The sequence below is a fragment of the Somniosus microcephalus genome, chromosome 2 (assembly GCF_052327205.1).
Source record: "Somniosus microcephalus isolate GS21.2 chromosome 2, FLI_Smic_1.0, whole genome shotgun sequence".
In the NCBI taxonomy this organism is placed as follows: Eukaryota; Metazoa; Chordata; class Chondrichthyes; order Squaliformes; family Somniosidae; genus Somniosus; species Somniosus microcephalus.
The window spans coordinates 167,398,862-168,552,294 of NC_140988.1; positions in this window are offsets into that span (position 1 = coordinate 167,398,862).

A 1,153,433-nucleotide genomic window follows, 5' to 3' on the forward strand; every position below is an offset into this window, starting at 1 on the left:
GAGGGGCGTGATGTCCTCCATCTCCTCATTGGTGACGGACTCCCAGTCCTCCTCCGCCCCCACCACCGAGTCCCAGTCCTCCTCCGGGGGGTCGCCACCGGCGGCCGACCCGTCCGCCACGCAGTGCGCAACGAACGGCTTGGCCGCGACGGCCGGCCCCGCCTCCGCCCGGGTCCCACCCCCAGGATCGGTAGCGGAGGATTCCTCCCTGGGCTCCTCTAGGGGGGCCGGGCCAGAAGACGGCGGCGGTTCGGAGACCCCCTCCGCCCCAGGCGCCGGAACGACCGGAGAGATCGGAGAGAACGTAAAAACGCACTCCTCCAAGTCGCCCGGCGCCGGAGACACAGACAGAGGGCCTTCCTCTTCCGCGCCACCGGCCTCCGTCCCAGCAGATGGGGTAATCCCGGATGAGCCCTCGACGAGGTCGAGCAGCACTTGGGAAACGACCGGGTCGCTTTGGGCGAGCTCATCTTGCGAGTCCTCGCCCGACCCGGACCCCAGGCCGCCCAACCCGTCGAGGGGTAACGGTACTGACAGTGGATCAATTTCCGCTGCGGGTTGTTCCGCGACCCCCCCCACGGGCAGGGTCTCGTCCCCATCCCCGGGAGGCACAAGCTGGGCAGACACCTCTGCCTCAGCCTCCCCAGGGACAGGCGACCCCTGCCGTTCGCCCACGATGTTGACAGCGGTGGGGTGGGGCGCAGTACCCGCGGCGGGCGACGACTCCCCCTGACCGGAGGGACCTTCCTCCTCCCGGTCCTCCTCCTCATCGAGGGGGTCGCGCCTTCTTTTTAAAGTGGAGGGGCAGAGGGAGACCTTCATTTCTGCAGGGGCTTCCCCTGCTCCCTCCGGTGGAGCGGGTTCTTCGGGTCTCTCGGGCCCAAGCCGGGCCGCAGGTTCTCGTGCTCCCGCCTCGGCGGTCGCGGCCACAGGCTCGGGCACGAGGTCCCCCCCACTGCCGCACTCCGCGATCAATGCGGCAACGCTCTCGGGCATCAGGGGCTCCATGTTATGGGGCACGCCCTCCACGGGGGGACCTGCCCCATGGTGTTTAGTCTTCCACCGCGCCTTCTTCCCGACCGGACACCCCTCCTCCCCCCCGCCGGAGGCCTGGATGGCATTGACCTCCGACGACGACCGTACCCCGGTAGCATTTGTTTGGGGGGGGGGCACGGCTAGACCCGGGTGGGGGGGGGCGGCGGCGCCAGCCTCGGTCACACCAGACGACCTGGCGGCCTTGGAGGCGGGGCAGTTTTTTCGTACATGCCCCACCTCCTTGCAGGCGTGGCACCGCACGCCGTCCGTCGTCCAGAAGACGCGGTGAAGGGTCCCCTCATGGAGGACCGAAAAAGCCCCGTCAGTCTCCCCCTCCCGCGCCAGCTGAACAAAGGCCTGGCGCCGGAAGGAGAAGACATGGCGAAAGCTGGCTTCCCGGAATCCGAGCGGGATCGGTGTGATCCCCGACCTCACCTCCCCGAGTTGGAGCAAGTGGGGGAGGAGGAGCTCGCTCGAGACGTAGGGCGGGACGTTCGATAACACGACCCTCTGCGCGGTGGCCTCTAGAGGGTCCACCAGCAGGAAGGTCCCGCCCACGGTGAGCCCCTCGGCGATGGCCAGGGCCACCGCCCGCTCCGACTCCAGGAAGAACACAGCCTTCCCATACATTTTCGAGGTGGCGAGTATGGCTGGAGGGCCGACAACCCCAGCCATGGCACTCACGCACGCCTCAATGGTCATGTTGGGGTGGGTGTAGCTCTTCACCCCAAGGGTGGTTTTTAAAAGAGCCACACACACCCCAAGTCACAGGCCTGAAGGTGTTAATGGCCTTGGTAAAAAGTCTTCCCTTGAGCAGAGGGAGTGTAAAGTAACTGGCCCACCTCTCCCCCTGATGGAATTAATTGGGAGAGGGGCCTTCCTTCCCTCTGCTCAATTGGCAATTAGTAAGTTAAAAGGAGGTGCCTTTCCAGAGAGGCAAAGAGAGGACAAAGAGAGAGAGAGAGGGGGGGTGGGAAGGAGGGGGCCGCAAAGGCAGGGTCCTCACTCAAAGTGGTATTCGGTGGGTGGGTGTCGGCAGGGTGCACTCCCCAATGGAAAAGCAAAGTCTTAGGCAGATGGTCTTCGGGCAGGGGGAGAAGATGTCTTCGCCTGGGTAGGCTGGAGAAAGCCCAGGCTCAGCCCCACACCAGGTCTTCTCAATGCAAGGGGAAAAAAAAGCTTCACCCGGGCAGGCTCCAGCCAACCCAGGCCAGGCTTTCCGGCCCGTCTTCTTTCCTCCCCCCGCCTAGAATGCAAAGTCTTTAGGGGAATGCACAAAAGACACCCACCTGCAGATGTTGAAAGATGCAGCAGCTCCTCCCCTCCTTCCAAGTTGGAGCTGAGTGGTATTCCTCTCCCCTCTCTCCCTCTCCTGGACCGGAGGCCAAATTGGGAGGCAGTGATGGAAGGCCTCTCCAGTTGTAATACTGGCCTCCTCCTCTGTCCTCTACTCCTCCCTCTCCAGGCACCTCGGTAGATGTAGATGGTTGTAAATGGTAGGCTGCTAGTAGTGGTGGCCTGGGGTCACTCCGTCCCCTCCACTCCCAGGCCAAGGCAACCACACAGTCTCCCCACAGCAGCAGCAGCAGCAGCAGCAGCAGCACAACCTGCTCCACTGAGAGCAAGGTCCAGAATGAGGAACTGTGACGGTGCCAGTCAGTTCCTGCTCTAGCCTCTAGATGGCACCTTCACTTGTTTTGGCTCTAGCCTTTTGTTAATTGTTCCTAGCCTCCTGTGTTAATTCTTAACGGCCTGTTAGCCGTTCATGGGTTGCACCTGGTTTCCTTGGTATATAAGTTCTGTGGTTGCTCCCTTCCTTGCTCAGTCCTAACCGGGGAATCCGGGGACTAGCCACCATTCTGTGGCTCCTGGCTTTGACTAGCTGGTTGCCATGGTTCTCTCGAGTTCTGTATTTAAGATGTAACTAAGTCTGTGTCCTTGTTTCTTAGTCTTGATAAGGTGCTGGACTGGACTGTCTTGTTGCCATGCTGGCGCTTGTCTTGAGCTCTATTGAGAAGCCTGTTACCCCTGCGGCGGCCCCTCGTGATAGCTTGTCTCGAGTCTCGTCTCGGCAAGCTGGTTGCGCTTGTGGTAAGCTTATCCCAGCTCAGTATGGACAAGTATGTTGCCTCATGGAAGCTGTCCTGAGTTTCCTATTCTTGACTAGCCGTTTTGTAACTTGTCTCGAGTTCTGTGTATATTGTTCTTCTCTCGAGTTCTATGTATGATGTGGTGTTCCTGTCTCGAGTTCTATGTTTATTGTTGTGTTCCTTGTATGAATCTCGTTAAGTAATGAATAAAGTACTGTTCCTTAAGATTGTATACCTGCCTCTAGCCTGGTTTCTGCACTTGGGTCCAGAAGCTACCTTGCCCGGCGAGCACGGCCCCATATCTACACGGTCCCGTGGCTCCCCAACCCTGACAGTAGGACTGAGCCATACATGGACCCAGTAGAAACCAACCGGCTAAGGTTTGAAACTCTCGAGTTAATTTTCGAGTTCTCTTGGGCAATATAAACTCTCGAGTTAATTTTCGAGTTCTCTTGGGCAATATGCGGTTCTCCTAGGAAGGAGACCCCCACTGTGTTAAGTTTTCAAGTGTACTTTCAAGTCTTGTGTTAAACGTTCGAGTGAACTTTCGAGCCTCCTAGTGTTAAATTTTCGAGTGAACTTTCTAGTCTCTTGGGCCTTCATTGTGTTAAAATTTTGAGTTAACTTTCATGGGCCTTCGTTGTGTTAAATTTTCAAGTCTACCCCTCAAGCTTCTTGGGCCTCTACTGTTAGACCCCCAAGTCAACTCTCAAGCTCCTTGGGCCTCTACTGTTAGACCCCCAAGTAAATTCTCAAGCTTCCTGGGCCTCTACTGTGTTAAACCCCAAGCAATTCTCAAGTTTCCTGGGCCTTCATAGAGTGAAATTTTCAAGTGAACTCTCAAGTCTCCTGGGCAGATTAAGATTTCAAGTTCTCCTAGAAAAGTTAGGTTTTCAAGTTCTCTTGGGCAAATTAAGTTTTCAAGTTCTCCTGGGCAAGTTAAGATTTCAAGTTCTCCTAGAAAAAGTTAGGTTTTCAAGTTCTCTTGGGCAAATTAAGTTTTCAAGTTCTCCTGGGCAAATTAAGATTTCAAGTTCTCCTAGAAAAGTTAGGGTTCAAGTTTTCTTGGGCAAATTAAGTTTTCAAGTTCTCCTGGGCAAATTAAGATTTCAAGTTCTCCTAGAAAAGTTAGGTTTTCAAGTTCTCTTGGGCAAATTAAGTTTTCAAGTTCTCTGGGGCAAATGACTCCCCCCTGTGTTTCTGTGTTTAATTCTCGAGTTCCCTAGGAAGAAGACCCCCGTTGTGTTTTGCTATTCTCCTGGACAAGTTAAACTTTCAAGCTCTCCTGGATAACATACTTTCGAGTTCTTCTGGATGAATAACTTTCGAGCTCTCCTGGATAAGATACTTTCGAGTTCTCCTGGACAACATAGACATTCTTGAGTTCTCCTGGACAATTAAATTCTCAAGCTCTCCTGGACAAGTTAGATTCTCGAGTCTTCGCCCTTCTTGCATCCCTTCGGAATATAATCCATTGAGCGTGTTAACTCTGGAGGAACGATGACTCCGTTGCTTACCAAGATTTTGGTCATATGATCGCCACGACATGTCTCTGCCGCTAGTGGATGAAGAGGATGATTCTGTCTTGAGATTTCTGAACATCTGCAGTTTGTGAACAGTTGGAATGGGGAATATCATTGCTTGAAAAGCTAAGAAGATTCGCCCTGTGTATTAGCGCCCAGTGTATTAGCGCCCAGTGTATTTTGAGCCCAGTGTATTTCGAGCCCAGTGCATTTCGAGCCCAGTGTATTTCGAGCCCAGTGTATTTCGAGCCCAGTGTATTTCGAGCCCTGTTGTCTCTCGAGCCCTGTTGTCTCTCGAGCCCCCCTGTGTCTCTCGAGCCCCCGTGTCTCTCGAGCCCCGTGTTTGGAATGTCAGGAGCCGTTCCTGGGGGGGGGGGGTCCTGTGACGGTGCCAGTCAGTTCCTTCTCTAGCCTCTAGATGGCACCTTCACTTGTTTTGGCTCTAGCCTTTTGTTAATTGTTCCTAGCCTCCTGTGTTAATTCTTAACGGCCTGTTAGCCGTTCATGGGTTGCACCTGGTTTTCTTGGTATATAAGTTCTGTGGTTGCTCCCTTCCTTGCTCAGTCCTAACCGGGGAATCCGGGGACTAGCCACCGTTCTGTGGCTCCTGGCTTTGACTAGCTGGTTGCCATGGTTCTCTCGAGTTCTGTATTTAAGATGTAACTAAGTCTGTGTCCTTGTTTCTTAGTCTTGATAAGGTGCTGGACTGGACTGGTGTGTTGCCATGCTGGCGCTTGTCTTGAGCTCTATTGAGAAGCCTGTTACCCCTGCGGCAGCCCCTCATGATAGCTTGTCTCGAGCCTCATCTCGGCAAGCTGGTTGCGCTTGTGGTAAGCTTATCCCAGCTCAGTATGGACAAGTATGTTGCCTCATGGAAGCTGTCCTGAGTTTCCTATTCTTGACGAGCCGTTTTGTAACTTGTCTCGAGTTCTATGTATATTGTTCTTCTCTCGAGTTCTATGTATGATGTGGTGTTCCTGTCTCGAGTTCTATGTTTCTTGTTGTGTTTCTTGTATGAATGTAGTTAAGTAATGAATAAAGTACTGTTCCGTATGATTGTATACCTGCCTCTAGCCTGGGTTCTGCACTTGGGTCCAGAACCTACCTTGCCCGGCGAGCACGGCCCCGTATCTACACGGCCCCATGGCTCCCCAACCCTGACAATATCAGGGTATAAGGGAGAATTTCTACCCAAAATTCACAAAATTATGCCCGGAATTCAGAAATTTGAATGACGACCAAAAACTCCCATACCTACTAGGGGAAGAGAGAAATTGTGTAACCTTAGCGGCACACTATGTTACAGCTTGCCACAAACAGAGGGACAACCACTAAATATATGAAAAGTGTATATACAAATTATATGAATGTATATTTATACACTCAGGGATATATCTGTTTATACACTGTATGGATAGATCTGTATTTTTGTGTACAACCATGAATGTTTTTCGATGCTTTGCCAACATAAGATGTACCTTGTCATGCCAATAAAGTGATTTGAATTGAATTGAATTGAATTGAAATGAGAGAAGAGTGAATGGGGAGGCAGAAGACAGGGAATGGGGAGAGAAGACAGGGAATGGGGAGAGAAGAGAGGGAATGGGAAGAGAGAAGAGAGGGAATGGGGAGAGAGAAGAGAGGGAATGGGGAGAGAGAAGAGAGGGAATGGGGAGAGAGAAGAGAGGGAATGGGAAGAGAGAAGAGGGAATGGGGAGAGAAGAGGGGATGGGGAGAGAGAGTGAAGAGGCGATGAGAGAAGGGAGGGAATGGGGAGAGAGAAACGAGGGAATGGGGGGAGAGAAAAGAGGGAATGGGGAGAGAGAGAAAAGAGGGAATGGGGAGAGAGAGAAATGAGGGAATGGGGAGAGAGAAACGAGGGAATGGGGAGAGAGAAACGAGGGAATGGGGAGAGAGAGAAAAGAGGGAATGGGGAGAGAGAAGCGAGGGAATGGGGAGCAAGAGAGAAGCGAGGGAATGGGGAGAGAGAGAGAAGCGAAGGAATGGGGAGAGAGTGAGAAGTGAGGGAATGGGGAGAGAGAGACAAGCGAAGGAATGGGGAGAGAGTGAGAAGCGAAGGAATGGGGGGAGAGTGAGAAGCGAGGAAATGGGGAGAGAGAGAGAAGCGAGGGAATGGGGAGAGAGAGAGAAGCGAGGGAATAGGGAGAGAGAGAAGCGAGGGAATGGGGAGAGAGAGAGAAGCGAGGGAATGGGGAGAGAGAGAAAAGCGAGGGAATGGGGAGAGAGAGAGAAGCGAGGGAATGGGGAGGGAGAGAAAAGCGAGGAAATGGGGAGAGAGAGAAAAGCGAGGGAATGGGGAGAGAGAGAGAAGTGAGGGAATGGGGAGAGAGAGAGAAGCGAGGGAATGGGGAGAGAGAAGCGAGGGAATGGGGAGAGAGAGAGAAGCGAGGGAATGGGGAGAGAGAGAGAAGCGAGGGAATGGGGAGAGAGAGAGAAGCGAGGGAATGGGGAGAGAGAGGGAAGTGAGGGAATGGGGAGAGAGAGAAGCGAGGGAATGGGGAGAGAGAGAGAAGCGAGGGAATGGGGAGAGAGAGAGAAGCGAGGGAATGGGGAGAGAGAGAGAGAAGCGAGGGAATGGGGAGAGAGAAAAGCGAGGGAATGGGGAGAGAGAGAAGCGAGGGAATGGGGAGAGAGAGAAGCGAGGGAATGCGGAGAGAGAGAGAGGGAATGGAGAGAGAAGTGAGGGGATGGGGAGAGAAGAGGGAATGGGGAGAGAATTGAGGGAATGGGGAGAGAAGAGAGGGAATGGGGAGAGAAGTGTGGGGATGGGGAGAGAAGGGAGGGAATGGGGAGAGAAGAGAGGGAATGGGGAGAGACGAGAGGGAATGGGGAGAGAGATAAGAGGAAATGGGGAGAGAGAGAAGAGGAAATGGGGAGAGAGAGAAGAGAGGGAATGGGGAGAGAGAAGGGGGAATGGGGAGAGAGAGAAGAGAGAGAAAGGGGAGAGAGGGAATAGGGAGAGAGAAGAGATGGAATGGGGAGAGAGGGTATAGGGAGAGAAGAGAAGGAATGCGGAGAGAGGGAATTGGGAGAGAGAAGAGAAGGAATGTGGAGAGAGAGAATGGGGAGAGAGAAGAGGGAATGGGGAGAGAAGGGGGAATGGGGAGAGAGAAGAGAGAGAATGGGGAGAGAGATGCGAGGGATTGGGGAGAGAGAGAGAAGCGAGGGAATGCGGAGAGAGAGAGAAACGAGGGAATGGGGAGAGAGAGAGAAGCGAGGGAATGGGGAGAGAGAGAGAAGCGAGGGAATGGGGAGAGAGAGAGAAGCGAGGGAATGGGGAAAGAGAGAGAAGCGAGGGAATGGGGAAAGAGAAAGAAGCGAGGGAATGGGGAGAGAGAGAGAAGCGAGGGAATGGGGAGAGAGAGAGAAGCGAGGAAATGGGGAGAGAGAGAGAAGCGAGGGAATGGGGAGAGAGAGAAGCGAGGGAATGGGGAGAGAGAGAAAAGCGAGGGAATGGGGAGAGAGAGAAGCGAGGGAATGGGGAGAGAGGGAGAAGCGAGGGAATGGGGAGAGAGGGAGAAGCGAGGGAATGGGGAGAGAGAGAGAAGTGAGGGAATGGGGAGAGAGGGAGAAGCGAGGGAATGGGGAGAGAGAGAGAAGCGAGGGAATGGGGAGAGAGAGAGAAGCGAGGGAATGGGGAGAGAGGGAGGAGCGAGTGAATGGGGAGAGAGAGAGAAGCGAGGGAATGGGGAAAGAGAAAGAAGCGAGGGAATGGGGAGAGAGAGAGAAGCGAGGGAATGGGGAGAGAGAGAGAAGCGAGGGAATGGGGAGAGAGAGAGAAGCGAGGGAATGGGGAGAGAGAGAAGCGAGGGAATGGGGAGAGAGAGAAAAGCGAGGGAATGGGGAGAGAGAGAGAAGCGAGGGAATGGGGAGAGGAAGAGAAGCGAGGGAATGGGGAGAGAGACAGAAGCGAGGGAATGGGGAAAGAGAAAGAAGCGAGGGAATGGGGAGAGAGAGAGAAGCGAGGGAATGGGGAGAGAGAGAGAAGCGAGGGAATGGGGAGAGAGAGAGAAGCGAGGGAATGGGGAGAGAGAGTAGCGAGGGAATGGGGAGAGAGAGAAAAGCGAGGGAATGGGGAGAGAGAGAGAAGCGAGGGAATGGGGAGAGGAAGAGAAGCGAGGGAATGGGGAGAGAGACAGAAGCGAGGGAATGGGGAGAGAGACAGAAGCGAGAGAATGGGGAGAGAGAGTTAAGCGAGGGAATGGGGAGAGAGAGAGAAGCGAGGGAATGGGGGGAGAGAGAAGTGAGGGAATGGGGAGAGAGAGAGAAGCGAGGGAATGGGGAGAGAGAGAGAAGCGAGGGAATGGGGGAGAGAGAGAAGCGAGGGAAATGGGAGAGAGAGAGAAGCGAGGGAATGGGGAGAGAGAGAGAAGCGAGGGAATGGGGAGAGAGAGAGAAGTGAGGGAATGGGGAGAGAGAGAGAAGGGAGGGAATGGGGAGAGAGAGAGAAGCGAGGGAATGGGGAGAGAGAGAGAAGCGAGGGAATGGGGGGAGAGAGAGAAGCGAGGGAATGGGGGAGAGAGAGAAGCGAGGGAATGGGGAGAGAGAGAAGCGAGGGAATGGGGAGAGAGAGAAGCGAGGGAATGGGGAGAGAGAGAAGCGAGGGAATGGGGGGAGAGCGAGAGGGAATGGGGAGAGAAGTGAGGGGATGGGGAGAGAAGAGAGGGAATGGGGAGAGAAGTGAGGGAATGGGGAGAGGAGAGAGGGAATGGGGAGAGAAGTGAGGGGATGGGGAGAGGAGAGGGAATGGGGAGAGAAGTGAGTGAATGGGGAGAGACGAGAGGGAATGGGGAGAGACGAGAGGGAATGGAGAGAGAGAAGATGAAATGGGGAGAGAGAGAAGAGGGAATGGGGAGAGAGAAGAGACGGAATGGGGAGAGAGAAGAGGGAATGGGGAGAGAGTGAAGAGAGAGAAAGGGGAGAGCGGGAATAGGGAGAGAGAAGAGATGGAATGGGGAGAGAGGGTATAGGGAGAGAAGAGAAGGAATGCGGAGAGAGGGAATAGGGAGAGAGAAGAGAAGGAATGCGGAGAGAGAGAATGGGGAGAGAGAAGAGAGGGAATGGGAAGAGAGAGATGCGAGGGATTGGGGAGAGAGAGAAGCGAGGGAATGGGGAGAGAGAGAGAAGCGAGGGAATGGGGAGAGAGAGAGAAGCGAGGGCATGGGGAAAGAGAGAGAAGCGAGGGAATGGGGAGAGAGACAGAAGCGAGGGAATGGGGAGAGAGAGTTAAGCGAGGGAATGGGGAGAGAGAGAGAAGCGAGGGAATGGGGAGAGAGAGAAGTGAGGGAATGGGGAGAGAGAGAGAAGCGAGGGAATGGGGAGAGAGACAGAAGCGAGGGAATGGGGAGAGAGAGTTAAGCGAGGGAATGGGGAGAGAGAGAGAAGCGAGGGAATGGGGAGAGAGAGAAGTGAGGGAATGGGGAGAGAGAGAGAAGCGAGGGAATGGGGAGAGAGAGAGAAGCGAGGGAATGGGGGGAGAGAGAGAAGCGAGGGAAATGGGAGAGAGAGAGAAGCGAGGGAATGGGGAGAGAGAGAGAAGCGAGGGAATGGGGAGAGAGAGAGAAGTGAGGGAATGGGGAGAGAGAGAGAAGGGAGGGAATGGGGAGAGAGAGAGAAGCGAGGGAATGGGGAGAGAGAGAGAAGTGAGGGAATGGGGGAGAGAGAGAAGCGAGGGAATGGGGGAGAGAGAGAAGCGAGGGAATGGGGAGAGAGAGAGAAGCGAGGGAATGGGGGAGAGAGAGAAGCGAGGGAATGGGGAGAGAGAGAAGCGAGGGAATGGGGAGAGAGAGAAGCGAGGGAATGGGGAGAGAGAGAAGCGAGGGAATGGGGAGAGAGAGAGAAGCGAGGGAATGGGGAGAGAGAGAGAAGCGAGGGCATGGGGAAAGAGAGAGAAGCGAGGGAATGGGGAGAGAGAGAGAAGCGAGGGAATGGGGAGAGAGAGAGAAGCGCGGGAATGGGGAGAGAGAGAGAAGTGAGGGAATGGGGAGAGAGAGGGAAGCGAGGGAATGGGGAGAGAAGCGAGGGAATGAGGAGAGAAGCGAGGGAATGGGGAGAGAGAAGAGGCAATGGGGAGAGAGGAGAGGGAATGGGGAGAGAGAGGGAATGGGGAGAGAGAGAGAAGCGAGGGAATGGGGAGAGAGAGAAGCGAGGGAATGGGGAGAGAGAGAAGCGAGGGAATGGGGAGAGAGAGAAGCGAGGGAATGGGGAGGGAGAGAGAAGCGAGGGAATGGGGAGAGAGAGAGGTGAGGGAATGGGGAGAGAGAGAGGAGCGAGGGAATGGGGAGAGAGAGAAGCGAGGGAATGGGGAGAGAGAGGAGCGAGGGAATGGGGAGAGAGAGAGAAGCGAGGGAATGGGGAGAGAAGCGAGGGAATGGGGAGAGAGAGAGAAGCGAGGGAATGGGGAGAGAAGCGAGGGAATGGGGAGAGAGAGAGAAGCGAGGCAATGGGGAGAGAAGCGAAGGAATGTGGAGAGAAGCGAGGGAATGGGGAGAGAAGCGAGGGAATGGGGAGAGAAGAGGGAATGGGGAGAGAAGAGAGGGAATGGGGAGAGAAAAGAGGGAATGGGGAGAGAAGAGAGGGAATGGGGAGAGAGAAGAGAGGGAATGCGGAGAGAAGAGAGGGCATGGGGAGGGAAGAGAGGGAATGGGGAGAGAGAAGAGAGAGGGAATGGGGAGAGAAGAGGGAATGGGGAGAGAAGAGGGAATGGGGAGAGAGGAGAGAGGGAATGGGGAGAGAGAAGAGAGGGAATGGGGAGAGAGAAGAGAGGGAATGGGAAGAGAGAAGAGAGAGGGAATGGGGAGAGAGGGAATGGGGAGAGAGGGAATGGGGAGAGATGAGGGAATGGGGAGAGAGACAGAATAGAGTGGGAATGGGGAGAGAGAAGAGGGAATGGGAAGAGAGGGAATGGGGAGTGAGGAGAGAGGGAATGGGGAGTGAGAGAAGAGAGGTAATGGGGAGAGAGGGAATGGGAAGAGGGAATGGGGAGTGAGAAGAGAGGAAATGGGGAGAGAGGAGAGGGGATGAGGAGAGAGAAGAGGTGATGAGGAGAGAGGAGGGGATGAGGGAGAAGAGGGGATGAGGAGAGAGAAGAGAGAGGAAATGGGGAGAGAAAGAAGAGGGAATGGTGAGAGAAAGAAGAGGGAATGGTGAGAGAGAGAAGAGGGAATGGGGAGAGGGAGAAGAGGGAATGGGGAGAGGGAGAGGAGGGAATGGGGAGAGAGGAGGGAATGGGGAGAGGGAGAAGAGGGAATGGGGAGAGGGAGAAGAGGGAATGGGGAGAGAGAGAAGAGGGAATGGGGAGAGGGAGAGGAGGGAATGGGGAGAGAGGAGGGAATGGGGAGAGGGAGAAGAAGGAATGGGGAGAGAGAGAAGAGGGAATGGGGAGAGAGAGAAGAGGGAAGGGGGAAAGAGAGAAGAGGGATTTGGGAGGGAGAGAAGAGGGAATGGGGAGAGAGAAAAGAGGGAATGGGGAGAGAGAGAAGAGGGAATGGGGAGAGAGAGAAGAGGGAATGGGGAGAGAGAAGAGGGAATGGGGAGAGGGAATGGGGAGAGAGAAGAGGGAATGGGGAGAGAGAGAAGTGGGAATGGGTAGAGAGAAGAGAGGGAATGGGGAGTGAGAGAAGAGAGGGAATGGGGAGTGAGAGAAGAGAGGGAATGGGGAGAGAGAGAAGAGAGGGAATGGGGAGCGAGAAGAGAGGGAATGGGGAGAGATGTGAGGGAATGGGGAGAGAGTGAATGGGGAGAGAGAACAGAGAGGGAATGGGGAGAGAGAGAAGAGAGACGAATTGGGGAGAGAGAAGAGAGAGGAAATGGGGAGAGAGAAAAGAGAGGGAATGGGGAGAGAGAAAAGAGAGGGAATGGGGAGAGAGAAAAGAGAGGGACAAAAGTGAGGGAAAAGGGAGATAATAAGGAAGAGTGAAGTGATAAGGAATGGGGAGAAAGAGAGTGGGCCTAGAGGTCTGACAAATAAGAAACATGTTAAGCTAAACAATGTGAGAAAGACAGCATCAGCACAGAAGGACAGGTTCGGGTCTCTTGCCCAAACAAGAGTTTTATATATTAACGTATGGAGTATAAAAAATAAAAATTGAATGAATTAGAAGCTCAAATACAGCTTAGAGGGTATGACATGGTGGCCATTACTGAAACATATCTGCAAACTGGTCATGATTGAGTTAAATATTCCGGGTTATAAAGTCTTTAGAAGAATAGGAAAAGTGGAGGAGGAGGAGGCCTTATTGATTAAAGAAACGATTACAACATTAGTAAGAGGATATAGGTAAGGCAAAGCAAGCAGCTTTGGTTATGATTAGAATTGAGGTATATGAGCGGACTTAAAACTGTAATGGGAGTTGTCTACATGCCTCCTGATAGCAGTAATAAAGTGGCAGAATGTATTGATTGAGAGATTAGAGAGGCTTGTAGCAAAAGCAGAGTTATTTTAATGGAAGACTTTAATCCTCATATAGATTGGGAAGAGCTGAGTAGCTCAAGTCAGAAGGATAGTGAATTTCCTGAGTGCATTCAAGCTAGTTTTCTGGAGCAATATGTTGTAGAACCAACAACAGGCCATTCTAGAATTGGTGATAAACCAGATTTAGTTAATAATCTTAACAGTAAGGGAAGGATTTATCTAACAGTGATCATAATATGGTTGAATTCATTGTAAGATTTGAAAAGGAGAAATGTAACACAGTTACTAAGATTCTCGATTTCGGTAAACGCTAACTTTAACGGGATGAGAGAGCAAACTGGTCACAACCATTATCGGGTAAAACTAAAGATGAACAGTGGACGGTGTTCAAAAAAGAATTCAACTTAATACAGGACCAATATATACCCCAAAGGGGAAAGAGCTCTACTTACCAAATGAAACAGCTGTGATCAACAAAAAGAGATAAAATTAAAGGAAAGGGCATACAAAAGTGCACGAAAAGTGTAGATACAGGGGACTGGGAGAGATATAAAGAACAGCAAAGACAAGAAAGTTAATAAGAGCTGCAAGAAAGGAATCATAGAATAGTACTGCACGGAAGGAGGGCATTCGGCCCATCGAGTCTGCACCGGCCCTTTCGAAGAGCAATCCAGTTAGTCCCACTCCCCTGCTCCTTCCCCATATCCCTGCAATTTTTTCTCCTTCAGGTATTTATCCAATTCCCTTTTGAAAGCTACTATTGAATCTATATCCACCATCCTATCAGGCAGTGCATTCCAGATCCTAACCACTCGCTGCGTAAAAAAGTTTTTCCTCATGTCGCCGTTGGTTCTTTTGCCAATCACCTTAAATCTGTGTCCTCTGGTTATCGACCCTTCAGCCATTGGAAACAGTTTCTCTTTATTTACTCTATCTAAACCCTTCATGAATTGAAATACCTCTATCAGATCTCCTCTTAGCCTTCTCTGCTCTGAGAAGAACAACCCCAGCTTCTCCAGTCTATCCACGTAACTATAATCCCTCATCCCTGGAACCATTCTGGTAAATCTCTTCTGCACCCTCTCCGAAGCCTTCACGTCCTTCCTAAAGTGTGGTGCCCAGAATTGGACAATACTCCTGCTGGGGCCGAACTAGTGTTTTATATAGATTTAGCATAATTTCCTGGCTATTGTACTCTATGCCTCTATTTATAAAACCCAGGATACTATATGCATTATTAACTGTCTTTTTAACCTGTCCTGCCACCTTCAAGGATTTGTGCACAAACACCCCCCAGGTAATGTTCCCTTAAATTTTTTGTTCAGTGCGCGGCCCCTTACAGGTTGCACAGCCCATTCAAACTTTTGTGCACGTGTGGGTTTTTTTTGCATTGTGAAGCCGGCAAGCGGCCTGCGAGGAACCTCAAGACCGCAGCCGCGCAGATTAACGGGAACATTGCCCTCAGGTCTCTCTCTTCTTGCACCTCCTTTAAAATTGTACAATTTAGCATGTATAGTCGTTCCTCATTCATCCTACCAAACTGTATCACCTGACACTTTTCTGCGTTAAATGTTATCTGCCATGTGTCCGCCCATTCCACCAGCCTGTCTATGTCCTCTTGAAATCTATTACTATCTTCCTCAGTGTTTACTACAGTTCCAAGTTTTGGTTCATCTGCAAATTTTGAAATTTTGCCCTATACCCCCAAGTCCAAGTCATTAATGTATATCAAAAATAGAATATGAAAAGAAACTTGCGAGCGATATCAAGATTAGCACAAAATGTTTCTACAATTATATAGAAGAAAAACGGTAGTCAAGAGTAATGTTGGCCCTTTAAAAACAGATGCAGGTAATATTACAAATGAAAATAATGAAATGCCAGACTTGTTGAATAATTACTTTGTGTCAGCCTTCACAATAGAGGAAGAGGATAATATACCTGACACTGCAGGGAAACTAATAATGAAGCAAGGACTGGAACTCACTGAAGTTAACATAAGCAAGAAAAAAGTATTAGAAAAATTAATGGCACTAAAGACTGACAAATCCCCAGGACCCGATGGTTATAAAGGAAGTAGGTGAGGAAATTGCAGATGCTTTACCATAATCTTTCAAAGCTCTCAATACAGGAATTGTCACTTTTGATTGGAAACTTGTAAATGTAACTTCATTATTTAAGAAAGGTGTGAGAGAGAAACCAGGAAATTATAGACCTGTTAGTCTAACATCTGTTGTGGGGAAATTATTGGAATCTATAATTAAGGACAGAGTGACTGAGCACTTTTGAGGGCCTAGAAATTGGAGGTGTTGGCACTGGACATTATGGACCGTATTGGCAAAAGAAAGGCTGCCACCTCACTTCCGCCCGCTGCCAGCAGGTCCCAAGGTGACCGGCATTTTTGTCTGGGTGGTAGCGCTGCTGATGTCAGCGCTCGTTGGGGATATGTGGATTTTGCAGATTGTGACTCGATCTGCCATTTTGGAGTTTGCCGCTCCACTTACCGGCCTGTGTTAATCACGACCAGCTGACGAAGCGTTCACAAGCAGGAAGGAGCCTCCAGCAGCGCTATTTAAAGGGATCATCAGCAACAACTTGCAGCTGACAGGCTTGTTCAGTTTGACTGGCTCTGTGTAACTTTCTGTAATTCTAGCAGCTTTCTAAACTTATTTCAAGTTCCTAAGGTGACAGGGAGTGTTGGTGCAAGTGGAGAACACCTTCAATCTCATTTAAAGGCTTCTGCTCACAACACTTGCTCACAGTCATGGGGGCTCTACTGGCAGTCCCCCTCGTGCTCGTGCATCTTCGGGAGAGGGAGCAGAGTCAGCGAAGAAGAGGAGAAGATGCATGCAGAGGGAGGAGGGCTCTCAACAGGAGGACTAACCCACCTAGGGTCTTCATAGAGCACTTCTTTTATATCCACTTAAGCGAGGAGCAGTGTATTAGGAGGCTCCGCTTCAGCAAGGAGGTGGCCACAACCTTCCGCAACCAGACCTGCAGCCTGAGAGCAGGGCGACCACGGCTCCCCCAGTGGCCCTCAGTATCTTCGCCAGCAGATCCTTCCAGTCTGCAGCAGGAGACATAGCTAGCATCTCACAGTTTGCCATCCATTCCTGCATCCGGGAGGTCACAGAGGCTCTCTACACCAGGAGAAGGGACTACATTTTCTTCTCTGAATAGAGAGAAGCAGGAGGAATGTGCATGTGGCTTTGCCATGGTGCAGGGTGCTATTGATGCACCCACATGGCTTTGCAGGCACCCCATTGCAATCTTGAGATCTTCCATAACCGCAAAGGCCATCACTCACTTAATGTGCGGTTGTTTTGCGACCATGCCCACTGCATCCCGTCAGTCTATGCCCGCTATCCTGGGAGCAGCCATGATGCCTTCATCCTATGCCAGCAATCTTCCAGCCACTGCGTCAAACCCGAGGGTGGCTGCTTGGAGGCAATGGCTATCCACTCTGCACCTGGCTGATGACTCCCCTCCACAAACCCAACACTCCTGAGAGCCATGCTGCCACCAGAAACATCATCGAGCAGACCATCGGGTTGCTGAAGCAACGGTTCCGCTGCCTTGACCGCTCGGGAGGAGCCCTCCAGTACTTGGCAGAACGGGTGTCCCATTTCGTGGTGCATGCTTCACAACTTGGCCATCATGAGGGCATAGCCCTTGTCAGCAGGCATTGCAGGACCACCTCAGGAAGAGTACGAAGGAGAGGAGGAGGAAGGTAGGAGGCAGGCTGAAAATCCCACTTCTGCACGGGCTGGCTGTGAATGCGTCTTCAGACTCTGATTCGAGTGAATAAAACCCCAGATCCTCATTGCTCACCACATTCCATCAACCAACATCCTCTCATACCATTCCTCTGTCACAGAAAATCACAGCGTCCTTGTTGTGTATGTAATATGTGTGCTACTTTGAACCTATGGACAGGACTGCACTACTTGTTGGGCGTAGTGATACGCAGTACCACTCCTGGCCATAGGGGTATAAAGAGTACTGTGGGTACTGATCTCCCCTCAGTTCCCGCCTGTGGGCATGAAGTAAAGACCTATGTATAGTCCCTACCTCCAACCAGTAAAGACCTGTTTGAGTTATACGTTTAAGTCTTTGTGTTAATTGTTCAATACAATACACATACTTAACACTGGCGACGAGTCTGATTCGGACCCTGCGGCAGTCACTCCACGGCAGCTTCGTCCACAGCCAGGACGTTGCAGAGAGGTTTCCACCCTCTCCACCCCACTGGAAGACATCCTGACCTCGGAGCCTCCATCGGCGACCATCAGCTTCTTCTCCAGCTTGGTGGTGGGTAAGCCGTTGTCTGAGCCGGGCAGCGACGCGACAGGCAGTCGACCGCGTTGGCCGCACGAACGGGGCTGGGGGAGCTGGAGGAATAGGGCGCGAGAGCCGCTTTGAGCGGGAGGCGTTTCAACAGAGCGATCGCATCTCCTGATAAGAGCCGAGAGCCGCTTCGCGATCCAGCGATCGCATCCGCTGATAAGGGCCGCACTCGGGCGATCGCGGCGAATATAAGGGCCGCACTCGGGGGCTGAAGGGAGACGGCGTTGGGGGACGGGTGAAGACTGCCAAGCGCGGGAAAACCGCCATTTTGTGGGCGGAGGACGACGGCAAGAGCGGGAAGCCGCCATCTTGGATAGCAGTAAAAAAAAAAATCTGAGAAATTGCAAATCTGATAAAGTACTACAATGCCTAAACACGGGAATATTAGCAACTTTGATAGTGACATCGAAGATTGGGCCATATATGTTGAACGAGTTAAAAATTATTGTAAGGCCAATAAAATTCATGAGGCTGATAAAGCACTAACATTATTAAATTTAATGGGTGCGAAGACATACGGGCAATTGAAACACCTGTTATCACCAGATGAACCGGCGGATAAGACGTTCGATGAGATTGTTACTGTCCTGAAAGATCATCTAAACCCCACGCCGCTGATGCTAGCGGAACGATTTAAATTTTACGACAGAAGGCAGCTACAGCATGAAAGCAATGCTGATTATTTGCTGGAATTGCGTAAATTAGCGAAATATTGCCAGTTTGGAATGGGACTGACAGAGGCACTTCGAGACAAATTTGTGTGTGGTTTATTTAAACAGGATACACAAAAGCGACTGCTCGAGGAGAATGAGCTGACGCTTGAGAAGGCGGTCACTATGGCAGCAGCACACGAAGCCGCAGCGAGAGGCACGGCAGTAATGCAGCTACGGTCACCGGAGCTCAGTGCACACAAATTGGGTGTGAGTTCTGGCAAATGTTATCGTTGTGGAAAGACAACGCATGATCAGAACCAGTGTTGGTTTAAAAACCAAGAATGTAGAACTTGTGGTAGGCTTGGACATATAGCTAGAGTATGCAGGTCAGCGAAGAAGACCAGCAACAAGAGGTCACCGCAAGGAAAATACGCAAAGGTACACAAGGTGACCGAACAGGAGTCCGATTCAGACGCTAGCAGTAATGAACTGGCTAGCTTAAGAGTACTCAACGCTGGTAAGGGTGCAGACCTCCAGACAATTTGGGTCACTCTTCAGATAGAAGGAGTCCAAGTAAAACTGGAATTGGACACTGGATCGGCATTGACGGTCATAAATAAGAAAGATTACGGAAAGTTATTCCAACATATTCCCCTACAGGATACAGGGATTATATTGGAAACATACACGGGGCAAAGAGTGTACCCCATCGGGAAAATAGAGGTTGCAGTGATCCACAAGGGCGAAGACAGTCAAATAATGGACTTATATGTGATATCTGAAGGAGGTCCTCCACTACTAGGACGGGAGTGGATTAGGAAAATGAATATGGACTGGCATTTCCTACAAACAATAACGAGTGAGAACTCGGTGAAGATAGTCGGCCCAGACTCTGGAACGGATGATGGTAAGCCCAACTCAGGTGCAAAAGACAAAGTTTCAGCACAGAATTCCACTGAGCAACAACAACATAGTTTAACTGTGGATTCTGAGTCTGGCAAGTCTACTGATGTGCCCATTTCTGAGGGACACCGGGCTCGAACTCAACTCCATTTCAAACTACAACAGCAATTAGAACAAATGCTTCGCCGTTGTGAGCAAGAGTTGAATGCAACGAAAGAGTTCTTTGATATAGAGTTGGAGAATCTGGAAAGACAACAGAAGCAGCTGATGGAGAAAATGGAGCAGGAGCACACAAAACGTCTGACGTCAGAGGAGTTAACGGTCAGCCAACTCCTGCATATGCTGAAGGACAGGACTCTGAAATGGGAAAAACTTGAACACGAACTTCAATATTCAAACGAAAGGGGTTCGGAGCTCTCAAAGGTTATTGGAAGAGGTGAGGTGGCAACACAGACTGAGATGACTGCAACAGAGCAGCCCTTGGATGCCAAAAGTACGCTGACTCACGTCAACGTAGAACAACAGACCGCTGAAACAGCTGCTCCGGTAGAGGGATTGAATAGTCCGATCAATCAATCTCCAAAAGAAGTTGAAGTAGTAAAATCTCAAATGAGGTCATTAGTAAACGACTTGCTGAAAGCCCAGAAAAAGCTGGATGAAGAGGTACGCATGAAGAAGTCTCTTCAGGAAAGATGTCTGGACTTGGAACAAAAGCTGGCTAACGCCCAGCTGGGTATGGAGGAAATAGAAGACCCTCTCGCTGGCCTAGATCAGGACGACACCGAATATTACTATGTCCTGTCCTGCCCAACTTGTAACTTCGACTCCCACCATACAGAAATCATGGAGGAGCACCGAAAGTCTACGGAACATCGGGAGAAGGTGGCTCTACTACGGAAAAAGGAGGGAGAGAAGGAGGAACTGCGCATGCAGCTGGCAGCTGACAGTGGAGACCAGAGAGCCTCCAAGAAGCAGAAAAGGAAAAGTCGAAACAGAAGATGACCCATCTGAACCATTATTACCTCTACCAGATCACACACGTGGTCCCTCCGAACGGAGCCAATTCAGTTCGGAAGTTCAAACTGTTAAATCCATGGAAGGACTATTGAATGAGTCACTCCAGCAACGTGAACCGACTCCACCACAGAGATTGAATCTGTGAACTGTTTTCCGCAGAGACTGAATCTGTGATCTGTTTTGACATGAAGTTATCTATGTATCTATGTTATTCTGTTATGTAAACCTGAAGTTATATATGTATATATGTTATTACGTTATGTTAAATGGGGAGATGACTGTAAAGCTAGGAAGGGAGGAATGTTGTGTATGTAATATGTGTGCTACTTTGAACCTATGGACAGGACTGCACTACTTGTTGGGCGTAGTGATACGCAGTACCACTCCTGGCCATAGGGGTATAAATAGTACTGTGGGTACTGATCTCCCCTCAGTTCCCGCCTGTGGGCATGAAGTAAAGACCTATGTATAGTCCCTACCTCCAACCAGTAAAGACCTGTTTGAGTTATACGTTTAAGTCTTTGTGTTAATTGTTCAATACAATACACATACTTAACAGTCCTCCTGGGCACAAAGCTGAAATGAGAGCCACCACAAGGCAAACATTCCAAACAAAATTAATGCATTTATAAGTATTCAATTACAATATGAACTAATCACCCATGTGCAGTCCCTAGTGCCTGTCGTTTGCGTGCCCTTTCCTACTCTGGTGCTCCTACGCGGTGCTCCCCCAGTGGCTGCAGCATGGCTGGTGGAAGGCTGCTGTGTTTCCATGGGGAGATTACAGATGGCCTTGCAAAACGACCTCGACCAGCTGTAGACCTAGAAGGCCTGGCTGTAAACTGCACAAGCTTGGCATAGGCAACAGCAGTCTGGGCTGACTGTCTGACAGGCAGCAGCAAGGACAATGGCGGAGTGGCAGTGGTGGGAGTAGGAATGCTGTCATACTGAGAGAGGACAGCAGGATCCTGCTCCACAGACCCACTGCCACTCCCCCGGGGCAGCGCCTCAGCATTCCTAGCAATCTGTTGGAGGACAGATTGCTGGCCTGCTGCGATTCCCTGCAAGCTCTTTTCGTGACTCATAATCCCAACCATGATGGCATTAGTCTGAGCTTCCACTGCAGCAGTGAGACGTTGAGTCACTTCCACCTGTGCTGCAATGGAAGTCGTGACATTGCCCATCACGCACAACATCATGGCTGGGTCCACAGGATCTCTTCTGGAGCCTGGAAATCATGGGCTCCAAGCTCTGCGCAAAGCCCTGTCCAATGTTGGAACCTGACTCCTCCATGCTCCTTGACACTAACATGAGGCCCCCTGGCAGGCTTGCCATCGCACCTAGGATTTCTGTGTACATGCACATGACCCTTCTGAAGGCCGCCCCATCAAGGTCATCATTTGAGTTGTGTGCAGCAGAACTCGTGTGCGAACTCACCCTCTGGGGAGTTGGCCCCTGAGCTACCTTTTCCCCTGGCCATGCTGCAACCCACTTGTGCCCGGTGCCTCATCCTGTGCAGATCCCGCATCTATACAACCCTTTAAATTACGTGCAGTGCCAGTTTCTGTGATGGTGTCTGCAAGTGACAGATGAAGTGACGCTGTGTCTTCTTCTCCCTGCTTGCTCTCCACCATTGCCTCGGCAACAGGCTGGGCTCGTGCTTGGACTTGATTATCTGAAAGCAGAAAGGCACAAGAGTCGAGTTATACAGCATCAGTAGCTTGAAACTGAAGAGATTGTGGGATGAGGGGGAAGTGGGATGTGAGAAGAAGGATTAGGAATGAGCTGTTACCATTGTTGCCCGCAAGAGCAACAACCTCGCCGGTTGCCACGGCCACCATGATCTGCCACCTAATGATTTCCAGCACTCGCTCCTCCAGTTGGCTGAGGTCCTCCATGGCAACTTGCCTCCCGCCTGTCTGTTGCTGCTCCCGATGATGATGTGCCACCTTGGGCTGCAAGAGAAATGGAAGTGTGTGAGTGAGTGTGGTGCAATGTGTTTGGGTGATGCACCTACCATAGTTGAATAGCTGTCAGTGTGTGTGAGGTGTGAGTGTTGCAGCAGTGGTAAGGTTGTGAGGGTGAAGTGAAGCTATGATTGTGAGGTATGAGTGGTGAAAGGTAGAGATTGTTGTTAGGTGAGTGCTGGGGGTGTGGTGCATTGAGCAGTGTGTGGGGCTTATGGTGCAGATGGTGGGATATGGCATTTACTGAAGCCTTCAATGACCTTGACCTGCTGTGTGAGGTCAATAAGCTTCTTGGATCCATGTCCGTGGTACGACACTGTTGGCCATGACATACCCAGCCATCTCTTGCCACAGCCTTCCTGAAGTGTGTGCTGATGGCTTCCTGCCACCCTGCGGGAACGGGACACCCCACTTTCTCTCCACTGCCACTACCAATGCCTCCAGAGCTGCATCGGAGAACCTTCTGGCTCGTTCTCTTTGCTGCTGCTGAGCCATGTCTTCCAACTCTAATTCCAACTCCAACTCCAATGACAATGAGGTGCTGCCGCATCAAAGCAGCTCCCCTTTAAGTAGTGGAGAAATACTAGGCCAAACATTACTGGCCATTAGATTGCACCTGATATTGGCCCACCTGTTGAGCGATGAGCCAGCCAGCAGCACGTTTAGTGCTGAGATCAGCACACAGTCATGTAAATGAGTAGGCAGCATGAATTTTGCATGCTGCATGCACCACTTTGAACGGGCGCAGCTAAATTGTGCTGGACCATAAAACCGCCCGCATTTGGGCCACCTCCAATTTCTAGGCCGAGCTGATTAGAGAGAGCCAAAATGGATTTGTAAAGGGTAGGTCATGGCTAATGAACAATTGAATTTTCTGAGGAAGTTACTAATGTAATAGACGGGACTGTCTGGATGTAGTTTATATGGACTTCCAGAAGGCATTCAATAAGATTCCATATAAGAGACTGTTAGCTCAAATAAAAGCTCACGGAATTAAAGGCAAATTATTGACCTGGTTAGGAGATTGGTTATACAGTAGAAGAGGGAGTAGGGATAATGGGGCAGAAATTCCTCCCCAAACGCGTGAGTACGGTCGGGGTACTCACGCGTCTGGCCGGAGGAAATGCCGGTTTTCAGCATGCACAGCGCATGCGCTGAAAACCGGCATTTCCTCTCCTCTCACCCGAGAGGTGAAGAGGCTAGCGCGTGCGTCTTGGATTTCCTGTGTTTTGGGGGATTTGCGCATGTCTAAAGGCCTCCGGTCTTTACGCTTGTAAAAAGCATACGTACGTATTTATTTTTGCAGGTAAGTGGTGTTTTAGTGTAATTTAGAAAAAAAAATTCCACCGGTTTATTATTTTAAACAATCTACAATAAGGTAAGTTTAGTTTTAGACCCTTTTTATTAAAAATTTATTTTTTTCAAAAAAAAAAATTATTGTTTAAATTATTTTTTTAAACTTATTTATACTTAATTTAATGATTGGGATGTTTTTTTAAAATTTTATTTAAAGTTTAAGTAGTGTTTTGGGGTGCAGTACTTCTCATGAGTTTGACAGTTCTTACTCTCAAACTTATGAATGAAGTTTCCCCTCCTCTGATTGGCTGAACAGTGCTCACCTGATCCCAGCCGGCACATCGCACTAACTACGCCGCTGGGTCAGGTTAGCACAGCGCGCCGACAGCTGAACCGGGCCACTGACAGGAAATCCACTGTGGGCCAGGTTTCAGATGTCGGCGCGCAGGGTGAGCGCACATCGGGGGCTTGCACGCGCGGCAAGCCCCCGACACCAAGTTCTGGGCCTTCCTGGGACTAGGGACAGGGTCACTGGCAAGGCTTGGAAGCTAAGCAGAGCCAGGCCTGGTTAGTACCTGGAGGGGTGACCATCAGGGAAGACCAGGTGCAGAAGGTCACGGAAGGAGCCCCGAGGAGGGGCGGTTTGTGAGAAGATCACGGAAGGAGCCCCAAGAGGGGTGGCTGGTGAGCAGGCCCGGGCGTTGGGCTGAAGATTGTCGGACAGGAGGAATGGTGGAAATGGAATGGCGGCGCGCACAGACGCAGCGGCTTTGCTTCTCCCAGGACGGTGCTATTTACGTTTAATGTTAGTATTATTTGTACTGGACTCATGGGAGCTTGCAAGATCACATTTTGTTGTTCATGTACTTGTGCAATGAAAATAAAAGTTGAATTATTATTATTATTATTATTAGGTATGTACTCGAATTAGGAGGAAGTGACTATTGGTGCCCCACAAGAATCTGTGCTGGGGCCTCAACTAATCATTTATGTAGTAGTCAGGTGTGGGTTTTGGAGTATGAGCAGCAGTGGTGCATCCGTGAGGCTGAGAGCTATGTGGATAGCACGTTTCAGGAGGTGGTCACCCCGCAGCATAAGAGTGTGCAGGCAGAAAGGGAATGGGTGACCGTCAGACAGACAAGGAGGACCAGGCAGGTAGTGCAGAACTCCAATGAGTGCATCCCGTGCTCCAACCAATGGTTCCTCTGGGGAGTACAGCCAGAGGCAAGTCCACGGCACCACGGGTGGCTCAGCTGTACGGGGGGAGGAGGAAGATTGGGAAGGCAATAGTGGTAGGGGATTCGATAGTTAAGGGAACAGACAGGCGTTTCTGCGGCTGCAGACGTGATTCCAGGATGGTATGTTGCCTCCCTGGTGCCAGGGTCAAAGATGTCACTGAGCGGCTGCAGAGCATTCTGAGGGGGGAGGGTGAACAGTCAGAGGTCGTGGTCCATATCGGTACCAACGACATAGGTAGAATAAGGGATGAGGTCCTCCAGGCAGATTTTAGGGAGCTAGTGAGTACAGAAATAGGCAGAGCAGATGAATGTGTGGCTGGAGAGATGGTGCAGGAGGGAGGGCTTCAGATTCATGGGACATTGGGACTGTGTGGTAAACCACTGTTGTTAGTATTGTTGTTCACCACTGTTGTTAGTACTGTTGTTCACTGTTAGTACTGTTGTTCACTCTTGCATATTGTTGTGCTTGTCTGTGCATGCCTCAGCTGACTCCGCCCCTGGCTCCACCCTCATGGCTGGGTATAAAGGTCGCTGCTCGGCAGCCTCCGGCCCTTTTGGATACCAGGCAACCACAAGAGGCATGCTCTGTTCTTTGGTAATAAAAGCCTGTTTATTACTTTCTCAATCTCCAGTCTTTTGTAGCAATTGATAGTGCATCAGACTGATTCTGGGGGAGGTGAGATCTGTACAGGCCGGACGGGTTGCATCTCAACAGAGCCAGAACCAATGTCCTCACGGGGAGGTTTGCTGGTGTTGTTGGAGAGGGTTTAAACTAATTTGGCAGGGGGATGTGCACCAGGATGTAGCATTAGAAAGGAGAAACAAAGTGCATAAAGGATGGGGAGAGACAGGCAGCAGTAGAGTAAGAAATAGTAAGGTATTCGGTGGGGTCAGATTAAGAGAGAATACAAGAAGGTCTAAGACAGGTATACAGTGCATGTGTGTAAATGCACGAAGCGTGGTAAATAATGTTAGTGAGCTTCAGGTGCAAATAGCCACATGGGAATATGATGTTGTGGCAATAACGGAGACCTAGCTCAAAAAAGGGCAGGATTGGTTTTTAAATTTTCCTGGATATAAGGGGGTAAAAATTGGGTAGCACCCCCTTTGAGGTGCTACCTTCGCCAGGGCGCTAATTTTAGTGCCCCGAAAAAGGTAGCACCCTGCGGCTGATTTTCCCAGGTAGCGCCCCGAGAGGGAGGAGGGGCACTACTGGAAGCGCCCCACGTCCCTCTTGGGACACATCGCGCCACAGTACTGCAGGCCTTCCTCCCCTTATTAAAAGGGAGGGGCCTGGCGCAGCAGGTCCCGGCGCCCAGCTGGGCCACCAGGGATCGGGAGTGCCGGCAAATGAGCCCAGCACTCGAGGAGTGCTGGACTCACGGAGAGCAGCAGGCACCCTGCGGCGGGGGGGGGGGGGGGCTTCACGGGAGCCGGGGACAGCAATGGGGGCAGGTGGCCAGGAACAAAAATGGCCACCTGCCACCTCCCCTTTAAATAGCGCTGCCCCGGCCGCAGGTAGGCCCCCCTGACCCCGGCGGACATAGCGTCTGGTGGTAAGTTGGGGGGTGCCACCCAATAATACAGCCAGGGCGTGAGCGGGGCACTGTGCACGGCGATGACATCATCGCCGGCGGCGTAGCGCCGCCACTAACCTCCTGCTGAATTTCGCAGGAGGTGTTAGCGGCACAGCGCCCAGGCACTAGTTGATTTGCGCACTGTTAGCACCCTCTTAGCTGAATTTAGCCCCCAAGGTGTTCAGGAAAGATAGGGAAGGAAAGAAAGAAGGTGGAGTGGCAGTATTGGTTAAGGAGAATGTTACAGTGCTGGAGAGAGAGGATGTCCTGGAGGAGTCAAGGACAGAATCTGTTTGGTTATAGTTAAGAAATGATAGAGGTGCCATTACACAACTAGGTGCATTCTATAGGGCACCAACTAATGGGAAAGATATAGAGAAGCAAATTTGCAGGGAAATTACAGAGAGGTGCAAGAACTATAGAGTAGTAATAATGGGGGACTTCAATTATCCTAATATAGACTGGGATAATAATAGCATAAAGGGCAGAGATGGGGAAGAATTTCTGAAGTGTGTTCAGGAGAACTTTCTTGATCAGTATGTTTCTGGCCCAATGAGGAAGGAGGCATTGCTGGCTCTGGTTCTGGGGAATGAGGTGGGTCAAGTGGAGCAAGTGTCTGTAGGGGAACATTTAGGGAACAGTGATCATAGTATCATAAGGTTTAGATTAGCTATGGAAAAGGACAGGGAGCAATCTAGAGTAAAAATACTTAATTGGAAAAGGCAAATTTCAGTGGGTTGAGAACGGATCTGGCCCGGGTAAATTGGAATCAAAGATTGGCAGGCAAAACTGTAATCAAACAATGGGCTGACTTTCAACAGGAGATGGTTCGGGTACAGTCGAGGTACATTCCCACGAGGGGGAAAGGTAAGGCACCTAAAAGCAGAGCTCCCTGGATGACAAAAGAGATAGAGAATAAGATGAAGCAGAAAAAGGGCGGGTATGACAGATGTCAGGTTGAGAACACAAGTGAGAATCAGGCTGAATATAAAAAGTTCAGAGGAGAAGTGAAAAAGAAAATTAAAGGGCAAAGAGAATAGATTGGCAGCTAACATAAAAGGGAGTGCAAAAGTCTTTTTTTTATTTATTCGTTCCTGGGATGTGGGCGTCACTGGCAAGGCTGGCATTTATTGCCCATCCCTACTTGCCCTCGAGAAGGTGCTGATGAGCCGCCGCCTTGAACCGCTGCAGTCTGTGTGGTGAAAGTACTCCACAGTGCTGACTTTGTCATAGCGATTTGGTACAATTGAGTGGGCAGAGGGCAGTTAAGAGTCAGCCACATTGCTGTGGGTCTGGAGTCAAATATAGGCCAGGCCATATAAGCATATAAATAATAAGTGGGTAGTAAGAGGAGGGGTGGGGCCGATTAGGGACCAAAAAGGAGACCTACGCATGGAGGCAGAGGGCATGGCTGAGGTACTAAATACTTTGCATCTGTCTTCACCAAGGAAGAAGATGCTGACAAAGTCTTAGTGAAAGATGAGGTAGTGGAGTTACTGGATGAGACAAAAATTGATAAAGAGGAGGTACTAGAAAGGCTGTCTGAACTTAAAGTTGATAAGTCACCAGGACCGGATGGGATGCATCCTAGGATGCTGAGGGAGGTTAAGAAGGAAATCGTGAAGGTACTCGCCATAATCCTACTTGGATACGGGGCTGGTGCTAGAGGACTGGAGAATTGCAAATGTTACACCGTTGTTTAAAAAAGGGTGTAAGAATAAACCCAGCAACTACAGGCCAATCAGTTTAACCTCGATAGTGGGGAAGCTTTTTTGGAAATTTTTGGAAACGATAATCAGGGACAAAGTTAACAGTCACTTGGACAAGTGTGGATTAATTAAGGAAAGTCAGCATGGATTTGTTAAAGGCAAATCATGTTTAACTAACTTGATCGAGTTTTTTGATGAGGTAACAGGGAGGGTTAATGAGAGCAATGCGGTTGACGTGTATACGGACTTCCAAAAGGCGTTTGATAAAGTGCCACATAATAGGCTTACGAGCAAAGTTGAAGCCCATGGAATAAAAGGGATAGTGGCAGCATGGATACGAAATTGGCTAAGTGACAGGAAACAGAGAGTCGTGGTGAACGGTTGTTTTTCGGACTGGAGGAAGGTATACAGTGGTGTTCCCCAGGGGTCAGTACTAGGATAACTGCTTTTCTTGGCATATATTAATGACTTGGACTTGGGAGTACAGAGCACAATTTCAAAATTTGCAGATGACACTAAACTTGGAGGTATAGTGAACAGTGAGGAGGATAATGATAGACTTCAAGAAGACATAGACATGCTGGTGGAATGGGCGGACACGTGGCAGATGAAATTTAACACAGAAAAGTGCGAAGTGATACATTTTGGTAGAAAGAATGAGGAGAGGCAATATAAACTAAAGGGTACAATCCTAAAGGGGGTGCATGAACAGAGAGACCTGGGGGTATTTGTGCACAAATCGTTGAAGGTGGCAGAGCAGGTTGAGAAAGCAGTTAAAAAAGCATACGGGATCCTGGGCTTCATAAATAGAGGCATAGAGTACAAAAACATGGAAGTTATGATGAACCTTTATAAAACACTTGTTCAGCCTCAACTGGAGTATTGTGTCCAATTCTGGGCACCGTACTTTAGGAAGGATGTGAAGGCCTTAGAGAGGGTGCAGAAAACATTTATGAGAATGATTCCAGGGATGAGGGACTTCAGTTATGTGGATAGACTGGAGAGGCTGGGGTTGTTCTCCTTAGAGCAGAGAGGGTTGAGAGGAGATTTGATAGAGGAGTTCAAAATCATGAGGGGTCTATCTAGACAGAGTAGATAGAGAGAAACTGTTCCCATTGGCAGAAGGGTCGAGAACCAGAGGACACAGATTCAAGGTGATTGGCAGAAGAACCAAAGGTGAAATTAGGAAAAACTTTTTTATGCAGCGAGCGGTTAGGATCTGACATTCACTGCCTGAAAGGGTGGTGGAGACAGTACCTGAGGAGCAAAAATTTGCAGGGCTATGGGAAAAGGGCAGGGTAGTGGGACTAGCTGAAGTGCTCTTGCAGAGAGCCTGCACAGGCTCGACAGGCCGAATGGCCTTCTTCTGTCTGTAACCATTCTATGATTCTAATGGAACATTAGCCTTTATAACTAGACGGATAGAATATAAAGGGAACACATTTTTGCTACAGCTATAGAAAGGCCTGGTTAGACTGCTTCTAGAGTACTGTGTAGATTTCTGGGATATATTGGCCTTGGAAGGAGAGCAGTGCAGGTTCACCAGAATGTTTATAAGGGCTCCAAGGGTTAAATTATGAGGAGAGATTACATAAACTAGGCTTGTATTCCCTGGAATATAAAAGGTTAAGGAGTGATTTGATTGAGTTTTTTAGGATTTTGAAAGGAACTGATAGGGTAGATAGAGAGAAACATTTTCTGCTGGTGGGGGAAGTCTAGGACAAAGGGGACATAACCTTAAAATTAGAGCCAGGCCATTCAGGAGAGAAGTTAGGAAACACTTCTTTACGCCAAGGGTGGTAGAAGTGTGGCACTCTCTCCCACAAAAAGCAGTCGATGCTAGCTCATTTATTAATTTTAAATCTGAGATCCAAAGATTTTTGCCAGCCAAGAGTATTATGGGACATGGAGCCAAGGCAGGTAAATGAAGTTAGGATAAAGATCAGCCATGATCTCATTGAATAGTGGAACAAGCTTGAGGGGCTGAATGGCCTAATTTTGTTCTTGTCTTCTGTCGTTTTGCTCTTGTTAATTCGGATGATCAGCTGTTTTATAAGAAAGGTGTGCTATACCATATAACAATAATGTATCATTGTGTTGCTAAGGTGGAGCTCGGGTCATTTAAGGCAGCAAAGGTATTGGCCCAAAATCTCAGGGGCCAGGGAAGGCCGTAAACCAAGTGCGTCACCTGCCAAGATGGTGAGAATTTGGGGCAGGATCCAGTTCCACCGGGATTCCACCTATGGAACCAACATGTAAAATTATGATCAAGGGGATGGACAGGTGTGTCTTCCGATGGAACCCACCCCACATTAAGTGGGATTGTTTGAAGGAGTTCCCAGGCTGCCCTGAGAATTCCATTCATTACACCCTTGTAAGGACCTACAGAGCTCTCAGCATCTCAAAGCTGGCATAAGTTCCATTGGGGATTGATTTTTTTTTTTTTAAAAAGGGCCTGCTTACTGACGAGCCAAAGAAAAAGAAAGAAATATTTCTCTGTAAGAGCCATAAAAGCTTAAGAAAATACTTTAAAATAGTGGCTAAATGGCATAATAGTTAATTTACCTGAACGACTTATTGTATTAAGAAACCCCCTATTTTCTTGCTCCAGTAGTATAGTCCGACACCCCCTTCATTCTTGCCACAATGGAACAGTCCCTAAGCCACACATGGGTGCAGCCATCTTACAGTTTTAAACTGCACGTGGTGAAAGAGGCAGAAGCTGTGAGGTTTGGAGCAGTACAGTTTTTGACCGTGTTCGTTTATACGTGTTTGCTTTGTAATTCTGTTTGTTAAGTGTTATAGTAAACAGTTTAAAAGACAAAGCTACGTTTGGGAACGTTTTATTTCGACACGCGTCTACTCGATGTTAAAAGCCCCACAGCCCAGTGGCCTGCCTGTTTGGAAACTAAGAAGCGCCACTACATTAGTCAAAAACTAGCTCCCTAAGAAGGAAGGGACGGAATCGTCGGCGAACGTATACATGAATGGTCACGGAGCCAGACGACAATTTAAGAAAGCGAAGGTACAGTGACTGTTACTTGCTTTGTTCATTCTGTTGAGAAGCTAAATAAGAGCTGCGGGTAAAATGGCCGAGGCCTTACGGAGCCAGGAGCTTCCCCCAGCCAGAAGGATTGCTGGCCAAAAGAGGGAAATAAAGCTCACCCCAAAGGCAAGGGAAGAGAAGTTACATAGAAGCATAGGTGCAAGGAAGGCTAAATTAGTTCAGATAACTGGAAAAATGAAGATAATTGATCGTCTCATGGAAGATAATGCTAATATTAAGAAAGCTGAAGACATGATGTATTACGATTTCTCCAAGCTGCATGAAGAATTTAATATACTCAATGAAGATGTATTAGCACTTCTGTCTGAAGAAGAGGGAAACACTGATCAGCACGACTGGTTTGATCTTAAATCAACCAGCATTAAGGACTATATCAAGGCCACGGAGCAGTGGATGTTAAAAATTCATCAAGATGCTGATACAGCAGAGAAAGATAAGGTTGACGATGAAGTCGGACCAGGCGATAGCATTTCAGAGACTTCCGCCAGACCGAGCAAAAATCGAAAAGAAGGTAGCTCTGTTTCTGGACGCAGGTCAGTCGCTTCTACCACAAGCTCGGCGCGACGCATGAGAGCGGAGGCTGAACGGGCGGCGTTGATGGCGCGCGCAGCATCTTTAGATGAGAAGCAAGCTCTTGAACGGGAAGAGGCCCAACTGCAGGTCCAAGAGGCCCAACTGCAGGCCCAACTGCAGGCCCAACAGGCCCAACTGCAGGCTCAACTGCAGGCCCAACAGGCCCAACTGCAGGCCCAAGTGCAGGCCCAACAGGCCCAAGTGCAGGCCCAGCGGGCCCAGGTGCAGGCAAAGAAAGAACGGCTGGAGATGAAAACAGCTATCGAGGTCTCAGATGCCAGGTTGAGTGCGTACGAAGATTATGAAGGCTCACGGGATGGCGGGAGCCACTGCCAGTCAATGTTGCCACATAGAGTTGGATCCAGGGCACCTTCAAGAGTTACAACAGAGCACGAAAGCAATTCTCCAGCATTACAGCGTGGAAGAGCGGCCTCTCCAATAACAGGAGCACGTGATGCTACCCCAGACGTCAGACGGTCTAGACTAGACCCTGCTGATGACCACCAGAGGCCTGAAGACACAGGGAGAAGCCTATACCGAGTGATGCAACGTCAGAACGAAATTACAGAGATGCTTGTAAAACAACAGAATCTGTTTCGACTCCCTCAAAGGGACATACCAGTGTTCCAAGGCGACCCACTCAAGTATAAGCCCTTCATCAGATCCTTTGAACAAGCCATTGACTCCAAGACAGAGAGCAGCAGTGATAAGTTGTACTACCTGGGACAGTACACCAGTGGTAAACCACAAGACCTGGTCAGAAGCTGTGAACACATGAGACCGGACCGGGGATACATAGAAGCCAGGAAGATGCTGCAGGAGCACTATGGTAACGAGCTGAAGATAGCCACTGCATATATCGAAAAGGCTACCAAGTGGCCACAGATCAGATCGGAAGACGGAGAGGCATTGAACGCATATGTTCTCTTCCTCATAGGATGTCGCAACACCATGGAGGATGTTGAATTCATGGAAGAGATGGACAATCCTACGACTATGAGAATCGTCATCTCGAAGCTTCCTTACAGGATGAGAGAACAATGGAGAAGAACAGCCTTTGAGATAATGGAGAGACGGAAAAGTAGAGCCAGGTTTGCAGACTTAGTGAATTTCATAGACAAACAGGCTAAAATTGCTCGGGACCCATTGTTTGGAAACATCCAGGATGTCAGCCCGACCACCGATGGAAGAGTGAAAGCCAAGCCTGCTGAATCAAAGACTCTCAGGAAAGGTGGTTCCAGGGGAAGCAGCTTTGCAACTATCGTCACTCAGGCCGAGGAAGAAAGGCCCCAGAACTCATCTCCCAAAAAGAGCAGCACAGTGACGCCTGCTAATGCCTTTCAGAAGCCATGCTTATTCTGCCAGAAGAATCATACATTGGATTTCTGCAGCGACATCAAAGCACAGCCACATAAGGACAGAATCGAATTCCTGAAGTACAACGGCCTATGTTTTGGATGTCTCTCTCAGGGGCACCTGAGTAGAAACTGTAAGCAAAGAACAACATGCAGAGAGTGCACTCGGAAACATCCCAGTCTGCTGCATATCCATAAAGAAGAACAAGTCTCTAAGAAGAGTGAAGAAAACAATACCGACGAGAAGGTTGTTTCAAGTGCTCTGGTGTCGCTAGAACCAGAGACTTGTGGACTCACTGGGGCCGGTGACAGTGACTGTATTCTTGCCATCGTACCAGTAAGGATCAAGTCTAAGAGGAGTGAGAAGGTTGTGGAGACTTACGCCTTCATGGATCCAGGTAGTTCAGCAACGTTCTGCACAGAATCACTCATGCGACAGCTGAACGTTAGAGGCAGAAGAACAGAAATCCTATTACGCACCATGGGTCATGAGAAGTCAATGCAAAGCTATATCCTGTCAGACCTAGAAGTGTGTGGACTTGAAGAGAAGGACTTCATAGACGTGCCTAATGTTTTCACACAGAGGGAGATTCCTGTTAGAATAGGGAACCTAGCCCTGCAGAAGGATGTGGATAGATGGCCCTACCTAGAAAAGGTGTGTCTCCCATACATTGAAGCAGAAATTGGCCTATTAATTGGAACTAATGCCTACAAAACTATGGAGCCATGGCAGGTGATAAACAGCAAGGATGACGGACCCTACGCCGTCAGGACAGCCCTTGGATGGGTAATCAATGGACCGGTAAGGAGAGATGATGGCCACAAGTCGAACAAGGAGGAACGACAAAACGTCACAGTTAATCGCATCTCTATCGCAAGCATTGAAGAGCTGTTGATACAGCAGTTCAACGCAGACTTCTCAGAACGCAGCTGTGAGGAAAAGACAGAGATGTCACAAGAAGACCATCAGTTCATGGGTTTGATGACAAGGTCTACACAGTTCATTGATGGCCACTATCACATTGGTTTGCCACTGAGAAGACAGACCGCGAAGATGCCGAACAATCGCTGCATAGCAGAGCAACGCGCCATCAGTCTAAAGAGAAAGCTGAACAAGAACCCCGACTTTCACGAAGACTACAAAGACTTCATGAGAAACATCATAGCGAAAGGCTATGCTGTAAAAGTGCCCGAAGAACAGTTGAACAGAGATGATGGAAGGGTCTGGTACATTCCTCATCACGGGGTGTATCACCCAAAGAAGAAAAAGATCCGTGTAGTGTTTGACTGCGCCGCCTCATTCAGAGGAACTTCATTGAATGACCAGCTGCTTCAAGGTCCTGATCTTACTAATACCCTCATTGGCGTCTTGACTAGGTTTAGACAAGAGCTCGTTGCCATGATGGCAGACATAGAATCAATGTTCTACCAAGTCAGAATCCCTGACGAAGATGCTGATCTTCTGCGTTTCCTTTGGTGGCCAGATGGCGACGTTAGTGAAGCGATGGTGGAATGTAGAATGGCCGTACACCTGTTTGGAGCCACATCATCTCCCAGCTGTGCAAGCTACGCTCTCAGAAAAACTGCAGAAGATGGCAAGGGCAAAGCACCATCCGAGGCTGTGGAGACAATCTTCAGAAACTTTTATGTCGATGACTGTCTGAAGTCCGTGTCAACAGAAGACGATGCCATCGCACTGTCAAGAGACCTTAGAACTCTGTGTTCGAATGGAGGATTCCATCTGACTAAGTGGATAAGCAACAGCAGAGCAGTTCTAGCTTCTATCCCAGAAAAGGAAAGAGCCACTGAAGTCAAAGATCTGGACCTGAGCCACGATGTCCTTCCTATCGAGAGAGCTCTTGGTGTACAATGGTGCATCGAGTCAGACACGTTCAACTTCAGGATAATGGTGAACGAAAGACCATCCACAAGATGAGGGATTCTCTCCGTGGTCAGTTCCATCTACGACCCTCTCGGATTCCTGGCACCACTCATTCTGCCGGTGAAGCTGATGCTACGAGAGCTGTGTAGAGACAAGAGAGGATGGGATGAAGATATCCCAGAAGGTCAAGCTCAGAGATGGCACAGATGGCTGACAGATTTGCAACAACTTTCTAGCTTCAACGTCAGTAGATGCATCAAGCCCGCGAGTTTTGGAGTTACAAAGACGGCTCAACTCCATCATTTCTCGGACGCCAGTGAGGACGGCTATGGCACGGCTACCTACCTCTTGCTGACAAATCAACAGGGCCAGAAACATTGTGCCTTCCTCATGGGAAAATCCAGGGTGGCTCCGCTGAAGCAGGTCACCATCCCGAGACTGGAATTGACGGCAGCGGTTGTTGCAGTTAAAGTTGACCAGGTGATGCGTAAAGAGTTACAGCTCCCATTAGAAGAATCTGTCTTCCGGACGGATAGCACGACGGTGCTGAAGTATATAGAGAATGAGAAGATATGCTTCAAGACCTTCGTAGCAAACAGAATCTCATCCATTAGAGAAGCTACACAACCATCTCAATGGAGGTATGTAAACACTTCATTAAACCCAGCAGATCAAGCCTCATGGGGATTGAAGGCTGAAAACTTCATGAGGAGTGAAACTTGGATACAAGGCCCAAGTTATCTGCTGGAAACAGAGAGATCATGGCCAGAAAGACCAGATATGCCAAGTCAGATTACTGAAGACGACGTCGAAGTCAAGAGATCAGTCACAGTAAATTTCATAACTACGAAAGAGAACTTTGACACAGTGAACAAGCTTGTTAACCATTTCTCAGGATGGCACCAGTTGAGGAAAGCAGTTGCATGGTTTCTAAGGTTGAAAGAGTTGCTGCTACACCTGAGCGGTAAGAGAAAAGAGTACCGAGCCACTATCAGTCAGTCTGAAAGTAACCCTGATAAGCAGAGAATGCTTCTACAGCAGTATATGCATCAGCACAAGACCACATTGAGCAAGAATTCATTGACCGTGGAGGATTTGGCCAAGGCTGAGAAGGAGATAGTTTGCTTCAGTCAAAGACAAAGATACCCAGAAGAAACCGAAGCTCTACAGCAAAATACTCCAATCAAGAAAGGTAGTCATATCTACAAGCTGGACCCTACACTGCAAGATGGAGTACTGAGGGTGGGAGGGAGACTAAACAAATCTGCTATGCCAGAGGAGGCCAAGCATCCTGCTATCCTTTCTAAGGACCTCCGGGTTGCTACTCTCATTCTTCAGCATATACACCAGAGTATTGGACACAGTGGGAGGAATCACGTGCTTGCGAAGCTAAGACAAAGATACTGGATTCCAGGAGCTAATTCCGTAATAAGAAAAATACTCTCTGAATGTATTGTTTGCAGACGGTTACACGCTAGAGCTTGGGAGCAGAAAATGGCAGACCTGCCTGAAGACCGTTCGTTACCAGACAAGCCCCCATTTACAAACGTAGGGGTGGACTATTTCGGGCCTTTCGAGGTAAAGCGAGGACGGAGCCTTGTCAAGAGATATGGTGTGCTTTTCACTTGTTTGACCATCAGAGCAGTTCATATTGAGGTGGCACACACGCTTGACACTGATTCCTGTATTAACGCCTTGCGGCGCTTTGTCTGTAGAAGAGGACAGGTGTCCATTATGCGTTCTGATAATGGCACTAATTTCGTCGGAGCGGAGAGAGAACTACGGGAAGCTATTGAAGGTTGGAATCAGCTTAAAATACAGGAAGCCATGATGCAAACAGGAATTAAGTGGATCTTCAATCCTCCGGCTGCATCCCACCACGGAGGTGTCTGGGAAAGACAGATACGCACCGTAAGAAAACTACTCAGTTCTGTACTGAAGCAGCAAGCGCTGGACGACGAGGGACTCCAAACCGTTCTGTGCGAGGTCGAAGCCATCATTAATGACCGACCGATAACTAAGACATCAGATGATCCCAATGACCTCGAAGCCCTGACTCCGAACCACCTGTTGTTGTTGAAAACACAGCCAGCCATGCCCCCGGGAGTCTTCAAAAAGGAAGATCTGTATGCCCGTCGGAAGTGGAGGCAAGTTCAGTATATGTCAGACCTCTTCTGGACCAGATGGACAAGAGAATACTTACCTCTGCTACAGGAGCGTCAAAAATGGTCCAAAATAAAGGGGAACTTCATCGTCGGAGACATCGTCTTAATTGTGGATGATTCAGCCCCTAGAAATTCTTGGTTGATGGGAAAAATAATTAAGACCATGCCAGACTCCAGAGGCGTCGTTCGTCGCGTCTGTTTGCAAACCAAGACCAGTACCCTGGAGAGACCGATCACAAAGCTCTGCCTGCTACAAGAAGCAGCGTGAAAAGCTCCTGAACGAAAGAAAAAAGTGGACACTTGTATTGTAAATATGTTGAACTCATTAGTTTATGACTCTTAATGTTTGAGTAATTGATATGCTTCATGTGCCTAGTCAATTAGGGGCCGGAATGTAAGAGCCATAAAAGCTTAAGAAAATACTTTAAAATCGTGGCTAAATGGCATAATACAGTTAATTTACCTGAACGACTTATTGTATTAAGAAACCCCCTATTTTCTTGCTCCAGTAGTATAGTCCGACACCCCCTTCATTCTTGCCACAATGGAACAGTCCCTAAGCCACACATGGGTGCAGCCATCTTACAGTTTTAAACTGCACGTGGTGAAAGAGGCAGAAGCTGTGAGGTTTGGAGCAGTACAGTTTTTGACCGTGTTCGTTTATACGTGTTTGCTTTGTAATTCTGTTTGTTAAGTGTTATAGTAAACAGTTTAAAAGACAAAGCTACGTTTGGGAACGTTTTATTTCGACACGCGTCTACTCGATGTTAAAAGCCCCACAGCCCAGTGGCCTGCCTGTTTGGAAACTAAGAAGCGCCACTACATTCTCCTTGGACCTCTTCCAGTTCTCACTTATGCCCTCATAATGGGCCTTTAAAAAGAGTGCAGGAAAACTAGACTTTAAATGAAGGCAGTGGAGCAGGATTTTAAATAGAGCACACGAAAGCGGGGTTTTAGAAAGAGCAAGGCGGGGTGGGACCTTAAAAAGATCCGGGGCAACAGAGCTTCTAGAAGAAGCACCACGTGCAGTTGCCACCCTACTAATTCGCTCTCCAGAGATTATGAGTGAGAATAATCATTGTAATAGAAGAGCCATGTGAGCTAAGCTTTGGGAATTCTTTATGTATCCTGTTCCATTATCTTGTCCTCTGGCTTTACTGATTTAAAAACAATTGCACTGCTTTTATTTGAAATAATGTGACAGAACAGCCAGCAGAGGGATTCCTTTAGCATCAGCACATCCTCTGCATGAGATACTGTCAACGGGTGTCTGAGGAGTTTCTCTATTGGGAAAAAAAAAACTCAGCATAGCCAGTGCCATCCAACCCCAGTCAGTGTTTCGCTCTTTTCTGTTCTCCGGACCCTGAGAGCCCAAGTGGCAACCAGAACAAAATATATCAGGATTCAGTTGGACATCACGGTGATGAAAATGATACATGGCTTTTCTCCCTCTCCAAATAACAAAAAATTGCTATATTACTTTAACAAGGTGGTAGACCTTTAAAATGTGCATAGAGTGTCCCAGCCTCACATATGAGCAACACAAACATCGGTAGTTTTTCCAGAAAGGAAAAAATAATGGCGCATAATTTGCGGTCAACGGCGAAGTAAAGGCATTGACCGCCGGCCCCGAAATAAACTTCCTACAAAGATCTTGCGATCTCTGTGGCGAGAAGTTCGGATTTTCCAACGCTCAGGTGAGATCAGTGTAAGTTAATGAGTATCCCAAAGTGCGAGCTGCTGTGACGTCAACAAGCTGTCTAAGCAGCCAATCACAATGCAGAAATCTCAGACCGGGAACCAGGAAGTGAATAAGCTCCTTTTAGTCTAACTTTTTAAAACTGTTATAGAGAGCAAAACAAAGATTGCGGCTCTCGCATCGGGAAAAGGTAAACTTTAAATAAAGATGAACAAGCTATTAAAAAAAAAAATTTTTTTTTATTAAAGTTTTAAAAATTGTAATTTTTATTAAAATGGCTAAATTCGTTTTTCAGGGCCATGTTTGTTTAGCAGTTAATAATACACTTAAAACCGCAGCTACACCTAATCTAAAAGGGTCTAACTTATTAACAGCGGGTATTTAACGGTGATATTATCACAGAAAAGTCGAAGTTTTCATCAGTTGTTGCTGTTATTACCCACCGCAAATTTTGGGCCAATACTGTAATAAGACATAGTACTTTGCAATTAATATTCTTCCCCTTCACCGAGGTATTTCTAGAAAGTTGTTTCTTTTCTCATACCTTAAAGAAGAAATTTGGTTTTGAATCTCTCAGCAGCTCCATCTCAGAGAAACATTGGGCTGAATTTTAATCTGCAGGAGCGCTTGGGTTTGGGAACGGGTGGGGGTTAAAACCGACGAAATTCAAAGCATGTTGGGAAGCCGGCTCCAACCCGTCAACTTCCACATTTCATTTGAGGGCATTAGGCTGCATGCACAACCCCCTCGGGAGAGGCGGGTTGTCAATTGCCAAATGTTAATCGCTCAATTAAAGCAATATTTCAACACATTTTTGATTTTAATGTCAGGTCCATGGGTTTCCTGGGATTCCTAAACCTCGCCAGTGAAAGCAAGGTGAGTACACAGCGGCAATTGAGGGGGCTGAATCAATCTCAGGGAAATATGCCAATAAGTACTCAGTACCCACAGCTGCTTTCTTATCTGGTAGTGGGTAAAGGATTGTTCACAGTACTTTTGGTGAGAAGTTAATTTCTACACTTTGGAGGTTTGCTCTATCACATCAGGATGGGTGTTTCTTATGCTGCCTTAGATTGGACCTCGGGTGAGGACTAAGATGACCAGGAACAGCACCCGCAGCCTGCTGATCACAGACCTGTAGCTGCACAGCAGAGAGGGGAGCAGCGGAGAGGTGCAGCTCACTGGAGGCACTACCCACAAAACAGGGTTTCCAGGCAGAGGCTTGGTTTCCTTGACATGTCTGAACACCAGTGTCTCAGGATATCACGTCAAGTAGTGGCAGACATCTGCAGCCTCCTAGAACAAGACTTGCTGCTTGCTGGACTTGGTGGCCACGTGTTACCTGTGGCTGTAAAAGTCACCACCATGCTCAAGTTTTCGTTGTCGGATTCTTCCAGGGCTCTGCCACAGACATATTCAGGATCTCCCAGTCAGCCGCCCACAAATTCAGAAGACAGGTCTTATGCATTTTTGATTGGCACCCCATCCACCACCTTAAACATTCACTTCCTCCACCACCGGCGCACCGTGGCTGCAGTGCATACCATCTACAAGATGCACTGCAGCAACTCGCCAAGGCTTCTTCGGTAGCACCTCCCAAACCCGTGACCTCTTCCACCTAGAAGGACAAGGGCAGCAGATGCATGGGAACACCTTCACCTGCAAGTTCCCCTCCAAGTTACACACCATCCTGACTTGGAAATATATCGCCGTTCCTTCATAGTCGTTGGGTCAAAATCCTGGAACTCCCTCCCTAACAGCAGTGTGGGAGTACCTTCACCACAAGGACTGCAGCGGTTCAAGAAGGCGGCTCACCACCGCCTTCTCAAGGGCAATTAGGGATGGGCAATAAATGCTGGCCTTGCCAGTGACACCCACATCCCAGGATCGAAGAAAAAAAAACTGATGGCTTGTTTGCCAGGGCCAGGAATTATGTCAACTTTCCCTGTGATAATGCCAGTCAGAATGAGCGGGCACTCAGCTTTGCAGCTCTGGCTTGCTTCCCACAGGTGCAGGGCACCATTGACTGCATACACGTGTGATGGGCCTTCAATAACCACAAAACTAGAAGTTATAGACTTAAACAAGTTGGCTTTTAATCACTAAGATCAGAGCTAACATCTCAACACGCCGACTGGTTCACAGGAATGAGTCATACAGATCCTGGGATCTTTATGTAAGAGAAGTCAGGGGCGGAGCCAAGAGCCAAGACCTGGAACCTCCCAGGTTAGTCGGGAAAGAGGAAGTGAAACTATACACAGTGGGGGAGGGTAATATACATGAGTGCAAAACGAATACAGGATCAAGACAAACAGATTTCATTACAACGTGGAAATCCACACACCCCCAGAACAACCAGGAGTATTGTCCACCAGAAGGGCTTCCGCTCCATCAATGTGCAGCTGGTGTGCAACCACAAAAAGATCTTTGTGCAGGTGTGTGCAAGGTTCCCAGGCAGCTGCCTTGATGCTTTCATCCTGCGGTAGTCCAAGCTCCTTGATCTCTTCAGACCTGGAAGCATACTTAAAGGGTGGCTGCTAGGCGACAAGGGATACCCACTGCGAACTTGGCTCATGACACCTGTCAGAAACCACAACACTGAAGCCCAACAGCGCAACAATGAATGCCATATCACCACCAGATGCTTGGCTGAACACGCCATTGGCATGCTGAAGATTCACTTCAGGTGCCTTGACAGATCTAGAGGTGCCATTCAGTATGCACCAGCCAGGATCTCCAGAATGGTCGTGGTTTGCTGTGCTCTGCATAATATTGTGCAACAACAAGGCTTGGACCTGCAGGAGGATGGAGGCGAATATCTCAGATCCTCCTCGGATGATTCAGAGGGGGTGGATGAAGAAGAGGAGGAGGAGGAGTGTAATGAGGGCAATGCACCCCCAGCTGCTCACATTGCTGCCCAGGATGCCAGTGATGCCCTTATTAATGCACGGTTCACTTAGGTTGCAGCAGTGGATCCATGCCACCAGAAAATGCAACAGCCACTCTCTCCCCCATTCCAATGCCACTGACACAAAACAGTTCTGCAATCAAGGAACCACCCTGTACTGGCCGCGCTAGATGTGCTCCTATCTAGCTATCCAGCAAGTTAAACACTCATTCAAAATAATTCTTCCTGAAGCGGTTGCTGTTTTGAAGCTTTTACTTGAACAAATTTGTGAAACTGTAAACAAAGACAAAGTATGTTTTGTACATAAACTGAGTACTACACATTCGATATTACACAAGATATAAACATATTTACAACAGTAGAATAGACTAATTGTATAACTAACTAACATTTGAACTAACTTCTGTAACTATTAAATATTAACCTTTTATAAACATAGTATTATCAAAATATTACTCTGACAACATTGCTATTATGCTAAGAGCTAAAGATACTCACAGATATTGCGCTTGGCCTAACATATGAAGTCAGATTACGTTGGATTGAAAATCCCTCATGGAATTCTCCATTACTCAAGTCAGGTTCTTCCTGGCAAAACTGCTTCCTGGGGTCAACAGGAAGAAAGGTAGGAAGGTCAAATGACCACTCACAGGAAGAAAGGAACAAAGGTCAAATGACCTCACACAGGAAGAAAGGAACAAAGGTCAAATGACCTCACACAGGAAGAAAGATCAGATGACCTTTCCAGCATACAAACTGTTAACACAATAACCACCACCAGAGGGTGCTATTGCATGTAAAAATGTCCAGAATGTCACATAATGTCCATCGGTCCAGAACACACCCCTTGAACTTCCCCCCATTGGTCCCCATCAATTCATGTCTTCACATTCATTATCAAACAAATTAGAAGGCCACTTACCATCCAAAACCCAAGAACGGACAAGACGGGAAAGTGGAGGAAAAGAATAACATTTATGTGAGCTAAATAAAGAATAAAACATTAATCAAAACAACATTTTCTCAGACACCCATGTGCATACCCTTGTGCAACTACAAAGCCTTACTCTTCCTTTTTCTGCTACTCCTACATGGTGCAACCTGTGTGGCTTCAGCAGTGGAAGAGGCAGGCTGCTCAGATCCCTGCCCTGACTGCTGAGATGCTTGTGGCTGTCATCCTCTGAGTTTTGGAGCCGTGAGGGCCCCGCCAAAGACTGCTCCACCTGCACCTGTGCAGGGGCAGACTTGGCCATTGGGCGATGAGGCAGCATGTCGGGTACTAAGTGAGCGGTGGGCTGTGGGTGAGAAGTGGAAGCGCTTTGAGTGAAGTCCCCACTTCTATGACCCCTTTTGCCATCATCCCTCTCATGGCCCAGCCTCACTTCACTGCTACCACTGTGCTGGGGAACACTTTGCTGCAGATCAGTGCGGCTCTGTATGGCCCAATCTAGGGTATCTGTCAGCCTATTTAAGGTGCATCCAGAGTACGGTTGTGTTGAAGGCATGCATGGACTCATTTGATTAGAGCTTTTGACGGTTCATGGCGCTGGCCACACTATCCATGGAAAAAGACATCTACCCAGAAATTCGGGTCTGCACGGGTGAGTACGTTTTTTTTTACAGGTTTTTCCGTAAGGGTAAGTCTTTAGAATTTAGAAATTTAAAAAGCAGGCGTAAAATTAAAACATTTTTTCCACAGGTTTATTATTTTTAAATACTTTAAAGCAAGGTAAGTTTATTTTTAGCCCCATTAGAAATAAAATTATTTTTTCAAAAATTTAAATTATTGTTTAAAATAGTTACTTAATGTAATTTATAGTTTATTTAAAAAATGTGATGTTTTTAAAAAATTTAATTGAAGGTTTACTGCTATTTTGGGGCCGTATTATTTATAAGTCTTGACAGCTCTTCCTGTCAAGACTTATGAATGGAGCATTCCCTGCTCCGATTGGCTGCCCATGGCCCACGTGATCCCAGGGGACGCATCGAACTAACTGCGCCCCTGGGATACGCAAGCACTGCGCGCCGGCAACTGGGCCAGGCCCCGGATTGGAATTCCACGGGGCCCTACAGCTCAACTGCCGGCGCGCAAGGTAAGTGCAGGTCGGGGGCTTGCACCCGTGGGAAGCCCCCGACCCGAATTTCTGGGCCATTATCTCAATGGCCTGCAACATTATCCTGCCACCCCCCATACTTGAGGTGGACTCCTCCAATCTCTCTGCAATCATGGTGAGTCTACTTTGAAGACCTGTCAATGCATTGCACATTGTCTGCTGCTAATTCTCCTCTTCATCAACAGCCCCCTGGGTACAGCATCTGTGTCCAGCTGAGCAGAGCTTGGAGAAGGCTGCACCCTCCAACGTGGATGCTCCATTGCTGCCCCTGTCTCCACCATCTGTTCTTGCTCACTTGTGAGTCACCAGGTGAATCTTTCTTACTGGTCCCACCTAAGTGTATCTGAGCTGATGCATGGTCTGAATGAGTCCTGTGACGGTGCACTCTCAGAAGGACTCAGCTCCTCTGAGGACTCGTCGCCCACCACATCCCTTGACTCCCGCTGCACTCGTGAAGGCCCTGTGGGAGATAAAAAACATGAATTAGTCCTGGCAAAGTAAGAATGTTGCAAGTTACCATTATTAAGATGGTCATATTTCACTTGCTGCTGAAACTAAAAAAAAAAGAATAAACAAGTCAACATGACTGAGTGCTGTTTGAAATGTATTTTATTTAATTGTGTCACCAGGTAGCTTGGAGCTTCCTGTCTCCCCATCTCCGACAGCCAGGGATGCCATAACTCCACTTATTTCTAGCACCTCCTCCTCTGCAGTTGTGATGAGCGGAGAGCCCCCTCTCATTCTCTCCCTCTCCCTGGTGTTCTGTGCTCTCTTTTATTGCAAGGAGGGAAATAAATGACCTATGAATGAGTGTAATGGCATGTGTTCATCCGATGGATGGAATACATTTGGTGAGGGTGACTATGAGGGAGAGACATGACATTGCATAAGGATAAGGGTGAGTGGGAGTGGTGGATGGATGGGGATATCAGGAAGTGCATAGAAAGACATGGATGGGTGCACCTGCAAGATAAGTGGGTGTGAGTAATGATGTGATGGAGTAGGCTTGAGAAGGCAAAGTGAGGGGCTGGGGTGAAGTACACAGCAAAATGTAGATGAATGTGCCACTGTACTCACCTTTCCTAACCTGCTTAGGTCATTAATCACTTTCTGCACTGAATCCAGGAGCGTGACACCACGGCTCCTGGTGCTGACCTCCTCTGCAACTTTCAACCACGCCTTCTTTGTCTCAGGAGCAGGCTTCTTCCTCCCTTGCTAGGGAAGAATATCTCTCTCCTACTCCTCACAGCCCCCAGCAGGACATCCAGGGAGGCGTCAGTGAAACAGTGCACAGCCTTTGCCTGTCTGGACACTATTCTGACACTTGCTTCTCCCTTCTTCCCAACTCCAAACGCCTTCAATTTGCATCTTTGGATTGTCCCTTTAAATACTGAAGTTGTTATCACATCATGTGGGTCCACATCACTCCCGCTGCCGTTAATTGGATGGGAAATTGGAAGTAAAATGATAAATAAGTGGCTGAGTTAAAAAGCTACTGACAGATGTGCTGCACCTAGTTTTGGGTTTCCCATGCTTCGCAAACTTAAAATCGGGGCCATTGTCCGATTTTCCAATTATGGGTGCGCATTAGAGTTGAATGGTTAGAAATGGGTGTTAAACAGACTCAAATGGAAGTGTGTTGTTTGCATACAGTTTGCCGAGGTCAGCTCATTAACATATCCCCAGATGCACAAAGTGTGGTGATTAAGGTTGGTGAGCTACAAGCACAATTAGCCATGTGGCAATATGATGTGGCAATAACGGAAACATCGCTTAAAAACAGGGAGGACTGGGCACTTAATACAAGGTGTTCAGAAAAGATAGGGAAGGAAAAAGGGCAGTGGGGTGGCAGTGCTGATTAAGGAAGACATTGTAGTGTTGGAAAGGGAGGATGTTCTTGAGGGGACAAGGACAGAATCTATTTCATTAGAGTTGAGGAGCAAAAAGGGTATGATCACGCTATTGGGGGTATTCTACAGGCCTCCAAATAGTGAGGAGGAGGTAGAGGAGCAAATCTGCAGGGAAATCACAGAGATATGCAGTGGTGATATTGGGGGACTTTAATTACCCAAATATCACAGAATCACAGAATCCCCACAGTGCAGATAGAGGCCATTTCGGCCCATCAAGCCTGCACCGACACATATCCCACCCGATCCCCGTAACCCCTACATCAACACATATCCCACCCTATCCCCGTGTATTTAATCCCCCTAACACTAAGGGTCAATTTATCATAGCCAATCAACCTAGCCCGCACATCTTTGGACTGTGGGAGGAAACCGGAGCACCCGGAGGAAACCCACGCAAACACGGGGAGAACGTGCAAACTCCACACAGACAGTCACCCGAGGCCGGATTCGAACCCGGGTCTCCGGCGCTGTGAGGCAACAGTGCTAACCACTATGCCACCGTGATTGGGATAATGCAAGGGTAAAGGGAAAGGAGGGGCAGGAATTTCTGAAATGTGTTCAGGAGAATTTACTTGACCAATATGTTCTTGGCCCAACTAGGAAGGAGGCATTGCTGGATCTAGCACTGGGGAATGAGGTGGGCCAGGTCGACCAAGTGTATGTGGGAGAACACTTGGGTAAAAGTGATCATCGTATCATAAGATTTAGATTAGCAATGGAGAGGAGCAAGGAACAATCTAGAGTGGAACTTCTAAACTGGAATAGGGCTAACTTCAATTGGATGGGAAAGGATCTAGCCAGAGTAAAATGGAACCAAAGACTGACAGGAAAAACTGTAACGGAACAATGGGTGATCTTTAAGGAGGAGATGTTCCAAGTACAGGCTAGGTACATTCCAACAAGAGGGAAGGGTAAGAGAACCAAAGCAAGGGCTCCTTGGATGACAAGGGAGATAGAGAAGATGATGAAACAAAAAAAGAGGGTGTATGATGAATGTCAGGTGAATTCTTCAAGGGGAAGTGAAGATGAAAATAAGATTGGCAAAGAGAGAATATGAGAGTAAAATGGCGGTTAACATAAAAGGGAACACAAAAATCTTCTACCGGCATGTAAACAGTAAGCGGGTAGTAATAGGCGGGGTGGGGCCTATTAGAGACAAAGAAGGTGACTCAGGGCAAGGCGAGAATACTCAATGAGTACTTTGTATCGGTGTTTACTAAGGAGGTGGATGCTGACAAAATTTCAGTAGAAGTGGAAAAGGTAGAAGCAATGGAAGGGATGAAAATTGATAAACAGGATGTACTAGAAAGGCTTAAAGTGGATAAGTCGCCTGGTCCTGATGGCTTGCATCCCAGGTTGATAAGTGAATTTGGGGAGGAGATAGTGGAAGGGCTTGCCATAATTTTTCAATCTTCCCTAGATGCGGGGGAGGTGCTTGAGGCTTGGAAAGTGGCAAATGTGACATCATTGTTCAAGAAAGGGTGTGTAGGATTTGCAAAATTGAACTTTGTATTAATAAGGGTCAAATGGCAGAAGAGACCATGGCCTAGAAATTCAGTTGGTTGCGCCAGCCGGTAACGCCATAAGAGGGGTATATTTCCAGCGCTAGGCACTTAGCGCCCGGGCGCAGACCGATCTGCGCCAACGCCCAAATTCAGTTGACATTTAGCGCCAGCGCAAAGTGTTTGCGCCCGCTCAGCTGCGCGTGCAGCTTATGACGTCATCTCGTCGTGCAACGCTGTTTGTGCACCCCAAACCGGAAATTCAGTGGCGCCCGCCCAATGTGGGCGTGGCGCTGCTAAGAACTGTGAAGTGGAACGCAACAGAGGCCCTGTGGGCCTCGGGGAGCGCTAATTAAAGGGCACTTACACTGACCTATAAAGCCCAGCCATTTTGCTGCAATGACTTTACTGCTTTGGATTTCTGGACAGAGACCAAGGGACAGAGCTTACTGATTTGGGACAACATAGGAGAGGTATTTTTGGCTTCTGGCCAGTGCTTTGACATTTGATTCATTTGATTTCACTGTTTTCAACTTTATTATGGGGGCTGTATGGGGGTCCAACCCTCAGTTGCAGCATTATGTGCGAAGGGCTCGCAGACGCTGTGAGAGAGGGCCAGCCATGCCTAGACACAGAGGGGCCATCAGGTGTCGGCAACGTAGGCCTTACCCACTCAGGGAATACCGGCAGCAGGTGTCCTATCTCACCATGACTGCGGCGCATTGTGTTAAGAGGCTGCGCTTCAGAAGGGAGGTGGTTGCAGAGATCTGCCAGCTGCTTCACAGAGATCTGCGTCCATAGCTGATGTGCAGGACATCTCTCTCGGTGGAAGTGAAGGTCACGGTGGCTCTGAACTTTTATGCAAGCGGCTCCTTCCAAGCCGCTGCTGGGGACATAGCGAACATCTCCCAGTTCGCCGCACATCGCTGCATCCGGCAGGTCACCGATGCACTTTTCGCGAGGAGACACCAATTCATCTCCTTCCCCATGACCCGACAGAGGCAGGAGCAGCGTGCAGTCGGATTTGCCAGGATCGCGCGCTTCCCCATGGTGCAGGGCGCCATTGACTGCACGCATGTGGCTATGCGGGCACCTATCCACAATGCCGAGGATTACCGCAACCGGAAGGGCTACCATTCCCTAAATGTACAGCTGGTGTGTGACCACAGGCAGCGCATCCTAGCTGTCAATGCCCGCTTCCCAGGAAGCAGCCACGATGCATTTATCCTGCACCAGACTACTGTGGCTGACATGTTCGAGGCACAGCCTCCACCAAGGGGATGGCTTATCGGGGACAAGGGCTACCCTTTGTGTACATGGCTCATGACCCCGCTCCGCGTGCCCAGGACCCCAGCGGAGGAGGCATACAACGAAAGCCATCAAGCCACAAGGAACATCATAGAGCAAACGATAGGCGTCCTCAAACAACGGTTCCGCTGCCTGGATCGTTCCGGCGGATCTCTACAGTATTCGCCGGATAGAGTCTCCCAGTTCGTCGTCGTGTGCTGCATGCTGCACAACCTGGCTATCCGCAGGACTCAGGCACTGCCACCTGACATTGCACCACCACCTCAGGAGGACGAGCAGGAGGACCATGAGGAGGAGGAGGTGGAGGAGGAGTACCAGCCCAGGAGGGAGCCACAAGGTCCAAAGGCCGTCCGCCGGGGGCTTATTGATCGACACTTCTAGGCCCCCTGTCAGGGAATGGCCGGTGGCAATGAACGCACCTGAAGGCAGCCGCACCGCAAGCCCTCAGCCGGTTAACGCAACAACTACTTGAAACCTGAGACGTGGACATGCTGAATAAATAAAAAGCTTTATTTCACAAACCCAGGGCCCTTCCCACATGAAACAGAAAAACAGACAAGACCCCCAAAAAACAGTCAAAAACATCTGTCACTCCCAAAACCTGGGGAGGACGAACAAAACTTGCCCATCCAAATGGCCTTCATCATCGGCCTTACAAAAATAAGCCCCCCCCTCCACAACACAAACACCCCCATAAAAACAAAAAATGCCTTGATCCTCGGACTTACCAAAATAATGCCCCCCCAGAACACAAGCCCCCCAATATAAAAAAAAACCGCTATCACCACACTCTAATGGGTGTGCCGAGAGGGCGAGTCCTTAGACAGGCTTCTCTGGCCCCTGCCCGACCTGCTGCTCCGCCTCAACCTGGGCCCTGCGGGTGTGGCAAGGCTGGGGGAAGGCTCATGAGGGCCACAATGTGTGTCGGCAGATGCCCTTGGGGGTCGGCCTAGACGAGGCCCGGCCTGGGAGGGGCCGGCTGCTGACTGCTGCAGCTGTGGCTGGCCAGCATCAGTCTCAGCAGCAGCTCGTCACACCTTGGCTGGGGGAGTGGCAGTGTCGGCTGATGGCAGGCGTGCGCTGCTCGCCAGAGACACTGGCACTCGGCCGGGCTGGCAGTGCAGCAAGTGCAGCAATCTGGTGGAGGCCAGACCGCTGTGCTGCAGCAGGGCGGCGGGTGCCCTGGCGATGCTTCCGCGCCACAGCGAGTGTGGCAGAAGTGAGTGCCCGAACTGCCCTGGTATGTGCCCGCATCAGCTCTGCCAGTGTCTGGACGGCACCACTCATCTCACGAGTTGCGTCCTGGGCTGCCGCGAGTTGCTGGACACCCCTGTCGTGCACTGCTGCGAGTTGTTCGACCCCCCTGGCCTGTGATTCCCCGAAAGCGACCACACTATGAGCCAGGGACTCAATGGCCTGAGGCATCTGTTGCACAACCCCCATGAACTCCTGGTGGCGCCGCTCAGACGTCGCCGACATCTCATCGAGGAGGCGCACCTCCTGGGCGAGGACCGTCTCCGGACTGGAGGGCGGACTCTCCCTCTGAGGAGAAGGCCGCTGAGCTGGCCGACCCTTCCTGCGTGCCTCGAGCCCACTGGGCCCAGGATCTGCCCTCCCCTGCAACACCTCCCCCCTCTGGGGAGAAGGCCGGCGTGCTGCCGGACCCTACCCGCGTGCCTCGAGCCCACTGGGCCCAGGATCTGCCCTCCCCTGCAAAACTTCCCCCTGGCTCTCCTGCAGGCCAGACGTCTCCCCTCCATTGCCATCCCCTGGCGCGGATGAGGGTTCCCCCGATGTGCCGCCTTCCTCCTGGTCCTCGTCATCCTCCTCCTCCAAGGGCCTGGCACTCTGAGCTTCAGGGACCACCTCCTCCTCACCAGCTGAAAGCAGGAAGGCACAAGAGTAGCTTTAGAGTGAGGACAGGGCGTCAGCGAGGGAGGCCTGAGTGGTGGCATTATGCGCATTTGTCGGTCAGTGCGAAAGGATGTAGATCTGAAGCGCAAGGGCAACGACAGAGGTCCAACCGGTCATGTCCTTACCAGTGGGTCCCAGTACAGGGTCCGCATCTCCGATCGCAACAGGGCCAGTCACCCGGGCACGCATGAGTCGAGCCACGCTCTCCTCCAGCTCACTGAGCGCCTGGTACTGGGGACGGCCTCCCCCGGTGGCAGACTGGCTCCTCAAATTCCGCGCCAGCTTGGCCTGCAAGAGAAAGGACGGCCTCTAAGTACAGTGTGGTGCCCTGTTGCTGTGTGCACTGCCTCCCATGGTCGAATAGCTTGGCCAGTGTGGTGCCCTGTTGCTGTGTGCACTGCCTCCCATGGTCGAATAGCTTGGCCAGTGTGGTGCCCTGTTGCTGTGTGCACTGCCTCCCATGGTCGAATAGCTTGGCCAGTGTGTTAAGTGCAGAAAGTGCTATTGATGATCATGCCAGTGCCATTGCTGCGGGAGGAGGGCTGCCCATTAGTCCTTTGAGGTCCCTTTACCCATAATGTGAGGTGCACATGCAAGGATGAGGAGGACACTGGAAAGGGTACTCACCTTCACCATCCGAGTGAGGTCGTTGTACTTCTTGCGGCATTGGTCCGCACTCCTGGGGACATCGCAGGTGGATGACACCCTGCGGGCGATTTTCCTCCAGGCTTTCCTGTACTGGCTCCTGGGAGCCTTCTTGCCACTGTCCGGGCACAAGATCTCTCTTTTGTTTTCGACACCATTAATCAGCACCCTCAGAGCATGCTCTGAGAAGCGCTGCGCTCGTTCACGGGCCCCCTCCATGGCTCCAGGTGCTATTTTGGCCCACCAGCAGTGTTGAGGCCTAGCTGCAGGGCTCCAGTATGCAGGGCGTGGCAGCAGTCAAAGTCGACCCTTCCCCCTTTAAGAGCTGGCCGGCGTCAGGGTGTCTGCTGTCAATCAAAACATGACTGCACCTGCGCTGCGCCCGGCCTCGGCGTTATCAGGCCGCATCACCGGCTTAGCGCCTGAAGAGAGCATTGCAATGCCAGTTTCAGCGCTCGGCCAAACTCTTGGCCAACTCTACTGAATTTCGGCGATGTGGCCTACACTTTCCGGCGGGCGCTAACTTTAGCGAACGCCCGACTTTAGCGCCCCAAAAGTGTCCAGACTGAATTTCTAGGCCCATGATTTTAAAGACTGTTTTAAAAGAAGCCCAGAAAAAGGGGCATACAAAATGGCCGCCATACCATGTGACCGGCTTATTGGGGCATTTTAAAATGGTTCCTGCGAATCCTCAGACAGCTTTGTGGATTCAACCCACCGTAAGTTCTGGAAGCCGTTTCTGAGAGAACAAAACCAGACCCACACATATACATATGGATTAGATGCAGATCCAGTCAAGATTGGCCTGGAGACAGAGGCCATCTAAATGTTGACCCAGACAAAAGGGACAATTTCATATTCATGAGAACAGCACCAAGGACTAGATAACAAGATCAGCAGGACATTAAAAACAATGAAGGTCATTCCAGACCAGAGATGGGCCTTTACCGGCCATCTAAAACATTTTAAAATATAACTACCCCGCTGTGCTCCCAACCCGTCAAAAGTTAAACAAAGACTAACCTGATTTTGGGCGGGAAGTGGAGACTCCTGAAGAAAGGTATAACTGGAGGAGTTGAAGTTGTACAGAGACACTGAAGGAGACACCGGAGTTATAGTTGCGGAGACAGTAGGAGACAGCAGTGGGTGAACAGGAGTCGCTTAGGGAGAAAATCAGCAAACTCCTCTCCACCACCGGAGGAGGAAGAAGAATTAAGCCAACATCAAGAAGGCCGCTCGAGCCGGCGTCCCACCCCGGGGAAACACATCGGGAGATCATCGACCATCCCCGGGCCGTTGCCGAAACGAGAGGCCATCGACCCAACTCGAGAGAAGAGACAAAAACGAACTGAAGAAACGATGGGAGCCAGCCCAAGGCTCCTCTGACCGGGGTCGAGCCGACGATCCCCGACCCCGCCAACAGCCAGAACCAGCCAGTGTCCAGCCGCCCCCGACCCCCACCTCAGGAGAGAGGTGTGCGCAGCTCGCTGGGGCTCCACGATCCACGTGGAGACGGAATGCCTGAAAGGATCAAATGCAGACTGGTTCAAAACCTTGCACTTCCTAGTTGGATTGGTGAGCATGTTTCTGGCCCTTCACAATCAGATCTAGATAGGTTTAATAAGGGGGTGGATTTAAGGGTACAATTAACACGAGTTGTTGTCCCTCGATGTTCCGTGTGTTTCCTTATTTCATGATGATCTTTGTAGAGTATAAGATGCCTGTATTTGCCTTAGTTAGTATGGTGTCGTTATGATTTGTTTGTGTTTTTCCCTCCCATGTACTCTCTTATCTGCTTGCATTTGATTTGATATTTTTCCTTATGCAATAAAATTTCATTTTGTTTCATCAAACTTGGTCTACAAGAGTTTTCTCTACATTGTAGTTCCTGCCCCAAAGTCCAGAGTATAGAATCTAAGGGACGAGTGGGCCGAACCACTCAAGGTTTTACTGTGCAAAAGAGAGAGGCCTCTAGAGAGAGAAACCTTGGAGACATCTCTCAAGGAAAACCCCTTACAGGTGTAATGACAATCCTAGTAACTACAGGCCGGTCAGTTTAACATCAGTGGTGGATAAAGTTTTAGAAACAATAATCAAGGAAAAAATTAACGGGTACTGGAGAGGTTCAAGCTAATTAAGGAGAGCCAACACAGATTTGTAAAAGGCATTTCATGTTTGACTAATCTAATTGAATTTTTTGATGAATAACAGGGAGGATTGATGAAGGGAATGCAATGGATGTTGTCTACATGGATTTTCGAAGGTGTTTGACAAAGTACCACATAGAAGGCTGGTTAACAAAATTGAGGCTCATGTAATAGATGGGTCAGTGGCAGCTTGGATAAGGAATTGGCTTAAGGACAGAAACAGCGAATTGTGGTAAATGGCTCTTTTTCAGACTGGAGGATGGTAGACAGTGGTGTTCCCCAAGTGTCAGTGCTGGGACCACTGCTTTTTTGATATATATAAATGACCTGGATATTGGAATACAGAGTAGAATTTCTAAATTTGCCGATGACACCAAACTTGGGGGTGTGGCAAACAGTGAGGATGATACCAATCAACTGCAACAGGACATAGAAAGGCTAGCAGAATGGACAGACAAGTGGCAGATGGAATTTAATACAGGGAAGTGTGAGGTGATGCATTTTGGCAGAAGGAACAGGGAGAGGCAATATACACTTAATGGCACAGTTTTAAAGTGTGTGCAGGGACAGAGAGACCTGGAGGTTAATGTGCATAGGTCCCTGAAGTTGGTGGGGCATATTGAGAGAGTGATTAACAAAGCATATGTGATCTTGGGCTTCATAAATAGAGGTATTAAGTACAAAAGTAGAGAAGTTATGCTGAACCTTTATAAAGCGCTGGTTAGGCCACAACTGGAGTATTGCGTCCAGTTCTAGTCACCACACTTTAGGAAAGATGTGAAGGCCCTTGAGAGGGTGCAGTGGAGATTTACAAGAATGATTCCGGGGATGGGGGATCTTAGCTACAAGGACAGGTTGGAGAAGCTGGATTTGTTTTCATTAGAGCAAAGGAGGTTGAGGGGTGATTTGATAGAGGTGTACAAGATTATGATGGGTTTGGATAGGCTAGACGGGGAAAGACTGTTCCCACTACTTGTTGGTACAAGGACAAGGGAACACAGATTCAAGGTTTTGGGCAAGAGATACAGGGGGTACGTGAGGAAAAACTTTTTTATGCAGCAAGTGGTGATGACCTGGAAGTCGCTGCCGACGGAAGTGGTGGAAACGGAGACACTCAATGTTTTCAAGGGGAGACTGGATAGGCACTTGAGGGAAATAAACTTGCAGGGTTACAGGGATAGAGCGGGGGAATGGGACTGACTGGATTGCTCTACAGAGAGCTGGCACAGACTCGATGGGCCGAATGGCCTCCTTCTGTGCCGTTATGACTCTATGGGGGAGAAATTCGGTATCGCCCCATTTGGGGCGCTAGTATTGGCGGTGCACAAAGTTTAGTGCCAGGTGCAATTTATCGCCACCTCGAGCGATATTGGGTAGCTGCACCCCTGAAGGTGATTGCTGCGCTAAATCAGGTGCTGCACGATAGTCTTAAGGCATTAACCCGGCGGCGCAACGCAATTTCTCCACGGGCGGGCGCAGCGCAGGTGTTGTCAATTATCGATTTCAGCCAGACACACTGGAGCCGGCCAGCTCTTAAAGGGGCGGATCGATTATCATCTGCAGCCGCACCCTGCGCCTCGTAAGCCTCAAACTCGGCGGTAACCTACCTGTGGCGTCGCCAACTGCATCAATATGGAGAGGGCCAGGGAGAGAGCGCAGCGCTGGCAAGGATTCTCCAGGACTTCGGCGAAGCAGTGGCACCTGCCACGCAAGTGCTGAGTGCAGCCACGCAGTCAGTGGCTGGTCTCATGCAGACGCAGATTGAGGCCACGCGAGCACTGACTGCTGCCACCCTCGCTGGATCGGGAAGGATTCCCCGGGGCCCTTGCCGTGCCACAGCAGGCCAGCAATCTGTGCACCAGCCAATTGCTGCGCATGTTGCGGTGCTGCCCCGTCAGAGTGCCAGTGTGTCGGGCCGACCAGGGAGCTGCTGTCCGCTCTCAGGATGACAGCATTCCTGATGCCACCACTGGCACTTCTCCACTGCAGCTGCCACCACCTGTAGGACAGACTGCTTCCGCCCATGCGGAGTTGGAGCAGTCAGCAGCCGGGCCCTCCAGGCCCACAGCTGGTCCAGGCCGTACCTCAAGGGCATCTGCGGTCTCAGTTTCAGACAGTCAGCAGGCCTCCCCCAGCCTTGCTGCAGGTGAGTACTGAAGGGCTCCTCCGGAATGGTTCAGACAGCAGAACCGTTGCTTCAGCACGCTGATTGTGTGCTCAATGATGTTCCTGGTCGCTTGGTGGCTCTCATTGTAATGTTCTTCAGCAGGGGTGCTGGGCGAACGGAGCGGGGTCATCAGCCAGGGGCACAGAGGATAGCCCTTGTCCCCGAGACGCCAGCCTCCTGGGTGAGCCGGGGCTTCGAAAAGGTCTGCCACAGAAGTCTGACGCAGGATGAAGGCATCGTGGCTGCTGCCTGGAAAGTGGGCATTGACAGCGAGTATCAGCTGTCGGTGGTCACAGACCAGCTGCACATTCTCTAGAGCCACCTGCAAAGCCACATGCGTGCAGTCAATGGCGCCCTGCACCATGGGGAAGCCCGTTATCCTTGCGAAGCCCTCTGCGCACTCTCGCTGCTTGTCTGGGGGCATTGAGAAGGAGATGTACTGCCGTCTCCTTTTAAAGAGGGCATTAGTCACTTGACGGATGCAGCAATGCACCGCAAACTGTGAGATGTTGGCAATGCCCCCAGTAGCGGCCTGAAAGGAGCCGCTGGCATAGAAGTTTAGAGCCACAGTGATCTTCACAGCCACCGACAGAGATGTCCTGCACCTTAGTTGAGGCTGCAGATCTGGCTGAAGCAGGTGGCAGAGCTCAGTGACCACCTCCTTACTGAAGTGCAGCCTTCGGAAACACTGCTCCTCCGACATGTTGATATATGAAAACTGTTGGCGGAAAACCCTGGCAGTGTAAGGTCTCGTGTGCCGACGTCTGTAGGCCCTCCTCCATCTGGCCATGCCTGCCACTCTATCCCTGTGTCTCTGTGCCCTGTCAATATGATTGAGAAGGACGACGTTCCTATCCAATGCAACCCCCATAGTAAGTGCGCACTGAAAGTTATGCCTGTTGAGAAGCTTACCAACTGCAAAGTAATGTTCAGAAGGCTAAAGTTCCTCAGCCAGTGCTGGCTCACTGCAGAAATGGCTCTCCGTTTGTCTCTGAGCAACTCTCTCTCTCTCTCACAGAAGGTGTGGTCCAAAAATGGCTACCACTAACAATCCAGGAAGAGTCCCCTTTAAATAGCGCCCCCCCAGCCCGACAGTGACTGGGAAACGTTCAAGGTAACCTGTCCTTGTTAGCGTGTAAGATTCGGAAATTTTCATTAAATAATCACGCAAGAAAACAGGATTAATAATACAGCTTTATTGACCAAAAGAAGCTTATACAGAAAACCCTTTGATAAAAAGGGGCATACAAAATGGCCGCCGGACCTCGTGATCAGTTTCTGGGACCATTTGATTTCTGTTACTGCAAGCCAGACAGGCTTGTGGATTGAGAACAGTAAGCCCGCGAAAGCCAGTATCGGGAAACCGAAACTCAGGGAAATGGGCATACATATTCAATTGGATTTTAAGTACAAGACAGTTTCAGGCAACAGGATGGGGCCCATCAAGATATGGGCGGACAATTGAATGAACACTTAAACCCATTTACTGTACAAAGGAAAAACCGTTTAACAGCCATCAAGGGCAATCTCCAGACCGATCAATATGCGAACCGAGTTACGGTGACAAAGTAAAAGACATTAAAGGCCAGGAAGGCCAGTTAAGCTATCACCGGCTCCCGTTACAAGACAAAGCGCCCCTGCAGAGATTTCTGCCCGCCAAAAATATTACAAAGACTGGACTATGATCTGGCGGGAGATAAGACTGTCCCAAAAGGGTATAACTATGGATTGAAAAGTCCATCAGTATGCTTCACCTCGACGCTACGCTTCGCTTCGGACTTCACTTCGGTTTTCATCTTCTTCAATGCTTGGGAGTACGCTTCGGCGCTTCGCTTCAGATTCACGTTTCGGGACGGACTCTTCGGTTAAGGCAGCGTGGTCGGTGTTCGGCCAGGCAAGGTTCAGCCACAACGGGAAGACGAAGGAGGGTGGCCCGGGTACTTTTGTCGGGAGATCATCGACGACCCAGGCCGAAGGAGAAGACACCCTCTGGAAAAGCCTAAGCCAGGCGGGAAAGAGAAATAAACGGACTCTCCCATGTGCATCCAGTTATTCAGCAGGTTTCAACTGATTTCAGTCATGACGAGCGCTCATCAAGGCTGTGTCCACTGCCTCCTCGCCTGAGAGAGAGAGAGAGAGAAAAAGAAGCTGCGCCAGAAGTTTCCAAATCCACGTGATGACGGAAAGCTGTGCCAAAAGGCTGCGAACCCCCTACTTTGCGAATCTGAAAGTGGTGAGCATGATTCTGAGTTCCTCAGGTCGAAACTTAGTCTAGGTATAGGGAAGGGAGTAAGGGTAATCGTAATGTGTTCCCCCTTTTTCGATGTGCCGTGTGTTTCCCATTTCCATGGAATTAAGTTTATAGATATGTGCATGCTTGTAGTTGCTTTAATTTGTGCTTATGACATGTATTTTATAATGCTGCAAACTGTTTAATAATAAAAGCATCCATTTTGTGCTATTCAACCTGGTCTATTGAGTCTTTCTCTGCACTACAGTTCCCTGCACCTAAGTCCAAGGTCTAGAACCATAGGGGAGAGTGGGTCGAACCATTCAAGGGTAATTATTGCACGAAGCCTGGTAGGAGATCAGAACGAGCAAGAGAAACCCCCTACAGAAATGGCGACCGCGGCAGGACCTTGGCAGCAGGAATGTAACGTGTTAGATCAAGGTTTAAATAAACGAAATGTGATGGATGAAAGGATAGTGGACTATGTTTTTGGGAAGGTAAACCTCACAAAACAGTGGATATCTGACCTATTGAGAGATAGGCGTCCGCTAGACGCAGCCATCAAGTGGACAGAAGGCAAAGAGCATAAGAAATCGGTAGAAAAGGCGGTCTGGCTGATGTGCTACAAGAAGCAAGTCCAGCTTTTGGACCAGGTCGTTGTAGCACAGACAGCCCAGATCAAAGGGCTGCTCACAGAAGTAGGGGAAAAGGTTGCGGGAGGTCAGAAACTGATTCAATCACTTAACGCACTGAATCAGGAACGCCAATCCATAACTCACCGCCATGAGACCCGGATAGGGTATTTGGTATGTCAGGTCATTGAGGCCAAGGCCAGTGAAGGTAGAATGAGAGAGAGGTGTTTCCGCCTAGCTAAACAGGTAGCGACACATGAGGAAAGTATCTTGGGGGCCAGGGCAGCATATAAGATGGCCATGGAGGATAGGTCTGAGAACACCGATCATAGTGCTTGCCACAGGGAGCTAGAGGACCTAAGAACGGCCCTAGCCAAGGCAAACGGATTGGTGTGTCTCATAAACCCACCAGCGAGCCAGCTACTGTTGGCCAAGGAATCCAAAAGACCGATTCCACAAGAGACAGTTAGGGTACCAACCCCCGAGCCCTCAGCACCTCCTGCCTATGATGAGTCTTGGACTCCGGGGAAGGAAACGGAGGAGTCAGACACAGGGGTTCTTGAGGCAGAGCAACCACAGGAAGCAGAGTCGGGACCGGCACCGATGTGTCCCATGCGACACCGGAGGCTCGGTCCAGGCGCCAATGATGGCGCGGACGGACCCCTTGTGAACCAGATCATAATGCCCCATAGCGCACGACAGCTAAGGGAAATGATCAGTCACATCCCAAAACTCTCCGAGTCAGGAGATCCCTCCGTGCATTTTAGGGACGTGGAGCAGACCGCAGCAGTTAATGACTGCGACGGGGCTGAACAGTCCAAAATGCTGCTGTTCTCCCTGGACAGCTCACTCCTCCAGTGTCTCCCTGACGAGAGCAAAAGGGGGCGAAAGACGTACGAGGAAATACGGGATGAGGTCCTGGAGATTATAGGGGAGGGTGACGGAACTCCGTTCCTCCGATTGGAAAGGACGGTACAGCTCGAGGGAGAACCCCCACGGGTTTTCGCCAGAAGGTTGTGGCCAGTGTACCAGCGCAGCTGCCTGGGAGGACCGGACCGGAACGCGCTAAATGATGACCAAAGGGCTCATTGGCTCCGGTGTCTGGTCGCCAATTGCTTGCCGCCGGTGAGGGAGCAGGCAAAAGCATGGTTTGACCCCACTAACCCCCGCTCCATGGAGGAAGTAGTACTTGATTAGCTCACGATAAGTTACAGGAACAACAAGAGTAGGGAGGTGCCTTCCTCAAAAGGAAAGGTGCATGAGGCGAGGCCTGCAGCTCCTGCTAAAAAGGAATGGCATCAGGAGGGGAATCGCGCCCCCCAAGCCAAGAACAGTTGTTACGGGTGTGGAAAGGAGGGTCATTGGCGCCGGGACTGTAGAAATCCCTGGAAGGATTTAAAGGGAAAAACTCCCGCAGCCCCAGCCCAAGCGCCCGTCCGGGAGAAGGGAGCCGATGTGTCGATCCATCCCGACACGATCGAGTCGGTTTTAGAGGCAATGCGGTCTCTAATGACCTCGCAGGGGGAGGTGGCAGTCGTCAACAGCCCTGTTGCTTCCCCAACCCCAACCGATGCGCCCAAATGACTGAAGCCCGCGCAGCCCGTCTACCTGTGTCCGCTCCGTTATGACGCGTGGAGAAGACCCGTTGTGGAGATGGAGGTGGAGAAGGAAAAGGGTAGTTACCTGTTGGATACGGGAGCATCATGCACCGTGATCCACACAGCTAAGCCTTTTGCCTCACCTCTATCTACCCAGGCTCCCTTCTCAGTAGCGGGTTTCACAGGCAGAGAACAGGCTGGCGCGTACTCCATCCCGCTCTCCATTCATTTGGGGGCACTCCACACCACATGGACGTGCATCCTATTGAAGTGGAATGAGGGGGGTGGGAAAGGCATCCTCGGGGCTGATTTCTTGGTGGAACACGGAATCCTCATGGACCTTAGAAATCACTGTCTCTGGGGAGCCGAGAATGGGTTAGGCAAGGTAGTCGTGATCCCAGGCAAGGGAGAAAAGGGGACCCTGTGCACCATGAAGCCGTCAGGGGGTTACGACCTCGAACTTCTGGTCGCGGATGTCCCAACGGACTTGCAAGCGTTTGTGTCGGACAATCTGACCGCGTTTGCCACCCACAAGCACGACTGTGGGAGGGTCACCGGGTTTGAGGTCAGCGTAGACGGGGACCCCATGATCCGGCCTTAAAAGCAGTATAACTTCCCCAAGGAGGCAGAACCCGACATGGAGACAGCAATATCTTCCTTGGTGCAGCAGGGCGTGTTGAGACCAATAGCCACCCACGTGAACTCCCCATTGTGGCCGGTAAAGAAGCCGGACAATTCATGGAGGGCCACGGTGGACTATAGAGTCCTCAACAGTAACATCCCAGCCTGCGCGCCCACGGTAGCAGCAGTTGCCGACCTAATAGGGAGTATTCCAGCATCCGCGACCACGTTCACGGTGCTGGATATCTCGAACGGTTTCTGGTCCATTCCGCTGCGGCGGGAGGATCAGTACAAGTTTGCCTTTACTTTTAAAGGACAACAGTACACCTGGAACTGCTTGTCACAGGGTTTTCACAACAGCCCCAGCATTTTCCATCAATGCATGGCGGGAAGTTTAAAAGAATTTAGCCAGCCCAATCAGATAGTGCAGTATGTGGACGACCTACTCCTGTTCACGGACTCAAGGGAGGAGCACGGCCCACTATTAGCCGAATTATTGGAACTGTTAGAAAGGAAGGGTTTCAAAGTAAACCCAAAGAAAGCACAGATCGGCCAGCAGGAGGTGAAATGCCTGGGTCTTGCCATCCGCGCTGGAGAAAGAGCCATAGATAAGGCTAGACGGGAATCGGTGCAGGATCTACCGATCCCTAACACAGTAACGGGTGTAAGGTCCTTTTTGGGGTTGACCGGGTACTGCAGGGATTTCATCGAGGACTATGCAGCCACAGCAGCCCCGCTACTCCGACTCTTACACAAGGGAGTCGAGTGATCTTGGGATGAGGGTTGTCAGGCAGCATTCGAGAAGTTGAAAAGGGATCTGCAGACCGCGCCAGCCTTAGGGGCCATAGATGGGGGGGAGGAGTTTTTCCTGGAAGTAGCCGCTAGTGGGGACAACCTGAGTGCCGTGCTGCTCCAGGAGCGACACGGCAAGCTGAGACCAGTGGTCTATTCCTCCAGGGTACTCACGGATGTGGAGAGGAGTTTTTCCAATTGCGAACGGCATCTCCTGGCCACGCATTGGGCTGCGAACAGATCAGTGATCTTCACAGGAACCTCTCCCATCACTCTCCTCACCCATCACACCCCCACAAAGATGCTTCTGGGTGGAAGGATTAAGGATGGGAATGTAAGCAGCGCCCGGATTGCGCGCTGGACCCTCCTCCTTTCCCAGATGGATCTCAAAGTTAAAGGTCTCTGCGAGCCGAAGCTCGCAGCCAACATGGTATATCCCGGAACAGCCCATCGGTGTTCCGTCGAAGGGGTATGGGAGGTTAACATAGGTTTATGGGCCGGGACACACCCCACAGGCCGCGAGATCTATGTAGACGGTTCCAGCACAGTATCTGCTGGTGAACGACTCACAGGGTGTGGAGTTTATGACCCTACGGCAAACATTGCCTTGGCAATTAAGCTCCCCAGCACCATGAGCGCACAGCAAGCTGAACTGTCCGCGGTGGCATACGTGGTCACCCACCCCGAGATCTTCCCAACCCCATACACGATTTGCTCGGACAGCATGTTCACGTGCAATTCGTGTACGGAATACCTCGCCATCTGGTCCCGCCGCGGATATACCTCCGCGGACGGACGGCCTTTAACAGTTAAGCCCTTGCTGGAAAAGATCCTGGCAGCTGTGGGGGAGGAAGGGGAGGTGTTTATCCACAAGGTGAAGGCTCATTCCACCACAGAACCCCGCAGTCAGGGCAACCAGCAGGCGGATGCGCTAGCCAGGGAGGGTGCCCGCAACGGCATTTTCTGGGACACCTATGGACCCGGACCCGCGGCGGTGATCCAAGGCGGGGAGGGGACTCCAGGGAACACAGGGGTGACACCGCCCCTAGACCTAAAAACCGCCCAGACCCTGGATCCCACCCTAAAAATGGTCCTCAAAGCCATTGCTGAGGGCAAGCAGGTAGCGGGTCCGTACAGTACGGCAGCCCTCTCAGTCAAGGAAGGCATGCTGTTCTGAGAGGAGCAGTGGGTTGTGCCGCAGCAGCACCGGAGGGAATTCCTTCAACTGGCCCATGAGGGTCCAGGGGCAGGACACCCCGGGCCTGAGGTTACTTGGCAACGGGTAGAGCAGGCGGGATGGTGGCCGGGACTGAGGGACGATGTCCGCAAGTTCTGTGCGAGCTGTCTTGTGTGCGCTGCAAACAACCCAGACCCCCAGAAAAGGAAGGTGCCCATGGGGCACATCAGGAGGGTAGAGGGACCGTGGCAGTCGATTCAGGTCGACTACATAGGGCCCCTGCCTGCCGCCCAGGGCGGCTATAAGTATTGCCTTGTCCTGGTGGATGTGTTCACCAAATGGGTAGAAGCTTTCCCGTGCAGAACAGCTACGGCGCTGGGTACTGCCAAGATCTTGATCCGGGAAGTGTTCTCACGGTGGGGACTCCCCCATTTTGTTGAGTCCGATCAAGGGAGTCAGTTCACCGGTCAAGTGATGCAGAACACCCTCATGCTCTTGGGCATTGAAGGGAAGTGGCACGTAGCGTACAATCCCCAGTCATCCGGGATTGTTGAGCGCATGAACCGGACCCTCAAGGAAAAGCTGAGGAAAGAGACAATGGGCTCGCCCCAGAAATGGGCGGAGGTCCTGCCTTTAGTCCTCATGGGGATCCGAGCCAGCCAGTCCAAAAGTACGGGGCACTCCCCGCACGAATTAATGACTGGAAGGATCATGCGAACACTCACCCATGTACTAGCCCCGGTGCTCACTGAGGGCCAGCTCCAAGAGGTGAAACGAGACAAGTTCATCCAGACCCTTTTGGAGCGCCTGAAGCAGATTTATGGGCAGGCGGCTGGGAACATGGGGAGACAGCATCAGGGGAACCGACTGTTGCTGGAACCTCGTAAGCAACAAGAGTGGGAAGTCGGAGACCAGTTCATGGTTAGGAACTATGCCCGGGTGGGGAGTTTTGAACCACTGTACTTGGGGCCTTACAGCATTGCAGAAAAGGCCAGCCCCATGGTTTATGCAGTGAAGGTGCCCCGACGTACTAAATGGTTTCACATTAACCAGTGCAAACTGTTTAAGGCGGGTGCACAAGGGCCAACAACAGGGGCCAAGTCTGAGGACAAAAATCCTCAGCCTGCGACAGAGTCACAGACCACACAGGCTGGAACAGTGGCCTGCGTGAAGGGAGGAGTCATCCCATTGGAGTGGGAGGTCTCCCCTCTGATTTGGGATTCGGACGGGGAGGAGGCCGAACAGCTCGACCCCGCCCTTGACACGATCACGGAGGAGGATGAGTCAGAGGACGAAGATCCCGCCCTCGACTCAAGCTTAGGGGAGGTAGGGATTGGGGGCGGAGACTCACTACCTGTAGGGACAGGTGAGGTGGAGTCGGATACCACAAATCCCGGCCCCGGGGGGGCGGAGCCTGAGGGAAGGGAGCCGGAGCCAGCAGCTGTGGTGGGACCACAGGCTGTGACGGTGAAAGCCCCAATCCCCTGTCCGTCAGCCCTGGGAGCCTCACCCAAGGCAGCCCCTCGTAGGTCGACTCGACCGCCCCAGCCCAGAAAGCAATGGCCCAACTCTCCCTATCTTCCCCAACCTTGGTACAGAGCAGCCCGAGAAAGGCACGATTCCCGTTCAGCAGCGACAGGCTGCGGGGGATCAAAGCCAAAGGTCAGTGCAGCCCCGCCACAGGAAGCGGCGCGCTGCAGCCCTCACAGGAATTAGGTAGGCCGCCCAAAGGAGGGCGGCGCTGTATATAGGTTTAGGTAAAGATGTTAAGTGTAAGTAATTTTAATGTTAGTTTAAGATGGGTAAAGTTTGAGATGACGGGATGTTTAAAGGATAGTTTTCAAAGTCTGCCCAGTATGTGTGGTTGTTTGGAAGCGGGGTCAAGGGACCCGCGCGTCCGTTTAATTAAGCCAGCACCTGTTGGGAGCCTGGCTACATCATCTTGTCGATTACAGAGACCAGGGATACGATGGAGAGGATTCTCGTGATGCTCGCGGCGATCGGGTGCGGGCTGGCCTACCGGGGCCGCACCAAGGACGTCATCGTATTCGGGTGTTCCGGGGACACAGCCCCCATCACGACGGATGGGACGGGGAAGCGAGAGGTTGAGGAAACCGCCACCTATTTCCACCAAGGGAGATGGCCAGGATGGCTGGGGACTAATTCTACGGAATACTCCAGCAATTTCGGTTTCGCCTACCAAGAGACTTCATTATCGTGCCCTCGGGTGAGGATCCTTGCACCCAGAGTCAGCGTTACCGTGGGAAAGAAGATCTGTTTGGTGTGCAACGGGAACGTACCACTAAGTAGATGGTGGTGGCTACGAAAGCTGGGAAAGGACATGAAGAACTCTACTATCGAGTGGGAACGACTGGGTAATAATACCCATCGGACAATTACGGGGACTCACGGACAATTACGTGTGTGTTGGGACAAATGGTGGGAACCAGATGAAGGGATATATGTCTGTATGTGGGGTTCGAAATGCATCTGCCCCAAGGGCATATCCATCTTTTTCCAGAGGCAGTGGCAAGATGAAGGAAAGGGGATGAGATGGGATGTCAGCACTCGGGCGTGCGGAGCCCCATACTCCCCGATTCCAGTAAACGCCACTGAACTCATCACCCGCCCACGCAAGCCCCTGCCCACGATTCCGGTAGCACTAGCCCGGAAGGAAGGGTGCCCCACCACCACAAAGGGACCCGGGAACGGTTTAGTATTGGTACCCACCGGTCAGGTGCTGTACCAAGGGGTACACTACGTGGTGGCCTCAGTGATTTTAAACCTCACTGAGGTACGATTGCCAGAGTGGTGTCCCAGGGAGATGGAACAATTGTACCAGGTACTGTTAACCCGAATGTTCAGACAATTTTACGAGTTTGACTTTGCCGACATCGACAAGGCCAAATTATACACCACACCACAGGAAGTTTTGGATCGGGTAGGGAGGCAAAGAAGGGGTACTGTAAATGACATTTTCACTGCTTTTAACACCGTACGTCTGTTGTCAACGCTCTAGACAACATGGAGCTGCAGACACAGATCAATGGTTTAAAAACCCAGTTGAGGAACATACTGACAAGCGAAAATAAGGTAGTGGGTCCTAAGCTACATGAAGACCAAGCCATGACACTACACTTGAAGGAAATAATTGCTGAGCTGGAGAAGCACGCTTGGACAGTAAATGCACTCATTAAGGAGGATCGGAATGCGTCCGATCAGGCTGCGCAGAACGAGGCTTGTGTGCTATACGGGGCGTGGTTACTGGGCGAGGGCCGCAGTAATCTGGAGGATTTAAAACAAGGTTTGGTCCCGTCCTGGATCAGCAACAAGCACTTGCAAGCGCTCCACCCTTTTGAGAACGCATTAAGTCCGTGCCAGCTCAGACTAGCTGCAGAAGCGTACCCAGTCCCAGTGGACTGCGGACGCTCGAACCACACTATCATGGGAATAGTTGTAAGGATGCCGGTGTTGGGTCCCGCAGCAAAGCCCGCCCCGGTGTACAGGGTGGAGAACATTGGAGTCATTCAGGGGGGTGCGCACATTCGTTACGCAGTGGTCCCGCCTTATGTCATCAGATGGGAGCGTACGATGACAGGCACCGACCTCTCGGGGTGTCGTAGCCGGGGAGCACACATCATCCTGTGCCCCCAGCATTTGAATGCCTTTTTGAAACCACAGTGCGGGTTCAGAGCCGCTAGCGTGAAGCCGATAAATTGCACCATGGAGGCAATGGCAAAGGACCATGTGCCCCCGCAGGTGGCATATATCGGAGGTGGGACATACTGTGTCACCACTGCAGCGCCTCACTACCGCCGTGGACAGCACGAGTGGTGTCCGGTCAGTGACAGCAGTTTCTGTTTTAAACCCAGGGCTGAAGTTCAAGTGGCACAACAACAGATTGTCCCCATTCCTGCACCCTCCACCGTTCACCTCACTGTAAAAGAGAATTTCACGGACCTGCAGCGATTCATCGCGCATTTTGGTTATGTCATTCCCCCTCATCCCGAACACCTCACCAAGATTTTAAAAGCCGTTATAGTTTCACAGAAACATTTTTACACACTGGAGCAGAAGACAATAGAGATAGGAAAAGACATATTGGACATAGTCACCCCACCATGGTGGGACCTGTTCACCAATATAGAGATCCCGGCCTGGATTAGAATAGCATCCCACATCCTAGTAGTGTGTCAAGTTCTAATTGTAATATTTTTATTGTTTGTGCATTGCAAGAGAGGCAAATGCCTCCAGAGGCACGAGAACACAGGGGAATGGAGAGAACGCTATGTACGAGTGGGGGAAGAGGACACCCCAGTGTAAGCAGCTAGTATTAAAAGTTAAAGCGCCCCTCCATTTTTAGATTTCAGCCACTGCATGATTTAAGTGTGTGAATACTGTAATGTTATAGCCGTTGGTCAAGTTTGTTTTTTTGATTAATAAAAGGTGTATGCAGGTGGTGCAAGGAGCATTGGGCCCTTCACATCTGAAAGATGAATGTGTTATAGTTTAAGGTAATACTGCCTGTGATTGTCCAACTGTACACAAGGTAATTTTCTGAAATGGGAACTGCATGTGTCATGGGGATCATAGATAGTTAATTACCGGGAATGTTTGGACGTGAGGAACCGGGAAAATTTGCTCACCAAGGATTATTGACACTGTAAGCAAGCTATCAGTATCACAGTGGGGACTGTAAGATTCGGGAATTTTCATTAAATAATCACGCAAGAAAACAGGATTAATAATACAGCTTTATTGACCAAAAGAAGCTTATACAGAAAACCCTTTGATAAAAAGGGGCATACAAAATGGCCACCGGACCTCGTGATCAGTTTCTTGGACCATTTGATTTCTGTTACTGCAAGCCAGACAGGCTTGTGGATTGAGAACAGTAAGCCCGCTTTAGCCAGTATCGGGAAACCGAAACTCAGGGAAATGGGCATACATATTCAATTGGATTCTAAGTACAAGACAGTTTCAGGCAACAGGACGGGGCCCATCAAGATATGGGCGGACAATTGAATGAACACTTAAACCCATTTACTGTACAAAGGAAAAACCGTTTAACAGTCATCAAGGGCAATCTCCAGACCGATCAATATGCGAACCAAGTTACGGTGACAAAGTAAAAGACATTATCGGCCAGGAAGGCCAGTTAAGCTATCACCGGCTCCCGTTACAAGACAAAGCGCCCCTGCAGAGATTTCTGCCCGCCAAAAATATTACAAAGACTGGACTATGATCTGGCGGGAGATAAGACTATCCCAAAAGGGTATAACTATGGATTGAAAAGTCCATCAGTACGCTTCACCTCGACGCTACGCTTCGCTTCGGACTTCACTTCGGTTTTCATCTTCTTCAACGCTTGGGAGTACGCTTCGGTGCTTCGCTTCTGATTCACGTTTCGGGACGGACTCTTCGGTTAAGGCAGCGTGGTCGGTGTTCGGCCAGGCAAGGTTCAGCCACAACGGGAAGACGAAGGAGGGTGGCCCGGGTACTTTTGTCGGGAGATCATCGACGACCCAGGCCGAAGGAGAAGACACCCTCTGGAAAAGCCTAAGCTAGGCGGGAAAGAGAAATAAACGGACACTCCCATGTGCATCCAGTTATTCAGCAGGTTTCAACTGATTTCAGTCATGACGAGCGCTCATCAAGGCTGTGTCCACTGCCTCCTCGCCTGAGAGAGAGAGAGAGAGAAAAACAAGCTGCGCCAGAAGTTTCCAAATCCACGTGACGACGGAAAGCTGTGCCAAAAGGCTGCGAACCCCCTATTTTGCGAATCTGAAAGTGGTGAGCATGATTCCAAGTTCCTCAGGTCGAAACTTAGTCTAGGTATAGGGAAGGGAGTAAGGGTAATCGTAATGTGTTCCCCCTTTTTCGATGTGCCGTGTGTTTCCCATTTCCATGGAATTAAGTTTATAGATATGTGCATGCTTGTAGTTGCTTTAATTTGTGCTTATGACATGTATTTTATAATGCTGCAAACTGTTTAATAATAAAAGCATCCATTTTGTGCTATTCAACCTGGTCTATTGAGTCTTTCTCTGCACTACAGTTCCCTGCACCTAAGTCCAAGGTCTAGAACCGTAGGGGAGAGTGGGTCGAACCACTCAAGGGTAATTATTGCACGAAGCCTGGTAGGAGATCAGAACGAGCAAGAGAAACCCCCTACAAGCGCCAGGCGGAACGGAGGGGGGCGCCACTGAATTTCCAGTCTGGGGTGCCCCAAGGGCGTTGCACAATATAATGACGTCATGATCTGCGTGCGCCGGTGAGTGGGCGCAATGGTTTAGCGCCAGCGCTAAATGTCCGCTCAATTTGGGAAGAGGCGCAGGGTTCGCTGCGCCCGGGCGCTAGTTGGTTAGCGCCCCACTTCTCGACCTGTTTAGGCGCTAATGGGTGGCGCAACCAACTGAACTTTTCCCCCTATGACTCTATGCAGATTTGACTAAATGCAGAGAACTCACAAATGGCAAGAGGGGAAAATTGCATGGAAGTGAAATTTAAAGGGATGCAGACAATTCAAAGGGACTATAAGAATAGGGGGACCAAAATTCTGAAAGCTATTTAAAAAGATCAGAAAGTATCTCAATCCATTCACAGACTTTGCCAAGACTGATGGGAGAGGCAATAAGAAGAAACAAGCAAAAATGAAAAGAAGGGAAACCCAAGATATATGCACGAGTCTACAGGGAAGTGATAGAGCAGCAAGCACTTGCTGAATTCAAGATTGTACTGCATGACGTGTTAGCGAGGAGAGTGGCCTCTGTGCCACTACATGGTACCATCTCCATTGGTCAGCATTGCGAACTGCTTGCAAGGAGGTGGAGCCAATTTTCAAGCCATGGCTGACTGTTACTGTCACTGGATATGTGCGAGCCCTATGCTGCATGGTAGCTGCAGTTATCCTTGCAGCAGATGGCACACCACTGCTACTGGTTGTTTGATGACTTAAACCCTACAAATACAGTTTCATAATCAATAGGTGTGCCAGGGCCTGCAAATATGGTTGGTTCATCTTGGTGGGTGTGGCCAATCGTACTATGCAGCTCTGATCACCCTGGTATGCCTTCTTTCATGCAGTGCTACTGAAAGCATGACATACTGAGATTGGGGTGAAGCACACAATATTACAGTTAGTCAGCGATTTAGATATCTTAGTGATGCCAACAGGCCTGCTGTCCAGGAATGGGAGCCATTGCATGCACCAATCATCTGCCAAAGCCAGGTATGTTCACCTTTGTCTACAGAAATTGGTACTGCTGAGTGGCTATTCAGTGGGGTGATATTCAGATTGGTCTTCATCTTGTTTCAAATACATGAGAAAGGGAAATTTCCATTGGGAATCCCATTGATGGCTGTATGAATGCAGAGGTTAAAACAATTAAAAGCAAACAAAAACAACAAAAAGGTCAAGAAATTCTTTAAATACATTTAATTTTACATTACAGTGTCCTATAAATGAACCTCAATGTACTTAGCTCTAGCTAGTATCATTGGACCTGCCATTCACATGGATGTAATTAAGAGTTGATGGGCTAGATTTTCAGTATAGGCAGTTTTGGGGCGCTAACCTTAGCGCCCGCCCGAAGTTAGCGCCCGCCCCAAAGTAGCGCCCCGTTGCCGGGAATTCAGTGGCTTCGCCCTAAGAGGTTGGTGGAGCGCTAAAAGAGGCGTTCCACTACTATCTTTAGGCGCTAAGCCGGCGGTCCAGAGGGATAGCGCCCAGGCGGGGCGCAGCGCGGGTGCGGTCATTTTTGGACTGACAGCAGACCCCGTGGCGCCGACCAGCTCTTAAAGGGGGAAGGGACGAATTGGTCTGCTGCCACGCCCTGCACACTGCAGCCTTGCAAAGAGGCCTCAACACTGCTGCTCAGCCCCAGGGAGTCATGGCAACGCCAGAGAAGGCCCGTCAGCGTGCCCTGCGCCTCTCAGAGGGTGATCTGGACATAATGGTCACAGCTCTGGAGGTGAGGCGCAAGATCTTGTTCCCAGAGAGTGGGAGGAATCCAACCCACCACGACTACACCAAAGCCTGGAAGCAGATCGCCCAGAGGGTGACGTTCACCGGCGATGCCCCCAGGACCCACAAACTATGTCGTAAAAAATACAACGACCTGACCAGGATTGTCAAGGTGAGTAGCCTTTCCAGTCTCCTCCTCATTCTTGCATGTACACCTGACATGATGGGCAAAGGGAGCTGAAAGTCCTATTGGCCAGCCCTCAGCCAGCAGCATTGGGACAGTCATGAGCATCAAATGGCCATTCGGCACTCTACACTTTGGCCAAGCTATTCCACCATGGGAGGCTGTGCACACTACATCAGGGCTTCACTCTGGCCAAGCTATTCCACCATGGGAGGCTGTGCACACTACATCAGGGCTTCACTCTGTCCACGCTATTCCACCATGGGAGGCAGTGCACACTACATCAGGGCTTCACTGCGCACTTACAGCCCGTCCTTTCTCTTGCAGGCTAAAGTAGCGTTTAATCGCCAGGCCCGTGCCAGGGGTGGCCGCGCCAAGCTGCAGAAGCTCACTCCGCTGGAGGAGCGCGTGTGTGTGCTCATGGGAGCCCGTGTGATTGTCCCCACAGCGTGCGGAGTATCCGACCCTCCACTGCCCGGCAATGGTAAGGATCTCGCCTTTTGGCCCTCTCGCGTCGCACTGGCCCATCCGAGCTACCTCCTTTGCCACTGTCCCACCAATGCGCTGAATGCCACCAGTCCTAACTCCCTCGCTGACGCTGTCTCCTCACTCTGAAGCTACTCTTGTGCATTCCTGCTTTCAGCTGGTGACGACCAGGACCCTGAAGCTGCCAGTGACAGCACCTCCGACCAGGAGGAGGAGGAGGAGCAAGCCGGACCTTCGGGGGAACAGTCACGTCCCGCAGGAGAGGAGGAAATGCTTGACACCTCCTCACTGGATGAGTGCCTGGAGGAACTGTCGCAGGGCAATGCAGCTTCTGGGACCAGTGGCGTCCAGCCACCCAGGAGCCGTGCGCGTGGCCCGCGGCCTTTCCCCCAAAGGGGGGAAGGATCAGAGGGGAGTGCTGCTGTTCGGCACACTCGCCGCCACCAACGCGGCAAGGGTCCCCTAGTTCGGCCCCCTCCTCCCCAGCGGGAGAGTCGCGACTCCAGTCCAGACACCTTCACCTCGGAGGAGGTGCGGAAGCTGGATAAGATGGCCGAGGATTCGGACCGGCGCCACACGGAGCTCATGAGCGTGGTGGGGCGCATGCCTGAGGCCATCGAGTCGCTGGCGACCAGTGTGCGCGAGTTCGGGGCAGCAACTGCCGCGAGTGGCCGCATGCTGACTGATGCCGTCAAGACCCTGGCGGCTGTGATGCGCGCGCACACCAGGACCACAGGGGCACTCACTGCTGCCACACGCGCTGTCTCAGGCAGGCATCGCCAGGGCAGCCGCCGCGCTGGACCATCCCAGCAAGCTGCCCCTCGGCTGATTGTTTTGGATCCTGCAGTGTGGGCCCGGCCGAGTGCCACCGCGCCACAGCACCAGCCAGCGCATCCCACACGCCAGCTGGCCCACATTGCGCCATCCGTCGCCGCCATTCCCCCACTGGGGCGTCAAGGGCAAGCGGCTGCAGCTGATGGTGGCCAGGCTCAGGTGCGCCACTCAGCAGACGGCCCCTCGAGGCCCAAACGCCGTGTAGGCTGCCCCCCAGCGGCATCTGGCGGAAGGGCATCTGAGCCTCAGGCACCTTCCCCCAGCCTCGCAGCAGCCACTGGGCAGAGCTTGCGAAGGAGCAGCAGGCCGGGCAGGGGAGGCAAAAGGCTGGGCAAGGTCTCGCCCTCACGGGCCACTCAGTAGAGGGTGTGGGCAGCTTTCCTTTTATATGGCGGTGGCCATCTTTATTTTGCCCATGGTTGTGTTGTTGGAGGGCTTATTTTTTGCGTTAGGCCGACGTTGAGGCCCGGTTTGAAGAAAGGTGGAGTGACTCCTCCCCAGTTTGTGGCAGTGAGTCGTTTGTTGGGCTTTTTGTGGGGCCCGTTTATTGTTTTTGGGGATTCATGTGGGAAGGGCTTTTCATTTTTGTGTAATAAAAAATTATCTTTATTCATGCAGTCTCCATGGTTGTTCTTCTTAGTGTTTGTTGGCTTCACTGGCTGAGGGCTTGCGGAGCAGCTGCATTCATCTTCCCTCATGGCCCCTGGCCATTCCCTGACAGGGGGCTTAGAAGTACCATGTAATAAGGTGGCGCCGTGCGGCCCTTGGCCCTGGTCGCTCCCTCCTGGGAACATACTCCTGCTCCTCCTCCTCCTCCTCCTCATGCTCCTCCTGCTCCTCCTCCTGAGGTGCTGGTCCAACGTCAGGTGGCAGTGCCTGAGTCCTGCGGATAGCCAGGTTGTGTAGCATGCTGCAAACCACCACAAATTGGGGGACCCGGTCCGGCGAATACTGGAGAGCTCCTCCGGAGCGATCAAGGCAGCGGAACCGCTGCTTGAGGACCCCAATAGTTAGCTCAATGATGTTGCGGGTGGTTTGATGGCTCTCGTTGTAGGCCTCTTCAGCAGCGGTCCTGGGCGCGCGGAGCGGGGTCATGAGCCAGGTGCACAAAGGATAGCCTTTGTCCCCGAGTAGCCATCCTCTTGGGGGAGGCTGTGCCTGGAACATGTCATGCACAGTACTCTGCCGCAGGATAAAGGCATCGTGGCTGCTGCCTGGGAAGCTGGCATTGACTGCCATGATGTGCTGCTTGTGGTCACAGACCAGCTGCACATTCAGAGAATGGTAGCCCTTCCTGTTGCGATACTGCTCGCCATGCTCCAGAGGGGCCCGCAAAGCCACATGCGTACAGTCAATGGTGCCCTGCACCAAGGGGAATTCCCCGAGTCTGGAAAATCCCAATGCGCCCTGATGCTGGCTCTCCAGGGCCATGGGGAAGGAGATGAATTGGCTTCTCCTTCTGAACAGTGCTTCGGTCACCTGGCGGATGCAGCGATGCGCGCCGTACTGGGAGATGTTTGCTATGTCCCCAGCAGCGTATTGGAAGGAGCCGGTGGCATAGAAGTTCAATGCCACCGTCACCTTCACTTCCACCGACAGAGACGTCCTGCACCTGAGCTTTGGCCGCAGATCTCGGCGAAGCAGGTGGCAGATCTCTGCAATCACCTCCTTTCGGAATCGGAGCCTTTTAACACATCGCGCGGCACTCATGTTTAGGTAGCAGCGCTGCTGGCGGTATAGCCTGACTGGGTAAGGCCTACGTGGCCGACGCCTGTAGCCCCCTCTGCCTCTAGCCAGGGCTGCCCCTCTCACAATGCGTCTGCGAGCCCTACGGACATGGAGCTGCAGCTCCGCGTTGGCACCCCATGCAACCCCCATCAAATCCTGGCAAACACTCTAATTTCCAAAAGGCCACTTGCAGCACTCTGGCCTGAGTCCAAAAATACCTGGCTCTTGCTGCTTGAAACCAGTTAGCTATCCTCCTTGTTGTGTCTCCAGAAATGCGTTGCACAAGAGTGTTTTCTGAAAAAAGGCTGGCCTTTATACTGGAGAGTACGTCCCCTTTAATTTACGCCCCCCGGGGCCCGCGCTGGTTGTGTTGCGTTCCTTTTTCCAAATGCTCCGGCCACCAGCCGCACAATGGGGCGGTCCGACTGAAGTTTGGAATCGGGGCGCACAAAGGGCGTTGCACGAGGATGTGACGTCATTTTCTGCGCGCGCATCCGGGCGGGCGCTAAACTTTGCGCCGGCGCTAACGGGCAACTTAATTTGGGGCGGGGCGCAAACTGCGCTGCGCCCGGGCGCTACACGCATAGCGCCCGAAAAACACTTCTCTTAAGGCGCTAACTGCTGGCGCAAGCGACTGAAAATCTAGCCCGATGTCTTGCATGTCAAAATATCAAGACATTGTGTACAAGATGTTTCTGTCTGGTGGCCCTTCTGACTCTGCTGTTCCCTATGCTGGAAAAGTTTGCAATGTGCAATGTGGAAATCTGGTATAACACATCTGCACCTACTTTTCCAATCAGGTTTGCCTGATTTATGCCCATAAATCAGGTGAACCTGTCAGAAAATCTACTATATTAGTTCAAGTCTCAGACTTGACTCAGATCCACTCTGGTTTTATCAACTCCATTGAGTCAACATATGATTAGTATCTTTTTTTGAACCAGAGACGAATTCAATACTTGGCAGAGATCACAATTACATGGTGGGAATCATGTGTAGATCCACAACTACTGATCTGTGGCACAGCATGCTTGATGTTTCAAATGGCTGCTTGTCAGGATCTTCACAACTGGCCAGGAATTCAGGCCATAAAAATGGTTGGAAAATTGTGCGCAGGGTGTGCCCATATTTCCAGCTTTTCACTCTCAGCGAGTCAGGCTTTTTTCTTTGGGCACAAAGCCAGAAAAATACCCATATAAAGTATGCTGTAGTACAAAATATCTATTTTGAAAAATGTTATTTTATTTAGAAAGTAAGATTTACATTCATTCACTGGTAAATAGTGCAGATAGTGTATTGTTACCAAAGTGAAATTTAATCTAGTTTTTCTACTTTAAACTTTATGTCAGTGGTGGGGAAACTTTTAGAGGCAATAATCGGGGGCAAAATTAATTGGCATTTAGAAAAGTATGGGCTATTAAATGAAAGTCAGCATAGATTTGTTAATGACAAATTGTGTTTGACTAACTTGATTGAGCTCTTTGATGAAATAATGGAGACAGTTGATGAGGGTAGTGCGGTTGATGTTGTGTATATGGACTTTCAAAAGACGTTTGAGGTAGCACATAATAGTCTTGTTAGCAAAATTGAAGCCCATAGGATTAAAGGGATAGTGGCTGCGTGGATACGAAATTGGCTAAGGGACAAAAAGCAGAACGGTTGTTTTTCAGACTAAAGGAAAGTATTCAGTGGTGTCACCCAGAGGTTGTTATTAGGACCATTGCTCATTTTGATATATATATATTAATGACCTGGACATGGGTATACAGGACATAAGGTTTGCAGATGACACGAAACTCAGAAATGTAGTAAACAATGAGGAGGATAGTAAAAGACTTCAGGAGGACATAGACAGACTGGTGAAATGGGTATACACATGGCAGATGAAATTTAACTCAGCAAATTGTGAAGTAATACATTTTGGTAGGAAGAATGAGGAGAGGCAATATAAACTAAATGATACAATTTTAAAGGGGGGAGTGCAGGAACAGAGAGACCTAGGGGTGTATCTACACCAATCCTTGAAGGTGACAGGACAAGTTGAGAATGCTGTTGAAGCATATGGGATTCTTGGGTTTATTAATAGAGGAATAGAGTACAAAAGCAAGGAAGTTATGCTAAACCTTTATAAAACACTGGTTAGGCCTCAGCTGGAGTGCTGTGTTCAATACTGTGCACCACACTTTAGGAAGGATGTCAAGGCCTTCGAGGAGGTGCAGAAGAGATTTACTAGAATGGTACCAGGGATCAGGGACTTCAGTTATGTGGAGAGACTGGAGATAGGAATTTAAGGCACAACAGGTCCATGCCAGTGTTTATGCTCCACACGAGCTTCCTCCCACCCTTCTTCATCTCATCCCATCAACATATTCTTCAATTCCTTTCTTCCTCATGTGTTTATCTAACTTCCCCATAAATGCATCTATGCAAGTCGCCTCAACCACTTCTTGTGATAACGAGTTCCACATTCTAACCACTCTCTGGGTAAAGAAGTTTCTCCTGAATTCCCTAATGGATTTATTAGTGACTACCTTATATTTATGGCTCCTAGTTCTGGTCTCCTCCGCAAGTGGAAACATCTTCTCTATGCCTACCCTATCAAACCCTTTCATAATCTTACAGACCTCTATCGGGTCACCCCTCAGCCTACTCTTTTCTAGAGAAAAGAGCCCTAACCTGTTTTACCTTTCCTGATAGGTACAACATCTCAGTTCTGGCATCATCCTAATAAAAATTTTTTGCACATTCTCCAGTGCCTCGCTATCCCTTTTATAATTTTTATATATGGAGACCAGAACTGTTCACAATACTCCAAGTGTGCTCTAACCAAGGTTCTATACACGTTTAACATAGCTCCTTTGCTAAGGAAATGAACCCCAGTGCTTTGTTTGCTTTTTTATGGCCTTATTAACCTGCGCTACTACTTTTAGTGATTTGTGTATCTGCACCCCCAGATCCCGCTGCTCCTCTACCTGATTTAGACATTTATTTTCCAAGGAGTATGTGGTCTCCTTATTCTTCCTATCAAAATGTACCACCTTACACTTATCTATATTGAATTTAATTTGCCAATTACACGCCCATTCTGCAAGTTTATTGATATCTTCTTATATTTTGTCGCAGTCCCCCTCTGTATTAACTGTACCAATTTGGTGTCGTCTGCAAATTTTGAAATTGTACTTCCGATTCCCGAGTCCAAATCGTTTATGTAAATGGTGAACAACAGTGATCACAGCGCCAATCCTTGTGGAACACCTCTTCCCACCTTTAACTACCAGTAACCACTATTTTCTTTTTTCTGTTTAGTAGCCAGCTTGCTATCCATTCTGCTACTTGTCCCCAGACTCCACATGTTCTGATTTGTCACTTCCTTCCAATTCGAGTACATACCCATTGAGTATTGGATATGGCCAGAAAACGGGCGGTGTCATGGCCCAATGATATTAAGCAGCACTGGGTCAAAATGGTCTAGGTAGCATGCAAAATTCATACTCAGTCCTCATTAACATGATTATATTATTGATCTCAGCACTAAAACTGCTGCTCATTGGCTTACCGCTCAACAGGTGGGCCAATGTTGGCTCCAGTCTAATTCCCAGTCATGTTTTGCACAGGCTTTATTCAGTACTTAAAGGAGAGGTGCATTGATGCTACAGCATCTCATTGTCAATCCAGTTCCAACTCCACCTGGAAACAGATGGCTGAGCCTCAGCACAGGAAGAGTGCCCGCAGATTCTCCAACGTGGCTCTGGAGGCACTGGTCATGGCCTTGGAGAGGAGGCGGGCTGTCCTTTTCCCATAGACTAGCAGGAAGCCCTCGCCCTTTACATCTAGAAAGCTGTGGCGGGAGATAGCCAGCTATGTGATGGCTAGCACTGTGGTTCCCAGACGTTGAACCGCTGCCGCAAGAAGTTTATTGACCTCACATGGCAGGTCAAATTGAGTGAAGACTTCAACAAATGCTATATCCCACCATCTGCACCACAAGCCTCACACGCTGCTCAATGCACCACACCCCCCAGCACTCACCTACCAACAGTCTCTATCTGTCACCACTCAGACCTCACAATCATAGCGTCACTTCACTCTCACAACCTTACCACTGCTGCAACACTCACACCCACATCTCACACCTTGCACATGCTGACAGCTATTCAACTATGGCAGGCACATCACCCAAGCAGATTGCACCACACTCACTGACACACTTCCCTTTCTCTTGCAGAACAAGGTGGTGCATCATCGCAGGGAGCAGCAACAGACCACTTCCCCCTCATCCCACAATCTCTTCTTACTTTCAAGCTGCTGATGCTGTATGCATGCATATCTTGCTTACCTGCCCCCGCTCCCCTCACCATAGCCTGACTCTTTGCCTTTCTGCTTTCAGACAATCAAGACCAGCCCAGCTTGTCCCCGAGGTGACGGAGGAGAACGAGGAGGAAAGGAAGAAGACACAGCGTCACTGCATCTGTCACTCGCAGACACCAGCTCAGAAACTAGCACTGCATGTAATTTAAAGCATAGTGTAGAAGCGGGATCGGCACATGGTGAGGCATTGGGCACAAGTGGGCTGCAGCAAAGCCAAAGCGAAAGGGTAGCTCGGGGGCCAGCTCCCCGGATGAGTTGGCACGCGGGTTCTGCTGCACATGACTCAGATGAGGACCTCGATGGGCGGCCTTTAGAAGAAGGGTTATGGGCATGCACACCGAAACTAGGTGCAATGACAAGCCTGCCAGCGAGCGTCTTGGCAATGTCAAGGAGCATGGATAAGTCCGCCTCCAACATTGGACGGGGCTTTGCGCAGAGCTTGGAGCCCAGGATTTCCAGGCTGGAAATGATGGACAACTCCCTGAGAGACTGTCAAGCCAGACATGATGCTGTGTGTGATGGACGATGTTGCGTCTGACGTTGCAGCACAGGCGGAAGCAACCCAATGTCTTAGTGCTGCAGCAGAAGCGCAGACTGCATCGACCAGGGCTTGCAGGGTGTCGCAGCAGCCCAGCAATCTGTGCTGCAACAGATTCCTAGGAATGCTGAGGCACCGACCTGGGGGAGTTGCAGTCGGTCAGTGGAGCAGGAACCTGCTGCCCTCTCTCAGGATGACAGCATTCCTGTTCCCACCACCATCACTCCGCCATTGCCCTTGCCGCTGCCTGTCAGCCAGCCAGCCCAGACTCCAGTACTCGGCTGCCCATGCCGAGCTGGTGCAGTCTACAGCCGTGCCTTCTAGGTCCAGAGCTGCTCAAGGTCGTCCTGCAAGGCCATCTGAAATCTCCCCATGGAAACTCAGCAGCCTTCCACCAACCATTCTGCAGCCACTGGGGGAGCACTTCATAGGAGCACTAGACCAGGAAAGGACACCCGAACGACAAGCACTACGTGATTGCACAAGGGTGATTAGTTGATATCGTATGTGTAAGTTCATTGTTGATAAATTTATTAACTTTGTTTGGAGTCTTTTGTGGTGGCTCTCATTTCAGCTTTGTGCCCAGGAGGACGCTGTGATATTCCATGACAGAGGGCTGGTATGATGGGGATGTGGTGAGCAACGGGGATCTGGGGTTTCATTCATTGGAATCGGAGTCTGATGAGGTGTTCACGGACAGCCCATTTGGAAGGGGGATTGGGTGCTCGCATCCTCCTTTCCTCTTTGCCCTCTTCCTCTGCCTCCTCTTCCTCCTCCACTCCCTCATCCTCCCCCTGAGGTGATGCCGCAATCCATAGTGGCAAGGGCTGCGCCTTCATGATTGCCAAGTTGTGAAGCATGCAGCAGACCACCACAAAATGGGATACCTGCTCTGCCAAGCACTGGAGAGCTCCTCCCGAGCGGTCATGGCAGAGGATCCATTGCTTCAGTAGCCCAATGGTCTGCTCAATGATGTTCATGACTCTCATTATATGAGTGCTGGGCATGAGTGGCGGGGTTGTGCAGGGGAGTCATGAGCTAGGTGCAGAGCGGATAGCCCTTGGTCTCCGAGCAGCCAGCCTCAAGTTTGGTGTGGTGGCTGGAAGATTGCTGGTACACCGGACTGACACTGGATGAAGGCATCATGGCTGCTGCCAGGATAGCAGCCGTTGACCATCAGGAATCGCTGTGCATGGTCATACAACAACTGCACATTAAGTGAGTGCTAGCCTTTGCTGTTATGGAAAATCTCAGGACCACGTGTGTGCAATCGATGGCGCCGTGCACCATAGGGAAGCCCACTATCCTGGCAAAGCCACATGCGCGCTCGTCCTGCTTCTCTCTGCTCATAGAAAAGAAAACGTAGTCCCTTCTCCTGGTGTAGAGAGCCTCAGTGACCTCCTGGATGCAGCGATGGACGACGACCTGGGAGATGTTAGCTATGTCTCCTGCTGCAAACTGGAAGGATTCATTGGTGAAGAAATTGAGGGCCATGCTGATGTTTACTGCCACTGGGAGAGCCATGGTTGCCCTGCTCTCAGGCTGCAGGCCTGGTTGCAGGAGGTGGCAGAGCTCTAGGTGAAGCGGAGCCTCCTAATATACTGCTCCTTGCTTAAGTGGATATAAGAGAAATGCTCTTCGAAGACCCTAGGTCGGTAAGGCCTCCTGTTGGGAGCCATCCTGGCCCTCTTCCTCCTCCCTCTGCATGCATCTTCTCTTCTATGCTGCTTCCGTTCCCTCTCCTGAAGATAGTCAAGCGCGAGGGGGACTGCAAGTAAAGCCCCTGTACTGGCCGCGCTAGACGTGCTCCTATCTAGTTATCCAGCAAGTTAAACACTTATTCAAAATAATTCTTCGTGAAGCCGTTTGCTGTTTGAAGCCTTTACTTGAACAATTTTTTGTGAAACTGTAAACAAAGATAAAGTATGTTTTGTACATAAACTGAGTACTATACATTCGATATTACATAAGATATAAACATATTTACAACAGTAGAATAGATTAATTGTATAACTAACTAACATTTGGACTCACATCTGTAACTATCAAATATTAACCTTTTATAAACATATTATTGTCAAAATACTACTCTGACAACGTTGCTATTATGCTAACAAACAAAGATACTCACAGATATTGTGCTTGGTCTAACATATGAAATCAGATTACATTGGATTGTGAAACCCTCATGGAATCCTCCATTACTGCCAGGTTCTTCCTGGAATTCTACTTCCTGGGATTCTATTTCCTGGGTTACACAGGAAGAAAGGTACAAAGGTCAAATGACATCTCACAGGAAGAAAGGAACAAAGGTCAAATGACCTCACACAGGAAGAAAGGAACAAAGGTCAAATGACCTCTGTTTCATACAAACACACTGCTAACACATAACCACCACCAGAGGGTGCTATCTGCATATAAAATAGTCCATCAGTCCAGAACACTCCCCGTCTGAGGTCGTTAACGACTCCACATAGTCCGAACTCTACTTGTCACTGGAGTCCTCTGGCGACAAAAGAAGAACCACCTCAGAGACGGGCCGAGAGGTGACCTTCGCTGTTCCTTCTTTGATGACTCTCAAGTCCACCTTTCTCACTCTCCCGTCCTGGCTGGGATGGGAGTTCACGATGATAGCCATAGGCCACTCATTCCTTTTTACCTGATTGTCCCTCATCAAGACAACATCTCCTTCTTTGAGATCTGGCCTCTTGTTCCGCCACTTGCGTCGGCTCTGTAATGTGTTGAGGTACTCCCTTCGCCACCTGTTCCAAAACGTGTCTGCCAAACTCTGGACTCATTTCCATTTTCCACGAAGAGTTCTCTTTCCCCAATCTCTCCTGGAGGACAAGGGGGAACACCTGTCTTCTGGGTCAAAAGCATGGCCGGAGTGAGGATGAGGGGCGATTCTGGGTCTGAAGATACAGGAATGAGGGGCCTTGCATTCATCATGGCGGTGACCTCAGCCATCAGTGTGGTCAAGACCTCATGTGTGAGGCACTACGATCTACCTTGGAGAAGCATGCAGTCGAGGATACAGCGGGCAATGCCGATCATACGCTCCCATGCGCCGCCCATGTGGGATGAGTGAGGTGGGTTGAATACCCAGGTGCATTTCTGCTCTTGGAGATACGTCTCCACACTCTGAGAGCTGGAACTAGATCCATCCATCTTCAGCTCTCTGCAAGCGCCAACAAAGTTTGTGCCGCAATCTGAGCGTATTTGCTTTGCCGGGCTTCTAATTGAGAAAAACCGTCTCAGAGCGTTTATGAAGCTGGAGGTGTTGTGTATGTACCTTTAAGCGAAGAACTGATTTTATACTGCAGTACCGGCAGTGACCACCCCTGTATAAAAGGCCCTAGCAGGCTTCTGTACTTCAGTCTGACGTTACCCTCTGTTCAGTAAAATACCTGTTTAATTGTTCTCCCGACGTCCATGTATTATTGAGGCGCGGACTTTACAGTGGCGACGAGCAAGTTCGAACTCACCTGCAGTATTGCATCACCTCACGGGGACCTTTGCCTGAGAAGAAGTTTCTTGGAGGTCGAAGTCAGAGCAACGGGCGTCGACTGCGGGCAACCGCTCAAGGATCCATCGGTGTTCGGAGAATTGCGGGAGAGGCAGTGGAGAGCTGAGCTTGGCTCCCCAGTCAAGGTGTTCCAGCAAATCGTGCTGGTAGCAGGTAGTGCGCTGACCCTTCCGGACTGTGGGGGGCTCGAGCTCGATCGAGCGGCTCTGCAAAAGGGGCCGCGCAGCGTCGCCGGGAGGAAAGAGAGAGAGAGGGTGGAGCGCACAGGGCGCGGTCGGTGCTCAAGAACCGGGCAGCGGAGAGAAAATAAATGAGGGGAAGGAAAAGTGAGACGCGCCGAAGCTGCGGGTCGCCGCCATTACCCTGTAGAACGCTAGGAGCAGCGTGGCAGCAAGGGGAAGAAGGAAAAGCGCGGGAGGCACCATTTTATTCCATTGGGGAAGGAGGAAAAGCGCAGGAGGCACCATTTTATTCCATTGGGGAAGAAGAAAAAGCGCGGGAGGCACCATTTTAAATCACCCAAGATGCCGAAAAGTGGCAGTATCACTGCTTTCGACAACGCGGTAGAAGACTGGACCACGTATGTGGAAAGAATTGAAGTGTACTGCAAGGCAAATGAGGTGGCCGATGGAAAGAAGGCGTCGGTATTATTAAATTTGATGGGCGCGAGAACGTACGGCCTATTGCGGAATTTAATTACCCCAGCTAAATCAATGGAGAAAAGTTTTGAGGAGATTGTTAATATCTTACAGGAACACCTAAACCCTACACCGCTGCTGATAGCAGAAAGATTCAAGTTCCATAAAAGAAACGAGCACAAAGATGAGAGCAATGCTGACTATCTTACGGAACTACGCAAGTTATTGAAGCACTGCCAGCTCGGAGCAGGACTGGCAGACACTTTACGGAATAAGTTTGTCTGCGGGCTCCAGAGTGAAGGAACCCAGAAAGGACTACTTTCGGAAAAGGACCTGACGCTAGAATAGGCTTTCAGCGTGGCAGTATCCTACGAAGCAGCAGCACGGGGAGCTGCGGAAATACAACAGAAACCACAAGAATACAGCGCTAACGAAATGGCGTATGGAGCAGAAAAGTGCTATCGCTGCGGCAGAACAACCCATGATCAGAAGCACTGCTGGGTTAAGGACAAAGTATGCAGGCAATGCGGGAAAATGGGACATATAGCAAGAGTCTGCAGGTCGGGAAAGAAAACCAACACTACAAGAACTACTAAGGAAAAGTACAAGAAAGTAAAAAAAATGACAGACAGTAGTTCATAAGATCAGGAGAGTGATAACGACTCCGGGAGCAGGAGATTAATTTGTCTAAAGTTACACAATGTGATCGCAAAGGAGGATCACCGAACCATTTGGGTCACCCTCATGATAGTTGAGTCCCAAGTAAAGATGGAATTGGATACAGGATCAGCCCTAACTGTCATGAATCGACGAGACTATGAGCGGCTATTCTCACACATACACTTAAAGGACATGTCCATTGTATTGAAGACATACACGGGGCAAAAAGTCTACCCCAGATGAAAAATAAGGGTGCCAGTTAAATATAACGGCAAGGAAACACAGAAACTGTATCTATATATACTACAAGATGGAGGACCACCATTATTGGGACATGAATGGATCCGAAAAATACAATTGGATTGGCATTCCATTCAGGCGCTAACTGTGACTGACAAAAAGGATGATGACGTCGCACCTGGACGTCTGTCACAAATTCTAACTGACACAAAAGAGGTGTTCCAACAAGGACTTGGGACTCTAAAAGGAGTAAAGGCAACGATAAAAATCGAAGATAACGCAAACCCCAAATTTTTTAAGGCCAGACCGGTGCCGTACGCGATCCGCCCAGCCGTCGAAGCAGAACTGGAGAGTCTGGAGCATTCAGGTGTGCTGTCCAAGGTGGATTGGAGCGAGTGGGCCACACCCATCGTTCCTGTAATGAAGAAATCATTGAGCAGCACGCCTGGGGTGCCGAAGAAGGTTCGCATCTGTGGGGACTTCAAGGTAACTGTGAACCCAGTCCTGCACACAGTACAATATCCACTTCCACGGATAGAAGATATTTTCGCCTCACTATCTGGAGGGAAAAGCTTTACGAAGATTGATCTGGCCCAAGCGTATCTACAAATGGAGCTGGAAGAAGCATCTAGGAAATACCTCACGATAAACACTCACAAAGGCCTTTACCAGTACAATCGGCTGGTATTCGGGGTAGCATCAGCCCCGGCTATTTGGCAGAGGGCAATGGAACAAGTCCTGCAAGGGATCCCAGGGACCCAGTGTTATTTGGATGAGATCCTGGTGACGGGCGAAAATGACAGTGAACACCTTGCCAACCTAGAGCAGGTGCTCACCAGTTTGCAGGAATATGGGCTATGAGCTAACCGCCCCAAATGCGAGTTCTTCAGGAGACAAATCTCATATTGTGGCCACATGATTGATGAGGAAGGGTTGCATAAGTCGCCAGACAAGATTGAGGCTGTAGTTAAGGCTCCAGCACCGGAAAATGTGTCGCAACTGAGGTCGTTTCTCGGGCTGGTGAACTACTACCATAAGTTCTTGCCGAATTTATCTACAATTCTGCACCCACTGAACACCCTGCTGCAAACTGGAGTAACATGGAAATGGAGTGATGAGTGTAAGCGTGCCTTTCAGAAATGTAAGTGCCTAATCACTTCAAAAGAAAGTATTGGCCCACTACAACCCAACACTACCGATTCGGTTGGCATGTGATGCGTCTCCCTATTGCATTGGAGCTGTGCTGTCACACAAATTCCTTGACAGTTCAGAGAGGCCAATAGCCTTTGCGTCACGCTCGTTAACCTCAGCCGAGCGTAATTACGCCCAGATTGACAGGGAGGCCCTCAGCCTGGTGTGGGGGGTGAAGAAGTTCAATCACTATCTGCACGGGCAGAAATTCACTCTACTGACTGATCATCAGCCCCTGGTCTCCATTTTTAACCCAAAGAAGGGCGTTCGGTGATGACAGCGCAATGGCTGCAAAGATGGTTACTTTTTCTAGGGGCACATCAGTACGACATAGAATAAAAGGGTATGAAGCAGCATGGAAATGTTGATGGGCTGTCGCGCCTACCGTTGCCTATGGTAGAGAAAGCACCTGCAGTGGACCCTGTTGAGATATTCCATGCGACCATAGTCGAATGTCTGCCTGTTACAAACTCAAGTATAGAGAAGGAAACCCGAAATGACCCGACACTCTCTTGGGTCTATGATTTGACGGTGAAGGGATGGCCAGCACATGGCGACTCACTGTTGCCAGCATTCTCGCCAATGAGATAACAGCTGTCAGTGTGCCGGGGGACCTTGATGTGTGGATCCCGAGTGGTAATTCCACCCAAGTTGAGAGACAGAGTGCTCAATGAGCTTCATGAGGGTCATCTGGGAGGGGTAAAAATGAAAAGCCTAGCCAGGGCTTATGTGTGGTGGCCGGGAGTTGATAAACAAATCGAGGACCTGACCAAGAGCTGCTCAGGATGCCAGAATGTACAAAATGCACCACCATAGGCCCCTTTACACCCATGGGAGTGGCCCTCATCTCCATGGCAACGGGCACACATTGATTTTGCTGGTCCATTTATGGACTCAATGTTTCTAATCGCCATGGACGCCCATTCGAAATGGCCAGAGGTCATCAAAATGTCCTCCACCACCACGGAGAAAACTATTGCAGTCCTACGGACCATGTTCGCCAGGAATGGCTTGCCAGAACAGATTTGCTCTGACAATGGGCCACAGTTTATGTTCGAGGATTTCCGGAGGTTTCTGAGGAATAATGGGGTGAAACATTACACATCTGCCCCATATCATCCAGCCACAAATGGATTGGCTGAAAGGTTTGTTCAGACCTTTAAAAAGGCAATAAAAGCGATGTATAACGACGACATACCACTACAACACAAGGTAGATAATTTCTTGTTTTCTTACTGGAATGCGACACATGCAGTCACCAACCAAGCTCCAGCCATAATGTTCTTCAACCGAAGGCTAAGATGTCGCCTGGATTTGCTCAAACCAACCATAAGACGAGATGTTGAGGATAAGCAATTCCAGCACATCAACGAGAAGCCAACCAGGAGCTTCAAGATAGGACAACCAGTCTTGGCCCGCGACTACCAAACAGAAAAATGGCAGCCAGGAATGATATGCACACAGCAGGGACCACTAATGTACACAGTGGACGTTGGAGAGAGCATCGTGAGACGCCATGCTGACCAGATTCTAGAGTCACAGGAACAAGCCAAACCTATACCACGAGCATGTGCACCTGGTAATGAGCCCGAAGTACAGATTGCGTCTACCTCAGAAGCAGTGGTATTGGAAGCTGACGAACCAACCAATGACAATGAGCCAGAATCGACTCCACCGCAAGAACAGTATACTCAAGAAAGGTGCTATCCAGTCAGGATCAGGAAGCCTCCTCAAAGACTGAACTTATAAATGATTATTTCAGTTGATGTATATAGTACCGAGAAAATTGTAATTGTAATTAGTTATTATTTAGTTGTTAAATGAATGTTATATACTGTTTATCTAAAAGGGGAGGAATTGTTGTGTATGTACCTTTAAGAGAAGAACTGATTTTATACTGCAGTACCGGCAGTGTCCACCCCTATATAAAAGGCCCTAGCAGGCTTCTGTACTTCAGTCTGACGCTACCCTCTGTTCAGTAAAATACCTGCTTAATTGTTCTCCCGAAGTTCATGTATTATTGAGGCGCGGACTTTGCAGGAGGCGCTCATTGTTTCTATGACTTCGATGTGTACAGCTCTTGTGGACATACATGAGAACATCACCGCCCACCTCTTGCTGTTGGCGTGCCCTCCTCTGGTGTGGCGTGTGACCACGTCCCATGGTCCGAAGACATCTACGGCTATGTAGGTGAAAGGTGGTGCTACTTGTAGCCGCTCGGCTGGCAGTTCTGCCATCTGTTGGTACTCCGTCTTCCCACGGAGTTTTTTGCAGGTGACACATTTGAAAAGCGTGCCGCTGATACTTCTCTTAGCTCCAACCAACCAGAGGCCGTCTGCTCTGATGGCACCTTCGGTGAAATGCCTGCCCTGATGCTTCACAGCCTCATGATGATAACGCACAAGCAGAATGGCCAGATGATGATGACCTGGAATGAGGATGGGGTTGGTTGCATTCATTCCTAGTTGAGACTGCGATATGTGTCCCCCAACTCTGAGAAGGCCGTCGGTGTCCACGATGGGATGCAGCTTCCGTAGACTGCTGTGAGTGGGTAGGTTGCGTTCTGCTGCTATGCACTTCAACTCTTCTGAATAACACTTGTGTTGGACACTCTTTATCACAAGGATTGTGGCTCTCTTGAGCTCCTCTTCAGAGGGACTCTTACGACAGATGTGCCACCCATGGCAGTTACTCCCTTGCGTAGGCTGGGAGAAGGTATGAGCTATATGGGTTAGGCGTGCTATCGTCTTTATGAGAGTGTTCCATTTGGAGAAATGCTCGAAGCATTTGGTGCTCATCAGGTCCTTACAGATTTGAGTAACGTTCGCTGTTACTTGTGGGCGTATCTCGCAGTCAGAAACAGGGTTGAGTAGGTCGAATGACTCGTTGATTTCGGAGAAGTGTGGGAACGGATCCTGAAGAAAAGCAGGTCCTGACAGCCAAGTCGTGCTGCTGAGTAGGGATGCTGTTACAGATCTAGACCCATGGTCAGCTGGGTTCAGGTCTGTAGGGACGTACCTCCACTGGTCGGGGGACGCGAACTGTCGAATACGTTGGACCCTATTGTTCACGTATACGTAGAACCGTCTACTTTGGTTATGGATGTAGCCTAGCACCACTTTGCTGTCTATATAATATGTGATGCTGTCGAACTTCAGATCAATCTCGTCTTCTATGAACTCTGCAATCTCAACTCCTAATACTGCTGCGCACATTTCCAATCTGGGTATGGTGAGGTCTGGCTGGGGTGCCAACTTGGCTTTTCCAAAGACGAAGCCGATTTTGCTTTGTCCATCTTGAGTGGTGACCTTCAGATAAGCCACACTTGCAATGGCCTTAGCGGATGCGTCTGCAAAGACACAAAGCTCTTTGAATTGGGCATTTAAGGGAGAGAAAGATGAATAACAGCGAGGTATTCGGATCTCCTGTAAGTCTTGGAGTGAGTCTCTCCATCTGTCCCACTCTGCTTCCATCTCTTCAGGGAGAGGTGAATCCCACTCTTCAGCGCGTGTGGAGAGTTCCCTGAGGAGCAGCCTGCCTTGTATGGTGACAGGGGCTAAGAAGCCAAGAGGGTCGTATAGGCTGTTGACTGTAGAGAGCACTCCTCTACGTGTGAAGGGTTTCTTGACGTCTAAGACTTGGAACGTGAACGTGTCTGTTGCTATGTTCCACGACACCCCTAGGCTACGCTGTAAGGGGAGGTCATCAGTGAAGAGGTCTAGGTCTTTGACGTCCTTAGCACGATCTTCAGGGGGGAATGCCTCCATCACTGCTGGTCTGTTAGAGGCTATCTTATGCAGCCTGAGGTTGGATAGTGCAAGTAGTTCCTGGGCTCGTCCGAGGGTACTGATGGCCTCTGCTTCAGTCGGGAATGACTTTAGTGCATCGTCGACATAGAACTCTCGTTCGATGAACCCTCTCACATCACTGCCAAAGTCGTCATCTTCTTCCTTGGCAGCCCTCCTTAGTCTGTATATGGCGAGAGCAGGGGATGGGCTATTCCCAAAGACATGGACACGCATTCTGTAGTCCACAATGTCTCTATTGGGGTCATTGTCCCGATACCACAGGAAGCGGAGGAAGTCTCTGTGGTCTTCTCTCACCACGAAGCAATGAAACATGTGCTGGATATCGGCAGTGATGGCGACGGGCTCTTTCCTGAATTTCATGAGCACTCCCAAGAGGCTGTTGTTAAGATCGGGCCCTGTGAGGAGTACGTCGTTGAGAGAGACTCCCTGATATGGTGCACTGGAGTCAAACACCACGCGGATCTGTTACGGCTTTTTGGGGTGATAGACTCCGAAGGAAGGGAGGTACCAACACTCTTGGCCTTCCTGGAGTGGAGGAGCTATCTCTGCATGATTGTTGACAAGCATTTTCTTGACAAATTCTAGGAAATGTGCTTTCATCTCTGGCTTCTTCTCTAGTGTGCGACGGAGTGAGTTAAGACGATTATAGGCATACCCCCTGTTGTTCGGCAGCCATCGTCTGGGGTTCCGGAAGGGTAAGGGTGCAACCCAGCTGTTAGAGCTGTCACGAGAGACCTCATTGTCCATAATCTGGAGGAACCTCATGTCGTCGATCGATGGAGCAAGTTTGTGGTCGTTGGCGGTGCGACAGAAGACTGACTGACCCGGGTTCTCTCCAGTGAGCATCATCTGTGTGCTGTCTGTGGAGATCAGCGCTGGGGTTTTCTGAGGCTGAGCCGTATGACTGAACTTCTCTGTCACTCGGATCTGACTACTGCATGGGGTAAGGTAGCTTGGACGACCATTCTCCAAGATGGAAGTCTTGAGTGTGCTCACCTGAGATGGCTTGTGAGTGCCCTTGAGGCACACATCTCCAACAACGACCCAGCCGAGGTCTAGCCTTTGGGCGAAAGGGGTGTCATGTGGACCGTTGATCTGTTCCCTTATCTTATGTACCCTCAGGATGTCTCTTCCCAACAACAGAAGTATGCTTGCATCTGGATCAAGAGGTGGGATCTCGTCTGCAATGCGTCTCAGATGACGGTGATGACGAGCTGCATTCGGAGTGGGAATCTCAGAACGGTTGTCGGGGACTTGATTACATTCGATGAGTGTAGGAAGGGGGAGACTAATCTTCCTGTCGGCTGACTCAACAACGTAACTGCAGGCCCTCCTGCCGGCTGTCTCTGAAACTCCAGCACACGTCTTCAGCGTGTAAGGCGACGGACTTCCTTTGACCTTGAAGATGTTGAAGAACTCGAATCTTGCTAGAGAATGATTGCTTTGTTCATCTAGTATGGCATACATCTTTTCAGATTCCTGGCGACTTCCTGCAGGGTACACATTAACGAGGCATATCTTGGAGCATGCTCTTGCGCTCACTCCTTCTCCACACACCTCGGTGCACCTAGATGTAATCTCCAGACCAGCAGCTCCCTCTCTTTCCCCGCCATGCTCTGAAGCGGGAGGAGGCGACTCTGACTTCCAAGGAGCTGGGCCTGGGTGTAGTGCTGAAACGTGCCGATCACTTTCACCTTCTGTGCATTTTGCATCTACCTTGCAGTTCTTGGCGAGATGGCTCGTGGAAGAGCAGCACTTGAAACATATAGAGTTCTCTTTAAGATATTGTTTCCGATCTTCCAGGGACATCTCCCTGAAGCCTCTGCACTTCTTTAAAGGATGGGGCTTGTTGTGGATAGGGCATTGTTTGCTCATATCCTCAGGTTTCTTCTGAATCTTTGTGTGCTCAGTTGAGGACACTTGCATTTTGTGGACAGATATTGGTGTCTTTCCATGTCTGTCGAACTTGTCTCTTCTGGCAAGTGCTGGGTGGGCGGAGAAGAAGTTGAAGCTGGGGTCGTTCCTGGCTTTGGCTTCTTTACGGATGAATTTAACGAACGCAGAGAATGGTGGGAACGCCACGTTGTGCTTTAGCTTGAACTTTGATCCAAACGTTTTCCACTTCTCCTGCAGGTTAAATGGAAGCTTCTCAATGATGGGACTTACCCCTCTGGAAGTGTCCAAGTATGATAGACCGGGTAGGTAGCCGTCCTGCTTTGCGGCTTCGAGTTCCAACAGCAGATCTCCAAGGTCGCGGAGCATCTGGGGTTCCTTACTCGTCAACCTCAGAAAGTTCTCCAACCTGTCAAAGAGAGCCCTTTCAATGGCTTCAGGCGAGCCGTAGCTTTCTTCCAGCCTCGCCCAATCCTTCTTCAACCCCTCTGGCAGCTGTCCCACATTGGCCGCTTTTATCCTGCAGGCCTGTCCGGCGGACTCTGGGCCGAGCCATTTGATAAGGAGGCCGAGCTCTTCTCCTGCCGACAGGTCTAAGCTCGATATGGCATCGTGGAAGCAGGGCTTCCAAGCCCGATAATTCTCCGGCCTGTCATCAAACCTAATTAACCCCGAAGTCACCAGCTGGGTGCGTGCAAGGTATTTGGCGAGGTCGTAGGTGCTGGGACCTGTGCCAGGGTTGCCTTGGCTAGGGGCTCTGTTGGGGGTCTCAAGGAACCGAGAGGGGATTTGCCTCTGACTTTCTCTATTCAGCGTCCTATTCCTCTGCACCGTGTCTTCCGTTCTGCTGGGGGAGACCCTGCGGCTTGAGGCACGCCGTCTGCTTTGACCTTGATTGGCAACTTGTGGCACGTTATATGAAGTGCTTGCGTCTGTAGAGATGTGCGGGCCTTCATCCCTTTCTCCTGTAAACTGTATGTCGGCATGGTCGCTCACGTAATCTATGGTGCGCTGTCGTGGACTCTGCCACAGAACGGGAATTAAAGGTTTGTAAGCTGTCTCGGGATCAACTCCCTCCAAAATTGCCTCGAATACTTGTGTCTCGGCTAATGCAGCATCTATCTCTTTTTGTTGCTGCAGTGCGTCTAATGTGGCTTGGAGACGGGCCTGTTCAGCCTGGCGTTCCACTTGGTGACGGGCCTGTTCCACTTGGAATTCAGCTTGGAGTCGGGCCTGTTCTGCTTGGAGTCGGGCCTGTTCTGCTTGGAATCGGGCCTGTTCTGCTTGGAGTCGGGCCTGTTCTGCTTGGGGTTCAGCTTGGAGACAGGCCTGTCTTACTTTTATTTCTATTTCACTGTTCACATGCGCAGCTCTGGCTTGAGCTGCCACTAGCTTAGCCCGTGCTCTGGCGATAGTCACGCTTATTCGAGAACCACCTGATGACCGTGAACCAGCTTGCGATCTGACGTAACTGGAGCTTATGGACCGATTGTCACCTTCTACAGTTTCGTCTGCCTGTTTGAGGTCTTCTCCTCGCTGCAAAGCATTTTCGTTATTATCTTCTGACATGTTGATGTGAGGTAGATGTGCTCTACGAGGTTAAGGCTTACTCTGGGTTCCTCCTGCTCCGCTCTTCACAGCTAGCCGTATTGCTATCTTTTCACTGTACTGGCCGTGCTAGACGTGCTCCTATCTAGTTATCCAGCAAGTTAAACACTTATTCAAAATAATTCTTCGTGAAGCCATTTGCTGTTTGAAGCCTTTACTTGAACAATTTTTTGTGAAACTGTAAACAGAGATAAAGTATGTTTTGTACATAAACTGAGTACTATACATTTGATATTACATAAGATATAAACATATTTACAACAGTAGAATAGATTAATTGTATAACTAACTAACATTTGGACTCACTTCTGTAACTATCAAATATTAACCTTTTATAAACATATTATTGTCAAAATACTACCCTGACAACGTTACTATTATGCTAACAAACAAAGATACTCACAGATATTGTGCTTGGTCTAACATATGAAATCAGATTACATTGGATTGTGAAACCCTCATGGAATCCTCCATTACTGCCAGGTTCTTCCTGGAATTCTACTTCCTGGGATTCTACTTCCTGGGTTACACAGGAAGAAAGGTACGAAGGTCAAATGACCTCTCACAGGAAGAAAGGAACAAAGGTCAAATAACCTCACACAGGAAGAAAGGAACAAAGGTCAAATGACCTCTGGTTCATACAAACACACTGCTAACACATAACCACCACCAGAGGGTGCTATCTGCACATAAAATAGTCCATCGGTCCAGAACAGCCCCCATGACTGTGAGCAAGTGTTATGAGCAGAAGCTTTGAAATAATAATGAAGGCATTCTCCACTTGCAACAACACTCCCTGTTACCTTAGAACCTTAAACGAAGTTAATAAAGCTGCTGGAGTTGCAGAAAGTTGCACAGAGCCAGTGAAACTGAACAAACATGTCAGGGGTAAGTGATTGCTGATGATCCCTTTAAATATCGCTACTGGAGCCTCCTTCCTCCTTGTCAACGCTTGCTCAGCTCATCATACTTAAGGCATGCTGGTAAGTGGTGCGGCGAAGTTGAAAATGGCAGATCGGGAGTCAAGTGAGTGTTGCACACCCACTGACGTCACGATCTGCATAATGTACATAATTTTCATGAGAGCACGGACATTGGCAGTGCTGCCACCCAACCGAAAATGATGGCCACAGCAGGTCCCGCTGGCAGTGGTTGGAAGTGTGGCAGCTGCCATTCTTTTCCCTGAATCTGGCGGTAATGTGTGGTACTAAACCCCTAAATTTTTAGCCCATTATCTCTACTCTCTTTCTGCTACCACTTCCTAACTTGAATTTGCCTTCAATACCATGAGCATTAATTTTAGCTAAGAGTCTCTTATGTGGAACCTTATCAAATACCTTCTGGAAGTCCATATAAACTACATCCAGAGACATGCCCCTGTCTATTCCTTTCGTTACTTCCTCCAAAAATTCAATGTGGTTCGTTAGACATGACCTACCCTTTACAAGTTAATTTTGCCTCTCTCTAATCAGTTCAAATTTCTCTAAGTGCTCAGTCACTCTGTCCTTAATTCTAGATTCTAATAGGAGGTAGGGTCCCACTTTTGGAAGCTGCTCTTTGCTAATAATGGGTACTTGGAGAAAGCTTAATTCTACAATGACTACTCTCAACACCATAACCATTCCCTCAAGAACAAAAAAATACAACAAATTAAAACTTGTTGCCATGGAGGATATTTGATGCCAGGACACTAGACTAACTGAAGAAGCAGCTCATGCTATAATGGGAAGAGGGTAGGGTTGATTTTCTAGAAGGATGAGGTCAAATTGACTGAACGGCTTCACCGGAGCATTATCAAACAAAATTTGACACGGAGCCAGATAAGGAGCTATTAGGACAGATGACCAAAAGCTTGGTCAAAGAGGTAGGTTTTAAGAAGCCTCTTAAAGGAGGGAAGAGAGGTTGAGAGGCGGAGAGGTTTAGGCAGGGAATTCCGGAGTTTAGGGCCTAGGCAGCTGACGGCATGGCCGCCAATGGTGGAGCGATCAAAATCAGGGATATGCAAGAGGGCAGATTGGAGGAGCGCAGGGATCTCGGAGGGCTGTGGGGCTGGAGAAGGTTACAGAGATAGGGAGGAACACTCAGTCCAGCATCCCCGGACAGGCCCTCCGGTACACCGGCCACAGCCGGTCCGCAAAAGCCTGCGGGGTTTCCCCTGGGAGCTGGATCGTCTTCTCCACACGAGAGAAAGGACTTCCCTCATTCATCCCCATGGTCTACAGAACCGCATCTCTAAGCTCCTCATACCTGCTCTGCCCCCTTTTACACTCATTAGAGAAGGATTGGAGGAGACTACTCTCCAGGGAGAATAGAATAGCAGCATCTTGGCCTTCTCAGTGTCATCACAGTCGTTGACGCTGGCTGCCTGCTCTACTTCCCTGAAGTGGATCGAGGGGTCTCCCTTTTCGGAGAGCCTCGGGATATGGTTGACCATAGCCCTAAGCTCCTCTACATTGGGGAGACCAAACGCAGATTGGGTGACCGCTTTGTGGAACACCTCTGTTCAGTCCGTAAGGGTGACCCCGAGCTTCTGGTCGCTTGTCATTTTAGTTCACCGCTCCATTCCCACTCGGACCTCACCGTCCTTGGCCTCTTGCATTGTTCCATGGAAGCTCAATGTAAACTCGAGGAACAGCACCTCATCTTTTGATTAGGCACGTTGCAGCCTTCCGGACTCAATATCGAGTTCAACAATTTCAGATCATAACCTCGGTCCCTATTACTTTTTTACTTACATTTTTTTCCCACTCCTTTGTTTTGGGTCTTCCCTTCCCCCCCGCTTTCCTTTTTTTCTCTCTCTCCCACATGGCAGCTGTCTCTCATCCTGCCAGTACATTTCACACCTAACCTGAGCCGTCTTTTGTCTCCACTGTCCTATTACCATCTCGTCTGTGTAATGATCAGTAACATGTCATTCTAGAATGGTACACTAGGTGGAGCTGTATGTTGCTGTATGTTTAGCTGTATGTATATAAGAGTGGGACTACCCATGATGCACTAGGCTACCCACAAGGCAGTAGTCAAGATGGATGCTGTACATGGCATGAATAAAGTGACTAGCTAGAAGCTAGCTGTTCATAATGAAAACGACTAATTATTAATGAACATAACAGTCTGGTTTTGAATACCTCTTAATGTCCCTTTACTTCTTTTGTTCTATCGCAGCCTTGCCATTGATCTATTTCATTTCCTTTCCAGTTTTGAAAAAGGGTTTCGACCCGAAATGTCGACTCTAATTTCTCTCCACGGATGTTGCCTGGCCTGCTGAGTTTTTCCAGCATTTTCTGTTGTTATTGTAGCCCTAAGCTGTTGGGTGTTAAAGGGTGGGTGGGCCGAACCTCCGATGCCGTGCTGGGCACATCGGTCCCGGTTCCAATCTCTCGGGCGGGGGTTGCTCTACCTCCGCTTCCACCTCTGGCTCCACCCCCCCTTGTTGCCAAACCTCACTGAAACTTGGCGCTATGGGTGGTGGTCGTCAGATGTCCTCTCTCTCAACCGGGTCGTCCCTAGGCACTACCGGTGACGTTGGATCTGTCCTCCCCTCGTTCCTTATAAAATCTGCCTGGCCTGCCTTTGGGCTTATGAGGCATATCATGCCTTTTGCCTTCCGGAGGGCCCGGCTCAGATTTTCTATCCTCTCTTTACAGGGGCTGTGGTCTGCCTCCTCAAACCCCTGTTCGCTCGTGAACTTGTAAGCTGCCTTTACCTCCTGTACTTTCTCTTCCTGTTCCCTAATCTGCCTTGCCAAGCGGGCGTTCTTCTCCCGCAACCTTAACTCATTTCCCTTGGCCTCGTTGACTTGGCACCGTAGGTATTCCAACTGGGCCTTGTGTTCTCCTACTAAATGCACTCTCTCCTGATTCAAAGCCTGCAAAGCTACTAATAACTTTTCCCCTGCGAGAGCCTTTTCCTGGATCTCCAGGGCTGACTCCCTTAACTCGGCTGCCTGTGCCGCAACGAGCCTGTCCAAAACCTGGACCTGCTTTTTAAAACACATCAGCCAAACTGCCTTCTCTAAGGACTTCTTGTGTTCCTTTTCCTCTGTCCACTTAGCTGCTGCATCAACCTGACGCCCAGCCTTTAACAGAGTGGTGATCCACATCTTAGTGATATTCACCTTGCTAAACACATAATCAGAAATCCTTTCCTCCATCATGGTTTGCTCATCCGAACCATTGTCTACTGTATTGCAACCCTGTTGCCGGTGTCCTGCCGCGGTCGCCATTTCTGTAGGGGGTGGTGGTGGGGTTGGCACGTGTGCCCAGTCAGTTATGCCTCTGACTGTTTGTGAGCAGTTCGAATCGCTCCCACGCCCCTGGGTTCTAGACACCGGACTTAGGTACAGGCGGCGATACAGAAAAAGACTTGAGTAGACAGGCGGTTTGGATGTAAGCAAAACCAAGATTTTATTAAACAGAAGTTACTAGTATAAAATTACAGGCAAATACAAATAATTATACTTATACAGGGAATGGGGAACACACGGCACATCGAGGGAAAACAACAATATTATCAATCCCCTTATCCTTATCCCACCCCCTATACCTAACTAGATTAAGCTATGAGGGGCCAGAATTCATGCTCACCAATCAAAGATCTGCTGAATTCAAAACAGCGGTGGGGTTTGGGGTTCGCTCTTTGTGGTCTCTGGAGTCTGCCATCGTCATGTGGTCTCGGGGTGCTGCAAGGGCGTTGTCCAGGTATGAGTACCCCAAAGTTAAAGTCTCTGCTTGGGTACTTCACCTCACAGGGATGATGATTCCTCTTCCTCGGTTGGCAGTTGAAGTTTGCATGAAGATAGTCACAGGTCGGCTGGATTGAAGGCCTGATTATTCAAAGCTTGTCGTCAATCGTCTTCCCAATTCGTCTTCCCAATCGTCTCACCCAATTCGTCTCGCCTCCTCACCTCCTCGCGTCCCGCCTCGCCTGGCCTGGTTTGTCCGTGTCCGCCCAGTGCAATGCCGGGCATTCCTGATGGAATGGGGAAAGGCACAGGCAGAGGCCAGGGGGTAAGTGCAGGACGGGGGAAGAGCAGCAGCCATGAGGGCGAGGAGCAAGAAGAAGAAGAGCCAGAGCCAGAGAAAGAGATTGCTACCTGGGGCCTTCAGTTATACTCCTTCGGATGGCCCTTATCTGCACGCCAAATCAGGTTAGTTCTTTGTCCCAATCTTGGTGGGCTAGTTTAAATAATGGTAGCAATCTGAACTAACTGTTTTTAGATGGCCGGTAATCACATTTACTGGCCTGACAATTGACTTGTTTTGTTATTAATACATCATAATGGGCCTGTCCAGCCTCGATGGCTTCCTTAAGCTGTTCCCAATTATTTATGCAAACTGCGTGATGGCCTTGAGTATAGGCCTAACTGGGTTTTGATCTGTCTCTGATTTGGCCTAATACATATTCAAAGTCCTGTCTGGTTTTCAAAATGCAAAAGTCTCTCTTCACAGAAACTGCAGCCTTGGTTTCGATTTCTCCACAAGCTGCCTGTGCCGCAGAGTCCAAGCTTTTAAAATCTTACAGGCTTTTGGCCACGAGGCACAGACGCCATCTTGGTTACCCTTTTTCTTAAAATGTCCACGCAGGGTCCCTTTTATTAATAATAACCTTTGGGGAAATGTAGAAATTTTGCAAATCTTACAAAAAGGAAAAGGAGGTGAGGTAGCATTGCTGGTTAAAGAGGAGATTAACACAATAGTAAGGAAGGATATTAGCTCTGATGATGTGGAATCTGTATGGGTAGAGCTGAGAAATACCAAGGGGCAGAAAATGTTAGTGGGAGTTGTATACAGACAGTAATGCTAATGTTGGGCATGTCATTAAACAGGAAATTAGAGACACGTGCAATAAGGGCACAGCAGTTATCATGGGTGACTTTAATCTACATATAGATTGGGCTGACCAAATTAATAACAATACTGCGGTGGAGGAATTCCTAGAGTGTATATGGGATGGTTTCCTGGACCAATATGTCGAGGAACCAACTAGAGATCAGGCCATCTTAGACTGGGTATTATGTAATGAGAAAGGATTAATTAGCAATCTTGTTGTGCGAGGTCCCTTGGGGAGGAGCAATCTTCATTAATACATAGATACATAGAAGATAGGAGCAGGAGTAGGCCATTCGGCCCTTCGTGCCTGCTCCGCCATTCGATGAGATCATGGCTGATCCTTTAATTCAGTATCCCGTCCCCGCCTTCTCTCCGTAACCCTTAACCCCTTTTGCCCGTAGAAATATATCTAATTCCCTCTTAAATATATTTAATGAGCTGGCGTACACTGCCCTCTGTGGCAATGAGTTCCACAGGTTCACCACTCTCTGAGTGAAGAAATTCCCCCTCATCTCTGTCCTAAATGGTTTAGCCCTTATCCTTAAATTATGTCCTCTAGTTCTGTTCTCACCCGCCAAGGGAAACATTCCTTCTGCATCCAGTCTGTCTAGACCTGTCAGAATTTTATACACTTCTATGAGGTCCCCTCTCAATCTTCTAAACTCCAGTGTGTACATCCCTAAACTACATAGTCTCTCCTCATAGGTCATTCCCGCCATTCCTGGTATCAGCCTGGTGAATCGCCGCTGCACCCCCTCCATGGCAAGAACATCCTTCCTCAGATGAGGCGACCAAAACTGTACACAGTACTCGAGGTGTGGTCTCACCAGTGCCCTGTACAGCTGCAGCAAGGTATCCCTGTTCCTGTATTCTAACCCTTTTGCTATGAAGGCCAGCATACCGTTTGCCTTCTTGACCGCCTGTTGCACCTGCATGCTCGCCTTCAGTGACTGGTGTACAAGAACACCCAGGTCTCTCTGTACTTCCCCCTCTCCCAATCTATTGCCATTTAAATAATAATTTGCCCTCCCGTTCCTGCACCCAAGGTGGATAACTTCGCACTTGTCCACATTATAGTGCATCTGCCATTTATCCGCCCAATCGCCCAGTCTGTCCAAATCGCTCTGGAGCTTCCTGGTCTCTTCCTCTGAGCCCACCCCCCCTCCTAGTTTAGTGTCGTCTGCAAATTTGGAAATGCTGCATCCGACTCCCTGATCCAGGTCATTAATGTAAATTGTGAACAGCTGGGGGCCCAGGACAGATCCCTGTGGTACCCCACTTGTTACTGCCTGCCATTCAGAAAATGAGCCGTTTATTCCAACTCTCTGTTTTCTATCTGACAGCCAGTTCCCTATCCACGCCAAAACTTTCCCCTTTATCCCATGAGCCTCAATTTTCCATGCTAATCTTTTATGTTAAGATGGAGAGTGAAGTATTTGACTCAGAGACTAGGGTCCTGAATTTAAATAAAGGAAACTACGATATTATGAGGCGTGAGTTGGCTAGGATGGATTGGGGAATGTTATTTAAAGGGTTGACGGTGGATAGGCAATGGCAAACATTTAAAGATCGCATGGATGCACTACAGAATTTGTTCATCCCTGTTTGGCATAAAAATTAAACAAAAAAGGTGACACAACCGTGGCTAACAAGGGAAATTAGGGATAGCATAAGATCCAAGGAGAGGACATATAACTTGGCCAGAAAAAGCAGCAAACCTGAGGATTGGGAGCAGTTTAGGATTCAGCAAAGGAGGACAAAGGGATTAATTAAGAGGGGGGAAAATAGAATATGAGTGTAAGCTTGCGGTGAACATAAAAACTGACTGTAAAAGCTTCTATAGTAATGTGAAGAGAAAAAGATTGGTGAAGTCAAGCGTAGGTCCCTTGCAGTCAGAATCAGGGGAATTTATAATGGGGAACAAAGAAATGGCAGACCAATAAATACATACTTTGGTTCTGTCTTCACAAAGGAGGACACAAATAACCTCCCAGAGATGTCGGGGAACTTAGAGTCTAATGAGAGGGAGGTACTGAATGAAATCAGTATTTGTAGGGAAATGGTGATAGGGAAATTGACAGGATTAAAGGCCAATAAATCCCCAGGGCCTGATAATCTACATCCTAGGGTACTTAAGGAAGTGGCCCTAGAAATAGTAAGTGCATTGCCGGTCTATAGACTCTGGAACAGTTCCCATGGATTGGAGGGTAGCTAATGTAACCCTACTATTAAAAAAATGTGGTAGAGAAAAAATGGGGAATTATAGACCGGTAAGCCTGATATCGGTAGTGGGGAAAATGCTAGAGTCCATTCTAAAAGATGTAATAGCAGAGCACTTGGAAAACAGTGACAGGATCGGACAAAGTCATCATGGATTTACAAAAGGTAAATCGTGCTTGACTAATCTACTGGAATTTTTTGAGGATGTAACTGGTAGAATAGATAAGGGAGAACCAGTGGATGTGGTGTATTTGGACCTTCAGAAGGCTTTCGATAAGGTCCCGCATAAGAAATTAGCATGCAATGTTAAAGCACATGGGATTGGGGTAAGGTACTGACTTGGATAGAGAACTGGTTGGCAGACAGGAAGCAAAGAGTTAGAATAAACGGGTCTTTTTCCGAGTGGCAGGCATGGCTAGTGGGGTACCGCAGGGATTGGTGCTAGGACCCCAGCTATTCACAATAAATATTAATGATCTAGACGATGGAACTATCTCCAAGTTTGCAGACGACACAAAGCTGGGTGGGCGTGTGTGCTGTGAGGAGGATGCAGAGAAATCCAGTATGATTTGGACAGGTTGGGCAATTGGGCAGATGCATGGCAGATGCAGTATAATGCAGATAAATGCGAGGTTATCCACTTTGGTGGCAAAAACAGGAAGGCAGATTATTATCTGAACAACAATAGATTGGGAAAAGGGGAAGTGCAACGAGACCTGAATGTCCTTGTGCACCAGTCGCTAAAGGTAAGCATGCAGGTGCAGCAGGCGGTTAAGAAGGCAAATGGTATGTTGGCCTTCATATTGAGAGGATTCAAGTACAGGAGCAAGGATGTCTTGCTGCAGTTGTACAGGGCCTTGGTGAGACTACACCTTGAGTATTGTGTGCAGTTTTAGTCGCCTTATCTGAGGAAGGATGTTCTTGCCATGGAGGGAGTGCAGCGAAGATTCGCCAGACTGATACCTGGGATGGCAGGAATGACGTATGAAGAGAGATTGGGTCGATTGGACTTGAATTTGTTAAAGTTTAGAAGAATGAGAGGGGATCTCATTGAAACTCATAAAATTCTAACAGGACTAGACAGACAAGATGCAGGAAGGATGTTCCCGATGGCGGGGGAGTCCAGAATCAGCAGTCACAGTCTAAGGATAAGGGGTAAGCCATTTTGGACTGAGATGAGGAGGAATTTCTTCACCCAGAGAGTGGTGAACCTGTGGAATTCTCTTCCACAAAAAGCAGTTGAAGCCAATTCATTAAATATATTCAAGAAGGAGTTAGATATATTTCTTAAAGCTAAAGGGATCAAGGGATATGGGGAGAAAGCAGGGATAGGGTATTGAATTTGGATGATCAGCCATGATCTCATTAAATGGCGGAACAGCCTCAAGGGGCCGAATGGCCTACTCCTGCTCCTATCTTCTGTTTCTATGACCACTGCTTTTCTTGATAGATATTAATGACTTGGACTTGGATGTACAGGAAACAATTTCAAAATTTGCAGATGACACAAAACTTGGAAATATAGTGAACAGTGAGGAGGATAGTGATAGGATTTCAAGAGGACATAGACAGGCTGGTGGAATGGGTGGACACGTGGCAGATGAAATTTAATGTAGAAATGTGAAAAGTTATACATTTTGGTATCAAAATCGAGGAGAGGTAATGTAAACTAAAGGGTACAATCCTAAAGGGGGTGCATGAACAGAGAGACCTAGGGGTATATGTGCACAAATCATTGAAGCTGGCAGGGCCGGTTGAGAAAGCTGTTAAAAAAGCATACGGGATCCTGGGCTTCATAAATAGAGGCATAGAGTACAAAAGCAATGAAGTTATGACAAGCCTTTATAAAACACTGGTGCGACCTCAACTGGAATATTGTGTCCAATTCTGGACGCTACACTTTAGGAAGGTTGTGAAGGCCTTAGAGAGGGTGCAGAAAAGATTTACAAAAATGGTTCCAGGGATGAAGGACTTCAGTTATGTGGATAGTCTGGAGAAGCTGGGGTTGTTCTCCTTAGAGCAGAGAAGGTTGAGAGGAGATTTGATAGAGGTGTTGAAAATCATGAGGAGTCTGGACAGACTAGATAGAGAGAAACTGTTTCCATTGGCGGAAGGGTCGAGAACCAGAGGACACAGATTTAAGGTGATTGGCAGATGAACTAAAGGCGACATGAGGAAAAACATTTTTACGCAGTGAGTGGTTAGGATCTGGAATGCACTGCCTGAAAGGGTGTTGGAGGCAGTCTCAATCATGGCTATCAAAAGGGAATTGGATAAGTACCTGAAGGAAAAAAATTGCATGGCTACGGGGAAAGGGCAGGGGGAGTGGGACTAGCTGAAATGCTTTTGCAGAGAGCCGGCATATGCTCGACGGGCCGAATGGCCTCCTTCTGTGCTGTAAACATTCTATGATTCTGTGATTCTAAGTAGGGTTTGTCATTCCTAAAATGTACCAGTAGATGGCAGTAGTGCAGTTCAATGAATTCTCGGTGTGAAGATTCAAGCGGTCCATTAAATGAGGAAGTGTTGTCTGATTCTGAGTGATTCAGTTTATTTTTAATTCTGATTTTTGTGACAGCTACTTTTTTCTAAATCATAATGAGTTTTGATTCTAATTATATTTTGGGGTAATTTTGAAAATTTACGCTTACAACGCATTTATTTGCCTGTTGGGAAAACATATCAGAAATTCAGGTGTGGCTCTCCATGATTTTCTGTCCAGAATGGTCATAAAATTGTGAGCACCAACTGTATGAGGAAGACTAATTAATGATAAGACAAAATCTTCGAGCCGAATGACACCGCAGGCAATATGTCAGTTCCCTCAGTAGCCAAGGACCATGCTCCTGCTAATAGGAACATAAAAACAGGAGTAGGCCATTCAGCCCCTCGAGCCTGTTCCTCCATTCGATGAGATCATGGCTGATCTGTGATCTAACTCCATATACCTGCCTTTGGCCCATATCCCTTAATACTTTAGGTTAACATAAAGCTATTAATCTCAGAATTAAGATTAACAATTGATCGAGCAACAATTGATCTAGCATCAATTGCCATTTGCAGAAGAGATTTCCAAACTCATACCACCCTTTATGTGTAGAAGTGTTTCCTAATTTCACTCCTGAAAGGTCTGGCTCTAATTTTTAGACTATGCCCCCTAGTCCTAGACTCCCCAACCAGCGGAATTAGTTTCTCTCTATCTACCCTATCTGTACAACCTTAATATCCTGAAAACTTCAATCAGATCAAAAGCAAAATACTGCAGATGCTTGAAATCTGAAATAAAAACAGAAAATGCTGGGAATACGCAGCAGGTCAGGCAGCATCTGCGGAGAGAGAAACAGAGTCAACATTTCTGGTCGATGACCTTTAGTCAGAACAGGAAAAAGTTAAAGATGTAACAGATTTTAAGCAAGTGCAGTGGAGGGGAAAGTGGGGAGGGGGAAGAACAAAAGGAAAGGTCTGTGATGGGGGGATGGCAGGAGAGATTAAATAATAAAAGGTATGATTGTACAAAGCAAAAGGAGATGGTAATGGGACATGGAAAGAAACAAAAGATGGATCTAGAAGAGGTGTAAATGTGAATGGCAGAATCATCAACAACTGCCATCTGAAAAAAGAGAGGCAGAGGCTATGGTCTGAAATTGTTGAACTCGATGTTGAGTCCAGAAGGCTGTAAAGTGCCTAATCAAAAGGTGAGGTACTGTTTCTCGAGCTTACATTGAGCTTCACTGGAACAGCGTAAGAGGCCGAGGATGGAGAGGTCAGAGTGCGAGTGGAGCGGAGTATTAAAGTGACAGGCGACCAGAAGCTCGGGGTCACGCTTGCGGGATGAATGGAGGAGTTCTGCAAAGTGATCACCCAATCTGCGTTTGGTCTCCCCAATGTAGAGGAGACTGCATCATGAGCAGCGAATACAGTATATTAAATTGCAAGAAGTACACCTTCTACAAGAAGTATAGCAGCTCACCCAGTATGAGGAGATGGCCTGGCCCTTTTTAGCCTTAAATCTGTGGAGCCAAATGGCAAGGAGAGATTTGTAGGTGTGATGCCACCACCCAGCAAGTATTCTCCATGCATTATTGCATTTACTATACTCCTTTTCTTAGCTCTTACAGCAGATGTGCAAAACAAAAAATGTCTTAAGATCTCTCTTTGAATGCATTGTCTTGGGGAACATACTGTAAATTTTCATTTCTGTTTTAATGAATGGGTGGCTTTTGGAACCAGACTGCCACTGTTCTTCACTCCACCTCCATTAAATGTAGGAGGCTACCCCATTGTCCTCATTGTACACATTTTTTCTATGAAAAACTGGTATACCTCCTCCCAGCCATTACATTTGAACGTACATATGAAAACAATGGACAAGAAAAGACCAGTTCCTTAAGCCTGTCCCATACTATCATGGTGAAACTTATACACACTATGACCTCTGCATCTGACCTCTTCCATCCACCAGCCAGTCATGCAATCTCCTGGAAGAGGTAAAAAAAAAGGACAATTTAGGGTGAATAAAATCTCTGGGAAATTCCCCTCTTACTCCCCCGAAGGTGATCAAACAAGTTCTAGGAGACATAGCCCCAAATATACCACCTACCTTCCATATGGAGTAAAGGGGCCCACGTTCAGGAACTCCTCCAGCTTCGTTTTGAATGATTGCAGTGAATCAGCACTCACAGCACAAGCCGGCAACTTGTTCCATAGGCCACCGACTCTCTGTGAAAAGAAATGCCTCCTAGACATCTAACCTAGTTCGATGCTTATGTAATTTATACTTATATCCCCTGGTCCTCCATAACATAGGAACAGGAGTAGGCCATTCAGTCCCTTGAGCCTGTTCTGCCATTCAATGAGATCATGGCTGATCTACAACCTAACTCCATATACCTGCCATATACCCGCCTTTGGCCCATATCCCTTAATACCTTTGGTTAACAAAAAGCTATCAATCTCAGATTTAAAATTAACAATTGATCTACCATCAATTGCCATTTGCGTAAGAGTTCCAAACTTCTACCACCCTTTATGTGTAGAATTGTTTCCTAATTTCACTCCTGAAAGGTCTGGCTCTCATTTTTAGATGATGCCCCCTAGTCCTAGAATCCTTAACCAGCGGAAATAGTTTATCTCTATCTACCCTATCTGTTCCCCTTAATATCTTGAAAACTTCGATCAGATCACCCCTTAACCTTCTAAATTATAGGTAATACAACTCTAATTTGTGTAATCTCTCCATGTAACTTAAGCCTTGAAGTCCGGGTATCATTCTGGTAAACCTACGCTGCACTCTCTCCAAGGCCAATATATCCTTCCGAAGGTGTGGTGCCCAGAACTGCTCACAGTACTCCAGGTGTGGTCTGACCAGGGTTTTGTATAGCTGCAGCACAACTTCTACCTCCTTATACTCTAGTCCTCTAGATATAAAGGCCTGAATTCCATTAGCCTTTTTGATTATTTGCTTTGCCTGTTCATGACATTGTAATAATCTATACACCTGGACCCCCAAGTCTCTTTGGACATCCAAGGGGAGAAATTCGGTATCGCCCTGTTTGGGGCTCTAACCTTTAAAAGTTGAAAAAATTAGCGGCAGGTGCTAATGTCTTTCAACTTTTAAAAAATTGAGATTTGCGCTCCAGGAAGGAAGTGGAGTGCTAAATCAAGCGCGCCACTTCCTTCCTGGAGCACAACAGGCAGCAGGCGGGGCGGTAGGTGAGCAGCGCTGCACAATGGGCCATGCAGCACTGTCGCATTGGAAGGCTCCTTACCTCCCTTAACGGGAAGGGCCATCGATGCAGGCTCTGCAAGGAAAAAACTTACCTGGTCCCCGACGGCAGCCGCGATCTGGCTCGATCAGCCCGATGCACTGCAGCAGAGTGCCGGGCTGATCGATCACTGGAGAAGGAAAATTAAAAAAACCCAGAAAGACCATTTGAGAATTTTTTCGACTTACCTTGACCACCTTGTCTTTCATTATCACCCCTGATGCACCCGGCCTCTCGATGAACATGGAGGCGGAACCAAAGTTCGGGTCCGGGGCGCTACTGGGGCGATGTGCACGGCGATGACATCACGATCTTTGGGCGCAATGCCATACCATCACCTCAAACCTCCCGCTGAATATAGCGGGGTCAATCTTCTAGCTGCGCCTGGTTGGTAAGTGATTAGCACCTCGTTATCATCCCTCGGAGGTGATAACGGGAGGTGCAAAGGTAAGGCCGACTTCAATGGGAAGAGGCAGAGACTGTCCACAGTAATCTGGGCAAATTTGTTTATTGGTAAAATGACAGATCATCAGTGGGAGATGAATGACTAAAGAGGAAAGGGACAGCATAAAACTAAAAGAAAAAGCATACAAAAATGCAAAAAATAGCACAGATCCTGGAGAATGGGAAAGATACAAAGAACAGCAAAGGGTCAGAAAACAGGTAGTTAGATCTACAAAAAGGGAGTTTGAATAGAAACTTGCAAGAGTTAATGAAATCAATACAAAGAATTTTTAAAATTGCATTCGGAAAAAGAGGGTGGTCAGGGGCAATTTTGGCCTCTTAAAAACTGAAATCGGTGATATTGTCAATGATAATAAGGAACTGGCGGACATGTTGAATAATTACTTTGCATCAGTATTTACAGTAGAAGAAGAGGATAACATCCCGGAAATCCCAAGGAAACTAATATCAGGTGGAGTCTGTCCCAACGGTACAGTTCCTTTCTGTCCCAATACTGGCGCCATTGCCCCATGAAACCTACGTATCTCAGAAACCTTATCCACCAAATCTAATCCTTCCATTATTTTAATCAAATCACTTCAAAGTTTACACATTTCTTGCGTAAAAAGCCGCAGTTTTCTAAGCCTATCGTGGTCACTAAGGGCTTTAAAACTGGGTATCAATCTAATGGCCCTCCTCTGAACCACTTCCAAGGTCTCTATATCACCCACCATGTGAGAGCTGTGGGACACAGTATTCTAGTTGGATACAGTATTCTGGATGAAGCCTGATCATGGTCTTATATAAGGACAGTATAGTATTATTTGATCATCCTGGTAATACATCCTAGCACTCTGTTTGCTTTTGGTTGTAAACCTTTATAAATTCATGTACTGTACATCAAGGTCTTTCCCCCACTTAACAGGCTAAGTTTGCAGCCCTGCATAGTGTACACATGCACAACATTAAATTTATCTATGACCATTCTCCCAGATCCCCAACACTTCCAATTTTCTGATGAAAGATCACTGACCTGAAACGTTAACTCTGTTTCTCTCTCCACCGATGCTGCTTGACCTGCTAAGCGTTTCCAGCACTTTCTATTTTTATTTCATATTTTCAGCAGCCGCACTATTTTGCTTTTGTACTACATTTATCTATATTAAATGACATCTGAATGTGGGCCCATTCCCTCATCACAACAAGATTTGCTTGTAATCTATTTTTCTTAGCTACAACAACAGCAACTTGCATTTATATAGTGCCTGTGACGTCCCAAGTTGTTTCACGGAGGCGTAATCAGGTAAAGATGGACACCGAGCCAAAGAAGCAGATGTTAGGTGGAATGGGAAAGAAACTTACTCAAAGAGGTGGATTTTAAGGAAGGTTTTAAAGGAAAAGAGGGCAGTGAAGGGGTTTAGGGAGGGAATACCAGAGCATGGGGCCTCAGAGCTGAAGGCACAGCTGCTAATGGTGGGGTGTAGGGAGGAAGTGATGCACAAGAGGCCAGGGTCAGAGGAACGGAGGGTTTGTAGGGCTGGGAGATGTTACAGAAATAGGGAGGGTGAGGCCATGAAGAGATGGTGTTGGGGATCTTGGAGAAAATGTAGGTCTGCAAGGATGGACTATTGGGTGAGCATGATTTGGTGCAGGATAGGATACAGGTGGCAGAGATTTGGATGCGCTGAAGTTTGCAGAACTTGGAGGGTGACCAGGAGAGCATTAGAATAGTCATGTCTGGAGGGGATAAATTCATGGACGAGGGTTTCAGCAGAAGATGTGCTGGGGTGGAGGTGGGCAATGTTATGGGAGTGGAATTAAGCAGTCTTTTTGACGGAGAGGATATGGGGTCAGAAGCTCAGCTCGGGGTAGAATGGAACGCTAAAGTTATGAATAGTCTGGTTCAACCTGAGACAGTGGCCAGGGAGAGGGATGGAATCGATGGTCAATTTACAGAATATGTGGTGGGGGCCAAAGGCAATTGCTTTGATCTTCTCAATGTTTAAGTGGAGAAAATTGTGACTCATCTAAACTGGATATCGGACAAGCAGTCTTACAACATAGAGGCAGTGGAGGGGACGAGAGAGATGGTGAAGAGGTAGAGTTAGGTATTATCAGTGTACGTGTGGAAGTTAAAGGTCTTAACATCTCCACAAATCTTTGCACCATCCATGAAGTTACAGAGAGTTCCCCTGACATCTTCATCCAGATCATTGATAAAGATGGTGAAGAGCAAAGGCCCTTCACCATCTTTATCAATGGCGTGCGAATAACCGGTACTCACACAGAGCTATTGCCATTAATAATAAACTTCTGTCTACAAGAATGCAACCAATTCATTATCCAACCTAACATTTACCTGCTAATCCCATAGGAGCCTATTGTGTGACACCATGTCAAAGGCTTTTTAAAAATTCAGGTGTACGAAAATTCAGGTATATGATCTCAAAGGAGACTGTATACATTCACCAACCTAGTTATTTCCTCAAAAAACTCAATTAGGTTGCTAATGCAGGATCTTCTTTCCCAGAAGCCATGTTGAGATTCTCTAATAACCCCTTCTCAGTCAAGGTGGTCATACAGTGCAGGGGGAAAAATTCGGTACCTTAGCGCCTCTCATTAGCACCAGCAGATGGTGCTAATGGGGCGCTAAAGCATTATTGCTGGGACGAAGCAAATCCAACGCTGCATGCCAAATCCCCCCCCCCCCGCAGTACCGCCACTAATAGTAATCGCCGAGAGCCTCAACACCAGGTGGATTGTGATGTCAGTGAGTATGCAATGCTCACTGGCTGCCCGATCTGTGAAATTGATCGTTGCCACCTACCTTAGTGGCTGGAGGAAACAGTGACAGGGAGAGCTGGTGTGAAGCAGCAGGAAGCCGGCTCCATGGACATTATTTAAAGAGATCATCAGTAATGAGTCGCAGCTGTAGGTTAGTGGAGTTTCAATGCTTTCTTGTCAGTTTCACATAGTGCAACAGTCTCTTTCCATAATTTCAATGATCTTTGGTATCAGGATGTGGCAACTAAAAAGTAGCTACATTTATTCTCTAAAAGATCAAATTGCTACACTTGGTTACATTAATGGGGACTGTACTGGCAGTCGATCTCGCCCTCCAGGATCTGCAGCGGAGGGAGCGGAGGCAGCAAGAAAGACTGGAACATGTGGCCAGAAGGAGAAGGGCCATCAGGGCTCTCAACAAGAGGCCTTACCCTCTGTGGGTATTCCGAGAGCACTTATCCTAGCTCCAATTAAGTGAGGGGCAGTGTATTAGGAGGCTCCGCTTCATCAAGGAGGTGGTCACAGAACTCTGCAACCTCCTGCAACCAGACCTCCAGCCTCAGACCAGGGTGACCATGGCTCTCTCAGTGGCAGTCAAGGTCACCGTCACCCTCAATTTCTTCACCAGCGGATACTTCCAGTCTGCAACAGGAGACATAGCTAACATCTCGCAGTTCGCTGTCCATCATTGCATCCGGGAGGCCACAGAGGCTCTCTACAGTAGGAGAAGGGACTACATTTCCTTCCCCATCACCAGAGAGAAGCAGGACAAGCGTGTATGTGGCTTTGCCAGGATAGTGGGAATACCCATGGTGCAGGGCATCATTGGCTGCACCCACGTGGCTTTGTGAGCACCTCATAACAATCCTGAGATCTTCCATAACCGCAAAGGCTACCACTCACTTAATCTGCAGTTGGTGTGCGATCACAGACAGCGAATCCTCAATGTCAATGCCCGCCACCCTGGCAGCAGCCAAGAATCTTTCATCCTGCGCCTGACGTGCCAGCACTCTTCCAGTCACCATGTCAAGCTCACGGCTGGCTCGTCATGGACATGGGCTATCCACTTTCCACCTGGTTCATGACTCCCCTCCGCAACCCCAACACTCCTGCCCAGCACTCATATAATGAGAGCCATGCTGCCACCAGGAACATCATTGAGCAGACCATCGGGGTGCTCAAGCAATGGTTCTGCTGCCTTGACTGCTCGGGAGGAGCCCTCTAGATCTCAGCTGAGCGGGTGTCCCAATTCTTGGTGGTCTGATGCATGCTCCACAACTTGGCCATCATGAAGGCCCAGCCCTTGCCACCAGGGATTGCGGGGCCACCTCATGAGGAGGAACAGGGAGAGGAGGAGGATGAGGAGTACGAGGAAGATGAGGAGGACAATGAGGAGGATGAGTAAGAGGATCAATGGAGGAGGCAGCCACTCAATCGGCCTTCCGGAAGGACGGAACATGCTCACCTCATCAGACTGCAGTTCAAATGAATTAAACCCCAGATCCCCGTTGCTCACCACATCCCCATCATTCCATCCCTGTCGCAGGCCATATCACAGCACATAGCTGAAATGAGAGACACCACAAAAGAATCCAAATTGAATTAATAAATTTATCAAAAATCAGTGAACATATATTTACAACAAAAATATTAATTATTCAGCCTTGTGCAATCCCTTAATGCCTCTCATTACTGTGCCTTTGCCTACTCTTGTGCTCCTACGAGTGTTGGCCCACAGTGGCTGCAGCAGGGCTGGTGGAAGGCTGATGAGTGTCCGAGCGGGAGACTTCAGATGGCCTTGCAGGATGCCCTTGACCAGCTCTGGACCTGGAAAACCCGGCTGTAGACTGCACCAGCTCAGCATAGGCAGCAGCAGTCTGGGATGGCTGGATGACAGGCAGCGACAAGGGCAATGGCAGAGTGGCAGTGGTGGGAGCAGGAATGCTGTCATCCTGAGCGAGGACAGCAGGTTCCTGCTCCACTGACCCACCGCCACTCCCCTGGGGCAGCACCTCAGCATCCGGAGCAATCTGTTGGAGCACCGCTACGACACCGTGAAAGCCCCGGTTGACAGTGGTAGACCCAGCCACGATGGCAGCAGTCAAAGCTTGTGTGGCATCAAGCTGAGACTGCATGAGAGCAGACCGAGATTGGATGCCACCAAGCATAGACTGCACTACAGCACTGTGCTGCAGTGGAAGCTGCCAGATCGCCCATCACACATGGCATCAGGTCTCGGTCGGGTCTCTCTGGGAGCCTACCATCCTTTGCAGACTGGAAATGATGGGCTCCATGGTGTGCGTAGAGCCTAGTGCAATGTTGGAGGCGGACTCTCCCACATGCCTTACCATTGCTGAGAGGCTCTCGGGCACCCTTCCCATTGCACCTATCATTTCCGTGTGCATGCCCATCACCCTTCTTCCTAAGGCCTCCCCATCTGAGTCCTGTGCAGCAGAACTCGCGCATGAATTCGCCCTCCGGGGAGCTGACTCCAGAACTACCCTTTCCCCCTGGCCTTGCTCATTCCCGGTGCATCACCCTGTGCAGATCCCGCTACTATACTAGCCTCTAAAGAGTGCCTAGTACCAGTATCTGAGCTAGTGCCTGCGGGTGAGACATGCAGTGACGCGGTGTGTTCTTCCTCCTCCTCTTCTCCTGCCTCGCTCTCTACAGTGCCCTCGGGGACAGGCTGCTCAGGTGCTTGCTGATTATCTGAAAGTATAAAGGCACAAAAGTCAAGTTAAGGTGAGGGGAGTTGCAGGAAGGGAGAAATGGATGCATACAGCATGATTAGCTGGAAAGTGCGAAATGCTTGTGGGGTGAGGGAGAAGTGGGATGTGAGAAGAAGGAGTAGGGATGAACATACGGTTGTCCCCAAGAGGATCAATGTCTCCGGTGGCCATGGCACCCACCACTTGGCACCCAATAATTTGCAGCTCTCTATTTTCCAGCGCAGACAGCGGTTGGGTGTTGACTTGTCCCCCGCCTGTGCGCTCCTGCTACCTCCTGTTGTGAGCCATCTTTGCCTGCAAGACAAAGGAAAGTGTGTGAATGAGTGTGGTGCAATGTGTTTGGGTGATGTGCCTGCCATAGTTGAATAGCTGTCATTGTGTGCAAGATGTGAGATATGGATGTGAGTGTTGATAGGTAGAGATTGTTGGTGGGTGAGTGCTGGGGGTGTGGTGCTTTGGGCAGTGTGTGAAGACTGTGGTTCAGATGGTGGTATGTAGCATTTGTTGAAGCATTCACTCACCCTGACCACCCGAGTGAGGTAGTTAAACTTCTTCCTGCACTGTGTGTGGGTCCTGGGGGCTACAGTTCTGCACGACACATGCTGTGCTGCCTCCCTCCACATGGTGCAGAAGACTTGTGGCGCAGGCCTCTTGCCACTTGCTGGGTAGAGCATCGCCCTCCATCTCTCCCAGCGAACACCAACGCCTCCAAGGCTTGATCGTTGAAACTGCGGGCTCTCTCCCTGGGGCATGGATCTGCCATGAGTACAGCTGCTTCAGTCGTCCGGCTCCTTTTCCTTGACCTGTAGCTGCTTGCTGAGCCAGCTGCACAGACAGCAATGCTGATAATGAGGTTCTGCAGCATCAATGAACCTCCCCTTTAAGAACTGGAACAAGCCTGGGGCAATCATGACTTGCGATTAGACTGCACCTGATATTGGTCGACCCTTTGAGTGTACTCTTTTGATTGGGTGCTTAAACAAATAGACTGTAACTAATATAACTTTAAAAGAACCTTAACAAATTAAATTAAAATTGTGTTGGCCGGGGTGATGATGCACTCCAGTCCCCACGGTGCTCACTGGTCGTGCAAGACCTCAAGTGTGCCGGCGGACACCGCGTGCTCCATCTCCAGGGCCACCCGGGCGCGAACGTGGCCGCGGAAGAGAGGCAGGCAATCGGGCCGAACCACCCTTTGAGTGTAATGCCAATGAGCTTGGGCTTAAAGACTTGACTTAGTGATCCAATCATTTCTTTGAGCAGTGGGCCTGAATTTTGCATGCAGTCTAAAGCATTAGCATCTGGCACTAATTCATCCAACGTTTCTAATTATACCGCCTATTCCTGGGCTATAATGAATTTCTAGCCCTGTATCTCTAATGATCCATTCTAGTAACTTAACTAGACCTGAAGTCAAGCTAATGGACCTGTAATTTCCCAATTCTAACTTACTGCCCTTTTTGAATATTGGTAGAACATAACCCTCCACCCAGCCCATGGGAACAATTCCAGACCCTCCACATGCTGTTAAATATATGAACAAAAGGCTCACAGAACACAGCTCCTTTTTTTTAGTACCCAGGACCACCAGCCCAATCCATTTTGAGGCCTTTTATTCTAACCAGGACTATATGAAAGAAAGACTTTACAGCTAATGAAGTACTTTTGGAGTGCAGTCACTGTTGTAATGTGGCAGCCAATCTGCACACAGCAAGCTCCCACAAACAGCAATGTGATAATGACCAGATAATCTGTTTTTGTTATGTTGATTGAGGGATAAATATTGGCTAGGACACCAGGGAAAACTCCCCTGCTTTTCTATGAAATAGGGGTCTTTTATATCCATCTGAGAAAGCAGACAGGGCCTATGGTTTAACATCTCATCTGAAAGACAGCACTACCTCAGCACTGCACTGGAGTGTCAGCCTATAATTATGTGCTCAAGTCCCTGAAGTGGGATTTGAACCTATAACTTTTCTGACTCACAGGCAAGTGTGCTACCACTGAGCCACAGCTGACACATACACACACATCTGATATAACCACAGACACATGACACTTACAACTTTAGCATACCTTACGATGTACGATTGATAACTCAGTATCATTTTCTGTAGTGAAGTAGCCATTTAAAACCCTCTGTCATATCTTGGGAGTCCACCTGAATCTGCCCAGAGAAATCATTCAAAGGCCCTGTACATTCCTTAATGGTCTCTGAATCCTAACATGAAGCTGAAAAAGACCTTCCTATTGCTACTACAGCTATCCACTATCTTCTTCTCCAATGTCCTTTTGACTACTCTGATTGCAGCTTTCTTTGCTATTAGCTGAAATCGATACCTGTCTCTGTTTTCATGAGAACTATTTTCTTTAAGTCTGGAAAAATATATTTTTGCTTGAGTTTGACGTATCTTTGCATATGACCTGTTAACCATCGTGGCTATGTTTTGCCAAGTGCCCTGTTGTTACCTCTAGGGACCTATATGGCCTCCTTTTGCATGAGGATAGTTTTTAAGGTCTGTGTTGGTAATGCTCCCACTTAGTATGGCTGCCCAATCAACCTGGCTCAAGTCATTTCCTTCTTTGCTCAGGAGAGCTGAGGCTGATTGTAGCAATCCTACTCCTGCCCTGGCTGAGATCAGCTAACTCAGAATAGAATTGGAATAGAACCTGGGCCATTGGAATACATTTAATTTTACACTTTTTCTCCCTCCATTTGTGGCACATCGAAAAATGGCACACCCAAGAAAAGTGTTCCTCTGTGCGCTATGTGTAACGGAATCGTAAACATTTTCTTAAAGAATAGGTATACAATTTCACTACATGGAACGCACAGAGGAAATCTTCCCCCGACATGTCCAGTTTTTGCAGGGGAAAAAACTACTTGACCTTGAGAATGTGATGAACACAACAGTGTTTTGTATTCAGTAGATGCTGCCTTATGGGTGCCAGTTTTTACTGTTTGGCACCAGAGCAAACAGCAGCAACATTACAAAGGTGAAGCTCAGATGAGAGCTTTACACTAAATGGAGGCCGAAATGCAATGCTCGTCAGTGGGAGACTGGCTCTCAAACAGATTCTTAGAAAGGGAGGCATTTACCAGCCAAATACTTGGCAGAGGTCAAAATAATGACCAGACAACATGCAGCAGAGAACTGAAGAAGTCCTTTATTCCATGCAGCCTGTAACAAGCCTGGTGCTGACACCTTAAATACTTCTCAATCAATTTTAAAGTGATGACTGGAACAAATAAGCATGGCTCTGAAATCTGTTTCCTGATTCTCACGCAGCCGTTGAACAGAGCAGTCCTTGTCAGAAATGGCCACAGCAGAACGGAGCAAAACCATTTTGATACTTCCCAGGGACGGCTGGGGAAGCAGGCAATTTTATGCTCATTTGGACACAATGCAATAATTAAAATGGAAAATAAGTGATAATTAACTGGGAAATTACAAGCATAAAAATAGATGTGCTCATTGCAGTGTATAGTATAGTTGTGCCCTATTTTTGCTAAAGCATATGTAGAAAATTACACATATAAACTTATTAATGACTGTATTTTTAAACATGTGAGGAAAAACATCAGGTGACCTTTTGAGGTGTTGGTGTAGGATATACTGCAGTGTATATGAATACACAGAACAAATCCACCTCAGCTCTGACAGGGTGTCCTCTGATGTTAGACTGAGTGCTGTTTCAAGGTCAGAGCAGCACTGCTGAGTACCATCACACATACAAAACAGGACAGTCTGCTTTATACTAAAGCAATAATAGCTGGGATTTACCGCTCTGTCACATTGCAGAATGAACAAGATCCACATTACTAACAGACGTTCTAAATGGCTCAGGAAGGTCCCACCAGAAGGAGGCTGCAACATCATCCTAATATTATTTTATTGAGGGGGATTGATGCAGTAGATATCCCCAGAGGTAGATAATGTCAAGTGAGGATGTGGGATCCGGTGATTCACCGAGCATAGGTAGCTGGAGGAGTGAGGAGTAAGGATGTGCCAGCTCCCCAGCAGACTCTGTGGAGACAGTTACCCATGGTGATGGAGTCATGGGACTTAAATGTTATTGCGTTGTATTCAAATGAGCATAAAATTGCCTGCTTCCCCAAGTGTTTGGGAAGAATCAAAATGGTTTTGCTCTATTCTGCTGTGGCCGATGCTGACAAGGACTGTTCTGTTCAACTGAATGGAATATGGAGCAGCTTCACTGGAATTAGTGACCATCCCCCATCTCAGAAGTGGCCCAAGATCAATTGGTGCAGCCTCCTTCACGAAAGCATGGACTGCAGCTCTGGAGAGAGTAGGGGACTGAATAGATAGAACTCTATGTTTGAGCTTTCAGACACTTGAGGCCATGATAGAGGCCACAATCGCTCAGGACTTTCAGGATTTGAGAACAACCATTAGATCTATTATCTCATTTATCAGCAGACAAGCAGCTCCAGGGCCCAGTAGAATGGCAATAGCAAAGTGGTCCTGCATGATTCCGCCATTTCTCTGGACAACAACACAGGTTAGGCATCCGGCCTATCCTTTCAGAGCTCCAAGCAAGTTGCATGTAGGAGACAAGACCAGGCTGTCCAGGCAGACATTCAAGAGATGCAGCCTGCAGTAGGTCCTTCCCAGGACTAAGCTGTCATGACAGGAGGGTCACCTCAGTCCCATGAGCCTTTTACAGCACAATAGCAGCCAACCTCTTTTGTGATACTGACCCTCAGGTGGCATCTAAGAGAAGCACAAGAATAGGAAAAAGAACACCAACATTTAATAGTTTCTCACTATTTAAAAAATATTCTGTTTTTTTATTCTTCCTACCAAAGTAACATAGCACATATAACCCCACTATTTAAGAAAGGAGGGAGAGAGAAAACGAGGAACTACAGATCTGTGAGCCTCACATCAGTAGTTGGAAAAATGCTGGAACCTATTATAAAGGAAACTAATAGTAAGATTGGGCAGAGTCAACATGGATTTATGAAAGGGAAATTGTGTTTAACAAACCTATTGGAATTCTTTGAGGATGTAACTAGTGGAGTAGACAAAGGGGAACCAGTAGATGTGGTATATTTGGATTTTCAGAAGGCGTTCGATAAGGTCCTACACAAGAGGTTGGTGAACAAAATTAGGGCACTTGAAATTGGGGGTAATAGAAACATAGAAGCTAGGAGAGGAGTAGGCCATTCGGCCCTTCGAGCCTGCTCTGCCATTCAATGAGATCATGGCTGATCATCCAAATTCAGTACCCTGTCCCTGCCTTCTCCCCATATCCCTTGATCCCTTTAGCCTCAAGAAATATATCCAACTCTTTCTTGAATATATTTAATGAACTGGCCTCCACCGCCCTCTGTGGCAGAGAATTCCACAGGTTCACCACTCTCTGGGTGAAGAAATTCCTCCTCATTTCAGTCCTAAATGGCTTACCCCTTATCCTTAGACTATGACCCCTGGTTCTGGACTCCCCGGCCATCCGAAACATCCTTCCTGCATCTAGTCTGTCCAGACCTGACAGAATTTTATAGGTTTCGATGAGATCCCCTCTCAATCTTCTAAACTTTAGTGAGTATAAGCCCAATCGACACAATCTCTCCTCATATGTCATTCCTGCCATCCCAGGTATCAGCCTGGTGAATCTTTGCTGCACTCCCTCCATGGCAAGAACGCCCTTCCTCAGGTAAGGTGACCAAAACTGCACACAATACTCAAGGTGCGGTCTCACCAAGGCCCTGTACAACTGTAGCAAGACATCCTTGTTCCTGTACTCGAACCCTCTTGCTACGAAGGCCAACATACCATTTGCCTTCTTAACTAGCATGGATTGTGAATTGGTTAACAGACAGAAAACAAAGAGTAGGGATAAACGAGCCTTTTTCAGGATGGCAGGCTGTGACTAGTGGGGTACCGCTGAAGGGATAATTACAGTCCTAGCCCTTTTGGGGTATCCCAGATCAGGCGTATTCCCCAGACGTTCACCTTCAACTTAAGTTAGAGATAGCCGAATTCCATAAGATGCTTAAATGGGTCTAAAGGTTCAGGCTATCTCTCCCTAAAGGAACGGAATGACTGAAGATGTTACCGTCCTCCAGATAGTACTTTTAATAAGTTGAACTAGACTGTAACCTTCTGGATATTATGAGGGTCCGGAATACCCCCAGAATTCTGCAACTCCTTACAAAAGGGTGTACAGAATTTGGGTTCGCGAGTTTATACAGAATTACTCTTTGAGACAATTCTAAAAATATATAGTTTTATTTAAGAGCCAACATTCAGTTAACATCTGTTGAATCAGTTGCAACATTAACAATTCAAAATACAATTAGCTTATATTTCTTATTTCTCAGAGATCCTTATTCTCAAATCTTTACTTCGTTACATTTCTTATTTCTTACTTAATCCTAAATCCAGAACATCCACCAAAATCAATCACTTTGACTTCCCGAGACTCATAATTAAAGACTTACAGAGATGCCTCTGAAGAGTTGAGAAACGCTTTGCCCATTCAGCGAGTTCTGCCTTTCTGTTGAAAAGGTCTTATTTTTATACCCTTTTGGCAGTGGTTTCTTCTTTGATGTTCTCTGCTGATATCAGCTAATTGTCTTTTTTGATACCTCTTTCGAGTGCTTTCTATCTTACTATCAGTTCAACTATTGCATGCATAATTATATCTCTATCTTTAGGTGTTCCAAAAACCATCATAAAAACAATGACAGCTATGGTTTCTGTTTGATATCATTCCAACAAAATGCTTTCATTCAATTCTTAATATTGGCTTTACTAGTTTTTAGCAGACATTGTGACTCTCCTTATTGCTCCAAGTTCAATACAAACACAATGTAATTGCTTGGTGTCTCTATTGAAGTCATATCTTCAAAGTGTCCTTGTTGGTATGGTTTTTACTATGTATATATTAAAGACACTTTGACCAGAGTGGTTCATGCATTTTTAGCTATCTGAATTGGTTGCATATTTAATCATGTTTCCTGTCATCCAAGTTTAACATAGAAACTATTGGACCAGCAGGTGTTTCTTTTACTTGATGTCATGTTTTCAAAGACACATGGTTTTTAATGTTTGTGTTTCTGTTCCAACGTGTTAGTTCTTAACACCTTAAACTGGGTATTTTCATTGTGTGGTTGCAAACCATAGACCTTTCAGAAGTACCAATGGTTTGCTTCAATCTTTCATTGTTTTAGTATATTTAACTAATTCCCATTTCAAAGCTTGTTTACAACTTTGTTACCAACTGACCTTTATCTCAGAAGCCTGTTCTCTGTTTATAGCCTATGTCTCTGAGGTTTTCCAGACCTTTAAACCCAGTATATAATTTAATAACATCAAAATTCTGTTCATAGTATCATGTATTTCTCTGAATCATGGCTATTCCTTCACATCGCAAGGATCGGTGCTTGGGCTCCAGCTATTAACAATCTATATCAATGATTTGGATGAGGGGACTAGATGTAACATTTCCAAATTTGCTGATGATACAAAGCTAGGTGGCAGTACAGTTGTGAAGAGGATGTGAAAAGGCTTCAAGGGGATCTCGACAGGCTCAGTGAGTGGACTAGAACATGAGAGATGGAATATAATGTGGATAAATGTGAAGTTATCCACTTTGGTAGAAAAAACAGAAAGGCAGAGTATTTCCTAAATGGTGAAAGATTGTGGGGAATGCAGATGCTCAAAGGGACCTGGGTATCCTTGTACATGAGTCACTGAAAGTGAATGTGCAGGTGCAGCAAGCCATTAGGAAGGCAAATGGTATGCTGGCCTTCATTACAAGAGGATTTGAGTACAGGAGTAAAGAAGTCTTACTCCAATTATATAGGGCCTTGGTGAGACCACGCCTGGAGTACTGTGTACAATTTTGGTCTCCTGACCTAAGGAAGGATATACTTGCCATAGAGGGAGTGCAACGAAGGTTCACGAGATTGATTCCTGGGATGGCGGGACTGTCGTTTGAGAAGAGATTGAGTAAACTAGGCCTGTATTCTCTTGAATTCAGAAGAGGAGATCTCATTGAATCATACACAATTATTACAGGGCTTGATAAGGTGGATGCTGGGAGAATGTTTCCCTTGGCTGGGGAGTCTAGAACCAGGGGCCACAGCCTCAGGATAAAGGGTAGGCCATTCAGGACTGAGAAGAGAAGAAATTTCTTCACACAGAGGGTGGTCAGTCTTTGGCATTCTCTACCTTAGAGGGCTGTGGAGGCTCAGTCATTGGGTATATTCAAAGCAGAAGTCAATAGATTTCTGACTAGTAAGGGCATCAAGGGATATGGCGATAGGGCCGGTGAATGGAGCTGAGGCAGAAGATCAGCCATGATCTCATTGAATGGCGGAGCAGGCTCGAAGGGCTGAATGGAACTTATTTCTTATGTTCTTAAAGTGAATAACCTTAGATTTTCCCACATTATACTCCATCTACCACCTTATTGCCCACTCACGTAACCTGTCTATATCCCTTTGCAGGCTCTTTGTGTCTTCCTCACAGCTTACTTTCTCACCTAGCTTTGTATCATCAGCAAGCTTAGATACATGTAATCAGTCCCTGCATCTAAGTCATTAATATAGATTGTAAATAACTGAGGCTCAAGCACTGATCCTGCGGCACCCCACTAGTTACAGCCTGCCAATCTGAAAATGACCAGTTTATCCCAACTCTCTGCTTTCTGTCCATTAACCAATCCTCTATCCATGCTAATAAGTTACCTCCAATCCTGTGGACCCTTATCTTGTGTAACAACCTTTTATCTGGCACCTTAGTGAATGCCTTTTGGAAATCGAAATATACTACATCCACTGGACCCCCTATATCTACCCTGCTAGTTACATCCTCAAAACAATCATAATAAATTTGTCAAACATGATTTCCCTTTCATAAAACCATGTTGACTCTGCCTAATGATATTGGGGCAGTAATTCCTCCCCAAACGTGTGAGTACGGAAGGGGTACTCACGCGTCTGGCTGGAGGAAATGCCGGTTTTCAGCATGCACAGCGCATGCGCTGAAAACCGGCATTTCCTCTCCTCCAACCCAAGAGGTGAAGAGGCTAGCACGTGCGCTGTAGGGGGCAGCGCGTGCGTCTTGGATTTCCTCTGTTTTGGGGGATTTGCGCATGTGTAAAGGCCTCCAGTCTTTACGCTTGTAAAAAGCACACGTAAGTATTTATTTTTACAGGTAAGTGGTGTTTTAGTGCAATTTAGAATTGCACTAAATTTTTTTCCACAGGTTTATTATTTTAAAGAATCTACAATAAGGTAAGTTTAGTTTTAGACCCTTTTTATTAAAAATTATTTTTTTCAAAAAAAAAATTGTTTAAATTATTTTTTTAAACTTATTTATACTTAATTTAATGATTGGGATGTTTTTTTAAATTTTATTTAAAGTTTAAGTAGTGTTTTGGGGTGCAGTACTTTTCATGAGTTTGACAGTTCTTACTCTCAAACTTATGAATGAAGTTTCCCCTCCCCTGATTGGCTGAACAGTGCTCACCTGATCCCAGCCGGCACATCGCACTAACTACGCCGCTGGGTCAGGTTAGCACAGCGCGCCGACATCAGAACTGGGCCACTGACAGGAAATCCACTGCGGGCCAGGATTCAGATGTCGGCGCGCCGGGTAAGTGCACATTGGGGGCTTGCACGCGCGGCAAGCCCCCGACACCAAGTTCTGGGCCATTATGATTTTCTAAGTGTCCTGTTACCACTTCCTTAATAATGGATTCCAGCATTTTTCCGATGACGTCAGGCTAACTGGCCTGTAGTTCCCTGTTTTCTCACTCCCTCCTTTCTTGAATAGTGGGGTTTCATTAGTTACCTTCCAACCCATTGGGACCTTTCCAGAATCTAGGGAATTTTGGAAGATCACAACCAATGCATCACTATCTCTGCAGCCACCTCTTTTAGAACGCTAGGATGCAGTCTATCAGGTCCAGGGGATTTGTCGGATTTTAGTACCATTAGTTTCCCAAGAACTTTTTCTCTATTGATATTAATTACTTTAAGTTCCTCACTCTCACTAGCCCCTTGGTTACACATTATTTTTGGTATACATTATGTGTCTTCTACTGTGAAGACAGATACAAAATATTTATTTAAAGTCATTGCCATTTCCTTGTTCCCCAATATAACTTTTTCTGTCTCAGCCTCTAAGGGACCAACACTTGCTTTTCTACTCTACCTTTTTATATACTTGTAGAAGCTCTTGCAATCTGTTCTTATATTTCTTGCTAATCTACTCTCATATTCCATTTTCTCCCTTTTTATCAATTTTTTGGTCATCCTTTGCTGGTTTCTAAAGCTCTCCCAATCATCAGGCTTACTACTATCCTTCACAACATTATAAGCCTCTTCTTTTAATCTAACACTATCCTTAACTTATTTAGTTAGCCACGGATGGATCACTTTTCCCCTGGATTTTTCATTTCTCAATGGAATGTATATTCGTTGAGAATACTGAAATATTTCTTTAAATATTTTCCACTGCTTATCTACCATCACAACTTTTAATCTAGTTTCCCAATCTACCTTAGCCAACTTACCCCTCATACCTACATAATTGGCTTTATTTCAGTTTAAGACTCTAGTTTCGGACTTAAGATTGTCACTCTCAAACTTAATGTGAAATTCTATCATATTATGATCACTCTTCTATAGAGGATCCTTTACTATGAGATTACTAATTAACCCTGACTCATTACACAAAACTAGATCTAAAACAGCCTGTTCTCTGGTTAGTTCCATGACATTATTCATTACTCGTTCATGGGATGTGGGTGTCACTGGTAAGGCCAGCATTTATTGTCCATTTTCCTGCCTGCTCCACATAACCCTTGACTCCCCTGTTACTCAAAAATCTGTCTATCTCAGCCTTGAATATATTCAATGACTCAGCTTCCACAGCTCTCTGGGGTAAAGAATTCCAAAGATTCACGACCTTCTGAGAGAAGAAATTCCTCCTCATCTCCGTCTTAAATGGGCGACCCAATTATTCTGAGACTATGCCCCCTCGTTCTAGATTCCCTGACGAAGGGAAACATCCTCTCAGCATCTACCCTGTCCAATCCCCTCAAAATCTTATATGTTTCAATTACTCGGTCTATCTCTTTCTCCCTTTTGAAACAACGGTACAACGTTAGCAGTCCTCCAGTCCTCTGGTCCTCTGGTCCTCCGGCACCACACCTGTAGCCAGAGAGGATTGGAAAATGATTGTCAGAGCCTCTGCTATTTTCTCCCTTGCTTCTCTTAACAGCCTGTGATACATTTTATCCTGGCCTGGTGATTTATCTACAGTCAAAGACACTAAACCCCTTAATACTTCATCTTTCACTATGTTTATCTCATCTAATATTTCACACTCCTCCTCCTTAACAACAATGTCTGAATGGTCCCTCTCTTTTGTGAAGGCAGATGCAAAGTATTCATTCAGAACCACACCCACGTCTTCCGCCTCCACACACAGGTTACCCACTTCTTCCGCCTCTAAACCCATTACCTTTTTGGTCTCTAATAGGCCCTACCCTCTCTTTAGTTATCCTCTTGCTCTTTATGTATTTATAAAACATCTTTGGGTTTTCCTTGATTTAACTTGCCAATATTTTTTCATGCCCTCTCTCTGCTTTCCTAATTTCCTTTTTAATTTCACCCCTGCACCTTTTATACTCCTCTAGGCTTTCTGCAGTATTTAGCTCTCTGTATCAGACATAAGCTTCCCTTTTCTTGCCTTTTCCTACCCTATATTCCCCTTGACATCCAGGGGGCTCTAGATTTGTGAGTCCCACCCTTTTCCTTAGTGGGAACATATTTGCTCTGAACCCTTACTATCTCCTCTTTCAATGTCTCACTGCTCTGACACTGATTTACCTTCAAGTAGCTGTTTCTGTCGACTTTTGCTAAATCACATCTCAGCTTTGTAAAACTGGCCTTTCCCCAATCGAGAACTTTTACTACTGGTCCATCTTTGTCCTTTTCCATAATTACGCTAATCTAATGAATTATGATCACTACCACCAAAATGCTTTCCCACTGATACCCCTTCCACCTGCCCAGCTTCATTCCCTAAAACTAAGTCCAGAACCGCTTGCTACGTACTGGCTAAAAAAGTCCTCCTGAATGCATTATAAGAATTTTGCGCCCTCTATATCTTTTACACTGATTCTACCCTAGTTAATATTAGGCTAGTTGAAAACTCCTACTATTACGGCCCTATTGCTTTTGCACTTCTCAGAAATTTGACTAAATCTTTGCTCTTCTATCTCCCTCTGACTAATTGGGGGTCTATAGTACCGTCCCAGCACTGTAATTGCCCCTTTTTTGTTCTCCAGTTCAATCCATACGGCCTCATTTCATGAACTTTCAAACATATCATCCCTCCTTACAGCTGTAATTTTTTCATTAACCAATAATGCAAACCCTCCTTTTTTTTAACCCCTCTCTATCTCATCTGAAAACCCTGTAACCAGGCATGATGAGCTGCCATTCCAGCTCTTCTTTCAGCCATGTTTCAGTGGAGACTGAGCGTGGAGACCGAGGAGTTAAAGAGCGGGGAGCGAGAGTGGCCCAGACACGTCGGTGGCAGCAGCGAGAGCGACCCTGGGTGGAGACTGAGCGTGGAGACCGAGGAGTTAAAGAGCGGGGAGCGAGAGCAGCCCAGACACACTGGCGGCAGCAGCAAGAGCGGCCCTGGGTGGAGACTGAGAGCGGAGACCGAGGAGTTAAAGAGTGGGGAGCGAGAGTGGCCCAGACACACCTGCAGCAGCAGCGAGAGCAGCCCTGGGTGGAGACTGAGCATGGAGACCGAGGAGTTAAAGAGCGGGGAGCGAGAGCAGCCCAGACACACTGGCGGCAGCAGCAAGAGCGGCCCTGGGTGGAGACTGAGAGCGGAGACCGAGGAGTTAAAGAGTGGGGAGCGAGAGTGGCCCAGACACACCGGCAGCAGCAGCGAGAGCAGCCCTGGGTGGAGACTGAGCACGGAGACCGAGGAGTTAAAGAGCAGGGAGCAAGAGCGGCCCTGACACACCGGCGGCAGCAGAGATAAGTAAGAAGTAATCGAAGTGTGACGTCACCAGGAAGCAGGTAAGTGATTGGTTGGTGAGTATTTCTCTCTTTCTTGCTTTTTTCCAAACTTAATTTTTGTGGTTTATAGTTTCTAGGGTCTCTGTTGTGTAGCGGGGATTGGTAGTAAACAAGGGCCCTTGAGTATATCATTTAATTGTAGTGTAATTAGTGGTATTGATTTGATTTAATTTAATTTGAATTAATTAAAGGGTAAGGCATGGCAGCACAGCTCCTCCTGCACTATGTGGGAAATCAGGGACACGACCATGCATGCGGGAAGTGTATCCAGCTGCAGCTACTGACAGAACGCATTGCGGCGCTGGAGCTGCAAATGGATACATACTGGAGCATTTGCGATGCTGAGGACATCATGGATAGTGTGGCAGAGCCACTGAGGGACTCTGAACAACTGTACATAATTCCCTTTAATGATGTATTAGCTACAGACTAAATCTGTACCATTGTATATACTGTTTGCATGTACAGTGCGCGGCCCCTTTAAGAGCATGGGCAAACGCGATGGCATCGTGCTGCTAATTACGTGACCACCCAAACGCGGGAAAAACGTGATGACGTCATGACGCCATCCACGGGACCACCCAGGCTGTCCTCGTGGAGCCTCCGACCTATTAAGACCTGTATTCATAGTTCTCTTGCATCTGTTTAAACTCGTTAGTTTGACATTAAAAACCTTTTTGATTGATTGCCTGCGTCGAACTCAATCTCTAGATAGGAATTTGACCATTCCTACATTGGTGACCCCGACTTTTGTGAACGGATTTCGCAAAAGGAACACAGCATGGAGGCGAATGCCGTTTTGTTGAAGCTGCCGCAGTTCTGGGAGCAACAAGAAACCTCGTGGTTCATCCAAGTCGAAGCCCAGTTCGCCCTGAGAGGCATCATTGAGGATCAGACCTGATACTTATACGTGGTCTCCGCACTCAACGGCTCTACCGCCTCGCGGATCGTCAGTCTTCTCGGGAATCCCCCAACTGACAGCAAGTATGAAACCCTCAAGGCGCGGTTGCTACAGGTTTTCAGGCTCACAAAATCAGAGCGCGCCCGTCGGCTGCTCGCTATGCCCGGGCTCAGGGACTCCAAACCTTCTGAGCTGATGAGCCAAATGCTCACACTCCTTGGCTCCGAACCGGAATGCTTTCTCTTCAGAGAGTTATTCCTCAGCCAATTACCAGAGCAAGTGCAAGCAGCTTTGGCGAGATCCGAGGTCGAAGACTGCGCAGTGCTCGCTGCTGAGGCAGACAAAATATTCGCAGTTACGCAACAGTACTGTGCTGCCACGAGGCGCCCATCCTGCACAGACGCCGCTCCAGCTCCTCAGCCCATGGGGCTGTGCTTCTACCACGCGTGGTTTGGCGCGAAGGCGAGATGTTGCTGCCCTCCCTGCAGCTTCTCTCAAAAAAAAACAACAACTCCGTCCAATGAAGAGCGGGTCTAACGGGCACCCCACGGACGCGATGGCAATCGGCAATGCTGGCAAGCTGCTCTTCATCACAGATACCCTCTCCGGTCGTCGGTTGCTGTGCGACACCGGCGCACAGTGCAGCATTCTACCCGCATCAGCTCTTGATGTACAGGCTGGGAGGCACGGCCTCCCGCTCGAAGCGGCTAATGGCGGAGCTATTCGGACCTTCGGCAGATGGCGGGTCCAGGTGTGCTTCAGCGGCCAGCAGTTTTTCTGGGAATTCGTTATGGCCAAGGTTTCGCAAGCCATTCTCGGTGCAGATTTCCTGTGCACCAATGGCCTCCTGGTCGATGTAAGGAACCGACGGCTGATCAACGCGGCCACGTTTCACTCTATCCCTTGCCACCGTAGTAACACCATGTTGCGCACCGTCTCCTGCACTTTCCCAACTCCGAATGAGTTCGCTCGCCTGCTAGGCGAATTTCCAGACCTGACCAGGCCCACGTTCTCCTCCACAGCCACGAAGCATTGTGTGGAACACCACATCACCACCACTGGCCCCCCCGGTCCACGCGCAGGCCCGGCGCCTCGAACCTGGCAAGCTAGCAGTCGCGAAGGCGGAGTTCGCTACAATGGAACACTTAGGGATTATTCGCAGGTCAAATAGTCCCTGGTCTTCGCCTCTTCACATCGTTCCGAAACCTGGCGGAGGATGGCGGCCCTGCGGCGACTATCGGCGCCTAAACGACGCCACCACTCCTGATCGATACCCGATCCCCCACATTCAGTATTTCTCTGCCCATTTGGCTGGAAACAACATCTTCTCCCAGGTCGACCTCATCCGGGGCTACCACCAGGTCCCGATGCACCCGCAGGATGTCCAGAAGACCGCAGTCATCACCCCATTCGGCCTTTTCGAATTTCTGCGCATGTCTTTTGGCTTAAAGAACGCTGCCCAGGCTTTCCAACGCCTGATGGAGTCCGTGCTGCGGGACCTCAACTTCATCTTCATCTATCTGGATGACATTTTGATTGCCAGCCCCACCAAAGAGGAGCATCTTTGCCATCTACGCACTCTTTTTCAACGCCTCAGCCAACATGGCCTGATTATCAACCCGGCTAAGTGTCAGTTTGGCCTGCGACAAATCGATTTCCTGGGGCATCGCATCACCGCAGAGGGAGCGGTTCCTTTGTAGGCAAAGGTGGAGGCGGTCACACACTTCCCACGCCCGCAGAACATAAAGGCTCTGCAAGAATTCCTCGGCATGGTAAACTTCTACCACCGTTTCATGCCTAAGGCAGCACTGCTCATGCAGCCCCTGTACGAGGCCGTCAAGGGCAAGTCTGGCAAGGATCCGGTGGGCTGGACGGTTGACATGGACCGGGCATTCACCGACACCAAGAGCGCCTTGGCCAACGTGACCATGCTGGCGCACCCGCTACCAGGAGCCACCATCGCCCTCACCACCGACGCGTCAGATTACGCAATCAGCGCCGTTCAGGAGCAGTGGGTAAACAGGACGTGGCAGCCGTTGGCATTCTTCAGCTGTCAACTGCAGCGTAACGAGCGGGCGTACAGTACTTTCGACAGGGAGTTGTTAGCCCTTTTACTGGCCATCCGCCATTTCCGGTTCTTGTTGGAAGAATGCCCTTTCACCGCTTTCGTCGACCATAAGCCACTGACTTTTGCCATGGCCAAGACTGCCGAACCGTGGTCCTCCCGACAACAACGTCAGCTGACATACATCTCCAAATTTACCACAGATATTCAGCACGTGGCCGGTAAAGATAACCTGGTGGCAGATTGCCTCTCCCGCGCGACCGTGCATGTGGTCCAGCTGGGCATCGACTACGCCCTCATGGCAGCAGACCAAGTCTCAGACCCAGAAGTGCAGGCTTACCGCACCAACACCACTAGCCTCCAGTTGGCCGACGTCAGGTTCCATTCGGCTGGTACCACGTTGCTGTGTGACGTCTCCGTTCGGGATCCTCGCCCTATTGTGCCGGTCGCCTGGTGCTGCAAGGTGTTTGATGCCATACATGGGTTGTCACACCCAGGAATGAAGTCTTCTCAGAAGCTAATGTCATCTAAGTTCGTTTGGTGGGGCATGCATAAAGATGTCCACGACTGGGCCAACACCTGCGTGGTCTGCCAAAAGGCCAAGGTACAGCGCCACATCAAGGCTCCATTGGCCACCTTTGCAGTTCCTGAGCGACGGTTTGACCACATTAATGTGGACCTGGTAGGACCACTTCCAGCTTCCCATGGTTTTACACACATCCTGACCACAGTAGATTGCACCATCAGATGGCCGGAGGTGGTTCCCCTGTCATCTACTACTTCGGCGGACGTGGCCAGGGCATTCATCTCTTCATGGGTCGCCCGTTTTGGAGTGCCTGCTGACATCTCTTCGGACCGGGGACCGCAGTTTTCCTCTGAACTCTGGAATGCAGTGGCTCAACGACTCGGTGTCAAGTTACACCGCACCACAGCCTACCACCCACAAGCGAACGGTCTGTGCGAACGTTTTCACAGATCGCTTAAGGCCACACTGAGGGCCAGCCTCCAAGATGCTGGATGGGCAGACAAGCTGCCGTGGGTCATGTTGGGCCTTCGCACGGCCCCCAAGGAAGATCTTCACTCTTCCGTGGCAGAGCTCGTTTATGGTCAGCCGCTGCGAGTGCCAGGGGATTTCTTGCCTCACGCCAGCTTATCAGTCACCAGGAAGCAGCCAGATGTTTCGCACCGGTTCCCACATCGCATCACGGGTTTCAGGGCTCTCACGTTCCAGCAGAGCTGAAACAAGCCGACTACGTGTTCATCCACCACGATGCTCACCCGGATCCGCTCAAGCCCCCATACACTGGTCCTTTCTGTGTGTTAGAGGCAGGAGACAAAACCTTCAAGGTGGATGTTGGTGGTAAACCGGACCACATTTCAGTCGACCGTTTGAAGCTGGCACACCTGGACCTTGACCGTCCCGTCGAGACTGCACAGCCACCGAGACGAGGTCGGCCGCCCACCGTCGTCACGCCAGAACAAGTGCAACCATCCGCCAGTCTGCCCGCCGTCCAACAGCTTCCGCTTCGGGAATACAGGAGTCGTTCTGACAGGCTTGTCAGACCCCCTCACCGTTTGACTTTTTCCGTTAAAGACAATTCTGGGGGGGCGCATGTGGCAGAGCCACTGAGGGACTCTGAACAACTGTACATAATTCCCTTTAACAATGTGTTAGCTACAGACTAAATCTGTACCATTGTATATACTGTTTGCATGTACAGTGCGTGGCCCCTTTAAGAGCGCGGGCAAACGCGATGACGTCATGCCGCTAATCACGTGATCACCCAAACGTGGGAAAAATGCGATGACGTCATGACGCCATCCACGGGACCGCCCAGGCTGTCCTCGTGGAGCCTCCGACCTGTTAAGACCTGTATTCATAGTTCTCTTGCATCAATCTGTTTAAACTCATTAGTTTGACATTAAAAACCTTTCTGATTGATTGCGTGCGTCGAACTCAATCTCTAGATAGGAATTTGACCATTCCTACAATAGCACGTTTAGGGAGTTGGTCACACCGCAGGTAAAGGCTGCACAGGCAGGAAGGGAATGGGTCACCACCAGGCAGAGTAGCAGGTGCAGGTAGGTAGTGCAGGGGTCTCCTGTGGCCATGCCCCTTTCAAACAGCTATACCATTTTGGATATTGTTGAGGGAGATGGCTTATTGGGGAAGGCAGCAGCAGCCAAATTCCTGGCACCATGGGTGGCCCTGCTGCACAGGATGGGAGGAAAAAGAGTGGGAGAGCTATAGTGATAGGGGATTCTATTGTAGGGGAATAGATACGCATTTCTGCGGCCGCAAATGAGACTCCAGGATGGTCTGTTGCCTCCCTGATGTCTCGGAGCAGCTGCAGGGCATTCTGGAGGGGGAGGGTGAACAGCCAGTTGCCTTAGTGCATGTAGGTACCAATGATATAGGTAAAAAACGGGATGAAGTCCCAAAAGCTGAATATAGGGAGTTAGGAGGTAAATTAAAAAATAGGACCTCAAAGGTAGTAATCTCAGGATTGCTACCAGTGCCACATGCTAGTCAGAGTAGAAATAGAAGGATATTTTAGATGAATATGTGGCTAGAGGAATGGTGCAAGGGGGAGGGATACAAATTCCTGGGACATTGGAACCGGTTCTGGGGGAGGTGGGACCAGTACAAACTGGATGGTTTGCACCTGGGCGGGACCGGAACCGATGTCCTAGGGGGAGTGTTTGCTGGTGCTGTTGGAGAGGGTTTAAACTAAAATGGCAGGGGGTTGGTGTTGTGTATGTAATATGTGTGCTACTTTGAACCTATGGACAGGACTGCACTACTTGTTGGGCGTAGTGATACGCAGTACCACTCCTGGCCATAGGGGTATAAATAGTACTGTGGGTACTGATCCCCCTCAGTTCCCGCCTGTGGGCATGAAGTAAAGACCTATGTATAGTCCCTACCTCCAACCAGTAAAGACCTGTTTGAGTTATACGTTTAAGTCTTTGTGTTAATTGTTCAATACAATACACATACTTAACACTGGCGACGAGTCGGTTCGAACCCTGCGGCAGTTATTCCACAGCGGCTTCGTCCAAAGACAGGATGTTGAAGAGAGGTTCCAATCCTCAACACCCCACTGAAAACTGAAGGGCAGCAGAAATCCTGACAGCTTCCAGCGACTGGAAGCGACAGGCATTAGGACCCTGAAGCCTCCATAACCTCGTGGGTAAGCCAGAGCCCGGGAGGGCGCGAGCGGGTAAGCCAGAGCCCGGGAGGGAGCGAGCAAGAGCCGCCGAGCGGGTGAGCCAGAGGCCGGGAGCCGCTTCAAGCGGGAGGCGCTTAGCGGGCCAGCGATCGCACCGGTGATAAGGGCTGAGAACCGTTTCGGGTGGGCGGCGCACCAGCGATCGCACAGGAGATAAGAGCTGCAGTCGGGCTGAAAGTCAGCGATGAGAAGCGCGGGAAAACCGCCATTGAAGTGGGCGGGGAGAGCGAGAAGCGCGGGAAAGCCGCCATTTTTTGCGGGAAAACCGCTGGGGAAGAAGGCAGAAGCGGGAAAACCGCCATTTTGTGGGCGGAGGACAACGGCAAGAGCGGGAAGCCGCCATCTTGGATAACAGTAAAAAAAAAAATCTGAGAAATTGCAAATCTGATAAAGTACTACAATGCCTAAACACGGGAATATTAGCAACTTTGATAGTGACATCGAAGATTGGGCCATATATGTTGAACGAGTTAAAAATTATTGTAAGGCCAATAAAATTCGTGAGGCTGATAAAGCACTAACATTATTAAATTTAATGGGTGCGAAGACATACGGGCAATTGAAACACCTGTTATCACCAGATGAACCGGCGGATAAGACGTTCGATGAGATTGTTACTGTCCTGAAAGATCATCTAAACCCCACGCCGCTGATGCTAGCGGAACGATTTAAATTTTACGACAGAAGGCAGCTACAGCATGAAAGCAATGCTGATTATTTGCTGGAATTGCGTAAATTAGCGAAATATTGCCAGTTTGGAACGGGACTGAGAGAGGCACTTCGAGACAAATTTGTGTGTGGTTTATTTAAACAGGATACACAAAAGCGACTGCTCGAGGAGAATGAGCTGACGCTTGAGAAGGCGGTCACTATGGCAGCAGCACACAAAGCCGCAGCGAGAGGCACGGCAGTAATGCAGCTACGGTCACCGGAGCTCAGTGCACACAAATTGGGTGTGAGTTCTGGCAAATGTTATCGTTGTGGAAAGACAACGCATGATCAGAACCAGTGTTGGTTTAAAAACCAAGAATGTAGAACTTGTGGTAGGCTTGGACATATAGCTAGAGTATGCAGGTCAGGGAAGAAGACCAGCAACAAGAAGTCACCGCAAGGAAAATACGCAAAGGTACACAAGGTGACCGAACAGGAGTCCGATTCAGACGCTAGCAGTAATGAACTGGCTAGCTTAAGCTGTAATGAACTGGCTAGCTTAAGAGTACTCAACGCTGGTAAGGGTGCAGACCTCCAGACAATTTGGGTCACTCTTCAGATAGAAGGAGTCCAAGTAAAACTGGAATTGGACACTGGATCGGCATTGACGGTCATAAATAAGAAAGATTACGGAAAGTTATTCCAACATATTCCCCTACAGGATACGGGGATTATATTGAAAACATACACGGGGCAAAGAGTGTACCCCATCGGGAAAATAGAGGTTGCAGTGGTCCACAAGGGCGAAGACAGTCAAATAATGGACTTATATGTGATATCTGAAGGAGGTCCTCCACTACTAGGATGGGAGTGGATTAGGAAAATGAATATGGACTGGCATTTCCTACAAACAATAACGAGTGAGAACTCGGTGAAGATAGTCGGCCCAGGCTCTGGAACGGATGATGGTAAGCCCAACTCAGGTGCAAAAGACAAAGTTTCAGCACAGAATTCCACTGAGCAACAACAACATAGTTTAACTGTGGATTCTGAGTCTGGCAAGTCTACTGATGTGCCCATTTCTGAGGGACACCGGGCTCGAACTCAACTCCATTTCAAACTACAACAGCAATTAGAACAAATGCTTCGCCGTTTTGAGCAAGAGTTGAATGCAACGAAAGAGTTCTTTGATATAGAGTTGGAGAATCTGGAAAGACAACAGAAGCAGCTGATGGAGAAAATGGAGCAGGAGCACACAAAACGTCTGATGTCAGAGGAGTTAACGGTCAGCCAACTCCTGCATATGCTGAAGGACAGGACTCTGAAATGGGAAAAACTTGAACATGAACTTCAATATTCAAACGAAAGGGGTTCGGAGCTCTCAAAGGTTATTGGAAGAGCTGAGGTGGCAACACAGACTGAGATGACTGCAACAGAGCAGCCCTTGGATGCCAAAAGTACGCTGACTCACGTCAACGTAGAACAACAGACCGCTGAAACAGCTGCTCCGGTAGAGGGATTGCATAGTCCGATCAATCAATCTCCAAAGGAAGTTGAAGTATTAAAATCACAAATGAGGTCACTAGTAAACGACTTGCTGAAAGCCCAGAAAAAGCTGGATGCAGAGGTACACATGAAGAAGTCTCTTCAGGAAAGATGTCTGGATTTGGAACAAGAGCTGGCTAACGTCCAGCTGGGTATGGAGGAAATAGACGACCCTCTCACTGGTCTAGCTCAGGACGACACCGAATATTACGATGTCCTGTCCTGCCCAGCTTGTAACTTCAACTCCCAAAGTGCAGAAATCATGGAGGAGCACCAAAAGTCTACGGAACATCGGGAGAAGCTGGCTCTACGACGGAAACAGGAGGAAGAGAAGGAGGAACTGCGCATGCAGCTGGCAGCTGTGGCAGCTGACAATGGAGCCCAGAGAGTCTCCAAGAAGCAGAAAAGGAAAAGTAAAAACAGAAGATGACCCATCTGAACCATTATCACCTCTACCAGATCACACACGTGGTCCCTCCGAACGGAGCCAATTCAGTTCGGAAGTTCAAACTGTTAAATCCATGGAAGGACTATTGAATGAGTCACTCCAGCAACGTGAACCGACTACACCACAGAGATTGAATCTGTGAACTGTTTTCCGCAGAGACTGAATCTGTGATCTGTTTTGACATGAAGTTATCTATGTATCTATGTTATTCTGTTATGTAAACCTGAAGTTATATATGTATATATGTTATTACGTTATGTTAAATGGGGAGATGACTGTAAAGCTAGGAAGGGAGGAATGTTGTGTATGTAATATGTGTGCTACTTTGAACCTATGGACAGGACTGCACTACTTGTTGGGCGTAGTGATACGCAGTACCACTCCTGGCCATAGGGGTATAAATAGTACTGTGGGTACTGATCCCCCTCAGTTCCCGCCTGTGGGCATGAAGTAAAGACCTATGTATGGTCCCTACCTCCAACCAGTAAAGACCTGTTTGAGTTATACGTTTAAGTCTTTGTGTTAATTGTTCAATACAATACACATACTTAACAGTTGGGAACCTGTGCAGGGAGACAGAGGAAAGGGAAGCAAGGATAGAAGCAAAAGACAGGAAGGAGAAAAGCAACAGTGGAAGGCAGAGAAATCAAGGGTGTAAATCAAACATGGCCACAGTAAATAATAATTCTAAAAGGACTAAGAGTGTTAAAAAATCAAGCCTGAAGGCTTTGTGTCTTAATGCGAGGAGCATTCGTAATAAGGTGGATGAATTATATGCGCAAATAGATGTAAACGGATATGATATAATTGGGATTACAGAGACATGGCTCCAGGGTGACCAAGACTGGGAATTCAACATCCAGGGGTATTCAATATTCAGGAAGGACAGGAAAAAAGGAAAAGGAGGTGGGGTAGCATTGCTGGTTAAAGAGGAGATTAACACAATAGCAAGGAAGGGTATTCACTCTGATGATGTGGAATCTGTATGGGCAGAGCTGAGAAATACCAAGAGGCAGAAAATGTTAGTGGGAGTTGTATACAGACCCCCAAACAGTAATGCTGAGGTTGGGGATGGCATTAAATGGGATATTAGAGACACATGCAATAAGGGCACAGCAGTTATCATGGGTGACTTTAATCAACATATAGATTGGACTAACCAAATTAGTAACAATAATGTGGAGGAGGAATTCCTAGAGTGAATTCCTGATTTCCTGGACCAATATGTCGAGGAACCAACTAACGATCAGGCCATCTTAGATTGGGTATTATGTAATGAGAAAGGATTAATTAGCAATCTTGTTGTGTGAGGCCCCTTGGGAAGGAGCGATCATAATATGATAGAATTCTTCATTAAAATGGAGAGTGAAGTAGTTGACTCAGAGACTAGGGTCCTGAATTTAAATAAAGGAAACTACGATGGTATGAGGCACGAGTTGGCTAGAATGGATTGGGGAACATTACTTAAAGGGTTGATGGTGGATAGGCAATGGAAAACATTTAAAGATCGCATGGATGAACTACAGAATTTGTTCATCCCTGTTTGGCATAAAAATGAAACAAAAAAGCTGACTAAAACGTGGTTAACAAGGGAAATTAGGGATAGCATAAGATCCAAGGAGAGGACATATAATTTGGCCAGAAAAAGCAGTAAACCTGAGGATTGGGAGCAGTTTAGGATTCAGAAAAGGAGGACAAAGGGCTTAATTAAGAGGGGGAAAATAGATTATGAGAGTAAGCTTTCAGGGAGCATAAAAACTGACTGTAAAAGCTTCTATAGATATGTAAAGAGAAAAAGATTGGTGAAGTCAAGCGTAGGTCCCTTGCAGTCGGAATCAGGGTAATTTATAATGGGGAACAAAGAAATGGCAGACCAATTAAATACATACTTTGGTTCTGTCTTCACAAAGGAGGACACAAATAACCTCCCAGAGATGTCGGGGAACATAGGGTCTGATGAGAGGGAGGAATTGAATGAAATCAGTATCTGTAGGGAAATGGTGTTAGGGAAATTGATGGGATTGAAGGCCGATAAATCGCCAGGGCCTGATAATCTACTTCCTAGGGTACTTAAGGAAGTGGCCCTAGAAATAGTAGATGCATTGCTGGTCATCTTCCAAAATTCTATTGACTCTGGAACAGTTCCCATGGATTGAAAGATAGCTAATGTAACCCCACTATTTAAAAAGGGTGGTAGAGAGAAAATGGAGAATTATAGATCGGTAAGCCTGACATCGGTAGTGAGGAAAATGTTGGAGTTCATTATAAAAGATGTAATAGCAGAGCACTTGGAAAACAGTGACAGGATCGGACAAAGTCAACATGGATTTATAAAAGGTAAATTGTGCTTGACTAATCTACTGGAATTTTTTGAGGCTGTAACTGTTAGAATAGATAAGGGAGAACCAGTGGATGTGGTGTATTTGGACTTTCAGAAGGCTTTCGATAAGGTCCCGCATAAGAGATTAGCATACAAAGTTAAAGCACATGGGATTGGGGGTAAGGTACTGTCTTGGATGGAGAACTGGTTGGCTGACTGGAAGCAAAAAGTTGGAATAAATGGGTCTTTTTCCGAGTGTCAGGCAATGACTAGTGGGGTACCACAGGGATCAGTGCTAGGACCCCAGCTATTCACAATATATATAAATGATCTAGATGAGGCGACTAGATACAATATCTCCAAGTTTGCAGATGACACAAAGCTGGGTGGGCATGTGTGCTGTGAGGAGGATACAGAGAAACTCCAGTATGATTTGGACAGGTTGGGTGATTGGGCAAATGCATTGCAAATGCAGTATAATGTGGATAAATGCAAGGTTATCCACTTCGGTGGCAAAAACAGGAAGACAGATTATTATCTGAACGACAATAGATTGGGAAAAGGGGAAGTGCAATGAGATCTGGGTGTCCTTGTGCACCAGTCGCTGAAGGTAAGCATGCAGGTGCAGCAGGCGGTTAAGAAGGCAACTGGTATGTTGGCCTTCATATTGAGAGGATTCGAGTACAGGAGCAAGGATGTCTTGCTGCAGTTGTACAGGGCCTTGGTGAGACCACACCTTGGGTATTGTGTGCAGTTTTGGTCGCCTTATCTGAGGAAGGATGTTCTTGCCATGGAGAGAGTGCAGCGATGATTCACCAGACTGATACCTGGGATGGCAGGAATGACGTATGAGGAGAGATTGGGTCGATTAGGCTTATATTCGCTAGAGTTTAGTAGAATGAGAGGGGATCTCATTGAAACTTATAAAATTCTAACAGGACTAGACAGATTAGATTCAGGAAGGATGTTCCGGATGGCGGTGGAGTCCAGAAGCAGGGGTCACAGTCTAATTATAAGGGGTAAGCCATTTAGGATGAGATGAGGAGGAATTTCTTCACCCAGAGAGTGGTGAACCTTTGGAATTCTCTGCCACACAGGGCAGTTGAGGCCAATTCATTAAATATATTCAAGAAGGAGTTGGATATATTTCTCGAGGCTAAAGGTATCAAGGGATTGTAAGATTTTCAAAATTTCTGCATTTCCCCGAAGGCTGTTATTAATAAACGGGAACCTGCGTGGACTGTTCAAAATCAAAAAGGGTACCCAAAATGGTGTCCGTGCCTTGTGGCAGCAAGCCTGTGAGAGTTTAAAATGGACTCTGCAACGCAGACAGCTTGGAGAAATCGAAACCATGCTGCAGGCTTCTGTGAAGAGAGACCTTGGGCCCAATTTTGTGGATTGTGTGGGAAATGGTCGGATTCCCCCGAATGTGGGGTTCTGACACACAAAAACATGTGTCAGCCAGCTCCACGCAATTTTCCCTCAAGTGGCCAATTAATTTCCAGTGTATGGGCAGCCTTGCTAATTGTCCATTTCCAGTCAGGAAGCCCCACAGTATGATATCATCATTCGTGGTGCTTTCAAGGTCCACAGCAAGCATTGCTTCCTCTGTTGGCTTCCAAACGCACCATACAGGATGGCAGAGGAGCCTGCAGCAGCTGTGGCCAGTGCCAGACCCCAAGCTGCCTCCAAATTCGACGAGGCTTCACTGCAGGCATTATTGGATGGGGTTAGGGCCCACAGGGAGGTCCTCTTCCCTAGGTCAGGCAGGAAGAGGCCTCCCACTGAGCCCAAGGCTGCATGGATGCAGGTGTCAGCAGATGTCAACTCGAATGTGCATGTCACCTTGGCATCACATCTCTAACTCCTTCCTCTACTCCCCCACAGGACTATCCAGAGCCCCCGTCCCCACTGTGGAGGAGGAAGAGGCTGTGCAGCCAGACTCCTCAGAGGAAGCTCCAACCTCTGAGGGTGCAACATCAGCAGAAGTAAGTGCACCCAGCACCAGTACAGACACTCACACTTCGGGGGGACCTTCGGGACATAGAGTAGTGTTGTCACCTGGTGTATCACAGCTCACAAGTGAGCATCAGCAGATTCTGGAGACAGGGACAGCAGTGGAGAGTCCTCATCGGAGGGCGCAGGACTCTGCCAGCTCAGCTCAGCTGCGCTGCATTTCGACCCTCTGCTTCTGGGTCCATCCGCAAGAGAAGAGGTGATGGATCTCCATGCACAGATGCAGGAGTCTCTAGCAGGTTTTGTCTCCAGGGTCGCTGTGAGTGTGGAGCGAATGGAGGAGTCCATAGCGACCATGAGCAGAGCCTCTGTGGAGTCATTGGTGCAGGAACGCATCACCATGGAAAGGTTGGCAACTTCCATAGAGGAGATAACTCGCCAGGGTACAGAAAACATGGTGAGTGCTCATAAGAGAATGACATCTCTTGAGGAGCATTGGCCATCTATTGAACAGAGAAACCAGACCTTCATGGAAGTCCTTCTGAGTAGGACTGCCAGTGCAGATACCGGTCCCCATGGTCCCCTAAAGCGCAGCAAGGTGCTCTCAAGCCACTTCCAAGCGCTGGCCCCTTCTGGTCTGTGCAGCTTCAGGTGAGTGAACAGCAGCCGGGTGCTCCTGGTGCTCATCCTGCTGTTCCTGGTTCTGCTGCTGCCACCTCTGCTGCTGGAGATCCTTTACTGGCAAGAAGGGAAGGAAGAAAAGGCGTCCCATGCTTCTGGTAGATGCCTCCACTGAGGAAGCGCTGAGTGAGGGTGGCGAGAGGGCTTCCCAGGAGATCACATTGAAGAAGTGTGTGAGGCTCCAACCTTCCACAGCTGTGCCTAAGCCTTGAAGAAGTAGCCCCAAACCTGCAACAACAAAGTCCTTCAACATACAAATGCTGTCCCTTTAAATCTCAGCTTTCCCGAATGAGCTGCAGCTGACAGCAAGCAAGCCGGCAAGCTTCACGCCAGGTTTCATCAGCGGGGTTCCCTGCAGGCGTGTTTAGCGTGGGGAACCCCTGAAAATCGCAAGGGCACCCTACAATCGGCTTAAACATGGTGATAATTGCTCATTACTGTTCCGACAGCCAGTCCCGCCAGCGGCGGGCGGGACTGAATCAGGTCGCGGAGAAACGACGGTCTGAAAGTCGGACAGGGCGGGGACTCAGGCGGGGGGGAGGTCGCAACCCGCTTTTTCGGTGATTTTTGGCCCCCGGCCGCCTGGAAAGCCGCCCGACGGCTGGCAGAAAATCGGGGCCTTTGTGTTTTGGAACCAGACAGGACTCTGAATTATGCATTAGGCTGAATTGGAGGCAAATCTAAATTCAGTTTAGGCCTATAGTTAAGGCCATCTAGCAGTCTGCATATGTTATTGGGAACAGATTAACTGAGCCATCGAGGCCAGACAAGGCCCATCAAGGAACTTTCAGGACAATACAAGTCAATTATCGGGCCGGTAGATGCGATTACCGGCCATCCAAGACCAGTTAGTATTGATTGCTACCATTATTTAAAATAGCCCGCCAAGATTAAAACAAAGAACTAACCTGATTTGGCGTGCAGATAAGGGTTTTCGACGAAGGTATAATTGAAGGCCTCCTCGGGTAGCAAGGAGTTCAGTTCGGTTCAGTTCGCAGTTCAAGTTTTCAGTCGGGTGTTCGTGTTGGTTGGTGTGCTGGTGCTGCTCTTCGGCCCCTCGCCCTCGTGGCTGAAGCTCTTCCCCCGTTCCGCGCTTACGCCCTGGCCTTTGCCCGTGCCCTTTTCCCACACCATCTGGAACTAGCCCCGGTACCGGGTCGGGCGGACACGTACAATTCAGGCCAGGCGAGGCGGGACGCGACGAGGGGAGGAGGGAAGACCACTGGAGGGAAGACCACCGGAGGAAGATGAACTGAGGAGATGAACTGAGGGGAGGCTTCGAATTATCGGGCCTTCAGCCTCGGCCGACCTTCGAATAACTGTACACCAACTCAATCTGGCAGCTGTTGACGAAGAATCATCCCTGCAAGGTAAAGTACCCAAACAGAGACTTTAACTTTGGGGTACTCGAACCTGGACAACGCCCTTGCAGTGCCTGGAGGGCACGTGACGACAACAAGCTCCAGGGAGCACCAAGAGCGAACCTCGAACCCGACCACTGTTCTTGAGTCTAACAAACCTTTTGATTGGTGAGCATGAAGTTCTGACCCCTCATAGCTTGATCTAGTTAGGTATAGGGGGTGGGATAAGGATAAGGGGATTGTTAAGATAGTTGTTTTCCCTCGATGTGCCGTGTGTTCCCCATTCCCTGTATAAGTATAGTTATTATTATTCTTTGCATTTGTATTTTTGCCTGTAGAAGTGTACGCTAGTCATTTTTCCCATGAGATTGTATCAAGTTTTTCCTCTTCAATAAAATCTTGGTTTTTGTTTACATCCAACCACCTGTCTACTCGAGTCTTCTCTGTACCGCCGCCTTGTACCTAAGTCTGGTGTCTAGAACCCAGGGGCGTGGGAGCGATTCGAACCGCTCACTAAACAGTCAGGGGCATAACTGACTGGGCGCAAGTACGCGCCAAACACCACCACACGCGCCACCCATTACAGGATATGGGGCGAAAGCAGGGACAGGGTACTAAATTTGGATGATCAGCCATGATCTCATTAAATGGCGGAGCATGCTCGAGGGGCCGAATGGCCTACTCCTGCTCCTATCTTCTATGTAATAGCTATATCATATAATTCCATGGGGAAAAATTGGGTTACTTTGCACCTCCCATTGGGTGCAAAGCACCTAGCGCCCGAATGCAGCACCGCTAACTCCTCCCGCGGAATTCAGCGGGAGGTTAGCGGCGGTGGTAGCCAGTCGCGCCCCATCATCGCCGTGCACAGTGCCCCGGTCGCAAACTTCAGTTGCGTCCCCTGACCTACCACCGGACGATACATCCGACAAGGTCAGGGTGGTGTTTTTGCGGCTACGGCGGCGCAAATTAATGGCTGGGTGGCCATTTTTTTTGGGGCCACCTGCCAGCACCTGCCCCCTTTTGCTTCCTGATTCCTCTTGAGTGCCGGGCTCTTTTCCTGGCACCCCGCTCCCCGGTGGTTCAGCAGGGCCCCGGTGCGCACTGTGCTAGGCCCCTCTATTTTAATCAGGAGAGGGAGGCCTACAATACCACGGCGCTACGTGCCGACATGCGTGGTGCTGTTGCACATAGCGCCTCGATATTGAATGGTAGCACCCCAAGGGGGAGGGGGAGCGCTTCCAGTATCGCCCCGCCTTCTGCTTGGGGCGCTACCATTCAATTTCCAGAGCAGGGGAATTTTTCCCCCTACGTGTCTATCTGTGCCCTCAGCTTGTCTGCCTTATTTACTGGACTCCTTCCATTGAAGTATACACCATTAAGCAATGCCAAACCCCTTTGTTTTCTATTTTCTAGCCTTTGTTTCCTCTGACTTCCATGTTCATTTACTAATTTACTGCCTTCTATTTCCAGCTTTGCTTCTCTCCCTTCTGAATCTATGCTCAGGTTCCCATCCCCCTGCCAAGCTAGTTTGAATGCTCCCCAACAGCAGTAGCAAACCTCCCTGCGAGGGTATTGGTCCCGGCCCTGTTGAGGTGCAACCTGTCCGGCTTGTACAGGTCCCACCTCCCCCAGAACCGGTCCCAATGCCTCAGGAATCTAATCCCTCTCTCCTGCACCATTTCTCCAGCAATGCATTCATCTGCTTTATCAACCTATTTCTGTACTCACTAGCTCGTGGCACCGGGAGTAATCTAGAGATTATTATCTTTGAGTTCCTGCTTATTAATCTCTTTCCTAGCTCCCTGAAATCTGCCTGCAGGACCTCATCTCTCTTTCCACCTATGTCATTGGTACTGATATGGACCACGACTTCCCCCCTCAGTGTGTCCTGCAGATGGTCAGCGATATCCTTTACCCTGGCACCAGGGAGGCCACATACTACCCTGGAGTCACATCTGTGGCTGCAGATGGGCTTGTCTGTTCCCCTAAATATTGAATCTCCTATTACTATTGCTTTTCAGACCTTCCTCCTACTCCCTGAAGAGCTGAGCCACACATGATGCCATTGACTTGGCTTTGGTTGTGCTCCCCAGAGAAACCATCACCCTCACCATACCAGTTAGGGAGCAAGATGCACTCAGGGGACTCCTGCATACCTGCCTGGTCCTCCTTGTCTGTCTGGCGGTCACCCATTCCCTCTCTGCCTGCACACTCTTAAGCGGCGGGGTGACTGTAGTGTATGTAACCTGTACCACCTTAAGAGGATACCTTAAGGTGATGGACTACTTTTTGATGGCTCCTGTACATTGTAGTACCGGTGGTGACCACACCGGTATATAAACCCTGCAGAGCAAAGTGTATCCCAGTTCAGCCCTGACCCTCAATCACTAAAGACCTGTTTACTTACTTCTGTAGTCTGTGTCCTGTTATTCAGTATAACTGCAATTGAAACCACAGACGCAGCAGTGGCGACAAGTCTGATCTTACCTTGCGGCAGTTTTGCATTAAAGGAAGCTTTGTCCTCAGGAACGGGCATCGAAAAAGGGCATCCGCCCTCAACATCCTGCATCGCACGGGAGGCCATCGGAAACCCGGGTTGGTTTGCTGACCACGAAGTCAAGCATCAGTGAGCATCCCTTCTATGACAGCAGCGGGTAAGCCTGATCGAGCAGCACGGGGGGGAAGTCGGCTGAGTTGTCAGGGGAGAAGGGGAGGGAAAACGACGAAAAGGGCGGAGAACACGACCGCAGCCGGTGTCAGGGGCCGGACTGCAATCGGGCAGAGACGCGCAGCAGCCAGAAAAGCGTTTATGGCCACAGGGACCGCGGGAGCGGCGGGGGAACAAGAGCAGCAACGCAGGGGAAAATAAAGGACCGCTGGGAGGCGTGGACGGCAACAGCGAATGTGGTAAACCATTGTTATTGTTGCTCACCGTTGTTGTTGTTGTTGCACACTGTTGTATCTATGCATGCCTCAGCTGGCTCCGCCCCTGGCTCTACCCACACGCCCAGGTATAAAGGTGACTGCTCTGCAGCCCCCTGCCTTCTTGGAAACCAGTCAACCACGAGAGGCATGCTCTGTTCTTTGTTAATAAAAGCCTTTTAGTTACTCTCCTAACTCTCCGTCTTTTATGAGTAATTGATAGCGCATCAATTTTATTAACAAAAACAAAATGTCGGCACCAAACGCTGAGCAGCAGGCGCTGCAGCAAAGGACGGCACCAAACGCTGAGCAGCAGGCGCTGCTGCATGCCCTCAGACCAACATGCCTGGACCTAGACCCTCAAGAGGCGGGTTCGTCTACCAAGTTCGCACAATGGCTGCGTTGCTTCGAAGCTTACCTGGAAGCCTCAGCCGTGACACTAGATGGAAACAAACTAAAAATCCTGGCCTCCAAGGTGGGCCACCAAGTCTACACGCTCATCCAGGACTCGACTACCTACGCGGCGGCTATCGATCTGCTAAAAGGACAATACACACGCCCGGTAAATACGGTTTATGCCAGACACCTCCTGAGATCCCGCAAACAGCAGTCCGGGGAATCGGTGGAGGCATTCCTACGGGCACTACAGATACTCGGCCGAGCCTGCGATTGTAAAGAGGTATCGGCCGCGACACACACGGAGGGACTTATCCGAGATGCTTTCGTTGCGGGCCTCAAGTCCGACTACTCCCGGCAGAGACTGCTGGAGAAGGGCGAAATCGACCTGAAGAAGGCAGTGTCCCTCGCGCTCTCGCTAGACGCGGCCCACCGGAATATGGACGCATTCTCCCCTAACCGCTCCGCACCGTGGATGCCGCAACCTTGGGTCATGGGACCGCCACCCCCGGCACCAACTGCTGCAGCGATGTCCAAGGGCCCGAAATGTTACTTTTGTGGCCAGGCAAAACACCCCAGAGCACGCTGCCCGGCGAAAAACGCTACCTGCTCTGGCTGCGGGAAGATAGGACACTACGTCAGCGCCTGCAAAGGTAAAACCGCTAACGCCAGCAGCGCCGCGTGTGAACCGTGGGGGCAGCCATCTTGTCCGCCATCTTGGACACCTCCAGCCGCGTGGGGATCGGGATCATGGGCGCAGCCATTTTGTCCGCCATCTTAGACGCCTCCAATTCCAATCGCGGGTGACCCGGACTCAACCACCGCCTCGTCTGACGACCACAGCGACTCGCTCGACCATACGCTGGCCTCCGTGACGCTGGACCAATCTCTCCCTCACCAACTGTCCAGGTCCATGATGGACATTACGGTAAACGGTCGCGCCACTACCTGCCTTTTCGACAGCGGGAGCACGGAGAGCTTTATCCACCCCGACACGGTGCGCAGTTACTCTCTCCCGGTCCTGCCAACGCGCCATCGGATCTCTATGGCTTCCAAATCCCATTCAGCAGACGTCGGTGGCTACTGTGTAGTGACCCTTTCAGTAAGGGGCACAGAATACAAAAATTTTAAACTTCTTGTCCTGCCCCATCTCTGCGCTGCCGTTCTACTGGGGTTGGATTTTCAGTGCCACCTTAAAAGTGTCACATTAGCGTATGACGGACCCCTCCCCCCACTCACAGTCCGCAGCCAGCAGCTTTTAAATCGCCCGCCGCGCACCATTTGCAGCCTCTCCACGCTTAAAGTCTCCCCCCCACTTGTTCGCTAACCTCACCCGTGACTGTAAGCCTATCGCTACCAAAAGCAGGCGGTACAGTGCCGGGGATAGGAGCTTCATTAAATCCGAAGTAGCAAGACTCCTGAAGGAAGGGATTATTGAGGGTAGCACTAGCCCATGGCGAGCACAAGTGGTGGTAGTGAAGACGGGCGAAAAACAGCGCCTACTTATTGACTACAGCCAGACGATCAATCGCTACACCCAGTTAGATGCATACCCACTCCCCCGCATATCTGACATGGTCAATCAGACAGCACAATACCGGGTATTCTCGATGATTGATCTGAAGTCGGCATACCACCAGCTCCCCATCAGGGCTGAGGACCGCCAGTACACAGCTTTTGAAGCTGACGGTCATCTCTACCACTTCCTCTGAGTCCCCTTCGGCGTCACCAGCGGGGTTTCGGTCTTCCAAAGGGAGATGGACCGAATGGTTGACCAGAACGCGCTGCAGGCCACCTTCCCCTATCTAGACAACGTCACCATCTGCGGCCACGACCAGCAGGACCATGACGTTAACCTAGAGAAATTCCTCCATACGGCCCAGCGGCTGAATCTAGCATACAACAAGGACAAATGTATGTTTCGCACCACGCGCCTCGCCATTCTTGGCTGCGTAGTGGAGAACGGAGTCACCGGCCCCGACCCCGACAGAATGCGCCCCCTTATGGAGCTCCCCCTCCCCCACTGCCAAAAAGCACTGAAGAGATGCCTAGGGTTTTTCTCTTACTATGCTCAGTGGGTGCCCAACTATGCGGACAAAGCCAGACCCCTCATCAAATCCACCTCCTTCCCCCTGACAGCAGAGGCATGTGCAGCCTTCACTCTCATAAAAAGAGATGTTGCGAAGGCCACAATGCACGCAGTGGATGAGTCCATCCCTTTCCAAGTGGAGAGCGACGCATCCGACTTCGCCCTAGCTGCAACCCTTAACCAGGCGGGGAGACCCGTGGCCTTTTTCTCAAGGACCCTCCAGGGCCCCGAGATTCGACACTCCTCTGTCGAAAAGGAGGCCCAGGCCACTGTGGAAGCGGTGCGACATTGGAGGCATTACCTGGCCGGAAAACGATTTACCCTGCTCACTGACCAGCGTTCAGTGGCTTTTATGTTTAATAATAAGCAGAGGGGCAAAATCAAGACCGACAATATCTTGAGGTGGAGAATTGAACTCTCCACCTACAATTACGATATCTTGTACCGGCCCGGGAAACTCAATGAGCCCCCAGATGCCCTATCACGTGGTACATGCGCCAACGCGCAGGTTGATAGACTGCAGACCCTCCACAATGACCTCTGCCACCCAGGGGTCACCAGGTTCTTCCATTTCATCAAATCCCGTAACCTGCCCTACTCCATCGAGGAGGTCAGGACCATGACCAGGAACTGCCAAATCTGTGCCGAGTGCAAACCGCATTTTTATAGGCCAGACAGAGCAAGCCTGATCAAGGCCACTCGCCCCTTCGAGCACCTGAGCGTCGATTTTAAAGGGCCCCTCCCCTCCTCTGACCGCAACGTGTACTTCCTCAACATAATTGATGAGTACTCCCGTTTCCCGTTTGCCATCCCTTGCCCAGACATGGCCAGTACCACGGTCATTAAATGTCTGAATGACCTTTTCGCCTTGTTCGGCTTCCCTAGCTATATCCATAGCGACCGGGGCTCATCCTTTATGAGCGACGAACTCCGTCAGTACCTGCTCACGAGAGGTATTGCTACAAGCAGAACCACCAGCTACAACCCCCGGGGGAACGGCCAGGTGGAAAGAGTGAACGCGACGGTTTGGAAGGCCGTCCTCTTAAACTTAAAATCTAAGGGCCTTCCGACCTCTCGCTGGCAGGAGGTCCTCCCTGCGGCGCTCCACTCCATTCGGTCACTGCTTTGTACGGCCACCAATGCCACCCCCCATGAAAAAATGTTCACTTTCCCCAGGAAGTCCACATCGGGGACCTCGCTACCGACATGGCTGACGTCTCCAGGACCCGTCCTACTGTGGAAGCACGTGAGGTCCCATAAAACGGACCCCCTGGTCGAGAGGGTGAGCCTCCTCCACGCCAACCCCCAGTATGCTTACGTGGCGTACCCGGACAGGCGGGAGGACACAGTCTCCATACGAGACCTCGCACCTTCGGGTGCCCCTGAAACACTACCATTGCCATCCACCACTACCCACAACCTAACCCCTGTAGACAGCATGCCGCAGCCCCAGGACCCGTCATTGACCACCCAACCACTCAATGAGACGCCAGATTGAACGTTGGATGCTGCACCATCACCGCCGCCACCACGACGATCAGGACGGCATACAAGGCCACCTGATAGACTTACTTACATGAACCTTTAGTACACTTCACCCCGCCGGACTCAAATTTAAACAAGGGGTGAATGTGGTAAACAACTGTTATTGTTGCTCACAGTTGTTGTTGTTGTTGCACACTGTTGTATCTATGCATGCCTCAGCTGGCTCCACCCCTGGCTCCACCCACACACCCAGGTATAAAGGTGACTGCTCTGCAGCCCCCTGCCTTCTTGGAAACCAGTCAACCACGAGAGGCATGCTCTGTTCTTTGTTAATAAAAGCCTTTTAGTTACTCTCCTAACTCTCCGTCTTTTATGAGTAATTGATAGTGCATCACGTGGGAATTGCCATTTTGAGTCAGCAGGGGAAGAAGACAAGCACGGGAAAAGCTGCCAAGTGCGGGAAAAGCCGCCATTTTGAAAAAGAAAAATAATAATAATAATAATATCCAAAGGGGAAGGAGAAACTCAGCAAGGATGCCAAAAATGGGTAACATCACTGCTTTTGATAACAATGTGGAAGATTGGGCCACTTATGTGGAACGCATCGAAGTTTACTGTACAACGAATGAGGTACCGGAGGATAAGAAAGCACTAACCCTATTAAACTCAATGGGTGCGAAGGCATACGGGTTATTAAGGAACCTTGTAACACCAGACAAACCGGTAGGGAAGAGTTTTGCGGATATTGTTACTATCCTGCAGGAGCATTTAAACCCCACGTCACTGCTGATAGCGGAACGATTTAAATTCTACAAAAGAATGCAACTTAAAGAAGAAAGCAACGCTGAATTCCTAACAGAACTGCACAAGTTATCAAAGTACTGCCAGTTCAGAACAGGACTAGCAGACGCACTGAGAGATAGGTTTGTGTGTGGGCTCCTAAGGGAAGGAACCCAGAAGCGACTGCTGGAGGAAAAGGATCTTACGCTGGACAAAGCTTTCAGCATTGCAGCATCCCACGAGGCAGCAGCACGAGGCGCTGCAGAGATACAGCAAAGGCCATTGGAATTCAGCACCAATGAAATGGCATTGGGCACAGTAAAGTGCTATCGTTGTGGAAGGACAACGCATGACCAGAACCAGTGCTGGTTCAAAGATAAAGAATGCAGGCAATGTGGCAAACTTGGTCACATAGCGAGAGTATGCTGGTCAGGAAAGAAGACCAGCAGCAAAAAGTCACCGCAGGAGAAGTACAAAAAAGTACACAAGGTGACAGAGAACAGTTCGGATGAACAGAAGACGGATTCAGACTCCAGCAGTAAGCAACTGGGTTGTCTGAAAATACATAATGTGGGTAACACAGCAGACCACCAAACTATCTGGGTCACGCTTCGGATAGCAGGAGTCCAAGTGAAGATGGAATTGGACACTGGGTCGGCATTAACAGCCATGAATAAGCAAGATTACAAAAGGTTATTCTCGCACATTCCCCTGACCTCATTGGAAGAACTCTCTTCACCATTGACAGAATGATTCTGTCATCTCTACTTCACCTGCCATCTATTCCATCAGCATGGGTACCCTTTATACTGTCTCACTTTGGTTCTCAGAATCCGACCACGAGCAGCCCCAACACCAGCAGCACCAGGCACACCAGCAGCACCAGGCACACTAGCAGCACCAGGCACACCAGCAGCACCAACAACAAGACCAACCTTCTCCGCAATCACCTGATGCTGCACAGGACACAGGGCATCAGCACCCGAATAAATTGCTGCCCGGGAGGCCAGGGATGGCCTCACCATGGCCAGATTTACTTCACTTGATGCTGTACACCCATTTGGCTGTCACATGATGCGCCAGGTTGGCACCACCTCACACCAACACTGTAAAGCATCCCTACAGTGCCCAAGCCATTCCTTTCACACTCACCACCATTGCGGGGGGTACCTTTATGTCTCACCATTCACTGCAACTCAATAAGCTACTTCCAAAGGTGTACATAAATCTGTCCAAGAATGGAAAGTGTTGAAAATAAAGATTCCAATGTTTGACAGCACATTAACAGAAACTTTACATGAACATTGGATAAAACACCCAAAGTGGCTACCCTTGTGTGTTGTTAGTTGGTATGATTGCACTAGGATGAGGGTGAGTGTGAGGGGTGGTTAGTGAGATGTGAATGTGATAAAGTAGCTAGAGAGAGAGGGATGGGTGGAGGTGCAAGGTATGTTGGTGTGAGTAAGGATGTGCAGGAGTAGGGTAGGGAAGGCAGAGTGATGGGGGTGTGATGAGAGGCACAGCAGGATGTAGGTGAATGTGGCTTTGTACTAATGTTTTGTGATCTAATGAAATAATTTAAAGGTGGTCCTCCTGATGACATCCCTGCTTGTGACCTCCTCTGCAACGTGCAACCAGGCTGTGTTGGTCTCCTGGGGAGGTCTCTTCTGCCCATGTGAAGGGAAGAGGACCTCCCTGTATGCTGTGAGAACTTGGGAGAACCTGCGTGCAGCCGTGCACCTCTGTGCAGTCATTGTCAGTGTTTGCAGGACTTCAGTGCTGTAGAAAACTGACAGCACAAATGTCAAAACAAAGTTGGCCATGGTCCCTTTAAGGAAACTGGCTGATAACATGTCATGAATGACTTCACCAGACCCGCTTCCTCTAATTGGACAGGGAAACATGCTGGGCGGGCTTAACAAGCCCCAGCAACGTAAGTTCATAAGAACATAAGAACATAAGAAGTAGGAGCAGGAGTAGGCCATACGGCCCCTCGGGCCTGCTCCGCCATTCAATAGGATCATGGCTGATCTGAACTTAGACTCACGTCCACTTCCCTGCCCTTTCCCCGTAACCCCTTATTCCCTTATCAACTAGGAAACTATCTATCTCCGTTTTAAATTTATTTAATGTCGCAGCTTCCACAGCTCTCTGAGGTAGCAAATTCCATAGATTTACTACCCTCTGAGTGAAGAAGTTTCTCCTCATCTCAGTTTTGAAAGGGCAGCCCCTTATTCTAAGATTATGCCCCCTAGTTCTAGTCTCACCCATCAGTGGAAACATCCTCACTGCATCCACCCGATCAAGCCCCCTCACAATCTTATATGTTTCGATAAGATCGCCTCTCATTCTTCTGAATTCCAATGGGTAGAGGCCCAACCTACTCAACCTTTCCTCATAAGTCAACCCCCTCATTTCCAGAATCAACCGAGTGAACCTGCTCTGAACTGCCTCGAGAGCAAGTATATCTTTTCTTAAATATGGAAACCATAACTGTATGCAGTATTCCAGGTGCGGCCTCACCAGTACCCTGTATAACTGCAGCAAGACTTCCCTGCTTTTATACTCCATCCCCCTTGCAATAAAAGCCAAGATTCCATTGGCCTTCCTGATCACCTGTTGTACCTGCATACTAACCTTCTGTGCTTCATGTACCAGGATCACCATATCGCTTTGTACTGTGCACTTTGCAGTTTCTCTCCATTTAGATAATAACTTGCTCTTTGATTTTTTTCTGCCAAAGTGCATAACCTCACACTTTCCAACATTATATTCCATCTGCCAAATTTTTGCCCACTCACTTAGCCTGTCTATGTCCTTTTGCAGGTTTTTTATGTCCTCCTCACTCACTGCTTTCCCTCCCATCTTTGTATCGTCGGCAAACTTGGATATATTGTACTCGGTCCCTTCCTCCAAATCATTAATATAGATTGTAAAGAGTTGGGGTCCCAGCACTGACCCCTGTGGAACACCACTAGTTGCTGATTGCCAACCCGAGAATGAACCATTTATCCCAACTGTCTGTTTTCTGTTAGATAGCCAATCTTCCACCCATGCCAGTATATTGCCCTCAATCCCGTGATTTTTTATCTTGTGCAGTAATCTTTTGTGTGGCACCTTGTCAAATGCCTCTTGGAAGTCCAAATACACCACATCAACTGGTTCCCCTTTATCCACCCTGTTTGTTACGTCCTCAAAGAATTTGAGCAAATTTGTCAAACATGACTTCCCCTTCATAAAACCATGCTGACTCTGTCCGATTAAATTATGCTTATCCAAATGTCCTGTTACTGCTTCCTTAATAATGGACTCCAACATTTTACCAACCACAGATGTTAGGCTAACTGGTCTATAGTTTCCAGCCTTTTGTCTGCCTCCCTTTTTAAATAAGGGTGTTACATTAGCAGTTTTCCATTCTGCTGGGACCTTTCCTGAATCCAGGGAGTTTTGGAAAATTACCACCAATGCATTCACAATCCCTACCGCTACTTCTCTCAAGACCCTAGGATGTAAGCCATCAGGTCCAGGGGATTTATCCACCTTTAGTCCCATTATCTTACCAAGTACCACCTCCTTAGTGATTTTAATTGTGTTTAGCTCCTCCCCCCCTATAGCCCCCTGTTTGCCCAGTGTTGGGATATTTTTAGTGTCCTCTACTCTAAAGACTGATACAAAATATTTGTTCAGCGTTTCTGCCATCTCCATGTTCCCCACCACTAATTTCCCGGTCTCATCCTCTAAGGGACCAGCGTTCACTTTAGCCACCCTTTTTCTTTTTATATAACTGTAGAAACTCTTGCTATCTGTTTTTATATTTTTTGCTAGTTTACTTTCATAATCTATCTTCCCTTTCTTAATTAATCTTTTAGTTATTCTTGGCTGACTTTTAAATGCTTCCCAATCTTCTATCCTCCCACTAGATTTGGCTACTTTATATGCCCTTGTTTTCAGTCGGATACTATCCTTTATTATTTTACTTAGCCACGGATGGCTGTCTTTTCTTTTATGCCCCTTTTTCCTTACTGGAATATATTTTTCTTGAAAGTTGTGAAATATCTCCTTGAATGTACACCACTGCTCATGTACCGTCTTACACTTTAATCTATTTTCCCAGTCCACTTTAGTCAACTCTGCTCTCATACCTCCATAGTCTCCTTTATTTAAGCTTAGTACGCTGGTTTGAGATCCAACTCTCTCATCCTCCAACTGAATTCGGAATTCAACCATGTTATGGTCACTCATTCCAAGGGGATCCTTTACTAGGACATTTTTTATTAATCCTGTCTCATTACACAGGACCAGATCTAAGATTGCCTGCCCCCTGGTTGGTTCAGTTACATACTGCTCAAGGAACCCATCCCTAATGCACTCTATGAGCTCTTCCTCAAGGCTGCCCTGCCCAATTTGATTTGTCCAGTCAATATGAAAATTAAAATTCCCCATGATTATAGCTGTTCCCTTATTACAAGCCCCAACTATTTCCTGATTTATACTCTGACCAACAGAGTTGCAACTGTTAGGAGGCCTATAGACTATGCCCACTAGTGACTTTTTCCCCTTATTATTCCTTATCTCCACCCAAACTGTTTCACTATCCTGATCCTTTGACCCAATATCATTTCTCACTATTGCAGTGATTCCATTCTTTATTAACATAGCCACCCCACCTCCCTTTCCTTCCTGTCTGTCCTTCCTAATTGTCAAATACCCCTGGATGTTTAGTTCCCAGTCATAGTCACCTCGCAGCCATGTTTCTGTAATGGCCACCAGATCATACTCATGTGTAGTTATTTGTACCGTCAACTTGTCTATTTTGTTACGAATGCTGCGTGCATTCAGATAAAGAAGTTTTAAATATGTTTTGTGACAATTTATTCCTGCTTTTACCCCCTTTACTACTCTACCTTTATCTTTATACATTCCGTCCCTTCCTGACACTCTCTGGTTTTTAATTCCCCCACTGCTACCTTGCTCTATTGCCTTCTCCGCTGACATTTTTATTTTTCGCTTTCTTGAAATCTCCCCCCTCCCACTAATTAGTTTAAAGCCCTAGTTATTTGATTCGCCAGGATTCTAGTCCCAGCACTGGCCAAGTGAAGTCCATCCCAACGGAACAGCTCTCTCCTATCCCAGTACTGGTGCCGGTGTCCCAAGAAGCAAAACCCATTTCTCCCACACCAGTCTTTGAGCCACGCATTTAACTCTCTGATTTTATTTACCCTAGCCAAATTTGCTCGTGGCTCAGGTAGTAATCCAGAGATTATTACCCTTGTGGCTCTGCTTTTTAATTTGGCCCCTAGCTGCTCATACTCCCTCAGCAGAACCTCTTTCCTTGTCCTATCTATGTCATTGGTACCAACATGGATCACGACAACTGGATCCTCCCCCTCCCACTCCAAGTTTCTCTCCAGCCCAGAAGAGATGTCCTTAACCCTGGCACCGGGCAGGCAACACAGCCTTTGGGACTCTCGCTCTCAGCTGCAAAGAACCCTATCTATCCCCCTAATGATACTATCCCCTACCACTACAACATTTCTTTTTACTCCCCCCACTTGAATGGCCCCTCATTCCACGGTGCTGTGGCCAGGTTGCTCATCCTCCCTGCAGTCCCTGTTCCTGTCCTCACAGGGAGTAAGAGCCTCGAACCTGTTGGACAAGAGCAAGGGCTGCGAACCTGTTGGACAAGAGCAAGGGCTGCGGCTCCTCCAACACTACCTCCTGGATCCCTGTACCTGCCTCACTCATAGTCACACCTTCCTGTCCCTGACCATGGAATACATCTGAATTAGTTAATCTAAAAGTTCCTTTTAGGCAGCGGGATGGAGCCAGCAGCGGGGCCATGACCCACTACTGACATCGCCCGCCCAAATCCTGCCGAGGTAAGGAAAATCCTGACCACTGTTACAGCCCTGGAAAGGGATAATGTGCTTGATGGTTTAACATTGGGGCTGTTTTGCTGCTGACTGTATACTATAGGCCATCAAATAGCAGAAAATAGATAGAGGAGCAGATTTTCAGGCAGATTTCAAAAATATGCAAAAACAATAGAGTAGTGATAATGGGGGACTTCAATTATCCTAATATAGACTGGGATAGAAATAGTGTAAAGGGCAAAGAGGGAGATGAATTCCTGAAATGTGTACAAGAGAACTTTCTTAATCATTGTGTTTCCAGCCCAACAAGGAAGGAAGCAGTTCTGGATCTAGTTCTGGGGATGGAAGGGAGGCAAGTGGAGTATGTTTCAGTGGGAGAGCATTTGGGAAAAAAATATCACAATATCATTAGGTACAGAGTAGTTATGGAATAGGACAAGGAACAACCTTTGCATCTGTCTTCACCAGAGGAGAGTGCCAATGCTGCCAATGTAGCTGTAAAGGAGAAGGTAGTAGCAATATGGGCTAGGATAAAAATGATATACTTAAAAGGTTGGCATTATTCAAAGTAGAAAAATCATCCGGTCTGGATGGGATGCATCCTAGGTTACTGAGGGAAGTAAAGGTGGAAATAATGGAGGCTGTTGCCCCAACCCTACAATCCTTCTTAGATATGGGAATGGTGTCATAGGACTTGAGTGCTGCAAAAAATGGAGAGGGATAAACCAGATAACTATAGGCAGTGGTCGGGAAACTTTTAGAGACAATAATCTGGGACAAAATTAATTGTCGCTTGAAAAAACATGAGTTAATCAATGACAGCCAGTACAGATTTTTTAGAGGGAAATCGCATTTGACTAACTTGATCGAGCTCTTTGATGAAGTAATGGAGAGAGCTGATGAGGGTAATGTGGTTGATGTTGTGTATATGGTGTTGGATAAAGTACCACATAATAGACTTGTTAGCAAAAACTAAATATTGCAGATGCTGGAAATCTGAAATAAAAACAGAAAGTGCTGGGAACACTCAGCAGGTCAGACAGCATCTTTGGAAAGAGAAACTGAGTTAGCATTTCAGGTTGATGACCTTGCATCAGAACTGGAAAAAGTTAGAGATGTAGCAGGTTTTAAGAAATTGCAGGGGCAGGGAAAGGGGGGAGGGGAGGAAAGAACAACAGGGAAGGTCTGTGGTATGATGGAAGGCAGGAGAGATTAAATGACAAAAGGGATGATGGTGCGAGGCGAAAGGAAAATTGAAGTCCATGGGATTAAAGGGACAGTAGCAAAATTGAAGCCCATGGGATTAAAGGGACAGTGGCAGCATGGATGCAAAACTTGCTAAGGGACAGAAAGCAGAGAGTATGGTGAATGATTGGCCCAGTAATTCGGGTCCCAACGCGTGAGTACGCACGGGGTACTCACGCGTGGACCCGATGGAAGTGCCGGTTTCTTGCATGCACAGCGCATGCGTGGGAAAACGGCACTTCCGGTCCCCTGAAAGCAGGGGTTAAGAGGTGAAACGTGTGCGACGTATGAGGCAGCGCGTGCACGTTGAACTTCCTTTTTTACACAGGTTTGCCCGTGCGTGAAGGCCTCCACTTTTTACACATTAAAGAAGCAGACGTAAGGACTTCATTTTAAAAGGTAAGTGGTCAATTAATTAAAATTAGAACATTTTTTCCACAGGTTTATTATTTTTAAATACTTTACAGTAAGGTAAGTGTATTTTTAGCTCCGATTTTTTATAAAATTATTTTTTTCAAAAATGTTAATTATTGTTTAAAATGGTTATTTAATGTTATTTATAGTTGATTTAAATAGTGTGATGTTTAAAAAAAAATTATTTTAAGGTTATGTACTGTTTTGGGCGCCCGGAGTTTTCATGAGTTTGACAGGTCTTATGTCAAACTCATGAATGGACTTTTCCCTCCTCTGATTGGTTGCCCAGTGCTCACGTGATCCCAGCCGACGCATCGCACTAAGTACGCTGCTGGATCACGCAAGCACAGCGCGCCGGGAGCTGGACCGGGCCACAGACAGGAAATCCACGCAGGCCCAGGCCTCAACTGTCGGCGCGCAATGTCGGGGGCTTGCCGACATGAATTTCAGGGCCATTGTCTTTTAGACTGAAGGGAAGTATACAGTGGTGTTTCCCAGGCACTAATGTACCAAAACATTAGTACAAAACCACAGGGGTCAGTGTTGGGACCACTACACTTTTTGATACATATTAATGACCTGGACTTGGGTATACAAAGCATAATTTCAAAGTTTGCAGATGGCATGAAACTCGGAATAGTAGTTAACAGTGAGGAGGATCGTAGCAGACTTCAGGAGGTCATAGAGAGACTGGTGAAATGTGGAAACACATAGCAGAGGAAATTTAACACAGAGAGGTGTGAAGTCTTACATTTTGGAAGGAAGAATGAGGAGAGGCAATATAAACTAAATGTTTCAATTTTACACAGGTGCAGGAACAGAGCGACCTGGGGGTTTACATACTGAAATCTTTGAAGGTGGCAGGACAAGTTGAAAAGGCTGTTAAAAAGTATGCATGATCCTTGGCTTTATAAATAGAGGCATAGAGTACAAAAGTAAAACGTATGCTAAACCTTTAAAAATCACTGGTTAGGGACCAGCTGGAGTATTGTGTTCAATTCTGGTCACCACACTTTAGGAAGGATGACAAGGCCTTGAATAGTATGCAGAAGAGATTTACTAGAATGGTACCAGGGATGAAACACTTCAGTTATGTGAAGAAACTAGAGAAGCTGGGATTGTTCCCCTTAGAGCAGAGAAGTTTAAGGGGAGATTTAATAGAGGCATTCAAAATCATGAAGAATTTTGATAGCGTAAATAAGGAGAAACTGTTTCCAGTGGCAGAAGGATTGGTAACCAGAGGACACAGATTTAAGATAACTGGCAAAAGTGGAAGAGGCGAGTTGAGGACAATTTTTTTTACACAGCGAGTTATTATGGTCTGAAATGCACTGCCTGAAAGGGCGGTGGAAGCAGATTCAATAGTAACTTTCAAAAGGGAGTTGGATAAATACTTGAAGGGGGTAAATTGCAGGACTATGGGGAAAGTGGGACTAATGGGATAGCTATTTCAACGCGGCGCCACAGGCATGATGGGCCGGATGGGCTCCTCCTGTGCTGTAAGATTCTATGATTCTATGATCACCAAATTTGGTGCTGCTTAAAGAGAGCCAGCATCTCTTAAAGGGAAGGTGCACTCTGGTTGCAGATAACAGGGAAACTTCTGAGATTGAAATAGTGGCTGGAAGAAGTCCAGAGAGCAAGTCTGAGTTATCTGATACCACGGTGAAGGCCCTGGTCCAGGTGTTGGACTAGATGAGGGAGATCCTGTTCCCTCTAGGGGGCAGAGATCCCTCCAGGCAATATCTCTGCCACCAGTGGGCAGAGGCTGCTTGTTGTGTATGTACCTTTAAGAGAAGAACTGATTCTATACTGCAGTATTGGCAGTGACCACCCCTGTATATAAAGCCATAGCAGGCTTCTGTACGTCAGTCTTAAGTTACCCTCTGTTCAGTAAATACCTGTTATTATTGTTCTCCTGCAGTCCGTGTATTATTTATACATCGGACACTACATTGGCGACGAAAAGGTTCGAACTCACCTGCAGTATTGCATCACCTCACGGGGATCTTTCCCTGAGAAGAAGCTTCTTGGAGGTCGAAGTCAGAACAATGGGCGTCGACCGCGGACAACCGCCCAAGGATCCATCGGAGTTCGGAGAGTTGCAGGAGAGGCTGTGGAGAGCTGGGCTTGGCTCCCCAGTCAAGGTGTTCCAGCAAATCGTGCTGGTAGCAGGTAGTGCGCTGACCCTTCCAGACTGCGGCGGGCTTGAGCTCGATCGAGCGGCTCTGCAAAGGGGCCGTGCAGCGTCGTCGGGAGGAAAAGAAAGAGAGAGGGTGGAGTGCACAGGGCGCGGTCGGTGCTCAAGAACAGGGCAGCGTAGCGAAAATAAAACAAGGGGAAGGAAAAGTGAGATGCGCCGAAGGTGTGGGTCGCTGCCATTACCCTGCAGAACACTAGGAGCAGCGTGGCAGCAAGGGGAAGAAGGAAAAGCGTGGGAGGCGCCATTTTATTCCATTGGGGAAGAAGGAAAAGCGCGGGAGGCGCCATTTTAATCCATTGGTGAAGAAGAAAAAGCGCAGGACGCGCCATTTTAAATCACCCAAGATGCCGAAAAGTGGCAGTATCACTGCTTTCGACAACGAGGTAGAAGACTGGACCACGTATGTGGAAAGAATTGAAGTGTACTGCAAGGCAAATGAGGTGGCCGATGGAAAGAAGGCGTCGGTATTATTAAATTTGATGGGCGCGAGAACGTACGGCCTATTGCGGAATTTAATTACCCCAGCTAAACCAATGGAGAAAAGTTTTGAAGAGATTGTTAATATCTTACAGGAACACCTAAACCCGACACCGCTGCTGATAGCAGAAAGATTCAAGTTCGATAAAAGAAGCCAGCACAAAGATGAGAGCAATGCTGACTATCTTACGGAACTACGTAAGTTATCGAAGCACTGCCAGTTCGGAGCAGGACTGGCAGACACCTTATGGGATAAGTTTGTCTGCGGGCTCCAGAGTGAAGGAACCCAGAAATGACTACTTTCGGAAAAGGACCTGACGCTAGAACAGGCTTTCAGCGTGGCAGTATCCTACGAATCAGCAGCACGGGGAGCTGCGGAAATACAACAGAAACCAAAAGAATACAGCGCGAACGAAATGGCGTATGGAGCAGAAAAGTGCTATCTCTGCGGCAGAACAAACCATGATCAAAAGGACTGCTGGTTTAAGGACAAAGTATGCAGGCAATGTGGGAAAATGGGACACATACCAAGAGTCTGCAGGTCGGGAAAGTAAACCAACACTACAAGAACTACTAAGGAAAAGTACAAGAAAGTAAAGAAATTGACAGACAGTAGTTCGGAAGATCAGGAGAGTGATAAGGACTCCGGGAGCAGGAGACTAAGTTGTCTAAAGTTACACAATGTGATCGCAAAGGAGGATCACCGAACCATTTGGGTCACCCTCATGATAGCAGGGTCCCCAGTAAAGATGGAATTGGACACAGGATCAGCCCTAACTGTCATGAATCGATGAGACTATGAGCGGCTATTCTCACACATACCCTTGAAGGACACGTCCATTGTATTGAAGACATACACGGGGCAAAAAGTCTACCCCAGAGGAAAAATAAGGGTGCAAGTTGACTACAACGGCAAGGAAACACAGAAACTGTATCTATATATACTACCAGATGGAGGACCACCATTATTGGGACGTGAATGGATCCAAAAAATACAATTGGATTGGCATTCCATTCAGGCGCTAACTGTGACTGATAAAAAGGATGATGACGTCACACCTGGATGACTGTCAAAGATTTTAACTGACGCGAAAGAGGTGTTCCAACAAGGACTTGGGACTCTAAAAGGAGTAACGGCAATGCTAAAACTCGAAGATAACGCAAACCCAAAATTTTTTAAGGCCAGACCGGTACCTTACACGATCCGCCCAGCCGTTGAAGCAGAGCTGGAGAGTCTGGAGCATTCGGGTGTGCTGTCCAAGGTGGACTGGAGCGAGTGGGCCACACCCATCATTCCTGTAATGAAGAAATCATTGAGCAGCACGCCTGGGGAACCGAAGAAGGTTCGCATCTGTGGGGACTTCAAGGTAACTGTGAACCCAGTCCTGCACTCAGTACAATATCCACTTCCACGGATAGAAGATATTTCGCCTCACTATCTGGAGGGAAATGCTTTACAAAGATTGATCTGGCCCAAGCATATCTACAAATGGAAGTGGAAGAAGCATCGAGGAAATACCTCACGATAAACACTCATAAAGGCCTTTACCAGTACAATCGACTGGTATTCGGGGTAGCATCAGCCCCAGCTATTTGGCAGAGGGCGATGGAACAAGTCCTGCAAGGGATCCCGGGGACCCAGTGTTATTTGGACGACATCCTGGTTACGGGCGAAAATGACAGTGAACACCTTGCCAACCTGGAGCAGGTGCTCACGAGATTACAGGAATATGGGCTTTGAGCCAACCGCCCCAAATGCGAGTTCTTCAGGAGACAAATCTCGTATTGTGGCCACATGATTGATGAGGAAGGGTTGCATAAGTCGCCGGACAAGATTGAGGCTGTAGTCAAGGCTCCAGCACCGGAAAATGTGTCGCAATTGAGGTCGTTCCTCGCGTTGGTGAACTACTGCCATAAGTTCTTGCCGAATTTATCTACAATTCTGCACCCACTGAACGCCCTACTGCAAACTGGAGTAACATGGAAATGGAGTGATGAGTGTAAGCATGCCCTTCAGAAATGTAAATGCCTAATCACTTCAAAAGAAGTATTGGCCCACTACAATCCAACACTACCGATTCAGTTAGCATGTGATGCGTCTCCCTATGGCATCGGAGCGGTGCTGTCACACAAATTCCTTGACGATTCAGAGAGGCCAATAGCCTTTGCGTCGCGCTCGTTAACCTCAGCCGAGCGTAACTGCGCCCAGATTGACAGGGAGGCCCTCAGCCTGGTGTGGGGGGTGAAGAAGTTCAATCACTATCTCCACGGGCAGAAATTCACCCTACTGACTGATCATCAGCCCCCGGTCTCCATTTTTATCCCAAAGAAGGGCGTTCCGGTGATGATGGCGCAACGGCTGCAAAGATGGTCACTTTTTCTAGGGGCACATCAGTACGACATAGAGTACAAGGGTACAAAACAGCATGGAAACGCTGATGGGCTGTCGCGCCTACCGTTGCCTACGGTAGAGGAAGCACCGGCAGTGGACTCTGTTGAGATATTCCATGCGACCATAGTCGAATGTCTACCTGTTACAAACTCAAGTATAGAGAAGGAAACACGAAATGACCCGACACTCTCTCGGGTCTATGTTTTGACGGTGAAGGGATGGCCAGCATATGGCGACTCACTGTTGCCAGCATTCTCGCCAAGGAGAGAACAGCTGTCAGTGTGCCGGGGGACCTTGATGTGTGGATCCCGAGTGGTAATTCCACCCAAGTTGAGAGATAGAGTGCTCAATGAGCTTCATGAGGGTCATCTGGGAGGGGTAAAAATGAAGAGCCTAGCCAGGGCGTTTGTGTGGTGGCCGGGAATCGATAAAGAAATCGAGGATATGACCAAGAGATGCACAGGATGCCAGAAGGTCCAAAACGCTCCACCACAGGCCCCGCTACATTCATGGGAGTGGCCCTCATCTCCATGGCAATGGGTACACATTGATTTTGCTGGTCCATTTATGGACTCAATGTTCCTAATCGCTGTGGACGCCCATTCAAAATGGCCAGAGGTCATCAAAATGTCCTCCACCACCACGGAGAAAACTATTGCAGTCCTACGGACCATCTTCACCAGGAATGGCTTGCCAGAACAGATTTGCTCCGACAATGGGCCACAGTTTGTGTCCGAGGATTTCCGGAGGTTTCTGAGGAATAATGGGGTGAAACATTACACATCATCTGCCCCATATCATCCAGCCACAAATGGATTGGCTGAGAGGTTTGTTCAGACCTTCAAAAAGGCAATAAAGGCAATGTATAATGACGACATACCACTACAACACAAGGTGGATAATTTCTTGTTTGCTTACCGGAAGGCGACACATGCAGTCACCAACCAAGCCCCAGCCATAATGTTCTTCAACCGAAGGCTAAGATGTCGCCTGGATTTGCTCAAACCAAACATTAGACGAGATGATGAGGATAAGCAATTCCAGCACATAAATGAGAAGCCAACCAGGAGCTTCAAGATAGGGCAACCAGTCTTGGCCCGCGACTACCGAACAGAAAAATGGCAGCCAGGAACGATATGCACACAGCAGGGACCACTAATGTACACAGTGGACGTTGGAGAGAGCATCGTGAGATGCCATGCTGACCAGATTCTAGAGTCACAGGAACAAGCCAAACCCATACCACGAGCAGGTGCACCTGGTAATCAACCCGAAATACAGATTGCGTCTACCTCAGAAGCAGTGGTATTGGAAGCTGACGAACCAACCAATGACAATGAGTCGGTATTAACTCCGCCAAAAGAACAGGATACTCGAGAAAGGCGCTATCCAGTCAGGATCAGGAAGCCTCCTCAAAGACTGAACTTATAAATGATTATTTCAGTTGATGTATATAGTACCGAGAAAATTGTAATTGTAATTAGTTATTATTTAGTTGTTAAATGAATGTTATGCACTGTTTATCTAAAAGGGGAGGAATTGTTGTGTATGTACCTTTAAGAGAAGAACTGATTCTATACTGCAGTACCGGCAGTGACCACCCCTGTATATAAAGCCCTAGCAGGCTTCTGTACATCAGTCTTAAGTTACCCTCTGTTCAGTAAATACCTGTTATTATTGTTCTCCTGCAGTCCGTGTATTATTTATACATCGGACACTACACTGCTGATGAGGGGAATGCCGGGATCTTAGTTCCTAGAACAGGGCTGCAATACCGAAAGAAGTTCAATAACCTTAGCAGTTTTGTCACGGTAAAAATACTTACTCTCTGCCCACAACTCCACCTCCTTCAGCCTCACTACTCACAATGCTCCCCTTTGCCACTTCCCTTCACTCTCCTACAATCACTGCTACACACTTCACTCCATTTCTTTTTCCTCCTACTCACTCACTACTAGTACAACCCTAACTTCCCCACACCTCAGGTCTGACACACTGCATGCAAAGTATTCCTCCATGACAGACGCATTCTCTAAAAGCCTCACAAGGATGTCACTAACATACTCCCTTCCTTCTTACAGGAGAAGGTCATCCATAATTTGCACCAGGAGAAAATGCACTGGCCATCATGGGCAGGAGAGAGTCATGGCCGTGGTGAGTGGAATAAAACTCAATGGTTTGCTGTAAATATGGATGCTCGGCTTCTTTTGTTGAAATTTATGCAGAAATATACATATTTTATGCTGTTGAATCATGCCCACCAGGAAGTGGGTTGAAACTGCCGCAGCTTATTTTTAATCTGTGCACAGAAAGGTTAATTAAAGTTTTCAAAATTAACAGAATTTGTTGGTACCACAGTATGATTATTGTTGTATCCGTGTGTTAATGGAGACACGGAATGCAGGAGTTGGTTTAACAGGTGTTTACTGAACAAAGTCTGGAGGTGAACTAAAAGATACAAGACACTATACAGGCTTATATAGCCCGAGTGGCCACTACCGGCATTACAGTACACAGGGGCTCTTAAAGGCACATACACCACAATTCCTCCCCTTTTAGACAACCAGTACACAACATTTTAAGTAATCATTAATTAACATGTTTACAAGAACAATAATCTACACATTTGCTGCAGTTAATCAATTATAAGTCAGTCTGTCTGGAGGCTTCCTGACTCGGTCCGAATAACGCCTCGGTGGTGTAGTAGTTTTCGGTGGTGTAGTAGGTTCTTTTGGCAAGGTCGATTCGGCTTGAATGCCAGTGTCGGATTCATCTGGTTCCAGTATCACCGGATCGGAGGTCGATACTATGGGTATCTCTGCTTCATCATTAGGCGTATAGAGTTGTGGTGTAGGTTGTCCCTTTTCAGATGACTCTATGATCTGGTCAGCATGGCGCCTTATTATGCTTTCTCCAATGTCCACGGTATACATCAGCGGTCCTAGTCGTGTGCAAATAGTTCCAGGCTGCCATTTCTCGGTACGGTAGTCCCGGGCCAAAACTTGTTGACCTATCTGGAAGGTTCTAGTTGGCCTTTTATTCATGCCTTGAAATTGCCGGTTCTCTACGTCCCTTCTGATGTTTGGCTTGGTCAAATCCAGCCGGCATCTTAGTCTTCTATTGAAAAACATCATGGCGGGAGTTTGGTTTGTAACCACATGTGTTGCATTCCTGTATGCAAACAAGAAGTTATCTACCTTATGCTGTAGATTTATGTCTTCATTACCCATGGCCTTTATGGCCTTCTTGAAGGTCTGGACAAACCTTTCAGCCAATCCATTGGTTGCGGGATGGTATGGGGCGGACGTGTACTGCTTAACCCCATTGTTTTTTAAGAACTTCCTGAATTCTTCGGACACAAATTGCGGTCCATTATCAGAACAGATCTGTTCAGGCAGCCCATTCCTGGCAAATATGGTCCTTAATACTGTGATGGTTTTTTCCGTGGTGGTGGAGGACATCTTTATTACCTCCGGCCATTTGGAGTGTGCATCAACCGCAATTAAGAACATTGAGTCCATAAATGGACCAGCAAAGTCGATGTGTACCCTTTGCCATGGAGATGAGGGCCACTCCCATGGATGTAGAGGGGTTTGTGGTGGGGCGTTTTGGACCTTCTGGCATCCTAGACAGCCCTTGGTCATTTCTTCGATGTCTCCATCGATACCTGGCCACCACACAAATGCTCTGGCTAGGTTCTTCATTTTCACTCCACCCAGATGCCCCTCGTGAAGCTCCTTTAGCACTTTATCCTGGATTTTGGGTGGAATCACCACTCTGGATCCACACATCAAGGTTACTCGGCACACTGGCAGCTGTTCTCTTCTTTGCGAGAATGCTGGCAACAGTGGTCCGCCATGTGCTGGCCATCCCTTCACCGTTAAATCGGAGACTTGTGAGAGAGTCGGGTCATTTCTCGTTTCTTTTTCAATGGTAGAATTTGTCACTGGTAGACATTCCACTATGGTTGAGTGGAACATCTCCACTGGGTCCACTGTAGGTGCCTCTTCTACCGTTGGCAACGGTAGACGCAATAAACCGTCAGCATTTCCATGCTGTTTTGATCCTTTGTATTCTATGTCATATTGGTGTGCCCCTAGGAAAAGGGACCACCTCTGTAGCCTTTGTGCGGTCATAATGGGAACGCCCTTTTTAGGGTTGAATATGGAGACGAGGGGTTGATGGTCAGTCAACAAGGTGGCATAGTGGTTAGCACTGTTGCCTCACAGTGCCAGGGACCCGGGTTCGAATCCGGCCTCGGGTGACTGTCTGTGTGGAGTTTGCACATTCTCCCCGTGTTTGCGTGGGTTTTCTCCGGGTGCTCTGGTTTCCTCCCACAGTCCAAAGATGTGCGGGTTAGGTTGATTGGCTATGATAAATTGACCCTTAGTGTTAGGGGGATTAAATATGTGGGGTTACGGGGATAGGGTGGGATATGTGTTGGTGTAGGGGTTACGGGGATCGGGTGGGATATGTGTCGGTGCAGGCTCGATGGGCCGAAATGGCCTCTATCTGCACTGTGGGGTTTCTGTGATTCTGTGATTCTGTGAACAAGGTAAATTTTTGTCCGTGTAGGTAATGGTTGAATTTCTTCACTCCCCATACCAGGCTGAGTGCCTCCCTGTCGATCTGGGCATAGTTACGCTCAGCTGAGTTCAATGAGCGTGATGCAAAAGCTATCGGCCGCTCCGAGCCATCAGGGAATCTATGCGATAATACCGCTCCTACGCCGTAAGGGGATGCATCGCACGCCAGTCTGATTGGCAGTGATGGGTTGTAATGAGCCAAAACTTCCTTGGACGTGATCAAGCCTTTGCATTTTGGAAGGCACGTTTACAGTCTTCGCTCCATTTCCAAATTGCTCCCGTTTGTAGCAGTTCGTTAAGAGGGTGCAGAACAGCTGACAAGTTTGGTAAAAATTTATGATAGTAATTTATCAATCCCAGGAACGACCTTAATTGAGACATTTTCAGGTGCTGGGGCTTTTATGACCGCTTCAATTTTTCCAGGTGACTTATGCAACCCTTCTTCGTTAATTATGTGGCCACAATATGATATTTGTTTCTGGAAAAATTCGCACTTGGGGCGATTTGCTCGTAGGCCCCATTCTCTCAGCCTAGTGAGCACCTGCTCCAAATTGGCAAGGTGCTCATTGTCGTTTTCTCCTGTTACAAGGATGTCGTCTAGGTAGCATTGAGTCCCCGGAATCCTTTGCAGGACTTGCTCCATAGCTCTTTGCCAGATAGCTGGAGCTGATGCTACTCCGAAAACCAGTTGATTTTACTGGTACAGGCCTTTGTGTGTGTTTATCGTGAGATGCTTTTTAGAGGCCTCCTCAACCTCCATCTGTAGATATGCCTGTGCCAAGTCAATTTTGGTGAAACGTTTCCCTCCGGATAGTGAGGCGAAAATATCTTCTATCCTCGGAAGAGGATACTGTACTGTGTGAAGGACCGAGTTTACAGTCACCTTGAAGTCCCCACAGATGCAAATTTTTCTCTGTTCTTCAGATATATCATTATTCAACGTTTTCTTCATGACCGGGACGATGGGTGTTGCCCACTCGCTCCAATCTATCTTGGATAACACGCCTGCCTTTTCCAAATTCTCCAGCTCTGCCTCGACTGCTGGATGAATTGCGTATGGCACCGGCCTTGCCTTAAAAAACTTGGGAATTGCCGCATCTTCCACTTTTATTGAGGCAGTGACGCCTTTCAAGGTTCCTAGTTCCTTTGAAACACTTCTTTGGCGTTGGCCAAGATGTCTTTTAATCATTCAGGTATGACGTCATCATCATTTTATTTCTTACTGGTCACCGTCAGTGCCTGAATGGAGTGCCAGTCTAAACGTATCTTTCTGATCCATTCATGTCCCAACAGCGGTGGACCACCATCTTGCAGAACGTATAAATACAACTTCTGTATTTCCTTGCCGTTGTATACAACAGGCACCCTTATTTTCCCTCTGGGGTATACTTTCTGCCCCGTATATGTTTTCAAGATAATGGATGTGTCTTTCAAAGGTATATGCGGAAATAGCCGCTCGTAATCCCGTCGAGTTATGACGGTCAGAGCTGATCCTGTATCTAGCTCCATTTTAACTGGGGACCCCGCTATCGTGAGGGTAACCCAAATGGTCTGGTAATCTTCTTTGGCAATTACATTATGTAATTTGAGACAGCTTAGTCTCATGTTTCCGGAGTCGCTATCGCTCTTTTGGTCTTCGGAGCTACTGTCCGTCATCATTTGTACCTTTCTGTACTTTTCCTTATTGATTTTTTTTCTGTCAGTGGATTTTTTGTTTCCAGATCAGCATACACGTGCAATGTGTCCCAACTTTCCGCATTGCCTGCATGCTTTGTCCTTGAACCAGCAGTCCCTCTGGTCATGGGTGGATCTGCCGCAGTGATAACATCTCTCCAAACCCTGTGTCATTTCATGGGTGCCGAAGTCCTGTGGCTTTTGCTGTATCTCTGCAGCTCCTCTTGCTGCTGCTTCGTATGGTACAGCCGCACTGAAAGCCTTGTCCAGTGTTAAATCTTTCTCAGAAGGTAGCCTTTTCTGTGTTCCTTCACTTAGGAGACCGCAGACGAATTTGTCTCGAAGAGAATCTGCCAGTCCTGCCCCAAATTGGCAGTGCTTTGACAGCTTCCTTAATTCAGTGAGGTAATCAGCGTTACTTTCATTCTTGTGCTGATTCCTCCTGAAGAATTTGAATCGTTCCGCTATCAGAAGCGGTGTTGGGTTTAAATGCTCCTGTAGGGTATCAACAATCTCCTTAAAATTCTTGTCCATCGGTTTGGCTGGAGTGATTAAGTTTCGTAACAGCCCGTATGTCCTTGTGCCCACTAGATTTAGAAGTACTGATGCCTTTTTATCATCCTCTATTTCATTCGCTGTGCAATATACCTCCACTCTTTCCACATATGTGGTCCAATCCTCTACATCACTATCGAAAGCAGTAATATTGCCAGTCTTAGGCATCCTGAAAAAAAAATGGCGCCTCCCGCACTTTCCTTTCTTCCCTGCCGAGAAAAAAATGGCGCCTCCCGCGCTTTCCCGCCACTGCCGCTGCTGACAACGCTGTTCTCCGCGGTTTTTATTTATACAGATATTTTTAATAGTTGGAGACTCATTCCCGCCAGACTCTCTGGGACTTTTCCCTCCCTCTGCTTGGTCCGAACGCCAACCTGCTTTGCAGCGCTGGCCATCTCCCGAGTGCTCCACCCTCCGTCTGTGTTTGCCTCCGCCTTCGCTGCTCGGCCCCGCTGCTGAGCCAGCCGATCGAGCCCCAGCTCGCCGCCCAGGAAGGCTTATTGCAGTACCTGCCACCAGCCCGGCAAGCTGGTGAAACCACAGTTTTTTCTTTTATTTTTCTTCGACCTTCGTCTGAGGAATCGATCTCCTTGAGGTGCTGCCGAAATGCAGGTAAGTCCGTTTCCAATTCATCGCCACTGTTGTATCCATGTGTTAATGGAGACACGGAATGCAGGAGTTGGTTTAACAGGTGTTTACTGAACAAAGTCCGGAGGTGAACTAAAAGATACAAGACACTATATAGGCTTATATAGCCCGAGTGGCCACTACCGGCATTACAGTACACAGGGGCTCTTAAAGGCACATACACCACAATTATGTTGGTGTAAATTGAAGTGAATGGACGGAAAATCTTGGGCAGTGCACGTAGTTTTCTAACCAGCGCTCGTGGTATGGGCAGATCTGCTCCAAGTGCACTCTCGATGCAAATGTACTCTATTGTCAAATTAATGTCACGTGATCAGTTCCATGCATCCTTGGTTAACATCACATCGAGTGGGAATTTCCTCAGAGCTGTTCCCGCTCTGCCGGTGCAACTTCACCGAACGTGCAGCGGAAACTCCGTTTACGCCGCACTGCCATCAAAGTTATGGTGCCAAAGCGGGAGGAAATTCCCAGTCATAAAGTTTGATCAGATTGAGTTGAATCAGTGGTGTGCTTAATGCTGGACTGTTACTTACTAAAAAATATATAATAAAGGGTTAAGGGAGATAATGGCCGTGAATTTCCTTGGGGGTTTGCCTGATCTACCTCTGTACCTTGGGTGGGAGACCAGCAGAACCCCCGAAGAAACATGAAAATAGCTGTTTTCAGCCATTCATGCTGTTTCTCTGGGGGTTTGGGCAGATTCAGACCACTGTATTTAAATGAGGCCCTATTCTCACAGCTTGCCCTAAGTTGAAATCTAGGCATATTTTTTAAAATTCAGGAAATCACTCCCAGTTCTCTGGTCTTCTTGTGATACACATCAACTCCAGCCAACTAGGCCAGTGGCTACTGGCTTCTCAGCCTCCCAAACAACACTGGGAGGATGTATGACACATTGACCCACTCATGATTCCCTTTCTCTCTGTGGGGAGATGCTTCCAATGGCAGTACAGTTGAAACCAGGACTCCACCTGTGTGGGAACTGCAGGTGTGAATCTGGATTCAACCACTTCATGCCTGCTCATTCAGGACTTCTGTGGTTTGTTGGAGGAAAATTTAAAATGGCACCGTAGTGCCTGCTGAAATACTTGACATTTATTGACATTTTGCAGACACTGGCATAACAGACAGCTGACTTGATCTGCTTGCACCAACTTGGGATATCACTTGTACAGACGTAAGACAGGAACGGCTAGTCAACTGTTGGGGTAAAACTGTAAGAGCGAAAAATTATGTTTAGGAAGAACAAGGGAGGTAAAGGGTGTTTAAGGGCGGGGTTACACAACTGGCAGGACATAGGTATCACTGTGAGATTGGGTTGCGAAATACCAACCTGTCACATGAAAGAAGCTAGCTAACAGTAATATAATTAAGTTGTTTGTGAAAGAAGCTAGCTAACGGTATAATAATATAATTAACTTGTTTTTGACAGAATGTGATTAAGGGTTGCTAAGGTATCGGATTGGCCAAAGTTGAAGGATGCTAAAGTACCAGATTGGCCAAGGAATTAATGTAATAACTGCTGATATGGTACCTTTCCTGTTTTTAAACTGTATAAAAGAAGCTCGGCTACTATTGTAAAACCGAGAAGCTGGCAGCTGAGACCGCGGGGTCTACTGTTCTTCTTCTCCCAGAGCGCTCTGTACATTAAACTGTGCATTTTTACTTCTCTCAAACTATTTGGTTGTGTGAGTTTATTCACATAAGTCTAAGTTGGGTAATGCGTCGACCTCGTATATCACCTGGACCGCTCAGGCCCCAATTAGACCCTAACAAATTGGCGTAGTCGGCAGGATCAGCTCGGAGGGCGCCGGAGCACCCAGAGGTGATCTCGGGCGAGTAGTCAAATTTTTGACCATCCATCAATTAGCGACGCTAGACGTGTGACACCGGAGCACCGACTGATCAAAAGAACAAGAAAGGGGTTTGACGAGAGGTGAGAATTCACAGTTAACCGAAAGTTTGTGTAATTCTTTGTTTGTTTGTATCTCGTAGGGCATTTATAAGGATCATAAGGTAAAACTCGTAGACGTCGCTTACTACCTTCGGGGTTGGACCAGCAGAAGGTCCCGGGGAACCACCGATACATAGGTTGCATGTACGCTTGCTTCTCTTTGTGAGGAGGACGTACCTCTGACAACACAGGGTAAGGAGAGGATTTACAAGATGACAGGTAAGGGTCAAACATGGGGGCCTTTGGTCTCCCTTAGTAATCAGTATATGGCTGATAGGAGAACACTAATAAAAAAATTGCGGAGAGATGGATGGGATATGAGTCAGACATTGGTAGCACAAAGAGAATGGTGGGAAAAGGAGAAAAAGGACAAGACTAAAAAGGCAGGAATACTCTTGGTCCACCAATTGGTTGGCTTACAAGAAGCCGTTGAAAAATGTAAGATTGGAATAAAAGAAAGAGATAGTAAGTTAGAAGCTGTAGTGTATGTAACCGTTCCACCTTTAAGAGAACTACTTTAAGGGTTGCACTACTTTATCTTGGCTGATGTATACTGTAATACCGGTGGTGACCACACCGGTATATAAGTGCTGTGTAATGATTTATTGGGCAGTTCCACCCTGACCTTCAACCAGTAAAGACCTGTTAAATTTTACTCTTGTGGTCTGTGTAGTAATTCTCAATATAACACACAGACTTAACAATGGCGACGAGTTCGATCTTACGCTGCGGCAGAGATACATCCAAGGCAGTTTAACGGGCGTCGAGGGGAGGCATCCGCCCTCATCATTCTGCTGAGAAAAGACTCGGGTCTGCAGAGCAAAGGAAGAAGGAAGAATTCTGACACGAAGCCTTCCATCAGCAACAGGCAGTGATCATCCCTCTATCACGGTGGTGGTAAGCCGATCAGCGACGAGCAGCAAGTCGGCCACGTTGACTGTGAGTAGGGGAGAAAAAAAAAAAAACGGAGGATATAAGGGCGGAGAACTCGACCACGGCCGGGGAAAGGAGCCGGACAGAAGTCGGGGCCAGAGGCGCTGAGACTGGGGCAGCGTAAGGCACGGAAGCCGCGGTGCATGCAAACGCAGCCGGTGCGAAAGACCGGGCTGCAAGCGGGCTGTGAGACGCAACAGCGTCGAGAGAGAGCTCGACCGCAACCAGTGAAAAAGGCTGGGCAGCTACCGAGGCCGCGAGGCGCAGCGACCGGGTCAGCGTAAGACGCGGGAGAAAATAAAAAAAAAACCGCGGCGAACTCAGCCGCAGCTGGGGGGGAAAGGACCGGACTGCAAGAGGGGCTGGGAGGCACGATTTGAAACCGCTGGGGGAGGGCGAACGCAGCAAATCGGCAATCGCCATTACAGCCAGTGGGGGAGGAAGGCAAACGCGGGAAGCCGCCATTTTCGGAGGCGGGGGAATAAGACGAGCGCGGGAAACCGCCATTTTGTAAAAGAAAAAAAAAAATTATTTTGTTTCTCAAGAAGATCGCGAGGATGCCTAAGCGTGGTAACATCAACGATTTCGATCCCGATGTTGAAGATTGGGCCACGTATGTAGAACGCATAGAGATATATTGTAAGGCAAATAAAATATCAGATGAAGATAAAGCACTAACCTTACTAAACTCAATGGGTGCGAAGACATACGGGCTATTGAAGCATCTTCAATCACCAGCTAAACCGGCGGAGCAGACTTTCGCTAATATTGTTGCTGTCCTGAAGAATCATTTGAACCCCACACCGCTGATGTTGGCGGAACGATTTAAATTTTATGCGAGAACGCAACTGAAAGAGGAAAGCAACGCGGAGTATTTAATTGAACTGCGCAAGCTCGCGAAATACTGTCAGTTTGGGGAAAGCCTGACAGAGGCACTGAGAGACAAATTCGTGTGTGGATTGTCGAAAGAAGGAACACAAAAGCGGTTGCTTGAAGAGAATGATCTTACACTTGATAAGGCTGTTACTATTGCAGCATCGCACGAAGCCGCAGCGAGAGGCACCGCGGAAATGCAGCTGAAGGCAGCGGTACTCAGCGTAGATCAAATGGCTTCGGGTACAATGAAATGTTATCGTTGTGGGAAGACAACACACGATCAGAACCAATGCCGGTTTAAAAACCAGGAATGTAGAAAATGTGGCAAGCTTGGTCACATAGCTAAAGTATGCCGGTCAGGAAAGAAGACCAGCAACAAAAAGTCACCACAGGAAAAGTGCAGAAAGGTACATAAGGTGGCTGAGAAGAGTTCGGATGAACAGAATTCGGATTCAGACTCCAACAGCAAGGAACTGGGTAGTCTAAGAATTCACAACGTGAGTAAGGAAGCTGACCGACAAACTATCTGGGTCACACTGCAGATAGCAGGAGTCCAAGTGAAGATGGAATTGGACACCGGATCGGCGTTGACGGTCATGAATAAGCAAGACTACAAAAAGTTATTCAAACATATTCCCCTACGGGATACGGAGATAGTATTGCAGACATACACGGGGCAAAAAGTATACCCCATCGGAAAGATAAAAGTCAAGGTGAAACACAAGGGCAAAGAACACCAAGGAATGGACTTATATGTACTACCTGAGGGAGGTCCACCACTTCTGGGACGGGAGTGGATCAGGAAAATAAATATGGACTGGCACTCCCTAAACGCAATAACGGTAGATTCCGGAAAAAAAAGATGTCAAACCTGAACGATTGTCCAGAATATTGGATGAGGCTAAAGAGGTGTTCCAACAGGGACTGGGAACACTGAGAGGAATTAAGGCAAAAATCAAGATTGCAGAACATGCAAACCCAAAATTTTTCAAAGCCAGACCGGTACCGTATGCAATACGACCTGCTGTGGAAGCTGAGCTGGAAGGGCTGGAACGTTCAGGAGTACTGTCTAAGGTGGACTGGAGTGAGTGGGCCACGCCCATTGTTCCCGTCATGAAGTGTTCATCGAGTAACAAGCCAGGGGAACCGGGGAAGGTCCGCATCTGTGGAGACTTCAAGATCACAGTTAATCCGATGCTTCACACGGTGCAATATCCACTTCCGCGGATTGAGGATATCTTTGCTTCATTTTCTGGCGGGAAACGCTTCACCAAGATAGACCTGGCGCAAATGTACTTACAGATGGAAGTTGAGGAAGAGTCACGCTAGTATCTCACAATCAGCACGCACAGAGGCTTGTATCGATATAATAGACTGGTTTTTGGAGTGGCTTCGGCTCTGGCAATTTGGCAGAGGGCCATGGAGCAGGTATTACAGGGAATTCCAAGCACTCAATGTTACTTGGACGATATCCTGATTACAGGAGATGACGATGAGGAAAACCTTGCAAATTTGAAACTGGTGCTCACCAGGTTGAAGGAATATGGCCTTCGAGTTAATCGCCAGAAATGTGAGTTCTTTCAGGAACGGATCTCGTACTGTGGTCATGTCATTGACCAGGAGGGGCTGCACAAGTCACCTGACAAGATCGAAGCTGTTGTGAAGGCTCCCGCTCTGGAAAATGTATCCCAGTTGAGATCGTTCCTAGGGTTGATCAACTATTACCATAAGTTTCTGCCAAATCTATCCATGGTGCTGCACCCGCTGAATGCTCTTTTGCAGAAAGAAGTACCCTGGAAGTGGAGCGAGGACTGTAAGAAGGCCTTTCGCAAAAGCAAGACATTGATCACCTCAGAGGAAGTGTTGGCTCACTTCAACCCAACGCTACCTATTCGTTTAGCTTGTGATACTTCTCCTTATGGTATTGGAGCAGTACTCTCACACAAGTTGCCAAATGGCTCGGAAAGGCCAGTTGCATTTGCATCCAGATCATTGACCTCCGCTGAACGAAACTATGCTCAGATAGATAGGGAGGCTCTCAGCCTGGTGTGGGGAGTAAAGAAGTTTCATCATTACCTGCAGGGCCAGAAGTTTACACTGCTGACAGACCACCAGCCGCTGGTATCCATATTCAACCCTAAAAAGGGCGTTTCCATTATGACAGCGCAAAGGCTACAGAGGTGGTCCCTTTTCCCAGGGGCACACCAATATGACATAGAATACAAAGGATCAAAACAACATGGGAATGCTGATGGTTTATCACGCCTACCGTTGCCAACGGTAGAAGAGGCGCCTACAGTGGACCCAGTGGAGATGTTCCACTCAACCATAGTGGAATGTCTACCAGTAACAAATTCTACGATCGAAAAGGAAACAAGAAATGACCCGACTCTCTCACGAGTCTACGATTTAACGGTGAAGGGATGGCCAGCACATGGCGAACCACTGTTGCCAGCATTTTCACAAAGAAGAGAACAGCTGTCAGTGTGCCGAGGAACTTTGATGTGTGGATTCAGAGTGGTGATTCCACCCAAACTCCAGCAAAAAGTGCGAAAGGAGCTTCACGAGGGGCATCTGGGTGGAGTGAAAATGAAGAACCTAGCCAGAGCGTTCGTGTGGTGGCCAGGTATCGGTGGAGACATCAAAGAAATGACCAAGAGCTGTTTAGGATGCCAGAAGGTCCAAAACGCCCCACCACAAGCTCCTCTGCATCCATGGGAGTGGCCCTCATCTCCATGGCAAAGGGTACATATCGACTTTGCTGGTCCATTTATGGACTCAATGTTCTTAATCGCAGTGGATGCACACTCCAAGTGGCCGGAGGTAATAAAGATGTCCTCCACCACCACGGAAAAAACCATCACAGTATTAAGGACCATATTTGCCAGGAATGGGCTGCTGGAACAGATCTGTTCTGATAATGGACTGCAATTTGTGTCCGAAGAATTCAGGAGGTTCTTAATAAACAATGGGGTTAAGCACTACACGTCCGCCCCATACCATCCCGCCACCAATGGATTAGCTGAAAGGTTTGTCCAGACCTTCAAGAAGGCCATAAAGGCCACGGGTAATGAGGACATAAATCTACAACATAAGGTAGATAACTTCTTGTTGGCATTCAGGAATGCAACACATGCGGTCACAAACCAAACTCCCGCCATGATGTTTTTCAATAGAAGACTAAGATGCCGGCTGGATTTGATCAAGCCAAACATCAGAAGGGACGTAGAGAACTGGCAATTTCAAGGCATGAATGAAAGGCCAACTAGAACCTTCCAGATAGGTCAACAAGTTTTGTCCCGGGACTACCGTACCGAGAAATGGCAGCCTGGAACTATTTGCAGACGACTAGGACCGCTGATGTATACCGTGGACATTGGTGAAAGCATAATAAGGCGCCATGCTGACCAGATCATAGCGTCATCCGAAAAGGGACAACCTACACCACAACTCTATACGCCTAATGATGACGCAGAGATACCCATAGTATCTACCTCCGATCCGGTGATACTGGAACCAGATGAACCCGACACTGACATTCAAGCCGAATCGACCTTGCCAAAAGAACCTACTACACCACCGAAAACTACTACACCACCGAGGCGTTATCCGGAACGAGTCAGGAAGCCTCCAGAGAGATGAATCTGTGAACTGTTTTACATTAAGTTGTGTATATATGTAATGATGTTATGTTTAATGGGAAGATATACTGTTAACCTAAAAAGGGAGGATTGTAGTGTATGTAACCATTCCACCTTTAAGAGAACTACTTTAAGGGTTGCACTACTTTATCTTGGCTGCTGTATACTGTAATACCGGTGGTGACCACACCGGTATATAAGTGCTGTGTAATGATTTATTGGGCAGTTCCGCCCTGACCTTCAACCAGTAAAGACCTGTTAAATTTTACTCTTGTGGTCTGTGTAGTAATTCTCAATATAACACACAGACTTAACAGAAGCCAAAGACGTCAAAATTAGGGAACTAGAGAAGAAACTCGAGTATTTAGAATCAAGTAAAAATACGTATGGAATGATGCCAGTATTGGGAGATATGGGAGAACCCGTCTCACCCTATGAAGAAAAAACAGCCGCCACGGCCCCAAGTACAGGGGAAGAGGCAGGAATTGAAACATTTGCCATGGCCCCTGTGGCACGGGGAGGCACGATAGCCGCCCCCTCTGCAAAATGGACACCATTCACGCCAGGTGATAGACAACAGATAATGCAATTTTTGGGATCATTAAAACCCTGTAGCAATAATACAGAGTTCTGGAAAAACTTAGAACGAACATGGCAAAGTCACCAATTACATACTAGAGATGTACATCAATTAGTGAGAGCAGCCTGTCCCGTGGACAGATGGAGTCTTATGGGGCAGGAAGCCACACCACCTACCCAATTTAGGGATGGCCAGTGGGCACTTCAATTGCCTCACACTACTGAAGTAAATGCATTGCAGGCAATTTTTATACCATTTAAGGCAGAAGTACAAAGGATGTTGGGGGCAGCACAGACAAACTGGAATAAAATCACAGCTTGTAGACAACAAAAAGGAGAAGAGTCTTCTGAATTTGGTGAACGATTGTTTACGATATACGAAGAGAGTTCAGGCCAAATTAACCCCCAAATGGAAGACCCTGCCTTTGTACAATTATTTAAAGATGGGTTGACAACCGAACACCAAAGGATCCTAAAAATGGGAGTTGTGGCTGCTAATACCTATGATGCAGTTGTCCAATGGGCATGCTCTGTAGATGCCCTGGAGGCCCAACAATCCCACGCGGTCCGTATCAAGCAAGAAAAGGTAGCAGCCGTACAAGGAAACGGCCAGGAAGCATGACCCAAAACGAAGGGAAATTGTCACAATTGTCGGAAACAAGGACACTTTGCTAAAGAATATAGAGCCCCGTGACAGGAATGCTCATTTTGTAAAAAGAGAGGTCGCACATGGGAAAAATGTTACAGTAGATTAAATCAAGAACAGGGAAAAATGACCAGTGATGAATACCGAGAACTCCAAGCCTTTGGGGATGCTCGGGATGGAGGGCACTGACATGCAACGGCCCCCATAATTAAAGATAAGGGAGATAGTAGAATTTATGTGTCCGCACTAGTAGGGGGCTGACAGTGTAACATGCTAGTGGACACTGGCGCATCTATGTCGAAAACCGATTTACCTTTACCCATCACAAAAACTAAAATTTATTTGACCGGATTAGGGGGAACAAAGACCCCCGCCTTTTTAAGTACAGTACAAGTGGTCGAATTAGATGGCCATTTGATCCCGATGAGATTTTATGTGTGTAAAAATAATGAAGGAACTATAATGGGAAATGACCTTATGAGGGAATATAAAATCCTGATTGACTGTCATAAAGGAAAATTGATCTGGCCTAGACAGGATGGAAGTAAAACTGAAGTAAACCAATATGCTGCAAATTGCACTAAAATAGCAACTGCTAAACCTCTTTTCCGGGATTGGAAATTAGAAACTGGTAATTTTGGAACAATATGTAATGCTGTAAAAGGCGTATGGGCAGAGGATAAATTAGATACCGGAAAAGTAAGAATGGAACCAATTAAAATCCCTGGACCAGAGCATAAACCGCATAGACAATACCCAATAAAACCCGAAGCTAAGAAAGCAATTACGGAAATAATTAAAACATTGGAAGAACAGGGAGTAGTGCGTAAAACGGAAAGCACAACCAATTCCCCTACCTGGCCGGTAGGAAAACCCGACAGAACTTGGAGATTAACTATTGACTATACCGCTTTAAATAAAGTAACACCAAAGTTACATCCTATTGTAGCAAGTCCAGCGACAATATTAAATGGGTTAAGCACAGAACATAAAGTTTTCACGGTATTAGATATTGCAAATGGATTCTGGTCATTACCTTTGGACCCAGAATCCCAGGAGAAATTTGCATTCACTATAGGAGATACGCAATACACATGGACCCGCTTGCCACAAGGGTTCCATAACAGTCTGGCTATATTCCATAGAGTCATGCAGTCTCTACTGGAGACAGTTATCCCGTAGGGAGCGTACAAATGGAAGAAATTGAAATACAGAAATTGCAGAAAGATACCCCGCCAGTAGAAAAGGATGAATGTAAACAGAAAGGGGCAGTACAAGGATCAGATGGAATCTGGAGGAAGGATACTAAAGTATTAGCACCAGAGTGTGTAAGGTTAACATTACTGGATCTGCATCATGGCCTGACACATTCAGGACGAGATGCCATGCAGGAAGCTCTCTCAAGAGATTGGTGGTGGCCTGGAATGGGAAGAGATATAGCAAAACACTGTCACCGGTGTGTGACGTGTGCACAATATAATCCAGGCAGGCCTGTAAAAATTAGAATGGCACATCAGCCTCGACCTAGGGGACCTTGGGAACACTTACAAATTGACTTTACTGGCTCCCTGCCATCATCACACGGAAAAATATATTGTTTAGTAATAATTGATCAGTTTACAAGGTGGGTAGAGGCTTTTCCTACCTGAAATTGTACCGCATTAACAGTTGCGCGTCTTTTGGCAGAAGAAGTTATCCCAAGGTGGGGAGTACCATTGCAAATAGATTCTGATCAGGGAACGCACTTTACTGGAACAGTGGTAAAAACCATTTGCAAATTGATGGGAATCAAACAGAAATTCCACATACCCTACCATCCCGAAAGCTCCGGGATGGTAGAGAGAATGAACAGAACTTTGAAATTAGCTCTGGCCAAAGCTATAGCCGAAACTGGAAAAACATGGGTGGAGGTGTTACCCATAATATTAATGAAGTTGAGAGCAACTTCCAATCGTACCACTGGACTAACCCCTTATGAACTAATGACAGGACGAGCAATGCAATTACCAGAAGGCATTATAACAGGTGGAGCAGATGTGGGGCCCTTAAAAGACAGGCTAAAACGATATGTGTTGGAACTAAGTAACCAACTAAAAGAAATGAGGGCGGGGGTTAGGAACCGTCAACAGGAAAGGGACGAGGAGCTGAAATTACAAATGCTCCCCGAGGTTCCACCCGCTGGATCTAAGGTAATGTTAAAAAACTTACCTGGAAAACCGGGTTTTGCCCCAAAATGGTCTGGACCCTATGAGGTTATAATCAGTGGAGACACCTGTGCCTGTCTGGACATAAGGGGTGTAGGAAAGTGGAAACATTGGACCCAATTAAAAGTCTATAACCCATAAATTGTTCCCGAGAGAAAAAAAACATGTAATTTAAACCTACAGATTGAATACTGCAAGCAAAAGGTGACAGACCCAAAACAACATGAGGCTGTTAAGCGTTTTATGTATAGTTGCATTAATTGGTATTGTCACGGAAGGTATACTTAACTCCCGCAAGAAAAGGGAGCTGCATGTAAATACATTTTTATATATGTCATATAAGTATGCCAAACTGAGTGGGATAGATGCCCGTTGGGTATGTAGCCATACTCCCACTCTTGCGAAAGGAGGTATACCCTTGCGACCAATACCCTTGAACCTCACAGATATGGCAGAATGGATAGTTAATAAAAATCATACGAAACAGAAAAATACCACCTTATCCACCTTCGGAAAAACATGGGAACAGAAATGGACTAGCCTAAGGAATGAGTTCCGGGGGGAGAGGATATTCGTTAGAAAATTTTAAAGAATGGTATAAGCCAACATATGATTATACGAAAGAACCCCCCTTTTTAGTCCTTACCAATACGTCAGGAAAGGGCCAGCCGATCGGGGAGATATGTTGGGAGCGCAGTACAGAACAGACTGAAGGGATCAGAATTGATGTGGGAAAAAGTCATTGTATACAAAATTTTACCACATATAATGCAGGAAATTCCATGGAAAGCTGGTGGTTCAATACTACCAATTTGATGAATTTGACCAATAATAAACCATGGAATGGGACCAGGCGAACAGATACTGACAACCAGATGGGTTTTACCGTCTTCCACGCCAACATAAACCCCGAACAACCGGGACAGATAATGACAGCCTATAATGGGACATACTTCATATGCGGTCATAGAGCATACCCCTGGCTACCAGAGAATTGGGCAGGATCATGCTATTTGGGGAATGTAGTACCATACATACACCACATAAAGGAATTGAAAGACCACCACAAGCATAGTCATACTAAAGGAGAACTTCCCACCTGGCAGGTGGTACTAGGAGCCATGTTCCCTACGGCTGGAATAGTGTTCATTTCTCAAGAAATATGGTTATTGGCAACCATAATTGAGGGAGTAGCCAATGACACGGCTGAATCCCTGAGAGAGATGAGTGCCGAAATGGTAGCCCTAAGCACTGTTGCCCTACAAAATAGAATGGCACTAGATTACCTACTAGCTGCACAGGGAGGTACATGTGCCATGATCAGAGCAGAATGCTGTACATATATCCCAGACAGTTCTGAAAATATTACCAACCTAGCGGACCATATTCAAAAACAAGTAGCTTTGCTCCATCAATCCAATATTGGAGGTGGATGGTTTGATTGGTTACTGGGAGGATCAGGCTGGGGTGCTTGGCTAATGCAAATGATATTGATCATAGTTGTGATATGTATACTGCTGTGCTGTGCATTGAGTATCATTAAAATGTGCTGTCAAACTGCTGTGAAAGCTGTGTTGCCAGTAGCTTCTGTCGAAGAATACACCGACCTCCTGCCCAGAAATACGGGTGAAGAAGAAGAAACGTATGATGATGTGGCCGGAACGGCCGGTTCTCACGAGATGAGTCACTGGTTGTAAACCAACCCTGTGAAGAAATGAAGAACGATGGTCATCTGGGAGCAAGAGGATCGTGCTCCAGGACCAAAAGGAGGGGCTGTTGGAGGAAAATTTAAAATGGCACCATAGTGCCTGCTGAAATACTTGACATTTATTGACATTTTGCAGACACTGGCATAACAGACAGCTGACTTGATCTGCTTGCACCAACTTGTGATATCACTTGTACAGACGTAAGACAGGAACGGCTAGTCAACTGTTGGGGTAAAACTGTAAGAGCGAAAAATTATGTTTAGGAAGAACAAGGGAGGTAAAGGGTGTTTAAGGGCGGGGTTACGCAACTGGCAGGACATATCACTGTGAGAATAGGGTTGCGAAATACCAACATGTCACATGAAAGAAGCTAGCTAACAGTAATATAATTAAGTTGTTTGTGAAAGAAGCTAGCTAACGGTATAATAATATAATTTACTTGTTTTTGACAGAATGTGATTAAGGGTTGCTAAGGTATTGGATTGGCCAAAGTTGAAGGATGCTAAAGTACCAGATTGGCCAAGGAATTAATGTAATAACTGCTGATATGGTACCTTTCCTGTTTTTAAACTGTATAAAAGAAGCTCGGCTACTATTGTAAAACCGAGAAGCTGGCAGCTGAGACCGCGGGGTCTACTGTTCTTCTTCTCCCAGAGCGCTCTGTACATTAAACTGTGCATTTTTACTTCTCTCAAACTATTTGGTTGTGTGAGTTTATTCACATAAGTCTAAGTTGGGTAACGTGTTGACCTCGTATATCACTTGGCACGCTTAGGCTCCAATTAGACCCTAACATGGTTTAACGCACTTCCAAAACTCAAAACATTCCTGTAATTAACTGGTTATTATGCAATTGCCCACAATGGGATGTGCACCTGCATTCCTGTAGAGCAGACAAGATGATGGATTCCTTGCTATCTCTGACAACACCACAGTATCCACACGGACTACCACAGCATATAACCCTATACGTATAACCAATATGCAACATTTTACAACATAAACACAGGACATAACTGCCCTTGCTGCAGTGTTTGTAGGACATTACCGATTACAGTACTTGATTCTTTTAACATTACTGGCCACCCCCTTATATAACCAAACATCTTTTCAGTCACATATCCAGGAATGACTCTGGATTTTTGTCTCCACCGCCTGGGTGGTAATATGGTAGAGCGGATCGCCCACTCATTGTAAAACTCACCTGATTTACATTGCATTGAAATCAATGGAATAAAAGTCAGGCAGGTCCAATAAAGGCGAGCCTCTCTGCTAAATGACTGGCCAGGCGACTCCCCTCACAGCCATGCGCTAGTCCTCAGCAGTGTGCCGAAAAACAAAAGGAATGAAGAAGGGTTAAATCTTCGGCTTGACAAAGATCTAAGGGCATCCCCCTCAGAATCTCGCACGCTGCACTTCCACCCTTACACGTGTCTATGGAATTTTGGGCCCAACAAGGACAATACACTTATTTTATTTTGCAACCCTTCTGCCACTGGAAACAGTTTTTCTCATTTCATACTATTTTAAACTAAAGAATACTGCATTTTCATCTCTGATAAATAATATATTTGTTAAATGACTCAGAGAAAAATGAAAACATATAAGAATTAAAGCATTTCCAAATGGTGGAGAAGTCTTCAAGCAAATTTACAGAGAAAGGGAACAAATTGCTTTCCTGAGATTGCTAATGCTTCTACTAGCCCACTTACAGATGTGAATCATATCTCACCAGCCTTATAGCAGCAGTGTTATTGGAGGCAACTCGAATATAAACAACCCTGTGGTAGTATCATAACAAATTCCAAAACCCTCCTAAGCAGGGGATTTCGCTGGATGCCTCCATTGTCAAAATACCAACAGGGATAATAGGAAACAGCTGCTGCCAACAGCACTTGCATGGACCTATCACCTTGGCTCTGGCAATAGATAGCCTTAGAGCCCAGATATATGCTCCATTATATTGCTGTTCAGCTGGGAGTGACACAGTAACATAGGGTCATCAGCCAGGGATTTTAGGAGATATGCTAAATCTGCTGAAACGTAACCTTTCAACCTTGCCGCACCTTCGAACAATTGTGGAAAGGGTAATTGCCTATTGTAATATATGTGGGTAGAACAAATGAAGGACAGAGACACGATGAGTTGCTAGTCAATGTGCTTGTTTACGAGGCCAGACCGAAATGAGCATGCTCATACTAAACCATGTGACAAACCATGTGATAATGCATTACAGCTATGAATATAGGTGTTGTGTGTGCTCTCATGAAACATGGAATTCACATAAATGATTCTGTGGCGGTGATCACATATATTCAAGTAATTTTCCTTCCTGATCTTGTAGACCATAGATCCATGTGCCTGTGACTTATTTTTACTTGTTTCTGGGATGTGGGTGATACTGGCAAGGCCACATTTACTGCCCATCCATGGTTGCCTTGAAAAGGTGGTGATGGGCTTTCTCCTTTAACTGCTGCAGTTCTTGTGCTGATGGTACTCCCACAATGATGTTAGGTAAGAAATTCCAAGATATTGACCCAGTGAGGATAAAGGAATGATATATACCCTGATCAGGATGGTGAGTGACTTGAAGTGAAACTTGGAGGTGATGGCGATTCAATTACATTGCTGCTCTTGTGCTTCTTGGTGGTAGAGGTTGTGGGGTTGGGAGGTGTTGTTGAAGTAAGCTTGGTGAGTTGCTGCAGTGCATCTTGTAGGTAGTGTACACTGCAGCCACAGTGTGCCAGTGATGAAGCGGGTGGATACTGTGCCCAGTGGCAAGTTTGCTGATCATACAGACTGCTCTATCGTGGTGTTTTTATGGTTGCATCCATGTAGGCAAGTGTGTTGTGTTTGCAAAGATAATCCAGAGACTGTCAGCAGAGTTCAGTTCATGTTGCTTTTATAATGGCTGCCACACACACACAATGCCAGGCACAAGCAATTGAATACCTATACACAATATAATGATAACAGCACTATCAAACTCCATGTGCTCAGGCCAAGGCAATCGAGAACCTATCGCCAATGTCAGACATAACATTTCCTCTCCCCTCACAGAATTTCTAACATGAAATGTAGTGACAAAGTCCTGTAGGTGGCCAGGGCGAGAACGTGTACGAACCGACTGAGGTGTGGACTGGTGAAGAGCAGGCCGAAGTGGGGACTGCTGAGGAACAGGCTGAGGCACAACATCTGCTTGGGGGTTGGCTGACTGAGTCACATGTGCATCCCGCCACTCTGTGGGTAAGGCTTGGGGGTTAGGTCCGTATAATCCCGCATCAGGGGGTGCTGGCACCTTCCAAAGGCGGCTGGCATGCCACCGAGAGCCGTCAGTGAGGCAGAAAGTGGCTGGTCCAAGTTGGTGGCTGATTTGGAGAGGGGAGGACCAGAATGATGCCATCTTATTATTGCGGTGAGGCCTGCAGACTCTGACCCAATCGGAGACTGAGATGTTGGGCGCCTTGGCCCTCTTCGCCTGGTCGAAGCGGAGTTTCATCTTCTCCTGCTGTCTAGCGACTGTGGCTTGAGCCGGTGGAGTAGGGCTCTGAGCTAGCGAGGGGCGGAGCCTGCCAAGGGGCAGCATGAGCTCACGGCCTAGCATGAGGGGTGCGGGTGAGACCCCTGTAGTGGAATGTTGGGAGGCTCTGTAGTGCAGCAGTGTGTGGAGGAGGGCCTTGTCAAATGCACACCCCTGGGATAGGTGCGCTCTGAGGCCATTTTTCAGTGTCTGGTTAAAACGCTCCACCCCCCCCCCCATTTGACTCGGGTGGTAGTGCGCTGTGCGAATGTGACGGATGCCCTTGCTCTCAAGGCAAGAGGAGAGTTCCGAAGAGACCATTTGGGGGCCATTGTCTGTGGTGATGGCCTTTGGATGCCCCCAGCGGGAGAAGAGGGACTCAAGGATATCAATGATGACCCGAGAGGTGACGGAGCCCACGGCAGTGACCTCTGGCCATTTTGAGTGCAGGTCATAGGTCACCACTAGGAACCGTTGATGGTGGGGGACACCATGGATCTCCCCGCAGACGTCCAGCTGCAGGTGCTCCCAGGGCTGAGAGGGCCAGGCAAGGGGTTGCAGGGGTGGGGGAGCTTGGTGGGCAGTCTTGCCACTTACAAGGCAGGCTGCACAGTCCTTGACCAGGGCCTCAATTTCCCTGTCGATACCCAGCCACCACACTGGGCCTCGGCATCGTTGTTTGAGCTTCACTATGCCCAAGTGGCCCTCATGCGCCATGGATAAAACACGCGCACGAAGGGCACTTGGGACCACAGTGCAGAGCCCACGTGCAACACAGGAGTCATTCCAGCAGGAGAGCTCCTCTTCAACTCTGGAGTAGGCAGACAGTTCCTCAGGCACCTTGCGAGGCCAGCCATCTCTGATGAAGGTGCACAGCTGGGAGAGGGCCGGATCCTGTTCAGAGGCCTCTTTGAGCTCCTGGAGAGAGACTGTGGTTTGGAGAGGCATGTGCAGCATCTGGACAATATCCTGTTCCACATGTTCAGACCCGACGAGTGGGGCTGGGGCAGAGACAGTGCGGGAGAGCAGATCTGCAACAACATTGTCACGTCCTGGTGTGAACTGGAGACTGAAATTGTATTCGCGGAGGCGGTCAGACCAGCGGTGTAGACGCAGTGGTCTGTGGCCCGTGCCGGATGTCGGCAGCAGGGCAGTGAGAGCCTGGTGATCGGTTCGCAGGGTGAAGGCACGGCCATACGAGTACAGGTGCCACCGCTCACATGCCCAGACGCACGCCAGCGCCTCATGCTCGCCCACTGAGTACTTCTGTTCGGTGGGGCTAAGGGCTCGGGAAGCAAAGGCGATTGGTTTCTCCACTCCATTCTGTATCTGCGATAACACCACCCCCACAGCTGCAGCGGACGTGTCGCAGGTGACGAGGGTGGGGCTGGCGACGTCAAAGTGAGCCAACACTGGAGGCGACGTGAGCTGCGATTTGAGGAGGCGAACAGTTTCCGTACAGGCTTGTGACCACACCCAGGGCTCATCCTTTCGCAGGAGCTGGCGCAGTGGGGCTGTGGTGGCTGAGTACTGGGGCAAAAACTTCAGGTAGTACCCAGTCATGCCAAGGAAGGAGGCAACCTGTGCTGCAGAGCTGGGTTCTGGGATGCTGTGAATGGCACATTTGACTGGAGTGGGGATATACCATCAGCCGACAACCGAAACCCCACAAATTCGATCTCTGAAGCAACAAAGACACACTTTTCGCCATTCAGTGTGAGCTTGTGTTTTGCTAGAGCTGTGAAAACTCTGTGAAGGCGTTCGTCGTGAGTGGAGGTCGAGGGCCCATGCACGACGATGTCATCCAGGTAGATGGCCACCCCAGGAATGCCCGCGAGCACAGAGGACATCACCTTTTGGAAGCAGCTGGGTGCAGAGCTAAGTCCAAATGGCATCCTGGTGTACCGAAAGACGCCAGCATGTGTCACAAAAGCAGTGAGGTCCCTGCTGCTGGGGTGGAGGGGAACCTGTAGATAGCCCTGTCGAAGGTCCAGTTTTGAGAACAGGATGGAACCATAGAACTGCGCTGTGAGTTCCTCTGACGTGGGCAGTGGATGCTTGTCAGGGATTACGGCCTTATTCACTGCTCGAAGATCGATACAGACGCGTAGACCACCTGACTTTTTCATTGCGACCATCAGGTTGGAGACCCATGGGGAGGCATCAACTGGTTCGATGATGCCAGCTTCCAGTAGCTGCTTTAGTTCAGCTGCGACCCCGTCATGGAGAGCAAGTGGGATTCGGCGCAGTGGCTGAATGACAGGGGTAACGGTGGAGTCAACCATGGGCTGGTGGGTGAAGGCAGTCAGGCAGCCCAGACCCTCGAAGAGTGCTGGCCATGTTTGGCGCTACGGTGAGGCGACGTGCAGAATCGCAGACCCGCCGGTGTCCAAGAGAGAAAAACCCAGTTCAGTGAAAAGATCCAGTCCCATCAGGTTAGCTCCTTGGCGTGCCACATGAAATCAAAAATCTGGCAAAACTTTTCATCCATAGCGTACAGTGAGGTTGACTGAGCCCACTAGTCCAATTTTCGAATTACCATACCCGCAAAGGGTAGTGGAGGGCGCAGAGAGTGGCAGGGAGCTGAAAAAGCATTTGAATGTGTCCACATTCAGCAGTGAGATGCTGGCACCAGTATCCAACAACAGCGGGATGCACACATCATTCAGGTTAATTGTGCATGACTTGAAAGCCACTACTGGCCCAGAGCTCACGTTGTGAATTATAGTGCTTGAGGACTGAGAGTGTTCATTTGTAGCAACCGGGGCAGAGCGGCAGACATTGGCAAAGTGATTTTGTTTTCCACAATTGCGACAGGCTTGGCCGTGCGCGGGGCAATTCTGCGCTCTGGTAGCATGTGAACGAGATCCGCAGTTTCCACACTGTTGCTGCGGTAGCGCGCATTGCTGCCGTCGCGCGAGCATTACCGTGTCAGAGCTGTCGGGGCCGTGGGCGCTGTCACTGGGTGTGTGTGCTAGTTTCGTTGCACATTCGGCTGCAGACTCCACTTGAAAGGCAATGTTGACTGCCTGTGACAATGACATATCGCCAGACTCGAGTAACAGTCTTTCACGCACTCTCACGTTGTTTGTGTGCTCTATTAGTTGATCACGCACCATCTCATCTTGTAGTGCACTGAACTTGCACGAGCTAGCTAACCCCCTCAAATTAGCCACGTATTGATGCACCGACTCGTCCAGGAGTTGGCGACGCTGTCTAAAAATGAATCGCCGCAGGAGGGCACTTTGTGGGGCAGAGAAGTGTGTGCTTAACAGAGCCACAGCCTCATCATATGTTTGGATTGAGTCTGCCCAAGAACACGCTGGCCCTCCGCTCCCAAGCAATGGGATAACAGTGCCTTTTTCTGAGCCGTACTCACAGTTTCTAGTCCAAGAGCAATGAGGTAGGTTTCAAAGGACTGTAACCAGTGAACCCATGGGATCGCGGGCTCACCTGGTAGTGCAAGGAAGGGAGGAGGTGGTGGAAGAGAGATTTCAGCTATCCTTGTCGCCAAATGTTGCATTTGCAAAGATAATCCAGAGACTGTCAGCAGAGTTCAGTTCATGTTGCTTTTATAATGGCTGCCACACACACACACTGCCAGGCACAAGCAATCGAATACCTATACACAATACAATGATAACAGCACTATCAAACTCCATGTGCTCAGGCCAAGGCAATCGAGTACCTATCGCCAATGTCAGACATAACAAAGTGGTGATGTGAGCCTTATAGATGGTGGAAAAGCACTGAGGAAGCAGGAGGTGAGCCATTCATTGCAGAGTACCTCGCCTCTGCCCTCTACCAAAGTGTTGATAGGCCTGGTCCAGTTCAGTCTCTGATCAATGGTGATCCCCAAGATGTTGATGGTGTGGGTCTCAGCGATGATGGTGCTGTTGAAGATCAGGAGAGGTGGCTAGCCTTTTTCCTGTTGGAAATGGTCATTACCTGGCAATTACCGGACACAAATATTACTTGCTCCTTGTCAGCACTATCCCATCTGTTAACAAAGCCCCGCTGTAGGCTGGTACAAGCTGCTTCTCTATCAGAGGAGTTGTGAATGGAGCTGAACACTATAAGATCGTTAGCAATCATCCCCACTACTGACTTTATTATGGAGACAAGGTAATTGATGAAGCATAAAATGTGTATCCACACTCACAACTTTGCCTCTCACGAGTTACTTCTGTTCACTAAGGATTAAGCATAGCACTGGACACTTTCATGTGTAGTATGCTTGACTTGTAACATTTAAGATTCTGTGATAATTCGATGAAAGGTATTTCCTTTATGAGGGCAATGGCTTGGCATTTCTGTCTTGATAGTAATTCATAGCAACAGGGTTAGTGCCAGGTGTTATGAGATTTCTTTTTTGGCTGCTGACAGTGGATTTCAGATTTTCCCTCCATCCCTAACGCCTGCAGTAGGGAGCTACTACACAGAGTTAGAATAAGGTAACAAATACCATTTTCTATTTTTATAATTTAGCAGAGATAAGGTCAAAAAAAAATTTGGTCAGAAGACCCCGCTTGTATTAGATGTAGCTGGAATTTTCATTTCAGCAGGGCTAGTCTTCAGTCATGCGGTCAAATGACATATCAAGAGATGCAACAAAGATACTTTAAAAAATGAAACCTAGCCCTCTTAGAACTTGAGCAGATTTTCCACACCAATGATAGTCGAAACAAAATGCCAGCAGCATTGCTACAATGAGCAAACATTTACATTTTTACATGTACTAAGATTGCTGTCAACAGTAAAATATTACCATCCACTCAGGCCATTATATCTTTTGTTTTCATGGCACAAGTACTCATCTAACAACAGGGCAACATATGCTGAAGCCATTCTGTGCTGTTGTTCTTCCCCTTGACATGGTTTTCTCTGGAGAAACAGCCTCCTTTTATAAGCACTTTTACTTTGACATTTGGTCTAGGTCCTAGTCTAGGAGCAATCAAGATCTGCTATTCTCCCAATGTTTATGCAGTAAAGTGAGCCAGCCTCTTTGTATGCAGTTCCTGAAATGGAAGCTCACTGTTTTGGAAAAGCTCAGGTATTTTCGGCAGGGTCTGTGAGCTTTGAGCATTGCACATGTGCGAATGTTTTAAACGCAATGCCACAAAGCCAATTTTGGCTCTGAACTTATACTGTGGAACAGCATATTTGCGTTATAGACTCATAGATCATAGAATATTACAGCACAGAAACAGACTGTTTGGTTCATCAAGTTAGCAGAGTGCTTTTCTCCACATGAATCATCTAGCCTAATTGCACTTTCTTACTCACTCCCCATAGCCTTCAGTATACCTTACCTCATTTCAAGTAACTATCTAACTCCCTTTTGAAAATACATATGCGCTCTGCAGAGAATTTGACATTCTAGCCATCCGCTGTGGCTTTACACACCCTCCACCTCTGATTGGAGTCCATCTCCAGTGGAGTAGGACTTCCATCTACCCCAAGATGTCCCCCTGACCCTAGGGTTACTTACATATTGGAGGTGGGCTCCCGGCCTCCACTAGGAAGGCCGACCAGTCTGGTGGTGCCTAAAGTTCTGTTGTTGCTAGTTCCTACAGGTATTTGTTCAACCAAATAAATACTGAGAGGACAGATGCTGGAGTACTATTTACTCTAAGAAGCCCCCTAATTAATGTATCAAAGACAAATGCCAGGAGTTTTATCTGGGGTTCTCCGCAGTAACTTCAGCACAAGATTGGTGGTGGAAACCACGGATGGACCCAGTAACGTCGATCTTCTGCCAAACTTATGGTGGCCAGATTGGGAAGAAATTCCTGGCCAAATAATAAACAAAACAGCCTGAGCAACAGACCACTGTCAGAAAGAAAAATTCCAATAAACCAGTATGAAAATAGGTTTGTTCTGACAACTTGCAGTGACATACTTTCAGGGCCAAGCAGTCCCCCATTGGAGTAATGCCAAACAATGGGTTGAATTAGATTTATTGGCCTACATTTTCCGACCTTCACGGGTGCGTACGAGGTGCGTACGAGGTGTGCAGGGGCCGCGCAAGTTACGGGTTTAGGCATACGAAGTCGAGAAACTCCAGGATGATTTGGGCATGTTGGGTGATTGGGCAGAAATATGGCAGATGCAATATAACATGGATAAATGTGAGGTTATCCACTTTGGTGGCAAAAACAGGAAGGCAGATTATTATCTAAATGGCAATAGATTGGGAGAAGGGGAAGTGCAATGAGACCTGGGTGTCCTTGTGCGCCAGTTGCTGAAGGTAAGCATGCAGGTGCAGTGGGCGGTTAAGAAGGCAAATGGTATGTTGGCCTTCGTAGCGAGAGGGTTTGAGAACAGGAACAAGGATGTCTTGCTGCAGTTGTACAGGGCCTTGGTGAGACCACATCTTGAGTATTGTGTACAGTTTTGGTCGCCTTATCTGAGGAAGGATGTTCTTGCCATGGAAGGAGTTCAGCGAAGATTCACCAGGCTGATACCTGGGATGGCAGGAATGATGTATGAGGAGAGATTGGGTCGATTGGGCTTGTACTCGCTGGAGTTTAGAAGAATGAGAGGTGATCTCATTGAAACTTATAAAATTCTGACAGGACTGGACAGACTAGATGCAGGAAGGATGTTCCCGATGGTCAGGGAGTCCAGAACCAGGGGACACAGTCTAAGGATAAAGGGTAGGCCATTTAGGACAGAAATGAGGAGGAATTTCTTCACCCAGAGAGTGGTGAACCTGTGGAACTCTCTACCACAGAAGGCAGTGGAGGCCAGTTCATTAAATATATTCAAGAAGGAGTTGGATATATTTCTTAAGGCTAAAGGGATCAAGGGATATGGGGAGAAAGCAGGGACCGGGTACTGAATTTGGATGATCAGCCATGATCGCATTGAATGGCGGAGCAGGCTCGAGGAGCCGAATGGCCTACTCCTGCTCCTATCTTCTATTTTTCTATGTTTAAGTGCATGCGCTGAAACCCGGAACTTGCAATTCTCTTGACAGATCCAACGCATGCCCAAGAAAAGTGCCTCTGTGGGTGGAGAGTTGCGCTATTTGCTCCACTTCTGCCTGCTGACAGGCCATAGAATTCTTATGCCTGGTAAAAGCAGGCGTAAGGCCTGCTTTTACCAGCTTAAGAGTTTAAAAAAATAGAAAAATAAGATTTTTTCATTCACTTCTAAATTAAATACCCTATCCAATAAGGTAAGTTTATATTAAGCCCTGTTAAAACATATTAAAAAAAAATCAAAAAATTTAATTTTTGTTTAGCATATTTAGTTAAATGCCATTTTAATTAATTTTATATATGTAATGGTTTTTCTTTATTTATTTCAGTGTGTTGGTGATTTTTGCAGTCATCCCCATTCATACTTTTGACAGTTCCGTACATACAGAACTGTCAAAAGTGTGAAGGAGGATTTCCTTCTTCCATTGGTTGAGCTGACCCACGTGATCCCAGGGGCGCTTGCGAACCACATGCACCCCTGGGATACGTGGGCCTCTGCGTCTTTCCATGAGGAAAGGCCCAGGATCGGAAGCCTCTGTATTTCCGGGACCAGCAGGTAGGTTCGTAGATTTTTAAAGAAGACACCTTCTCCAACATTGAGAGGGAGATTATCCAATTCCAGGCCCAGGGGAACATGTTGATCTGTGGTGACCTCAATTCAAGAACTGGCGAAGAACCAGACTTCACCAATAATCAGGGAAACAATTACATATTCGGGAATAACCACTTCGATATCCCTTCCCTTCCATACAGGCATAACTGCGACAAGCAGACAAATACCAATGGAAAACAGCTCCTGCAGCTATGTCGAAGCCTGGGTCTGTACATTGTCAATGGTAGGTTCATGGGAGACCTCCGAGGAAGATCGACATATTGCTCACCTCTTGGCTGTAGCACCGTAGACTATATGATTACGGATTTGGACCCATCCTCTTTCAGAGCATTCACAGTCAAACCACAAACAACACTGTCAGACCACAGTCACATTACTGGGGCCTAGAAATTGGGTTCTGGTCTTGCCAGGGCTGTAGCGCCAGAAAGTTTGCGCCAGCGGTAATGCGGCAGCGCGCGACGAAAATTCGGGTGCGCCGGGCCCAGACGGTGGCGGGCGCTAAAACCCTCCTTTAGCGCCTCAAAACGGGCGTGAACTTGGGTTTCCCAGCGCTAATCCCCCGCTGCGGCACCCGATGCGGTGCGGCAGGCGGGGAACTGCAGGCCTCCTCCTCCTGTTAAGGAGGAGCTGCCTGCAGCCGACAACTGTCCGGCAGATTGACCCGACATCTGAGCCCGGCACGTCGGGGAAGTGCCGGGCTCGCATGAGACACTGATCAGGGCCGCGGGGGGGGAATGCAGGAGTCCGGGAAGGGAGGTGCGGGCAGGCGGCCGCCGGGAACGCGGCCGGCCGCCGCTCCACCTTTATGCGCCGGCGCACACTGGGGGAAGACTCTGTTGCCAGAGTCTTAGTTGCGCCTGCCACGGGCGAGGCGGGCGAAACTGAATTTCGGCTTGGGGCCGAGTTACCACGGCAACCGGGACGCTGCGCACACCGATGACGTCATCGGTGCCGGCGCAGCGCTACCGGTGCAACAGCGAGTTAGGGCCCCAGGGAATTTCTCAACTGGCCATAACCCCGGCGCTAGGCCCTCTAGCGCCTCAAATGCGGCGCTAAGCCTACCGAATTTCTAGGCCTATGTATCTTAAAAAGACAGAAACAACCAACACAAAAACACAACCCAGTAAGCTGTACAACACCAAAAAATCGTACAGATGGGCCAAAAACAGCACGGAAAAATACCAGGATGCAATTAGCAATGAATCAACTCAAGCTCTATTGGACACCTTTCTGGGTAACATATACACTCACAATAAAGAAGGCGTAAACCGGGCAGTGAATAACCTAAACAATATTTTTGATAATTTGGCAACAAGGTCAAACTTGAAAGCTTGCAAGAACAAACCCAAAACAAAAAACTATGAAAAATGGTTTGACCCAGATTGCCATAACATGAGGAAAAAACTTAGAAAAATATCAAACCAAAAACACAGACAGCCGGAAAACGAAGAATTACGCCTTACTTATTGTCAGACACTAACACAATACAGAAACACACTCAGAAACAAAAAAGAGCAGTATATTAAGAATACACTCAGCTCCATTGAGGAATCCATTGATTCCAATTGTTTCTGGGACCTTACACAAAAAACAACATGACGAATTGGCCATTCAAAATGGAGACACATGGGAAAACCACTTTGAAAAATTATACCAGAAAAACACACTAAGACCAGAGCAACACCAAATATGCAAAAAAATGGAAAAGCTCTAAATGGCCATAAAAGATAACCAAAACCTGCTAGACTCCATAATAACAGAAAAAGAACTAGTTGAAAAATTCAAGGACCTGCGACTAGGAAAAGCTTGCGGTGCAGACGGCATACTAAGCGAGATGATTAAACACACAGATGATAAAATGAAACTGGCTATCCTAAAACTCTTCAACTTGGTTCTGAGTGTCGGTTACTTCCCTGATATCTGGAACAAAGGACTCATAACGCCCATATACAAAAGTGGGGACAAAGTCGACCCAAATAACTATCGAGGCATCTGTGTAAACAGTAACCTGGGGAAGGTATTCTGTAGTATCATAAACAAAAGACTTATAAACTTCCTTGAGGAGCACAATGTCTTGAGTAAAAGCTAAATTGGATTCCTGCCAAACTATAGAACATCAGATCATATCTTCACCCTGCAGACCCTAATTGACAAACACGTTCATCAAAACAAAAGCAAAATCTACGCATGCTTTATAGATTTCCAGATGGCTTTCGATTCCATCTGGCACGACGGTTTATTCCTGAAACTTATCGAAAGCGGGGTAGGGGGAAAAACATATGATGTAATTAAATCAATGTATACAAACAACAAATGTGCAGTTAAAATTGGAGACAAACAAACAAAATACTTCCCACAGGGGTGGGGGGTGATGCAGGGCTCGCCCATCTCACCGACACTCTTTAATATTTACATAAATGAATTGGCAAAACTACTTGAACAATCTACAGCACCCGGCCTCACCCTATATGAATCCAAGGTTAAATTCCTCCTCTATGCAGATGACCTGGTTCTGCTGTCACCAACTAAGGAGGGTCTACAGCAGAACCTGGATCTGCTGGAGTCGTTCTGCCAGACCTGGGCCCTGACAATAAATCCCCAAAAAACCAAAGTCCTTGTGTTCCAGCAAAGATCCAGACATCAGGGACCCAAAATAAATTTCACACTAGGAACAACCAAAATTGAACAAACCACTAACTACACGTACTTGGGCTTAAAAATCAGTTATATGGGAAATTTTCATCTGGCTGTGAATGAACTGAAAGAGAAAGCAAGAAGGGCTTTCTATGCCATTAAAAAATCAATCCAAATAGAAATCCCAATTAGCATTTGGCTCAAAATTTTCAAATCAGTAATTGAACCAATTACAATCTATGGCAGTGAGGTGTGGGGACCGCTAACACAACAAGAATTTGCAAAATGGGACAAACATCCAATTGAGATCCTACATGCAGAATTCTGTAAAAGTATCCTCCGGACTCAAAGGAAAACCGTAAACAATGCATGCAGGGCAGAACTAGGCCAATATCCATTAATAAACACTATCCAAAAAAGAGCCACCAAATTTTGGAAACACCTAGAAATGAGCAACCCCCAAAGCTATCATTACGAAGCCCTGAAATGCCAAGAGAGGACCATAAAGAAGAATACCCTCAGTCAACTAGTCCTGGGACTCAGTGAAGTAACTACCAACACTACTAACAATAACCAGCCCCAGGACAGTGACAGTGTAACACAAAGAATTCGACCCAACACAATTGTTGCTAAGCAAAAGGAAAAATATCTGTCATATTGGGCAGAAACAACAAAAACCCAAAGCAAACTCAATTGCTACTTGGCCCTAAACAGACAATACAACATGGCTGATTACCTGACCAGGGTAAAGGATAGCAAAATGAGAAAAACCTTGACAATGTACAGACTTAGTGAACATAGCCTGGCGATCGAAAAAGGTAGACACAGGCAGACCCGGCTACCAAGAGAGGACAGGATATGCTCTCACTGCAGTCAGGGAGTGGTGGAGACAGAGATGCACTTCCTCACAGCGTGTAGAAAATATCAGGACATAAGGGAGAATTTCTACCCAAAATTCACAAAAATATACCCGGAATTCAGAAATTTGAATGACGACCAAAAACTCCCATACCTACTAGGGGAAGAGAGAAATTGTGTAACCTTAGCGGCACACTATGTTACAGCTTGCCATAAACAGAGGGACAACCACTAAATATAAAAGAGTATATAAAAATTATATGAATGTATATTTATACACTCAGGGATATATCTGTTTGTACACTGTATGGATAGATCTGTATTTTTGTGTACAACCATGAATGTTTTTCGATGCTTTGGCAACATAAGATGTACCTTGTCATGCCAATAAAGCGATTTGAATTGAATTGAATTGAATTGAATTGATCGGAGGAATCCACCCGCAGGAAGCCTCCGATCGGAAATTCAAGGCCATTATTTGATCTGTGTCTACAGCACACTGACGCAAAACAGATTCATGAATAGTGTCCAGGAAATCACAATTATATTTAGTTGTATAAACTGCTGTTTCACATTACTAAACGAATGTCTACAATGTGCTTGCAATTTGTTTCAGGTCTGCTCTGGCATCACCATGCCAGAATTATGTCTTTGTGTCGCTGAGAAAATGGCTTCATAGTCCAAGAATAATGTCAGAGACCATTTTATTTGTAGTTGTAGAGTGACTGTAAATAAATAAACAGGAGGTAATGGAACAATGATTTTTGTTCTATGAGTTATTTAAATTTGTTAAAACAAAACAAATTCTAAAAATGCTGGCACTGCCAAACCAGATCAAGTTGCCAAATGGGTGGTAAAGGAGTCAAGGCTCTAAATGTAATTATAATTGTGATGGTGGCACCAGGTGCTGCTGCATTGATATTTGTCTTGCTTTCTCCATAACAACTGCAGCATTATGCAAACATCCTAAGCTATCACCATTAGAAAGGGACAATATAATGTTTTGGTTGAATGCCACACAACCGCTGCCTTGCCACAGAGCAGCAATAAAAAGCAGCCTAGTGTCTTTAGTAGGGAATGAGTAAATGCTGTCGCTGAGAGCAAAGTAGTGGGGAAAAATGATTCATTTTACAGTAAATCTTACAACATGTTTTGTCTTTAAAGGACAACTGTCTTCTGTGCTATGGGGCCATAATAGAACTAACAGTCTGCACCAGCAAGATTATCCAAATATTGTGATTCTTATCCCCTTTCAATTATAATATTGTCATCCCTGCACCAAAAGGTTTGTGAATGATGAAACATTTTTGATTCCATGGCTATCTATCAGGTTGTTACGGTCTCATAAGAAATGACAAAACACTTATCATCTGTGCATTTAAATGTTTAATGAACCCTTAACAGCTGGTGCAGTTTGGACCCAATTGATAGCGAATGGGTCCATAGGGTAGCAGCAATCGCTAGTTTTAATGTCTGTGGAAAGACCTTTGAAGTGCCAATGAAGTGCAAAGGACTTTATTAAAATAGATCTGATGTAACCTGTCATTTATCCAGGGATCACCTTCACCAGTGCATCAGAGAACACATTTTTTGAAATTCCGAGCATTAAAAGTAAAGCAACGTAATGATAATATGTTATATATTATATGCTTACAGGCTGAAGGAATAGGAAGAGATCTATATTTTGATGCACTGTGTTTGATCATTAGAATGTTTTTCCAAGTTACCCAATGAACTATTTGTCTTCACTGTGAATTTTACATGCACGCACACAGTCACATTTCAGGATTTCTGACTGTGCCATGGAGACCTTGGTGTAATGTATGTTAAAAATGCTTTGAGCTAAACTTATCTTTCAAGGGTTTAAATTCACATGAGAGCAGGGCTGGGAAATATAGATTAAAGTGCAGATGGCCATGTCTGAGCCAGCAATCTGCTGACAATGAAAGATAATGTAACATCCAAGTGATTGTTTGTGCTTATTGCTGCTGCGCAACTCCATTCTTTTAAACTCAGCAGAGGTCACTTCCAAGTCAGGCTGATAGATTTTGTTCTTGGATGGGAGGTAGTAAGTTTGACTAAAGATTGACACTGAAGTGACATTGGATGGAGAAAAGACAGAAGGCTGACAACCTCCACAGAAATTCCAGGCAATCTTATTTAAATAAATAAACTATGACAACCCACTGATATGGGGAAATGTGATGTATTGTTTATTTTTGTATCATTATGTGAAGATAAGTTGATTGGTTGAGCTAAGTGAACATGATCATAATTGTTGGTATTCATATGTAAATATATGAATATCTGGTTCAGGTCACAAGGGAGTATTATTGTTACCCCTCGGGCTATGCTATCACACAGTAAATACTGGGTAGTGTGAGTCAACTGACATAAAAGTAAAATTCTCAGATGGCTGAAACCACTGAACCTCATAAGGTATCTACATAGGGTGCATTGTGCTAGTGCATTTCAAGACTGTCTTCAAACAATGCTTTGGCTCCATGTTTATCCATTCTTTATGTTGCTGTGCCCCTCAAACTGTTAAGTCTTTAGTTTGGTTTCCATCCCTCTGTTCTTCTGTTTCTGATGTTTCTACACATTTTTGATCACACGTTATTTCAAGCCAATCTATTTGAGTTGCAACCTTTTTCACTTTACACCAGTGCTCAGATTCGTATCCATGTTGAGTTAGATTCAGGGCTGAAATTCAGACATGGCCAGAAATTAGTTTCTGCCCCTCCATTCTTCGAACTCCAAGGTTTCCGCGCTATCTTTCACATTCAGTCAGAATTCATTCCACACCGAACTACTGCTTTAGTTGCAAATTTTTCCCCATTGCATCAGTGTTCGGATCCATGGTCATGTTCCATACTCAGGTACATCAGTATTTAGTTTCAGCTGTTTTGCGCCACTGACAGTAGAAGGCTTACGCATTTCATATGCAAAGGATGTTTTACACCATTGTCTGTTCACTTGGCAGCTTCCTCATAGACTGTAAACATGAGGTTTTTTTTCTGAAATGAATACCTGTGTCTTATTGAGGATGAAGTTTGGGGCTACCATGTAACATTGGGTACTGTGCCATTATAATCACTTGGTCATGTAACATTACAGTTACCACGCCATCTACAGTCATAGAATCCTGTGACAACTCACCATTTTTTACAGTAGATTAAAAGAACAAAAGGAAGAAGGCAAAACAAAGCTTCCATTAACAACCTAGAGAGCCCCAGTATACAAGGCTGTGTCACCCTTCAAAAAGGTACCTTTTGTTATTATGACCAAAATATCCATAAGTAATGAAAAAAATATATCTGATGAAGGGTTGTACCTGATATTTTGACTCTTGTCTTCATAAATGATGACTGATCTGCAGTGTATGTCCAGCTTTTATGTTTTTATTCATTCCTCTACAATATTGTCTTGTATAGCTATATATAAAATAATGGGGCTGATGTTTGTCTGGAGTGCTAATCGGGTGAATTGAGGACTGAGATGAGGAGAAATTTCTTCACTCAGAGGGTTGTGAATATTTGGAATTCTCTAACCAGAGGGCTGTAGATGCTCAGTCATTGAGTATATTCAAGGCTGTGATAGAGATTTTTGGACTCTAAGGGAATCATGGAATAAGGGGATCGGGCGGGAAAGTGGAGTTGATGTTGAAGATCAGCCATGATCTTATTGAATGGCGGAGCAGGCTCGAAGGGCCCTATGACCTACTCCTGCTCATATTTCTTATGTTCTTATGTCCTTATGGAAGGTGTTGTGTTTGTGCCACCTACCCGATTATACCAGCGAAAGTCCCTAACCACCTCTGTGGCTGGGCCACATTAGTATGTAGCTGGCAAGCTGTGAGTGCCAAATGGATGCTCTGAGGCAGCTCGCTTGATTGGGGGTGTCGACCAGGCCCTATGCCAAGCCGGTGAACAGTCCAGTCCTGGGGGGTTGTGGGGGGTGGCGGAATAAGATCCTGGAAGGGGGGGCAGGGACCAGCTGTCGGCCAAAGCATTTTTGTAGGACCAGGAGGAGATCTCCTGCTGGCACCATTAAAATAAAATGTAAAAAATTGGGCACGTTTTTGGAGTAGCCTGCAGTTGTCCCTTTAAGAGTTGTTCTACGACAGGGACCAATGAGCAGCATATAGGGTGCACGCCACACCGATTGGTCCAAAAAATCGCATCAGGGTCCAACAACCTGATTTAAATATTGAAATAAGGCTCTATTTCAGGCGGGAGGACTGGCCACTCATTTCAAGGCCTGTTTGAAAATCGTGCCAGACGAGCCTTGGGCAGCCAATGGGCAGGATATGTTTTTTTTTTAATGTTTTGTTTTTCCCATTTTCCAGTGTAGGCACATGAAAATCGCCCTCAGTGTGTTTAAAGGTGATTCTTCTGCATGTTCTATGCTAAAAAAGGACCATTAAAATAAATATCAAAAATTGTGACATTGGAGATCTCAACTATAAAAAGTGTATGTTTGGGAGCAGAACACCAATTCATTTCAATTATCAAAGGACATAGATTAAGCTCCTTGAGTCATAATGCCAGACACTTTTGTAACCCAGATAATCAGGGTCACATCTCCACCAGGTATTTTTCCAATTTGGTGTATTACAATAATGCAATCTGCTTTTTATGGTGCCACTTTGTATCACAATCCATTTATCATAAAATCTCAAATCACCAATTACTCTCTTTATTCATTTCGATATGTTTAGCTGGCAATGTTGGACTCACATTATGTCATCAGGCTTTCCGGATGACTATACTGAGAAAGGCGCATTATCAAAAAAATGACACCGTGCTACATAAGGCGATATTAGGACAGATGACCAAAAGCTTGGTCAAAGAGGTAGGTTCGAAGGAGCATATTAAAGGAGAAGAGAGAGATAGAGGGGCGGAAAAGTTTGGGCCAGATTTGGAGGAGCGCAGAGATCTTGGAGGGTTGGAGGAGGTTGCAGAGATAGGAAGGGACAAGGCCATGGAGGGATTTGAAAACAAGGATGAGAATTTTTAAATTGAGCTGTTGCCGGACTGGGAGCCAATGTAGGTTAGTGAGCACAGGGGTGATAGGTGAATGGGACTTGGTGTGAGTTAGGAACTGGACAGCAACGTTTTTGATGCGCTCAAGTTTATGGAGGGTGGAAAATGAGAGGCTGGCCAGGAGAGCATTGGAATAGTCAAGTCTAGAGTAAGAAAGGCACAGATGAGGGTTTCAGCATCAGATGAGCTGTGGTGGGGTGGAGTCAGACGATGTTACGGAGGTGGAAATAGTTGGTCTTGGCGATGGCGTGGATATGTGGTTGGAATAATCAGCGCAGGCCATTAAAATTACTAGTTTAAATCCAATTTTCTATTGTTTTTGAGTCAGCTGTGATCATTATCATTTATTTATTCATTTTCCAGTGCTCCTCTCCTATCCCACAGGACTGGAGATGTGTTCGCAAGCTGTTTGATTATAGTTCAATTGGAGGGAATGCATTTCCTGAATCTTCTCCTGGGCTGGGAATCCCTTACCTCACTCTCACATCAGCAGTATTCTTTACTACAGGTATGCAAGCACTTTAACAGTTCCTGCAAAAAAATATATGAATCATATTTGAACAAAAATATTTGAACCAAGCTTCCTACTGGCAGTAGATACTAACTGTTTAGAAGGTAACATGACTATTTTGCAACCATACAGATGTGCCCACTAAAATCATAGATTTGGTTGGCAAATTAACATTGATAATTAATGGAAGCTCCATTATATTGTGTAATACTCACATTATCTGTGGTCATTTGAAGTGTTGAAGTGTGCATGCTAGTACATATTGGCTAAGTTGGTAGCACTCTTGCCTCTGAGTCAGGAAGTTTGTGGAATCAAGTCCAACTCCAGAGACTTAAGCACATTTCAGTGCATTACTGAAGGAGCACTGCACTGTCGGAGGTGCCGCCTTTCAGTTGAGACGTTAAACCGAGGCCTGATCTCTCCTCTCAGGTGGACGTATGTGATATCCGAGTGGTAAGGTCAGAAACTGAGAGAAGCGAGATATTAGGAACAAACCCAACTGTTTATTTACATGGTGCAGCAGAGACACATAGCTCTTACAAGCTGGAAGCCAGGCACATAATTCTTACTGCACGAGCCAAGATGGAGGATGAACCTCTGAGTCATACCCATAATGCAATGCCACATTACCATATTAACTGGTGTACCAGGACATTGAATACATGACCCATTACCTTAAATACTGGTGAATATGAACCCTTAATATTTGGCTCCATCTGGTGGATAACTTAAACATTACATCCCAGATTACTATATCCCTCCCCTCTTAAGTTGAACATTAATTTCTTAACAACATTCTTAAAAAGTTGCATAAGGAAACTCCTTTAACGATAGTCCATACTGAACGAATCTAGCAGGTCGTTATCAATCTCCCTGGCGGCTTGTCCTTGGTGAATATCTTACAGTCAAGTCCCTGCTTGGTTGTGGTAGAGCCACCTGCTGCTCCTGAGCAGAACTCAGAGTATCTGACTCTGCTACGATGGTTTCCTCTTGACGAAGGGGTCCAGGTGGAACTGGCTCTGTTCGTGGTGGTGGTACCACCGATGCATTTGGATAATTGGGGGCCAACTTGTCCTCCAACATCTCCTCTGGAACCTCCATTTCAATTTCCCCTTGTCTGGTCAGTATCTGATCTACATGTCTGCGTACTACCTGACCAGTTCCCACCTTGACTGTATATGATACTGGACCGGTCATTGAGTCTATGACGCCAGGAATCCATTTTGGACCATAACTGAAATTCCTGGTAAGGACCGCATCTCCTTCTCCAAAACTGCGGCTCTTTGTCCTTCTGTCATGGTTCTCCTTTTGATTGATTTGTCGGTTTTCCACCTTCCTTTTTAGATCTGGGTCAACCAGGTCAAGAGTGGAGCATAGTCGACGTCCTAACAACAGCTCAGCAGGAGAGAGTCCTGTGGTAGATTGAGGTGTTATTTTGTAGCTGAACAGAACTCGTGACACCTTGGCAGCCAAACTCCCTTCCGCACTTTCTTTCATCATCTCCTTAAATGTTTGTATGGCTCTCTCTGCAAGTCCATTTGAAGACGGATGATATGGAGCTGAGGTCACGTGCACTATGCCATTGTTTCTCATGAACTCTTTTGTTTCTGTACTCACAAAACATGTGGCATTGTCACTTACTATGATCTCCGGTAGCCCTTGATTACTAAAACTCCTACGCAGGCAGTCTATAGTAACAGTAGATGAAGCAGAATTTACAGGATAAACATCCATCCATTTGGAATGTGCATCAATGATTATGAGGAACATCTTTCCCATGAATGGACCCACATAATCTACATGTAATCTTCTCCATGGTTTATCCGGCCACTCCCAGGGGTGGAGAGGAGCTGCTGCTGGTGCCTTCCTGTGTACTTGACAAGTGCTGCATGTCTTGACTAGATTTTCTATCTCGTCATCTAGCTTTGGCCACCACAAGTAACTCCTTGCCAAGGCTTTCATATGCGAAACTCCAGGATGACACTGATGTAGTTGCCCTAGGATAGTCTGTCGTGCTGGCTATGGAATAATCACTCGTGCTCCCCACAACACGCAACCATCCTGCACACCCAGCTCTGTCTTCCTGACACTGTAAGGCATGAACTCAGTCCCTTCTGGATGCTGTGGCCAACCCCTCATCACATATTCTCGGACTCTAGACAGTACTGGATCTTTACCGGTCCATGTCCTTACTTGTTCTGCAGTCACAATTGCCATGTCCGTGTCCTCCAGCATCAAAACTCTGTCCTCTGGAGCTGCACGGATAGGTATACCTGGCAGTGGAAGACGGCTCAAGGCATCTGCGTTCCCATGGTACTTGCCCACCTTGTAAACGATGACATACTCATATGCCCTTAACGTCACTGCCCACCTCTGGATCCGGGGTGACACCATCTGTGGTATTGCTTCCATTTCATTAAAAAGAGATAGAAGAGGTTTATGATCGGTGCATATGGTGAATTTCCTGCCATATATGTACTTGTGAAACCTCTGTAACCCAAACATTACTGCTAACCCCTCTTTATCTACCTGGGAATAGTTTTTTCCACCGGTGTCAGAGTTCAAGACATAAACCCTATTGGTCTTTCTGTTCCATCTTCCAAGCTGTGTGAAAGAACCGCCCCCACCCCATAAGGTGAAGCATCACAAGAGAGAATGATGTCTTTCTCTGCATTGTAGTGAAACAGCACATTCGAGGACAGCATCAGTTTCTTGGACTGTTCAAATGAAACCCTCTGTTTCTCTTCCAACTGCCACTGTGTCTCCTTGCGCAGAAGTTTGTGAAGAGGTGCTAACACCGTTTATAATAGTTTAGCAGTCCCAGGTAAGCTTTTAACTCAGTCACATTGGTAGGAGCTGGGGCCTCCTGCAGTGCTTGTACCTTCTCCTTGATTGGATGGAGCTCGGAGGCATCCACTCTGTGTCCCAGGAACACAGCCTCATTCCCCGGGAAAGTGCACTTACTCCTCTTGAGCCGTAACCCAGCCTTATCCAATCTTTGTAGTACCTCTCTCAGAGTGCTCAAATGCTCCTGGTCGGATCTTCCCGTCACCAGAATGTCATCCAGATAGATTGAAACATGTGGGATCCCTTGCAGTACACCCTCGATAGTCCTCTGGAAAATAGCTGAACTAGATGAGACACCGAATGGTAAGCGGTTATAGGTAAACAAACCCTTGTGTGTATTTATGGTTACATACTTCTTGGATTCCTCATCTAGTGTAATCTGCAAGTATGCATGACTCATATCCAGCTTCGTGGATTTCTTCCCTCCAGCCAGGTTTGCAAAGAGATCCTCTGTTTTGGGAATAGGATACTGTTCTAGTTTAGACACCCAATTTATTGTCAATTTATAATCTCCACAGAGTCTTACCGAATTGTCCGGTTTTAAAACAGGTACAATGGGAGCTGCCCATTCTGAACATTTCACGGGTTCCAGTATTTTCTCCCTCAAAAGACGATCAAGCTCAACCTCTACCTTCGGTTTCATGGCATACTGCACAGGTCGTTGTTTAAAAAACCTTGGCAGTGCCTCCTTGTCTACATAAATCTTAGCTGGGCGGCCATTACATTTGCCAAGTTCTTCCTTGAACACGTTCTCATGTTCAATCAACGCTTCTTGCAAAGACAATTGTTTGCCTCCCTCTATTTGACTTATTGCTCCCCAATCTAATTTAATTCTTGTATCCAGCCCCGACCTAACAGGTTTGGTCCGGAACCCGATACTACAACTACAGGTAGCTGTCCCATGGTGTCCCTGTGTTGCAGTTACAGTAGCTGTACCCAATGTCACCACTCGTTCACCGGTATATGTTTTAAGCTGCACAGAGCAAGACTTTAACTCTGGAACTTTTGTATGGTTCCACAATTTTGAGTACTCCTCCCTGTTCGTTATGGTTACGCCGCATCCTGTATCCACTTCAAAGTTGACCTTAGAGTCATTTACTGTCAGTTGCAAAGTGATAGGATCCACTTTTGGAATGTTCTCTACCATACTATGCATTATGAACATGTCGTCTTCTTTCTCAGCTTCTCTGCTGATGTGATGTGCTCCCTGTTTTTTCACTTCTCTTCCTACGTTTTGCTTTCCTCCCCCTTTTGGTTTGTATTCCTCCACGATTGCTTTTGCCCTGCATGCATGTTTTATGTGCCCTTTTTTCCCACACTTGTGGCACTTTTCCTCCAGAAACTTGCATTCCCTCACCAGGTGATCGCCATTGCATCTATAACATGCCTTTACATTCTCACGTTGTGGTTTCTGATGCATATTTAACTTGTGCACAATAACCTGACCTGCAACTTACTTTGTAGTAGCCCTGTCTGAACCTTGTATTTCTTTTACATCTCGGTCCGCTGTCTCTATGGCTTGAGCAAGTTCCAATGCTTTTTCATATGTAAGCCCAGTCTCAGACAATAATCTCTGCTGCATTCGATCATCCATTATCCCGCAAACTAGCCTATCTCTCAGCATGTCTTTCAGGTTGTTGCCGTAATTGCAATCGTGTGCCAATTTTCTCAACACCGCTATATAATCCAATATAGTCTCTCCCGGTTTTCTGTTCCGTGAATTAAATTTGAAACGCTGTACAATCTCACTCGGTCTGGGATTGAAATGGTCCTTTAGCAAGGCCACCAAGTTAGCAAATGATCTTTCTCCAGGCTTTGCAGGACTGCATAAATTTCTCATTAAACTATACGTCTGACTTCCCACGGAAGTGAGCAAAATACCTCTCCTTTTTCCGACATCATTTATATCATTTGCTTCAAATAAATGCAGCAACACCTCACAGTATTCATCCCAGGTCTGCATCTGAACATCAAAAGCAGAGATCTTTCCTACCGTAGCAGCCATGATCCGTTATTCAGTGTTCCTTTTTCTTTTTTTTTCTTCGTCAAGATGTGATCTGTTTATCCTCGTCGCCAATATGTGATATCCGAGTGGTAAGGTCAGAAATTGAGAGAAGCGAGATATTAGGAACAAACCCAACTGTTTATTTACATGGTGTAGCAGAGACACATAGCTCTTACAAGCTGGAAGCCAGGCACATAATTCTTACTGCACGAGCCAAGATGGAGGATGAACCTCTGAGTCATACCCATAATGCAATGCCACATTACTGTATAAACTGGTGTACCAGGACATTGAATACATGACCCATTACCTTAAATACTGGTGAATGTGAACCCTTAATATTTGGCTCCATCTGGTGGATAACTTAAACATTACATCCCAGAAGAGCAGGGGTGTTCTCCCAGTGACCAACATTTATCCCTCAACTAACACCTAAACAGATGACCTGGCCATTCATCTCATTGCTGTTTGTAGGACCTTACTGTGAGCAGATTGGTTGCCTCATTTCCTATAATATAACAGTGACTACACTTGAGAAGTACTTAATTGGTTATAAAGTGAAGTGGGATGTGATTGTGAAAGGTGCTATATGAATGCAAGTCTTTCTCTGTAGCGACAGTTGCGGCTAATGGCGTGGAAGAACCATGGAGCACTTTCACCACACGGATCTTCAATCAGCAGACTTTGTTGACATTTGCTATCCTTGTTAGTGGGAAAATCAGTACTGAAGTTGTGTGAATATAAAAACTCTGCTTAACCTCATTAAAAAGCTATATTCAGAATATTTTGAAAAGCCTGCAATGTGAGATAAGCAGGGTATTAACAAGTAAATCATTCGCACCTAACTTCCAATTGCTATCACATCTTCTGTAATGGAGTAAAAACAGAAACTGCTGGAAATATTCAGCAGGTCAGACAGCATCTGTGGAGACAGAAACAGAGTTAATATTTGATGAAGTTCTGACGAAAGGTCATCGACCTGAAGCATTGCTGCCTGACCGGCTGAGTATTGCCAGCATTTTCTGTTTTTTTTTCAGATTTCCAGCATCCGCAGTATTTTGCTTTTGCAGGTTTGAATAATTTATCAGGGAAGACCATTGAAACAGACAATAAAAATGCATTCAAGAAGCAATTAGATACTCTTCCAGAGAGGGAAGGATTTGAAGATTATGGTGAAAAGGTAGCTGACCCAAAGGCTTTCCTTGATTCAAAAAATCGTTATGTATTAATTTGATCTCAGATGGAAATGGGAGGGGCAGGAGTCCGAATGAATGAAAAATTCATTGTAAACGTGAGAATGTGATGCAGAAAAGCTTTGCTTTAAAAATCAAGGATGAAGCGTGTTAATGTTGAAATGACCTATCTATAAAATGAAGACTCAGTGAGTCTATCGTTAGTGTTCATCTAATTGCTGTTAGTTAGAATGTGTTTCAGAAAATAAAGCTTTAAAACCATTAGCACAGCTCATTGAATAGTTGGCTAGGAGCTCTGCTGCACTGAACCTGGCCTCTGCCAACATTCAAATACACAAATTGTGAGGCAAGTTAATTTTTGCCAAAGAATGACTTCATTTGCTTACAAAGAGGAGCCCAATTTGATTTTCTTAACCATCTGAGGACTGTGGCATAGTTCTGCACTAAACTTAAAAAAAAGGCAAAGTAGTTTTTTTTTACTTCAGAGGATATAAAGATAAATGTTCTCAAGCACATAACATTTATCCAAATGTATTATGTAGCTAGCTGCTCCCTCATGACATTGGCTAGAGGCAGTTTGGAATCTGGAGCACAGTTGTAATGTTGCAGCCCTATTCCAAGCTGGGTAAAGAAGGACAACAAGGAGCTGGAAGTAAAGCACTGCAGGGGATCCTGGGCAACCAAGCACAGCAGCGTTAGGGAGTGCAGCACAGTGGTGGGGGAGTAGGGATGGAGCACAATGAGTACAGAACTTTAAAATTAAAACTAGTGGGCCCTGAGAGAAGTGGGGACTTAACTGTTTGATGGCAGCTTTTCTGAGAGAGTCTTTTAATTCCTGGATCTGACACATTTAGAAAGCACAATCCAGGAGAACTTTATTTTAAATTTGTGCAATTAAAATTTGTGTCATTCAAGCACCAGACTTTTTTATGATTGAAAGTCACTGGCCAATCACAAAGGGCATCACGTTATGGGGTGGACGGTAGAGCAAAACGGGCGATAGTGAGTCGACAGCCGGTTCGCACTCCACCCGATTGTCTTTTCCATGGAAAAGAAAATTGGGCGGATTGTAAAATGTGCTGCCGATTCGCTATCACTGGTTTTACACTACAGCACAAGAGGAATTTCACACTATGTTTGTAAGCCCACCTTTCCTGTCCAGTACTGTGTTATACTCAGTAAAAGATAGTAGGCCTAAACAGCATCCTGGCAGTCATAGTTCATTAAAGTGATGTGTGCAGTGGCCCTTGCGTGTCCTGGGAGTCTGCTTCTTGCTTGATCCTCTTCATTCTGCAGGCAAGGCCCAAGTACACAAATCTTGCTGGGGGAAGCCTGCACAGGGAAATCTCCTCTGAGGCATTTCTAACAAACACTTACTAAAATTATGGGTAATCGTTGAGAATTTTAAAATGTATTTATTATGTTATAAATATTATTTAAATGATTATAAATTCAGCTGGGTCAGAAAGCATGATGGCGGCTGAAAGATGCCTGAAAAATAAGTTGATCAACATGTCTGGTTTGTGGTGTGGTTGCTATTGCTAACAGATTGATACCTTGAAAAATATTTGAATGATTGAATTAGTCCTTATTGGTAGCTTTTCATACCTGTTTGTATTTGAGCAAGTTAGTATTTGTAACCTAACATATAATAGCTATTTGAGCCAATCAGCAGGGTATGACAGGTGATTCTTTGTACTATAGACATATTTAATGTGTAGGATGACAGATTAAATGTAAGATGCGTGATATATCGAAAGGTCATCGATCTGAAACATTGGCCGCGATTTCCCCTACCTCAGCGGGTCCAGTGCGGCCCTGGTCGGTGGTGGGTGCCGACCTCGCTGCTGGCTCCAGCCCGCTGTCCAAAATGATTTTCCCCTGATTGGGCTTGTTAAGCTCGCCCAACGCGTTTGCCGACCAACTGAAGGAAGCCGGTCTGATGATGTCACTTGATGACGCAGCATCAGCCGCTTTCCTTAAAGGGACCATGCACAAATTGATTTTGAGAGTTGTGCTGTCAGTGTTCTACAGTATTGAGGTGCTGCAAACACTGACAAGCACTGCACAGAGTTGCACGTCTGCACCCAGGCTCTCCCATGACTCACTCCATATACTTATGGAGGGAGTCACAGCACGCAGGGAGGTCCTCTTCCCTTCCAATGGGCAGAAGAGACCTCCCCAGGGGATCAACATAGCCGAGTTGCACATTGCACAGGAGGACACAAGCAGGTATGTCATCAGGAGAACCAGGCTGCAGTGGCACAAACCTTTTAATGATCTCAGTAGATCACGAAACGTTACCGCAAAGCCACACTCAACCTCATCCAGCAGTGCCACTCATCACATCCCCATCACTCTGCCTTCCCTACCCTACTCCTGCACATCCTTACTCACACCAACTTACCTTGCACCTCCCCCCAACCTTCTCTATCTACATTATCACTTCCCCATCTCACTAGCCACCCCTCACACTCACCCTCAACCTAGCCCAATCATACCAACTAACAACAGACAAGTGTAGGCACTTGGGTGTGTTTTAGCCAATGTTCATGTGAAGTTTCTGGTAATGTGCTGTCAAACATTGAAATCTTTATTTTCAACACTTTGCGTTCTTGGACAGGTTTCTGTGCACCTTTGGAAGTGGCTTAATGAGTTGCAGTTAATGGTGAGACATAGCAGTACCCCCCACAATGATGATGAGTGCGAAAGGAATGGCTTGCGCATTGTAGGGATGCTTTATGGTGCTGGTGTGGGGTGGTGCCAACCTGGTGCATCATGTGGCAGCCAGGGTGCACAGCGTCATGTGAAGTAAATCTGGCTATGGTGAGGCCATCTCTGGCCTCCCAGGCAGCAATGTGGTTGGGTGCTAATGCCCTGTGTCCTGTGCAGCATCAGTTGATTGCGGAGAAGGTTGGTGTTGTTGTTGGTGCTGCTGGTGTGCCTGGTGCTGCTGGTGTTGGGGCTGATTGTGGTGGGATTTTGAGGACCAAAGTGAGATAGTTTTAAGGGCACTGATGCTGATGTAATAGATGGCAGGTGAAGGTGGGATGACAGAGGTTGTTCCAATGAGGTGACACTGGATAGAGTTTACTCCAATCAGTTGCCACCTGCATAAAGCTCAATCTGTCATCCAAACGCAGTAAGCAACAGCTTCTGAGTTTGAAAATTGAACAGCTGTGAGATGGGAGCTTTTATAGCACATTTTCAACTGTCAAGTAAAGAGATAATTTCATGGTAACACAACTCCTGACCTCCTTACCTGATGTGATCCCTGAGCAGCGAGGACTCCATGGGCGACCTTGTAAAATTTAAAGGTGAGCTCAAAATACTTTTTTAAGTGGCTCTTAACAAGGTTATATTGACCTAAATTGCCTCCCCCACCACTGCGTGTCAGGTCTGTTCAGCGCTGACAGACCCGACATCTGGGAAAGTTGCGTGGAGGCGGGTTGACAGCGGGTTCCCGACCCCCTGTCACAAAAAGGTTTCCCACCCGACCTGCCACCAAACGCGCTCGCTGACCCCCGAAAAAGTCCCCCCATTAACTCTTTCTGCTGATGCTGCCTGATCTGCTGAGTGTTTCCAGCATTTTCTGTTTTTAAATCTTCCTACGTGTTTCACACAGACCCTCAGCAACTCTGCCATTGTGCCTGATTTATCTGTCAGTTACACATAGAAGTTTCTAGCACAGAAAATTAACCCCACTGCATTGCTGGAGTAACAAAATGATGCTATGGACAGATAGAGAAACTAATTTCCTTGCTCTTGATTATAACAGTTTAAAGCACACTCACTGTTCTATGATTCTGAACTGCTCTTTATAGAAAATGACAACATTGTACAGAACATGCTGTCATTCTGTTGATTTGTTCTACATTGTAGCATTTACTGTAAGTTAGTGTACAAATTAGAATTTACAAGACAAATTCTCAGCTGTATAATGGGAATTTAATGCTGCAAACGTTTACCTTTGACACTCTCGGGTTTGCTGTCAGTGTTGGAAAATTAAATAGATTGAACTCAATCATTTTTGCAATACATTTTACTGTGATGACCAAGCTATTTTATGACTTTCAGGGTGTGCCTATATTTATGAAAATCTGTTTTGGAGTGTACTTTTATTTCCAAAAAGATAATAATGTATGTCTGGAAACTATTATAATGCAGCGATTTATATGAGGGGCTCAAATATTGCTGTGTTGTTGTAAACTATGAGATTAGGTTGTTCTCTTTGAATAACTGCAGGGTATTTTTTTGGGTTGACATTGATTTTAGCTGTAGAGTCTGTGCTGAATGAGGGTTAAAGTGTTTCTCTTTTTAACACATTTGCAGGGAAGGAGCATTTCACTGTATGCTTTTTGCAAAATTGGATGGTACACAATTAAAACAGCCAATTAGAACACACCTGCAATAATGCTTCATAGCCACTTGCTAAGCTGCTATCTGCACTTCATGAGCTCAAACCTGCAAATTGTTCCTCTGTAAGGCATATGTTTCTGCGGCCTTTTATTCTGATTGGCTTAAGTAAAAGTGGGGTCGTCAGGGGTAGTGCATATTGTTAACTGAACACTAGATGGCCCCAATGGGAGTAAACAGATTGCAGCAATTACACGTCAGCGCTTTTTCTTGTATTACAATGCCAAGACCTTGCTCTGTCAAGCCCATGTGGTAGCTGGTGTTCAGCGGCCACCCCACGTTAAAAGAATTCACGCACAGGCATCTTCCACCCTTTAAAATGAAGTTCAGGACCTGGAACATCAGGACCCTCATGGACAACCCCAACAGTGACAGACCAGAACGCCGTACGGCTATCGTTGCCCGGGAGCTCAGACGTTTCGACATTGACATTGCTGCCCTAAGTGAGACCCAGCGGGCAGGGGAAGGCCAGCTCAAGGAACAAGGCAGTGGCTACACCTTCTTCTGGAAAGGCAAACCTGAAGAACAACGCCGCCTCCATGGGGTAGGCTTTGCCATAAAAAATGAACTGGTTGGGCATCTCAGAGACTCCCCTAGCAGTATAAATGAGCGCCACATGACTCTTCGACTCACCCTAGTCAACCACCATCTGCCCCACCTGTAACAGAGACTGTAGGTCCCGCATTGGATTAATCAGTCACCTGCAAACTAATTTTTAATGTGGAAGGAAGGTGTGATAAATCCATGTAGTGAAACAAGAACTCGAAGAGGCGAGATATTAGAATTAGTCGGTATACTTTATTAACAACTGCATAGCAAACATACAGGCCTGCATCCTGACCTTAGCTAGCAGCAGCACTAGCTACAGCACCAACTGATGGATAACCTTAATCATAACATCCCAGATTACTATATTCCTCCCCTCTTAAGATTTCAGTATGAATTTCTTAACAACCACCATTCCTAAGGGTCACATAAGAAGTCTCCATTCTTGACGAATCTAACAGGTCAGTACCAATCTCTCTGGTGGCTTGCGAGACCTTTGTGAATGTCTAACAGTAAAGTCCCTGCTTGTTTGTGGTGAAGCCACCCGTTGCTCCTGAGCAGTGCTCAGAGTATCTGACTCTGCAATGATGGTTTCTGCTTGATGAATAGGTTCCTGTGGAATTGTTTCTGTCCATGGTGGTGGCACCACAGATGCACTTGGATAACTGGGGGCAACCCTGTCCTCAGCCATTGCATCTGGAACCTCAATTTCAATTTCCCCTTGTCTGGTAATATCTGATCTACAAGTCTGTGTACTACCCTACCATCTCCCAACATGACCTTGTATGATACTGGACCTGTCATTGAGTCTATGAAGCCAGGAATCCACTTTGGTCCATAACTGAAATTCCTGGTAAGGACCGCATCTCCTTCTCCAAAGCTTCGGCTCCTTGTTCTTTTGTCATGGTTCTCTTTTTGTTTGTTTTGTCTGTTTTCCATTTTCCTTTTTAGGTCTGGGTGGACAAGGTCAAGAGTGGAACGTAGTCTACAACCTAATAACATCTCAGCAGGAGAGAGTCCTGTGGTGGATTGAGGTGTTATCCTGTAGCTGAACAGAACCCGTGACACTTTGGCTGCTAAACTCCCTTCTGCACTTTCTTTCATCATCTCTTTAAATGTTTGTACGGCTATCTCCGCAAGTCCATTTGAGGACGGATGATGTGGAGCCGAGGTCACCTGCACTATGCCATTTTTTCTCATGAACTCTTTTGCCTCTGTACTCACAAAACAAGTGGCATTGTCACTTACCATGATCTCCGGTAGCCCTTGATTACTGAAGCTCTGACGCAGGCAGTCTATAGTAGTAGTGGAGGAAGCAGAATTAACAGGATAAACATCCATCCATTTGGAATGTGCACCAATGATTATGAGGAGCATCTTCCCCATGAATGGACCCACATAATCTAAGTGCAATCTCCTCCATGGTTTATCTGGCCACTCCCAGGGGTGGAGAGGAGCTGCTGCTGGTGCCTTCCTGTGTACCTGACAAGTGCTGCATGTCTTGACTAGATTTTCTATCTCCTCATCTAGCTTTGGCCACCACAAGTAACTCCTAGCCAAGGCTTTCACACGTGAGACCCCAGGATGACACTGATGTAGTTGCTCTAGGATAGACTGTCGTGCTGGCTGTGGAATAATCACTCGTGCTCCCCACAACACGCAACCATCCTGCACACTCAGCTCTGTTTTCCTGACACTGTAGGGTGTGAAGTCAGTCCCTTCCGGATGTTGTGGCCATCCCCTCACCACATATTCTCGAACTCTAGACAGTACTGGATCTTTACCTGTCCATGTTTTTATGTGCTCTGCAGTCACAAGTGCTGTGTCAGTGTCCTCCAACATCAAAACTCTGTCCTCTGGAGCTGCAAGGATAGGTGTGCCTGGCAGTGGAAGACGGCTCAAGGCATTTGCGTTCCCATGGTACTTGCCCGCCTTGTAGACGATGACATACTCATATGCCCTCAACGTCACTGCCCACCTCTGGATCCGGGGTGAAACCATCTGTGGAACTGCTTTCATTTCATTGAAAAGAGAGAGAAGAGGTTTATGATCGGTGCATATGGTGAACTTCCTGCCATATATGTACTTGTGGAACCTCTGTAACCCAAACATTACTGCTAACCCCTCTTTATCTAACTGGGAATAGTTTTTTTCTGCTGGTGTTAGAGTTCGGGACATAAACCCTATTGGTCTTTCAGTTCCATCTTCCATGCGGTGTGAAAGAACTGCCCCCACCCCATAAGGTGAACTGTCACAAGAGAGAATGATGTCTTTCTCTGCATTGTAGTGAACCAGCACATCCGACGACAGCATCAGTTTCTTGGACTGTTCAAATGAAACCCCCTGCTCCTCTCCCCACTGCCACTGTGTCTCCTTGCGCAGTAGTTTGTGAAGCGGTGCTAACACTGTTGACAAGTTTGGTAAAAACCTGTTATAATAGTTCAGCAGTCCCAGGTAAGCTTTTAACTCAGCCACATTGGTAGGAGCAGGGGCATCCTGCAGTGCTTGTACCTTCTCCTTGATTGGATGGAGCCCGGTGGTGTCCACTCTGTGTCCCAGAAACACTGCCTCATTCCCCAGGAAAGTGCACTTACTCCTCTTGAGCCATAACCCTGCCCTCTCCAATCTCTGTAGTACCTCTCTCGGAGTGCTCAGATGCTCCTGGTCGGTTCTTCCCATCACCAGAATGTCATCCAGATAGATGGAAACATGCAGAATCTCTTGCAGTACACCTTCGATTGTCCTCTGGAAGATGGCTGGACTAGATGAGACACCAAATGGTAAGCGATTATATGTAAACAAGCCCTTGTGTGTATTTATGGTGACATACTTCTTTGATTCATCATCCAGTGTAATCTGCAAGTATGCATGACTCATATCCAACTTTGTGAATTTCTTTCCTCCAGCCAGGTTTGCAAAGAGATCCTTTGTTTTGGGAATAGGATACTGCTCTAATTTGGACACCCGATTGACCGTCAATTTATAATCTCCATAGAGTCTTACCAAATTGTCCGGTTTTAGAACAGGTACTATGGGAGCTGCCCATTCTGAACATTTCACTGGCTCCAGTATGTTCTCTCTCAATAGACGGTCAAGCTCACCCTCTACCTTTGGTTTCATGGCATAAGGCACAGGTCATTGTTTAAAAAACCTTGGCGGTGCCTCCTTTTCTACATAAATCTTAGCTGGGGGGCCATTAAATGTGCCAAGTTCCTCCTTGAACACATTCTCATGTTCACTCAACACTTCTTGCAAAGTCAACTGTTTGCCCTCATCTATTTGATTTACTGCTCCCTAGGCTAATTTAAGTTCTTTTATCCAGCCCCGACCTAACAGGTTTGGTCCGGTACCCGATACTATAACTACAGGTAGCTGTTCCACTGTGTCCCTGTGCTGCACAGTCACATTAGCTGCACCTAATGTCGCTACTCGTTCACCTGTATATGTTTTAAGATGCAGAGAGCAAGACTTTAACTCTGGAACTTTTGCACGGTTCCACAATTTTGAGTACTCTGTGTGATAATAATAATAACTTCCGGGAAGTTATGTCATCACTTCCTGTGAACTGTGAGCTATGAACTATGAGCTGTGTACATACCTCACTTCCTGTCATATGTCACTTCCTGTTGGACTGGTATAAATACTGGTCTGTTCAGCATTGTAAGAGGCTTCTACCAGAGGCATGGTAAAGACCTCTCTTGTATATAGTGTGTTTATAAGTTACTTAAAGCTTACTTTAAAGTTACTTGATGGTAAGACTCCTTTTTCTTACATCACTCTGCCTTGTTCATTATGGTTACACCGCACCCTGTATCAACCTCAAAGTTCAATTTAGAGTCATTTACTGTCAGTTGCAATGTAATAGGAGCCACTTTTGGAATGTTCTCTAACATGCTATACATTATGAACATGTCCTCTTTTTCCTCAGCTCCCCCGCTGATGTGGTGTGCTCCATGTTTTTTCACTTCTCTTCCTTGGTTTTGCTTTCCTCCCCCTTTTGGTTTGGATTCCTCCACAGGTGATTTTGCCCTGCATGCTCGTTTAATGTGTCCTTGTTTCCCACACTTGTGGCACTTTTCCTCCAGAAACTGGCATTGACTCGCCAGGTGATCGCCCTTGCATCTATAACATGCCTTCACATGCTCATGCTGTGGTCTCTGATGCACATTTAACTTGTGCACAATAACCTGACCTGCAACTTGTTTAGCATTAGCCCTCTCTGAACCCTGTATTTCTTTTACATCTCGGTTCGCTGTCTCTATGGCTTGAGCAAGTTCCAAAGCTTTTTCATAAGTAAGCCCTGTAAGATTCGCAATTTTCAGCAAAAATCACGCAAGAAAACTGGATAAAATTAAGACTGTTTATTGACCAAAGTAAGCTTGCACAGAAAAACCTTTGATAAAAGGGCATACAAAATGGCCGCCAGGCCCCGTGATCAGTTTATGAACCATTTTATTTCTGTTACTGCAAGCCAGACAGGCTTGTGGATTGAAGACAGTGAGCCCACGAAAGCCAATCTCTGGGAACCGAAACTCAGAGCAACAGCATACATATTCAATGGATTATAAGTACAGGATGGGGCCCATCAAGATATGGGCGGACAATGTAAAAACACTTATACCCATTTATCGTACAAAGGAAAAACCGTTTAGCAGCCATCAAGGAAAATGTCCGGACCGATCAATATGCGAACCGAGCCACGGTGACAATGCAAAAGACATTGAAAGACATTATCGGCCAGGAAGGCCAGTTTAAGTTATCACCGGCTCCGTTACAAGACAAAGCGCCCCTGCAGAGATTTCTGCCCGCCAAAATTAATACAAAGACAGGACTATGATTTGGCGGGAGATAAGACTGTCCCAAAAGAGTATAACTATGGATTGAAAGTCCAGCTAAAAAACTTCGGACTCCGGGTTACTTGAACAACTTCTTCTTCACTGCCACGGCTTTCTTGTTGGGCGACTTCAGGCTTCCATTTTCTTCAAGAACTTTCTTCTACGAGGAACGAATGAAGGGCGGACGGTGCCCGGATCGGCGCCTCTTCCACTTCGGCAGATCGATGAAAACGTTTTCGTCTTTTTAAAGACGGACGGTTTCGGTAAAAGGACAACGTGGTCGGTGTTCAGCCAAACAAGGCTCGGCCACGACGAGAAGACGACGAGGGTGGCCCGGGTACTGGGGTCGGGAGATCATCGACGACCCAGGCCGACGGAGAAGAAACCCTCTGGAGAACCGGCGATCGATGCCACAAGATTCTCCCAAGTGCATAGCCTGCATCTGGGTCTGCTCCATGAACCCAAATTGACTTGGTGGATCTCAACCTTAACGAGCGCTCATCGAGGCTGGGTCTACCCCACCGCCTCGAGGGAGGAGAGAATATCGACTGCGCCAGAAGTTTCCAAATCCACGTGACGACGGAAAGCGGTGCCAAAAAGGCTGCGAACCCCCCTTTCTCGCGATTTCGAGAGTGGTGAGCATGATCCCAAGTTCCCCAGGTCGAAACTTAGTTTAGGTATAGGGGAGGGAGTTAAGGGAAATCGTAATGTGTTTCCCCTTTTTCGATGTGCCGTGTGTTCCCCATTTCCATAGAGTCAAGTTCATAAATTTGTGCATGATTGTAGTAACTTTAATCTGTGCCTATGATATGTATTTTGTAATGCTTCAAACTGTTTAAAAATAAAAGCATCCATTTCGTGCTATTCAACCTGGTCTATTGAGTTCTTTCTCTGCACTACTGTTCTCTGCACCTAAGTCCAAGGTCTAGAACCGTAGGGGGGAGTGGGTCGAACCACTCAAGGGTAATTATTGCACGAAGCCTGGCAGGAGACCAGAAAGAGCAAGAGAAACCCCCTACAGAAATGGCGACCGCGGCAGGACCTTGGCAGCAGGAAAGTAGTGTGTTAGATCAAGATCTGAATAGACGAAATGTGATGGATGAAAGAATAGCAGATTATGTTTTCGGAAAAGTCAACCTCACAAAACAATGGATATCTGATCTACTAAGGGATAGGCGCCCGCTAGACGCAGCCATCAAGTGGACAGCGGGTAGAGAGCATAAGAAATCTGTAGAAAAGGCGGTCTGGCTGATGTGCTACAAGAAGCAAGTCCAGCTTTTGGACCAGGTAGTTGCAGCACAGACAGTCCAGATCAACGGCTTGCTTAAAGGCGTGGAGGAAAAGGTTGCGGGAGGTCAAAAACTGATTGAATCGCTTGACGCGCTGAACCAGGAACGCCGCTCTGTAATTCGCTGCCACGAAACCCGGGTAGAATATTTAAAATGTCAGGTCGTGGAGGCCAAGGCCAGTGAAGGTAGAATGAGAGAGAGGTGTTCCCGTCTAGCCAAACAAGTAGATGCCCAAGAGGAAAAGCTCCTGGGAGCCAGGGCAGCATATAAAATGGCCATGGAGGATAGATCTGAGAACACCGACCACAGCACTTGCCGCCGGGAGCTAGAGGACCTGAGAAAGGCCCTAGCGAAGGCAAACGGGTTGGTGTGTCTCATAAATCCACCAGCGAGTCAGCTGTTGCTAGCCAAGGAATCCAAAAGACCGATTCCACAAGAGGCAGTTGGGGTACCAACCCCCGAACCTTCTGCGCCTCCTGCCTATGAGGAGTCTTGGACTCCGGGACAGGAGACGGAGACGGTAGAGGAAAAGAGCCCTGAGGTAGAGCAACCCCAGACAGTAGAGTCGGGGTCGGCGCCAATGTGTCCAACGAGACACCGGAGGATCGGTCCAAATGAAGAAAATGGCGATGACGGACCCCTTGAGAGTCAGATCATAATGCCTCATAGCGCACGACAGCTAAGAGAGATGATAAGTCACATCCCAAAACTCTCCGAGTCAGGAGATCCCTCCGTGCATTTCAGGGACGTGGAGCAGACCGCAGCAGTCAATGACTGCGACGGGGTTGAACAGTCTAAAATGCTGCTGTTCTCCCTGGACAGTTCGCTCCTCCAGTGTCTCCCTGACGAGAGCAAGAGAGGGCACAGGGACTATGAGTTGCTACGGGATGAGATTCTGGAGATCATGGGAGAGGGGGACGGAACTCCGTTCCTCCGTTTAGAAAAGACAGTGCAGCTAGAGGGAGAACCCCCACGGGTTTTCGCCGACAGGTTGTGGCCAGTGTATCGGCGCAGCTGCCCGGGCGGGCCGGCCCGGGCCGGGCTGGATGGCGAACAAAGGGCTCACTGGCTTCGGTGCCTGGTAGCAGGTTGCCTGCCAGTAGTGAAGGAACAGGCCAAAGCATGGTTTGACCCCACTAACGCCCGCTCCACGGAGGAAGTAGTACTAGATCAGCTCACGATCAGTTATAGAAACAACAAGGGCAAGAAAACGCCTGTTGTGAAAGGAAAGGTGCATGAGGTGAGACCCGCAGCCTCTGCTAAAAAGGAATGGCGTCAGGAGGGAAATCGCCATCCCCAAGCAAATAGCAGTTGTTACGGGTGTGGGAAGGAGGGTCATTGGCGCAAGGACTGTAGGAATCCTTGGAAGGATAAGAGGGAGAGAGAGTTCGCCGCAGCCCAAGATCGAGCCCAAGCCCGAGTCGCCAATGGCCCGAGAGTTTCCCCAACACCAGCACAACCACAAGTGCAGGCCGCTGCCCCAACACCAGTCCAGAACCCAACCGTAGCTTTTGCCCCGAATGAAGGGGGTGGTGCGGTTGTGGACCCCGCTGCGATCGAGTCAGTCTTGGAGACTATGCGGTCTCTGATGACCTGGCAGGGGAAGGTAGCGGTTGCTAACAGCCCTATCGCCCCCGAGACCCCAGCCGAAACACCTAAATGACTGACGCCCGCGCAGCCCATCTACTTGTGTCCGCTCCGCTATGACGCTTGGAGAAGACCTGTGGTGGAGATGGAGGTGGAGAAACAAAGGGGTAGTTACCTGTTGGATACGGGAGCTTCATGTACCTTGATCCACACGGACAAACCTTTTGCCTCACCTCTGTCCGCCCAGGCTCCATATTTAGTAGCGGGTTTCACGGGTAGAGCACAGGCTGGCGCGCACTCCCTCCCGCTCTCCATTCAGTTGGGAGCGCTCCACACCACATGGACGTGCATCCTATTGAAGTGGAAAGAGGGGGGGGGGAAAGGCATCCTCGGGGCTGATTTCTTGGTGGAACACGGGATCCTCGTGGACCTGAGAAATCACTGTCTCTGGGGAGCCGAGGGCGGTTTAGGTAAGGTAGTCGTAATCCCGGGGAAGGAAGAAAAGGGGGCCCTGTGCACTATGAAGCCATCAGGAGGTTACGATCTCGAGCTCATGATAACAAACGTCCCAACGGACTTGCAGGCGCGTGTGTCAGAAAATCTGACCGCGTTCGCCACCCACAAGCACGACTGCGGGAGAGTCACTGGGTTCGAAGTCAGCGTAGACGGGGACCCCATGATCCGACCCCAAAAGCAGTATAATTTCCCCAAGGAGGCAGAACCCGACATGGAGACAGCAATATCTTCATTGGTACAGCAGGGCGTATTGAGGACGATAGCCACCCACTTGAACTCCCCATTATGGCCGGTAAAGAAACCGGACAATTCGTGGAGAGCCACGGTGGACTATAGAGTCCTCAATAGTAATATCCCAGCCTGCGCGCCCACGGTAGCAGCAGTTGCAGACTTAATAGGGAGTATTCCAGCATCGGCGACCACATTCACGGTGCTGGACATCTCGAACGGTTTTTGGTCCATTCCGCTGCGGCGGGAGGACCAGTACAAGTTTGCCTTTACTTTCAAAGGGCAACAGTACACCTGGAACTGCTTACCACAGGGTTTTCACAACAGCCCCAGCATTTTCCATCAGTGTATGGCGGGGAGTTTGAAAGAGTTCAGCCAGCCCAACCAGATAGTGCAGTATGTGGACGACTTACTCCTGTTCACAGATACAAGGGAGCAGCACGGCCCACTGTTAGCCGAATTGTTGGAACTGTTAGAAAGGAAGGGTTTCAAAGTAAACCCAAAGAAAGCGCAGATCGGCCAGCAGGAAGTTAAATTCCTGGGTCTGGCCATCCGCGCTGGGGAAAGAGCCATAGATAAGGCCAGACGGGAATCTATACAAGATCTGCCGATTCCCAACACAGTAACGGGTGTAAGGTCCTTTTTGGGATTGACCGGGTACTGCAGAGATTTCATCGAGGACTATGCTGCCACAGCGGCCCCGCTACTTCGACTCTTACACAAGGGAGTCGAGTGGTCTTGGGACGAGGGGTGCCAGGCAGCATTCGAGAAGTTGAAAAGAGATCTGCAGACCGCGCCAGCCCTAGGGGCCATAGATGGGGGAGAGGAGTTCTTTCTGGAGGTAGCCGCTAGTGGGGACAGCCTGAGCGCAGTACTGCTCCAAGAGCGGCACGGCAAGCTAAGACCAGTAGTTTATTCCTCCAGGGTGCTCACGGATGTGGAGAGGAGTTTCTCCAATTGCGAACGGCATCTCCTGGCCACGCATTGGGCTGTGAACAGATCAGTGATCTTCACAGGGACCTCTCCCATTACGCTCCTCACCCATCACACCCCCACGAAGATGCTTCTGGACGGGAGGATTAAGGATGGGACCGTAAGCAGCGCTCGGATTGCGCGCTGGACCCTCCTCCTTTCCCAGATGGATCTCAAAGTTAAAGGCCTCTGCGCGCCAAGGCTCGCAGCCAATATGGCATATCCCGGGACAGCCCATCAATGTTCCGTAGAAGGGGTATGGGAAGTTAACATAGGTTTACGGGCCGGGATACATCCCACGGGCCGCGAGATCTACGTAGACGGTTCTAGCACTGTAGCTGACGGCAAGCGACTCACAGGGTGTGGAGTTTATGACCCTGCGGCAAACATTGCCCTGGCAATAAAGCTCCCCAGCACTATGAGCGCGCAGCAGGCTGAACTGTCCGCGGTGGCGTACGTGGTTACCCACCCCGAGATTTTCCCAACCCCATACACGATTTGCTCAGACAGCATGTTCACGTGCAATTCGTGTACGGAGTACCTCGCCATCTGGTCCCGACGCGGGTACACCTCCGCGGACGGGCGGCCTTTAACAGTTAAGCCCTTGCTGGAGAAGATCCTAGCAGCTGTGGGGGAGAAAGGAGAGGTGTTCATCCATAAGGTGAAGGCTCACTCCATTACAGAACCCCGCAGTCAGGGCAACCAGCAGGCGGATGCGCTAGCCAGGGAGGGTGCCCGCAACGGCATTCTCTGGGACCCATACGAACCCGGACCCGTGGCGGCGATCCAAGGCAGGGAGGGAATTCCCGGGAACACAGGGGTGACACCGCCCCCAGACCTAAAGACCGTCCAAACCCTGGATCCCGCCCTAAAAGCAGTCCTAAAAGCCATCACAGAGGGCAAACAGGTAGAAGGTCCGTACAGTACGGCAGCCCTCACAGTCAAAGAAGGTATGCTGTTCCGAAAGGAGCAGTGGGTTGTGCCGCAGCAGCACCGAAGGGAATTCCTGCAATTGGCCCACGAGGGTCCAGGAGCGGGACACCCCGGACCTGAGGTCACCTGGCAACGGGTGGAGCAGGCGGGATGGTGGGCGGGACTTCGGGACGATGTCCGCGAGTTCTGCGCAAGCTGTCTTGTGTGTGCTGCTAACAACCCAGACCCCCACAAAAGGAAGGTGCCCATGGGGCACATCAGGAGGGTAGAGGGACCATGGCAGTCGATTCAGGTCGACTACATAGGGCCCCTGCCCGCCGCCCAGGGAGGCTATAAGTACTGCCTTGTCCTGGTAGATGTGTTCACCAAATGGGTAGAAGCCTTCCCGTGCAGAACAGCTACGGCACTGGGTACTGCTAAGATCTTGATTCGGGAAGTGTTCTCACGGTGGGGACTCCCCCGTTTTGTAGAGTCCGACCAAGGGAGTCAGTTCACCGGTCAAGTAATGCAGAACGCCCTCAGGCTCTTGTGCATTGAGGGAAAGTGGCACGTAGCATACAATCCCCAGTCATCCGGGATTGTTGAGCGTATGAATCGGACCCTCAAGGAAAAGCTGAGGAAAGAGACAATGGGCTCGCCCCAGAAATGGGCGGAGGTCCTGCCTTTAGTCCTCATGGGGATCCGAGCCAGCCAGTCCAAAAGCACGGGGTATTCCCCGCACGAGTTAATGACTGGAAGGATCATGCGAACACCCACCCATGTGCTAGCCCCGGTGCTCACTGAGGGCCAGCTCCGAGAGGTGAAACGGGACAAATTCGCCCAAACCCTCTTGGAGCGCCTGAGACAGATTTATGGGCAGGCGGCTGGGAACATGGGAAGACAGCACCAGGGAAATAAACTGTTGTTGGAACCTCGGAAACAACAAGAGTGGGTAGTCGGGGACCAGGTCATGGTCCGAAACTACACCAGGGTAGGGAGTTTTGAACCACTGTACATGGGGCCATACAGCATTGTAGACAAAGCCAGCCCCATGGTTTATGCAGTGAAGACGCCCCGACGTACCAAATGGTTTCACATCAACCAGTGTAAACTGTTTAAACCGGGTACACCAGGGCCACCAAAGGGGACCAGGTCTGAGAACAAAGATCCTCAGCCTGTAACAGAGTCACAGACCACACAGGCTGGAGCAGTAGCCTGCGTGAAGGGAGAGGCCATCCCATTGGAGTGGGAGGTCTCATCTTTTGAATGGGATTTAGGCAGGGGAGAGCCCGAACAGCTCAACCTCGCTTTAGACCCAATCACGGAGGAGGAAGAGTCAGAGGACGGCAGTCCCGCCCTCGACTCAAGCTTGGGGGAGGTAGGGAGTGGGGGTGAAGACTCGTTACCTGTAGGGACAGGTGAGGTGGAGTCGGAAGCCACAGATCCCGACCCCGGGGGGGCGGAGCCTGAGGAAGGGGAGCTGGAGCCGGCAGCTGTGGAGGAACCACAGGCTGTGACGGTAACAGTCACGACCCCAGGTCCATCGGCCCCGGGAGCCCAACCCAAAGCAGCCCCTCGTAGGTCAGCTCGAGCGCCCCAGCCCAGAAAATTTTGGCCAGATTCTCCCCATCCTCCCCAACCACGGTTTAAAGCAGCCCCAGGAAGACATGATCCCCGTTCAGCAGCGACAGGCTGCGGGGGATCAAGGCCAAAGATCAATGCAGCCCCACCGCAGGGTGTGGCACACGACAGACCTCACAGGGATTCGGAAAGCCGCCCCACGGAGGGCGGCGCTGTACATAAGTTAAGATAGGTAATTATGGTCATAGTTTAAGGAATGTAAAGTATATGGTGTTAAGAGTACAATTTTGAAGTCTGCCCGGTATGTGTGTTTGTTAGGGAGCGGGGTCCAGGAACCCGCGCGTCCAATTAATTTAGGCCAGCACCTATCGGGAGCCCGGCTACATCATTTTGTTGGTTACAGAAACCTGGGATACGATGGAAAGGATTGTCGTCGCGTTCATGGCGATCGGGTGCGGGTGGGCCTACCGAGGCCGCACCAAGGACGTCATCATTTTCGGGTGCTCCGGGGACACGGCCCCCATCGCAACGGATGGGACGGGGGAGCGAGAGGTAGAGGAAACCGCCACCTACTTCCACCAAGGGAGATGGCCAGGTTGGCTGGGAACGAATTCTACGGAATATTCCAGCAATTTCGGTTTTGCCTACCAAGAGACTTCATTAACGTGCCCTCGAGTGAGGATCCTAGCGCCCAGAGTCAGCGTCACCGTGGGAAAGAGGATTTGTCTGGTGTGCAATGGGAACGTACCACCAAGGCGATGGTGGTGGCTACGAAAGCTGGGAAAGGACATGAGAAACTCTACGGTCGAGTGGGAGCGACTGGGTAATAATACCCATCGGACTATTACGGGAACTCACGGACAATTACGTGTGTGTTGGGACAAATGGTGGGAACCGGATGAGGGAATATATGTCTGTATGTGGGGTTCGAGACGCGTCTGCCCCAAGGGCGTGTCCATCTTCTTCCAGAGGCAGTGGCAGGATGAAGGGAAGGGGATGAGATGGGATGTTAGCACTCGAGCGTGCGGAGCCCCATACTCCCCTATTCCGGTGAACGCCACTGAACTCATCACCCGCCCACGCAAGCCCCTGCCCACGCTTCCGGTAGCACTAGCCCAGAAAGGAGGGTGCCCAACCACCACCAGGGGACCCGGGAACGGTTTAGTATTGGTACCCACCGGTCAGGTGCTGTACCAAGGGGTACACTACGCGGTGGCCTCAGTGATTTTAAATCTCACTGAGGTAAGATTGCCGGAGTGGTGTCCCAAAGAAACGGAACAATTATACCAGGTCCTGTTAACCAGTATGTTTAGACAATTTTACGAATTTGATTTTGCCGACATCGACAGAGACAAATTATACACCACACTGCCAGAAGTTTTGGATCGAGTCGGGAGGCAAAGAAGGGGTACTGTAAATGACATATTCACTGCTTTTAATACCGGGACATCTGTTGTCAACGCTCTAGATAACGTGGAACTGCAGACACAGATCAACGGTTTAAAAGCCCAGTTAAGGAACATATTGACAGACGAAAACAAGGTCGTGGGTTCTGAGTTGCATGAGGACCAGGCCATGACACTACACTTTAAGGACATAATTGCTGAGCTGGAGAAACACGCGAGAACGGTAAATGCACTCATTAAGGAGGATCGGAATGCGTCCGATCAAGCTGCGCAAAACGAGGCCTGTGTGCTGTACGGGGCGTGGTTATTGGGCGAGGGCCGCAGTAATCTTGAGGATTTAAAACAGGGTTTGGTCCCGTCCTGGATCAGCAACAAGCACTTGCAAGCGCTCCACCCTTTTGAGAATGCATTAAGCCCGTGCCAGCTCAGACTAGCCGCAGAAGCATACCCAGTTCCAGTGGACTGCGGACATTCGAATCACACTATTATGGGAATAGTAGTAAGAATGCCGGTGTTGGGTCCCGCAGCAAAGCCCGCCCCGGTATACAGAGTAGAGAACATTGGAGTCATTCAGGGGGGCGCACACATTCGTTACGCAGTGGTCCCGCCTTACGTCATCAGATGGGAGCGTACGATGACAGGCACCGACCTCTCGGGATGTCGGAGCCGGGGAGCACACATCATCCTGTGTCCCCAGCACTTGAATGCCTTTTTGAAACCACAGTGCGGGTTCAGAACCGCTAGCGCGAAGCCGGTGAATTGCACCATGGAGGCAATGGCAGAGGACCATGTGCCCCCACAGGTAGCATATATTGGGGGTGGGACATACTGCGTCACCACTGCAGCGCCTCAGTACCGATATGGACAACACGAGTGGTGTTCGGTCGGTGATAGCAGTTTCTGTTTCAAACCCAGGGCCGAGGTTCAAGTGGCACAACAACGAATTGTTCCCATTCCTGCGCCCTCCACTGTACACATCACTATCAAAGAGAATTTCACAGACTTACAACGATTTGTCGCGCATTTTGGTTATGTCATTCCCCCTCTTCCCGAACACCTCACCAAGGTTTTAAAAGCCGTTATAGTTTCGCAGAAACATTTCTATACACTGGAGCAGAAGACTTTAGAGATAGGAAAAGACATATTGGATATAACCATCCCACCATGGTGGGACTTGTTCACCAACATAGAGGTCCCCGCCTGGATTAGAATAGCATCCCATATCCTAGTAGTATGTCAGGTTTTGATTGTGATATTTTTGCTCTTCGTGCATTGCAAAAGAGGCAAACGCCTCCAGAGGCACGAGAACACAGGAGAATGGAGAGAACGCTATGTGCAGATGGGGGAAGCAGATACCCCACTCTAAGCTGCTAGTATAAGATTAAGCGTCCCACCATTTAAAAAAAAAAAAAAATTTTTTTTTGTGGTTGTTTTGGGTTATAAGGAAATAAGTATTGTCATGTTATTAGTTGTTCTTAAGTTTTTTTGGATTAATAAAAGATGCATGCAGATGGCGCAAAAGGGTATCAACCCCTGCCCATCTGACAGGTGAAGGTGTTATAGTTTAAGATTTGCTGTCTATGATTCCAAATGTGCATGAGGTAATTTTCATTTTTCTCCGGAAATGGGAACTGCATGTGTCGTGAGGGGCATAGATAGTTAAGTGCCAGGAATGTTTGGATGTGGGGAATCAGGGAAAATTTGCTCATCAAGGATTATTGATACTTTAAGCAAGCTATCAGTATCACAGGGGGGCCTGTAAGATTCGCAATTTTCAGCAAAAATCACGCAAGAAAACTGGATAAAATTAAGACTGTTTATTGACCAAAGTAAGCTTGCACAGAAAAACCTTTGATAAAAGGGCATACAAAATGGCCGCCAGGCCCCGTGATCAGTTTATGAACCATTTTATTTCTGTTACTGCAAGCCAGACAGGCTTGTGGATTGAAGACAGTGAGCCCACGAAAGCCAATCTCTGGGAACCGAAACTCAGAGCAACAGCATACATATTCAATGGATTATAAGTACAGGATGGGGCCCATCAAGATATGGGCGGACAATGTAAAAACACTTATACCCATTTATCGTACAAAGGAAAAACCGTTTAGCAGCCATCAAGGAAAATGTCCGGACCGATCAATATGCGAACCGAGCCACGGTGACAATGCAAAAGACATTGAAAGACATTATCGGCCAGGAAGGCCAGTTTAAGTTATCACCGGCTCCGTTACAAGACAAAGCGCCCCTGCAGAGATTTCTGCCCGCCAAAATTAATACAAAGACAGGACTATGATTTGGCGGGAGATAAGACTGTCCCAAAAGAGTATAACTATGGATTGAAAGTCCAGCTAAAAAACTTCGGACTCCGGGTTACTTGAACAACTTCTTCTTCACTGCCACGGCTTTCTTGTTGGGCGACTTCAGGCTTCCATTTTCTTCAAGAACTTTCTTCTACGAGGAACGAACGAAGGGCGGACGGTGCCCGGATCGGCGCCTCTTCCACTTCGGCAGATCGATGAAAACGTTTTCGTCTTTTTAAAGACGGACGGTTTCGGTAAAAGGACAACGTGGTCGGTGTTCAGCCAAACAAGGCTCGGCCACGACGAGAAGACGACAAGGGTGGCCCGGGTACTGGGGTCGGGAGATCATCGACGACCCAGGCCGACGGAGAAGAAACCCTCTGGAGAACCGGCGATCGATGCCACAAGATTCTCCCAAGTGCATAGCCTGCATCTGGGTCTGCTCCATGAACCCAAATTGACTTGGTGGATCTCAACCTTAACGAGCGCTCATCGAGGCTGGGTCTACCCCACCGCCTCGAGGGAGGAGAGAATATCGACTGCGCCAGAAGTTTCCAAATCCACGTGACGACGGAAAGCGGTGCCAAAAAGGCTGCGAACCCCCCTTTCTCGCGATTTCGAGAGTGGTGAGCATGATCCCAAGTTCCCCAGGTCGAAACTTAGTTTAGGTATAGGGGAGGGAGTTAAGGGAAATCGTAATGTGTTTCCCCTTTTTCGATGTGCCGTGTGTTCCCCATTTCCATAGAGTCAAGTTCATAAATTTGTGCATGATTGTAGTAACTTTAATCTGTGCCTATGATATGTATTTTGTAATGCTTCAAACTGTTTAAAAATAAAAGCATCCATTTCGTGCTATTCAACCTGGTCTATTGAGTTCTTTCTCTGCACTACTGTTCTCTGCACCTAAGTCCAAGGTCTAGAACCGTAGGGGGGAGTGGGTCGAACCACTCAAGGGTAATTATTGCACGAAGCCTGGCAGGAGACCAGAAAGAGCAAGAGAAACCCCCTACAGCCCAGTCTCGGATAATAATCTACGTTGCATTCAGTCGTCCATTATTCTGCAAACTAGCCTATCTCTCAGCATTTCCTTCAGGTTGTTCCCATAATTGCAATCTTGTGCCAATTTACGCAACACCGCTACATAGTCCATTACACTCTCTTCCTCTTTTCCGTTCCTTGAATTAAACTTGAACTGCTGTACAATCTCACTAGGCTTGGGGTTGAAATGTTCTTTGAGCAAGGCCACTAATTCAACAATTGATTTGTCTCCAGGCTTTTCAGGACTGAGCAGATTCTTCATCAAACTGTAGGGTTGGCTTCCCACTGAACTAAGCAGAATGGCTTTCCTTTTTCCGGCATCATTTATTTAATTTGCTTCAAAGAAAGAACCCAACACTTCACAGTATTCCTCCCAGGTTTGTGCTCGAATATCAAAAGCGGAGACCGTTCCTACCGTGGCAGCCATGCTTCCGTCCAATTTGCAGCTAACTTTAGCTCATGAGTTTGTTCTTTAAAAGTCCTGGCAGACTTCACTTTTTCATGCAGTGTCCTTTTACCTCGTCGCCAAATGTGATAAATCCATGTCGTGAAACAAGAACTCGAAGAGGCGAGATATTAGAATTAGTCGGTATACTTTATTAACAACTGCGTAGCAAACATATAGGCCTGCATCCTGCATCCAGGCATTTCACCTTTGCTGACCATGACAGGAAGCAACCCCCTGACCTTAGCTAGCAGCAGCACTAGCTACAGCACCACCTGGTGGATAACCTTAATCATAACATCCCAGATTACTATACAAGGCATCCTCGGTTCTGAGGGACTGCCTAAGAAGAAGAAGACGATTACAGTAAACTCTTGTTTAAACAGCACTTAATCATCCAGAATACTTTAATAACTGGCAAAATCTTGCTGAATCCATCCAGCACTCGTTTTGCCGAGTCCGAGTCTCCTGCGGTGGCCGAGTTAGTCAGTGGTTTTTATTTTTGTTTGTGTTAAAAATTGCCTTGGTAAGTATACCTCTCTGTTATCCAGAATGTTTCATCAACTGGCCCTATCCTGGTCCCAGAGGTGCCGGATAAGAAAGAGTTTACATACTTTGTTATTCTTTGATGGAAAATTCTAGAGGGCCTAAGAATAAAAACAGTTAGTTATCACCACACCAATTTGACTGTTTATTTGGATATAAGGGGGTTGGGGAGGGGCAATATACCCAGAAGACCCAAATGTCGGTAATGGGAAACTGTGTTTTACTTGTAAAATATTTTAGCCTGTAGTATAATAATAATTTGGAGGAGTGCTTCTTACTACCCTTAAGATTGATACCTTAAGGATAGTAAAAAGCACTCCTGCAAATGATTATTGTCTCAGTGGTAGCACTCTTGCCTATGATTTAGAAGTTTGTGGGTTGAAGCCCCATTCCAGAGACTTGATCACATAATCTAGACTGAAACTTCAGTGCAATACTGAGGGAGTGCTGCACGGCCGGAGGTGCCGTCATTTGGATGAAATGTTGCACTGAAGCTCCATTTTGCCTATGGCATTATTCGAAGAAGAGTATGAGAGTTCTTCTGGCCAACATAAGTCCCTCAACCAACACTAAAACTGAATATGTGATCATTTATCTCATTGTTGTTTGTGAGATCTTGCTGTGTGCCATGTTTTCCTGCATCACAACAATGGCACCATACATTTTAGAAATACTTATTTGACTAAAAAGCACTTTAGTATGCCTTGAGGAAGTGAAAGCTGCTATTTAAATACATTAATCTGTCTTTTCTTTTCAGATGCTGATTGATCACTTGTGTGGTTTTTCTCTTTTTCTTTCACATTTCCAACATTTTTTAAAATCTGAAATGAAAAATAAAACTAGCTTAACATTTAGGGTAGAAACCCTCCAGCACTTCTGGGATTTTCTAAGAGAATGCAAGACAGTTAATTGATTTTGAAAAAATCATCTTATTCTGCTCTGACACTATCTAGAATGAATAGTGAGAATAGTTCATGACTCTCCATTTCATGAACTATTTCTGTTGGATATAAACAACAATATTGCTGCTATATCAGTTTTTATCATTAATGTATCTCACATCTAATCTGTCCTTGAATTTAACTGATGCACAATAAAAGTGTAACTGGCTTCACAAGAAATGTTATGCTTTAAACAGGATTACACTTGGATCAGCGTTTCTTTAAACTGCATGAATGCAGTGAACATTTTGTAATACTGTACAGTGAAACCTTATTATTTTCTGTTAGTGCAAACCTCTCATTATACTTAGCAATTTCCCCAGCTTCACTCCCTAATACTGTAGACAATGGGGGCAGCTCAATTCTTGATAAGATTCACCTCAAATTTAAAGAATCACTTTTCAAGATCCCAATGGTTTAGAATAATGACAGTACAGGACCATTGTCTATTTTGTCAATCATTTTCAAAACAATGCCAAAAACAATACAAAAGATTAAAGTTGCACCACAGTACAGAAGTTAAATATAATTTGTTGTGAGAGAGTTCTTTTAATATTGTAGACAGCACATTTGTGTTAGATTCATCAATGTTTTTATGTATTGAGATTAGTTTTTGAACTAATTGTTCATGCCAGATCAGCTAAACTATAAAGTAAAACAGTAATTACACTACACCCAGTTTGGGGCAATAATAGGAACAGTTACTCTTGGGTGCTGAGTAATAATGAATTACATTTATGGGCACAAGAACTATTTGTCTTCAATTTGAACCACAGATGTCATAACTGAGAACAACTAACTGTTGAACAAGAATAACAAGCAGTGAAGTAGTGGTAATGGAGGCAGGAACATGACCGATTACTCAGCTAACACCTCACAGTTCTAGATTACAAACTTGAGACTATTTTCAATTCACAAGTAAGAACCTTCAACTGCTATCAAAGAAAAGACACAGGCAGGACAGTAGAAGTGTGAGAGTTAAAAATTAGGAACATAAAGCAATCCATGCCAACTGCTTTAATAACCATTGTGGATGCCAGCAAATCAATGCAGTAAGTTTACTATTAATAGAGTGACCCAAAACCAGAGTGTTTAATGGTCTACACTCACACTTCAATGTCAATGAGCTTAAGGGGGGAATTTTTCTGGGGGTCAGCGGGCGCGTTTGGTGGCGGGTCAGTGGAAAAATACTTTTTTTGACAGCGGGTAGGGAATCCGCTGTCAAGCCGCCTCCACACTACTCTCCCAGATGTCGGGTCTCTCATTGCTGAACAGACCCAACACAAAGCGTGGGGGAGGCAATTTAGATCATTAGAGAGATTGTTAAGACACTTAAATATTATTTTAAAACTTACCTTTCAATTTTACATGTTCCCCTGTGGTAAACCACGTTCACTATCGTATCACTGTTAGTAGTTAGCACTGTTCACCACTGTTCGTTATAACTGTATCACTGACCACTATTGTATCACGGTACGAGGTCGCCTCTTGCCACACTGCTATACCTGGGATGACCACTGCCGACTCCGCCTTGGCTCCACCCACCAGGCCAGGTATAAAGGTGAGCGACTGGCTGGTATTCCTCCTGCTTGGATCGGATCACCCACGAGAGTGGGCTGTTATTTAGTCAATAAAAACCTTTAGTCACCTTCGTAACTCTTCGCCTTTTATTGGAGGAATTGATAGGTATATCAAGTTTATTGACTAAATTTAATGATGTCCGACAACGAGTCACAACCGGCGGAGGAGCCACCAGCGCAGCTCCCAGGAGCACAGCCACACCAGCCAGCTTGGCTGCGAGCCCTCAGACCGCCGTACCTGGACCTGAACCCACGAGCAGCAAACTCAGCCGCAGACTTTAAACACTGGCTGGTCTGCTTCGAATCATACCTGAGAGAATCCAGCGTCCCTCAGGCATCCAAACTAAGTGTCCTGCAGGCACAACTGAGCCCGAGAGTATACACTCTCATCGAGGACATGACTACCTACGAGACCGCCATCAACCTGCTGAAACAGAAGTACCGGACCCCGGTAAACTACATGTACGCTAGGCACCTCCTAAGATCACGGCCGCAACAGCCAGGAGAATCAGTAGCCGAATTCTCACAGGCGCTATATGCACTCGCCAGGAACTGTGACTTTAAATCGGTGTCGGCAGCCGAAAATACTGAAGATAATATCCGCGACGCATTCCTGAAAGGCCTACGGTCCGAGTACTCACGGCAAAGACTGCTGGAAGCTAAAGACCTCAGCATGGAAAAAGCTGAAGCCCTCGCTATCTCCCTGGAAGTGGCCCACCAAGATCAGGAAGCATTCACCAGGTACTGCTCGCGACCCTGGGACTCGGGCCCGACCCCTACCACAGCACCCTTCCCAGCGCCGCCCCCGGGACCTACCTCTGCGTCGGCGTCCCGGACCCGACCGGCCCCGCCACCCCCGGCACCGGCCCCGACATCGGGCATCCGCGATCGGGCCGCCGGCTGTTTTTTTTGTGGCCAGGAGAAGCACCCGAGGTCGCGCTGCCCAGCCAAGAACTCCATATGTAAAACCTGCCTGAAGAAAGGCCACTTCTCCAAGGCCTGCAGGAGCGGATCCTCAGAGGCCAGCAGTGCCGCATGCGAACTATGGGGGCGGCCATCTTCGTTTAGGGCAACTGAGGCCAGCATCCCCACACATGAGTCATGGGGGCGGCCATCTTTGTTTAGGGCAACTGAGGCCAGCATCCCCACACATGAGTCATGGGGGCGGCCATCTTTGATTAAGGCAACCGACCCCAATAGTGCCTCATGGGGCCCTACCTCGTGGGAGACGCCATTTTACTCACCACGCCCGACCGCCTCGCCCGCAGATGACAACGACTCGCTCAGCTACACACTAGCTTCCGTCACCCTGGACCAAGCCCGCCCACACCATCTGTCCAAGTCAATGATGGACATCAAAGTGAACGGCCACGCCACGACCTGCCTGTTCGACAGCGGAAGCACGGAGAGCTTCATCCACCCAGACACGGTGAGCCACTACTCCCTCTCTGTCCTACCAATGCGCAGCCGAATCTCGATGGCATCGAGGTCCCACACCACGGACATCAGCGGCTACTGTGTCGTGACCCTGTCGGTTAAGGGCACGGAGTATAAAAACTTTAAACTCCTCGTCCTCCCCCATCTCTGCGCTGCCGTCCTACTAGGGCTGGACTTCCAATCCCACCTCCAAAGCGTAACCCTAGCATACGGTGGACCCCTCCCCCCACTCACAGTCAACAACCAGCAAACGTTAAACCGCCCACCGCGTAACACCTGCAGCCTCTCCACCCTCAAGGTCCCGCCACCCTCTCTGTTTGCTAACCTTACCCCTGACTGCAAACCCGTCGCTACCAAAAGCAGGCGGTATAGCGCCGGGGACAGAGCCTTCATTAGCTCTGAGGTGCGGCGCCTCCTGAAAGAGGGCATTATCGAGGGGAGCAGCAGCCCCTGGCGTGCCCAGGTCGTAGTCGTAAAGACCGGCGATAAAAACCGCCTGGTCATCGACTACAGCCAGACCATAAACAGATATACCCAGCTGGACGCATACCCCCTCCCCCGCATATCTGACATGGTCAATCAGATTGCACAGTATAAAGTATTCTCGACCATCGACCTGAAGTCGGCCTACCACCAACTCCCTATCCACCCTGAGGACCGCCAGTATACCGCCTTCGAGGCGAATGGGCGCCTATACCACTTCCTTAGGGTCCCCTTCGGTGTCACTAATGGGGTCTCGGTCTTCCAAAGGGAGATGGACCAGATGGTTGACCAGAACGAACTGCAGGCTACATTCCCCTACCTAGATAACGTCACTATCTGCGGCCGCGACCAGCAGGAACATGACGCGAATCTGGAGAAATTCCTCCGTACGGCCCAACGGCTGAACCTCACCTACAATAAGGAGAAATGCGTGTTTAACACCACGCGCCTTGCCATCCTCGGCTGCGTAGTGGAGAACGGAATCATCGGCCCCGACCCAGAAAGAATGCGCCCCCTCATGGAGCTACCCCTCCCCCACTGCCCTAAAGCACTTAGGAGAACCCTGGGGCTTTTCGCCTACTATGCCCAATGGGTACCCAATTACGCGGACAAAGCCAGACCCCTCCTGAAAGCCACTTCCTTCCCCCTCACGGAGGAGGCGTGCGCGGCCTTCTCCCTCATTAAGGGAGACATAGCCAAGGCCACGATGCATGCAGTGGACGAGTCCATCCCCTTTCAGGTGGAGAGCGACGCATCCGACTTCGCCTTAGCCGCCACCCTAAACCAGGAGGGGAGGCCAGTGGCCTTCTTCTCAAGGACCCTACAGGGCCCCGAGATCCGACATTCGTCGGTCGAGAAAGAGGCCCAGGCGATCGTGGAGGCAGTACGGCGCTGGAGGCACTACCTGGCAGGCAAACGATTTACCCTCCTCACCGACCAGCGTTCGGTGGCTTTCATGTTTAATAACAAGCTGAAGGGCAAAATCAAGAATGACAAGATTTTGAGATGGAGAATCGAGCTCTCCACCTACGATTATGAGATCTTGTACCGGCCAGGCAAGCTGAACGAATCCCCTGATGCCCTTTCACGAATGACATGCGCCAGCACGCATATCGATAGGCTTCAGACCCTCCACGACCAGCTCTGCCACCCCGGAGTCACCAGACTCTACCATTTCATTAAGGCCCGCAACCTGACCTACTCCATCGAGGAGGTCAGGACCATGACCAGGAACTGCCAGACCTGTGCGGAGTGCAAACCGCACTTCTATAGGCCGGACCGAGCAAGCCTGATCAAGGCCACCCGCCCCTTCGAGCGCCTGAGCATCGACTTTAAGGGGCCCCTCCCGTCCTCTGACCGTAATGTGTACTTCCTCAACATCGTTGATGAGTACTCCCGTTTCCCCTTTGCCTTCCCCTGCCCCGACATGACCAGTAGCACGGTCATTAAGTGCCTGAATGCCCTCTTCGCCTTGTTCGGGTTCCCGAACTATATACACAGCGACCGGGGCTCCTCCTTCATGAGCGAGGAACTCCGGCAATTCCTCCTAGAGAGAGGTATTGCAGCAAGCAGGACCACCAGCTACAACCCCAGAGGTAACGGTCAGGTGGAAAGAGAGAACGCGACGGTATGGAAGGCCGTCCTCTTAGCCTTAAAGTCTAAGGGCCTCCCAACCTCCCGCTGGCAAGAAGTCCTCCCGACAGCGCTGCACTCCATCCGGTCATTACTTTGCACGGCCACTAACACCACCCCCCATGAACGAATGTTCGTTTTCCCCAGGAAGTCGACTACGGGAACCACTCTACCAACCTGGCTGACCGCCCCGGGGCCGGTCTGGCTGCGGAAACACGTGAGGACCCATAAAACGGACCCCCTGGTCGAGAGGGTGAACCTCCTGCATGCCAACCCCCAGTACGCCTACGTGGCGTACCCAGACGGGCGGGAGGACACTGTCTCCCTACGAGACCTCGCACCCTCAGCCGATCCGGAAACACCGCCACCACCCCCCCCAACCTCAGTCCAGGTAGACGGCATGCCGGAACCCCACGAGCCCTCGCCGACCACGCAAACACCAGCATCAACACCGGATAAGGCACCAGCACCGGATAAGGCAACACCACCGCTGCGGCGATCGGAGAGGCTTACGAAGCCTCCGGACAGACTGACCTACCAGAATTGGTAGTACACTTCACCCCGCCGGACTTAATTCTAAACAAGGGGTGAATGTGGTAAACCACGTTCACTATCGTATCACTGTTAGTAGTTAGCACTGTTCACCACTGTTCGTTATAACTGTATCACTGACCACTATTGTATCACGGTACGAGGTCGCCTCTTGCCACACTGCTATACCTGGGATGACCACTGCCGACTCCGCCTTGGCTCCACCCACCAGGCCAGGTATAAAGGTGAGCGACTGGCTGGTATTCCTCCTGCTTGGATCGGATCACCCACGAGAGTGGGCTGTTATTTAGTCAATAAAAACCTTTAGTCACCTTCGTAACTCTTCGCCTTTTATTGGAGGAATTGATAGGTATATCATCCCCCATGGCTTCTCTGCTGCTTGGGGATCACATCAGCTCAGCAGGTCATGAGTAAATTCAGCTTTGAATTTTCTGATTACCTGACAGTTGCAAAAGTTGGAAAAAGCTCCCATCTCACAGCTGTTCACTTTCCAAGCTCAGAAACTGTTGCTTACTGCATTTGGAAGACAGATTGAGCTTTATGCAACTTGCAAGTGTTTGGAGCCATCTCTATATCCAGTGCCACCTCATTGGAACAACCTCTCTCACCATTGACAGATCGCTTCTGTCATCTCACCTTCACCTGCCATCTATTACATCAGAATGGGTACGGTTTACACTTTCTCACCCTGGTCCTCAGAATCCCACCAAGATCAGCCCCAACAGCAGAACCAGGCACACCAGCAGCACCAACAACAACACAAACCTTCTCTGTGATCAACTGATGCTGCACAGGACACAGGGCATCAAGTGACCACATTGCTGCTCGGGGCACCAGGGATGGCCTAACCATAGCCAGATTTACTTCACTTGAAGCTGTACACCCTGGCTGCTATATGATGTGCCAGGTTGGCACCACCCCACACCAACACCATGAAGCATCCCTGCAATGCACAAGCCATTCCTTTCACACTCATCGCCATTACGGGGGATACCATTATGTCTCACCATTCACTGTAACTCATTAAGCCACTTCCAAAGGTGCACACAAATCTATCCAAGAATGTAAAGTGTTGAAAATAAAGGTTTCATTGTTTGACAGCACATTAACAGAAACTTCACATGAACATTGGCTAAAACACCCAAGTGCCTACCCTTGTGTGTTGTTAGTTGGTATTATTGGACTAGGGTGAGTGTGAGGGATGGCTAGTGAGATGGGGAAGTGATAATATAGATAGAGTGGGATAGGTGGAGGTGCAAGATAAGTTGGTGTGAGTAAGGATGTGCAGGAGTAGGGTAGGGAAGGCAGAGTGATGGGGATGTGATGAGTGGCACTGCAGGAGGATGAAGTTGAGTGTGACTTTGCAGTAATGGGATCATTGACAGGTTTGCGCCACTGCAGCCTGGTCCTCCAAATGACATCCCTTCTTGTGTCCTCCTGTGCAATGTGCAACCAAACTGCATTGGTCTTCTGGGGTGGTCTCTTCCACCCATGGGAAAGGATGAGAACCTCCCTGCGTGTTGTGACTCCCTCCATAAGCACCTCTGTGCAGTGCATGTCAGTGTTTGCAACACCTCAATGCTGTAGAACACTGACAACACAAATGTCAAAATAATGTTGGCCATGGTCCATTTAAGGAAAGCAGCTGATGACGTGTCATCAAGTGACGTAATCAAACCCGCTTCCTTCAATTGCTGGGTAACGCACAGGTTGGGCTTAACAAGCCCAATCAGGGGAAAATCATTTTACAGAGCGAGCTGGAGCCAGCAGCGGGGTCGCACCGGACCCACCTTGGGAGGCAAAATCGCGCCCTAAGTCTCAGTTGTGACTGCCATTGTGGTGAATCACATAAAAGCTGAGGCTTTGAGTTTCTATGGACTCCAGCTTTAGTTCATATTCAGCATCTGTGTAATTGAAATCTTACTTGAAGCTGAGAATCAAAGATCCAATCCCATTAACCAGTATGAATGTCTGGAGTAGATTTCCGTCTCTACTGCCAGAATCACCTGGGCAGACAGCAGAGAGCAAAACCCAACCAAGAGAATTGCATGTGCTCAACAGAACCCGTCTGACATTCCTTTCACTTAAATGAACGGGCTGGTCCTATAACAAGTGTGCCATCTTCCCTGTCCAATTTTTCTCTCTGCGCTTCACTCAAGCGATGTTTAATGTCCTGGCATAAAAGACAAACTTCTACCCTTCTGTGCCCTGTAGAGAGCCAGTGAAACACTTGGATTACCCATAGATGACTGAGTGTAAAAAACAAGGCTGAAGCGTTTGCAACCATCTTTAACCAGAAATGCCGAGTGGATGATTCATATCGGCCTCCTCCTGAGGTCCCCACCACCACAGAAGCCACACAAGTGTCAGGCAATGACTATCTCTAACAAACGAGCATCTAACCACCGCCCCTTGACATTCAACGGCATTACCATCGCCGAATCCCCCACCATCAATATATGGGGGTCACCATTGACCAGAGACTTAACTGGACCAGTCACATAAATACTGTGGCAACAAGAGCAGGTCAGTTGCTGGGTATTCTGCAGCAAGTGTCTCACCTCCTGACTCCCCAAAGCCTTTCCACCATCTACAAGGCACAAGTCAGGAGTGTGATGGAATACTCTCCACTTGCCTGGATGAGTGCAGCTCCAACAACTCTCAAGAAGCTCAACACCATCCAAGACAAAGCAGTCCACTTGATTGGCACCCCATCCACCACCTTAAACATTCACTCCCTCCACGACCGGCGTACCATGACTGCAGTGTGTACCATCTACAAGATGCACTGCAGCAACTTGCTAAGGCTTCTTCAGTAGCACCTCCCAAACCCACGACCTCTACCACCTAGAAGGGCAAGGGCAGCAGGCGCATGGGAACACCATCACCTCCAAGTTCCCCTCGAAGTCACACACCATCCTGACTTGGAAGTATATCGCCGTTCCTTCATCGTCGCTGGGTCAAAATCCTGGAACTCCCTCCCTAACAGCACTGGGAGTACCTTCACCGCACGAACTGCAGCGGTTCAAGAAGGCGGCTCACCACCACCTTCTAAAGGACAACTAGGGATGGGCAATAAATGCTGGCCTCGCCAGCGACGCCCACATCCCATGAACAAATAAAAAAAAACATACTTTTGTTGCCACTGAGATTTGGAACAGGCCTGCCCCTATCTTGCTGACCCAAATGTTACCTCTGCCAGGAAAAATTGATCATACTTTGTCGTAACCTCTCTAACGATTATACCCTCCTCCCCTTTCCTCCATAATAAAGTCTTCTGAGTAATAGAGAAAATAAATGCCATTATCCTTGTTGTTCTAGCCAGTTAATAGATAACTTTTTTGAGCACATGCCCTTTGGACAAGACCAGACCAAACATCTAACTAATCCGTATGAATTACTAAATCAACAGAATTAACTATTTATTTTTTCTTCCAGCAATTGAAATGCAATTGTTACAGGCGACCTAAGTGTGATGGTACAGAAAAAGAGTCAGAGTTTGAACCCTGCTATTTTAGTAATTAGGATATAACAGTAGCAGTTCTTTTGCAATTGGTTCACATCTTTGAATGCCCTCTTTTCTATATCCTTACCCCTTCCTCTTTCATTTGCCTTAAATTTTCCTCTTCTCTCCCTCTGTACCTCTGATGCTCTTCATGTTTCTGATTCCTTTTGAAGATTCTGATCTCCCTTATCCCCCTAACTTCACCTCCCTTCAGTAAAATGGGAATATTTATGAATAGGCTCAAAATGGACTCATTAAAGTCAGCCCTACTAAATAATGTGAGTTTTCTCAAGTCTCGAAAAAATCTGTAGGCAGCGCATTTCATAAAAGGTAAAAGTGAATCTTTCCTGCAATCTCCCATTTTATGAAAGGCCACTTGTTGATTTATTCTGCAAGGCAGCTGAGCTGAGCTGGGCCTGGAATCAGCAGCTTGTCCAGTCTTCAGAGAACTGCAGAATTATGCTGAATTAACGAACAAAAGGCGATTGATCAGAAATCAGAAGCTACATTTAAGATACAGACAATTTAAATCTAATCTAGAAATTCTGATTTTGGACCAAAAAATGATAGTATGAGTATATTTTAAATGGCACAAAGCTAGGAATAATGGTTTTTTGATCAGGTAACAGAGGGTTGATGAGGGCAATGCGGTTGATGTGGTGTACATGGACTTCCAAAAGGCGTTCGACAAAATGCCACATAATAGGCTTGCCAGCAAAGTTGAAGCCCATGGAATAAAAGGGACAGTGGCTGCATGGATATGAATTTGGCTAAGTGACAGGAAACAGAGTAGTGGTGAACGGTTGTTTTTCGGACTGGAGGAAGGTATACAGTGGTGTTCCCTAGGGGTCGGTACTAGGACCACAGCTTTTCTTGATATATATTGTAGGGGGTGGCGTGTGCCCAGTCAGTTATGCCCCTGATTGCCTGTGAGCGGTTCGAATTGCTCCCACACCCCGGGGTTCTCGACACCGGACTTAGGTACAGGCGGCGATACAAAAAACGAGTAGACAAGTGGTTTGGATGTGATAAAACCAAGATTTTATTAAAACAGAAATAAAAATTACATATACTGGAAAAAGTCACTATGTAGTTACAAGCTTATCAAAAGAATATACTCAAATGGGAATGGGGAACACATGGCACATCGAGGGAAAAACAACTGTATTAACAAAATCCCTTAACCCTTATCCCACCTATAATGCCACCTAGATTAAGCTATGAGGGGCCAGGAATTCATGCTCACCAAGTCAAAATCTGCTGATTTATAACGGTTGTGGGGTTTTGGGGTTCGCTCTTTGTGCTCTCTGGAGCTTGCCGTCGTCACGTGGTCTCAGGGCGCGGCAAGGGCGATGTCCTGGTTAGTACCCCGACATTAAAGTCTTTGCTTGGGTACTTTACCTCGCAGGGATAATGGTTCTTCTTCTTCGGGTGGCGGTTGAATGTTGCATGAAGATAGTCGAAGGTCAGCTGGATTGAAGGCCCGATTATTCGAAGCATTCTTCAATCTTCTTCCAAATCATCTCGTCTGATTTCATCTCATCTCATCTCGTCTCGTCTCATCTCGTCTCGTCTCGTCGCCTGGCACGGCCTGCCCGCGTTCGCCTGGTGCTGTGCCGGCATCCCTGATGGATTTGGGGAAGGCCACGGACAGTGGCTAGGTGGCAAGTGCAGCAAGCGCCAGCAAGCAAGACAAAGCAATGTGGCTACCAATGGGCCTATACTTATTCTCCCATTGAAAAACCCTTATCTGCGCGCCAAATCAGGTCAGTCTATTGTTTGACTTTTGGTGGGCTGTTTTAAATGATTATACCAATCTAAACTAACTGACTTTAGATGGCCGTTTATCACACCTAATGGCCCCGATGTCCGGGCTGTATTGTCATGAATGCATTTTAATCGGCCTGTGCAGCTTTGGTGGCTTCCTTAAGCTGTTTCCAATTATTTAAGTGGACAAACTAATGGCCTTATGCTTAGGCCTAACTGGGTTGATCTGTTTCGATCTGACGAAAATGCATATTCAATGTTTGCCTAGCTGTCTGGCTTTTCAAACACAAAGTCCTTTTCACAGAAATGCATTTTAAGTTTCGACTTCCCAAAACTGCCTGCTCTGTGCTGCAGAGTCCAAGCTTGTAAAATCTTACAGGCTTTTGGTCACAAGGTGTGGATGCCATCTTTTGGGTACCCTTTTAAATTGTCCATGCAGGGTCCCTTTTATTAATAACCTTGGGGGAATGTGGGAATTTTGAGAACCTTACCCTCCCCCCCATGATACTAAAACTTGCTTGAAGTATCATCCTTACAAGGTGAGCAAAATTTCTGACCCTCCATAGTAAATCTTCCCCTGTAATTACCTATCTATGATCCCACGACACATGCACTTCCCATTCCACGAAAATAGAAACATAGAAACATAGAAACATAGAGACATAGAAGATAGGAGCAGGAGTAGGCCATTCGGCCCTTCGAGCCTGCTCCGCCATTCAAAGAGATCATGGCTGATCATCCAAATTCAGTACCCTGTCCCTGCCTTCTCCCCATATCCCTTGATCCCTTTAGCCTTAAGAAATATATCCAACTCTTTTTTGAATATATTTATTGAACTGGCCTCCACCGCCCTCTGTGGCAGAGAATTCCACAGGTTCACCACTCTCTGGGTGAAGAAATTCCTCCTCATTTCAATCCTAAATGGCTTACCCCTTATCCTTAGACTATGACCCCTGGTTCTGGACTCCCTGGCCATCATAAACATCCTTCCTGCATCTAGTCTGTCCAGGCCAGACAGAATTTTATAGGTTTCGATGAGATCCCCTCTCAATCTTCTAAACTCCAGTGAGTATAAGCCCAATCGACACAATCTCTCCTCATACGTCATTCCTGCCATCCCAGGTATCAGCCTGGTGAATCTTCGCTGCACTCCTTCCATGGCAAGAACGTCCTTCCTCAGGTAAGGCGACCAAAACTGCACACAGTACTCAAGGTGCAGTCTCACCAAGGCCCTGTACAACTGTAGCAAGACATCCTTGTTCCTGTACTCGAACCCTCTTGCTACGAAGGCCAACATACCATTTGCCTTCTTAACCGCCTGCTGCACCTGCATGCTTACCTTCAGCGGCTGGTGCACAAGAACACCCAGGTCTCTTTGCACTTCCCCTTCTCCCAATCTATTGCCATTCAAATAATAATCTGCCTTCCTGTTTTTGCCACCAAAGTGGATAACCTCACATTTATCCACATTTTAGTGCATTTGCCATGTTTCTGCCCAATCACCCAATCTGTCCAAATCGTACTGGAGTTTCACGACATCCTCCTCACAGCTTACCCTCCCACGCAGCTTTGTGTCGTCTGCAAATTTGGAGATATTGGGCTGGATTTTGCTAGGGCCGGGGAGGCGGGATTGGAGGCGTGTGGGGGATAAAAATCGCAAAACTGGTGTGCGGGCCCAAACCCGCCTCCATCCCGCCTCCACGCAATTTTCCTAAATTCGTGTCTGCTGATCCCGACTCCGTCCCGCCTCCAGGAGGCGGGATAGGCCCTTAAGGCCCTTAACAAGCCCTCAATTGGCTCTATAATCCCATTTTCCTAACCACTTGCAAGTTTACTCGTTTTCCCACGTGAAACACGCCTGGTGGGAAACACACATCTGAAACCTGGCGGGAGCACAACTGGCTTGCGGAGTAGCAGCTGCAGCTCAACCATTAAATGGCAGATTTGAACAGGCTTTAATTGCAGGTGGCATAACTTTGCTCTCTCAGGTTTGGGGGATCTTTCAGAAGGCATACCCACAGCTCTGGAAGTTTGCAGCCTGACAACCATCTCCAGTGTGACCTCCTGGGAAACCCCTCTCGCCACCTTCACTGAGCGCTTCCTCAACTGAGGCATCTACCAGAAGCATGGGAGCCATTTTTGTCCTGCCCTTCTGGATATTACATGAGGCCGCCCAACAGCAGCAGCAACAACAGTTGCGCCAAGCTGCTGCTGCCCCACCTGAGGATGCACAGGCCAGAAGGGGCCAGCGCATGGAAGGCCGTCGGCGCAGGAGATACCCCCCAAACAGGGTCTACAGACGCAGGGTCAGCTACCTCAACATGTCTGAGCAGCAGTGCCAAAGGCGGCTCCGACTTTCGCGAGAGATAGTGGCTGACATCTGCGCAATGCTGCAGCAAGACCTGGAGCCCAGAGGAGCAGCTGGACACCCCTTATCAGTGGCCATCAAAGTCACCATCGCACTCAACTTTTTTGCCTCAGGCTCATTCCAGGGATCAGCAGCAGACATCAGCGGCATCTCCCAGGCGGCCACACACACACCTGCATCAAGCGGGTAACCGATGCCCTCTTTGCCATTGCGCACAATCACATCCGTTTCACCAAGGATCGAGCAAGTGTCATGGCGAGAGCGGTTGGATTTGCTAATCTTGCAGGCTTTCCAAGGGTGCAGGGCATCGTTGATTGCACACATGTGGCCCTTAAGGCTCCCCATCGCAATCCTGGTATTTTTGTCAACCGCAAGGGCTTCCACTCCCTCAACGTTCAGCTGGTGTGTGACCACAAGAAGGAAATTTTGCATGTTTGTGCCAAGTACCCTGGCAGTTGCCATGACTCCTTCATACTGCGCCAGTCTACTGTGCCTCCGCTATTCAGTCCGCCACACCAACTGAACGGATGGCTACTTGGAGACAAGGGCTATCCCTTGAGGACGTGGCTATTGACGCCGCTGAGGAGCCCATCCAACGCAGCTGAGGAGAACTACAACTCCAGCCACATTTCCACCAGAGCCATGATCGAGCAGACCATTGGTCTGCTGAAGATGCGCTTCAGATGCCTGGATAGATCAGGTGGAGCCCTGCAATACTCAGCAGCCAGGGTCTCCAGAATCGTTGTGGTTTGCTGTGTGCTTCACAACATGGCACAGCGTCGTGGCTTGCAGATGGCCGAGGACCAAGTGGCTCCTGACATATCCTCCTCAGATGAGGAGGAGGAGGAGGGGGAGGAGGAGAGCGAAGATGATCATCTTGCAGAGGCTCATCAACCAGCGGCAGCAGTGCGTGAGAACATTGGTGGCCGGCATGCAAGGACCGCGCTCATATTGGGCAGATTTGCTGAGCCTCGCCCATGAGGGACTATTGCCTCGCATCCTTTTACCTGAGCATTGACAATAGCCAGGAACCAGCTGACTTCTAGCGATGTGACCACCATACTGACCTCAAAGTGAAAGTCCCATTCGCGAAATGACACACGCCACAACTACAGCAGTAGCCAACAGATGATTTATTAACATTATTCTGATGGCTTTCAACCATAACACATTAAATTCCACCCAAGTGACTACCCTTGTGACTATTTGTGCAGTTTCTTTCTCTTACGCGTGCTCCTACGTAGTGGTTCCCCAGTGGCATCAGCAGATGGGGAGGCCCCTTGCTCACTTCCTTGCTGCTCCTGTCTGGACACCTTTGGCGGGCGTCCTCTGGGGTTGCGAGCCTGTCAGGGCTGCGCAACAGTCTGCTGCTCCTGCGGCTGTGCAGGGGTTGAGACGCCGATCTCACTTGGGTGCTGACTCAGGTGGGGCTCTGACCGAGGACTTGTCAGTGGCATGGAAGTTTGAGCGCTTGGAGAGGAGCCCCCACCTCCTTGTTCTCTGCCACCATCATCCCTCTCATGGGTCAGGTCCCCCTCAGCGCTTGCAAGTGGCGAGAGAGCACCTTGCTGCACATCAGGGGAGCCATGGGGACCCGTGTCGGGACTGGCAGTCCTTCTCAGAGGGACTGCCATGAAGGTCTGGTTTCTCTGTTCAATAGCTGCCCATCGCTCCTCCAGAGATGTCAGTCTAGTCTGAACACTCACCATGTTTTCAACACTCGCGCGACTTATGTCCTCCATGGCCGTAGCCAGCCTTTCCACAGAGGTTGCCATCCTTTCCGTGGTAATGCGTTGATGCGCCAATGACTCCACAAAGGCTCTGCTCATGTTAGCGACGGACTCCTCCATTCGCTCCACACTCGCAGCAACCCTGGAGACAAAACCTGCCAGAGACTCCTGCATATTTTCCTGGAGTGCCATCACCGCTGATACTGTGGATGGACCCAGAGGCAGAGGGTCCCACACGTGGGGAATCAATTGGGCAATAAAATCAAAATTGCATCAATTTCCCACATCGTTCAGGATTCGTGTGGGAAACACGAAATGTGGGGAACACGACCCCAACCCGCCCCCGTAGCAAAATCCAGCCCGTTACATCCAATTCCCTCGTCCAGATCATTAATATATATTGTGAACAGCTGGGGTCCTAGGACCGATCCTTGCAGTACCCCACTAGTCACTGCCTGCCACTTGGAAAATGACCCGTTTATTCCAACTCTTTGCTTTCTGTCCGCCAACCAGTTCTCTATCCAAGTCAATACCTTGCCCCCAATCCCATGTGCCTTAATTTTGCACGCTAATCTCTTATGTGGGACCTTATCGAAAGCCTTCTGAAAGTCCAAATACACCACATCCACTGGTTCTCCCTTATCTATTTTACCAGTTACATCCTCAAAAAATTCCAGTAGATTAGTCAAGCATGATTTACCTTTTGTAAATCCAGTTTATGAAAATGTAGTGTACATAAGCATACATAGAATAACTACAGTCTTTTACACACATCCAAGCATGGAGGGGGTCCAACACCCCTGAACCACTTGGTACACATACATCTTTATTAACAACGCATCGCAAAAATCTTTATTAAAAACAACAAAACGCAAGAAACAGCAATCTTTAATCAAAAATAAAAGGAAAAAAAACTCAAACAGGCGTATCTCCCTCCATCCTCACATAATGTTCCTTCCAGATCCTCTGGTTTCAGAATTCTAGCATCTGACCTTTTCCCTTGCACTGGATGCAGACTAGATACAACACTATCCCTAACTGGCAAACCACAAGAATGTGGGAAGCCAGTCTGATTCACAAAGGGACCTCTATGTTATTGAAAATGTCCCACCAGGGTGGAATCACAATATCCAATATCTTAGCCCCTATCTCTACTGTTTTCTGCTCCAGAGTGTAAAAATGTTTCTGTGAAACTATGACGGCTTTGAGTATTTTGGTGAGGTGTTCTGGGAGAGGGGGAATTTCATAGCCAAAATGCACTACATACTTCTGCAGGTTGGTAAAATTCTCCTTTACAGTGAGGTGAACAGTGGAGGGTTCAGGAATGGGGACAATTCGCTCCTGGGCCACTTGAACTTCTGCCTCGGGCTTAAAACAGAAACTGCTGTCACTAACCGGACACCAGCTATGCTGTCCATGCTGGTAGTGGGGCGCGCCGGTGGTGACACAATATGTCCCACCTCCTATGTATGCTACCTGTGGGGGAACATGGCCTTGTGCCATTGCCTCCATGGTACAATTTATAGGTTTCGTGCCAGCAGCTCTGAACCAGCACTGCAGTTTTGAATAGGCATTCAAGTGCTGGGGACACAGGATTATGTGTGCTCCCCGGCTCCGGCACCCTGAGAGGTCAATACCTGTCATAGCGTGCTCCCACTTTATGACGTAAGGTGGGACCGCTGTGAAATGAATGTGTGCACCCCCTTGAATGACTCCAATGTTCTCAACCCTGTATACCGGCGCGGGTCGGGCTGTCCTACCCATGACTGGCATCCTAACTACTACTCCCATGATCGTGTGGTTGGACTGCCCACAATCCACTGGGACTGGGTAGGCTTCGGAAGCTAGCCGGAGTTGGCACGGGCTTAATGCATTCTCAAACGGATGGAGGGCTGCGTGGTGTTTGTTGCTGATCCAGGAGGGGACTAAACCCTGTTTTAAATTCTCCTGATTACTGCGGCCCTCGCCCAGCAACCATGTCCCATATAGCACGCACACCTTGTTCTGCGCAGCCTGGTCAGAAGCATTTCTGTCCTCCCTTATGACGGTATTTACCATTTTTGCGTGCTTCTCCAACTCTGCTATAATCTCCTTTAAATGGACTGTCATGGCCTGGTCCTCATGCAACTCCGAGCCCACTACTTTGTTCTCATCCATTAATATCTTCCTTAACTGTGTTTTTAAACCATTTATCTGGGTCTGCAGCTCTATGTCATCCAGATTGTTGATGACAGAGGACCCAGTATTAAACGCAGTAAAAACATCATTCCATACTCCCCTTCTTTGTCTCCCTGCATTACCCAAAAACTCGCGGTGTGTGGTGTACAGTTCGGTTTTGTCAACATTGGCGAAATCGAACTCATAAAACTTCCTGAACATGTCCTTTAATAGGGCCTGGTATAGCTGCTCTGTTTCTTTGGGGCACCACTCCAGTAAATGTACCTCGGTGAGATTTAAAGTCACGGCGGCTACCGCGTAGTGTACCCCCTGGTACAGCACCTGATCGGTAGGTACTAGTACCAACCCATTCCCTGGTCCCTTGGTGGTAGTGGAGCACCCTTCCCTAGGTATCCTCGCTGCCGGCACCGTGGGGGGGTGCTTATGGGGGTGGGTTACAAGCTCAGTGGCATTGACTGGGATCGGGGAGATTGGGACCGCGCACGCCTTCAGGCTGGTATCCCACTTCATCCCCTCCCCAGCGTCTTACCACTGGCGGTGGAAAACAATGGATATGCCTGAGGGGCAGACCCTCTCTGACCCCCACATACAGATGTACATCCCTTGATCCGGCTCCCACCACTTGTCCCAGCACACACTTAATCCGCCGTGAGTCCCTGTAATCGTCCGGTGGGTATTGTTCCCCAACCGCTCCCACTCGACTGCGGGGTTTCTCATATCTTTGCTCAGCTTCCTGAGCCACCACCACCTATCCAGAGGAATGTGTCCCTTGCATGTTAGACATATACGTTTTCCTACGGTGACGCTGACCCTTGTGGTAACGACCCGTACTCTGGGGCACAGGAGGGAGGCCTCCCTGTACGTGAATCCGGTTTGGCTGGAGCACTGAGACGAATTGGACCCCAGCCATCCTGGCTACCTTCCCTCGTGGACGTAGACGGCGGTCTCCTCTGCATCCCGTTCGCCGCTTCTGTCGGTTGCTATAGGCGCTCTATCCCCTGAGCACCCGTAGATGTGAGAGTCCTCTACGTCGCCCCCTTTCCCAGGCTCAGTCCCATCAGGGAGAGTAGGATTATGATCCCCTTCATCCCAACAGTCTTTCTGCAACAGATACAAAAACATACAGCCAGGTCCCCAAAAGATTCTCTGGCTTGGGTGAAACACAGTCGAGCCTTGCGGCCTCGATTCAAATACACACTCTTAGCAGGTTATGACTTATCTAAAATTACCCATCACCTTACTTAACTTAAGTTAAAACACCCGAACTTAAGCTAAATACTTAAACTTAACAATAACCTTACATTACCTAAACTATACACATCCGTCGCCCGTCTCCGGGCGGCCAGGCTAATTCCTGGTTGGGCTGCGGCACACCGCTTCCTCCGGCGTGGCTGCACCATCCTGCACTGTTGGCCCCTCGCTGCCCGCAGCGGCTAGCTGGGGACCTCTGTCCTTTGACTTCCCCTTGACTCGGGAGGCTGTCCCTTTAAGCTGGGGAGTTGGTGACCATGGCTTCCTGGGTTGGGACATCCGTGGGGACCTTCTGGGGGCTTTGGCGGGTGGGGTTTTCTTGGCCGATGGGCCTTTAACCCGAACCACTGTCCCCTCCGGTGCGGCCTGTGGGCTTACTACTGCTGCTGGCTGGGGATCTTTCCCTTTTGGCTTGATATCTCCCGAACCTGGGCTAGGGGCAGGTAACTCTTCGCAGCCTGTTGCTACAGGCTGAGAGTCTCCACCCCCAGGTCCCACAACTGAGTCTGGGGCGGGGTCTTCGCCCTCAGGTCCCTCATCTGGAGCCCAGAAGAGGGGGGGGTGTCCCAATTGATGGGCGGGATGGCCCCTCCCTTTAAGCAAGCCACAGCACCTGCTTGTGCAGTCAGTGAACTCGCTCCTGCTGCAGGCTAAGGATCTCTATCCTCAGAACTTACCCCAACTGGCTGTTTTCCCCTTTCAGGTTTAAACAGTTTGCACTGGTTAATATAACCAGCAGCCTATTTTAAAACCTCGTCCGCTGCCCCGAACGGGCCTTCTAGTGTCTCCCCATTCTCTTCCCTTTCTGGGATGGCCTTACAGATGGGATCTTAAGGGGCTTGGACCTGCTTTAGGTCCGGGGCTAAAGCTACCCACTGTGTGCCTCCCTTGTCCCGGACTGCGGCTACCGGGCCTGCCCTACAGGGATCCCAGAACTCTCCTTCCCTAGCCCCCTGCTTGGTCACCTCGTTGGTCCTTTGGTTATCCTCCCACGTGGTAGGGAGGGATCCTAAAACTATGGCCAAAAGCTTGGCCATTTCCCCAGCCTGCTTGTTCCCTGTGACTCCCATTAGGTTAAATGGGGCCTCGTTAGACCTGGGTGGATTGGTCGGGTCTTCCGGATGGACCACCATGCTGGAAGCTCCAGTGTCCACCGAATATCTCCCCTGCACCATCTCCACCCGCATCTTAACACAGGGCCTGCTCCCCTCATCATTTTCAAGGGGACACAGGTCGACAGGTTCTAGTCAGGGCTGTGGGTTGGATGGGGCTGATGGGGTCAGAGCACCGGTAGTGGCTGCTACTCTCCCTTGGCCAGTCAATATGGACCTCATGGTGTCCAAAAATGACTCGACCGTGGTGGGAGGGATTCCTGCCTCCGCCTTTTGGGCTGGGATGCTAGAATTCTTTCCCTTGTTATCCTTCCAAGGGTTTTTGCACTCCTTCCTCCAGTGACCATCCTTCCCGCACCCGTAACAATTCGTCTTTGTGTTGGGAGGGGTTATTCCCATCCTGGTGCCACTCTTCCCTACTCAGTCCGGGTTTTACCTCATGCACCTTCCCCTTAGGTGGGTGTGAATCGGTTCCCCTACTGTTTTTATAGGCTAGAGTCAACTGTCTGATCACCGTAAGTTCAGTGGTCTGGGGGTTCTTGGGGTCGAACCAGACTTGTGCCTTGGCCCGGACCTGTGGCAAGCTGTTCACCACCAGGCAACGGAGCCAATGGGCCAGGGGATCCCCGTTCAGGAACACCCGGTTTGGCATCCCCGGACAGGCCCTCCGGTACACCGGCCATAACCAGTCCGCGAAAGCCTGCGGGGTTCCCCCTGCGAGCTGGACCGTCTTCTCCACACGGGAGAAAGAACTTCCCTCATTCATCTCCATGGCCTCTAGAACCGCATCTCTGAGCTCCTCATACCCGCTCTGCCCCCTCTTACACCCGTCAGAGAGGGATTGGAGGAGACTACTCTCCAGGGAGAATAGCAGCATCTTGGCCTGCTCAGCGCCATCGCTGTCGTTGACGCTGACTGCCTGCTCTATGTCCCTGAAGTGGATCGAGGGGTCTTCCTTTTCAGACAGCTTCGAGATATGGTTGACCATAGCCCTAAGCTGCTGGGTGCTATAGGGTAATACGAATTGGTTTTGGAGGGGTCCCTCATCGTCACCATTGACGGGTGGGCCGAACCTCCGATGCCGTGCTGGGCCATCGGTCCCGGCTCCAACCTCTCTGGCGGGGGTTGCTCCACCTCCGCTTGCACCTCTGGCTCCACCCCCCCTTGCTGCCAGACCTCGCTGAAGCTTGGCGCTCTGGGTGGTGGTCGTGAGACCTCCTGTCCCTCAACCTGGTCGTCCCTGGGCACTACCGGTGATGTTGGAACTGTCCTCCCCTCGTTCCCCATAAAATCCGCCTGACCTGCCTTTGGGCTTATGAGGCATGCCATGCCTTTCGCCTTCCTGAGGGCCAGGCTCAGATTTGCTATCCGCTCTTTGCAGGGGCCATGGTCTGCCTCCTCAAACCCCTGTTCGCTCGCTAGCTTGTAAGCTGCCTTTACCTCCTGCACTTTCTCTTCCTGTTCCCTAACCTGCCTTGCCAAGCGGGCGTTCTTCTCCCGCAACCTTAACTAATTTCCCTTGGCTTCGGTGACTTGGCACTGTAGGTATTCCAACTGGGCCTTGTGTTCTCCCATTAAATACAATCTCTCCTGATTCAAGGCCTGCAATGCTACTAATAACTTCTCCCCTGCTAGAACCTTATCCTGGATCTCCAGGTCTGACTCCTTTAACTTGGCTGCCGGTGCTGCAACGAACCCGTCCAAAACCTGGACCTGCTTTTTGAAACACATCAGCCAGACTGCCTTCTCTAAGTACTTTTTGTGTTCCTTTCCCTCTGTCCACTTAGCTGCTGCATCTACCGGACGCCCAGCCCTTAACAGAGTGGTGATCCACTTCTTAATGATATTCACCTTGCTAAACACATAATCAGAAATCCTTTCCTCCATCATGGTTTGCTCATCCAAACCATTGTCTACTGTATCGCAACCCTGTTGCCGGTGTCCTGCCGCAGTCACCATTTTCTGTAGGGGGTGGCGTGTGCCCAGTCAGTTATGCCCCTGATTGCCTGTGAGCGGTTCGAATTGCTCCCACACCCCGGGGTTCTCGACACCGGACTTAGGTACAGGCGGCGATACAAAAAACGAGTAGACAAGTGGTTTGGATGTGAGAAAACCATGATTTTATTAAAACAGAAATAAAAATTACAAATACTGGAAAAAGTCACTATGTAGTTACAAGCTTATCAAAAGAATATACTCAAATGGGAATGGGGAACACATGGCACATCGAGGGAAAAACAACTACATTAACAAAATCCCTTAACCCTTATCCCACCTATAATGCCTAACTAGATTAAGCTATGAGGGGCCAGGAATTCATGCTCACCAAGTCAAAATCTGCTGAGTTATAATGGTTGTGGGGTTTTGGGGTTCGCTCTTTGTGCTCTCTGGAGCTTGCCGTCATCACGTGGTCTCAGGGTGCGGCAAGGGCGATGTCCTGGTAAAGTACCCCGACATTAAAGTCTTTGCTTGGGTACTTTACCTCGCAGGGATAATGGTTCTTCTTCGGGTGGCGGTTGAATGTTGCATGAAGATAGTCGAAGGTCAGCTGGATTGAAGGCCCGATTATTCGAAGCGTTCTTCAATCTTCTTCCAAATCATCTCGTCTGATTTCATCTCATCTCATCTCATCTCGTCTCGTCTCGTCTCGTCTCTTCTCGTCACCTGGCCCGGCCTGGCCTGGTCTGCCTGCGTTCGCCTGGTGCTGTGCCGGCATCCCTGATGGATTTGGGGAAGGCCACAGACAGTGGCTAGGTGGCAAGTGCAGCAAGCGCCAGCAAGCAAGACAAAGCAATGTGGCTAGCAATGGACCTATACTTATACTCCCATTGAAAAACCCTTATCTGCGCGCCAAATCAGGTCAGTCCATTGTTTGACTTCTGGCGGGCTGTTTTAAATGATTATACCAATCTAAACTAACTGACTTTAGATGGCCGTTTATCACACCTGATGGCCCGATGTCCGGGCTGTATTGTCATGAATGCATTTTAATCAGCCTGTGCAGCTTTGGTGGCTTCCTTAAGCTGTTCCTGATTATTTATGCGGACAAACTAATGGCCTTATGCTTAGGCCTAACTGGGTTGATCTGTTTCGATCTGACGAAAATGCATATTCAATGTTTGCCTAGCTGTCTGGCTTTTCAAACACAAAGTCCTTTTCACAGAAATGCATTTTAAGTTTCGATTTCCCAAAACTGCCTGCTCTGTGCTGCAGAGTCCAAGCTTGTAAAATCTTACAGGCTTTTGGTCATGAGGTGCGGACGCCATCTTTTGGGTACCCTTTTAAATTGTCCATGCAGGGTCCCTTTTATTAATCTTGGGGGAATGTGGGAATGGGGGAATGTGGGATTTTTGAGAACCTTACAATATTAACGACTTGGATTTGGGAGTACAGGGCACAATTTCAAAATTTGCAGATGACACAAAACTTGGAAATATAGTGAACAGTGAGGAGGATAGTGATAGACTTCAAGAGGACAGAGACAGGCTGGTGGAATGGGCGGACACATGGCAGATGAAGTTTAACGCAGAAAAGTGCGAAGTGATACATTTTGGTAGGAACAACAAGGAGAGGCAATACAAACTATAGGGGGTGCATGAACAGAGAGACCTGGGGGTATATGTGCACAAATCATTGAAGGTGGCAGGGCAGGTTGAGAAAGCAGTTAAAAAAGCATACGGGATCCTGGGCTTCATAAATAGAGTCAAGGGGCTCGATTTTGCCAGGCCGGAGGAGGCGGGATTGAAGGCGGGATTGGAGGCGGGATTGGAGGCTTGTGAGGTGTTAAAATTGCAAAAAATGGCGGGCGCCTCTGAGCCATTTTTCTAGAATTGGGGTTTCAGACCCAGTTTCCATCCCGCCTCCAAGAGGCAGGAAAGGCCCTCAAGGCCCTTAACAACCAGTTAATTGCCTCTATAATCCCATTTTGCAAAGCCTTTCTGATTTTAACACTTTTCCCCCATCCTGCACGTCTCCTCTGGAACACGCCAGTTAATCCTGGCGGCCTCACAAGTGGATTGCTTACTAACAGCTGCAGCTCCATCATTAAAAAGGAGTTTTCACCAATGATCACTTGCAGGTGGCAGAACTTTGTTGTCTCAGGTCTGGGGGAACTCTTAGCAGGCCTACTCATAGTTGTGGAAGTTTGTAGCCAGACATCCAACTCCAGTGTGACCTCCTGGGAAACCCCTCTCCCCACCTTGACTGAGCGCTTCCTCAACTGAGGCATATACTAGAAGCATGGGAACGATTTATTTCCTTTCCTCCTGGACATCAGATGAGGACGAAGACCAACCATTGCAGCAGCAGAGCCATGAACAACAGCAGCACCAACAGCAGCACCAACAACAGGAGTGCCAAGCTGCTGCTCACCCACCTGAAGCTGCACAGGTCAGAAGGCGCCAGCGCGCGACCACATTGCTGCCCGGGATGCAAGGGATGCACTCATGTTGGCCAGATTTGCTTCGTCTGCACAATCAAACACTTTTGCCTCGCACCTTCTTACCAGAGCATCGACAATGGGCAAGAACCTGCAGATTCCTATCACTCTGACCACCATACTGACAATTGCAAGTCGCTCTAAGCCCTCAATGTGGAAGTCCCATTTGCGAAATGACACAGGCCACAACTTCAACAGTTTGCCATCAGAATTTTTTATCACAAGCAACTGATGGCATTTCAAAAATAAACACAACATAACACCCAAGTGACTACCCTTGTGACTACTTGTGCATTATCTTCCTCTTACGCGTGCTCCTATGTGGTGCTTCCCCTGTGGCTTCAGCAGATGTGGAGGCACCTTGCTCACTTTCTTGCTGCTCCTGTCTCGACACATTTGGCGGCCGTCCTCCGCGGTTGCGAACTTGTGAGGGCTCGGCAACAGTCTGCTGCTCCTGCGGCTGCGCAGGGGCTGAGACGCTCGTCTCAGTTGGGTGAGGACTCTGGTGGGGCTCTGACCGAGGGCTTTGCAGTGGCATGGTCATGTGAGCACTTGGAGAGGAGCCCCCACTTCCTTGTTGTCTGCCACCAACAACCCACTCATGGGTCAGCCCCACTTCAGAGCTAGCAAGTGGCTTGACAGCACTTTGCTGCACTTCAGGGGGGCCATGAGGACCTGTTTCTGCACTGGAAATCCTACCCCAGAGGACTTCCATGAAGGTCTGGTTTGTTTGCTCAATAGCTGACCATCGCTCCTCAAGAGATGTCAGCCTATTCTGAACAATGACCATGTTTTCAACACTCTGGCAACTTAGCTCCTCCATGGCCATAGCCATCCTCTCCTCTACCATAGCCATCCTATCCACGGAGGTTGCCATCCTTTCCGTGGTGATGCGGTCATGCACCAATGCCTCCACAAAGGCTCTGCTCCTGTTCGCAGTGGACTCCTCCATTCGCTCCACACTCGCAGCGACCCTGGAGACAAAACCTGCCAGAGACTCCTGCACCTGTTCCTGGAGTTCCAGCACCGCTGTTCTTCTGCATGAACCTGGAGGCACAGGGTCGACCTGCAGCTGAGCCGAACTGGCAGAGTCCTGCGCCCTCCAACGAGGACTCTCCACTGCTGTCCCTGTCTTCACCATCTGCTGATGCTCACTTGTGAGCTGTGATACACCAGGTGCCAACACTACTCTATCTCGCGAAGGTCCCACCGAGGCGTGAGTGTCTGCGCTGGTGCTGGGTGCGCTGAATTCTGCTGACGCTATGCCCTCAGAGGTTGCAGCTTCCTCTGAGGAGTCTTGAAGCTCAAGCTGTTCCTCCTGGACAGTGGGGACGGGGGCTGTCGATGCTCCTGTGGGGGAGTAAAAGAAAGAGTTAGAGATATGAGGTAAAGGTAGCATGCACATTGAATTGTGCAGATGATCATAAGTCAATCTGTTAGAGCATCAGAATCATTACCAGTTACTCATGCAATGTCAATGAGAGAGATGCCAAATTATTCTGTCACCAGCTTGCTGTGATGCACCCGTCTGTCCATCTCCCATTTGCGAACCTTCCTCGACACTGGCGATTTCCAGGGCCGCCTCCTCTGTGGTGGTGAGCTGGGCTACTGAGGGTGGCCCTCCTCCTGTCCTCACTCTTTCCCTCTCATTGTGGGCTCTCTTTTCCTGCAATGAGGGACACAAGTGGAGTTTGAGTGAGAATGAAGGAGTGAGTGTAGAGAATCCATAGCATAGATGCTTAGAAGGAGACAAAGGGCCCTTCCTGTGTGTTGTAAGTTGTTTTCATAGCATCACAGTGATAGGGAGTGTGAGGGCTGCATAGTCAAATAGTTAAGTGAATGTGACCATAGAGAGAGAGGGAATGGGTAAGGGTGCAGCGATATCAGTGTCAAGTGGGATGTGGAGGAAGAGGTTGGCAAAGCAGAATGCTGGTGAGGAGAGGCAATAGGGATCAGATTGAGGGTGATGGGGAAGTCATACTCACTTTTCCTGTGCGGAGAAGGTCATGAAACCTCTTCCTGCACTGCAGACAGGTTCCGCGGCACATAGAGATTGAATTGACCTCCTGGGCCACTTGCATCCACACAGCTTTAGTCTGCTGGGGAGGCTTTTTCCTCCCTGAGGAAGGGAAGAGCACCTCCTTATTAGATCTTGCTCCCTGCACCAGAGCTTGGAGGGAGGCCTCATCGAACCGTGGAGCACACGTTGGCCTACTGGTGGACATAGTTGCTGAATGAAGTGATCACAACAATGGGCATAAAGTTTAAAGTCTCCAGAAGAAGCAAGGCAGCAGCATTGATGACCTCATCAGAGACGACTTTCTGTATGAAAAGACTCATTGGGCCAGGGGTTTCCACACGCTAGAAATCAAGTGCTGGAAATTAGGGCAAAATCGCACTTTTTTCCCACTTCACATCGGAGTCGGGGCCCCCAATGGCAAAATTGAGCCCATAGAGTACAAAAGCAAGGAAGTTATGATGAACATTTATAAAACACTGGTTCGGCCTCAACTTGAGTATTGTGTCGAATTCTGGGCGGCACACTTTAGGAAGGATGTGAAGGCCTTAGAGAGGGTGCAGAAAAGATTTACGAGAATGATTCCAGGGATGAGGGACTTCAGTCACGTGGCTATCAGTTAGAGAAGCTGGGGTTGTTGGGGGAAATATTGAGTTGGTTTGTGCCTCTCGTTAGTGCCTTAAGAGGGTGCTAATTGGGCGCAAAGCAACGAGCGCCCGTGCGCGGCGATGTTTGCGCCACTCACAAAATTAACTAGACATTTTGCGGCGGCACTAAACACTACCGCTATGATCTCCTGCGCCGGCAGATCGTGACGTCAGTCGCGTGTGCAACACCCCGGTAGCGCCCCAGAGCGGAAATTGAGTGGTGCCCCCTGCCTTACCGCCTGCCGCTAGCAACAACAGGCTGAGGGGAGAGTTTTGCAGTCAGGAAGGGACTGGGGAGCGCTATTTAAAGGTGACCGCTTCCTGCCTTTTTCTGTTGGTGACATTTTTGCACCACACATTCTGAGAGAGAGTGAGAGAGACTTCTGGAGAGATTCAACGCTGTGTGAAGGAGTTTTGGGTACTGAGCAGCACTTTGCAGGTTCGTTTTGATTTGCCCTTCCTTGTATCGATTTAGAAGAGACTGTGGGGGCTGCACTCTGAGCTCTTTCCCTGGGCCTCTCCATTATTCTTTCCAGCTGATTTGATGTACAGGTCTCTTCAGGCCAAAATTCAAGGCTGCAATGAGCAGGGTGTGGATGGAGAGCAAGATCGACCCTCCCCTTTAAGAACTGGCCGGTGCCAGTGTGTCTGTGTTCCATTGCTGACTGACATCACATGAGCTTCGCCAGCGCTCTGAGGTAGCGCCTCACTCCTCGGCCTTTGCGCCTTAAGACAGGTGTGTAGCGCCTGATTTAGCGCTCCAATTACCTCCAGGGACGATAAAAGCCAAGTTTGCAGTCGGAGGTGATAATTAGCGCCAGGCGTTAATCTTTGCGCCTGGCCGATAGTTGCGCCCCAAGTGGGGCGATACTGAATTTCTCCCCCATTCTCTTTAGGGCAGAGAAGGTTGAGAGGAGATTTGATAGAGGTATGCAAAATCATGAGGGGTCTAGACAGATAGATGGAGAGACACTGTTCCCATAGGTGGTAGGGTCGAGAAGCAGAGGACACAGATTTAAGGTGATTGGCAAAAGAACGAAAGGCAACATGAGGATAAACTTGTTTACGCAGCGATTGGTTATGATCTAGAATGCACTGATTGAAAGGGTGGTGGAGGCAGACTCAATCATGGCTTTCAGAGGGAATTGGATAAGTACCCGAAGGAAAAAATTTTTGCAGGGCTACGGGGAAAGGGCGGGGGAGTGAGATTAGCTGAAGTGCTCTTGCACGGAGCCAGCACAGGCTCAATGAGCTGAATGGCCTCCTTCTGTGCTGTAACAATTCTATGATTCTATGAATGGAGGTCTAAAGAGATTTACGAGACCATGTACACAGATCACTAAAATGTAATAGTCAGGTACGAAAAATAATCCAAAAAACTAATAGAATGTTATCCTTTAGAACTAGAGGGCTGTACAAAGCTCTGGTTAGACCACATCTGGAGTACTGTGTACAGTTCTGGGCACCGCACCTTAGGAAGGATATATTGGCCTTGGAAGGAGTGCAGCGTAAATTCACTAGAATGTTACCAGGGCTCCAAGGGTTAGATTATGAGGAGAGATTACATAAACTAAGCTTGTATTCCCTGGAATATAAAAGGTTAAGGGGTGATTTGATTGTGGTTTTTAGGATTTTGAAAGGAATTGATAGGGAAAATAGAGAGAAACATTTTCTGCTGGTGGGAGAGCCTAGGACAAGGGGACTTTACCTTAAAATCAGACCCAGGCCATTCAGGAGAGAAGTTAGGAAACACGGCTTCACGCAAAAGGGTGGTAGAACTGTGGAGAAATAGAGTAAATCCATCCATTAAATTAAAAGCATCACAATAACAGGTAATATGGAGTGTTAGCATGAGTATACCCTTGAGCTCAGAGACTCTTACACCCTTTTAGGTTACAGTTTTACCCCGAAGGGCACACTTTCCATTGCAGGCATTTTGCAACATTAATCACATAGTAAAGGTGCCAACAAAAGTAATGAAAATCTGCTGGACTGGGATTTTCACCGTGCACCTCTGAGGCCAATGCCTCTACTTCTTTAAACTCATCACCAGTCGAAATAGGCCATCCTTCTATGTCATGATGTGTTGTTTATCCTGCCCTGTTCCAGGGTAATTATAATAGTCCCACCGCTGCACAATCTCAGTACAACAAATCTAGTTGGGAAAATTGATGCTGTATTTTACCATTGTTTTTGAAAATGATTGCATACAAAAGATTGTATTGGTATACCTTTATGATCGTGGCATCATAAAACAGCACATACTTGGATTACATTTTTTATAAACGTGTGCTGCACTCTATTACGATGAGAGATGATTTTCAGAAGCATATAGTATATATAAAGGCTATCTGAAGTGTTTCTTCTGCAGTTGCAGAAAGATAATCATAAATATTCAGAATCCTAGAGATTTGGTGCAAATAAAACTTGGGTTTAACCACATTTGATGGACTTCCATATCTACATGAGGTAAAGAAACAGAAGGAGGCTGTAGAGGAAAGAAAGGTATCAAGTGCAAAAACACAAAGTTGAGTATCCATTAGATCATCCAGAAATTCAAAGGCCTCAAAATTCCCCGGTGTAGCACTGGACGTTAAGGCCGGTTTTGTTGAAAAAAATGGTGGCCGCCTCGCTTCTGCCACCTTCTGGGGCGGGTTACGACGGCCACCATTTTGGTGAGGGCCATAGCGCTGCTGTTGATAGCGCTGCTCTCTCAAATTTAAATCAGCAGATCGTGATGTCAATCGGCGTGCAGTGCCTGATTTGACACCATGACCACTATTTTGGACGTCCTCGCATACTGTAACGCCGGGTCCTAAGTACGCACAAAAAAAACATGCGTGAAGCAGCCCTGCAGAGACACTGTCAGCACTTCTTAAATGGACACACACATCTTTCTGGTAAGTTAGGATTTCAGCTTTTGAACTTTAAAAAAATATTTTATTGAAGTAGTGGCTTGGTGCAATACTTTAAAAAAATTGTTAAAGTGTGCATGGAGTGCAGTGAGTACTAATGGACATTTGCAAGGCTTTAGATGGTAAAGGAAGGCCTCTGAGAAGACAGAAAATGCTGGAAATATTCAGCAGGTCAGGCAGCATCCGTGGAGAGAGAAACAGAGTTCATGTCTTAGGTCGAGATGCTGTCTGACCTGCTGAGTATTTCCAGCATTTTCTGCTTTTACTTTAGATTTCCAGTATTTTGCTTCTGAGAAGACCACTTGCTCACAGTCCTGGGGGGCACAGGGAGGTGAAGCTGAGACAGCAAAGGGAGCAAGCTGCTCACAGAGGGAAGCAAAGAAACAGAAGAGGAAGAAGGAAGGGTAGAGTTGTGGTGAGGGGAGGGTGGGAAAGTAAGAGGTGTATGCATACACCATGCGCACCTTGTAAATCAGAAGATATTGTGGGATGAGTGGGAAGTGGGATGTGAGAAGGAGGATAACTTATGAGGATACCAGCATCTTGTATCCTTTCAGTCCGGCCGCTGGCCAAGGGCTCAGCCATGCCCTTGCCAAGAATGGCCTGCACCGTCTCCTCCAAAGGGGTGAGGAGAAGCTAGGGATGTGTTTGTGTTTGGTACAGATTGTTGGTAGGTGTGTGATGGGGTGAGATGGGGGGCCGTACATTGAGAAGTATGCAGGGCTAGTGATGCAGTTCATAGGAGACGGCTTTTGAAGGTGCATTCACTGACCTGGACCACTGGTCTGAGGTCATGAAGCTTCTTTGGGCACTGGAGCCAGGTCGTGGGCGGGGGGGGGGGGATGGCAACACTGCTGGCAGTGCCAGCCTCGGCAATCTGGTCCCACATCCTTCTTTCTGGAGGGCTTCCTGGCCCCTGTGGGTAGAGGACCTGTCTTCCAGTGTTGACCCCCTTCACAAAGCTGGAGTGCTGCGTACGAGACCCTGGGTGCCCTTTACCTGGCTTGTTGAACCATTTATTAGTGCTGAAACACTTTCATCATTTTTTTACTTGCAGAAGGCAGTTCAGCTTTAAGAGCTGAAGACTGCCATTTTGGAATTATATTTAATGTTTATTTTTGGTCCAGAAGGCAGTTGAGCTCTAAGGGCTAAAGACTGCATATTTTTAAATGATTTTTATTTTCTAATTTTAGAAGGCAGTTCCCTTTTAAGGGCTCAAGACGGCTTTCTAAAATGACCGGCTGCTGAGCGTACCGCCCGAAACAACATGTTACATGGTAGATTCTGCGCTCCGATCATTTACACCAGCAGGCAGCACCAAAATAACGGTGCTGCCTGCGCTCTTTTTATGGGCAGGAGTTAACCTCTCCCAGCAGTGGCAGTGGCGGTTTTCCTGCGCTATCGGATTTCTAGGCTGAAGTGCCTAATCTCTCCTGTGAAACTAGCACCAGCTGAGAAGTAATGAACCAAATGGCTTCCTTCTGTGATGCACTGTAATTTCTATAATGCCAGAGCACTAAAACTGGTGAGAATTTTTAAGACAACACAGAACTCAATTCCAAACCCATTGAAATAAACAGAGGTGGGGTTGTTTTTTTATATACATCAGGATATACAGAAAAAATTGTTTTTCATGAGAATCAGTGAGACTCAGTGTTACTTATTTTGTTTTTATTTACTGAATAAAATATTTCAGCATTCTATGAGTATTTTGTTCTTATAGATATGACAAACTTATTGCAGTTAGGGAGCTACAGGAAATTTATCATTACCATTGTTCAAGAAATGATCCAGCAAAATCAAAAAACCATAAGTCACATGCAGAAATCAGGTTATACCGTAATGTGATTTAGTCAGTGTTTGAAGTAACTGTATGTACATCTATACCACAATCTCAACTAATGTGTACTGAGTGATTTAAATCCAATGAAGTAATTTCAATCCAAGGTGCTCTACATCCTGTTCCTGTTGTGTACTTCACGTTTACCAGTAAAATTGGATCTGTAAAGTGTTGTAATTCTTCATGGTTTTGACATTGATTTACATTGAATGTTTTCACCTAGAGAGCTACATTCCTTACAATATACATTTTTTAAATTTTGTGTTTGATAACTAGAAAGGGATGATAACAAAGCTTTTCACGTAATCTGCAAATCTTTTTTAAGGTGTGGGTTTTAAACTGAGTTTTCTTTAATTCTCTAAAGGCCACCTTGTGCGAATGTAATAAATCACACAGTTTGATTTGAACATATATTAGACACGGAAGATATTGAATTTCCACCTCAATTTATAATGTTAGGATTCCACTTATTTCTTGGCCATATTAGCTATTTTCCAATGTTCCTTCAATTTGAATTGCTTATTTCAGTAGTAATGCTTGTTTGAAGTTCATTTTCACTACACAAATTTAATTCTAGTCAATTGAGTTTCTTCACAAAAATATTTGGTGCTAAAAGGCTTTTGCAATTTTGTCATAGTGAAACCAATCTCTCAATCTTATTCACACATTCTCTCTTTGAGAGAGCAAATCTTTACTTTTCCACTGTCAATTTCTTTTGTTTGTTCTTTCTTTTCATCTGGTTTCTTTCTTCTCTTTTGCTTTCTTTGTTCTTTTCTTTCAACAGGTATATTTTTTTCTCTGTGAGTCTTTGCCTGTCAGCTTGGTGTTTGACATGCATGGAAACAAATGTTTGAGAGTCCCCAAACCAAACTACTGAGAAATCTACACATGTAATGTTTCTGTTTGCCTCATATCTTATTTGTCAGTCTTGCTCAGTGATAGCACTCTTGCCTCTGAGCTATAATCTCATGGGCTAGATTTTCAGTATAGGCAGTTTTGGGGCGCTAGCTTTAGCGCCCGCCCGAAGTTAGCGCCCGCCCCAAAGTAGCGCCCCGTTGCCGGGAATTCAGTGGCTTCGCCCTAAGAGGTTGGTGGAGCGCTAAAAGAGGCGTTCCACTACTCTCTTTAGGCGCTAAGCCGGCGGTCCAGAGGGATAGCGCCCAGGCGGGGCGCAGCACGGGTGCGGTCATTTTTGCACTGACAGCAGACCCCGTGGTGCCGACCAGCTCTTAAAGGGGGAAGGGACGAATTGGTCTGCTGCCACGCCCTGCACACTGCAGCCTTGCAAAGAGGCCTCAACACTACTGCTCAGCCCCAGGGAGTCATGGCAACGCCAGAGAAGGCCCGTCAGCGTGCCCTGCGCTTCTCAGAGGGTGATCTGGACATAATGGTCACAGCTCTGGAGGTGAGGCGCAAGATCTTGTTTCCAGAGAGTGGGAGGAATCCAACCCACCACGACTACACCAAAGCCTGGAAGCAGATCGCCCAGAGGGTGACGTTCACCGGCGAGGCCCCCAGGACCCACAAACAATGCCGTAAGAAATACAACGATCTGACCAGGATTGTGAGGGTGAGTAGCCTTTCCAGTCTCCTCCTCATTCTTGCATGTACACCTGACATGATGGGCAAAGGGACCTGAAAGTCCTTTTGGCCAGCCCTCAGCCAGCAGCATTGGGACAGTCATGAGCATCAAATGGCCATTCGGCACTCTACACTTTGGCCAAGCTATTCCACCATGGGAGGCAGTGGACAGTACATCAGGGCTTCACTCTGTCCAAGCTATTCCACCATGGGAGGCAGTGCACACTACATCAGGGCTTCACTCTGTCCAAGCTATTCCACCATGGGAGGCAGTGCACACTACATCAGGGCTTCACTCTGTCCAAGCTATTCCACCATGGGAGGCAGTGCACACTACATCAGGGCTTCACTCTGTCCAAGCTATTCCACCATGGGAGGCAGTGCACACTACATCAGGGCTTCACTCTGTCCAAGCTATTCCACCATGGGAGGCAGTGCACACTACATCAGGGCTTCACTCTGTCCAAGCTATTCCACCATGGGAGGCAGTGCACACTACATCAGGGCTTCACTGCGCACTTACAGCCCGTCCTTTCTCTTGCAGGCTAAAGTAGCGTTTAATCGCCAGGCCCGTGCCAGGGGTGGCCGCGCCAAGCTGCAGAAGCTCACTCGGCTGGAGGAGCGCGTGTGTGTGCTCATGGGAGCCCGTGTGATTGTCCCCACAGCGTGCGGTGTATCCGACCCTCCACTGCCCGGCAATGGTAAGGACCTCGCCTTTTGGCCCTCTCGCGTCGCACTGGCCCATCCGAGCTACCTCCTTTGCCACTGTCCCACCAATGCGCTGAATCCCACCAGTCCTAACTCCCTCGCTGACGCCGTCTCCTCACTCTGAAGCTACTCTTGTGCATTCCTGCTTTCAGCTGGTGACGACCAGGACCCTGAGGCTGCCAGTGACAGCACCTCCAACCAGGAGGAGGAGGAGGAGCAAGCCGGACCTTCGGGGGAACAGTCACGTCCCGCAGGAGAGGAGGAAATGCTTGACACCTCCTCACTGGACGAGTGCCTGGAGGAACTGTCGCAGGGCAATGCAGCTTCTGGGACCAGTGGCGTCCAGCCACCCAGCAGCCGTGCGCGTGGCCCGCGGCCTTCCCCCCAAAGGGGGGAAGGATCAGAGGGGAGTGCTGCTGCTCGGCACACTCGCCGTCACCAACGCGGCAAGGGTCCCCTAGTTCGGCCCCCTCCTCCCCAGCGGGAGAGTCGCGACTCCAGTCCGGACACCTTCACTTCGGAGGAGGTGCGGAAGCTCGATCAGATGGCCGACGACTCGGACCGGCGCCACACGGAGCTCATGAGCGTGGTGGGGCGCATGCCTGAGGCCATCGAGTCGCTGGCGACCAGTGTGCGCGAGTTCGGGGCAGCAACTGCCGCGACTGGCCGCATGCTAACTGATGCCATCAAGACCCTGGCGGATGTGATGCGCGCGCACACCAGGACCACAGGGCCACTCACTGCTGCCACACGCGCTGTCTCAGGCAGGCATCGCCAGGGCAGGCGCCGCGCTGGACCATCCCAGCAAGCCGGCCGTCGGCTGATTGCTGCGGATCCTGCAGTGCGGGCCCGGCCGAGTGCCACCGCGCCACAGCACCAGCCAGCGCATCCCAGACGCCAGCTGGCCCACATTGCGCCATCCGTCGCCGCCATTCCCCCTCTGGGGCATCGACGGCAAGCGGCTGCAGCTGATGGTGGCCAGGCTCAGGTGCGCCACTCAGCAGACGGCCCCTCGAGGCCCAAACGGCGTGTAGGCCGCCCCCCAGCGGCATCTGGCGGAAGGGCATCTGAGCCTCAGGCGCCTTCCCCCAGCCTCGCAGCAGCCACTGGGCAGAGCTTGCGAAGGAGCAGCAGGCAGGGCAGGGGAGGCAAAATGCTGGCCAAGGTCTCGCCCTCGCGGGCCACTCAGTAGAGGGTGTGGCCAGCTTTCCTTTAATATGGCGGTGGCCATCTTTATTTTGCCCATGGTTGTGCTTTTGGAGGGCTTTTTTTTTGCGTTAGGCCGACGTTGAGGCCCGGTTTCAATAAAGGTGGAGTGGCTCCTCCCCAGTTTGTGGGAGTGAGTCGTTTGTTGGGCTTTTTGTGGGGCCCGTTTATTGTTTTTGGGGATTCATGTGGGAAGGGCTTTTCATTTTTGTGTAATAAAAAATTATCTTTATTCATGCAGTCTCCATGGTTGTTCTTCTTAGTGTTTGTTGGCTTCGCCGGCTGAGGGCTTGCGGAGCGGCTGCATTCATCTTCCCTCATGGCCCCTGGCCATTCCCTGACAGGGGGCTTAGAAGTACCGTGTAATAAGGTGGCGTCGTGCGGCCCTTGGCCCTGGTCGCACCCTCCTGGGAACGTACTCCTGCTCCTCCTCCTCCTCCTCCTCCTCCTCCTCATGCTCCTCCTGCTCCTCCTCCTGAGGTGCTGGTCCAACGTCAGGTGGCAGTGCCTGAGTCCTGCGGATAGCCAGGTTGTGTAGCATGCAGCAAACCACCACAAATTGGGAGACCCGTTCCGGCGAATACTGGAGAGCTCCTCCGGAGCGATCAAGGCAGCGGAACCGCTGCTTGAGGACCCCAATAGTTAGCTCGATGATGTTGCGGGTGGTTTGATGGCTCTCGTTGTAGGCCTCTTCAGCAGCGGTCCTGGGCGCGCGGAGCGGGATCATGAGCCAGGTGCACAAAGGATAGCCTTTGTCCCCGAGTAGCCATCCTCTTGGGGGAGGCTGTGCCTGGAACATGTCATGCACAGTACTCTGCCGCAGGATAAAGGCATCGTGGCTGCTGCCTGGGAAGCTGGCATTGACTGCCATGATGCGCTGCTTGTGGTCACAGACCAGCTGCACATTCAGAGAATGGTAGCCCTTCCTGTTGCGATACTGCTCGCCATGCTCCAGAGGGGCCCGCAAAGCCACATGCGTACAGTCAATGGCGCCCTGCACCAAGGGGAATTCCCCGAGTCTGGAAAATCCCAATGCGCGCTGATGCTGGCTCTCCAGGGCCATGGGGAAGGAGATGAATTGGCTTCTCCTTCTGAACAGTGCTTCAGTCACCTGGCGGATGCAGCGATGCGCGCCGTACTGGGAGATGTTTGCTATGTCCCCAGCAGCGTATTGGAAGGAGCCGGTGGCATAGAAGTTCAATGCCACTGTCACCTTCACTTCCACCGACAGAGACGTCCTGCACCTGAGCTTTGGCCGCAGATCTCGGCGAAGCAGGTGGCAGATCTCTGCAATCACCCCCTTTCGGAATCGGAGCCTTTTAACACATCGCGCGGCACTCATGTTTAGGTAGGAGCGCTGCTGGCAGTATAGCCTGACTGGGTAAGGCCTACGTGGCCGACGCCTGTAGCCCCCTCTGCCTCTAGCCAGGGCTGCCCCTCTCACAATGCGTCTGCGAGCCCTACGGACATGGAGCTGCAGCTCCGCGTTGGAACCCCATGCAACCCCCATCAAATCCTGGCAAACACTCTAATTTCCAAATGGCCACTTGCAGCGCTGTTGCCTGAGTCCAAAAATACCTGGCTCTTGCTGCTTGAAACCAGTTAGCTATCCTCCTTGTTGTGTCTCCAGAAATGCGTTGCACAAGACTGTTTTCTGAAAAAAGGATGGCCTGTATACTGGAGAGGACGTTCCCTTTAATTAGCGCCCCCCGGGGCCCGCGCTGGTTGTGTTGCGTTCCTTTTTCCAAACGCTCCGGCCGCCCGCCGCACAATGGGGCGGTCCGACTGAAGTTTGCAATCGGGGCGGCCAAAGGGCGTTGCACGAGGATGTGACGTCATTTTCTGCGCGCGCATCCGGGCGGGCGCTAAACTTTGCGCCGGCGCTAACGGGCAACTTAATTTGGGGCGGAGCGCAAACTGCGCTGCGCCCGGGCGCTACACGCATAGCGCCCGGAAATCACTTCTCTTAAGGCGCTAACTGCTGGCGCAAGCTACTGAAAATCTAACCCCATGGGTTTAAGCCAGAGATGTAAGCAAATCATTTATTGATATATACACAGTGAATAGAAGCGGCACCAGAACAGAATACTGCCACCCACTTCCAACCAATCTGAAAATCTGCCCTCTCTCTGTTTCCTCCCCTTAAACCAATTTTTAATCTAACTTTCTACCCTCCCCCTATTTCCAAACCTCTTAAACTTCTCCAATAGTTTCCTGTGTGATACCTTGTCAAAGGCTTTCTAAAAGTCCTTGTTCACCACATCCACTGCATTTCCCCCATTCACCATATCTGTCTCCTCCTCAAAGAACTCTATCAGGTTGGTCAAGCATGATCTTCCTTTCCGAAATCTATGCTGTCAGCTTCTGATTATTTTCTCTTCATCCAGTTATTTAGTAATTTCATTTTTGAGCCAGTGGATACCAGGTACTAGGAGCTCCTATCTCCTTATATGGCTCTGTGTCAAGTTTTGTTTGCTAATGTTCCTGTGAAGCACCTTGGGATGTTTTACTACGTTAAAGGTGCTCTATAAATGCAGGTTGCTGTTGTTGTATTGCTACCATCCTACTGATCACAGCAGGGACACCACATCCCATCGACTAGTAGTTCCACCAGTTAGAGGTGTAGAGCATTCGTTTTCCTCTCTGCAATCCAGTCTCTCTGTATCTTTTCTTGTTTCACTTCTACCACTGTCTTGGCTGAGATCAGCTAATTCAGCACATACCAAGTATTGAATCTGCAGTTTCCAGGGATTTATGACTCAGTACCACACCACAAGGTACATGTACCCACTGAGCTATCAATGGCATCACTCTGTTGTTCCTCCACTCCTTTCTCCATCCCCACAATATCCTGAATCAGTTTTTCCTTAATTTCCTAAATCTATCTCAATGAAATGCAGCTCTCCTCTTCACTGTCAATAAAGTCTATCTCTCCTCCACCCCCCTGCCTAACACCAGCTTCTAAAAGACAACTCAAATCTCCAGCTGAAATCTATTGAATTTTGCCGATAGTTTTTGGTGGGGAGTGAAAATCTCCCATGGCCTTTACAAGCTCCATAGTTTTTCAAAAGATGAAAACAAACCTTGACATTTCTCAAAATAGCCTGAAATGCCAGTTAGGTTTGGCAAACCAGCTAACCATACCCATTGCTGTGAAGGAGCTACACGAAGACGCTCATTTGTAGCATTTTGACAGTTCATTCTGCAAATTAATCTCCCGGAATTGGATCACCTCCTATGTTCTATCTTCTAGCTTGCTCCCTGTCATCTGTATTTTTGAGAGCAACTTAACAATTGTCAGCTGTCCTTCATTCTGCCAGCGCAATTCACACCCCATCTAGAGCCATCCTTTGTTTCTTAACCTGTCCCATTACCACCTCCTCTTGCATTGAATATCTCTTAATGTCTCTCAATGTTTCTTAATCTCTCCTGCTTTCTATCCTGACCTTCCCTTTTGTTCTTTCATCCCCTCCCCCAAGGGATTGGTCCTTGGACCCCAGCTATTCACAATATATATTAATGATCTGGACGAGGGAACTAGATGTAATATCTCCAAGTTTGCAGACGACACAAAGCTGGGTGGGCGTGTGTGCTGTGAGGAGGATGCTGAGAAACTCCAGTATGATTTGGATAGGTTGGGTGATTGGGCAGAAGCATGGCAGATGCAATATAATGTGGATAATTGCGAGGTTATCCACTTTGGTGTCAAAAGCAGGAAGGCAGATTATTATCTGAATGGCAATAGATTGGGAGAAGGGGATGTGCAACGAGACCAGGGTGTCCTTGTGCACCAGTCGCTGAAAGTAAGCATGCAGGTGCAGCAGGCGGTTAAGAAGGCAAATGTTGTGTTGGCCTTCATAGCGAGAGGGTTCGAGTACAGGAACAAGGATGTCTTGCTGCAGTTGTACAGGGCCTTGGTGAGACCACATCTTGAGTATTGTGTGCAGTTTTGGTTGCCTTATCTGAGGAAAGATTTTAGGAATTAATAATGGGGGGGCTGGGGTTATTGTCTCTGGCCAGCCAGAAGCCTCTGAGCTGCTCCAGGGACCCCCGTGCGGTTTCGAAGCGCTCCCCTATTCCTGGTTCTGACCGCCGGACTTATTCGGTAGCGATGTAGACAGAAAACGTGACTCGTGGTTGGGTGCAAAACAGACCAGTATTTATTGAAACAAAAAGAAACAAATTGAAAATAAATAATACAGCACACCTATGCTGAAATACAGCACTTTACTTAACACAATACACTTATTGTCCACTAAAGCACTCTTTCGCTTAGTGCAACACCCTTTTACTTAAATACAGCACTTTACTTCTCACAGTACAATTTAGTGCCTACATCAACACTGTTTGCTTAATAGAACACTGTTACTTATCAAATCAAATCAAATCAACTTTTATTGTCATTGTTAGTGCACAAGTGCAGTACAACGAAATGTCGGTTTGCGGCTCCCGAGAGTGTACATTTGGATTAAGACATTTAAACATTCAACATACATTTGGCTTGTAGCATATTAACATAAATATGACCATAATAAAGTGCATTGGCAGATGTGCAGGCTTTAGAGTTTATTTGTGGAGTTCAGTAGGATGACAGCACTTTTAATACAGCTACTTGCTGTTCACTACAGCACCTTTCTGCTTAGTGCAACACTGTTACTTAGATACAGCACTTTTAATACAGCTACTTAGTGTTCACTACAGCACCTTTCTGCTTAATGCAACACTGTTACTTAAATGGGGGAGGAGAAAATGGACACAAAAGGGAAAATTGACTAAAATTACAGTTTAACAAGATTCCCCTAATTCCCACCCTTATACATATTCTAAGTTGCCTTGTAATGGGCCAGAAAATGTATGCTCACCAATGAACGCCTGCCCCGTGCCTTTGCGATCTTAGATTCTTCACCACCCTGAAGATAGAGATACCCAAGTGTTTAAAAGTAACTGCTGGTATTCCACTCCCTTGGGCGGGCTCCCAAGTCGTAGAGGGCACGGAGGTGAGGCTGCAGAGAGAGAGAGAGAGATGGCTTCTTGAGAAGCTATCTTGTACCCCATTTGGGGCCAAAATCTTCCCGCCCAAATCCGGATGCATCTGGGCTAAACAAAAGGGATCCAAACTGTCCCCATTGACTGTGATGGGGTTTGGATGAATCACCCATTCATTGTGATGGGTTTTTGAATGCATCCCCATTCTTGCGATGGGTTGAATGAAACTGTCCCAGTTTGAAAAACCATGTCTATTTCCTTAATGGCTGAGTAAACAGCCCTTGGAGTTTAGTGTAAACAAACTGATTGTCCTGTGGTCACTCCCAACCACAATTGATTGGCAGTCTCAAGTGGTTAATTCTTTGTGTCAACAGTGTAGCAGTTTAATGTAAACAAACATCGATTGTCCTGCAGGGAGGGAAACTCCCTGAACTGCCTTTGATTGACAATTTAACGACTCCATTGCTACAGGGGCTGGGTTTCTTTCTAAATCCTTTGTCAGCCATCTTTGATTTTCCATTTTCAGGTGCACTTTTGCCATGATGTCGGACAGCCATCTTTGATTATCCTTTTTCACAGACACACACAGGCTGCCTTTCAGTCCTCTTTGTCAGCCCGAGCTTTGAAGAGAGACTGTCCTTTTGTCTTCTGCCACAAGGTCTGACGGCCATTTTGATCCCTGGATTTTTAAAGGTATATTCTACCCAGGTATTCTTTAATCAAAAATCAATCATCGGAACTGTAGAAAATTTTCAAATTATTGCGAAATCCTACAGTCCCCCATCGGATACTAAAACTTGCTTGTAGTAGTGTCCAAAGGTGAGCAATAATTTCTGACCCCCCACAAACAACCTTCCCTTATACTTATCTAAATCTATCTTTGATCCCCCGACACCTCCATCTCCCCTGCCCAGAGAGAATTGCAGAAAAACAAGATTAATTAAATAATCAATACACGGAGGGGGTCCAATGCCTCTGCACCACTTGCATTCACAATAATTCAAGCATGGAGGGGTCCGATGCCCCTGCACCACTTGCAACATAGTTTTTAACATGATACAACATCTTTAATGGGATTATCACCAAGCCAACATATCTGCTAAAAATACACATGGAAGAAAACGAGCTTCCCCTTTTTTTTTATTACAATGCAATTGCCTGACACTTCATTAAATGGCACTATTCTTCAGCTATAAATGTATTTTAAATTTTCACCATGCAAACATAACAATTCCTAGGCATATGCAATGTGTTCCCTTAACTCCAAACAAGCAGTAAAATAATTAACAAGCTTTTGTAAATTCTTAATCTTAATTGAATTTCCAATAACAGTTTAAATGTTGTGGGCATCTGCCTCCTGCAGACCCCTTCCTTCGTGAGCAAGGAGTGCTCCTTCCTTGAGCATCCAATGACACGTTGGTCCTCTGTGCCTTCTGGAACTCTGAAAAGGACAAAAAAAAACATCTAGCCAGGTCCCCGACTTGGGGGGAGTGTAATCAGGCCCCGTGACCTCGACCCACAATACAATTCTGGAATGGTACCATACTTAAAACTTATACACTAATAATAATTGCAATATAAAATCTAAAATTAACATGCACTACCTTAATCCTTTATTGCACATTACTTGCATAAAGCTATATACAAGCGCCGCCCATCTCCGGGCGGCCAGCCTAATCCCTGTTTGGGCTGCCACAGGCTGTACCCTGCGGTGTGGCTGGACTGATTCCACCTTCTCGTCCCTCGCAGCTTATGACTACTGGTTGGGGACTTCCGCCTTTTTGCTTCTCCCTGACTCGGGAGACCGCCCTACTCCACTGGAAAGTGGGTGACCATACTCTCTTGGGCTGGGGTACCCGAAGAGACCTCCTAGGGAGTGTCGCTGGTGGAGCTACCCTGGCGAGCTGACCCTTAGCTCGGGTCACACTCCCTGCTGGCTGGGGACCTCCTCCTTCGGGTCCCTCCCTTCCCAAACCTGGGCTGGGGACAGGCAATCCCTTGCCACTGGCTGCCGGTGGCTGAGAGCCTTCCCCTTCAGGCCTATAACCTGGTTCAAGCTCCTCCCCGGAGTCCCACAAGAGAGGGAGCATCGCTCGGGCCAAGTGCTGGGGGACTTCTTCTCTCATACACGCGACAGCGCCTGCGTGAGCAGTCTGAGTATGTGTACATGCTGCAGGCTGTGGATTTCTAATCTCAGGCACAATCCCAGCTGCCTGTTTCCCTGCCCCCGGCTCAAACAACCTGCATTGTTTGATATAACTGGCTGCCTGCCAGTAATCCTGTTCAAAATCCTTTTCCCTCACCAGGGCGGCTTTAAAGGTGGAGTCTTGGGCTTGGACCTGCTTTTGGTCCGAGGCCAAAGCTATCCCCTGTGTGCCCCCCTTATCCCGGATTGTTGCTACCAGACCTGCTCTACAGGGGTCCCAGAACTCTCCTTTCCTGTTCCCCTGCTTAAACAGCTTGCACTGGCTCCTCCCCTAACACAAGCCACAGTGCCTGCCGGTGCAGCCTGTGAGCTTGCACCTGCTGTGGGCTGGGGATTTCTGACCTCGGGTTCACTCCCAACTGCCTGTTTCCCTGTGGGTCCCATTAAGTTAAATGGGACCTGGTTAGACTGGGGGGAATTGGTCAGGTCTTCCGAGTGGACCACCATGCTGGAGGCTCCAGTTTCCACCGAATATCTCCCCTGCACCATCTTCACCCCATCTCAACATAGGGCCTGCTCCCCTCAGCATTTTTGCGGGGACACAGGTCAACAGGTTGCGCTGGCTCCAGCCATTGTTGGGAGTGGGATGGGGCAGATGGGGTCAAAGCACCGGTGGTGGCTCCTACGCTCCCCTGGCCAGTCAGAAGGGACTGCAATGCCTCCAATAGTGACTCGACCCGGAGGGGGGGGGGAAATTCCTATCTCTACCACCTCATCCTCCACCCCCCTTTGCTGCCAGAGCTCCTGAAAGCTCGGACCTGCCTTCAGGCTGATCAGACATATCATCCCCTTTGCCCTCCTTAAAGCCATATTCAAGCTTTCTATTTCTGCCCTACAGGGGCCATGATCTGCTTCCTCAAACCCTTGCTCGCAGGCCAGCTTATATGCTGCCTTTACCTCCCTAACCTTTTCCTCCTGCTCTTTTATTTCTTGTATGAGGCGAGCGTTCTCCTCCAGCACCCTCATCTCATTGCTCTTGGCTTCAGGTACTCTGACTCGTGCCTCGTGTGGCTTTTGCTCTCACTAAACTGAACCACCAGGCGCTCCATCTTGGCCTGGTATTCTTCAACCTCCCTTTCCCTATCCCAACTCTCTGCTCTAGATTCCCTAAGCCTGCGGGTGACTTCCCCAAGCCTGCGGGCACCTAACCACAAACAAACCAGTGGGATAAAAAGAAAACCAATAACTGCTGCTCTCTCCAGACCCAAACCACCGTCTGCCACATCGCACACCGTTGCCGACGTCCCTGCCACGGTCGCCATTTTTTAGGAATTAATAACGGGGGGGTTGGGGTTATTGTCTCTGGCCAGTCAGAAACCTCTGAGCTGCGCCAGGGACCCCTGTGTGGTTTTGAAGCGCTCCCCTATTCCTGGTTCTGACCGCCGGACTTATTCGGTAGCAATGTAGACAGAAAACGTGACTCATGGTTGGGTGCTAAACAGACCAGTATTTATTGAAACAAAAAGAAACAAATTGAAAATAAAGAATACAGCACACCTATGTTGAAATACAGCACTTTACTTAACACAGTACACTTATTGTCCACTAAAGCACTCTTTCGCTTAGTGCAACACCCTTTTACTTAAATACAGCACTTTACTTCTCACATAGAAACATAGAAACATAGAAGATAGGAGCAGGAGTAGGCCATTCGACCCTGCGAGCCTGCTCCACCATTCAATGAGATCATGGCTGATCATTCAAATTCAGTACCCTGTCCCTGCCCTCTCCCCATATCCCTTGATCCCTTTAGCCTTAAGAAATATATCCAACTCTTTCTTGAATATATTTAATGAACTGGCCTCCACCGCCCTCTGTGGCAGAGAATTCCACAGGTTCACCACTCTTTGGGTGAAGAAATTCCTCCTCATTTCAGTCCTAAATGTCCTACCCCTTATCCTTAGACTATGACCCCTGGTTCTGGACTTCCCGACCATCGGGAACATCCTTCCAGCATCTAGTCTGTCCAGGCCTGACAGAATTTTATAGGTTTCGATGAGATCCCCTCTCAATCTCCTAAACTCCAGTGAGTATAAGCCCAATCGACACAATCTCTCCTCATACGTCATTCCTGCCATCCCAGGTATCAGCCTGGTGAATCTTCGCTGCACTCCTTCTATGGCAAGAACGTCCTTCCTCAGATAAGACGACCAAAACTGCACACAATACTCAAGGTGCGGTCTCACCAAGGCCCTGTACAACCGTAGCAAGACATCCTTGTTCCTGTACTCGAACCCTCTTGCTACGAAGGCCAACATACCATTTGCCTTCTTAACCGCCTGCTGCACCTGCATGCTTACCTTCAGCGACTGGTGCACAAGAACACCCAGGTCTCTTTGCACTTCCCCTTTTCCCAATCTATTGCCATTCAAATAATAATCTGCCTTCCTGTTTTTGCCACCAAAGTGGATAACCTCACATTTATCCACATTATAGTGCATTTGCCATGTTTCTGCCCAATCACCTAACCTGTCCAAATCGTACTGGAGTTTCATGACATCCTTCTCACAGCATACCCTCCCACCCAGCTTTGTGTCATCTGGAAATTTGGAGATATTACATCCAATTCCCTCGTCCAGATCATGAATATATATTGTGAACAGCTGGGGCCCTAGGACCGATCCTTGCGGTACCCCACTTGTCACTGCCTGCCACTCGGAAAACGACCTGTTTATTCCAACTCTTTGCTTTCTGTCCGCCAACCAGTTATCTATCCAAGTCAATACCTTGCCCCCAATCCCATGTGCCTTAATTTTGCACGCTAATCTCTTATGTGGGACCTTATCGAAAGCCTTCTGAAAGTCCAAATACACCACATCCACTGGTTCTCCCTTATCTATTTTACCAGTTACATCCTCAAAAAATTCCAGTAGATTAGTCAAGCATGATTTACCTTTTGTAAATCCATGTTGACTTTGTTCGATCCTGTCACTGCTTTCCAAGTGCTCTGCTATTACATCTTTTATAATGGACTCTAGCATTTTCCCCACTACCGATGTCAGGCTTACCGGTCTATAATTCCCCGCTTTTTCTCTGCCACCTTTTTTGAATAGTGGGGTAACATTAGCTACCCTCCAATCCATGGGTACTGTTCCAGAGTCTATTGAGTTCTGGAAGATGACCAGCAATGCATCTACTATTTCTAGGGCCACTTCCTTAAGTACCCTGGGATGTAGATTATCAGGCCCTGGGGATTTATCAGCCTTCAGTCCCATCAATTTTCCTAACACCATTTCCCTCCAAATACTGATTTCTTTCAGTTCCACCCTTTCATCAGACCCTATGTTCCCCGGTATTTCTGGGAGGTTATTTGTGTCCTCCTTTGTGAAGACAGAACCAAAATATGTATTTAGTTGGTCTGCCATTTCTTTGTTCCCCATTATAAATTCCCCCGATTCTGACTGCAAGGGAATTACGCTTGACTTCACCAATCTTTTTCTCTTCACATATTTATAAAAGCTTTTACAGTCAGTTTTTATGTTCCCTGCAAGCTTACTCTCATTCTATTTTCCCTTTCTGAATTAATCCCTTTGTCCTCCTTTGTTGAATCCTGAACTGCTCCCAATCCTCAGGATTATTGCTTTTTTGGGCCAATTTGTATGTCCTCTCCTTGGATCTTATGCTATCCCTAATTTCCCTTGTTAGCCACGGTTGAGTCACCCTTTTTGTTTTATTTTTATGCCAAACTGGGATGAACAACTTCTGTAGTTCATCCATTTGGTCTTTGAATGTTTGCCATTGCCTATCCACCATCAACCCTTTGAGTGCCATTCCCCAATCAATCCTACACTACACAGTACACTTTAGTGCTTACTACAACACTGTTTGCTTAATAGAACACTGTTACTTATATACAGCACTTTTAATACAGCTACATAGTGTTCACTACAACATTGTTTGCTTAATAGAACACTGTTACTTAAATGCAGCACTTTTAATACAGCTACTTAGTGTTCACTACAGCACTTTTCTGCTTCGTGCAACACTGTTACTTAGATACAGCACTTTTAATACAGCTACTTAGTGTTCACTACAGCACCTTTCTGCTTAATGCAACACTGTTACTTAGATACAGCACTTTTAATACAGCTACTTAGTGTTCACTACAGCACCTTTCTGCTAAATGCAACACTGTTACTTAAATGGGGGAGGAGAAAACGTACACAACGAGGGAAAATTGACTAAAATTACAGTTTAACAAGATTCCCCTTAATTCCCACCCTTATACCTATTCTAAGTTGCCTTGTAATGGGCCAGAAAATGTATGCTCACCAATGAACACCTGGCCCGTGCTCTTGCGGTCTTAGATTCTTCACCACCCTGAAGATAGAGATACCCCAGTGTTTAAAAGTAACTGCTGGTATTCCACTCCCTTGGGCGGGCTCCCAAGTTGTAGAGGGCATGGAGGCGAGGCTGCAGAGTGAGAGAGAGAGATGGCTTCTTGAGAAGCTATCTTATACCCCATTTGGTGCCGAAATCTTCCCGCCCAAATCCGGATGCATCTGGGCTAAACAAAAGGGATCCAAACTGTCCCCATTGACTGTGATGGGGTTTGGATGAATCACCCATTCATTGTGATGGGTTTTTGAATGCATCCCCATTCTTGTGATGGGTTGAATGAAACTGTCCCAGTTTGAAAAACCATGTCTATTTCCTTAATGGCTGAGTAAACAGCCCTTGGAGGTTAGTGTAAACAAACTGATTGTCCTGTGGTCACGCCCAACCACAATTGATTGGCAGTCTCAAGTGGTTAATTCTTTGTGTCAACATTGTAGCAGTTTAGTGTAAACAAACATCGATTGTCCTGCAGGGAGGGAAACTCCCTGAACTGCCTTTGATTGACAATTTAACTCTATAATATAAAGTTCAATTTTGTGAATCCTACACTCCCCCCTGATGATACTGTAACTTGCTTGAAGTATCATAATTCTGGGTGAGCAAAATTTCTGACTTTCCATAATCAAACCATCCCCAGTATTTACCTATCTATGACCCCACGACACATGCATTTCCCATTTCAAAAAAACCTAGTGTACATTAAGCATCTATAGATGGCAATACTTCAGATGTGAAATTTGTCATACTCACTTCCAGGCGTGGAGGGGGGCCTAATACCCTTACATCACCTGGTGCATACACACTGGGCTAGAAATTCAGTTGGTTGCGCCAGCCGTTAGCGCCTTAGGAGGAGTAGATGTCGAGCGCTAGGCGCTTAGTGCCTGGGCACAGCGTGATCTGCGCCTCACCCCAACTTCAGTAGACATTTAGCACCGGCGCAAAGTCTTTGCACGCGCTCAGCTGCACGCGCAGATCATGATGTCATTTCCTCGTGCAACGCCCTTTGTGCCGGCCCATTGTGCACCTGGCGGCCCTCGCGACTGTTGAGTGGAACGGTGCTCAGCCGATGCGGGCCGCGGGGAGCGCAAATTAAAGGGCACTTCACCTGCACTATAAAAGGCTGCCATTTTGCAGCACTCATTCTTGTGAGATGGATCTTTGGAGAGAGACCAAGGTAGAGAGCTTACTGCTTTGGCCCAACACTAGGACAGGTACTTCTGGCTTCAGGCCACAGCTTTGCAATTGTCTTTGCCTTCATTCATATCTCATTGTTTGCCAGCATATTATGGGGGCTGCAATGGGTGTCAACGCTGGCTTTCACAATTACATCCAAAGGGCTCACAGATGCCGTGAGAGAGTGCGAGCCCTGGCTAGATGGAGAGGGGGCAACAGGCATCACCAAGGGAGGCCTTACCCACCCAGGGTCTACCGCCAGCAGTTCTCCTATCTCAACATGTCTGGCGACCAGTGTGTTAGGAGGCTGCGATTCCGAAGGGAGGTTGTCACAGAGATCTGCCAGCTGCTTCGGAGAGATCTGCAGCCACAGCTGAGGTGCAGGACGTCTCTGTCGGTGGCAGTGAAGGTGACGGTGGCTCTCAACTTCTATGCCACCGGCTCCTTCCAATCCGCTGCTGGGGACATTGCTAACATCTCCCAGTTCGCCGTGCATTGCTGCATCTGCCAGGTGACCAATGCCCTTTTCAGAAGGAGACGTCAGTTCATCTCCTTCCCCATGACCCTGGACAAGCAGCAACAGCGTGCAATGGGATTTGGAAGAATAGCGCGCTTCCCCATGGTGCAGGGCGCCATTGACTGCATGCATGTGGCTTTGCAGGCACCTGTGGAGAATGCCGAGGATTACCGCAACCGGAAGGGCTACCATTCCCTCAACGTACAGCTGGTGTGTGACCACAGGCAGCTCATCCTAGCTGTCAATGCCCGCTTTCCAGGCAGCAGCCACGATGCCTTCATCCTGCGACAGACTACTGTGGCTGACATGTTCCAGGCACAGCCTCAGCCACGAGGATGGCTTATCGGGGACAAAGGCTATCCTTTGTGTACCTGGCTCATGACCCCACTCCGCGCGCCCAGGACCCCTGCTGAAGAGGCATACAACGAGAGCCATCAAGCGACCAGGAAAATCATCGAACAAACAATCGGCGTCCTGAAGCAACGGTTCTGCTGCCTGGATCGTTCCGGTGGAGCCCTACAGTATTCGCCGGAGCGAGTCTCCCATTTCGTGGTCGTTTGCTGCATGCTGCACAACCTGGCTATCCGCAGGACTCAGGCATTGCCACCACAGATTGGAGCACCGCCTCAGGAGGAGAAGCAGGAGGAGCAGGAGGAGGAGGACCAGCACAGGAGGGAGGTGTGGTGATTATTCCTTGTTTAGTAAAAGTATTGTGATTGGTTGTTTGTTAACTGCCTTGGGATATATGTTGTAATCTCATTGGTAGTTGATGTCACATGATGTGTGGTGGCCACCTTAAATTCAGTTCTTTTCCAGCTTTGGTTGGGACTGGATGTGGAAAGATGTGCTGCAGATTTTAAAGTTAATAAAGCCTAGCTTTGGAAGGCAAATCTATTCTTTATTTCAATTTATTAACTTTATGTTAGAATGGAGCGATATCTTCAACCAGAATGATTCAAGGCTGACCCCAATTCTGCTGGAGTGGATGATAAATGGAAACATTGGTATTGTACATTTAAAAACTTTTTGGGCGTGTTGGATCAAGAGTCTCTAATAAGCTGAATATGCTGATCAACTACATTGCTCCGGATGTATATAAATATATTTGTTCTGTAAAACTTATGAAGTGGCTATTTCTACATTGGAAAAGATTTTTGTTAAACCAAAGAATGAGGTATTTGCACGTCACCTTCTATCTGCCCGTAGGCAGCAGGTGGGAGAATCTTTGGATACTTATTTACAAGCACTTCGGTGCCTTAGTGTTAACTGTAATTATAAGGCCGTGACGGCAGAAGAATATAAGGAAGAATCGGTACGGGATGCTTTTATTAATGGATTACTGTCTAGATCAATTCGTCAGCGGTTGTTAGAAAATAAGACTTTGGATCTTAAAAGTGCTTTTGAGCAAGCTTCTACATTGGATGTGGCTCAGAGAAGTTCGGATTCTTATGCTCTTTTTAATCGGCCTGCGACTATGGTTTCGGCAGTTTCAGATGAAAAGGAATTATGTGGACTTAATGGGAGTGGTTTACTAGATTCTGAAACAGTTTCTATTTCGGCGGCTGTTGCCTCTAGGATTCAGAAGTGTTATTTTCGTGGGAATATCCGGCACCCTCATCTGAAGTGTCCTGCTCGGGAGGCTGTGTGTAGTAAATGCGGCAAGAGAGGTCATTATGCACGCGTGTGCAAATCATCAGGTTCAATTACCTCCTCCTCTCCTGGTGTGGGAGGGCCCTCCTCTACCACCTCCTCCTCTGTGACTATTCAGCCTTTAGATAGGGCGTTTATTGCATCAATTTCTGCTGCATTTGCTCATGGCCTAAACAAAGCTATAGTTACGGCTCAAGTTAATGGGTTGGAAGTGAAGGCCCTTATAGATACAGGCAGTACTGAGAGTTTTATAAGTCTTCAGTTTGCAAAGGAGAAGCATTTGAAAATTTCGCCTGTTACGTATCAGGTGTGTATGGCTCAGACGACCCTTGCTTCACAAATAGCTGGTTGTTGCTTTGTGAAAATGATTCTTCTAGGTAATACGTATACTGATATACGCCTATCTGTTTTGCCTAATCTCTGTGCGGATATTTTGATTGGACATGATGTGCTTCGGTTACACGAGTCTCTTAGTCTTTCATTTGGAGGGACTAAGCCACCTTTATCTATTTGTGGATTAACCTCTTTATCCATTTCTCCATTATCACTTTTTTCCAATTTGATGCCGGATTGTAAGCCAATTGCTACCAAGTCAAGAAGATATAGTAGTCAGGATAGAGAATTTATCAATTCTGAAGTTCAACGTCTCTTATTGGAAGGAATCATTGAACCTAGTTGTTCGCCTTGGCGAGCACAGGTAGTTGTCACGACTAACGAGAGACACAAGAAACGAATGGTGATAGACTATTCCCAAACTATTAATAGGTATACTCAATTAGATGCGTACCCTTTGCCTAAGATTGATGAGCTTATCAATAAAGTATCTCAGTATAAGGTTTTTAGCACTATTGACTTAAAGAGTGCTTATCATCAGATTCCTATTGTTAAGAAGGATCAACCATATACGGCCTTTGAGGCTGGTGGAAAGCTGTATCAGTTTTGCCGAATACCATTTGGTGTTACTAATGGTGTTGCTTGTTTTCAACGGGCAATGGATGCTTTTATAAGTGATAACTCCCTCTCTGACACCTTTTCATACTTAGATGACATCACAGTGTGTGGCAAATCAAAGGTGGAGCATGATTCTAATTTAAAAAGATTCCTTCAAGCTGCGGAAAAAGTTGGTTTAACTTTTAATAAAGAGAAATGTATCTTTTCGACTACTGAGGTAAATCTATTGGGGTATATTATCTCGGGAAACAAGATTAAACCAGATCCAGAACGTCTGCGACCATTGATTGATTTACCTTGTCCTACTAATTCTAAGGCTTTGCAACGAGTTGTTGGACTGTTTTCTTATTATTCTAATTGGATTGCAAATTTTTCACGGAAGATCCGGCCTCTTATTCGGGTTACGACATATCCTCTATCATGGGAGGCCAGGACATGTTTTGAGAATTTTAAAAAGGATATTTAAGGAGCAGTTATGCATTCTATTGATGAGCAGGTTCCTTTTGTGATCGAGACGGATGCTTCTGATTTTGCAATTGGGGCTACTCTGAACCAAAATGGAAGACCTGTGGCCTTTTTCTCACGTACTTTGAACAATAGTGAAAAAAGACATTCTTCAATAGAGAAAGAGGCATACGCAATAGTAGAAGCATTGCGTAAATGGAGACATTATTTATCGGGCCGACATTTCACGTTGGTAACTGATCAAAAATCTGTGTCCTTTATGTTTGATGTTAAACATTTTGGAAAGATCAAAAATGATAAAATAATGAGATGGAGGATTGAGTTGGCATGTTACCATTTTGACATAGTTTATCGTCCGGGGAAGGATAATGTTGCTGCTGATGCACTGTCGAGGGCTTATTGTTCTGTGATTCACGGAGATACACTTATTAATCTTCACAATGCCTTATGTCATCCTGGGGTTACGAGGATGATACACTTCGTACGCAGTAAGAATTTGCCCTTTTCAGTTGAAGACGTCAAGCGGATGACTTCATCATGTTCTATCTGCGCTCGGTGTAAACCGAATTTCTTTAAGCCTCAACGAGCTCATCTTATAAAGGCTACTTCTCCTTTTGAACGTTTGAGCGTTGATTTTAAGGGGCCTCTTCCTTCAACTACTCAAAACCGATATATTTTTACTGTTGTGGATGAGTTTTCAAGGTTCCCTTTTGCTTTTCCTTGTGCAGATGTATCAGCTGCTACAGTTATCAAATGTCTGACTCAACTTTTTGTCATCTTTGGGATGCCTGCGTATATCCATTTGGATCAGGGAAGTTCTTTTATGTCTTCCCAGTTGAAGGAATACCTTCAGAGTCGGGGAATTTCTACCAGTAGAACTACCCCGTATAATCCCCAGGGTAATGGACAGTGCGAGCGATACAATGGGGTGATCTGGAAGGCAGTTATGTTGGCTTTGACATCCCGGAACCTTAAGAATACACAGTGGGAAATGGTACTGCCTGATGCCCTGCATTCCATTAGATCATTGCTTTCAACGGCTACTAATGTGACCCCCCCATGAAAGGCTCTTTAACTATCCGCGGAGATCTACTACGGGATATTCGGTACCTTCATGGCTTACTATGCAGGGACCTGTGCTGCTTCGACGCCATGTTAGATTGTCAAAATATGATCCTTTAGTGGAGGAGGTGGAGCTGTTGGAGGCAAATTCCCAATATGCTCATATTCGATTCCAAGATGGGAAAGAAAGTTCCGTTTCAATTAAAGACTTGGCTCCTTGTGGTGGCCAGCCCTCTTCTGAGGATATTAACAATAGTCATTATTTAGATAATGTGGATGCTGTTACAGATACTACGAATGTCTCCAATCTGATTGCAGATAATTATACTTCTATTAGTCAGCCCTTGATGGATGTTTATGACCGTCCCAGTTTACCTTCTGATGGGATTTCTAATCTGGAAACCGTTGAAAATCGGGATATGGATAGCCTTCCTGCTGAAGATACTTCTGTGCCTTCTGGTGTGGGAGGGCAAGGAATTTCACCAAGGTTAAGAAGGTCGACACGAACAAGATATCCGGTCGACCGATTGAAAATGGACTTTTAAATTGATAATAATGTTATAAAATTGTTGAAATATTATATTATATTGTTTTAGTTGAGAGATACTTAATACTTATGTGCAATGTTATTATTTGTTGTTCACTTAGTATTGTGTCATGTAAACAGTTATACTCTTGTTGTGCATAGTTTTAGTTGTAAATAATTAATTATAAATTGTAAAGGTTATTTAGGTTGGAGTATATTTTAAAAGGAGGGGTGAATGTGGTGATTATTCCTTGTTTAGTAAAAGTATTGTAATTGGTTGTTTGTTAACTGCCTTGGGATATATGTTGTAATCTCATTGGTAGTTGATGTCACATGATGTGTGGTGGCCACCTTAAATTCAGTTCTTTTCCAGCTTTGGTTGGGACTGGATGTGGAAAGATGTGCTGCAGATTTTAAAGTTAATAAAGCCTAGCTTTTGGAAGGCAAATCTATTCTTTATTTCAGGAGGCACAAGGTCCAAGGGCCGCCTGTCGGCGGCTTATTGAACGTAGGTTCTAGGCCCCCTCTCAGGGAATGGCTTGTGCCAATGAAAGAACATGAATGCAGCCGCTCCGCAAGCCCTCAGCCGGTCAAGGCAACAAAAACTTCAAAGTTCAAACATGGACAATCTGATTAAAGGAAATTGTTTATTCCACAAACTCTGTGCCCTTCCCACATGACAAACAGAAACAGAAAAAACCCCCCAAAAACAGTCAGACACATAACTCGCTCCCACAACCTGGAGAGGATTAACAGAACAGTGAAACAAAAAAGACCGTCATCCTCGGCCTTCATAAAAACAAACACAACATCCTCGGCCTTCATAAAAACAAACACAACATCCTCGGCCTTCATAAAAACAACACATTTGCCCACACCTTCTACTTTTTGGCCCACGAGGGCGATGCCTTGCGCATACTTGTGCGGCCCCTGCCCGCCCTGCTGCTCCTCCTCAATTGGAGCCCAGTGGCTGCAGCAAGGCTGGGGGAAGGCTCCTGAGGGGCACATGGCGAGACGGCAGATGCCCTTGGGGGTCGGCCTGCACGAGCTCTGGCCCTCGAGGGGCCGGCTGGTGACTGCTGCAGCTGTGGCTGGGCGGCATCAGTGTGTCCAGCAGCTGCACTGGTGGAGTGGCAGTATCGGCTGCAGGAATGGGGGCAAGCTGGCTGATGGCAGGCGCTCGCTGGTCGCCTGATACAGTGGCAGTCGCCCGGGCCAGCACTGCAGCATGCGCAGCAAACTGCTGAAGGACAGCCCGCTGGGCTGCTGCAGGGTGGCGGGTGCCCTGGTGATGCCTGGCTGATGCAGCCAGTGTGGCACCAGTTAGTGCCCATGCTGCCCTGGTCTGTGACCGCATAAGACCAGCCAGTGACTGGACGGCACGACTGAGCACTTGGGTATTCGCCGACTGTGCTACCCCGAATTCCTCCACACTCCCAGCCAGTGACTGGATGGCACGAGTGAGCACTTGGGTACTTGCCGACTGTGCTGCCCCGAATTCCTGGAGACTCCTGGCCTGGGCCTGGACGGCACGAGTGAGCACTTGGGAACTCGCCGACTGTGCTGCCCTGAATTCCTCCACACTCCGAGCCAGTGACTGTATGGAGTCAGGCATCCGTGCCACTACCCCCATGAGCTCCATGTGCCTGTGCTCCGAGTCGATGGCCATTTCCTCTAGGAGGCGCACCTCCTCTGCACTGACCGTCGCAGGACTGGAGGCCGCACTCACCCTCTGGGGAGAAGGCCGCCGAGCTTCCCCACCCCTCCCGCATTGCTGCAGGCCGCTGGGCCCAGGAACTTCACTCTCCTGCGACCCTTCCCCCAGGCTCCCCTCCAGGGAAGACGTGTCCCCTACATCACCATGGGCTGCCGCGGCTGAGGGTGCCACTGATGGGCCGGCTACCTCTTCCTCCTCCTCCTCCTCCTCTTCCGAGGGGCTGTCACTGGCAGCGTCAAGGCCCGCCTCCTCACCTGGCGTCTCACCATCTGAAAGCAGGAAGGCACAAGAGTAGCTTTAGAGTGAGGACAGGGCGTCAGCGAGGGAGGCATGAGTGGTGCCATTCACCGCATTGGTCGGACAGTGGCAAAGGATGTTGATCTGATGCGCAAGTGGAACGAGAGAGGTCCAAAAGGCGATGTCCTTACCATTGGTGCCCAGAACAGGGTCGGCATCTCCAGTGGCAACGGGGCCAATCACACGGACTCCCATAATGCGCTCCACGCGCTGGTCTAGGTCGGTGAGCTCTTGGTGCTGAGGTCGGCTTCCACTGGTCGCAATCTGGCTACGCCTGTTGTTAGCCAGCTTGGCCTGCAAGAGAAAGGACGGCCTCTAAGGATGGTGTGTAGCCCTGATCTTGTCTGCACTGCCTCCCATGGTCGAATAGCTTGGACAGTGTGTAAAGTGCAGAATGTGCAATTGATGTTCATGCCAGTCCCATAGCTGCTGGATGAGGGCTGGCCATTAGGGCTTTCAGGTCCCTTTGTCCATAATGTGAGGTGCACATGCAAGGATGAGGAGGACACTGGAAAGGGTACTCACCCTGACAATCCGAGTGAGGTCGTTGAACTTTTTCCTGCATTGTACAGGATTCCTGGCAACCACACTGTTGGATGTCACCCTGTTGGAGACCTCCCTTCAGGCTTTGCGGTAGACGCTGGGCACCGGCTTCTTGCCACTGTCAGGGAACAAAACATGGCGTCTTCGCTCCACTGCGCTAACCAGCAGCCTCAGGTCACCCTCGCTGAAGCGCAGCACTCTCTCCCGGGCCTTCTGCATCGTCCTGGGTGGTGAAGAGTTGCAGCAGCAGTGCTCAGGCCTAGGTGGAGTGCTGCAGTGTCCAGGGCGTGGCAGCCAAAAAAATCGACCCTTCCCCCTTTAAGAGCTGGCCAGCGCCAGCGTGTCTGCCATCAATGAAGAAATCACCGCACCTGCGCTGCGCCCAGCCTCGGCGGTATAGCTCAGCACCGCCGGCTTAGCGCCTAAAGATAGTCGTGCATCGCCAGTTTTAGCGCTGCAGCAACCTCTTAGGGCGATGCTACTGAATATCGGCGAAGTGGCCTCGACTTTGCGCCGGGTGCAAACTTCAGCGGCCGCCCGACTTTACCGCCCCAAAAGTGGCTATACTGAATTTCTAGGCCACTATCTTTTAATAATAACAACACATCTAATAAACTTCAGGAATAAAAATAAAGTACACACACGAAAAATCAAATACACATGAATACATGTCAAAATAATACAGAGGAGGGAGGGAAAAGTTTAACTTTATACAGAGCAGCAAAAATCTAAACGGGTGTCTCTTCTTCTACCCGCACATAATGCTCCCTCCAGTCCCCTCTGTTCTCATACTTTTGCGAATGTTTGACCTTTTTACAGTGTACAAACAGTAAATAAACTACAATGATAACCTGGCACACTACAAGAATGTGGGAGGCTATCCTAATCCAAGAAGGGACTTCTATACTAGTGAACAGGTCCCACCATGGTGGGGTCACTATATCCAATATGTCTGCCCCTATCTCTAAAGTCTTCTGCTCCAGTGTATAGAAATGTTTGTGTGAAACAACAACAGCTTTTAATATCTTGGTGAGGTGTTCAGGGAGAGGGGGAATGATATATCCAAAATGTGCAACGAATCGCTGTAGATCGGGGAAATTCTCTTTAACAGTGATGTGAACAGTGGAAGGTTCAGGAATGGGGATGATTCACTCTTGGGCCACTTGAACTTCTGCCCTGGGCTTGAAAAAGAAGCTGCTGTCACTAACCGGACACCAACCGTGCTGTCCATGTTGGTAGTGGGGCGCTGCAGTGGTGACACAGTATGTCCCACCTCCTATATATGCCACCTGCGGGGGCACATGGCCTTGTGCCATTGCCTCCATGGTGCAATTTATAAGCTCCACGCCAGCAGTTCTGGACCTGCACTGTGGTTTTGAATGGACATTCAAATGCTGGGGACACAGGATGATGTGTGCTCCCTGGCTCCGGCACCCGAGAGGTCAGTACCCATCATTGCATGCTCCCATCGAATGATGTAAGGTGGGACCCCTGTGTAGCGAATGTGCGCACCCACCTGAATGACTCCAATGTTCTCCACCCTGTATACCGGGGCGGGTTTAGCTGTCTTTCCCATCACCGGCATTCTTACCACTATACCCATAATGGTGTGATTAGACCGTCCACAGTCCACTGGGACTGGGTAGGCTTCTGAAGCTAGTCTGAGCTGGCATGGACTCAATGCATTCTCAAAAGGGTGGAGGGCTGCGAGGTGCTTGTTGCTGATCCAGGAGGGGAATAAACCTTGTTTCAAGTCCTCCAGGTTACTGCGGCCCTCGCCCAGTAACCACGCCCCGTACAGCACACAAGCTTCATTCTGTGCAGCCTGATCGGACGCATTCCGATCCTCCCTGATGAGAGTATTTACCGTTCTGGCGTGTTTCTCCAGCTCAGCTATTATCTCTTTTAAGTGTAGTGCCATGGCCTGGTCCTCATGTAACTCAGAACCCACTACCTTGTTCTCGTCAGTCAGTATCTTTCTTAACTGTGTTTTCAAGCCATTGATTTGGGTTTGCAGCTCCACATCATCCAGTGTGTTGATGACGGAAGTTCCTGTATTAAAAGCTGTGAAAATATCATTTACTGCACCCCTTCTTTGCCTCCTTATCCTGTCCAAGACCTCATGTGGTGTGGTGTACAATTCGGCTCTGTCGACATCGGCAAAGTCGAATTCGTAAAACTGTTTAAACATGTTTGTTAACAGGACCTGGTACAATTGTTCCGTTTCCTTGGGGCACCACTCGGGCAAGCGCACCTCGGTGAGGTTTAAAATCACCGAAGCCACTGCGTAGTGTGCCCCTTGGTACAGTACCTGGCCTGTGGGTACTAATACCAATCCGTTCCCGGGTCCCTTGATAGTGGTGGGGCACCCTTCCTTGTGGGCTTTGGCTACTGGAATCGTGGGCAGGGGCTTGCGGGGGCGGGTGATGAGCTCAGGGTGTTTACTGGGATCTGAGAGTATGGGACTCCACACGCCTGTGTGCTGATGTCCCACCTCATTCCTCTCCCAGCATCTTGCCACTGCCTTTGGAAAAAGATGGAGACGCCTGTGGGGCAAGCGCGTTCTGAACCCCACATACAGATGTAGATCCCCTCATCTGGTTCCCACCATTTGTCCCAACAGACACTCAACCCCCCATGAGTCCCCGTAATAGTCCAATGGGTGTTGTTACCCAATCTCTCCCACTCGACTGTGGAGTTCTTCATGGTGCTGCTCAACTTGCGCAGCCACCACCAGCGATTCAAAGATACATGTCCCTTGCAGACCAGGCAAATCTTCTTCCCGACGGTATCGCTGACTTTGGGCATTATGATCCGCACCCTGGGGCACATCAGAGATGTCTCTCTGTATGCAAACCCCGTCTGGCTGGAGTATTCAGTAGAGTTCAACCCCAGCCAGCCTGGCCATCTTCCTTCATGGAAGTAGGCGGCAGTCTCTTCAGCGTCCCGCAGGCCGGTTCCGTCAATCGCGATGGGGCCTCTGTTGCCAGAGCACCCATACACCGTGGAGTCCTTAGTGCGACCCCAATAGGCCACACTGTACCCGATCATCATGGCCACGGCAAGGATCTTGCTCATCTTTCTCCTGGTTCCTGCAACAAAATTAAACAATGCCGCCAGGCTCCCGAGAGATTCTGGCTTAGGTGAAGGCATGATCGGGTCTTCTGACCTCGATCCAAACAAACACACGTACTGGGCAGATTCAAAACTACTTATAACTCTAATCACTTTAATATTTACACAACTTAAACTTAAAACTTAAACTTATGTAAAGCGCCGCCCAGCCCCGGGCGGCTTGCCTAATCCCTGATTGGACTGCAGCTTGCCGCTCCCTGTGGCGGGGCTGCAGTGACCCATGGCTTGGGTTCCTCGCAGCCTTTTTCTGTCAACTGGGGATGGCGTTCTGCCAGGGGTTTCCCAAGTCTGCGTTTACTGAAGGTGGGGGAATCGGGCCAGGGCTTCCTTGGCTGGGGCGCTTGAGGCGACCTGCGAGGGGATGCCCTTGGTGAGGCTCCTGTAGCGAGTGGACCTTTGGGTGGGACCTTGGCTCTCACAGCCCGTGGCTCCTCCACGACTGCCGGCTTCGGCTCCCTTCCCTCTGGCTCCGCCCCTTTGGGATTTAGGTCTGTGGCAGACAACTCCTCCTCACCTGTCCCTACAGGTGGAGGATCTCCACCCCCAATTTCTACCTCCCCCAAACTTGAGTCGAGGGCGGGATCTCCGTCCTCCGACTCCACCTCCTCCAAAATCGTATCAAGGGTGTGGCCCAGCTGTTCGGGCTCCTCGGCTCCGATAGCTTTCGGATCAAGGGGAGGGCCTTGATCTTCAGGCTCCTCCTCGTCCGAGTCCCAGGCCATTGGGGAAGCCTCCCAGGTGGGCGGGACAGTTTCTCCCCTCAAGCAGGCTGCTGTTCCAGCTTGTGTGGTCTGTGACTTATTGCACGCCTCAGGCTGAGGATCTTTACCCTCAGACCTGGCTTCGGTTACTGGCTCTTTTGCACCCGGTTTAAACAGTTTGCACTGATTGATGCGAAACCATTTACAAGCCCTTAGCTGGCCCTCTAAACTGCCAGCCCTCGCTGTTAACCTAGCGTTCTCGTCCCTTAAAGCCTGCTCCACTAACGTAGCCTCCACAACCTGGCACCGCAGGTATTCCTCCATTTTACAGGAGGTCTCTTCCTGTGCATGTCTTTCTAGAGGACACAGGTCGACAGGCTGCACTGGCTCTAGTCATTGGGGTGTAGCGGTCGGGTTTGTGAGAACAACAGGACCGGTGGTGGCTGCTACCCTCCCCTGCGAGGTCATAAGAGACCGCATTGTCTCTAAAATCAACTCTACCGCAGCGGGATCCATAGCTGCACCAGCTCCCTTTGCTGGGGCAGGAGCTACAGCTTGGGTCTGGGCTGGTGCTGGGGCGGCGGTCTGGGCTTGGGCTTGGGCTGCGGGAAATTTTCCCTTATCATCCTTCCACGGATTTCTACAGTCCTTGCGCCAATGTCCATCCTTCCCACACCCGTAGCAATTGAGCTTGGCTTGGGCAGGGCGATTCCCCTCCTGACGCCACTCCTTCTTGCTTGGGGCTGCGGGTTTTGCCTCATGCACCTTTCCCTTCTGGGGAGGTGTTTCCTGACCTCTACAATTCTTATACGCAACGTTGAGCCAGCGGAGCACCGTCTCCTCCGTGACGCCGGGACCTTGGGGATCAAACCAAGATCTGGCTAGGGCCCGTATCTCTGGCAAGCTGTTGGTAACCAAGCAACGGAGCCAATGAACCCGCGGTTTGTCATTCATTGCAGCCCGGTCAGGCATGCCCGGACAGCTGCGTCGATACACTGGCCACAGCCTTTCTGTGAAAACCCGTGGGGGTTCTCCAGATAGCTGCACAGTCCCTTCCACATGGTCGAATGGACTACCGTCGTCCACTCCCATTACTTCTAAAACTTCCTCCCTGAGATCCACATACCCTTTCCGTCCCCTCTTACTCTCATCTGAGAGGCACTGAATGATTGTGCAATCCAGGGAGAAAAGCAACATTTTCACCTGTTCCTGATCATCACAGTCATTAATGGCTGCTGTCTCCTCTATCTCCCTGAAATGAATCGAGGGATCTCCCTTTACTGTGAGTCTTGCGAGGTGGCTCACCATGGACCTTAATTGCTGGGCAGCGTAGGGCACCATGAGTTGGTTCTGGTGGGGTCCGGCATCGCCATTTGCGGCGTTGGGACTGAACCTCTGGTGCCGAGCAGGACACATCGGTGCCGGTCCCGGCTTTGCTACCAGTGGCTGTTCTTCCTCATATTTCACCTAGGCTACCTCCTCTTTTCCCACCCCCTGTTTTTCCGGCCAAGCCTCACTATAGCTCGGCGGTGCTGAGGGCTCGGTGGCTGGTACCACAACTACTTCGGCTGGAATCAGCTGTTTCGATTCCTTTAAAAAGCCCATGTGACTGGCTTTCGGGCTGACGAGACACATCATGCCTTTTGCCTTAACCAGGGCCGTTCTTAGGTCCTCTATGGTCTTTTGGCAGGGGCCGTGGTCTGTGCTATCAAACCCGTGCTTGAGGGCTAGCTTGTAAGCTGCCTTAACCTCCACTACTCTCTCCTCCTGCGCTCTTAGCTGTTGTGCGAGGCGGGCGTTTTTCTCCCGTATCCTCGTTTCCTTAATCTTTGCCTCAGTAACCTGGCACTCCAGGTAATCTATTCTAGCCTGATGTTGACTAGCTACCACTTGGCGTTCCTGATTCAGCGCATGAAGCGCTGTGATGAGTTTTTCCCCACCCATGGCCTTTTCCTCTATCTCTGCTGCCTGGGTTGTGATCCTGGCTGCCTGTGCTGCAACGACTCAGTCCAAGATCTGGACTTGCTTCTTGTAACACATCAGCCACACTGCCTTCTCCACTGACTTCTTATGCTTTTTGCTCTCTGTCCACCTGATGGCTGCATCCACCGGACGCCCATCCAGTAGGAGATCGGAAATCCACTGCTTAGTGAAATTTACCTTACCAAAGACATAATCTGCTATCCTCTCATCCATTGCATTTCGACCATTCAAGCTTGGATCTACTACATTGCAATCCTGCTGCCAGAGTCCTGCCGCGGTCGCCATTTTCTGTAAGGGGTTTTAGATCGCTGAGGTTTCTCTCTCTAGAGGCCTCTCTCTCTTGCACAGTAAAACCGTGAGTGGTTCGACCCACTCGCCCCTTAGATTCTGTACTCTGGACTTTGGGGCAGGAACTACAATGTAGAGAAAACTCTTATAGACCAAGTTTGATCAAACGAAATGGAATTTTATTGCATAATGTAAAACAAATCAAAATGCAAGCAAATAAGATGGTACATGGGAGGGGAAAACACAAACAAATCATAATGACACAATACTAACTAAGGCAAATACAGGCATATTATACTCTACAAAGATCATCATGAAATGGGGAAAACACACGGAACATCGAGGGACAACAACTCATGTTAATTATACCCTTAAATGTCCACCCCCTCAAACCTATCTAGATCTGATTATGAAGGGCCAGAAACATGCTCACCAATCCAACTAGGAAGTGTAAGGTTTTGAAACAGGTCTGTGTTTGATCCTTTCAGGCGTCTTGTCTCCACGTGGTTGGTGGAGCCCAAGCGAGTTGCGCCACACCTCTCTCCTGAGGTGGGAGTCGGGGACAACTGGACACCAGCTGGTCTGGATGTCGGCGGGGTCGGGGATCGTCTGCTCGACCCTGGTCAGAGGAGCCTTGGGCTGGTCCCCATCATTTCTTCAGTTTCTTCTTATCTCTTCTCCCGAGCCAGAGCGGGTTGATGGCCTCCCGTTTCATCAATGGCCCGGGGTTGGTCGATGATCTCCCGATGTTTTACCCCGGGGCGGGACGCCGGCTCGAACCGTCTTCTTCTCCTTCTTCTAGCGATGATGCTACCGATACGATGGTAGCACCACGATGGCTTCCCTCGATGGCTTCTCCGTCCGATGGCCGCTCCGATGGCTTCCTTTTTTTCTTTCTACCTCTGGGTTCCCAGATATACTTCTCATCAGAAGCCCTTATCTCGCGCCAAATCAGGTTAGTCTTTTGTTTTAATTTTGGCGGGCTGGGAGCAGAACGGGGTAGTTATTATATTTTAAACTGTTCTAGGATGGCCGGTAATGGGCCATCTCTGGTCTGGAATGACCTTCATTGTTTTTAATGTCCTGGTGATGTCCTTAACGGGTCCTTGATGCTCTTCTCATGAATATGAAACTGTTCCCTTTTGTCTGGTTAAACATTTAGATGGCCTTTATCTACAGGCCAATCTTGACTGGATCTGCATCCAATCTATATGTATATGTGGGTGTCTGGTTTCGTTCTCTCAGAAACGGCTTCCAGAACTTACTGTGGGCTGAATCCACAAAGCTGTCTGAGGACTGCAGGAACCATTTTAAAGTGTCCCAATAAGTTGGTCACGGGGTCTGGCGGCCATTTTGAATGCCCCTTTTTCCTAGGCGTCTTTTAAAACAGTCTTTAAAATCATGGCCTCTTCTGCCATTCAACCCTCTATAATATAAAGTTCAATTTTGCGAATCCTACAATACCTGGGATGGCAGGAATGACGTATGAGGAGAGATTGGGTCAATTGGGCTTGTACTCACTGGAGTTTAGAAGAATGAGAGGGGATCTCATCGAAACTTATAAAATTCTAATAGAACTAGACAGACTAGATGCTGGAAGGATGTTCCCGATGGTCGGGGAGTCCAGAACCAGGGGTCACAGTCTAAGGATAAGTGGTAAGCCATTTAGGACAGAGATGAGGAGGAATTTCTTCACCCAGAGAGTGGTGAACCTGTGGAATTCTCTACCAAAGAAGGCAGTAGAGGCCAATTCATTATATATATTCAAGAAGGAGTTGGATATATTTCTTAATACTAAAGGGATCAAGGGATATGGAGAGAAGGCAGGAACAGGGTACTGAATTTGGATGATCAGCCATGATCTCATTGAATGGCGGAGCAGGCTCGAGGGACCGAATGGCCTACTCCTGCTCCTATTTTCTATGTTTCTATGTTTCCCAGCCCCTAAACCGGCTTTCCATTTCCTGCTTTTTTCTAGTTCTGACGAAAGGTCATCGACCTGAAACGTTAACTATGTTTCTCTCTCCACGGATGCTGCCCTGGCCTGCTGAGTTTTTCCAGCATTTTCTGTTGTTATGTTAGATATATTTGGGGCTATTTCTGACTCAATGCCACCCCGTTTTTCAATACAATGGGGCAGTAACGCAATAAAAATGTAAAACAAATACTTACCGCTCACTTGCTGCCTGAGGCCTGCCCGACGCGATCTTTGAGTGGGGCTTGATTTAGGGAGCCAGTGCTCTCACCTGAAACAGGCGGGAGCCTCATTAATATCTTTCAATCGGGGTCCTAAAACATGTTTAGGACCCCGATGGATTTTTGACCTTCCATCGGGCAGAGTGTGTGCACTCTACCCAGTGGAACCGAACGTGGAGTGGCTGAGCCAGCAGTCATAAACAGACAGCTGCAGCCCAATCACATTTTTTTTAACAAAAGCGTTCTACATGATTTTTGTGGGGCCAGGATGAGGGAGCATGAATGCTTCTCTTAGTCACAAAAAACTTACCTCCTGCTGTAGGATGCTGTGTGACCCCCCTCGGGATTGCCTTCCTCCTCCCCTTTTATGAGAAAATTCCAGCTTGGCTCCACAAAGGGAATGTTGGATCTCTCCTAACATTAAATGTTACCCTGATTTGGTTCATTCAGGAGAGCTCCGAATGTTCCTGTAAGCACACGAGCACATGCCTCCATTGCCTTCAGCGCCTGTGACAGGCAATTGGCAGAATAGCCTGAGTGCGGAGGCTTCCTGCCATTCCAAACGGCTAATGGTCTAAAACTTGTACTTGTAGTATAATTACACCATTAATTCTTCACTTAATGTTTGAAACTGGTACTTGCTGTCAAGCGCCATGGGACATTTTTCTATGCTAAAGGCTCTATATAAATGCAAATTGTTGTTGTTGCTAAGTGTCGTACAGACCTAAAGATCAGTGTGGATCAGCATTGAGTCTTTTCAAGCCTCTTTAAAAACTGTAAAATTGGTGCATTTGTTTACTTTGGCACTGAATTATCAATGTAGTGTGTTTTTCCATTTGGGCATTAGTGAATGAAGTGTACATTTATGGTAGGTTTTAGTTGGGGTGCTGACTGCCAAAATGAAGTCTGACATGCTGAAACCTAGAAAAAGCCAAAGGGTTCGCCACTGAATGCATTCATGCAATTCGGTTATGGTTACGTGCATTGACTGCTTATTTTTAGTTTGTTATTTCTTATTGGCATATGTGAAAGTCCATAATTTAACAGCAGAAACTCTGCAATGGATCCTAAATCATTACAACATTCTGAATAAATCAAGAGTAACTTGCACTGAGATCAGCATAGAGTCTGAAGATGGAAAGGGTTGTTGGGTACCTTCACTCTCAAGGGAAACATGTCTCATTTCCCAGGCAACTCTCAGCCCATTCAGCACAAACACTTCAATACACTGCGAAAATAAATCACATTTTACATGAATCCTACTAAATAACATAAAACAATACCGCAGTAGATATTGTTAGCTTTAGAACAAAATTTCATTTTAAAGCGGAAAACATTCAGTCATCAATGGCTTTTTAAATGGTATTCGTGCACTTCATACTTAATCTTTCTCATATCAACTCAGGCTCTGAGCAAAGTTTCAACTGTGGCTTTACAGGCAGCAGTCACCATAGAAACAGTGATGTGGAGTTTGGATATGGGGGAACAGCTATTGCAGTAAGTCAAGTCTGTTCAACAGTCTATCATAACCAATACATAACAGAAAAAAAACCTCAATCTAAATTCAACAGATCCAGATTGTCACATTTCAGAATTTCTGATTATGTAGCCATAGGGGACCGCGATGTAATTGATATTAAAAATGCTACTGTTGAGTTAAAAACAAATCATAGGACAGCAGGGCTGAAAGATATAGATTAGAATTCAGAAACTGGGGCCGATTTTAAGTTGCTTCACCTGGCGGGAATGGGGCGGTAGCAGCCTGAAAATTATATTTACTGCCCTGTTCCTGCTTCAATGCCACCTGTCGCTATTTTGCTCAGGGCCTTCACTAGGATTGCTCTGACGCCTACCCGAAAAAGGCAAAGGCCTCATTAAAGTATTTAAATTGAGGTCTTATAGGGGGAAAAATTCGGTTGGTTAGCGCCTCCTGTTAGCACCTCCGGGGGTGCTAACGTGGCGCTAGGAACTTAGCGCCCCAGCACGGCGAATTTAGCGCTGCTCTTGAAATTGACCAGTTGTTTTGCGGCGGCGCTAAACACTACCGCCACAATCTCCTGCACCCGCAGATCATGATGTCAGTCAAGTGTGCAACGCCCCGGTAGCGCCCCGGACCGGATATTGAGTCGCGCCCCCTGCCTTACCGCCTGCCGCTAGGAACGACAGGTAGAGGGGAACATTTTCAAGTCGGGAAGGGGCTGGGGGAGCGCTATTTAAAGGTGGGTGCTTCCTGCCTTTTCTTGTCGGCAAATTTTTGGTACACGCATGTTGGGAGGGAGAGAGACATCTGGAGAGATTTAACGCTGTCCTAAGGAGGTTTGGCCCTCAGCACTACTTTTGAGGTTCCTAAGCGCCGAGCTCTTTCCCTGGGTCTATCCATTAGTGCTTCCAACACAATTGCTTTAGAGGTCTCTCCAGGGCGAGATTCAAGGCTGCAATGAGCAGGGTGTGGCTGGCCAGCAAGATGGCCCCTCCCCTTTAATAACTGGATGGCGCCAGTCTGTCTGTCTTCCATCGTAACTGACATCACCTGAGCTTTGGTAGCGTTCTAAGTTAGCGCCTCGGTCCCTGATGTTAGCGCCTTAAGAGAGGTGTGTAGCGCCTGATTTACCACTCAAATCACCTCCAGGGGCGAGAGAGGCGAATTTTGCAGTCAGAGGCGATAATTAGCGCCGGACGCTAAACTTTGTGCCCGACCAATATTAGCGCCCCAAAATGGGCGATACCCAATTTTTCTCCCTATCTTTAGGACCCCAGTGCCACTTTCAGTGGATAAAGTGGTAATGCACAATGCTGGACCTGCCTAGTACTGCTGGGTGGTACAGGCATAAAACAATATTTTGAAGCACTGTTTAAAGGCACACTCATCTGCAAGTACTCAAATTATTGGAATATGTTTGCAGCTCACCTGGTTCGGCTTCTTCAGAGGTTTTTGCCTTGGCAATCACTATATTTCTGCTTTATTCTGCTTCAAAACCTTCAAGAAGCTCAGGGAAGGACTGCATAGTGCTCAACATGGGAGTCATCCTAGCCACTGAACTCATTTTTTCCTAGCTGTAGTCGGTGACATCAGTCATATTAGCCAGTAAGCAGTCATGACTACATCGAGCAGGTCACTGATGCCTTCTTTGCCAAGGGCAACCAATTTGTAATGCTCCCCTTAGACCCCAGGAGCTAGCAGAAAAGGGCTGCAGTATTTCTCTGAGGTATAGGGTGTGATTCAGTGCATCCATGTGATCATCAGGGTACCTCCCAATGAGCTAGCAGCCTTCATGAACAGAAAGGCTTCCACTCCCTTAATTTTCAGCTGGTGAATGATCACCATCATGCGGGCCGGTCTATGTCCACTCTCTTGTTATCAGTCATGATGCCTCCATACAGTGCCAGTCCACCACCACAATTTTCAGTTGCTCCTCAGCATCCAATATGGCGGGCAGGAAGCACACGCTCATTACGTGCCGCAAGTGCCATGTTGATGTAGGTAAAAAAATAGATGTTCAGGGCCCATGCCTGAAACAAGCATCATGCCTTTGCATATTCAAATAAAGGACCTAATGCCTGTTTAAAGTCCCCTCTGCAATATTGGATTACCTTGAACAAAGCCAGGGCCAAGCTGGCTGCAATAAGGAAACCCAGGTCTACATGCAGCCTAACAGGCGGCCATTAAAGGGACTGCTTTAGGCCACCCACAACAAGGTAAATGTTTAAAATATACTTACCTGAATGTGGAATCAGAAGGAGCAGTATAGCTCCATATTCAAACCACGAAGGTCACTGCTGGCCGCTGCTCCCCCTCCCCCACCCCATTGTGACCTCAGGCACCCACCCCTGTGGTCGCCACTGCTACGCCCCTGATCCCAGCATCTACCTTCCTGAACCTGGCCTCTAACCACCCCGATCACCTCCATCTGTTACCCACCCTTCCAAATCGTTGTCGACCACTACCTACCCTCCCCAATCACTGCTACTCCCACTTCCGCCCATCGCTACGCTCCATCCCAGTTGCCCCCTTTCCCGGTCCCCTTTAGCGACTTACCTAAGGGTCATGGTTCCCATCGAAGTAGCCCGATCTTCAAGTCCTCTTCTCCGGCGAGCCGCCTGGATGCGCCCATTAGGTGTCCACAGCTTGCTGGCTCAATGGTAACAAGGCCCGAGGCCGAATATTATGTGCGCAATATTCACGCATGAGGAACGCTCCCTGAGCCGTCTGTGTGCATGATTTTGTGCATGTTCGAATTTCTAGGCAATAAAGTAATTAAAGTTTGATGTTCAGCTTTATGCCAGAAGCATTAGGGATGAAATTCCTCTTGGGCAGTAAAATGGGCGATAGCACCTGAAAATCGGCAGAATGCAAATCGAGCTGCGGAATCGCTATTGCCCAATTTGCGCTACTGCCCAACATGAATTTCACCCCCCCCCGACTTCAAATTTCTTTTTATGAAGGCTTCCAGCTATCTACACACCAATCAAGTTTTCCAAATTAAATTGCTTCTGTCAAAGTCACTTTTGTGCAGCTACTAAAACATCAGAATCAGTGCAAATAACATAACAAATAGATTAAGTAGAACGATATGCAGAAAATTCATGTTCATTTTAAAATGCACAGTGGGTAATGTCTCAGTTCTGATCTACATGTTATATTTGTTCAATTTTTTTCTTAAACCAAAGCATTTGCGAAATATTAAATACATCTAAAAATCTTGTTCCAAACCTCTTGTCAGGCGAGGGGATATATTCAGGGCCATATTTATTGAGATTTTGGAGCCGATATTAACTAGTCAAAATTAGCATTAACAGAGCGGTGATGGCCTCAAAATGGGGTTGGTCACTGTACCACCCCATTAATGTTGATGTTCAGCTGCTGCTTTTTAAAGCAGCCTTCCTTTGGCGAGAGGCAGTTTCAGGCAGTAGGCATCTTTGTTATGCAAATTGGGGTCCTATGACCTGATTGGAATGTTCAATGACACATGGGTGGAGTGTGCGCCATGGTGTCCTAGCATTGAGTGGCCTAACCAGCGGCTTTTAAAGGCACTGCATGTTGCTCCAAAGACAACCCAAAAATGTTCTCCAAGTTATATTTTTGCAGAGCCAGGAGCCAGGAGCAGAGCCACAAAAATATTGCCTGTCGTTGCTTGGCTGGACTCAACCTTTCCACTTCATCTCCCCCTATCCCCCAACCCAAGATCTACCTGCGAGCCACCCAATATTACATGGACCTGAAGCTAGTGAGTTGCAGCAGGATTCCCTTTCAGGATGTACAGCTTGTCAATGGCTTGGAAATGAGGCCTGGGCCTCCTGTTAACAGGAACCAGCGGGCAGCAAGTGTGCTCCAATGGTCGGTCGCCCGAGAGTAAAACTACCGCTTTGTTTCTGTAAAAATGCAAAGCATGTTCCTGGGTATCATCATGGTAAGAAAATATTTTTTTATTTGATGAGATGAAGAGGAGGCTAGCACTGCACAACAGTATTTCAGAAGTAATTTTGTGCTTTTCCCATTGCATCACTGAGGATCTGGATTGAAATTATCTCTGGGTGTTAAATGTCAAAGCTGCCATTCTCCTTCTCCATATTTCTGAACAAAAATAATTTTCATAAGAATTAGAAGTAATTAGAAGCAAAGGGGGAAAAATTGGGTATCGCCCATTTTGGGGCGCTAATATCAGCCGGGTGCAAAGTTTAGCGTCTGGCGCCTCCGACTGTTCGCCTCTATCACCCCTGGAGGTGATTTGAGCGGTAAATCAGGCGCTACACACCTCTCTTAAGGCGCTAACGTTGGGGAGCGAGGCGCTACCTCAGAACGCTACCGAACCTTAGGCGATGTCAGTTACCATGGAAGCCAGACAGACTGGCGCCATCCAGTTCTTAAAGGGGATGGGCCATCTTGCTGGCCAGCCACACCCTGCTCATTGCAGCCTTGAATCTCAGCCTGGAGAGACCTCTAAAGCAATTATGTTGGAAGCACTAATGGATAGACCCAGAGAAAGAGCTCAGCGCTTAGGTACCTCAAAAGTGATGCTGAGGGCCAAAACTCCTTAGGACAGTGTTAAATCTCTCCAGACAGATAGGTGTTTCTGTGGCCGTAGACGTGACGCCAGGATGGTTTGTTGCCACCCTGGTGCCAGGGTCAAGGATGTCACTGAACGGCTGCAGGGCATTCTGAAGGGGGAGGGTGAACAGTCAGAAGTCGTGGTTCACATTGGGACCAACGACATGGGTAGGAAGAGAGATGAGGTCCTGCAGCAAGAATTTAGGGAGCTAGGTAGCAGATTAAAGAGCAGGACCTCAAAGGTTGTAATCTCTGGATTACTCCCGGTGCCACGTGCTAGTGAGTATAGGGATAGGAGGATAGAGCAGATGAATGCGTGGCTAAAGAGTTGGTGCAGGAGGGAGGGCTTTAGTTTCCTGGATCACTGGGTCTGCTTCTGGGGAAGGTGGGACTTGTACAAGTCGGACGGGTTGCACCTGAACCAGAACGGGACAAATATTCTTGCGGGGAGGTTTGGGGGGGGTTTAAACTAACTTGGCAGGGGGATGGGATACAGAGTGGAGCTATAATAGGGGGTGATGTACAGCCAAATATAGAGGAAAAAACAAGTCAGCTTGGAAGGCAGAGCAAACATGTAACAGCACAAGGGAGTAGGGCAAGGCTGGATGGCACTTATTTTAATGCAAGGAGTCTTGCGAATAAGGTGGATGAACTGAAGTTATTGATGAACACATGGGAGTATGATATTGTTGCTATCACGGAGACATGGTTGAGGGAGGGGCAAGACTGGCAGCTCAATATTCCGGGGTACAGAATCTTCAGGCGAGACAGAGGGGGGGTAAAAGAGGAGGGGGTGTCGCAATATTAATTAAGGAGTCAATTACTGCTGTAAGGAGGGATGATATATTAACAGGTTCCTCTAATGAGGCCACATGGGTAGAACTTAAAAACAAAAAGGGGGCAAGCACTTTGCTGGGAGTGTACTATAGGCCCCCAAACAGTCAGGGGGAGATAGAGGAACAGGCAAATCTCAGAGAACTGTGCAAATAATAGGGTAATAATAGTGGGGGATTTCAACTTCCCCAATATTAACTGGGATAGTCAGAGTGTGAAAGGCTTAGAGGGTGCAGAATTCTTAAAGTGCATCCAGGAGAGCTTTTTGAGCCAGCATGTAGAAAGTCCTACAAGAGAGGGTGAAGGGTCCCAGACCTGAAACGTTAACTCTGTTTCTCTCTCCATGGATGCTGCCTGGCCTGCTGAGTATTTCCAGCATTTTCTGTTGTTATTTCAGATTTCCAGCATCCGCAGTATTGTGCAATTATATAAGAGAATGGATTAGGAAAAAAAGGAGGGCTTTTGGCAGATACAAAGGACTAAAGACAGAGGAAGCCCTAGAGGAGTATAAAAAGTGCAGGGGGATACTTAAAAAAGAAATTAGGAGAGCGAGGAGGGGCCATGAAATAACACTGGCGAGCAAAATAAATGAAAATCCTAAGGTGTTTTATAAGTATATTAAGGGCAAGAGGATAACTAGGGAAAGAGTAGGGCCCATTAGGGACCAAAGTGGCAATCTGTGCATGGAGCCAGAAGATGTAGGTGGGGTTTTAAATGAATTTTTTGCATCTGTGTTCACTATGGAGAAGGACGATGTGGACATAGAAATCGGGCAGGGAGACTGTGATATACTTGAACATATTAGCATCGAGAGGGAGGAGGTACTGGCGGTTTTAGCAGGCTTAAAAGTGGATAAATCCCCAGGCCCGGACGAGATGTATCCCAGGCTGCTGTGTGAGGCAAAGGAGGAGATTGCACGGGCTCTGACACAAATTTTCAGAGCCTCTCTGGCCACAGGGAATGTGCCAGAGGACTGGCGAACAGCTAACGTAGTACCATTATTCAAGAAGGGTAGTAGGGATAAACCAGGGAATTACAGGCCAGTGAGCCTAACATCAGTGGTAGTGAAATTATTGGAAAAAATTCTGAGGGGCAGAATTAGTCTCCACTTGGAGAGGCAAGGATTAATCAGGGATAGTCAGCATGGCTTTGTCAAGGGGAGATCATGTCTGACTAATTTGATTAAATTTTTCTAGGGGGTGACTAGGTGTGTGGATGAGGGTAGTGTAATGATATCAGCAAATAGAGATGGTATTTGCCTGTTCAATTATGATGCCTTAATAGCATGTTTGCATGTATTGATTGCTTGTGCCTGACCAGCAGAGGTCATGTGACCGAGACAAGCAAGGCAGTTTAGTTTGGTTTCAGTTTCATTCTAGATGCATCACAAGCATCGTGCCTCCTGTAAAAGCTGTATAAAAGAGTTGAACAAGCTTTAGATTAAAAGTCATTCTCTTTCATAAATGTCTCGTCATTGAACCCACAAAGAAATCAATACATGGTGTCAGAAGTGATTGAAAGAGATGAAGAGAAAAAATCTGAAGTTAAATCAGCTCTCCACAAATTAGCAAGCCAAAAGAGAACATCATTACTTACCATTAGAGAATAGCTAACGAAGTGAAAAATGGAAGGTTTACTCCCACCGGCGACGCTTCAGTTGACAGGTAATGTGGCTGAAAATTGGAGGAGATTCAAACAACGTGCAGAGTTGTATTTAGCGGCAATCGGAGCTGACGAGAAAAGTGATAATAAGAAATCGTCAGTGTTCTTACATGTCGTGGGTGATGAAGCGCTGGAGGTGTATAATAACTTCACATTCGCTGCTAATGGAGACAAAATGAAGCTAGATAAAATAATGGAACACTTTGAGGCCTACTGCATACCTAAATGTAACGTGATGTTTGAGAAGCACAGATTTTTCACATGTGTACAGAAAACGGGTGAGGCTATTGATCAGTATGTGACTGAACTGAGAAACCAAAGCAAAACATGTGAATTTGGGGGACTGACAGACTCGCTGATAAAAGACAGAATGGTGTGTGGTATTCTGAATAATGGTCTAAGGGAAAGACTGCTAAGAGAGCAAGATCTAGACCTGGGAAAAGCCATAGCACTGTGTAGGGCTACAGAGACTGTGAAGTTGCAGGCAAAGGAGCTGTTCAGTGACAATAGCTGCAACGTGGATGCAGTGAGAATGAACGGACATAAACTGTTTAACAAAAAGTGCGCCAATGTGAAAAAAGAGGCGTGGCCAGCGAACGAAAATGAAAGGGACAATCGAAAGACATGTAATCGATGCGGTACACAGCATCCACCAAGAAAGTGTCCAGCATATGGTAAAACATGCAATAGTTGCAACAAGAACAACCATTATGCCCGTTGCTGTAAGAACCAAGCGCAACAAAGCAAGGTCCATACAATAGATGAAAGCAAGATAGAGGAGTTCTATGTAGATGTTGTGTCTGAAAACAAAAAAGAAGAAAGAGACTGGATGTTGACACTAAAAGTGAATGACATACACATTCCATTTAAATTGGATACTGGAGCACAAGTTAATGTGATATCAGAGACTGATTTTAAGAAAATTAGACCCAGACCAAAGATACATGGAATCAAAGTGAAAGTGACAGGATACTCAGGTACTGAAATACCAGGGAAAGGAAGATGCATTGTCAAAGTGACACACAAGGACAGAAAGCACACGTTAGCATTAATCGTGGTGCCAAAGGAGGTGCAAGCCATACTAGGTTTAAAAGCCTGTGAGAGACTGAACCTGGTAAAGAGAGTCCTCGTTGTGGAAAGCGAAGGAGAGACAGTCTATGATGAACTCATGAAAGAGTACAAAGACCTATTTAAGGGTCTAGGCTGCATTCCAGGAGAACACATGATCAGAGTAGATAAAAGTATGACACCGGTCATACATCCATGCAGAAAAGTTCCGTTTGCTCTTCAAAAGCAACTGAAGGCAGAGTTGGACAGGATGGAAAGCCTGAACGTGATTCAGAAGATAGATGAGCCAACTGAGTGGGTGAGTTCCCTTGTCGTAGTGGACAAAAAGAATGGAAAGCTCAGAATTTGCCTGGATCCAAGAGATCTAAACAGAGCAATAAAGAGAGAGCACTTCAAGCTTCCTACACGTGAGGAAATCATGGCACAGTTTGCAAATGCAAAATATTTCAGCAAGTTAGATGCCTCATCAGGATTTTGGCAGATGAAGCTGGACGAAGCAAGTTCAAGACTGTGCACGTTCAACAGTCCATTTGGCAGATACAGACTCCTAAGGTTACCATTTGGCATTGCCTCAGCTCCTGAGGTGTATCAGAAAACTATCCATATGATCTATGAGCACCTGGAGGGGTTGATACATCAATGGATGACATCATAGTATGGGGAACCACGAGAACTGAGCATGACGAGAGACTGAAAAAAGTGCTGGAAGCAACAAGGAAAACAAACCTGAAGCTGAATAGAGAGAAATGCCAGCTCGGGGTGACAGAACTGACATTCGTGGGAGATATCCTTAGCAGTGAGAGCATCAGACCAGATCCCAGAAAGGTGTCCGCCATTGAGAATATGCCAAAGCCACAATGCAAAAAGGACGTGCAGAGGTTTAATGGAATGATCAACTACATGGGGAAATTCATATCCAACCTCTCAGAAAAGATGGCGCCACTGAGAAGACTAACTGAAAAGAACATAGAATGGGAACGGAATCATGAGCATGAGAAGTCATGGAGCGACCTAAAGAAACTGCTCACAGAGGAACCAGTTCTGAGGTTTTATGACCCAGCGAGACCCATCAAGATATCATCAGATGCATCACAGAGTGGGCTCGGTGCCGTTCTTCTGCAACAATATGACTACTGGCAACCTATTGCATATGCATCGTGCTCAATGACAGACGCGGAGACGCGATATGCTCAAATAGAAAAGGAGCTGCTCAGCATCACATACGCCTGTGAAAGATTTCACCAATTTGTGGGACAAGCAATCAGTGTAGAGACTGACCATAAGCCCTTGATTGCATTGTTCCAAAAGCCACTAAATAGCTGTCCGCTTAGAATACAAAGAATGATGATCAGGCTGCAACGCTATACACTGAATGTTGCGTGCACACCGGATAAGCTGATGTATACAGCAGACACATTGTCCAGAGCTGTTGACCCAAGTGAGCCCGCAAACACCACAATGGATGAAAAAGTGAACGCCTACGTGGACATGATCACAAGTGCACTGCCTGTAGCAGATGCAAAAATGGAGCTCATAAAGACTGAGACAAACAAAGATGAAACAATGAGACGACTGAGGAAAAGCATTTTGGATGGATGGCCCAACATGAAGCAAGACTGCTCACCTGACATGGCAGAGTACTGGAACTGCAGGGCGGAACTATCAGTGGTCGAAGACATCATCTACAAAGGAAGTAAAATAGTTATCCCAAAGACTCTGAGAAAAGAGATGTTAAAAAAGATCCATGGAGGACATCTGGGAATCGAAAAGTGTAAGAAAAGAGCACGAGAGGTGATGTACTGGCCACGAATCAACCAAGATGTGACAAATGAGGTGTCAAACTGCACAATATGCCTGAAATATCGAGAAAGCAATCCGGTAGAACCACTAAAGCCACACCCAGCACCAGATAGACCTTACCAGAAGGTAGGCGCTGACCTATTCGTATGTCAAGGGAAGGACTATCTTGTAGTCACAGACTATTACTCCCTGTATCCAGAGGTTTGTAGACTGTACACCACCACTGCAGATGCTGTGATAACATGTATGAAAGCCATATTCTCCAGACATGGCGTGGCAAACGAGGTCTTCACAGACAATGGACCCCAGTTTTAAAAGGCAAGTTTCCGACACTTTGCCAAAGAGTGGGACTTTGTCCACACAACGTCAAGTCCTCACTATCCACAGTCCAATGGACTAGTGGAAAAATCGGTCCAGACAGTGAAAAGACTGATGTACAAGGCAAAAGACAGTGGAACTGACTTCTACCAAAGCATGCTTGTATACCGCACAATGCCGCTCGAGTGTGGTAAGTCACCAGCCCAACTCCTGATGGGACGTCGGCTAAGGTCAAACCTACCCATCCCGGAGAACCTCCTGAAAACAGAAGAGGGGGAGAAAGTGAGGAAGTTCAAAGAACAACAGAAAGAAAAGCAAAAGTACTACTATGGCAGAGGAACACAAAACCTACCTGAACTCCACACTGGTGACCAAGTAAGGTTGAAAGACAAAACAAACACATGGACTCAGAAGGGAACTGTCCTGAGTGAAGTTCAACCAAGATCATACACCATTCAGACAGATGAGGGTGCTGTTCTGAGAAGAAATCGTCGAGATCTTCTCATGGGACCAGCCACAGCAGGTCAAGAGACTGATACTGTTGAACAACCTGATCACACAGCTGAGAACCAATCATCTGAGGCAACAACTCAGATTCAAGGACAATCAATCAGAAAATCCTCAAGACACGTGAAGCCTCCTTAGAGACTCATTGAGCAAATTTAAGGACTATTGTTATAGAAGGAAGTAATGTTATCTTATCCTTTCTTCAAGTTCTAGTGTATTGACATATTTAATGTGAACACACAAAGCAAGGTTAAAAAACCTTGATCATGATAATGATAATGTAAGTTCATTAAGTGTTACAGTTAAAATGCAGATTAATACAAAGAAAACATGTTGTTAGTTAAAAGTAAAATACTTTTGTTTTAAGAAAAGGAGATGTAATGATATCAGCAAATAGAGATGGTATTTGCCTGTTCGATTATGATGCCTTAATAGCATGTTTGCATGTATTGATTGCTTGTGCCTGACCAGCAGAGGTCATGTGACCGAGACAAGCAAGGCAGTTTAGTTTGGTTTCAGTTTCGTTCTAGATGCATCACAAGCATCGTGTCTCGTGTAAAAGCTGTATAAAAGAGTTGAACAAGCTTTAGATTAAAAGTCATTCTCTTTCATAAATGTCTCGTCATTGAACCCACAAAGAAATCAATACAGGTAGTGCAGTGGATGTGGTAGACATGGATTTCAGTAAGGCTTTCGATAAAGTCCCGCATAGGAGACTGGTCAAGAAGGTAAGTGTAGGATTCACAAAATTGAGCTTTATATTATAAAGGGTCGAATGGCAGAAGAGGCTGATGTAATAAAAAAGTCTCACACATCAAGGAACTTTAAAGTAAGCTTTAAGCAACTTATAATTAAACTATATACAAGAGCGGTCTTCACCATGCCTCTAGGTGAAGCCCTTCTATCATACTGAGCAATTCAGTATTTATACTAGTCCAAACACAGGAAGTGACGTATGCACAGGAAGTGATGTATGCACAGAGTTCACAGTTCACAGTTCACAGGAAGTGATGTGCACATAACTTCCTCTGGAAGTTATTTATTATTATAACATTCTTCCCTCCTGTGAGATTAGAAGGCTGTGGTCTTCCTTTTATTCCGCAGCCGCCGAACGAGGAAGAGTCGCACCCATTTGGGTTCCCGTCGTAGAGGGTCACTGGTCCGCTTACATGCTGTTGGCCATTGGTCAGAGTCTGTGTGGCCTGGATTACCCTGTAAAGGGTTGGGGAAATCATGGCTTCGTGTATGAGTCCCAATAGGTGCAGAGTCGGTCTGTCTCTGTTCAGAGGGAGGTGCAGAGCTGGTCTGTGGTGGATCAGTACTTTGGTGCGCGGTACTGGGAGGGTCGCAACTTTGAGTGCGGGATTCTACCGGCACCAAGCTAGTTGGTGTCAGATCAGGATCCTGGAGAGGGGTACCCGGTAGGTTCCAAGAGGCTCCTGGTAAAATACCATCACTCGATGTCCCACTAGGTCCTGGTGGGCAGGGAGCCAGATCCCGTAATTATATGGTAGATTCTCGGCCGTCGGGATATCGTATGTATGCATAGGTGGGGTTGGCATCGGTTAGTTCGACCTCGTCTACGAGAGGGTCATTTTTAGACGTCCGAACGTATCTTCAGAGTAGTACAGGTCCAGGAGTAGTTAGCCATGACGGGAGGGATGTCCCATAAGATGAGCGACGCTGGAATCCAAAGAACCGCTCATGAGGTGTAGTATTTGTGGCTGTAGAAAGAAGGGACTGTATAGAGTGCAATGCATCCGGAAGCACTGCTTCCCATTGCTGGTTTGGTAGGCCCCGAGATCTTAAAGCAAGATGTATGGAATTCCAGATGATACCGTTATACCTCTCTACCTGCCCATTTCCGATGGGATGATATGGTGTCGTTTTGCTTGTAGCAATTCCCCATTCTGAGAGGTAGTCCTTGCGTTCCCTTGACATAAAGGATGGACCCCGATCCGAGTGAATGTAAGCCGCCATGCCACAGAGAGAAAATACTTGCTCAAGGCAGCAGATTACTGTGGACGCCAGCATATTGGAGCAGGGGAAGGCAAACGGAAAACGTGAATATTCATCAATCATGGTGAGCAAATATGTGTTCCGAGTAGAAGAGGGCACTGGGCCCTTAAAATCGATGCTAAGTCATTGCATCAGTTGGGTTGCGTGTACGAGCATACCGTCTGAGGGGCGGAAGAACTGAGGTTTTAATTCTGCACAAAGCCGGTATTCTGAGCACATTTTCTTTACATCTCCAGTAGAAAAAGGGAGATTCCGTGATCGTGCGAAATGTAGCATGCGTGTAACGCCAGGATGACACAATCCATTATGGACATCTATGAGAGTAGAGGACGACATAGTGGAGCAGAATGCTCGTGTGAGGGTATCCCGGGCCACATTCTCCTTGCCAGGCCGATAGTGAATGATGTAACCAAAAGAGGCCAGTTCCATCCTCCAAAGCTGTATTTTATTATTCTTAATTTTGGTTCGTTTTCGATTATCGAGCATGAAGGTGACTGATCGCTGGTCCGTGATTAATGTAAAGTGCTGGCGAGCTAGGAAATGGTTCCACTTCCGTACCGCCTCTATGATGGCTGTGGCTTCCTTCTCAACCGGAGGATAATGTAGCTCGGCACCTTGTAAGGTCCTGGACATAAATGCTACAGGACGACCTTCCTGATTTAGAGGAGCCGAGATCGCCACCTCCGAGGCATCACATTCGACTATGAAAGGGAGATTCTCATCGATGGAGTGAAGAGCCGCTTTCTCCAACTGTTTTTTGAGAAGGTTAAAGGCTGCAATAGCCACTGTTTCCAATGGAAATGATCTAGCATGCAGCAAGGGTTGGATTTTGTCTGAAAAATGAGGAATCCATTTAGTGTAGTATGCAAACAGACCGAGAGCCCGACGTAAAGAAGCCGGAGTCTTAGGTGACGGGAGCTCTTGGAGTGGGCGAAGTCTTTCTGGGTCTGGCTTAATGATACCGTTGCCTACGCAGTAGCCAAGGATGTTGATGGTCGGTTGCGACTCAACAGATTTAGATTCATTCAAAGTTAAGTTACGGTGATGGAGAGCATCCCGAAATTTTTGGAGGTTGGCGTCATGTTCCTGTTGATCGTGACCTGCAATAGTAATGTTATCAAGATAGGGAAAAGTATCCCTTAAGTTTTCCTGCTTAACCAGGCCATCCATCGCCTGTTGGAAGACAGCCACTCCATTAGTAACCCCGAATGGGAGGTGATGAAATTGGTACAGCCGTCCATTAGCCTCAAAGGCCGTGTACTGCTTATCTGAGACCTTCGAGGGTACCTGATGATAGGCACTTTTCAAATCGTAAGTTGAGAACACTTTGTATTCGGCCAGTTTATTAACCATATCATCAATGCGTGGCAATGGGTAGGCGTCCAAGTCAGTATATTGATTGATGGTTTGCGAATAATCAATGCATAGTCGTTGTTTGTGAGGTTTTAGAGGGTTCTTGACGATGACGATTTGAGCCCGCCAGGGCGACGAACATGGTTCGATGATATCCTCTGCTAAAAGTCGAGAGATTTCAGCCTCAATAAAAGATTGGTCTTCCTGACTAAAGCGCCGCGATTTCGTTATTATTGGTTTGCATCGAGGAGGAATACTGGCAAATAATGAGGGTTCATCAAGTGAAGCTGCTGATAATGCACAAAACGGTAATTGAGACAGTATATTAGAAATAGTAAGTCCAGGTTTGGATCCACCGAACTCAATGGTGAGTTTCTTATGCTGTTTTTGAAAATCCAGCTCTAAGATGAGATCACTACATAAGTCCTTGAGCACCAAAAGTCGGGTGGAGGGACACATGTGACCATTAAGTGTCATATCAATAATACAAAAGCCAGAGATTCTGGTATTAAGTGATGACTGAGCCATCGCAATTGCCTGGTCCGATGGGAAGATATGTAGTTTCAATTTCACAACAATCTGTTCTCTAATGAAACTATCAGTACTTCCTGAGTCAATTAAGGCATCTAAGGTATGCCCATTAATTGAAACTTTTGTAGCTGCATGAAACAGGTTCTGTGGGCAAGCAGCTGTAATTGGTGTGGTTGCACAGAGAGTGGCTGAAACTCTAGGTGTGCTTCTTCGGGAGAGAGCTCGAGAGGAAGCTTGATAGGTCCTAGCCGGAGCATCTTGATAGGCCCTAATTGGGGCAGTTCGGTAGGCCTTAGCTGGATAGGCCCTCGTAGAGGCTCTTGATTGGCAAACTTTTGCAAAGTGTCCCTTTTTATCGCAATGACTGCAGATCGCATTGCGAGCAGGGCAGAATTTCCTAGGGTGAAAAGAATCTCCACAAAAGAAGCATTCCTTCCTAGATTGCCAAGAGGCTGCTAAAGTGGGGTCATCCTCCTCTTCGTCATCAGAATTATCATCAGGATTAGATTCCTCCATGATAGGGTTCACCTGAGGCCACTTGAATCGTCTGGTTGCAGTTACAGCAGCAGATCGAGATCTGGGCAGCTGATAGAGGTCTGCATTTTTCTTTGCCAAATCCAGAGAACAAGCCAGGTCAAAAGCCTTTTGTAGCTCAAGTGTTTTACTTTCTAGCAGGCGCTGGCGTATAAATGGAGAGCCAATCCCGCAGATGAAAGCATCACGAATCATTTCTTCGCGGTACAGCTCAGCCGAGGCTGCCTGAAAGTTACAATCTACGCTGAGCCTGCAAAGTTCTTGAAGGAATTCGCTAATCGATTCCCCTGGCCCTTGTCGGGCTGTGGCCAGTAGATGTCTAGCATAGACCTCATTTGCGGTCTTGGCATATGGTTTTTTAAGTGCCCGGATCACCTCATCGTAATTATCCCATTCATCAACATATTCAAACACTGTTGGGGTCACATAGTTGATAAGTATCCTCAGTTTAGTAGAAGCATTCGCTTTACATTCATCAAGAAAATTCTCAAAAGTACGGTACCAATGCTTCCATACCCTGCCAGCTGCTGGTGCGTTTGGGTCCAAGTCCAGACGAGTAGGTTTAAGGATGTTTTCCATGATGGGTGGTTCCCTGGATCCTTAACTCCGAGTTTGTCCGAAGGTTTAGTATTTGTGAGTGTAAATACTAAGTTGCTTAAATTGATGTAATAAAAAAGTCTCACACATCAAGGAACTTTAAAGTAAGCTTTAACCAACTTATAATTAAACTATATACAAGAGCGGTCTTCACCATGCCTCTAGGTGAAGCCCTTCTATCATACTGAGCAGTTCAGTATTTATACTAGTCCAAACACAGGAAGTGACGTATGCACAGGAAGTGATGTATGCACAGAGTTCACAGTTCACAGGAAGTGATGTGCACATAACTTCCTCCGGAAATTATTTATTATTATAACAGAGGCCATGATTTTACAGACTGTTCTAAAAGAAGCCTAGGAAAAAGGGGCATTCAAAATGGCCACCAGACCTCGTGACCAACTTATTGGGACACTTTAAAATGGTTCCTGCAGTCCTCAGACAGCTTTGTGGATTCAGCCCACAGTAAGTTCGGGGAGCCGTTTCTGAGGGAACGAAACCAGACACCCACATATACATATAAATTGGCTGCAGATTCAGTCAAGATCGGCCTGTAGATAAAGGCCATCTAAATATTTACCCAGACAAAAGGGAACAGTTTCATATTCATGGGAAGAGCATCAAGGACCCATTAAGGACATCACCAGGACATTAAAAACAATGAAGGTCATTCCAGACCAGAGATGGCCCGTTACCGGCCATCCAAGAACAGTTTAAAATATAATAACTACCCCGTTGTCCTCCCAGCCCACCAAAAATTAAAACAAAAGACTAACCTGATTTGGCGCGAGATAAGGGCTTCTAATGAGAAGTATATCAGGGAACCCAGGGGTAGAAAGAAAGGAAGGTCATCGTGGTGCTACCATCGTATCGGTGGCGTCATTGCTAGAAGAAGGAGAAGAAGATGGTTCGAGCCGGCGTCCCGCCCCGGGGTAAAACATCGGGAGATCATCGACCAACCCCTGGCAGTTGACAAAACGGGAGGCCATCAACCCACTCCGGCTCGGTAGAAGAGACAATAAAAAACTGAAGAAACTATGGGGGCCAGCCCGAGGCTCCTCTGACCGGGGTCGAGCAGACGATCCCCGACCCCGCCGACATCCAGACCAGCCGGTGTCCAGCCATCCCCGACCCCCACCTCAGGAGAGAGGTGTGGCGCAGCTCGCTGGGGCTCCACCAACCACGTGGAGACAAGACGCCTGAAAGGATCAAACGCAGACCCGTTTCAAAACCTTACACTTCCGAGTTGGATTGGTGAGCATGTTTCTGGCCCTTCATAATCAGATCTAGATAGGTTTAAGGGGGTGGACATTTAAGGGTATAATTAACATGAGTTGTTGTCCCTCGATGTTCCGTGTGTTTTCCCCATTTCATGATGATCTTTGTAGAGCATAATGTGCCTGTATTTGCCTTAGTTAGTGTTGTGTCGTTATGATTTGTTTGTGTTTTCCCTCCCATGTACCCTCTTATTTGCTTGCATTTGATTTGTTTTACATTATGCAATAAAATTCCATTTTGTTTGATCAAACTTGGTCTATAAGAGTTTTCTCTACATTGTAGTTCCTGCCCCAAAGTCCAGAATACAGAGTCTAAGGAGCGAGTGGGTCGAACCACTCACGGTTTACTGCGCAAGAGAGAGAGGCCTCTAGAGAGAGAAACCTCTGCGATCTAAAACCCCTTACATAAGAGCCCATGTGATCCAGGGTGCCTTGGCACATTGGATCCAAAACTGGCTTAGTGGCAGAAGGCAGAGGGTGATGGTCGAAGTTTGTTTTTGTGACTGGAAGCCTGTGTCCAGTGGGGTACCGCAGGGGTCGGTGTTGGGTCCCTTGCTGTTTGTGGTCTACATTAATGATTTGGATGTGAATGTAAAAGGTATGATCAGTAAGTTCGCAGATGACACGAAAATTGGTGGGGTGGTAAATAGCGAGGAGGGTAGCCTCAGTCTGCATGATGATATAGATGGGTTGGTCAGATGGGCGGAACAGTGGCCAATGGAATTTAATCCTGAGAAGTGTGAGGTGATGCATTTTGGAGGGACTAACAAGGCAAGGGAATACACAATGAATGGTAAGACCCTAGGAAAGACAGAGGATCAGAGGGACCTTGTTGTGCATGTACATAGATCCCTGAAGGCAGCAGAACAGGTGGATAAGGTGGTTAAAAAGGCATATGGGATACTTGCCTTCATTAGCCGAGGCATAGAATATAAGAGCAGGGAGGCTATGATGGAGCTGTACAAAACGTTGGTTAGGCCATAGCTGGAATACTGTGTACAGTTCTGGTCGACACACTATAGGAAGGATGTGATTGCTTTGGAGAGGGTGCAGAGGAGATTCACCAGGATGTTACCTGGGCTGAAGCGCTTCAGCTATGAAGAAAGACTGGACAGGCTGGGGTTGTTTTCCTTGGAGCAGAGAAGGCTGAGGGGGGACCTGATTGAGGTGTACAAAATTATGAGGGGCATAGATAGGGTAGATAGAAAGGAACTTTTTCCCTTAGTAGACGGGTCAATAACAAGGGGGCATAGATTCAAGGTAAGGGGCAGGAGGTTTAGAGGGGATTTGAGGAAAAACTTTTCCACCCAGAGGGTGGTTGGAATCTGGAACTCACTGCCTGAAGGGGTGGTAGAGGCAGGAACCCTCACAACATTCATGAAGCATTTGGATGAGCACTTGAAATGCCATAGCATACAAGGCTACGGACTACATGCTGGAAAATGGGATTAGATTAGACAGGGCATGATGGCCGGCGCGGACGTGATGGGCCAAAGGGCCTCTTTCTGTGCTGTATAACTCTATGACTCTATGATGTCTCTCTCCCTCTCAACCTGCATGTACCAAAAATTATGCCGGCAAGAAAAGGCAGGAAGCGCTCGCCTTGAAATAGCGCTTTCCCAGCCCCTTCCCGACTTGAAAATGTTCCCCTCTACCTGTCATTCAAGACGGCAGGCACTAAAGCAGGGGGCGCAACTCAATATCTGGTCCAGGGCGCTACCTGGGCGTTGTATACTCGACTGACGTCACGATCTGCGGGCGCAGGAGATCGTGGCGGTAGTGTTTAGCACCAGTGCAAAATGACTGGTCAATTCCGTGAGTGGCCCTAAAATCGCCGCACTCGGGCGCTAAGGTCCTAGTGCCCCGTTACCGTCCCCGGAGGCGCTAACGGGAGGCGCTAACCAGCCACACCTTTCCCCCAAAAACTTTTTGGAACTTTCATGCCATCCAGATTTGGTAATGCCACCTAAATGATCAACTGCACTGATCTTAGTCTTGTGTTCCGCCTGTAGTTTTTCTTTTACTTGTCTGCGCTAACATATCTCGGATGCATCTATATCGAAGCGCATAGTGACATAGGTTGTGTGCCTCCAATGAAGAGCCATACTGTCACTAACGGAGTCAAACACAGGCGTGTGCTTCCACCTTTATGGACTATTCTTCTTTGCTATGCATGGTGACATAATAGGAGTGCTGGATGTGGGTGACTGCAAACCCTTGCAAACATCTGAATCGACAATGAGACTTGACAAAGCTCACAGAGAAGGTTATGCTTTCCCTTTTTTTACAGATGACTCCACTTTAGAGGCACAGACTCAGGAAGACCTACAGCTCATTAATAACCATTGTAAACATGCTTTTTTTTAAAAAAAAACTATGCTCGGCAGACCATGTTTTCATGGTGGATTTTGAACAGCATGTACTTTAGTTTCAATTAACCATAAGAGGAACAAAACTACAGCAGAAAAGTAAACAGCTGCATGCAAAGTGTTTTTAGACAGTTTTCATTGTTATTATCGTTCTACTTAACCCATTCTTTTTTGGTATAAACAAATTGCTCATATATATTTATATATATAATAATATAAAGGATTGCATCTAGCATGCAACTATGACATCATACCTGAAAGAGTGGCCTCAGTGGCATTGCACCATAAAACATCACACCTCAAAGTGTGTGTGTCAGTCGGCCCAAATATCAGCTGCAATAAACACGGATCTGCTAAATTACCAGTCAAATATGCGATTAGCTAAATGTGATTAAAAAATTCCATGAGGAACAAGTAACCAGCAGAAAAATCAAGCAATCAATGCGCTCAAATATATTTCAAAGCTAACAAACATTAACCAGCAGATACCAGAAAATCAACACGTAGAATCATTCAAATCATTTATTCACGCTGGCCACCATTTTGTTTCTTCATTCATGTCAGTGTATAGAATATAACATAACAGGCACATAAAAAAATCTAGCAAAGGTTGTGGTGTATGTGCCTTTAAGAGCAATTATGGTGTATGTGCCTTTAAGAGCCCCAGGTGTGCGTAATGCCGGTAATTGCCACTTGGGCTATATAAGCCTGTGTATTGTGTATATCCTTTAGAAACCCCCCCCAGACTTGCTTAGTAAATACCTATGAACCAACTCCTGTCTTCAGTGTCTTTATCTACACACGGACACTACAGTGGCGACGAAGTGGAAACGGACTTACCTGCAATTCGGCAGCACCTCAAGGACATCGATTCCTCCAGCGTCCAGAAGACTCAAGGAAGTAAGAGAAACTGTGGTTTCACCAGCTGGCCAAGCTGGTGACAGGTACTGTGCTAATCCTTCCTGGGCGTCAGGCTGGAGCTCCAGCGGCGGGCTCTACAGCTGAGACAGGCAGCGAAATCGGAGGCAAGCAGTAACGGACTGGGAGGGTGCACTCGAGAGACGGCCGGCGCGGCAAGCAGGTCAGCGTTTAGACCTCCGTCGGGAACGAGTCTCCAATAGTGAATAAATGGAAACCACAGTAAAACAGCGTTGTTATCGGTAGCAGCGGCGGGAAAGCGCGGGAAGCGCCATAGCGTTGCTACAGAGAGAAAAAAAAAGCGCGGGAAGCGCCATATCTTTTCTGAAATGCCTAAATCTGGTAATATTGAGGCTTTTGATGGCGAAATAGAAGATTGGACCACATACGTGGAAAGAGTAGAGGTTCATTGCACTGCAAATGGAATAACAGATGAAAAAAAAGCTTCAGTACTTCTGAACTTAATGGGCGCGAAGACATACGGGCTGTTACGAAATTTAATCACTCCAGCCAAACCAAAGGACAAGACTTTTAAAGAAATTGTTGATACCCTGCAGGAGCATTTAAACCCAACACCGCTGCTGATAGCGGAACGATTCAAGTTCTTCAAGAGAAATCAACACAAGAATGAAAGTAACGCTGATTACCTAACCGAATTAAGAAAGCTATCAAAGTACTGCCAATTCGGAGCAGGACTATCGGATTATCTTCGAGACAAATTTGTTTGCGGTCTCTTAAGTGAAGGAACACAAAAAAGACTGCTTTCTGAAAAAGATTTAACATTGGACAAAGCTTTCAGTATGGCTGTATCATACGAAGCAGCAGCAAAAGGAGCTGCAGAGATACAACAAGAGACACAGGACTTCGGCACCCATAAAATGACACAGGAGTTCGGAAGATGTTATCGCTGCGGCAGATCCACCCATAACCAGAGGGACTGCTGGTTCAAGGGCAAAGCATGCAGGCAATGTGGTAAGATTGGACACATTGCACGGGTATGCCAATCTGGACAAAATAAATCCACTGACAGAAAACAAAAAATCAATAAAGAAAAGTACAGGAAGGTACAAATGATGACGGACAATAGCTCCGAAGACCAGAATAGCGATAGCGACTCCGGAAACAAGAGACTAAGCTGTCTCAAATTACATAACGTACTTGCCAAAGAGGATTACCAAACCATTTGGGTTACCCTCACAATAGCAGGGTCCCCAGTTAAAATGGAGCTAGATACAGGATCAGCTCTAACCGTAATAAATCGACGAGATTACGAGAGGCTATTTTCGCATATACCTCTAAAAGACACATCCATTATCTTAAAAACATATACGGGGCAGAAAGTCTACCCCAAAGGAAAAATAAGGGTGCCTGTGGTATACAACGGCAAAGAAATACAAAAGTTGTATTTATACATTCTACAAGATGGTGGTTCACCGTTGTTGGGACGTGAATGGATAAGGAAGATACGTTTAGACTGGCACTCCATTCAGGCACTGACGGTGACCAGTAAGGAAAAAAACAATGATGACATCATACCTGAGTGATTAAAAGACATCTTGGCCAACGCCAAAGAAGTGTTTCAAGAGAAACGAGGAACCTTGAAAGGCATCACCGCCTCAATAAAAGTGGAAGATACAGCAATTCCAAAATTTTTTAAGGCAAGACCGGTGCCATACGCAATACGTCCGGCAGTCGAGGCAGAGCTGAAGAATTTGGAAAAGGCAGGCGTATTATCCAAAATAGATTGGAGCGAATGGGCAACACCCATCGTTCCAGTCATGAAAAAAACATTAAAAAATAACCCTGAGGAACAGAAAAAAATTCGCATCTGTGGGGACTTTAAGGTGACTGTAAACCCGGTCCTTCACACGGTACAGTATCCTCTTCCGAGGATAGAAGATATTTTCGCCTCACTATCTGGAGGGAAACGTTTCACAAAAATTGACTTGGCACAGGCATATCTACAGATGGAGGTTGAGGAGACCTCTAAAAAGTATCTCACAATAAACACACACAAAGGCCTGTACCAGTACAATCGACTGGTTTTTGGAATAGCATCAGCTCCAGCTATCTGGCAAAGAGCTATGGAGCAAGTCCTGCAAGGGATTCCGGGGACTCAATGCTACCTAGACGACATCCTTATAACAGGAGAAAACGACAACGAGCACCTTGCCAATTTGGAGCAGGTGCTCACTAGGCTGAAAGAACGGGGCCTACGAGCAAATCGCCCCAAGTGCGAATTTTTCCAAAATCAGATATCATATTGTGGCCACATAATTAATAAGGAAGGGTTGCATAAGTCACCTGAAAAAATTGAAGCAGTTATAAAAGCCCCAGCACCTGAAAATGTTTCACAATTAAGGTCATTCCTGGGATTAATAAATTACTATCATAAATTTTTACCGAACTTATCAACTATTCTACACCCTCTTAATGATCTTCTACAGACAGGAGTGATTTGGAAATGGAACGAAGACTGTAAACGTGCCTTCCATAAATGTAAAGACTTAATCACATCCGAGAAAATTTTGGCTCATTACAACCCATCACTACCAATCAGACTGGCGTGCGATGCATCCCCTTACGGCATAGGAGCGGTATTGTCCCATAGACTCCCTGATGGCTCGGAACGGCCGATAGCTTTTGCGTCACGCTCATTGAACTCAGCTGAGCGTAACTATGCCCAGATAGACAGGGAAGCACTCAGCTTGGTATGGGGAGTGAAGAAATTCAACCATTACCTACACGGACAAAAATTTACCTTGCTGACTGACCATCAACCCCTCATCTCCATATTCAACCCTAAAAAAGTTGTCCCCATTATGACGGCACAAAGACTACAGAGGTGGTCCCTTTTTCTAGGGGCACACCAATACAACATTGAATACAAAGGGTCAAAACAGCATGGGAATGCTGACGGTTTATCACGCCAGCGTTGCCAATGATAGAAGAGGCACCTACAGTAGACCCAGTAGAGATATTCCACTCTACCATAGTGGAATGTCTACCGGTGACAAATTCTGCCATTGAAAGGGAGACAAGAAATGACCCTACTCTCTCACGGGTCTACGATTTAACAGTGAAGGGATGGCCAGCACATGGCGAACCACTGTTGCCAGCATTCTCGCAAAGAAGAGAACAGCTGTCAGTGTGCCGAGGAACCTTGATGTGTGGATCCAGAGTGGTGATTCCACCCAAACTCCAGGATAAAATGCTAAAGGAGCTTCACGAGGGGCATCTGGGTGGAGTGAAAATGAAGAACCTAGCTAGGGCGTTTGTATGGTGGCCAGGTATCGATGGAGACATCGCAGACATGACCAAGAGCTGCCTAGGATGCCAGAAGGTCCAAAATGCTCCGCCACAGGCCCCTCTACATCCATGGGAGTGGCCCTCATCTCCCTGGCAAAGGGTGCACATCGACTTTGCTGGTCCATTTATGGACTCAATGTTCTTAATCGCAGTTGATGCACACTCCAAGTGGCCGGAGGTAATAAAGATGTCCTCCACCACCACGGAAAAATCCATCACAGTATTAAGGACCATATTTGCCAGGAATGGGCTGCCGGAGCAGATATGTTCTGATAATGGACCGCAATTTGTGTCCGAAGAATTCAGAAAGTTCTTAAAGAACAATGGGGTAAAGCACTACACGTCCGCCCCATACCATCCCGCCCCCAATGGATTGGCTGAAAGGTTTGTCCAGACCTTCAAGAAGGCCATCAAGGCCATGGGTAATGAAGACATAAAACTTCAGCACAAGGTGGATAACTTCTTATTTGCATATAGGAATGCAACGCATATGGTTACTAACCAAACTCCCGCCATGATGTTCTACAATAGAAACCTAAGATGCCGGCTGGATTTGGTCAAGCCCAACATCCGAAGGGACGTGGAGAACCAGCAGTTTCAGGGCATGAATGAAAGGCCAACTAGGGCCTTCCAGATAAGCCAACCGGTTTTGGCCCGGGACTACCGTACCGAGAAATGGCAGCCTGGAGCTATCTGCACACGATTAGGACCACTGATGTATACCGTGGACATCGGAGACAGCATAATAAGGCACCATGCTGACCAAATCATCAAGTCATCCGAAAAGGGACAACCTACACCACCACTCTATACATCTAACGATGAAGTAGAGATACCCATATCTACCTCCGATCCGGTGATACTGGAGCCCGATGAACCCGACACTGGCCTTCAAGCCGAATCAGCCTTGCCAGAAGAACCTACTACACCACCAGAAACTACTACACCCCCGAGGCGTTATCCGGACTGAGTCAGGAAGCCTCCTGAGAGACTAACTTATAATTAATTAATACAGCAATGTATATTATTTTGCATACAACATGTAATTAATAATTACTTAAAATATGATGTACTAGTTAGCTAGAAGGGGAGGAATTGTGGTGTATGTGCCTTTAAGAGCAATTATGGTGTATGTGCCTTTAAGAGCCCCAGGTGTGCGTAATGCCGGTAATTGCCACTTGGGCTATATAAGCCTGTGTATTGTGTATATCCTTTAGAAACCCCCCCCCAGACTTGCTTAGTAAATACCTATGAACCAACTCCTGTCTTCAGTGTCTTTAACTACACACGGACACTACAAAGGTCACTAAACTGGTTGAATAAAATTATTAATTTAGAGCAGAAACGCCTGCATGATGTTTCCCCCATATAGGCCTGTGCTTCTCTCTGGGGCCTGAGATTTGAACTGGAAATTTCAACTCGACCTTGTGGTTTCCCAACTGATGTGGACAAATTCTGTATGGTGTGTGGGTGGGTGTGATGCATCATGGAGTTGTAGTTTCACCCTGCTCCTGTGAAACTATGGCCTAGTAATTCAGGGATTTCTAGCCACATGTTCCCGCCAAATTCAGGTGAAAAATGGCGTTTTTTCCCATTAATTTTAATATGATTAAGAATTACAGGTTTTTAATATAACTTTATTTTTAAAGTTTGTTTATCATATTTCAGCTTCTACCTTATGTCACAATCTTTATTTAGCTTTCTGTAAAATTTCTACAAAGTAAATGCTGTCTATGATAATTCTTCAATGTGATTGGCTGCTTACCCAGCTTGATGACATCACTGTTGCTGGATGCTTAGGATTCACTCGATTTGGCGCCAGATTCAAACAAAAAGTCAGGAGAGTTGAAATCAACGCCACAGAAATCGCTCAATCGTTGGGGGCAGCTTTCTTTGAGGTCAACGGCGTCATTGTCGCTTCGCCACTGACAGCAAATTAAGGGCCAATCTTCTTCTTCTTAGGCAGTCCCTCGGAACTGAGGATGACTTGCTTCCACACTAAAAATGAGTTTGCAGGTGACTGATGAGTCCAATGCAGGACCTACAGTCCCTGTCACAGGTGGGGCAGACGGTGGTTGAAGGGGCGGGTGGGTGGGGTGCTTGGGTTGACGTGCGCTCCTTCCGCTGTTTGCGTTTGCTCCCGATGAAGTGACTTCCCGGATGCTTCTCCTCCACTTTGTGCGGTCTTGGGCCAGGGATTCCCAGGTGTTGGTGGGGATGTTGCACTTTTTCAAGGAGGCTCCGAGGGTGTCCTTGAAGCATTTCCTCTGCCCACCTGGGGCTCTCTTGCCGTGTTGGAGCTCCGAGTAGAGCGCTTGTTTTGGGAGTCTCGTATTGGGCATGCGGACATGTCAGGCATGCCCATATTTCCATGTGGACAAACTATGGCAGATCAGAATAAACACAGCTGGACTGTGAGGAAAGTTCATTCTTGAAAAGAAGCAAGTTGTTGCCCTATTTAAGAAAAATTGGGAGACATAATTAAGGAATGGAGATGAACTGGCTAGGGGAGAGTCTGAAAGATCTGGAGAGTGATAGTAGATTCAAAACAATTACCACATCCAGTTCCTGCGCAGCAGGAGTCATCAAACAAACAGAATGTTGTGCTAAGTTGTCAAAGTATAAAAGTATAATGCCTGTAGCTCCCACACTGAAGTGGTGTGGTGCTTTTGTCAGGTTGCACCTGCATTCAGTTATGGTCACTGAGGCAGAAGGGAAACCCTGAAAGCAAAGCAGAGAAGAGCCATGAAGCTGATCTCTACTGTCAGAGGGCTGGGCTGTGAGGAAAGTTCATTCTTGAAAAGAAGCTAATAAAAAGAGATCCTATAGAGCTATATAAATTACTAATTGGCATTGAAAGCATTATTTCAAGCTAAATCATGACTGTAGGAAAAGGGGACATAGGTATATACTGTACTAGTAAAAGGCAAGTTCAGGACAATGTAAGGAAGCACAAATTATGTATGTGATTAATACCTGGAATGTTCCTTTTGGTAGCAGAATTCTAAACCCTGGAGTCATTGGGCTGGAAGTTGCTGAAAAATTAACAGTGTGTGAACGACACATGCCGTTATTAATGTATAAATCAGCCAGCAACCTGTGGCGAGGAAGAGATATCCCATGCTTTACACCGTTCTGCCGTTAACTTTGTGTAAATGGCATTTCGGCCTTTAATCTCCCCATGAGTTTCATGAAGTTGCTGCATTTGTACATTAGTGACCATTAAACTCACCACATAAAGTTATCAAGTGATATGGAGATAGTGCAGGAAAGTGGAGTTGAGGTTGAAGATCAGCCATGATCTTACTGAATGGCAGAGCAGGCTCGTAGGGCCGAATAGCCCACTCTTGCTCCTATTTCTTACATAATGTATCTTACAGCTACATCGTAAAATGCAGGCTACCAAATGCATTGTCCAAGGATAGACTTGTGTTTTGATTGATCCCTTAGTTCCAAGACAATGTCAACTATGACAAGGGGTTTTCATTATTTTAATTAATCATGTATCAGCAACAAGAGACACAGTGGAATCAAACATGAGGGCCCATCAACCCTTCTTGTACAAGATATGGACCAAGACTATAAAATGTGTGTCAACATCTACTTCTTAGAATTCTTAAAAATACCAAAAAATCACCATATGTTTAAAGGATTTAAATAAAACAAAAGGAAAAACAGGCAGTTCTTGTTACAGTATAACACATGAATATCAAACTCTTGGATCTGCCTTGGCTAACCTTCACACTTAGGGATATTCTTAAATGGTAAGTGTTGCCAATCTCAGACTGTTTATTTATGGAAGTCAGGAACATTGGTGGGTGAGGAATAGGGTTAGGGTTAGAGAAAGAGGGGTAGCTCTCTACATTAGTCAAGGATGTGTCTCTGGATGAAGAAGACTGAAAAGCAGCATTAGTGAAATCTATGGAGAAGTCTTCATTTATGGAAGTATCTGTGAGAGTACATTCTCCCTTCTGACTGTGAGAACAGCAGAAGGGTGAAGAAAGTAGAGAATAAGGAGGAAGGGTGCTTAATATTTTATGCACATTTATAACAGCAGATACCAGAAGAGTAGTCAACCATGCCAGTTTAAAAGCGTGATTAACAAAGATGAAGCTTTGCATTGCATAATGTGTGTGGTAATGGTGGAAACCTGCAGGCTTTTAACTTAAGGTTAACGTTCTTGATGTATCCACAAGGTCATGTCGTTTAAATGCACTTTAGTGTAATACTTTGAGAAAACATCAGCAAGGCTTAAATGTCAGAGTCACCAATAATCACAGTGCAGACTAAAATCACATTTGCAGGATCACTGATTTGTAAACTGACTTGAAAAGTGCTGGACTATTCCATTTGTCCTGTTGGTACCTCCGAGCACTGAGCTCCCCCAGCAGCTTCCAGAAAATAAAGGAATTCTAATTAGAATCCATTTGATTTCTTTTGAATTATAATTTTTGCTAATGCCTTAACAAAGAGAATCTGACACAAATGTAAAACACTTCAAAACTTTCTAGGCACAATGAAATGTTCCAAGCACCTTGCTGACATTGCGCAAAATCACACCACAGACTGTGTTTTATGTTTTTCACACTTAACAGCCTGTGAATTTTTTTTTCAAATAGTAAAGATGCACATTGCACTTTAGTAGGTGCATGGCTCATTAATCCATATTCAGTTACATCTCATTTGAAGTACTGAAAGCTAATTGCATGAAAGGTACTTTTAATAATAATTAACCCATAGGGCTAAAAATTCGATAAGGCCTGAAAATGGGCACGGGGATCGCGATGCCCGGCCTGCCCGCGCTCATTGAAAGTAGTGCAGGCAGCACACAAAATTTGTGTTGCCTGCTCGTTAACATGATCGCAGCGCTGAGTTCAGCGTGAAACGCACTGCTGGTTGGCTCAGTGCTCAACAGCAGACCCAATATCATGTGGCATCTTCTCTCTTCTTAAAGGTTGCCCGCAGAGTCAAAGGTTGTCTGCATTTCTTAAAGGGAGGTGTTCTGTTGCAGTAAGGAGTGTGATGGAATACTCTCCACTTGCCTGGATGAGTGCAGCTCCAACAACACTCAAGAAGCTCGACACCATCCAGGACAAAGCAGCCCGCTTAATTTGCACCCCATCCACCACCTTAAACATTTAGGGGGAGAAATTCGGTATCGTCCCATTTGGGGCGCAATTATCGGCTGGGCGAAAAGACTAGCGCCTAGCGCTAATTATCGCCTCCGATTGCAAACTTGGCTTTTATCGTCCCTGGAGGTGATTGGAGCGCTAAATCAGGCGCTTCACATCTGTCTTAAGGCGCAAAGGCCAAGGAGCGAGGCGCTAACTCACAGCGCTGGCGAAGCTCATGTGATGTCAGTCAGCAATGGAACACAGACACACTGGCACCGGTCAATTCTTAAAGGGCAGTTCTGATGAATGGTCATCCACCTGAAACATTAACTCTGTTTCTCTCATCACAGATGCTGCTTGACCTGCTGAGTTTCTCCAGCATTTTCTGTTTTTATCGTAAAGGGGAGGGTTTATCTTGGTCTCCATCTACATCCTGTTCATTGCAGCCTTGAGTCTCAGCCTGGAGAGACCTGTACATCAAATCTGCTGGAAAAAACAATGGAGAGACCCAGGGAAAGAGCTCAGAGTGCAGCCCCACAGTCTCTTCTAAATAGGTACAAGGAAGGCCAAATCAAAATGAACCTACAAAGTGCTGCTCAGTATGCAAAACTCCTTCACACAGTGTAGAATCTCTCCAGAAGTCTCTCTCTCTCTCTCTCAGAATGCATGGTGCAAAAATGCCACCAACAAAAAAAGGCAGGAAGCAGTCGCCTTTAAATAGCACTCCCCCAGTCCCTTTCCGACTGCAAAATGCTCCCCTCAACCTGTCGTTGCTAGCAGCAGGCATTAAGGCAGGAGGCGCCACTCAATTTCCAGTCCGGGGCGCTACCGGGGCGTTGCACACTCGACTGACGTCATGATCTGCCGGCGCAGGAGATCGTGGCGGTAGTGTTTAGCGCCGCCGCAAAATGTCTGGTCAATTTCGCGAGAGGCGGAGATATCGCCGCGCCCGGGCGCTAGTTGGTTTACGCCCCACTTAGCGCCCTCTTAAGGCGCTAATGGGTGGTGCTACCAACTGAATTTTTCCCCCTTACTCCCTCCACCACCGGCATACCATGGCTGTAGTGTGTACCATCGCCAAGGCTTCTTCGGCAGCACCTCCCAAACCCGTGACCTCTTCCACCTAGAAGTACAAGGGCAGCAGGCGCATGGGAACACCCCCACCTCCAAGTTCCCCTCCAAGTCACACACCATTCTGACTTGGAAGTATATCGCCGATCCTTCATCGTCGCTGGGTTAAAATCCTGGGACTCCCTACTGAACAGCACTGTGAGAGTACCATCACCACATGGACTGCAGCAGTTCAAGAAGGCAGCTCATCACCACCTTCTCAAGGGCAATAAGAGATGGGCAAGAACTGCTGGCCTCGCCAGTGATGGCCAGCTCCCGGGAACAAATAAAAACAAAGAAGAATGTCATTGTGGTTGGAGCTGGAGGAATATGTCTCAACGAGAGAGAGACCTGCACCTCGGTTCTCAGATGCAGCACTGGAGGCCTTGGTGCAGAGGGTGTACAGGAAGAGGCAGGTCCTCTACCCACAGGGGGGCAGCAGGTCTTCCAGACACACTGTGCAAAAGCAGTGTGAGAAAATCGCAGAAGCCGTCAGTGCCAACATTGTTGCCCCAGGACGCAGATCCGATGCCGGAAGAAATTTAATGACCTCACTCGAGTAGTCAAGGTGAGTGAATACATCTTCAAATGCCATATCCCACCAACTGTACCACAAACCTCACACACTGCTCAATGCACCACACCCCCATCACTCACCTACCAACAATCTCTACCAAACACGACTCATACCTCTCAATCAAAGCTTCACCTCACCCTCACACACTTACCACTGCTGAAAGCCTCACACACACATCTCACAACTTGCACACAATGCCAGCTATTCAGCCATGACAGGCACATCACCCAAAGACATTGCCCTACACTTACTGACACACACGAGGTCGCACACGAGTTCTGCTGCACAGAAGTCAGATTAGGACTTCGCTGGGGCGGCCTTCATAAGAAGGGTGATGGGCAATGTTCCCTCTTATTTTTTTTTAGGTACACGGCCCCTTAAGGGGCTGCACAGCCTATTCACAGTTTCGCGCAACATTACATTGAAATAGCCAGTCCCATGCTGCACGTGACCGGCAGAGTGTGGCTGCTTACCTTATTGGGAACGTTGCTGATGGGCATGCACACAGAAATGTTTGGTGCAATGGCAGGCCTGCCAGAGAGCCTTTTGTTACTGTCAAGCATTATGGAGGAGTCCGGCTCCAACATTGCACGGAGCTTTGCGCGGACCTTGGAGCCCAGTATTTCCAGGATGGAAGTGATGGGCAACTCCATTTGAGAACTTGTGGACCCAACCATGATGCAGGGTGTGGTGGACGATGTTGCAGCTTCCATTGCAGCACAAGTGGAAGTGACCCAACACCTGAGTGGTGCAGGGGACGCTTAGACATTTGCCATGCAGGCTCAGCTTGCTGCCACACAAACTCAGACTGCTGCCATCGTGGCTGAGTTTACAAGTGTGGAAAGGGACTGCAGAATGTCACAGCAGGCCAGCAATCTGTCCTCCAACAGATTGCTAGGAATGCTGAGGCGCCACCCCAGGGAAGTGGCAGTGGCTCTATGGAGCAAGAACCTGCCCTCCTCTCTCAGGAACACAACATTCCTACTCCCACCACTGCCACTCTGCCAGTGTCATTGCAGTTGTCTGTCAGTCAGCTGGCCCAGATAGCTGCTGCCCATGCCGAGCTGGTGCAGTCTACAGCCGAGCCTTCCAGGCCCAGAGCTGCTTGACATCATCCTGCAAGGCCATCTGCACTGTCCCCCATGGAAAATCCTCAGCCTTCCACCAGCCATGCCCAAGTCCACCAGTGACACTGGGGTAGCACTGCACAAGAGCACTAGAATAGGCAAAGGAACACAAAAGACAGACATGAAGAGAATATACAAGCTGCTCGCAGAGGAAGGAGGAGGAGGGCTCTCAGCAGGAGGCCTTACCCACCTAGGGTTTTCAGGGAGCAGTTGATTTTTAAATGTTATATTGGAATTAATCATTTCTAAATTATGTTTGGAATGTTTGTTTTGTGGTGGCTTTCATTTCAGCTTTGTGCCCAAGAGGACACTGTGATGTTCCATGACAGAGGGATGGCAAGGTGGGGAAGTGTTGAGCAACGGGGATCTGGGGTTTCATTCAGGGGAACCAGAGTCTGATGATGCGTTCATGGACAGCCCGTCCAGAACGGGGATTTGCAGGCTGCCTCCTCCCTTCCTCCTCCTTCTCCACTTCCTCTTCCTGCTCTTCTTCTTCCTCCTCCTCCTTCTTGAGGTGATCGCGGAACCCATGGTGGCAAGGGCTGTGCCCTCATGATGGCCAAGTTGTGGAGCATGCAGCAGACCCCAACGAATTGGGACACTCGCTCCGGCGAGTACTGGAGTGCTCCTCCTGAGAGGTCAAGGCAGTGGAACCATTGCTTCAGCACCCCGATGGTCTGCTCAACGAGGTTCCTCATGGCACCATGGCTCTCATTATGAGTGCTGGCCAAGAGTGGTAGGATTGCGGAGGGGAGTCATCGGCCAGGTACAGAGCAGATAGCCCTTGTCTCTGAGCAGCCACCCTCGGGTTCGATGTGGTGGTTGGAAGATTGGTGGCACACCAGACTGACGCATGATGAAGTCATCATGACTGCTGCCAGGATACCGGCCATTCACCATCCTGATGTTCTGGGTGTGGTCGCAGACCAACTGCACATTAAGTGAGTGGCACCCTTTGAGGTTACGGTACTTCTCAGATTGATATCTGGTGCCCGCAAAGCCACATGTGTGCAGTCGATGGTGCCCTGCACCATGGGGAAGCCCAATATCCTGGTACAGCCATGTGTGTGCTCCTGCTGCTGCAGGTGTGGTTCCAAGAGGTGGCACAGTTCTGTGACCACCTCATTGGTGAAGCAGGGCTTCTGGCTACACTGCTCTTGACTTAGGTGCAGGTAGAAGTGTTCCCAGAAGACCTAGGTGGGTAAGGCTTCCTGCTGAGAGCCCTCCTCCTCCTGTTCTGAGCAGCTTGTCTTTGCTGCCCCTGCTCCATCTCCCTGTCATGCTGCAGTGTGAGGAGGACTGCAACTAGAGCCCCACTGACTGGGAGCAAGTGGTGTAGTCAGAGGCCTTCAAGTAGTAGCCAACACCTTCCCAACATCCAGCAGCACTCCCTGCACACATTAACAACTTATTAAATGTCTTCCAGCAACCCAGTATAGATAGAAACTCTGTAAGAGCCAGTACAAGAGAAATAATCAACTTCCCTGCAAGTTGGATGTATCCCTTTAAATAGAGTTGGTGCGGGGTTCCCTCGTGAAGCTGAATGCACTTTCAGTTGTGTGTGTTTAGGATTGGAACGGCAACGTCCTAAATCGCAGGTCATGCATCAAATCAGCGTTGCATCCTGACTTACTTTACGATCTGCTACTCTGAATACTGCCAGCACACGCACATCCCGCCTGTGCTCTCACCCTTCCCAAGATGCTGACCAGTGCGGGCTGCACTGGAAGTGAGTGGAAGCGAGGTGGCCACGATTTTTTGCTTCTAACCTGCCAAGACAGTCAGCGCTAAGGTGCCAAATTTCACGGCCATAGTTCTCTAGATTCTCTGTGATGTGTGCTTTCTGCATTACCTCTGAAAATATTTGTCTTATAATTGAATAGAATTTGCTGAGAAAAAAAGAAACAGCTCGGCCGTGATTTGACGAACCTCGGCGAGTCTATGGAGGGCGACGTTGGTGGCGGGTCCTGACCCCGCTGCTGTCTCCATCCCAGCCTCTGAAATGAATTTTGTGAGATTGGGCTTGTTAAGCCCGCCCAGCGCGTTTCCCGGCCAATTAGAGGAAGCGGATCTGGTGACATCATTTGATGACGCGTCATCACCTGGTTTCCTTAAAGGGACCATGACCAACTTTCTTTTGACATTTGTGCTGTGACTGTTCTACAGCATTGAGGTGCTGCAAACACTGACAAACACTGCACAAAGGTGCAGTGCTGCACCCAGGCTCTCCCATGACTCCCTCCATATGGTTATGGAGGGAGTCACAGCACGCAGAGAGGTCCTCTTCCCTTCTCATGGGCAGAAGAAGCCTCCCCAGGAGATCAACACAACCTGATTGCGCATTGCAGAGGAGGGCACAAGCAGGGATGTGGTCAGCAGGACCTGGGTGCAGTGCCGCAAATGTTTCAATGATCTCAGTAGATCACACTCACATTCATCCCCCTGTGTGACTCATCACATCCCCATCACTCTGCCTTCCCTATACACCTGCACATCCTTCCTCACACCAACTTACCTTGCACCTCCACCCAGCCCTCTCTATCTACATTACCACATCCCCATCTCACTAGCCACCCCTCAAAGCCACCCTCCTCCTAGTCCAATCATACCAACTAACAACACACAAGGGTAGGCACTTGAAAGGTTTAGCCAATGTCCATGTGAAGTTTCTGGTAATGTGTTGTCATACAGTGAAATCTATTTTTCCAACACTGCCCCTTATTGGACAGATCTGAGCGCACCTTGAGAAGTGAGGTCACAGATCTGAGGTGAAAAAATCCCCCAAAATATTGCTTTTGTTATTTGTGAGTTAGAACTCTCTGGAAAATTTCATGGAATACAGCCAACCAAAGTGATGATATAATATTGGGCTCCTTTGCAGCTCCTGTTAGTGCCCCCCGGGGGTGCTAACGGGGCGAAAATGGTTTTGCGACCGGGCGTGGCGCTGACATTCACACCCGCCATATTCGGCAGGAGTTTTGCAGCGGCGGTATGGCGTTGTGCCCTGATCTCCTTCGTCCAGAGATCATGACGTCATCGCCTTGCGCATCACCCCGGTAGTGCCCTGGACACGAAATTAACTTCCGCCCCCTGCAGCAGCGCCGGTCAAAAACAACGACAGCTGCAGGAGGTGTGCATCGGGCGGCCGGCCAGCCGCTTCGGCGCCAATGATTAAAGGCGAGGTGGCCGAGGTAAGTTAAAAAAAGCTTACCTTTCTTGTTGAAGTTTCTTTTGCAGGTTTCTGCCTGTGGACGATCAGCTCTGCTTGAGTGTCGGGCTGATCGCACATGATCGCGGCTGCCTTGGTGGTCCAGGTAGGTACTTTTTACACTGCAGAGCCTGCAGCGATGGCCCTTCCCTTTAAGGGAGGGAGGGAGCCTTTGAATGCGGCAGCGCTGCACAGCCCAGTGAATAGCGCTGTAGAAGTCTCCACCCCGCCTGCTTCCGATTGCGCTCCAAGAAGGAAGTTGTAGGGGTTCGCAAAATCCCCTCAGCCTCCGAAGATCGGGAAATATTAATCCACATTGTGGACGAAGACTTGTGTGATTTAAATTGTCTCTGGGTTGGACAATGTTTTAAAAGCATACCCGGAACAGAAAAAGGCTGCGTTAAAAAGCTCATAAAAGGCTAGGCAGCGCTTGGACACTGGAATCAAAGAACTTTGTGAAAATCGCACACTTTAAGATTGTACATTTTATTAAAGGATTTACTCTTGAGTTTTGAATGGTTTAAATTGCCCAGGGATAAAAATGGCCATCAGAAAGCATGGCCAAGGACAAAGGACTTGGAAGCAGCTCGTGGGTGTCTGTGAAAAGGGGAGGATCAAAGATGGCTGACTAAACTGCCAATCAAAGGCAATTCGGGAGTTCCCTCCCTGCAGAGATAATCGATTTGTTTACAGAAACTGCTACAAGGATGTTTGCACAAGGGATTAAACCACTTGACTGTGGTTTCGGGTTGATCACAGGATAATGACTTTCTGTTTACAATGCCTTCAAGGCTGTTTACTCAAGCAAGCAAGGAAATGGACACATTCAAATCACTGCAGCTTTATTGGAAAGCCCATTCACATTTAAGTAAGGCACATTTAAACTGAAAAGAAAACAATTTAAACAATGGGTTTGGATGAATCACCCATTACTGGACAATGGGGACAGTTGGATCCCTTTTGTTTAGCCCAGAAACCTCCGGATCTGGGCGGGAACATTTCGGCCCCAAAATTGGGGTATAAGAGATAGCTCCTCAGAGGCATCTCTCTCTCTCTGGCTTGCCCCCATGCACTCTCTATAGCGTGGAGTCTGTCTGAAGAAGTAAAACACCAGCAGTTTACTTTTAAAACACTGGGGTGTTTCTTTACGTCAGGGCAGTGAAGATCTCGTGGGGCACGGAGCTGGCATTGCAGTGGTGAGCATATATTTTTCTGGCATTCCACAAGGCAACTTAGGATAGGCTTAGGGGTGGGAGTAAAGTGGGGATTTCGTTAGAATTGTATTTTAGTCGATTTCCCTCGTTGTGTCCGTTTTTCCTCCCCTATTTAAGCAATTTTACCGTGATTACTTTGATCATGTGGTGTAGTTTCTTAGTTTTAATAAAATTTGACTTTCTTGCATCCAGACCATTTGTCCATTTTAATATATCATTAATTATAAGTTCCTCCAGTCAGAACTGGAAGGAGGGGTTTAGCGATTCGAGACCGCTGATTGGAATTGATCACAGTGCAGTGGCAAAAAGGCTGCCTGACCAGGTAAATTACCGTAAACCAGGTAAAGGATGCCCCCCTATAAATTGGCGACCGCGGCAGGCCTGGAGGCAATTTTTGATATGATAAGTGGTCTGGATCTGGAGAAAGCATCAGCTCTTGCTTTTCTTGATTTCAGTCTGTGGGTAGCCCTGCAGAAGTTTCGCGGCAGCGTGTAAGCTGATCTATTATGGTATAGGTGGCTGGGTTAAGAAGGGTGAGATGAGGGTGTGGGAGGAGGTTATGGAGGCCAAGACTCGGGAGTCAGAGTTTGGAAAATTCCAGGCAGAGGTAGAACACCTCATAAGAGAGGTGAATGAGGCCAGAGATAGTGGGATGAGGGTGTGGGAAGAAAATGCAAGCCTTACACTAGAGGTCACGAAATGCCAGGCAGAGATAGAGCACCTTGTGCAGGAAGTCACAGAGGCTAGGGACAGTGAGATGAGGCTACAGGAGGAAAACGCACACCTCACCCAAGAAGCTAGTGAGGGCAAAAGCCACGTGAGGCACAAGATAGAGTTCCTAAAGTGCCAAATTACAGAAGCTAAGAGTAACGAGATGAGACTACGGGAAGAGAATGCCCGCCTCACCTCAGAAGTATCAGAGCAAGAGGAAAAGGTTAGGGAGGTAAAGGCAGCTTATAAGCTGGCCTGCGACCAAAGGTTTAGTGGAGCAGATCATACCCCATGTAACAGAAAGATAGAGAGTTTGGGTATGGAGTTATTATGGACTAAAGGGGTGGTATGTCTCATAAGTCCAAAGGGAAGTCCGTCAGACAGTACCAGCAGCCCAAATCAAACCGCCCCACAGGCAGCACCCAGAACCGAGCTGGCTAGGGAATTAGAGAGCCCAAGACCGCAGCCTAAAGCTCCGAGTTTTGAGGAGCTCTGGCAGCAAGAAGGGGTGGACAATGGGGTGGTAGGAGAACGCCAGCCGGTCCCGCTAGGCAGGTGGGGACCAGGACCAGTGTACCCCCTCCGACAACGGAGGTACGGTCCGCCTGTGAACGATAATGACCCAGGGGCTGTTCAGCATACCTATCTGGTACCCTATGATACCCAACAGCTCAGAGGCCTGGTGAAACATATTCCCCTGCTCTCCAAAAAGGGAGACCCCTCAGTGCACTTCCAAGGGATAGAACAGGCAGCCTGTGTTAACCGCTGTGATGACAAAGAGAAAGCCAAAATGTTGCTTTTCTCTGCAGATAGTAAGCTCTATCAGACCCTTTCAGATGAGGCTAAGAGAGGGCAGAAGGGTTTTGACGACCTAAAGGAGGAAATACTGGAAGCCATGGGTGTGAACGATGGCAGTCCGTTTGATCACATAGGGAAAACACTGCAGAAGGAAGGGGAGACCCCACAGGCATTTGCAGACAGGCTGTGGCCCGTCTACAACAGCGTGTGTACAGGGGGACAAAATAGGGCACACCTGAACCAGCGGCAGCGGACCTAATGGCTTCATTGCATGGTGTCCAATTGCCTGCCCCAGATAAAAGCAAAGGCTGATACTTGGTTTGACCACCGAGACCCCCTAGCAACTGAAGAGACTGTAATCCGGCAGCTCACGGTAGCATATAGGAATGGTAGGAATAGTGGGACCCCCCAGCAAAAGGTCCACGAGGTTAAACCTGGGGCTCAATACAAGAAAGAGTGGAGCCAGGAGGGGAGCCATCCCTCCCAGAACAAGGTCGCTTGTTACAGGTGCGGGGAGGATGGCCACTGGTGCAGGGATTGTGAAAAGCCTGAGAGAGACGATAAAGCCAGGACCCCCGCAGCCCCAACTCAGAAGGCAGAGACAGAAAATCCTCCCGATACAGTCGAGTCCGTCATGGAGTCGATAAAATCTTTCCTCAGGGCCAATCAGGGAAAGGTAGCAGCCATCAGTGGTGCTGCAACCCCTCCCCCCACCCACCTCTGCCTCCCCACAATGGCTGGAGAGAAAGGGGTTTAAAGTCAACCGCAAGCAGGCAGCAGACAGCATGGGGAAGCAGCATCGGAACAATCGGCTGCTGCTCGAGCCTAGCAAAAGCCACCAGTGGGAGATAGGAGACCTAGTGATGGTAAGAAACTATGCCCGGGTGGGAAGTTTACAGCCACTCTTCATGGGACCCTATAGTTTAGTTGATAGGGCCAGCCCCATGGTCTATGCAGTAAAACTACCCCGGTGCACAAAGTGGTTCCACGCCAACCAATGTAAATTGTATAAATCTGACCATACAAGTTCAAGTTCACAGGCTGTAAAGACAGGCGCTGTGGCTTGTTTCAAGGGAAAGGTTGTCCGGCCCACCAATTGGGACACTTCCCCGCCCCAGTGGGACCTAAGTTTTGGCCAAAGTTTAAATTTGAACCAGTTATTTAGTTCAGAAACAGAAACAGCAGCCTGAGAGTAGAAATCTGCAGGCTGCTGCGAGTTCATTCACAGAAAATCACTTGGGGGGCTCCAGGGAGGAGACGCCCTGTGAAGAGACTGCCCGCGTATGTGTAGTCGCTGGTCTGGAGACAGGAATTCCCCAGTCTTTTGAACAGGAGGTTCACGCAGGTGCAGTCGTGCGCCTGAGGGTAGAGATTTCCCAACACTGGGTTCGCGCAGGCGCAGTTCCCCAGCCCGTGACCCCAGCGGCTCCTCTTCAGTTTTCCCACGCAGGCGCAGTCGCCTGTTTGAATACAGAGGTTTCACAGCCTCTGCCGTGGGACTACGGGGAGGAGGTTCACGCAGGCGCAGTTCCTCAGCCCGTGACCACAGCGGCTCCTCTTCAGTTTTCCCATGCAGGCGCAGTCGCCTGTTTGAATACAAAGGTTTCACAGCCTCTGCCGTGGGACTCCGGGGAGGAGGTTCACGCAGGCGCAATTCCCCAGCCCGTGACCACAGCGGCTCCTCTTCAGTTTTCCCGTGCAGGCGCAGTCGCCTGTTTGAATACAGAGGTTTCACAGCCTTTGCCATGGGACTCCGGGGAGGAGGTTCGTGCAGGTGCAGTCGCCTGCTTAAAGGGACAAGCTTCCCAGCCCGCTTCTAGAGTGGTTCCCCCTATGGTGTGGGACTCTGGGGAGGAAGGGATAGCAATTCCTTTTGCAGGGGACACATGGAAGGAGCTGGGACCAGGTTTTGGACCTGGAGAGGAAGATTTTCAGCCACCAGCAGCGGGTGGTGAGGGGATACCTGCCCCCAGTATGGGAGTGGGTAGGGAAAAGGAGACAAACCTGGATTACTGGCAGGCTGCCAGGTATATTATACAGTGCGGGCTGTTGGCATCAGGGGGAGAAGGTTCCCAGCCAGCTTGGGCTGTGACCCAGGCTCAGGGTCCGTCAGCCAAAGTTTCCCCCACAGAGACGCCTCTCAGAAGGTCTCAGTGGGTCTGCAAGCCCAAGATAAGATGGTCACCAGGGTATCTGCCACAAAGAGCAATCTCCCGAGCCCTGGAGGAAATAGATCACAGATGTCCCCAACTAGCAGCCATAAGCTGCCAGGGACTTGAAGCAGGAGGCAGTCCAGCTTCACTGCAGGCAGCAGTAATCTGCAACAGTGACACTAGAGATTAGCCTGGCCATCCGGAGACGGGCAGCATTTGTATTATAGCTTTGTGTTAAGTTACCAATGTTTATAGCTTGCTTTTAAGGTGTTTAAATTTTAAGTTTAGAATGTAACTAGTAGTTTTGAGTTTAAGTTTAAAGTTTAAATTTATAAGTGTGCCAAATGCTTGAATTTTGGTCCGAGGTCGAGGGACCCGACCATGTCTCCACCCAAGGCAGCAGGTCAGTGAGAGACCTGGCTGCATGTCTTTTTAAGTTCTTTTGCAGGAAAGTGGACAAAGGAGCAGCCCTGTTCGCCCAGCCCGAGCTGGGCATCGAATGAAGATATGGTTATACAGAATGTTGGGGATCACCTCGCCACTGGACAAATCCAGGAGGAGACCCCGCAGCAACCTTCGGGAGAAACCGGACAGGGTCCGGAGGAACCTGCCTACTCATCCTACGCAGAAGAGATGGCCCCAGCTGGGACCCAGTACTATCCTGACTGAATTTCACTTGTGGGAGACCTCGCTATTGAGGAGTCATGGTGGGGAAGCGCGGGCACCTTGTCAGATAGGGATGCGTTCCCTGGGAGTGGGTGGTGATGGCCCGGGAAAGATTGTAAAGGGGAGGGGGAGACCCAAGAGTCACGTGGGTGCGTTCGGGGAAGGGAGGAACTCACCCGGGCCCACAGGCAAAGTTAGAGTGTAAGTGTGGCTGGGAAGGATGAGTTGGTGGCCAGATCTGGGATCCAAGTTTGAGTGTGGGGCCAGTGAGAGCCGCCACACAGGCACCCATCATTTTCTCCAGCCAGTCCAGGGAAGACGGGAGGGGGAGGGACTGGGAGTCACGATTCCATACTCTCTGGTCTGGATCTGTGAAACATGAGAGGTACCCCACCTCCACAAAGGGACAAGGGAACGGCTCGGGGCTGGAGGATCAGACTGTTCTGTAAAATCCATTCTGTATGATTTAAAAGTTTAAGACCATTAAAGGGGGGGTGGAAGGAACATTTACTGCCCGGGTGGGAGGAGCAATACCCACTCGAATTTCATGACCCATCATTGGCTCGTGATGGTCGGGGTTTATTTCAGCATTTTGTTTCAAATGTTTAATGAAGATTTTTGTATTTTGTTTTACAGTTCCAAGCAGTGCAGAGGCGGAGGACCCTTTCCATGCTTGGAATCATTTTGATTACATTGTATAACCAAGATTGCAACATTTTGTAATCTATCTATCTATATATATATAAATCGGTACATCTGTCTGTCATTCTGTCATTCTGTCTGTCTGTCATCGCGTGTGCGTCTGGGGGCTATGCGCTCAAAAGTTACAGGGCGTACCTACGCGCGCGTTACCTCCAAAGAAAGCTTACGCTTCTGAGACGGTTTTAAGCGTATTTACGTTTCGGCCTGGCTAAAATCGCGCCCGCGGTATCCGATAAACCTTCAACATTCCACTCATTAGCATCTCATTATCCGCTCATTAGCGACAGAGTGACCTCGAGGTCGACCAATCGTACGGCGGCTTGCTGCCGCGTGCGGCCGGGCCCTCCTACGGTCGAGTGACGGGACGATTGACCAATCCTACGCTTTGTTCACCTGACGGTTGACCAATCGGTGCGTGTGTGGGCGGGCCTTATCGTTCTGAACCGAGGTGAGTAGCCGCCATCTTGTTTCCATTCTTTTTCCTGCTTTCTGCGTCTTTCTTTTCAAATATACATTTCCAGCAAAATAAAAATCAATTTATTAAGTTCTTTTAAAATAAATCACTCATTTGTCAATATTTCATCGAACCTGAACATTCTTTTCCCTACCTTTGCCCGTTTTTTCTTAGGCCTGAAAGCCTGGGCCTTTCTTGCCCAGCCAGGCCCGAGCTAGGTAACTGGGCTGCTGCTAAGCTCCTCACCCCCCCCCGCTGTGTCACATTACCCAGGGCAACGGCATCAGCCACGAGGGTCAGGGTGCGCGCGCAGCAGGAGCAGGTGAGACGCAGCGTCTCTGTTCCGCGCTCGGTGGGGGGGGGGGCGGGGCTCGGCCGCCGGCCGTCTCTCGGAGCTGCAATCGGCCTCGGCCGGGGGGGGGTGCGTGGCTTGGCCGCCGGCCGTCTCTCAGAGCCGCAATCGGGCTCGGCCGGGGGGGGGCGGGGATCGGCCGCCGGCCGTCTCTCAGAGCCGCAATCGGGCTTGGCCGGGGGGGCGGGGCTCGGCCGGGGGGGGCGGGGCTCGGCCGCCGGCCGTCTCTCAGAGCTGCAATCGGGCTCGGCCGGGGGGGGCGGGGCTCTGAGAGCGGGGCTCTCGGCTGGGGGGGGCCGGGCTCTGAGAGCGGGGCTCTCGGCCGGGGGGGGCGGGGCTCTGACAGCGGGGCTCTCGGCCAGGGGGGCGGGGCTCGGAGAGCAGGGCTCTCGGCCTGGGCTCCCCCGCCCCCCCTTCTGCCCCACCTTCCCCCCCGCCCCCCCTTCCCCTTCCCGCCCCCTTCCCCACCGCCGCCCCCCCTTCCCCCCCTCCCCCCGACCCCCCCTTCCCCTTCCCGCCCCCCCTTCCCCCCCTCCCTTCCCCCCACCCCTTTCCTCCCCTCCCTTTCCCCCTCCCTTCCCCCTCCCTTCCCCCTTCCCTTCTTCCCCGCCCCCCGCCCGCCCTTCCCCTCCCCCCGCCCGCCCTTCCCCACCCCGCCCGCCCTTCCCCCCCCTTTCCCCCTCCCTTCCCTCCCCCCCATTACCTCCCCCTGCCCTCCCCCCTCCCTTCTCCCCCTTCCCCTCCCACCGCCCTCTCTTCCCCCCACCCGCCCTCTCTTCCCCCCACCCGCCCTCTCTTCCCCCCCAGTCGCGCTCTCTCTCTCTCTCTCCCCCCCCCCCAGTCGCTCTCTCTCTCTCTCTTCCAACAACAACATGCCCTCGAAAAAGCCTCGGCACCACCGGGCACTTCAGCTAGTCTATATATATAAATTGGTACTTCTGTCATTCTGTCATTCTGTCTGTCATCGCCTGTGCGTCTGGCGGGCTATGCGCTTGAAAGTTACAGGGCGTACCTACGCGCGCGTTACCTCCAAAGAAAGCTTACGCTTCCGAGACGGTTTTAAGCATATTTACATTTCGGCCGGGCTAAAATCGCGCCCGTGGTATCCCAAAAACCTTCAACATGCTCATTAGCATCTCATTATCCGCTCATTAGCGACAGAGTGACCTCGAGGTCGACCAATCATACGGCGGCTTGCTGCCGCGTGCGGCCGGGCCAATCGGTGCGTGTGTGGGTGGGCCTTATCGTTCTGAACCGAGGTGAGTCGCCGCCATCTTGATTCCAAACTTTCCCTTTCTTTTTCCCGCTTTCTGCGTCTTTAAAAAAAACGTTGCTTTAAAACACATATTGTTTTTTAAAAAATGATTTAGAAACGAATTAACTTATCTAATCTCATTAATTTTCCTACGTTTCCCCGTTTTTCCAGGTAGGCCTCGAAGCCTCGGCTTCTCCTCCGCACCCACACCCGAGCTAGGCACCTCCCGGCCCCACTCGAAGGCTGGAGGGGCGGGCCTCAGTCCAGCGCTGCTACCTTACTAAAGGTGCGCGCGCAGCAGGAGCTGAGACGCGGCGTCTCTCTCTGGCTCGGCCGGGGGGCAGGGCTTGCTGAGCGTCAAGCGTTACCCTGGCAACCGGGCTACCTTACTAAAGGTGCGCGCGCAGCAGGAGCTGAGACGCGGCGTCTCTCTCTGGCTCGGCCGGGGGGCGGGACTTGCTGAGTGTCAAGCGTTACCCTGGCAACCGGGCCCGCCGGCCATCTCGCACAGCCGCAATCGGCGGTCTTCACCTCGGGGGGGGCGCGACCCTCGGGGGGGGCCGCGACCCTCGGGGTGGGCGCGACCCTCTGCGGGGGCCGCGACCCTCGGGGGGGCCGCAACCCTCGGGGGGGGGGCCGCGACTCTCGGGGGGGCCCCCCGCCCGTCCTCCCTTCCCCCCCTCCCCCACACCCCTCCCCTCCCCCCCTCCCCCCCTTCCCCCATGCCCTTTCCCCTCTCCTCCCCCTTCCCCCCTTCCCCTCCCCCCCTTCCCCCCCTCCCCTCCCCCCTCCCCTTCCCCTCCTCCCCCCCTTCCCCCTCTCCTCTCCCTCTTCCCCCCTTCCCCTCCCCCCTTCCCCCCTCCCCCTCCCCCCTTCCCCCCTCCCCCCTTCTCCCCCCTCCCCCCTCCTTCCCCCCGCCCTCCCCCCTCCCCCCTCTCTCCCCCCTCCCTTCCCCCCCTTCTCCCCCCCTCCCCCTCCTCCCTCCCGCCCTCCCCCCTCTCTCCCCCCTCCCTTTCCCCCACCCTCCCTTCCCCCTGCCCTCCCTTTCCCCCTCGCCCTCCCTTTCCCCCGCCCTCCCTTTCCCCCGCCCCACCCTCCCTTCCCCCCCACCCTCCCTTCCCCCCGCCCTCTCTTCCCCCCACCCGCGCTCTCTCTCTTCCCCCCAGTCTCTCTCTCTCTTCCCCCCAGTCGCTCTCTCTCTACCCCCCAGTCGCTCTCTCTCTCTCTTCCAACAACAACATGCCCTCAAAAAAGCCTCGGCACCACCGGGCACTTCAGCTAGTATGTTATAATGTAACAAGTGGTGCAGGAGTATGAGACCACTATTGTAACATTTTTTAATTGATGTATCTGTAGATGCCTACCGTACCACGGTTTTTCTCAGATTTGAGGGGAATAGACGGGTCGGGGAATCAGTGATAGGTAGCTATGGGTAAATACAGGGGATGGTTGTTTGTCGGGGTTCAGAAAATTTTGCTCACTTCTTCAAGAGGATACTACAAGCAAGTTGGGAGTATCCAAGGGGGGAATGTAGGGGTTCGCAAAATCCCCTCAGCCGCCAAAGATCGGGAAATATTAATCCACATCGTGGTCCAAGACTTGTGTGATTTAAATTGTCTCTGGGTTGGACAATGTTTTAAATACATACCTAGAACTGAAAGAGGCTGCGTTAAAAAGCTCATAAAAGGCTAGGCAGTGCTTGGACACTGGAATCAAATAACTTTGTGAAAATCGCACACTTTAAGATTGTACATTTTATTAAAGGATGTACTCTTGAGTTTTGAATGGTTTAAATTGCCCAGGGATAAAAATGGCCATCAGAAAGCATGGCCAAAGACAAAGGACTTGGAAGCAGCTCGTGGGTGTCTGTGAAAAGGGGAGGATCAAAGATGGCTGACTAAACTGCCAATCAAAGGCAGTTCGGGAGTGCCCTCCCTGCAGAGCTAATCGATTTGTTTACAGAAACTGCTACAAGGATGTTTGCACAAGGGATTAAACCACTTGACTGCAGTTTTGGGTTGACCACAGGATAATGACTTTCTGTTTACAATGCCTTCAAGGCTGTTTACTCAAGCAAGCAAGGAAATGGACACATTCAAATCACTGCAGCTTTATTGGAAAGCCCATTCACATTTAGGTAAGGCACATTTAAACTGAAAAGAAAACAGTTTAAACAATGGGTTTGGATGAATCACCCATTACTGGACAATGGGGACAGTTGGATCCCTTTTGTTTAGCCCAGAAACCTCTGGATCTGGGCGGGAACATTTCAGCCCCAAAATTGGGGTATAAGAGATAGCTTCTCAGAGGCATCTCTCTCTCTCTGGCTTGCCTCCATGTGCCCTCTACAGCATGGAGTCTGTCTGAAGAAGTAAAACACCAGCAGTTTACTTTTAAAACACTGGGGTGTTTCTTTACTTGAGGGCAGTGAAGATCTCGTGGGGCACAGAGCTGGCATTGCAGTGGTGAGCATATATTTTTCTGGCCTTCCACAAGGCAACTTAGGATAGGCTTAGGGGTGGGAGTAAAGTAGGGATTTCGTTAGAATTGTATTTTAGTCAATTTCCCTCGTTGTGTCCGTTTTTCCTCCCCTATTTAAGCAATTTTACCATGATTACTTTGATCGTGTAGTGTAGTTTCTTAGTTTTAATAAAATGTGACTTTCTTGCATCCAGACCATTTGTCTGTTTTAATATATCATTAATTATAAGTTCCCCCAGTCAGAACTGGAAGGAGGGGTTTGTAATGATCAGTAACATGTCATTCTAGAATGGTACATTAGGTGGAGCTGTATATTTAGTAGTGGGCTACCCACAGGGCAATAGTCAAGATGGATGCCTGTACACTAGTCCACATGGCTGAATAAATGACTAGCTCAAGCGAGCTGTTCATAATGAAAATGTCTATTTATTTATGAACATAACATGGTACCAGGATTGGTAATACCTGCTGAATATTGTGAAACACGACATGGAGAATTTGAAGCCACCAGAGGGTTTGAAACTCACGGGGAATGTCGACTGCAATTAGCGGACTTTCCAACAACAATTCAAAATCTACATTGCCGCCATCGGGATCGGTACGATGCCAGACGCTAGGAAAATAGCGTTGCTGCTCACGGTTGCAGGCCCGCAGGCAATAGAGGTATTTAATACATTTGTATTTGATCAAGAGGAGGACAGAGAAAAAATGGACGACGTGCTAAAGAAGTTTGATACACATTGTTCTCCCAAAAAGAACGAGACCTATGAGAGGTACGTGTTCCATTCACGGACACAGCAGCAAAATGAGACTTTTAATAACTTTGTGACTGACCTGAAACTGAAAGCACAGACATGTAATTTCTCTGAACTGAAATCATCCATGATTCGTGACCAGATTGTGTTTGGTTTTCATGATAAAAAGGTCAGGGAACATTTGTTGAGAGAAACTGAACTAACATTGGAGGATGCTGTGAAAATATGCCATGCCAGTGAGTTAGCTCGGCAGCACGCAAAGACTTTCAGTGAAATTAATAATGATGCGACTGTACTGAGTGACTGTGCTGCTGTCAGTGCTGTGTCCTACGAGGGGAAGAAACTTGGGCAGAACAGAAATGAAAAGCAATCGGAGGATGGAATTTTTAATTGTAAATGTTGTGGTTACCAGCACCAGTCAAGACAATGCCCTGCGTTTGGGAAAATGTGCACAAAATGTAATGGAAAGAATCACTTTGCCAAACAATGCTTTTCAAAAGTAAAAACAAATAAAGGGCAACAAGTCAATGTGATTGAGGACACTGATTTAAGTGAGGCATTTTTTGTAGGAATGGTGTCATATGACAATATCGAAAAGGATACAGAAAATGTGCAGCCCTCAGGAATGGACAATGCCAAACATAAAGTTAATGCAGTAAAAGAGGACAAATGGATGATGCCACTGCAGGTAAATGGAGCATTAGTTACATTGAAACTGGACACTAAGGCAAAAGCAAACTTAATCAGTATGAGTGACATTAAAAATATGAAAGAAAAGCCGAAAATACAGAAAAAGTCAGTACTACTGAAGAACTATAATGGACAGAAAATAGATAGCTTAGGTGTATGCAGACTTAAAGTGACAGTCAAAGACAAAGTGCATCATCTCATGTTTTCTGTTGTGGCTGAAGGACTTGATTCACGATTAAGTGACAAAGCTTGTGAGGACTTAGAACTGGTCAAGAGAGTCTACCGTATAAACTGTGCCATAAGCAGACAGATGACTCAGTGGATTCTGTAGTGAGTAATTTCCAGGATGTGTTCAAAGGATTTGGAGTTCTACCATTCACTTAGAAGATCCAGCTAAAGGAGGATGCTCAGCCAGTGGTACATGCTCCATGGAGAGTTCCAGCACCCCTGTGTGACCGGCTCAAGAAAGAACTGGACAGAATGACCACACTAGGAGTCATCAGGAAAGGCGAAGAGCCAACAGACTGGCTTAACTCCATGGCATGTGTAAAGAAAAAGAACAATGATCGAAGAGTATGCATGGATCCAAAGGACTTAAATGCAAACATAAAACGTGAACACTACCAGATTCCCAAGCGAGAAGAAATCACCAGTGAAATGTCAGGTGCCAGATACTTCACACAGCTCGGTGCCTCACAAGGATTTTGGCAACTAAAACTGGGTGAAGAGAGCACCAAATACTGTACCTTCAACACACCATTTGGCAGGTATTGTTTCCTCAGAATGCCTTTCGGGATAATATCTGCATCTGAAATCTTTCATAGAGTGATGGAACACATAATTGAAGGTCTGGAAGGAGTTTGGGTCTATTTTGATGACATCATCATCTGGGGCTCCACACTGAAAGAACACAATGAGAGACTGACTAAAGTGCTACAGAGCATACGCCGGAATGGACTGAAGCTCAACAAAGCCAAGTGTCAGTTTGGCGTCCAGGAAGTCACTTTCCTAGGAGATAATCTATCTGGTAAAGGAATAGAGCCAGATATGGAAAAAGTTAATGCCATACTCAAAATGCCCTGACCCACTGACAAAAAAGGAGTGCTACGCATCATGGGGATGATGAACTTCATTGGAAAGTTCATTCCTAACTTGTCAGCCAAGACAGCCTGTCTGTGAGACCTGCTACATAAAACAAATGAGTTCGCATGGACAGAAAGACATGAACAAGCGTGGATGAACCTCAAAACAGTGCTGACAACCACCCCTGTACTCACCTTCTTTCACCCAACAAAGAGAATCAAAGTGTCAACGGATGCATCAAATGATGGCCTAGGCGCGGTCTTGCTACAAGCAGAGGGTGAAGATTGGAAGCCTGTTGCCTATGCCTCCAAGTCTATGACTGACTCTGAGTGTCGATACACCCAGATTGAAAAGGAATGTCTAGGCTTGGTAGTTGGACTAGAAAAGTTCCATGGCTACATATATGGACTTCCCACCTTCACAGTTGAGACAGACCACAGCCCACTGGTTGCCATCATAAAAAAAAAATCTGAATGAGATGTCTCCAAGGATTCAACGACTCATGATGAAGCTGCAAAGATATGACTTTGAACTGATCTACACACCAGGCAAACACACAGTGTTAGCAGATGCACTATCCCGAGCACCCAAAATGAGTCATGTGAGCTCTACTGAAGAAGACGTGGATGTTCATGTGAGTATGGTCACTGCTGTGCTGCCCGTGTCAGACACAAAATCAAAGCAAATAGCAGAAGAAACAGTAAAAGATACAGTGTTACAAACAGTAATAGAGAACATTCATCATGGTTGACCAAAAGGTTCCTGTCCAAAGTACTATCACATCAGGTCAGAGTTAAGTGTCGCAAGTGGACTATTACTAAAACAGAACAGAATAGTCATTCCACAGGCTCTACGTCAAGACATGCTCAAAAGGATTCATGGGGGACACCTCGGAATTGAAAAATGCAAAAGGAGAGCAAGAGACACTGTTTATTGGCCTGGCATAAATAAGGACATTTAGAACATGATAGGCATAGGTGAGACATGTCAGAAACACCAAAACAAACAAGCAATGGAACCAATGATAATAGCTGACTTACCAACAGCACCATGGCAAAAGGTTGGTATGGACCTCTTTCATTTGAATGGTAAAGACTATCTAATAGTGATTGACTACTATTCTAACTATCCTGAGATGGTGCTGCTCTCAAGCACATCAGCAAGCAGTGTCATAATGCATGTTAAATCCATCTTCGCCAGACATGGAATTCCCAGGATTGCCATTAGTGACAATGGTCCGTGCTTCAACTGTAAGGAGTGGCAACAGTTTGCAGCACATTATGACTTTCAACATATCACATCCAGTCCTTTGTATGCTCAGTCGAATGGTAAGGCAGAGAAAGGTGTTCAAGTTCTCAAACAGCTACTGAAGAAAGCAACAGAAAGCAAGTCTGATCCTTATCTCGCCCTGCTGAACTACGGAGCCTCCCCTTTAGACTGTGGTTCTTCACCTGCTGAACTCCTAATGGGTCGCAAGTTGCGCACCACGCTACCCTGCTGTGCAAAAGAAAAGCAGAGTAAGGAACTAAGACAGAGGCTTCAACTGTTAAAGCTGAAATAGAAATCACACTATGACAAGTCATCCAAAACTCTGAAACCATTGACAAGGGATGATGTTGTCAGGATTGAGGATCCAAATGCATGGAACAGGAAAGCTGCAGTTCTTGAGGAAGTAGGACCAAGGTCATACACCGGTAGAACTGAGGAAGGACAGATTCTCAGGAGGAACCGCCGTTCCCTCCTGAAAACACAAGAAACTATCCAAGAGCAAATCGATGACAATGCCGCAACTGAATCTTGTCACTCACCACCAGAATAATCTAACACAAACACACATACAGGCTCTCATGAAAACACATCAGACTTACCTGTGCTGAGAAGATCCACACGTGAAGTAAAAAAGCCTGATAGACTTATTCTTTGAGCACAAAGAAAACTATAATAAAAGAATGAAAAGCTTAGAGTTCTTAAAGTAAAGCTTTGAAAATGTGTTGACTGTTGTGAAGATGTTTATGTCGTTATGATTGATTGATATTGATTTTGTTTAACCTCTAAGGAAGGGGGATGTAATGATCAGTAACATGTCATTCTAGAATGGTACACTAGGTGGAGCTTTATGTTTAAGAGTGGGCTACCCACAAGGTAGTAGTCAAAATGGGTGCCTGTACTCTAGTCCACATGGCTGAATAAATGACTAGCTCAAGCTAGCTGTTCATAATGTAAATGTCTATTTATTTATGAACATAACAGGGTTTAGCGATTCGAAACCGCTGATTGGAATTGGTCACAGTGCAGTTGCAAAAAGGCTGCCTGACCAGGTAAATTACTGTAAACCAGGTAAAGGATGCCCCCCTACAAAGTGGAGCGTTTAATTTAGCCACTCCACTTCCTTCTTGGAGCACAAACGGCAAATTTTTCAGAAGTTTGAGATCATTAGCGCCTGGTGCTAACTTTTCAAACTTTGAAAAATAAGCGCCCCAAGTGGGGCGATACTGAATTTCACCCCCATAGTTTGTTGGGGTGCACTCGTTGTATGAAGGAGAAGCAGTGACATCCCACTGACAGGGAATACGTTGTTACAACACAGCAGCAGAATGTTCTGAACACTCTGAGGGATGACAATGGTGGGAATGGAACATTGTAACCTACTTTGGACACTGAGCACCACATTCTCACTTTATAAACATTGCATCGTTGTAAAGAACAACTGGGACGTGAATGAAGCAGTAGGTACTTGTGCACAAATTGCCTGGCTGACTGCCCTTCTGGAACAGCAACCGTGTTCCTTTGTGGTTGCTTTTATTAATTCCTTAAAATGCTATTGCTTTTCTCCTGGTGAAGGAAATGAAAACACCTGCTGCAAGATTTACCCTTGGCAAAAATTAAATTAAATTATTATTGTTCCATGAACTTCAGTGGAAATACTCTATCAATCCAATCGAGAGACATACAAATATTATTTTTACCCCTGTGATTGAATGGAGAAGAATTTAATTAAACCCAGTGGCAAAAATGTATGTTAATTAATAGAAGCTATTTAATAGATGACGGCATTGGAGACAATCTACCATAATCAAGATTTATTAAAACATACCGCAAGCTTTGCAGTTGTGCAGCCTTTGACATTACCTTCAACCTCTTCATATTTGCATCTCTGTGAAGCTTGTTCTTTGCTGAAAACACATCATCACGTCCAAACTTGCTCTTTCTTATTATCATGTGTGAGAGAATGGAATTACTCATTTTCATATTAATTGCTTCAGTTAACTGAGATAATGCTGATGCTGAAATGAGCAATAGTATAAATCACTGAAACGCTGTTGTGTTTAGCTAAACAAATTTCTCAGGGGCCACACAAAAGACTGCTTTAATTTGACTTTATATAGTTGCTTATCGTTAAGCCCAGCAGCTCTGTGAAGTACCTTTATTTGTTGAAGTCTGTTGTGAACCTTGCTTCCGATTTTGATTGAAAATTAGTGAGCCTCATATCAGGGAAAGCACACTGCTCTCCTACCGAGCAACTTGGCCAGTAGATACTCAGGAGAACCCCAGTGTAGGAAGGTTGATGTGCCTCTTGAATATCAAATATAGAAAGTAATTAAAGTTGCTGCTATACCCTATGACGCCCAAGAATTATTAAACAAGGCAAAGTCTAGTAAAACTTGAATAGCTTTCATTCACCGTAGCTTGTAGGATTGTCCTTTGTCTGAAATCTCTCTTCTATTTCAAAACTTTAGAATCATCTCTACTGCACCTTTAAAAAAAATTCTTAAGCACTTGCTCGGAATACGAGCTTAAGTTTTTGACTGCGACCCTCGGAGCATGGAATTTCTGAAATACTTTTTCAGGTTATACAGTCGGTTTTATCTTCACTGAAAGTCCTCCAGGATACCTAACAGAGTGAAATGGTTAAAGAAAGGAAGAGATTAAAAATCCATGTAGTCTCATTATGAATAATATTCTTTAAAGAAATCTAAACTAACAAAGATAGAAAATGCTGGAAACACTCATCAGGTTAGTCAGTGGAGAGAAACAAGTGAGTTGATTTGTGTGTGGACCCTTTATCAAAACTTGACAAAGGGTTCACCCCCAAAACACTGACTGCTCTGCTCTCCCCACAGATGCTGACTGACCTGCTGAGTGTTTCCAGCATCTTCTGTTTTTATTTTAGAATTCCAGCATCAGCAGTCAGCCCATAGAGAATTGCCTAGTTTTTAAGATCTTATAGAGTCCAGGATATGATTAATGAAGGTATCCTCAGAAAGTCACATTTCCATTGTAAGTTTTTTGTTAAACAGAACTGTTTACAGGATACTTGTAATATGCATGAAATCTTTGCACACTCTGGGCAGCTAATTGAGTAATCAGATTAAGGGGTTTGCTGACCACAAGTGGCAGAGTAATGCTGTTCATTGGAGCCTCATGTCATGGAATAGTAGGATATGGATTCATGGGCTGGTAGGATATGGATTCATGGAATGGCAGGATATGGATTCATGGAATAGTAGGAAATGGATTCATGGAATGGCAGGATATGGATTCATGGAAAGGCAGGATATGGATTCATGGAATAGTAGGATATGGATTCATGGAATGGCAGGATATGGATTCATGGAATAGTAGGATATGGATTCATGGAATGGCAGGATATGGATTTGTGGAATGGCAGGATATGGATTCATGGAATGGCAGGATATGGATTCATGGAATAGTAGGCTATGGATTCATGGAATGGCAGGATATGGATTCATGGAATAGTAGGGTATGGATTCATGGAATGGTAGGATATGGATTCATGGAATGGTAGGATATGGATTCATGGAATGGCAGAATATGGATTCATGGAATGGGAGGATATGGATTCATGGAATGGCAAAATTTGGATTCATGGAATGGTAGGATATGGATTCATGGAATGGTAGGATATGGATTCAAGGAATGGCAGAATATGGATTAATGGAGTGGTAGGGTATGGATTCATGGAATGGCAGGATATGAATTTATGGAATGGCAGAATATGGATTCATGGAATGGTAGGATATTGATTCATGGAATGGCAGGATATGGGTTCATGGAATGGTAGGATATGGATTCATGGCCGTGCCTCTCCACATATTGGATATAGTTTTCACCTTCGCCGTTTGGGCAGTAAACTTGTGAAGCGGATCACTTTCTCATAATAGAACCCGCCTGATGAAAGTGAAAATTACCCCCACTTCGTTCTTAAAATCAATCACACAACTAAGAAATAGTGCTGAAAAGATGCTGGAGCCTCCGAGGTTTAGGAGTGAGATTTCATGCTATCTGTGGCAATGGGGGAGGAATTTGGAGTGAGATGCAACTCCTTTGACTGGAATTTTTACCTGTGAGGTGAGTCGGGTGCGGGGGGGGCTGCATTGCAGGTCGACCTCATGCAGCACTTGGCTGCGCGCTGTCCACCATTTCTTTAACCGAACTGGATCAACTGAGTTAGGCCTACGGGTTTCCCGGCCAATTAAATGGAGCGGGTCTGATGAAGTCATCGATGACTCGCCTTGAGCTCAGATATTTAAAGGGGCCTTCCACACATCACATTTGAAGGTTGTTGGAGGAGGATCAGAGCTCTTTGGCAGAGGTGTGGTTATTCAGAAACTGAAGATTTTCCACCTGAGGCTTGAGGGAAGCATGCAGTCCCGGCGGCAGAAGGCAGTGCCCAGATTCTCTGACTCCTCCCTGGACATCCTGCTCCAGGGAGTTCGAGCACGCAGGGACATCCTGTTCCCTGGGGATGGGCGCAAGAAACCTACCAGTGAGACAAAGAGGACATGGTTGGAGATGGCAGAGGAGGTCAGCAGCAGGGAGGTAGGCAGGCAGTCCTAAATCCAGTGCCGGAAAATAATTAATGATCTCGTGAGGTCAGGAAAGGTGAGTCCAATGCCACATTCAACTACATCCTGATGTCATGTCATCCCAACCCCATCACTCTGCCTTCTCAAGCCTACTCCTGCACGTCAATCCTCACCCCAACCTACCTTGCAGGTGCACCCATCCCTCACTCTCTATGCACCTACTCACATCCCCATCTGACTAATCACCACTGACACTCACTCTCATCCTAATGCAATCATAGGAAGTAATGACACAGCAGGAGGCCATTTGCCAATGTCACACCACTCGCTCATAGTCACTCTCTACAGATGTAGCCCATCCATTCCTTATACTCATTCCAACACTCTCACTAAAAGCTCTCTTCTTTCCCTCCTTGCAGGAGAAGAGAGCCCAGAACAGGGAGAGGCAATGACCCGGAAGTGACCCTCCAATTTACAGCACATTGACTCCAGCAGAAGAGGAGGCGCTGCAAATCACTAGAGTCGGAGAGCCGCTGGCGATGGGAGACGGAGAGAGGGGGACCCCCCAGCAACCTGGAGACAGAATTAAATATCATACAGCTACATGGCATTCAACAGTCACTCATGGTGACTTTATGTCAGCAGCCAGTGAAATCTCATCATGTGCATAATGGCAACGTCACGCATTCACAGAATCACAGAATCACAGAAACCCCACAGTGCAGATAGAGGCCATTTCGGCCCATCGAGCCTGCACCGACACATATCCCACCCGATCCCCGTAACCCCTACACCAACACGTAACCCCACGTATTTAATCCCCCTAACACTAAGGGTCAATTTATCATAGCCAATCAACCTAACCCGCACATCTTTGGACTGTGGGAGGAAACCGGAGCACCCGGAGGAAACCCACGCAAACACGGGGAGAATGTGCAAACTCCACACAGTCACCCGAGGCCGGATTCGAACCCGGGTCCCTGGCGCTGTGAGGCAACAGTGCTAACCACTATGCCACCGTGCATTCTTATCATTGCATTTCTAATTCGTGTCTTTACTTTCCCACAGGTCCATCAAGTGCCCCCACCCACTGCCCAGTGGAGGAGGAAGATGACTCCTCAGAGGAAACTCCAGTCTCTGAGGGTGCACCATCACCAAACCCATGAGCACCCAGCACCAACGCAGATACACACACCTCAGTGGGTCCTGTGAGACATAAACCAGTGTTGTCACCTGGTGTCTCACATCACAAGTGAGCAAGAGCAGAAGGTGTTGACAGGGACAGCAGTGGCGGGTCCTCGCCGGAGGGTACAGGATGCTCCAAGCTCTGCTCAGCTGGATGCAAATGCTGAACCTCGGGGGCCGTTGAGAAAGAGGGTGATCTTGGAGGAGCAGCAACAAATGTGCAAGGCTCTGGCAGCTTTTGCGGCTGCGATGTGCGCAATTATAGGGAGAATGGAGGAGTCCATCTCCAACATGGGCAGCACAATCTTGCAGGCGATGCCAACGATTTGCTTTTCCATGGAAATATGGCTACCTGCATGGAGCAGCTAATGTGTCATTCGAATGAGAACATGGTTGCTGTGAACAACAGATTGCAGACTCTCACTGCCCTCATCTCAAGGAGGGATACCAAACTAGACTTGAGCATTCATCACCCCATTGATGTGCAGCAAGGTGCTGTCCAGCTCATTACTAGCAGGTAAGTGTGGGTGGCCCATGAGAGGGATGGTAGTGAGAGGGGACATGGAAGTGGGGGCTCTGCTCAAAGTGCTACAATGTCTCCCCTGTTGCCTCCCTCTCACTCAGAGCCCCACATGCTGCCTCAGATCCCGATGGCCGAGTCTGCCACTGCATAGTTGCAGGAGGAGCAGTCTTTGGCAGGGCCCTCACAGGTTCCAAAACCCAGAGGACGTCCGCCAAATATGGCGAAGCAGTCAGAGCAGGGAAGTGAGCACCCTGCCTCTACCTCTGCTGAAGCCACAGGGCTTGCACTTTGTAGAGGCACGTGGAAAAGAAAAAAGACACAATCCGAGATGCACAAGGGTATGCACGTGGGTGTATGAAAAAATGTTAATGTTAAGTTTCAGTTCTATTTCTGATGCATATAAATTTATTTCTTTGCACTACTTCCCCATCTTGTCCATTTTTGCCTGCTCTTTGGGAAATGGCTTTGTCACTTGAAGTGAATGGTGAGACATTACTTAACCTCGAGCAATGGGGGCTTGGGTGACAGGAATGGCTTAATCATTGTAGGACTGCCTTTTCCTGTTGTTGGGGTGGGGTGTTGTAAAACGTGTAAATTTTTACTCCAGTCTAACAGTACTTCGGGCTAAAAATTGAGTAGTGCCCCCGTGATGAAAATTGATTGGTAGCGCCCTGAGAGGGAAGCGGGGTGCTACTGGTGCCCCACCTCCCTCTTGGGGCGCTGCAAGGGAATATTGTGGCTCTATGTACCGCAGCGCGACGTGCTGCGGCAAGTTGCGCCGTGGTATTGCATGTCTTCCTCCTTTTCTTAAAGGGGAGGGGCCTTGCGCAGCACGACCCGGGGCCCAACTGGGCCCCCGGGGATCGGGAGTGCCGGCAATAGAGCCCAGCACTCAAGAGAAGTGCCGGGCTCATGGAGCACAGCTGGCACTCTGCGGGGGGATGGTTCAGGAGGCCAGGGATGGGAGCGCAGGCAGGTGCTGGCAGGAGGCCAGCAACAAAAATGGCTGCCCCGCACCTCACCTTTAAATAGCGCCTTCCCAGCTGCAGGTAGGCCCCCCTGACCCCGTCGGACCTAGCGTCCCAAAGATCGCTAAGCTCCCGCTGAATTTCGTGGGAGACGTTGGCGGCGCTGCGCCCAGGCGCTAGTTGCTTTGTATCCTGTTAGCGCCAAATTTTTCCCCCTAGGTTTGGACCCGTATTGGAACAGACAATTCGAGACAAAGATTTCAGGGTAACTATTCTTTACTTAAAATGAATAGTGATTGCAAGCAAGTACAAGCATATATACGTACTAATACCAGCGAGTGATCAGTTCGATGGTGACGAGTAGTTTCTCTTCTCTCTATGACCGATCAAGTCACCTGACTCACTGCAGCAGTCCCTTTTTCGGCTGCCCTTTTTATACTCCAAAACTTAGCAGACTGCTCAATGCTTATGTGTCCCAGACCTCGTTAACAATGGCCAGTAGTTGGTTTTCTTTCTCCTTTTCTTATCTGTTAGTCAGTGGGCCTCAAGTCCAGTTACGCCATTGTCTGAAGAAGTTCCTGTTAACAATGGTTCGAAGGTTTGGTTTACAGAACTCTCAAGGCCCACTTCCTTATCTGTGATTTTTACGGAATTTGCCCAGTAACACGGCCCTCAGTCTCTCAAGGTATGCCAGTCCATTAAATTTGGCCAACTTTGAGTTTAGTCAAGTTACTTTACAGCGATGATGTATTCTTACAGGGTGGGGAAAGTTGGTACAGCAACTGGGAGTCATATGGGTGCACTGGTGCAAGTTAAGTAAATCGGGCCATTATGAGGCCATCCCAGGCTTCCCAGGCAACAATGTGCACTGCTGGTGCTATCTATACCTCAGGTTCCTCCTCCTCCTCCTCCGAAGAGGCTGTGCGCTCTGCACCTTGCTCCTCCTGCAGCTCCAATCCTCGCCGCTGCATTATGTTGTGCTGTGTGCAGCATACGCCGATAATTCTGGAGACCCTGGCTGGTGCGTACTGAAGTGCCCTCCAGATCTGTCAAAGCATCTGAAGCGCATCTTCAGCATGCCGGTTGCTTGCTCTATGACACATCTGGTGGGCATGTGGCTGTCATTATAGCACTCCTTGGCCTCAGTACTTGGCCTCCTCAATGGTGTCATCAACCTCGACTTGAGTGGACAGCCCTTGTCTCCAAGCAGCATGCCGGTAAGTCTGTTTGGAGATGTGAAGAGCTGAGGGAGGGTGGACTGGCACAGCACAAAAGGGTCATGACAGCTGCCAGGGAATCTGGTGCACACATGCACGATGATCTTTTTATGGTTGCTGACGAGCTGCACAGTGAGGGAGTGGAAACCCTTCTGGTTCACCAACACTCCTGGGTGATGTGGGGGTGCTTTCATGGCCACATGTGTGCAGTCGATGACACTCTGCACCTGTGGGAAGCCAACCAGAGCCGCAAAGCCGAGTGCCCGTTCACTAACACTGGCTTTATCAGTGGCAAATTTTACATAATTGGCTGACTTGTGAAACATGACTTCGGTCACCTGGGTGGCCGACTGCGAGATCCTGCAAATGTCTGCTGCAGATCCCTGGAAGGAGCCTGAGGCAAAGAAGTTGAGGGCAGTGGTGATTTTGACAGCCACTGGTAAGGCATGTCCACCAGGTCCTTGGGTAGCAGATCTTGCTCCAGCAATGTGCAAATGTCTGCGATGACCTGGCGCGATAGCCTGAGCTTCCTGAAGCACTGCTGTTAAGTCATGTCCAGGAAGCTCACCCTCTGCCTGTATACTCTATGTTGGGGGTGTTGCCTCCGGCGCGGTTCAGCCCTGTGCTGATCCCCTCTCTCCTGTGGCAGATCAAGTCAGTGAGGAGAAGGCTGCTGGCGTGGTTGCTGCTGCTGCTGCTGGTGTTTTTGCTGCTGCTGCTGGTGTGGCTGGTGTTGTTCGTGCTGGGGCTCATCTTGGTCCGATTCTGAGGTCCAAGGTGAGACAGCATAAGCGGCACCCGTGCTGACCTAATGGATACCAGGTAAAGTGGAGATCAGAGGCCCAATCCTCCAATGTAGAGAGAGAGTGACTAGCAATGTGGTGAGTGGCTTCCGAAGTTGCAGAAATCACCTGCAAAATAAGGTGTGAGTATTTATTTGTTATTTCCAGCTGTCACTTAATGAACTTGCACAATGGCTACTGAGCTTCCGCATCCCCTTTACAGGCGAGCCTCCTGAGGTGCATGAATCCCGTACGCAACCAGTTAAAGCTTAAACCTGACGTTAAAAAGTCAGTTAAGGGTCTGTAACCGCGCAGTTAACAACCTCAATGAGGTCGCCCGCCTCTCCCGAGCGGGTCCGTGGTGCGCCTCAAAATACGCCCCAGTGAAAGGCGGGAGTCGGCGGGATGACAGCGGGTTCCCGAAGCGCTGTCAATTTCAGCGCTTTTAATCGCCGACCCGCTCCCAAACCCGCACGCTCTCTAATGTGAAAATTCCGGCCTTTATGTCTGAATCCACTTCTGCACCTATTCCAAAATTCCACAGCATTACTCATGTGGCGAGACGGGAAGAGCCAAGGATGGATAATATCAGGTGTCCTTAATCCCTCAGATTCCACCTCAGTTGTCTCCGATGCATTGCATGACTGCAGGAAGCACATTTACAGTGCGTGCTAGGAATAAATCCTGCTGGAAATGGGGCCCAGCAGTTCTTCTGACTCTCTTGTTGTGCTGGACTTGCAGGGGAAGATGAGGTGGGTATGGGTGTACAGCACCCAGACATGGTGACAAATAGAGACAGTTCTGCAGTGCAATGACATCTTGGCTCTTTAAAGTGCTATCTTCAGTGTAAATCGCCAAATGTCATTGTGGCTTGCCCTCCCACAGCAGTTCAAGTGACTGGTGTTCGAATTTAGTGAGCTCCTTTAAATCGTGCGTCCCCATGTCCGCTTCCTGTCTCTCTCAGGCATTGTGTCAACTTCTTCTGGAACAATGTTAACTGTAGTAGTCGAAGGTAAACGTGTGAAGTATATCTCCCAGATGACAGTAGACAGTTGATGTAATGGGGAGAACAGATGCTAGAAGGACCTTTAATATGAGAGATTGGAACTGTAAGCACTGCATGCAAGAAAGGCTTATGAGGAGAGTTCTAATGACAGGTTCCAGTGGAAGAGTTATAGCCATTGAAACAGGGTGCACTCTGAACTATGACTTTTTTCATTCATTTAAGAAGCAAGGGTGATCAGCCGTGGGGTTCCCTTGGTGTCAAAGTGAAAAAATGTGGTAGGTCTCAGTACATTGGCTGCCTTTGTGAGGTCATTAAACTTTTTGTGGTACTGTTTTGCTATACTGAGGTTAGAGAGGTGGCACTCAGTATCACTGACACGTCCCTCCATATGGCTCTGGTAACTGCGTTTCGTGGTCTCCTTCCATGTAAGTCCATCAGGCAGTCTCTCCTCTGACAAATCTCACCCAGAAAGTCCTGTAATTTCAATGACAACAACTTGCATTTATATAGCAGCTTTAACGTAGTAAACCATCCCAAGGCACTTCACAGGAACATTAGCAGATAAAATTTGATACCGAGCCACATAAGAAGCTATTAGAACAGGTGAGCAGTAGGCTTTGATGTAATAAAGACTCACTACGCACTTGGTTGTACATAAAGCAAGGCTTTAATCGACTTGTAACAAAACATGGAGGTCTAGTTAGTAGTCACTAGCTTCCTGTTTCCAGATTGTCTCTGGCCAAGGTGGGCCCATGCCCGAGTATTTATACTCCTCGCACGGCGCCCTCAGCTGGCCGTTCAGTAGTACTTCCTGAGTTACTTCTTGTAGAAATTGCGATTTATGACAAGCTTTAAGGAACGATTTAAAATAGGAGCGAGAAAGAGATGGAGAGGTTTAGTGAGTGAATTCCAGAGCTCCTCCTTCTAAAAATTCGGGTGTTTTACGCCACACAGAAAATAGCGAAAAAATGGCGGCCAGCGCCCTTCTGCCAGCCGGTAGCCTAAACAACGACAGGGAGAACAAGCATTCAACAGCAGGAAGGAGGCTCCAGCAACAATATTTAAGAGGATCAGCAGCAATCAGTTGCACCTGCCATTGTTATGCATTTGACTGGCTCTGGGCTACTTTCTGCAACTCCAACAGCTTTATTAACTTCTTTGAAGGTTCTAATGTAACAGGGAGTGTTGTTGCAAGAATGCCTTCATTAATATTTAAAGGCTTCTGCTCACAACACTTGCTCACAGTCACGAAAGCTGTACTGCCAATCCCCCTCGTGCTCCAGGATCTTCGGCAAAGGGAGCGGAGGCAGTGAGGAAGACGGGAACATGCACGTAGAGGGATGAGGAGGAGGGCCATGAGGGCTCTCAACAGGAGGCCATAACCACCTAGGGTCTTCCGACAGCATTTCTCCTACCTCAACTTAAGCGAGGAGCAATGTATTAGGAGGCTACACTTCAGCAAGGAGGTGATCACAGAACTCTGCCACCTCCTGCAACCAGACCTGTAGCCTGAGAGCAGGGTGAGCACGGCTCTCCCAGTGGCAGTCATGGTCACCATGGCCCTCAATTTCTTCACCAGCAGATGCTTCCAGTCTGCAGCAGGAGACATAGCTGACATCTCACAGTTTGCTGTCCATCACTGCATCCAGGGGGTCACTGAGGCTCTCTACACCAGGAGGAGGGACTACGTTGTCTTCTACAGTGAATGTTGCTTTGCCAGGATTGCGGGCTTCCCCATGGTGCAGGGCGCCATCGACTGCACACACGCGGCTTTGCGGGTGCCACATAACGATCCTGAGATCTTCCATAACTGCAACGGCTACCACTCACTTAATGTGTAGGTGGTGTGCAACCACGCACAGCGATCCTCAATGTCAATGCCCACTATCTTGGCAGCAGCCATGATGCATTTATCCTGTGCCAGCAATTTTCCAGCTACCAAAGCAAACTCAAGGGTGGCTGCTCGGAGACAAGGGCTAGCCGATCTCCACCTGGCTCATGACTCCCCTCCACAACCCCAACACTCATGCCCAACACTCAAATAACGAGAGCCATGCTTCCACCAGGAACATCATCGGGCAGACCATCGGGCTACTGTAGCAATGGTTCTGCTGCCTTGACCGCTCGGGAGGAGCCCTCCAGTACTCGGCGGAGTGGGTGTCCCAATTTGTGGCGGTCTGCTTCACAACTTGGCAATCATGAGGGTGCAGCTCTTGCCACCAGGGATTGTGGCATCACCTCAAGAGGAGGACGAGGGAGAGGATGATGAGTAGAAGGATGACAAGGAGGAAGAGGACAAGGAGGACGACGCTGAGGAGGGAGGCAGGCAGCCAATCATCCTTCCAGATGGGCTCTCTGAGAACGGCTCATCAGACACTGATTCCAATGAGTGTAACCCCAGATCCCCATTGCTCACCACATCCCCATCATACCATCCCTGTGTCATGGAATATCATAGCATTCTCCTGGGCACAAAGCTGAAATGAGTGACATCACAACAGATTCAAAACAAAATGAATAAATTTATCATAAATCAGTTCACGCATATTGACATGAAAAATATTACCTAATCACCCTTGTGCAGTCCCTTAGTGCTTGTCTTTTGTGTGGCTTTTCCTATTCTAGTGCTCCTTTGAGCTGCTCCCCCAGTGGCTGCAGCATGGCTGATGGAAGGCTGCTGAACTTCAGTGGGGGAGACTTCAGATAGTCTTGCAGGACGACTGTGAGCAGCTCTGGCCCTAGAAGGCCTAGCTATAGACTGCAGCACCTTGGCATGGCGTCAGCAGTCTGGGCTGGCTGGCTGACAGACAGCGCCAAGGACAATGGCGGACTGGCAGAGGTGGGAACAGGAATGCTGCGTTCCTGAGAGAGGAGAGCAGGGTCCTGTTCCACTGACCCACTGCCACTCCCCCGGGGCGGCGCCTCAGCATTCCTAGCAATCTGTTGGAGCACAGATTGCTGGCCTGCTGCGACACCCTGAAAGCCCCGGTCGGCAGTGATAAACCCAGCCACGATGGTAGTAGTCAGAGCTTGGGTGGCTTCAAGCTAAGACTGCATGAGAGCAGTCTGAGCTTCTGCTGCAGCACTAAGATGTTGGGTCGCTTCCACCTGTGCTGCAATGGAAGCTGCAACATCGCCCATCATGTGCACCATCATGTCTGAGTTGACACGGTCTCTTTGGGAGTGCACCATCATTTCCAGGCTGGAAATACTGGGCTCCATACTTTGCACAGAGCCCCGTGCAATGTAAGTGTTGGACTCCTCCATGCTCCTTGACATTGCCGAGATTCTCTCTGGCAGGCTTGCCATTGCACCCATCAATTCAGTGTGCATGCCCATCATCCTTCTTCTGAAGGCCTCCCCATCGAGGTCCTCATCTCAGTCCTGCGCAGCAGAACTCACCCTTTGGGGAGCTGGCCCCCGAGCTACCCTTTCCCCCTGGCCTTGCTGAAACCCACTCGTACTCGGTGCCTCACCCTGTGCAGATCCTGCTGCTACACCAGCCTCTAAAGTTCATGTAGTGCCAGTTTCTGAGTGGGTGTCTGCGAGTGAGAGATGCAGTGATGTGGTGTCTTCTTCGTCCTCTTCTTCTCTCCCCCCCGCCTCGCTCTCTGCAATGACATCGACGACAGGCTGCCCGGGTACTTGTTGATTACCTGAAAACAGAAAGGCACAAGAGTCAGGTTATGGTGAGGGCAGTGGAGGGGGGGGTGGTGGCGGGGGTGGGGGGGCAGTGGCAGTGGGGTGGGTGGAAGCCAGAAATGCATGCGTACAGCATAAGTAGCTTTAAAGTGAGAAAATATTGTGGGCTGAGGGGGAAGTGAGATGTGAGAAGAAGGATTAGGAATGAACATACTTTTGTTGTCACCAAGGGGTTCAACTTCGACGGTTACCACAGCCTCTACCACATGCCACCCAATTAGCTGGAGAACTCGCTCCTCCAGTTGGCTGAAGTCCTACGTGTCCACCTGCCCCCCGCTTGTCTGCTGCTGTTCCCGGCGATTATGTGCCAACTTGGCCTGCAAGAGAAAAAGAAGTGTGTGAGTGAGTGTGGTGCAATGTGTTGGGTGATCTGCCTACCATAGTTGAATAACTAAAAAGTAGGGTCAACTTGATCCAGAAACTCGCCGGATCCACATGGGGAGCAGACGCTCAAACCCTCCGTACAGTAGCACTCACCCTGGTGTACTATACAGCAGAGTACTGCTCTCCGGCATGGCTATCAAGTCCGCATGTCAAATCCATTGATGTCCAGCTGAATTCTACTATGAGAATTATCACCATTACACTTTTATCGACACCAACACCTTGGCTGCCCATGCTTGCAAACATCGCACCACCACACCTACGCTGCGAATATGCAGTCTCCAGAGAACACAACTGCAACACCAGCAAAGACATGCCAATCCAGGCCAACTTGAACAACCTACCATCAACCCGCCTCAAATCTAGAAGGCCATTTTGGAACGTCGCCGAGCCCTTCAGCGATCTCCCCTCAGCCTTGATGACTGATGGCGAAAAACTTGGAAGAATTGCGACATATGGAATGGATTCCTTATAGAGGACCTCGCAGTACAACCTGAAGGATCAAACTTTCCTCACAAACAGTGGACAACCATCAACCACCTCAGAACTGGTCATGGTAGATGCTGCCACCTTCTCCATAGATGGAAGATTAAAGCATCCCCATCATGTGACTGTGGAGCTCTTAATCAGACCCTGGAGCACATCATTGAGCACTGCCCTCAGAGGAAATTTGCAGGCAGCCTACAAGATATTCACGCTGTTACACCGGAAGGTTTGGCCTGGATATCTGACTTAGATATCGACCTTTGATTTGCTTTGCTACTACTACAAGTTTACAACAGTGACTACACTGCAAAACTACTTCATTGACTGTAAAGCACTTTGAGACGTCCGGTGGTCATGAAAGGCGCTATATAAATGCAAGTCTGTCTGTCTTTCTTTCTTTCTTTCTTTCTTTCTTTCTTTCTTTTCTTTCTTGTCTTTACTATACGAAAGAAGATGAAGAATAGCTGTCAGTGTGTGAGATGTGTGTGTGGGTGTAGCAGCAGTGGTAAGGTTGTGAGGGTGAAGTGAAGCCATGAATGTGAGGTGTGAGTGGTATAAGGTAGAGATTGTTGGTAGGTGAGTGCTGGGGGTGTGGTGCATTAACCAGTGTGTGAGGCTTGTGGTGCAGATGGTGGTATGTGGCATTTGCTGCAGCCTTCACTCACCCTGACTGCCTGTGTGAGGTCATTAAACTTCTTCCTGCACGGGGTGGCGGACCTGGGTACCACAGTGCTGGCCGTCACATGGTCCGCAATCTCCTGCCACATGGTACGGGACATATAGGGCGAGCGCTTCCTGCCACTCTGCGGGTAGAGGACTGCCCGCCTCCTCTCCACGGCCACTACGAGTGCCTCCAGAGCTTCATCAGGGAGCCTCTGGGCTCTCTCCCTGGTGCGACGATCTGCCGTGTGTACACAACTCTTGCTTGTCCTTAAGCATAAGCTGCAAACCCAACTGCCCTGACAATGAGGTGCATCAATGCACCTCCCCTTTAAGCAGTGGTAAAAGCCTGAGGCAAACATGACTGTGAATGAGATCGGCCCCCATATTAATCCACCTGTTGAGCATTAAGCCAATGAGCAGCAGTTTTAGCACTGAAATCACAACTACAATCATGTTAATGAAGAGCGAGTATGAATTTTGTGTGCTACCTAGACCATTTTGTAAGGGGTTTTCGATCGCAGAGGTTTCTCTCTCTCGAGGCCTCTCTCTCTTGCACAGTAAAACCAAAACCTTGAGTGGTTCGGCCCACTCGCCCCTTAGGTTCTAGACACTGGATTTGGATGCAGGAACTACAATGTAAAGAATACGCGATAGGCCAGGTTTAATGGAAACGAAATGAAATTTTATTGCATAGAGAAAAACAAATCAAATGCAAGTCAATAAAAGGGCACATGGGAGGGAAAAAAAACCAAATTCATAATACATTACTAACTGAGATAGATACAGGCATATTATACTTTACAAAAGTCATCATGAAATGGGGAAACACACGGAACATCGAGGGACAACAACTCATTACCCCTTAAATGCCCACCCCCTAAGCCTAGCGATATCAGATTGTGAGGGGCCAGAAACATGCTCACCAATCCAGTTGGAAAGTATAGAGTTTTGAAACAGGTCTGCGTTTTGATCCTTTCAGGCGTCCTGCCTCCACGTGGTCAGCGCTGCGGGCTGCGACACTCTTTCTTCTTCCTCGAGGTGAAGGTCACGGACAGGCTGGACACTGGCAGGCCTGGACGTCGGCGGGGACGGCGACCATCTGTTTGATCATGGCTGAAGAGGTCTCTTCGCGGGGTCTAGCTGATTACCATTTTCAGCTAGATTCCTTCTGTAGGGCTGCTGTCCTTTGTCTCGTCAACGGCCCGGGATTTATCGATTATCTCCCGATGGTTACCCCGGGGCGGGACGCAGACTCGAATCACCTTCTTGGTCTCTGGATCGACATTCCTCCAAGGCTCTCAAAAGGACAAGCTCAAAAGCGCGTCTCGCTGATCGCTACCGATGGCTACCCCAGGACCCCAAATATACTTCTCAAGAGAAGCCTTTATCTCCCGCCAAATCAAGGTTAGTCTTTGTTTAACTTTTGGCGGGCTTGTATCACAACGGGGTAGTTATTATATTTAAACTGCTTTCGGGATGGCCGGTGATGGCCATCTCCGGTCTGGAATGACTTTGTATTGTTTTGAATGTCCTCTTGATGTCTTTAATGGGTCTTTGATGCTCCCCTTATGAATATAAAACTGTTTCCCTTTGTCTGGGTAAACATTTAAATGGCCTTTATCTACAGGCCGATCTGACTGGATCTGCATCCAATCCATATGTATGCGGTTGTGTCTGGTTTCGTTTTCTCCGAAACGGCCTTCCAGAACTTACTGTTTTCACTATGGAGAAGGACGATGTAGACATAGAAATAGGGCGGGGGGTCTGTGATATGCTCGAACATATTAACATCGAGAGGGAGGAGGTATTGGCGGTTTTAGCTGGCCTAAAAATGGATAAATCCCCAGGCCCGGATGAAATGTATCCCAGGCTGCTGTGTGAGGCAAAGGAGGAGATTGCGGGGGCTCTAACACATATATTCAGGACCTCTCTGGCCACAGGGGATGTGCCAGAGGACTGGAGAACCGCTAATGTAGTACCATTATTCAAGAAGGGTAGTAGGGAAAAACCGGGGAACTACAGGCCAGTGAGCCTAACATCAGTGGTAGGAAAATTATTGGAAAAATCCTGAGGGACAAAATTTGTCTCCACTTGGAGAGGCAAGGATTAATCAGGGATAGTCAACATGGCTTTGTCAAGGGAAGATCATGTCTGACTAATTTGATTGAATTTTTTGAGGGGGTGACTAGGTGTGTGGATGAGGGTAATGCAGTGGATGTGGTATACATGGATTTCAGTAAGGCCTTCGATAAAGTCCCGCACAGGAGACTGGTCAAGAAGGTAAGAGCCCATGGAATCCAGGGTGCCTTGGCACATTGGATACAAAACTGGCTTAGTGGCAGAAGGCAGAGGGTGATGGTCGAAGGTTGTTTTTGTGACTGGAAGCCTGTGGCCAGTGGGGTACCACAGGGATCGGTGCTGGGTCCCTTGCTGTTTGTGGTCTACATTAATGACTTGGATATGAATGTAAAGGGTATGATCAGTAAGTTCGCGGATGATACAAAAATTGGTAGGGTGGTAAATAGCGAGGAGGGTAGCCTCAGTCTGCAGGACGATATAGATGGGTTGGTCAGATGGGCGGAACAGTGGCAAATGGAATTTAACCCGGAAAAGTGCGAGGTGATGCACTTTGGGGGGACTAACAAGGCAAAGGAATACACAATGAATGGAAAGACCCTAGGCAAGACGGAGGGTCAGAGGGATCTGGGTGTGCAAGTACACAGATCCCTGAAGGCGGCGGAACAGGTGGATAAGGTGGTAAAAAAGGCATATGGGATACTTGCCTTCATTAGCCGAGGCATTGAATATAAGAGCAAGGAGGTTATGATGGAGCTGTGTAAAACACTGGTTAGGCCACAGCTGGAATATTGTGTGCAGTTCTGGTCGCCACACTACAGGAAGGATGTGATCGCGTTAGAGAGGGTGCAGAGGAGGTTCACCAGGATGTTACCAGGGCTGGAGCGCTTCAGCTATGAAGAGAGACTGGGCAGGTTGGGTTTGTTTTCCTTGGAGCTGAGGAGGCTGAGGGGGGACATGATTGAGGTGTACAAAATTATGAGGGGCATAGATAGGATGGATGCTGAGGAGCTTTTTCCCTTAGTAGAGGGGTCAATAACTAGGGGGCATAGATTCAAGGTAAAGGGCGGGAGGTTTAGAGGGGATTTGAGAAAGAACTTTTTCATCCAGAGGGTGGTTGGAGTCTGGAACTCACTGCCTGAAAGGGTTGTGGAGGCAGAAACCCTCACAACATTTAAGAAGCATTTGGATGTGCACTTGAAATGCCATAGCATACAAGGCTACGGGCCAAATGCTGGAATATGGGATTAGATTAGACAGGGCTTGATGGCCGGCGCGGACACGATGGGCCGAAGGGCCTCTATCCGTGCTGTATTACTCTATGACTCTATGACTCTATGACTGCCGGAACCATTTTAAAGTGTCCAGAAAGCTAGTCACGGGGTCTGGCGGCCATTTTATGTGTCCCTTTTTCTGGGCTTCTTTTAAAACAGTCTTTTTAAAAGTAAAGGCCTCTTCTGCCAAAGGACCCTTATCTGACAATATTAATTTTGCGAATCTTACAGTCCTCCCTGATGATACTATAACTTGCTTGAAGTATCATAATTCTGGGTGAGCAAAATTTTCTGACTCTCCACAATTTAACCATCCCCTGTATTTACCTGTCCATGATCCCACAACACATGCATTTCCCGTTTCAGAAAACCTACAGTGTACGTTAAGCATCTATAGATGGCAATACATTGGATTTAAAATCTGACACACTCATTTCCAGGCGTGGAGGGGGGCCTAATACCCCTACACTACCTGGCTCATACACATTATCCTTCATTAACAACAACTCACTTAATGAACTTCAATAATAAAAATAAAGTACACACAAAATTACACATGAACAAACATCAAACATAGAGGAGGGAGGGAAACTTTAACTTTATACATTGCAGCAAAAGTTAAACGGGTGTCTCCTCTTCTAACCGCACATAATGCTTTCTCCATTCTCCCCTGTTCTCATACTTCTGCGAATGTCTGACCTTTTTACAGTGTACAAACAGTAAATAAATCACAATAAAAACCTGACACACTACAAGGATGTGAGAGGCTATCCTAATCCAAGAAGGGACTTCTATATTAGTGCACAGATCCCACCACAGTGGGGTTAATATATCAAGTATGTCTGCCCCTATTTCTAACGTCTTCTGCTCCAGTATGTAAAAATGTTTCTGTGAAACAGCAACGGCTTTTAGTATCTTGGTGCGGTGTTCAGGGAGAGGGGGAATGATATACCCAAAATGTGCAATGAATTGTTGCAGATCGGTGAAATTTTCCTTAACAGTGATGTGAACAGTGGAAGGTTCAGGAATGGGGACAATTCACTCTTGGGCCTCTTGAACTTCTGCCTTGGGTTTAAAGCAGAAACTGCTGTCACTCACCAGACACCAGCCATGCTGTCCACGTTGGTAGTGGGGCGCTGCAGTGGTGACACAGTATGTCCCACCTCCTATATATGCCACCTGCAGGGGCACATGGCCTTGTGCCATTGCCTCCATGGTGCAATTTATAGGCTTCGCGCCAGCAGTTCTGAACCCGCACTGTGGTTTCGAATAGGCATTCAAGTGCTGGGGACACAGGATGATGTGTGCTCCCCGGCTCCGGCACCCCAAGATGTCGGTACCCATCATTGCATGCTCCCATCGAATGACGTACGGTGGGACCACTGTATAGCGAATGTGTGCACCCCCTTGAATGACTCCAATGTTCTCCACCCTGTATACCGGGGCGGGTTTAGCTGTCTTTCCCATCACCGGCATTCTTACCACTATACCCATGATGGTGTGATTAGACCGCCCACAGTCCACTGGGACTGGGTAGGCCTCTGAAGCTAGTCTGAGCTGGCACGGACTCAATGCATTCTCAAAAGGGTGGAGGGCTGCTGTTGTGTATGTACCTTTAAGGGGAGAACTACTTTTTACAGCTCCTGTATACTGTAGTACCGGCAGTGACCACACCTGTATATAAACCCTGAGTAGGGATCGGTACGTTTCGTTTTAGAGTAACCCTCATCCAGTAAATACCTGTTGATTGTTCCTGCAGTCTCGTGTCTAGTAATTGAAGGACACACAACATAAAAAATACACGGATCTAACAGTGGCGACGAGGCAGATTCGAACCTACCTGCAACTCTGCATTACCTCCCAGGGATTCGCTCCTGGAGAACAGTGGAAGAAAGTTGAGGCCAGAAGCACGGGCGTCGACCATGAGCAACCGCCCAGTCATCCAGCAGAGATTGAGCATCGCAGGGGAGGCTGTTGAGAGCTGGGCTTGGTTCTCCAGTCATGGTGATCCAGCGAAACGGGCTGGCAACAGGTACGGTGCAGACCCTTCCTGGACAGTGGTGGCTAGAGCCAACCGACGGCACAGAAAAGGCCGAGCAGCGTCGTCGGGAGAAGAGAGAGGGTAGAGCACACAGGGCGCAGCCGGTGTTCAGGACCGAGCAGCGTTGATGGGAGAAGAGAGAGGGTAGAGCGCACAGGGCGCAGCCGGTGTTCAGGACCGAATGGCGTCGACGGGAGAAGAGAGAGGGTAGAGCGCACAGGGCGTAGCCAGTGTTCAGGACCGAACGGCGTCGATGGGAGAAGAGAGAGATGCGCGAAAGAAAACACGCAAAGTGCAGCCGGTGTTCAAGGGATGAGCAGCATCAGCGGGGAAGAAAGGGAAACGCGCAGAGCGCAGCCGGTGTTCAAGGGCCGAGCAGCCACAGCGGAGAAGAAGGGAGAGCGCAGGAAACGCCATTTTGAGCTGCAGTGGAGAAGAAGGGTGAGCGCGGGAAAACGCCATTTGAACCGCAGCGGAGAAGAAGGGAGAGCACGGGAAAACGCCATTTTGACCCGCAGCGGAGAAGAAGGGAAGTGCGGGAAAATGCCATTTTGAGCCAGTCTAACCACACCCAGGGATGCCGAAGAGTGGCAGCATCACAGCGTTCGACAATGAAGTCGAAGATTGGACGACATATGTTGAACGCATAGAAGTGTACTGCAAGGCGAATGAAGTGCCAGATGAGAGGAAAGCGCCGGTGAATTCCATGGGTGCAAAAATGTATGGCTTACCGCGAAACCTAGTAACCCCAGAGAAGCCAGTGGACAAGGATTTTGGAAACATAGTATCAACCCTACAGAATCACTTAAACCCCACACCGCTGCTGATAGCAGAAAGATTTAAGTTTCACAAAAGGAACCAGCATAAAGATGAAAGTAATGCTGAGTATTTAACGGAACTGCGTAAGCTATCGAAACACTGCCAGTTTGGAGCGGGACTGGCAGGTACCTTAAGGGACAAGTTTGTGTGAGGGCTTCAAAGTGAAGGAACCCAGAAATGGCTTTTATCTGAAAAGGACCTTACACTGGAAAAGACTTTCAGCATGGCAGTATGACACGAAGCAGCCGCACGGGGCGCTGCAGAGATACAACGGAGACCACAAGAATATGGCACAAATGAAATGTCATACGGAACAGTGAAGTGTTATCGCTGCGGCAGAACAACACATGACCATAATGATTGTTGGTTTAAGGACAAAGTGTGCAGACAGTGTGGAAAAGTGGGACACATAGCAAGAGTCTGCAGGTCGGGAAAGAAAACCAGCAACAAGAAATCTCCACAGGAGAAGTACAAGAAGGTACATAAGGTGACGGAGAGTAGTTCAGACGAACAGAAAAGTGATACAGACTCCGGAAGCAAGGAGCTGGGTTGTCTGAAACTACATAAGGTGATCCAAACGGAGGATCATCAAACTGTCTGGGTCACGCTCAAGATAGCTGGAGTCCAAGTGAAAATGGAATTGGACACAGGATCAGCCCTAACAGTCATAAACCGAAGGGACTACAAGCGGCTATTTTCACATATACCCTTGAGAGATACAGAGATTGTCTTGAAGATGTACATGGGGCAAAAAGTCTACCCAAAGGAAAAATAAGGGTGAACGTTGTATATAACAGTAAGGAAACACCAAAAATGGGCTTATATGTATTGCCAGATGGAGGACCACCACTACTAGGATGTGAATAGTTCCGGAAGATACAGCTAGATTGGTATTCCATACAAGCACTGACTGTAGATGCCAAAAAGGATGATGACGCCACACCTGGACGACTGTCAAAAATGCTAACTGATGCACAAGAAGTGTTCAAGGAGGGACTTGGAACACTAAAAGGCATAACAGCAACGATCAAAATAGAGGAAAATGCAAGCCCAAAGTTTTTTAAGGCCAGACCGATGCCTTATGCGATCCACCCAGCCGTTGAAGCAGAGCTGGAAGGTTTGGAACGTTCAGGAGTACTGTCCAAAGTGCACTGGAGCGAGTGGGCCACACCCATCGTTCCTGTAATGAAGAGGTCGTTGAGTAATACGCCTGGGGAACCAAAGAAGGTTTGCATCTGTGGGGACTTTATGGTGACAGTGAACCCAGTCATTCACACGGTACAGTATCCGCTTCCGCGGATTGAAGATATTTTCGCCTCGCTATCTGGAGGGAAACGCTTCACTAAGATTGATCTGGCCCAGGCGTACCTGCAAATGGAGGTAGAAGAAGCCTCGAAACAGTACCTCACTATCAACACTCATAAAGGTCTCTACCAATACAACCGGCTGGTGTTCGGGGTAGCATCAGCTCCGGCTATTTGGCAAAAGGGCAATGGATCAAGTCCTGCAAGGGATTCCTGGGACCCAGTGTTATTTGGATGACATCCTGGTCACGGGCGAAAATGACAGCGCTCACCTTGCCAACCTGGAGCAGGTGCTCACTAGATTGAAGGAATATGGGCTCCGAGCTAATCGCCACAAATGCGAGTTTTTCCAGAAACAGATCTCGTATTGTGGCCACGTTATTGATGAAGAGGGGTTACATAAGTCCCCTGAAAAGATTGAGGCAGTAGTCAAGGCTCCAGCACCGGATAATGTGTCCCAACTGAGGTCGTTCCTCGGGCTGGCGAACTACTACCATAAGTTCTTGCCGAATTTGTCTACAGTACTACACCCACTGAACACCCTACTGCAAATGGGGGTACCATGGAAGTGGAGTGACGAATGTAAACGAGCTTTCCAGAAGTGCAAAGAATTGATCACATCAAAAGAGGTGTTGGCTCATTTCAACCCAGCACTATGCATTCGGTTGGCGTGTGATGCATCACCCTATGGCATTGGAGCGGTGCTGTTGCACAAGTTCCCGGACGGCTCGGAGAGGCCAGTAGCCTTTGCGTCTTGGTCACTAACCTCAGCCGAGTGTAACTACACCCAGATTGACAGGGAGGCCCTCAGCCTAGTGTGGGGAGTGAAAAAGTTCAACCACTATCTGCATGGGCAGAAGTTCACCTTGCTGACGGACCACCAACCACTTGTCTCCATCTTTAATCCAAAGAAGGGCATGCCGGTGATGACTGGGCAACGGCTACAAAGATGGTCGCTTTTTCTAGGTGCGAACCAATATGAAATCGAGTATAAGGGCACGAAACAGCATGAAAACACTGATGGGCTATCACGCCTGCCACTGCCTACTGCGGAGGAAGCACCAGCAGTGGACACTGTCGAAATATTTAATTTGACTATAATTGAACGCTTGCCAGTAACTAACGCTGATATAGAGAAGGAGACCCAAAATGACCCGACACTGTCTCCGGTATATGACTTGACAGTGAAGGGATGGCCAACACATGGCGACTCACTGTTGCCAGCATTCTCTTCCAGAAGAGAACAGCTGTCAGTATGCCAGGGGACCTTGATGTGTGGATCCCGAGTGGTAATTCCACCCAAGTTAACGGAGAGAGTGCTCAATGAGCTTCACGAAGGCCATCTGGGAGGGGTGAAAATGAAAAGCCTTGCTAGGGCTTATGTGTGGTGGCCGGGGATCGATCAGCAAATCGAGGACCTGACAAAGAGCTGCTCAGGATGCCAGAAGGTCCAAAATGTTCCAGCACATGCCCCTCTACACCCATGGGAGTGGCCCTCATCTCCATGGCAACGGGTGCATATTGATTTTGCTGGTCCATTCATGGACTCAATGTTTCTAATAGCCGTGGATGCGCACTCGAAATGGCCTGAGGTGATCAAAATGTCGTCCACCACCACGGAGAAAACTATTGCATTCCTACGGACCATATTTGCCAGGAACGGCTTGCCAGAGCAGATTTGCTCTGATAACGGACCACAGTTTGTGTCCGAAGAGTTTTGGAAATTCATGAAAAGGAATGGGCTAAGGCATTACACATCCGCCCCTTATCATCCAGCCACAAATGGATTGGCTGAGAGGTTCGTACAAACCTTTAAGAAAGCAGTAAGGGCCATGTGCGATGACGACATTCCACTGCAGCATAAGGTGGACAATTTCCTGTTAGCCTACAGAAATGCGACACATGCAGTCACCAACCAGACCCCGGCCATGATGTTCTTTAACCGAAGGTTGAGATCTCGTCTGGATTTGCTCAGACCAAATGTATGAAGAGATGTTGAGAATAAGCAATTCCAGCACATCAATGAGAAGCCGACAAGGAGCTTCAATGTAGGGCAACCAGTCTTGGCCCGCGACTACCGAACAGAGAAATGGCAACCAGGAACGATATGCACACGGCAGGGGCCACTAATGTACACAGTGGATGTTGGGGAGAACATTGTGAGACGCCATGTCGACCAGATCCTAGAGTCACAGGAACGAGTCAACCCCATGTCTCGCGCACCTGGTGATGAACCCGACATACAGGTAGCATCTACCCCAGAAACAGTAGCATCGGAAGCTGATGAACCAACTGACGACAAGGGGCCTCCGCACCAAGAACAAGACATTCAGGAAAGGCGCTATCCAGAAAGGATCAGGAAGCCGTCCCAAAGACTGAATTTATAAATGGACTATTTTCAGTTAATGTGCATGTTAAAAGTGTTAATTGTTAAATGAATGTTATGGTACTGTCAATCTAAAAGGGGAGGAATTGTTGTGTATGTACCTTTAAGGGGAGAACTACTTTTTACAGCTCCTGTACACTGTAGTTCCGGCAGTGACCACACCTGTATATAAACCCTGAGTAGGGATCTGTATGTTTAGTTTTAGAGTAACCCTCATCCAGTAAATACCTGTTGATTGTTCCTGCAGTCTCGTGTCTAGTTATTGAAGGACACATAACATCAAAAATACACGGATCTAACAGCTGCGAGATGCTTGTTGCTGATCCAGGAGTGGACCAAACCTTGTTTTAAATCCTCCAGATTACTGCTGCCCTCGCCCAGTAACCACGCCCCATACAGCACGCACGTCTCGTTCTGCGCAGCCTGATCTGACGCATTCCGATCCTCCCTGATGAGAGCATTTACCGTTTTAGCGTGTCTCTCCAGCTTAGCTATAATTTCTTTTAAGTGTAGTGTCATGGCCTGGTCCTCATGTAACTCAGAACCCACTACCTTATTCTCATCCGTCAGTATCTTTCTTAACTGCCCTTTTAAATCATTAATCTGAGTCTGCAGCTCCACATCATCCAGAGTGTTGATGACGGAAGTCCCTGTGTTAAAAGCTGTAAAAATATCATTTACTGTACCCCTTCTTTGTCTCCCTACCCTGTCCAAAACCTCATGTGGTGTGGTGTGCAATCCGGCTCTGTCTACATCAGCAAAGTCGAACTCATAAAACTGTCTGAACATGTTTGTTAGCAGGACCTGGTACAATTGCTCTGTTTCCTCGGGGCACCACTCTGGCAATCACACCTCGGTGAGGTTTAAATCACCGAGGCCACCGTGTAGTGCACCCCTTGGTACAGCACCTGACCTGTGGGCACTAATACCAATCCGTTCCCGGGTCCTTTGGTAGTGGTGAGGCACCCTTCCTTGCGGGCTTTGGCTACCGGAATCGTGGGCAGGGGCTTGCGGGGGCGGGTGATGAGCTCAGTGGCCTTTACTGGGATCTGAGAGTATGGGACTCTGCACGCCTGTGTGCTGACGTCCCACCTCATCCCTTTCCCAGCATCCTGCCACTGCCTTTGGAAGAAGATGGAGACGCCTGTGGGGCAGACGCGTTCTGAACCCCACATACAGATATAAATCCCCTCATCTGGTTCCCACCATTTGTCCCAACAGACAGTCAATCCCCCATGAGTCCCCGTAATAGTCCGATGGGTATTGTTACCCAGTCTCTCCCACTCGACCGTGGAGTTCTTCATGGTTTTGCTCAACTTGCGCAGCTACTACCATCTGTCCAAAGGAACATGTCCCGTAGAGTTCAAGCAAATCCTTTTCCCGACGGTAACGCTGACTCTGGGTGCGATGATCCTCACCCTGGGACACATTAGAGAAGTCTCTCTGAACTTAAAACCCAACTGGCTGGAGTATTCCGTAGAGTTCGACCCCAGCCATCCTGGCCACCTCCCTTCGTGGAAATGGGTGGCTGTCTCCTCGACGTCACGTCTTCCCGTCCCATCGGTTGCGATGGGGGCTGTGTCTCCGGAACATCCATAAAGTATGGAGTCCTTGGTGTGGCCCCGATAGGCCCAGCTACACCCGATCACCGCGAATGCGATGAGAATCTTTTGCATTATCCCTTTGGTTCCTGTAACAAATTAAACGATATAGCCAGGCTCCCGAGAGATTCTGGCCTAAGTGAAGGCATGATCAGGTCTTTCGACCTCGATCCAAACACACATGCTTGGCAGATTCCGAAATTATTATCTATACACACTATCACCTTAAAAATTACACACCTTAAAATTAAATTAACTAAACTTGTGTACAGCGCCGCCCATCCCCGGGCGGCTTGCCTAATCCCTGTTTGGACTGCAGCTCACCGCTCCCTGTGGCGGGGCTGCACTGGCCTGTGGCTCGGGTCCCTCGCAACCTTTTGTTGCCAATTGAGAACTGCGTTTTTCTAGGGATCTCCCAAGTCAGTGTTGGCTGGGGTAGGGGGAATCTGGCCAGAGTTTCCTTGGCTGAGGCGTCCGAGCCGACCTGCGAGGGGGTGCCTTTGGTGAGGCTCCCTTAGCGAGTGGACCTTTGGGTGGGACTTTAGCCCTCACAGCCCGTGGCTCCTCCACGACTGCCAGCTTCGGCTCCCTACCCTCAGGCTCTGCCCCTTTGGGATTTGGGTCTGTGGCAGACGACTTCTCCCTACCTGTCCCTACAGGAGGAGAATCTCCGCCCCCAAATTCTACCTCCCCCCAAACTTGAGTCGAGGGCGGGATCTCCGTCCTCTGACTCCACCTCCTCCAGAATCGTGTCAGGGGCGGGGCCTGGCTGTTCGGGCTCCCCCCCGATGGCGTTCGGATCAGGAGGGGGGCCTTGGTCTTCGGGCTCCTCCTCGTCCGAGTCCCAGGCTAATGGGGAAACCTCCCAGGTGGGTGGGACAGCTTCTCCCTTCAAGCAGGCTGCAGTTCCAGCCTGTGTGGTCTGTGACTTATTGCATGCCTCAGGCTGAGGATCTTTACCCTCAGACCTGGCCTCGGTTGTTGGCTCTTTTGCACCCGGCTTAAACAGTTTGCACTGATTGATGTGAAACCATTTAGTGCATCGGGGCAACTTCACCGCATATACCATGGGGCTGGCTTTATCCACGATACTGTACGGCCCCATCTACAGTGGTTCTAAACTCCCTACTCGGGCATAGTTTCTCACCATGGCTTGATCTCCAATTTCCCACTCCTGTGCTTTATGGGGTTTGAGCAGCAGTCAGTTGCCCTGATGCTGCTTTCCCATGTTCCCAGCTGCTTGCCCATAAACCTGTTTCAGGCGCTCCAAAAGGGTCCGGGCAAACCTGTCCCGATTCACCTCCGGAGCTGACCTTCAGTGAGCACCGGGGCTAGTACATGGGTGGGGGTTCGTGTAATGTATGTATCTTTAAGGGGGGAACTATTTTCTACAGCTCATGTATACTGTAGTACCGGCAGTGACCACACCTGTAGATAACGCTGAATAGTAATCTGTTGTTTCAGTTGCAGTTTGAACCACGTTGAGTAAACACCTGTTGTACCGTTCTCTGCAGTCCTTATCTTATTATTACATGGACGTAACAGTGGCGATGAGCAAGTTCGAACCTACCTGCAACTCTGCATCACCTCCCAGAGATTCGCTCCTGGAGAACAGTGGAAGAAGGTCGAGTCCAGAAGCACGGGCGTCGACCACGGGCAACCGCCCAGTCATCCAGCGGAGATTTGAGCATCACAGGGGAGGCTGTCAAGAGCCAGGCTTGGCTTTCCAGTCACGGTGGTCCAGCGAAACGGACTGGCAACAGGTACTGCGCAGACCCTTCCCGGACAGCGACGGGCTAGAGCCCGACCGAGCGGCACAGAAAAAGGCCGAGCAGCATCGACGGGGCAGAGAGAGAGGGCAGGGCGCACAGGGTGCAGCCAGTGTTCAGGACCGAGCGCCGTCAACGGGGGAGAGGGGCGAGAGAGAGCAGAGCGCAGCCGGGGGTCAAGGGCCGAGCAGCGTCAATGGGGGAGAGAGGCGCGCAGGAAAACACGAGGTGCTGTCTTTGCCACGAGGACCGCAGAGAGCGGCATTGGCAGCAGCACAGGAGCAGCGCACGAAACCCACAGGGCGTGGCCTTTTCCCACCAGGACCGCCGAGAGCGGCGTTGGCAGCAGCGCGGGAGACGCCATTTTAAGCCGCAGTGGGGAAGAAAGGAAAGCGTGGGAGATGCCATTTTAGGCCAGTCTAACCACACCCAAAAATGCCGAAGAGTGGCAGTATCACAGCGTTCGACAATGAAGTCAAAGATTGGACGACATATGTCGAACGCATAGAAGTATACTGCAAGGCGAATGAAGTGCCAGATGACAAGAAAGCGCTGGTATTGTTGAATTCAATGGGTGCAAAAATGTATGGCTTACTACGAAACCTAGTAACCCCAGAGAAGCCAGTAGAAAAGGATTTTGAAAACATAGTGTCAATCCTACAGGACCACTTAAACCCCACACCGCTGCTGATAGCAGAAAGATTTAAGTTTCACAAAAGGAACCAGCATAAAGATGAAAGTAATGCTGAGTATTTAACAGAACTGTGCAAGCTATCGAAACACTGCCAGTTTTGAACGGGACTAGCAGATACTTTAAGGGACAAGTTTGTGTGTGGGCTTCAAAGTGAAGGAACCCAGAAACGGCTTCTATCAGAAAAGGATCTTATGCTGGACAAGACTTTCAGCATTGCAGTATCACACGAATCAGCAGCATGGGGCGCTGCAGAGATACAATGGAGACCGCAAGAATATGGCACAAATGAAATGTCATACGGAACAGTGAAGTGCTATCGCTGCAGCAGAACAACACACGACCATAATGATTGCTGGTTCAAGGACAAAGTGTGCAGACAGTGTGGAAAAGTAGGACACATAGCAAGAGTCTGCAGGTCGGGAAAGAAAACCAGCAGCAAGCAATCTCCACAGGAGAAGTACAAGAAGGTACGTACATAAGGTGACGGAGAGTAGTTCAGAAGAGTGATACAGACTCCGGAAGCAAAGAGCTGGGTTGTCTGAAACGACATAATGTGATCAAAACGGAGGATCACCAAACTATCTGGGTCACGCTCAAGATAGCAGGAGTCCAAGTGAAAATGGAATTGGACACAGGATCATCCCTAACAGTCATAAACCGAAGGGACTACAAGCGGCTATTCTCACATATACCCTTGAGAGATACAAAGATTGTCTTGAAGATGTACACGGGGCAAAAAGTCTACCCCAAAGGAAAAATAAGGGTGAACGTTATATATAATGACAAGGAAACACCAAAAATTGACCTATATGTATTGCCAGATGGAGGACCACCGCTACTAGGACGTGAATGGATCCGGAAGATACAGCTAGATTGGCATTCCATACAAGCACCGACTGTAGATGCCAAAAAGGATGATGACGTCACACCTGGACGACTGTCAAAAATGATAACTGACACACAAGAAGTGTTCCAGCAGGGACTCGGAACACTAAAAGGCATAACAGCGACGATCAAAATAGAGGAAAATGCAAGCCCAAAGTTTTTTAAGGCCAGACCGGTACCTTATGAAATCCACCTAGTCGTCGAAGCAGAGTTGGAAGGTTTGGAAGGTTCAGGAGTACTGTCCAAAGTGGACTGGAGCGAGTAGGCTACACCCATCATTCCTGTAATGAAGAGGTCATTGAGTAATATGCCTGGGGAACCAAAGACGGTTTGCATCTGTGGGGACTTTAAGGTGACAGTGAACCCAGTCCTTCACACTGTACAATATCCGCTTCCGCGGATTGAAGATATTTTCGCTTCGCTATCTGGAGGGAAACGCTTCACTAAGATTGATCTGGCCCAGGCATACCTGCAAATGGAGGTAGAAGAAGCCTCGAAACAGTACCTCACGATCAACACTCATAAAGGTCTCTACCAATACAACTGGCTGGTGTTCGGGGTAGCATCAGCTCCGGCTATTTGGCAAAGGGCAATGGATCAAGTCCTGCAAGGGACTCCAGGGACGCAGTGTTATTTGGACAACATCCTGGTCACGGGTGAAAATGACAGTGATCACCTCGCCAACCTGGAGCAGGTGTTCACTAGATTGAAGGAATATGGGCTCCGAGCTAATCGCCACAAATGCGAGTTTTTCCAGAAGCAGATCTCGTATTGTGGCCACGTTATTGATAAAGAGGGGTTACATAAGTCCCCTGAAAAGATTGAGGCAGTAGTCAAGGCTTCAGCACCGGAAAATGTGTCACAACTGAGGTCGTTCCTCGGGTTGGTGAACTACTACCATAAGTTCTTGCCGAATTTGTCTACCGTACTAAACCCACTGAACACCCTACTGCAAACGGGGGTACCATGGAAGTGGAGTGACGAATGTAAACGAGCTTTCCAGAAGAGCAAAGCATTGATCACATCAAAAGAGGTGTTGGCTCATTTCAACCCAGCACTACCCATTCGGTTGGCGTGTGATGTATCACCCTATGGCATTGGAGCGGTGCTGTCGCACAAATTCCCGGACGGCTCGGAGAGGCCAGTAGCCTTTGCGTCTCGGTCACTAACCATAGCCGAGCATAACTACACCCAGATTGACAGGGAGGCCCTCAGCCTAGTGTGGGGAGTGAAAAAGTTCAACCACTATCTGCACGGGCAGAAGTTCACCTTGCTGACTGACCACCAACCACTTGTCTCCATCTTTAATCCAAAGAAGGGCGTTCCGGTGATGACTGCGCAACGGCTACAAAGATGGTCCCTTTTTCTAGGGGCGCACTAATATGAAATCGAGTATAAGGGCACGAAACAGCATGAAAACACTGATGGGCTATCACGCCTGCCACTGCCTACTGCGGAGGAAGCACCAGCAGTGGATCCTGTCGAAATATTTAATTCGACTATAATTGAATGCTTGCCAGTAACTAACGCTGGTATAGAGAAGGAGACCCGAAATGACCCGACACTGTCTCGGGTATATGATTTGACGGTGAAAGGATGGCCAGCACATGGCGACTCACTGTTGCCAGCATTCTCACCCAGAAGAGAACAGCTGTCAGTATGCCAGGGGACCTTGATGTGTGGATCCCGAGTGGTAATTCCACCCAAGTTAAGGGAGAGACTGCTCAATGAGCTTCACGAAGGTCATCTGGGAGGGGTGAAAATGAAAAGCCTTGCTAGGGCTTATGTGTGGTGGCCGGGGATCGATCAGCAAATCGAGGACCTGACAAAGAGCTGCTCAGGATGCCAGAAGGTCCAAAATGTACCACCACATGCCCCTCTACACCCATGGGAGTGGCCCTCATCTCCATGGCAACGGGTACATATTGACTTTGCTGGTCCATTCATGGACTCAATGTTTTTAATAGCCGTGGATGCGCACTCGAAATGGCCTGAGGTGATCAAAATGTCGTCCACCACCACGGAGAAAACTATTGCAGTCCTACGGACCATATTTGCCAGGAACGGCTTGCCAGAGCAGATTTGCTCTGATAACGGACCACAGTTTGTGTCCGAAGAGTTTCGAAGATTTATGAAAAGGAATGGGGTAAGGCATTACACATCCGCCCCGTATCATCCAGCCACAAATGGATTGGCTGAGAGGTTCGTACAAACCTTTAAAAAAGCAGTAAAGGCCATGTGCGATGACGACATTCCACTGCAGTATAAGGTGGACAATTTCCTGTTAGCCTACAGAAATGCGACACATGCAGTCACCAACCAGGCCCCGGCCATGATGTTCTTTAACCGAAGGTTGAGACCTTGTCTGGATTTGCTCAGACCAAATGTACGAAGAGATGTTGAGAGTAAGCAATTCCAGCACATCAATGAGAAGCCAACAAGGAGCTTCAATGTAGGGCAACCAGTCTTGGCCCGCGACTACTGAACAGAGAAATGGCAACCAGGAATGATATGCACACGGCAGGGGCCATTAATGTACACAGTGGACATTGGGGAGAGCATCATGAGACGCCATGCTGACCAGATCCTAGAGTCACAGGAACGATTCAACCCCATGCCTCGCCCATATGTACCCGGTGATGAACCCAACATACAGGTAGCATCTACCCCAGAAACAGTAGCATCGGAAGCTGATGAACCAACCGACGACAGGGGGCCAGAATCGCCTCCGCACCGAGAGCAAGACACTCGGGAAAGGCGCTATCCAGAAAGGATCAGGAAGCCTCCCCAAAGACTGAATTTATAAATAGACTATTTTCAGCTAATGTTGCATGTTAAAAGTTAATTGTAATTAGTTTGATATTTAATTGTTAAATGAGTGTTATGGTACTGTTCATCTAAAAGGGGAGGAATTGTAATGTATGTACCTTTAAGGGGGGAACTATTTTCTACAGCTCATGTATACTGTAGTAGCGGCAGTGACCACACCTGTAAATACCGCTGAGTAGTAATCTGTTGTTTCAGTTGCAGTTTGAACCACGTTGAGTAAACACCTGTTGTACCGTTCTCTGCAGTCCTTTCCTTATTATTACACAGACGTAACATTTCGCATGACTCTCCCAGTCATTAATTCGTGCGGGGAGTACCCAGTACTTTTAGACTGGCTAGCCCGGATCCCCATGAGTACTAGAGGCAAGGCTTCCGCCCATTTCTGGGGCGAGCCCATCGTCTCTTTCCTCAGCTTTTCTTTGAGGGTGCGGTTCATGCGTTCCACAATCCCGGGTGACTGAGGATTACGGGCCACGTGCCACTTCCCTTCGATGCCTAAGAGCATGAGGGTGTTCTGCATCACTTGGCTGGTGAAATGACTCCCTCGGTCAGACTCCACGAATCGTGGTAGTCCCCACCGCGAGATCACTTCCCGGACCAAGAGCCTGGCAGTACTAAGCGCCGTGGCTGTTCAGCATGGGAAGGCTTCTACCCATTTGGTGAACACATCCACCAGGACGAGGCAATACTTATAGCCTCCCTGAGCGGTGGGCAGGGGCCCGATGTAGTCGACCTGTATCGACTGCCATGGTCCCTCTACTCTCCTGATGTGTCCCATGGGCACCTTCCTTTTCTGGGGGTCTGGGTTGTTTGCAGCGCACACAAGACAATTAGCGCAGAACTTGCGGACATTGTCCCGAAGTCCTGGCTGTTGTGTATGTAATATGTGTGCTACTTTGAACCTATGGACAGGACTGCACTACTTGTTGGGCGTAGTGATACGCAGTACCACTCCTGGCCATAGGGGTATAAATAGTACTGTGGGTACTGATCCCCCTCAGTTCCCGCCTGTGGGCATGAAGTAAAGACCTATGTGCAGTCCCTACCTCCAACCAGTAAAGGCCTGTTTGAGTTATACGTTTAAATCTTTGTGTTAATTGTTCAATACAATACACATACTTAACACTGGCGACGAGTCAGGCTCTTACCCTGCGGCAGTTATTCCAGGCGGCTTCGTCCAAAGACAGGACGTTGAAGAGAGGTTTCAATCCTCAACACCCCACTCAAAACTGAAGGGCAGCAGAAATCCTGACAGCTTCCAGCGACTGGAAGAGACAGGCATTAGGACCCTGAAGCCTCCATCAGCTTGTGAACCGGAGTAAAGACAGGACTGGGGAAGAGAGAGAGGTAGGGCGATAGCGATCGGCAGATAAGGGCCGGGCCGCTTTGAAGTGAGGGGCGCAGCCGGGCCAGCGATCGGGACCAAAGATAAGAGCCGCACTCGGACTGAAAGGCGCGGCGGCTGCAGAAGCTCAAGGTGCGAGAGCCGCGGTGCACAGCGCGGGCTATCGATCGCGGCGAAGATAAGGGCCGCACTCGAGGGCTGAAGGGAGACGGCGTCGGGGGACGGGTGAAGACCGCCAAGCGCGGGAAAACCGCCATTTTGTGGGCGGAGGACGACGGCAAGAGCGGGAAGCCGCCATCTTTGATAACAAGTAAAGAAAATAAAATCTGAGAAATTGCAAATCTACAATGCCTAAACACGGGAATATTAGCACCTTTGATAGTGACCTCGAAGATTGGGCCATATATGTTGAAAGAGTAAAAAATTATTGTAAGGCCAATAAAATTCGTGACCAAGATAAAGCTCTAACATTATTAAATTTAATGGGTGCGAAGACGTACGGGCAATTGAAACACCTGTTATCACCAGATGAACCGGCGGATAAGACGTTCGATGAGATTGTTACTGTCCTGAAAGATCATCTAAACCCCACGCCGCTGGTGCTAGCGGAACGATTTAAATTTTACGACAGAAGGCAGCTACAGCATGAAAGCAATGCTGAATATTTGCTGGAATTGCGTAAATTAGCGAAATATTGCCAGTTTGGAACGGGATTGACAGATGCACTACGAGACAAATTTGTGTGTGGTTTATTTAAACAGGATACACAAAAGCGACTGCTCGAGGAGAATGAGCTGACGCTTGAGAAGGCGGTCACTATGGCAGCAGCACACGAAGCCGCAGCGAGAGGCACGGCAGTAATGCAGCTACGGTCACCGGAGCTCAGTGCACACAAATTGGGTGTGAGTTCTGGCAAATGTTATCGTTGTGGAAAGACAACGCATGATCAGAACCAGTGTTGGTTTAAAAACCAAGAATGTAGAACTTGTGGTAGGCTTGGACATATAGCTAGAGTATGCAGGTCAGGGAAGAAGACCAGCAACAAGAAGTCACCGCAAGGAAAATACGCAAAGGTACACAAGGTGACCAAACAGGAGTCCGATTCAGACGCTAGCAGTAATGAACTGGCTAGCTTAAGCTGTAATGAACTGGCTAGCTTAAGAGTACTCAACGCTGGTAAGGGTGCAGACCTCCAGACAATTTGGGTCACTCTTCAGATAGAAGGAGTCCAAGTAAAACTGGAATTGGACACTGGATCGGCATTGACGGTCATAAATAAGAAAGATTACGGAAAGTTATTCCAACATATTCCCCTACAGGATACGGGGATTATATTGAAAACATACACGGGGCAAAGAGTGTACCCCATCGGGAAAATAGAGGTTGCAGTGGCCCACAAGGGCGAAGACAGTCAAATAATGGACTTATATGTGATATCTGAAGGAGGTCCTCCACTACTAGGACGGGAGTGGATTAGGAAAATGAATATGGACTGGCATTTCCTACAAACAATAACGAGTGAGAACTCGGTGAAGATAGTCGGCCCAGACTCTGGAACGGATGATGGTAAGCCCAACTCAGGTGCAAAAGACAAAGTTTCAGCACAGAATTCCACTGAGCAACAACAACATAGTTTAACTGTGGATTCTGAGTCTGGCAAGTCTACTGATGTGCCCATTTCTGAGGGACACCGGGCTCGAACTCAACTCCATTTCAAACTACAACAGCAATTAGAACAAATGCTTCGCCGTTTTGAGCAAGAGTTGAATGCAACGAAAGAGTTCTTTGATATAGAGTTGGAGAATCTGGAAAGACAACAGAAGCAGCTGATGGAGAAAATGGAGCAGGAGCACACAAAACGTCTGATGTCAGAGGAGTTAACGGTCAGCCAACTCCTGCATATGCTGAAGGACAGGACTCTGAAATGGGAAAAACTTGAACATGAACTTCAATATTCAAACGAAAGGGGTTCGGAGCTCTCAAAGGTTATTGGAAGAGCTGAGGTGGCAACACAGACTGAGATGACTGCAACAGAGCAGCCCTTGGATGCCAAAAGTACGCTGACTCACGTCAACGTAGAACAACAGACCGCTGAAACAGCTGCTCCGGTAGAGGGATTGCATAGTCCGATCAATCAATCTCCAAAGGAAGTTGAAGTATTAAAATCACAAATGAGGTCACTAGTAAACGACTTGCTGAAAGCCCAGAAAAAGCTGGATGCAGAGGTACACATGAAGAAGTCTCTTCAGGAAAGATGTCTGGATTTGGAACAAGAGCTGGCTAATGTCCAGCTGGGTATGGAGGAAATAGACGACCCTCTCACTGGTCTAGCTCAGGACGACACCGAATATTACGATGTCCTGTCCTGCCCAGCTTGTAACTTCGACTCCCAAAGTGCAGAAATCATGGAGGAGCACCAAAAGTCTACGGAACATCGGGAGAAGCTGGCTCTACGACGGAAACAGGAGGAAGAGAAGGAGGAACTGCGCATGCAGCTGGCAGCTGTGGCAGCTGACAATGGAGCCCAGAGAGTGTCCAAGAAGCAGAAAAGGAAAAGTAAAAACAGAAGATGACCCATCTGAACCATTATCACCTCTACCAGATCACACACGTGGTCCCTCCGAACGGAGCCAATTCAGTTCGGAAGTTCAAACTGTTAAATCCATGGAAGGACTATTGAATGAGTCACTCCAGCAACGTGAACCGACTACACCACAGAGATTGAATCTGTGAACTGTTTTCCGCAGAGACTGAATCTGTGATCTGTTTTGACATGAAGTTATCTATGTATCTATGTTATTCTGTTATGTAAACCTGAAGTTATATATGTATATATGTTATTACGTTATGTTAAATGGGGAGATGACTGTAAAGCTAGGAAGGGAGGAATGTTGTGTATGTAATATGTGTGCTACTTTGAACCTATGGACAGGACTGCACTACTTGTTGGGCGTAGTGATACGCAGTACCACTCCTGGCCATAGGGGTATAAATAGTACTGTGGGTACTGATCCCCCTCAGTTCCCGCCTGTGGGCATGAAGTAAAGACCTATGTGCAGTCCCTACCTCCAACCAGTAAAGGCCTGTTTGAGTTATACGTTTAAGTCTTTGTGTTAATTGTTCAATACAATACACATACTTAACACTGGCCACCATCCTGCCTGTTCTACCCGTTGCCAGGTGACCTCAGGCCCGGGGTGTCCCGCTCCTGGACCCTCATGGGCCAGTTGAAGGAATTCCCTCTGGTGCTGCTGCGGCACAACCCACTGTTCCCCTTTGAACAGCATGCCTTCCTTGATGGAGAGGGCTGCCGTACCGTACCGACCCTCTACCTCCTTGCCCTCATTGATTGCCTTGAGGACTGTTTTTAGGGCGGGATCTAGGGTTTGGACGGTCTTGAGGTCTGGGGGCAGCGTTACCCCTGTGGTCCCCTGAGTCCCATCCCTGCCTTGGATTACTGCCACAGGTTTGGACCCATAGGGATCCCAGAAAGTGCCGGTGCGGGCACCTTCCCTGGCTAGCATATCCGTTTGCTGGTTACCCTGGTTGCGGGGTTCCGTGGAGGAATGGGCCTTCACCTTGTGGATAAAGACTTCCCCTTCCTCCCCCTCTGCGGCCAGGATCTTTTCTAACAGGGGCTTTACGGTCAAGGGTCGCCCGTCCGCAGAGGTATATCCGCGGCGGGACCAGATGGCCAGGTATTCCGTACATGAACTGCATGTGAACATGCTGTCCGAGCAAATCGTGTATGGGGTGGGGAAGATCTCGGGGTGTGTAACGACGTACACTACCGCAGACAGTTCAGCCTGCGGGGCGCTCATAGTGCTGGGGAGCTTAATTGCCAGGGCAATGTCTGCCGCGGGGTCATAAACTCCACCCCCTGTGAGTCGTTCGCCAGCAGATACCGTGCTGGAACCGTCTACGTAGATCTCGCGGCCCGTGGGATGTATCCCGGTGTGTAAACCTACGTTCACTTCCCATACCCCTTCTACAGAACACCGGTGGGCTGTTCCGGGATATACCATGTTGGCCGCGAGCTTGGGCTCGCAGAGACCCTTCACCTTCAGATCCATCTGTGAAAGGAGGAGGGTCCAGCGGGCAATGCGGGCACTGCTTACTGTCCCATCCTTAATCCTTCCATCCAGAAGCATCCGGGTGGGTGTGTGATGGGTGAGGAGAGTGATGGGAGAGGTGCCTGTGAAGATCAATGACCTTTTCACAGCCCAATGCGTGGCCAAAAGATGCCGCTCGCAATTGGAGAAACTCCTCTCCACATCTGTGAGCTCTCTGGAGGAGTAAACCACCGGCCTTAGCTTGCCATGTCACTCTTGAAGCAGTACAGCGCTCAAGCTATCCCCGCTAGCCGCTACCTCCAGAAAGAACTCCTCCCCCCCATCTATGGCCCCCAGAGCTGGCGCAGTCTGCAAGTCCCCCTTGAGTTTTTCAAATGCTGCCTGGCAACCCTCATCCCAGGACGACTCCACTCCCTTGTGTAGGAGTCGGAGCAGCGGGGCTGCTGTGGCTGCATAGTCCTCAATGAAGTGTCTGCAGTACCCGGTCAGTCCCAGAAAGGACCTCACACCCGTTACGGTGGTGGGGATCGGTAGATCTTGCACCGATTCCCGTCTAGCCTTGTCTATGGCTCTCTCTCCAGCACGGATGGTCAGACCCAGGAATTTTACCTCCTGCTGGCCGATCCGTGCTTTCTTTGGGTTTACCTTGATACCCTTTCTGCCTAACAGCTACAATAGCTCGGCCAATAGTGGGCCGTGCTCCTCTCTGGAATCTGTGAACAGGAGCAGGTCGTCCACATACTGCACTAGCTGATTGGGCTGGCTGAACTCCTTTAAGCTTCCTGCCATACATTGATGGAAAATGCTGGGGCTGTTATGGAAACCCTGTGGCAAGCAGTTCCAAGTGTACTGTTGCCCTTTAAAGGTAAAGGCAAACTTGTACTGATCCTCCCTCCTTAAAGGGATGGACCAAAACCCATTGGAAATATCCATCACTGTGAACGTGGTCGCGGATGCTGGGATACTCCCTATCAGGTCGGCAACTGCTGCTACCGTCAGCGCGCAGGCTGGGATGTTGCTATTGAGGACTCTGTAGTCCACCGTGGCTCTCCAAGAATTGTCCGGCTTCTTCACCGGCCACGAAGGAGAGTTTACATGGGTGACTATCGGTCTCAACACGCCCTGCTGCACCAGTGAAGACATTGCTGTCTCCATATCGGGCTCCGCTTCCCTGGGGAAGTTGTACTGTTTTTGGGGTCGGGCCATGGGGTCTGTAAAGTCTGTAGGTATTATGGCGAATTAATACACAGACTACAAGAGTAACTTTAACAGGACTTTACTATTCGAAGGTCAGGGCGAATCTGCCCAATAAATCCTGACACAGCACTTATATACCGGTGTGGTCACCGTCGGTATTACAGTATACAGCAGCCAAGATAAAGTAGTGCCACACCTAAAATAGTTCTCTTAAAGGTGGACGGTTACATACAATAGTTCTCTTAAAGGTAGAACAGTTACATACACTACAATCCTCCCTTTTTAGCTTACAACATACTTATTCCCCATTAACATAACATCATAACATATATACAACTTATGCAAAACAGTTCACAGATTCAGTCTCTCTGGAGGCTTCCTGACTCTGTTCGGATAACGCCTCGGTGGTGTAGTAGTTTTCGGCGGGGTAGTAGGTTCTTCTGGCAAGGTCGATCGGCTTGAAGGACACTGTCAGGTTCATCTGATTCTAGTATTACCAGATCGGAGGTAGGTGCTCTGGGTATCTCTGCTTCAACATTAGCCGTGTAAGGTTGTGGAGTAGGTTGGTCCTTTGTGGATGACCCTATGATCTGGTCAACATGTCGCCTTATGATGCTGTCACCAATGTCCACGGTATACATCAGCGGCCCTAGCCTTTTCCCAATAGTTCCAGGCTGCCATTTCTCGGTACGGTAGTCCCGGGCCAAAACTTGTTGACCTATCTGAAAGGATCTAGTTGGCCTTTCATTCATGCCCTGAAATTGCCGGTTCTCTACGTCCCTTCTGATGTTTGGCTTAATCAAATCCAGCCGGCATCTTAGTCTTCTATTGAAAAACATCATGGCGGGAGTTTGGTTTGTGACCGCATGTGTTGCATTCCTGTACGCCAACAAGAAGTTATCTACCTTATGTTGTAGGTTGATGTCTTCATTACCCATGGCCTTTATGGCCTTCTTGAAGGTCTGGACAAACCTTTCAGCTAATCCATTGGTGGCGGGATGGTATGGGGCTGACGTGTAGTGCTTGACCCCATTCCTTTTTAAGAACTTCCTGAATTCTTCGGACACAAATTGCGGTCCATTATCAGAACAGATCTGTTCTGGCAGGCCATTCCTAGCAAATATGGTCCGTAATACTGTGATGGTTTTTTCCGTGGTGGTGGAGGACATCTTTATTACCTCCGGCCACTTGGAGTGTGCATCCACCGCGATTAGAAACATTGAGTCCATAAATGGACCAGCAAAGTCAACGTGTACCCTTTGCCAAGGAGATGAGGGCCACTCCCATGGATGCAGAGGAGCTTGTGGTGGCACGTTTTGGACCTTCTGGCATCCTAGACAGCTCTTGGTTATTTCTTCGATGTCTCCATCAATACCTGGCCACCACACAAACGCTCTTGCTAGGTTCTTCATTTTCACTCCACCCAGATGCCCCTCGTGAAGCTCCTTTAGCATCTTATGCTGAAGTTTGGGTGGAATCACTACTCTAGATCCACACATCAAGGTTCCTCGGCACACTGACAGCTGTTCTTTTCTTTGCGAAAATGCGGGCAGCGTTGGTTCGCCATGTGCTGGCCATCCCTCCACCGTTAAATCGTAGACTCGTGAGAGAGTCGGATCATTTCTTGTTTCATTTTCGATCATCGAATTTGTTACTGGTAGACATTCCACTATGGATGAGTGGAACATCTCTACCGGGTCCACTGTAGCTGCCTCTTCTACTACTGGCAACGGTAGGCGCGATAACCCATCAGCATTTCCATGCTGTTTGGACCTTTTGTATTCGATGTCATATTGGTGTGCCCCAAGTAACACGGACCACCTCTGTAGCCTTTGCGCTGTCATAGTGGAAACGGCCTTGTTAGGGTTGAATATGGACACCAACGGCTGGTGGTCTGTCAGTAATGTGAACTTCTTGCCCTGCAGGTAATGATTGAATTTCTTTACTCCCCACACAAGGCTGAGGGCCTCCCTATCTATCTGAGCATAATTTCGCTCAGTGGAGGTCAATGATCGGGACGCAAATACGACTGGCCTTTCCGAGCCATTTGGTGACTTGTGTGAAAGTACTGCTCCAATTCCATAAGGGGAAGCATCACAAGCTAGACGAAGAGGTAACGTTGGGTTGAAATGAGCCAACACTTCCTCAGAGGTAATCAACGCCTTGCTTCTGCGAAAGGCCTTCTTACAGTCCTCGCTCCACTTCCATGGTACTTCTTTCCGCAACAGAGCATTCAGCGGATGCAGCACCGTGGATAGATTTGGCAGAAACTTGTGGTAATAATTAATCAACCCCAGAAACGATCTCAACTGTGATACATTTTCCGGAGCGGGGGCCTTCACGACAGCTTCTATCTTGTCAGGTGACTTGTGCAGCCCCTCTTGGTCAATGACATGACCGCAGTACGAGATCCGTTTCTGGAAGAACTCACAATTCTGGTGATTAACTCGAAGGCCATATTCCTTCAAACTGGTGAGCACCAGTTTCAAATTTGCGAGGTGTTCCTCCTCGTCCTCTCCTGTAATCAGGATATCGTCCAAGTAACACTGAGTGCTTGGAATCCCCTGTAAGACCTGCTCCATGGCCCTCTGCCAAATTGCTGGAGCCGAAGCTACTCCAAAAACCAGTCTATTATAACGATACAAGCCTCTGTGTGTGTTGATTGTGAGATACTGGCGCGACTCTTCCTCGACTTCCATTTGTAAGTATGCTTGTGCCAGGTCTATCTTGGTGAAGTGTTTCCCACCAGACAATGAAGCAAAGACATCCTCAATCCGCGGAAGCGGGTATTGTACCGTGTGAAGCACCGGATTAACTGTGATCTTGAAGTCTCCGCAGATGCGGACCTTTCCCGGTCCCCCTGGCTTGTTACTTGATGAAGACTTCATGACGGGAACAATGGGCGTGGCCCACTCACTCCAGTCCACCTTAGACAGTACCCCTGAACGTTCAAGCTCTTCCAGTTCTGCCTCCACAGCAGGTCGTATCGCGTAAGGTACCGATCTGGCTTTGAAAAATTTTGGGCTTGCATGTTCTGCAATCTTGATTTTTGCCTTAATTCCTCTCAGTGTTCCCAGTCCTTGCTGAAATACCTCTTTAGCTTCGTCCAATATTCTGGACAACCGTTCAGGTTTGACATCTTCCTTTCCGGAATCTACCGTCATTGTGTTTAGTGAGTGCCAGTCTATCTTTATTTTCCTGATCCACTCCCGTCCCAGAAGTGGTGGACCTCCCTCGGGTAGCACATACATGTCCATTCCTCGGTGATCTTTGCCCTTGTGTCTCACCTTGACTTTTATCTTTCCGATGGGGTATACTTTATGCCCCGTGTATGTCTGCAATACTATCTCCGTATCCCGTAGGGGAATATGTTTGAACAACTTTTTGTAATCTTGCTTATTCATGACCGTCAACGCCGATCCGGTGTCCACTTCCATTTTCACTTGGACTTTTGCAATCTGTAGTGTGACCCAGATAGTTTGTCGGTCAGCTTCTTTACTCACATTGTGAATCCTCAGACTACCCAGTTCCTTGCTTTTGGAGTCTGAATCCGAATTCTGTTCATCTGTACTCTTCCCAGTCACCTTATGTACCTTTCTGTACGTCTTCTGCGGTGACTTATTATTGCTGGTCTTCTTTCCTGACCGGCATACTTTAGCTATGTGACCAGGCTTGCCACATTTCCTACATTCCTGGTTTTTAACCCAGCATTGGTTCTGATCATGTGTTGTCTTCCCACAACGATAACATTTTGTTGTACCCGAAGTCATTTGATCCATACTGAGCACCGCTGTCTTCCGCTGCATTTCCGCCGTGCCTCTCACTGCGGCTTCGTGCGATGCTGCAATAAGGACAGCCTTCTCAAGTGTAAAATCGTTCTCTTCGAGCAGTCGTTTTTGTATTCCTTCCTTCGACATTCCGCACACGAACCTGTCTCTCAGTGCCTCTGACAGATTTACCCCAAACTGGCAGTATTTTGCTAGTCTACGCAGTTCAACCAGGTACTCTGCGTTGCTTTCCTCTTTTAGTTGCGTTCTCACGTAAAATTTAGATCGTTCCGCTAACATCAGCGGTGCAGGGTTCAAATGATCCTTCAGGACAGCAACAATATAAGCGAAAGACTGATCCGCCGGTTTAGCTGGTGATAGAAGATGCTTCAATAACCCGTATGCCTTCGCACCCATTGAGTTTAGTAAGGTTAGAGCTTTGTCATAATTTGCTATCTTATTGACCTTACAATATATCTCGATGCGTTCTACATACGTGGCCCAATCTTCCACATCGGAACCGAAACCGTTGATGTTACTATGCTTAGGCATCTTCACCCTCTCCCGAGGCGGGAGAGCTTAAAGGCTTGAGAGGGAGCAGTCAGAGGCACCGAGGCCCACAGCCCCGAGACCGGAGGAGCAGCGGACCTGCGCGGAAGCAGCCCGAGGCGGGAGAGCTTAAAGGCTTGAGAGGGAGCAGTCAGAGGCACCGAGGCCCACAGCCCCGAGACCGGAGGAGCAGTGGACCTGCGCGGAAGCAGCCCGAGGCGGGAGAGCTTAAAGGCTTGAGAGGGAGCAGTCAGAGGCACCGAGGCCCACAGCCCCGAGACCGGAGGAGCAGCGGACCTGCGCGGAAGCAGCCCGAGGCGGGAGAGCTTAAAGGCTTGAGAGGGAGCAGTCAGAGGCACCGAGGCCCACAGCCCCGAGACCGGAGGAGCAGCGGACCTGCGCGGAAGCAGCCCGAGGCGGGAGAGCTTAAAGGCTTGAGAGGGAGCAGTCAGAGGCACCGAGGCCCACAGCCCCGAGACCGGAGGAGCAGCGGACCTGCGCGGAAGCAGCCCGAGGCGGGAGAGCTTAAAGGCTTGAGAGGGAGCAGTCAGAGGCACCGAGGCCCACAGCCCCGAGACCGGAGGAGCAGCGGACCTGCGCGGAAGCAGCCCGAGGCGGGAGAGCTTAAAGGCTTGAGAGGGAGCAGTCAGAGGCACCGAGGCCCACAGCCCCGAGACCGGAGGAGCAGCGGACCTGCGCGGAAGCAGCCCGAGGCGGGAGAGCTTAAAGGCTTGAGAGGGAGCAGTCAGAGGCACCGAGGCCCACAGCCCTGAGAGCGGAGGAGCAGCGGACCTGCGCGGAAGCAGCCCGAGGCGGGAGAGCCTAAAAGCTCACCTTTCGCGGGCTTTTTCTTTCACAGCTGGTGCAATCAGGAGAGCAGGAGGCCAGTAACTCTTATATAGGTGGAGCTGTTGCTAAACCCGAAACACTACAGTGTAGTGTCTCCCACCCTTCCACCTCCTCTAACCTTTTAGGGGTTAGGGGAAGTTGAAAAGGTAGGTTCAATTTATTTTATTTCAGGAGCCTAACCTAGGTGGAAAAGGTTCCAGGACAGGAGGCGGCAGTGAAAATACAACACCAGAAAACAGGTAGGTGACTGGTTGGTGAGTACTTTCACAAACTTATTCTAAGTAGAATTCAATAATTAAGCTAAATCGTAGTAAATAAAAGGGTATTGCAAGGGTTAAGTCATGGAAGGGCAGCTCGGACCCGTGCCATGCTCCTCCTGTGCCATGTGGGAAATCAGGGACACTGTCCCTGACAACTATGTGTGCAGGAAGTGTGTCCAGCTGCAGCTCCTAGCGGACCGCATGGCGGCGCTGGAGCTGTGAATGGACTCACTCTGGAGCATACGCGATGCTGAGGATCTTGTGGATAGCACATTCAGTGAGTTGGTCACACCGCAGGTAAAGGCTAGCTCAGACAGTAAATGGGTGACCAAAAGGCAGGGTAAAGGCAGGAAGGTAGTGCAGGAGTCGCCTGCGGTCATCTCCCTCCAAAACAGGTTTACCGTTTTGGGTACTGTTGGGGGAGATGACTTATCAGGGGAAGGCACCAGCAGCCAGGTTCAGGGCACCATGACTGACTCTGCTGCACAGAAGGGCGGAAAAAAGAGGGATAGGGCTATAGTGATAGGGGATTCAATTGTAAGGGGGATAGATAGGAGTTTCTGTGGCCGAGACCGAGACTCCAAGATGGTATGTTGCCTCCCTGGTGCAAGGGTCAAGGATGTCTCGGAGCGGGTGCAGAGCATTCTGAAGGGGGAGGGGGATCAGCCAGTTGTCGTGGTACATGTAGGTACCAACGATGTAGGTAAAAAGAGGGAGGAGGTCCTACAAGCTGAATTTAGGGAGTTAGGAGCTAAATTGAAAAGTAGGACCTCAAAGGTAGTAATCTCTGGATTGCTACCAGTGCCACGAGCTAATAAGTTTAGAGAGAGTAAGATAGATAAGCTAAATACGTGGCTTGAGCAGTGGTGCAAGGGAGAGGGATTTAAATTCCTGAGGCATTGGAACCAGTTCTTGGGGAGGAGTGACCTGTACCAAGGGGACGGTCTACACCTGAACTGTGAGGGAGCCGATGTCCTCGGGGTAATATTTTCTAGGGCGGTTCGGGAGGATTTAAACTAATTTGGCAGGGGGATGGGAACCTAGGTAGTGGAAAAGAGGGAAGTCATATGAAGTCAGAAATAGATGGTAGAAAGGTGAGAAGCAATAAGCAAAGGAGAGAAACACAAAGGGCCAAACTAATTCATAATGAGAGTGTGAAAAAAGCAAGCCTGAAGGCTTTGTATCTTAATGCTAGAAGCATTAGGAACAAGGTGGATGAATTAGTTGTGGAAATAGAGGTAAACAAGTATGATTTGATTGGGATTACAGAAACGTGGCTGCAGGGTGGGCAAGGCTGGGAACTTAACATCCAGGGATATACAATATTTAGGAAGGATCGGCAAAAAGGTAGGGGAGGTGGGGTAGCATTGCTGGTAAAGGAGGGGATTAATGCAATGGAAAGGAAGGATATTAACTCGGATGAAACGGAATCTGTATGGGTAGAAATGAGAAATAGCAAGGGGAGGAAAACGTTAGTGGGTGTGATATATAGGCCTCCAAATAGTAATATGGAGGTGAGGGAAGGCATAAAAAGGGAAATTAGAGAAGCGTGCGATAAGAGCACAGCTGTCATCATGGGTGACTTTAATTTACATATTGATTGGACTACCCAAATTAGTAAAAATTCTGAGGAGGAGGAATTCCTGGAATGTTTTCGGGACGGTTATCTGGACCAATATGTCGAGGTGCCGACTCGAGATCAGGCCATTTTAGACTGGGTATTGTGCAATGAGAAGGGACTTATCAGCAATCTTCTTGTACGAGGCCCCTTGGGTCAGAGCGATCATAATATGATCGAGCTCTCAGTCGAGATGGAGAGTGAGGAAATTGAATCAGAGACTAAGGTCCAGAACTTAAATAAAGGGAATTACGAGGGTATGAGACGGGAATTGGGTAAGATTGATTGGGTGGTGTTTCTGGGGGGATTGACAGTGGATAGACAATGGCAAGCATTCAAAGATAGAATGGAAGAATTCCAGAACATGTTTATACCGGTTTGGCATAAAAATAAACCTAAAAAGGTGACTCAACCGTGGATAACGAGGGAAATTAGGGACAGCATAAAATCAAAAAAAAGGGCATATCAACTGGCAAAAAAAAGCACCAGACCGGAAGATTGGGGGCAGTACAGGATACAGCAAAAGAGGACAAAGGGATTAATCAGGAAGGGGAAAATAGAATACGAAAGTAAACTTGCAGCAAACATAAAGACAGACTGCAAAAGCTTTTATCGGTATATCAGGAGGAAAAGACTGGTAAAATCCCAAGTCGGTCCCTTGCAGTCCGATTCGGGAGAATATATAATGGAGAATAAGGAAATGGCAGACCAATTAAACTCATACTTTGGTTCTGTATTCACAAAGGAGGACACAAATAACCTCCCAGGAATATCGGCAAACATAGGGACTAATGAGAGGGAGGAGCTGACAGAAATTAGTATCTCTAGGGATATGGTGTTGGGTAAGTTGAGGGGACTGAAGGCCGACAAATCCCCAGGGCCTGATAAACTACATCCTAGGGTACTTAAGGAGGTGGCCCTGGAGATAGCAGATGCTCTAAGGATCATCTTCCGGAACTCCATTGACTCGGGAACAGTACCCGTGGATTGGAGGGTAGCTAATGTTACCCCAATATTTAAAAAGGGGGGTAGAGAGAAAGCAGGGAATTATAGACCAGTAAGCCTTACATCGGTTGTGGGCAAAATGCTAGAGTCCATTATTAAGGATAAAATAGCGGAGCACTTGACAAATGGGGAAAGGATCGGACAGAGTCAACATGGATTTACAAAGGGTAAATCGTGTTTGACTAATCTGCTGGAATTTTTTGAGGAGGTAACTGGTAGAATAGATGGGGGAGAGCCAGTGGATGTGGTGTACCTTGACTTCCAGAAAGCCTTCGATAAGGTTCCACACAAAAGATTATCATGCAAAATTAAGGCTCATGGGATTGGGGGCAAAGTATTAACGTGGATAGAGAACTGGCTGGCGGATAGAAAACAGAGAGTTGGAATAAACGGCTCGTTTTCGGAGTGGCAGGCAGTGACCAGCGGGGTGCCGCAAGGATCTGTCCTGGGACCCCAGCTGTTCACAATATATATAAATGATCTGGATCAGGGAATTGGATGCAATATTTCCAAATTCGCTGACGACACTAAACTAGGAGGAGGGGTGGGCTCTGATGAGGATGTCAGGAGGCTACAGTGTGATTTGGACAGGTTGGGGGAATGGGCGGATACGTGGCAGATGCACTATAATGTGGATAAATGCGAGGTTATCCACTTTGGGGGTAAAAACAGGAGGGTAGATTATTATCTAAATGGCAATAGATTGGGAGATGGGGAAGTGCAGAGGGACCTGGGTGTTCTTGTGCACCAGTCACTGAAGGAGAGCATGCAGGTGCAACAGGCGATTAAGAAGGCAAATGGTATGTTGGCCTTCATATCAAGGGGGTTCGAGTATAGGAATAGGGATACCTTACTACAGCTGTACAAGGTGCTGGTGAGACCGCATCTGGAGTATTGTGTACAGTTTTGGTCGCCCCATCTGCGGAAGGATGTTCTTGTCATGGAAAGAGTGCAACGGCGATTCACCAGGCTGATACCTGGAATGGCGGGAATGACCTACGAAGAGAGATTAAATAGTTTGGGCTTGTACTCACTGGAGTTTAGAAGATTGAGAGGGGATCTCATCGAAACATATAAAATTATGGCAGGCCTGGACAGGCTGAATTCAGAGAGAATGTTTCCAATGGCCGGGGAGCACAGAACCAGGGGCCACAGTCTAAAAATAGCGGGCAAATCATTTAAAACAGAGATGAGGAAGAATTTCTTCACTCAAAGAGTGGTGAGCCTGTGGAATTCCCTGCCACAGAGGGCTGTGAAGGCTAATTCAATAAATATTTTCAAGAGAGAATTGGATATATTTCTGAAGGCTAAGGGGATTAAGGGTTACGGAGAAAAGGCGGGGACGGGGTACTGAACTGGTAAGATCAGCTATGATCTCAGACGAAGATCAGCCATGATCTCATTGAATGGCGGAGCAGGCTCGAAGGGCCGAATGGCCTACTCCTGTTCCTATCTCTATGTATCTATGTATCTATGAAACAACAACGAAATATTTCTTTAACTTTTTTTTTCCAAAATGGCGGTTTCCCGCGCTTGTCTTCTTCCCCGCCTACTGGCGGCTTCCCGCGTTTCTTCCCCTGGCGGGAGGGGGAAGCTTTTCCCTCGGGCGACGACCGCTGGCTTTCGGGGTTCGCAGCCTGCGCGTCGGCTTCAGTGCGTTCCTTGTTCCCTTTTCTCGGCAGGGCAACCGGCGCTGGGTACAACCCGTTGACGGCGAACAGTTTCAGCCACTGGGCTGGATCTCGCTCAGTCTCCCTCGCTCGGGCTCTGTCTCTCCCGCTCGCTCGGGCTCTGTCTCTCCCTCAGCGGCTTCCAATCGCGCCTCCCAGCCCTCTCGCAGTCCGGTGCTTTCCTCCCCGGCTGCGGCTGAGTTCTCCGCGATTTATTTATTTTTATATCTTCCCGCGCCTTACGATCCCGGTCGCAGCGCTTCGTGGCCTCGGTCGCTGCTCGGCCTTTTTCACTCCAATCACACCTCCCAGCCCTCTCGTAGTCCGGTGCTTTCCTCCCCGGCTGCAGCTGAGTTCACCGCGGTTTATTTATTTTTATACCTTCCCACGCCTTACGATCCCGGTCGCAGCGCTTCATGGCCTCGGTCGCTGCCCGGCCTTTTTCGCCGGTCACGGTCTAGCTGTCTCACGACGCCGTTGCGTCTCCCAGCCCGCTTGTACCGCGGCTTCCGTGCTCCACGCTGCCCCAGTCTCAGCGCCTCTGGGCCCGACTTCTGTCCGGCTCCTTTCCCCCGACCGTGGTCGAGTTCACCGCCCTTATCCTCCGTTAATTTTTTTATTTTCCCTTTACTCACAGTCACCGTGGCCGACTTGCTTCTCGTGCTGATCGGCTCACTCACCACCGTGGCAGAAGGGACAATCAGTGCCTGTTGCTGATGGAAGGCTTCATGTCTGAATTCTTCCTTCTTCCTTGCTCTGCAGACTCGAGTTTTCTCTCAGCAGAACGACGAGGGCGGGTGCCTCTTCTCGACGCTCGTTAACTGCTTCGGAAGTATTGTTGCCGCAGGGTAAGATCGAACTCGTCGCCACTGTAAAGTCTGTAGGTATTATGGCGAATTAATACACAGACTACAAGAGTAACTTTAACAGGACTTTACTATTCGAAGGTCAGGGCGAATCTGCCCAATAAATCCTGACACAGCACTTATATACCGGTGTGGTCGCCGTCGGTATTACAGTATACAGCAGCCAAGATAAAGTAGTGCCACACCTAAAATAGTTCTCTTAAAGGTGGACGGTTACATACAATAGTTCTCTTAAAGGTAGAACAGTTACATACACTACAGGGTCCCCGTCTACTCTGACCTCAAACCCGGTGACCCTCCCGCAATTGTGTTTGTGAGTGGCAAACATAGTCAAGTGGTCTGACATGAATGCCTGCAGATCTTGTGGGACACTGGCGACCATGAGCTCAAGGTCGTAGCCCTCTTTTGGCTTCACGGTGCACAGGGTCCCCTTTCCTCCCTTCCCTGGGATGATGACTACCTCGCACTTCTTACCCCTACCTGCTCCCCAAAGACAATGATTTCTTAGATCCACGAGGATCCCGTGTTCTACCAAGAAATCGGACCCAAGGATCCCCTTTCCACCCCCCACCTCCCACTTCATCAGTATGCACTTCCACTTGGTGCGGAGTGGTCCTAAATGAATGGAGAGGGGAATGGAAAATGCGCCAGCCTGTTCTTTGCCTGTGAAGCCCAACAGAATATATGGGACCCCGGTGGACAGAGGTGAAGTGGTAGGGTTGTCTGTGTGGATCACGGTGCACGATGCCCCCATATCCAACAGATATGCTCCCTTCTCCCGCTCTACCTCCATCTCCACGAGGGGTCGCCTCCATGCATCATATCGCAGCGCGCACAGGTAGACGGGCTGCGCTGGCTCTAGTCATTTGGGTGCAGCGGTCCGGGCTGCGGGAACGACGGGACCGGTGGTGGCAGCTATCTTCCCGTGCGAGGTCATAAGAGACCGCATTGTCTCTAAAATTGACTCTATCGCAGCGGGATCCATAGCTGCACCAGTTCCTCTTTCAGGGGAAGGGGCTGCGTCTTGGACCTGGACTCTTGCTGGGGCGGCGGTCTGGGCTTGGGCTTGGGCTGCGGGAGCTTTTCCCTTATTATCCTTCCACGGATTTTTACAGTCCCTGCGCCAATGTCCATCCTTCCCACACCCGTAACAATTGAGCTTGGCTTGGGCAGGGCAATTCCCCTCCTGACGCCACTCCTTCTTGCTTGGGGCTGCGGGTTTTGCCTCATGCACTTTTCCCTTAGAGGGAGGTGTCTCCTGACTTCTACAGTTCTTGGACGCAATATTAAGCTGTCGGAGCATGGTCTCCTCCGTGATACCGGGACCTTGGGCGTCAAACCAAGATTTGGCTAGGGTCCGTATCTGGGGCAAGCTTTTAGCAACCAGGCAACGGAGCCAATGAATCCACTGTTCGGCATTCATTGCGGCCCGTTCCGGCATGCCCGGACAACTGCGCCGATACACTGGCCACAGCCTTTCTGCGAAAACCCGTGGGGGTTCTCCAGTTAGCTGCACAGTCCCTTCCACCCGGAGGAATGAATTACCGTCGTCCACTCCCAGAACCTCCAAGACCTCATCCCTGAGTTCCACATACCCTGTCCGTCCCCTCTTACTCCCGTCTGAGAGGCACTGAAGGATTGTGCTATCCAGGGAGAAGAGCAGCATCTTTGCCTGTTCACGATCATCACAATCATTGATGGCGGCTGTTTCCTCTACCTCCCTGAAATGGACTGAGGCATCTCTCTTCTCAGAGAGTTTTGGGAGGTGGCTTATCATTGCTCTGAGTTGTTGGGCACCGTGGGGTAGCACTATCTGGTTCAGGTGGGGTCTCTATCCTAACCTGGTGTTGGCTGGCTACAGCTTGGCATTCCTGATTCATGGCGTGAAGCGCTGTGATGAGTTTGTCCCCCCCCCCCCATGGCCTTCTCCTCTATTTCTGCTTCCTGGGCAGTGATCTTGGCTGCCTGTGCTGCAACAACTCTGTCCAAAATCTGGACCTGTTTCTTGTAGCACACCAGCCACACTGCCTTTTCCACTGACTTATTATGTTCTTTGCCCTCTGTCCACCTGATGGCGGCGTCTACTGGACGCCCATCCAGTAAGAGATCGGAAATCCACTGCTTAGTGAGACTTACCTTGCCAAAAACATAATCCACTATCCTCTCCTCCATAACATTTTGACCGTTCAAACCTGGGTCTAATACATTGCAATCCTGCTGCCAGTGTCCTGCCGCGGTCGCCATTTTCTGTAAGGGGCTTTCGATCGCAGAGGTTTCTCTCTCTAGAGGCCTCTCTCTCTTGCACAGTAAAACCTTGAGTGGTTTGACCCACTCGCCCCTTAGGTTCTAGACACTGGAATTGGATGCAGGAACTACAATGTAGAGAATACTCGATAGGCCAGGTTTAATGGAAATGAAATGAAATTTTATTGCATAGAGAAAAACAAATCAAATGCAAGTCAATAAAAGGGTACATGGGAGGGAAAAAAAAACCAAATTCAGAATATATTACTAACTGAGATAGATACAGGCATATTATACTTTACAAAAGTCATCATGAAATGGGGAAACACACAGAACATCGAGGGACAACAACTCATTATCCCTTAAATGCCCACCCCCTAAGCTTAGCTAGGTCAGATTGTGAGGGGCCAGAAACATGCTCACCAATCCAGTTGGAAAGTATAGAGTTTTGAAACAGGTCTGCATTTTGATCCTTTCAGGCGTCTTGTCTCCACGTGGTAAGCGCTGCGGGCTGCGACACTCTTTCTTCTTCCTCGAGGTGAAGGTCACAGACAGGCTGGACACTGGCAGGCCTGGACGTCGGTGGGGACGGCGACCACCTGTTTGACCATGGTTGAAGAGGTCTCTTTGCGGAGTCTAGCTGATTACCATTTTCAGCTAGATTCCTTCTGTAGGGCTGCTGTCCTTTGTCTCGTCAACGGCCCGGGGTTTGTCGATAATTTCCCGATGGTTACCCTGGGGCGGGACACAGACTTGAATCACCTTCTTGGTCTCTGGATCGACGTTCCTCCACGGCTCTCAAAAGGACAAGCTCAAAAGCGCGTCTCGCTGATCGCTACCGATGGCTACCCCAGGACCCCAAATATACTTCTCAAGAGAAGCCTTTATCTCCCGCCAAATCAAGGTTAGTCTTTGTTTAACTTTTGGTGGGCTTTTATCACAACGGGGTAGTTATTATATTTAAACTACTTTCGGGATGGCCGGTGATGGCCATCTCTGGTCTGGAATGACCTTGTATTGTTTTGAATGTCCTCTTGATGTCTTTAATGGGTCTTCGATGCTCCCCTTATGAATATAAAACTGTTTCCCTTTGTCTGGGTAAACATTTAGATAGCCTTTATCTACAGGCCGATCTGACTGGATCTGCATCCAATCCGTATGTATGCGGTTGTGTCTGGTTTTGTTTTCTCCGAAACGGCCTTCCAGAACTTACTGTGGGCTGAATCCACAAAGGCTGTCTGGGGACTGCAGGAACCATTTTAAAGTGTCCAGAAAGCTAGTCACGGGGTCTGGCGGCCATTTTATGTGTCCCTTTATCTGGGCTTCTTTTAAAACAGTCTTTTTAAAAGTAAAGGCCTCTTCTGCCAAAGGACCCTTATCTGACAATATTAATTTTGCGAATCTTACAATTTTCAGGTGGTGCAGCTTAACATTGTTTGGCCTTAACACTGCCCATTTCATGGCTATATCCAATTTCTAGGCCCTTAATTCTCGAGATGAGAGTGCCTGCCCTTGACATCAAGGCAGCATTTGATCGAGTGTGGCATCAAGAAGTCCGAGTAAAATTAAAGTTATTGGGCATCAGGGGAAAAACTCTGCACTGGCTGGAGTCATATCTAGCACAAAGGTCGATGGTTGTGGATATTGGAGGTCAATCATCTCAGCCCCAGGACATTGCTGTAGGAGTTCCTCAGGGCAGTATCTTAGGCCCAACCATCTTCAGCTGCTTCATCAATGACCTTCCCTCAATCATAAGAGCAGAAGTGGGGATGTTTGCTGATAATTGCACAGTGTTCAGTTTCATTCACAGCTCCTCAGATAATGAAGTAGTCCGTGTCCGCATGCAGCAAGACCTGGACAACATTCAGGCTTGTGCTGATTAAACATTCAGGTAACATTCATGGCAGGTAACATTCGTGCTACACCATGACCATCTCCAACAAATGAGAGTCTAACCACCTCCCCTTGATATTCAACAGCATTACCATTGTTGAATTCCCCACCATCAACATCCTGGGGGTCAACATTGACCAGAAACTTAACTGGACCAGCCACATAAATACTGTAATTACAAGAGCAAGTCAGAGGCTAGGTATTCTGCGATGATTGACTCATCTCTTGACTCCCCAAAGTCTTTCCTCCATCTACAATGCACAATCAGGAGTGTGATGGAATGCTCTCCACTTGCTTGGATAAGTGCAGCTCCAACAACACTCAAGAAGCTTGACACCATCCAGGACCAAGCAGCCTGCTTGATTGGCAGCCCATCCACCACCTTAAACATTCACTCCCTCCACCACCAGCATACAATTCAATTCAATTCAAATCACTTTATTGGCATGACAAGGTACATCTTATGTTGCCAAAGCATCGAAAAACATTCATGGTTGTACACAAAAATACAGATCTATCCATACAGTGTATAAACAGATATATCCCTGAGTGTATAAATATACATTCATATAATTTGTATGTACTCTTTTCTTATATTTAGTGGTTGTCCCTCTGTTTATGGCAAGCTGTAACATAGTGTGCTGCTAAGGTTACACAATTTCCCTCTTCCCCTAGTAGGTATGGGAGTTTTTGGTCGTCATTCAAATTTCTGAATTCCGGGCTGCAGTGTGCACCATCTACAAGGTGCACTGCAGCCAAGGCTTCTTCGACAGCACTTCCCAAACCCGCGACCTCTGCCACCTAGAAGGACAAGGGCAGCAGACACATGGGAACACCACCACCTCCAAGTTCTCCTCCAAGTCACACACCATCCTGACTTGGAAATTCATCACTGATCTTCATCGTTGCTGGGTCAGAATCCTGGAATTCCCTACCTAACAGCACTGTGGGAGTACCTTCACCACACGGACTGTAGCACTTCAAGAAGGTAGCTCACCACCACCTTCTCAAGAGCAATTAGGAATGGGCAATAAATGCTGGACTTTCCAGCAATGCCCACCTCCCAAGAATGAATTAAAAAAACGTTGTTTGATGATGAATGGGAAGTCATGAATTGACGGTGACCAATGGGAGGATGTTGAAAGGGGTGGTCAGTTGTTTGCAGGACTGCTTTGTGTTAGTGGCATGGGGGGGCAGGGGGCACAGTGGCGGAAACATGGCTGTTGCATGTGGTTGAGAGAGGGGTCCACTGCCTTAGATTGGACCTCAGATGAGCACCAAGATAACCAGCATCAGCAACAACACCAGCAGCAGCAGACCTGTAACTACACAGGAGAGAAGGGAACAGCAGAGAGGTCAGTAGAGAGGGCAGCAGCAGAGAGGTGCAGCTCACAGGAGACAAGGGATACCCACTTAAAAACACAGGAGCGATACAGTGAATGCCATATAACCACCAGATGTGTCATCGCACAAGCCATTGGCATGCTGAAGATGTGCTTCAGGTGCCTCGACAGATCTGGAGGAGACCTTCAATACACACCAGCCAGGGTCTCCAGAATGGTCTTGGTGTGCTGCACTCTGCACAACATTACGCAGCAGCGAGGTTTGAACCTGCAGGAGGACTAAGGAATAGATCTTCTTTGGAGGATTCTGAGGAGGAGCAGAAGGAAAATGAGGAGGAGGAGGAGGAGAAAGATGAGGAGGAGGAGGAGGAAGATGATGAGAGCAGTGCACAACCAGCTGCACACATTGTTGCCCGGGATTCCCAGGATGCCCTGATTATTGCGATGTTCACTTAGGATCCACTAGAGGACCCACAACCACATACAACAACCACTTTTCTGCACCAACGCTCCCCCCCACCCCTTCAAATCTCCCCATTGGTCGCCATAAATTCAAGTCTTCCCATTTATCATCAAACAACTTGAAAAGCCACTTGCCAGCCAACAGCTAAGAATGGGCAAGTTGGGAAAGTGGTGCAAAAGAATAATATTTATGTGCTTCAAGTAAAGAACAGACGGCTGAAAATTCAGTAGCCTTAGCGCCTCATTTGAGGCGCTAGAGGGCCTTGCGCCGGAGTTATGGCCAGTAGTGAAATTCCCTGGGGCCCTAAATCGGCGTTGCTCCGGTAGCGCTGCGCCGGCACCGATGACGTCATCGGTGTGCGCAGCGTCCCGGTTGCCGTGGTAACCCGCCCGAACTCCGAAATTGAGTTGCGGCCGCCTCGCCCGTGGCAGCCGCAACCAGCGTTTTGTCAGAGGTGCCTTACTGCAGTTAGCGCCGGCGTATTAAAGGCCCCGCGGCGGCCGGCCGCTTTCCCGCTGGCCGCCTGCCCGCAGCTCCCTCCCCGGACTTCTCTCCCCCCCCCCACCCCCCGGAACAGATGCAAGCCCGGCACTTGTCCGAGGTGCCGGGCTCATTTTTAAGCAGATTTGCGCGGGCCGCGGCCGGGTGCAGGCAGCTCCTCCTTAACGGAAGGAGGAGGCCTGCACTTCCCCAGCCTGCCGCACCGCATCGGGTGCCGCAGCGCCGGAATTGCGGCGCGAAACGGCAGTTAGCGCCCTTTTCCAGGCGCTAAGACCCTTCAGTAGCGCCGGCAGCCATTTGGGCGCGGCGCCACTGAATTTTTGGCGCGCGCAGGGGACTTAGCGCCGGCACTCATTTCCGGCGCTAAAGCCCTGGCTAAGCCAAAACCCAATTTCTAGGCCAGAAACTTAACAAGATAACAATCTTTAAGATACAAATCTGTATACCCTTGTGCAACTACAAATCTTTAATCTTCCTTTTCCTAGTGCTCCTACGTGGTGCAATCCCTTCAGCAGAGGTAGAGGCCAGCTGCTCAGACTGCTGAGATGCTCTTAGTCCTTTGGGTTTTAGAGCCCGTGAGGGTCCCACCAATGACTGCTCCACCTGCACGTGTGCATGGGCAGACTCGGCCATCAGGAAGCACTGACAGAGGAGGTGGGGGGGGGGGGCTGGCTGTGGGTGAAAAGTGGAAGCGCTTTGAGTGGAGTCCCCACTTCCATGACCCCTTTCGCCATCATCCCTCTCAAGGCCCAACCACACTTCACTGCTACCACTTTGCTGCAGATCAGTGCAGCCCTGTAAGGCCAAGGCTGGGGTATCATTCATCCTATTTAAGCTGACATCCAGAGTCTGCAAGCTCTTGCTCACGGCCTGCATGGACTCGTGTGATTGCTGCATTTGATGTTCCATGCAGTTGACCTGTCTATCCATGCAAGAAGATGCGACAACATGCAGTGCCGTGCAACATCAACCCATTCATGCTTAAGGCGGACTCCTCCAGTCTCTCTGCAATCGTGGACATTGTGCTTGGAAGGCCTGTCAGTACATCGCACATTGTCTGCTACTGCTCAATGATTATCCTCTTCATCGACAGCCCCTGGGATACAGCATCTGTGTCCAGCTGAGCAGAGATTTCTGACATGGACTCTCCACTATTGTCTCTGCCACCACCATTTGCTCTTGCTCACTTGTGAAGTGTGAGTCACCAGGTGAAAACCCAACTATCTATAATAATAATAATTCAACTTTATTGTCATTGTACAATGCACAACGAAATGTGATCTTGCAAGCTCCCATGAGTCCAGTACAAATAACATTAACATTAAACGTAAATAGCACCGTCCTGGGAGAAGCAAAGCCGCTGCGTCGGTGCGCGCCGCCATTCCATTTCCACCATTCCGACAATCTTCAGCCCAATGCCTGGGCCTGCTCACCAGCCGCCCCTCCCAGGGCTCTTTACGTGACCTTCTGTACCTGGATCTTCCCTGATGGTCACCCCGCCAGGTACTAACCAGGCCTGGCTCTGCTTAGCTTCCAAGCCTTGCCAGTGACCCTGTCCCTAGTCCCAGGAACAGGGCTTACTGGGCACACTGAAATGCGAGTAGCTGAGCTGATGCATGGTCTGCATGAATCGTGTGATGGTGCACCCTCAGAACAATTGAGCTCCTCTGCGGAATTGTCATCCGTGACCTCCACCAACTTCTGCTGCACATGTGAAGGTCCTGTGGGAGATAAAAGACATGAATGAGTACCGGCAAGGTAAGAATGTTGCAACTTCTTATTATGAACATGATCATATTTCACCCACTGTTGACATCAAGTAATCATGACTAAGTGCTGTATGACATGTGGCTGTCTGATATTTAGCTGTGTCACTAGGGAGCTGGGAGAACTCCACCTCCCCATCTCCGATGGCCAGGCATGCCAAGACTCTGCTGCTCTCCAGCATCTCCTCCTCTGCACCTGTTGCAAGTTGGCTGGAGAGCCACCTCCAGTTCTCTTCCTTCCCTGGTGTTCTATGCTCTCTTCTCCTGCAAGGAGGGCAAGAACAGACCTATGAGTGAGTTAATGACATGAGTTCATCCGATGGATGGAGAGCAGTTGGTGAGCGTGCGTATCAGGGAGAGGCCTGACATTGCCTAAGGATGAGGGTGAGTCTCAGTGCTGGATGGATAGATGGGGATGTGCAGAAGTGCACAGACAGAGAGGGATGGGTGTACCTGCATGGTAAGAAGATATGAGGAGTGATGTGATGGAGTAGCTTGAGAAGGCAGAGTGAGGGGGTGGGGTGATGCACACAGCAGGATGTTGGTGAATGTGCCACTGTAGGCAACTTTCCTGACCTGGTTAGGTCATTAAAGCACTTCCTGCACTGCATCCAGGAGCGTGGCATATGCTCCTGCTGCTGACCTTCTGGGCAACCTCCAACTACACCTTCCTGGTCTCTGCCGCAGATTTCTTCCTCCCATTGTTAGGAAATAGTATCTCCTTGCGGCTTCTCACAGCCCCCAGCAGCACATCCAGGGAGGCATCATTGAAATGGGGCACAGCCTTTGCACGTCTTCCTTCCATTCCTCACCTTCCTCCTTTCTTCTCCTGAAATCTAACACCTCCAAATTGCATCTTTGCATCGTCCCTTTAAATACGGGAGTTGAGATCATGTCATGTGGGTCCTCATCATGCTCGCTGCCACTGATTGGACAGGAAACCCAGTTGTAAAATGATAATGAGGTGGCTGCGTTAAAAAGACAGATGCGCTGAACATACCTCTGGGTTTCCCATGCAATATCGGACACCCCCGCTCCCAGCTAAGATTGGGGCCACTGTACCTGATGACAATCAATCCTTCTTTAATCTGTTTGGGACTCCACTTTTCAACTACTCACAGGCCTCATTTAAACAAATCTTTACAAAATGGCAGAAGTGGCTGTAAAGTCCGCGCCTCAATAATACACGGACCGCGGGAGAACAATTAAACAGGTATTTTACTGAACAGAGGGTACTCTTTTGTTTGGACCCAAAAAAAACCCAAAACAAATTGGACTGTAAATTAACAAAAGTTCAACTAAAACTTAACAAATCAAATTAAAATTTGGTTTTCCGGGTTGATGATGCACTCCAGTCCCCGCGGCGCCCACCGGTCGTGGAAATACTCAAGCGTGCCGGCGGACACCGCGTGCTCCATCTCCAGGGCCACCCGGGCGCGAACATGGCCGCGGAAGAGAGGCAGGCAATCCGGCCGGACGACCCCGTCGACCGCCTGCTACCTGGACCAATTGATGGCTCTTTTAGCCAGGCCCAGGAGCAAGCCTACAAGGAGGTCCTCCAACCTGCCCGCTCCCCTCTGCACTGGGTGACCGTAGATCAAGCGCGTGGGACTGAAGTGCAACCAAAAATTGAGGAGCAGCCCCTTCAAGTAGTGAAAGAGGGGCTGCAACCTCTCACACTCGACATAAACGTGAAACATAGACTCCTCCAGGCCGCAAAAAATGCAGGCGGCCTGGGAGTCCGTGAACCTACTTAAAACCATATTGCACGGGACCGCTCCGTGCAACACCCTCCAGGCCAAGTCCCCAATGGAACAAGGGAGGACTCCCGTGTAGAGAGCCTTCCATTGGGGACCTCCGCCTCCGCCGGTCGGCAAGACGCCACGCCAAGGCGTGTCCGGATGGCAGATGAAGATGGCAAAGTGGAGAGTGTGCAGGAGCAGCCCGTAAAGGAAACCCCTCCGCGCGGAATGAAAAGGCACGGAGGGTATTTCCTCGAGACGGCTCAAGTTGTGAGGCGCCGGTTCCTGAGGGGAGTTTCGGGGCCGGGCGCCGATGAGGAATTCTGTCAGAACGGGGGTAAGCTCAGACGGGATTGCCCCACGTGCTTGAGCCGCCTCGATACACCTAGTGGAGTCGGGGCCCAGTGCAACTTTCACCGACTCGATGGCTTCGACCGCGAGCCGGACGTTAGCCCAGGACAGGCGCCGTGCCAGCTCCTCCGGCGCCATCCAGCCCGCTCCTCCGCCATCGAACAGGTCCCCGACTCTGGTCACCTTGCCAGGCACAGCCCTGCCCTCCGCCAGCCACCCGAACCCACGGTTGTGGAGGTGCGGATTCCTGAGCAGCGGCTCCCGAAGGAGAGCCGCCGCTCCTGACGGGGGAGAGCTCCGCCTGGAAGCAACGTAGTTCCAAACCCATAGCAGTTCCTGGTAGAAGACAGGCAGCTCCCGCAGGCCGGCATGCCTGCAGCCCACTTTCACAAACAGGAGCTGCGTGTCGTAATTGAGGCCGTGCAGCTGGCGGAAGAAATACGTCGCCAGCGCACACCATCTCGGAGGATTCTCGACGTACAGGTATCTCTGCAGCATCTGAAGACGGAAAGTCGCAGCCTAGGTGCGAAGGCACACCAGCGCCTGACCGCCCTCCCTAAGCGGGAGACTCAGAACCGCGTCAGAGGCCCAGTGCTTCCTTTTGTCCCAGAAGAAGTCGATGAGCTTCTTCTGCATCTTGGTGACAAACGCAGGGGGAGGGATCAAAGTGACCAACCGGTACCACAACATGTTGGTTTATGACCAGCGCGCGACCCCTGTAGGACAACACTCGGAGCAGTCCTGTCCAGCGTCCTAGGCGAGCGGTAACTTTGGCCTCCAGCTCTTGCCAGTTCGCCAGCCAGGCGTCCTTGGCAGGGCTAAAGTAGACTCCCAAATAGAGGAGGTGCGTTGTGCTCCAGGTGAAAGGCCTGAACTCCTCTGGCAGGGAGTCCACCCGCCACTGACCCACCAGGAGTCCGGAACATTTCTCCCAGTTGATCTTGGCGGAGGATGCGTCCGAGTAAATCTGCTGGCATTCCCGCATCCTCCGCAAGTCAGCGGGATCCGTGACCATGAGGAGCATGTCATCGGCGTAAGCCGAGAGGAACACCTCCACGCCCGGCCCTTGCAGAGCCAGTCCCGTCAACCTCTTCCGCAAGAGGCGCAGGAAAGGCTCCACGCAAATGGCGTATAACTGACCGGACATGGGGCATCCCTGACGCACCCCCCTCCCGAAGCGAAGGGGCGCCATCAAGGACCCGTTAACTTTAATCAGACACTCCGCGGCGGCGTACAGAAGTCGGATCCGGGCGATGAAATGCGTCCCGAACCCGAATGCGCGCAGAGTCCCGAAGAGATACTCGTGATCCACCCTGTCGAACGCCTTCTCCTGATCCAGGGAAATGAAGGCAACCGACAGACCAGCCCTCTGGGAGTGGTGGACCAGGTGCCGGACCAGATGGATGTTATCATGGATGGTCCGGCCCGGGACCGTGTAGGACTGGTCGGGGTGGATCATGTGGGCCAGCACGGTGCCAAGGCGAGCAGACATGGCCCTGGCAAAGATTTTATAGTCCGTGCTGAGGAGGGAGACCGGGCGCCAGTTCTTAAGGAGGCGGAGATCGCCCTTCTTAGGCAGCAGGACAATGACCGCCCTGCACCAAGAGAGGTGCATCTCTCCGGTCGCCAAACTTTCCCCCAGAACCCGTGCGTAGTCGCCCCCCAAGACGTCCCAGAATGCCCTGTGGAACTCCACGGTCAGCCCGTCCAGCCCCGGGGACTTTCCCCTGGAGAGCTGGCGGAGGGCGCCGGTCAGCTCCGCCAGGCTTAGCGGAGCGTCCAATTTTTCGGCGCCCTCCGGGCTGATCTTCGGCAGGTCCTCCCACAAAACTTTGCGCGCATCCTCGCTGGACAGATCCGGAGAGAAGAGAGCTCCGTAATAGGCGCGGGTCTCCGCGCTGATTCCCTCCCGATCCGAGACCAGAGATCCGTCGTCGGCCAGCAGCCCCAAGAGCTGCTTACGGACCCCCCCGTCTTTTTTCCAGCGAGTAGAAGAAGGGGGAGCCGCGGTCCAGGTCCCGCAGGAGCTGGATCCGCGACCTCACGTGTGCGCCTCGGGACCCGACGAGCTGCAGGTACTTCAGTGCGCCCTTCTTCTCTTCGTACACCTTCCGCAGAGCCGGGTCCTCGACGACCTGACCGAGACGGGACTCCAGGTCGAGCACCTCCTTCTCCAACCGCCCGACCCGGGCCTCCTGCCTCTTGGTCGACCCCTTCGCGTACTCCTGACAGAAGAGACGGACGTGAGCCTTGCCCACATCCCACCATAGCCTCAAGGAGGGGAAGCCCCCCCGCTTCCTTCTCCAGTCGGCCCAGAACCGACGAAATGAATCCCGGAACCGCGCGTCCTCCAGCAGCAGGTTGTTAAATTGCCAGTACACGGACCACCCCCCCCCCGCGCGCGCAACGGAGCGAGCTCCGCCCACACCAGGTGGTGGTCCGTGCACGGCACCAGCCACATGGAAGCCACCGGAACGCAGGAGACGTACGTCCAGGAAATGTAGAGGCGGTCGATTCTGGACCTTCCTCTCCCAGACCTCACACTAGTGAAGGCACTGGAGTCGGGGTGGAGATTTTGCCAGACGTCCACCAAGTCGAAGGACCCGACCAGGTCCCTCAACCTTTCCATCGCTGCTGCACTTCGCGGGGGACCCGAACGGTCCCACGCCTCGAGGGTGCAGTTAAAATCCGCCTCGAGGATGACGCACTCGCCCACGTCGACGGAGCCCAAAAGAGCGGACACTTCTTCGAAGAAGCGCACTTGCTGCGCACAGGTCTGAGGGGCGTACACGTTCACTAGATGGAGCGGCACACCCCCCAGGTGAACAGTGACCTGGAGCAAGCGGCCTGGCACATGCTCCTTGACCCCCAAGATCTCCGGCTGAAAATGCGGGGCCAGCAAGATAGCCACCCCGCTGGAATTGTTGGAGAGGTGACGCATGCTGACCCCTCCTTGCCAGTCCAGGAGCCATGTGGCTTCGTCTCCCGGAACGGTGTGGGTTGCTTGCAGGAAGCACACCGCATACTTCCCGTCCCGAAGGACCGAGAAGTTATTGAATCTGCGGCGCGCCTCCCTGCTGCCGTTGATGTTGAGGCTGGCTATGGTTATCTTCATGTCAGAAGCATAGTGCAACCTCTACCTACACCTAACGGGGGGAGGGAGCGCAGCCACTGGTCAGCTGCCACTTCCTTAGCAGCCCAGTGAGAAACATTCTGAGCCGACGCAGCTCGAGCGGGTCCACGCCCTCGTCCGCACCCATGATTTTAACAGCGGTGCGGACGGACACGATGAGCAGCGCCAGCTCCGACCACCTGTCGAGGGCCAGCCGGATCTTATTGTGCCGACCCTGGCACGTGACCATAAAGTCCCGGAGTTCCCTTACGGGAATGAGGAGAGACTTGGCGAGGGGCACGAGGTCATCCAGTGCCTCGTTGATGGTGGAGTCCAAATCGTTCTCCGTGCCCATCACCGAGTCCCCATCCTCCTCCAGGGGGTTGTCACCAGCGGCCAACCCATCCGTCGTGCAGTGCGCAGCGAACGGCTCGGCCGCACCAGCTGGCCCCGCCTCCGCCCGGCTGCCACCCCCAGGATCGGTGGCAGAGGATTCCTCCCTGGGCTCCTCTAGGGGCACCGGGCCAGAAGACAGCGGCGGTTCAGAGTCCCCCCCGCCTCAGATGCCAGAACGAACGGAAAAACCGGGGAGAGAACAATTCCCAGCTCCTCCAGTACGTCCGGCACCAGAGACGCAGCCAGGGGGCCATCCTCCTCCCCGCCACCAGCCTCCAACCCAGTGGATGGCGTGTTTTCAATTAAAACCTCCACCGGGAATAGCAGCCGCTGGGAGATATCCGGGTCGCATTGAGCGAGCTCATTTTCCTCGAGCTCGCCCGACCCAGACCCCAAGCCGCCCGACCCGGAGAGGGGTAATGGCACCGATAAAATGTCAATCACCGCCGCGGGTTGTCCCGCGCCCACCCCCACGGGCAGGGTCTCGTCCCCATCCCCGGGAGGCACGTGCCAGACAGACACATCTGCCTCAGCCTCCCGAAGGACAGGTGAACCCTGCCGATCGCCGGTGGTAATGACAGCGGGGGGCGCAGTACCCGCGGTGGGCGACGACTCCCCCTGCTCGGAGGGACCTTCCTCCTCCCGGTCCTCCTCCTCTTCCAGGGGGTCGCGCCTTCTTTTTAGCATGGAGGGAGCGAGGGAGACCTCCATGTCTGGAGAGGCCTCCTCCTCAGCTATCTCTGGAGGAGCAGGTTTGTCGGGTTCCTCGGGCCCGAGCCCGGCCGCAAGTATTGGCGTTTCCGCTACAGCGGTTGCGGCCACAGGCTCGGGCACGAGGCCCCTCCCACTCATGTCTGCCCCGATTAACTCCGCGAGGAGCGCAGGTGTAAGGGGCTTAAGGGGCAAGGGCTGGCCATCCACGGGGGGACCCACCCTCAGGTTTTTTGATTTTTTCCGCGCCTTCCTTCCGGCCGGACGCGCTCCCTCCCTCCTGCCGGAGGCCTTGGTGGCATCAGCCTCCGACGTTGACTGCGCATCAGCAGTTCCCGACGCGCGGGCAGATCCGGGCGGAGAGCCGGCGGCGGCGCCAGCCTCGGCCGCACTAGACGATCTGGCGGCCTTAGAGGCAGGGCAGTTTTTCCAAATGTGCCCCACCTCCTTGCAGGTGTGGCACCGCACACCGTCCGACATCCAGAAGACGCGATAGGCGTTCCCCTCGTGGTGGACGACGAACGCCCCGTCGGTGTCCTCCTCCAGCGCCAGCTGGATAAACAGCTGGCGCCGGAAGGAGAAGACGTGGTGAAGGCTGGCTTCCCGGATGCCGAGCGGGATGGGCGTGATCCCCGACCTCACCTCCCCAAGTTGGCATAAATGGGGGAGGAGGAGTTCACCAGGAACATAGGGTGGGACGTTCGAGATGACGATCGTCTGCGCGGTGGCCTCGAGAGTATCCACCGGCAGGAAGTTCCCACCCACGGTGAGCCCATTGGCGGCGGCCAGGGACACCGCCCGCTCCGACCCCAGGAGGAACACAGCCTTCCCGTACATTTTTGAGGCCGCGACGATGGCTGAGGGGCCGACAACCCCAGCAATGGCTTTAACACAGGCCTCAATGGTCATAGTGGGGTGAGTGTAGCTCTTCACCCCAAGCTTTTTTGTCATAAGTTTAAAAGGTGACGGGGCAGCAGAAGCAGCTGGAGCAGCTGTGGCCGTGGCTGCCACTCCCACATAAGTCCTGGCTGGCCCCGCCACCGGCGAAGATGCAGTCGCCATTATGGGGTGTTTTATAAGGGCTACACTCACCCCAAGTCAGAGGAATGAAGGTGTTAATGGCCTCAGGTATTTTTTGGTCCTTTATTGAGCAGAGGGAGCTGTTTAAAATGAAGGCACACCTCTCCCCTTATTGAATGAAATTGGGAGAGGGGCCTTCTCCCCTCTGCTCAATAGGCAATTAATCAATAAAGATGAAATGAAATTGAAGTGCCTAGAGAAAGAGGCAGAGAGAGACAAAGAGAGAGAGAGAGGGGGTGGTGGGAAGGAGGGAAGCCGCAAGGGCAGGGTTGCCACTCAGGATGGTGGGGGTGGGTGTTGGCAGGGGTGCACTCTCCGATGGAAAATTAAAAGTCTTTGATGGTGGTGGTCTTCTGGCAGGGGGAGAAGATGTCTTCACCTGGGAAAGCTGGAGATGCCCCAGGCTCAGTCCCACACCAGGTCTTAACGATGTAATTAATGAAATTGGACTTCACCTAGGCAGCTCCAGCTGTCCCAGGTCAGGCACTAGAAGGGGTGCTTATTAGTGGTGTATGTGGCCTAGTTTTTAACAAGAGCCACACACACACACAGACACCCCTTGACGATCCGGCCTTGTTTCTTCTTCTCTCCCCCCACCTAAAATACAAAGTCTTTGGGAGAGTGCCCCAAATAACACCCACCTGTAGATGTTTAGAAAGATGTTCTCCTTACCTCCTTCCAAACAGTTGGTTGTTTTCTGTTGATGGTGGTTTCTCTCCCCTCTCTCCCGCTCCTGAAGTGGAGGCCAATTTGGGGAGGCAGTGATAGGAAAGGCCTCTCCCCTGGTTGATGTTGTTGCTGGCCTCCTTTCTCCTTCCCCTCCTCTGTCCTCTCCCTCCAGGCACCTCTGTTGATGTGATGATGATGGTGGAGGTGGTGCTTGTGGCCTATCGTTGTCCTCCTCTTCCTCGTCAGGAGACCACCTCTTTCCACTCTCCAGGTTTGGCTGCTTCTTCTCCTCCTGCTGACTGAGGCAGCTGCACAGCCAGCAATGCTGAGAATGAGGTATGGAACAGAGGGTAACGTCAGACTGAAATACAGAAGCCTGCTATGGCTTTATATAAAGGGGTGGTCACTGCCGGTACTGCAGTATAGAATCAGTTCTTCTCTTAAAGGCACATACACAACAATTCCTCCCCTTTTAGATAAACAGTACATAACATTCATTGAACAACTAAATAATAAATAATTACAATTACAATTTTCTCTGTACTATATACATCAACTGAAATAATCATTTATAAGTTCAGTCTTTGAGTAGGCTTCCTGATCCTGACTGGATAGCGCCTTTCTCGAGTATCCTGTTCTTGCGGTGGAGTTGATTCTGGCTCATTGTCATTGGTTGGTTCGTCAGCTTCCAATACCACTGCTTCTGAGGTAGATGCAATCTCTACTTCGGGTTGATTACCAGGTGCACCTGCTCGTGGTATGGGTTTGGCTTGTTCCTGTGACTCTAGAATCTGGTCAGCATGGCATCTCACGATGCTCTCTCCAACGTCCACTGTGCACATTAGTGGTCCCTGCTGTGTGCATATCGTTCCTGGCTGCCATTTTTCTGTTCGGTAGTCACAGGCCAAGACTGGTTGCCCTATCTTGAAGCTCCTGGTTGGCTTCTCATTTATGTGCTGGAATTGCTTAAACTCAACATCTCGTCTTATGTTTGGTTTGAGCAAATCCAGGCGACATCTTAGCCTTCGGTTGAAGAACATTATGGCTGGAGCTTGGTTGGTGACTGCATGAGTCGCATTCCGGTAAGCAAACAAGAAATTATCCACCTTGTGTTGTAGTGGTATGTCGTCATTATGCATTGCCTTTATGGCCTTTTTAAAGGTCTGAACAAACCTCTCAGCCAATACATTTGTGGCTGGATGATATGGGGCAGATGTGTAATGCTTCACCCCATTATTCCTCAGAAACCTCCGGAAATCCTCTGACACAAACTGTGGCCCATTGTCGGAGCAAATCTGTTCTGGCAAGCCATTCCTGGTGAAGATGGTCCGTAGGACTGCAATAGTTTTCTCCGTGGTGGTGGAGGACAATTTGATGACCTCTAGCCATTTCGAATGGGCGTCCACAGCGATTAGGAACATTGAGTCCATAAATGGACCCGCAAAATCAATTTGAACCAGTTGCCATGGAGATGAGGGCCACTCCCATGGATGTAGCGGGGCCTGTGGTGGAGCGTTTTGGACCTTCTGGCATCCTGTGCATCTCTTGGTCATATCCTCAATTTCTTTATCGATTCCCGGCCACCACACAAACGCCCTGGCTAGGCTCTTCATTTTTACCCCTCCCAGATGACCCTCATGAAGCTCATTGAGCACTCTATCTCTCAACTTGGGTGGAATTACCACTCGGGATCCACACATCAAGGTCCCCCGGCACACTGACAGCTGTTCTCTCCTTGGCGAGAATGCTGGCAACAGTGAGTCGCCATGTGATGGCCATCCCTTCACCGTCAAATCATAGACCTGAGAGAGTGTCGGGTCATTTCGGGTTTCCTTCTCTATACTTGAGTTTGTAACAGGTAGACATTCGACTATGGTCGCATGGAATATCTCAACAGGGTCCACTGCAGGTGCTTCCTCTACCGTAGGCAACGGTAGGCACGACAGCCCATCAGCGTTTCCATGCTGTTTCGTACCCTTGTACTCTATGTCGTACTGATGTGCCCCTAGAAAAAGTGACCATCTTTGCAGCCGTTGCGCCGTCATCACCGGAACGCCCTTCTTTGGGTTAAAAATGGAGACCAGGGCTGATGATCAGTCAGTAGGGTGAATTTCTGCCCGTGCAGATAGTGATTGAACTTCTTCACCCCCCACACCAGTCTGAGGGCCTCCCTTTCAATCTGGGCGTAGTTACGCTCGGCTGAGGTTAACGAGCGCGACGCAAAGGTTATTGACCTCTCTGAACCATCAGGGAATTTGTGTGACAGCACCGCTCCGATGCCGTAGGGAGATGCATCACATGCTAACCGAATCGATAGTGTTGGATTGTAGTGGGCCAATACTTCTTTTGAAGTGATTAGGCATTTACATTTCTGAAAGGCTCACTTACACTCATCACTCCATTTCCATGTTACTCCAGTTTGTAGTAGTGCGTTCAGTGGGTGCAGAATTGTAGATAAATTCAGCAAGAACTTATGGTAGTAGTTCACCAACCCGAGGAATGACCTCAGTTGCGACACATTTTCTGGTGCTGGAGCCTTGACTACAGCCTCAATCTTGTCCGGCGACTTATGCAACCCTTCCTCATCAATCATGTGGCCACAATACGAGATTTGTCTCCTGAAGAACTCGCATTTGGGGCGGTTGGCTTGTAGCCCATATTCCTGTAATCTCGTGAGCACCTGCTCCAGGTTAGCAAGGTGTTCACTGTCATTTTTGCCCGTAACCAGGATATCGTCCAAATAACACTGGGTCCCCGGGATCCCTTGCAGGACTTGTTCCATCACCCCCTGCCAAATAGCCGGGGCTGATGCTACCCCGAATACCAGTCGATTGTACTGGTAAAGGTCTTTGTGAGTGTTTATCGTGAGGTATTTCCTAGACGCTTCTTCCACCTCCATTTGCAGATGCGCTTGGTCCAGATCAATCTTTGTAAAGTGTTTCCCTCCAAATAGTGAGGCGAAAATATCTTCTATCCGTGGAAGTGGATATTGTACTGTGTGCAGGACTGGGTTCACAGTTACCTTGAAGTCCCCACAGATGCGAACCTTCTTCGGTTCCCCAGGCGTGCTGCTCAATGATTTCTTCATTACAGGAATGATGGGTGTGGCCCACTCGCTCCAGTCCACCTTGGACAGCACACCCGAATGCTCCAGACTCTCCAGCTCTGCTTCAACGGCTGGGCAGATCACATAAGGTACCGGTCAGGCCTTAAAAAACTTTGGGTTTGTGTTATCTTTGATTTTTATCATTGCCGTTATTCCTTTTTGAGTCCCAAGTCCTTGTTGGAACACCTCTTTTGCGTCAGTTAGAATTTTTGGCAGTCGCCCAGGTGTGACATCATCATCCTTTTTATCAGTCACAGTTAGCGCCTGAATGGAATGCCAATCCAATTGTATTTTTCGGATCCATTCATGTCCCAATAATGGTGGTCCTCCATCTGGCAGTATATATAGATACAGTTTCCGTGTTTCCTTGCCGTTGTATTCAACTGGCACCCTTATTTTTCCTCTGGGGTAGACTTTTTGCCCCGTGTATGTCTTCAATACAATGGACGTGTCCTTCAAGGGTATGTGTGAGAATAGCCGCTCATAGTCTCGTCGATTCATGACAGTTAGGACTGATCCTGTGTCCAATTCCATCTTTACTGGGGACCCTGCTATCATGAGGGTGACCCAAATGGTTCGGTGATCCTCCTTTGCGATCACGTTGTGTAACTTTAGACAACTTAGTCTCCTGCTCCCGGAGTCCTTATCACTCTCCTAATCTTCCGAACTACTGTCTGTCATTTTTTTCACTTTCTTGTACTTTTCCTTAGTAGTTCTTCTAGTGTTGGTTTTCTTTCCCGACCTGCAGACTCTTGCTATATGTCCCATTTTCCCGCATTGCCTGCATACTTTGTCCTTAAACCAGCAGTCCTTCTGATCATGGGTTGTTCTGCTGCAGCGATAGCACTTTTCTGCTCCATACGCCATTTCGTTAGCGCTGTATTCTTGTGGTTTCTGTTGTATTTCCGCAGCTCCCCGTGCTGCTGCTTCGTAGGATACTGCCACGCTGAAAGCCTGTTCTAGCGTCAGGTCCTTTTCCGAAAGTAGTCGTTTCTGGGTTCCTTCACTCTGGAGCCCGCAGACAAACTTATCCCGTAAGGTGTCTGCCAGTCCTGCTCCAAACTGGCAGTGCTTCAATAACTTGCGTAGTTCCGTAAGATAGTCAGCATTGTTCTCATCTTTGTGCTGGTTTCTTTTATGGAACTTGAATCTTTCTGCTATCAGCAGCAGTGTAGGGTTTAGGTGTTCCTGTAAGATATTAACAATCTCTTCAAAACTTTTCTCCATTGGTTTAGCTGGGGTAATTAAATTCCACAATAGGCCGTACGTTCTCGCACCCATTAAATTTAATAATACCGATGCTTTCTTTCCATTGGCCACCTCATTGGCATTGCAGTATACTTCAATTCTTTCCACATACATGGTCCAGTCTTCTACCTCGTTGTCGAAAGCAGTGATACTGCCACTCTTCGGCATCTTGGGTGATTTAAAATGGCGCCTCCCGCACTTTTTCTTCTTCCCCAATGGAATAAAATGGCACCTCCTGCGCTTTTCCTTCTTCCCCTTGCTGCCACGCTGCTCCTAGCGTTCTACAGGGTAGTGGCGGCGACCCGCGGCTTCGGCGCATCTCAATTTTCCTTCTCCTCGTTTATTTCCTCTCCGCTGCCCTGTTCTTGAGCACCAACCGCGCCCTGTGCGCTCCACCCTCTCTCTCTCTTTTTCCTCCCGGCGACGCTGCGTGGCCCCTTTTGCAGAGCCGCTCGATCGAGCTCGAGCCCGCCGCAGTCCGGAAGGGTCAGCACACTACCTGCTACCAGCACGATTTGCTGGAACACCTTGACTGGGGAGCCAAGCCCAGCTCTCCACAGCCTCTCCCGCAATTCTCCGAACACCGATGGATCCTTGGGCGGTTGCCCGCGGTCGACGCCCGTTGCTCTGACTTCGACCTCCAAGAAACTTCTTCTCAGGGAAAGATCCCCGTGAGGTGATGCAGTACTGCAGGTGAGTTCGAACTTGCTCATCGCCACTGTGAAGTCTGTGCCTCAATAATACACGGACTGCGGCAGAACAATTAAACAGGTATTTTACTGAACAGAGGGTACTCTTTTGTTTGGACCCAAAAAAAACCCCAAAACAAATTGGACTGTAAATTAACAAAAGTTCAACTAAAACTTAACAAATCAAATTAAAATTTGGTTTTCCGGGTTGATGATGCACTCCAGTCCCCGCGGCGCCCACCGGTCATGGAAATACTCAAGCGTGCCGGCGGACACCGCGTGCTCCATCTCCAGGGCCACCCGGGCGCGAACATGGCCGCGGAAGAGAGGCAGGCAATCCAGCCGGACGACCCCCTCGACCGCCTGCTGCCTGGACCAATTGATGGCTCTTTTAGACAGGCCCAGTAGCAGGCCTACAAGGAGGTCCTCCAAACTGCCCGCTCCCCTCCGCACTGGGTGACTGTAGATCAAGAGCGTGGGACTGAAGTGCAGCCAAAAATCGAGGAGCAGCCCCTTCAAGTAGTGAAAGAGGTGCTGCAACCTCTCACACGCGACATAAACGTGAAACATGGACTCCTCCAGGCCGCAAAAAATGTAGGCGGCCTGGGAGTCCGTGAACCTACTTAAAACCATATTGCACGGGACCGCTACATGCAACAGCCTCCAGGCCAAGTCCCCGATGGAACAAGGGAGGACTCCCGCGTAGAGAGCCCTCCATTGGGGACCTCCGCCTCTGCCGGTCGGCAAGACGCCACGCCAAGGCATGTCTGGACAGCAGACGAAGATGGCAAAGTGGAGAGTGTGCAGGAGCAGCCCGTACAGGAACCCCTCCGTGCGGAATGAAAAGGCACAGAGGGTATTTCCTCGAGGCGGCTCAAGTTGTGAGGTGCCGGTTCCCGAGGGGAGTTTCGGGGCCGGGCGCCGATGAGGAATTCCGTCCGAACGGGGGTAAGCTCGGACGGGACCGCCCCACATGCTTGAGCCACCTTGTTACACCTAGTGGAGTCGGGGCCCAGTGCCACTTTCACCGACTCGATGGCTTCGACCGCGAGCCGGACGTTAGCCCAGGACAGGCGCCGTGCCAGCTCCTCCGGCGCCATCCAGCCCGCTCCTCCACCATCGAGCAGGTCCCCGACTCTTGTCACCTTGCCAGGCACAGCCCTGCCCTCCGCCAGCCGCCCGAACCCGCGGTCGTGGAGGTGCGGATTCCTGAGCAGCAGCTCCCGAAGGAGAGCCGCCGCTCCTGACGGGGGAGAGCTCCGCCTGGAAGTGACGTAGTTCCAAACCCATAGCAGTTCCTGGTAGAAGACAGGCAGCTCCTGCAGGCCGGCACGCCTGCAGCCCACTTTCACAAACAGGAGCTGCGTGTCGTAATTGAGGCCGTGCAGCTGGCGGAGGAAATACGTCGCCAGCGCACACCATCTCAGAGGATTCTCGACGTACAGGTATCTCTGCAGCGTCTGAAGACGGAAAGTCACAGCCTGGGCGCGAAGGCACACCAGTGCCTGACCGCCCTCCCTAAGTGGGAGACTCAGAACCGCGGCAGAGACCCAGTGCTTCCTTTTGTCCCAGAAGAAGTCGATGAGCTTCTTCTGCATCTTGGCAACAAACGCAGGGGGAGGGATCAAAGTGACCAACCGGTACCACAACATGGCGGCCACCAGCTGGCTTATGACCAGCGCTCGACCCCTGTAGGACAAGACTCAGGGCAGTCCTGTCCAGTGCCCTAGGCGAGCGGTGACTTTGGCCTCCAGCTCTTGCCAGTTCGCCGGCCAGGGGTCCTTGGCAGGGCTAAGGTAGACTCCCAAATAGAGGAGGTGCGTTGTGCTCCAGGCGAAAGGCCTGAACTCCTCTGGCAGGGAGTCCACCCGCCACTGACCCACCAGGAGTCCGGAACATTTCTCCCAGTTGATCTTGGCGGAGGATGCATCCGAATAAATCTGCTGGCATTCCCGCATCCTCCGCAAGTCAGCGGGATCCATCACCGTATGGAGCACTTCATCGGCGTAAGCCGAGAGGACCACCTCCACGCCCGGCCCTTGCAGAGCCAGTCCTGTCAACCTCTTCCGCAAGAGGCGCAGGAAAGGCTACACACAAATGGCGTATAACTGACCGGACATGGGGCATCCCTGACGCACCCCCCTCCCGAATTGAAGGGGCGCCGTCAAGGACCCGTTAACTTTAATCAGACACTCCGCGGCGGCGTACAGAAGTCGGATCAGGGCGACGAAATGCGTCCCGAACCCGAATGCGCGCAGAGTCCCGAAGATATACTCGTGATCCACCCTGTCGAACGCCTTCTCCTGATCCAGGGAAAGGAAGGTGACCGACAGACCAGCCCTCTGGGAGTGGTGGACAAGGTCCCAGACCAGATGGATGTTATCGTGGATGGTCCGGCCCAGGACCGTGTAGGACTGGTTGGGGTGGATCATGTGGGCCAGCACGGTGCCAAGGCGAGCGGACATGGCCCTGGCAAAGATTTTATAGTCCATGCTGAGGAGGGAGACCGGGCGCCAGTTCTTAAGGAGGTGGAGATCACCCTTCTTAGGCAGCAGGACAATGACCGCACTGCGCCAAGAGAGGGGCAACTCCCCGGTCGCCAAACGTTCCCCCAGGACCCGCGCGTAGTCGCCCCCCAAGACGTCCCAGAACGCCCTGTGGAACTCCACGGTCAGCCCGTCCAGCCCCGGGGACGTTCTCCGGGAGAGCTAGCGGAGGGCGCCGGTCAGCTCCGCCAGGCTTAGCAGAGCGTCCAATTTTTCGGCGTCCTCCGGGCTTACCTTCGGCAGTTCCTCCCATAAAGCTCTGCGCGCATCCTCGCTGGACGGATCCGGAGAGAACAGAGCCCCGTAATAGGTGTGGGTCTCCGCGCTGATTCCCTCCGGATCCGAGATCAGAGATCCGTCGTCGGCCAACAGCCCCAAGAGCTACTTACGGACCCCCCGTCTTTTTTCCAGCGAGTAGAAGAAGGGGGAGCCGCGGTCCAGGTCCCGCAGGAGCTGGATCCGCGACCTCACGTACGCGCCTCGGGTCCCGATGAGCTGCAGGTCCTTCAGCGCACCCTTCTTCTCTTCATACACCTTCCGCAGGGCCGGGTCCTCGACGACCTGACCGAGACGGGACTCCAGGTCGAGCACCTCCTTCTCCAACTGCCCGACCCGGGCCACCCACCTCTTGGATGACCCCTTCGCGTACTCCTGACAGAAGAGACAGACGTGAGCCTTGCCCACGTCCCACCATAGCCTCAAGGAGGGGAAGACCCTCGCTTTCTTCTACAGTTGGCCCAGAACCGACAAAATGAATCCCGGAACCGCGCGTCCTCCAGCAGCAGGTTGTTAAATTGCCAGTACGCGGACCCCCCCCCGCGCGCGCAGCGGAGTGAGCTCAGCCCACACCAGATGGTGTTCCATGCACGGCACCAGCCACATGGAAGCCGCCGGAACGCAGGAGACGTACGCCCGGGAAATGTAGAGGTGGTCGATTCTGGACCTTCCTCCCCCAGACCTCACACGAGTGAAGGCGCTGAAGTCGGGGTGGAGATTTCGCCAGACGGCCACCAAGTCGAAGGACACGACCAGGTCCCTCAACTTCTCCATCGCCGCCGGGCTTCGCGGGAGACCCGAACGGTCCCTCACCTCGAGGGTGCAGTTAAAATCCCCCCCGAGGATGACGCACTCACCCGCGTCGACGGAGCCCAAAAGAGCGGACACTTCTTCGAAGAAGCGCACTTGCTGCGCACCGGTCTGAGGGGCGTACACCTTCAGTAGATGGATTGGCATGCCCCCCAGGCGAACAGTGACCTGGAGCAAGCGGCCCGGCACGTGGTCCTTGACCCCCCAAGATCTCCGGCTGAAAATGCGGGACCAGCAAGAAAGCCACCCCGCTGGAATTGTTGGAGAGGAGACTCATGCTGACCCCTCCTTGTCACTGCAGGAGCCATGTGGCTTCGTCTCCCGGAATGGTGTGGGTTGCTGGCAGGAAGCACACCGCATACTTCCCGTCCCGAAGGACCGAGAAGTTATTGAATCTGCGGCGCGCCTCCCTGCTGCCGTTGATGTTGAGGCTGGCTATGGTTATCTTCATGTCAGAAGCATAGTGCAACCTCTACCTACACCTAACGGGGGGAGGGAGCGATGCCGCTGGTCAGCCGCCATTTCCTCAGCAGCCCAGAAAAAAACGTTCTGAGCCGACGCAGCTTGAGCGGGTCCACGCCCTCCTCCGCGCCCATGATTTTAACAGCGGCGTGGACGGACACGATGAGCAGCGCCAGCTCTGACCACCTGTCGAGGGCCAGCCGGATCTTATTGTGCCGACCCTGGCACATGGCCATAAAGTCCCGGAGTTCCCTTACGGGAATGAGGAGAGACTCGGCGAGGGGCACGAGGTCATCCAGCGCCTCGTTGACGGTGGAGTCCAAATCGTCCTCCGTGCCCATCACCGAGTCCCCATCCTCCTCCAGGGGGTCGTCACCAGCGGCCGACCCGTCCGTCGCGCAGTGCGCAGCGAACGGCTCGGCCGCACCAGCCGGCCCTGCCTCCGCCCGGATCCCACCCCCAGGATCGGCGGCAGAGGATTCCTCCCTGGGCTCCTCTAGCGGTGCCGGGCCAGAAGATGGCGGCGGTTCAGAGTCCCCCCCCGCCTCAGAAGCCAGAACGACCGGAGAAACCGGGGAGAGAACAATTCCCAGCTCCTCCAGTACGTCCGGCACCAGAGACGCAGCCAGGGGGCTATCCTCCTCCCCGCCACCAACCTCCGACCCAGCGGATGGGGTGTCTTGAATTAAAACCTCGACCGGGATGAGCAGCCCCTGGGAGATGTCCGGGTTGCATTGGGCGAGCTCATTTTCCTCGAGCTCGCCCGAACTGGACCCCAGGATGCCCGACCCGGCGAGGGGTAACGGTACATATAAAATGTCAATTTCCGTGGGTTGATCCGTGATCCCCCCCACGGGCAGGGTCTCATCCCCATCCCTGGGAGGCACGTGCCGGACAGACCCATCTGCCTCAGCCTCCCGAGAGACAGGCGACCCCTGCCGATCGCTGGTGATGATGACAGCGGGGGTAGGGGGCGCAGTACCCGCGGCGGGCGACGACTCCCCCTGCTCGGAGGAACCTTCCTCCTCTCGGTCCTCCTCCTCTTCCAGGGGGTGTGGTGATTATTCTTTATGTCTAGTAAGAAGTATTGTGATTGGTTGGTTGTTTGTTTCCTGCCTTGGGATATATGCTGTAATCTCATTGGTAGTTGATGTCATGTGATTTGTGGTGGCCATCTTAAATTCAGTTCTTTCCAGCCTTGAGTTGGGACTGGGTGTTGAAAATGTGCTACAGGATTTTTAAGTTAATAAAGCCTAGATTAGAAAGGCAAATCTATTCTTTATTTCAATTTATTAACTTTATGTCAGAATGGAGCGATATCTTCAACCAGAACAATTCAATGCTAACCCTAATTCTGCAGGAGTGGATGGTAAATGGAAACACTGGTATTGTACATTTAAAAACTTTTTGGGCGTGTTGGATCAAGAGTCTCTAAATAAGCTGAATATGCTGATCAACTACATTGCTCCGGATGCGTAAAAGTATATTTTGGACTGTAAAACTTACGAAGTGGCTATTTCGACATTGGAAAAGATTTTTGTTAAACCAAAGAATGAGGTATTTGCACGTCACCTTCTATCTACCCGTAGGCAGCAGGTGGGAGAATCTTTGGATACTTATTTACAAGCACTTCGGTGCCTTAGTGTTAACTGTAATTATAAGGCCGTGACGGCTGAAGAATATAAGGAAGAATCGGTACGGGATGCTTTTATTAATGGATTACTGTCTAGATCAATTCGTCAGTGGTTGTTAGAAAATAAGACTTTGGATCTTAAGAGTGCTTTTGAGCAAGCTTATACATTGGATGTGGCTCAGAGAAGTTCGGATTCTTATGCTCTTTTTAATCGGCCTGCGACTGTGGTTTAGGCAGTTCCGGATGAAAAGGAATTATGTGGACTTAATAGGAGTGGTTTACTAGATTCTGAAACAGTTTCTACTTCAGCGGCCGTTGCCTCTAGGATTCAGAAGTGTTATTTTTGTGGGAACGTCCGGCACTCTCGTCTGAAGTGTCCTGCTCAGGAGGCTGTGTGTAGTAAATGCGGCAAGAGAGGTCATTACGCACGTGTGTGTAAATCATCAGGTTTAATTACCTCCTCTGTGACTATTCAGCCTTTAGATAGGGCGTTTATTGCATCAATTTCTGCTGCATTTGCTCATGGCATAAACAAAGCTATAGTTACGGCCCAAGTTAATGGGTTGGAAGTGAAGGCCCTTATAGATACGGGCAGTACCGAGAGTTTTATAAGTCTTCAGTTTGCAAAGGAGAAGCATTTGAAAATTTCGCCTGTTTCCTATCAGGTGTGTATGGCTCAGACGACTCTCACTTCACAATTAGCTGGTTGTTGCCTTGTGAAATTGATTCTTCTAGGTAATACGTATACTGATATACGCCTATCTGTTTTGCCTAATCTCTGTGCGGATATTTTGATTGGTCATGATGTGCTTCAGTTACACGAGTCTCTCAGTCTTTCATTTGGAGGGACTAAGCCACCTTTATCTATTTGTGGATTAACCTCTTTATCCATTTCTCCATTATCACTTTTTTCCAATTTGATGCCGGATTGTAAGCCAATTGCTACCAAGTCAAGAAGGTATAGCAGTCAGGATAGAGAATTTATTAATTCTGAAGTTCAACGTCTCTTATTGGAAGGAATTATTGAACCTAGTTGTTCGCCTTGGCGGGCACAGGTAGTTGTCACGACTAACGAGAGACATAAGAAACGAATGGTGATAGACTATTCCCAAACTATTAATAGGTATACGCAATTAGATGCGTACCCTTTGCCTAAAATTGATGAGCTTATCAATAAAGTATCTCAGTATAAGGTTTTTAGCACTATTGACCTAAAGAGTGCTTATCATCAGATTCCTATTGTTAAGAAGGATCAACCATATACGGCCTTTGAGGCTGGTGGAAAGCTGTATCAGTTTTGCCGAATACCATTTGGTGTTACTAATGGTGTTGCTTGTTTTCAACGGGCAATGGATGCTTTTATAAGTGATAACTCTCTCTCTGACACCTTTTCATACTTAGATGACATCACGGTGTGTGGCAAATCAAGGGTGGAGCATGATTCTAATTTAGAAAGATTCCTTCAAGCTGCGGAAAAAGTTGGTTTAACTTTCAATAAAGAGAAGTGTACCTTTTTGACCACTGAGGTAAATCTACTGGGGTACATTACCTCGGGAAACAAGATTAAACCAGACCCAGAACGTCTGCGACCATTGATTGATTTACCTTGTCCTACTAATTCTAAGGCTTTGCAACGAGTTGTTGGACTGTTTTCTTACTATTCTAATTGGATTGCAAATTTTTCACAGAAGATCTGGCCTCTTATTCGGGTTACGACATATCCTCTATCATGGGAGGCCAGGACGTGTTTTGATAATTTTAAAAAGGATATCCTTGGAGCAGTTGTGCATTCTATTGATGAGCAGGTTCCTTTTGTGATTGAGACGGACGCTTCTGATTTTGCAATTGGGGCTACTCTGAACCAAAATGGAAGACCTGTGGCCTTTTTCTCACGTACCTTGAACAATAGCAAAAAAAGGCATTCTTCAATAGAGAAAGAGGCGTGTGCAATAGTAGAAGCACTGCGTAAATGGAGACATTATTTATCGGGGCGACATTTTACGTTGGTAACTGATCAAAAGTCTGTGTCCTTTATGTTTGATGTCAAACATTTTGGAAAGATTAAGAATGATAAAATAATGAGGTGGAGGATTGAGTTGGCATGTTACCATTTTGATATAGTTTATCGTCCGGGGAAGGATAATGTTGCTGCTGATGCGCTGTCGAGGGCTTATTGTTCTGTGATTCACGGAGATACGCTTATTAATCTTCACAATGCCTTATGCCATCCTGGGGTTACGAGGATGATACACTTCGTACGCAGTAAGAATTTGCCCTTTTCAGTTGAAGACGTCAAGCGGATGACTTCATCATGTTCTATCTGTGCTCGGTGTAAACCAAATTTCTTTAAGCCTCAACAAGCTCATCTTATAAAGGCTACTTCTCCTTTTGAATGTTTGAGCGTCGATTTTAAGGGGCCTCTTCCTTCAACTACTCAAAACCGATATATATTTACTGTTGTGGATGAGTTTTCAAGGTTCCCTTTTGCTTTTCCTTGCACAGATGTATCAGCTGCTATAGTTATCAAATGTCTGACTCAACTTTTTGTCATCTTTGGGATGCCTGCGTATATCCATTCGGATCAGGGAAGTTCTTTTATGTTTTCCCAGTTGAAGGAATACCTTCAGAGTCGGGGACTTTCTACTAGTAGAACTACCCCGTATAATCCCCAGGGTAATGGACAGTGCGAACGATACAATGGGGTGATCTGGAAGGCAGTTATGTTGGCTTTGACATCCCGGAACCTTAAGAATACACAGTGGGAAATGGTACTGCCTGATGCCCTGCATTCCATTAGATCATTGCTTTCAACGGCTACTAATGTGACCCCCCATGAAAGGCTCTTTAACTATCCACGGAGATCTACTACGGGATATTCGGTACCTTCATGGCTTACTATGCAGGGACCTGTGCTGCTTCGACGCCATGTTAGATTGTCAAAATATGATCCTTTAGTGGAGGAGGTGGAGCTGTTGGAGGCAAAGCTGTTGGAGGCAAATTCCCAATATGCTCATATTCGATTCCAAGATGGGAAAGAAAGTACCGTTTCAATTAAAGACTTGGCTCCTTGTGGTGGCCATCCCTCTTCTGAGGATATTAACAATAGTCATGATTCAGATAATGTGGATGCTGTTACAGATACTACGAATATTTCCAATCTGACTGCAGATAATTATACTTCTATTAGTCAGCCCTCGATGGATGTTCATGACCGTCCCAGTTTACCTCCTGATGGGATTTCTAAGCCGTAAACCGTTGAAAATCGGGATATGGATAGCCTTCCTGCAGAAGATACTTCTGTGTCTCCTGGTGTGGGAGGGCAAGGAATTTCACCAAGGTTAAGAAGGTCGACACGAACAAGATTTCCGGTCGACCGATTGAAAATGGACTTTTAAATTGATAGTAATGTTTTAAAATTGTTGAAATATTATATTATATTGTTTTAGTTGAAAGATACTTAATGCTTAAGTGCAATGTTACTATTTGTTGTTGCTCACTTAGTATTGTGTCATGTTGAATAGTTTTATTTTGTCTGCATAGTTTTAGTTGTAAATAATTAATCATAAATTGTAAAGGTTATTTAGGTTGGAGTATATTTTAAAAGGAGGGGTGAATGTGGTGATTATTCTTTATGTTTAGTAAGAAGTATTGTGATTGGTTGGTTGTTTGTTTCCTGCCTTGGGATATATGCTGCAATCTCATTGGTAGTTGATGTCATGTGATTTGTGGTGGCCATCTTAAATTCAGTTCTTTCCAGCCTTTAGTTGGGACTGGGTGTTGAAGATGTGCTACAGGATTTTTAAGTTAATAAAGCTTAGATTAGAAAGGCAAATCTATTCTTTATTTCAGGGGGTCACGCCTTCTTTTTAGCATGGAGGGAGCAAGGGAGACCTCCATGTCTGCAGAGGCCTCCTCCTCTGCTCCCTCCAGCGGAGCAGGTTTGTCGGGTTCCTCGGGCCCGAGCCCGGTCGCAGGTATTGGCGTTACCGCTACGGCGGTTGCGGCCACAGGCTCGGGCACGAGGCCGCTCCCACTCGCGTCTGCCCCAATCAACTCCGCGAGGAGCGCGGGTGTAAGGGGCGCAAGGGGCAAGGGGTGGCCCTCCACGGGGCGACCCGCCCCAAGGTGTTTAGTTTTATTCCGCGCCTTCTTTCCGGCCGGATGCGCTCCCTCCCCCCCGCCGGAGGCCTTGGTGGCATCGGCCTCCGGCGTCGACCACGCATCGGTTACTCAGGATGTGCGGGCAGGCCCGGGGGGAGGAGCGGCGGCGGTGCCAGCCTCGGCCGCACTAGACAATCTGGCGGCCTTGGAGGCGGAGCAGTTTTTCCTGATGTGCCCCACCTCCTTGCAGGCGTGGCACCGCACACCGTCCGCCGTCCGACGTCCAGAAGACGCGATAGGCAGTCCCCTCATGGAGGACGACGAACGCCCCTTCGGTGTCCTCCTCCCGCGCCAGCTGGATAAACAGCTGGCGCCAGAAGGAGAAGACGTGGCGAAGGCTGGCCTCCCGGAAGCCGAGCGGGATGGGTGTGATCCCCGACCTCACCTCCCCAACTTGGCATAAATGGGGGAGGAGGAGCTCACCAGGGACATAGGGCGGGACGTTAGAAATGACGATCCTCTGCGCGGTGGCCTCGAGAGGATCCACCGGCAGGAAGGTCCCGCCCACGGTGAGCCCCTTGGCGACGGCCAGGTACACCGCCCGCTCCGACCCCAGCCTTCCCATACATTTTTGAGGCCGCGACGATGGCTAAGGGGCCGACAACCCCAGCCATGGCTTTAACGCAGGCCTCAATGGTCATAGTGGGGTGAGTGTAGCTCTTCACCCCAAGCTTTTTTGTCATAAGTTTAAAAGGTGATGGGGCAGCAGAAGTAGCGGGAGCAGCTGTGGCTGTGGCTGCCACTCCTGCATAAGTCCTGGCTGGCCCCACCACCGGCGAAGATGCAGTCGCCATTATGGGGTGTTTTTATAAGGGCTACACTCACCCCAAGTCACCGGCCTGAAGGTGTTAATGGCCTCAGGTATTTTTTTTGGTCCTCTATTGAGCAGAGGGAGCTGTTTAAAATGAAGGCACTCCTCTCCCCTTATTGATTGAAATTGGGAGAGGGGCCTTCTCCCCTCTGCTCAATAGGCAATTAATCAATAAAGATGAAATGAAATTGAAGTGCCCAGAGAAAGAGGCAGAGAGAGACAAAGAGAGAGAGAGAGGGGGCTTGGGAAGGAGGGAGGCCGCAAGGGCAGGGTTGCCACTCAGGATGGTGGGTGTGTGGGTGTTGGCAGGGGTGCACTCTCCGATGGAAAATTAAAAGTCTTTGATGGTGGTGGTCTTCTGGCAGGGGGAGAAGATGTCTTCACCTGGGAAAGCTGGAGATGCCCCAGGCTCAGTCCCACACCAGGCCTTAACGATGTAATTAATGAAATTGGACTTCATCTAGGCAGCTCCAGCTGTCCCAGGTCAGGCAATAGAAGGGGTGCTTATTAGTGGTGTGTGTGGCCTAGTTTTTAACAAGAGCCACACACACACACAGACACTCCTTGATGATCCGGCCTTGTTTCTTCTTTTCTCCCCCCACCTAAAATACAAAGTCTTTGGGAGAGTGCCCCAAATAACACCCACCTGTAGATGTTCAGAAAGATGTTCTCCTTCCCTCCTTCCAAACAGTTGGTTGTTTTCTGTTGATGGTGGTTTCTCTCCCCTCTCTCCCTCTCCTGAAGTGGAGGCCAATTTGGGGAGGCAGTGATAGGAAAGGCCTTTCCCCTGGTTGATGTTGTTGCTGGCCTCCTTTCTCCTTCTCCTCCTCTGTCCTCTCTCTCCAGGCACCCCTGTTGATGTGATGATGATGGTGGAGGTGGTGGTGGTGACCTATCATTGTCCTCCTCTTCCTGGTCAGGAGAACACCACTTTCCACTCTCCACTCTCCTGGTTTGGCTGCTCCTTCTCCTCCTGCTGACTGAGGCAGCTGCACAGCCAGCAATGCTGAGAATGAGGTATGGAACAGAGGGTAACGTCAGACTGAAATACAGAAGCCTGCTATGGCTTTATATACAGGGGTGGTCACTGCCGGTACTGCAGTATAGAATCAGTTCTTCTCTTAAAGGCACACACACAACAGTGGCAATGTACATAAAAGTTAGGTCACTTGTGGATGCGACTGTACAATTACCAGGTTCACAGGCAACTCCTGTGCTGGTATCCTGAAAGGAGCGGTATAAAGAAGCCTGCCAGCGGCCAGTACACCAATAATCGTACAGACTGTAGGAACATTGTGCACACTCAAATCAGTGTTTTTGTATGAACAACAACAATCTGTAAAGGACCTCCCCACTGCCAGCTCTGTCGTTGCATGAAGCTTTGCCCAACATTCTTTCTCGGAGGCTTGTGGTTAGTTGATTAGTTGTGCTGGAGACAGATTAAGGTGTTTCTGAGGAAAGAATTCAAGTGATGAATTACCTGTGGTGATAGAGGCAGTGCTATTCCACTTGAAACAGTGTGAGCAACAGTGCATAATGTAGACATTTTGTTTACATCACATAGCTAAAAATCGAATATTTGAACATTTAATAGGAAAAAATTGATCACATACCTATATTTTAACATGCAGCACTTTTTTTTGATATCTCCCTTTTCAATTGTTTCCAAACACATGTTAACTCTTATCTTTGACTGTCAAGTTTAACAAATCCCCCAAATCAGTATTCCTTGATATTGATTTCAGTGCTCACTGTTTTAAACAAAAGCAGTAAAAGAAAATGGGGGAGAAATTCGGTATCGCCCCATTTGGGGCGCAATTATCGGCCCAGCGCAAAGTTTAACGCCTGGCACTAATTATCGCCTCCGACCACAAACTTGGCTTCTATCGCCCCTGGAGGTGATTGGAGCGCTAAATCAGGAGCTACACACCTCTCTTAAGGCGCTAACGCCGAGGAGCGAGGCGCTACCTCAGAGCGCTGGCAAAGCTGATGTGATGTCAATCAGCAATGGAACACAGACACACTGGCGCCGGCCAGTTCTTAAAGGGAAGGGTCGATCTTGCTTTCCATCCACACCCTGCTCATTGCAGCCTTGAATCTCGGCCTGGAGAGACCCGTACATCAAATCTGCTGGAAAGAACAATGGAGAGACCCAGGGAAAGAGCTCAGAGTGCAGCCCCCGTAGCCTCTTCTAAATCGATGCAAGGAAGGTCAAATCAAAATGAACCTGCAAAGTGAATCTCTCCAGAAGTCTCTCTCTATCTCAGAATGCGTGGTGCAAAAATGTAGCCGACAAAAAAAGGCAGGAAGCGGTCATCTTTAAATAGCACTCCCCCACTCCCTTCCCGACTGCAAAATGCTCCCCTCAACCTGTCGGTGCTAGCGGCAGGCGGTAATGCAGGGGGGCGCCACTCAATATCCGGTCCGGTGCGTTGCACGCTCGACTGATGTCACGATTTGCAGGCGCAGGAGATCGTGGTGGTAGTGTTTAGCACCACTGCAATATGTCTGGTCAATTTCACGAGCGGCGCAAACATCGCTGCACCCGGACACTAGTTGCTTTGCACCCCATTAGCGCCCTCTTAAGGGCGCTAATGGGAGGGGTAAATCAACCACATTTTTCCCCCAATAACTATTAGCAGGACTGGGTGATGAAGTGGCTTGATACCTCTGTTATGTGAATTTGAATATAGCCCAGACTGTTGAGATGAACATTTCTGTCTGTTGACTATGAGAATCCTCTGTGAAATGTGCTTAGGCAGTGTGATCCCAGTTTGCTCACAGCAAAAACTGCCATGAATATGACAATATGGTAATCTCACTCAGAAATGTCACCAGATGGTTAAACAGATGCAGTAAGAGAGTGGTTTTGAGGTCAGGAATGAGACACGTTGAGTCAGACTAGAAGAACCTAATTCTGCATCTACCTCATGACCTGGCAGCACTTGCTGTCACCAAGGTCTTGAAGTTATTCTTTGCAAATACCCGTAATGTATTTGCATGAAATTTGTTTGTACGCTGAGTTAAAATATCGGACAAATTAATTTGAGCATACAAACAGTGCAGTTGAATAAAATATATTGGCCCAGAATTTGCGGTTGTAATGACAGTGAAACTGTCAGTGTTTGTCGTCATTACTGTGTAAAACTGACAGCAACTTCTGGCGTCTGCACATGCGCAGTTAAATGTGGAAATCCGGAAGTTGCTCTCAGTGATGTCCTGCTCCCCCACAGAGTATGCTGGTTGCAATCTTCACAGATGCAATCAACACAGAATCACTGATATGACGTGAACATCAGCTTTTTATGCACTATTCTCACTGTAAAACAATTGAAAATGTTAAGCCTCGTTGAATGAGGTGTAACTGAGATTTTAACGGTGTACTAAGTCACAATTTCTGCCCCTGGCCCTGAAAAGCTAATTTTATAAGTCTGGAGTGTCACTCCCTCCATTCCATCATAAAAATTTCATAGATTTTTAAAATAATAGAAAGTAATTCGTTTTGACCTTAATCCCATGTGTATGTCCCAATCTTTATTTCAATCTCTGTAAATGATTAAGAAGTAAATGATAATCCGTGCTTTTTCCTTCCTGGTTTGTTGTCTGTGAGAATACTTCAATCTGATTACCTGCTCAGCCTGCTCAATGACTTGACTGTTCCTGGATAGCACAGATCCCCCATAGATGGAGGTAGAATAAAATTGACATCATAATTTAGGAAATCGACATCACAGAACCTGCTAAATCTTGGTGGGCAACTTTCTTCGAGGTCAACGGGAGAGCCTTCCCTCCGCCGCTAACCACAAAAGCTGGGCCATTAAACATTCGTATGCTAACTAACACACAGTTTAATTCTAAAACCTAAGTGTCCAAAATAGAGGATCCTAAATTGGCCATAAAAAGCAGCAAACCTGAGGATTGGGAGCAGTTTAGGATTCAGCAAAGGAGGACAAAGAGATTAATTAAGAGGGGGAAAATAGAGTATGAGAGTAAGCTTGCAGGAACATAAAAACTGACTGTAAAAGCTTCTATAGATATGTGAAGAGAAAAAGATTGGTGAAGTCAAGCGTAGGTCCCTTACAGTCAGAATCAGGGGAATTTATAATGGGGAACAAAGAAAAGGCAGACCAATTAAATACATACTTTGGTTCTGTCTTCACAAAGGAGGACACAAATAACCTCCCAGAGATGTCGGGGAACATAGGGTCGAATGAGAGGGAGGAACTGAATGAAATCAGTATTTGTAGGGAAATGGTGTTAGGGAAATTGATGGGATTGAAGGCCGATAAATCCCCAGGGTCTGATAATCTACATCCTAGGTTACTTAAGGAAGTGGCCCTAGAAATTGTAGATGCATTGCTGGTCATCTTCCAAAATTCTATAGACTCTGGAACAGTTCCCTTGGATTGGAATGTAGCTAATTGTAACGGCTTCAGTGGCACTTCCCTCTGCTCGCCGCCTGAGGGCGGTTTTTGAGGCCTCGGTGCACTGCTGCCGTGCCTTCTGGGCCCCTCTCCTCACCTGTTTCTCGAGTAATTGATCTCATCAGAGTAATTAGGCTAGTTAATAAAGTTGTTCGGTTTTTGTCTCTGTGCCTCTGGCCTCACCTGTGTGTTGTTAAAGTATTTGTCTCCTGTCTCATTTGAATAATTATGCCACGTGACCACTCTAGCCTGTATTTAAGCTTCCTGTTTCCTGTCCTCTTGACTCAGTCCTGGGTTCGCCTGCCTGCAAGTAACAGCTCCTGCTGTGTCTCTGGCGTTCTCGAGTCTCTCTGTGTTTTCGAGTATCAAGTTAAGCATCTTTCGAGTTCTACCCGGTCTCGAGTCCTTGGATAGGTTTCCTGCACTTGGGTCCACTACCGAAACCCTAGCAAAACGGCCCCGTGAATGCACGGCCCCGTGACAGTAGGACTGAGCCATACATGGACCCAACAGAAACCAACCAGCCAAGGTTTGGAACTCTCGAGTTAATTTTCGAGCTGTCTTGGGCAAATTTTGGTCTCCTAGGAAGAAGACTCCCCGCTGTGTCTTTGTGTTTAATTTTTGAGTCTCCTAGGAAGAAGGCCCCCACTGTGTTAAATTTTCGAGTGAACTTTCAAGTCTCCTATGTTAAGTAAACTTTCAAGTCTACTGGGCCTTCATTGTGTTAAACTTCCAAGTCAACTTTCAAGTTTCCTGGGCCTTCATAGTGTTAAATTTTCGAGTGAACTTTCAAGTCTACTGGACCTTCATTGTGTTTAACTCTCAAGCTTCCTGGCCCTCTACTGTGTTAAATTCTCAAGTGAACTTTCAAGTCTCCTGGGCCTCTCGTAGTGTTAAATTCTCAAGTCAACTTTCAAGTCTTCTGGGCCTTCGTTGTGTTAACTCTCTAGTTAACTTCCAAGTTTCCTGGGCCTTCGTTGTGTTATATTTTCAAGTCAACTCTCAAGCTTCCTGGGCCTCTACTGTGTTAGACCCCCAAGTGAACTCTCAAGTCTCCTGGGCCTTCATTGTGTTAAAATTTCGAGTGAACTTTCAAATTTCCTGGACTTTCATTGTGCTAACTTTCTAGTTAACTTTCAAGCTTCCTGGGCTTCTACTGTGTTAAATTCTCAAGTCAACTCTCAAGCTTCCTGGGCCTCTACTGTGTTAGACCCCCAAGTGAACTCTCAGGCCTCCTGTTGGCCTTCATAGTGTTAGATTTTCGAGTCAACTTTCAAGTTTCCTGGGCCTCCCGTTGTGTTAAATTCTCAAGTCAACTTTCAAGTCTTCTGGGCCTTCGTTGTGTTAACTCTCTAGTTAACTTCCAAGTTTCCTGGGCCTTCGTTGTGTTATATTTTCAAGTCAACTCTCAAGCTTCCTGGGCCTCTACTGTGTTAGACCCCCAAGTGAACTCTCAGGCCTCCTGTTGGCCTTCATAGTGTTAAACTTTCAAGTCAACTTTCAAGCTTCCTGGGCCTCCCGTTGTGTTAAACTCTGGAGCTCTCTTGGGCAATATTTGGTTTCCTAGGAAGAAGACTCCCCGCTGTGTCTTTGTGTATAATTTTCGAGTCTCCTAGGAAGAGGACCCCCACTGTGTTTGCCACCCTCCTGGTTTGGACACGTTTAATTTTTGAGCTCTCCTGGACAAGATAAAGAGTAAAGAAAAGAAAGAAGAAAAGAAGTTTTCAAGTTCTCCTGGGCAAATTAAGCTTTCGAGCTCTCCTGGACAATCTAAACTTTCGAGCTCTCCTGGACAAGCTAAACTTTCGAGCTCTCCTGGACAAGATAAACTCTTAAGTTCTCCTGGACAAGATAACTTTCGAGCTCTCCTGGATAAGACACTTTCAAGTTCTCCTGGACAAGTTAAACTTTCGAGCTCTCCTGCACAAGATAAACTCTCAAGTTATCTTGGGCAATATTTGGGCTTTTGCTGTGTTTTGTGCTGTTAAACTCTCGAGTGCTCCCGAGCTCCCACTGTGTTTTTTGTGTTTAATTCTCGAGTCTTGCTAAAAATAAAGTATAAAGAGAAATAAATAAATAAATAAATAAATAAAATAGTGATCATCTTAGTCTTATGGGACGTCAGGTGCCGTCCCTAAAGGGGGGGGTACTGTAACGGCTTCAGTGGCACTTCCCTCTGCTTGCCGCCTGAGGGCGGTTTTTGAGGCCTCGGTGCACTGCTTCCGTGCCTTCTGGGCCCCTCTCCTCACCTGTTTCTCGAGTAATTGATCTCATCAGAGTAATTAGGCTAGTTAATAAAGTTGTTCGGTTTTTGTCTCTGTGCCTCTGGCCTCACCTGTGTATTGTTAAAGTATTTGTCTCCTGTCTCATTTGAATAATTATGTCACGTGACCACTCTGGCCTGTATTTAAGCTTCCTGTTTCCTGTCCTCTTGGCTCAGTCCTGGGTTCGCCTGCCTGCAAGTAACAGCTCCTGCTGTGTCTCTGGCGTTCTCGAGTCTCTCTGTGTTTTCGAGTCTCTACTGAATCTCCTTTTGAGTGTTACCCTGTTTCTATGTTCTCGAGTTTCAAGGAAGCATCTTTCAAGTTCTACCCGGTCTCAAGACCTTGGATAGGTTTCCTGCGCTTGGGTCCACTACCGAAACCCTAGCATAACGGCCCCGTGAATGCACGGCCCCGTGACAGCTAATGTTACCCCAATATTCAAAAAAGGTGGTAGAGAGAAAACGGGGAATTATAGACCGGTAAGCCTGACATTGGTAGTGGGGAAAATGCTAGAGTCTATTATAAAAGATGTAATAACAGAGCACTTGGAAAACAGTGACAGGATCGGACAAAGTCAACATGGATTTACAAAAGGTAAATCATGCTTGACTAATCTACTGGAATTTTTTGAGGATGTAACTGGTAGAGTAGATAAGGGAGAACCAGTGGATGTGGTGTATTTGGACTTTCAGAAGGCTTTAGATAAGGCCCCGCGTAAGAGATTAGCATGTAAAGTTAAAGCACATGGGATTGGGGGTAAGGTACTGACTTAGATAGAGAACTGGTTGGCAGACAGGAAGCAAAGAGTTGGAATAAACGGGTCTTTTTCCAAGTGGCAGGCAGTGACTAGTGGGGTACCACAGGGATCGGTGCTAGGACCCCAGCTATTCACAATATATATCAATGATCTAGACGAGGGAATTAGATGTAATATCTCCAAGTTTGCAGACGACACTAAGCTGGGTGGGCGTGTGTGGTGTGAGGAGGATGCCGAGAAACTCCAGTATGATTTGGACAGGTTGGGCAATTGGGCAGATACATGGCAGATGCAGTATAATGTGGATAAATGCGAGGTTATCCACTTTGGTGGCAAAAACAGGAAGGCAGATTATTATCTGAACGGCAATAGATTGGGAGAAGGGGAAGTGCAACAAGACCTGGGTGTCCTTGTGCACCAGTCGCTGAAGGTAAGCATGCAGGTGCAGCAGGCGGTTAAGAAGGCAAATGGTAAGTTGGCCTTCGTAGCGAGAGGATTCGAGTACAGGAGCAAGGATGTCTTGCTGCAGTTGTACAGGGCCTTGGTGAGACCACACCTTGAGTATTGTGTGCAGTTTTGGTCGCCTTATCTGAGGAAGGATGTTCTTCCCTTGGAGAGAGTGCAGCGAAGATTCACCAGACTGATACCTGGGATGGCAGGAATGAAGTATGAGGAAAGATTGGGTCGATTGGGCTTATATTCGCTGGAGTTTAGAAGAATGAGAGGGGATCTCATTGAAACTTATAAAATTCTAACAGGACTAGACAGACTAGATGCAGGAAGGATGTTCCTGATGGTGGGGGAGTCCTGAACCAGGGGTCACAGTCTAAGGATAAGGGGTAAACCATTTAGGACACAGATGAGGAGGAATTTCTTCACCCAGAGAGTGGTGAACCTCTGGAATTCTCTACCACAAAAGGCAGTTGAGGCCAATTATTAAATATATTCAAGAAGGAGTTAGATATATTTCTTAAGGCTAAAGGTATCAAGGGATATGGGGAGAAAGCAGGGACAAGGTACTGAATTTGGATGATCAGCCATGATCTCATTAAATGGTGGAGCAGGCTCGAGGGGCCGAATGGCATACTCCTGCTCCTATCGGTCCTCACCTTAATGAGTACAAACATCTATTATGTTTTTAAAGGTAAATAAATTAACAGAACTGGCTAGGAAACCAAAAGGCCAATGCTGCTCTGCATAACTTCGATTTGTAAAAGGAGTGTCAATGGCCAGATTCCCTTCAGATTGTACCTCCTATCCTATTTGTGAGTTGTCTTATTCTATCCTTAAAATGTGCTTATTGCCTTAGCTAAAATTTGCTTTAAATCGTCAAGAGAGAAACAATGGCCTTGATATTTACGTGGAAGCGGGGAAGTGGGGAAGTTGCAGAGAGGCCAAAATGGCTGAAGAACCCGATGCGGAGGTCCTGATGCACTTAACGGCAGGACCTCATTAACATTTCCCAGCACATTTCCCAGGCGTACTTAGTCACTCCTAATCTGCTCAACTTGTAGAGCAAGGACAGCCCACTGCTGGATGAGATGCACCTGAAAAGCACCACACATCTCAGCATCAACTATCGTCACCTCAACAAGAAGCAGTTACTAGTACACATGGGAGTTGAAATTCACTGCTATTGCTTGTGAGCTTGTCCTGCAGGAAAGCAGGGAGCGCGTTAGTGGTAGCCTTGCAAAATGCTTTGAGGATGTGCATGTTAAGGTAGAACAGTGGTGCTGGTGTGTGAAAGGTGGCAGAAGAGAGTAGGAGGTATGGAGTGTGGTATGAGGAGCAGATTGAGGTGGAGTGAAGTGTGCTGCAGTGAATGGAGGAGCATGCTAGTAATCGAGGAGTGAAGGGTGGTGAGCAATGTAGAATTCGCAAAATTAATATTGTACTATAAGGGTCCTTTGGCAGAAGAGGCCTTGATTTTTAAAAGACTGTTGTCAAAGAAGCCCAGAAAAAGGGGCATATAAAATGGCCGCCAGACCCCTGGCCGACTTATTGGGACACTTTAAAATGGTTCCTGCAGTCCCCAGACAGCCTTTGTCGATTCAACCAACAGTAAGTTCTGGAAGCCGTTTCTGAGAAAACGAAACCAGACACATACGCATACATATAGATTGGATGCAGATCCAGCCAGATCGGCCTGTAGATAAAGGCCATCAAAATGTTTACCCGGACAAAGGGGAACAGTTTCATATTCATGAGAAAAGCATCAATGACACCAAGAAGACATTAAAACATTACCAGGTCATTCCAGACCAGAGATGGCCGTCACCGGCCATCCCGAAAGCAGTTTAAATATAATAACTACCCCACTGTGCTATAAGCCCGCCAAAAGTTAAACAAAGACTAACCTTGATTTGGCGGGAGATAAAGGCTTCTCCTGAGAAGTATATCTGGGGGAACCCGGGGGTAGCAGAGGGGACAGTCATCATGGTGCTATCATCGTATTGGTGGCATCATCGCTTGAAGAAGAAGAAGAAGGTGATTCGAGTCTGCATCCCGCCCCGGGGTAACCATTGGGAGATCGTCGCCAAACCCCGGGCCGTTTGATGAGACAAAGAGGCAGAAAACTACAGAAGAAACCTATATGAAAGCCGGCTAGAGGCTTCCAACCGTGGTCAAGCAGATGGTCTCTCCCCCCCACATCGACATCCAGGCCCGCTGAGATCCAGCCTGTCCGTGACTTTCACCTCGAGGAAGAGAAGGCGTGTCACAGCTCGCAGCCTGCAGCACTGACCACTAGGAGACAGGATGCCTAAAAGGATCAAAATGCAGACCTATTTCAAAACCTTGCAATTCCTAGTTGGATTGGTGAGCATGTTTCTGGCCCTACATAATCGGATCTAGATAGGTTAAAGGGGGTGGGCATTTTGGGTATAATTAACATGAGTTGTTGTCCCTCGATGTTCCGTGTGTTTCCCCATTTCATGATGACTTTTGTAAAGTATAATATGCCTGTATTTATTTTAGCTAGTACTGTATTGTTATGATTTGTTTTTCCCTCCCATGTACCCTCTTATTTGCTTGCATTTGATTTGTTTTTCCTTATGCAGTAAAATTTCATTTTGTTTCATTAAACTTGGTCTATAAGAGTATTCTCTGCATTGTAGTTCCTGCACCTAAGTCCAGTGTCTAGAACCTAAGGGGCGAGTGGGTCGAACCACTCAAGGTTTTACTGTGCAAAAGAGAGAGAGAGGCCTCTGGCGAGAGAAACCTCTGCGATCGAAAACCCCTTACAGCAATATTTCCTTTAAAGGGAGGCTTGATGCATACATGAGGGAGAAAGGAATAGAAGAATATGAGGGCAGGATCGGAAGATCAATAATTAGAGTGGGGAAGAGGCTTGTATGGAGTATAACAGCCACTTGGACAAGTATGAACTAATATAGAGCCAACATGGATTTTAAAGGGCAAATTGTGTTTGACTAACTTGATTGAGGTTTTTGATGAGGTAACAGAGAAGGTGGATGAGGGCAATGCTGTTGATGCTGTGTATATGGACTTTCAAAAGGCATTTGATAAAGTACCCTATAATAGGTTTGTTAGTGAAACCGAAGCCCATTGGATAAAAGGGGCAGTAGCAGCATCGATACAAAATTGGCTAAGGGATAGAAAACAGAGAGTTATGGTGAATGGTTGTTTTTCAGGCTAGAGGGAGGTATACAATGGTGTTCCCCAGGGTTCAGTACTAGGACCACTACTGTTTTTGATATACATTAATGACTTTGGTCTCCTTATTTAAGGAGGGATATACTTGCATTGGAGGCAGTTCAGAGAAGGTTCACTGAGTTGATTCCTGAGATGAAGGGATTGCCTTATGAAGAAAGATTGAGCAGGTTGGGCCTATACTCATTGGAGTTTAGAAGAATGAGAGGTGACCTTATTAATACATATAAGATTCTGAGGGGTCTTGACAGGGTAGATACAGGGAGGATGTTTCCCCTCGTGGGGGAATCTAGAACTAGGGAGCATAGTTTCAGAATAAGGGATCGTCCGATAAAAAACAGAGATGAGGAGGAACTCCTTCTCTCAGAGGGTCGTGAATCTTTGGAATTCTCTACCCCAGAGAGCTATGGAGGCGGAGTCATTGAATATATTCAAGGTGGAGCTAGACAGATATTTGAGCTACAGGGGAATCAATGGTTGTGGGGAGCGGGCGGGAAAGTGGAGTTGAGGCCAAGATCAGATCAGCCATGATCTTATTGAATGGCAGAGCAGGCTCGAAGGGCCGAATGGCCTACTCCTGCTCCTAATTCTTATGTTCTTATTGGGGTACAGAGTGTTAGATCCGTGGTTCAGTGGATAAATAATTACACGGATGCTGTACATAAACAAACAACAGGTCTTTACTGGAGGAGGGTCATCTCTAGACTGGGGTACAGAGGCATGCGCACAGCTTATATACCGGTGTGGTTACTGCCGGTACTACAGTATGCAGGAGCTGTAAAAAGTAGTTCTGACTTAAAGCACATACACTACAATTCCTCCCTTTTTAGATTAATAATACCCCCTTAATATTCAAACAACAATTACATTTTTACATGTACATTTAATAACAAAAGTCCATTTATAGATTCAGTCTTTGGGGCGGCTTCCTGACCCTTTCGGGATAGCACCTTTCCGGAGGTTCTTGTTCTTGGTGCAGAGGTGATTCTGACCCCTTTTCATCGGGTAGTTCATCGGGTTCCACTGCTACTGGGTCTGAAGTAGATGCTACCGGTATGTCGGGTTCATCCGCAGGTACTCGAGACATGGGGTTGACGCCTTCCTGTGACGCTAAGATCTGATCAATGTGGCATCTCACAATGTTCTCCCCGACATCCACTGTGTACATTAATGGCCCCTGCCTTGTACATATCGTTCCGGGTTGCCACTTCTCTGTTCGATAGTCACGGGCCAAGACTGGTTGCCCTACATTGAAGCTCCTTGTCGGCTTCTCGTTGATGTGCTGGAATTGTTTGTCCTCAACATTTCTTCGCACATTTGGTCTGAGCAAGTCCAGACGAGATCTCAACCTTCGGTTAAAGAACATCATGGCCAGGGTTTGGTTGGTAACTGCATGTGTCGCGTTTCGGTAGGCTAATAAGAAATTGTCCATCTTATGCTGTAGTGGAATTTCCTCATCGCACATGGCCTTTATCGCCTTCTTAAAGGTTTGTATGAACCCCTCAGCCAATCCATTGGTGGCTGGATGATACGGGGCGGATGTGTAATGCCTTACCCCATTCCTTTTCATGAATTTTTGGAACTCGTCGGACACAAACTTTGGTCCATTATCAGAGCAGATCTGCTCTGGCAAACCGTTTCTGGCAAATATGGTCCGTAGGACTGCAATCATTTTCTCTGTAGTGGTTGAAGACATCTTTATCACCTCAGGCCACTTTGAATGAGCATCCACTGCTATTAAGAACGTTGAGTCCATGAATGGACCAGCTAAATCAATGTGCACCCGTTGCCATGGAGAGGAGGGCCACTCCCATGGGTGTAGAGGGGCATGTGGTGGTGCATTTTGGGCCTTCTGGCGTCCTAAGCAGCTCTTAGTAAGGTCTTTGATTTGTTGATCGATTCCCGGCCGCCACACATAAGCCCTAGCAAGGCTTTTCATTTTCACTCCCCCCAGATGACCTTCATGTAGCTCCTTTAGCACTCTCTCCCTTAACTTGGGTGGAATCACCACTCTGGATCCACACATCAATGTCCCCTAGCATACTGACAGCTGTTCTCTTCTGGATGAGAATGCTGGCAACAGTGAGTCGCCATGTGTTGGCCATCCCCTCACCGTCAATTCATATACCCGTGACAGCGTTGGATCATTGCGGGTCTCCTTCTCTATATCCGCGTTTGTTACTGGCAGTCGTTCAATTATCGACGAATAAAATATCTCGATAGGGTCCACTGCTGGTGCTTCCTCCACCGTAGACAGTGGCAGGCGCGATAGCCCATCAGCGTTCCCATGCTGTTTCGTGCCTTTATATTCTATTTCATATTGATTCGCCCCTAGAAACAGGGACCATCTTTGTAACCGCTGTGCAGTCATTACTGGCACGTCCTTCTTAGGATTAAAGATGGAGACAAGTGGTTGGTGGTCAGTCAGCAAGGTGAACTTCTGCCCATGCAGATAATGGTTGCATTTTTTTACTCCCCATACTAGGCTGAGGGCCTCCCTGTCAATCTGGGCGTAGTTGCGCTCGGCTGAGGTTAGTGACCGAGACGCAAAGGCCACTGGCCTCTCCAACCCGTCTGGGAATTTGTGCGACAGCACCGCTCCAATGCCGTAGGGTGATGCATCACATGCCAAACGAATTGGTAGTGCTGGGTTGAAATGGGCCAACAGCTCTTTTGATGTGATCAATTCTTTACACTTCTGGAAAGCTCGTCTACGTTCGTCATCCCACTTCCATGGCACCCCTGTTTGCAGTAGGGTGTTCAGCAGGTGTAGTACCGTAGACAAATTTGGTAAGAACTTGTGGTAATAGTTTACCAGCCCGAGGAACGACCTCAGTTGTGACACATTTTCCGGTGCTGGAGCCTTGAAATAAAGAGTAGATTGCCTTTCAAAAGCTAGGCTTTATTAACCTTAAAAAACCAGCAGTACATGTTGAGCACCCAGTCTCAACCAAACTGTAGAAAACTGAATTTAAGATGGCCACCACAGGTCACATGGAATCAACTAACCAATAAGTTTGCAGCATATATCTCAAGGCAGGAAAACAGGCAACCAATTACAATGCTCCTTATAAAACAAGAATAATCACCACATTCACCCCTCCTTTTAAAATATACTTCAACCTAGGTAGCCTTTACAGTTTACAATTAGTTATTTATGACTAGAGCAATACATGTATAATGCCTTCAACAATTTTAAAATTTTACTATTAAATTATTAATTATTTTTAAAGTCCATTTTTAATCGGTCGACCGGATATCTTGTTCGTGTCGACCTTCTTAGCCTTGGTGGAGTTCCTTGCCCTCCCACACCAGGAGACACAGAAATATCTTCTGCAGGGACGGTATCAATATCCCGATTATCAACGGTTTCCGGATTGGAAGTCCCATTAGAAGGTAGACTGGGAGGGTCATGAACATCCATCGGGGGCAGACTAAGAGAATTGTAAGTGTCTGCAATAGGATTTGAAATGTTCGTAGTATCTGTGACGACATCAACATTAACTGAATTATGGCTATTGTTAATGTCCTCAGGAGAGGGCAGGCCACCACAAGGAGCTAAGTCTTTAACTGAAACCGTACTTTCTTTCCCATCTTGGAATCGAATGTGAGCATATTGGGAATTTGCCTCCAATAGCTCCACCTCCTCCACTAAAGGATCATACTTTGACAGTCTAACATGGCATCGGAGCAGCACAGGTCCCTGCATAGTAAGCCATGAAGGTACCGAATATCCCGTAGTGGATCTCCGCGGATAGTTGAAGAGCCTTTCATGGGGGGTCACATTAGTAGCCGTTGAAAGCAATGATCTAATGGAATGCAGGGCATCAGGCAGTACCATTTCCCACTGTGTATTCTTAAGGTTCCGGGATGTCAAAGCCAACATAACTGCCTTCCAGATCACCCCATTGTATTGTTCGCACTGTCCATTACCCTGGGGATTATACGGGGTAGTTCTGCTAATAGAAATTCCCCGACTCTGGAGGTATTCCTTCAACTGGGAAGACATAAAAGAACTTCCCTGATCCGAATGGATATACGCAGGCATCCCAAAGATGACAAAAAGTTGAGTCAGACATTTGATAACTGTAGCAGTTGATACATCTGCACAAGGAAAAGCAAAAGGGAACCTTGAAAACTCATCCACAACAGTAAATATATATCGATTCTGAGTCGTTGAAGGAAGAGGCCCCTTAAAATCAACACTCAGGCGTTCAAAGGGAGAAGTAGCCTTTATAAGATGAGCTCATTGAGGCTTAAAGAAATTCGGTTTACACCGGGCGCAGACAGAGCATGACGAAGTCATCCGCTTGACGTCTTCAACTGAAAAGGGCAAATTCTTACTGCGTACGAAGTGTATCATCCTCGTAACACCAGGATGGCACAAAGCATTATGAAGATTAATAAGCGTACCTCCGTGAAGCACAGAACAATAAGCCCTCGACAGCGCATCAGCGGCAACATTATCCTTCCCCGGACGATAGACTATATCGAAATGGTAGCATGCCAACTCGATCCACCACCTCATTATTTTATCATTCTTAATCTTTCCGAAATGTTTGACATCAAACATGAAGGACACAGATTTTTGGTCAGTTACTAACGTAAAATGTCGCCCAGATAAATAATGTCTCCATTTACGCAGTGCTTCTACTATTGCGTATGCCCCTTTCTCTATTGATGAATGTCTCTGCTCACTATTGCTCAGAGTACGTGAGAAAAAGGCCACAGGTCTTCCATTTTGGTTCAGGGTAGCCCCAATTGCAAAATCGGAAGCGTCCATCTCAATCACAAAGGGAACCTGCTCATCAATAGAATGCACAACTGCTCCAAGGATATCCTTTTTAAGATTATCAAAACACATCCTGGCCTCCCATGATAGAGGATATGTCGTAACCCGAATAAGGGGGCGGATCTTCTGCGAGAAGTTTGCAATTCAATTAGAATAATAAGAAAACAGTCCAACAACTCGTTGCAAGGCCTTAGAATTAGTAGGGCAAGGTAAATCAATCAGTGGTCGCAGCCGTTCTGGATCTGGTTTAATCTTGTTTCCCGAGATAATATACCCCAGTAAATTTACCTCAGTGGTCGAAAAGATACACTTCTCTTTATTGAAAGTTAAGCCAACTTTTTCCGCAACTTGAAGGAATCTTTCTAGATTAAAATCGTGCTCCACCCTTGATTTGCCACACACCGTGATGTCATCTAAATATGAGAAGGTGTCAGAGAGAGAATTATCACTTATAAAAGCATCCATTGCCCGCTGAAAACAGGCGACACCGTTAGTAACACCGAATGGTACTCGGCAAAACTGATACAGCTTTCCACCAGCTTCAAAGGTCGTATATGGTTTGTCCCTCTTAGCGATAGGAATCTGATGATAAGCACTCTTTAGATCAATAGTGCTAAAAACCTTATATTGAGATACTTTATTGATAAGCTCATCAATCTTAGGCAGGGGGTACGCATCTAATTGAGTATACCTGTTAATAGTTTGAGAGTAGTCTATCACCATTCGCTTCTTGTGTCTCTCATTAGTGGTGACAACTACCTGTGCCCGCCAGGGCGAAAAACTAGGTTCAATGATTCCTTCCGATAAAAGACGTTGAACTTCAGAATTAATAAATTCTTTATCCTGACTACTATACCTTCTTGACTTGGTAGCAATTGGCTTACAATCCGGCATCAAATTGGAAAAAAGTGATAATGGAGAAATGAATAAAGAAGTTAATCCACAAATAGACAAAGGTGGCTTGGTTCCTCCGAAAGAAAGACTGAGGGACTCATGTAATTGAAGCACATCATGACCAATCAAAATGTCCGCACAGAGATTAGGCAGAACGGATAGGCGTATATCAGTATACGTATTACCTAGGAGAATTAATTTCACAAGGCAACAACCAGCTACTTGTGAGGTGAGAGTCGTCTGAGCCATACACACCTGATAGGAAACAGGCGAAATTTTCAAACGCTTCTCCCTCACAAACTGAAGACTTATAAAGCTCTCAGTACTGCTCGTATCTATAAGGGCCTTCACTTCTAACCCATTAACTTGGGCCATAACTATAGCTTTGTTTAGGCCATGGGAAAAGGCGGCAGAAACTGATGCAATAAACGCCCTATCTAAAGGCTGAATGGTCGCAGAGGAGGCAACCGATTTGCAAACACGTGCATAATGACCTCCCTTGCCGCATTTACTACACACAGCCTCCCGGGCAGGGCACTTCAGATGGGGGTGCCGGGCGTTCCCGCAAAAATAACACTTCTGAATCCTAGAGGCAACAGCTGCCGAAGTAGAAACTGTTTCGGAATCTGGCAAACCACTCCTATTAAATCCATGTAACTCCCTTTCATCCGGAACTGCTGAAACCACGGTCGCAGGCCGATCAAAAAGAGCATAAGAATCCAAACTTCTCTGAGCCAAATCCAATGTAGAGGCTTGCTCAAAAGCACTCTTAAGATCCAAGATCTTATTTTCTAATAACCGCTGACGAATTGATCTAGACAGTAATCCATTAATAAATGCATCCCGTACCGACTCTTCCCTATGTTCTTCTGCAGACACGGCCTTATAATTACAGTTAGCACCAAGGCGCCGGAGTGCTTGTAAATAAGCATCCAAGGATTCTCCCGCCTGCTGCCTACGGGCAGATAAAAGGTGACGTGCAAATACCTCATTTTTGGGTTTAACAAAACATTTTCCCAACGTAGCAATAGCCAATTCATAAGTTTCACAGTCCAAAATATACTTATACACATCCGGAGCAATGTAGTTGATTAGTATATCCAACTTATTTAGAGATTGCTTATCCAACACACCCAAAAAGTTTTTAAATGTACGATACCAATGTTTCCATTGATCATCCACTCCTGCAGAATTAGGGTCAGCATTAAATCGTTCCGGTCGAAGATATCGTTCCATCATAGCAAAAGGTTAATAAATTGAAATAAAGAGTAGATTGCCTTTCAAAAGCTAGGCTTTATTAACCTTAAAAAACCAGCAGTACATGTTGAGCACCCAGTCTCAACCAAGCTGTAGAAAACTGAATTTAAGATGGCCACCACAGGTCACATGGAATCAACTAACCAATAAGTTTACAGCATATATCTCAAGGCAGGAAAACAGGCAACCAATTACAATGCTTCTTATAAAACAAGAATAATCATCACAAGCCTTGACTACTGCCTCAATCTTATCAGGGGACTTATGTAACCCCTCTTCATCAATGACGTGGCCACAATACGAGATCTGTTTCTGGAAAAACTTGCACTTGTGGCAATTAGCTCGTAGCCCATACTCCTTTAATCTGGCGAGCACCTTCTCCAAGTTAGCGAGGTGATCACCGTCATTTTCGCCCGTGACCAAGATGTCGTCCAAATAACACTGGGTCCCTGGAATCCCTTGCAGGACCTGATCCATCGCCCTTTGCCAGATAGCCGGAGCCGAGGCTACTCCAAACACCAGCCGGTTGTATTGATAGAGACCTTTATGGGTGTTGATCGTAAGGTAATGTTTCGAAGCTTCTTCTACCTCCATTTGCAAGTACGCCTGGGCTAGATCAATTTTGGCAAAGCGTTTACCACCAGATAGCGAGGCGAAAATATCCTCAATTCGTGGAAGCGGATATTGCACCGTGTGAAGGACTGGGTTCACTGTCACCTTAAAATCCCCACAGATGCGGACCTTCTTTGGTTCCCCAGGCGTATTACTCAACGACCTCTTCATTACAGGGACGATGGGTGTAGCCCACTCACTCCAGTCCACTTTGGACAGTACTCCTGAACGTTCCAACCCTTCCAGCTCTGCTTCAACCGCTGGTCTGATCGCATAAGGCACTGGTCTGGCCTTCAGAAACTTTGGGCTTGCATTATCCTCTATTTTAATTGTTGCTGTTATTCCTTTTAGTGTTCCTAGTCCCTCCTGGAACACTTCTTTTGCATCAGTTAGCATTTTTGACAGTCGTCCAGGTGTGACGTCGTCATCCTTTTTGGCCTCCACCTTCAGCGCCTATATGGAATGCCAATCTTAATGTATCTCCCGGATCCACTCATGTCCTAGCAGTGGTGGTCCTCCATTTGGCAATACATATATATCCATTTTAGGTATTTCCTGACCTTTATATGTCACTTTCACCCTTATTTTTCCTTTGGGGTAGACTTTTTGCCCTGTATATGTCTTCAAGACAATCTCTGTAGCTTTCAAGGGTATGTGTGAAAATAGCCGCTTGTAGTCTCTTTGATTTATGACTGTTAGAGCTGACCCTGTGTCCAATTCCATTTCCACTTGGACTCCGTCTATCTTGAGTGTAACCCAGATAGTCTGGTGATCCTCTATTTCAGTTACATTATGTAGTTTTAGACAACCCAGCTCCTTGCTTCCGGAGTCTGTGTCACTTTTCTGTTCGTCTGAACCACTGTCCATCACCTGGTGTACCTTTTTGTACTTCTCCTGTGGAGATTTCTTACTGTTGGTTTTCTTCCCAGACCTGCAGACTCTTGCTATGTGTTCTGCTTTCCCACACTGTCTGCACACTTGGTCCTTGAACCAACAATCTTTCTGGTCATGTGTTGTTCTGCCGCAGCGATAGTACTTCCCTGTTCCATAGGTCATTTCGTTGGTGCCGTATTCTTGCGGTCGCCGTTGTATCTCTGCAGCGCCCCTTGCAGCTGCTTCGTGTGATACTGCCATATTGAAAGCTTTGTCCAGCGTAAGGTCCTTTTCTGATAGAAGCCATTTCTGGGTTCCTTCACTTTGTAGCCCACACACAAACTTGTCCCTTAACGTGTCTGCTAGTCCCGCTCCAAACTGGCAGTATTTCGATAGCTTGCGCAGTTCCGTTAGGTACTCAGCATTGCTTTCGTCTTTGTGTTGGTTCCTTTTATGGAACTTAAATCGTTCTGCTATCAGCAGCGGTGTGGGGCTTAAGTGGTCCTGTAGGATTTCTACTATGCTTCCAAAATCCTTGTTTACCGGCTTCTCTGGGGTTATTAGATTTCGCAGTAACCCATAAGTTTTTGCACCCATGGAATTTAACAGAACCAGTGCTTTATTAGCATCTGGCACTTCATTCGCCCTGCAGTACACCTCAATACGTTCCACATATGTCGCCCAATCTCCGACTTCATTGTCGAACGTAGAGATACTGCCACTCTTCGGCATCCTTGGTTGTGCGTTAACTATCACCAATGGCGCCTCCCACGTTTCCCCTTCTTCTCCGCTGGCACAAAATGGCATCTCCCGTGCTTTCCTTCCTTCCCGCGCTCGCCCGTCTTCTCCGCTGCGGCTTCGCAAAATGGCGTCTCCCGCACTCTTCCTTCTTCTCCGTGGTTCAATGGCGCCTCCCGCGCTCTCCCTGCATCTCTGCGGCTCAATGGCGTCTCCACTTGCTTCGCCCCACGGACCCTGATCAGCCCGTGATCCCTGGCTGTGCTCTGCGCATTCTTCTCTTGATATTTGTCAACGCCGCTCAGTCTATAACCCGGCTGTTTCTTACCCTCTCTCTCTCCGGTTTGCAGTACTTTTTTTTTCTTGACGCCGCTCGGTGATCAATCCCCGGCTGCGCCCTGCTCTCTTCACCCGCTTTCTTACCCCATCAACGCTGCCCGGCTCTCTCTCTCTGCCGTTGGTCGGCTCCAGCCGCCGCTGCTCGGGAAGGGTCTGCTCTGGACCTGTCGTCGGTCTCTTACTACTCGTTGTGGCTGGGGAACCACGCCCGGCTCTCCACAGCCTCCCCATTGGATCTCTGGCTGACTGCTGGGCGGTTGCTCGCGGTTGCTCGCGGTCGACGCCCGTGTTCCTGGACTCGACTATTTATTACTTTTTTTTATGTTGCAGGTAGATTCGCATCAACACTCGTCGCCACTGTTAGATCCATGGTTCAGTGGATAAATAATTACACGGATGCTGTGATATACCTATCAATTCATTCCATGAAAAGCGACGAGTTAAGATAGTAACTATAGGTTTTTATTGGCTAAATAACAGAGCCCACCCTCGTGGGTGATCGGTTCCAACAAGGAAGAATACTAGCCAAGCGGTCACCTTTATACCTGGGCAAGCAGGCGGAGCCATGGGCGGAGTCAGCTGAGGTATGCCTAGGTATAACAGCGTGCGTGGCAAGAGGTAACCTTGTGTAGTGATAACAACAGTGTAAACAGTGATAACAACAGTGTAACAATAGTGAACGGTTGTGAACGATAACAGTGGTTTACCACATTCACCCGTTGTTTAAAATTGAGTCCGGCGGGGTGAAGTGTACTACCAGTTCGTGTATGTCAGTCTATCAGGAGGCCTCGTAAGCCTTTCTGATCGGCGCAGCAGCGGCGGCGGTGGTGCAGTATCCGATGTTAATGCTGGTGTCTGCGTGGTCGACGAAGGCTCCTGGGGTTCCGGCATGCCGCCTACAGGAGCTGGATTTGGGGGCGTGGTGGGGGTTAACGGTGGTATCTCAGGGGTGCCCGAGGGTGCGAGGTCTCGCAAGGAGACTGTGTCCTCCCGCCCGTCTGGGTATGCCACATAGGCATACTGGGGGTTGGCGTGCAGGAGGTCCACCCTCTCGACCAGGGGGTCCATTTTATGGGTCCTTACGTACTTCCGCAGCAGGACGGGCCCCGGATAAGTCAGCCATGTTGGTAGCGAGGTTCCCGTAGTTGACTTCCTGGGGAAAACAAACATTCGCTCATGAGGGGTGGCGTTAATGGCGGTACAAAGCAGTGACCGGATGGAATGGAGCACTGCCGGGAGGACTTCCTGCCAGCAAGAAGTTGGGAGGCCCTTAGACTTTAGGGCTAAGAGGACGGCCTTCCAAACTGTCGTGTTCTCTCTTTCCACCTGGCCATTCCCCCGGGGGTTGTAGCTGGTGGTCCTGCTCGCAGCAATACCTCTCGCGAGCAGAAACTGGCGAAGTTCCTCGCTCATGAAGGATGAGCCCCGGTCGCTATGTATATAGTTCGGGAACCCGAACAAGGCGAAGAGGTCGTTCAGGCATTTGATGACCGTGGTACTGGTCATGTCTGGGCAGGGGATGGCAAAGGGGAAACGGGAGTACTCGTCAATAATGTTGAGGAAGTACACATTACGGTCAGAGGACGGGAGGGGCCCCTTAAAATCGATGCTCAAGCGCTCAAAGGGGCGGGTGGCCTTGATCAGGCTTGCTCTGTCCGGCCTATAGAAATGCGGTTTGCATTCGGCACAGGCTTGGCAGTTCCTGGTCATGGTCCTGACCTCCTCGATGGAGTAGGGCAGGTTGCGGGCCTTAATGAAGTGGTAAAGTCGAGTGACCCCGGGGTGGCAGAGGTCGTTGTGGAGGGTCCGCAGTCTATCAACTTGCGCGTTGGCGCATGTACCTCGTGATAGAGCATCTGGGGGCTCGTTGAGTTTACCAGGCCGGTACAAGATATCGTAATCGTAGGTGGAGAGCTCGATTCTCCACCTCAAGATCTTGTCGTTCTTGATTTTGCCCCTCAGCTTGTTATTAAACATAAAAGCAACCGAACGCTGGTCGGTGAGGAGGGTAAATCGTTTTCCTGCCAGGTAATGCCTCCAGCGTCGTACTGCTTCCACAATCGCCTGGGCCTCCTTCTCGACAGAAGAGTGTCGGATCTCAGGGCCCTGGAGGGTCCTTGAGAAGAAGGCCACAGGTCTCCCCGCCTGGTTAAGGGTTGCAGCTAGGGCAAAGTCGGATGCATCGCTCTCCACTTGGAAAGGGATGGACTCATCCACTGCGTGCATTGTGGCCTTTGCAATGTCTCCTTTTATGAGGGAGAAGGCTGCGCATGCTTCTGCTGTCAGGGGGAAGGAGGTGGACTTCATGAGGGGTCTGGCTTTGTCCGCATAATTGGGCACCCATTGGGCATAGTAAGCAAAGAGCCCCAGGGTTCTCTTCAGTGCCTTTTGACAGTGGGGAAGGGGAAGCTCCATGAGGGGGCGCATTCTTTCGGGGTCAGGGCCGATGACTCCGTTCTCTACTACGCAGCCGAGGATGGCAAGGCGCGAGGTGTTAAACGTACATTTCTCCTTATTGTAAGTGAGATTCAGCCGTTGGGCCGTATGGAGGAATTTCTCCAGATTAACATCATGGTCCTGCTGGTCGTGGCCACAGATGGTGACGTTATCTAGATAAGGAAACGTGGCCTGCAGCGTGTTCTGGTCAACCATCCGGTCCATCTCCCTTTGGAAGACCGAAACCCCGTTGGTGACGCCGAAGGGAACCCTAAGGAAGTGGTAGAGGCCGCCATTCACCTCGAAGGCGGTATACTGGCGGTCCTCAGGGCGGATATGGAGTTGGTGATAGGCCGACTTAAGGTCGATGGTGGAGAATACCCGGTACTGTGCAATCTGATTGACCATATCAGATATGCGGGGAAGGGGGTATGCGTCCAGCTGGGTGTACCGGTTTATGGTTTGGCTGTAGTCGATGACCAGGCGGTGTTTATTGCCGGTCTTAACGACTACGACCTGGGCACGCCAGGGGCTGGTGCTCCCCTCGATGATGCCCTCCTTCAGGAGTCGCTGCACCTCAGATCTAATAAAAGCTCTGTCCCCGACGCTGTACCGCCTGCTCTTGGTAGCGACAGGTTTACAGTCGCGGGTGAGGTTAGCGAACAAGGAGGGGGGCGGGACTTTGAGAGTGGAGAGGCCGCAGGTGGTACGCGGCGGGCGGTTTAAAAACTGCTGGTTGTAGACTGTGAGTGGGGGGAGGGGTCACCCGTATGCTAAAGTGACACTTTGAAGGTGGCATTGGAAATCCAGCCCTAGTAGGACGGCAGCGCAGAGCTGGGGCAGGACGAGAAGTTTAAAGTTTTTATATTCCGTGCCCCTAACCGACAGGGTCACCACACAGTAGCCGCTGATGTCTGTTGAATGGGACTTCGACGCCATCGAGATCCGATGGCGCATTGGCCGGACAGTGAGGGAGTAGTAGCGCACCGTGTCTGGGTGAATAAAACTCTCCGTGCTCCCACTGTCGAACAGGCAGGTCGTGGCGTGGCTGTTTACTTCAATGTCCATTATGGACCTGGACAGATGATGCAGGAGAGCTTGGTCAAGCGTGATGGAGGCCAGTGTATGGCTGAGTGAGCTGCTGCAGTCGGCAGGTGAGGTGATGGTCGGGTCTGGAGACAAGATGGCGGCCGGGTGCGGCAAACAAAATGGCGGCGCCCATGACGCGGATCCCCACGAGGTCGAAGTAGAACAAAATGGCAGAGAAGATGGCCGCCCCCACGACTCACATGAGGCACTGCTGGCGTCTGTGGCCTTGATCAAAGATGGCCGCCCCCACGACTCACATGAGGCACTGCTGGCGTCTGTGGCCTTTATCAAAGATGGCCGCCCCCACGACTCACATGAGGCACTGCTGGCATCTGTGGCTTTCCCCCTGCAGGCGTTTGCGAAGTGGCCTTTTTTTCCGCATCCGGAGCAGGTCGCATTCCTTGCAGGGCAGCGCGCCCTTTGATGTCTCACCTGGCCACAGAAATAGCAGCTGGCGGGCTGATCGCGGGGCTCCGCTGCCGCAGCGGGTCCTGAGGGTGGCGGTCCCGATCGATTCCGGGACACCGACGCCGTAGTAGGTCCCAGGGGCGGTGGTGCGAGAGGTATTGCGGCCGGAGTCGGGCCCGAGTCCCAGCGTCGCGAAGCGCTGTACCCGGAGTACGCCTCAAGGTCCCGATGGGCCACTTCCAGGGAGCGAGCGAGGGCTGCAGCTGCTTTCAAGCCGAGGTCCTTTGATTCGAGCAGTCTTTGCCGTGAGTAGTCGGACCGAAGGCCTTTCATGAAGGCATCACGGATATTTCCTTCAGCATGTTGTGCAGCCGATACAGCTTTAAAGTCACAGTCCCTGCCGAGTGTTTGTAGCGCCCGTAAAAATTAATCTACAGACTCTCCTGGCTGTTGCGAGCGGGATCTTAGGAGATGTCTGGCATACATTGAATTTACTGGGCTCCGGTACTGTTCTTTTAGCAGGTCGAGGGCCTCCTCGTATGTAGCAAAGTCCCGGATGAGTGCAAATACTTTAGGGCTCACCTGGGCGGTCAGAACTCTTAGTTTGTCGGCTTCCGATGGCACGCCGGAGGCTACCAGGTAGGATTCAAAGCAGCTCAGCCAGTGATCGAAGTTGAGGGCTGAATTCGCTGCCTGTGGATTTAGATCCAGGTACGGCGGTCGGAGGGCTCGCAGCCAGGTCGGCTGCTGGGGCTGTTGTAGCTGGCCGTTTGGCTGGTCGTTTGGCTGCTCCGGTCCATACATTTCAAAATTTAGCCAATAAAATTGATATACCTATCAATTCATTCCATGAAAAGCGACGAGTTAAGATAGTAACTATAGGTTTTTATTGGCTAAATAACAGAGCCCACCCTCGTGGGTGATCGGTTCCAACAAGGAAGAATACTTGCCAAGCGGTCACCTTTATACCTGGGCAAGCAGGCGGAGCCATGGGCGGAGTCAGCTGAGGTATGCCTAGGTATAACAGCGTGCGTGGCAAGAGGTAACCTTGTGTAGTGATAACAACAGTGTAAACAGTGATAACAACAGTGTAACAATAGTGAACGGTTGTGAACGATAACAGTGGTTTACCACATGCTGTACATAAACAAACAACAGGTCTTTACTGGAGGAGGGTCATCTCTAGACTGGGGTACAGAGGCATGCGCACAGCTTATATACCGGTGTGGTTACTGCCGGTACTACAGTATGCAGGAGCTGTAAAAAGTAGTTCTGACTTAAAGCACATACAGTACAATTGGCACAATTTCAAAGTTTGCAAATGATACAAAACTTGGAAGTGTAGTAAACAGTGAGCAAGATAATAGTAGACTTCAAGAGGACATAGACAGGCTGGTGGAATGGGTGGACACATCGCAGATAAAATTCAATGCAGAAAAGTGTGAGGTGATACATTCTGGTAGGAAGAATGAGGAGAGACAATACATGCGAAATAGTAAATTTTTAAAGGGAGAGAGACCGGGGGATGTTTGTGCACAAATCTTTGAAGGTGGCAGTTTAACAAAGCAGTTAATAAAGAATTTGGGATCCTGGGTTTTATAAATAGAGGCATAGAGTGCAAAAGCCAGGAATTATGCTAAACCTCTATAAAACACTAGTTTGGCCCCAGCTGGAGTATTGTGTCCAATTCTGGGCACCACACTTTAGGAAGGATGTGAGGGCTTTGGAGAGGGTACAGAAGAGAATGGTTCCAGGGATGAGGGATTACAGTTATGTGGATAGACTGGAGAAGCTGGGGTTGTTCTCCTTAGACCAGAGAAGGCTAAGAGGAGATTTGATAGACATGTTTAAAATCATGAAGGATTTAGATAGAGTGAGTAAAAATAATCTTTTTCCAATGGCTGAAGGGTTGCTAACCAGAGGACACAGAGTTAAGGTGATTAGCAAAAGAACCAGCGGCGACACGAGGAAAAAGTTTTTCATGCAACAAGTGGACAGGATTTGGAATGCACTGTCTGATAGGGTGATGGATACAGATTCAATAGTAGCCTTCAAAAGGGAATTGGATAAATACTTGAAGGAGAAAAAATTACACGGACATGGGGAAAGAGCAGATGAGTGAGACTAACTGGATTGCTCTTCAAAAGAACTGGCGCAAACCTGATGGGCCGAATGGCCTCCTTCTGTGTTGTATTATTCTATGATTCTATAAACACCGGCATAGACCAGTTGGGCCGAATGCCCTCTTTCTGTGCTGCAGGTTCTATGTAATTCTATGTGAATCACTTGGAGAACGTTTGCAGGCAACCATGAAGGAGATATTTCAAAATGTCATAGATAAACCTCATTCCATTTTTACAGAATTTAGCATAAAATAAAATTAAGGGAGTGTTTACTTTGCAACTTTAGTGTTGCAACAAAATGGGTTCTGCTTTGAAACGACACTAAGGCTGCAGTTTAACTCTACAGTTGAGTCCTGACCAGACTCTGGAGTAAAGTGATATAGACCCCCTAGAGGAAGTAGTCTGCATGGTGTATAATTTCAGTGCCCAGTCAATCCTGGTTTAAAAAGTGCTCTGAGCTTCATTGGGTTTCCAGGGCACATGATAAACTCAACCAGAGTTTATTTAAATAGAAAGTGCAGCCACTCCCATCTGTGCTCTCAATACATCTACGCCTTGAATTTCCACGGGAGTTCTCCTGAACTCCTGCCATAACTTTGATGGAAGACCAGCAGAGACCCCGGAGTGATTGCTGTCTCCAGAGGATGTGAGATCGGCTTTAAGAGAGCTGCTTTTGCCACTGCCTCTCGAAGTAATGGAAATATTGACACCATAAGTGCAGGCAGCTCTTTTTCTGGCTGCCATTGAGCTGGGATGCTTAAACCACCCATACACCATACAGTGAAGCAGTTTTGTATTCATCATGCCTAAACAAATCTTCCACAAACTGCTCCAGACTCTGTTGCTACTGTGGAACCCACCTTACATATATCGTAGGCCTGGTTCTGCAGCACCTGGCTCCTCAGACAATATGGCACAATCATTTCTTGAAGCTGCTCACCAGTATAAATGTTCCATTAAAAGGCAAGCGTCTCAATCTGCAAGGATCTGCACCTCTGAGAGAGTCTGATGTATAGTATGTATTCCATTCATGATAAACCAAATACTGCATTAATAAATACAACTAAGGTAACCACATCACAAGTTGATATATCAAACAATCTCTACACACACAAGTACCTGTATAATTTACTGACAGAAAAGCTTCTAGGTGCACTGGGATTGTACATAATAAATGGGGCCTCCGCTTTGCTCCTGTCTTCAGTGCTATGAAAGAATCCTCCAGGATGTTTTGATTCACTGCCTTGAGGTAATGAGTCAAAACATCCTGAACGAATTTCCACGCTGCATTGAAACAAGACAGAAATTCAATTTTTTATATATAATAGGCTGAAGCCAGTACACGATGCACTGCAATGAATCATTGCAGTATTCAGCAATTTGCAACTTATCTTGCCAAGTCCTGAACTTATTATTAAAATGTATAGAATTATATATGAATTCAGATGAAATTAAATGATATATTGTTATTATAAGTGTATGAGAAAACAATGCATATTAGCAAAGTGGCATCATGATAATTGTGATAATGTTCATTTATGCAGGAAGTAGAAAAACAAAAGACTTGAGTTGTAGTTAAATATTGATGCACGGTGGGGCAAAGATAGATCAAATTCAGAACCGAAGAGATACAATTTGACTTATTTCTTCTTATTTCAAGTTACCCAAATTCTTCCTAATTGGCTTATTTCAAGTTGGGCTATTGATTAAAATGATGTCCTACATGTTAGTCCTGCCACATGCATAGCCTACTATTTTTTGTGGAAATGACAACCGCAAAGATAAATGGCAATGTTTTATTTTAATACCGTCATTACCTAGTAATGCCATGGAGAGTATCCAATAATGGTGGTCTGTCGGGGAATATCCAGTCCTTGAAGATATAGGCTGGAATTTTCTGCTTAAAAAATGAGTGGGTTTGGAGCGTGGGGGCAGTTAAAGTGTTCCCGACCTGATTCTGCGTCCAACCTGTCCACTTCTGGTTTTAACGGAGGTGGGATGGAGGCAGGATTGGGGCAGGATGGGAGGCGGGCAACCAACCTGCTCCCAGGGGGGCGGTACATCAATTTAAATATTGTAATGAGGCTGGAAGTTTCGTTTTTCACCTCCATTTTGTTTTTAACTGCATGTGGACGGGTTTCGCACAATTTGTGAAACCCGGCAGTTAAACTGAGGCAGGGACTGGTGGATCCAGGAGGTAAGTGGCTTTATACCTACCTCCTGGATCCAGGGTCCCTAACTAACCCACCCCCCATGATTAGAGACTGCACCATGAGGCCTCTGATCGCCCCCAGGCCTGCAATCCCCACCACAAGGCCTCTCATCGCCCCCCAGGCCTGCGATCCCCACCACAAGGCCTCTGATCGTCCCCCCAGGCCTGCGATCCCCACCATGAGGCCTCTGATCGCCCCCAGGCCTGCAATACCCACCACAAGGCCTCTGATCGCCCCCCCAGGCCTGCAATACCCACCATGCGGCCTCTGATCACCCCCCCAGGATTGCAATCCCCACCATGAGGCCTCTGATCGCTCCCCAGGCCTGCGATCCCCACCACAAGGCCTCTGATCGCCCCCCCCAGGCCTGCGATCCCCATCATGAGGCCTCTGATCGCTCCCTAGGCCTGCAATACCCACCACAAGACCTCTGATCACCCCCCCAGGCCTGCAATCCTCACCATGAGGCCTCTGATCGCCCCCAGGCCTGCGATCCCCACCACAAGGCCTCTGATTGCCCCCTCAGGCCTGTGATCCCCACCATGAGGCCTCTGATCGCCCCCCCCAAGCTTGCGATCCCCACTGTAGTGTATGTGCCTTTAAGAGCCCCATGTGTACTGTAATGCCGGTAATGGCCACTCGGGCTATATAAGCCTATATATTGTGTTGTATCCGTTAGTTCCCCTCCAGACTTTGTTTAGTAAACACCTATGAAACCAACTCCTGTCTTCAGTGTCTCTATCAACACACAGACACAACAGTGGCGACGAAGTGGAAACGGACTTACCTGCAATTCGGCAGCACCTCAAGGACATCGATTCCTCTGGCGTCCAGAAGAATCAAGAAAGTGAAAGAATCTGTGGTTTCACCAGCTGGCCAAGCTGGTGGCAAGTACTGCGCTAATCCTTCCTGGGCGTCAGGCTGGGGCTCCAGCGGCTGGCTCTACAGCTGGGCCAAGCAGCGAAAGCGGAGGCAAGCAGTAACAAACGGGGAGGGAACACTCGGGAGACGGCCGGCGCCGCAAGCAGGTCGGCATTCAGACCTAGAGAGAAAGTCCGGCGGGAACGAGTCTCCAACTGTAAATAAATAAATAAATAAAAGAACGGAAACCGCGGGAAACAACGTTGTCATCGGCAGCAGCGGCGGGAAAGTGCGGGAAGCGCCATATCTTTTCTGCAGAAAAGAAAGAAAAGCGCGGGAAGTGCCATATCTTTTCTAAGATGCCTAAGTCTGGCAATATTGATGCTTTTGATAACGAGATAGAGGATTGGACCACATATGTGGAAAGAGTGGAGGTATATTGCACTGCAAATGGAATAGAAGATGAAAAGAAAGCTTCAGTACTGCTGAATCTAATGGGCGCAAAAACATACGGGCTGTTACGAAATGTAATCACTCCAGCCAAACCAAAGGACAAGAATTTTAAAGAAATTGTTGATACCCTACAGGAGCACTTAAACCCAACACCACTGCTGATAGCGGAACGATTCAAATTCTTCAAGAGAAATCAACACAAGAATGAAAGTAACGCTGATTACCTCACCGAATTAAGAAAGCTATCAAAACACTGCCAATTCGGGGCAGGACTAGCAGATTATCTTTGAGACAAATTCGTCTGCGGTCTCTTAAGTGAAGGAACACAGAAAAGGCTGCTTTCTGAAAAAGATTTAACACTGGACAAGGCTTTCAGTATGGCTGTATCATACGAAGCAGCCACAAGAGGAGCTGCAGAGATACAACAAAAGACACAGGACTTCGGCACCCATGAAATGACACAGGGTTTCGAGAGATGTTATCGTTGCGGCAGATCCACCCAAGACCAGAGGGACTGCTGGTTCAAGGACAAAGCTTGCAGGCAATGCGGAAAGATTGGACACATTGCACGGGTATGCCGATCTGGACAAAATAAATCCACAGACAGGAAAAAAAAATCAATAAAGAAAAGTACAGGAAGGTACAAATGATGACGGACAGTAGCTCCGAAGACCAGAAGAGCGATAGCGACTCCAAAAACAAGAGACTAAGCTGTCTCAAATTACATAATGTAGTTGCCAAAGATGATTACCAGACCATTTGGGTTACCCTCACGATAGCAGGGTCCCCAGTTAAAATGGAGCTAGATACAGGATCAGCTCTGACCGTCATAAATCGACGGGATTACAAACGGCTATTTCCGCATATACCTTTAAAAGACACATCCATTATCTTGAAAACATATACGGGGCAGAAAGTATACCCCAAAGGAAAAATAAGGGTGCCTGTTGTATACAACGGCAAGGAAATACAAAAGTTGTATTTATAAATTCTACAAGATGGTGGCCCACCGCTGTTGGGGCGTGAATGGATCAGGAAAATACGTTTAGACTGGCACTCCATTCAGGCACTGACGGTGACCAGTAAGAAAAAAAACGATGATGACATCATATCTGAATGATTAAAAGACATCTTGGCCAACGCCAAAGAAGTGTTTCAAGAGAAACTAGGAACCTTGAAAGGCATCACCGCCTCAATAAAAGTGGAAGATGCAGCAATTCCCAAGTTTTTTAAAGCAAGACCGGTGCCATACGCAATTCGTCCAGCAGTCGAGGCAGAGCTGGAGAATTTGGAAAATGCAGGCGTATTATCCAAAATAGATTGGAGCGAGTGGGCAACACCCATCATTCCAGTCATGAAGAAAGCATTGAATAATGATAAATCTGAAGAACAGAGAAAAATTCGCATCTGTGGAGACTTCAAGGTGACGGTAAACCCGGTCCTTCACATGGTACAGTATCCTCTTCCGAGGATAGAAGATATTTTCGCCTCACTATCCGGAGGGAAACGTTTCACCAAAATTGGCTTGGCACAGGCATATCTATAGATGGAGGTTGAAGAGGCCTCTAAAAAATATCTCACGATAAATACACACAAAGGTCTGTACCAGTACAATCGACTGGTTTTCGGAGTAGCATCCGCTCCAGCTATCTGGCAAGGAGCTATGGAGCAAGTCCTCCAAGGGATTCCAGGGACTCAATGCTACCTAGACGACATCCTTGTAACAGGAGAAAACGACAACGAGCACCTTGCCAATTTGGAGCAGGTGCTCACTAAGCTGAGAGAACGGGGCCTACGAGCAAATCACCCCAAGTGCGAATTTTTCCAAAATCAAATATCATATTGTGGCCACATAATTAATAAGGAAGGGCTGCATAAGTCACCTGAAAAAATTGAAGCGGTCATAAAAGCCCCAGCACCTGAAAATGTTTCACAATTAAGGTCGTTCCTGGGATTAATAAATTACTATCATAAATTTTTACCGAACTTATCAACTCTTCTACACCCTCTTAATGAACTGCTACAAAGAGGAGTAATTTGGAAATGGAGCGAAGACTGTAAACGTGCCTTCCATAAATGCAAAGACTTAATCACGTCCAAAGAAGTTTTGGCTCATTACAACCCATCACTGCCAATCAGACTGGCGTGCGATGCATCCCCTTACAGCATAGGAGCAGTATTATCTCATAAATTCCCTGATGGCTCGGAACGGCCGATAGCTTTTGCGTCACGCTCATTGAACTCAGCTGAGCGTAACTATGCCCAAATCGACAGGGAAGCACTCAGCCTGGTATGGGGAGTGAAGAAATTCAACCATTACCTACACGGACAAAAATTTACCTTGTTGACTGACCATCAACCCCTCATCTCCATATTCAACCCTAAAAAGGATGTTCCCATTATGACAGCGCAAAGGCTACAGAGGTGGTCCCTTTTTCTAGGGGCACACCAATACGACATAGAATACAAAGGATCAAAACAGCATGGGAATGCTGACGGTTTATCGTGCCTACCGTTGCCAACGATAGAAGAGGCACCTACAGTAGACCCAGTGGAGATGTTCCACTCAACCATAGTGGAATGTCTACCAGTAACAAATTCTGCCATTGAAAAGGAAACGAGAAATGACCCGACTCTCTCACGAGTCTACGACTTAACGGTAAAGGGATGGCCAGCACATGGCGAACCACTGTTGCCAGCATTCTCACAAAGAAGAGAACAGCTGTCAGTATGCCGAGGAACCTTGATGTGTGGATCCAGAGTGGTGATTCCACCCAAACTCCAGGATAAAGTGCTAAAGGAGCTTCACGAGGGGCATCTGGGTGGAGTGAAAATGAAGAACCTAGCCAGAGCGTTTGTATGGTGGCCAGGTATCGATGGAGACATCGAAGAAATGACCAAGAGCTGCCTAGGATGCCAGAAGATCCAAAATGCTCCACCCCAAGCCCCTCTACATCCATGGGAGTGGCCCTCATCTCCCTGGCAAAGGGTACACATCGACTTTGCTGGTCCATTTATGGACTCAATGTTCTTAATCGCGGTTGATGCACACTCCAAGTGGCTGGAGGTAATAAAGATGTCCTCCACCACCACGGAAAAAAACATCACAGTATTAAGGACCATATTTGCCAGGAATGGGCTGCTGGAACAGATCTGTTCTGATAATGGACCGCAATTTGTGTCCGAAGAATTCAGGAAGTTTTTTAAAAAACAATGGGGTTAAGCACTACACATCCGCCTCATACCATCCCGCCACCAATGGATTGGCTGAAAGGTTTGTCCAGACCTTCAAGAAGGCCATAAAGGCCATGGGCAATGAAGACATAAAACTTCAGCACAAGGTGGATAACTTCTTGTTCGCATACAGGAATGCAACACATGTGGTTACAAACCAAACTACCGCCATGATGTTCTTCAATAGAAGCCTAAGATGCTGGCTGGATTTGATCAAGCCCAACATCAGAGGGGCGTGGCGAACCGGCAATTTCAAGGCATGAATGAAAGGCCAACTAGAACCTTCCAGATAGGTCAACAAGTTTTGGCCCGGGACTACCGTACTGAGAAATGGCAGCCTGGAACTATCTGCACACGACTAGGACCGCTGATGTATACCGTGGACATCGGAGAAAGCATAATAAGGTGCCATGCTGACCAAATCATAGAGTCATCCGAAAAGGGACAACCTAAACCACAACTCTATACGCCTAACGATGAAGTAGAGATACCCATATCTACCTCCGATCCGGTGATGCTGGAACCCGATGAACCCGAAACTGGCATTCAAGCCGAATCAGCCTTGCCACAAGAACCTACTACACCACCAGAAACTACTACACCACCGAGGCGTTATCCGGACTGAGTCAGGAAGCCTCCAGAGAGACTGACTTATAATTAATTAACTGCAGCAATGTGTATATTATTTTTCTTATAACATGTAATTAATAATTACTTAAAATATTATGTACTGGTTAGCTAAAAGGGGAGGAATTGTAGTGTATGTGCCTTTAAGAGCCCCATGTGTACTGTAATGCCGGTAATGGCCACTCGGGCTATATAAGCCTGTATATTGTGTTGTATCCGTTAGTTCCCCTCCAGACTTTGTTTAGTAAACACCTATGAAACCAACTCCTGTCTTCAGTGTCTCTATCAACACACAGACAGAACACCCACCACGAGGCCACTGATCGCCCCCCCAGGCCTGCGATCCCCACCATGGGGCCTCTGATCGCCCCCCATGCCTGTGATCCCCACCACAAGGCCTCTGATCGCCCCCCAGGCTTGCGATCCCCACCACAAGGCCTCTGATCGCCCCCCCAGGCCTGCGATCTCCACCACAAGACCTCTGATCGCCCCTCCAGGCCTACGATCCCCACCATGGGGCCTCTGATCACCCCCCCAGGCCTGCGATCCCCACCACAAGGCCTCTGATCACCCCCCCAGGCCTGCGATCCCCACCATGGGGCCACTGATCGCCCCCCAGGCCTGCGACCCCCATCATGGGGCCTCTGATCGCCCCCAGGCCTGTGATCCCCACCATGAGGCCTCTGATCGCCCCCCCAAGCCTGTGATCCCCACCACAAGGCCTCTGATCGCCCCTCCAGGCCTGCGATCCCCACCACAAGGCCTCTGATTGCCCCCCACCATGCCTGCGATCCCCAGCATGAGGCCTCTGATCACCCCCCCAGGCCTGCGATCCCCACCACAAGGCCTCTGATCGCCCCTCCAGGCCTGCGATCCCCACCACAAAGCCTCTGATTGCCCCCCACCAGGCCTGCGATCCCCAGCATGAGGCCTCTGATCGCCCCCCCAGGCCTGCGATCCCCACCACAAGGCCTCTGATCGCCCCCCCAGGCCTGCGATCCCCACCATGAGGCCTCCCCCGCCCACCCCACCGATGATGCTGAGGCCGGCCACAATCCCTCCGGTGGCCGGCCCTGATCCTCTCTCCACCCCCCCACCCCCCGTTGAGCCCCAATAAACCTATAAATGATGGAATTAAGAATTGAAACCTTTGTATTATGCATCTGAGAAGATTCTTTTTTAAATACTACATAAGATTTCAAACTTTTTTTTACTTTAAAAGCTTTCAGAAGTGCAAGTAAGAAGAATTGCAGGCAATATATTTATGCACACATCATAAAGGAATGACATGAAGTGACACGAGCATCCATATCAAGTGAAGTTGTAATACATGTGGTTGATATAAGGTACTATATAAGGTTAGAAATTGCTGTAGGCGATGTTATTGCACACATGCGTAGCCTGCCTCTATCAAATTCCTCAATATTTCAACAGAGGTGTTAGCCCATTTAAAATAAGCAGGAGACAGAACTTGTTACATCTGTGCTAAGCATTCCTACAGTACCATCATCGGTAGTAAATTCCAGGGATAATGCTAAGGGAATAACTTACAAGCATCCCAAGGAGTCAGTGTATGTTCTTTCCACCTCCCTTATTGCCTCTAGAATCGGTGCATCTTTTTTTTTCTGTGCAGCACATATCCATTCTTCATCCACCATTGTGGACTTCTATTATTGACCACTTTTAAAAACCTGGGGTATAATTTCTGCTGGAGTTCTCCCAATCTTCTGTCATAACTTCAAAGAGATGGCAGAAACTGCCATTCGTACAGTTTCTCTGGGGTTTCTGACGAAATTACAGCAGGAGATTGGGAGAACCTACGTGGAAATTCTGCCCTCAACTCATTCAAATTTAAAAAAATATATATTCCTCAGTCTCTCTTGAATTTTGGAACATTGTTTAATTTACATGTCCCAAAGACATTGGTACTTTGTCTGAGGGACCAAGATTATTGCAACAAAAATGAAATACTTTTGTCTAGTTTGGTTTGTTGCTATTATAGGGGTTTTTTGCACAGGTGTGTTCGGGTCAGTCAGCTTTGCCTCTGACTACCTTCTTTGAGCGGTTCGAATCGCTCGCCCCCTGGGTTCTGGACACCGGACTTAGATACAGGCAGCAATACAGAGAAAACTTGAGTAGACAGGTGGTTGGATGCAAACAAAACCAAGGTTTCATTAAAGAGGAAAAACTTGATACAATCCTATGGAAAATTATTAGTGTACACTTCTACAGGCAAAAATTACAAGAGATTCATAATAATACTTATATGCTTATACAGGGAATAGGGAACACACGGCACATCGAGGGAAAACTACCTTAACAATCCACTTATCCTTATCCCACCCCCTATACCTAACTAGGTGAATCTATGAGGGGTCAGAATTCATGCTCACCAATAAAAGGGGTTTGTTAGACTCAAAACAGCTGTTGGGTTCGGGGTTCGCTCTTGGTGCTCTCTGGAGCCTGCCGTCATCACATGGGCTCCGGGTGCTGCAAGGGCGTTGTCCAGGTTCGAGTACCCCAAAGTTACAGTCTCTGCTTGGGTACTTTACATTGCAGGGATGATGCTTCGCCGACAGCTTGAGTTTGCATGAAGATACTCGCAGGTCGGCTGAGGCTGAAGGCCCGATAATTCAAAGCCTACCTCAGTTGGCCTTCCCCGGGTGGTCTTCCCTCCTCCTCCCCTCATCGCGTCCCACTTCGCCTGGCCTGAATTGCCCGTGTTCGCCCGACCCGGTGTCGGGGCGAGTCTGGATGGAGTTGGAGAGGGCACGGGCAAAGGCCAGGGGGTAAGTGTGGGACGGGGGAAAGAGCAGCAGCCACGAGGGCGAGGGGCCGAAGGACCGGGGAGCAGCAATACCGACAGCAGCCGAGCAGCAGTCTTCTTCTTCTTCTTCCAATGACTAGCCCCAATTGCTACCTGGGGGCCTTCAATTGTACCTTTGTCGAAAAACCTTATCTGCCCGCCAAATCAGGTTAGTTCTTTGTTTTATTTCTGGCAGGCCAGTTAAAATAATGGTAGCAATCTATACTGGCGGGTTTTTAGATGGCCGGTAATTTCATCTACCGGCCCGATAATTGACTCGTATTGTCCTGAAAGTCCTTGATGGGCTTGTCCAGCCTCGATGGATGTGTTTAATCTGTTTCCGATTATGCATGCAGACTGTTTGATGGCTTTAACTGTAGGCCTCATTGAATTCAGATCTGCCTCTAATTCAGCCTAATGCATAATTCACAGTTTGTCTGGGTCCCAAATCACAAAGTTCTTTTCACAGGAAACCTGCAGTCTTAGTTTCGATTTACCTCAAACAGCCTGGGCTGCAGAATCCATTTTGGAGACCCGCAGGCTTTCTGCCACGAGGCACGGACGCCATCTTGGGTACCCTTTTTAATTTCAAAGAAATGTCCACGCAGGGTCACTTTTTTATCGATAATAACCTTCGGGGAAATGCACAAATTTTGCGAATCTTATATTACCCCCGTGATATTAAACTTGCTTGAAGTATCATACTTTTCCAAAGTGAGCCAAATTTCTCTGACCCTCCATAGTCAGCCTTCCCCTGTAATTATCTATCTAATATACCCACGACACATGCACTTCCCATTCCGCGAAAATGTAGTGTACATCAGCATACAAAGAGTAAAATTACAGGCTTTACACACACATCCATGCATGGAGGGGGTCCTACACCCCTGCACCACTTGGTACACATATCTTTATTAAACCGCATCGCAAAAGAAAACAACAAAAGAAAATACTTTAATTAAAAAAAAACACAAACAACACTTCTTCAATCGAAATACAGGAAAAACTTAAACCGGCGTATCTTCCTCCACCTGTACATAATGTTCTTTCCAAAAGCTCTGGTTTCGGAATTCTGACCACCGACCTTTTCCCTTACACTGGATGCAAACTAAATACAGCACTCTACCTAACTGGCAAACCATGAGAATGTGAGAAGCCAGTCTGACCCACGAAGGGACCTCTATATTATTGAAAAGGTTCCACCAGGGTGGAGTCACAATATCCAATATCTGAATCCCTATCTCTACTGTTTTCTGCTCGAGAGTGTAGAAATGTTTCTGTAAAACTATAACGGCTTTTAGAATTTTGGTTAAATGTTCAGGGAGAGGGGGAATTTCGTAGCCAAAGTGCGCTACGTACTTCTGCAAGTTTGTAAAATTCTCCTTCGCAGTGAGGTGAACAGTGGAGGGTTCAGGGATGGAGACAATTCACTCCTGGGCCACTCAAACTTCTGCCTTGGGTTTAAAACAGAGACTGCTGTCACTAACCGGGCACCAGCTGTGCTGTCCGTGCTGGTAGTGGGACGCGCCGGTGGTGACACAGTATATTCCTCCCCCTATATATGCTACCTGCGGGGGAACATGGCCTTGTGTCATTGCCTCCATGGTGCAATTTATAGGCTTCGCGTCAGCAGCTTTGAACCCACACTGCGGTCTTGAGAAGGCATATCAAGTGCTGGGGGCACAGGATTAGGTGTGCTCCCCAGCTCCGGCACCCTGAGAGGTCAGTACCTGTCATAGCGTGCTCCCACTTAATGACGTAAGGCGGGACCGCTGTGAACCAAATGTGTGCACTCCCCTGAATGACTCCAATGTTCTCTACCCTGTATACTGGGGCAGGTCGGGCTGTCCTACCCATGACCGGCATTCTAACTACTACTCCCACGATTGTGTGGTTGGACCGCTCACAATCCACGGGGACTGGATAGGCTTCGGAGGCTAGCCGGAGTTGGCACGGGCTCAATGTGTTCTCAAAAGAGTGGAGGGCTGCGAGGTGCTTGTTGCTAATCCAGGAGGGGACCAAACCTTGTTTTAAATCCTCCAGGTTACTGCGGCCCTCACCCAGTAACCACGCCCCGTATAACACGCACACCTCATTCTGCACAGCTTGGTCAGAAGCATTTCTGTCCTCCCTTATGAGAGTATTTACCGTCTTTGCGTGCTTTTCCAACTCGGCTATAATCTCCTTTAAATGGACCATCATGGCCTGGTCCTCATGCTACTCCGAGCCCACTACTTTGTTCTCATCCAGAAATATCCCTTTTAACTGTGTTTTTAAACCGTTTATCTGGGTCTGCAGCTCTATGTCATCCAAGCTGTTGATGACAGAGGACCCAGTGTTAAACGCAGTAAAAATATCATTCCATACACCCCTTCTTTGTCTCCCTGGGTTACCCAAAAATTCCCAGCGTGTGGTGTAGAGTTCGGTCTTGTCCACGTGAGCAAAATCGAACTCGTAAAACTTTCGGAACAAGTCTTTTAATAGGGCCTGATATAACTGCTCTGTTTCTTTGGGGCACCACTCTGGTAAATGTATCTCCGTGAGATTTAAAATCACGGCGGCTACCGCGTAGTGCACCCCCTGGTACAGCATCTGATCGGTGGGGACTAATACCAATCCATTCCTTGGTCCCTTGGTGGTGGCGGGGCAATCTTCCCTGGATAACCTCGCCGCCTGCGCCGTGGGCGGGTGCTTACGGGGGCGGGTTACCAGCTCAGTGGCATTGACTGGGATCTGGGAATACGGGGCCGCACACACCTTCCGGCTGGCATCCCACCTTATTCCCTTCCCGGTGTCGTGCCACTGCCGGTGGAACATAATGGATATGCCTGCGGGGCAGACCATCTCTGACCCCCACATACAGATGTAAATCCTTTGGTCCGGTTCCCACCACTTGTCCCAACACACACTCAGTCCTCCATGAGTCCCGGTAATTGTCTGATGGGTGTTATTCCCCAGGCGCTCCCATTCGACTTCGGGGTTTCTCATGTCCTTGCTCAACTTTCGGAGCCACCACCATCGGTCCAGTGGAATGTGTCCTTTGCATGTTAAACATATTCGCTTTCCAATGGTGACACTGATCCTCGTGGAAACGACTCGCACTCGGGGGCACAGGAGGGAGGCTTCCCCGTACGTGAATCCGGTTTGGCTGGAGTACTGAGACGAATTGGACCCCAACCATCCTGGCCACCTTCCCTCGTGGAAGTAGACAGCGGTCTCCTCTGCATCCCGTTCGCCACTCCCATCGATCGCCAGGGGCGCCTTGTCTCCCGAACACCCATAGATGTGGGAGTCTTGGATGTCTCCCCTCCTCTCCTTGCTTATCCCGATTAGGGCGAATAGGACCACGATCCAGTCCATCCCGAACATCTTTCTGCAAAAAGATGTAAAAACATGCAGCCAGGTCCCAAGGAGATTCTCTGGCTTGGTGAGGCATGGTCAGGTCCCGCGACCTCGACCCAAATATACACACTCTCGGCAAATTTCTTATCCAAACTACCCATCACCTTATTTAACCTAAGCTAAACACCCAAACTTAAGTTTAATAATTACACCTACTTAAACTTAAACTTACACTATACTATATACATCCGCCGCCCGTCTCCGGGCGGCCAGGTTAATCCCTGGTCGGACTGCGGCTCGCCGCTACCCCCGGCATGACCGCACCGTCCTTCACAGTTGGTCCCTCACAGCCTGAGGCTGCTGGCTGAGGACCTCTGTCCTTGGACCTCTCCCTGGCTCGAGGGGTGGCCCTTGGGAACTGGAGGACTGGTGACCATGGCTTTCTCGGCTGGGGCGTCCACGAGGACTTTCTGGGGGCTTTGGCGGGTGGGGCTTTCTTGGCCACTGGGCCTTTTACCCGAACCGCTGCTCCCTCAGGCTTGACCCCTCCCGAACCTGGGCTGGGGGTAGGTAACTTTTCACAGCCTGCTGCTGCGAGCTGAGAGTCTCCGCCCCCAGGTCCCATGGCTGGGTCCGGGGCGGGGTTTCCGATCTCAGGTCCCTCCCTCTCTACACTTGGGTTAGTGGCAGGGTTTTCGCCCTCAAGTCCCTCCCTCTCGTCTGGATCCCAGAAGAGTGGGGGTGTGTCCCAATTGATGGACTGGATGGCCCCTCCCTTCAAGCAAGCCGCAGCGCCTGCCTGTGTGGCCTGTGAACTCGCTCGTGCTGCAGGCTGAGGATCTTTATCCTCAGACTTTACCCCCGACTGGCTGTTTTCCCCTTTAAAGCTGTAACAGTTTGCACTGGTTGATGTAACCAGCGGCCTGTTTTAGAACCTGTGTTGAGGGCTCGCTCGCTGCCCCGAGCGGACCTTCTAGGGGCTATCTTCTCTCTTTTCTCACCGGAACGGTCTTGCAGATGGGATCTCGGATCCGGACCCGCTTTGGGTCCGGGGCCAAAACTACCCCCCCCGTGTGCCTCCCTTGTCCCGGACTGTGGCTTCCGGGCCTGCCCGATAGGGGTCCCGGGATTCTCTTTCCCCCGCCCTATCTATGGCCCTTTCTCCAGCACGTACGGTCAGACCGAGGAATTTCACCTCATGCTGGCCGATCTGCGCCTTCTTGCGATTCACCTTGAAACCCTTCTGTCCTAACAGCTCCAGTAGTTCGGTCAATAGTGGGCCATGCTCCTCTTTCAAATCAGTGAACAGGAGCAGGTCATTCACATATTGTACCAACTGTCCAGGCTGGCTAAAGTCCTTCCAACTGTCTGCCATGCACTGCTGGAAGATGCTGGGGCTATTATGGAAGCCCTGATGCAAGCAGTTCCACGTGTACTGTTGCCCTTTAAAAGTAAAGGCAAACTTGTACTGGTCCTCACTCCTTACAGGGATGGACCAAAACCCATTGGAAATATCCAGCACCGTGAAAGTGGTTGGGGATGCTGGAATACTCCCGATCAGGTCGGCAACTGCTGCCACTGTGGGTGCACAGGCTGGGATGTTACTATTGAGCACCCGATAGTCCACCGTGGCCCTCCAGGAATTGTTCAGTTTTCTAACCGGCCACAACGGAGAGTTCACATGGGTGGCTATCGGCCTCAGAACTCCCTGCTGTACTAACGAGGACATGGCTGCTTCCATGTCTGGCTCTGCTTTCCTGGGAAGCTATTCTGTTTCTGTGGTCGGGCCATGGGGTCCCCGTCTACTCTGACCTCAAACCCTGTGACCCTCCCGCAGTCGTGTTTGTGAGTGGCAAATGTGGCCAGGTGGGCCTGCACAAATGCCTGGAACTCTGGTGGGGTGTTGCTGACCATGAGCCCGAGGTTATAATCCTCTTTGGGCTTCATGGTGCAGAGGGTCCCCTTCCCTTCCTTACCCGGGATAACTACGATCTCACCGTTCTTTACCTTTCCTGCCCCCCAGAGGCAGTGATTCCTTAAATCCACCAGGATCCCGTGACCTACAATAAAATCGGCCCCCAGGACCCCTCTTCCACCCTCCACTTCCCAATTCATCAGGACGCACATCCACGTGGAGCAGAGTGGTCCTATCCGAATGGCGAGTGGGATGGAAACCAAGCCAGCCTGTTCCTTGCCCGTGAACCCCGATAGACTGTATGGGACCCCGCTAGAGAGAGGTGAGGTGGTGGGGTTAGCTGAGTACATCACGGTGCGTGATGCCCCCGTGTCCAACAGATAGGTCCCCACTACCTTTTCCACCTCCATCTCCATCATGGGTCTCCTCCACTCATCATATCGGAGCGAACACAGATACACAGGCTGCGCCGGCTCTAGTCACTGTTGTGGGTGGGATGGGGCTGGCGGGGTGATAGCACCGGTGGTGGCTGCTACTCTCCCCTGGCCAGTCAGTAAGGATCTCATGTAATCCAAAAGCAACTCAACCTCTGCGGAAGGGGCCCCTACCCCCACCCTTTGGGCCGGGGCTGTGGGATGCTTTCCCTTGTTATCCTTCCAAGGGTTCTTACACTCCTTCCGCCAGTGACCATCCTTCCCACACCCGTAACAATTGGTCTTTGTGTTGGGGGGGTTACTCCCTTCCTGGTGCCACTCTTTCCTACCCGGTCCGGGTTTTACCTCATGCAGCTTACCCTTGGGTGTGCATCGGCTCCCCTACCATTTTTATAGGCCAGAGTGAGCTGTCTAATTACCGTGATCTCTGTGGTCTGGGGATTTTTGGGGTTGAACCAGGCTTCTGCCTTGGCCCGGATCTGTGGCAAGCTGTTCGCCACTAGACAACGGAGCCAATGCGTCAGAGAATCCCCATTCAGGAATCCCCGGTCCCGCATCCCCAGGCAGGATTTCCGGTATACCGGCCACAACCGGTCCGCAAAAGCCTGTGGGGTCTCCCCTGAGAGCTGTACCGTCTTCTCCACACGGGAGAAAGGACTTCCCTCATCCATTCCCATGGCCTCCAGAACCGCGTCTCTAAGCACCTCGTACCTGCTCTGTCCCCTCTTACACTCTTCAGAGAGGGATTGGAGAAGATTACTCTCCAGGGAGAATAGCAGCATCTTGGCCTTTTCAGCATCATCGCAGTCGTTGACGCTGGCGGTCTGCTCTATTTCCCTGAAGTGGATCAAGGGGTCTCCCTTGGCGGAAAGCTTTGTGATATGGTTGACCATAACCCTAAGCTGTTGGGTGTTAAAGGGTAATACGAACAGGTTTTGGAGGGGTCCCTCATCTTTGCCATTGGCGGGTGGGCCGAACCTCCGATGCCGTGCTGGGCACATCGGCTCCGGTTCCGGCTTTTCGGGCAGGGGTTGCTCTACCTCCGCCTCCACCTCTGGCTCCACTGTGGGCTCCACCCCCCCTTGCTGCCAAACCTCACTGAAACTTGGCGCTATGGGTGGTGGTCGTGAGATCTCCTCTCTCTCAACCGGGTCATCCCTAGACACTACTGGTGACACTGGAACTGTTCTCCCCTCGTTCCCCATAAAATCTGCCTGACCTGCCTTTGGGCTTATGAGGCATACCATGCCTTTTGCCTTCCAGAGGGCCCGGCTCAGATTTTCTATTTTCTCTTGGCAGGGGCTGTGGTCTGCCTCCTCAAACCCCTGTTCATTAGCTAGCTTGTAAGCGGCTTTTACCTCCTGTACTTTCTCTTCCGGTTCCCTAACCTGCCTTGCCATGCGGGTATTTTTCTCCCGCAACCTTGACTCACTTCCCTTGGCCTCGGTGACTTGACACTGTAGGTATTCCAACTGGGCCTTGTGTTCCCTTACCAGATGTACTCTTTCTTGGTTCAAAGCCTGCAGAGCTACTAACAACTTTTCCCCCGCGAGAGCCTTATCCTGGATCTCCAGGGCTGACTCCCTTAGCTCGATTGCCTGCGCGGCAACGAGCCCGTCCAGAAGTTGGATCTGCTTTTTAAAGCACATCAGCCAAACTGCTTTCTCTAAGGACTTCTTGTGCTCCTTTCCCTCTGTCCACTTGGCTGCTGCATCTACCGGATGCCCAGCCTTTAACAGAGTGGTGATCCACTTCTTAGTGATATTCACATTGCTAAAACCATAATCAGAAATCCTTTCCTCCATCGCGGTTCGCTCATGCGAACCACTGTCTACCGTATCGCAACCTTGTTGCCGGTGTCCTGCTGCGGTCGCCATTTCCGTAGGGGGTTTTTGCACAGGCCTGTTCGGGTCAGTCAGCTTTGCCTCTGACTACCTTCCTTGAGTGGTTCGAATCGCTCGCCCCCTGGGTTCTGGACACCGGACTTAGATACAGGCAGCGATACAGAGAAAACTCGAGTAGACAAGTGGTTGGATGCAAACAAAACCAAGATTTTATTGAAGAGGAAAAACTTGATACAATCTTATGGAAAATTATTAGTGTACACTTCTACAGGCAAAAATTACAATAGAGTCATAATAATACTATGCTTATACAGGGAATGGGGAACACACGGCACATAGAGGGAAAACAATTACCTTAACAATCCACTTATCCTTATCCCACCCCCTATACCTAACTAGATTAATCTATGGGGGGTCAGAATTCATGCTCAACAATAAAAGGGGTTTGTTAGACTGAAAACAGCAGTTGGGTTCAGGGTTCGCTCTTGGTGCTCTCTGGAGCCTGCCGTCATCACGTGGGCTCCAGGTCTGCAAGGGCGTTGTCCAGGTTCGAGTACCCCAAAGTTACAGTCTCTGCTTGGGTACTTTACATTGCAGGGGTGATTCTTCGCTGACAGCTTGAGTTTGCATGAAGATACTCGCAGGTCGGCTGAGGCTGAAGGCCTGATAATCCAAAGCCTACCTCAGTTGGCCTTCCCCGGGGGGTCTTCCCTCCTCCTCCCCTTGTCGCGTCCCGCTTCGCCTGGCCTGAATTGCCCGTGTTCGCCCGACCCAGTGTCGGGGCGAGTCCGGATGGAGTTGGAGAGGGCACGGGCAAAGGCCAGGCTGTAAGCATGGGATGGGGGAAAGAGCGGCAGCCACGAGGGCGAGGGGCCGAAGGACCGGGGAGCAGCAATACCGACAGCAGCCGAGCAGCAGTCTTCTTCTTCTTCTTCCAATGACTACCCCCAATTGCTACCTGGGGGCCTTCAATTATACCTTCGTCGAAAAACCTTATCTGCCTGCCAAATCAGGTTAGTTCTTTGTTTTATTTTTGGCGGGCTAGTTAAAATAATGGTAGCAATCTATACTGATGGGTTTTTAGATGGCTGGTAATTGCATCTACCGGCCCGATAATTGACTCGTATTGTCCTGAAAGTCCTTGATGGGCTTGTCCAGCCTCGATGGATGTGTTTAATCTGTTTCCGATTATGTATGCAGACTGTTTGATGGCTTTAACTGTAGGCCTCATTGAATTCAGATCTGCCTCTAATTCGGCCTAATGCATAATTCACAGTTTGTCTGGGTCCCAAATCACAAAGTTCTTTTCACAGGAAACCTGCAGTCTTAGTTTTGATTTACCTCAAACAGCCTGGGCTGCAGAATCCATTTTGGAGACACGCAAGCTTTCTGCCACAAGGCACGGATGCCATCTTGGGTACCCTTTTTAATTTCAAAGAAATGTCCATGCAGGGTCCCTTTTTTATCGATAATAACCTTCGGGGAAATGCACAAATTTTGAGAATCTTACACTATTCCTTTAAATGCAGTCATAGTACATAAGCAGTTAACAAAAAAATGGCTGCAGTTTAGATTCTTATACCAAGTGTAGGGGTTCGCAAAATCCCCTCAGTCCCCGAAGATCGGGAAATATTAATCCACACCGTGGACGAAGAATTTGCGGGATTTAAATTGCCTCTGGGTTGGACAATGTTTTAAAACATACCCAGAATCGCAGGGGGGCTGCATTGAGCTGGGCGGCGCGTGGACAACACCGGAATTGACGAACTTTGTGGGAAAATTTCGCACACTTTAAGACAGTACATTTTATTAAAAAATTGAAATTGCCCAGGGATAAAATGGCCGTTGGAATGTGTGGCCAAGGACAAAGGAAGCAGCTTTTGTGTCTGTGAAGCAGTGGCAGTCAAATTCTATCAATCAAAAGGGGAAATTTCCCCTCCCTCCAGAGACAATCGATGTTTATTTACAAGGATGTTGACACAAAGGATTATCCACTTAGGCTGCGGTTTCGAGAGACCACAAGAGAATCGGTTTCTGTTTACATATTAATCCAACTCCATTCAAACCACATCACACACATTGAAGAGAAGAATGAATGGGTTTGAATCACCCATTACTAGACAATGGGGCAGTTGTATCCCTTTTGTTAGCCCAGAAAACTCCGGATGTGGGCGGGAACATTTTGGCCCCAGAATGAAGACACATTCAAACCACTCCCAAGCTTTATTCGAAACCCATCCCAGACAATAGGGCAGTTGGATCCCTTTTATTTTAGCCCAGATGAACTTGGATTTGGGCGGGGACATCTCGGCCCCAAAGTTGGGTATATAAAGATAGCTTCTGAGAAGCATCTCTCTCTCTCTGGCTTGCCTCCGTGTGCCTTCTACAGCATGGAGTCTGTCTGTGGAAGTTAAACACCAGCAGTTTACTTTTAAACACTGGGGTGTTTTCACTTCTGGGCAGTGAAGATCTAAGATCGCAGGGCACGGAGCTAGCATTGCAAGTAGTGAGCATATATTTTTCTGGCCTTCCACAAGCCAACTTAGGGTAGGCTTAGGGGTGGGGGTAAAGTGGGGATTTTGTTAAGAATTGTTATTTTAGTCGTTTTTCCCTCATTGTGTCCGTTTTCCCCTCCCCTATTTAAGCAATTTTACAGTGATTACTTTAATTGTGGTGTAGTTTCTTTAGTTTAATAAAGTTTGACTTTCTCGCATCCAGACCATTTGGTCCATTTTAATATATCATTAATTATAAGTTCCTCCAGTCAGAACTGGAAGGGTGGGTTTAGCGATTCGAAACCGCTGATTGGTATTGGTCTCAGTGCAGTGGAAAAAAAAGGCTGCTTGACCAGGTAAATTAATGTAAACCAGGTAAAGGAAGGTAAATGACCGTAAACCAGGTAAAAGCTGCTCCCTACAAATTGACGACCGCGGCAGGACTGGAGGCAGTTTTTGATATAATAAGTGGTCTGGACCTGGAGAAAGCATCAGCTCTTGCTCGTCTTGCTTTCAGTCTTTGGGTAGCCCTGCAGAAGTTAGTGGCAGCATGTAAGCTGGGTTAAGAAGGGTGAGATGAGGGTGCGGGAGGAGGTTAAAGAGGCCAAGAATCGGGAGTCAGCGTTTGGAAAATGCCAGGCGGAGGTAGAGCGCCTCATAAGAGAGGTTTCCTCCCACAGTCCAAAGATGTGCGGCTTAGGTTGATTGGCTATGATAAATTGACCCTTAGTGTTAGGGGGATTACATACGTGGGGTTACGGGGATCGGGTGGGATATGTGTCGGTGCAGGCTCGATGGGCCGAAATGGCCTCTATCTGCACTGTGGGGTTTCTGTGATTCTGTGAATGAGGCCAGAGATAGTGGGATGAGCGTGCGGGAAGAAAATGCATACCTCACACTAGAGGTCACGAAATGCCAGGCAGAGATAGAGCGCCTTGTGCAGGAAGTCACAGAGGCTAGGGACAGTGAGATGAGGCTACAGGAGGAAAAGACACACCTCACCCAAGAAGCTAGCGAGGGCAAAAGCCATGCGAGGCACAAGATAGAGTTCCTAAAGTGCCAAATTACAGAAGCTAAGAGTAACGAGATGAGACTGCGGGAAGAGAATGCCTGCCTCACCTCAGAAGTACCAGAGCAGGAGGAAATGGTTAGGGAGGTAAAGGCAGCTTATAAGCTGGCCTGCGACCAAAGGTTTAGTGGAGCAGATCATACCCCATGTAACAGAAAGATAGAGAGTTTGGGTATGTAGTTATTAAGGACTAAAGGGATGGTATGTCGCGGATGTCCGAAGCGAAGTCCGTCGGACAGTACCAGCCGCCCAAACCAAATCGCCCCACAGGCAACACCCAGGGAAGAGCTTGCCAGGGAGTTAGAGATCCCAAGACAGCAGCCCACAGCTCTGAGTTTTGAGGAGCTCTGGCAGCAAGAAGGGGTGGACATTGGGTGGTAAGAGAATGCCAGCAGGTCACACTAGGCAGGCGGGAACCAGGACCAGTGTACCCCCTCCGACAATGGAGGTACGGTCCGCCCGTGAACGATAATGACCCAGGGGCTGTTCAGCATACCTATCTGGTACCCAACAGCTCAGAGGCCTGGTGAAACATATACCCCTGCTCTCCGAAAAGGGAGACCACTCAGTGCACTTCCAAGGGATAGAACAGGCAGCCTGGGTTAACGGCTGTGATGATGAAGAGAAAGCCAAAATGTTGCTTTTCTCTGTAGACAGTAAGCTCTATCAGACCCTTTCAGATGAGGCTAAGAGAGGGCAGAAGGGTTTTGAGGACCTAAAGGAGGAAATACTGGAAGCCATGGGTGCGAACGACAGCAATCCGTTCAATCGCATAGGGCAAACACTGCGGAAGGAAGGGGAGACCCCACAGGCATTTGCAGACAGGCTGTGGCCAGTCTACAACAGCGCATGTACAGGGGGACAAGATAGGGCACAACTGAACCAGCAGCAGTGGACCCAATGGCTTCGTTGCCTCGTGTCCAATTGCCTGCCCCAGATAAAAGCAAAGGCTGATACTTGGTTTGACTACCGAGACGCCCTAGCGACCGAAGAGACTGTAATCCGGCAGCTCATGGTAGCATATAGGAATGGTAGGAATAGTGGGACCCCCCCAGCAAGAGGGTAAGGTCCACAAGGTTAAACCTGGGGCTCAATACAAGAAAGGGTGGTGTCAGGAGGGGAGCCATCCCTCCCAGAACAAGGTCACTTGTTACAGGTGTGGGGAGGAGGGCCACTGGCGCAGGGATTGTGAAAAGCCTGGGAGAGACGATAAAGCCAGGACCCCCGCCACCCCAACTCAGGAGGCAGAGACAGAAACTCCTCCCGATACAGTCGAGTCCATCATGGAGTGGATAAGATCTTTCCTCAGGGCCAATCAGGGAAAGGTAGCAGCCATCAGTGGTGCTGCAGCCCTCTCACCCACCTCTGCCTCCCCACAATGACTGGCCGATATACTGGCCAAGGAGGGTGCACGTGCAGGCACTTTCTGGGACCCATATGAGTCCGGGCCAGTGGCAGCAATTACAGGTAGGGATGAAACACAGGGAAAATCAGGAAAATTGTATAAATCTGACCATACAAGTTCAAGTTCACAGGCTGTAAAAACAGGCGCTGTGGCTTGTTTCAAGGGAAAAGTTGTCCGGCCCACCAATTGGGAAACTTCCCCGCCGCAGTGGGACCTAAGTTTTGGCCAAAGTTTAAATTTGAACCAGTTATCTAGTTCAGAAACAGAGAAACAGCAGCCTGAGAGTAGAAATCTGCAGGCTGCTGCGAGTTCATTCACAGAAGAGACTGCCCGCGCATGCATAGTCGCTGGTCTGGAGACAGGAATTCCCCAGTCTTTTGAACAAGAGCTTCCCGCAGGCGCAGTCGCGCACCTGAGGGGAGAGGTTTCCCAACACCAGGTTCACGCAGGCGCATTCGCGCGCCTGAGGGGAGAGGTTGCCCAACACCAGGTTCGCACAGGCGCAATCACGCACCTGAGGGGAGAGGTTTCCCAACGGCCTGTTCGCGCAGGCGCATTTCCCCAGCTCATGCCCCAGTCCTTTGAAGAGATTGTTCGCGTAGTTGCAGTTGCCTGCGGGACAACGGCGGCTCTTCTTCGGTTTTCCCGTGCAGGCGCAGTCGCGCGCCTGAGGGGAGTGGTTTCCCAAAATTGGGTTCGCGCAGGTGCAGTCGCGGACTTGGAACCCCCAGCGACTCCTTTTCTCTATGAGGCCCCGCGCGCAGGTGCAGTCGGCTGTTTAAAGGTCCCTGCTTCCCAGTCTATACGCGCAGGCGCAGTAGCCTGCTTGGAAGACCCAGCGGTTCTTCCTACCCTTTTCAGTGAAATTGAACGTGCAGGCACGGTTGCCTGTGATAATATAACAGTTCCCCAGCCCTTTGAGGAGATTGTTCATGCAGGTGCAGTTGCCTGCGGGACCACAGCGGCTCCTCTTCAATTTTCCCGCGCAGGCGCAGTCGCCTGTTTGAATGCAGAGGTTTCACAGCCTCTGCCATGGGACTCTGGGGAGGAGGTTCGCGCAGGCGCAGTCGCCTGTTTAAAGGGACAAGCTTCCCAGCCCGCTTCTAGACTGGTTCCCCCTATGGTGTGGGACCCTGGGGAGGCAGGGATAGCAATTCCTCTTGCAGGGGACATAGGTGCTGGTACCAGGTTTTGGACCTGGAGAGGAAGATTTTCAGCCATCAGCAGCGGGTGGTGAGGGAATACCTGCCCCCAGTACAGGAGTGGGTAGGGAAAAGGAGACAAACCCGGAGTACCGGCAGGCTGCCAGGTATATTATACAGTGTGGGCTGTTTACATCAGAGGGAGAAGGTTCCCAGCCAGCTAGGGCTGTGACCCAGGCTCAGGGTCCATCAGCCAAAGTTCCCCCACAGAGACACCCCTCAGAAGGTCTCTTCGGGTGCCCCAGCCCAAGAATGCATGGTCACCCACTTTACAGTGGAGTAGGGCAGACTCCCGAACCAGGGAGAAGCCAAAGGGCAGAGGTCCCCAATCAGCAGCCATAAGCTGTGAGGGACCAGAAGCTGGAATCAGTCCAGCTTCGCTGCAGGCAGCAGTAATCTGCGATAGTGACACCAGAGATTAGCCTGGCCGTCCGGAGATGGGCAGCATTTATATTATAGCTTTGTGTTAAGTTACATTGTACAGCTTACTTTTAGGGTGTTTAAATTTTAAGTTTAGAATGTAACTAGAAGTTTAAAGTTTAAGTTTATAAGTGTGCCAAATGCTTGTATTTTGGTTCGAGGTCGAGGGACCCGACCATGTCTCCACCCAAGGCAGCAGGTCAGTGAGAGCCCTGGCTGCATGTCCTTTTAAGTTCTTTTGCAGGAGAGTGGACATAGGAGCAGCCCTGTTTGCCCAGTCCGAGCTGGGCATCGAATGATACAGAATGTTGGGGATCACCTCGCCACTGGACAAATCCAGGAGGAGACCCTGCAGCGACCTTCGGGAGAAACCGGACAGGGTCCGGAGGAACCTGCCTACTCATCCTACGTGGAAGAGATGGCCCCAGCTGGGTGGGGCACGGCCCCCAACCCAGCACTATCCTGACCGAATTTCACTTGCGGGAGACCTCGCTATTGAGGAGTCATGGTGGGGAAGCGCGGGCGCCTTCTCAGATAGGGACGCGTTCCCCGGGAGTGGGTGGTGATGGCCCGGGAAAGTTTGTAAAGGGGAGGATGGGACCCAAGAGTCACGTGGGTGCGTTCGAGGAAGGGAGGGACTCACCCGGGGCCCACGGGAAAAGTTGGAGTGTAAGTGTGGCTGGGGAGGATGAGTGGGTGGCCGGATCTGGGATCCAAGTTTGAGTGTGGGGCCAGTGAGAGTCGCCACACGGGCACGCATCATTTTCTGCAGCCAGTTAAGGGAAGACGGGAGGGGGAGGGACTGGGAGTCACAATCCCATACTCTCCGGTCTCAGTCTGTGAAACATGAGGGGTACCCCATCTCCACAAAGGGACAAGGGAACGGCTCGGGGCTGGCGGAGCAGACTGTTCTGTAAAATCCATTCTGTATGTCTTAAAAGTTTAAGACCATTAAAAGGGGGGGGGGTTGGTAGGAACATTTACTGCCCGGGTGGGAGGAGCAATACCCACTCGAATTTCATGACCCATCATTGGCACATGATGGTCGGGGTTCATTTCAGCATTTTGTTTCAAATGTTTAATGGAGATTTTTGTATTTTGTTTTACAGTTCCAAGTGGTGCAGAGGCGTAGGACCCTCTCCATGCTTGGAATCATTTTGATTACATTGTATAACCAAGATTGCAACATTTGTAATATGTTATAATGTAACAAGTGGTGCAGGAGTATGAGACCCCTTATTGTAACATTTTGTAATTGATGTATCTGTAGATGCCTACCGTACCACAGTCTTTCTCAAATTTATGGGGAATAGACGGGTCAGGGGATCAGTGACAGGTAGCTATAGGTAAATGCAGGGGATGGTTGTTTGTCGGGGGTCAGGAAATTTTGCTCACTTTCTTCAAGTGGATACTACAAGCAGGTTGGAAGTATCGAAAGGAAGGAATGTAGCAGTTCGCAAAATCCCCTCAGTCCCCAAAGATCGGGAAATATTAATCCACATCGTGGACGAAGGCTTTGCGTGATTTAAATTGCCTCTGGGTTGTACAATGTTTTAAAACATACCCAGAATCGCAGGGGGGCTGCGTTGAGCTGGGCGGCGCGTGGACAACACCGGAATTGACGAACTTTGTGGGAAAATTTTGCACGCTTTAAGACAGTACATTTTATTAAAAAATTGAAATTGCCCAGGGATAAAATGGCCGTTGGAATGTGTGGCCAAGGACAAAGGAAGCAGCTTTTGTGTCTGTGAAGCAGTGGCAGTCAAATTCTGTCAATCAAAAGGGGAAATTTCCCCTCCCTCCAGAGACAATCGATGTTTATTTACAAGGATGTTGACATAAAGGATTATCCACTTAGGCTGCAGTTTCGAGTGACCACAAGAGAATCGGTTTCTGTTTACATATTAATCCAACTCCATTCAAACCACATCACACACAATGAACAGAAGAATGAATGGGTTTGAATCACCCATTACTAGACAATGGGGCAGTTGTATCCCTTTTGTTAGCCCAGAAAACTCCAGATGTGGGCGGGAATATTTTGGCCCCCAGAATGAAGGCACATTCAAACCACTCCCAAGCTTTATTCGAAACCCATCCCAGACAATAGGGCAGTTGGATCCCTTTTGTTTTAGCCCAGATGAACTTGGATTTGGGCGGGAACATCTCAGCCCCAAATTGGGGTATATAAAGATAGCTTCTGAGAAGCATCTCTCTCTCTATGGCTTGCCTCCGTGTGCCTTCTACAGCGTGGAGTCTGTCTGTGGAAGTTAAACACCAGCAGTTTACTTTTAAACACTGGGGTGCTTTCACTTCTGGGCAGTGAAGATCTAAGATCGCAGGGCACGGAGTTAGCATTGCAAGTGGTGAGCATATATTTTTCTGGCCTTCCACAAGCCAACTTAGGGTAGGCTTAGGGGTGGGGGTAAAGTGGGGATTTTGTTAAGAATTGTTATTTTAGTCATTTTTCCCTCGTTGTGTCCGTTTTTCCCTCCCCTATTTAAGCAATTTTACAGTGATTACTTTAATTGTGGTGTAGTTTCTTTAGTTTAATAAAGTTTGACTTTCTCACATCCAGACCATTTTGTCCATTTTAATATATCATTAATTTTAAGTTCCTCCAATCAGAACTGGAAGGGTGGGTTTAGCGATTCAAAACCATTGATTGGTATTGGTCTCAGTGCAGTGGAAAAAAAAGGCTGCTGGACCAGGTAAATTACCGTAAACCAGGTAAAGGAAGGTAAATTACCGTAAACCAGGTAAAAGTTCCCCCCCACACAAGCCTACAGCGATACAATATCGCAAGTTTCATTGGTTACAGACTAGAGAGAAAAAAAATTCAGACTGAGACAGTGCTGAGTAATTGCTTTAGTTGGTAAGTGACTGCCAGTTCCTTTTAAAATTTGGTCCGATATTCAAAATCCAGGAAGTCTCATTATTCCTTTTCTAGGACATAAAAAGGCCAAATCTGTCTGAATTGGTGGAGTTGATTTGAAAAGAACTGATCTGTTTGAAACTGTTAAAAGAGTGAAAATCATTTTTGAATTTCTAAGAACTGGGTTCCCACAGTAATAAGGAGTTCAAAGAAAGGAAACACAATTATTTAAAAGTTACTTGCAAAGACTTAGCTTAATTCTTAGTGTTGTCATTTTATTATTTTGTCCACACAAAGAGTTAGATAGAAAGATGTTGTCACACCTGGGGCTTTATATTATATGCATATGAATCCAACACTCTATTGTATAGTTAACAAGGCGTAACTCAACAAATTTGCTTCCACTGCGATACCGTTAATAGGTTTACAATTTCTGTTTGCACAATACAAGTAAAACCAATTTAGAGCAATTCCAATTGAGTGAAAGGTTGCCTCCTCAGTAACCAGAGCACAGCAACACATCCACAAAATGGAACACTGAGGGAGAGAAGAGCCTAGCACAGTGCAAATTTTATAAAACACCACAAGGCTCAATAATATCATAACATGATGCTAATCAGCGACTTCAGTAAAAGGCCTGGATGATGAATTTGAAATGTCAGTAGCAAGATTTTGTGTTTTACTAAATAAATGAAGAAACTCCTCCAGGCAAATGAGAAAAACAACCAATTGCCCTGAATTCCTTTGGACTTTGTGCTGTTGTGCCACTGTAACTTCACCGGAAGCATGGCGACGAGTGGGAGCAGCTCTGAGGAAATACTGAGCCAATATTTTGATTGGGAAATTCTCACCAAAACACTACAATATTTGGTGAAATTCTGTCACTTGAGTGCAAAAAGGGAGAAGAATGCAGAATGTGCTGAAGGTCATTGGAAGAATCAGAAATCTTAGCATTGTACAATACAGTTGTAAGTTTTAGGATAATGTCACTTATCAGGATTTTTGGCCATTTTTCCATAGAAAGGATTTGAAAAGAGGAATTACTTTTGTTATTGATTTTTTTGTATGTAGGGTTTATTCTTGCAAGATTAAAAAAGGCACCAGGCCAAAGGTGGTCTAAATGGAAATTGATTTCCCCAGAGACTAAGCAATAAATACATTTTTAGCTTGTCTAGGAAATCAAAAAACATCTCAGAGCCATTGTGTTGGAAAGTCATTTGATCCTTGTGCATCTCTGAACAGAAGGGAGATAAAGACAGTGAAAGGTATTTTTGGAAAACATGATGGCTGTCAGGGGAGTCAGGCTTTTAAAACTGAGAATACAAGAGCTTTCAGTGAGCTCAGAAAATCAAAAGTGCTGGGGAATTAGTTAAAAGACCTCAGGGATGATTTTTGGCAATGCATTCAGGCACTAATGATCCTCCGACGTGGTCAAGATGGGGTCTTGAGCTGAAATGCTGGTTTAGCCTGCGTTTAGCGCAAGATGCCATCTTGGTAAAGGAATTGAAGCCTATGCTAGGTATGGCTGCCCGGAGGCTTGTTAAGGGGCTGCAGATGTTGGTTTAGCACCTCTAGGCAAGTTAAAATTATGGTAATCAGCAATTAGGATAAAAATTGTGTGCTAAATCCAGACTTTAAAACAGGCTAGTCCTATTAGCACAGCACCCATTTAGCGCCTCTTTTTGCCCTTTGACCAAAATAACCCCCTCTTGTTTAAGTCAACCAAGATGACCCACTGATGTGGGGATTCATGGCATGTACTTTATTTAGTATCATTATACAAAGGCAAGGTGTACTGATTGAACTAGGTGAATATGATCATAACTGCTGCTCTAAAGGATCACCTTACCATGAGAGAAAGCAATGCAATGATTCATATCAGTCTTGTCTCACCAAGTGGCAACTTGGTCTGCATTCCGAGAGATTGAAGAACATTTAAACAATAGCCACAACTATACAATCCAGATCACAGGGGGAAGCTATTGTTATGTTTCTAGGTTACAATATCATGTAATTAGATATAGGGAAATGTAACTCAACTCCTATAAAAAGTAAGATGATCAGACTACTTACAGCAGCTACTGACACCACTGAAATTGAAAAGATATCTATGGCAGACCTCAATTTGTAACAGATAGTTTCAGGATTAATTTTCCAGAAGGGGGAATTTTAACATGGAGGAGCAGGTAGGTTTGAGAGTTGGCGGGGGGTTAAAGCCAATGAAACTGACAGCGCATCAGGAATCTGGCTCCAGCCCGACGACTTCCGGGTTTCACTCCAGCGCGTTAGGCTGTGTGTGCACAAACCCCTCGGGAGAGATGAGTGGACAATTAACATATCTTAATCATTCAATTAAAGTGATAATGACACAGATTTTTGCATTTACCGTGTGATCCACGGGTATCCCGGGCTTCCTGAAACGCACCAGTGAAAGCAAGGCGAGTACACAGCGGCAACAGAGGGGTCAATCAATCTCAGGGAAAAATGACACTACATACTCAGTACTCACATCTACTTTCTTACCTGCTAGTGGGAAAGGGTGTTTGCAGTACTTTTGCTCAGAGTTTGTGACGGAATAAGCCATATTTCAAGAGATACACCATAATATGAACAGGTTTCTGACATTATTAATACATGAGAAACTGGGTTTAAAATCTAAAAAACCTCAGAGACAAGCTGTAAATAGAAATACAGGCTTCTGAGACAAAGATCAGTTGTTAACAAAGTTGTAAACACCACAAGCTTTTGAAATGGGAATTGGTTAAATATGCTAAAACAATGGCCCTATTGAAATAGCAGTTTGGCGCTTCCAAAAGGTCTGGAGTTTGGGAGAAATACAATGGAATGACCCAAGTAAAGTGTTAAAAGCTAACATTCAGGGAAACAGAAACAGAATATTAAAAGAGGCATGTGCCTTTGAAAAGATGACATCAAGTAAAAGAAACATCTGCTGGTCAAATAGTTTTACGTTAAACTTGGAAGACAGGAAACATAAGTTTAAATATGCAACCAATTGAGATAGCTAGAAATGCATGAAACACCCTGGTTAAAGTGGTTTTAATTTACATATTGTAAATATGATAGCAATAGAACACTTTGAAGATATGACTTCAATAGATGCACCAAGCAATTACATTGTTTTTGTATTGAACTTGGAACAGCACAGAGTCACAACGTCTGTGGTTATAACCAGTTAAGCTAATATTAAGAATTGAATGAAAGTCCTTCGATAAGAATGGCATCAAATAAAGACTACTATCAGAGTGTTTTATGACAAATTTTTGAAACACCTAAACACAGAGACATAATTATGCATGCAGCAGCTAAATTGACAATAAGATCAGTAAGAATTCAACAGAGAGAATGAATAAGATAATTAGCTTACATCAGCAGAAAACTTCAAAGAATAAACCACTAAAAAAGAGTATAAAAGATAGGATTTTCAAATGGGAAAACAGAAGTCGCTGGAGACGGGCAAGCGATTCTCGGCTTCAGAACTACTCTGTAAGCCTACAACTCTGAGTCTCGGGTAATGAAGATATTTGATTTTGGTGGATATTCTGGATTAAGAATAAGTAGAAGTGTGGAAATGTAACGAAGTTAAGATTTGAGAATAAGGATCTCTGATAAGAAATGTAAGCTATTTGTATTTTGAATTGTTAATGTTGCGACTGACTCAACAGCTGTTAAATGAATGTCAACTCTTAAATAAATCTATATATTTTTAGAATTGTCTCACAGAGTATTTCTCATGAACCCAATTTCTGTACACACTTTTGCAAGGAGTTGCAGAATTCTGGGGGGTATTCTGGATCCTCATAATATCCGGAAGGTTACAGTCTAGTTAAACTTATTAAAAGTGCTATCCGGAGGACAGTAACATCTTCAGTCGTTCCTTTCCTTTAGGGAGAGAAAGCCTGAATCTTTAGACCCATTTAAGCGTCTTATAGAATTCGGCTATCTTTAACTTTAGTTGAAGGTGAATGTCTGGGGAATATGCCTGATCTGGGGTAGCCCGAAAAGGGCTAGGACTTGTAATTATCCCTTCAAGTTGACTTTCTACATTTTGGAGGTCTCTTCCGCACTTTGGGATGTTTGAAGTTTTGATCTATCAGATCAGGATGGGTGCCGCTTATTCTGCCTTAGATTGGACCTCAGATGAGGACCAAGATGACCAGCAATAGCACCAGCAGCAGCCTGCTGGTCACAGACAAATCAACTTTCAAATCAAATCAACTTTTTTTATTGTCATTGTTAGTGCACAAGTGCAGTACAACGAAATATAGGCTTGCGGCTCCCGAGAGTGTACATTTGGATTAAGACATTTAAACATTCAACATACATTTGGCTTGTAGTATATTAACATAAATATGACCATAATAAAGTGCATTGGCAGATTTGCAGGCTTTAGAGTTTATTTGTGGAGTTCAGTAGGATGACAGCCCTGGGAAAGAAGCTGTTCCTAAATCTGGTCGTACGGGTGCGAATGCATCTGTAGCGTCTCCCAGATGGTAGGAGGGCAAACAGACTGTGGCTGGGGTGGGTAGTGTCTTTGATGATCGACCGTAACCTCCGTAGACAGCGTTTCTGGTATATGTGCTCTATGGTCGGTAGCCAGGTGCCGGTAATGCGTTGGGCAGTTTTGACTACCCGCTGCAGGGCTTTCCGGTCATAGTAGCTACAGCTGCCATACCATACTGTGATACAGTTTGTCAGGATGCTCTCTATAGTGCAGCGGTAAAAGTTAGAGAGGATCAGGGGTGACAGATTACATCCCTTCAGCCTCCTTAAGAAATATAGGCGCTGCTGGGCCTTCTTCACCAGAGAGGAGGTGTTGAGGGACAGGTAGCTGCACAGTAGAGAGGGCACAAGGAGAGAGGGGATCAGCAGAGAGGTGTAGCTCACAGGAGGCCATACCCACCACACAGGGTCTACAGGCAGAGGATCTGCTTCCTCGACATGTTGGAACAGCAGTGTCTCAGGAGGCTCAGATTGTCGCATCAGGTAGTGACAGACATCTCCAACCTGCTGCCAGCTGGACCTGGTGGCCATGCTTTACAAGTGGTTGCAAAGTCACCATCACCCTCAACCTTTTTGCGTCTGGATCCTTCCAGGGCTCTGCTGGAGACATATCCAGGATCTCCCAGTCGGCAGCCCACAAATGCATAAGGCAGGTGACTGATGGCTTGTTTTCCAGGGCTCCCAATTATGTAAACTTTGCCAGCAATGATGCCAGTCTGAATGAGCGGATGTTCGGGTTTGCGGTTCTGGCTGACATCCCACAGGTGCAGGGTGTCATCGACTGGCAATCAAGGCACCCCCAGATCACCCAGGAGTGTTCGTCAACTGCAAAGGCTTCCACATCATCAGTGTGCAGCAGGTGTGCAACCACAAAACGATCTTTATGTAGGTGTGGGCAAAATTCCCGGGCAGCTGCCATGATGCTTTTGTCCTGCAGCAGTCCACCTTCCCTAATCTCTTCGCACCTGGAAACAGAGTTAAAGGGTTGCCAGGAGACAGGGATACCCACTTAAAACGTGGCTGATGATACCTCTCAGAAACCCGAGGAATGACGCCCAACAGCAGTACAATCAATGCCATATGACCACCAGGTGTGCAATTGAACAAGCCCTTGGCATGCTGAAGATGCACTTCAGGTGCCTCGACAGATCTGGAGGACCCCTTCAGTACGCACCAACCAGGGTCTCCAGAATGGTCATGGTGTGTTGCACTCTACAAAATATTTTGTAGCAGCGAAATTAAGACCTACAGGAGGACTAAGGCGCAGACTGGAGATCCTCTTCAGAGGATTCCGAGGAGGAGTAGGCAGACGATGAGGAGGAAGGTGATGAGGGCAATGCACCACCAGCTGCGCACATTGCTGCTCGAAATACCAAGAATGCCCTGATTATTGTGAGGTTCACTTAGGTTCCACCAGTGGACCCATATCACAACCATATGCAACAGCCACTTTTCTGTGCCCCAAATGCCACTAACACAAAGCAGTCCTGCAAACAACCAATCACCCCTTTCATATCCCCCCATTGGTCATCGTCAATTCATGTCTTCCCATTCATCATCAAACAGCTTAGAAGGCCACTTGCCAACCAGCAACCAAGAATGGGCAAGATGGGAAAGTGGTGCAAAAGAATAAAGAGTGGTGCTTCAAGTAAAGAACAGAAACTTACCAATATAACAATGTCTAAGACGTCCATATGCATACCCTTGTGCAACTACACATCTTTAATCTACCTTTTCCTAGTGCTTCTACATGATGCAACCCCTGTGGCTTGTGCAGAGGTTGAGGCAGGCTGTTCAGATCTTTGCTCTGACTATTGAGATGCTCTTGGCCAATATCCTCTAGGTTTTGGAGCCCATGAGGGCCCCGCCAAAGACTGCTCCATCTGCACCTGTGCAGGGGCAGACTTGGCATGTCGGGTACTGACAGAATGGGTGACAACGGGTGAGAAGTGGAAGGGCTTTGCGTGGAGTCCCCACTCCCATGTCCCTCTCATGGCCCAGCCGCAATTCACTGCTGCCACTGTGAGGGAGAGCTTTTGGCTGCAGATCAGTGGGGTGCTGCAAGGCTAATTCTAGGGTATCTGTCATCCTATTTAAGGTGGCATCCAGAGTCTACAAGCTCTTGCTCATGGCCTGCATGGACTCGTGTGATTGCTGTGTTCCATGCAGTTGGCCAGTCTACCCATGCAAGAAGATATCATTGCAGTGCCGTGCAACATCAACCCACTCATGCTTGAGACGGACTCCTCCAATCTCCCTGCAATCATGGACAATGTGCTTGGAAGACCTGTCAGTACATCGCACATTTTCTGCTGCTGCTCAATGATTATCCTCTTCATTGACGGCCCCTGGGATACAGCATGTGTGTCCAGCTGAGCAGGGCTTGGAGAGGGCTGTGTGGACTCTCCACTGTTGTTCCCGTCACCACCATCTGCTGTTGTTCACTTGTGAAGTGTGAGTCACCAGGTGAAAACCCAACTATCTGTCTTACTGGTCCGACCGAAGTATGAGTACTGAGCTGGTGCCTGGTATGCACGAGTCCTGTGATGGTGCACTCTCAGAACAATTGAGCTCCTCCATCGTCAGCAACCTCCATCAACTCCTGCAGCATGCAAGAAGGCCCTGTGAGAGATAAAAGACATGAATGAGTACTGGCAAGGTAAGAATGCTGTAACTTCTCATTATGAACATGATCATATTTCACTCACTGGTGACATCAAGTCAACATGACTGAGTGCCATATGACAAGTGGTTGTCTGGTATTTAATTGTGTCACCAGGTAGCTGGGAGGTCCCCATTTCCCCATCGCTGACGGGCAGGCATGCCAAAACTCTGCTGATCTCCAGCACCTCCTCCTCTGTAGCTGTTAATTGCAAGATGGTTGGAGGGCCATTTCTGTTTGTCTGCCTTCCTTGGTGTCCTGTGCTCTCTTCTCCTGCAAGGAGGAAAAGAACAGACCTATGAGTGAGTGCAATGATGTATTCATCCAAAGAATGAAGAGCATTTTGTAGTGTCCGAGGATAAATAATACTCAGACTGCAGGAGAACAATAAAACAGGTATTTACTGAACAGAGAGTAATTCAAGACTGAAATACAGAAGCCTGCTATGGCTTTATATACAGGGGTGGTCACTGCCGGTACTGCAGTATAGAATCAGTTCTTCTCTTAAAGGCACATACACAACAATTCCTCCCCTTTTAGATAAACAGTACAGAACATTAATTTAACAACTAAATAATAACTAATTACAATTACAATTTTTTCTGTACTATATACATCAACTGAAATAATCATTTATAAGTTCAGTCTTTGAGGAGGCTTCCTGATCCTGACTGGATAGTGCCTTTCTCGAGTATCCTGTTCTTGCGGTGGAGTTGATTCTGGCTCATTGTCATTGGTTGGTTCGTCAGCTTCCAATACCACTGCTTCTGAGGTAGACGCAATCTGTACTTCGGGTTGATTACCAGGTGCACCTGCTCGTGGTATGGGTTTGGCTTGTTCCTGTGATTCTAGAATCTGGTCAGCATGGCGTCTCACGATGCTCTCTCCAACGTCCACTGTGTACATTAGTGGTCCCTGCTGTGTGCATATCGTTCCTGGCTGCCATTTTTCTGTTCGGTAGTCGCGGGCCAAGACTGGTTGCCCTATCTTGAAGCTCCTGGTTGGCTTCTCATTTATGTGCTGGAATTGCTTATCCTCAACATCTCGTCTTATGTTTGGTTTGAGCAAATCCAGGTGACATCTTAGCCTTCGGTTGAAGAACATTATGGCTGGAGCTTGGCTGGTGACTGCATGTGTCGCATTCCGGTAAGCAAACAAGAAATTATCCACCTTGTGTTGTAGTGGTATGTCGTCATTATGCATTACCTTAATGGCCTTTTTAAAGGTCTGAACAAACCTCTCAGCCAATCCATTTGTGGTTGGATGATATGGGGCAGATGTGTAATGCTTCACCCCATTATTCCTCAGAAACCTCCGGAAATCTGCTGACACAAACTGTGGCCCATTGTCGGAGCAAATCTGTTCTGACAAGCCATTCCTGGCGAAGATGGTCCGTAGGACTGCAATAGTTTTCTCCGTGGTGGTGGAGGACATTTTGATGACCTCTGGCCATTTCGAATGGGCGTCCACAGCGATTAGGAACATTGAGTCCATAAATGGACCCGCAAAATCAATTTGAACCAGTTGCCATGGAGATGAGGACCACTCCCATGGATGTAGTGGGGCCTGTGGTGGAGCGTTTTGGACCTTCTGGCATCCTGTGCATCTCTTGGTCATATCCTTGATTTCTTTATCGATTCCCGGCCACCACACAAACGCCCTGGCTAGGCTCTTCATTTTTACCCCTCCCAGATGACCCTCATGAAGCTCATTAAGCACTCTATCTCTCAACTTGGGTGGAATTACCACTCGGGATCCACACATCAAGGACCCCCGGCACACTGACAGCTGTTCTCTCTTTGACGAGAATGCTGGCAACAGTGAGTCGCCATGTGCTGGCCATCCCTTCACCGTCAAATCATAGACCCGAGAGAGTGTCGGGTCATTTCGGGTTTCCTTCTCTATACTTGAGTTTGTAACAGGTAGACATTCGACTATGGTCGCATGGAATATCTCAACAGGGTCCACTGCAGGTGCTTCCTCTACCATAGGCAACGGTAGGAGCGACAGCCCATCAGCGTTTCCATGCTGTTTCGTACCCTTGTACTCTATGTCGTACTGATGTGCCCCTAGAAAAAGTGACCATCTTTGCAGCCGTTGCGCCGTCATCACTGGTACGCCCTTCTTTGGGTTAAAAATGGAGACCAGGGGCTGATGATCAGTCAGTAGGGTGAATTTCTGCCCGTGCAGATAGTGATTGAACTTCTTCACCCCCCACACCAGGCTGAGGGCCTCCCTGTCAATCTGGGCGTAGTTACGCTCGGCTGAGGTTAACGAGCGCGACGCAAAGGCTATTGGCCTCTCTGAACCGTCAGGGAATTTGTGTGACAGCACCGCTCCGATGCCGTAGGGAGACGCATCACATGCTAACCGAATCGGTAGTGTTGGATTGTAGTGGGCCAATACTTCTTTTGAAGTGATTAGGCATTTACATTTCTGAAAGGCACGCTTACACTCATCACTCCATTTCCATGTTACTCCAGTTTGCAGTAGGGCATTCAGTGGGTGCAGAATTGTAGATAAATTCAGCAAGAACTTATGGTAGTAGTTCACCAACCCGAGGAACGACCTCACTTGCGACACATTTTCCGGTGCTGGAGCATTGACTACAGCCTCAATCTTGTCCGGCGACTTATGCAACCCTGCCTCATCAATCATGTGGCCACAATACGAGATTTGTCTCCTGAAGAACTCGCATTTGGGGCGGTTGGCTTGTAGCCCATATTCCTGTAATCTCGTGAGCACCTGCTCCAGGTTGGCAAGGTGTTCACTGTCATTTTCGCCCGTAACCAGGATGTCGTCCAAATAACACTGGGTCCCCGGGATCCCTTGCAGGACTTGTTCCATCACCCTCTGCCAAATAGCCGGGGCTGATGCTACCCCGAATACCAGTCGATTGTACTGGTAAAGGCCTTTGTGAGTGTTTATCATGAGGTATTTCCTAGACGCTTCTTCCACCTCCATTTGTAGATACGCTTGGGCCAGGTCAATCTTTGTAAAGCGTTTCCCTTCAGATAGTGAGGCGAAAATATCTTCTATCCGTGGAAGTGGATATTGTACTGTGTGCAGGACTGGGTTCACAGTTACCTTGAAGTCCCCACAGATGCGAACCTTCTTCGGTTCCCCAGGCTTGCTGCTCAATGATTTCTTCATTACAGGAATGATGGGTGTGGCCCACTCGCTCTAGTCCACCTTGGACAGCACACCCAAACGCTCCAGACTCTCCAGCTCTGCTTCAACGGCTGGGCGGATCGTGTAAGGTACCGGTCTGGCCTTAAAAAATTTTGGGTTTGCGTTATCTTCGATTTTTATCGTTGCCATTACTCCTTTTAGAGTCCCAAGTCCTTGTTGGAACACCTCTTTCGCGTCAGTTAGAATTTTTGACAGTCGCCCAGGTGTGACGTCATCATCCTTTTTATCAGTCACAGTTAGCGCCTGAATGGAATGCCAATCCAATTGTATTTTTCGGATCCATTCACGTCCCAATAATGGTGGTCCTCCATCTGGTAGTATATATAGATACAGTTTCTGTGTTTCCTTGCCGTTGTATTCAACTGGCACCCTTATTTTTCCACTGGGGTAGACTTTTTGCCCCGTGTATGTCTTCAATACAATGGACGTGTCCTTCAAGGGTATGTGTGAGAATAGCCTCTCATAGTCTCATCGATTCATGACAGTTAGAGCTGATCCTGTGTCCAATTCCATCTTTACTGGGGACCCTGCTAACATGAGGGTGACCCAAATCGTTCGGTGATCCTCCTTTGCGATCACATTGTGTAACTTTAGACAACTTAGTCTCCTGCTCCCGGAGTCCTTATCACTCTCCTGATCTTCCGAACTACTGTCTGTCAATTTCTTTACTTTCTTGTACTTTTCCTTAGTAGTTCTTGTCGTGTTGGTTTTCTTTCCCGACCTGCAGACTCTTGCTATGTGTCCCATTTTCCCACATTGCCTGCATACTTTGTCCTTAACCCAGCAGTCCTTCTGATCATGGGTTGTTCTGCCACAGCGATAGCACTTTTCTGCTCTATACCCCATTTCGTTAGCGCTGTATTCCTGTGGTTTCTGTTGTATTTCCACAGCTCCCCGTGCTGCTGCTTCGTAGGATGCTGCCACGCTGAAAGCCTGTTCTAGCGTCAGGTCCTTTTCCGAAAGTAGTCATTTCTGGATTCCTTCACTCTGGAGCCCGCAAACTTATCCCGCAATGTGTCTGCCAGTCCTGCTCCGAACTGGCAGTGCTTCGATAACTTGCGTAGTTCTGTAAGATAGTCAGCATGGTTCTCATCTTTGATCTGGTTACTTTTATGTAACTTGAATCTTTCTGCTATCAGCAGCGGTGTAGGGTTTAGGTGTTCCTGTAAGATATTAACAATCTCTTCAAAACTTTTCTCCATTGGTTTAGCTGGGGTAATTAAATTCCGCAATAGGCCGTATGTTCTCACGCCCACCAAATTTAATAATACCGACGCCTTCTTTCCATTGGCCACCTCATTGGCATTGCAGTACACTTCAATTCTTTCCACATACGTGGTCCAGTCTTCTACCTCATTGTCGAAAGCAGTGATACTGCCACTCTTCGGCATCTTGGGTGATTTAAAATGGTGCCTCCTGCGCTTTTTCTTCTTCCCCAATGTAATAAAATGGCGCCTCCCGCGCTTTTCCTTCTTCCCCAATGGAATAAAATGGTGCCTCCCGCGCTTTTCCTTCTTCCCCTTGCTGCCACGCTGCTCCTAGCATTCTACAGGGTAATGGCGGCGACCCGCGGCTTCGGCGCGTCTCACTTTTCCTTCCCCGCATTCTATCCTCCACGCTGCCCTGTTCTTGAGCACCGACCGCGCCCTGTGCGCTCCACCCTCTCTCTCTCTCTTCCTCCCGACGACGCTGCACGGCCCCTTTGCAGAGCCGCTAGATCGAGCCCGAGCCCGCTGCACTCCGGAAGGGTCAGCACACTACCTGCTACCAGCACGACTTGCTGGAACACCTCGACTGGGGGGCCAGGCCCAGCTCTCCACACCCTCCCCTGCAACTCTCCGATGGATCCCTGGGCGGTTGCCCGCGGTCGACGCCCGCCGTTCTGACTTCGACCTCCAAGAAGCTTCTCTTCAGGGAAAAGATCCCCGTGAGGTGATGCAGTACTGCAGGTGAGTTCAAACCTGCCCGTCGCCAGTGTAGTGTCCGAGGATCAATAATACCCAGACTGCAGGAGAACAATAAAACAGGTATTTACTGAACAGAGAGTAATTCAAGACTGAGATACAGAAGCCTGCTATGGCTTTATATACAGGGGTGGTCACTGCCGGTACTGTAGTATAGAATCAGTTCTTCTCTTAAAGGCACATACACAACACATTTGGTGATGGTGAGTATCAGGGAGAGACCTGACATTGCATAAGGATGAGGGTGAGCGTCAGTGCTGGATGGAAAGATGAGGATGTGCAGAAGTGCATAGACAAAGAGGGATGGTTGCACCTGCAAGCTAAGTGGATATAAGGAGTGATGTGATGGAATAGTTTGAGAAGGCAGTGTGAGGGGGTGGGGTGATGCACAAAGCAAGATGTAGGTGAATGCACATCTGTACTCACCTTTCCTGACCTGGTTAGGTCATTAAAGCACGTCCTGTACTGCATCTAGGAGCGTGGCACAATGCTCCTGCTGCTGGCCTCCTGGGCCATCTCCAGCCATGTCTTCTTTGTAGCAGCAGCAGGTTTCTTCCTCCCATTGCTGGGGAAGAGTATCTCTCTGCAGCTCCTCACCGACCACAGCAGTACGTCAAGCGAGGCGTCATTAAAGCGAGGCGCAGCCTTTGAGCATCCTGTGACCATATTCTGCAATTGCTGTCTGTGTGCCAAACCTCACAACTCCTTCAAATTCCATCTTTGGATTGGCCTTTTAAATTCTAGAGTTGAGATCGCGTCATGAGGGTCCGCACCACGCCTGCTGCCATGCCTTTTGACACCAAACCCGGAAATAAAATGACAATGAGGTGCCTGTGTTAAATGCCACAGACAGACGTGATAAAACTACTTTCGGGTTTCCCACATGATATCGGACCCCCCCTCTCCCACCCCCCACCCATCCACTCCCAACATGTCTGCCTTTATCTCCGGCCACTTCTCTCACTCTCTTAGTTAAAGTCTTTATTCACACGATTATTTATAGTTGTGTTAATTAGATAATCTAGTTAAGTTAGAGAGAATAACATGCTAATAATCGCCCACCAATCACCTACCTGCAGTCCTGTGACGTCACTCCTTGATTTTGCTGTTCTTTTGGAGTTTGCCGGATTTGTACTGTTTAAGTACTGCCGCCTCTGCTGCCGAATCCTTCCAGCTTTTAAGGAGTGTCTTAAAGGAGGAAAGAGAAGTAGAGAGGTGGCGAGGTTTAGGCAGGGAATTTCAGAGCTTAGGGCCGAGGCAATCATAAAATTCTGGGTGTTGGTAAAGTTATGCACCATAATTTTGCAATAAGCATTATTGTCACACGTAAACTTTAGCTATCATTTTCCAAGTCTGCACATGAGGAAATAAAACTATTTCAAAGTTTTCATTTTTAAATGTTCAGAAAAGAGAATTATATCCATTATATTACTTACAAACTTTGGGGGGGGCAGAATCTGCTCCTCACATGTAAGTAGCTGAATGGCAGTTTATGCCCTTCCCACTGCTAGATATTATTGGATAGATTTTCCTCCAGGGCAGCATTGCTCACCGTCCTGAACTTGCCATGGCCCCACCCACTGCTCGAGTTCAGCGTCAATCATACACGCAGGGCGGGCTCCCAGCAGTATCGCTGCTCCACAGATGGAGCCCGAAATGGCAAAGCTTTAAAAATCCTCTGGTGCTGCAGTGGGGCCTTTGCTGCATCACTGAGAAAGGGGAGGAGCTACACTGATCGGGGACAGAAGCCTCTTGAAGATTTAAGTTACATTTTATTAAAATGGCTCTGAATAAGCCCACATTCAATGGGTGTCGGCAGTACGATGGCAAGAAGAGCAGAAAGGGCTAGCTCCTCTTCTTCCTTCACTGGCTTTGGTGCTCTTACTGCTGCTGTAGACTCAGTACCGCCACACTGTTCTAGTTATACTCTGAGCCAACCTTGCTGCAGTAGGGAGGCAAGAAAATCAGACAGTTTCCCTAGCCTGGCTCCCCCCCCCCCCGCCACTGTTATTTAATAAGACAAGCTGACGAAGGGAGGGCAGCTGAGATCGCTGCTGGGAAGTGTGGGGAAGAAGGAAAATACCTCAGTCCCAGGTCAGGGTGGGGGTTCAGCGCAAGATCTACCCCGCACCATTTTTCCTGCTGCACCACTCTGGTACCGTCCAAAAACAGGCTGTTTGCCAGAGGAAAATCCAGTCCTGTTTTTCTTGACTGGGTGCAGGTTGTCTTTGCCCTTCCACTTTGATTCTTTCCTTTGTATTCTGAAGCCTCTGTCTTCACTTCAAATTTCAGAGCACACATTCAGGCTGTCGGTTAAATCGGCTCAGATTTTAAAGGTCATGCTTCTTTTGGGTCTCTCGTCGATTGTTATTTATTCATCAGGGCGCTAGCTCCAAAAATTTTCATTCAGAATAATTAAAATGTGCCTTTCTCTCGACAAACCATTCGCAGCCCGTGACATTTCTGCTCTGCGTTATAAACTAAGAGGGGGTGAAATTTGATACCGCTGAAAAATGGGCACTGGCACCACAGTGCGCAACATGCCCGCGCCCGTTCAAGGAGTGTAGGCATCATGTCAACTTCATGCTGCCTGCTAATTATAATGATTGCAGTGCACAGCCTAGCGCTGAATGCGCTGCGGACAGGCGGTATGCTTAGCAGGGGGCCGAAGGTCCCGAGTTCGAGCGAGGCTAGCTTTACTTAAAGCTAGCCTGCACCTCTTAAAGGCAGTCTGCACTTCTTAAATGTTAGCTGCCTTCTGCTGATGAAAAATGGTAAGAATGCTTCAGCACTAACCTAAAAGGCTCAACAGGCCAGGGAAAGGGCACACAGGGTCTCAGATGCAGCACTCGAGCTTTGTGCAGGGGGTCAACACTGCAAGACAAGTCCTCTACCCACAGGGGGCCAGGAGGCCCTCATGAAAGAAGGATGTGGGACCAGATCGCTGAGGCCGTCACTGCTAGCAGTGTCGCCCCCACCACCTGGCTCCAATCCCCAAAGAGGTTTCATGACCTCAGACCACTGGTCAAGGTCAGTGAATGCATCTTCAAAAGGCATCTCCTACCAACTGCACCACTAGCCTCACACACTGCTCAATGCACGACCGCCCCCCGTCCCCGCCCCCAACTACCAACAATCTCTACCAAACACAAGGCACACCTCACATTACCAGCTTCACCTCACCCCCTTGGAGGAGATAGTGTTGGCCATTCTTGGCAGGGGCATGGTGAGCCCTTGGCCAGTGGTAGGGCAGAAAGAATACAAGCTGGCAGAATCCTCATATGTTATCCTTCGTCTCCCATTCCACTTCTCCCTTGTCCCACAATATCTTCTGATTTACAAGCAAGCTGCACATGGTGTAAGCATGCACCTCATGCTTTACCCCCCTCTCCTCACCACAACCATACACTTGTGCCTTCCTCATTTCACACACCCAAGAAATCCAGCCTGCCCAGCCAGTGGGTGACCAGGAAAAGGGAGAGGAGAATGAAGAAGAACAAGAAGAAACACCGTCACTCAATTTCACACTCCCAGCCACCAGCTCCTCGAGGTCGCCCTGCAAGGCCATCTGCAGTCTCCCCCAATGAAAGTCAGCAGCCTTCCACCAGCCAGGCTGCAGCCACTGGGGTGGCACTGTGTAGGAGCACTAGGATAGCCAAAGGCACACGCAAGGCAGTCACTAAGGGAATCCAAAAGGGTGATTAGTTGATTTTTTGATATATTATTGGATGCATATATGTATAAAGTTGGATTGGAAAGTTTGCTTTGTGGTGGCTTTTATTTCATCACTGTGGCCAAAAGGACACTGTGATGATCAATAACAGAGGGAAGGTAAGGTTTAGGGCAAATGTTGAAAGGGGAATTGGGGTTGTGTTCACTGGTACCGCAGGCAGATGATTTGATCCTGGATATCCCGGCCAGAAAGGGGCTGTCTGGGTTGCCTCCTTTATTCTGCTTCCTCCTGTTATGCTTCCTCCTCTTTTGCTTCCTCCTCTACTGCATCTTCCTCTTCTGCTTCTTCCTCTTCCTCCTCCTCCTCTTCCTCCTCCTCCACCCTCTGTGAGCAGCTTGTTCCCTTTGCTGCCTCTCTTCCATCTCCATGTCATGCTGCAATTAGAGCCCCCAGGACTGGGAGCAAGTGCTGTTCTCAGAGGCTTTCCTTTAACAGCCAAGCTTTGCAAACGTCCAGCACCACTCCCTGCACATCCTTAACAATTTAAAAACTTTTTAAATGTATTACACCAAGCTACTACTCCAATAAAATGTAAAAAAGCCCAGTACAAAAGCAAAAATCTAAACTTATCTGAAAGTTGTGTGTGTCCCTTTTAGAAGCGCTGGTAGGGGGTTCATTGTATAGCTGCATGCACGTCTGCCGTGCATGCTGTGGAGAGGGTGTTAAAAGGAGCAGCAACATCCAAAATACCAGATTGTGTGTCAATTCAGCATTGCACACTGATTGACATCACTATCTGACTCATTTCCATATCTGGAGTGAGCGCAGGCAACGGCAGTGCTCCCGACCTGCCCAAAATGGCGGCCACTGCATTCCATTCAGGAAGTGGGTGGAAGCAAGGTGCCGCCATTCTTTCATCCAAACCGACCTTAACGGCTGGTGCAAACGAGCCGAATTTCATGACCATGATGTTTTATAAGGTATGGAATTTTAAAAAAGATCTGCAGTGTGAAAAAATGGGTAACCTTAATTTTAAGAGACGAACATAGGCTTTCCACACCTCATGAGGTTTAAATTACTTTGGTTGGTAACTCGATTAGATTCTAGGAATTCAGGATCATATTCTTTTAGGTGCTAAATCCTTCACTTCCTTCAGTAATTTTGATTTATTGCCCTAATTGCCTTTGCTAGACGCAGCAACAACAAATTTTTGAGATTGCCAAAATCAAGTGTTTCCAGTATAATGTGTGTAAGACCTTCATACTTGTTAAATCTAATCATTGAAAAACCGCTGGAAAAATAACCAGTAGCTGATTCCTCCCTAGTCAGAGTGAAGCCTGCGTTAAAAGACACCTCACTCACCACAGTTACTGACCATGTGGAGTTTAACTAGTCCGAGTTGCGACTGGTGCAAAACATTATGTTCCTGCTCAGCCAGCACATTTTGTTAGATATTAACTTTGATGTGCTGCACAAGGACTGTGATCAGCAGTTTGCTTCAGGCACAGAGAAAGCCATCAGTCTTTCAAAGAGTTCAAACTGCTTGCCAAAATGTTTCTGCATGAGAAGATCTATTAACAAGCGTCATGTGAGTGAATATTTATAGAAGTTCAGAAAGTGCTGACCTTGTACAAGGAAAATGCCGCAACTTACCATTTTCACAGCTGATTAACTTGCTGATATTTCGATGAGAACATTCTGAAAAAAATAGGATGTGTCTACTGTAATAGGATGTTAAGAAAACCAGACCCATCACTTGTTTTCCTTCAAGTAATATTTAGTGCTTGTCAGTGTTTTTCCAGAGAAATTGTTGGAGTATGTATTACTACCAAAACAATGATTACAATATAAAACTGTTAATTATTAGTTCTAACTTGGAAAGTATTGCTTTATAGTTCGATGAATCATTCTACTGCCTATTTCAGAGGTTTATGACCTTTTATAAATTGTTGATGCTAATTATCTTAAATATACTCAGATATTCCAGAAACTGCAGACTGCAGGACACTACCAGGGATACCATGGCCCCCATATTTATGGGGAGGCGGGGAGGGAGCAGGGGAGCGCAGTAGCCGGAGGAAACACGAAAATCCCAAAGATGCGGAGGTCCTTACGAATTTAACAGCAGGACATCATTATCATTTTTCATTCCGTTTTCTGCCCGGTATCCGGCCAAATTTGGAGCCCAGCCAACAAGAGGGAGGGAAAGATTGGGGGTTGGTGGGGGGTGTCGGAATCCAGCAATCGGGAAGGAGAGAGGCTCGTGATGTGGGCTATGGGAGGAGCACTGCTGGGGAGCCCATCTGATCACGGGGCAGAAGGCTCGGGATGGCAGGTTGGAGGGGGGGTGGTCAGCAGAGTTCGGCTTCGAGGAGAGGCCACAATTGGCAGAAGGTTTGTTTGAGGGGCCGGGGGGAGCACTCCTGCTCTAAAACTCACTTAACTTCTGCAGCCAGCTGCTTCCGTCTCCATTTCACTGCTGGGTTCCCACAGCCCTGGGGAACCCGGCCAGCAACTGTTACATTTAAATCAGTTGCACTGTGGGAGCCTGATTTAAATATTATAATGAAATGTCCCGCCTCTCCAAGACGAGACATAGACATGCCACACAACCTGCTGCCATAAAAGTGGCAGCAGACGCATGCGCGGCGGGTTGAGGTCGCGTTTTGCGGTTTTTAATTATTAACCGCCCCCCCTCCCTCATCCCGCTTGTCATGGGGGGGTTAATATTGATCCCCATATTTCTGTCTGTTTATATATTAAAGTAAATCTTGATCAATCTCCTTAAATATATATCTTCTAAAAACGCCGTACAAATTATTTAAAGGTAATTCTCTGAAACCTATCACTGAAAACATGCGATAAAAATTCCCCCTTTACCTTGAAATTGGGTTCTTGAACATCAGCGTACGGATTTGACACTGCTGTACACAGAAAATACAATTCAGTTGTACCTCTGAAATTGGAGATGCCTTAAAAGTGTGGCTGCATATCCATATTTTAAAAATGTTTAATATTTGTAAGGAATAAAAAAGTATTAGTGCATGTAATTATTACTGTATTGTATGGAAAATGTAGTGCAAAAGGAATAATTGTACCCCAAAATCTTCTTCAGCCATGTGGAACCACTATACTAAGACGTTAAGGAGAATAATGAAGAAAATAAGTTCTGCAGCTTACAACTTGTCATTGTAAATAGCAAGTCTTCATTCACTGTGGCCTTGAATGTCAACTGTGGCTCAATGGGTAGCACTCTCGCCTCTGAGTCAGAAGGTTGTCGGTTCTAAATCCCACTCCAGGGACTTGAGCACAAAAATCTAGGTTGACACTCTAGTGCAGTGCTGAGGGAGTGCTGCACTGTGAGAGGTGCTGTCTTTCAGATGAAATGTTAAACCAAAGCCCCATCTGCTCTCTCAAGTGGACGTAAAAGATCTCATGGCTATTACTTCAAAGAAGAGCAGGGGAGTTATCCCTGGTGTCCTGGCCAATATTTATCCCTCAATCAACATCGCTAAAACAGATTATCTGGACATTATCACATTGCTGTTTGTGGGAGTTTACTGGGTGCAAATTGGCTGCCGCGTTTCCTACATTACAACAGTGGCTGTACTTCAAAAAGTACTTCATTGGCTGTAAAGCGCGTTGTGACGTCCGGTGGTCGTGAAAGGCACTATATAAATGAAAGTCTTTCTTTTTTTTTCTTTTTCACTTAACTCAGGCTCAGTAATAATGCATAGCTAACATGAGGGAATAGTATTTTTATTTAAGACTTAAAACGTAAATATTTTCATGCACATATTTCATAAAACACAACTACATAATTGTAAATCAATCTGGGATTCCCTTGCTCATCAAAAAATACTGTTATTCCAGAGGAACAGCAGCAGCATGTTTGACACTGCAATGGTGAGCAATCACTGTTACCGTTGGCTGTTGCTATTGTATGCACCCTTACAGCAGTCAATGTTTGTGTTATTTTGACACATTGCAATTTGTAAATGATTTTGTGCTGGGAATTTTCTTGGAAGTTCTACCGATCAGCTGTGTAACTTTGGTAGCAATTCGGCAGAAACCCCATTTACGCCGCGTAAACAGGGTTTCCCTCAAAGTTACACCGCTGATCGGGAGAATCTCCGAGGAAATTCCCAACGCTGATGTTCAAGGATTCTTTTTGTGTTCAACAGTTGAATGCTGTATTATTCTGTGGAAAAGTAAATACAATTATCCCATGAAAATAAGGGGCTGTAACTCTGACAAGAGTGCACGAGAAGGCCTGGAAATTAGGCCGGGATTTAATAAATAAGGGAATAACAGAGATTGCATTAAGACACATTATCGCATCCCAGGCAACGCAATATCATTATACCAAATATAATGTATAGCTCTTCACTGCATGAAGGAGGAACTGGATTTTGGATAAAATAGAAAAGAAACAATTTGTTCAACAAGTAACTGCTGGGAGTGTGACCTGAGGGACTTCAGGACCTTTACATCCATGTAGCTACACGCACTGTATTATTACTCTTTGCTTTTCACATATTCTGACAGTAACTTAAAATTGGAAGGTGTCAAAGCCGATCTTTTATCATGTTAGTCTTATGTAATTATATTCTAGACAAAGAATTTCCCAATCAACAACTACAAATTATTTTTTGTTCAACTTTCAATAATGATAGTCGCAGTCATTAATCTTCTTGTGCAACTATCATCACACAGCCCTGCCATCCACCATGCCATCAGTTACAGTCAGTGCTGACAGATCCTAACAGACTTGAAACTGAATAAAGCTGGTTTTATAATGGCGCCATTTTAATCCAAATTCTGGGAGCTTGGGTTCTACGAGCCAGCTCCCAATGTTTACTCTGTGAAATATAGCTCCATGCCCAGTGTTAAACCCATTGACCTGGTGTTTGAGTCTGCTCCTGAGATAATGAGAGCGAGAGTCAATTAAATGGCACCAATATAAAAAGCACCTTAAAACCCACATGTAAAATGAAACACACACAATTTTGTAACAAATAGCAAAAATGAGGAAATGCTTTCAAACTTTCAATCTGATCCCTTGGGTCAGATGAAAGTCATAAACTTTTTGCATATTCAAGGTTTATAACATCCTCTGAACCCCTCAATTAGGTGACTCCCAGGTAGCCATTATGTTGCATTTAGCTATTATAGTGACCAGACTTGATGGTACAGTAGTTGCAAAGCAACTTTATGGCTAATTCATTATGCAACAGGCACAAGACTCTAAATAATTAATCATTTTAGCATAAAGGTTACAGAGATCAGCTATTTTATTGCCAACAGTTTGCACCGGGGTGGCATTCTGTTACTGAAAACAACCGCAAATGATTAGCAGTCGAAGAAAAAATGCTAATAAAATTTCTTCAGACGTTGACTTCAAACTCTTGTCATTTTACAGCTTTTTTGATTTTGGTTTATACTTTGGTGCCAATTAATTCTGAACCTTGAGATATTTAAAGGGTAAGTTTTATGAATATTTATAAATGCATGATGCACATTTGAGATATACACCATTTTCAACAAATAAAAGGTTTAGACAAATGTCAAACGCATTCGCTGTGCTGAACTGCAGGTTGTTATTTTACCATCTGTCTATATATTTCATTATGGGTTACGTAAACATTGTCAACAGAGTTTAGCCAAAATTTGGCTTAGTGTTTTTTAAAAATTCTTTAACAGTGCCAGAAGACAGAGTGGAATCAGATTACTTGCAACCTTGATAGCAACTAAAATGATCAGCACGCTTTATAATGTATCAAAAGGGATTCCATACTCTCTCACCTGTGGCTCAGTGGGTAGCACACTCGCCTCTGAGTCAGAAGGTTGTGGGTTCAAGTCCCACTCCAGGCACTTGAGTACATAAAGCTAGGCTGACACGCCAGTGCAGTACTGAGGGAGTGCTGCACTGTCGGAGGTGCTGTCTTTCGGATGAGACGTTAAACCGAGGCCCCGTCTGCGCTCTCAGGTGGACGTAAAAGATCCCATAGCACTATTTCGATGAAGAGCAGGGGAGTTATCCCTGGTGTCCTGGCCAATATTTATCCCTCAACCACATAACAAAAACAGATTATCTGGTCATTATCACATTGCTGTTTGTGGGAGCTTGCTGTGTGCAAATTGGTTGCTGCATTTCCCACATTACAACAATGACTACACTCCAAAAGTACGTCATTGGCTGTAAAGCGCTTTGAGACGTCCGGTGGTCATGAAAGGCGCTATATAAATGCAAGTCTTTCTTTCTGTCATACACTAGAAACATACTGGGCCTGAAAACATGAGGGGGTCGACCAAGAGATGGAAGGCCTGGGTCGGGTGGTTGAAGGAGGTGGTGCTTGACCTGGAGTCCCGCCTCAGTCAAGTCGTCAAAGAACTGGCTCTGCGGAAGGTGTACGAAGATAAGAAGGGCGTGCTGAAGAACCTGCAACTCGTTGGGTCCCGAGGCGCGTACATGAGATCGCAGATCCAGTTCCTCCAGGACCGGGACCGCGGCTTCCCCTTCTTCTACTTGCTGGGGAAAAAAGCAGGGGTTCCGTAAGCAGCTCTTGGGATTACTAGCCGACAACGGATGCCGGATCTCTGATCCAGAGGGCGTCAGTGCCAAGGCCTGTGCCTATTATGGAGCTCTGTTCTCTCCAGATCCATCCAGTGAGGATGCTTGCAGAGTATTGTGGGAGGACCTACCGAAGGTCAGCCCAGAGGGCGCCAAACAGCTTGATGCTCTACTAAACCTGGCGGAGCTGATCGATGTCCTCAGCCAGCTCTCAAGGGGCAAGTCCCCGGGGCTGCACGGGTTGACCGTGGCATTCCACAGGGCGTTCGGGGAAGTCTGGCGACTGGGAAGATGCCTCTCTCTTGGCGCAGGGCAGTCATCGTCCTGCTGCCCAAGAGGGGCAATCGCTGTCTACTTAAGAACTGGCGTCCAGTCTCCCTCCTCGTCATGGACTGCAAGATCTTTGCCAGGGCAATATCTGCTCGTCTTGGCACTATGTTGGCCCACCTGATCCACCCCGACCATCCTATATGGTTCCGGGCCAGACCATCCACAACAACATCCATTTGGCCTGGTGTTGTGTATGTACCTTTAAGGGAATAACTGGTCTCAGACTGCAGTACCGGCAGTGACCACCCCTGTATAAAAGGCCCTAGCAGGCTTCTGTAGTTTCAGTTTCCAGGTTGTCTCCATTCAGTAAAGACTTGTTACAATCAACTCCTGCAGTCCGTGTCTCAATTATACACGGACATAATACTGGCGACGAGTAAGAAACAAACTTACCTGCAACTCGGCAGCACCTCAGGCGACGTTATTGTAGGTCGAAGCCAGAAGAAAAAAAAATAATCCAAAGAAACTCGAGAAACGGGTGTCGACCGTGGGCAACCGCCCTCCAAATCATCGAATTGAAAAGTGCAGGAGAGACTGTCGAGAGCCAGGTTTGGTTCTCCAGTCTGTGGTTTCCCAGCTAATCGGGCTGGTGGCAGGTAGTGCACTGATCCTTCCTGGACTGCGGCGGGCTAGAGCTCGATCGGGTGGCTCTGCAACGGGGCCGGGCAGCGAGTCAGGAAGCAAAGAGAGAGAGAGGGTGGAGCACACAGGGCGCGGCCGGTGCTTCGAAGCCGGGCAGTGTTCGGACCTAAGAAGAGGGAGGGAAGTGTCCCAGAGGGTCCGCTCCACGACGGGAACGGTTCTTCAATTAACGGAGCAAATATTGAAGCGTGATAGAAAAAGAAAAATACCGCGGAGAGCGGCGTTGGCAGCAGCGATCGGGGAGGCGCGAAGATCATAGGGCGTCGCCATTACAAGATAGCAAAATAAATATAATCGCCAGCAACAGCGTTGGCAGCAGCGGCAGCGGCGGGAAAGCGCGGGAGGTGCCATCTTAACTCGGCGGGGAAGAAGGAAAAGCGCGGGAGGCGCCATTTTGATCCGTCGGGGACGAAGGCAAAGCGCGGGAGGCGCCATCTTAGATTTTCAAGATGCCAAAGACTGGCGATATCACTGCCTTCGATAATGCAATAGAAGACTGGACCACGTATGTGGAGTCGAGGTATATTGCGAGGCAAACGAAATAGCCGATGAGAAAAAGGCATCGGTATTGCTAAATTTAATGGGCGCAAGAACGTACGGCCTATTGCGGGACCTGATTACTCCAGCCAAACCGAAGGCGAAGAGTTTTAATGAAATTGTTGCTATCCTACAGGAACACCTAAATCCTACACCGCTGCTGATAGCAGAAAGATTTAAATTCCACAGGAGAAATCAGCATAAAAATGAGAGTAATGCTGATTACCTTACGGAACTACGCAAGCTATCAAAGCACTGCCAGTTCGGAGCAGGACTGGCAGATACCTTACGGGACAAATTTGTCTGTGGACTCCTGAGTGAAGGAACCCAGAAGAGGTTACTCTCAGAGAAAGAGCTGACGCTAGATAAGGCTTTCAGCGTGGCAGTATCGTACGAAGCAGCAGCAAGGGGAGCTGCGGAAATACAACAAAAGCCACAGGAATACGGCACCCACGAAATGACATGGGGATTTGCAAAATGTTATCGCTGAGGCAGAACAAACCATGACCAGAAGGACTGCTGGTCCAAGGACAAAATATGCAGGCAATGCGGAAAGATGGGACACATTGCACGAGTTTGCAGGTCTGGGAAGAAGACCAACAACAACAAAAAGGCTACTAAGGAACCGTACAGGAAAGTACAAAAGATGACGGACAGTACTTCCGAAGACCAGATGAGCGATAGTGAATCCGGGAACAAGAGACTAAGCTGTCTCAAACTTCACAACGTAATCGCAAAAGAGGATCACCGAACCATTTGGGTCACCCTCACGATAGCAGGGTCCCAAGTCAAAATGGAATTGGATACAGGATCAGCTCTAACCGTCATGAATCGACGAGACTACGAGCGGCTTTTCTCACACATACCCTTGAGAGAGACATCCATTGTCTTGAGAGGGTATACGGGGCAAAAAGTATACCCCAGAGGAAAAATAAGGGTGCCTGTCAAATACAACGGCAAGGAAATACGGAAATTGTATCTCTACATTCTGCAAGATGGTGGACCACCGTTACTGGGACGTGAATGGATCAGAAAGATAAGTTTAGACTGGCACTCCATTCAGGCACTGACGGTGGCTGGTAAAAAGGATGACGACGTCACTCCTGGACGATTGTCAACAATCTTAGCTGACGCCAAAGAGGTATTTCAACAAGAACTGGGCACTCAAAAAGGCGTAACCGCCTCGATAAAAATAGAGGAGAATGCAATTCCCAAGTTTTTCAAAGCAAGACCGGTACCATATGCAATTCGCCCAGCCGTCGAGGCAGAGCTGGAGAATCTGGAGAATGCAGGCATGTTATCTAAGGTAGACTGGAGTGAGTGGGCGACACCCATCGTTCCTGTCATGAAGAAAACGTTAAACAATAAGCCTGAAGAGCCAAGGAAGGTTCGCATCTGTGGGGACTTCAAGGTGACAGTGAACCCAGTCCTTCACACAGTACAATATCCTCTTCCAAGGATAGAAGATATCTTCGCCTCACTATCTGGAGGGAAGCGTTTTACAAAAATTGACCTAGCACAAGCATATTTGCAGATGGAGGTTGAAGAATCCTCTAGGAAGTACCTCACGATAAACACTCACAAAGGTCTTTACCAGTATAATCGACTGGTATTCGGAGTAGCATCAGCTCCGGCAATATGGCAAAGAGCGATGGAACAAGTCCTGCAAGGGATTCTGAGGCCTCAGTGTTACTTGGACGACATCCTAGTGACAGGTGAAGATGGCAGTGAACACCTTGCCAACCTAGAGCAGGTGCTCACTAGACTACGTGAACATGGGCTACGAGCCAATCGCCCCAAGTACGAGTTTTTTAAGAAACAGATATCGTATTGTGGCCACGTGATTGATGAAGAGGGGTTGCATGAGTCCCCTGACAAAATTGAAGCGGTAGTTAAGGCTCCAGCGCCTGAAAATGTGTCGCAACTGAGGTCATTCCTCAGATTGGTGAATTACTACCGTAAGTTTTTGCCGAATTTGTCCACAATTCTGCATCCACTGAATGCCCTACTACGAACGGGAGTAGCATGGAAATGGAGCGATGAATGTAAGCGGGCCTTTCAGAAGAGTAAGGACCTAATCACTTCAAGAGAAGTATTGGCTCACCACAACCCATCACTACCGATAAGACTGGCATGTGATGCGTCTCCCTACGGCATTGGGGCGGTACTGTCACATAAATTCCTTGATGGTTCAGAGAGGCCGATAGCTTTTGCGTCACGCTCGTTAACTTCAGCCGAGCGTAACTACGCCCAGATTGACAGAGAGGCCCTCAGCCTGGTGTGGGGGGTGAAGAAGTTCAATCACTACCTGCACGGTCAGAAATTTACTCTACTAACTGATCATCAACCTCTCGTCTCCATTTTCAACCCTCAGAAGGGCATACCGATAATGACGGCACAACGGCTACAGAGGTGGCCCCTTTTCCTAGGGGCACACCAATATGACATCGAGTACAAAGGAACTAAACAGCATGGGAATGCTGATGGGTTGTCGCGCCTACCGTTGCCGACGGTGGAAGAAGAACTGGCAGTGGATCCAGTGGAGTTATTCCACTCGGCTATAGTCGAATGTCTCCCGGTGACGAATGCAAACATAGAAAAGGAAACACAAAATGACCCGACACTCTCCTGGGTCTATGATTTAACGGTGAAGGGATGGCCAGCACATGGCGAACCACTGCTGCCAGCATTCTCGCCGAGAAGAGAACAGCTGTCAGTGTGCAGAGGAACCTTGATGTGTGGATCCAGAGTAGTAATTCCACCCAAATTGAAGGATAGAGTGCTCAATGAGCTTCATGAGGGTCATCTGGGAGGGGTAAAAATGAAGAACTTAGCCAGAGCGTTTGTGTGGTGGCCGGGAATCGATAGAGAAATCGAAGAGATGACCAAAAGTGGTAGAAGGCAGAGGGTGATGGTCGAAGGTTGTTTTTGTGACTGGAAGCCTGTGGCCAGTGGGGTACCACAGGGATCGGTGCTGGGTCCCTTGCTGTTTGTGGTCTACATTAATGACTTGGATATGAATGTAAAGGGTATGATCAGTAAGTTCGCGGATGATACAAAAATTGGTAGGGTGGTAAATAGCGAGGAGGGTAGCCTCAGTCTGCAGGACGATATAGATGGGTTGGTCAGATGGGCGGAACAGTGGCAAATGGAATTTAACCCGGAAAAGTGCGAGGTGATGCACTTTGGGGGGACTAACAAGGCAAAGGAATACACAATGAATGGAAAGACCCTAGGCAAGACGGAGGGTCAGAGGGATCTGGGTGTGCAAGTACACAGATCCCTGAAGGCGGCGGAACAGGTGGATAAGGTGGTAAAAAAGGCATATGGGATACTTGCCTTCATTAGCCGAGGCATTGAATATAAGAGCAAGGAGGTTATGATGGAGCTGTATAAAACACTGGTTAGGCCACAGCTGGAATATTGTGTGCAGTTCTGGTCGCCACACTACAGGAAGGATGTGATCGCGTTAGAGAGGGTGCAGAGGAGGTTCACCAGGATGTTACCAGGGCTGGAGCGCTTCAGCTATGAAGAGAGACTGGGCAGGTTGGGTTTGTTTTCCTTGGAGCTGAGGAGGCTGAGGGGGGACATGATTGAGGTGTACAAAATTATGAGGGGCATAGATAGGATGGATGCTGAGGAGCTTTTTCCCTTAGTAGAGGGGTCGATAACTAGGGGGCATAGGTTCAAGGTAAAGGGCGGGAGGTTTAGAGGGGATTTGAGAAAGAACTTTTTCACCCAGAGGGTGGTTGGAGTCTGGAACTCACTGCCTGAAAGGGTTGTGGAGGCAGAAACCCTCACAACATTTAAGAAGCATTTGGATGTGCACTTGAAATGCCATAGCATACAAGGCTACGGGCCAAATGCTGGAATATGGGATTAGATTAGACAGGGCTTGATGGCCGGCGCGGACACGATGGGCCGAAGGGCCTCTATCCGTGCTGTATTACTCTATGACTCTATGATTCTATAAAAGCTGTACAGGATGCCAGAAGGTCCAAAACGCCACACCACAAGCCCCTCTACATCCATGGGAGTGGCCCTCATCTCCATGGCAAAGGGTGCACATTGATTTTGCTGGTCCCTTTATGGACTCGATGTTTTTAATTGCGGTGGATGCACAAAGTGGCCAGAGGTAATAAAAATGTCCTCAACCACCACAGAAAAAACTATCACAGTCTTACGAACCATATTCGCCAGGAATGGGCTGCCTGAACAGATTTGCTCCAACAATGGACCACAGTTTGTGTCTGAAGAGTTCCGGAGGTTCTTAAAGAACAATGGTGTTAAGCATTACACATCCGCCCCATATCATCCAGCCACTAATGGATTGGCCGAGAGGTTTGTTCAAACATTCAAGAAGGCTATCAAGGCAATGTGTAATGAAGATATACCCCTACAACACAAGGTGGATAACTTCTTGTTTGCCTACCGGAATGCGACACATGCGGTTACCAACCAAACTCCAGCCATGATGTTCTTCAATCGAAGACTACGATGCCGCTTGGATTTGGTTAAGCCAAACGTCAGAAGAGATGTGGAGAACAGGCAGTTTCAGAATATGAATGATAGGCCGACCAGGAGTTTTAAGATAGGTCAACCAGTTTTAGCCCGGGACTACCGCACAGAGAAATGGCAGCCAGGAACGATCTGTACACGGCAAGGACCTCTAATGTATACCGTGGACGTTGGAGAGAGCATTGTAAGACGCCATGCTGACCAGATTCTAGAGTCACTGGTAAACGGCAACGCCACACCACGATCTGATACACCTGGCGATGAAACCGAAGTACCAAGTGCATCTACCGCAGAATCGGTGATATTGGAAGCAGACGAACCAAACAACGACATTGATCCCGACTCAACCTTGCCAGAAGAACCTGATATCCCAAAGAGGCATTATCCAGACAGAATCAGGAAGCCTCCTCAAAGACTGAACTTATAATTGCTTAACTTCAACCAATGTATCTAGCAACCGTAATTGTAATTGTAGTTAGTTATTATTTAGTTGTTAAATGAATGTTATGTACTGTTTATCTAAAAGGGGAGGAATTGTTGTGTATGTACCTTTAAGGGAATAGCTGGTCTCAGACTGCAGTACCGGCAGTGACCACCCCTGTATAAAAGGACCTAGCAGGCTTCTGTAGTTTCAGTTTCCAGGTTGTCTACATTCAGTAAAGACTTGTTACAATCAACTCCTGCAGTCCGTGTCTCAATTATATACGGACATAATACCTGGGGCCTGGTCCACCATTCCCAGAGGGCTGGTCTGTCCATCGCCTTCCTTTCCCTGGATCAGGAGAATGCATTCGACAGGGTGGATCATGAGTACCTTTTCGGGACTCTGTGTGCATTCGGGTTCAGGATGCATTTTGTTGCTCAGATCCGATTTCCATATGCCAAGTGTCGGATTAAAGTTACTGGATCTTTGATGGTGCACTTTCACTTCGGGAGAGGGGTGCGTCAGGGATGCCCATGTCTAGCCAGTTATACACCATCTGCATGGAGCCTTTCCTGCGCCTCTTGCAGAAGAGGTTGACGGAACTGCCTCTGCTAGAGCCAGGCATGGAGATCATCCTCTCGGCTTACTCCGATGACATGCTCCTTATGGTCACAAATCCCGTGGACTTGCGGAGGAGGCACGAGTGCCAGCAGGTCTACTCTGCCGTGTCCTCTGCAAGGATCAACTAGAAGTGTTCTGGACTCCAGGTGGATCAGTGGTAGTGGACTCCCTGCCGGAGGAGCTCGGGCATTTTGCTTGGAGCTCCTCTCATCTCCTCTACCTGGGAATTTACCTTAACCCTGCCGAGGGAGCCTGGCTGGCAAACTGGCAAGAGCTGGAGGCCAGAATCACCGCTCGCCTAGGGCGCTGGACAGGATTGCTCCGAGTGCTCTCCCACAGGGGTCAAGCGCTGGTCATAAATCAACTGGTAGCCGCTATGCTGTGGTACTAGTTTGTCACTTTGATCCCTCCCCCTGCGTTGGTCGCCAAGATACAGAAGAAGCTCATCGACTTCTTCTGGGACAAAAGGAAGCATTGGGTCTCTGCTGCGGTTCTGAGTCTCCCGCTGAGAGAGGCCGGTCAGGCACTGGTGTGCGTGCGTACCCAGGCTGTGACTTTCTGTATTCAGACCCTGCAGAGATACCTGTGCGTTGAGGATCCTCCTAGATGGTGTGTGCGGGTGTCGTATTTCTTCCATCAGCCTAACGGCCTCAATTACGACACGCTTCTCCTGTTTATAAAACTGCAGTGTAGCTGTGTCTCCTTGCAGGAGCTGCCTGTCTTTTACCAGGAACTAATCAGGATCTGAAACATGGTCACCTTCAGCCGGAGTTCTCCCCTGTCAGGAATGGCGACTATCCTTCGGGAGCCGCTGCTCAGGAATCTGTACCTCCATGACCGCGGTTTCAGGTGGCTGGTGGAGGGGAGGGCCCTGGCTGACAAGGTGACCAGAGTCAGGGATGTACTGGATGGCAGAGAAGTGGGCTGGATGTTGCCAGAGGAGCTGGCAAAGCGCCTGTCCTGGGTCGACGTCCGGCTCGCGGCCAAAGCCATCGAGTCGCTAAAAATGGCACTTGGCCCTGACTCCATTAGGTGTGTCGAGGAGGCACAAACATGCAGGGCGATCCCATCCGAGCTGACCCCCGTTTGGATGGAATTTCTCATCGGCATCAGGCCCCGAAACCTCTCTTGGGAGCCAGCGCCTCACAACTTGAGCCATCTCTGGGAAATCCCTGCCGTGCCTTTTCATTCTGCACAGTGGGGTTTCCTGTATGGGTTGCTGGTACACACTCTCCACTTTGTCATTCTCATCTACCGTCCAGACATGCCTTGGCGCACCACTTTGTCATCCGGAGGAGGCGGGGATCCCCAATGGAGGGCTCTCTATGCGGGAGTCCTCCCTTTATCTATTAGGGGCTTGGCCTGGAGGTTGTTGCATGGGGCAGTCCCGTGCAATAAGTTTTTAAGTCAGTTTGTGGACTCCTAGGCCACCTGCATTTTCTGCGGCCTGGAGGAGTCCATGTTCCATATATACACGGAGTGTGAGAGGTTGCAGCCCCTCTTCCACTATTTGAAGGGGCTGCTCCTCAATTTTTGGCTGCACTTCAGTCCCACGCTCTGGTGCGGGGGAGTGGGCAAGTCGGAAGAGCTCCTCATAGGACTGCTCCTGGGCCTGGCCAAGGTGGCACAAATAGAGATAAATGGGTTTGAGCTAATAGCCATTACAGAGACATGGTTACAAGGTGGCCAAAGTTGGGAACTAAATGTTCCAGGGTACTTGACGTTTCAAAAAGACAGGCAGAATGGGAAAGGAGGGGGAGTAGCCCTGATAATAAAGAATGACATAAGGACAGTAGCGAGAAAGGATCTCGGCTCGGAAGATCGGGAAGTAGAATCAATATGGGTGGAGATAAGGAATAACAAGGGGCAGGAAACACTGGTAGTATTAGTATATAGGCCCCCTAATAGTAGCTGTACCGTTTGACAGAATATTAATCAAGAAATAGTAGGAGCTTGCAACAAAGGTAATGCAATAATCTTGAGGGACTTTAATCTTCATATAGGCTGGACAAATCAAATTGGCAAAGGTAGTCTGGAGGACGAGTTCATGGAATGCATTCAGGACAGTTTCCTAGAACAATATGTCATGGAACCAATGAGGAAACAGGCTATTTTAGATCTTGTATTGTGTAATGAGACAGGGTTAATTAGCAATCTCATAGTAAAGGATCCTCTGGGGCAGGGTGATCATAATATGATAGAATTTCACGTTAATTTTGAGAGTGACATGCCTAAGTCCAAAACTAGATTCTTAAACTTAAACAAAGGCAATTACAGAGGTATGAGGGGCGAGTTGGCTCAGGTAGATTTGAAGAATAGATTAAAAGGTATGGTGGTAGATAAGCAGTGGCTAGCATTTAAAGAAATACTTCATAATTCTCAACAAAAATACATTCCATTGAGAAACAAAAACTTTATGGGAAAAGTGATCCAACTGTGGCTAACTAAGGAAGTTAAGGATAGCATTAGGTTGAAAGAAGAAGCTTATAATGTTGCAAAGAATAATAGTAAGCCTGAGGATTGGGAAAGTTTCAGAAACCAGCAAAGGTTGACCAAAGTAACAACACAAAATGCTGGAAAAACTCAGCAGGCCAGGCAACATCTGTGGAGAGAGAAATAGAGTCAATGTTTCAGGTCGAAACCCTTCATCAGGACTGAAAAAGCACAGGAAATGAAAGATTAAAAGGCCAGTTTGGGGGCTGGGAAATGGGGATGAGAGAACAAAAGAAAAGTGAGGAGACATTAAGAGGTATTCAAAACGAGACGAGATGGTGATAGAACTAGTGGAGAGACAAAAGACGGCTCAGGATTAGGTGTGAAATGCGCTGGCAGAATGAGAGACAGCTGCCATGTGAGAGAAAAAAAAAGGGGGAAGGGCACACAACAAAGGTGTGGATAAAAAATATATGTAAAAATGTAATAGGGGCCGAGGTTATGATCTGAAATTGTTGAACTCGATATTGAGTCCGGAAGGCTGTAAAGTGCCTAATCGAAAGATGAGGTGCTGTTCCTCGAGCTTACGCTGGGTTTCCATGGAACAATGCAAGAGCCAAAGTATAGTGAGGTCTGAGTGGGAATGGGGCGGTGAATTAAAATGATAGGCGACCGGAAGCTCGGGGTCACCCATACGGACTGGTTGACCAAAAAATTGATAATAAGGGAAAAAATAGAATGAGAGAAAACTAGCAAGAAATATAAAAGCAGATTGTAAGAGCTTCTACAAGTATGTAAATAGAGAGTAGCAAAAGTAAACATTGGTCCCTTAGAGGCTGAGACAGGAGAAATTATTATGGGGAATAAGGAAATGGCAGAAATGTTAAAACAAATATTTTGTATCTGTCCTCACAGTTGAAGACACAGAAAGCATACCAAAAATGATGGGGAACCAAGGGTCTAATGAGGGTGAGGAACTTAATGTAATTCATATAAGTAGGGAAAAAGTACTAGAGAAACTAATGGAACTAAAAGCCGACAAATCCCCTGGGCTTGACAGCCTACATCCTAGGGTTCTAAAAGAGGTGGCTGAACAGATAGTGGATTCATTGGTTTTGATCTTCCAAAATTCCCTAGATTCTAGAATGGTCCCAATGGATTGGAAGGTCACAAATGTAACATCGCTATTCAAGAAAGGAGGGAGAGAAAAAACAGGGAACTACAGGCCAGTTAGCCTGACATCAGTCGTCGGGAAAATGCTGGAATCCATTGTTAAGGAAGTGGTATCAGGGCACTTAGAACATCATAACATGATTAGGCAGAGTCAACATGGTTTTATGAAAGGTAAATCGTGTTTGACAAATTTATTAGAGTTTTTTGAGGATGTAACTAGCAGGGTAGATAAAGGGTAACCAGTGGATGTAGTATATTTGGATTTCCAAAAGGCATTCGATAAGGTGCCACATAAAAGGTTATTACACAAGATAGGGCTCATGGGGTTGGGGGTAATATAGTAGCATGGATAGAGGTTTGGTTAACGGACAGAAAACAGAGAGTAGGGATAAACAGATCTTTTTCAGGTTGGCAGGCTGTAACTAGTGGGGTGCCGCAAGGATCAGTGTTGGGGCCTCAGCTATTTACAATCTATATTAATGACCTAGATGGAAGCTGTAGACTGCAGGAAGATATTAATAAATTGGTCAGGTGGGCAGAACAGTGGCAAATGGAATGCAATCCGGAGAAGTGTGAGGTAATGCATTTGGGGAGAGCTAACAAGGGAAGGGAATACACATTAAATGGTAGGACACTGAGTAGTGTAGAGGAACAAAGGGGCCTTGGAGTGCATGTCCACAGATCCCTGAAGGTAGCAGGCCAGGTAGATAAGGTGGTTAAGAAGGGATACGGAATGCTTGCCTTTATTAGCTGTGGCATAGAATACAAGAGCAGTGGGGTTATGCTTCAACTGTATAAAACACTAGTTAGGCCTCAGCTAGAGTACTGCCTGCAGTTCTGGTCACCACATTACAGAAAAGATGTGATTGCACTAGAGAGGGTACAGAGGAAATTTACAAGGATGTTGCCGGGAGTTGAGAATCTTAGCTATGAGGAAAGATTGGATAGGCTGGGTTTGTTTTCCTTGGAACAGAGGAGGCTGAGGGGAGACCTTATTGAGGTGTATAAAATTATGAGGGGCCTAGATAAAGTGGATAGAAAGGACCTATTTCCCTTAGCAGAGTGGTCAAATACCAGGGGGCACAGATTTAAAGTAATTAGTGAAAGGTTTAGAGGGGATTTGAGGGGAAATTTCTTCACCCAGAGGGTTGTGGGGGACTAGAACTCACTGCCTGAAAGGGTGGTAGAGGCAGAAACCCTAACCACATTTAAAAAGTACTTGGATGTGCACTTGGGATGCGGTAACCTGCAGGGCTACGGACCAAGAGCTGGGAAGTGGGATTAGGCTGGATAGCTCTTTGCTGGCCGGCGCAGACACGATGGGCCAAAATAGCTTCCTTCCGTGCTGTAACTTTCTATGATTCTATGAGATGAAGGGACCGAGTGTAATGTATCCAAGTTTGCTGATGATACAGAGCTAGGTGGGACAGTAAGCTTGGGGAGAACATAAAGGGGGTGATTTTGCCAGCCCTGGGGAGGTGGGACTGCCGGGAAAATGGCAGAATCTGGGGGCGTGTACCCATCCCACCCCCAACCTGCCTCCGTGCCATCTTCCCAGGAGGCAGGTACCTGACCCGTCCTCGAGGCGGGAAGGGGATTAGTGCCAATTAACTGCCTGTTAACAGGTAGTTAAAAGGCAGTTTTTTGGAGAATCCCTATTTTCAGCCCTGAAGTGTGGGCTTCCTGACGGCTCCAAACCTGGCCAGGGTCAGCAAGGCAGGCTGTCGTTCTGTGCAGGTCGGAGGGTCCGAGATGTCTGGTGTGCAGGTGAGTGATGGGTGCATGTGTGCAGAGGTAAGTGTGTGAGGTGTGTGTAAAGTGGTTTTAATACGTTTTACTTACCGTTACTTCTTCCTGCAGGCTTCCTCCCTTCAGGTCTCGGGAGACCCTCAGCTCACCGGCACAGAAAGCAGAATGGCCGCTGAACTGTCAAAAGCTGCAGCCTCGGCTTTCTGCTCAGGAAAGCTCTCTAACTGAGCCTGAGTGGAAGGACTCAGCTTAGAGGACAGATTGTCTGTGTTTGACAGCTTCACAGAGCCATCCAACGCTGACATTTCATCTGTCAAAAGCTCTTGACAGATGAAACGTCACTCGCTGACATCACCTGTAACTGGCTTTCTCTTAATTGGCCTGCTAAGCCTGCTGGGCGGGCTTAACAAGGTCATTCAAGGGTACATAGTGTGGGTTGGCCACAAGTCGATGGAGGCAGGACTAAAACCCGACAAGCAGGAATCCCACCTCCAAAAGCTCCCCATTGGGAAAATCTAGCCCAAAGAGTCTGCAAAGGGATATAGATCGACTCAGTGAGTGGGCAGTAAGGTGGCAGATGGAGTATAATGGAGGGAAATGTGAGGTTATTCACTTTGGTAGGAAGAATAGAAGAGCAGAATATTTTTTAAATGGTGAGAAACTTTCAAATGTTGGTGTTCAGAGAGATTTGGGTGTCCTCGTGCAAGAAACACAGAAAGCTAGCATGCAGGTACAGCAAGCAATAAGGAAGGCAAATGGTATGTTGGTCTTTATTGCAAGGGGGTTGGAGTATAAGAGTAAAGAATTCTTGCTACAATTGTACAGGACTTTGGTGAGACCACACCTGGAGTATTGTGCACAGTTTTGGTTTCCTTATCTGAGGAAGGATATACTTGCCTTGGAGGTGGTGCAACGAAGGTTCACTAGACTGATTCCTGGGATGAGAGGGTTGTCCTATGAGGAGCAATTGAGTAGATTGGGCCTATACTCTCTGGAGTTTAGAAGAATGAGAGGAGTGGGAATTGACAGGGTAGATGCTGAGAGGTATGTTTCCCCTGGCTGGAGAGTCTAGAACTAGGGCGCATAGTCTCAGGATAAGGGGTCGGCCATTTAAGACTGAGATGAGGAGGAATTTCTTCACTCAGACGGTTGTGAATCTTTGGAATTCTCTACCGGAAGGGCTGTGGATGCTGAATCATTGAGTATATTCAAGGCTGAGATCGTAGATTTTTGGACTCGAGGGGAATCCAGGGATTTGGGGATCGGGCGGGAAAGTGGAGTTGAGGTAGAAGGTCAGCCATGATCTTATTGAATGGCGAAGCAGACTCAAGGGGGCCATATGGCCTACTCATGCTCCCAATTCTTATGTTCTTATAAGATCTGCCCATGGACCCTCTTAGCATAATTTAAAGATCTGGGGAGTTGAATTGGCTCACCCCAGAAAATGTGTGTGGGGATCCGTTAACCTGCAACCTATCATTGCTTTTCAGGCAATATATTAAATTGGTGCTGCCTGCTGTTTTAAATGATTTCTGCGTGCAGTCTGTGTTACCTGCGCTGTTCATTCACTGTATGTATCAGCAGGGGACCCAATATTGCGGATGGCTCATGCTATTTAAAAGCAGCCTGCACCGCTTAAAGGGGAGGGGCATTGTGTCTGCAAGTAGTGGTGGGAGCTTTGTGTAAAGTGATTCTGGTGCTCTGATACTTTGAGCAATGGCTGAAGATGCGAGAAAGTGTGAACCAAGGTTTCCTGACAATGCATTGGAGGTCTTGGTGCAAGACTTGGAAAGAAGCCGACACATCCTGTATCCACAGGGACGCAGGAGGCCCTCCAGACCTATGCTCAGGAGGCAATGGGAAGAAGTAGTGCCGGAGGTCAATGCCAGGAGTGCTGCTCCAAGAACATGGATGCACTGCAGGAAGAAGTTTAACGATCTGACACAATTTGTCAAGGTGAATGACTTCATCTTCAAATACCATATCTTACCAACTGCACCACTAGCCTCATCCGTTGCTCAATTCACTACACCTCCAGCACCTACCAACACTCTCTATCAATCAGTTCTCAACCTTTCTGTTCATATGCTTTACCTCACCCTCACATACTTAGCTTTGTTGCAAGCCTCAAACCCACAACTCGCAGCTTGTACACACTGGCAACTATTCAACCATGACAGCCACATCAACAAAACATATTGCAGGGCACTCACTGACACACTTACTTATTTCTTGCAGGAGAAGGTGGCGCATACCAGGAGGCAGCAGGAAAGAACTGGAGGAGGACAAGCGCACCCGTATGTTTTTACCCCCCACCCCCACACATGGCGGAGACAGTGCTGGCCATCATGGGAAGAGGCCAATGGCGCGGCTGGAGACATCGATAATGATGATCTCTGCATACCTAATCCTCCTTCTCTCATCCCACTTCTCCCTCATCCCTCAATCTCTTCTGACTTACAAGCTGCTGATGGTGTAAACATGCACTTCTTATTTTCACCTCTCACCTCACCACAATATGTCGACGAACCAACTAGAGATCAGGCCATCTTAACATAGAAACATAGAAGATAGGAGCAGGAGTAGGCCATTCGGCCCTTCGAGCTTGCTCCGCCATTCAACGAGATCATGGCTGATCATCCAAACCCTAGCACTCGGTCCCTACACCGACAGCCATCCCACCCAAGCCCTATCCCCGTAACCCCGTAACCCCACATATTTAATCCCCCCTAACACTAAGGGCCAATTTTTATCATGGCCAATCAACCTAACCCGCACATCTTTGGACTGTGGGAGGAAACCGGAGCACCCGGAGGAAACCCACGCAAACTCGGGGAGAATGTGCAAACTCCACACAGACAGTCATCCGAGGCCGGATTTGAACCCGGGTCCCTGGCACTGTGAGGCAACAGTGCTAACCACTATGCCACCGTGCTGCCCTTAGACTGGGTATTATGTAAAGGGAAAAGATTAATTAGCAATCTTGTTGTGCGAGGCCCCTTGGGGCGGAGCAATCATAATATGATAGAATTCTTCATTAAGATGGAGAATGAAGTATTTGCCTCAGAGACTAGGGTCCTGAATTTAAATAAAGGAAACTACGATGTAATGAGGCGCGAGTTGGGTAGGATGGATTGGGGAACGTTACTTAAAGGGTTGACGGTGGATAGGCAATGGCAAACATTTAAAGATCGCATGGATGAAGTACAGAATTTGTTCATCCCTGTTTGGCATAAAAATAAATTTTAAAAGGTGACTTAACCGTGGCTAACAAGGGAAATTAGGGATCGCATAAGATCCAAGGAGGTAATATAAATTGGCCAGAAAAAGCAGCAAACCTGAGGATTGGGAGCAGTTTAGTATTCAGCAAAGGAGGACAAAGGGATTAATTAAGAGGGGGAAAATAGAGTATGAGAGTAAGCTTGCAGGGAACATAAAAACTGATTGTAAAACCTTCTATAGATATGTGAAGAGAAAAAGATTGGTGAAGTCAAGCGTAGGTACCTTGCAGTCAGAATCAGGGGAATTTATAATGGAGAACAAAGAAATGGCTGACCAATTAAATATATACTTTGGTTCTGTCTTCACAAAGGAGGACACAAATAACCTCCGAGAGATGTCGGGGAACATCGGGTCTAATGAGAGGGAGAATCTGAATGAGATCAGTATTTGTAGGGAAATGTGTTAGGGAAATTGACAGGATTGAAGGCCGATAAATCCCCAGGGCCTGATAATATACATCCTAGGGTATTTAAGGAAGTGGCCCTAGAAATAGTAGATGCATTGCTGGTCATCTTCCAAAATTCTATAGACTCTGGAACAGTTCCCATGGATTGGAGGGTAGCTAATGTTACCCCACTACTCAAAAAAAGTGGTAGAGAGAAAACGGGGAATTATAGACCAGTAAGCCTGACATCGGAAGTGGGGAAAATGCTATTCATTATAAAAGATGTAATAGCAGAGCACTTGGAAAACTGTGACAGGGTGGGACAAAGGCAACATGGATTTAAAAAAGGTAAATCGTGCTTGACTAATCTACTGGAATTCTTTGAGGATGTAACTGGTAGGATAAGGGAGAACCAGTGGATGTGGTGTATTTGGACATTCAGAAGGCTTTCGATAAGGTCCCGCATAAGAGATTAGTGTGTAAAGTTAAAGCACATGAGATTGGGGGCAAGGTACTGACTTGGATAGAGAATTAGTTGGCAGACAGGAAGCAAAGAGTTGGAATAAACGGGTCTTTTTCCGAGTGGCAGTGACTAGTGGGGTACCGCAGGGATTGGTGCTAGGGAACATCCTTCCTGCATCTCGTCTGTCTAGTCCTGTTAGAATTTTATAAGTTTCAATGAGATCCCTTCTCATTCTTCTAAACTCCTGCGAGTATAAGCCCAATCTTTCCTCGTACGTCATTCCTGCCATCCCAGATATCAGTCTGGTGAATCTTCACTGCACTCCCTCCATGGCAAGAACATCCTTCCTCAGATAAGGCGACCAAAACTGCACACAATACTCAAGATGTGGTCTCACCAAGGCCCTGTACAACTGCAGCAAGACATCCTTGCTCCTGTACTCGAATCCTCTCGCTATGAAGGCCAACTTACCATTTGCCTTCTTAACCGCCTGCTGCACCTGCATGCTTACCTTCAGCAACTGGTGCACAAGGACACCCAGGTCTCATTGCACTTCCCCTTCTCCCAATCTATTGCCGTTCAGATAGTAATCTGCCTTCCTGTTTTTGCCGCCAAAGTGGATAACCTCGCATTTATCCACATTATACTGCATCTGCCATGCATCTGCCCAATCACCCAACCTGTCCAAATCATACTGGAGTTTCTTGGCATCCTACTCACACCACACACGCTCACCCAGCTTTGTGTCATCTGCAAACTTGGAGATATTACATCTAGTTCCCTCGTCTAGATCATTAATATATATTGTGAATAGCTGGGGTCCGAGCACCGATCCCTGCAGTACCCCACAAGTCACTGCCTGCCACTCGGAAAAAGACCCGTTTATTCCAACTCTTTGCTTCCTGTCTGCCAACCAGTTCTCTATCCAAGTCAGTACCTTACCCCCAATCCCATGTAAAGCATCTGAATTGTCAACTTTAGTCAAAATATGGAGCATAATAGCTTTTTAATTTTCCCAATCTAATACCTAACAACTTGGCAAAGTTTCATAACATTTTTTCTCTATCAATCTGTCTAGACCCCTCATGATTTTGAATACCTCTATCAAATCTCCTCTCAAACTTCTCTGCTCTAAGGAGAACAACCCCAGCTTCTCCAGTCTATCCACATAACTGAAGTCTCTCATCCCTGGAACCATTATTATAAATCTTTTCTGCACCCTTTCTAAGGCCTGCACATCCTTCCTAAAGTGCGCTGCCCAGAATTGGACACAATACTCCAGTTGGGGTTGAACCAGTGTTTTATAAAGCTTCATCATATCTTCCTTGCTTTTGTACTCTATGGGCTCGATTTTCATTGAGCCGTGGAGTCGGGCTTGGAGGCGTGCGGCGGATTAAAATCACAAAAACTGGCAGGCAGGACCCCCTCCCCTGCCTGGTTCCCGACTCCGAGCAATTTTAACTCAGGCGTGTCTGATGGTCCCGACTCCGTCCCGCATCCAACAGGCAGGACTGGGCTTTAAGGCCCTTAATAACCACTAAATGGCCTCTATAATCCTATTTTAACAGGTCCTTGCAAATTTAACCCTTTTCCCACATAAAACACGCCTGGTGGGAAACACGAATGTGAAACCTAGCGGGAGCAATCTTGGATTGCTGACTATCAACTGCAGGTCAACCATTAAAGAGATTTGATCAGCCATCATTTGTAGGTGGCAGCACTTAGTGGTCTTAGGCCTTGATATACCTATCAATTCATTCCATGAAAAGCGACGAGTTAAGATAGTAACTATAGGTTTTTATTGGCTAAATAACAGAGCCCACCCTCGTGGGTGATCGGTTCCAACAAGGAAGAATACTAGCCAAATGGTCACCTTTATACCTGGGCAAGCAGGCGGAGCCATGGGCGGAGTCAGCTGAGGTATGCCTAGGTATAACAGCGTGCGTGGCAAGAGGTAACCTTGTGTAGTGATAACAACAGTGTAACAATAGTGAACGGTTGTGAACGATAACAGTGGTTTACCACAGGCCTGGGGCAACTTTTAGAAGGCTTAACCACACCTGTGGAAGGTTGGAGCCTCACACCCATCTCCAGTGTGGCCTCCTGGGAAACCCCTCTCGCCACCTTCACTCAGCGCTTCCTCAACGGAGGCATATACCAGAAGCATGGGAGCCATTTATTTCCTTCCCATCTGGGCATTAGAGGAGCTCGAGCAGCAGCAGAACCAGGAACAACAGCAGCACCAGCAACATCAACAGCAGCGCCAGACTGCTGATCACCCACCTGAAGCTGCACAGGCCAGAAGGGGCCAGCGCCTGGAAAGCACCTTGCTGCACATCAGGGGGGCCATGGGGACCCGTATCTGCAATGGCGGTCCTACTCAGAAGGACTTCCATGAAGGTCTGGTTTCTCTGTTCAATAGGTGCCCATCGCTCCTCAAGAGATGTCATTCTATTCTGAACAATGACCATGTTTTCCATACCCTGGCGACTAAGCTCCTCCAAGGCCATAGCCATCCTCTCCTCTACCGTAGCCATCCTCTCCTCTACGGTAGCCATCCTTTCCACGGAGGTTGCCATCCTTTCCGTGGTGATGCGTTTATGCGCCAATGACTCCACAAAGGCTCTGCTCATGTTCGCTATGGACTCCTCCATTCGCTCCACACTTGCAGCGACCCTAGAGACAAAACCTGCCAGAGACTCCTGCATCTGTGCCTGGAGTTCCATCACCTCTGACCTTATGGATGGACCCAGAGGCAGAGGATCAACATGCTGCTGGGCTGAGCTGGCAGAGTCCTGTGCCCTCCAACTAGGACTCTCCAATGCTGTCCCTGTCTCCACAATCTGCTGATGCTCACTTGTGAGCAGTGATACATCAGGTGACAACAGTACTCTATGTCCCGAAAGTCCCACCGAGGTGTGAGTGTCTGCGCTGGTGCTGGGTGCGCTGAATTCTGCTGATGCTGCGCCCTCAGAGGTTGCAGCTTCCTCTGAGGAGTCTGGCTGCTGAGCCTCTTCTTCCTGGCTAGGGGGGACGGATGCTTGTGATGGTCCTGTGGGGGAGTAAAGGAAAGAGTCAGAGATGTGATGCAAAAGCTACATGCATATAGCTTTTTGCAGATGCTCATAAGTCCATCTGTTACCACTTCACAATCATTATCAGTGGCTCATGCAATGTCAAAGAGAGAGATGGGAAACTTTTCTGTCACCAGTTTTCTGTGTTACACCCGTCTGTCCGTCCCCCACGCGCGAAGCATCCTCTATTCCCATAATTTCCAGGATGGCCTCCTTCCAGGGGGTCAGGTGGGCTATTGAGGCTGTCCCTCCTCCTATCCTGGCTCGCTCTCTTTTGTTGTGAGCTCTCTTTTCCTGCAATGAGGGAGACAAGTGGAAGTTGAGTGAGAATGAAGGAGTGAGTGTAGAGATTGCATAGCATAGATACTTAGAAGGAGACAAAGATGGAGTGAGGTTGCAAGACCAAGGGCCCTCCCTGTGTGTTGTCAGTTGTGTTCAAAGCATCAGAGTGATAGGGAGTGTGAGGGCTGCATGATCGAATAGTTATGTGAATGTGAGCATAGAGAGAGAGGGAATGGGTAAGGGAGCATGGATGTCAGTGTCAAGTGAGATGTGGAGGAAGATATTGCTAAAGCTGAGTGCTGGTGAGGAAAGGCAATGGGGATCAGATTGAGGGTGATGGGAAATTCATAATCACTTTTCCAGTGCGCTGAAGGATATGAAATCTTTTCCTGCACTGTATCCAGGTTCTGCAGGTGACTCCCAAGGAGTTGACCACCTCAGCCACCTGCATCCACACTGCCTTGGTCTGAGTGGGTTGACGGTGGATAGGCAATGGCAAACATTCAAAGACCGCATGGATGAACTACGGAATTTGTTCATCCCAGTTTGGCATAAAAATAAAACAAAAAAGGTGACTCAACCGTGGCTAACAAGGGAAATTAGGGATAGCATAAGATCCAAGGAGAGGTAATATAAATTGGCCAGAAGAAGCAGTAAACCTGAGGATTGGGAGCAGTTCAGGATTCAACAAAGGAGGACAAAGGGCTTAATTAAGAAGGGGAAAATAGAATATGAGAGTAAGCTTTCAGGGAACATAAAAACTGACTGTAAAAGCTTTTATAGATATGTGAAGAGAAAAAGATTGGTGAAGTCAAGCATAGGTCCCTTGCAGTCAGAATCAGGGGAATTTATAAAGGGGAACAAAGAATTGGCAGACCAATTAAATACATATTATTGTTCTGTCTTCACAAAGGAGGACACAAATAACCTCCCAGAGATGTCGGGGAACATAGGGTCTAATGAGAGGGAGGAACTGAAAGAAATCAGTATTTGCAGGGAAATGGTGTTAAGGAAATTGATGGGATTGAAGGCAGATAAATCCCCAGGGCCTGATAATCTACATTCTAGGCTACTTAAGGAAATGGCCCTAGAAATAGTAGATGCATTGCTGATCATCTTCCAACATTCGATGGAATCTGGAACAGTACCCATGGATTGGAGGGTAGCTAATGTTACCCCACTATTCAAAAAAGGTGGTAGAGAGAAAACGGGGAATTACATCGGTAGTGGGGAAAATGCTAGAGTCCATTATCAAAGATGTTATAGCAGAGCTCTTGGAAAACAGTGACAGGATCGGACAAAGTCAACATGGAATTACAAAAAGTAAATCGTGCTTGACTAATCTACTGGAATTTTTTGAGGATGTAGCTGGTAAAATAGATAAGGGAGAACCAGTGGATGTGGTGTATTTGGACTTTCAGAAGGCTTTCGATAAGGTCCCGCGTAAAAGATTAGCATGTAAAGTTAAGGCACATGGGACTGGGGGCAAGGTATTGACTTGGATAGAGAACTAGTTGGCAGACAGAAAGCAAAGAGTTGGAATAAATGGGTCTTTTTCCCGAGTGGCAGGCAGTGACTAGTGGGGTACCGCAGGGATCGGTCCTTGGACCACAGCTATTCACAATATATATTAATGATCTAGACAAGGGAAGTAGATGTAATATCTCCAAATTTGCAGACGACACAAAGCTGGGTGGGCGTGTGTGCTGTGAGGAGGATGCCGAGAAACTCCAGAATGATTTGGACAGGTAGGGCGATTGGGCAGAAGCATGGCAGATGCAATATAACGTGGATAAATGTGAGGTTATCCACTTTGGTAGCAAAAACAGGAAGGCAGATTATTCTCTGAATGGCAATAGATTGGGAAAAGGGGAAGTGCAATGAGACCTGGGTGTCCTTGTGCACCAGTCGCTGAAGGTAAGCATGCAGGTGCAGCAGGCGGTTAAGGCGGCAAATGGTATGTTGGCCTTCGTAGCGAGAGGGTTTGAGTACAGGAACAAGGATGTCTTGCTGCAGTTGTACAGGGCCTTGGTGAGACCACATCGTGAGTATTGTGTGCAGTTTTGGTCGCCTTACCTGAGGAAGGATGTTCTTGCCATGGAAGGAGTTCAGCGAAGATTCACCAGGCTGATACCTGGGATGGCAGGAATGACGTATGAGGAGAGATTGGTTCGATTGGGCTTGTACTCGCTGGAGTTTAGAAGAATGAGAGGGGATCTCATTGAAACTTATAAAATTCTGACAGGACTGGACAGACTAGATGCAGGAAGACTGTTCCCGATGGTCAGGGAGTCCTGAACCAAGGGTCACAGTCTAAGGATAAGGGGTAGGCCATTTAGGACAGAAATGAGGAGGAATTTCTTCACCCAGAGAGTGGTGAACCTGTGGAATTCTCTACCACAGAAGGCAGTAGAGCCCAATTCATTAAATATATTCAAGAAGGAGTTGTATATATTTCTTAAGGCTAAAGGGATCAAGGGGTACGGGGAGAAAGCAGGGACCGGGTACTGAATTTGGATGATCAGGCTTGATCGCATTGCATGACGGAGCAGGCTCGAGGGGCTGAATAGCCTACTCCTGCTCCTATTTTCTATGTTTCTATGTTTCCTCCCTGAAGGGAAGAGCATCTCCCTGTTGGCCCTAGCCCCATCCATTAATGCCTGCAGTGCCACCTCGTCAAAGCGAGGAGCTGATCTGGCCCTCCCGCTTGTCATATTTGCTGCAGCTCCCTCACGCTGCACAGTCAAGAAGCTTGGCAGTCTGCAGAAGAAGCAAGGCTTGCTGTGGACCTTAAATGCAGCAGCAATGATGACATCATTGGAGGGGACTTTCAGTCATGAAAAACCCATTTGCAAAGGCTTCCCACACATTGCAAATCAATTGGCCAATTCAGTTAAAATTGCGTCAATCTCCCACATCCATTTAGATTCGTGTGGGAAATACGAAATTCGGATAACACGACACCATCCCGCACCCGAGTTAAAATCCCCCCCATGCCTCTATTTATGAAGCCCAGGATCCCGTATGATTTTTTAACCGCTTTCTCAACCTGCCCTGCCACCTTCAACGATTTGTGCACATATACCCCCAGGTATCTCTGTTCATGCACCCACTTTAGTATTGTACTCTTTCATTTATATTGCCTTTCCTTGTTCTTCCTACCAAAATGTATCCCTTCGCACTTTTCTGAGTTAACTTTCATCTGCCACGTGTTCGCCCATTCCACCAGCCTGACTATGTCTTCTTGAAGTCTATCACTATCCTCCTCACTGTTCACAATGCTTCCAAGTTTTCTGTCAACGGCAAATTTTGAAATTTTGCCCTGTACACCCAAATCTAATCATTAATATATATCAAGAAAGGCAGTGATCATAGTACCGATCCCTGGGGAGCACCACTGTATACCTTCCTCCTGTCTGAAAAACAACCATTCACCACTACTCCCGTTTCCTGTCACTTAGCCAATTTCATATCCATGCTGCCACTGTCCCTTTTATTCCATGGGCTTGAGCTTTGCTAGCAAGCCTATTATGTGGCACTTTATCAAACGCCTTTTGGAAGTCCATGTACACCACATCAACTGCATTGCCCTCATCAACCTTTCTGTTACCTCATCAAAAAACTCAATCAAGTTAGTTAAACACGATTTGCCTTTAACAAATCCATGTTGGCTTTCCTTAATTAATCCATACTTGTCCAAGTGACTGTTAATTTTGTCCCAGATTATCATTTCTAAAAGCTTTCCCACTACCGAAGTTAAACTGACTGGCCTGTAGTTGCTAGGTTTATCCTTACACCCATTTTTGAACAAGGGTGCAACATTTGCAATTCTCCAGTCCTCTGGCACCAGCCCCATATTCAAGGAGGATTCGAAGATTATGGCCAGTACCTCTGCAATTTCCACCTTTACTTCTCTCAGCATCCTAGGATGCATCCCATCCAGTTCCGGTTGACCTATCTACTTTAAGTACAGCCAGCCTTTCTAGTACCTCCTCCTTATCAATTTTTATCCCATCCAGTATCTCAACTACCTCCTTTCACTATGACTTTGGTACCATCCTCTTCCTTTGTAAAGACAGATACAAAGTACTCATTTACCTCGACCATGCCCTCTGCCTCCATGCGTAGGTCTCCATTTTGGTCACTAATCGGCCCCACCCCTCCTCTTACTACCTGTTTACTATTTATATGCCTGTAGAAGACTTTTAGATTCACTTTTATGTTAGCTGCCAATCTATTATCATACTCTCTTTCCCCCTCTTATTTCCTTTTTCACTTCCCCTTTGAACTGTCTATATTCAGCAGACAGTGGTGGCAGGACAGCTGTGGCGAGTCCACATCAGAGGGCGCAGCCCTCTCCAATCGCTGCTCAGCTGGACACAGGTGCTGTATCCTGGGGGCCAGCGATGAAAAGGATAATCATTGAGGGGCAGCAGAAAATCTGTGATGTACTAGAAGGTCTTGCATAATTGCAGAGAGAATGGAGGAGTCCAGCTCAGGCACGAGTGGGTTGATGTTGCAGGGCATTGCGGGGATGTGTCCTTCCATGGATAGTGTGGCCAGTTCCCTGGGACATCAATCATGGCAATCAAATGAGTCCATGCAGGCCTTGACCACGGCAGTGTAGAATCTGGATGCCAATATGTCTGGCACCTTAAATAGGATGACAGATACCTTAGCCTTTGCCTTACAGTGCGTCATTGATTTGTACCAAGCTGCTCTCCAGCAGAGTGGTAGGAGTGAAGTGCAGCTGGCCCATGAGAGGAATGATGGCAAAAGGGGACATGGAAGTGGAGACTCCACACAAAGTTGATCCACTTCTCACCCATTGCCCCCACCCCAACCAGTACCCAATATGTTGCCTCCTCTCCCGCTGGTTTAGTCTGCCCCTGCACAGGTGCAGGTGGAGCAGTCTTTGGCGGGGCCCTCACAGGCTCCAACACCCAGAGGTCATCGGCAAGAGTGTCTCATCTGAGCAGCCTGTCTCTACCTCTGCAGAAGCCACAGGGGTTCCACCAGGTAGGAGCGGTAGGAAAAGAGTAAAGCTTTGTAGTTGCACAAGGGTATGCACATGGGTGTTTGCGAAAATGTCATGTTGTTAACTTTCCGTTGTTTACTAGAATCACACAAAATTTATTACTTTGCACCACTTTCCCCTGTTTCCCATTCTTGGTTAACTGGGTGGCAACTCACCTTTTCAGTTGCTTGTTGAGTGGGAATACATGAATTGACAGGGACCAATGGGGGATGTGCAAGGAGTAGGTGGTTGGTTACAAGACTGCTTTATGTCAGTGGGATGGAGGGGTTGCAGGGGGAGAGTGGCTGTTGGATGTGGTTGTTACATGTGTCCAGTGGTAGTAACTAACTGAACCGTACAGCTATAAGGGGATCCCTAGCATCCCAGGCAGCAATATAAGCAGCTGGTGATGCATTGCAGTCGCTGTCTTCATCCTCCTCCTCCACCTCCTCCTCTTCATCGGAATCACCTCAGATGATGTGTGTTCAGCGCCTTGTTCCTCCTGCAGCTCCAATCCTTGCTGCTGCGCAATGTTGTGCAGAGCACAGCACACCACGATTATTCTGAAGACCCTGGCTGGCAAATACTGAAAGGTGCCTCCATATCTGTCCAGGCACCTGAAGTGCATCTTGAGCATGCCGATCACTTGTTCAATGACACATCTGGTTGTCATATGGCTGTCATTGTAGCGCTCTTGGGCTTCATTGGTGAGGTTTCTTATGGGTGTCAAAGTCCTTTGTCTCCTAGCAGCCAACCCTTAAGTCTGCTTGCAGGTCCAAAGAGGCTAGGGAGCTTAGACTGCCGCAGGATGAAAGCATGATGGCAGCTCCCTGGGAATTTGGCACACACCTGCATGAACCTTCTCTTATGGTTGCACACCAGCTGCACATTAATCGAGTGGAAACTCTTGTGGTTTCCCAATACTCCTGGTTGATGTGGGGGTATGCGAATTACCATGTGTGTGCAGTCAATGATGCCACTCATTCTGACTAGTGTCATCACAGGCGAAGTTAACATGATTGCCAACCCTGGCAAAGAATCCATTAGTGACCTGCCTTATGCAGTCATGTGTCGTTAACTGGGAGATCCTGAATATGTCTCTGGGAGTGCCTGGATATGTCTCTGCCAGAGCCCTGTAAGGATCCGGAGGCAAAAAAGTTGAGGGTGGCAGTCACTTTCACAGCCACTGGTACTGTGTGGCCACCAGGTCCAGCAGGAAGCAGGTCTTTTGCTGGGAGGCTGCCGATGTCTGCCACCACCTGACATGACAATCTGTGCCTTTGGAAGCACTGCTCTTCAGAGAGGTCTAGGAAGCTGAGCCTCTGCCTGTGCACCCTGTTACACAGGTAGTGCCTCCTGCGAGCTCAAACCCACTGCTGCTCCCCTCTCTGCTGTGCCCCTCTCTGCTCCCCACCTGCAGTGGGAGGTAAGAAAGCAGCTGTGAGCGCTGAGTATAATATTGCTGTATTTGCCTGACTTTTAATGAGGCCCGATCAATTGTCGTTTAGTCATCTCGCCTTGGTTTGACTGGTGAGTTTCAGGAAGCCCGGGAAACCCATTGTTAAATTTGAATGCCGGTTAAGTTTTATTGGAATACACTCAGTCAAATATTCAAATCGCTAATCTGCCTCTCCAGAGGGGGTTTTGCACAGGCAGCCAAACATGCCTGAGTTAAAACGGGAAATCAGCACGTTGGAGCCTGCTTCCGGACACACTGACATTTTCACCGTGTTTAACCCCCCATCCGCACCTAAACTCATACGCCCTTCAAATTCCCCTCAATATTTCAGTTCCAGAACTAGTCTGTTCTCCCCACAATGAGGGTGAAATTCAATTTTAGTGGTATGCAAAATGTTTTTTTAATGGGTGGGCAATTTGCTACCCGCCCATTTTGCGCACCCACTAAGTTTATCCAGCATGTGCATTTTTTTGCTTTTTATAACACGATTGTTTCACACGAATTCTACTCGCTCAGTATGTCAAAGCATTTTATAGAAAATATATTGTAGTTCAAATATCAACAATGGTATCTGATAAAATACAATTATAGTCTACTCTTAATTCAAAGTCAGTTCAAATGATCTGCTAACTCAATTGTTTAGCATTCCCACTTTGCTGTTTTATTTAAATTATTGGACAATTCAATTGTTTTAGTGCACTAGCCAACTTTGAATTATCAGGAGCAGGATGTATTTCATTGCTTCAAATAATATAATCCCAGGAAGCATTCTGCACGAATGCGCCATTATCCAGATTGTTCATTTGAGCAGCCTGAGCCATCAATCTGCTTTTACAAAGACAGATAAAAGCATTGTTTGAGCACTACATATGAGGATTCAATTGATATTTTCACTCTAATTTTAATATTTAAATCCACGTTTAAAAACTACATCCTGGTAGCTATGCCAGGATCATGATTTGTCATTAATTTTGTCCAATCGACAGTCATTTGGACCTAGTCCCAGGCTTTGTCAACAGCATTATCTACCTGTTCCTGAGCATCTTGGCTTGATCACTCAAGGCACAGAAAGCTATCAATCAATCAAATCTGTCATATTTTGTTAAAAGCCAAAAATAGCTAAGAACTCCCTTTTTAATGAAGGACATAAACAGCCAGTGGCTTGAAGCTTTCCAGTCATGTTGAACACTACAATTGGAAAGCAAAGGACTAGCCAAGCTATTCCTAATTACACAATCGATTGATTTATAAACATAAGAAAATGAAGGACAGGAAATGACCAACTGATCTATCAAGCCTGTCCCATACTGTCATTGTGCAACTTATGCACACCATGATCTTCATTCACACCATCCTCCCCACCTCTCCCCCGAGCCCCCAACAACCAACTACGCAGCCTCCTGAGAGAGGTAAAAACAAACAGGAAAATTCCCTAGTCCAATTTTGGAAGAAAACTCTGCAAAATCCTCGATGACCCCTGAAGGTGATCAAAGAAGTTCTAGGAGACCATAGTAACTGAGAGACACATCCCCTAATACCCCGCCTACCTTCTAGGCATAGTTATGTCAGCTACACTCAGGAATGCATCCAGCTCCCTTTTGAATGTTTGCAGCAAATCCGCACTCACTGCACGAGGCAGCAACTTGTTCCTTAGGACAACAACCTCTCTTGAACTCCATGTCGATGGCACATAATTGGTGAACCTCAGGAAGGAAGCAAAGGACATTTCTGCTGGAGAAATTTGCACCACTTTTGAAGTTCCAGGGTTTCCATATTCCTATCACCCATAAGGAATAATAGACAGTCAAGAAACTGTCCTGTGATGCAATGCAGAGATATCCCTGCAGTCTTAAGGTCTTCCAGTGATCATGCTGCTTCTGAAGTGTACGTGGATCCATAATGACCATCCTTGAAAATCTTTGCCCAGATAGGGTTAGCTAAACAGATTCAACTTCTGCCACAAGTAAGTTTGGGTCAATGATCATAATCATGCCTCGTCTACATTTATGTCTGGTTCCATAGGCCTTTCAGTTACGCTGTAACTATGGAACTTTAGACAATGGCCATTGACAACTTCACATGTCTCCTGTAGATCAAGGACACAAATCTGTTCCTTAACCATCCAAGCAGTTGATATTCAAGGTGGTAAAAGAGAGGTCAGATCTTCAAGACAAATCCTTACATTTCTGTAATGGAGTGATCATTGTGGCAGATTGAGAATGTTGGCTGATGCAGTGCTCAGATGACTTCATATGTCGCCTATGATTATAGCAAATAGTATTAAGGGATTGAGTAGATAAGCTTACATCTTGGAGCTGATCCTGATGTCAGTAGGAACTCCATGCATCTCTTCACAAATGAGCTATCTCACTCCATAATGTGAGGTCAGCTCATTTAAATATTTTAGTGGCTCATGGTGCGTGATGTGCTGGGAGCACCAGGGGCAGTGTGAACTGGAATGTGTCATTATAACGAGGCCCCTAACTCAAATAAAACGTGGGCCTTATTAAACCTGTGCTCCAGTTTCTGGCTGACTACATTGGGCTGCATTAAGCTCATTCAACTCACGGTAGGCCTCAGACGACCAGGCTGCATAAAGGGGGCACCTTCCCTCCCACCATCACATTATCTGCCCAATCTCCAACTCAGATCTCAAAGTAAACGTTTATGAGTTCCTGGTACTAGCTAATAACATCAAATGATGGAGTTCATCTCAAGGTCACCTTCAAAGTGCTTCTCAAGATTTCCATGATCAGATCCTTCATCTTTGACCCAGTTGCAGTCACATGCCACTCAGGAGTTTATCCAATCCAAGCTTCTGCCGAGAACTCATCTGTGTGGAAGTAATTTCAGACTGTTGCTAATCTTCTAGTAGGGGTTTCAGAACCACTTCACAAGGAGCTCTTGGTACCTGCTATTTGCCTAATGCCCAACTAGTGACTATCCTCCATGGAGAGCAGGTAACTGGGGTCTTTTTGAGTTTGAACTGGCTCCAAGGTGACACACCTGTTGATAAAAGATCAGAACTAAGTCAACCCCCCTCACCATGACACTCAGTAATCCAACACCTGAGCAAGGTAAGTTGCAGTGCTCCACTGTTAATGACGGACCAACCATTCTGGCTTGCTCATGGAACCTGGAGGGGAGATGACATTCTTTCAACTTGGATTCTGCTAAGCATGCAAGCCAATGCCTGAGCAGGACAAGTAGTGGGAAACATCTGTGCAGTTGGGCTGTGCTATTTTAGCTGATTAAATTCCAGCAGTACTGTGCATAGTTTGGGTGTTTTCAACCTACATCTAAATTATTTGGACTTATTAAGTATTGTTGTGTTCCTGTAGGAAGAGAGTGTGTGCACCATACTAGGCAAACAGAAACTCTACCCATGTGAAAATTCTCAGTAGCTTGGATTGGAGACTCTTTAACACGGAGATGGGTTTCCATGTGTCTCAAGAGCAAGAATCAAATTAAAACTGGTGTTCCAATTATGTTATAGAGCCAGTGCCACAGAATATGGAAGATCCTTGATGCTTTGAATTCTCCCCATTTGTGCTGTGGGGTGGATCATGGCACTGACAGCAACACTGAAGCAACTTCATTTTCATAAAAGTCGAAGTTATGGGCTGAATCTTAACCACCAAAAACGGGTGGATTGGGGTTGGGTGTGATGATAAAACTTTAAAAATCTGAAACCAGACCTGAACCCGTCCACCTCCGGGTTTAACGGAGGCGGGACAAGGAGCGGGCAGCCAACCCACTCCCAGGAGGCGGGTTGGCCAATTAAATATTTTAATGAGGCGGGCAGTCTCAGTTTTAACCTGCTTTGCCGGTTTAACCCTGGCCGGCCGGGTTTCCCGAGCATCAGAAATCCTGGCAGCTGAAGAGAGGCAAGGACAGCTTCAGGGAAGAAGGTAAGTGCCTTTACAGCACTGCCTGTGGGCCAGGAGGAGCAGGAGCAGGAAAACCCAGCCCGATCAAGACTCTGCCCCCGTCCCTGCTGACATAACCCACCCCTGTCAAGATCGGGGACTATGTATCTGGCTGTGGACCTTCCACAGTGTTGGTTAGGTCTGTCCAAGTGAAGTGCATTGCTGACCAGTGCAAGAGGGTTGATAGCTTTTAGGTTCTGTAGTGTATGTACCTTTAAGAGAGAACTACTTTTACAGCTCCTGTATACTGTAGTACCGGCAGTGACCACACCTGTATATAAGCCTTGAGCATGCCTCTGTACTGTCAGTCTTTAGGCTACCCTCCTCCAGTAAACACCTGTTGATTGTTAAGTTACAGCCTCCGTGTAGTTATTGGAAAACATCATACTTTAAGAATCACGGATTCAACAGTGGCGATGAGGTCGATTCGAATCTACCTGCAACTCTGCATTTTCCCTTCAAGGATTCGCTCCGGGAGGGCGGTGGAAGAAAGTCGAGGCCAGAAGCACGGGCGTCGACCACGAGCAACCGCCCAGTCATCTGGCAGAGAGTGAACATCGCAGGGGAGGCTGTTGAGAGCCGGGCTTGGTTCCCCAGCCACGACGATCCAGCAACAGACTGGCAACAGGTACAGCGCAGACCCTTCCCGGACAGCGGCGGCTGGAGCCGACCGACGGCAGAGAAAAAGCCGAGCAGCGTCGACGGGGTAAGAGAGAGGGTGAAGTGCACAGGGTGCAGCCGAGGGTTGAAAACCGAGCGGCGTCGAGGAAAAACAAAACAGAGAGAGAGAGGGTAAAGCAGCAGCCGGGTTCAGGACCGAGCGGCAGCAACAGGAGAGGCGCACAGGAGAACGCGCAGAGCACAGCCAGGGCTCAAGGGCTGAACAGCATCCACGGGGAAAAGAAGGGAAAGCACGGGAGACACCATTTTCTGCCAGCGGAGAAGAAGGGTGAGCGCGGGAGACTCCATTTTAGACAGTTAAATCACACCCAGGGATGCCGAAGAGTGGCAGTATCACTGCGTTCGACAATGAAGTCGAAGATTGGGCAACATATGTGGAACGCATTGAGGTGTACTGCAGGGCGAATGAAGTGCCAGATGCTAGGAAAGCACTGGTTTTGTTGAATTCCGTGGGTGCAAAAACTTATGGCTTACTGCGAAACCTAATAACCCCAGAGAAGCCAGTGGATAAGAATTTCGAAAGCATAGTGGAAATCCTACAGGACCACTTAAACCCCACACCGCTGCTGATAGCAGAAAGCTTTAAATTCCACAAAAGGAACCAGCATAAAGACGAAAGTAATGCTGAGTACTTAACGGAACTGCGCAAGCTATCGAAACACTGCCAGTTTGGAGTGGGACTAGCAGATACGTTAAGGGACAAGTTTGTGTGTGGGCTTCAAAGTGAAGGAACCCAGAAACGGCTTCTATCAGAAAAGGATCTTACGCTGGAGAAGGCTTTCAGCATGGCAGTATCACACGAAGCAGCCGCAAGGGGCGCTGCAGAGATACAACGGAGACCGCAAGAATACGGCACCAATGAAATGTCCTATGGAGCAGGAAAGTGTTATCGCTGCGGCAGAACAACACACGACCAGAAGGATTGTTGGTTCAAGGACCAAGTGTGCAGACAGTGTGGAAAAGCAGGACACATAGCAAGAGTCTGCAGGTCAGGGAAGAAAACCAACAACAAGGAATCTCCACAGGAGCAACATGTTCCCGTAAAGGTCAAGGGTGGTTCCAAAAACCACAGGGAACCTTGGATGTCAGGGGATATACGAGAATGGATTAGGAAAAAAAGGAGTGCTTTTGGTAGATACAAAAGGCTAAAGACGGAGGAAGCCCTAGAGGGGTACAAAAAGTGCAGGGGGATACTTAAAAAAGAAATTAGGAGATCAAGGAGGGGCCATGAAATAACACTGGCAAGCAAAATAAAGGAAAATCCGAAGATGTTTTATAAGTATATTAAGGGTAAGAGGATAACTAGGGAAAAAATAGGGCCCATTAGGGACAAAAGTGGCAATCTGTGTGTGGAGCCGGAAGATGTAGGAGGGGTTCTAAATGAATTTTTTGCATCTGTTTTCACTATGGAGAAGGACGATGTAGACATAGAAATAGGGCGGGGGGACTGTGATATGCTCGAACATATTAACATCGAGAGGGAGGAGGTATTCACAGAATCACAGAAACCCCACAGTGCAGATAGAGGCCATTTCAGCCCATCGAGCCTGCACCGACACATATCCCACCCAATCCCCGTAACCCCTACACCAACACATATCCCACCCTATCCCCGTAACCCCACGTATTTAATCCCCCTAACACTAAGGGTCAATTTATCATAGTCAATCAACCTAACTCGCACATCTTTGGACTGTGGGAGGAAACCGGAGCACCCGGAGGAAACCCACGCAAACACGGGGAGAATGTGCAAACTCCACACAGACAGTCGCCCGAGGCCGGATTCGAACCCGGGTCCCTGGCGCTGTGAGGCAACAGTGCTAACCATTATGCCACCGTGCTTGGCGGTTTTAGCTGGCCTAAAAATGGATAAATCCCCAGGCCCGGATGAAATGTATCCCAGGCTGCTGTGTGAGGCAAAGGAGGAGATTGCGGGGGCTCTAACACATATATTCAGGACCTCTCTGGCCACAGGGGATGTGCCAGAGGACTGGAGAACCGCTAATGTAGTACCATTATTCAAGAAGGGTAGTAGGGAAAAACCGGGGAACTACAGGCCAGTGAGCCTAACATCAGTGGTAGGAAAATTATTGGAAAAAATCCTGAGGGACAAAATTTGTCTCCACTTAGAGAGGCAAGGATTAATCAGGGATAGTCAACATGGCTTTGTCAAGGGAAGATCATGTCTGACTAATTTGATTGAATTTTTTGAGGGGGTGACTAGGTGTGTGGATGAGGGTAACGCAGTGGATGTGGTATACATGGATTTCAGTAAGGCCTTCGATAAAGTCCCGCACAGGAGACTGGTCAAGAAGGTAAGAGCCCATGGAATCCAGGGTGCCTTGGCACATTGGATACAAAACTGGCTTAGTGGCAGAAGGCAGAGGGTGATGGTCGAAGGTTGTTTTTGTGACTGGAAGCCTGTGGCCAGTGGGGTACCACAGGGATCGGTGCTGGGTCCCTTGCTGTTTGTGGTCTACATTAATGACTTGGATATGAATGTAAAGGGTATGATCAGTAAGTTCGCGGATGATACAAAAATTGGTAGGGTGGTAAATAGCGAGGAGGGTAGCCTCAGTCTGCAGGACGATATAGATGGGTTGGTCAGATGGGCGGAACAGTGGCAAATGGAATTTAACCCGGAAAAGTGCGAGGTGATGCACTTTGGGGGGACTAACAAGGCAAAGGAATACACAATGAATGGAAAGACCCTAGGCAAGACGGAGGGTCAGAGGGATCTGGGTGTGCAAGTACACAGATCCCTGAAGGCGGCGGAACAGGTGGATAAGGTGGTAAAAAAGGCATATGGGATACTTGCCTTCATTAGCCGAGGCATTGAATATAAGAGCAAGGAGGTTATGATGGAGCTGTATAAAACACTGGTTAGGCCACAGCTGGAATACTGTGTGCAGTTCTGGTCGCCACACTACAGGAAGGATGTGATCGCGTTAGAGAGGGTGCAGAGGAGGTTCACCAGGATGTTACCAGGGCTGGAGCGCTTCAGCTATGAAGAGAGACTGGGCAGATTGGGTTTGTTTTCCTTGGAGCAGAGGAGGCTGAGGGGGGACATGATTGAGGTGTACAAAATTATGAGGGGCATAGATAGGATGGATGCTGAGGAGCTTTTTCCCTTAGTAGAGGGGTCAATAACTAGGGGGCATAGATTCAAGGTAAAGGGCGGGAGGTTTAGAGGGGATTTGAGAAAGAACTTTTTCACCCAGAGGGTGGTTGGAGTCTGGAACTCACTGCCTGAAAGGATTGTGGAGGCAGAAACCCTCACAACATTTAAGAAGCATTTGGATGTGCAATTGAAATGCCATAGCATACAAGGCTACGGGCCAAATGCTGGAATATGGGATTAGATTAGACAGGGCTTGATGGCCAGCGCGGACACGATGGGCCGAAGGGCCTCTATCTGTGCTGTATTACTCTATGACTCTATGACTCTAAGTACAAAAAGGTACATAAGGTGATGGACAGTAGTTCAGACAAACAGAAAAGTGATACAGACTCCGGAAGCAAGGAGCTGGGTTGTCTGAAACTACATAAGGTAACCAAAATGGAGGATCACCAGACTATCTGGGTCACACTCAAGATAGATGGAGTCCAAGTGAAAATAGAATTGGACACAGGATCAGCCCTAACAGTCATAAATCAAAGGGACTACAAGCGGCTATTTTCACATGTACCCTTGAAAGCTACAGAGATTGTCTTGAAGACGTACACGGGGCAAAAAGTCTACCCCAAAGGAAAAATAAGGGTGAAAGTGATATACAAAGGCCAGGAAATACCTAAAATGGACCTATATGTATTGCCAGATGGAGGACCACCACTACTAGGATGTGAATGGATCCGGAAGATACAAATAGATTGGCATTCCATACAGGCATTGAAGGTTGAGGCCAAAAAGGATGACGACGTCACACCTGGGCGACTGTCAAAAATGCTAACTGACGCACAAGAAGTGTTCCAGGAGGGACTCGGAACACTAAAAGGCATAACAGCAACGATTAAAATAGAGGAAAATGCAAGCCCAAAGTTTTTTAAGGCCAGACCGGTGCCTTATGCGATCCGACCAGCCGTCGAAGCAGAGCTGGAAGGGTTGGAACGTTCAGGAGTACTGTCCAAAGTAGACTGGAGCGAGTGGGCTACACCCATCATCCCTGTAATGAAGAGGTCGTTGAGTAATACGCCTGGGGAACCAAAGAAGGTCCGCATCTGTGGGGATTTTAAGGTGACAGTGAACCCAGTCCTTCACACGGTACAATATCTGCTTCCACGGATTGAGGATATTTTCGCCTCGCTATCTGGAGGTAAACGCTTCACCAAAATTGATCTGGCCCAGGCGTACTTGCAAATGGAGGTAGAAGAAGCCTCAAAACAATACTTCACGATCAACACTCATAAAGGTCTCTACCAATACAACCGGCTGGTGTTCGGGGTAGCATCGGCTCCAGCTATTTGGCAAAGGGCAATGGATCAAGTCCTGCAAGGGATTCCAGGGACCCAGTGTTATTTGGATGACATCCTGGTCACGGGCGAAAATGACAGTGATCACCTCGCCAACCTGGAGAAGGTGCTCACTAGATTAAAGGAATATGGGCTACGAGCTAATCGCCACAAATGCAAGTTTTTCCAGAAGCAGGTCTCGTATTGTGGCCATGTTATTGATGAAGAGGGGTTACATAAGTCCCCTGAAAAGATTGAGGCAGTAGTCAAGGCTCCAGCACCGGAAAATGTGTCACAACTGAGGTCGTTCCTGGGGCTGGTAAACTACTACTATAAGTTCTTACCAAATTTGTCTGCAGTATTACATCAACTGAACACCCTACTGCAAACAGGGGTACCATGGAAGTGGAATGACGAATGTAAATGAGCTTTCCAGAAGTGCAAAGAATTGATCACATCAAAAGAGGTGTTGGCCCATTTCAACCCAGCACTACCAATTCGGTTGGCATGTGATGCATCACCCTATGGTATTGGAGCGGTGCTGTCGCACAAATTCCCAGACGGGTTGGAGAGGCCAGTAGCCTTTGCGTCTCGGTCACCAACCTCAGCTGAGCGCAACTACGCCCAGATCGACAGGGAGGCCCTCGGCCTAGTATGGGGAGTAAAAAAATTCAACCACTATCGGCATGGGCAGAAGTTCACCTTGCTGACTGACCACCAACCACTTGTCTCCATCTTTAATCCAAAGAAGGGCGTTCCGGTGATGACTGCACAACAGCTACAAAGATGGTCCCTTTTTCTAGGGGCGAACCAATATGAAATAGAGTATAAAGGCACGAAACAGCATAGAAACGCTGATGGGCTATCATGCCTGCCACTGCCTACTGTGGAGGAAGCACCAGCAGTGGACCCTATCGAAATATTTTATTCGTCAATAATTGAACGATTGCCAGTAACTAACGCGGATATAGAGAAGGAGACCCGCAATGATCCGACACTGTCTCGGGTATATGATTTGACGGTGAGGGGATGGCCAACACATGGCGACTCACTGTTGCCAGCATTCTCATCCAGAAGAGAACAGCTGTCAGGATGCCAGGGGACAGTGATGTGTGGATCCCGAGTGGTAATTCCACCCAAGTTAAGGGAGAGAGTGCTCAATGAGCTTCACGAAGGTCATCTGGGAGGGGTGAAAATGAAAAGCCTTGCTAGGGCTTATGTGTGGTGGCCGGGGATCGATCAACAAATCGAGGACTTAACCAAGAGCTGCTCAGGATGCCAGAAGGTCCAAAATGCACTACCACATGCCCCTCTACACCCATGGGAGTGGCCCTCCTCTCCATGGCAACGGGTGCATATTGATTTTGCTGGTCCATTCATGGACTCAATGTTCTTAATAGCAGTGGATGCGCACTCAAAATGGCCTGAGGTGATAAAAATGTCCTCAACCACTACAGAGAAAACGATCGCAGTCCTACGGACCATATTTGCCAGGAACGGCTTGCCAGAGCAGATTTGCTCTGATAATGGACCACAGTTTGCGTCCGAAGAGTTTCGGAAATTTATGAGAAGGAATGGGGTAAGGCATTACACATCCGCCCCGTATCATCCAGCCACAAATGGATTGGCTGAGAGGTTCGTACAAACCTTTAAAAAGGCGATAAAGGCCATGTGCGATGATGAAATTCCGTTACAGCATAAGGTGGACAATTTCCTGTTAGCCTACAGAAATGCGACATATGCAGTTACCAACCAGACCCCGGCCATGATGTTCTTTAACCGAAGGTTGAGATCTCGTCTGGATTTGCTCAGACCAAATGTGCGAAGAAATGTTGAGGATAAACAATTCCAGCACATCAATGAGAAACCGACAAGGAGCTTCAATGTAGGACAACCAGTCTTGGCCCGTGACTACCGAACAGAGAAATGGCAACCCAGAAAGATATGCACACGGCAGGGGCCATTAATGTAAACAGTGGATGTCGGGGAGAACATTGTGAGACGCCATGTTGACCAGATCTTAGCGTCACAGGAACGAGTCAACCCCATGTCTCGCGTACCTGGGGATGAACCCGACATACCGGTAGCATCTACCTCAGAAACAGTAGCATTGGAAACTGATGAACTAACCGACGAAAGGGGGCCAGAATCGCCTCCGCACCAAGAACAAGAACCTCAGGAAAGGCGCTATCCAGAAAGGATCAGGAAGCCGCCCCAAAGACTGAATCTATAAATGTGCATGTTAAAGTGTTAATTGTTATTTGAATATTATGGGTACTGCTAATCTAAAAGGGGAGGAATTGTAGTGTATGTACCTTTAAGAGAGAACTACTTTTACAGCTCCTGTATACTGTAGTACCGGCAGTGACCACACCTGTATATAAGCCTTGAGCATGCCTCTGTACCCCCAGTCTTGAGACTACCCTACTCCAGTAAACACCTGTTGATTGTTAAGTTACAGCCTCCGTGTAGTTATTGGAAAACATCATGGGGCAGAAATTCCTCCCCAAACGCATGAGTACGGAAGGGGTACTCACGCGTCTGGCCGGAGGAAATGCCGGTTTTCAGCATGCACAGTGCATGCGCTGAAAAGCAGCATTTCCTCTCCTCTACCCCAAGAGTTGAAGAGGCTAGCGCGTGCGCTGTAGGGGGCAGCGCATGCGTCTTGGATTTCCTCTGTTTTGGGGGATTTGCACATGTGTAAAGGCCTCCGGTCTTTGCGCTTGTAAAAAGCACACGTAAGTATTTATTTTTACATGTAAGTGGTGTTTTAGTGTAATTTAGAATTTTTTTCCCCACAGGTTTATTATTTTAAAGAATCTACAATAAGGTAGGTTTAGTTTTAGACCCTTTTTATTAAAAAATTATTGTTTAAATTATTTTTTTAAACTTATTTATACTTAATTTAATGATTGGGATTTTTTTAAATTTTTATTTAAAGTTTAAATAGTGTTTTGGGCCCCCGTAGTTTTCATGAGTTTGACAGTTCTTACTCTCAAACTCATGAATGAACCTTCCCCTCCCCTGATTGGTTGTACAGTGCTCACCTGATCTCAGCCGGCACATCGCACTAACTACGCCGCTGGATCAGGTAAGCACATCGCACCGACATCTGAACCGGGCCTGTGACAGGAAATGCAAGCAGGCCCGGGCTTCAGATGTCAGCGCGCCGGGTGGGTGCACATCGGGTGTTTGCACCCGCGGGAAGCCCCCGACCCGAATTTTTGGCCCCATACTTTAAGAATCATGGATTCAACAGGTTCAAAGACATGAGATTTGCCAGTTTCATGCCAAATTGAATCCTCCATTAGCCACATTCCAATTATCCGCCTTCCTGATTATCAACCAGAATTTTTGTGAGACACAACCTTACACAAGATGTCAAACTACACAATGGGATGGAAAATCTTTGGCCCCAACATTCAGACATCGCTGACAGTAGAAGTCAAGCTGACTACAATTTTTATGCATCCAGCATCTTCCAGGTTAACGGTGGGACATCTACAGTGTCAACCAGTTTGCTGGCCACGGACGCACGAGGTGACAGAAACATTTACTAGGGTTCTGACGAAAGGTCATCGACCTGAAACGTTAACTCTGTTTCTTTCTCTGCAGATGCTGCCTGACCTGCTAAGTGGTTTCTAGCATTTTCTGTTTTTATTTCAGATTCCAGCATCTGCAGTATTTTGCTTTTGCTTTTGTAGGGTTAACAGTTTCATCACTTTGGCCACTTATCAGTAACCTGAAAGGGCTGCACAATGAAACTGGCCTGGTGGACTTCTAAAGGAGTCACTGATTGCACCAATGTCATCACTTAGACCTTGTACAGAATGCTGCGTCAAAAAGTTTTTACTCTGTTAATGTGCAGCTAGTCTGTAACTCACAACACAGAATCATGCTGGTCAATGCCTGTTTCTCAGGCAGCTCCAACAATGCTTTTGTTTTACAACAATCTTATGTGCCTGCCTTATTTAAAGCAGAAGAAAGAATGGAATAATGGCTCCTGTAAGACCAAGGCTATCCACTGCAGACATTGTGTCATACATGGACACAGCTGAGTGTAGATACAATGTGGGTTATTAGAAACCACAGCATTGGGATCTTGAAATAGTGCTTTAGGGGGGAGAAATTCGGTATCGCCCCATTTGGGGCGCAATTATTGGCCGGGTGCAAAGATTAGCGCCTGGCGCTAATTATCGCCTCCGACAGCAAACTTGGCTTCTATCGCCCCTGGAGGTGATTGGAGCGCTAAATCAGGCGCTACACAACTCTCTTAAGGTGCTAAGGTCGAGGAGCGAGGCGCTACCTCAGAGGGCGGATGCAGCGCAGGTGCTGTCAGTTAGCGATTGAACACAGACACACTGGCGCCGGTCAGTTCTTAAAGGGGAGGGTCGATCTTGTTCTGCAGCCACACCCTGCTCAGTGGAGCCTTGAATCTCGGCCTGGGCAGACCTGTGGCTAAATCTAGCAGCCAGACACTATGGAAAGGGCCAGGGAGCGAGCACAGCGCTTCTGTGGGCGGGTTTTGGAGGCTCTGGTTCGTGGGGTGGAGCGCAGAGGATATATTCTGTACCCAGAGAGTGGCAGGAGGCCTTTGCCACGTGAGTACAGAAAAGTGTGGAGGGAGGTGGCTCAGAGAGTGTCCTCAAGCAGTATGGTGTCTGGGACCCATATGCAATGTAGGAAAAAGTTCAACGACCTCACTCGGGTCGTCAGGGTGAGTGCCTTTTTTTCAAAACCTCTTCATCCCTCCATCTCAACCTCACTTTATGGCCAGAGGGTCTTGAAAGCCCCAATGCCAACACTCATCCAACACCTATGGCCCTTTTATCAAACACACATGCACATTCCACACTTTGCATACAGTAAGGGCTATTCAACCATGGGAGGCATCTCAGGCAAGATCATGGCTGCATACAGTGAGGGCTATTCAACCATGGGAGGCATTTCAGGCAAGATCATGGCTGCATACAGTGAGGGCTATTCAACCATGGGAGGCATTTCAGGCAAGATCATGGCTGCATACAGTGAGGGCTATTCAACCATGGGAGGCATTTCAGGCAAGATCATGGCTGCATACAGTGAGGGCTATTCAACCATGGGAGGCATTTCAGGCAGGATCATGGCTGCATATTTACTCAGATGCCGTCCTTTTTCTTGCAGGCCAAACTCACTCATAATAGGAGACAGCAGCAACGGACCAGTGGAGGGCGGCCTCACCTTCAAGCCCTCAGCGATCCTGAGCAGCGCGTCCACAGGATTGTGGCAAGCCGGGTGATTGGTCCCGTCGCCACTGGAGACGCCGACCCCGTTCTGGACAGCAACGGTAAAGTCATCACCTTTTTGTCCTCTCTCCTTCCACTTGTTCTTCACAACAGCAGCCTTTGACACTTTCAATCCAAATCACTAAATCGCTGCACTCATGCCTCCCTTGCTGCCACCCTGTCCTCATGCTAAAGCCACTCTTGTACCTCCCTGCTTTCAGATGGTGATTCACCAGGTGAGGAGACGGGCCCTCAAGCTGCCAGTGAGAGTGAAGCTGAAGGCGAGGAGGAAGAGGAAGCCGGAGCATCAGCGCCACCCTCTACTGAGGCAGCCCATGCCCATACTGGGGACACGCCTTCCCTGGAGGGAAGCAGGGGGGAATGGTCTGATGAGGGTGAAGCTCCAGGACCCAGCGGGTTGCAGCAATGCGATGGGGGTAGGGATGTTTGGGGGCAAGCTTCTCCCCGGAGGTAGAGTATGGCCTCGAGTCCTGCTGCACTGGACGCAGATGAGGATCCAGTCCTCGCTGAAATGAGCGCCCAGGCGGAGCAAAGGTACACTGAGCTCATGGCTGCAGTGGCAAGGATGCCCAAATCCATTGAATCACTGGCAAGGAGTGTGGAGCACTTCGCTGTAGCACAGGCGGCTGCCACGCAAATACTAAGTGCTGCAACACAGTCAGTGGCTGGTCTCATGCAGACGCAGATTGAGGCCACGCGGGCACTGACTGCTGCCACCCTCGCTGGATCGGGCAGATTTCCCGGGGGCTCTCACCGCGCCGCAGCAGGCCAGCATACTGTGCTCCATCAGATTGCACCGGATGCTGAAGTGCTGCCCTGTGGGAGTGCCAGTGTGTCGGTCGAGCAGGGAGTTGCTGTCCTCTCTCAAGATGACAGCATTCCTGCTGCCACCACTGGCACTTCTCCACTGCAGTTGCCACCACCTGTAGGACAGACTGCTGCTGCCCATGCAGAGTTGGAGCAGTCAGCAGCCGGGCCCTCCAGACCCAGAGCTGGTCCAGGCCGTCCCTCAAGGGCATCTGCAGTCTCAGTTTCTGACACTCAGCAGCCTTCCCCCAGCCTTGCTCCAGCCACTGGGGTCCCATTACGGAGGAGCTGCAGGGTGGGAAGGGGGGAATTTCGCAAGGGAAGCAGATCACCCTCGAAGGGCAAAAAGTAGGAGGTGTGGCAAAATGTTTTTCATTGTTTTATTGAAGGCCGAGGTTCGTGGTCAAATTTTTGTTACTGTTTTGGACATTGCTTTTTTTGTGTTTCTTTCTATAACTTTGTCATGCGGAAATGAGACACAGTTTGTGAAATAAAGAAGTGTCTGTATTCAAAATATACATGTTTGGTCTTTGCACTCATTGGTGCCTTGACCGGCTTAGGGGTGGCGGGATGGTTTCATTCAGGTTGTTTGAATGGCAGAAGCCATTCCCTCAGAGGGGGCCTAGAAGTGACTTGCTATGAGCCTTTGATGGACGGCCCTTCCACTTGGTGCCACCCTCCCGCCTTGGTGCTGCTGATGTTCATCCTCCTCCTCCTCCTCCTCCTCTGCTGGTGCTCCAATGTCTGGTGGCATTGGCTGGGTCCTGAGGATTGCAAGGTTATGCAGCATGCAGCACACAACAACGAAGTGGGAGACTCACTCAGGTGAGTACTGCAGGGCTCCTCCAGAATAGTCCAGACAGCGGAACCATTGCTTGAGCATGGCGATTGTGTGCTCAACGATGTTCCTGGTAGCTTGATGGCTCTCATTGTATCGTAGCTCAGCAGGGGTGCTGGGCGAACGGAGCGGTATCATCAGCCAAGTGTACAGAGGATATCCCTTGTCCCTGAGAAGTCAACCTCCTGGGTGATGCAGTGCCTGGAAAAGGTCTGCCACAGAAGTCTGGTGCAGGATGAAGGCATCGTGGCTGCTGCCTGGAAACTGGGCATTGACAGCGAGTATCAGCTGTCTGTGGTCACAGACCAATTGGACGTTTAAGGAATGGAAGCCCTTTTGGTTGCGGAAATCCTTGGCATTTTCTTGCGGCGCCCGCAAAGCCACATGCGTGCAGTCAATGGCACCCTGCACCATGGGGAAGCCCACTATCATTGCAAAGCCCGTTGCGCATTCTTGCTGCTTGGCCGGGGTCATGGGGAAAGAGATATACTCTCATCTCCTTTTAAAGAGGGCATTTGTTACCTGACGGATGCAGCAATGCACCACGAACTGGGAGATATTGGCGATGTCCCCAGTAGCTGATTGAAATGAGCCGGTGGCATAAAAGTTGAGAGCCACTGTTATCTTCACTGCCACTGACAGAGACGTCCTGCTCCTCAGTTGAGGCTTCTGATCTGGCTGAAGCAGATGGCAGAGCTCAGTGACCACCTCCTTGCTGAATCGCAGCCTTCGCAAACACTGCTCCTCAGACATATTAATGTAGGAGAACTGTTGGCGAAAAACCCTGGGAGGGTAAGGTCTCCTGTACCGAGGCCTGTTGGCCCTCCTCCTTCTGGCCATGATTGCCACTCTCTCTCTGCGTCTCTGTGCCCTCCGAAAGTGGTGGAGAAGGACGACGTTCCCATTCATTGTAGCCCCCATAGTATCTGGGCAATCAAAGTTATGAAGGTCAAAAATCAAAGTACCTGCAAAGTTATAGTCAGAAGCCAAAACTACCTCAGACAGCGTTGACTCAATGCAGAAGTCTCTCTTTCTCTCTTTGTCTCTCTGCAAATCTCTCTCTCTCTCTCAGAACGAGTGGTGCAAAAATGGCTACCACACAAAAGCCAGGAAGAGGCCCCCTTTAAATAGCGCCCCCCCAGCCCCACAGCGACTGGGAAACGTTCCAGTCAACCTGTCGTTGGTAGCGCCAGGCAGAAAGGAGGGGGGCGCCACTGAATTTCCAGTCCGGGGTGCCCCAAGGGCATTGCACTCTCAAATGATATCAAGATCTGCATGTGCAGGCGATCGGGCGGTATTGTTTCGCGCCGCCGCAAAATGTCCGGTCAATTTCACGAGAGGTGCAGATATCGCTGCGCCCGGGCGCTAGTTGGTTCGTGCCCCACTTAGCGCCCTCTTAAGGCGCTAACGGGTGGCGCTACCAACTGAATTTTTCCCCCTAGATGTTTCAACAGATCAGGTGTCCAATGGTAGCACATAAAAATTGAGGGTCTCAGAATCATCAACATCTGCTGTGCATTGCATAACTATGCTTTGCAAATAGCATTCACCATACTGCAAAAAGAGCAGAATCCCGAAGCCAAGCCAGAGCAAGAGGGTGATAATGACCAGGAGAAAATAGCTGCTGAAGGACCAGTGCACCTTGGAAGATTGGTACGCCAGGCATTAACATAAGAGACATTCCAATAAGCATCTGAGCTCCTCATTTCTGAAATCTCTTGTCTACATCTACAAAATAAACTGCCCAAAACATCTTCAGCTATACTTTCGTGTACAATTCCTCAGCAGTCATTAACGCCCAATTTTGCTGTGGTCCTGCATTATTTTAAACAATGGCACATAAACATGCAGCACAATGTTCAAATCCATTTCAATCCATTTATTTCAACCAATACGTAATGTGAGATTTGCCACAGTGCTTCGTCTTTGGGTTTTGTTTTTGATATATGACCACTAACCTGCAATTTCTTTCAAGTGATTTCAGAAAATATAACAGTGGTATATCTGCCTGTAACATTGTACATCCATTATGCAGTGTTAACTACAAAATCAATTAATAATTTGGTTAAAAAAACCAATTTGGTAAAATTCTACATTTAAAATATTCTCCTCTTTTTAGTATGCTTATTAAATGTTACTAAACCCACTCGATATTCAAAGGACAGCAAAACACCAAATAGAAACCATATCAGGTTCTTTCTGTCACCTTAAGTGTCATCAGATTTGACAGTGAAGGTGTGTTGGCTGACCTCATGGAGCAGTGCTTCTCTGGTAACGAACAGTACCTGTGGATCAACTGACAGAATGGAAGTCCTTTTTTCCCCACAAGCTATGAAAGGGAATCAACAACATACTTTGCTGAATCAAAGCCAATGCTTTTTAACACTATTTCTTCAGTTACAATTTGAGTGATAGAAAACTGCCTGACTGTGGTTGAAGGCGATAACGGGGGCGATTTTCCCAGCCCTGAGGAGGTGGGTTTGGAGGTGGGACAGTTGGTAAAATTGCAAAAATTAAGTGCGTGTTCGGAACCCGCCTCCAACCCGCTTTCACACAACTTTGCCGGAGGCGGGTTTCAGGAGTGCGATTCAGTCCCACCTCCAAGAGGCAGGATAGGCAGTTAAGACCCTTAACAAGCACTTAAGGGCCTCTATAATCCTATTTTGCCAGGCCTTTGTTATTTTGCCCATTTACAGCATGCCGCTCCTAAACCACGCCGACTAATCCTGGCGGGTTGACAAGTGGGTGGCCTCCTCACAGCTGCAGCTCCACCATAAAAATGGAGCTTTCAACAGGGATGAGTTGCAGGTGGCAGAACTTTTGTTGCACAGGTCTTTAACATAGAAACATAGAAGATAGGAGCAGGAGTAGGCCATTCGGCCTGTCGAGCCTGCTCCACCATTCAATGCGATCATGGCTGATCATCCAAATTCAGTCCCCTGTCCCTGCTTTCGCCCCATATCCCTTGATCCCCTTAGCCTTAAGAAATATATCTAACTCCTTCTTGAATATATTTAATGAACTGGCCTCAACTGCCTTCTGTGGTAGAGAATTCCACAGGTTCACCACTCTCTGGGTGAAGAAATTCCTCCTCATCTCAGTCCTAAATGGCTTACCCCTTATCCTTAGCCTGTGACCCCTGGTTCTGGACTCCCCCGCCATCGGGAACAGCCTTCCTGCATCTAGTCTGTCTAGTCCTGTTAGAATTTTATAAGTTTCAATGAGATCCCCTCTCATTCTTGTAAACTCCAGCGAATATAAGCCTAATCAACCCAATCTCTCTTCATACGTCATTCCTGCCATCCCAGATATCAGTCTGGTGAATCTTCGCTGCACTCCCTCCATGGCAAGAACATCCTTTCTCAGATAAGGTGACCAAAACTGCACACAATACTCAAGGTGTGGTCTCACCAAGGCACTGTACAACTGCAGCAAGACATCCTTGCTCCTGTACTCGAATCCTCTTGCTATGAAGGCCAGCATACCATTTGCCTTCTTAACCGCCTGCTGCACCTGCATGCTTACCTTCAGCTACTGGTGCACAAGGACACCCAGTTCTCGTTGCACTTCCCCTTTTCCCAATCTATTGCCATTCAGATAATAATCTGCCTTCCTGTTTTTAGCACCAAAGTGGATAACCTCGCAGTTATCCACGTTGTACTGCATCTGCCATGCATCTGCCCAATCGCCCAACCTGTCCAAATCGTACTGGAGTTTCTCTGCATCTTCCTCACAGTAAACACGCCCAGCCAGCTTTGTGTCGTCTGCAAACTTGGAGATATTACATCTAGTTCCCTCATCTAGATCATTTATATATATTGTGAATAACTGGGGTCCTAGCACCGATCCCTGAGGTACCCCACTAGTCACTGCCTTCCACTCGGAAAAAGACCTGTTTATTCCAAATCTTTGCTTCCTGTCTGCCAACGAGTTTTTTATCCAAGTCAGTGCCTTACCCCCAATCCCATGTGCTTTAACTTTGCACGCTAGTCTTTTATGCGGGACCTTATCGAAAGCCTTCTGTAAGTCCAGATACACCACATCCACTGATTCTCCCTTATCTATTCTATCAGTTACATCCTCAAAAAATTTCAGTAGATTAGTCAAGCATGATTTACCTTTTGTCTGATCCTGTCACTGTTTTCCAAGTGTTCTGCTATTACATCTTTTATAATGGACTCTAGCATTTTCCCCATTACCGATGTCAGGTTTACCGGTCTATAATTCCCTGTTTTTTCTCTACCACCTTTTTTAAATAGTGGGGTTACATTAGCTACCCTCCAATCCATGGGAACTGTTCCAGAGTCTATAGAATTTTGGAAGATGACCAGCAATGCATCTACTATTTCTAGGGCCACTTCCTTAAGTAACCTAGGATGTAGATTATCAGGCCCTGGGGATTTATCGGCCTTCAATCCCGTCAATTTCCCTAACACCATTTCCCTTCAAATACGGATTTCATTCAGTTCCTCCCTCTCATTTGACCCTATTTTCCCCGACATCTCTGGGAGTTTATTTGTGTCCTCCTTTGTGAAGACAGAACCAAAGTATGTATTTAACTGGTCAGCCATGTCTTTGTTCTCCATTATAAATTCCCCTGATTCTGGCTGCAAGGGACCTATGCTTGACTTCACCAATCTTTATCTCTTCACATATCTATAGAAGCTTTTAGTCAGTTTTTATGTTCCCTGAAAGCTTACTCTCATACTCTATTTTCCCCCTCTTAATTAATCCCTTTGTCCTCCTTTGCTGAATACTAAACTGCTCCCAATCCTCAGGTTTGCTGCTTTTTCTGGCCAATTTATATGTACTCTCCTTGGATCTTATGCTATCCCTAATTTCCCTTGTTAGCCAATGTTGAGTCACCTTTTTTGTTTTATTTTTATGCCAAACAGGGATGAACAAATTCTGTAGTTCATCCATGAGATCTTTAAATGTTTGCCATTGCCTATTCACCATCAACCCTTTAAGTAACATTCCCCAATCCATCCTAGTCAACTCATGCCTCATACCATCATAGTTTCCTTTATTTAAATTCAGTACCCAAGTCTCTGAATCAACTACTTCACTCTCCATCTTAATGAAGAATTCTATCATATTATGATTGCTCCTCCTCAAGGGGCCTCGCACAACAAGATTGCTAATTAATCCTTTCTCATTGCATAATACCCAGTCTAAGATGGCCTGATCTCCAGTTGGTTCCTCGACATATTGGTTCAGGAAACCATCCCGTATACACTCTAGGAATTTCTCTTCCACAGTATTGTTACTAATTTGGTTAGACCAATCTATATGTAGATTAAAGTCACCCATGATAACTGCTGTGCTCTTATTGCATGCATCTCTAATTTCCCATTTAATGCCATCCCCAACCTCAGCATTACTGTTTGGGGGTCTGTATACAACTCTCACTAACGTTTTCTGCCCCTTGGTATTTCTCAGCTCTACCCATACAGATTCTTTGAGCACTTTTTCCAGGCCTACTGAAGTCAGAGATAGTGCAGCTGAGATCTATGTACATTGGGACCTCCTGGGAAAGCCCTCTCCCCACTTAGACTGAGCGCTTCCCCAACGGAGGTATCTACCAGCAGCATAGGAACCATTCATTTCCTTTCCTCATGGACCTCAGATTCGAACGAGGAGCAGCCACGGCAACAGCAGAACCAGGAAGAACAGCAGCAACAGCAGCAGGAGCGCCAACATGCTGCTCACCCATCTGATGGTGCACAAGGCAGAAGGCGCCAGCGCATGGTAGCACGTCGCCACAGGTTTACAAGGTTTACAGACAGAGGATGAGCTACCTCAACATGAGTGAGCAGCAGTGCCAAAGGAGGCTGAGACTTTCGCGAGAGGTTGTTGGAGACATCTGCGCACTGCTGCACCAACACCTGGAGCCCAGAGGATCTGGTGGACACCCCTTACCAGTGGCTGTCAAAGTCACCACCACACTCAACTTTTTTGCTTCCGGCTCCTTCCAGGGATCATCAGCAGATATCAGCGGCATCTCCCAGACGGCCACCCACAGTTGCATCATGCAGTTTACTGATGCCCTCTTCACAAAGGCACACAATTACATCAACTTTTCAACAGATCAAGCAAATATAACCGTGCGTGTGATTGGATTCGCAAATATGGCAGGCTTGCCAATGGTGCAAGGCGTCATAGACTGCACACATGTGGCCCTTAGGGCACCCCATCACAACCCAGCTATTTTTGTCAACCACAAGGGCTTCCACTCCTTCAATGTATAGCTGGTGTGTAACCACAAGAAGGAGATTTTGCATGTTTGCGCCAAGTACTGTGGCAGTTGCCATGACTCGTTCATCCTGTGTCAGTCTAGTGTGCCTCCACTCTTCAAGCCACCAAACCAACTTAACTGATGGCTACTTGGGGACAAGGGCTACCCCCTGAAGACGTGGCTAATGACACCGATCAGGAGGCCAGCGAATGAAGCTGAGGAGCGCTACAACGCCAGCCACATTTCGACCAGGTCCATCATCGAACAAACCATTGGCTTGCTGAAGATGTGATTCAGATGCCTTGACTGATCAGGTGGAGCCTTGCAGTACTCAGCAGCCAGGGTCTCCAGAATGGTCGTGGTCTGCTGAGTGCTGCACAACAGCGCACAACATCATGGCTTGCAGTTTCCTGAGGAATAAGTGGCTCAGTACATAGCCTCCTCAGATGAAGAGGAGGAGGAGGAGGAAGAGAATGATGACCGAGCGGAGGCACATCAACCACCAGCAGCAGCAGGGTGTGAGCACATTGCTGGCCGGAATGCAGGGGATGCACTCATCTTGGCTAGATTTTCTTAGGCTGCCCATTCTAGCACATGTGCTTGGCTCCTTCTTACCACAAGATACATAGATACATAGATACATAGATACATAGAAGATAGGAGCAGGAGTAGGCCATTCGGCCCTTCGTGCCTGCTCCGCCATTCGATGAGATCATGGCTGATCCTTTAATTCAGTATCCCGTCCCCGCCTTCTCTCCGTAACCCTTAACCCCTTTTGCCCGTAGAAATATATCTAATTCCCTCTTAAATATATTTAATGAGCTGGCGTACACTGCCCTCTGTGGCAATGAGTTCCACAGGTTCACCACTCTCTGAGTGAAGAAATTCCCCCTCATCTCTGTCCTAAATGGTTTAGCCCTTATCCTTAAATTATGTCCTCTAGTTCTGTTCTCACCCGCCAAGGGAAACATTCCTTCTGCATCCAGTCTGTCTAGACCTGTCAGAATTTTATACACTTCTATGAGGTCCCCTCTCAATCTTCTAAACTCCAGTGTGTACATCCCTAAACTACATAGTCTCTCCTCATAGGTCATTCCCGCCATTCCTGGTATCAGCCTGGTGAATCGCCGCTGCACCCCCTCCATGGCAAGAACATCCTTCCTCAGATGAGGCGACCAAAACTGTACACAGTACTCGAGGTGTGGTCTCACCAGTGCCCTGTACAGCTGCAGCAAGGTATCCCTGTTCCTGTATTCTAACCCTTTTGCTATGAAGGCCAGCATACCGTTTGCCTTCTTGACCGCCTGTTGCACCTGCATGCTCGCCTTCAGTGACTGGTGTACAAGAACACCCAGGTCTCTCTGTACTTCCCCCTCTCCCAATCTATTGCCATTTAAATAATAATTTGCCCTCCCGTTCCTGCACCCAAGGTGGATAACTTCGCACTTGTCCACATTATAGTGCATCTGCCATTTATCCGCCCAATCGCCCAGTCTGTCCAAATCGCTCTGGAGCTTCCTGGTCTCTTCCTCTGAGCCCACCCCCCCTCCTAGTTTAGTGTCGTCTGCAAATTTGGAAATGCTGCATCCGACTCCCTGATCCAGGTCATTAATGTAAATTGTGAACAGCTGGGGGCCCAGGACAGATCCCTGTGGTACCCCACTTGTTACTGCCTGCCATTCAGAAAATGAGCCGTTTATTCCAACTCTCTGTTTTCTATCTGACAGCCAGTTCCCTATCCACGCCAAAACTTTCCCCTTTATCCCATGAGCCTCAATTTTCCATGCTAATCTTTTATGTGGGACCTTATCGAAGGCCTTTTGGAAGTCCAGGTACACCACATCTACTGGCTCTCCCCCATCTATTCTACCAGTTACTCCCTCAAAAAATTCCAATAGATTAGTCAAGCACGATTTACCCTTTGTAAATCCATGTTGACTCTGTCCTATCCTGTCCCCATTTGCTAAGTGCTCCGCTATTTCATCCTTAATGATGGACTCCAGCATTTTGCCCACAACTGATGTAAGGCTTACAGGTCTGTAATTACCTGCTTTTTCCCTACCCCCCTTTTTGAATAGTGGGGTAACGTTAGCTACCCTCCAATCCATCGGCACTGTTCCCGAGTCTAATGAATTCTGAAAAATCATCCTTAGTGCATCCGCTATCTCTAGGGCCACCTCCTTCAGTACCCTAGGATGCATGTTATCAGGCCCTGGGGATTTGTCCACCTTCAATCCCTTTAGCTTCCTTAACACCATATCCTTAGAGATATTGATTTGCGTCAGTTCCTCCTTTGCCAATGTCCCTATTTTTCCCAATATCCCAGGGAGGTTTTTTGTGTCTTCCTTCGTAAAGACTGACCCAAAGTATGCATTTAGTTGATCTGCCATTTCCTTATTTCCCATTATATATTCCCCCGTATCTGACTGCAATGGACCAACTTTGGTTTTCACCAGTCTTTTCCTTTTGATATATTTATAAAAGCTTTTGGAGTTAGTTTTTATATTTTCCGCCAGCTTGTTTTCGTAAGCTATTTTGCCCCTCTTGATCATGCCCTTTGCCCTCCTTTGCTCTATCTTAAACTGTTCCCAATCTTCCGCTCTGGCGCTTTTTTTGGCTATTTTATACGCCCTATCTTTGGATTTTATGCTGTCTCTAATTTCCCCTGTTATCCACGGTTGAGTCACCTTTTTAGATTTCCTTTTATGCCAGATTGGTATAAACAATTTTTGCAATTTTGTCATTCTATCTTTAAATGTTTGCCATTGTTTATCTACCTCCAGTCCTCCCAGGAACGTTGTCCAATCAGACCTACTCAGTTCCCGTCTCATGGCATCATAATTCCCCTTGTTTAAATTCAGGACCTTAGTCTCTGAGTCAATTTCTTCGCTCTCCATTTCGAGTGAGAAATCGATCATGTTATGATCGCTCTGACCCAAGGGTCCCCGTACAACAAGATTACTGATTAGTCCCTTCTCATTGCACAGTACCCAGTCCAATATAGCCTGTTCCCGAGTTGGTTCCTCGACATATTGATCCAGATAACCATCCCTTAAACACTCAAGGAATTCCTCCTCCTCATTATTTTTACTGATTAGGCTAGTCCAATCTATATGTAAGTTAAAGTCACCTATGATGACAGCTGTGCTCTTATTGCACGCTTCTCTAATTTCCCTCGTGATGCCCTCCCTAACCTCTATTTTACTATTTGGAGGCCTATATACCACTCCTATTAATGTTTTTCGCCCCTCGCTATTTCTTAGCTCCACCCATATAGATTCTGTATTAACTGAGTTAATATCCTTCTTTTCAATTGCATTTATCTCCTCTTTTACTAGCAATGCTACCCCTCCTCCCTTTCTTTTTTGTCGATCCTTCCTAAATACTGAATACCCCTGTATGTTAAGCTCCCAGCCCTGCTCACCCTGCAACCATGTTTCCGTAATCCCAATTAGATCATAATTATTAACCTCTATTTCCACAGCTAATTCATCTACCTTGTTCCTGATGCTTCTCGCATTAAGGTATAAAACCCTCAGGCTTTTTTTATGCTCACATTTTTTATGAATTAGTTTGGCCCTTTGTTTTTTGTTCCTCACCCTTTTACCATTTATTTCTGTCTGCCTTTCACTTTCCTCTATTTCACTACATAGGTTTCTAGCCCCCTGCCATACTAGTTTAAATGCTCCCGAACTGCTTTATCAAAAATTACCCCGAGAACATCAGTTCCATCTCTGCACAGGTGTAGACCGTCCCTTTTGTATAGGTCACACCTACCACAAAACTGGTTCCAATGCCTCAAAAATTTAAAACCCTCCCTCTTACACCACTGCTCAAGCCACGTATTTAGCCTAACTATCCTGTTCTCTGTACTCTTACTAGCACGTGGCACTGGTAGTAATCCAGAGATTACTACCTTCGAGGTCCTACTTTTTAGCTTGGCTCCTAACTCCCTAAATTCTACTTGTAGGACCTCTTCCCTTTTTTTAGCTACGTCGTTGGTACCAACATGTATCACGACAACTGGCTGTTCCCCCTCCCCCTCCAGAATGTTCTGCACCCGCGCCGAGACATCCTTGACCCTTGCACCAGGGAGGCAACATACCATCCTGGAGTCTCGGTCGCGACCACAGAAACCCCTATCTATTCCCCTTACAATCGAATCCCCTATTACTATAGCCCTGCCACTCTTTTTCCCTCCCTTCTTTGCAACAGAGCCAGTCATGGTGCCATGAGCCTGGCTGCTGGTGCCTTCCCCCGATGCGTCACCCCCCCCGACAACAGTACCTAAGACGGTGAACCTGTTGCTAATGGACATGACTCTCTGGCTTCCTCTCACTCTGACCACCAACCTAACCAAGCAAGTCTCACTGATGCCGCAATGTGAAACTTCCAAAACCGAAATCACAGAGGCCATAACGTCAATAGTTTGCCATCACCAGAGTTTAATACATTCACAAAGAATGGCATTTAACCATTAAACACAAAAAAACACCCGAGTGACTACCCATGTGACTGTGCATTATCTTCCTCTTACGCATGCTCCTACGTGGTGCTTCCCCTGTGGCTACAGCAGATGTGGAGGCCCCTTGCTCACTTTCATGCTGCTCCTGCTTCGACACCTTTGGCGGGCGTCCTCTGGGTTTGCGAGCCTGTGAGGCCTCGCCAAAAGTCTGCTCCTCTTGCGGCTGTGCAGGGGCTGAGACACCCATCTCAGTTGGGTGAGGATTCTGGTGGGGCTCTGACCGAGGGTAACACAGTGGCATGGAAGTGTGAGCGCTTGGAGAGGAGCCTCCAATTTCTTGTTCTCTGCCACCAACATCCCTCTCATGGGTCAGCCCCACCTCAGCGCTAGCAAGTGGCTTGACAGCACTTTGCTGCACATCAGGGGGGCCATGAGGACCCATGTCTGTACTGGCAGTCCTACTGCTGAGGACTTCTATGAAGCTCTGGTCTCTCTAATCAATAGCTGGCCACCGCTCCTCCAGAGATGTCAGTCTATTCTGAACATTGACCATGTTTTCAACACTCTGGTGACTTATCTCCTCCATGGCCCTGGCCATCGTCTGCAGAGGGGCAGCCATCGATACCACGGAGATAGAAATCGCTTCCACAGAGGTAGCCAACCTTTCCGTGGTGATGCATTTATGCCCCAATGACTCCACAAAGGCTCTGCTCATATTTGAGTTGGACTCCTCCATCCTCTCCACACACACACAGTGACCCTGGAGACAAAACCTGCCAGAGACTCCTGCACCTGTTCCTGGAGTTCCAGCACCGCTCTCCTTCTGGATGGACCCAGAGACACAGGGTCCACATGCAACTGAGCTGAGCTAGGAGAGTCCTGCGACCTCCAACGAGGACTCTCCACTGCTGTCCCTGTCTCCACCACCTGCTGATGCTCGCTTGTGAGCTGTGATACACCAGGTGATACTACTCTATGTCCCGAAGGTCCCACCGAGGTGTGCGTAGCTGCGCTAGTGCTGGGTGTGCTTACATCTGCTGATGCTGCACCCTCAGAGGTTGCAGGTTCCTCTGAGGAGTCTTCCGCCTCAGGCTCTTCCTCCTGGACAGTGGGGAGGGGGGCTGTCGATGGTCCTGTGGGGGAGTAAAGGAATGAGTTAGAGATGTTATGGTAGTGTGGCATGCACATGCAATAGCGCAGATGATCAATTGCCATTCTATAAATGTACATTCGCAGCCATTTTAGTGAATCCTGCAATGTAAAAGAGAGAGATGCAAAACTATTCTGTCACCAGCTTGCTCTGCTGCGCCCGTCTGTCCGTCCCCCACTTCCACCTCCACCTCAGCCGCCTCTTCAGCATTGGTCAAATACGTGAGGGAAGGTGACCCTCCTCCAGTCTTCTCCCTTTGCCTTTTATTGTGGGCTCTCTTTTCCTGCAATGAGGGAGACAAGTGGAGTTTGAGTGAGAATGATGGAGTGAGTGTAGAGAGTCCAGAGCATAGATGCTTAGAAGGAAACAAAGACGGAGTGAGGTTCCATTTCCAAGGGCCCTCCCTGTGTGTTGTTAGTCGTTGTCATTGCATAACATTGATAGGGAGTGTGAGGGCAGCATAGTCGAATAGTGAAGTGATTGGGTTCATAGAGTGAGAGGGATGGTTAAGGGTGCAAGGGTTGTAAGGGTAAAGTGGGACGTGTAGGAGGAGGTTGACAATGCAGATTGCTGGTGATGAGAGGAGAAGGGGAGCAGAATGAGGGTCAAGCTGATGGTATACTCACTTTGGCTGATCTTACAAGGTCATTGAACCTCTTGCGGCACTGCAGCCATGTTCTGCTGCACACAGACCTGGAGGTTACATCCTATGCCAGCTGCACCCAGACAGCCTTGGTTTGTGTGGGAGGCTTCTTCCTCCCAGATGAGGGGAAGAGCACCTCCTTGTAAGCTCTCACCCCCTCAACCAGAATACTCAGAGACTCATCTGAGAACCTCGGGGAGGCCTTGGCTCTCAAGTTGGCCATCTCTCCTCAGCACTAAACTGTTTGACATGAATCTTGTCATTCATGTGTAAATGACTTATGAAATGATACTGGGCGGCCTGCTGGTGGCGCTGTCCAGGGAGAGTATAAATACTCGGGCATGGGCCCAGCTTGCTCAGGGCATTCTTTAACAGGAACTAGTGAAGGACACAACTAGATCTCCATGTTGAAAAACAGTTGATTAAAGCCTTGTTTAATACTTAGACCAAGTAGTTTTCTTACGTCACTGTTTAGCAGCCACAAAACAGCAGTAAAATGAGCCAAGGAAGCAAGCAACCCTTAAATGAAACTGCATAAGTGGTGTCGGCAGAGGCGAGTTTCAGTCCAAAAAGAGTAATTGGCCCAGGGGAACCCACACGCCCGGAATTAATTGGGCAATTAGGGGAAAAGCGCAACTTTTTCCCACCTGACATTGGAGGCGGGTTCGGAACCCTCCCGCTCCCAACCTGCCTCCGATGGGAAAAATCGCTCCCAACATCTCCAGTCATTGCTCTCATTGCTACATATTAAAAATGCATGATATTCAAAACCTCTTGATCGTGCAACTTGGTCTCACTTCAATTAACCAAGCAGTTCTATCAGGGGTTTTGTAATTCTGCTTATGCACATCCAGGTTGTTAGAATGCTGAGAGGCATCGATCTTCTGTCTGTAGGCAAGTAATTTCACTTTAGACTATGTGCACAGAACTGGAGGAGTCAGCTTTACAATTAATGAGCCTTACAATAGACGAGAGATTAGAATAAACTTCACTCTCCACAAAGTAGCGGATATAGAGAATGGACCGGAAAATAAATTTAATGAACTCCTTCAAAAAGGAGCTGATAAGTATCTGGTTGGTAATGGAAATGGAGATTGTAGTGACAGGTTTTTGTGATCGCACCATACTTACAGATGAGGAGGCCATTTGTCCCATCTTAATGCGTCCATCCAGAACAACCTTACATTATCCCCATTACATCATCTTGTTGTTTCTTAAATAATCTCAGGGATTTAGTCTCCATTCTAAGATTTGATCACTCTCTGCATGAAGAATCTGCTGATATCAGTCCTAACATTGCCTTCTACTAGTTTGAACCAGTGTCCCCTTGTCCTATGCCCACTGTTTATTTTAAAATAGTATTTCAGACGAACGGCTCTTGATCCGTTGGAATTCACCTCTCGCATTAATTTACACTCTTGTCATTTTCACATTATTAAAATTAGAACAGTTTTGTAAACGGTACATCAATTGGCTTCTTTTTTTATTGCTCTTTTGATATGACCCTCAGATACAAGTCCATGGCCTATAAATTCGTGTTCACCATGAAAGTTGCCGGTGGCAGTTAATGGCCTCTGAAAATGGCCACAACGCTAAGGAGAATAAATTTGTCTGGAGGGCTGGAGATTGGTGGCGCAGCACTAACCTTCCATGCAACGCCCTCCTGCTGGCGTTAGTGGAGACCTCCGAGGTGAAGTTCCCGTCCTGAAGTGGCGTTCGAGCTTTGCACATCCTTTGACAGCGAGGCTGTGGAGCTCGCAAGGAGTTGGGGGCAATTAAAAGGGCTATGAATTAAAGGGGCAATGCACTCAGAACTAATACAAATTAAAGTGCAGTGAAAAAATGCAGATTTCAATTCTTACTGCCCTTCAAAAAAACAATTAGCATTAGAAACATGTCTCAAATGTGATTAGTCAGCTCTTCGAATATAAACAGAGTGGGACTCGAGGACAGTGTGGACCTGAGCAGCAGCAGCACCGAGGACGAGGAAGTGGCAGAGTATAAACAGAGCAGGACCCAAGGACAGAGCGGACTTGAGCATAAAACTAAAAGAAAAAGCACCCAAAAATGCAAACAATAGCACAGATCCTGGTGAATAGGAAAGATAAAAAGAACAGCAAATGGTCACAAAACAGATAGTAAGATCTACAAAAAGGGAGTATGAAATGAACACAAAGAATTTTTTCAATTATATTAGGAAAAAGAGGGAAGTCAGGAGCAATGTTGGCCCCTTAAAAAATGAAAGCGGTGATATTGTCAATGGTAGTAAAGAAATAGCTGACATGTTGAATAATTACTTTGCTTGAGTATTTACAGTAGAGGAAGAGGATAGCATGCCAGAAATCCCAAGGAAACTAATATTAAATCAGGGACAGGGACTCAATAAAATTAACTTAAGTAAAATAACAGTAATGAAAAAAATAATGGCACTAGTGACAAATCCCCAGGACCAGATGGTTTAAAGGAAGTAGGTGAGCACTTTGCAGATGCCATAACTATAATCTTGCAAAGATCTCTCGATTCAGGAACCGTTCCTTTAGATTGGAAAATTGCGCATGTCACTCCGCTATTTAAGAATGGTGAGAGAGAGAAACCAAGGAATTATAGACCAGTTCGCCTAACATTGGTTGTTGGGAAAGTGCTAGAGTCTATAATGAAGGATAGGGTGACTGAACATCTTGAAAATTTTCAGTTGATCAGAGAGAGCCAGCGTGGATTTGTGAAAGGCAGGTCATGCCTGACAAACCTGATTGAATTTTTTGAAGAGGTGACTAAAGTAATGGACAGGGTAATGTCTATGGATGTTATTTATATGGACTTCCAGAAGGCATTTGACAAAGTCCCACAAAAGAGATTGTTAACTAAAGTGGAAGCCCACAGAATTGAGAGCAAATTATTGACCTGGTTAGGAAATTGGCTGAGTGGCGATAATAGGTAGGTACTCAAATTGGCAGGATGTGACTATTGGTGTCCCGCAGGGATCGGTGTTGGGGCCTCAACTATTCACAGTATTTATTAACGATTTAGATGATGGCATAGAAAGTCATATATCCAAATTTGCAGATGACACAAAGATAGGCGGCATTGTAGGCAGTGTAGATGGAAGTATAAAATTACAAAGGGGTATCAACAGATTAAGTGAATGGGCAAAACTGTGGCAAATGGATTTCAAAGTAGGCAAATGTGAGGTCATCCACTTCGAACCTAAAAAGTATAGAACAGTGTACTTTCTAAATGGTGAAAAGCTACAAACAGTGGAGGTCCAGGTTCATAGATCATTAAAATGTCATGAACACATACAGAAAATAATTAAAAAGACTAATGGAATGCTGGCCTTTACATCCAGAGAACTAGAATATAAGGGGGTAGAAGTTATGCTGCAGCTATACAAAACCCTGGTTAGACCACACCTGGAGTACTGTGCGCAGTTCTGGGCACCACACCTTAGGAAGGATATATTGGTCTTGGAGAGAGTGCAGCGTAGGTTTACCAGAATGATACTCAGACTTCAAGGGTTAAGTTACGAGGAGAGATTAAACAAATTCGGGTTGTATTCCCTAGAATTTAGAAGGTTAAGGGGTGATCTGATTGAAGTTTTCAAGATATTAAGGGAAACATATAGGGGGAAAAATTCAGTTGGTTGCGCCTCCCGTTAGCGCCTTAAGAGGGCGCTAATGGGACGCAAATCAACTAGCGCCCGGGCGCAGCACTGCCCACGCCTCCCGCAAAATTCAGCGGGAGGTTAGTGGTGGCGCTAACTAGTAGCACCCTGCAGCGCTGCGCCGCTGGCGATGATGTCATTTGCATGCGCAGCGCCCCGCTCACGCCCCGGCCACAATCTTCAGGAGCGCCCCCTGACTTACCGCTGGACGCTATGTCCGACGGGGTTGGGGGGGTGTACCTGCGGCCGGGGAGGTGCAATTTAAAGGCGAGGTGCGGGGTGGCCATTTTTGTTGCTGGCCGCCTGCCAGCACCTGCCTGCACTCCCGTCCCAAACCTCCTGAAATGCACCCCCCCCACCCCGCGGAGTGCTGGCTGCGCTCCAAGAGCCCGGCACATCTCGAGTGCCGGGCTCTTTTGCCTACACTCCCGATCCCCGGGGGCCCAGTTGGGCCCCAGGTCGCGCTGCACAAGGCCCCTCCCCTTTACGAAGGCCTGCAATACCGCTGCACAATGTGCCACAGCGTGTGGCACTGCGGCACATAACGCCGCAATATTGACTCGCAGCGCCCCAAGAGGGATGTAGGGCACTTCCAGTAGCGCCCCGCTTCCCCCTTGGGGTGCAACCACTCAAGTTCCAGCGCGGGGGCGCTTATTTTTCTGGGGCGCTAAAAGTAGCGCCCTGGCGAAGTTAGCGCCCCAATTGGGGCGCTACTCAATTTTTAGCCCATAGGGTAGAAAGAGCAAACTATTTTCACTGATTGGGACTGGGGGCATAGTGCCAGATCTTTCAGGAGTGAAATTAGGAAAAACTTCTACACACAAAGGGTGGTAGAAGTTTGGAACTTTCTTCTGCAAATGACAATTGATGCTTGAACAATTGTTAATTTTAAATCGGAGATGGTTGGTTTTTTGTTAACTAAAGGTATTAAGGGATATGGGCCAAAGTCGGGTATATGGAGTTAGGTCGCAGATCAGCCATGATCTCATTGAATGGCAGAACAGACTCGAGGGGCTTAATGGCCTGCTCCTGTTCCTATGTTCCTCTGTTCCTATGAATTCCCTTCTGAACCTCAAAAAATGGGAAAACTACTTCAGCACTAACACAAATGGTTCAGCAGGCCAGGGAAGGGACACCCACTGCCTCGCATGCAGCACTCTAGCTTTGTGCAGGGGGTCAACACTGAAAGACAGGTCCTCTACCCACAGGAGCCAGGAGGCCCTCCAGAAAGAAGGATGTGGGACCAGATCACCGAGGTCAACACTGCCAGCAGTATTGCCCCCACCACCTGGCTCCAGTGTCCAAAGAAACTTCATGACCTCAGACCACTGGTCAAGGTCAGTAAATGCATCTTCAAAAGTTGTCTCCTACCAACTGCACCAGTAGTCTCACACACTGCTCAATGCATGATCCCCACCACCAATCACTCATCTACCAACAATCTGCACCAATCATGAGGCACATCTCCCATTCCTAGCCTCACCTCACATCCATGGAGGAGACAGTGCAGGCCATTCTTTACAGGGGCATGCCTGAGCCCTTGGCCAGTGGCGGGGCTAAAAGGATAAAAGATGCGGGTATCCTCACGTTATCCTCCTTCTCGCATGTACCTCATGCTTTCCCACCCTCCCCTCATCACAACTCCACCCTTGTGACTTCCTCATTTCACACTCCCAAGAAATGCAGCCTGCCCAGCCAGTGGTTGACCAAGAAGAGGGAGGAGAGTGAAGAAGAAGATGGAGATGAAGAAGACGACGATGAAGAAGAAGAAACACCGTCACTTGATTTGCCACCAGCCACCAGCTCCTCAAGGTCAACTAGCAAGGCCATTTGCAGTGTCCCCCACTGAAAATCAGCAGCCTTCCACCAGCCATGCTGCAGCCACTGGGGTAGCACTGCGTGACATCAGAAGGAAAGGCAAAGGCACACACAAAACAATCACTAAGAGAATGCATAAGGATGATGAGTTGATTTCTTGATACTGTATCATGTTGGATGGATAGATGTATAAAGTTGGATTGGAAAGTTTGCTTTGTGGTGGCTTTTATTTCAGCATTGTGGCCAAGAATATGCTGTGATGGTTAGTAACAGAGGGAAGGTAAGATGTGGGACAAATGTTGAAAGGGAAATTGGGGTTGTGGTCACTGATACCACAGGTGGATGATTCCATCCTGGATATCCCGGCCAGAAAGGGGCTGTCTGGGTTGCATCCTTCCTTCCGCTTCCTCCTCTTCGGCTTCTTCTTCTTCTGTGTCTTCCTCTTCCCTCTGCGAGTGGATGCTGTAAATCTGAAATGACAGCATAAAATGCTGGAAATACTCAGCTGGTGAGGCAGCATCTCGACCTGAGACATGAACTCTGTTTCTCTCAATGGATGTTGCCTGACCTGCTGAGTATTTGCAGCATTTTCTGACTTCTCAGAGGCCTTCCTTTACCACCCAAGGCCTTGCAAGCATCCAACAGCACTCTCTACACACTTCAAAAACTTTTAATATCTATTGCAGCAAGCTACTACTTCAATAAAATCAAAAACACCCAGTCCAAAAGCATATATCCAAACTTACCTGAAAGACGTGTGTGTCCCTTTAAGAGGTACTGACATCACCACACTCAGCCTGCTTGCACGCTGGGTTTACCTCACGATTTCCTCTGATTTGTATTCTAATATGTTGGCTATGTAGCTCAACATTCTACTGGTTTGTCGATATCTGCTCCGCATTGATTGGGCATGCTGAGCATCGAGTTTACTGGGACTACTAGGTTTCAGTCAACCTCATCCTTAGGTAACAACAGAAAATGCTGGAAACACTCAGCAGGCCAGGCAGCATCCGTGGAGAGAGAAACAGAGTTAACGTTTCAGGTCTGTGACCCTTAGTCAGAACTGGAAAAAGTTAGAGATGTAACAGGTTTTAAGCAGGTGCAGAGGCAGGGAAAGGGGGCGGGGAGGGGAGGAAAGAACTAAAGGGACGGTCTGTGCTAGGATGAAAGGCAGGAGAGATTAAATGTTGCAAGTGGAGATGGCAGAATAATCAACAGCTGCCATGTGAAAAAATAGGGGCAGGGGTTATAGTCTGAAATTGTTGAACTCAATGTTGAGTCCAGAAGGCTGTAAAGTGCCTAATCGAAAGATGAGGTGCTGTTCCTCGAGCTTACGTTGAGCTTCATTGGAACAGTGTAAGAGACTGAGGAGAGAGTTCAGAGTGGGAGTGGAGCGGAGAATTAAAAAGTGACAAGTGACCAGAAGCTCGGAGTCACCCTTACGGACTGAACGGAGGTGTTCCACAAAGCGGTCACCCAATCTGCGTTTGGTCTCCCCAATGTAGAGGAGAAAACATCGTGAGCAGCGAATACAGTATACTAAATTGCAAGAAGTACAAGTAAATCGTTGTTTCACCTGGAAGGGGTGTTTGGGGCCCTGGACAGAGGGAAGGGAGGAGGTAAAAGGGCAAGTCTTTCTTACTTTCTTTCTTTCTTACTTCCTCAAACTGATCAAAGAGGTTGGTCTGGAAGGAACTTCTTCTTCCAAAGCTATGTTGTCTGCTGTTTACTAGTTTGTTGTTGTTTAAATAATCCCCAAGATTACTCCTGTTAATAAATTCCATTATATAACATGGAATAGAAGTAAGACCAATTGGTCTATTTGAATTGAACCCTTTTAAAGCTCCTGGCTCATGGTGTTGTATTTAATTTGGTCCCAGTACATGTTGAACTTGATCATTCTGTGGTCACTGTCCTCCAAGGGAGCCACAACTTCAATTTCTTGTGCGGTCATTTATGAATACCAGGTCAAAATCAATACTGGTTCTTGTGACTTGCTCAAATACTCTATGGTACATAAGCGGTTTATGTGCTGCTGAGGCAGGTTAATGAGGGGGTTGGAGTTTTGTTTGATATCTTTTAGCATTCAGGACATATTTTGCAGCAGCTTCTCTCAGAAGATGAAAAGTGTTGGGTAGAGTCCATAATAGAGTAGATTGTAAATGATCTGTAGAAGGAATAGGCTTGAGGTGCTGAATGGCCCTTTTTCATTCGATGGCTTCCTATCTTCTACTGTAACAGTTGAATGCACTGATAGTTTTTTGATTTTGCCCGAAGACTGATGCTCTCCCCACGAGACTACTCTTCACTGGGAGTGCCAGATCAGGGAATCACACATGTCTATGTCAACAAACTTATCTGTCAGCAAAGATTTAAAATCCAAATTGGAAAGATGGCACTCTGGAATAGAATCTTAGTGGCTCAATATATTGCTGTATCAATGAGCAATAGAACAGGGAGCTGCACCTAAGATCCCACAGATATTAAGCCCACAATTTGTTCAACATTATTGACATAAAGCTTATGGAGCTTGGTTCTCCTCTTATTGGCAGGGTAGTGGTGGGATAAGACCCGCCCACACAACCCTGCCGCTAACCTGCTCCACTTTTCTGGTTGGCCCTCATTATTTATGCAAGGTAGGATGGCAGCAGTAAAACCATTGCCTATTGGTTTATCACTACTGGGAAGGAGGGAAATTGGATGGTGCATCTGTCTTTAAAATGCTGCAGCAAGTCCAATCCTTCTTTTCATGTCTTCTTCGCAATTACTGTTCTCTGCCGCTTACCCACCAAGGTATACAAATGTTTTCACTTGTTTAACTGCATCCCCTCCAATTGTAATATCTACATCATTCTGATGCTACCCAAATGACATAACCTTCATCTTCTTTATGTTAATGTGTAATCCAAATTTTCGATTCTCTACGTACACCTTATCAGTTAGTCTCTGAAAATCTGTTTTAGATGTTGCAAGGTCAATGTCATCAGCAAATCTGAGATTGTTTAAAAGCTTGCCACATAAGGAGACTTCTCCAATATCATCTTTTAGTGCAAGATTCATTACTGCTTCCAGTACTAGATTAAATAAATTAGGCTACAGTGTGTGTCCTTGTCTCACCCCAACTGTTGATATAAACCATTCTGTTCATTTCCCATCCACTGTAACAGCGCTCAGGGACTTGTTATCAATGTTTTCTATCAGTTTGACAAGTTTCTCAAGAATACCATCAATCCTCAAGACATGCCATATGCCTTCTTGCCATACACTGTCAAAGGCCTGCTTAAAATCTCTGAAGTTGTTGTAACAATGGATGTCGCGTTCTATAAGTTTCTTTGAAATCTCTCTTATCACAAGTCTTATACAATGTCTTAGTAAATACTTTCCTGGGTATACTCAGTAAACTGATTCCTCTCCAATTGCTGCATTCGCTCTTGTCTTCTTTTTTGAAGATTAGTACTATTATCGCCTTTCCCCAGTCTTTAGGTACTTGCTCTTCTTCAAAAATGTTGTTTAACAGCCTTTGCATCTTTTTCACACCTCACCTGCCTCAACACCTCTGCAGTTATATTGTTGATACCAGGAGCCTTGTTCTTTTTCAAACTATCAATAGAAATCTTGACTTCGTCTTCCAATAAATCCAACTTCCCTCCATTTGTACAAGGCGGTTTCTCCAGAACTGACTCATCCACCATGCTTCGTACATTATATAGATCTTCAAAATATTCTTTCCACTATTTGCTCCACACTTGTATGTCCTCAATTATCTGTCCATTTTGGTGTTTCACTGCAGCCACTTTAAGTTTGTAAGATTCCAAGAGGGTGATTTTAACCCCCAACAATGGGTGGGGTTGGGTCGGGTTGTATGTGAAAATTTTAAAAATCTCAAACCTGAACCAAACCTGCTTCAAACCTGCCCACTTCCGGTTTTAACGGAGGCGGGATCGGGGGCGGGCAGCCAACCCATTCCCGGGAGGTGAGTTAGTCATTTAAATATTACAATTAGGCTGTATGCCTCAGATTTTATCTGTCTTCCAGGTTTAAACCTGGCCGGCCGGGTTTCCAGGGCCTCCTGCTTACCCCCCTCCAGGATTGTCGACAACTGCCCCCCCCGGCTCCAAGATTGGAGCCCCCCAAGATCCGGAACTCCCGCCACCACGCTCTCACTAACCCAGCTGCAGGCTCCCTACCTGCAATGAGGCCTGCAGCCTCCTCTGGAGCGTTCCCCGCCTGACAGGGAGCCAAGTCTGTCAATCAGGCTGGCTTCTGGGTGGGAAACCTGCTGAAAAAGGAGCACATGCTGAGGAGTCAAACTCCGCAGTGTGCGGGGAAACCCGGACTTCTGGGTTTCCCAACCGCAACTCCCCACCCCACTCAGAAAACCCGTCCCAGTGAAGATCGGGGTCCAAAAGGCTCTCATGAGGGGCTAACGCACCATTATCATCAACTAATCATTGGCGATCTTCTGTGTGATTAAGAAGCTAGCCTATCAGTAGACATGTTGCTGAGACAAAATAAAAACACCATTTTAGAAAAATGATTATGTTGAAAGCATTACAGATATCAAATGGTAATCTATTTTTCAATAGATTTAAATAAATACCTGGAAAGGGAAGAATGAATTATGTCAGGGAACAACAATGTAGCAGAACAAGGAAATTCAACAAAAACGTGGCGAGAAACTTCATCAAACACAACCTTGTTGCTATTAACCACATGTCAGGCAGGTATTGTAAGAACTGCAGTTACTGTTCTGCTCATAAATGAAGGAGAAATACTGTAGCTCAAAGATGAGGATGCACTGATGTGAAATGAATATATGTTGACAACAGTTTTATCACCTGAGCTATTAAAAGGTTGATCATCCTTATTCTATTACAAACTGTCATTTCTAGTTTCTCTAACTGAGCATATTTTACAGAATCTGATCTTTGGTGGTTTGAACCTTTACATCTGTATCTTGGGCTGGAATATTTACCTGGTGATGCGCGGGGAGCTGGAGGGTTCAGTAGCGCGGGAAACCCGGAAGTAGCTGCAGTGCGTCTATGAGTGGCTTCTTAACCCAGCCACTGCATTTGCATCTGACTTCCGGGTTTTCCGACCAATTAGGGCGAGAGGGCGTGATGACGACATGTATGGGTCTATTTCAGCAAAGAAGACAGGGTTGAAGTTGAAGGATTGTTTAGGTGGGAGAAACATAGCAAGATATATAGAATGGAGTCTCAGCATTCAAAGACTGTGCCTCGCTTTAGTGACGCCTCCCTGGACCTCATGCTGCGAGGTGTAGGGCCCGCAGGAAGATTATATTCCCTGCTGACAGGAGGAAGAAGCCAGGCTCACTGATGAAGAAGGCATGACTGGAGATAGCGGAGGAGGTGAGCAGCTGCAGTGTGGTGCCACGCTCCTGGATACAGTGCAGGAAGCGATTTAATGACCTCATGAGGGTAGGAAAGGTGAGTACAATGGCACATTCAACTACATCCTGCTGTGCTTGTCATCCCAACCCCCTCACTCTGCCTTCTCAAGGTAAACTCCTGTACATCACTCCTCACACCAACGTACCTTGCAGATGCACCCATCCCTCTGTATATGCACTTCCTCACATCCCCATCTGACCATCCTTCACTGAGACTCACCCTCACCTTAATGCAATGTCATGCCTCTCTCTCATAGTCACCCTCAACAGATGCTGTCCATCCATCCATACCACTCATTCCATGGCTCTCCCTCAAAGGTCTCTTGTTTCCCTCCTTTTTTTAATCCATTCTTGGGATGTGGGAGTTGCTGGCAAGGCCAGCATTTATTGCCCATCCCTAATTTCCCTTGAGAAGGTGGTGGTGAGCCGCCTTCTTGAACCGTGTGGTGACGGTACTCCCATAGTGCTGTTAGGGAGGGAGTTTTAGGATTTTGGCCCAGCGACGAAGGATTGGCGATATACTTCCAAGTCAGGATGGTGTGTGACTTGGAGGGGAACTTGGAGGTGATGGTGTTTCCATGCGCCTGCTATCCTTGTCCTTCTAGCTGGTAGAGGACATGGGTTTGGGAGGTGCTGTCGAAGAAGCCTTGGCGAGTTGCTGCAGTGCATCTTGTAGATGGTACACACTGTAGCCACGGTGCACTGGTGGTGGAGGGAGTGAATGTTTAAGGTGTTGGGTGGGGTGCCAATCAAGCCGGCTGCTTTGTCCTGGGTGGTGTCGAGCTTCTTGAGTGTTGTTGGAGCTGCACTCATCCAGGTAAGTGGAGAGTATTCCATCACACTCCTGACCTGTGCCTTATAGATGGTGGAAAGGCTTAGGGGAGTCAGGAGGTGAGACACTTGCCACAGGATACTCAGCCTCTGACCTGCTCTTGTAGCCACAGTATTTATGTGGCTGGTCCAGTTAAGTTTCTGGTCAATGGTGACCCCCCCAGGATGTTGATGGTGGGGGATTCGGCAATGGTAATCCCATTGAATGCCAATGGATGGTGGTTAGACTCTCGCTTGTTGGAGATAGTCATTGCCTGGCACTTGTGTGGCGCGAATGTTACTTGCCACTTATCAGCCCAAGCCTGAACATCGTCCAGGTCTTGCTGCATGTGGGCATGGACTGACCTTATGATGGAGGGAAGGTTATTGATGAAGCAGCTGAAGATGGTTGGGCCTAGGACACTGCCCTGAGGAACTCCTACAGCAATGTACTGGGGCTGAAATGATTGGCCTCCAACAACCATCTTCCTTTGTGCTAGGTATGACTCCAGCCAGTGGAGAGTTTTCCCCTGATTCCCATTGATTTAAATTTTACTAGGGCTCCTTGATGCCACACTCGGTCAAATGCTGTCTTGATGTCAAGGGCAGTCACTCTCACCTCACCTCCTTGCAGGTGAATAAAGCACAGAACACCAGGAAGAGGCAGAGATCTGGAGGTGGCCCTCCAGTCATCGCCATGCTCGAAGCTGCAGAGGAGGATGCACTTGATTTAAGTGGAATGTCGGCGTGCCTGGTGGTGGGAGATGGAGAGACAGGGAACTCCCAGCTACCTGGTGACAGAATTAATTATCACACAGCTACATGGCATACAACAGTCACTCTTATTGACTTGATGTCAGCAGCCAGTGAAATATGATCATGTGCATAATGTTAACTTAAAACATTTTTACCATGGCAGTTCTAATTCATGTCTTTAGTCTCCCATCGGCCCATCAAGTGTCCCAGAGGAGGTGGAGCCAGAGGAGGAAGACAACTGCTCCGAGGAGGCCGTGAACTCTGAGGGTGCACCATCACAGGACTAATACACACCATGCACCATCTCAGATACTCACACGTCAGTGGGAGCAGCAAGACAGTTAGTTGTGTTGTCAACTGGTGTCTCATAGATCACATGTGAGCAAGAGCAGCTGGTAGAGACAGGGACAGCAGTGGAGAGTCCTCGTCAAAGGGTGCAGGCTGCTCCAAGCTCTGCTCAGCTGGACACAGATGCTGAACCTCGGGGGCCGACAACAAAGAGGATGATTCTGGAGGTGCAGCAACAAATGCATGAGGTTCTGGCAGGATTTCCAGTCGCGATGTGCACACTTACAGAGGAGGGAAACAAGACCTTTGAGGGGGAGCCATGGAATGAATAGAATGGATGGTTGGACAGCATCTGTTGATAGGCATGAGTGACATGATGTCACAGGCCTTAGCGTGTTCGTCCATGGAAAGAGCGGCCACTTCCATGGGGCATCAAATGCGGCTGTCAAACGAGTGCATGCTTGCACTTACCAATGGCTTGCACACTCTGAATGCCACCTTAACTAGGATAGATCAAAACCTAACCTTGGCCGTTCAGCACCCCACTGATGTGCAGCAAGGTGCTCTCTGGCTCATTGCTAGCAGGGAAGTGCGGGTGGGCCATGATGTCAAGAGGAGACATAGGACTGGATTTTGCCAGCCGAGACGAGTTGGGGGCGGGACTGCTGCCTTCCAGGTTCTAGTCCCGCCCCCAGTGACATCTGACAAACCCACGCTATTTTCCCTAGATTGGCCTTGTTAAGCCCGTCCTGCTGGTTTACCGGCCAATTAAGGGAAAGCCGGTGACAGATGACATCAGCGTATGATGTTTCATCTGTTGAAAAATTTTTGACATAAATTGTCAGCGTTTGACAGCTTTGAGAAGCTGTCAAATACTGACAATCTCTGTTCTAAGGTGAGCCCTTGCACAAAGGCTCACCAAGACCTCTCTCCTCAGCAGAAAGCAGATGGCTGCTGCATCTGAAAATGCAGCAGCCATTCTGTCAGCTCTGCTGTTGAGATGAGGTACCTTTGGATCCTCAACAGTTGAAGCCTGCAGAAAGAAGCAAAGTTAAGGAAACCTTTTTCAATATTTTACACTCGCCTCTCATGCTTACCTGTCCACACTTGCACCCATCACTCACCTCTACAGCTGACATTTCGACCCCTCTCACCCCCACAGACCCACTGCTCGCCTCGCTGACCCTGGCGGGGTTCGCAGCCATCGGGAAGCTCGCAATTGCAGGCGTAAAATGGGGATAAGCTGTAAAGTCTGTGGGTTGTTTAGTTAATTAATACACAGACTACCAGAGTAACTTAAAACAGGACTTTACTATTCGAAGGTCAGGGCGAATCTGCCCAATAAATCCTGACACAGCACTTATATACCGGTGTGGTCACCGTCGGTATTACAGTATACAGAAGCCAACAAAGTAGTGCAACACCTAAAGTAGTTCTCTTAAAGGTGGACGGTTACATACAATAGTTCTCTTAAAGGTAGACGGGTACATACACTACAATCCTCCCTTTTTAGCTTACAACATACTGATTCCCCATTAAACATACATTATAACATATATACAACTTTATGCAAGACAGTTCACAGATTCAGTCTCTCTGGAGGTTTCCGGACTCTGTCCGGATAACGCCTCGGTGGTGTCGTAACTCCCGGCGGGGTAGTAGGTGCTTCTGGCAAGGTCGATTCGGCTTGAAGGACAGTGTCAGGTTCATCTGATTCCAGTATTACCAGATCGGAGGTAGGTGTTCTGGGTATCTCTGTCTCAACATTAACCGTGTAAGGTGGTGGAGTAGGTTGGCCATTTGTGGCTGACCCTATGATCTGGTCAACATGGCGCCTTATTATACTGTCCCCAATGTCCACCGTATACATCAACGGCCCTAGCCTTTTTCCAATAGTTCCAGGCTGCCATTTCTCGGTACGGTAGTCCCGGGCCAAAACTTGTTGACCTATCTGAAAAGATCTAGTTGGCCTTTCATTCATGCCCTGTAATTGCCGGTTCTCTACGTCCCTTCTGACGTTTGGCTTAAGCAAATCCAGCCGGCATCTTAGTCGCCTATTAAAAAACATCATGGCAGGAGTTTGATTTGTGACCGCATGTGTTGCATTCCTGTACGCCAACAAGAAGCTATCCACCTTATGTTGTAAGTTAATGGCTTCATTACCCATGGCCTTTATGGCCTTCTTGAAGGTCTGGACAAACCTTTCAGCCAATCCATTGGAGGCGGGATGGTATGGGGCTGACGTGTAGTGCTTAACCCCATTGCTCTTTAAGAATTTCTTGAATTCTTCGGACACAAATTGCGGTCCATTATCAGAACAGATCTGTTCCGGCAGCCCATTCCTAGCAAACATGGTCCTTAACACTGTGATGGTTTTTCCCGTGGTGGTGGTGGACATCTTTATTACCTCCGGCCACTTGGAGTGTGCATCCACCACTATTAGAAACATTGAGTCCATAAATGGACCAGCAAAGTCGATGTGTACCCTTTGCCAAGGAGATGAGGGCCACTCCCATGGATGCAGAGGAGCCTGTGGTGGCGCGTTTTGGACCTTCTGGCATCCTCGACAGCTCTTAGTGATTTCTTCGATGTCCCCATCAATGCCTGGCCACCACACAAACGCTCTTGCTAGGTTCTTCATTTTCACTCCACCCAGATGTCCCTCGTGCAGCTCCTTTAACACCTTCTGTTGAAGTTTGGGTGGAATCACCACTCTAGATCCACACATCAGGGTTCCTCGACACACTGACAGCTGTTCTTTTCTCTGCGAAAATGCTGGCAGCGTTGGTTCGCCCTGTGCTGGCCATCCCTCCACCGTTAAATCATAGACTCGTGAGAGAGTCGGGTCATTTCTTGTTTCGTTTTCGATCATCGAATTTGTTACTGGTAGACATTCCACTATGGATGAGTGGAACATCTCTACCGGGTCCACTGTAGTCGCTTCTTCTACTATCGGCAATGGCAAGCGCGATAACCCATCAGCATTTCCATGCTGTTTGGACCTTTTGTATTCGATGTCATATTGGTGTGCCCCAAGTAACACGGACCACCTCTGTAACCTTTGCGCTGTCATGGTGGAAACGGCCTTGTTAGGGTTGAATATGGACACCAACGGCTGGTGGTCTGTCAGTAATGTGAACCTCTTGCCCTGCAGGTAATGATTGAATTTCTTTACGCCCCACACAAGGCTGAGGGCCTCCCTATCTATTTGAGCATAATTTCGCTCCGCGGAGGTCAATGATCGGGACGCGAATGCCACTGGCCTTTCCGAGCCATTTGGTAACTTGTGTGAAAGTACTGCTCCAATTCCATAGGGGGAAGCATCACAAGCTAGACGAAGAGGTAACGTTGGGTTGAAATGAGCCAACGCTTCTTCAGAGGTAACGCCTTGCTTCTGCGAAAGGCCTTTTTACATTCCTCACTCCACTTCCATGGTACTTCTTTCCGCAACAGAGCATTCAGCGGATGCAGCACCGTGGATAGATTCGGCAGAAGCTTGTGATAATAATTAATCAACCCCAAGAATGATCTTAACTGTGATACGTTTTCCGGAGCGGGGGCCTTCACGACAGCTTCTATCTTGTCAGGTGACTTGTGCAGCCCCTCTCGGTCAATGACATGACCGCAGTACGAGATCCGTTTTTGGAAGAACTCACATTTCTTGCGATTAACTCGAAGGCCATATTCCTTCAACCTAGTGAGCACCAGTTTCAAATTTGTGAGGTGTTCTTCCTCGTCTTCTCCCGTAATCAGGATATCGTCTAAGTAACACTGCGTGCTTGTAATACCTGCTCCATGGCCCTCTGCCAAATTGCTGGAGCCGAAGCTACCCCAAAAACCAGTCTATTATAACGATACAAGCCTCTGTGTGTGTTGATGGTGAGGTACTGACACGACTCTTCCTCGACTTCCATTTGTAAGTATGCCTGTGTCAGGTCTATCTTGGTGAAGTGTTTCCCTCCAGCCAACGAAGCAAAGATATCTTCAATCCGCGGAAGCGGGTATTGTACCGTGTGAAGCACCGGATTCACTGTGATCTTGAAGTCTCCGCAGATGCGGACCTTCCCCGGTCCCCCTGGCTTGTTACTTGGTGAAGACTTCATGACGGGAACAATGGGCGTGGCCCACTCACTCCAGTCCACTTTTGACAGTACCCCTGATCGTTCAAGTTCTTCCAGTTCTGCCTCCACAGCAGGTCGTATCGCGTAAGGTACCGATCTGGCTTTGAAAAATTTTGGGCTTGCATGTTCTGCAATCTTAACCTTTGCTTTAATTCCTCGCAGTGTTCCCAGTCCTTGCTGGAATACCTCTTTAGCTTCGTCCAATATTCTGGACAACCGTTCAGGTTTGACATCTTCCTTTCCGGAATCTACCGTCATGGTGTTTAGTGAATGCCAGTCTATCTTTATTTTCCTGATTCACTCCCATCCCAGAAGTGGTGGACCTCCCTCAGGCAACACATACAGGTCCATCCTTTGGTGATCTTTGTCCTTGTATCTCTCCTTGACTTCTATCTTTCCGATGGGGTATACTTTGTGCCCCGTGTATGTCTGCAATACTAGTTCCGTATCCCGTAGGGGAATATGCTTGAATAACTTTTTATAATCATGCTTATTCATGACCGTCAACGCCGACCACTTCCATTTTCACTTGGACTTTTGCAATCTGTAGTGTGATCCAGATAGCTTGTCGGTCAGCTTCATTACTCACATTGTGAATTCTCAGACTATCCAGTTCCTTGCAGTTGGAGTGTGAGTCCAAATTCTGTTCTTCCGGACTCTTCCTAGTCACCTCATGTACCTTTCTGTACCTCTTTTGTGGTGACTCATTATTGTTGGTCTTCTTTCCTGACCGGCATACCTTAGCTATGTGACCGAGCTTGCCACATTTCCTACATTCCTGGTTTTTAAACCAGCATTGGTTCTGGTCGTGTGTTGTCTTCCCACAACGATAGCATTTCGTTGTACCCGAAGTAATTTGCTGCACACTGAGTGCCGCTGCCTTTAGCTGCATTTCCGCCGTTCCTTTCGCTGCGGCTTCGTTCGATGCAGCAATAAGGACAGCCTTATCAAGTGTAAGATCATTCTCTTCGAGCAGTCGTTTTTGTGTTTCTTCCTTCGACATTCCGCACACGAATTTGTCTCTGAGTGCCTCTGCCAGATTTTCCCTAAACTGACAGTGTTTCGCTAGCCTACGCAATTCAATCAGGTACTCCGCGTTGCTTTCCTCTTTCCGTTGCGTTCTCGCGTAAAATTTGGATCGTTCCACTAACATCAGTGGTGCGGGGTTAAAATGATCCTTCAGGACAGCAACAATATCATCGAAAGTCTGATCCGCCGGTTTAGCTGGTGCTAGTAGATGCTTCAAGAGCCCGTATGTCTTCACGCCCATCGAGTTTAGCAAGGTTATAGCTTTGTCATCTTCTTCTATTTTATTGGCCTCACCATAGATCTCAATGCGTTCCACATACGTGGCCCATTCTTCTACCTCGGAATTAAAATCATTGATGTTACCACGCTTAGGCATCTTCCTCTCTTCCTGATAACACCACGGATTATTTCTTTAAATTTTCTTTTTTTTTCTTCAAGATGGCGGTTCCCGCGAAAATGGCGGTTTCCCGCGCTTATCTTCTCTCCCCGCCCACTTCAATGGCGGTTCCCCGCTTCTGTCTTCTTCTCCGCCTAATGGCGGCTTCCCGCGTTTCTTCCCCTGGCGGGAGGGGTACACTTTCCCCACGGGCGACAGCCGCTGGCTTTCAGGTTCACAGCCTGCACGTCGGCTTCAGTGCTTTCCCTTTTCTCGGCAGGGCAACCGGCGCTGGGTACACCCCATTGACGGCGAACAGTTTCAGCCGCTGGGCTGGCTCTCGCTCAGTTCCCCTTGCTCGGGCTCTGTCTCTCTCCCGCTCGCTCGGCTCTACCGGCGCTGGGTACACCCCGTTGACGGCGAACAGTTTCAGCCGCTGGACTGGCTCTCGCTCAGTCTCCCTTGGTCGGCTCTGCCTCTCCCGCTCGCTCGGCTCCCAATCGCGCCTCCCAGCCCTCTCGCAGTCCGGCGCTTCCCTCCCCGGCTGCGGCTGAGTTTTTATATCTTCCCGCGCCTATGCTCCTGGTCGCAGCGCTTCGTGGCTTCGGTCGCTGCCCGGCCTTTTTCGCCGGTCGCGGTCTAGCTGTCTCACGACGCCGTTGCGTCCCCAGCCTGTCTGTACCGCGGCTTCCTTGCTCCACGCTGCCCCAGTCTCAGCACCTCTGGGCCCGACTTCTGTCCGGCTCCTTTCCCCCTCGACCGTGGTCGAGTGCACCGCCCTTATCCTCCGGTTATTCTTTTTACTTTTCCCTTACTCACAGTCACCGTGGCCGGCTTGCTTCTCGTGCTGATCGGCTCACTCCTCACCGTGGCAGAAGGGACAGTCAGTGCCTGTTGCTGATGGAAGTCTTTGTCTCTGAATTCTTCCTCCTTTCCAGCTCTGCAGACTCGAGTTTTCTCCCAGCAGAATGATGAGGGCGGTTGCCTCTTCTCGACGCTCGTTAACTGCTTCGGAAGTATTGTTGCCGCAGGGTACGATCGGACTCGTCGCCACTGTAAAGTCTGTGGGTTGTTTAGTTAATTAATACACAGACTACCAGAGTAACTTAAAACAGGACTTTACTATTCGAAGGTCAGGGCGAATCTGCCCAATAAATCCTGACACAGCACTTATATACCGGTGTGGTCACCGTCGGTATTACAGTATACAGAAGCCAACAAAGTAGTGCAACACCTAAAGTAGTTCTCTTAAAGGTGGACGGTTACATACAATAGTTCTCTTAAAGGTAGACGGGTACATACACTACATAAGCCTCAAAACTGCCTGTTAACTACCTGTTAACAGGCAGTTAATTGGCTCTAATCCCCTTCCCGCCTCGAGGAGACAGGTCCCTGCGTGACTCGGGGACCTGTCTCCCGGGAAGATGGCACGGAGGTGGGTTGGGGGCGGGGTTGGTACCTGCTCCCAGTTTCTGCCATTTTCCCGTCAGTCCCGCCTCCAAACCCGCCTCCTCAGGGCTGGTAAAATCCAGCTCTTAGAGTGGGGACTCTGCTCAAATCGCTCCCACTTCTCACCTGTTGCCCTCCCCTCAGTCAGAGCCTCACATGCTGCCTCGGATCCCGATGGCCGAGTCTGCCTCTACACAGATGCAGGTGGAGCAGTCTTTGGCGGTGCCCTCACGGGCTCCAAACCCAAAAGACGTCAGCCAAGAGCATCTCAGCAGTCAGAGCAGGGATGCAAGCAGCCAGCCTCTACCTCTGCTGAAGCCACAGGGGTTGCACGCAATGTTCCCTCTCATTTTTCTTGGTGCTGCGCAGCTTACTGGGAACGTTGGATGCATGTCGTAGGAGTTGTAGGCAAAGGAAGATAAAAGATCAGTAGTTGCACAGGGTATGCACATGGGTGTGTTAGACATGTCACAATGATAAGTTAATGTATAAATTTTGATCCACATATAAATTATTTCTTTGCCTTTCCAGTCTTGCCCATTTTTGCCTGCAGCCTGGCAACTGGCCTTCTCAGTTCTGATGAATGGTAAAACAAGACTTAAATCTGAGCAATGGGTGTCTGTGAAAGGGATGATTTGTTGATTGCAGGATTGCTTTGTGCTGGGGGAGGGGGTGGGGGTAGGGCAAGTGGGTTCAGCATGTGGCTGCCAGATGTGTACAGTGGTGCAACCTAACTAAATCTTGCCATGATGAATCCATCCCGGGCAACAATGTGTGCTGCTGCTGCTTGTGCCATTGCCATTGCCACATGACGTTGTGCAGAGTGCAACAAACCACAGCCATTTTGGAGACCCTGGTTGGTGCGAATTGAAGGACACCTGCAGATCTGTCGAGGCACCTGAAGCGCATCTTCAGCATCCTGATTGCTTGCTCAATGACACATCTCATCGTTATATGGCTTTGATTGTAGCGCTCTTGGGCTTCATTGCTTGGGCTCCTCATGGGTGTCATCAGCCACGTCTTAACTGGATAGCTCTTGTCTCCAAGCAGCCAGCTGGTAAGTCTGTTCAGAGGTATGAAGAGATCAAGGAGGGTGGACTGGTGCACGACAAATGCAGTTGGCAGCTCCCTGGGAATCTTGCACACATGCATGATGATGTTTTTATGGTTACAGATGAGCTGCACATAGAGGGAGTGGAAGCCCTTATGGTTCACAAACACTCATAGAATCATAGAAAGTTACAGCACGGAAGGAGGCCATTTCGGCCCATCGTGTCCGCGCCGGCCAACAAAGCGCTATCCAGCCTAATCCCACTTCCTAGTTCTTGGTCCGTAACCCTGCAGGTTACAGCATCCCAAGTGCACATCCAAGTACTTTTTAAATGTGGTTAGGGTTTCTGCCTCTACCACCCATTCAGGCAGTGAGTTCCAGACCCCCACAACCCTCTGGATGAAGAAATTTCCCCTCAAATCCCCTCTAAACCTTCCACCAATTACTTTAAATCTGTGCCCCCTGGTTTTTGACCCCTCTGCTAAGGGAAATAGGTCCTTTCTATCTACTTTATCTGGGCCCCTCATAATTTTATACACCTCAATAAGGTCTCCCCTCAGCCTCTTCTGTTCCAAGGAAAGCAAACCCAGCCTATTCAGTGTTTCCTCATAGCTAAGATTCTCTACTCCCAGCAACATCCTTGTAAATTTCCTCTGTACCCTCTCTAGTGCAACCACATCTTTCCTGTAATGTGATGACCAGAACTGCATGCAGTACTCTAGCTGAGGCCTAACTAGTGTTTTATACAGTTGAAGCATAACCCCCCTACTCTTGTATTCTATGCCACGGCTAATAAAGGCAAGCATTCCGTATGCCTTCTTAACCACCTTATTTACTTGGCCTGCTACCTTCAGGGATCTGTGGACCTGCACTCCAAGGTCCTTTTGTTCCTCTACACTACTCGGTGTCCTACCATTTAATGTGTATTCCCTTTCCTTGTTAGTCCTCCCCAAATGCATTACCACACACTTCTCCAGATTGAATTCCATTTGCCAATGTTCTGCCCACCTGACCAATTTATTGATATCTTCCTGCAGTCTACAGCTTCCTTCTTCAGTATCAACCACACAGCCGATTTTAGTATCATCTGCAAACTTCTTAATCATAACCCCTATATTCAAGTCAAGATCGTTGATATATACCACAAATAGCAAGGGACCTAGTACTGAGCCTTCCAGTCACAAAATCACCCATCAACCATTACCCTCTGCTTCCTGCCTCTGAGCCAGTTTTGAATCCAACTTGACACTTTGCCCTGGATCCCATGGGCTTTTAACTTCATGACCAGTATGCCATGTGGAACCTTATCAAAAGCCATGCTAAAGTCCATATACACTACGTGAAATGCACTACCCTCATCTACCCTCCTTGTTCCCTCCTCAAAAAATTCAATCAAGTTTGTCAGGCACGACCTTCCCTTACCAAATCCGTGCTGACTATCCTTGATTAATCCGTGTCTTTCTAAATTAAGATTTATCCTGTCCTTCAGCATCCTTTCCAATAATTTTCCCATCACCGAGGTTAGGCTGACTGGCCTGTAATTACTCGGTCTATCCTTTTCTCCCTTTTTAAACTCCTGGGTGATCTGGGGGAGCCTTGATTGCCACATGTGTGCAGTCAATGACGCCCTGCGCCTGCAAGAAGCCAGCCAGAGCCGCAAAGCCGAGCGCCCACTCAGTCTGACTAGCTTTATCAGTGGCAAAATATACATAATTGCGTGCCCTGGCAAACATGGCATCGGTCACCTGTGTGATGCATTTGTGGGCGGCCGACTGCGAGATCTTGGAAATGTCTCCTGCAGATCCCTGAAAGAAGCCTGAGGCGAAGAAGTTGAGGGCGGTGGTCACTTTGACAGCCACTGGTAAAGCGTGACACCAGGTCTAGTTGGCAGCAGGTCTTGTTCCAGGAAGCTGCAAATGTCTGCGACCACCTGATGCAATAGCCTGAGCCTCCTGAGGCACTGGTGTTTGGACGTGTCCAGGAAGCTGATTCTCTGCCTGTATACCCTGTGTTGCGGGTATCGCCTCCTGCAAGCTGCACCTCTGTGCTCATCCCCTCTCTCCTTTGGAGTGCTAGATCTGTGAGGAGAAGACTGCTGGTGCTCCTGCTGGTTGCTGCTGGTGCTGCTCGTCCTTCTGCTGTTGATGCTGGTGTTCAGCTTGGTCCTCAGCTGATCCGATATATGACAGATGGAAAGTGGAGATCAGACGCACAAACCTCCAAAGTAGTTAGAGAGACCTCCAAAGTAGTGAAAGTCATCTCCAAAGTTGGAGAAATCACCTGCAAAATACTGAAAGCAAACTCTCAGAACAAGTGCTGTGAGCAAAAGCCTTTCACTTAGGCAAGGGAGCAGGTGTGAGGTCTCGGTACTTATGGTATTTTTTGCCTGCCATTTGCTCAGCCATCTCATTGCTGCTGTGCTCTTGCCTTGTTTTCACTGACGAGGTCCAGGAAGACCCACAATGAAAGTTGAAAATCCCTGTTTAAAAAAATCTGTTAACTACCTCTTAACTAACTCTAAATTGCTTTAAATTGCTAACCCGCCTCTCCCGAGGGAGTTTCTCACACACTGACGAGCGCACTCCAGTGAACTGTGCAAGTTGGCGGGTTGAAGCCAGCTTCCCTACGCACTTTCCATTTCAACGCATTTTACCACCCACTCAATCTTTGATGGTAAAATTCCCCCCATAGAGTCTAAAACATTAAATGATATTATCAAAAAAGCATTGGATTGAATTTTTCTAGTTTCCTCTGTAAAAAAGCACAATGAGATGTCAAACCACTTGCGTGGTTTAACATAACTCTAAACCATATTGGTTTTGCTATCCTTAACAGGCCACTGTACTAACCAAACTAACTGATTGTAGAGAAGCTAAAGATCTGCAGGGAAGGCGATTTCTAGGATTGCTGTGTAGACATGCATAGTTATTCATGGCACAACGTCCTGGGTTCATTCTGTAGTACTGTTGTTGTCAGTCTTTTAGCTCACATTGTTTTGCAGTTGGACGGTCATGCTTTCAGAAAATTGGCTGTTCTACAAGGTCAGGTGCTGTAAGCTGATGTAATAGTGACAAGTCATAACGGTGTTTGTAATGTTTAATGTTTGGGAACTAAGTGCACTTAATGGCATTTTAGTCTTATCTTAGTTAACACCTCATTATCCCTGTACTCAGAGCTGTAATTGTCCTTCAGTTTGAGGTGATTCAGAGGGACTGTAACACCATATCTACTTTTGTACTAAAGAACAGTGTTACATAAAGAGAGCAGAAAAGAGCATAAATGAACTGGATGGAGAACAGAGAGCCTTCTGATGAAGGAATACAGGCCAACCTAGGAGACGATCACAAGCTGACCAATCGGCTCAAAAAAGCTGAAAATAAAAAACAACCTCTGAATATAGGTACAATAGCAAAATACTGCAGATGCTTGAAATCCGAAATAACAACAGAAAATACTGGAAAAACTCAGCAGGCCAGGCAACATCCGTGGAGAGAAATTAGAGTCGACGTTTCGGGTCAAAACCCTTTATCAAGACTAAAGAGGCACAGGGAATGAAATAGATTAAGAGGCCGGGCTGGGAGAGAACATAAGAGAAGAGACATTAAGAGGTATTCAAAATGAGACAAGATGGTGATAGGACTAGTGGAGACAAAAGACAGCTCTTTTGTCTCCACTAGTCCTATCACCACCTCGTCTCGTTTTGAATACCTCTTAATGTCTCTTCTCTTTTGTTCTCTCCCAGCCCGGCCTCTTAATCTATTTCATTCCCTGTGCCTCTTTAGGCTTGATAAAGGGTTTTGACCCGAAACGTCAACTCTAATTTCTCTCCACGGATGTTGCCTGGCCTGCTGAGTTTTTCCAGCATTTTCTGTTGTTACTCTGAATATAGGCCTCTGACATGTAGTTCACCAAGAAATCAAATAGGGAATTCAGAAGAAACTTCTTTACCCAGAGAGTGGTGAGAATGTGGAACTCGCTACCACAGGGAGTGGTTGAGGCAAATAGTATGGATGCATTTAAGGGGAGGCTGGATAAGCATATGAGGGAGAAGGGAATAGAGGGTTATGCTGATAGAGTTAGATGAGGAAAGACGGGAGGAGGCTCGAGTGGAGCATAAACGGACTTGTTGGGCCGAATGGCCTGTTTCGGTGCTGTATATCCTATGTAATCCTATATAACAGTTACACTGAAAATGCAGTATAGTGGGAAATTCTGGCAAGAATTGCAAGATTTTCACTTATTTCTTGCAAAGAAATGGTGTACTTTTGCGGACTATCTGTGTGAAAAATTGACATTTGGCCTGTAGCTGAAAAGAAAGTTTTCTGGTGCAGATGTAAATATTGACAGGCAAGGTAAGTGTTAGAAATGTGTCATAAAGGTGTTGGGCAGTGTGGCAAGTAACCAATGGAAGTAAGAATCCAACGGAGCCCGAAGTTACAGTGACAAAAGCAAAAGAGGCTGTGTTTTCCTCGTACAATGTCAGGTGAACACCAAGAGAGTATCAGTACACGAGGAGCACACAAGGTACCAGATCTATATTAGGACAGCTGTACTTGTTCTTTCTGGAAAAAAGGAGACTTTGAGGTGATCTAATTGACAAAACTTATCCAGGTGAATTGTTCACTATAGAAATGGCTCAAATACTAGAAGCATAAAAATGAGGAAGTTAGACGAATGAGCAGGAATCAGACAGAACTTTATTACACAAAGGATAACAGAGTTGTGCAATAAACTATCAAAGAAGGCCATCAAAATTATAATTATATAAATAAATGGATTCAAGGGACAGCAGGATCAATTTCTCCAGAGAGAGAATGGATTGCAGAACACTGATGTTGAGAACAATTTAGAAGGGACAGGCTTGTTGGGTCAAAATGTCAATCTTCCTTCCTACCCCCCCCCCCCCCGCCACCCCCGTCCCCCCTCTCAGTCCTTTGTCCCAGCGATGGTCAGGAGTGCCAGGATTTCAGAGCCTGAAGGCACTCGTGGTACATGCCTGCCTCCATGCAGGGCCTAGCACCAGTGGAAGGGACAGGAAAGTGAGACACAGTTGCAGGCCTCTGAGGCTTACACACTGGTTGGGGCCTAAAAATATAATGCTTAGCTCCATTCTTTGGGCTGTCCAGGGATCCCTGCAGATGGGGAAGGCTACAGCACCATGTTTTCTGGGCATTTCTGTGTTGGTCATCAAGCTGACGCAGGGCAAGATCTGCTCTTCGCATCTTTGCAGAAAAGTCCCAGAAATCTGGGGCAGTTTTAAAGGGCCAGAGGCTAGTGAAGTTGTTGTTTCCAAGGGGAAAGGGTCTGGAAACTCATCCCTCTTATGTTTATAGGTAGACAAGCAGAGACAGGGTTAGACCTGCCCAGGACATAGACAAGCCAGGAAAAGATAAAGCAAGGCAGTGGAATTGCTGCAGATTAGAAGGCAAAGCTGAGGAATAAGCATATCATGCACAGCAAGTCATGGAGATAACAGCATTAGCTTAAAATGACTAAAATATTGTGTTACAGTACCCTAATATCCATAGGTTAATTCTTGATTATGTAGCCTATTGATTGTGGGCTTAACAAAATACAGTAATTACTAAAGTTGAGACTGTTGACACACATTTAGAACTGTGGACCATTGATGGCAGTTAATTTTGTATCTTGTTGATTTATGATATGTAATCCAAAGCTAAGGTTAATTCAAAGCAGAAGTTTCAGGTTGGTTGGTTAATTAACTCCCTCGCTGCCCCCCAGCCCCAATCCTCTTTTTGGTTGGTTACACAAGGCCCAAGCTTATATTTAATGCTTTACCGCTCCTGTATGCACTTCACATAAATTGTGAGTTGGATAGAGAGTAACTGCTATCTACTCCTGTTTTTCTGACATCTGGTGAGGTCCAATGTTGCATCTGTCTTTAAGATCACCTGAATAACTCAGTGGGGGAGAAATTCGGTTGTTAGCGCCAGCGATTAGCGCCTAAAGAGGCCGAGCATTGGGGCATTACCCAATTTTCGGGTGGGCGCAGTGAACCCAGCACCTCTTGCCATATTGAGTGGGCTTTTAGCGCCGGCGCTAAATCTTACGCAGGCAGATCATGACGTCATTTCAGTGTGCAACGCCTTTTTGGCACCCCGGACCGGAAATTCAGTGGCGCCCCCCTCTGTTCCAACCAGCGCTAATAAGGACAGCTTCCTGGAACGTTCCCCAGTCGCTCTCGGGCTTAGGGGACTGTTCTTTAAAGGGGACTGCACTGGTAGAAAAGCGACAGCCATTTTGGGAGCACAACTTATTTGAGATTTACACAGAGTTGCAAAGTTTAACTCTGAGCCATTTCACTAGTGACCCAGCGCTGCCAGAGGACCTTCAGCCTTCATACCATCACCCTGCTGCTGGTGAGCGTTTACACCCTATTTAATTTCTGCTGACTTATTATGGGGGCTGCTTTGGAGGGGAACATCCCGCTGCTCGACCATCTGGAAAGGGCACAGGGACGAAGGGAGAGAGGGCCAGGAATGGCCAGACAGAGGAGGGCCAACAGACGTCGCCACACCAGACCTTATGCTGCCAGGGTATTCAGGCAGCAGTTCTCTTACCTCAACATGTCAGAGGAGCAGTGTGTTAGGAGGCTGCGATTCCAAAAGGAGGTGGTGACTGAGCTGTGCCACCTGCTTCAGGAAGATCTGCAGCCGCAGATAAGGTGCAGGACCTCTCTGTCGGTGGCTGTGAAGATAACAGTGGCATTGAATTTCTATGCGACCGGCTCCTTCCAGTCAGCAACTGGGGACATTGCCAACATATCCCAGTTTGCGGTGCATAGCTGCATCCAGCAGGTTACAGATGCCCTGTTTAAAAGGCGGCGTCAGTACATATCCTTCAATGTGACACCAGAGAAGCAGTGGGAGTGCGCAGAGGGCTTCACGGCAATAGCGGACTTCCCCGTGGTGCAGGGCGCCATTGACTGCACGCACGTGGCTTTGCGGGTGCCTGTACAGAATCCTGAGGAGTTCCGCAACCGCAAGGGGTTCCACTCCTTGAATGTGCAGCTGGTCTGTGACCACCGGCAGCTGATCCTGGCGGTCAATGCACAGTTACCAGGCAGCAGCCACGACGCATTCATCCTGCGCCAGACTTCAGTCGCTGACCTTTGAGGCGCCGGCTCACCCAGAAGGCTGGCTTCTCAGCGACAAGGGCTATCCACTGTGCCCATGGCTGATGACTCCACTCCATACGCCCAGCAGCCCTGCAGAAGAGCACTACAACGTCAGCCATCAGGCAACAAGGAACATTGTGGAGCACACAATCGGTGTGCTGAAGCAGCGGTTCCGCTGTTTGGCCCATTCAGGAGGAGCCTTGCAGTACTCACCAGAGAGAGTCTCCCACTTTGTCATTGTCTGCTGCATGCTCCATAACCTCGCCACCCTGCGCACCCAGCCAATGCCAGTAGACATTGGAGGAGCAGGAGGAGGGGGACCAAGACGGGAGGGTCTGAGAAACTGGAAGGGCCGTCCATCTGAGGCTGATAAGGATATGGTTCTAGGCCCGTCTCACGGACTGCTTGGTGCCATTCGAAGACCAGGAATGGAACCATTCGGATAACCCAAAGCCTATGAAGGCCACAATGATTGTAAATAGCAGACATGGCCAATGACAATAAAAAATTTTGTTTATTTTGAAAACTGTGCTTCCTTCCAACATGACAAAGCAATGGCAACAGAAAGCTTAACTAACAAACTAACACATAAGTGTATCGCACACCCCGGGAGACTATCCAAAACATGACTAACATTCAGACCAGCATCCACGGCCTTGATTTCTAGAAAAGGACGTTTCAGCAGCACCTTCTACTCTTTCCCCTTTGATGGTGATCTACTTCTCTTGCGAGAACGGCCCCTTCCCTCCCTGCAGCTCCTCCGTAATGGGACCCCAGTGGCTGCATGAAGGCTGGGGGACGCCTGCTGACTGTCCGAAAGCGCAGATGCCCCTGAGGGACGGCCTGGACGGACTCTGAGCTTGGAGGGGCCGGATGCTGACTGCTCCAAATGGGCATGGGTGGAAGCAGTCTGTCCTGCAGGTGATGGCAGCTGCAGTGGAGACGTGCCAGCATTGGCATCAGGAATGCTGACATCCTGAGAGCGGACACCTGCTCCGTGGTCGGCCGACACACTGGCACTCTGGTCCGCATGCTGCGGTGCTGCCCCGTCAATCGGCTGGTCCACAGATTGCTGGCCTGCTGTGGTGCTGCAAGGGCCCCGGGTAATCCTGCCTGATCCATCGAGGGTGGCAGCAGTCAGTGCTTGTGTGGCCTCAATCTGCCTCTGCATGAGGCTAGCGAGGGACTGCGTGGCAGCACTCCGCACTTGCGTGGCAGGTGCCAGTGCTTCGGTGAAGCCCTGGACAGTCCTTTCCAGTGATGTAGCGACGCCCTGGACAGTCCTTTCCAGTGATGTACCGACGCCCTGGACAGTCCTTTCCAGTGATGTATTGACGCCCTGGGCAGTATTTTCCAGGGCTGCCCCGAAGCCCTGGGCACTCCTTTCCTCCTTTCCTGTGCTGCCCCGAAGTCTTGCACAATCCTTTCCTGTGCTTCCCCGAAGTCTTGCACACTCCTTGCCAGTGCCTCGATGGATTCAGGCATCCTTGCAACTGCAGCCATCAGCTCAGTGTGCCTGAGTCGAGCCTGGGCGCTCATTTCTGCGAGGGAATGCACCTCTTCTGCGCTCTGTGCAGCAGTCATCGTGGCCTGACGCGCCCTCCGGGGAGACGGCTCCTGAACTTCCCTACCCCCCTTGTGCTGCTGGAGGCCGCTGGTTCCTGCAACTGGTTCCTCCTCAGAGCCATCCCCCCCGCCCCCTCCCAGGGAAGCACTATCCCCAGTCTGCAGATGGGCTGGCTCACCGGAGGGTGGGACGGATGGTCCGGCTTCCTCCTGCTCATCGCCTCCGGAGTCAGTGTCCCTGGCAGCTTGATGGCCCGGCTCCCGAGCTGGTGATGCAGCATCTGAAAGCAGGGAGGTTGAAGAGTGGCTTTAGCGAAAGGACAAGGTGGCAGCAAGGGATGCAAGAGTGCGGCAATGCTCTGACATGGGTCCAGACTGAAAAAGCATGCTGGTGGGGGGAACAAGTGGAAGGAGAGAGTTCAAAAAGATGATGACCTTACCATCGCTGTGCACAATGGGGTTGGCAGCTCCAGTGGTGACAGGACCACTCATCCGGCCTCCAACAATCTGGTGGACTCTTTCCTCCAGGTCCGTGAGTTCCTGCAGCTGAGGAGGGCCCCCTCCAGTACGAATCTGTTCCCTCCGGTTCCTGGCCAGCTTGCCCTGCAGGAGAAAGGACGGGAAGTTATGAAACATGCTGCCCTGAGTTGTCATCTCATGCCCCCCCATGGTGGATCAGCCCTTACATTATGCCCTGAGTTGTCATCTCATGCCCCCCCATGGTGGATCAGCCCTTACATTATGCCCTGAGTTGAATGTGCATGTGCGTTCCCAGAAAGGGCCATGGGTGCTGGCTGACAGATGGCCATTGGGGCATCGCGCACCCTCTGGCCATAAAGTCAGGTGCAGATGGAGGGATGAAGAAGATTGCCGACAAGCCACTCACCCTAACGACCCGAGTGAGATTGTTGAACTTCTTCCTGCATTGCACAGGAGTCCTGGGCACCACGCTGCTGGAGTTGACTCTTTGACAAACTTCCCTCCAAGCTCTGCGGTACTCGTTCTGATGAGGCCTCCTGCCATTGTCAGGGTACAACACTGCTCACCAGCGCTCCACTGCGCCAACCAAAGCATCCAATGCCCTTTCGGTAAAGCGCTCCGCTCTCTGCCTCACCCTCTCCATCTGGTCAAAGTTTGTAATGCCTCAGATTGCACAGCGCCGATTTTGAGGCCTACAGGGCGATGAGTGTGGCTGCTGAACCTAAATGACCCGCCCCTTTAAGAGCTGGCCGGCACCAGCATGTCTCGTGCTCATCGATTATTGACAGCACCTGCGCTGCGCCCGTCCGCCCAGATATTGAGTAGCGCAGCCAGGTTAGCGCCTTAGGAGTCCCGTGCAGCGCCTGATTTTACGCCGCAATCTCCTTCAGGGGCGATGAAACCCAATATCGCTGGAGGTGGCGATAAGTTGCGCCTGGCGATACAATATGCGCTCCGCCAATTCTAGCACCCCAAGCGGGGCTATACCCAATTTAATAATTAATAATAATAATAATTCAACTTTATTGTCATTGCACAAGTACATGAACAACGAAATGTGATCTTGCAAGCTCCCATGACTGGGAGAAGCAAAGCCGCTGCGTCGGTGCGTGCCGCCATTCCATTTCCACCATTCCTCCTGTCCGACAATCTTCAGCCCACCGCCCGGGCCTGCTCACCAGCCGCTCCTCCCGTGACCTTCTCACCAACCGCCCCTCCTCGGGGCTCCTTCCCGTGAACTTCTGCATCTGGTCTTCCCTGATGGTCACCCCTCTAAGTACTAACCAGGCCTGGCTCTGCTTAGCTTCCAAGCCTTGCCAGTGACCCTGTCCCCAGTTTGTTTTTGTTAAATAATACTTTACCTGTCTTGTCCGCAGTGAGACAGGATTCCAGCCAGATCAGAAAACAACAACCTGTGTGGCAAAGTAACTCTTTTCCTGAGATTTTCCGCTCCAGTGGAAATGCTGCTGCGAGTGTGGAAGGGCAGGAGACCCTGTGACAAGGGTCCTCGCCCAATTTTCCATCCTTTTACCACCAGAAACCAGCGAAAACAAGGAGAAAAATCCTGCCTATGTGGTTTCAATGCACACTTTAACAGGGGCCAAAATCCCCTCACAAATGTTGTGCTGCATTTTTTCAGGCACTAAACACCTGAATACTGTCAGCAACAAATAAAAATATTAAGTGAAGATTTTATTTTCTCAGTTAGAGAATAGGGGAGAGGATCTTGGTTTTCTATGAGGACTGTAAGGCCTGACACTCATCCACCTCTACAGTGAATTATGTCATACTTATGTATGATTTTATTACCCCAAGTTGTCCCTCCTTTCCTAAAGATGATGACGTTCAGGAATATGGTTCCATGAGCAGTCGCAGCCCTCCAGTACCACAGGCGCCAGCAACGGAGCTCAACCCTGACCTCACCTGTCGTAGTACACGCAGGCACACTTTAACGGATTGAGCCTGGGGGTTGGGTGGGGTGGGGCAGGGTAGAGTCAGGAGCAGAAACGCTGGCTGATTTTTTCTTCACCTTAAGGAGGTGCACTGAGAACAGCTGTAGTTCCTGGTTCAAACCAGCTGGCTCAGCACAGGTCAGGGATCAAACCTATGGCTTTGTTGCTGTATATGATTTACTTCTACAGCACACAGTGCATGTCCCCCCTGAGTGATCAGTGAGGCCTGTGTACACCTTTTGTAACTATAGGCTTCTTATCCTGACTTTACACTTAGAGGAACTCATGAACTGAACGCAATGACGGACTTTTTTGAGAACATGCATTAATTCCTGACAAGAAAATATATATCTCATAATTAAAGTTCCTGGATTATGGGGGGAAAGCACGGTGTGCCATTACAGCATTTTTGGGCATATAAATGCGTAAACTGTACATATTTTCTATAGTGCCATAAGAATAATGTTTTCTGCCTTTTCAGATTGTAATTTATTGCTACAGGTTATTCAAGCCAGCCAATGATGAGTTAGATGAAAATGTAATTTACCACTTTAACAATCAAAATTTACCACTTGACCTCTGTTAAGTTTGGCTTAGTTTCCACTAGTAGTAAATGCCACAAAATGATGAACAAATGTTTTAGGAAAGAGTAGTTGAAAGGTTGGGGTTAAGGAGTTCATTAACCCGTAGTCATGGATTTCTACTCAGAATTCAAATAGATTTGCAGGCCTTTAGCAGGCTTAAAGTTAAGTGTATGAGGAAATTAATGGGTTTCCTACAAAATTAACTATCATTTAATTGTCATATTGTCTGGGCTGATAAAATAACTAACTAAATAAATATAAAATGTCCTCTATTACCAAGGATACTGAAGAATACGAGAAGGTTTAATGAGCCAAAAAAGGCTACATGGCTCAGATACAATCCAAAGAAAGAGCACTAATGCCAGCACCTTGCATTAGTATAAAACATTATAGGATACATTCACAATATAACTGTAGCATCAGTGTGAAGCGGTTTGGCTTTACACTGCTGCAGTTGTAGTGTAAATTCAGCCTGAATCCAAAGTCAGAGCCTGACCTGCCACCAGAGCAGGCTCCAACCAATTCCTATCTGAAATGGCAATCGGGGTCCTATTTATTTCATAGGACCCCAATTTCCTTATTAAAGGGGGCCTATCGCCTGAAACAGGCGGGCGCTTTGGACACCCAGAGGTAGACCCCTTTTAAAATGACGTCAGCCACATCGCCAGTTACCAATCCCATTTTGAGGCCGTTAACGCAAATCGAAGGGAGTGAAAATTAACCCTTTCATTTCCACCTTGCACCGCATACATCTCAGTCTAACTTACATAGGGGGTAATTTTGACTTTGGGTGATAGTGAATGGTGTCACAAAGGACAACTAACTTTGTGTTCACAATGTTTTGCTGATTTCACAATGGTAGATGAGTTTTGATTATATTGGCAAATTGATGTTGTAGATAACAAATCTTATTCAAGCTGCAGAAACTTGAGTACATAATCTAGGATGACACTTCAGTGCAGTGCTGGGAGAATTCTGCATTGCTGGAGTGCTGTTTGTCGGTTGAGATGTTAAACTGAGACCATGGCTGTCCTCTCAGGTGGAGGTAAAAGATCCCATAGCACGATGCGAGGGAGTCCTGACCAACATTTATCTCTCAACCAACACCTCCCAAAAAAAAGTCAATGGAAATTAAAATGGGGGGAGATGTATGACGGGTGGCTGAATCGATATCATCCATTTTACACTATTGCCCAAAGTCAGGATTATCCCACTTAGAATCCAATAGCAGTACAAGCCCAGGAAACTGAGCTGCTAGGACACTGGCTTTCACTCTGTCATATGGAAATAAGGCCCGTGAGGTCTCAACAGGCAACTCTTGGGAAGTCACAGAAAGTGCAAGGGACGCTGGGGGAAGCATTTTAAAGGCACACAACGGGCACAAACAACTTCCACCTGATTTTCCTCACTCAGAAAAAAAATCCTACGCCATTTTATACAATGCTAATGCACTGAAAACGATGAGGAAATTCACCCCAAAGTCTCAAAAGAAAGGATGGGCATTCTCAGGTCAGTAGTTTTATATTCTATTGCTAGGTAACACACTGGTTAACAAGCTGGCTGGTAAAGATACTGACATTAAGGCTGTGCAAGGGTGGTACAATTTGTAATAGATGCAGTCAGTGCTGAAAAGGCACTTAATCTTATTTATAATCCCACAAAGATTATATGTGGAAAGCAGATAGGAAGTTAAGAAAGATGATTAACTTATTCTCTTTCCTTTGTTGAGGCTTGATCAAAATAGAAAAAAAAGGGATGTTAGAAATAATGGATTGATTTTACTTCTTACTACATAGATATCTGTCAATTCATTATAGCTTTCACCGTAAAAAGCTTTAGAGGCAATTTCAGATAAAAGCTGTGTAGGTGACTCACAGACTCAATTCTGCATTAATACCAGCCACAGCTCCATAAAGATCAAAGTACTTCAAAATACAAGGAATTAAGCATAGTTCATCGAAAAGGGTTGACAGATCCATCATTTGAAATTATTCCCATAAAACTCATCCGTAAAGTGCATCTACCTAAAATTGAATGTAATAATTGATAATACAAGCAAGCAATGTTTCCAATTTTATACATGCATTGGAATAGAATTGAATTCAAACAACTGCATATTATGTCTGTTCAGAATATTTATTTTCAAGAGATTCAGTTGACTGTGCTACTACCAGAGGATCTCTTGTAGTGTTGCTCACCATGAATCAGAGGCTGTATCATTTCATAAGGACAGATGCATTATACCATGCTATCTACAATGCATTAATATGTTGCTAAGTGAAGCTATGTGAAGCAAGGAGCCCTAGTAAAATTGAAGTCAATGGGAATCGGGGAAAATTCTCCACTGGCTGGAGTCATACCTAGCACAAAGGAAGATGGTTGTAATTGTTGGAAACCAATCATCTCAGCCCCAGGACATTGCTGCAGGAGTTCCTCAGGGCAGTGTCCTAGGCCCAACCATCTTCAGCTGCTTCATCAATGACCTTCCCTCCATCATAAGGTCAGAAGTGGGGATGTTTGCTGGTGATTACACAGTGTTCAGTTCCATTCGCAACTCCTCAGATAATAAAGCAATGAGATTATGCAGCCAGACCTGGATGACATTCAGGCTTGGGCTGATAAGTGGCAAGTAACATTCGCGCCACATAAGTGCCAGGCAATGACTATCTCCAACAAGTGAGAGTCTAACCACTGCCCCTTGACATTCAACAGCATTACCATTGCCGAATCCCCCACCATCAACACCCTGGGGGTCACCATTGACCAGAAACTTAATTGGACCAGCCACATAAATACTGTGGCTACAAGAGCAGGTCAGAGGCTGGGTATTCTGCAGTGGGTGTCTTACCTTCTGACTCCCCAAAGCCTTTCCAATATCTACAAAGCACAAGTCAGGAGTGTGATGGAATACTCTCCACTTGCCTGGATGAGTGCAGCTCCAACAGCACTCAAGAAGCTTGACACCATTCAGGACAAAGCAGCACCCTTGATTGGCACCCCATCCACCACCTTAAACATTCACTCCCTCCACCACCAGCGCATCGCAACTGTAGTGTGCACTGCGGCAACTCGCCAAGGCTTCTTCAGTAGCACCTCCCAAACCCACGATCTCTACCACCTAGAAGGACAAGGGCAGCAGGCAAATGGGAACACCATCACCTGCAATTTCCCCTCCAAGTTACACACCATCCTGACTTGGAAATAAATCGCCATTCCTTCATCGTCGCTGGGTCAAAATCCTGGAACTCCCTCCCTAACAGCACTGTGGGAGCACCTTCACCACAAGGACTGCAGCGTTTCAAGAAGGCAGCTCACCACCACCTTCTCAAGGGCAATTAGGGATGGGCAATAAATGCTGGCCTTGCCAGCGATGCCCACATCCCAGGAACAAATTTTAAAAATGTGAATCCAAACACATTCCTTTAAGACCACAAGGTCTAATTGTTGTAAATTGGAACATCCTGAAGTCAATTGGAGTCTAATTGAGCCATGCAGATCTTGAGGTCAATTATTTTCTGTTGCTTTGGAAGTTTCTCTGAAATCAATAGGAAATGGTGAGGGCACCAATTTTAACTCTGAGTGGATTTGGGAGGTGGGTAGGAAGATGAGTTGGAAATTCATCCCTGCTCCAGAAATGAGGCCTGGGCTATTTTAAATCCTCATTTAAATCCAGCCGACTGAATGCCTACCCATTCCAGGCGGGCTTCGGCAGGAAGCGATGGAATATCGGATGGCCCCTAGGCCGCATGTCGACATCAGGTAGGTGGTGAGAGTGACTTCCAGTGGAGCAGGTTAAAGCCAGAACTGTCAGCTTCCAGCAGCTCCAGAGTGGGTAAGAAATCTGGGCGATTAATAATTGCCCACCCACCCGATTTATGACAGGCAGGTAGGGTTAAAATCACATCCTAGCTTTCTTTCTCGCATTTTCTTTTTAAGTGTGAGACAAAAATGCTCATGTCTGACAAAATTTGAAAATTGAAGTACAATAGATAACGGGCTAGATTTTCAGTTGCTTGCGCCAGCAGTTAGCGCCTTAAGAGAAGTGATTTTCGGGCGCTATGCGTGTAGCGCCCGGGCGCAGCGCAGTTTGCGCCCTGCCCCAAATTAAGTTGCCCGTTAGCGCCGGTGCAAAGTTTAGCGGCCGCCCGGGTGCGCGCGCAGAAAATGACATCACATCCTCGTGCAACACCCTTTGGCCGCCCCGAATCCAAACTTCAGTCGGACCGCCCCATTGTGCGGCTGGCGTCCAGAGCGTTTGTAAAATGGAACGCAACAGACCCTGGGGAGCGCAAATTAAAGGGCACTCCTCATGCACTATAAACGGCAGTCTGCATGTGTTGTGTGGAAGGATCCAGTGTGTTGTTGTGAACGGTGTATTTATGTTTCCGGGCACCACCACCACCACCACCACCTCCACCTCCTCCTCCTCCTCCTCCTCCTCCTCCTCCTCCTCGTTTCCCCCCCCACACTCTGCTTTTGAAAAGAACACATGCACCCTTCCCCTTTAAGAGCTCAGTGGCACCAGAGTGTCTGCCGTGCGCTGCGCCCGAGATCGGGCGTTGCGCTCTGCACCGCCGGCTTAGCGCCTAAAGATAGTAGTGGAACGCCTCTTTTAGCGCTCCACCAACCTCTTAGGGCGAAGCCACTGAATTTCTGGCAACGGGGCGCTACTTTGGGGCGGGCGCTAACTTCGGGCGGGCGCTAAGGTTAGCGCCCCAAAACTGTCTATACTGAAAATCTAGCCCAACCTTCCTTCTTCAATATGGAACTCTTAGGCCGGAATTTTCTGGGGTCGGTGCAGGTAGGAATGGAGGGGGGTCGGGTGGGAAATTGGAAAAAAGTGGGAGCGGGTCGGCAACCCGCCGTCATCCCGCCCCCACGTGCCTTTCCCTTGGGCAATAACCCGGCTGGCAGAGGAGGGCGACCTAATTGAAATCATTATCAGCTGGTTCATAGGGCTAGATTTTCAGTTGCTTGCGCCAGCAGTTAGCGCCTTAAGAGAAGTGATTTTCGGGCGCTATTCGTGTAGCGCCCGGGCGCAGCGCAGTTTGCGCCCCGCCCCAAATTAAGTTGCCCATTAGCGCCGGCGCAAAGTTTAGCGGCCACCCGGATGCGCGCGCAGAAAATGACGTCACATCCTCGTGCAACGCCCTTTGGCCGCCCCGAATCCAAACTTCAGTCGGACCGCCCCATTCTGCGGCTGGCGTCCAGAGCGTTTGTAAAATGGAACGCTACACACCCTGGGGAGCGCAAATTAAAGGGCACTCCTCCTGCACTATAAACGGCAGTCTGCATGTGTTGTGTGGAAGGATCCAGTGTGTTGTTGTGAACGGTGTATTTATGTCCACCACCACCACCACCACCACTGCCACGTCCTCCTCCGAAAAAAACACATGCACCCTTCCCCTTTAAGAGCTCACTGGCACCAGAGTGTCTGCCGTGCGCTGCGCCCAAGCTCGGGCGCTGCGCTCTGCACCGCCGGCTTAGCACCTAAAGATAGTAGTGGAACGCCTCTTTTAGCGCTCCACCAACCTCTTAGGGCGAAGCCACTGAATTTCCGGCAACGGGGCGCTACTTTGGGGCGGGCGCTAACTTCGGGCGGGCGCTAAGGTTAGCGCCCCAAAACTGTCTATACTGAAAATCTAGCCCATAGACTCTTAAGAGCCTTTTTCCCCTACATTTTAAGGGGAAAAAATTCAGTATCACCCATTTTGGGGCGCTAATATCGGCCTGGTGCAAACTATCACCGGCAACCGCGAAATTTGTCTCCAGCGCCCCTGGAGTTGACTGGAGCGCTAAATCAAGTGCTGCACACCTCTCTTAGGGCGCTAACGTCGGGGAACAAGGCGCTACCTCAGAGCGCTATTCAAGCTCCGGCGATGTCAATTACCTTGTACTCAGACAGACTGGTGCCGTCCAGTTCTTAAAGGGGAGGGGCCATCTTGCTGCACAGCCACATCCTGCTCATTGCAGCATTTGACCTTGGCCTGCAAGCAGGTAAAAATCTTCATCAAAGATTCATGATGGCTACTCAGAGGCCCAGGGAGAGAGCTCGCTGGTTTAGCGACCAGGCATTGGTGGCTCTGGTTGGCGCTGTGGAATGCCGACGGGCAGTGCTGTTTCCAGAGACTGGCAGGAAGCAATTGCCCCAGGAGTTTACAAGGGTGTGGAGGGAGATTGCCCAGCATGTTTCATCCAGGAGCATGGTCCAAAGTGACTCATATGCAGTGCCATAAGAAGTTCAATGACCTCACTCGGGTGGTCAGGGTGAGTACATGCTGGAAAAACCTGTACATCCCACCATCTCAACCTCACTCTGTGCACAGATGGTGTAAAGTCCCAAATCCCCAACACTCACCCAACAACTATGCCCACCTAATAAAAGTCACATGCACATCCCACACCTTGCAGACGTTGATGGCTATTCAACTATGATAGGCATATCTGCCAAACACATGGATGCACACACACTCACATGCTGTCCTTTTTCTTGCAGGCCAAGCTTTCACATAACCAGAGGGAGCAGCAACACACAGGAGGAGGTCAGGCAGAGCTGCACCCCCTCACACAACTGGAGGAGAGAGACCACAGACTCATCACCAGTCATGTCATCGGCGCTGTGGCCATTGGAGAGGTCGACCCCCTTGGGGACAGCAATGGTATGTTCATCAGCTTTCTCTCCTCTCTCATACCACTTCCCCCTCACAACACCAGCCTTTTACACTTTCCTTCTAACTATACTGTCTCCAGTCCTTGCTCCCTTCCTGCCCCCCTGCCCTCACGCTAAAGCCACTCTTGTACCTTCCTGCTTTCAGATAGTGAACCACCAGCTGACCAGCCTGTCCCCAGCCTGCCAGTGGCAGCGATGCAGGAAAGGAGGAGGAAGAGGAAGCTGGAGCCTTACCGCCTGCATCTCCCGAGGGCGAGGTATCCGACACTCGGGCCATGAGTTCACTGGAGGGGAGCAGGGGATTTGGATCTGATGTGGGTGAGCCTCCGGGACCCAGCGGGATGCAGCAACGTCATGGGGGAAGGGAAGCTCAGGGGCCATCTCCCCGGAGGGTGAGTGCACGCTGGAGTTCTGCTGCACAGGACTTGGATGAGTACCTCCATATAGCCCTGATGAATACTCAGGCAATGATCATTCATATGGAACTCATGGGTGCAATGGCAAGGGTGCCCAACAGCATGGATGCACTGGCTAGGAGCGTGGAGGTGTCCACCGCCAGCACAGCTGTCATCTGTGTGCAAGCTCTTGAACCCATCCTTGCCTCGTTGCAGAGTATGGTTGAATTGCAGAGACCATGGGGACCCAGAGCCCATGCCACATGGCAGGACTGACGCATGAGGAGAGATTGGGTCGATTAGGCTTATATTCGCTGGAGTTTACAAGAATGAGAGGGGATCTCATTGAAACTTATAAAATTCTAACAAGACTAGACAGACTAGATGCAGGAAGGATGTTCCCGATGGCGGGGGAGTCCAGAACCAGGGGTCACAGTCTAAGGATAAGGGGTAAGCCATTTAGGACAGAGATGAGGAGGAATTTCTTCACCCAGAGAGTGGTGAACCTGTGGAATTCTCTTTCACATGGGGCAGTTGAGGCCAGTTCATTAAATATATTCAAAAAGGAGTTGGATATATTTCTTGAGGCTAAAGGGATCAAGGGATATGGGGAGAAAGCAGGGAGAGGGCACTGAATTTGGATGATCAGCCATGATCTCATTAAATGGCGGAGCGGGCTCGAGGGGCCGAATGACCTACTCCTGCTCCTATCTTCTATGTTTCTATGTAATGGTTGAGGTGGCAGCATCTATTGCAGTACAGACCGAGGCAACGCAATGGCTTAGTGCTGGAATCGAGTCATTGGCTGGTGCCATCCAGTCTCAGACGGCTCTCATGCAGTCTCAGATTGATGTCATGCAAGCGCTGACTGCTGCCATCGTCGCTGGGTCGCCTACAGTCCACCGGGGATCCCACGGTGCCACAGCAGGCCAGCAATCTGTGCGCCAGCAGATTGCTGTGGATGCTGAGATACTGCCCCGGGGGAGTGGCAGTGTGTCGGTTGAGCAGGAAGGTGCTGTCCTCTCTCAGGATGACAGCATTCCTGCTCCCACCACTGGCACTCCGCCATTGCACTTGCCACAGCCTGTAACCCAGCCAGCCCAGACTGCTGCCGCCCATGCAGAGTTGGTGCAGTCTGCAGCCGGGCCCTCCAGGCCCAGAGCAGGTCGAGGGTGTCCTTCAATGCTATCTGCAGTCTCTAGAGCCAACATTCAGCAGACTTCCATGAGCCATGCTGCAGCCACTGGGGCCCCATTACGGAGGAGCAGTAGGGTTGGAAGGGGGGAAGTGCGAAGAGGAGGGAGATCATTCTCGAAAGGCGAATAACTAAAAATTCTCCAACAAATGGGGGGAATGTTTGTCCCAAAGTTGGATCTTGATGCTAATATATTGATTCACTCTGTTAATGCTTCTCTCGATGTGGTAAGAACCAGTTTTGTTAGTTAATGAATTGTTGTGTTTGTTTGTTATTGGTTGTGCACAGTTTGTCGGAAAAATAAAACATTTTATTCGAACTTCACAACTTTGCTCATTTTACTGATTGGAGCTTTGCCCGTCAGTAGGGGCTGCGGGATGGTTGTGATGATGTGTTTGTTCATCCCAAAAGCCATCTTCTCTGTCATTCATCAGAAGCGGTGTTTTATCAGGCGTTCACGGATGGCCCTTACAGTGGCAACATTGAGCGCTTCCCTCCCACGTTGGTGCTGCTCATCCTCCTCTTCATCCTCCTGCTCTCCCTCTTCCTTCTCCTGAGCTGGTGGTAATGGCTGGATCCTCATAATTGCGAGCTTGTGAAGCATGCAGCACACAACAATGAAAACCGATACTCGCTCGGGGCAGTACTGCAGGGCTCCTCCAGAGTGGTCAAGACACCGGAACTGTTGCTTCAAGATGCCGATCGTCTGCTCATTGAGGTTCCTAGTGGCGCTATGGCTCTCATTGTATGCGAGCTCAGCAGGAGTGTTGGGGTTACGGAGCGGTGTCATCAGCCAGGTGCAGAGTGGATAACCCTTGTCCCCGAGGAGCCAGCCATGAGGTTGACGCAGTGGTTGGAACAGGTCTGGGACACCAGTCTAGCGCAGGATGAATGTATCGTGGCTGCTGCCAGGATACCAGGCATTGACGGTGAGGATGCGCTGTCTGTGGTCGCAAACCAACTGGACGTTGAGAGAGTGGAGGCCTTTGTGGTTGTGGAAAATCTCTGCATTTTCATGAGGTGCCTGCAATGCCACATGCGTGCAGTCAATGGCGCCCTGAACTATGGGGAAGCCCACTATCCTAGCGAAGCCACATGCGCATTTACACTGTTTGTCTCGAGTCATGGGGAAAGAGATGTACTCCCTTCTCCTTTGGTATAGAGCATTTGTGACCTCCCGAATGCAACAATGGACGGCAAACTGGGAGATATTCGCAATGTCCCTAGTTGAAGCCTAGAAGGAGCCACTGGCATAGAAATTCAGAGCCACCATCACCTTCACTGCCACCGACAGAGACATCCTGGTCCTGAGCTGAGGCTGCAGATTTGGTTGCAGGAGGCGGCAGAGCTCAGTGACCACCTCCTTGCTGAAGCGGAGCCTTCTGAAACACTGCTCCTCGGACAAATCAATGTAGAAGAATTGCTCCCGGAATACCCTGGGAGGGTGAGGTCTCCTGTGCAGAGGCCTGTTGGCCCTCCTCTCTCTGGCCATGTTTGCCAATCTCTCTCTGCCTCTGCTGCCTCCGAAGGTGAAGCTGGAGGATGATGCCCCGAGTTAGTACAGCCTCCATTTAATCTTATAAATGTAGTAAATATAAAGCTCACAGTAATGGGAAGCTGAAAAGTGTTGCTCAGGAACAAAACTCCTTGTAGGACAGTGTTAAATGTCCCCAGACGTCTCTCTCCCTCTCCCAACCTGCGTATGCAGAATATTTTGCCGACAGGAAAAAGCAGGAAGTGCACACCTTTAAGTAGCGCTCCCCCAGTGCCTTGCCGACAGCAAAACGTCCCCCTCTACCTGTCATTCCTAGCGGCTGGCGCTAAGGCAGGGGGGCGAGAATCAATTTCCAGTCCAGGGCGCTACCAGGGCGTTGCGCGGTTCGATGACTTTACGATCTCCGGGTGCAGGAGATCGTGGCGGTTGTGTTTATTGCCACCGCAAAGTGCCAGGTCAATTTCATGGGTGGCGCTAAAATCGCCACGCTTGGGCGGTAAGTTGTTAGCGCCCCGTTAGCCCCGGACCAGAAACTGATTCTTGCCCCCTGCCTTAGTGCCTGCCACTAGGAACAACAGGTAATGGGGGCTTTTTGCTGTTGGCAGGGAGCTGGGGGAGCGCTATTTAGGTCACATTAACATAAAGTCGTTCTGTGGAATTGGATGGAGCCAGCAATGGTCTCGTGACCCGTCATGGTGGCCGCCTGCACCAGACCCGCCCAGATAGGGAACATTCTGGCCTTAGTCTATTATTCCACTCCCCTCCCCAAATTGGCACGATAAATTCTAGGTAATCAAAACACCCTGGAGTATTTCATGCAAGTGACACATTTAGACATTAAGATGGCATCATAGGTGTAGCGTATGTACCTTTAAGGGGAGAACTACTTTTTACAGCTCCTGTATACTGTAGTACCGGCAGTGACCACACCTGCATATAAATCCTGAGTAGGGATCTGTACATTTAGTTTTAGAGTACCCCTCATCCAGTAAATACTTGTTGATTGTTCCTGCAGTCTCGCGTTTAGTTATTGAAGGACACACTACATCAAAAATACGCGGATCTAACCGTGGCGACGAGGCAGATTCGAACCTAACTGCAACTCTGCATTACCTCCCAGGGATTCGCTCCTGGAGAACAGTGGAAGAAAGTTGAGGCTAGAAGCACGGGCGTCGACCACGAGCAACCGCCCAGTCATCCAGCAGAGGTTGAGCATCGCAGGGGAGGCTGTTGAGAGCTGGGCTTGGTTCTCCAGTCACAGTGGTCCAGCAAAACGGGCTGGCAACAGGTACGGCGCAGACCCTTCCCGGACAGCGGTGGCTAGAGCTGACCAACGGCACAGAAAAGGCCGAGCGGTGTCGACGGGAGAAGAGAGAGGGTAGAGCGCACAGGGCACAGCCGGTGTTCAGGACCGAGCGGCGTCGACGGGAGAAGAGAGAGGGTAGAATGCACAGGGCGCAGCCGGTGTTCAGGACCGAACGGCATCGACGGGAGAAGAGAGAGGGTAGAGCGCACAGGACGCAGCCAGTGTTCAGGAACAAACGGCATCGACGGGAGAAGAGAGAGAGGCATGAAAGAAAACACGCAGAGCGCAGCCAGTGTTCAAGGGACGAGCAGCGTCAGCGGGGAAGAAAGGGAAACGCGCAGAGCGCAGCCGGTGTTCAAGGGCCGAGCAGCCGCAGCGGAGAAGAAGGGAGAGCGCGGGAAATGCCATTTTGAGCCGCAGTGGAGAAGAGGGGAGAGCACGGGAAAACGCCATTTTGAGCCGCAGCGGAGAAGAAGGGAGAGCGCGGGAAAACGCCATTTTGAGCCGCAGCAGAGGAGAAAGGAAGCGTGGGAAAACGCCATTTTGAGCCAGTCTAACCACACCCAGGGATGCCGAAGAGTGGCAGTATCACAGCGTTCGACAATGAAGTCGAAGATTGGATGACATATGTCGAACGCATAGAAGTGTACTGCAAGGCGAATGAAGTGCCAGATGAGAGGAAAGCGCTGGTATTGTTGAATTCCATGGGTGCAAAAACGTATGGCTTACTGCGAAACCTAGTAACCCCAGAGAAGCCAGTGGACAAGGATTTTGGAAACATAGTGACAACCCTACAGAACCACTTAAACCCCACACCGCTGCTGATAGCAGAAAGATTTAAGTTTCACAAAAGGAACCAGCATAAAGATGAAAGTAATGCTGAGTATTTAACGGAACTGCGTAAGCTATCGAAACACTGCCAGTTTGGAGCGGGACTGGCAGATACCTTAAGGGACAAGTTTGTGTGTGGGCTTCAAAGTGAAGGAACCCAGAAACGGCTTTTATCTGAAAAGGACCTTACGCTGGAAAAGGCTTTCAGCATGGCAGTATCACACGAAGCAGCCGCACGGGGCGCTGCAGAGATATAACGGAGACGGCAAGAATACGGCACAAATGAAATGTCATACAGGACAGTGAAGTGTTATCGCTGCGGCAGAACAACACACGACCATAATGATTGCTGGTTTAAGGACAAAGTGTGCAGACAGTGTGGAAAAGTAGGACACATAGCAAGAGTCTGCAGGTCGGGAAAGAAAACCAGCAGCAAGAAATCTCCACAGGAGAAGTACAAGAAGGTACATAAGGTGACGGAGAGTAGTTCAAACGAACAGAAAAGTGATACAGACTCCAGAAGCAAGGAGCTGGGTTGTCTGATACTACATAAGGTGATCCCAACGGAGGATCATCAAACTATCTGGGTCACGCTCAAGATAGCTGGAGTCCAAGTGAAAATGGAATTGGACACAAGATCAGCCCTAACAGTCATAAACCGAAGGGACTACAAGCGGCTATTTTCACATATACCCTTGAGAGATACAGAGATTGTCTTGAAGACGTACACGGGGCAAAAAGTCTACCCCAAAGGAAAAATAAGGGTGAACGTTGTATATAACGGTAAGGAAACACCAAAAATGGACCTATATATATTGCCAGATGGAGGACCACCACTACTAGGACGTGAATGGATCCAGAAGATACAGCTAGATTGGCATTCCATACAAGCACTGACTGTAGATGCCAAAAAGGATGACGACGCCACACCTGGACGACTGTCAAAAATGCTAACTGATGCACAAGAAGTGTTCCAGGAAGGACTTGGAACACTAAAAGGCATAACAGCGACGATCAAAATAGAGGAAAATGTAAGCCCAAAGCTTTTTAAGGCCAGACCGGTGCCTTATGTGATCCGCCCAGCTGTCGAAGCAGAGCTGGAAGGTTTGGAACATTCAGGAGTACTGTGCAAAGTGGACTGGAGCGAGTGGGCCACACCCATTGTTCTTGTAATGAAGAGGTCGTTGAGTAATACGCCTGGGGAACCAAAGAAAGTTCACATCTGTGGGGACTTTAAGGTGACAGTGAACCCAGTCCTTCACACGGTACAATATCCGCTTCCGCGGATTGAAGATATTTTCGCCTCGCTATCTGGAGGCAAATGCTTCACTAAGATTGATCTGGCCCAGGCGTACCTGCAAATGGAGGTAGAAGAAGCCTCAAAACAGTACCTCACGATCAACACTCATAAAGGTCTCTACCAATACAACCGGCTGGTGTTCGGGGTAGCATCAGCTCCGGCTATTTGGCAAAGGGCAATGGGTCAAGTCCTGCAAGGGATTCCAGGGACCCAGTGTTATTTGGACGACATCCTGGTCACGGGCGAAAATGACAGTGCTCACCTTGCCAACCTGGAGCAGGTGCTCACTAGATTGAAGGAATATGGGCTCCGAGCAAATCGCCACAAATGCGAGTTTTTCCAGAAGCAGATCTCGTATTGTGGCCACGTTATTGATGAAGAGGGTTTACAAGTCCCCTGAAAAGATTGAGGCAGTAGTCAAGGCTCCAGCACCGGAAAATGTGTCACAACTGAGGTCGTTCCTCGGGCTGGTGAACTACTTCCATAAGTTCTTGCCGAATTTGTCTACAGTACTACACCCACTGAACACCCTACTGTAAACGGGGGTACCATGGAAGTGGAATGACGAATGTAAACGAGCTTTCCAGAAGTGCAAAGAATTGATCACATCAAAAGAGGTGTTGGCTCATTTCAACCCAGCAGTACCAATTCGGTTGGCATGTGATGCATCATCCTATGGCATTGGAGCGGTGCTGTCGCACAAGTTCCCGGATGGCTCGGAGAGGCCGGTAGCCTATGTGTCTCGGTCACTAACCTCAGCCGAGAGTAACTACGCCCAGATTGACAGGGAGGCCCTCAGCCTAGTGTGGGGAGTGAAAAAGTTCAACCACTATCTGCACGGGCAGAAGTTCACCTTGCTGATGGGCCACCAACCACTTGTCTCCATCTTTAATCCAAGGAAGGGCGTGCCGGTGATGACTGCACAACGGCTACAAAAATGGTCGCTTTTTCTAGGGGCGAACCAATATGAAATCGAGTATAAGGGCACGAAACACCATGGAAACGCTGATGGGCGATCACGCCTGCCACTGCCTACTGCGGAGGAAGCACCAGCAGTGGACCCTGTCGAAATATTTCATTCGACTATAATTGAACACTTGCCAGTAACTAACGCTGATATAGAGAAGGAGACCCGAAATGACCGGACACTGTCTCGGGTATATGGCTTGACGGTGAAGGGATGGCCAACACATGGCGACTCACTGTTGCCAGCATTCTCATCCAGAAGAGAACAGCTGTCAGTATGCCAGGGGACCTTGATGTGTGGATCCCGAGTGGTAATTCCACCCAAGTTAAGGGAGAGAGTGCTCAATGAGCTTCACGAAGGCCATCTGGAAGGGGTAAAAATGAAAAGCCTTGTTAGGACTTATGTGTGGTGGCCGGGGATCGATCAGCAAATCGAGGACCTGACAAAGAGCTGCTCAGGATGCTAGAAGGTCCAAAATGAACCACCACATGCCCCTCTACACCCATGGGAGTGGCCCTCATCTCCATGGCAACGGGTGCATATTGATTTTGCTGGTCCATTCATGGACTCAATGTTTCTAATAGCCGTGGATGCGCACTCGAAATGGCCTGAGGTGATCAAAATGTCGTCCACCACCACGGAGAATACTATTGCAGTCCTACGGACCATTTTTGCCAGGAACGGCATGCCAGAGCAGATTTGCTCTGATAACAGACCACAGTTTGTGTCCGAAGAGTTTCAAAGATTCATGAAAAGGAATGGGGTAAGGCATTACACATCCGCCCCGTATCATCCAGCCACAAATGGATTGGCTGAGAGGTTCGTACAAACCTTTAAGAAAGCAGTAAGGGCCATGTGCGATGACGACATTCCACTGCAGCATAAGGTGGACAATTTCCTGTTAGCCTACAGAAATGCGACACATGCAGTCACCAACCAGACCCCGGCCATGATGTTCTTTAACCGAAGGTTGAGATCTCGTCTGGATTTGCTCAGACCAAATGTACGAAGAGATGTTGAGAATAAGCAATTCCAGCACGTCAATGAGAAGCCGACAAGGAGCTTCAATGTAGGGCAACCAGTCTTGGCCCGCGACTACCGAACAGAGAAATGGCAACCAGGAATGATATGCACACGGCAGGGGCCACTAATGTACACAGTGGATGTTGGGGAGAACATTGTGAGACGCCATGTCGACCAGATCCTAGAGTCACAGGAATGAGTCAACCCCATGTCTCGCGCACCTGGTGTTGAACCCGACATACAGGTAGCATCTACCCCAGAAACAGTAGCATCGGAAGCTGATGAACCAACTGACGACAAGGGGCCTCCGCACCAAGAACAAGACATTCAGGAAAGGCGCTATCCAGAAAGGATCAGGAAGCTGCCCCAAAGACTGAATTTATAAATGGACTATTTTCAGTTAATATGCATGTTAAAAGTGTTAATTGTTAAATGAATGTTATGGTACTGTCAATCTAAAAGGGGAGGATTTGTAGTGTATGTACCTTTAAGTGGAGAACTACTTTTTACAGCTCCTGTATACTGTAGTACCGGCAATGACCACACCTGTATATAAACCCTGCGTAGGGATCCGTATGTTTAGTTTTAGAGTAACCCTCATCCAGTAAATACCTGTTGATTGTTCCTGCAGTCTCGTGTCTAGTTATTGAAGGACACACTACATCAAAAATACACGGGTCTAACAATAGTGTAGATTGTGTGAGCTCATGTCTGTAATGAGGTGACTCGCCCATTGGCAACACCTATCGGAAAATCATAGGTCCATTGCCTGCAAGATTCTGATATGCGCTGTTAACTTCTGGACTGAGAAAATCTCGTTAACCATGAGAGCAATGCTTTAGAAGTTTAGTAGTCACATCAACCCCAAGCGGGGAGAGTTTCCTCTGGTTGCTATGTGTTAACAACATCTTGTTCTTTTAGAATGCTTTGAGAATTTTCCTAGAAATATTGAGCATAGGACATCTTGCCACTATGTTTACAATGTTTACAATAAACAAACAAACAGAGAAACATTTTCCCATGACATGGTGCTATTTTGATACAACCTCCACAATTACTCTGACTGCATTACTCTACCTAATCACTAGAGGTCTAGCAATTTATTGGCCCAGATTTAGTTGTATCAGGGTATCTAATTACATCGGATATACGGCACAAAAACAGGCCATTCGGCCCAACTAGTCCATGCCAGCGTTTATGCTCCACTCGAGCCTCCTCCCGTCTTTCCTCATCTAAATCTATCAGCATAACCCTCTATTCACTTCTCCCTCATTATGCTTATCTAGCCTCCCCTTAAATGCATCTATCGTATTCACCTCAACCACTCCCTGTGGTAGCGAGTTCCACAGTCTCACCACACTTTGAGTAAAGAAGTTTCTTCTGAATTCCCTATTTGATTTCTTGGTGGCTCTTTTATATTGATGGCCTCTAGTTATGCTCTTCCCCACAAGTGGAAACATTCTCTCTGTATCTACTCTATCAAAACCTTTCATAATTTTAAAGACCTCTATTAGGTCACCCCTCAGCCTTCTTTTTTCATGCAACTTCCATTAGTTAGACCTGTCCTTGCAAGTTTAGGTTTTAAATTTTTGGCATAGCAAGTTGCTAAGTAATGGCGCAGTGAGGGAAACAAGGTATTTTGGACCTGAGTGAACAGGGCAATCAATGGGGTATCTCCTTAAACAATCAGATTGAAGGATTGAAAAATAAACAGCACAAGGACTGAGAAGGAAGTGTAAATTAGAGTGATTGAATTCAATGTCAAATCAGGTACAGAAAGAGAAGTAAAGAGAGGGAAAGAAAGATTGGATTAAGAGAGAGAAAAGAGACAGAAAGCAAAAGTAAAAAATAAGTAAAAATTCTACATTTTACATTTTTTAAATCTCCAACAATTAAAATCTGAAGAAATGAGACTCCATACTTGAAATCGTTAATTTTCGATGCCAGAGAGGTTGAAGGGCAATGATTAGTAATTATCACGTCATTAAAAGGATACTTACACTTGAAATGATAAGACTTAACTTTCTGTGGCCAATTTAGTTTGTATCCACCGCATAAATACTTCACACCATTCAATGAATTTCAATGGTGACAGCGAGATGCCATTTTTGGCAAGCTAACTCGGACAGCAACGTTTGGATATTCATGTTTAATGGCGCATCTGCCCCTCATCTGAAGTTGCAGTACTGGTACAGCAAAATTTGTCCTTTTTTTTCTGTGTTCAGTGTATTGTATTCCAATTTAATTTTTCAGCTGGTGGTTTGCACAGTGGACAGCAATAAACATATGGCCAGCTTCTTCAACATTGTGATGGTAGACATGGTATTATACCATGTGATTGGAACCACAACTGATATGGGGACTTGCTTGCTGTCAGAGGAGAATACCATGTTAGTGACACTAGTACTTGGTATGCTTTTAAGATGAGGATTGCAGTTGTGGCAGATGTGAACAAAATGGCAAATAATTTCACTTGAGCATTGGGACCAAGAATAAAGAGTATATGAAAATATAAACAATCTAAATCTCCAATATTCTTTTTGAAGGGAACCTTGAACGGATCCATCACCAACTTTCCCTGCCTGCCCTTACATCACTGTCTGGAACTATTACATAAAACTGGCTTATAAAAAAAAAGCTTTAAAACTGCCTCAGAAAGGAAAGACAACATTTTTTTTTCTTGTGGTTAGTCTTTCCCAGCATAATTAAAACAAAGAATTAAGTTTAAAAGCAAAGTAATAGCTAGGGTGATACACTGTGGCTTATTATGGGAGCACTGACTGACAGCACTGCATTGTGAAGAATATGGGGGAGAAATTCAGTATCGCCCCACTTGGGGCGCAATTATCGGTTGGGCGCAAAGATTAGCGCCTGGCGCTAATTATCGCCTCCGACTGCAAATTTGGCTTTTATCGCCCCTGGAGGTGATTGGAGTGCTAAATCAGGTGCTACACACCTGTCTTAAGGCGCAAAGGCCGAGGAGCAAGGCGCTACCTCAGAGCGCTGGCGAAATTCGTGTGATGTCAGTCAGCAATGGAACACAGACACACTGGCACCGGCCAATTCTTAAAGGGGAGGGTCGAACTTGCTCTCCATCCACACCCTGCTCATTGCAGCCTTGAATCTTGGCCTGGAGAGACCTGTACATCAAATCTGTTGGAAAGAACAAAGGAGTGGCCCAGGGAAAGAGCTCAGAGTGCAGCCCCCATATTCTCTTTTAAATTGATGCAAGGAAGATCAAATCAGAAAGAACCAGCAAATTACTGCTCAGTACCCAAAACTCCTCAACACAGCTTTGAATCTCTCCAGAAGTCTCTCTCTCTCTCACTCAGAATGCGTGGTGCAAAAATTTCACTGACAAAAAAAGGCAGGAAGCGGTCGCCTTTAAATAGCGCTCCCCCAGTCCCTTCCTGACTGCAAAACGCTCCCTTCAACCTGTTGTTGCTAGCGGTAGGCGGTAAGACAGTGGGTGCCACTTAATATCTGGTCCGGGGCGTTGCACACTCGACTGATGTCACGATCTGCCGACGCAGGAGATCGTGGCGGTAGTGTTTAGCGTTGCTGCATAATATCTAGTTAATTTTGTGAGCGGCGCAAACATCGCTGCGCACAGGTGCTAGTTGCTTTGCGCCCCATTAGCGCCCTCTTAAGGCACTAACGGGAGGCACAAACCAACTGAAATTTTCCCCCTATGAGTTCAATCCACTCAGCTGGTGAGCTACCTAGGGACATGTAGCAGGTGTCCACAGCTCGCCAGTCTAATTTAAATGAGGCCCAAAGCCCAATATCAAGTCTGCCTGATTTTCATCGCTCCACCATTGGCGGCCGTGCCTTCAGCTGTCTAGGCCTAAGCTCTGGAATTCCTTTCCTAAACCTCTCTACCTTGCTCTCCTCCTTTAAGACGCTCCACTGCTCTTCCTCGAATAGTGCCATGGGATGTTTTATGTCCACCTGAGAGGGCAGGCAAGACTTCGGTTTAACGTCTCTCCTGAAAAACGACAACTCTAACAATGCAGAACTCTCCCAGCATGTCCCAGAAGTGTCAGCCTAGATTATACACTCACATCCTTGGTGCTTGAATAAGATTTGTTATATCTGTAAGATGTAAGAAATGCCTCTCTTTCTGCAACATCAACTTGCCAATATAATCAATACTCATCTATCCTTGTGAAATCAGCAAAACTTTATGAACACAAAGTTAATTGTCCTTTGTGACACCATTCACTAAACTGTAGCACTGAGAATTGAACAATGCAGAAATTATACACTACAACTGATCTCATTGGATGGAATTTTGCCTACCTGGGCAGGTCCAGTGCGAGTGGTGTCCATGGCGGGTCACGGCCCCGCTGCTGAAAATGAGCTTACCCTTAATGAGGCCTATTAAGCCAGCCTAGCCCAATTAGATGCAGTGGGTCTGGTGACATCATTCATGATGCGTGTTCAGCCGGGATCTTTAAAGGGACCCTGGCCACATTACATTTGACATTTAATCTAACAAAGTTGGTGTTGAATCTTTATGCTACAATAATATAATAAAAGTTATATATGAGTGACAAAGAAATATTTAAATAATATTATCATTAAGTAATATGATGCCATCTACAAATACGATCAAGAACATAATTTTAAAAGTACATTAATTGGGAAGTTATTAGTGCTTTAGTTACAAATCTATAGACTTTTGTATCAGTAACTGTTACAAATAAAAGATGTGTGTGTATAGGTAATATATAAAATTAAACAGATTTTAAATGTAAATGTAAAGGGGTGGATTTACAATCTTATGCAAGTTCAGCGGAAGAGCTGCGGAATCCCTGACAAACAGTGTAAGTGGTGCTTATGTCTTTCTGGGATTTCTGCAGCTCTTCTGTTGAAGTTAACAATGGACAAGTGAGAGAATCTCCACAGAAATTCACTCTCGGGGTCTCAGACTGAAAAATTAAATTCGTTATATTCAGGGACTGAAAGTAAATTGAAGCAGTGGAATGAGTAATGAGAATGAAATTGTTACAGTTGATGACTTGATTTAACATGTACTTGGACAATCACAGTATACTGTGAGGAAAAACCCAACCAGAAACAACACAAAAATGTATTGAAATGGTAAATTCCATTTCTTATAGTGCAGATCAATTCACTGCAATTACTGTTGAGTTGGAAGGCAACAGCCAAAAATGGCCAGTGAAAAATGTATTTCCCTCACCATCCAGGGTAGGAGGTGAACCTTCAGCACTCACAACCCTTCAGGAATTTCTGACTTAACATTTACCAGTAGCTTTTCAAGTAGAACAGAATCTCCATCAATCTGTTAGCTGATGTAATCAACATGGTTTTATTTTGGTTTGTTTTTCATGCTGTCAAGTAATCAGCTGGAGCAATGGCCACGGAGCTCCTGCCTTAGGTTGATAGAAGTGCTTCCTGAGCTGCTTGAATCCTGTGGCCATGCAGGGAAATTTAAAAAGTAAGTGATAAAAGGCTCTTAAGTGCCTGTAAACTATCTGATAATCATTTCAATTGGGTCCCCCGCCGCTGCTGGTCTGGTCAGCTCCGTGATGACAGACACACCCGGGGGAAAGGCTCGTGGGAGCGAGATGACAGTGGGTTCCCAACCTGCTGTCAAACATAACAAATTTCCCAACCAACCCGCCACCAATTCAGCCCACTACCACCCAGGAAAATTCCAGCCATTGTCTCTGGGCTACAATGGGTGAAAAACACTCTGGGTCCTTGCTTCTGAATGCTATGCAGTGACCTCCAATGAAAAGCAAACAAGTTTGGGCATTACATCAGGACAGGATAGGGCTTGATTTTGATGCCTCCATGGTCAAATAACAAACAGACACTCAAGAGTAAATTTTAAAAGGCCCCATGCTTCCAGTAGGATCTTCAACAGCGTACTCTGAGATCATTAAATTGGTTGCCCAACCTTTCACGTCTAATTGGTTGTGCAACATTAGACACCCAATTTAATGATCTCAGCGTTCGATGTGCAAAGTGCGATTTGGCCCAAAATAATGAAGTTGCATGACTACCCTTTGCAGTCTCATTAAAATATTTAAAGCCAATATTAAATTGACAGCCTCTGAATTTTACAAGTTCCAGCAAAAATCCACGCACAATGTGTGCCTTGTCCAGATAAATTGGGTACAATGGGAGTCCTGGGAGCTCGTCTGCTGAGACAACCTCCTAAAGGGAAAAGTTAGTTTCTTGAAGCTATTTTTTGTGAGTTCATATACATTAACTGCATTTTTCTCCATGTATTAGTCAGTTTTTTGTTGGGTATCATAGAATCATAGAATGATACAGCACAGAAGGAGATGCTTTGGCCCATTGTGCCTGTGCCAGCTCTTTGGTAGAGCTATCCAACTAGTCCCACAGCCCCACTCTTTCCCCATAGCCCAGCAAATTTATTCCCTTCAAGTATTTATCCAATTCCCTTTTGAAAATTATTATTGAATCTGCTTCCACCACCCAGTGCATTCCAGATCACAACTCGCTGCGTGAAACAATTCTCCTTAAATTTGTGTCCTCTGGTTACTGACCCTTCTGTCACTGGAAACAGTTTCTCCTTGTTTACTGGGCGGGGGTGGGGGGTGTTCTGATCCTCGATCCCAGGGAGTCTGATCATGGGGGGTGGGGGGGGGGCTTTGGATGGGGTTTGGGTCTGATGGCAGTGGGGTGGGGGGCGGTGGTGGTCCGATTAACAAAATCAATATTAATCAACTTTCAAGAAAACAATAAAGATACTATCAGTATCACTTTTGTTAGTGCTCTATAAACATAAACATTTTCAAAACAGTCAACACATTTTCAAAGCTTTACATTGTACTCAAAGATTAAGTCTATCAGGCTCTTTTACTTCACGTGTGGATCTTCTCAACACGGGTAAGTCTGATGTGTCTTCATGAGATTGTTCTGGCGGTGAATGACAAGATGCAGTTCCGGCATTGTCATCAATCTGCTCTTGTATAGATCGAGGTCTCCTTGTGATCTTTGCTTGGAGAGGGTTTCAGTGTTTCCTTCATTCTTCATGCCATAACTCTCAATGTAGTCAATGCACTCTCGAAAAACTGCTGACAGCTGGATCCCATCATACAGCATAGTCCTCTCAGCAGCCTCGGCTAATGGAACACCAAAGATTGGCCTGAGGGAAGAAGGAGTATCCACCGGAACTGCTTCCTGCTCTGGTGCAGGCTTCTTCTTTTTCTTTTTCTCTTTCCACTGCTTAACAACATCTGCTGCGGTTATATCTTTGGACTTTTTCTCCTTGTGTTTTTCCTCTTTGTGCTTTTCTTCCTTTGGCTTCTCTTTGACCTTAAAGTCTTTTTCTTTCTTCTTGGAGAAACTAGGCTTTTTGAAGACATGGATACCCTTTGGCCTTTTCATCCTTGATGGGCTCTCTGCTTCATCACCTGAGTCATCTGGTCTGCTTATGGGACAGTTTATACGGTAGACTCTCTTGACCAGTTCTAAGTCTTCACAAGCTTTGTCACCTAGTATCGAATCAAGTCTTTCAGCCACAACAGAAAACATGAGATGATGCACTTTGTCTTTGACTGTCACTTTAAGTCTGCATACACCTAAGCTATCTATTTTCTGTCCATTATAGCTCTTCAGTAGTACTGACTTTTTCTGTATTTTGGGCTTTTCTTTCATATTTTTTATGTCACTCACACTGATTAAGTTTGCTTTTGCCCCAGTGTCCAGTTTCAATGTAACCAATGCTCCATTTATTTGCAGTGGGATCATCCATTTGTCCACTTTTACTGCATTGACTTTATGTTCAGCATTGTCCATTTCTGAGGGCTGCACATTTTCTGTATCTTTTTTGATATCGTCACATGACACCATTCCTACAAAAAATGTCTCACTTAAATCAGTGTCCTCAATCACATTAACTTGTTGCCCTTTCATTGTTTTTACTTTTGAAAAGCATTGTTTGGCAAAGTGATTCTTTCCATTACACTTTGTGCACATTTTTCCAAACGCTGGGCATTGTCTTAACTGGTGTTTATAACCACAGCGTTTACAATTAAAAATTTCATCCTCCGATTGCTTTTCATTTCTGTTCTGCCCACGTTTCTTCCCCTTGTAGGACACAGCACCGACAGCAGCATTATCACTCATTACAATCGCATCATTACTGATTTCACTGAAAGTCTTCACGTGCTTTCGAGCTAGCTCGCTGGCTTGGCATATTTTCACTGCATTTTCCAAATTTAGTTCGGTTTCTCTCAACAGACGTTCCCTGACTTTTTTATCATGTATACCAAACACAATCTGGTCACAAATCATGGATGATTTCAGCTCAGAGAAATTACATGTCTGTGCTTTCAGTTTCAGATCAGTTATAAAGCTATCAAAAGTCTCATTTTGTTGCAGTATCCGAGAACAGAAGATGTATCTTTCATAGGTCTCATTCTTTTTGGGAGAGCAATGTGCATCAAATTTTTTTAGCACATCTTCTAATTTTTCTCTGTTCTCCTCTGGATTAAATACAAATGTATTAAATATCTCTATCGCCTGTGGGCCTGCAACCGTAAGCAGCAACGCTATCTTCCTTTCATCTGGCTTCGTACCGAATCCGATGGCTGCAATGTAGAGTTCAAATTGTTGTTTAAGAGTCTGCCAATTGTAGTCGATGTTTCCTGTGAGTTTCAAACGCTCTGCTGGCTTCAAATTCTCCATGTCGCTTTTCACAATTGTCAGCATATCTTCACCATCCTGGTACCATCTTATGTTCATTAATAAATAGACATTCTTATTATGAACACAGCTAGCTTTTGCTAGACACTTTTATTGAGCACATGTGGGCTAGGTACAGTATCTGTAGAGGCTTCCATCTTGACTGCTGCCTTGTGGGTAGCCTAGTGCCTCATGGGTAATGTAGTCTTAATATACATACTGCTGGGTAGTGTAGTCTTATACATACAGCTATATACAGCTCTACACAGCTCTACGGCACCACCTAGTGTCCACTATAGAATGACATGTTATTGATCATTACAACCCGGAGGGTTAAACCTGGAAGACAAGTTACTTAAATGGACAACACGCCTCCTGGAATCAGGTTGGTTGCCCGCCCCCCATCCCACCTCTGTTAAAACCAAAAATGGGTGGGTTGGAGGCAGGTTGGGGCCGGGTTTGAGTTTTTAAAAATTTTAACATCTCACCCAACTCCAACCCACCCATCTTTTGTGGTTAAAATTACCCCCTCTGCCTCTATTAATAAAGCCAAGGACCCCATATGCTTTTTTCACAGCCTTCCAACTTGTCTTGCCACCTTCAAGATTTGTGTACATGCATCCCCAGGTCTCTCTGTTCCTGCATCCCCTTTAAAATTGTACCATTTATTTTATGTTGCCTCTCCTCATTCTTCCTAGCAATATGTATCACTTCACATTTCTCTGCATTAAATTTCATTTGCCATTTGTCAATTAATTTTGTCCCGGATTATTGTCACCATCGACATTAAGCTGACTGGCCTGTAGTTGCCCGGTTTATCCCAGAACAGAAGGAAAGTCATTATTTTAAAATGATTTTGGAACATCACAGAAGAAATCTGTAAAAGGGATCAAAGTGTGGTTGGGCCTAACAGAAGGATTTCAAAGAGTTAAATTACACAGTTTTCCTAAGTGTAAGAAGGAAGAAATTTTGGACTGTTTTAAGGAGTTATTGGGCAAAAGGGATTTAAAATAAAAATCCCAGTAAGATTTTGGCTGGTTTAAAAAGACATGTTCAGGCTTGCAAAAGGCTGGGACAAAGGGGAGGTGGGGTGGGCCCCCGAGTTTGGATATTGGACAGTCTGAAAATGTCCTGGGCTGTCCCAGTTTTACATAAGGACAATGAAACCTGTTTCCCGCTGAGAATTCGCAGAGCCAGGTATTGAATAAACAGGACATGTCCCCAGCAACACAAAGGAAGGAACATTAGCCCTACAGGTTACAACAAACAAACCACAGTCCAAAACCAATTAAAGAGATTGACAAACGTTTTGCATTTTTAAACTGGTTTCAAGGCAATCCCGAAACCAGTTAAAGGCCGATTAAGTTTAGATGAGCCATCCCCTAAACTCGTTAAGTTTGGATGGGCCATCCTTGAAGCTCGTTAAAGTTTTAAAACACGTTAAAAATAACGAGCCCGCCAAATTTAACAAAGAAACCCGAGATTTGGTGGTCAGATAAGCTAGGCCCCAAATTAGTATAATTGAGGCCTGCCTTTTCAGTTCAACAGACAGTTCAACGGTCAGTCAGCTTGTCAGAAGTTCAGCTCAGAAGACAGAAGTTCAAGTTCAGCCAACCAGCTCAAGAGAGAGAGCATCATCGGAGGCTCGAAGGAAGAAAGAAGAAACAGAGATCGCGGCAACCAAAGGCCTACAGAAACCAACAACCGCCAATATTACCACCAACCAGGTAATATTGGGCCACCGCGACCAACAAGAAACCAAGCGCCGAAAAACTCATGAACCAAAGACTTGTTTCCACTCTACAGGCTAGTCTGACTTACCCCTGGGTAAGATTTGGACATAAAAGATCCTAAAACTAGCCCTAACCAAAGAAAATTGGGTACTTACCCGATAGATCCATCAGCGCGACTAACCGCATCTGCGGACCAACCCAAACTGAAGACCCAACGCAGGTGCAGTCCTCTACCACGTCCGAGGTACGGCAGGCCCCAACCGCCACAACTAAGTAGAACCCCGAAATCGAGAACCTCTACAGTCTGTCAAGAAAGTCATTTTGGTGAGCATTTTGGCTGGATTCCAGCCTAGCTAGTGTAGTGGGGTTGGGAGGGTATGGGATTTTGTGTATTGTAATTCTCGCTCGCTTATTTCAAGTGTTCCCCACCCTTTTAGAGTATATGTTTTATTGTATTGTATATTTTCCTGTCTCAAAATAAAGATCTGAATTCTTTTGACTAACCCAGGTGTCTGTTGCAAGTTTATTACAACCGCCAAATAAGTCCAAAGGCTAGAAAAGGAGTGGGAGCGATTCAAAGCACTCAAAGGAGTCAGAAGTGAAGCTGACAAACAACCCACAACACCACCCCTTACAGCATGGCGACCGCGGCAGGACTTTGGCAAAAGGGAAGTAATGCAATAGACCCTGTGTTTGATGAGAGAATGAAGATGGAAGAGAGGATTTCCTCTTACGTTTTTGAGAAGGTGAATATCACCAAGAAGTGGGTGACCAGTCTGTTGCGTGCTGGGCGTCCCATGGACGCTGCAGCCAAATGGATTGAGAGCAAGGATCATACAAAATCGGTAGAGAAGGCCATCTGGTTGGTCTGTGCCCTACGACAGATCCAGCTTTTAGACCAGCAGGTAAAAGCTTTGACAGCAGAGCTGCAGGAGGCAGCCAAACTGTCTCAGGCAAGAGCTTTAGCAGGGGATGAACTATTGCAGGAATTACAAGCACAGAATCAAGAGAAATTGCAGCTAGTAGAGAAACACAGAAACAGGCATGAGTATTTTCGATGTAAAGTCACCGATGCAATAAGAAATGAGCTGGTACTGAAAGAGGAGAACACTCGCCTAACCAGACAGTTAAGGGAACAGGAGGAGCAGTACAGGAATATAAAGGCAGCTTATCAAGTAGCAAGCACTAGGGATTTTGAAGCAGGAGATCACGGCCCCTGTCAAATGCAGATAGAAAGTTTGAAACTTGCTCTGTCCAGGGCAAAAGGCATGGTATGCCTAGTAAGCCCGGGTGCAGCCCGGGTAGACCTGGAAGTAGAAGTTGAAACGGTGCAGGGGAGCAACTCGGTTGGGCAGCAGGAGGGACAAGCAATCTGTAGGGAAGACAGGGAGGAGTGCACACCACCGCCACCTGTGGCGCCGGGTTTTGACTCGGTTTGGCAGCAGGGTGAAGTGGGCAAACAATTGCAGGAAAGGTCGGAGCCGGGGCCGATGTGCCCGACTTGACAGCAAAAGTTTGGCCCACCCGGGGGTGGTGGGGGCCTGGGGCCCCTTGAAAGCCAGTTTGTGATTCCCCATGGGACCCAACAGCTTAGGGCTATGGTAAGCCACTTGAGTAAGCTCACCCACAAGGGAGATCCCTCAGTCCACTTTTTGGTAGTGGAACAAGCAGCAGGCATTAATGAGTGCGACGACTCAGAGATGGCCAAGATGCTCCTGTTCACCTTGGATGGCAAGCTGTACCAGTCCCTCTCTGCTGAGTGCAAGAAGGGACAGGGAGGGTACGCTGCCCTCCAGGATCATGTTCTGGAGGCGATGGGGATGAATGATGGTAGTCCTTTCTCCTGGGTGGGGAAGACTACTCAGTTAGCAGGGGAGACCCCACAGGCTTTCGCAGACAGGCTGTGGCCTGTGTACAGGTGTGCCTGTAATGGGGATCTCAACCGAGCTAACTTGAACCAGGACGAGCTGGCTCACTGGCTCCGAAGTCTGGTGGCAAACAGCTTGCCATGGATCAGAGCCAAGGCCAAGCTGTGGTTTGACCCAAAGGGCCCTCAGGTCACCGAGGAGGCAGTGGTCAGACAACTGACCCTGGCTTACCGTAACGGTAGGGGGGTAGACGAACCGCAGACAAAAGGGAAAGTGCATGAGTTTAAACCCAGCCAGGGTAAGAAGGAATGGCACCAGGAAGGGGGTATCCCTTCCGATGCGAGGCGTAACTGCTTCGGGTGTGGGAAGATTGGACATTGGAGAAGGGACTGTAAAAATCCTTGGAAGGATAGTGCAGGAAAGAGTGCTCCAGCTCCCGCCCCAAAGGCAGAAACGCTGGCCTCTTCCCCCACAGTAGATTCGATAGTAGCTGCACTTCGAGTTTTATTGGCAGGCCCAGGGCAGGTAGCCACAGACACGGGTGCTTTAACTCCATCTGCCCCCCCAGTTAACACAGACTTATGACTAGAGCCAGCGCAGCCTGTCTATCTGTGTCCCCTTGAGTATGATGTATGGAAAAGACCGCTTGTTAGGATGGAAGTGGAAAAGGGAAAAGGGACCTATCTGTTGGACACGGGAGCTTCGAGCACCATAGTCTACTCAGATAACCCCGCTGCCTCGCCTCTGTCTAACGGGGTCCCGTACAGCTTAGTGGGGTTCACAGGTAATGAGCAGGTTGACTCGTTCTCTGTCCCACTGTCCATTCATTTAGGAGCACTCCACGCCAAGTGGACTTGTGTTCTAATGAAGTGGGAGCAGGAAGGGGAGGGGATCCTGGGGGCTGATTTTATAATAGGCCACCGGACCCTAGTGGATCTTAGGAACAACTATGTGGGGAGCATGCACCGGCAAAGAGAGTGAAGTGGCTCTTATCCCAGGGAAACAGGGCAAGGGGACCCTGTGAACCCCAAAAACCCAAGGAGCGTTACGACCTCGAACAAATGGTCAGTATCACTCCAGTGGAGTACCAGGCATTTGTGCGAGCACACCTCAGTGCATTTGCCATTCACAAGCATGATTGTGGGAGGGTGAACGGGGTAGAAGTGAGTGTAGATGGGGACCCCATGACCCGACCACAAAAGCAGTATAATTTCCCAAAAGAGGCAGAGAAGGACATGGAAGTGGCCATGACCTCTCTGGTCAAACAGGGGGAATTGAGACCAATAGCCACCCATTTAAACTCTCCGTTGTGGCCGGTTAGGAAACCGGACAACTCCTGGAGAGCCATGGTGGACTATCGGGTACTCAATAGGAACATCCCCGCTTGTGCACCCACAGTAGCAGCCGTCGCCGACCTCATAGGAAGTATTCCAGCCTCCGCAACCGCCTTCACGGTGCTGGATATTTGCAACGGGTTTTGGTCCATCCCTCTGTGGAGAGAGGACCAGTACAAGTACGCCTTTACGTTTAAGGGCCAACAGTACACCTGGAACTGCCTACCACAGGGGTTCCACAACAGCCCCAGCATCTTCCATCAGTGTATGGTAGATTGCTTAAAAGGCTTCAGCCGACCCCAACAGTTAGTTCAGTATGTGGATGACCTGCTCCTATTCACTGATGAAGGAGAGGAACACGGTCCACTACTGGCTGAACTGTTGGAGTTGCTGAAGCAGGAAGGTTTTAAGGTAAACCCCAAGAAGGTACAGATCGGCCAAAAGGAAGTAAAGTTCCTAGGGCTGGCTGTACAAGCAGGAGAAAGGGCCATAGATAAAGCCAGAAGGGAAGCAGTACAGGAGTTACCAGCCCCCAGTACTGACAGGAGTGAGATCCTTTCTAGGGCTAACAGGGTACTGCCGGAATTTTATTGAAGATTACGCCACCACAGCAGCCCCTCTGCTCCGACTCCTGCACAAGGGAGTGGAGTGGGTTTGGGGTGAGGGTTCCAGGCAGCATTTGTAAGCCTCAAGAAAAATCTGCAGACCACACCAGCTCTAGGGGCGATTGATGGGGAGAAAGGGTTTTTCTTGGAGGTAGCAGCCAGCGGGGACAGTCTGAGTGCAGTGCTGCTCCAGGAGCGGCACAGTCAGCTGAGGCCAGTGGTTTACTCCTCCAGGATACTCACAGAGGTGGAAAAGGGCTATTCCAACTGTGAGAGGCATCTCCTCGCCACCCACTGGGCTGTGAAAAGATCATTGATCTTCACAGGCACCTCGCCCATCATCCTCCTCACCCATCACACGCCCACCCAGATGCTCCTAGATGGGAGAATTAAAGATGGGACAGTGAGCAGTGCTCGCATTGCTCGCTGGACCCTGCTTCTCTCCCAGATGGCTCTAAGGGTGAAGGGTCTCTGCGAGCCCAAGCTTGCAGCCAACATGATCTATCCAGGGATGGCCCACAGGTGTTCTGTTGAAGGGGTATGGGAAGTGGACATAGGTTTTTGGGCCGGGATACACCCCACAGGCCGCAAAATCTATGTGGATGGTTCCAGCACGGTATCTGCTGGGAAACGACTCACAGGGTGTGGAGTTTATGACCCAGGGGCAGACATTGCCCTGGCAATTAAACTCCCCAGCACCATGAGCGCCCAGCAGGCTGAACTGTCCGTGGTAGTGTACGTGGTTACACACCCAGAGAAATTCCCTACCCCATACACGATTTGCTCGGACAGCATGTTCACGTGCAATTCGTGTACGGAATACCTAGCCATCTGGTCCCGTCGGGGATATACCTCCGCCGACGGGAGACCTCTGGCCATCAAGCCTCTGCTGGAGAAAATCATGACAGCAGTAGGGAAAGAAGGGAAGGTCTTTATCCACAAGGTCAAGGCCCATTCGAAAACAGAGCCCTTGAGAGAGGGAAATCAAAGGGCAGATGAGCTAGCCAAGCAGGGAGCTAGGGAAGGAGAGTTTTGGGACCCCTATCAGACAGGGTCGGTAGCCGCAATCCGGGACAAGGGAGGCACACAAGGGGTAGCCTTGGTCCTGGACCTAAAGCAGGCCCAGGTACGGGATCCCATCCTCAGAGCCGTGCTGGACGCGCTCACAAAAGGGGAGAAGGTAGAGGGCCCATACGGTACAGCAGCCATCACCGTCAAGGAAGGCATGCTGTTCAGCGGGGAGCAATGGGTAGTGCCGCAGCAGCACCAAAGGGAATTCCTCCAACTGGCCCATGAGGGTCCAGGAGTGGGGCATCCCAGGTCTGAGGCCACCTGGCAGAGGGTGGAACAGGCAGGATGGTGGCCAGGACTAAGGGAACAGGTCCGCGAGTTCTGTGCCGACTGTTTGGTGTGTGCTGCCAATAACCCTGACCCCCAGAAAAGGAATGTATCTTTGGGACACACCAGGAGGGTAGAGGGACCATGGCAGTCGATCCAGATCAATTACATTGGGCCCCTACCCACCGCCCAGGGAGGCTACGAGTTTTGCCTAGTCCTGGTGGATGTGTTCTCAAAGTGGGTGGAAGCTTTTCCCTGCCGTACAGCTACTGCGTTGGGTACAGCCAAGATCCTGGTCAGGGAAGTGTTCTCATGTTGGGGATTCCCACAGTATGTGGAGTCTGACCAAGGGAGTCACTTTACTGGACAGGTCATGCAGGAGACCCTCATGGTACTCAGCATTAAAGGGAAATGGCACGTCGCCTACAACCCGCAGTCATCGGGTCCTGTAGAGCGTTTAAACCGTACCATCAAGGAAAAGCTGAGGAAGGAAATGGGAGACTCACCCAAGAAGTGGGTGGAGGTCTTACCATTGGTCTTGATGGGGATCCGAGCCAGCCAGTCAAAGAGCACGGGATATTCCCCACACAAGCTGATGACTGGCAGGGTTATGCGGACCCCCACCCATGTGCTAGCCCCGGTGCTGACAGAAGGTCAGCTCAGAGAGGTGAACCGGGACAGTTTTGTCAGGAATCTGTTTGAACACCTCAAACAGATTCACTGGCAGGCTGCTAGTAACATGGGAAAGCAGCATCGGAGTAACCGATTGCTGCTAGAACCCAACAGGCACCACGAGTGGGAGATCGGGGATCAGGTCATGGTAAGAAACTTTGCCCGGTTGGGAAGTTTCGAACCATTGTACATGGGGCCGTACAGCATTGTAGACAAGGCAAGTCCCATGGTGTATGCCATCAAGATGCCCCGCCGCACAAAGTGGTTCCACATTAATCAGTGCAAGCTGTTTAAGGCGGAGAGTGGAGAACGGTCAGCAAGGGTTAACCGCATTAAGGGGAGAGAGCAGCCGCCTGCAGCTGTGATAGACTCACAGACCGCAAAGGTGGGGGCAGTGAATTGTGTGACTGGAGAGGCCCTCCCACCAATTAAGTGGGATTCAGGTACACTCCCAGTAGTCGGAGCCTTAAGAAGGTCTCCTCGCACACCACAGCCTAGACTACCTTGGTCACCTGAGTATTATTTTAAATGGTCCAGCTCCAAGAGAACCCTTAGCAGAAAGGGAAAACCCAAGGTCAGGGACAAGTCTAGGGATACGGATCCCCAGCCTGCAGCCTCCAAGGGTGAGAGACTCACGGGAGAGGTAGTGTTGGGCAAGGAGAGAGAGAAGGGTCCCCAGCCTGCGGCATCAGGCTGCGGGGAACCCACAGGACAGGATAGGGACTCGGCAGCCACACAGAAAGGGGTAGTGTGTTGCAGCTCAGGAGGACACACTCCCCTGGTTAACTGGGAGGCAGGAAAACTCCCAGTTGTTTTACGAAGGACTCTTCGAGTCCAGTGGCACAAGTCACCTTATGCCCAGGTGTACAAGCTGCCCAGATTCCATAAAAGGCACAGGCCAATTAGGAATTAACCTGGCCATCCGGAGGCAGGCGGCGGATGTATATAGCTTTCTGAAGTATTTTAAGTGTGTTTTTACATTTTGGAAGTTTGGGATTTTAGTGGTTTAATTTTTGGTTTAGTGTAAGTTTAAGTTTTGAATTTTGATAACTGTGTCAGGCCAGAGAACCTTCGAGGGACATGGCTATTTTGTTTGTGTGTCCCTACAGAGAGGAAGTCAGGATGAGGAAGGTTCTGCTCCTGCTCGCCCTGGTAGGGGTGAGCATCGGTGACCGAGGAGACGTATAGAACTCTCACATCTATGGGTGCTCAGGAGAGAGAGCACCGATCGTTACTGCAGGGGGTGGCGAACGGGGTGTGGAGGAGCTCGCCATTTACTTCCATGAGGGAAGGTGGCCAGGGTGGCTGGGGCCTAACTCCACTCAGTACTCCAGCCAGACTGGGTTCACGTACGGGGAGGCCTCCCTTCCGTGCCCCAGGGTACAGGTCATTGCCGCAAGGGTCAGTGTCACCGTGGGGAAACGTGTGTGTGTTTGACATGCAAGGGAAAGATTCCTTTGGATAGGTGGTGGGATAGGTGGTGGTGGCTCAGAAAGCTGAGCAAGGATAATAATAATAATAATAATAATAATCAACTTTATTGTCATTGTTAGTGCACAAGTGCAGTACAACGAAATGAAACCCCGCAGTCGATTAGGAACGATTGGGGAACAATACCCATCGGACGATTACAGGGACCCGAGGGGGATTGAGTGTGTGCTGGGACAAGTGGTGGGAACCGGATCAGGGGATTTATGTCTGTATGTGGGGTTCAGAGAAGGTCTGCCCCACAGGCGTATCCATCATTTTCCATCGGCAATGGCAAGATGCCGGGGAGGGGGTGGAGTGGGATTCCAGCCTGCATGCGTGCGCGGTCCCACACTCCCCGATCCCAGTGAATGCCACTGAACTTGTGACCTGCCCCTGAAAGCCCCTGCCCACGGCCACAACATCACGGACTATAGTCCAGTGGAGTCCTACCAACACCAAGGGACCAGGGAATGATTTAGTCCTAGTATCAACAGATAAGCTGCTGTACCAGGGGGTACACTATGCAGTGGCCTCAGTGATCCTGAACCTGACCGAGGTGCACTTACCTGAGTGGTGCCCTAAAGAGACAGAACGGTTGTACCAAGCCCTGTTGAAGGAAATGTTTAGAAAGTTTTATGAGTTCGACTTTGCCAATGTGGACAAAGCGAGACTGTACAGTTTACATCCTGAACATGATATGGGCGCGGGGAACATCTTACTGCCCTATTAAAAGCAGTGGTCATCTCACAAAAGCATTTTTATATATTAGAGCAGAAGACAGTAGAGATAGGGGCCAAGGTATTGGATATTGTGGTTCCACCCTGGTGGGACATTTTTGAAAATATAGAAGTCCCCTCTTGGATTAGGCTGGCTTTGCACATTTTAGTGGTTTGCCAGCTGGGAATAGTTTTTTATCTGTTGTGTGCGAAGTGCAAAGGAAGGGACCAGATGCTCCGCTCTCAGCATGAGGGAGCATGGGACAAAAACAAAAATAAAGTCTATGACCAGGTATAAAACCAACCTTGAACGTGATTAAAAATAAAGTTGGACAAGTGTGTGTGTCAATTTATTTTTCCTGGAGCATTAGAAGATAGTGGCCACAATTTCCACCCTTACTTCACTCAGTAACCTAGGATGCACCTGATACGCTTATCAATTACTTCATAAAAAGGTGATGAGTCGAAGAAGAGATGATGAGTCGAAAGAAGAGATGAATAAGGCTTTTATTAGCTAAGAAGAGACCATGCTTCTTCGTGAGTGACTGAACAAGTCTGAACGAAACCCACACAGTGGTGGGTGGAGTCAGCTGAGGCATGCCTCCATACACAGCGCCACCCAGAGGTGGCAATATACAATACAGTGGTTTACCACATTCACCCCTTGTTTAATGTGAAGTCCGGCGGGGTGAAGGGTACTACAAGTTAAGTCTATCAGGGGGCCTTGTCTGACGTCCTGATCGTTGTGGTGGCGGCGGTGGTGTTGCAGCATCCGACGTCGGGTCTGGTGTCTGGGTGGTTGGCGAAGATTCCTGGGGCTTTGGCATGCCGTCTGCAGGGGTTGGGTTGGGAGGGGTGGTGGGGGATAACAGTGGTAAGGGGGATAACGGTGGTAAGGGGGATAACGGTGGTAATTCAGGGGTACCCGAGGGTGCGAGATCTCGTATGGAGACCGTGTCCTCCCGCCCGTCTGGGTATGTCACCCAGGCATACTGGGGGTTGGCGTGTAGGAGGTGCACCCGCTCGACCAGGGGGTCCGTTTTATGCGTCCTCACGTGCCTCCGCAGTAGGACGGGCCCAGGAGAAGTCAACCATGCCGGTAGCGAGGTTCCCGATGTAGACTTCCGGGGGAAAACGAACATTTTCTCATGAGGGGTCGCATTAGTGGCAGTACAAAGCAGTGACCGAATGGAGTGAAGCGCTGCAGGGAGGACCTCCTGCCAGCGGGAGGTCGGAAGGCCCTTAGATTTTAGTGCTAAGAGGACTGCCTTCCAAACCGTCGCGTTCTCCCTTTCCACCTGGCCGTTCCCCCGGGGGTTGTAACTGGTGGTCCTGCTCGTGGCGATACCTCTTGTTAGCAGGTACTGCCGAAGTTCGTCGCTCATGAACGATGAGCCCCTGTCGCTATGTATATAGCTGGGGAACCCGAACAGAGCGAAGATGTCATTCAGACACTTGATGACCGTGGTACTGGTCATGTCTGGGCAAGGGATGGCAAAGGGGAAACGGGAGTACTCATCAACTATGTTGAGGAAGTACACATTGCGGTCAGCGGAGGGGAGGGGCCCTTTAAAATCGACGCTCAGGCGTTCGAAGGGGCGGGTGGCCTTGATCAGGCTTGCTCTGTCCGGCCTATAGAAGTGCGGTTTGCACTCGGCGCAGATTTGGCAGCTCTTGGTCATGGTCCTGACCTCCTCGATGGAGTAGGGCAGGTTACGGGATTTGATAAAATGGAAAAACCTGGTGACCCCCGGGTGGCAGAGGTCATTGTGGAGGGACTGCAGCCTATCACTCTGCGCGTTGGCGCATGTACCACGTGATAGGGCATCTGGGGGCTCATTGAGTTTCCCTGGCCGATACAAGATATCATAATTGTAGGTGGAGAGTTCGATTCTCCACCTCAAGATCTTGTCGTTCTTGATTTTACCCCTCTGCTTATTATTAAACATAAAAGCTACTGAACGCTGGTCAGTGAGCAGGGTAAATCGTTTCCCGGCCAGGTAATGCCTCCAGTGACGCACCGCTTCTACAATAGCCTGGGCCTCCTTTTCGACGGAGGAGTGTCTCGTCTCGGGGCCCTGGAGGGTCCTTGAGAAAAAGGCCACGGGTCTGCCCGCCTGGTTAAGGGTCGCGGCTAGGGCGAAGTCGGAGGCATCGCTCTCCACTTGGAAGGGGATGGACTCATCCACCGCGTGCATTGCGGCCTTCGCGATATCGTTCTTGATAAGAGTGAAGGCTGCACACGCCTCTGGTGTCAGGGGGAAGGAGGTGGCTTTGATGAGGGGCCTGGCTTTGTCTGCATAGAGGGGCACCCACTGGGCGTAGTAGGAGAAAAACCCCAGGCATCTCTTCAGTGCTTTTTGGCAGTGGGGAAGGGGTAGCTCCATTAGGGGGCGCATTCTGTCGGGGTCGGGCCCGATGACTCCGTTCTCCACCACGCAGCTGAGGATGGCCAGGCGCTTGGTGTGAAACATAAATTTTTCCTTATTGTACGTTAGGTTCAGCCGTTGGGCCGTACGGAGGAAATTTGCTAGATTAACGTCGTGGTCCTGCTGGTCGTGGCCGCAGATGGTGACGTTATCCAAATAGGGGAAGGTTGCCCGCAGCGCGTTCTGGTCAACCATTCGGTCCATCTCCCTTTGGAAGACCGAAACCCCGTTGGTGACGCCGAAGGGGACCCTAAGGAAGTGGTAGAGGCGGCCGTTTGCCTCGAAGGCAGTATACTGGCGGTCCTCATGGCGGATGGGCAGCTGGTGGTACGCTGACTTAAGGTCGATGGTGGAGAATACTTTGTATTGCGCAATCTGATTGACCATATCAGATATGCGAGGGAGGGGGTACGCGTCCAGCTGGGTGTACCGGTTTATGGTTTGGCTGTAGTCGATTACCATGCGGCGTTTTGCAGTGGTTTTAACGACTACAACCTGGGCTCGCCAGGGGCTAGTGCTACCTTTGATAATGCCCTCCTTCAAGAGCCGCTCCACCTCAGAGCTGATAAAAGCTCTGTCCCCGGCACTGTACCGCCTGCTTTTGGTAGCGATGGGTTTACAGTCGCGGGTGAGGTTAGCGAACAGGGGAGGGGGGGGGACTTTTAATGTGGAAAGGCTGCAGGTGGTTTGCAGCGGGCGATTTAAAAGTTGTTGGTTGCAGACTGTGAGTGGGGGGAGGGGTCCACCGTATGCTAGTGTGACACTCTTAAGGTGGCACTGAAAATCCAACCCTAGCAGGACGGCAGCGCAAAGACGGGGCAGGACTAGCAGTTTAAATTTTTGATATTCAGTGCCCCCTACTGACAGGGTCACCACACAGTAGCCGCTGATGTCCATTGACTGGGACTTGGACACCATAGAAATGCGATGGTGCGTTGGCAGAATCGTGAGGGAGTGGCTACGTACCGTGTCGGGGTGGACGAAACTCTCTGTGCTCCCGCTGTCGATCAGGCAACTGGTGGCGCGGCCGTTTACCGCGATATCCATCATGGAGCTGGATAGATGGTGAGGGTGGCCTTGATCCAGCGTCACGGAGGCCAGTATGTGGCTTAGTGAGTCACTATAGTCATCCGCCGAGACGGTGGTCGGTTCCGGTGACGAAATGGCGGTTGAGTGCGTTGGATACGATGGCGGCGGATGCCATGCGGCCGGGGGTACACAAAATGGCGGATAAGATGGCTGCTCCCACGGCCCGCACGCTGCGCTGCTGGCTGGCTTCCCCTTGCAGGCGTTAGCGTAATGGCCTTTCTTCCCGCAGCCCGAGCAGGTAGCTGTCTTAGCTGGGCAGTGCGCTCTGGGATGTTTTAACTGGCCACAGAAATAGCATTTTTGGGCCTGGTTACTGGGCATCGAAGCAGTTCTTACCGGAGGCTGCTGTCTCGGTTGGGTCGCTGCAGCGGTTGGTGCCGGGGGCGGCGGTCCCGTGTCCCACGGTTTCGATTGCCATGTCTTGGCGCCGTTACGGGGGTATGCCTCGAGGTTTCGGTGGGCCTCCTCTAACGAGAGCGCAAGGGCAATGGCCGTCTTCAGGTCGGGTTCCTTGCTTTCTAGCAGTCTCTGCCGGGTGTGGTCTGACTGGAGGCCCCTGACGAAGGCATCACAGGCGAGTCCCTGCGCGTGCTCCACAGCCGTTACCGCTTTACAATCGCAGTCTCTGCAGAGTGCCAGTAGCGCCCGTGCAAATGCCCCTACCGATTCTCGCGGTTGCTGCCTGCGGGATCCCAAGAGGTGTCGGGCGTAAATTGTGTTCACTGGGCGCGTATGTTGCCCTTTTAGTAGCTCGAGGGCCGCCACGTACGTATTAGAGTCCCGGATTAGCATATATACTTGATGGCTCACCTGGGCGGTCAAAATTTTCAGTTTGTGATCCTCCTCTGTAACCTGTGAGATTGCGAGGAAGGATTCAAAGCAGCTCAGCCAGTGTTCAAACTTGGCTGATGCACCCACATCTTGAGGGTCGAGGTCCAGGCGTGGTGGTCTGAGGGCTCTCAGCAATGTCTGCTGTATCCGTTGCTGTTGTTGCTCCTCAGGTGTCGCCATTTAACTTTTAGCTAATAAAATTGATACGCTTATCAATTACTTCATAAAAAGGTGATGAGTCGAAGAAGAGATGATGAGTCGAAAGAAGAGATGAATAAGGCTTTTATTAGCTAAGAAGAGACCATGCTTCTTCGTGAGTGACTGAACAAGTCTGAACGAAACCCACACAGTGGTGGGTGGAGTCAGCTGAGGCATGCCTCCATACACAGCGCCACCCAGAGGTGGCAATATACAATACAGTGGTTTACCACAGCACCCCATCCGGACCAAGTGACATTTCTACTTTGAGGACTGCCAACCTTTTAAGTACTTCCTCTTTATCTATTTTATCCTATCCAATATCGTTACTGCCTCCTCCTTTACTGCTACATTGGCAGCAATGTTCCCTCGAATTTATTTTTGGGCCGGGCGGGCCCTTTAATGGGCTGCACGGCCCATTCAAAATTCCGTGCACGTGCGGTTTTTCCATTTACAAGCTGGTGAGACGGCTGCACAGGACATCCAGAGTGTTGCACCGCCATGTGTCCGCGCAGCTTAAAGGGAGCATTGATTGGCAGCATCCTTTTCTCTCGTGAAGACAGATGTAAAGTACTCAGTTAGTACCTCAGCCATGCCCTCTGCCTCTGCAAGATCTCCATTTTGGTCCCTAATTGGTCCCACCCTTCCTTTGACTACCCTTTTATTATTTATGTGTTTATAAAAGACTTTAGAGTTCCCTTTTATGTTAGCTGCAAATCTATTCTCATACTCTCTCTTTGCTCTTCTACAGATCAAGCTCTCTGGGCAAGAATTTCCTGGACCTATAGCATATTCAAGATAGGGAACGAACTTTATAATTACAAAATGCAGTGTGGCTCACCCCCAGTACTACAGGCACAGTGCACCCATGCAATGGTGCCAGTTTTGCTGGGCTTACAAAATTGGGGCTTTACTGTCTGAGCTCCCAAAAGAAGAATGGCCACTTGCGTGAAGTAGCAGAGAATTTCCAAAGATCATGGAACTGCATCGCGTGATTGCATCATAGCCTTCAGGAGATTCATGGAAAAAATTGAAAACGGTTCTGTGAATAGAAATGCATTATACCAATAATACCTCAGTTATGTTAAACATACTGGGGTAGAAATTAGTCTTGGAGAGTCATGCTAAATGCTCGTTGCATCGGCAGCCTGTTATACTTCCTGCCTGATATTCAGTTCTATTGAAATACGTAAGAACATAAGAAATAGGAGCAGGAGTAGGCCATTTGGCCCCTTGAGCCTGCTCTGCCATTCAATAAGATCATGGCTGATCTGATCTTGGCCTCAACTCCACTTTTCTGCCTGTTCCCCATAACCCTTGACTCCCCTGTAGTTCAAAAATCTATCTATCTCAGCCTTGAATATATTCAATGACTCCGCCTCCACAGCTCTATGGGGTAGAGAATTCCAAAGATTCACGACCCTCTGAGAGAAGAAATTCCTCCTCATCGCCATCTTAAATGGGCGACCCCTTATTTTGAAACTATGCCCCCGAGTTCTAGATTCTCCATGAGGGGAAACATCCTCTCAGCATTTACCCTGTCGAGCCCCCTCAGAATCTTATATGTTTCAATAAGGTCACCTCTCATTCTTCTAAACTCCAATGAGTATAGGCCCAACCTGCTCAACTTTTCGTCATAAGACAACCCCTTCATCCCAGGAATCAACCTAGTGAACCTTCTCTGAACTGCCTCCAATGCAAGGATATCCCTTCTTAAATAAGGAGACCAAAACTGTAAGCATACCCTAAATGTGGTCTCGCCAATGCCTTGTACAGTTGTAGCAAGACTTCCCTACTTTTATACTCCATTCCCCTTGCAATAAAGGCCAACATTCCATTTGCCATCCTAATTACTTGCTGCACCTGTATGCTAACTTTTTGTGTTTCATGTACGAGGACACCCAGATTTCTCTGTACCACAGCATTCTGTAGTCTCTCCCCATTTAAATAATAGTTTGCTTTTCTATTCTTCCTACCAAAGTGGATAACCTCACATTTTCCCACATTATACTCCATCTGCCAAATTTTTGCCCACGCACTTAACCTATCTATATCCCTTTGCAGACTTGTGTCCTCCTCACAATTTGCTTTCCCACCTATCTTTTTATCGTTGGCAAACTTGGATACAGTACACTCGGTCCCTTCATCCAAGTCATTAATATAGATTGTAATTAGTTGTAAATAAATGGAACTGAGTATCGAGCGGGAAGTATAACAGGTGGCTGATCTGTTGCCACCCACTTTATGCTGCCGCCCAAGGCATAAGAACAGAAATAGGAGCAGGAGTCGGCCACTTGGCCCTTCGAGCCTGCTCCGCCATTCAACAAGATCATGGCTGATCTTCTACCTCAACTCCACCTTCCTGCACTATCCCCATATCCCATAATTCCCTTCGTTCCTGAAAATTTATCGACCTCTGTCTTGAATATACTCAATGACTGAGCCTCCACAGCCCTCTGGGGTAAAGAATTCCAAAGATTCACCAGCCTCTGAGTGAAGAAATTTCTCCTCATCTCAGTCCTAAATGGCCAAACCCTTATTCTGAGACTGTGACCCCTGGTTCTAGACTCCCTAGCCAGGGGAAACATTTTTGCAGCATTAACCATGTCAAACCCCTTAAGAATGTTATATGCTTTAATTAGATCACCTCTCATTCTTCTAAACTCTAAGGAATATAGGCCTAGTTTACTCAATCTCTCCTCATAGGACAATCCCCCCCATCCCAGGTACCAGCCTGGTGAACCTTCGCTGCACTCCCTCTAAGGCAAGTATTGTCTTTCCTTAGGAAGGAGACCAGAACTGTACACAATACTCCAGGTGTGGCCTCACCAAGGCCATGTTTCTACCCCACTAAATTAATGCACAAAATGTATTAATTAGTGTAACGAATATAACTGTAGCAGACATCATCTACAGCATGCACCATGCATGCTAAATGTAATGGCAGGACCTGATTTTAATAAAAATTCTCTGTTTCCAGGCAGATTGAAAGCTGACCAGCTGTGTACTGGGTAGGGCTGCGACAGCAGGCCTCTGCCAGGGATCTGTCATAGCAGGAGAGCAGTCAATGTGAGTACGATCGGCAGAGGAGCAGTCATCAGGAGGGGGTTAGACATCGGGAGGGAGTAACTAATCATGAGGGAGTCAGCCATCGGGGAGCGGGCAGATCACGGGGTGAGTGTCGGACTGATCGCGCAATGTCAGACAGATCACAAGGGGGTTTACCGGTTTGCTTGGAAGTCTGAGGGGAAGCACTCCTACTTTTCCTGGCCCACAAGCAATGCTGTAATGGCATTTAACTGATAGATCCGACCCTTCACGTCTCCCTTCAGCTGCCGGGTTTCCATGCTGGGGACGTTCAATTTAAAGGTAAGTCAAATTCAATTCAAAAAGACCTCATTAATGTTTCCTAAGGACATTAATTGCTGCAACAACTATGTTCCCACCTACACTAATTAAGGTCCAGACTGCAGCGAGTAGTTTTCTTGCAGGCATCCAAACGTGCCTCTGTTAAATCTGGAAGTGGGCGTGTTGGAGCCAGGTTGCGGTTGTGATCTATAATTAACTTATTTTAACTACCCACCTGTCCCCAAACCATCCATTCTAGGAGCTTAAAATTCCCCCCATAGAGCACTTGTCAAGGAGAAACATTGGTGGGAGTTGTTTATCGGCCCCCAAATAGCAGTTGTAATGTAGGGCAGAGTATAATCAGGAAATTAGGGGCGCATGTAACAAGGGTAATACAGTAATCATGGGGTACTTTATTCGACATATAGACTGGGCAAACCAAATTTGCAGTAATAGTGTGGAGGATGAATTCATGGAATGTATGCAAGATAGTTTTCTAGATTAGTATGTTGAGGAACCAACTAGGGAACAGGCTATTTCAGATCTAGTATTGTGCAACGAGAAAGGTTCATTAATAACCTTGCAGTAAAGGGGCCTTTAGGGAAGAGTGACCATAATATGATAGAATTTTATATTGAGTTTGAAAGTGATTTAGTTAAATCCGAAACTAGGGTCTTAAATCTAAACAAAACAAACTACATAAGTATGAGGGGCGAGTTGTCTAAGGTAGATTAGAAAACTACATTAAAAGGTATGATGGTAGAGAAGCAATGGCTAGCATTTAAAGAATTAACACATAATTTACAACAAATATACATTCCTTTAAGGCACAAAAACCTCACAGGAAAAGTGGTCCAACTGTGGCTAACAAGAGAAGTTAAAGATAGTATTAGATCAAAGGAAGAGGCTTATAATGTTGCCAAAAAGAGTAGTAATCCTGAGGATTGGGAGGATTTTAGAATTCAGCAAAAGAGGACCAAGAAATTGATAAAGAAAGGGAAAATAGAATATGAGAGTAAACTAACGAGAGACATAAAAACAGACTGTAAAAGCTTCTATAGGTATGTAAAAAGGATAAGATTAGTGAAAGTAAATGTGGGTCCCTTACAGGCTGAGACAGGAGAAATTATAATGGGGAATAAGGAAATGGCAGAGAAATTAAACAAATACGTGGGCCGCAATTTTGCCAGCGCTCAGAGGGCGGGTTTGGAGGTGGGTCAGAGGTTAAATTCAATTTGATTGACGTGGGGTCCGAGCCCGCTGTCAACCCGCCTCCAAACAGCTTTCCCAAGTGTCGGGTCTCTGATTTGCGAATGGACCCAACACTTAGTGCCAGGAAGCAGATTAAAGGCAATTACCTGCCTATTAACAGGTACTTGTCAGTAGTTTTCAGCCTGTTTTTGGATTTTCCCGCTTCTGGGTCGAGTTTCCTGACATCCGGACACCACGCCAGATAAGTGTGGCATGTTGTGAATCTGGTGTAGTGTTTGTGAAAAGATGCCAGCTGCAGAAGTGGTGTGAAGGATCCAATGTTGCACAAGGTGAGATTCAGAGCAAAGAAAATATTGTTTACTGCATTTTTAAACATTTACAGATTTCTTTAGCTTACAAGTTTTTAAATCCAACTATATGTCCAGTGCTACCTCATTGGGAGAACCTCTCTCACCAGTGACAGATCGCTTCTGCCATCTCACCTGCAGCTGCCATCTATTCCAGCATATGGGGGGAGTCATTGGAGAACCTGGGTACAAGTGGTTACCTTTGTGCAGTGATTGTCAGTGTTTTCAGCACCTCAATGCTGTCAAACACTGAGAAATCAACCACCAAAATAAAATTGTGCATGGTCCCTTTAAGGAAACCAGCAGATGATGCGTCAGCAAATGACATCATCAGACCCGCTTCCTGTTAATTGGCCAGTAAGCCCGCAGGGCGGGCTTATCAAGGTCAATCAAGGGAAAATCACATCTGTGGAACGGAGGCAGCTGGGGGCAGGACTGGAAGCCAGAAACTAGCTGCCTCACACCCATCCCAACACCGCTGACAAAATTGCAGCCTTTGTGTCTGTCTTCATGGAAGAAGACACAAAAAACTTCCCAGAAATAGTGGAGAACCAAGGCTCTAGCGAGAATGAAAAACTGAAAGAAATTAATATTAGTAAAAAAAAAGTACTGGAGAAATTCATGGGACTGAAAGCCGATAAATCCCCTGGACTTGATGGCCTGCATCTTAGGGTTTTGAAAGAGGTGGCTATAGAGATAGTGGATGCATTGCTTGTCATTTCTAAAATTCCATAGATTCTAGAATGGTTCCCGCAGATTGGAAGGTAGCAAATATAACCCTACTATTTGAGAAAGGAGGGAGAGAGAAAACGAGGAATTACAGACCAGTTAGCCTGACATCAGTAGTCGGGAAAATGCCAGAAGCTATTATTAAGGATGTGGTAACAGGGCACTTAGAAAATAATAATAGGATTGGTAGAGTCAACACGGATTTATGAAAGGGAAATCGTGTTTGATAAATCTGTTAGAGGTTTTTGAGGTAGTAACAAACAGAATAGATAAGGGGGAATCAACGGATGTGGTATATTTGGATTTTCAGAAGGCATTCGATAAGGTGCCACACAAGAGGTTATTAAACAACGTTAGGGCTCATGGGATTAGGGGTAATATAGTAGCATGGATTGAGGATTGGTTAACGGACAGAAAACAGAGAGCAGGAATAAATGGGTCATTTTCGGGTTGGCAGGCTGTAACTAGTGGGGTACCGCAAGGATCAATGCTTGGGCCTCAGATATTCACAATTTATATCAATGATTTGGATGAGGGGGCCAAATGTAATATATCCAAATTTGCTGATGATACAAAGCTGGGTTGGAAATTAAGTTGTGAGGAGGTTGCAAAGAGGCTTCAAGGGGATATAGACAAGTTAAGTGAGTGGGCAAGAACATGGCAAATGGAATATAATGTGGAGAAATGTGAAGTTATCCACTTTGGTAGCAAAAATAGAAAAGCAGAGTATTTTTTAAATGGTGAAAGATTGGAAAATGTTGGTGTTGAGAGGGACCTGTGTGTCCTTGTACACCAATCACTGAAAGTCAACATGCAGGTACAACAAGCAATTAGGAAAGCAAATGGTATGTTGTCCTTTATTACAAGAGCATTTGAGTATAAGAGTAAAGGTGTCTTACTGTAATTATATAGGGCCCTGGTGAGACCACACCTGGAGTATTGTGTACAGTTTTGGTCTCCTTACCTAAGGAATGATATACTTGCCATAGAGGGAGTACAACAAAGTTTCACCAGACTGATTCCTGGGATGGGGGGATTGTCCTATGAGGGGAGACTGAGTAGACTAGGCCTATATTCTCTAGAGTTTAGAAGAATGAGAGGTGATCGCATTGAAACATACAAAATTCTTACAGGGCTTGACAGGGGTAGATGCAGTGTAAGATTCGAGAAATTTTCATTAAATAATCACGTAGGAAAATAGGGTTAATAAAACAGCTTTATTGACCAAAAGAAGCTTATACAGAGAAACCTTTGATAAAAGGGCACACAAAATGGCCGCCAGACCTCGTGACCAGCTTCTGGGACCATTTGAATTTCTGTTACTGCAAGCCAGACAAACTTGTGGATTGAAGACATTAAAAGCCTGCGGAAACCAGTTTCGGGAAGCCGAAACTCATGGAACTGAGCATACATATTGATTAGATTACAAGTACAGGACAGATTTGGGTGGCAGGATGAGACCCATCAAGAAATGGGCGGGCAATTGAACGAACGCTTAAGCCCATTACACTGTACAAAGAGAAGCCGTTTAACAGCCATCCAGGGCAATCTCCAGACCAATCAATATACAAACCAAGTTACGGTAACAAAGCAAAGACATTATCGGCCCAGGAAGGCCAGTTCAGCTATCACCGACTCCCGTTATGAAGACAAAACGCCCCTGCAGAGAGTTTTGCCCACCAAAATTATTACAAAGACAGGACTATGATTTGGCGAGAGATAAGAATGTTCCAAAAAAGGTATAACTGTGGATTAAGTAAAGTCCATCAGTGAGTTCTCCATTGGTACACTTCGGGACAGACTCTGTTAAGTCTGTGTGTTATATTGAGAATTACTACACAGACCACAAGAGTAAACTTTAACAGGTCTTTACTAGTTGAAGGTCAGGGCGGAACTGCCCAATAAATCATTACACAGCACTTATATACCGGTGTGGTCACTGCCGGTATTACAGTATACAGCAGCCAAGATAAAGTAGTGCCACTCTTAAAATAGTTCTCTTAAAGGTGGAACGGTTACATACACTACAATCCTCCCTTTTTAGCTTAACAGTATATATATTCCCCATTAAACATAACATCATCATAACATATATACACAACTTCATGTAAAACAGTTCACAGATTCAGTCTCTGCGGCGGCGCCTCCTGCGCTTCCTGACTCGGTCCGGATAACGCCTCGGTGGTGTAGTAGTTCTCGGTGGTGTAGTAGTTTTCGGTGGTGTAGTAGATTCTTTTGGCAAGGTCGATTCGGCTTGAATGCCAGTGTCGGGTTCATCTGGTTGCAGTATCACCGGATCGGAGGTAGATACTATGGGTATCTCTGCTTCATCATTAGGCGTATAAAGTTGTGGTGTAGATTGTCCCTTTTCGGATGACTCTATGATCTGGTCAGCATGGTGCCTTTCAGGGGTCTCTGGTTCTCGTTGCTGGGGTGACTCATCTAATGGTCCTTCACTGGACTTAACAGCTTGGACTTTCGTAACTTCAGAACCAGCATTGTTGACTTCTAAAGGCTCGAGTACCTTGGGAAGTTTTTCTACTTCCAGACTGATTTGGCTCAGTTCGGAGGGACCACCTGCGTGACCTGGTAGGGGTGATAATGGTTCAGATGAGTCATCATCTTCTGCTTCTTCTCTATTGTCTTCTATTTCCTCCATCACTTCAGCTTTTGCCTCTGCCACCAATCCCCTGAGTGGCTTATTACTGCTGACACTGCTCACAAAAGGGTGCTCTTTCTTCTTAGCTTTCAACTGGTCGATGAATTTGACATATTCCCTTTCTTGCTCAGCTTTGATTCGTTTGGCCTCATCGCGCAGACGGTTTGTGTGTTCCTGCTCCATTTTCTCAATCAGCTGCTTCTGCTGTCTTCCCAGATTCTCCAACTCTGTGTCAAAGAACTTTTTCTTTGCATTCATCTCTTGCTCAAAACGGCGAATCATTTGTTCTAATTGCTGTTGTAGTTTGAAATTGAGTTGAGTTCGAGCCTGGCATTCCTCAGAAATGTGCATGTCTGTAGACTGGACAGACTCAGAATTCTCTGTCAAACTATGTTGTTGTTGTTCAGTGGAATTCTGTTCTGATACTTTGTGCTCTCCTGAAGCATTTATGCACTCCTTCGTTTTTCCATCATTAGTCTGCAAGTCCATTTTAGCCTTGTCTTTTGCACATGGGCTGGTCTTACCATCATCAGTTCCAGAGCCTGAGCTGATCCTGGGTAGGCGGCAATCTTCCTCGCCGTCAAAGAAACTGCACGGTTCGAGTCTTCCCTCGCGATCGGACGTGATGCCAGTTCTGGTGAAATTGTAGTAGTATTCCATATCCTCGTCAGAAGACGTGCTTGGATCATCGGCTCTGTCTACCTGCCCTTGAGTTGACTGCTCTCCTCTTTTCTTCCCCGAAGGATCTCGGTAGAATGGAAAATCCTCTTCACCATATGACTTGCCACCATAAAAAGGAGTCAACCCGAAAAATGTAGTTGAGCGGGCCCGGGCACTGCGTCGGGGGTACCTCCTTTTGTTTGAATCATTATCCTGGGCTTTGTTCCCGTCACCATCCTCCTGTGAAGTCTGGTTTCTGCACTGCAGCACGTGCTTCTGAAACAGGTTTTTCACCCTTTGTTTGTAGACTTTGTTGCACGTTGGACACCTCAGGACTTCCCGCTCATTTTCTGGACTTTCCGTCATTGCTTTTAGAGGGTGCCAGTCCATATTTATTTTCCTGATCCACTCCCGTCCCAGAAGTGGTGGACCTCCCTCAGGTAGTACATATAAGTCCATTCCTTGGTGTTCTTTGCCCTTGTGTCTCACCTTGACTTTTATCTTTCCGATGGGGTATACTTTTTGCCCCGTGTATGTCTGCAATACTATCTCCGTATCCCGTAGGGGAATATGTGTGAATAACTTTTTGTAATCTTGCTTATTCATGACCGTCAACGCCGATCCGGTGTCCAATTCCATCTTCATGTGGACTCCTGCTATCTGCAGTGTGGCCCAGATAGTTTGTCGGTCAGCTTCCTTACTCACATTGTGAATTCTCAGACTACCCAGTGCCTTGCTGTTGGAGTCTGAATCCGAATTCTGTTCATCCGAACTCTTCTCAGCCACCTTATGTACCTTTCTGCACTTTTCCTGCGGTGACTTTTTGTTGCTGGTCTTCTTTCCTGACCGGCATACTTTAGCTATGTGACCAAGCTTGCCACATTTTCTACATTCCTGGTTTTTAAACCAGCATTGGTTCTGATCGTGTGTTGTCTTCCCACAACGATAACATTTCGTTGTACCCAAAGCCATTTGATCTACGCTGAGTACCGCTGCCTTCAGCTGCATTTCCGCAGTGCCTCTCGCTGCGGCTTCGTGCGATGCTGCAATAGAGACAGCCTTATCAAGTGTAAGATCATTCTCTTCAAGTAGCCGCTTTTGTGTTCCTTCTTTCGACAATCCGCACACGAATTTGTCTCTCAGTGCCTCTGTCAGTCCTTCCCCAAACTGACAGTATTTCGCTAGCTTACGCAGTTCAATTAAGTACTCCGCGTTGCTTTCCTCTTTCAGTTGCGTTCTCGCATAAAATTTAAATCGTTCCGCTAACATCAGCGGTGTGGGGTTCAAATGATCCTTCAGGACAGCAACAATATTAGCGAAAGTCTGATCCGTCGGTTTAGCTGGTGATAGAAGATGCTTCAATAGCCCCGTATGTCTTCGCACCCATTGAGTTTAGTAAGGTTAATGCTTTATCTTCATTTGATATTTTATTTGCCTTACAATATATCTCTATGCGTTCTACATACGTGGCCCAATCTTCAGCCTCGGTAGCTGCCTGGCCTTTTTTACCGGTCGCGGTCGAGCTCGCTCTCGACGCTGTTGCGTCTCCCAGCCCGCTATTTTCTCCCGCGCCTTACGCTGTCCCGGTCGCTGCGCCTCGCGGCCTCGGTAGCTGCCCGGCCTTTTTCACCGGTCGCGGTCGAGCTCTCGCTCGACGCTGTTGCGTCTCCCAGCCCGCTTGTAGCCTGGTCTCTCACACCGGCTGCGTTTGCATTCACCGCGGCTTCCGTGCCTTACGCTGCCCCAGTCTCAGTGCCTCTGGCCCCAACTTCTGTCCGGCTCTTTTCCCCGGCCGTGGTCGAGTTCTCCGCCCTTATATCCTCCGTTTTTTTTTTTTAATTTTCTCCCCTACTCACAGTCAACGTGGCCGACTTGCTGCTCGTTGCTGATCGGCTTACCCACACCGTGATAGAAGGGATGATCACTGCCTGTTGCTGATGGAAGGCTTCGTGTCAGAATTCTTCCTCTGCTCTGCAGACCCGAGTCTTCTCTCAGCAGAATGATGAGGGCGGATGCCTCTTCTCGACGCCCGTTAAACTGCCTTGGATGTATCTCTGCCGCAGGGTAAGATCGTACTCGTCGCCACTGTTAAGTCTGTGTGTTATATTGAGAATTACTACACAGACCACAAGAGTAAACTTTAACAGGTCTTTACTAGTCGAAGGTCAGGGCGGAACTGCCCAATAAATCATTACACAGCACTTATATACCGGTGTGGTCACCGCCGGTATTACAGTATACAGCAGCCAAGATAAAGTAGTGCCACTCTTAAAATAGTTCTCTTAAAGGTGGAATGGTTACATACACTACAGACTCCATCGGAACCAAGCAGCACTTCGGTTCGGACCGTGTTCGGTGTTCGGCCAGGCAAGGCCCGGCCACGACTAGAGGACAACGAGAAGATTTCGGCTTGGAAGCCAGCTCGGCCAGGCAAGGCCCGGCCATGACGGGAAGACGACGAGGGAGGCCCGGGTACTTTTGTCGGGAGATCATCGACGACCCAGGCCGGAGAAGAAGACCCTCAGGGCCCAGGTACTCCAATCAGAAGGACAATTATGACTGCATAAAGAGTCATCGGGAGATCATCGACGACCCAAGAAGACACCCAGGGCCCGGTACTCCAGTTCGTCAACATCACATCGGCGAGCGCTCATCGCAGGAGAACCAAGAGGAAAACAAGCTGCGCCAGAAGCTTCCCAACCCACGTGATGACGGAAAGCTGTGTCGACAGGCTGCAAAGCCTTTTTCGCAATTCGTAAAGTGGTGAGCATGATCCCGAGTCCCTCAAATCGAAACTTAGTTAGGTCTAGGGGAGGGGGTTAAGGGTAATTGTAATGTGTTACCCCTTTTACGATGTGCCATGTGTTCCCCATTTCTATAGAGTTAAGTTTATAGATGTGTGCATGCTTGTAGTTGCTTTAATCTGTGCATATGACATGTATTTTATAATGCTGCAAACTGTTCAATAAAGGCATCCATTTCATGCTATTCGACCTGGTCTATTGAGTTTTTCTGCACTACAGCTCCCTGCACCTAAGTCCAAGGTCTAGGACCGTAGGGGCGAGTGGGTCGAACCACTCACGGGTAATTATTGCAAGAAGCCTGGCAGGAGACCAGAGCAAGCAAGAGAAACCCCCTACAAAGAGGAAGGATGTTTTCCCTGGTTGGGGAGTCTAGAGCCAGGGGTCATGGTCTCAGAATAAGGTGTTGAAAGGATTCGCAAATTTCATGTCTCCCCTGAAGATTTACTTTTGGCTTATTGAAGAAACCCTGGCTGGACTGAGTTTAAAATCCAGGGCTCCAGGGCTTAACAAGATGGCTGCGGTCAACCTCATCGCCAAGGCCTGCAAAGTTCAGGTTTGGACTGACAAAGAAGGAATGTTCCAGAAATTAGAAGGCAGACAGGCCTTCTGCATTTATGTATGAGAAGCAAACAGTGGCATTCGGGCCTCTGATTAAAACCCATCAAGGCCGTTTGCACAGATAATCAACGGGTAATAGCTGCATTCAGACCTTCGTTAGCTGACTTCAACACTGTTTGGAAACGATCAACGGGGCATGAAAACTGGAATGGCCCCATCACAAGCCCAGTTACACAAAGGAAAACACTTATAGGACGTTTAGAGACCGATTAACCGGCCATCCAGGTCGATGGGCCCAGAACGGTTTCCTTTGTATCATCTTCAACACGTCCAGGTCAGACAAAGAAACAAGCTGATCTGGCGAGAGATAAGGACTCCCAGGAGTGGTATAACTAATCCCTCGGGAAGCCATCTCTCTCTCTCTCTCTCTCTCTCTCGCTGGGACTCCGGTACCCTGCCTTACTAACAAGTAGATCGACGACGAAGAGCCCGTCCAGGAAGCAGGATACCAACAGTTACCTTTGAATCACTGGGGTATCTCCGCTCTGGGCAGTGAAAACCCTAAAGACATCAGCAGGCAATGGGGCATGGAGCAGGCGTTCTAACATCCAAGACTGGTGAGCATAAACTTTCTGGCCCATTGCAAGACAACTTAGATAGGTGTAAAGGGTGGGAATTAAGGGGATTGCTAAAATTGTCATTTAATCATTTTCCCTCGATGTGTCCATTTCTCCTCCCCCGCTAAGTGTAATTGTGTTAAATACATAGTGATTTTCTCTGTATAGTGTTTATTTTTCTCTTTTTAATAAACATTAGTTTTCTTTGCACCAAACCACTGGTCTCATTTTGTTTATATCGCGGCTCGTAATAAGTCCGGTGGTCAGAACCAGAGAGGAAGCGATTCGAACCACACGGGGTTGGAGCAGCTCAGATATGCCTGACTGGCCAGACACAAACCCCAAACCAAAACCCCCTACAGAAATGGTGACCACAGCAGGACGTCGGCGACAGTATGCGATATAACAGACAGTGGTGCGGAGGAAGAAACCGCAATGGAAGAGAGGTTGTCCACTTATGTGTGTAGAAAGGTCAATATCACCAAGAAATGGGTGGGCGCTATGTTAAAGGCCGAGTGTCCCATAGACGCCGCCGCCCAGTGGACGGCGAGTAAACAGCATAAGAGGGCAATTGAAAAGGCAGTCTGGTTAATGTGCTATAAGAAACAAGTCCTAGTGCTGGACAGGGTTGCAGCAGCACAGGCTGCCAAGCTCAAGAAATTGGCCCTAGAAATGCAGGATAAGGTTGTAGCGGAAGAGAAGGTGCTAGTGGCCCTTCAGGCTTCAAGCCAAGAAAGAGCGCAGATGGCCAAGGAACACCAGGCAAAAGTAGAGTGTCTGGAGGCCCAGGCCGTCGAGGTGCAACGGGAACATCAGGCAAGAGTAGAGCGCCTGGAGTACCAGACCGCTGAAAGTAAAGCCAGCGTTAGGCGCAAGATGGAGCAGTTAGAATACCAGGTCAGAGAGGCGAGGGGCAGCGAGATAAGGCTGCAGGACACAATTTGCGACCTCACCCAAAAATTAAAAGAGCAGGAGGAGAAAGTAAGGGAGGTAAAGGCAGCATACAAGCTAGCCTGCGAACAGGGGTTTGAGGAAGCAGATCATGGCCCCTGTAGGGAAGAGATAGAAACCTTGAGTATGGCTTTAGCGAGGGCTAAGGGGATGATATGCCTTATCAGCCCGAAGGCGGGCCAGTCGGACTTTACCGGCAACCCAAACAGAACCGTCCCACAGGCAGCACCCAGAACAAAGTTGGCTAGGGAATCAGAGGTCCCACAGCCGCCACCCATAGCTCCGAGTTTTCAGGAGAGCTGGCAGCAAAGGGGGGTGGAAGATGAAGTGGTAGGGGAAGCACAGCAGGCCCCGCTAGATAGGCCGGGACCAGGACCGGTGTACCCCCTCCGACAACGGAGATACGGCCTGCCCGTTGATGACGAGGACCCAGGGGCCATCCAAAATCAGTTTGTGGTGCCGCATGGCCCCCAACAGCTCAGGGCCATGGTTAGCCACATCCCCAAGCTCACCGAAAAGGGAGACCCCTCTCTGCACTTCATGGAGATAGAACAGGCAGCGTGCGTCAATGACTGCGATGACGCAGAGCAAGCTAAGATGCTGCTATTTTCTCTGGGGAGTAATCTCCTCCAGACCCTATCTGATGAATGTATAAAGGGGCAGAAGGATTATGAGGATTTGAGGAATGAGATATTGGAGGCCATGGGACTCAATGACGGTAGTCCGTTCACCCGGGTGGAAAAAACAGTACAGCTCCCAGGGGAGTCCCCGCAGGCGTTTGCAGGCAGGCTGTGGCCAGTCTACCGGAGCGCATGCCCGGGAATGCCAGCGCGGGCATTACTGAACCAAGTTCAATTGACCCACTGGCTCCGTTGTCTAATGACAAACTGCCTGCCCCAAATCCGAGTCCAGGCTGCGGCCTGGTTTGACCCCAGTAGCCCCCAGACCACCGAGGAAACGGTGATCTGCCAGCTCACTATAGCTTTTAAAAATATGAGGGGGATCGAGACGCCCCAACCCAAGGGAAAAGTCCATGAGGTTAAACCTGGGAGCCAGAGTAAGAAAGAGTGGCACCAGGAGGGGAACCGTCCCTCCCAGACAAAGTTAAACTGTTACGGGTGCGGGAAGGACGGCCACTGGCGCAAGGATTGTAAGAATCCCTGGAAGGAGAATAAGGCAAAGAATTCATCAGCCCCAGCCCAAAAGGCAGAGCCAGGTATCCCTCCCGCTGCGATCGAGCCACTCTTGGAGTCGATACGATCTTTCTTCCTGACCAACCAGGGGAAAATAGCAGCCACTACCGGTGTTGTAATCCCATCAGCCCCATACAACCCACAGCAATGACTAGAGCCAGCGCAGCCTGTCGACCTGTGTCCCCCAGAAAGATACGCACAGGAAGAGACCTCCTGTAAAATGGAGGAATACCTGCGCTGCCAGGTTGCAGAGGCTTAGTTAGTTGAGCTGGCTTTAAGGGAAGAGAACGCTAGGTAAACAGTGAGGGCTGGCAGTTTAGAGGGTCAGCTAAGGGTTTTTAAAATGGTTCATGACCAGTGTAAGTTGTTTAAGCCGGAGGCAGGGAAACAGGCAGCTGGGATTCAACCCGAGGATAGAGATCCTCAGCCCGCAGCGGGTACAAGCTCACAGGCTGCACAGGCAGGCGCTGTGGCTTGTGTCAGGGGAGGAGCCATTCCGCCCACCGTTCAGGACACTCCCCCAATCCTCTGGGATTCAGATGGGGAGGAGTCCGAGCGCGAGAATCCCGTCCCCGAGTCAGGCTTGGAACCTGGGGGCGGAGACTCACAGCCTGCTGCAACAGGAGGCGAAAGGTTACATAGAAACATAGAAGATAGGAGCAGGAGTAGGCCATTCGGCCCTTCGAGCCTGCTCCGCCATTCAATGTGATCATGGCTGATCATCCAAATTCAGTACCCTGTCCCTGCCTTTTCCCCATATCCCTTGATCCCTTTAGCCTCAAGAAATATATCCAACTCTTTCTTGAATATATTTAATGAACTAGCCTCCACCGCCCTCTGTGGCAGAGAATTCCACAAGTTCACCACTCTCTGGGTGAAGAAATTCCTCCTCATTTCAGTCCAGGTTACCTGCCCTCAGCCCAAGTTTGGGAGAGGTGAAACCTGAGGGAGAGGACCCCCAGCCAGCGGTCGTGGAAAACCCACAGACTGCGCTAGCAAAGGCTGCAGTCCGAGCCAAAGGTCCACCCGCCAAGAAAACCCCACCCGTTGCCCTCCCTGGAAGGTCCCCTCGGACACCCCAGCCCAGAAAAGTATGGTCACCGGCTCTTCAGTTAAAAAGGGCGGCCTCCCGCGTCAGGGAGAAGCCGAAAGACAGAGGTCCCCAGCCAGCAGCCATAAGCTGTGAGGGACCAGAAGTGGAGATCAGTGCAGCCAGCCTGCAGCAGCCCAAACAGGGATTAGGCTGGCTGCCCGGAGACGGGCGGCGGATGTATATAGTTTAGGTAGTATAATTCTAAGTAATGTGTATATAGTGTTAAGTTTAGGGTGTTTAATTTAATTCTAATTAAGGTGATGGTTAGTTTTAAGTAATCTGCTCAGAGTGTGTACATTTGAGTCGAGGTCGCAAGACCCGACCATGCTTCACCCAAGCCAGCGAATCTCTAGGGAACCTGGCTGTGTGCTTCTATATCTGTTATAGGAAAATTTACGGAATGAAGGGGGGGCGTAATCCTACTCACCCTGATAGGACTGAGCTTCGGAAGGAGAGGTGACGTGGAGGATTCCCACCTTTATGGGTGCTCCGGAGACACAGCACCGATAGTGATCGATGGGAGCGGCGAACGGGATGCAGTGGAGAATTTTACCAATTATGGGAATAGTTGTAAGAATGCCGGTTATGGGTAGGACAGCCCGACCCGCCCCGGTATACAGGGTGGAGAACATTGGAATCATTCAAGGGGGTGCACACATTCGTTTTGCAGCGGTCCCACCCTATGTCATAAAGTGGGAGCACGCTATGACAGGCACTGACCTCTCGGGGTGCCGGAGCCGGGGAGCACACATCATCCTGTGTCCCCAGCACTTGAATGCCAATTTGAAATCACAATGTGGGTTCAGAGCTGCTGACGCGAAACCTATAAATTGTACCATGGAAGCCATGGCACAAGGCCATGTTCCCCCACAGGTAGCATACATAGGAGGTGGGACATATTGCGTCACTACAGGAGCATCTCACTACCAGCACGGACAGCACAGCTGGTGCGCGGTGAGTGACAGCAGCTTCTGCTTCAAACCCGAGGCAGAAGTTCAAGTGGCACAGATACGAATTGTCCCCATTCCTGAACCCTCCACTGTTCACCTCACTGTGGAGGAGAATTTCACCCACCTCCAGAAATATGTCACCCACTTCGGTTACCCAATTCCCCCTCTCCCAAGCACCTTACCAAATTATTAAAAGCCGTTCTAATATCGCAAAAGCACTTCTACACTTTGGAACAGAAGACTGTACAGATAGGGGCCGACATTTCAGATATCACGACCCTGCCCTGGTGGGACGTTTTTGAGAGTATAGAGGTCCCCTCCTGGATTCGAATGGCGTCCCACATCTTAGTAGTCTGTCAGTTAGGGATCGTCCTCAACTGGTCTGTGTCCAGTGTAGGAGAAAGGGTCCCGGGGTAGAATTTACAGTAAAAGGGTTGTGGAAGGACCAGTATGCCCGGGTGGAAGAAGAAACACCCGTGTGAGCTTTGTGTAATATCACTGCCGAATGATGGCAGATCCGTTTGTTATTTTTAATAAAGCTCATTTTTTTCCGCTCGTTATTTTTAATAAATATGTTTTTTTGGCCTGATGTTTATTTTTATTAAAGGTTGTGTGTTGAAATGAAGTTCTATGATGTCCCAATAGTGCAGGGGTGTTGGACCCCCTCCGTGCTTGGATTATTGTAAAAGATAGTAATTTGTTTCTATCGATAGATGCCTGTCGTGCACTGTAGTTTTCTCTAAGTAAGGGTATTGTATGTGTCGAGGGATCGTGGATAGATTAATATAGGGGAAGGTTGTTTGTGGGGGATCAGAAATTTGCTCACCTTGATTGAATACTTCAAACAAGTTTCAGTATTCTAGGGGGGACTGAAAGGATTCGCAAATTTCATGTCTCCCCTGAAGATTTACTCCTGGCTTATTGGAGAAACCCTGGCTGGACTGAGTTTAAAATCCAGGGCTCCAGGGCCCAACAAGATGGCTACGGTCAACCTCATGGCCAAGGCCTGCAAAATTCAGGTTTGAACTGACAAAGAAGGAATGTTCCAGAAATTAGAAGGCAGACAGGCCTTCTGCATTTATGTATGAGAAGCAAACAGTGGCATTCGGGCCTCTGATTAAAACCCATCAAGGCCGTTTGCACAGATAATCAATGGGTAATAGTTGCATTCAGACCTTCGTTAGCTGACTTCAACACTGTTTGGAAACGATCAACGGGGCATGAAAACTGGAACGGCCCCATCACAAGACCAGTTGCACAAAGGAAAACACTTATGGGATGTTTAAAGACCGATTAACCGGCCATCCAGGTGGATCGGCCCAGAACGGTTTCCTTTTTATAGACTTCAACACGCCCAGGTCAGACAAAGAAACAAGCTGATCTGGCGAGTGATAAGGGCTCTCAGAAAGGGGTATCAGTAGTCCCTTGGGAAGCCATCTCTCTCTCTCTCGCCTGGACTCCGGTGCCCTGCCTTGCCGTCAAGAAGATCGACGACGAAGAGCCCGTCCAAGGGAAGCAGGATACCCGCAGTTACATTTTAAATCACTGGGGTATCTCTGCTCTGGGCGGTGAAAACCCTAAAGACATCAGCAGGCAATGGGGCATGGAGCAGGCTTTCTAACATCCGGGACTGGTGAGCATAAACGTTCTGGCCCATCGCAAGACAGCTTAGATAGGTGTAAAGGGTGGGAGATAAGGGGATTGCTAAAATTTTAATTTAATCATTTTCCCTCGATGTGTCCGTTTCTCCTCCCCCGCTAAGTGTAATTGTGTTATATACATAGTGATTTTCTCTGTATAGTGTTTATTTTCCCTATTTTTAATAAACATTGGTTTTCTTTGCACCAAACCACTGGTCTCGTTTTGTTTCTTGAGCAGTATGTAACTGAACCGACCAGGGGGCAAGCAACCTTAGATCTGGTCCTGTGTAACGAGACAGGATTAATAAAAAATGTCCTAGTAAAGGATCCCCTTGGAATGAGTGACCATAACATGGTTGAATTCCATATTCAATTAGAGGGTGAGAAGGTTGGATCTCAAACAAGCGTGCTAAGCTTGAATAAAGGAGACTATGAAGGTATGAGAGTGGAATTGAGCAGAGTGGATTGGGAAAATAGATTAAAGGGTAAGAAGATACATGATCAGTGGTGTACATTTGAGGAGTTATTTCACAACTTCCAAAAAAAATATATTCCACTGAGAAGAAAAGGGTGTAAAAGAAAAGACAGCCATCCATGGCTAAGTAAAGAAATTAAGGATAGTATTCGACTAAAAACAAGGGCATATAAGGTAGCCAAATCTAGTGGGAGGATAGAGGATTGGGAAAACTTTAAAAGACAGCAAAAAATAACAAAAAGATTGATTAAGAAAGGGAAGATAGATTATGAAAGTAAATTAGCAAAAAATATAAAAACAGATAGTAAGAGTTTTTATAGTTATATAAAAAGAAAAAGGGTGGCTAAAGTAAATGTTGGTCCCTTAGAGGATGAGACCGGGAAATTAATGGTGGGAAATATGGAGATGGCAAAAACACTGAATGAATATTTTGTATCAGTCTTTACAGTAGAAGACACTAAGAATATCCCAACACTGGACAAACAGGGGGCTATAGGGGGGGAGGAGCTAAACACAATCAAAATCACTCAGGAAGTGGTACTCGGTAAAATATTGGGACTCAAGGCGGATAAATCACCTGGACCTGATGGCTTACATCCTAGGGTCTTGAGGGAAGTGGCGGTAGGGATTGTGGATGCATTGGTAATAATTTTCCAAAACTCCCTGGACTCAGCAAAGGTCCCGGCAGACTGGAAAACTGCTAATGTAATGCCCTTATTTAAAAAGGGCAGTAGCCAGAAGGCTGGAAACTATAGACCGGTTAGCCTAACATCTGTGGTAGGTAAAATATTGGAGTCCATTATTAAGGAGACAATAACAGGACATTTGGATAATCATAATTTAATAGGACAAAGTCAGCATGGTTTATTGAAGGGGAAGTCATGTTTGACAAATTTGCTGGAGTTCTTTGAGGAAATAACATATAGGGTGGATAAAGGGGAACCAGTGGACGTAGTGTATTTAGACTTCCAAAAGGCATTTGACAAGGTGCCACACAAAAGATTATTGCTTAAGATAAAAAATCACGGGATTGGGGGTAATATTCTGGCATGGATAGAGGATTGGTTATCTAACAGAAGGCAGAGAGTTGGGATAAATGGTTCATTCTCAGACTGGCAATCAGTAACTAGTGGTGTTCCGCAGGGGTCAGTGCTGGGTCCCCAAGTTTTTACAATCTATTTTAACGATTTGGAGGAGGGGACCGAGTGTAACATATCAAAGTTTGCAGATGATACTAAGATGGGAGGGAAAGTAGTGAGTGAGGAGGACATAAAAAACCTGCAAGGGGACATAGACAGGCTAAGTAAGTGGGCAGAGATTTGGCAGATGGAATACAATACTGGAAAGTGTGAGGTTATGCACTTTGGCAGGAAAAATCGTAGAGCAACTTATTATCTTAATGGCAAGAAACTGGAAAGTCCTGAAGTACAAAGGGATCTGGGGGACCTGGTGCACGAAACTCAAAAGGTTAGTATGCAGGTGCAGCAAGTGATTAAGAAGGCCAATGGAATGTTGGCTTTCATTGCTAGGGGAATAGAATATTAAAATAGGGAGGTATTGCTTCAGTTGTACAAGGTATTGGTGAGACCGCACCTGGAATACTGCATACAGTTTTGGTGTCCATACTTAAGAAAAGGCATACTTGCTCTCGAGTCAGTACAGAGAAGGTTCACTCGGTTAATCCTGGGGATGAGGGGATGGACATATGAGGAGAGGTTGAGTAGATTGGGACTCTACTCATTGGAGTTCAGAAGAATGAGAGGCGATCTTATTGAAACATATAAGATTGTGAAGGGGTTGGATCGGGTGGATTCGGGGAGGATGTTCCCGATGATGGGTGAAACTAGAACTAGGGGGCATAGTCTTAGAATAAGGGGCTGCTCTTTCAAAACTGAGATGAGGAGGAACTACTTCACTCAGAGGGTGGTAGGTCCATGGAATATGCTGCCCCAAAAAGCTGTAGAAGCTACATCATTACATAAATTTAAAACAGAAATAGACAGTTTCCTAGAAGTAAAGGGAATTAAGGGTTACGGGGAGCGGGCAGGAATTTGGACATGAGTCTAGGTTCGGATCGGTCATGACCCTGTGGGTAGCGGAGCGGGCCCAGGGGCCGTGTAGCCCGATCCTGCTCCTATTTCGTGTGTCTAATTCTGTTAGATTCAGGAGATGGTTCTGTGATAGTAGATTGGCGGTTAGGATCAGATCAGCCATGATCTTATTGAATGGCGGAGCAGGCTCGAGGGGCCGATTGGCCTACTCCTGCTCCTATTTCTTATGTTCTCTTATGTTCTTATGTTTATATCGCTGCTCGTAATAAGTCCGGTGGTCAGAACCAGAGGGGAAGCGTTTCGAACCGCACGGGGCTGGAGCAGCTCAGATACGCCTGACTGGCCAGACTCAAACCCTATACCAAAACCCCCTACAGTGTCGGCCATTTCGGACTGAGATAAGGAGACATTTCTTCACTCAGAAGTTGATGAATCTTTGGAATTCTCTACCCCAGAAGGCTGTGGATGCTCAGTCGTTGAGTATATTCAAGACAGTGATCGATAGATTTTTGGATATTTAGGGAATCAAGGGATATGGGGTTAGTGCAGGAAAGTGGAGTTGAGGTAGAAGATCAGCCATGATCCTATTGAATGGCGGAGCAGGCTCAAAGGGCCAAATGTCCTACTCCAGCACCAATTTCTTATGTTCTTATATTCTTTGTACTATAATTGATTTGTGACTGCACATATAGATTCATCTTACAATGATTTTCAGAGGACAATGTCTTCATGAAAAAAAAATGCCAAACTTCTTTTTTTCATCTGTTTACATGATGCAATTAAAATGATGTTGAAATGCATCATTGCACCACCTGTATGTAATATAATAACAAAGGCACGTTTTTACTGTTATCCCTTACTCAGCAGTAAATGTTTTAGCAACACCTTCTCATAAAAGGAACATAGGAACAGGCGAAGACCATTCAGCACCTCGAGCCTGCTGCACCATTCAATTAGATCAAGGCTGATCTGTACCTTAACTCCATTTACCCAATTAGCTCCCTATCCCTTCATACCCTTACCTAACAAAAATCAATCAATTTATTTTAGTACTTTGTTTAATGGGGTATAACAAACCTTCTTTACTGAATAGAAACAGGAATAGATCAATGAGTTTGGGTACCAAAAACAATAACTTGCATTTATATAGCACCTTTAATGTAGTGAAACATGCCAAGGTGCATTATGAGCTGTTCTGTAGGCTTCACAGGACCCAGATTGTAGTCGTCAAGCACAGAAAAACGGTGTCCAGGACATGTACCCCCTGGAAAAGTCAGAAATTTGGATGGAATACAGCACAATAGGGTAGAATTTCTAAGGGGATTCTCCCGATCTTCTGCTGCAGCTTTGGTGGAAGATTGGTGAAAACCCTGCAAAAAATGTGTTTTAAGGTGTTTCCCCAGGATTTTTGAGGGTATGGCGGGAGATTGGGACAGCCCCCACAGAAATTCTATGCAAGTCTGTCTGGCGTATTTATTGATTCAAAAATTAATTATACAGGGTTTCCCAATTATGTTCAGACAAGGTCCACTTACCTCATTAAATTATCTCAGTGAGACATGATCCTTTGTTCCTCAGACCTTTGGACAGCTCTTCAGTGTATAAATTAGTGCTTTCCTCTTAGCGGTCTTGGATAACCGATCAGTGTGCTGTACATGATGCTCCTCCACTTATGTGACCCACTACTGGGACTCCCTTCAAATTGATGGCCCACAGGACATGGAGGTGCCTTAAGCAAACCCTGAACAAAAATACTAATTTATTTGGGTAAAAACATTTGTAGTATAGCTGTTAACTGACAAGACATTTTACATAATAACGTGTAGTGATTGACAGTCTCGTCAATGTTCCTGGAGGTTTCTAGAATGTTTTTATTGTCTGAATGCTCTGGTTAATGTTCGAAGAATATTATAACCATGGTCTCAAAGGCTAAATAAGAAAGTAGGGAAGGTTCTTTATGTGTATTATAGTATAACAGCCATTGATTTAGTAAAGGAGTTTACTTATATTGTAAATTATGCACATGAATAAATAATGTGCCCAGAAAAGATCTGTTGTAGATATGTTAATTAGGCAGATACATATGGTGACTTGGGGCTTGATTTCCCCTTGGATTAGCACAGAGGTACTACTGCCTGTTGTATTGTGTTTTTTTTCACCTGTGGCTATGGGTCCTGGCAGATTTCTAATATCCCTTTATCTCTGAACAATGTGATAGAGCTACCATTGAAATTAGATCAGAGACTGAGCCAGCAACCAAGAGGAAGTGTTGTCAGAACTACAAGTCCAAATGGAAAATCCAGCTTCTCATGGAGATAAAGGCAGATAATTTATGTATCTAGGATGTAAAAGCAACAAATAAAACTGAGGACTTGTCTCCAATGGGACAGAACTCCAGTTTTATATGGTATATATACAATGAGAAAAATAACTGCTTATGAGAGTACATTCAAGAGCATTTAGAAATAGCTGTGCTAATCAAGGATAGTCAGCACAGATCTGTTAAAAGTGAAGTTGTGCTTAACAAATCTAATATCGTTTTTTGAAGAAGTGACAGATTGGATAGATAAAAGGAAGACAATATATGTAAGTGCATATGGATTTTCAGAAGGTGTTCGACAAGGTGTTTCACAGGAACCTTGCTAGATAAAAAAACATCAGGCTTATGGTAGGAGAAATGTAGTAGCAGTGATTGAAAGTTGGTTGACTGACGGGAAACAAAAGGTTAGGGTTAATGATGTTGCTCAGATTCGTAAAGAGTTGGAAATGGTGCAGCCGACGGATCAGTGCTGCATCCACTTTTGATCTCAATAGCAAAAGAGAGAAAATATATCGAAATGATTTAGACGTGGGCATGGGAGCAGACTTAAAAATTCTCTGATGACCCAAAGATAGGGTGTTTCGTAAAGTGTGAGGACAATTAACAGTTACCAAAGTGGGAGGTGCAAGATAATGTGGAGAACTGTGAGGTAATATATTTTGGGAAGAAAAACATTGGAATGGAAGTATGCACTTAAAGGAAAGAAGCTGTAGTGTGTGGCTTGTCAGAGAGATCTAGGAGTTCAAATATATAACTCTATGAAAGAGTGAGTACATGTAGATAGAGTCAAAAAAAAAAAACAACAGCATTTTGAGCTTTATGAACATATGAACATATAAGTAATGATGGACAGGAAAGACCCACTGGTCCATCCAGCCTGCCCCACACAATTACGAAGCCTTGTGCATCACCCTATATACACACCCCATCCCACTCAAAAGCCATGTAATCTGCTGGGTTATGAATATGGGCATATAGTACAAGGGGAAGGAGTTAATTATGAATTTGTACAAGACAATGGTCAGGTCATTAAATACAGTGTACAGTTTTGGGAACCCCACTATAGAAGGGACATTAAAGCCACAGAGAGTGTACAGCACAGGTTCACTAGGATATAAGGGACACAAATCTATAGCTAAAAGAAAGAAGGCTTGCATTTATATAGTGCCTTTCGCAGCCACCGGACATCAAAAACCCTTTACAGCCAATGAAGTAGTCACTGTTGTAATGTAGGAAACGCAGCAGCCAATTTGCATACAGCAAGCTCCCACAAACAGCAATGTGATAATAAACAGATTGGTTGAGTGATAAATATTGGCCAGGACACTGGGGATAACTCCTCTGCCCTTCTTTGAAAGAGTGCCATGGGATTTTTTATGTCCACCTGAGTGAGCAGACAGGGCCTCGGTTTAACATCTCATCTGAAAGACAGCACCCCCAACAGTGCAGCAGTCCCTCAGCACTGCACTGGAGTGTCAGCTTAGATTTTTGTGCTTAAGTCTCATGGGGTGGGACTTGAACCCATGACATTCTGACTGAAAGGTGAGGGTGCTACCCACTGAGCCACAGTTAATGGGCGATATTTTCCAGGCTACGAGTTGACTTGTCAAGAGTTTTAAAATTTTGAAGATTTTTGATAAGGTGCATAAGGAAAGCTTATTTCCTCTGTTTGGGAGTTAGTGATGAGGGATCGTCAATTTAAAATTATCATTAAGAGAGTAAGGAGAGAGGTTAGGAGTAATCTCTTTCGGCAGAGAATTGTTGGAGCACAGAATGCTTTGCTACCAGGAGCAGTTGAGGCTGTGACCATTGCATCTTTTAAGGATAAAGTTTTGAATCAGAGGAAGATAGAGTGCTATGGGGAAAGAGAAGGGCAGTGCAATTAGTTTTGGATTGCTTTAGCAAAGAGCTGGCACATACATGATGGGCCACATGACCTCCTTCTATGCTGTAAACCCCATGGCCCTATGATCAATAGAATCACTACCTGCTTCTCACCACCAGTTCATCATCAATCCATAAACAAGGCCAACATTATTATTATGTTGTTTTCCTTGAATTTTAGAGGCTGGCAAATCTAAGTAAATTCCAACACCCTCAGCCACTTTAACAGCTTCCAGTTTCCTGGCCCTAACCTTCTCCATTCACTATGAAAATCCAATCCCTCTACACCTCCATCCCTCACCAGGACGGCCTGAGGGTGCTCCACTTCTTCCTCGAACGGAGGCCCAACCAGTCCCCATCCACCACCACCTTCCTCTGCATGGCTGAACTTTTTATTACATTGAACAACTTCTTCTTTGACTCTACTTGCTTCCTCCAAAAAAAGTGTTGCTATGGGAACCCGTATGGGACCTAGCTATACCTGCCTTTTTGTGGAATATGTGAAACATTCTTTGTTCCAGTCCTACTCAGGTCCCCTCCCTCACCTCTTTTTCCGGCACACTGACGATTAATCGGTGCCATTTCCTGTTCTCGCCTGAACTGGAAAATTTCTTCAACTTTGCTTCTAATTTCAACACTTCTCTCGTCTTAATATGGTCCATCTCTGCCTCTTCCTTTCCTCGACTTCTCTATCTCCACTTCTGGGGCTAGGCTATCGATAAACATCCATTATAAGCCCACAGACTCCCACAGCTACCTTGACGACACTTCCTCCCACCCCGCTTCCTGTAAGGACTCTATTTCATTCTCCCAGTTTCTCCGCCTCTGCCGCATCTGTTCTGACGATGTCACCTTCCATATCAGTGCTTCCGATATGTCTTCCTTTTTCCTCGATTGAGGATCCCCCTTCACCATGGTTGATGGTACCATCGACTGTGTCCGTCCCATTTCCCGCACTTCTGCTCTTACCTCTTCCCTTCCCTCCCAGAATCACCTCCAGCATGCTATCACCACCAAACACATCTTCCCGTCCGCTCTCAGCATTCCGAAGAGACCGTTCCCTCCACGACACCCTGGTCCACTCTTCAATCACCCCCAAAACCCCCAACATCCCATCCCCTCCCCACAGCACCTTCCTGTGCAAGGGCAGGAGTTGCACCACCTGCCCTTTTGCCTGCTCCTTTCCCAATTTACTTTTAATTTAGTACACTGTATTCGCTGTTCACGATGCAGTCTTCTCTACATTGGGGAGATAAAATGCAGGTTGGATGATCACTTTGTGGAATATCTCCGTTCAGTCCGCAAACTTGACCCTGAGCTTCCGGCCGCCTGTCATTTTAATTCCCCGCCCCACTCCCACTCTAACCTCTCTGTCCATGGCCTCCTACACTGTTCTAATGAAGCACAATGGATGCTCAAAGAACAATACCTCATCTTTTGATTAGGCACTTTATAGCCTTCCGGACTCAATATTGAGCTCAACAATTTTAGATCATAACCACTGCTCCCATTTTTTCAGACAGCAGCCGTTGGTATTGATTCTGCTATTGCCATTTACACCTCCTCTGGACCCATCTTTTGTTTCCATACTTGTCCCATTACCATCCCCTTTTGGCCTTGCACCATCATCCTTTTGCCATTTAATTTCTCCTGCCTTCCACCCAATCACAGACGTTCCCTTTTGTTCTTTCCTCTCCTCCCCATCTCCATACTTGCTTAAAACCTGTTACATCTCTAACTTTTTCCAGTTCTGATGAAAGGTCATCAACCTGAAATGTTATCTTTGTTTCTCTCTCCACAGAAGCTGACTGACCTGCTGAGTGTTTCCAGCACTTTCTGTTTTTATTATAAATCTAAAACTACGATCCAGTGGAAAATGTTGCCCTCAAAGTGGAACGATGCAGCATTGTATGATCAGCTGTGTATCAGCTCCCATGGTTAAGGGCTGTGTAAACTCCCTCTACTCGACTCTAATAACATCCCTCAAGATTCTATAGGCATAAAATCTTTGGCTTGCTGCCAGCCCATTAGAGCCCTCTCAGGATCACATCCCGCTTCCCCCCACCCCCACCCATCCCGTGGTTCCAACTGTCGGCAGACTCAGTTTTGGAGCCGGCCTCCCAGGATTGGCTCACCAACAGTATGCTAACGATGCCCCAGGCTTAAAATGGCTCAGGTCTCAGGTGGGCACCAACCCATAAAACTGGCATATCCTCTCAAGTCCCAAATTTCATTCCCTCCTCCACAGTTAGATCCGTTAAGTTTAAGCCCTACCAAGCCATTGAAATGTTGTGTCCACAGTCATTTCTTGTATCAGAAGGGATGTATGTTCTCAATAACAGTAAACAGCAACCTGAAAAATGTTAGTAGCAAATACCTGGAGGAGAGACAGAGACCTGGTGGCGCAACTTACAGGGGCAAAGAAAGTACTGGGAGGTGCAGATAACCGGGGCGACAAGGATGGCAACCAAATGAAAAAAACAGGTGGAAAACTTCAGACCTGTTACATCTCTAACTTTTTCCAGTTCTGATGGAAGGTCATCAACCTGAAACGTTATCTTTGTTTCTCTCTCCACAGCAGCTGCCTGACATGCTGAGTATTTCCAGCACTTTCTGTTTTATTTTAAATCTAAAACTGCTATCCAGTGGAAAATGTTGTGATGGAGATATAGAGTAGGATGAATGGGCTGTTTGTGGTCAGGGGCCTTAGATGTACCAAGAATGTGGTAAACACTTTGTGGCGGGAGAGGCCTGTGGCAGTGACTCATTTCAAATCGAGAAAGAAGTTTAACAACCTCACCAGAGCAGCCAAGATAAGCTATCTGCTCCCCCGACCCTTCCTTGCAGTTTCTTAATATGTGTGGCACTCCTCTTTTAATTACCATTGTGGCACCAGAGAATCATAGTACCATAGAATCATAGAAATTTACGGCACAGAAGGAGGCCATTTGGCCCATCGTGTCTGTACCGATTGAAAAAGAGCTATCCAGCCTGATCCCACTTTCCAGCTCTTGGTCTGTAGCCTTGTAGGTTACAGCACTTCAAGTGCATATCCAAGTACTTTTAAATGAAAAGGGTTTCTGTCTCTATCATCTTTCAGGCAGTGAGTTCCAGACCCCCGCCACCCTCTGGGTAAAAAAAGTTCTCCTCAACTCCCTTCTATTCCTTCTACCAATTACTTTAAATCTATGCCCCCTCGTTGTTGACCTGTCTGCTAAGGGAAATAGCTCCTTCCTACCCACTCTATCTAGGCCCCTCATAATTTTATACACCTCAAACAAGTCTACCCTCAGCCTCCTCTGTTCCAAAGAAAACAACCCCAGCCTATCCAATCTTTCCTCATAGCTAAAATTCTTCTGTCCTGGCAACATTCTCGTAAATCTCCTCTGTACCCTCTCTAGTGCAATCGCATGTTTCCTGTAATTTGGTGACCAAAACTGTACGCAGTACTCTAGCTGTGGCCTAAGTAGTGATTTATACATCTTCTCTTCTTCTTAGGCAGTCCCTTGGAACCGAGGATGACTTGCTTCCACACTAAAAATGAGTTCTCAATGACTGATGAGTCCAATGCGGGACCTAGAGTCTCTGTCACAGGTGGGGCAGACGGTGGTTGAAGGGGCGGGTGGGTGGGGTGCTTGGGTTGACATGTGCTCCTTCCGCTGTTTGCACTTGGCATCCGCTTGCTCCCGGCGAAGAAACTTGAGGTGTTCGGTGCCTTACCGGAAGCTTCTCCTCCACTTTGTGCGGCCTTGGGCCAGTGATTCCCAGGTGTCGGTGGGGATGTTGCACTTTTTCAAGGAGGCTTTGAGGGTGTCGTTGAAGCGTTTCCTCTACCCACCTGGGGCTCTCTTGCCGTGTCGGAGCTCCAAGTAGAACACTTGTTTTGGGAGTCTCGTATCGGGCATGCAGACAATGTGGCCCGTCCTTCGGAGCTGATCGAGCGTGGTCAAAGCTTCGGTGCTGGGGATGAGCGAGAACACTGACGTTGGTGCGCCTATCCTGCCAATGGATTTGCAGGATCTTGTGGAGGCAGCATGGTGGTGCCTCTCCAGTGCTTTGAGGTGCCTGCTGTACATGATGCATGTCTCTGAAGCATACAGTAGGGCGGATATCACTACTGCTCTGTAGACCAGGAGCTTGGTGCTGGGTTTGTGGTCCTGGTCTTCAAACACTCTCTTCCTCAGGTGACCGAAGGCTATACTGGCACACTGAAGGTGGTGTTGGACTTCGTCATCAACGTCTGCCCTTGTTGACAGTAGGCTCCCGAGGTATGGAAAGTGGTCCACGTTGTCCAAGGCCTCGTCATGGATTTTGATAACCGGGGTGCAGTACTGTGTGGCGGGGGCAGGTTGGTAGAGGACCTTTGTCTTATGGATGTTTAGTGTAAGGCCCATGCTCTTGTATGCTTCGGTGAAGGTATTGACAATGGTTTGGAGTTCAACCTCAGAGTGTGCGCAGACACAAGCGTCGTCTGCATACTGTAATTCGATGACAGGGGATGGGACGACCTTGGATCTGGACTGGAGGCGATGGAGATTGAACAGTTTCCCATTTGTTCTGTAGATTAGCTCCACTCCAGCGGGGAGCTTACTGAGGGTGAGATGGAGCTTTGCACCCAGGAAGTTCGAGAAGAGCCTTGCTGTGATGACACAGCCTTGCATGACCCCGGTCTGTACATGAATTGGGTCTGTGGTGGTTCCGTTGGTCAGGATCACAGCTTGCCTGTCGTCATGAAGCAGGCGGAGGATGGTGACAAACTTTTGAGGGCAGCCAAATTTGAGGAGGACACTCCATAACCCCTCATGGTTGACGGTGTCGAAGGTCAAAGAAGGCCATGTACAGCCGTTGGTGCTGTTCCCTGCATTTCTCTTGTAGTTGACATGCAGTGAAGATCATGTCCATTGTGCTCCTTAGTAGGCGGAATCTGCATTGCGACTCTGGGAGGAGCTCTTCAGCCACTGGGAGAAGGCAATTGAGGAGGATTCTTGCGATGACTTTCCCGATGGCAGACAGCAGGGAGACTCCTCTGTAATTTCCACAATCAGACTTGTCATCTTTCTTGAAGATGGTTACGATTACGGCATCTCTGAGATCTCCTGGCATGCTCTCCTCCTTAAAAATAAGAGAAATGAGTTCATGTATTCGCACCAATAGTGCTTCTCCGCCATGTAGCGAGAGGGTTTGATTACAGGAACAAGGATGTCTTGCTGCAGTTGTACAGGGCCTTGTTGAGACCACATCTTGAGTATTGTGTGCAGTTTTGGTCGCCTTATCTGAGGAAGGATGTTCTTGCTTTGGAAGGAGTTCAGCAAAGATTCACCAGGCTGATACCTGGGATGGCAGGAATGACGTATGAGGAGAGATTGGTTCGATTGGGCTTATACTCGCTGGAGTTTAGAAGAATGAGAGGGGATCTCATTGAAACTTATAAAATTCTGGCAGGACTGGACAGACTAGATGCAGGAAGGATGTTCTCGATGGTCGGGGAGTCCAGAACCAGGGGTCACAGTCTAAGGATAAAGGGTAAGCCATTTAGGACAGAAATGAGGAGGAATTTCTTCACCCAGAGAGTGGTGAACCTGTGGAATTCTCTACCACAGAAGGCAGTAGAGGCCAATTCATTAAATATATTCAAGAAGGAGTTGGATATATTTCTTAAGGCTAAAGGGATCAAGGGATATGGGGAGAAAGCAGGGACAGGGTACTGAATTTGGATAATCAGCCATGATCGCATTGAATGGCGGAGCAGGCTCGAGGGGCCGAATGGCCTACTCCTGCTCCTATCTTCTATGTTTCTATGTTTTAATGCCTCGGCGGGGATTCTATCTGCTCCTGAGGCCTTGTTGTTCTTCAGTTGCCAGATGGCCTTTTCAGCCTCATGCCGGGCTGGGGTTGTGCTGAGGTGGTGGCAGGTGGCATGCTGCGGTTTGGAGTTGAGGACACTCGTGTCGAAGATAGAGTTTCGGTTAAGGAGATCTTCGAAGTGCTCCTTCCAGCGGGCACTGACTGCCTCTCTGTCCTTGATGAGTACCTCTCCGTTCTTGGCCCACAGTGGGGTCGGACCTAGGGTGCTTGGGCTGTAGTTGGTCTTGACTGCGCTAAAGTATCCACGTACGTCGTGGTTGTCGGCTAGCTGCTGGATCTCCTGCACTTTCTTCACCCACCATCTGTTCTTTAGGTCGCAAGTTTTTTGTTGGACCTCGGCCTTCACACTTCTGTAGAGCTGTTTTCTTGCTCTCGAGCTCTGTTGCTGTTTCCAGATCAGGAATGCCTTGTGCTTGCAGCTCATGGATCTCCTGGTCGTTCTTGTCGAACCAGTCTTGGTGTTTCCTGGTCGAGTGACCGAGCATGTCTTCACAGGTGCTGATTATGGAGAACTTGAGTGCAGACCAGACGCTGTGGACACTTTGTGTCTCTGAATCACTGGGAGTTGTCAGGTTGGTTGTGAGGCGTAAGCTGAATAGAGCTTTCTTAGTAGCGTCTTTGCATGCTCCAGCGTTGATTTTCCTGCTGCTGTTGCCGCCGCTGTTTTGGGGCTACATTGATGGAGATGACAGAGCGGATTAGGCGGTGGTCTGTCCAGCAGTCATCAGCTCCTGTCATGACGCGGGTGATGCGGACGTCCTTGCGATCCCTCGCTCGGATGATGACGTAGTCCAGCAGATGCCAGTGCTTGGAGCGAGGGTGTTGCCATGAAGCCTTATACTTGTCTCTCTGACAGAACAAGGTGTTGGTTATGACAAGGCCATGTTCTAAGCATTTCATCAGGAGGAGGGTACCATTGGAGTTAGCTTTCCCTGCCCCCTCTCTGCCGATCACACCTCCCCAGAGGTCTGTGTCCTTTCCAACTCTGGCGTTAAAGTCGCCAAGGAGTATCAGCTTGTCGCCCGTTGGGACTCGGGACAGGGATTGTTCGAGGCTGGAGTAGAATCCCTCTTTGGTCTCGTCTGTGGCTTCCAGTATTGTGGCGTATGCACTGATGTCCGTAGCGCAGTGTTTCTGGGCTAGGGTGAGCCGTAGAGTCATGAGGCGTTCATTTATTCCACAAAGGGAGTCTCTGAGATGTTCAACTAGCTCATTTTTTAAGGCGAAGCCTACCCCATGGAGGCGGTGTTCTTCTTCAGGTTTGCCTTTCCAGAAGAAGGTGTAACCACCGCCTTGCTCCTTGAGCTGGCCTTCCCCTGCCCGCCGGGTCTCGCTTTGGGCGGCGATGTCTATGTCGAAACGTCTAAGCTTCCGGTCAACAATAGCAATACGGCATTCCGGTCTGTCGCTGTTGGGCTTGTCCATGAGGGTCCTAATGTTCCAGGTCCCGAACTTCAGTTTAAAGGGTGGACGATGCCTGTGCGTGAATTCTTTTAACGTGGGGTGGCCATCGCACACCAGCTACTACACGGGCTTGACAGAGTAAGGTCTTGGTCCAATAACGAGGGGTTCCGAGACAATTGGAGACCAGACTCTGCTACATCGGCCTAGCACACACACACAAACATACTCCTACTGTCCTCCTCCCTCCTTCCCGCAGGTTCTTTCTGCCTGGGTTTCATAGGCTGCAATGTGGTCCTCCCGACCCCGCTGCTGGTCCACGCTGCACCACTCCTGGGCATTGACTTCGCTGCTGGGCCGTGTCCTCGCTCTTGGGTCCCGACCTCGCTCCTGGGCCTTGACCTCGCTCCTGGGCCCCGTCCTTGCCCCTGGGCCTCGCTCCTGGACCCCGTCCTTGCTCCTGGGTCCCGATCTCCTTGTAGTGTGTCTCCTTCTAGTGTGTCCCGCGGTGCGTTTCCTTCCAGTGAGTGTGTCCCGCGGTGTGTCACCTTCCAGTGAATGTGTCCCATGGTCTGTCACCTTCCAGTGGGTGTGTCCCGCGGTGTGTCACCTTCCAGTGAGTGTGTCCCGCGGTGTGTCTCCTTCCAGTGAGTGTGTCCCGCGGTGCGTTTCCTTCCAGTGAGTGTGTCCCGCGGTGCGTTTCCTTCCAGTGAGTGTGTCCCACGGTGCACCTCCTTCCAGTGAGTGTGTCCCACGGTGCACCTCCTTCCAGTGAGTGTGTCCCGCGGTGCATCTCCTTCCAGTGAGTGTGTCCCGCGGTGTGTCTCCTTCCAGTGAATGTGTCCCACAGTGTGTCTCCTTCCAGTGAGTGTGTCCCGCGGAGTGTCTCCTTCCAGTGAGTGTCTTCCATGGTGTGTCTCCTGTAGGGGGTGGTGTGGTTGGTGTGTGCGCCCAGTCAGTTATGCCCCTGACTGTTTATGAGTGGTTCGAATCGTTCGCACGCCCCTGGGTTCTAGACACCGGACTTAGGTACAGGCGGCGATACAGAAAAGACTCGAGTCGACAGGTGGTTTGGATGTGAGAAAACCAAGATTTTATTAAAAATAGAAATTAACATAGTCTTACGAGAAGTTACTAGTATAAAATTACAGGCAAATAAAAATAACTATACTTATACAGGGAATGGGGAACACACAGCACATCGAGGGAAAACAACTATCTTAACAATCCCCTTATCCTTTTCCCACCCCTTATACCTAACTAGATTAAGCTATGAGGGGCCAGAATTCATGCTCACCAATCCAAAATAAAGCCAACTGCTAACGAGTGCAAGTTTTGAAGTCTGGTCTCTGGTCCTTCTAGGTACCCCATCGCCATGTGGTCTTCAGGGGCACGATGCTGGATCTGCTACTGCGACACACCTTCTCCCCTCCACTGCCGTCGTCGTCTCATCACGATGGGTTCTCCTCTTCTTCTCCCTCGGGTGGTCATCGGCGGCACCGTTGTGCCTACAGGGCAGTTGGCAGTTTTAACTGCCTAGATTTTCCTACCCAAGCTTAAGAACGCCAGTCTGTTCGTCGTGACATGGCCACCTGCGTTTTCGCAGTGCTCAACGAGATGATTATCTTCCCAAGCGCCAGCTTATAACTAGGTGCTGGGTTATCTTATCGATACGGTTTTCGCTGCCCTGCTCCGCCCTTATCGAGTTATTATCATCTTCTTCATCTCTGTTAGATCCGTGGATCTTAATGTTTATCCTTCAATAATCAGACAAAGACTGCAGGGAACGATTCAACAGGTGTTTACTGAATGAGGGTTACTCTAGAACTAACTGTACAGATCACTACTCAGGGTTTATATACAGGTGTGGTCACTGCCGGTACTACAGTATACAGGAGCTGTAAAAAGTAGTTCTCTCCCTTAAAGGTACATACATTACAATTCCTCCCCTTTTAGATTAACAGTACCATAACAGTAATTTAACAATTAAATATCAAACTAATTACAATTAACACTTTTAACATGCAACATTAGCTGAAAATAGTCTATTTATAAATTCAGTCTTTGGGGAGGCGTCCTGATCCTTTCTGGATAACGCCTTTCCCGAGTGTCTCGCTCTTGGTGCGGAGGCGATTCTAGCACCCTGTCATCAGTTGATTCATCAGCTTCCAATGCTATTGTTTCTGAGGTAGATGCGACCTGTATGTCGGGGTCCTGACCAGGTACGTATGGCCGAGACATGGGGCTGACTCATTCCTGTGACTCTAGGATCTGGTCAGCATGGCATCTCACTATGTTCTCCCCAACATCCACTGTGTACATTAGTGGCCCCTGCCGTGTGCATATCGTTCCTGGTTGCCATTTCTCTGTTCGGTCGTCGCGGGCCAAGACTGGTTGCCCTACATTGAAGCTCCTTGTCGGCTTCTCATTGATGTGCTGGAATTGCTGACTTTCAACATCTCTTCGTACATTTGGTCTGAGCAAATCCAGACGAGATCTCAACCTTCGGTTAAAGAACATCATGGCCGGGGCCTGGTTGGTGACTGCATGTGTCGCATTTCTGTAGGCTAACAGGAAATTGTCCACCTTATGCTGCAGTGGAATGTCGTCATCGCACATGGCCTTTACTGCTTTTTTAAAGGTTTTTACGAACCTCTCAGCCAATCCATTTGTGGCTGGATGATACGGGGCGGATGTGTAATGCCTTACCCCATTCCTTTTCATAAATCTTCGAAACTCTTCGGACACAAACTGTGGTCCGTTATCAGAGCAAATCTGCTCTGGCAAGCCGTTCCTGGCAAAAATGGTCCGTAGGACTGCAATAGTTTTCTCCGTGGTGGTGGAGGACATTTTGATCACCTCAGGCCATTTCGAGTGCGCATCCACGGCTATTAAAAACATTGAGTCCATGAATGGACCAGCAAAATCAATATGCACCCGTTGCCATGGAGATGAGGGCCACTCCCATGGGTGTAGAGGGGCATGTGGTGGTGCATTTTGGACCTTCTGGCATCCTGAGCAGCTCTTTGTCAGGTCCTCAATTTGCTGATTGATCCCCAGCCACCACACATAAGCCCTAGCAAGGCTTTTCAATTTCACCCCTCCCAGATGACCTTCGTGAAGCTCATTAAGCACTCTCTCCCTTAATTTGGGTGGAAATACCATTCGGGATCCACACATCAAGGTCCCCTGGCATACTGACAGCTGTTCTCTTCTGGATGAGAATGCTGGCAACAGTGAGTCGCCATGTGCTGGCCATCCCTTCACCGTCAAATCATATACCCGAGACAGTGTCGGGTCATTTCGGGTCTCCTTCTCTGTACCAGCGTTAGTTACTGGCAAGCATTCAATTACAGTCGAATGAAATATTTCGACAGGATCCACTGCTGGTGCTTCCTCCGCAGTAGGCAGTGGCAGGCGTGATAGCCCATCAGCGTTTCCATGCTGTCTCGTGCCCTTATACTCGATTTCATATTGGTGCGCCCCTAGAAAAAGGGACCATCTTTGTAGCCGTTGCGCAATCATCACCGGAATGCCCTTCTTTGGATTAAAGATGGAGACAAGTGGTTGGTGGTCAATCAGCAAGGTGAACTTCTGCCCGTGCAGATAGTGATTGAACTTTTTCACTCCCCACACTAGTCTGAGGGCCTCCCTGTCAATCTGGGCGTAGTTACGCTCGGCTGAGGTTAGTGATCCTGACGCAAAGGCTATTGGCCTCTCTGAGCCGTCCGAGAATTTGTGCGACAGCACCGCTCCAATGCCGTAGGGTGGTGCATCACATGCCAACCGAATTGGTAATGCTGGGTTGTAATGGGCCAATACCTCTTTCGATGTGACTAGTGTTTTGCTCTTCTGGAAAGTTCGTCTACATTCGTCACTCCACTTCCATGGCACCCCAGTTTGCAGTAGGGTGTTCAGTGGGTGTAGTATTGTAGACAAATTTGGCAAGAACTTATGGTAGTAGTTTACCAGCCCGAGGAACGACCTCAGTTGTGACACATTTTCCGATGCTGGAGCCTTGACTACTGCCTCAATCTTTTCAGGGGACTTATGTAATCCCTCTTTATCAATAACGGGGCCACAATACGAGATCTGCTTCTGGAAAAACTCGCATTTGTGGCGATTAGCTCGGAGCCCATATTCCTTCAATCTAGTGAGCACCTGCTCCAGGTTGGCGAGGTGATCACTGTCATTTTCGCCCGTGACCAGGATGTCGTCCAAATAACACTGGGTCCCTGGAATCCCTTGCAGGACTTGTTCAATTGCCCTTTGCCAAATAGCCGGAGCTGATGCTACCCCGAACACCAGCCGGTTGTATTGGTAGAGACCTTTATGAGTATTGATCGTGAGGTACTGTTTCGAGGCTTCTTCTACCTCCATTTGCAGGTACGCCTGGGCCAGATCAATCTTAGTGAAGCGTTTGCCTCCAGATAGCAAGGCAAAAATATCTTCAATCCGCGGAAGTGGATATTGAACAGTATGAAGGACTGGGTTCACTGTCACCTTAAAGTCCCCACAGATGCGAACCTTCTTTGGTTCCCCAGGCGTATTACTCAATGACCTCTTCATTACAGGAATGATGGGTGTAGCCCACTCGCTCCAGTCCACTTTGGACAGTACTCCTGAAAGTTCCAAACCTTCCAGCTCTGCTTCGACGGCTGGGCGGATCACATAAGGTACCGGTCTGGCCTTAAAAATCTTTGGGCTTGCATTTTCCTCTATTTTGATCGTTGCTGTTATGCCTTTTAGTGTTCCGAGTCCCTGCTGGAACACTTCTTGTGCGTCAGTTAGCATTTTTGACAGTCGTCCAGGTGTGACGTCGTCATCCTTTTTGGCATCTACAGTCAGTGCTTGTATGGAATGCCAATCTAGCTGTATCTTCCGTATCCATTCACGTCCTAGTAGTGGTGGTCCTCCATCTGGCAATACATATAGGTCCATTTTTGGTGTTTCCTTGCCGTTATATATAACGTTCACCCTTATTTTTCCTTTGGGGTAGACTTTTTGCCCCGTGTATGTCTTCAAGACAATCTTTGTATCTCTCAAGGGTATATGTGAGAATAGCCGCTTGTAGTCCTTTCGGTTTATGACTGTTAGGGCTGATCCTGTGTCCAATTCCATTTTCACTTGGACTCCGGCTATCTTGAGCGTGACCCAGATAGTTTGGTGATCCTCCGTTTTGATCACATTATGTAGTTTCAGACAACCCAGCTCCTTGCTTCCGGAGTCTGTATCACTTTTCTGTTCGTCTGAACTACTCTCCGTCACCTTATGTACCTTCTTGTACTTGTCCTGTGGCGATTTCTTGCTGCTGGTTTTCTTTCCCGACCTGCAGACTCTTGCTATGTGTCCTGCTTTTCCACACTGTCTGCACACTTTGTCCTTGAACCAGCAATCATTATGTTCGTGTGTTGTTCTGCCGCAGCGATAGCACTTCACTGTTCCGTATGACATTTCATTTGTGTCATATTCTTGCGGTCTCCGTTGTATCTCTGCAGCGCCCCGTGCAGCTGCTTCGTGTGATACTGCAATGCTGAAAGCCTTGTCCAGCGTAAGATCCTTTTCTGATAGAAGCCGTTTCTGTGTTCCTTCACTTTGAAGCCCACACACAAACTTGTCCCTTAAAGTATCTGCTAGTCCCGTTACAAACCGGCAGTGTTTCGATAGCTTGCGCAGTTCCGTTAAATACTCAGCATTACTTTCATCTTTATGCTGGTTCCTTTTGTGAAACGTAAATCTTTCTGCTATCAGCAGCGGTGTGGGTTTTAAGTGGTCCTGTAGGATTGACACTATGGCCTAGAAATTCAGTGGCCTGCGCCACCAGTTTGCGCCCAAAGAGGGCTTTTGCGTCACTGTGCAAACCTACCACGATATTTAGCGGGGCGCTAATGGCGGCGTTAGCCATTAGCGCTGCGCCGCCACCGATGACGTAATCGGTGTGCGCAGTGCCCTGCTATCGCCCCGCTGGCCATATTTGGTTGCCGCCGCCTCCCCCGCGCCGGCCGCAAACAGCGACCGGTACACGGGGCCTACCTGTGCCGACAGTGGGGCGAGTTAAGGTGGAGGTGCGGCCGGCCGCTTTTTCGGCGGCCGCCTGCCCGCACCTCCTTCCCCGGCCTCCTACACCCCCCACCCCCGCGGCATTGCCGGCTGTTTCCAGAGAGCCCGGCACTTCTCCTTGGTGCCGGGCTCATTTGCCGGCACTCGCGAGCGGGGATCGCGCTGTTGCAGGCACCTCCCCCTTAAGAGTGAGAGGAAGGCCTGCAGTACCGCAGGTTGCCGTGCCGCAGCGGGTGGCGCTGCGGAACTTTACACACCGATATTCAGTTTCAGCGCCCCAAGCGGGGCGCCGAAACCCTTGTTTAGCGGCCGGCTTCCACTTGGGGCGCTGAAACTGAATTTCCCGCTGGCGCAAGTGGCTCCGTGTGCAGCGATAATTCCGGCGCCCAGGCTAGCTGGGCGCCCCAAAGTGAATTTCTAGGCCTATGTTTTCAAAATCCTTTTCCACTGGCTTCTCTGGGGTTACTAGGTTTCGTAGTAAGCCATACGTTTTTGCACCCATTGAATTCAACAATACCAGCGCTTTCTTGTCATCTGGCACTTCATTCACCTTGCAGTATACTTCTGTGCGTTCGAAATATGTCGTCCAATCTTCGACTTCATTGTCGAACGCTGTGATACTGCCACTCTTCGGCATTTTTGGGTGTGGTTAGACTGGCTTAAAATGGCGTCTCCCGTGCTTTCCTTTCTTCGCCGCTGCAGCTTAAAATGGCGTCTCCCACGCTGCTGCCAACGCCGCTCTCGGCGCTCCTCGTGACAATTGGCGACGCCCTGTGGGTTTCGTGCGCTGCTGCAAACACCGCTCTCTGCGGTCCTCGTGGCAATGGAAGTGCCTCGCGTTTTCCTGTGCGCCTCTCTCCCCCGTTGACGGTGCTCGGCCCTTGAACACCGGCTGCGCTCTGCTCTCTCTCGTCTCTCTCCCCCATTGATGCCGCTCGGTCCTGAACACCGGCTGCGCCCTGTGCGCTCTGCCCTCTCTCTCTCCCCCATCGACGCTGCTCAGCCTTTTTCAGTGCCAATCGGTCGGGCTCTAGCCCATCACTGCCCGGGAAGGGTCTGCGCAGTACCTGTTGCCAGCCTGTGCCGCTGGACCACCGTGACTGGAAAGCCAAGCCTGGCTCTCGACAGCCTCCCCTGCGATGCTCAAATCTCCGCTGGATGACTGGGCGGTTGCCCGTGGTCGACGCCTGTGCTTCTGGACTCGGCCTTCTTCCACTGTTCTCCAGGAGCGAATCCCTGGGAGGTGATGCAGAGTTGCAGGTAGGTTCGAATCTGCTCATCGCCAATGTTAGATCCGTGTATCTTAATGTTTTTCCTTCAATAATCAGACAAAGACTGCAGGGAACGATTCAACAGGTGTTTACTGAATGAGGGTTACTCTAGAACTAACTGTACAGATCACTGCTCAGGGTTTATATACAGGTGTGGTCACTGCCGGTACTACAGTATACAGGAGCTGTAAAAAGTAGTTCTCTCCCTTAAAGGTACATACATTATAATCTCTACCCGTCTCGTCTCGTCGGACTACTATACAAGTCCTGGGCTACCTGCTCAACTTCGTCTCACCCCTTTCTGCGGCCTGGGCGTCCTGGATTGCTATGGACTTGGGTCTCGTTCCCCTTCCCTGCAGTTGGTATGGTGCAACTGGTTACTGAAAATCTGCTACGGTGAGAGAACCCGCCACGAGGCCAGGGCACGAGTATGAGCGGCAGCCCAAGAAGCCGGAGCCACGAGAGCAGAGCAAGAGCCAAGAAAAGCAGAGCCAAGAGAGTGATTGCTACCCAGGGCCTCCAGTTATACTCCTCCTGAAAACCCTTACCTGCACGCCAAATTAGGTTAGTTCATTGTCCCAGTCTTGGCGGGCTAGTTTAAATAATTGTAGCAATCTAAACTAACTGTTTTTAGATGGCCGTTGATCACACCTACTGGCCTGATGTCTGAGCTGTATTGTTATTAATGCATCTTAATCGGCCTGTCCAGCCTCGATGGCTTCCTTAAACTGTTTCCGATTATGTATGCAAACAACTTGATGGCCTCAATTATAGGCCTAACTGGTTTTGATCTGTCTCCGATTTGGCTTAATGCATATTCAAAGTCCTGCTGTCTGCTTTTCCAAATTCAAAAGTCCTTCTTCACAGAAACTGCATTTTAGGTTTCGATTTCCCCACAAACTGCTTGTGCAACAGAGTCCAAGCTTTAAAATCTTGCAGGCTTTTGGTCACGAGGTGCGGACGCCATCTTTGGGTACCCTTTTTAAAATGTCAATGCAGGGTCCCTTTTATTAATAACCTTGGGGAAATGTGGGAATTTTGCAAATCTTACACTCCTTCCAGTGAGTGCGTCTCCTTCCAGTGAGTGTGTCCCGCGGTGCATCTCCTGCCAGTGAGTGTGTCCCGCGATGTGTCTCCTTCCAGTGAGTGAGTCCTGCGGTGCGTCTCCTTCCAGTGAGTGTGCCCTGCGGTGCATCTCCTTCCAGTGAGTGTGTCCCTCGGTGCGTCTCCTTCCAGTGAGTGTGTCCCACGGTGCGTCTCCTTCCAGTGAGCGTGTCCCGCGGTGCGTCTCCTTCCAGTGAGTGTGTCCCGCGGTGCGTCTCCTTCCAGTGAGTGTGCCCCGCGGTGTGTCTCCATCCAGTGAGTGTGTCCCTCGGTGCGTTTCCTTCCAGTGAATGTGTCCTGCGTTGTGTCTCCTTCCAGTGGGTGTGTCCCCCGGTGTCTCCTCCCAGTGAGTGTGTCCCACAGTGGATCTCCTTCCAGTGAGTGTGTCCCGTGGTGCGTCTCCTGCCAGTGAGTGTGTCCTGCGGTGCGTCTCCTTCCAGTGAGTGTGTCCCGCGGTGTGTCTCCTTCCAGTGAATGTGTCCCGCGGTGCATCTCCTTCCAGTGAATGTGTCCCTCGGTGCATTTCCTTCCAGTGAGTGTGTCCCGCGGTGCGTCTCCTTCCAGTGAGTGTGACCCATGGTGCGTCTCCTTCCAGTGAGTGTGTCCCATGGTGCGTCTCCTGCCAGTGAGTGTGTCCCGCGGTGTGTCTCCTTCCAGTGAGTGTGCCCGGCGGTGCGTCTCCTTCCAGTGAGTGTGCCGCACGGTGTGTCTCCTTCCAGTGAGTGTGTCCCGCGGTGTGTCTCCTTCCAGTGAGTGTGTCCCACGGTGCGTCTCCTTCCAGTGAGTGTGTCGCACGGTGTGTCTCCTTCCAGTGAGTGTGTCCCGCGGTGTCTCCTTCCAGTGAGTGTGTCCCATGGTGCGTCTCCTTCCAGTGAGTGTGTCGCACGGTGTGTCTTCTTCCAGTGAGTGTGTCGCACGGTGTGTCTCCTTCCAGTGAGTGTGTCCCGCGGTGCGTCTCCTTCCAGTGGGTGTGTCCCCCGGTGTCTCCATCCAGTGAGTGTGTCCCACGGTGTCTCCTTCCAGTGAGTGTGTCCCACGGTGTCTCCTTCCAGTGAGTGTGTCCCACAGTGTCTCCTTCCAGTGAGCGTGTCCCGCGATGCGTCTCCTTCCAGTGACTGTGTCCCATGGTGTCTCCTTCCAGTGAATGTGTCCCGGGATGCGTCTCCTTCCAGTGACTGTGTCCCATGGTGTCTCCTTCCAGTGAGTGTGTCCCGTGGTGTGTCTACTTCCAGTAAGTGTGTCCCACGGTGTGTCTCCTTCCAGTGAGTGTGTCCCGCGGTGTGTCTCCTTCCAGTGAGTGTGTCCCGCGGTGTGTCTCCTTCCAGTGAGTGAGTCCCGCGGTGTGTCACCTTCCAGTGAGTGTGTCCCGCGGTGCGTCTCCTTCCAGTGAGTGTGTCCCACGGTATGTCTCCTTCCAGTGAGTATGTCCTGCGGTGCGTCTCCTTCCAGTGAGAGTGTCCCTCGGTGCGTTTCCTTCCAGTGAGTGTGTCCCACGTTGTGTCTCCTTCCAGTGAGTGTGTCCTGCGGTGCGTCTCCTTCCAGTGAGTGTGTCCCTCGGTGCGTTTCCTTCCAGTGAGTGTGTCCCATGGTGTGTCTCCTTCCAGTGAGTGTGTACCGCGGTGCGTCTCCTTCCAGTGAGTGTGTCCCACGGTGTGTCTCCTTCCAGTGAGTGTGTCCTGCGGTGCGTCTCCTTCCAGTGAGTGTGTCCCTCGGTGCGTCTCCTTCCAGTGAGTGTGTCCCGCGGTGCGTCTTCTTCCAGTGAGTGTGCCCCATGGTGCATCTCCTTCCAGTGAGTGTGTCCCTCGGTGCGTTTCCTTCCAGTGAGTGTGTCCTGTGGTGCGTCTCCTTCCAGTGAGTGTGTCCCATGGAGCGCCTCCTTCCAGTGAGTGTGTCCCATGATGCGTCTTCTTCCAGTGAGTGTGTCCCGCGGTGTGTCTCCTTCCAGTGAATGTGTCCCCCGGTGCCTCCTTCCAGTGAGTGTGTCCTGCGGTGCGTCTCCTTCCAGTGAGTGTGTCCCGTGGTGTGTCTACTTCCAGTAAGTGTGTCCCACGGTGTGTCTCCTTCCAGTGAGTGTGTCCCGCGGTGTGTCTCCTTCCAGTGAGTGTGTCCCGCGGTGTGTCTCCTTCCAGTGAGTGAGTCCCGCGGTGTGTCACCTTCCAGTGAGTGTGTCCCGCGGTGCGTCTCCTTCCAGTGAGTGTGTCCCACGGTATGTCTCCTTCCAGTGAGTATCTCCTGCGGTGCGTCTCCTTCCAGTGAGAGTGTCCCTCGGTGCGTTTCCTTCCAGTGAGTGTGTCCCGCGTTGTGTCTCCTTCCAGTGAGTGTGTCCTGCGGTGCGTCTCCTTCCAGTGAGTGTGTCCCTCGGTGCGTTTCCTTCCAGTGAGTGAGTCCCGCGGTGTGTCTCCTTCCAGTGAGTGTGTCCTGCGGTGCGTCTCCTTCCAGTGAGTGTGTCCCATGGTGTGTCTCCTTCCAGTGAGTGTGTACCGCGGTGCGTCTCCTTCCAGTGAGTGTGTCCCTCGGTGCGTCTCCTTCCAGCGAGTGTGTACCATGGTGTGTCTCCTTCCAGTGAGTGTGTCCTGCGGTGCGTCTCCTTCCAGTGAGTGTGTCCCTCGGTGCGTCTCCTTCCAGTGAGTGTGTCCTGCGGTGCGTCTCCTTCCAGTGAGTGTGTCCCACGGTGTGTCTCCTTCCAGTGAGTGTGTCCTGCGGTGCGTCTCCTTCCAGTGAGTGTGTCCCTCGGTGCGTCTCCTTCCAGTGAGTGTGTCCCGCGGTGCGTCTTCTTCCAGTGAGTGTGCCCCATGGTGCATCTCCTTCCAGTGAGTGTGTCCCTCGGTGCGTTTCCTTCCAGTGAGTGTGTCCTGTGGTGCGTCTCCTTCCAGTGAGTGTGTCCCATGGAGCGCCTCCTTCCAGTGAGTGTGTCCCATGGTGCGTCTTCTTCCAGTGAGTGTGTCCCACGGTGCGTCTCCTTCCAGTGAGTGTGTCCCGCGGTGCGTCTCCTTCCAGTGGGTTTGTCCCCCGGTGCCTCCTTCCAGTGAGTGTGTCCTGCGGTGCGTCTCCTTCCAGTGAGTGTGTCCCTCGGTGTGTTTCCTTCCAGTGAGTGTGTCCCGCGGTGCGTCTCCTTCCAGTGATTGTGACCCATGGTGCATCTCCTTCCAGTGAGTGTGTCCCATGGTGCGTCTCCTGCCAGTGAGTGTGTCCCGCGGTGCGTTTCCTTCCAGTAAGTGTGTCCCGTGGTGCGTCTCCTTCCAGTGAGTGTGTCCCGCGGTGCGTCTCCTTCCAGTGAGTGTGACCCATGGTGCGTCTCCTTCCAGTGAGTGTGTCCCATGGTGCGTCTCCTGCCAGTGAGTGTGTCCCGCGGTGCGTTTCCTTCCAGTAAGTGTGTCCCGTGGTGCGTCTCCTTCCAACGAGTGTGTCCCGCGGTGCGTCTCCTTCCAGTGGGTGTGTCCCTCGGTGTCTCCTTCCAGTGAGAGTGTCCCACGGTGCATCTCCTTCCCGTGAGTGTTTCCCGCGGTGCGTCTCCTTCCAGTGAGCGTGTCCCGCGGTGCGTCTCCTTCCAGTGAGTGTGTCCTGCGGCGCATCTTCTTCCAGTGAGTCTGTCCCTCGGTGCGTTTCCTTCCAGTGAGTGTGTCCCTCGGAGCGCTTCCTTCCAGTGAGTGTGTCCCGCGGTGCGTCTCCTTCCAGTGAGTGTGTCCCACGGTGCATCTGCTTCCAGTGAGTGTGTCCCGTGCTGCGTCTCCTTCCAGTGGGTGTGTCCCCCGGTGTCTCCTTCCAGTGAGTGTGTCCCGCGGTGCGTCTCCTTCCAGTGAGTGTGTCCCTCGGTGCTTTTCCTTCCAGTGAGTGTGTCCCGCGGTGCGTCTCCTTCCAGTGATTGTGACCCATGATGCATCTCCTTCCAGTGAGTGTGTCCCACGGTGCGTCTCCTTCCAGTGAGTGTGTCCCGCGGTGCGTCTCCTTCCAGTGGGTGTGTCCCCCGGTGTCTCCTTCCAGTGAGTGTATCCCGTGGTGCGTCTCCTTCCAGTGAGTGTGTCCCATGGTGCGTCTCCTGCCAGTGAGAGTGTCCCGCGGTGTGTCTCCTTCCAGTGAATGTGTCCTGCGGTGCGTCTCCTTCCAGTGAGTGTGTCCTGCGGTGCGTTTCCTTCCAGTAAGTGTGTCCCGTGGTGCGTCTCCTTCCGGTGTGTGTGTCCCGCGGTGCGTCTCCTTCCAGAGAGTGTGTCGCACGGTGCGTCTCCTTCCAGTGAGTGTGTCGCACGGTGTGTCTCCTTCCAGTGAGTGTGTCCCGCGGTGTCTCCTTCCAGTGAGTGTGTCCCATGGTGCGTCTCCTTCCAGTGAGTATGTCGCACGGTGTGTCTCCTTCCAGTGAGTATGTCGCACGGTGTGTCTCCTTCCAGTGAGTGTGTCCCGCGGTGCGTTTCCTTCCAGTAAGTGTGTCCCACGGTGCATCTCCTTCCAGTGGGTGTGTCCCGCGGTGGGTCTCCTTCCAGTGAGTGTGTCCCGCGGTGCGTCTCCTTCCAGTGGGTGTGTCCCCCGGTGTCTCCTTCCAGTGAGTGTGTCCCACGGTGTCTCCTCCCAGTGAGTGTGTCCCGCAGAGTGTCTCCTTCCAGTGAGTGTGTCCCGCGCTGTCTCCTTCCAGTGAGTGTGTCCCATGGTGTCTCCTTCCAGTGAGTGTGTCCCACGGTGTCTCCTTCCAGTGAGTGTGTCCCGCAGTGTGTCTCCTTCTTGTGAGTGTGTCCCATGGTGTGTCTCCTTCCAGTGAGTGTGTCCCACGGTATGTCTCCTTCCAGTGAGTGTGTCCCACGGTGTGTCTCCTTCCAGTGAGTGTGACCCGCAGTGTGTCTCCTTCCAGTGAGTGTGTCCCATGGTGTGTCTCCTTCCAGTGAGTGTGTCCCGCGGTGTCTCCTTCCAGTGAGTGTGTCCCATGGTGCGTCTCCTTCCAGTGAGTGTGTCGCACGGTGTGTCTTCTTCCAGTGAGTGTGTCGCACGGTGTGTCTCCTTCCAGTGAGTGTGTCCCGCGGTGCGTCTCCTTCCAGTGGGTGTGTCCCCCGGTGTCTCCATCCAGTGAGTGTGTCCCACGGTGTCTCCTTCCAGTGAGTGTGTCCCACGGTGTCTCCTTCCAGTGAGTGTGTCCCACAGTGTCTCCTTCCAGTGAGCGTGTCCCGCGATGTGTCTCCTTCCAGTGACTGTGTCCCATGGTGTCTCCTTCCAGTGAATGTGTCCCGGGATGCGTCTCCTTCCAGTGACTGTGTCCCATGGTGTCTCCTTCCAGTGAGTGTGTCCCGTGGTGTGTCTACTTCCAGTAAGTGTGTCCCACGGAGTGTCTCCTTCCAGTGAGTGTGTCCCGCGGTGTGTCTCCTTCCAGTGAGTGTGTCCCGCGGTGTGTCTCCTTCCAGTGAGTGAGTCCCGCGGTGTGTCACCTTCCAGTGAGTGTGTCCCGCGGTGCGTCTCCTTCCAGTGAGTGTGTCCCACGGTATGTCTCCTTCCAGTGAGTATGTCCTGCGGTGCGTCTCCTTCCAGTGAGAGTGTCCCTCGGTGCGTTTCCTTCCAGTGAGTGTGTCCCGCGTTGTGTCTCCTTCCAGTGAGTGTGTCCTGCGGTGCGTCTCCTTCCAGTGAGTTTGTCCCTCGGTGCGTTTCCTTCCAGTGAGTGTGTCCCATGGTGTGTCTCCTTCCAGTGAGTGTGTCCCGCGTTGTGTCTCCTTCCAGTGAGTGTGTCCTGCGGTGCGTCTCCTTCCAGTGAGTTTGTCCCTCGGTGCGTTTCCTTCCAGTGAGTGTGTCCTGTGGTGCGTCTCCTTCCAGTGAGTGTGTCCCATGGAGCGCCTCCTTCCAGTGAGTGTGTCCCATGATGCGTCTCCTTCCAGTGAGTGTGTCCCACGGTGCGTCTCCTTCCAGTGAGTGTGTCCCGCGGTGCGTCTCCTTCCAGTGGGTGTGTCCCCCGGTGCCTCCTTCCAGTGAGTGTGTCCTGCGGTGCGTCTCCTTCCAGTGAGTGTGTCCTGCGGTGCGTCTCCTTCCAGTGAGTGTGTCCCTCGGTGCGTTTCCTTCCAGTGAGTGTGTCCCATGGTGTGTCTCCTTCCAGTGAGTGTGTACCGCGGTGCGTCTCCTTCCAGTGAGTGTGTCCCACGGTGTGTCTCCTTCCAGTGAGTGTGTCCTGCGGTGCGTCTCCTTCCAGTGAGTGTGTCCCTCGGTGCGTCTCCTTCCAGTGAGTGTGTCCCGCGGTGCGTCTTCTTCCAGTGAGTGTGCCCCATGGTGCATCTCCTTCCAGTGAGTGTGTCCCTCGGTGCGTTTCCTTCCAGTGAGTGTGTCCTGTGGTGCGTCTCCTTCCAGTGAGTGTGTCCCATGGAGCGCCTCCTTCCAGTGAGTGTGTCCCATGATGCGTCTTCTTCCAGTGAGTGTGTCCCGCGGTGTGTCTCCTTCCAGTGAATGTGTCCCCCGGTGCCTCCTTCCAGTGAGTGTGTCCTGCGGTGCGTCTCCTTCCAGTGAGTGTGTCCCGTGGTGTGTCTACTTCCAGTAAGTGTGTCCCACGGTGTGTCTCCTTCCAGTGAGTGTGTCCCGCGGTGTGTCTCCTTCCAGTGAGTGTGTCCCGCGGTGTGTCTCCTTCCAGTGAGTGAGTCCCGCGGTGTGTCACCTTCCAGTGAGTGTGTCCCGCGGTGCGTCTCCTTCCAGTGAGTGTGTCCCACGGTATGTCTCCTTCCAGTGAGTATCTCCTGCGGTGCGTCTCCTTCCAGTGAGAGTGTCCCTCGGTGCGTTTCCTTCCAGTGAGTGTGTCCCGCGTTGTGTCTCCTTCCAGTGAGTGTGTCCTGCGGTGCGTCTCCTTCCAGTGAGTGTGTCCCTCGGTGCGTTTCCTTCCAGTGAGTGAGTCCCGCGGTGTGTCTCCTTCCAGTGAGTGTGTCCTGCGGTGCGTCTCCTTCCAGTGAGTGTGTCCCATGGTGTGTCTCCTTCCAGTGAGTGTGTACCGCGGTGCGTCTCCTTCCAGTGAGTGTGTCCCTCGGTGCGTCTCCTTCCAGCGAGTGTGTACCATGGTGTGTCTCCTTCCAGTGAGTGTGTCCTGCGGTGCGTCTCCTTCCAGTGAGTGTGTCCCTCGGTGCGTCTCCTTCCAGTGAGTGTGTCCTGCGGTGCGTCTCCTTCCAGTGAGTGTGTCCCACGGTGTGTCTCCTTCCAGTGAGTGTGTCCTGCGGTGCGTCTCCTTCCAGTGAGTGTGTCCCTCGGTGCGTCTCCTTCCAGTGAGTGTGTCCCGCGGTGCGTCTTCTTCCAGTGAGTGTGCCCCATGGTGCATCTCCTTCCAGTGAGTGTGTCCCTCGGTGCGTTTCCTTCCAGTGAGTGTGTCCTGTGGTGCGTCTCCTTCCAGTGAGTGTGTCCCATGGAGCGCCTCCTTCCAGTGAGTGTGTCCCATGGTGCGTCTTCTTCCAGTGAGTGTGTCCCACGGTGCGTCTCCTTCCAGTGAGTGTGTCCCGCGGTGCGTCTCCTTCCAGTGGGTTTGTCCCCCGGTGCCTCCTTCCAGTGAGTGTGTCCTGCGGTGCGTCTCCTTCCAGTGAGTGTGTCCCTCGGTGTGTTTCCTTCCAGTGAGTGTGTCCCGCGGTGCGTCTCCTTCCAGTGATTGTGACCCATGGTGCATCTCCTTCCAGTGAGTGTGTCCCATGGTGCGTCTCCTGCCAGTGAGTGTGTCCCGCGGTGCGTTTCCTTCCAGTAAGTGTGTCCCGTGGTGCGTCTCCTTCCAGTGAGTGTGTCCCGCGGTGCGTCTCCTTCCAGTGAGTGTGACCCATGGTGCGTCTCCTTCCAGTGAGTGTGTCCCATGGTGCGTCTCCTGCCAGTGAGTGTGTCCCGCGGTGCGTTTCCTTCCAGTAAGTGTGTCCCGTGGTGCGTCTCCTTCCAACGAGTGTGTCCCGCGGTGCGTCTCCTTCCAGTGGGTGTGTCCCTCGGTGTCTCCTTCCAGTGAGAGTGTCCCACGGTGCATCTCCTTCCCGTGAGTGTTTCCCGCGGTGCGTCTCCTTCCAGTGAGCGTGTCCCGCGGTGCGTCTCCTTCCAGTGAGTGTGTCCTGCGGCGCATCTTCTTCCAGTGAGTCTGTCCCTCGGTGCGTTTCCTTCCAGTGAGTGTGTCCCTCGGAGCGCTTCCTTCCAGTGAGTGTGTCCCGCGGTGCGTCTCCTTCCAGTGAGTGTGTCCCACGGTGCATCTGCTTCCAGTGAGTGTGTCCCGTGCTGCGTCTCCTTCCAGTGGGTGTGTCCCCCGGTGTCTCCTTCCAGTGAGTGTGTCCCGCGGTGCGTCTCCTTCCAGTGAGTGTGTCCCTCGGTGCTTTTCCTTCCAGTGAGTGTGTCCCGCGGTGCGTCTCCTTCCAGTGATTGTGACCCATGATGCATCTCCTTCCAGTGAGTGTGTCCCACGGTGCGTCTCCTTCCAGTGAGTGTGTCCCGCGGTGCGTCTCCTTCCAGTGGGTGTGTCCCCCGGTGTCTCCTTCCAGTGAGTGTATCCCGTGGTGCGTCTCCTTCCAGTGAGTGTGTCCCATGGTGCGTCTCCTGCCAGTGAGAGTGTCCCGCGGTGTGTCTCCTTCCAGTGAATGTGTCCTGCGGTGCGTCTCCTTCCAGTGAGTGTGTCCTGCGGTGCGTTTCCTTCCAGTAAGTGTGTCCCGTGGTGCGTCTCCTTCCGGTGTGTGTGTCCCGCGGTGCGTCTCCTTCCAGAGAGTGTGTCGCACGGTGCGTCTCCTTCCAGTGAGTGTGTCGCACGGTGTGTCTCCTTCCAGTGAGTGTGTCCCGCGGTGTCTCCTTCCAGTGAGTGTGTCCCATGGTGCGTCTCCTTCCAGTGAGTATGTCGCACGGTGTGTCTCCTTCCAGTGAGTATGTCGCACGGTGTGTCTCCTTCCAGTGAGTGTGTCCCGCGGTGCGTTTCCTTCCAGTAAGTGTGTCCCACGGTGCATCTCCTTCCAGTGGGTGTGTCCCGCGGTGGGTCTCCTTCCAGTGAGTGTGTCCCGCGGTGCGTCTCCTTCCAGTGGGTGTGTCCCCCGGTGTCTCCTTCCAGTGAGTGTGTCCCACGGTGTCTCCTCCCAGTGAGTGTGTCCCGCAGAGTGTCTCCTTCCAGTGAGTGTGTCCCGCGCTGTCTCCTTCCAGTGAGTGTGTCCCATGGTGTCTCCTTCCAGTGAGTGTGTCCCACGGTGTCTCCTTCCAGTGAGTGTGTCCCGCAGTGTGTCTCCTTCTTGTGAGTGTGTCCCATGGTGTGTCTCCTTCCAGTGAGTGTGTCCCACGGTATGTCTCCTTCCAGTGAGTGTGTCCCACGGTGTGTCTCCTTCCAGTGAGTGTGACCCGCAGTGTGTCTCCTTCCAGTGAGTGTGTCCCATGGTGTGTCTCCTTCCAGTGAGTGTGTCCCGCGGTGTCTCCTTCCAGTGAGTGTGTCCCATGGTGCGTCTCCTTCCAGTGAGTGTGTCGCACGGTGTGTCTTCTTCCAGTGAGTGTGTCGCACGGTGTGTCTCCTTCCAGTGAGTGTGTCCCGCGGTGCGTCTCCTTCCAGTGGGTGTGTCCCCCGGTGTCTCCATCCAGTGAGTGTGTCCCACGGTGTCTCCTTCCAGTGAGTGTGTCCCACGGTGTCTCCTTCCAGTGAGTGTGTCCCACAGTGTCTCCTTCCAGTGAGCGTGTCCCGCGATGTGTCTCCTTCCAGTGACTGTGTCCCATGGTGTCTCCTTCCAGTGAATGTGTCCCGGGATGCGTCTCCTTCCAGTGACTGTGTCCCATGGTGTCTCCTTCCAGTGAGTGTGTCCCGTGGTGTGTCTACTTCCAGTAAGTGTGTCCCACGGAGTGTCTCCTTCCAGTGAGTGTGTCCCGCGGTGTGTCTCCTTCCAGTGAGTGTGTCCCGCGGTGTGTCTCCTTCCAGTGAGTGAGTCCCGCGGTGTGTCACCTTCCAGTGAGTGTGTCCCGCGGTGCGTCTCCTTCCAGTGAGTGTGTCCCACGGTATGTCTCCTTCCAGTGAGTATGTCCTGCGGTGCGTCTCCTTCCAGTGAGAGTGTCCCTCGGTGCGTTTCCTTCCAGTGAGTGTGTCCCGCGTTGTGTCTCCTTCCAGTGAGTGTGTCCTGCGGTGCGTCTCCTTCCAGTGAGTTTGTCCCTCGGTGCGTTTCCTTCCAGTGAGTGTGTCCCATGGTGTGTCTCCTTCCAGTGAGTGTGTCCCGCGTTGTGTCTCCTTCCAGTGAGTGTGTCCTGCGGTGCGTCTCCTTCCAGTGAGTTTGTCCCTCGGTGCGTTTCCTTCCAGTGAGTGTGTCCTGTGGTGCGTCTCCTTCCAGTGAGTGTGTCCCATGGAGCGCCTCCTTCCAGTGAGTGTGTCCCATGATGCGTCTCCTTCCAGTGAGTGTGTCCCACGGTGCGTCTACTTCCAGTGAGTGTGTCCCGCGGTGCGTCTCCTTCCAGTGGGTGTGTCCCCCGGTGCCTCCTTCCAGTGAGTGTGTCCTGCGGTGCGTCTCCTTCCAGTGATTGTGACCCATGGTGCGTCTCCTTCCAGTGAGTGTGTCCCATGGTGCGTCTCCTGCCAGTGAGTGTGTCCCGCGGTGCGTTTCCTTCCAGTAAGTGTGTCCCGTGGTGCGTCTCCTTCCAGCGAGTGTGTCCCGCGGTGCGTCTCCTTCCAGTGGGTGTGTCCCTCGGTGTGTTTCCTTCCAGTGAGTGTGTCCCGCGGTGCGTCTCCTTCCAGTGAGTGTGACCCATGGTGCGTCTCCTTCCAGTGAGTGTGTCCCATGGTGCGTCTCCTGCCAGTGAGTGTGTCCCGCGGTGCGTTTCCTTCCAGTAAGTGTGTCCCGTGGTGCGTCTCCTTCCAGCGAGTGTGTCCCGCGGTGCGTCTCCTTCCAGTGGGTGTGTCCCTCGGTGTCTCCTTCCAGTGAGAATGTCCCACGGTGCATCTCCTTCCAGTGAGTGTTTCCCGCGGTGCGTCTCCTTCCAGTGAGCGTGACCCGCGGTGCGTCTCCTTCCAGTGAGTGTGTCCTGCGGCGCATCTTCTTCCAGTGAGTGTGTCCCTCGGTGCGTTTCCTTCCAGTGAGTGTGTCCCTCGGAGCGTTTCCTTCCAGTGAGTGTGTCCCGCGGTGCGTCTCCTTCCAGTGAGTGTGTCCCATGGTGCGTCTCCTTCCAGTGAGTGTGTCCCACGGTATGTCTCCTTCCAGTGAGTGTGTCCCACGGTGTGTCTCCTTCCAGTGAGTGTGACCCGCAGTGTGTCTCCTTCCAGTGAGTGTGTCCCATGGTGTGTCTCCTTCCAGTGAGTGTGTCCCGCGGTGTCTCCTTCCAGTGAGTGTGTCCCATGGTGCGTCTCCTTCCAGTGAGTGTGTCGCACGGTGTGTCTTCTTCCAGTGAGTGTGTCCCACGGTGTCTCCTTCCAGTGAGTGTGTCCCACAGTGTCTCCTTCCAGTGAGCGTGTCCCGCGATGCGTCTCCTTCCAGTGACGGTGTCCCATGGTGTCTCCTTCCAGTGAATGTGTCCCGGGATGCGTCTCCTTCCAGTGATTGTGTCCCATGGTGTCTCCTTCCAGTGAGTGTGTCCCGTGGTGTGTCTACTTCCAGTAAGTGTGTCCCACGGTGTGTCTCCTTCCAGTGAGTGTGTCCCGCGGTGTGTCTCCTTCCAGTGAGTGTGTCCCGCGGTGTGTCTCCTTCCAGTGAGTGAGTCCCGCGGTGTGTCACCTTCCAGTGAGTGTGTCCCGCGGTGCGTCTCCTTCCAGTGAGTGTGTCCCACGGTATGTCTCCTTCCAGTGAGTATGTCCTGCGGTGCGTCTCCTTCCAGTGAGAGTGTCCCTCGGTGCGTTTCCTTCCAGTGAGTGTGTCCCGCGTTGTGTCTCCTTCCAGTGAGTGTGTCCTGCGGTGCGTCTCCTTCCAGTGAGTGTGTCCCTCGGTGTGTCTCCTTCCAGTGAGTGTGTACCGCGGTGCGTCTCCTTCCAGTGAGTGTGTCCCACGGTGTGTCTCCTTCCAGTGAGTGTGTCCTGCGGTGCGTCTCCTTCCAGTGAGTGTGTCCCTCGGTGCGTCTCCGTCCAGTGAGTGTGTCCCGCGGTGCGTCTTCTTCCAGTGAGTGTGCCCCGTGGTGCATCTCCTTCCAGTGAGTGTGTCCCTCGGTGCGTTTCCTTCCAGTGAGTGTGTCCTGTGGTGCGTCTCCTTCCAGTGAGTGTGTCCCATGGAGCGCCTCCTTCCAGTGAGTGTGTCCCATGATGCGTCTCCTTCCAGTGAGTGTGTCCCATGGTGCGTCTCCTTCCAGTGAATGTGTCCCGCGGTGCGTCTCCTTCCAGTGGGTGTGTCCCCCGGTGCCTCCTTCCAGTGAGTCTGTCCTGCGGTGCGTCTCCTTCCAGTGAGTGTGACCCATGGTGCGTCTCCTTCCAGTGAGTGTGTCCCATGCTGCGTCTCCTGCCAGTGAGTGTGTCCCGCGGTGCGTTTCCTTCCAGTAAGTGTGTCCCGTGGTGCGTCTCCTTCCAGCGAGTGTGTCCCGCGGTGCGTCTCCTTCCAGTGGGTGTGTCCCTCGGTGTGTTTCCTTCCAGTGAGTGTGTCCCGCGGTGCGTCTCCTTCCAGTGAGTGTGTCCCATGGTGCGTCTCCTGCCAGTGAGTGTGTCCCGCGGTGCGTTTCCTTCCAGTAAGTGTGTCCCGTGGTGCGTCTCCTTCCAGCGAGTGTGTCCCGCGGTGCGTCTCCTTCCAGTGGGTGTGTCCCTCGGTGTCTCCTTCCAGTGAGAGTGTCCCACGGTGCATCTCCTTCCAGTGAGTGTTTCCCGCGGTGCGTCTCCTTCCAGTGAGCGTGTCCCGCGGTGCGTCTCCTTCCAGTGAGTGTGTCCTGCGGCGCATCTTCTTCCAGTGAGTGTGTCCCTCGGTGCGTTTCCTTCCAGTGAGTGTGTCCCTCGGAGCGTTTCCTTCCAGTAAGTGTGTCCCGTGGTGCGTCTCCTTCCAGTGAGTGTGTCCCATGGTGCGTCTCCTGCCAGTGAGTGTGTCCCGCGGTGCGTTTCCTTCCAGTAAGTGTGTCCCGTGGTGCGTCTCCTTCCAGTGAATGTGTCCCATGGTGCGTCTCCTTCCAGTGAGTGTGTCCCACGGTGCGTCTGCTTCCAGTGAGTGTGTCCCGTGCTGCGTCTCCTTCCAGTGGGTGTGTCCCCCGGTGTCTCCTTCCAGTGAGTGTGTCCCGCGGTGCGTCTCCTTCCAGTGAGTGTGTCCCTCGGTGCTTTTCCTTCCAGTGAGTGTGTCCCGCGGTGCGTCTCCTTCCAGTGATTGTGACCCATGATGCATCTCCTTCCAGTGAGTGTGTCCCACGGTGCGTCTCCTTCCAGTGAGTGTGTCCCGCGGTGCGTCTCCTTCCAGTGGGTGTGTCCCCCGGTGTCTCCTTCCAGTGAGTGTATCCCGTGGTGCGTCTCCTTCCAGTGAGTGTGTCCCATGGTGCGTCTCCTGCCAGTGAGAGTGTCCCGCGGTGTGTCTCCTTCCAGTGAATGTGTCCTGCGGTGCGTCTCCTTCCAGTGAGTGTGTCCTGCGGTGCGTTTCCTTCCAGTAAGTGTGTCCCGTGGTGCGTCTCCTTCCGGTGTGTGTGTCCCGCGGTGCGTCTCCTTCCAGAGAGTGTGTCGCACGGTGCGTCTCCTTCCAGTGAGTGTGTCGCACGGTGTGTCTCCTTCCAGTGAGTGTGTCCCGCGGTGTCTCCTTCCAGTGAGTGTGTCCCATGGTGCGTCTCCTTCCAGTGAGTATGTCGCACGGTGTGTCTCCTTCCAGTGAGTATGTCGCACGGTGTGTCTCCTTCCAGTGAGTGTGTCCCGCGGTGCGTTTCCTTCCAGTAAGTGTGTCCCACGGTGCATCTCCTTCCAGTGGGTGTGTCCCGCGGTGGGTCTCCTTCCAGTGGGTGTGTCCCCCGGTGTCTCCTTCCAGTGAGTGTGTCCCACGGTGTCTCCTCCCAGTGAGTGTGTCCCGCAGAGTGTCTCCTTCCAGTGAGTGTGTCCCGCGCTGTCTCCTTCCAGTGAGTGTGTCCCATGGTGTCTCCTTCCAGTGAGTGTGTCCCACGGTGTCTCCTTCCAGTGAGTGTGTCCCGCAGTGTGTCTCCTTCTTGTGAGTGTGTCCCATGGTGTGTCTCCTTCCAGTGAGTGTGTCCCACGGTATGTCTCCTTCCAGTGAGTGTGTCCCACGGTGTGTCTCCTTCCAGTGAGTGTGACCCGCAGTGTGTCTCCTTCCAGTGAGTGTGTCCCATGGTGTGTCTCCTTCCAGTGAGTGTGTCCCGCGGTGTCTCCTTCCAGTGAGTGTGTCCCATGGTGCGTCTCCTTCCAGTGAGTGTGTCGCACGGTGTGTCTTCTTCCAGTGAGTGTGTCGCACGGTGTGTCTCCTTCCAGTGAGTGTGTCCCGCGGTGCGTCTCCTTCCAGTGGGTGTGTCCCCCGGTGTCTCCATCCAGTGAGTGTGTCCCACGGTGTCTCCTTCCAGTGAGTGTGTCCCACGGTGTCTCCTTCCAGTGAGTGTGTCCCACAGTGTCTCCTTCCAGTGAGCGTGTCCCGCGATGCGTCTCCTTCCAGTGACTGTGTCCCATGGTGTCTCCTTCCAGTGAATGTGTCCCGGGATGCGTCTCCTTCCAGTGACTGTGTCCCATGGTGTCTCCTTCCAGTGAGTGTGTCCCGTGGTGTGTCTACTTACAGTAAGTGTGTCCCACGGAGTGTCTCCTTCCAGTGAGTGTGTCCCGCGGTGTGTCTCCTTCCAGTGAGTGTGTCCCGCGGTGTGTCTCCTTCCAGTGAGTGAGTCCCGCGGTGTGTCACCTTCCAGTGAGTGTGTCCCGCGGTGCGTCTCCTTCCAGTGAGTGTGTCCCACGGTATGTCTCCTTCCAGTGAGTATGTCCTGCGGTGCGTCTCCTTCCAGTGAGAGTGTCCCTCGGTGCGTTTCCTTCCAGTGAGTGTGTCCCGCGTTGTGTCTCCTTCCAGTGAGTGTGTCCTGCGGTGCGTCTCCTTCCAGTGAGTGTGTCCCTCGGTGCGTTTCCTTCCAGTGAGTGTGTCCCATGGTGTGTCTCCTTCCAGTGAGTGTGTACCGCGGTGCGTCTCCTTCCAGTGAGTGTGTCCCACGGTGTGTCTCCTTCCAGTGAGTGTGTCCTGCGGTGCGTCTCCTTCCAGTGAGTGTGTCCCTCGGTGCGTCTCCTTCCAGTGAGTGTGTCCCGCGGTGCGTCTTCTTCCAGTGAGTGTGCCCCGTGGTGCATCTCCTTCCAGTGAGTGTGTCCCTCGGTGCGTTTCCTTCCAGTGAGTGTGTCCTGTGGTGCGTCTCCTTCCAGTGAGTGTGTCCCATGGAGCGCCTCCTTCCAGTGAGTGTGTCCCATGATGCGTCTCCTTCCAGTGAGTGTGTCCCTCGGTGCGTCTCCTTCCAGTGAGTGTGTCCCGCGGTGCGTCTTCTTCCAGTGAGTGTGCCCCGTGGTGCATCTCCTTCCAGTGAGTGTGTCCCTCGGTGCGTTTCCTTCCAGTGAGTGTGTCCTGTGGTGCGTCTCCTTCCAGTGAGTGTGTCCCACGGTGCGTCTCCTTCCAGTGAGTGTGTCCCGCGGTGCGTCTCCTTCCAGTGGGTGTGTCCCCCGGTGCCTCCTTCCAGTGAGTGTGTCCTGCGGTGCGTCTCCTTCCAGTGAGTGTGTCCCTCGGTGTGTTTCCTTCCAGTGAGTGTGTCCCGCGGTGCGTCTCCTTCCAGTGATTGTGACCCATGGTGCGTCTCCTTCCAGTGAGTGTGTCCCATGATGCGTCTCCTTCCAGTGAGTGTGTCCTGCGGTGCGTCTCCTTCCAGTGAGTGTGTCCCTCGGTGTGTTTCCTTCCAGTGAGTGTGTCCCGCGGTGCGTCTCCTTCCAGTGATTGTGACCCATGGTGCGTCTCCTTCCAGTGAGTGTGTCCCATGGTGCGTCTCCTGCCAGTGAGTGTGTCCCGCGGTGCGTTTCCTTCCAGTAAGTGTGTCCCGTGGTGCGTCTCCTTCCAGCGAGTGTGTCCCGCGGTGCGTCTCCTTCCAGTGGGTGTGTCCCTCGGTGTGTTTCCTTCCAGTGAGTGTGTCCCACGGTGCGTCTCCTTCCAGTGAGTGTGACCCATGGTGCGTCTCCTTCCAGTGAGTGTGTCCCATGGTGCGTCTCCTGCCAGTGAGTGTGTCCCGCGGTGCGTTTCCTTCCAGTAAGTGTGTCCCGTGGTGCGTCTCCTTCCAGCGAGTGTGTCCCGCGGTGCGTCTCCTTCCAGTGGGTGTGTCCCTCGGTGTCTCCTTCCAGTGAGAGTGTCCCACGGTGCATCTCCTTCCAGTGAGTGTTTCCCGCGGTGCGTCTCCTTCCAGTGAGCTTGTCCCGCGGTGCGTCTCCTTCCAGTGAGTGTGTCCTGCGGCGCATCTTCTTCCAGTGAGTGTGTCCCTCGGTGCGTTTCCTTCCAGTGAGTGTGTCCCTCGGAGCGTTTCCTTCCAGTGAGTGTGTCCCGCGGTGCGTCTCCTTCCAGTGAGTGTGTCCCATGGTGCGTCTCCTTCCAGTGAGTGTGTCCCACGGTATGTCTCCTTCCAGTGAGTGTGTCCCACGGTGTGTCTCCTTCCAGTGAGTGTGACCCGCAGTGTGTCTCCTTCCAGTGAGTGTGTCCCATGGTGTGTCTCCTTCCAGTGAGTGTGTCCCGCGGTGTCTCCTTCCAGTGAGTGTGTCCCATGGTGCGTCTACTTCCAGTGAGTGTGTCGCACGGTGTGTCTTCTTCCAGTGAGTGTGTCGCACGGTGTGTCTCCTTCCAGTGAGTGTGTCCCGCGGTGCGTCTCCTTCCAGTGGGTGTGTCCCCCGGTGTCCCCATCCAGTGAGTGTGTCCCACGGTGTCTCCTTCCAGTGAGTGTGTCCCACGGTGTCTCCTTCCAGTGAGTGTGTCCCACAGTGTCTCCTTCCAGTGAGCGTGTCCCGCGATGCGTCTCCTTCCAGTGACTGTGTCCCATGGTGTCTCCTTCCAGTGAATGTGTCCCGGGATGCGTCTCCTTCCAGTGACTGTGTCCCATGGTGTCTCCTTCCAGTGAGTGTGTCCCGTGGTGTGTCTACTTCCAGTAAGTGTGTCCCACGGTGTGTCTCCTTCCAGTGAGTGTGTCCCGCGGTGTGTCTCCTTCCAGTGAGTGTGTCCCGCGGTGTGTCTCCTTCCAGTGAGTGAGTCCCGCGGTGTGTCACCTTCCAGTGAGTGTGTCCCGCGGTGCGTCTCCTTCCAGTGAGTGTGTCCCACGGTATGTCTCCTTCCAGTGAGTATGTCCTGCGGTGCGTCTCCTTCCAGTGAGAGTGTCCCTCGGTGCGTTTCCTTCCAGTGAGTGTGTCCCGCGTTGTGTCTCCTTCCAGTGAGTGTGTCCTGCGGTGCGTCTCCTTCCAGTGAGTTTGTCCCTCGGTGTGTCTCCTTCCAGTGAGTGTGTACCGCGGTGCGTCTCCTTCCAGTGAGTGTGTCCCACGGTGTGTCTCCTTCCAGTGAGTGTGTCCTGCGGTGCGTCTCCTTCCAGTGAGTGTGTCCCTCGGTGCGTCTCCTTCCAGTGAGTGTGTCCCGCGGTGCATCTTCTTCCAGTGAGTGTGCCCCGTGGTGCATCTCCTTCCAGTGAGTGTGTCCCTCGGTGCGTTTCCTTCCAGTGAGTGTGTCCTGTGGTGCGTCTCCTTCCAGTGAGTGTGTCCCATGGAGCGCCTCCTTCCAGTGAGTGTGTCCCATGATGCGTCTCCTTCCAGTGAGTGTGTCCCATGGAGCGCCTCCTTCCAGTGAGTGTGTCCCATGGTGCGTCTCCTTCCAGTGAGTGTGTCCCGCGGTGCGTCTCCTTCCAGTGGGTGTGTCCCCCGGTGCCTCCTTCCAGTGAGTGTGTCCTGCGGTGCGTCTCCTTCCAGTGAGTGTGACCCATGGTGCGTCTCCTTCCAGTGAGTGTGTCCCATGGTGCGTCTCCTGCCAGTGAGTGTGTCCCGCGGTGCGTTTCCTTCCAGTAAGTGTGTCCCGTGGTGTGTCTCCTTCCAGCGAGTGTGTCCCGCGGTGCGTCTCCTTCCAGTGGGTGTGTCCCTCGGTGTGTTTCCTTCCAGTGAGTGTGTCCCGCGGTGCGTCTCCTTCCAGTGAGTGTGACCCATGGTGCGTCTCCTTCCAGTGAGTGTGTCCCATGGTGCGTCTCCTGCCAGTGAGTGTGTCCCGCGGTGCGTTTCCTTCCAGTAAGTGTGTCCCGTGGTGCGTCTCCTTCCAGCGAGTGTGTCCCGCGGTGCGTCTCCTTCCAGTGGGTGTGTCCCTCGGTGTCTCCTTCCAGTGAGAGTGTTCCACGGTGCATCTCCTTCCAGTGAGTGTTTCCCGCGGTGCGTCTCCTTCCAGTGAGCGTGTCCCGCGGTGCGTCTCCTTCCAGTGAGTGTGTCCTGCGGCGTATCTTCTTCCAGTGAGTGTGTCCCTCGGTGCGTTTCCTTCCAGTGAGTGTGTCCCTCGGAGCGTTTCCTTCCAGTGAGTGTGTCCCGCGGTGCGTCTCCTTCCAGTGAGTGTGTCCCATGGTGCGTCTCCTTCCAGTGAGTGTGTCCCACGGTGCGTCTCCTTCCAGTGAGTGTGTCCCGCGGTGCGTCTCCTTCCAGTGAGTGTGTCCCTCGGTGCTTTTCCTTCCAGTGAGTGTGTCCCGCGGTGCGTCTCCTTCCAGTGATTGTGACCCATGATGCATCTCCTTCCAGTGAGTGTGTCCCACGGTGCGTCTCCTTCCAGTGGGTGTGTCCCCCGGTGTCTCCTTCCAGTGAGTGTATCCCGTGGTGCGTCTCCTTCCAGTGAGTGTGTCCCATGGTGCGTCTCCTGCCAGTGAGAGTGTCCCGCGGTGTGTCTCCTTCCAGTGAATGTGTCCTGCGGTGCGTCTCCTTCCAGTGAGTGTGTCCTGCGGTGCGTTTCCTTCCAGTAAGTGTGTCCCGTGGTGCGTCTCCTTCCGGTGTGTGTGTCCCGCGGTGCGTCTCCTTCCAGAGAGTGTGTCGCACGGTGTGTCTCCTTCCAGTGAGTGTGTCCCGCGGTGTCTCCTTCCAGTGAGTGTGTCCCATGGTGCGTCTCCTTCCAGTGAGTATGTCGCACGGTGTGTCTCCTTCCAGTGAGTATGTCGCACGGTGTGTCTCCTTCCAGTGAGTGTGTCCCGCGGTGCGTTTCCTTCCAGTAAGTGTGTCCCACGGTGCATCTCCTTCCAGTGGGTGTGTCCCGCGGTGGGTCTCCTTCCAGTGAGTGTGTCCCGCGGTGCGTCTCCTTCCAGTGGGTGTGTCCCCCGGTGTCTCCTTCCAGTGACTGTGTCCCACGGTGTCTCCTCCCAGTGAGTGTGTCCCGCAGAGTGTCTCCTTCCAGTGAGTGTGTCCCGCGCTGTCTCCTTCCAGTGAGTGTGTCCCATGGTGTCTCCTTCCAGTGAGTGTGTCCCACGGTGTCTCCTTCCAGTGAGTGTGTCCCGCAGTGTGTCTCCTTCTTGTGAGTGTGTCCCGCGGTGTGTCTCCTTCCAGTGAGTGTGTCCCACGGTGTGTCTCCTTCCAGTGAGTGTGACCCGCAGTGTGTCTCCTTCCAGTGAGTGTGTCCCATGGTGTGTCTCCTTCCAGTGAGTGTGTCCCACGGTATGTCTCCTTCCAGTGGGTGGGTCCTGCAGTGTGTCTCCTTCCAGTGAGTGTGTGCTGTAATGTTTCTCCTTCCAGTGAGTGTGTCCCGCGGTGTGTCTCCTTCCAGTGAGTGTGTCCCACGGTGCGTCTCCTTCCAGTGAGTGTGGCCCGCGGTGCATCTCCTTCCAGTGAGTGTGTCCCACGGTGCGTCTCCTTCCAGTGAGTGTGTCCCGCGGTGCGTCTCCTTCCAGTGAGTGTGTCCCTCGGTGCGTCTCCTTCCAGTGAGTGTGTCCCACGGTGTGTCTCCTTCCAGTGAGTGTGTCCCGCGGTGTGTCTCCTTCCAGTGAGTGTGTCCCATGGTGTGTCTCCTTCCAGTGAGCATGTGCCGTGGTGTTTTTCTTTCCTGTGAGTGTGTCCCACGGTGAGTCTCCTTCCAGTGAGTGTGCCCCACGGTGTGTCTCCTTCCAGTGAGTGTGTCCCGCGGTGTGTCTCCTTCCAGTGAGTGTGTCCCACGGTGTGTCTCCTTCCAGTGAGTGTGTCCCGTGGTGTGTCTCCTTCCAGTGAGTGTGTCCCATGGTGTGTCTCCTTCCAGTGAGCATGTGCCGTGGTGTTTTTCTTTCCAGTAAGTGTGTCCCGTGGTGCGTCTCCTTCCAACGAGTGTGTCCCGCGGTGCGTCTCCTTCCAGTGGGTGTGTCCCTCGGTGCGTCTCCTTCCAGTGAGTGTGTACCACGGTGTGTCTCCTTCCAGTGAGTGTGTCCCGCGGTGCGTCTCCTTCCAGTGAGTGTGTCCCATGGTGCGTCTCCTTCCAGTGAGTGTGTCCCGCGGTGCGTTTCCTTCCAGTCAGTATGTCCCGTGGTGCGTCTCCTTCCAGCGAGTGTGTCCCACGGTGTCTCCTTCCAGTGAGAGTGTCCCACGGTGCATCTCCTTCCAGTGAGTGTTTCCCGCGGTGCGTCTCCTTCCAGTGAGCGTGTCCCGCGGTGCGTCTCCTTCCAGTGAGTGTGTCCTGCGGCGCATCTTCTTCCAGTGAGTGTGTCCCTCGGTGCGTTTCCTTCCAGTGAGTGTGTCCCTCGGAGCGTTTCCTTCCAGTGAGTGTGTCCCATGGTGCGTCTCCTTCCAGTGAGTGTGTCCCACGGTATGTCTCCTTCCAGTGAGTGTGTCCCACGGTGTGTCTCCTTCCAGTGAGTGTGACCCGCAGTGTATCTCCTTCCAGTGAGTGTGTCCCATGGTGTGTCTCCTTCCAGTGAGTGTGTCCCGCGGTGTCTCCTTCCAGTGAGTGTGTCCCATGGTGCGTCTCCTTCCAGTGAGTGTGTCGCACGGTGTGTCTTCTTCCAGTGAGTGTGTCGCACGGTGTGTCTCCTTCCAGTGAGTGTGTCCCGCGGTGTCTCCTTCCAGTGAGTGTGTCCCGCAGTGTGTCTCCTTCCAGTGAGTGTGTACCGCGGTGCGTCTCCTTCCAGTGAGTGTGTCCCACGGTGTGTCTCCTTCCAGTGAGTGTGTCCTGCGGTGCGTCTCCTTCCAGTGAGTGTGTCCCTCGGTGCGTCTCCTTCCAGTGAGTGTGTCCCGCGGTGCGTCTTCTTCCAGTGAGTGTGCCCCGTGGTGCATCTCCTTCCAGTGAGTGTGTCCCTCGGTGCGTTTCCTTCCAGTGAGTGTGTCCTGTGGTGCGTCTCCTTCCAGTGAGTGTGTCCCATGGAGCGCCTCCTTCCAGTGAGTGTGTCCCATGATGCGTCTCCTTCCAGTGAGTGTGTCCCATGGAGCGCCTCCTTCCAGTGAGTGTGTCCCATGGTGCGTCTCCTTCCAGTGAGTGTGTCCCGCGGTGCGTCTCCTTCCAGTGGGTGTGTCCCCCGGTGCCTCCTTCCAGTGAGTGTGTCCTGCGGTGCGTCTCCTTCCAGTGAGTGTGACCCATGGTGCGTCTCCTTCCAGTGAGTGTGTCCCATGGTGCGTCTCCTGCCAGTGAGTGTGTCCCGCGGTGCGTTTCCTTCCAGTAAGTGTGTCCCGTGGTGCGTCTCCTTCCAGTGGGTGTGTCCCTCGGTGTGTTTCCTTCCAGTGAGTGTGTCCCGCGGTGCGTCTCCTTCCAGTGAGTGTGACCCATGGTGCGTCTCCTTCCAGTGAGTGTGTCCCATGGTGCGTCTCCTGCCAGTGAGTGTGTCCCGCGGTGCGTTTCCTTCCAGTAAGTGTGTCCCGTGGTGCGTCTCCTTCCAGCGAGTGTGTCCCGCGGTGCGTCTCCTTCCAGTGGGTGTGTCCCTCGGTGTCTCCTTCCAGTGAGAGTGTTCCACGGTGCATCTCCTTCCAGTGAGTGTTTCCCGCGGTGCGTCTCCTTCCAGTGAGCGTGTCCCGCGGTGCGTCTCCTTCCAGTGAGTGTGTCCTGCGGCGTATCTTCTTCCAGTGAGTGTGTCCCTCGGTGCGTTTCCTTCCAGTGAGTGTGTCCCTCGGAGCGTTTCCTTCCAGTGAGTGTGTCCCGCGGTGCGTCTCCTTCCAGTGAGTGTGTCCCATGGTGCGTCTCCTTCCAGTGAGTGTGTCCCACGGTGCGTCTCCTTCCAGTGAGTGTGTCCCGCGGTGCGTCTCCTTCCAGTGAGTGTGTCCCTCGGTGCTTTTCCTTCCAGTGAGTGTGTCCCGCGGTGCGTCTCCTTCCAGTGATTGTGACCCATGATGCATCTCCTTCCAGTGAGTGTGTCCCACGGTGCGTCTCCTTCCAGTGGGTGTGTCCCCCGGTGTCTCCTTCCAGTGAGTGTATCCCGTGGTGCGTCTCCTTCCAGTGAGTGTGTCCCATGGTGCGTCTCCTGCCAGTGAGAGTGTCCCGCGGTGTGTCTCCTTCCAGTGAATGTGTCCTGCGGTGCGTCTCCTTCCAGTGAGTGTGTCCTGCGGTGCGTTTCCTTCCAGTAAGTGTGTCCCGTGGTGCGTCTCCTTCCGGTGTGTGTGTCCCGCGGTGCGTCTCCTTCCAGAGAGTGTGTCGCACGGTGTGTCTCCTTCCAGTGAGTGTGTCCCGCGGTGTCTCCTTCCAGTGAGTGTGTCCCATGGTGCGTCTCCTTCCAGTGAGTATGTCGCACGGTGTGTCTCCTTCCAGTGAGTATGTCGCACGGTGTGTCTCCTTCCAGTGAGTGTGTCCCGCGGTGCGTTTCCTTCCAGTAAGTGTGTCCCACGGTGCATCTCCTTCCAGTGGGTGTGTCCCGCGGTGGGTCTCCTTCCAGTGAGTGTGTCCCGCGGTGCGTCTCCTTCCAGTGGGTGTGTCCCCCGGTGTCTCCTTCCAGTGACTGTGTCCCACGGTGTCTCCTCCCAGTGAGTGTGTCCCGCAGAGTGTCTCCTTCCAGTGAGTGTGTCCCGCGCTGTCTCCTTCCAGTGAGTGTGTCCCATGGTGTCTCCTTCCAGTGAGTGTGTCCCACGGTGTCTCCTTCCAGTGAGTGTGTCCCGCAGTGTGTCTCCTTCTTGTGAGTGTGTCCCGCGGTGTGTCTCCTTCCAGTGAGTGTGTCCCACGGTGTGTCTCCTTCCAGTGAGTGTGACCCGCAGTGTGTCTCCTTCCAGTGAGTGTGTCCCATGGTGTGTCTCCTTCCAGTGAGTGTGTCCCACGGTATGTCTCCTTCCAGTGGGTGGGTCCTGCAGTGTGTCTCCTTCCAGTGAGTGTGTGCTGTAATGTTTCTCCTTCCAGTGAGTGTGTCCCGCGGTGTGTCTCCTTCCAGTGAGTGTGTCCCACGGTGCGTCTCCTTCCAGTGAGTGTGGCCCGCGGTGCATCTCCTTCCAGTGAGTGTGTCCCACGGTGCGTCTCCTTCCAGTGAGTGTGTCCCGCGGTGCGTCTCCTTCCAGTGAGTGTGTCCCTCGGTGCGTCTCCTTCCAGTGAGTGTGTCCCACGGTGTGTCTCCTTCCAGTGAGTGTGTCCCGCGGTGTGTCTCCTTCCAGTGAGTGTGTCCCATGGTGTGTCTCCTTCCAGTGAGCATGTGCCGTGGTGTTTTTCTTTCCAGTGAGTGTGTCCCACGGTGAGTCTCCTTCCAGTGAGTGTGTCCCACGGTGTGTCTCCTTCCAGTGAGTGTGTCCCGCGGTGTGTCTCCTTCCAGTGAGTGTGTCCCACGGTGTGTCTCCTTCCAGTGAGTGTGTCCCGTGGTGTGTCTCCTTCCAGTGAGTGTGTCCCATGGTGTGTCTCCTTCCAGTGAGCATGTGCCGTGGTGTTTTTCTTTCCAGTAAGTGTGTCCCGTGGTGCGTCTCCTTCCAGCGAGTGTGTCCCGCGGTGCGTCTCCTTCCAGTGGGTGTGTCCCTCGGTGCGTCTCCTTCCAGTGAGTGTGTACCACGGTGTGTCTCCTTCCAGTGAGTGTGTCCCGCGGTGCGTCTCCTTCCAGTGAGTGTGTCCCATGGTGCGTCTCCTTCCAGTGAGTGTGTCCCGCGGTGCGTTTCCTTCCAGTCAGTGTGTCCCGTGGTGCGTCTCCTTCCAGCGAGTGTGTCCCACGGTGTCTCCTTCCAGTGAGAGTGTCCCACGGTGCATCTCCTTCCAGTGAGTGTTTCCCGCGGTGCGTCTCCTTCCAGTGAGCGTGTCCCGCGGTGCGTCTCCTTCCAGTGAGTGTGTCCTGCGGCGCATCTTCTTCCAGTGAGTGTGTCCCTCGGTGCGTTTCCTTCCAGTGAGTGTGTCCCTCGGAGCGTTTCCTTCCAGTGAGTGTGTCCCATGGTGCGTCTCCTTCCAGTGAGTGTGTCCCACGGTATGTCTCCTTCCAGTGAGTGTGTCCCACGGTGTGTCTCCTTCCAGTGAGTGTGACCCGCAGTGTATCTCCTTCCAGTGAGTGTGTCCCATGGTGTGTCTCCTTCCAGTGAGTGTGTCCCGCGGTGTCTCCTTCCAGTGAGTGTGTCCCATGGTGCGTCTCCTTCCAGTGAGTGTGTCGCACGGTGTGTCTTCTTCCAGTGAGTGTGTCGCACGGTGTGTCTCCTTCCAGTGAGTGTGTCCCGCGGTGTCTCCTTCCAGTGAGTGTGTCCCGCAGTGTGTCTCCTTCCAGTGAGTGTGTCCCATGGTGTGTCTCCTTCCAGTGAGTGTGTCCCACGGTGTGTCTCCTTCCAGTGAGTGTGTCCCGCGGTGAGTCTCCTTCCAGTGAGTTTGTCCCACGGTATGTCTCCTTCCAGTGAGTTTGTCCCACGGTATGTCTCCTTCCAGTGAGTGTGTCCTACGGTGCGTCTCCTTCCAGTGAGTGTGTCCCGTGGTGTGTCTCCTTCCAGTGAGTGTGTCCCGTGGTGTGTCTCCTTCCAGTGAGTGTGTCCCTCGGTGCGTTTCCTTCCAGTGTGTGTGTCCCGCGGTGTGTCTCCTTCCAGTGAGTGTGTGCCGTGGTGTTTCTCCTTCCAGTGAGTGTGTCCCACGGTGTCTCCTTCCAGTAAGTGTGTCCCGCGGTGTCTCCTTCCAGTGAGTGTGTCCCGTAGTGTCTCCGTCCAGTGAGTGTGTCCCACGGTGTGTCTCCTTCTTGTGAGTGTGTCCCACGGTGTGTCTCCTTCCAGTTAGTGTGTCCCGCAGTGTCTCCTTCCAGTGAGTGTGTCCCGCGGTGCATCTCCTTCCAGTGAGTGTGTCCCACGGTGCGTCTCCTTCCAGTGATTGTGTCCCTTGGTGTGTATCCTTCCAGTGATTGTGTCCCGCAGTGTGTCTCCTTCTTGTGAGTGTTTTATACAGTTCAAGTATAACCTCCCTGTTCTTATATTCTATGCCACGGCTAATAAAGGCAAGTATCCCATATGCCTTCTTAACCACCTTATCTACCTGTCTTGCTACCTTCAGTAATCTGTGGACATGCACTCTAAAGTCCCTCTGTTCCTCTACACTTCTCAGTATCCTACCATTTATTGTGTATTCCCTTGCCTTGTTAGCCATCCCCAAATGCAGTACCTCACACTTCTCTGGATTGAATTCCATTTGCCTCTTTTCTGTCCACCTGACCAATCCATTGATATCTTCCTGCAGTTTACAGCTTTCTTCCTCACTATCATCCACACGGCCAATTTTTGTGTCATCTGCAAACTTCTTAATCATGCCCCCTACACTGAAGTCTAAGGCCTAGAAATTCGGTTGGTTGCGCTAGCGATTAGCGCCTAAAGAGCCCGAGATTTGGGGCGCTCCCAATTTTCGGATGTGCGCAGTGATCCTAGCGCATCCTGCCATATTGAGTAGCCTGTCAGTGCTGGCGCTAAGTCTTTGCGCCCACTCGCGGGCGCAGCCAGATAATGACATCATTTCATTGAGCAACGCCTTTTTGGCGCCCCGTACCGGAAATTCAGTGGCGCCCCCCTCCGTTCCGCCTGGCGCTATTAGTGACAGATGGATGGAACGTTGCCAGGTCCTTCTCGGACTTGGGGGGGGTGCTCTTTAAAGGGGACAGCACTAGTATTAAAGCGGCAGCCATTTGGCCTGGCCATACTGCTCGCTGCTGGAGAGAGTTGCAGACCTTCAGTTACACAGACTTGTTCTTATTGAGCCAGAGGAGCCTTGGGACCTTCAGCCCTGTCCAGAACAGTTGAATCCAGAAAGCTGACTGCGTCTTACTCATCGGCCAGAATAATGGGAGCTGCTTTGGAGGGGAACGTCATCTTGGCTGAACAACTGGCAAGGGCACAGAGATGGAGGGAGAGAGGGCTGGGATTGGCCAGAAGGAGGAGGGCCAATGGACTTCGCCAAATCTGACCATACGCTGCTAGGGTTTTCAGGCAGCAGGTCTCCTACCTTACCATGTCGGAGGAGCAGTGTCTGCGAAGGCTCAGATTTGGTAAGGATGTTGTCACTGAGCTGTGCCACCTGCTTGCTGAGGATCTGCAGCTGCGGATACGGTGCAGGACCTCTCTGTCGGTGGCCGTGAAAGTCACTGTTGCGCTCAACTTTTACGCCAGCGGATCGTTTCAGGCAGCAGCTGGGGACATATCAAATATCTCTCAATTTACGGTGCATTGCTGCATCTGGCAAGTGACAGCTGCCCTCTACAAAAGGAGGCACAAATTAATCACCTTCCCTGTGACCCTGGAGAAGCAGGGGGAGCGCGCACAGGGCTTCGCGGCTATTGCAGACTTCCCCATGGTGCAGGGGGCCATTGATTGCACACGTGGCTTTGCGGGCGCCATTACAGAATCCGGAGGAGTTCCGTAACTGAAAGGGGTTCCACTCCCTTAATGTGCAGCTGGTCTGTGATCACCGGCAGATGATCATGGCGGTGAACGCACAATTCCCTGGCAGCAGCCATGACGTGTTCATCCTGCGGCAGACCTCAGTGGCTGACCTTTTTGAGGCCCCAGCTCACCCACGAGGCTGGCTTCTGGGTGACAAGGGCTATCCTCTCTGCCCATGGCTCATGACCCTGCTCCGTTTGCCCAGCACCCCGGCAGAAGAGCCTACAATAACAGCCATCAGACCACCAGGAACATTGTGGAGCACACAATTGGTGTGCTGAAGCAGCGTTTCCATTGTCTAGACCATTCGGGGGGCGCCCTACAGTACTCGCCGGAGCATGTGGCGCGCATCGTTGTTGTCTGCTGCATGCTCCACAACCTGGCCATTCGACGCACCCAGCCAATGCCAGCCGACCCTCAAGGTCCAGCAGAGCAGGCGGACGAGGAGGAGGAGGAGCATGCGGGCGAGGAGGATCAGGAGGAGGAGGAGGAGGAAGATGGGAGGGCTCCAGAAACTGGAAGGACCGTTCGTCAGAGGCTCATAAGGACTCGGTTCTAGGCCCCTCGGACGGAATGGTGGCTGTGAATCGAACAGCGCCCTTCGGTTCGCTGTAAGCCTATGAAGGCCTCGATGATTGTAAATAGTGTACAGCTCGATTGTAAATAAAAAGTTTTCTTTATTTTCAAACAAGTGCTTCCTTCCAGCATGACAACGTAATGGTAACAGAAATCATAACTAACAAACTAACAGATAACTGTCTGGCAACCCGGCGAAACTAACCAAACCATAACAAACAAACACAGCAGGTGTGGACGGCCTTAAATCCGGAAAAAGAGACGTCTTAGCACCTCCCTCTACTGGTGACCCCTTGATGGAGACCGACTCCTCTTACGAGGTCGGCCCCTTCCCTCCCTGCAGCTCCTCCGTAATTGGACCCCAGTGGCTGTGTCAAGGCTGGGGGATGCCTGCTGAGTGTCTGGAAGCGCTGAAGCCCCTGAGGGATGGCCTGGACGACCTCTGGGCTTGGAGGTCCCGCAAGCAGGCTGCTCCAACTGGGCATGTCTGCTAGCAGTCTGCCGCGCAGGTGGTGGCAGCTGCTCAGCTGACGTGCCAGCGGTGGCATCAGGACTGCTCACATGCAGAGAGAGGACACCTGCACCGTGGTCGGCCGACACACTGGCACTCTGACGGGGCCGCACAGGATCATCCGCCACAATCGACTGCTCCACAGATTCATGGCCTGCTGTGGTGCTGCAAGGGCCTGGGGTGATCCTGCCTGATGCAGCTAGGGTGGCAACAGAGAGTGTTCGCGTGGCCTCAATTTGCGTGTGGACGAGGCCAGCAAGTGACTGCGTGGCAGCAGTGAGGACCTGCGTGGCAGGTGCCAGTGCTTCGGATAAGCCATGGACAGTCCTTTCCACTGCTTCGGACAAGGCCGGAACACTCCTTTCCACTGCCTTGGACAAGGCATGGACAGACCTTTCCACTGCCTCGGACAAGCCCTGGACAGACCTTTCCACTGCCTCAGACAAGCCCTGGACAGACCTTTCCACTGCCTCAGACAAGCCCTGGACAGACATTTCCACTGCCTCGGACAAGCCCTGGACAGACCTTTCCACTGCATCGGACAAGCCCTGGACAGACCTTTCCATTGCTGGGCCGAAGCCCTGGACAGACCTTTCCATTGCTGGGCCGAAGCCCTGGACAGACCTTTCCATTGCTGGGCCGAAGCCCTGGACAGACCTTTCCATTGCTGGGCCGAAGCCCTGGACAGTCCTTTCCATTGCTGCCCCAAAGTCCAGCACAATCTTTGCCAGTATGTCGATCGACTCAGGCATCCTCCCCACTGCAGCCATCAGCTCAGTGTGCCTGAGCCGGGCCTGGGCGCTCATCCCAGCAAGGCTACGCACCTCCTCTGCACTCTGTGCAGCAGTCATGGTGGCCTGCCTCGCCCTCTGGGGAGACGGCCCCCGAGCGTCCCTACCCCCTCCCCACTGGTTCCTGCAACTGGCTCCTCATCAGAGCCCCCCCCCCTCCCCTCAATGGAACTACTATCCCCAGTCTCCAGATGCGGTGGCTCCCCTGAGGCTGGCACGGATGGTCCGGCTTACTCCTGGTCGTCGCCTCCGGAGGCACTGGCACTGGCAGCTTGAGGGGCCGGCTCCTGAGCTGGTGATGCAGCATCTGAAAGCAGGGAGGTTGAAGAGCGGCTTTAGCAAGGAGCAGCTTCGCACTGGAGGAGGCCGTCCTCAACTGGAGCCTCTGACGGATCTCGAGGAGAGAGTCCACCAGATTGTGCTTTAGCAAAAGGACATTTTGGCAGCAAGGGATGCAACAGTGCGGCAATGCTATGACATGGCTCCACATTGAGAAAGCATGCTGGCGGGGGAAACAACTGGAAGGTGACAGTTGTAATAGTAGAGAACCTTACCATCGCTGTGGACAATGGGGTCGGCAGCTGCAGTGGTGACAGGACCACGCAGACATCCTCCCACAATCTGGTGGACTCTCTCCTCGAGATCCGTCAGAGGCTCCAGTTGAGGACGGCCTCCTCCGGTGCGAAGCTGCCCCTTGCGGTTTCTCGCCAGCTTGGCCTGCAGGGCAAAGGACGGGAAGTGATGTTACATGATGCCCTGAATGATGATCTCATGCCCCCCATGGTGGAACAGCCCTTACATGATGCCCTGGGTTATCATCTCATGCCCCCCATGGTGGAACAGCCCTTACATGATGCCCTGAGTCAAATGTGCATGTGTGTGACCAGAAAGGGCCATGGGTGCTTGCTGACAGATGGCCAGTGGGGCATAGCACACCCTGTAGCCATAAGGTCAGGTGCTAATGGAGGGATGCATAAGTTTACATTAACTCCACTCACCCTCACGACCCGAGTGAGGTCGTTGAATTTCTTCCTGCACTGCACAGGGCTCCTGGTCGCCATGCTGCTGGAGTTGACCCTCTGAGAAACATTCCTCCAAGCTCATCGGTAGTCCTTATGATTAGGCCTCCTGCCATTGTCGGGGTAGAGGACATCTCGCCGGCGCTGCACTGCGGCCACCAATTCCTCCAGAGACTCATTGGTGAAGTGCTCTGCTCTCTGCCTCACCCTCGCCAGAGAAGGGCCTGCGCCGATTTGCAGGCCTACAAGGCGCAGAGTGTGGATGCTGGAGCTGCCTGACCCACCCCTTTAAGAGCTGGCCGGCGCCTGGAAGTCTCGTGGTCATGGGTAATTGAGAGCACCTGCGCTGCGGCTGGACGCCCCGATATTGGGTTTCGCCGGCATGTTAGCGCCTTAGGAGCCCCGTGTAACGCCTGAACTCGCGCCTCAATCACCTTTGGGGCGCTGCAACCCAATATCGCACGAGGTGTCGATAAGTTGCGTCTGGCTATAAAATTTGCGCTCCGCCAATTCTAACGCCCCAAGCGGGGCTATACCCAATTTCTAGGCCTAAATCATTGACATAATACCACGAAAAGCAAGGGACCCAGTACTGAGCCCTGCAGAACCCCACTGGAAACTGCTAAACTGCTTTCCACTCATTGGCCCAGAGAAGTCTACTCAAGGGAGGTAGATAGTCCTGAAGAAGGTTTTTCATTGGGTGAGACACAGCTCAGAAAAGTGCTGGAGGAGTCAAATGTGAAAATGTATCTCACAGTGGTGAGTGGAAGCTCTGCAAAATTAGCCCCGGCTCCTGAGCCTGTGGTCTTTCTCCAAAATGAAAGATGTTGGATGACCATTAGACACATGAAGACATTTAAAACATCTCAAAGGACCTGAGACAGATGTCAGGGGTCATGTTAGAGTCCAATGTGATCCTCAGTGTCAATATTCGAGAAGGATTTGACACAATGCAGCACTGCCTGCAGCATGTGACTGCACCACAAACATTTACATATGACCCCAATGACAGCGAGGCCTCCAGTCCAGGCAGTGCCTCTCATGTGGATGGTTTGATGACTGGTCCTCAGGCCTTCTTTGGATAGTTTGGAAAGAATGATGGCAACTGGGGCCTCTTGGAGATTTGATGTGCTATCGCTGATGTCTGCAGGATTTAACTGATACCATCAGGTCTGACCTCAGATCAAGGACCCAGCACAAGTGGTGTGGCTAGAATCAACCTTCATGATGCCACCCTTTCTCTTCATGATAGCTCATGTGACCTTTCCAACCCCTGCAGATGCCTTCTCATGTGGGTGTCAGGACCAGCTGCCCATGCATCTGCAGTGGTGAATCAGCCTGATGAAGAGACCTACCTGTGGGCTGGCTCCGCATCTGAGCGGCCAATGTAGAGAATGTGAAAACAAGGCCTAAGGCCCAACTTTGACCGAGCCTTGGGCCGATTTTTCCATCCACATGTTATATGCGAGCTACCCACCGCTCCAGTTTCTGACACAAAACCAATTTCTCGGCCAACAAGTCCAGTGCTCTGAAGTTAATGTTCTTCATCTTTTATGTAACATTGCTTCGCTCATATGTGGAGTATACAAGCTCAGTACAAGTACTCGTATTTGTTTCCAGCAAATGCCCTCAGAATCAGAAAATGTATCTTGTTACTTGTGTTCTAAGTGATATCAAGTTCCAGTGACAAAAATATTGAACTTTATTGATTTTATTTTGCAGTGTGAGTTTATTTTTTTTGTATTCATTTTAAGTAGCTTTTTTTTAGGAATGTATGACCTTCACTACAACGCTCATGTGACATTCACAGGAGTGGTCATGTGAAGCACCGTAGGCATACTCTGTTTATGTGGAAACAAAAATTGTTGACTTGTTTGGCATACAGTGATGTTAACAGTACATCTGATCCACAAATAGTGGGAATGGGTTCTGGGCACAGGAAGTTGGTATTTACCCTGATAACAGACACTTGAAGATTTCAAACATTAAAAATATGCTGTTGAAAAATAGGCCATAAAAATTATCAATAGAGAATCAAGAGAGGTTTGGAGAACCAAGAAATACATAACTGTACTAACATAGCCTGAGGTTGAAATTTCTCTGTGTAATATTAGTAGCAAATGCATTAATGTGTTTATATGATATTCCTCTGCCCTCTTTGTCACAAAACGATTAACCCATTTACTGTAAACAGGTCAATTCATTTGTTAAATTAGCAGACAAAAGAATTTCATGGATTGCCTTAAAGCACTTATATACTAATATTACACAGTACAATTTCACCGCCTATGTGTCTGCACTATTGTGAAGTTAGATAAAAGTTGTATTTTAGACATTTTCTAAATTTTTAATTTTTGGCAGCAAATGTGCTTTTGAAGCTGAGGGGTAGCATTGCTGGTGAACTGAATATTTTTGCTCTTTTGGAACCCAATATCAGCATTGAATATTCACAGGTCAAGTGTAGTACAGCCAGCTGTCAGCAAAATATTCTTTAATCTGGAAGAGCAATGAGGGAAGATTTCCTTCATTTGCTATTTGTCGCAAAATCATAAGCATGAGTATAAAGAAGGTAGTTACGATTTCTCTACTAATAGCAACCAGAGAAAATCTTCCCATAATATACCATAATGACAACCTCGGAAAAGCTCCCTCTATTGCACCAATGTGACATTTCAATGTCCTTGCTACCTCTCTACCAACTTAATCCTATTTATCATTAAATTGTGGCCATTTGGGGCTGTGGATTTTCACCCATAAAAACTGGATTGAAACTTCCAGAATTCATTTTTCTTTGGTCTCTTAAACTGCCAGAGAAAAAGAGTTATGCCTAACCTACATCTGTAGTTTGCACTTTTGTTTCTTTCTGCTTGAGTTGTGTGACCTTTAAATATGCAATGTTTCTAGTTTAAAATGTCTTGCTGTGCCGTGTTTATACAAAGTGACGAATGCAATGGCACAGCCAACAATGAAATCATACCATTATATTGCATATTTAATCTTGATTTTAAAGAGGAACTGCCTTTATGGAAAAATGTTTGACAAACTTTTTTGGGTTTGCAGAGAGAAGAGTTGGAACAACTATGCATCATTTCTATCAAAATAGTATTATGCATATGCAATACAATAAGGTGTCTCGACATGATTTATGTCATGTGTTTTAAGCAAACAAAGAGTTTCTGTCAAATATCTCTTCATGAAAATAATGTTCCTTTAATAAAAACTAAGGTAAACATGAAGACCACTTTGGCAATGGGGTGGCTGTCTGGTTATGTTTTTAGAGTAGTATGTTTCGGAAAAGATCTATAACATGACAATGCTGGTCATTAAGGGGATGGGAGGCAATTGGAGTCATTTACTTGCAAGGAAACATTAATTCTGCAGTTATCCTACATGTACATTGTCACTACAATTAGCCTGTGAATTGTATGGGTGACATTATGCTTGTATTAATATTAGTATTCACTTGGTAAAAGGAGTCTCAGCATTTCATCCTTTCCAGGCCATGTTGTGACAGATGTGACAGCAAAAGTACAATATTTCTCCCACATTGGATCAGTTGTTTTTCAGTTGTCTAATACAGTGGTTCTCAAACTGGGGCCAAGGGTCCGTGGAGGCATTCCAGGGGGTCCACGAAACATTGACCAATTGGGGAAGATCTCTGAAAAATTGCAGACTGTAAAAATGAACCAGTGAGGATGGGGAGAAGGCAAGACCAGAGTGTTCACTTTCAGGTTCCTTCTAATGACCTCATTGGTGTCTGTGGGAGGAGAGCGGAGGTTGGCTAGCTGGTAATATGGCAAAGGGTGACTGAAAAATAGAAAAGTTTCATCAGGAGTCGGTAAATTTTAAAGTTCAACCAAGGGCGAGTCGCCATCGTCCACCATGAGTCTCCTGCTGGCTTAGTGCAGTCTGCTGGAAGCTTTTTATTCATTGTGCAAAATTTTCCCAAACCAGTTGTGTGGGATAATCTTGGATCATTAATGTCAGCAAGTTGAAACTGCCTCTGGGTTGAATCGAGCAGAAATCCCGTTACCGCGACAGCACTGATTTATGTGTCGGAAAGTTCTGGAGAAGTTGCACGGTGGAGGGAGCGGGGCTGTTGGAGACCCAGGGCCCATCAGGTTGCCCGGCTGTTGTTTTTTTGGGGGGAGGGGAGAGGAGAGTTCGGGTTCGCATGTCACTGGCTGGAGACGGCAGGGTGCGGACTGGCTGAGAGCTGGGAATGCAAGGACTTCTTCCTGACCCGCTGGGAACGCCTGGACCACAAAAAGAACCAGTTTGTTTGATGTGGCGGTTGGTGGACGGGTGTGAAGCAAACAATCTCGATCACTCAAGCAGTAATAGGTTTTGGGAGTTTTTTTATCTGTCTTGAGTTCTTTTTAATTTCTCTTCTTTAGCTCTTTAGCATTGGTCAGGAGGGGGAGGCCACGGAGTGCTTTGAAAACAAGGATGAGAATTTTAAAATTAATGCTTTGCCGGACTGGGAGCCAATGTAGGCCAGTGAGCACAGGGGTGATGGGCAACGTTCCCGTTAAGCTGCGGGGTCGTGCAGTGTTCCAGGGATGCCGCGCAGTGTTCCAGGGATCCCGCGCAGCTGGCTTGTCGGCTTTTCAATGCAAAAACCGCGCATGCGCAGTATATTGAATGGCCCACGCAGCCCCATAAAGGGGCTGGGCAGCGCCAAAAATAAATTGAGGGAATATTAGTGATGGGTTAACAGGATTTAGCGTGAGTTCGTGTACAGGCAGCTGAGGTTTGGATGAGCTCCAGTTTACTTAGTGTAGAAGATGGGAGGGCGGCCAGGAGAGCGTTGGAATAGTCGAGTCTGGAGGGAACAAAGGCTGGATGAGGGTTTCAGCAGCAGATGAGCTGAGGCAGGGGTGGAATCGGGTGATGTTATGCAGGTGGAAGTAGGCGGTCTTGGTGATGGAGCAGATATGTGGTCAGAAGCTCATCTCGGGGTCAATTATGACATCAAGGTTTCAAATGGTCTGGTTCAGCCTCAGACAGTTGCCAGGGAGAGAGATGGAGTCGGTGGCTAGGGAACGGAGTTTGTGGTGGGGACAACAGACAATGGCTTTGGTCTTTCCTTTGTTTAGTTGGAGGAAATTTCTGCTCATCCAGTACTGGATGTTGGACAAGCAGTCTGACAATTTAGAAACCGTGGAGGGGTCAAGAGAAGTGGTGGTGAGGTAGAGCTGAGTGTCGTCAGCGTACATGTGGAATCTGACATGTTTTCGGATGATATCGCCGAGGGGCAGCAGGTAGATGAGAAATAGAAGGGAGCTAAGGATAGATCCTTGGGAGACTCAAGAGGTAATGAGGCAGGAGAGGGAAAAGAAGCCATTGCAGCTGATTCTCTGGCTACAACTCGATAGATATGAATGGAACCTGGCGAGGGCAGTTCCACTCAGCTGGACGACGGCGAAGGAAGATGGTGGTCAAACATATCGAATGCTGCAGACCGGTTGAGACGGATGAGGAGGGACAGTTTAACATGGTCACAGTCACACTGAATGTAATTAGTGACTTTGATAAGGGCCGTTTCAGTACTGTGGCAAGGGCAGAAACCTGATTGGAGGGATTCAAACATGGAATTGCAAGAAAGACAGGCACAGATTTGGGAGGTGAGAACACGTTCAGGTGAAACAGCAATTTACTTGTATTTCTTGCGATTTAGTATATTGTATTCGCTGCTCACGATGCAGTCTCCTCTACACTGGGCAAACCAAACACAGATTGGGTGACCATTTTGCGGAACACCTCCGTTCAGTCCATAAGGGTGACCCCGAGCTTCCAGTCGCCTGTCACTTTAATTCTCTACTCCCACTCAGACCTCTCTGTCCTTGGCCTCTTACACTATTCCAATGAAGCTCAATTTAAGCTCGAGGAACAGCACCTTATCTTTCGATTAGGCACTTTACAGCCTTCTGGACTCAACACTGAGTTCAACAATTTCAGATTATAACCTCTTTCGTTATTTTTTCAGATGGCAGCTGTTTCTCAACATTCCCATTTACACCTCATCTAGACTCATCTTTTGTTTCTTTACTTGTCCTATTACCATCTCCTTTTACTTTGTACAATCATACCTTTTGTTATTTAATCTCTCCTGCCTTCCACCCTATCACAGACCTTCCATTTTGTTCCCTCCCCTCCCCCCTTTCCCTGCCCCTGCACTTGCTTAAAATCTGTTACATCTGTAACTTTTTCTAGTTCTGACGAAAGGCCATCGACCTGAAGCATTAACTCTGTTTCTCCCTCCACAGATGCTGCCTGACCGGCTGAGTATTTCCAGTATTTTCTGTTTTTATAACACGTTCAAGCACTTTGGAGAGGAAAGGGAGATTGAAGATGGGGTGGTAGTTTGCAAGCACAGAGGGGCGAAGTGTGTTTTTTTGAGGAAAGGGGTGATGATGGCAGATTTGAAGGGGAGGAGGACAGTACATGAGGAGAGTAAACCTTTAACATCAGCTAACACGGGCACAGGAAGGAAAATCAGCAGTCTGGTGGGATTAGGGTCGACGGAGAAGATTGTGGGTCTCATAGACAAGATGAGCTTGGAGAGGGCATGATGGGAGATAGGAGAGAAACTAGAGAAAGATGCGAGTTCAGTGCTCGGGCAGGGGGGAACCTTAGGGGAAATTTTGCCAGGTGTGCTAGGGGAAGGGAGGAAAGCAGCAGCGGCAGCTGAACGGATGGTCTCAATCTTAGTGACAAAGAGGTCCATGAGCTCCTCACACTTGTTGTTGGAGGTGAGTGTAGAGGAGGCAGGGGAGAGGGGTTTAAGAAGACACTTTGTAGTGAAGAGAAGCCGGGTTATCTTTGCATTCCAGGATGATCCCAGAATAGTGAGCAGTTTTGGCAGAGGAGAGCAGGACCTGATAGTGCTTTATCCAAGAAAACCCCTGGTGCCGCTGGATGCTGTTACTGTTATTCATTAATGCTGAAGATTTTAATACCACAGAGTACTTTTAGCATCTCTCTTTCTGTTTGCAGGCAGAACAGTAAAGTTCAGAGCTAGTGCATTTCATTATTATGTTGATATGGTTCAGGCTTAATTTTGATGAAATTATTCAATGGACACTATATTCATTACAATTAATTCATCTATATATATAAATCGGTACTTCTGTCTGTCTGTCTGTCATTCTGTCTGTCTGTCATCGCGTGTGCGTCTGTCGGGTATGCGCTCGAAAGTTACAGGGCGTACCTACGCGCGCGTTACCTCCAAAGAAAGCTTACGCTTCCGAGACGGTTTTAAGCGTATTTACGTTTCGGCCGGGCTAAAATCGCGCCCGCGGTATCCCAAAAACCTTAACATTCCGCTCATTAGCATCTCATTATCCGCTCATTAGCGACAGAGTGACCTCGAGCTCGACCAATCGTACGCCGGGTTGCTGGCGTGTGCCGCCGGGCCAATCGGTGCGTGTGTGGCCGGGCCTTCTCCTTCTGAACCGAGGTGAGTCGCCGCCATCTTGATTCCAAACTTTTCCTTTCTTTTTCCCGCTTTCTGCGTCTTAAAAAAAAACGTTGCTTTTAAAACACATAGGCCTAGAAATTCAGTTGCGTTCGCCAGCCGTTAACGCCATAAGAGGGGTATATTTCCAGCGCTAGGCACTTAGCGCCCGGGCGCAGGCCGATCTGCGCCTACGCCCAAATTCAGTAGACATTTAGCGCCGGCGCAAAGTGTTTGCGCCCGCTCAGCTGCGCGCGCAGCTTATGACGTCATTTCATCGTGCAACGCTGTTTGTGCGCCCCAAACCGGAAATTCAGTGGTGCCCGCCCAATGTGGGCGTGGCGCTGTTATGAACTGTGAAGTGGAACGCAACAGAGGCCCTGTGGGCCTCGGGGAGCGCTAATTAAAGGGCACTTACACTGACCTATAAAGCCCAGCCATTTTGCTGCAATGACTTTACTGCTTTGGATTTCTGGACAGAGACCAAGGAACAGAGCTTACTGATTTGGGACAACATAGGAGAGGTATTTTTGGCTTCTGGCCAGAGCTTTGACATTTGAATCATTGTGATTTCACTGTTTGCAAGTTTATTATGGGGGCTGTATGGGGTTCCAACCCTCAGTTGCAGCATTATGTGCGAAGGGCTCGCAGACGCTGTGTGAGAGGGCCAGCCATGCCTAGACGCAGAGGGGCCATCAGGCGTCGGCAACGTAGGCCTTACCCACTCAGGCAATACCGGCAGCAGGTGTCCTATCTCACCATGACTGCGGCGCATTGTGTTAAGAGGCTGCGCTTCAGAAGGGAGGTGGTTGCAGAGATCTGCCAGCTGCTTCACAGAGATCTGCGTCCACAGCTGATGTGCAGGACGTCTCTCTCGGTGGAAGTGAAGGTCACGGTGGCTCTGAACTTTTATGCAAGCGGCTCCTTCCAAGCCGCTGCTGGGGACATAGCGAACATCTCCCAGTTCGCCGCGCATCGCTGCATCCGGCAGGTCACCGATGCACTTTTCGCGAGGAGACACCAATTCATCTCCTTCCCCATGACCCTAGAGAGGCAGGAGCAGTGTGCAGTCGGATTTGGCAGGATCGCGGACTTCCCCATGGTGCAGGGTGCCACTGACTGCACGCATGTGGCTATGCGGGCACCTATCGACAATGCCGAGGATTACCGCAACCGGAAGGGCTACCATTCCCTCAATGTACAGCTGGTGTGTGACCACAGGCAGCGCATCCTAGCTGTCAATGCCCGCTTTCCAGGAAGCAGCCACGATGCATATATCCTGCGCCAGACTACTGTGGCTGACATGTTCGAGGCACAGCCTCCACCAAGGGGATGGCTTATTGGGGACAAGGGCTACCCTTTGTGTACATGGCTCATGACCCCGCTCCACGCGCCCAGGACCCCAGCGGAGGAGGCATACAACGAAAGCCATCAAGCCACAAGGAACATCATAGAGCAAACGATTGGCATCCTCAAGCAATGGTTCCGCTGCCTGGATCGTTCCAGCAGATCGCTACAGTATTCGCCGGATAGAGTCTCCCAGTTCGTCATCGTGTGCTGCATGCTGCACAACCTGGCTATCCGCAGGACTCAGGCACTGCCACCTGACGTTGCACCACCACCTCAGGAGGACGAGCAGGAGGACCATGAGGAGGAGGAGGAGGAGGAGGAGGAGGAGGAGTACCAGCCCAGGAGGGAGCCACAAGGTCCAAGGGCCGTCCGCCGGTGGCTTATTGAACGACCCCGTGATATGCTCCTCTTGCTCTATGTGGGAATTCAGGGACACTGCCGGTGCCCCTGATGACCACGTGTGCCAGAGATGCATCCATCTGCAGCTACTAGCAGACCGCATTGAGGCGCTGGAGCTGCGGGTGGATGGGTTGTTGAGCATTCACGATGCTGAGAGGTTCGTGGATAACACGTTTAGTGAGTTGGTCACACCGCAGGGAAGGGCTGCACAGGAAGATAGGAAATGGGTGACCACCAGGAGGAGCAATAGAAGCAGGCAGGTAGTGCAGGAGACCCCTGTGACCATTCCCCTCTCAAACAGATATGCCGCTTTGGATACTGTTGAGGGGGATGACTCACCAGGGGAAGGCAGCAGCAGCCAACTTCCTGGCACTGGGGGTGCTCCTGCTGCCCAGGAAGGGGGGAAAAAGAGTGGGAGAGCAATAGTGGTAGGGGATTCTATAGTAAGGGGAACAGATAGGCGTTTCTGTGGCCGTAGACGTGAATCCAGGATGGTTTGTTGCCTCCCTGGTGCCAGGGTCAAGGATATCACTGAGCGGCTGCAGGGCATTCTGGAGGGGGAGGGTGAACAGCCAGAGGTCGTGGTCCACATTGGTACCAATGACATAGGTAAAAAGAGGGATGAGGTCCTGCAGCAAGAATTTAGGGAGCTAGGTGAAGGATTAAAGAGCAGGGCCTCAAAGGTTGTAATCTCTGGATTACTCCCGGTGCCACGTGCTAGTGAGTATAGGAATGGGAAGATAGAACAGATGAATGCGTGGCTAAAGGGATGGTGCAGGGGGGAGGGCTTTAGTTTCCTGGATCACTGGGTCTGCTTCTGGGAAAGGTGGGACTTGTACAAGTCGGACGGTTTACACCTGAACCAGAGGGGAACCAATATCCCAGCGGGGAGGTTTGCTAGCACTGCTGGGGGGGGTTTAAACTAACTTGGCAGGGGGATGGGGTACAGAGTGGAGCTATAGCAGGGGGTGATTTACAGCCAAAGACAGAGAAAAAAACAAGGCAGAGCAAATATGTGAAGGCAAAAGGGAATATGGCAGGGCTGGAAGGCATTTATTTTAATGCAAGGAGTCTTGCAAATAAGGTGGACGAACTGAAGTTGTTGTTGAACACATGGGAGTACGATATTGTTGCTATCACGGAGACATGGTTGAGGGAGGGTCAGGACTGGCAGCTCAATATTCCGGGGTATAGAATCTTCAGGCGAGACAGAGGGGGGTGTAAAAGGGGAGGGGGTGTTGCAATATTAATTAAGGAGTCAATTACTGCTGTAAGGAGGGATGATATATTAGCAGGTTCCTCTAATGAGGCCATATGGGTAGAACTTAAAAACAAAAAGGGGGCAAGCACTTTGCTGGGAGTGTACTATAGGCCCCCAAACAGTCAGGGGGAGATAGAGGAACAGATATGTAGGCAAATCTCAGAAAAGTGCGAAAATAACAGGGTAATAATAGTGGGGGATTTCAACTTCCCCAATATAAATTGGGATAGTCAGAGTGTGAAAGGCTTAGAGGGTGCAGAATTCTTAAAGTGCATCCAGGAGAGCTTTTTGAGCCAACATGTAGAAAGTTCTACAAGAGAGGGGGCGATACTGGACCTAATTCTGGGGAATGTAGCCGGGCAAGTGGTGGAAGTGTCAGTAGGAGAGCATTTTGGCGACAGTGACCATAATTCGGTGAGATTTAAGGTGGTCATGGAAAAAGACAAAGGCGGCCCGGAAATAAGGGTTCTAAATTGGGGGAAGGCCGATTTTAATATGATAAGGCAGGATCTGGCCAAAGTGGACTGGGAGCAGCTACTTATAGGAAAATCCACATCAAGACAGTGGGAGACTTTCAGAAGGGAAATAGAGAGAGTACAACGCCAACATGTTCCTGTAAAGGTCAAGGGTGGGACCAACAAGCAAAGGGAACCTTGGATGACAAGGGATATACAAAAATGCATTAGAAATAAAAGGGGGGCTTTTGGCAGTTACAAAAGACTAAAGACGGAAGAAGCCCTAGAGGAGTATAAAAAGTGCAGGGGCATACTTAAAAAAGAAATTAGGAGGGCGAGGAGGGGCCATGAAATAACACTGGCGAGCAAAATAAAGGAAAATCCTAAGATGTTTTATAAGTATATTAAGGGCAAGAGGATAACCAGGGAAAGGGTAGGGCCCATTAGGGACCAAAGTGGCAATCTGTGTGTAGAGCCAGATGATGTAGGCGGGGTTTTAAATGAATTTTTTGCATCTGTGTTCACTATGGAGAGAGACGATGCAGACATAGAAATCGGGCAAGGGGACTGTGACATACTTGAACATATTAGCATCGAGAGGGAGGAGGTACTAGCGGTTTTAGCAGGCCAAAAAGTGGATAAATCCCCAGGCCCGGACGAGATGTATCCCAGGCTGCTGTGGGAGGCAAAGGAGGAGATTGCAGGGGCTCTGACACAAATTTTCAGAACCTCTCTGGCCACAGGGGATGTACCAGAGGACTGGAGAACAGCTAATGTAGTACCATTATACAAGAAGGGTAGCAGGGATAAACCAGGGAATTACAGACCAGTGAGCCTAACATCTGTGGTAGGGAAATTATTGGAAAAAATTCTGAGGGACAAAATTAGTCTCCACTTGGAGAGGCAAGGATTAATCGGGGATAGTCAGCATGGCTTTGTCAAGGGTAAATCATGTCTGACAAATCTGATTGAATTTTTCGAGGGGGTGACTAGGGGGGTGGATGAGGGAAATGCTGTGGATGTGGTTTACATGGACTTCAGTAAAGCTTTTGACAAAGTCCCGCATAGGAGACTGGTCAAGAAGGTAAGAGCCCATGGGATCCAGGGGGCCTTGGCGCGTTGGATCCTAAACTGGCTGAGTGGCAGGAGGCAGAGGGTGATGGTCGAAGGATGCTTTTGTGACTGGAAGCCTGTGTCCAGTGGGGTACCTCAGGGATCGGTGCTGGGTCCCTTGTTGTTTGTGATCTACATAAATGATTTGGATGAGAATGTAAAAGGTATGATCAGTAAGTTCGCAGATGACACGAAAATTGGTGGGGTGGTAAATTGCGAGGAGGAAAGCCTCAGGCTACAGGACGATATAAACGGGTTGGTCAGATGGGTGGAAAAGTGGCAAATGGAATTTAACCCTGAAAAGTGCGAGGTGATGCATTTTGGACGGACAAATAAGGCAAGGGAATACACAATGAGTGGTAGGACCCTAGGAAGTACAGAGGGTCAGAGGGACCTTGGTGTACATGTACATAGATCTCTGAAGGCAGCGGAACAGGTAGATAAGGTGGTTAAAAAGGCATATGGGATACTTGCCTTCATTAGCCGAGGCATAGAATATAAGAGCAGGGAGGTTATGATGGAGCTGTACAAAACGCTGGTGAGGCCACAGCTGGAGTACTGTGTGCAGTTCTGGTCGCCTCACTATAGGAAGGATGTGATTGCTTTGGAGAGGGTGCAGAGAAGATTCACCAGGATGTTACCTGGGATGGAGTGCCTCAGCTATGAAGAAAGACTAAACAGGCTGGGGTTGTTTTCCTTGGAGCAAAGAAGGCTGAGGGGGGACCTGATTGAGGTGTACAAAATTATGAGGGGCATAGATAGGGTAGATAAAGAGGAACTTTTCCCCTTAGTAGGGGGGTCAATAACAAGGGGGCATAGATTCAGGGTAAGGGGCAGGAGATTTAGAGGGGATTTGAGGAGGAACTTTTTCACCCAGAGGGTGGTTGGAATCTGGAACTCACTGCCTGAAAGGGTGGTAGAGGCAGGAACCCTCACAACATTCAAGAAGCATTTGGATGAGCACTTGAAATGCCATTGCATACAAGGCTATGGACCAAATGCTGGAAAATGGGATTAGACAGGACAGGGATGGATGGGCGGCGCGGACACGATGGGCCAAATGGCCTCTTTCTGTGCTGTAAAACTCTATGACTCTATGACACTTCTAGGCCCCCTGTCAGGGAATGGCCTGTGGCAATGAACGCACCTGAATGCAGCCGCTCCGCAAGCCCTCAGCCGCTTAACGCAACAACCACTTGAAACATGACACCTGGACATGCTGAATAAATAAAAAGCTTTATTTTACAAACTCAGGGCCCTTCCCACATGAAACAGAAAAACAGACGAGACCCCCAAAAAATAGTCAAAAACATCTGTCACTCCCACAACCTGGGGAGGAATAACAAAACTTGCCCATCCAATTGGCCTTCATCATCGGCCTTACAAAAATAAGCCCCCCCCTCCACAACACAAACACCCCCATAAAAACAAAAAATGCCTTCATCTCCGGCCTTACCAAAATAAGCCCCCCCCAGAACACAAACACCCCCATATAAAAAAAACCGCTATCACCACACTCTACTGGGTGTGCTGAGAGGGCGAGTCCTTATGCAGGCTTCTCCGGCCCCTGCCCGACCTGCTGCTCCGCCTCAACCTGGGCCCTGTGGGTGTGGCAAGGCTGGGGGAAGGCTCATGAGGGCCACAATGCGTGACGGCAGATGCCCTTGGGGGTCAGCCTAGACGAGGCCCGGCCCGGGAGGGGCCGGCTGCTGACTGCTGCAGCTGTGGCTGGCCAGCATCAGTCTCAGCAGCAGCTCGTCGCACCTTGGCTGGGGGAGTGGCAGTGTCGGCTGCACCAATGGGGGCAAGCTGGCTGATGCCAGGCGCGCGCTGTTCGCCAGAGACACTGGCACTCGGCCGGGCTGGCAGTGCAGCAAGCGCAGCAATCTGGTGGAGGCCAGACCGCTGTGCTGCAGCAGGGCGGCGGGTGCCCTGGCGATGCGTCCACGCCACAGCGAGTGTGGCAGAAGTGAGTGCCCGAACTGCCCTGGTATGTGCCCACATCAGATCTGCCAGTGTCTGGACGGCACCACTCATGGACTCGCGACTCACGTCCTGCGCTGCCGCGAGTTGCTGGACACCCCTGTCCTGCGCTGCCGTGAGTTGCTGGACACCCCTGTCATGTGCTGCCGCGACTTGCTCGACCCCCCTGGCCTGTGATTCCCCGAAAGCGACCACACTATGAGCCAGGGACTCAATGGCCTGAGGCAACTGTCCCACAACCCCCATGAACTCCTTGTGGCGCCGCTCCGACGCCGCGGACATCTCATCAAGGAGGCGCACCTCCTGGGCGAGGACCGTCTCCGGACTGGAGGGCGGACTCTCCCTCTGGGGAGAAGGCCGCCGAGCTGCCCGACCCTTCCCGCGTGCCTCGACCCCACTGGGCCTAGGAGCTACACCCCCCTGCAACACTTCCCCCTGCCTCTCCTCCAGGCCAGACGTCTCCCCTCCATTGCCATCCCCTGGCGCAGATGAGGGTTCCCCCGATGTGCCGCCTTCCTCCTGGTCCTCGTCGTCCTCCTCCTCCAAGGGCCTGGCACTCTGAGCTTCAGGGACCACCTCCTCCTCACCAGCTGAAAGCAGGAAGGCACAAGAGTAGCTTTAGAGTGAGGACAGGGCGTCAGCGAGGGAGGCATGAGTGGTGGCATTATGCGCATTGGTCGGACAGTGGGAAAGGATGTAGATCTGAAGCGCAAGGGCAACGAGAGAGGTCCAACCGGTCATGTCCTTACCAGTGGGTCCCAGTACAGGGTCCGCATCTCCAATGGCAACAGGGCCAGTCACCCGGCCACGCATGAGTCGAGCCACGCTCTCCTCCAGCTCACTGAGCGCCTGGTACTGGGGACGGCCTCCCCCGGTGGCAGACTGGCTCCTCAAATTCCGCGCCAGCTTGGCCTGCAAGAGAAAGGACGGCCTCTAAGTACAGTGTGGTGCCCTGTTGCTGTGTGCACTGCCTCCCATGGTCGAATAGCTTGGCCAGTGTGGTGCCCTGTTGCTGTGTGCACTGCCTCCCATGGTCGAATAGCTTGGCCAGTGTGGTGCCCTGTTGCTGTGTGCACTGCCTCCCATGGTCGAATAGCTTGGCCAGTGTGGTGCTCTGTTGCTGTGTGCACTGCCTCCCATGGTCGAATAGCTTGGCCAGTGTGTTAAGTGCAGAAAGTGCTATTGATGATCATGCCAGTGCCATAGCTGTGGGAGGAGGGCTGGCCATTAGGTCTTTGAGGTCCCTTTGCCCATAATGTGAGGTGCACATGCAAGGATGAGGAGGACACTGGAAAGGGTACTCACCTTCACCATCCGAGTGAGGTCGTTGTACTTCTTGCGGCATTGGTCCGCACTCCTGGGGACATCGCTGGTGGATGACACCCTGTGGGCGATTTTCTTCCAGGCTCTCCTGTACTGCCTCCTGGGAGCCTTCTTGCCACTGTCCGGGCACAAGATCTCTCTTTTCTTTTCCACACCATTAACCAGCACCCTCAAAGCATGCTGGGAGAAGCGCTGCACTCGTTCACGGGCCTTCTCCATGGCTTCAGGCGCTATTTGGGTCCACCAGCAGTGTTGAGGCCTAGCTGCAGGGCACCACTATGCAGGGCGTGGCAGCAGTCAAAGTCGACCCTTCCCCCTTTAAGAGCTGGCCGGTGTCAGGGTGTCTGCTGTCAATCAAAACATGACCGCACCTGCGCTGCGCCCGGCCTCGGCGTTATCAGTCCGCATCGCCGGCTTAGCGCCTGAAGATAGCAGTGCAACGCCAGTTTCAGCGCTCGCCCAAACTCTTGGCCAAATCTACTGAATTTCGGCGAAGTGGCCTACACTTTCCGGCGGGCGCTAACTTTAGCGACCGCCTGACTTTACCGCCCCAAAAGTGGCCAGACTGAATTTCTAGGCCATATTGTTCATAAAAAAAATGATTTAGAAAGTAATTAACTTATCTAATCTCATTAATTTTCCTACCTTTCCCCATTTTTCCAGGTAGGCCTAGAAGCCTCGGCATCTCCTCTGCACCCACGCCCGAGCTAGGCACCTCCCGGCCCCACTCGAAGGCTGGAGGGCCGAGCCTCAGCCCAGCGCCGCTAGGGTGCGCGCGCAGCAGGAGCTGAGACGCGGCGTCTCTCTCTGTCTCGGCCGGGGGGCGGGGCTTGCTGAGCGTCCAGCGTTACCCTGGCAACCGGGTCCGCCGGCCGTCTCACACAGCCGCAATCGGCGGTCTTCACCTCGGGGGGGGGGGCAGCGACCCTCGGGGGGGGGCCGCGATCCTCGGGGGGGGCCGCGACCCTCGGGCGGGGCCACGACCCTCGGGGGGGGGCTGCGCGCGCAGCAGGAGTAGCTGAGACACGGCGTCTCTCTCTCTGGCTCGGCCGGGGGGGCGGGGCTTGGTCAGCGTCACGGTTACCCTGGCAACCGGCCCGCCGGCCGAGCCAGAGAGACGCCGCGTCTCAGCTCCTGAGGCACGCACAATCGGTGGTCTTCACCTCGGCGGGGGGGGGGGGGCCCGCGACCCTCGGGGGGGGCCGCAAACCTCGGGGGGGGCTGCGACCCTCAGGGGGGGCCCCCGCCCTCCCTTCCCCCCCTGCCCCCCTCCCTTCCCCCCCTCTTTTTCACCCCCCCCGCCCTCCCTTCCTCCCCGCCCTCCCTTCCCCGCCCTCCCTTCCCCCCCACCCTCCCTTCCCCCTCCCTTCCCCCCTCCCTGCCCCCCCCGCCCTCCCTTCCCCCCCGCCCCCCCTTCCCCGCCTCTCCCCTCCCCCCTCCCCCCCTTCCCCCTCCCCCCCTCCCCTCCCCCTCTCCCCCCTCCCCTCACCTTCCCCCACCGCCCCCCCTTCCCCGCCCTCCCTCCCCTCCCCCCCTTCCCCTCCCCCTCCCTCCCCCTCCCCTCCCCTCCCTCTCTTCCCCCCAGTCGCTCTTTTTCTTCCCCCCAGTCGCTCTCTCTCTTCCCCCAGTCGCTCTCTCTCTTCCCCCCAGTCGCTCTCTCTCTTCCCCCCCCAGTCGCTCTCATCTCTCTCTTCCAACAACAACATGCCCTCGAAAAAGCCTCGGCACCGCTGGGCACTTCAGCTAGTCTATATATATAAATCGGTACATCTGTCTGTCTGTCTGTCTGTCATATGTCTGTCATTCTGTCTGTCATCGCCCTGTGCGTCTGTCGGGTATGCGCTCGAAAGTTACAGGGCGTACCTACGCGCGCGTTACCTCCAAAGAAAGCTTACGCTTCCGAGACGGTTTTAAGCGTATTTACGTTTCGGCCAGGGCTAAAATCGCGCCTGCGGTATCCCAAAAACCTTAACGTCCCGCTCATTAGCATCTCATTATCCGCTCATTAGCGACAGAGTGACCTCGAGCTCGACCAATCGTACGCCGGGTTGCTGCGTGTGCCACCGGGCCAATCGGTGCATGTGTGGCCGGGCCTTATCCGTTCTGAACCGAGGTGAGTCACCGCCATCTTGATTCCAAACTTTTCCTTTCTTTTTCCGCTTTCTGCGTCATTAAAAAAAACGTTGCTTTTAAAACACATATTGTTTTTAAAAAAAATGATTTAGAAATGAATTAACTTATCTAATCTCATTAATTTTCCTACCTTTCCCCGTTTTTCCAGGTAGGCCTCGAAGCCTCGGCTTCTCCTTCGCACCCACGCCCGAGCTAGGCACCTCCCGGCCCCACTCGAAGGCTGGAGGGCCGAGCCTCAGCCCAGCGCCGCTAGGGTGCGCGCGCAGCAGGAGCTGAGACTCGGCGTCTCTCTCTGGCTCGGCCGGGGGACGGGGCTTACTGAGCGTCAAGCGTCACCCTGGCAACCGGCCCCCCGGCCGTCTTGCACAGCCGCTATCGGCACTCTTCACCTCGGGGGGCGCGACCCTCGGGGGGGCGCGACCCTCGGGGGGGGGCGCGGACCCTCGGGGGGGCGCGACCCTTGGGGGGGGGGCGCGACCCTCGGGGGGGGGGGGGCGCGACCATCGAGGGGGGGGGGGCGCGACCCACGGGGGGGCCGCGACCATCGGGGGGGGCCGCGACCCTCGGGATGGGCCCCCGCCCTCCCCTCCCTCCCCCCCGCGCCCCCCTCCCCCTCCCCTCCTTCCCCTTCCCCCTCCCCTTCCCCCCTGCCCCCCCGCCCTCCCCCCCACCTTCCCTTCCCCCCCTTCCCCCCTCTCCCCCCCTTTCCTTCCCCCCTCCACCCCCTTCCCTTCCCCCCCTTCCCCCCCGCCCCCCCGCCCTCCCTTCCCCCCCCGCCCTCCCTTTCCCCCCCTTCCCTTCCCCCCTTCCCCCCTCTCTGCCCTTACCCCCCCTCTCCCCCCTGCCCCCCCTTCCTTCCCCCCCTCACCCTTCCCCCCGCCCTCCCTTCCCCCCCGCCGCCCCCACCCTCCCTCCCTTCCCTTCCCCCCTTCCCTTCCCCCCCTCCACCCCCCTTCCCTTCCCCCCCGACCCCCCGCCCTCCCTTCCACCCCCGCCCCCCCTTCCCCCCCGCCCCTCCGCTCTCCCTCCCCCCCGCCCTCCCTTCCCCCCCTTCCTCCCCCCCCCCAGTCGCTCTCTCTCTCTCTCTTCCAACAACAACATGCCCTCGAAAAAAGCCTCGGCACCGCCGGGCACTTCAGCTAGTAATTATATATAGCAAATCAGCTATACAGTCATCATAATATATGATTGTATATAATCACATTATAATACACCCTGTATCTTTACCACATTATTTCTGTGGTCTATTATGTTGCAGTAGTGGAATTGGTTGTGCCTAGACCTCTTTAAAAGGCTGTATATTATATCCCCCATCTCCATTAATTACTAAGGGATTATTCTTCTATATAGTTGGTCCATCTGCATCTTATTGCTTATTTCACAATGACCTGATTTATATTCAGTGGTGACACTGGTGCATGTCATTACCAACACCTTATCGACTCTCTGCCACTTCTATAATTTCTGATAATTTAATTATCTGGAGGAAATGATTATATTGGATCACAATGCTCCCTATTCCACTCCTGTATATCCATATATACTCTTGTAATAATTTCTCGATTGAAGGCAAGTAATGAGAGATTACTTATTTTATTCTTACATCCCAATGGGAAGAAAAAAATTACAGAAGTAATTGTGCAGCATCATTGTTTACTGACTTATCTGGGCACATTAGGAAAGAAATGACCTTGCCATGTACTGTCTGTCACATTTGCCAGGAATACCATTCATTCTTCAGCGAACCTTCTGGTAAAATATTGTATGCCCTCTGTAAATAATTAATTACTGTGGTTTATCAGATTGTGTTTGGCAAAGACACTCAAGGCCCTTGCAACAAATGCATTAAATGAGCATGTGGATGAATGATGTTTTCTGAAACATTCCACCTCTCCTTCTATCAGCAGCTTCTCATCTACCTGTTCCAGGGCATTGCTTTATATCCAGAAATAGCTTTCCCCCCTATTCGTTCATTTGGTGCAGCCACAGGGAGATATATCTGTTCTGTTTTAATTTTAAGTGTCGACAGAGATGAATGACTCTGATCCCGTCAAACCCCCTGCGATTTCTGGTCATCAAGAAAATTTAAGTTGTAATGTCGAAGCGCCTGCTCTGACGTGTGATGGAGCTTCACAAACCCTGACAAGGTATAATAGTCCTACCTCTAGCTGATATGAAGAAAGGTGACAGTTGGCGGTTAACACATAGGCAGGGGGCCAGTCTCTAATAGTGGTGCTAGATTCTCCATTATCCAGAACTGGAATACAAGGTCAATGGTTGCCATTGTTGTACTAAGTACTTTAAAAGGTTTGATGCAAAGAAAGGAGTAGAATATCACTGATGATGCCCTAGATCAGTTGTTTGATTTTTCACTAGTTACTGTAGGCTAGGTATCTAACTGCCATATTAACTGCCTGTGGTCATTGTCAAATCAAAAAGCTTAAAGAGGTATCAGCTAGCTTAAAAATTCTTACAGATAAACAGAAAAACTGAATGCTGGAAATTTGAATTTTTTAATAAAAGAAAATGAACGCCTTTGAAAAAGGAAGATATAGTAACATTTCAGGTGAAATCATTCAATTAATTGTTTTTTATAATAGAAAGCATTCCCACTTACAGCAAAATAATTTAAAAACATGGATAATAGTGTATACGATCTTAGTCTTGAATAACAGCATAACTTTTCATTGAAAAGGCAATTGGTTCATTCAGGGATAGGGCCTATCTTGTCTGGGCTACATTTAACTGTATGTGGACGACTCCTAGGGGGAAAAATTAGGTTGCTTTGCGCCTCCCATTAGCACCCTAAGGGGCAAAAATTGGGTCGCGCCCCCTTTGGGGCGCTAACTTCGCCGAGGCGCTACTTATCGCATCTCAAAAAAGTTAGCACCCCCCCGTGCCTGAAATTTGATGGTAATGTCCCAAGCAGGAGGTGGGGCGTTACTGGAAACACTCCCCCTCGCTCTTGGGGTGCTCCAGCCCAATATCGCGGCGCTATGTGCTGCAGCGCCATGCGCTATGTGCTGCAGCGCCATGCGCTGCACCTCCGGCGATGACGTCATCGGCAGAGGTGCAGCGCCGCGGGGCGCTACCGGCTACCGCTGCCCCATACCTCCCGCTGAATTTCGTGGGAGGCGCCAGCAGCGGCACGCCCAGGTGCTAGTTGATTTACACCCCGTTAGCGCCCCCTTAGAGCGCTAACGGGAGGCGCAAAGCAACTGAATTTTGCCCCCTAAGAGGACGCTAATGGGGCGCAAAGCAACTAGTGCCCGGGTGCGGCAATGTTTGCGCCGCTTGCGAAATTGACCTGACATTTTGCAGCGGCGTTAAACACAACCACCACAATCTCCTGCGTCCGCAGATCGTGACATCAGTCGAGCGTGCAACGCTCCGGTAGCGCCCAGGACCAGATATTGAGTGGCGCCTCTTGCCTTACCACCTGCCGCTAGCAATGACAGGTTGAGGGGAGCATTTTGCAGTCGGGAAGGGACTGGGGGAGCGCTATTTAAAGGCGACCGCTTCCTGCCTTTTTTTGTCAGAGACATTTTTGCACCACACATTCTGAGAGAGAGAGAGAGAGACTTCTGGAGAGATTCAAGCTGTGTGAAGGAGTTTTGGATACTGAGCAGCACTTTGCAGGTCCATTTTGATTTGATCTTCCTTGTATCGATTTAGAAGAGACTATGGGGGCTGCACTCTGAGCTCTTTCCCTGGGCCTCTCCATTGTTCTTTCCAGCAGATTTGATGTACAGGTCTCTCCAGGCCGATATTCAAGGCTGCAATGAGCAGGATGTGGATGGAGAGCAAGATCGACCCTCCCCTTTAAGAACTGGCCGGCGCCAGTGTGTCTCTGTTCCATTGCTGACTGACATCACATGAGTTTCGCCAGCGCTCTGAGGTAGCGCCTCGCTCCTCGTCATTAGCGCCTTAAGAGAGGTGTGTAGTGCCTGATTTAGCGCTCCAATCACCTCCAGGGGCAATAAAAACCAAGTCTGCAGTCAGAGGCGATAATTTGCGCCAAGTGCTAAACTTTGCACCTGGCTGATAATTGTGCCCCAAATGGAGCGATACTGAATTTCTCCCCTCTAATTCCTTCAGAGCAACTAGGAATGGGTAACTAATACTCCCTTGCCAGTGTTGCCCCCATTCCCAGGAACAAATAATAAAGAAGGGAAGAACAAGGGAGGATCAGAGTTCCACAGTCCTAAAGTCAGAAGAATGAGAAGACGACAGTATGACCAAAACATCGACAACGGAGCTACAGAGGTTAAAATGCCATATTTATAGCTTATAATCGGATAGAATAATAATTAGTTGTTCTATAATCACACATTCACTGGTGATGTAGTAGAAAACCTGATTAGGATTCAAGGTATTAAAAGCTTATGAAATTCTGGTTCAAAAGCCATAAATTCTGCTTACAAAAATTAATTATGTGATATCATAGTTTCCCAGCTGGTAACAGACAGATAAGGCTAGCTTTTCGTTGGGGCGGTTTTGCCACGGGAGGTGGATCGGACATTACTTCCACCCGCTGCCCTGACGCGCTATGAACCTGATCCATTTTCCTGGATCAGTGCTCAGCACAGATACAGGGTTGGCTCCCAGTTGAATCTCTATCACATAGAGGGAGCCTGCCAGCTCAAGGGAGGAATACTTGGTGGCGCTGCAGTGTGGCACACACCACAGTGTCAGAAAGAGCAAGAGGCCGGATTAAAAGAGGCAGGAGAGTCCCATAGATTTTGTTTCAAAAATTTAAAAGGCTTTCCTTGGGCTTCAGGCCTTCCAGGAATGGGATATAAAGGCAGAAGAGAGGAAGAGGTGCCCACTACCATGCCCTCTTCTTCCAATAATGCCATTAGCAAACTTTCTGATGGTACCCCAGCATGTAACTCCATTGCTGTCCTGCTGTTAGTGGGATTGGCGATACTTCAGGTGGGAGGCAAGCAAATCAGCAAGATTCTCTGGCCCTGCCACCGCTGTCATTCAAATGCAGCAGGGCTGTCCAGAGTTGAGTGGCCAGGCTACCTGATGGGGGGAGGAACATTTCCGGCAGTGGTGGCAGTGGCAGAGATCTGATTGTAGGTAACCACATCCCATTTCCCTTCTTCTGCCAATTGTGATGGGCATAGAAGAAAAAAATCTTGGCCATCCGGTCTAGAGTGATTCTTATATTGAAAGGTTTGGGATAATACTAATTATGAGTTTTAATAATGATCCCAATTAAATTTTGTCTGCCTTCCACTCTTATGTTCATTAATAAATAGACATTCTTATTATGAACACAGCTAGCTTTTGCTAGTTACTTTATTGAGCACATGTGGACTGGTACAGTATCTGTAGAGGCTTCCATCTTGACTGTTGCCTTGTGGGTAGCCTAGTGCCTCATGGGTAATGTAGTCTTAATATATATACAGCTGGGTAGTGTAGTCTTATACATACAGCTATATACAGCTCTACGGCTCCACCTAGTGTCCACTATAGAATGACATGTTATTGATCGTTACATCCCCCTTTCTTTGAGGTTTAACAAAATCAATATCAATCAACTTTCAAGAAAACAATAAAGATAATATCAGTAACACTTTTGTTAGTGCTCTATAAACATAAACATTTTCAAAACGGTCAACATATTTTCAAAGCTTTACATTGTACTCAAAGATTAAGTCTATCAGGCTCTTTTACTTCACGTGTGGATCTTCTCAACACGGGTAAGTCTGATGTGTCTTCATGAGATTGTTCTGGCAGTGAATGACAAGATGCAGTTGCGGCATTGTCATCAATCTGCTCTTGTGTAGATCGAGGTCTCCTTGCGATCTTTGCTTGGAGAGGGTTTCAGTGTTTCCTTCACTCTTCATGCCATAACTCTCAATGTAGTCAATGCACTCTCGAAAAACTGCTGACAGCTGGATCCCATCATACAGCATAGTCCTCTCAGCAGCCTCGGCTAATGGAACACCAAAGATTGGCCTGAGGGAAGAAGGAGTATCCACCGGAACTGCTTCCTGCTCTGGTGCAGGCTTCTTCTTTTTCTTTTTCTCTTTCCACTGCTTAACAACATCTGCTGCGGTTATATCTTTGGACTTTTTCTCCTTGTGTTTTTCCTCTTTGTGCTTTTCTTCCTTTGGCTTCTCTTTGACCTTAAAGTCTTTTTCTTTCTTCTTGGAGAAACTAGGCTTTTTGAAGACATGGATACCCTTTGGCCTTTTCATCCTTGATGGGCTCTCTGCTTCATCACCTGAGTCATCTGGTCTGCTTATGGCACAGTTTATACGGTAGACTCTCTTGACCAGTTCTAAGTCTTCACAAGCTTTGTCACCCAGCAGTGAATCAAGTCTTTCAGCCACAACAGAAAACATGAGATGATGCACTTTGTCTTTGACTGTCACTTTAAGTCTGCATACACCTAAGCTATCTATTTTCTGTCCATTATAGTCCTTCAGTAGTACTGACTTTTTCTGTATTTTGGGCTTTTCTTTCATATTTTTTATGTCACTCATACTGATTAAGTTTGCTTTTGCCCCAGTGTCCAGTTTCAATGTAACTAATGCTCCATTTACCTGCAGTGGGATCATCCATTTGTCCACTTTTACTGCATTGACTTTATGTTCAGCATTGTCCATTTCTGAGGGCTGCACATTTTCTGTATCTTTTTTGATATCGTCACATGACACCATTCCTACAAAAAATGTCTCACTTAAATCAGTGTCCTCAATCACATTAACTTGTTGCCCTTTCGTTGTTTTTACTTTTGAAAAGCATTGTTTGGCAAAGTGATTCTTTCCATTACACTTTGTGCACATTTTTCCAAACGCTGGGCATTGTCTTAACTGGTGTTTGTAACCACAGCATTTACAATTAAAAATTTCATCCTACGATTGCTTTTAATTTCTGTTCTGCCCACGTTTCTTCCCCTTGTAGGACACAGCACCGACAGCAGCATTTTCACTCATTACAATCGCATCATTATTGATTTCACTGAAAGTCTTCGCGTGCTTTCGAGCTAGCTCGCTGGCTTGGCATATTTTCACCGCATTTTCCAAATTTAGCTCGGTTTCTCTCAACAGACGTTCCCTGACTTTTTTTATCATGAATACAAAACACAATCTGGTCACGAATCATGGATGATTTCAGCTCAGAGAAATTACATGTCTGTGCTTTCAGTTTCAGATCAGTTATAAAGCTATCAAAAGTCTCATTTTGTTGCAGTGTCCGAGAACGGAAGATGTATCTTTCATACGTCTCATTCTTTTTGGGAGAGCAATGTGCATCAAATTTTTTTAGCACATCTTCTAATTTTTTTCTGTTCTCCGCTGGATTAAATACAAATGTATTAAATACCTCTATCGCCTGTGGGCCTGCAACCGTAAGCAGCAACGCTATCTTCCTTGCATCTGGCTTCGTACCGAATCCGATGGCTGCAATGTAGAGTTCGAATTGTTGTTTAAAAATCCGGCAATTGTAGTCGACATTTCCCATGAGATTCAAACGCTCTGGTGGCTTCAAATTCTCCATGTCGCTTTTCACAATTTTCAGCAGATCTTCACCACCCTGGTACCATCTTATGTTCATTAATAAATAGACATTCTTATTATGAACACAGCTAGCTTTTGCTAGTTACTTTATTGAGCACATGTGGACTGGTACAGTATCTGCAGAGGCTTCCATCTTGACTGTTGCCTTGTGGGTAGCCTAGTGCCTCATGGGTAATGTAGTCTTAATATATATACAGCTGGGTAGTGTAGTCTTATACATACAGCTATATACAGCTCTACGGCTCCACCTAGTGTCCACTATAGAATGACATGTTATTGATCGTTACAACCACGACCAAGTTTTTTGCCTTGAAATTACTCGACAAATATTCATGGATGAACATTAATGACATTTCTTTGTCCATGTTTTTAATAGAGGCAATAATCTGTGTAAAATCAGTTTCATGCGAATGTACTAACTGTTTCAACATTAATATTCACACAGCACAATTTCATGAAAAACCCAAAATAAAAATTGCTTTGAAGATGTTTGCATCAGAAGAGCTGTCTACTGCAATGTTAAAACACTGGGGAGCCTGCCACAACTACCCAGTCTAGTCTGCATGCAACTCCAGTCCCACTTGATATAGTTGACTCTTAGGGGGCAAACTTCGGTTGCTTTGCGCCCTGTTAGTTCCCAAGGGGACACTAACGGGGTGCAAAGCAACTAGCGCCCGGTCACGGCGTCGCTAACGCCTCCTGCGAAATTCAGCGGGAGGTTAGCCGCGGCGGTAGCCTGTAGCGCCCCGGGGCACTGCGACTCTGGTGATGACATCATTGCTATGTGCAGTGCCCCGCTTGCGCCCCAGCCGCAAACTTGGGTCGCGCCCCCTGACATACCACCGGACGCTATGTCTGACAGGGTCGGGGGCATACTTGCGGCCGGGGCGGCGATATTTAAAGGGGAGGTGCTGGGCGGCCATTTGTTTTGTGGGCAGCCTGCCAGCACCTGCCCCCCCCTGCCCTCCTCTTGAGTGCCGAGCTCTTTTGCCAGCACCCCACTCCCTGGTGGGCCAGCAGGGCCCTGGTTCGCGCTGCTCATGGCCCCCCTCTTTAATAAGGGGAGGGAGGCCTGCAGTATCGCGATGCTACGTGCCGGCGCGCATGGCGCTGCGGCACATAGCACCACGATACTGAACTGGAGCACCCCAACAGGGAGGCGGAGTGCTTTCAGTGGCGCCCCACCTCCTGCTTGGGGCACTACCATTCAATTTTGGGTGCAGGGGTGCTAACTTTCTCAGGGAGCTAAAAGTAGCGTCCCGGTGAAGTTAGCGTCCCAAAGGGGGCGCGTACCAATTTTTCCCTAATGCCCTCTGAAGTGGCTTAGCAAGACACCTAGTTGTAAACAGTCACTAGTTCAATGAGAATAAGAAAATTGGATGGACCGATCGGTAGTGACACAGGCGTTCTATCATTTATAAGACTAATGCAATCACAGCCCAGTCCTCCTCAACAACATCTGGGGAGCCCAAGCTGGGGAAGCTGCCCACGGACTAATCAAGCAATAGACTTACAGGGCTATTTTCCCCACTGTAGCGCCGGTAGTTTAGGTGCTAAAGAGTCTCCGAGTTGACCAAGATGGGGTCTTGAGCTGCAATGCCTAGTTAGCCCACCTTTAGAGCAAGACGACATCTTGTTAAAGGAGTTTAAGCATGCGCTAGGAAAAGCCACCCCGAGGATGATTAAGCCTCTGATTACCAATTAAATTAGCTTCGAATGCTCATTAAAGAGACTGCACACCATTTTGCTGGCTAGTGCTGCAAATAACAACCTCTCCTAACAGCGACCAGCTGAACAGGAGTAAAGAAGTAATTGGTGAGGATTGCGAGCGCTACTTAAAGCCATGTTCAGCGTTCACTGTTCACTTGCTCATTGAGATGAACTGACTACACTGCAATTGAAGAGACTTTCTGGGACACTTTGTCAAGACTTATCAGGGTCGATTTTAACTCAGGTGCGGGCAATTGTCGGGTTCCCCGAATTTCGTGATTCCCACACGAATCTAAATGGATGTGTGAGAGTGATGCAATTTTAACTCAATTGGCCAATTGATTTCCAACGTGTGGGAAGCCTTTGCAAATGGGTTTTTCATGGCTGCAAGTCCCCTCCAATGACGTCATCATTGCTGCTGCATTTAAGGTCCACAGCAAGCCTTGCTTCCTCTGCAGGCTTCCAAGCTTTCCCCTTAAGATGGCACAGGAGCCTACAGGAACAATGGCCAGCGGGAGGGCAAGAGCTGCGCCTAAATTTGATGAGGCATCACTGCAGGCATTGTTGGATGGGGCTAGGGCCCACAGGGAGGTCCTGTTCCCTTCTTCAGGGAGGAAGAGGCCTCCCAGTCAGACCAAGGCTGTGTGGCTACAGGTGGCTGGGGAAGTCAACTCCTTGGGGCTCACACGGCGCACCTGGCTGCAGTGCAGGAAAAGATTCCATGACCTTCATCGCACTGGAAAAGTAAGTATGAAGTTTCCATCACCCTCAATCTGATCCCAATTGCCTTTCCTCACCAGCACTCAGCTTTAGCAATCTCTTCCTCCACATCGCACTTGACACTCACATCCATGCACCCTTAGCCATTCCCTCTCTCTCTATGCTCACATTCACCTAACTATTCGACCATGCAGCCCTCACACTCCCTCTCACTCTGATGCTTTGAACACAACTGACAACACACAGGGAGGGCCCTTGGTCTTGCAACCTCACTCCATCTTTGTCTCCTTCTAAGTATCTATGCTATGCAATCTCTACACTCACTCCTTCATTCTCACTCAACCTCCACTTCTCACCCTCATTACAGAAGAGAGCTCACAACAGGAGAGAACGAGCCAGGACAGGAGGAGGGCCACCCTCATTAGCCCAGCTCACCCCCTGGGAGGAAGCCGTCCTGGAGATTGTCGGGGCTGATACAGATGCGGAAGTTGGGGAAGGACAGACAGGTGCATCCCCACAAGCTGGTGACAGAATAGTTTTCCATCTCTCATTGACATTGCATGAGTCGCTGATAATGATTCTGAAGCTACATCATATGGACTTATGATCATCTGCAAAATGCAATGTGCATGTAACCTTGGCATCACATCCCAAACTTTTTCCTTGACTCCCCCACAGGACCATCAAGAGCCCCCATCCCCACTGTGCAGGAGGAAGAGCCTGAGATTCCAGACTCCTCAGAGGAATCTGCAACCTCTGAGGGCGTAGCATCAGCAGAAATAAGCGCACCCAGCACCAGCGCAGACACTCACACCTCGGGGGGACCTTCGGGACATAGAGTAGTGTCACCTGGTGTATCACATCTCACAAGTGAGCATCAGCAGATTGTGGAGACAGGGACAGCAGTGGAGAGTGCTCATCGGAGGGCGCAGGACTCTGCCAGCTCGGCTCAGCTGCATGTCGACCCTCTGCCTCTGGGTCCATCCATAAGATCAGAGGTGATGGAACTCCATGCACAGATGCAGGAGTCTCTGGCAGGTTTTGTCTCCAGGGTCGCTGCGAGTGTGGAGCGAATGGAGGAGTCCATAGCGAACATGAGCAGAGCCTTTGTGGAGTCAGTGGCGAATGAACGCATCAACACGGAAAGGATGGCTACCTACGTGGAAATGATTGCTGCCTCCGTGGTAAGGCTGGCTACGGTAGAGGAGAAGAGGGCTACGGCCATGGAGGAGGTTAGTCGCCAGGGTATGGAAAACATGGTGAGTGTTCAGAATAGAATGACATCTCTTGAGGAGCGATGGGCATCTATTGAACAGAGAAACCAGACCTTCATGGCAGACCTTCTGAGTAGGACTGCCATTGCAGATACGGGTCCCCATGGCCCCCCTGATGTGCAGCAAGGTGCTCTCAAGCCATTTGCAGGCACTGAGGGGGACCTGACCCATGAGAGGGAGGTTGGTGGCAGACATCAAGGAAGTGGGGGCTCCTCTCCAAGCGCTCACACTTCCATGCCACTGTAGAGCCCTCGGTCAGAGTCCCGCTGGAGTCCACACCCAAGTGACATAGACGTCTCAACCCCTGCACAGCCGCAGGAGCAGCAGACTGTTGACGAGCCCTCACAGGCTCACCAACCCAGAGGACGCCCACCAAAGGTGTCGAGACAGGAGCAGCAGGAAAGTGAGCAAGGGACCTCCACATCTGCTGAAGCCACAGGGGAACCATTACATAGGAGCACGCATAAGAGGAAAATAAAGCACAAGTAGTCACAAGGGTAGTCACTTGGGTGAAATGAGTATATTGTAAAAATGCCATCAGTTGGTTCTTGTGCATAAACTGTTGCAGTTCTGACGTGTGCCATTTCGCGAATGGGGCTTTCACATTGAGGGCTTAGGATTACTTGCAGTTGTCAGGATGCTGGTCAAATAGCTAGGAATCCGCAGGGTTTGGCCATTGTTGATGCTCAGGTAAGAAGCTGCGAGGCAAAAGAGTTTGATTTACTAGGCTAAGCAAATCTGACCAGGATGAGTGCGTTCCTTGCATCCCGGGCAGCAATGTTCTCACGCAATGCTGCCGTTGGTTGATGGGCCTCTGCAAGGATGCTCGTTTTTGCCCTCCTCCTCCTCCTCATCATCATCATCATCATCATCTGAGGAGGATATGTGAGGAGCCACTTGGTCCTCAGGAATCTGCAAGCCACGAGGCTGTGCCATGTTGTGGAGTGCACAGCAAACCACGACGATTCTAGAGACCCTGGCTGCGGAGTACTGTAGGGCTCCACCTGATCTATCCAGGCATCTGAAGTGCATCTTCAGCAAGCTGATGGTTTGCTCAATTATGGATCTGGTGGAAATGTGGCTGGGGTTGTAGCGCTCCTCAGCTTCGTTGGCTGGCCTCCTCAATGGCGTCATTAACCAAGTCCTCAGGGGATAGCCCTTGTCTCCAAGTAACCATCCGTGAAGTTGGTCTGGCGGTCTGAATAGCGGAGGCACACTAGACTGGCGCAGTATGAAGGAGTCATGGCAACTGCCAGGGTACTTGGCACAAACATGCAAAATCTCTATCTTGGGGTCACACACCAGCTGAACGTTAAGGGAGTGGAAGCCCTTGCGATTGACAAAAATACCTGGATTGCGATGGGATGCCCTAAGGGCAACATGTGTGCAGTCAATGACACCCTGCACCCTTGGAAAGTCTGCCAGATGAGCTAATCCAACCGCTCACGCCGTCACACTTGTGCGATCCCTGGTGAAATGGATGTAATTGTGCGCGAGGGCAAAGAGGGCATCGGTTACCTGCGTGATGCAAGTGTGTGCGGCCGACTGGGAGATGTTGCTAATGTCTGCTGATGATCCCTGGAATGAGCCTGAGGCAAAAAAGTTGAGTGCGGTGGTGACTTTGATGGCCACTGATAAGGAGCGCAGGCTGGTCCTCTGGGCAGCAGGCCTTGCTGTATCATTGCGCAGATGTCAGTCACTACCTGTCGCGAAAGTCGGAGCCGCCTTTGGCGCTGCTACTCAGTCATGTTGAGGTAGCTGACCCTGTGTTTGTAGACCCTGTTTGCGGGGTATCTCCTGCGCCGACGGGCTTCCATGCACTAGCCCCTTCTGGCCTGTGCTGCCTCAGGTGGGTGAGCAGCAGCCTGTCTTTTCTGCTGCTGCTGCTGTTGCTAGTGCTGCTATTGTTCCTGGTTCTGCTGCTGCCGTGCCTGGTGCTCGAGCTCCTCTAATGCCAAGAAGGGAAGGAGAAAAATGGCTCCCATGCTTCTGGCATATGCCTCCACTGAGGAAGCGCTGACTGAGGGTGGCGAGAGGGGTTTCCCAGGAGTTCACACTGGAGATGTGTGTGAGGCTCCAACCTTCCACAGGTGTGGTTAAGCCTGGTAAAAGTTGCCCCAGGCCTGAAACAACAAAGTCCTGCCACCTGCAAATGATGACTGATCAAATCTCCTCTTTAATGGTTGACCTGCAGCTGATAGTCAGCAAGCCAATAGTGCTCCCGCCAGGTTTCACAGACGTGATCCCCACCAGGCGTGTTTTACATGGAAAAATGCAAGGGCCTGTTAAAATGGCATTACAAAGGCCAATTATTGCTGATTAAGGGCCTTAAAGACCAGTCCCGCCTGTTGGAGGCGGGACTGATTCGGGACCATCAGACACGCCTGGGTTAAAATGGCTCGGGGTCGGGAACCAGGTTGGGGGGGGGTCCCGCCCGCCAGTTTTAGCGATATTAACCCCCCGCATGCCTCAAAGCCCGCCTCACGGCTCAGTTAAAATCGACCCCATCAACTCTATCAACATTTATTCTGAAAATTCTCTGAGGACTTCACCTAAAGGGAGTGAGTGTTGTGCTACTCCACCTTATTGGAGACCTTATAGGAGTCACCAGGAGAAAGGGAGTGCTTGGTTACGGGGATCTTGCTAGGGGTACCCCTTGGTCTGAACAAGGATTGGGAGGAGGATTTGAGGCCAGGCAGAGCAGCATCAGCTGCTGGAGGAGAGAGAGAGAGGAGGGACAGGAGGGCGAGGAGGGCTCCCGATTTGTGCTGACTTGCTGCGTGCTCCACAATCTGGTGATCATGAGAGTCCAGCTGTTACCACCAGCAATTGTACTAGAGGGTCACACTCAGGAGCTATAAGAGGAGGAGAATGAAGAGGAGGAGGAAGAGGAACAGCTTGAGGAGGAGGAGCAGGTTGAGAAGGAGGAGGAAGATGAGGAGGACCAGGAGGTGCACCAGAGGATTTTAGGTAGACGGCCCGCACCTGTGAGGGACGCTCGCCGCCATCTAATTGAGGACCGATTTTGAGAGACGTCCTCCACCATCAGACTTCAGAGCACTGTTGCAACAAGCCTTAACTTCCATGACTGAGAATCCATCAACCAGTCCACCAACTGCACTCAATCCTTTCAACCCCTTCCCCATGAAGAATACAATAAAAATGACCACCAATTCCAGCACTACCCAATGACCATATTCACTCTTTATCTGAGAAAAAACAAGCAAAGAAAACATGACACAACCAACAGAACATACAAATATTAAACTATTCACCTGGTGCTTATCCTTAGTGGCTATCCTATAAGTGTTCTTGCCTATTCTGGTACTTCTACGAAGAGTAATGCAAGGCGGATGGCTGCTGAGAATCTGAAGAGGGCAGTTCAGATGTCCTCCTGTGACACCCTCAATAGGCTGTAGGCCGTGAAGGCCCTGCCTCAGACTGCGCCATCTCAGCATGGGCTTGAGCAGTCTGGGCTGCCTGGCTGACAGGCAACTGCAAGGGCAATGGTGGAGTGGCGGGAGAGGGAGCAAGACTGGCGCCATCCAGCGAGATGCCAGTAGGTTCCTGCTACATGATTTCCACACCACTACCTCGGGGCATCTGTTCATCCAGTCCAGTGGTCTACTGGAAGACAGATCTATGCGCAGCTAAGACACACTGCAAGCCCCTTTCAACCGAGGAGCCCAGAGCCACAGTGGCAGCTGCCGGAGCTTCCATTACAACACATTGCTGTTTGTCATTCCATGGAAGCGGCGATGACTGCAGTGGAAGCTGCGACCTCAGTCAGCAGACGCTGCATGATGTCGGGCTCCACAGGTCACTGGATGGAATTAGCCAGCCTCTCTACGCTGGAGAAGATGGGTTCCAGGCTCTGCATCAAGCCATGGGCCAGGCTGGAGGTGGACTCCTCCACGCCTTAGCCATGATCCATAAGCTTTCAGGCAGGCTATCCATTGCACCTTGCATTTGGTTTGTCAAACCCAGCCTTCTCTGAAGCTCAGCCCTTTGAGGTCTTCATCTGACTCCTCTACAGCAGAATTAGTATGCGACCTTGACCCCCAGAAAGGTGGCACCTGTGGTGTCCCTTCCACCCGACGCTGCTGCTGCGCACTATTGCCCGGTGCGTCCCACTGTGAGGGTCCCTCTTCTACCCTAGCCTCAAAGTTACGCGTGGCGCTGGTTCTAAGCTGGTGCCTGCAACAGTGGTAACGATTGATGCAGTGCCTTCTTCCTCGCTCTCCTCCTCTTCTTCCTCCTCTTTCCCTGCGTAAAGAGCAGGGAAGCTTCCTCTTTGTTGCAGACATCAATGGAACATGTGACAGCTTCATTGGAATCTTCAGCAGACTCCCGCCTAAGAAGCAGCTGCAGACTGCAACTCTGGTGGCAGTAGGGGAGAGAATAGAGATTAGGGGACACAAATTTAAGATTTTGGGCAAGAGATACGGGGGGATGTGAAGAAAAACGTTTTTACGCAGCTGGAACTCACTGCCGATGGAAGTGGTGGAAGTGGACACACTCAATGTTTTCAAGGGGAGACTGGATAGGCACTTGAGGGAAATAAACTTGCAGGGCTACGGGGATAGAGCAGGGGAATGGGACGGACGCGATTGCTCTGCACAGTGCTGGCACAGACTCGATGGGCCGAATGGCCTCTTTCTGTGCTGTTATGACCCTGTGTACCGGCTTCCAGCCCTTGTTGTATGATGAATACTGCTGTCACTCAGGGCTTTCAGGATCCGATAGCTACTATTAGACGAGCCATCCTGCTGGTCAGTATCAGGCAGGTTGACTCCGGCTGTTGCCATTTCACTCAGACACTGATCCATGGCCCAGTGAAATGACAACAGTTGGAGTCAATCAGCCTGATACTGCCATCTCTCAGGACAGCAGCACACACCAGGCCTCAACACTATGGCAGTGGATCATAGGAGGTGACACTAGGCTGTCCAGGAACAAGCTCCAGAGATGCAGCCAGCAGCAGCTCCCTGCCAGGAGCCAGCTGCCATGTGAGCAGGGCCCCTCAGTCCCATTATCCTGTGCAGAACATCAACAGCCAAACGTCTCTCCCAATACAGGCCTTCAGGTAGCACCTGGGAGAAAGGGTGCACTTACTTGGCGCTGAGTTATTTAATCAGGTAATGGCTACTGGCACAGTCAGGTAGGAGCAAAGAGAATTGATGTCTTATCATATTATAGGATGGGTACTGGATTGAAGAATTGTTCCATTATTTGAAGTGAGGGTCTACTCGGCTTTCATCGGACACAAGAACCCCGCTGGAGTCAATCCAGTATTCAGAGACTCTTGTCTCTGCTCATCGGGGCTGACTGGAATGGGCTCAAAACCAGAACCTTCTGATTCAGAGGCAGAATGCTGCCATGGGGTCAAATTTGCAGAGGTCACCAAATAAATACTAGTCAGCCTTTCCAAAGGCTGTATAAGAGGTAAGAAGTGGTCGGCCAAAAGCAAGGGATGGTAACCTCAATCTAGCGACATACAATAGAATCTGGGCAACTGGTAGAGTGGACAGTACTTGACCTGCTGTTTTGTAACTGCTAACGTGGGAATGCTGCTGTGTGAGGACAGTGTGAGGAGTATTTTTCCTTTTTGCCAATATTAGATCAGCCTCCCTATAAGACAACAGTGCACCATGCCTAACAAGAAATTGTGGCCAGGCTTAGCTGTATAAAATACCTAAAAGACATGGGAATAGATGCAGGAGGGCATAGTACACTTTTGGGAACTTGACAGCATAATGCAATCCAACCATACAATGTATCAGATAGATGGCCCACGATTGCCTGACAACCTGTTCCATATTTGCTGTTTGGCCATTCTTAGCTATCATTCAATATTACAGCTCTTTCATTGTGCCTCACGCATACCCATACTTCAGCAATGCACATCTTGAAGCTGCAACTTACAGTTGAAAGCCTTGCCACATTCACATCTTACAAGGGCTTCACAGACGAAACCACTGTAACACAAACAAGGTCACTTACTAGCACCCAAGATTGGCTTCTCCAAAAAAAATATTGATAATAAACATTTCAGAAATATGGAAAAATGTCTAATAAAACTAACAGTGCTAAAATGTTGCTGTAAAAATTACAAAAATGCCTAAAAAAACTTGTGCACTTCAATAGCACCTTTGACCATGGAGCTTCCCTCGCTCCTATTCCAAATCGGAGCACAAGGAAGAACGAGCAAACCCAGCGGTAATCCAACCAAATTGTGTCAGATGTTTGTTTAAGTATGTTTGCATCAAATCTGCAGCTTTAATGAATCTAAGGTATGAAATATGCAGAAGCATTCTAGCGCACAAAATGCACCAACCCACAGAATATGCAGCTCAGTGAGAAATGAGCACAGGGTCTGCTCTTCAAATTCTGCAATCCCCTTCACCTTTGGATTCTCCTTATCTGATGTGTTTGGAGAAAGAGGAGGAGCAATGAAGGGATGCTAAGCAGGTCAGGCTGCATCAAAGGTGCTCTGTGCCCACCCAGCAGCACCGTACACACACATCTTTGGCAGTTGAGGAGTGCAGGAAATGGCTTCTCTCCCCCATGGAAGCTGGAACACCATACCCGGTAACACCACTAAGCTAAGTGAATGCATGTAGTTTTGGATGCTTTCTCCAAAGCATTCCAATCACAGTATACTATTCTTTCAGTTGCATGTATGAAAGAGGGCATGCCAAGTTGATCAGCGTTCTTCTTTGCCCTCTTCTCTTTCAGCCTTGACAAAGGCTGCTAATGAGTTCAGATTAACCTTTCTGAGCCTTTCCAAATGTTTACAGAATTTATGTCCTGCTATGCTGACACTCCCCTTTAATTGTCCCTTGCCATAAAATTTTACATGCACACAATTTTCTGCTCCCACTTGTAGGGGCTAATTTTGATTTGTGCGATAGTGTAAAACTGCTGATAGCGAATTGTCAGCCCGTTTTACATGTGTCCCGATTCTCATTTCCATAAGGGAGAGATTTAAAACAGGCTGCCAATTCACTCTCACCCATTTTATCCTTTCGCACAAAATCAAAATGACCTGCTAGTGTTCTTCCTGCATCTGTCCAAATCTGCACCTGAGGCTATGAAAATGAACTAACCTCAGAAATTTGGATGCACACTTCCATTTGAGCCTGACAATAACTATTCAGCATAAACGACACCAATTGTGGAAAATTTAGGCTTATATCTTAGAGGTAAAAGGAGAATGCAAGTACAGATTGCCAAAATTGAACAAAATATTAATTTGAAAGATACTGATTTTGGTACTGGAAGGGAGAACAGCTGGAGCAGCTGTTCATCATTTTCATAGTGATGACCTTATTGGGCTGAGTTTACAATTGCGTGCTCCAGGAAACCTCAGCCACCAGGAATAATTGGGGCCATGCTCCCAATATCCACTCCTGGCAAGTAAGGCTCCCCAGCAGGTGTGCGCATTCCTCGAGTTAACCTTTTGGTCTCTTTGACCAGTTGCATTTGCATTGTCCTTTAAATGTGGGATATAAGTTCAAACCTATACTAAAGCTATGGTTCCACACTGGAAGCGTGCATTCATAAAATCAGCCCTTATATGCAAACAGCATGGTGATGTTTTTCTGATAGAATGATGCATTTCAATTGTATTGAGTATTTGTAAAAGAGATTAAAAAAAAGCTTTGGAAAACGATTTTAAATGAAAACAATACGGGGGTGATTTTTGGCAGCATGTTCAGACGCTAACGATCCTCCGAGGTGGCCAAGATAGGGTCTTGAGCTGAAACGCCAACTTAGCCTGCGTTTAGTGCAAGACGCCATCTTGGTACAGGAGTTGAGGCCTATGCAAGGAATTGCTGCCCGGTGACTCATTAAGGGGCTGATTGGCACTTAAAATGCCTACTAGTGCTGATTAAAGAGGCTGCACAGCATTTTGGTGGCTAGCGCTTGTCCTAACATCCTTTCCTATCAGCGACCGGCTGTTTGGGAGTTAACACGTCATTGATGTTGATTTCAAGTGCTATTTAAAGGGATGTTCACTTGCTGTTGGAGCTGTGAAGAGGACCTCTGAAAGCCATCGGGAGACTTTGTCAAGACCTCACCATCACTCAAACACCAGTTATTCCAGAAATTCTCTGAGGACTTCATCTAAAAATAGTAAGTACTGTGCTACTCCACCTTATTGGAGTCATCAGGAGAAAGAGAGTGCTTGGTCATGGGCACCTTGCTAGGGGTCTTCCTTGGTCCGGACGAAGAATGGGAGGAGGACATGAGGCCAGACAGAGCAGCACCAGCTGCTGCAGGAGAGAGAGAAGGGAGGGCAGGGAGGGCACAGAACACCCCTTCTCCTCTGGACCTCCTTCACCAGGACCTCCAGTGCCACATCCAAGAACCTGTACCCCCTCTCCCTCGGTCCCGGAGCCATCCTGCAACATGCCACTGCGTGCCAGCCAGAGCATGCCACACATTCAGTGGAAGTGGGTGCGAGGAACCCACATACAGTATACTGTTCCACAAAAATTGTGTCTAATCAGTACTTAAATGCTAGACCTGCAGATGTCTGGTTTAGCACCTCCAGACAAGTTCAAATTATGGTAATCAGCAATTAGGACCAAAATTTTGTGCTAAATCCAGACTTTCGAGCAGGCGTTTAGCACAGCACCCATTTAGCACCTGTTTTCACCCTTAATAACCCCCTACCTCTTTAAAAGAATTGTTCACAAAATAATTGCTTATATTGTGAAAGAATGTTATAACAATTACATTCCAATAAGTATAAAACTAGCTATAAGTGAACTCTTAAAAATATGTTGATTTTATTCAATTCAAAAATGCTCCTTGCAGAGAGCCCTCGGGAGTATAGCACATTTTAGATGATAATAAGGTACACACATCTAACAGGTAACCTGTTAATGGAAACAACTGTTTGCAGTGGGAACATTCAGGTTCCATTGATCAGATGCAGGAAACATATTGGCCCTGAAATTAGGATCGGGAGCTTGCCGCGCGTGCAAGCCCCCGATGTTCACTTACCCAGCGCGCTGACATTTTAATTCTGGCCCGCATTGCATTTCCTCTGACTGGCCCGCTTGAGGTCCTGCCACGCTGTGCGTGCGTGACCCAGCGGCGTACTTAGTGCGATGAGCCAGCTGGGATCACATGAGCACAGGGCAACCAATGGGAGGTTGCAAAAGTTCATTCATGAGTTTGACAGTAAGAGCTGTCAAACTCATGAAAACTCCTGGCCCCAAAACACTACTTAAACCTGAAAGAAAATTAAAAAAACGATTGCACTACTTAAATGAACCATAAAGAACTCTGAAAAACTATTTTAAATAATAATTTTAAAATTTGAAAAAAAAATTATATAAAAAATCGGGGCTAAAACTAAACTTACCTTACTGTAAATTCTTTAAAAATAACAAACCTGTGGGAAAAAAAATTCTCAATTGTATTAATAGAGCACTTACCTGAAAAACGAAGTACTTACGTGTGGTTTTTCAATGCGTAAAGACCGGAGGCCTTTACACATGCGCAACTCTGGAAAAAAAAAAGGAATTTCACTGCGCACGCGCTGCCTGTGCAGTCGCGCGCGTTCTGCCTCTTAACCCCTTGGGTCAGAGGACAGGAAATGCCGGTTTTCAGCGCATGCGCTGTGCATGCTGAAAACCGGCAATTCCACCGGGCACACGCGTGAGTACCCCGTCCGTACTCACGCGTTGGGAGAGAAATTACTGGGCCATTACTTGCTGCAATGTGTCTTATTCTGTGGCTTTTGGGGTATCTCTTCAAAGGAACAGAATGAATTTCCAATTTTTTTAACAATTCATTTAGTATCAGGAATTACAGTGAGTTTTACATTTGTTAACAATTCAGTTTGTGTGGAATGAAAAAATAAATCAGCTGTGATTTTATTAAAAGTCAAATGTGAAGGAGATTTAATTCAAACACAGTGAGCCTTGGCTTATGCAGTAAATGAAACAAAGAGGCTCTATTATCCATGCAAATGGATTTGATTAGGTTAGAAATAAAATAATTTATCTATTATTATTATTATTATGCTTTGCTAATAATGGGAGTGAACCTGGAAGTTAAAATAAAATGCAGCGCGATTGGAGAGGTAAGCACTCTGTCCCTATGTTAACTTTATTCCTGTCAGGTGCAAGGGTGAAAATTGAGGCTTAGGCTCTGCGAGTGAAAAAAAATCTGTGCTGTTGTTTTTATCACATATTTCATATAATATTAGTTATGTGTTGCATTCTCTAATTCTTCCTTATCATCGTAATTGTTCCTCGCAAACAAGATGGTGCCATCTTCAGAGGAATCAACTGTAAACAAATCGGGTTGGATTTTCATTGAGGAGTCGGGTAGGAGGCGGGACTACAACTTTTGGGGTTATAGTCCTGCCTCCATCGAGTTGTAGCCAACCCACATGATTTTGAATTGATTGACCTTGTTGAGCCCGCCCAGCGGGCTCAGCAGGCCAATTAAGGGCCACCCGGCAACAGGTGACGTCACAGATTGATATTTCATCTGTCAAGACCGTTTGACAGATGAAATATCAGCATTTCACAACTGTTTAAAGCTGTCAAACACTGACAATCTGTACTCCAGGTTAATTCCTTCCTCTCAGGATGATTTAGAGATCTCCCTGGAACAGAAAGCAGAGGCTGCAGATTTTGACAGCTGGCGGCCATTCTGCTTTCTGTGCTGGTGAGATGAGGGACTCCTGAGACCTGAAGGAAGGAAGGCTGTTAATTGGCACTAATCCCCTTCCCGCCTCGGGGAGGCGGGTCCCAGTGCGGGGCGGGTACCCGCCTCCTTTGAAATTGGCATGGAGGCGGGTTGGGGGCGGGATGGGGTCGGGATCCCCCATTTCCGGATTTTAAACCCCCACACGCCTCAAATCCCGCCTCCACGGCCCAATGAAAATCCTGCCCATCATCTATTTTTTTTTGTCTTATAACACTCCTGTGAAGCGCCTTGGGATGACTCACTACGTTAAAGGCACTATATAAATATAAGTTGTTGTTGTTATGACACGTTCACAAACATTATTTACAACTCATGCTCTGAGCAAGTCTTTTTTTTAAAGTTTGCTGCATGGTTTTGATGGTTGACCTCTTTAGAATATACCACGGACAATGAACATTTTCTTTATATGTAATGTGTTATTGGCACTCAGGTCTTGTTAGCCTACATGTGCTTGCTATTATTACTTGATGACACAATATAATTTATCATCTTAAAAAAATAACTTATAAGAATCCAAGGACTCAGTAATTGGTTAACCTACTCAATCGTGACACAGGAGATATAAAAGTTGGTCTGACGACATGGACCTAAACTGTGATACAGCTGTAACTTTGCCCTAGCTTTGCAAATGTTTATTATGGTGCAAGTTTATCTATGCCACCCTTTTGAGGCTCTGCTAATGTTGCCTGAAGTTTTCTCATAATTACTTGGTGGATTATTGATGGTTATTTCAGGGACCATTAGATCTAAAGTACTGTCACCATCAGTAAAATCAATTAAAACTAGCACCAGGATTTTCTTTCCCTATTAGTGTTTGCTTTAGCTCTGCTACTGCCCCAAATCTTAGAATGACAGAAGGTTATCACAGAATCTTACAGCACAGAAGGAGGCCATTCGGCCCATCATGCCTTAGCTGGGTCTTTGAAAGAGCTGCTCAATTTAGTCCCACATCCCAGCTTTTTCCCCATAAACCTGCAATTTAGTCCTCTTCAAGTACATGTCCAATTGCCTTTTGAAAGTTTCTATGGAATCTGATTACACCACCCTTTGTTAACAAATCTTAGCAACCCTCTGTGTGAAAAAATGTCTCCTCATTTCCCCTCTAGTTCTTTTGCCAATTATTTTAAATCTATGACCTCTGGTTACCGACCCACTTGCCAGAGGAAACAGTTTCTCTGTACTTGTTCTATCAAAACCGTCTCATAATTTTGAATACCTCTATTAGGTCTTCCCTTAAGCTCTCTGCCCTAGGGAGAGCAATCCCAGCTTCTCCAATCTCTCCACATAACTGAAGTCTCTCATCCCTGATATCAGCCTGGTAAACCTCCTCTGTACCCTCTCCAAGGTCAGGACATCCTTTCTAAAGTGTGGTGCCCAGAATTGTATGCAATAATGCAGCTGAGGCCTAACCAGTCATTTCTAAAGGTTTAGCATGCCTTCCTTGTTTTTGTATTTAATGCCCCATTAACAAAGCCAAGTATCCCATACACTTTCTTAACCGTCTTATCAACTTGCCCTGCCACCTTCAAAAATTTGTGAATATGCACCCCCAGGCCCTTCTGCTCTTGCTCCCACCTCAAAATAATACCATTTAGATTATACTGCTTTACATCTGTTCTTTACATCTGTGGGCAGTGTTAAGTCCGTGAATGATTGAGACACGGACTAGCAGGAGAGAAAACAAACAGATCTTTACTGGTGAAAGGCATAAACGAAACTAAACAACAGAGGCTCTCTAGCGCCTTTTATACAGGGGTGGTCACTGCCGGTACTGCAGTCTGAGACCAGTTATTCTCTTAAAGGTACATACACAACAATTCCTCCCCTTTTAGATAAACAGTACATAACATTCATTTAACAACTAATGATAATGAATTACAATCACAATTACTGTTGCTAGATACATTGGTTAAGTTTAAGCAATTATAAGTTCAGTCTTTGAGGAGGCTTCCTGATTCTGTCTGGATAATGCCTCTTTGGGGTATCAGGTTCTTCTGGCAATGTTGAGTCGGAGTCAATGTCGTTGTTTGGTTCATCTGCTTCCAATATTACCGGTTCTGCGGTAGCTGCAATTGGAACGTCGATTTCATTACCAGGTGTATCAGATCGTGGTGTGGAGTTGACGTTTTCCAGTGACTCTAGAATCTGGTCAGCATGGCGTCTTACAATGCTCTCCCCAATGTCCACGGTATACATTAGAGGTCCTTGCCGTGTACAAATAGTTCCTGGCTGCCATTTCTCAGTGCGGTAGTCCCGGGCCAAAACTGGTTGACCTATCTTAAAACTCCTGGTCGGCCTTTCATTCATATTCTGAAACTGCCTGTTCTCCACATCTCTTCGGACGTTTGGCTTAACCAAATCCAAGCGGCATCGTAGCCTTCGATTGAAGAACATCATGGCTGGAGTTTGGTTGGTAACCGCATGTGTCGCATTCCGGTAGGCAAACAAGAAGTTGTCCACCTTGTGTTGTAGGGGTATATCTTCATTACACATTGCCTTGATAGCCTTCTTGAATGTTTGGACAAACCTCTCGGCCAATCCATTAGTGGCTGGATGATATGGGGCAGATGTGTAATGCTTAACATCATTGTTCTTTAAGAACCTCCGGAACTCTTCAGACACAAACTATGGTCCATTGTCAGAGCAAATCTGTTCAGGCAGCCCATTCCTGGTGAATATGGTTTGTAAAACTGTGATAGTTTTATCCGTGGTGGTTGAGGACATTTTTATTACCTCTGGCCACTTTGAATGTGCATCCACCGCAATTAAAAACATCGAGTCCATGAAGGGACCAGCAAAATCAATGTGCACCCTTTGCCATGGAGATGAGGGCCACTCCCATGGATGCAGAGGAGCTTGTGGTGGGGCGTTTTGGACCTTCTGGCATCCTGCACAGCTCTTGGTCATCTCTTCGATTTCTCTATCGATTCCTGGCCACCACACAAATGCTCTGGCTAAGCTCTTCATTTTTACCCCACCCAGATGACCCTCATGAAGCTCATTGAGCACTCTATCCGTCAACTTAGGTGGAATTACTACTCTGGATCCACACATCAAGGTTCCTCTGCACACTGACAGCTGTTCTCTTCTCGGCGAGAATGCTGGCAGCAGTGGTTCGCCATGTGCTGGCCATCCCTTCACCGTTAAATCATAGACCCGTGATAGTGTTGGGTCATTCCGTGTTTCCTTTTCTATGTTTGCATTCGTCACAGGGAGACATTCGACTATGGTCGAGTGGAATAACTCCATTGGATCCACTGCAAGGTCTTCTTCTTCCACCGTCGGCAACGGTAGACGTGACAATCCATCAGCATTTCCATGCTGTTTAGTTCCTTTGTACTCGATGTCATATTGGTGTGCCCCTAGGAAAAGGGACCACCTCTGCAGCCGTTGTGCTGTCATTATCGGTATGCCCTTCTGAGGGTTGAAAATGGAGACAAGGGATTGATGATCAGTTAGTAGAGTAAATTTCTGACCGTGCAGGTAGTGATTGAACTTCTTCACCCCCCACACCAGGCTGAGGGCCTCTCTGTCAATCTGGGCGTAGTTACGCTCGGCAGAAGTTAACGAGCGTGACGCAAAAGCTATCGGCCTCTCCAAACGATCAAGGAATTTATGTGACAGTACCGCCCCAATGCCGTAGGGAGACGCATCACACGCCAGCCTGATTGGTAGTGCTGGGTTGTAGTGAGCCAATACTTCCTTCGAAGTGATTAAGTCCTTACTCTTCTGAAAAGCACGTTTACAATCATCGCTCCATTTCCATGCTACCCGCGTTCGTAGCACCGCGTTCAGTGGGTGCAGAATTGTCGACAAATTCGGCAAAAGCTTATGATTGTAATTCACCAACCCGAGGAATGACCTCAGTTGCGACACATTTTCAGGCGCTGGGGCCTTAACAACCGCTTCAATTTTGTCAGGGGACTTATGTAACCCCTCTTCATCAATCACGTGGCCACAATACGATATCTGTTTCTTAAAAAATTCGCACTTGGGGCGGTTGGCTCGCAGCCCATGTTCCCGTAGTCTAGTGAGCACCTGTTCTAGGTTGTTAAGGTGTTCACTGTCATCTTCACCTGTTACAAGGATGTCGTCCAAGTAACACTGAGTCCCCGGAATCCCTTGCAGGACTTGTTCCATCGCTCTTTGCCAAATCGCCGGAGCCGATGCTACTCCGAATACCAATCGATGATACTGGTAAAGACCTTTGTGAGTGTTTATCGTGAGATACTTCCTAGAGGACTCTTCAACCTCCATCTGCAAATATGCTTGTGCTAGGTCAATTTTTGTAAAACGCTTCCCTCCAGACAGTGAGGCGAAGATGTCTTCTATCCTTGGAAGAGGATATTGTACTGTGTGAAGGACAGGGTTCACCGTCACCTTGAAATCCCCACAGATGCGAATCTTCCTTGGCTTTCCGGACTTATTGCTTAACGTTTTCTTCATGACAGGAACGATGGGTGTCGCCCACTCGCTCCAGTCGACCTTAGACAACACGCCCGCCTTCTCCAGATTCTCCAGCTCTGCCTTGACGGCTGGACGAATTGCATATGGTACCGGTCTCGCTTTGAAAAACTTGGGAACTGCATTCTCTTCTATTTTTAACGAGGCGGTTACGCCTTTAAGCGTGCCCAGTTCTTGTTGAAATAACACTTTGGCGTTAGCTAAGATTGTTGACAATCGTCCAGGAGTGACGTCTTCATCTTTTTTACCGTCCACCGTCATTGCATGAATGGAATGCCAATCTAAGTTTATCTTCCTGATCCATTCCCGTCCCAATAATGGTGGTCCACCATTTGGCAGTATGTAGAGATACAATTTCCATATTTTCTTGCCATTGTATTCGACAGGCACCCTTATTTTTCCTCTGGGGTATACTTTTTGCCCCGTATACGTCGTCAAGATGATGGATGTCTCTCTCAAGGGTATGTGTGAAAATAGCTGCTCATAGTCTCGTCGATTCATGATGGTTAGCGCTGATCCTGTATCCAATTCCATTTTAACTTGGGACCCTGCTATCGTGAGGGTGACCCAAATGGTTCGGTGATCCTCTTTTGCGATTACATTGTGAAGTTTGAGACAGCTTAATCTCCTGTTCTCGGATTCACTATCGCTCATCTGGTCTTCGGAACTACTGTCCGTCGTCTTTTGTACTTTCTTGTACGGTTCCTTAGTAGCCTTTTTGTTGTCGCTGGTCTTCTTCCCAGACCTACAAACTCATGCAATGTGTCCAATCTTCCCGCATTGTCTGCATATTTTGTCTTTGGACCAGCAGTCCTTCTGGTCATGGTTAGTTCTGCCGCAGCGATAACATTTTGCAAATCCCCGTGTCATTTCGTGGGTGCCGTATTCCTGTGGTTTTTGTTGAATTTCTGCAGCTCCCCTGGCTGCTGCTTCATATGATACTGCCACGCTGAAAGCCTTATCTAGCATCAGCTCTTTTTCTGCGAGTAACTTCTTCTGTGTTCCTTCACTCAGGAGTCCACAGACAAATTTGTCCCATAGGGTATCTGCCAGTCCTGCTCCGAACTGGCAGTGCTTTGATAGCTTGCGTAGTTCCGTAAGATACTCAGCATTGCTCTCATCTTTGTGCTGAGTTCTCCTGTGGAATTTAAATCTTTCTGCTATCAACAGCGGTGCAGGGTTTAAGTGCTCCTGTAGAACAGCAACAATTTTGTTAAAACTCTTCGCCTTCGGTTTGGCTGGAGTAATCAGATCCCGCAATAGGCCGTACATTCTAGCACCCATTAAGTTTAGCAATATTGATGACTTTTTCCCCTCCGCTATTTCATTTGCTTCGAAATATACCTCGACTCTTTCCACATACGTGGTCCAGTCCTCTAATGTGTTATCAAAGCAGTGATACAGCCAGTCTTCGGCATCTTGCAAATCTAAAATGGCGCCTCCCGCGCTTTGCCTTCTTCCCCGATTTAACAAAATGGCACCTCCCGCGCTTTGTCTTCTTCCCCGCTGTTGTTAGCACTGCTTTCCACGGTTTCCTGCGCATTAAATATGAATTTGTTTTCTTTTATTATCTTCCCATTGTGGAGCGGACCCTCTGGGACACTTCCCTCCCTCTTCTGAGGTCCGAACGCTGCCCAGCTTCGAAACACCGGCCGCGCCCTGTGTGCTCCACCCTCTCCATCTCTCCTTGCTTCCCGACTCGCTGCCCGGCCCCGTTGAAAGGCCACCCGATTGAGCTTCAGCCCACCGCAGCCCAGGAAGGATCAGAGCACTACCTGCCACCAGCCCGATTAGCTGGGAAACCATGGACCGAGGAACCCAGCCTGGCTCTGGACAGTCTCTCCTGCAACTTTTGAAATCGATGATTGACGGTCGACGCTCGTTTCTTGAGTTTCAATGGCCTCTTTTTTTTTTTCTTTCTTCTGGCTCCGACCTTCAACAACGTCGTCGGAGCTGCTGCTGAGTTGCAGGTAAGTTCGTTTCTAACTCGTCGCTAGTGTTAAGTCCGTGAATGATTGAGACACGGACTAGCAGGAGAGAAAACAAACAGATCTTTACTGGTGAAAGGCATAAACTAAACTAAACAACAGAGGCTCTCTAGCGCCTTTTATACAGGGGTGGTCACTGCCGGTACTGCAGTCTGAGACCAGTTATTCTCTTAAAGGTACATACACAACAGGCAGCACATTGGCTGGTAGTGCAGGTGATCCCCATGCTGGAATGGAAAGAGGCAAAGGCTAAAAAGTTAAGTAACCTTGCCTGCCACTAACAGTACTGTCTCAATGGTACAAGTCACTCCATATTCATAGAATCATAGAATTGTACAGCACAGAAGGAGGCCATTCGGTCCATTGTCCCTGTGTCGGCTCTTTGAAAGAGTTATCCAATTAGTCCCACTCCCTATAGCCCTTCAAATTTTTCCTTTACCTGTATATATCCAATTCTCTTTTTACAGTTATTGATCCAGAACCCACGGAACCATTGCCAGGTAGATGTGCCAAGGCTGGTAGATGTGTTTAGTGGCATCTTGATGGGTGTTGCTAATCTGACTCTGCTGCCTGCTGATCTCCCTGGCATCTCTGTATTCATCTTGTACCACTAAATGCATGGCATATCATAATCATAATCATCATAATCATAATCAACTTTATTGTCATTGTTAGTGCACAAGTGCAGTACAACGAAATGTAGGCTTGCGGCTCCCGAGAGTGTACATTTAGATTAAGACATTTAAACATTCAACATACATTTGGCTTGTAATACATTAACATAAACATAACCATAAACATAACCATAATAAAGTGCATTGGCAGATGTGCAGGCTTTAGAGTTTATTTGTGGAGTTCAGTAGGATGACAGCCCTGGGAAAGAAGCTGTTCCTAAATCTGGTCGTTCGGGTGCGAATGCATCTGTAGCATCTCCCAGATGGCAGGAGGGCGAACAGACTGTGGCTGGGGTGGGTAGGGTCTTTGATGATGGTCCGTGACCTCCGTAAACAGCGTTTCTGGTATATGTGCTCTATGGTCGGTAGCCGGGTGCCGGTAATGCATTGGGCAGTTTTGACTACCCGCTGCAGGGCTTTCCGGTCATAGTAGCTACAGCTGCCATACCATACTGTGATACAGTTCGTCAGGATGCTCTCTATTGTGCAGCGGTAAAAGTTAGAGAGGATCAGGGGTGACAGGTTACATCCCTTCGGCCTCCTTAGGAAATATAGGCGCTGCTGGGCCTTCTTCACCAGAGAGGAGGTATTGAGGGACCAGGAGAGGTCTTCCGTGATGTGGACTCCGAGGAACTTAAAGTTGTCCACCCTTTCCACCACAGCCCCATTGATGTGGATGGGGGTGTGACTTCCGCCTTTAGACTTCCTGAAGTCCACAATGATTTCTTTGGTTTTCTTGATGTTAAGGGCCAGGTTGTTATCGGCGCACCACTTCACGAGATGCTGGACCTCCTCCCTGTAGGCTGACTCATCGCTGCTGCTCACAGGCCTGTAGCTCCAGGGGAGCGAGGGGACCAGCAGAGAGGTGCAGCTCGCAGGAGTCCATACCTGGCACACAGGGTCTACAGGCAGAGGATAAGCTTCCTCGACATGTCTGAACACCTGTGTCTCAGGAGGTTCAGGGTGTTGTGTCAGGTGGTGGCAGACATTTGCAGGCTGCTGGACAAGACCTGCTGCCAACTGGACCTGGTGGCCACACATTACAAGTGGCTGTCAAAGTCACCACTGCCCTCAACCTCTTTGCCTCTGGGTCTTTCCAGGGCTCTGCCAATCATTTGCAGGATCTCACAGTTGGCGGCACACAAATGCATAAGAGAGGTGACTAATGGCTTGCTTGCCAGGGCCGCAAATGATGCCAACTTTGCCTGTGATGAAGCTAGTCAGAATGAGCGGGCGCTCGGGTTTGCGGCTCTGGCTGGCTTCCCACAGGTGCAGGGCATCATCGACAGCACACATGTGGCACCCACAGATTACGCAGGAGTGTTTGTCAACTGCAAGGGCTTCCACTCCATCAGTGTGCAGCTGGTGTGCATGACAGCCCTGTGGGAGGTAAAGGACACAAATAAGTACTGTCAAGGTAAGAATGTTTGAAGTTATAATTATGCAAATGATCATATTTCAGTTGTTGTTGACATCAAATCAATTTGACAGAGATTTATATGCCATGTGGCTATCTGATATTTAATTCTGTCACCAGGTAGCTGGCAGGCCCCCATCTCCGATGGCCAGGCACGCTAAGGCTCTGCTGATCTGCAGCACCTCCTCCTCTGCAGGTGTTAATTGTGAGATGGCTGGAGGGCCACCTCCAGTTCTCTGCCTCTCCCTGGTGTTCTGTGCTCTCTTCTCCTGCAAGGACTGAAAGAAAACATCGATGAGCGAGAGTGATGGCATGTGCTGAATGGATGGATGGCGAGCATTTGTTGAGGGTGACTATAAGGGATAAGTGTGACATTGCATACGGATGAGGGTGAGTGTCAGTGGTGGATGGATGAATGGGGATGTGAGTAAGTACATTGACAGAGAGGGATGGGTACACCTGCAAGGTAAGTTGGTGTGAGGAGTGATGTGCTGGAGTAGGTTGAGAAGGCAGAGTGAGGGGGGTTAGGATGATATGCACATCAGGGTGTAGGGCAATGTACCATTGCTCTCACCTTTCCTGCCCTGCTTAGGTCATTGAACCGCTTCCTACATTGTATCTAGGAGTGTGGCACGCTCCTGCTGCTGACCTCCGGGTCAACCTCCAACCATGCCTTTTGGTCTCTGTAGCAGGCTTCTGCCTCCCATCACTAGGGAACAGTATCTCCCTCTGGGTTCTTACAGTCCCCAGCAGCACAACCAGGGAGGCATCAGTGAAGCGGGGCACAGCCTTTGCCCGTCTCGAGTCCATTGCACTAGTGCTTTGTCGCTCCATGGCAAATCCAACTGCTTCAACTTGCATGGTTGGAGTGTCCCTTTAAATACTGCAGTTCAGATCATGTCATGTAGGTCGTCATCACGCCCACTGACGCTAACTGGACGAGAAACCCGGAAGTAAAATGATAATGAGGTGGTTGAGTTAAAAAGCCAGACGTGCTGCACTTCCGGGTTTCCAATGCACTATCAGGCCTCCAGGCTCACAACGCATGAGCAAATTAAAATCCAGCCCTTAGCTTTTTAACCTTCTACCTGAACCAAACCCACCCATTTTTGGGGGCTAAAGTTATCCCCTTTGTGTCAGTCTTCAGAATAGAGGAAAAGGATAATGTACCTGACATTCCAGGGAAACTAATTATGAATCAAGGACTGGAACTCATTAAAGTTAACATAAGCAAAAAAAAACATCTGGTTCACTAATGTCCTTTAGGGAAGGAAATCTGTCGTCTTTGCCTGGACTGGCCTATATGTGACTCCAGACATACAGCAATGTGGTTGACTCTTAAATGGCCGAGCAACATCCCCAGGATGTTGATGGTGGGGGATTCAGCGATGGTAATGGCATTGAATGCCAAAGGCAGTGGTTACACTCTCTCTTGTTGGAAACCTGGCACTTGTGTGGTGTGAATGTTACTTGCCACTTATCAGCCCAAACTGAATGTCATCTAGGTCTTGCTGCAGGCGGGCATGGACTGCTTCATTATCTGAGGAGTTGTGAATGGAACTGAACACTGTGCAATCATCAGCGAACATTCCCCACTTCTGACCTTATGATGGAGGGAAGGTCATTGATGAAGCAGCTGAAGATGGTTGGTCCTAGGACACTGCCCTGAGGAACTCTTGCATCAATGTCCTGGGGCTGAGATGATTGGCCTCTAACAACCACAGCCATGTTCCTTTGTGCTAGGTATGACTCCAGCCAGTGGAGAGTTTTCCCCCTGATTCTCATTGACTTCAGTTTTACTAGGGCTTCTTGATGTCACAATTGGTCAAACGCTGCCTTGATATCAAGGGCAGTCACTCTCACCTCACCTCTGGAATTCAGCTCCTTTGTCCATGTTTGGACCAAGGCTGTAATGAGGTCTGGAGCTGAGTGGTCCTGGCAGAACCCAAACTGGGCATCAGTGAGCAGATTATTGGTGAGTAAGTGCCTCTTGATAGCACTGTCGATGACACCTTCCATCACTTTGCTGATGATTGAGAGTAGACTGATGGGGTGGTAATTGGCCGGATTGGATTGGTCCTGCTTTTTGTGGACAGGGCATACCCGGGCAGTTTTCCACATTGTCGGATAGATGCCAGTGTTGTATCTGTACTGGAACAGCTTGGCTAGAGATGCAGCTAGTTCTGGAGCACCAGTCTTCAGAACGATAGCCGGGATGTTGTCGGGGCCCAGAGCCTTTGCTGTATCCAGCTGTTTCTTGATATCACGTGGTGTGAATCGAATTGGCTGAAGACTGGCTTCTGTGATGGTGGGGACCTCAGGAGTAGGCCGATGTAACTCCATTATTTAAGAAAGGTGAGAGAGAGAAACCAGGAAATTATACACCTGTTAGTCTAACATCTGTAGTGGGGGAATTACTGAAATCTATAATTAAGTACAAAGTGACTGAACACTTAAAGAAATTTGAGATGATTAGAGAGAGCCAACATGGATTTGTAAAGGGTAGGTCTTGTCTAATGAACCTTATTGAATTTTTGAAGAAGTAACTTAAGTAGTAGACAGGGACTTCCAGAAGGCATTCGGGGTACAGTAGCAGAGTGGTTATGTTGCTGGACTAGTAATACAGAGGCCTGGACTAATGAGTCAGGAACCTGAGTTCAAATTTCCATCACAGCAGCTGGATTCAATTAATGAAATCTGGAATTAAAAATCATGAAACTACTGGACTGTTGTAAAAACCCATCTGGTTCACTAATGTTCTTTAGGGAAGGAAATCTGCCATCCTTACCTGATCTGGCCTATATGTGACTCCAGACCCACAGCAATGTGGTTGATTCTTAATTAGCTCACCACCACCTTCTCAAAGGCAATTAGTGATGTAGGGGGATGGGGCTCTGCTCTGCCCAGTTGCAGGGGTCTTTAGTGCCTGTTGATGTATTGGGCCTCGGTCTCCTTTATACCCTTGCAGCTTATGTTAGCCTGCAGGTCGGGTGTCACTAAACACCCTCTAAGGAGATAGAGAACAACAGCTTATAGAGGAGGACTAAAATACGGTGGTGACCCGCACAGTTTATACCTAATCTGTGGGGTACTACTGAGCCCAAGTGCTCCTGGAGTCCTCTCTCTTTTCCCTAGTCTGCTGTTCCCTTGTTTGGCGGATTCGAAGCGCCCTAATGCCCCTATCTGGTTCTAACTCCAGAATTTGGGTGGAGAACGATGCACTTTAAATAGACACTCGGAGACAAGTAGTCCTTGGAAAAAAAGAACAGGTGACAACCAATTTTATTTGCCAAGGTAAGTTCTACCACAAACGTAATAAACACACACACACATTTATAACTATAATAAATAAAATATGAGAGAGAACGGAGACAATGAAAATGCTTACACAGTTTTATCTTTACCAAGTCCAATCCCACCAACCCACTTTCCTACCTAAATTACACTGACAGTTGCAGGCCCTTGGATTATACTCACAGCCTCCTCCCTTGACAGATGGAATTTTGAGTGCGGTTGTTGGGTTGTTGTTGTTGCTGTCGTCGTCGGAATTCGACCTGTGCCTCGGGGTTCGCCGTACCCCAAACCTTGGAGAGGACCTTGCTGCGTCTGGTCGTGTTTTCTCGAAGTTTGGTTTTGTTGATTGCGCTTTCGGTCGGTTGTCGTTGGTTGGTTTGTGCTTGATGGAAAAGGTTCCCGAAATGACTGGAGTGAATGCCGTCTTCCACAGCCACTTCGGTCGTTGGTGTCTTCTTGTCGAGGTCCCCAGAACGGGAGTTGGTATACGGTACGGCTTCCTGCGGTGATGTTGCGCCGTCTGGTAGCGGAGTAAACCTTCAGTATACCGATTGAGCCTGGGGCTTGATGGTGGATCTTCTCCTCAGCGCGGTTGGAGTTCTTTAGATGTTAGTTCGCCCCAGCTCGTCCCTCCCGGGCTCATCTTTTCCCTCAGCATCTTAACTCGCTCTCCTGTTCGTTCTTCTGGTAATAGTTCTCTCTCAGCGTTGGTCCTTCTTGTGTTCCATATTTATACAGGTAGGTGTGAGGACAGGGGTATTGTTTTGAGTGCACATCGGCTCCTCCAAGTCTGCTGCCCCATTGTGTCAGTCCTGGGACTTGATTAGTTTGGGCCACCTCTTAACTGTAGTGATCCCAAGACTATTGTCCCTAGTCCGAGTTGATTAAGGTGATGATGGCTTGTATTCATAGCCCGATTAGGGGTGAGTCACATATTCAAACCCAGACCGGGTGGTCCCCATTGGCTGGGGGTTTCCTCGCTTCAGGTCTGACTCAGTCCCCTGATTGGCCTTTGAGAATGCACTCTGCTTCAATTGGCCGACATCTATGGCTCGCCTCTGAGCCACAGTCCCCTGTATTCGGATGTCCCAGGCATATCCCAGCCTGCTTGTCGGGACCTCTGCCTTGGCCGAAAATGTTGGTTTTAATCTGTATAGGGCAATCCAATTTTTGGTAAAATGTGGTTGTGGATTTTTGAACCATACAGTCCCCCATCTTGACACAACCGGGTATAGCTGGGATGTGTCAATTGGCATGTAAGAAAATCCAAAGGCCTACCAAGTGTCAGTCATCCCCGTTGTTTACTCTAACTAATAACCCTTACAAAAACAAAAACAAAAATATTCATATTCCCTTTCAGGTATACATCAAAACAAAGTATTACATTTTTCCAATACATAGAGCATAACAAAATACCCCATGCCGCGTGTGTTCCTTGCGTCCTTTCCTGCAAAGTTGTACAGCTTTCACCATATCCATACAGCATAAGATATATATCTGTGATGGCGTAAGTTCGTACTGTTTGATCTGCCGTACATAAGTTTTGACAGCTTACGTAGTGTATGGTATTAGTCAGCTCCGGGTGCGAGTAGTGCTGTGATACAGTGCATCAGAATGGTCCTCTTTGTTTCCGACAAGGAAAGAATGCCTGGAAACAAAAGGGCATTCTTCTCATGGTTATACTGGACTGTCCTTCTGTTGCTGCTTGTTGAATAATTTCAGATACCGGTGTGCTTTGAGGGCTCTTCTGGCTTTGCAGGTGTTTATAATGAGATACACTACAATGACCAGTTGTACAATTACCAGCGTGTGGGAGGCCACGTGAAGCCAGACAGGGATATCTACCCTTGTTCCCCATTCCCACCACGCGGGTGACTGTATGTCTGCAATCCCAAGAGCTATGTCTTTGTTTTTCTGTTCAAGGGTGAAGTAATGTTTTTGACTGAGGTCCACTGCCTTCAATAAGGCAGTGAGTTTCTCAGGTAAGAGTGGTATAGAGTACCCAAACCGGGCAACATAGTTCTGCAAGTCACTTACATTGTGCTGTACCGTGAGGTGAATTGTGGGGGGTTCCGGGATTGGTATGATCCTTTCCTGGGCCACTTGAACTTCTGCCCTAGGTTTAAAGCAAAAGCTGCCGTCCGGTATATCACACCACTCACTCGGGTCGTGGCAACACAATATGTCCCACCACCTACATATGCTATCGGTGGAGGCACATGGCCAGGCGCCATTACCTCCATCGTGCAATTTATAGGTTCTGCCCCAGCAGTGCTAAACCCGCATTGTGACCTCCTGAAGGCGTTCAAGTGCTGGGGACACAGTATCACCTGTGCTCCCCGGCTACGGCAACCAAACAGGTCAGTACCCGTCACTGTATGCTCCCGCACAATGACATAGGGTGGGACCATTGTGAAATGGACGTGTAACCCCCCCCCGCCACGAATGACCCCGACATTCTCCACACGATACAGGGGTGCTGGTCTGGCGGATGACCCCATCACTGGCATTCGCACAACCACACCCATAATCATGTGGTTGGATTTCCCACAGTCAACCGGGACAGGATAGGCCTCCGACACCACTCGGAGCTGGCATGGGCTGAGGGTGTGGCTATAGGGGTGTAGTGCCTCCAGGTGCCGGTTGCTGATCCAGGAGGGGACCCAACCTTGCCTAAGGTCTTCCAAGTTACTGTGGCCCTCTCCCAGCAACCAGGCCCCATAGAGCACACACACCTCATTCTGTGCCGCCTGATCGGAGGCCAGCCGGTCCTCCTTAATCAAGGTGTTTATCGTCCAAGCATGAGCCTCTAGCTGGGCGACAATCTCCTTCAGATGCACAGTCATAGCCACCCCCTCGTGAAGCGTGGAGCCAAAACATCATTCTCCTTCCCTAGGATGATACGCAGCTGAGACTTTAGCCCATTAATCTGTAGGGCCAGCTGCACATCATCCAGGCTGTTCATAACTGAGGCCCCGGTATTAAACCCAATGAAAACATCGTTCATAACCCCCTTCCCTGTCTGCTCCTCTCGGTCGTGTCTTCTTTTGTGTACAGGTCTGCCACACTGATGTCCCTGAAATCCAGCTCATAGAAGCTTCGGAACATCTCCCTCAGCAGAGCCTGATACAGCTACTCAGTTTTCCGGGGGCAGAACGCAAGTAGGCGAACTTCTGTTAGGTTAAGGACCACAGATGCAACTGCGTAGTGCACTCCCTGGTACACCAACTTACCCATCGGTACTAATACCAACCCATTCCCAGGTCACCTTGTGGTGGTCGGACATCCGTGGGCGTCAATGGGTTTGGGCATGGGTAGGGGTTTCCTCACCTGAGCCAGGAGCTCGGTGGCATTGATGGGCATTCGGATACGAGGGGTGACGCAAGCTTCCCCGCTTCTATCCCGCTCCATCCCGTACCCCGTGTCCTGCCACCACCTGGCAAAGGTGATGGACAGCCCCGCTGGGCATACTTGGGCTGATCCCCATAGGCATACGTACATCTCTTCGTCGTAAGCCCACCATTTTTCCCAACACACAGTGACTTCCCCCGATGACCCCATGATGGTCCGGTAGGTATCGTTGCTCAGACATTCCCAGTCTGAGCTCCTGTCCTTGATGTCCGTGCTCAATTTCCTGAGCCACCACCAGCGTCCTAAAGGTACATCCCCCTTACATGTCAAACACACCCTTTTCCCCTCTGTCATCCTAACCCGGGAAGTGACCACCTCGATGTTCGGACAGGGGATGGAGGCCTTTCCGTAAGTAAAGCTCTTGTGGCTCGAATACCGGGTGGAATTCGAGCCCAACCACCCATGCCATCTTCCCTCGTGGAAGTAGGTGGCCTGGTCTTCTGCCTCCATGATCCCTTCTCCCGTGGTTACGGTTGGCGCCCTGCCCCCGGAACACCCGTACACCAGGGACTTCTCGGTGTCCCCTCGGCGTCCGGTGCAGGTCCCCATGTAGGTGAGTATCATCACGATGGTCCGGAGCATCTTCTGGAAGACAAATTGAAAAACACGGCCTTGCCTGAGACTTCTTCAGGCTCAACTGGAGTAGCACCAAGTTTTGTTTTCCTTGCTTAACCAAAACACCATCACCTCACTGCAAAATCACCCCAACTATCACAAAAGTGCTATGTACAACGCCACCCATCTCTGGGTGGCCAGGTCAGTCTCTGTAACTGCCTCCCCTTTCCTGGTCATCCTGTTGACCTTGTCCAGGGGATCGAGATACCCCCTTCCGTAGGGCTTGCAGGAGGACCTCCTTCAACTGTCCCCCTGTGTCTGGTGCTCGTTCTGGGGATTGTGACAGGGACTTACCCCTCACAGTACAGAGTTTACCCTTCCGGCGCTTCCTCTGCTTTTGAACCCTTGTATTTGGGGAAGGATACACGGGGGACCAAGTCACCCTGGGTCGGAGCGCCCGGGAACTACGCCTCACCGGCGGCACAAAGTCCCACATCATGGGCAGTATCCCTTCGTCCTCCCACTGATCCTCCCCTTCCTTTGCTTTTCCGGTTGCTATGCTTAACACAATTCCCTTCTCTGCTGCGGGCCGCAGGGCTTCCCGCCAGCGCGAGGTTGGGAGGCCCTTAGACTTTAAGACTAAGAGAACGGCCTTCCAGACAGTCGCGTTCTCTCTTTCCACCTGGCCGTTCCCTCGGGGGTTGTAGCTGGTGGTCCTGCTTGCAGCAATACCTCTCGCTAGCAGGAACTGGCGAAGTTCCTCGCTCATGAAGGATGAGCCCCAGTCGCTATGTATATAGTTCGGGAACCCGAACAAGGCGAAGAGGTCGTTCAGGCATTTGATGGCCGTGGTACTGGTCATGTCTGGGCAGGGGAAGGCAAAGGGGAAATGGGAGTACTCATCAATGATGTTGAGGAAGTACACATTAAGGTCAGAGGACGGGAGGGGCCCCTTAAAATCGATGCTCAAGCGCTCGAAGGGGCGGGTGGCCTTGATCAGGCTTGCTCTGTCCGGCCTAAAGAAATGCGGTTTGCATTCGGCACAGGTTTGGCAGTTCCTGGTCATGGTCCTGACCTCCTCGATGGAGTAGGGCAGGTTGCGGGCCTTAATGAAGTGGTAAAGTCTGGTGACTCCGGGGTGGCAGAGGTCGTTGTGGAGGGTCTGCAGTCTATCAAATTGCGCGTTGGCGCATGTACTTCGTGATAGAGCACCTGGGGGTTCGTTCAGTTTACCAGGCCGGTACAAGATATCATAATCATAGGTGGAGAGCTCGATTCTCCACCTCAAGATCTTGTCATTCTTGATTTTGCCCCTCAGCTTGTTGTTAAACATAAAAGCGACCGAATGCTGGTCGGTGAGGAGGGTAAATCATTTGCCTGCCAGGTAATGCCTCCAGCGTCGTACTGCCTCCACGATCGCCTGGGCCTCCTTCTCGACCGAAGAGTGTCGGATCTCAGGGCCCTGGAGGGTCCTTGAGAAGAAGGCCACAGGTCTCCCCGCCTGGTTAAGGGTTGCAGCTAGGGCGAAGTCGGATGCATCGCTCTCCACTTGGAAAGGGATAGACTCATCCACCGCGTGCATTGTGGCCTTAGCAATGTCTCCCTTTATGAGGGAGAAGGCTGCGCACGCTTCTGCCGTCAGGGGGAAGGAGGTGGACTTCATGAGGGGTCTGGCTTTGTCTGCATAATTCGGCACCCATTGGGCATAGTAGGCGAAGAGCCCCAGGGTTCTCTTCAGTGCCTTTGGAAAGTGGGGGAGGGGAAGCTCCATAAGGGGGCACATTCTTTTGGGGTCGGGGCCGATGACTCCGTTCTCTACTACGCAGCCGAGGATGGCAAGACGCGGGGTGTTAAACACACATTTCTCCTTATTGTAAGTGAGGTTCAGCCGTTCGGCCGTACGGAGGAATTTTTCCAGATTAACATCGTGGTCCTGCTGGTCGCGGCCGCAGATGGTGACGTTATCTAGATAAGGGAACGTGGCCTGCAGCCCGTTCTGGTCAACCATCCGGTCCATCTCCCTTTGGAAGACCGAAACCCCGTTGGTGATGCCGAAGGGAACCCTAAGGAAGTGGTAGAGGCGGCCATTCGCCTCGAAGGCGGTATACTGGCGGTCCTCAGGGCGGATAGGGAGTTGGTGATAGGCTGACTTAAGGTCGATGGTAGAGAATACCCGGTACTGTGCAATCTGATTGACCATATCAGATATGCGGGGAAGGGGGTATGCGTCCAGCTGGGTGTACCGGTTTATGGTTTGGCTGTAGTCGATGACCAGGCGGTTTTTATTGCCGGTCTTAACGACTACGACCTGGGCACGCTGTTGCTCCTCTCGATGATGCCCTCCTTCAGGAGACGCTGCACCTCAGAGCTAATAAAAGCTCTGTCCCTGTAGTGTATGTATCCGTCTACCTTTAAGAAAACCATTGTATGTAACCGTTCACCTTTAAGAGAACTATTTTAGGTGTGGCACTACTTTGTTGGCTTCTGTATACTGTAATACCGACGGTGACCACACCGGTATATAAGTGCTGTGTCAGGATTTATTTGGCAGATTCGCCCTGACCTTCGAATAGTAAAGTCCTGTTTTAAGTTACTCTTGGAGTCTGTGTATTAATTAACTAAACAACCCACAGACTTTACAGTGGCGACGAGTCCGATCGTACCCTGCGGCAACAATACTTCCGAAGCAGTTAACGAGCGTCGAGGAGAGGCAACCGCCCTCGTCATTCTGCTGGGAGAAAACTAGAGGCTGCAGAACTAGAAAGGAGGAAGAAGTTAGAGACAAAGACTTCCATCAGCAACAGGCACTGACTGTCCCTTCTGCCACGGTGAGGAGTGAGCCGATCAGCACGAGAAGCAAGGCGGCCACGGTGACTGTGAGTAAGGGAAAGTAAAAGAATAACCGGAGGATAAGGGCGGTGCACTCGACCACGGTCGAGGGGGAAAGGAGCTGGACAGAAGTCGGGTCCAGAGGCGCTGAGACTGGGGCAGCGTGGAGCAAGGAAGCCGCGGTACAGACAGGCTGAGGGACGCAACGGCGTCGTGAGACAGCTAGACCGTGACCGGCGAAAAAGGCCGGGCAGCGACCGAAGCCACGAAGTGCTGCGACCGGGAGCGTAGGCGCGGGAAGAGATAAACTCAGCCGCAGCTGGGGAGGGAAGCACCGGACTGCGAGAGGGCTGGGAGGCGCGATTAGGAGCCGAGTGAGCGGGAGAGGCAGAGCCAACCAAGGGGGAACTGAGCGAGAGCCAGTCCAGCGGCTGAAACTGTTCTCCGTCAACGGGGTGTACCCAGCGCCGGTTGCCCTGCCGAGAAAAGGGAAAGCCCTGAAGCCGACGCGCAGGCTGTGAACCTGAAAGCCAGCGGCCGTCGCCCGTGGGGAAAGTGTACCCCTCCCGCTAGGGAAGAAACGCGGGAACCCGCCATTAGGCGGGGAAGAAGACAGAAGCGGGAAACCGCCATTGAAGTGGGCGGGGAGAGAAGATAAGCGCGGGAAACCGCCATCTTCGCGGGAACCGCCATCTTGGGAAAAAAAAGAAAAGAAAATTTAAAGAAATAATTCGTGGTGTTATCAGGAAGAGAGGAAGATGCCGAAGCGTGGTAACATCAACGATTTTAATTCCGAGGTAGAAGACTGGGCCACGTATGTGGAACGCATTGAGATCTATTGTGAGGCCAATAAAATAGAAGAAGATGACAAAGCTATAACCTTGCTAAACTCGATGGGCGCGAAGACATACGGGCTCTTGAAGCATCTACTGGCACCAGCTAAACTGGCGGATCAGACTTTCATAGAGTCATAGAGTCATAGAGTTTTACAGCACAGAAAGAGGCCCTTCGGCCCATCGTGTCTGCGCCGCCCATCCCTCCCTGTCCAGTCTAATCCCATTTTCCAGCATTTGGTCCATAGCCTTGTATGCAATGGCATTTCAAGTGCTCATCCAAATGCTTCTTGAATGTTGTGAGGGTTCCTGCCTCTACCACCCTTTCAGGCAGTGAGTTCCAGCTTCCAACCACCCTCTGGGTGAAAAAGTTCCTCCTCAAATCCCCCCTAAATCTCCTACCCCTTACCCTGAATCTGTGCCCCCTTGTTATTGACCCCCCTACTAAGGGGAAAAGTTCCCCTTTATCTACCCTATCTATGCCCCTCATCATTTTGTAGACCTCAATCAGGTCCCCCCTCAGCCTCCTTTGCTCCAAGGAAAACAACCCCAGCCTGTTGAGTCTTTCTTCATAGCTGAGGCGCTCCATCCCAGGTAACATCCTGGTGAATCTTCTCTGCACCCTCTCCAAAGCAATCACATCCTTCCTATAGTGAGGCGACCAGAACTGCACACAGTACTCCAGCTGTGCCCTCACCAGCGTTTTGTACAGCTCCATCATAACCTCCCTGCTCTTATATTCTATGCCTCTGCTAATGAAGGCAAGTATCCCATAAGCCTTTTTAACCACCTTATCTACCTGTTCCGCTGCCTTCAGGGATCTATGTACATGTACACCAAGATCCCTCTGACCCTCTGTACTTCCTAGGGTCCTACCACTCATTGTGTATTCCCTTGCCTTATTTGTCCATCCAAAATGCATCACCTCGCACTTTTCCGAGTTAAATTCCATTTGCCACTTTTCCGCCCATCTGACCAACCCGTTAATATCGTCCTGTAGCCTGAGGCTTTCCTCCTCGCAATTTAATACCCCACCAATTTTCGTGTCATCCGCGAACTTACTGATCATACCCTTTACATTCTCATCCAAATCATTAATGTAGATCACAAACAGCAAGGGACCCAGCACCGATCCCTGAGGTACCCCACTGGACACAGGCTTCCGGTCACAAAAGGAACCTTCGACCATGACCCTCTGCCTCCTGCCACTCAGCCAGTTTAGGATCCAACGCGCCAAGGCACCCTGGATCCCATGGGCTCTTACCTTCTTGACCAGTCTCCTATGCGGGACCTTGTCAAAAGCTTTACTGAAGTCCATGTAAACCACATCCACAGCATTTCCCTCATCCACACACCTAGTCACCCCCTCGAAAAATTCAATCAGATTGGTCAGACATGATTTACCCTTGACAAAGCCATGCTGACTATCCCCGATCAATCCTTGCCTCTCCAAGTGGAGACTAATTTTGTCCCTCAGAATTTTTTCCAATAATTTCCCTACCACAGATGTTAGGCTCACTGGCCTGTAATTCCCTGGTTTATCCCTGCTACCCTTCTTGAATAATGGTACTACGTTAGCTGTTCTCCAGTCCTCTGGTACATCCCCTGTGGCCAGAGAGGTTCTGAAAATTTGTGTCAGAGCCCCTGCAATCTCCTCCTTTGCCTCACACAACAGCCTGGGATACATCTCGTCCGGGCCTGGGGATTTATCCACTTTTTGGCCTGCTAAAACCGCTAGTACCTCCTCCCTCTCGATGCTAATATGTTCAAGTATGTCACAGTCCCCTTGCCCGACTTCTATGTCTACATCGTCTTTCTCCATAGTGAACACGGAGGCGAAAAATTCATTTAAAACCCCACCTACTTCATCTGGCTCTACACACAGCTTGCCACTTTGGTCCCTAATGGGCCCTACCCTTTCCCTGGTTATCCTCTTGCCCTTAATATACTTATAAAACATCTTAGGATTTTCCTTTATTTTGCTCGCCAGTGTTATTTCATGGCCCCTCCTCGCCCTCCTAATTTCCTTTTTAAGTATGCCCCTGCACCTCTTATACTCCTCTAGGGCTTCCACCGTCTTTTGTCTTTTGTAACTGCCAAAAGCCCCCCTTTTTTTCCTAATGCATTTTTGTATATCCCTTGTCATCCAAGGTTCCCTTTGCTTGTTGGTCCCACCCTTGACCTTTACAGGAACATGTTGGTGTTGTACTCTCTCTATTTCCCTTCTGAAAGCCTCCCACTGTTTTGATGTGGATTTTCCTATAAGTAGCTGCTCCCAGTCCGCTTTTGCCAGATCCTGTCTTATCTTATTAAAATCGGCCTTCCCCCAATTTAGAACCCTGATTTCCGGGCCGTCTTTGTCTTTTTCCATGACCACCTTAAATCTCACCGAATTGTGGTCACTATCGCCAAAATGCTCTCCTACAGACACTTCCACCACCTGCCCGGCTACATTCCCTAGAATTAGGTCCAGTACCACCCCCTCTCTTGTAGGACTTTCTACATGTTGGCTCAAAAAGCTTTCCTGGATGCACTTTAAGAATTCTGCTCCCTCCAAGCCTTTCACACTCTGACTATCCCAATTTATATTGGGGAGGTTGAAATCCCCCACTATTACTACCCTATTATTTTCACACTTTTCTGATATCTGCCTGCATATCTGTTCCTCTATCTCCCCCTGACTGTTTGGGGGCCTATAGTACACTCCCAGCAAGGTGCTTGACCCCTTTTTGTTTTTAAGTTCTACCCATATGGCCTCATTAGAGGAACCCGCTAATATATCATCCCTCCTTACAGCAGTAATAGACTCCTTAATTAATATTGCAACACCCCCTCCCCTTTTACACCCCCCTCTGTCTCGCCTGAAGATTCTATACCCCGGAATATTTAGCTGCCAGTCCTGACCCTCCCTCAACCATGTCTCCGTGATAGCAACAATATCGTACTCCCATGTGTTCAACAACAACTTCAGTTCATCCACCTTATTTGCAAGACTCCTTGCATTAAAATAAATGCCTTCCAGCCCTGCCATATTCCATTTTGCCTTCACATCTTTGCTCTGCCTTCCCTGCTGACTTGTTTTTTCCTCCTTATTTGGCTGTACATCACCCCCTACTATAGCTCCACTCTGTATCCCATCCCCCTGCCGAATTAGTTTAAACCCCCCCCAGCAGTGCTAGCAAACCTCCCCGCAAGGATATTGGTTCCCCTCTGGTTCAGGTGTAAACCGTCCGACTTGTACAAGTCCCACCTGTCCCAGAAGCAGACCCAGTGATCCAGGAAACTAAAGCCCTCCCTCCTGCACCATCCCTTTAGCCACGCATTCATCTGTTCTATCCTCCTATTCCTATACTCACTAGCACGTGGCACCGGGAGTAATCCAGAGATTACAGAGATTTCGATGATATTGTGACTGTTCTGAAGGATCACTTGAACCCCACACCGTTGATGTTGGCGGAACGATTCAAATTCTATGCGAGAACGCAAAGGAAAGACGAAAGCAACGCAGAATACTTGGTCGAACTGCATAGACTAGCGAAACACTGCCAGTTTGGAGGGAATCTGACAGAGGCATTGCGAGACAAGTTCGTGTGCGGGTTGTCAAAGGAAGGAACGCAAAAGCGACTGCTCGAAGAGAACGACCTTACACTTGACAGGGCTGTCCTTATTGCAGCATCGCACGAAGCCGCAGCGAAGGGAACTGCGGAAATGCAGCTAAAGGCAGCGGCACTCAGTGTGGATCAAATTACCTCGAGTACAACAAAATGCTATCGTTGTGGGAAGACAACACACGACCAGAACCAATGCTGGTTTAAGAACCAGGAATGTAGGAAATGTGGCAAACTGGGTCACATAGCTAAGGTATGCCGGTCAGGGAAGAAGACCAACAACCAAAGGAAGCCATCACAGGAAAAGTACAACAAGGTACACAAGGTGGCTGAGAAGAGTTCAAACGAACAGAATTCGGACTCAGACCCAAACGGCCAGGAGCTGGGTAGTCTGAGAATTCACAATGTGAGTAAGGAAGCTGACCTACAAACTATCTGGGTCATGCTAAAAATAGCTGGAGTCCAAGTGAAAATGGAGTTGGACACTGGATCAGCTCTATCAGTCATAAATCGAAGGGATTACCACCGGCTATTCTCACATATACCCTTAAGAGATACCAAGTTCGTATTGCAGACATACACGGGGCATAAAGTATACCCCATGGGGAAGATAAGAGTCAAGGTGAGAGATGGGGGTAAAGAACACCCAAGAATGAACTTATACGTACTACCTGAGGGAGGACCACCACTTCTGGGACGGGAGTGGATCAAGAAAATAGACATGGAATGGCACTATCTAAAAGCCATAACGAGTGAGGACTCGGTGCAGACAATCAGCTCAGATTCTGAAACGGATGACGATAAGACCAACCCAAATATGAAAGACAAGGCTAAAATGGACTTGCCGACTAAGGTTGGAAGAACGAAGGCATGCATAAAGGCTTATGCTCCAGAGAAGAACAAAGTTTCAGAACAGAACTCCACCGAACAACGACAACATAGTTTGACAGAGAATTCTGAGTCTGTTCAGCTGACGGACATATCCATGACTGACGAACACCGAGCTCGGACTCAACTTTATTTCAAATTACGACAGCAAGTAGAACAAGTGAGTTACCGCCTCGAACAAGAGATGAAAACAATGAAAAAGTTCTATGACACCGAATGGGAGAATCTGGAAAGACAACAGAAGCAGCTAGCTCAAGCAGAGAGCGACCATAGAGCCATTGTGACCAATTACCGATCACATCTCCCTTATGCTGTTCAGGAGTTAGAATATTTGCAGGAAGGAGCAAATGAAGAGGAATCTTCAGGAAGCCAGGATTTTATTCCCGTTCTTCTCTACGACTCCTTACAAGCAGAGTTTGAGAAGTTGAAGGAACAGTATGAACAGGCCCAGGCTACAATCCTGGAGGGGATTAACTCGGCAACCTCCGAAAAGCTAGTTTCAGTAGAAGCATATGAGCAACTAAAGGTTGAACATGAGCAAGAAGTCCAAAGGCTGCAGGAAATTCTTGATGAGCTCAAGGCCAAGACAGACTCATCGGTAGAAGTTCCATCCATAGATGAGAAATTAGAGGTGAAAGACATGGCAGAACATGAAAGACAAGATGTCCAAGAACTCATAAAAATATTGAAGGAAACCCAAGACAAATATGAGGCGGCAATGACCGAGGTTCAACAACTTGAAGAACAGATTCAACTGGGAATCCTTTCAGTGGAAGAAAAGGAAACTGTAAGAAACACAGAGACTGTAAGAATGGCCCCTGAACATGAGCTAGAGAGCATCAAGGCGCAAGTTCTCCGAGCGCTGAAAGCCAAAGTACAAGAGGAAAAGAAGGTGAAAGCATTGGAGGAAAAGGTGGATGAAATGGAGAAGACTCTGATCCACAGTGTTCCCGTGGAAGAGTTAACGGTCAGCCAACTCCTTCATATGCTGAGGGACAAGACTCTGCAATGGGAACAATCTGAACATGAGCTTCAATCTTCAAAGGGAAGGAGTTCGGAGCTCTCAAAAGTTATGGAAATAGCTGAGGTTGCAACACAGATTTTACTGGGATGCCAAAAGTACGTTGAATCACGTCTATGTGAACAACAGAATGTTGAAACAGCTGCTCCAGTAGAAGGATTGAATAGCCCGATCAATCAATCCCCGATGGAAGGGGAAGTGTTGAAATCACAAATGAGGTCATTAGTGAAGGATTTGCAGGAAACCCAGGAAGAGCGGGATGACTATGAACGCATGAAGAAGTCTCTTCAGGAAAGATGTCTAGGGAGGGAACAACAGTCGGCTAACGTCCAGTTGGGTAAGGAAGAAGTAGCAGGCCCTCTCGCTAGACTAGTTCAGGATGACACCGAATAATACCATGACCTGTTGAGTGACACGGAATATTACGAGGACTTGGTCTGCCCAGCTTGTGATGAAAACTCCCAAAGTGCAGAAATCAGGATGAAGCACTTAAAGTCTAAGGAACATAGGGAGATGGTGGCGCTACAGCTGGCAGCTGATAAGGGAGCCCCGAGAGTCTCCAAGAAGCAGAAAAGAAAATGACGAAGCAGAAGGTGATAACCATCTAAATCATTATCACTTCTACCAGATCATGTACGTGGGCCCTACGAAGGGAGCCAAATCAGTTGGCAAGTAGGAAAAATTACCAAGGCAGTCCAGCTGTTTGTAAAAGTCAGCACTGCTGGTTCAGCAGGACGGAGGTTCAAGCTGTTAAGTCAAGGGAAAGACTATTGGTTGAGTTACGCTAGCAATGTGAACCGGCTACACCACAGAGATGTTGTTCGGACCGAGTCAAGACCAGAGACTGAATCTGTGAACTGTTCCCGCAGAGACTGAATCTGTAAACTGTTTCCCGCATAGATTATACCTGTGAATTGTTTTACATGAAGTTGAATATATGTTATGTTTAATGGGGGACTAAGTATGTTGTAAGCTAAAAAGGGAGGATTGTAGTGTATGTATCCGTCTACCTTTAAGAAAACCATTGTATGTAACCGTTCACCTTTAAGAGAACTATTTTAGGTGTGGCACTACTTTGTTGGCTTCTGTATACTGTAATACCGACGGTGACCACACCGGTATATAAGTGCTGTGTCAGGATTTATTTGGCAGATTCGCCCTGACCTTCGAATAGTAAAGTCCTGTTTTAAGTTACTCTTGGAGTCTGTGTATTAATTAACTAAACAACCCACAGACTTTACAGTCCCCGGCGCAGTACCGCCTGCTCTTGGTGGCGACGGGTTTACAGTCGCGGGTGAGGTTAGCGAACAGGGAGGGGGGCGGGACCTTAAGGGTGGATAGGCCGCAGGTGGTACGCGGTGGGCGGTTTAAAGGCTGCTGGTTGTCGACTGTGAGTGGGGGGAGGGGTCCACCGTATGCCAAAGTGACACTTTGAAGGTGGGATTGGAAGTCCAGCCTTAGTAGGACGGCAGCGCAGAGCTGGGGCAGGACGAGGAGTTTAAAATTTTTATACTCCGTGCCCCTAACTGACAGGGTCACAACACAGTAGCTGCTGATGTCTGTAGAATGGGACCTCGACGCCATCGAGATCCGGTTGCGCGTTGGCCGGACAGTGAGGGAGTAGTGGCTCACCGTGTCTGGATGGATGAAACTCTCCGTGCTTCCGCTGTCGAACAGGCAGGTCATGGCTTGGCCGTTTACTTTGATGTCCATCATGGACTTGGACAGGTGATGCGGGCGAGCTTGGTCCAGTGTGACGGAGGCTAGTGTATGGCTGAGCGAGCTGCTGTAGTCTGCGGGTGAGGCGGTGGTCGGGTCTGGAGACAAGGTGGCGGTCGAGTGTGGTGGACAAAATGGCGGCGCCCACGACGTTGAATAAAATGGCGGAGAAGATGGCCACCCCCACAACTCACATGAGGCACTGCTGGCGTCGGTGGCCTTGATCAAAGATGGCCGCCCCACGACTCACACGAGGGGATACTGGCATCTGTGGCCTTGATGAAAGATGGCCACCCCCACAACTCGCATGAGGCACTGCTGGCGTCTGTGGCTCTCCCCCTGCAGGCCTTCGCGAAGTGGCCTTTCTTGTGACAGTCGGAGCAAGTCGCGTTTCTTGCAGGGCAGCGCGTCCTCGGGTGTTTCGCCTGGCCACAGAAGAAGCAGCCGGCGGCCCGATCGCGGGGCTCCGATGTCGCAGCCGGTACCGGGGGTGGCGGTCCCGATCGGTTCTGGGACGCCGACGCTGAGGTAGGTCCCAGAGGCGGCGGTGCGAGGGGTATTGCGGCCGGGGTCGGGCCCGAGTCCCAGGGTCGCGCAGCACAGTACCTGGAGTACGCCTCAAGGTCCCGATGGGCCACTTCCAGAGAGCGAGCGAGGGCTGCAGTTATATTCAGGTCGAGGTCCTTTGATTCGAGCAGTCTTTGCCGTGAGTAGTCGGACCGAAGGCCTTTCACGAAGGCATCGCGGATATTCCCTTCAGTATTTTCTGCAGCCGTTACAGCTTTAAAGTCACAGTCCCTGCCGAGTGTTTGTAGCGCCCGTAAAAATTCATCTACAGACTCTCCTGGCTGCTGCGAGTGGGATCTCTGGAGATGTCTGGCATACATAGAATTTACCGGGCCCCAGTACTGCTCTTTCAGCAGGTTGAGGGCGGCCTTGTATGTAGCAAGGTCCCGGATGAATGCAAATACTTTAGGGCTCACCTGGGCGGTCAGAACTCTTAGTTTGGATCCCGGAGGCACGCCGGATTCTCCCAGGTAGGATTCGAAACAGCTCAGCCAGTGTTCGAAGTCGAGGGCTGAGTTCGTTGCCTGAGGGTTTAGATCCAGGTACGGCGGTCGGAGTGCTCGCAGCCAGGCCGGCTGCTGTGGCTGTTGTAGCTGGCCGTTTGGCTGGTCGTTTGGCTGCTCCGATCCACTCATTTCAAAATTTAGCCAATAAAATTGATATACCTATCAATTCATCCAATGAAAAGCGACGAGTTAAGATAGTAACTATAGGTTTTTATTGGCTAAATAACAAAGCCCACCCTCGTGGGTGATCGGGTCCAACAAGGAGGAATACCAGCCAGTCGACCACCTTTATACCTGGGCAAGCAGGCGGAGCCATGGGCGGAGTCAGCTGTGGTCAGCCCAGGTATAACAGCGTGACAAGAGGTGACCTTGTGTAGTGATACAACAGTGTAAACAGTGATAACCATAGTGTAACGATATAAACAGTGATAACCATAGTGTAACGATAGTGAACAATAAAAGTGGTTTACCACAGCGTCCAAGCAGCACGCGCACACGTCAGGTGCGGGGCGCGCCTGTTGCCATTTTATTGAGGGCATTAGCATCGGCGTTGGGAGCGTGCACCCTAAGTATACAGAGAGCGCAGATTGTGACATCAATCAGCTTTGACGCCAGTACTGCAATTTTTGACCTCAACGCTGGAGCTAATGCCCTCTGTTAACCTTGCACAGCTGAACATGCATTCAGCAGTATTTAAAGGGAGCATCACCTACTTACAGGTTAGTTGCTGATTGATTTCTACTAGCTGTTCTGAGTTTGTAGAAGTGTTTGGTGATTTCTAGACTTCTTTAAATCAAATCAAATCAAATCAAATCAACTTTTATTGTCATTGTTAGTGCACAAGTGCAGTACAACGAACTGTCGGCTTGCGGCTCCCGAGAGTGTACATTTAGATTAAGACATTTAAACATTCAACATACATTTGGCTTGTAATACATTAACATAAACATAACCATAATAAAGTGCATTGGCAGATGTGCAGGCTTTAGAGTTTATTTGTGGAGTTCAGTAGGATGACAGCCCTGGGAAAGAAGCTGTTCCTAAATCTGGTCGTACGGGTGCGAATGCATCTGTAGCGTCTCCCAGATGGCAGGAGGGCGAACAGACTGTGGCTGGGGTGGGTAGGGTCTTTGATGATGGACCGTGACCTCCGTAAACAGCGTTTCTGGTATATGTGCTCTATGGTCGGTAGCCGGGTGCCGGTAATGCATTGGGCAGTTTTGACTACCCGCTGCAGGGCTTTCCGGTCATAGTAGCTACAGCTGCCATACCATACTGTGATACAATTTGTCAGGATGCTCTCTATTGTGCAGCGGTAAAAGTTAGAGAGGATCAGGGGTGACAGGTTACATCCCTTCAGCCTCCTTAGGAAATATAGGCGCTGCTGGGCCTTCTTCACCAGAGAGGAGGTATTGAGGGACCAGGAGATGTCTTCCGTGATGTGGACTCCGAGGAACTTAAAGCTGTCCACCCTTTCCACCACAGCCCCATTGATGTGGATGGGGGTGTGACTTCCGCCTTTAGACTTCCTGAAGTCCACAATGATTTCTTTGGTTTTCTTGATGTTAAGGGCCAGGTTGTTATCGGCGCACCACTTCATGAGATGCTGGACCTCCTCCCTGTAGGCTGACTCATCGTTGTTGGTGATCTGGCCTACTACCGTGGTATCATCCGCAAACTTGATGATGGTGTTGCAACCATGAACAGCCACACAGTCGTGGGTGAAGAGGGAGTAGAGGAGGGGGCTCAGCACACATCCTTGTGGGGCCCCTATGTTCAGGGTCAAGGGGGGGGGGAGGTGTGGTTACCTAATTTGACAGACTGGGGTCTGTTTGTTTGGAAGTCCAGGGTCCAGTTGCAGAGGGAAGTGTTCAGGCCAAGAGTTTGGAGTTTGGTGGCCAGCTTGTTGGGGACGATAGTGTTGAATGCTGAGCTGTAGTCTATGAACAGCATTCTGATGTAGGTCTCCTTACCATCTAAGTGATTCAATGCCGAGTGTAGAGCAGTTGTGATTGCATCCTCCGTTGATCTGTTTGCACGATAGGCAAACTGGTGTTGGTCAAGAGAGGCGGGAACACTGGCTTTGATGTGAGCCAGGACCAGTCTCTCGAAACACTTCATTATGATGGGTGTGAGTGCGACAGGTCGATAGTCGTTCAGGCATGTCACAGCCATTTGTTTTGGCACAGGAATAATGGTAGCGGCCTTGAAGCATGTAGGGACTACTGCCTGGGCCAATGACAGATTGAAGATGGCGGTGAAGACATCAGCCAGCTGATCAGCACATTCCTTGAGTACCCGTCCAGGGATGCTATCCGGTCCAGCAGCCTTTCGTGTGTTCACCCCGCGTAGAACACCCCTTACGTCGGAGGTCTAAAGTCTACAAGAAGTGGTGTGGCTTATGCTCAAGGACTTGGTACAGACTTACAAGGGTTCTGCTCAGACCAGTTGCTCCCAGACATGGGTGCAATAGTTTGTATCCCCCTTGGCCTGCAGCATGACAGGGAGAATGAGCACAGGTGGCACGGAGCAGGACAAGTTGCTAGAAGAGGCAGGAGGAGGAGGGGAGAAGGGCTTTCAGCAGGAGGCCATATCCACCCAGGGTCTTCAAGGAGCAATTCTCCTGCCTCAACCTCAGCAACGAACTGTGTGTGCGACGTCTCAGTTTTACTAAGGAGGCACTCATGGGAATCTGCCACCTGCTGCAGGCAGACCTGCAGCCTCAGTCCGGGGGAGGACGGTGTTGCCAGTGGCTGTAAAGGTGAACATTGCCTTCAACTTCTCCACATCGGGCTCCTTCCAGGCTGGAGCAGACGACATCTGTAACATCTCCCAGTTCGCTGCCCACTCACTAACTTCTACCGCTGCACTATAGAGAGCATCCTGACAAACTGTATCACGGTATGGTACGGCAGCTGTAGCTCCCATGACCGGAAAGCCCTGCAGCGGGTAGTCAAAACTGCCCAACGCATTACCGGCACCCGGCTACCGACCATAGAACATATATATCAGAAACGCTGCCTACGGAGGGCACGGTCCATCATCAAAGACCCTACCCACCCCAGCCACAGTCTGTTCGCCCTCCTACCATCTGGAAGACGCTACAGATGCATTCACACCCGTACGACCAGATTTAGGAACAGCTTCTTTCCCAGGGCTGTCATCCTACTGAACTCCACAAATAAACACTAAAGCCTGCACATCTGCCGATGCACTTTATTATGGTCATATTTATGCTAATATATATGTACAAATGTATGTTGAAATGTTTAAGTGTCCTAATCCAAATTGTACACTCTCGGGAGCCGCAAGCCTACATTTCGTTGTACTGCACTTGTGCACTAACAATGACAATAAAAAAAAAAGTTGATTTGTGAGTGAGGCTCTATACGCAAGGAGGTGAATACAATTCATTCTCTCTTGCCAGAGGGAAGCAGGCAGAGTGAGCATGCAGCTTCACCAGGACAGCAGGCTTCCCCATGCTGCAAGGTGCCATTGACTACACACACGTCGCTTTGCGGGCGCCTCATCTCAATTCGGAGATGTACCACAACCGGAAGGGATTCCACTCCCTCAATGTCCAGCTGGTGTGCGACCATACTCAGCGCATGAAGCAGGTCAATGCTCGGTACCCTGGCAGCAGTCATGATGCCTTCATTCTGCGGCAGTCTGCTGTTCCATCAACATTTGAGCCACTACGACAAACCAGAGGGTGGCTACTGGGCGACAAGAGCTATTCACTGACCACCTGGCTCATGACTCCTCTGCACAACCCATGCACATGTGGGCAGCATGCATATAACGAGAGCCATGCTGCCACACAGAATCTTATAGGCCAGACCACTGGTGTCCTTAAACAATGCTTCCGCTGCCTGGACAGCAGTACTCACCAGAGCACATCTCAAGATTCATCGTGGTCTGCTGCATGCTCCACACCCTCGCCATCATGAGGGCATAGCCCTTGCCACCAGGCATATGGTGACCAGCTGAGGAGGAAGAGGAGGAGGAAGAGGAGGAGGAGGAAGCTGCAGGGAGGAGGCAACCTTAGACAGCCTCTTTCTGCCCGGGCTGTCCGTAATCGACTCACCTGACATTGGTACCAGTGAATGCAACCCCAATTCCACCTTCATCAATAGTCCAACACCTTACCTTCCCTCTGTTACTGACCATCACAGCGTCCTCTTAGCCAAAATGCTACAATATAAGCCACCACAAAACAAACATTCCAAACCAATTTTATGAATCAACCATTACAACATTTCATTCAAAGGTCAATTAATCACCCTTGTGCATTCCCTTAGTGCTTTTGTTCCGTGTGCCTTTGCCTGTCCTAGTACTCCTATGCAGTGCTACCCCAGTGGCAGCAGCATGGCTGGTGGAAGGCTGCTGACTTTCAGTGGGGGGGACTGCAGATGGCCTTGTAGGATGACCTCAAGCAGCTCTGTGCCTAGTAGGCCGGGCTTCGGTCTGCAGCATCTTGCATGGGTGGCAGCAGTCTGGGCTGGCTGGCTGACGGCAAAAGCAAGGGCATTGGTGGAGTGGCAGTGGTTGGAGGGTGAATGCTGTCATCCTGAGAGGACAGACAGCAGGTTCATCCTCCACAGATCCATTGCCACTCCCCCGGCGCAACGCATCAGCAATCCTAGTAATCTTCTGGCAGACAGAATGCTGGACTGCTGTGACACCCTGCAAGCCTCTTTCAACCCTGGTAAACCCAGCCATGATGGCAGCAGTCTGAGCTTGCATGACTTAAGTCTGAGCTTCCATTGCAGCACTCAGACATTGGTTGACTTCTGCTTGTGCTGCAATGGAAGCTGAGACATCGGCCATCAGACACTGCATGATGGTTCATTCTACAAATGCGCTACTGGATCTGCCCACCCCTTCCATGCTGGATAGGATGGGCACCAAGCTCTGCGCAAAGCCCTGTGAAAGGTTGGAGCTGGACTCTTCCATGCTCCTTGACATTGCATTCAGGCTTTCTAGTAGGCTTGCCAATGCACCAAGCATTTAGTTGTGTATACCCATCAGCTTTATTCTGTAGGCTGCACCATCAAAGTCCTCATCTGAGTTCTGTGCAGTAGAACTTGTGTGTGACCTCACCAGCCGGGGAGCTGGCACTTGTGCTACCCTTTCCCCCTGCCCTGGCTGCAGGTCACTTGTGCCCGGTGTCTCACCATGTGCAGATCATGCATCTAACCTATCCTCTAAAGTACATGGAGTGTCAGTATCTGAGCCAGTGGCTGTAAGTGTGAAATCGAGTGACGGTGCTGTATCTTCTGCATCACTGCCTTCATCCTCTTGCATTACCTGCTTCTCCACCAGTGCCTGGCCAGGTTGCAGTTCTTGGCTACCTGAAAGGAAAAAGACACAAGGGTAAGGTTGTGGTGAGGGGAGATGGGGAAAGCAAGAGCTGCATGCTTACACCATCTGCAGCTTATAAATCAGAAAAGATTGTGGGATGAGGGGCAAGTGGGATGTAAGAAGGAGGATTAGGTATGAGGATACCATCTTATTCAATTGATTCAGCCTCATCCCTGGCCACGGGCTCAAAAATGTCCCTCCAAGAATGGCCGGTATCATCTCCTCCATCGGGGTAAGGTTATGCAGGCGTGCTTGTGCCTCTTCAGAAACCCCGTGCTGCCTCCTGTTATGTGCCACCTTCTCCTGCAAGAGAGAAGGAAGTGTGTCGTACAATCTGTTCGGGCGATGTGCCTGTCATGGCTGAATAGCTGCCAGCCTGTGCAAGCTGTGAGACGTGGGTGTGAGGCTTGCAGCAGTGCTAAGTGTGTGATGGTAAAGCTATGAATGTTAGGCAAGAGTCATGATTGACAGAGATTGTTGGTAGGTGAGTGAAGGGGGATGTGGTACATTGAGCAGTGTGTGAGCCTTGTGGTTGAGTTAGGAACATAGGAACAGGAGTAGGCCATTGAGCCCCTCGAGCCTGTTCCACCATTCAATGAGACCATGGCTGATCTGCGACCTAACTCCATATACCTGCCTTTGGCCCATATAGATACAGAGAGAGTGTTTCCAGTTGTGGGGAAGAGCATAACTAGAGGCCATCAATATAAGATAGTCACCAAGAAATCAAATGGGGAATTCAGAAGAAACTTCTTTACCCAGAGAGTGGTGAGAATGTGGAACTCGGTACCATAGGGAGCAGTTGAGGCAAATAGTATAGATGTGTTTAAGGGGCAGCTAGATAAGCATATGAGGGATAAGGGAATAGAGGCTTATGCTGATAGAATTAGTTGAGGAAAGAGGGGAGGAGGCTTGAGTGGAGCATAAATGCTGGCATGGACTGGTTGGGCCGAATGGCCTGTTTCTGTGCCAGATATCCTATCTAATCCTATGTAATTCCTTAATACAGGAAACTTTGTGATATCCGGCACCGACGGGACCGGCGTGTTGCCGATCTATCAAAACTGCCGGACATACAAAGTTAATGTTGAAGCATACGGAGGTTTTCATCTCCGTATCTGACAACAAACACTGTTGCTTAGCAACAGCTTCTAAAGAGTCGGCTGCAGCTGCAAGCATCTCTAGCTGAAGCTGTTGCTATAGCTACAGATCTTGCAGTGCCTGACTGGGAAAAAAAAAGAACGAGAACTAAAAAAACTTATAGAAAACGGCTCCTGATTTTTGCCGTTAGAACGAGTATTCCGGACATACAACCTCTGGATAAACCAAAGTTTCCTGTACAGTACCTTTAATTAACAAAAAGCTATCAATCTCTGATTTAAAATTAACAATTGATCTAGCATCAATTGCCATCTGCAGAAGAGAGTTCCAAACTTCTACCACCCTTTATGTGTAGAAGTGTTTCCTAATTGCACTCCTGAAAGGTCTGGCTCTAATTTTTAGACGATGCCCCCTAGTCCTAGAATCCCAACCAGCGGAAATAGTTTCTCTCTATTTACCCTGTCTGTTCCCCTTAATATCTTGAAAACTTCGATCATATCACCCCTTAACCTTTAAATTCTAGGGAATACAACCCTAATTTGAAGTCCGGGTATCAGTCTGGCAAACCTATGCTGCACTCCTGCCAAGGCCAATATACACTTCTTAAGGTGTGACACCCAGAACTGCTCACAGTACTCCAGGTGTGGTCTAACCAGGGTTTTGTATAGCTGCAGCATAACTTCGGCCCCCTTGTATTCTCGTCCTCTAGATATAAAGGCCAGCATTCCATTGACCTTTTAAATTATTTTCTGTACCTGTTCATGACATTTTAATGATCTATGTACCTGGGCCCCAAGTCTCTTTGGACTTCACTGTTTTTAGCTTTTCATCAATTAGAAAGTATCCTGTTCTATCTTTTTTAGCATGACCTACCTCTTACAAATCCATCTCTCTCTGATCAACTGAAAATTTTCGAGGTTTCCAGTCACCCTATCCTTAATTATAGACATTAGCAATTTCCCGACAAAAAATGTTAGGCTAACTGGCCTATAATTCCCTGGTTTCCCTCTCTCGCCATTCTTAAATAGTGGAGTGATATGTGCAATTTTCCAATCTAAAGGAACGGTTCCTGAATCAAGAGGGGGTAATATACAGTACTGGATGGATTGAGGACTGGTTAAAGGGCAGAAAACAGAGAGTAGGAATAAACGGGTCATTTTCGGGTAGGCAGGCTGTAACTAGTGGGGTACTGCAAGGATCAGTGCTTGGGCCTCAGCTATTCACAATCTATATCAATAATTTGGATGAGGGGCCAAATGTAATATATCCAATTTTGCTGATGATACAAAGCTGGGTGGGAATGTAAATTGTGAGGAGGATGCAAGGAGGTGTCAAGGGGATATAGACAGGCTAAGTGAGTGGGCAAGAACATGGCAAATGGAATATAAAGTGGAGAAATGTGAAGTTATCCACTTTGGTAGGAAAAATAGAAAAGCAGAGTATTTTTTAAATGGTGAGAGATTGGGAAATATTGGTGTTCAGAGGGTCCTGGGAGTCCTTGTACATGAATCACTGAAAGTTAACATGCAGGTACAGCAAGCAATTAGGAAAGCAAATGGTATGTTGGCCTTTATTACAAGAGGACTTGAGTATAAGAGTAAAGACGCCTTACTGCAATTATAAAGGGCCCTGGTGAGACCACACCTGGAGTATTGTGTACAGTTTTAGTCGCCTTACCTAAGGAAGGATATACTTGCCATAGAGGGAGTGCAACGAAGGTTCACCAGGCTGGTTCCTGGGATAGGGGGATTGTCCTATGAGGAGAGATTGAGTAGACTAGACTTATATTCTCTAGAGTTTAGAAGAATGAGAGGTGATCTCATTGAAATATACAAAATTCTTACAGGGCTTGACAGGGTAGATGCAGGGAGGATGTTTCCCCTGGCTGGGGAGTCTAGAACCAGGGGTCACAGTCTCAGAATAAGGGGTCAGCCATTCAGGACTGAGATGAGGAGAAATTTCTTCACTCAGAGTGTGGTGAATCTTTGGAATTCTTTACCCCAAAGGGCTGTGGAGGCTCAGTCGTTGAATATATTCAAGACAGAGATCGATAGATTTCTGAATATTAAGGGATATGGGGTTAGTACAGGAAAGTGGAGATGAGTTAGAAGATCAGCCATGATCTTATTGAATGGCGGAGCAGGCTCGAAGGGCCAAATGGCCTACTCCTGTTCCTATTTCTTGTGTTCTTATGTAAGAGAACTTTGGAAGATAATAGTTAGGGCATCTGCAATGTACTCACCTACTTCCTTTAAAACGTTAGGATGGAAACCATCTGGTCCTGGGGATTTGTCACTCTTTATTGCCATTATTTTTTCATTACTGTTACTTTACTTATGTTAATTTTATTGAGTCCCTGTCCCTGATTTAATATTAGTTTCCTTGAGATTTCTGGCATGCTATCCTCTTCCTCTACTGTAAATACTGACGCAAAGTAATTATTCAACATGTCCGCCATTTCCTTATTATCATTACAATATCATCGCTTTCAGTTTTTAAGGGGCCAACATTGCTCCGCTTTTTCTCAATATAATTGAAAAACTCTTTGTATTGATTTTGACATCCCTTGCAAGTTTCTTTTCATACTTCCTTTTTGTAGCTCTTACTATCTATTTTGTGACCCTTTGCTGTTCTTTGTATAAGAACATAAGAACATAAGAAATAGGAGCAGGAGTAGGACAATCGGCCCCTCGAGCCTGCTCCGCCATTCAATAAGATCATGGCTGATCTGATCCTAACCGCCAATCCACTATCACAGAACCATCTCCTGAATCTAACAGAATTAGACACAAGAAATAGGAGCAGGATCAGGCTACACGGCCCCTGGGCTCGCTCCGCTACCCACAGGGCCATGTCCGATCCGAACCTAGACTCATGTCCAAATTCCTGCCCGCTCCCCATAACCCTTAATTCCCTTTACTTCTAGGAAACTGTCTATTTCTGTTTTAAATTTATGTAATGATGTAGCTTCTACAGCTTTTTGGGGCAGCATATTCCATGGACCGACCACCCTCTGAGTGAAGTAGTTCCTCCTCATCTCAGTTTTGAAAGAGCAGCCACTTATTCTAAGACTATGCCCCCTAGTTCTAGTTTCACCCATCATCGGGAACATCCTCCCCGCATCCACCCGATCCAACCCCTTCACAATCTTATATGTTTCAATAAGATCGCCTCTCATTCTTCTGAACTCCAATGAGTAGAGTCCCAATCTACTCAACCTCTCCTCATATGTCCATCCCCTCATCCCCGGGATTAACCGAGTGAACCTTCTTTGTACTGACTCGAGAGCAAGTATGTCCTTTCTTAAGTATGGACACCAAAACTGTATGCAGTATTCCAGGTGCGGTCTCACTAATACCTTGTACAACTGAAGCAATACCTCCCTATTTTTATATTCTATCCCCCTAGCAATGAAAGCCAACATTCCATTGGCCTTCTTAATCACTTGCTGCACCTGCATACTAACCTTTTGAGTTTCGTGCACCAGGACCCCCAGATCCCTTTGTACTTCAGTACTTTCCAGTTTCTTGCCATTAAGATAATAACTTGCTCTACGATTTTTCCTGCCAAAGTGCATAACCTCACACTTTCCAGTATTGTATTCCATCTGCCAAATCTCTGCCCACTTACTTAGCCTGCCTATGTCCCCTTGCAGGTTTTTTATGTCCTCCTCACTCACTACTTTCCCCCCCATCTTAGTATCATCTGCAAACTTTGATATGTTACACTCGGTCCCCTCCTCCAAATCATTAATATAGATTGTAAAGAGTTGGGGACCCAGCACTAACCCCTGCGGAACACCATTAGTTACTGATTGCCGGTCTGAGAATGAACCATTTATCCCAACTCTCTGCCTTCTGTTAGATAGCCAATCCTCTATCCATGCCAGAATATTACCCCCAATCCCGTGATTTTTTATCTTAAGCAATAATCTCCTGTGTGGCACCTTGTCAAATGCCTTTTGGAAGTCTAAATACACTACGTCCACTGGTTCCCCTTTATCCACCCTATATGTTACTTCCTCAAAGAACTCCAGCAAATTTTAAAGAATGGTATCTTTCCCATTCACCAGGATCTGTGCTATTTTTTGCCTTTTTGTATGCTTTTTCTTTTAGTTTTAGTTTTATGCTGTCCCTTACCTCGTTAGTCATTCATGGCTGGGTTTTTTTTTTGGCAAGTAGAGTTCTTGCCGCTCAGGGGTATAAATTGGTTCTGTATCACCTTAAATTCTTTTTTGAACATTTCCCACTGATCTTCTGTTGTTTTACCCATTAATAGATTTACCCAGTTTACTGTGGACAGTCTCTGTCTCATCCCATTGAAGTCGGCCTTACCTAAATCTAGAATCTTAGTAGCTGTTTCGTGTTTCTCCCTTTTAAACGCTACGTTGAACTCGATCATGTTATGATCGCTATTGGATAAACATTCATGCACAGTTAGGCTGTTAACTAAATCTGGCTCGTTACTCATTACTAAATCTAATATTGCATGCCCCCTTGTTGCCTCTGAGACATATTGTTGTAGAAAACTATCCCGGACACATTCAAGACATTCATTACTTTTCTGACAGGTGCTAGTCTGCTTATCCCAATCTATATGAAAGTTAAAATTCCCCATTAAAACCACTCTGCCTTTGCTACACGCATGTCTAATCTCTGCATTTATACAATCTAGCACTTTACAGCTGCTACCAGGGGGCCTATATACAACTCCCACCACAGTCTTAAATCCTTTCCTATTTCTTAATTCTACACATAAAATCTCCACTGCCTGCTTACCTCTCTTTACATTCTTTCTTATCATTGAAGTGATTTCATCTTTAATCTGCCATTTTCCCCAACTTTCCTGTAGGCCTTATAACCTGGTATATGTAGTTCCCAGTCTTGACCGTCTTGCAGTTGTAAGGATATGGCATTTGAAGATGAATTCACTGACCTTGATCACTCGTGTGAGGTCATTAACCTTCTTGCGGAGCTGCATCCATGTCCTCGGAGCACAACGGCGGGCAGCACGGTGGCATAGTGGTTAGCACTGTTGCCTCACAGTGCCAGGGACCCGGGTTCAAATCCGGCCTCGGGTGACTGTCTGTGTGGAGTTTGCACATTCTCCCCATGTTTGCGTGGGTTTCCTCCGGGTGCTCCGGTTTCCTCCCACAGTCCAAAGATGTGCGGGTTAGGTTGATTGGCCATGATAAAAATTGGCTCTTAGTGTTAGGGGGGATTAAATACATGGGGTTACGGGGTTACGGGGATAGGGCTTGGGTGGGATGGCTGTCGGTGTAGGGACCGGGTGCTAGGGTTTGGATGATCAGCCATGATCTCGTTGAATGGCGGGAGCAGGCTCGAAGGGCCAAATGGCCTACTCCTGCTCCTATCTTCTATGTTTCTATGCTCCCATTGCCTTTTCCAATTTTGCCTGAAGGACCTCCTGGCCCCCTGTGGATACAGGGCCTCTCTCCTCATGTCCATCTCCTGCACCAAGACCTCGAGTGCTGCATCTGAGAACCTTGGGGCATGCTCTCGCCCCTGTTTTGCCATCAGTTCTTCTTCTTCCTGCTTACACTTTGTACCCCAGCCAGTCAAATCACTTGCTGCAGCCAGAATACACCTCCCATTCAAGAGGGGCAGGCTAGCTTTAATTGGTGCTAGCCTTGTACGAACTTGGGCTCCCTGCTGAGCATGCAGTTGGCGTGCTGCCTGCATCATTTTGAATGGGCGCAGGTTGCTCCTGCATCGCTACCCCCGTGCCCGTTTTCAAGGGCAATCGAATTTTTAGCCCTTTAAGCTTTCAAACTGGTTGTCAGCCAATTAGTGTGAATTGCCACAATGTTAGGTTGGAAACTGCAAGACTAGTGCACTCTATGCTGTTGTTCTATACTTAATGATAATTGAAGTTTTCACTGCTGATTTAAAAAACGGTTTTTACCAGGTGCCTTTCAGTTTTTATTTCTATCCATAAAATCTGGGGAACGTTGGGGGGAAAATCTAAGGCCCGATTTTAGCCCAGAGCGAGAAACGGGTGGGTGAGCGGGGTTGAGGCAAGCACCAAACTCCCCTGATCTTGGCAGCATGCGGCCCAGGTGATCTACATGTCCCCAGTCAGTTGCCCACCTGAAACCAGCAGGAAACCAGCAGCACGGTGGCATAGTGGTTAGCACTGTTGTCTCACAGCGCCAGGGACCCGGGTTCGAATCTGGCCTCGGGTGACTGTCTGTGTGGAGTTTGCACATTCTCCCCGTGTTTGCGTGGGTTTCCTCCAGGTGCTCCGGTTTCCTCCCACAGTCCAAAGATGTGCAGGTTAGGTTGATTGGCTATGATAAATTGACCCTTAGTGTTAGGGGGATTAAATACGTGGGGATAGGGTGGGATATGTGTTGGTGCAGGGGTTACGGGGATCGGGTGGGATATGTGTCGGTGCAGGCTCGATGGGCCGAAATGGCCTCTATCTGCACTGTGGGGTTTCTGTGATTTCTGTGAAACGGCAGCTGGCTAGCGGGCAGGACGGGAATATCAGGCGGAAGGAGGTCACTGGCCAGGACCAAAGGGATCGTCAACGGCACTCAGGTACGTCTTGGGGAGGGAGTTTTGAGAGTATTTAGTGATTGAATGGGGGGAGCCAAGGGATCCCTAAATGTTCCTTATGAGCCCCGGATAAGCACTCTTGTTCCTCCTGGTCCCACAAGGAAAGTAATAAAAAATAAAAAAGCTAACCTCTCTGGACCTCTTCTGACACCAGCTCCTCTTCCCGCGAGCACTCGGGCCTCAGTGGCATCATTGGAGCCTGATCTAGATATTTAAAGAAGGACGCCGCCAGTTTCAGGTGAGTGTTCCTTCCACCTGCTCAGAAGAACAGGTTAAAACTGAAGACTGTGGGAAGACGGCGTGTAAGCCTTCCATCTGATTATAACTGCATGCTGGCCCAGTGTAAACCAAGCAGGCAGAGGGTTACAATCACCCCTAGGAAAGCCAGCATGGATTTGTTAAAGGCAAATCGTGTTTAACTAACTAGATTGAGTTTTTTGATGAGGTAACAGAGAGGGTTGATGAGGGCATTGCGGTTGATATGGTTTACATGGACTTCCGAAAGGCGTTTGATAAAGTGCCACATAATAGGCTTGCCAGCAAAGTTGAAGCCCATGGAATAAAAGGGACAGTGGCAGCATAGATACGGAATTGGCTAAGTGACAGGAAACAGAGAGTAGTGGTGAACAGTTGTTTTTCAGACTGGAGGAAGGTATACAGTGCTGTTCCCCAGGGGTCGGTACTAGGACCACTGCTTTTCTTGATATATATCAATGACATGGACTTGGGTGTACAGGGCACAATTTCAAAATTTGCAGATGATACAAAACTTGGGAGTATAGTGAACAGTGAGGCTTCAAGAGGACATAGACAGGCTGGTGGAATGGGCAGACACGTGGTAGATGAAATTTAATGCAGGAAAGTGCAAAGTGATCCATTTTGGTAGGAAGAACGAGGAGAGGCAATATAAACTAAAGGGTACAATTCTAAAGTGGGTGCATGAACAGAGAAACCTGGGGGTTATATGTGCACAAATCATTGAAGGTGGCAGGGCAGGTTGAGAAAGCGGTTCAAAAAGCATACGGGATCCTGGGCTTCATAAATTGAGGCATAGAGTACAAAAGCAAGGAAGTTATGATGAACCTTTATAAAATACTGGTTCGGCCTCAACTGGAGTATTGTGTCGAGTTCTGGGCACCGCACTTTAGGAAGGATGTGAAGGCCTTGGAGAGGGTGCAGAAAACATTTATGAGAATAGTTCCAGGGATGAGGGACTTCAGTTGCGTGGATAGATTGCAGAAGCTGGGGTTGTTCTCCTTAGAGCAGAGAAGGTTGAGAGGAGATTTGATAGAGGTGTTCAAAATCATGAGGGATCTGACAGAGTAGATAGAGGGAAACTGTTCCCATTGACAGAAGGGTCGAGAACTAGAGGACACAGATTTAAGGTGATTGGCAGAAGAACCAAAGGCAACATGAGGAAAAACTTTTTTACGCAGCGTGTGGTTATGATCTGGAATGCACTGCCTGAAAAGGTGGTGGCGGCAGATTCAATCACTGCTTTCAAAAGGGAATTGGATAAGTACCTGAAGGAAATAAATTTGCAGGGCTACGGGGGAAGGGCAGGGGAGTGGGACTAGATGAAATGTTCGCGCAGGGAGAAAACATGGGCTCGACGGGCCGAATGGCCTCCTTCTTTGCTGTAACCATTCTATGATTCTATATAGTCCAAAAACCATGGTAAATCAGAGAAAACCAGTTTTTATTAATATTACTAAACCTCAAGAACCCAAGCAAGAAACATACACGGCACAGTTATGCCAAATGACCACCCACCATTATTACACAATTCATAGACACCACTTTTATGGGTTTCAGTAATATCCTCTTCTCCCTAATTCTCCCAAGAATAATGTTGACCTGCATAGGATCCTATCCCCATCCAGATCTTCAGTTTAAGATAGTTTAAAGGATCTTCAACTCCACCTGCTCTGAAAGAAATGAATTATTATACTTTCACTCCACCCGACCAAATCAGAGAATCTTTGCTCCATCCTTTGGTTTACACACACTAATCTGGTCATTTTGGCCCCTATTCTCTTGGAGCCCATCCAATAATAACATAAATAGTGAAATGGATTTGGTGTCTTTTGTTGATTTGCTATGATGGGCATTTGTATAAAGATAGAATTTTGACAAGCTACTGTTCATTCAGTAAGACATTGGCACAGAACAACCAAAGACACCACACGCATATTTTACTAGGAAGTGGTATCACTATCAGAATAGGCAATGGGGTACATTTTCATCTTCACCACATGGCAAATAATCTGGCAGAGCGGATCGCCTCTTCATAATAGAAACCGACCAATTTTCCTTCCACTTTTCTTTATTGCGATTGCAGATATCTGGTTGGGAGGATAGTTCCTGCTCATTGACAGTGGCCCTCCAAGTCTCAGATGAAACCAGACATTCATTATTTGCAAGATATGGAACCTGACTGATGTGAGTAAGGCAGCATTATTTAATGAACCTCATTCATACCAAACAGCTAAGTGTAATAGCCCTGTTCTTGCAAACCTGTTCAATGGTTTCCTCCAATGCCACAAAGTAGACAAGCTGAGCTTTGGCACATGATGCCTTTATCAATCAGTGTTGCAGTGCTCCCAGTGTATCCTAGTACTTGGCTATGATGGTGCTTTCCATTTTCAGTTCTATAGTAGGCTGCAAAGAAAAGGAAACCTCCAGGGCAGAGGTCAAATTAGGACTGGCCGTAAATGTATTATGAGGTACAAAACATGGTTTAACACAATTTAAACTCGCACTGACATTACGGGCTTGATTTTGCCAGGCCCGAGGAGGCGGGATTGGAGGTGTGCGAGGTGTTAAAATGGCAAAAAAATGGCGGACGGCTCCGATCCCGCCTCCAGCCCACCTTCGAGCAATTTTCCCAGAATCGGGGTTTCAGACCCCGTTTCCATCCCGCCTCCAAGAGGCGGGATAGGCCCTTAAGGCCCTTAACAACCAGTTAATTGCCTCTATAATCCCATTTTGAGAGGCCTTTCTGATTTTGCCACTTTTCCCACGTCCTGCACGTCTCCTCTGGAACACGCCAGTTAATCCTGGTGGCCTCACAAGTGGACTGCTTACTAACAGCTGCTGCTCCACCATTAAAAAAGAGTTTTCACCAATGATCATTTGCAGGTGGCAGAACTTTGTTGTCTCAGGTCTGGGGGAACTTTTAGCAGGCATACTCATTGTTGTGGAAGTTTGGAGCCTGACACCCATCTCCAGTGTGACCTCCTGGGAAACTCCTCTCCCCACCTTGACTGAGCACTTCCTCAACTGAGGCATATACCAGAAGCATGGGAACGATTTATTTCCTTTCCTCCTGGACAGCAGATTCGGATGGAGACCAGCCACAACAGCAGCAGAACCATGAACAACAGCAGCAGCAACAACAGGAGCGCCAAGCTGCTGCTCACCCAGAAGGCGCACAGGCCAGAAGCTGCACAGGCCAGAAGGCACCAGCACGTGATCACATTGCTGATCGGGATGCAAGGGACGCACTCATGTTGGCCAGATTTGCTTAGCCTACACAATCAAACACTTTTGCCTCACACCTTCTTACCAGAGCATCGACAATGGATGAGAACTGGCGGATTCCTATCACTCTGACCACTATACTGACAATTGCAAGTCGCCCTAAGCCCTCAATTTGGAAGTCCCATTTGCGAGATGACACAGGCCACAACTTCAACAGTTTGCCATCAAATCAGTTTATCATAACATTACAAGGATGGCTTGTCAAAATTCAATACAACAGAACACCCAAGTGACTACCCTTGTGACTACTTGTGCATTATCTTCCTCTTACGCGTGCTGCTATGTGGTGCTTCCCCTGTGGCTTCAGCAGATGTGGAGGCCCCTTGCTCACCTTTCATGCTGCTCCTGTCTCGACACCTTTGGCGGGCGTCCTCTGGGGTTGCGAGCCGGTGAGGGCTCTGCAACAGTCTGCTGCTCCTGCGGCTGTGCAGGGGCTGAGACGCTCATCTCAGTTGGGTGAGGACTCTGGTGGGGCTCTGACCGAGGGCTTTGCAGTGGCATGGTCGTGTGAGTGCTTGGAGAGGAGCCCCCACTTCCTTGTTGTCTGCCACCAACATCCCTCTCATGGGTCAGCCCCACTTCAGAGCTAGCAAGTGGCTCGACAGCACCTTGCTGCACTTCAGGGGGACCATGAGAATCCATTTCTACACCGGAAGTCCTACTCCAGAGGACTTCCATTAAGGTCTGGTTTCTATTCTCAATAGCTGACTATCGCTCCTCAAGAGATGTCAGTCTATTCTGAACAATGACCATGTTTTCAAGGCCCTGGTGACTAAGCTCCTCCATGGCCGTAGCCATCCTCTCCTCTACCGTAGCCAGCCTTACCATGGAGGTAGCCATCCTTTCCACGGAGGTTGCCATCCTTTCCGTGGTGACGTGTTCATGCGCCAATGCCTCCACAAAGGCTCTGCTCATGTTCGCGATGGACTCCTCCATTCGCTCCACACTCGCAGCGACCCTGGAGACAAAACCTGCCAGAGACTCCTGCACCTGTTCCTGGAGTTCCAGCACCACTCTCCTTCTGGATGGACCCGGAGGCACAGGGTCGACATGCAGCTGAGCCGAGCTGGCAGAGTCCTGCGCCCTCTGACGAGGACTCTCCACTGCTGTTCTTGTCTCCACCATCTGTTGATGCTCACTTGTGAGCTGTGATACACCAGGTGACAACACTGCTCTATCTCGCGAAGGTCCCGCTGGTGTCTGCGCTGGTGCTGGGTGCACCCTCAGAGGTTGCAACTTCCTCTGAGGAGTCTTCAGGCTCAGGCTGTGGGGACGGGGGCTGTCAATGGTCCTGTGGGGGAGTAAAGGAAAGAGTTAGAGATGTGAGGTAAAGGTTGCATGCACATTGAATAGTGCAGATGATCATAATGATTCTGATGCTCTAACAGTTTGACTTATCAGTCACTCATGCAATATCAATGAGAGATGCCAAACTATTCTGTCACCAGCTTGCTGTGATCTGCCCATCTGTCCGTCACCCACTTGCGAATCATCCTCGACACTGGCGATTTCCAGGGCCGCCTTCTCCAAGGTGGTGAGCTGGGCTACTGAGGGTGGCCCTCCTCCTGTCCTCGCTATTTCCCTCTTATTGTGAGCTCTCTTTTCCTGCAATGAGGGACACAAGTGGAGTTTGAGTGAGAATGAAGGAGTGAGTGTAGAGAATCCATAGCATAGATGCTTAGAAGGAGACAAAGGGCCCTCCCTTTGTGTTGTAAGTTGTTGTCATTACATCACAGTGATAGAGCGTGTGAGGGCTGCATGGTCGAATAGTTAAGTGAATGTGACCATAGAGAGAGAGAGGGAATGGGTAAGGGTGCAGGGATGTAAGTGTCAAGTGGGATGTGGAGGAAGAGTTTGGCAAAGCAGAGTGCTGGTGAGGAGAGGTGATGGGGATCAGATTGAGGGTGATGGGAAAGTCATACTTACTTTTCCTGTGCGGAGGTGGTCATGAACCCTCTTCCTGCACTGCAGCCAGGTTCTGCAGCACATAGAGATTGAGTTGACCTCCTGGGCCACTTGCAGCCACACAGCTTTAGTCTGCTGGGGAGGCTTTTTCCTCCCTGAGGAAGGGAAGAGCACCTCCTTATTTGATCTTGCTCCCTCCACCAGAGCTTGGAGCGAGGCCTCATCGAACCTTGGAGCACACGTTGGCCTACTGGTGGACATAGTTGCTGAATGAAGTGATCACAGCAATGGACATAAAGTTTAAAGTCTCCAAAAGAAGCAAAGCTGCTTACAGGCCTTAAATCCAGCAGCATTGATGACGTCATCGGAGGTGGCTTTCTGTATGAAAAGACTCATTGTGCCAGGGGTTTCCACACGCTAGAAATCAAGTGCCCAATTAGGGCAAATCGCACTTTTTTCCCACTTCATATCGGAGTCAAGGTCCTGACACGAAAACCACCTGACACGCCCCAGCCCGCCCCCAATGGTAAAATCGAGCCCTACATGTCTATAAGATGTGACACATAAAAGAAATGAACGGAAAAAAATAAAATTCCCTCCCTGTGCTGCATAAAGAGCTGAGTTTGATGGCAAACTCTGTCTTTAGAATTGATCAAGGTGATAATCCCATTATATTCATACAGTCAAACTTCATATCCAGCCATATTCAACTTAAACTGAGTGCTAAATATGTGGGAAAATTACAAAGCTTAAAAAAAAAACTTGATTCTGCTTTCATAGATACATAGATACACAGAAGATAGGAGCAGGAGTAGGCCATTCGGCCCCTCGAGCCTGTTCTGCCATTTAATGAGATCATGGCTGATCATCCAAATTCAGTACCCTGTCCCTGCTTTCTCCCCATATCCCTTGATCCCTTTAGCTTTAAGAAATATATCTAACTCCTTCTTGAATATATTTAATGAAATGTTGTGTTGTGGCCAACCCACGTGATTTTCACTTGATTGACCTTGTTAAGCCCGCCCAGTGGGCTCAGCAGGCCAATTAAGGGCCACCTGGCAATAAGTGACGTCACAGATTGACATTTCATCTGTCAAGAGCTTTTGACAGATGAAAAATCAGCGTTTGACAGCTCTTTGAAGCTGTCAAACACTGACAATCTGTACACTAAGTTAATTTCTTCCTCTCAGGCTGAGTTAGAGATCTCTCCAGAACAGAAAGCTGAATGCTGCAACTTTTGACAGCTCGCGGCCATTCTGCTTTCTGTGCCAGTGAGATGAGGGACTCCAAAGACCTGAAGAAAGGAAGGCTGTAAAGGTAAGTAAAGGTACGATTTGGACAGGTTCCAGTACGATTTGGACAGGTGGGGCGATTGGGCAGATGCAGTATAATGTGGATAAATGCGAGGTTATCCACTTTGGTGGCAAAAACAGGAAGGCAGATTATTATCTGAATGGCAATAGATTGGGAAAAGGGGAAGTGCAATGAGACCTGGATGTCCTTGTGCAGCAGTTGCTCAAGGTAAGCATGCAGGTGCAGCAGGCGGTTAAGAAGGCAAATGGTATGCTGGCCATCAAAGCGAGAGGATTCGAGTACAGGAGCAAGGATGTCTTGCTGCAGTTGTACAGGGCCTTGGTGAGACCACACCTTGAGTATTGTGTGCAGTTTTGGTCGCCTTATTTGAGGAAGGATGTTCTTGCCATGGAGGGAGTGCAGCGAAGATTCACCAGACTGATACCTGGGATGGCAGGAATGACGTATGAAGAGAGATTGGGTCGATTAGGCTTATATTCGCTGGAGTTTAGAAGAATGAGAGGGGATCTCATTGAAACTTATAAAATTCTAACAGGACTAGACAGACTAGAAGCAGGAAGGCTGTTCCTGATGGCAGGGGAGTCCAGAACCAGGGGTCACAGTCTAAGGATAAGGGGTAAGCCATTTAGGACTGAGATGAGGAGGAATTTCTTCACCCAGAGAGTGGTGAACCTGTGGAATTCTCTACCACAGAAGACAGTTGAGGCCAATTCATTAAATATATTCAAGAAGGAGTTAGATATATTTCTTAAGGCTAAGGGGATCAAGGGATATGGAGAGAAAGCAGGGACAGGGTACTGAATTTGGATGATCAGCCATGATCACATTGAATGGCGAAGCAGGCTGAAGGGGCCGAATGGCCTACTCCTACTCCTATCTTCTATGTTTCTTCTATGTTTCTATGTAATTAAACTTCTTTAAATACTTTACACACACCAAACAACTTACCTCTGCACTCATGCACCCATCACTCACCTGAACACCGGACATCTCGAACCCACCAAGCCCTTCAGCCCGACGGTCCGCCTCGCTAACTTGGCGTGGTGTGGAGCCGTCGGGAATCCCACACTTCAGGAATAAAAATAGGGATTAGGCTAAAAACTAATTCCCTTCCCGCCTCGGGGAGGTGGCTCCCAGCACAGGTCGGGTATCCACCGCCTTTGAAACTGGCATGGAGGCAGGTTGGGGGGGGATGGGTTTGTGCCACCCGATTTCGCAACTTTAAACCCCCACACGCCTCCAAGGCCCAATGAAAACCCTGCCCTGGGTCTCCGCTATGAAGCGCAAAGTCTGACCAGCGAGACCACCCGTTGTGCTCAATGGATGAAACTAATCTGACATTATAGGTGTGAGCCTCTCTGGAATGTGATAAAACCCCCTCCATTATTTGAAAATAATAATGTGATATACTCAATTCTGTTAATTACTTCATTTATACCCCAATTAGTAGACACCAATGAACAATCCCAGAGAGCTTGTGTTGCTGGGAGTTAAACACTTGTGGCCTGATTTTACCTTTGTAGAAATATCATAATTATAAATGAACCTGAGATACCTTTTAAGCCAAGTAGGCAACAATCTTGAAACAGGGCCGTACCCAACACCAACTTCAGGACTGAATCCTTCAGGCTGTCAATTTTGGACAGCTGCCAGAAGGCCCCAAGGCTGAAGACCTGCAGCAATAGCTGGACTTCTACTCCGATTTCCAGACACAAGGCCCTCCAAAGGAGCAGGCTTGATCCTGGGGAACATTGAGTTGATATACACGTAAGTATGGTCGGATTCAGGCCAAATCAGGGGAGCGCTCTACCTAACAAGCCAAGGCGGTGGAAGGGGAAGAAAGTCGGCATCCATTTCTCTTTCCCGTGGCATTGTTTTCCTTTATCACTGTTATCGCCAAAAACTCTGCCCTGTTACAGAAATTTAAATACAGAGTTAGTGATCATTTATAGGATCATTGAAAACTTAATACAGAAGCTCGGCAATTTGGCCCATATGTCCTGCACTGGTGCTAGCTCCATATTAGAATTATCGGCCTAGAAATTGGAATCTTTAGTGCTAGCCGTTAAAGCCGGTTTTGAATAAAATATGGCGGCTGCCTTGCTTCTGCCCACTTCCAGTGCAAAACGCAGTGGCTGCCATATTGGGCATGTCGGCAGCACTGCCGTTGCCTATGCTCGCATCAAATATTTAAATGATCAAGAGCGTCATGTCAATCGACGTGCAATGCCGAATTGACACACGCGGAGCCATTTTGGACGCCGCCGCTCCTTTTACCGCCATCTCCAAAGCACGCCCGTGCATGCAGCCATTGCCAGCGCGTAGACCCGGGAGAAAGCAGAGGAGATCTATAGATCACTGAGAAGTCTTCAATAATTATGCAGAGTATGTGCAGCCCCACCGAACCCAGGCTCTGTGACAGGTTTTCATTCTTCATTCATCCCTGTTTCAAATAATTTTGACATTGTTTGCACTAGATGTAATCAGAAATTTTATGACACATGTTGCATGAGTTTTCATAACCTCAAGTATATGGAACATCAAACTGCTAGAATGATTCCATCCAAATTGCAGTCACTTAATTAGTTAATGATAACTTTTTTTGATTAATAATTGTAGTTGACAAATTAGCCAGCTAAATATTTGAGAATGTCAGCATTTGAATTAAACATAGAGTTCAGCTAAACTGCAGGTTGCATTCTTTAAATTCTGACAGATTAGTGCATTTTTAGGCTTTGACTGATCTTGCATACCCTCACTGTCAACCCACAAAACACCAGAATCATAACTGGAAACATTGCCCTTCACTTTCATAAATCGCAATTTCCTGATAACGCTGCACAGATAAATTAGACCTGACCTTTGGCCTCCTGCTGACCTTGCTGCCTGAAAGGTTCTGCACTGCACTCATTTAAATCAGCAGGCAGCACCAAAATAACAGTGCTGCCTGCGCTCTTTTTACAGGCGGGATTTAACCTCGGCCCGCAATGGCACCACCTGTTTTCGGGCTTTATCTAATTTCTAGGCCATCCTCTCTAATCCTATTTCTCTGCTTTTTATTATGCCTTTTACTATGTTTCTTCTTCACATATTTATGTAATTCTCTCTTAAATGCCTAGAGTTAGTGGAGTATGTTTTAGGTTATGTAAAATTTGTGTTTGTCCTGTTGGTATCCAGTACAATTTTTTCAGGACTTTCTATAGTCTCTATAACCACCAGGGTCAATTTTGTATGACCTGCGTCCTTGTTTTCGTGGTTTCCTGCTCTATCCTGTTATTATGCCACAAATATAAAATTAAAAAAAAATCATGTTGCAATATTAATGCAACATATACTTGTATCATTTTCAATGACAGCAGAAAAGACACTGAAAAATAAGCTGAATGCTTTGGTCCAAATATTTGCATTTGCATTTCACATTTTCTGAAAATTGAGTCCAGAGACAACCGACCTACCATTTGAATGGACAGGACAAATATTAACTGTTCACTCATCCTGTACATCTGGTAGTAATGCAACAAGATCTGGACAACATTCAGGCTTGGGCTGATATGTGGCAAGTAACAGTCATGCCACACAAATGTCAGGCTATGACTATCTCCAATAAGGGGGAGTTTAACCATCTCCCTTTGACATTAAATGGGATTACCATCATCAAATCCCCCACCATCAACAACCTGGGGGGTCACCATTGGCCAGAAACTTAACTGGACCAGCCACGTAAATACTGTGGCAACAAGAGCAGGTCAGAGGCTGGGTATTCTGCGACGATTGACTCACCTCTTGACTCCCCAAAGCATTTTCACCATTTACAAGGCACAAGTCAGGAGTGTGATGGAATACTCTCCACTTGCCTGGATGAGTGCAGCTCCAACAACACTCAAGAAGCTCGACATTATCTAGGACAAAGCAGCCTGCTTTATTGGCACCCCATCCACTACCTTAAACATCCACTCCCTCCACCACAGCGCAGCGCGGTGAGCAGCAGCAGCAGCCAAGCTGACCCGCTGGAGCACATCGGCCGGCAGCTTCTCGGCGGGAAGGAATTCCGACTGGGAGGAGGGGAGCCGAGCATGGCGGCCAGAGGCCGACCCGGGAGAGAGAGAAGTAGGCCCCGGGCCGTGGAGCGTGGAGCCGGCGACGGTGAAGAGGAGGCCGCATTGGAGCATTCACATCCCGACGATGTGTTCGGCGAGTCGGGCAGAGGAGCGCAGCGCAATGAGCAGCAGAAGCAGACTCATGACACGCTGCAGCACGCCGGCCAGCAGCGCCATTTCGGGTAACTCGCAGTCCGGCTGGGAGGAGGGGAGCCGGGCATGGTGGCCAGAGCGGCAGAAGCAGGCCACCACACGTGGAGCCGGCAACAGTGAGGAGGAGGCCGCGGTGAAGAGGAGGACGGAGCGGCTGAGGGACATCGTGCTCCCACTGCCACGGGAAGCCATTTTATTGACTCTGAACGCGGCGCTGTATGTATAGCTGATGCGTCCCTACGGGGAACAAGCATTCCATTGTACTTGTTACATATGGCAAATAAATCTAAATCTGAATCTGAATCTGAAATCTGATCTGTGGCTGCAGTGTGTACCATCTACAAGATGTACTGCAGCAACTTGCCAAGGCTTCTTCGACAGCACCTCCCAACCCCGCGACCTCTTCCACCTAGAAGGACAAGGGCAGCAGGCGCATGGGAACACCACCATCTCCAAGTTCCTCTCCAAGTCATACACCATCCTGATTTGGAAATATATCGCCGTTCCTTCCTCGTCGCTGGGTCAAAATCCTGGAACTCCCTCCCTAACAGCACTGTGGGAGTACCTTCACTACATGGACTGCAGTGGTTCAAGAAGGCAGCTCACCACCACCTTCTCAAGGGCAATTGGGGATGGGCAATAAATGCTGGCCTTGCCAGCGACACCCACATCCCACAAATGAATAAAAAAGAACTAGATTTATCTGAAAGCATAGGTTGTAAAAATTAAACATGGCGGGGGAGAAATTCATTATAGCCCCATTTGGGGCACTAAATTTTAAAAGTTGAGAAAATTGCGCCAGTCGCTAATGTTTCTTAACGTTAAAAAAATTTGGTTTTGCACTTCAGGAAGGATGTGGAGTGCTAAATCAAGTGCTCCACTTCCTTCTTGGAGCGCAATCGGCAGCAGGCGGGGCAGAGACTTCAGCTGCGCTGCACACTGGGCCGTGCAGTGCTGCCGCATTCAAAGGCTCCCTCCCTACCTTAAAGGGAAGGGCCATCGCTGCAGGCTCTGCAATAGAAAAAGTACCTACTTGGACCACCAAGGCAGCCGCGATCCCACACGGTCAGCCCAGCACTCAAGCAGAGTGCCGGGCTGATCGATCGCGGGCAGGAACCAGTGAAAAAAACTGCAACAAGAAAGGTAAGTTTTTTTTACTTACCTCGGCCACCTCACCTTTAATTATCGCCCCCGAAGTGGCCGGCTGCCCGATGCACGCCTTCTGCAGCTGTCGGTGTTTTCGACTGGTGCTGCTGCAGGAGGCGGAAGTCAATTTCGGGTCCGGGGCTGTAGTGTATGTACTTTGCAGAAGGAACTATATTCTGCAGCCCCTGTATACTGCAGTACCAGTAGTGACCACCCCTGTATATAAGCCTGTGTAGGAACTTTGCATAGTAGTTCCAGTTTTGTCTCCACTCAGTGAAGACCTTTGTAACCAACTCCTGCAGTCCATGTCTCAATTACACACGGACGTAATACTGGCGACGAGCAGATCCGAAATTTCCTACAGTCTGCACCACCTCATGGGGATCCATCCCTGAAGCGAAGTTGTCAGAGGTTGAGGCCAGAAGAAAGAAGGAACGAAAGAAGAAAAAAAAACGAACAGAAGAAACGAGCGTCGACCGTGGGCAATCGCCTCTGATTCATCGGATTTGAAGATTGCAGGAGAGGCTGTCGAGAGCGGGGCTTGGTTATCCTGTCTGTGGTGTTCCAGCTATTCGGGCTGGTGGCAGGTAGTACACTGATCCTTCCTGGGCTGCGGCGGGCTAGAGCTCGATCGGGTGGCTTTTCAACGGGGCCGAGTAGCGTTGTCGGGAAGAGGAGAGAGAGAGAGAGGGTGGAGCACACAGGGCGCGGCCGGTGCTACGAAGCCGGGCAGCGTACAGACCCGAGAAGAGGGAGGAAAGTGTCCCGTAGGGTTTGCTCTGACGACGGGAAAATAAAAGAAATTAGAAGCGCAGAAAGCCGCGAGGAGCTGCAGTTTGCCACGGGGACCGCGGAGAGCGGCGGTAGCAGCAGCGCGGGGGGGAAGTGCGCAAAGACCATAGGGCGTCGTCATCAAGGCATAAAAACGCCAGCAACAGCGCTAGCAGCAGCAGAGAAGACAGAAAGCGCGGGAGGCGCCATCTTAATCCAGCGGGGAAGAAGGCAAAGCGCGGGAGGCGCCATTTTGATCCATCGGGGAAGAAGGCAAAGCGTGGGAGGCGCCATCTTAGATTTCCAAGATGCCGAAGACTGGCAATATCACTGCCTTTGATAATGCAATAGAAGACTGGACCACGTATGTGGAAAGAGTCAAAGTATATTGCAAGGCAAACGAAGTAGCCGATGAGAAAAAGGCATCGGTACTACTAAACTTAATGGGCGCAAGAGCGTACGGCCTATTGCGGAACCTGATCACTCCAGCCAAACCAATGGCGAAGAGTTTTAACGAAATTGTTGATATCCTACAGGAACACCTAAATCCTACACCGCTGCTGATAGCAGAAAGATTTAAATTCCACAGGAGAAATCAGCATAAAGATGAGAGCAATGCTGATTACCTTACGGAACTACGCAAGCTATCAAAGCACTGCCAGTTCGGAGCAGGACTGACAGACACTCTACGGGACAAATTTGTCTGTGGACTCCTGAGTGAAGGAACCCAGAAGAGGTTACTCTCAGAGAAAGAGCTGACGCTGGATAAGGCTTTCAGCTTGGCAGTATCGTACGAAGCAGCAGCAAGGGGAGCTGCGGAAATACAGCAAAAGCCACAGGAATACGGCACCCATGAAATGACATGGGGATTTGAAAAATGTTACCGCTGCAGCAGAACAACCCATGACCAGAAGGACTGCTGGTCCAAGGACAAAATATGCAGGCAATGCGGAAAGATGGGACACATTGCCCGAGTTTGCAGGTCTGGAAAGAAGACTAATGACAACAAAAAGGCTACAAAGGAACAGTACAGGAAAGTACAAAAGATGACGGACAGTAGTTCCGAAGACCAGAAGAGCGATAGTGAATCCGGGACCAAGAGACTAAGCTGTCTCAAACTTCACAACGTAATCGCGAAAAAGGATCACCGAACCATTTGGGTCACCCTCACGACAGCAGGCTCCCAAGTCAAAATGGAATTGGATACAGGATCAGCCCTGACCATCATGAATCGACGAGACTACGAGCGGCTATTCTCACACATACCCTTGAAAGAGACATCCATTGTCTTGAAGACGTATACGGGGCAGAAAGTATATCCCAGAGGGAAAATAAGGGTGCCTGTCGAATACAACGGCAAAGAAATACAGAAATTGTATCTGTACATACTGCAAGATGGTGGACCACCGTTATTGGGACGTGAATGGATCAGAAAGATAAGTCTAGACTGGCACTCCATTCAGGCACTGACTGTGGCTGGTAAAAAGGATGACGACGTCACACCTGGACGATTGTCAAAAATCTTAGCTAACGCTAAAGAGGTATTTCATCAAGAACTGGGAACTCCTAAAGGCGTAACCGCCTCGATAAAAATAGAAGAGAATGCAATCCCCAAGTTTTTCAAAGCAAGACCGGTACCATATGCAATTCGCCCAGCTGTCGAGGCAGAGCTGGAGAATCTGGAGAATGCAGGCGTGTTATCTAAGGTAGACTGGAGCGAGTGGGCGACACCCATCGTTCCTGTCATGAAAAAAATGTTAAACAATAAGTCTGAGGAGCCAAGGAAGGTTTGCATCTGTGGGGACTTCAAGGTGATGGTGAACCCAGTCCTTCACACAGTACAGTATCCTTTTCCGAGGATAGAAGATATTTTCGCCTCGCTATCTGGAGGGAAGCGTTTTACAAAAATTGACCTAGCACAAGCATATTTGCAGATGGAGGTTGAAGAATCCTCTCGGAAGTATCTCACGATAAACACTCACAAAGGTCTTTACCAGTATAATCGACTGGTATTCGGAGTAGCATCAGCTCCGGCGATATGGCAAAGAGCGATGGAACAAGTCCTACAAGGGATTCCGGGGACCCAGTGTTACTTGGACGACATCCTATTGACAGGTGAAAATGACAGTGAACACCTTGCCAACCTAGAGCAGGTGCTCACTAGACTAAGAGAACACGGGCTACGAGCCAATCGCCCCAAGTGCGAGTTTTTTAAGAAACAGATATCGTATTGTGGCCACATGATTGACGAAGAGGGGTTACATAAGTCCCATGACAAAATTGAAACGGTAGTTAAGGCTCCAGCGCCTGAAAATGTGTCTCAACTGAGGTCATTCCTAGTATTGGTGAATTACTACCATAAGTTTTTGCCGAATTTGTCCACAATTCTGCACCCACTGAATGCCCTACTACAAATTGGAGTAGCTTGGAAATGGAGCGATGAATGTAAGCGGGTCTTTCAGAAGAGTAAATACCTAATCACTTCAAGAGAAGTATTGGCTCACTACAACCCATCACTACCGATAAGACTGGCGTGTGATGCGTCTCCCTACGGCATTGGAGCGGTACTGTCACATAAACTCCTTGATGGTTCAGAGAGGCCGATAGCTTTTGCGTCACGCTCGTTAACTTCAGCCGAGCGTAACTACGCCCAGATTGACAGAGAGGCCCTCAGCCTGGTGTGGGGGGTGAAGAAGTTCAATCACTACCTGCACGGTCAGAAATTTACTCTACTAACTGATCATCAATCTCTTGTCTCCATTTTCAACCCTCAAAAGGGTGTCCCGATAATGACAGCACAACGGCTACAGAGGTGGTCCCTTTTCCTAGGGGCACACCAATATGACATCGAGTACAAAGGAGTTAAACAGCATGGGAATGCTGATGGATTGTCGCGCCTACCGTTGCCGACGGTGGAAGAAGCACCTGCAGTGGATCCTGTGGAGATATTCCACTCAACCATTGTCGAATGTCTACCTGTGACGAATGCAAACATAGAAAAGGAAACACGAAATGACCCGACACTCTCCAGGGTCTATGGTTTAACGGTGAAGGGATGGCCAGCACATGGCGAACCACTGTTGCCAGCATTCTCGCCGAGAAGAGAACAGCTGTCAGTGTGCAGAGGACCCTTGATGTGTGGATCCAGAGTAGTAATTCCAACCAAATTGAAGGATAGAGTGCTCAATGAGCTTCATGAGGGTCAACTGGGAGGGGTAAAAATGAAGAACTTAGCCAGAGCGTTTGTGTGGTGGCCGGGAATCGATAGAGAAATCGAAGAGATGACCAAGAGCTGTACAGGATGCCAGAAGGTCCAAAACGCCCCACCACAAGCCCCTCTACATCCATGGGAGTAGCCCTCATCTCCATGGCAAAGGGTGCACATTGATTTTGCTGGTCCATTTATGGACTCGATGTTTTTAATTGCGGTGGATGCACATTCAAAGTGGCCAGAGGTAATAAAAATGTCCTCAACCACCACAGAAAAAACTATCACAGTCTTACGAACCATATTCGCCAGGAATGGGCTGCCCGAACAGATTTGCTCCGACAATGGACCACAGTTTGTGTCTGAAGAGTTCCGGAGGTTCTTAAAGAACAATGGTGTTAAGCATTACACATCCGCCCCATATCATCCAGCCACCAATGGATTGGCTGAGAGGTTCTTTCAAACATTCAAGAAGGCTATCAAGGCAATGTGTAATGAAGACATACCCCTACAACACAAGGTGGATAACTTCTTGTTTGCCTACCGGAATGCGACACATGCGGTTACCAACCAAACTGCAGCCATGATGTTCTTCAATCGAAGACTAAGATGCCGCTTGGATTTGGTTAAGCCAAACATCAGAAGAGATGTGGAGAACAGGCAGTTTCAGAATATGAATGAGAGGCCAACCAGGAGTTTCAAGATAGGTCAACCAGTTTTGGCCCGGGACTACCGCACAGAGAAATGGCAGCCAGGAACGATCTGCACACTGCAAGGACCTCTAATGTATACCATGGACGTTGGAGAGAGCATTGTAAGACGCCATGCTGACCAGATTCTAGAGTCACTGGAAAACGTCAATTCCACACCACGATCCGATACACCTGGCGATGAAACCGAAGTACCAATTGCAGCTACCTCAGAATCGGTGATATTGGAAGCAGACGAACGAAACAATGACGTTAATCCCGAATCAACATTGCCAGAAGAACCGGATACCCCAAAGAGGCGTTTTCCAGACAGAATCAGGAAGCCTCCTCAAAGACTGAACTTATAATTACTTAACTTCAGCTAATGTATCTAGCAACAGTAATTGTAAATATGTTATTTACTTATTAATCGAATGTTATGTACTGTTTAGCTGAAAGGGGAGGAATTGTAGTGTATGTACTTTGCAGAAGGAACTATATTCTGCAGCCCCTGTATACTGCAGTACCAGTAGTGACCACCCCTGTATATAAGCCTGTGTAGTAACTTTGCATAGTAGTTCCAGTTTTGTCTCCACTCAGTAAAGACCTGTTGTAACCAACTCCTGTGTTCGGATGGGGAGCCTGGGATGGTTTGTGTTCGGGTGGGGAGCCTGGCCAGGTGTGTGTTCGGGTGGGGAGCCTGGCCAGGCTTGTGTTCGGTTGGGGAGCCTGGCCAGGTGTGTGTTCGGATGAGGAGCCTGGCCAGGTGTGTGTTCGGGTGGGGAGCCTGGCCAGGTGTGTGTTCGGGTGGGGAGCCTGGCCAGGCTTGTGTTCGGGTGGGGAGCCTGGCCAGGCTTGTGTTCGGATGGGGAGCCTGGGATGGTTTGTGTTCGGGTCGGGAGCCTGGCCGGGTTTGTGTTCGGATGGGGAGCCTGGCCAGGCTTGTGTTCGGGTGGGGAGCCTGGCCAGGCTTGTGTTCGGATGGGGAGCCTGGCCAGGCTTGTGTTCGGGTCGGGTGCCTGGCCAGGTTTGTGTTCGGGTGGGGAGCCTGGCCAGGTTTGTGTTCGGATGAGGAGCCTGGCCAGGTTTGTGTTCGGGTGGGGAGCCTGGCCAGGTTTGTGTTCGGGTGGGGAGCGTGGCTAGGTTTGTGTTCGGGTGGGGAGCCTGGCCAGGTTTGTGTTCGGGTGGGGAGCCTGGGATGGTTTGTGTTCGGGTGGGGAGCCTGGCCAGGCTTGTGTTCGGATGGGGAGCCTGGCCAGGCTTGTGTTCGGATGGGGAGCCTGGCCAGGTTTGTGTTCGGGTGGGGAGCCTGGCCGGGTTTGTGTTCGGATGAGGAGCCTGGCCAGGTTTGTGTACGGGTGGGGAGCCTGGCCAGGTTTGTGTTCGGGTGGGGAGCCTGGCCAGGTTTGTGTTCGGGTGGGGAGCCTGGCCAGGTTTGTGTTCGGGTGGGGAGCCTGGCCAGGTTTGTGTTCGGGTGGGGAGCCTGGCCAGGTTTGTGTTCGGGTCGGGTGCCTGGCCAGGCTTGTGTTCGGGTGGGGAGCCTGGCCAGGTTTGTGTTCGGGTGGGGAGCCTGGCCAGGTTTGTGTTCGGGTGGGGAGCCTGGCCAGGCTTGTGTTCGGCTGGGGAGCCTGGCCAGGCTTGTGTTCGGGTGGGGAGCCTGGCCAGGATTGTGTACGGGTGGGGAGCCTGGCCAGGCTTGTGTTCGGGTGGGGAGCCTGGCCAGGCTTGTGTATGGGTGGGGAGCCTGGCCAGGCTTGTGTACGGGTGGGGAGCCTGGCCAGGTTTGTGTTCGGGTGGGGAGCCTGGCCAGGCTTGTGTTCGGGTGGGGAGCCTGGCCAGGATTGTGTACGGGTGGGGAGCCTGGCCAGGCTTGTGTTCGGGTGGGGAGCCTGGCCAGGCTTGTGTACGGGTGGGGAGCCTGGCCAGGCTTGTGTACGGGTGGGGAGCCTGGCCAGGTTTGTGTTCGGGTGGGGAGCCTGGCCAGGATTGTGTACGGGTGGGGAGCCTGGCCAGGCTTGTGTACGGGTGGGGAGCCTGGCCAGGATTGTGTACGGGTGGGGAGCCTGGCCAGGATTGTGTACGGGTGGGGAGCCTGGCCAGGCTTGTGTACGGGTGGGGAGCCTGGCCAGGCTTGTGTTCGGGTGGGTAGCCTGGCCAGGCTTGTGTTCGGGTGGGTAGCCTGGCCAGGTTTGTGTTCGGGTGGGGAGCCTGGCCGGGTGTGTGTTCGGGTGGGTAGCCTGGCCAGGCTTGTGTTCGGATGGGGAGCCTGGCCAGGCTTGTGTTCGGGTCGGGTGCCTGGCCAGGATTGTGTTCGGGTGGGGAGCCTGGCCAGGCTTGTGTTCGGGTGGGGAGCCTGGCCAGGTTTGTGTTCGGGTGGGGAGCCTGGCCAGGCAATAAAAAGATCATCCACCTGTTCATTTTGAGGTTTTATTTCACAGCCGAATGGCCTGTTTCCATGTTGTTACTTCTAAGCACCTCTGTGAAATATCATTATCTTTTTCTTTTCTTCATTTGTAACTTTTCATCACCACAGTAGCAGTGGTCGTGGGCTGATTTCCTACGAGTTCTGGCGAGATTTCATTGGTTACCTTCCGAGGTTAAATTGAAAGTGAATGGAGAAGAATTGCATCGTTACTCATCTGGTGACACAGCAGGATTCCAACCAAGGAAGCAGAATCAATCAGCTCGTCCCCACGCACAAGCCGCTTGAATAATCCACTATTAACCTTTAATGACCTTGTGTAACTTCTCCCTCTATATTGAACAATACTAGGAACAGCGTGTTTGTTTACTGGGAGAGATAGCATCACTAAATTGGAAAGTGTGCAAGCGTGATATTAGTTTTGGACCTATTTGCTGATGTTTTCTCTTTCGAGGTTTGAGCGGCTGTGCCGCATTTTATCTGTCGATGTCAGAAATTATATTCAAAAGATAAAATAGCGTTAACAAGCAAGAAACTTGATCATTTCCAAACACCGTGCATTTTATTAAGAACCTGCGAATTTTATTAAGAACCTGAGTAAATTATAACTGATTTTTTCCCTCTACCTTTCTCCACTGTTCTGAAGACGGCCGCCCTATTCAAGCCCAAGGCCTGCCTAGTGCCATATTCCATTTTATTTTATGTTTATTTCAAATGGAAATATAAATCGGGAGATGTAGAACGAGCTGCTGACTCGCCATCACCCATTTTACACCTTACAGTCAAGATCCAACCCATGCTTCGGCTCCACTCATCAGCATAAAAATGCTGATTAACTTTTTAAGGGTCAATTTTCCAAATCCACACTCCTGGTGTGGCACAAATATTTGGGAAGCTCATACTGAGAAATCACAGGCCTGCTCGCCATGATTCTCTACCTGTTTATTTTAATGGATGGAAAGTCCTAGCAATTTCCCGATATGTGCTTCCAGCGGCAGGGCACCTATCCAGGAGTGTGCATTTGGAGAATTGGCCCTTTAATGGGCCAGTAATTCCGGTCCCAACGCGTGAGTACGGACGGGGTACTCACGCGTGGGCCCGATGGAAGTGCCGGTTTTCAGTATGCACAGTGCATGCGCGGGAAACCGGCATTTCCTGTCCTCTGAACCAAGGGGTTCAGAGGACGAACGCGTGCACGCAGGAGTCTGCGCGTGCGCGTTGAAATTCCTTTTTTTCCACAGGTTCGCGCGGGTGTAAGGGCCTCTCCTTTTTACGAATGTAAAAAGGAGACGTAAAGACTTCGGGCTAGATTTTCAGTTGCTTGCGCCAGCAGTTAGCGCCTTAAGAGAAGTGATTTTCGGGCGCTATGCGTGTAGCGCCCGGGCGCAGCGCAGTTTGCGCCCCGCCCCAAATTAAGTTGCCCGTTAACGCCGGCGCAAAGTTTAGCGCCCGCCCGGATGCGCGCGCAGAAAATGACGTCACATCCTCGTGCAACGCCCTTTGGCCGCCCCGATTGCAAACTTCAGTCGGACCACCCCATTGTGCGGCGGGCGGCCGGAGCGTTTGGAAAAAGGAACGCAACACAACCAGCGCGGGCCCCGGGGGGCGCTAATTAAAGGGAACGTCCTCTCCAGTATAAAGGCCAGCCTTTTTTCAGAAAACAGTCTTGTGCAACGCATTTCTGGAGACACAAGGAGGATAGCTAACTGGTTTCAAGCAGCAAGAGCCAGGTATTTTTGGACTCAGGCCATAGCGCTGCAAGTGGCCATTTGGAAATTAGACTGTTTGCCAGGATTTGATGGGGGCTGCATGGGGTGCCAACGCGCAGCTGCAGCGCCATGTCCGTAGGGCTCGCAGACGCATTGTGAGAGGGGCAGCCCTGGCTAGAGGCAGAGGGGGCTACAGGCGTCGGCCACGTAGGCCTTACCCAGTCAGGCTATACTGCCAGCAGCGCTCCTACCTAAACATGAGTGCCGCGCGATGTGTTAGAAGGCTCCGATTCCGAAAGGAGGTGATTGCAGAGATCTGCCACCTGCTTCGCCGAGATCTGCGGCCAAAGCTCAGGTGCAGGACGTCTCTGTCGGTGGAAGTGAAGGTGACGGTGGCATTGAACTTCTATGCCACCGGCTCCTTCCAATACGCTGCTGGGGACATAGCAAACATCTCCCAGTATGGCGCGCATCGCTGCATCCGCCACGTGACCGAAGCACTGTTCAGAAGGAGAAGCCAATTCATCTCCTTCCCCATGGCCCTCGAGAGCCAACATCAGCGCGCATTGGGATTTGCCAGACTCGGGGAATTCCCCTTGGTGCAGGGCGCCATTGACTGTACGCATGTGGCTTTGCGGGCCCCTCTGGAGCATGGCGAGCAGTATCGCAACAGGAAGGGCTACCATTCTCTGAATGTGCAGCTGGTATGTTACCACAAGCAGCGCATCATGGCAGTCAATGCCAGCTTCCCAGGCAGCAGCCACGATGCCTTTATCCTGCGGCAGAGTACTGTGCATGACATGTTCCAGGCACAGCCTCCCCCAAGAGGATGGCTCATCGGGGACAAAGGCTATCCTTTGTGCACCTGGCTCATGACCCCGCTCCGCGCGCCCAGGACCGCTGCTGAAGAGGCCTACAACGAGAGCCATCAAACCACCCGCAACATCATCGAGCTAACTATTGGGGTCCTCAAGCAGCGGTTCCGCTGCCTTGATTGCTCCGGAGGAGCTCTCCAGTATTCGCCGGACCGGGTCTCCCAATTTGTGGTGGTTTGCTGCATGCTACACAACCTGGCTATCCGCAGGACTCAGGCACTGCCACCTGACGTTGGACCAGCACCTCAGGAGGAGGAGCAGGAGGAGCATGAGGAGGAGGAGGAGGAGCAGGAGTACGTTCCCAGGAGGGAGCGACCAGGGCCAAGGGCCGCACGACGCCACCTTATTACACGGTACTTCTAAGCCCCCTGTCAGGGAATGGCCAGGGGCCATGAGGGAAGATGAATGCAGCCGCTCCGCAAGCCCTCAGCCGGCGAAGCCAACAAACACTAAGAAGAACAACCATGGAGACTGCATGAATAAAGATAATTTTTTATTGCACAAAAATGAAAAGCCCTTCCCACATGAATCCCCAAAAACAATAAACGGGCCCCACAAAAAGCCCAACAAACGACTCACTCCCACAAACTGGGGAGGAGTCACTCCACCTTTCTTCAAACCGGGCCTCAACGTCGGCCTAACGCAAAAAATAAGCCCTCCAAAAGCACAACCATGGGCAAAATAAAGATGGCCACCGCCATATTAAAGGAAAGCTGCCCACACCCTCTACTGAGTGGCCCGCGAGGGCGAGACCTTGGCCAGCCTTTTGCCTCCCCTGCCCGGCCTGCTGCTCCTTCGCAAGCTCTGCCCAGTGGCTGCTGCGAGGCTGGGGGAAGGCGCCTGAGGCTCAGATGCCCTTCTGCCAGATGCCGCTGGGGGGCGGCCTACACGGCGTTTGGGCCTCGAGGGGCCGTCTGCTGAGTGGCGCACCTGAGCCTGGCCACCATCAGCTGCAGCCGCTTGCCCTTGACGCCCCAGTGGGGGAATGGCGGCGACGGATGGCGCAATGTGGGCCAGCTGGCGTCTGGGATGCGCTGGCTGGTGCTGTGGCGCGGTGGCACTCGGCCGGGCCCGCACTGCAGGATCCGCAGCAATCAGCCGACGGGCGGCTTGCTGGGATGGTCCAGCGCGGCGGCTGCCCTGGCGATGCCTGCCTGAGACAGCGCGTGTGGCAGCAGTGAGTGCCCCGTGGTCCTGGTGTGCGCGCGCATCGCATCCGCCAGGGTCTTGACGGCATCAGTCAGCATGCGGCCACTCGCGGCAGTTGCTGCCCCGAACTCGCGCACACTGGTCGCCAGCGACTCGATGGCCTCAGGTATGCGCCCCACCACGCTCATGAGCTCCGTGTGTCGCCAGTCCGAGTCGTCGGCCATCTTATCCAGCTTCCGCACCTCCTCCGAAGTGAAGGTGTCCGGACTGGAGTCGCGACTCTCCCGCTGGGGAGGAGGGGGCCGAACTAGGGGGCCCTTGCCGCGTTGGTGACGGCGAGTGTGCCGAGCAGCAGCACTCCCCTCTGATCCTTCCCCCCTTTGGGGGGAAGGCCGCGGGCCACGCGCACGGCTCCTGGGTGGCTGGACGCCACTGGTCCCAGAAGCTGCATTGCCCTGCGACAGTTCCTCCAGGCACTCGTCCAGTGAGGAGGTGTCAAGCATTTCCTCCTCTCCTGCGGGACGTGACTGTTCCCCCGAAGGTCCGGCTTGCTCCTCCTCCTCCTCCTGGTCGGAGGTGCTGTCACTGGCAGCTTCAGGGTCCTGGTCGTCACCAGCTGAAAGCAGGAATGCACAAGAGTAGCTTCAGAGTGAGGAGACGGCGTCAGCGAGGGAGTTAGGACTGGTGGGATTCAGCGCATTGGTGGGACAGTGGCAAAGGAGGTAGCTCGGATGGGCCAGTGCGACGCGAGAGGGCCAAAAGGCGAGGTCCTTAACATTGCCGGGCAGTGGAGGGTCGGATACACCGCACGCTGTGGGGACAATCACACGGGCTCCCATGAGCACACACACGCGCTCCTCCAGCCGAGTGAGCTTCTGCAGCTTGGCGCGGCCACCCCTGGCACGGGCCTGGCGATTAAACGCTACTTTAGCCTGCAAGAGAAAGGACGGGCTGTAAGTGTGCAGTGAAGCCCTGATGTAGTGTGCACTGCCTCCCATGGTGGAATAGCTTGGACAGAGTGAAGCCCTGATGTAGGGTGCACTGCCTCCCATGGTGGAATAGCTTGGACAGAGTGAAGCCCTGATGTAGTGTGCACTGCCTCCCATGGTGGAATAGCTTGGACAGAGTGAAGCCCTGATGTACTGTGCACTGCCTCCCATGGTGGAATAGCTTGGCCAAAGTGTAGAGTGCCGAATGGCCATTTGATGCTCATGACTGTCCCAATGCTGCTGGCTGAGGGCTGGCCAATAGGACTTTCAGCTCCCTTTGCCCATCATGTCAGGTGTACATGCAAGAATGAGGAGGAGACTGGAAAGGCTACTCACCTTCACAATCCTGGTCAGATCGTTGTATTTTTTACGACATTGTTTGTGGGTCCTGGGGGCCTCGCCGGTGAACGTCACCCTCTGGGCGATCTGCTTCCAGGCTTTGGTGTAGTCATGGTGGGTTGGATTCCTCCCACTCTCTGGAAACAAGATCTTGCGCCTCACCTCCAGAGCTGTGACCATTATGTCCAGATCACCCTCTGAGAAGCGCAGGGCACGCTGACGGGCCTTCTCTGGCGTTGCCATGACTCCCTGGGGCTGAGCAGCAGTGTTGAGGCCTCTTTGCAAGGCTGCAGTGTGCAGGGCGTGGCAGCAGACCAATTCGTCCCTTCCCCCTTTAACAGCTGGTCGGCACCACGGGGTCTGCTGTCAGTGCAAAAATGACCGCACCCGCGCTGCGCCCCGCCTGGGCGCTATCCCTCTGGACCGCCGGCTTAGCGCCTAAAGGTAGGAGTGGAACGCCTCTTTTAGCGCTCCACCACTCTCTTAGGGCGAAGCCACTGAATTTCCGGCAACGGGGCGCTACTTTGGGGCGGGCGCTAACTTCGGGCGGGCGCTAAGGTTAGCGCCCCAAAACTGTCTATACTGAAAATCTAGCCCTTCATTCTTTAAGGTAAGTGGTCTATTACTTAAAATTATAACATTTTTTCCACAGCTTTATTGTTTTTAAGGACTTTACAGTAAGGTAAGTGTAGTTTTAGACCCGATTTTTAAAAAAATTATTTTTTTCAAAAATTTGATTAATTGTTTAAAATAGTTTTTTAAAGTTATTTATAGTTTATTTAATTATTGGGATGTTTTTAAAAATTTTATTTAAAGTTAAACTAGTCTTTTGGGCGCCCGTACTTTTCATGAGTTTGACATCAAACTCATGAATGAAGTTTCCCCTCCCCTGATTGGCTGCACAGTGCTCACCTGATCCCAGCCGGCATATCGCATTAACTACGCCACTGGATCAGGTAAGCACATCGCGCCGACATCTGAACCGGGCCAGTGACAGGAATTCCAAGCAGGCCTAGGCTTCAGATGTCGGCACGCCGGGTGAGTGCACATCGGGGGCTTGCACGCGCGGCAAGCCCCCGAACCTAATTTCTGGGCCAATGTTAAATCTTCAGTTTTAGAGTTTCTGTGCAGTTCAACTCTGTGAAACTTTGCTCCCCATCAGTTCCATTTCCTACTCCTCTCTCTCTCTCTTTCTTCCTGTCCAATCCCTTGCTTCTCTTCCCCTCTCCACCTGCTCACTTCACCTCCCACTCTCGCCTCCATCTCCCCTCCTTCCGCTCCTACCTCCGACTTCCCATCTCCATCTCTCCCCACACTCCATCCTCTGCCTCCTCTCCCCCTTCAACGAAAAAGAAAATCAGGCACGATGTAAAACAAGCTGCCGATTCGCTATGAGCTTGTTCCGTACGACTGGCGTAGACCAATTTCACTCAAGAATTCCTAAGCAAACATGGAATTGGAATCACAAGGGAAAAGAGAGAGTTCAGCCAAGAGGAATCTACGCCACACAATAGCAATGGATGCAGCTGCAGCGCACTTGCAACTACGTGACCTGGAGGCAAAGCCCAAGGTAGAATTGGATGGTGTCGATTGGTTGCTGCCTACAGGAAGAATGATGGTGATGATGATGACCTGGCACCAAGGCTCATGAAAGCCAAAGTGCCAACTGGAAACAAGGAAGAACTACAGGAACGGCCTTTAAAAGGTTTTAAAAAGAAACGCTGGCAACATCAGAAGGTCATGCAACATCTGCAGAGAAAATAAAAAAATAGCATTTCAGGTATGAACCATTTGCCAGAAGGTATTGTTTAAGATTCTGCTACTTCTCTTGCTTCTGCTTCTCTCTGTTTTTGTTTCATATTTCCAGCATCTGCAGTATTTTCCATTTTGTTCCCTGAAAAGGCCTAGTGCTCTTACCTTTAAAGTATATGGACTGTTTAAAGGCCCTTCAGCTTGTAGGTCTGCCCGAGGTCTTGTCCCACACCAGGTTTTTCTGGGGTGCTGGAAACTCCATACCTGGACCAACAAATGGCACAAAGTTTTTCCCCTTTCCCTCTTCTGCATACGGTAATGAAATTCCCAGCTTCTTTGGCCAGGAGCTCAAGACGTCTGTGTTGTGTATGTACCTTTAAGAGAATAACTGGTCTCAGACTGCAGTACCGGCAGTGACCACCCCTGTATAAAAGGCGCTAGTAAGCCTCTGTAGTTTCAGTTTCCCGATTGACTTCATTCAGTAAAGACTTGTTTTGTTCAACTCCTGCTGTCTGTGTCTCAATCATACACGGACATAATACTGGCGACCAGCAGATACGAACTTACCTACAGTCTGCACCACCTCCTGGGATCCATTCCTGAAGCGAAGTGAGCAGAGGTCGAGGCCAAAAGGAAGAAAGAAGCAGTAGAAATGGGCGTCGACCGTGGGCATCCGCCCCTAAGTCAGCAGAGTTGAAGATTGCTGGAGAAGCTGTCGAAAGCGGGGCCTGGTTCCTGTCGATGGTGCTTCAGCTAATCGGACTGGTGGCAGGTAGTATACTGATCCTTCCTGGGCTGCGGCGGTTGCGAACTCGAGTGGGTGGCTTGCAACGGGGCCGAGCAGCGTTGTCGGGAAGAGGAGAGAGAGAGGGTGGAACACACAGGGCGCGGCCGGTGCTACGAAGCCGGGCTGCGTACAGACCCGAGAAGAGGGAGGCAAGAGTCCCACAGGGTTGTTCCACGACGGGAAAATAATAAAAAAAGAAATATTAAACGCGCAGGAAACCGCGAGGAGCTGCAGGTTACAACGGAAACCACGGAAAGCAGCGCTAGCAACAGCGGGGAAGAAGGCAAAGCGCGGGAGGCGCCATTTTGTTAAATCAGGGAAGAAGGCAAAGCGCGGGAGGCACCATTTTAGATTTGCAAGATGCCGAAGACTGGCTGTATCACTGCCTTTGATAATACAATAGAGGACTGGACCACGTACGTGGAAAGAGTCGAGGTATATTGCGAGGCAAACGAAATAGCCGATGAGAAAAAGGCATCGGTATTGCTAAACTTAATGGGCGCTAGAACGCACGGCCTATTGCGGGACCTGATTACTCCAGCCAAACAGAAGGCGAAGAGTTTTAATGAAATTGTTGCTGTCCTACAGGAACACCTAAACCCTGCACCGCTGCTGATAGCAGAAAGATTTAAATTCCACAGGAGAAGTCAGCATAAAGATGAGAGCAATGCTGAGTACCTTACGGAACTACGCAAGCTATCAAAGCACTGCCAGTTCGGAGCAGGACTGGCAGATACCCTACGGGACAAATTTGTCTGTGGACTCCTGAGTGAAGGAACACAGAAGAAGTTACTCTCAGAGAAAGAGCTGACGCTAGATAAGGCTTTCAGCATGGCAGTAGCGTATGAAGCAGCAGCCAGGGGGGCTGCGGAAATACAACAAAAGCCACAGGAATACGGCACCCATGCAATGACACGGGGATTTGCAAAATGTTATCGCTGCGGCAGAACTAACCATGACCAGAAGGACTGCTGGTCCAAGGACAAAATATGCAGGCAATGCGGAAAGATGGGACACATTGCACGAGTTTGCAGGTCTGGGAAGAAGACCAGCGACAACAAAAAGGCTACAAAGGAACCGTACAAGAAAGTACAAAAGATGACGGACAGTAGTTCCGAAGACCAGATGAGCGATAGTGAATCAGGGAACAAGAGACTAAGCTGTCTCAAACTTCACAATGTAATCTCAAAAGAGGATCACCGAACCATTTGGGTCACCCTCACGATAGCAGGGTCCCAAATTAAAATGGAATTGGATACAGGATCAGCGCTAACCGTCATGAATCGACGAGACTACGAGCGGCTATTCTCACACATACCCTTGAGGGAGACATCCATCATCTTGACGACGTATACGGGGCAAAAAGTATACCCCAGAGGAAAAATAAGGGTGCCTGTCGAATACAACGGCAAGAAAATACGGAAATTGTAACTCTACATACTGCCAAATGGTGGACCACCGTTATTGGGACGTGAATGGAACAGGAAGATAAACTTAGATTGGCACTCCATTCATGCAATGACGGTGGACGGTAAAAAAGATGAAGACGTCACTCCTTGACGATTGTCAACAATCTTAGCTAACGCCAAAGAGGTATTTCAACAAGAACTGGGCACTCTTAAAGGCGTAACCACCTCGATAAAAATAGAAGAGAATGCAATTCCAAAGTTTTTCAAAGCAAGACCGGTACCATATGCAATTCGTCCAGCCGTCGAGGGAGAGCTGGAGAATCTGGAGAAGGCAGGCGTGTTGTCTAAGGTCGACTGGAGCGAGTGGGCGACACCCATCGTTCCTGTTATTACGTCCGTGAATGATTGAGACACGGACAGCAGGAGTGGAACAAAATAAGTCTTTACTGGTGGAAGTCAATAGTGAAACTAAAAACACAGAGGCTCACTAGCGCCTTTTATACAGGGGTGGTCACTGCCTGTATTGCAGTCTGAGACCAGTTATTCTCTTAAAGGTGCATACACAACAATTCCTCCCCTTTTAGATAAACAGTACATAACATTCATTTAACAACTAAATGATAACTAATTACAATCACAATTACGGTTGCTAGATACATTGGTTGAGTTTAAGCAATTATAAGTTCAGTCTTTGAGGAGGCTTCCTGATTCTGTCTGGATAACGCCTCTTTGGGGTATCAGGTTCTTCTGGCAAGGTTGAGTCGGGATCAATGTCGTTGTTTGGTTCATCTGCTTCCAATATCACCGATTCTGCGGTAGCTGCAATTGGTACGTCGATTTCATTGCCAGGTGTATCAGATCATGGTATGGAGTTGACGTTTTCCAGTGACTCTAGAATCTGGTCAGCATGGCGTCTTACAATGCTCTCTCCAACGTCCACGGTATACATGAGAGGTCCTTGCCGTGTACAAATCGTTCCTGGCTGCCATTTCTCAGTGCGGTAGTCCCGGGCCAAAACAGGTTGACCTATCTTAAAACTCCTGGTCGGCCTTTCATTCATATTCTGAAACTGCCTGTTCTCCACATCTCTTCGGACGTTTGGCTTAACCAAATCCAAGCGGCATCGTAGTCTTCGATTGAAAAACATCATGGCTGGGGTTTGGTTGGTAACCGCATGTGTCGCATTCTGGTAGGCAAACAAGAAGTTGTCCACTTTGTGTTGTAGGGGTATATCTTCATTACACATTGCCTTGATAGCCTTCTTGAATGTTTGGACAAACCTCTCGGCCAATCCATGAGTGGCTGGATGATATGGGGCAGATGTGTAGTGCTTAACACCATTGTTCTTTAAGAACCTCCGGAACTCTTCAGACACAAACTGTGGTCCATTGTCAGAGCAAATCTGTTCAGGCAGCCCATTCCTGGCGATAATGGTTCGTAAAACTGTGATAGTTTTTTCCGTGGTGGTTGAGGACATATTTATTACCTCTGGCCACTTTGAATGTGCATCCACCGCAATTAAAAACATCGAGTCCATGAAGGGACCAGCAAAATCAATGTGCACCCTTTGCCATGGAGATGAGGGCCACTCCCATGGATGCAGAGGAGCTTGTGGTGGGGCGTTTTGGACCTTCTGGCATCCTGCACAGCTCTTGGTCATCTCTTCGATTTCTCTATCGATTCCCGGCCACCATACAAACGCTCTGGCTAAGTTCTTCATTTTTACCCCACCCAGATGACCCTCATGAAGCTCATTGAGCACTCTATCCGTCAACTTAGGTGGAATCACTACTCTGGATCCACACATCAAGGCTCCTCTGCACACTGACAGCTGTTCTCTTCTCGGCGAGAATGCTGGCAGCAGTGGTTCGCCATGTGCTGGCCATCCCTTCACCGTTAAATCATAGACCCGTGATAGTGTTGGGTCATTCCGTGTTTCCTTTTCTATGTTTGCATTCGTCACAGGGAGACATTCGACTATGGCCGAGTGGAATAACTCCATTGGATCCACTGCAAGTTCTTCTTCTTCCACCGTCGGCAACGGTAGGCGTGACAATCCATCAGCATTTCCATGCTGTTTAGTTCCTTTGTACTCGATGTCATATTGGTGTGCCCCTAGGAAAAGGGACCATCACTGCAGCCGTTGCGCTGTCATTATCGGTACGCCCTTCTGAGGGTTGAAAATGGAGACAAGAGGTTGATGATCGGTTAGTAGAGTAAATTTTTGACCGTGCAGGTAGTGATTGAACTTCTTCACCCCCCACACTAGGCTGAGGGCCTCTCTGTCAATCTGAGCGTAGTTACGCTCGGCAGAAGTTAATGAGCGTGACGCAAAGGCTATCGGCCTCTCTAAACCATCAAGGAATTTATGTGACAGTACCGCCCCAATGCCGTAGGGAGACGCATCACATGCCAGTCTGATCGGCAGTGCTGGGTTGTAGTGAGCCAATACTTCCTTGAAGTGATTAAGTCCTTACTCTTCTGAAAAGCACGCTTACAATCATCGCTCCATTTCCATGCTACCCCCGTTCGTAGCAGGGCGTTCAGTGGGTGCAAAATTGTCGACAAATTCGGCAAAAACTTATGATAGTAATTCACCAATCCGAGGAATGACCTCAGTTGCGACACATTTTCAGGCGCTGGGGCCTTAACAACCGCTTCAATTTTGTCAGGGGACTTATGTAACCCCTCTTCATCAATCACGTGGCCACAATACGATATCTGTTTCTTAAAAAATTCGCACTTGGGGCGGTTAGCTCGCAGCCCATGTTCCCGTAGTCTAGTGAGCACCTGTTCTAGGTTGTTAAGGTGTATACTGTCATCTTCACCTGTCACAAGGATGTCGTTCAAGTAACACTGAGTCCCCGGAATCCCTTGCAGGACTTGTTCCATCGCTCTTTGCCATATCGCCAGAGCCGATGCTACTCCGAATACCAATCGATGATACTGGTAAAGATCTTTGTGAGTGTTTATCGTGAGATACTTCCTAGAGGACTCTTCAACCTCCATCTGCAAATATGCTTGTTTTAGGTCAATTTTTGTAAAACGCTTCCCTCCAGACAGTGAGGCGATGATGTCTTCTATCCTTGGAAGAGGATATTGTACTGTGTGAAGGACTGGGTTCACCGTCACCTTGAAATCCCCACAGATGCGAATCTTCCTTGGCTCCCCGGACTTATTGCTTAACGTTTTCTTCATGACAGGAACGATGGGTGTCGCCCACTCGCTCCAGTCGACCTTAGACAACACGCCCGCCTTCTCCAGATTCTCCAGCTCTGCCTCGACGGCTGGGCGAATTGCATATGGTACCGGTCTTGCTTTGAAAAACTTGGGAACTGCATTCTCTTCTATTTTTATCGAGACGGTTACGCCTTTAAGCGTGCCCAGTTCTTGTTGAAATACCTCTTTGGCGTTAGCTAAGATTGTTGACAATCACCCAGGAGTGACGTCTTAATCTTTTTTACCATCCACCGTCATTGCATGAATGGAGTGCCAATTTAAGTTTATCTTCCTGATCCATTCCCGTCCCAATAACGGTGGTCCACCATTTGGCAGTATGTAGAGATACAATTTCCGTATTTTCTTGCCGTTGTATTTGACATGCACCCTTATTTTTCCTCTGGGGTATACTTTTTGCCCCGTATACGTCGTCAAGACGATGGATGTCTCTCTCAAGGGTATGTGTGAAAATAGCCGCTAGTAGTCTCGTCGATTCATGACGGTTAGCGCTGATCCTGTATCCAATTCCATTTTAACTTGGGACCCTGCTATCGTGAGGGTGACCCAAATGGTTTGGTGATCCTCTTTTGCGATTACATTGTGAAGTTTGAGACAACTTAGTCTCCTGTTCCCGGATTCACTATCGCTCATCCGGTCTTCGGAACTACTGTCCGTCATCTTTTGTACTTTCTTGTACGGTTCCTTTGTAGCCTTTTTGTTGTCGCTGGTCTTCTTCCCAGACCTGCAAACTCGTGCAATGTGTCCCATCTTCCCGCATTGCCTGCATATTTTGTCTTTGGACCAGCAGTCCTTCTGGTCATGGTTAGTTCTGCCGCAGCGATAACAATTTGCAAATCCCCGTGTCATTTCGTGGGTGCCGTATTCCTGTGGTTTTTGTTGAATTTCTGCAGCTCCCCTAGCTGCTGCTTCATACGATACTGCCACGCTGAAAGCCTTATCTAGCGTCAGCTCTTTCTCTGAGAGTAACTTCTTCTGTGTTCCTTCACTCAGGAGTCCACAGACAAATTTGTCCCGTAGGGTATCTGCCAGTCCTGCTCCGAACTGGCAGTGCTTTGATAGCTTGCGTAGTTCCGTAAGATACTCAGCATTGCTCTCATCTTTGTGCTGAGTTCTCCTGTGGAATTTAAATCTTTCTGCTATCAACAGCGGTGCAGGGTTTAGGTGTTCCTGTAGGACAGCAACAATTTTGTTAAAACTCTTTGCCTTCGGTTTGGCTGGAGTAATCAGGTCCCGCAATAGGCCGTACGTTCTAGCGCCCATTAAGTTTAGCAATATCGATGCCTTTTTCTCCTCCGCTATTTCGTTTGCCTCGAAATATACCTCAACTCTTTCCACATACGTGGTCCAGTCCTCTATTGTATTATCAAAAGCAGTGATACAGCCAGTCTTCGGCATCTTGCAAATCTAAAATGGCACCTCCCGCGCTTTGCCTTCTTCCCCGATTTAACAAAATGGCACCTCCCGCGCTTTGCCTTCTTCCCCGCTGTTGTTAGTGCTGCTTTCCACGGTTTCTTGCGCGTTTAATATTTTTTTGTTTATTATTTTCCCGTCATGGAGCGGACCCTCTGGGACACTTCCCTCCCTCTTCTTAGTTCCGAACGCTGCCCGGCTTCGAAGCACCAGCCACGCCCTGTGTGCTCCACCCTCTCTCTCTCTCTTTGCTTCCCGACTCGCTGCCCGGCCCCGTTGAAAAGCCACCCAATCGAGCTCTAGCCCACCGCAGCCCAGGAAGGATCAGTGCACTCGCTGCCACCAGCCCGATTAGCTGGGAAACCACAGACCGGGGAACCAAGCCTGGCTCTTGACAGTCTCTCCTGCAAGTTTTCAATCCGATGATTTGGAGGGCGGTTGCCCACGGTCGACGCCCGTTTCTCGAGTTTCTTTGGATTTTATTTATTTTTGTTTCTTTCTTTCTTCTGGCTTCAATAATGTCGTCTGAGGTGCTGCCGAGTTGCAGGTAAGTTTGTTTCTTACTCGTCGCCAGTATTACGTCCGTGAATGATTGAGACATGGACAGCAGGAGTGGAACAAAATAAGTCTTTACCGGTGGAAGTCAATAGTGAAACTAAAAACACAGAGGCTCACTAGCGCCTTTTATACAGGGGTGGTCACTGCCGGTATTGCAGTCTGAGACCAGTTATTCTCTTAAAGGTGCATACACAACACCTGTCATGAAGAAAACGTTAAGCAATAAGTCTGAGGAGCCAAGGAAGGTTCGCATCTGTGGGGATTTCAAGGTGACGGTGAACCCAGTCCTTCACACAGTACAATATCCTCTTCCAAGGATAGAAGACATCTTCGCCTCACTCTCTGGAGGGAAGCATTTTACAAAAATTGACCTAGCACAAGCATATTTGCAGATGGAGGTTGAAGAATCCTCTAGGAAGTATCTCACGATAAACACTCACAAAGGTCTTTACCAGTATCATCGATTGGTATTCGGAGTAGCATCGGCTGCGGCGATATGGCAAAGAGTGATGGAACAAGTCCTGCAAGGGATTCCGGGGACTCAGTGTTACTTGGACGACATCCTTGTGACAGGTGAAGATGACAGTGAACACCTTAACAACCTAGAACAGGTGCTCACTAGACTACGGGAACATGGGCTACGAGCCAACCGCCCCAAGTGCGAGTTTTTTAAGAAACAGATATCGTATTGTGGCCACGTGATTGATGAAGAGGGGTTACATATGTCCCCTGACAAAATTGAAGCAATTGTTAAGGCCCCAGCGCCTGAAAATGTGTCGCAACTGAGGTCATTCCTCGGATTGGTGAATTACTACCATTAGTTTTTGCCGAATTTGTCGACAATTCTGCACCCACTGAACGCCCTGCTGCGAACGGGAGTAGCATGGAAATGGAGCAATGACTGTAAGCGGGCCTTTCAGAAGAGCAAGGACTTAATCACTTCAAGAGAAGTATTGGCTCACTACAACCCTGCACTGCCGATCAGACTGGCGTGTGATGCGTCGCCCTACGGCATTGGGGTGGTACTGTCACATAAATTCCTTGCTGGTTTAGAGAGGCCGATAGCTTTTGCGTCACGCTCGTTAACTTCTGCTGAGCGTAACTACGCCCAGATTGACAGAGAGGCCCTCAGCCTAGTGTGCGGGTGAAGAAGTTCAATCACTACCTGCACGGTCAAAAATTTACTCTCCTAACCGATCATCAACCTCTTGTATCCATTTTCAACCCTCAGAAGGGCGTACCGATAATGACAGCGCAACGGCTGCAGAGGTGGTCCCTTTTCCTAGGGGCACACCAATATGACATCGAGTACAAAGGAACTAAACAGCATGGGAATGCTGATGGATTGTCACGCCTACCGTTGCCGACGGTGGAAGAAGAAGACCTTGCAGTGGATCCAATGGAGTTATTCCACTCGACCATAATCGAATGTCTCCCTGTGACGAATGCAAACATAGAAAAGGAAACACGGAATGACCCGACACTATCACGGGTCTATGATTTAACGGTGAAGGGATGGCCAGCACATGGCGAACCACTGCTGCCAGCATTCTCGCCGAGAAGAGAACAGCTGTCAGTGTGCAGGGGAACCTTGATGTGTGGATCCAGAGTAGTAATTCCACCTAAGTTGACGGATAGAGTGCTCAATGAGCTTCATGATGGTCATCTGGGTGGGGTAAAATTGAAGAACTTAGCCAGAGCGTTTGTGTGGTGGCCGGGAATCGATAGAGAAATCAAAGAGATGACCAAGAGCTGTGCAGGATGCCAGAAGGTCCAAAACGCCCCACCACAAGCTCCTCTACATCCATGGGAGTGACCCTCATTTCCATGGCAAAGGGTGCACATTGATTTTGCTGGTCCCTTCATGGACTCAATGTTTTTAATTCAGTGGATGCACATTCAAAGTGGCCATAGGTAATAAAAATGTCCTCAACCACCACAGAAAAAACTATCACAGTTTTACGAACCATATTCGCCAGGAATGGGCTGCCTGAACAGATTTGCTCTGACAATGGACCACAGTTTGTGTCTGAAGAGTTCCGGAGGTTCTTAAAGAACAATGGAGTTAAGTATTACACATCTGCCCCATATCATCCAGCCACTAATGGATTGGCCGAGAGGTTTGTTCAAACATTCAAGAAGGCTATCAAGGCAATGTGTAATGAAGATTTACCCCTCCAACACAAGGTGGACAACTTCTTGTTTGCCTACCGAAATGCGACACATGCGGTTACCAACCAAACTCCAGCCATGATGTTCTTCAATCGAAGACTACGATGCCGCTTGGATTTGGTTAAGCCAAACGTCCGAAGAGATGTGGAGAACAGGCAGTTTCAGAATATGAATGAAAGGCCGACCAGGAGTTTTAAGATAGGTCAACCTGTTTTGGCCCGGGACTACTGCACTGAGAAATGGCAGCCAGGAACGATTTGTACACGGCAAGGACCTCTCATGTATACCGTGGACGTTGGAGAGAGCATTGTAAGACGCCATGCTGACCAGATTCTAGAGTCACTGGAAAACGTCAACTCCACACCACGATCTGATACACCTGACAATGAAATCGACGTACCAATTGCAGCTACCGCAGAATCGGTGATATTGGAAGCAGATGAACCAAACAACGACATTGATCCCGACTCAACCTTGCCAGAAGAACCTGATACCCCAAAGAGGCGTTATCCAGACAGAATCAGGAAGCCTCCTCAAAGACTGAACTTATAATTGCTTAAACTCAACCAATGTATCTAGCAACCGTAATTGTGATTGTAATTAGTTATCATTTAGTTGTTACATGAATGTTATGTACTGTTTAGCTAAAAGGGGAGGAATTATTGTGTATGTACCTTTAAGAGAATAACTGGTCTCAGACTGCAGTACCGGCAGTGACCACCCCTGTATAAAAGGCGCTAGTAAGCCTCTGTAGTTTCAGTTTCCCGATTGACTTCATTCAGTAAAGACTTGTTTTGTTCAACTCCTGCTGTCCATGTCTCAATCATACACGGACATAATAGTCTGCCCCAGATCCGACCCAAAGAGCAAATGGTGCCTAAAACAAGCAAGAATCTGGCGGATCTGATTTCTGCCAAATTTCCATACCTCTACCATCTGGTAACCACACCAAAATAAGGAGGTAGGGAGATGAAAATCGTCCCCTTCTCCTCGTATGTAGTGCCATGGGAGATCAACTAGTATTTGCAAAAGAACTATTTTGACAAAGGATCTACTACCTCTTAGGGAAACTAGCAATGAGCCAAGTTACCCACACCATGACAGCAAATGGAAACATATACCTGCAACTAGAGATTCGGAGATTTAACTTTTACAGTTGTCCTCCATGGTTCCTTAAAATGCACATGGTGCCTGCAAAGCTAAACGCTTGGACACCCTATTTTAGTGCATTGAAATTCCTCACTTGAATCAAATACACGTTTATCTGAGACCAAATGCATAGCACCTGTTGTCACAGTAATTAGAGTCCCCACGAATAGTAAATCCCTAGCATTGCTCTAAACGAACATTGCATTTTAATTATTTTATCTGTATTTATGTTAATACTACAGTACTTTAGCTAAAATGTTATAACAATGCTGTAATAATTGATATCCCGTTGTAGTAATAAAGTTCCTTTTTCAGCTGATTTTACAATATTGGGCTCTATAATTTGTTTCTTTCAAAGTTTTTAATCACTGCTCCATGAAGGATAAATAAAACAACTTCCTAAGCAAGCCACTGTAATAAGTTATACAGGAGACAGACTCAGGAAATGGCGCAACATACGCACTACAGCTAATGTAAAATATTTTCCAGGACCCCATCCAGAGGTGCACAAATGTCAGACCTGAGTTCATTTTCAAATCTCAAAAATCTCAAATGCTTTATTTTTGCAGGTCCAGGGTTTCAAGAAAAACATTGCCAGACTTAATTTCTTAATCTCCATTTGTTTTCAGATCCCATTTACTTGAGGAGCCTTTCACTCTATAGATTAATTGTTGGAAACTCCAACAGCATAGGTCAGGAACTCGCAATAAATCATTCATTGGGCCAATCTTGCAAAATTCCATGAGTTCTGTCTGGCAGGAAGTTAATGAGCATTATGCTCATTGTAATCCAGTCCCTAATGAATTATTCATGATGAGTTCCTGGTTTATATTGGGATTGGTGCTGGGAAGGGGTTGGGGATGGGGAATTGAGCTCATCAGCACCCAAAAACAGCTCGGGTGAACATTTAATGAGATATGGCTGCATAAGGGGTAAAAATTATTGCAGCTATCACAAAGGCTGTAAATATTTTTAAAGTATATTTCAGCCTTTCCAAAGGCTAAGGGGATAAATGAGGCTGGCAAAATAAATACGGAGGCAGGAACAGTCTGTGCCTGAGTGGTGCAGTACCCAAACTCCTTGTTTGATGGCTATGGAAGTGGAGGTGATGCTGCATGAGGGAGACACAAGGACGGTTGCTCCATTTAACATTCCAGGTAACCATCTCCTAAGGATAGCAGTGCAGCATGTCTGGCAGGAGGTGCCAGATATGTTCAACACTCTGGACAATACGTGCAGGGTGCTGGCCATAGCTGCCAGACTGTGCCTGCATCAGGTGGTCAGGGAACCAACATGAGGAAATAACCTTTTTGTAATTCATTCTCGGGATGTGGGCATCGCTGGCAAGGCCAGCATTTATTGCCCTAGCTTTGAGCCGCCTTCTTGAACCACTGCAGTCTATGTGCTGAAGGTACTCCCGCCATGCTGTTAGGTAGAGAGTTCCAGGATTTTGACCCTGCGACAATGAAGGAACAGTGATATATGTCCAAGTATGAATGGTGTGTAACTTGAAGAGAAACCTGGAGGTGATGGTTTTCCCATGCACCTGCTGCCCTTGTCGTTCTAGGAGGTGGAGGTCATGGGCTTGGGAGGTGCTGTCTAAGAGGCCTTGGAAAACTGCTGCAGCGCATCCTATAGTAAAGACTTGGCCTCATCTTTACCAACCTACCTGTTGTAGACACATCCTTCCATGATAGCATTGGTAGAGCTGATCACCAAACACTCATTTGAAGACAAAGCCTCGTCTCTAGTGTGAGGATATCTTCTGTCATGAAGTGTGGCACTACCAACTTGCTAAATGGGACAGACTAAGGACAGATCTATCTTCCCAAAACTAGGCAGTCATAAGGTGCTGTGAGATATCAGCAGCAGCAGAATTGTACACCACCACAATCTGTAACCTGATGGGCAGGTTATCTCTCAATCCATGATCATCAACAGGCCGGTACGCCAGATGGAAGCAGTTATTACCAGCCCATGCAACAGCACAAGTGGGGTCACCTGGGGGTCGAGACCTGCATTCTGCTCTGGAAAGTCCAAATATTGATGTAACTTTTCAGGGACATTTTGGCCCCTAGATAGAATGCTTGGGTCATCTTTCCAAGGGGGACCCCAGGACTCCTCTTCGATCCAGCAATGTTTGTTGGATTTTCCAGCCTTCTCGGGATGGCAAGTGCATGAGGTGGATGGAAAAAAGGTGGGACTCTCAAATCTAGAGCTCCCTGGATGCCAAGGGCATACAGGGTACAATAAGGCAAAAAAGGGAAACTGTCAGATACTGAGAGCTAAATACTGCAGAAAGCCTAGAGGAGTATAGAAAGTTCAGGGGTGAAATTATAAAGGAAATTAGGAAAGCAAAGAGAGGGCATGAAAAAATATTGGCAAGTAAAATCAAGGAAAACCCATAAATACATAAAGAGCAAGAGGATAACTAAAGAAAGAGTAGGGCCTATTAGAGACCAAAACCTGTGTGTGGAGGTGGAAGATGTGGTTATGGTTCTTAATGAATACTTTGCGTCTGTCTTCACAAAAGACAGGAACGATGCCGACATTATAGATAAGGATGAGTGTGAAATATTAGATGGGATAAACATAGTGAGAGAGAAAGTATTAAGGGGTTTAGCATCTTTGAAAGTAGATAAATCGCCAGGCCCGGATGAAATGTATCCCAGGCTGTTAAGAGAAACAAGGGACAAAATAGCGGAGGCTCTGACCATCATTTTCCAATCTTCTCTGGCTACAGACATGGTACTGGAGGACTGCTAACATTGTACCATTGTTTAAAAATGGAGCAAGGGATTGACTGAGTAATTACAGGCCAGTCAGCCTAACCTCGGTAGTGGGCAAATTATTGGGAAAAAAATTCTGAGGGACTGTATTAATCATAATTTAGAAAGGCACAGATTAATCAAGACAGTCAGCACAGACTTGATAAGGGAAGGTCGTGCCTGACTAACTTGATTGAATTTTTTGAGGAGATAACAAGGAGGGTTGTTGAGGGTAGTGTATTTGACGTTGTCTACATGGATTTTAGCAAAGTTTTTAACAAGGTCCCACATGGCAGACTGGTCAGAAAAGTAAAAGCCCATGGGATCCAAGGGAAAGTGGCAAGTTGGATCCAAAATTGGCTCAGTGGTAGGAAGCAAATGTGTCAGCGGGTGTTTTTGTGAGTGGAAAGCTGTTTCCGGTGGGGTTCTGCAGGGCTCAGTACTAGGTCCCTTGCTTTTTGTGGTATATACCAATGATTTAGACTTCAATGTCGTGGGCATGATTAAGAAGTTTGCAGATGATACAAAAATTGGGCATGTGGCTGATAGTGAGGAAGAAAGCTGTGGGCTGCAGGAAGATATCAATGGACTAGTCAGGTGGGCAGAAAAGTGCCAAATGGAATTCAATCCGGAGAAGTGTGAGGTAATGCATTTGGGGAGGGCCATACACCTCAATACACAAGGCAATACACCATAAATGGTAGGACACTGAGAAGTGTAGAGGAACAGAGGGATCTTGGAGTGCATGACCACAGATCCCTAAAGGTAGCAGGACAAGTAGATAAGGTGGTTAAGAAGCATATGGATACTTTCTTTTATTAGCTGAGGCATAGAATATAAAAGCAAGGAGGTTATGCTTGAACTGTATAAAACACTAGTTAGGCCACAACTAGAGTATGGCATAAAGCTCTGGTCACCACATTACAGTAAAGGTGTGATTGCACTAGAGAGGGTACAGAGGAGATTTACGAGGATGTTGCCAAGACTGGAGAATTTTAGCTTTGAGGAAAGATTGGATAGGCTGGGGTTGTTTTCTTTGGAACAGAGGAGGCTGAGGGGAGACTTAATTGAGGTGTATAAAATTATGAGGGGTCTAGATAGTGGATATGAAGGAACTATTTCCCTTAGCAGAGAGGTCAATAACCAGGGGACATAGATTCAAAGTAATTGGTAGAAGGATTAGAGGGGAGTTGGGGAACTTTTTTCATCCAGAGGGTATTGAGGTCTGGAGCTCGCTGCTTGAAAGGGTGGTAGAGGCAGAAATCCTCATCACATTTAAAAAGTACTTGGATATGCACTTGACGTGCTGTAACCTGCAAGGCTATGGACCAAGAGCTTGAAAGTATGATTAGGCTGGATAGCTATTTTTTGGCCGGCACAGACACGATGGACCAAATGGCCTCCTCCTCTGCTGTAAATTTCTATGATTCTATGAGGTGTGTCCTTAGTGGCTCGGATGTCCATCTGGATTTGTAAATAGGATGACCTCTCCCTGACCCTGACAATTATGTTGAGGTTGCAGATTTTTGGCCATGTTGTCTATTAGAATCTGCCTTAAGAGTCTGCCTGAGTGAGCAGTTGATTCTGCAGACAGCGCCTTCTGCCACAAGTTCAGGTAGTGGTCACCTTGACGGCCACTGATGAAGCCATTCCTGTCTTCAAAATGTTTTCAATGTTTGGTTCCAGGAGACTGCATGGTTTTATCACAGGTTCCCTCCTGAATTAAAAAAGTCAGTTTTATGAATACTCATTATTGGCACAGATCCTCACCCGCCATGAATACATATTATGAAATCACGAATATGGTGCCAATGAATTACCCAACATGAACAACAACGTGCCTTCATACCCAACATGAACAACAACATGCCTTCATACATCGCCTTTAACCTAGTAAAACCTCCCAAGGCACTTTACAGGCATGTAATCAGACATAAATTGACAATTACCCTACTGAAAATCATAGCGAGCATGATCAAATCGTCACTATATACGTTCCCAGCAGGCAGGGTTCCACACCCGGAACATGCATATGTAAAATTTGCCACATGCAGATCCCATCAGGCATCTCCAGGTTTGACTGCTTCGTTCTGTAAACATGGGTAGTGACAATTACAGTTCCATTGCCAACCACCCACAGATGGGAAATGGGTTGCAACTATAACAAGGTATTGATTGCTTCAGTGGTGAAACCAAAAAAAGTTACATATCAACTGACAAATTACTGTGTTAATTTGTAGTAACTTAGAAAGAAAGACTTGCATTTATACAGCGCCTTTCACGACCACTGGACATCTCAAAGCGCTTTACAATCAATGAAGTACTTTTGAAGTGCAGTCACTGTTGTAACGTGGGAGCCAATTTGCACATAGCAATGTCCCACAAACAGCAATGTGATGATGACAAGATAATCTGTTTTTGTCATGTTGGTTGAGGGATAAATATTGGCCAGGACACCAGGGATAACTCCCCTACTCTTCTTCGAAATAGTGCCATGGGATCTTTTACGTCCACCTGAGAGAGCAGACGAGGCCTCGGTTTAGCATCTCATCCAAAAGACAGCACAGAACTCCCTCAGCACTGCACTAGAGTGTCAGCCTAGCTTTATGTGCTCAAGTCCCTGGAGTGGGATGTGAACCCACAACCTTCTGACTCAGAGGCAAGTGTGCCACCAACTGAGCCACAGCTAACACTAGTGATACCAATTACCAAGCTGACTTCCCTTTATGAAGAGGACCCAACATGGCTGAACCAGCCAGTGCCTGTTTTATATGGGCACTGAGTGACTGGCACACTGTGCAGCTGCTCTGATTGTATTATGATGCTATCACCTTATATGTTAATAATTTTAAGGGCTTTAATGAGTCTAGTACACACTGGTGTGCAGGTTTTCACCTCCAGGCCTGAGATTTAACGGCCTGCTAATCTGGGTTGCATGAACCTGATGCACAACTGAACTATCAGCACCAAGCACCACATTATCAACTCCATAAACTATAATTTTCATGTACTGCCAAATTTTACAATGTGTTTGAGATCTGTGCATTTTTCAACAGATTGGGAGACCCTGCTCTCTGCACTGATGATTCACATCAAAACTGCATTCCCAGCAAATGCTGGCAAGTTCAATGGCATGTCCAGGCCACAAGCACTGTGCAACAATTCAAATATATATTCTGCCATCAGGCTGACTGAAAAATAATTTCTTGGCATCAATCTGCAACCATCTTCAAAAGAGACTCATTGTGGAACTTCATAATCTGTGGAAAGTGCAGCAAGAAATTTGCAGAGAAATGAAGAGTCATCCAATATATTCATTCCTGTCACTGGTGATGGAGCGATCACACACCAGTCAATCAGAAAAGCCTATGTCTGCAAATGCAACACATTTATTTTTTAATTGATTCTCTTCTATCTTTATTTGCAACATTCCCCCTGGGATTTAGCTGATGGAGATAGACTGAAATTCAGTATTTGCCTCAAATTTTTTACTTTTGAATGGCATTACTAGCATTTTGACAATTCAGCTTAATAACACCTGCAGCTCTGTCAGGATTCTGGGTATTGGGAATTTCAGTTATGATGGAAAGTTTAGGAAGTTTTTTTTTCAGAAAAGAGATTTCAAGGTGACCTTATATAGATTTTCCTCAGGGTTTAATTTGAATAAAAATGCAGACATAGGTGAACAGTTGGTCAGGAGCTCACCCCCTTTCTTAAGATGAAGCTAATCATGGAAGTTCTTCTGGGGACTGCACTCATCCAATGGGACAGCTGTCACTTTGTCTGCTAAAAAGTGAGGCTGTGGTGTTTGAGAGTGTGGGCCCTGAAGTTCCCCAGGGATTCTCCCGGTCCCCCACCATGACTCTGGCAGGAGACTGGCAGAAACTCCAGGGAAATGGCATAAACGGCCATTTTCATCATTTCTTTGGAATGGATTTTCAGCTTCACCAATTGTTACAGAATGCTTTAACTCTATTTTCACTTGCTGATGGATGTCATGGTTGATACAGTGGTTTACCTCTCTTTTGCAAAATAGCTTATTTGGAAGCAGAAGAGGACCAACATCACAAGCCTCCTTGACAGCTATTCATCTAAAAATATTCACCTGGCTCTTTCCAGAACCACCATCAACTGCTTCCTGAGCAAAGGGCTGGAATCCTCTTTCCACCTTTTCATAGAATAATGACATTCCACAATCAAAACAAAGAGAATCCCCCCAGACAAATCTTCACTCTTTCCCATTCCCACATCTCCAGTGTACGCACCAACACTTGTTTTCCCTATTTATCTACAGTACAACAGAGTTCAGTTCTTCTGCTATCTGCTGCCATTCTTTCTGCCTGGCAGCTTTGACACTTGTTTGCCTGAGGCAGGATACAGCACTTCACAGTCCAAAGCACTGCCCTCCACCTCTCTACAGCAGCACTCCTGTGCTGTTCTTGTCAAACAGTGGGGCCCATTACCATCCTCATCCTGCTGCTACCATGGTCTCCTGCCAGAGAGACAGAAGAACATAAAGGGATGGAATATTAAAAACAGCAAACTGCACTAACATTCCAGGGCAGACTTCTCTCAAGAATACATTTAAAGCATTTTAATCAAAACCTTTAATACATAATGGCCCAGAACTTGGTGTCGGGGGCTTGCCGCGCGTGCAAGCCCCCGATGTGCACTTACCTGGCGCGCCGGCATCTGAAACCTGGCCCGCAGTGGATTTCCTGTCAGTGGCCCGGTTCTGATATCGGCGCGCTGTGCTAACCTGACCCAGCGGCGTAGTTAGTGCGATGTGCCGGCTGGGATCAGGTGAGTACTGTTCAGCCAATCAGGGGAGGGGAAATTTCATTCATAAGTTTGAGAGTAAAAACTGTCAAACTCATGAAAAGTACTGCACCCCAAAACACGACTTAAACTTTAAATAAAATTTTAAAAAACATCCCAATCATTAAATTAAGTATAAATAAGTTTAAAAAAATAACTTAAACAATAATTATTTTTTTTTGAAAAAAATAAATTTTAATAAAAAGGGTCTAAAACTAAACTTACCTTATTGTAGATTCTTTAAAATAATAAACCTGTGGGAAAAGAAATTCTAAATTGCACTAAAACACCACTTACCTGTAAAAATAAATACTTACGTGTGCTTTTTACAAGCGCCTTTACACATGCGCAAATCCCCCAAAACAGAGGAAATCCAAGATGCACGCGCTGCCCCCTACAGCGCACGCGCTAGCCTCTTCACCTCTTGGGTTAGAGGAGAGGAAATGCCGGTTTTCAGCGCATGTGCTGTGCATGCTGAAAACCGGCATTTCCTCCGGCCAGACGCGTGAGTACCCCTTCCGTACTCACACGTTTGGGGAGGAATTACTGCCCCAATATTTTTAAACGATCAACAGCAGCCTTACCAGCTTACTTACCTTCTTCCAAGAACCACAGGGCCAGTAAAATACAATGATTCTTCAGCAGTTGTTCCAATTTGTCTCCTGTTGCTCCAGGTCCCTTTAATCAGTCTCGGCCTTTAAGGCCCTATGTATGCCCAAACTTCCTATCATTTGGGAACTCTGCACCAATTGAGAAACTATACATGTGCCCAAAGGCCACCCTCGTTATGCTGATGAGGGCCAACAGGAAATCTCAAAGCACAATTCCTTCCTATGTTGCAGTACATTTGTTACCACCAAACAGCATCTACCCAGAAAATTCAATCCTGCAGTGATTGAGGGCATGCTGTGTTTAAGTAAATGTGGTGATTGAAGGCAGAAAATCATCACTGTTTTTCACAGGGATTGGAGTTTGTTAAAACAAATCAATCAGATCAGTCAGAAGCCAAAAGCACAGCATCTATATTAGAGCAGCCAGCATCCATAGGGAAGTATGAGGAGTGAGAGTAATAATCAACAATAACATGCATTTATATAGTGCCTTTAATGTAAAAACATCCCAAAGTGATTCATAGGCAAGTTTAAGAAAAATGGACGCCAAGTCAAGAAGAGAGAATTTAGGAGGGGTGACCAAAAGCCTGGTCAAAGAAATGGGTTTCGAAGTGGTTTTGAAGAAGGTAAGGAAGGTCAAATGGCAGATGGGTTCAGGGAGGGAATTTGGAAGTGTTGACTCAGATGGCGGAATGCTCTGCCACCAATGATGGGGCAAAGGGAGTAGCGGCTGCACAAGAGAATAGGCTTGAGACGGTTGCGGAGACAAGATGGATCGAGGACAAGGAAGGATTTTTTTAAAAGTTCAATCATTTTAAATTTGAAGCATTGGGGTATCAGGAGTCAAAGTAGTTCAGCAAGGACAGACAGGGGTGATTGGCAAGTGGGGCCTGAAGTGGCATATGTTATGGACAGCAGAGTTTTGCACAAGCTGTGTTTACAGAGAGTGCGTGATAAGAGGTTGGCCAGGAGAGCATTGGAATAGTTTAGTCTGGAGGTGACAACGGCATGGATCAACCTTTATGGCTGTCTATATGCGTTCTTCAAGTGAACTGATGCCAGAAATCACATGGGGTGCAGGTGACAACAATATCCATGAGTTCTAACATCCTCTGACAGAGAGCAGACCCCATTAGGTTTGTACCCTGATGCAAGTCATGAAGGACATGCAGCACACCAGACCTACACCCTGAATCTGCTTAACCCTTATCAGCTCCAACCTCCTCTATGTTTCATCCAGTGTTTCCTTATTCACATCATTATCTAAAGATTGGGAGGAGTCAGTGAATATGGTAGTGTTTAGTGAGTGTAGTTATTGTTGTGCAGACTGCTCTTGAGCTGCTGGCACTGCAGACCATTTATTTCTTCTTGCTCTGAGATGTAAGCAGAGGGGACATTTTCCTGACTTTATAAGCACACTTGTTCATTTGGGTATTGCTTTATAATTACAGGAACAATTTAGTACTTGTGCACAAACAGTGTGCACAATCACATTGATGTAGCAAATCATAGCATAGATGATTGGTATAGCACATTCCACTTGGGCTGTGCATCTTCCCATGTGTTTCTCTGACCTCCTCAGGCCTACTGCCTTCAAAAGCCTCCCTCCCAATTAGGCGAACAAGCCTGTTCTCATATGCAGCTAATGATGCCTCCTGGGAGGCTCAACCACCTGTTGTGGTTCTTGCTCTCCAATTAGGTGCCATTTTTGTCTTTAATGATAAGAGCAGTATGGATTACAGCAGGGTAAACCTGCAGTTTGAAATTCAGGCCATGTCAAGCCCTATAAATTTCTAATCTATATATATATATGTCAATCATACCATGTTTGTCCTTTCTTGATATTTCACAGTAATATTGTAACCTTACCTTGGGAGTCTTTTTCATGTTGGGAAGCTTCTTTTGGACCTTCCTCTAGATCCTCTTTGAATTTGGACTTCAAGTTTACCTGGCCTGTTATGTATTGCCATACTCTTTGTGGTATTAGAATAACAATAGTAATAATGAGTAATATAATTATTCTTAATAATAATAATGCCTGTATTTCTGTAGCACTTTGTCGTGTTGAAATACCTGAAAGTGCTTCACACAATGTGTGACTTTTTCAGTTTACAGTTTAGATAAACTCGATGTAGCTGACTACCCAGCAACACAAAAAAGACACTGCTGCTGGCTCGGAGTCGATTAATTTGGACGGCTGGAAAATCAGAAGTGCTGCAAATCAGGTACAGTGACCTGCACATGCCATTCTCCAATCTGTATACCAGTAGAACAAAACTCTGCACTAGGAGTGGAGTCTTGCAATTTCAGGTCAAATTGCTTTTCTCAAGTGTACCATCTACTATCACCTACCTATCCCGGTCATTAAATATGACTCTACCAGAGTGGCCAGTGAGACATAATTGCATAATTGTGCTATCTCTTGTGCAATCCACAGCTGCATAGATGAAATATTCATCATTTGTACTGATGAAATGACAGCTTAATGCCACTTAGAAGTGTGAAAGCGGCATTACTAAGGTGTATCATGAGTTCCCAGTTTTCTAATGTGCCTGCTGTTGAATCTGAGTTTCACAAAATCGACTGTCAGAAAATCACAGTCATTTTTTAATTGGCGGACATTAAAATCTACCAAAATACTATTATAAAATGAGTTCTTATGAAAAGATGAAATTCCCCCACAGAAATAATTGGCAAAGTTGATCCACGAAGATTATGCAAAAAAATATGTGCTGGGATTTTCAGGTGGCCATAATGCTGGTGGAAGTTTTACGGGGATGGCCTGTCCAATGTGTTTGGTATTGATCCCAGTGATTTTTCTGGGGTCAGCTAATTTATATATTGTTGGGTGGGCTTACATCAGACTTTCCACCAGTAATTCAGCGTTTGGACCAGAAGGCAGTGGGGGAGGTCAAGGAATGGAAAACTCTGCAGCGGCGAGCATGGGACCAGAGGAGGAATGGCAGAGTTAAAAGCAGCTAGTCTTCGTTAAATACTTCAAATTTGGGCCGTGGTCAGGGACAGGAGGGTGTGACTACGAGTGAGGCAGGTATGGGGATCCAGAAGGTAGCATTGGAGGAGCCTCAGCTCTTGTCCAACAGGTATGAGGTTCCTGCAGCCTGTGTGGGCGAGAGCAGGGACTGCAGGGAGAATGAGCAAACTGAACACAGCACCGTGGTACAGGGGCCAATTAAATTGAGGGAGTAAAAAGGAATGGAGTAGTGGTAGCTGACAGTATAGTTAGGGGGATAGATCCTGTTCTCTGCAGCTGAAAGCGTGAGTCCCGAAGGCTGTGTTGCCCGCCTGGTGCCAGGGTTAAGGATATCTCCTCGGGGCTGGAGAGGAACTTGAAGTGGGAAGGGGAGGATCCAGTTGTTGTGGTCCACGTAGGTACCAACGACATAGGTAAGACTAAGAAAGAGGTTCTGCTGAGGGTGTATGAGCAGCTTGCGGGCTAAATTAAAAAGCAGAACCACAAAGGTAATAATCTCTGGATTACGACCTTAGCCATGAGCAAATTGGCATAGGATCAATAAGAGAGAGTTGAATGCATGGCTCAAAGATTGGTGTGGGAGAAATGGGTTTCGATTCATGGGGCACTGGCACCATAACTGGGGAAAGAGGGAGCTGTTCCATTGGGACGGGCTTCACTTGAACCATACTGGGACCAGTGTTGTCGTCTTCTTCATAGGCAGTCCCTCGGAACCGAGGATGACTTGCTTCCAAATGAGTTCGCAGGTGACTGATGAGTCCAATGCAAGCCCTACAGTCTCTGTCACAGGTGGGGCAGACGGTGGTTGAAGGGGCTGTAGGGGGTGGCGGGTGGTGCGTGCACCCAGTCAGTTATGCCCCTGACTGTTGGTGAGTGGTTCGAATCGCTCCCACGCCCCTGGGTTCTAGACACCGGACTTAGGTACAGGCAGCGATAAAGAAAGACTCAAGTAGACAGGTGGTTCGGTGTAAGAAAACCAAGACTTTATTAAAACAGAAACGAGAACACAGTCTTATGAGAAAATTACTGGTAGAGAACACAATTACATGCATGTAACAATATAATTATACTTATACAGGGAATGGGGAAATCACGGCACATCGAGAGAAAAAAACCAATTACTTTAACAATCCCCTTATCCTTATCCCACCCCTATACCTAACTAGATTAAGCTATGAGGGGCCAGGAATTCATGCTCACCAATCCAAAACAAAACTTGTTGTTTAGCAATCACGATTTGGGCTGCAGTCCTTTGGGGTACTCCGTCGCCATGTGGTCTTGGGGCGCGGTGCTGGAGCTGCTGCTGCGACACACCTTTCTTCTCCTCAGCTGCCGTCGTCGTCTTGTCACGATGGGTTCTCTTCTTCTTCTCCCTCGGGCAGTCGTCGGCGGTAATGTTGCATCAATGAGACGATTAGCAGTCTTTACTGTCTAGATTTTATAACCAAAGTGTCAAATGCCAGTATATTCGTTGTGGCGTGGACACCTGCATTACCGTGTTCCACAAGGGCTTGCCCTCAAGCGCCAGCTTAATTGCGGGGTTCGCCCAACCAACTTAGCCTCACTGTCCTCAGATACTTTCTTCCCCGAGCATCAGCTTATAACTCGGCGCTCGGGTTTTTTTAATTAATACGTCTTCTGCTGCTCTTCTCTGCTTTTGTCGGGTCTACCTTACTCTTCGTCTCGGTTCGTCTCGCCTCGTTTCCTCTGCCCTCTCTCGTGGCCCGGGTGTCCTGGGTGACTTTGGACTCGGGTCTCATTCCCCTCCCCTGCTATTGGTATGGATGTCCTTGGTTGCAACTTAATGCGGGGAGCGAGAAGAGAACCCGCCACGAGGCCGGGGCTCAAGTGCGAGCGGCGGTAGCCCAAGACCAGACGAGAGGTCAGAGACAGGCGGGGAGAGCCAGCAGAGCGAGATTGCTACAAAGGGCCTACAGTTATACTCCTTTCGATGGCCCCTTATCTGCGTGCCAAATCAGGTTAGTCCATTGTTTCAATTTTGGTGGGCTGTTTTAAATGATTGCACCAATCTAAAATAACTGTTTCTGGATGGCTGTTTATCGCACCTAATGGCCTGATGTCTGGGCTGTATTGTCATTAATGCATTATAATCGGCCTGACCAGCCTCGATGGCTTCTTTAAGCTGTTTCCGATTATTTATGCGGACAAACTAATGGCCTCCTGTTTAGGCCTAACTGGGTTGATCTGTTCCAATTTGACGAAAAGGCATATTAAATTGTTTGCTTAGCTGTCTGGCCCTCCAAACACAAAAGTCCTTTTTTACAGAAATGCATTTTAAGTTTCGATTTCCCAAAGCTGCTTGTTCTGAGCTGCAGAGTCCAGGCTTTTAAAATCGTACAGGCTTTTGGTCACTAGGTGCGGACGCCATCTTTTGGGTACCCTTTTTAAATTGTCCATAGCGTCCCTTTTTATTAATAACCTTGGGAGAATGTGGAAATTTTGCAAATCCTACAGGGCGGGTGGGTGGGGGTGCTTGGGTTGACGTGCGCTGCCTGCGCTTGGCTTCCGCTTGCTCCCAGCTGTAGTGTGTGTACCTTTAAGGGGAGAACTACTTTTTACAGCTCCTGTATACTGTAGTACCGACAGTGACCACACCTGTATATAAACCCTGAGTAGGGATCTGTACGTTTAGTTTTAGAGTAACCCTCATTCAGTAAACACCTGTTGATTGTTCCCTGCAGTCTCGTGTCTAGTTATTGAAGGACACACAACATCAAAATACACGGATCTAACATTGGCGACGAGGCAGATTCGAACCTACCAGCAACTCTGCATTACCTCCCAGGGATTCGCTACTGGAGAACAGTGGAAGAAGGTTGAGGCCAAAAGCACAGGCGTTGACCACGAGCAACCGCCCAGTCATCCAGCGGAGATTTGAGCATCGCAGGGGAGGCTGTTGAGAGCTGGGCTTGGTTCTCCAGTCACGGTGGTCCAGCAAAACGGGCTGGCAACAGGTACTGCGCAGACCCTTCCCGGACAGCGACGGGCTAGAGCCCGACCGAGCGGCACAGAAAAGGCCGAGCAGCGTCGACGGGAGAAGAGAGAGAGTAGAGCGCACAGGGCGCAGCCGGTGTTCAGGACCGAGCGGCGTCGACGGGAGAAGAGAGAGGGTAGAGCGCACAGGGCGCAGCCGGTGTTCAGGACCGAACGGCGTCAACGGGAGAAGAGAGAGAGGCGCGAAGGAAAACGCGCAGAGCGCAGCCGGTGTTCAAGGGCCGAGCAGCAGAGAAGAAGGGAGAGCGCGGGAAAATGCCATTTTGAGCTGCAAGAAGAAGGGAGAGCGCAGGAAAACGCCATTTTGAGCTGGTCTAACCACACCCAGGGATGCCGAAGAGTGGCAGTATCACAGCGTTCGACAATGAAGTCTAAGATTGGACGACATATGTCGAATGCATAGAAGTGTACTGCAAGGCGAATGAAGTGCCAGATGAGAGGAAAGCGCTGGTATTGTTGAATTCAATGGGTGCAAAAACGTATGGCTTACTGCAAAACCTAGTAACCCCAGAGAAGCCAGTGGAAAAGGATTTTGGAAACATAGTGTCAATCCTACAGAACCACTTAAACCCCACACCGCTGCTGATAGCAGAAAGATTTAAGTTTCACAAAAGGAACCAGCATAAAGATGAAAGTAATGCTGAGTATTTAATGGAACTGCGCAAGCTATCGAAACACTGCCAGTTTGGAACGGGACTAGCAGATACCTTAAGGGACAAGTTTGTGTGTGGGCTTCAAAGTGAAGGAACCCAGAAACGGCTTCTATCAGAAAAGGATCTTACGCTGGACAAGGCTTTCAGCATGGCAGTATCACACGAAGCAGCCGCACGGGGTGCTGCAGAGATACAACGGAGACCGCAAGAATATGGCACAAATGAAATGTCATACGGAACAGTGAAGTGCTATCGCTGCGGCAGAACAACACACAAACATAATGATTGCTGGTTCAAGGACAAAGTGTGCAGACAGTGTGGAAAAATAGGACACATAGCAAGAGTCTGCAGGTCGGGAAAGAAAACCAGCAGCAAGAAATCTCCACAGGAGAAGTACAAGAAGGTACATAAGGTGACGGAGAGTAGTTCAGACGAACAGAAAAGTGATACAGACTCCGGAAGCAAGGAGCTGGGTTGTCTGAAACTACATAAGGTGATCCAAACGAAGGATCACCAAACTATCTGGGTCACGCTCAAGATAGCTGGAGTCCAAGTGAAAATGGAATTGGACACAGGATCAGCCCTAACAGTCATAAACCGAAGGGACTACAAGCGGCTATTCTCACATATGCCCTTGAGAGATACAGAGATTGTCTTGAAGACGTACACGATCAAAAAGTCTACCCCAAAGGAAAAATAAGGGTGAACATTATATATAACAGTAAGGAAACACCAAAAATGGACCTATATGTATTGCAAGATGGAGGACCACCACTACTAGGACGTGAATGGATCCGGAAGATACAGCTAGATTGGCATTCCAGACAAGCACTGACTATAGATGCCAAAAAGGATGACGACGTCATACCTGGACGACTGTCAAAAATGCTAACTGATGCACAAGAAGTGTTCCAGGAGGGACTCGGAACACTAAAAGGAATAACAGCGACGATCAAAATAGAGGAAAATGCAAGCCCAAAGTTTTTTAAGGCCAGACCGGTGCCTTATGCGATCCACCCAGCCGTCGAAGCAGAGCTGGAAGGTTTGGAACGTTCAGGAGTACTGTCCAAAGTGGATTGGAGCGAGTGGGCTACACCCATCGTTCCTGTAATGAAGAGGTCGTTGAGTAATATGCCTGGGGAACCAAAGAAGGTTCGCATCTGTGGGGACTTTAAGGTGACAGTGAACCCAGTCCTTCACACGGTACAATATCCGCTTCCACGGATTGAAGATATTTTCGCCTCGCTATCTGGAGGGAAACGCTTCACTAAGATTGATCTGGCCCAGGCGTACCTGCAAATGGAGGTAGAAGAAGCCTCGAAACAGTACCTCACGATCAACACTCATAAAGGTCTCTACCAATACAACCGGCTGGTGTTCGGGGTAGCATCAGCTCCGGCTATTTGGCAAAGGGCAATGGATCAAGTCCTGCAAGGGATTCCAGGGACCCAGTGTTATTTGGACGACATCCTGGTCACGGGCGCAAATGACAGTGATCACCTTGCCAACCTGGAGCAGGTGCTCACTAGATTGAAGGAATATGGGCTCTGAGCAAATCGCCACAAATGCGAGTTTTTCCAGAAGCAGATCTCGTATTGTGGCCACGTTATTGATGAAGAGGGGTTACATAAGTCCCCTGAAAAGATTGAGGCAGTAGTCAAGGCTCCAGCACCGGCAAATGTGTCACAACTGAGGTCGTTCCTCGGGCTGGTGAACTACTACCATAAGTTCTTGCCGAATTTGTCTACAGTACTACACCCACTGAACACCCTACTGCAAACGGGGGTACCATGGAAGTGGAATGACGAATGTAAACGAGCTTTCCAGAAGTGCAAAGAATTGATCAGATCAAAAGAGGTGTTGGCTCATTTCAACCCAGCACTACCAATTCAGTTGGCGTGTGATGCATCACCCTATGGCATTGGAGCGGTGCTGTCGCACAAGTTCCCGGACAGCTCGGAGAGGCCGGTAGCCTTTGCGTCTCGGTCACTAACCTCAGCCGAGCGTAACTGCGCCCAGATTGACAGGGAGGCCCTCAGCCTAGTGTGGGGAGTGAAAAAGTTCAACCACTATCTGCACGGGCAGAAGTTCATCTTGCTGACTGACCACCAACCACTTGTCTCCATCTTTAATCCAAAGAAGGGCGTGCCGGTGATGATTGCGCAGCGGCTACAAAGATGGTCCCTTTTTCTAGGGGTGAACCAATATGAAATCGAGTATAAGGGCACGAAACAGCATGGAAATGCTGATGGGCTATCACGCCTGCCACTGCCTACGGCGGAGGAAGCACCAGCAGTGGACCCTGTCGAAATATTTTATTCGACTACAATTGAGCGCTTGCCAGTAACTAACGCTGATATAGAGAGGGAGACCCGAAATGACCCAACACTGTCTCGGGTATATGACTTGACGGTGAAGGAATGGCCAACACATGGCGACTCACTGCTGCCAGCATTCTCATCCAGAAGAGAACAGCTGTCAGTATGCCAGGGAACCTTGTTGTGTGGATCCCGAGTGGTAATTCCACCCAAGTTAAGGGAGAGAGTGCTAAATGAGCTTCACGAATGCCATCTGGGAGGGGTGAAAATGAAAAGCCTTGCTAGGGCTTATGTGTGGTGGCCGGGGATCGATCAGCAAATTGAGGACCTGACAAAGAGCTGTTCAGGAAGCCAGAAGGTCCAAAATGCACCACCACATGCCCCTGTACACCCATGGGAGTGGCCCTCATCTCCATGGCAACGGGTGCATATTGATTTTGCTGGTCCATTCATGGACTCAATGTTTCTAATAGCTGTGGATGCGCACTCGAAATGGCCTGAGGTGATCAAAATGTCGTCCACCACCACGGAGAAAACTATTGCAGTCCTACGGACCATATTTGCCAGGAACGGCTTGCCAGAGCAGATTTGCTCTGATAACGGACCACAGTTTGTGTCTGAAGAGTTTAGAAGATTCATGAAAAGGAATGGGGTAAGGCATTACACATCCGCCCGTATCATCCAGCCACAAATGGATTGGCTGAGAGGTTCGTATAAACCTTTAAGAAAGCAGTAATGGCCATGTGCGATGACGACATTCCACTGCAGCATAACGTGGACAATTTCCTGTTAGCCTACAGAAATGCGACACATGCAGTCACCAACCAGACCCCGGCCATGATGTTCTTTAACTGAAGGTTGAGATCTCATCTGGATTTGCTCAGACCAAATGTACAAAGAGATGTTGAGAATAAGCAATTCCAGCACATCAATGAGAAGCCAACAAGGAGCTTCAATGTAGGGCAACCAGTCTTGGCCCGTGACTACCGAACAGAGAAATGGCAATCAGGAACGATATGCACACGGCAGGGGCCACTAATGTACACAGTGGATGTTGGGGAGAACATTGTGAGACGCCATGTCGACCAGATCCTAGAGTCACAGGAACGAGTCAACCCCATGACTCGCGCACCTGGTGATGAACCCGACATACAGGTAGCATCTACCCCAGAAACAGTAGCATCGGAAGCTGATGAACCAACTGACGACAGGGGGCCTCCGCACCAAGAACAAGACACTGAGGAAAGGTGCTATCCAGAATGGATCAGGAAGCTGCCCCAAAGACTGAATTTATAAATGGACTATTTTCAGTTAATGTGCATGTTAAAAGTGTTAATTGTTAAATGAATGTTATGGTACTGTCAATCTAAAAGGGGAGGAATTGTAATGTATGTACCTTTAAAGGGAGAACTACTTTTTACAGCTCCTGTATACTGTAGTACTGGCAGTGACCACACCTGTATATAAACCCTGAGTAGGGATCTGTGCGTTTAGTTTTAGAGTAACCCTCATCCAGTAAACACCTGTTGATTGTTCCCTGCAGTCTCGTGTCTAGTTATTGAAGGACACACAACATCAAAATACACGGATCTAACACCGGCAAAGAGACTCGAGGTGTTCGCCGCCTTCCCGGATGCTTCTCCTCCACTTTGTGTGATCTTGGGCCAGGGATTCCCAGGTGTCAATGGGGATGTTACACTTTTTCAAGGAGGCTTTGAGGGCGTCCTTGAAGCATTTCCTCTGCCCACCTGGGGCTATCTTGCCATGCCGGAGCTCCGAGTAGAGTGCTTGTTTTTGGGAGTCTCGTATCGGGCATGCGGACAATGTGACCCATCCATTGGAGCTGATTGAGCGTGGTCAAAGCTTCGATGCTGGGGATGTTGGCCTGAGCAAGAACACTGACGTTGGTGCGCCTATCCTGCCAATGGATTTGTAGGATCTTGCGAAGGCAGCGTTGGTGGTACCTCTCCAGTGTTTTGAGGTGCCTGCTGTACATGGTCCATGTCTCTGAGGCATACAGCAGGGCGGGTATCACTACTGCTCTGTAGAACATTAGCTTAGTGCCGGGTTTGAGGTCCTGGTCTTCAAACACTTTCTTCCTCAGGTGACCGAAGGTTGCACTGGCACACTGAAGGCGGTGTTGGACTTCGTCGTCGACGTCTGCCCTTGTTGACAGTAGGCTCCTGAGGTATGGAAAGTGGTCCATGTTTTCCAAGGCCTTGTTGTGGATTTTGATAATCGGGGGGCAGTACTGTGTGGCGGGGGCAGGTTGGTAGAGGACCTTTGTCTTACGGATGTTTAGTGTAAGGCCCATGCTCTCGTATGCTTTGGTGAAGGTGTTGACAATGGTTTGGAGTTCGATCTCCGAGTGAGCGCAGACGCAAGCGTCGTCTGCATACTGTAATTCGACGACAGAGGATGGGATGACCTTGGATCTGGACTGGAGGCGATGGAGGTTGAACAGTTTCCCGTTTGTTCTGTAAATTAGCTGCACTCCAGTGGGGAGCTTACTGAGGGTGAGATGGAGCATTGCAGCAAGGAAGATCGAGAAGAGCGTTGGTGCGATGACACAGCCTTGTTTGACCCCAGTTCGTACGTGAATTGGGTCTGTGGTGGAACCATTGGTCAGGATCATGGCTTGCATATCGTTGTGAAGCAGGCGGAGAATGGTGACAAACTTTTGAGGGCAGCCGACTTTGAGGAGGACACGCCATAATCCCTCGTGGTCGACAGTGTCAAAGGACTTTGTGAGATCAAAGAAGGCCATGTACAGCGGTTGGTGCTGTTCCCTGTATTTCTCTTGTAATTGACGTGCGGTGAAGATCATGTCAATTGTGCACCTGAGTGGGCAGAATCCGCATTGCGACTCTGGGAGGAGCTCTTCGGCCACTGGGAGAAGGCGATTGAGGAGGATTCTTGCGATGACTTTCCCTGTGGCAGACAGCAGGGAAACTCCTCTGTCCTGGCGAATTGAATAACTAGGGCTGTAGCTAGGGCTTTAAACTAAATAGTGGGGGTAGGTTTCATGTGAGGGGAAATTTAGCAAGTTAAAGAGAAAGGACAAGGCAGTAGTGCAGGGTTGCGATAGGCGTAATGATAACCAGCGTGTGCCAAGAAGGGAGAGAGCATACCAACATAAGAGTGCATCAGCAAATAGGGTCAGAGTAGGGGAAAATGGTAAAAAGACAAAATTAAAGGCTACTTATCTGAATGCACGCAGCATTTGTAACAAGATAGATGAATGAGAAAGGAGTGAGAAATGATCTTGGCTCAGAAGATCAAGATGTAGAATCAGTTTGGGTGGAGATAAGAAATAGTAAGGGAAATAAGTCACTGGTGGGAGTAGTCTATAGGCCCCCTACAGTAGTTACACTGCAGGACAGAGTATAAATCAAGAAATAATGGGGGCTTGTAAGAAAGGTACTGCAATAATAATTGGTGATTTTAATCTTCATATAGATTGGACAAATCAAATTGGTAAAGGTAGCCTTGTGGACGAGTTCATAGAGTGCATTCAGGACAGTTTCTTAGAACAATGGCCCAGAAATTCGGGTCAGAGGCTTCCCGCGGGTGCAAGCCTCCGACCTGCACTTGCCTAGCGCGCCGGCCGTTGTGCTGTGGGCCCGCGTGGGGTTCTGATCCTGGGCCTCCTCCAACAGCCGGCGCGCAGTGCTTGCGTATCCCAGGGGCGCAGTTAGTTTGAAGCGTTCCCTGGGATCACGTGGGCCATGGAGAGCCAATGGTAGCAGGGAATCTGTATTCATAGATTTGACAGGAAGAGCTGTCAAATCTAAAAATACAATTCAGCCCCAAAACATCACTAAAACTTCAAATAATTTTTTTTTTAATCACATTTTTAAAATAACTATAAATTACATAAAATAACTATTTCAAACAATAATTTAAATCTCTGAAAAAATTAATTACAGTTTCTAACGGGGCTAAAAATAAATTTACCTTTCTTTAAAGTATTTAAAAATAATAAACCTGTGGAAAAAATGTTTTAATTTAACTTAATTCACCACTTACCTTGTTAAAAGCAGGCCTTGTGACTGCTTTTTACAAGCGTAGCTCCTGGAGACTTAGCCTCCCGGAGAAAGCTGCAAAAAAAACCGAAGTTCCAGGCATACGCGCTGCCTCTCCGGCGCACGCGATCGACCTGTGAACCCCTTCCTTTAAGGGAACGGAAGTTCCAGTTTCCTGCGCATGCGCAGTGCATGCACGAAACCGGCACTTTTGTTGGGCCTACGCATGAGTACCCAGGTCGTACTCACCCGTGGGGACTCGAAGTTCTGGCAATACATTGTGGAACCAACCAGGGAACAGGCTATTTTAGATCTAGTAATGTTTAATGAGACAGGATTAATTAATGATCTCACAGTAAAAGATCCTCTAGGGAAGAGTGATGATAACATGATAGAATTTCACATTCAGTTTGAAGGTGAGAAACTTGGGTCTGAAACTAGTGTCTTAAACTTAAATAAAGGCAGTTACAAAGGAATGAAGACAGAGTTGGCTAAAGTAGACTGGGAAAACAGATTAAAAGGTAAGACAGTAGATAAGAAGTGGCAGGCATTTAAGGAGATATTTCATAACTCTCAACGAAGATATATTCCAGTGAGAAAGAAACGGGGAGAAATTGCATAACGCCCCGTTTGGGGGTGGTAACATCTGGGAGGCAGGACATTTTGTGCCAGGCGCGGAAATTCCGCCCCACTCGCTAAATTCAGGTTACCGCACCCGGAAGGAAGTGGAGCACTAAATCAAGCACTCCACTTCCTTCCTGGGGTGGGACCGGGGCAGACGGCTCAGCAGAGCTACGCACTGGGCTGCGTAGCGCTGCTGTGTACGAGGGGCTCTTCCCTCAATTAAAGTGAAGGGCCCAAGCTGCATACTCTGCCAAAGAAGAAGCCACTTACCTGGACCAGCGGGGAGCAAGGATGCTGTGTGATCAGCCCGGCACTCAAGCAGAGTATCAGGCTGAGCGACCACGGCACCGAACCTGCCAAAAAACCACGACCAGAGTGGCAACGAAAATGGCACATTTATTTTCACAGCAGCTGTCCACCTCCCCTTTAATTTTCACCGCGGTAGTGGCTGGCCACTGTTGCTGTCATCGCCCGGCGCAGCTTCAGGTGGCAATACCCAATTTAGGGTCCAGGGCGCTAACGGTGCGATGCGCCCAGAGATGATGTCACGATCTTCGAGCACAGGAGATTGGGGCACAAGGCTGTAGCGTGCCGCTAAACTCTCGCCAAATATGGCGGGAGTCATTCGCAACGTTGCAACCGGTCGCAAAGTTGTTTGCGCCAACAGGAGACGCAAATGACCCGAATTTCTCCCCCAAAGATGCTACAAGAAGGATGAACCATCCGTGGTTACCTAAGGAAGTTAAGGATGATATCAAATTGAAGGAAAAGGCATACAATGTTGCAAAGATTAGTGGTAGGCCAGAAGATTGGGAATTTTTTAGAAACCAGCAAAGGATGACTAAAAAAATAATAAGAGGGAAAAAATAGATTATGAGAGTAAACTATCAAGAAATATTAAAACAGATAGTAAGAGCTTCTACAAGTATATAAAAAGGAAGCAGGTAGATAAAGTAAACATTGGTCACTTAGAGGATGAGACTGGGGAATTAATAATGGGAAACAAGGAAATGGCAGAGATTTTGAACAAATATTTTGTATCTGTCTTCACGGTAGAAGACACTAAAAGCAACCCAATAATAGTAGATAATCAAGTGGCAAAAGGGAGGGAGGAACTTAAAACAATCACTATCACCAGAGAAAAAGTACCAGGCAAACTAATGGGACTAAAGGCTGACAAGTCCCCTGGACCTGATGGTCTGCATCCTAGGGTCTTAAAAGAAGTGGCTGCAGAGGAAGTGGATGCATTGGTTGTAATCTTCCAAAATTTCCTACATTCTGGAAAGGTCCCAGCGGATTGGAAAACCGCAAATGTATTCACTAGAATTTAGAAGAATGAGAGGGGATCTCATTGAAATGTATAAAATTCTGACGGCTAGATAGGCTAGATGCAGGGAGGATGTTTCCACTGGCTGGGGGGTCTAGAATGAGGGGTCACAGTCTCAGGATATGGGGTAGGACATTTAGGACTGAGATGACGAGAAATTTTTTCACTGAGGGTGGTGAACCTGTGGAATTCTCTACCACAGAAAGTTGTGGAGGCCAAGTCACTGAATATATTTAAGAAGGAGATAAATAGATTTCTAGACACAAAAGGCATCAAAGGGTATGGGGAGAGAGCGGGAATATGGTATTGAGATAGAGGATCAGCCATGATCATATTGAATGGAGCAGGCTCGAAGGGCCGAATGGCCTACTCCTGCTCCTATTTTTCTATGTTTGTATGTAACGCCCCTATTCAAGAAAGGAGGGAGACAGAATGCAAGAAACTATAGGCCAGTTAGCCTAACATCTGTAATTGGGAATTGTTGGATCCGTGATTCAGAGGATATGCTGTTATAAAATAATCACACGGATGCTGTACATCAACAATAAACAGGTCTTTACTGGAGGAGGGTAGTCTCAAGACTGGGGGTACAGAGGCATGCGCAAAGCTTATATACCGGTGTGGTCACTGCCGGTACTACAGTATACAGGAGCAGTAAAAGTAGTTCTGACTTAAAGGCACATACACTACAAATCCTCCCCTTTTAGATTAGTAGTACCACTAATATTCAAATAACAATTAACATTTGAGCATGTACATTAAACAACAAAAGTCCATTTATAGATTCAGTCTTTGGGGTGGCTTCCTGACCCTTTTGGGATAGCGCCTTTCCGGAGGTTCTTGTTCTTGGTGCAGAGGCGATTCTGACTCCTTTTCATCGGGTAGTTCATTGGGTTCCACTGCTACTGGGTCTGAAGTAGATGCTACCGGTATGTCGGGTTCATCCCAAGGTACTCGAGACATGGGGTTGACGCGTTCCTGTGACCCTAAGATCTGATCGACGTGGCATCTCACAATGTTCTCCCCGACAATCACTGTGTACATTAATGGCCCCTGCCTTGTACATATCGTTCCGGGTTGCCATTTCTCTGTTCGATAGTCACGGGCCAATTCTGGTTGCCCTACATTGAAGCTCCTTGTCGGCTTCTCATTGATGTGCTGGAATTGTTTGTCCTCAACATTTCTTCGCACATTTGGTCTGAGCAAGTCCAGACGAGATCTCAACCTTTGGTTAAAGAACATCATGGCCGGGGTCTGGTTGGTAACTGCATGTGTCGCGTTTCGGTAGGCTAAAAAGAAATTGTCCATCTTATGCTGCAGTGGAATTTCATCGTCGCACATGGCCTTTATCGCCTTCTTAAAGGTTTGTACGAACCTCTCAGCCAATCCATTTGTGGCTGGATGATACGGGGCGGATGTGTAATGCCTTACCCCATTCCTTCTCATAAATTTTTGGAACTCGTCGGACACAAACTGTGGTCCATTATCAGAGCAAATCTGCTCTGGCAAATCATTTCTGGCAAATATGGTCCGTAGGACTGCAATCGTTTTCTCTGTAGTGGTTGAAGACATTTTTATCACCTCAGGCCACTTCGAATGAGCATCCACTGCTATTAAGAACATTGAGTCCATGAATGGACCAGCGAAATCAATATGCACCCGTTGCCATGGAGAGGAGGGCCACTCCCATGGGTGTAGAGGGGCATGTGGTGGTGCATTTTGGACATTCTGGCATCCTAAGCAGCTCTTAGTTAGGTCTTCGATTTGTTGATCGATTCCCGGCCACCACACATAAGCCCTAGCAAGGCTTTTCATTTTCACTCCCCCCAGATGACCTTCATGTAGCTCATTTAGCAATCTCTCCCTTAACTTGGGTGGAGTCACCGCTCTGGATCCACACATCACTGTCCCCTGGCATACTGACAGCTGTTCTCTTCTGGATGAGAATGCTGGCAACAGTGAGTCGCCATGTGTTGGCCATCCCCTCACCGTCAATTCATATACCCGTGACAGCGTCGGATCATTTCGGGTCTCCTTCTCTTTATCCGCGTTTGTTACTGGCAATCGTTCAATTATTGATGAATAAAATATCTCGATAGGGTCCTCTGCTGGTGCTTCCTCCACAGTAGGCAGTGGCAGGTGCGATAGCCCATCAGCGTTCCCATGCTGTTTCATGCCTTTATATTCTATTACATATTGATTCGCCCCTAGAAACAGGGACCATCTTTGTAACCGCTGTGCAGTCATCACTGGAACGCCCTTCTTAGGATTAAAGATGGAGACAAGTGGTTGGTGGTCAGTCAGCAAGGTGAACTTCTGCCCATGCAGATAGTGGTTGAATTTTTATACTCCCCATACTAGGCTGAGGGCCTCCCTGTCAATCTGGGCGTAGTTGCGCTCGGCTGAGGTTAGTGACCGAGACGGAAAGGCTACTGGCCTCTCCAACCCGCCTGGGAATTTGTGCGACAGCACCGCTCCAATACCATAGGGTGATGCATCACATGCCAAACGAATTGGTAGTGAAATGGGCCAACACCTCTTTTGATGTGATCAATTCCTTACACTTCTGGAAAGCTCATCTACGTTCGTCATCCCACTTCCATGGTACCCCTGTTTGCAGTAGGGTGTTCAGTGGGTGTAATACCATAGACAAATTTGGTAAGAACTTGTGGTAGTAGTTTACCAGCCCGAGGAACGACCTCAGTTGTGACACAGTTTCCGGTGCTGGAGCCTTGACTACTGCCTCAATCTTGTCAGGGGACTTATGTAACCCCTCTTCATCGATGACGTGGCTGCAATACGAGATCTGTTTCTGGAAAAACTCGCACTTGTGGCGATTAGCTCGTAACCCATACTCCTTTAATCTGGTGAGCACCTTCTCCAAGTTGGCGAGGTGATCACCGTCATTTTCGCCCGTGACCAAGATGTCGTCCAAATAACATTGGGTCCCTGGAATCCCTTGCAGGACCTGATCCATCGCCCTTTGCCAGATAGCCGGAGCCGAGGCTACTCCAAACACCAGCCGGTTGTATTGGTAGAGACCTTTATGAATGTTGATCGTAAGGTATTGTTTCGAAGCTTCTTCTACCTCCATTTGCAAGTACGCCTGGGCTAGATCAATTTTGGTGAAGCGTTTAGCTCCAGATAGCGAGGCGAAAATATCCTCAATTCGTGGAAGCGGATATTGTACCGTGTGAAGGACTGGGTTCACTGTCACCTTAAAATCCCCACAGATGCGGACCTTCTTTGGTTCCCCAGGCGTATTGCTCAACGGCCTCTTCATTACAGGAACGATGGGTGTAGCCCACTCACTCCAGTCCACTTTGGACAGTACTCCTGAACGTTCCAACCCTTCCAGCTCTGCTTCAACCACTGGTCTGATCACATAAGGCACTGGCCTGGCCTTCAGAGACTTTGGGCTTGCATTTTCCTCTATTTTAATCGTTGCTGTTATTCCTTTTAGTGTTCCTAGTCCCTCCTGGAACACTTCATTTGCATCGGTTAGCATTTTTGACAGTCATCCAGGTGTGACGTTGTCATCCTTTTTGGCCTCAACCTTCAGTGCTTGTATGGAATGCCAATCTAATTGTATCTTCCGGATCCATTCACGTCCTAGCAGTGGTGGTCCTCCATCTGGCAATACATATATATCCATTTTAGGTATTTCCTGGCCTTTATATGTCACTTTCACCCTTACTTTTCCTTTGGGGTAGACTTTTTGCCCCGTATACTTCTTAAAGACAATCTCTGTAGCTTTCAAGGGTATTTGTGAAAACAGCCACTTGTAGTCTCTTTGATTTATGACTGTTAGAGCTGACCCTGTGTCCAATTCCATTTTCACTTGGACTCCGTCTATCTTGAGTGTAACCCAGATAGTCTGGTGATCCTCCATTTCGGTTACCTTATGTAGTTTCAGACAACCCAGCTCCTTGCTTCCAGAGTCTGTGTCACTTTTCTGTTCGTCTGAACCACTCTCCATCACCTGGTGTACCTTTTTGTACTTCTCCTGTGGAGATTTCTTACTGTTGGTTTTCTTCCCAGACCTGCAGACTCTTGCTATGTGTCCTGCTTTCCCACACTGTCTGCACACTTGGTCCTTGAACCAACAGTCTTTCTGGTCATGTGTTGTTCTGCCGCAGCGATAGCACTTCCCTATTCCATAGGACATTTCATTGGTGCCATATTCTTGCGGTCTCCGTTGTATCTCTGCAGCGCCCCTTGCGGCTGCTTCGTGTGATACTGCCATACTGAAAGCTTTGTCCAGCGTAAGATCCTTTTCTGATAGAAGCCGTTTCTGGGTTCCTTCACTTTGTAGCCCACACACAAACTTGTCCCTTAACGTATCTGCTAGTCCCGCTCCAAACTGGCAGTGTTTCGATAGCTTGTGCAGTTCCGTTAGGTACTCAGCATTGCCTTCGTCTTTGTGTTGGTTCCTTTTATGGAACTTAAATCGTTCTGCTTTCAGCAGCGGTGTGGGGTTTAAGTGGTCCTGTAGGATTTCTACTATGCTTTCAAAATTCTTGTTTACCAGCTTCTCTGGGTTTATTAGATTTCGCAGTAACCCATAAGTTTTTGCACCCATGGAATTTAACAGAACCAGTGCTTTATTAGCATCTGGCACTTCAGTCGCCCTGCAGTACACCTCAATACGTTCCACATATGTCTCCCAATCTTCGACTGCATTGTCGAACGTAGAGATACTGCCACTCTTCGGCATCCTTGGGCGTGAGTTAACTGTCAAAAATGGCGCCTCCCGCGCTTCCCCTTCTCCGCTGGCACAAAATGGCGTCTCCTGCACTTTCCTTCCTTCCCGCGCTCGCCCTTCTTCTCCGCTGTGGCTTCTAAAAATGGCGTCTCCCGTGCTCTTCCTTCTTCTCCGCGGCTCAATGGCATCTCCCGCGCTCCCCTTTCTTCGCCCCGCGGACCCTGTTCAGCCCGTGAGCCCTGGCTGTGCTCTGCGCATTCTTCTTTTTATTTTTTTCAACAATAAACAGGTCTTTACTGGAGGAGGGTAGTCTCAAGGTAGTCTCAAGACTGGGGGTACAGAGGCATGCGCAAAGCTTATATATCGGTGTGGTCACTGCCGGTACTACAGTATACAGAAGCTGTAAAAGTATTTCTCACTTAAAGGCACATACACTACAGGAATGTTGCTGGAATACATTATTAAGGGAGTAGTAGCAGGATATTTAGAAAATCCTAATACAATCAAGCAGAGTCAACATAGTTTTATGAAAGGGAAATTGTGTTTGACAAATTTATTAAAGTTCTTTGAGAATGTAACGAGCAGTGTTGATCAAGTGCAACCAGTAGATGTAGTGTATTTGGATTTGCAAAAGACATTCGAAAAGATGCCACATAAAAGGTTACTGCAGAAGATAAGAGCTCACGGTGTTGGGGGTAATATATTAGCATGGATAAAGGATTGGCTAACTAACAGAAAACAGAGAGTTGGGATAATGGGTCATCTTTAGGTTGGCAAACTATAACTAGTGGGCTGCCACAGGGATCAGTGCTGGAGCCTCAACTATTTACAATTTACATTAATGACTTGGATGAAGGGACCGAGTGTACTGTAGCCAAATTTGCTGACAATACAAAGATAGGTGGGAAAGCAAGTTGTGAGGAGGACACAAAGGCCAGAATTTTGCTGGGGCTCAGGGGACAAGTTTGGAGGCAGGACATCCGGCAAAATCGCAAAGATTGACAGCGGGCAGGAAACCCACTGTCAACCCACCTCCAGTCAATCTTCCCAAGTGTTGGGTCCCCAATTTGTGCATGGACCCGACACCTAGCGGTGGGAAGCGGATTATAGCCACTTAACTGCCTGTTAAAGGTTGTTAACAGGCAGATAACAGGCTCTTTTGCAATTTTGACAGTTCAACTTCAGGCTTCCCGACATCCGGACACCTCGCCAGGTAAGTGTGGCATGTTGTGAGTCTGCTGTAATGTTTCTGCATTGATGACAGCTGCAGAAGTGGTGTGAAGGATCCAATGGTGCACTGGTGAGTTTCAGAGATAAGGAAATGTTGGGAAATTCATTCTTAATGCATTTAGACTTTTCCACAGATAACAAGTTTTGAATTGTATGTCTAGTCCCACCTCATTGGGAGAACCTCTATCACCAGTAATAGATCGCTTCTGTAACCTCACCTGCAGCTGCCATCTGTTCTAGCTTAAGGAGAGAGTCACTGGAGAGCCTGGGGGCAAGAACTCACCTGTGAACAGTCATTGTCAGTGTTTGCAGCACCTCAATGCTGTCAAACACTGAGAAATAAGCTGTCAAAGAAAAAATGTGCATGGTCCCTTTAAGAAAACCGGCAGATGACGCATCATCAAATGACGTCATCTGACCGGCTTCTTCTTAATTGGCCAGCAAGCCTGCAGGGAGGGCTTAACAAGGCTAATTGACATAAAATCACGTCTGTGGGCTGGATGAAGTTGGGGGCGGGACTGGAACCCGGAAACCAGCTAACCCGCTCCTAAGCCACATCGATCGAAAAAATCGCGACCAAAGAGTCTGCAAAGGGATATAGATGGGCTAAGTGAGTGGGCAAAAATTTGGCAGATGGAGTACAATGTGAGAAAATGTGAGGTTATCCACTTTGTTAGGAAGAATAGAAAAGCAAAATATTATTTAAATGGAGAGAGACTACAGAATGCTGCGGTACAGAAGGATCTGGGTGTCCTCGTACACAAAAAGTTAGCATGCAGTTACAGCAAGTAATTAGGAAGGCAAATGGAATGTTGGCCTTTATTACAAGGGGAATGGAGTATAAAAGTAGGGAAGTCTTGCTACAACTGTACAGGGCGTTGGTGAGACCACAACTGGAGTACTGCATACTGTTTTGGTCTCCTTAGTTAAGGAGGGATATACTTGCATTGGAGACAGTTCAGAGAAGGTTCACTAGGTTGATTCCTGAGATGAAAGGGTTGTCTTATGAGGAAAGGTTGAGCAGGTTGGGCCTATTTTGGAGTTTAGAAGAATGAAAGGTGATCTTATTGAAACATATAAGATTCTGAGGGGGATTGACAGGGTAGATGCTGAGAGGATGTTTCCCCTCGTGGGGGAATCTAGAACTAGGGGACATAATTTCAGGATAAGGGGTCGCTCATTTAAGATGGAGATGAGGAGGAATTTCTTCTCTCAGAAGGTCATGAATCTATGGAATTCTCTACCCCAGAGAGCTGTGTCAGTAAATATATTCAAGGCAGAGATAGATAGATATTTGAGCTACGGGGAGTCAAGGGTTATGGGGAACAGGCAGGAAAGTGGAGTTGAGGCCAAGATCAGATCAGCCATGATCTTATTGACTGGCGGAGCAGGCTCGAGGGGCCGAATGGCCGACTCCTGTTCCTTTTCTTATGTTCTTTCTTATGTCCTTGACGTAAGAAAACTACTAAGCACTTGGTTTGAGTATAAAGCAAGGCTTTAATCAAACATTTCACAACCAGGAGTTTCTAGTTACATCACTAGTTCCTGGTTACAAAAATGTCCTGAGCAAGCTGGGCTCACTCCCGAGTATTTATACTTTCCTTGGACAGTGCCACCAGCTGGCCACCCAGTGTTACCTCGTGAGTCATTTCTACATGAATGGTAAGATTCATGACATTCTTCCCACCTGAAAGATTTGGAAGTCCGACGACTTCCGTCTAGCGGATATAATGGACCACGAAGAGCCGCAGTCATTTTGATTTCTGTTTGTGGCCGGAAGTCACGTCTCCTCGGACCGTGTCTTGGTCCCTGGGTTGCTTGGTTCATACAGGTAGGTTGACATGGCCCGTGTCGCCTTGATCGATCTGAGGGGGACTGGGGAGAACGTGACTCCGGGTGTGGAACCCACAGGCACAGAGCTGGCTTCGTCTTGCTTGGTAGCTGGTGATTGTCCAGCATCCTGGCTTCGGGTGGCCATCCTGTGGGGAGCGCTCTGTTCCCCGAGTTGATTCAGTGGTGTAGCTGGCAGATCCCTTGATGTCCCGGGTAGGGCATCATCCTCAAAGGAGCGCAGAGTATCGGTATCATTAATATGAATCCCTCTTTCGGTGGGGTCCGTGGGATTGGTTGGACAGGGAGCCAGATCTCAGAGTGAAACGGTGGACTCCTGGCCATCAGGGTTCTGCACGTGCGCGTATGTGGGATTAATGTCTGTTAGTTCCACCTCGTCGACGAGGGGATCATTCTTGGAAGATCGAATGAATCTTCGGAGCAGCACAGGGCTGGGAGCTGCCAACCATGATGGTAGGGACGTCCCATGAGTGGAGCGACGCTGGAACCCGAAGAATCATTCATGAAGAGTAACGTTGGTGAGAAAGAAGAGACCTGATGGAATGCAACACGTCAGGGAACACAGTTTCCCACTGCTGGTCTGGTAGGTTCCGTGACCTCAGTGCAAGACGAACAGCGTTCTAAATGATAGCGTTGTATCTCTCAACCTGTCCGTTACCGATGGGATGGTATGGTGTTGTTTTACTTGTGGCGATTCCCCGTTGGGAAAGATAACTTTTGAATTTGCTTGACATGAAGGAGGGACCCCGATCAGAGTGGATGAAATTGGCCGTACTGCAAAGGGAAAAGACCTGCTCGAGGCATTTGATCGCTATGGAAGTAAGCATATTGGGACAGGGGAAAGCAAAGGGAAAGCATGAATATTTGTCCACCATAGTAAGCAAGTAGGTGTTTCGTGTTGAGGAAGGCAATGGCCTGTTGTGTATGTACCTTTAAGAGAAGAACTGATTCTATACTGCAGTACCAGCAGTGACCACCCCTGTATATAAAGCCATAGCAGGCTTCTGTACTTCAGTCTTAAGTTACCCTCCGTTCAGTAAATACCTGTTATTATTGTTCTCCTGCAGTCCGTGTATTATTTATTCTCGGACACTACATTGGCAACGAACAGGTTCAAACTCACCTGCAGTACTGCATCACCTCACAGGGATCTTTCCCTGAGAAGAAGCTTCTTGGAGGTCGAAGTCAGAACAACAGGCGTTGACCGCGGGCAACCGCCCAAGGATCCATCGGAGTTTGGAGAGTTGCAGGAGAGGCTGTGGAGAGCTGGGCTTGGCTCCCCAGTCAAGGTGTTCCAGCAAATCGTGCTGGTAGCAGGTAGTGCGCTGACCCTTCCGGACTGCGGCGGGCTTGAGCTCAATCGAGCAGCTCTGCAAAGGGGCCGTGCAGCATCGTCGGGAGGAAAAGAGAGAGAGAGAGAGCGCACAGGGTGCGGTCGGTGCTCAAGAACCGGGCAGCGTTGCGAAAATAAAACAAGGGGAAGGAAAAGTGAGACGCGCCGAAGCTGCGGGTCGCCACCATTACCCTGCAGAATGCTAGGAGCAGCGTGGTAGCAAGGGGAAGAAGGAAAAGCGCGGGAGGCGCCATTTTATTCCATTGGGGAAGAAGGAAAAGCGCGGGAGGCGCCATTTTAATCCATTGGTGAAGAAGAAAAAGTGCGGGAGGCACCATTTTAAATCACCCAAGATGCCGAAAAATGGCAGTATCACTGCTTTCGACAATGAGGTAGAAGACTGGACCACGTATGTGGAAAGAATTGAAGTGTACTGTGAGGCAAATGAGGTGGCCGATGGAAAGCAGGCGTCAGTATTATTAAATTTGATGGGCGCGAGAACGTACGGCCTATTGCAGAATTTAATTACCCCAGCTAAACCAATGGAGAAAAGTTTTGAAGAGATTGTTAATATCTTACAGGAACACCTAAACCCTACACCGCTGCTGACAGCAGAAAGATTCAATTTCCATAAAAGAAACCAGCACAAAGATGAGAGCAATGCTGACTATCTTACGGAACTACGCAAGTTATCGAAGCACTGCCAGTTCGGAGCAGGACTGGCAGACACCTTATGGGATAAGTTTGTCTGCGGGCTCCAGAGAGAAGGAACCCAGAAACGACTACTTTCAGAAAAGGACCTGACGCTAGAACAGGCTTTCAGCGTGGCAGTATCCTATGAAGCAGCAGCACTGGGAGCTGCGGAAATACAACAGAAACCACAAGAATACAGCGCTAACGAAATGGCGTATGGAGCAGAAAAGTGCTATCGCTGCGGCAGAACAACCCATGACCAGAAGGACTGCTGGTTTAAGGACAAAGTATGCAGGCAATGTGGGAAAATGGGACATATAGCAAGAGTCTGCAGGTCGGGAAAGAAATGCAACACTACAAGAACTACTAAGGAAAAGTAGAAGAAAGTAAAGAAATTGACAGACAGTAGTTCGGAAGATCAGGAGAGTGATAAGGACTCCGGGAGCAGGAGACTAAGTTGTCTAAAGTTACACAACGTGATCGTAAAGGAGGATCACCGAACCATTTGGGTCACCCTCATGATAGCAGGGTCCCCAGCAAAGATGGAATTGGACACAGGATCAGCCCTAACTGTCATGAATCGACGAGACTATGAGTGGCTATTCTCACACATACCCTTGAAGGACACGTCCATTGTATTGAAGACATACACAGGGCAAAAAGTCTACCCCAGAGGAAAAATAAGGGTGCCAGTTGAATACAACGGCAAGGAAACACAGAAACTGTACCTATATATACCACCAGATGGAGGACCACCATTATTGGGACGTGAATGGATCCGAAAAATACAATTGGATTGGCATTCCATTCAGGCGCTAACTGTGACTGATGAAAAGGATGATGACGTCACACCTGGATGACTGTCAAAAATCCTAACTGACGCGAAAGAGGCGTTCCAACAAGGACTTGGGACTCTAAAAGGCGTAACGGCAACGATAAAAATCGAAGATAAAGCAAACCCAAAATTTTTTAAGGCCAGACCGGTACCTTACGCGATCCGCCCAGCCGTTGAAGCAGAGCTGGAGAGTCTAGAGCGTTCGGGTGTGCTGTCCACGGTGGACTGAAGCGAGTGGGCCACACCCATCGTTCCTGTAATGAAGAAATCATTGAGCAGCACGCCTGGGGAACCGAAGAAGGTTCGCATTTGTGGGGACTTCAAGTTAACTGTGAACCCAGTCCTGCACACAGTACAATATCCACTTCCGCGGATAGAAGATATTTTCGCCTCACTATCTGGAGGGAAACGCTTTACAAAGATTGATCTGGCCCATGCGTATCTACAAATGGAGGTGGAAGAAGCATCTAGGAAATACCTCATGATAAACACTCACAAAGGCCTTTACCAGTACAATCGACTGGTATTCGGGGTAGCATCAGCCCCGGCTATTTGGCAGAGGGCGATGGAACAAGTCCTGCAAGGCATCCCGGGGACCCAGTGTTATTTGGACGACATCCTGGTTACGGGCGAAAATGACAGTGAACACCTTGCCAACCTGGAGCAGGTGCTCACGAGATTACAGAAATATGGGCTACGAGCCAACCGCCCCAAATGCGAGTTCTTCAGGAGACAAATCTCGTATTGTGGCCACATGATTGATGAGGAAGGGTTGCATAAGTCGCCGGACAAGATTGAGGCTGTAGTCAAGGCTCCAGCACCGGAAAATGTGTCGCAACTGAGGTCGTTCCTCGGGTTGGTGAACTACTACCATAAGTTCTTGCCGAATTTATCTACAATTCTGCACCCACTGAACGCCCTACTGCAAACTGGAGTAACATGGAAATGGAGTGATGAGTGTAAGCGTGCCTTTCAGAAATGTAAATGCCTAATCACTTCAAAAGAAGTATTGGCCCACTACAATCCAACACTACCGATTCGGTTAGCATGTGATGCGTCTCCCTACGGCATCGGAGCGGTGCTGTCACACAAATTCCTTGACAGTTCAGAGAGGCCAATAGCCTTTGCGTCGCGCTCGTTAACCTCAGCTGAGCTTAACTATGCCCAGATTGACAGGGAGGCCCTCAGCCTGGTGTGGGGTGGTGAAGAAGTTCAATCACTATCTGCACGGGCAGAAATTCACCCTACTGACTGATCATCAGCCCCTGGTCTCCATTTTTAACCCAAAGAAGGGCGTTCCAGTGATGACGGCGCAACGGCTGCAAAGATGGTCACTTTTCCTAGGGGCACATCAGTACGACATAGAGTACAAGGGTACGAAACAGCATGGAAACGCTGATGGGCTGTCGCGCCTACCGTTGCCTACGGTAGAGGAAGCACCTGCAGTGGACCCTGTTGAGATATTCCATGCGACCATAGTCGAATGTCTACCTGTTACAAACTCAAGTATAGAGAAGGAAACCCGAAATGACCCGACACTCTCTCGGGTCTATGATTTGACGGTGAAGGGATGGCCAGCACATGGCGACTCACTGTTGCCAGCATTCTCGCCAAGGAGAGAACAGCTGTCAGTGTGCCGGGGGACCTTGATGTGTGGATCCCGAGTGGTAATTCCACCCAAGTTGAGAGACAGAGTGCTGAATCAGCTTCATGTGGGTCATCTGGGAGTGGTAAAACTGAAGAGCCTAGCCAGGGCGTTTGTGTGGTGGCCGGGAATCGATAAAGAAATCGAGGATATGACCAAGAGATGCACAGGATGCCAGAAGGTCCAAAACACTCCACCACAGGCCCCGCTACATCCATGGGAGTGGCCCTCATCTCCATGGCAATGGGTACACATTGATTTTGCTGGTCCATTTATGGACTCAATGTTCCTAATCGCTGTGGACGCCCATTCGAAATGGCCAGAGGTCATCAAAATGTCCTCCACCACCACGGAGAAAACTATTGCAGTCCTACGGACCATCTTCACCAGGAATGGCTTGCCAGAACAGATTTGCTCCGACAATGGGCCACAGTTTGTGTCCGAGGATTTCCGGAGGTTTCTGAGGAATAATGGGGTGAAACATTACACATCTGCCCCATATCATCCAGCCACAAATGGATTGGCTGAGAGGTTTGTTCAGACCTTTAAAAAGGCCATAAAGGCAATGCATAATGACGAAATACCACTACAACACAAGGTGGATAATTTCTTGTTTGCTTACCGGAATGCGACACATGCAGTCACCAACCAAGCTCCAGCCATAATGTTCTTCAACCGAAGGCTAAGATGTCGCCTGGATTTGCTCAAACCAACTATAAGACAAGATGTTGAGGATAAGCAATTCCAGCACATAAATGAGAAGCCAACCAGGAGCTTCAAGATAGGGCAACCAGTCTTGGCCCGCGACTACCGAACAGAAAAATGGCAGCCAGGAACGATATGCACACAGCAGGGACCACTAATGTACACAGTGGACGTTGGAGAGAGCATCGTGAGATGCCATGCTGACCAGATTCTAGAGTCACAGGAACAAGCCAAACCCATACCACGAGCAGGTGCACCTGGTAATCAACCCGAAGTACAGATTGCGTCTACCTCAGAAGCAGTGGTATTGGAAGCTGACGAACCAACCAATGACAATGATCCAGAATCAACTCCGCTGCAAGAACAGAATACTCAAGAAAGGTGCTATCCAGTCAGGATCAGGAAGCCTCCTCAAAGACTGAACTTATAAATGATTATTTCAGTTGATATATATAATACAGAGAAAATTGTAATTGTAATTAGTTATTATTTAGTTGTTAAATGAGTGCTATGTACTGTTTATCTAAAAGGGGAGGAATTGTTGTGTATGTACCTTTAAGAGAAGAACTGATTCTATACTGCAGTACCGGCAGTGACCACCCCTGTATATAAAGCTATAGCAGGCTTGTGTACTTCAGTCTTAAGTTACCCTCTCTTCAGTAAATACCTGTTATTATTGTTCTCCTGCAGTCCGTGTATTATTTATACTCGGACACTACATGGCCCTTTAAATTCAATGCTGAGTCACTGCATAGGCTGTATAGCATGTATGAGCGAGCCATCCGACGGACAGAAGAATTGCGGTTTTAATTCCGTGCAAATTCTACAAGTGGAACATGTTCTTTTCACATCTTTCATAGAAAATGGGAGATTTTTAGATCACACAAAGTGCAACATATGGGTAACGCCAGGATGGCATAAGTCAGTATGCAGATCCGCAAGAGTCGAAGTTGACATAGAAGAGCAGAATGCATGCTTGAGGGTATCCGGGGCCACATTCTCTTTGCCGGGTCGATAATGTATGGTGTAGCCAAAAGTGGCCAATTCCATCCTCCAGAGCTGTATTTTGTTATTCTTGATCTTAGTGCGTTTCTGGTTATCCAGCAAAAAGGCCACAGAGCGCTGATCGGTTATAAGCGTGAAATGGTGACGAGCGAGAAAATGACTCCACTTGCGTACTGCTTCGATGATAGCCATAGCCTCCTTCTCGACAGGAGGATAATGGAGCTCGCTACCCTGCAAAGTTCTGGACAGAAATGCAACAGGTCAACCACCTTGATTCAAGGTAGCCGAGATAGCCACCTCTGATGCATCGCACTCGACCATGAAAGGGAAATTTTCATCGATGGAACGAAGCGTGACTTTTTCCAGTTGTCGCTTGAGGAGGTTGAAAGCTGAAATAGCCGTTGCCTCCAATGGAAATGACTTTGCGTGAAGCAGGGGCTGGATCTTGTCGGAGAAGTGGGGTATCCACTTTGCATAATAGGCGAACAGGCCGAGTGCCCGACGAAGAGAGCCAAGATTCGTAGGGGGAGGGAGTTGCTGAAGTGGACGAAGTTGCTCCGGATCTGGTTTGATGACACCATCACCCACCCAGTAGCCAAGGATATTGACTGATGGTACTGATTTCACAGATTTGGACTCATTTAAGGTTAAGTTGCGACGACGGAGAACGTCAAAACATTTCTGGAGGTTGGCATCATGCTCTTTCTGGTCATGACCAGCGATGGTGATATTATCCCGATATGGAAAAGTGTCCGTTAAGTTCTCCTGTTTGACTAGGCTATCCATTGCCTGTTGAAAGTCGGTCACCCCATTGGTGACCCCAAATGGAAGGCAACAAAACTGGTAAAGCCGACCATTGGCCTCAAAGGCCGTATACTTTTTGTCAGAGTCTTTTAACGGTACTTGATGGTACGCGCTCTTTAAGTCAAAAGTTGACAATACCTTGTAGTTGGCAAGGTCGTTGATCATGTCATCGATGCGTGGTAGTGGGTAGGCATCCAGGTCAGTATACTGGTTAATAGTTTGCGAGTAATCGATGCAAAGACATTTCTTGTGTTGCTTCAGAGGATTTTTAACCATGACGACTTGAGCCCACCAAGGAGACGAACATGGCTCAATGATACCATCAGCTAGAAGGCGAGAGATCTCTGCCTCGATAAAGGATAGATGATCTTGGCTGAAACGTCGTGATTTAGTGACTATGGGCTTACATCGGGGGGAAAGATTGGCAAACAAGGAGGGCTCATCGAGCGAAGCCGCCGAAAGCACACAAAGCTGTACTTTGGAAATAGCTCCGGCTTTGACCCTCCAAACTCGAAAGTGAGTCTTTTGTGTTGTTTCTGGAAATCCTGTCCCAGGAGCACATCACTGCATAGGTTTTTGAGCACCCTGAGCCGGGTGGAGAAATAAGTGCGGTCATTGAAAATAAGGTTGACAAGACAAAAGCCAGAAGAGATGCTGGTCAGTGTCGTCAGAGCTATTGCAATTTCCCTGTCCAAGGGGTAAATACGCAGTTTTAACTTACTGACAGCCCGTTCACTAATGAAGCTGTCAGAGCTGCATGAGTCGATTAGTGCACTCAAAATGTGTCTATTTACCGAAACCTTCATGGCTGCATGGGACAGACTTTGGGGAAAAACAGCTGTGATGGGAGGAGGAGCAGTTTTACCCTTGACGGCTGTAACCTTAGGAGTGGTTCTTGGGGGAGGAGCAGTTTTATAGATAGCAGCTGTAACCTTAGTAGTGGCTCTTGGGGGAGGAGCAGTTTTATAGATAGTAGCTGCAAAACTAATGGGCTCTTGACTGGCATACCTTAGAAAAGTGACCTTTCTTACTGCAATGATTGCAGGTTGCATTACGACCAGGACAAAATTTCCTATAGTGGAATGCACCTCCACAGAAGAAACACTTCCTTCCAAATTGCCAAGATGCCGCTAGGGCAGGGTCGTCATCAGTGAAGGCTTTGTAGGGGGTTTTGGTGTGTGCCCAGTCAGCTCTGCCCCTGACTGTCTCTGAGTGGTTTGAATCACTCCCACACCCTCTGGGTTCTAGACATCGGACTTACGTACAGGTGTCAACACAGAAAATTGAGTAGACAACTGGTTCGGTGCAAGAAAACCGTAATTTTTATTAAAGGCAAAACAAAATCACAATACTGAGAATTACTAGGATAATTACAGGCATATAAAAACAATACACATATTTGGGAATGGGGAACACACGGCACATCGAGGGAACAAACACATTAAAATCCCCCTACCCTTGTCCCACCCCTAATACCTAACTAGATTAAGCTATGAGGGGCCAGGGATTTATGCTCACCAATTCGAAACCTGTTGATTCAACCGGTTGTGGGTTTTGGGGTTCGCTCTTGTTGTCCTTTGGGGTTCGTCGTTGTCATGTGGTCACAGGGCGTGGCAATGGAGCTGTTTGTGCAAAGCACCCTCCTTTTCCTCCATTAACGTCTTCGTTGGGTACTTTGTTGTGATGAGTCTTCTTCTTCTGGCGGTTTGGTTGCCGATGGTTTTGTTGCGGTTGGGGCTCGGTCGGCGGTTTATATTGTCAATATGATTTTACTACCCATGCTTCGAATTCCAGCTTATGCATCAAACGCCAGCTTATAACTAGGCCGTTTGTCCCCCAACGCGTCTTTCCGCTACCCTTCTCTGCCTTTATCGGTTTTACCGTTTTTCTCATCTCGTTTCGTCCGTTCATGGCCCCGTATGTCCTGTGCGTCTTTGAATCGGGTCTCGTTCTCCACCCGCGTTTGGCCCCCGGTGTGGTAATGGACACCCATGGTGTCGAGCGGCACGGGAGGGAGAAGAGAGCCCGTGACGAGGCACGAAGCGAGAGGCAAGAGGCAAGAGCCAAGGGCAAAGAGAGAGAGAGAGAGCTTGGCTACCGGTGGGCCTACAATTATACCCGGTTCTTCATCCCTTATCTGCGCGCCAAATCAGGTCAGTCCTTTGTCTAACTTTTGGCGGGCTCGTCCAAAGTGATTACGGTCATCCACTTTAACGGCTTTTGGGGTGGTTGTCTCCTGGTTTAATGGCTTCGATATCCTGGCTGTTTGTTATTTATGAAATTTAATTGTCCTTTTCCTGGCTTGGTGGCTACTGTGAGCTGTTACCGATTATGTATGCAGAAACTTAATGGCCTCAAGATTAGGCCCATTCTGACTTGATCTGTTCCAAGATGAAGAATGCATATTCTGTGTTTACCTAGCTGTCTGGCTTTACAAAGCCTTTCACAGGTCCATGCATGTTAGGTTTCGTTTCAGGTTTTGAAAGTGCCTGCCTTTTGCAGGGCCTTGCTTTTAAAATCCTGTACGTTTTGGTCACGAGGTTTCAGAAGTCATTTTGGGTACCCTTTTTTAATAACTTGTCCATACAGTGTCCCTTTATCCATAACTTTTGGGGAATGTGGGAATTTTGAGAATCCTACACTCCCCCCTGTTGATACTAAACTCGCTTTAAGTATCATCCTGACAAGGTGAGCAAAATTCCCGACCCTCCATAGTCAATCTTCCCCCGTAATTACCTATCTATGATCCCACGACACATGCAATTCCCACTCTGTAAAAATGTAGTGTACATAAGCATACATAGACAGATTACAGGCATGTACACATATCCAAGCATGGAGGGGTCCAACACCCCTGCACCACTTGGTACACATACATCTTTATTAACATAACACTTTGAAAATCTTTATTAATAATAACAAAAACAAAAGAAAAAAACAATCTTTATTCAGAAACACACAAAAAATTCAAACAGGTGTATCTCCCTCCACCTTAACATAGTGTTCCTTCCAGGCCCTTTGGTTTCAGAATTCTAGTATTTGGCCTTTTCCCTTGCACTGAGTGCATACTAGGTACAATACTATTCCCAGCTGGCAAACCACGAGGATGTGGGAAGCCAGCCTAATCCACGAAGGGACCTCTATGTTTTCAAAAATGTCTCACCAGGGTGGAACTACAATGTCCAGTATCTTGGCCCCTATCTCTACTGTCTTCTGCTCCAGAGTGTAGAAATGTTTCTGTGAGACTATTACTGCTTTGAGTATTTTGGTAAGATGTTCTGGGAGAGGGGGGATTTCATAGCCGAAATGCGCTACATACTTTTGTAGGTTGGTGAAATTCTATTTTACAGTGAGGTGAACAGTGGAGGGTTCAGGAATGGGGACAATTCGTTCCTGGGCCACTTGAACTTCTGCCTCGGGTTTAAAGCAGAAACTGCTGTCACTTACCGGACACCAGCTATGCTGTCCATGCTGGTAGTGGGGCGCACCTGTGGTGACACAATATGTCCCACCCCCTATGTATGCTACCTGTGGGGGAACATGGTCTTGGGCCATTACCTCCATGGTACAGTTTATAGGTTTTGCGCCAGCAGCTCTAAACCCGCACTGTGGTTTTGAATAGGCGTTCAAGTGCTGGGGACACAGTATTATGTGTGCTCCCTGGCTCCGACACCCCGAGAGGTCAGTACCTGTCATAGCGTGCTCCCACTTTATGACATAAGGTGGGACTGCTGAGAAACGGATGTGTGCACCACCTTGAATGACTCCAATGTTCTCTACCCTGCATACCGGTGCGGGTCGGGCTGTCCCACCCATGATCGGCATCCTTACTACTATACCCATGATAGTATGGTTTGACTGTCCACAATCTATTGGGACTGGGTAAGCCTCAGAAGCTAGCCGGAGTTGGCACGGGCTTAATGCATTCTCAAATGGATGGAGGGTGGCGAGGTGCTTGTTGTTGATCCAGGAGGGGACTAAACCCTGTTTCAAATCCTCCAGGTTACTGCGGCCCTCACCCAGCAACCATACCCCATACAGCACGCACACCTCGTTCTGCGCAGCCTGACCCGAAGCATTTCTGTCCTCTCTGATGAGGGCATTTACGGTCTTTGCGTGCTTCCCCAGCTCAGCTATAATTTCTTTTAAATGGACCGTCATGGCCTGGTCCTCATGTAATTCTGAGCTTTATTCTCATCCATTAAGATTTTCTTTAACTGTGTTTTTAAACCGTTTATTTGTGTCTGCAATTCTATGTCATCCAAGCTGTTGATGACAGAGGTCCCTGTGTTAAATGCAGTAAAAACATCATTCCATGCGTCCCTTTTTTTCCTCCCCGTATTACCCAAAAACTCATTGTGTGTGGTGTACAGTTCTGTTTTGTCTACATTGGCAAAATCAAACTCGTAGAATTTCCTAAACATCTCTTTTAACAGGGCCTGGTATAGCTGTTCTGTCTCTTTGGGGCACCACTCCGGTAAGTGTACCTCAGTGATGTGTAAAATCACGGAGGATACCGCGTAATGTACCCCCTGGTATAGCACCTGATCCATAGGCGCTAGTACCAGCCCATTCCATGGTCCCTTGGTGGTGGCAGGGCACCCCTCCCTGTGTATCCTTGCTGCCTGGGTCGTGGGCAGGGGCTTTCGGGGGCAGGTTACAAGTTCAGTGGCATTGACTGGGATCGGAGAGTATGGGACCGCGCATGCCTTCAGGCTGGAATCCCACTTCACCCCCTCCCTGGCATCTTGTCACTGCCGGTGGAAAATGATGGATATGCCTGTGGGGCAGACCTTCTCTGACCCCCACATACAGACATAAATCCTCTGATCTGGTTCCCACCACTTGTCCCAGCACACACTCAATCACCCGTGAGCCCCTGTAATCGTCCGATGGGTATTGTTCCCAAACCGTTCCCACCTGACTGCGGGGTTTCCCATATCCTTGCTCAGTTTTCTGAGCCACCACCACCTATTCAAAGGAACCTGTCCCTTGCATGTTAAACATACACGTTTCCCTACGGCGATGCTGACCCTTGTGGCAATCAATCAATCAATTCAGTTTTATTTGTCATATATGCAGCAAACATGTGTACTGCACAATGAAATGTTGATTTTTACAAGTCCTCCCAACATTGGAATAAATATGGCATAGCAATGATAAAAATACTAATAGAAATACAGTAATAATAAATAAAAACAACAATAATAAATAATAAATTATTCGTTCATGAGTCTTATGGCCTGGGGGTAGAAGCTGTTTCGAAACCTGCTGGTACGAGACCATATGCTTCGGTATCTCTTACCGGACAGGAGCAGGGCGAAGAGGTTGTGGCTGGGGTGGCTCGCATCTTTGATGATTCTCAGGGCCTTCCCCTGGCACCTCTTGGGGTAGATATCCTGCACAGCAGGTAGTTTAATTCCTATAGTATGTTGTGCAGCTTTCACCACCATCTGTAGAGCCTTGCGGTCTATGGCGGTGCAGTTGCCATACCAGGTAGTGATGCAGCCGGACAGGATACTCTCGATGGTGCACTGGTAGAAGTTGGTGAGAATCTGGGGGGCCATTCCAAATTTCTTCAGTCTCCTGAGGAAGAACAGGCATTGGCATGCATTCTTAGTTACGACGTCGATGTGATGGGACCCCGTTAAGTCCTCCATAATGAATACACCCAGGAATTTGAAGCTGCTGACCCTCTCCACCTCAGCCCCTTCAATGTAGATTGGGGTGTGTCCCTCCCCCTGCCGCTTCCTGTAGTCCACGATCATCTCCTTTGTTTTGCTGAAGTTGAGGGAGAGGTTGTTGTACTTGCACCATTCTGCTAGGGCTCTTACCTCCTCCCTGTAGCCTGTCTCATCGCCATCTGTGATCAGGCCTACAACCTGATGATGGAGTTGGAGTTGTGCCTGGCCACGCAGTCGTGAGTAAACAGGGAGTACAGAAGGAGGCTGCTCACACAACCCTGGGGAGCTCCCATGTTCAGGATCAGTGTGGAGGAGGTGTTACTGCCTATTTTCACCACCTGGGGTCTGCCCGTCAGGAAGTCCAGGATCCAGTTGCATAGGGAGGTGTTAAGTCCTAGCTCACTGAGCTTGTTGACAAGCTTGGAGGGGATAATGGTATTGAATGCTGAACTATAATCAATGAACAACATTCTCACATAGGTGTTCCTCTTATCCAGGTGTGATAAGGCAGTGTGCAGTACAGTGGCGATGGCATCATCCCTAGATCTGTTTGGGCAGTAGGCAAATTGGAGTGGGTCCAGTGTGTCAGGTAGTAAGGAGTTGATGTGGGTTTTGACCAGCCTCTCGAAGCACTTCATGATGACAGAAGTGAGTGCTATGGGGCGGTAGTCGTTTAAACAGGTTACTTTTGTTTTTTTGGGGACTGGAATAACCGACGTCATCTTGAAGCGGGTGGGGACTACAGACTGGTACAGTGAACAGTTGAATATATCCGTAAACACGGCTGCCAGCTGGTCAGCGCATGCTCTAAGGACACGCCCAGGGATTCCATTTGGACCGGGTGCTTTGTGGGTGTTCACTCTCTTAAAAGTCTTGCTCACGTCAACCACGGAGATTGAGAAGACCCAGTCGTCCTGAGCCGCGGGCGCCCTGTACAACCACCTGTACCCTGGGGCACAGGAGGGAGGCCTCCCCGTACGTGAACCTGGTCTGGCTGGAGTACTGAGTTGAATTGGACCCCAGCCACCCTGGCCACCTTCCCTCGTGGAAGTAGACGGCGAGCTCGTCCACATCCCATTCGCCACTTCTGTCGGTAACTATAGGTGCTCTCTCTCCTGAGCAACCATAGACGTGGGAGTCCTCCACGTCACCTTGCTTTCCAATGCTTATTCCTATCAGGGTGAGTAGGAGTACGCCCCCCATCATCCTGAAATCCCCTCTGCAAAGAGATACAAGAACATACAGCAAGGTCCCGAGGAGATTCTCTGGCTTGGGTGAAGCATAGTCGAGTCTTGTGACCTCGACTCAATATAAACACTCTTAACAAATTACTACTTATTTAAAACTACCCATCACCTTGTTTAACCTTAAACCAAACACCCAAACTTAATAATACCAAACTTAAATTACCTAAACTATGTACATCCGCCGCCTGTCTCCAGGTGGCCAGCCTAATTCCTGTTCGGGCTGCGGCACACCGCTCCCTTCGGTGTGGTCGCACTGTCCTGTACTTTCAGTCTCTCACAGCCCATGGCTGCTGGCTGGGGACCTCTGCCCTCAGACCGATCCCTCACTCGAGAGGCTGCCCTTTTCAAATGGGCAGCCGGTGACCACGGTTTCCTTGGCTGGGCGTCCATGGGGACCTTCTAGGGACTTTGACAGGTGGGGTTTTTCTGGCTGGTGGGCCTTTAACCCGAGCCACTGCCCCCTCCGGTGTGGTCTGTGGTGTTAAGTATGTGTACTGTATTGAACAATTAACACAAAGACTTAAACGTATAACTCAAACAGGTCTTTACTGGTTGGAGGTAGGGACTATACTGAATACAAGATTACTGCACAGTGCTTATGTACCGGTGTGTTCACCCCCGGTATTACGTCTACAGCAGCCTGAGAAAGTAGTACATCTCTTAAGGTGGAACAGGCTTAAGCCCTCTTAAGGTGGAACAGGTTACATACACAACATGTGGGCTTTCCACTACCGCTGGCTGGGGATCTTCCTCCTCCAGCTTTACCTCTCCTGAACCTGTGCTAGGGGCAGGTAACACTTCGCAGCCTGGTGTTGCAGGCTGGGGGTCTCCGCCCTCAGGTCCGACCTCATCTAAACCTTGGTCAGGGGCGGGGTCTTCGCCCTCGGGTCCCTCCTCCTCTAAACCTGGGTCAGCGGCGGGGTCTTCGCCCTCAGGTCCCTCCTCATCTGGATCCCAGAAGACTGGGGGAGTGTCCCAATCGGTGGGCGGGATGGCCCCTCCCCGTAAACAAGCCACAGCGCCTGCCTGTGTAGTCTGTGAACTTGTTCCCGCTGCACCTTACCCCAACTGAATGTTCTCTCTTCTCAGGCTTAAATAGTTTACACTGATTAATATAACTAGCAGCCTGTTTCAAAATCTCGTCCACTGCCCCGAACGGGCCTTCTATGGACTCCCCATACTCTTTCCTCACCGGGACAGCCTTACAGACGGGATCTTGGGCTTGGACCTGCTTTAAGTCCGGGGCCAAAGCTACCCGCCGTGTGCCTCCCTTGTCCCGGATTGCAGCTACCGAACCTGTCCGATAGGGGTCCCGAGACTCTCCTTCCCTAGCCCTCTGCTTGGCCACCTCGTTGGTCCTTTGGTTACCCTCCCACGTGGTAGGGAGGGATCCCAAATCTATGGCCCAAGGTTTGGCCATTCCCCCAGCCTGCTCGTTCACTGTAAATCTCATTAGGCTAAAGGGGACCTTGTTAGACCTGGGTGGATTGGTCGGGCCTTCCGAATGGACCACCGTGCTGGAAGCTCCAGTGTCCACCGAATATCTCCCCTGCACCGTCTCCACCCGCATCTTAACACAGGGCCTGCACCCCTCGTCATTTTCACGGGGACACAGGTCGACAGGCTGCGCTGGTTCTAGTCAGGGCTGTAGGTTGGACGGGACTGATGGGGTCAGAGCACCAATAGCGGCAGCTACTCTCCCCTGGCCAGTCAATAAGGACGTCATGGTGTCCAAAAATGATTCGACCGCGGCGGGAGGGATCCCTGCCTCTACCTTTTGGGCTGGGGCTGTGGAGTTCTTTCCCTTGCTATCTTTCCAAGGGTTTTTGCACTCCTTCCTTCAGTGGCCATCCTTCCCACGCCCGTAGCAATTGAGCTTATTGCTGGAAGGGTTATTCCCTTCCTGATGCCACTCCTTCCTACCTTGTCCGGGTTTTAGCTCATGCACCTTCCCCTTAGGTGGGTGTGCATCGGTTCCCCTACCGTTCTTATAGGCTAGGGTCAACTGTCTGATCACCGTAAGTTCGGTGGTCAGGGGATTCTTGGGGTTGGACCAGACTTGAGCCTTGGCCCGGACCTGCGGCAAGCTGTTTGCCACCAGGCAACGGAGCCAGTGGGTCAGCTGATCCCCGTTCAGGAATGCCTGGTTAGGTGTCCCAGGACAGGCACTCCGGTACACCGGCCATAACCTGTCCGTGAAAGCTTGCAGGTTTTCCCCTGCGAGCTGCACCGTCTTCTCCACACAGGAGAAAGGACTTCCCTCATTCATCCCCATGGCCTCCAGAACTTCATTCCTGAGCGCCTCATACCCGCCCTGCCCCCTCTTACACTCGTCAGAGAGGGATTGGAGGAGCTTACTCTCCAAAGAGAACAGCAGCATTTTAGTCTGCTCAGCACCATTGCATTCGTTGATGCTGGCTGCCTGTTCCACTTCCCTGAAGTGGACCGAGGGGTCCCCTTTCTCGGTGAGCTTTGGGATATGGCTCACCATAGCCCTAAGCTGTTGGGTGCTGTAGGGTAATACGAACTGGTTTTGGAGGGGTCCCTCTTCCTCGCCATCTACGGGTGGGCCGAACCTCTGATGCCGGGCTGGGCACATCGGTCCTGGTTCTAGCCTCTCCTGCGGGGGTTGTTCCACCTCCGCTTCTACCCCTGACTTCACCCCCCCTTGCTGCCAGACCTCGCTAAAACCTGGCGCTATGGGTGGTGGTCGCGGGACCTCCTGTTCCTCAACTGGGTCGCCCCTTGGCACTACCTGTGGTGTCTGAACCGTTCTCCCCTCGTTCCCTGTGAAATCCGCCTGGCCTGCCTTCGGGCTTATGAGGCACGCCGTGCCCTTTGCCTTCCTTAGGGCCAGGTTCAGACTTTCTATCTGTTCTTTGTATTGGCCATGATCTGCGTCTTCAAACCCCTGTTCGCTTGCCAACTTATAGGCTGCTTTTACTTCCTTTACCTTTTCCTCCATCTCCCTTACTTGTCTCGCTAGGCGGGCGTCCTTTTCCCGTAACCTCAACTCGTTACCCTTGGCTTCGGTGACTTGGCACTGTAGGTGTTCCAACCTGGCATTATGTTCTCCCATTAACTGAACCCTTTCCTGATTCAGGGCCTGCAATGCTACCAGTAACTTTTCCCCTGCTAGAGCCTTGTCCTGGACCTCCAGGGCTGGCTCCCTTATCTCGGCTGCCTGTACTGCAATGAGCCTGTCCAAAAGCTGGACCTGCTTTTTGAAGCACATCGGCCAGACTGCCTTCTCTAGGGATTTCTTGTGCTCCTTTCCTTCTATCCACTTAGCTGCGGCATCTACCGGATGCCCAGCCTTTAACTGATTGGTGATCCACTTCTTCGTGATATTCACCTTACTAAACACATAATCAGAAATCCTTTCCTCCATCATGGTTTGCTCTTCCGAACCATTGTCTACTGTATCGCACCTGTGTTACCGGTGTCCTGCCGCGGTCGCCATTTCTTTAGGGGGTTTTGGCGTGTGCCCAGTCAAATCTGCCCCTGACTATGAGCAGTTCGAATTGCTCCCACACCCCCTGGGATCTAGACATTGGACTTAGGTACAGGTGGCGATACAGAAAATCGAGTAGACAACTGGTTCGGTGCAAGAAAACCGTAATTTTTATTAAAGGCAAAAGAAAATCACAATACTGAGAATTACTAGGATAATTACAGGCATATAAAAACAATACACTTATTTGTGAATGGGGAACACACAGCACATCGAGGGAACAAACACATTAAAATCCCCCTACCCTTGTCCCACCCCTAATACCTAACTAGATTAAGCTATGAGGGGCCTGGGATTTATGCTCACCACTTCGAAACCTGTTGATTCAACCGGTTGTGGGTTTCAGGGTTCACTCTTGTCCTTTGGGGTTCGTCATTGTCACGTGGTCACAGGGTGTGGCGATGGAGTTGTTTGTGCGAAGCACCCTCCTTTTCATAGAAACATAGAAGATAGGAGCAGGAGTAGGCCATTCGGCCCTTCAAGCCTGCTCCGCCATTCAATGTGATCATGGCTGATCATCCAAATTCAGGACCCTATCCCTGCCTTTTCCCCATATCCCTTGATCCCTTTAGCCTCAAGAAATATATCCAAGTCTTTCTTGAATATATTTAATGAACTAGCCTCCACCGCCCTCTGTGGCAGAGAATTCCACAGGTTCACCACTCTCTGGGTGAAGAAATTCCTCCTCATTTCAGTCCTAAATGGCTTACCCCTTATCCTTAGACTATGACCCCTGGTTCTGGACTCCCCGGCCATCAGAAACATCCTTCCTGCATCTAGTCTGTCCAGACCTGACAGAATTTTATAGGTTTCGATGAGATTCCCTCTCAATCTTCTAAACTCCAGTGAGTACAAGCCCAATCGACACAATCTCTCCTCATACGTCATTCCTGCCATCCCAGGTATCAGCCTGGTGAATCTTCGCTGCACTCCCTCCATGGCAAGAACGTCCTTCCTCAGGTAAGGTGACCAAAACTGCACACAATACTCAAGGTGCGGTCTCACCAAGGCCCTGTACAACTGTAGCAAGACATCCTTGTTCCTGTACTCGAACCCTCTTGCTATGAAGGCCAACATACCATTTGCCTTCTTAACCACCTGCTGCACCTGCATGCTTACCTTCAGCGACTGGTGCACAAGGACACCCAGGTCTCTTTGCACTTCCCCTTCTCCCAATCTATTGCCATTCAAATAATAATCTGCCTTCCTGTTTTTGCCACCAAAGTGGATAACCTCACATTTATCCACATTACAGTGCATTTGCCATGTTTCTGCCCAATCACCCAACCTGTCCAAATCGTACTGGAGTTTCCCGACATCCTCCTCGCAGCTTACCCTCCCGCCCAGCTTTGTGTCGTCTGTAAATTTGGAGATATTACATCCAATTCCCTCATCCAGATCATTAACATATATTGTGAACAGCTGGGGTCCTAGGACCGATTCTTGCAGTACCCCACTTGTCACTGCCTGCCACTCGGAAAATGACCCGTTTATTCCAACTCTTTGCTTTCTGTCCACCAACCAGTTCTCTATCGAAGTCAATACCTTGCCCCCAATCCCATGTGCCTTAATTTTGCACGCTAATCTCTTGTGTGGGACCTTATCGAAAGCCTTCTGAAAGTCCAAATACACCACATCCACTGGTTCTCCCTTATCTATTTTACCAGTTACATCCTCAAAAAATTCCAGTAGATTAGTCAAGCATGATTTACCTTTTGTAAATCCATGTTGACTTTGTCCGATCCTGTCACTGCTTTCCAAGTGCTCTGCTATTACATCTTTTATAATAGACTCTAGCATTTTCCCCACTACCGATGTCAGGCTTACCGGTCTATAATCCCCGCTTTTTCTGTACCACCTTTTTTGAATAGTTGGGTAACATTAGCTACCCTCCAATCCATGGGTACCGTTCCAGAGTCTATCGAGTTCTGGAAGATGACCAGTAATGCATCTACTATCTCTAGGGCCACTTCCTTAAGTACCCTGGGATGTAGACCATCAAGCCCTGGGGATTTATCGGCCTTCAGTCCCATCAATTTTCCTAACACCATTTTCCTACAAATACTGATTTCTTTCAGTTCCTCTCTTTCTTCAGACCCTATGTTCCCCGGCATCTCTGGGAGGTTATTTGTGTCCTCCTTTGTGAAGACAGAACGAAAGTATGTATTTAGTTGGTCTGCCATTTCCTTGTTTCCCATTATAAATTCCCCTGATTCTGACTGTAAGGGACCTACGCTTGACTTCACCAATCTTTTTCTCTTCACATATCTATAAAAGCTTTTACAGTCAGTTTTTATGTTCCCTGATAGCTTACTCTCATATTCTATTTTCCCTTAATTAATCCCTTTGTCCTCCTTTGTTGACTCCTAAACTGCTCCCAATCCTCAGGATTATTGCTTTTTCTAGCCAATTTATATGTCCTCTCCTTGGATCTTATGCTATCCCTAATTTCCCTTGTTAGCCACGGTTGAGTCACCTTTTTTGTTTTATTTTTATGCCAAACTGGGATGAACAAATTCTGTAGCTCATCCATTCGGTCTTTGAATGTTTGCCATTGCCTATCCACCGTCAACTCTTTGAGCACTATTCCCCACTCAATCCTACCCAACTCGCTCCTCAGACCATCGTAGTTTCCTTTATTTAAATTGAGGACCCTTGTCTCTGAGTCAATAACTTCATTCTCCATCTTAATGAAGAATTCGATCATATTATGATCGCTCCGACCCAAGGGGCCTCGTACAACAAGATTGCTAATTAATCCTTTCTCGTTACATAATACCCAGTCTAAGATGGCCTGATCTCTGGTTGGTTCCTCAACATATTGGTCCAGGAAACCATCCCGTAAACACTCCAGGAATTCCTCCTCCACAGTATTGTTACTAATTTGGTTGGCCCAATCTATATGTAGATTAAAGTCACCCATGATGACTGCTGTGCCCTTATTGCACGCTTCTTTAATTTCCCTTTTAATGCCATCCCCAACCTCCACCTTACTGTTTGGAGGTCTATATACCATTCCCACTAATGTTGTTTCCCCTTAGTATTTCTCAATTCTACCCATACAGATTCCACATCATCAGAGCTAATATCCTTCATTACAATTGTATTAATCCCTTCTTTAACCAGTAATGCTACCCCACCTCCCTTTCCTTTTTGCCTATCTTTCCTGAATATCGAATACCCCTGGATGTTGAGTTCCCAGTCTTGGCCATCCTTGAGCCATGTTTCTGTAATCCCAACCAAATCGTATTCGTTTACCTCTATTTGCGCAGCCAATTCATCCACCTTATTACAAATGCTCCTCGCATTAAGACACAAAGCCTTCAGGCTTGTTTTTTTAACACTCTTAGACCTATTAGAATTATTATTTACTGTGGCCATGTTTGATTTAATCCGTTGATTTCTCTGACTGCCACTTTTGTTTTTCTCCTTCCTATCTTTTGCTTTTATCCCTGTTTTCCTTTCCTCTGTCTCCCTGCTCAGGTTCCCAACCCTCTGCCATTTTAGTTTAAACCCCCCGAACAGTGCTAGCAAACCTCCTCGCAAGGATATTTGTCCCGCTCTGGTTCAGGTGCAACCCGTCCGACTTGTACAAGTCCCACCTTTCCCAGAAGCAGGCCCAGTGATCCAGGAAACTAAAGCCCTCCCTCCTGCACCAACTCTTTAGCCACACATTCATCTGCTCTATCCTCCTATTCCTATACTCACTAGCACGTGGCACCGGGAGTAATCCAGAGATTACAACCTTTGAGGTCCTGCTCTTTAATCTGCTACCTAGCTCCCTAAATTCTTGTTGCAGGACCTCATCCCTCTTCCTACCTATGTCGTTGGTCCCAATGTGAACCACGACCTCTGCCTGTTCACCCTCCCCCTTCAGAATGCCCTGCAGCCGTTCAATGACATCCTTGACCCTGGCACCAGGGAGGCAACAAACCATCCTGGAGTCATGTCTACGGCCACAGAACTGTCTATCTGTTCTCCTTACGATAGAATCCCCTACCACTATTGCTCTCCCACTCTTTTTCCTCCCTTCCTGAGCAGCAGCAACACCCCTGGTGCCAGGAAGTTGGCTGCTGCTGCCTTCCTCTGGTGAGTCATCCCCTTCCACAGTATCCAAATTGGTATACCTGTTTGAAAGGGGGATGGCCACAGGGGTCTCCTGCACTACCTGCTTGCTTCTACTGCTCCACCTGGTGGTCACCCATTTCCCTTCTGCCTGTGCAGCCCTACCCTGCGGCGTGACCAACTCATCATACGTGTAATCCACGACCCTCTCAGCATCGTGAATGCTCCACAACCCATCCATCCGCAGCTCCAGCGCCTCAATATGGCCCGTTAGTAGCTGCAGCTGGATGCATTTCTGGCACACCTGGTCATCAGGGACACCGGCAGCATCCCTGAATTCCCACATAGAGCAAGAGGAGCATAACACGGGGCTGGGCTCTCCTGGCATGACTTACCCCTTTAATTAATTTAAATTAATTCAATACCACCAGTTAAAGATATACTCTAGGGCGCTTATTTACCAACTGTCCCCACTGCACCACAGAGACCCAAGAAAATATAAACCGCAGAATTTAATCTTGTAATAAAAGAAATACTCACCAACCAATCACTTACCTGCTTCCTGGTGACATCACACTTGGATTACTTTTTACCTCTCTCCGCTGCTGTTGAATTGGTATGACTCGTTCGCTGCCGCCGCTTTTATCTGCCGCCGGTCGCGCCTCTGCTCTCCCACAGGTCCAAGCTCTCTGGTCGGGCCTCGTTCGCTGCCGCCGCTTTTATCTGCCGCCGGTCACGCCTCTGCTCTCCCCCAGGTCCAAGCTCTCTGGTCAGGCCTCGTTCGCTGCCGCCGCTTTTATCTGCCGCCGGTCGCGCCTCTGCTCTCCTCCGTTAACATCTTTGTTGGGTACTTTGTCGTGATGGGTCGTCGTCTTCTTCTGGTGGTTTGGTTGCCAACGGTTTTGTTGCGGTTGGGGCTCAGTTGGCGGTTTATATTGTCAATATGATTTTGGTACCCATGCTTCGAACGCCAGTTTATGCATCAAACACCAGCTTATAACTAGGCCATTTGTCCCCCAACGTGTCTTTTCGCTGCCCTTCTCTGCCTTTATCGGTTTTACCATTTTTCTCGTCTCATCTCATCTCGTCTCGTCTGTTTGTGGCCCCGTATGTCCTGTGCGTCTTTGAATCGGGTCTCGTTCTCCTCCCGCATTTGGCCCCCGGCATGGTAATGGGCATCCTTGGTGTCGAGCGGCGCGGGAGGGAGAAGAGAGCCCGCGACGAGGCATGAAGTGAGAGGCAAGAGGCAAGAGCCAAGGGTGAAGAGAGAGAGAGAGAGCTTGGCTACCGGTGGGCCTACAATTATACCCGGTTCTTCATCCCTTATCTGCGCACCAAATCAGGTCAGTCCTTTGTCTAACTTTTGGTGGGCTCGTCCAAAGTGATTACGGTCATCCAATTTAACGGCTTTTGGGGCGGCTGTCTCCTGGTTTAATGGCTTCGATATCCTGGCTGTTTGTTATTTATGAAATGTAATTGTCCTTTTCCTGGCTTGGTGGCTACTGTGAGCTGTTACCGATTATATATGCAGAAACTTAATGGCCTCAAGATTAGGCCTATTCTGACTTGATCTGTTCCAAGATGAAGAATGCATATTCTGTGTTTACCTAGCTGTCTGTACAAAGTCTTTCACAGATCCATGCATGTTAGGTTTCGTTTCAGGTTTTGAAAGTGCCTGCCTTTTGCAGGGCCTTGCTTTTAAAATCCTGTACGTTTTGGCCATGAGGTTTCAGAAGCCATTTTGGGTACCCTTTTTTAATAACTTGTCCATACAGGGTCCCTTTATCCATAACTTTTGGGGAATGTGGGAATTTTGAGAACCCTACAGCTTCTAGGGTAGGGTTGTCATCAGCTAGGTTAGAGTCATCATCAGTAAGGGCTTCCGCCCGAGGCCTATCGAAGGAGTCACTAAAAGTGATAGCAGCAGCCTGTGCACATGGTAAAAAATAGGTATCTGCATTCCTCTTTGCTAAGTCCAGAGAACATGCCTGGTCATAGCCAACATGTAACTCGAGGATTTTATTCTCCAACAGATGCTGGCATATGAAGGGAGACGCAATCCCATTAATAAAGGAATCACGAATTAACTCCTTCTGGTACTGCTCAGCTGTGACGGCTTTAAGATTACAATCCTTGCTGAGCCTGCGAAGCTTTTGAAGGAATTCGTCAAGTGATTCCATGGGTTGTTGTTGAGTTGTGGCCAGTAGATGCTGAGCAAAAATTTTGTTTCGAGCCTTAACATACAGTGGCTGTAATATTAGGATAGCGGAGTCATAGGCCTAGAAATTCATTATAGCCACTTTTGGGCGTTAAAGTTGGGCGGCCGCTACAGTTTGCGCCCGGCGCAAATTCGAGGCCACTTCCCCGATATTCATTAGCTTCGCCCTAAGAGTTTGCTCGAGCACTAAAACTGGCGATGCACGCCTCTCTTTAGGCGCTAAGCCGGAGGTGCTGAGCGATAGCGCCGAGGCTGGGCGCAGTGCAGGTGCGGCCATTTCTTGATTGACAGCAGACACCCTGGCACCGGCCAGCTCTTAAGGGGGAAGGGTCGACTTGGTCTGCTGCCACGCCCTGGATAGTGGAGCCCTCCAGCTAGGCCTGAACACTGCTGCTGGACCCAAATAGCACCTGAAACCATGGAGAAGGCCCGTGAACGAGCGCAGCGCTTCTCAGAGATGGATCTGAGGGTGCTGGTTGGTGCTGTGGAGAAGAGACGCCATATTTTGTTTCCGGAAAATGGCAGGAAGCCGCCGGCCCGCGTCCACCGGAGAGCCTGGAGGCATGTCGCCACCAAGGTGTCATCCAACAGCGAGGTCCCCAGGAGCGGTGTCCAATGCCGCAAAAAGCTGAATGACCTGGATGTCAACCCAGAATTTAGAGCCGGAGCTCCGACTCCACTTGCCGGGACTGTCTGGAGCGGGGTTCGAAACCCTACCCTGATCTGGCCCAGCGGCAGGGATCCTACCGCTATGACAAAGGCCCAATCCGATTAGCAACGTGAAATGGCAGCATAGGGCTCCAGTCACGGGGAGGGAAAAGGCGCAGGAAACGTATGGGTGTCACCTTTTGTGCGGAGTGGGCCTTTTGCGTAGCAGTAAGCATCCCCGCCGCTGGGCCAGAAGGAGTAGGGTTTTGAACCCCACTCCAGACAGTCCCGGCAAGTGGAGTCGGAGCTCCAACTTTAAATTCTGGGTGGACATCCAGCGGGATACTTGCGTCCGTGGGTGTTGGTGGCCCCCCCCCCTCAGATGGGTTGTGGGAGCCCGTAAAACCCTCCCGCCATAGGACTAACCACCCTAATGGCTGGTTCAAAGATGGTTACGGTCACGGAATGAGCGTTAATCACGGCCATAAATCCTTCCACCACTTCATACAGTTCCCCAAAGGGAACAGTGTGAGGATACGTCCGATGATGACCTCTTGCGCAATGCACCTCCTTGGACCCTCAGTCGCAGATGCGAGGGGGCAAGTCGTGCAAGTTTTAAATTTTTTATTTTATTGACATGTAAAATGTTGGCCCAATAATTCCCTTCCAAATGCGCTAGTACGGTCGGGGTACTTACGCATCTGGCCCGATGAAATGCCGATTTTCAGCATGCACAGTGCATGTGGGGAAAACCGGCATTTCCTGTCCTCTGAACGAAGGGGTTCAGAGGCAGAACGCGTGCGACTGCACATGCAGCGCGTGCGCAGTATAATTCGCCACTTTCATTAATGCTTTCAGTGAGGTACAGTCATTACAACTTACACATGAAAAAAGCATGGGTACAGTTGCTACAGAGGCTGCGGAGGAAGATATTTCTTATCGTGGAGCTTCTGAAAGTATGTATGTCTGTATATATTCCTTTGCGTGTTATGTATATATTCCTTTACTTATGTGTATGAATGTATTATTTAATTATGACTTTCAGAGAAAGTAACTTATTGGAAAATCATAATTAAAAACATACATTCATAGTAAAGGAATATAAAACATACATACATATACGTAAAGGAATATATGTGGACATACATACATAACTCATTCTCACATTCCATTCACACAGCCACAATTGCTCCTCCTACCTACCGTTCTGAAAACCCTTTAAAAAAAAAAAAAATTTTAACTTTAAAACTTACTTAAAATTTCTTAAAATAACTTCCCTCCCTTTCCCAAACAAAAATATTGCATTTCAAAAGCTCCACGATAAAATATATCTTCCTCCGCAGCCAATGAACCACTTTACACTTGCTTTTTTTCAGTGTAACTTCTAAGGACTTAACCTCACGGATTTCATGAATGAAATCCACGAAGTTCACTGCGCAAGCGCTGCCTGTGCAGTCGCACGCGCTCGAGGTCTGGAAATGCCGGCGTTCCCCGCATGCGCTGTGCATGCTGAATGCCGGCATTTCCAACGGCCAGAAGCGTGAGTAAGCCGACCGTACTCACGCTTCTGGCCTGGAATTTCTGGCCCAATGTTGCAGCAGCAAGCATCTCCTATGTGCATCATGAGTGAAAGTTCATGTTTGAAGCTCCACGGGTCCAATTTTCTGGATCGCAACCTTGAAATCTTAATTTAGGAAATGACGCATAAAAGGAACAACCTATTTGCCATTGACAGAAAAGGCCATCTAAATAGTATCTCAGGCCTGGTGAAGAGATAATTGACATTTCAGATGGCTGTATGATGTTGAAGAAATTTAATGACCTGATTAGTGCAGCCAAGTTAATAGGAGTCACCCACAGCTTCCAAGAATGCAGTGTACCATCATATGCATCAGTTCCTCACAAATTATCATCGCTGTTTTCAAGGGTTTTAGTGTACATCAATGTCTCCAGGCACCTTTACATGCTCCAAATGGACCTTCACTCACAGCCTTACAAGCATGCTCCCCCTTGAAAGCCTCATTTGGAATGTCACATCAGTTCCAGCATTTGTCATCAGCTTGTCTTGCTGACACCTGCTGTGTTTCATTGCATATCCTGCCAAAGACCTTTTCCACTGTTCGCATTCTTCTTATAGGAGAAGACAGCCCATAATGTGTTGGAGAAGCAAGGCACAAGGGGTGGACCATTCAACCTTAAGCCGCCGATCCTCTTTGAAGAAGAAGAAGATATCCAATTGGTGGTGAGACCCACAGTGGGGGAGGTCAGTGACAGAGAAGTCGGGGGTGGGGGGTGCGATGCAGACATCACCTATAGGTTCATCCTGACACTCTGTTGCTGTTCCAACTCGTGTTGCAGGGGTGTACCTAAGCTTCCTACAGCAATCTTATGCTACTCCTTCTTCTGTAAATGACAAGAGAACTGTCTTCCTCTAGCGCTCATTCTAAGTCATCCTGCTCTTCTCCTCTGGATAAAACAGCAGCAAGAACCATAGGAGGAAAAAGATCTAATCTTCAGGCCCTGCCAGCACAGCATCACCCACATTTACTCTTTGCCTGCCAAGCACTAGTGCAAAGATGTGCACCTGGGAGGGGGTGGTGGTGGGGAGGGCGCAAGGGTGAAGGTGGTAAGAGTGAATCAACAAGTATGAGTGTGCAGGAGGATTGGAGTGTAGGGGATGAAAAACCTGACATTCCTGAGCAGAGGGTTAGGAGACATTAACCCTCAGCTGAAGAGCCTGTGGACCATGATCTCTCAGGTCCTGCTTTTAAAAGAAGGACACTTGCAGAGTACCACACCTATACGCAAGCACTGTGGTCGGTGCCCCAGAATGTGGCACCTATCAGGCCATGTGGAAGAGTCTACAACTAACACATCTGGCACCATGAGGAATAGCTTCATAGTAATTTAGGCTACCCTGGAGCAAATGGCAGTTCTAGACAGAACTACAACAGTCTGTCTGCAGCCTGGCTGCTCAGACTGCTGATATTGAGGCCTTACGTGACCAATTGGAGAGACATTTGGGGAGTGCTACAGACAACTAACTCACAGGGTTTTAATGATCTTATAGATTCCATTTGATCTGGATCCTGTAGATTAGTGGCCTTGAAAAGCTTGAGCTCAGTATCAGTTGTCTTGTTTTGCACACTTTGTACAAAAATAATAAATTGCAGGACAACGGAGTATTACAGTTTAAACTCTTTTATGAAGCATCAGCTCTGTGATCTCAAACATACAGCACAGTGTGGACAAAGATGGAGTTAGGACCCCTTACAGATGCCTGCAGGCCAATGACAACTCAGCATGTGATCACATGTGAATATAATAGGTATTCCTTACAGATGCCTGCGGGCCAATGATAATTCAGTATGCAAATGTTACATCAGTGATATGGTAGGAAGAAACACACATGACGCTGCTTCTCTCATGCTAGCAGGTCAAGTGTACCCTCAGGCTAACCGCCCCCCCTCCCCCCCAGATGCCTGTGCATGTGGCACTAACAGAGCACGGCCAGGCTCTTCTTGCAACACCACTAAAATGCACCTTGCATTGATCCATCCCAGGACCACAGTAGAATATAATTCATAGGATGTCATGATCAAACAGTACAGTGTTCTGGTCAGACTACACCTTGAGTACTGTGTCCAGTTCTGATCACCGATCACGTAGGCAGAAGTACAGAGATGAGCCACAAGGAAGATCCCTGGTGTTAGAGGACTGTGTTACGAGAAAAGCCGGGAGAAACTTGGGATTTTTACCTTAAAAGATGGTGTCTGATCTTGTAGATAGTAAACGGCATGTAAAAGGTAAGTCTGGAAGACTATTGTGAGAATTGAACAAGGTTCAAATTAGTAATATAAATTGAAGACTAATATCAGAAAATTCTTCTTCATAAAGCATGATTGCAAAGGGAAGGAATTCTGAAAAATAGTGATGGTAAAATTCTGGAATCATTCAAGAAACAATTAGATGCTGCAATGGGTGGTCATTCTCAATGGTTGAATTAAAATGAGACAAATAACCTTCCTAATCTGTAAATATTTTATAATTCTGTGATACAGTCAACAACCAGCTGCCTCACATGCTCCTGGTGTGTCAGATAGCACTTAGGTAGGAGGACCATGAGAAAATGCATCGGATGTAGAACATCACATATTGGCACTAAAGGAATATACAGTTGTGAGGAACAATGCTCATTTGCAATGATAGATGGTGAATGGGAGCCGGTGGATTTCCCTGTGGGGCAGGTGAGGAAATCTAGTTCAGGCCCGGAATGCAGCGGTCAGCCTCTACGATCAATTTTCCTTGATTTTTTTTCTTCGCCATAGCATCTGATTTTGGAGAAAATTCCTGAAGTGTCATAACGGGTGCTGGGTGGTTTATTTGCCAACTTAGAAAATTTTGGGCATGGTGTTAACTTTGATATATAAATTTGAGAGTGGTATCACAGGTATTGTGGGATATGATATTCCCTAGCCACTGGACTATGCTAGATAGGCCACAAATGCCTTTCTTGGTCCTGTACATTCCTATATTCCTGCATAGCCTTTGGAATGGTCAGGGGGTCATTGTTGACAGGACTGTTCATGCAGCTGTGGCTCTCAAAAGAAAGTGTCCAGAATAAGTTTGTCTCTTGCCACCAACACTGGGTTTTCTTTCTCCCCTGGGCCCTCCATGAGGAAGTCTCTTTGCGATGCAAAGTTGTGCAGCATGCAACACACCACCACTGTTCTTGAGATTCAAGCCAGATTGTATTGCAGAGCACCCTCCGATCTAGGAGCCTGAAGCATGCCTTCAACATTCCAACTGGTTGCAGAATGGACCTTACTGCAGCAGTACTCTACCTTTCTCCTGGAAAACCACATAGTTATCATCAGTCAGGGCAGCCTTTATCTCCCAGGATCCAGCCAGTCACTTGACTCCTTGCTTGAAAGAGTGATGGAACTGTATGATGGAACTAATATAAAGAGAGCTGCAAGGCAAATAAATATTGGCTTGATGTTGATAGTCACACACAGCTGAACATTGGGGAACTTGTAGCCTTTCCTGTTAATGTAAACAACTGGATTAATGAAGAGAAGATGTATGGCAACTTTGTACCATCCATAACCCATTTATCCTTGGGGAATCCTGCCACTCGATAAAACTGCATGGCCTTCTCATGCTGATGCTGAGCATCCAGGGGGAAGGTGAGGAATTGGATTACTTGGAGCAAACAAAGTATCAGTGACATGGCTGATCGACATGTGCACAGCCAACTGACAAATGTTAAAAATATCCCCCGAACAAGCCTGGAATGCATCCATGGCATAAAAATCCAGCACAATTGGAATGCAGTGAGAATGTTGGAATTGGTGGACAAGTCAGGTTTTGGCATGAGGCACAGTTCCTGATGACTTCTCCTATGAAATGGAACCTCTTCATGTACCGCTCCTGGGTGAGATGCAGGTAGAACCATCGGATTTGGTAATTCTATTGGCAGGGTACTGGTGGGTGGTTGTTTGATGCCTTCTGTGCAACCTGACCAGTCTGTGTTCCCACTGTGTTTCCTCCTGTTCTTCCTTCAGTAGAGGGGTATTCCAAAAATGAAATGCCAGAGTACTCTGTGTGAAATGTGTAAGGGTCCCAAAAGCAGGAAGCCACACAGCTGAAGAGGACAGATACATGTTAACGAGTCAGGAAATAGACAAGAAAAACACCAAAAAATGAAGTCAAATGATTTAAATACAAGAATTTGCCAGGAGCAGTCATTTTAACTACTGTGACATTTTGAAAGCCTTTACCATTGAGCAGTAGCAATGGGAATATCTGTTTTATACAGGAATTAATTACGGCAGGCAGGAAGGAAGTCACAATGGTCAGATATGTGATTGCTGACTGTAATGATCAATAACATGTCATTCTAGAATAGTACACTAGGTGGAGCTGTAGAGCTGTATACTGCTGTGTGTTTAGTTGAATGTGTTTAAGACTACACTACCCACGATGCACTAGGCTACCCAGAAAGCAGTAGTCAAGATGGCTGCCTCTACAGGATGCTGTACAAGTCCACATGGCATGAATAAATGTCTAGCTCTAAGCTAGCTGTTCATAATGCAAACGACTAGTTATTAATGAACATAACATGGTACCAGGATTGGTGAAGATCTGCTGAAAATTGTGAAAAGCGACATGGAGAATTTGAGGCCACCGGAGTTTTTGAACCTCACGGGAAATGTCGACTACAATTGGCGGACTTTCAAACAACAATTTGAACTCTACATTGCTGCCATCGGGATTAAAAACATGAAAGAAAAGCCCAAAATACAGAAAAAGTCAGTACTACTGAAGAACTATAATGGTCAGAAAATAGATAGCTTAGGTGTATGCAGACTTAAAGTGACAGTCAAAGACAAAGTGCATCATCTCATGTTTTCTGTTGTGGCTGAAGGACTTGATTCACTACTAGGTGACAAAGCTTGTGAAGACTTAGAACTGGTCAAGAGAGTCTACCGTATAAACTGTGCCTTAAGCAGACCAGATGACTCAGTGGATTCTGTAGTGAATAATTTCCAGGATGTGTTCAAAGAATTTGGAGTTCTACCATTCACTTACAAGATCCAGCTAAAGGAGGATGCTCAGCCAGTGGTACATGCTCCACGAAGAGTTCCAGCACCCCTGCGTGACCGGCTCAAGAAAGAACTGGACAGAATGACCACACTAGGAGTCATCAGGAAAGTCGAAGAGCCAACAGACTGGGTTAACTCCATGGTATGTATAAAGAAAAAGAACAATGATCTAAGAATATGCATGGATCCAAAGGACTTAAATGCAAACATAAAACGTGAACACTACCAGATTCCCAAGCGAGAAGAAATCACCAGTGAAATGTCAGGTGCCAGATACTTTACAAAGCTCGATGCCTCACAAGGATTTTGGCAACTAAAACTGGATGAAGAGAGCACCAAATACTGTACCTTCAACACACCATTTGGCAGGTATTGTTTCCTCAGAATGCGTTTCGGGATAATATCTGCATCTGAAATCTTTCATTGAGCGATGGAACACATAATTGAAGGTCTGGAAGGGTCTATGTTGATGACATCATCATCTGGGGCTCCACACTGAAAGAACACAATGAGCGACTGACTAAAGTGCTACAGAGCATACGCCGGAATGGACTGAAGCTCAACAAAGCCAAGTGTCAGTTTGGCGTCCAGAAAGTCACTTTCCTAGGAGATAATCTATCTGGTAAAGGAATAGAGCCAGATGTGGAAAAAGTAAACGCCACACTCAAAATGCCCCAACCCACTGACAAAAAAGGAATACTACGCATCATGGGGGTGATAAACTTCATTGGAAAGTTCATTCCTAACTTGTCAGCCAAGACAACCTGTCTGCGAGACCTGCTACATAAAACAAATGAGTTCGCATGGACAGACATGAACAAGAGTGGATGAACCTCAAAACAGTGCTGAGAACCTTCTTTGACCCAACAAAGAGAATCAAAGTGTCAACGGATGCATCAAAGGATGGCCTACCAGCAGAGGGTGAAGATTGGAAGCCTGTTGCCCATGCCTCCAGGTCTATGACTGACTCTGAATGTCGATACGCCAAGATTGAAAAGGAATGTCTAGGCTTGGTAGTTGGACTAGAAAAGTTCCATGGCTACATATATGGACTTCCCACCTTCACAGTTGAGACAGACCACAGCCCACTGGTTGCCATCATAAAAGAAAATCTGAATGAGATGTCTCCAAGGATTCAACGACTCATGATGAAGCTGCAAAGATATGACTTTGAACTGATCTACACACCAGGCAAATACATAGGCCTAGAAATTGGGTTCTGGTCTTGCCAGGGCTGTAGCGCCAGAAAGTTTGCGCCAGCGGTAATGCGGCAGCGCCCGCCGAAAATTCGGGTGCGCCGGGCCCAGACGGCGGCGGGCGCTAAAACCCTCCTTTAACGCCTCAAAACGGGCGTCAACTTGGGTTTCCCGGCGCTAATCCCCCGCTGCGGCACCCGATGCGGTGCGGCAGGCGGGGGAACTGCAGGCCTCCTCCTCCTGTTAAGGAGGAGCTGCCTGCAGCCGACAACTGTCCGGCGGATTGACCCGACATCTGAGCCCGGCACCTTGGGGAAGTGCCGGGCTCGCATGAGACACTGATCAGGGCCGCGGGGGGGGAATGCAGGAGTCCGGGAAGGGAGGTGCGGGCAGGCGGCCGCCGGGAACGCGGCCGGCCGCCGCTCCACCTTTATGCGCCGGCGCACACTGGGGGAAGACTCTGTTGCCAGAGTCTTAGTTGCGCCTGCCACGGGCGAGGCGGGCGCAACTGAATTTCGACTTGGGGCCGGGTTACCACGGCAACCGGGACGCTGCGCACACCGATGACGTCATCGGTGCCGGCGCAGTGCTACCGGTCTACCACCGCGGAAGGGCCCCAGGCAATTTAGGAACCGGCGCCAATTGCAGCGCTAGGCCCTCTAGCGCCGCAAAATCGGTGCTAAGGGCACTGAATTTCTAGGCCATAGTGTTAGCAGATGCACTATCCCGAGCACCCACAATGAGTCAAGTGAGCTCTACTGAAGAAGACGTGGATGTTCATGTGAGTATGGTCACTGCTGCACTGCCCGTGTCAGACACAAAATCAAAGCAAATAGCAGAAGAAACTGTAAAAGATACAGGCCTAGAAATTCAGTTGCGTGCGCCAGCCGTTAGCGCCTTAAGAGGAGTAGACTTCGAGCGCTAGGCACTTAGCGGCCGGGCGCAGCGCGATCTGCACCTACGCCCAACTTCAGTAGACATTTAGCGCCGGCGCAAAGTGTTTGCGCGCGCTCAGCTGCGCGCGCAGCTTATGACGTCATTTCGGCGTGCAACGCCCTTTGTGCGCCCCAAACCGGAACTTCAGTCGCGCCCGCCCAATGTGGGTGTGGCGGTGCTAAGAACTGTGAACTGGAACGCAGCAGAGGCCCTGCGGGCCTCGGGGAGTGCTAATTAAAGTGCACTTACACCGAACTATAAAGGCCAGCCATTTTGCTGCAATGACTTTTGTGCAACGGATTTCTGGACAGAGACCAAGGAAGAGACCTTACTGATTTGGCCCAACATAGGAGAGGTATTTTTGGCTTCTGGCCAGAGCTTGGCAATTTGCCTCATTGTGATTTCATTGTTTGCCAGTATATTATGGGGGCTGCATGGGGTGCCAACCCTCAGTTCCAGCATTATGTGCGAAGATCTCGCAGACGCTGTGTGAGAGGGGCAGCCATGCCTAGACGCAGAGGGGGCATCAGGCGTCAGCAACGTAGGCCTTACTCACTCAGGGAATACCGCCAGCAGGTGTCCTATCTCACCATGACTGCCGCGCAGTGTGTTAAGAGGCTGCGCTTCAGAAGGGAGGTGGTTGCAGAGATCTGCCAGCTGCTTCATAGAGATCTGCGTCCACAGCTGATGTGCAGGACGTCTCTGTCGGTGGAAGTGAAGGTCACGGTGGCTCTGAACTTTTATGCAAGCGGCTCCTTCCAAGCCGCTGCTGGGGACATAGCTAACATATCCCAGTTCGCCGTGCATCGCTGCATCCGGCAGGTCACCGATGCCCTTTTCACAAGGAGACACCAATTCATCTCCTTCCCCATGACCCTGGAGAGGCAGGAGCAGCGTGCAGTCGGATTTGCGAGGATCGCGGACTTCCCCATGGTGCAGGGCGCCATTGACTGCACGCATGTGGCTTTGCGGGCACCTATCGACAATGCCGAGGATTACCGCAACCGGAAGGGCTACCATTCCCTCAATGTACAGCTGTGGTGTGACAACAGGCAGCGCATCCTAGCTGTCAATGCCCGCTTTCCAGGCAGCAGCCACGATGCATTTATCCTGCGCCAGACTACTGTGGCTGACATGTTCCAGGCACAGCCTCCCCCAAGAGGATGGCTTATCGGGGACAAAGGCTATCCTTTGTGTACATGGCTCATGACCCCGCTCCGCGCGCCCAGGACCCCTACTGAGGAGGCATACAACGAAAGCCATCAAGCCACAAGGAACATCATAGAGCAAACGATTGGTGTCCTCAAGCAACGGTTCCGCTGCCTGGATCGCTTCGGCGGGTCTCTGCAGCATTCGCCGGATAGAGTCTCCCAGTTCGTCGTCGTTTGCTGCATGCTGCACAACCTGGCTATCCGCAGGACTCAGGCACTGCCACCTCACGTTGGACCACCACCTCAGGAGGAGGAGCAGGAGGACCATGAGGAGGAGGAGGAGGAGGAGGAGGAGTACCAGCCCAGGAGGGAGCCACAAGGTCCAAGGGCCGTCCGTCGGCGGCTTATTGAACGACACTTCTAGGCCCCCTGTCAGGGAATGGCTTGTGGCAATGAAGGGACATGAATGCAGCCGCTCCGCAAGCCCTCAGGTGGTTAACGCAACAACCACTTCAAACATCAAACATGGACAAGCTGAATAAAGAAAAAGCTTTATTGAACAAACTCAGGGCCCTTCCCACATGAAACCCAAAAACAGACAACACCCCCAAAAAACAGTCAAACACATGACTCACTCCCACAACCTGGGGAGGAATAACAAAACTTTTCCACCCAAATGGCCTTCATCCTCGGCCTTACCAAAACAACCACCCCCATAGACAGCACAACCACCCCCATATAAAAAAACATTTGGCAACACCCTCTACTTTGTGTGCCGAGAGAGCGAGTCCTTGTCCAGCCATTTCCGGCCCCTGGCCGACCTGCTGCTCCGCCTCAACCTGGGCCCTGTGGGTGCTGCAAGGCTGGGGGAAGGCTGCTGAGGGGCACATGGCGTGGCGGCAGATGCCTTTGGGGGTCGGCCTAGACGAGCTCTGGCCCTCGAGGGGCCGGCTGCTGACTGCTGCAGCTGTGGCTGGGCAGCATCAGTCTCTCCAGCAGCTCGTGGCAGCTTCACTGGGGGAGTGGCAGTGGCGGCTGCAGCAATGGGGGCAAGCTAGCTGATGCCAGGTGCTCGCTGCTCGCCTGAGACACTGGCACTCGGCCGGGCTGGCACTGCAGCAAGCACAGCAATCTGCTGAAGGCCAGACCGCTGTGCTGCTGCAGCGCGGCGGGTGCCCTGGCGATGCCTGGCTGACACAGCGAGTGTGGCAGCAGTGAGTGCCCGTACTGCCCTGGTCTGTGCCCGCATCAGACCAGCCAGTGACTGCACGGCACCACTGATCAACTGGCCACTCGCTGCCTGTGCTGCCCTAAAGTCATCCCGACTCGCGTCCTGTGCTGCCCTGAATTCGGCCCGACTCGCGTCCTGTGCTGCCCCGAATTGCTCGAAACCCCTGGCCTGTGCTGCCCCGAGTTGCTCGAAACCCCTGGCCTGTGAGGCCCCGAAATCGGACACACTATGAGCCAGGGACTCGATGGCCTCAGGCAACCGTGCCACAACCCCCATGAACTCGGTGTGCCGGCGATCCGAGTCCGCGGACATTTGATCGAGGAGGCGCACCTCCTGGGCGAGGACCGTCTCCGGACTGGAGGCCGGACTCTCCCTCTGGGGAGAAGGCCGCCGAGCTGCTCGACCCTTCCCGCGTGGCTGGACGCCACTGGGCCCAGCAACTACACTCCCCTGCAACACTTCCCCCCTCTAGGGAGAAGGCCGCCGAGCTGCCCGACCCTTCCCGCGTGGCTGGACGCCACTGGGCCCAGCAACTACACTCCCCTGCAACACTTCCCCCCTCTGGGGAGAAGGCCGCCGAGCTGCCCGACCCTTCCCGCGTGGCTGGACGCCACTGGGCCCAGCAACTACACTCCCCTGCAACACTTCCCCCCTCTGGGGAGAAGGCCGCCGAGCTGGCCGACCCTTCCTGCATTGCTGGACGCCACTGGGCACAGGAGCTACACCCCCCTCTGACACTTCCCCCTGCTCACCTCCAGGGAAGACGTGTCCCCTCCATTGCCATCCCCTGGCGCGGATGAGGGTTCCCCCGATGGGCCGCCTTCCTCTTGCTCCTCCTCGTCCTCCTCTTCCGAGGGACTGTCACTGGCAGCTTCAGGGACCTCCTCCTCACCAGCTGAAAGCAGGAAGGCACAAGAGTAGCTTTAGAGTGAGGACAGGGCGTCAGCGAGGGAGGCATGAGTGGTGGCATTCAGCGCATTGGTCGGACAGTGGCAAAGGATGTAGATCTGAAGCGCAAGGGGAACGAGAGAGGTCCAAAAGGTGATGTCCTTACCATTGGGGCCCAGCACAGGGTCGGCATCTCCACATGCAAAGGGGCCAATCAGCCGGCCACCCATGAGTCGACCCACGCGCTCCTCCAGGTCACTGAGCTGCTGGAACTGGGGACGGCCTCCCCCCGGTGTCAGTCCGGCTCCTCAGATTCTGGGCCAGCTTGGCCTGCAAGAGAAAGGACGGCCTCTAAGTACAGTGTGGTGCCCTGTTGTTGTGTGCACTGCCTCCCATGGTCGAATAGCTTGGCCAGTGTGGTGCCCTGTTGCTGTATGCACTGCCTCCCACGGTCGAATAGCTTGGTCAGTGTGGTGCCCTGTTGCTGTATGCACTGCCTCCCATGGTCGAATAGCTTGGCCAGTGTGGTGCCCTGTTGCTGTATGCACTGCCTCCCATGGTCGAATAGCTTGGCCAGTGTGGTGCCCTGTTGCTGTATGCACTGCCTCCCATGGCCGAATAGCTTGGCCAGTGTGGTGCCCTGTTGCTGTATGCACTGCCTCCCATGGTCGAATAGCTTGGCCAGTGTGGTGCCCTGTTGCTGTATGCAATGCCTCCCATGGTCGAATAGCTTGGCCAGTGTGGTGCCCTGTTGCTGTATGCACTGCCTCCCATGGTCGAATAGCTTGGCCAGTGTGTAAAGTGCAGAAAGTGCAATTGATGTTCATGCCAGTGCCATAGCTGCTGGATGAGGGCTGGCCATTAGGGCTTGGAGGTCCCTTTGCCCATAATGTGAGGTTCACATGCAAGGATGAGGCGGACACTGGAAAGGGTACTCACCCTGACAATCCGAGTGAGGTCGTTAAACTTTTTCCGGCATTGGACACCAGTCCTGGGGACATTGCAGGTGGCTGTGACCCTCTGGGCGACATCCCTCCAGGCTTTCCTGTACACCCTGGTGGCAGGCTTCTTGCCACTGTCCGGGAACAAGATATGGCGTCTCCTCTCCAAAGCCCTAACCAGCACCTTTAAATCATGGGCAGAGAAGCGCTGCGCTCACTCACGGGCCCTCTGCATCCTTCCTGGTGCTATTTCTCTCCAGCAGCAGTGTTTAGGCCTAGCTGGAGGGCTGCAGTATCCAGGGCGTGGCAGCAGACGAACTCGACCCTTCCCCCTTTAAGAGCTGGCCGGCGCCAGGGTGTCTGCTGTCAATCAAGAAATGACCGCACCTGCGCTGCGCCCGGCCTCGGCGGTATCACTCTGCACCGTCGGCTTAGCGCCTAAAGATAGCCGTGCATCGCCAGTTTTAGCGCTCGAGCAAACTCCTTGGCCAAAGCTACTGAATATCGGCGAAGTGGCCTCCACTTTGCGCCGGGCGCAAACTTTAGCGGCTGCCCAACTTTACCGCCCCAAAAGTGGCTATACTGAATTTCTAGGCCACAGTGTTACAAACAGTAATAGAGAACATTCATCATGGTTGGCCAAAAGGTTCCTGTCCAAAATACTATCACATAAGGTCAGAGTTGAGTGTCGTAAGTGGACTATTACTAGAACAGAATAGTCATTCCACAGGCTCTATGTCAAGACATGCTCAAAAGGATTCATGAGGGACACCTCAGAATTGAAAAATGCAAAAGGAGAGCAAGAGACACTGTTTATTGGCCTGGCATAAATAAGGACATTGAGAACATGATAGGCAAATGTGAGACATGTCAGAAACAACAAAACAAACAAGCAAAGGAACCAATGATAGTAGCTGACATACCAACAGCACCCTGGCAAAAGGTTACATAGAAGATAGGAGCAGGAGTAGGCCATTCGGCCCTTCGTGCCTGCTCCGCCATTTAATGAGATCATGGCTGATCCTTTAATTCAGTATCCCGTCCCCGCCTTCTCTCCGTAACCCTTAACCCCTTTTGCCCGTAGAAATATATCTAATTCCCTCTTAAATATATTTAATGAGCTGGCGTACACTGCCCTCTGTGGCAATGAGTTCCACAGGTTCACCACTCTCTGAGTGAAGAAATTCCCCCTCATCTCTGTCCTAAATGGTTTAGCCCTTATCCTTAAATTATGTCCTCTAGTTCTGTTTTCACCCGCCAAGGGAAACATTCCTTCTGCATCCAGTCTGTCTAGACCTGTCAGAATTTTATACACTTCTATGAGGTCCCCTCTCAATCTTCTAAACTCCAGTGTGTACATCCCTAAACTACATAGTCTCTCCTCATAGGTCATTCCCGCCATTCCTGGTATCAGCCTGGTATGGACCCCTTTCATTTGAATGGTAATGAATATCTAATAGTGATTGACTACTATTCTAACTATCCTGAGATGGCGCTGCTCTCAAGCACCACAGCAAGCAGTGCCATAATGCATGTGAAATCCATCTTCGCCAGACATGGAATTCCCAGGATTGCCATTAGCGACAATGGTCTGTGCTTCAACTGTAAGGAGTGGCAACAGTTTGCAGCACAGTATGACTTTCAGCACATCACATCCAGTCCTCTGTATGCTCAGTCAAATGGTAAGGCAGAGAAAGGTGTTCAGGTTCTCAAGCAACTACTGAAGAAAGTGACAGAAAGCAAGTCTGATCCTTATCTCACCCTGCTGAGCTACCGAGCCTCACCTTTAGACTGTGGTTCTTCACCTGCTGAACTACTAATGGATCGCAAGTTGCACACCACGCTACCCTGCTGTGCAAAAGAACAGCAAAGTAAGGAACTGAGACAGAGACTTCAACCGTTAAAGCTGAAACAGCAATCATACTATGACAAGTCATCCAAAACTCTAAAACCATTGACAAGGGATGATGTTGTCAGGATTGAGGATCCAGATGCATGGAACAGGAAAGCTACAGTTCTTGAGGAAGTACGACCAAGGTCATACACTGTTAGAACTGAGGAAGGACAGATTCTCAGGAGGAACCGCCGTTCCCTCCTGAAAACACAAGAAACTATCCAAGAGCAGATTGATGACAATGCCGCAACTGAATCTTGTCATTCACCACCAGAACAATCTCATGAAAACACATCAGACTTACCCGTGTTAAGAAGATCCACACGTGAAGTAAAAAAGCCTGATAGACTTAATCTTTGAGTATAAAGTAAAGCTTTGAGTATAAAATAAATGTCTAGCTCTAAGCTAGCTGTTCATAATGCAAATGACTAGTTATTAATGAACATACGGTGGCATAGTGGTTAGCACTGTTGCCTCACAGTGCCAGGGACCCGGGTTCGAATCCGGCCTCGGGTGACTGTCTGTGTGGAGTTTGCACATTCTCCCCGTGTTTGCGTGGGTTTCCTCCGGGTGCTCCGGTTTCCTCCCACAGTCCAAAGATGTGCGGGTTAGGTTGATTGGCTATGATAAATTAACCCTTAGTGTTAGGGGGATTAAATACGTGGGGTTACAGGGATAGGGTGGGATATGTGTTGGTGTAGGGGTTACGGGGATCGGGTGGGATATGTGTCGGTGCAGGCTCGATGGGCCGAAATGGCCTCTATCTGCACTGTGGGGTTTCTGTGATTCTGTGATAACAATGACTTCAAGATGTCATAAAATACAACCACTGGAAACTGGCTGGGTACTTCCAATGCCTGATATCACTTCCGATGGAAACTCAGACAGCTAGAAAAATGATCCCTGACGCAGTACCCTCCTCCCTCACTCTCAGCCCGCCCCCACCACAACAGCTAGACATAGTAATGCTGCTACAATGGCAAACATTGTAAGGGGAGAAAATCCCATCTACAATTCAAATATTTGGGGCATCAATTAAAAATTACAGGGTGAGTTTCAAGATTTAGTGCTTTTAGTGCAGCGCTTTGTGTAATGGGAGCACAATGGGATATTGGTGAGGGGATGAATATGCCTGGTTTGTGACTCACTTCATTTTCTGTCCATTCATTTTTAATGGACTAGAAATTGTGTGGCCCAAATTTTCATCCTGTCACATGAAGCTCTGCACTAGGAATGTTAAAACGTAAAATGCCCCTGGGGGCGCTAATGGGGCGCAAATCCCCCAGCGCCCGGGCGCGGCACCGCTAACACATCCCGCGAAATTCAGTGGGAGGTCGCGGCGGTGGTAGCCGGTAGCACCCTGTGCTGCTGCGCCACCGACGATGACACCATCGCTGTGCGCAACACCCCACTTGCGCCCTGGCCGCAAACTTCCCTTGCGCCACCTGACCTATCGCCACACGATATGTGCGACAGGATCAGGGGGCGGTTTGGCTGCGGCGGCGGTGCAAGTTAAAGGGCAGGTGTCGGGCAGCCATTTTTATTTTGGCCGACTGCCTGCACCTACCCTCTTTTGCTTTTATATGTGGGGTGCCGGCCGCGATCGCTCAGCCCAGCACTCCTCTTGAGTGCTGGCCTGTTTTCACAGCAACCCGCTCCCTGGTGGTCTGGCAGGGCCCTGGTGCGTGCAATGCTAGGCCCCTCCCCTTTACTCAGGGGAGGAGGCCTGCAGTGACGCGGCGCTGCTGCACGTAGTGGCGTGAAATTCAGTAGTAGCGTCCCAAGCAGGAGGTGGAGTGCTTTCCAGTAGCGCCCCACCTCCTGCTTGAGGCGCTACTACTGAATTTACACCGGGGGGGGGCGGGGGGGGCACTAACTTTCTCAGGGTGCTAAAATTAGTGCCCTAGCGACGTTAGCGCCCCAAAATGGGCGATACCCAATTTGTCCCCCTAGGAGTTGTAGAGGACCAAAGGATTTTGAGTGTCCATGTACACAAATCACTAAAAGCACAGGTACAAAATGTAATGAAAAGGACTAATTAAATTTTGGCCTTTATCTAAAGGGGGCAGGAATACAAAAGTGAGAAAGTTATGCTTCAGTTGTGCAGAACGTTGGTCAGACCCCATTGGAGTGCTGTGTTCAGTTTTGGGTACTGAACCTCAGGAAAGATATATTGGGGCAGAAATTCGGATCGGGGGCTTGCCGCGCGTGCAAGCCCCCGATCTGCACTTACCCGACGCGCCTGCCGTTCACCTCCAGGGACGCCTGGAAATCCTTTTTGAAAGAGAAGAATCCCGGGCAGCGTCTGACGTCACGCCGCCCAGGAGTGCAGCCAGCGCGAAGCCTGGAGCGCGCTGTGCAACTGAGACACGCCCCTTGAGGTCTCAGTTTAATAGGACACGCCCCCAATGTTTCTCACAAGCTGCAAAGCATTTTTACATGCAGAGCAGCATTTCAAATAGGTTTTTGGTATTTTTATGAAGCTTTTGGTAAGTTTTATAAACTTTTTAAAACGTTTACATTATTTTGAAGAATCTGAAGTAGTTTTAAACAGAATTAAAGCAATTTAAAGACTTTTAAAAGCCCTGAAAGAATTTTTTCATTCCATTTATTTATTTAGCAATGTCGTCGTCATACATGTCTTCACACTGTTCCCTTTGGGGAACTGTATGAAGTGGTGGAAGGATTTATGGCCGTGATTAACGCTCCTTCCATGACCGTAACCATCTTTGTACCAGCCATTAGGGTGGTTAGTCCTATGGCGGGAGGGTTTTACGGGCTCCCACAAGCTATACGAGGAGTGGGGGCCACCCACACCCACGGACGCAAATATCCCACTGGATGTCAACTCAGAATTTAGAGCCGGAGCTCCGACTCCACTTGCCGGGACTGTCTGGAGCGGGGTTCGAAACCCTACCTCGTCTGGCCCAGCGGTGGGGATCCTACCGCTACGCCAAAGGCCCACTCCGATTAGCAACGTGAAATGGCTGGAATGAGCACAATTCACGGCATTAAAAGAACTCACAATTGAACTGATGATGACCTCAGCAATCTCCTCAACGAGGTGGAGGCGCAGCGCCTGCTCATCATTGGTAATGAGAAGTCCAATGCATCGCAAAAAGGACAGATGATAGCTTGGTCTTTCAAGTGGCAGCATAGGGCCCCAGTCACGGGGAGGGAAAAGGCGCAGGAAACGTATGGGTGTCACCTTTTGCATGGAGTGGGCCTTTTGCGTAGCGGTAAGCATCCCCGCCGCTGGGCCAGAAGGAGTAGGGTTTCGAACCCCGCTCCAGACAGTCCCGGCAAGTGGAGTCGGAGCTCCAACTATAAATTCTGGGTGGACATCCAGCGGGATACTTGCGTCCGTGGGTGTGGATGGCCCCCCCCCTCAGATGGGTTGTGGGAGCCCGTAAAACCCTCACGCCATAGGACTAACCACCCTAATGGCTGGTATGAAGATGGTTATGGTCACGGAAGGAGCGTTAACGTGGCCAGAAATCCTTCCACCACTTCATACAGTTCCCAAAAGGGAACAGTGTGAGGATACGTACGACGATGACCTCTTGCGCAATGCACCTCCTTGGACCCTCAGTCGCAGATGTGAGGGGGCAAATCATGCAATTGTTAAATTTTTCATTTTATTGACATGTAAAATGTTGGCCCAGTAATTCCGTTCCAAACACGTGAGTACGGTCGGGGTACTCACGCGTCTGGCCGGAGGAAATGCCGGTTTTCAGCATGCACAGCGCATGCGGGGAAAACCAGCATTTCCTGTCCTCTGAATGAAGGGGTTCAGAGGCAGAACGCGTGCGACTGCACAGGCAGCGCGTGCGCAGTAAAATTCGCAGGTTTCATTCATGCTTTCAGTGAGGTTAAGTCCTTACAACTTACACATGAAAAAAGCATGAGTACAGTTGCTCCAGAGGCTGCGGAGGAAGATATATTTTATCGTGGAGCTTCTGAAAGGCAATATTTTTGTTTGGGAAAGGGAGGAAAGTTATTTTAAGAAATGCTGAGGTAAGTTTTAAAGTTTATTTTTGTTTTTTAAAACGGGTTTTCAGTACTGTAGGTAGAAGGAGCAATTATGGCTATGTGAATTGAATTTGCTGTGTTTATTAAATGTGAAAATAACTCCAACATTTTTAAGAAAGAAACTTTTCATCAGTAATATATTCTTTTAAGTAATTATGTATGTATGTCTGTATATATTCCTTTGCGTATATGTATGTATGTATATATTCCTTTACTTATGTGTATGAATGTATGTATTTAATTATGACTTTCAGAGAAAGTAACTTATTGGAAAATCATAATTAAATACATACATTCATACACATAAGTAAAGGAATATATACATACATACATATACGTAAAGGAATATATACGGACATACATACATAATTACTTAAAAGAATATATTACTGATGAAAAGTTTCTTTCTTAAAAATGTTGGAAATGTTACATTACTCATTTTAGAACAGTCATTTTCACATTTAATAAACACAGCAAATTCAATTCACACAGCCACAATTGCTCCTTCTACCTACAGTACTGAAAACCCGTTTAAAAAAAAAACTTTAAAACTTACCTCATCATTTCTTAAGATAACTTTCCTCCCTTTCCCAAACAAAAATATTGCCTTTCAGAAGCTCCACGATAAAATATATCTTCCTCCGCAGCCTCTGGAGCAACTGTACTCATGCTTTTTTCATGTGTAAGTTGTAAGGACTTAACCTCACTGAATCCATGAATGAAATCGACGAAGTTCACTGCGCACGCGCTGCCTGTGCAGTCGCACGCGCTGTGCCTCTGAACCCCTTCGTTCAGAGGACAGGAAATGCCGGTTTTCCCCGCATGCGCTGCGCATGCTGAAAACTGGCATTTCCTCCGGCCAGACGCGTGAGTACCCCGACCGTACTCACGCGTTTGGAACGGAATTACTGGGCCAATGGCTTTGGAGGGGGTACAGTGCAGATTCAGCAGAATTATACCAGGGACTAAAGGGATAAATTATGACGGCAGGTTGTATAAACTTGGTTTGTATTCCCTTGAACTTAGATGGTTGAGGGATGATTTGAACGAGATATTTAAAATGATAAAGGGATTCAATATGGTAGTTAAAGAGAAACTCTTTCCTCTGGTGGGAAAATCCAGAACAAAGGGGTATAATCTTAAAATTAGAGCTAGGCGATTTAGGAGTGAAATCAGGAAGCAGTTTTCAATTGAAATTTTCAAGACTGAGATTGATAGATTTTTGTTTGGTAAGGTTATTAAGGGTTATCGAACAATGGCAGGTAAATGGAGTTGAGGTACAGATCAGTCATGATCTAATTGATTGATGGAACAGACTCGAGGGGCTGAATGGCTAATTTCCGTTCCTATGTTTCCATACACAAATTCCAGATATCTCCCATTTCTACAAACCTCTGAAGGGTTAATCTATTAAATTTATCCCTAGGAATTTAGTGAGAGAAATCAAGTGGAGCATTTTCACTCAAAGGCAAAAGAAGTGGGCAGTGTTAAAAGCAATTAGATGTGTTACTGGTAAGAGAAGATATTGACGGATATAGTGGGAAGACGGGGTGGGTGTGACTGATCCACGCAAAAGGTGTGGTGGGCTTGTCGGGTTGTTTTCCAAAAAAACTTATGTTTTTAAATCACTGCAGCTAGCAATGATTTCCTGAGTTATTTTAGGGATAAAAATAATCTGCTCCCTCTTTGAAAGTGAAGAAATATTGTTCTCTGGACTCCTTCACTGCCTGAGCTGGTAAGATTGGTATTCTCAATCAAATAGCTTGTTTTTGCCTGTTCAAACAATTTCAGTCATGTATTGAACAGAAATCTCACTTAAACGGAAGAACTGTCTCTATGCAACAAGTCTCCAAATAATATGTTTCTATGCAAGAATCATTTTGCAGCTAAGAAACCGAGATAATGACCACCGGGAATTGAAAAGCTCACTGTTGTGACAAATAAAAGCCTGAGATAATGAGTTGCAGAAGAAGTGATCCGTAGAAACCCATGGCAATTTGTAGACTTTAAAATAACATTTCTCTAGATGGAGCGAAGGTAACAGATGTAATAGGATCATTGCCCTGTGTTGCTACACTCCATAAATCTACAAGCCACATGTCAGAACACAAGTAGCATCCAGTATGCAGAGTACAACACCCCATAAAGCACAGTGAGGGAAGAATGCCTCAACGGTGTAGAGGATGAGCTACTCCCACTTGCTTCAGGTAAAAATAGACTTGGAAAGAACAAAAGTGCAAAAAGATTTGTTTAATAGAAACATATTTAGATGCAAAACATGGTAGGATCTTAGACACTGAGTTTACCAACATTACAGATCAAAAAAGGTGCATTCAGTCTTCTCTGTAGTAGGAAAAACAATTTAGGAGGGAGAGCAGAGAATCCCATAGGAGCTGATTTAGTTGTCCGTTAGAAATAAAAACAGAAAATGCTGGAAATACTCAGCAGATCAGGCAGCATCTGTGGAGCGAGAAACAGAGTTAACATCTCAGGTCGGGTCACCAACCTGAAACGTTAACTCTGCTCCTCTCCCCAAAGATACTGCCTGATCTGCTGAATATTTCTAGCATTTTCTGTTTTTATTTCAGATTTCCAGCATCTGCAGTATTTTGTGTTTGTATTAGTTCTCTGTTTTTATGGTTAACAATATAAAATCCAATTTTAGTATTAAAAATCAGAGCACTGAAATGTAGATTTGGGCTCCAATTCGCACTCTTATATTGGCATATATCCTGTTGCATCTTAATATGAATTGCATTCAGCCTAAAGTTGACTTTTTATCTGTTACTAACATGTGTGGAAACCTATCCAAGCAAAACTATTGAGAAATCTACAAGCAAATTTTCTGTTGCTTGGTATAGAGCGCACACCCAACTTAGATAAGTCTGGAGAATTCGGGTGCAGTTGGTGATAGCCAAGGCTTAGGCACCCGAAGTATGTATAGCGTAACTGTTGGCATTTAACCAGTTAAAACCATATAGCTCACCAGTACAGAATACTGATAAGCTATTTATCCAGCTAAAACCAATCTTTCCTGTTAAGATATTCATGCTATTGAAGATGAATGAGAAGAAGTCCACACATCTAGTAGCAGGTTTATCCCTCCAAGCCCCTCACTGATCCAGGCTGGCTGGTCAATCAAATACAGTGCCTGGAGCACTGTAGACCTGGCTTGCTCTTATATTGGATTACTGAGTCCAGTACAAAGGATTGCCTCAATTACAACTATCAACACCAGACCTGTCATCTGGGAAAAGTTGACCTCAAAAACACCTTGGGGCGAATTTTTTGTCTACTACCAGGGCAGTAATCTGGTGTAGTGGATTGCCTGTCCATTATAGAACCCGTTTGATTTTCATTCCATTGATTTAATTCTTAAAATGTACAGAATACCTTCCAGAATACAGCATTAAAAGAATACCTACTTAATTGCTAAACTCTTCCAAATTTCACAAGATTTATATACTCTCAAACTGTTATTAACTGGAGGGGACTGGTGGAGTTATGTGTAATGCATTGTCCTTTCACCTTTGGGATCTAAGGTGAAATACAGTCCAGTCTGTTGGGATGAATGGCTCCTCTCTGATGGTAACTATTGTCTTATTTGAAATGAGTTTGAGCTTTCTCAGCTCACCTACTACTGGGCACATATCCACAGCACAAAAACTGCCAGTAACTGGGAAATAATTGGCTCTAAAGTTCAAATTTCTTTTCAGAAATGCCTCCGGATGGTTGATGTGGGAAATGGGCTGTTACATGGTACAAAAAGAGCACTCATCTGATTTCGGAGTAATCATATTGTTGGTGCAGAGGGAGCTTTACTTAGCATTTAACTGTGCTATACCAACCAGGATGTGTATCATTTTGACACTTGAGGGCAAATTTTATGAATTTGCGGCCCTGAGGTGGAGCTTTGCGTGCTGGGAACATACATCGTGAATTTGGGTGCAGAGGAAAAGTGGATTTTGCAGGATTTTCGTTTCATTAAATGGGCTGGAAAATCCTGGGGGACTCGCTGACTTCCATGCCCAGATTTCCAATATGCATTCCCAGCACATGAATTTCCATGCTGGGGCACACATTTGTCCTTGAGTGTCAAAACAAAAAAAATCCATACTCCATCACTGGAATCGCAAACTTTTATTAACTGCAGGTGGTTGAGAAACAAGCTTCAAAGATATCATTTGTCATATAATACAGAACAGTATTTGGAAATGATACTGAGCTATTTCAGATAAATGGCACAATATTTAATATATGACATGCGCCCTTTATATTAATTTTATTCATCTAAAATAAATATTTATTTAGAAACATTTTAAACTGAGACAATCATTACTTTATAATTTACCTTATCTCTTTTACACTTTTCAACCTTGGGGCTTGATCCTTCCTCTTGGTTTCTCAACAAGATAAAGTTGGAGATTGAAAGTCAATAGACAAAACAATTGTGTGCGATTACTTGACAGAATAATGATCCATGATTGTTTTACAACAGATAAAGCCACAAAGAAGCTGTAAAAAGAGAGAGACTGCAATTTTTCCAATTAAGTGGGGTCAACATTGTTATTTATATCAATAATTAGAAAATTCTTTATTGCCCATTAAATTGTAAATAGAGCTACCAGTTTAACCAAAACAACAATATCAAGGAATACAATGACGCTCTCCGTGTAAATCACATCTCACCTATATTGAATCCAATGTATTTTAATTAGGGCAATATTTTCTTTATCGATTAGCTTTTTGTCATTTTTGGGGCAGATAATTTTATTATGTGCCACATCATTCAATACAAATTCAATAGCATCAATGATAAAATTCAGCCAAACATAACATATCACTAACAATGACCCTTTAACACTTTTCAGGTAGTCAAATAGCCAGTATAAATGATAAAAATTTCAATATTCCAGCTATAATATATGACATTTCTTTGTTAATGTTTGAAGAATAATTGTGATAATCCCAATATAGGAACATAATAACTTAGCAACAGGAGTAGTTAGCCCTTTGAGCCTATTCTGCCATTCAGTTAGATCATGGCTGATCTGTATGTTAAGTCCACTTATCTGCCTTGCTTCTGTAACACTTAATAAACTTATCTAGATCAATTGTTAATTTTAAATCTGAGATTAATAGATTTCTGTTAACCAAAGGTATTACAGGATATGGGCCAAAGGCAGTGATATGGAGTTTGGTTACAGATCAGCCATGATCTCATTGAATGGCGGAACAGGCTCGAGGGGCTGAATGGCCTCCTCCTGATCCTATGTCCCTAACAAATATCCACCAATCTCAGTTCGGACATTTTCAATTTACTAAGCCTCAACAGCTTTTGTGGGGTGGTGGTGGGGGGGGGAGGCGGGGGGAATTCCAGATTTCCACTACCATATGCATGAAAAAGTGCTTCCTGACATCACCCCTGAACTGCCTAGCTCTAATTCTAAGGTTATGCCCCCATGCCCTGGGCTCCCCAACCAGAGGAAATAGTTTTTTCCTTTCTTCCCTATCAAATCCTTTAATTATCTTAAACACCTCAATTAGATAACCTCTTAATCTTCTATACTGAAGGGAATACAAGCCTAGTCTATGCAAACAGTCCTCATAATTTAACTCTTATCATATGAACATGCGAACAATGACAGACAGGTAAAGACCTTCTGGTCCATCCAGCCTGACCCACACAATTGTGATGCCTTGTGTATCACACTATATAGGTCGTGTGTATTTGTGATACCTTGTGTATCACACTATATAGGTCGTGTGTATTTGTGATGCCTTGTGTATCACACTATATAGGTCGTGTGTATTTGTGATGCCTTGTGTATCACACTATATAGGTCGTGTGTATTTGTGATGCCTTGTGTATCACACTATATAGGTCGTGTGTATTTGTGATGCCTTGTGTATCACACTATATAGGTCGTGTGTATTTGTGATGCCTTGTGTATCACACTATATAGGTCGTGTGTATTTGTGATGCCTTGTGTATCACACTATATAGGTCGTGTGTATTTGCAACACCAAAGTTCTGATTGGTCCCCTTGGATGACAAGACCTGAATGTTGATTGGTCCCCTTTGAGGACAAGACACACCCAGCAGTTTCTCTGGAATGTGTAATTAGATCCTTCCTGCCTACGAAATCAAATACTTTGCAAAGTGTAATTTGAGCCATTCTGACTGCCTACTCCAGACAGAACAGAGCTCACTTGGATCAGACAGGGCTCACCCTCACAGGTTAAGACCTTCTCGCACCCCCCAAACAAGTTCCTGCCCCCACCGCCCCAGCTCCTGACCTTCTCTCCCCCCCCAAGCTCCTGACCTCCCCCCACCCATGTTCCTGACATTCCTATTCCCCCAAGTTTCTGACCTTCTCCCACCCAAGTTTCTGACCTCCTCCTCCGCCCAACCACATTCCTTACCTGCCCCCACAGCCCAGTTTCTGACCTCCCCACCTCACACGTTTCTGACCTCCTCCCCCAAAGTTCCTGACCACCTCCCCCCCACCCCAAGTTCCTGACCACCCCAAGTTCCTGACCAGCTCCCTCCCAGTTCCTGACCTTCACCCCCCAGTTTCTGACTTCCTCCAGCCCCATGTTTCTGTTACCCTCCCCTCCGAGTTACTGACCTCCCCCCCAACCCAAGTTACTGACCTACCCCCCCGCCCAAGTTACTGACCTCCTCCCCCCCGCGTTCCTGACCTTCTCCCCCCAAATTTCTGACCTTGCTCCCTGCCAAGTTCCGGACCTCCTGCCCCCCGAGTTCCTGACCTCCTGCCCCCCGAGTTCCTGACCTCCTGCCCCCCGAGTTCCTGGCCTCCTGCCCCCCCGAGTTCCTGACCTCCTGCCCCCCGAGTTCCTGACCTCCTGCCCCCCGAGTTCCTAGCCTCCTGCCCCCCCCAAGTTCCTGACCTCCTGCCCCCGAGTTCCTGTTGTCCTCCTACCCCCAAGGTTTCTGACCTCCTCCCCCCCCCAAAGTTCCTGACCTCCTCCTGAAAGCGTGGCCTACTGCAGGCCACAACTGGGAGGTACTGTGCATGGGCGGCCTCAGTAACAGCGCGCAAGCACAGAAGGCAATTGGGTACGCATGCGCGGCTCTGGGATATCGCGGGCTTGCACTGAAGTCCGTGCAGGATGTTCGTGCAGATAAGTACTCTGCAATATATATACTCCCCACCCTCCCATGTGCTCTCCTGGCAGAGGCGAAAAACCAGGTACAAGCCCAGGCCAATTTGGGGGGAAAGAAATCTGGGAAATTCCTCTCCGACCCACCTAGGCGATTAAAAACTGGTCCAGGAGATCAGTCTGGCCCTGAATTCCCCCAAAGTACCTACCTTTTCTAAGAGGTGATCTCTGCCCCAACCAGAAATAGGCCCAGATCTCACTCAAAGGAACGCAGTGAGTCGGTGTCCATCGCATGAGACAGTAGCCTGTTCCAGAGGTCCACTATTCTCTGGGAAAAGAATCACCTCCTGACATCATTCTGGTGAATCTGCACTGCACCCGCTCCAAGGCCAATATATCCTTTCTGAGGTGCAGTGCCCAGAACTGAATGCAGTATCGAGATGTGGCCTAACCAGAGCTCCAAAGAACTATAGCATAACTTCCACCCCTTTATATTCCAGCCCCTTGAATGAAGTTTAACACTCCATTAGCCTTTTTGTACCAATCCACTAGTTTTCAGTCATTTCTGTACATGGACCCCTAAATCGCTCTGCTCCTCACAGTTCCTTGCTTGATTTACACACAATTTCCAGCATAGAATTTTTAAAAATCAATAGGAATGCAGAAGAGATGACTGGGAGTTAGATGCTGAGAAGATAAACTCAACTTCAAATTAAGCAAATCATTAAAAAAAGAGATATGCATCTTTAAACATAGTGGCCCAGAAATTCGGGTTGGGGGCTTCCGACCTGCACTTACCTAGCGCGCCGGCTGTTGAGCTGTGGGCCTGCGTGGGATTCTGATCCTGGGCCTCCCCCAACTGCTGGCGCGCAGTGCTTGTGTATCCCAGGGGTGCAGTTAGTTCGATGCGTCCCCTGGGATCACGTGGGCCATGGAGAGCCAATGGTAGCAGGGAATGCTTCATTCATAAGTTTGACAGGAAGACCTGTCAAACCTATAAATACTATAAGCCCCAAAACAACACTAAATCTTCAAATAAATTTAAAAAATCATCACATTTTTAAAATAAACTATAAATTACATGAAATAACTATTTTAAACAATAATTTAAATTTTTGAAAAAAATAATTTTATTTACTAACGAGGCTAAAAATAAACTTACCTTTCTTTAAAGTATTTAAAAATAATAAACCTGTGGAAAAAATGTTTTAATTTTAATTAATTCACCACTTACCTTGTAAAAAGCAAGCCTTGCGCCTGCTTTTAAAAAGTGTAACTCCTGGAGACTTACCCTCCCGGGAAAACCTGCAAAAAAAACTTAAGTTCGATGCGCATGCGCTGCCTCTCCTGCGCATGCGTTCCACCTCTCAACCCCTTCTTTCAGGGGAACGGAAGTGCCGGTTTCCCGCGTATGCGCAGTGCATGCACGAAACCGGCACTTCCGTTGGTCTCACGGGTGAGTACCCCATGCGTACTCACCCGTGGAGACCCAAATTTCTGGGCCAATGGCTCAGATTTTGCAGTCAGCGGCAATGAAACAGTGCTCGCTTTCACTATGTTGGCGGCTGCCCACAGACTTTTTGCGGGTATTTGAGTGTAGACTTGCTCACATCTGGTGCCTGATCCAGTGCGGCGCCCTCTACAGGGGATCCGTGGTGTCTGTGAGCAGGCCAAGAAACAGTCGGGAGGCAAAATTCGCCTCCTTTGCACCCACAGTTAGCACCTCTGGGGGGGCGCTAATGGGGCACAAAGGTCTTATCGCCCAGGCGGGGCGCTAATGGCCCCTGCCGAGAAATTCAGCAGAGCACTACTGAGGTGCTAGCTGATAGAGGCCCGCCGGTAGCACCCCAGACTGAGCGACGCGACCCATTACCAATTCGACTGCGCCCCGCAAGGCTGCCGCATGTGATGTCAGCGACAGCCTTGCAGGTCATGAACTGGGCCGCACACTGCTGGTGGGGCGGTCCGGCTGTGACCTGCATTGACATTTTTTATTTTGGCCGACCTCCAGTGCGGCCCTTGACGTGGTCCATGGCCGCCATCGTGCCATCTGGCACCACGTCTTGGTGCCGGGCTGCGGCCACGACACCACGCCGCCCTCGTGGTCTCATGGAGGCCGTGAAATGGACTGTAGAGTGCGCAGCAGCCCACTGTTAGATCCGTGATACTGAGAGTATGCTGTTTTTCAATAACCACACGGATGCTGTAGCTTAACGATAAACAGGTATTTACTGGAGGAGGGTAGTCTCAAGACTGGGGGTACAGAGGCATGCGCAAGGCTTATATACAGGTGTGGTCACTGCCGGTACTACAGTATACAGGAGCTGTAAAAGTAGTTCTGTCTTAAAGGCACATACACTACAATTCCTCCCCTTTTAGATTAGGAGTATCCCTAATATTCAAATAACAATTAACACTTTAACATGTACATTAAACAACAATAGTCCATTTATAGATTCAGTCTTTGGGGCGGCTTCCTGACCCTTTCGGGATAGCGCCTTTCCTGAGGTTCTTGTTCTTGGTGCAGAGGCGATTCTGACCCCTTTTCATCGGGTAGTTCATCGGGTTCCACTGCTACTGGTTCTGAGGTAGATGCTACCGGTATGTCGGGTTCATCCCCAGGTACTCGAGACATGGGGTTGACGCGTTCCTGTGACGCTAAGATCTGATCGACGTGGCGTCTCACAATGTTCTCCCCGACATCCACTGTGTACATTAATGGCCCCTGCCTTGTACATATCGTTCCGGGTTGCCATTTCTCTGTTTGATAGTCACGGGCCAAGACTGGTTGTCCTACATTGAAGCTCCTTGTCGGCTTCTCATTGATGTGCCGGAATTGTTTGTCCTCAACATTTCTTCGCACATTTGGTCTGAGCAAGTCCAGACGAGATCTCAGCCTTTGGTTAAAGAACATCATGGCCAGGGTTTGGTTGGTAACTGCATGTGTCGCGTTTAGTTAGGCTAATAAGAAATTGTCCATCTTATGCTGTAGTGGAATTTCATCGTCGCACATGGCCTTTATCGCCTTCTTAATGGTTTGTACGAACCTCTCAGCCAATCCATTTGTGGCTGGATGATACAGGGCAGATGTGTAATGCCTTACCCCATTCCTTCTCATAAATTTTTGAAACTCTTCGGACACAAACTGTGGTCCATTATCAGAGCAAATCTGCTCTGGCAAACCGTTTCTGGCAAATATGGTCCGTAGGACTGCAATCGTTTTCTCTGTAGTGGTTGAGGACATTTTTATCACCTCAGGCCACTTCGAATGAGCATTCACTGCTATTAAGAACATTGAGTCCATGAATGGACCAGCGAAATCAATATGCACCCGTTGCCATGGAGAGGAGGGCCACTCCCATGGGTGTAGAGGGGCATGTTGTGGTGCATTTTGGACCTTCTGGCATCCTAAGCAGCTCTTAGTTAGGTCTTCCATTTGTTGATCGATTCCCGGCCACCAAACATAAGCCCTAGCAAGGCTTTTCATTTTCACTCCCCCCAGATGGCCTTCATGTAGCTCATTTAGCACTCTCTCCCTTAACTTGGGTGGAATCACCACTCTGGATCCACACATCACTGTCCCCTGGCATACTGACAGCTATTCTCTTCTGGATGAGAATGCTGGCAACAGTGAGTCGCCATGTGTTGGCCATCCCCTCACCGTCAAATCATATACCCGAGACAGGATCGGATCATTGCGGGTCTCCTTCTCTATATCCGCGTTCGTTACTGGCAATCGTTCAATTATTGACGAATAAAATATCTCGATAGGGTCCACTGCTGGTGCTTCCTCCACAGTAGGCAGTGGCAGGCGCGATAGCCCATCAGCGTTCCCATGCTGTTTCGTGCCTTTATATTCTATTTCATATTGATTCGCCCCTAGAAACAGGGACCATCTTTGTAACCGTTGTGCAGTCATCACTGGAACGCCCTTCTTAGGATTAAAGATGGAGACAAGTCGTTGGTGGTCAGTCAGCAAGGTGAACTTCTGCCCATGCAGATAGTGGTTGAATTTTTTTACTCCCCATACTAGGCTGAGGGCATCCCTGTCAATCTTGGCATAGTTGTGCTCAGCTGAGGTTAGTGACCGAGACGCAAAGGTTACTGGCCTCTCCAACCCGTCTGGGAATTTGTGCGACAGCACCGCTCCAATACCATAGGGTGATGCATCACATGCCAAACGAATTGGTAGCACTGGGTTGAAATGGGCCAACACCTCTTTTGATGTGATCAATTCTTTACACTTCTGGAAAGCTTGTCTACGTTCGTCATCCCACTTCCATGGCACCCCTGTTTGCAGTAGGGTGTTCAGTGGGTGTAATACCGTGGACAAATTTGGTAAGAACTTGTGGTAGTAGTTTACCAGCCCGAGGAACGACCTCAGTTGTGACACATTTTCCGGTGCTCGAGCCTTGACTACTGTCTCAATCTTTTCAGGGGACTTATGTAACCCCTCTTCATCAATGACGTGGCCACAATACAAGATCTGTTTCTGGAAAAACTCGCACTTGTGGCGATTAGCTCGTAGCCCATACTCCTTTAATCTGGTGAGCACCGACTCCAAGTTGGCGAGGTGATCACTGTCATTTTCGCCCGTGACCAAGATGTCGTCTAAATATCACTAGGTCCCTGGAATCCCTTGCAGGACTTGATCCATTGCCCTTTGCCAGATAGCCGGAGCCGAGGCTACCCCGAACACGAGCCGGTTGTATTGATAGAGACCTTTATGAGTGTTAATCGTAAGGTAATGTTTCGAAGCTTCTTCTACCTCCATTTGCAAGTACGCCTGGGCTAGATCAATTTTGGTGAAGCGTTTACCTCCAGATAGTGAGGCGAAAATATCCTCAATTCGTGGAAGCGGATATTGTACCGTGTGAAGGACTGGATTCACTGTCACCTTAAAATCCCCACAGATGCGGACCTTCTTTGGTTCCCCAGGCGTATTACTCAACGACCTCTTCATTACAGGAACGATGGGTGTAGCCCACTCGCTCCAGTCCACTTTGGACAGTACTCCTGAACGTTCCAACGCTTCCAGCTCTGCTTCGACAGCTGGTCTGATCGCATAAGGCACTGGTCTGGCCTTAAGAAACTTTGGGCTTGCATTTTCCTCTATTTTAATCATTGCTGTTATGCCTTTTAGTGTTCCTAGTCCCTCCTGGAACACTTCTTTTGCATCAGTTAGCATTTTTGACAGTCGTCCAGGTGTGACGTCGTCATCCTTTTTGGCCTCAACCTTCAGTGCCTGTATGGAATGCCAATCTAATTGTATCTTCCGGATCCATTCACGTCCTAGCAGTGGTGGTCCTCCATCTGGCAATACATATATATCCATTTTAGGTATTTCCTGGCCTTTATATATCACTTTCACCCTTATTTTTCCTTTAGGGTAGACTTTTTGCCCCGTATACATCTTCAAGACAATCTCTGTAGCTTTCAAGGGTATATATGAAAATAGCCGCTTGTAGTCCCTTCGGTTTATGACTGTTAGGGCTGATCCTGTGTCCAATTCCATTTTCACTTGGACTCCGTCTATCTTGAGTGTAACCCAGATAGTCTGGTGATCCTCCATTCTGGTTACCTTATGTAGTTTCAGACAACCCAACTCCTTGCTTCCGGAGTCTGTGTCACTTTTCTGTTCGTCTGAACCACTGTCCATCACCTGGTGTACCTTTTTGTACTTCTCCTGTGGAGATTTCTTACTGTTGGTTTTCTTCCCAGACCTGCAGACTCTTGCTATGTGTCCTGCTTTTCCACACTGTCTGCACACTTGGTCCTTGAACCAACAATCCTTCTGGTCATGTGTTGTTCTGCCGCAGCGATAGCACTTCCCTGTTCCATAGGACATTTCATTGGTGCCATATTCTTGCGGTCTCCGTTGTATCTCCGCAGCTCCCCTTGCGGCTGCTTCATGTGATACTGCCATACTGAAAGCCTTGTCCAGCATAAGATCCTTTTCTGATAGAAGCCGTTTCTGGGGTCCTTCACTTTGTAGCCCACACACAAACTTGCACCTTAACGTATCTGCTAGTCCCGCTCCAAACTGGCAGTGTTTCGATAGCTTGCGCAGTTCCGTTAGGTACTCAGCATTGCTTTTTTCTTTGTTTTGGTTCCTTTTATGGAATTTAAATCGTTCTGCTATCAGCAGCGGTGTGGGGTTTAAGTGGTCCTGTAGGATTTCTACTATGCTTTTGAAATTCTTGTTCACCGGCTTCTCTGGGGTTATTAGATTTCGCAGTAACCCATAAGTTTTTGCACCCATGGAATTTAACAGAACTAGTGCTTTACTAGCACCTGGCACTTCATTCGCCCTGCAGTACACCTCAATACGTTCCACATATGTCGCCCAATCTTCGACTTCATTGTCGAACGTAGAGATACTGCCACTCTTCGGCATCCCTGGGTGTGATTTAACTGTCAAAAATGGCGTCTCCCGCACTTTCCTTCCTTCCCGTGCTCGCCCTTCTTCTCCGCTGCGGCTTCTATAAATGGCGTCTCCCACGCTCTTCCTTCTTCTCTGCAGCTCAATGGCGTCTCCCGCGCTCTCCCTTCTTCTCTCCATGGACACTGTTCAGCCCTTGAGCCCTGGCTGTGCTCTGCGCGTTCTTTTCTTTTTTTTCTCGATGCCGCTCGGTCCTGAACCCGGCTGTTGCTTTACCCTCTCTCTCTCTGTTTTTTTTTTTTTTTTTCTTGACGCCGCTCTGTTTTCAACCCCCGGCTGCTTCCTATGCGCTTCACCCTCTGTCTTACCCCGTCGACGCTGCTCGGCTTTCTCTCCGCCGTCGGTCGGCTCCAGCCGCCGCTGTCTGGGAAGGGTCTGCGCTGGACCTGTCGTCAGTCTCTTGCTGATCGTCGTGGCTGGGGAACCAAGCCCGGCTCTCCACAGCCTCCCCTGCGATATTCACTCTCTACCGGACGACTGGGCGGATGCTCGTGGTTGACGCCCGTGTTCCTGGCCTCGACTTTTTTGTTTTTGTTTGTTATACCGCCCTCCCGGAGCGAAACCTCGAAGGGAAATGCAGAGTTGCAGGTAGATTCGAATCGACACTCGTCGCCACTGTTAGATCCGTGATTCTGAGAGTATGCTGTTTTTCAATAACCACACGGATGCTGTAACTTAACGATAAACAGGTATTTACTGGAGGAGGGTAGTCTCAAGACTGGGGGTACAGAGGCATGCGCAAGGCTTATATACAGGTGTGGTCACTGCCGGTACTACAGTATACAGGAGCTGTAAAAGTAGTTCTGTCTTAAAGGCACATACACTACACTACACCCACCCTTTAACGGAAGGGGAGGGGCACTGAAATGCCAGGGCGGTAAGCCCAATTTAGCGGCTAGGGGTGGTACTCCAGCCTCGGGCGCTAAATGTCTGCCAATAATTTGGTTACTGCCCCCAAACGTGGCATTGCAGAATATCGCCCCGAGTCTCTTCAACCAACCATATTGAAGAATCCTCACTGAGACACACAAGGAGAAACAGTCGTTTGCTTTGCACCTCCCGTTGCCATTAACACCTGCCACAAAATTCAGCAGGAGTTTAGCTGTGGCAGTAGCCAATAGCGACCCATGTCGCGGCACCTCTGGCGATGATGTCACCGCAAACTTGGCTCACGTCCCCTGACCCACCACCGGACGCTATGTCCGACAGGGTCAGGATGCCGTGTTTGCAGCTGGGGCGGTGCAAATTAAAGGACAGGTGCCGGGCGGCCATTTTTTTGGGGGCCTCCTCCTGCAGGGTGCCGGCCACAATCAGTCAGCCTGGCACTCCTCTTTTGCCGGCACCCTGCTCCCCGGTTGTCTAGCAGTCCCCTTTAATCAGGGGAGGGAGGCCTGTAATACTGTGGCACTGCTGCACGTAGCGCTGCGATATTCAACGGGAGTGCCCCAAGAGGGAGGAGGAGCGCTTGCAGTAGCACCCCGCCCCGCCTCCTGCTTGGGGCGCTACCATTCAATTTTGGGTGCAGGGGTGCTAACTTTTTCGGGGCCTTCTTGAACCGCTGGTAATGGTTTTTGATTCAACTGAGTAGTTTACTAGTCCACTTCAGAGTGCAATTAAAAGTCAACCCACATTGGTGTGGGACTGGATAGGCTGGACTAATGGGCCAGAAATTCGCGGCCAGAAGCGTGAGTACGGTCGGCTTACTCACGCTTCTGGCCGTTGGAAATGCCGGCGTTCAGCATGAACAGCGCATGCGGGGAACGCCGGCATTTCCAGACCTCGAGCGCGTGCGACTGCACAGGCAGCGCTTGCGCAGTGAACTTCGTGGATTTCATTCATGAAATCCGTGAGGTTAAGTCCTTAGAAGTTACACTTGAAAAAAGCAAGTGTAAAGTTGTTCATTGGCTGCGGAGGAAGATATATTTTATCGTGGAGCTTTTGAAATGCAATATTTTTGTTTGGGAAAGGGAGGGAAGTTATTTTAAGAAATTTTAAGTAAGTTTAAAAGTTAAATTTTTTTTTTTAAAAGGGTTTTCAGAACGGTAGGTAGAAGGAGCAATTGTGGCTGTGTGAATGGAATGTGAGAATGAGTTATGTATGTATGTCCACATATATTCCTTTACGTATATGTATGTATGTTTTATATTCCTTTACTAATGTGTATGAATGTATGTTTTTAATTATGATTTTCCAATAAGTTACTTTCTCTGAAAGTCATAATTAAATAATACATTCATACACATAAGTAAAGGAATATATACATAACACGCAAAGGAATATATACAGACATACATACTTTCAGAAGCTCCACGATAAGAAATATCTTCCTCCGCAGCCTCTGTAGCAACTGTACCCATGCTTTTTTCATGTGTAAGTTGTAATGACTGGACCTCACTGAAAGCATTAATGAAAGCGGCGAATTATACTGCGCATGCGCTGTCTGTGCAGTCGCACGCGTTCTGCCTCTGAACCCCTTCGTTCAGAGGACAGGAAATGCCGGTTTTCCCCACATGCACTGTGCATGCTGAAAACCGGCATTTCATCCAGCCAGATGCGTAAGTACCCCGACCGTACTAGCGCATTTGGAAGGGAATTACTGGGCCAACATTTTACATGTCAATAAAATAAAAAATTTAACAATTGCACGACTTGCCCCCTCGCATCTGCGACTGAGGGTCCAAGGAGGTGCATTGCGCAAGAGGTCATCATCGGACGTATCCTCACACTGTTCCCTTTGGGGAACTGTATGAAGTGGTGGAAGGATTTATGGCCGTGATTAACGCTCATTCCGTGACCGTAACCATCTTTGAACCAGCCATTAGGGTGGTTAGTCCTATGGCGGGAGGGTTTTACGGGCTCCCACAACCCATCTGAGGGGGGGGCCACCAACACCCACGGACGCAAGTATCCCGCTGGATGTCCACCCAGAATTTAAAGTTGGAGCTCCGACTCCACTTGCCGGGACTGTCTGGAGTGGGGTTCAAAACCCTACTCCTTCTGGCCCAGCGGCGGGGATGCTTACTGCTACGCAAAAGGCCCACGCCGCACAAAAGGTGACACCCATACGTTTCCTGCGCCTTTTCCCTCCCCGTGACTGGAGCCCTATGCTGCCATTTCACGTTGCTAAACGGATTGGGCCTTTGTCATAGCAGTAGGATCCCCGCCGCTGGGCCAGATCAGGGTAGGGTTTCGAACCCCGCTCCAGACAGTCCCGGCAAGTGGAGTCGGAGCTCCGGCTCTAAATTCTGGGTTGACATCCAGTGGGATATTTGCGTCCGTGGGTGTGGGTGGCCCCCCCTCCTTGTATAGCTTGTGGGAGCCCGTAAAACCCTCCCGCCATAGGACTAACCGCCCTAATGGCTGGTTCAAAGATGGTTACGGTCACGGAATGAGCGTTAATCACGGCCATAAATCCTTCCACCACTTCATACAGTTCCCCAAAGGGAACAGTGTGAAGACACGTATGACGACGACATTGCTAAATAAATAAATGGAATTTAAAAAATTCTTTTAGGGCTTTTAAAAGTCTTTAAATTGCTTTAATTCTCTTTAAAACTACTTCAGATTACTCAAAATAATGTAAACATTTTAAAAAGTTTATAAAAGTTACCAAAATCTTCAAAAAACTTCCAAAAACCTATTTAAACTGCTGCTTTGCATGTAAAAAAGCAAAGCAGCTTGACAGAAACATTGGGGGCGTGTCCAGTGAAACTGAGACCTCAAGGGGCGTGTCTCACTTACACTGCACGCTCCTGGCTCCGCGCTGGCTGCACTCCTGGGCGGCGTGATGTCATACGCTGCCCGGGATTCTTCTTTCAGTTTCTGCAAGTATAGGCGTCCCTGGAGCTGATCGGCAGGAGCGCGGGGTAAGTGCAAATACGGGGCTTGCACGCGCTGCAAGCCCCGTTCTGGAATTTCTGGCCCAATAGTTTATCCAATTCATCTTTAATGGACTAACTATTTCTTGACATTCCTTATTCTATTATTATAGAATTTTGGGGTTCCTCTTGCTACCTTAGGCAATCTATCCCCTTACTTCTCTATTTTCTATTAATTCCTTTAGATTTCTTAAGTTGTCTTTTGTGATAATCCCAAACTTTCCTAATTTTCATTTTCTTGTATCTTTTGAGGTGTTTTTGTTTGTTTTTATGTTCCTTCTCACCTCTTTAAGCCACTGTGGTCTAGATTTTCCTTTGCTTGTTTTTTTAGACAAATGTTTCAATTAAAAAAACTAAATGCTAGTCAGTTTAAAAACTAAATCAATACAGATAGTTGAGTTAGGTTCTGCAGCTTTAATAATTTCAATTAGGCACGCAACTTCCTCAAAGAAACTTAACTGGACCAGCCACATAAATGCTGTGACTACTAGAGCAATTAAGAGGCTGAATATTCTGCAGTGAGTGGCTCACCTTCTGACTCCCTAAAGCCTCTCCACCACCAGCAAGGCACATGACAGAATACTCTCCACTTGCCTGTATGAGTGCAGCTACAACAACACTCAACAAGCTCAACACCATCCACTTGATTGGCGCCATCCATTACCTTAACTATCCATTCCCTCCACCATCAGTGTAACATGGCTGCAGTGTGTACTACTTATAGTCTTGACGAAGGGTTTTGACCTGAAACGTTGACTCTATTTCTCTCTTGACTCTATTTCTCTCTCCACGGATGTTGCCTGGCCTGCTGAGTTTTTCCAGCATTTTCTGTTAACTTTCAGTGTTTGGTGTACAAAGAAACCCAGGTCCCTCTGAACACCAACATTTCCCAATCTCTCACCATTTAAAAAATACTCTGCTTTTCTATTTTTCCTAACAAAGTGGATAACTTTACATTTCTCCACATTATATTCTATTTGCCACTCACTTAGCCTGTCTATATCCCCTTGAAGCCTCCTTGCATCCCCCTCACAACTTACATTCCCACCCAGCTTTGTATCATCAGCTTTGTATCATCAGCAAACTTGGATATATTTTGAAGAAGGGTCAAACCCGAAACGTCAACTCAAATTTCTCTCCACGGATGTTGCCTGACTTGCTGAGTTTTTCCAGCATTTTCTGTTGTTATTTTGGATATATTACATTTGGTCCCCTCATCCAAATTATTGATGTAGATTGTGAATAGCTGAGGCCCAAGCACTGATCCTTGCGGTACCCCACTAGTTACAGCCTGCCAACCCGAAAATGACCCATTTATTCTTATTCTCTGTTTTCCATCCATTAACCAATCCTCAATCCATGCTAGTATATTACCCCCAATTCCATGAGCCCTAAATTTGTTAATAACCTCGAGTGGCACCTTATTGAATGCCTTCTGAAAATCCAAATACATCACATCCACTGGTTCCCCCTTATCTATTCTGCTAGTTACAACCTCACAAAACTCTAATAGATTCCCCTTTCATAAATCTGTGTTGACTCTGCCCAATCCTATTATTATTTTTAAAGTGCTTAATCCTTAATAATAGATTATAGCATTTTCCCTACTACTGATGTCAGGCTAACTGGTCTGTAGTTCCCCATTTTCTCTCTCCCTCCTTTCTTAAATAGTGGGGTTACATTTGCTACCTTCCAATCCATGGGAACCATTCCAGAATCTATGGAATTTTGGAAAATGACAACCAATGCATCCACTATCTCTATAGCCAACTCTTTCAAAACCCTAGGATGTAGGCCATTAGGTCCAGGGGATTTATTGGCTTTCAGCCCCATTAATTTCTCCTGTACTATTTTTTTACTAATACTAGTATCTTTCAGTTCCTCATTCTCGCTAGACCCTTGGTTGTCCATATTTTTGGGAAGTATTTTGTGTCTTCTTCCGTGAAGACAGGCACAAAGTATTTGTTTAATTTCTCTGCCATTTCCTTATTCCTCATTATAATTTCTCCTGTCTCAGCCTGTAAGGGACCCACATTTACTTTCACTAATCTTTTCCTTTTTACATACCTATAGAAGCTTTTACAGTCTGTATTTATGTCCCTCGCTTGTTTACTCTCATTCTATTTTCACTTTCTTTATCAATTTCTTGGTTCTCTTTTGCTGAATTCTAAAATCCTCCCAATCCTCAGGCTTACTACTCTTTTTGGCAGCATTATAAGCCTCTTCCTTTGATCTAATACTATCTTTAACTTCTCTTGTTAGTCACGGTTGGACCATGGGGTTTTTGTGCCTTAAAGGAATGTATATTTATTGTAAATGATGTATTAATTCTTTGACCTCAAACCCGGCACTAAGCTCATGGTCTACAGAGCAGCAGTGATATCCGCCCTGCTGTATGCCTCAGAGACATGGACCATGTACAGCAGGCACCTCAAAGCACTGGAGAGGTACCACCAATGCTGCCTCCGCAAGATCCTGCAAATCCATTGGCAGGATAGGCGCACCAACGTCAGTATTCTTGCTCAGGCCAACATCCCCAGCATCGAAGCTTTGACCACGCTCAATCAGCTCCGATGGACAGGTCACATCGTCTGCATGCCCGATACAAGACTCCCAAAACAAGTGCTCTACTTGGAGCTCCGGCACGGCAAGAGAGCCCCAGGTAGGAAAAGGAAATGCTTCAAGGACACCCTCAAAGCCTCGTTGAAAAAGTGCAACATCCCCACTGACACCTGGGAATCCCTGGCCCAAGACCGCACAAAGTGGAGGAGAGGCATCTGAGAAGGCGCCGAACACCTCAAGTCTCTTCGCCAGGAGCAAGCGGAAGCCAAGCGCAAGGAGCACACATCAACCCAAGCACCCCACCCACCCGCCCCTTCAACCACCATCTGCCCCACCTGTGACAGAGACTGTAGGTCCTGCATTGGACTCATCAGTCACCTGAGAGCTCATTTTTAATGTGAAAGCAAGTCATCCTCGGTTCCGAGGGACTGCAAAAGAAGAAGAGGAGATTAATTCTTTAAATGCTAGCCATTGCTCGTCCACTATCATACCTTTTAATGTAGTTTCCCAATCTACCTTAGACAACTCGCCCTTCATAGCTATGTAGTTTGCTTTGTTTAGATTGAAGACCCTAGTTTCGGATTTAACTAAGTCACTTTCAAACTCAATATAAAATTTTATCATATTGTGGTCACTCTTCCCTAAAGGCCCCTTTAATACAAGGTTATTAATTAACCCTTTCTCATTGCACAATACTAGATCTAAAATAGCCTGTTCCCTAGTTGGTTCCTCAACATACTGATCTAGAAAACTACCTTGCATACATTTCATGAATTCGTCCTCCACACTATTACTGCAAATTTGATTTGCTCAGTCTATATATAGATTAAAGTCCCCCTTGTTACTTGCACGGCTCTAATTTCCTGATTTTTACTCTGCCCTACATTACAACTACTGTTTTGGGGGCCTATAAACAACTCCCACCAATGTTTTCTGCCTCTTGCTGTTTCTTAGAGCTTTAAATGGTGGTCTTGCCAGTGACACCTACATCCCAGGAATGAATATATATAAAATAACTTATTTAAATTATGTAGGATTTCTAATCTGTAATATAGCATCAAATAAGCTCCTGAGTACCAAGTTGAACAGGATAGTAGGTAATAATAATGAACCCTTTACTATTTAGACAGAGGGCTGAGGCCACTGCTCAAATTCTAAGCACAGATCTTGAGTCAGCAGGTAAGATAATTGTGTTTCAGCTTCAGATACGTTAATAAAAGTACCATTAAAAATAGCCGTTGACTCATGCGGTTTGATTACTGCTGTTTCACTGCACTCTATACTTGGTACAACTCCAACTGGAATATCTAACTGATCTAATGATTCTCAGGGTCACAGAAAATAAGCGGAGTCTGCAAGTCTAAATGCTACATTACTCCTACCTTTCTAAAATTAAATTAGACCTGTTAATTAGCCATTAAGAGGAAATTCCTTCTGTTGTTAAAATCTAGTCTAATCATATTCCAGTATAACTGGAAACCACATCATATTGATGGAGCAGCAGAATATTGGCAATATGTACAAATCTTGATTACTTTTGAAAGCTGTAGGCCTAATACATTGCTATGTTAGTGAGTGAGCATCAATTGTCTCCATTCTGTTGCTCTTGACAACCTGAAGAACAGTCTTCAGTGAGAAATCATCTTATGACATATGAGTAGGGAGCAGTGTACAATTCAACCAACACAGCAGTTGATGTGACCACTTGGTGCATTTCCAGCTACAAAGACAGATAGCATTTATTTATCTCCCAAGTTCTCCTGAAGGTAAGTGATTATTCTGGGGTATGGTTCCATGGGTGGCGGTAGCCCTCTGGTACCCACCCAAATGGCCATTTTTAACATGTAAACTTGGAAAGTAATATACCAATGGCACTTGTATGGAAAAATAAATTTTATTTGGGCAATGATCTGACAAAAATATTCTGTAATATGACAGTGTAGCGATTCGTTTGCATCGTCACTAAATAATCGACTTCGACTTCGACGAACTATAAATAAGTTGTTTATTTACAGGAACAGGTTAAATACAACAGGTAAGGTAGCAGGTAAGATGGCTGACTGTAGGAGCACCGTGGTGTAGGTCTCTCCCCAGCGGGGACACCACGAGGACTAACTAGAAGTTTCCGAGCTCAACTGCCAGCAGGTTCCGAACTCAACTGCTAGCAGGTTCTGAGCTCTACTGCCAGAAGTTTCCAAGCTCTGACGTCATGATGTCATCACGCAGAGTACAGGAATGAAGCCTGAGTGCAGTAACAGATACATTTAAAGGTAAGTTAAAGGGAATTATGTATCTCAATGTAAGGGACAACCGGTGGTACCGCCACATAGGCCCCCCCAGAATTCACTTTAACGAAAGTCCAAGGATGAGATGGTCTGACGAGCTGGTGGTCACGGCGGTCGTGCTGTCTCGACTTGGTAGGCGAGGTCTGAAGATGCTGCTCGTGAGCGGATCCTTACGCGCATCGTGGCGAATAAAACGTATCCGTCAGGCGAAGGACCGTGGAGACGTGCAAAACAGCAGGCCTTGTCAGAGAGACGGGCAGGTTGGGCGGATGCAGGCGATGTCTCCCTTGATGTTGGAACAAGTCCTTGTTCTGACGAAATCTGCAGGAACGCCGATGGGCGATCCAGAAGGACTTGACAGGCGAGGTCGGTGAACTCGCCGACAGGTGAGCGAAACCTTCAGGAGGCTGGAACACGCGGAATGGTGCGTGCCATAGTGCTACGACGTTAACACAACAGAGGGTGAAGAGTTGCTGCGTTGATCAGTGATCGGTGAGGCCAGCAACTTTCACGTGGCTGATCGCGGCCGCAGGATGCCCATTGGACCCGTCCTCTGTGTGCAGCTTCAGTAGACGTTTGCGTTTGTTAAAGGGAAAACTGGAGAAAGGGCGGCAACGGTCCAGGTTGTTGTTGCTTTCGGGAGGGGTAAACTCTGCCTGGAGGGCGGCAACACTTGTAACTGTTGTAGATTTAGGAGAAAACAGCCGTGAAGGTGGCAACGCTTTTCGTTCGCGCCAAAACATGTAGTAGGTAACACAACCAGCAGGATGACGGGCTGGTGCGTCGTCGGCGGGGAAGGAGTCTTCGTTTTTCACGAGGGATAGGTCCTCGTGGTTCGCGAGGGATGGGTCCTCGTGCGCGAGGAGTGCGTCCTTGTGTTTCATAGGGGTGAGTCCTCGTGGCATCCCTGCGGGGCGCGCTCTGATTTTGTGGGCCCGAACATGCTTTACCCCGTGCTTGGAGAGATGTATATTTGCTGTTGCTTTGGACGTAGAGGTGGACGATCCGTGTGGCGGTAGGAAAGACAAGTACGGGGACCGTAAGCAAGTGCGTGGTCGGCGCCACATCGATGTTCTCGTTGAACGGGGCTTCTACCTTTATAAAGCACGAGGGAGACTGTGGCTCCCTGGATTGCGGTAGTGACAGCAAAACGGCTGGTGCTTCCATGGTGTGCTTCTTTTGTGAAAATTGCTCACAAAAAAACAGGGTCCGATTGAGTTTTGTCCGTGTCAAACGGGATCTGCTCCAGGCTGCGCTTACCTTGCGAATACGATCGCAAAGACAGGGTCACCTTTGGAGGAATCGTTGTTAGGCGGTTGCTGTTCCGTGGTTGTTCGTCGGTTGTGCGTCGGTCGTCTTGTGGGAAGACGAGGTTCAGGTGCGCGTTGCTACCGTGAAAATCGTTCATGGATACGGGTTCACCAATTGTAGTGTTGAAATTGATGAGCTCCCGTACTCACGTCGTTGGGTCACCAATGTAGCAATTCGTGTGCATCAGCACTAAATAATCGAGTTTGACTTCGACGAACTATAAATAAGTTGTTTATTTACAGGAACAGGTTAAATACAACAGGTAAGGTAGCAGGTAAGATGGCTGACTGTAGGAGCACCGTGGTGTAGGTCTTTCCCCAGCGGGGACGCCACGAGGACTAACTAGAAGTTTCCGAGCTCAACTGCCAGCAGGTTCCGAGCTCAACTGCCAGCAGGTTCCGAACTCAACTGCTAGCAGGTTCTGAGCTCTACTGCCAGAAGGTTCCAAGCTCTGACGTCATGACGTCATCACGCAGAGTACAGGAATGAAGCCTGAGTGCAGGTACAGATACATTTAAAGGTAAGTTAAAGGGAATTATGTATCACAATGTAAGGGACAACTGGTGGTACCGCCACAACAGCATTTTATTAGAAGATCAAAAACAAGCTTTAATCCAGGTAAAGTAATGGAATCAATTATCAAGAATAAACTTGAGGATTACTTGTATAGTAATAACCCAGTAAACAGCAGCCAACACAGATTCTGAAGAGGAAGATTCTGCCTGGCTAATCCTCTGGAACTTTTTGAGAAAGTGACATTGCAAGTAAACTGTGGATAGTCCTGCAAAATAGTGTTCCTAGAATTCTAAAAGCCTTTCACAAAGTTCCACGTGAAAGGCTACAACTTAAGTTTAAAGTAGTGGGAATTCAAGGGAATATCTGGGAATGCATAAGAAATTGAATGAGGGGTAAAAACAGAAAATACCTGATAGGGAGTGTTGTTGAAGAAAAAAAGTTGAGTGTCCTGGAGGTCGGTGTTGGCACCTTTACAGTTTCTGATTTATGTTAATGATTTAGATTTAGAAGCTCCATGCAAACTGGCGAAATGTACAGAGGACACCAAACTTGGGAAGGAAGCAGTTGAATCTGTCGAGGCAGCTCAGAAACTACAAAATTAGTTAGATATAATCTGTAAGTGGGTAAAACAGTGACAGGTGAAATTGAATATGGAAAAGTGTATAGTATCGCGCATGGGGAGAAATCATGGCCCAAATACATACTTCATGAATGGTGCTGAAATAGCTAAAGATGAAGCTGAAAGAAGCCCAGGTGCTAGACTTGGTGCTTAACGTATCCAATCACTGAAGAGCATTGGCCATCATAGTAGAGCATTGTGCTCTGATGGGGCTGCACCTAATGTAATGTGTCCAATTCTGTTCACCGACACTCAAGGGAAACATTCAAACCCTGGAGGCAGCGCAAAGAAAAACCACAAGACTGATCTTATGGTAATGTGGACAAAATCCTTGAAATTCTTCAAGAAAGAGCTGGATGCTTATGGTGGGGTCATTCTAGGTTCTTTCTGGATGGCCAAGCTAAGATGAGACAAATGGCCACTGTATTGATTTCTTTGTGGGTTCAATGACGAGACATTTATGAAAGAGAATGAGTTTTAATCTAAAGTCTGTTCAACTCTTTATACAGCATTTCAGGAGACACCATGCTAGTGATGCCTCTGGAACGAAACTGAAACTAAACTGACTGCCTTGCTTCTCTCAGTCACATGCCCTCTGCTGGTCAGGCACAAGCAATCAATACATGCAATCATGCTATTAAGGCATCATAATCGAACAGGCAAATACCATCTCTATTTGCTGATATCATTACATCTCCTTTTCTTAAAACAAAAGTATTTTACTTTTAACTAACAACATGTTTTCTTTGTATTAATCTGCATTTTAACTGTAACACTTAATGAACTTACATTATCATTATCATGATCAAGGTTTTTTAACCTTGCTTTGTGTGTTCACATGAAATATGTCAATACACTAGAACTTGAAGAAAGAATAAGATAACATTACTTCCTTCTATAACAATAGTCCTTAAATTTGCTCAATGAGTCTCTCAGGAGGCTTCACATGTCTTGAGGATTTTCTGATTGATTGTCCTTGAATCTGAGTTGTTGCCTCAGATGATTGGTTCTCAGCTGTGTGATCAGGTTGTTCAACAGTATCAGTCTCTTGACCTGCTGTGGCTGGTCCCATGAGAAGATCTCGATGATTTCTTCTCAGAACAGCACCCTCATCTGTCTGAATGGTGTATGATCTTGGTTGAACTTCACTCAGGACAGTTCCCTTCTGAGTCCATGTGTTTGTTTTGTCTTTCAACCTTACTTGGTCACCAGTGTGGAGTTCAGGTAGGTTTTGTGTTCCTCTGTCATAGTAGTACTTTTGCTTTTCTTTCTGTTGTTCTTTGAACTTCCTCACTTTCTCCCCCTCTTTTGTTTTCAGGAGGTTCTCCGGGATGGGTAGGTTTGACCTTAGCCGACGTCCCATCAGGAGTTGGGCTGGTGACTTACCACACTCGAGCGGCGTTGTGCGGTATACAAGCATGCTTTGGTAGAAGTCAGTTCCACTGTCTTTTGCCTTGTACATCAGTCTTTTCACTGTATTTGCGGGCTCTCCTGGGTCAACAGCTCTGGACAACGTGTCTGCTGTATACATCAGCTTACCCGGTGTGTACGCAACATTCAGTTCATCATAGACTGTCTCTCCTTCGCTTTCCACAACAAGGACTCTCTTTACCAGGTTCAGTCTCTCACAGGCTTTAAAACCTAGTATGGCTTGCACATCCTTTGGCACCACGATTAATGCTAGCGTGTGCTCTCTGTCCTTGTGTGTCACTTTGACAATGCATCTTCCTTTCACTGGTATATTAGTACCTGAGTATCCTGTCACTTTCACTTTGATTCCATGTACCTTTGGTCTGGGTCTAATTTTTTTTAAATCAGTCTCTGATATCACATTAACTTGTGCTCCAGTATCCAATTTAAATGGAATGTGTATGTCATTCACTTTTAGTGTCAACATCCAGTCTCTTTCTTCTTTTTTGTTTTCAGACACAACATCTACATAGAACTCCTCTATGTCGCTTTCATCTACTGCATGGACCTTGCTTTGTTGCATTTGGTTCTTACAGCAACGGGCATAATGGTTGTTCTTGTTGCAACTGTTGCATGTTTTACCATATGCTGGACACTTTCTTGGTGGATGCTGTGTACCGCATCGACTACATGACTTTCGATTGTCCCTTTCATTTTTGTTCGCTGGCCACGCCTCTTTTTTCACATTGGCGCTAGTTTTGTTAAACGGTTTGTATCCGTTCTTTCTCACTGCATCCACATTGCAGCTATTGTCACTGAACAGCTCCTTTGCCTGCAACTTCACAGTCTCTGTAGCCCTACACAGTGCTATGGCTTTTCCCAGGTCTAGATCTTGCTCTCTTAGCAGTCTTTCCCTTAGACCATTATCTGGAATACCACACACCAGTCTGTCTTTTATCAGCGAGTCTGCCAGTCCCCCAAATTCACACGATTTGCTTCTGTTTCTCAGTTCAGTCACATACTGATCAATAGTCTCACCCGTTTTCTGTACACATGTGAAAAATCTGTGCCTCTCAAACGTCACGTTGCGTTTAGGTATGCAGTAGGCCTCAAACCGTTCCATTATTTTAACTAGTTTCATTTTGTCTCCATCAACAGCGAATGTGAAGTTATTATACACCTCCAGCGCTTCATCACCCACGACATGTAAGAACAGTGACGATTTCCTTTTATTACTTTTCTCGTCAGCTCTGATTGCCGCTAAATACAACCCCACACGTTGTTTGAATCTCCTCCAATTTTCAGCCACATTACCTGTCAACTGAAGCATCGCCGGTGGGTGTAAACCTTCCATTTTTTCACTTCGTTAGCTATTCTCCAATGGTAAGCAACGATGTTCTCTTTTGGCTTGCTAATTTTTGGAGAGCTGATTTAACTTCAGATTTTTTCTCCTCATCTCTTTCAATCACTTCTGACGCCATATATTGATTTCTTTGTGGGTTCAATGACGAGACATTTATGAAAGAGAATGAGTTTTAATCTAAAGTCTGTTCAACTCTTTATACAGCATTTCAGGAGACACCATGCTAGTGATGCCTCTAGAACGAAACTGAAACTAAACTGACTGCCTTGCTTCTCTCAGTCACATGCCCTCTGCTGGTCAGGCACAAGCAATCAATACATGCAAACATGCTATTAAGGAATCATAATTGAACAGGCAAATACCATCTCTATTTGCTGATATCATTACAGCCGCCTTCTTTCATATCTACTTTGTGAAAGAAGGATCAAAATATATACTTTAACTGCTCAAGTAAATACCATGGACACATTCCAGATATGTTTGTGTATAAGGGGAGGGGATAATTCTTGATAGAGTCCTGCAAGGGTGTTCTCTCAGTTAATTGCTGTTCACACTATTCATAAATGATATGTAGGAAGACCCCTCCAGCAACATTGTGAAATTTGTTGATGACACCAAGCTTAATGGTCAGAGAGATCAATGTAATTGAAATTGAAAGCATTCAAAGGAATCTGGAGAAACTAAGTACATGGCTAAAAATTAGCAGGTAGTGTTTATTGTGGATAAATGTAAGATAATACACCTTGATACAGGAAATACTGAAGAATTACTGTTTGAGATTGGAGTGTGTACTGATCATCTTTATACATAGTGCCAATAGATCAAGCTCTGGAATTTCCTGTTACAACTCCTTTCTCTATCATACTGGTTTGTGCATTGACGATATTTTCACATCAGAGTTTCAGAGAGATGATCCAATTCATATCTTAAAATGCATATTTGTTTAAGAAATTCTGCTGTGGTTCAATTGTTAAGGGCACTATTTGGTATGCCACTAAGCCATACAGATCAGAAAGATCCCAGCTACTGTGCATAGATCTAAGTCAGGATGGCAATAGAATTAGCCGCAGTGTCTCTAGTCTAGGGAGGGCATAATTCAACCACAGCTCCTGTTCCTGAACATTAGCCAATGATAAGTGCATGTGTGAGGATGTCAGGTGAGGGTGGGTTCAAACTCAACTGGTGATGTCCCCTATTCAACACACTCATTGTCTGGGCTCAGATGGGAAAAGTAGCAAATTGGGTTAGACACTGGAGAGGTGCCAGTATCCATCGATCTATACACGAACATGACTCATTACCTTCAGAAGAGAAGGGATAATGGGAGAAAATATCCACAACTGAAACATTTAATAAAAGTCTTGTTTATATCAGTCTCCCTTTAAGTTACCAAATGTTAAACAAACACAAGACTGCATAACATTGGAAAAATTTGAAAAACAGAAAAGCACAATTAGAAAGAATCCTGACATTAAAATTTCCTTCAACATCTGTTAATTTATGCTTCACATCTATAAATTTTAGTTCCATCTCTTTACAAAATAAATAGAGTGCAATATCCAGTGATCTAAAATGTTTTTCTGTCCTGTAATATTTTGTTTTGAGTATCCCAGTCTTATTAGGGTGAGGATCATACAATATAATGGGCACAGACATTACACATTACAACAGTGACTATACTCCAAAAAAGTACTTCATTGACTGTAAAGCGCTTTGAGATGTCCGGTGGTCGTGAAAGGTGCTATATAAATGCAAGTCTTTCTTTTCAGACATAAAACACAAGAACGTAAGTAGCAGAAAGAGCCATTGGGGTCGATTTTCAGTGTGCCGTGGAGTTGGGATTGAAGGCGTGCGGGGGGTCAAATTCCTGAATTCGGGGGTCCCGACACCATCCCGCCCAAAACCCGCCTCCATGTAAGTTTCAAAGGAGGTGGGTATCCGCCCCGCACTGGGACCCGCCGACCCGTTAACAGGCAGTTTTTAGCCTAATCCCTATTTTGAAGGTTGTCGTGTGGGATTCCCGATGGCTCCAAACCACGCCAAGTTAGAGGAGTCGGGCCGTCGGGCTGAAGGACTTGGAGGGGTCAAGATGTCGGTGTTCAGGTGAGGGATGGGTGCATGAGTGCAAAGGTAAGTGTGTTTGGTGTGTCTAAAGTGTGTAAAGATGTTTAAATTACCTGTACTTACCTTTTCAGCCTTCCTTCCTCTAGGTTTCGGGAGTCCATCATTCAGCCGGCACAGAAAGCAGAATGGCTGCGATCTGTCAAAAGTGACAGCCTGCAGCTTTCAGTGCCGGTGAGATTTCTAACTGAGTCTGTGTAGAAGGACTCATGTTAGAAGTAAGACTGTCAGGGCTAAAAATTCAGTTTGGGGCGCCCAGCTCGCCTGGGCGCCGGAATTACCGCTGCGCGTGGAGCCACTTGCGCCATCGGGATATTCAGTTTCAGCGCCCCAAGTGGAAGCCGGCCGCTAAACAAGGGTTTCGGCGCCCCGCTTGGGGCGCTGAAACTGAATATCGGCGCGCAAAGTGCCGCAGCGCCACCCGCTGCAGCACGGCAGGCTGCGGTACTGCAGGCCTTCCTCCCACTGTTAAGGGGGAGGTGCCTGCAACAGCGCGATCCCCACTCGCGAGTGCTGGCAAATGAGCCCGGCACCAAGGAGAAGTGCCGGGCTCTCGGGAAACAGCCGGCAATGCCACGGGGGGGGGGGGCGGTGTAGGAGGCCGGGGACGGAGGTGCGGGCAGGCGGCCGCCAAAAAAGCGGCCGGCCGCACCTCCACCTTAACTCGCCCCAGTACCGCCACAGGTAGGCCCCTGTGTACCGGTCGCTATTTGCGGCCGGCACGGAGGAGGCGGGCAAGACCAAATATGGCCAGCGGGGCGATAGCGGGGCGCTGCGCACACCGATGACGTCATCAGTGGCGGCGCAGCGCTGCAGGCTAACGCCACCATTAGCGCCCCGCTAAATATCACGGTGGTTGTGGCCAGAGGCGCTAAAGCCTCTGAGTGGCCTCTTTAGGCGCTAACTGGTGGCACAGCCCACCGAATTTCTAGGCCTCAGTGTTTGACAGCTTCAAACAGCTGTGAAACACAGATATTTCAGCTGTCAACACTGTTACGTCCGTGTAATAATGAGAAAAGGACTGCAGAGAACGGTACAACAGGTGTTTACTCAACGTGGTTCAAACTGCAACTGAAACAACAGATTACTACTCAGCGTTATATACAGGTGTGGTCACTGCCGGTACTACAGTATACATGAGCTGTAGAAAGTAGTTCCCCCCCTTAAAGGTACATACGTTACAATTCCTCCCCTTTTAGATTAACAGTACCATAACGCTCATTTAACAATGAAATATCAAACTAATTACAATTAACACTTTTAACATGCAACATTAGCTGAAAATAGTCTATTTATAAATTCAGTCTTTGGGGAGGCTTCCTGATCCTTTCTGGATAGTGCCTTTGCCGAGTGTCTTGCTCTTGGTGCGGAGGCGATTCTGGCCCCCTGTTGTCGGTTGGTTCATCAGCTTCCAATGCTACTGTTTCTGGGGTAGATGCTACCTGTACGTCGGGTTCATCACCAGGTACGTATGGGCGAGGCATGGGGTGTACTCGTTCCTGTGACTCTAGGATCTGGTCAGCATGGCGTCTCACGATGCTCTCCCCAACGTCCACTGTGTACATTAGTGGCCCCTGCCATGTGCATATCATTCCTGGTTGCCATTTCTCTGTTCGGTAGTCGCGGGCCAAGACTGGTTGCCCTACATTGAAGCTCCTTGTCGACTTCTCATTGATGTGCTGGAATTGCTTACTCTCAACATCTCTTCGTACGTTTGGTCTGAGCAAATCCAGGTGAGATCTTAACCTTCAGTTAAAGAACATCATGGCTGGGGCCTGGTTGGTGACTGCATGTGTCGCATTCCGGTAGGCGAACAGGAAATTGTCCACCTTATGCTGCAGTGGAATGTCGTCATCGCACATGGCCTTTACTGCTTTTTTAAAGGTTTGTACGAACCTCTCAGCCAATCCATTTGTGGCTGGATGATACGGGACGGATGTGTAATGCCTTACCCCATTCCTTTTCATAAATCTTCGAAACTCTTCGGACACAAACTGTGGTCCGTTATCAGAGCAAATCTGCTCTAGCAAGCCGTTCCTGGCAAAAATGGTCCGTAGGACTGCAATAGTTTTCTCCGTGGTGGTGGAGGACATTTTGATCACCTCAGGCCATTTCGAGTGCGCATCCACGGCTATTAAAAACATTGAGTCCATGAATGGACCAGCAAAATCAATATGCACCCATTGCCATGGAGATGAGGGCCACTCCCATGGGTGTAGAGGGGCATGTGGTGGTTCATTTTGGACCTTCTGGCATCCTGAGCAGCTCTTTGTCAGGTCCTCGATTTGCTGATCGATCCCCGGCCACCACACATAAGCCCTAGCAAGGCTTTTCATTTTCACCCCTCCCAGATGACATTCGTGAAGCTCATTGAGCACTCTCTCCCTTAACTTGGGTGGAATTACCACTCGGGATCCACACACCAAGGTCCCCTGGCATACTGACAGCTGTTCTCTTCTGGATGAGAATGCTGGCAACAGTGAGTCACCATGTGCTGGCCATCCCTTCACCGTCAAATCATATACCCGAGACAGTGTCGGGTCATTTCGGGTCTCCTTCTCTATAGCGGCGTTAGTTACTGGCAAGCATTCAATTATAGTCGAATGAAATATTTTGACAGGATCCACTGCTGGTGCTTCCTCTGCAGTAGGCAGTGGCAGGCGTGATAGCCCATCAGCGTTTCCATGCTGTTTCGTGCCCTTATACTCGATTTCTTTTTGGTGCACCCCTAGAAAAAGGGACCATCTTTGTAGCCGTTGCGCAGTCATCACCGGAACGCCCTTCTTTGGATTAAAGATGGAGACAAGTGGTTGGTGGTCAGTCAGCAAGGTGAACTTCTGCCCGTGCAGATAGTGATTGAACTTTTTCACTCCCCACACTAGGCTGAGGGCCTCCCTGTCAATCTGGGTGTAGTTACGCTCGGCTGAGGTTAGTGACCGAGACACAAAGGCTACTGGCCTCTCAGAGCCGTCCGGAAATTTGTGCGACAGCACCGCTCCAATGCCATAGGGTGATGCATCACACGCCAACCGAATTGGTAGTGCTGGGTTGAAATGAGCCAACACCTCTTTTGATGTGATCAATGCTTTGCTCTTCTGGAAAGCTCGTTTACATTCGTCACTCCACTTCCATGGTACCCCCGTTTGCAGTAGGGTGTTCAGTGGGTGTAGTACGGTAGACAAATTTGGCAAGAACTTATGGTAGTAGTTCACCAGCCCGAGGAACAACCTCAGTTGTGACACATTTTCCGGTGCTGGAGCCTTGACTACTGCCTCAATCTTTTCAGGGGACTTATGTAACCCCTCTTTATCAATAACGTGGCCACAATACGAGATCTGCTTCTGGAAAAACTCGCATTTGTGGCGATTAGCTCATATTCCTTCAATCTAGAGAGCACCTGCTCCAGGTTGGCGAGGTGATCACTGTCGTTTTCGCCCGTGACCAGGATATCGTCCAAATAACACTGGGTCCCTGGAATCCCTTGCAGGACTTGATCCATTGCCTTTTGCCAAATAGCCGGAGCTGATGCTACCCCGAACACCAGCTGGTTGTATTGGTAGAGACCTTTATGAGTGTTGATCGTGAGGTACTGTTCCGAGGCTTCTTCTACCTCCAATTGCAGGTACGCCTGGGCCAGATCAATCTTAGTGAAGCGTTTCCCTCCAGATAGCGAGGCGAAAATATCTTCAATCCGCGGAAGCGGATATTGTACAGTGTGAAGGACTGGGTTCACTGTCACCTTAATATCCCCACAGATGCGAACCTTCTTTGGTTCCCCAGGCGTATTACTCAACGACCTCTTAATTACAGGAATGATGGGTGTAGCCCACTCGCTCCAGTCCACTTTGGACAGTACTCCTGAACGTTCCAAACCTTCCAGCTCTGCTTCGACGGCTGGGCGGATCGCATAATGTACCAGTCTGGCCTTAAAAAACTTTGCGCTTGCATTTTCCTCTATTTTGATCATCGCTGTTATGCCTTTTAGTGTTCCGAGTCCCTGCTGGAACACTTCTTGTGCGTCAGTTAGCATTTTTGACAGTCGTCCAGGTGTGACGTCGTCCTCATTTTTGGCATCTACAGTCAGTGCTTGTATGGAATGCCAATCTAGCTGTATCTTCCGGATCCATTCACGTCCTAGTAGTGGTGGTCCTCCATTTGGCAATGCATATAGCTCCACTTTTGGTGTTTCTGTGGTGTATGTAACCGTTCCACCTTTAAGAGAACTATTTTAAGAGATGCACTACTTTATCTTGGCTGCTGTATACTGTAATACCGGTGGTGACCACACCAGTATATAAGTGCTGTGTAATGATTTATTGGGCAGTTCAGCCTGACCTTCGACTAGTAAAGACCTGTTGAATTTATTCTTGTGGTCTGTGTGCAGTGATTCTTATTAACAATAACTAGAACACACAGACTTAACAGTGGCGACGATGACGATCTTACCCTGCGGCAGAGATATATCCAAGGCAGTTTAACGGGTGTCGAGAAGAGGCATCCGCCCTCATCATCCTGCTGAGAAAAGACTCGGGTCTGAAGAGCAAGGAAGAATCCTGACACGAAGCCTTCCATCAGCAACAGGCAGTGATCATCCCTTCTACCACGGTGGTGGCTAAGCCGATCAGCGACGAGCAGCAAGTCGGCCACGTTGGCTGTGAAGTAGGGGAGGGAAAAACGGAGGATATAAGGGCGGAGAACTCGACCACGGCTGGGGAAAAGAGCCGGGCAGCTACCGAGGCCGCGAGGCGCGGGAGAAAAGGAAAATAATTTTTTAAAAACCGCGGAGATCTCAGCCGCAGCCGGGGGAAAGGACCGGACTGCAAGAGGGGCTGGGAGGCACGATTTGAGAACCGCTGGGAAGGGCGAATGCAGCAATACGGCAATCACCATTACAGCCAGCGGGGGAGAAAGGCAAACACGGGAAGCCGCCATTTTCATAGGCGGGGGAAGAAGACAAGCGCGGGAAACCGCCATTTTGAAAAAAAAAAGAAAAATTTCTTTTTGTTTCTCAAGAAGATTGCGAGGATGCCTAAGCGTGGCAACATCAATGATTTCGATGCCGATGTTGAAGATTGGGCCACATATGTAGAACGCATAGAGATTTATTGTAAGGCAAATAAAATATCAGATGAAGATAAAGCACTAACCTTACTAAACTCAATGGGTGCGAAGACATACGGGCTATTGAAGCATCTTCTATCACCAGCTAAACCAGCGGATCAGACTTTCGCTAATATTGTTGCTGTCCTGAGAAATCATTTGAACCCCACACCGCTGATGTTAGCGGAACGATTTAAATTTTATGCGAGAACGCAACTGAAAGAGGAAAGCAACGCGGAGTATTTAATTGAACTGCGTAAGCTAGCGAAATACTGTCAGTTTGGGGAAAGACTGACAGAGGCACTGAGAGACAAATTCGTGTGTGGATTGTCGAAAGAAGGAACACAAAAGCGGCTGCTTGAAGAGAATGATCTTACACTTGATAAGGCTGTCACTATTGCAGCATCGCACGAAGCTGGAGCGAGAGGCACTGCGGAAATGCAGCTGAAGGCAGCGGTACTCAGCGTAGATCAAATGGTTTGGGTACAGCGAAATGTTATCATTGTGGAAAGACAACACACGATCAGAACCAATGCTGGTTTAAAAATCAGGAATGTAGAAAATGTGGCAAGCTTGGTCACATAGCTAAAGTATGCCGGTCAGGAAAGAAGACCAGCAACAAAAAGTCACCGCAGGAAAAGTGCAGAAAGGTACATAAGGTGGCTGAGAAGAGTTCGGATGAACAGAATTCGGATTCAGGCTCCAACAGCAAGGAACTGGGTAGTCTGAGAATTCACAATGTGAGTAAGGAAGCTGACCTACAAACTATCTGGGTCACACTTCAGATAGCAGGAGTCCAAGTGAAGATGGAATTGCACACCGGATCGGCGTTGACGGTCATGAATAAGCAAGATTACAAAAGGTTATTCACACATATTCCCCTACGGGATACGGAGATAGTATTGCAGACATACACGGGGCAAAGAGCATACCCCATCGGAAAGATAAAAGTCAAGGTGGTACACAAGGGCAAAGAACACCAAGGAATGGACTTATATGTACTACCTGAGGGAGGTCCACCACTTCTGGGACGGGAGTGGATCAGGAAAATAAATATGGACTGGCACTCCCTAAAAGCAATAACGGTAGATTCCGGAAAAAAAGATGTCAAACCTGAACGATTGTCCAGAATATTGGATGAGGCTAAAGAGGTGTTCCAACAGGGACTGGGAACACTGAGAGGAATTACGGCAAAAATCAAATTGCAGAACATGCAAACCCAAAATTTTTCAAAGCCAGACCGGTACCTTATGCGATACGACCTGCTGTGGAAGCTGAGCTGGAAGGGCTAGAACATTCAGGAGTACTGTCTAAGGTGGACTGGAGTGAGTGGGCCACGCCCATTGTTCCCGTCATGAAGCGTTCATTGAGTAACAAGCCAGGGGAACCGGGGAAGGTCCGCACCTGTGGAGATTTCAAGATCACGGTTAATCCGGTGCTTCACACGGTGCAATATCCGCTTCCGCGGATTGAGGATATCTTTGCTTCATTGTCTGGTGGGAAACACTTCACCAAGATAGACCTGGCGCAAGCGTACTTACAGATGGAAGTTGAGGAAGAGTCGCGCCAGTATCTCACAATCAACACGCACAGAGGCTTGTATCGATATAATAGACTAGTTTTTGGAGTGGCTTCGGCTCCAGCAATTTGGCAGAGGGCCATGGAGCAGGTATTACAGGGAATTCCAAGCACTCAATGTTACTTGGACGATATCCTGATTACAGGAGATGACGATGAGGAACAACTTGCAAATTTGAAACTGGTGCTCACCAGATTGAAGGAATATGGACTTGGAGTTAATCGCCAGAAATTTGAGTTCTTTCAGAAACGGATCTCGTACTGTGGTCATGTCATTGACCAGGAGGGGCTGCACAAGTCACCTGACAAGATCGAAGCTGTTGTGAAGGCTCCCGCTCCGGAAAATGTATCCCAGTTGAGGTCGTTCCTAGGGTTGATTAACTATTACCATAAGTTTCTGCCAAATCTATCCACGGTGCTGCACCCGCTGAACGCTCTTTTGCAGAAAGAAGTACCATGGAAGTGGAGCGAGGACTGTAAGAAGGCCTTTCGCAAAAGCAAGGCAGTGATCACCTCAGAGGAAGTGTTGGCTCACTTCAACCCAACGCTACCTATTCGTTTAGCTTGTGATGCTTCTCCTTATGGTATTGGAGCAGTACTCTCACACAAGTTGCCAAATGGCTTGGAAAGGCCAGTCGCATTTGCATCCAGATCATTGACCTCCGCTGAGCGCAACTATGCTCAGATAGATAGGGAGGCTCTCAGCCTTGTGTGGGGAGTAAAGAAGTTTAATCATTACCTGCAGGGCCAGAAGTTAACACTGCTGACAGACCACCAGCCGTTGGTATCCATTTTTAACCCTAAGAAGGGTGTTTCGGTGATGACAGCACAGAGGCTCCAGAGATGGTCCCTTTTCCTAGGGGCACATCAATATCAGATAGAATTCAAAGGTACAAAGCAGCATGGTAATGCTGATGGGCTGTCGCGCCTGCCACTACCTACTGAGGAGGAGGCACCGACGGTTGACCCGGTGGAGTTATTTCACTCGACCATCATCGAATGTTTACCTGTCACCAATGCAAATATTGAAAGGGAGACTAGGAATGACCCGACACTGTCCCGGGTCTACGAATTGACAGTAAAGGGATGGCCAGCCCATGGTGATCCACTGTTACCGTGCCCTTATACTCGATTTCATATTGGTGCACCCCTAGAAAAAGGGACCATCTTTGTAGCCGTTGCGCAGTCATCACCGGAACACCCTTCTTTGGATTAAAGATGGAGACAAGTGGTTGGTGGTCAGTCAGCAAGGTGAACTTCTGCCCGTGCAGATAGTGATTGAACTTTTTCACTCCCCACACTAGGCTGAGGGCCTCCCTGTCAATCTGGGTGTAGTTACGCTCGGCTGAGGTTAGTGACCGAGACGCAAAGGCTACTGGCCTCTCTGAGCCGTCCGGGAATTTGTGCGACAGCATCGCTCCAATGCCATAGGGTGATGCATCACACGCCAACCGAATTGGTAGTGCTGGGTTGAAATGAGCCAACACCTCTTTTGATGTGATCAATGCTTTGCTCTTCTGGAAAGCTCGTTTACATTCGTCACTCCACTTCCATGGTACCCCCGTTTGCAGTAGGGTGTTCAGTGGGTGTAGTACGGTAGACAAATTTGGCAAGAACTTATGGTAGTAGTTCACCAGCCCGAGGAACAACCTCAGTTGTGACACATTTTCCGGTGCTGGAGCCTTGACTACTGCCTCAATCTTTTCAGGGGACTTATGTAACCCCTCTTTATCAATAACATGGCCACAATACGAGATCTGCTTCTGGAAAAACTCGCATTTGTGGCGATTAGCTCATATTCCTTCAATCTAGAGAGCACCTGCTCCAGGTTGGCGAGGTGATCACTGTCGTTTTCGCCCGTGACCAGGATATCGTCCAAATAACACTGGGTCCCTGGAATCCCTTGCAGGACTTGATCCATTGCCTTTTGCCAAATAGCCGGAGCTGATGCTACCCCGAACACCAGCTGGTTGTATTGGTAGAGACCTTTATGAGTGTTCATCGTGAGGTACTGTTTCGAGGCTTCTTCAACTCCAATTGCAGGTACGCCTGGGCCAGATCAATCTTAGTGAAGCGTTTCCCTCCAGATAGCGAGGCGAAAATATCTTCAATCCGCGGAAGCGGATATTGTACAGTGTGAAGGACTGGGTTCACTGTCACCTTAAAGTCCCCACAGATGCGAACCTTCTTTGGTTCCCCAGGCGTATTACTCAACGACCTCTTAATTACAGGAATGATGGGTGTAGCCCACTCGCTCCAGTCCACTTTGGACAGTACTCCTGAACATTCCAAACCTTCCAGCTCTGCTTCGACGGCTGGGCGGATCGCATAATGTACCAGTCTGGCCTTAAAAAACTTTGCGCTTGCATTTTCCTCTATTTTGATCATCGCTGTTATGCCTTTTAGTGTTCCGAGTCCCTGCTGGAACACTTCTTGTGCGTCAGTTAGCATTTTTGACAGTCGTCCAGGTGTGACGTCGTCCTCATTTTTGGCATCGACAGTCAGTGCTTGTATGGAATGCCAATCTAGCTGTATCTTCCAGATCCATTCACGTCCTAGTAGTGGTGGTCCTCCATTTGGCAATGCATATAGCTCCATTTTTGGTGTTTCTGTGGTGTATGTAACCGTTCCACCTTTAAGAGAACTATTTTAAGAGATGCACTACTTTATCTTGGCTGCTGTATACTGTAATACCGGTGGTGACCACACCAGTATATAAGTGCTGTGTAATGATTTATTGGGCAGTTCAGCCTGACCTTCGACTAGTAAAGACCTGTTGAATTTATTCTTGTGGTCTGTGTGCAGTGATTCTTATTAACAATAACTAGAACACACAGACTTAACAGTTTCCTTGCCGTTATATATAACGTTCACCCTTATTTTTCCTTTGGGGTAGACTTTTTGCCCCCTGTACGTCTTCAAGACAATCTTTGTATCTCTCAAGGGTATATGTGAGAATAGCCGCTTGTAGTCCCTTCGGTTTGTGACTGTTAGGGCTGATCCTGTGTCCAATTCCATTTTCACTTGGACTCCTGCTATCTTGAGCGTGACCCAGATAGTTTGGTGATAAGAACATAAGAACATAAGAAATAGGAGCAGGAGTAGGCCAATTGGCCCCTCGAGCCTGCTCCGCCATTCAATAAGATCATGGCTGATCTGATCCTAACCGCCAATCCACTATGACAGGACTATCTCCTGAATCTAACAGAATTAGACACACGAAACAGGAGCAGGATCAAGCTACACGGCCCCTGGGCCCGCTCCGCTATCCATAGGGCCATGACCGATCCGAACCTAGACTCATGTCCAAATTCCTGCCCGCTCCCCGTAACCCTTAATTCCCTTTTCTTCTGGGAAACTGTCTATTTCTGTTTTAAATTTATGTAATGATGTAGCTTCGACAGCTTTTTGGGGCAGCATATTCCATGGACCTACCACCCTCTGAGTGAAGTAGTTCCTCCTCATCTTAGTTTTGAAAGAGCAGCCCCTTATTCTAAGACTATGCCCCCTAGTTCTAGTTTCACCCATCATCGGGAACATCCTCCCCGCATCCACCCGATCCAACCCCTTCACAATCTTATATGTTTCAATAAGATCGCCTCTCATTCTTCTGAACTCCAATGAGTAGAGTCCCAATCTACTCAACCTCTCCTCATATGTCCATCCCCTCAGCCCCGGGATTAACCAAGTGAACCTGCTTTGTACTGACTCAAGAGCAAGTATGTCTTTTCTTAAGTATGGACACCAAAACTGTATGCAGTATTCCAGGTGCGGTCTCACCAATACCTTGTACAACTGAAGCAATACCTCCCTATTTTTTATTCTATCCCCCTAGCAATGAAAGCCAACATTCCATTGGCCTTCTTAATCACTTGCTGCACCTGCATACTAACCTTTTGAGTTTCGTGAACCAGGACCCCCAGATCCCTTTGTACTTCAGTACTTTCCAGTTTCTTGCCATTAAGATAATAACTTGCTCTACGATTTTTCCTGCCAAAGTGCATAACCTCACACTTTCCAGTATTGTATTCCATCTGCCAAATCTCTGCCCACTTACTTAGCCTGTCAATGTCCCCTTGCAGGTTTTTTATGTCCTCCTCACTCACTTCTTTCCCTCCCAGCATAGTATCATCTGCAAACTTTGATATGTTACACTCGGTCCCCTCCTCCAAATCGTTAATATAGAATGTAAAGACTTGGGGACCCAGCACTGACCCCTGCGGAACACCACTGGTTACTGATTGCCAGTCTGAGAATGAACCATTTATCCCAACTCTCTGCCTTCTGTTAGATAGCCAATCCTCTATCCATGCCAGAATATTACCCCCAATCCCGTGATTTTTTATCTTAAGCAATAATCTTTTGTGTGGCACCTTGTCAAATGCCTTTTGGAAGTCTAAATACACTACGTCCACTGGTTCACCTTTATCCACCCTATATGTTACTTCCTCAAAGAACTCCAGCAAATTTGTCAAACATGACTTCCCCTTCATAAAACCATGCTGACTTTGTCTTATTAAATTATGATTATCCAAATGTCCTGTTACTGTCTCCTTAATAATGGACTCCAAAATTTTACCTACCACAGATGTTAGGCTAACCGATCTATAGTTTCCAGCCTTCTGTCTACTGCCCTTTTTAAATAAGGGTGTTACATTAGCAGTTTTCCAGTCTGCCGGGACCTTTGCTGAGTCCAGGGAGTTTTGGAAGATTATTACCAATGCATCCACAATCCCTACCACCACTTCCCTCAAGACCCTAGGATGTAAGCCATCAGGTCCAGGCGATTTATCCGCCTTGAGTCCCATTATTTTACCGAGTACCACTTCCTTAGTGATTTTGATCGTGTTTATCTCCTCCCCCCCTATAGCCCCCTGCTTGTCCAGTGTTGGGATATTCTTGGTGTCCTCTACTGTAAAGACTGATACAAAATATTCATTCATTGTTTTTGCCATCTCCATATTTCCCACCATTAATTTCCCGGTCTCATCCTCTAAGGGACCAACATTTACTTTAGCCACCCTTTTTCTTTTTATATAACTATAAAAACTCTTACTATCTGTTTTTATATTTTTTGCTAATTTACTTTCATAATCTATCTTCCCATTCTTAATCAATCTTTTTGTTATTTTTTGCTGTCTTTTAAAGTTTTCCCAATCCTCTATCCTCCCATTAGATTTGGCTACCTTATATGCCCTTGTTTTTAGTCGAATACTATCCTTAATTTCTTTACTTAGCCACGGATGGCTGCCTTTTCTTTTACACCCTTTTTTTCTCAGTGGAATATACTTTTTTTGGAAGTTGTAAAATAATTCCTTAAATGTACACCACTGATCATGTATCGTCTTACCCTTTAATCTATTTTCGCAATCCGCTTTACTCAATTCCGCTCTCATACCTTCATAGTCTCCTTTATTCAAGCTTAGCACGCTTGTTTGAGATACAACCTCCTCACCCTCTAATTGAATATGGAATTCAACCATGTTATGGTCACTCATTCCAAGGGGATCCTTTACTAGGACATTTTTTATTAATCCTGTCTCGTTACACAGGACCAGATCTAAGGTTGCTTGCCCCCTGGTCGGTTCAGTTACATACTGCTCAAGAAACCCATCCCTAATACACTCAATGAACTCATCCTCAAGGCAGCCCTGCCCAATTTGATTTGTCCAATTAATATGATAGTTAAAGTCCCCCATAATTATAGATGTTCCCTTATTACAAGCCTCAACTATTTCCTGATTGATACTCCGTCCAACCGAGTTGCGACTGTTCGGAGGCCTATAGACTACGCCCACTAGTGTTTTTTTCCCCTTATTATTCCTTATCTCCACCCAAACTGTTTCATTATCCTGATCTTTTGACCCAATATCATTTCTCTGTATTACAGCGATTCCTTCCTTTATTAACATAGCCACCCCACCTCCCCTTCCTTCCTGCCTGTCCTTCCTGATCGTTAAATAACCTGGTATGTTTAATTCCCAGGGATTGTCACCCTGCAGCCATGTTTCTGTAATGGCCACAAGATCATACCCATATGTAGCTATTTGTGCGATTAACTCGTCTATTTTGTTACGAATGCTACATGCATTCAGATAGAGAACTTTCAAACGTGTTTTGTGACACTTAGTTCCTGCTTTTGCCCTTTTTATTACTTTACCTTTTACTCCATACCTTCTGCCCCTTCCTGACACGCTCTGGTTTTTAATTTCCCCACTGTTACCTAAGTCTATGACCTTCTCTGTTGTCATTTTTATTATTTGTCCTCCGTTTTGATCACGTTATGTAGTTTCAGACAACCCAGCTCCTTGCTTCCGGAGTCTGTATCACTCTTCTGTTCATCTGAACTACTCTCCGTCACCTTATGTACCTTCTTGTACTTCTCCTGTGGAGATTTCTTGCTGCTGGTTTTCTTTCCCGACCTGCAGACTCTTGCTATGTGTCCTACTTTTCCACACTGTCTGCACACTTTGTCCTTGAACCAGCAATCATTATGGTCGTGTGTTGTTCTGCCGCAGCAATAGCACTTCACTGTTCCGTATGACATTTCATTTGTGCCATATTCTTGTGGTCTCCATTGTATCTCTGCAGTGCCCCGTGCTGCTGCTTCGTGTGATACTGCAATGCTGAAAGCCTTGTCCTGCGTAAGATCCTTTTCTGATAGAAGCCGTTTCTGGGTTCCTTCACTTTGAAGCCCACACACAAACTTGTCCCTTAAGGTATCTGCTAGTCCCGTTCCAAACTGGCAGTGTTTCGATAGCTTGCGCAGTTCCGTTAAATACTCCGCAATACTTTCATCTTTATGCTGGTTCCTTTTGTGAAACTTAAATCTTTCTGCTATCAGCAGCGGTGTGGGGTTTAAGTGGTCCCGTAGGATTGACACTATGTTTTCAAAATCCTTTTCTACTGGCTTCTCTGGGGTTACTAGGTTTCGTAGTAAGCCATACGTTTTTGCACCCATTGAATTCAACAATACCAGCGCTTTCTTGTCATCTGGCACTTCATTCGCCTTGCAGTATACTTCTATGCGTTCAACATATGTCATCCAATCTTCGACTTCATTGTCGAACGCTGTGATACTGCCACTCTTTGGCATTTTTGTGTGTGGTTAGACTGGCTTAAAATGGCATCTCCCGCGCTTTCCTTTCTTCCCCGCTGCGGCTTAAAATGGCGTCTCCCGCGCTGCTGCCAACGTCGCTCTCGGCGGTCCTCGTGGCAAATGGCGACGCCCTGTGGGTTTCGTGAGCTGCTCCTGCGCTGCTGCCAACGCCGCTCTCTGCGGTCCTCGTGGCAATGGCAGTGCCTCGTGTTTTCCTACGTGCCTCTCTCCCCCGTTGACGCTGCTCGGCCTTTGACCACCGGCTGCGCTCTGGTCTCTCTCGCCTCTCTCCCCCATTGACGCCGCTCGGTCCTGAACACCGGCTGCGCCCTGTGCACTCTGCCCTCTCTCTCTCCCCCATCGACTCTGCTCGGCCTTTTTCTGTGCTGCTCGGTTGGTCTCTAGCCCGTCGCTGTCCGGGAAAGGTCTGCGCAGTACCTGTTGCCAGCCCGTTTCGCTGGACCACCGTGACTGGAAAGCCAAGCCTGGCTCTCGACAGCCTCCCTTGCGATGCTCAAATCTCCGCTGGATGACTGGGTGGTTGCCCGCGGTCGACGCCCGTGATTCTGGACTCGACCTTCTTCCACTGTTCTCCAGGAGCGAATCCCTGGGAGGTGATGCAGAGTTGCAGGTAGGTTCGAACTTGCTCGTCGCCACTGTTACGTCCGTGTAATAATAAGAAAAGGACTGCAGAGAACGGTACAACATGTGTTTACTCAACGTGGTTCAAACTGCAACTGAAACAACAGATTACTACTCAGCATTATATACAGGTGCGGTCACTGCCGGTACTACAGTATACATGAGCTGTAGAAAGTAGTTCCCCCCTTAAAGGTACATACATTACAAACACGTCTTGACAGATGAAATTTCAGTCTGTGACGTCACCTGTTGCCGGGTGGCCCTTAATTGGCCTGCTGAGCCCACTGGGCGGGCTCAACAAGGTCAATCAAGGGAAAATCGCGTGGATCGGCCTCATCTCGATGGAGGCGGGACTACAACCCAAAAGTTGTAGTCCCGCCTCCTTCCCGACTTCTGAATGAAAATCCAGCCCAATAAGTTCATCCATCACCTATATTCACCATTTTTCATTTTTCCTCCGGCTAAAAACCCTTATCCCTCTATTCCCTGTTGAATCAATCATTGATCCAATTTCATTTTTAATGCTTCACCTCAGTCAGGATTTACTGCACTAAGTGGTAGGGCCTTGCATAACTCCATCAAGTTGAAATTATACTGTGCTGTATCAGTAACAATCCCATTCACACATACAAACAAAATTCCTTTGTCTACAAAATCAAAATACTGCGGATACTGGAAATCTGAAATAAAAACAGGAAATGCTGGAAATACTCAGCTGGTCAGGCAGCATCTATGGAGAGAAAAACAGAGTTAACGTTTCAGGTCAATGACCTTCATCAGAAATCCCTCTGTTGTTTTAACTCATGGATTGGCACCTTCAACAACAATAATAACTTATACTTAATGTAGAAAAACATCTCAAGATGCTTCACAGAGATGGAATCAGATAAAAATGGATGTCAAGCCAAAGAAGGGGTTATTAGGAAAGGTGGCCAAAGGCTTGGTCAAAGAGATGGGTTTTAAAGAGGGTTTTCAAAGAGGAGAGCGAGATGGAGAGGTGGCAGGGTTTAAAGAGGAAATTCCAGAGTGTGGGGCCTAGATAGCTAAGACACCAGTGGTGGGGTGAGGGGGGGTCATCAGGGGCGGGGTGGGGGGCGGGAGTGGTGGGGTGATGCACAAGCAGCCAGAGTCAAAAGAATGGAGAGCTTTGGTGTGGGTTGTAGGATTGGAGGTCACAGAGATAGAAAGGAGCAATAACATGAAGGGATTTAAACACAAGGGTGTGAATTTTAATTTGGAGGCATTAGGGGATAGGGAGCCATGTAAATCAGTAGGACAGGCATGATAGGTGAGCTGGACTTGATGCAGGATAGGTTATTGTTGTGTATTTTGAATGTGTATTAGAATTGTCCCACATGGGATACCGTAGTGGTGATTTGCAATGCACTATGGGAAATGTAGTGCATTGAGTGAAGAAGCACATTGTAAATAAAATGGCCGTTAACTAAACTCTCCACCCCGGAGTCCTTCTTAATTGTTATATAGTTAAGGGTATAAAACCCCTTGAGATACAACAAAACTGGCGATGAGGATGACGGGCTTGTGCATCACTTTGCACTGGAATCGGCGATGTTTAAAGTAAGAAGTTCCTGTCTTTTCTTAATGGCACGCCCGCAGTTTAGTGCTGATGCAATCGCCTCGTAAAGGTGGCAGCTCGTGTGTTACACAAATAAGAAGGGGGAGAGTAACGATACAGTGAAACGAAGTGGAGGAAAAGGACTGTAAAAATTAAAAAAAAAGTGGAGGAAAAGGACTGTAAAGAAAAAAAAAATAACAAAATGTCTATGCTAACCGGAGCGTTTGGACCATTTGATGAAACGGCGGAGCAATGGAGTGCTTATACAGAGTGTTTCGGATTTTTTGTGACTGCAAATGGCATTAAAGATGACGTGAAAGTGGCGACGTTCCTCAGTGTGATCGGAGCAAAAACATTTGGCTTGTTACGGAGTTTGATGCACCCGGATAAGCCCGGTGCTAAGACATATGATCAGATTGTGGAAGTTTTGGAAACACATTTCGCACCCAAGCTGCTGCTGATTGCCGAGAGGTTCAGGTTTCACAAACGAAACCAAGGGGAGGGTGAGTCCATAGCCGAATATGTTGCAGTGCTAAAGAAGCTAACTGAGCATTGTGAGTTTGGTGAAACTCTAAATTACACTGTCCGTGGTAGGTTTGTGTGTAGATTAAGATGTGAAGCAACACAGAAGCGCTTGTTCACGACTGACAAACTGACGCTTAAATCAGCAGTGGAGTTCGCTGTGTCTATGGAGTTAGCAGCTAAAGATGCACAGCTGTTGGGGGCTGCAACAAGAGTGCACAGGGTAGCAGCTGCACCGGATAAGCATGCAAGGGGCGCCAGAGAGTGTTACAGATGTGGAAGGTCAGGTCATCAGCCATCTGACTGCTGGTGTAAAGACCTGACCTGTCGGAAATGTGAAAAGAAAGGACACATTGAACGTGTGTGTAAAGGGCAAAGCAAACAATCCTACACAGAGACACACAAAAACAAACAAGGAAACACATCCAACTGGCATTCTAAAAAGAAAAACCTACACATGGTGAAACAAGAGCAGGAAGACAGTGACACAGACTCTGATGGGGAGCTGAATCTCCATGTGTTAACGGTGAATGGAGGCTCATCAGGCTATGGAGTCACTCCACTACTAGAGGGAATACCGGTCAAAATGGAGCTGGATACGGGGGCCACTGTCTCCTTGATTTCAGAGAAGCTATTCAAAGAAAAACTGAACCACCTATCACTGAAGCCAGCCAAGCTCATCTTAAAGACCTACACTGGGGAAACAGTCCCAATGCTGGGTAAGACGGAGGTCAAGGTGGAGCTTAATGGACAAACCGTGATGCTGCCAGTTTACGTGGTCAAGGGTGACTATCCATCCCTGATGGGCAGGCCACAGTTGGAGAAAATTCATCTGGATTGGAAAAAAGTGAAAACGGTGTCAGTCGAAGAGGCGGGGCTAGCGGAAGTGTTGACAAAGCATGCGGCTGTCTTTGACGGAGAATTGGGGAGTATGAAGGGGATTACGGTCAAACTCAAGGTGAAGCCTGACAGCCAGCCACGATTCCTGAAGGCCAGGAACGTTCCCTACACCCTCAGACCAAAGGTGGAGGCTGATCTGGAGCGTCTGGTCAAGATAGGGGTCCTGGTGCCGGTTTCGCACAGTGAGTGGGCCACGCCCGTGGTACCAGTGATGAAGAGTGATGGCGCTGTTTGCTTATGTGGCAATTTCAAAGTAACAGTGAATCCTGTGCTCTCAGCTGAACAGTACCCCCTCCCCATCATTGAAGATCTTTTCGCGGGTCTAGCAGGCGGTCAGAAGTTTAGCAAGATTGATCTATGCCAAGCCTACTTGCAGATGCATGTAGAAGAGGACTCACAGAAGTACCTCACCATCACCACCCACAAGGGCCTCTACAGGTACTGCCGCCTACCCTTTGGTATAACCTCAGCACCAGCATTGTTTCAGTGGGCTATGGACCAGATCTTAAGCGGCATTCCAGGGGTACAGTGTTATCCCGACAATATCCTTGTCACAGGAAAGGATGACAACGAGCATCTGCAGAACCTGACGAAGACACTGGGAAGACTTGAAGAATATGGCTTATGCGTTCGCAAGGACAAATGCAAATTTTTCAAGCCATCAGTGGATTACCTAGGTCATGTCATCGACATGGACGGCCTACACATAGCACCGTCGAAAGTGAAAGCCATTGCCGACGCTCCTGCACCTACAAATGTCGGCCAGCTGCGGTCATTCTTAGGTCTCCTGAACTATTACGGAAAGTTTATTCTACAGCTGGCATCACTGTTGAAGCCATTACATGTGTTGCTGTGTCAGGGCAAGGCCTGGGCGTGGACGAAGGAGTGTGAAGCTGCATTCAAGAAAGCCAAAGCAGCTTTGACTGACCCCAGAGTGTTGACGCACTTTGACCCGTCATTGCAGATTCAGCTGGCCTGTGACGCGTCGCCTTATGGCGTCAGCGCGGTCGTGTCCCACATCTTTCCCTCAGGCGAAGAGAAGCCGATTGCATTCACGTCAAGGTCCCTGAGCAAGGCGGAGGTAAAATACCCGCAGATCGAAAAAGAGGCTTTGGGCATCATCTTTGGAATCAAAAAGTTCCATCACTACTTGTTCGGAAGGAAATTCACCTTGCATCGTCCTCTGACATCGATCTTTGGTCCACACACAGGAATACCCTCCCTGGCAGTGTGCAGGATGCAGCGCTGGGCACTGATGTTAAGCGCTCACAATTACAACATCAAATACCGGAGGTCAGCAGCACATGGCAATGCGGACGGTTTGTCAAGACTTCCACTGCCTGTGCCCTCTGAAGACTGTGAGCAGAAGATTTTCTACTTTGACATGGTGAGCAATGCCCCTGTCATGGCCCAACAGGTCAAGAAAGAGACCAGAGTGGACCCTACGCTGTAGTGTATGTAACCTGTACCACCTTAAGAGGATACCTTAAGGTGATGGACTACTTTTTGATGGCTCCTGTACATTGTAGTACCGGTGGTGACCACACCGGTATATAAACCCTGTGGAGCAAAGTGTATTCCATTTCAGCCCTGACCCTCAGTTACTAAAGACCTGTTTAAGTATTTCTGTAGTCTGTGTCCAGTTATTCAGCATAACTACATTTGAAAGCACAGACTCAACAGTGGCGACGAGTCTGATCTTACCTAGCAGCAGTTGCATCAAAGGGAGCTTCACCTCTGAAACGGGCGTCGAACAAGGACATCCACCCTTAACATCCTGCTGGGCACTGCATAGCACGGGAGGCAATCGGGAACCTGGGTTGGGTTCTGGCCATGAAGTCTAACATCAGTGAACATCCCTTCGACGACAGCGGCGGGTAAGCCCGATCGAGCGGCACGGGGGGGAAGTCGGCCGAGTTGTCAGTAAGAGAAGGGGAGGGAAACGACGAAAAGGGCGGAGAACACGACCGCAGCCGGTGTCAGGGGCCGGACTGCAATCGGGGCAGAGATGCGCAGCAGCCAGAAAAGCGTTTATGTCCACAAGGACCGCGGGAGCGGCGGGGAACAAGAGCAGCAGCATCGGGGAAAATAAAGGACCGCTGGGAGGCGAGAACGGCAACAGCGCAGTAACCGCCATTTTTAGTCGGCGGGGGAAGAAGACAAGCACGGGAAAAGCCGCCAAGCGCGGGAAGCCGCCATTTTGAAAAATAAAATAAAATAATAATCATAATCCGAAGGAAAGGAAACTCAACAAGGATGCCAAAAACGGGTAACATCACTGCTTTTGATAGCGATGTGGAAGATTGGGCCACTTATGTGGAACGCGTTGAAGTTTACTGTACAGCGAATGAGGTACCAGTGGATAAGAAAGCACTAACCCTATTAAACTCGATGGGTGCGAAGACGTACGGGTTATTAAGGAACCTTGTAACACCAGATAAACCGGTAGGAAAGAGTTTCACGGATATTGTTACTATCCTGCAAGAGCATTTAAACCCCACGCCGATGCTGATAGCGGAACGATCTAAATTCTACAAAAGAATTCAACTTAAAGAGGAAAGCAAAGCTGAATTCTTAATCGAACTGTGCAAGTTATCAAAGTACTGTCAGTTCGGTACAGGACTAGCAGACGCACTGAGAGATAAGTTTGTGTGTGGGCTCCTAAGAGAAGGAAACCAGAAGCGACTGCTGGAGGAAAAGGATCTTATGCTGGACAAAGCTTTCAGCATTGCAGCATCGCACGAGGCAGCAGCACGAGGCACTGCAGAAATGCAGCAAAGGCCATTGGAATTCAGCACCGATGAAATGGCATTGGGCGCAGTAAAGTGCTATCGTTGCGGAAGGACAACACATGACCAGAACCAGTGCTGGTTCAAAGATAAAGAATGCAGGCAATGTGGCAAACTTGGTCACATAGCGAGAGTATGCCAGTCAGGAAAGAAGACCAGCAGCAAAAAGTCGCCGCAGGAGGAGTACAAAAAAGTACACAAGGTGACAGAGAACAGTTCGGATGAACAGAAGACGGATTCAGACTCCAGCAGTAAGGAACTGGGTTGTCTAAAAATACATAATGTGGGTAACACAGCAGACCACCAAACTATCTGGGTCATGCTTCGGATAGCAGGAGTCCAAGTGAAGATGGAATCGGCATTGACGGTCATGAATAAGCAAGATTACAAAAGGTTATTCTCACACATTCCCCTGAGGGATACGGAGATTGTATTGAAAACATACACGGGGCAAAGAGTATACCCCATCGGAAAGATAAAGGTAAAGGTGGTCTACAATGGTAAAGAAAGTCAGGAAATGGACTTGTATGTGTTACCTGATGGAGGTCCGCCACTACTGGGACGGGAATGGATCCGGAGAATAAATGTGGACTGGCATTCCATACAAGCACTAACTGTAGATTCCTGTAAAGAGGACGACGTCAAACCTAAACGACTGTCCAAAATATTGGACGATGCTAAGGAGGTGTTCCAACAGGGACTGGGAACACTGAAAGGAATTACGGCAAACATCAAGGTTGAAGAACATGCAAACCCCAAATTTTTCAAAGCCAGACCGGTACCTTATGCGATACGACCTGCTGTGGAAGCAGAGCTGGAAGGGCTAGATCGTTCAGGAGTACTGTCAAAGGTGGACTGGAGCGAATGGGCCACACCCATTGTTCCTGTCATGAAGCGTTCGTTGAGCAACAAGCCGGGGGAACCTGGGAAGGTTCGCATCTGTGGCGATTTCAAGATCACTGTTAATCCGGTTCTTCACACGGTGCAATATCCGCTTCCGCGGATTGAAGATATCTTCGCTTCGCTGTCTGGCGGGAAACACTTCACCAAGATAGACCTGGCGCAGGCGTACCTACAGATGGAAGTTGATGAAGCGTCACGCCAGTATCTCACGATCAACACACATAAGGGCTTATATCGGTATAATAGACTGGTTTTTGGAGTGGCATCGGCTCCAGCGATTTGGCAAAGGGCCATGGAGCAGGTATTGCAGGGAATTCCAGGCACACAATGCTACCTGGACGACATTCTGATTACAGGAGATGATGATAAGGAGCACCTCGCGAATTTGGAGCAGGTGCTCACCAGATTGAAAGAATATGGCCTCAGAGTTAATCGCCAGAAATGTGAGTTCTTTCAAAAGCGAATCTCGTACTGCGGCCACGTCATTGACCAGGAGGGGCTCCATAAGTCACCTGACAAGATCGAAGCTGTTGTGAAAGCTCCCGCTCCGGAAAATGTATCCCAGTTGAGGTCGTTCCTTGGGTTGGTTAACTATTACCACAAGTTTCTTCCAAATTTATCCACGGTGTTACACCCGCTGAACACTCTTTTGCAAATGGGAGTATCATGGAAGTGGAGCGAGGATTGTAAGCGGGCTTTTCAAAAAAGCAAGGCACTGATCACCTCTAAGGAAGTGTTGGCTCACTTTAACCCAACGCTGCCTATTCGCTTAGCTTGTGACGCTTCTCCATATGGTATCGGGGCAGTGCTCTCACATAAGTTGCCAAATGACTTGGAAAGGCCAGTCGCGTTCGCATCCAAATCATTGACCTCCGCAGAGCACAACTATGCTCAGATAGATAGGGAGGCTCTCAGCCTCGTGTGGGGAGTTAAGAAATTTAACCATTACCTGCAAGGCCAAAAGTTTACGCTGCTGACAGATCACCAGCCGTTGGTTTCCATTTTTAACCCTAAGAAGGGTGTTCCGGTTATGACGGCGCAGAGGCTTCAGAGATGGTCCCTTTTCCTAGGGGCACATCAATATGATATCGAATTCAAAGGTACAAAGCAACATGGTAATGCTGATGGGCTGTCGCGCCTGCCACTACCTACAGCAGAAGAGGCACCGGCAGTTGACCCTGTCGAGATATTTCACTCGACCATCATCGAATGCTTACCAGTCACCAATGCGAGTATTGAGAGAGAGACCCGAAACGACCCGACACTGTCTCGGGTCTACGATTTGACAGTGAAGGGATGGCCAGCACATGGCGACCCACTGTTACCAGCATTCTCAGCCAGACGAGAACAGCTGTCCGTTTGTCAAGGAACATTGATGTATGGAACAAGGGTGATTATTCCTCCTAAATTAAGGGAGAGAGTTCTGAAGGAACTGCATGAAGGTCATCTGGGGGGAGTCAAGATGAAAAGCCTTGCTAGGGCCTATGTGTGGTGGCCAGGTATCGACAAACAAATAGAGGATCTGACTAAAAGCTGCTCAGGGTGCCAAAAAGTTCAAAACGCACCTCCAATTGCACCGCTGCATCCGTGGGAATGGCCTTCAACCCCATGGCAACGTGTGCATATCGACTTTGCAGGTCCATTCATGGATTCCATGTTTTTGATAGCGGTAGACGCACATTCTAAATGGCCAGAAGTGATTAAGATGTCGAACACTACCTCTGAAAAGATGATCGCAGTTCTAAGAACCATATTTGCAAGGAATGGGTTGCCGGAACAAATATGTTCAGACAGTGGACCACAGTTCGTGTCAGAAGAATTCCAGAAATTCATGAAAAAGAATGGGGTGAAACACTATACATCTGCCCCATATCATCCGGCTATCAATGGGTTGGCCGAGAGATTTGTACAAATGTTCAAAAAGGCGATAAAGGCCATGAGCGAAGACCATATTCCACTACAACACAAGGTGGACAACTTCCTGATGGCATATCGAAACGCCACGCATGCAGTGACAAATCAAAGCCCTGCCATAATGTTCTATAATAGGAGGTTGCGGTCCCGGTTGGATTTGTTAAAACCCAATGTGCGTAGGGAAGTCGAAAACAAGCAATTCCAGCACGTTAACAACAAGGCCACTCGGAGTTTCGAAATAGGACAACCAGTGTTGGCCAGGGACTATAGGAATGATAAATGGCAATCCGGAACAATTCGTGCCCAACAAGGACCCTTGATGTGCACGGTAGACGTTGGAGAGAACGTAATACGACGTCATGCTGACCAACTTGTGGAATCGAGAACAAGGGTCGACCACATGTCTACGGCAGAGACACCAGTTGAAGAAGTTATTGAGCCTGTAGCATCTACCTCAGACTCGAACGTACATGATGATGTTCAATCCATAGGAGATCAAATGGATGAGTCACCCCAGCAACGAGAACCAGAGACCCCTGAAAGGCGTTATCCGGCCCGGATTAGGAGGCCTCCTCAGAGACTGAATCTTTGAACAGTTTTGTGTGAAAGTTGTATATATGTTATCCATGTAATGTTTAAATTGGGGTGTACACTGTTAAGCTAAAAGGGGAGGAATTGTAGTGTATGTAACCTGTACCACCTTAAGAGGATACCTTAAGGTGATGGACTACTTTTTGATGGCTCCTGTACATTGTAGTACCGGTGGTGACCACACCGGTATATAAACCCTGTGGAGCAAAGTGTATTCCAGTTCAGCCCTGACCCTCAGTTACTAAAGACCGTTTAAGTATTTCTGTAGTCTGTGTCCAGTTATTCAGCATAACTACATTTGAAAGCACAGACTCAACATACGCTAGCCAAGGTGCTGGATCGGGTGATGCGAGGAGATGGATCACGGGTGTCAGACGCACCACCTGAGCTCCTACCTTACCTGTCAAGAGGGAAGGAGTTATCTGTCACGTCCGGATGCCTCCTTTGGGGCATGCGAGTGATCATACCACCAAAGCTGCGGAAACATGTCCTCAACGAGCTGCACTCAGGACATTGTGGTAGTGTCCGGATGAAGGAGCTGGCACGAAGCTACTTCTGGTGGCCCGGTCTGGATCATGAAACTGAAGTTGAAGCGAAATCATGCACATCATGTGAGACAACCAGGGATACGCCAAGAGCAGCGCCACTGCATCCATGGGAATGGCCGGCAATACCGTGGCAACGGATCCATCTGGACTTCGCGGGACCAGTGGAAGGAGTGATGTTCCTGGTCGTGGTGGACTCCCATTCCAAATGGCCGGAGGTTGCAGTAATGTCCACTACCACTACGGAGAAAACCATCAAGACTTTGAGAGAGATGTTCGGGCGATTTGGTCTGCCGGAGCAGATCATAACTGACAATGGAACACAGTTCACATCCCAGGAGATGGAGGAGTTCCTCAAGAGCAATGGAATCCAGCACACATTCTCCGCGCCTTATCATCCATCCACGAATGGATTGGCAGAGAGATTTGTCAGAACGCTGAAACGCGCATTGAAAGCGGCAAGAAGTAATGCTCCTCTAAAGCAACACCTGAATGCTTTCTTGCTGAAATACTGAAACACGCCTCATGCTACGACTGGAGCATCTCCTGCTTACCTACTCATGGGAAGGCAGCTACGGACACGCCTTGACCTGCTGAGGCCAACATCCACAGAAGCAGTGGTGCACGCCAATCAGCAGGATCAAGTCAGCAGACAAGCTCAGAGGTCCAAAGAACGACACTTTGTGGTGGGGGGCAAAGTCCTCACGCGTAACTACACCACCCCGGAGTGGTGGGTCCCGGCTATGGTCATTCAAAAGACGAGCCCCGTTTCATACCGAGTCCGCACCGGAGACGACCGAACATGGAGACGGCATGTAGACCAGTTACTGCCAAGACAGTCGCCACAGGTAACCCAAGGAACAGAGGATCAAGGACCTGCTGGGGGCTCCAGCAGGGACTGGTCGTCCGACCCTGAGATGGTGGCACCATCCACTCTTGTGCCATCGAGGGAGGAAGCCATGCCTGCAGGGTCATGGGAGAGCCAGCCAGAGCCTGCTCCTGAGACTAGGCGTTACCCCCAAAGAGAAAGGCAGCCTCCAGAGCGCCTTAGTTACAGTTAGTGCTAACCTGTGTGCATGGGGCAGAATAATCCCCAGGGTTAGCGGAATGTACAGGCAGTCTACCCTCTCTTCCAAAGTTATAGTCATTTTCAGTTATTCTGTTTTGTGGACATTCTATTTTAAGCGGGAGGAAATATGTTGTGTATTTTGAATGTGCATTAGAATTGTCCCACATGGGATACCGTAGTGGTGATTTGCAATGCACTATGGGAAATGTAGTGCATTGAGTGAAGAAGCACATTGTAAATAAAATGGCCGTTAGCTAAACCCTCCACCCCGGAGTCTTTCTTAATTGTTATATAGGTAAGGGTATAAAACCCCTTGAGACACAACAGTTATGGACAGCAGAGTTTTGAATGAGCTGGTATACAGAGTGCAGAGGATGGGAGGCCATCTAGGAGAACATTGGAATAGTAAAGTATGGAGGTGATAAAGGCAATAATGAGAGTTTCAGCAGCAGATGGGCTGAGGCAGGGGCCAAGGCAGGTGACACTGTGGAGGTGGAAGTAGGTGGATACAAGGTCAGAAGTGTACCTCAGGGTCAAATAAGACTCTGAAGTTGCAAATCATCTGTTTCAAGCTAAGACAGTGGCTGGGGAAGGGGATAAATGAGTGTATGGATGATATCAAAGATGATGGCTTTGGTCTTCCCGATGCTTAACTGGAGGAAATTGTGGCTCATTCAAGATTGGATATCAGACAAGCACTCTGGCAGCAGAATGGCTAATAAGAGCGAGGAAATTAATGTAATTAATATCAGTAGAGAAAAAGTACTTGAGAAACTAATGGGAGCAAAAGCTAACAAATCCCCTAGATCTGATTCTTATGTTCATTAATAAATAGACATTCTTATTATGAACACAGCTAGTTTTTGCTAGTTACTTTATTGAGCACATGTGGACTAGGTACAGTATCTGTAGAGGCTTCCATCTTGACTGCTGCCTTGTGGGTAGCCTAGTGCCTCATGGGTAATGTAGTCTTAATATGCATACAGCTGGGTAGTGTAGTCTTATACATAAAGATATATACAGCTCTACACAGCTCTACGGCTCCACCTAGTGCCCACTATAGAATGACATGTTATTGATCATTACATCCCCCTTTCTTTGAGGTTTAACAAAATCAATATCAATCAACTTTCAAGAAAACAATAAAGATAATATCAGTAACACTTTTGTTAGTGCTCTATAAACAGAAACATTTTCAAAACAGTCAACACATTTTCAAAGCTTTACATTGTACTCAACACGGGTAAATCTGATGTGTCTTCATGAGATTGTTCTGGCGGTGAATGACAAGATGCAGTTGCGGCATTGTCATCAATCTGCTCTTGTATAGATCGAGGTCTCCTTGCGATCTTTGCTTGGAGAGGGTTTCAGTGTTTCCTTCACTCTTCATGCCATAACTCTCAATGTAGTCAATGCACTCTCGAAAAACTGCTGGCAGCTGGATCCCATCATACAGCATAGTCCTCTCAGCAGCCTCGGCTAATGGAACACCAAAGATTGGCCTGAGGGAAGAAGGAGTATCCACCGGAACTGCTTCCTGCTCTGGTGCAGGCTTCTTCTTTTTCTTTTTCTCTTTCCACTGCTTAACAACATCTGCTGCGGTTATATCTTTGGACTTTTTCTCCTTGTTTTTTTCCTCTTTGTGCCTTTCTTCCTTTGGCTTCTCTTTGACCTTAAAGTCTTTCTCTTTCTTCTTGGAGAAACTAGGCTTTTTGAAGACATGGATACCCTTTGGCCTTTTCATCCTTGATGGGCTCTCTGCTTCATCACCTGAGTCATCTGGTCTGCTTATGGCACAGTTTATACGGTAGACTCTCTTGACCAGTTCTAAGTCTTCACAAGCTTTGTCACCTAGTATCGAATCAAGTCTTTCAGCCACAACAGAAAACATGAGATGATGCACTTTGTCTTTGACTGTCACTTTAAGTCTGCATACATCTAAGCTATCTATTTTCTGTCCATTATAGCTCTTCAGTAGTACTGACTTTTTCTGTATTTTGGGCTTTTCTTTCATATTTTTTATGTCACTCATACTGATTAAGTTTGCTTTTGCCCCAGTGTCCAGTTTCAATGTAACTAATGCTCTATTTACCTGCAGTGGGATCATCCATTTGTCCACTTTTACTGCATTAACTTTATGTTCAGCATTGTCCATTTCTGAGGGCTGCACATTTTCTGTATCTTTTTTGATATCGTCACATGACACCATTCCTAAAAAATTGTCTCACTTAAATCAGTGTCCTCAATTACATTAACTCGTTGCCCTTTCTTAGTTTGTAATTTTGAAAAGCATTGTTTGGCAAAGTGATTCTTTCCATTACACTTTGTGCACATTTTTCCAAACGCCGGGCATTGTCTTAACTGGTGTTTGTAACCACAGCGTTTACAATTAAAATTTTCATCCTCCAATTGCTTTTCATTTCTGTTCTGCCCATGTTTCTTCCCCTTATAGGACACAGCACCGACAGCAGCATTATCACTCATTACAATCGCATCATTATTGATTTCACTGAAAGTCTTTGCGTGCTTTCGAGCTAACTCACTGGCTTGGCATATTTTCACCGCATTTTCCAAATTTAGCTCAGTTTCTCTCAACAGACGTTCCCAGACTTTTTTATCATGAATACCAAACACAATCTGGTCACGAATCATGGATGCTTTGAGCTCAGAGAAATTACATGTCTGTGCTTTCAGTTTCAGATCAGTTATAAAGCTATCAAAAGTCTCATTTTGCTGCTGTGTCCGAGAACAGAAGATATATCTTTCATAGGTCTCATTCTTTTTGGGAGAGCAATGTGCATCAATTTTTTTTAGCACATCTTCTAATTTTTCTCTGTTCTCCTCTGGATTAAATACAAATGTATTAAATACCTCTATCGCCTGTGGGCCTGCAACCATGAGCAGCAACGCTATCTTCCTTGCATCTGGCTTCGTACCGAATCCGATGGCTGCAATGTAGAGTTCGAATTGTTGTTTAAAAGTCTGCCAATTGTAGTCGATTTTTTCTGTGAGTTTCAAACACTCTGGTGGCTTCAAATTCTCCATGTTGCTTTTCACAATGTTCAGCAGATCTTCACTACCCTGGTACCATCTTATGTTCATTAATAAATAGACATTCTTATTATGAACACAGCTAGCTTTTGCTAGTTACTTTATTGAGCACATGTGGACTAGGTGCAGTATCTGTAGAGGTGCAGCATGTGTACTCCTGTGTGTAGGCTGCCATCTTGACTGTTGCCTTGTGGGTACCAGTGCCTCATGGGTAATGTAGTCTTAATATATATACAGCTGGGTAGTGTAGTCTTGTACATACAGCTATATCCAGCTCTACAGCTCCACCTAGTGTCCACTATAGAATGACATGTTATTGATCGTTACACTGATGGCTTACATCCTAAGGTTCTAAAAGAGGTGGCTGCAGAGATACTGGATGCATTGGTTGTGATCTTCAAAAACTCCCTAGATTCTAGAACGGTCCCAGCAGATTGGAAGGTAGCAAATGTAACCCTGCTATTCAAGAAAGGAGGGAGAGAGAAAACCATGAACAACAGGCCAGTTAGCCTGATATCAGTCATCGGGAAAATGCTGGAATCCATTATTAAGGAAGTGGTAACAGGGCACTTAGAAAATCATAATTTGATTAGGCAGAGTCAACATAGTTTTATGAAAAGGAAATCGTGTTTAACAAATTTATTGGAGTTTTTTGCGAATGTAACTAGTAGGGTAGACAAAGGGTAACCAGTGGATATAGTATATTTGGATTTCCAAAAGGCATTCAATAAGGTGCCACATAAAAGGTTGCTATGCAAGGTAAGAGCTCATGGGGTGGTGGGTAATATTTAGCATGGATAAAGGATTGGTTAACAGACAGAAAACAGAGAGTAGGGATAAATGGGTAATTTCCGGTTGGCAGGCTGTAACTAGTGGGGTGCCTCAAGGATCAGTGCTTAAGCTACAGCTATTTAATGACTTCGATGATGGGACCAATTGCAATGTATCCAAGTTTGCTGGAGTTGCAGAAAGTTGCACAGAGCCAGTCAAACTGCAGAAGCATGTCAGGTGCAAGTTGTTGTATATGATCTCTTTAAATATCGCTGCTAAAGCCCCCTTTCTGCTTGTGAATGCTTGCTCAGCTCACCGCACTTTAGGTATGCCAGTAAGTGGAACGGCAAAGTCAAGACTCGCAGATCAGGCGTCAAGTGAGCGTTGCACACTCACTGACATCATGATCTGCATAATGTACATATTCCTAGCAAGCGCAGACATCGGCAGCGCTACCGGCCATCTGAAAATGGCGGCCACTGTGGGCCCTGCCAGCAGCGGACGGAAGAGTGGTGGCCACCATTTTTTTTTGCCCGAATCTGCCGGTAACAGGTGGCGCTTGTAAGGGGTTTTCCGCGAGAGGTTTCCCTGAGGTTTCTCTCTCTAGAGGCCTCTCTCTCTTGCACAGTAAAACTTTGAGTGGTTCGACCCACTCACCCCTTAGATTCTATAATCTGGACTTAGGTGCAGGAACTGCAATGCAGAGAAGACTCTTGTAGACCAAGTTTGATGAATAAAAATGAAATTTTTATTGCAAATGGAAAAATATCAAATCAAATGCAACAAAGACAAGAGTACGGTACATGGGAGGGAAAAACAAATACAAACAAATCATAACGACATTATACTAACTAAGGCAAATATAGGCATCTTATACTCTACAAAGATCATCATGAAATAAAGAAACACATGGAACATCGAGGGACAACAACTCATGTTAATTGTACCCTTAAATCCACCCCCTTATTAAACCTAACTAGATCTGATTGTGAAGGGCCAGAAACATGCTCACCAATCCCACTAGGAAGTGCAAGGTTTTGAAAATGAGGCTGCTGGGGCTGCAATGACTGCCCGATTTTAAACTGTCCTTTTTCTCCGCTCTCTTTGTGACTGTCCGAGCTTGTTGATTCAAGCTTCCTCCAACGTCTTCTCCCAAGCTGTGTCTTCCTCCTCAAGCTGCGTTCCGGGGTGCTGCGTCCTGGTCCTGTGTCTCAACTCGTCCAAGCTGTCCCTGGGGTCATTGCCCCTCTCGAATCGTGTCCCACTGCCGTGTCCTCCAAGCTGCTTGTTCAGCTTGCCTTGAGTGTCGCTTCCAACCCGGTGCTTCTGCTTGTCTCCACTGCTGAAAAGTCTCTTCAGTTATAACTTTCTTCCTGAGGCTTCACTTCCCGCCCAAAATCAGGTGAGTCTTTGTTTTAACTTTTGGTGGGCTTTGAGCACAGCGGGGCAGTTATTATATTTAAAATCATTTTAAGCGGCTGGTAACAGGCCCATCTCTGGTTTGAAATGGCTTTCATTGTTGTTAATTTCGTGCTGATCCTGTTACCGAGCCCTTGGTGTTGTCCTCATGAATATGTTATTGTCTCTTTCGTCTGGGTCAACATTTAGATGGCCTCTGTCTCCAAGCATCTAATCCATATGCATGCCTGTGGGTCTGGCTTTTTTTTTCTCTCAGAAAACAGCTTCCAGAGCTTGCTATGGGTTCAATCCACATAGTTGTCTGAGGTTGTGCAGGAACCATTTTAAAGTGTCCCAATAAGCTGGTCACATGATACGGTGGCCATTTTGTATGCCCCCCTTTTCTGGGCTTCTTTTAAAACAGTCTTTAAAATCATGGCCTCTTCTGCCCATTGATCCTTATTAATATGAAATCCAATTTTGCGATATCGACAAAGCCAAATTGTACACCACACCACAGGAAGTTTTGGATCGGGTAGGGAGGCAAAGAAGGGGTACTGTAAATGACATCTTCACTGCTTTTAGTACCGGGACATCTGTTGTCAACGCTCTAGACAACATGGAGCTGCAGACACAGGTTAATGGTCTAAAGGCACAGTTAAGGAACATACTGACAAACGAAAATAAGGTAGTGGGTTCTGAGCTACATGAGGACCAGGCCATGACACTACACTTAAAGGAAATAATCGCTGAGCTGGAGAAACACGCTAGCACGGTAAATGCACTCATTAGGGAGGATCGGAATGCGTCCGATCAGGCTGCACAGAACGAGGCTTGTGTGCTATACAGGGCATGGTTACTGGGCGAGGGCCGCAGTAATCTGGAGGATTTAAAACAAGGTTTGGTCCCATCCTGGATCAGCAATAAGCACTTGCAAGCGCTCCACCCATTTGAGAACGCATTAAGTCCGTGCCAGCTCAGACTAGCTGCAGAGGCATACCCAGTCCCAGTGGACTGTGGACGCTCGAATCACACTATCATGGGAATAGTGGTGAGGATGCCGGTGTTGGGTCCCACAGCAAAACCCACCCCGGTATACAGGGTGGAGAACATTGGAGTCATTCAGGGGGGTGCGCACATTCGTTACGCAGTGGTCCCACCTTATGTCATCAGATGGGAGCGTACAATGACAGGCACCGACCTCTCAGGGTGTCAAAGCCGGGGAGCACACATCATCCTGTGTCCCCAGCACTTGAATGCCTTTTTAAAACCACAGTGCGGGTTCAGAGCCGCTAGCGCGAAGCCGGTAAATTGCACCATGGAGGCAATGGCAAAAGACCATGTGCCCCCGCAGGTGGCATATATCGGAGGTGGTACATACTGTGTTACCACTGCAGCGCCTCACTACCATCACGGATAGCACGGGTGGTGTCCGGTCAGTGACAGCAGTTTCTGTTTCAAACCCAGGGCTGAAGTTCAAGTGGCACAACAGCGAATTGTCCCCATTCCTGTACCTTCCACTGTTCACCTCACTGTAAAAGAGAATTTCATGGATTTGCAGCGATTCATTGTGCATTTTGGTTATGTCATTCCCCCTCTCCCCGAACACCTCACCAAGATTTTAAAAGCTGTAATAATCTCACAGAAGCATTTTTACACGCTAGAGCAGAAGACATTGGAGATAGGGAAAGACATATTGGACATAGTCACCCCACCATGGTGGGACCTGTTCGCTAATATAGAGATCCCGCCCTGGATTAGAATAGCATCCCACATCCTAGTAGTGTGTCAGGTTTTGATTGTAATATATTTACTGTTCGTGCATTGCAAGAGAGGCAAACGCCTCCAGAGGCACGAGAACACAGGAGAATGGAGAGAACGCTATGTACGAGTGGGTGAAGAGACCCCCGCTTAGGCTGTTATGTATTAAAGGGTAAAGCATCCCTCCACTCTTGGTTTTGGTTACTATATGATTTAAGTGTCTGAATACTGTTGTGTTATAACCGATGATTGGTTTTCCTATTTTGATTAACAAAATGTGTATGCAGGTGGTGTAAGGGATATCGGCCCCTTCACATCTGAAAGATGAATGTATTATAGTTTGAGGTAGTACTGCCTATGGTTGTCCAACTGTACACAATGTAATTTTTCTGAAATGGGAACTGCATTTATCGTGGGGGTTATAGGTAGTTAATTACCAGGAATGTTTGGATGTGAAGAATCAGGGAAAATTTGCTCACCAAGGGTTATTGATACTTTAAGCAAGCTATCAGTATCACAGGAGGGACTGTAAGATTCGCGAAATTTTCATTAAATAATCACGTAGGAAAGTAGGGTTAATAAAACAGCTTTATTGACCAAAAGAAGCTTTTACAGAGAAACCTTTGAAAAAAAAGGGCACACAAAATGGCCACCAGACCTCGTGACCAGCTTCTGGGACCATTTGAATTTCTGTTACTGCAAGCCAGACAGGCTTGTGGATTGAGGACATTAAAAGCCCGCGAAAACCAGTTTCGGGAAGCCGAAACTCATGGAACTGAGTATACATATTGATTAGATTACAAGTACAGGACAGAGTTGGGTGGCAGGATGAGACCCATCAAGAAATGGGGGGACAATTGAACGAACGCTTAAGCCCATTACACTGTACAAAGAGAAGCCGTTTAACAGCCATCCAGGGCAATCTCCAGACTGATCAATATACAAACCAAGTTACGGTAACAAAGCAAAGACATTATCGGCCCAGGAAGGCCAGTTAAGCTATCACCGACTCCCGTTATGAAGACAAAACACCCCTGCAGAGAGTTCTGCCCGCCAAAATTATTACAAAGACAGGACTATGATTTGGCGGGAGATAAGAATGTTCCAAAAGGGTATAACTGTGGATTAAGTAGAGTCGATCAGGGAGTTCTCCATCAGTACGCTTCGGGACAGACTCCATCGGAACCAAGCAGCACTTCGGTTCGGACCGTGTTCGGTGTTCGGCCAGGCAAGGCCCAGCCACGACGAAAGGACGACGAGAAGTTTTCGGCTTGGAAGCCAACTCGGCCAGGCAAGGCCCGGCCACGACGAGAAGACGACGAGGGAGGCCCGGGTACTTTTGTCGGGAGATCATCGACGACCCAGGCCAGAGAAGAAGACACTCAGGGCCCAGGTACCCCAGCTCTCAGAAGGACAATGATGACTGTATAAAGAGTCATCGGGAGATCATCGACGACCCAGGAAGACACCCAGGGCCCGGTACTCCAGTTCGTCAACATCGGCGAGCGCTCATCGCAGGAGAACCAAGAGGAAAACAAGCTGCGCCAGAAGCTTCCAAACCCACGTGACGACGGAAAGCTGTGTCGAAAGGCTGTAAAGCCTTTCTCGCAATTCTTAAAGTGGTGAGCATGATCCCGAGTCCCTCAAATCAAAACTTAGTTAGGTTATAGGGGAGGGGATTAAGGGTAGTTGTAATGTGTTACCCCTTTTACGATGTGCCGTGTGTTCCCCATTTCTATAGAGTTAAGTTTATAGATGTGTGCATGCTTGTAGTTGCTTTAATCTGTGCATATGACATGTATTTTATAATGCTTCAAACTGTTCAATAAAGGCATCCATTTCGTGCTATTCGACCTGGTCTATTGAGTTTTTCTGCACTACAGCTCCCTGCACCTAAGTCCAAGGTCTAGGACCGTAGGGGCGAGTGGGTCGAACCACTCACGGGTAATTATTGCAAGAAGCCTGGCATGAGACCAGAGCAAGCAAGAGAAACCCCCTACACGCTCAACCCTCGAATTTCTATGCCTCTGTCTCCTGCCATTCAGCCAATTTCCTAAACAGGTCAATAATTTGTCTTCAATTTCATGAGAATGCATTAATATGTTCTTTACAAATACCGCACAGTGTAAGATTCCATGAGGTAAATTTTACAATTTAGTGCTGCTGATGATGGGCTTCACGAGACTGGAGTGTATATCAGGAATTCAGATTTAGAGGGCCGTGCGCCCAATTCACGGTCTGCACAATCTTCTGTCCAGTAAAATTAATTGACTGAATATTGAGTGGTCCACAAATCGAACACACGGCCCTCAGTATCCAAATTCCCGGTATGTATTTTCAACTTGCGAAACTCTGCTCCAAGAATATTGAATCATAAAAGTTATCCATGAGTGGGAAAAAGTTAATTTGTGATTTCAGCTCCTAATCATACCTTTCTGCAACCAGATTACCAATTTCCATGCTTATTTTAAGCAGGTGTCCCTCTTATTGTTCTCCAATGAGAAAGGTTTAACTTCCCTTTTCTCTCTTCATAATTCTGTGGACGAAAAACCTGGAATGATTTTTGTTGCCTTCTCCGAGTTCTTTCAGCTGTTTCTATCTTTTTCCGAATGCAATTAACACTACTGTGTATGTGCGATCTCACTCGTACTTTGTAGAATGTCAGTAATACTTCATTGGATTTATATTCTATGAATAAATTTTTAGATACCAACACTTTATTGGCCTTTCCAGCTGCTGACATTCACTGTCACAAGACGTTCACTGTTTGAAAACTGTTATACCCAGACAATTTTTTCTGAATCACCTCATTTAATGATATATCTTTCATTTTGTAATCATGTTTGCCATTTTATTACCAAGATATACATGACGCATTTCTCGGTATTAAATGCCACATGCGAGTCATCTACGTAGTTGCTAAATTTCTGTACAATTCTTTGAAATTTAACCTTAGTCTCTGAACATCCTATTTTCTAACCAATTTTATATTGTTTTATATACACACTATTTTTAAAACCTTCATTGAATGTTAGACTTTCAACTGGTCCAGGAAAATTCCTGCCTTCCTGAACTGATGAGCTTGATCATCCATATCTATACTTATTCTTATAACCTTCAATCTCTTTCCTAACCAAATATTTATTACAAAAGCAAAATACTGCAGATGCTGGAAATCTGAAATAAGAACAGAAAATGCTGGAAATACTCAGCAGGTCAGGCAGCATCTGTAGAGAGAGAAACAGAGTTAATGTTTCAGGTGGATGATCCTTTGTCACAACAAATATTTATTTGCTCTTTTTAACACTTTACAAATATTTATTAACTTTTTAAATGGGGGTAATTAGCATTAACTGCTTTTTGCTGGGAGTTTAACCAGTACATTTATTATACTGTGAGAAGAAGAAATGCTTCTACATCTACAGCAACAACAACAATTTGCATTTTATAGGGTCTTTAATCCTTTAAATGTCCCAAGGTAATTCACAGATGATAAATGGATGGCGAGGTATACTGAAGGGTTTGGGAAAGGAAAAGCATTGTAGAAAAGAAAAGCTTTGAGGAAGCTTTTAAAGATAGGGAAAGAAGTAGTAAAGCGGAGGGGCTTAGGGAAAGAGTTCCAGAGAGCAGAGCCAAAACAGCTGAAGGCTCTGCCACCAAGGGTGGAGCCAAAGGAAGGGGGATGTATAGGAGACAGAGTCAGAGGGTGGAAGAGCAGATTGCAGAGCTAGTGTGGGATGAAACCATGGTCAGACTTATAAACTAAGAAAGAAATTGCATTTATACAGCGATTTTTCACAACCTCAGGTCGTCCCAAAGCACTTTACAGCCAATGAAGTACTTTTTTTTGAAGTGTAGTCACTGTTGTAATGTAGGAAATGCAGCAGCTAATTTGCATACAGCAAGCTCCCATAAATAGCAATGTGATAATGAGCAGATCATCTTTTTTTTTAGTGATGTTGATTGAGGGATAAATATTGGCCAAGACACCAGGGATAACTCCCCTGCTCTTCTTCGAAATAGTGCCATGGGATCTTTTACGTCCACCTGGGAGAACAGATGGGTCCTCTGTTTAATGTCTCATCCGAAAGACGGCACCTCCAGCAGTGCAGCACTCCCTCAGCACTGCACTGGAGTTTTGTGCTCAAGTCTCTGGAGTTGACCCACAACCTTCTGACTCAGAGGCAAGACCCACTGAGCCACAGCTGACAGCACTTTGCTTGAGGCTTGATAATTTGTACTTGCATACTTATGTTCTGTGCTCACTGTCTAAATCAAATATCTCCTTACATGTACATATCCCATGCCGCTAGGTAATTTAAAGCCCCCCTCTCATCTTTTAAGTGAAACAAGTGCAGTCTGTGAGCCCATCTTCATAGTTCAGACCTCTAAGTCTCAGAATCATCCCAGTTGTGATTCGTTAAATTCTATCCATACTATTGATACCCATTTAAGATCTAATGCTCCTCAGTGTGTTTTCTCACAGTGGCATGTTTTCTCCATTGTGATGGAATATGTTTCATAGAGGTTATGCTGTCATCACAAGTTGAACAATATCAAATTTTCAACATTCTCCCACCTGTTTTCAATCAGATTATTTCAAAATTCACACTGACTTTTGTTTCAATTCTCTTTTGGCTGGGCCAATGTTTTGGTGAAAGTTTGTGGAAAAATCAGCTGGTCTCTCGGATTAAAGCCTTTTATATTTGATCAATATGACTTGACTTCTGCTTTAAGCAGTTCTCTGCTCCTGACTGTGCTAAAATATGATAGCAGGCCCATCCTTCCCATAATAACATTCTGCGGGATGTGCTGTGCAAGTTACTGTTCAATGTGAAGCCTCAGCTGGCGTATTGTGTTCGATTCTGGGCACCTCACTTTAGGAAGGATGTCAAGGCCTTGTAGAGGGTGCAGGGGAGATTCACTAGACTGGTACCAGGATGAGGGAATTCAGTTATTTGGAGAAGCTGGGGTTGTTCTCTTAGAGCAGAGAAGGTTAAGAGGAGATTTGGTAGAGGTGTTCAACATCATGAACAGTTTTAATAGAGCAAATAAGGAGAAACTGGGGGTTAAATTTGACAACACCTTGAGTATTGTGTGCAGTTTTGGTTGCCTTATCTGAGGAAGGATGTTCTTGCCATGGAGAGAGTGCAGCGAAGATTCACCAGACTGATACCTGGGATGGTAGGAATGATGTATGAGGAGAGATTGGGTCGATTAGGCTTATATTCGCTGGAGTTTAGAAGAATGAGAGGGGATCTCATTGAAACTTATAAAATTCTAACAGGACTAGACAGACTAGATGCAGGAAGGATGTTGCCGATGGCGGGGGGAGTCCAGAACCAGGGGTCACAGTCTAAGGATAAGGGGTAAGACATTTAGGACTGAGATGAGGAGGAATTTCTTCACCCAGAAAATGGTGAACCTATGGAATTCTCTACCACAGAAGGCAGTTGAGGCCAATTCATTAAATATATTCAAGAAGGAGTTAGATATATTTCTTAAGGCTAAGGGGATCAAGGGATATGAGGAGAAAGCAGGGACAGGATACTGAATTTGGATGATCAGCCATGATCTCATTAAATGGCGGAATATGCTCAAGGGGCCGAATGGCCTACTCCTGCTCCTATCTTCTATGTTTCTATGTTTTTATAACCCCTGAATGTGGGCGCAGGGATCACAATGCGTGATTAACCCGTGTTCATTGATTGAAATGCAGGCAGGACACCAACTTCATGCTGCCTGCACATTACTATGATTTTTGCTGCATGCATCAACAGGGAACCTAATATCGTGAGTGCCCAGCACTACTTAAAACTAGCCTGCACCTCTTAAAGGGGAGGTGCATTGTGGCTACTGGTGGGGCTGAGATCATTCTGAATATTGTGCTGTGGCTGATAGAACAATGGCTGACCATGGGAGAGAGTGGCACCAAGGTTTTCGGATGCTGCACTGGAGGTCTTGGTGAAAGAGGTGGAAAAAAGGAGAGATGTGCTGTATCCTCAGGGGGGCTGGAGGCCCTCCAGACACACGCTCAGAAGGAAGTGGGAAGAGATAGCAGCGGAAGTCAATACCAGGAGTGTAGCCCCAAGGACCTGGATGCAATGCAGGAAGAAGTTTAATGACCTCACATGAGTGCTCAAGGTGAGGGAATGCATCTTCAAATGCCATATCCTACCAATTGCAACACTAGCCTCAGCCACTACTCAATTCACTACACCCCCATCACTTGCCTACCAATAATCTCTATCAATCAGGACTCATACGTAACATTCATATGCTTCACCTCACCCTCACACAGTTAGCACTGTTGCAAGCCTTGCACCCACCTCCTACAGCTTGCACACACTGATAGCTATTCACCATGATAGCCACATCATCCAAACATATTACACGATGCTCACTGACACACTTCCACTCTCTTGCAGGATAAGGTGGTGAACAACAGAAGGCAGCAGGAATTAACGGGAGGGGGAGAGGCGCACCTGCATGTTTTAACTCCCATGGAGGAGACAGTGCTGGCCATAATGGGAAGGACCATTGCTGAGGCTGTGGCCACTGGCAGGGCTGAAGCCATTGAAGATGAGGGTATTCGCATATATAATCCTCCTGCTCTCATCCCACTTCTCCCTCAGCCCTCAATCTCTTCTGACAGACAAGCTGCAGATGGTGTAGGCATGCACTTCTTACTTTCTCCTGTCCCCTCACCACATCCTAACCTTTGTCCCTTTTTCATTTCAGATACTCAAGAACTGGAACCTACCAGGCAGTGGAGGAAGAGCAAGAGGAAAGTGAAGATGAAGGGATGCCATCACTCGATTTCACAGTCGCAGTCACCAGCTCAGATACTGACACTGCACGTAATTTAGAGGATTGGATGGAGGCGGGATCTGCACGTGGTGAGACACTGGGCACAAGTGTGCTGGAACCAGGGTCGGGGGAAAGGATAGCACATGTGCCAGCTTGCTGGAGAGTGAAGTCGCACAGTAGTTCTGCTGCAGAGGACTCAGATGAGGACTTTAATGGGCCAGGCTATAGAAGAAGGCTGATGGGTGAACACACACAAATGCTTGGTGCACTGGGAAACCTGCCGGAAAGCCTGTGTTCAGTGTCAAGGAGCATGGAGGAGTCTGGCACCAACTTGGCACAGGGATTTGCGCAGAGCTTGGAGCACATCCTTTCCAACATGAAACGGGTGGCCACCTCCATCAACACACCTGTGGAGCCAACCATGATGCAGTGTCTGATGGCCGATGTCTCAGCTTGCATTGCCGCACAAGCAACATCTACCAATGTCTGAGTGCTGCAGTGGAAGCTCAGACTGCAGTCATGCATTCTCAGCTTGCTGCCATGAAGCTCAAACTGTTGCCATCATAGTTCTGGATACCAGTGTGCAAATGGGCTTCCAGGATGTCACAGCACTCTATAGCAATTTGTTCTCCAACAGATTACTAGGATTGCTGAGGTGCCACCCTGGGACAGTGGTAGTGGCTCCGTGGAGTACATACTTGCTGTCCTAACTTAGGATGGCAGCCTTCGTGCTCTCATCCCTGCCACTCCGCCAGTGCCCTTGCTGTTGCCTGCCCAGACTCTGCAGCCTAGGCTGACATGGTGCAGTCTGCAGCCGGACCTTCTAGGCCCAGAGCTGCTCGAGGTCACCCTCCAAGACCATCTGCAGTCTACTCCTCTGAAAGTCAGCAACATTCCGCCAGCCATGCTGTAGCCCTAGGAAAGCACCTTGTAGGAGCACTAGGACAGGTTAAGGCACACAGAAGCGGCACTAAGGAAATGCACAAGGGTGATTAGTTTATTTTTGTATTTATAAATTTTGAATGTGCATTTTGTACTGGCTTTTATTTTGCATTGTGGGCAAGAGGACAATGAGATGGTCAGTGACAGAGGGAAGGTAAGAAGTGTCGGTCTGTTGGTGAATGGGGAATTGGGGTTGAGGTTACTAGTATTGCTCATGAATTATTTATTCACATAGAGCGCGACAGAAAGGGGCTGTCTAGGTTGCAGCCTCCCTTCCTCTTCCTTCTCTTCTGCCTCCTCCTCTTCCACCTCCCACACTTCTTCCTCCTCCGCATCTTCCTCCTCGTGCACTTGCTCCTCAGCTTCTCGCCTGATAGGTGGCGGCAAGGGCTGTTCCCTCAGGATGGCCAGGTTGTGCAGCATGCAGCAGACCATGACAAATCTTGAGACATGCTCAGCTGAGTTCTGCAGGGCTCCTCCAGAGCGGTCTAGGTAGCAGAATCATTGCTTCAGGACAGCAGTGGTCTGCTCTATAAGATTCCTTGTGGCAGCATGGCTCTCCTTGTATACCTGCTGTGCACATGTGCATGTGTTCCGGGCCAGAGTCATGAGCCATGTCGTGAGCAGATAACCCTTGACATCCAGTAGCCACCCTTTGGTTTGCCGTGGTGGTTGAAATACAGCTGGCACAGAATGAACAAATCTTGACTGCTGCCAGAATACCGGGCATTGACCTGCATGATGCGCTGCCTGTGGTCACACACCAGCTCCACATTGAGGGAGTAGAATCCCTTTCTGTTCAGGAAAATAGCCGAGTTCACATGAGGCTCACACAAAGCAATGTGCATGCAGTCAATGGCACCCTGCACTATAGGGAAGCCTGCAATCTATGTAAACCCTTGTGCTCACTCCGCCTGCTTGTCTCTGGCAAGAGGGAATGAGATGAAGTTGTCTGTCTTTGCATAGAGAGCCTCTGTGACCTCCCTTATGCAACAATGCACTGCAAACTGCTCGGAGTCCACATCATGGAAGACCTCTCCTGGTCCCTCAATACCTCCTCTCTGGTGAAGAAGGCCCAGCAGCGCCTATATTTCCTAAGGAGGCTGAAGGGATGTAACCTGTCACCCCTGATCCTCTCTAACTTTTACCGCTGCACAATAGAGAGCATCCTGACAAACTGTATCACAGTATGGTATGGCAGCTGTAGCTACTATGACCGGAAAGCCCTGCAGCGGGTAGTCAAAACTGCCCAACGCATTACCGGCACCCGGCTACCGACCATAGAGCACATATACCAGAAACGCTGTTTACGGAGGTCACGGTCCATCGTCAAAGACCCTGCCATCTGGGAGACGCTACAGATGCATTCGCACCCGTACGACCAGATTTAGGGACAGCTTCTTTCCCAGGGCTGTCATCCTACTGAACTCCACAAATAAACTCTAAAGCCTGCACATCTGCCAATGCACTTTATTATGGTTATGTTTATGTTAATGTATTACAAGCCAAATGTATGTTGAATGTTTAAATGTCTTAATCTAAATGTACACTCTCGGGAGCCGCAAGCCTACATTTCGTTGTACTGCACTTGTGCACTAACAATGACAATAAAAGTTGATTTGATTTGATTTGATGCTGGCTACATCTCCAGCAGCAGCGTGGAAAGAACCAGATACCTAAAAGTTCAGACCCACGGTCACCTTCACAGCCACTGGCAATGCGGTCCTTGCCCTACTCTGAGGTTGGAGATCTGGCTGCGGCAGTTGGCAGATTTCAGTCACGATGTCTTTAGTGAAGCACAGACGTCTGAAGCATTGGTCGTCGCTGAAGTTCAGGTAAGAGAATTGCTCCCTAAACACCTTCTGCGGATATGGCCTCCTGCTGAGAGCCCTTCTCCCCCTCCTCCTCCCCCCTCTTTTAGGAGCTTGTCCTGCTCTGTGTGGTCTCTGCTCATTCTCCTAGTCATGCTCAATGCCAAGAGGAAGCCCTACTCAGCCACCCACACCTGGAAGCAACTGGTTTGTGCACAAGCCTTTAAGTCACCAAAAAAGTATTTCAGCACCAACCAGACCACACACTGTAGACTATTGAAACTTTAGACAAGATGGAAAAGCACCCTTAACGTGTAGAATTGCAGCAACAGCCACAAGAAATAATCCAGCAACTACCTGCAAGTAGTTGATGATCCCTTTAAATAGCACTGGTGGGGGGGGGGGCCCTTCATGCCTTTAAACATTGTGTTTAGCTGTGCAAGGTTAAGAGAGGGCATAGGCTGTAATGTGGAGCTCCAAAATGGCAGCGCTGGCGTCAAATCAGTGTTACACGCTGACTGACGTTATGATCTGCCTGCTCTGCATGTTACCGGTGGTCGTTAGGTGCGTGCACGCAAACCCCTCAACAAAATATGACATCTGGTGCACTTCCCATTGGAAGTGTGCGTGCGCATTGTGGACGCCATTTACGTAGTTTGAGAGGGCTTGTAGCACCCATAAAAAGGACGCTACAGAGCCCAATTTCACCCCCACTGTTTCCAGTGGCAGAAGAGTCCGTAAACAGAGGACACAAATTTAAGGAGATTGGCAAAAGAACCAGAGGCGAATTGAGGAAACATGGTTTTACACGAGTTGTTGTGATCTGGAATGCACTGCCTGAAAGGGTGGTGGAAGCAGATTTAATAATAACATTCAAAAGAAAATTGGATAAATACTTGAAGGGAACTTTTTTTTACAGAGCTATGTGGAAAGAGCAGGAGAGTGGGACTAGTTGGATAGTTCTACCCAAGAGCTGGCACAGGCACAATGGGCCAAATGGTCTTCTTCTGTGCTATAGCATTCTATAATTCCATGATTCTAATCCACGGCACACATCACTGTGATATGACACAAACAGATTTTAATGCACAGTATGCTATTTTCCTTTTGAAGATTTTGCAAGTTACATGAGGTTTCGGCTGTGAACTAACTGCCAGTTGCTGCTTAAACTGAGATCTGAAGGAGTGTTCAACGGATCAGCCACGAAAATCACTTTGCTTTATTACTGGTGGATAAGATGAAGGATTTTCCATTGAGGATACAGGAAGCATAGCCTCCTTTCTGCAGTCACTTTGGCATTACCCAAGAGTATAATTTTTATACCATCAGCATCAATATCACTCCCTCACTACGTCAATCCTAAATATAGACTCGAAAGGTCGGGATGATACACTCATGGATAAACATACAAAAGGATCCTCAAAGGAAAAGATTACGTCTGCATCTGCTAAAAATAACATCAGATACAATTTCTCAGATACAAATCAGATGCCATTATGTGTTTTGTAGAAGAGCAAAAGCTTTATTTATGTGCAAGCTCCTTAATGCTTCAGCAGTGCGAGAGAGGCACTGCAGTTTGATCAAAGCTGACAGCACTTCCTGTAACTGCTTTGATTTGAGACTTTTCATATTCAGTTCCTGTGTACTCTACCTGCCTTATATATCCACAAGCAATTCACTTTCAGAAAACATTGGGCTCATGATAAGCTGTGCTTGTTTTTGTATTCACTAATATCAAGTCCTCTTTTACTTATAAATACAGGAATATTAATATTTCCTCATTATAAATCACTATAGAGACTTGTGTCAGGAAATACGTCTTTATGCACCTGCAATAATGTTCTGGGCAAATTAGTGGAAGCAAAAGCTTTAGAATCATTCAAGAGGCATTGGATGCTGTGATGTGGAGACCATGGCCTAGAAATTCAGTATAGCCACGTTCGGGGCGCTACAGTCGGGCGGCCGCTAAAGTTTGCGCCCGGCGCAAGTTCGCGCCACCTTTGCCGATATTCAGTCGCATCGCCCCAAGAGGTTGCTGCTGCCCTAAAACAGGTGATGCACGACTATCATTAGGCGCTAAGCCGGCGGTCCGGGGCGATACCCCCGAGGGCGGGCGCAGCGCAGGTGCGGCGAGTTGCTGATTGACGGCAGACACTCTGGCGCCGGTCAGCTCTTAAAGGGGGAGGGTGGATTTGTTTGCCTGCCATGCCCTGCACACTGCAGCCCTCAAGCTAGGCCTGACCACTTCTGCTTCATCTGTGCAACGCCCAGGGCTATGGAGAAGGCCAGGGAGGGAGCGCAGCGCTTCAGCGAGGGTGACCTGAGGGTGCTGGTTGGCGGAGTGGAGCGCCGGCGCCATGTTCTGTTCCCTGAAGGTGGCAGGAGGCCGCTGCCCAGCGCCTACCGGAAAGCCTGGAGGGAGGTGTCAAACAGGGTGACCTCCAACAGTGTGGTTGCCAGGACTCCTGTGCAATGCCGGAAAAAGTTCAACGACCTCACTCGGGTTGTCAGGGTGAGTACCCTTTCCAGTGTCCTCCTCATCACTGCATGTGCACCTCAGTTTATGGGAAAAGGGACCTGAAAGCCCTAATGGCCAGCCCTCATCCAGCAGCTATGGGACTGTCATGAAAAGCACTTGCACATTCAGCACTTTACACACTGTGCAAGCTATTAGACCATGGGAGGCAGTACAGCCAAGATCACGGCTTCACATTGTCAGGGCCAGTCCACCATGGGAGGCAGTGCAGACAAGATCAGGGCTTCACACTGTCAGGGCCAGTCCACCATGGGAGGCAGTGCAGAGAAGAGCAGGGCTTCACACTGTACTTAGAGGCCGTCCTTTCTCTTGCAGGCCAAGGTGGCACACAACAGGAGGAACCAGCGTGAGACCGGGGGAGGCCGTCCTGACCTCAAAGAGCTCTCCGACCTCGACCAGCGTGTGGAGCACATTATGGCAGGCCGGCTGATTGGCCCCGTCGCCAGTGGAGATGCCGACCCTGTTCTGGGCCCCAATGGTAAGGGCATCACCTTTTTGACCTCTCTCTTTCCACTTGCGCCTCAGATCAGCATCCTTTGCCACTATCCGACCAATGCAGTACATGGCAGCACTCATGCCTCCCTCGCTGCCGCCCTGTCCTCACTCTAAAGCAACTCTTGTGCCTCCCTGCTTTCAGATGGTGAATCGCCAGGTGAGGAGGCGGGCCCTCAAGCTGCCACTGTCAGTGATTCAGAATTCGAGGAGGAGGAAGAGGAAGCCGGCCCATCAGTGCCACCCTCAGCCGAGGCAGCCCATGGCGATGATGGGGACACGTCTTCCCTGGAGGGGAGCCGGGGGGAAGGGTCGGAGGAGAGTGAAGCTCCAGGGCCCAGCGGCCTGCAGCAACGCGGGAGGGGTGGGGGAAGCTCGGCGGACTTCTCCCCAGAGGGTGAGTGCGGCCTCCAGTCCTGCGACGGTGAACGCAGAGGAGGTGCGCCTCCTAGAGGAAATGGCCGTCCAGGCTGAGCGCAGGCACACTGAGCTCATGGCTGCAGTGGCAAGGATGCCTGACTCCATAGCGTCTCTGTCAAGGATTGTGCAGGAATTCGGAGCAGCACAGGCCAGGAGACTGCAACAATTCAGTGCAGCACAGGCCAGGAGTCTGGAACAATTCAGTGCAGCACAGGCCAGGAGTCTGCAGGACTTCGCGGCAGCACAGGCGGCTTCTAGCCAAGTGCTCAGTCGTGCCGTCCATTCACTGGCTGGTGTCATGTGGACACAGACCAGGGCCACATGGGCACTAACTGCTGCCACCCTCGCTGGATCGTCCAGGCATCGCCAGGGCACTCGCCGTGCAGCAGCAGCGCAGCAGGCTGTTCTTCAGCAGTTTGCTGCGCATGCTGCAGTGCTGGCCCGTGCGAGTGCCAATGTCTCAGGCGACCAGGGAGTACCTGCGATCTGTCAGGTTGGCACCATTCCTGCAGCCGACACTGCCACTCCGCCATTGCAGCTGCCACCAGCCGCTGGACAGACTGCTGCCGCCCAAGCAGAGTTGGAGCAGTCAGCAGCCGGCCCCTCCAGGGCCAGAGCTGGTGCAGGCCGACCCCAAGGGCATCTGCCGTCTCGCCATCTGACCCTCAGCAGCCTTCCCCCAGTCTTGCTGCAGCCACTGGGGTCCCATTGAGGAGGAGCAGCAGGGCGGGCAGGGGCCAGTCACAGATGCGAAAGGCATCACCCTCGCAGGGCAAAAAGTAGAAGGTTTGGCCAAATGCTTTGTGTTTGTTGAAAGGCCAAGACTGGTGCAGTTGTGTTTTTGTAAGGCCGAGACTGGTGTCTTTCTTTTTTTTGTAAGGCCGAGACTGTTCGGTTTGTGTTTTTGGCGGGGGCTTCTCTCCATTAGTTTGTAATGTGTGAAGGGCAGAGGTTTCCAAGTAATAAATGTTCTTAAATCGCACTGCCCATGCTTTATTTTGCAAGTCCTGGTTGCCCTGCTCGGCTGAGGGCTTGTGGAGCGGCTACATTCATCTGGTGACATTGGCACAAGCCATTCCCTGAGAGGGGGCCTAGAACCGACGTTCAATAAGCCGCCGACGGGCGGCCCTTGCACTTTCTGCCTCCCTCCTGTGCTGGTCCTCCTCCTCCTCCTCCTGTGGTCCTCCAATCTCTGGTGGCAGTGGCTGAGTCCTGTGGATAGCCAGGTTGTGCAGCATGCAGCACACGACAACGAAATGGGAGACTCGCTCCGGCGAATATTGTAGGGCTCCACCGGAACGGTCCAGACAGCGGAACCGTTGCTTCAGGATGCCGATTGTTTGCTCAATGATGTTCCTGGTTGCTTGATGGCTGGCATTGTATCCCTCTTCAGCAGGGGTGCTGGGCGCACGGAGCGGGGTCATCAGCCAGGTACACAAAGGATAGCCTTTGTCCCCGAGAAGCCATCCTCGTGGGTGAGGCTGGGCCTGGAACATGTCTGCCACAGAAGTCTGGCGCAGGATGAAGGCATCGTGGCTGCTGCCTGGGAAGCGGGCATTGACAGCTAGGATGAGCTGCCTGTGGTCACACACAAGCTGGACGTTGAGCGAATGGTAGCCCTTCCGGTTGCGGTAATCCTTGGCATTCTCCAGAGGTGCCCGCAAAGCCACATGCGTGCAGTCAATGGCGCCCTGCACCATGGGGAAGCCCGCTAATGCTGCAAAGCCCATTGCACGCTGTTGCTGCTTGACAAGGGCCATGGAGAAGGAGATGAACTGACGTCTCCTTCTGAAAAGGGCATTGGTCACCTGGCGGATGCAGCAATGCACGGCGAACTGGGAGATGTTGGAAATGTCCCCAGTAGCGGATTGGAAGGAGCCGGTGGCATAGAAGTTGAGAGCCACCGTCACCTTCACTGCCACCGACAGAGACGTCCTGCTCCTCAGATGTGGCTGCAGATCACCGCCAAGCAGATGGCAGATCTCAGTGACCACCACCCTTCGGAATCGCAGCCTCTGAACACACTGCTCGTCAGACATGTTCAGATAGGAGAACTGCTGGCGGTATACCCTGGGTGGGTAAGGCCTCCTTTGCCGATGCCTGTTGCCCCCTCTCTGTCTGGCCATGACTGCCACTCTCTCACGGCGTCCGTGAGCCCTTTGAATGCAATGGAGAAGGCCAGCGTTTGCACCCATTGCAGCCCCCATTATATGTTTGCAAACAATGATATGACACTGAAGGTAAAGACAAGTGGAAAGCTGTGGCCTGAAGCCACAAGTACCTGTCCGAGTGTTGAGCCAAAGCAGAACGCTCTCTACCTTTGTCTCTCTGCAAAGATCCGTCTCTCAAAAAGGAGTGCTGCAAAATGGCTGCCTTTTCTACTGCAGGAGGAGTGCCCTTTAATTTGCACCCCCCGCGCCCCGCATCGACTGAGAACCGTTCCCCTCTACCAGTCGCTAGGGGCGCCAGGCGCACAATAGGGCGTCGCCACTGAATTTCCGGTTTGGGGCGCACAAAGGGCGTTGCACGAGGAAATGACGTCAGGATCTGCGTGCGCAGCTGAGCGCGCGCAAAGACTTTGCGCCGCCGCTAAATCTTTAGTGAAGTTGGGGAGAGGCGCAGATCGCGCTGCGCCCAGCCGCTAGCCGCCTAGCGCCCAACATCTCCTCCTCCTAAGGCGCTACCGGCTGGCGCAAACAACTGAATTTCTAGGCCCATAGATTTTAATAGAAGGATGAGTTAGATAGGCCTTCCTCGTCTGTACTTATCTTTGTAGCTTTGAAATGACTGGGTTTCTTTTGATTACTTTTCCAATTGTTTCGCCTCCCCACCACCCCCCAACCCCCACTTTCCCTTCTCTCCTTTCATGAAGACACGGACTCTTGCAAGGTATAATTCCAGGGAGCCGAGTGGTCATTCCTTGTATTGTCATCCTCGTGTCATCAGGCTATTTCACTGTGAAAGGCGTCACATCTGGTCCTGTCCTTATCCAAGCTCCCCATTGCCACATTTTTCAGCACAGGTCAGGGCTAGCAATCAGAAGTTGGTGATTTCTTCCTCCCTCGCTCAGAGGCACTGAGCCCAGCTGTAGCACCCATCCTATTGGCACTCACAGTAAGACCAGCTAATGCAGCACAGACAGGAGATCAAGCCTGGAAGTTCCCAAGTCTGGACGGCTCAGTTCCGTGCTGATGAATACATTTACCACCAGAGCCACTTGGGAGCTTTTAATAGTATTAGCATGAAATTAAACTAAAAGCTAAGTTTAAAAATATGTCATTTATATCCAAAAAGTTTATAGTGCAACAAAATATCCCATCTACTTCAACATGCCAACATGGTGCCAACTTCCAAAATAAGCAGTTCCTGGATATTCCAGAAATTGAGCTGGTCCGAAAACACCTTGTTCAATTATTACCAATCATTATCTCTCATCAATACATTTTTAAAACTATCTATTGCTTTAACTGTTTAATTTAAATCTGCGTATGGCACTATATCCATGATGCAGATGGTCCTGCCACCCTCTCTACTCTCTCATAGGGCTTTATGGGTAGATTTCAAACACTTGCATTCCCAGTGCTGAGCTTTGCATGCTTGGAATGCAAACTGGGAATATGGAGATCAGCAAAACCTGCAGGATATTCCACCCATTAATTTTGGGGGGGAAAATTCGTCCCCTTAGTGCCTCCTATTAGCGGCAGCAGATGGCGCTAATGGGGCATTAGACCAGTATCGCTGGGGCGAGGTGAATTCAGCACCACACGCCAAATCATGCCCCCCTCCCCCAACCCCGTAGCGCTGCCGGTAAGAGGTATTGCCACCGATGGAGAGCTGGCATGAAGCACCAAGAAGCCGGCTCCAGGAACGTTATTTAAAGGAATCATCAGTAATCACTCGCAGCTGTCAGATTAGTGCAGTTTCAATGATTTCTTGTCAGTTTCACATACTGCAACAGTTTCAATAATTTCAAGGTTCTTTTGTATCAGGAGTCTTGTGGCAACTAAAGAGTAGCTACATTTTTTCTTCAAAGAATCAAACTGCTACACTTGGTAACATTAATGGGGGCTATACTGACAGTCGACCTCGCCCTCCAGGATTTATGGCAGAGGGAGCGTAGGCAGTGAGAAAGACAGGAACAAGTGCACAGAGAGATGAGGAGGAACATCAGGATTCTCACCAGGAGGCCTTACCCTCTGAGGATATTCCGAGAGCACTTTTCCGGCCTTCAATTAAATGAGGAGCAGTGTATTAGATGGCTCTGCTTCACCAAGGAGGTGGTCACAGAACTCTGCCAACCTCCTCCAAACAGACCTCCAGCCTCACATCAGGGTGACTTAAATCCCAGATCCCCTTTGCTCACCACATCCCTATCATTCCATCCCTCTTGCATGCCAAAGCTGAAATGAGAGACACCACAAAAGAATGGTAAGTGAAGTAATAAATTTATCAAAAAGTAGTGGACACATATTTACACCAAAAATATTTACTTTTCACTCTTATGCAATCCCTTAGTGCCTGTTGTTACTCTGCCTTTTCCTGCTCTAGTGCTCCTACAAAGTGTTGGCCCAGTGGCTGCAGCACGGTTGGTGGAAGGCTACTGGATGTCCATGCGGGAGACTTCAGATGGCCTTGCAGGATGCCCTCGACCAGTTCTGGACCTGGAAGGCCCGGCTGTAGACTGCACCACCTCAGCATGGGCGGCAGCAGTCTGGGCTGACTGGATGACAGGCAACGACAAGGGCAATGGCGGAGTGACAGTGGTGGGAGCAAGAATGCTGTCATCCTGAGAGAGGAGAGCAGATTCGTGCTCCACTGACCCACTGCCACTCCCCCGGGGCAGCACCTCAGCATCACTACCAATCTGTTGCAGCACAGATTGCTGGCCTGCTGCGACACCGTGAAAGCCCCGGTTGATGGTGGTAGATCCAGCAACGATTGCAGCAGTCAGAACATGCGTTGCATCAAGCTGAGACTGCATGAGGGCAGTCTGAGATGGAATGGCACCAAGTATAGACTGCACTACAGCACTAAGACGCTGCGTCGCTTCTGCCTGTGCTGCAATGGAATCTGCCAGATCGCCCATCACACGTGGCATCAGGCCTGGGTCGCCATGGTCACTTTGGGAGTCTATCATCCCTTTCAGACTGCAAATGATGGGCTCCATGGTGTGCGCAGAGCCTTGTGCAATGTTGGAGGCTGACTCCTCCATGCTCCTTATTGCCAAGAGGCTCTCAGGCACCCTTACCATTGCACCTATCATCTCCGTGAGCATGCCCATCACCCTTCTTCTAAAGGTCTCCCCATCGAGGTCCTCATCTGAGTCATGTGCAGCAGAACTCGCCCTCCGTGGAGCTGGCCCCCGAGCTACCCTTTACTCCTGGCCTTGCTGCAGCCCACTCATTCCTAGTTCATCACCCTGTGCAGATCCCACTACTATACTAGCCTCTAAAGGACACGTAATACCAATATTTAGGCTGGTGCCTGCGGGTGAGACATGCAGTGACGCGGTGTGTTTTTCCTCCTGTTCTTCTCCCGTCTCGCTCTCTACCGTGCCCTCAGGGACAAGGTGCTCAGGTGCTTGCTCATTATCTGAAAGCATAAAGGCACAAGAGTCAGTTTAAGGTGAGGGGAGGGGGACTGGAAAGGAAAAATGCATGCATACAGCATGATTAGCTGGAAAGTGCAAAACGCTTGTGGGGTGAGGGGAAAGTGTGATGTGAGAAGAAGGAGTAGGGACAAACATACCGTTGTTGTCCCCAAGGGAGTCAATGTTGCCGGTGGCCATGGCGCCCACCACCTGGTGCCCAATGATTTGCAGCACTCGATTCTCCAGCGCAGACAGTGGTTGGGTGTCAACTTGTCCCCTGCCTGTGCACTCCCACTCCCTCCTGTTGTGCGCCATCTTGGCCTGCAAGAGAAAGGAAAGTGTGTGAGTGAGTGTGGAGCAATGTGTTTGGGTGATGTGCCTTCCATAGTTGAATAACTGTCATTGTGTGGAAGGTGTGAGATGTGGATGTGAGTGTTGGTAGGTAGAGATTGTTGGTGTGTGAGTGCTGGGGGTGCGGTGCTTTGTATATCACAGAATCACAGAAACCCCACAGTGCAGATAGAGGCCATTTCGGCCCATCGAGCCTGCACCGACACATATCCCACCCGATCCCCGTAACCCCTACACCAACACGTAACCCCACGTATTTAATCCCCCTAACACTAAGGGTCAATTTATCATAGCCAATCAACCTAACCCACACATCTTTGGACTGTGGGAGGAAACCGGAGCACCCGGAGGAAACCCACGCAAACACGGGGAGAATGTGCAAACTCCACACAGACAGTCACCCGAGGCCGGATTCGAACCCGGGTCCCTGGCGCTGTGAGGCAACAGTGCTAACCACTGTGCCACCGTGTGAAGATTGTGGTACAGGTGGTGGTAAATAGCATTTGTTGAAGCATTCACTCACTTTGGCCACCCGCGTGAGGTTGTTAAATTTCTTCCTGCACTGTGTGTGGGTCCTGGGGACCACAGTGCTGCCTGAGGCTTGCTGCACTACCTCCCTCCACATGGCGCGGAAGACTTGTAGTAAGGGCCTCCTTGTCGGATTGAGCACCGCCCTCTGTCTCTCCACAGTGAAAAACAATGCTTCCAATGCTTCATCAGAAAATCTGCGTGCTTTCTCCCTGGGGCATGGACCTGCCATGAGCGCTTCTGCTTCTGCTTTTTGCGCTTGCTGAGGCAGCTGCACAGCCAGCAATGCTGAGAATGAGGTGCTGCAGCATCAATGAACCTCCCCTTTAAGTAGTAAAAAAAAGCCTGTGGCAATGATGAGTTGTGATTAGACTGCACCCGTTATTGGTCCAGCCTTTAAGGATAACGCCAATGAGCTTGGGTTTTAAGACTTGATTTAGACCTCCAAACATATTATTGAGCAGTGAGGATGAATTTTGCATGCAGTCTAAAGCATTTGTGCCTGGCATTAATTCTCCAACTTTTCTACTGACACTGCACATTCCTTGGATATAAATGATTTCTAACCCTTTAAGTTTAATGAAAAATTAGATTTGAGTTAATGCCTGGTGTGCAGGAGCAATATAAATAACTATCAGTATGTTATGTTCACTACTCAGAGCCAACTGCCATACTAAAGCATGTGGTGATGAACTGTGTCTGGTTGCTGTTTCTAGCAACATCATCAGTGCATTCAAAAATAATATGTTTATGATGTGCTTTCACATTACAACCAGAGCAGTTCTTCCTTCATGGCTTTAAGATATCTCACCAAATTGCTTGTTAAGGACCATTAAGTCCTTGTTAAAGGGCAATTAAGACAAATGAGCAATTTTGTTCATGATGGGATAAATGCAAAGACTGGGTTCATTACCCACAGTCAGACCATTGAGATAGTTTGTGAAGCAAGAAAAATATTCCAAAGTTTCAACAGAGCACTGATGGAGGTGAGAGGTGCAGTTCGAAGGTATAACATAGGAACATATGAACATAGCAATAGGAGTAGGCCATTCAGCCCCTTGAGCCTGTTCCACCATTCAATGTGATCATGGCTGATCAGTATCCTAACTTCATCCACCTGCCTTGGCTCCATATCGCTTAATACGCTTGGCTTGCAAAAATCTATCAATCTCAGATTAAAAGTTATTAATTGAGATAGCATCTACTTTTTGTGAGAGAGTGTTCCACACTTCTACCACCCTTTGCATGAAGGGATGTTTCCTAACTTCTCTCTTGAATGGCCTGGCTATGATTTTAGGTTATGTCCCCTTGTCCTAGACTCCTCCAGCAGCAGAAAACATTTCTCTCCATTTACCCTGTCATTTCCTTACAAATTCCTAAAAACTTAGCCTTTTATATTCCAGGGAATAAAAACTCAGTTTATGTAATCTCTCCTAATAATCTAACCTTGGAACCTTGGTAACCTGTTGGTGATTCTCGGCTGCCCTCTAAGAAGAAGGAACAATGTCACTCGATCTGACAGTCACAGCCACCTGCTCAGATACTCCACTGCCCGGAGTTTAGAGGGTAGCTTCGAGGTTGGATCTGCATGTGGTAAGTCACCAGGCACGAGTGGGCTGCAGCCATGGCAGGAGGAAAGGGGAGCGCAGGTGCCAGCTCCACGGAGGGTAAGGTCGCAAATTAGTTCTGCTGCAGAATACTCAGATGAGGACTTCGATGGGGCGGCCTACAGAAGAACGGTGACCAGTATGCACAACTAAATGCTTGGTGCATTGGCAGGCCTGCCAGAAAGCCTGAGTGCAATGTCAAGGAGCATGGAGGAGTCTGGCACCAAGCTTGCATAGGGCTTTGTGTCGAGCATGGAGCCCATCCTTTCCCGCATGGAAGAGGTGGACAGATCCATCAGCGTACATGTGGACTCAACCATAGGGACATAGGAACAGGAGGAGGCCATTTAGCCCCTCAAGCCTGTTCCACCATTCAATGAGATCATGGCTGATCTGTGACCTAACTCCGCCTTTGCCTCATATCCCTTAATACCTTTGGTTAACAAAAATCTATCAATCTCAGATTTAAAATTAACAATTGATCTCGTTTCAATTGCCATTTGCAGAAGAGAGTTCCAAACTTCTACCACCCTTTGTGTGTAGAAGTGTTTCCTAATTTCACTCCTGAAAGGTCTAGCTCTCATTTTTAGATTATGGCCCCTGGTCCTAGACTCCCCAACCAGTGAAAATAGTTTCTCTCTATCTACTCTATTTGTTCCCCTTAATATCTTGAAAACTTCAATCAAATCACCCCTTAATCATCTAAATTCCAGGGAATACAACCCTAGTTTGTGTAATCGCTCCTCGTAATTTAACCCCTGGAGTCTGAGTCTCATTCTGGCAAACCTACGCTGCACTCCCTCCAAGGCCAATATATCCTTTCTAAGTTGTGGTGCCCAGAACTGTACGCAGTACTCCAGGTGTGGTCTAACCAGGGTTTTGTACAGCTGGAGAAAAACTTCCTCCCCTTTATATTCTAGCCCTCTAAATATAAAGGCTAACATTCCATTAGCCTTTTTGATTGTTTTTTGAACTTGAGTACTTGATATTGGTGATCTGTGTACATGGATCCCTAAATCTCTTTGAACCTGCACGGTTCCAAGCTTTTCACTATTTAAATAACACTCGAATCGATCCTTTGTAGGTCCAAAATGGATGACCTTACACTTACCTGTATTGAAATCCATCTGCCACAGTTTCGCCCATTCACTTAAATCTATCACTGTCTCATTGTAATTTTATCCTCCCGTCTACATTACTTGCTATGCCACCAATATTTGTTTCATTGGCAAACTTGGATATATGGCTCTCTATTGTGTCATCTAAGTCATTATTAAATATAGTGAATAGTTGAGACACCAGCACAGATCCTTGTGGGACACCGCTAGTCAATTCCTTCCAATGTAAGTACATACCCATTATCCCTACACTGTGTCTTCTACCGCCTAACCAATCTCCTAACCAGGTCAATAATTTACCTTCAATTCCATAAGCTTTAATTTCTAAAGAAGTAACTTCTAAGCACACATTTCATAAAGAACAATGCGTGTATTTCTTATCAACATTATTTCTAACATGATTTTTGCTCTGGTATTTTAATATAGTCATCTTCCATATCCATTGCAGATATCCTCAACACTTAGGGCTGGATTTTGATACTGGGGCGGGTTGGGGTCGTGTAATCCGCATTTCATGTTAGCCACCTGATTCTAAATCGATGTGGGAAAATGATGCCATTTTAACTTAATTGGCCAATTGAGTTCCAACGTGTGGGAACCCATGGCCCAATGAGTTTTTCCAGTCTGAAAGTCGCCTCCGATGATGTCATCATTGCTGCTGCATTTAAGGTCTGCAACAAACCTTGCTTCTTCTGCAGACTGCCAAGCTTTTGCCCTTGCATGTTAGAGCCTGCAGGAAGAATGGTCAGCCAGAGACCTAGGTCTGCACCCCGCTTTGATGACGTTGCCCTGCAGGTTTTAGTAGAGGGAGCAAGAGCAAATAAAGAGGTGCTCTTCCCTTCTTCAGGGAGGAAGAAGCCTCCCCAGCGAACCAAGGCTGTGTGGATCCAGGTGGCAGAGCAGGTCAACTCTTTGTCAATAACCCGCAGAACCTGACTTCAGTGCAGGAAGAGGTTTCATGACCTTCTGCGCACTGGAAAAGTGAGTATGAATTTCCCATCACCCTCAATCTGATCCCCATTGCATCTCCTCACCAGCACTCAGCTTTAGCAATCTCTTCCTCCACATCCCACTTGACACTGACATCCATGCACCCTTACCCATTACCTCTCTCTCTATGGTCACATTCACCTAACTAATCGACTATGCAGCCCTCACAGTCCCTATCACTGCGATGCAATTGCAACTTACAACACACAGGGAGGGCCCTTGGTCTTGCCACCTCACTCCATCTTTGTCTCCTTCTAAGCATCTATGCTATGGATTCTCTACACTCACTCCTTCATTCTCACTCAAACTCCACTTGTCTCCCTCATTGCAGGTAAAGAGAGCTCACAATAAGAGGGAAAGAGCGAGGACAGGAGGAGGGCCACCCTCAGTAGCCAAGCTCACCACCTGGGAGGAGGCGGTCCTGGAGATCGTGGGAGTGGAGGAAGATTCCCAAGTGGGGGATGGACAGACGGGCGCATCACAGCAAGCTGGTGACAGAATAGTTTTCCATCTCTCTCAATGATATTGCATGAGACGCTGACAATGATTCTGAAGCTCTAACAGATGGACTTATGATCATCTGCAATATGCAATGTGCATGTAGCCTTTGCATCACATCTCTGACTCTTTCCTTTACTCCCCCACAGGACCATCGCAAGCACCCGTCCCCACCAGTCAGGAGGAAGAGCCTGAGCATCCAGACTACTCAGAGGAAGCTGCAACCTCCGAGGGCTCAGCGTCACCAAAATTCAGCGCACCCAGCACCAGCGCAGACACTCACACCTCGGTGGGACCTTCGCAAGACACAGTGTTGTCACCTGGTGTATCACAGCTCACAAGTGAGCATCAGCAGATGGTGGAGACAGGGACAGCAGTGGAGAGTCCTCGTCGGAGGGTGCAGGACTCTGCTAGCTTGGCTCAGCTGCATGTTGACCCTCTGCCTCTGGGTCCATCCACAAGATCAGCAGTGCTGGAACTCCAGGAACAGATGCAGGAGTCTCTGGCAGGTTTTGTCTCCAGGGTCGCTGCGAGTATGGAGTGAATGGAGGAGTCCATTGTGAACATGAGCAGAACCTTGGTGGAGTCATTGGCGCATGAACGCATCACCATGGAAAGGATGGCAACCTCCATGGAGGTGATAAGTCACCAGAGTGCAGAAAACACGGTGAGTGTTCTGAATAGAATGACATCTCTGGAGGAGCGATGGTCATCTATTGAGCAGAGAAACCAGACCTTCATGGAAGTCCTTCTGAGTAGGACTGCCAGTGTAGATATGGGTCCCCATAGCCCCCCTGATGTACAGCAAGGTGCTCTCAAGCCACTTGCAAGCGCTGAGGGGGACCTGACCCATGAGAGGGAAGTTGGTGGCAGACATCAAGGAAGTGGGGGCTCCTCCCCAAGCGCTCACACTTGCATGCCACTGCAGAGCCCTCGGTGAGAGCCCCACCAGAGTCCACACCCAACTGAGATGGATGTCTCAACCCCTGCACAGCCGCAGGAGCAGCAGACTGTTGCCGAGCCCTCACAGGTTCGCAACCCCAGAGGACGCCCGCCAAAGGTGTCGAGGCAGAAGCAGCAAGAAAGTGAGCAAGGGGCCTCCACAGCTGCTGAAGCCACAGGGGAAGCACCACGTAGGAGCACACGTAAGAGAAAGATACTGCACAAATAGTCACAAGGGTAGTCACTTGGGTGAAATTTGATGTTTATTCTTAAAAATCCATCAGATGGTTACTGCTGCAGTTGTGGCATATGTCATTTCGCTAATGGAACTTCCACATTGAGGGCTTAGGATTACTTGGTATATGCCTCAGTTGAGGAAGTGCTCAGTGAAGGTGGCGAGAGGGGTTTCCCAGGAGATGGGTGTTAGGCTCCAAACTTCCACAGCTGTGGTTATGCCTTCTAAAAGTTCCCCCAGGCCTGTGACAACCAAGTCCTGCCACCTGCAAATGATGGCCGATCAAATCTCCTATTTAATGGTTGAGCTGCAGCTGATAGTCATCAATCCAATTGTGCTCCCGACAGGTTTCACCGTCGTGTTTCAGAACAGGCAGGCTTCACGTGGGAAAAGGGTTAAAATCACAAAGGCCTATCAAAATGGCATTATAGAGGCAATTTAGTGCTTGTTAAGGGCCTTAACGGCCTATTCCGCCTCTTGGAGGCGGGACAGAGACGGGACCAGTAGACACGATTTAATGAAAATTGTTTGGAGGCGGGATGGAGGTGGGTTTGGGCCCGCCCGCCAGTTTTTGCAATTTTAACCCCCCACACGCCTCCAATCCTGCCTCAGCGGCCCGATGAAAATCAAGCCCTTAGTGTCTAGCAGGCTATGTATGACATAAATTGGGCTCAGCTGGCAGCAGAGTTGACTCTGAGTCAAAATGTTGCCAGTTGAAACCTCACTCAATGATTTTAGCAAATTATCTAGGGTAATATGTCAGTGCAATAATGAAAGAGTTCTGTATTGTCAGAAGTACAGTTTTTTTTAATGGATTTAGATACTAAACTGAAGCGCTATCTGCCAGTTAGATGGATGTTAAAGATCCCATGGCACTAAGCAAAGAAGGGCAGGGATTTCTCCTAGATCTCTGGCCAACATTCATCCCTCAAACAACACCACCAAGAAAATAAATTAACTGGTCATTTATCTAATTTACTGTTTGTGGGACCTAACTGTGTGAAATGTGGGTATCATATTTGTCTACATAACAGCACCTATTGGCTATGAAGCACTTTGGTAAGTGCTGAGGACATGATAAGGCACCATATAACTGCAAGTCCTTTCCTTTTACTCACTGTGGAAATTAGTAAATGTGCAATTTGTTCAGATTGTAAAGACTCTAGAAACAACTGAGCCCAAGAGCACAACAATAAATTGTGTTGAGCTGTCTCCATTTTCAAATACAGTCTTGATTATTAGAATAATTATTAATTCAACAGCTTACACTTATACAGTGCTCCTCAGATAAATGAACATAGCAGAGCACTTCAGTAGGACATTGAGCAGGAAGTAAAGTATTTGAAGGGGAGACCAAAGCTGAAGGAATGAACTAACTATAGTTCAAATCCTCACTAATGTCTCAAAATATTTTTTTACTTTTGCGGTGATACCATGTGCATACATATTTCCTAGCCATATGCTAGCAGTTATTTCACTGCATTATTAAATTGTGTGCAGCAGTTCGACTATGATTGAAAATAAAAAAAAGGACTTGGGGCTGTGAATTGCAAGTTGAAATACTGCACAAAGATTGTGGAGTCAGAATTGTAAATGACAAAAGATTTAACCTATACTCCCTGATACAGATAAACTCCAAAGAATCATACAAACCATTGGTAAGGCAGATAGAATGTTTGGCCTCTCAATATTTTGCATGATTCCATACCCGCAGTCGGGAGTGGTTAATTCCAAGAGGTTATTTTGGTGATTCTACTTTTTTTTCTAGCCTTAAATAAATGTGGGTTGTCTCTCTTTCCACGGTAATATAGGCCTAGTCTACTCACTCTCTCCTCATAGGACAATCCCCCCATCCCAGGAATCAGTCTGGTGAACCTTCGTTGCACTCCCTCTATGGCAAGTATATCCTTCCTTAGATAAGGAGACCAAAACTGTACACAATGCTCCAGGTGAGGGCTCACCAGGGCCCTATATAATTGCAGTAAGACATCTTTACTCTTATACTTAAATCCTCTTGTAATAAAGGCCAACATACCATTTGCTTTCCTAATTGCTTGCTGTACCTGTATGTTAACTTTCTGTGATTCATGTACAAGGACAGCCAGTTCCCTCTGAGTGCAAACATTTCCCAGTCTCTCACCATTCAAAAAACATTCTGCTTTTTTGTTTTTCCTACCAAAGTGGTTAACTTCACACTTCTCCACATTGTATTCCATTTGCCATGTTCTTGCCCACTCAGTTAACCTGTCTATATCACTCTGCAGCCTCTTTGCGTCCTCCTCACAGCTTACTTTCCCACCTAACTTTGTATCATCAGCAAACTTGGATACGTTACACTCAGTCCCTTCATCTAAGTCATTAATATAGACTGTAAATAGCTGAGGCCCAAGCACTAATCCTTGCGGTACCCCCGCTAGTTGCAGCCTGCCAACTTGAAAATGTCTTGTTTATTCATACTCTCTGTTTCCTGTCCATTAACCAATCTTCAATCCATGAATCCTAATTTTGTGTAACAACCTCTTGTGTGGCACGTTATGGAATGCTTTTTGAAAACCCCCTAGGTCCAACTTGAGCCGCTGCACTGGTGCATGGGGACAGTATTTTTGCCCCATGCTTTTATTATCAGTGAGTTGCACAAAACTAATAAACTTTATCAGGTTATGGAATGTTATCAAGACCACACGACATTGCAAATTGTGTGATGCTTGCAGATATATAATATTGCCTTTGGTTGGTCCCGAGCTCCCTTCAGCTGTAGACAGTGTGAGTAGGTGAGAAGTGTTCAAGCAGAGACCTAAAGAGAGGAGGTGCAAACAGACTAACTCACAAATGTGTATATAAATGGGAGGAATATTGGTTTAGTGAAAACAAAATATTGCAAATGTGACATTTGCTTTAACTCAAACCCTGGCATATGTATTTGTTACCTGTCCTCTTCATATACAGACCATGCATGGCATGGGAAATGGCGAGCCTAAAATGCAACAAAACAAATAAACAGAAACAAATTTGTGAATGCTACATCAAACCATTCGAAAGATGGTTTAACTTTGACTGCTCTGGATTAAAAGTTGACAAAAATGATATGTTGTCTCCCAGGTTGGTGTGCACCAAAAGCAGTATTGCCAACTCTCGCAATTTATTTGCGAAACACGCGATTTTTTAAAATGAAAATTCACCCCAACTTGCGATCTCGTGATTCCACTTAGATACATCATGATTTTCTCTTCAGCTGTATTAATCTTCGTCACCGCCTCCTGTGATTGGCTGCTGGGGACTCATGCGTTGGGTCAAGGGTTCTCAATGGAGTGGGGGTCTGCGAGAAGATTTCAGGGTGTCCATGAGTAGGTTTGTCCCATAGGCTTCAGGCCCTGGACTTGCCCGCCATCGAGAACAAGCATCACAGGAAGCCAGTCGAGCAGAGCACATGCGCATCAAAGGCAGTGGTCTGAAAAGCTGGGGACGTTAAAAGGTGGCGAGGAGGATAGGCATCCTCTCACACGCACACTGTAGCTTAACAAAAGAATTGGGGCAGTGGCCATATGTTAAGGCAGTGGGTGATGTGTCGGTCGTGTCACCCTCTGAGAAGTGCCGTGTGCTGCAGGCAGAAGCTGTAGAGGAGCCAAGCTAAGCCAGTTCCCATGGTGATGAGGGCAGCGTGCCCCCCTTCTCCTTTGGTGCCACAGTTCCAGGGGCCGTGTTACAGAAACTCCGCGGTCACCGCTGAGAAAACCAGAGCGGGACAGATCAGTGCAGCCGGCCACCACTTTCAAATTGGTGGGAGAGATCGGCAGATAGCAAGTGTACCTCATCTTCTTGTTAAACCTATTACAGGTTAGTGAGTCGCTGAGTTTTACCTACAACGGGTGAGTAAGAAGATACTTTGTTGCTGTCAGATGGCTGTGACATGTTTTAGGAGAGGAAATGAGAAATGACCTTGTGCGAATTTTGAGCTGTACGTAAATCCACTTTTTAAAATAAAATAATCCTACTGCAGATGGGTTTGCAAGATCAGGCTTTCAATCATTAGGTGAGACAGGGAAGCATTTTAGCAGAAGGAAGATTGATTGACAAGTTTAACTTACTTTTATCAGTTACTGGTCCAATATTGCACCAGGGGTGGATATATAGTTTTAGCCTTGTTGCTGATGAAAGTTAATAAAAACCTTAATAACGTAAAAAGTGGGGAAAATTGGATCTTTTGAAAATCAGAATTCTGGCGTCAGGTTTATATTTTTAGAAATGTTGAGGCACCTCACTTTCTACAGGACAACACAATTTACATATCAGTCTGCTGAAGAATTCAAACTGCCTGGGGCCAACAAAGGTTGCCTCTTGTACTGGATGGTAGAGTGAGTGTGACCAGCTGAAGGCACGGCCACCAATGGTGGAGCGATTAAATCGGGAATGCACAAGAGGCCCGAATTGGAGGGGCACAGAGATCTCGGAGGGTTGTACAGCTGGAGAAGGTTATGTTCTGGAAAGAGTAATGGTGAAAAGCAGAGCGAGGCCGGCGAGGGCAATGATCCATCTACTCCTGCTCCTATTTCATATGTCCTTATGTGAGTACCTGTAATCGGTTAGTGATGGCCGAATGCACTTCCTGTCTGGGAGTAAAGGTCGTGGAATGCACTTCCTGCCCGAAGCAAGGGTCAGCAAGGGGTCGGGTCAGGAAAAAAATAGCAACTCATGATTTCTATACCAAATCTCATGATTTTTAAGCATTTGCCTCCTGATTTATGAGGCGGTGGATTTGGCAATACTGCAAAAGCAAACTTTGTTTAATACGGACCAGAGGATCGATTTTTAACTCACTGCATGGGTGTAAAATTGGTGTTGTGGTTCAGCCATTTGTTATAGAAACTGTGATTTCAATAGAAATAAAAATCGTTGATCCACAACACCAGTTTTATGCTTGAGCGGCCAGTTGAAAATCTACCCCCAATATTTGATAAAGAATACTGAGCTCCATTTAGACAGGAAAATATGTTAGCATAATAATAATAAAAAACAGCAGAGCATTAAAATGATTCAGAGCCTTTTTTTTCACCATGAAGTATGACAGCAATACAGTCCTTGGTACACGTTACTGAGGAAGAACATTACCTACACTGTATGGAAGGTCACACTGAACCAAACACATCAATATTCTGTTGAATGCAATAAAGAATGTCTTTTTACTTTGATTTAACAGCGGCAGAGATTGTAATTACTGTGTGCGATTGTGTGCGTCTATTTGTTGCTTATTCACTGAATGTTGTTCCACATTGCTCCTCTCCAGATGGCCAGATTACTTTCTTTTACTAAATTGTAGGGATTTAGAATTTTTTCTCTCAGTTCTTGTGAGATTTGTACAGCGATCATTGATGGTGGCCACTGTGCAGCACATCCACTGTATTAGTACCTGACCAAGCATCATGTAAGTAGGTGTGTTGAAATTATTTTGTGTGAATCCCTTGAAGATGTGAATGTGTTAAGGGTGTCAGTTGTAAGTTGTAGCTTGAATGTGATCCCTACTGACTATGAGCATACATGGTTACATAGAATTACATAGAATCTACAGCATAGAAGCAGGCCACTCTACGCAACTGGACTACGTTGACATTTATACTCCACACAAGTTGCTGCAATGTGTACGATCTACCGGATGCACTGCGGCAACTCAACAAACTTATATTGACAGTACCTCCCAGCCCCCAAAGCAGTGAGAAGGACAAGAGCAGCAACGTCATGGGAACATTAGCACCTCCAAGTTACACATCATCCTAACATAGAAACATAGAAGATAGGAGCAGGAGTAGGCCATTCGACCCCTCGAGCCTGCTCCGCCATTCAATGAGATCATGGCTGATCATCCAAATTCAGTACCCTGTCCCTGCCTTCGCCCCATATCCCTTGATCCCTTTAGCCTTAACAAATATATCTAACTCCTTCTTGAACATATTTAATGAATTGGCCTCAACTGCCTTCTGTGGTAGAGAATTCCACAGGTTCACCACTCTCTGGGTGAAGAAATTCCTCCTCATCTCTGTCTTATTTGGTTTACCCCTTATCTTTGGACTGTGACCCCTGGTTCTGGACTCCCCGCCATTGGGAACATCCTTCCTGCATCTAGTCTGTCTAGTCCTGTTAGAATTTTATAAGTTTCAATGAGATCTCCTCTCATCCTTCTAAACTCCAGCGAGTATAAGCCCAATCGACCCAATCGCTCCTCATACGTCATTCCTGCCATCCCAGGTATCAGTCTGGTGAATCTTCGCTGCACTCCCTCCATGGCAAGAATATCCTTCCTCAGATAAGGCGACCAAAACTGCACACAATACTCAAGGTGTGGTCTCACCAAGGCCCTGTACAACTGCAGCAAGAGATCCTTGTTCCTGTACTCAAACCCTATCGCTACGAAGGCCAACATACCATTTGCCTTCTTAACCGCCTGCTGCACCTGCATGCTTACCTTCAGCGACTGGTGCACAAGGACACCCAGGTCTCATTGCACTGCCCCTTCTCCCAATGTATTGTCGTTCAGATAATAATCTGCCTTCCTGTTTTTGCCACCAAAGTGGATAACCTCGCATTTATCCACATTATACTGCATCTGCCATGCATCTGCTCAATCACCCAACCTGTCCAAATCATACTGGAGTTTCTCGGCATCCTCCTCACAGCACACACGCCCACCCAGCTTTGTGTCTTCTGCAAACTTGGAGATATTGCATCTAGTTCCCTCGTCTAGATCATTAATATATATTGTGAATAGCTGAGGTCCTAGGACCGAACCCTGTGGTACCCCACTAGTCGCTGCCTGCCACTCGGAAAAAGACCCGTTTATTCCAACTCTTTGCTTCCTGTCTGCCAACCAGTTCTCTATCCAAGTCAGTACCTTGCCCCCAATCCCATGTGCCTTAACTTTACACGCTAATCTCTTGTGTGGGACCTTATCGAAAGCCTTCTGAAAGTCCAAGTACACCACATCCACTGGTTCTCCCTTATCTATCCTCAAAAAATTCCAGTAGATTAGTCAAGCACAATTTACCTTTTGTAAATCCATGTTGACTTTGTCCGATCCTGTCACTGTTTTCCAAGTGCTCTGCTATTACATCTTTTATAATGGACTCTAGCATTTTCCCCACTACCGATGTCAGGCTTACCGGTCTATAATTCCCCGTTTTCTCTCTACCACCTTTTTTGAACAGTGGGGTAACATTAGCTACCCTCCAATCCATGGGAACTGTTCCAGAGTCTATAGAATTTTGGAAGATGACCAGCAATGCATCTACTATTTCTAGGGCCACTTCCTTAAGTACCCTAGGATGTAGATTATCAGGCCCTGGGGATTTATCGGCCTTCAATCCTGTCAATTTCCCTAACACCATTTCCCTACAAATATTGATTTTATTCAGTTCCTCCCTTTCATCTGACCCCATGTTCCCCGACATCTCTGGGAGGTTATTTGTGTCCTCCTTTGTGAAGTCAGAACCAAAGTGTGTCCTGATATGGATGTTCCTATATCGTCACTGGGTCAAATTCCTGGAATTTGCTACCTAACAACACTGTGGGAATACCATCAGAAGAATGGTTGCACTGGCGCAAGGAGAAGGTCCACCACGGCATGTGCAGGGCAACTGGGGACGGACAATAAACGTGCCCACATCCCAGGAACAAATAAAAAAATAGGGTACATTTTTAGATAATGTGGTTGACTCCTTTTACCTTGCCTGACTTGAGTGGCAAGTGTGTGGGGTCATTAATTCGGCACTGACTGCCCGGGCCACCTTTCTCCACTGGCCATGTGCTGCTCCCTTGGGTGCCCTCCAAACATTATCTGTCCCAAACATTATCTCGCTCCTATCCCTTACCTCCTGCAAAAGAACGACCACATCATTAACTGCAAATCTGCAGGTTCTGTGTCCTCTAATCGTCCACTTCAAAATATTTATCATAGAATCATAGAATGATACAACCCAGAAGGAGGCCATTCAGCCCATCTTGCCTGTGCCGGCTCTCTGAAAGAGCTATATAATTCGTCCCACTCCCCTGCTCTTTCCCCTTCAAGTATTTATCCAATTCCCTTTTGAGTTATTATTGAAACTGCTTCCACCATCCTATCAGGCAGTGCATTCCAGATCACAATAATTCACTGTTTAAAAATATTTAGATTAAGGAATTTCTGCCCTGCCTCCAAAACAAAGTGCTGTGCTCAAAATGCAGAGTGTGTATCACAAGGCTAGTATATAATGAGATGATAAAATGTGAATTGGGCTGTTATGGCTCACCTTTAAGTTGCTTCAGGCCTTTAACACTTGTAGTATTATCCATCTCCCGTCTCCAAATGGACAAGCTCCCAAAGAGAGGAATTGCCACTGCCTGGAACTCTGCCAAATCCTGTAAACGGTGCTTAGCTGGAAACCACAACAGGTCAGCACTAGTGGCAATGGGCAGGTGGAAAACCCATCCTGCCACAATTCTGATGGGGATTGCACGCCACTGAAAATCCAAGCTTTTGTGTTTTGGGCAATTTGGAGAATGTGTTCAACATGTTGAATCCTTACACTTAAAAGGGTAATTTTCTGACTTCCTGCTGCTGGTAAGAAGCCTTGGCCTAGAAATTCAGTGCCCTTAGCACCGATTTTGCGGCGCTAGAGGGCCTAGCGCTGCAATTGGCGCCGGTTCCTAAATTGCTTGGGGCCCTTCCGCGGCGGTAGACCGGTAGCGCTGCGCCGGCACCGATGACGTCATCGGTGTGCGCAGCGTCCCGGTTGCCGTGGTAACCCGGCCCCAAGCCGAAATTCAGTTGCGGCCGCCTCGCCAGTGGCAGCCGCAACTAAGACTCCGGCAAACGAGTGTTGCCGGAGTCTGCGCCGGCGCTTTAAGGAGGCGCGGCGGCCGGCCGCTTTCCCGCCGGCCGCCTGCCCGCAGCTCCCTCCCCGGACTTCTCCCCCCCCCCCCGCCGGAACAGATGCAAGCCCGGCACTTGTCCGAGGTGCCGGGCTCATTTTTGAAGAGATTTGCGCGGGCCGCGGCCGGGTGCAGGCAGCTCCTCCTTAACGGAAGGAGGAGGCCTGCACTTCCCGAGCCTGCCGCACCGCAGCGGGCGCTGCAGCGCCAGAATAGCGCCGCAATGCGGCGCGTTGCGCCAGTTTTCAGGCGCTAAAACCCTTCAGTAGCGCCGGCAGCCGTTTGGGCGCGGCGCTACTGAATTTTTGGCGCGCGCAAAGGGACTTAGCGCCGGCGCTAACTTCCGGCGCTAAAGCCCTGGTGCAGCGCAAACTCAATTTCTAGGCCCTTGTCTGTCAGTAGCACACAACAGAAATTCAGCCACGAGCTGTGCATGATTTTCTGACCATTATTTTTAGATGGTCGAAGAATCATGCTCATTTCACAACCAGATACGTGCTATCGGCGGCAAATACTCTGCCAACAGCACGAAGATAGGAAAATGACCAAGTCTACCAAGGTTCTTCCTGATCTATTAGTGGCGCCTGTCTGTTGCGGTGGCTGCAACATGTTTAAGGCTCGTGCCTGCAGGTTATTACCTGCCCAGTACTATACCAAACAGAAGGACTGGTAAACACAGGCACTTCACAATCTTCGCCACCTGTGCTACAAATGTGCTTTATTCTGTACAAATGGAATAAAGTGCACTTTCAATTACCGCACTGTTAAATGATATTCTGCAGCAGAGTTCATTTACTTTAGAATCTCCAGGCAACCATCTGCGTGAAGGTTTTAATACAACTGTAACAGGAAACCTGTTATCTAAGTCTGATAAACTGGACGTAATGATTATTCATGTGTTTGTTTAAATCATCATAGGCGCTCACTGATGCATGACAAAAGGCAAAACAAGCATTTGCTTCCTCTGAAACTCAGGAAAAAAGTTGTTGTTACCATCAGCAATGGAACTGCAAGGTTGTTTTTGTTGGAAAGTTATAAATTAAGATGCACTGATGTGCCTGGTGCATCTGTTCATCTTAGTGCCCTTTTGTCTTCTGCAAATAGCTCACTGGCTTCAATGCCCGACAGAGAACATTTTCGCAAATGATGTTGAGGTCTGTATCATTAATATTCAACCATTGTCTGTCACAGACATGTTACTGTACATCTGTTATGCAAATGTATGCAAATTTCACCTCACTGACAGCTGCCATTATTTACTCCTTTTAAAAAAAAAAGATTTCTTACATTTTGAAGTTTTCAATCTGCTGCAAAAAAAAGCTTCACCTAATAGTTAGTAATGAGCATTATATGATGAAGAATGGCATTCGGCACTCAAAATTCAGAGGGTGTATTACAATACTGACAGTTAATGAGATGCCAGAATGTGGAATAGGCTGTAAGCAACTTGGTTAGGACCCTCCTGATTGATTTATATTTTCTAATTTGCTTTTGGCTGCATCCTTTTGTTCTTCCCTGCACAGCTTTGCTATGCTGTAACAGTGTTTGCCAGCATTCATCCACAGGCAAAATTAATAATACTTATGCATGGCTGCCCAAAGAGAGTGGAATTTTATTTCTGTGTGTGATTTTGTTTAAATTTTGTGATGCATCCAGATAGTAGACTACATTTAAGAAATGTTTAATTATGAATCTACTTGTTAGGACTATTATGTGTTGCTCCAGTTAATGACATTGCTAAGCCATCACTTGAAGGTTACCAAAAATCCCAGATGATTCTGGTAGCAGGAATTGTGGGTAAGATTATTTGAAACTTAATAGTTTAATGAAACTAGGGGGCCTTCTCACCCACCACACACACACAAGCACACACACACAGACAAACGCACACAGACTAATGCACACACACACAGACTAATACACACACACACAGACTAATGCACACACACACAGACTAATGCACACACACAGACTAATGCACACAAACACAGACTAATGCACACACACACAGACTAATGCACACAAACACAGACTAATGAACACAAACACAGACTAATGCACACACACACAGACTAATGCACACAAACACAGACTAATGCACACACACACAGACTAATGCACACACACACAGATTAATGCACACACACACAGACTAATGCACACAAACACAGACTAATGCACACACACACAGACTAATGCACACACACACAGACAAATACACACACACACACAGACTAATGCACACACACAGACTAATACACACACACACAGACTAATACACACACAGACTAATGCACAGGCACACAGACTAATGCAGACACACACAGACTAATGCACACACATACAGACTAATACACACACACACAGACTAATGCACACACACACAGATTAATGCACACACACACAGACTAATGCACACAAACACAGACTAATGCACACACACACAGACTAATGCAGACACACACAGACTAATGCACACACATACAGACTAATACACACACACACAGACTAATGCACACACACACAGATTAATGCACACACACACAGACTAATGCACACAAACACAGACTAATGCACACACACACAGACTAATGCAGACACACACAGACTAATGCACACACATACAGACTAATACACACACACACAGACTAATGCACACACACACAGATTAATGCACACACACACAGACTAATGCACACAAACACAGACTAATGCACACACACACAGACTAATGCACACACACAGACTAATGCACACAAACACAGACTAATACACACACACACAGACTAATGCACACACACACAGACTAATACACATACACACAGACTAATGCACACACACACAGACTAATGCACACACACACAAACTAATGCACACACATACACAGACTAATGCACACACACACAGACTAATGCACACACACACAGACTAATGCACACACACACGGACAAATGCACACACACACAGACTAATGCACACACACAGACTAATGCACACACACACAGACTAATACACACACACACACACAGACTAATGCACACACACACAGACAAATGCACACAAACACACAGACTAATGCAGGCACACACAGACTAATACACACACACACAGACTAATACACACACGGATTAATGCACACACACATAGACTAATGCACACACACACACACAGACTAATGCACACACACACAGACTCATACACACACACACAGACTAATGCACACACACACAGACTAATGCACACACACACAGACTAATGCACACACACAGAATAATGCACACACACACACAAACTAATGCACACACACACAGACTAATGCACACACACACAGACTCACACACACAGACTAATGCACACACACACAGACTAATGCACACACACACAGACTAATACACACACACACACAGACTAATGCACACACACACAGACTAATGCACACACACACAGACTAATGCACACACACACAGACTAATGCACACACACAGTCTAATGCACACACAAACAGACTAATGCACACACACACACAGACAAATGCACACACACACAGACTAATGCACACACACAGACTAATGCACACACACACAGACTAATGCACACACACAGACTAATGCACACACACACAGACTAATGCACACACACACACAGATTAATGCACACACACACACAGACTAATGCACACACACACACATTCTAATGCACACACACACAGACTAATGCACACACACAGACTAATACACACACACACAGACTAATACACACACACAGACTAATGCACACACACACAGGCTAATGCACACCCACACAGACTAATGCACACACACACACAGACCAATGCACACACACACAGACAAATGCACACACACACAGACTAATGCACACACACACACAGTCTAATGCACACACAAACAGACTAATGTACACGCACAGACTAATACACACACACACAGACTAAAACACACACACAGAGACTAATGCACACACAGACTAATGCACACCCACACAGACTAATGCACACACACACAGACTAATGCACACACACACAGACTAATGCACACACACAGACTAATGCATACACACACAGACTAATGCACACACACAAGCAAACACACACAGGCCAGAAATTCAGTTGCGTGCGCCAGCCGTTAGCGCCTTAGGAGGAGTAGATCTCGAGCGCTAGGCACTTAGCAGCCGGGCGCAGGGCGATCTGCGCCTACGCCCAACTTCAGTAGACATTTAGCGCTGGCGCAAAGTGTTTGCGCGCGCTCAGCTGCGCGTGCAGATTATGACGTCATTTCCTCGTGCAACGCCCTCTGTGCGCCCCAATCCGGAACTTCAGTCGCGCCCGCCCAATGTGGGTGTGGCGCTCCTAAGAACTGTGAACTGGAACGCAGCAGAGGCCATGCGGGCCTCGGGGAGCGCTAATTAAAGGGCACTTACCCTGAACTATAAAGGCCAGCCATTTTGCAGCAATCACTCTTGTGCAACGGATTTCTGGACAGAGACCAAGGAAGAGAGCTTACTGCTTTGGCCCAACATAGGAGAGGTATTTTTGGCTTCAGGCCAGAGCTTGGCAATTCGCCTTCATTGTGAGGTCATTGTTTGCCAGTATTTTATGGGGGCTGCATGGGGTGCCAACCCTCAGTTTCAGCATTATGTGCGAAGGGCTCGCAGACGCTGTGTGAGAGGGGCAGCCCTGGCTAGATGCAGAGGGGGCAACAGGCGTCCGCTACCTAGGCCTTACCCACTCAGGAAATACCGACAGCAGGTGTCCTATCTCACCATGCCTGCCGCGCAGTGTGTTAGGAGGCTGCGCTTCAGAAGGGAGGTGGTTGCAGAGATCTGCCATCTGCTTCACAGAGATCTGCGTCCACAGCTGAGGTGCAGGACGTCTCTGTCGGTGGAAGTGAAGGTCACAGTGGCTCTGAACTTCTATGCAAGCGGCTCCTTCCAAGCCGCTGTTGGGGACATTGCTAACATACCCCAGTTCGCCGTGCATTGCTGCATCCGCCAGGTGACCAATGCCCTTTTCAGAAGGAGACACCAATTCATCTCCTTCCCCATGACCCTGGAGAAGCAGCAGCAGCGTGCAGTGGGATTTGCGAGAACAGCGGGCTTCCCCATGGTGCAGGGCGCCATTGACTGCACGCATGTGGCTTTGCGGGCACCTATCCACAATGCCGAGGATTACCGCAACCGGAAGGGCTACCATTCCCTCAATGTACAGCTGGTGTGTGACCACAGGCAGCGCATCCTAGCTGTCAATGCCCGCTTTCCAGGCAGCAGCCACGATGCATTTATCCTGCGACAGACTACTGTGGCTGACATGTTCCAGGCACAGCCTCCCCCAAGAGGATGGCTTATCGGGGACAAAGGCTATCCTTTGTGTACCTGGCTCATGACCCCGCTCCGCGCGCCCAGGACCCCTGCTGAGGAGGCATACAACGAAAGCCATCAAGCCACTAGGAACATCATAGAACAAACGATTGGTGTCCTCAAGCAACGGTTCCGCTGCCTGGATCGTTCCGGAGGATCTCTGCAGTATTCGCCGGAGAGAGTCTCCCAGGTCGTGGTCATCTGCTGCATGCTGCACAACCTGGCTATCCGCAGGACTCAGGCACTGCCACCTCACGCTGGAGCACCACCTCAGGAGGAGGAGCAGGAGGAGCATGAGGAGGAGGAGGAGGAGGAGGAGGAGTACCAGCCCAGGAGGGAGGCACAAGGTCCAAGGGCCGCCCGTCGGCGGCTTATTGAACGGCACTTCTAGGCCCCCTGTCAGGGAATGGCTTGTGGCAATGAAGGGACCTGAATGCAGCCGCTCCGCAAGCCCTCAGCCGGTTAAGGCAACAACCACTTCAAACATCAAACATGGACAAGCTGAATAAATAAAATGCTTTATTGAACAAACTCAGGGCCCTTCCCACATGAAACCCAAAAACAGACAACACCCCCAAAAAACAGTCACACACATGACTCACTCCCACAGCCTGGGGAGGAATAACAAAACATTTCCACCAAAATGGCCTTCATCCTCGGCCTTACAAAAACAACCATCCCCATATAAAAACACATTTGCCCACACCCTCTACTTTGTGGCCCGCGAGGGCGATTCCTTGACCAGCCTTTTGCGGCCCCTGGCCGCCCTGCTGCACCTCCTCAAAGTGTGCCCAGTGGCTGCTGCAAGGCTGGGGGAAGGTTCCTGAGGGGCACATGGCGTGACGGGAGGTGCCCTTGGGGGTCTGCCTAGACGAGCTCTGGCCCTCGAGGGGCCGGCTGGTGACTGCTGCAGCTGTGGCTGGCCAGCAGCAGGCTCTCCAGCAGCTCGTCGAAGCTCCACTGGGGGAGTGGCAGTGGCGGCTGCAGGAATGGGGGTAAGCTGGCTGATGGCAGGTGCTCGCTGTTCGCCTGAGACACTGGCACTCGCCCGGGCCATCACTGCAGCATGCGCAGCAATCTGCTGAAGGACAGACCGCTGTGCTGATGCAGTGCGGCGGGTGCCCTGGCGATGCCTGGCTGACACAGCGAGTGTGGCAGCAGTGAGTGCCCGTACTGCCCTGGTCTGTGCCCGCATCAGACCAGCCAGTGACTGCATGGCACCACTGATCACCTGTCGACTCGCGGACTGCTCTGCCCCGAAATCTGCCCGACTCGCGGACTGCTCTGCCCCGAATTCTGCCCGACTCGCGGCCTGTGCTGCTTTGAATTGTTCGAAACTCCTGGCCTGTGAGGCGCCGAAATCGGCCACACTATGAGCCAGGGACTCGATGGCCTCAGGCAACCGTGCCACAACCCCCATGAACTCGGTGTGCCGGCGATCCGAGTCCACGGACATTTGATCGAGGAGGCGCACCTCCTTGGCGAGGACTGTCTCCGGACTGGAGGTCGGACTCTCCCTCTGGGGAGAAGGCCGCCGAGCTGGCCGACCCTTCCCGCGTTGCTGGATGCCACTGGGCCCAGCAACTACACTCCCCTGCGACCCATCCCCCCTCTGGGAAGAAGGCCGCCGAGCTGGCCGTCCCTTCCCGCGTTGCTGCACGCCACTGGGCACAGGAGCTACACTCCCCTGCGACACTTCCCCCTGGCTGTTCTCCAGGGAAGACGTGTCCCCTCCATTGGCATCCCCTGGCGCGGCTGAGGGTTCCCCTGATGGGCTGCCTTGCTCTTCCTCTTCCTTCTCCTCCTCCTCCTCTTCTGAGGGGCTGTCACTGGCAAGTTCAGGGACCTCCTCCTCACCATCTGAAAGCAGGAAGGCACAAGAGTAGCTTTAGAGTGAGGAGAGGGCGTCAGCGAGGGAGGCATGAGTGGTGGCATTCAGCGCATTGGTCGGACAGTGGCAAAGGATGTAGATCTGAAGCGCAAGTGGGACGAGAGAGGTCGAAAAGGTGATGTCCTTACCATTGGTGCCCAGAACAGGGTCGGCATCTCCAGATGCAACGGGGCCAATCACCCGGGCACCCATGAGGCTACCCACGCGCTCTTCAAGGTCACTGAGCTGCTGGATCTGGGGACCGCCTCCCCCGGTCACAGTCTGGCTCTTCTGATTGTGTGCCAGCTTGGCCTGCAAGAGAAGGACGGCCTCTAAGTACAGTGTGGTGCCGTGATCTTGTGTGCACTGCCTCCCATGGTCGAATAGCTTGGCCAGTGTGGTGCCCTGATCTTGTGTGCACTGCCTCCCATGGTCGAATAGCTTGGCCAGTGTGGTGCCCTGATCTTGTGTGCACTGCCTCCCATGGTCAAATAGCTTGGCCAGTGTGGTGCCCTGATCTTGTGTGCACTGCCTCCCATGGTCGAATAGCTTGGCCAGTGTGTAAAGTGCAGAATGTGCAATTGATGTTCATGCCAGTCCCATAGCTGCTGGATGAGGGCTGGCCATTAGGGCTTTTAGGTCCCTTTGCCCATAATGTGAGGTGCACATGCAAGGATGAGGAGGACACTGGAAAGGGCACTCACCCTGACAATCCTTGTGAGGTCATTGAATTTTTTCCGGCATTGGACACCAGTCCTGGGGACCTCGCTGTTGGATGTGACCCTGTGGGCGACCTCCCTCCAGGCTTTCCTGTAGACGCCGGTGGTAGGCTTCTTGCCACTGTCCGGGAACAAGTGTTTGCGTCTCCTCTCCAAAGCCCTAACCAGCACCCTCAAATCATGGCCAGTGAAGCGCTGCGCTCGTTCACGGGCCTTCTGCATCTATCCCAGCGCTATTTCTGTTCAGCAGCAGTGTTTAGGCCTAGCTGGAGGGCTGCAGTGTCCAGGGCGTGGCAGCAGACGAACTCGACCCTTCCCCCTTTAAGAGCTGGCCGGCGCCAGGGTGTCAGCTGTCAATCAAGAAATGACCGCACCTGCACTGCGCCTGGCCTCGGCGGTTTAGCTCAGCACCGCCTGCTTTGCGCCTAAAGATAGTTGTGTAACGCCAGTTTTAGCGATCGAGCAAACTCTTAGTGCGAAGCTACTGAATATCGGCGAAGTGGCTTCGACTTTGCGCCGGGCGCAAACATTACCGGCCGCCCGACTTTTCCACCCCAAAAGTGGCTATACTGAATTTCTAGGCCACAGACTAATGCACACACTCACAGACTAATGCACACACACACAGACTAATAAACACACACACAGACTAATAAACACACACACAGACTAATGCACACACACAGACTAATGCAGACACACACAGTCTAATGCACACACACACAGACTAATACACACACACACAGACTAATGCACACACACAGACTAATGCAGACACACACAGTTTAATGCACACACACACAGACTAATACACACACACACAGACTAATGCACACACACATACAGACTAATGCACACACACACACAGACTAATGCACACACACACAGACTAATGCACACATACACAGACTAATGCACACACACAGACTAATGCACACACACACAGACTAATGCACACACACACAGGCTAATACACACACACACAGACTAATGCACACACACACACACTAATGCACACACACACAGAATAATGCACACACACACAGACGAATGCACACACACAGACTAATGCACACACACACAGATTAATGCACACACACACAGACTAATACACACACAGACAGACTAATGCACACACACACAGACTAATGCACACACACAGACTAATACACACACACACAGACTAATACACACACACAGACTAATGCACACACACACAGGCTAATGCACACCCACACAGACTAATGCACACACACACACAGACCAATGCACACACACACAGACAAATGCACACACACACAGACTAATGCACACACACACACAGTCTAATGCACACACAAACAGACTAATGTACACGCACAGACTAATACACACACACACAGACTAAAACACACACACAGAGACTAATGCACACACAGACTAATGCACACCCACACAGACTAATGCATACACACACACACTAATGCACACACACACAGAATAATGCACACACACACAGACGAATGCACACACACAGACTAATGCACACACACACAGATTAATGCACACACACACAGACTAATACACACACAGACAGACTAATGCACACACACACAGACTAATACACACACACACAGACTAATGCACACACAAACAGACTAATGCACACACACACAGACTAATGCACACACACAGACTAATGCATACACACACAGACTAATGCACACACACAAGCAAACACACACAGACTAATGCACACACACACAGACTAATGCACACACACACAGACTAATACACATACACACAGACTAATGCACACACACAGACTAATGCACACAAACACAGTCTAATGCACACACACACAGACTAACACACACACACACAGACTAATGCACACACACACACAGACAAATGCACACACACACAGATTAGTGCACACATACACAGACTAATGCACACACACACACAGACTAATGCACACACACACAGACTAATGCACACACACACAGACTAATGCACACACACACACAGACTAATGCACACACACAGACTAATGCACACACACAGACTAATGCACACACACTGACTAATGCACACACGCATTCTAATGCACACACACACAGACTAATACACACACACAAAGACTAATGCACACACACATTAATACACACACACAGCCTAATGCACACCCACACAGATTAATGCAGACACACACAGAATGATGCACATGCACACAGACTAATGCACACACACACAGACTAATGCACACACACACAGACTAATGGACACACACACAGACTAATACACACACACACAGAATAATGCACACACACACAGACTAATGCATACACATACAAACTAATGCACACACACACAGCCTAATGCCCACACACACAGAATAATGCACACACACACAGCCTAAAGCCCACACACACAGAATAATGCAAACACACACAGAATAATGCACACACACACAGACTAATGCACACACACACAGACTAATGCACACACATACAAACTAATGCGCACACACACAGCCTAATGCCCACACACACAGAATAATGCACACACACACAGACTAATGCACACGCACACAGACTAATGCACACTCATAAAGACTAATGCACACACACACAGACTAATGCACATACACACAGACTAATGCACACACACACAGACGAATGCACAATTACACAGACTACTACACACACACAGGCTAATGCACACACACACACACACAGACTAATGCACATAGACACAGACTAACGCACACACACACACAGATGAATGCACACACACACAGACTATTGCACACATACACAGACTAATGCACACACACACAGACTAATACACACACACACAGACTAATGCACACACACACAGACTAATGCACACAAACACAGACTAATGCACACACACACACACACTAATGCACACACACACAGAATAATGCACACGCACACAGATGAATGCACACACACAGACTAATGCACACACACACAGACTAATGCACACACACAGACGAATGCACACACACAGACTAATGCACACACACGCAGACTAATGCACACACACAGACTAATGCACACACACACAGATTAATGCACACACACACAGACTAATATACACACACACAGACTAATGCACACACACACAGACTAATGCACACACACACACAGACTAATGCACACACACACAGACTAATACACACACACAGACTAATATACACACACAGACTAATGCACACCCACACAGACAAATGCACACACACACCGACTAATGCACACACACAGACTAATGCAAACACCCACAGACTAATGCACACACTCACAGACTAATGCACACACACACAGACTAATGCACACACACACAGACTAATGCACACACACAGAGATTAATACACACACACAGACTAATGCACACACAGACTAATGCACACACACACAGTCTAATGCACACACACACAATTACACACACACAGAGACTAATGCACACACACATACAGACTAATGCACACACACACATGCAGACTAATGCACACACACAGACTAATGCACACATACACAGACTAATGCACACACAAACACAGACAAATGAACACGCACACAGACTAATGCACACTCACACAGACTAATGCACACACACACACAGACTAATGCACACACACACAGACTAATGCACACACAGACTAATGCCCACACACAGACTAATGCACACACACACAGACTAAGACACACACACAGACTAATGCACGCACAAACAGAGACAAATGCACACACACACAGAGACTAATGCACACACACACAGACTAATGCACACACACACAGACTAATACACACACACAGACTAATGCACACACATACAGACAAATGCACACACACACAGACTAATCCAAACACACACACAGACTCATGCACACACACACACAGACTAATGCACACACACAGACTAATGCACACACACACAGTCTAATGCACACACTCACAGACTAATACACACACACACAGACTAATGCACACACACACAGACTAATGCACACACACAGACTAATGCACACACAAACAGACTAATGCACACACACAGACTAATGCACACACACAGACTAATGCAAACACACACAGACTAATGCACACACACAAGCAAACACACACAGACTAATGCACACACTCACAGACTAATGCACACACACACAGACTAATGCACACACACACAGACTAATGCACACACACACAGACTAATACCCACACACAGACTAATGCACACACACAGACTAATGCACACACACACAGTCTAATGCACACACACACAGACTAATGCACACACACACACAGACTAATGCACACACACACAGACGAATGCACACACACGCAGACTAATGCCCACACACAGACTAATGCACACACACACAGACTAATACACACACACAGACTAATGCACACACAAACAGAGACTAATGCACACAGACACAGTCTAATGCACACACACACAGACTAATACACACACACAAAGACTAATGCACACACACACACACTAATACACACACACAGACTAATGCACACACACACAGACTAATGCACACACACACAGACTAATGCACACACACACAGACTAATGCACACACACACAGACTAATACACACACACAGCCTAATGCACACCCACACAGACTAATGCACACACACACAGACTAATGCACACACACACAGACTAATGCACACACACACATACTAATGCACACAAACAGACAGACTAATGCACACACACACAGACCAATGCACACACACACAGACTAATGCACACACACACACAGACTAATGCACACCCACACAGACTAATGCCCACACACACACAGACTAATGCACACACACACAGACTAATGCACACACACACAGATTAATGCACACACACAGAGACTAGTGCACACACACACACACTAATGCAGACACACACAGACTAATACACACACACACAGACTAATGCACACACACACAGACTAATGCACACACACACAGACTAATGCACACACATACAAACTAATGCACCCACACACAGACTAATGCCCACACACACAGAATAATGCACACACACACAGACTAATGCACACACACACAGACTAATGCACACACACACAGACTGAAGCACACAAATACAGATTAATGCACACACACACAGACTAATGCACACACACACAGACTAATGCACAAATACACAGGCTAATACACACACACACACACAGTCTAATGCACACACACACAGACTAATACACACAAACACAGACTAATGCACACACACACAGACTAATGCACACACACACACAGAATAATGCACACATACACAGACGAATGCACACACACACAGGCTAATGCACACACACACAGACTAATGCACGCATACATACAGACTAATGCACACACACACAGACTAATGCACAGACACACAGACTAATGCACACACACAGACTAATGCACACACACACAGACTAATACACACACACACAGACTAATGCACACACACACAGACTAATGCACACACACACAGTCTAATGCACACACACACAGACTAATGCACACACACACAGGCTAATACACACACACACAGACTAATGCACACACACACAGACTAATGCACACCCACACAGACTAATGCACACACACAAAGACTAATGCACATACACACAGACTAATGCACACACACACAGACTAATGCACACACACACACAGACTAATGCACACACACACAGACTAATGCACACACACACACAGACTAATACACACCCACACAGACTAATGCACACACACACACACACAGACTAATGCACATACACACAGACTAATGCGCACACACACACACACAGATTAATGCACACACACACAGACCAAGGCACACACACACAGACTAATACACACACACAGACTAATGCATACACACACAGACTAATGCACACACACAGACTAATGCATACACACACAGACTACTGCACACACACACAGACTAATGCACACACACACAGAATAATGCACACACACAGACTAATGCACACACACACAGACTAATGCACACACACACAGACTAATGCACACACACACAGACTAATGCACACACACACAGACTAATGCACACAACACAGACTAATGCACACACATACAAACTAATGCACACACACACAACCTAATGCCCACACACACAGAATAATGCACACGCACACAGCCTAAAGCCCACACACACAGAATAATGCACACACACACAGAATAATGCACACACACACAGACTAATGCACACACACACAGACTAATGCACACACATACAAACTAATGCACACACACACAGCCTAATGCCCACACACACAGAATAATGCACACACACACAGACTAATGCACACACACACAGACTAATGCACACTCACAAAAAATAATGCACACACACACAGTCTAATGCACACACACAGACTAATGCACACACACACAGATTAATGCACACACACACAGACTAATTCACACACACACAGACTAATGCACACTCATAAAAACTAATGCACACACACACAGTCTAATGCAAACACACAGACTAATGCACACAAACACAGACTAATGCACACATACACAGACTAATGCACACACACACACACACTAATGCACACACACACAGAATAATGCACACGCACACAGACAAATGCACACACACAGACTAATGCACACACACACAGACTAATGCACATACACAGACGAATGCACACACACAGACTAATGCACACACACACAGCCTAATGCACACGCACAGACTAATGCACACACACACAGATTAATGCACACACACACAGACTAATACACACACACACAGACTAATGCACACACACACAGACTAATACACACACAGACTAATACACTCACACAGACTAATGCACACCCACACAGACAAATGCACACACACACCGACTAATGCATACACACAGACTAATGCACACACAAACAGACTAATGCACACACGCACAGACTAATGCACACACACAGACTAATGCATACACACACAGACTAATGCACACACTCACAGACTAATGCACACACACACAGACTAATGCACACACACACAGACTAATGCACACACACAGAGACTAATACACACACACACAGATAAATGCACACACACACAGTCTAATGCACTCACACACAAATACACACACACACAGACTAATGCACACACACATACAGACTAATGCACACACACACACACAGACTAATGAGCACACACAGACTAATGCACACATACACAGACTAATGCACACTCACACACAGACTAATGAACACGCACACAGACTAATGCAGACACACACAGACTAATGCATACATACACACAGACTAATGCACACACACACAGACTAATGCACACACACACAGACTAATGCCCACACACAGACTAATGCACACACACACAGACTAATACACACACACAGACTAATGCACACACAAACAGAGACTAATGCACGCACACACAGAGACTAATACACACACACACAGACTAATGCACACACACACAGACTAATACACACACAGACTAATGCACACATACACAGACTAATGCACGCACACACAGACTAATGCACACACACAAAGACTAATGCACACACATACAGTCAAATACACACACAGACTAATCCACACAAACACACAGACTAATGCACACACACACACAGACTAATGCACACACACAGACTAATGCACACACACACAGTCTAATGCACACACTCACAGATTAATACACACACACACAGACTAATGCACACACACAGACTAATGCACACACAGAGACTAATGCACACACACCGACTAATGCATACACACACAGACTAATGCACACACACACAGATTAATGCACACACACAGACTAATGCATACACACACAGACTAATGCACACACACAAGCAAACACACACAGACTAATGCACACACTCACAGACTAATGCACACACACACAGACTAATGCACACACACACAGACTAATGCACACACACACAGACTAATACACACACACAGACTAATGCACACACACAGACTAATGCACACACACACAGTCTAATGCACACACACACAGACTAATACACACACACAGACTACTGCACACACACATACAGACTAATGCACACACACACACAGACTAATGCACACACACACAGACTAATGCACACATACATAGACTAATGCACACACACACACATACTAATGCACACACACAGACGAATGCACACACACACACAGACTAATGCACACACACACAGACTAATGCACACACACACAGACTAATGCCCACACACAGACTAATGCACACACACACAGACTAAAACACACACACAGAGTAATGCACACACAAACAGAGACTAATGCACACACACACAGACTAATGCACACACACACAGACTAATACACACACAGAGACTAATGCACACACACAGACTAATGCACACACACACAGACTAATGCACACACACACAGACTAATGCACACACATACAGACTAATGCACACACACACAGACTAATGCACACACACACACAGACTAATGCACACACACAGACTAATGCACTCACACACAGTCTAATGCACACACACACAGACTAATACACACAAACACTGACTAATGCACACACACACACAGACTAATGCACACACACACACAGACTAATGCCCGCACACACAGACTAATGCACACACACACAGACTAATGCACACACATACAGTCTAATGCACACACACACAGACTAATCCACACACACACACAGACTAATGCACACACACACACAGACTAATGCACACACACAGACTAATGCACACACACACAGTCTAATGCACACACTCACAGATTAATGCACACACACACAGACGAATGCACACACACACAGACTAATGCACACACAGAGACTCATGCATACACACACAGACTAATGCACACACACAAGCAAACACACACAGACTAATGCACACACTCACAGACTAATGCACACACACACAGACTAATGCACACACACAGACTAATGCACACACACACAGACTAATACACACACACAGACTAATGCACACACACAGATTAATGCACACACACAGACTAATGCACACACAAACAGACTAATGCACACACACACAGACTAATCCACACACACACACAGACTAATGCACACACACACAGACTAATGCACACACACACACAGACTAATGCACACACACAGACTAATGCACACACACACAGTCTAATGCACACACACACAGACTAATACACACACACACTGACTAATGCACACACACACACAGACTAATGCACACACACACACAGCCTAATGCACACACACACACAGACTAATGCACACACACACAGACTAATGCAAACACACACAGACTAATGCACACACACACAGACTAATGCACACACACACAGACTAATGCACGCACACACAGACTAATGCACACACACACAGACTAATGCACACACATACAGTCTAATGCACACACACACAAACTAATCCACACACACACACAGACTAATGCACACACACACACAGACTGATGCACACACACAGACTAATGCACACACACAGTCTAATGCACACACTCACAGATTAATGCACACACACACAGACTAATGCACACACACACAGACTAATGCACACACAGAGACTAATGCATACACACACAGACTAATGCACACACACAAGCAAACACACACAGACTAATGCACACACTCACAGACTAATGCACACACACACAGACTAATGCACACACACAGACTAATGCACACACACACAGGCTAATACACACACACAGACTAATGCACACACACAGATAAATGCACACACACAGTCTAATGCACACACACACAGACTATACACACACAGACTAATGCAAACACGCATAAAGACTAATGCACACACACACACAGACTAATGCACACACACACAGACTAATGCACACATACACAGACTAATGCACACACACACACAGATTAATGCACACACACACAGACTAATGCACCCACACACACAGACTAATGCACACACACACAGACTAATGCACACACACACAGACTAATGCCCACACACAGACCAATGCACACACACACAGACTAATACACACACACAGAGTAATGCACATACAAACAGAGACTAATGCACACACACACAGACTAATGCACACACACACAGACTAATACACACACAGAGACTAATGCACAGACACACAGACTAGTGCACACACACACAGACTAATGCACACACACACAGTCAAATGCACACACACACAGACTAATCCACACAAACACACAGACTAATGCACACACACACACAGACTAATGCACACACACAGACTAATGCACACACACACAGTCTAATGCACACACTCACAGATTAATACACACACACACAGACTAATGCACACACACAGACTAATGCACACACAGAGACTAATGCACACACACCGACTAATGCATACACACACAGACTAATGCATACACACAGATTAATGCACACACACAGACTAATGCATACACACACAGACTAATGCACACACACAAGCAAACACACACAGACTATTGCACACACTCACAGACTAATGCACACACACACAGACTAATGCACACACATACAGACTAATGCACACACACACAGACTAATACACACACACAGACTAATGCACACACACAGACTAATGCACACACACACAGTCTAATGCACACACACAGACTAATACACACACACAGACTAATGCACACACACATACAGACTAATGCACACACACACACAGACTAATGCACACACACACAGACTAATGCACACATACATAGACTAATGCACACACACACACATACTAATGCACACACACAGACGAATGCACACACACACACAGACTAATGCACACACACACAGACTAATGCACACACACACAGACTAATGCCCACACACAGACTAATGCACACACACACAGACTAAAACACACACACAGCGTAATGCACACACAAACAGAGACTAATGCACACACACACAGACTAATGCACACACACACAGACTAATACACACACAGAGACTAATGCACACACACACAGACTAATGCACACACACACAGACTAATGCACACACACACAGACTAATGCACACAAATACAGACTAATGCACACACACACAGACTAATGCACACACACACAGACTAATACACACACACAGACTAATGCACACACACAGACTAATGCACACACACACAGTCTAATGCACACACACACAGACTAATACACACACACAGACTAATGCACACACACATACAGACTAATGCACACACACACACAGACTAATGCACACACACACAGACTAATGCACACGTACATAGACTAATGCACACACACACACATACTAATGCACACACACAGACGAATGCACACACAAACAGAGACTAATGCACACACACACAGACTAATGCACACACACACAGACTAATACACACACAGAGACTAATGCACACACACACAGACTAATGCACACACACACAGACTAATGCACACACACACAGACTAATGCATACACATACAGACTAATGCACACACACACAGACTAATACACACACACACTGACTAATGCACACACACACACAGACTAATGCACACACACACACAGCCTAATGCACACACACACACAGACTAATGCCCGCACACACAGACTAATGCACACACACACAGACTAATGCACACACATACAGTCTAATGCACACACACACAGACTAATCCACACACACACACAGACTAATGCACACACACACACAGACTAATGCACACACACACAGTCTAATGCACACACTCACAGATTAATGCACACACACACAGACGAATGCACACACACACAGACTAATGCACACACAGAGACTAATGCATACACACACAGACTAATGCACACACACAAGCAAACACACACAGACTAATGCACACACTCACAGACTAATGCACACACACACAGACTAATGCACACACACAGACTAATGCACACACACACAGACTAATACACACAAACACACAGACTAATGCACACACACACACAGACTAATGCACACACACAGACTAATGCACACACACACAGTCTAATGCACACACTCACAGATTAATACACACACACACAGACTAATGCACACACACAGACTAATGCACACACAGAGACTAATGCACACACACCGACTAATGCATACACACACAGACTAATGCATACACACAGATTAATGCACACACACAGACTAATGCATACACACACAGACTAATGCACACACACAAGCAAACACACACAGACTATTGCACACACTCACAGACTAATGCACACACACACAGACTAATGCACACACATACAGACTAATGCACACACACACAGACTAATACACACACACAGACTAATGCACACACACAGACTAATGCACACACACACAGTCTAATGCACACACACACAGACTAATACACACACACAGACTAATGCACACACACATACAGACTAATGCACACACACACACAGACTAATGCACACACACACAGACTAATGCACACATACATAGACTAATGCACACACACACACATACTAATGCACACACACAGACGAATGCACACACACACACAGACTAATGCACACACACACAGACTAATGCACACACACAGACTAATGCACACACACACAGTCTAATGCACACACACACAGACTAATACACACACACACTGACTAATGCACACACACACACAGACTAATGCACACACACACACAGCCTAATGCACACACACACACAGACTAATGCACACACACACAGACTAATGCAAACACACACAGACTAATGCACACACACACAGACTAATGCACACACACACAGACTAATGCACGCACACACAGACTAATGCACACACACACAGACTAATGCACACACATACAGTCTAATGCACACACACACAAACTAATCCACACACACACACAGACTAATGCACACACACACACAGACTGATGCACACACACAGACTAATGCACACACACAGTCTAATGCACACACTCACAGATTAATGCACACACACACAGACTAATGCACACACACACAGACTAATGCACACACAGAGACTAATGCATACACACACAGACTAATGCACACACACAAGCAAACACACACAGACTAATGCACACACTCACAGACTAATGCACACACACACAGACTAATGCACACACACAGACTAATGCACACACACACAGGCTAATACACACACACAGACTAATGCACACACACAGATAAATGCACACACACAGTCTAATGCACACACACACAGACTATACACACACAGACTAATGCAAACACGCATACAGACTAATGCACACACACACACAGACTAATGCACACACACACAGACTAATGCACACATACACAGACTAATGCACACACACACACAGACTAATGCACACACACACAGACTAATGCACCCACACACACAGACTAATGCACACACACACAGACTAATGCACACACACACAGACTAATGCCCACACACAGACCAATGCACACACACACAGACTAATACACACACACAGAGTAATGCACATACAAACAGAGACTAATGCACACACACACAGACTAATGCACACACACACAGACTAATACACACACAGAGACTAATGCACAGACACACAGACTAGTGCACACACACACAGACTAATGCACACACACACAGTCAAATGCACACACACACAGACTAATCCACACAAACACACAGACTAATGCACACACACACACAGACTAATGCACACACACAGACTAATGCACACACACACAGTCTAATGCACACACTCACAGATTAATACACACACACACAGACTAATGCACACACACAGACTAATGCACACACAGAGACTAATGCACACACACCGACTAATGCATACACACACAGACTAATGCATACACACAGATTAATGCACACACACAGACTAATGCATACACACACAGACTAATGCACACACACAAGCAAACACACACAGACTATTGCACACACTCACAGACTAATGCACACACACACAGACTAATGCACACACATACAGACTAATGCACACACACACAGACTAATACACACACACAGACTAATGCACACACACAGACTAATGCACACACACAGTCTAATGCACACACACACAGACTAATACACACACACAGACTAATGCACACACACATACAGACTAATGCACACACACACACAGACTAATGCACACACACACAGAATAATGCACACATACATAGACTAATGCACACACACACACATACTAATGCACACACACAGACGAATGCACACACACACACAGACTAATGCACACACACACAGACTAATGCACACACACACAGACTAATGCCCACACACAGACTAATGCACACACACACAGACTAAAACACACACACAGAGTAATGCACACACAAACAGAGACTAATGCACACACACACAGACTAATGCACACACACACAGACTAATACACACACAGAGACTAATGCACACACACACAGACTAATGCACACACACACAGACTAATGCACACACACACAGACTAATGCACACAAATACAGACTAATGCACACACACACAGACTAATGCACACACACACAGACTAATACACACACACAGACTAATGCACACACACAGACTAATGCACACACACACAGTCTAATGCACACACACACAGACTAATACACACACACAGACTAATGCACACACACATACAGACTAATGCACACACACACACAGACTAATGCACACACACACAGACTAATGCACACGTACATAGACTAATGCACACACACACACATACTAATGCACACACACAGACGAATGCACACACACACACAGACTAATGCACACACACACAGACTAATGCACACACACACAGACTAATGCCCACACACAGACTAATGCACACACACACAGACTAAAACACACACACAGCGTAATGCACACACAAACAGAGACTAATGCACACACACACAGACTAATGCACACACACACAGACTAATACACACACAGAGACTAATGCACACACACACAGACTAATGCACACACACACAGACTAATGCACACACACACAGACTAATGCATACACATACAGACTAATGCACACACACACAGACTAATGCACACACACACACAGACTAATGCACACACACAGACTAATGCACTCACACACAGTCTAATGCACACACACACAGACTAATACACACACACACTGACTAATGCACACACACACACAGACTAATGCACACACACACACAGCCTAATGCACACACACACAGACTAATGCCCGCACACACAGACTAATGCACACACACACAGACTAATGCACACACATACAGTCTAATGCACACACACACAGACTAATCCACACACACACACAGACTAATGCACACACACACACAGACTAATGCACACACACACAGTCTAATGCACACACTCACAGATTAATGCACACACACACAGACGAATGCACACACACACAGACTAATGCACACACAGAGACTAATGCATACACACACAGACTAATGCACACACACAAGCAAACACACACAGACTAATGCACACACTCACAGACTAATGCACACACACACAGACTAATGCACACACACAGACTAATGCACACACACACAGACTAATACACACAAACACACAGACTAATGCACACACACACACAGACTAATGCACACACACAGACTAATGCACACACACACAGTCTAATGCACACACTCACAGATTAATACACACACACACAGACTAATGCACACACACAGACTAATGCACACACAGAGACTAATGCACACACACCGACTAATGCATACACACACAGACTAATGCATACACACAGATTAATGCACACACACAGACTAATGCATACACACACAGACTAATGCACACACACAAGCAAACACACACAGACTATTGCACACACTCACAGACTAATGCACACACACACAGACTAATGCACACACATACAGACTAATGCACACACACACAGACTAATACACACACACAGACTAATGCACACACACAGACTAATGCACACACACACAGTCTAATGCACACACACACAGACTAATACACACACACAGACTAATGCACACACACATACAGACTAATGCACACACACACACAGACTAATGCACACACACACAGACTAATGCACACATACATAGACTAATGCACACACACACACATACTAATGCACACACACAGACGAATGCACACACACACACAGACTAATGCACACACACACAGACTAATGCACACACACACAGACTAATGCCCACACACAGACTAATGCACACACACACAGACTAAAACACACACACAGCGTAATGCACACACAAACAGAGACTAATGCACACACACACAGACTAATGCACACACACACAGACTAATACACACACAGAGACTAATGCACACACACACAGACTAATGCACACACACACAGACTAATGCACACACACACAGACTAATGCACACAAATACAGACTAATGCACACACACACAGACTAATGCACACACACACAGACTAATACACACACACAGACTAATGCACACACACAGACTAATGCACACACACACAGTCTAATGCACACACACACAGACTAATACACACACACAGACTAATGCACACACACATACAGACTAATGCACACACACACACAGACTAATGCACACACACACAGACTAATGCACACGTACATAGACTAATGCACACACACACACATACTAATGCACACACACAGACGAATGCACACACACACACAGACTAATGCACACACACACAGACTAATGCACACACACACAGACTAATGCCCACACACAGACTAATGCACACACACACAGACTAAAACACACACACAGCGTAATGCACACACAAACAGAGACTAATGCACACACACACAGACTAATGCACACACACACAGACTAATACACACACAGAGACTAATGCACACACACACAGACTAATGCACACACACACAGACTAATGCACACACACACAGACTAATGCATACACATACAGACTAATGCACACACACACAGACTAATGCACACACACACACAGACTAATGCACACACACAGACTAATGCACTCACACACAGTCTAATGCACACACACACAGACTAATACACACACACACTGACTAATGCACACACACACACAGACTAATGCACACACACACACAGCCTAATGCACACACACACACAGACTAATGCCCGCACACACAGACTAATGCACACACACACAGACTAATGCACACACATACAGTCTAATGCACACACACACAGACTAATGCACACACACAGTCTAATGCACACACTCACAGATTAATGCACACACACACAGACGAATGCACACACACACAGACTAATGCACACACAGAGACTAATGCATACACACACAGACTAATGCACACACACAAGCAAACACACACAGACTAATGCACACACTCACAGACTAATGCACACACACACAGACTAATGCACACACACAGACTAATGCACACACACACAGACTAATACACACACACAGACTAATTCACACACACAGATTAATGCACACACACAGACTAATGCACACACAAACAGACTAATGCACACACACACAGACTAATCCACACACACACACAGACTAATGCACACACACACAGACTAATGCACACACACACACAGACTAATGCACAAACACAGACTAATGCACACACACACAGTCTAATGCACACACACACAGACTAATACACACACACACTGACTAATGCACACACACACACAGACTAATGCACACACACACACAGCCTAATGCACACACACACACAGACTAATGCACACACACACAGACTAATGCAAACACACACAGACTAATGCACACACACACAGACTAATGCACACACACACAGACTAATGCACGCACACACAGACTAATGCACACACACACAGACTAATGCACACACATACAGTCTAATGCACACACACACAAACTAATCCACACACACACACAGACTAATGCACACACACACACAGACTGATGCACACACACAGACTAATGCACACACACACAGTCTAATGCACACACTCACAGATTAATGCACACACACACAGACTAATGCACACACACACAGACTAATGCACACACAGAGACTAATGCATACACACACAGACTAATGCACACACACAAGCAAACACACACAGACTAATGCACACACTCACAGACTAATGCACACACACACAGAATAATGCACACACACAGACTAATGCACACACACACAGGCTAATACACACACACAGACTAATGCACACACACAGATAAATGCACACACACAGTCTAATGCACACACACACAGACTATACACACACAGACTAATGCAAACACGCATACAGACTAATGCACACACACACACAGACTAATGCACACACACACAGACTAATGCACACATACACAGACTAATGCACACACACACACAGACTAATGCACACACACACAGACTAATGCACCCACACACACAGACTAATGCACACACACACAGACTAATGCACACACACACAGACTAATGCCCACACACAGACCAATGCACACACACACAGACTAATACACACACACAGAGTAATGCACATACAAACAGAGACTAATGCACACACACACAGACTAATGCACACACACACAGACTAATACACACACAGAGACTAATGCACAGACACACAGACTAGTGCACACACACACAGACTAATGCACACACACACAGACTAATGCACACACATACACACTAATGCACACTCACACAGTCTAATCCACACACACACACAGACTAATGCACACACACACAGACTAATGCACACACACACACAGACTAATGCACACACACAAAGACTAATGCACACACATACAGTCAAATGCACACACACACAGACTAATCCACACAAACACACAGACTAATGCACACACACACACAGACTAATGCACACACACAGACTAATGCACACACACACAGTCTAATGCACACACTCACAGATTAATACACACACACACAGACTAATGCACACACACAGACTAATGCACACACAGAGACTAATGCACACACACCGACTAATGCATACACACACAGACTAACGCACACACAAACAGACTAATGCACACACACACAGACTAATGCACGCACACACACAGGGTAATGCACACACACACAGACTAATGCACGCACACACAGAATAATGCACACACACACAGACTAATACAAACACACACAGACTAACGCACACACAAACAGACTAATGCACACACACACAGACTAATGCACGCACACACACAGGGTAATGCACACACACACAGACTAATGCACGCACACACAGACTAATACACACACACACAGACTAATGCACACACACAGACTAATGCACACACACACACACTAATGCACACACACACAGACTAATGCACACACACACACACACTAATGCACACACACACAGACTAATGCACACACACACAGACGAATGCACACACACAGACTAATGCACACACACACAAACTAATGTACACACACAGACTAATGCACACACACACAGATTAATGCACACACACACAGACTAATGCACACACACACAGACTAATGCACAGACACACAGACTAATGCACACACACACAGACTAATGCAGACACACACAGACTAATACACACACACACAGACTGATACACACACACAAACAGACTAATACACACACACACAGACTAATGCACACCCACACAGACGAATGCACACACACACTGACTAATGCACACACACACAGACTAATGCACACACACAAGCAAACACACACAGACTAATGCACAAACACGTACAGGCTAAAAGGAGTGCTACACATCATGGAGATGATAAACTTCATTGGAAAGTTCATTCCTAACTTGTCAGCCAAGACAACCTGTCTGCGAGGCCTGCTACATAAAACAAATGAGTTCGCATGGACAGAAAGACATGAACAAGAGTGGATGAACCTCAAAACAGTGCTGACAACCACACCTGTACTCACTTTCTTTGACCCAACAAAGAGAATCAAAGTGTCAACGGATGCATCAAAAGATTGCCTAGGCGCGGTCTTGCTACAAGCAGAGGGTGAAGATTGGAAGTCTGTTGCCTATGCCTCCAGGTCTATGACTGATTCTGAGTGTCGATACACCCAGATTGAAAAGGAATGTCTAGGCTTGGTAGTTGGACTAGAAAAGTTTCATGGCTACATATATGGACTTCCCACCTTCACAGTTGAGACAGACCACAGCCCAGTGGTTGCCATCATAAAAAAAAATCTGAATGAGATGTCTCCAAGGATTCAACGACTCATGATGAAGCTGCAAAGATATGACTTTGAACTGATCTACACACCAGGCAAATACATAGTGTTAGCAGATGCACTATCCTGAGCACCCACAATGAGTCAAGTGAGCTCTACTGAAGAAGACGTGGATGTTCATGTGAGTATGGCCACTGCTGCGCTGCCCATGTCAGACACAAAATCAAAGCAAATAGCAGAAGAAACAGTAAAAGATACAGTATTACAAACAGTAATAGAGAACATTCATCATGGTTGGCCAAAAGGTTCCTGTCCAAAATATTTTCACATAAGGTCAGAATTGAGTGTCGTAAGTGGACTGTTACTAAAACAGAACAGAATAGTCATTCCACAGGCTCTACGTCAAGACATGCTCAAAAGGATTCATGAGGGACACCTCGGAATTGAAAAATGCAAAAGGAGAGCAAGAGACACTGTTTATTGGCCTGGCATAAATAAGGACATTGAGAACATGATAGGCATATGTGAGACATGTCAGAAACACCAAAACAAACAAACAAAGGAACCAATGATAGTAGCTGACATACCAACAGCACCATGGCAAAAGGTTGGTATGGACCTTTTTCATTTAAATGGTAAAGAAGATCTAATAGTGATTGACTACTATTCTAACTATCCTGAGATGGCGCTGCTCTCAAGCACCACAGCAAGCAGTGTCATAATGCATGTGAAATCCATCTTCGCCAGACATGGAATTCCCAGGATTGCCATTAGCGACAATGGTCCGTGCTTCAACTGTAAGGAGTGGCAACAGTTTGCAGCACAGTTTGACTTTCAGCACATCACATCCAGTCCTCTGTATGCTCAGTCGAATGGTAAGGCAGAGAAAGGTGTTCAAGTTCTCAAGCAGCTACTGAAGAAAGCGACAGAAAGCAAGTCTGATCCTTTTCTCGCCCTGCTGAGCTACCGAGCCTCACCTTTAGACTGTTGTTCTTCACCTGCTGAACTACTAATGGGTCGCAAGTTGTGCACCACGCTGCCCTGCTGTGCAAATGAAAAGCAAAGTAAGGAACTAAGACAGAGACTTCAACTGTTAAAGCTGAAACATAAAGCATACCATGACAAGTCATCCAAGACTCTAAAACGATTGACAAGGGATGATGTTGTCAGGATCGAGGACCCAGATGCATGGAACAGGAAAGCTACAGTTCTTGAGGAAGTAGGACCAAGGTCATACACCGTTAGAACTGAGGAAGGACAGATTCTCAGGAGGAACCGCCGTTCCCTCCTGAAGACACAGGAAACTATCCAAGAGCAGATTGATGACTATGCCGCAACTGAATCTTATCATTCACCACCAGAAGGATCTCTTGCAAACACATCAGACTTACCCGTGCTGAGAAGATCCACACATGAGGTAAAAAAGCCTGATAGACTTAGGCCTAGAAATTTGGTTTTGGCGCAGCGAGGGCTTCAGCGCCGGAAGTTAGTGCCGGCACTAAGTCCCCCTGCGCGCGCCAAAAATTCAGTAGCGCCGCGCCCAAATGGCTGCCGGCGCTACTGAGGGGTCTCAGCGCCTCAAAACTGGCACCACGTGCCGCATTGCGGCGCTATTCCGGCGCTGCGGCGCCCACTGCGGTGCGGCAGGCTCGGGAAGTGCAGGCCTCCTCCTTCCGTTAAGGAGGAGCTGCCTGCACCCGGCCGCGGCCCGCGATAATCTTTTTAAAAATGAGCCCGGCACCTCGGACAAGTGCCGGGCTTGCTTCTGTTCCGGGGGCGGGTGGGGGGGGAAGTCCGGGGAGGGAGCTGCGGCCAGGCGGCCGGCGGGAAAGCGGCCGGCCGCCGCGGGGCCTTTAATGCGCCGGCGCAAAGTTCTGTAAGGCACCTCTGCCAGAACGTTGCTTGCGGCTGCCACGGGCGAGGCGGCCGCAACTCAATTTCCGAGTTCGGGCGGGTTACCATGGCAACCGGGACACTGCGCACACCGATGACGTCATCGGTGCCGGCGCAGCGCTACCGGCCTAACGCCGATTTAGGGCCCCTGTCAATTTCTAAACTGGCCATAACTTCGGCGCTAGGCCCTCTAGCGCCTCAAAAGCGGCGCTAAGGCAAGTGAATTTCTAGGCCTTAATCTTTGAGTATAAAGTAAAGCTTTGAAAATGTGTTGACTGTTGTGAAAATGTTTATGTTTATAGAGCACTAGCAAAAGTGTTACTGATATCATCTTTATCGTTTTTCTTGAAAGTTGATTGATATTGATTGATGTTGATTTTGTTTAACCTCAAAGAAAGGGGGATGTAATGATCAATAACATGTCATTCTAGAATGGTACACTAGATGGAGCCATAGAGCTGTATTGCTGTGTATATAGTTGTATGTGTTTAAGACTACACTACCCATGATGCACTAGGCTACCCAGAAGGCAGTAGTCAAGATGGAAGCCTGCAAACAGAAGCATACATGCGGAATCTCCACAGATGCTGTACCTAGAGAACGTGTACTGAATAAATAACTAGCTAGAAGCTAGCTGTGTTCAAAAGAAGAATGTCTAGTTATTAATGAACATAACACTTCACCAGGTGGGTGGATCTCAGGATTGGGTGCAGAGTCCCGTTCACCAGGTGTGTGGATCAGAGGATTGGGCGCAGAGACTCGTTCACCAGGCATGTGGATTGCAGGATTGGGTGCATAGTCTCGTTCACCAGGTGTGTGGATCGCAGGATTGGGTGCAGAGTCTCGTTCACCAGGTGTGTGGATCACAGGATTGGGTGCAAATCTCATTCAGCAGGTTTGTGTGTCAGAGGATTGGGTGCAGAGTCCCGTTCACCAGGTGTGTGGATCGCAGGATTGGGTGTGCAGTCTCATTCACCAGCTGTGTGGATCAGCAGATTGGGTGCAGAGTCTCGTTCACCAGGTGTGTGGATCACAGGATTAGGTGCAGACTCTCGTTCACCAGGTGTGTGGATCAGAGAAATGGGTGCAGAGTCCCATTCACCAGGTGTGTGAATCGCAGGATTGGGTGCAGAGTCTCGATCACCAGGTGTGTCGATCAGAGGATTGGGTGCAGAGTCTCGTTCACCAGGTGTGTGAATCACAGGATTGGGCGCAGAGACTCGTTCACCAGGTGTGTGGATCAGAGGATTGGGCGCAGAGTCTCGTTCACCAGTTGTGTGGGTCAAAGGATTGGGTGCAGAGTCCCGTTCACCAGGTGTGTGGATTGCAGGATTGGGTGCAAAGTCTCATTCACCAGTTGTGTGGGTCAAAGGATTGGGTGCAGAGTCTCGTTCACCAGGTGTGTGAATCACAGGATTGGGTGCAGAGTCTCGTTCACCAGGTGTGTGAATCACAGGATTGGGTGCAGAGTCTCGTTCACCAGGTGTGTGAATCACAGGATTGGGTGCAGAGTCCCGTTCACCAGGTGTGTGAATCACAGGATTGGGTGCAGAGTCTCGTTCACCAGGCGTGTGGATCAGAGGATTGGGTGCAGAGTCCCGTTCATCAGGCGTGTGGATCGCAGGATAGGGTGCAGAGTCTCGTGCACCAGGTCTGTGGATCCGAGGAGTGGGTGCAGAGTCGCGTTCCCCAGGTGTGTGGATGAGAGGATTGGGTCCAGAGTCTCCTTCACCAGGGGTGTGGATCGCAGGAATGAGTGCAGAATCTCGTTCAGCAGGTATGTGGATCGCAGGATTGTGTGCAGACTCCCGTTCCCCAGGTGTGTGCAACACAGCATTGGGTGCAGAGTTCCGTTCACGAGGTGTGTGGATCAGAGCATTGGGTGCAGAGTCCCATTCACCAGGTGCGTGAATCGCAGGATTGGGCACAGAGTCTCGTTCACCAGGTGTGTGGATCAGAGGATTGGCTGCAGAGTCTCGTTCACCAGGTGTGTGGATCACAGGATTGGGAGCAGACACCCATTCACAAGGTGTGTGGATCGCAGGATTGGATACAGAGTCTCGTTCCCCAGGTGTGTCGATCAGAGCATTGGGTGCAGAGTCTCGTTCACCAAGCATGTGGATCAGAGGATTGGGTGCAGAGTCTCATTCACCAGGCGTGTGGATCACAGGATTAGGTGCAGTGTCCCGTTCTTCAGGCGTGTGGATCACAGGATAGTTTGCAGCGTCTCGTTCACCAGGTCTGTGGATCCGCGGAATGGCTGCAGAGGCCCGTTCCCCAGGTGTGTGGATCAGAGGATTGGGTGCAGAGTCTCCTTCACCAGGTGTGTGGATCGCAGGATTGGGTGCAGAGACACGTTCACCAGGTGCGTGGATCGCAGGATTGGGTGCAGAGTCCCGATCACCAGGTATGTGGATCAGAGGATTGGGTGCAGAGTCTCGTTCACCAGGTGTGTGGATCAGAGGATTGGGTGCAGAGTCTCTTTCACTAGGCGTGTGGATCACAGGATTGGGTGCAGTGTCCCGTTTACCAAGCATGTGGATAGCAGGTGGAGCATAGTTCCGTTCACCAGCTGTGTGGATTGCAGGATTGGGTGCAGAGTCTCGTTCACCAGGTGTGTGGATCAGAGGATTGGGTGCAAAGTCTCGTTCACCAGTTGTGTGTGTCAAAGGATTGGGTGCAGAGTCCCGTTCACCAGGTGTGTGGATCGCAGGATTGGGTGTCGAGTCTCATTCACCAGGTGTGTGGATCAATGGATTGGGTGCAGAGTCTCGTTCACCAGGTGTGTGGATTGCAGGATTAGGTGGAAAGTCTCATTCACCAGTTGTTTGGGTCAAAGGATTCGGTGCAGAGTCTCGTTCAGCAGGTGCGTGGATCGCAGGATTGGGTGCCGAATCCCGTTCACCAGTTTTGTGGATCAGAGGATTGGGTGCAGAGTCTCGTTCACCAGGTGTGTGGATCAGAGGATTGGGTGCAGTGTCCCGTTCACCAGGCATGTGGATCGCAGGTTTGGGAGCATAGTTCCGTTCACCAGGTGTGTGGATCGCAGGATTGGGTGCAGAGTCTCGTTCACCAGGTGTGTGGATCAGAGGATTGGGTGCAAAGTCTCGTTCACCAGTTGTGTGGGTCAAAGGATTCGGTGCAGAATCCCGTTCACCAGGTGTGTGGATCGCAGGATTGGGTGTCGAGTCTCGTTCACCAGGAGTGTGGATCAACGGATTGGGTGCAGAGTCTCGTTCACCAGTTGTGTGGGTCAGAGGATTGGGTGCAGAGTCCCGTTCACCAGGTTGGTGAGTCACAGGATTCGGCGCAGAGTCTCGTTCACCAGTTGTGTGGATCAGAGGATTGGGTGCGGAGTCTCGTTCACCAGCTGTGTGGATCAGAGGATTGGGTGCAGAGTCCCATTCACCAGGTGTGCGAATCGCAGTATTGGGTGCAGAGTCTCGTTCACCAGGTTTGTGGATCAGAGGATTGGGTGCAGAGTCCCGTTCACCAGGTTTGTGAATCACAGGATTGGGCGCAGAGTCTCGTTCACCAGTTGTGTGGATCAGAGGATTGGGTGCAGAGTCTCGTTCACCAGGTGTGTGGATCAGAGGATTGGGTGCAGAGTCTCCTTCACCAGGTGTGTGCATCGCAGGACTGGGTGTAGAGTCTCATTCACCAGGTGTGTGGATCGCAGGATTGGGTGCAGAGTCCCGTTCACCAGTTATGTGGATCAGAGGATTGGGTGCTGTGTCTCATTCACCGGGTGTGTGGATCAGAGGATTAGGTGCAGAGTCTCATTCACCAGGCGTGTGTATCACAGGATTGGGTGCAGAGTTCCATTCACCCGCTGTGTGTATCACAGGATTGGGTGCAGAGTTCCGTTCACCAGGTGTGTGGATCGCAGGATGGGGTTCAGAATATCGTTCACCAGGTGTGTGGATCAGAGGATTGGGTGCAATGTCTCGTTAATCAGGTGTGTGGGTCAGAGGATTGGGTGCAGAGTGTCGTTCACCAGGTGTGAGGATCAGAGGATTGGGTGCAGAGTCTCGTTCAACAGGTGTGTGGATCATAGGATTGGGTGCAGAGTCTCGTTCACCAGGCGTGTGGATCGCAGGATTGGGTGCAGAATCTCGTTCACCAGGCGTGTGGATCAGAGGATTGGGTACAGTGTCTCGTTCATCATGTGCGTGGATCAGTTATTGGGTGCAGAGTCCCGTTCACCAGGTTTGTGGATCACAGAATTGGGTGCAGAGTCTCGTTCACCAGGTGTTTGGATCGCAGTATGGGGTGCAGAGTCTCGTTCACCAGGTGTGTGGATCAGAGGATTGGGTGCAGAGACTCGTTCACCAGGTGTTTGGATCAGTGGATTGGGTGCAGAGTCCCGTTCACCAGGTGTGTGAATCGCAGGATTGGGTGCAGAGTTTCGTTCACCAGGTGTGTGGATCAGAGGATTGGGTGCAGAGTGTCGTTCACCAGGTGTGTGGGTCAGAGGATTGGATGCAGAGTCTCGTTCACCAGGCGTGTGGATCGCAGGATAGGGTCCAGAGTCTCGTTCACCAGGTCTGTGGATCCGAGGAGTGGGTGCAGAGTCCCGTTCCTCAGGTGTGTGGATGAGAGGATTGGGTGCAGAGTCTCCTTCACCAGATGTGTGGATCGCAGGATTGGGTGCAGAGTTCCGTTCACCAGGTGTGTGGATTGCAGGTTTGGGTGCAGACTCTCGTTCACCAGGTGTGTGGATCAGAGGATTGGGTGCAGAGTCCCTTTCACCAGGTGTGTGAATTGCAGGATTGGGTGCAGAATCTCGTTCACCAGGTGTGTGGATCACAGGGTTGGGCGCAGAGTCTCGTTCACCATGTGTGTCGATCAGAGGATTGGGTGCAGAGTCTCGTTCACCAGGCGTGTGGATCAGAGGATTAGGTGCAGAGTCCCGTTCATCAGGCATGTGGATCGCAGGATGGTTTGCAGATTCTCGTTCACCAGTTCTGTGGATCCAAGGATTGGGTGCAGAGTCCCGTTCCCCAGGTGTGTGGATCAGAGGATTGGGTGCAGAGTCTCCTTCACCAGGTGTGTGGATCGCAGGATTGGGTGCAGAGTCCCGTTCACCAGGTATGTGGATCAAAGGATTCGGTGCAGATTCTCGTTCACCAGTTGTGTGGATCAGAGGATTGGGTGCAGAGTCTCGTTCACCACGCGTGTGGTTCGCAGGATTTGGTGAAGAGTCCCATTCACCAGGCATTTGGATCGCAGGTTTGGGTGCAGAGATCCGTTCACCGGGTGTGTGGATCGCAGGATTGGGTGCAATGTCTCGTTCACCAGTTGTGTTGCTCGGAGGATTGGGTGCAGAGTCCCGTTCACCAGGTGTGTGGATTGCACGATTGGGTGTGGAGTCTCATTCACCAGGTGTGTTGATCAATGGATTGGGTGCAGAGTCTCGTTCACCAGGTGTGTGGATCGTAGGATTAGGTGCAGACTCTCATTCACCAGATGTGTGAATCAGAGGATTAGGTGTACAGTCCCGTTCACCAGGTGTGTGAATCGCAGGATTGGGTGCAGAGTCTCGTTCACCAGGTGTGTGGATCAGAGGATTGGGTGCAGAGTCCCGTTCACCAGGTGTGTGAATCACAGGATTGGGCGCAGTGTCTCGTTCACCAGTTGTGTGGATCAGAGGATTGGGTGCAGAGTCTCCTTCACCAGGTGCGTGGATCGCAGGACTGGGTGCAGAGTCTCGTTCACCAGGTGTGTGGTTCGCAGGATTGGGTGCCGAGTCTCATTCACCAGGTGTGTGGATCAACGGATTGGGTGCAGAGTCTCGTTCACCAGTTGTTTGGGTCAAAGGATTGGGTGCTGTGTCTCGTTCACCGGGTGTGTGGATCAGAGGATTAGGTGCAGAGTCTCGTTCACCAGGCGTGTGTATCGCAGGATTGGGTGCAGAGTCCCATTCACCCGCTGTGTGTATCACAGGATTGGGTGCAGAGTTCCGTTCACCAGGTGTGTGGTTCGCAGGATGGGGTTCAGAATATCGTTCACCAGGTGTGTGGATCAGAGGATTGGGTGCAATGTCTCGTTAATCAGGTGTGTGGGTCAGAGGATTGGGTGCAGAGTCCAGTTCATCAGGCATGTGGATCAGAGGATTGGGTGCAGAGTCTCGTTCACCAGGTGTGAGGATCAGAGGATTGGGTGCAGAGTCTCGTTCAACAGGTGTGTGGATCGTAGGATTGGGTGCATAGTCTCGTTCACCAGGCGTGTGGATCGCAGGATTGGGTGCTGAATCTCGTTCACCAGGCGTGGGGATCAGAGGATTGGGTACAGTGTCTCGTTCACCATGTGCGTGGATCAAGTATTGGGTGCAGAGTCCCGTTCACCAGGTTTGTGGATCACAGAATTGGGTGCAGAGTCTCGTTCACCAGGTGTGTGGATCACAGGATGGGGTGCAGAGTCTCGTTCACCAGGTGTGTCGATCAGAGGATTGGGTGCAGAGTCTCGTTCACCAGGTGTTTGGATCAGTGGATTGGCTGCAGTGTCTCATTCACCAGGCATGAGGATCAGAGGATTGGGTGCAGTGTCTCGTTCACCAGGCGTGTGGATCCGAGGAGTGGGTGCAGAGTCCCGTTCCTCAGGTGTGTGGATGAGAGGATTGGGTGCAGATTCTCCTTCACCAGGTGTGTGGATCGCAGGATTGGGTGCAGAGTCTCGTTCAGCAGGTGTGTGATTCGCAGGATGGTTTGCAGACTCCCGTTCCCCAGGTGTGTGGATCACAGCATTGGGTGCAGAGTTCCGTTCACCAGGTGTGTGGATCAGAGGATTGGGTGCAGAGTCTCGTTCACCAGGTGTGTCGATCAGAGGATTGGGTGCAGAGTCTCGTTCACCAGGCATGTGGATCAAAGGATTAGGTGCAGAGCACCGTTCATCAGGCATGTGGATCGCAGGATAGTTTGCAGATTCTCGTTCACCAGTTCTGTGGATCCAAGGATTGGGTGCACAGTCCCGTTCCCCAGGTGTGTGGATCAGAGGATTGGGTGCAGAGTCTCCTTCACCAGGTGTGTGGATCGCAGGATTGGGTGCAGAGTTTCGTTCACCAGGTGTGTGGATCGCAGGACTGGGTGCAGAGTCTCGTTCACCAGGCGTGTGGATCGCAGGATTTGGTGAAGAGTCCCATTCACCAGGCATTTGGATCGCAGGCTTGGGTGCAGTGTTCCGTTCACCAGGTGTGTGGATCGCAGGATTGGGTGCAGAGTTTCGTTCACCAGGTGTGTGGATCAGAGGATTGGGTGCAAAGTCTCGTTCACCAGTTGTGTTGGTCAGAGGATTGGGTGCAGAGTCCCGTTCACCAGGTGTGTGGATCGCATGATTGGGTGTGGAGTCTCGATCACCAGGTGTGCGGATCAATGGATTGGGTGCAGAGTCTGGTTCACCAGGTGTGTGGATCGTAGGATTAGGTGCAGACTCTCAATCACCAGGTGTGTGGATCAGAGGATTGGGTGTAGAGTCCCGTTCACCAGGTGTGTGAATCGCAGGATTGGGTGCAGAGTCTCGTTCACCAGGTGTGTGAATCACAGGATTGGGCACAGAGTCTCGTTCACCAGTTGTGTGGATCACAGGATTGGGTGCAGAGTCTCCTTCACCAGGTGTGTGGATCGCAGGACTGGGTGCAGAGTCTCGTTCACCAGGTGTGTGGATCGCAGGATTGGATGCAGAATCCCATTCACCAGTTTTGTGGATCAGAGGATTGGGTGCAGAGTCCCGTTCTCCAGGTGTGTGGATCAGAGGATTGGGTGCAGAGTCTCCTTCACCAGGTGCGTGCATCGCAGGACTGGGTGCAGAGTCTCGTTCACCAGGTGTGTGGATCGCTGGATTGGGTGCAGAGTACAGTACACCAGTTATGTGGATCAGAGAATTGGGTGCAGAGTCTCGTTCACCGGGTGTGTGGATCAGCGAATTAGGTGCAGAGTCTCATTCACCAGGCGTGTGGATTGCACGATTGGGTGCAGAGTCCCGTTCACCCGCTGTGTGTATCGCAGGATTGGGTGCAGAGTTCCATTCACCAGGTGTGTGGATCCCAGGATTGGGTTCAGAATCTCATTCACCAGGTGTGTGGATCAGAGGATTGGGTGCAATGTGTCATTCATCAGGTGTGTGGGCCAGAGGATTGGGTGCAGATGCTCGTTCACCAGGTGTGTGGATCAGTGGATTGGGTGCAGAGTCTCGTTCACCAGGTGTGTGGATCAGAGGATTGGGTGCAGACTCTAGTTCAGCAGGCGTGTGGATCGCAGGATTGGGTGCAGAGTCCCATTCATCAGGCATGTGGATCAGAGGATTGGGTGCAGAGTCCCGTTCACCAGGCTTGTGAATCACAGGATTGGGCGCAGAGTCTCGTTCACCAGCTGTGTGGATCAGAGGATTGGGTGCAGACTCCCGTTCACCAGGTTTGTGAATCACAGGATTGGGCGCAGATTCTCGTTCACCAGTTGTGTGGATCAGAGGATTGGGTGCAGAGTCTCGTTCACCAGGTGTGTGGATCAGAGGATTGGGTGCAGAGTCTCCTTCACCAGGTGTGTGCATCACAGGACTGGGTGCAGAGTCTCATTCACCAGGTGTGTGGATCGCAGGATTGGGTGCAGAGTCCCGTTCACCAGTTATGTGGATCAGAGGATTGGGTGCTGTGTCTCGTTCACCGGGTGTGTGGATCAGAGGATTAGGTGCAGAGTCTCGTTCACCAGGCGTGTGTATCGCAGGATTGGGTGCAGATTCTCGTTCACCAGGTGTGTGGATCAGACGATTGGGTGCAGACTCTCGTTCAGCAGGCGTGTGTATCGCAGGATTGGGTGCAGAGTCCCGTTCATCAGGCATGTGGATCAGAGGATTGGGTGCAGAGTCTCGTTCAACAGATGTGTGGATCGTAGGATTGGGTGCAGAGTCTCGTTCACCAGGCGTGTGGATCGCAGGATTGGGTGCAGAATCTCGTTCACCAGGTGTGTGGATCAGACGATTGGGTACAGTGTCTCATTCACCATGTGCGTGGATCAGTTATTGGGTGCAGAGTCCCGTTCACCAGGTTTGTGGATCACAGAATTGGGTGCAGAGTCTCGTTCACCAGGTGTGTGGATTGCAGGATGGGGTGCAGAGTCTAGTTCACCAGGTGTGTGGATCAGAGGATTGGGTGCAGTGTCTCGTTCACCAGGTCTGTGGATCCGAGGAGTGGGTGCAGAGTCCCGTTCCTCAGGTGTGTGGATGAGAGGATTGTGTGAAGATTCTCCTTCACCAGGTGTGTGGATCGCAGGATTGGGTGCAGAGTCTCGTTCAGCAGGTGTGTGATTCGCAGGATGGTTTGCAGACTCCCGTTCCCCAGGTGTGTGGATCACAGCATTGGGTGCAGAGTTCCGTTCACCAGGTGTGTGAATTGCAGGATTGGGTGCTGAGTCTCGTTCACCAGGTTTGTGGATCACAGGATTGGGCGCAGAGTCTCGTTCACCAGGTGTGTCGATCAGAGGATTGGGTGCAGAGTCTCGTTCACCAGGCATGTGGATCGCAGGATAGTTTGCAGATTCTCATTCACCAGTTCTGTGGATCCAAGGATTGGGTGCTCAGTCCCGTTCCCCAGGTGTGTGGATCAGAGGATTGGGTGCAGAGTCTCCTTCACCAGGTGTGTGGATCGCAGGATTGGGTGCAGAGTCTCGTTCACCAGGTGTGTGGATCGCAGGATTGGGTGCAGAGTCTCGTTCACCAGGCGTGTGGATCGCAGGATTTGGTGAAGAGTCCCATTCACCAGGCATTTGGATCGCAGGCTTGGGTGCAGAGTTCCGTTCACCAGGTGTGTGGATCGCAGGATTGGGTGCAGAGTCTCGTTCACCAGGTGTGTGGATTAGAGGATTGGGTGCAAAGTCTCGTTCACCAGTTGTGTTGGTCAGAGGATTGGGTGCAGAGTCCCGTTCACCAGGTGTGTGGATCGCATGATTGGGTGTGGAGTCTCGTTCACCAGGTGTGTGGATCAATGGATTGGGTGCAGAGTCTGGTTCAGCAGGTGTGTGGATCGTAGGATTAGGTGCAGACTCTCATTCACCAGGTGTGTGGATCAGAGGATTGGGTGTAGAGTCCCGTTCACCAGGTGTGTGAATCGCAGGATTGGGTGCAGAGTCTCGTTCACCAGGTGTGTGGATCAGAGGATTGGGTGCAGAGTCCCGTTCACCAGGTGTGTGAATCACAGGATTGGGCACAGAGTCTCGTTCACCAGTTGTGTGGATCACAGGATTGGGTGCAGAGTCTCCTTCACCAGGTGTGTGGATCGCAGGACTGGGTGCAGAGTCTCGTTCACCAGGTGTGTGGATCGCAGGATTGGATGCAGAATCCCATTCACCAGTTTTGTGGATCAGAGGATTGGGTGCAGAGTCCCGTTCTCCAGGTGTGTGGATCAGAGGATTGGGTGCAGAGTCTCCTTCACCAGGTGTGTGCATCGCAGGACTGGGTGCAGAGTCTCGTTCACCAGATGTGTGGATCGCAGGATTGGGTGCAGAGTACAGTACACCAGTTATGTGGATCAGAGAATTGGGTGCAGAGTCTCGTTCACCGGGTGTGTGGATCAGTGGATTAGGTGCAGAGTCTCATTCACCAGGCGTGTGCATTGCACGATTGGGTGCAGGGTCCCGTTCACCCGCTGTGTGTATCGCAGGATTGGGTGCAGAGTTCCGTTCACCAGGTGTGTGGATCCCAGGATTGGGTTCAGAATCTCATTCACCAGGTGTGTGGATCAGAGGATTGGGTGCAATGTCTCGTTCATCAGGTGTGTGGGCCAGAGGATTGGGTGCAGATGCTCGTTCACCAGGTGTGTGGATCAGTGGATTGGGTGCAGAGTCTCGTTCACCAGGTGTGTGGATCAGAGGATTGGGTGCAGACTCTCGTTCAGCAGGCGTGTGAATCGCAGGATTGGGTGCAGAGTCCCATTCATCAGGCATGTGGATCAGAGGATTGGGTGCAGAGTCCCGTTCACCAGGTCTGAGGATCAGTGGATTGGGTGCAGAGTCTCGTTCACCAGCTGTGTGGATCAGAGGATTGGGTGCAGACTCCCGTTCACCAGGTTTGTGAATCACAGGATTGGGCGCAGAGTCTCGTTCACCAGCTGTGTGGATCAGAGGATTGGGTGCAGACTCCCGTTCACCAGGTTTGTGAATCACAGGATTGGGCGCAGAGTCTCGTTCACCAGTTGTGTGGATCAGAGGATTGGGTGCAGAGTCTCCTTCACCAGGTGTGTGCATCAAAGGACTGGGTGCAGAGTCTTATTCACAAGGTGTGTGGATCGCAGGATTGGGTGCAGAGTCCCGTTCACCAGTTATGTGGATCAGAGGATTGGGTGCTGTGTCTCGTTCACCGGGTGTGTGGATCAGAGGATTAGGTGCAGAGTCTCGTTCACCAGGCGTGTGTATCGCAGGATTGGGTGCAGAGTCCCGTTCACCCGCTGTGTGTATCACAGGATTGGGTGCAGAGTTCTGTTCACCAGGTGTGTGGATCGCAGGATGGGGTTCAGAATCTCGTTCACCAGGTGTGTGGATCAGAGGATTGGGTGCAATGTCTTGTTAATCAGGTGTGTGGGTCAGAGGATTGCGTGCAGAGTCTCGTTCACCAGGTGTGAGGATCAGAGGATTGGGTGCAGAGTCTCGTTCAACAGATGTGTGGATCGTAGGATTGGGTGCAGAGTCTCATTCACCAGGCGTGTGGATCGCAGGATTGGGTGCAGAATCTCGTTCACCAGGCGTGTGGATCAGACGATTGGGTACAGTGTCTCATTCACCATGTGCGTGGATCAGTTATTGGGTGCAGAGTCCCGTTCACCGGGTTTGTGGATCACAGAATTGGGTGCAGAGTCTCGTTCACCAGGTGTGTGGATCGCAGGATGGGGTGCAGAGTCTAGTTCACCAGGTGTGTGGATCAGAGGATTGGGTGCAGAGTCTCGTTCACCAAGTGTGTGGATCAGAGGATTGGGTACAGAGCGTCTTTCACCAGGCATGAGGATCAGAGGATTGGGTGCAGTGTCTCGTTCACCAGGCGTGTGGATCAGAGGATTGGGTGCAGAGTCCCGTTCATCAGGCGTGTGGATCGCAGGATAGGGTGCAGCGTCTCGTTCACCAGGTCTGTGGATCCGAGGAGTGGGTGCAGAGTCCCGTTCCTCAGGTGTGTGGATGAGAGGGTTGGGTGCAGAGTCTCCTTCACCAGGTGTGTGGATCGCAGGATTGGGTGCAGAGTCTCGTTCAGCAGGAGTGTGGATCGTAGGATTGTTTGCAGACTCCCGTTCCCCAGGTGTGTGGATCACAGCATTGGGTGCAGAGTTCCGTTCACCAGGTGTGTGGATCAGAGCATTGGGTGCAGAGTCTCGTTCACCAGGCATGTGGATTGCAGGTTTGGGTGCAGACTCTCGTTCACCAGGTGTGTGGATCAGAGGATTGGGTGCAGAGTCTTGTTCACCAGGTGCGTGGATTGCAGGTTTGGGTGCAGACTCTCGTTCACCAGGTGTGTGGATCAGAGGATTGGGTGCAGAGTCCCTTTCACCAGTTGTGTGAATTGCAGGATTGGGTGCAGAGTCTTGTTCACCAGGTGTGTGGATCAGAGGATTGGGTGCAGAGTCCCTTTCACCAGTTGTGTGAATTGCAGGATTGGGTGCAGAGTCTCGTTCACCAGGTGTGTGGATCAGAGGATTGGGTGCAGAGTCTCGTTCACCAGGTGTGTGAATCACAGGATTGGGCGCAGAGTCTCGTTCACCAGGTGTGTCGATCAGAGGATTGGGTGCAGAGTCTCGTTCACCAGGCGTGTGGATCAGAGGATTAGGTGCAGAGTCCCGTTCATCAGGCATGTGGATCGCAGGATAGTTTGCAGATTCTCGTTCACCAGTTCTGTGGATCCAAGGATTGGGTGCAGAGTCCCGTTCCCCAGGTGTGTGGATCAGAGGATTGGGTGCAGAGTCTCCTTCACCAGGTGTGTGGATCGCAGGATTGGGTGCAGAGTCTCGTTCACCAGGTGTGTGGATCGCAGGACTGGGTGCAGAGTCCCGTTCACCAGGTATGTGGCTCAAAGGATTGGGTGCAGAGTCTCGTTCACCAGGTGTGTGGATCAGAGGATTGGGTGCAGAGTCTCGTTCAACAGGCGTGTGGATCGCAGGATTGGGTGAAGAGTCCCATTCACCAGGCATGTGGATCGCAGGTTTGGGTGCAGAGTTCCGTTCACCAGGTGTGTGGATCGCAGGATTGGGTGCAGAGTCTCGTTCACCAGGTGTGTCGATCAGAGGATTGGGTGCAAAGTCTCGTTCACCAGTTGTGTTGGTCAGAGGATTGGGTGCAGAGTCCCATTCAGCAGGTGTGTGGATCGCACGATTGGGTGTGGAGTCTCATTCACCAGTTGTGTGGATCAATGGATTGGGTGCAGAGCCTCGTTCACCAGGTGTGTGGATCATAGGATTAGGTGCAGACTCTCATTCACCAGGTGTGTGGATCAGAGGATTGGGTGCAGAGTCCCATTCACCAGGTGTGTGAATCACAGGATTGGGCGCAGAGTCTTGTTCACCAGTTGTGTGGATCAGAGGATTGGGTGCAGAGTCTCCTTCACCAGGTGAGTGCATCGCAGGACTGGGTGCAGAGTCTCGTTCACCACGTGTGTGGATCGCAGGATTGGGTGCAGAGTACCGTACACCAGTTATGTGGATCAGAGAATTGGGTGCAGAGTCTCGTTCACCGGGTGTGTGGATCAGCGGATTAGGTGCAGAGTCTCATTCACCAGGCGTGTGGATTGCACGATTGGGTGCAGAGTCCCGTTCACCCGCTGTGTGTATCGCAGGATTGGGTGCAGAGTTCCGTTCACCAGGTGTGTGGATCCCAGGATTGGGTTCAGAATCTCATTCACCAGGTGTGTGGATCAGAGGATTGGGTGCAATGTCTCGTTCATCAGGTGTGTGGGCCAGAGGATTGGGTGCAGATGCTCGTTCACCAGGTGTGTGGATCAGTGGATTGGGTGCAGAGTCTCGTTCACCAGGTGTGTGGATCAGAGGATTGGGTGCAGAGTCCCGTTCACCAGGTGTGTGGATAGCAGGATTGGGTGCAGAGTCTCGTTCACCAGGTGTGTAGGTCAGAGGATTGGGTGCAGAGTCCCGTTCACCAGGTTTGTGAATCACAGGATTGGGCGCAGAGTCTCGTTCACCAGGTGTGTGGATCAGAGGATTGGGTGCAGAGTCCCATTCATCAGGTGTGTGAATCACAGGATTGGGCGCAGAGTCTCGTTCACCAGCTGTGTGGATCAGAGGATTGGGTGCAGACTCCCGTTCACCAGGTTTGTGAATCACAGGATTGGGCGCAGAGTCTCGTTCACCAGGTGTGTGGATCAGAGGATTGGGTGCAGAGTCTCCTTCACTAGGTGTGTGGATCGCAGGATTGGGTGCAGAGTCCCATTCACCAGTTATGTGGATCAGAGGATTGGGTGCTGTGTCTCGTTCACCGGGTGTGTGGATCAGAGGATTAGGTGCAGAGTCTCGTTCACCAGGCGTGTGTATCGCAGGATTGGGTGCAGAGTCCCGTTCACCCGCTGTGTGTATCACAGGATTGGGTGCAGAGTTCCGTTCACCAGGTGTGTGGATCGCAGGATGGGGTTCAGAATCTCGTTCACCAGGTGTGTGGATCAGAGGATTGGGTGCAATGTCTCGTTAATCAGGTGTGTGGGTCAGAGGATTGGGTGCAGATTCTCGTTCACCAGGTGTGTGGATCAGACGATTGGGTGCAGACTCTCGTTCAGCAGGCGTGTGTATCGCAGGATTGGATGCAGAGTCCCGTTCATCAGGCATGTGGATCAGAGGATTGGGTGCAGAGTCTCGTTCACCAGGTGTGAGGATCAGGGGATTGGGTGCAGAGTCTCGGGAAAAATAGGGACATTGGCAAAGGAGGAACTGACGCAAATCAATATCTCTAAGGATATGGTGTTAAGGAAGCTAAAGGGATTGAAGGTGGACAAATCCCCAGGGCCTGATAACATGCATCCTAGGGTACTGAAGGAGGTGGCCCTAGAGATAGCGGATGCACTAAGGATGATTTTTCAGAATTCATTAGACTCGGGAACAGTGCCGATGGATTGGAGGGTAGCTAACGTTACCCCACTATTCAAAAAGGGGGGTAGGGAAAAAGCAGGTAATTACAGACCTGTAAGCCTTACATCAGTTGTGGGCAAAATGCTGGAGTCCATCATTAAGGATGAAATAGCGGAGCACTTAGCAAATGGGGACAGGATAGGACAGAGTCAACATGGATTTACAAAGGGTAAATCGTGCTTGACTAATCTATTGGAATTTTTTGAGGGAGTAACTGGTAGAATAGATGGGGGAGAGCCAGTAGATGTGGTGTACCTGGACTTCCAAAAGGCCTTCGATAAGGTCCCACATAAAAGATTAGCATGGAAAATTGAGGCTCATGGGATAAAGGGGAAAGTTTTGGCGTGGATAGGGAACTGGCTGTCAGATAGAAAACAGAGAGTTGGAATAAACGGCTCATTTTCTGAATGGCAGGCAGTAACAAGTGGGGTACCACAGGGATCTGTCCTGGGCCCCCAGCTGTTCACAATTTACATTAATGACCTGGATCAGGGAGTCGGATGCAGCATTTCCAAATTTGCAGACGACACTAAACTAGGAGGGGGGGTGGGCTCAGAGGAAGAGACCAGGAAGCTCCAGAGCGATTTGGACAGACTGGGCGATTGGGCGGATAAATGGCAGATGCACTATAATGTGGACAAGTGCGAAGTTATCCACCTTGGGTGCAGGAACGGGAGGGCAAATTATTATTTAAATGGCAATAGATTGGGAGAGGGGGAAGTACAGAGAGACCTGGGTGTTCTTGTACACCAGTCACTGAAGGCGAGCATGCAGGTGCAACAGGCGGTCAAGAAGGCAAACGGTATGCTGGCCTTCATAGCAAAAGGGTTAGAATACAGGAACAGGGATACCTTGCTGCAGCTGTACAGGGCACTGGTGAGACCACACCTCGAGTACTGTGTACAGTTTTGGTCGCCTCATCTGAGGAAGGATGTTCTTGCCATGGAGGGGGTGCAGCGGCGATTCACCAGGCTGATACCAGGAATGGCGGGAATGACCTATGAGGAGAGACTATGTAGTTTAGGGATGTACACACTGGAGTTTAGAAGATTGAGAGGGGACCTCATAGAAGTGTATAAAATTCTGACAGGTCTAGACAGACTGGATGCAGAAGGAATGTTTCCCTTGGCGGGTGAGAACAGAACTAGAGGACATAATTTAAGGATAAGGGCTAAACCATTTAGGACAGAGATGAGGGGGAATTTCTTCACTCAGAGAGTGGTGAACCTGTGGAACTCATTGCCACAGAGGGCAGTGTACGCCAGCTCATTAAATATATTTAAGAGGGAATTAGATATATTTCTACGGGCAAAAGGGGTTAAGGGTTACGGAGAGAAGGCGGGGACGGGATACTGAATTAAAGGATCAGCCATGATCTCATCGAATGGCGGAGCAGGCACGAAGGGCCGAATGGCCTACTCCTGCTCCTATCTTCTATGTATCTATGTATCTATGTAACAGATGTGTGGATCGTAGGATTGGGTGCAGAGTCTCGTTCACCAGGCGTGTGGATGGCAGGATTGGGTGCAGAATCTCGTTCACCAGGCGTGTGGATCAGACGATTGGGTACAGTGTCTCATTCACCATGTGCGTGGATCAGTTATTGGGTGCAGAGTCCCGTTCACCAGGTTTGTGGATCACAGAATTGGGTGCAGAGTCTCGTTCACCAGGTGTGTGGATCGCAGGATTGGGTGCAGAGTCTAGTTCACCAGGTGTGTGGATCAGAGGATTGGGTGCAGAGTCTCGTTCACCAGATGTGTGGATCAGAGGATTGGGTGCAGAGCGTCGTTCACCAGGCATGAGGATCAGAGGATTGGGTGCAGTGTCACGTTCACCAGGCGTGTGGATCAGAGGATTGGGTGCAGAGTCCCGTTCATCAGGCGTGTGGATCGCAGGATAGGGTGCAGAGTCTCGTTCACCAGGTCTGTGGATCCGAGGAGTGGGTGCAGAGTCCCGTTCCTCAGGTGTGTGGATGAGAGGGTTGGGTGCAGAGTCTCCTTCACCAGGTGTGTGGATCGCAGGATTGGGTGCAGAGTCTCGTTCAGCAGGAGTGTGGATCGTAGGATTGTGTGCAGACTCCCGTTCCCCAGGTGTGTGGATCACAGCATTGGGTGCAGAGTCTCGTTCACCAGGCATGTGGATCGCAGGATTGGGTGCAGAGTCTTGTTCGCCAGGTGCGTGGATTGCAGGTTTGGGTGCAGACTCTCGTTCACCAGGTGTGTGGATCACAGGATTGGGTGCAGAGTCTCGTTCACCAGGTGTGTGGATCAGAGGATTGGGTGCAGAGTCCCTTTCACCAGTTGTGTGAATTGCAGGATTGGGTGCAGAGTCCCGTTCACCAGGTGTGTGGATCAGAGGATAGGGTGCAGAGTCCCGTTCACCAGGTGTGTGAATCACAGGATTGGGCGCAGAGTCTCGTTCACCAGGTGTGTCGATCAGAGGATTGGGTGCAGAGTCCCGTTCATCAGGCATGTGGATCGCAGGATAGTTTGCAGATTCTCGTTCACCAGTTCTGTGGATCCAAGGATTGGGTGCAGAGTCCCGTTCCCCAGGTGTGTGGATCAGAGGATTGGGTGCAGAGTCTTGTTCACCAGGTGTGTGGATCGCAGGATTGGGTGCAGAGTCTCGTTCACCAGGTGTGTGGATCGCAGGACTGGGTGCAGAGTCCCGTTCACCAGGTATGTGGCTCAAAGGATTGGGTGCAGAGTCTCGTTCACCAGGTGTGTGGATCAGAGGATTGGGTGCAGAGTCTCGTTCACCAGGTGTGTGGATCGCAGGATTGGGTGAAGAGTCCCATTCACCAGGCATGTGGATCGGAGGATTGGGTGCAGAGTTCCGTTCACCAGGTGTGTGGATTGCAGGATTGGGTGCAGAGTCTCGTTCACCAGGTGTGTGGATCAGAGGATTGGGTGCAAAGTCTCGTTCACCAGTTGTGTTGGTCAGAGGATTGGGTGCAGTGTCCCATTCAGCAGGTGTGTGGATCGCACGATTGGGTGTGGAGTCTCATTCACCAGTTGTGTGGATCAATGGATTGGGTGCAGAGTCTCGTTCACCAGGAGTGTGGATCATCGGATAAGGTGCAGACTCTCATTCACCAGGTGTGTGGATCAGAGGATTGGGTGTAGAGTCCCATTCCCCAGGTGTGTGGATCAGAGGATTGGGTGCAGAGTCCCATTCACCAGGTGTGTCAATCACAGGATTGGGCGCAGAGTCTTGTTCACCAGTTGTGTGGATCAGAGGATTGGGTGCAGAGTCTCCTTCACCAGGTGTGTGGATCGCAGGACTGGGTGCAGAATCTCGTTCACCAGGTGTGTGGATCGCAGGATTGGGTGCAGAATCCCGTTCACCAGTTTTGTGGATCAGAGGATTGGGTGCAGAGTCCCGTTCTCCAGGTGTGTCGATCAGAGGATTGGGTGCAGAGTCTCCTTCACCAGGTGTGTGCATCGCAGGACTGGGTGCAGAGTCTCGTTCACCACGTGTGTGGATCGCAGGATTGGGTGCAGAGTACCGTACACCAGTTATGTGGATCAGAGAATTGGGTGCAGAGTCTCGTTCACCGGGTGTGTGGATCAGCGGATTAGGTACAGAGTCTCGTTCACCAGGCGTGTGGATTGCACAATTGGGTGCAGAGTCCCGTTCACCCGCTGTGAGTATCGCAGGATTGGGTGCAGAGTTCCGTTCACCAGGTGTGTGGATCCCAGGATTGGGTTCAGAATGTCGTTCACCAGGTGTGTGGATCAGTGGATTGGGTGCAGAGTCTCGTTCACCAGGTGTGTGGATCAGAGGATTGGGTGCAGACTCTCGTTCAGCAGGCGCGTGGATCGCAGGATTGGGTGCAGAGTCCCGTTCATCAGGCATGTGGATCAGAGGATTGGGTGCAGAGTCTCGTTCACCAGGTGTGAGGATCAGTGGATTGGGTGCAGAGTCTCGTTAAACAGGCGTGTGGATCGCACAATTGGATGCAGAACCTCGTTCTCCAGGCGTGTGGATCAGAGGATTGGGTACAGAGTCTCGTTCACCATGTGCGTGTATCAGTTATTGGGTACAGAGTCCCGTTCACCAGGTGTGTGGATCAGAGGATTGGGTGCAGAGTCCCGTTCATCAGGCGTGTGGATCGCAGGATAGGATGCAGAGTCTCGTTCACCAGGTCTGTGGATCCGAGGAGTGGGTGCAGAGTCCCGTTCCTCAGGTGTGTGGATGAGAGGGTTGGGTGCAGAGTCTCCTTCACCAGGTGTGTGGATCGCAGGATTGGGTGCAGAGTCTCGTTCAGCAGGAGTGTGGATCGTAGGATTGTTTGCAGACTCCCGTTCCCCAGGTGTGTGGATCAGAGCATTGGGTGCAGAGTCTCGTTCACCAGGCGTGTGGATCAGAGGATTGGGCGCAGACTCTCGTTCACCAGGTGTGTGGATCACAGGATTGGGTGCAGAGTCTCGTTCACCAGGCGTGTGGATCAGAGGATTGGGTGCAGAGTCCCTTTCACCAGGCGTGTGGATCGCAGGATTGGGTGCAGAGTCTTGTTCACCAGGTGCGTGGATTGCAGGTTTGGGTGCAGACTCTCGTTCACCAGGTGTGTGGATCAGAGGATTGGGTGCAGAGTCCCTTTCACCAGTTGTGTGAATTGCAGGATTGGGTGCAGAGTCTCGTTCACCAGGTGTGTGGATCGCAGGACTGGGTGCAGAGTCCCATTCACCAGGTGTGTGAATCACAGGATTGGGCGCAGAGTCTCGTTCACCAGGTGTGTCGATCAGAGGATTGGGTGCAGAGTCTCGTTCACCAGGCGTGTGGATCAGAGGATTAGGTGCAGAGTCCCGTTCATCAGGCATGTGGATCGCAGGATAGTTTGCAGATTCTCGTTCACCAGTTCTGTGGATCCAAGGATTGGGTGCAGAGTCCCGTTCCCCAGGTGTGTGGATCAGAGAATTGGGTGCAGAGTCTCCTTCACCAGGTGTGTGGATCGCAGGATTGGGTGCAGAGTCTCGTTCACCAGGTGTGTGGATCGCAGGACTGGGTGCAGAGTCCCGTTCACCAGGTATGTGGATCAGAGGATTGGGTGCAATGTCTCGTTAATCAGGTGTGTGGGTCAGAGGATTGGGTGCAGAGTCTCGTTCACCAGGTGTGAGGATCAGAGGATTGGGTGCAGAGTCTCGTTCAACAGATGTGTGGATCGTAGGATTGGCTGCAGAGTCTCGTTCACCAGGCGTGTGGATCGCAGGATTGGGTGCAGAATCTCGTTCACCAGGCGTGTGGATCAGACGATTGGGTACAGTGTCTCATTCACCATATGCGTGGATCAGTTATTGGGTGCAGAGTCCCGTTCACCAGGTTTGTGGATCACAGAATTGGGTGCAGAGTCTCGTTCACCAGGTGTGTGGATCAGAGGATTGGGTGCAGAGTCTCGTTCACCAAGTGTGTGGATCAGAGGATTGGGTGCAGAGCGTCTTTCACCAGGCACGAGGATCAGAGGATTGGGTGCAGTGTCTCGTTCACCAGGCGTGTGGATCAGAGGATTGGGTGCAGAGTCCCGTTCATCAGGCGTGTGGATCGCAGGATAGGGTGCAGAGTCTCGTTCACCAGGTCTGTGGATCCGAGGAGTGGGTGCAGAGTCCCGTTCCTCAGGTGTGTGGATGAGAGGGTTGGGTGCAGAGTCTCCTTCACCAGGTGTGTGGATCGCAGGATTGTTTGCAGACTCCCGTTCCCCAGGTGTGTGGATCACAGCATTGGGTGCAGAGTCTCGTTCACCAGGCGTGTGGATCAGAGGATTGGGTGCAGAGTCTTGTTCACCAGGTGCGTGGATTGCAGGTTTGGGTGCAGAATCTCGTTCACCAGGTGTGTGGATCAAAGGATTGGGTGCAGAGTCCCTTTCACCAGTTGTGTGAATCGCAGGATTGGGTGCAGAGTCTCGTTCACCAGGTGTGTGGATCAGAGGATAGGGTGCGGAGTCCCATTCACCAGGTGTGTGAATCACAGGATTGGGCGCAGAGTCTCGTTCACCAGGTGTGTCGATCAGAGGATTGGGTGCAGATTCTCGTTCACCAGGCGTGTGGATCAGAGGATTAGGTGCAGAGTCCCGTTCATCAGGCATGTGGATCGCAGGATAGTTTGCAGATTCTCGTTCACCAGTTCTGTGGATCCAAGGATTGGGTGCAGAGTCCCGTTCCCCAGGTGTGTGGATCAGAGGATTGGGTGCAGAGTCTCCTTCACCAGGTGTGTGGATCGCAGGATTGGGTGCAGAGTCTCGTTCACCAGGTGTGTGGATCGCAGGACTGGGTGCAGAGTCCCGTTCACCAGGTATGTGGCTCAAAGGATTGGGTGCAGAGTCTCGTTCACCAGGTGTGTGGATCAGAGGATTGGGTGCAGAGTCTCGTTCACCAGGCGTGTGGATCGCAGGATTGGGTGAAGAGTCCCATTCACCAGGCATGTGGATCGCAGGTTTGGGTGCAGAGTTCCGTTCACCAGGTGTGTGGATCGCAGGATTGGGTGCAGAGTCTCGTTCACCAGGTGTGTCGATCAGAGGATTGGGTGGAAAGTCTCGTTCACCAGTTGTGTTGGTCAGAGGATTGGGTGCAGAGTCCCATTCAGCAGGTGTGTGGATCGCACGATTGGGTGTGGAGTCTCATTCACCAGTTGTGTGGATCAATGGATTGGGTGCAGAGCCTCGTTCACCAGGTGTGTGGATCATAGGATTAGGTGCAGACTCTCATTCACCAGGTGTGTGGATCAGAGGATTGGGTGCAGAGTCCCATTCACCAGGTGTGTGAATCACAGGATTGGGCGCAGAGTCTTGTTCACCAGTTGTGTGGATCAGAGGATTGGGTGCAGAGTCTCCTTCACCAGGTGTGCGGATCGCAGGACTGGGTGCAGATTCTCGTTCACCAGGTGTGTGGATCGCAGGATTGGGTGCAAAATCCCGTTCACCAGTTTTGTGGATCAGAGGATTGGGTGCAGAGTCCCGTTCTCCAGGTGTGTGGATCAGAGGATTGGGTGCAGAGTCTCCTTCACCAGGTGAGTGCATCGCAGGACTGGGTGCAGAGTCTCCTTCACCACGTGTGTGGATCGCAGGATTGGGTGCAGAGTACCGTACACCAGTTATGTGGATCAGAGAATTGGGTGCAGAGTCTCGTTCACCGGGTGTGTGGATCAGCGGATTAGGTGCAGAGTCTCATTCACCAGGCGTGTGGATTGCACGATTGGGTGCAGAGTCCCGTTCACCCGCTGTGTGTATCGCAGGATTGGGTGCCGAGTTCCGTTCACCAGGTGTGTGGATCCCAGGATTGGGTTCAGAATCTCATTCACCAGGTGTGTGGATCAGAGGATTGGGTGCAATGTCTCGTTCATCAGGTGTGTGGGCCAGAGGATTGGGTGCAGATGCTCGTTCACCAGGTGTGTGGATCAGTGGATTGGGTGCAGAGTCTCGTTCACCAGGTGTGTGGATCAGAGGATTGGGTGCAGAGTCCCGTTCACCAGGTGTGTGGATAGCAGGATTGGGTGCAGTGTCTCGTTCACCAGGTGTGTAGGTCAGAGGATTGGGTGCAGAGTCCCGTTCACCAGGTTTGTGAATCACAGGATTGGGCGCAGAGTCTCGTTCACCAGGTGTGTGGATCAGAGGATTGGGAGCAGACTCCCGTTCACCAGGTTTGTGAATCACAGGATTGGGCGCAGAGTCTCGTTCACCAGCTGTGTGGATCAGAGGATTGGGTGCAGACTCCCGTTCACCAGGTTTGTGAATCACAGGATTGGGCGCAGAGTCTCGTTCACCAGGTGTGTGGATCAGAGGATTGGGTGCAGAGTCTCCTTCACCAGGTGTGTGGATCGCGGGATTGGGTGCAGAGTCCCGTTCACCAGTTATGTGGATCAGAGGATTGGGTGCTGTGTCTTGTTCACCGGGTGTGTGGATCAGAGGATTAGGTGCAGTGTCTCGTTCACCAGGCGTGTGTATCGCAGGATTGGGTGCAGAGTCCCGTTCACCCGCTGTGTGTATCACAGGATTGGGTGCAGAGTTCCGTTCACCAGGTGTGTGGATCGCAGGATGCGGTTCAGAATCTCGTTCACCAGGTGTGTGGATCAGAGGATTGGGTGCAATGTCTCGTTAATCAGGTGTGTGGGTCAGAGGATTGGGTGCAGATTCTCGTTCACCAGGTGTGTGGATCAGACGATTGGGTGCAGACTCTCGTTCAGCAGGCGTGTGTATCGCAGGATTGGGTGCAGAGTCCCATTCATCAGGCATGTGGATCAGAGGATTGGGTGCAGAGTCTCGTTCACCAGGTGTGAGGATCAGGGGATTGGTTGCAGAGTCTCGTTCAACAGATGTGTGGATCGTAGGATTGGGTGCAGAGTCTCGTTCACCAGGTGTGTGGATCGCAGGATGGGGTGCAGAGTCTAGTTCACCAGGTGTGTGGATCAGAGGATTGGGTGCAGAGTGTCGTTCACCAGGCATGAGGATCAGAGGATTGGGTGCAGTGTCACGTTCACCAGGCGTGTGGATCAGAGGATTGGGTGCAGAGTCCCGTTCATCAGGCGTGTGGATCGCAGGATAGGGTGCAGAGTCTCGTTCACCAGGTCTGTGGATCCGAGGAGTGGGTGCAGAGTCCCGTTCCTCAGGTGTGTGGATGAGAGGGTTGGGTGCAGAGTCTCCTTCACCAGGTGTGTGGATCGCAGGATTGGGTGCAGAGTCTCGTTCAGCAGGAGTGTGGATCGTAGGATTGTTTGCAGACTCCCGTTCCCCAGGTGTGTGGATCACAGCATTGGGTGCAGAGTTCCGTTCACCAGGTGTGTGGATCAGAGCATTGGGTGCAGAGTCTCGTTCACCAGGCATGTGGATCGTAGGATTGGGTGCAGAGTCTTGATTCCCAGGCGTGTGGATCAGAGGATTGGGTGCAGAGTCTCGTTCACCAGGTGTGTGGATCACAGGATTGGGTGCAGAGTCTCGTTCACCAGGCGTGTGGATCAGAGGATTGGGTGCAGAGTCCCTTTCACCAGTTGTGTGAATTGCAGGATTGGGTGCAGAGTCTCGTTCACCAGGTGTGTGGATCAGAGGATAGGGTGCAGAGTCCCGTTCACCAGGTGTGTGAATCACAGGATTGGGCGCAGAGTCTCGTTCACCAGGTGTGTCGATCAGAGGATTGGGTGCAGAGACTCGTTCACCAGGCGTGTGGATCAGAGGATTAGGTGCAGAGTCCCGTTCATCAGGCATGTGGATCGCAGGATAGTTTGCAGATTCTCGTTCACCAGTTCTGTGGATCCAAGGATTGGGTGCAGAGTCCCGTTCCCCAGGTGTGTGGATCAGAGGATTGGGTGCAGAGTCTCCTTCACCAGGTGTGTGGATCACAGGATTGGGTGCAGAGTCTCGTTCACCAGGTGTGTGTATCGCAGGACTGGGTGCAGAGTCCCGTTCACCAGGTATGTGGCTCAAAGGATTGGGTGCAGAGTCTCGTTCACCAGGCGTGTGGATCGCAGGATTGGGTGAAGAGTCCCATTCACCAGGCATGTGGATCGAAGGTTTGGGTGCAGAGTTCCGTTCACCAGGTGTGTGGATCGCAGGATTGGGTGCAGAGTCTCGTTCACCAGGTGTGTGGATCAGAGGATTGGGTGCAGAGTCTTGTTCACCAGGTGCGTGGATTGCAGGTTTGAGTGCAGACTCTCGTTCACCAGGTGTGTGGATCAGAGGATTGGGTGCAGAGTCCCTTTCACCAGTTGTGTGAATTGCAGGATTGGGTGCAGAGTCTCGTTCACCAGGTGTGTCGATCAGAGGATTGGGTGCAGAGTCTCGTTCACCAGGCGTGTGGATCAGAGGATTAGGTGCAGAGTCCCGTTCATCAGGCATGTGGATCGCAGGATAGTTTGCAGAGTCCCGTTCCCCAGGTGTGTGGATCAGAGGATTGGGTGCAGAGTCTCCTTCACCAGGTGTGTGGATCGCAGGATTGGGTGCAGAGTCTCGTTCACCAGGTATGTGGCTCAAAGGATTGGGTGCAGAGTCTCGTTCACCAGGTGTGTGGATCAGAGGATTGGGTGCAGAGTCTCGTTCACCAGGCGTGTGGATCGCAGGATTGGGTGAAGAGTCCCATTCACCAGGCATGTGGATCGGAGGTTTGGGTGCAGAGTTCCGTTCACCAGGTGTGTGGATCGCAGGATTGGGTGCAGAGTCTCGTTCACCAGGTGTGTGGATCAGAGGATTGGGTGCAAAGTCTCGTTCACCAGTTGTGTTGGTCAGAGGATTGGGTGCAGTGTCCCATTCCGCAGGTGTGTGGATCGCACGATTGGGTGTGGAGTCTCATTCACCAGTTGTGTGGATCAATGGATTGGGTGCAGAGTCTCGTTCACCAGGTGTGTGGATCATAGGATAAGGTGCAGACTCTCATTCACCAGGTGTGTGGATCAGAGGATTGGGTGCAGAGTCCCATTCACCAGGTGTGTGAATCACAGGATTGGGCGCAGAGTCTTGTTCACCAGTTGTGTGGATCAGAGGATTGGGTGCAGAGTCTCCTTCACCAGGTGTGTGGATCGCAGGACTGGGTGCAGAATCTCGTTCACCAGGTGTGTGGATCGCAGGATTGGGTGCAGAATCCCGTTCACCAGTTTTGTGGATCAGAGGATTGGGTGCAGAGTCCCGTTCTCCAGGTGTGTCGATCAGAGGATTGGGTGCAGAGTCTCCTTCACCAGGTGTGTGCATCGCAGGACTGGGTGCAGAGTCTCGTTCACCACGTGTGTGGATCGCAGGATTGGGTGCAGAGTACCGTACACCAGTTATGTGGATCAGAGAATATGGTGCAGAGTCTCGTTCACCGGGTGTGTGGATCAGCGGATTAGGTACAGAGTCTCGTTCACCAGGCGTGTGGATTGCACAATTGGGTGCAGAGTCCCGTTCACCCGCTGTGAGTATCGCAGGATTGGGTGCAGAGTTCCGTTCACCAGGTGTGTGGATCCCAGGATTGGGTTCAGAATGTCGTTCACCAGGTGTGTGGATCAGTGGATTGGGTGCAGAGTCTCGTTCACCAGGTGTGTGGATCAGAGGATTGGGTGCAGACTCTCGTTCAGCAGGCGCGTGGACCGCAGGATTGGGTGCAGAGTCCCGTTCATCAGGCATGTGGATCAGAGGATTGGGTGCAGAGTCTCGTTCACCAGGTGTGAGGATCAGTGGATTGGGTGCAGAGTCTCGTTAAACAGGCGTGTGGATCGCAGGATTGGATGCAGAACCTCGTTCTCCAGGCGTGTGGATCAGAGGATTGGGTACAGAGTCTCGTTCACCATGTGCGTGTATCAGTTATTGGGTACAGAGTCCCGTTCACCAGGTGTGTGGATCCGAGGAGTGGGTGCAGAGTCCTGTTCCTCAGGTGTGTGGATGAGAGGATTGGGTGCAGAGTCTCCTTCACCAGGTGTGTGGATCACAGCATTGGGTGCAGAGTCTCGTTCACCAGGCATGTGGATTGCAGGTTTGGGTGCAGACTCTCGTTCACCAGGTGTGTGGATCAGAGGATAGGGTGCAGAGTCCCGTTCACCAGGTGTGTGGATCAGAGGATTAAGTGCAGAGTCCCGTTCATCAGGCATGTGGATCGCAGGATAGTTTGCAGATTCTCGTTCACCAGTTCTGTGGATCCAAGGATTGGGTGCAGAGTCCCGTTCCCCAGGTGTGTGGATCAGAGGATTGGGTGCAGAGTCTCCTTCACCAGGTGTGTGGATCGCAGGATTGGGTGCAGAGTCTCGTTCACCAGGTGTGAGGATCAGAGGATTGGGTGCAGAGTCTCGTTCAACAGATGTGTGGATCGTAGGATTGGGTGCAGAGTCTCGTTCACCAGGCGTGTGGATCGCAGGATTGGGTGCAGAATCTCGTTCACCAGGCGTGTGGAACAGACGATTGTGTACAGTGTCTCATTCACCATGTGCGTGGATCAGTTATTGGGTGCAGAGTCCCGTTCATCAGGCATGTGGATCGCAGGATAGTTTGCAGAGTCTCGTTCACCAGGTCTGTGGATCCAAGGATTGGGTGCAGAGTCTCCTTCACCAGGTGTGTGGATCGCAGGATTGGGTGCAGAGTCTCGTTCACCAGGTGTGTGGATCGCAGGACTGGGTGCAGAGTCCCGTACACCAGGTATGTGCATCAGAGCTTTGGGTGCAGAGTCTCCTTCACCAGGTGTGTGGATCGCAGGATTGGGTGCAGTCTCGTTCACCAGGCGTGTGGATCGTAGGATTGTTTGCAGACTCCCGTTCCCCAGGTGTGTGGATCACAGCATTGGGTGCAGAGTCTCGTTCACCAGGCATGTGGATCAGAGGATTGGGTGCAGAGTCTCGTTCACCAGGTGTGTGGATTGCAGGTTTGGGTGCAGACTCTCGTTCACCAGGTGTGTGGATCAGAGGATTGTTTGCAGACTCCCGTTCCCCAGGTGTGTGGATCACAGCATTGGGTGCAGAGTCTCGTTCACCAGGCATGTGGATCAGAGGATTGGGTGCAGAGTCTCGTTCACCAGGTGTGTGGATTGCAGGATTGGGTGCAGAGTCTCGTTCACCAGGTGTGTGGATCAGAGGATTGGGCGCAGACTCTCGTTCACCAGGTGTGTCGATCAGAGGATTGGGTGCAGAGTCTCGTTCACCAGGCGTGTGGATCAGAGGATTAGGTGCAGAGTCCCGTTCATCAGGCATGTGGATCGCAGGATAGTTTGCAGATTCTCGTTCACCAGTTCTGTGGATCCAAGGATTGGGTGCAGAGTCCCGTTCCCCAGGTGTGTGGATCAGAGGATTGGGTGCAGAGTCTCCTTCACCAGGTGTGTGGATCGCAGGATTGGGTGCAGAGTCTCGTTCACCAGGTGTGTGGATCGCAGGACTGGGTGCAGAGTCCCGTTCACCAGGTATGTGGCTCAAAGGATTGGGTGCAGAGTCTCGTTCACCAGGTGTGTGGATCAGAGGATTGGGTGCAGAGTCTCGTTCACCAGGCGTGTGGATCGCAGGATTGGGTGAAGAGTCCCATTCACCAGGCATGTGGATCGGAGGTTTGGGTGCAGAGTTCCGTTCACCAGGTGTGTGGATCGCAGGATTGGGTGCAGAGTCTCGTTCACCAGGTGTGTGGATCAGAGGAATGGGTGCAGAGTCTCGTTCACCAGTTGTGTTGGTCAGAGGATTGGGTGCAGTGTCCCATTCAGCAGGTGTGTGGATCGCACGATTGGGTGTGGAGTCTCATTCACCAGTTGTGTGGATCAATGGATTGGGTGCAGAGTCTCGTTCACCAGTTGTGTGGATCAATGGATTGGGTGCAGACTCTCATTCACCAGGTGTGTGGATCCGAGGATTGGGTGTAGAGTCCCGTTCCCCAGGTGTGTGGATCAGAGGATTGGGTGCAGAGTCTCCTTCACCAGGTGTGTGGATCGCAGGACTGGGTGCAGAATCTCGTTCACCAGGTGTGTGGATCGCAGGATTGGGTGCAGAATCCCGTTCACCAGTTTTGTGGATCAGAGGATTGGGTGCAGAGTCCCGTTCTCCAGTTGTGTCGATCAGAGGATTGGGTGCAGAGTCTCCTTCACCAGGTGTGTGCATCGGAGGACTGGGTGCAGAGTCTCGTTCACCACGTGTGTGGATCGCAGGATTGGGTGCAGAGTACCGTACACCAGTTATGTGGATCAGAGAATTGGGTGCAGAGTCTCGTTCACCGGGTGTGTGGATCAGCGGATTAGGTACAGAGTCTCGTTCACCAGGCGTGTGGATTGCACAATTGGGTGCAGAGTCCCGTTCACCCACTGTGAGTATCGCAGGATTGGGTGCAGAGTTCCGTTCACCAGGTGTGTGGATCCCAGGATTGGGTTCAGAATGTCGTTCACCAGGTGTGTGGATCAGTGGATTGGGTGCAGAGTCTCGTTCATCAGGCATGTGGATCAGAGGATTGGGTGCAGAGTCTCGTTCACCAGGTGTGTGGATCAGAGGATTGGGTGCAGAGTCTCGTTCATCAGGCATGTGGATCAGAGGATTGGGTGCAGAGTCTCGTTCACCAGGTGTGAGGATCAGTGGATTGGGTGCAGAGTCTCGTTAAACAGGCGTGTGGAGCGCAGGATTGGATGCAGAACCTCGTTCTCCAGGCGTGTGGATCAGAGGATTGGGTACAGAGTCTCGTTCACCATGTGCGTGTATCAGTTATTGGGTACAGAGTCCCGTTCACCAGGTGTGTGGATCAGAGGATTGGGTGCAGAGTCCCGTTCATCAGGCGTGTGGATCGCAGGATAGGATGCAGAGTCTCGTTCACCAGGTCTGTGGATCCGAGGAGTGGGTGCAGAGTCCCGTTCCTCAGGTGTGTGGATGAGAGGATTGGGTGCAGAGTCTCCTTCACCAGGTGTGTGGATCACAGCATTGGGTGCAGAGTCTCGTTCACCAGGCATGTGGATCGCAGGATTGGGTGCAGAATCTTGTTCACCAGGTGTGTGGATTGCAGGTTTGGGTGCAGACTCTCGTTCACCAGGTGTGTGGATCAGAGGATAGGGTGCAGAGTCCCGTTCACCAGGTGTGTGAATCACAGGATTGGGTGCAGAGTCTCGTTCACCAGGCGTGTGGATCAGAGGATTAAGTGCAGAGTCCCGTTCATCAGGCATGTGGATCGCAGGATAGTTTGCAGATTCTCGTTCACCAGTTCTGTGGATCCAAGGATTGGGTGCAGAGTCCCGTTCCCCAGGTGTGTGGATCAGAGGATTGGGTGCAGAGTCTCCTTCACCAGGTGTGTGGATCGCAGGTTTGGGTGCAGAGTCTCGTTCACCAGGTGTGTGGATCGCAGGATTGGGTGCAGAGTCCCGTTCACCAGGTATGTGGATCAAAGGATTGGGTGCAGAGTCTCGTTCACCAGGTGTGTGGATCAGAGGATTGGGTGCAGAGTCTCGTTCACCAGGCGTGTGGATCGCAGGATTGGGTGAAGAGTCCCATTCACCAGGCATGTGGATCGCATGTTTGGGTGCAGAGTTCCGTTCACCAGGAGTGTGGATCGCAGGATTGGGTGCAGAGTCTCGTTCACCAGGTGTGTGGATCAGAGGATTGGGTGCAAAGTCTCGTTCACCAGTTGTGTTGGTCAGAGGATTGGGTGCAGAGTCCCGTTCAGCAGGTGGCTGGATCGCACGATTGGGTGTGGAGTCTCATTCACCAGGTGTGTGGATCAATGGATTGGGTGCAGAGTCTCGTTCACCAGTTGTGTGGATCAGAGGATTGGGTCCAGAGTCTCCTTCACCAGGTGTGTGGATCGCAGGACTGGGTCCAGAGTCTCCTTCACCAGGTGTGTGGATCGCAGGATTGGGTGCAGAGTACCGTGCACCAGTTATGTGGATCAGAGAATTGGGTGCAGAGTCTCGTTCACCAGTTGTGTGGATCAGAGGATTGGGTCCAGAGTCTCCTTCACCAGGTGTGTGGACCGCAGGACTGGGTCCAGAGTCTCCTTCACCAGGTGTGTGTATCGCAGGACTGGGTGCAGAGTCCCGTTCACCAGGTATGTGGCTCAAAGGATTGGGTGCAGAGTCTCGTTCACCAGGTGTGTGGATCAGAGGATTGGGTGCAGAGTCTCGTTCACCAGGCGTGTGGATCGCAGGATTGGGTGAAGAGTCCCATTCACCAGGCATGTGGATCGAAGGTTTGGGTGCAGAGTTCCGTTCACCAGGTGTGTGGATCGCAGGATTGGGTGCAGAGTCTCGTTCACCAGGTGTGTGGATCAGAGGATTGGGTGCAGAGTCTTGTTCACCAGGTGCGTGGATTGCAGGTTTGGGTGCAGACTCTCGTTCACCAGGTGTGTGGATCAGAGGATTGGGTGCAGAGTCCCTTTCACCAGTTGTGTGAATTGCAGGATTGGGTGCAGAGTCTCGTTCACCAGGTGTGTCGATCAGAGGATTGGGTGCAGAGTCTCGTTCACCAGGCGTGTGGATCAGAGGATTAGGTGCAGAGTCCCGTTCATCAGGCATGTGGATCGCAGGATAGTTTGCAGATTCTCGTTCACCAGTTCTGTGGATCCAAGGATTGGGTGCAGAGTCCCGTTCCCCAGGTGTGTGGATCAGAGGATTGGGTGCAGAGTCTCCTTCACCAGGTGTGTGGATCGCAGGATTGGGTGCAGAATCCCGTTCACCAGTTTTGTGGATCAGAGGATTGGGTGCAGAGTCCCGTTCTCCAGTTGTGTCGATCAGAGGATTGGGTGCAGAGTCTCCGTTCAGCAGGTGGCTGGATCGCACGATTGGGTGTGGAGTCTCATTCACCAGGTGTGTGGATCAATGGATTGGGTGCCGAGTCTCGTTCACCAGTTGTGTGGATCAGAGGATTGGGTCCAGAGTCTCCTTCACCAGGTGTGTGGATCGCAGGACTGGGTCCAGAGTCTCCTTCACCAGGTGTGTGGATCGCAGGATTGGGTGCAGAGTACCGTGCACCAGTTATGTGGATCAGAGAATTGGGTGCAGAGTCTTGTTCACCGGGTGTGTGGATCAGCGGATTAGGTGCAGAGTCCCGTTCACCCGCTGTGAGTATCGTAGGATTGGGTGCAGAGTTCCGTTCACCAGGTGTGTGGATCAGAGGATTGGGTGCAGAGTCTCGTTAAACAGGCGTGTGGATCGCAGGATTGGATGCAGAACCTCGTTCTCCAGGCGTGTGGATCAGAGGATTGGGTACAGAATCTCGTTCACCATGTGCGTGGATCAGTTATTGGGTACAGAGTCCCGTTCACCAGGTGTGTGGATCGCAAGATTGGGTGCAGAGTCTCGTTCACCAGCTGTGTGGATCAGAGGATTGGGTGCAGAGTCCCGTTCACCAGGTTTGTGAATCACAGGATTGGGTGCAGAGTCCCGTTCATCAGGCGTGTGGATCGCAGGATAGGGTGCAGAGTCTCGTTCACCAGGTCTGTGGATCCGAGGAGTGGGTGCAGAGTCCCGTTCCCCAGGTGTGTGGATGATAGGATTGTGTGCAGTGTCTCCTTCACCAGGTGTGTGGATCGCAGGATTGTGTGCAGAGCTCCGTTCACCAGGTGTCTGCTACAGAGCATTGGGTGCAGAGTCTCGTTCACCAGGCGTGTGGATCGCAGGATTGGGTGCAAAGTCTTTTTCCCCAGGCGTGTGGATCAGAGGATTGGGTGCAGAGCCTTGTTCACCAGGTGTGTGGATTGCAGGATTGGGTGCAGGCTCTCGTTCACCAGGTGTATGGATCAGAGGATTGGGTGCAGAGTCCCGTTCACCAGGTTTGTGAATCACAGGATTGGACGCAGAGCCTCGTTCACCAGTTGTGTGGATCAGAGGATTGGGTGCAGAGTCTCGTTCACCAGGTGTGTGGATCAGAGGATTGGGTGCAGAGTCTCCTTCACCAGGCGTGTGCATCGCATGACTGGGTGCAGAGTGTCATTCACCAGGTGTGTGGATCGCAGGATTGGGTGCAGAGTCCCGTTCACCAGTTATGTGGATCAGAGAATTGGGTGCAGAGTCTTGTTCACCGGGTGTGTGGATCAGCGGATTAGGTGCAGAGTCTCGTTCACCAGGCGTGTGGATTGCACGATTGGGTGCAGAGTCCCGTTCACCCGCTGTGAGTATCGCAGGATTGGGTGCAGAGTTCCTTTCACCAGGTGTGTGGATCAGAGGTTTGGGTGCAGAGTCTCGTTAAACAGGCGTGTGGATCGCAGGATTGGATGCAGAACCTCGTTCTCCAGGCGTGTGGATCAGAGGATTGGGTACAGAGTCTCGTTCACCATGTGCGTGGATCAGTTATTGGGTACAGAGTCCCATTCACCAGGTGTGCGGATCGCAAGATTGGGTGCAGAGTCTCGTTCACCAGCTGTGTGGATCGCAGGATACGATGCAGAGTCTCGTTCACCAGGTCTGTGGATCCGAGGAGTGGGTGCAGAGTCTCGTTCACCAGGTGTGTGGATCAAAGGATTGGGTGCAGAGTCTCCTTCACCAGGTGTGTGCATCGCATGACTGGGTGCAGAGTCTCATTCACCAGGTGTGTGGATCGCAGGATTGGGTGCAGAGTCTCGTTAAACAGGTGTGAGGATCAGTGGATTGGGTGCAGAGTCTCGTTAAACAGGCGTGTGGATCGCAGGATTGGATGCAGAACCTCGTTCTCCAGGCGTGTGGATCAGAGGGTTGGGTACAGAGTCTCGTTCACCATGTGCGTGGATCAGTTATTGGGTACAGAGTCCCGTTCACCAGGTGTGTGGATCGCAAGATTGGGTGCAGAGTCTCGTTCACCAGCTGTGTGGATCAGAGGATTGGGTACAGAGTCCCGTTCACCAGGTTTGTGAATCATAGGATTGGGTGCAGAGTCCCGTTCATCAGGCGTGTGGATCGCAGGATAGGGTGCAGAGTCTCGTTCACCAGGTCTGTGGATCCGAGGAGTGGGTGCAGAGTCCCGTTCCCCAGGTGTGTGGATGATAGGATTGGGTGCAGTGTCTCCTTCACCAGGTGTGTGGATCGCAGGATTGTGTGCAGAGCTCCGTTCACCAGGTGTCTGCTACAGAGCATTGGGTGCAGAGTCTCGTTCACCAGGCGTGTGGATCGCAGGATTGGGTGCAGAGTCTTTTTCCCCAGGCGTGTAGATCAGAGGATTGGGTGCAGAGCCTTGTTCACCAGGTGTGTGGATTGCAGGATTGGGTGCAGGCTCTCGTTCACCAGGTGTATGGATCAGAGGATTGGGTGCAGAGTCCCGTTCACCAGGTTTGTGAATCACAGGATTGGGCGCAGAGCCTCGTTCACCAGTTGTGTGGATCAGAGGATTGGGTGCAGAGTCTCGTTCACCAGGTGTGTGGATCAGAGGATTGGGTGCAGAGTCTCCTTCACCAGGTGTGTGCATCGCATGACTGGGTGCAGAGTCTCATTCACCAGGTGTGTGGATCGCAGGATTGGGTGCAGAGTCCCATTCACCAGTTATGTGGATCAGAGAATTGGGTGCAGAGTCTCGTTCACCGGGTGTGTGGATCAGCGGATTAGGTGCAGAGTCTCGTTCACCAGGCGTGTGGATTGCACGATTGGGTGCAGAGTCCCGTTCACCCGCTGTGAGTATCGCAGGATTGGGTGCAGAGTTCCTTTCACCAGGTGTGTGGATCAGAGGATTGGGTGCAGAGTCTCGTTAAACAGGCGTGTGGATCGCAGGATTGGATGCAGAACCTCGTTCTCCAGGCGTGTGGATCAGAGGATTGGGTACAGAGTCTCGTTCACCATGTGCGTGGATCAGTTATTGGGTACAGAGTCCCGTTCACCAGTTGTGTGGATCGCAAGATTGGGTGCAGAGTCTCGTTCACCAGCTGTGTGGATCGCAGGATACGGTGCAGAGTCTCGTTCACCGGTCGGTGGATCCGAGGAGTGGGTGCAGAGTCTCGTTCACCAGGTGTGTGGATCAAAGGATTGGGTGCAGAGTCTCCTTCACCAGGTGTGTGCATCGCATGACTGGGTGCAGAGTCTCGTTCACCAGTTATGTGGATCAGAGGATTGGGTGCTGTGTCTCGTTCACCGGGTGTGTGGATCAGAGGATTAGGTGCAGAGTCTCGTTCACCAGGCGTGTGTATCGCAGGATTGGGTGCAGAGTCCCGTTCACCCGCTGTGTGTATCAAAGGATTGGGTGCAGAGTTCCGTTCACCAGTTATGTGGATCAGAGGATTGGGTGCTGTGTCTCGTTCACCAGGTGTGTGGATCACTGGTTTGGGTGCAGAGTCTCGTTCACCAGGTGTGTGGATCAGAGGATTGGGTGCAGACTCTCGTTCAGCAGACGTGTGGATCGCAGGATTGGGTGCAACGTCCCGTTCATCAGGCATGTGGATCAGAGGATTGGGTGCAGAGTCTCGTTCACCAGGTGTGAGGATCAGTGGATTGGGCGCAGAGTCTCGTTAAACAGGCGTGTGGTTCGCAGGATTGGATGCAGAACCTCGTTCTCCAGGCGTGTGGATCAGAGGATTGGGTACAGAGTCTCGTTCACCATGTGCGTGGATCAGTTATTGGGTACAGAGTCCCGTTCACCAGGTGTGTGGATCGCAAGATTGGGTGCAGAGTCTCGTTCAAGAGGCGTGTGGATCAGAGGATTGGTGCAGAGTCCCGTTCATCAGGCGTGTGGATCGCAGGATAGGGTGCAGAGTCTCGTTCACCAGGTCTGTGGATCCGAGGAGTGGGTGCAGAGTCCCGTTCCCCAGGTGTGTGGATGATAGGATTGGGTGCAGTGTCTCCTTCACCAGGTGTGTGCTACAGAGCATTGGGTGCAGAGTCTCGTTCACCAGGCGTGTGGATCGCAGGATTGGGTGCAGATTCTTTTTCCCCAGGCGTGTGGATCAGAGGATTGGGTGCAGAGCCTTGTTCACCAGGTGTGTGGATTGCAGGATTGGGTGCAGGCTCTCGTTCACCAGGTGTATGGATCAGAGGATTGGGTGCAGAGTCCCGTTCACCAGGTTTGTGAATCACAGGATTGGGCGCAGAGCCTCGTTCACCAGTTGTGTGGATCAGAGGATTGGGTGCAGAGTCTCGTTCACCAGGTGTGTGGATCAGAGGATTGGGTGCAGAGTCTCGTTCACCAGGCGTGTGGATCAGAGGATTAGGTGCAGTGTCCCCTTCATCAGGCATGTGGATCGCAGGTGTGATGAAATATTCCATTCATCACTCATCAGTATTTCTCTGCCTGTGACTGTGGTTGGTTTCAGTTTCATTTCCATTGTATTGTACTGTGTGTAGGGCTCCGCCCATACCTGGCTCCTATGTAAGCTGGCCCAGCCTGCAGCACATCCAGTACGGCAGACCTCTGGATGGAAGATACATTCTCCTCTGTGTGTTACCTTCTAAGTCAATAAAAGCCTTGTTTTGTTTCGCTAACATCGAGTCTCGGGTTTATTGAGGCACATCAATTTTATTGACTTAATTTTCAACACAATGGATCAACTCTTGAAACCCGAACGTTTGGATTTGGACCAGCATGCTTCGGACGCATCGGCACGCTTTGGACACTGGTTTATGTGTATGGAATTCTTCCTGGACAATTCCGCAGCCGTCAAAGACGCTACGGACGCTGCGAGTATGAAACTCGAAATTCTGCGGAATTGGGTAAGCCACCGGGTTTACCCCCTCATCCAAGACGCCGACACGTACCCGGCCGCCTGCGACATCTTAAAGGCGCATTACCAGCAGCCTACGAATGAGGTGTATGCTAGGCATCTGCTCGCTACTCGCGCACAGCGACCTGGGGAATCGGTGGAGGAGTTCCTAGGCACCCTGAAAACGCTTGGCAAAGACTGCAAGTGCCAAGATGTAAAAGCCGTAGTGTACACTGACGAGCTTGTTCGCGATGCCTTTATCACAGGCCTCAGCTCCACTTACATCCGGCAGAGACTGCTGGAAAAAACGGGATTGGACCTGAAACAGGCTGCGGACACAGCACGATCCCTGGATGTGGCCCAGAGAAACTCGGACGCCTACTCTTCAGCCCGTGCCGTCCACGCCGCCACGTGTGCACCAAGGGCACCGCCATCTTGGAAGGCATCTTCCCCGCCCGGCAGCCCGACACCGTCGGGGCCCCGCTCTCCCCCCAGAAGCCCTACGACAGCCGCGACGCGTCGGGGACCCAACTGCTACTTCTGCGGGCAGCCGAAGCACACCAGAAACCTGTGCCCGGCGAAAGGCACCACCTGCTTTAAGTGCGGTAAGAAGGGGCACTTCAGGAAGGTGTGCAGAGGGAACCCCGCCGGAAAACCCGCCACCGCCGCGTGTGCGCCGTGGGAGCGGCCATCTTGGACGCCATCTTGCCCGACCTCGTGGGGTCCGCCATCTTGTGAGCAGACAGCGTGGACGCCATCTTGTCTCGATCAGGGCCCTACAATGGCATCGGTCACAGTGGACCAGACCAGGCCGCACCCGCTATCCAAATCAATGGTGGACATCGAGGTAAACGGGTGCAGGGTTAAATGTTTAATTGACAGTGGAAGCACGGAGAGTTTTATCCACCCTGAACTGGTACAACAACTCTCCCTAAAGGTGGTCCCTACTCGGGGTACCATCTCCATGGCTGATAAAACCCAGACATCGACCATTATGGGTTACTGCACGGTACAATTGTCCTTTAACGGAACTGTATACGATAATTTTAAAGTATTAATCATGAAGAATCTATGTACGAGCGTGATCTTGGGCCTGGATTTCCAGTGCTACCACTAAAGCATCACGCTCAATTACGGTGGGTCCCAGCCACCCCTCACAGTGTGTGGTCTGGCTACCCTGAAGGTAAAGCCGCCTTTGCTATTCACGAACCTTACCCCTAACTGCCGGCCAATAGCGACCAAAAGCAGGAGGTACAGCTGGGAGGACAGGCGGTTTATCGCGACCGAGGTAGACAGGCTCCTGAAAGAGCGCATTATTGAATGCAGCAATAGCCCGTGGCGCGCCCAAGTGATGGTGGTAAGGGGTAGCGAGAAGAAACGGATGGTGATCGACTATAGCCAAACGATCAACAGGTACACCCAACTAGACGCCTACCCGTTACCCCGCATATCAGAAATGGTGAACCAAATCGCCCAATACCGGGTGTTCTCCACCATCGACCTCAAGTCAGCGTACCACCAGCTCCCTATCAGACCAGAGGACCGCCCGTACACCGCCTTCGAGGCGAACGGACGCCTCTACCAATTCCTCAGAGTCCCCTTTGGGGTGACGAATGGGGTCTCGGTCTTCCAGAGGGAGATGGACCGCATGGTCGATGACCACCACTTGCAGGCAACCTTCCCCTACCTCGACAACATCACCATCTGCGGTCACAACCAGCAGGATCATGACTCGAACCTCGAGAGGTTCCTGAAAACCGCACAAAAACTCAACCTCACCTACAACGAGGACAAGTGCGTTTGCAACACCACGCGCCTCTGCATACTAGGCAGCGTGGTGGAGAATGGGGAAATCGGACCAGACCCCGACCGATTGCGCCCCCTATGGGAGCTGCCCCTGCCCAACACTCCCAAAGCCCTGAAAAGGTGCCTGGGGTTATTTTCTTATTATTCCCAATGGGTCCCCAACTACTCCGACAAAGCCCGCCCCCTCTTGAATGCATCCTCTTTTCCGCTCTCTGCTGAGGCCCATGCCGCCTTCAAAAGCATTAAGCAGGATATTGAGCGGGCCACGCTACAGGCAGTGGACGAGAACACTCCCTTTCAAGTGGAAAGTGATGCGTCTGACTTTGCCTTGGCGGCCACCCTCAACCAGGCGGGGCGGCCCGTAGCTTTCTTCTCGAGGACCCTCCAAGGGCCCGAGATCAGACACTCCTCCGTAGAAAATGAGGCCCAAGCCATCGTGGAGGCAGTGCGCCACTGGCGCCACTACCTAGCCAGCAAACACTTCACCCTTCTTACCGACCAGCGGTCGGTAGCGTTTATGTTCAATAATAAACAGAGGGGGAAGATTAAAAATGATATGATTCTTAGGTGGCGGATCGAGATCTCCACCTTCAATTATGACATCATTTACCGGCCAGGGGCCCTTAACGAATCCCCCGACGCCCTCTCACGAGGGATGTGTGCCAGCGCCACCGGGGATCGGCTACAGACCCTCCACAATGACCTCTGCCACCCAGGGGTCACGCGGCTGTTCCACTTCATAAAGTCCCGCAACTTACCCTACTCGATTGAGGAAGTTCGGTCCCTGACCAGGAACTGTCGCACTTGCGCTGAGTGCAAGCCTCGGTTCTACCGCCCAGATAGAGCCCACTTAATCAAAGCTACACGGCCCTTTGAGCGGCTCAGCTTAGATTTCAAGGGCCCCCTCCCGTCCGTCGACCGCTATGTTTACTTCCTGAACATTGTGGATGAATACTCTCGTTTCCCATTCGCCTTCCCCTGCCCAGACATGACCAGCGCCATGGTCATTAAATGCCTCAACAGCCTGTTCTGCCTGTTCGGTATGCCGAGCTACATCCATACGGATATGGGGGCGTCCTTCATGAGTGAAGAGCTACGCCAGTACATGCTGTCCAAGGGGATCGCCACGAGCCATACCACCAGCTACAACCCCCGGGGTAACGGTCAAGTGGAGCGAGAGAATGGGACAGTATGGAAAGCAGTCACTCTAGCTCTAAGGACCAAAGGCCTCCCTATCTCCCGCTGGCAGGAAGTCCACCCAGATGTGCTCCATTCGATACGGTCGCTATTGTGTACTGCCACTAATGCCACGCCTCATGAGCAAATGTTTGTCTTTCCCCGGAAATCCACCTCAGGCGTATCCATGCCGTCATGGCTCTCCACCCCAGGTCTGGTATTCGTGTGAAGGCATGTGAGGGGCCACAAGACGGACCCTCTCGTGGAGTCAGTGCACCTACTCCACGCCAACCCCCAATACGCGTATGTCCGGCACGCCGACGGAAGGGAGGACACCGTGTCCATAAAAGACGTCGCCCCAGCCGGTAACGACAACAACCACGACAACAGCAGCAACAACGACCACAGCAACTCTTACCCACCCACTACTCTTTCATCACCCCCGGAAGAACATCGACCAACGGTACCCCCACCAACTACCCCTTCAACAACCCTGGCAGCACCCCCAGCAGAGACCCAGGAGGCCACCGGGGACACCCAGCCAACACCCGCGGCACCACAACAGCCATGTTGGTCACAGAGGACTATCAAACCCCCGAACAGACTAAATCTATAGAAGGGGTGAATGTGATGAAATATTCCATTCATCACTCATCAGTATTTCTCTGCCTGTGACTGTGGTTGGTTTCAGTTTCATTTCCATTGTATTGTACTGTGTGTAGGGCTCCGCCCATACCTGGCTCCTATGTAAGCTGGCCCAGCCTGCAGCACATCCAATACGGCAGACCTCTGGATGGAAGATACATTCTCCAATGTGTGTTACCTTCTAAGTCAATAAAAGCCTTGTTTTGTTTCGCTAACATCGAGTCTCGGATTTATTGAGGCACATCAGCAGGATAGTTTGCAGATTCTCGTTCACCAGTTCTGTGGATCCAAGGATTGGATGCAGAGTCCCGTTCCCCAGGTGTGTGGATCAGAGGATTGGGTGCAGAGTCTCCTTCACCAGGTGTGTGGATCAGAGGATTGGGTGCAGAGTCCCGTTCACCAGGTGTGTGAATCACAGGATTGGGCGCAGAGTCTCATTCACCAGGTGTGTGGATCAGAGGATTGGGTGCAGAGTCTCGTTCACCAGGTGTGTGGATCGCAGGATTGGGTGCAGAACCCCGTTCAACAGTTTTGTGGATCAGAGGATTGGGTGCAGAGTCTCCTTCACCAGGTGTGTGCATCGCAGGACTGGGTGCAAAGTCTCATTCACCAGGTGTGTGGATCACAGGATTGGGTGCAGAGTACCGTACACCAGTTACGTGGATCAGAGAATTGGGTGCAGAGTCTCGTTCACCGGGTGTGTGGATCAGCGGATTAGGTGCAGAGTCTCGTTCACCAGGCATGTGGATTGCACGATTGGGTGCAGAGTCCCGTTCACCCGCTGTGAGTATCGCAGGATTGGGTGCAGAGTTCCGTTCACCAGGTGTGTGGATCCCAGGATTGGGTTCAGAATCTCGTTCACCAGGTGTGTGGATCAGAGGATTGGGTGCAATGTCTCGTTCATCAGGTGTGTGGGTCAGAGGATTGGGTGCAGATGCTCGTTCACCAGGTGTGTGGATCAGTGGATTGGGTGCAGAGTCTCGTTCACCAGGTGTGTGGATCAGAGGATTGGGTGCAGACTCTCATTCAGCAGGCGTGTGGATCGCAGGATTGGGTGCAGAGTCCCGTTCATCAGGCATGTGGATCAGAGGATTGGGTGCAGAGTCTCGTTCACTAGGTGTGAGGATCAGTGGATTGGGTCCAGAGTCTCGTTAAACAGGCATGTGGATCGCAGGATTGGATGCAGAACCTCGTTCTCCAGGCGTGTGGATCAGAGGATTGGGTACAGAGTCTCGTTCACCATGTGCGTGGATCAGTTATTGGGTACAGAGTCCCGTTCACCAGGTGTGTGGATCGCAGGATTGGGTGCAGAGTCTCGTTCACCAGGCGTGTGGATCAGAGGATTGGGTGCAGACTCTCGTTCAGCAGGCGTGTGGATCGCAGGATTGGGTGCAGAGTCTCGTTCACCAGGCGTGTGGATCAGAGGATTGGGTGCAGAGTCCCGTTCATCAGGCGTGTGGATCGCAGGATAGGGTGCAGAGTCTTGTTCACCAGGTCTGTGGATCCGAGGAGTGGGTGCAGAGTCCCGTTGCCCAGGTGTGTATCAGAGCATTGGGTGCAGAGTCTCGTTCACCAGGCGTGTGGATCGCAGGATTGAGTGCAGAGTCTTTTTCCCCAGGCGTGTGGATCAGAGGATTGGGTGCAGAGCCTTGTTCACCAGGTGTGTGGATTGCAGGATTGGGTGCAGACTCTCGTTCACCAGGTGTATGGATCAGAGGATTGTGTGCAGAGTCCCTTTCACCAGGTGTGTGAATTGCAGGATTGGGTGCAGAGTCTCGTTCACTAGGTGGGTGGATCAGAGTATAGGGTGCAGAGCCCCGTTCACCAGGTGTGTGAATCGCAGGATTGGGCGCAGAGTCTCGTTCACCAGGTGTGTGGATCAGAGGATTGGCTGCAGAGTCTCATTCTCCAGGTGTGTCGATCAGAGGATTGGGTGCAGAGTCTCGTTCACCAGGTGTGTGGATCGCAGGATTGGGAGCAGACTCCCATTCACCAGGTGTGTGGATCGCAGGATTGGGTGCAGAGTCCCGTTCCCCAGGTGTGTGGATCAGAGGATTTGGTGCAGAGTCTCATTCACCAGGTGTGTGGATCGCAGGATTGGGAGCAGACTCCCATTCACCAGGTGTGTGGATCGCAGGATTGGGCGCAGAGTCTCGTTCACCAGGTGTGTGGATCAGAGGATTGGCTGCAGAGTCTCATTCTCCAGGTGTGTCGATCAGAGGATTGGGTGCAGAGTCTCGTTCACCAGGTGTGTGGGTCGCAGGATTGGGAGCAGACTCCCATTCACCAGGTGTGTGGATCCAAGGATTGGGTGCAGAGTCCCGTTCCCCAGGTGTGTGGATCAGAGGATTTGGTGCAGAGTCTCATTCACCAGGTGTGTGGATCGCAGGATTGGGAGCAGACTCCCATTCACCAGGTGTGTGGATCGCAGGATTGGGTGCAGAGTCCTGTTCACCAGGTATGTGAATCAGAGGATTGGGTGCAGAGTCTCGTTCACCAGTGTGATGAAATATGTCATTCATCAGACTCTGTAGTTAACTGTATACATTGTATTGCCTGCTCCGGTGTTTGTACCTTGTATTTTGTATAGGGCACCGCCCCCTTTCTGTGTCGGCTCCGCCCATACCTGGCCCTACTTAAGACAAGTCCAGGCTTGTCCTGCAGTAGAACAGCAGCACGCCAGGTGAAGCTAGGTGCAGCCACCGGCATCCTTTCTTTGCTAATAAAAGCCTTTGTTTTATTCTGCTAACTTCGAGTCTTGAAGTTATTGAGGCACGTCAATTTTATTAGCAAACCTTTAACGATGGATCAACTTTTGAAACCGGAACGCTTGGACTTGGACCCGCATGCTTCGGATGCATCGGCATGGTTTGGACACTGGTTCCAGTGCTTGGAATTCTTTATGGCCAACTCCGAAGCCGTCACAGCCTCTACAGCCATCGGAGATGTGAAACTCGGGATCCTACAGAATCGGGTAAGCCACCGGGTTTTTCCACTCATACAAGACGCCGCCAGCTACCTGGATGCCTGCAACATCCTAAAGGCCCACTATCAGCGGCCTACCAACGAAGTGTACGCCAGGCACCTGCTTGCTACCTGCACACAGCGACCCGGAGAGTCGCTAGAGGACTTTCTAGTCACCCTAAAAGTGCTTGGCAAAGACTGCAAATGCAAAGACATGAAAGCCACGGTATACACAGATGAGCTGATTCGGGATGCCTTTATCGCAGGCCTTAGCTCTAATTATATCCGGCAGAGACTGCTAGAGAAAACGGGCCTAGATCTGACACAGGCTGTGGACACAGCGCGATCGTTGGATGTGGCTCAGAAGAACTCTGACTCCTACTCGGCAGGCCGCGCAGCCCACGCCGCCTCTGTTTCCCAGCCCGGTAGCCAAACACCGTCGGGGCCCTGCTCTCCACCCAGAAGCCCTACGACCGCCGCGACGCATCGGGGCCCCAAATGCTACTTCTGCGGGCAGCCGAAGCACACCAGGAACTTGTGCCCGGCGAAAGGCACCACCTGCTTTAAGTGCGGTAAGAAGGGGCATTTTGGGAAGGTGTGCAGAGGGAACCCCGCAGGCAAAACCGCCACCGCTGCGTGCGCGCCGTGGGAGCAGCCATCTTGGACGCCACCTTGTCCGACCTCGTGGGGTCCGCCATCTTGTCCCAATCAGGGCCCTACAGTGGCGTCGATCACAGTGGACCAGTCCAGACCGCAGCCACTGTCCAAATCGATGGTGGACATTGAGGTAAACGGGTGCAAGGTTAAATGTTTAATTGACAGCGGGAGCACAGAGAGCTTCATTCACCCTGATCTGGTACAACGACTCTCTCTAACTATAGTCCCTACTCAGGGCAGGAACTCTATGGCCGACAAAACCCAGATATCGACTATTGCGGGTTACTGCGCGGTACGATTGTCCGTTAAAGCCACTGTATATAATAATTTTAAACTGTTAATTATGAAAGATTTATGTGTGAGCGTGATCTTGGGCCTGGATTTTCAGTGCCACCACCAACGCATCACGTTCAATTTCGGTGGGACCCAGCCACCCCTCACAGTGTGCGGCCTGGCTACCCTGAAGGTAAAGCCACCTTCGCTATTCGCGAACCTTACCCCTAACTGCCGGCCAATAGCGACCAAAAGCAGGAGGTACAGCTGGGAGGACAGGTGGTTTATCACGACCGAGGTAGACAGGCTCCTGAAGGAGCGCATTATTGAACGCAGCAACAGCCCGTGGCGCGCCCAAGTGGTGGTGGTGAGGGTTAGCGAGAAGAAGCGGGTGGTGATTGACTATAGTCAAACAGTCAACATCTATACCCAACTAGACGCCTACCCGCTACCCCGCATATCCGAGATGGTGAACCAAATCACCCAATACCGGGTGTTCTCCACCATCGACCTCAAGTCAGCGTACCACCAGCTCCCTATCAGACCAGAGGACCATTCGTACACTGCCTTCGAGGCAAACGGACGCCTCTACCAGTTCCTCAGAGTCCCCTTTGGGGTGACGAATGGGGTCTCGGTCTTTCAGAGGGAGATGGACCGCATGGTCGATGACCACCACTTGCAGGCAACCTTCCCCTACCTCGACAATGTCACCATCTGCGGCCACAACCAACAGGACCACGACTCAAACCTCGCGAGGTTTCTGAAAACCGCACAAAAACTCAACCTCACCTACAACGAGGACAAGTGCGTTTTCAACACCACGTGCCTTTGCATACTTGGCAGCGTGGTGGAGAATGGGGAAATCGGACCAGACCCCGACCGATTGCGCCCCCTACAGGAGCTGCCCCTGCCCAACACTCCCAAAGCCCTGAAAAGGTGCCTGTGGTTATTCTCGTATTATGCCCAATGGGTCCCTAACTACTCCGATAAAGCCCGTCCCCTCTTGAAAGCATCCTCTTTCCCGCTCTCTGCTGAGGCCCATGCTGCCTTCAAAAGCATTATGCAGGATATTGAGCGGGCCACGCTACAGGCAGTGGATGAGAACACTCCCTTTCAAGTGGAAAGTGATGCGTCTGACTTTGCCTTGGCGGCCACCCTCAACCAGGCAGGGCGGCCCGTAGCTTTCTTCTCGAGGACCCTCCAGGCGCCCGAGATCAGACACTCCTCCGTGGAAAAGGAGGCCCAAGCCATCGTGGAGGCAGTGCGCCACTGGCGGCACTACCTAGCCAGCAAACGCTTCACCCTACTTACCGACCAGCAGTCGGTAGCGTTTATGTTCAATAATAAACAGAGGGGGAAGATTAAAAATGATAAGATTCTTAGGTGGCGGATCGAGCTCTCCACCTTCGAGTACGACATCATATACCGGTCGGGGGCCCTTAACGAATCCCCCGACGCCTTCTCACGAGGGATGTGTGCCAACGCCACCGGGGATTGGCGACAGACCCTCCACAACGACCTCTGCCACCCAGGGGTCACACGGCTGTTCCACTTCATAAAGTCCCGCAACTTACCCTACTCGATTGAGGAAGTTCGGTCTCTGACCAGGAACTGCCGCACCCGCGCTGAGTGCAAGCCTCGGTTCTACCGCCCTGATAGAGCCCACCTTATCAAAGCTACACGGCCCTTTGAGCGGCTTAGCTTAGATTTCAAGGGCCCCCTCCCGTCCGTCGACTGCAATGTTTACTTCCTGAACATTGTGGACGAATACTCCCATTTCCCATTCGCCTTCCCCTGCCCAGACATGACCAGCGCCACGGTCATTAAATGCCTCAACAGCCTGTTCTGCCTGTTCGGTATGCCAAGCTATATCCACACGGATAGGGGGGCGGCCTTCATGAGTGAAGAGCTACGCCAGTACATGCTGCCCAAGGGGATTGCCATGAGTCGTACCACCAGCTACAACCCCCGGGGTAACGGTCAGGTGGAGAGAGAGAATGGGACAGTATGGAGGGCAGTCACCCTAACTCTAAGGACCAAGGGCCTCCCTATCTCCCGCTGGCAGGAAGTCCTCCCAGATGTGCTCCACTCAATACGGTCACTATTGTGTACCGCCACTAATGCCGCGCCTCATGAGCTAATGTTTGTGTTTCCCCGGAAATCCACCTCAGGCGTATCCATACCGTCATGGCTCTCCACCCCAGGTCCGGTACTTCTGCAGAAGCATATGAGGGGCCACAAGACGGACCCCCTTGTGGAGCCAGTGCACCTGCTCCATGCCAACCCACAACATGTGTATGTCCGGCACGCCGACGGACGGGAGGACACTGTGTCCATAAAAGACAGTGTGGATCAGAGGATTGGGCGCAGAGTCTCGTTCACCAGTTGTGTGGATCAGAGGATTGGGTACAGAGTCTCGTTCACCAGGTGTGTGGATCAGAGGATTGGGTGCAGATTCTCCTTCACCAGGTGTGTGGATCACAGGACTGGGTGCAGAGTCTCGTTCACCAGGTGTGTGGATCGCAGGATTGGGTGCAGAGTCCCGTTCACCAGTTATGTGGATCAGAGGATTGGGTGCAGAGTCCCGTTCACCGGGTGTGTGGATCAGGGATTGGGTGCAGAGTCTTGTTCACCAGATCTGTGGATCCGAGGAGTGGGTCCAGAGTTCCATTCACCTGGTGTGTGGATCGCAGGGTTGGGTTCAGAATCTCGTTCACCAGGTGTGTGGATCAGAGGATTGGGTGCAATGTCTCGTTCATCAGGTGTGTGGGTCAGAGGATTGGGTGCAGATTCTCGTTCACCCGGTGTGTGGATCAGTGGATTGGGTGCAGAGTCTCATTCACCAGGTGTGTGGATCAGAGGATTGGGTGCAGACTCTCGTTCAGCAGGCGTGTGGATCGCAGGATTGGGTGCAGAGTCCCATTCATCAGGCATGTGGATCAGAGGATTGGGTGCAGAGTCTCGTTCACCAGGTGTGAGGATCAGTGTATTGGGTGCAGAGTCTCATTCAACAGGTGTGTGGATAAGAACATACGAACATAAGAACATAAGAGCATAAGAAATAGGAGCAGGAGTAGGCCAATCGGCCCCTCGAGCCTGCTCCGCCATTCGATAAGATCATGGCTGATCTGATCCTAACCGCCAATCTACTATCACAGAACCATCTCCTGAATCTAACAGAATTAGACACACGAAATAGGAGCAGCATCAAGCTACACGGCCCCTGGGCCCGCTCCACTACCCACAGGGCCATGACCGATCCGAACCTAGACTCATGTCCAAATTCCTGCCCGCTCCCCATAACGCTTTATTCCCTTTACTTCTAGGAAACTGTCGATTTCTGTTTTAAATTTATGTAATGATGTAGCTTCTACAGCTTTTTGGGGCAGCATATTCCATGGACCTACCACCCTCTGAGTGAAGTAGTTCCTCCTCATCTCAGTTTTGAAAGAGCAGCCCCTTATTCTAAGACTATGCCCCCTAGTTCTAGTTTCACCCATCATCAGGAGCATCCTCCCCGCATCCACCCGATCCAACCCCTTCACAATCTTATATGTTTCAATAAGATCGCCTCTCATTCTTCTGAACTCCAATGAGCAGAGTCCCAATCTACTCAACCTCTCCTCATATGTCCACCCCTCATCCCCGGGATTAACCAAGTGAACCTTCTTTGTACTGACTCGAGAGCAAGTATGTCTTTTCTTAAGTATGGACACCAAAACTGTATGCAGTATTCCAGGTGCGGTCTCACCAATACCTTGTACAACTGAAGCAATACCTCCCTATTCTTATATTCTATCCCCTTAGCAATGAAAGCCAACATTCCATTGGCCTTCTTAATCACTTGCTGCACCTGCATACTAACCTTTTGAGTTTCGTGCACCAGGGCCCCCAGATCCCTTTGTACTTCAGGACTTCCCAGTTTCTTGCCATTAAGATAATAACTTGCTCTACGACTTTTCCTGCCAAAGTGCATAACCTCACACTTTCCAGTATTGTATTCCATCTGCCAAATCTCTGCCCATTTACTTAGCCTGTCTATGTCCCCTTGCAGGTTTTTTATGTCCTCCTCACTCATTACTTTCCCTCCCATCTTAGTATCATCTGCAAACTTTGATATGTTACACTCGGTCCCCTCCTCCAAATCGTTAATATAGATTGTAAAGAGTTGGGGACCCAGCACTGACCCCTGTGGAACACCACTTGTTACTGATTGCCAGTCCAAGAATGAACCATTTATCCCAACTCTCTGCCTTCTGTTAGATAGACAATCCTCTATCCATGCCAGAGTATTACCCCCAATCCCGTGATTTTTTATCTTAAGCAATAATCTTTTGTGTGGCACCTTGTCAAATGCCTTTTGGAAGTCTAAATACACTACTTCCACTGGTTCCCCTTTATCCACCCTATATGTTACTTCCTAAAAGAACTCCAACAAATTTGTCAAACATGACTTCCCCTTCATAAAACCATGCTGACTTTGTCCTATTAAATTATGATTATCCAAATGTCCGGTTACTGTCTCCTTAATAATGGACTCCAATATTTTACCTACCACAGATGTTAGGCTAACCGGTCTATAGTTTCCAGCCTTCTGTCTACTGCCCTTTTTAAATAAGGGTGTTACATTAGCAGTTTTCCAGTCTGCCGGGACCTTTGCTAAGTCCAGGGAGGTTTGGAAAATTATTACCAATGCATCGACAATCCCTACCGCCACTTCCCTCAAGACCCTAGGATGTAAGCCATCAGGTCCAGGTGATTTATCCGCCTTGAGTCCCATTATTTTACCGAATACCACTTCCTTAGTGATTTTGATCCTGTTTAGCTCCTCCCCCCCTATAGCGCCCTGTTTGTCCAGTGTTGGGATATTCTTAGTGTCTTCTACTGTAAAGACTGATACAAAATATTCATTCAGTGTTTTTGCCATCTCCATATTTCCCACCATTAATTTCCTGGTCTCATCCTCTAAGGGACCAACATTTACTTTAGCCATCCTTTTTCTTTTTATATAACTATAAAAACTCTTACTATCTGTTTTAATATTTTTTGCTCATTTACTTTCATAATCTATCTTCCCTTTCTTAATCAATCTTTTTGTTATTTTTTGCTGTCTTTTAAAGTTTTCCCAATCCTCTATCCTCCCACTAGATTTGGCTACCTTATATGCCCTTGTTTTTAGTCGAATACTATCCTTAATTTCTTTACTTAGCCACGGATGGCTGTCTTTTCTTTTACACCCTTTTCTTCTCTGTGGAATATATATTTTTTGGAAGTTGTAAAATAACTCCTTAAATGTACACCACTGATCATGTATCGTCTTACCCTTTAATCTATTTTCCCAATCCACTCTACTCAATTCCGCTCGCATACCTTCATAGTCTCCTTTATTCAAGCTTAGCACGCTTGTTTGAGATCCAACCTTCTCACCCTCTAATTGAATATGGAATTCAACCATGTTATGGTCACTCATTCCAAGTGGATCCTTTACTAGGACATTTTTAATTAATCCTGTCTCATTACACAGGACCAGATCTAAGGTTGCTTGCCCCCCTGGTCAGTTCAGTTACATACTGCTCAAGAAACCCATCCCTAATACACTCAATGAACTTGTCCTCAAGGCAGCCCTGCCCAATTTGATTTGTCCAATTAATATGATAGTTAAAATCCCCCATAATTATAGATGCTCCCTTATTACAAGCCTCAACTATTTCCTGATTGATACTCCGTCCAACAGAGTTGCAACTGTTCAGAGGCCTATAGACTACGCCCACTAGTGTTTTTTTCCCCTTATTATTCCTTACCTCCACCCAAACTGTTTCATTATCCTGATCTTTTGACCCAATATCATTTCTCTGTATTACAGTGATTCCTTCCTTTATTAACATAGCCACCCCACCTCCCCTTCCTTCCTGCCTGTCCTTCCTGATCATTAAATAACCTGGTATGTTTAATTCCCAGGCATTGTCACCCTGCAGCCATGTTTCTGTAATGGCCACAAGATCATACCCATATGTAGTTATTTGTGTCATTAACTCGTCTATTTTGTTACGAATGCTACGTGCATTCAGATAGAGAACTTTCAAATATGTTTTGTGACACTTAGTTCCTGCTTTTGCCCTTTTTATTACTTTACCTTTTACTCCATACCTTCTGCCCCTTCCTGACACGCTCTGGTTTTTAATTTCCCCACTGCTACCTAAGTCTATGACCTTCTCTGTTGTCATTTTTATTATTTGCTCTCTAGGAACCTGCCCCCCACTAGTTAGTTTAAAGCCCTCTCTGCAGCCCTAGTTATATGATCCGCCAGGACACTAGTCCCAGCACTGGCCAAGTGAATCCCATCCCAACGGAACAGCTCCCTCCTGCCCCAGTACTGGTGCCAGTGTCCCAGGAAGCAAAACACATTTCTCCCACACCAGTATTTGAGCCATGCATTTAACTCTCTAATTTTATTTGTCCAAGCCAAATTCGCTCATGGCTCAGGTAATAATCCAGAGATTATTACCCTTGAGGTTCTGTTTTTTAATTTGACCCCCAGCTGCTCATACTCCTTTAAAAGAACCGGCTTCCTAGTCCTATCTACGTCGCTTGTACCAACATGGACCATGACAACTGGATCCACCCCCTCCCACTGCAGGATTGGGTGCAGAGTTTTGTTCACCAGGCGCGTGGATCGCAGGATTGGGTGCTGAATCTCATTCACCAGACATGTGGATCAGAGGATTAGGTACAGAGCCTCGTTCACCATGTGCGTGGATCAGTTTTTGGGAACAGAGTCCCGTTCACCAGGTGTGTGGATCGCAGGATTGGGTGCAGAGTCTCGTTCACCAGGTGTGTGGATCGCAGGATGGGGTGCAGAGTATCGTTCACCAGGGGTGTGGATCAGAGGATTGGGTGCAGATTCTCGTTCACCAGGTGTTTGGGTCAGTGGATTGGGTGCAGAGTCTCGTTCACTGGGTGTGTAGATCACAGGATTGGGTGCAGAGTCTCATTCACCAGGTTTTTGGATCAGAGGATTGGCTGCAGAGTCCCGTTCACCAGGTGTGTGAATCGTAGGATTGGGTGGAGAGCCTCGTTCACCAGGTGTGTGAATCACAGGATTGGGTGCAGAATCTCGTTCACCAGGTGTGTGGATCAGAGGATTGGGTGCAGAGTCTCGTTCACCAGGCATGTGGATCAGAGGATTGGGTGCAGAGTCCCATTCATCAGGCGTGTGGATCGCAGGATAGGGTGCAGAGCCTTGTTCACCAGGTCTGTGGATCTGAGGAGTGGGAGCAGAGTCCCGTTCCCCAGGTGTGTGGATGAGCGGATTGGGTGCAGAGTCTCCTTCACCAGGTGTGTGGATCGCAGGATTGGGTGCAGAGTCTCGTTCAGCAGGTGTGTGGATCGCAGGATTGTGTGCAGACTCCCGTTCCCCAGGTGTGTGGATCACAGCATTGGGTGCAGAGTCTCGTTCACCAGGTGTGTGGATCGCAGGATTGGGTGCAGAGTCTTGTACCCCAGGCGTATGGATCAGAGGATTGGGTGCAGAGTCTTGTTCACCAGGTGTGTGGATTGCTGGATTGTGTGCAGACTTTCATTCACCAGGTGTATGGATCAGAGGATTGGGTGCAGAGTCCCTTTCACCAGGTGTGTGAATTGCAGGATTGGGTGCAGGGTCTCGTTCACCAGGTGTGTGGATCAGAGGATAGGGTTCAGAGTCCCGTTCACCAGGTGTGTGGATAGCAGGATTGGGTGCAGATTCTCGCTCACCAGGTGAGAGGATCAGTGTATTGGGTGCAGAGTCTCGTTCAGCAGGTGTGTGGATCACAGGATTGGGTGCAGAGTCTCGCTCACCAGGCGTGTGGATCGCAGGATTGGGTGCAGAATCTCGTTCACCAGGCGTGTGGATCAGAGGATTGGGTACAGAGTCTCGTTCAACAGGTGTGTGGATCACAGGATTGGGTGCAGAGTCTCGCTCACCAGGCGTGTGGAGCGCAGGATTGGGTGCAGAATCTCATTCACCAGGCGTGTGGATCAGAGGATTGGGTACAGAGTCTCGTTCACCATGTGCGTGGATCAGTTATTGGGTACAGAGTCCCGTTCACCAGGTTTGTGGATAGCAGGATTGGGTGCAGAGTCTCGTTCAACAGGTGTGTGGATCAGAGGATAGGGTGCAGAGTCCCGTTCACCAGTTATGTGGATCAGAGGATTGGGTTCAGAGTCCCGTTCACCGGGTGTGTGGATCAGAGGATTGGGTGCAGAGTCCCGTTCACCAGGCATGTGGATCGCAGGTTTGGGTGCAGAGTTCCGTTCACCGGGAGTGTGGATCGCAGGATTGGGTGCAGAGTCTCGTTCTCCAGGTGTGTGGATCAGAGGATTGGGTGCAAAGTCTCGTTCACCAGTTGTGTGGGTCAAAGGATTGGGTGCAGAGTCCCGTTCACCAGGTGTGTGGATCGCAGGATTGGGTGTCGTGTCTCGTTCACTAGGTATGTGGATCAATGGATTGGGTGCAGAGTCTCGTTCACCAGCTGTGTGGATCGCAGGATTAGGTGCAAAGTGTCATTCACCAGTTGTGTGGGTCAGAGGATTGGGTGCAGTGTCCCGTTCACCAGTTGTGTGGATCGCAGGATTAGGTGTGGAGTCTCGTTCACCAGGTGTGTGGATCAACGGATTGGGTTCATAGTCCCGTTCACCAGGTGTGTGAATCGCAGGATTGGTGCAGAGTCTCGTTCACCAGGTGTGTGGATCAGAGGATTGGGTGCAGAGTCCCGTTCACCAGGTTTGTGAAGCACAGGATTGGGCGCAGAGTCTCGTTCACCAGTTGTGTGGATCAGAGGATTGGGTGCAGAGTCTCGTTCACCAGGTGTGTGGATCAGAGGATTGGGTGCAGCATCTTCTTCACCAGGTGTGTGCATCGCAGGACGGGGTGTAGAGTCTCATTCACCAGGTGTGTGGATCGCAGGATTGGGTGAAGAGTCCCATTCGCCAGTTATGTGGATCAGAGGATTGGGTGCAGAATATCGTTCACCGGGTGTGTGGATCAGAGGATTAGATGCAGAGTCTCGTTCACCAGGCGCGTGGATCGCAGGATTGGGTGCAGAGTCCCATTCACCCGCTGTGTGTATCGCAGGATTGGGTACAGAGTTCCGTTCACCAGGTGTGTGGGTCGCAGGATTGGGTTCAGAATCTCTATCACCAGGTGTGTGGATCAGAGGATTGGGTGCAATGTCTCGTTCATCAGGTGTGTGGGTCAGAGGATTGGGTGCAGAATATCGTTCACCGGGTGTGTGGATCAGAGGATTAGATGCAGACTCTCGTTCAGCAGGCGTGTGGATCGCAGGATTGGGTGCAGTCCCATTCATCAGGCATGTGGATCAGAGGAATGGGTGCAGATTCTCGCTCACCAGGTGTGAGGATCAGTGTATTGGGTGCAGAGTCTCGTTCAACAAGTGTGTGGATCACAGGATTGGGTGCAGAGTCTCGCTCACCAGGCAGGTGGATCGCAGGATTGGGTGCAGAATCTCGTTCACCAGGCATGTGGATCAGAGGATTGGGTACAGAGTCTCGTTCACCATGTGCGTGGATCAGTTATTGGGTACAGAGTCCCGTTCACCAGGTGTGTGGATAGCAGGATTGGGTGCAGAGTCTCGTTCAACAGGTGTTTGGATCGCAGGATGGGGTGCAGAGTCTCGTTCACCAGGTGTGTGGATCAGAGGATTGGGTGCAGAGTCTCATTCACCAGGTGTTTGGGTCAGTGGATTGTGTGCAGAGTCTCGTTCACGGGGTGCGTAGATCACAGGATTCGTGGATCAGTTATTGGGTACAGAGTCCCGTTCACCAGGTGTGTGGATAGCAGGATTGGGTGCAGAGTCTCGTTCAACAGGTGTGTGAATCGCAGGATTGGGTGCAGAGTCTTGTTCACCAGGTGTGTGGATCAGAGGATTGGATGCAGAGTCCCGTTCACCAGGTGTGTGAATCACAGGATTGAGCGCAGAGTCTCGTTCACCAGTTGTGTGGATCAGAGGATTGGGTGCAGAGTCTCGTTCTCCAGGTGTGTGGATCAGAGATTGGGTGCAGAGTCTCCTTCACCAGGTGTGTGGATCGCAGGACTGGGTGTCGAGTTTCGTTCACCAGGTGTGTGGATCGCAGGATTGGGTGCAGAGTCCCGTTCACCAGTTATGTGGATCAGAGGATTGGGTGCAGAGTCCCATTCACCGGGTGTGAGTTTCAGAGGATTGGGTGCAGAGTCTTGTTCACCAGGTGTGTGAATCGCAGGATTGGGTGCAGAGTCCAGTTCACCAGGCATGTGGATCACAGGTTTGGTTGCAGAGTTCCGTTCACCAGGTGTGTGGATCGCAGGATTGGGTGCAAAGTCTCGTTCACCAGTTGTGTGGGTCAAAGGATTGGGCGCAGAGACCCATTCACCAGGTGTGTGGATCGCATGATTGGGTGTCGAGTCTCGTTCACCAGGTGTGTGGATCAACGGATTGGGTGCAGAGTCTCGTTCACCAGCTGTGTGGATCGCAGGATCAGGTGCAAAGTCTCGTTCACCAGTTGTGGGGGTCAGAGGATTGGGTGCAGATTCCCGTTCACCAGGTGTGTGGATCGCAGGATTGGGTGAGGAGTCTCGTTCACCAGGTGTGTGGATCAGAGGATTGGGTACAGAGTCTCGCTCACCAGGCAGGTGGATCGCAGGATTGGGTGCAGAATCTCGTTCACCAGGCATGTGGATCAGAGGATTGGGTACAGAGTCTCGTTCACCATGTGCGTGGATCAGTTATTGGGTACAGAGTCCCGTTCACCAGGTTTGTGAAGCACAGGATTGGGCGCAGAGTCTCGTTCACCAGTTGTGTGGATCAGAGGATTGGGTGCAGAGTCTCGTTCACCAGGTGTGTGGATCAGAGGATTGGGTGCAGCATCTTCTTCACCAGGTGTGTGCATCGCAGGACGGGGTGTAGAGTCTCATTCACCAGGTGTGTGGATCGCAGGATTGGGTGAAGAGTCCCATTCGCCAGTTATGTGGATCAGAGGATTGGGTGCAGAATATCGTTCACCGGGTGTGTGGATCAGAGGATTAGATGCAGAGTCTCGTTCACCAGGCGCGTGGATCGCAGGATTGGGTGCAGAGTCCCATTCACCCGCTGTGTGTATCGCAGGATTGGGTACAGAGTTCCGTTCACCAGGTGTGTGGGTCGCAGGATTGGGTTCAGAATCTCTATCACCAGGTGTGTGGATCAGAGGATTGGGTGCAATGTCTCGTTCATCAGGTGTGTGGGTCAGAGGATTGGGTGCAGAATATCGTTCACCGGGTGTGTGGATCAGAGGATTAGATGCAGACTCTCGTTCAGCAGGCGTGTGGATCGCAGGATTGGGTGCAGTCCCATTCATCAGGCATGTGGATCAGAGGAATGGGTGCAGATTCTCGCTCACCAGGTGTGAGGATCAGTGTATTGGGTGCAGAGTCTCGTTCAACAAGTGTGTGGATCACAGGATTGGGTGCAGAGTCTCGCTCACCAGGCAGGTGGATCGCAGGATTGGGTGCAGAATCTCGTTCACCAGGCATGTGGATCAGAGGATTGGGTACAGAGTCTCGTTCACCATGTGCGTGGATCAGTTATTGGGTACAGAGTCCCGTTCACCAGGTGTGTGGATAGCAGGATTGGGTGCAGAGTCTCGTTCAACAGGTGTTTGGATCGCAGGATGGGGTGCAGAGTCTCGTTCACCAGGTGTGTGGATCAGAGGATTGGGTGCAGAGTCTCATTCACCAGGTGTTTGGGTCAGTGGATTGTGTGCAGAGTCTCGTTCACGGGGTGCGTAGATCACAGGATTCGTGGATCAGTTATTGGGTACAGAGTCCCGTTCACCAGGTGTGTGGATAGCAGGATTGGGTGCAGAGTCTCGTTCAACAGGTGTGTGAATCGCAGGATTGGGTGCAGAGTCTTGTTCACCAGGTGTGTGGATCAGAGGATTGGATGCAGAGTCCCGTTCACCAGGTGTGTGAATCACAGGATTGAGCGCAGAGTCTCGTTCACCAGTTGTGTGGATCAGAGGATTGGGTGCAGAGTCTCGTTCTCCAGGTGTGTGGATCAGAGATTGGGTGCAGAGTCTCCTTCACCAGGTGTGTGGATCGCAGGACTGGGTGTCGAGTTTCGTTCACCAGGTGTGTGGATCGCAGGATTGGGTGCAGAGTCCCGTTCACCAGTTATGTGGATCAGAGGATTGGGTGCAGAGTCCCATTCACCGGGTGTGAGTTTCAGAGGATTGGGTGCAGAGTCTTGTTCACCAGGTGTGTGAATCGCAGGATTGGGTGCAGAGTCCAGTTCACCAGGCATGTGGATCACAGGTTTGGTTGCAGAGTTCCGTTCACCAGGTGTGTGGATCGCAGGATTGGGTGCAAAGTCTCGTTCACCAGTTGTGTGGGTCAAAGGATTGGGCGCAGAGACCCATTCACCAGGTGTGTGGATCGCATGATTGGGTGTCGAGTCTCGTTCACCAGGTGTGTGGATCAACGGATTGGGTGCAGAGTCTCGTTCACCAGCTGTGTGGATCGCAGGATCAGGTGCAAAGTCTCGTTCACCAGTTGTGGGGGTCAGAGGATTGGGTGCAGATTCCCGTTCACCAGGTGTGTGGATCGCAGGATTGGGTGAGGAGTCTCGTTCACCAGGTGTGTGGATCAACGGATTGGGTACAGAGTTATGTTCACCAGGTTTGTGAATCACAGGATTGGGCGCAGAGTCTCGCACACCAGTTGTGTGGATCAGAGGATTGGTTGCAGAGTCGTTCACCAGGTGTGTTGATCAGAGGATTGGGTGCAGAGTCTCATTCACCAGGTCTGTGCATCGCAGGACTGGGTGCAGAGTCTCGTTCACCAGGTGTGTGGATCGCAGGATTGGGTGCAGAGTCCCGTTCACCAGTTATGTGGATCAACGGATTGGGTGCAGAGTCTCGTTCACCGGGTGTGTGGATCAGAGGATTAGGTGCAGAGTCTCGTTCACCAGGCGTGTGGATCGCAGGATTGGGTGCAGAGTCCCGTTCACCCGCTGAGTGTATCGCAGGATTGGGTGCAGAGTTCCGTTCACCAGGTCTGTGGATCGCAGGATTGGGTTCAGAATCTCGTTCACCAGGTGTGTGGATCAGAGGATTGGGTACAATGTCTCGTTCATCAGGTGCGTGGGTCGGAGGATTGGGTGCAGATTCTCGTTCACCAGGTGTGTGGATCAGTGTATTGGGTGCAGAGTCTCGTTCACCAGGTGTGTGCATCAGAGGATTGGGTGCAGACTCTCGTTCAGCAGGCGTGTGGATGGCAGGATTGGGTGCAGGGTCCCGTTCATCAGGCATGTCGATCAGAGGATTGGGTACAGTGTCTCGTTCACCATGTGCGTGGATCAGTTATTGGGTACAGAGTCCCGTTCACGAGGTGTGTGGATCGCAGGATTGGGTGCAGAGTCTCGTTCACCAGGTCTGTGGATCACAGGAAGGGGTGCAGAGTTTCGTTCACCAGGTGTGTGGATCAGAGGATTGGGTGCAGAGTCTTGTTCCCCAGGTCTGTGGATTGCAGGACTGGGTGCAGACTCTCGTTCACCAGGTGTATGGATCAGAGGATTGGGTGCAGAGTCCCTTTGAACAGGTGTGTGAATTGCAGGATTGGGTGCAGAGTCTCGTTCACCAAATGTGTGGATCAGAGGATAGGTTGCAGAGTCCCGTTCACCAGGTGTGTGGATCGCAGGATTTGGTGTGGAGACTTGATCAGCAGGTGTGTGGATCAACGGATTGGGTGCAGAGTCTCATTCACCAGGCATGTGGATCGCAGGATTGGGTGCAGAGTCCAGTTCACCAGGCATGTGGATCGCAGGATTGGGTGCAGAGTCTCGTTCACCAGGTGTGTGGATCAGAGGATTGGGTGCAAAGTCTGGATTTAGCAGTTGTGTGGGTCAAAGGATTGGGTGCAGAGTCCCGTTCACCAGGTGTGTGGATCGCAGGACTGGGTGTCGAGTCTCGTTCCCCATGTGTGTGGATCAACGGATTGGGTGCAGAGTCTCGTTCACCAGCTGTGTGGATCGCAGGATCAGGTGCAAAGTCTCGTTCCCCAGTTGTGGGGGTCAGAGGATTGGGTGCAGTTTCCCGTTCACCAGGTGTGTGGATCGCAGGATTGGGTGTGGAGTCTCGTTCATCAGGTGTGTGGATCAACGGATTGGGTTCAGAGTCCCGTTCACCAGGTGTGTGAATCGCAGGACTGGGTGCAGAGTCTCGTTCACCAGGTGTGTGGATAAGAGGATTGGGTTGTAGGGGGTTTCTCTTGCTCTTTCTGGTCTCCTGCCAGGCTTCGTGCAATAATTACCCTTGAGTGGTTCGACCCACTCCCCCTACGGTTCTAGACCTTGGACTTAGGTGCAGAGAACAGTAGTGCAGAGAAAGAACTCAATAGACCAGGTTGAATAGCACGAAATGGATGCTTTTATTTTTAAACAGTTTGAAGCATTACAAAATACATGTCATAGGCACAGATTAAAGTTACTACAATCATGCACAAATTTATGAACTTGACTCTATGGAAATGGGGAACACACGGCACATCGAAAAAGGGGAAACACATTACAATTTCCCTTAACTCCCTCCCCTATACCTAAACTAAGTTTCGACCTGGGGAACTTGGGATCATGCTCACCACTCTCGAAATCACGAGAAAGGGGGTTCGCAGCCTTTTTGGCACCGCTTTCCGTCGTCACGTGGATTTGGAAACTTCTGGCGCAGTCGATATTCTCTCCTCCCTCGAGGCGGTGGGGTAGACCCAGCCTCGATGAGCGCTCGTTAAGGTTGAGATCCGCTAAGTCGATTTGGGTTCATGGAGCAGACCCAGATGCAGGCTATGCACTTGGGAGAATCTTGTGGCCTAGATCGCCAGTCCTCCAGAGGGTTTCTTCTCCGTCGGCCTGGGTTGTCGATGATCTCCCGACCCCAGTACCTGGGCCACCCTCGTCGTCTTCTCGTCGTGGCCGAGCCTTGTTTGGCTGAACACCGGCCACGTTGTCCTTTTTCCGAAACCGTCCGTCTTTAAAAAGACGAAAACGTTTTCATCGATCTGCCGAAGTGGAAGAGGCGCCGATCCGGGCACCGTCCGCCCTTCGTTCGTTCCTCGTAGAAGAAAGTTCTTGGAGAAATGGAAGCCTGAAGTCGCCCAACAAGAAGCCGTGGCAGTGAAGAAGAAGTTGTTCAAGTAACCCGAAGTCCGAAGTAACTTAGATGGACTTTCAATCCATAGTTATACTCTTTTGGGACAGTCTTATCTCCCGCCAAATCATAGTCCTGTCTTTGTATTAATTTTGGCGGGCAGAAATCTCTGCAGGGGCGCTTTGTCTTGTAACGGAGCCGGTGATAACTTAAACTGGCCTTCCTGGCCGATAATGTCTTTCAATGTCTTTTGCATTGTCACCGTGGCTCGGTTCGCATATTGATCGGTCCGGACATTTTCCTTGATGGCTGCTAAACGGTTTTTCCTTTGTACGATAAATGGGTATAAGTGTTTTTACATTGTCCGCCCATATCTTAATGGGCCCCATCCTGTACTTATAATCCATTGAATATGTATGCTGTTGCTCTGAGTTTCGGTTCCCAGAGACTGGCTTTCGTGGGCTCACTGTCTTCAATCCACAAGCCTGTCTGGCTTGCAGTAACAGAAATAAAATGGTTCATAAACTGATCACGGGGCCTGGCGGCCATTTTGTATGCCCTTTTATCAAAGGTTTTTCTGTGCAAGCTTACTTTGGTCAATAAACAGTCTTATTTTATCCAGTTTTCTTGCGTGATTTTTGCTGAAAATTGCGAATCTTACAACCCACACAACTGGTGAACGAGACTTTGCACCCAATCCTCTGATCCACACATCTGGTGAACGAGACTCTGCACCCAATCCTGCGATCCACACACCTGGTGAACGGAACTCTGCAACCAAACCTGTGATCCACATGCCTGCTGAACTGGACTCTGCAACCAATCCTGCGATCCACACGCCTGGTGAACGAGACTCTGCACCCAATCCTCTGAAACACACACCCGGTGAATGGGACTCCGCACCCAATCGTCTGATCCACATAACTGGTGAACGGGACTCTGCACCCAATCCTGCGATCCATACACCTGGTGAACGAGACTCGGCACCCGTCCTGCGATCCACACACCTGGTGAAGGAGACTCTGCACCCAATCCTCTGATCCACACACCTGGTGAACGAGACTCTGCACCAAATCATGTGTTTCACACACCTGGTGAACGGGACTCTGCCCCCAATCCTCTGATCCACACACCTGGTGAACGAGACTCTGCACCCTATCCTCTGATCCACATACCTGGTGAACGGGACTCTGCACCTTATTCTCTGATCCACACACCTGGTGAACGAAACTTTGCACCCAATCCTGCAATTCACACACCTGGTGAAAGGGACTCTGCACCCAATCCTCTGATCCACACACCTGGTGAACGAGACTCTGCACCCAATCCTGCGATTCACACACCTGGTGAACGTGACTCTGCACCCAAACCTCTGATCCATAAACCTGGTGAATGAGACTCAGCACCCAATCCTGTTATCTACACACCCAGTGAACAAGACTCTCCACCCAATCTACTGACCCAAACACCTGGTGAACGAGACTCTGCACCCAATCCTCTGATCCACACACCTGGTGAACGAGACTCTGCACCCAATCCTGCGATCCACACACCTGGTGAACGAAACTCTGCAACCAAACCTGTGATCCACATGCCTGGTGAACTGGACGCTGCACCCAATCCTGCGATCCACACGCCTGGTGAACGAGACTCTGCACCCAATCCGTTGATCCACACACCTGGTGAACGAGTCTCCACATCCAATCCTGCGATCCACGCACCTGGTGAACGGGACTCTGCCCTCAATCCTCTGACCCACACAACTGGTGAACGAGGCTTTGCCCCCAATCCTCTGATCCACACACATGGTGAACGAGACTCTGCACCCAATCCTGCGATCCACACACCTGCTGAACGGAACTCTGGAGCCAAACCTGCGATCCACATGCCTGGTGAACGGGACTCTGCACCCAATCCTCTGATCCACACACCTGGTGTACGAGGCTCTGCACCCAATCCTCTGATCCACATGCCTGGTGAACGAGACTCTGCACCCAATCCTCTGATCCACACACCTGGTGAACGAGATTCTGCGCCCAATCCTGTGCTTCACACACCTGGTGAATGGGACTCTGCACCCAATCCTCTGATCCACACAACTGGTACATAGATACATAGAAGATAGGAGCAGGAGTAGGCCATTCGGCCCTTCGTGCCTGCTCCGCCATTCGATGAGATCATGGCTGATCCTTTAATTCAGTATCCCGTCCCCGCCTTCTCTCCGTAACCCTTAACCCCTTTTGCCCGTAGAAATATATCTAATTCCCTCTTAAATATATTTAATGAGCTGGCGTACACTGCCCTCTGTGGCAATGAGTTCCACAGGTTCACCACTCTCTGAGTGAAGAAATTCCCCCTCATCTCTGTCCTAAATGGTTTAGCCCTTATCCTTAAATTATGTCCTCTAGTTCTGTTCTCACCCGCCAAGGGAAACATTCCTTCTGCATCCAGTCTGTCTAGACCTGTCAGAATTTTATACACTTCTATGAGGTCCCCTCTCAATCTTCTAAACTCCAGTGTGTACATCCCTAAACTACATAGTCTCTCCTCATAGGTCATTCCCGCCATTCCTGGTATCAGCCTGGTGAATCGCCGCTGCACCCCCTCCATGGCAAGAACATCCTTCCTCAGATGAGGCGACCAAAACTGTACACAGTACTCGAGGTGTGGTCTCACCAGTGCCCTGTACAGCTGCAGCAAGGTATCCCTGTTCCTGTATTCTAACCCTTTTGCTATGAAGGCCAGCATACCGTTTGCCTTCTTGACCGCCTGTTGCACCTGCATGCTCGCCTTCAGTGACTGGTGTACAAGAACACCCAGGTCTCTCTGTACTTCCCCCTCTCCCAATCTATTGCCATTTAAATAATAATTTGCCCTCCCGTTCCTGCACCCAAGGTGGATAACTTCGCACTTGTCCACATTATAGTGCATCTGCCATTTATCCGCCCAATCGCCCAGTCTGTCCAAATCGCTCTGGAGCTTCCTGGTCTCTTCCTCTGAGCCCACCCCCCCTCCTAGTTTAGTGTCGTCTGCAAATTTGGAAATGCTGCATCCGACTCCCTGATCCAGGTCATTAATGTAAATTGTGAACAGCTGGGGGCCCAGGACAGATCCCTGTGGTACCCCACTTGTTACTGCCTGCCATTCAGAAAATGAGCCGTTTATTCCAACTCTCTGTTTTCTATCTGACAGCCAGTTCCCTATCCACGCCAAAACTTTCCCCTTTATCCCATGAGCCTCAATTTTCCATGCTAATCTTTTATGTGGGACCTTATCGAAGGCCTTTTGGAAGTCCAGGTACACCACATCTACTGGCTCTCCCCCATCTATTCTACCAGTTACTCCCTCAAAAAATTCCAATAGATTAGTCAAGCACGATTTACCCTTTGTAAATCCATGTTGACTCTGTCCTATCCTGTCCCCATTTGCTAAGTGCTCCGCTATTTCATCCTTAATGATGGACTCCAGCATTTTGCCCACAACTGATGTAAGGCTTACAGGTCTGTAATTACCTGCTTTTTCCCTACCCCCCTTTTTGAATAGTGGGGTAACGTTAGCTACCCTCCAATCCATCGGCACTGTTCCCGAGTCAAATGAATTCTGAAAAATCATCCTTAGTGCATCCGCTATCTCTAGGGCCACCTCCTTCAGTACCCTAGGATGCATGTTATCAGGCCCTGGGGATTTGTCCACCTTCAATCCCTTTAGCTTCCTTAACACCATATCCTTAGAGATATTGATTTGCGTCAGTTCCTCCTTTGCCAATGTCCCTATTTTTCCCGATATCCCAGGGAGGTTTTTTGTGTCTTCCTTCGTAAAGACTGACCCAAAGTATGCATTTAGTTGATCTGCCATTTCCTTATTTCCCATTATATATTCCCCCGTATCTGACTGCAATGGACCAACTTTGGTTTTCACCAGTCTTTTCCTTTTGATATACTTATAAAAGCTTTTGGAGTTAGTTTTTATATTTTCCGCCAGCTTGTTTTCGTAAGCTATTTTGCCCCTCTTGATTATGCCCTTTGCCCTCCTTTGCTCTATCTTAAACTGTTCCCAATCTTCCGCTCTGGCGCTTTTTTTGGCTATTTTATACGCCCTATCTTTGGATTTTATGCTGTCTCTAATTTCCCCTGTTATCCACGGTTGAGTCACCTTTTTAGATTTCCTTTTATGCCAGATTGGTATAAACAATTTTTGCAATTTTGTCATTCTATCTTTAAATGTTTGCCATTGTTTATCTACCTCCAGTCCTCCCAGGAACGTTGTCCACTCAGACCTACTCAGTTCCCGTCTCATGGCATCATAATTCCCCTTGTTTAAATTCAGGACCTTAGTCTCTGAGTCAATTTCTTCGCTCTCCATTTCGAGTGAGAAATCGATCATGTGAATGAGACTCTGCACCCAATCCTGCGATTCACACACCTGGTGAATGAGACTCTGCACCCAATCCTGTTATCTACACACCCGGTTCACCAGTCGGGACCAGCGGGAGCAGCGAGGAGGAGCTCGGGAGAAAACCCGGCGACCAGCGAGGCCCAAGACCAGTCGGGAGCAGCGTGGTGAGACCGGTATAAAAACCGGAGAGAGGCGAGGCCCGAGACCAGTCGGGACCAGCGGGAGCAGCGAGGAGGAGCTCGGGAGAAAACCCGGCGACCAGCGAGGCCCGAGACCAGTCGGGAGCAGTGTGGTGAGACCGGTATAAAAACCGGAGAGGGGCGAGGCCCGAGACCAGTCGGGAGCAGCGTGGTGAGACCGGTATAAAAACCGGAGAGAGGCGAGGCCCGAGACCAGTCGGGAGCAGCGTGGTGAGACCGGTATAAAAACCGGAGAGAGGCGAGGCCCGAGACCAGTCGGGAGCAGCGTGGTGAGACCGGTATAAAAACCGGAGAGAGGCGAGGCCCGAGACCAGTCGGGAGCAGCGTGGTGAGACCGGTATAAAAACCGGAGAGAGGCGAGGCCCGAGACCAGTCGGGAGCAGCGTGGTGAGACCGGTATAAAAACCGGAGAGAGGCGAGGCCCGAGACCAGTCGGGACCAGCGGGAGCAGCGAGGAGGAGCTCGGGAGAAAACCCGGCGACCAGCGAGGCCTGAGACCAGTCGGGAGCAGCGTGGTGAGACCGGTATAAAAACCGGAGAGAGGCGAGGCCCGAGACCAGTCGGGAGCAGCGTGGTGAGACCGGTATAAAAACCGGAGAGAGGCGAGGCCCGAGACCAGTCGGGAGCAGCGTGGTGAGACAGGTATAAAAACCGGAGAGAGGCGAGGCCCGAGACCAGTCGGGAGCAGCGTGGTGAGACCGGTATAAAAACCGGAGAGAGGCGAGGCCCGAGACCAGTCGGGAGCAGCGTGGTGAGACCGGTATAAAAACCGGAGAGAGGCGAGGCCCGAGACCAGTCGGGAGCAGCGTGGTGAGACCGGTATAAAAACCGGAGAGAGGCGAGGCCCGAGACCAGTCGGGAGCAGCGTGGTGAGACCGGTATAAAAACCGGAGAGAGGCGAGGCATACCAACTCAGCAGCGGGGAGAGTTGTAAAAAGTAATCAGTGTGTGACGTCACCAGGGTGCAGGTAGGTGATTGGTTGGTGAGTATTTCTCTTTTTTCAATACAAGCTTGAATTCTGTGGTGTTAAATTTCTGTGGTGTAGTGGGGATAGTTGGTAAATAAAGCACCCTAGAGCATACCTGTAACTGGGGTATTGAATAAATTTTTTAAAGTAATTAAAGGAGTAAGTCATGGCAGGAGAGTTCAGACCCGTGTTCTGCTCCTCCTGCTCTATGTGGGAAGTCAGGGATGCTGCCAGTGTCCCTGGCGACCATGTGTGCGGGAAATGCATCCAGCTGCAGCTACTTGTAGACCGCATTGTGGCGCTCGAGCTGCGGGTGGATGAATTTTGGAGCGTGCGCGATGCTGAAAGGCTCGTGGATAACACGTTTAGCGAGTTGTGCACGCCTCAGGGTAGGGCAGCACAGGGGGTGACCATCAGGCGGAGCAACAAAGGCAGGCAGGTAGTGCAGGGAACCCCTGCGGACATCCCCCTTTCAAACAAGTATACCGCTTTGGATACTGTTGAGGGGGATGACTCACCAGGGGAAGGCAGCAGCAGCCAACTTCCTGGCACTGGGGGTGCTCCTGCTGCCCAGGAAGGGGGGAAAAAGAGTGGGAGAGCAATAGTGGTAGGGGATTCTATAGTAAGGGGAACAGATAGGCGTTTCTGTGGCCGTAGACGTGAATCCAGAATGGTTTGTTGCCTCCCTGGTGCCAGGGTCAAGGATGTCACTGAGCGGCTGCAGGGCATTCTGGAGGGGGAGGGTGAACAGCCAGTGGTCGTGGTCCACATTGGTACCAACGACGTAGGTAAAAAGAGGGATGAGGTCCTGCAGCAAGAATTTAGGGAGCTAGGTGAAGGATTAAGGAGCAGGACCTCAAAGGTTGTAATCTCTGGATTACTCCCGGTGCCACGTGCTAGTAAGTATAGGAATAGGAAGATAGAACAGATGAATGCGTGGCTAAAGGGATGGTGCAGGGGGGAGGGCTTTAGTTTCCTGGATCACTGGGTCTGCTTCTGGGAAAGGTGGGACTTGTACAAGTCGGACGGTTTACACCTGAACCAGAGGGGAACCAATATCCTTGCGGGGAGGTTTGCTAGCACTGCTGGGGAGGGTTTAAACTAACTTGGCAGGGGGTTGGGGTACAGAGTGGAGCTATAGTAGGGGGTGATTTATGGCCAAATACAGAGGGAAAAACAAGTCAGCTGGGAAGGCAGAGCAAATATGTGAAGGCAAAAGAGAATATGGCAGGGCTGGAAGGCATTTATTTTAATGCAAGGAGTCTTGCAAATAAGGTGGATGAACTGAAGTTGTTGTTGAACACATGGGAGTACGATATTGTTGCTATCACGGAGACATGGTTGAGGGAGGGTCAGGACTGGCAGCTCAATATTCCGGGGCATAGAATCTTCAGGCGAGACAGAGGGGGGTGTAAAAGGGGAGGGGGTGTTGCAATATTAATTAAGGAGTCAATTACGGCTGTAAGGAGGGAAGATATATTAGCGGGTTCCTCTAATGAGGCCATATGGGTAGAACTTAAAAACAAAAAGGGGGCAAGCACTTTGCTGGGAGTGTACTATAGGCCCCCAAACAGTCAGGGGGAGATAGAGGAACAGATATGTAGGCAAATCTCAGAAAAGTGCGAAAATAATAGGGTAATAATCGTGGGGGATTTCAACTTCCCCAATATAAATTGGGACAGTCAGAGTGTGAAAGGCTTAGAGGGTGCAGAATTCTTAAAGTGCATCCAGGAGAGCTTTTTGAGCCAACATGTAGAATGTCCTACAAGAGAGGGGGCGGTACTGGACCTAATTCTGGGGAATGTAGCCGGGCAAGTGGTGGAAGTGTCAGTAGGGGAGCATTTTGGCGACAGTGACCATAATTCGGTGAGATTTAAGGTGGTCACGGAAAAAGACAAAGACGGCCCGGAAATAAGGGTTCTAAATTGGGGGAAGGCCGATTTTAATATGATAAGGCAGGATCTGGCCAAAGTGGACTGGGAGCAGCTGCTTATAGGAAAATCCACATCAAAACAATGGGAGACTTTCAGAAGGGAAATTGAGAGAGTACAACGCCAACATGTTCCTGTAAAGGTCAAGGGTGGGACCAACAAGCAAAGGGAACCTTGGATGACAAGGGAGATACAAAAATGCATTAGAAATAAAAGGGGGGCTTTTGGCAGTTACAAAAGACTAAAGATGGAGGAAGCCCTAGAGGAGTATAAAAAGTGCAGGGGCATACTTAAAAAAGAAGTTAGGAGGGCGAGGAGGGGCCATGAAATAACACTGGCGAGCAAAATAAAGGAAAATCCTAAGATGTTTTATAAGTATATTAAGGGCAAGAGGATAACCAGGGAAAGGGTAGGGCCCATTAGGGACCAAAGTGGCAATCTGTGTGTAGAGCCAGAGGATGTAGGCGGGGTTTTAAATGAATTTTTTGCATCTGTGTTCACTATGGAGAAAGACGATGCAGACATAGAAATCGGGCAAGGGGACTGTGACATACTTGAACATATTAGCATCGAGAGGGAGGAGGTGCTAGCGGTTTTAGCAGGCCGAAAAGTGGATAAATCCCCAGGCCCGGACGAGATGTATCCCAGGCTGCTGTGGGAGGCAAAGGAGGAGATTGCAGGGGCTCTGACACTAATTTTCAGAACCTCTCTGGCCACAGGGGATGTACCAGAGGACTGGAGAACAGCTAACGTAGTACCATTATTCAAGAAGGGTAGCAGGGATAAACCAGGGAATTACAGGCCAGTGAGTCTAACATCTGTGGTGGGGAAATTATTGGAAAAAATTCTGAGGGACAAAATTAATCTCCACTTGGAGAGGCAAGGATTAATCGGGGATAGTCAGCATGGCTTTGTCAAGGGTAAATCATGTCTGACAAATCTGATCGAATTTTTCGAGGGGGTGACTAGTGGGGTGGATGAGGGAAATGCTGTGGATGTGGTTTACATGGACTTCAGTAAAGCTTTTGACAAAGTCCCGCATAGGAGACTGGTTAAGAAGGTAAGAGCCCATGGGATCCAGGGTGCCTTGGCGCGTTGGATCCTAAACTGGCTGAGTGGCAGGAGGCAGAGGGTGATGGTTGAAGGTTGCTTTTGTGACTGGAAGCCTGTGTCCAGTGGGGTACCTCAGGGATCGGTGCTGGGTCCCTTGTTGTTCGTGATCTACATAAATGATTTGGATGAGAATGTAAAAGGTATGATCAGTAAGTTCGCAGATGACACGAAAATTGGTGGGGTGGTAAATTTTGAGGAGGAAAGCCTCCGGCTACAGGACGATATAAACGGGTTGATCAGATGGGCGGAAAAGTGGCAAATGGAATTTAACCCTGAAAAGTGCGAGGTGATGCATTTTGGACGGACAAATAAGGCAAGGGAATACACAATGAGTGGTAGGACCCTAGGAAGTACAGAGGGTCAGAGGGACCTTGGTGTACATGTACATAGATCCCTGAAGGCAGCGGAGCAGGTAGATAAGGTGGTTAAAAAGGCATATGGGATACTTGCCTTCATTAGCCGAGGCATAGAATATAAGAGCAGGGAGGTTATGATGGAGCTGTACAAAACGCTGGTGAGGCCACAGCTGGAGTACTGTGTGCAGTTCTGGTCGCCTCACTATAGGAAGGATGTGATTGCTTTGGAGAGGGTGCAGAGAAGATTCACCAGGATGTTACCTGGGATGGAGCGCCTCAGCTATGAAGAGAGGCTGGACAGGCTGGGGTTGTTTTCCTTGGAGCAGAGAAGGCTGAGGGGGGACCTGATTGAGGTGTACAAAATGATGAGGGGCATAGATAGGGTAGATAAAGAGGAACTTTTCCCCTTAGTGGGGGGGTCAATAACAAGGGGGCATAGATTCAGGGTAAGGGGCAGGAGATTTGGAGGGGATTTGAGGAGGAACTTTTTCACCCAGAGGGTGGTTGGAATGTGGAACTCAATGCCTGAAAGGGTGGTAGAGGCAGGAACCCTCACAACATTCAAGAAGCATTTGGATGAGCACTTGAAATGCCATTGCATAAAAGGCTATGGACCAAATGCTGGAAAATGGGATTAGACTGGACAGGGATGGATGGGCGGCGCAGACACGATGGGCCGAAGGGCCTCTTTCTGTGCTGTAAAACTCTATGACTCTATGACTCTGTGACTCTGCACCCAATCCTCTGATCCACACACCTGGTTAACGAGACTCTGCACCCCATCCTGTGATCCACACACCTGGTGAACGAGACACTGCACCCAATCCTCTGATCCACACACCTGGTGAGCGAGATTCTGCGCCCAATCCTGTGATTCACACACCTGGTGAATGGGACTCTGCACCCAATCCTGCGATTCACACACCTGGTGAACGTGACTCTGCACCAATCCTCTGATCCATAAACCTGGTGAATGAGACTCTGCACCCAATCCTGTTATCTACACACCCGGTGAACGAGACTCTGCACCCAATCTACTGACCCAAAAACCTGGTGAACGAGACTCTGCACCCAATCCTCTGATCCACACACCTGGTGAACGAGACTCTGCACCCAATCCTGCGATCCACACACCTGGTGAACGGGACTCTGTACCCAATAACTGATCCACGCACATGGTGAACGAGACTCTGCACCCATTCCTCTGATCCACATGCCTGGTGAACGAGACTCTGCAGCCAATCCTCTGATCCACACACCTGGTGAGCGAGATTCTGCGCCCAATCCTGTGATTCACACACCTGGTGAATGGGACTCTGCACCCAATCCTGCGATTCACACACCTGGTGAACGGGACTCTGCACCCAATCCTCTGATCCAAAAACCTGGTGAAGGAGACTCTGCACCCAATCCTGTTATCTACACACCCGGTGAACGAGGCTCTGCACCCAATCTACTGACCCAAACACCTGGTGAACGAGAGTCTGCACCCAATCCTCTGATCCACACACCTGGTGAACGAAACTCTGCACACAATACACTGATCCACACACCTGGTGAACGAGAATCTGCACCCAATCCTCTGACCCACACTCCTGATGAACGAGACATTGTACCCAATCCTCTGATCCACACACCTGGTGAACGAGATTCTGAACCCAATCCTGCGATCCACAGACCTGGTGAATGGAACTCTGCACCCAAACCTGCGATACAGTCAGCGGGTGAACGGGACTCTGCACCCAATCCTGCGATCCACACGCCTGGTGAACGAGACTCTGCACCTAATCCTCTGATCCACACACCTGGTGAACGAGACTCTGTACCCAATCCTTTGATCCACATAACTGGTGAACGGGACTCTGCACCCAATCCTGCGATCCACACACCTGGTGAATGAGACTCTGCACCCAATCCTGCGATGCACACACCTGGTGAAGGAGATTCTGCAACCAATCCTCTGATCCACACAACTGGTGTATGAGACTCTGCGCCCAATCCTGTGATTCACAAACCTGGTGAACGGGACTCTGCACCCAAACCTCTGATCCACACACCTGGTGAACAAGACTCTGCACCCAATCCTGCGATTCACACACCTGGTGAACGGGACTCTGAACCCAATCCGTTGATCCACACACCTGGTGAACGAGACTCCACACCCAATCCTGCGATCCACACACCTGGTGAACGGGAATCTGCACCCAATCCTCTGACCCCCACAACTGGTGAACGAGACTTTGCACCTGATCCTGCGATCCACACAGCTGGTGAACGAGACTCTGCACCCAATCCGTTGATCCACACACCTGGTGAACGAGGCTCGACATACAATCCTGCGATCCACACACCTGGTGAACGAGAGTCGACACCCAATCCTGCGATCCACACACCTGGTGAACGGGACTCTGCACCCAAACCTTTGACCCACACAACTGGTGAACGAGACTTTGCACCAAATCCTCTGATCCACACACCTGGTGAACGAGACTCTGCACCCAATCCTGCGATCCACACACCTGGTGAACGGAACTCTGCAACCAAACCTATGATCCACATGCCTGGTGAACTGGATGCTGCACCCAATCCTGCGATCCACACGCCTGGTGAACGAGACTCTGCACCCAATCCGTTGATCCACACACCTGGTGAACGAGTCTCCACATCCAATCCTGTGATCCACGCAGCTGGTGAACGGGACTCTGCACTCAATCCTCTGACACACAACTGGTGAACGAGACTTTGCACCCAATCCTGCAATCCACACACCTGGTGAACAAGACTCTGCACCCAATGCTCTGATCCACACACCTGGGGAACGGGACTCTGCACCCACTCTTTGGACCCACAGACCTGGTGAACGAGCCTCTGCACCCAATCCTCTGATCCACATGCCTGGTGAACGAGACTCTGCGCCCAATTCTGTGATTCACACACCTGGTGAACGGGACTCTGCACCCAATCCTCTGATCCACACACCTGGTGAACGAGACTCTGCACCCAAACCTGCGATTCACACACCTGGTGAATGGGACTCTGCACCCAATCCTCTGATCCAAAAACCTGGTGAATGAGACTCTGCACCCAATCCTGTTATCTACACACCCGGTGAACGAGACACTGCACCCAATCCACTGACACAAACACCTGGTGAACGAGACTCTGCACCCAATCCTCTGATCCACACACCTGATGAACGGGACTCTGCACCAATCCTGCGATCCACATGTCTGTTGAACGAAAGTCTGCTCCCAATCCTCTGATCCACACACCTGGTGAACGAGACTCTGCACCCAATACACTGATCCACACACCTGGTGAGCGAGAATCGGAACCCAATCCTCTGACCCACACACCTGATGAACGAGACATTGTACCCAATCCTCTGATCCACACACCTGATGAACGAGATTCTGAACCCAATCCTGCGATCCACACGCCTGGTGAACGAGACTCTGCACCTAATCCTCTGATCCACACACCTGATGAACGAGACATTGTACCCAATCCTCTGATCCACACACCTGGTGAACGAGATTCTGAACCCAATCTTGCGATCCACAGACCTGGTGAACGGAACTCTGCACCCAATCCTGCGATACACTCAGCGGGTGAACGGGACTCTGCACCCAATCCTGCGATCCACACGCCTGGTGAACGAGACTCTGCACCTAATCCTCTGATCCACACACCCGGTGAACGAGACTCTGTACCCAATCCTCTGATCCACATAACTGGTGAACGGGACTCTGCACCCAATCCTGCGATCCACACACCTGGTGAACGAGACTCTGCACCCAATCCTGCGATGCACACACCTGGTGAAGGAGACTCTGCAACCAATCCTCTGATCCACACACCTGGTGTACGAGACTCTGCACCCAATACACTGATACACACACCTGGTGAACGAGAATCTGCACCCAATCCTCTGATCCACACACCTGGTGAACGAGACTCTGCACCCAATACACTGATCCACACACCTGGTGAATGAGAATCTGCACCCAATCCTCTGCCCACACACCTGATGAACGAGACATTGTTCCCAATCCTCTGATCCACACACCTGGTGAACGAGTCTCCACATCCAATCCTGCGATCCACGCAGCTGGTGAACGGGACTCTGCACTCAATCCTCTGACCCACACAACTGGTGAACGAGACTTTGCACCCAATCCTCTGATCCACAAACATGGTGAACGAGACTCTGCACCCAATCCTGCGATCCACGCACCTGCTGAACGGAACTCTGGAGCCAAACCTGCGATCCACATGCCTGGTGAATGGGACTCGGCACCCAATCCTCTGATCCACACACCTGGTGTACGAGACTCTGCACCCAATCCTCTGATCGACACACCTGGTGAACGAGATTCTGCACCCAATCCTGCGATGCACACACCTGGTGAAGTAGACTCTGCACCCAATCCTCTGATCAACACACCTGGTGAACGAGACTCTGCAACCAATCCTCTGATCCACACAACTGGTGTACGAGACTCTGCGCACAATCCAGTGATTCACAAACCTGGTGAACGGGACTCTGCACCCAAACCACTGATCCACACACCTCGTGAACGAGACTCTGCACCCAATCCTCTGATCCACACGCCTGGTGAACGAGACTCTGAACCCAATCCTCTGATCGACACACCTGGTGAACGAGATTCTGCACCCAATCCTGCGATGCACACACCTGGTGAAGTAGACTCTGCACCCAATCCTCTGATCAACACACCTGGTGAACGAGACTCTGCAACCAATCCTCTGATCCACACAACTGGTGTACGAGACTCTGCGCCCAATCCTGTGATTCACAAACCTGGTGAACGGGACTCTGCACCCAAACCTCTGATCCACACACCTCGTGAACGAGACTCTGCACCCAATCCTGCGATTCACACACCTGGTGAATGGGACTCTGAACCCAATCCGTTGATCCACACACCTGGTGAACGAGATTCCACACCCAATCCTGCGATCCACACACCTGGTGAACGGAAATCAGCACCCAATCCTCTGACCCCCACAACTGGTGAACGAGACTTTGCACCTGATCCTGCGATCCACACAACTGGTGAACGAGATTCTGCACCCAATCCGTTGATCCACACACCTGGTGAACGAGACTCGACACCCAAACATGCGATCCACACACCTGGTGAACGGGACTCTGCACCCAATCCTCTGACCCACACAACTGGTGAACGAGACTTTGCACCCAATCCTCTGATCCACACACCTGGTGAACGAGACTCTGCACCCAATCCTGCAATCCACACACCTGGTGAACGGAACTCTGCAACCAAACCTGTGATCCACATGCCTGGTGAACTGGACTCTGCACCCAATCCTGCGATCCACACGCCTGGTGAATGAGACTCTGCACCCAATCCGTTGATCCACACACCTGGTGAACGAGTCTCCACACCCAATCCTGCGATCCACACACCTGGTGAACGGGACTCTGCACTCAATCCTCTGACCCACACAACTGGTGAATGAGACTTTGCACCCAATCCTCTGATCCACACACCTGGTGAACGAGACTCTGCACCCAATCCTGCGATCCACACACCTGGCGAACGGAACTCTGGAGCCAAACCTGCGATCCACATGCCTGGTGAATGGGACTCTGCACCCAATCCTCTGATCCACACACCTGGTGTACGAGACTCTGCACCCAATCCTCTGATCCACACGCCTGGTGAATGGGACTCTGCAGCCAATCCTGCGATCCACACACCTGGTGAACGAGACTCTGCACCCAATCCTGCGATTCACAATCCTGGTGAACGGGACTCTGCAGCCAATCCTGTGATCCACATACCTGGTGAACGAGACTCTGCGCCCAATCCTGCGATTCACACACCTGGTGAACGGGACTCTGCAACCTATCCTCTGATCCACCAAGCTGGTGAACGAGACTCTGCACCCAATCCTGCAATTCACACACCTGGTGAAAGGGACTCTGCACCCAATCCTCTGATTCACACACCTGGTGAACGAGAGTCTGCACCCAATCCTGCTATCCACACACCTGGTGAACAAGACTCTGCACCCAATCCTCTGATCCACACGCCTGGTGAACAAGACTCTGCACCCAATCCTGCGATTCACAGACCTGGTGAACGAGCCTCTGCGCCCAATTCTGTGATTCACACACCTGGTGAACGGGACTCTGCACCCAATCCTCTGATCCACACACCTGGTGAACGAGACTCTGCACCCAATCCTGCGATTCACACACCTGGTGAACGGGACTCTGCACCCAATCCACTGACCCAAACACCTGGTGAACGAGACTCTGCACCCAATCCTCTGATCCACACACCTGATGAATGGGACTCTGCACCCAATCCTGCGATCCACACGTCTGTTGAACGAGAGTCTGCACCCAATCCTCTGATCCACACACCTGGTGAACGAGACTCTGCACCCAATACACTGATCCACACACCTGGTGAACGAGAATCTGCACCCAATCCTCTGACCCACACACCTGATGAACGAGACATTGTACCCAATCCTCTGATCCACACACCTGGTGAAAGAGATTCTGAACCCAATCCTGCGATCCACAGACCTGGTGAACGGAACTCTGCACCCAATCCTGCGATACACTCAGCGGGTGAACGGGACTCTGCACCCAATCCTCTGATCCACACGCCTGGTGAACGAGACTCTGCACCTAATCCTCTGATCCACACACCCGGTGAACGAGACTCTGTACCCAATCCTCTGATCCACATAACTGGTGAACGGGACTCTGCACCCAATCCTGCGATCCACACACCTGGTGAACGAGACTCTGCACCCAATCCTGCGATGCACACACCTGGTGAAGGAGACTCTGCAACCAATCCTCTGATCCACACAACTGGTGTACCAGACTCTGCGCCCAATCCTGTGATTCACAAACCTGGTGAACGGGACTCTGCACCCAAACCTCTGATCCACACACCTGGTGAACGAGACTCCACACCCAATCCTGCGATCCACACACCTGGTGAACGGGAATCTGCACCCAATCCTCTGACCCCCACAACTGGTGAACGAGACTTTGCACCTGATCCTGCGATCCACACAGCTGGTGAACGAGACTCTGCACCCAATCCATTGATCCACACACCTGGTGAACGAGGCTCGACATACAATCCTGCGATCCACACACCTGGTGAACGAGACTCGACACCCAATCCTGCAATCCACACACCTGGTGAACGGGACTCTGCACCCAATCCTTAGACCCACACAACTGGTGAACGAGACTTTGCACCCAATCCTCTGATCCACACACCTGGTGAACGAGACTCTGCACCCAATCCTGCGATCCACACACCTGGTGAACGGAACTCTGCAACCAAACCTGTGATCCACATGCCTGGTGAACTGGATGCTGCACCCAATCCTGCGATCCACACGCCTGGTGAACGAGACTCTGCACCCAATCCGTTGATCCACACAGCTGGTGAACGAGTCTCCACATCCAATCCTGCGATCCACGCACCTGGTGAACGGGACGCTGCACTCAATCCTCTGACCCACACAACTGGTGAACGAGACTTTGCACCCAATCCTCTGATCCACACACATGGTGAACGAGACTCTGCACCCAATCCTGCGATCCACACATCTGCTGAACGGAACTCTGGAGCCAAACCTGCGATCCACATGCCTGGTGAATGGGACTCTGCACCCAATCCTCTGATCCACACACCTGGTGTACAAGACTCTGCACCCAATCCTCTGATCCACACGCCTGGTGAACGAGACTCTGAACCCAATCCTCTGATCGACACACCTGGTGAACGAGATCCTGCACCCAATCCTGCGATGCACACACCTGGTGAAGTAGACTCTGCACCCAATCCTCTGATCAACACACCTGGTGAACGAGACTCTGCAACCAATCCTCTGATCCACACAACTGGTGTACGAGACTCTGCGCCCAATCCTGTGATTCACAAACCTGGTGAAAGGGACTCTGCACCCAAACCTCTGATCCACACACCTCGTGAACGAGACTCTGCACCCAATCCTGCGATTCACACACCTGGTGAATGGGACTCTGAACCCAATCCGTTGATCCACACACCTGGTGAACGAGATTCCACACCCAATCCTGCGATCCACACACCTGGTGAACGGAAATCTGCACCCAATCCTCTGACCCCCACAACTGGTGAACGAGACTTTGCACCTGATCCTGCGATCCACACAGCTGGTGAACGAGACTCTGCACCCAATCCGTTGATCCACACACCTGGTGAACGAGACTCGACACCCAAACATGCGATCCACACACCTGGTGAACAAGGACTCTGCACCCAATCCTCTGACCCACACAACTGGTGAACGAGACTTTGCACCCAATCCTCTGATCCACACACCTGGTGAACGAGACTCTGCACCCAATCCTGCAATCCACACACCTGGTGAACGGAACTCTGCAACCAAACCTGTGATCCACATGCCTGGTGAACTGGACTCTGCAGCCAATCCTGCGATCCACACGCCTGGTGAATGAGACTCTGCACCCAATCCGTTGATCCACACACCTGGTGAACGAGTCTCCACACCCAATCCTGCGATCCACACACCTGGTGAACGGGACTCTGCACTCAATCCTCTGACCCACACAACTGCTGAATGAGACTTTGCACCCAATCCTCTGATCCACACACCTGGTGAACGAGACTCTGCACCCAATCCTGCGATCCACACACCTGGCGAACGGAACTCTGGAGCCAAACCTGCGATCCACATGCCTGGTGAATGGGACTCTGCACCCAATCCTCTGATCCACACACCTGGTGTACGAGATTCTGCACCCAATCCTCTGATCCACACGCCTGGTGAATGGGACTCTGCAGCCAATCCTGCGATCCACACACCTGGTGAACGAGACTCTGCACCCAATCCTACGATTCACAAACCTGGTGAACGGGACTCTGCAGCCAATCCTGTGATCCACATACCTGGTGAACGAGACTCTGCGCCCAATCCTGCGATTCACACACCAGGTGAACGGGACTCTGCAACCTATCCTCTGATCCACCCAGCTGGTGAACGAGACTCTGCACCCAATCCTGCAATCCACACACCTGGTGAACGAGACTCTGCACCTAATCCTGCGATCCACACACCTGGTGAACAAGACTCTGCACCCAATGCTCTGATCCACACACCTGGGGAACGGGACTCTGCACCCACTCTTTGGATCCACACACCTGGTGAACGGGACTCTGCACCCAATCCTCTGATCCACACACCTGGTGAACGAGACTCTGCACCCAATCCTGCGATTCACACACCTGGTGAACGGGACTCTGCACCCAATCCTCTGATCCAAAAACCTGGTGAATGAGACTCTGCTCCCAATCCTGTTATCTACACACCCGGTGAACGAGACTCTGCACCCAATCCACTGACCCAAACACCTGGTGAACGAGACTCTGCACCCAATCCTCTGATCCACACACCTGGTGAACGAGACTCTGCACCCAATACACTGATCCACACACCTGGTGAACGAGAATCTGCACCCAATCCTCTGACCCACACACCTGGTGAACGAGACATTGTACCCAATCCTCTGATCCACACACCTGGTGAACGAGATTCTGAACCCAATCCTGCGATCCACAGACCTGGTGAACGGAACTCTGCACCCAATCCTGCGATACACTCAGCGGGTGAACGGGACTCTGCACCCAATCCTGCGATCCACACGCCTGGTGAACGAGACTCTGCACCTAATCCTCTGATCCACACACCCGGTGAACGAGACTCTGTACCCAATCCTCTGATCCACATAACTGGTGAACGGGACTCTGCACCCAATCCTGCGATCCACACACCTGGTGAACGAGACTCTGCACCCAATCCTGCGATGCACACACCTGGTGAAGGAGACTCTGCAACCAATCCTCTGATCCACACAACAGGTGTACGAGACTCTGCGCCCAATCCTGTGATTCACAAACCTGGTGAACGGGACTCTGCACCCAAACCTCTGATCCATACACCTGGTGAACAAGACTCTGCACCAAATCCTGCGATTCACACACCTGGTGAACGGGACTCTGAACCCAATCCGTTGATCCACACACCTGGTGAACGAGACTCCACACCCAATCCTGCGATCCACACACCTGGTGAACGGGAATCTGCACCCAATCCTCTGACCCCCACAACTGGTGAACGAGACTTTGCACCTGATCCTGCGATCCACACAGCTTGTGAACGAGACTCTGCACCCAATCCATTGATCCACACACCTGGTGAACGAGGCTCGACATACAATCCTGCGATCCACACACCTGGTGAACGAGACTCGACACCCAATCCTGCGATCCACACACCTGGTGAACGAGACTCTGCACCCAATCCTTAGACCCACACAACTGGTGAATGAGACTTTGCACCCAATCCTCTGATCCACACACCTGGTGAACGAGACTCTGCACCCAATCCTGCGATCCACACACCTGGTGAACGGAACTCTGCAACCAAACCTGTGATCCACATGCCTGGTGAACTGGACGCTGCACCCAATCCTGCGATCCACACGCCTGGTGAACGAGACTCTGCACCCAATCCGTTGATCCACACATCTGGTGAACGAGTCTCCACATCCAATCCTGCGATCCACGCACCTGGTGAACGGGACTCTGCACTCAATCCTCTGACCCACACACTGGTGAACGAGACTTTGCACCCAATCCTCTGATCCACACACATGGTGAACGAGACTCTGCACCCAATCCTGCGATCCACACACCTGCTGAACGGAACTCTGGAGCCAAACCTACGATCCACATGCCTGGTGAATGGGACTCTGCACCCAATCCTCTGATCCACACACCTGGTGTACGAGACTCTGCACCCAATCCTCTGATCCACACACCTGGTGAACGAGAATCTGCACCCAATCCTCTGATCCACACACCTGGTGAACGAGACTCTGCACCCAGTCCTGCGATTCACAAACCTGGTGAAGCGGACTCTGAACCCAATCCGTTGATCCACACACCTGGTGAACGAGACTCCACACCCAATCCTGCGATCCACACACCTGGTGAACGGGAATCTGCACCCAATCCTCTGACCCCCACAACTGGTGAACGAGACTTTGCACCTGATCCTGCGATCCACACAGCTGGTGAACGAGACTCTGCACCCAATCCGTTGATCCACACACATGGGGAACGAGACTCGACACCCAATCCTGCGATCCACACAACTGGTGAACGGGACTCTGCACCCAATCCTTTGACCCACACAACTGGTGAATCCAGACTTTGCTCCCAATCCTCTGATCCACACACCTGGTGAATGAGACTCTGCACCCAATCCTGCGATCCACATGCCTGGTGAACTGGACTCTGCACCCAATCCTGCAATCCACATGCCTGGTGAATGAGACTCTGCACCCAATCCGTTGATCCACACACCTGGTGAGCAAGTCTCCACACCAAATCCTGCGATCCAGACACCTGGTGAACGGGACTCTGCACTCAATCCTCGGACCCACACAACTGGTGAACGAGACTTTGCACCCAATCCTCTGATCCACACACGTGGCGAACGAGACTCTGCACCCAATCCTGCGATCCACACAACTGGTGAACGGAACTCCGAAACCAAACCTGCGATCCACATGCCTGGTGAACGGGACTCTGCAGCCAATCCTGCGATTCACACACCTGGTGAAAGGGACTCTGCAACCTATCCTCTGATCCACGCATTTGGTGAACGAGACTCTGCACCCAATCCTGCAATTCACACACCTGGTGAAAGGGACTCTGCACCCAATCCTCTGATCAACACACCTGGTGAACGATTCTGCAACCAATCCTCTGATCCACACAACTGGTGTACGAGACTCTGCGCCCAATCCTGTGATTCACAAACCTGGTGAACGGGATCCTGCACCCAAACCTCTGATCCACACAGCTGGTGAACGAGACTCTGCACCCAATCCTCTGATCCACACACCTGGTGAACGAGACTCTGCACCCAATACACTGATCCACACACCTGGTGAACGAGAATCTGCACCCAATCCTCTGACCCACACACCTGGTGAACGAGACATTGTACCCAATCCTCTGATCCACACACCTGGTGAACGAGATTCTGAACCCAATCCTGCGATCCACAGACCTGGTGAACGGAACTCTGCACCCAATCCTGCGATACACTCAGCGGGTGAACGGGACTCTGCACCCAATCCTGCGATCCACACGCCTGGTGAACGAGACTCTGCACCTAATCCTCTGATCCACACACCCGGTGAACGAGACTCTGTACCCAATCCTCTGATCCACATAACTGGTGAACGGGACTCTGCACCCAATCCTGCGATCCACACACCTGGTGAACGAGACTCTGCACCCAATCCTGCGATGCACACACCTGGTGAAGGAGACTCTGCAACCAATCCTCTGATCCACACAACAGGTGTACGAGACTCTGCGCCCAATCCTGTGATTCACAAACCTGGTGAACGGGACTCTGCACCCAAACCTCTGATCCATACACCTGGTGAACAAGACTCTGCACCAAATCCTGCGATTCACACACCTGGTGAACGGGACTCTGAACCCAATCCGTTGATCCACACACCTGGTGAACGAGACTCCACACCCAATCCTGCGATCCACACACCTGGTGAACGGGAATCTGCACCCAATCCTCTGACCCCCACAACTGGTGAACGAGACTTTGCACCTGATCCTGCGATCCACACAGCTTGTGAACGAGACTCTGCACCCAATCCATTGATCCACACACCTGGTGAACGAGGCTCGACATACAATCCTGCGATCCACACACCTGGTGAACGAGACTCGACACCCAATCCTGCGATCCACACACCTGGTGAACGAGACTCTGCACCCAATCCTTAGACCCACACAACTGGTGAATGAGACTTTGCACCCAATCCTCTGATCCACACACCTGGTGAACGAGACTCTGCACCCAATCCTGCGATCCACACACCTGGTGAACGGAACTCTGCAACCAAACCTGTGATCCACATGCCTGGTGAACTGGACGCTGCACCCAATCCTGCGATCCACACGCCTGGTGAACGAGACTCTGCACCCAATCCGTTGATCCACACATCTGGTGAACGAGTCTCCACATCCAATCCTGCGATCCACGCACCTGGTGAACGGGACTCTGCACTCAATCCTCTGACCCACACACTGGTGAACGAGACTTTGCACCCAATCCTCTGATCCACACACATGGTGAACGAGACTCTGCACCCAATCCTGCGATCCACACACCTGCTGAACGGAACTCTGGAGCCAAACCTACGATCCACATGCCTGGTGAATGGGACTTTGCACCCAATCCTCTGATCCACACACCTGGTGTACGAGACTCTGCACCCAATCCTCTGATCCACACACCTGGTGAACGAGAATCTGCACCCAATCCTCTGATCCACACACCTGGTGAACGAGACTCTGCACCCAGTCCTGCGATTCACAAACCTGGTGAAGCGGACTCTGCACCCAATCCGTTGATCCACACACATGGGGAACGAGACTCGACACCCAATCCTGCGATCCACACAACTGGTGAACGGGACTCTGCACCCAATCCTTTGACCCACACAACTGGTGAATCCAGACTTTGCTCCCAATCCTCTGATCCACACACCTGGTGAATGAGACTCTGCACCCAATCCTGCGATCCACATGCCTGGTGAACTGGACTCTGCACCCAATCCTGCAATCCACATGCCTGGTGAATGAGACTCTGCACCCAATCCGTTGATCCACACACCTGGTGAGCAAGTCTCCACACCAAATCCTGCGATCCAGACACCTGGTGAACGGGACTCTGCACTCAATCCTCGGACCCACACAACTGGTGAACGAGACTTTGCACCCAATCCTCTGATCCACACACGTGGCGAACGAGACTCTGCACCCAATCCTGCGATCCACACAACTGGTGAACGGAACTCCGAAACCAAACCTGCGATCCACATGCCTGGTGAACGGGACTCTGCAGCCAATCCTGCGATTCACACACCTGGTGAAAGGGACTCTGCAACCTATCCTCTGATCCACGCATTTGGTGAACGAGACTCTGCACCCAATCCTGCAATTCACACACCTGGTGAAAGGGACTCTGCACCCAATCCTCTGATCAACACACCTGGTGAACGATTCTGCAACCAATCCTCTGATCCACACAACTGGTGTACGAGACTCTGCGCCCAATCCTGTGATTCACAAACCTGGTGAACGGGATCCTGCACCCAAACCTCTGATCCACACAGCTGGTGAACGAGACTCTGCACCCAATCCTCTGATCCACACACCTGGTGAACGAGACTCTGCACCCAATACACTGATCCACACACCTGGTGAACGAGAATCTGCACCCAATCCTCTGACCCACACACCTGGTGAACGAGACATTGTACCCAATCCTCTGATCCACACACCTGGTGAACGAGATTCTGAACCCAATCCTGCGATCCACAGACCTGGTGAACGGAACTCTGCACCCAATCCTGCGATACACTCAGCGGGTGAACGGGACTCTGCACCCAATCCTGCGATCCACACGCCTGGTGAACGAGACTCTGCACCTAATCCTCTGATCCACACACCCGGTGAACGAGACTCTGTACCCAATCCTCTGATCCACATAACTGGTGAACGGGACTCTGCACCCAATCCTGCGATCCACACACCTGGTGAACGAGACTCTGCACCCAATCCTGCGATGCACACACCTGGTGAAGGAGACTCTGCAACCAATCCTCTGATCCACACAACAGGTGTACGAGACTCTGCGCCCAATCCTGTGATTCACAAACCTGGTGAACGGGACTCTGCACCCAAACCTCTGATCCATACACCTGGTGAACAAGACTCTGCACCAAATCCTGCGATTCACACACCTGGTGAACGGGACTCTGAACCCAATCCGTTGATCCACACACCTGGTGAACGAGACTCCACACCCAATCCTGCGATCCACACACCTGGTGAACGGGAATCTGCACCCAATCCTCTGACCCCCACAACTGGTGAACGAGACTTTGCACCTGATCCTGCGATCCACACAGCTTGTGAACGAGACTCTGCACCCAATCCATTGATCCACACACCTGGTGAACGAGGCTCGACATACAATCCTGCGATCCACACACCTGGTGAACGAGACTCGACACCCAATCCTGCGATCCACACACCTGGTGAACGAGACTCTGCACCCAATCCTTAGACCCACACAACTGGTGAATGAGACTTTGCACCCAATCCTCTGATCCACACACCTGGTGAACGAGACTCTGCACCCAATCCTGCGATCCACACACCTGGTGAACGGAACTCTGCAACCAAACCTGTGATCCACATGCCTGGTGAACTGGACGCTGCACCCAATCCTGCGATCCACACGCCTGGTGAACGAGACTCTGCACCCAATCCGTTGATCCACACATCTGGTGAACGAGTCTCCACATCCAATCCTGCGATCCACGCACCTGGTGAACGGGACTCTGCACTCAATCCTCTGACCCACACACTGGTGAACGAGACTTTGCACCCAATCCTCTGATCCACACACATGGTGAACGAGACTCTGCACCCAATCCTGCGATCCACACACCTGCTGAACGGAACTCTGGAGCCAAACCTACGATCCACATGCCTGGTGAATGGGACTCTGCACCCAATCCTCTGATCCACACACCTGGTGTACGAGACTCTGCACCCAATCCTCTGATCCACACACCTGGTGAACGAGAATCTGCACCCAATCCTCTGATCCACACACCTGGTGAACGAGACTCTGCACCCAGTCCTGCGATTCACACACCTGGTGAAGCGGACTCTGAACCCAATCCGTTGATCCACACACCTGGTGAACGAGACTCCACACCCAATCCTGCGATCCACACACCTGGTGAACGGGAATCTGCACCCAATCCTCTGACCCCCACAACTGGTGAACGAGACTTTGCACCTGATCCTGCGATCCACACAGCTGGTGAACGAGACTCTGCACCCAATCCGTTGATCCACACACATGGGGAACGAGACTCGACACCCAATCCTGCGATCCACACAACTGGTGAACGGGACTCTGCACCCAATCCTTTGACCCACACAACTGGTGAATCCAGACTTTGCTCCCAATCCTCTGATCCACACACCTGGTGAATGAGACTCTGCACCCAATCCTGCGATCCACATGCCTGGTGAACTGGACTCTGCACCCAATCCTGCAATCCACATGCCTGGTGAATGAGACTCTGCACCCAATCCGTTGATCCACACACCTGGTGAGCAAGTCTCCACACCAAATCCTGCGATCCAGACACCTGGTGAACGGGACTCTGCACTCAATCCTCGGACCCACACAACTGGTGAACGAGACTTTGCACCCAATCCTCTGATCCACACACGTGGCGAACGAGACTCTGCACCCAATCCTGCGATCCACACAACTGGTGAACGGAACTCCGAAACCAAACCTGCGATCCACATGCCTGGTGAACGGGACTCTGCAGCCAATCCTGCGATTCACACACCTGGTGAACGGGACTCTGCAACCTATCCTCTGATCCACGCATTTGGTGAACGAGACTCTGCACCCAATCCTGCAATTCACACACCTGGTGAAAGGGACTCTGCACCCAATCCTCTGATCAACACACCTGGTGAACGATTCTGCAACCAATCCTCTGATCCACACAACTGGTGTACGAGACTCTGCGCCCAATCCTGTGATTCACAAACCTGGTGAACGGGATCCTGCACCCAAACCTCTGATTCACACACCTGGTGAACGGGACTCTGAACCCAATCCGTTGATCCACACACCTGGTGAACGAGACTCCACACCCAATCCTGCGATCCACACATCTGGTGAACGGGAATCTGCACCCAATCCTCTGACCCGCACAACTGGTGAACGAGACTTTGCACCTGATCCTGCGATCCACACAGCTGGTGAACGAGACTCTGCACCCAATCCGTTGATCCACACACCTGGTGAACGAGACTCGACACCCAATCATGCGAGCCACACACCTGGTGAACGGGTCTCTGCACCCAATCCTTTGACCCACACAACTGGTGAACGAGACTTTGCACCCAATCCTCTGATCCACACAGCTGGTGAACGAGACTCTGCACCCAATCCTGCGATCCACACACCTGGTGAACGAAACTCTGCAACCAAACCTGTGATCCACATGCCTGGTGAACTGGACTCTGCACCCAATCCTGCGATTCACACGCCTGGTGAACGAGACTCTGCACCCAATCCTCTGATACACACACCTGGTGAATGGGACTCTGCACCCAATCCTCTGATCCACATAACTGGTGAACGGGACTCTGCACCCAATCCTGCGATCCACACACCTGGTGAACGAGACTCGGCACCCAGTCCTGCGATCCACACACCTGGTGAAGGAGACTCTGCACCCAATTCTCTGATCCACACACCTGGAGAACGAGACTCTGCGCCCAATCCTCTGATCCACACAACTGGTGAACGAGACTCTGCACCCAATCCTGTGATTCACACACCTGGTGAACGGGACTCTGCATCCAATCCTCTGATCCACACACCTGGTGAACAATACTCTGCACCCAATCCTGCGATTCACACACCTGCTGAACGGGACTCTGCACCCAATCCTCTGATGCAAAAAATTGGTGAATGAGACTCTGCACCGAATCCTGTGATCTACACACCCGGTGAACGAGACTCTGCACACAATCCACTGACCCAAACACCTGGTGAATGAGACTCTGCACCCTGTAAGATTCGCAATTTTCAGCAAAAATCACGCAAGAAAACTGGATAAAATAAGACTGTTTATTGACCAAAGTAAGCTTGCACAGAAAAACCTTTGATAAAGGGCATACAAAATGGCCGCCAGGCCCCGTGATCAGTTTATGAACCATTTTATTTCTGTTACTGCAAGCCAGACAGGCTTGTGGGTTGAAGACAGTGAGCCCACGAAAGCCAGTCTCTGGGAACCGAAACTCAGAGCAACAGCATACATATTCAATGGATTATAAGTACAGGATGGGGCCCATCAAGATATGGGCGGACAATGTAAAAACACTTATACCCATTTATCGTACAAAGGAAAAACCGTTTAGCAGCCATCAAGGAAAATGTCCGGACCGATCAATATGCGAACCGAGCCACGGTGACAATGCAAAAGACATTGAAAGACATTATCGGCCAGGAAGGCCAGTTTAAGTTATCACCGGCTCCGTTACAAGACAAAGCGCCCCTGCAGAGATTTCTGCCCGCCAAAATTAATACAAAGACAGGACTATGATTTGGCGGGAGATAAGACTGTCCCAAAAAGAGTATAACTATGGATTGAAAGTCCATCTAAGTTACTTCGGACTTCAGGTTACTTGAACAACTTCTTCTTCACTGCCACGGCTTCTTGTTGGGCGACTTCAGGCTTCCATTTCTTCAAGAACTTTCTTCTACGAGGAACGAACGAAGGGCGGACGGTGCCCGGATCGGCGCCTCTTCCACTTCGGCAGATCGATGAAAACGTTTTCGTCTTTTTAAAGACGGACGGTTTCGGTAAAAGGACAACGTGGTCGGTGTTCAGCCAAACAAGGCTCGGCCACGACGAGAAGACGACGAGGGTGGCCCGGGTACTGGGGTCGGGAGATCATCGACGACCCAGGCCGACGGAGAAGAAACCCTCTGGAGGACTGGCGATCTAGGCCACAAGATTCTCCCAAGTGCATAGCCTGCATCTGGGTCTGCTCCATGAACCCAAATCGACTTAGTGGATCTCAACCTTAACGAGCGCTCATCGAGGCTGGGTCTACCCCACCGCCTCGAGGGAGGAGAGAATATCGACTGCGCCAGAAGTTTCCAAATCCACGTGACGACGGAAAGCGGTGCCAAAAAGGCTGCGAACCCCCTTTCTCGCGATTTCGAGAGTGGTGAGCATGATCCCAAGTTCCCCAGGTCGAAACTTAGTTTAGGTATAGGGGAGGGAGTTAAGGGAAATCGTAATGTGTTTCCCCTTTTTCGATGTGCCGTGTGTTCCCCATTTCCATAGACTCAAGTTCATAAATTTGTGCATGATTGTAGTAACTTTAATCTGTGCCTATGACATGTATTTTGTAATGCTTCAAACTGTTTAAAAATAAAAGCATCCATTTCGTGCTATTCAACCTGGTCTATTGAGTTCTTTCTCTGCACTACTGTTCTCTGCACCTAAGTCCAAGGTCTAGAACCGTAGGGGGAGTGGGTCAAACCACTCAAGGGTAATTATTGCACGAAGCCTGGCAGGAGACCAGAAAGAGCAAGAGAAACCCCCTACAGAAATGGCGACCGCGGCAGGACCTTGGCAGCAGGAAAGTAGTGTGTTAGATCAAGATCTGAATAAACGAAATGTGATGGATGAAAGAATAGCAGATTATGTTTTCGGAAAAGTCAACCTCACAAAACAATGGATATCTGATCTACTAAGGGATAGGCGCCCGCTAGACGCAGCCATCAAGTGGACAGCGGGTAGAGAGCATAAGAAATCTGTAGAAAAGGCGGTCTGGCTGATGTGCTACAAGAAGCAAGTCCAGCTTTTGGACCAGGTAGTTGCAGCACAGACAGTCCAGATCAACGGCTTGCTTAAAGGCGTAGAGGAAAAGGTTGCGGGAGGTCAAAAACTGATTGAATCGCTTGACGCGCTGAACCAGGAACGCCGCTCTGTAATTCGCTGCCACGAAACCCGTGTAGAATATTTAAAATGTCAGGTCGTTGAGGCCAAGGCCAGTGAAGGTAGAATGAGAGAGAGGTGTTCCCGTCTAGCCAAACAAGTAGATGCCCAAGAGGAAAAGCTCCTGGGAGCCAGGGCAGCATATAAGATGGCCATGGAGGATAGATCTGAGAACACCGACCACAGCACTTGCCGCCGGGAGCTAGAGGACCTGAGAAAGGCCCTAGCGAAGGCAAACGGGTTGGTGTGTCTCATAAATCCACCAGCGAGTCAGCTGTTGCTAGCCAAGGAATCCAAAAGACCGATTCCACAAGAGGCAGTTGGGGTACCAACCCCCGAACCTTCTGCGCCTCCTGCCTATGAGGAGTCTTGGACTCCGGGACAGGAGACGGAGACGGTAGAGGAAGAGAGCCCTGAGGTAGAGCAACCCCAGACAGTAGAGTCGGGGTCGGTGCCAATGTGTCCAACGAGACACCGGAGGATCGGTCCAAATGAAGAAAATGGCGATGACGGACCCCTTGAGAGTCAGATCATAATGCCTCATAGCGCACGACAGCTAAGAGAGATGATAAGTCACATCCCAAAACTCTCCGAGTCAGGAGATCCCTCCGTGCATTTCAGGGACGTGGAGCAGACCGCAGCAGTCAATGACTGCGACGGGGTTGAACAGTCTAAAATGCTGCTGTTCTCCCTGGACAGTTCGCTCCTCCAGTGTCTCCCTGACGAGAACAAGAGAGGGCACAGGGACTATGAGTTGCTACGGGATGAGATTCTGGAGATCATGGGAGAGGGGGACGGAACTCCGTTCCTCCGTTTAGAAAAGACAGTGCAGCTAGAGGGAGAACCCCCACGGGTTTTCGCCGACAGGTTGTGGCCAGTGTATCGGCGCAGCTGCCCGGGCGGGCCGGCCCGGGCCGGGCTGGATGGCGAACAAAGGGCTCACTGGCTTCGGTGCCTGGTAGCAGGTTGCCTGCCAGTAGTGAAGGAACAGGCCAAAGCATGGTTTGACCCCACTAACGCCCGCTCCACGGAGGAAGTAGTACTAGATCAGCTCACGATCAGTTATAGAAACAACAAGGGCAAGATAACGCCTGTTGTGAAAGGAAAGGTGCATGAGGTGAGACCCGCAGCCTCTGCTAAAAAGGAATGGCGTCAGGAGGGAAATCGCCATCCCCAAGCAAATAGCAGTTGTTACGCGTGTGGGAAGGAGGGTCATTGGCGCAAGGACTGTAGGAATCCTTGGAAGGATAAGAGGGAGAGAGCGTTCGCCGCAGCCCAAGATCAAGCCCAAGCCCGAGTCGCCAACGGCCCGAGAGTTTACCCAACACCAGCACAACCACAAGTGCAGGCCGCTGCCCCAACACCAGTCCAGAACCCAACCGTAGCCTTTGCCCCGAATAAAGGGGGTGGTGCGGTTGTGGACCCCGCTGCGATCGAGTCAGTCTTGGAGACTATGCGGTCTCTGATGACCTGGCAGGGGAAGGTAGCGGTTGCTAACAGCCCTATCGCCCCCGAGACCCCAGCCGAAACACCTAAATGACTGACGCCCGCGCAGCCCATCTACTTGTGTCCGCTCCGCTATGACGCTTGGAGAAGACCTGTGGTGGAGATGGAGGTGGAGAAACAAAGGGGTAGTTACCTGTTGGATACGGGAGCTTCGTGTACCGTGATCCACACGGACAAACCTTTTGCCTCACCTCTGTCCGCCCAGGCTCCATATTTAGTAGCGGGTTTCACAGGTAGAGCACAGGCTGGCGCGCACTCCCTCCCGCTCTCCATTCAGTTGGGAGCGCTCCACACCACATGGACGTGCATCCTATTGAAGTGGAAAGAGGGGGGGGGGAAAGGCATCCTCGGGGCTGATTTCTTGGTGGAACACGGGATCCTCGTGGACCTGAGAAATCACTGTCTCTGGGGAGCCGAGGGCGGTTTAGGTAAGGTAGTCGTAATCCCGGGGAAGGAAGAAAAGGGGGCCCTGTGCACTATGAAGCCATCAGGAGGTTACGATCTCGAGCTCATGATAACAAACGTCCCAACGGACTTGCAGGCGCGTGTGTCAGAAAATCTGACCGCGTTCGCCACCCACAAGCACGACTGCGGGAGAGTCACTGGGTTCGAAGTCAGCGTAGACGGGGACCCCATGATCCGACCCCAAAAGCAGTATAATTTCCCCAAGGAGGCAGAACCCGACATGGAGACAGCAATATCTTCATTGGTACAGCAGGGCGTATTGAGGACGATAGCCACCCACGTGAACTCCCCATTATGGCCGGTAAAGAAACCGGACAATTCGTGGAGAGCCACGGTGGACTATAGAGTCCTCAATAGTAATATCCCAGCCTGCGCGCCCACGGTAGCAGCAGTTGCAGACTTAATAGGGAGTATTCCAGCATCGGCGACCACATTCACGGTGCTGGACATCTCGAACGGTTTTTGGTCCATTCCGCTGCGGCGGGAGGACCAGTACAAGTTTGCCTTTACTTTCAAAGGGCAACAGTACACCTGGAACTGCTTACCACAGGGTTTTCACAACAGCCCCAGCATTTTCCATCAGTGCATGGCGGGGAGTTTGAAAGAGTTCAGCCAGCCCAACCAGATAGTGCAGTGTGTGGACGACTTACTCCTGTTCACAGATACAAGGGAGCAGCACGGCCCACTGTTAGCCGAATTGTTGGAACTGTTAGAAAGGAAGGGTTTCAAAGTAAACCCAAAGAAAGCCCAGATCGGCCAGCAGGAAGTTAAATTCCTGGGTCTGGCCATCCGCGCTGGGGAAAGAGCCATAGATAAGGCCAGACGGGAATCTATACAAGATCTGCCGATTCCCAACACAGTAACGGGTGTAAGGTCCTTTTTGGGATTGACCGGGTACTGCAGAGATTTCATCGAGGACTATGCTGCCACAGCGGCCCCGCTACTTCGACTCTTACACAAGGGAGTCGAGTGGTCTTGGGACGAGGGGTGCCAGGCAGCATTCGAGAAGTTGAAAAGAGATCTGCAGACCGCGCCAGCCCTAGGGGCCATAGATGGGGGAGAGGAGTTCTTTCTGGAGGTAGCCGCTAGTGGGGACAGCCTGAGCGCAGTGCTGCTCCAAGAGCGGCACGGCAAGCTAAGACCAGTAGTTTATTCCTCCAGGGTGCTCACGGATGTGGAGAGGAGTTTCTCCAATTGCGAACGGCATCTCCTGGCCACGCATTGGGCTGTGAACAGATCAGTGATCTTCACAGGGACCTCTCCCATTACGCTCCTCACCCATCACACCCCCACGAAGATGCTTCTGGACGGGAGGATTAAGGATGGGACCATAAGCAGCGCTCGGATTGCGCGCTGGACCCTCCTCCTTTCCCAGATGGATCTCAAAGTTAAAGGCCTCTGCGCGCCAAGGCTCGCAGCCAATATGGCATATCCCGGGACAGCCCATCAATGTTCCGTAGAAGGGGTATGGGAAGTTAACATAGGTTTACGGGCCGGGATACATCCCACGGGCCGCGAGATCTACGTAGACGGTTCTAGCACTGTAGCTGACGGCAAGCGACTCACAGGGTGTGGAGTTTATGGCCCTGCGGCAAACATTGCCCTGGCAATCAAGCTCCCCAGCACTATGAGCGCGCAGCAGGCTGAACTGTCCGCGGTGGCGTACGTGGTTACCCACCCCGAGATTTTCCCAACCCCATACACGATTTGCTCAGACAGCATGTTCACGTGCAATTCGTGTACAGAGTACCTTGCCATCTGGTCCCGACGCGGGTACACCTCCGCGGACGGGCGGCCTTTAACAGTTAAGCCCTTGCTGGAGAAGATCCTAGCAGCTGTGGGGGAGAAAGGAGAGGTGTTCATCCATAAGGTGAAGGCTCACTCCATTACAGAACCCCGCAGTCAGGGCAACCAGCAGGCGGATGCGCTAGCCAGGGAGGGTGCCCGCAACGGCATTCTCTGGGACCCATACGAACCCGGACCCGTGGCGGCGATCCAAGGCAGGGAGGGAATTCCCGGGAACACAGGGGTGACACCGCCCCCAGACCTAAAGACCGTCCAAACCCTGGATCCCGCCCTAAAAGCAGTCCTAAAAGCCATCACAGAGGGCAAACAGGTAGAAGGTCCGTACAGTACGGCAGCCCTCACAGTCAAAGAAGGTATGCTGTTCCGAAAGGAGCAGTGGGTTGTGCCGCAGCAGCACCGAAGGGAATTCCTGCAATTGGCCCACGAGGGTCCAGGAGCGGGACACCCCGGACCTGAGGTCACCTGGCAACGGGTGGAGCAGGCGGGATGGTGGCCGGGACTTCGGGACGATGTCCGCGAGTTCTGCGCAAGCTGTCTTGTGTGTGCTGCTAACAACCCAGACCCCCACAAAAGGAAGGTGCCCATGGGGCACATCAGGAGGGTAGAGGGACCATGGCAGTCGATTCAGGTCGACTACATAGGGCCCCTGCCCGCCGCCCAGGGAGGCTATAAGTACTGCCTTGTCCTGGTAGATGTGTTCACCAAATGGGTAGAAGCCTTCCCGTGCAGAACAGCTACGGCACTGGGTACTGCTAAGATCTTGATTCGGGAAGTGTTCTCACGGTGGGGACTCCCCCGTTTTGTAGAGTCCGACCAAGGGAGTCAGTTCACCGGTCAAGTAATGCAGAACGCCCTCAGGCTCTTGGGCATTGAGGGAAAGTGGCACGTAGCATACAATCCCCAGTCATCCGGGATTGTTGAGCGTATGAATCGGACCCTCAAGGAAAAGCTGAGGAAAGAGACAATGGGCTCGCCCCAGAAATGGGCGGAGGTCCTGCCTTTAGTCCTCATGGGGATCCGAGCCAGCCAGTCCAAAAGCACGGGGTATTCCCCGCACGAGTTAATGACTGGAAGGATCATGCGAACACCCACCCATGTGCTAGCCCCGGTGCTCACTGAGGGCCAGCTCCGAGAGGTGAAACGGGACAAATTCGCCCAAACCCTCTTGGAGCGCCTGAGACAGATTTATGGGCAGGCGGCTGGGAACATGGGAAGACAGCACCAGGGAAATAAACTGTTGTTGGAACCTCGGAAACAACAAGAGTGGGTAGTCGGGAACCAGGTCATGGTCCGAAACTACGCCAGGGTAGGGAGTTTTGAACCACTGTACATGGGGCCATACAGCATTGTAGACAAAGCCAGCCCCATGGTTTATGCAGTGAAGACGCCCCGACGTACCAAATGGTTTCACATCAACCAGTGTAAACTGTTTAAACCGGGTACACAAGGGCCACCAAAGGGGACCAGGTCTGAGAACAAAGATCCTCAGCCTGTAACAGAGTCACAGACCACACAGGCTGGAGCAGTAGCCTGCGTGAAGGGAGAGGCCATCCCATTGGAGTGGGAGGTCTCATCTTTTGAATGGGATTTAGGCAGGGGAGAGCCCGAACAGCTCAACCTCGCTTTAGACCCAATCACGGAGGAGGAAGAGTCAGAGGACGGCAGTCCCGCCCTCGACTCAAGCTTGGGGGAGGTAGGGAGTGGGGGTGGAGACTCGTTACCTGTAGGGACAGGTGAGGTGGAGTCGGAAGCCACAGATCCCGACCCCGGGGGGGCGGAGCCTGAGGGAGGGGAGCTGGAGCCGGCAGCTGTGGAGGAACCACAGGCTGTAACGGTAACAGTCACGACCCCAGGTCCATCGGCCCCGGGAGCCCAACCCAAAGCAGCCCCTCGTAGGTCGGCTCGAGCGCCCCAGCCCAGAAAATTTTGGCCAGATTCTCCCCATCCTCCCCAACCACGGTTTAAAGCAGCCCCAGGAAGACATGATCCCCGTTCAGCAGCGACAGGCTGCGGGGGATCAAGGCCAAAGATCAATGCAGCCCCACCGCAGGGTGTGGCACACGACAGACCTCACAGGGATTCGGAAAGCCGCCCCATGGAGGGCGGCGCTGTACATAAGTTAAGATAGGTAATTATGGTCATAGTTTAAGGAATGTAAAGTATATGGTGTTAAGAGTACAATTTTGAAGTCTGCCCGGTATGTGTGTTTGTTAGGGAGCGGGGTCCAGGAACCCGCGCGTCCAATTAATTTAGGCCAGCACGTATCGGGAGCCCGGCTACATCATTTTGTTGGTTACAGAAACCTGGGATACGATGGAAAGGATTGTCGTCGCGTTCATGGCGATCGGGTGCGGGTGGGCCTACCGAGGCCGCACCAAGGACGTCATCATTTTCGGGTGCTCCGGGGACACGGCCCCCATCGCAACGGATGGGACGGGGGAGCGAGAGGTAGAGGAAACCGCCACCTACTTCCACCAAGGGAGATGGCCAGGTTGGCTGGGAACGAATTCTACGGAATATTCCAGCAATTTCGGTTTTTCCTACCAAGAGACTTCATTAACATGCCCTCGAGTGAGGATCCTAGCGCCCAGAGTCAGCGTCACCGTGGGAAAGAGGATTTGTCTGGTGTGCAATGGGAACGTACCACCAAGGCGATGGTGGTGGCTACGAAAGCTGGGAAAGGACATGAGAAACTCTACGGTCGAGTGGGAGCGACTGGGTAATAATACCCATCGGACTATTACGGGAACTCACGGACAATTACATGTGTGTTGGGACAAATGGTGGGAACCGGATGAGGGAATATATGTCTGTATGTGGGGTTCGAGACGCGTCTGCCCCAAGGGCGTGTCCATCTTCTTCCAGAGGCAGTGGCAGGATGAAGGGAAGGGGATGAGATGGGATGTTAGCACTCGAGCGCGCGGAGCCCCATACTCCCCTATTCCGGTGAACGCCACTGAACTCATCACCCACCCACGCAAGCCCCTGCCCACGCTTCCGGTAGCACTAGCCCAGAAAGGAGGGTGCCCAACCACCACCAAGGGACCCGGGAACGGTTTAGTATTGGTACCCACCGGTCAGGTGCTGTACCAAGGGGTACACTACGCGGTGGCCTCAGTGATTTTAAATCTCACTGAGGTAAGTTTGCCGGAGTGGTGTCCCAAAGAAACGGAACAATTATACCAGGTCCTGTTAACCAGTATGTTTAGACAATTTTACGAATTTGACTTTGCCGACATCGACAGAGACAAATTATACACCACACCGCCAGAAGTTTTGGATCGAGTCGGGAGGCAAAGAAGGGGTACTGTAAATGACATATTCACTGCTTTTAATACCGGGACATCTGTTGTCAACGCTCTGGATAACGTGGAGCTGCAGACACAGATCAACGGTTTAAAAGCCCAGTTAAGGAACATATTGACAGACGAAAACAAGGTCGTGGGTTCTGAGTTGCATGAGGACCAGGCCATGACACTACACTTTAAGGACATAATTGCTGAGCTGGAGAAACACGCGAGAACGGTAAATGCACTCATTAAGGAGGATCGGAATGCGTCCGATCAAGCTGCGCAAAACGAGGCCTGTGTGCTGTACGGGGCGTGGTTATTGGGCGAGGGCCGCAGTAATCTTGAGGATTTAAAACAGGGTTTGGTCCCGTCCTGGATCAGCAACAAGCACTTGCAAGCGCTCCACCCTTTTGAGAATGCATTAAGCCCGTGCCAGCTCAGACTAGCCGCAGAAGCATACCCAGTTCCAGTGGACTGCGGACATTCGAATCACACTATTATGGGAATAGTAGTAAGAATGCCGGTGTTGGGTCCCGCAGCAAAGCCCGCCCCGGTATACAGAGTAGAGAACATTGGAGTCATTCAGGGGGGCGCACACATTCATTACGCAGTGGTCCCGCCTTACGTCATCAGATGGGAGCGTACGATGACAGGCACCGACCTCTCGGGATGTCGGAGCCGGGGAGCACACACCATCCTGTGTCCCCAGCACTTGAATGCCTTTTTGAAACCACAGTGCGGGTTCAGAACCGCTAGCGCGAAGCCGGTGAATTGCACCATGGAGGCAATGGCAGAGGACCATGTGCCCCCACAGGTAGCATATATCGGGGGTGGGACATACTGCGTCACCACTGCAGCGCCTCAGTACCGATATGGACAACACGAGTGGTGTTCGGTCGGTGATAGCAGTTTCTGTTTCAAACCCAGGGCCGAGGTTCAAGTGGCACAACAACGAATTGTTCCCATTCCTGCGCCCTCCACCGTACACATCACTATCAAAGAGAATTTCACAGACTTACAACGATTTGTCGCGCATTTTGGTTATGTCATTCCCCCTCTTCCCGAACACCTCACCAAGATTTTAAAAGCCGTTATAATTTCGCAGAAACATTTCTACACACTGGAGCAGAAGACTTTAGAGATAGGAAAAGACATATTGGACATAACCATCCCACCATGGTGGGACTTGTTCACCAACATAGAGGTCCCCGCCTGGATTAGAATAGCATCCCATATCCTAGTAGTATGTCAGGTTTTGATTGTGATATTTTTGCTCTTCGTGCATTGCAAAAGAGGCAAACGCCTCCAGAGGCACGAGAACACAGGAGAATGGAGAGAACGCTATGTGCGGATGGGGGAAGCAGATACCCCACTCTAAGCTGCTAGTATAAGATTAAGCGTCCCTCCATTTAAAAAAATTTTTTTTTTGATTGTTTTGGGTTATAAGGAAATAAGTATTGTTATGTTATTAGTTGTTCTTAAGTTTCTTTGGATTAATAAAAGATGCATGCAGATGGCGCAAAAGGGTATCAACCCCTGTCCATCTGACAGGTGAAGGTGTTATAGTTTAAGATTTGCTGTCTATGATTCCAAATGTGCATGAGGTAATTTTCATTTTCTCCGGAAATGGGAACTGCATGTGTCGTGAGGGGCATAGATAGTTAAGTGCCAGGAATGTTTGGATGTGGGGAATCAGGGAAAATTTGCTCATCAAGGATTATTGATACTTTAAGCAAGCTATCAGTATCACAGGGGTGCCTGTAAGATTCGCAATTTTCAGCAAAAATCACGCAAGAAAACTGGATAAAATAAGACTGTTTATTGACCAAAGTAAGCTTGCACAGAAAAACCTTTGATAAAAGGGCATACAAAATGGCCGCCAGGCCCCGTGATCAGTTTATGAACCATTTTATTTCTGTTACTGCAAGCCAGACAGGCTTGTGGATTGAAGACAGTGAGCCCACGAAAGCCAGTCTCTGGGAACCGAAACTCAGAGCAACAGCATACATATTCAATGGATTATAAGTACAGGATGGGGCCCATCAAGACATGGGCGGACAATGTAAAAACACTTATACCCATTTATCGTACAAAGGAAAAACCGTTTAGCAGCCATCAAGGAAAATGTCCGGACCGATCAATATGCGAACCGAGCCACGGTGACAATGCAAAAGACATTGAAAGACATTATCGGCCAGGAAGGCCAGTTTAAGTTATCACCGGCTCCGTTACAAGACAAAGCGCCCCTGCAGAGATTTCTGCCCGCCAAAATTAATACAAAGACAGGACTATGATTTGGCGGGAGATAAGACTGTCCCAAAAAGAGTATAACTATGGATTGAAAGTCCATCTGAGTTACTTCGGACTTCGGGTTACTTGAACAACTTCTTCTTCACTGCCACGGCTTCTTGTTGGGCGACTTCAGGCTTCCATTTCTTCAAGAACTTTCTTCTACGAGGGACGAACGAAGGGCGGACGGTGCCCGGATCGGCGCCTCTTCCACTTCGGCAGATCGATGAAAACGTTTTCGTCTTTTTAAAGACGGACGGTTTCGGTAAAAGGACAACGTGGTCGGTGTTCAGCCAAACAAGGCTCGGCCACGACGAGAAGACGACGAGGGTGGCCCGGGTACTGGGGTCGGGAGATCATCGACGACCCAGGCCGACGGAGAAGAAACCCTCTGGAGGACTGGCGATCTAGGCCACAAGATTCTCCCAAGTGCATAGCCTGCATCTGGGTCTGCTCCATGAACCCAAATCGACTTAGCGGATCTCAACCTTAACGAGCGCTCATCGAGGCTGGGTCTACCCCACCGCCTCGAGGGAGGAGAGAATATCGACTGCGCCAGAAGTTTCCAAATCCACGTGACGACGGAAAGCGGTGCCAAAAAGGCTGCGAACCCCCTTTCTCGCGATTTCGAGAGTGGTGAGCATGATCCCAAGTTCCCCAGGTCGAAACTTAGTTTAGGTATAGGGGAGGGAGTTAAGGGAAATCGTAATGTGTTTCCCCTTTTTCGATGTGCCGTGTGTTCCCCATTTCCATAGACTCAAGTTCATAAATTTGTGCATGATTGTAGTAACTTTAATCTGTGCCTATGACATGTATTTTGTAATGCTTCAAACTGTTTAAAAATAAAAGCATCCATTTCGTGCTATTCAACCTGGTCTATTGAGTTCTTTCTCTGCACTACTGTTCTCTGCACCTAAGTCCAAGGTCTAGAACCGTAGGGGGAGTGGGTCGAACCACTCAAGGGTAATTATTGCACGAAGCCTGGCAGGAGACCAGAAAGAGCAAGAGAAACCCCCTACAGGGTCAAAGGATTGGGTGCAGAGTTCCGTTCACCAGGTGTGTGGATCGCAAGATTGGGTGTCGAGTCTCGTTCACCAGGTGTGTGGATCAACGGATTGGGTGCAGAGTTCCGTTCACCAGGTGTGTGGATCGCAGGATTGGGTACAGAGCCTCGTTCACCAGGTGTGTGGATCAGAGGATTGGGTGCAAAGTCTCGTTCACCAGTTTTGTGGGTCAGAGGATTGGGTGCAGAGTCCCGTTCAGCAGGTGTGTGGATCGAAGGATTGTGTGTGGCGTCTCGTTCACCAGGTGTGTGGATCAACGGATTGGGTGCAGAGTCTCGTTCACCAAGTGTGTGGATCGTAGGATTAGGTGCAGACTCTCGGTAACCAGTTGTGTGGATCAGAGGATTGGGGGCAGAGTCCCGTTCACCAGGTGTGTGAATCGCATGATTTGGCGCAGTGTCTCGTTCACCAGGTGTGTGGATCAGAGGATTGGGTGCAGAGTCTCCTTCACCAGGTGTGTGGATCGCAGGACTGGGTGCCGAGTCTCGTTCACCAGGTGTGTGGATCGCAGGATTGGGTGCAGAGTCCCGTTCACCAGTTATGTGGATCAGAGGATTGGGTGCAGAGTCCCATTCACCGGGTGTGTGTTTCAGAGGATTGGGTGCAGAGTCTCGTTCACCAGGCGTGTGGATCGCAGGATTGGTTGCAGAGTCCAGTTCACCAGGCATGTGGATCACAGGTTTGGTTGCAGAGTTCCATTCACCAGGTGTGTGGATCGCAGGATTGGGTGCAGAATCTCGTTCACCAGATGTGTGGATCAGAGGATTGGGTGCAAAGTCTCGTTCACCAGTTGTGTGGGTCAAAGGATTGGGTGCAGGGTCCCGTTCACCAGGTGTGTAGATCGCAAGATTGGGTGTCGAGTCTCGTTCACCAGGTGTGTGGATCAACGGATTGGGTGCAGAGTCTCGTTCACTAGCTGTGTGGATCACAGGATCAGGTGCAAAGTCTCGTTCACCTGTTGTGCGGGTCAGAGGATTGGGTGCAGATTCCCGTTCACCAGGTGTGTGGATCGCAGGATTGGGTGTGGCGTCTCCTTCACCAGGTGTGTGGATCAAAGGATTGGGTTCAGAGTCCCATTCACCAGGTGTGTGAAGCGCAGGATTGAGTGCAGAATCTCGTTCACCAGGCGTGTGGATCAGAGGTTTGGGTGCAGAGTCCCGTTCACCAGGTTTGTGAATCACAGGATTGGGCGCAGAGTCTCGTACACCAGTTGTGTGGATCAGAGGATTGGTTGCAGAGGCTCGTTCACCAGGTGTGTTGATCAGAGGTTTGGGTGCAGAGTCTGCTTCACCAGGTCTGTGCATCGCAGGATTGGATGCAGAGTCTCGTTCACCAGGTGTGTGGATCGCAGGTTTGGGTGCAGAGTCCCGTTCACCAGTTATGTGGATCAAAGGATTGGGTGCAGAGTCTCATTCACCGGGTGTGTGGATCAGAGGAATAGGTGCAGAGTCTCGTTCACCAGGTGTGTGGATCGCAGGATTGGGTGCAGAGTCCCGTTCACCCACTGAGTGTATTGCAGGATTGGGTGCAAAGTCCCGTTCACCAGTTATGTGGATCAAAGGATTGGGTGCAGGGTCTCGTTCACCGGGTGTGTGGATCAGAGGAATAGGTGCAGAGTCTCGTTCACCAGGCATGTGGATCGCAGGATTGGGAGCAGACTCCCATTCACCAGGTGTGTGGATCGCAGGATTGGGTGCAGAGTCTCGTTCACCAGGTGTGTCGATCAGAGGTTTGGGTGCAGAGTCTCGTTCACCAGGCGTGTGGATCAGAGGATTGGGTGCAGAGTCTCGTACACCAGGTGTGTGGATCAGAGGATTGGTTGCAGAGTCCATTTCACCAGGCATGTGGATAGCAGGTTTGGCTCCAGAGTTCCGTTCACCAGGTGTGTGGATCGCAGGATTGGGTGCAGAGTCCCGTTCACCAGGTGTGTGGATCAGAGGATTGGGTGCAAAGTCTCGTTCACCAGGTGTGTGGATCGCAGGATTGGTTGTCGAGTCTCGTTCCCCAGGTGTGTGGATCAACGGATTGGGTGCAGAGTCTCGTTCACCAGCTGTGTGGATCGCAGGATCAGGTGCATAGTCTCGTTCACCAGTTGTGGGGGTCAGAGGATTGGGTGCAGAGTCCCGTTCACCAGGTGTGTGAATCGCAGGATTGGGTGTGGAGTCTCGTTCACCAGGTGTGTGGATCAACGGATTGGGTTCAGAGTCCCGTTCACCAGGTGTGTGAATCGCAGGATTGGGTGCAGAGTCGCGTTCACGAGGTGTGTGGATCAGAGGTTTGGGTGCAGAGTCGCGTTCACCAGGCTTGTGAATCACAGGATTGGGCGCAGAGTCTCGTACACCAGTTGTGTGGATCAGAGGATTGGTTGCAGAGTCTCGTTCACCAGGTGTGTGGATCAGAGGTTTGGGTGCAGAGTCGCGTTCACCAGGCTTGTGAATCACAGGATTGGGCGCAGAGTCTCGTACACCAGTTGTGTGGATCAGAGGATTGGTTGCAGAGTCTCGTTCACCAGGTGTGTTGATCAGAGGATTGGGTGCAGAGTCTCGTTCACCAGGCGTGTGGATCGCAGGTTTGGCTCCAGAGTTCCGTTCAGCAGGTGTGTGGATCGCAGGATTGGGTGCAGAGTCTCGTTCACCATGTGTGTGGATCAGAGGATTGGGGGCAAAGTCTCGTTCACCAGTTGTGTGGGTCAGAGGATTGAGGGCAGAGTCCCGTTCACCAGGTGCGTTGATCGCAGGATTGGATGTGGAGACTCGTTCACCAGGTGTGTGGATCAACGGATTGGGTGCAGAGTCTCGTTCACCAGGTGTTTGGGTCAGTAGATTGGGTGGAGAGTCTCGTTCACCGGGTGTGTAGATAACAGGATTGGGTGCAGAGTCTCATTCACCAGGTGTGTGAATCGCAGGATTGGGTGCAGAGTCTCGTTCACCAGGTGTGTGGATCAGAGGATTGGCTGCAGAGTCACGTTCACCAGGTGTGTGAATCGCAGGATCGGGTGCAGAGTCTCGTTCACCAGGTGTGTGGATCAGAGGATTGGCTGCAGAGTCCCGTTCACCAGGTGTGTGAATCGCAGGATTGGGTGCAGAGTCTTGTTCACCAGGCATGTGGATCAGAGGATTGGGTGCAGAGTACCGTTCATCAGGTGTGTGGATCGCAGGATAGGGTGCAGAGTCTCGTTCACCAGGTCTGTGGATCCGAGGAGTGGGTGCAGAGTCCCGTTCCCCAGGTGTGTGGATGAGAGGATTGGGTGCAGAGTCTCCTTCACCAGGTTTGTGGATCGCAGGATTGTGTGCAGACTGCCGTTCCCCAGGTGTGTGGATCACAGCATTGGGTGCAGAGTTCTGTTCCCCAGGTGTGTGGATCAGAGCATTGGGTGTAGCGTCTCATTCACCAGGCATGTGGATCGCAGGATTGGGTGCAGAGTCTTGTTTCCCAGGCGTGTGGATCAGAGGATTGGGTGCAGAGTCCCTTTCACCAGGTGTGTGAATTGCAGGATTGGGTGCAGAGTTTCGTTCACCAGGTGTGTGGATCAGAGAATAACGTGCAGAGTCCCGTTCACCAGGTATGTGGATCAGAGGATAGGGTGCAGAGTCTCGTTCACCAGGTGTGTGGATCAGAGGGTTGGGGGCAGAGTCCCGTTCACCAGGTGTGTGAAACGCATGATTTGGTGCAGAGTCTCGTTCACCAGGTGTGTGGATCAGAGGATTGGGTGCAGAGTCTCCTTCACCAGGTGTGTGGATCGCAGGACGGGTGCCGTGTCTCGTTCACCAGGTGTATGGATCGCAGGATTGGGTGCAGAGTCCCGTTCACCAGTTATGTGGATCACAGGATTGGGTGCAGAGTCCCATTCACCGGGTGTGTGTTTCAGAGGATTGGGTGCAGAGTCTCGTTCACCAGGCGTGTGGATCGCAGGATTGGTTGCAGAGTCCAGTTCAGCAGGCATGTGGATCACAGGTTTGGTTGCAGAGTTCCGTTCACCAGGTGTGTGGATCGCAGGATTGGGTGCAAAGTCTCGTTCACCAGTTGTGTGGGTCAAAGGATTGGGTGCAGATTTCCGTTCACCAGGTGTGTGGATCGCAAGATTGGGTGTCGAGTCTCGTTCACCAGGTGTGTGGATCAACGGATTGGGTGCAGAGTCTCGTTCACCAGCTGTGTGGATCGCAGGATCAGGTGCAAAGTCTCGTTCACCAGTTGTGCCGGTCAGAGGATTGGGTGCAGATTCCCGTTCACCAGGTGTGTGGATCGCAGGATTGGGTGTGGAGTCTCGTTCACCAGGTGTGTGGATCAACGGATTGGGTTCAGAGTCCCGTTCACCAGGTGTGTGAATCGCAGGATTGGGTGCAGAATCTCGTTCACCAGGTGTGTGGATCAGAGGTTTGGGTGCAGAGTCCCGTTCACCAGGTTTGTGAATCACAGGATTGGGCGCAGAGTCTCGTGCACCAGTTGTGTTGATCAGAGGATTGGTTGCAGAGTCTCGTTCACCAGGTGTGTTGATCAGATGTTTGGGTGCAGAGTCTCCTTCACCAGGTCTGTGCATCGCAGGATTGGGTGCAGAGTCTCGTTCACCAGGTGTGTGGATCGCAGGATTGGGTGCAGAGTCCCGTTCACCAGTTATGTGGAACAAAGGATTGGGTGCAGAGTCTCGTTCACCGGGTGTGTGGATCAGAGGATTAGGTGCAGAGTCTCGTTCACCAGGTGTGTGGATCGCAGGATTGGGTGCAGATTCTCGTTCACCCGCTGAGTGTATCGCAGGATTGGGTGCAGAGTTCCGTTCACCAGGTCTGTGGATCGCAGGATTGGGTTCAGAATCTCGTTCACCAGATGTGTGGATCAGAGGATTGGGTACAATGTCTCGTTCATCAGGTGCATGGGTCAAAGGATTAGGTGCAGATTCTCTTTCAATAGGTTTGTGGATCAGTGGATTGGGTGCAGAGTCTCGTTCACCAGGTGTGTGGATCAGAGGATTGGTTGCAGACTCTCGTTCAGCAGGCGTGTGGATCGCATGATTGGTTGCAGGGTCCCGTTCACCAGGCATGTCGATCAGAGGATTGGGTACAGAGTCTCGTTCACCATGTGCGTGGATCAGTTATTGGGTACAGAGTCCCGTTCACCAGGTGTGTGGATCGCAGGATTGGGTGAAGAGTCTCGTTCACCAGGTGTGTGGATCACAGGAAGGGGTGCAGAGTCTCATTCACCTGGTGTGTGTATCAGAGGATTGGGTGCAGAGTCTCGTTCACCAGGTGTTTGGGTCAGTGGATTGGCTGCAGAGTCTTGTTCCCCAGGCATGTGGATCGGAGGATTGGGTGCAGAGTCTTGTTCACCAGGTGTGTGGATCAGAGGATTGGGTGCATAGTCCCTTTCACCAGGTGTGTGAATTGCAGGATTGGGTGCAGAGTCTCGTTCACCAGGTGTGTGGATCAGAGGATAGGTTGCAGAGTCCCGTTCACCAGGTGTGTGGATCGCAGGATTGGGTGCAGAGTCTCGTTCACCAGCTGTGTCGATCAGAGGATTGGGTGCAGAGTCTCGTTCACCAGGCGTGTGGATCAAAGGATTGGGTGCAGAGTCTCGTACACCAGGTGTGTGGATCAGAGGATTGGGTGCAGAGTCCCGTTCACCAGGCATGTGGATCGCAGGTTTGGCTTTGGAGTTCCGTTCACCAGTTGTGTGGATCGCAGGATTGGGTGCAGAGTCTCGTTCACCAGGTGTGTGGATCAGAGGATTGGGTGCAAAGTCTCGTTCACCAGTTGTGTGGATCGCAGGATTGGCTGCAGATTCCCGTTCACCAGGCATGTGGATCGCAGGATTGGGAGCAGACTCTCATTCACCAGGTGTGTGGATCGCAGGATTGGGTGCAGAGTCTCGTTCACCAGGTGTGTCGATCAGAGGATTGGGTGCAGAGTCTCGTTCACCAGGCGTGTGGATCAGAGGATTGGGTGCAGAGTCTCGTACACCAGGTGTGTGGATCAGAGGATTGGGTGCAGAGTCCCGTTCACCAGGCATGTGGATCGCAGGTTTGGCTTTGGAGTTCCGTTCACCAGTTGTGTGGATCGCAGGATTGGGTGCAGAGTCTCGTTCACCAGGTGTGTGGATCAGAGGATTGGGTGCAAAGTCTCGTTCACCAGTTGTGTGGGTCAGAGGATTGAGTGCAGAGTCCCGTTCACCAGGTGTGTGGATCAACGGATTGGGTGCAGAGTCTCATTCACCAGGCATGTGGATCTCAGGTTTGGTTGCAGAGTTCCGTTCACCAGGTGTGTGGATCGCAGGATTGGGAGCAGAGTCTCGTTCGCCAGGTGTGTGGATCAGAGGATTGGGTGCAAAGTCTTGATTCACCAGTTGTGTCGGTCAAAGGATTGGGTGCAGAGTCCCGTTCACCAGGAGTGTGGATCGCAGGGTTGGGTGTCGAGTCTCGTTCACCAGGTGTGTGGATCAACGGGTTGGGTGGAGAGTCTCGTTCACCAGCTGTGTGGATCGCAGGATCAGGTGCAAAGTCTCGTTCACCAGTTGTGGGGGTCAGAGGATTGGGTGCAGAGTCTCGTTCACCAGGTGTGTGAATCGCAGGATTGGGTGTGGAGTCTCATTCACCAGGTGTGTGGATCAACGGATTGGGTTCAGAGTCCCGTTCACCAGGTTTGTGAATCACAGGATTGGGTGCAGAGTCTCGTTCACCAGTTGTGTGGATCAGAGGATTGGTTGCAGAGTCTCGTTCACCAGGTGTGTTGATCAGAGGATTGGGTGCAGAGTCTCGTTCACCAGGTGTGTGGATCGCAGGATTGGGTGCAGAGTCTTGTTCACCAGGTGTGTGTATCGCAGGATTGGGTGCAGAGTCCCGTTCACCAGGCATGTGGATCAGAGGATTGGGTGCAGAGTCTTGTTCACCAGGTGTGTGGATCACAGGATTCGGTGCAGAGTCTCATTCACCAGGTTTTTGGATCAGAGGATTGGGTGCAGATTCCCGTTCACCAGGTGTGTGAAACGCAGGATTGGGTGCAGTGTCTCGTTCACCAGGTGTGTGGATCAGAGGATTGGGTGCAGAGTCCCGTTCACCAGGCATGTGGATCGCAGGATAGGGTGCAGAGTCTCGTTCACCAGGTCTGTGGATCCGAGGAGTGGGTGCAGACTCCCGTTCCCCAGGTGTGTGGATCACAGCATTGGGTGCAGAGTTCCGTTCCCCAGGTGTGTGGATCAGAGCATTGGGTGTAGCGTCTCATTCACCAGGCATGTGGATCGCAGGATTGGGTGCAGAGTCTTGTTTCCCAGGCGTGTGGATCAGAGGATTGGGTGCAGAGTCTCGTTCACCAGGTGTGTGGATTGCAGGATTGGGTGCAGACTTTCGTTCACCAGATGTGTGGATCAGAGGATTGGGTGCAGAGTCCCTTTCACCAGGTGTGTGAATTGCAGGATTGGGTGCAGAGTTTCGTTCACCAGGTGTGTGGATCAGAGAATAAGGTGCAGAGTCCCGTTCAGCAGGTATATGGATCAGAGGATAGGGTGCAGAGTCTCGTTCACCAGGTGTGTGGATCAGAGGATTGGGGCAGAGTCCCGTTCACCAGGTGTGTGAAACGCATGATTTGGTGCAGAGTCTCGTTCACCAGGTGTGTGGATCAGAGGATTGGGTGCAGAGTCTCCTTCACCAGGTGTGTGGATCGCAGGACGGGTGCCGAGTCTCGTTCACCAGGTGTATGGATCGCAGGATTGGGTGCAGAGTCCCGTTCACCAGTTATGTGGATCAGAGGTTTGGGTGCAGAGTCCCATTCACCGGGTGTGTGTTTCAGAGGATTGGGTGCAGAGTCTCGTTCACCAGGCGTGTGGATCGCAGGATTGGTTGCAGAGTCCAGTTCAGCAGGCATGTGGATCACAGGTTTGGTTGCAGAGTTCCGTTCACCAGGTGTGTGGATCGCAGGATTGGGTGCAAAGTCTCGTTCACCAGTTGTGTGGGTCAAAGGATTGGGTGCAGAGTTCCGTTCACCAGGTGTGTGGATCGCAAGATTGGGTGTCGAGTCTCGTTCACCAGGTGTGTGGATCAACGGATTGGGTGCAGAGTCTCGTTCACCAGGTGTGTGGATCGCAGGATTGGGTGCAGAGTCCCGTTCACCAGGTGTGTGGATCGCAGGGTTGGGTGTCGAGTCTCGTTCACCAGGTGTGTGGATCAACGGGTTGGGTGCAGAGTCTCGTTCACCAGCTGTGTGGATCGCAGGATCAGGTGCAAAGTCTCGTTCACCAGTTGTGGGGTCAGAGGATTGGGTGCAGATTCCCGTTCACCAGGTGTGTGAATCGCAGGATTGGGTGTGGAGTCTCGTTCACCAGGTGTGTGGATCAACGGATTGGGTTCAGAGTCCCGTTCACCAGGTGTGTGAATCGCAGGATTGGGTGCAGAGTCTCGTTCACCAGGTGAGTGGATCAGAAGTTTGGGTGCAGAGTCCCTTTCACCAGGTTTGTGAATCACAGGATTGGGCGCAGAGTCTCGTACACCAGTTGTGTGGATCAGAGGATTGGTTACAGAGTCTCGTTCACCAGGTGTGTTGATCAGAGGATTGGGTGCAGAGTCTCCTTCACCAGGTGTGTGCATCGCAGGATTGGGTGCAGAGTCTCGTTCACCAGGTGTGTCGATCAGAGGATTGGGTGCAGAGTCTCGTTCACCAGGCGTGTGGATCAGCGGATTGGGTGCAGAGTCTCGTACACCAGATGTGTGGATCAGAGGATTGGGTGCAGAGTCCCGTTCACCAGGCATGTGGATTGCAGGTTTGGCTCCAGAGTTCCGTTCAGCAGGTGTGTGGATCGCTGGATCGGGTGCAGAGTCTCGTTCACCAGGTGTGTGGATCAGAGGATTGGATGCAAAGTCTCGTTCACCAGTTGTGTGGGTCAGAGGATTGAGTGCAGAGACCCGTTCACCAGGTGTGTGGATCGCAGGATTGGGTGTGGAGACTCGTTCACCAGGTGTGTGGATCAACGGATTGGGTGCAAAGTCTCGTTCACCAGTTGTGTCGGTTAAAGGATTGGGTGCAGAGTCCCGTTCACCAGGTGTGTGGATCGCAGGATTGGGTGTCGAGTCTCGTTCACCAGGTGTGTGGATCAACGGATTGGGTGCAGAGTCTCGTTCACCAGCTGTGTGGATCGCAGGATCAGGTGCAGAGTCTCGTTCACCAGTTGTGGGGGTCAGAGGATTGGGTGCAGAGTCTCGGTCACCGGGTGTGTGGATCAGAGGATTAGGTGCAGAGTCTCGTTCACCAGGCGTGTGGATCGCAGGATTGGGTGCAGAGTCCCGTTCACCCGCTGAGTGTATCGCAGGATTGGGTGCAGAGTTCCGTTCAGCAGGTCTGTGGATCGCAGGATTGGGTTCAGAATCTCCTTCACCAGGTGTGTGGATCAGAGGATTGGGTACAATGTCTCGTTCACCAGGTGTGTGGATCAGAGGATTAGGTGCAGAGTTACGTTCACCAGATCTGTGGATCGCAGGATTGGGTTCAGAATCTCGTTTACCAGGTGTGTAGACCAGAGGATTGGGTACAATGTCTCGTTCACCAGGTGTGTGGATCAGAGGATTGGGTGCAGAGCCCCATTCACCAGGCGTGTGGATCAGAGGATTGGCTGCAGAGTCTCATTCCCCAGGCATGTGGATCAGAGGATTGGGTGCAGAGTCTTGTTCACCAGGTGTGTGGATCAGAGGATTGGGTGCAGAGTCCCTTTCACCATGTGTGTGAATTGCAGGATTGTGTGCAGAGTCTCGTTCACCAGGTGTGTGGATCAGAGGATAGGTTGCAGAGACCCGTTCACCAGGTGTGTGGATCGCAGGATTGGCTGCAGAGTCCCGTTCACCAGGTGTGTCGATCAGAGGATTGGGTGCAGAGTCTCGTTCACCAGGCATGTGGATCGCAGGTTTGGCTTCGGAGTTCCGTTCACCAGTTGTGTGGATCGCAGGATTGGGTGCAGAGTCTCATTCACCAGGTGTGTGGATCAGAGGATTGGGTGCAAAGTCTCGTTCACCAGTTGTGTGGGTCAGAGGATTGAGTGCAGAGTCCCGTTCACCAGGTGTGTGGATCGCAGAATTTGGTGTGGAGACTTGTTCACCAGATGTGTGGATCAACGGATTGGGTGCAGAGTCTCATTCACCAGGCATGTGGATCGCAGGATTGGGTGCAGAGTCCAGTTCACCAGGAATGTGGATCACAGGTTTGGTTGCAGAGTTCCGTTCACCAGGTGTGTGGATCGCAGGATTGGGTGCAGAGCCTCGTTCACCAGGTGTGTGGATCAGAGGATTGGGTGCAAAGTCTGGGTTCACCAGTTGTGTGGGTCAAAGTATTGGGTGCAGAGTCCCGTTCACCAGGTGTGTGGATCGCAGGATTGGGTGTCGAGTCTCGTTCACCAGGTGTGTGGATCAACGGATTGGGTTCAGAGTCCCGTTCACCAGGTGTGTGAATCGCAGGATTGGGTGCAGAGTCTCGTTCACCAGGTGTGTGGATCAGAGGTTTGGGTGCAGAGTCCTGTTCACCAGATTTGTGAATCACAGGATTGGGCGCAGAGTCTCGTCTACCAGTTGTGTGGATCAGAGCATTGGTTGCAGAGTCTCGTTCACCAGGTGTGTTGATCAGAGGATTGGGTGCAGAGTCTCCTTCACCAGGTGTGTGCATCGCAGCATTGGGTGCAGAGTCTCGTTCACCAGGTGTGTCGATCAGAGGTTTGGGTGCAGAGTCCTGTTCACCAGGTTTGTGAATCACAGGATTGGGCGCAGAGTCTCGTCTACCAGTTGTGTGGATCAGAGGATTGGGTGCAGAGTCTTGTTCACCAGGTGTGTGGATCAGAGGATTGGGTGCATAGTCCCTTTCACCAGGTGTGTGAATTGCAGGATTGGGTGCAGAGTCTCGTTCACCAGGTGTGTGGATCAGAGGATAGGTTGCAGAGTCCCATTCACCAGGTGTGTGGATCGCAGGATTGGCTGCAGATTCCCGTTCACCAGGCATGTGGATCGCAGGATTGGGAGCAGACTCCCATTCACCAGGTTTGTGGATCGCAGGATTGGGTGCAGAGTCTCGTTCACCAGGTGTGTCGATCAGAGGATTGGGTGCAGAGTCTCGTTCACCAGGCGTGTGGATCAAAGGATTGGGTGCAGAGTCTCGTACACCAGGTGTGTGGATCAGAGGATTGGGTGCAGAGTCCCGTTCACCAGGCATGTGGATCGCAGGTTTGGCTTCGGAGTTCCGTTCACCAGTTGTGTGGATCGCAGGATTGGGTGCAGAGTCTCGTTCACCAGGTGTGTGGATCAGAGGATTGGGTGCAAAGTCTAGTTCACCAGTTGTGTGGGTCAGAGGATTGAGTGCAGAGTCCCGTTCACCAGGTGTGTGGATCGCAGGATTTGGTGTGGAGACTTGTTCACCAGGTGTGTGGATCAACGGATTGGGTGCAGAGTCTCATTCACCAGGCATGTGGATCGCAGGATTGGGTGCAGAGTCCAGTTCACCAGGCATGTGGATCAAAGGTTTGGTTGCAGAGTTCCGTTCACCAGGTGTGTGGATCGCAGGATTGGGTGTCGAGTCTCGTTCACCAGGTGTGTGGATCAACGGGTTGGGTGCAGAGTCTCGTTCACCAGCTGCGTGGATTGCAGGATCAGGTGCAAAGTCTCGTTCACCAGTTGTGGGGGTCAGAGGATTGGGTGCAAAGTCTCGTTCACCAGTTGTGTCGGTCAAAGGATTGGGTGCAGAGTCCCGTTCACCAGGTGTGTGGATTGCAGGATTGGGTGTCGAGTCTCGTTCACCAGGTGTGTGGATCAACGGATTGGGTGCAGAGTCTCGTTCACCAGCTGTGTGGATCGCAGGATCAGGTGCAGAGTCTCGTTCACCAGTGGTGGGGGTCAGAGGATTGGGTGCAGATTCCCGTTCGCCAGGTGTGTGGATCGCAGGATTGGGTGTGGAGTCTCGTTCACCAGGTGTGTGGATCATCGGATTGGGTTCAGAGTCCCGTTCACCAGGTGTGTTAATCGCAGGATTGGGTGCAGAGTCTCGTTCACCAGGTGTATGGATCAGAGGTTTGGGTGCAGAGTCCCGTTCACCAGGTTTGTGAATCACAGGATTGGGCGCAGAGTCTCGTACACCAGTTGTGTGGATCAGAGGATTGGTTGCAGAGTCTCGTTCACCGGTTGTGTGCATCGCAGGATTGGGTGCAGAGTCTCGTTCACCAGGTGTGTGGATCGCAGGATTGGGTGCAGAGTCCCGTTCACCAGTTATGTGGATCAGAGGATTGGGTGCAGAGTCTCGGTCACCGGGTGTGTGGATCAGAGGATTAGGTGCAGAGTCTCGTTCACCAGGCGTGTGGATCGCAGGATTGGGTGCAGAGTCCCGTTCACCCGCTGAGTGTATCGCAGGATTGGGTGCAGAGTTCCGTTCACCAGGTCTGTGGATCGCAGGATTGGGTTCAGAATCTCGTTCACCAGGTGTGTGGATCAGAGAATTGGGTACAATGTCTCGTTCACCAGGTGTGTGGATCAGAGGATTAGGTGCAGAGTTCCGTTCACCAGATCTGTGGATCGCAGGATTGGGTTCAGAATCTCGTTCACCAGGTGTGTGGATCAGAGGATTGGGTACAATGTCTCGCTCACCAGGTGTGTGGATCAGAGGATTGGGTGCAGAGCCCCATTCACCAGACGTGTGGATCAGAGGATTGGCTGCAGAGTCTCGTTCCCCAGGCATGTGGATCAGAGGATTGGGTGCAGAGTCTTGTTCACCAGGTGTGTGGATCAGAGGATTGAGTGCAGAGTCCCTTTCACCATGTGTGTGAATTGCAGGATTGGGTGCAGAGTCTCGTTCACCAGGTGTGTGGATCAGAGGATAGGTTGCAGAGAACCGTTCACCAGGTGTGTGGATCGCAGGATTGGCTGCAGAGTCCCATTCACCAGGTGTGTCGATCAGAGGATTGGGTGCAGAGTCTCGTTCACCAGGCATGTGGACCGCAGGTTTGGCTTCGGAGTTCCGTTCACCAGTTGTGTGGATCGCAGGATTGGGTGCAGAGTCTCATTCACCAGGTGTGTGGATCAGAGGATTGGGTGCAGAGTCTCGTTCACCAGGCATGTGGATCGCAGGTTTGGCTTCGGAGTTCCGTTCACCATGTGTGTGGATCGCAGAATTTGGTGTGGAGACTTGTTCACCAGATGTGTGGATCAACGGATTGGGTGCAGAGTCTCATTCACCAGGCATGTGGATCGCAGGATTGGGTGCAGAGTCCAGTTCACCAGGAATGTGGATCACAGGTTTGGTTGCAGAGTTCCGTTCACCAGGTGTGTGGATCGCAGGATTGGGTGCAGAGCCTCGTTCACCAGGTGTGTGGATCAGAGGATTGTGTGCAAAGTCTGGGTTCACCAGTTGTGTGGGTCAAAGGATTGGGTGCAGAGTCCCGTTCACCAGGTGTGTGGATCGCAGGATTGGGTGTCGAGTCTCGTTCACCAGGTGTGTGGATCAGAGGTTTGGGTGCAGATTCCTCTTCACCAGGTTTGTGAATCACAGGATTGGGCGCAGAGTCTCGTACACCAGTTGTGTGGATCAGAGGATTGGTTGCAGAGTCTCGTTCACCAGGTGTGTTGATCAGAGGATTGGGTGCAGAGTCTCTTCACCAGGTGTGTGCATCGCAGCATTGGGTGCAGAGTCTCGTTCACCAGGTGTGTCGATCAGAGGATTGCATGCAGAGTCTCGTTCACCAGGCATGTGGATCAGAGGATTGGTGCAGAGTCTCGTACACCAGGTGTGTGGATCAGAGGATTGGGTGCAGAGTCCCGTTCACCAGGCATGTGGATCGCAGGTTTGGCTCCAGAGTTCCGTTCAGCAGGTGTGTGGATCGCAAGATTGGGTGCAGAGTCTCATTCACCAGGTGTGTTGATCAACGGATTGGGTGCAGAGTCTCGTTCACCAGGTGTGTGGATCGCAGGATTGGGTGCAGAGTCTCGTTCACCAGGTGTGTGGATCAGAGGATTTGGTGCAAAGTCTCGTTCACCAGTTGTGTGGGTCAAAGGATTGGGTGCAGAGTCCCGTTTACCAGGTGTGTGGATCGCAGGATTGGGTGTCGAGTCTCCTTCAGCAGGTGTGTGGATCAACAGATTGGGTGCAGAGTCTCGTTCACCAGCTGTGTGGATCGCAGGATCAGGTGCAGTGTCTCGTTCACCAGTTGTGGGGGTCAGAGGATTGGGTGCAGATTCCCGTTCACCAGGTGTGTGGATCGCAGGATTGGGTGTGGATTCTCGTTCACCAGGTGTGTGGATCAACGGATTGGGTTCAGAGTCCCGTTCACCAGGTGTGTGAATCGCAGGATTGGGTGCAGAGTCTCGTTCACCACGTTTGTGAATCACAGGATTGGGCGCAGAGTCTCGTACACCAGTTGTGTGGATCAGAGGATTGGTTGCAGAGTCTCATTCACCAGGTGTGTGCATCGCAGGATTGGGTGCAGAGTCTCGTTCACCAGGTGTGTGGATCGTAGGATTGGGTGCAGAGTCCCGTTCACCAGTTATGTGGATCAGAGGATTGGGTGCAGAGTCTCGTTCACCGGGTGTGTGGATCAGAGGATTAGGTGCAGAGTCTCGTTCACCAGGCGTGTGGATCTCAGTATTGGGTGCAGAGTCCCCTTCACCCGCTGAGTGTATCGCAGAATTGGGTGCAGAGTTCCGTTCACCAGGTGTGTGGATCGCAGGATTGGGTTCAGAATCTCGTTCACCAGGTGTGTGGATCAGAGGATTGGGTGCAGATTCTCGTTCAGCAGGTGTGTGGATCAGTGGATTGGGTGCAGAGTCTCGTTCACCAGGTGTGTGGATCAGAGGATTGGGTGCAGAGTCTCGTTCACCAGGTGATTGGGTCAGTGGATTGGGTGCAGAGTCTCGTTCACCGGGCGTGTAGATAACAGGATTGGGTGCAGAGTCTCATTCACCAGGTTTTTGGATCAGAGGATTGGGTGTAGAATCCCGTTCACCAGATGTGTGAATCGCAGGATTGGGTGCAGAGTCCTGTTCATCAGGCATGTCGACCAGAGGATTGGGTACAGAGTCTCGTTCACCATGTGCGTGGATCAGTTATTGGGTACAGAGTCCCGTTCACCAGGTGTGTGGATCGCACGATTGCGTGCAAAGTCTCGTTCACCAGGTGTGTGGATCACAGGATGGGGTGCAGAGTCTCGTTAACCAGGTTGTGTGGATCAGAGGATTGTGTGCAGAGTCTCGTTCACCAGGTGTTTGGGTCAGAGGATTGGGTGCAGAGTCTCGTTCACTGGGTGTGTAGATAACAGGATTGGGTGCAGAGTCTCATTCACCAGGTTTTTGGATCAGAGGATTGGGTGCAGAGTCCCATTCACCAGGTGTGTGAATCACAGGATTGGGCGCAGAATCTCGTTCACCAGGTGTGTGGATCAGAGGATTGGCTGCAGAGTCTCGTTCACCAGGTCTGTGGATCCGAGGAGTGGGTGCAGAGTCCCGTTCCTCAGGCATGTGGATGAGAGGATTGGGTGCAGAGTCTCCTTCACCAGGTGTGTGGATCGCAGGATTTGGTGCAGAGTCTCGTTCGGCAGGTGTGTGATTCGCAGGATTGTTTGCAGACTCCCGTTTCCCAGGTGTGTGGATCACAGCATTGGGTGCAGAGTTCCGTTCATCAGGTGTGTGGATCAGAGGATTGGGTGCAGAGTCTCGTTCACCAGGTGTGTGGGTCAGAGGATAGGTTGCAGAGTCCCGTTCACCAGGTGTGTGAATTGCAGGATTGGGTGCAGAGTCTCGTTCACCAGGCGTGTGGATCAAAGGATTGGGTGCAGAGTCTCGTACACCAGGTGTGTGGATCAGAGGATTGGGTGCAGAGTCCCGTTCACCAGGCATGTGGATCGCAGGTTTGGCTTCGGAGTTCCGTTCACCAGTTGTGTGGATCGCAGGATTGGGTGCAGAGTCTCGTTCACCAGGTGTGTGGATCAGAGGATTGGGTGCAAAGTCTAGTTCACCAGTTGTGTGGGTCAGAGGATTGAGTGCAGAGTCCCGTTCACCAGGTGTGTGGATCGCAGGATTTGGTGTGGAGACTTGTTCACCAGGTGTGTGGATCAACGGATTGGGTGCAGAGTCTCATTCACCAGGCATGTGGATCGCAGGATTGGGTGCAGAGTCCAGTTCACCAGGCATGTGGATCAAAGGTTTGGTTGCAGAGTTCCGTTCACCAGGTGTGTGGATCGCAGGATTGGGTGCAGAGTCTCGTTCGCCAGGTGTGTGGATCAGAGGATTGGGTGCAAAGTCTGGGTTCACCAATTGTGTCGGTCAAAGGATTGGGTCCAGAGTCCCGTTCACCAGGTGTGTGGATCGCAGGATTGGGTGTCGAGTCTCGTTCACCAGGTGTGTGGATCAACGGGTTGGGTGCAGAGTCTCGTTCACCAGCTGTGTGGATTGCAGGATCAGGTGCAAAGTCTCGTTCACCAGTTGTGGGGGTCAGAGGATTGGGTGCAAAGTCTCGTTCACCAGTTGTGTCGGTCAAAGGATTGGGTGCAGAGTCCCGTTCACCAGGTGTGTGGATTGCAGGATTGGGTGCAAAGTCTCGTTCACCAGGTGTGTGGATCACAGGATGGGGTGCAGAGTCTCGTTAACCAGGTTGTGTGAATCAGAGGATTGTGTGCAGAGTCTCGTTCACCAGGTGTTTGGGTCAGTGGATTGGGTGCAGAGTCTCGTTCACTGGGTGTGTAGATAACAGGATTGGGTGCAGAGTCTCATTCACCAGGTTTTTGGATCAGAGGATTGGGTGCAGAATCCCATTCACCAGATGTGTGAATCACAGGATTGGGCGCAGAATCTCGTTCACTGGGTGTGTAGATAACAGGATTGGGTGCAGAGTCCCGTTCACCAGGCATGTGGATCGCAGGTTTGGCTCCAGCGTTCCGTTCACCAGGTGTGTGGATCGCAGGATTGGTTGCAGAGTCTCGTTCACCAGGTGTGTGGATCAGAGGATTGGGTGCAAAGTCTCGTTCACCAGTTGTGTTTATCAGAGGATTGAGTGCAGAGTCCCGTTCACCAGGTGTGTGGATCGCAGGATTGGGTGTGGAGACTCGTTCACCAGCTGTGTGGATCAACGGATTGGGTGCCGAGTCTCGTTCACCGGGTGTGTGGATCAGAGGATTGGGTGCAAAGTCTCGTTTACCAGTTGTGTGGGTCAGAGGATTGAGTGCAGAGTCCCGTTCACCAGGTGTGTGGATCGCAGGATTGGGTGCAGAGTCTCGTTCACCAGGTGAGTGGATCAGAGGTTTGGGTGCAGAGTCCCGTTCACCAGGTTTGTGAATCACAGGATTGGGCGCAGAGTCTTGTACACTAGTTGTGTGGATCAGAGGATTGGCTGCAGAGTCTCGTTCACCAGGTGTGTTGATCAGAGGATATGGTGCAGAGTCTCCTTCACCAGGTGTGTGCATCGCAGGATTGGGTGCAGAGTCTCGTTCACCAGGTGTGTCGATCAGAGGATTGGGTGCAGAGTCTCGTTCACCAGGCGTGTGGATCAGAGGATTGGGTGCAGAGTCTCGTACACCAGGTGTGTGGATCAGAGGATTGGGTGCAGTGTCCCGTTCACCAGGCATGTGGATCGCAGGTTTGGCACCAGAGTTCCGTTCAGCAGGTGTGTGGATCGCAGGATTGTGTGCAGAGTCTCGTTCACCAGGTGTGTGGATCAGAGGATTGGATGCAAAGTCTCATTCACCAGTTGTGTGGGTCAGAGGATTGAGTGCAGAGACCCGTTCACCAGGTGTGTGGATCGCAGGATTGAGTGTGGAGACTCGTTCACCAGGTGTGTGGATCAACGGATTGGGTGCAGCGTCTCGTTCACCAGGTGTGTGGATCGCAGGATTGGGTGCAGAGTCTCGTTCACCAGGTGTGTGGATCAGAGGATTGGGTGCAAAGTCTCGTTCACCAGTTGTGTCGGTCAAAGGATTGGGTGCAGAGTCCCGTTCACCAGGTGTATGGATCGCAGGATGGGTGTCGAGTCTCGTTCACCAGGTGTATGGATCAACGGATTGGTTTCAGAGCCCCGTTCACCAGGTGTGTGAATCGCAGGATTGGGTGCAGAGTCTCGTTCACCAGATGTGTGGATCAGAGGTTTGGGTGCAGAGTCCCGTTCACCAGGTTTGTGAATCACAGGATTGGGCGCAGAGTCTCGTACACCAGTTGTGTGGATCAGAGGATTGGTTGCAGAGTCTCGTTCACCGGTTGTGTGCATCGCAGGATTGGGTGCAGAGTCTCGTTCACCAGGTGTGTGGATCGCAGGATTGGGTGCAGAGTCCCGTTCACCAGTTATGTGGATCAGAGGATTGGGTGCAGAGTCTCGTTCACCGGGTGTGTGGATCAGAGGATTAGGTGCAGAGTCTCGTTCACCAGGCGTGTGGATCGCAGGATTGGGTGCAGAGTCCCGTTCACCCGCTGAGTGTATCGCAGGATTGGGTGCAGAGTTCCGTTCACCAGGTCTGTGGATCGCAGGGTTGGGTTCAGAATCTCGTTCACCAGGTGTGTGGATCAGAGGATTGTGTACAATGTCTCGTTCACCAGGTGTGTGGATCAGAGGATTGGGTGCAGAGTTCCGTTCACCAGGTCTGTGGATCGCAGGATTGGGTTCAGAATCTCGTTCACCAGGTGTGTGGATCAGAGGATTGGGTACAATGTCTCGTTCACCAGGTGTGTGGATCAGAGGATTGGGTGCAGAGCCCCATTCACCAGGCATGTGGATCAGAGGATTGGCTGCAGAGTCTCGTTCCCCAGGCATGTGGATCAGAGGATTGGGCGCAGAGTCTCGTTCAGCAGGTGTGTTGGTCAGAGGATAGGTTGCAGAGTCCCGTTCACCAGGTGAGTGAATCGCAGGATTGGGTGCAGAATCTCGTTCACCAGGTGTGTGGATCAGAGGATTAGCTGCAGAGTCTCGTACACCAGGTGTGTGGATCAGAGGATTGGGTGCAGAGTCCCCTTCACCAGGCATGTGGATCGCAGGTTTGGCTCCAGCGTTCCGTTCACCAGGTGTGTGGATCGCAGGATTGGGTGCAGAGTCTCATTCACCAGGTGTGTGGATCAGAGGATTGGGTGCAAAGTCTCGTTCACCAGTTGTGTGGGTCAGAGGATTGAGTGCAGAGTCCCGTTCACCAGGTGTGTGGATCGCAGGATTGGGTGTGGAGACTCGTTCACCAGGTGTGTGGATCTACGGATTGGGTGCCGAGTCTCGTTCACCGGGTGTGTGGATCAGAGGATTGGGTGCAAAGTCTCGTTTACCAGTTGTGTGGGTCAGAGGATTGAGTGCAGAGTCCCGTTCACCAGGTGTGTGGATCGCAGGATTGGGTGCGGAGACTCGTTCACCAGGTGAGTGGATCAGAGGATTGGGTGCAGAGTCCCGTTCACCAGGTGTGTGGGTCAGAGGACTGGGTGCAGAGTCTCCTTCACGAGGTGTGTGGATCACAGGACTGTGTGCAGAATCTCGTTCACCAGGTTTGTGGATCGCAGGATTGGGTGCAGAGTCCCGTTCACCAGTTATGTGGATCAGAGGATTGGGTGCAGCGTCCCGTTCACCAGGTGTGTGAATCGCAGGATTTGGCGCAGAGTCTCGTTCACCAGGTGTGTGGATCAGAGGATTGGGTGCAGAGTCCCGTTCACCAGGTGTGTGGATCGCAGGATTGTGTGTAGAGTCTCGTTCACCAGGTGTGTGGATCAACGGATTGGTTCCATGTGTCGTTCACCAGCTGTGTGGATCGCAGGATCAGGTGCAAAGTCTCGTTCACCAGTTGTGTGGGTCAGAGGATTGGGTGCAGAGTCCCGTTCACCAGGTGTGTGGATCGCAGGATTGGGTGTGGAGTCTCGTTCACCAGGTGTGTGGATCAATGGATTGGGTTCAGAGTCCCGTTCTCCAGGTGTGTGAATCGCAGGATTGGGTGCAGAGTCTCGTTCACCAGGTGTGTGGATCAGAGGATTGGGTGCAGTGTCCCGTTCACCAATTTTGTGAGTCACAGGGTTGGGTGCAGAGTCTCGTACACCAGTTGTGTGGATCAGAGGATTGGGTGCAGCGTCTCGTTCACCAGTTGTGTGGATCAGAGGATTAGGTGCAGAGTCTCCTTCACCAGGTGTGTGCATCGCAGGACTGGGTGCAGTCTCGTTCACCAGCTGTGTGGATCAGAGGATTGGGTGCAGAGACTCGTACACCAGTTGTGTGGATCAGAGGATTGGGTGCAGAGTCTCGTTCACCGGGTGTGTGGATCAGAGGATTCGGTGCAGAGTCTCGTTCACCAGGTGTGTGGATCGCAGGATTGGGCGCAGATTCCCGTTCACCCGCTGTGTGTATCGCAGGATTGGGTGCAGAGTTCCGTTCACCAGGTGTGTGGATCGCAGGATGGTTTCAGAATCTCGTTCACCAGTTGTGTGGATCACAGGATTGGGTGCAATGTCTCGTTCACCAGGTGTGTGGATCAGAGGATAGGCTGCAGAGTCTCGTTCACCAGGTGTGTGAATCGCAGTATTGGGAGCAGACTCCCATTCACCAGGTGTGTGGATCGCAGTATTGGGTGCAGAGTCTCGTTCACCAGGTGTGTCGATCAGACGATTGGGTGCAGAGTCTCGTTCACCAGGCGTGTGGATCAGAGGATTGGGTGCAGAGTCTCGTACACCAGGTGTGTGGATCAGAGGATTGGGTGCAGAGTCCCGTTCACCAGGCATGTGGATCGCAGGTTTGGCACCAGTGTTCCGTTCACCAGGTGTGTGGATCGCAGGATTGGGTGCAGAGTCTCATTCACCAGGTGTGTGGATCAGACGATTGGGTGCAAAGTCTCGTTCACCAGTTGTGTGGGTAAGAGGATTGAGTGCAGAGTCCCATTCACCAGGTGTGTGGATCGCAGGATTGGGTGTGGCGACTCATTCACCAGGTGTTTGGATCAACAGATTGGGTGCAGAGTCTCGTTCACCAGGTGTGTGGATCGCAGGATTAGGTGCAGACTCTCGTTCACCAGGTGAGTGGATAAGAGGATAGGGTGCAGACTCCTGTTCACCAGGTGTGTGGGTCAGAGGGCTGGGTGTAGAGTCTCCTTCACCAGGCGTGTGGATCGCAGGATTGGGTGCAGAGTCTCGTACACCAGGTGTGTGGATCGCAGAATTGGGCGCAAAGTCTCGTTCACCAGTTGTGTGGATCAGAGGATTGGGTGCAGAGTCTCCTTCACCAGGTGTGTGGATCGCAGGACTGGGTGCAGAGTCTCGTTCACCAGGTGTGTGGATCGCAGGATTGGGTGCAGAGTCCCGTTCACCATTTATGTGGATCAGAGTGTTGGGTGCAGAGTCCCGTTCACCAGGTGTGTGAATCACAGGATTGGGCGCAAAGTCTCGTTCACCAGTTGTGTGGATCAGAGGATTGGGTGCAGAGTCTCCTTCACCAGGTGTGTGGATCGCAGGACTGGGTGCAGGGTCTCGTTCACCAGCTGTGTGGATCGCAGGATTGGGTGCAGAGTCCCGTTCACCAGTTATGTGGATCAGAGGATTGGCTGCAGAGTCTCGTTCACCAGGTGTGTTGATCAGAGGATATGGTGCAGAGTCTCCTTCACCAGGTGTGTGCATCGCAGGATTGGGTGCAGAGTCTCGTTCACCAGGTGTGTCGATCAGAGGATTGGGTGCAGAGTCTCGTTCACCAGGCGTGTGGATCAGAGGATTGGGTGCAGAGTCTCGTGCACTAGGTGTGTGGATCAGAGGATTGGGTGCAGTGTCCCATTCACCAGGCATGTGGATCGCAGGTTTGGCACCAGAGTTCCGTTCAGCAGGTGTGTGGATTGCAGGATTGTGTGCAGAGTCTCGTTCACCAGGTGTGTGGATCAGAGGATTGGATGCAAAGTCTCATTCACCAGTTGTGTGGGTCAGAGGATTGAGTGCAGAGACCCGTTCACCAGGTGTGTGGATCGCAGGATTGAGTGTGGAGACTCGTTCACCAGGTGTGTGGATCAACGGATATGGTGCAGCGTCTCGTTCACCAGGTGTGTGGATCGCAGGATTGGGTGCACATTCTCGTTCACCAGGTGTGTGGATCAGAGGATTGGGTGCAAAGTCTCGTTCACCAGTTGTGTCGGTCAAAGGATTGGGTGCAGAGTCCCGTTCACCAGGTGTGTGGATCGCAGGATTGGGTGTCGAGTCTCGTTCACCAGGTGTATGGATCAACGGATTGGGTGCGGAGTCTCGTTCACCAGCTGTGTGGATTGCAGGATCAGGTGCAGAGTCTCGTTCACCAGTTGTGGGGGTCAGAGGATTGGGTGCAGATTCCCGTTCACCAGGTGTGTGGATCGCAGGATTGGGTGTGGAGTCTCGTTCACCAGGTGTGTGGATCAACGGATTGGTTTCAGAGCCCCGTTCACCAGGTGTGTCAATCGCAGGTTTGGGTGCAGAGTCTCGTTCACCAGATGTGTGGATCAGAGATTTGGGTGCAGAGTCCCGTTCACCAGGATTGTGAATCACAGGATTGGGCGCAGAGTCTCGTACACCAGTTGTGTGGATCAGAGGATTGGTTGCAGAGTCTCGTTCACCAGTTGTGTGCATCGCAGGATTGGGTGCAGAGTCTCGTTCACCAGGTGTGTGGATCGCAGGATTGGGTGCAGAGTCCCGTTCACCAGTTATGTGGATCAGAGGATTGGGTGCAGAGTCTCGTTCACCGGGTGTGTGGATCAGAGGATTAGGTGCAGAGTCTCGTTCACCAGGCGTGTGGATCGCAGGATTGGGTGCAGAGTCCCGTTCACCCGCTGAGTGTATCGCAGGATTGGGTGAAGAGTTCCGTTCACCAGGTCTGTGGATCGCAGGGTTGGGTTCAGAATCTCGTTCACCAGGTGTGTGTGTTAAGTATGTGTATTGTATTGAACAATTAACACAAAGACTTAAACGTATAACTCAAACAGGTCTTTACTGGTTGGAGGTAGGGACTACACGTAGGTCTTTACTTCATGCCCACAGGCGGGAACTGAGGGGGATCAGTACCCACAGTACTATTTATACCCCTATGGCCAGGAGTGGTACTGCGTATCACTACGCCCAACAAGTAGTGCAGTCCTGTCCATAGGTTCAAAGTAGCACACATATTACATACACAACATTCCTCCCTTCCTAGCTTTACAGTCATCTCCCCATTTAACATAACGTAATAACATATATACATATATAACTTCAGGTTTACATAACAGAATAACATAGATACATAGATAACTTCATGTCAAAACAGATCACAGATTCAGTCTCTGCGGAAAACAGTTCACAGATTCAATCTCTGTGGTGTAGTCGGTTCACGTTGCTGGAGTGACTCATTCAATAGTCCTTCCATGGATTTAACAGTTTGAACTTCCGAACTGAATTGGCTCCGTTCGGAGGGACCACGTGTGTGATCTGGTAGAGGTAATAATGGTTCAGATGGGTCATCTTCTGTTTTGACTTTTCCTTTTCTGCTTCTTGGAGACTCTCTGGGCTCCACTGTCAGCTGCCAGCTGCATGCGCAGTTCCTCCTTCTCTCCCTCCTTTTTCCGTAGTAGAGCCACCTTCTCCCGATGTTCCGTAGACTTTCGGTGCTCCTCCATGATTTCTGTATGGTGGGAGTCGAAGTTACAAGTTGGGCAGGACAGGACATAGTAATATTCGGTGTCGTCCTGATCTAGGCCAGCGAGAGGGTCTTCTATTTCCTCCATACCCAGCTGGGCGTTAGCCAGCTTTTGTTCCAAGTCCAGACATCTTTCCTGAAGAGACTTCTTCATGCGTACCTCTTCATCCAGCTTTTTCTGGGCTTTCAGCAAGTCGTTTACTAATGACCTCATTTGAGATTTTACTACTTCAACTTCTTTTGGAGATTGATTGATCGGACTATTCAATCCCTCTACCGGAGCAGCTGTTTCAGCGGTCTGTTGTTCTACGTTGACGTGAGTCAGCGTACTTTTGGCATCCAAGGGCTGCTCTGTTGCAGTCATCTCAGTCTGTGTTGCCACCTCAGCTCTTCCAATAACCTTTGAGAGCTCCGAACCCCTTTCGTTTGAATATTGAAGTTCGTGTTCAAGTTTTTTCCATTTCAGAGTCCTGTCCTTCAGCATATGCAGGAGTTGGCTGACCGTTAACTCCTCTGACACCAGACGTTTTGTGTGCTCCTGCTCCATTTTCTCCATCAGCTGCTTCTGTTGTCTTTCCAGATTCCCCAACTCTATATCAAAGAACTCTTTCGTTGCATTCAACTCTTGCTCAAAACAGCGAAGCATTTGTTCTAATTGCTGTTGTAGTTTGAAATGGAGTTGAGTTCGAGCCCGGTGTCCCTCAGAAATGGGCACATCAGTAGACTTGCCAGACTCAGAATCCACAGTTAAACTATGTTGTTGTTGCTCAGTGGAATTCTGTGCTGAAACTTTGTCTTTTGCACCTGAGTTGGGCTTACCATCATCCGTTCCAGAGTCTGGGCCGACTATCTTCACCGAGTTCTCACTCGTTATTGTTTGTAGGAAATGCCAGTCCATATTCATTTTCCTAATCCACTCCCGTCCTAGTAGTGGAGGACCTCCTTCAGATATCACATATAAGTCCATTATTTGACTGTCTTCGCCCTTGTGGACCACTGCAACCTCTATTTTCCCGATGGGGTACACTCTTTGCCCCGTGTATGTTTTCAATCTAATCCCCGTATCCTGTAGGGGAATATGTTGGAATAACTTTCCGTAATCTTTCTTATTTATGACCGTCAATGCCGATCCAGTGTCCAATTCCAGTTTTACTTGGACTCCTTCTATCTGAAGAGTGACCCAAATTGTCTGGAGGTCTGCACCCTTACCAGCGTTGAGTACTCTTAAGCTAGCCAGTTCATTACAGCTTAAGCTAGCCAGTTCATTACTGCTAGCGTCTGAATCGGACTCCTGTTCGGCCACCTTGTGTACCTTTGCGTATTTTCCTTGCGGTGACTTCTTGTTGCTGGTCTTCTTCGCTGACCTGCATACTCTAGCTATATGTCCAAGCCTACCACAAGTTCTACATTCTTGGTTTTTAAACCAACACTGGTTCTGATCATGCGTTGTCTTTCCACAACGATAACATTTGCCAGAACTCACACCCAATTTGTGTGCACTGAGCTCCGGTGACCGTAGCTGCATTACTGCCGTGCCTCTCGCTGCGGCTTCGTGTGCTGCTGCCATAGTGACCGCCTTCTCAAGCGTCAGCTCATTCTCCTCGAGCAGTCGCTTTTGTGTATCCTGTTTAAATAAACCACACACAAATTTGTCTCGAAGTGCCTCTGTCAGTCCCGTTCCAAACTGACAATATTTCGCTAATTTACGCAATTCCAGCAAATATTCAGCATTGCTTTCATGCTGTAGCTGCCTTCTGTCGTAAAATTTAAATCGTTCCGCTAGCATCAGCGGCGTGGGGTTTAGATGATCTTTCAGGACAGTAACAATCTCATCGAACGTCTTATCCGCCGGTTCATCTGGTGATAACAGGTGTTTCAATTGCCCGTATGTCTTCGCACCCATTAAATGTAATAATGTTAGTGCTTTATCAGCCTCACGAATTTTATTGACCTTACAATAATTTTTAACTCGTTCAACATATATGGCCCAATCTTCGATGTCACTATCAAAGTTGCTAATATTCCCGTGTTTAGGCATTGTAGTACTTTATCAGATTTGCAATTTTTCAGATTTTTTTTTTTTTTTACTGCTTTCCAAGATGGCGGCTTCCCGCTCTTGCCATCGTCCTCCGCCCACAAAATGGCGGTTTTCCCACGCTTGGCGGTCTTCACCCGTCCCCCGACGCCGTCTCCCTTCAGCCCCGAGTGCGGCCCTTATCTTTGGTCCCGATCGCTGGCCCGCGCTTTTCACCGCGGCTCTCGCGCCTTCAGTGTCTGCCGACGCTGCGCCTTCCAGCCCGAGTGCGGCCCTTATCAGGGATTTCGATCGATCGCCCTTCTACCTCCGACTTCCCCCAGCCCTGTCTTTGCAGCCAACGCTGCTTGGCTTACCCACCACCGAGGTTGAAAAAGCTGCAGGATGTCTTCTGTCCTCCCGTTTTCAGTCGCTGATGGAGGCTTCAGGGTCCTAATGCCTGTCTCTTCCAGTGGGGTGGTGAGATTTGAAACCTCTCTTCAACGTCCTGTCTGTGGACGAAGCCGCCGTGGAATAACTGCCGCAGGGTAAGAACCTGCCTCGTCGCCAGTGTTAAGTATGTGTATTGTATTGAACAATTAACACAAAGACTTAAACGTATAACTCAAACAGGTCTTTACTGGTTGGAGGTAGGGACTACACGTAGGTCTTTACTTCATGCCCACAGGCGGGAACTGAGGGGGATCAGTACCCACAGTACTATTTATACCCCTATGGCCAGGAGTGGTACTGCGTATCACTACGCCCAACAAGTAGTGCAGTCCTGTCCATAGGTTCAAAGTAGCACACATATTACATACACAACAGTGTGGATCAGAGGATTGTGTACAATGTCTCGTTCACCAGGTGTGTGGATCAGAGGATTGGGTGCAGAGTTCCGTTCACCAGGTCTGTGGATCGCAGGATTGGGTTCAGAATCTCGTTCACCAGTTGTGTGGATCAGAGGATTGGGTACAATGTCTCGTTCACCAGGTGTGTGGATCAGAGGATTGGGTGCAGAGCCCCATTCACCAGGCATGTGGATCAGAGGATTGGCTGCAGAGTCTCGTTCCCCAGGCATGTGGATCAGAGGATTGGGCGCAGAGTCTCGTTCAGCAGGTGTGTTGGTCAGAGGATAGGTTGCAGAGTCCCGTTCACCAGGTGTGTGAATCGCAGGATTGGGCGCAGAATCTCGTTCACCAGGTGTGTGGATCAGAGGATTAGCTGCAGAGTCTCGTACACCAGGTGTGTGGATCAGAGGATTGGGTGCAGAGTCCCGTTCACCAGGCATGTGGATCGCAGGTTTGGCTCCAGCGTTCCGTTCACCAGGTGTGTGGATCGCAGGATTGGGTGCAGAGTCTCATTCACCAGGTGTGTGGATCAGAGGATTGGGTGCAAAGTCTCGTTCACCAGTTGTGTGGGTCAGAGGATTGAGTGCAGAGTCCCGTTCACCAGGTGTGTGGATCGCAGGATTGGGTGTGGAGACTCATTCACCAGGTGTGTGGATCTACGGATTGGGTGCTGAGCCTCGTTCACCGGGTGTGTGGATCAGAGTATTGGGTGCAAAGTCTTGTTTACCAGTTGTGTGGGTCAGAGGATTGAGTGCAGAGTCCCGTTCACCAGGTGTGTGGATCGCAGGATTGGGTGCGGAGACTCGTTCTCCAGGTGAGGGGATCAGAGGATTGGGTGCAGAGTCCCGTTCACCAGGTGTGTGGGTCAGAGGACTGGGTGCAGAGTCCCGTTCACCAGGTGTGTGGATCGCAGGATTGGGTGTGGAGACTCGTTCACCAGGTGTGTGGATCTACGGATTGGGTGCCGAGCCTCGTTCACCGGGTGTGTGGATCAGAGGATTGGGTGCAAAGTCTCGTTTACCAGGTGTGTGGGTCAGAGGACTGGGTGCAGAGTCTCCTTCACGAGGTGTGTGGATCGCAGGACTGGGTGCAGAATCTCGTTCACCAGGTTTGTGGATCGCAGGATTGGGTGCAGAGTCCCGTTCACCAGTTATGTGGATCAGAGGATTGGGTGCAGAGTCCCGTTCACCAGGTGTGTGGATCGCAGGATTGTGTGTAGAGTCTCGTTCACCAGGTGTGTGGATCAACGGATTGGTTCCATGTGTCGTTCACCAGCTGTGTGGATCGCAGGATCAGGTGCAAAGTCTCGTTCACCAGTTGTGTGGGTCAGAAGATTGGGTGCAGAGTCCCGTTCACCAGGTGTGTGGATCGCAGGATTGGGTGTGGAGTCTCGTTCACCAGGTGTGTGGATCAATGGATTGGGTTCAGAGTCCCGTTCTCCAGGTGTGTGAATCGCAGGATTGGGTGCAGAGTCTCGTTCACCAGGTGTGTGGATCAGAGGATTGGGTGCAGTGTCCCGTTCACCAATTTTGTGAATCACAGGGTTGGGTGCAGAGTCTCGTACACCAGTTGTGTGGATCAGAGGATTGGGTGCAGCGTCTCGTTCACCAGTTGTGTGGATCAGAGGATTAGGTGCAGAGTCTCCTTCACCAGGTGTGTGCATCGCAGGACTGGGTGCAGTCTCGTTCACCAGCTGTGTGGATCAGAGGATTGGGTGCAGAGTCTCGTACACCAGTTGTGTGTGTCAAAGGATTGGGTGCAGAGTCCCGTTCACCAGGTGAGCGGATCGCAGGATTGTATGTCGAGTCTCGTTCACCAGGTGTGTGGATCAGCGGATTGGGTGCAGAGTCTCGTTCACTAGCTGTGTGGACCGCAGGATCAGGTGCAAAGTCTCGTTCACCAGTTGTGTGGGTCAGAGGATTGGGTGCAGAGTCCCGTTCACCAGGTGTGTGGATCGCATGATTGGGTGTGGAGTCTCGTTCACCAGGTGTGTGGATCAACGGATTAGGTTCAGAGTCCCGTTCACCAGGTGTGCGAATCGTAGGATTGGGTGCAGAGTCTCGTTCACCACGTTTGTGAATCACAGGATTGGGTGCAGAGTCTCGTACACCAGTTGTGTGGATCAGAGGATTGGGTGCAGAATCTCGTTCACCAGTTGTGTGGATCAGAGGATTGGGTGCACAGTCTCCTTCAACAGATGTGTGCATCGCAGGACTGGGTGCAGAGTCTCGTTCACCAGGTGTGTGGATCGCAGGATTGGGTGCAGAGTCCCGTTCACCAGTTATGTGGATCAGAGGATTGGGTGCAGAGACTCGTTCACCGGGTGTGTGGATCAGAGGATTAGGTGCAGAGTCTCGTTCACCAGGCGTGTGCACCGCAGGATTGGGTGCAGAGTCCCTTTCACCCGCTGTGTGTATCGCAGGATTGGCTTCAGAGTTCCGTTCACCAGGTGTGTGGATCGCAGGATTGGGTTCAGAATCTCGTTTACCAGGTCTGAGGATCAGTGGATTGGGTGCAGAGTCTCGTTCAACAGGTGTGTGGATCACAGGATTGGGTGCAGAGTCCCGTTCACCAGGTGTGCAGATCGCAGGATTGGGTGCAGAGTCTCGTTCACCAGGCGTGTGGATCGCAAGATTTGGTTCCGAGTCACGTTCACCAGGTGTGTGGATCAGAGGATTGGGTGCAGAGTCTCGTTCACCAGGTGTGTGGATCAGAGGATTGGGTGCAGAGTCTCGTCCACCAGGTGTGTGAATCGCAGGATTGGATGCAGAACCCCGTTCACCAGGTGTGTGGATCGCAGGATTGGGTGCAGAGTTTCGTTCGCCAGTTGTGTGGATCAGAGGATTGGGTGCAGAGTCCCGTTCACCAGGTGTGTGAATCGCAGGATTGGGTGCAGAGTCTCGTTCACCAGGTGTGTGGATCAGAGGATTGGGTGCAGAGTCTCGTTCACCAGCTGTGTGGATCAGAAGATTGGGTGCAGAGTCCCGTTCACCAGGCGTGTGAATCAGAGGATTGGGTAAAGGGTCTCGTTTACCATGTGTGTGGATCAGTGGATTGGGTGCAGATTCCCGTTCACCAGGTGTGTGGATCGCAGGATTGGGTGCAGAGTCTCGTTCACAAGGTGTGTGAATCGCAGGATTGGTTGCGGAGTCTCGTTCACCAGGTGTGTGGATCAAAGGATTGGGTGCAGAGTTCTGTTCACCAGGGGTGTGGATCAGAGGATTGGGCGCAGAGTCTCGTTCACCAGGAGTGTGGATCGCAGGATTGGGTGCAAAGTCTCATTCACCAGGTGTGTGGATCGCAGGATTGGGTGCAGAGTCTCGTTCACCAGGCATGTGGATCGCAGGATTTGGTTCAGAGTCCCATTCACCAGGTGTGTAGATCACAGGATTGGCTGGAGAGTCTCGTTCACCAGGTGTGTGGGTCATAGGATTGGGTGTAGAGTCCCGTTCACGAGGCGTGTGTGTTGATTGCAGAATTGGCTGCAGAGACTCGTTCACCATTCATATGGATCAGAGGATTAGGTGCAGATGTCAGCATGCCAACTTTGCAGTCCTCCAAGCATTTTGTTCATTAATTTAATGACTGATAACTTGGAAGACTCTATTCCCAGTGTGCAGTTTTGCTCAACATGAATGAAGATAGGAGCATCGGGCACAAAAGTCAGCAAAGCCAATTCAAAGTTCTCCACATTTTCCGTTTTTTAATCTAACAACTAGAAAATTGGGAGTGCTGCCAATGTATTGCGCTGACCCGTGCAGCCAGTTCTCCTTTCCTTGTTCCTGTGAACTGAGACTCTGCACCGGGACCGGAGTCTCTGAAAATTTTCCTGAGGAAATTCATGCAGTATTCTGTTTCCTCCATTGTTACACTATGTTGAAACAATGCCAAGTTTCCAAGTATTAAAGACTATTAATGACTCCTTCCTGATTTCAAGACACCATTGTCTATCACAGGTTAACAAAAATACTTTTGAAAGATCTGTAATTCAAGAATTCCCATCTGTAAAGAAATTCAAAACACATTCCACTGTTGAAGCAAATTCACATTAAAACAAAAGGTCTCCCACCCTACATACACACATTTTATCGTGCTATAAAGGGTGCGTTTTGCAAGATCCTGTGCTGCTGGAACGTCTTTGTAAGCAGCCAATGGGAATCACAATATTATGGACACGCTGCCCACAGTTTTAAGATCCCCAACAGCTGTGTGTATAGCCTTGCAAAATTTGCCCCAAGTGTGAACCCTATAGGGTAAATTTTCATCTTCAGTATTCCTGGTGCATGGAATTTGGGTGTGCCCCACCCCTTCCTTATTTTCCATTCATTCTTGGTAGTCCTTATGGAATGGGAAGCTCTCTGCTAGAAACATTGAAAACATTTATTCCATAATTTGTTCCTCCTTTTAGCTTTTTTTTGGAATTTGACTCTTCAAACTCATGAACTATTTGATTTCAATACAAAGCAAAACATTGTATTACCAAATCAGTTACAGAGGATACCATTAGATGGCGCACTTCTTTCTTCTGTATTTTCTCCCTTCTCCTGAGAGTGATGACTGGTGTCTTAGCCAAAACACCATTCTTATGCTTCAAATACTGAGGGGTCGATTTTAACCCTCCTCGTCCAGCGTAACTGGGAGGCGGGTGGGGCATTGAAATGAAGCAAGTTACCTACCCGCTTAGACCCCAACTACTTCTGGTGTTAACCTGCAGGGTTTTACGGGCATATGAAGTAGCTGTTTAAAGCGGGCAGGGGCCCCCCCAGATTGGTCTGCACAGGGTGATCTTAAATGGAGCATTTCTAAATAGAGTGTTAAAGCTAGGAATTCGGAGAGAGTGGGTATTCGGAGCAGAGTGGGAAGGAGGTGCTGCTTTTTGCCTCCAATATATGTAGTGCTTTGTGTTACAGATAAATATTTAATTTCATCTACCTATAACTTAAAACTAGATCTAGCAATTAGATTTTTTTTAATGAATTTATAAGCTAAGCTAATTAAATACATAAACTTTAATTAATTAATTAAATAAAACAAGGTTATATAGGGATGGCAATGCAAGTGGGGTGCTGCAACTGCAGCATGTGAGAGTTTGTGGAGAGCATCGTGATCCCAGATGACTACGAATGCAGTGTCTGCATCTTGAGGAACTTCAGCTCAGAGATGTTGAGCTGGAGTCCAAGGTGCAGAAATTGTGGGGCATCAGGGAGGGGGAAAGTTACCTGGACACTTTGATCCAGGAGGCAGTCACACCCCTTAGGTTAGGTAGTGGTACAGGTCTGGCTAGTGGTCAGGCATAGGAGCATGTGACTGCGAGTCATGCAGGTAAGGGGACCACAGGTGCAGTGCTGGAGGAGCCTCTGTCTTTGCCCTTGTCCAACAGGTATGAGGTTCTTGCTGCCTGTGTGGATGAGGGCGGAGTCTGCAGGGCGGATGAGCAAACTGACCACGGCACTGTGGTACAGGAGGCCATTCAAGTGGTAGGTGAGTGAAAAGGAATGTTGTAGCGGTAGGGACAGTATAGTCAGGGGGATAGATACTGTTCTCTGTAGACGCGACTGGGAATTCCAAAGACTATGTTGCCTGCCCAGTGCCAGGGTTAAGAATATCTCTTCATGGCTGGAGAAGAATTTGGAGTGGGAAGGGGATAATCCTGTTGTCGTGATCCACATAGGAACCAACGACATAGAACTGCTAGGAGAGTTTGAGGAGCTAGGGTCAAAATTAAAACGCAGAACCTCAAAGATAATAATCTCTGAATTGTTACCTGAGCCACGCACAAATTGGCATAGGGACAAGCAGATCAGAGTTAAATGCATGGCTCAAAGAGTGGTGTGGAGGAAGGGATTTCGATTCATGGGACATTGACACCAGTACTGGAGAAAGAGGTAGCTGTTCCGTTGGGACAGGCTCCACTTAAACCAGGCTGGGACCAGTGTCCTGGTGAATCGAATAACTAGGGCTGTAGATAGGGCTTTAAATTAAAAAAATGGGGGTGGGTCAGGTATGGGGAAATTTAGAAATCTAAAGATTTAGGTCAAGGCAATGGAGCAGTGTAGCGATTTGGGTAAAGATAAGTGTAGGAATTAGCACTCATGCTAGCAGGGTTGGGGTTATCGTCTCTAGCCAGTCAGAAGCCTCTGAGCTGCTCCAGGGACCCCCGTGCGGTTTCAAAGCGTTCCCCTATTCCTGGTTCTGGATGGCCCCTGGGTCATCTTCATCAACGGGCGGACCGTACCTCCGTTGTCGGAGGGGGTACACTGGTCCTGGTCCTGGCCTATCTAGCGGGGCCTGCTGTGCTTCCTCTACCACCTCATCCTCCACCCCCCTTTGCTGCCAGAGCTCCTGAAAGCTCGGAGCCGTGGGTGGCGGTCGTAGGACCTCTGATTCCCTGACCGACCTTTCCCTGGGTGTTGCCTGTGGGACGGTTTTACTTGGGCTGCCAGTAAAATCCGGCTGACCTGCCTTCGGGCTGATCAGACATATCATCCCCTTTGCTCTTTTTAAAGCCATATTCAAGCTTTCTATCTCTGCTCTACAGGGGCCATGATCTGCTTCCTCAAACCCTTGCTCGCAGGCCAGCTTATATGCTGCCTTTACCTCCCTAAACCTTTCCTCCTGCTCTTTTATTTCTTGTATGAGTCGAGCGTTCTCCTCCTGCACCCTCATCTCATTGCTCTTGGCCTCTACAACTAGGCACTTCAGGTACTCTGACTCGTGCCTCATGTGGCTTTTGCCCTCACTAAACTGAACTACCAGGCGCTCTACCTTGGCCTGGTATTCCTCAACCTCCTTTTCCCTATCCCAACTCTCTGCCCTGGCTTCCCTAAGCCTGCGGGTGACTTCCCCAAGCCTGCAGGAACCTAACCACAAACAAACCAGTGGGATAAAAAGAAACCCAATAACTGCTGCTCTCTCCAGACTCAAACCACTGTCTGCCACATTGCACACCCTGGCCGATGGTCCTGCCGCGGTCGTCATTTTGTAGAAATTAGCACTCATGCTAGTGGGGTTGGGGTTAATGTCTCTGGCCAGTCAGAAGTCTCTGAACTGCTCCAGGGACCCCCGTGTGGTTTCAAAGCGCTCCCCTATTCCTGGTTCTGACCGCCGGGCTTATTCGGTAGTGATGTAGACAGAAAACGTGACTCGTGGTTTGGGTGTAAAACAGACCAGCATTTATTGAAACAAAAAGAAAGAAACGACTTAAAATAATTGATACAGCACACCTGTGCCTGGTACAGCACTTTTGCTTAACGCAGTACACTTAGTGTCCACTAGAGCGCTCTTTGCTCAGTGCTACACTCCGTTATTTAAATACAGCCCTTTTAAATACAGCTACTTAGTGTCCACTGAAGCACCTCTCTGCTTAGTGCAACACCCTTTTAATAACACTTTAAATATAGAAATACCTTGCTCACTACAGCACCTTTGCTTAGTGGCTTTTACTTTAAAAAAAAGCACTTTAAATACAGCTACTTAGTGTCCACTGAAGCACCTTTCTGCTTAGTGCAACACCCTTTTAATAGCACTTTCAATATAGAACTCTTAGCGTTCACTACAGCACTTATCTGCTAGTGCAATACTGTTACTTAGATAGGGGAGGAGAAAACGCACACAATGAGGGAAAATCGACTAAAATCACAGTTCTAACAAAATTCCCACTTAATTCCCACCCCTATACCTATTCTAAGTTGCCTTGTAATGGGCCAGAAAAAATATATGCTCACCAATGAAAACCGCCTGCTCCGTGCCCTGCGATCTTTGATCTTCACTGCCCCAAAGTAAAAAACACCCCAGTATTTTAAAAGTAAACTGCTGGTGTTCCACTCCTTTAGGCAGGCTCCCATGTTGTAGAGGGCACGGAGGCGAGGCCACAGAGAGAGAGAGGCTTCTGAGAAGCTATCTTTTATACCCCATTTGGGGCCGAAACCTTCCCGCCCAAATCCGGATGTATCTGGGCTAAACAAAAAGGGATCCAAACTATCCCCATGTCTTTAATGGGTTTGGATGAATTACCCATTCATTTAAACTGTTTTTTTTTTCAGTTTAAATGTGTCCTCGTTGTCTGTGATGGGCTTTGAATAAAGCCGCAGTTTAAATATGTCCTCATTGTCTGTGATGGGCTTTGAATAAAGCTGCCGTGGTTTGAAAAAAAGCATGTCTATTTCCTTGATTGCTTGAGTAAACAGCCTTGGAGGTTAGTCATTGTCCTGTGGTCAGACTGAAACCACAGTCTCAAGTGGTTAATCCTTTGGGTAAACATTGTAGCAGTTTCTGTAAACACATCGATTGTCTGCTGCAGGGAGGGGAACTCCCTGAACTGCCGTTGATTGGCAGTTTGACTGCTCCATTGAACCTTTTTCACAGACACAGCAGGCTGCCTTTTCAAGTCCTTTTTGTCTTCTGCCACGCGGTCTGGTGGCCATTTTGATCCCTGGATTTTTAAAGGTATATTACCCAGGTATTCTTTAATCAAAATTCAATCTTCGGAACTGTAGGAAATCTCGAAATTATTGCAAAATCCCTACAGTCCCCCATCGAATACTAAAACTTGCTTGTAGTATCCTGGCCAAAAGTGAGCAATAATTTCTGACCCCCCACAAACAACCTTCCCTTATACTTATCTAAATCTATCTTTGATCCCCCGACACCTCCATCAACCCTGCCCAAAGAGAATCGCAGTACGGTAGGCATCTATCGACAGAAAACCAAAATTAATTAAGTAATCAATACACGGAGGGGGGTCCAATGCCCCTGCACCACTTATATTCACAGTTACCCAAGCATGGAGGGGGTCCGATGCCCCTGCACCGCTTGTAACATAATTTTAACATGATACAACATCTTTCATGGGATTGTCACCCAGCCAACATATCTGCTAAAAATACACATGGAAGACAACGAGTTTCCCCCTTTTTTTTTATTACATTGCAATTGCCTGGCACTTTATTAAATGGCACTATTCTTCTGCCAGAAATGTATTTTAAATTTTCACAATGCAAACTCAACAATTCCTAGGCATATGCAATTTGTTCCCTTAACTCCAAACAAGCAGTAAAATTAAATTGTTAATCTTAATGGGATTATCAGTAGCAGTTAACATGTTGTGGGCATCCGCTTCCTGCAGACCCCTTTCTTCGTGGGCTGGGAGTGCTCCTTCCTTGAGGACTCATCAACACGCTGGTCCTCTGTGCCTTCCGGAACTCTGAAAAAGACTAAAAAAACATCTCGCCAGGTCCCCTGGCTCGGGGGGGCGGGGGGTGTAACCAGGTCCCGTGACCTCGATTCACAATACAATTCCGGAATGGTACCATACTTAAAATTATACACTAATAATATCATTACTGAATTGCAATATAAAAATTAAAATTAACACGTTCTACCTTAACCTTATACACACTACTTGAACAAAGCTATATACAAGCGCCAGCCATCTCCGGGTGGCCAGCCTAATCCCTGGTTGGGCTGCCACAGGCTGCTCCCTGCGGCGTGGCTGGACTGATTCCAGCTTCTAGTCCCTTGCAGCTTATGGCTGCTGGTTGGGGTCCTCTGCCTTTTGGCTTCTCCCTGACTTGGGACACTGCCCTACTCCACTGGAAAGTGGGTGACCATACTTTCTTGGGCTGGGGTACCCGAAGAGATCTCCTAGGGAGTGTCACTGGTGGGGCTACCCTGGCGAGCAGACCCTTAGCTCGGGTCATAATCCCTGCTGGCTGGGGACCTCCTCCTTTGGGTCCCTCCCTTCCCAAACCTGGGCTGGGGACAGGCACTCCCTTGCCACCAGCTGCCGGTGGCTGAGAGCCTTCCCCTTCAGGTCAAAAACCTGGTTCAGGCTCCTCCCCAGAGTCCCACAAGAGAGGGGGAATCACTCGGGCCACGTGCTGGGGAGCTTCTACAATCCCAGCTGCCTGTTCCCCTGCCCCTTGCTTAAACAACCCGCATTGTTTGATATAACTGGCTGCCTGCCAGTAATCCTGTTCAAAATCATGAATAGCTCTTCCCCTAACACAAGCCACAGCACCTGCCTGTGCAGCCTGTGAGCTTGTACCTGCTGCGGGCTGAGGATTTCTGACCTCAGGTTCACTCCCAGCTGCCTGTTTCCCTGTGGGTCCCATTAAGCTAGATGGGACCCCGTTAGACTGGGGTGAATTGGTCAGGTCTTCCGAGTGGACCACCGTGCTGGAGTCTCCAGCGTCCACCGAATATCTCCCCTGCACCATCTCCACCCCCATCTCAACATAGGGCCTGCTCCCCTCAGCATTTTCACGGGGACACAGGTCAACAGGCTGCACTGGCTCTAGTCATTGCTGGGAGTGAGGTGGGACAGACAGGGTTAAAACACCAGTGGTGGCTGCTACTCTCCCCTGGCCAGTCAGAAGAGACTGTAGGACTGTAAAAATGACTCAATTGCTGCGGGAGGGAGGTCTGGCCCTGCCTTTTAGGCTGGGGCTGTGGGATCCTTTCCCTTGTCCTCCCAAGGATTTTTACAGTCTTTTCTCCAGTGACCGTCTTTCCCGCACCCATAGCAATTTAACCTAGCCTGAGAGGGCCGGTTCCCCTCCTGGTGCCACACTTTCTTACTCTGGCTCCCAGGTTTAACCTCATGGATTCTTCCCTTGGGTTGGGGAGCCTCAATACCCCTTATGTTCCTGAAGGCTACTGTGAGCTGGCGGATCACCGCTTCTTCGGTGGCCTGGGGGTTTCGGGGGTCAAACCAAGCCATGACCTGGGCTTGGATCTGGGGTAGGCTGTTTGTCATGCGACACCGGAGCCAGTGAGTCAATTGGACTGGGTCCAGTGATTCCCGCCCTGGCATTCCCAGGCATGCACTCTGGTGGACTGGCCACAGCCTGTCTGCGAACGCCTGTGGGGAATCCACTGGGAGCTGCACTGTTCTTTCCACCCGAGTGAACGGGCTACCATCATTGAGTCCCTTGGCCTCCAATACCTCATTCTTGAGACCCTCATAATCCCCCTGCCCCCTTTTGCACTCACCAGATAGGGACTGGAGGAGATCACCTGCCAGGGAAAACAGCAGCATTTTTGCTTGCTCTGCCTCATCGCAGTCATTTACACAAGCTGCTTGCTCTATCTCCCTGAAGTACAGAGAGGGGTCTCCCTTTTTAGTGAGCTTGGAGATGTGGCTAACCATGTCCCTGAGCTGGTGGGTGCCATATGGCACCAGAAACTGATTCTGGATGGCCCCTGGGTCATCTTCATCAACGGGCGGACCGTACCTCCGTTGTCGGAGGGGGTACACTGGTCCTGGTCCTGGCCTATCTAGCGGGGCCTGCTGTGCTTCCTCTACCACCTCATCCTCCACCCCCCTTTGCTGCCAGAGCTCCTGAAAGCTCGGAGCCGTGGGTGGCGGTCGTAGGACCTCTGATTCCCTGACCGACCTTTCCCTGGGTGTTGCCTGTGGGACGGTTTTACTTGGGCTGCCAGTAAAATCCGGCTGACCTGCCTTCGGGCTGATCAGACATATCATCCCCTTTGCTCTTTTTAAAGCCATATTCAAGCTTTCTATCTCTGCTCTACAGGGGCCATGATCTGCTTCCTCAAACCCTTGCTCGCAGGCCAGCTTATATGCTGCCTTTACCTCCCTAAACCTTTCCTCCTGCTCTTTTATTTCTTGTATGAGTCGAGCGTTCTCCTCCTGCACCCTCATCTCATTGCTCTTGGCCTCTACAACTAGGCACTTCAGGTACTCTGACTCGTGCCTCATGTGGCTTTTGCCCTCACTAAACTGAACTACCAGGCGCTCTACCTTGGCCTGGTATTCCTCAACCTCCTTTTCCCTATCCCAACTCTCTGCCCTGGCTTCCCTAAGCCTGCGGGTGACTTCCCCAAGCCTGCAGGAACCTAACCACAAACAAACCAGTGGGATAAAAAGAAACCCAATAACTGCTGCTCTCTCCAGACTCAAACCACTGTCTGCCACATTGCACACCCTGGCCGATGGTCCTGCCGCGGTCGTCATTTTGTAGAAATTAGCACTCATGCTAGTGGGGTTGGGGTTAATGTCTCTGGCCAGTCAGAAGCCTCTGAACTGCTCCAGGGACCCCCGTGTGGTTTCAAAGCGTTCCCCTATTCCTGGTTCTGACCGCCGGACTTATTCGGTAGTGATGTAGACAGAAAACGTGACTCGTGGTTTGGGTGTAAAACAGACCAGCATTTATTGAAACAAAAAGAAAGAAACGACTTAAAATAATTGATACAGCACACCTGTGCCTGGTACAGCACTTTTGCTTAACGCAGTACACTTAGTGTCCACTAGAGCGCTCTTTGCTCAGTGCTACACTCCGTTATTTAAATACAGCCCTTTTAAATACAGCTACTTAGTGTCCACTGAAGCACCTCTCTGCTTAGTGCAACACCCTTTTAATAACACTTTAAATATAGAAATACCTTGCTCACTACAGCACCTTTACTTAGTGGCTTTTACTTTAAAAAAAAGCACTTTAAATACAGCTACTTAGTGTCCACTGAAGCACCTTTCTGCTTAGTGCAACACCCTTTTAATAGCACTTTCAATATAGAACTCTTAGCGTTCACTACAGCACTTATCTGCTAGTGCAATACTGTTACTTAGATAGGGGAGGAGAAAACGCACACAACGAGGGAAAATCGACTAAAATCACAGTTCTAACAAAATTCCCACTTAATT